We start from the raw sequence: 1151737 nt of genomic DNA, 5'->3' as shown, positions 1-1151737 counted from the left end.
ATCCACACTGACGCCACGGCACAAACGTCATCTGTAAGTGTCGGGAGTCTGCTTTTCCCTGCTATCACCTCAGGATGTTTAAGCAATTAATTAAAACAATTAATAGTTCAGTGGCAGAGAAATCAGCCCCCATATAAGCAGTAAGTTTCCCGGTTAGAAAACAAGCGATCAGAGAAAAAACTATTTTTAAGAGAGAAGAAACAGCGGGCAGGCCGAGTTTCCTCTCTCAGCTGGTAGATAAATGATTATATGACAACTTGTTGTTACTGTTGAAATGGATCTCAGCTTAGGGTCAGGAATCCTGAAGGTGGTACCTACTGGTCACTGGGCGTAAGGAGTGAGGACCTCATGCCGGGCCGTGAGCACCGTGGGCATCTGGACAGAAGCAGCACAAGGACTGGACCCACCTGCTCAGGATAATCTGTCGCTCCGTCTCTACTCACTTTATGTTTGTATTTTCTTCTTCAACGGATTAAAGGACACTTACAGAAACCACAATGACACGCTTTTCAAACCAGCTTCCCTCCCTCCCTTCTCCAGACTGTTGGACTTCTGGGCGGAGATCCTCGGATGACGTTTGTGCCGTGGCGTCAGTGTGGATGTCACCAGGGATGGTGGTGAGAAGGAGAAGCCTGACACTCAGGGGCTCGCCACACCCCAGGCCCTGCTCTACGTCTGAGGACAAGTGACTACAGCGCACGCGATTGCTGAGGGAGTCCTGCTGTTACCCCTGTTTTACGAAAGGGGAAACCGAGGCACAGATGGTCAAGGAACTGGCCTACGAGCTGTGACCTGAACCTCGGTAGCCTGAAGGTCTGCTCTGGTCACCACCGCGTCCTGGGCAGTGTGTGCTGATGGGAAGTCAGACACCTTTGGGTCGATGCTGTCCATCATCTGCTGGAAATTTCCACCCAGTCAAGCCTTTGTTCAGTGGGTGACCTATTCTTTCAGTCACTCGTTCAGCAGATCTCTGCAGAGTCCTTGCTCAGTGCACATTCTGAGACCTGAAGGTCCAGCGGGAACAGAACGCAGTCGTCCTTCCCCAGGGAGGGTGCAGTCCACCCGGGACACGTGGACTGTGACCACGTCATAAGTAAGAGAGCCACTACAAGGGTAGGGTCTGTGGGAAGCTGCTCCAGGCTGGGAGGTTCTGCGGCATTCTTGTGGACCCCAAATCCTATATTATTTTGAGAGCCGTGTGGCACCAACAGAGAGTAGATATGCTTGCAGATATGGAGCAGACAGTGCGGGGCAGGGTGGGTGCCCCGCAGAGCCGGGGGAGTGGAATTGGCAGCAGGTGTGAGGAGCCAGGGCAGCTTCCGTGGGGCTGTCAGGGCCGTCACAGAAATGCTTTCTGCCCTCTTCCCCGACTCCAGAAATGACCCAGGACAGGTCTGCCTGTGCAGGACCATGGCTCTGGCGAAGGCCAGGAACCCGTCTGTGGTTGGCGGAGGGGGGCCCCGGAGATGCCCGAGGCCTCCTCCCCAGAAACAGAGGTATGTTCGGTTGTACAGTAAAGGAAATGCAGGGTATTCGGGTTGCCAGGCAGCGGTCTGTGAGGTGGGAGGTTAGCCTGGGTAATCCAGGTGGGCCTCGCATAGTCACGGGGCCCTTACAAGCAGAAGGTAGTGGGGAGCCAGGGAGAAGGTGGGAGAGACACGGCCAGTCACTGCTGGCTCTGAGGGAACGTGGGCGGCCTCCGGGAGCTAGAGACGGCAGGAGAATAATGCTCCTCGAAGGGACACAGCCCAGCAAGGCCCCTTTAATTCTCTGAGCTCCAGAACCATCAAATAGCAAATCTGTTGTTTTTAGCCATAAGTTTATGATAATCTTGTTCCAGCAGCAATAGGAGACATCACTCAGTGGGTTTGTCCTTCCTGAATGTTTTATTTATCACACTGATTTTTGTGTGAAACAACAGGTTTAAAAATGCAGCTACGATGGATCTGACCCCTTTAGAGGATCCATAGCCACTCTCCGTTCCAGCGTTAGTCTCCAGCTGCTGTTGCAGCAAAGGGGCTGAGTGGAGTCACCATCTCCCACCACCTCTGGAGGTCAGGGTCCTCAAACTAAGGTGCTGGCAGGGGCTCCTTCTGGCACCTCGGGAGGAGAATCTGCTTCCTCGTGGGCTTCCAGCGTCCAGAGTCGGTTCCCAGGCGCGGCCCCTTCCTCTGTCTCCAAAGAAGCCTCGTGTCTCCTTGCAGCCTCCCTGGCTCCCACGCTCCCCCATGGAGCTCTCCGCCCAGCGCAGACGCACTTACCGAAAAGTTCTAAATACACACACGCAACATCCTGGTTTTATGGGTGGGGAAACAGAGACCCAGGCAAAGTGACTTTCCTCAAGCAATTGGCGGCTGCATGGAGTGCTTAGTTGCAGGGTTAGGTCAGATTCTAAATTCCAATCCAGAGCTCTTTGCTCAGCAGGATAGTAACCGGTGCTTCTGCACTCTCCCAGCTTCTACACGAGGGACCTGGGCTGATGTTTAGATTGTGTGTGTGTGTGAGAGAGTGTGCAAGTGTGGGCACGGCGTGTGCAAGTGGGAGTGTGTGCACGGTGTGTGCGAGTGTGATGTGTGTGCACGGTGTGTGCAAGTCTGAGTGTGTGCACGGTGTGTGCACGTGTGCGTGCGTGCACGGTGTGTGCAAGTGTGATGTGTGTGCACGGTGTGTGCAAGTGCAAGTGTGAGTGTGTGCATGGTGTGTGCACGTGTGATGTGTGTGCATGGTGTGTGCAAGTGTGAATGTGTGCACGGTGTGTGCAAGTGTGAGTGTGTGCACGGTGTGTGCAAGTGCAAGTGTGAGTGTGTGCATGGTGTGTGCACGTGTGATGTGTGCACGGTGTGTGCAAGTGTGATGTGTGCACGGTGTGTGCAAGTGTGTGTGCATGGTGTGTGCGAGTGTGATGTGTGCACAGTGTGTGCAAGTGTGAATGTGTGCATGTGTGATGTGTGTGTACTAGTGTGAGTGTGTGCATGGTGTGTGCAAGTGTGTGTGCACGGTGTGTGCAAGTGTGAATGTGTGCATGGTGTGTGCAAGTGTGATGTGTGTGTACCAGTGTGAGTGTGTGCACGGTGTGTGCAAGTGGGAGTGTGCACGGTGTGTGCAAGTGGGAGTGTGGCGTGTCTGCCAATGTCTGGGTTTAATCCAATTTGACATCAGAGTCAATTCTTTTTTTTTTTTTTTAATTTTATTTTTGACAGAGAGACACAGCGAGAGAGGGAACACAAGCAGGGGGGGTGGGAGAGGGAGAAGCAGGCTTCCCGCTGAGCAGGGAGCCCGATGCGGGGCTCGATCCCAGGACCCCGGGACCATGACCTGAGCCGAAGGCAGACGCTTAACGACTGAGCCACCCAGGCGCCCCCAGAGTCAATTCTCTGCTAAGCTTGTCTAGTCCCAACTGATGAGAGAATCTCTGAAAGCAGAGGTTTGCCTCACGTTCGTCTCTGGGTAGGAGGAATGTCCAGGCCGCTGAGGCCAGAGCAGGAGTGAACTGCAAATATAAAGACTCCCCAGGGCCAAGGAGGTAAGACGCCCCTGACCTCATGCGGAGCTGCCTTTCCAACTTCAAGTCCAGCTGCTGAGGAGCTTGGACGTGGTCATTCCTGTCCCCATCCACCAGAGAACTGAGGTCATAGGGTGAATTGCAGCGCCCAACATTGGAGACACAGCCGGGTAGACCAGAGAATCACCGTTTACGGCACGCGCACCTCCGCGGGAGCCAGCAGCTGGGGGGAAATCTGGATGTTGCCGACAAATTGCCGAGGTTCGGTGGGGACAGCCTGAGAGTCAGGGGCCCACACATGGAATGGGGGTCCGCACTTTTGTGGGTTTGCCTCTGGGAGCTGGACCGGGTCTGCACCGTGAAGATCAGAAGATGCCCTCGTGCTTCTGGTGCCGGGAGGGAAGTATTTCTGAAATAGGGCAGAACTTTCCCATGGAAGCTGGTGAACGGGAGCCTGACCCGCCAGGGTTTTACCTAAGGCAAGCCACCCAGAGGGGACAGAAAGCCTCCTCTGCAGCCCAGCTTGCCTCCCTTAGTCTAAGCTAAGGTGGGGAGAAAACAAACCCGAGACGCTCTTATGCAGGTCACAGGCCAGGGACATGCTCGAGAGAACCCGAGGTCCGCCCGTAAGCCTGCAGAACACTTCCCACCTCCCACACCTGCGACCACACCGCTAGGGATCCGGGGCACTGATCGGGGATCACAGTAGAAAACAGTAAGCAAACGCATTGTATCTCCACACGCCACCCGTAAGGGAATGCTCCTGTCTTTCTGAATATTCATAGCCTGCTCTCCTGGATTGGCAGTAGGGCCTCGCTCTTACAATGAGTGAACACATAATTCACGCTGTCCCATCTCTGCTGATGTGTCGATCCGGCTTACCGAGTGCCGACACACAGCTTTGCTCTCACGGTCCCCAGCCCAGGACTACGCCGTCCTCGCGGGGTCTCCCAAAGCCTGCCTGCATCTGTGTCTAGAGTCCCCTTATTAAGCTCTCTTAAAATCACCCGAATTTGAACATTCCATCCGTTTCCTCTTCCTGATTGACAGACTTGAAACGGTAGAGAGAGATCAAATATGTAACCTAGACCTCTTTCCATTCCTTTTGGCAAAACAAATATGCCATGTAGTTGACCAAATGAGCATGTGGTGGTCTCTGTTAACCTGGATGGCATACATGCGAGAAATTTCATTGAGCTCTCCCTTTTTCTCATCTTTTTGGGAGAATAGAGCACAGAAGCAATGTGAAAGCCACAGGTTATATTAATTAGCACCTACCTCCCGAAGGTGGAAAACCAGAGCATCCTTGTTTGCCACACTCCTAGCGCAGCCCTGCCATAGAAGTTTATTTTCTTCCTTATTTTTGTACTTTTCTTAACCAAAATGCTATTTGAAACGCTTCTACCGTTTTCCTACCGTGGGAAGGACTCTGGAGATGGACAGTGGGCCAAGCATACAGGGATAATTTAATAGTTTGCTTTCAGAAACTGTGTTCATTGTGTGCTTGACACCATTTGCTGGAAAAGTCCCTTTGTTTGCTCTCAGAAACCTACATTGTGAATAGATGTCAAGCAAATGCTTTCCATGCACACAGCAGTGTTTACAGAGCATAGCCAGGAGCATTTAGATTTTGCTCTCCTTGTGTACACATTTTGGCACCCACCCTGGGCCAAGTTCTGGAACGTGGTGACCATCTGAGTCAATCAAGCTTTGCTCCTCCTACACCTCATTGGCTCCATGAATGTCCATGGCTTAATTACTATGTGCCCGAGTCTCTGCTATGTCCCCTGCAGAAGGTCACCTAAGTGAATACAACTTGTCCGTCTTCAGAGAGCCTCTAGTCCAGACCCCAGAGGGGGCACAGGCCATGCTGGACCCAGGATCTGGGCCCTGTGTGAAGTGGCCCACAGAGCTCACCCTGGCCCAGCAGCGATCTTCCAGCCGCACACTGCAGCGTCCCCATGGGCAGCATGAGCTTGAACCAGATTCTCTGATTCAAACAGATCACCTGCTTTCATTTGTTTTACATATTGATTGAAAGCCCAGTCACGGGAACAAAGAGTTTGGAGGCTTACGGAAACAGCAGATCTAAGCAGGAGTTTCCAAATCTGGCTACATAGAGTCAACTAGAAAGACTTCTCGTAATGGAAGAATGCAGGTTTGAACACCAGGTAAACAATCTTACAGTTCTGGGATTGGCAGTTTTGGCGAGCTCTGGGCAATCGTCATGGATGCAGCCTGGCACACGCGGGAACCGTTCATCCAGACCAGCAGCTGGGGCGGTGCTGTGTATCAGAACCTCCCCAGTGGCTTGTTCCTGAGCAGATGCCCGAGCTCACCCTCAGAAATTCCGAGGAGCCACCGTGGTGCCCGGGAATCTGCCGGGGTCCCAGCGGTATGCGAACGCACTGACCGCGTGCATGCCTAGCGCCTGGCTCTGTGAACACCCGCGTCCTCCGCCCCCCGGTGACGCTCTCCTTCATAAGGGAGGCTTAAAGCTGGGGCTTCGTTTCAAAACAGCAGTGGTTTCTGAATGGCGGGGTGGTGGGTGGCTTGAAATGTTTCCTGATGCGTGTATGCATTTTTTCTATTTTCACCCATTGATTTGTTTAATAAATATGAAGCATGTGATCCATCTACTGTATTGCTTCAGCAATGTAATCATAGTGATCCATAACTTAAAAATATAATTAAATAGGAATAGAACCGAAAACTCTGTCTCCTTTCTAAGCAACGGTTTTGGGACTCGTGCCCTTGTGGTAGTTTGGTTCTTGGCTTCCCCACAGGCGCACTGCGTGGGGACAGCGGACGTACATTTACCTGATCTTTCGGGGGCGCCGTCTCTTTCATCACCCCACGGGGCCTGGTGTCCTGCTTTCCTCTTGGCCATCTTCTGGTCTTATTTTCTGTCACCTCTTAGGATTCATGCTTCTACTTCTTATTCCCCATCCTCTCTCCCCCCTTGAACCTCTGCTTAATAGAGGGAGAGCTTCATGCAAAGTATAGACCACGGCAGCAAATTAATACCTGATTTTGATAGGATTAAAAAGCCTTTTTTTTTCCTGAGATCTAATTGACAAATAGCCTACGAGTTTCAGGTGTGCGACGCAGTGACTTGGTACTTGTGCACGCGTGTGTCCGTCACCACACGTCGTCACCAGTCTTTGTTCCTCGTGACGACTACTTTTCAGATCTGCTCTCAGCAGCTTTCCTATATGCCGCACAGTGTGATTGCCCGTAGGCCCCACGCTGAACATTCCATTTCACGACTTGTTTTATTATCTTTTTTTTAGAGGGGGAGCGGCAGAAGCAGAGGGAGAGAGAGACTCTCGAGCAGACTCCCTGCCCAGCCCAGAGCCCGACGCGGGGTTCGATCCCATGACCCTGAGATCACGACCTGAGCTGAAACCAAGAGTCGGACGCTCAACAGACTGAGCCACCCAGGTGCACCACCCCCCAGGACTTAACTTTATAATGAAGTTTGTACTTTTTGACCCCCATCCCCCATTTCAGCCACAGTGCTCTGGTGACCACCAATCTGTTCTGTTTCCATAGTTTGTTTTTAGATTCCATGTAGGTGTCTTCTCTGACTTCACTCAGCCTAAAACCCTTCAGATCCATTCATGGTTTAGCAAATGGCAAGATCTCCTTCTTCATTATCACTGAATAATATTCCATTGTGTTTGTGTGCTCCATGTTTTTTTTAACCTTCTGTCAGAAGACCTTTAGATTGCCCCCCATCTTGGCCATTGTAAATAATGTTGCAGTGAACAGGGGGATGCATATATCTTTATTTATTTATTTATTTATTTATTTATTTATTTATTTATTTATTTATTTAATGCAGTGTTCCAGGATTCATTGTTTGCGTATAACACCCAGTGCTCCATGCAGAACGTGCCCTCCTTAATACCCATCACCAGGCTAACCCATCCCCCCTCCCCCCTCCCCTCTAGAACCCTCAGTCTGTTTCTCAGAGTCCATAGTCTCTCATGTTCGTCTCCCCCTCCGATTTCCCCCCCTTCATTTTTCCCTTCCTACTACCTTTTTTTTTTTTTACATATAATGTATTATTTGTTTCAGAGGTACAGGTCTGTGATTCATCAGTCTTACATCTTTTTAGGTGCATATATCTTTTTTGCTTCCTTTGGATCAATACTCAGGAGTGGAGTTGCTGGGTCATACAGTTCTATTTTGAACTTTCTGAGGAACCTCCATACTGTTTTCCAGAGTGGCTGCACCAGCTTGCATTCCCACCGACAGTGTAAGAGGGTTCCCTTTCTCTGCATCCTCTCCAACACCTGTTATTTCTTGTCTTTTTGGTAATAGCTATTCCAAAGGTGTGAACTTATATCTTACTGTGGTTTTGATTTACATTTCCCTGATGATGAGTGATGTTGAGCATCTTTTCATGTGTCTGTTAGCCACCTGGATGTCATCTTTCAGAAAATGCCTATTTAGGTTCTCTGCCCATTTTTTATTCGGATTGGTTTCTTTGCATTTGAGTTGTGCAAGTTCATTACATGTTTTGGTTCTTAACATTTATCAGATAAATGATTTACAAACATTTTTTTCCCGTTCAATAAATTGCTTTCATTTTATTGATGTTTTCCTTTGTTTTGCAGAAGCTCTGTAGTTTAATGTAGTCCCACTTGTTGATTTTGGTTTCCTACCTGTGGTTTCTTCTAGGGGATTTATGGTTTCAGGTCTACTGTTCATATCTTTAATCCATTGAGTTAATTTTTGTGTATGGTATAAGGAAATGGTCCAGTTTCCCCAGTACCATTTTTTAAAAAATTTTATTATGTTATGTTAGTCAACATACAATACATCATTAGTTTTTGATGTGGTGATCCACGATCCATTGTTTTCATATAACACCCAGTGCTCCATGCAGTACGTGCCCTCCTTAATACCCATCACCGGGCTAACCAATCCTCCCTCCCCCCTCCCCTCTAAAACCCTGTTTGTTTCTCAGAGTCCATAGTCTCTCATGGTTCATCTCTCCCTCCAATTCCCCTCCCCCATTTTTCCCTTCCTTCTCCTAATGTCCTCCATGTTATTCCTTATGTTCCACAAATAAGTGAAACCATATGATAATTGACATTCTCTGCTTGACTTATTTCACTTAGCATAATCCCCTCCAGTCCCATCCATGTTGATGTAAAAGTTGGGTATTCATCCTTTCTGATGGCTGAGTAATATTCCATTGTATATATGGACCACATCTTCTTTATCCATTCATCTGTTGAAGGGCATCTCGGCTCTTTCCACAGTTTGGCTATTGCGGACATTGCTGCTATGAACATTGGGGTGCATATGGCCCTTCTTTTCACTACATCTGTGTCTTTAGGGTAAATACCCAGGAGTGCAATTGCTGGGTCATAGGGTAGCTCTATTTTTAAATTTTTGAGGAACCTCCACACTGTTTTCCAAAGTGGTTGTACCAACTTGCATTCCCACCAACAGTGTAAGAGGGTTCCCCTTTCTCCACAATCTCTCCAACATTTGTTGTTTCTTTCCCTGTCCATTTTTGCCATTCTAACTGGTGTAAGGTGGTATCTCAGTGTGGTTTTGATTTGGATTTTCCTGATGGCTAATGATGATGAGCATTTTATCATGTGTCTGTTAGCCATTTGTATGTCTTCTTCAGAGAAGTGTCTTTTCATATCTTCTGCCCACTTTTTGATTTGATTATTTGTTTTTTGGGTGTTGAGTTTGAGAAGTTCTTTATAGATCTTGAATACCAGCCCTTTATCTGTAGTGTCATTTGCAAATATCTTCTCCCATTCTGTGGGTTGCCTCTTTGTTTCATTGACTGTTTCCTTTGCTGTGCAGAAGCTTTTTATCTTGATGAAGTCCCAAAAGTTCATTTTTGCTTTTGTTTCACTAGCTTTTGGAGATGTATCTTGAAAGAAGTTGCTGTGGCCGATGTCAAAGAGGTTACTATGTTCTCCTCTAGGATTTTGATGGATTCCTGTCTCACATTGAGGTCTTTCATCCACTTTGAGTTTATCTTTGTGAATGGTGTTAGAGAATGGTCGAGTTTCATTCTTCTGCATGTGGCTGTCCAATATTCCCAGCACCATTTATTGAAGAGACTGTCTTTTTCCCATTGCATGTTTTTTCCTGCTTTGTCAAAGATTATTTGACCATAGAGTTGAGGGTCCATATCTGGGCTCTCATTGGTCTATATGTCTGTTTTTGTGCCAGTACCATGCTGTCTTGGTGATCACAGCTTTGTAATATAGCTTGAAGTCGGGCAACATGATCCCCCAGCTTTGTTTTTCTTTTTCAACATTTCCTTGGCAATTCGGGGTCTTTTCTGATTCCATACAAATTTTAGCATTGTTTGTTCCAGCACTTTGAAAAATGTCATTGGAATTTTGATTGGGATGGCATTGAAGGTATAGATTGCTCTGGGTAGCATAGACATTTTAACAATGTTTATTCTTCCGATCCATGAGCATGGAATATTTGTCCATCTTTTTGTGTCTTCTTCAATTTCTTTCATGAGTGTTTTGTAGTTCCTAGAGTATAGATCCTTTACCTCTTTGGTTAGGTTTATTCTGAGGTATCTTATGGTTTTTGGTGCTATTGTAAATGGAATCGATTCTCTAATTTCTCTTTCTACAGTTGCGTTGTTAGTGTATAAGAAAGCAACTGATTTCTGTGCATTGATTTTGTATCCTGCCACATTACTGAATTGCTGGATGAGTTCTAGTAATTTGGGGGTGGAGTCTTTTGGGTTTTCCACATGAAGTTTCATGTTGTCTGCGAAAAGAGAGAGTTTGACTTCTTCTTTGCCAGTTTGAATACCTTTTATTTCTTTTTGTTGTCTGATTGCTGTTGCTAGGACTTCTAGTACTATGTTGAACAATAGTGGCGAGAGTGGGCATCCTTGACATGTTCCTGATCTTAAGGGAAAGGCTCTCAGCTTTTCCCCATTGAGGATGATACTCGCTATGGGTTTTTCATAGATGGATTTTATGAACTTGAGGAATGTTCCCTCTATCCCTATACTCTGGAGAGTTTTAATCAGGAAAGGATGTTGTATTTTGTCAAATGCTTTTTCTGCATCAATTGAGAGGACCATATGGTTCTTCTCCCTCCTCTTATTAATGTGTTCTATACCACTGTTTGATTTGCGAATGTTGAACCACCCTTGCATCCCGGGTATAAATTCCACTTGGTCGTGGTGGATGATCCTTTTAATGTATTGTTGGATCCTATTAGCTAGGATTTTGTTGAGGATTTTGGAATCCACATTCATCAGGGATATCAGTCTGGAATTCTCCTTTTTGATGGGGTCTTTGCCTGGTTTGGGGATTAAGGTAATGCTGACCTCATAGAATGAGTTTGGAAGTTTTCCTTCTGTTTCTATTTTTTGAAACAGCTTCAGTAGAATAGGTATTATTTCTTCTTTGAATGTTTGGTAGAATTCCCCAGGGAATCCCTCAGGCCCTGGACTCTTGTTTTTTGGGAGGTTTTTGATCACTGCTTCAATCTCGTTACTGGTTATTGGCCTATTCAGGTTGTCAATTTCTTCCTGTTTCAGTCTTGGCAGCTTATAGGTTTTCAGGAAGGCCTCCATTTCATCCAGATTGCTCAGTTTATTGGCATATAGTTGTTGATAATAATTTCTAATAATTGTTTCTATTTCCTTGGTGTTTGTCGTGATCTCTCCCCTTTCATTCATAATTTTATTAATTTGGGTCCTTTCTCTTTTCTTTTGGAGAAGTCTGGCCAGTGGTTTATCGATCTTATTAATTCTTTCAAAGAACCAACTTCTAGTTTCATTGATCTGATCTACTGTGTTTCTGGTTTCTAATTCATTGATTTCTGCTCTAACTTTAATTATTTCTCTTCTAATGCATGGCTTAGGCGTCGTTTGTTGCTTTTTCTCTAGTTCTTTAAGGTGTAGAGTTAGTTGGTGAATTCGGGATTTTTCTATTTTTTTGAGTGAGGCTTGGTTGGCTATGTATTTCCCCCTTAGGACCGCCTTTGCAGTATCCCATAGGTTTTGAACCAATGTGTTTTCCTTCTCATTGATTTCCATGAATTGTTTAAGTTCTTCTTTGATTTCGTGGTTGATCCAAACATTCTTGAGCAGAGTGGTCTTTAGCTTCCAAGTGTTTGAATTTCTGCCAAATTTTTTCTTGTGATTGAGTTCCAGTTTTAGAGCATTGTAGTCTGAGAATATGCAGGGAATAATCTCAATCTTTTGGTATCGGTTGAGACCTGATTTGTGACCCAGTATGTGGTCTATTCTGGAGAAAGTTCCATGTGCGCTCGAGAAGAATGAGTATTCTGTTGTTTTAGGGTGGAATGTTCTGTAAATATCTATGAGGTCCATCTGGTCCAAGGTATCATTCAAAGCTCTTGTTTCCTTGTTGATTTTCTGCTTAGATGATCTGTCCATTGCTGAGAGTGGAGTATTGAGGTCTCCTACAATTACCGTATTGTTATCAATATGACTCTTTACTTTGGTTAACAGTTGGCTTATGTAGATGGCTGCTCCCATGTTGGGGGCATAGATATTTACAATTGTTAGATCTTCTTGTTGGATAGACCCTTTAAGAATGATATAGTGTCCTTCTGTGTCTCTTATTACAGACTTTAGTTTAAAATCTAATTTGTCTGATATAAGAATTGCTACCCCAGCTTTCTTTTGAGGTCCGCTGGCATGGAAGATGGATCTCCATCCCTTCACTTTCAGTCTGGATGTATCTTTAGGTTCAAAATGAGTCTCTTGTAGACAGCATATGGATGGGTCCTGTCTTTTTATCCAATCTGCAACCCTGTGCCGTTTTATGGGAGCGTTTAGGCCATTCACGTTGAGAGTGATTATTGAAAGATATGAATTAATTGTCATCATGTTGCCTGTGAAGACGTTGTTTTTATAGATTGTCCCTGTAAATTTCTGTTGTAGATCACTCTTGGGGTCTTTCTCCTTTTATAGAACCCCCCTTAATATTTCTTGCAGGGCCGGCTCAGTGGTCACATATTCTTTCAGTTTCTGCCAGTCGTGGAAGCTCTGCATCTCTCCATCCATTCTAAATGACAGCCTTGCCGGATAAAGTATTCTTGGCTGCATGTTCTTCTCGTTTAGTACCCTGAATATGTCTTGCCAGGCCTTTCTGGCTTGCCAGGTCTCTGTGGATAGGTCTGACGTTATTCTGATGTTCCTCCCTCTGTACGTAAGGAATCTCTTCCCCCTAACTGCCCTTAAGATGGTTTCCTTGGTTCTAAGATTTGCAAGTTTTACTATTACATGCCGGGGTGTTGGCCTGTTTTCCTTGATCTTAGGAGGGGTCCTCTCTGCCTCTAGGACATGAATGTTTGTTGCATTCCCCAGATTAGGGAAGTTCTCAGCTACGATTTGCTCAAATACATCTTCTAGTCCTCTCTCTCTCTCCACTCCCTCCGGGATTCCAATTATTCTGACATTGGAACACTTCATGGTGTCACTTATTTCTCTGATTCTATTTTCATGGATTCTGAGTTGTTTTTCCCTGGCCTCCTCTTTTCCCTTTTTATCTATTATATTGTCTTCCAGGTTGCTTGTTCGCTCTTCTGCCTCAGTTACCCTAGGTGTTAGATTATCTAGATTGGATTGGATCTCATTGATAGCATTTTTAAGTTCTGCCAATTCACCTTTCGTTTCTGCCCTTAGAGACTCTATGTTGCCATGAATTGATTTCTCCATTCTAGCCATTGTCTTCACAATTGCTAGCCTGAATTCCATCTCCAACATCTTGGTTATATCTGCATCCATTTGTAAATCTGCAGCATAAGTCATAATCTCTGAGTCTTTTCTGTTTTGGGGGCTCCTCCTCCTAGTCATTCTGTTGATGGGTGTTTGAGGGAATGTATAGAGTCCAAATTATTGACCAGAACCCAAGCAAGATGCACCTGTTTTCTTGGGACCTTAGGGTTGCTGGCCTCTTGTTTTCCCAGCCTGTCTTCTGCGGGAGGGGCCTGCCGCGCTGTTACTCAGGCAACCCTGTTTGGGGGGAGTTGCCCTGCGCCCCTGTGGCGGGGGATGGGCTCAGTGGGAATCAGTTTTGGGGGCTTTTGTTCTCTGGCAGCTTTCCCTGGCGGCTTTCTGCATCTCTTCAGCGAGTCAGAGCAGAAGAGACTGTTTCCAACCCTCTGCCTCAGAGCAGAGACACTGCATTCTGTTCTTCAGTGAGCTCTCCAGGCCACACCATCTCCCTTTCTGTCCATGCTGCTATAAACTGCAGCGTCCTGGGTTGTGCGCCCCTCCGCAGCGCTCCCAGTCCTGCCTCCAGGTCGGGGCATGTCTCTGCTCTTTGTGCTTCTAAAACCGCCAGCCGCCCCAGGTCACCCGCGTGACCCCCGTGCTCTGAGTTTCCGCCCCAGGGGCTGCCCTAAAGTCCTTTCCCCGCTGCTACCGGTCCGCGAGTCTGTGCCCCTCCGCAGCGCGTGAGGCTGTCACTCACAGCAGTGTAGGATCCCCACGGCCAGGCACCCTCCCGCTGCTGTTTATCCTCCGATATCTGCCCGCAGAATCACGGCTCCCCGCTTCGTACCTCAAAACCAACCGCCTGCGATATTCTGTTTGTAGAGATCCAGATCTTCTTACATCTCAGGCTGGTTTCGTGGGTGCTCAGAGTGGTCTGGTAGATATCCAGCTCAATTCCGGGGACCAGTTGAAATAGGGTCCCCTACTCCTCCGCCATCTTTCCCCCCTCCCCAACCTTTTGTTAAAGAGACTCCATTTTATACTCCTGGTTTGTCTTAAACTAATCGACCATATATGTGTGGGTTTATTTCTGGGGTTTCTATTCTGTTCCATTGATCTATGTGTCTGTGTTTATGCCAATATCCTACTGTTCTGATTACTATAGCTTTGTGATATAGTTAGAAATCAGGAAGCATGATGCCTCCAGCTTTGTTCTTCTTCCTCAAGATTGCTTTGGCAAATTAATATTTAATGTTCTACAGCTATATAAAAGAAGTAAGGATAACGTTTGTCTTAGTCCCACTCAGGCTGCTATAAAAATGCCACAGCCTAGGTGGCCTATAAACAACAGAAATTTATTACTTGTAGTTCCAGAAGATGGGCAGTCCAAGATTAAAGTATCAGCATGATCAATGAGGGCTCTCTTCCTGATTCACAGCCAGCACCTTCTCACTGGGTCCTCATGTGGTGGAAGGGAGAAAGGGAGCTCTCTGGAGCCTATTTTATTTTATTTATTTATTTATTTATTTTTAAAGATTTTATTTATTTGAGAGAAAGCATGCATGCATGAGTGGGGGTTGGGAAGAGAGGGAGAAGCAGACTCCCTGCAGAGCAGGGAGCCCGATGGGGGCTCGATCCCAGGACCCCGGGACCATGACTTGAGCCAAAGACAGATGCTTAGCCACTTGAGCCACCCAGTTGCCCCTGGAGCCTGTTTTATAATGTAATAATTGTATTAATGAGAGCTTCACCCTCCACCTTCCAAAGGCCTCACCTACTAGTACCATGACATTGGGTGTTAGGATCTCAACATAGGAATTTGAGGGGACACAGACATTCAGACTATAGTAATGTCAAACTTAAGGACATAAGCAACAGAGTCTGTAAATATCTTCATTTATCAACACTCCTGTTATGTTCTTTCAGTTATATTGTGAGATCAATAGAATCTTTTGGCCTGGAACGACAACATGTATATATAACATTTGTTATATATATACAAATATATAACATATATACATCTCATTGTTTATATGAGAAGTGTGTACCATTCACTTGCTTCCTCATTTATTCAAGTATGTTAGGTGTGCACTCCTTACCTGACACGTCCTAGGAGCTTGGGATACATCTGTGAACAAGAGACCAACATTTCTCGGTAAAGCTTACATCTTAGGGGTAATTTATAAGTAGAACACACAATATTTTAACGAGACAAAAATAGGGCAGTGTGAGGGGGTTTCTGGGTGTCTGGGGAGGTTATAATTTTAACTGAAATACTAAGGGTAGGTTTAATGAGGAGGTGACATTTGAGCAAAAATGTGATAGGGTGAGGAAGCCATTATTGGTAAATGTGTGATAGTTGGAAGTTTAAGCACCCTCCAGCTGGGAAGTACCTATTCTCCTACCAACTTTTCCACTCAGTTGCAGTTTTTGCAAGACACTGTGTAGATACTGTCCCCAGGGCAATTTTCTTTCCATCCCAGGATAATAAAAGGTAAAGCAAGAGGGCAATTTATTTGTAACAGCAGGAATGTCAGTGAACGCGTGTCTCCTTTCAGAGTTTGATATTCTAAACACATGGTAGCACAATTGTCCTTCAGTCAAAGAGTCATCTGTACAAAATGTTTTTTTCCTCAAGATTTTTCTTTAAGATACATGCCATTTTCCACGGACCTCTGAGGCTGTCTGGCTCATAATGCTAGCAGAGTATTTTCTGTCAGTGTGATTTTTCCTGGTAGGGAAATCGAATATCTTGAAATAGTAATCTTCTTGACTTGCATTTGTTTACTTGTATGTGGCTTTGCACTACTTGGATAGAACATCCACGTTGCCTTAAGTAGAATTGAAAAGCAGAAGAAAGCATTAAATATTTGACTTCTGCGGCAGCCAGTCAACATGAGTCAGTGTAATCAACACACAGAAACGAAACTCGTGTCTTTATACCATGATGCATCATCTGAGCAACTTGACTGAGTCACTCAAGCACAGTGGCTATACTGATCCTTTGGGATTTCCACGAGTCCCTGCCTACATGTTACCTGTGGGTCCTTGAGCAGAAAGACCCGCCTATGCCTAAATCTCACCAAGGTCCAACAAATGACTACACCCGTGACCCTCCAATAAGAGAGGCCAAAGCATTTTACAACCTGGTGGGTAATAGTAATTTAGAAGAAAAATGCACCCCCCCAAGCTTGGGTGGGACTAGAAAAATACCCATCTGGAGTTTAGTTGAAGACAGCAGTTGATTTTGGCCCTGAAATTTCTCTGCCTTCTAATCCTCATAGGCAAGTTCACAGATAATTAGATTCGTGTTGAAACATTCATGTTTTAATGGTCCTTTATCTTCTTGTAAGTTGGCCTTTAGAAGGCCCTGAATTGTTCTAAGTGCTCTACACAGTTCCCTCCTAGAAGTTTAAAGACTCCACCTATACATAAGTGGATTGCAATGTTGGTGCCCTGGGCACAACCAGCTTTGTGTGCCTTCTTTTCTCAAATTTCCTAAACACAAATTAATAGGATTTAATTTGCCAAAAATGGGGGAGAACTGAGAGCATCTCATAGCTGAACTCCTAATAGCTAGGCAGATTAACTTATTTCCACATGGCCAGAGGGAACCCTCCACTCATTAATTGATAAAGGACCACCCCCAAAACAGTAACTATCATCATCATTATCCTCCCTGTCCCAGAGGAATGAACCTGATCATGTATTTGGACAGGGATCTCCCGATTATTTGAGAACTGTACAAAAAAGAGTTATAACCAAAGCACATATGTGTATTGTTGCTTGTATTTAGCTGTGTAGCAGCATTTACTATATTCTCTTTCCTTCCTCACGTGCATCTGAGTTCCTACCCTTTCACTACAGCCTTCAAAACCCATAGGACAGCTTTTCTATATATTTTCTCAGTTTTTGCTTATTTGGAACTATCTCAACCTCTTCATCCTTGAAGAGTAATCTGGTTGGGAATAGAATTCTTGGTTGACACTCTTACTCTCAGCACTTTCAATATGTGCTCTCATTACCTCCTGGCCTCTATGGTTTCTGATGAGAAATCAGCTGTTCCTCTTCTATCTTTTGTACAGCTTTTCTCTTGCTGCTTTCGAGAGCCTCTGGGTTTGGCTTTTGACAGTTTAATTATAATGTGTGTCTAGGTCTGGATATCTTTGAGTTTATCCCACTTGGGGATAAAACTTGAATATGTTGAGCTTCTTGGATATGTAGATTAATGTTTTCAATCAGATTTGGAAAATTTAGACTTCCCAAATATTATTTTTCTTCAAATATTCTTTCTGCTCTTTTCTTCTTCTCTTTCTCCCATTATGTATATGTTGGTACCCCCCTTTTTTTTTAAAGATTTTATTTATTTATTTGACAGAGAGAGACACAGCAAGAGAGGGAACACAAGCAGGGGGAGTGGGATAGGGAGAAGCAGGCTTTCTGCAGGGCAGGGAGCCCGATGAGGGACTCGATCCCAGGACCCTGGGATCATGACCTGAGTTGAAGGCAGATGCTTAACGACTGAGCCACCCAGGCTCAGTCTAATCTCCAGATTTATTTTGTTGGACTTCTTTTATATGAGATAGAAATAAACTACTCTCTAGTTTAAGCTATGTTTATTTTGGGTTTTGGGGGATAGGCAACAAAACCTATTTCTAGGGGCGCCTGGGTGGCTTGGTAGGTTAAGTGTCTGACTCTTGATTTTGGCTCAGGTCATGATCTCAGGGTTGTGGGATCAAGCCCCACATCAGGTTCTGTGCTGGGTGTGGAGATTGCTTAAGATTCTTTCTCTCTCTGTCTCCCTCTGGCCCTGCCCCTGGCCCCCATTTGTTCTCTCTCTCTCTCAAAAAAACAAAAGCAAACAACCTATTTCTAACTCCTATACTATGTGAGCAATAAAATAAAGTTATACAAATAAGTGAGACCCATAAGCTGAAAATATTTCAGAGGTTTGTGTGTCTGGTTTTTTCCCAGGGATTCTGATAATAGAAAAAATAATAGGTTGCTCCCAGTTGGTCTTAAAGAGACAAATAAATGGCTATTTACACAATGTAGAAACTAAACAAATGCAAACATTGAAAGCAATGGTGCTCCAAAATATTCTCTAAGGAAACTAATTTGACTTTTTGAAATTCTCCTGTAGATTCCGTAAATTTTTAGTACTGTCAGATTGTTACCTCCATTACTCTACACAAATCTCTCCATCAATGGGGTATAAAGACTCTTCAGAGATGCAACTAATCATCACATTCCCTTCATGCTTGCTTAACTGAGCTATGCCTAGTTAGCTTTTCTAATCTTGTGGAAGTCAATTTTCCAAGTTCCCCTCCTCAGTCTCGTTATGTCTCTATACAATACACATCCAGGACTGGATTCCCTGCCTAAATGCGTTCTTAGCTTTGGTATTTGCCTTTCTTTACTTTAGTCCATTCAGATGTAGTAGAGAGGTTCTTCTAGAAGAATGTTTTCAAGAGCGAAGTTGCAAGCAGTTGCATGTTCTACTTAATCTTAACATTTCAGGCTTTGTGATACTACAGCCAGCAATGATTTGTGCCACTTTCATTGCCCCAGGTTTCATGTGGGAGTAAAAGTAAAGAGCGTTTGCAGAAATATTGAGGAAATATTGTTGGTATTTTTTGCTCTACTTTACTTATCCTTGGTGGGGGGTGGGTTAAGACACCTAGAATATGGGCTTTGTGGGTCAGCAGATAGAGGAAAGGGGAGGCTGTCACCCTCTCCTCTAGGAAAGGAAAGGAAAGCCAGGAGGGGCCTCTCTGTGTACAGTCAGCCGGCGTGTACTGTTCCTGGTTGTCCCTGTGAGCGTGTGCCCTGGTGTGTACAGAAATAAATTCTGTACCTTACACAGACCTATTGTCCAGGCCGGTGGTGGCTTTCATCAACTTGGTCCTAAAGACACAGACCCCCTCACGGCATGAATCCTTTCTCCTTCCTGTCTTACCACCGTCAGCCCTTCAGATGAAGCTGAGGTTTTCATCAGAACATAGAGGCTAAATTTGTGTTATCTTTTCTGTGTGTGCTAGATGCTTCTTCCCAAAAGATAGGAATTACTTGTGAAACATTTTCGTCCATTCAATTCCACTTTCTTGTCTAGGTTAGTTGGATTTGCTTTAACTTCATTTTCTCCTGGACATTACTGGTAGAATGATTAATGTACCCATCAATCATTTCATCATTTTATTGCTTATAACCAAACTAGAATTAATTTTCTAAAATTATGTAACATTACCATAATGACTTAGTAAAACCCAGATGCATTAAAAATACTGCCTTCCTATTGTTTCTAGTTTTTTTTTTTTTTTTCAATTCAATCAAAAAAGCAGTAAACTTCTGACCGAATTGCTTGGAAAAACCCATGCTGTTTAACCTGTAAGTTTGCAGTCTTCAATTGACTAGGTTTTTATTGTAGCCCCTGTGACTGGGCATCTGGGCAGGTTGTCCTCATTTGTACAATTAGTGGCCCTCATCAGAAACTTGAAATAGTCTCGTGACTGGACAATCTGGCACTTATAAACACTCTTACCAAAATGTGTTAGAATGAGGTCTCATTAAGAAATGGGAAACATCCACAGCTATCAGTTTTCAACAGGCCTAGACCCAGAGGTGTGCTGGAGTGGCTCATATTGGCTTGTTAGGCTTGATCAAGTCATCTCTTCCCACCTCCTCATTATTCAATGACCTCACACTGGTAGCTTGAAATTTGCCATGGTGGGAGTGTTTACCTCATGGAAATCAGCAAACACTACCAGTAGGGGTTTCTATCCCCCCTCCTCTGTAAGCTGGTTTGCCATCGAACCAGTGGACATAGCCCATTTGGCTACAAGGGTCATGATGTGTCAGAACGCCATAATGTTTCACAGCCTATGCTGTTCATCGTGATAATTTTCCCAATTCATTTGTGATAGTCCTTAGAGCTTGTCTCCCCATAGGACTGATGAGTTCACTCACATTATCCCATGTGGTTAATTTCTGCCTCCCCGCTTGGCTTCCCTGACCCACACCACTTCCAGTGTCTAACTGGTTGCATGGTCCCCTCACCTACCTTCTGTTCAAATAGTCAGCAGTGCTCAGCTCCTCTCTGTTGACGGCTGACCTCCCATCCCTCATAGCTTCCTGCTGGACTACCAGCGCCCATGCTGCTCTGTTCATGCCCCCCTCCCCTTCATAGACTTTGCTCATCCATTACCCCAGGGCTGCACCTTTCTGCTCCCTCCCAGGAGGATATGGTCAGTCATCCCCCCATAAAGCAGAGGGACAGAGTAATGACGGCAAGAGACCAGGGTGACCTAAAGAGACTGAAGTCTGGAACAGTTGGGGATCCAGCCCAGGGAGTGCCCAGAGATGCTGTTGTTAAAGGCTTTAGGCACCTTAGCCACCAAGCTCAACCCACGGTGTAGACATTTGGACATAGGGAGAAGGATCTAGGAATTTCAGGCTCAGATGACAGCAGACACAGAAACCCATCTATTATGTTGGGAAAAGTAGGAAGCTTGGTTCCAGTGCAGGTTCTGGGCATGGGAATCATGAAGATGGAGGCCTTATCTCCACGGAGGGGTTAGGCTCCCTGGCCAAGGTGTCTCTCCATTCTAACAATCTATTGTTAGTTTACTTCATTATTCAGATCTCACAGAACGCAATACAGAAACAAAACCAGCACATGCGGCCATGGAGATCATCACAGGTGACATGCTAACGTCAGCACCATATGGGAAGCGACTCTGAAGGCTGGACCCATTCCAGGGTTCCAGCAATGGCTGCGTTGTGCAGATCCAGTAGTTCCAGGTGCTCCAGAGTAGCAGTCTGCTGCACTGCTCTGCCCTCTCCACAGAGAGTTAGACTTTCAGGGCTCCAACAATGTAGAAGACTTGAGTCCTTGCCTTCAGAGAGCTTACAGTCTTGATGGAGAACTGAGATTTTTTTTTAAAAGTCAGAGGCGGGACTGGCTTGGGATTTAAATAACTGAGGAGTTACAAGATATTATGGTTGTGTAGTGAATGGGACGGAGAACAAATACCCAGAGGCCTGGGGGGAAGGCGCTTCCCAGGGATGGTGGATGAGCAGTTTCAGATGAGCCAGAAGTCAACCCTGGATCCATTCCCACCAAGCTGTAGGGTCCTGGCAAGGTGCTTGGCTTCCTGGAAGACTCAGGGGCCTCATCTTCAAGACGTGATAATAGGATCGAACTTGCAGGTTATTTTGGCATAAGTCAAACAGAGCGTTTGGCACAGAGCCCGGTGTGTGGTGAGTACTAAGTAAAGGTTACCCACTTAATAGTGTCATTATCAGTGTTGTTGCTGCATAAAGACATGGGAGCTGATCCAAGTCTTGAGGAACTGGGTCACGTGGACTGGCCAAGAACAACACGGGACCTCATGCAGATGCTCCCTTCAAGTTGTGGATAAAAATTCAACTTACCGGAGCTGGGAGGTACTTAGAGATCTACCATCCTCATTTCAAGGTTGAGGTGTCTGCTCTCTAGGATTTACCATTAGAGGAAAGTGAGTACGGCTTTTTTTTTTTTTAAGATTTTATTTATTTATTTGTCAGAGAGCTCACAAGCAGGGGGAGCTGCAGGCAGAGAGAGAAGCAGGTTCCCCACTGAGCAAGGAGCCTGATGAGGGACTCAATCCCAGGGCTCTGGGATCATGACCTGAGCCAAAAGCAGATGCTTAACCGACTGAGCCACCCAGATGCTCCATGAGTATGTCTCTAAGAGACGTTACAAAAGATGTCATCCTGTTGGATTCCATACTCAGTTATGAAACTGCTTTTTATCTCCCACTTGTCAAAGTGAATTTTAGTATCTTCTTTGGACTCTCCTTCATTATAAAGATTTCTTTGTACCTATAACTCCCTATAAACATTACTACCCATTTATGCAACTGCTTTGGCCCTTCCCTCTGTTCTTTTGAATTGTTATTTAAGTCTTGGATTGCTCTTCAACAGTTCTCAAGTATGCTTCCTGCGTCCTCAATCACAGAGCACAAGCTCCTAGAGGTCAAGGAGAGTTTCTACATTTTCTTCATTTTCTACAACTCTTCATATGATTCCGGGTGTGGGGTAAGCATTCAACATAGTTGTTGGTTCGATTTTTTTTTTTTAATTCAATATGTTGCATAAGATCTAAGAATGTCAGAGACAAAATGTTCCTCCCAAAGTAAAATACATATTGACCTATTGAGGTATAACAGAGTGAAATGGGAAATCAGATTTAACACATTCACATTCTTGCACCAAACAACAACGAACATTTCCATAGGCCCGGAAAGTTGCCTCTGTCCCTTCCCTTTGCCCCCAGAAGCCACCGCAGATGGGATTTCTATCACCATATGTTAGTTTTGCCTATTCTAGAATTTTATATGAATGAATTCTGTGAATCCTACAGTACATTCTTTTTTGTGTCTGCATTCTTTTCACTAAGATAATATTCATGATACTCATCCGTGTTGTTACATGTAGAAATTTTATAGTTTTTTTATATGGGGAGTAGTACTCCATCACATGAACACATCACAGTTTGTTAATATACTATTTTGTGGATAGATCTCTAGGTTCCACTGACCACTACCACTAGGAGTACAGCGCTAATACTCTGTGCTTTTTGTGAACGTGTTTGGATTTGTCTTTGATAAATATCTAGGAGTGGAATGTGCTGGGCCATATGTATTAATGTAAATATATCTATAAGCAGAGTTCTAGGTAGCCTTACCTTTTACATGCAGATTGGTTCACTGCCCAACACATGCAAGAAAGATAGAGGCAAATACAGTTTGCTGGAGAATGGATACGAATAGTAACATTGAACATTCCTGATAGCCTTAGAGGTAGATAGCTGTGGCTTCACTTCCAGGTGAGAAGCCAAGGCTCAGGAGGTTGTAATTGCCCAAAGTCACACGTCCAGGCATCTAGACGACGGTCCCACATCTGTTGAACTCCCGAGCGTGTGCTGTCGGTCCAGGATCATCCAGGATCACGCCCAGCTGGCATCATGCCAGGCTGCACAGACAGGTTTTCAGAGCTGAACGAGGCTACTATCGGTATGTTTTGTCAAGTACAGAGCTTCAGGAGTTGGTGCATGAGACGCTGTGAGTGGGTCTGCTGTCTTCATGTTTTAGCCTCCCCGTTCTGACATCTCACACTTACCATGTGCTCCTGGCCACCAACTTAGTTTACCCCCAAAATTCTATGCTAATCCCTACTTGAAATATAAGGAGACCTGACACCAAGAACAAACAAATAAGCAAACAAAAAGATGGCCGGACCCTGCGTCCTGCCTCCCTGCTATGGCCTGTTGGCTTCTGAAACTCAGCGCCCCTGTGACCTCCCAGTGCTTCCTGGAGGCGTCTCCATCAGAGGGGGTTGCTTCTGCCCCTGGGTGCCCTTCTCATTTGGAACCTCCTTGTGGTCCTCATGGCCCTGTTTTCTCACTGCGTATTTGCCATCCTATATCTGCTTTGAATTGTGAGCTCCTGACACCTGGAGATTTCAGGTGTGTATTCACAGCATCTCTCACGGTGCCTGCTTGAGCCTGTATGACCCAGACTCTGGAGACACTAGATACTACATAAGGTGATAGGGGTTTGTTTTGCTGATCTGGTCTGGTTTTCCTTACTTCGGTATCGTTGCTGTGAAGAAAGCTGAATCAGTCTTCACGTGCTACAGAGAGATTCCATTACACAGAAGTGTTCCAGAGAGGGCAACAAGAGGAGAGACATTCTCTGAGCCTTAAGGGGACAAAGTCAAGCTCGTGCCAAGAGGACCGGGGATGCTCACCCTGTTCTGGGCAGCACTTGGGGAGGTCAGGGAGATGGTTGTGCATTGTACTTCAGGAAGCAGGGGGGTCCCTGTGCTGGCCATCACCCCAGGCCTCCAGTGAGGCCTGGAGGCGCCCAGCATGGCCTGTGACCAGTGACTGCCCTGGCTTGCTGCTATGAGAGACCCCAACTTGGGGGGAAGGACTGCAACGAGTGTCAGTGTTCCCAAATCCTTGCATATTATCAGAATTGGGTTATTTTAAAGCAAACAAAGAAATGTGACGTGTTCCCTCACCTTGAATAGATACTTGTAGATGAACTGAGTGCCTGTACTATTTCAGGTAAGTAGGCATCTTCTCCCAGGTCACTTTCCCCACGCTGAGCACCCCCCTCCCATGACTCCCGCACCGCCCCCAGCCACACCTCCACCTCATGGAAGCAATCTTTCTTGCCCTGCTCCTGTCTCCTCCTCTGTCAGCGGGCTTTCTAGAGGGCAGTGGACATGCTTATCTGTGGTAAGCGTAGAGTAGAGTAACTGGAGCACAGTGTGCTCTCAGAGACTTGTGGACCAGAATTGATCTGAATGGCTTTGTGGGCTCTCCTTACTGTGTGGGGACTCCAGCTTCTACCCTGTGGATTCCTGTTACCTTGCCTCCTCTCAATCTGCCCCGTAACTCACAAGGAGTTACACGGATGTTGGCAAATTAGGCTAAACTTAATACTCTTCTTATGGCTCCCATGGTGGTGTAGTGGGTTTTGGCTTGGCAATATTTACCAAAATTTTATATGCAGTTATCCCTGATACAACAATTCCAATTATAGTAATTTACTAGCAAATACACCACAACAAATTTTAAAATAAACAGAAAAACCATACATAGTTATTCATTGGGCATTATTTCCAATGGCAAAATAAAGAACCTAATGCCCATCCATGGAGAATATTTTTAAAAACTATGATCTATTCACATAATGGAATAATCTGCAGCTGTGAAAGGGGGGAAGGGGGAAGGAGGGTGGCATTTATTAATTGGGGATATGTAAGCACTATTGCTGTCTCCGGTCCATAATCACGTTTACATTACATTTACATTTTTAAAAGTATGTAGTCAAAGAACGCTACTGTAATAAGCACATCAGAAATAATTTAAAAAGCATTCTTCCAAAATATGAATACCTACTATGCTTCCTGCAATGTGTTCCACATACAAAAATACTAAGATCAAATACTTGTACACCAGGCATGGTTTTAAATATCTTGCATATGTTAAGTCATTTAATTCTTTAAAAACACCCTGCGAGGTAAGTAGCACTCCCGTCTACCTGGGGGGAAACGAGGCATGGGGGTTCAGGCCTGCCGTATCCCCACAGCTCGCCAGCGGCGGCTCCGGGACCGAGCTCTGCCTCCTGACCCGCTGACCGGCCCCTCGCCGCCCGTGACACCCACATTCTCGTTCCCAGGTCGGGGAGGAAGCCCACACGCGCGAGCTGGCCCCCGGGGCGTTTCCAACGCTCCCGAAAGATCTGCATATTCGAAATACGGGAGATGCCTGAGCCGTAAGGTCCAGGACTAAAGACCACGGGGCGACGGAGCTTTGGGGGCCAACGGACACTGCATTCCTGAGGCTCAGGCTGTTTCGGGAGCAGCGCGGGGCTGCGCACTGCAGCACACGGGGATCCGCGGATCTGCGCGGCGACACGGTGCGGACGGCCGCGCGCTTCCCGGCCCTCCCCAGCTTCTCCCGCACGAACGCACGCAGGACGCAGGGCGCCCGCCCACGCGAGGCCGCCGCCCCGCACCACGCCCGCGGGTTCGCGCACCCAGCCGCACCCACGGAGCACGCGCAGGAAGGAGGCCGCGCAGGGCCCACTGCGCACGCGCGCGTCTCGGCCTCGGGGAGCAGGCTAGCAACACGGCCACGCGGACCCGCACCTGCCAATCAGCGCGGCCCGGGGCGGGGCTTCTGGTCCAGGCTCCCCGGTAGGCGGCGGGCGACTTCCGGCAATAAACCTCCGCTCCGCCGTCAGGTGGGGACCGAGGGCGTCTGCGCTCCGGGCGGGGACTGAGGCGGCGCGCGCTCCAGGTGGGGACGGTGACCACCTCCCCAGCCGTCCCCGCGCCAGGTAGGGTCGGGGGCCCTGGGCGCGCCGGGTGGGGACGGAGCGGTCCTCGGCCGCACGGCGCGGCCTCCCCTCGGCCGCCGCCCGACCTCGCCGCGCCCTGGCCTCGGGCTCCGCGGGAGCTTTCCTCGGGGGCTGCGCGTCCTCCGACGGCTCCCGGAGCTCCTCCCGCCAGCGTGTCCGTCCCAGTCCCCCCCTCCCCCGCGCGCCCCGAGCCCTCTTCTCCCGGGGACATCTGCCGCCTCCGCCCTGCGGTCCTCGTCCGCGCCCCACCTGCTGCCCGACCCCGGGTCCTCGTCCGCGCCCCACCTGCTGCCCGACCCCGGGTCCTCGTCCGCGCCCCACCTGCTGCCCGACCCCGGGTCCTCGTCCGCGCCCCACCTGCTGCCCGACCCCGCGTACTCGTCCGCGCCCCACCTGCTGCCGGACCCCCCGGTCCTCGCCCGCCCCCCACCTGCTGCCGGACCCCCCGGTCCTCGCCCGCCCCCCACCTGCTGCCGGACCCCGGGTCCTCGTCCGCGCCCCACCTGCTGCCCGACCCCGGGTCCTCGTCCGCGCCCCACCTGCTGCCGGACCCCCCGGGTCCTCGTCCGCGCCCCACCTGCTGCCGGACCCCCCGGTCCTCGCCCGCCCCCACCTGCTGCCGGACCCCCCGGTCCTCGTCCGCGCCCCACCTGCTGCCCGACCCCGGTCCCCCGGTCCTCGGCTGCGGCTCCAGCTTCTCACTCGGTCCCCGTCCTTGGCTCCGGTGTCCTCCGCTTGCCTGGTCCTCGGTCCCCAGTCCCCTCCCCGGTGCCAACTTCTCCCTAAGCCGGTCCCTCGGTCCCCAGTCCTCGTCCGTGGCTCCAGTGTCCTCTCTGTGCCTGGCCCTCGGTGCCCGATCCAGCATCTTCCCCAAGCCTGGCCGTTGGTCCTCTTCCACAGCTCCAGCATCCTCCCCAAGCCTGGCCATGGGTCCCCAGTCCTCGTCCGTGGCTCCCATGTCCTCCCCGTGCCTGGCCCTCGGTCCCCACTCCTCTATGGCTCCAGCATCTTCCCCACCCTGGCCCTCGGTTCTCATCTATGGCTCCAGCATCCTCGAAGAGCCTGCCTCCCTGCACTGGCAGCTGATGCCTGGGCTCAGCATCCTTCTCTTCACCATAAGTTCGTTTTCACCCTTCTTTCCTGGATTCCACTGCTCTCTGTGGGCCTATTCAAACTCATTTTTGAAAACTCAGGCATCTAAAGAATCCTTACTTTTATCTGTGAAGTCCTCTTTTCTTGCCTCTTCCAAATCTGTATTCTCCAGTCCTAACCAGAAGACACATTTTCTCATTCTTTCATAAGAATTCATACCCCTCAGATTGCATTTCTCCCTGTTTATTTCCTCGTCTCTGTTTCTTTGCAGCATCTGTGACCATCTCTCAGGCCTTCTTACAGGAAATTTCTGATGGTCGGCTCTCAGTTCACTGCTTCGTGATGTTCTTTCTGGATCAAGTTCCTCCATACTTAAAAACCATATTCATGTTTGACCCTAAGTTATTCGGAAATCTTGTAAGGATAAGAAAGCAGTAAAAGAGATCGAATGCTTATGAAATTGGGGACCATTCTTTCTTATCACAGAACAATGAAAGTTTTCTCAATTTATATTGAAACATAAGCAATAAGGGGAAAAGAAACTCATTTGCCACCTATTTTTGCTAAACACAAAACTACTATTTATGTTGTAACTTTCTTTTTATCTGGGTGTACTATGCATGGCATTAACTTTAGGTCTACACTTAATTGCTTTTATTGTCTGGAACATGAACCTAATCATGGCTCCAGAGTACTGGTTACTCAACGTTTCCTGTCATCTAACTTAAACAGCAAAGTACACATAGCCTTTTAAAATGTATTAGACTATGTTTCCTGGCATGTTTTCCTTAGTGTTTTTATATTTAGATCAGTCATTAATTTAGACCATATCTGGTGACTTACGTAATGTAAGGTAACACTTTTTTGAAAAAACCCACAATTTTATGACCTTTTCTTTTCACAGGGTGCTCATGAATTGCTGTTATAAAAATACAGTGATAGAGCATGGGCCCTGGACACTTCAGAAATGTGATTCCCAGCTCTGCCAGATGCTGTGCCTCAGTTTCTTCTATAAAATGGAGAATTAAGGCTGTAACAGGGGGATGGTGACATTTTCTGTCTTTCAGGGCAGTGTGGGGGCTGGGGTAGTACAGGTGAATTGTTCAGAGGAAGCCTGACTCATACTGAGGTCTAACAAGTGTGTGCTAGGATTATCATTAGCTAAGAAGGGTTGCTTGTTGGAGGAAGACATTTCTTGGTTGGTTCTGCGTCTCTTCTCTTGGGAGTTCCCCGGGCCAGTCAACTTGGAGAAGTCCTGTGCTTCCACCTCATGCCACCTACAGCAGAGATTAAGGGAAGATCTCTAAGACTTTAGCCCTGGATGCTCTCTGACATCAGTTAGAGTGAAATGTGCATGAAATTGCAATTCATACCAGGTGATTTGCAACTGAGTAGCCGCCCTTTGAGGAGTTGCTCTTCTGTGCTTGATTTTGAAGAGTAAGTTTTGCTTTTATTTTCATATTTGAAATTTTTCAAAACATATGTGATTTTAATTAAAACATAAAGTTATAGCAATTCAGGTCTTTTAGCAGGACAGATAAATAAATTTCCATAAAAAGTGATGGGTTGTTCATCATTCCAGAAGTGTAGTAATATTTCCGATCTGCAAATTTAGATGCCTCAGGTTGGGAGTATTTTTGAAAATTTGATACCAGGCTTTTCAAATTGCACGTTGTCTTTTTTTCTTGCTTTTCCCTTGATGGCTTTTTGTTATTGTTTGTAGTAACTCTTCTTCCAGAGTCTGCCTTAGTTCGTGAACTGTATAGGATTATACTTTAAAATAAAGCTTCATTGTGATGCAAAGAACATATGTCAAATCTATGGAATCCACATGTCTACAGCAAAACAAATCTTTTCATCTGTGTTGAAGATAAAAACCTTGGAAATTCCTGTTTTTTATTTCCATGGTCCATGGGGCTGGGCTTCGTTCCTTCCAATCCGTATAAATACACACAGCACCTGAACTGTCAGGCTGACCATATTCATTTCTCACAGAGGTAGTTGCAAAAGAGTTGATTATATTACTCGAAACACCAAGCTCACTCTTTACAGTGAAAACTTTGCTTAACTGTTCTAGGAGTTGCTTTTGGGGCCGAATAGAAGTGTCTTAAGTGGTGAGTGGGCGTAGTGGGCATAGTGCCTACATAGACAAGGGCAGTGTTTGTGCGTCATCATGTTTTAGAAAGTCTGTTAGCTGAGGTGTTGGCAGGCAGTTTCTCTTGCCTGAGCTGTGCTGTCTGCCTCCGTTCTCCCACTCCATCTACCGCACAGGACCTGGCAGGTTATTCTCAGAATAGCACTGCTCCTATCACTACGTTGCCCCAAAACTCTTAATTATTTGGAGAATAAAGTCCAAACAGCTTTGACATTCAAGTTTTCCATGATCTGGCTTCTGGTCACCTTTCCAGCCTGCCTACCAACCTTCCCACCAACCTTCCCAAAGATTTCTCTATTTCAGCCAGCCTATTTTGTTTGTTATTCTCAAAGGTGTCACGTGTTTGTTTGCCCACCATTTCTGTGATTGGTATTTTTTTCCCCTGGTCTCTCCATTTACTTAAGATCTAACTGTGCTTTAAGGCCAAGATGATGCCCTGGTTTTTCTTCAGAGGTCCCAAATGGTCTGCTTTTTACTCTGAATTTCTTTTAGTTATTCTTGCTTTACTGCTCATTCAGTACATACATATACATTTTTTAAATCTTTTAAATATATTTACGTATATTATTTGTGTGAGTTTTCTTATTTCTGTTATCTATTTTTTCAAAAATTTTAAAATTGTAATTAACATATAATGTAATTTTGCTCTCAGAAGTAGGATTCAGTGATCATCACTTACATATAACACAAGTGCCCTCCTTAATTCCCACCCCCCATCTAGCCCACCACCCCCCACCACGACCCAGCAATTGCACTACTAGGTATTTACCCAAAGGAAACAAAAATACAGATTTGAAGGGGCACCTGCACCCTGATGTTTCTAGCAGCGTTACCCAGGATAGCCAAACTATAGAAACGGCCCAAATGTCCATCGACTGATGAATGGGTAAAGAAGATGTGGCTGTTGTCTTTTTAGTTCTTGGACTAGATAGTACACCTTCAGGGAAGGGACACATAGCATAATAACACGTTTGGTCTGTGTTTGACTGTCATTGGAGTAGTCTATATTTGGTCTGTGCAGCAGTGTTCTGCATGGTTGCCACTTTCTTTAATATAGGTTTTCCTGAATCCACCGTATATGATACCGAGAGATAATGTTGGCAACTGTCGGAGATGGTCCTCACAGACATTCTTCTCTCGTCTGTGTTTTATGAGACTAAATTACCTTTTAAGCAGCATCTTCTCTGTCATGGTTTCCACTTGCCTTCTTCAGTAGGAGCGCATACTAATGGAGACAGTTTTAGATAATGATGAACTGACCGGACGTGGTAGTAGCTCCTGCATTTTAGGGTGATTGGTGGTTTGAAACAAGTCTGTAGGATGATACTTACAGGGGCGCCTGGGCGGCTCAGTCGGTGAAGCGTCTGCCTTCGGCTCAGGTCATGGTCCCAGGGTCCTGGGATGGAGCCCCACGTCGGGCTCCCTGCTCGGCGGGGAGCCTGCTTCTCCCTCTCCCTCTGTCGCTCCCCCTGCTTGTGCTCTCTCACTTTCTGTCTCAAATAAATATCTTAAAAAAAAAGATGATACTTACAAAAATAGTGCTGAGATTTAAATAATGATTTTAAGTATCTTCTAAAATAAGAATTTGAGTGAAAATGTGACTGTTAAAGATGTTCTTCCTGGAAAACAAGTTTCGTTAAGGAAGGGAGCACTTAGAGTTGACCCAGGAATACTGTTGAAGACTTAGAATTTCCTTCTAACTTTTTTGTCTCAGATTCTAAGTCAGTATAAATGTCTACTTAATAGCCTGTTTTTTTGTTAGTTGTAATAAATATAGTTGGGAGATTATATTTGAAAACTTCTTTCTCTCAGGTACTCTGTTAGGAATACTCCACATTAGTGAAATGCTCCAAGTCTACTTCGGATGTGAGATTAATATAACACATTTTTGAAACTATTTTTGGTTGAGTTATCTGCTACCTTTTTGTGGCTAAATCCAATATATACTTGTCAATTCTTACTGTGCTAGCTTGTTAATAAGTATTTTCCTCATTCCTTTCTTAAAATACATTCTTCTCTTGACTTCCTACTCCCTTCCTCCTACCTCTTTGGCTCTTCCTTTTCAGTTCCCTTTCTTGGCTCCTATTTATCGCTTGTGCCTCAAATGTCCTTGTCCCTTAGAGTTTTTCCCTAGGCTCTATGTGTTCTCTCTTGTGGTATCATTCCTGTGGGTTTGGCTTCTACCTTAATGCTGATGAGTTTCCTGTCCTGTCCTCCAGCCTTCCTCTCTCTCCTGAGTGATGGATCTGTATATGCATTCATTCGTGCAGTGTTTATCGAGCTCCCTTGTGTACTCCCATTGCCCACAGATACTCCTATTTAATTGGGGTGAAGCTAAGCACTGTATTTTCTACAAGTTTCCAAGACAGTGATGTTAACGTACAGCAAGGGTTGAGAACCACTGACCGAGAGGCAATGGAAGAGCTAGTATTTGAGGTCTTGCTCTCACCAAATTGCAAGCGTCATGAAAGTAATAATATCTGTGTCATCATTTTTTAAGGTCATAATTTTTACACCTGGATTCTTCCACGTGGATTCCAGGATAGTGCCTATCGCCATGGGTTCAGCAAATCTAACAGGCTTGTCCAAAACTGAATCAACATCTCTAGGTGCCAGAAGCTAAACCTGGCTATCTTTGGTTTCCCCTCACACATCCAGCCTTTCCGGCACGTTGCGCCTGCCCCGTGGGCCTTTCCCTGGGATAGCTGAGCACATGGCAGCTGGCTGCCTTGGAGTCCGTGAGAGAGCCAGACAGACAGCATGCAAGACGGAAGTCCTTGACTGCTCTTGAACTCTGCCTCCTGAATGCTTCTAGAATCTCTCTCCTCCAATGCAGCCACACTTTGACCTTCTGGTGGCCAGTGTTCAGTAGCCCCTGTCCTAATTCCTCCTCCCTCCGGTGCCACCCCTGCCCTGGGCAGCTCTGGCTTCCATCCTCACAGCGTGACCCCGAGGCTTTTGTAAAGCTTGAATCTCATCGAATCCTTTACTTGCTGAAGTTCCGCTCTGGCCCCCTTGCTGCCCTCAGAGGAAAGTCCGGTCCTTTGACTTGATCCCTTCCCATTCTCACTTGTCACCACCCCCTACGCCCAGTCTCACACCGTAAGCTTCATCCAAACTGAAGCACGTACAGTGCTCACCAGGAATATGTTTCATGTTCCATTGCTTCTAATTTCTGGTGCAGAGCGTTTTCTCTGGTGTACCCCTCCCTGTTCTTCCTCAGTCCCTGACTCCTGCTGGCTCTGCACACAAGCTGAGGTGGTGCCCCTGGTGAGGCTGTCCTGACGCACGCCGTGTCGGGCTAGTCGGTCCACCGGCGCACGTCCTTCTTGCTGTGACGGTATGACCGAGGTGCTGTCTTACCATCAGTCTCTCCTGAGCGTGTAGGCTATATGGAGGCATTAACTTTAGTCTTTAAAATTAAGGAATAAGTGAAAGGAAACCTGTTAATTGTACATAAATTACTTCTGGGGCGCCTGGGTGGCTCAGTTGTTGGGCGTCTGCCTTCGGCTCAGGTCATGATCCCGGGGTCCTGGGATCGAGCCCCGCATTGGGCTCTCTGCTCCGCGGGAAGCCTGCTTCTCCCTCTCCCACTCCCCCTGCTTGTGTTCCCTCTCTCACTGTCTCTCTCTCTCTCTGTCAATTAAATAAAAAAATAAAATCTTTAAAAAAAATAAATTACTTCTTTTACAGGAGAACTATGCCATTTTTGGGTCAGGACTGGAGATCTCCTGGATGGAGCTGGATTAAGACAGAAGATGGCTGGAAGAGATGTGAATCCTGGAGTCGGGACCTGGAAAGAGAGACTAACCCGCGTACTATCAGTCACAGCATGTAAGTTACAGCTGCACGGAGCCCCGTCCTTTGCCTGCCGCACATGTATGGTGAAGTCCTCACAGAGCGCCATAACTTGTCATTGGCTGAGTTTGCCCATATGCAAGGCTGATGAGAAGTCACACGTTATTTAGCTGAAGACTGAGCCTAGTAGATGGTCTGGAACCTTCCCATAGGTTCTATTTTCTTCTATTGAAGACATTTAATCCTTCCAGTAAGCTGAGAAAAAGGGATTATGTTAACCCCATATTACAGCTGAGGAACCTCAGGATATCAAGAATCGGTTTTGGCAGCATCTGTCTGAGACCTTGCACAAGACAGATGCGCTTTTCTCCCCTGGAAGCCTGAGCGGGTGTAGTGACTGCTCAGGATGGAAGGACATTCTGTGTGGTTGCCGTGCTGAGTGTAGCCTCCTTTGCGCAGCCCGAGGTGGGGCATCGCCCACGGCATCTGGTCCCGGTCAGTAGGGTAGGAGGGGAGGGATGTGATTGCACTTGCGCACACCTCATCGGCGCGAGCACTAGATGCAGGGGAGGCTGGGGGCTTCCCCTGTCGTGTAGCCGTGCACCCAGATGACAGAGACTGCACGGACTCGGAAGCCCAGTGTGCTGAGTGGCAGTCTGTATCACAGGTGGTGCTTGTGGGGAGATCTCAGGCCCTCTTCCTTCAGTGTTACGGGTCGAGTAGGTGATTTTGGTCTATGTTTTTATTTGGCATTTGCATAATTACCAACTGTATTTTTAACTGACAGACAATCTGATTTTTTTTATCATTTTATTATAGTTTTTCATCATAATAAGTGTACTTTTCAATCCCTATCACCTGTTTCCCCCATCTCCCCACCACCTCTGGTGACCAGCAGTGTATTTCTGTTGTTAGGAGTCTGTTGCTGGGTTTGTCTCTCTCTCTTTTTTTATCCCCCCTTTGCTCATTTGTTTTGTTTCTTAAATTCCACGTGTAAGTGAGATTTTATGGTATTTGTCTTTCTCTGACTGATTTCGCTTAGCATTATACTTTCTAGCTCCATCCACATCACTGCAAATGGCAAGATTTCATCCTTTCTGATGGCTGTATAATATTCCATTGTGTATATGAACCACATCTTCTTCATCCATTCGTCTGTTGAAGGGCATCTCGGCTCCTTCCACAGTTTGGCTATTGCGGACATTTCTGCTATAAATATCGGGGTGCACATACCCCTTCGGATCCCTACATCTGTGTCTTTGGGGTAAATACCCGTAGTGCAATTGCTGGATCGTATGGTAGCTCTATTTTCAACTTTCTGAGGCACCTCCATACTGTTTTCCAGAGTGGCTGCACCAGCTTGCATTCCCACCAACAATGTAGGAGGGTTCCCTTTTCCCTGCATTCTCGCCAACATCTGTCATTTCCTGACTTGTTAATTTTAGCCATTCTGACTGGTGTGACGTGATATCTCATTGAGGTTTTGATTTGGATTTCCCTGATGCCAAGCGATGTTGAGCACTTTTTCATGTGTCTGTTGACCATTTGTATGTCTTCTTCGGAGAAATGTCTGTTCATTCTGCCCATTTTTTTTTTTTTTTTAAGACTTACTTATTTTAGAGAGTGAGCACATGAGTGCGTGTGTGTGGGGGGTGCAGAGGGAGAGAATCTCACACAGACTTCCTGCTGAGCACAGAGCCCAACATGGGGCTCCATCCCACGACCCTGAGATCATGGTCTGAGCTGAAACCAAGAGTCGGACGCATAACTGACTGCACCACTCAGGGGCCCCATTCTTCTCACTTTTTAGTTGGATAATTTGTTTTTTGGGTGTTGAGTTTGATAAGTTCTTTATAGATTTTGGATACTTTTTGTATCCAAAATTTTTGGATACAAACCTTTGTATCCAAAGGTGGATTTTTGGATACAGACCTTTATTTGATGTGTCATTTATAAATATCTTCTCCCATCTGTAGGCTGCCTTTTAGTTTTGCTGATTATTTCCTTCTCTGTGCGGAAGCTTTTTATTTTGATATAGTCCCAATAGTTTATTTTTGCTTCAGGCCACGTGATTTTCTGACAGAAATTTTGTAGCTTTAGACTAGAGATTGGTTTTTGCAGTATTTGAAGCAGAAATTACTTTATATTTCAGATTATAATAAAGATAACATGTTATATTTATTGAACTTATATTGGGGCATTTCTCTGCCATTCTGAATTTTATTCAATATTCATGGCTGTAAATTTTATGTAAGATTGGTAATTATATACGCTACTAGTCTTAGATAACGTTACATGGCTGTGAATTTTCAAAGTTACTTTTTATCCTACAGTTTTCATAGCAAATTATTTAAATTTGAGCTTGGTTGAATACATCTAGAAATGTTGGTGTCTGCATGGACTCCCAGTGATGACTGTGAATTGTGGAGGAGCCTGCGGTCACCACTCTAGGGTGGGTCAACAGGCTGTGATGTGTCAGACTGAGGAAGCTGTAATGTGGGAAACCTGCCACTCCTCCTACACTAAGGAATTTGCATGATTGTGGGTTTTTTCCCCTTCATCCCACACATTTTAAACATCTAAGAATTAAATGTCTTCTGTATACACATAGAATTAGAGAATACAGTCAGACCCATTTTCTTTGCATGACAAACTGCATGTCCGTCTGTCTCCTTTCCCCTCTCCTGCTCCCATTCAGACTGCTTTCAGAGTCCTCTGAAGTAGCGGGCTTTGCTGACAGGCGCTTCTCCACGTGTGGTGAAAAATACCCGGGTGCCCTTACTGACACAGTGATCTTCCTGGAACCGTGGGCCGCCCGCCAGTGGGCCAAGCGAAGGCAGAGTTAGTTAACACTCCTTTACGACGTCCGGTTGCCTTGAAAACCTAGTAGCCTCTTTTTCCCCACTCTACCTTTTTTCTTTGTCTTTCTCCTTCTTTTTCCTCTTTCCACAAAAATACATATCCAAACCTGTGGGCAGAGGCCATGAATGACCCAGAACTGCAGCAAATGTCTGATATTTTTCTTTCCCGGGAAGAAAAAGCAATTTAATTTTGAACCTAAAATTTGATAAAGAAAATAAAACTATAGATAACCACCATTTCAGATTGCTGTATAAAATGACCTTCTCTTCACCTGAATGTCTTTGAGAAGTAGCACTCCCAATTCTTTGGTTTAGGGTAGGCTTTCTGAAACTAGGAAAATTGTCATAAAAATCATTTAGGCAGGGGCACCTGGGTGGCTCAGTCGTTAAGCGTCTGTCTTCGGCTCAGGTCATGATCCCAGGGTCCTGGGATCAAGCCCCACATCAGGCTCCCTGCTCAGCGGGAAGCCTGCTTCTCCCTCTCCCACTCCCCCTGCTTGTGGTCCCTCTCTCGCTGTGTCTCTCTCTGTCAAATAAATAAGCTCTTTAAAAAAAAAAAAAAAAAAAATCATTTAGGCAATCAAGATTCTAACCTACTTTGTTAATTTTTTTTTTTTTTTGGGTAATGGGCATGAAAAAAGAAGACCTTTAAATATCCCCCTGTTCTCTTTTCACCTCATTTTAGGATTAAAAGTTCGGAGGATAAAGGTAAGAAATCACACAGTTGAGCATGATCAGTTCAGGGGTAACCAATCCATTTACACTTTGAATCCTGATTAAGCTGCTTTTTGAAGCAACATTCATGATGTTACGGAGGTTAATGGTGATGGGGCAAATATTAACCCCTATTCTGCATCCTCTGTTCTTCATGTGAAAGATGTGTAGTTACCACGTCTCGTAGTGCAGAGCACAGTGTGATGTCCTGGGATCCATCTTGCACCCCTTCTGAGGAGGTTTGCTCACTAAGCTGTGGATGCCCGATACAAGGTAGATCCTCTGGGCTACACGTTGACGAGAGGACAACCAGTTCGGGATTCTAGCAGATGCAGACTGGTGAGGGATGGTGAGTGTGTGTCCATCGCAGCGTCCATGCAGCTGGGTGGCGGGGAGGGGCAGAATCAGCAAGAGAATAGCTAACAGACTGGACAAGGAGAAGGGGGGCCCCCAAACAGACCTTGAGGTCTTGCCTTGGGGAGAACCGTACTTAGTAATAATGTGGCTGGATCTCTCTATCAGGGTGTGGTTGGCACGCAGTTTTATGTCTGATGACAGATCTTGTATGATTTTTGCAAAGGGAGGGCATTGAAGAGGAGCATGTGGATACTGCGTGTCTTTGAGAATTCATAGCCTTCCCCATCAGAGTGCGCTGTTGTTAGTAACTCGAGGCTTAGAGGAGGCTGTACGTGGAAGGCACTCCTCGTCCTGGGAGGCTGAAGTGTGATAGAGGGGGTGTGCTCAGCTCTGCCTTAACGGTGATATTTCTAGGGTTTTCTCCCTTTGCGATTAGTTTATTAAACCTTTTCATTGCATTATTTTTGTTGACCTCTCCTTAACCATTGTTTCCATCCAAGTTTGAGTATTTTTTTTTAAAGATTGTTTATTTGAGAGAGAGAGAGAGAGCACAAGCAGAGGCAGAGGGAGCGAGAGAAGCAGACTCGGTGCTGAGCGCAGAGCCTGATGTGGGGCTTGAACTCACAGCCCTGAGAGCCTGACCTGAACTGAAATCAAGAGTTGGACGCTGTTCTGACTCTGCCCCCCAGGCGCCCCCAAGTTTGAGTATTTTAAGGCTAATTTTGGTCATTTGGTTCTCAGTGGGTGGAGCAATGGAAGGCATTGTAAATTCGGGGCTCCACAGAAAGTATCGTCAACTTTAATAGTTCCCAGGATATTCGATGGCAGTTGAGTTCTTTAAAAGCATTTTTAAGTGGTGGGTGTCCCCAAGGAAAAAGGAAAGAGGCTGTATTTTTGGTTCCCTTACGAGAATGCAGAACGGGTCTCTGATCATGATGGAGAGGACTTGTGAGGGCGTCCGGCCCTTGAAGTACGAGCTGCTCTCAGCCACAGCGCCTGGGTGAGGAGACGCCCCTGTGCCCCTTTCTGTAGTCAGAGAAGCACCCCGTCATTCCGGTGTTTTTCCCTGAGGATCCTTATTGGGACAGCCTTCCTTAGGTTGTTTCTTCAGTGGCTGGAAGGAAAAACGTAAACATAAGTGAGCTTCAGTGTCAGCCTCAGCGATGAGTGTTTCAGGCAGTACTTGTTGGTCCTGCTTTTTTGAGCAATGATTTCATGTGGGTTGTGAATGCCTGTCTCTGACTTTGTTTTCATATTGCATTTTTTGTCAGTTATAAAGCAAGGACAATACAGTCCTGTAGAATGCAATGTGAAAAGCCAGAGCTCTTTTCTGTAGTCCTCGTCCTCTTCTGCATAGGTAACCAGCCGCGGCGCTGCTGTGTTTTGTCTGGATGTCCAAGGGCATCGCCGACATTTTCTGCAGCCGAGACTGCTTCTCACCCAGTATGATTTCAGTGTCTGTCCGGGCACTCACACAGCCTGGCCACTCAGGGGACCCCTCCTTCCTGGGCCTTCTCTTCTCCATCGGAGGCCCGTCCCCACGGTCCAAAACTGTGAATGTCGGCATCCCAGTCTTGAAACAGTGATTTCTACTGACCTGTTTTCCTGTTCTGCCCGCGCTCTCTTCCCTCATGTGTCTTTGTCCAGCTTATATTCCGTGACCCATTGTTTCAGTGATGCTCTTGCCAATACCCTAAACTTCCATTCTTTTTTTTTTTAATTTTTTTAATAGACCCCCTTAGCAAATGCTTACCCCTAAATGAACCAACAGTGAGCAGCTAGGCAGGGGAAGAGGGAGAGTCCCCCCCAGGGCGCACACAGGGCCACTGTGAATTCACTGCTCCTGCCCTCCCCCTCATCAGCTCATTCAGTCCCTTGCTTGCGCCCTAGTTTCTTGAGCTGCTCATCTCCTCGTTCTTCCACTGACTCGGGAGACTCGTGCTCACTGACCCTCTGCTCTGTGCCCGATGGGCCGCCAGCACCGTGTAAGCGCTGCAGCCCAGTGAGGGCTCCGGCAGAGCTCCTTCCTTCTCCTCTGACTTCTGAGTCTCCTGGGGGCAACCAGAGCTCGTGCCGCCCCGGGGAATCTGAAGACAACACGCTTGTTCTCAGAATCCTGAAGCTCTGCTCCTTTTATGCAGCACACTTCAGGTGTCGGAGTCAAAGACTGGTAGATTTTTATTAACTCCCCCATTGCCAACAGAGCCGTGTTAGCCCTCCTAGCCCCAGCGCGCCTACACCGTGGCCGGACACCTGGCCGGACACCTCACCGTGAGGGCAGGGGAGTGACTTGCCTGCAGGCAGGAAGAACGCTGCTGCCGTCGCGTCCCCTCCAGAAAGAGCTGCTTGGGAGCAGTGCACCTGAGTCTACCTCTGCCCCTTGGACGCGGGGATGGATCCCTCCATGATCCAGACCCAAGAGGTGCCAGGTTCTTATTTCATGTGCTGTTGTACCCACTCAGCACGCGAGGTGTTCTCTGCGCCAGGATGCAGCAGAACATGGAAACCCAAAACCCAAGCCCCAACGGAACTTTCATTTTGGTACGACAGACAGAAGGTGGACAAAATGAGTGCAGCGTGTGGCTCCTTCCACGTAACGAGTGCTGCGAGGGGGAAGAGCCGGTGTGGGAGGCAAGAACGTCGAGGGAGAGGAGGGGGTACACGGAAATGTGGACGGGGGGCTCCTTGAGGAAGGGGTCTGTTGAGAGGAGGCTCCCGGGGGGCAGCAGGACACCAGATGCTGGAGTGAGCCAGGGCCAGTCACGGGGACACTCTTCCTGTGCTGTGGGGACGTGGGCTTCTCCCCAAGGGAGGTGGCAGTCACAGGTGCTCCGCAGAGGGGAACTTAGTTCAGGTCAGGCTTTCACAGGCTCCTTCTACCCACTGTGTTAGAAATGGGCTGCAGGGAAGCAAGGGCAGAGCAGAGACTCACGGTAATCCCCGTGGCGTGTGGAGGATGGAGGTGTTGGGGGAGGTGACGAGGCACAGGTTCTGGGGGAGGTGATCCCCAGGAGAGAGGTGGTCGTGGTGTGGGGAGGCTGGAGGTGTTGGGGGAGGTGACGAGGTGCAGGTGCTGGGGGAGGTGATCCCCAGGAGAGAGGTGGTCGTGGTGTGGGGAGGCTGGAGGTGTTGGGGGAGGTGACAAGGTGCAGGTTCTGGGGGAGGTGATCCCCAGGAGAGAGGTGGTCATGGTGTGGGGAGGCTGGAGGTGTTGGGGGAGGTGACGAGGTGCAGGTGCTGGGGGAGGTGATCCCCAGGAGAGAGGCGGTTGTGGTGTGGGGAGGCTGGAGGTGTTGGGGGAGGTGACAAGGTGCAGGTTCTGGGGGAGGTGATCCCCAGGAGAGAGGTGGTCGTGGTGTGGGGAGGCTGGAGGTGTTGGGGGAGGTGACAAGGTGCAGGTGCTGGGGGAGGTGATCCCCAGGAGAGAGGTGGTCGTGGTGTGGGGAGGCTGGAGGTGTTGGGGGAGGTGACGAGGTGCAGGTGCTGGGGGAGGTGATCCCCAGGAGAGAGGTGGTCGTGGTGTGGGGAGGCTGGAGGTGTTGGGGGAGGTGACGAGGTGCAGGTTCTGGGGGAGGTGATCCCCAGGAGAGAGGCGGTCGTGGTGTGGGGAGGCTGGAGGTGTTGGGGGAGGTGACAAGGTGCAGGTGCTGGGGGAGGTGATCCCCAGGAGAGAGGCGGTTGTGGTGTGGGGAGGCTGGAGGTGTTGGGGGAGGTGACAAGGTGCAGGTTCTGGGGGAGGTGATCCCCAGGAGAGAGGTGGTCGTGGTGTGGGGAGGCTGGAGGTGTTGGGGGAGGTGACGAGGTGCAGGTTCTGGGGGAGGTGATCCCCAGGAGAGAGGCGGTCGTGGTGTGGGGAGGCTGGAGGTGTTGGGGGAGGTGACGAGGTGCAGGTGCTGGGGGAGGTGATCCCCAGGAGAGAGGCGGTTGTGGTGTGGGGAGGCTGGAGGTGTTGGGGGAGGTGACAAGGTGCAGGTTCTGGGGGAGGTGATCCCCAGGAGAGAGGCGGTTGTGGTGTGGGGAGGCTGGAGGTGTTGGGGGAGGTGACGAGGCGCAGGTTCTGGGGGAGGTGATCCCCAGGAGAGAGGTGGTCGTGGTGTGGGGAGGCTGGAGGTGTTGGGGGAGGTGACGAGGTGCAGGTGCTGGGGGAGGTGATCCCCAGGAGAGAGGTGGTCGTGGTGTGGGGAGGCTGGAGGTGTTGGGGGAGGTGACGAGGTGCAGGTGCTGGGGGAGGTGATCCCCAGGAGAGAGGCGGTTGTGGTGTGGGGAGGCTGGAGGTGTTGGGGGAGGTGACAAGGTGCAGGTTCTGGGGGAGGTGATCCCCAGGAGAGAGGTGGTCATGGTGTGGGGAGGCTGGAGGTGTTGGGGGAGGTGACAAGGTGCAGGTGCTGGGGGAGGTGATCCCCAGGAGAGAGGTGGTCGTGGTGTGGGGAGGCTGGAGGTGTTGGGGGAGGTGACGAGGTGCAGGTGCTGGGGGAGGTGATCCCCAGGAGAGAGGCGGTCGTGGTGTGGGGAGGCTGGAGGTGTTGGGGGAGGTGACAAGGTGCAGGTGCTGGGGGAGGTGATCCCCAGGAGAGAGGCGGTTGTGGTGTGGGGAGGCTGGAGGTGTTGGGGGAGGTGACGAGGTGCAGGTTCTGGGGGAGGTGATCCCCAGGAGAGAGGTGGTCGTGGTGTGGGGAGGCTGGAGGTGTTGGGGGAGGTGACGAGGTGCAGGTTCTGGGGGAGTGTGTTGCAGCTAGCACTCCCGGGGCTGGCTAGAGGATGAGCAGTGTGTGCGCTGGCAGGGAGGAGATGAGCGGGGAGCACTGGGGGGATGGGTTCTCTTGTTCCATGTGCACAAGACTCTGCAGACTCGGTGCCCAGGGCTGGGGTCCAGGGTGCAGGGCGGGCGCATCTTGCGTGTTCCAACGAGTGGTCTCCGTGCATGCTCCTGCTATCAACGTGTGTTCATGGGGCTGTGCGCGTCACCCTTTCTTGCCGCTGCTCGTTTCCTGGAAGTAGTTCCGTGTCAGTGTGTGTGGACTTACCTCGTTTTCATGGGTCTAGATCAGTAACTTGCTTGTCCGCGTCTTGCTGATTGGATTTGTTTCCTGTTTCAGTTCTGTACACTGACGTACAACATTAGAGAAGTCTCGGGTGTGCAGCGTGATGATTGGGTATTTGCACGTAGTTTGAAATGACCACCACAGTCTAGGGGGCATGGCCACCATGCATACTTACACATTGTACCTTGTGATGGGGACTTCTGGGGTTTTCTCTGTCAGCAGCATGCAAATATGCAGTGCGGCACCCTTAACGCTAGTCGCCACGCCGGACCTCACGTTCTCCAGGACTTACTTATCTTAGAACTGGAAGGTGGTGACTTCTGACCCCTGGTGCTCATTTTGCACGTTCCCTGCCTACCGGCTCCGGCGACCAGCAGTCAGCCGTCTCTCTGGTCCGGTATCTGTGAGCTTCACTTGCCCACATATAAGTGAGATCATCTGGTGTCTGTCCTTGTGTGTCTGACTGACTTCACTCAGCACAGTGCTCTAAAGGTGTCCCTGTGTTGTCAAAAGTTCCAAGATTTCATGGTTTTTTATGGCTGAGTAAGATTCTGTTGTATACGCATATGCCCTGCCTTCTTTCCGTGTGTCCATCGATGGACCCTTAGGTTGTTTCCATGGCCTTGTTACTGTGAATAACGCTGCAGCGAACACAGGGGTGCAGATGTAATTTCGAGTTAGTGTTTTCATCTTATCCAGATAAATACCCCGAAGTGGGATTGCCGCGCATGATAGTTCTATTTTTAACGTCCTGAGGCACGTCCGTATTGTTTTCCAGGGTGGCTGCACCAGCTTGCATTCCCACCCACAGCGTAAGAGGAGAGATCCCTTTTCTCCGCATCCTCGACAACACCTGTTGTTTCCTGTGTTGTTGATTTTAGTCATTCTGACACATGCGAGGGGGTATCTCATTGTATTTTTAAAAATTTTTTAAATCTCATTGTGTTTTTGATATACATTTTTGATAATTATGATCACCTTTTCATATACCTGCTGGCCATTTATATATCTTCTTTGGAAAAATATCTATTCAGATCTTCTGCCCATTTTTAAATTGGACTTTTTTTTTTTTTTACTGTTGAGTTTAAAGTTCTTTATGTATTTTGGATATTAATTGTATATCAGGTATATGATTTGCAAATATTTTCTCCCATTCACTAGGTTGCCTTTTCATGTTGTGAGTGGTTTCCTTTTCTGTGCGGAACCTCTTTAAGTTTGATGTGTCCCATTTGTTTTTTTGCTTTTGGTGTCAGATTAAAATAAATCATTCCTAAGACTGATGAGCGTCAAGGAGCTAACCCCCTGTGTTTCATTCCAGGAGTTTATGGTTTCAGGTCTTCCGTTGAAGTCTTTAATCCATTTCGACTTAATTTGGTGGGTGTGTGAAGTAGTGGTCCGATATCATTCTTCTGCATGAAGCTGTCCAGTTTTCCCAGCACCGTTAATTAAAGATTAGCCTGTCCTTTCCCCATTCTTGGCTCAATTGACCACATACGTGAGGGTGTATTTCTGCATGCTCTAGTCTGTTCCGTTGATTTCTGTGTGTTTTTATGCCAGTACTGTACTGTTTTGATGATTACAGCTTTGTGATATAGTTTGAAATCAGGGAGCGTGATGCCTCCAGCTTTGTTCCCCTTTCTCAAGATTGCTTTGGCAATTCATGATCTTTTGTGGCTCCATACACACATTAGAATTGTTCTATTTCTGTGAAATATGCCTTTGGAATTTTGATAGGGATGGCACTGAGTCTGTAGATTGCTTTGGGTGAGTCTAGCCAAAGGTTTGTCAATTTTATGTTTTGAAAAAAACATCTCTTCGTCTCATTGATCTTTTCTATGTCTTTTTATTTTGCATTTCACTTATAACTGCTCTGAAATTTGGTACTTATTTTCTTCTGCTAACTTTCATTTGTTCTTTTTTAGTTCCTTGAGATGTGAAGTTAGAGATTTTTCTAGTTTCTCCATGTAGGCGTTTATCACTCTGAAATTCCCTTGCAGAACTGCTGTATGCGTTGCTGTGTTGTTTTCCATTTTCATTTGTCTCAAGGTAAGTCTTCTTACTTGTCTTTTGTTTTCTTGTTAGACCCATTGGTTGTGCAATAACCAGTTGTTGTAACTCTGCACATCTGTTAATTTTCAGTTTTCTTCTTATTGCTTTCTAGTTTCATACCATTGTGGTCAGAAAACATACTTGATATCATTTCCATCTTCTTAAATTTAGTAAGATTTGTTTTGTGGTCCAACATGTGATCTATGCCAGAGAATGCTCTATGTGCATTGAAGTAGAATGTGCATTCAGTTGCTTTTGGAGGGAATGTTCTGTGTGTACCTGTTAAGTCCCATCTGGTTTCATGTGTCCTTTAAGGCTATTGTTTCCTTATTGATTTTCTGTGAGGATTATCTATCCATTGATGAAATGAGGGTATTACATCCTCTATGGTTATTAGATCTGTTAATATTTTCTTTATTTAGGTACTTCTATGTTGGATGCAGAAATATTTAACAGATGTTGTATCTTCTTGTTGGAGTGACCCCTTTATCATTATGTAATGACCTTCTGTGTCTATTATTACGGTCTTTGTCTTAAAGTCTGTTTTACGAGGTGTATATCGCTACCCCAGCTTTTTCTTTTGATTTCCATTTGCGTGAACTATCCTCTTCCGTCCCCTCATTTTCAGTCTGTGTGTGTCCTTCCATCTGAAGTGAGTCTGTTGTAGGCAGCATGCAGATGGGTCTTGTTCTTTTATCCATTTGGCCACTCTATGTCTTGTGAAAGCAGAAGTTAGTCCTTCCTCATTTAAAGTCATTATTGATAGGTATGTACTTACTGCCATTTTGTTAATTTCTGGTTGTTTTGTAGTTTCCTTGTTTCTTCTCTGGGTCTTTTCCTTTGTGGTTTAATGATTTTCTGTGGGGGTATGCTTCCATTGCTCCCTCGTATTCTTTTGTGTTTCCACAGTAGGTTTTTGTTTTGTGGTTACTACAAGGCTCACATAAAACAACTTATATTTAGAACGTCTATTTTAATTTGGTAACAACTTAAGTTGGAAGACATTCTAAAGCTTTATATTTTACCCCCATTATGTTTTTGATATCACAGTTTACATCTTTTAATCTTGTGTATCTATTAAGAAATAATTATACTTATTTTTACTGTTTTTGTTTTAAGTCTTTATATTAGCTTTTTTAGTAATTAACCGACCACTTTTACAATATTAGAGTATTCTGGATTTTAGTATATATTTGCCTTTACCAGTGAGATTCATGTTTTCATTTTTCTTGTTACTAATCAGTACCCTCTCATGTCAGCTTGAAGAAGTCCTTTGAACACTTCTTGTAAGGCTAGTCTAGTGGCGATTAAATCCTTTAAATTTTGCTCGTCTATGAAACTCGTTCTCTCTCCTCAGTTCTGCAGGACACCTTTGCTGGGTAGAGGAATCTCGGCCGCTCTTTTCTTTTAGCACTTTGAATACATCGTGGCACTCCCTCTGGCCTGCACAGTTTCTACTGAAAAATCTGCAGGTAGTCTTAGAGGGTTTTCTTGTATACAACAAATGGTTTTTCTTGTGCTGCTTAACTTTGACAATTGAGTTAGAGTGTGTCTTGGTGTGGATCCCTTTGGGTTCATCTTACTGGAACTCTCTGAGCTTTCGGGTCTGGATGTCTGTTTCTGTCCCCAGGTAAGGGGGTTTTCAGCCATTGTTTCTTCAAATAAGTTTTTTTCCTCCCTTTTCTCTCTGTTCTCCTTCTGGGGCGCCTGTAATGAGAGTGTTGGTCCACTTGGTGGTGTTCATAATTCCCTTAAGCTCTCTTAATTCTTTTTCATTCTTTTTCGCTTTTGCTTCTCTGATTGGGTGAGTTCCACTGCCCACTGCCCCTCCCTCCTGCTTCCTCCGTTAGTCTGCTGTGGGGCCTCCTGTTGTAGTCTTCAGCTCTGGAACTCCTCCTAGTACTTCCGTACATTTTCTGTCTCTGTTCAGCCGTTCTTCCTGTGAGCTCAGGGAACACCTGTAGGACCATTATTTTGAACTCTGTATCAGGTATTGAACGCTTCGTCAGGTAAGTTACTTATCTTTGTTTCACTAAGGTTTTTTTTCTCAGGTTTTATCTTTTTTTGTTTCATGCATACGACTCTTTCTTCATTTTACTTGACTCTCCGTGAGGGTTTTTATGCACTAGAGGAAACCGTCAGCTCTCCCAGGCTTGATGGGTTGGGCTCGTCTAGGAGGTGCACCTTCTCAGTCGACCCTGCCCTCAGTCTTGGTTACCTCGCAGATCTTTGTGACTGTCCAGGCAGCCTCTTGATTCTTACCAGCTCCCAGTTGAGAGTGCTGAAACCAGTCATTGCTCCAAGGGGGGCGGATCTCAAGCAGCACCTCCCTCAGGCTGATGGGCAGCCAGACCCACGGGCAGCCATTTTTAAAGCATGTGAGTGTATATGGTGCTGAGAGACCCCAACTCAAGCCCTGCTGGCCACCAGAGCCAGGAGATCTGGCGGTGTCCCCTGTGCACCAGCCACAGAAAGCATCCTGCCGGATGACTGGACAAGCTCCTTTCCAGGTGAGGCAGGAGAGCAGAGATGTTCCCTCCAGCCCCTGTCTCTGGAGGGCATGTCATTTGGCCCCGAGGTGTGTGTTAGATTGTAGGCCTGCCCCCCAGGCCAGTGCCTTATAAAGCGCAGAAAAGCCTCATTCCCACAAAATCTGTGCTGGGCCGCAGGGTGGGAGAGTCTGCACACAGAGCCATTTCTCACTGTACTCGGCCTCGTGTCCGCGGCTTTCCGAGCTAGACATTTTGAGGGCTTGTCTCAGATGCAGGCTGTAAATGTCGGGGTTCCCCATGCAGGTTCAAATCCTCTGCTCCTCAGGGACAAGCTTGTGTGTTGTCGCGCTGGGTTAGGGTTTATGGCGAGATCGGGTCTCAGCCTCTCCCACCTGCTCCTGTGGAGGTTTTTCTCATTCACTCGATGTGTAAGAGTTGCTCAGCCTTTTTTCTACCCCTGAGGAAATTGTTCCATAGGCCAAAGAGCCTCCATATGTGCAGGGAGGCCTTGCATTCAGGGCCCTCCTGTGTCGCCACCTTGAGCCAGAACGGAGGCAGTTTTCACGAGGTTTTACAGTGTGTTTCCGGACCAGTGGGACGAGTCTCTTCCCCTGTCTGCTTCTCAGGTGCACTTTGTAATTAACATCCCTGCCTCTAAGAAAAAAATCCGATTTCTTATTGGTGTCACCAAATTTATGTATTTAAAAAACTATCAGTTTTATTTCTTCTAACTAATTTATTTATTTATTTTTTTTTTTTAAAGATTTTATTTATTTGACAGAGAGGGACACAGTGAGAGAGGGAACACAAGCAGGGGGAGTGGGAGAGGGAGAAGCAGGCTCTCCGCTGAGCAGGAAGCCCGATGTGGGGCTCGATCCCAGGACCCTGGGACCATGACCTGAGCCGAAGGCAGACGCTTAACGACTGAGCCACCCAGGCGCCCCTCTTCTAACTAATTTATAAAGCATTTTATAATATAGTCCTTTACAGGTCTTAAAATTTTCTGTTTGCATTGATAATTTTCTTCTTGTCATTATGAAATTTAAATATTTGTACTTTTATTTTTCTGATAAGCTATCTTGTGGTTTATCTTGCTGATTGTTTTCTGCAGAGAACTAGCTTTGGATTTTTTAGTGCTACCTTTTTTCTAGTTATTGGTATTTGCTTTTATCTTTAGTAATTCTTTTTCTAGCTTTTTATATTGTATGTCTAAGCTATTTACTTTCGTTAGGTTTTTATGTATATGTGTATATATATATATATATATATATTTATATATTTAAACTACATGTACCTGGTGCTGTGATTTCCTGTGACAGTTGTTTTTCTGGGGTCACATGAATTCTGATGTATGTTTCCCGTCTTCTCAGAGGTGTGCTTCTCATACTCGGTATTTGTGTCTGATTTTGCTTGGGGAGCCCGTCCCGAGCTCTTTTCCTTCTGAAAGCCGAGCCGTGCCCCCTGCACTTCCTGCTCCGTCTGGCTTCAGTTCCCAGTGTTTCAGACGTCATTGGATCTGTACCCTTGTGCCCGTGGATAGTCTCTCGTACATACACGTAGAGAGCCTGTCATCTTGAGTTTTGCTCACCTTCACCGCTTCAGTACTTAGGACATCTTTTCCCCTTATTTTCACCTTGATAGTGAAAATCTTTGTATCGTACTTCGTTCCTTCCATTTGGTTCCTGACTGTCAGCTCCGTACAGTAAATAATGCAGTTTCCTGCTGACCTCACGCCCCATCCCTGCACCACCCTGTTAGTGGTGGTTCTCTGTGGACATTGTCACGTGACCTGACACGCCGTGTTGCGCCCCATAGTCCTACAAATAAATACATGTTATTTGCTTAATAGCCATTTGTCTCAACCTGTCTCGTCCCGTTTGTCTCCAGCATTCTGCTCCAGTGTGGATTCTATAATGGATCCTCACTAAGCTCCTGGTCTCGCCGCTTCCTGTGTTGGTGCACGTTCATAAATTTCATCATGGCCTTTACCCTATACGTCTGTTTACCTAGATATATCTGCGGTTCACTTGAATTTTTTGACTTAGTCTCCCGAACGTGTTCCTGGCCTGTGATCCCTGCTACGCCACTGCTGTGGGGTCTGCTTCTTCGTTACAGGTTAGGGCCTGCGTTGTGACGTGAGGTTGGGGGGACCTGGTAGGGTTGGTGGCTGTGTGAGTATCATGGCTGGTGCTGGGAGTCTGTCGTGAAGGGCTACAGCCGGAGGCGGTGGTCTGCCCTGTGTGTGCAGGGCATCAGTGAGGGCCAGGGCGCGCTGGCCCGCCCCGCATTCCACGCTTTCCGTTCACAGATGTCACGGCCGCTGGAGTTGGACTACCCGCCAGTCCATGTCTGGGAAAACTCCATCCCGAACCTCTGCAAGGCCACGTTTTCCTTCACTAAACCACATGGTGTGTGGGGGCCAGCGTGTCTCCTTGCTGGGTGAACCATGGGGCTGCGTGGCCACCACCCGCCCTGCGCCCCCTTCCCGTAACACGTCTGCGTCAGAGTCCTTCAGTGTGTTGTGGGAAATATTCAGGAATAAAGTGTTAGCCCTAACAACAGGCTTTTAATCTTTTCTTAAAAACTTAAATAAACTGGACTTTTCCTTTTAATATATTTTTGTAAGAAAGACCAATTGCTGATGCAAGAGTGACCTTAAATAGGAAAATGAGTAAATATGGACATTTGGCCAGCAGGAGAAGATAATATATAACCCTTGATCTTTTTTTAGAAAATGTGTGGATAAAAAGCTAAGTTTCACAGGCAGCCATTGATGAATTGATGTAAAACTGAAAACCGTCACCAGGAACTGTGAGAGCAGAGATTGTGGCACCGCTGGGGAGAGGAGCTAACATGCCGTCTATGTCCTGCTTCGACGAGGACGCACAGCTCAGGGACTCTGACAGAGATGCCAGAGGCCGTCGGCCTGGAGTCATTTGTCAGCGATTATGTTTGAGGGCTTCATTGTGCTTTGTTTCGTTTGGGGTAAAAGTGACCACATTTTGTATCTGAGGTTTGCTTTGGTTTGTTTCCGATGAGGCATCACCTCTGCTGAGTTTCTCTCCCAACATCTTGTGTATTTGATAGTAGAGTTGGTAGTGCTTTTAAGACCAATATTGACCTCAAGTAATTTTAAAGCGTAGGCTATTGTGTTAGTTTTCTGCGGTTGCCATAACCATAACATCAGTGGTATAAGAGCCAGAAGCCCAAAATGCAGGTGCGGACAGGCTCCGAGGGGGATCCCCAGCTTGCGGTGTTTGCCACAGTCCTGGCGTCCTTTGGCTGGTGGCCGCCTCACTCCAGCCTCTGCCTCCACCGTCACACGGCCTTCTCCCTGCCGGTCTCCCTGTGGCTTCCCCTCTGCTCTTGGAGTTAGGGCCCACATGGTTAATCCAGGATGATTTTATCTCAAGGTCCTTCCCTTAATTCCATCGCCAAAGGTCCTGTTTCTAGATCAGTTTGTGTTCAGGATTGGTTCTGGTCCAAGACCCTGAATTCACCACCTCCAGGGACACCCCAAATCCAGCGCTATTAACCAAGCAGTTCCTCCTGAAGAAGAACTGAGGGCTGACAGAGCAGCTTCCGCACAACAGAGCTAGAGACCATGCAGAGAGCGAACAGAGGAGGACATGACGGTGGAGGGACCCCCACCCCCGGTGCTGTGGACTACAGCGGGGAGAGAGAGAGAGACCTTGAGCACATGCGTCCGCCCCAGGGCACAGAAAAAAGCCACAGTTGAAAAGGTCAACTAGCTTATAAAAGAGACACCCTTAAAATTGTACCAGACTGTGGAGAGCTTCTGGAACGCTCTGGGGCTAGGGCTGGTGAGCCTCATGGCTTACGTTCCCCTCCCCCTTGACAGTGTGGATGGGAGCAGGGTCCAGGTGTCCTGAGCGGCCTGCCGCCTCTCCTAGCCCAGGTCCCTGAGCCCACACCAGCCCCCGCCGCCCCAGAGAGGTGGCCCCAGCACCGTGCACACTGGGGCGCCCCCGCACAGTGCTCACTGCATCCTGGAACCCTCCAGACCCTCGCCGCCTCGGCTTCCGATGCCTTGCTCGGCTGCTCCAGGGCCTCCCAGCCGCCCCACCAGGGCGCCCCCTGCGCTGAGCACCTGGGACCTCCCGGCTTGCACCCACTCCACCGCCCACTGTCTTGTCAGCATGCCCCCTGCGTGGGCAGCCCAGGGACCCCCCAGCCCGTGCCCACTTCAGCTGTAGCAGTCCCGCCGGGGCACTCTGGGCACAGCCTGGAGCACCTGTGGCCCCCCACCTCAGCTGTCCCGCCAGAGTGCCCTCTGCGTGGGAGCCTCGGGGCTGTCCCTGCCCAGTCCCATGGAGCTCTGGCCATCCCACAGGGCGGCCCACGCCCCCCGGCCTCCGCCAGCCCCAGCTCCATCCCGCCGGCCAGGCAGGCGGCATCACAACGCCGTCCCTCAGGTTTAGGATCCATAACCACGCGCGGAAGGTCCAGCAGGATGGTGGGCAGAGCAGTGTGCTCCGGCAGAACCAGACACAGCGCCGGTGGGAGGACGACCTGGCCAGAGCTGAGCCGTGTGCCTGCGGGCGAGTCCGTCGGTCGTACAGGTGCTCACGCGGGGGGGGGGGGGGGGGTGAGCGCAGACCTGCCGTGCACGCGGGCGATGCAGACAGCGCCAGGCGGGCCCAAGGGTGCGGCGCCGGAGAGGGAGGCCTCCCGAAGGGCCCCCGGCCGCCGAGAGGATGAGAAGGACGGCTCGGGGAGCGGGGACGCGGGGGCGTGGGGAGCACCCAGGCTGAGCGCAGGACGAGGAGATGACGTCTGGAACGGAGACAGGCCGGGGGTGTCCCGGACACACATTCCGGTAGAGGAAGGGGAAGGGGTAGAGGAGAGGCCCAGAGCTCGGGGAGGACCGCTGCGGTGGCGCGGGAGCCGGGGCTGAGCGCGTAGACACGTCCTGCGGCCCCGTCAGCCCGTCCGTAGGACGCACCTGCTTGCAGACAGCGTGAGGCCCTGGCTTCGGCCGGGGGGGGGGGGGGGGGGGCGCAGCTTCCGGTCCTGAGGAGGTCCCGGGAGGGAGGAGAGGCAGTTCTCTCGAAAGCCCTGAGTGTGTGGTGCTCAGGAGAAGCGGGCGCTGCAGAGCAGGGGGGAGGCGGAGGGACGCGGTGCCGCCCACACCCACGGCTTCCCGGCCGAGCGCACGGCGGAGCCACGGGCCGGAGCCACGGGGCGTCAGGGACACAAGTCTGTGTTCCCGCCTGGCGGGCGCTCGTGCTGACGTGTGAGCGCCCGACGGCGCCCTGTGCGGCTTACCTCAGGACGGGAGGCGGGGGGCTGCCGTGAGGCTGAGGCGGGGGGCTGCCGTGGGCGGGCGGGGGGCTGCCGTGAGGCTGAGGCGGGGGGCTGCCGTGAGGCTGAGGCGGGGGGCTGCCGTGGGCGGGCGGGGGGCTGCCGTGAGGCTGAGGCGGGGGGCTGCCGTGAGGCTGAGGCGGGGGGCTGCCGTGAGGCTGAGGCGGGGGGCTGCCGTGAGGCTGAGGCGGGGGGCTGCCGTGAGGCTGAGGCGGGGGGCTGCCGTGAGGCTGAGGCGGGGGGCTGCCGTGAGGCTGAGGCGGGGGGCTGCCGTGAGGCTGAGGCGGGGGGCTGCCGTGAGGCTGAGGCGGGGGGCTGCCGTGAGGCTGAGGCGGGGGGCTGCCGTGAGGCTGAGGCGGGGGGCTGCCGTGGGCGGGCGGGGGGCTGCCGTGAGGCTGAGGCGGGGGGCGCACCGCGTCTACGGCGCTGGCGGCGTTCAGTGCGCGCCCCTGTGCGGCGTCCCCGTCCCCGTCCCCGTCCCCGTCCCCGGAGCGACTGCAGGCCGCTTCCAGCCCGGCTCCCTCCACGCCGCTCCACGAGTTCCCTCAGGTCCTCAGCAGCACACGCGCTCTGTCCTTCTACGACTGCTTGTGTCACTCGTCCGGCGTCCTCCTGGTCCCCCGCGCTCTGGTGTGTGCGGGATCCCCGTCTGCTCTGGGCGGATGCTGCCCGTCGTGCGTGTGGCCTCCTTGTTGGGCTCGTCCAGCCGCGTGCGGACGCGAGTGGCCTCCCCCGCTGGGGCCGTGGGTGTCGGGCGCCTCGTGGGGCCTCCGCTCTCGGTCCTTTCAGGGGCCTGTCCGGAGCTGGGCCCGCCGGCTCCGGTGGGGGCCTGTGCACCTGCTGCAAAGACGCGTTTCCTGGGAGGTGCCCGCTGCGTTCCCGCCCGCACAAGGGCCCCGCGTCCTCGCCGGCGCTGCGGATCTTCGGGCTCTCCGTGGCAGGCGCCCTGCGGGCTGGGGGCTGCCCGCTCACCGTGGGGCATGTGCGCGTGCCTCGTGGCCGGTGGCGGGGGCGTCTTGTCGGGGGCCTGCCGACCACCAGTGCCCCTTCCTCGGGGAAACGTCTGCTCATTCTGCTCATTTTTCACACAGCTGCTTGGTTTTGTTGTTGACGTTCCGCTGACGTTTAAATCCGGGCCGGTGATGTTGCTGCACTCGGGAAACCAGAGGCCATAAATAGGAGCCCTGCCTGCGGAGCTCGGTCGCTCAGTGGCTTCTGTGCACGTGAGAGGGAACGAGGCGGTCAGCATCCAGCACTGTTGAAGCCATGGTTTAAATGCTGATTTTAATTTTGGAAGCATTTATTTTTTTACCCACTTATATTTATGTATGTTTTTACCTGACAGTATAAAAACCACTGAAGATACTCTCTGTGAAAATGGCAACTAAGTTTCCGTAGAGCGGGCATTTTCTCTTGATTATGGGCGTGGACCATGTGGGGCTTCGTGGCTGGTGTGGCCCGGGGCCTGAGTCCGATGCGCACCTCACTGCCCACGTGGCCAAGCCGGTGGACTCCACGTTCTGTGCGCTGGCGTGGGGAGCCCCAGGGGCCACGCTCGCACCGTCGGTGATACACCTGCTGGAAGGACGCGGCTCCCACAGCCAGGCCTGCCGCGTGTCTGCGGGATGGAATGGGACTGTCCCGCCGGCCGATGCGGGGGTCAGAGGGCCTCCCCCGGGGCAGGGTCTGGGTCAGGTCGGGGCCCGCCTGCTCTGCCCCCTCGCCCCGCAGGCTGCCGTCCGTGTGGCAGCCGCTGCCGCTCTTCCTTGGTGTGCTCATGCCTGTAGTTAGGAAAAGCTGAGCTTCGCGTCAGCATCGAGTCAATGACAGCCGACTCGTGTAAGACCGAGTGTGATGCCCTGGGGCCAGCCGTGTCCATGAGCTCCTTTCTGTGGCACCCGCCACCGGATGGGAAGCTCTGCATGTTTCTGTCAACGCACTTGTGCCCGTCCTGCTGAGTGGCTGCGTTGTCAGAGCAGGCTGGTCTGCTGACGTGATGAATGGGCTCCCCGGCGCGTGGAGGAGCTCTCACTGCTTTCTTGTCCCATGTGCTGGGAACCAGCCGCGCCAGCCCTCGGCCTGAGTGCCGGGCCCGGGCCTCCGCCCGCCGGCTCGCCGCCTCTCCACGGAGCCTCCCCCGGATCCCAGACCAAAACCCACCCAGTGCCAGTGGTGTTGAAAATAAAAATTGTGTGCACCTTTACCTTGGACGGGGTGGACTGCTGTATGCAGTTATTTTTTTTTTAACTATAAATTACCTTTTAAAGAAAACATGTTCAAGTTGTTGAGTTACTGCCTTAAATTCTGTTTCCTTCTTTTAGCCAAAAAAAAAAAAAGAAAAGAAGGAAAAAAAAAATTGGGAAAGCTTTTAATTAGATGTATTTAAGTAGGAAAATGAACATTTTCCTTTACCTGCCTTCAGTTAAGTGCCTTAACAGTTAGCATTGTTTGGTCGATGCTTCATAAGAAAGCGTTCCTATGCAGTGGTGGTTTTGGTTAAGTCTGTGAGCCTGGAGGGGGTGCAGGGAATGCGGGATCAGGAATTGGCACATCAGGAGTCCGTGTCGGGCATCCTGTTCTCCCACGGCCCTCTCTCTCGAAGTGTTTGTAGTATTGTTGGTAACGTCTGTGTTGTAGTGAAGTCTAAAGTCTGAGCCTCCCTAGGTGGCGCCTACCAGAACCCCTGGGAGAGTCTGATCGTGTTCCGCCCTACCTGGTCTGACATCCTCAAAAGAACCAGAGTAGATCTCAGATTCCTCACAGCAAACAACAGATGAGACATTAGCTTTGTAACCTCAGACTTGTGATATGCTGCTTTGAAAGTTACTGGTAGCTTTCAGAATTCAACACGATTTTTGTTTTGGTCTCCTGAATTGCAAACCAATATTATCTTTTTTTTTATGAAAGAAAAGCCAAATGAAGATCTCCCTGTAAAAGTATTTAATAAAATGTGTCTTTATTTCAGTATCTTAAATAGTGACGATGAAGAAATATTCAGTAATGAAGAGCAGGAATACACATCCAAAAAGAGGAAAAAGGATCATTTTAGAAATGATACAGATACTCAATGTAAGATCATTTTTATTAACAATTTTATATTTTACTTGTTTAATGTATTGATATACTGAACTGTTTTGACAATGCTATCTTAAGAAAGAAAGGACGATACATGAGTGACAGCTCTCTCTGTCCCGTGTTGCCCACTGACTTGGTTATCAGACTGTTTGCAGCTTCACCATTTAGTTAGTAAGATCTGCAAAAACAATAGCAAAACCTACAAAGCAGCTCGTGCATCTGGAATGACTGAAAAATGGTCGTGAGTTCAGTTACCAGTTCACTCCCAAGCAAAGAGGCTAGACGGCAAGGTGTGTTGACTCTGGACTCCGGCCAGAGCTGGACTGGAAACGCACGCCGGGCGGGGTAGGGAGCCTCCTGGCGGCGGCTCACCTGCGCGACAGGCCCCACTCCCCCCAGCGGCATAAGCAGGAGTCCTTGGCAGAGGTCGTAGGGTATTCAGGCTCCTGGAAAAGACAGGGTCCTGTGGAGAATAGAGTAATCACGGTCCTTGAAGCTTTGGGACTGAGTTACATGAAAAAGACTATAGTAGAAAAAGAAGAATTGTTAGGGTACACAGAATTAATGACTAATCATATTTTTATAGTCATTTATGTTTTGATATTATTGCAGTTGTTCATAGAGCTAGTTTTCTTTTAAGTTGAGAAGATGTGGTGCTGTCTTAAGTCATTTTTCATGTAAAGATGTTTCAGCACCTCTTAAACTGATGTCGGGAAACAAAGCAGTTCTGTTGACATTTAACCAAGTGATAGCATCTCTTTATCTATATAAGTCAGATAATTTTGTTACCATTTACAACTGTTGAAGTTCCGTAAAAATCTTCATTTTAAATGATTTGCCAGATTTTAAAAACAAAGTTAATTTTTATTCTAGGTTTTTATCGTGAGAAATGGATCTATGTCCATAAAGAAAGCACGAGAGAAGTAAGTATTCTGTTACAAATAAGAGTGTATTCGGTGGTGTTTCTGTTGAATACGTAATGTCATATTAAATACATTCTGTCTCTTGCAGTATGAACTCTCTGGCTCACGTTCTAGCAGATGAAAATCTAGGATCTTTGAGGTGGTGATTTGTGTGTGCATGTGTGTGCTTGGTGCCCCCACCACAAATCTGAGTCAGCCGGAGGGCTGTTTCAGAGCAAGGATTTGACATTTTCTCCCTCTGTCTCCCCAGAAGCTGCTGGGGTGAGCCTCCGGTGTTGCGGGCATGTGTCCTTGCTCTTGTGTGTTAGGGGCGCTGAGAACACGGGTGGCCCCATTTAGAACCGCTGTGACACTGTGGTGAAGTCCGACCCTGTGCAGAGCAGTGCGAGCCCTTCCCGCTCCTGGCTTCTGCCAAGTTGGCTGCAGCTTTTCTCGGAGCCGTAGACCATTCACTCCGACTCTGCTTCCTTCTCTGCTCAGTACCCAGGGACGCTTCCTTCCTTTTGCTGCCTGAGAAACTCTTTCTTTGCCTTGTTCGCAGCAGTTGGGGAGCATAGTCTAGGAAGTGGTTGTTTAGCATGGGTGTAAGTTAGACCTTCCAGAGGGTTACTACTGCATGTTCCAGGGTGGCCCCGCTCCCCAGAAGCATAGGGGCTAGCTTCTGAGCCGGAAGACTGATTTGGCCTAGTTCGTGGTGGTTAGGGCTGCTGTGGGTTTGAGATCGCTCCCGGCTCACACACACGCTGAGTGAGACCCGTCAGAGGAGCGCTTGACAGAATCTGACGGACTGGAGCTTATGACTGACTGCTCAGTACTTCCTGTGCTCTGTGTTACCACACCCGTTACAGAGCAGAGACCATCCGGGATAGCCTAAGCAGCAAAGGGAAACTGCTCGTGAGTCTGCGGCGGTGTTGCGTGGGCCCTGCGGCAGGGACACAGCCAAGCTCAGGAGGGTCTGGGCGCCCTGCGCTCAGCTGCGGGCTGAGCACCTGATACGGACCAGGTATCGCCACTGCTTGTCTGCGTGGCCCACTGTGGCTGCCCCACAGCCTCTGAGGTTCCACGTGTGGTTCCAGGCCCCCCAAACGCAGGCGGGCTCGTGTGGCCCAAACAAGTGTTTTGCAGTCTGTAAATCAGATTTAATTCCCCAAAAAAGAAGAGGCCGCTGTGGCATGGGTGGCTGCCTGGAAAGGGGTCTCTGTCTATACCAGTATTTAGAGTTCTGTTCATTGAGAAGATAGAAATGTCAGCGGTGATTGACTTCAGATTATAATCTGTAAGTAACCTTTGCTTCCTCACAGCTCCCAGGAGAACAGTTTGCATATAGTAGATACTCATTAATAACGTGTATTGTTTTAAAAATGTGTTTTGTTGGTTTGTGCACATATAAGGACTGTTCTTGGGATCTGGGCACAAAACCACATCAACCTTCATGGGGCATCTTTGGTCTGAGACTCAGGTGTGCACTCCAGCTGTTTTGCTAGCCCCTGTCCCGCCATCCATTCGAGAGGCGAGGGTAATCTGTCACCACGTGTTTCTAGGATTATCACCAGCTCGTCTAGCCCCACAACTATGACTTGAAAATCTCTGTATACTCTCAGGATTTCAAATGCAGAAGCTCGAGTTTGAAATGACTCCTGACACCCATTGTACAACCCTGTGCAAACCAGTGTCGACTGCGGGGCCCATCACGAGGGACACACAGCTGAAATAGATGGCAGGGTTTTCAGTACTGAAAACATGTCCCATGTGTTCATCTGTGCCCTGGGCTCTGGGTCCTGTGGGTCAGACGACCAGCTCCTGGGTGTCACTGCCAGGCATCCCCTCGGCTCCCCACCTGGAAACCACACGTAGTCACCCCCCCAGCCCTGGGCCCCGGGCCTTGGTCTGGTCGTAGGGCGCCTGCCAGACCCGCGGGGCACGGGGCTCCCTGCAGAGGAATTGGGTGTTCCTGCGTGTGTCCATAGCAGACCCATCTTCACAGTAGCCGGGCAGGTGGCTTGTGCATCTGTAGGTGCTCAGCCCAGAACACATCCCATTGTGATTTCAGTTCCCAGCTTGTCCGCACAAGAGAAATCAACAAGATATTTAGTAAGTATTTGTCTTTGTCATCGTGTCCATAGTGCTGGAAGAATGGCAGAGCATAGTGTCTGCATGATATGCGACTTATATTTATTTAGCATTGCTGTTTTACTCCATGCTAATCTAAACGTGGAATAAATCATAAAAACAAACGCCCTTTGCAAAAATTTAAGAAAAATTTGCACAGACTAATTCACATTAACTGTCACTTTATTTTGACTAATTGACTGATTATGGATTTCAACTGTCTTGTGTCTGTTTTTCCAGAGGCACGGCTATTGTACTTTGGGAGAGGCTTTTAATCGCTTAGACTTCTCAAGTGCAATTCAGGATATTCGAAGGTTCACCTACGTGGTCAAAGTAAGTCTTCTGTGTCAAAAGCCATTTCGAGGACACTTGATGGGCTGGGTTTTGAAAGTGACGAGTGTACATATTCAAGACGCTTCTGGCGCTGGTGCTAAGTTGTGTTTGTGATGGCAGGCAGAGCACGAGGAGTGAGCTCAGGAGGAGACGGAAATAGTGGGGGTTTCTCCCACGCTGGTGCCCCTCGTCCCACGTGCTTTCTCCTGGGGCCGCCCCATGTTGCCAGTTTCACCCAGCTGCACGCGCAGGTGCATTGCCGTGGGAGACCCGGGGGGTGAGCACAGGCTCTTCCCGAGACTCTGACCTGATGGTTTCACCTGCATTTTCCACTCCGTGTCCCCCACAAGCGTGAGCTCTGCTCCAGAGACAAGCAGCGAGCTGGTAGGAGAAAGGGGATTGACCCAGAGTGGGTCTTCACAGAAGCCTGGATTGCACCTTGAAGGCACTGATGATCTATTTGTAGAGGACATTTTTATCTTGGCTCAAAAAGAATATATATCCTATGTAATGTGTATTATAGGCAAAGTTTCCTTAACGGCTTCTAGGGAATTAAAAGTGTTAGTGGCAGGACAGAAATACTAGGGTTAAATCACTTTACACCTGATGTAATAGTACCTGTTTGGTTTGGCCCCAGTCAGAGCTTGCCAGGGCGCCGTGTGTGACCAGTGTGTGGGGGCCCCTCTGCTGCCCATTCTTCCCGGGAGTCCCGCTCTCTGGGCTGATGGGGTGTATCCTTTTTTTTTTTAAGATTTTCTTTATTTATTTAATTGACAGAGAGAGAGAGAGACAGCGAGAGAGGGAACACAAGTGGGAGAGGGAGAAGCAGGCTTCCTGCTGAGCAGGGAGCCCAATGTGGGGCTCGATCCCAGGACCCTGGGACCATGACCTGAGCTGAAGGCAGACGCTTAAAGACTGAGCCACCCAGGCGCCCCGATGGGGTGTATCCTGATGTGTGCCCTGGCCAACAGGGCATGTCCGTCACTCACCTCTTCTCTGGGTGAGGCACTGCGATTGGACTCAGCCGGTTCAGGGTGTCGAGAGTCCAGTCGCCAGGGAACTGTGCGTCAGCACGGAGGTCTCTGTTCAGTAACTGTTTCTCCGTGCACCCTCTTAGAGTTCAGGCCGTCCTGAGGTGTGTCTTCGCCGCTCTTGAGCACCTTCACCTCGAGGTAGAGGGACTTCATTGCTGGGTCGGAGCTGGGACTCCGCAAGGGCACAAGCACTCTGTGCTCTGACAAGGCAGGTCTGTGGGCCAGAGTCTGTCCTTCCCGTCACCCGAACCTCCCCACGATTTGTTCGTTCCGTCTGCATGCCACACTCTTACCCGCTGAAGAGGACTTTCATCTTTTTGAAAATGAAAATACTTGCTTTAGCCTCATCCCAGCAGTAAGGGCTGTGAAACTGTATGTTTCCTCTGCTGGTTGTTTTCTGATACATAAAAAATGCGTAAGTATAAAGTTAAAATGTACTGCGTGCATTGCCGACTGAAATGGTCTTGTGCCCTCCTGGAAGTACCACGTGTCTCTGCGTCGTCCTGCAGAGATGGTGAGTGAGGAGCCTGGTGACCTGGGTAGGTGCTGAGACCGTGTGCGTGAGGCTTGCCCGGCTCATGGCTGCTCGGCGGGAATCCTCACCTCTCACCCCCCACCCCTGCCCCTCGGCACCCCCTTCAAAGGCCAGCAGGGCTGCCTTCCAAAGCCCACTTGCTATGTACACCTTCTGCTAACAGCAAGGACAGAAGCCAGCGCTCAGGAATGCATCAGTGCACGTGCCGCTGCGGACACGCTGCGGATCTTAGCCCCCTGCCCGGCCTCCGGCACCATCCCCACCCACGCCGGCTCTCCGGCTCTCCCCCAGTTGCATTCTGTGTTTTCATCTCTGGATTTGCTCGGGACCCCCTGGACCCCACTCCGCTCGCTGCCACCTTCTCCACGGAGATGCGGGGCCTCCTCCGTGTGCTTGGGCGCTCTCCTTGTTGCCCAGTAGGGCGTGCGCTCCGGAGAGGGGCACGTGCTCCTTGACCTCGCTGACAGCAGACAGCCTTGTCTGCAGGAGCCTCTGCTTGGGATTTTTGTGCTGCTTTACATGTTTATAGCAACTCTTCCTCGTCAGCAGCTAAGAGGATTCTCGCGGACTTCTTCCCATAATTAACGCAGAGCTGTCTGCACCCATTAATGTTGGAACACATGCAAACAAGGTGTGAGGTGGCATTGTGTTTGAAAATCCTTGATAGTTTCCTTATGTTTCTAAAGGTATTCAGTGATGGTTTCCCTGAGGATTTGTATGAAAGAAATTAAGAATATGTACTTTTCAATATTCTGTATGAGATTCTCTTGTTCCCTTAAAATTAGCAATTTTAAACTGAGACTAATCAATAATTATTACACGTTTTCTGAATAAAATTTAGTATTAGTTTTACTAATTAATAAAAATTAGTATCAGTTTAGCATCCAATTACAAATGGTCTCAGTTGCTGAAGTAAAGATAAGTAGTTTGGAGTGGACGTGTGGCCTTCGTTCTCACCGTGTTAGGTGTGAAAATTCTATGTCTTCTAAAAACAGAAATCCAGGGGCAGCTGGGTGGCTCAGTTAAGCGTCTGCCTTCGGCTCAGGTCATGATCCCAGGGTCCTGGGATGGAGCCCCGCGTTGGGCTCTGTGCTCAGCGGGAAGCCTGCTTCTCCTTCTCCCTCTGCCTACTTGTGCTCTCTCTCTCTCTCTGTCAAATAAATAAATAAAATTTTAAATAAAAATAAAAAAATTAAAACACAAGTCAAAACTAAGTTGTCTCCTCCACAATCCTGTGTGTAACATGAAAAGCCATTCTTGGGATTATTTGTTAATATTTGAACGTTTTTATATCTAGGTTATTTTAATAATTTTTCATAATTTTCGTCTGATTTTGAGGAATAAGTGTTGTTTTTCCAAGCTGTACTCACTCCACTTTTTAAAGGAGAAGAGAAAATCAATTTTAGGTGCCGTGCTCCTCAAGCACGTAGCTGACTCAGAATCGGGGCTGAGCCGTTGGGTCCCTTCTGCTCCTGGTGCTGGTGGGAACCGTGGGGAGTGACTGTGTGGAGAGGACCTGGGGAGGGCGATGGGGGCCAGTCCCACTCCTCCTTCGTGTAAGTGGGCAGGTGCATGTGCTCACGTCAGGCAGCGGGCGCTGAGCCCAGATAGCAGTGCTTGCTCTGGGCTGACACGGACACCCGCACTGGCACACTGGGAAGTCCGCCCGTGCTCAGGCCACCTGCACCGGCGGACCGTGTCTTCGTCCTTCTTAACTGGTGCCCACGTTGCTTTTCATAAACGTGCTGCCGTATATCAGCTTCAGGCTAACTGGCCATCATGGTGTCACACTGCTCTTAACACCTATCTCTAATTCAAAACCAGCTTCTTCCTGTTTTAATAGTTTGTGAAAATTGTCCTGGCCGGTTTACTCCTTAGCATAATTTATTGAGCTATTAAATTTACTCCCAGAAAATCAATGCAAACTGAAATATTTCACTCAGTAGTAGTTTTTTTTATCAACTGTTTGCAATTATTATTTCAGAACATGCCCTGAGAAATTTCCTTATTGATAAAGAAAAAAAAGACAAGTCAAGTTACAGCTTAGATTTGACCCTTGGTGAGTGAACAGTTCTTTTATTTATTTATTTATTTTAAGATTTTATCCATTCATTTGACAGGAGTGGGAGCAGGAGAGGGAAAAGCAGACTCCCCACTGAACAGGGAGCCTGACACAGGGCTTGATCCCAGGATGCTGGGATCACAACCCAAGCTGAAGACAGATGCCCATCCACTGAGCCACCCAGGTGCCCCTGTGAGCAGCTCTTAATATCTGATCCATAATTCAGCTCACATTTCATTTATCCCATTTATAAGTCATGCATAAGTAAGTTAAATGCATTTTTGGTCAGTTTTATGAGCTTACTTTCAGTAAAATGAAGACAGATTTGATGGAATTTTGAAGAGCTTACTTAAGAAGATTAACCAGACACTTGGAAACAGCAAGCCGGCAATTTCAGAGAATCTTCTGCACCAGATTCCAGCCACACTCTGCCATAAACACTGGTCCTGTCTGTGAGTGAAGCCACATTGAGGGGGACGGGCACAGGCCATTGCAGGCCCGCGTTGCCCAGGCACGGCCTCCGTCCTGTGTGGGTGGTCATCTGGAGCGTAGGGACTCAGCCTGCTTTGCTCACTGCAGAGCCCCAGTACCCGTGCGAGGCCACCTCCATCACGGTGGAGTGAGGGCATGCTGTCAGAGCCCTGGCAGCCTAGGTCGGCGGCCGTACAGACCCAGGGCCAGCTAACACAGAGCTAGTCCGTCCTGGCTGGGAGCTCAGGTGGTGTCTCTCCTGTGGGCGTAACCTTCTTCCACCTCCTATTTCCTGTGGGGTCCCAGGCCCTCCCGTAGCACTGGGAGAACGGACTGTGCCCCCCACCCCGGGACGGACGGTGCCTCTGGGGACCAGAACGACGCCATGGACGGCAGGGCGGTGCGCTGATGGCAGGGGCAGCCACGGGTTGAAGGGCTGTGTGCCTTTTCCAGGATGTTTGTGAAAGCGGCAGCCGTCGAACTCTGCAAACATGTTAGCTGTGCTGCGTTCCTAAGTAGGGACTTCTTGGGGGAAGTCCCCTCAGAAGCATCAAGGGTTTACGCCTTCACTTGGGCTGCAGGGGGCATGTGCCTGAGGCCCACGGTTCTCTCCTGTGGACAGCTGAGGCCTCACTGCTATCGCTGGCCCATCCCTCACTCTCTTCTGCTTCCACGTGCTGACTCGCTAATCGGATAGTTTTTATCGGAATTGCTTCGTAGTTAGAAGATAGTACGTGCTCATGAAGGGAGCTGCACACCGCCGTGGGATGCTGTGAGCCGCCCCCTCCTCCCCCTCCTCCCGCACAGGTGGGCATGCCCCCCCTTGGCCCCACCTACCCCATGGGTGGCCACTGTTCATTTCTCAGGTATTCTTCAGGAAATGTTCTCTTCTGTACACAAGTGTGCATGCCTATTTATACTTTTGTGGGGACGCACAGAATTTTAAGTCCCAGGGAGGACCATGCCATATATTGATCTGTGATACTGAGAACATGGCTTGGACTCCTTTCTAGACACATGCACTCCTTGCCCTGTCCTGCGTTTTCCCAGACGCCCACTGTTCACCTCTGGGGGTGTCAGAGCTGGTTCTTCACTTTAATTCCCTGTGAACCTGTAATTGGAACATGTCGTACGTATGGACAGTTTGGTTGACTTAAACTTTACTTAAAACCCCTCACAGGAACATCGTTTTCCCCTGTGATGGTAAATTTAATATTTAGCATATTTTTCCAGCTTGCGTTAGCCCGTAATTCCCAGCATAATGAGGCTGTGTCACCTGGCTTAGGAAGCTGTTCCCTCGCTCACCTGTCGGAATTCCGTGGGGCACTTTCATGAGGTCGAGGACGGGGTTGCGTACTGTGTCCTTTCTAGTTTTATGAAACTTGAGTGCACCCTCCATGATTTAATTACAGAAATACTTAGCAATATTGCTAACAAACATTCAGCATTCCCCAGGGTTCGTTACCTGCTTGGGGAACAGGCGTGCCCGGGGATGGGACTGTTTGCAGACCTCCTGTCCGTAGTCTCTTTAGGCCCCGACTCATCCTGGGTTCCTGTGAGAGGAGTTTGTTAATCCCTTAGTCACACTAGGGGATGAGCAAATGTTAATGTTTATACATGTTTCTACACGGCTAACAAACGAAGCCATGAGGCTAGTCATTGAGAGGCGGGTCGTGGGAGATTCCAGTTCAGACGAGACGGTGTCTCACAGGACCGAGAGTCCCCCGATAGCAGCGTTTCACTGGAGAGGTGGGATTTTCCAAAAGTGCGTACGGTATTCTGAAAGAGTATTTCAGCAGCTTCCTGGCTCAGAAGAAAGTTAAATGGTGGAAACCAGATTTCTGTAAGGGGTGGTTGAGTAACTCGACCAGGAGGATACAGTAGGTCGGGATTGTGCGGCTCTGCCCCCCCCGCCCCCCAAGGAAAGATGCAGTGTGAACAGGCGGGAGGGCCGGACCCCCAGGATGCCCCGAAAGGCCCACGTCTTGCCCGCGGTGCCCACATGAAAAGTTCAGAGTTGTGGAGTTTTGTTTATGTCCTTTACTGGTGGGTACTTTGTTCTGACCTTCCATGTAACTGCTGCATTCGAATCATCAGAATTATCATGCTTTCCTCGGAAATATTTCTAAGTAGTGAATCTGTGGGGTTGAATACCAAACCCTAAAAGTCTATGTCCACATGGAGCCTTAAAATGAGAAGCTGGGGTGAGGTGGGAAGGGGCCTCCCCGGAGTCCCCAGGAGCCCGAGGTGAGGGGGGGAAGGGCCTCCCCCGGGGGCCCCCAGGAGCCGGGGTGAGGCGGGCTGAGGCAGGTTCTTTGGATCCCGGGCAGCCGCAGGGCTTGGCTCCGAGCTTCTGGAGCTGACACAACGGGTGTCCCGTGTTCCCAGCACCCAGTGCCTGGCGCGTGGCCCCAGCAGCCGTGGGGAGCTCCAGCGGGAGGCTGACGGGACCGCGGGGTGTTTGACCCGCGGGAAGAACAGCCATGTTTTGTGCATACTCCTCTTCCCTGAGGGCCCGAGCACGACTGTTCAGTGTTTTGAGGGAGGACGGTTTCAGCTGCGGAAAGCTCGGATGCTCTCCGGAGGTGTCACGTGGAAGGCGCGGCCAGCGTCCGGGTCCGGGGTGACGGCAGCTTCACAGCCACGGCTCCAGACTGACCAGCGCTGGAGGACAAGTAGCGGAACCTGCGAAAACCTTCACTTTGGGGGAGGGGTGGCGACCCTGATGCCACTGGGGCCGGCGTTGGGACCCTTGCTGACGGGTGTGGACGGTCGGGGAGCGGAGCCTGCCACTGCCCGGGGGCGCCCCCGGGCTCTTCCTCGGTGGGCCTGTGTCCTGAGTTAGTTTTGAAGTTAAGAGAATTTTTCCTGCTCTTGGAGGAAGGTTTTTTCAGGGGGTCGTTTGTTTCTGTTTCCCCCCGTTACCAATCAGCTTTTCATGTCTGTCTCGTCAGCTTCCAGAAGGAAGGCCCGCCGCCCCCACCGCAGGGACCGCGGGGGCCGCGTGGACTCCTGGTACCTGGAGCTGGCCCCTCTGTCTTCAGGCGGCTGCTTCCCCAGACCCTCGCGGCCTCGGCCCCCTCTTGTCCTGGGCGTCTGTGTTCCAGTGTTACTTGCTTTGGAGGATGACCTCCTCCCTGCTTCCGGAGTGTCTCACAGATCCTTTAAATAGTGGGGTCATGAAGACAAGGAGAAAGACCTCTGTGGCTAGAATATCTCGTGATGTGAACGTTTCTGAGCTCTCTCGTAACCTTGGCCGAGGACTGTCTGGTATCCCCAGTTGATGCCACGGTGCACAGGGAGGGGCCGAGGCGGGTGGTGGGCAGGGAGCCTTGCTGTCTGTCTGGGTTCAGTCTCATTTATTTACCGGGGCCCCCGGGCACATTTCTGAACCTCTGAAGGCTGCCGTGGGGAGTGCGTTGGTTAAATGGTACCCTGCTCCATGTTGGCTGTGTTGGGATGATCTCTTCAGGGTGACTGAGACAAAGGGGCCACAGGCGTGGACAGGGCCATTTATGCCCCGAGATGTCAGGGTGGGGAGGGGTGCCTTAGGGCATAGGAGGGGCCAGGGGACACACACACTACCGCCCCGACGATGGAGACCTTGCTGTTCTTAGTTTTAAGAACTTTCCCTCTCAAGGAAAACAAGTGACTTTCCTAAATGTGTCCTGTGACATCTTGAAATGGTGGCCTTTCGAACTGTTGAAAAGAACTCTAAGGTTCCCGATCCTGTTGAGCCACACCTTTGCTGGTTGCAGGTGAGTGATCGCCATGTAGGAACCCCACTCCCCGCCAAGCACCACGACCAGCGCCTGCAGATCAGGGGGTGCGTGTTCTTCCCAAAGTGGGCAAACAGAGGGTCAAACGAGCCGCTGTGGATGTGAATTGTTTGGTGACTTAGGCCACTTATTTCCTATGCTGCTAAATATTCACCACAAATTCTGCTGAAGGTACAAACTGGCTTGTAGGATACTCTAAATTTTTACTGGTTGTTTTACTGAATCTACAGTTCCTCCTCTTTTCAAGAAAACTGGATATTTAGAAATGGAGAAAGTTCATTCTTTATTATAGAACTTAAGATTCTTCACAAAAAGATGTCTTCTGTGTTCCTTAGCACAAAAAAGATATATTCTTCTTAAATCTTCCTTACTGTCGATTCAGGAATCAGCTGTAGGCTACCACACCAGGTGTTTGCTAAATCATCTCCCCATAAACGTGTTGGATTAAAGCTACTAGCAAAATATGTCAATTCTCCTAAGAACAAGATTCATTAAAGAGGAAGCACCAAGAAATGACAGCGTGGGGCCTCATGCAGATGCCTGTTTTTCTTGTTCATTGTTTTACTTTAGTAAAGAATGTATTTACTACAATATGATAGTATCATGAGCGTGTGTGCGTCTAGCATGTGACTGGACAAGTAGGACATTCCTAACAATGTGTCGGCCGACGCGCCGTCCGTGGGTGTCTTCGTGGCCTGATTTTCTTCCTCAGAGGTTGACCCTTTCCCGGCTTTTCTGTTTATCGTTCTATCACCTTTGGAAGATAGTTTTATGATTTGTGTCTTTTGTTTAAAATTGTATATTAAAACTGTATGTAATTTTGAGATACTCATATTTCACATTTGGTATTGTGAGAGACACCGGTTTTCAGTCGAAGGAAGTGCTCTTCAACTAACTTGACACTTTGATCTCAGCAAAATTAAATTCGATGTTTAGGTCTGACATTTTTAGTGATGCAGCATAAATTGATGATCATGGTAGACGGGTATGTGTTGGCGTGGGAACACTGGGAATGTGGGCTTTTGTTCTTTAGAGGGCAGAAGCACGTCCTCCAGAAACCTGAAAGGTCCGTCTCACGGGTCTGCAGGGACCCAGCCCGGCTCTGTCCCCACATCAGTACTGTCAACAAGACACCCTGCATGATGACAGGGCCACCAAGGGGTCCGGTAACAAGAGTAAAGTTGTAAATTGCGTCACAATATAATTTGAAGGAAATAGTGGTCCTTCTGCCGCTTCTAGAAGTCTGAATAAGACAAGAGTCCTTGGGAAAGGGGAGAGAAGGGACAAAGCAAGAAGTGGGAATCCCCACTCACAAACCGTGCGCTCAAGCTGATCCCCAAACGGGAGGCTTGTTTCAAACACAGTCTGTGTCGGGACGCCCGTTGGCCTCTGAGCAGAGGGACGGCGGGGGAGGGGGGTGTCTCGGGCCCCGAAGCCAACCCAGGACACCAGCCCAGACTGCGGGGGCCCAGGGTCGGGGTCACGGTTCTCCTCAGGCTCAGGACGGCTGGTTAGAACGCTCTGTATTACAGAGTTTCAGTCACATTCCTTTTTTGTTAAATGTGTAAGATTGAGAAGACTTTTAAAAATCACATTATGAAATTTTACATCACTGAAGGCTCTCTGAAGCCGGCAGGTGGGGGCGACCTGTGGGTGATAAGATCTGGAGCCGGGGGAAGGACTGGGCCTGTCTCAGGCTGGTCCGGTTTGATGTGCCCGGAGCTGTGGGCGGTGCCCTGTGGCGTGTGTCTGTGACCGCTGCAGCGGGGGACGCTTACGGACGCGTTACTAGATGCTTTCTCCCCCGAAGATCGTTGCGTGATCGTCCTATTTGTACCATCCGCAGTCTACGTGTGTTCCTTTTCTCCCTCTGGAAACCAGCAAGGTGAGCGGGAGGGCAGGTAGGGAATCCATGTCCACAGAACCAGGAGGCAGGCGTAATTACTCAAAGCAGCGTCGACTGGGCGGGAACGGTCCGGGGAGAAGTGAGCAGGTGTGTTCCCACTTGGCCAGGGAGGCCCGGCTCTGGGTTCCCTGGGCGGAGGGCAGCAGTGCTGGGGTCCCCGCAGAAGCGGTGCAGGACGCAGCTTGAGCAGAGGCGCATCAGGGAGCCGTGACGCCGCCACCCGGCACCTCGGCGTCTTGTCAGGGGTGTGGCCATGGAGGCAGATCCCCGTGGGGGGTGTGGGGAGTCGGACGTGGTCTATATGGGCACAGGAGGCGCTGGTGGGGTGGATGAGGGGCCTGAGAGGAGCGGACACGGGGATGCAGGGGCATGGGTGGGCAGATGAGGAAGGAGGACACAGGGTGAGTGTGAAGGGGAGACCGAAGGTCCCCTCAGCTGCAGAGGCCACGGAAGACAGCCCTGTGGTCGGAATGCGAGGGGAAAGGTGGGTCCAAGGAACGTTGTCTTTAAACGTTTAAAGACAACCTTGAGGAGAACCTGCCTGAGGTAAAAGTCTCCTGGGATCTGCCCTTTGAAACCATGTCCCACCCTCAGAGACGACCGAACGCCATAGACAGTGACAGGCGTGGGGTCTCTGAAGAGGACAAGGCAGCGTGGTGGCAGGTCCCTGTGGCTTCTGCCTGCAAACTAAGTAACGTGCGTCCTTTCCTCCTTCAGCTCCTGCAGCTAATTGCGAAATCCCAGTTAACGTCGCTGAGTGGCGTGGCGCAGAAGAATTACTTCAACATTTTGGACAAAATTGTCCGGAAGGGTAAGTTGGTGACCGATGTGTCTGATAACCAGTGCAGTGTGAGGAGATGGGGCTTCTCTTCATTCCTCCGTCCACGTAACGCCGTCGTATTGGGACGGGCTGTTCCCACAGGAGGATGAAGAACCCCCGGGTCTCAGGGAAGTTTCACCTGTCGCCTCAGCCATGCGCCTCAGCCGTGCGCCTCCGTAACCAGCGTGGCCTCACATGAGCCTGAGGCTTTATCTTCAGTCTGTCTTGATCGATCCCTCGCCGATAGTAAAAGGAACTTTAATGCTCACGCCATGAGTTTATGCGTGTGTGGGAATTGATGATCACGTGTGTAAGCTCCTTGGGATTAGTGTAAGGGAAGACAGACGCTGCCGGTTTTAAAGCCAAAATTGTCGATGCAACTAGAATCACACTATCAGGCAATATTTGACGTTCTTTTAAATTTCATCACACTTGTGTCTCAGAAATGATGCCAGTTTGGGGTCGCAGTGAAATTAGCTCATTATTTTTATTGTGGTAAAATACACATACCCTGAGTTTTCCATTTTAATCATTTTTAAGCACACAGTTTGGTTGCATGAAGCACATTCTCCACCTGCCACCAGAACGTCCCGTGGTCCCGCACTGACCCCCGTCCCATCGAACTCTGACCCCTCCGCTCTGAGCGGAGTCATGCGGGGTCCGTCCCATCGACACCACGCCCCCTGGGTTCGCACATGTTGGGCGCGGGTCGGCACCCCCTTCCCCTTCTGTGGTGTGTCCACGCGTGGCGCTGGGTCTCTCTCACCTTCCCACAGTCTGTGTTCTTGTGCGTTCCAGTCCTCGACGACCACCAGAACCCCCGCCTCATCAAGGACCTCCTGCAGGACCTGAGCTCCACCCTGTGCATCCTCATCCGGGGCGTCGGGAAGTCCGTGCTGGTGGGAAACATCAACATCTGGATCTGCCGTCTGGAGACCATCCTCCACTGGCAGCAGCAGCTGCAGAACCTGCAGGTCACTAAGGTGCGGGACGCGCTCTGGGTCACACGCGAGGGTCCTCAGCCCCCGTGGGGGCGCGTGAAAGACCCTGACCGCTTGTTGGAGCGTTTGTTTTCAGGTGCATTTGGGCCAGAAGGCCCTGTGGTGGCGTAGATTGCTTTTGGGCAGACAGTGGGGATGGTCGTCGTGGAGAAGGGGACGGGTGACGAGCCTTCGGGGGAAAATGAGACGTCGGGGGCTACGACACCGCCCCCGAGTCACGGCTGCCTGTTCTGCCAGTGACTCCGCGTGACGCGGCGTCCATGCTGCCCCTTCCCTCTGTCCTCCGGGGTCGTGCGTGGTTCTCGGGCAGAGTGAACGGGGGCGACCAGGGGAGAAGGTGGTGCAGGTCACGCCGCTGGTTCTGCTCGGGTTTGTTTATCCCAGGAACTAGTTTCACCTGCAGGAGTGTTAACACTGTCGGCTCAGGTCTGCGTCTCGGGGTATTTTGTGCCTCCCTGGGGCTCTGTAAGAGAAAGAATAAACAGAACGTGTCTCTCAGGGCCCGAGAGGTGACCCATCTTCTCCAAACCGCCCTCCCGGCGTGGGGATGCTGCGTGCTCACCCCCGCGTCTGGGGCCCCACGAGAAAGTGGCTGTTGTCAGGAGTGACCGTGGGAAGCCTTAGCTTTGAGCCCTTTGCCGTGTAAACACGAGGTTTACAGAGGAGTCGAGGTTCCCTATGTACGGCTTGAAGTTACACGGGGGAGTCCTGCGTTCAGCGCCGGTGAGGCGGGTCCAGACGAGCCGTCACACTGTCCCCCCACGTGTCCCCCACGGCTGAGGGCTGTGGTCGGGAGGTCCGTCTGTGAGGTGAACACGCGCACAGTGTGGAAGCCTCACACGAACGGCCACGCCCCAGGTCCCACTGGTCCCTCACGTGGCCGGCCCACATGGTGGTGCTACCGCAGTGAGTGAGCTGGGGGCAGGTGGCCAGCGGGGCTCTGTGGTCAGCAGGGAGCTTGAGGCTGGGAAGTGCGCCGTAGAGAGAAGTGTGTGTTCAGCACAGGCAGGGGGGCGGGAGGGGAAAGACCAGAGGCGGGGTCTCTCCTCCTCGCCTCGGCCGGCCGGCAGGACCGAAAAGCCACTGGCCTGCTTTAGGGTCTTTCTGTTGTTGACACCAGCTTGGGGGCGGCACAGACGGAGGGCAGTGGTGGGCACGCCGTCCTGACGGGGCCCGGCCGCGCGCTCGGAGCTGGCTCTCCTGTGGCCTCGTGCCCTGCGGCCCCAGCCGGGGGTGATGGTGTCTCCTGCGGTCACGCTGACCCCTTACACGCACAGATGTGGCCCCGTGAGCCAGTGCGGGCAGCTCCAGCGGTCACTGCAAAACCAGGGGCCGAAGGCCTTTTGGGGAAGAGAAGTGTGTGGCCAGATGGGAGGGAGCCTGGATTCGGGGGGTCACTGTGTGCTGGGAGCCGAGCAGCCCGGGCAGGACACAGCCGGGACTGTGCGTGTCCTGGGGTCAGGCGAGCTCGTGCATGGGAGGGGCCTTGGTGCGAGAGTCCTGGGGCCTGAGCCTGGGGTCCAGCCCGTGGGGACAGACCCCTTGCTGCCGCTGTGTGCTGGAAGGTGGCACGAGCTCCCCGAGGCAGCGACGGGCGGGAGGCGGGACAGCCCTCGACGGCCCCTCACGCGCCAGGTTCTCTGTCCTCGGTCCTCCGGGAGCTACAGCAGCGTGAGGGACCCGAGTGAGGACAGATCGGCTTCCACGGGAGCGGGGAGCACTGTGGCTGGTGCACTAGCAAGGCCTCCCAGAGCCGTGTTCCTGCGCGCACGGCGACGCGGTTAAGGGGTTCATGGCGGGAAGTGGCTGAGCCAGACATTGGGGGCTGAGCTGAAGGCCCCGCGCCCCCCATGGACTGTCCAGCGGGCCGCTCATGCCCCTTCACATTGGACTGGTCACAGCCGTCTCAACGGAAGCTGCTGGTGTGGCGGCCATGTGTCTGGTCGGCGGTCACCTCAGGCCTGGAGACCGTGTCGTGGTGCTGGGTTCTCGCGCCTCGTGCATCCAGGGTTTTCGTAGCACCTCACACTCTGACAAGCTCAGGATGTTCGCAGCGGGGCGTCCATGAGCTCCTCCTGACGCGCAAGCTCCTCTTCAAAGGAGGACGCACCAAGCAGCCGTTCAGAACGCGTCTCCGTCGTTCCTGTAACGGCGTGAAGACCTGGCCGGGATCGGCACATGCGTGTGCGATCTGTGTGTGCTCTGCCGTGGGCCAGCCCACAAGACCCTGTGGTCACACCTGCTCCGTGTGAGCCCCTTGTCACCCGCTCACGCCGTGCAGCCCGTCGGGGCGCAGGCACACGTGCCCGTGGGATGGCGGGACCCGAAGACACACGCGTGACCACGCTGCACGGTGACATTGCGGGCACCGGGCTGTTCCCCAGACGGGCAGCCGGTGCCGAGGACCCCATGGCAGGGTTGCCGCCGAGGTGTCCTCCGAGACGAGCCGTGAGCCGTCACTCTGCCGGGGGGCAGAGGACGCCTCCTCCCGGGTCCCCGCACACACGGTGCCGGGAGAGCATTTCTCTAACAGGAAGGCCACGCCGCAGCGGCAGGGACTCGGAAAACGGCACCGCCGGCCTCTGAGCGCCTCCCTGCAGCCCCGCTTTGGTCATGTCCCCGTGGATGTGCGCTGTGTGCGGGGGCGCTGGGGTCACCGAACAGAGCAGAAGCCGGAAAGAAGCCAGCTGTCATCAGGGTGACCACTGGGGACAAGGACAGTGAGCCCCGTCAGAAGCACGAGGCTGCGGCCAGGTGTGCAGGCTCGTTCTGTGCGAGGTGGCGTGGGTGCATGCCCAGCCCAGGGCTGCGACACTGTCGTCTGCCCCCTGCCCCTCTGCCACCCCTCTGCCGGCCCCCTGTTCTGTCCCCTCGTGCTCCCCTCTTCTGTCCATCTGCGTCCTCCCCTCCCTCCCGATAGGACGACGCACGGGTTCTGCCCACCACGTCGCGCCCTTTCTCGGGACACACCCGCAGGCTTGTGGGAGGGAGGGTGTGGCTTCTACGTTTGATACCAGATGCTGACAGCTGGACGGGGCCTTGGTGGCAGGTCGGTGGCTTTGTTTCCTCTGTCCTCGGACCTTGCCGTCTCTCCACGTGGTCTCTGTGTTGTGTCTGACGAGCGAATCCTGCACACGGACAGAGTCTGGAGGAGCCGAGGGCACAGACGGGCCTCTGTTCTGCTCCCGCCTCTCCTCCGGGGTCCCCGTGCGGCCAGCTATCTCTTGACATGGGGGCTCAGGGCTCACGTGGCCGAGTGTGAGGGATGGCGACGCCTTGGTCTTGTCTCTTCGGCTGCGTCGCATTTTGAAGCACCCGCTCTCAGCGGGCCGCTAGGTGCGCCCGGGCATCACACGCAGTGAAACCCTGTCCGTTTCCGTTCCCGCAGGTGAATGACGGCCTCACGCTCAGTGACCTCCCTTTGCACATGCTCAACAACATCCTGTACCGACTCTCCGATGGCTGGGACATCGTCACGCTAGGCCAGGTGACCCCGACGCTGTCCATGCTCAGCGAGGACAGGCATCTGTGGAAGAAACTCTGTCAGTACCACTTTGCCGAGAAGCAGGTGAGTGTGGCGGCCTCGGGCCCCGGCGCGCGGGACGCATCACCTGGAGGGAGGCTGGCGTGTGTCCCCTGCCTGCCCCAGCGTCTGCACCCGGCTCTCCCGGCCTCCCCTCCCCGCACCCCGCGCCTGCAGACCCAGGGTGGGAACTGCCTCAAAGCGCCCTCGCGTGGGAGCTGCTGGGTGTCGGTTTGCTCACTCGTCACGCGGGGCTCCGTGAGAGCCGCACACACGTGTGGGCCACCTGCTACGCACAGGGTGGCATGGGGCGGGGTGCGGGGGGGCCAGATGCCCAGATGCAGCACGTCAGAGGCGGGCTTGCCTGCGGCCCAGACAGAAGAGCAGGAGGACGGGATCAGGGATGCGTGGCCCAGGGGAGGCTGTCAGTCTGAGAGGATGGGCCTGGGGGTGCGGTGTCCTTGGGAAAACAGCGGGTGCCTCCGGCCCTCAGAGTCTTGTGCACGAGGCTGCAGCGGCCACACCACGTCCTGGGGCTTTCCCGGTGGACTTAGAATGGCGGCGGAAGCACTGGGAGCAGGGGGTTTGTTGGAGGGGCCTGCTGCAGGGGGGATAAGCCGTGTCAGCGGCGGGGAGGAGGGTGGTGGCTGGGAGTGCAGGTGTGGGTGAAGGAGAGGCCAGAGTGCTGGGGCTGGTCCGGTGCGGTGGGTCTCAGAAGCGCACGCCCTGGGGACAGACGAGGCTGGTGTGAGGGGTCCAGAGGGCAGTAGACAGAGAAGCGACTTCTCCGCGGAGGAGGCAGCCCCCGTTTCCCAAGGCTGAATCCTGTCCGCCCTGCTTCCTCACATGCCGCAGCGTCTCCTCGGCAGCGAGCACCAGCCCGACGCGGCCCCTCACCGGCCCCTGTCCCTGCACCATTCCCTGCTCTGGAAAACCTCCCCTCCCAGTGGGACCATGCTGCGGGCCGCCTGCTCATCACCCCGGCCGCAGCCTGCAGCGCCCCACCGCGCTCCGGGGCTGGTCAGCACGCTGTCTGTGGACGGACCCCGTTTCCGCTCCACGGCTGGTGGACATCAGGGTCGTTTCCACCTTGTGGCTTTGACGAGTTCTTCAGCTGTGAACACTGCCGTACACGTTTTTGTGTGGACGTGGGTGTGCACCTAGGGGTGGAAATCCTGGGTCCCGTGGCAGCTGTCAAAATTTGCAGGAGCTGCCGCGCCGTTGTCCCCAGCGGCTGCACCATCGTACATTGCTGGCCGCCGAGCATGCGGGTTCCGGTGTCCCCACACCCTCACCAGTGCTCCTGGTTACCGGGTGGTGGTTTTTTATAAAGATTCTATTTATTTATCAGAGAGCGTGTGCGCGTGAGCACACAAGCAGGGGGAGTGGGAGAGGGAGAAGCAGGCTTCCCGCTGAGCAGGGAGCCTGATGGGGGGCTCGATCCCAGGACCCTGGGACCATGACCTGAGCCGAAGGCAGATGCTTAACGACTGAGCCACCCAGGCGCCCCTGTTTTTTTTTTTTCCATCGTGGCTGAGTGAGTGGGCGTGCAGTGGCACCTCGTCTGTGTCCTTGGTGACGGGAGTGTGGCGCCCTGGCCACCTCTGCCCCGGGTCCTTTGCCCCGTTTTCGATCAGTTGTCTTGTACAGAGATGCAAGCGCTCCTCGTGTGCTCCAGGTACAAGTCCTTAGGTACCTCACGTAGGTGACGTGATCTTACTCGGGACAGGTCGTGGGCGTCCTTCCAGACCAGGGTGCTCACACTTGCCACGTGCTGTCCCGCTGTACACACACCGTGGGGCACGTGGTTCATCCCTCACCGGTTCAGTCCACGGGAGTTTGAGCTTGTGCACTCCGCGGCCCTTGAAACGCCGCGGGGCCCCCGGGGGCTGTGAAGCCATGGGCCGGTGCTCAGCGGCGTCTGTGTGTCAGTTCTGCAGACATCTGATCCTGTCGGAGAAGGGCCACGTGGAGTGGAAGCTGATGTACTTCGCGCTCCAGAAGCACTACCCGCCCCGGGAGCAGTACGGGGACACCCTGCACTTCTGCCGTCACTGCAGCATCCTCTTCTGGAAGGTGAGCGCCTCGCGCCTTCAGTGGGGCTCACGCAGAGTCCGCCTCTGTGCTAGGTGTGAGCGTGGGAAGAACGGGAAGTTGTGATGAGAACGTGAGATTGATTTCACCAGGTGTCGGGGCGGGGGAGTAGATTCACGGGAGTAAACCACACAGCTCGCGGTTTGAGTCAGAAACGTCGGGCAGTGAAGCGTCTGTTTCTGCTTCGGGGACGTGGGTCTCCAGGGGCACCGGGGCCCCTGGCACTTGGTCCTGGGCGGTGCCGCGTTCCTGCCAGCCTGAGGGAAAGGGGCCAAAGCGTCCCCGTCCTTTATAAAGTAAGAACACTCCTGAGCGGGTGCCCCACACTTGGCTTCCTGCCCTGTGCCCCCGGGACCCCGGGCAGGCGCCTCCTTGCGGCTCCCCCCCACACCAAGCCCCTGCAGCAGGGAGGTCCTAGCCTCTCAGAGCGACACGCGGTTTTCGTATTTGACAAAACTGCACCAGCGTCTCCCGACTCACACTTGCAATCCGAGTACCCTGGGGTGCGGGCAGCCCTTCACCCCGTGACTTCCCGCTACGCAGACGGGGGCTCAGTCTGTCCGTGGTCGGAGGGTAATTCATGTCACAGTCCGTTTTCCTTCATCCTGGGATGTGTTCCCACGGTCTCCTTGACCGCGAATACATTGTCATGCGATGTCCCTGCTTGCTCGATGGCGAGCGTGATCTGTGTGTGCGCCCGCGTGGGTGTGGCCCCCCGCGCTCTTGGGGGGATGGCCGTCGGCTCCTGCCTGGTCAGCACCGTCCCTGCTCTGCTTTTTGCTGTGCGTTTATCTGTAACTTGTCAGGCGGCTCACATGGCAAACTCTGCATTGTTGGAAAGGAGACAACCCCTTGAGGTTTTTCTCTTCTCCGAGTACATTGGCGGTAGCGTCACTCGTGCTTTTCGGGTGGCCCGCGGCGAGCCGTGAGTGCAGCGGTGTGGAGGGTGCTTCCTGCGTTACTTGAATGGAGGTTTACTTAGGACATGGAAGGTCGGCAGCGTCACGTGGGGTTTTCTTTCTAGGTCCCCGCCGTCTGTTTCAGTAGGGCTCCAGTCTCACAGTGGAACGGCGGTACGCAGAGCGTCCGTGAGCAGGCGTGTTCTCGCCTGGGTCCGACGGGTGAGGGAGTGGCAGGTGTGTCAGGGGAGCGGGGCTGCAGGCGGGCACGGGCGGGCCCGTGTCACCAGCCCTGGGGCGCGAGGGGAGGCTTGTGTGCACATCACACACAACAGGGGCTCGTGGACACGGCAGAGGAGTGCAGGGGGTCTCACCCGCTGGGACCAGGCTCACCGCTCCCTGCGTCCCTGCCTCTGGGGCTCAGTGGGGCCGACGCAAACCCACAACGGTGCCCTCGTGGTGCCATTGGATAGGTCCCTGAGTGGGATCTGGTCTCAGGGCCTCAGGAGGCCCCTGGGAAGGCGCCCTCCCTCAGTGGTTACACAGGGGCAACCGAATCTCTGTGTGAAACACCCATGAAAGCCCGGTGTGGGCAGGCTGGGGAGCCAGGTAAGGCCAGGACCTTTGTCGTGGAGCATCTGCCACCAAAGTACATGCAGAACCAGCGTCTGCAGCGGGTCCGGGGCCCCGGGCGGGACCGGGAGAGGTCACAGGCGGCTCTGCGATGAGCAGCAGGCTCCCGGCCTGCCCGCACGCTGTGCCTACAGGACCACGGCCGGCCGGCACGCGGGGGGCGGGCGGGGGGCTGGGGAGGGTGTGGGGAAGGCAGCGGGCTGCGTGGATGGGGCGCAGACAAAGCACAGGCCGGAGTGAAAGTGTCTACAGTGGACGGTGGGCACTTGGCAACCCAGATGCGGGGATGTGAGGGAGAACGAATGACCTTCCAGAATGTGTTACAGATGTTTTCGGTACAAACTGGAGACTTCAGCCTCGCTTTGCGTGTGCTTTGGGGTCGTGAGTGGTTCGGGCTGCAGCCTGGCCAGTGTTCAGCCGAGGCTCCCAAGGCAAGGGCAGTGCCGGTCCTGGTGTCAGGACGGTCGGGTCCTCGTGCTCCACGCGCTGGCTCTACGAACGTCTTCACTGCCCCCGAGTTACCGGATGGTTTCCCCTGTGTTTGTGGATCATTGCCGTCCAAGCTAATGCCCGTGCGGCCTGCTCTCTAACGTTGGTTTTCCTTTCTCTCCCTCCCTTCCCTGCACTCCTCCTGGTTCTTTCTCCACGATCTCAAAGGACTGCCGCCTTGCTTTGTTGTTCAAGGTACCTCTGCTAGACCAGGCCTTGTGTCGCGTGCATGCATGCTCCCAGCCGGCCAGAACCGCCCCTGCGAGCCGTTCTCGGGAGGTCCTTGGGGGGACGTTGTGCTGAGGGGGAAATTGTAGTCGTGTCCGTGAGGTTTCGTTCAGGCACCGGTGCCCCCACGGCAGGTGCCTCGCGGGCCGACTCGGCCTGTGCTCTTTAGGCTCCTCCTCCTTTTAAGCTTGTCGGTCTTAGGGGCGGAGCACCTGTTCCCTTAGCCACTCTTCCTGTTGAACAGGATCCCGGTCTCCAGCGAGTGTGAGCCCCCAGGGGGCGCCAGGAGGGGAGCAGAGGGACAGCGCAGGAATGGAGGTGTGGGGCCAGGCCAGGGAGGCAGGGAACCCCCGGTCCTGGGCCCTCTGGCTTGGGCCACCTGTCTCTGCTGCCAGTTCCCCGTGGCTGTCCGTCTTTGGAACGCGGGTCCGCGTGCTCCACACGGCGCTGTGATGGGGCCGGGCGCTCTGTGGTGACGCCTCTCCTCTGCTCCCGCAGGACTCGGGGCACCCCTGCACCGCCACCGACCCCGACAGTTGCTTCATGCCCGTGTCTCCACAGCACTTCATCGACCTGTTCAAGTTCTGAAGGCACCCTGCCTGCCGCCCGCCCTCCCGGTGGAAGGGGTTCACCGCGCTGTGCCGTCGCCAGGGAGCGACCTGAACACGGACAACACGCCTCCCCCTCCCCGCCTGGACATGGCAGGGGCGTTGGTTTGTTGTGAAAGGGGTCGGGGAACCCAAGCAAAATCATTTCTGCTTTCTCTAAAAAATCCTCTTCATCTAAGCCCATTAAGGTTTGCAACTTTGTGTATTTATAAATATGGTTCGGTAAGATTCTGGATTTTTAGCACCACGTCTGTGCCAGACTGACACTAACAGCTAATACTGTGCTTAATTGTCAAATCATAGCTTCCTGATTTTGTAGTAATTAGGGGCAGGGGACAGAACAGTTGATCCTTGTAAATACGGGGCGCAGAATATTTATTTTTCTTAATATGTATCTTAACTGCATCGGTTGTGTCGAATGCGAAGTGCGCCGAGGGCGGTGTGTGGTACCGTTGTGTCCGTGGTCAGTCTGTGGCCAGCCACGGTGTGGGTGGTGGGACCGCCCAGTGCAGCCTCCCCTTCACTGTCCTGGAAGTGCTTTCCTAGACAAAGTAATAAATCATCTTTATCGACTCATCTGACTTCACTGATTTTGCATCTTCCTGAAAAAGTAGTGTTTGTGGTTTTGATATCGTTGATTTAATCCTTTACAAGATTGTTTTATTTTTAAAATAATGCATGTCTATTTTAGATGATTTTGAAAATAAAGGTGTTATGAAATATACAAGTCCCCCATCGCCCTGCCCTCCGGGACCACTGTTCCTGCTACAAAGAGCGGTTCCCACCCCCGCGCTGTGGGAGAGCGGTGTGAACCCCCGAAAGTCACTGCTCCGTCCTCCTCTGTTTTCCTCTTCTAAGCATATTAGGATGGCTTGCGGTTTTGCGTGTTTGTAAATAAAGATTCTGGCTTTTCAGTGTCGCTGTCTGTGCTGCCCTGGTGCTGAGGGCCAACGACGTGCTGCCCTCTGGACGCGGCCTGGAGCCCGGGCGTCTGTTTCCCCTTTCCGTTTGACAACCAGCCGTGTTTTCAGAAGCATGTTTGAAAACGTGGGTCTTACTGGCCGGCAGGGTGCTGCTGGTTCCTGCTGTCCCCCAGCTTGTGTGCGGCCATCACGCCCCTGAGGCAAACGAGGAGCGGAGCCCAGTGATGGCGCCACGGGTCTGAGGGTGCCCAGGCCGCCCGTGTGAGCTGTTAGGGTCGTCCTGCGTGATGGCTGCTGCAGAGCCCTTCCCCCGGCGCCGTTTTCCTGCCTGCAGGACAAGGTGGGTCCACATTTCTTGGTGTTATCGACCGTGTGTTTTTGTTTTCGGTAAGTTACCTGACGTGTGTCCTTTGCCTGTTTTCAGTGTTGGTCTTTTTTGGTACTGTTTCTTCTTAGAAGGACACTGAAGTTTGCGCTCTTTTCCCCCAAGCACGTGTTGCTAGCACGGAGGGGAGCCCAGCCGTTCTACTCTGCCAGCACCTCCTGCGGGGGCAGGGCGGCCCGGGCGGGCCGGGGGCGGTGGCGGCCTTCTCGGCGGCGTCAGGGAAGAGACGGGAGTGAGTGGAGGCCGCGGGCACCAAGACAGCCATCAGGCACCTACAGGGAGGGGCGAGACGCAGAGCTGTCATGAGTTCACACACCGGACGGTACTTAGTCTGCTGGGGGGCCTGCCAGAGGTCGGTCGGGACACGGAGAGCCGAGGACACCGTGAGCTGGGGACCCTGCAGCATGTCTCACGTGCCTCCAGTCCCCGACAGGGCCAGGCGAGGCGTCCGCTTACGCCGGAGATGGGACGAGCACCTGGGGGGCCCCAGTAGGCGCGACCAGCCAGGAAGCCCATCCAGACGCTGCCTCCCCTTACCCTTTCAAGGCACGAAAAGACGTTTCTCACCCAGTCTGTGGACACAGAGGACTGAGGTGGCCTCTGAACACCTCACGACGCGGCACTGTTGGCCGTTGAGGTCTCTGTACCGGGAGCCGGGTCTGCTTCAGGACAACACAGCGTGTGCCGTAAATGCGGTCCTTAGAATCCGTAAAATGCTGGTGTGTTTTGTGCCCCGTGGCCCTGCTGAGCTCAGTCTAGTGGTCATTGTGTGGATGCCTCGCAAGCTGGAGCCTGTGGCGCCGAGCCAGCAGCAGACGCAGACGTCGTTGTGTTTCCATCGAGGGCAGGCTTGGTCTTTCCTCTGAGTGTGAGGTTGGCTGTGTGCTTTCTGTAGACGCCTTTATCAGGTTGGGGCTTAAGCTTCCAGTCCTACGCTTTTGAGGATTTTTTAAATCATAAGAATATTGGATTTTGTCCTGTTTTTTCTGTATCTGTTGAGATCACGTGGTTTCATCCTTCATCCTGCTTGTGTGGTGATGGCATCGGTTGGTTTTTGTTCAAGATTTTATTTCTAAGTAATCTGCACACCCAGCGTGGGGCTTAGACTCACAGCCCCAGTGTCAAGAGTCACACGCTTCACCGACTGAGCCAGCCGGGGCCCCGCATTGGTTGCTTTTGGTACATTGAACCATCCTGGCATTTGGGCTGAAATCCCACTTGGTTGTGGTAGTAAATTGTCCTTTTTGTACAGAGTTGTTGGTTTGCTGGTGTTACACTGAGGCTTTTACATGGATGTCTGCCTGCACCGTCTTGTGCTGTCTGTGTCTTGTTTTGGTGTCAGGATGAACACGTCTTGGCAGACTTAGGATGAGCTTGCCTTAGAAGTGGTCCCTCTGCTGTTTTAGGGGAAGAGTTTGTGAAGGACTGTTGTTAAATCTGCTTTAAACATTCGGTAGAACTCTAGGGGTTGTGGTTACTGAGGAGCAGCTTGGAATCCTTTCTTGGAAAATCCTTTCTCTTTCAGAGGTAAGGCCACCCTAAGATAAACGGCCGTGACAGGGACTCTGCTGCTTGGTTCCATAATTACCAGCAGTAAGGGGTGCTGCCCTGTGAAAACCAGTCTTAAAAGGCAGAAGGTCTCGTGTTCATGAAACGTACTGTTACTTCCTTCATGAACTGTGTGCAGGTGCATGCTTGACCCCACCCTCCACCCTTATCCCTACCTCGTGCATCAGACACTGCCCAGTGGAATGCCTGAGGGCTTGCACAGGGCACCAGGAAGGCCATTAGCACCTGCCCGCCCTGGGCACCCATCTGTCCCCGTTAGACACTAACTTCCAGTCCCCTGCACTCGGCTCCCGCCATCTACTGTCTCAGTGGATTTGACTACCCTGGATGCAGAATATACCTGGAATCTTACGGTACTTGTCCTTTTGTGACCGGCTTGTTGCACTTAAATCATGTCCTCAGAGTCCATCCGTGCCGTGGCCTGTCTCAGGATTTCCTAACTCTTTAGGGCTGAGTCCTGTTCTGTTGCATGGATGGACCGCATTTTGTTTTGTCTGTCTGTAGAGACACTGGGTGGCTTCCACCTGTGGACTGCTGTGGACATGGGTGTGCAGGTATTTCTCCAGGACTCCACTCACTTCCTTTGGATAAATACCCAGAAGCAGAATTGGTGGATCAGATGCTAACTCCATGCTGATCATATTTTGAGGAACTCCTACACCGTGTTCCACAGACGCTGCACCCTTCTTCTCCATCCCACCAGCAGTGCTCAGGTGCCCCAGTTTCTCCACGTTCTTGCCAACACCTGCTTTCTGGGGTGGTTGCTGTACAGTGACCATCCTAACGGGTGTGAGGTGGTGTCTCCTGCTGGTTTGGATTTGCACCTCCTTGGTGATCAGTGGTCCGCAGCACCTTCTCGTGTGGCTGTTGGCATCTGTGTCGTATTTGGAGAGATGTCTGTTCAAGTCCTGCGCCCATTTTTTTAGTCAAGTTGTGTGTTTTGTTGTTGAGTTGCAGGAGTTCTCTGTATATTCTAGATACCAACACCTTACAGGTATGTGAGTGGAAGGTATTTTCCCCCGTTGTGAAGGTGCCTTTTCACTGTTGTGTCCTTGAGGCATGCAAGTGTTAATTTGATGGAGCTCGTTTCCCTTTTTTCTGTGTTAGCTGACCTTTTCGTCTCCTAAGAGATGGTTGACAAATCCAAGGTCATGAAACTTGCTGTTTTTGCCCAGAACTTTATAGTTTTATTTAGCTTTTATGTTTAGGCCTTTGGTCCACTGAGCTAACATTGTGTATGGTGTCAGGTAAGGCCCAACTTCATCCTTTCACATGTGGACATCCAGTTTTCCCAGCACCATATGTTGAAAACACTGCCCTTTACCCCACTGAATGGTGTTGGCACCTTTGTTGAAAATCATGATTGTGTATGTGGCGGTTTGTTTCTGAGCTCTCTGTCCTGTCCCATTGGTCTGTGTGTCTGTCTGTGTGTTCTCATTCTAGGACCAAACTATTTTCATTCCTGTAGCTCCCTAGTGAGTTCTGAAATCAGGATATGCGGATCCTGCAACTTTATTCTTTTTCAGGATTGTTTTGGCTATTTGGGATCCCTTGAGAGGCCATGTAAATTTTAGGATTTTTTCTATTCCTGCAAAAACTGCTAGATTTTGGTGAGTGCAATTAATCTATAGATCACCTTGGGTGGTGGTGTCATCTTAGTAAGTCATATAGCCCACAAGCACAGTAGGTCTTTCCGTTTATCTGTGTCTGCTCTGATTGCTTTAAGCCACGTTAGAGTTTTCAGTGTACAATACTTTAGCCTCTGTGGCTGAGTTTACTCCTGTTTTATTCTTTGTTGCTGTTATAAATGGGATTTTCTTAATTTCCCTTTGTAGTTTTCCATTGTTCACGTATAGAAACGCAACTCTTGTTTTTATATTGATTTTGTATCCTGCAACTTTCCTGAGCTTGTCTATTCCACTTTTTGGTGGTGGTTTTGGTTTTCTTGGGATTTTTTTGGTACAATCTTTAGGGTTTTCTACAAACAAGATCCTATCATTTATAAACAGATAGTTTTACTTCTTACAGTTAGGATGCCTTTTCTTTTTCTTGCCTAATTGCTGTGGTGAGGACTTCTAGTAGGATGTGTATGTAATAGGAGTGGTGAGAGTGGACATCCTTGTCTTGTTCCTGACCTTAGAGGAAAATTTCAGTCTTTTTTCACCAAGTAGAAGGTTAGCTGTGGGCTTTTTATATGCTCCTTAGTAAGTCAGAGCAGATTCCTTCTATTCAGAGTTAGTTGAGTGTTTTTTTAAATCACATGCTTTTTCTGCATCAATGGAAATGATCATGTTTTCCCCTTCATTCTATTAATGTGTGTAGTAAATTATCATTTGGTGGATTTTATCCCTTATTGAAAGTGGAGGATTGAGGTCTCTACTGGTATCCTGGAGCTGCCTGTTTCCTCCTTCAATTCTGTCACTGTTTGCTGCAGGTATGTTTATAATTATTTTATCTTCTTGATGAATTCTCAACTGTTTTTTATTTAAACATGAAGATGATGAAATTAAAGGATGTCTGGGATTGACTTTAACATCATTGCTTGCAGTCAGGAGTACCTAGATAAAACAAAATCGGATCATCACTGAGGCTAAGAGGATGGCCCACACAGGAGTTTACACCAGGGCTCAGCAAACTTGTTCTGCAAACATACTGGGCTTGTGGGCCACGTGCCCCCTTCTGCACTCACTTAGCGGCAACACCGTCATGCAAGCAGCCTGTGCATGAGGGAGTGTGCTGCGTCCAGTCAGACTTCACCGACACAGAAATGTGCATTTCCTGTACTTTCCATGTGTCATGATAGAGGATTCTTTTAAGTTTTGTCACCATTTAAAAATGTAAAAATAATTCTCGTGGACCAGGAAAAAAACAGGTGGTGGCCCAAATTTGGCCAACAGGCTGTAGTTTTGCCAACCCATTACTTATATTTTTCTTTTCTTTTATATATGTTTGACACTTTCCATTTTATTTTTTAAAATAGCTGTTACTTTTTTTATTACAAAAGTAATAGATGTTCACTGTAAAAAGCTTTTTAAAAAACCCAATACACAGAAAATTTTAAATGCTACCCGTAATTCTACTTGAAGTAATTATTCATATTTAGATAGATTTTCCCAATATTTTACATTACTTTTGAAGACACGTAGGCTCCCAAACATACAGGGAGAGAAGTATGAGAATATGATACCCTGGAGTTGTGTGTTCCTGATGGACGGGTTCTCCTCACTCGTTGAGCTTGCTCATGTGCTGCTTCTACGTGTGGGGCTTGGAAGACTTCTTACAGAACAGAAATTCTTTGGTGTCTCCGGCTCACCTCCTGCACCAGTTCTGAAGTCTCCACGGGGGAGACTTTGGAAATTCTAGTCTCCAAAGGAAAAACACACCTCACTTCTCAAAACTCCAATGAGTGATGGGTATTTCCCATCGTCCCCTCTGCTTCCAGACTCGTTCAGCTTTCTTGAAAATACAGTTAAATTATCTAAACTTTGTACTATTTAAAATCCTATAAATATTTTCCTAAAACCCCAACACTAATTTTGACTTACTAAGGAAATGACATTCAATAGACGTAATCCCAAAGAGATCAATAATAATAATTTATTTGGAAAGCTGAAATTCTACCCAAATGACCACATCTCACCTGCAATTCTGGAAAACCGTGTTAATTATGTAAATGTTTCCACCCAAGGTGACAGGCTTGCTGCCCAGCACAGCTGCTGCTGGACACGGGAGAGACTGCGGACCGAGAGGCAGAGGTTGTGAGGGCCTCGCGGCGAGATCTGAATGGGAGGTTCTCTGACAAACCGTTCCGGGAGGCAGGCTGGCGGAGCCCGGAGAGCCACGGGGGCTGTGCGATCCCTGCAGGAGGCCACGGGCCGCACAGAAACGTGGCACGTCCTGACGGTGGTGCCGCCCGGAGCCCGGTCCCCAGGGCACCAGCAGGACCCGGGGCCTTCAGCCCGGCCTTCCGTGCCGTGAGGTCACCCAACCCCCAACTTACCGCATTTAACAGCTCACACCCCGTGTCCTGCTTCTGAGGAAAAAGTTAAAAGGAGCTAAAAAGACGTTTTCCGGCCAGTTGGAGAACTGTGCATGTGGGTGTCGGGAGAGGACCAGTAATCCGGCCGGTGGTGGCGGGGACAGCACTCGGGGCTGCAGTGCCCCGGTGTTTGCGGTGGAAGTCAGTGCCGCACTGCCCGTCACAGAAGGTGAGCAGGGGGAGAGCCACGAGGGACCACGGGCACCGTCCACCGCGAGGCGGGGCGCCCGTCCTGCTGCCACACCGCACTCGTCACTGGCCCCTGGGGATGCCGCGTCTGCCGTGTCCCAGCAGAGCCGCGGACCGGAGCCAGCCCTCAACCGCGAGGAGGCCCCCAGGGAGGGCGGCTGGGAGCCACAGGGCCACCGCTCGTCGGTGGAGCGGCACCAGCAGCCCTTCATCTCGACAGCGTGGAAGCGCTCGGAACAGGAAGGGTTTGGGTTTACAGGCCTGTGGGCGGAAGTGGCACCTGCCGGCCCGCGTCCTGACCTCAGGGGCAGCCTTGTCGCTGCGGCCCCCCCGCCAGGGCCTCGGGCTTGTCACGGCCCCGTGGGCTCTGTGATCCCGTGACACGTTCCGAGGGTGCACAGCGCAGACCCTGCTCTGGACCCGACGCGTGCCAGGGGTCCTTGCCACTGCCGCTGCCGCCGCCGGGGACACGGGGAGTGAAGTGCCAGCGGTTCTCAAGGCCGACGAGCAGACCGACATGGAGAGGGAGCCGGGCGGCCAAGTGGGGGACGCACCGAGGGACTGCGAGGGCCAGCACGCAGTGTGGGCGCTCCTGAAACCCGCCGGAGGGTCTCTGACTGCATGGACCCTCGCTGAAGTCCCTGTGGTCGCCGGGCTCACGGCCTCTGCGGCGGTGCCTCCAGCCACCGATGCCATCGGGCCCCTCCTGCCACGGCACCAGAGGCCGCTGGTGGCCTGAGGCCTGACCGCTGCCCTCCCTCCGTCTGTCACAGGCATTCTGTGGGGACGCGGGGTATCTGAGAGGGACAGCGTCCACACGACTGCACCACCGCACCCGGCTCATCAGTTACCAGCTCCCGGTGCCCTGTGGCTTCAGGTGTCCACGGTCTCAGCTGGGGGTCTGGGAAACACGTTCCATGGGCGCAGGGGACCGTCCACCCCCCACACAGCACAGATCCCACGACCCCGGGCAGTCTGACCAGCACAGAACCACCCTCGGCCCTGGTTTCTGTGAAGGTGGCAGCACAGGGGCCGTGGGGCGCAGGGTGGGGGGGCACGCCCGTGAACCCCTTGTACTTGGGCTACTCCAGCAGGGCTGCAGGAAGGCCCAGGCTGGGCCCGGTGAGCCAGCGCCTGAACTGGCAGGTGGGGCCTGGGAGGTCTGGGGACGAGGACCTGCCCAGGGCCAGCTGGTGGGATTGCTGGCTGCCAGGCACAACCTCAGGGGACCAGAACGTGGGGACAGACGGCTCCCCACCCCGGGAACGCACCGAATCCCTCGGGAAATGTCAGGCAGACGCCTCCTCGGCTTCCCCGCCAGCTCATCCTGGCGTTCAGCTCCTCACCCAGTGGGTGATTCTGAACATTGTTTAAAAGGATCACAAAGTTAAAAAAATTGTCTTCGCCAATTAATCTGCAAAGCTTCCTGAATAGAGAGCCCTGCTGGTCTTCTGTTCAGGCCAAGAAATACCCACTGAAGAATAAGCATGGAACCAGAAGGTCGGGAAGTGGCTAAAGTAACCTGGGAGGGGCAGGCGGAGAAGGCTCCCTGGACACACGGGGACCCCTACTCCCCAGGCGGGGTCCCCAGGCCCCCTCGCTGACAGGACGTGGACTAGCTCTCCCTTGAGACAAGAAAGGAAGTCTCCAGAGGCAGGACCCCGAGGACAGGACGGGCACCGTGCCCCCCACGCCTGCTCCCTGAAGGACTTGTGCCCGGAGATCCCCAGATGGCAGAGCTCGGCTGGCCGCGTGCGTGCCCAGTTTTTGAGGTACGTACCTGTCTCCTCTGGAACAGGCCACTCTTCCTCACAGACTTTCTTGTAAGAGACGGTGATCTTTTCAGAAGAGAAGGGTGATTAAGTAAAAGTACTGTTGCTGGGATGCTCGCGGCTTCTCAGCTGGGTGCGGCTCTAATTCCCGACCCTAAACTCCGCCCAGAGCACAGGCACGCCCCCTGGTTCCTCACCAGCAGGACGGTGGAAGCAGGCGGCTGAAATATGCAAAAGATACATCCCAAAAACTTTGGTTGAAATTGGTCATTTATTTATGAAATAGTCTATGTGTATTGTTTGCACTTTTAATGAGATTTCAGGTATCAAGAAAAGTACCATCAGCTTTGTGACTAAAGTCACCATAAGCAGTCACCTCGAAGTCGATGCCAATAACCATGCAGACTAATAACGAAAGAGGAAATGAACGATACTTTTATTTTTTTAAAACCTCAGCGTTGAGAATGAATTCTGCCTTCTTCGAAGCCCATCACTTTCCTTTTACAAAGTAAGGAACAGAAGGAGCAGATACCGCTCGCTCTTTACACAGTGAAGTCGTGTGTTCACAGAATGCAAACAAGAACCCCAAAGTCAAAACCACATTCTCTCGTTAAGCCGTGAACAACACAAAGTTGCTTTGGTAAATTCTATCAGAAAAAATACTTCTCTCCCAAAAGCACACCAATAAATAAATTAAAAACTGCAAACATACTTATTTTCATTTAATCAGATACAACAGAAGAAAAAGTTTATTCTTACATTAATCTTTGTAGATAAGAAAAATGTGATTTATGGTGCACGTTCCAATTCCGATCTGGCTTCGTCTTCAGATTTTGAGAAACCATATTATGAAGGACTGTCATCAGCCTTGCGTCACCGATTTGCACGGAGGTGAGTTACAGGCACTTGGCGTCGTCACACGTGGGTGCAGCGACCTGCAGCGGGTCTCGGGGTCCCGACTCCGCTCCGCCCGCGCCGAGTCCCAGACACAGCGCCTCCTCCCCTGCGCCTGCAGCTCGGGCTCTAACACACACGCCCAGGTCACAGCCGTGTGGGGGCCACCGCTGCCTACGGAGCCCTTTCCCTGAGGACTTGTTCCACCAACATCCACCAGCATCACCACTCTGCATCACCAGACACACCCCAGCATCTCAAGGTACTAACAAACCGGATCTTTATTTTCATGCCACTTAAACATGCCCCCCCGTTCAAAACTCAGTCAAGTAAGCTTCTAGTAAAAAAAGATGGGTGGACAGATGGATGGATGGAGGACAGACTGACGCTGTACCATCAGGAGTCCCGCCACGGGACCTGTGCGGGTTCCCACAGGTGTGTTCACTACGCGGCACAGACGTGCACGCAGAGCCAACGGGGGACTGTGTTTTCTCACGAGAGGTATGCACAGCGTCACTGGAGGTTTTTGTTTTTAATCAGGAACACCCTAAAGCTTTTCCTCCAAACCACCATTGCCTCAGGCAGCCGTGGTGCTGCCTGTGGACCCGGCCGTGCTGCGAAGGAGCCCTGTGTGCGGTGCGCGGTGCGCGGCCCATCCTTCCTGGGCGTCCGGCACTAGCCACGGCAACTGGCTCACTTTGGAAACCAAACACCTGCACATTACAGAAGAGGCACTTGCAGTATTTTATATACAGTTTTAACTCCCATCAGCAAATTAGTGTTTTCCAAGAACAATTCAGAGAATCAAGTTGCTAAACCTGATCCACACTGACGGTATTTAACCTGTAATCGCAGAACACCACGTTTTCAGAAGAACATGAAGATCAGGACGAGTAAGATGAACCCTAAAGTAAGAACCACTGTCCCTGTCCTCCGTCCACGCGGGAGACTCCCCCTCCCAGCGCAAGTGATGAAGATGCTTTGCGGAGAGTGGCATTTCGTGCTGCATCAAATGTAACCTTTGCTTTCCTGGTATTTAAGATGAAAAAAGGTTTAATTTGCCAGGTTGAACACAATTTAACATAACCTTTGGAAGATTGGTTTCACAGCTGGATCACGGGCTTCTGGGAAGAGAAGAGGGCCCAGCCCCGCCGCTACAGTTGAATGTCATGGACACACACGGACACCACATGCAGGACACGGGGGTCACGGGGGGGGGGGGGACAGGGCACGCAGGGGAGGACAGGGCACAGCCCACGGGACCGCGTCCGGCAGCGCTGCGACCAGAAGGGGCAGACGCTTCCCAGGAGGCGGCCGCCGGCTGGGGCTCTCCTCCGTCAGTCCACGGACAGGAATGTCCGGACGCGGGCGGGCAGAGAAGGTGCTCTGCTCTCGTCCACGTGGGAAGGACCAGCAGACAAGGGAACGAACACAGCGTGAGACCGCAAACTCTCAGACCGGCACGGGGAGAGAGAAGACGCAGGGGCCGCATCAGTTGTGGTTTGGGGACACTCGGCTCTGTGCGCCTCTCCCGTCCGCAGCGGGGCCGGATGGTCACTCCAGCTCTTCCCAGTTGTCGGTCAGGTGGCCCCTGCTCTGCCGTCGGATGCCGACCAGCCTCCCGGCCGACCGGAGGCTCCAGCGGGAGCTGTTCCCTGAGCTCGCCAGGCTGCTGTACTTGCTACGGCCCTTGCCGTCCTCCTCCCAGCCTGGCCGAGGGGGACGGCCACTCGCCACATCACCTGCGTCGGCTGTCACATCTTCAGGAGCAAGTGTTGGAGGCTCCCAACCTTCAATCTCATCTGGTTTCTTAGACTGAATATTCTGTTTTAAAACCAAATTGTCCCAAAATCCAGACTTCTTCTCTGTCTTCAACTCCTCTCTTAACCGCAAGTTAGTTCTGTGGGAGACAAGACAGCCAAGTGTTGGTGACCCAGTGGTCTCAGGGCCTCAATTAGTGTCCATCGTATACACCTAACACTCTTTTAAAAGTTTAAGTCATTTAGAAAGTGACCACAAATGTGTAATAAAGAATTTTAATTAAAATTAGTAAAAAAATTCGTCACTGCGTATTAGGGAAACCGTGAAAGCTGTATTTTAAGGTACCACACTTGGCCGTACACAAAGAGCTAGTTTTCACACAAGGAAATACTCGAGTATTTGAGCAAAGTAGAAAACAGGAAATGCAGGGTTCTAGTTAAGAAATATGGGGATAAATACTCCATTTATCAAATCCGTTTTCAACAGCTATTCACATACAGACAGAGCAGTGAGTGGGTAATTTGCTGAACACAAATGAGACTCAGACACGAAGGGGCCGGGGACAGGCCGCTGTCCCTCCGGCCCGACAGCAGGGGCATCCCCGGGGTGCCACGGTGCACGCACAGCCCACACCGCACCCCCCAAGAGTCCCGTGCGCTGGACTGGGAGACCCCACAGACGCTGACCCCGGGGACCCAGGCCCACAGCCCTCCCTGGGGCGGGCGGGAGGGGGAGGAGGAGGAGTCCCGGCCTTGGGCTGGAGTGGGCTGCCTGGGCGCCCCTGGCCCCCGCAGCAGCTCCTCGTCTGCGGCCAGGCCCCCTGAGGCTCACCTCTCCTCAAACACGCCGTTGGCAATCCCACTCAGCTCTCACTGAGTTTATCTTTTCATGTTTAAATAGACTTTTAAAAATTCTGTGTATAATAAACAGCAATATGTCAGTTTAAATATATTCAATTTTCTAAAATCTTTTACAGTTCACCAATCCTTTGCATTTTTAACTTTTCTCCCCCGTGATTTTCTGCAGTCAGTAAACCTGTCACGCACGGCTGGAGGCTGCTTGAAGGCTGAGTGGTTTCCGAGTCCGAGTCCGAGAGCGGCTCTGGGAAGCGCGTCTCACTGCCTACTTTCTTCTGTTGCCACAGCATCAAGATGAGCACAGCGCGTCTCTGTCCACGCACCGCCCCCCCGGGACCCACGGACACTTACCCTTTGGACTTGGGGGATTTACATCTTTCCAGCAGGTGTTGTTCGTCGTCTTTATTAAACAGAGACGTCACTTCTTTCCAGCCTCGGAAACTTGCTCCCTGAACCTACAGGAGGTTAGAAAAAGGTCAACTCCGACGGAGGAAAGAAGACGGTCCTGTACCCGGTGACCCTGGAGCCTCAGGCGAGCACGGCGCACACGCGGTCCCCTGGCTGCAGAGCCCGCGGCCGGCGGTCGCCTCGCTCAGGACCAGGCTGGGCGGCGTCTGCTCGGCCCCCGCCCCAGGCGGACAGGAAGGCGCCCCGTCAGGCTGTGTCTGACCCCACACCGGCGTCGGCTCTGCGCAGATCCCAGGGTCCGCGTCAGGAAGCAGGAAGCGTCGGGCGGAAGGCAGGTCCCCGGGAGCTCACTCGGCGCCCGGGGTCGCACAGCTGGGCCTGGGGGACGGCGACCCTAAGGCTCTAAACGTTAGACACCTGACGTGACCCAAAGCAACCCCGGAAGTTGGGCCGGGAGGCGGCGTGACGGTGCTGGCTCGGGGCTGGGAGTCTGACGCCAGAGGCCGGGTCGCCAGCCCGCGGGGCCACGGGCGGTGGGGACCGGTCAGGGCCGCGCGGGGAGAGGCCTCGGGAGCCTGCCTCCCGGACGCGGACGCAGGCAGCCTCGAGGCGGGGGCTCGGGGGGAGCAGCCAGCAGGCCGGGGGGGGGGGGGGGGGGGAGGGGGCGGCAGCGCTGACGCCGCGCAGGCGGAAACAGCCCCGGCAGAGGGGGGGCCGGGCGTGCGCTCAGCACGCAGGAGCCGGGGGGTGGGCGCCAGGACCCCGGGCTCCGGCAGGGACCTCCCCGCACGCGCGCCTGCTCACTCCCCGACGAGGTCTGGGGAGGCCCCGTCTCTCCACGGGCTCTGCCGCGGACCTGGTTCAGCAGGCACCTGCCAGCCTGGGGCCCACACGGCCCAGGGACCCCCCAGCAGCACGGCCGCTCAGTCCCAGGCCCTCCTGCCGCCCCGCGTCCTCCCTGGGCCGTCACCGAATTCCAGCGCGAACTCATCGGTCTCCCCCCGCATTCAGGGGCCTCCCCCGAAGCCGGTGCTCACGGGCTCCCGCCCGGACGCTCAAAGACCTGGGGGACACGTCTCATGGGCGCGGGCGGCGAGGACGGTGCGCCTCCTGAGGGGCTGAGGTCCTTCCCGTCACACCTGCCCCCGGCCGGTCCGCCACGGCGGCGCCACCCCCACCCCCACCCCGCGCTTGCTCCGAGGACACGCGCCACGTGGGGGTAGACCCCGTTCACGCGGACCATCCGCAGCATCTCGGCGCGGTCGCCTGGGAGCCCAGCAGCCGCAGACGTCCTCCCAAGGCTCCCGACGGGTGAAGGCGCGGCCGGGAACGGGGCAGCGGGCGCTGGCGGGGGGCGCGGGAGCCCGCCTGGGGGCTTCACAGCGAAGGAAGCGGACGCCCAGACGCAGGGCCAGCGGAGGGGTCCCGTGCGCACACGGGCTGTTTGTCGGCCGTGAACGAGGGGTCCCACCGTCGGACGCGCTGCGCTGAGAATCAGCGCCACCTGGTCTCACGCACGTGTGGAATCCAAACGCCACCACCACACTCGTCCCCGAAGAACTTCCGCCGGCGGCTGCAGGAGGCTGGGGGCGGGGACAGGTGCAGGCCGCCGAGCAGCCAGCCCGGGGTGCGCAGGCGCGCGACAGCTGGACGGAGCGCGGCGGACACGTTTGCGACAAGATGGGTGTGAGGCGCGCGGCGTGTGGGGATCACTTCACACCGTCGTGCCCTACGCGTTCAGCTCACACGGGGACGGGCGGGGCCGCAGCGGGGGCCGCAGGGCACGTCCGCCTCCCCCACACAGCCACGAACGGGAACCCGGGGAAGCGCCTTGAACTGCCGGTCCGAGGGTAAAACCTCGGCGCACGAACGCGCCCCCGGCCTGCGCCCTGCGCGTGGGGCCCCCGTTCCCCGGCGCCCGCCCCCCGGCCAGTCCACGCTCCCCGTCCGCAGACGCACCGACGTCCTGAGCCCGGGGCGGCCGCACGCGCGGCGCACGGCGCTCTTCCCTCCGGGCCCACCCACCCCCGGCGGCGGAGTCTGCGAGCCGCCGCAGCCCCGGTCTCCGCCCCACACGGCCCCGCGCGTCCCGCCCGTAACGCGCAGCCTCCGCCTGCACCTCCCTCCGCTCGGCGCGGGCCGCGGGCACAACAGCGACGCTCCGCCGCCCAGCACGCGCTCGTCCAGGGTCACGGCTGGGATCGGCCTCGGAGGCCCGCGAGTCGTCAGGACAGGCGAGCCGCACTCTCGGCACAGGAGCAGCTGGAGGAGCCGAAGTCACAGCAGCGCCCGCAGGGACGTGATAAACAGCAGACACACACACGCCCATGACGCCACGGGGCACACGGACCCGGGCTCGGCCGGGAGGGGTCGTCTCAGCCCCGACTCTGGTCCTGAACACACGTTCCCCGCACCGGGCTCGACGGCAGGCTCCCTCGCTGGCATCTGCGCCTTGTGCCAGGGAGGGCCCGAGGGAACGTCGCGCGTGCCGCACTCGGACGCGACTGCAGTCACCCCACAGGTCCCAGCGGGCCCCCGCCCCAAACACCGTTCGAAAGGACGCCCGCGACTGGGTGTGCTCGCGAGGACCGGAGTTTCTCCAGCGTGGGCTGTGTCTGTCGGGCATCTTCGTCCCGTCCGGGGGCAGGACACCCTGTAACAAAGATGAGACGGGCCCAGCGCCTCCCGGACACACAGGACCGGGGCTCCAGAGTTCTTTACAACCACGGTCGGGCTCGGAGAAGTGACAGCCAGCAAAACGAAGACAGAATGATGTTCTATCTATAGCCCGAGTGGTACCCAAGAAGTTGGGCTGCAGAAACGAGAACATGAGCTTCACACAGAACAAGGTGTCCCTTTTGCCCCGACCTCAGCTGCACCTCACTTCATGCCCCATGAAGAAAAAGCTGTGAAATCATCCAAAACTGACCAAAATTCTTTCTACTGGAGCGACTTAGCAGAAGTGCCTCATCGCCAAACACGTTCAGAGAGGCCAGATGACCTTTGGGGGCAGCACGAAATCCAAAGCACGTCCTCAGCACATGTCCTGCTGGCCCCACAAGATTGCAAGCTCTGAGTACAACACACGAATGGATGTCTATGAACGATCACACAGAAAATTCAGAGGAATGCTCTTAACAACACACAAGCAAAATGAAAAGTAAAACGAAGAAAAAGAAACCATGAAATAACCCAGAAATCCTAGAACTGAATAATCCCTGAGGAGAAAAATTCAAGCGCTCCAACAGCTGACTTGACAATGCAGAAAGAGTGAGTGACCTTTGAAATTTTCCAACTAGAAGGGCAAAAAGAAAAACGCGTGAAGAAAGCCTATGGGAATTATTTCCGCACTGTGGGAATTCCAGGAGAAGAGAAAGAGACAGAAAAGTATATTTAAAGCAATAATGACTGGAAGCTTCCAAGCCTGGGACAGAAGTAGACGTCCAGATCCACGAGGCTCAAGGGACCCCAAACAGGTTGAACCTGAATAGGGCTTCGGTGAGATACGTTATAATTACGTTGTCGAAGACAAAGAGAGAACTTTGAGAGCAACAAGAGAAAACAGACAAGTTACACAGAAGGAACCAGCCTTATATGGGGTGATTTTTCACCACAAACTCTTGGGGCCAAGAGAGAATAGGATGATGTATTCAAAGTATTTACAGACAAAGAAAACCCTGTTAACCAGGAATTCTATACCTGACACAGCTATCCTTCAGAAATGAGGGGAGATAAACACTTTCCTTAACAAACAAAAGTGGACAGAGCTCACCGCCACTAGGCCTGCCCTCCGTGAAATGCTCAATAGCGGTTTTCTAGGAGGAAATAACAAAATGCCAATTAACATCATAAAAACATGAGCAGGGAACATAAAACTCACTGGTCAAGGTAAATTTATAGTTGGTCAGTTCTGTAATACAGTCCTGGTGGTACATAATTCACTTACAACTTTAAAGGTTAAAATACAGTAAACATAACCAGAACTATCGTATTCTGTTATTGGATACACTATGTAAGAAATACGTAAACTGTAGCCCCAACAGCCTCCAACGTGAGCGGGCAGGGAACAGAGTGTCAAGTTGAGGAAGCTACTGAAGTTATCAGTAAACTGTTTCACAAAATCCTCATGATAACCACAAGGGAAAAACCTGCAGTAATCACACAAAAGATCATTATAAAAAGTTAAAGTACACTGATACCAAACGACATCAAAACACAAAAAAAGAGGGCAGGATGAGAAGCAAGAAACAATGTGTCTACAAAACAGCCAGAGAACAATCAAGAAAACGACAACAGTAAGTCCTTATCTACCAACAAATATAAAAAAGTCAAATTCTCCAATCAAAAGATATATAATAACTGAATAAATAACACACGATCCAAAGATACGCTGCCTACAAGAGATTCACTTTAGTCCTAAAGACCCATGTAGACTGAGATTGAAGGTGTGGAAAAAGAGATTTCAAGAAATGGTAACCAAAAAAAGTAGGAGTGGCTATCTTTAGATCAGACAAAATGGACCTTAAAAATGGCAGAGAGAGACAAGGGAGATCATTATATACCAATGAAGGGGTCAGTCCATCAAGAAGACATGACAGTTGTAAATATTCACGCGGCCAGCATCAGAGCACCTATACACACTAAGCAAAACTAACGGAGCCAAAAGGAAAAATAAACAGTAATGCAGTAATAGTGGGGAATTTAATGCCCCACTGTCAACAAGGGATCATCCAGACAGAGAATCAATAAGGAAACGGGACCTGAACACTACAGACTAATGGACCCAGCAGACACACACGCAACATTCTGACGACAGTGGGACGCACACTCTTCAAGCACGCATGGAGTGTCTTCTCGGACCACAAGGGTGTAAAACTAGAAATGAATACAGGAGGAAAACGGGAAACTCAGGAATGCCTGGAAATTATAAAACATTCTTCTGAACAAACAATGGATCAAAGAAGGTATTAAAGGGGAAATAAAAAATCTAGAGACAAACAAAAATGGAAAATAACATACAAAAACTTGTGGGATGTAGCAAAAGCTGTTCTAAGAGGGACGTTCACACAGAAACAAGATCTCAGGTGAACAACAGAACACAATGCCTCAGGGCACTAGAAAAACAAGAGCAGACTGGGCCCAAAGTTGGCAGAATGAAGGAAATAATAAAGATTAGGGGAGAAGGGGCGCCTGGGTGGCTCAGTCGTTAAGCGTCTGCCTTCAGCTCAGGTCATGATCCCAGGGTCCTGGGATCGAGCCCCGCATCGGGCTCCCTGCTCAGCGGGAAGCCTGCTTCTCCCTCTCCCACTCCCCCGCTTGTGTTCCCTCTCTCGCTGTGTCTCTCCGTCAAATAAATAAAAATCTTCAAACAAAACAAAACACACATTTTACCACATCAAGAAAAATCATGTCAAAGCTGAAGGGTGATGAATGAGCCACAGCATTTCACTGGTGAGGACAAAGGGAATAGAATAACCACATGCCTCCGAAAAAGGGAACGAGCGCAGGGAACACAGCGTTCCGGTCGGTTCCATGGATGCCACAGAGCTGCAGGTGCCGGTCCAGCCCAGATGCTGTGTAATGTCGATACGTCACTGCTTCACAAAAGCTATTTAATGTGCATACTTTTTAAAGGTATTTAAGTTCATAGGTCAGGACAGAAAATTAAAAATCTTTGTTAGGCCAGGTATCCCAATGTCTTGTTAGGAAGACACTGTTCTCATTAATGATGTGGTGACAGTTCAAGGTCAGCATTTCAGTTCATCTCACGAGGTCTGAGCTGTGCGATCCGGTGTGTGATCTGGTGTGAGGGGTCCTCTCACCCCTAGAATCGCTTGCGCACTGCACGCGTCTCCTGCTGTGGATGGAAAAGAGGTGAGCGCCCGTGAAACCCGGGGGCCCCATCCTCCGTCCCAGCAGAGCGCAAGTCCAGGTTTTCACGCTGCCGCCAGCAGCAGTGACCCCCAGCCCGGCCCGCTGCAGACCGTGGAGAGCACAGTTACCCCGTGGCCTGCCTTCCCCGCTCTGGAGTGTCCCCCGCGGGGACAGCACGGTCTGCTCTGTCTCCGAGGAGCCAGGCCAAGGTTTCAATCATGATGGCATTTAAGAAGCCTAACTTTTTTCCAGACCATTCTAAATGGTAGAACTCACCACAGGCTTAGGTTTCGACAGTCTGAAGTTATTGAGAAATTGGGAATCCTGGAGAAACGGATTTCATAACCAAACTGTCGAGTGCCCGGCCCTCTCGCAGAACTGTGCCGTCAGGCCACGGGGACAATTCTGATGGCGCCTTCAGCACCCACAGAGCGTGGGCCTGGGGAAGGCCGTGGAGGGCACGGCCAGCCTTCGTGCTGCAGGCGGCCCTGGGCCAAGAGGGGCGGCGTGCCCCTGAGCTCTGCCCGCCCAAACACCCACCCTTTAAAAGGCCATTCAGATGACCCCAAGGCAGGATGGGGATGAGCAGCCCTACGTGCCACTGAGGGCCGGTGGCAAACGAGGGGCAGCAGTGCCCTTGGGTCCCGGCAGGTGTGACACAGACGGCGCCCGCCTGCCCCGTCCCTGCCCTGTCCCTGACTAAGCCTCCATCCACGGTGAGGCAGGAGCCCGACTCTGTTCCTGGAGAACAGAGCCTCCCTGAGATGCCAGGAGCACGGCGGGCCGCGGCCGCTTACACGCAAAACCCGGGACGGAGGCAGCGCTGGGGGCCACAGGCCTCTCCGGGAGAGGCGGGCTGCCCAGCCGCCCACGGACCGTTCTCATCTGTCGGGGCGGCTCGGGCGAGACCCCGGAAGCAGAGAAGTGGCAGCGCATCACGCGGTCTGCTCTCTAAATCGCATTCTGTCCGGCTGTGTCCCGTGCAGGTGCCCTCGGGGGGAGCCTGCAACTCAACGTGACCCGCGGCCTCGGCGCTCGTTCCACGCACACAACACGGCAGCGCACACGTTTCGGAGCTCCTAACCCAAGACGAAAATGCCTGCCATCAACCGCCTCTGATACGGCACGGATCTGCCCGTCGGGTCACCCGCACCAGTGTTCGCAGCTCTTCTCCGTACCCCGGCCACGGACCAGCCCCCGGGTTATCCGTGTGGATGGAAGGGAAGAGCCATGCCCAGGACTCAGAGCCGAGCACATCTTTACAAGAAAACACCCCCCCAAACGGGGTCAAACCTCATGCCCACCCACAGCAGGTTCAGGGACACAGAGTGGGGGACGTCCGTGCCCGAGCCAAGCGAGGCTGGAAGGAACCACAGGCCCCAAAATGACGCAGCCGGCAAGACGCGCAGTACAAGCCGTGCCGTTTAGACGTGTCCGTGTGTATGTGCACGTTGATACATCTGCGTGAAGTGTTTACAAGTCTACATACATCTCTCTGGGAGGCGTACATCTTCCATGCAAACAGACCTGAAGAAAAGAACAGGTAGGCCGGAAGACAGAAATTACAAAGAGAATCAGTGTCCATCCTTTAGTTCATTTTAAATTTTACATGTGTGTCTTAGTTTGGGCAGTTATAAAAAATACCCTGCAGATGGGGTGGCTTAACCAACGTTTCCTTCTCACAGTTCTGCAGGTGGGCCCGGCTTTCTGGGGTCAGGTGAGGGCCCACTTCCTCCTGGTTCACAGACGGGGTCTCTTCCGGAAGCCCCTGCTCCCAGAGGCCCCTGGCCGAACCATCCCGCTGGGGGTTAGGTCTGAACAAGTGACCCCGGAGGGGCACAGACATCCAGCCTGGAGCGCTCGTGTGCGTGTGCTCTACCACGGTAAGAACCTGGCAGCCCTGTCTGAGCCAGCAGGGCTGTTCCCTCAGTTCTCCCCGCGAGGGGCAACTGGTGCCGTTCCAGATGCACGCAAGACGGCCGAGTTCACTTTACATCACGTGCGGACTCCTGCCGGGGAGGAGAGCCGCCCAGACCCCTCTTGGCCCAGCAGCCTCAGCTCTGGCTGTCCCCGCGGGCCAGCAGCACTCGTGGGAAGGGGCCGGAGAGAGGGCTCAGCCTGCCGCCCGCGCAGGGACGCTCACAAGGCCCGGGAGACAAAGGACAGGCTGGGCCCTCCATGCGGCCGGTCCTCCTGGTCCTGGAGGGACAGGAAAGCAGGGAAGACAGGGCGGGGGGAGTGGCCGGGGCAGGTCAAAACGCAGATGAGGACACAAAAAGGAGACCAGGTGTTACTGAAGAGATGCCCAGTGCGACAGAGACACGTTTAGAAGAGAACACATGAAAACCCAACTGCGAGACGGGGTCAGGGTACCACCGTCCGACACAACGAGACACAGGAGGAGGGGGAGGAGGTCCCAGGGCTGAACAGACGGGCACCACCTGAAGCGGAAGCCCCAGCTCAGAACAAAGCCGCTGTTCCAGCCGCCACGAAGGGGGGCAGCACAGAGGCGCTCTCTCAAGTAAGTAAAGACATAAAATTAAAAAAGGATACATGCACCCCTATGTTTACAGCAGCATTATGTACAGTAGCCAAGCTATGGAAGCTGCCCAAGTGTCCTCGGACAGACAAATGGATAAAGATGTGGTGTATATATACACAATGGAGTATTACTCAGCCGTAAAAAGAATGAAATCTTGCCATTTGCACTGATGTGGATGGAACTAGAGAGTATTATGCTAAGTGAAATACGTCAATCAGAGAAGGACAAATACCATGTGAGTTCACGCATATGTGGAATTTAAGAAACAAATGAGGAAAGGGGAAAAAGGAGGGGGCAAAGCAAGAACCAGACTCTTAACCACAGAGAACACACCGAGGGTTCTCAGAGGGGAGGAGGATAGGGGAGGGGGAAACAGGGAGATTAGGGAGTGCGCTTGCTGTGCGTGATGAGCACCGGGTGACGTATGCAAGTGTGGAATTGGTATCTTCTACGCCTGAAACTAACATCACACTGTACGCTAACTATACTGGAATTAAAATGAAAAGTCATAAAAAAATCCCAAAGACTTCAACAAAAAGGATTTTATAAAAAAAATTAAATAAAAACAGCCAAGTAGAAAAAGGGGCAAAACAATGGGAAAAGCAAAAGTCTTCTGAATACAAAAGTATCTTCTTGTTCACAGGAGAAGATCGTGACCTGAGACAGGGACCAGGTTATCTCTGCAAGTTTAATGATTCTGGCAGAGATATAAAAACAAAGGCTCCTCAGAGACAACGTGTGGCCTCAGAGCTCAAAGGAATCTTGCCGGCCTGCTGACCTGGTGGTGAAAACAGCTTTCCTACTTCGCCCTGGGCTCTGCCAGGCACCAGCCTCCACGAGACGTCCTCCCTGCAGTTTCTGTAAAACCCGCGAGGAAGGGCCTGTTTGCCAGCCCACGGTGGGGCTCCTCACGTTTCCTCTGACAGGCTCAGACACTGCATCCGGGGTAACAGGTTCCTTTTTGTCTTTAGTTCTCTTTCTCTCATTTAGTTTTGGAATACAACAATGACGTGTTTATTGAGTCCAGAAGCCAGAAAACAGAGAAAGCAGGGTCCCTAATACATTCATTTACCAAGCGAGCCAAGAGCTCTTCACAAGCAGGAGGGGCATCGAGTCAGAGAAGTGAACTCGGGGGCCCTGCAGAGAATCTTAAAACCATCTGCGTTAGAGGGCGCCTGGGTGGCTCAGTTGGTTAAGCGACTGCCTTCGGCTCAGGTCATGATCCTGGAGTCCCTGGATCGAGTCCCGCATCGGGCTCCCTGCTTGGCAGGGAGTCTGCTTCGCCCTCTGACCCTATCCCCTCTCATGTGTTCTTTCTCTCTCATTCTCTCTCTCTCAAATAAATAAAATCTTTTAAAAAAAAAAAAAAAAAAAAAACCATCTGCGTTAGAAATCCACAAACTGTCAGCAGGAACAGGGCACCTCTCTAGCCACACGCGGCCTGTCAGTGCCTGTCAGTGGGGCCAGTCTACACTTTGAGCTAACCCATTTCTTCACACCCCGCCGTTTACTTTTCAGAAGAAAAACCGGCACTTAAACACAGACCGTGACAAGACAATCATCAAGACAAATGAACTTGTGTTCTTTGCTTATGCACATTTTGGAACCTAAATTTAGTAATAATTCATTCAGAGCTTTGAGGCAGCATTTTTAACCATTTCCCATCCCTAGGAACTTCTCCCTTTTGTCCTTTACAACATCTGTTTGAGACGAAACGGACAGTGGCGATTACTTACTTAGAGCAAGGAGAATCTGGACAGCGCGGAAAAGGGGATTTTTACTTCCTGCACCTAATTGTTTAACAAAGTATTTCGTGGAAATGAAAATTAACCTTCTTCAATGATGACTAATATTCAATTTATGTAAGCAATATCAATCATAACTCGATCTAATCGTGTATGCCTAATGAAGACAGACACATGCGCTCACGCACGTGGAGCGCCGGCCCACGCAGCGAAGGGACCACGGTGGGAAGCAGCCTGGCTGTAGCCTCCCTGGGGTCACATCCTCTTGTTCCACAGGTACCACAAGCCACGGATCCAGCAAGCGCATCATGTGCTGCACGAATCCACACGCACCTGTCGCCGAGCACTCGTTGTCGTTAATCACAGGTTCCTCATGCCGGCCCTCCTGCAAAACTCGGGGGTGGAGGGCCTCTCAGGAGGAGGAAGATCGCGGTTCACAGTGACGAAGGCTGCTATGGTCCGGAGGTCTGTGCCCCGCAAAGTTCACATGTTGGGACCCTAACCCCCGACGTGATGGTGCTCAGAGGTGGGGCCTTCAGGGGAGGAGTTCATGAGGCTGGAGCTGCCCTGAAAACAGAGAGGCCCTGCCACGGGAGGACACAGTCACGGCAAGACGTCTGCAGCCTGGAAGAGAGGCCCCACCACCACTCTGAGAGCGACAGACGGTGAGAATCACTCTCCGCGGGTTAAGCCACCCAGTCCTTGGTATTTTGTTACAGCAGGAAGAACAGACGAAGACAAAAATGCTTAAAACGTGTTTGGAAGGAACTAGAAAAAGCAATCCCAATGAAGAGAAGTCATCCATTACTTTGCTAACCAAAATCCAAAATATGGGGAATTTTTTACTAGAAATATTTCAGGCAGATGAACTTAATGAACATGTTGCCAGAAACCAATGGAAAATTCCACCTACTCCTACCCACTTCCCATAAAGTCTCCAAATTCCCCCTTCAATCGCAGCAATGGGAATATATAAAAGCAGACAAAACCCAGTGTTATCAGATAATCAATACTTCAAGGAGGCTTAGGTTGAGAATAAAAGAAAAATGATTATTCTCAAAGGCCAGACTTGCGCACAACCGCACACAAGCAGGACACAGCGTGGAAACACCCCCCAACACACAGCCCTCAAAGGATCAGGCCTCCCCCAGGTGAGCTGTAGCCGCGCCTGCGGCTTTGCCCGAAACGCAGCAGCTGCAACACGCGGGGAGCCGTGGGCCAGGGGTCCGCGCTGCCTTCTGCGCCCCTCCGGGCCCTCCTCCACGGTCACACAGGGCAGGGCCGAGGGATGCAGCTACTTCCAGCTTTCCCCGGAGCCGCGTGGGGCTTGCAGTTCTCACTCAGCCGGCGTCTGAAGACTCCGTGGACACGGCCCGCGGTCACGGACACACCTCACCGATGGCAGGCAGGGCCCGGTTCTCCCTCCTTCCCGCCTCTGACAGCGCCGCCCCCATTCCCCGGGGGGCTCTGGGCTGCAGGGAGCGAGCAAGCGTGAGCAGCAGAGGAGCCCCCGCCTTCCCCCCGCTCCCGGGGGCAGTCCGACCCTCAGAGCAACGAGGGGGGCGCCAGTGAGCCACAGCAGCATGCAGATCTCCTGAAGAAGGGTGCTCAGAAAAAGCACAACGGTCAAATGAAACACTACCCTCCGCTTTCTCTCTGGGCTTTATTTTCTTATCCATTGTGTAGGTACAAGAAGAGTCCAGAATGTTGCCAGAAACGGTAGATGCCATCCCCCACTCCACAGCTGGATGAGAAGCTAATCATTTAATCATCGTACAGTCATTAATGATACTAAAATTCTACGTATTTGCAATCCTACTACCAAAAATAGTCATAAGAACTTAGCTCTACGAAATGTCAAATGAGAAGAATTCCAAATTGTATGAAGATGCCAAAAGAAACACGTGAAACTCAGACCAAAGCCGTTGCTACTGTTCATAAATAACAGTGGTGTTCTATGTTACTGCTGTAAAAACGAACTTAAACGGTAAATGCATATACATAAAAGGCAGAAATAAAAAGAATCAATGCAGGAAAAAAAGACCCCGTGCCTTCACTCAAGCCATCATTCCTTTTGAAAGTTACTAGAGACACATGAACACGTCAAATGGCAGCAATCCGAACCACTGACTTGAACAAATGGTTTCAGCACTGACGGTGAAGGAGGGGCGCCAGCCTCAGATCAGAGGGGCCGCCGCACCCCCGTGGCAATAGCCGGGGCCCCCGTGTGCCAGCCTGATGCCTGACTTCTCACTGACAATCCCTCCCCCACAGGCTAGGAGAGCACCCGCGAAAGCAAAATTAACACCACCTCCCACACCATGCACCCTCTCCACTGAAAACTCCTCTTGAGAAAATTTACTGTATTAAACACTTCCTATTAGAAGAAGAAGGAGAGTTTGACTTACACCAAGAAAGGAGCAAAATGAGTAACGGAGAAGACCCCAGGGTCCGTCACTCTGACACTGTCCAGGTGCGCATGACGCACACAATCTCCACATCTGGAAGCTACTTAAGTGGGGCTTTAAAGAGGAAAGCAAGAATCACCGTCCACCACGAGCACGAGCTCTGAAGACTCACTCCCCAAGGGAACCACTGAAAACTGTAAAACCAAAACCAAAAAGGAAGAACTACTTAAAGCCTCTGGAAATGCTCCTAAGGACAAACTGTAAATGAAGAAATATCTACCTTAAAAAAAAAAATCTACTTAAGAAAACCTACAAATACTTGAAAACTCAGAAATTCACAACGTCTACGGAAGGTGAGCCTCTGTGGCATTTGAACCGTGATTGCTGTGTCCTTGCCCCTCGAGACGGCCACAGTCAGCAGCTCCCAGGTGGAAGGCGGTTCTCCCAGGGAAGCAGGGCTTCAGCATTTCTCATCCTGAGGCTGATTCCCTGGAGAGACGGGGCCCCTTCTCAGGGGGCAGAATGCGTATGGATCGCTGGGAATCCTGCGGCCCTCATCACCTCGCCCGGATCATGGGGTGACAGTCACACACAGGCAGGAGCAAGCTGAGAGGACCCCAGGCATCTGCCCACCCCACAAAGCACTTGCTCCCAGAGTAAAGGAACCGCTCAGAGAGAAGCCCGTCATGGTCTCCACCCCCATCTCCAGAGCCCTGGCTCAGAGGTTGCACCTGGGACAGAAGCAGGACATGAAACAGCTGGGAGCAGCAGCAGCAGCTATGGAAGACAAAGACTCACTTCCCAAAGGGGTTGACTTCATCTGCAACAGAGCATGGAGAAGTTTAAACCTAAGGGTGCTCTCAGAGTCAGGGAGGCTGGTACACGCTAAACTGAGCTAGCTAGCAGAGAAGAACTGAGAATAAACCTAGAAGGGGCCCCTTAGACTCAGAGCAATTATCAAACAGGAGCCTCAAAAATGATTCCCTCAAAGCAGCCAGTTTGACTGGTTTGTAGAGAAATTCATACCCAGCATATTTAAATAATAACAAGAGCAGTCAGCTGGCAATTAGTGGAGTTTACCAGCCGGGTGTTGCCAGGAAAGAGAAGGTGACATGGGCATGCCTACAGCCGGGACTCCCTGGGAAGCTAGAGCAGACATTTAACAACGGGAGTGGGGGCATGGACAGGTCACTAAATAATCCAGCTAGCCATTCAACAAAGAAGCAAAAAAAATAATAACAGTAATGGGGGTGGAAGGGAAGGACAATACTCAGAGTTGCTACAACACAGTATTTTAAATGTCCAGTTTCTAAACAAAAATAGAACAAACAATCCCAAAATTTGCATGGAACCTCAAAAGACCCCAAATTGCCAAAGCAATCCTGAAGAACAAAGCAGAGTCCTCATACTCCCTATTGTCAAACTCTATCACAAAGCTGTGATAATCAAAACAGTATGATACCGGCATAAACCCAGACACACGGACCAACAGAACAGAACAGGGAGCCCAGAAATAAGCCCACATGGATAAGATCAATTAATTCATGACAAAGAAACCTAGAATATAGGAACCAAAGGAATTGGGGAAAAGGACAGTCTCTTGGCAAATGGCGCTGGGAAAACTGGACAGCTACATGCAAAATAATGAAAGTGGACCCTGTCCTACTCCACACATAAAAATAAACTCTAAACAGAGTAAAGACATGAATGTAAGATCTGAAATCATAACGCTCCTAGAAGAAAACACAGGTGGTAAGCTCCCTGACATATGTCTCAACAATGATTTTTTTGGATATGCCACAAAAACAAAGGCAATGAAAACAAAAATCAACTAGCAGGACTACACCAAGGTAAAAAGCTTCTGCACAGCAAAGGAAACTATTAACAAAATGAAAAGGCAGCCTACCAAATGGAAGAAAATATTTGCAGATCTTTTACCTGATAAAGGGCCAATATCTAAAACATATAAAAGAACTCATACAACTCAACAGCCAAAAAACAATCCAATTAAAAAATAGGCAGAAGATCTGAATAGACATTTCTCCCAAGAAAACATACAAATGGCTAACAGACACATGAAAAGATGCTCAACGTTATTATCATCAGGGAAATACAAATCAAAACCACGCTGAGCTATTACCTCACACCTAGTATCAAAAAGATAAGAGATAACAAGTGTTGGCGAGGATGCGGAGAAAGGGGGACCCTTGTGCACTGCTGGTGGGAATGCAAGCTGGTGCAGCCACTCTGGAAAACAGTATGGAGGTTCTTCAGAAGGTTAAACATAGAACTACCATGTGACCCAGTAATTCCACTTCTGGCTATTTATACAAAGAAAATGAAAATACCAGCTCAAAAGACATCTGTACTCGCATGTTCACTGCAGCATTATTCACAATACCCAGGACATGCAAACAACCTAGGTGTCCAACAGAAGATAAATGGAAAAAGAAAGTGTGTGTGTAAATAATGGAATATTAGTCATCCATAAAAAAGGAAACATGGATGGAACTTGAGGGCATTATGCTGAGTGAAATAAGTCAGAAAAAGACAAACACCTTATGATCTCCCTTGTATGTGTAATCTTAAGATACACACACACACACACACACACACACACACAACAAGCTCATAGATACAAAGAATAGATTGGTGGTTGCCAAGGGCTAGGGAAGGGGGCGCAAAATGAGCGACGGTGGTCAAAAGGTAGAAAAATTTTCAGTTATAAAATAAATAAGTCATGGAGAGATAATGTACAGCACAGCGACAGTAGTTAATAACACCGCGTTGTATACTCTTGTGGTTCTCACCACAGGAAAAAAGGATTTTTAACTATACATATACTGTAGGGATCATTTTGCAATATATGCAGATGTCAAATCATTCACTGTACACCTAAAACCAATATATTATGTTAATTATTCCCCAGTTTTAAAAAATTAAAATGTCCACTTTCCAACAAAAAATTTTGAAGCAGCCAAAAAAAAAGTATGACCCATACACCAGAAAAAAGTAAACACAAAATGCCTGTGAGTGCACCCAGATGTTGGATTTAACAACAATAACAACACTACAAAATAGCCATTATAAATCATTATGTTTTAAAAGACTGAAGGAAAACACCACGGAAGAAGCAAATAAAAGTACGATGGCAGCACTGCACACATAGAAAACACCAGGGACGAGGCAGACATGATCAGAAAGAATCAGGTGGAAATGCTAAAGTTGAGAGGTACAATAAATGAAATAAAAATGTACTGGAGGGTCTCAGAAGTAGGTCTGAATTTGGAGAATAAAGAATTATGGAACCTGAAGATGGATCAGGAGGGATTATGCAAGCCAAAAACCAGAGAGAAAAAGAATGAAGAGAAATGAAGAGCCTAAGAGAAATGTGTGACGCCAACACATACAAAATAGAAGCATCAGAAGAAAGTAATTGGTAAGAAAATATCCAAAGAAACAGGAGAACATTTCCCAAATTCTCCAAACACCAAAAATCAATACATCCAGGAAGCTTAACAAACCACAGGTAGGATGAACACAGAGATCCACAAACATGCACATAGTAAAAGAAAATCCGAGTTCTGTCTCACCCGCCAACTGGTTTACCATAATACAATTCTGACACTAACCACCAGGAGTTCGTCTCAGACTCTACAATGAAGACTCAGTCCTCCTCAAGACTGACCTGATTTCAGGTGTCCCAGGCCAGGGGCACCTCTGATGGAAAAGTATTTAAATTCAAGGGTTCCCACAATCCCTTCAGGTTCAATAGCTGAACGAAAATCGCACAGAAGGAAGGAAACCACTACGCTTAAGACGACAGTAGTATTAACAAGAGAAACAGCTACAGGACGAGACACACAGTGGGAGGCCTGGGAGGCCATGCGGAGCCTCCCTGCCTCCTTAGGGAGTCAGGGTCAGCTCATCACTCCCCACCAGCACATCAGTGTGTTCACCAGCCACAAAGCTCCACTAAGCCTTGTGTTCAAAGTTTTGATTGGAGTTTCATCATGTAGGCATTGGTTAAACCACTGGCCAGAGGCTAGAACTCAATCTCCAGCCTTCTCCCTTCCCTGGAGGTGAGGCGGCTGACAATCTCAAGCCTCTAATCACAGGCCTGCCCTTTCTGGTAAGCATCCACCATCTTCACTCACTTCGTTAGCATAACAAAAACTCCTAATATTCAGGAGATCCCAAGGATTTTAGAACCTCTGTGCTGGGAATCAGAGGCAAAGACCACATACCTTTTTTTATTACACCACACAAAGACAGGAGAACATCTTGAAAACTACAAGAAAAAAGTGATTAGTCACTTACCAAGGAAACTCTAGTAAGATGAACTCTCAGAAAAAACAATGGGGGCCATAAGGCAATGGGATAACATATTCAAAGAGCTCAACAAAAAAAACTGTCAAACAAAAATCCTGTATCTAACAAAGCTATCTTTGAAAAAGAAAGATGAAATAAACCAGATAAAAGAGTCTGAAAGAATTTGTTGCCTTACAAGAAAGACTAAAGGAAGTCCTTCAAGCTGAAAGCAAGTGACACATACAGTGAGCAAATCCACATGAAAAAACAGAGCACTGGTGGGGGTCATTATTTAATTAAACATAAAACACAGTAGAAATGCCTATTTTTCTGGGGCACCAGATGGCTCAGTCAGTTAAGCAGCTGCCTTCAGCTCAGATCATGATCCCAGGGTCCTGCGAATGAGTCCAGGATCAGGCTCCCTGCTCAGTGGGGAGTCTGCTTCTTCCTCTCCCTCTGCCCCTCCCCCTGCTCCTGCTCTCTGTCAAATAAATAAAATCTTTTTAAAAATGCCTATTTTTCTTTCTTCTCACAACCAACTTAAAAAAGAGTGTAGACAATAATATGCATATAATGTACTGTTGGGCCTGTAATATATACAGATATAATGCATGTGTAATGCATTTGCCAACAACAGCATTAAAGAGGTGGGTGGTGGAAGACTGTATTGGGCTAAGAAAAGGACCACAGACAGTAAATGATAAGAAGAAATTAAAATGTTACAAGAGAAAATATACCCAATGCAAAGAAAGGGTCAGAAGAGGAATAGAGAAGCAAAACAGACCTGAGACCTAGAAAACAAAACGTAAAATGGCAGATGGAAACCTGCTACAGCAACAATACTCTATTACATGTAAACACATTAAATAATCCAATCAGAGGCAGAGATGGTCATCCTGGATTTTAAAAAAACTGATCCAACTAAAGGCTGCCTACAGGAGACATACCCTAAATTCAAAGATAAAAAGAGATTAAAGTAAAAGGAAGGGCAAAGAGAGGTCATACAAACAGGAACCACAGAAGCTGGAGTGGTTGTATCAGTGGATAAGATAGACAATAAAATTTCAAAAGTTACTAAAGGTAAGGAGAAATTTCATAATGATAAATGAATTACCATCAGGAAGACGTAAAGATTCATACTAACAGAACAAAATACAAGAAGCAAAAATGGGAGAAATAATAAATAAAGGGAGAACTAGACAACCCAACAATAAAGGATATGCCACTAACAATAATGAATACCACTACACAGAAGATAGCGACCAAAGACATGAAAACCACTACAAACTAACTAGAACCAACATATATATAAAACATTCCATCCAACAATAGAATACACACTCTTCTCAGGTGCAGAGGGAGTAGTGTTCAAGATAGAACATACGCTAGGCCTAAAATAAATCTCAGTACATTTAATAGGATGAAATCAGGGGCACTTGGCTGGTTCAGTCAGTTAACTGTCTGCCTTCCGCCCAAGTCATGATCTCAGGGTCCTGGGATTGAGCCCTATAGTGGGCTCCCTGCTCAGCGGGAAGTCTGTTTCTCCCTCTCCCTCGGTCCCTCCCCCCACTTGCACACACTCGCTCTCTCTCAAATAAATAAATAAAATCTTTAAAAAAATAATAGGATGAGGGGGCCTGGGTGGCTCAGTTGTTAAGCGTCCGCCTTCGGCTCAGGTCATGATCCCAGGGTCCTGGGATCGAGCCCCACATCGGGCTCCCTGCTCAGCGGGGAGCCTGCTTCTCCCTCTCCCTCTGCTTGTGTTCCTGCTCTCGCTCTCTCTCTCTCTGTGAAATAAATAAATAAAATCTTTAAAAAAATAAAATAAAATAAAAAAATAAAAAAATAATAGGATGAAATAATTCTGAGTAGGTTCTTTGCCAACAGTGGTATGAAATTAGAAATCAATAGCAAGAAAAACTCACAAGTATATGGAAATTAAACAACACATTCCTAAATAACCAGTGAGTCAAACAAGGACTGAAAGGGAAACCAAAAATAGTTTGAAATAAATTACAGACAAGACACAACATACCAAAACTTACGGGATGCAGCTAAGGCAGTGGTTACAGGAAAATGTTTAACCTTCAAGGTAACAAAGACTTCAAATCAATAATCTAAACTTCCATCTTAACACTGGGGAAAAAACCCCAAAAAACTAAAATAACCTAACACAAAGCAGAAGGAAGGAAATAAAAAAAGATTAAAGCAGAAATCAATCAAAGAGAGAACAAATAACAATGGAGAGATCAACAAAAACAAAAGCTGGTTCATTAAAAAGATCAGCAAAATTGACAAATCTTTAGACTGACCAAAGAAAAAAAATGGGAGAATATTCAAATTACTAGAATCAGGAATTAAAGAGAGGACATTATTACTGACTTTACAAAAATAAGAATAAAGGAACTCTGAACAACTGTACATTAACAAATTGCGTAACACAGATGAAATCCCTACACATACACACTACCAAAACTGACTCAAGAGAAAACAAAAAACCTGAATAGATCTACAACAAGCAGAGAAACTGAATTAGTAATCTAAAAGCTACCCCAAAAGAAAAGCACAGGCCCAAATGTATTCACGACTGAGTCCTACCAAACATTTAAAAGAAGAATAAATACCATTTATTCACAAATTGCTCCAAAAGATATGAGAGGAAGAAACTCTTCCTAATTCATTTTCTAATGGCAATTTCACCCTAATACCAAAACCAGACAAAGACATCACAAGAAAAGGAAATAGACCAGTTATCTCTTACAGATATAAACAAAATAATCATCAACAAAATACTAGCAAACTGAATCCAGCAAAAAGTAAAAAGAATTATGCACCATGGCTCAGTGGGAATTATCCCAGAAATGCAAGGTTGGTTCAACATCTGAAAATCTATTAATATAATAAAAGCATTTCATGAAAATAAAAAACAAAAATTATATAATTATCTCAATAGATAAGAAAAAGCATCTTATAAAATCCAACACCCTTTATGATAAAAACATTCAACAAACTAGTAATAGAGGAGAATGTTCCCCCGTGTAGAGGGTTATAAATTATTTCTACTTTTTTACTTATATACGTGCATGTATATTTTATATAAACACCCTACCTTGAGCATATGTAACCTTTCTAACCAGAAGTTGTTTTTAAGACCCACTTTTATGTATTATTATTAGTGCAAAATCTGTTATTCTGACCTGCTATCTCATGTTATCTAAACATATAAGTTGGAAGTAGTCCATTCAAGTTTCAAGTATAATTTGCATACAGAGTTACAATAAAACTGTCACTTCAGGCTCCAAGTATGGTAGCAGTAAGTTTTAAGTGTTTGCTTTGCTTTTTATGCTATTTTTTCCAATCAGCGATTATTTTAAAAAAGGAACTTCCTCAATCTGACAAGAGGCATCTAAGAAACCCCACAGCTAATATCATCTATGTGGCTAACTACTGAAGGCTTTCCCCCGAGATCGAGAATGAGACAGGAGGCTGATCTGGCCACTCCTATTTAACACTGTGATGAAGGTGTGAGCACGGCAACTGGAAAAAATAAAATAAAAAGCAGCCAGATTGGAAAGGAAGAGGTACAACTATCTCTACTTTAATAACATCATCTTTTACGTAGAAAATCTTAAGGAATCCACCAAAAACCTATTAGAACTAATAAACAAGTTCAACAATTTGAGATAATATATGATCAATATACAAAAACCTGTTGTGTTCCTATACACCAGCAATGATCAATTAAGAAAACTTCCATTTACAAACACATCAAACAGAATACTTCAAAATAAATTTTACAAAAGCTGGAAATTTCTTCCCTGAAAACTACAAAATATTATTGAAATAAAGTTTTATCACTTATTTGTGGAACATAAGGAATAGCATGGAGGACATTAGGAGAAGGAAGGGAAAAACGGGGGGGGGGAATTGGAGGGAGAGATGAACCATGAGAGACTATGGACTCTGAGAAACAAACAGGGTTCTAGAGGGGAGAGGGGTGGGGGATGGGTTAGCCCGGTGATGGGTATTAAGGAGGGCACGTACTGCATGGAGCACTGGGTGTTATACGAAAACAATGGATCGTGGATCACCACATCAAAAACTAGTGATGTAATGTATGGTGACTAACATAACATAATAAAATTAAATTAAATTAAAAAAAGATGAAGCTGAATAAAAAAAAAAGGTTTTAAAAGATTTGAATAAACAGAAACTCGTATCATGTTCAGGAGACATAACACTGTCAAGATAGCAATGTCCCCAAACTGATCTATAGGTTCAGTGCCATCCCTTATCACAATCCTATCTTACTTCTTTGTAGAAAATGATAAAGCGAGTCTAAAATTTATATGGAATCACAAGAGATTCCAAATAGTCAAAATAATCTTTAAAAAAAAAAAGCAGAAGGACTCACAAAAAACCTTACTACAAAGCACCTATAAATACAGAGAACAAACTGATGGCTGCCAGAAGGAAACGGGTGGGTGGTGGGCAAAATGGGTGCAGGGGAGTAGGAGGTCCAGGCTTCCTGCTATGGGACGAGTAAACTGTGGGGATGAAAAGCACAGCATAGGGAATACAGTTGGTGGTGGTGCAACAGTGCTGAATGGTGAGAGAAGGTAGATCCACACAACGTGTAAAGAACTCGAATCACAATGTTGTACATCTGAAACAAATGTAACGTGTTAACTATACTCAAAACATTTTCTTAAAAAAAAGAACTTACTACAAAGCAGTGGCAATCAAGACAGTGTGGGGCTGGTACATGAATAAATAAATAGATGAACGGAATAGAAGTAGAATCCAGAAACAAACCCATCCATCTACGGTCAACTGATTTTCTTGAAGGGAGCTACGACGATCAACTAGGAAAAGAACAGTCTTTACAACAAATGATGCTGGGACTCCTGAAGAGCCACAGGCAAAAGAATGAAGCTGGACCCTTACCTCATACCACTTACAAATATTAACTCAAAATGGATCGGAGATCTAAATGAAGGAGCTAAAATTATAAAACACTGAACAGAAAACACGGGGCAAACCTTTAAGATCTTGGATTTGTAAAAGGATTCTTAGATAAGATACCAAACCAGAAGCAACAAAAGAAAAAAAGAGATAAACTGGAGTTCAACATAATTTTAAAAAATTGTGCCTCAGGGGGCACCTGGGTGGCTCAGTGATTAAGCGTCTGCCTTCGGCTCAGGTCATGATCCCGGGGTCCTGGGATCGAGCCCCACATCGGGCTCCCTGCTCAGCCAGGGGCTTGCTTCTCCCTCTCCCAGTCCCCCTGCTTGTGTTCCCTCTCTCACTGTGTCTGTCAAATAAATAAATAAAATCTTAAAAAAAATTGTGCCCTAAGGATACTATCAAGAAAGTGAAGACGACCCACAGAATGGGAGAAAATATTTACAAATCATATGATCAGATAAGGGACTTGAATTTAGAATATATGAAGAACTTTACAATTCAATAATAAAAAGAAAACCCAAGCTTTAAAAATGAGCAAAGCATCAAAATAAATACCTCTCCAAAAAGTTGTATAAATAGGCAATAAGCACATGAAAAGATACTCAGTACATCAGGAAAATACAAATCAAAACCACAATGAGATACTACTTCAAACCCACTAGAATGGCTAAAATCAAAAAGTCAGGTAATAACAAGGATGTGGAGAAATCAGACCCTCAGGGTACCTGGGTGGCTCAGTCGGTTAAGCATCTGCCTTCAGCTCAGGTCATGATCTCAGGGTCCTGGGATCGAGTCCCACATCGAGTCCCGCATCAGGTTCCCTGCTCAGCAGGGAGTCTGCTTCTCCTTCTGCCTCTGTCCCCCTCCTCCCAGCTTGTGCTCTCTCTCTCTCAAATAAATAAAATCTTAAAAAAAAATAGTTAATTAAAAAAATAGAAATAAAAAAGAAAGAACTCAGATCCTCATACATCACTGTCGGGAATGTCAAATGGAGAAAGTGCCCATAGAAAACAGTCCAGCAGGCTCCTAAAACCATTAAACATAGAGTTACCATCTGACCCAGTGTCTTAGTCCACCAGGCTGCTCTAACAGAACACTACAGACTGGGCGGCTTAGAAAGAACCGAAGTTTATTCTCTAACTTTTGGAGTCTGGAAGTCCAAGGTCAAGGTAGCAATGGGTTTAGTGTCTGGTGAGAGCCCTCTTCCTGGCTCATGGATGGCGATCTGGCCAATGGGTCCTGACATGGCAGACGAGGCAAGGGAGCTCTGCCGGGTCCCTTTCATAAAGGCACTTAAGGCCAGGCAGAGCATTCTCATAACCTACCCATGTCCCAAAGGACCCACCTCCTACCACCATCACTCTGGAGATTAGGGTTCAACATACGAATCAGGGGCACAGGGCAGATGCAAACACTCAGTCTTCCAGCACCCAGAAACTGTATTCCTAGATATATACCCACCAACCCTAAAAACACAGGTCCACACAAAATCTTCCACACACACGTTTACAACATCACAGTATTCACAAGGGCCAAAAGCAGGAGCCCAAATGTTTGTGGCAGATTGATACAATAAAAATTATTCAGCAATAAAAAGTAATTAAGCATTGATAAATGCACAATATAATTGAACCTTTAAAAATTACATTAAGTGAAAGAGGCCAGTAAAAAAGGCCACGAAATATACTAAAATCTCTGTGATACAAATTAGATTAGTGGTTGCTTAGGGCTGCTTGGGGAGGGGAAACAGCAGAGCGCATGGCTTCAGGAATGGGTTTCTTTTTGAGGTCACGAAAATTTTGTTCTAAAACCGACAGGTTGCACATATCTGTGAATACACTAAATCATTAGTTTTACACTTTAAGGGGATGAATTGATGTCAAATGAACAATATTTCAATAAAGCTGTTTAAAAGGATCAAGGAGACGGTGGTATGTGAAAACGCCAGGAGGATGAGACCTTCTCAGCACCTCTACCACCAGCAGTCAAAGCCCGCAAGGAGAATGCCGGGACGTGCTCACAGCCCACAAGCAGGCTCCGCAGGGCCGTCCTACAACAGGACACAATCCATAACCACAGCCCGGATGCACTGCCCATCTTACTCACGTACTGATGTCCGAGCAGGAAAGCCCACTACCCTGACTGTCCTACACATCCCCACCAGGTAAGCAAGCACACGCTGTGCCTACGGAGCTTCCGCACAATCAACACAAAACATGATTTGTTCCAAGCAGGAGATCTGTAACTAGCTCCAAATGCTGCAAGACTGTGGGAGCCGCGGGAGGACCACATGCTTCCCTGGATCACACACAGCCCACAGCACGGGAGGAAGGGAGGGCCGCGTGCTTCCCTGGATCGCACACACAGCCCACAGCACGGGAGGAAGGGAGGACCGCGTGCTTCCCTGGATCGCACACGCCCACAGCACGGGAGGAAGGGAGGACCGCGTGCTTCCCTGGATCGCACACGCCCACAGCACGGGAGGAAGGGAGGACCGCGTGCTTCCCTGGATCGCACACACAGCCCACAGCATGGGAGGAAGGGAGGACCGCGTGCTTCCCTGGATCACACACGCCCACAGCACGGGAGGAAGGGAGGACCGCGTGCTTCCCTGGATCACACACGCCCACAGCACGGGAGGAAGGGAGGACCGCGTGCTTCCCTGGATCGCACACGCCCACAGCACGGGGGAACTCGAGGCCTCCCCTCAGTGCCGCTGTAGCTCACATACAACCACCGCACTGGAGGAACTAGAGGTTGCTGTCCTCAGCGTTGCTCTAGATCAACCTTCTCTGCCCCCATCCGGAGATTAGGATGCCTGTGACAAACCCCGTGTCTCCAGAGAAGGTAACCAAATGTGTGGAAATATGAAGACACTGAGTTAACCAAATGTGTGGAAATATGAAGACCTTGTTCAGCTACCATCCCATGACTGATGAAATACATCAGCAAAATGGATCCGCAAGCCCTGTCTCCTCCCTCCTGGATAAACTCTGTTCCAAATTCAACTCTTTCCCAAGGAGCATGGTACAGGGAGTCTGGCGGGCCCCAAAGACAAGGGGAATGTAGGTTTTACCTTCCCGGCTGGTGGACAGGAGGTCCCACCAGTGCCTGAGCCAATGGAAGGAGGCGCTCAGGGGTGCAGGGCCAACACTGGGGGCAGGACCCTATTTGTTCCCAAGGGGTAGAGCTACCCTAATACTAAGTTTCTCGTTTTGTAACATGAAGGAACTGAACCTTGATGGAATTTACCCAGAAAAAAAATCTAGAAAAGGAACAGTTTTACAATTGAGAATTTATTATGCTTTAGCTAATAACTGAATAAAGACACCATCCATACTGGGAATGCAGGTCAGGTTTCAGGGCCTCACTCAGCAGCTCTGCAACTTGGTAGAAATTATCCAGCACCTCCTCAGCCTGAATTTCATGAACAGACCACACTGACCTCTGATTCCTGAGAGCTGTTGGATGAAATCTCATGGTTCCCTCCCCTTCCTCACCCTCACTCTGGTAAGTATCTTTTCTGATCTATACTTTCTATGATTTTTAAATGCTCACTTAGCAATCCCTGGGGCAGAAAAAAAAAAAACTATCTGTAATACTATGAAATATCTCTCTCTGACTATAACGACTAGTACTAAAGTAGTGTGTATATCAGTATGTTTAAAGTCCTATCAAAATAAATGACATTCTAGCCAGCAGAGCCCACTGAAGTCAGAAAGAACACATGACAGCCCTCTAACATTATTTACTTGTATTATTCTGTAAGTTCTAATCAGTACAAGGCATGAAATAGAAATGAATTAAAACTACTCAAAAGGAAATTACAATTATTATTATTGAGACTATATAACAAGAAAATGGAAAAGCATCAAATGAGGAACCATTAGACCTAAAAAATGGCTAAATAGAAAAAATAGCTCTATTACAGTTAAAGAGAATGGGAAAAAAGCCATTCACAAGAACAAAAACATTAAAAATATTCAGAAAAAAAGTTTACATGTTGCCTTAACCAATTATATTAAAAAGAAGACTTGAGTAAATGATTATAAAATCATTTTTGGAACAGCACATGACATTAGAAAACATCATTTCTTCCTAAACAAGTCGCTGGGCTGGTAGGGTGATTTCTCAGCGGGGTGGAGGACAGAATCTGTGGTGGTTTCAGGTCACACAGGCCTCGGAAGACCCAGATCCAGGCCGCTGCTTTCCCCCAGTCTCCAGAGATCCCGCGAGCTGCCATCAACATTGGCACAGCGACTCGGCCCTCCGGAGTGTGGAATACAAAACCAGAGATAAAATTCAAGAGAATGAGAGGGAAGTCCACAGACTGAAAGAAAATATTCACAAAAGACATACCTGATAAAGGACTACTGTCCAAAACATACAAAGAACTCTTAAAAGTCAACAATAAGAAAATGAAAACCCAATTTAAAAATGGGCAAAAGACTTGAACGAACACTTCATCAAAGACAGAGTAAAACCAAAAAGGCGAATTCCTATTTCTCATACAAAAACAAGCCTGTTTCCCACTTTCGTGTGCAAACACAAATAAGAAAGACGGCGGCGGTAACTGGCGCCCAGTCTCAGCGAGGCTGGTGTGACACAAGGCACCTTTATTTCAACGAAGACGTTACACACGGAGTCAAGATATACAGACGGGGAGTAAGTGTAGGAAAAGATGGTCAACAGCAAACGTCACCAGGGAACTGCAAATTACAGCGGATACCCTCACACGAGCGTCGGAGCGGCCAAAATGCAGAACATGTCCCCCCACCGAGCGCTGGCGAGGCTGTGCGTGGACGGGAGCCCTCCCGCACCGCACACCGCACACCGCGCGGGGGACCCGAGCTCGGCGCCGCCACTCCGGAGGGCAGCGTGGCCGCTTCGTACGACACTAAACATCCTCTCACCCTACGGTCCAGCAGCTGCACTCCTCAGTGCCCACCCGACAAGTCACAGACTTATCGCCACTCAAAAACATGCACACAGGGGCGCCTGGGTGGCTCAGTCGTTAAGCGTCTGCCTTCGGCTCAGGTCATGATCCCAGGGTCCTGGGATCGAGTCCCACATCGGGCTCCCTGCTCGGCGGGAAGCCTGCTTCTCCCTCTCCTGCTTCCCCTGCTTGTGTTCCCTCTCTCGCTGTCTCTCTGTCAAATAAATAAATAAAATCTTTAAAAAAAAAAAAAACAAAAACATGCACACAGCTTCATTCATAATTTCCCAAACTTGGAAGCAACCGAGACGTCCTTCAGTTACTGAACTGCTAAATAAACTGGGGTCCATTCAGACAACAGAATATTATTCAGCACCAAAAAGAAAGGAGCCTTCAAGCCATGAAAAGACATGGGAGGCAATATAAATGCATTACTAAGTGAAAGAAGTCAGTCTGAAAAATCGACCTACTGTGTGATTCCAACTCTATGGCATTCCGGAAAAGGCAAAACTATGGAGGCAGTAAGATCAGTGGTCGGCAGAGGTTAGGGGGTGGGGGAGGAGCAGGCGGGGCACAGAGGGTTTCGGGCAGTGAGACCACTCTGTGTGACCCTGTCAGGCTGGGTACGTGTCATCACACACTTGTGCAAAGCCACAGAGCGTGCACCACCAGCAGTGACCCTGATGTAGACTGTGGACTCTGGGGGATGACAAGGCGTTCATGGGGTTCATCAGATCAGTGGTGGCAAATGCACCATCTGCTGGGGTGCTGATGGTGGGGGAGGCTGGGGGAGGGGAGGGGGTGCAGTCTATGGGAAATCTCTGCACCTTCCCCTCAATTCTGCTGTGAACCTAAAACTGCCCCTGCCTCCACAAAATAAAGTCTATTAAAAACAAAAAGAAAATAAAAAACTGGCTCAATAACACACAAGTAAAAAAAGTGAACAGGAAAGGGAAGACATATTTTTAAGTCTAATTAAAGGTAACTGTGGTACCCGTTATTAAATGCATTATAAAACTTCAGTTAGCAAAACTGCAGGAATGGGACAAGAATACACAGAAGAACTCAAGAGAACAGAATGGAAAATCTCACAGACCCCAACATGTAGGGTGATTTTAATATACAGTAACTGGCATGAAAAAGAGAGTAAAAGTGGGCGCCTGGGTGGCTCAGTCGTTAAGCGTCTGCCTTCGGCTCAGGTCATGATTCCAGGTCCTGGGATCGAGTCCCACATCGGGCTCCCTGCTCCATGGGAAGCCTGCTTCTCCCTCTCCCACTCCCCCTGCTTGTGTTCCCTCTCTCGCTGTGTCTCTCTCTGTCAAATAAATAAATAAAATCTTAAAAAAAAAAAAAAGAAAAAGAGAGTAAAAGAACAATTTTTTTAATGGATTTAAAATAACTGGTAATCTATTTTGAGAAAAAAAAAAAAGTTAAATCCTTGTTTACACAGCAGACAGCAAAATAAATTCCACACAGATGAAAGAGTTATTCCTTTTAAATGAAGCCATAAAGGAACTAGAAGACTCTGAACTCAGGGAAGGAAATGCCTTTCCAGGCATAAAAGCAAGAGGGAAAAAACAAAGAGAAATACAGAGATTTTATCATTTTTTTTTTAAGTTCTTAAAGAAATCATTTACCTATCTTGATAAAATGTCTAATTTGAAGTTCATACATATTTATAACAAATCAAATACTGGGTGTGGTAGAGTAAAAAATATTTGGTCTTTGTCCCTGTTTCCTGTCACGATGCTTCTAAAACCCTTGGAATTTACAGCCTTTTGTATGCTAATGATGTGGCTGGGGAGGGGGCTGGTCACCAGAAAAGCCAAGCCTTACAGCACTTTCAGCCTGCTACCATCCCCTCCCCTGACCCACGGGAAGGAAAGCCCTGGAAATGGGCCAATGGTTTAATCTACCATGCCTCGGTAATGGAACCTCCCTAAAACCTCCTAAATGATAGGGTTTGGGGAGCCTCCAGGTTGGTGATCATATTCATGTGCTAGGAGGTGGCGTGTCCGGAGAGGGCAAGGAAGTTCTGAACCCCTCCCCATACTTTGCCCATGCATCTCTTCCCTGCAGTTGTTCCTGAGTTTTACCCTTTATAGTGAGTAATGATGAATAAATAAGTTTGTTTATATAAATACAATACACATATAATAAGACACATGCACCCGTATGCTCACGGCAGCATCACTTACAATGGCCAAGACATGGAGGCAGCCCACGTGTCCAGTGACTGACGAATGCATAAAGAAGATGTGATGTGTGTACCCATGCGCACACGCACACACACACAAATGGGATATCACTCCGCTATAAAAAAGGAATGAAATCTTGCCATTTCTAACAACATGGATGGATCTACAGCATAGTATGCTAAGTGAAATAAGTCAGAGAAAGGCAAACACCATATGATTTTACTTTTATGTGGAATCTAAAACAAAAAAAAGGAAAAAGAAACAAACCGACAGAAACAGACTTATAGATACAAAGAGCAAGCTGTCAGTTGCCAGGGGGCAGAGAGGGAGGGAATAAAAGATACAAGCTTCCAGTTGAATTAAGATAAGGGGATGTGACATACAGCATAGGGGATGAGTCAAAAACACGTAACAACTCTGTATGGTGACAGAGGGTGGCTAGATTTATAGTGGCAATCCCGCCACAATGTGTAGAAATGCTGAATCAATATGCTGTACACCTGAAACTATTATAATCTTTTGTGTCAACTCCACGTCAATAAAATAAAATAAAGTAGAGGTTAGCAAATAACGGCCCCCAGGCCAGTGCAGCTGTTTTTGTAAATAAAGTTTTATTGGAACACCCACACTCATTCACTTACATATTGTCTTGGGCTGTTTGTCTGCGACAACTGCCAAGCTGAGTAGTAGTGACAGAGACCATCTGGCCCCCAGAAAAGCTTAAACTATTTACTATCTGGCCCTTTACAGTAACATAAGGTGTAGGACACAGAATAACTATTTGCCTCAGGTCACAAAAGTACTGACAGGGCTGAGACCCAGATCTGCCGCCTGAGTCCCGGACAGAGACTGTCAACACACCTTGCTACTCACTCCCTTTTCCCTGGTTCCCATTCACTTACCGATCAAATTATGAGCTCTGAAGCGGAGAGCCAGTCCCTGCAGATTTCTTGTAGTGCTATCAGTGATGAGCGTTTCAGGCTTTCCCTCATCACATCACCTGCTAGACTCTTCAATCTGGACCCTCCTGCCCCCAAAGCCTCGCTGCCGTCCTTCGGGCTTCCCTGTTGCTCTGAGGTGACAGCTTTGTCCTGATCCCTCCAGCTGCCCTTCAGGCCTTGACCCTCACCTCCCAAGGCACAGACTCACTGACCAGCTTTGGCAACTCCCTTCTTCCAGCTTTTCTCGACTACTCTTTAATTTAAAATTCAGGCTCTTCTTTCACCTCTGAACAGCCACACTGGAATCCTACCTGTTTAATCTGCATTCGCCTCTAATCCCTCCTCCTCAGACAAGTATTCCTTGTAAGACATCATAAAGCCCTCACTCAAAAATCTTTATTATTTACCTAAAAGGTGAAGTCTGAACTCCTTAATGGGGCTTTCCCAGTTCTCCCCTAAACAAATCTTCCTGTGCCAGTTAAAACTGCATTGCTATGCCTTTCTCAATATCCTTCCTCAAGAGCCAGCTTAAACTGTCTGTTCCTCCTCCAATAATTAAGTAGAAAAAAGAGGTGTACAGAGAAAAGGGGAGGGGTACACATGACAGTTCTTTTCTCACCTGTTCTAGTACTTCTTGCTTGCTAATTCACCAGAGGACTCTTACCACCCACGTAAGACTGCTATCAATATGTTCAGTATTACAAAACTTCTTACAGCAAAAAGTAAAACTGTACTAGGACGCCTGGGGGGCTCAGTCGTTGAGCGTCTGCCTTCAGCTCAGGTCATGATCCCAGGGGCCTGGGATCGAGCCCCGCATCGGGCTCCCTGCTCAGCGGGAAGTGTGCTTCTCTGTCTCCCACTCTGCCTGCTTGTATTCCCTCTCTCGCTGTCTCTTTCTCTGTCAAATAAATAAATAAAATCTTTAAAAAAAAAAAAAAGTAAAACTATACTATATAGGCATTTGAGCCAAAACACAATTTCATCAATGCTTTCCTAAGGCACTGATCATTGAAATCCTAAAACTTTTCTTATATAAAATATCAATATTTGGAAAATGAAGAAAAATGATATCACAAGTTTATGATAACCTATAAGAGCAACAATGTAGCAAAAAATAGCAACTCAGAGTGCCTGGCTGGCTCAGTCAGTAGAGTGTGTGACTCAGTCTCAGGGTCGTGAGTTCAAGCCCCACCTTGGGTATGGAGCCTACTTAAAAAAATATATATATTATTGCACATATACATATAAACTCAGAGAAACCTGGATTCTGGATTCAAATTATTCTTCGTGACTGTATAACTTCACTAAACTCCTCAAATGTAAACTACTGTGATTGTCATCACGGAGGTAGCGCGGAGATAAACGTAGTCTTGAGCCCTGAATTAAACGACCGAGTCACGGTTCTCAGGGGAAATACAGGGTCAGGTTTCCGTCCTTGTTTCGTGTGTGTTTCTGTCCGGAGACCTCCTACTCCGCATGTACTGTTTCATTAACACCGTAACTCACGCCTCAGCAGAGCCTGCTCCTCGAGTCTCCTCCGTAGGGCGCGTCGCAGCCTTCCCGCCCACAGGCACTCTGGACAGCACTGCCACACGGCGCTTGGCGGCCACTGACTCGGCGCAGGACGGCGGGCGGGAGCCCGGAGGGTGCGCGCGGACCACTCTCCCGGGCTTCCTAGTAACTCTGAGCGAGGAGGCGGCTCTGCGAATCCAGAACGGGCAGGTCACAAGGGCCAGTGTGCCCGCTGCTGGGGGTCACTGGGAGGACCTGCAGTGCCACGTGTCCAGCGCTCGCCGCAGCATCCGGCACGCGGCAGGAGGCAGCATCTATCCCCCAAACGGAGACAGTCACTCGCTGGAAAAACCCCTCTAAGGACTGCAGTACCCCACCGACCGTGTATCGCGGCCAGCGCTCCCACGAGGACACGAGAACCAGTGAGCACCAGCCACCGAGTTTCCACAGTAACAAGTTTATACAGAACACTGTACTCCATCTACAGGACTCGAAAGGAAGCCACAGTCTTCTCTCTTACGGAACATCTGTGACCGTCTTGGGAAGCCAAGAGCCCACGCGAGGTGCTCCCTGGACCCGCTCCGTGTGCATGCCCCGCATCTACCCCACGCGCTGGGTCCCTCCTCCCCTCAGTCTCTGTGATGAGCAGAAGTGACAAGACTCCGTCTTCCCTCAGAGCACCTCCCACTAGACTTTCGGGGCAGAAACTCTGGTTTATCTGACTACCCACGAGTCCAAGACCAAGAAGAGCTCGCTCAGTGTGTGAGGAACATGCAGGCAAAATGATCTGTTAATCCATGAACAGACAGGAAAACAACAAAGTCTACAAAATTCTCGTGGCCGTCCCTAGTGTGGATCTTGACTCATTCTTAAATGACAGGTGAAAGCCCTCCTGAGCTTCAGTCTTTGGCTTTTAATCCTAAAACGGGGGTTCATTAGCCCCTGTATTACACCCTAACCCCAAACCCAGACTTCCCAGCAGGTATTTACCCCTCACGACTCCCGTGGCGGGGTCGCCAGCGAGGGGACATGCAGCCGCAGGACACAGCCTCAGAGCAGAAGGGTCACTCCCAGTCTGACTCTCACACTGAAGCCCACACCGTCCAATGCACATGTGATGTGGAGTGCTGATTTTTAAGAATGTTCTAAGTCATGCTACCTCAAGCTCTAGTAAAAACCAGTGAAAGTAAAACTTATAAATTAGGACACGAAACTCTTGGGATTAACAGTTTTAATCTGGCATTTATGGGTGAACATTCTACACAGCAGTACACCAGGGCCTGGGAGAGGCAGACACCGAGCCTGGGTCACTTCTGTCCGCACATCCCTCGCTGTGCCCAGGGACGGGCCGCGGGCCTCAACACGTGCCTGGCTAAGTACTGGGAGGCCCACAGGCCAAGCGAGCACCAGAACCCGCAAACCTCCTGCATGAGCTCTTCTGGGTCTGGGGGGCTCTGGAGCTGCGCTGTCCACGCAGGACCCTAGCTAGGATAGCCGAGGAACCGCATTTCCAACGATGCAACATCAATTTAAAAACAGATACTCAGCTCAGCTATTTTAAATATGTGTGGAACAACCTGGATAAAACCTACTTTTTTTAACTGCACATTTTATAAAATATAAATATTTATCAAGTATTTCTGATGAAAAGCTAACATTCAAATTGAGACATGCTGGTAAATGTAAACTACACACCAGATTTCAAAGACTTCATACGGGAAAAAAATACCTCATTCACAATTTTTTTTTTAAAGATTCAGGTATTTATTTGAGAGAGTGAGCACGCACGAGTTGGGGGAGGGGCAGAGGGAGAGAGAGACATCCTCAAGCAGACTCCAAGCTGAGCAGGGAGCTTGACTCCGGGCTGGATCCCAGGACCCTGAGTTCCGGACCTGAGCTGAAATCAAGAGCCAGATGCTTAACCAACTGGGCCACCCAGGTGCCCCACACAAATTTTTATATTGGTTACATACTGATAGAATTAATATTTTAGATACACTGAATTTAGAAAATTGCACTGAAATTAATTTCACCTTAAAAAAAAAACTTTTTTAACATGGCTACTAGAAAAGTTTTGCATTTTTTTTTCTGTTAGGCAGCCCCAAAGTAAGAGAATCCTCAAACTTTCTTTTAAGATGAGTTAACTAAATCTAGGGGGGAGGGGCGCCTGGGTGGCTCAGTCGTTAAGCATCTGCCTTCGGCTCAGGTCGCGGTCCCAGGGTCCTGGGATCGAGCCCCGCATCGGGCTCCCTGCTCGGCGGAAAGCCTGATTCTCCCTCTCCCACTCCCCCTGCTTGTGTTCCCTCTCTCGCTGTCTCTCTGTCAAATAAATAAATAAAATCTTTAAAAAAAATAAAAAAATAAATCTAGGGGGGAGGACTGAGTGTTTCACCTGCCATCTTTTCTCTTTTCTAACTCTGCCTCTTCTTCCCTTCCCTCAAATAATCCTCAGTTACTTACATATGACAAAACCAGTTCTGCTGACTAAATTAGATTTAGCTCCTGAGTGTCCAATGAGACTAACCCTACAAAGAAGCATTTGCTTGCCCCATCATGAATCTGTATCTAGAAATGTCTCCGATCTTCTAAGGCTGGAGAACTCCTATTCATCCTTCCAGATCCAGTGAAAATGAACCCTGTTCTAGGATTCCTTTACTGCCTTCCCCTCATTTACCCCCTCAGCACCGCACACAGCACTACAGCGCAGCGCTCAGCACAGGTGGTGGAGTTCCTGGAAAATCCTGCGCCTGGACCATGCATCTCACAGGTACTGACCGACGCCCACCAGCTGCGTGCCTGGCGTCTTCCTGCTGTTAGGGACAGAGCAGGGGACATAAGGTCCTTTCTCTGTGCAGTTGTCCATCTAGAGTCTAAGTGACTCTTCAGAAGTGAGATAATAAGTGTTCTCTAAACACCTATCAAGCGACTAAAATGCAGGAAGTCTGCACCACGAGCGCAGAGCGGGCTGTCTTGCCGTGCAGAATCACCCATTCCCACCCCCCGCCAATCTGCACTCCACCAGGTGAATTCACATGGACAGCACGTCCATCCCACACTGCTAACAAATATTCTCAGAGCCAGAAAGAGCGCTCAGACAAGCCTGACTCAAGTTGGATCACCACCTAACTAGCCGTACGGCCCTTCCAGGTCACCGTCCTGCTTTGAGACTGGTTTCCCCACCTGGCAAATGGTGGCACCAACCCATGTCAAGGGCTTATCACACAACGGATGATAAAGGTTAGCGTTGGCTTATCCTTATCCCAATTCTACAGCTCAAAAACAAAACCAAAGCTCCGCTAGGTCTAGGGGCTCGAGTGGCAGAGGTGAGACTAACTCTAGATGCATCAGAATCTGAAATACCAGGCTGTATTTTCACGGGAGAGCAATGATTCTGACTACAGCACATCCGGTGATGTGGTAAACAGGACTGGTAAGGAAGTTCTCAGAAGTCTTCATTTAGGCTCGGAAACATATGAAAAGTGATTTAATATTATCCTTGAGAAGAATATAAATCAAAACCACATTAAGATACCACTTTTCACCCATCAGCTCTAAGCATTTTATCACACTGGCAAGCCTGCTGTGAAAGAAGTCTCATCCGCTGCCTCAGAGCTGAAATGTGCAATCTGACCTCTCTGGGGGGGCGGTTTGGACCTATAAAAATTACAAAAGTGTAAGCCCATGCATTCAGCAGCTCCACTTCCAGAAACTGATCCTCAGACCTGTGAAATGACTCGATGCGTGCTGTAACAGAAATGGACTAGAAATAACCTAAAGGTCAACAGTGCACTGCTTCTAAAAAGTCAATTATCCATATGAGTAAATACTACAGACCCCACTGAAACATGCAAAAGAAAGCTCTTCATGTATCAGGAAGAGTGCTAACTGGGAAAAGCAAGCTGGTAGAGCCCACATTCTATGCTAAAAGCTCACCTCTTCCCAATACGGCCATCCCCCAAAGAGGAGGCCTCATAGCATGGATCTTCTGAACATAACTACAACTATCTAGTTTACTTTCTTCCCAAACACCACCACAGCAAACTTCAAGGAGCCTGCATACCATCATAAAGAAGGACTTTTATGTCATTGAAACTAAGGTTTGCCACCCCTTGGTTCTTCTTAAAAGCAGGTTAAAAAACACCTGGAATGTTCTCTGATTTTGGGGTGGGGAGAGGGGAATACCTACAGAATATGTGTAAGCCTCTTAAAATTGTTTTGAAAGATTTTATTTATTTATGAGAGAGAGAGAGAGAGAGAGAGCGCGTGCGCACGAGCAAGGCTGAGGGGCAAAGGGAGAAGCAGACTGACACGGACTCCATCCCAGGACCCGGATATCAAGACCTTAATCCACTGGAGCCACCCAGGCGCCCACCCCCTTAAAATTTTTAACAGGAAAATGTTGCAAAAATTCTCTGAGGTTTTCAAAGGCATTAATATTAATTTAGGGGCGCCTGGCTGGCTCAGTCAGTAGAGCGTGCAACTCTTGATCTCAGGGTTGTGAGTTCAAGCCCCAGGCTGGGTGTAGAGATGACTAAAGGCATTCATTTAAAGCTAGCTAAAGCCCTTTGCAGTCCAGCTCAAAGCAACTGAGAAGCTGTGTCAACTGCCTTTAGTGGAGCATCTCTGACCTTCCCTCTCTGCTACTGCATAAAATTTTGACAAGCAGAGGTTTAAAAAAAAAGGCTCAGCAACCCCAATATCCATCAGAAGCGGTCCAATGAAATGCTGACATTTAATATTATGCAGCCTTAAAAATGAAATTCTTTTCAGCCACAGCACCGAAACGGGAAGTGTTCGATATACATATTATGGAGCGAACAACTCAAGATGCAGAGAGATTTATAGTAGGAAAGCAAATATATGATTTTAAACATACACTTATGTATATGCATAAATATTGCTCATGAAAAGCTATACAAAAAAAGTGATAGTACTTCTATGGGAGAGTGGGAAGAAGTTAGGAGCTAACATTTGACATCCAGGAGTCTTTCACTATGTGCATAGCAGGGTTGTTTTTTTTTTTAAATAAACATAAGACTTGGGGCACCTGGGGGGCTCAGTCAGTGAAGCGTCTGCCTTCCGCTCAGGTCATGATCTCAGAGTCCTGGGATCGAGTTCCCCATCGAGTTCCCTGCTCAGCGGGGAGCCTGCTTCTCCCTCTCCTCCCGACTCGTGCTCTCTCTCGGTATCTCTCTCTCCCTCACTCTCAAATAAAAATAAATAAAATCTTTAAAATAAACAAACATGAAACTCACCAAAACTTGTCTCTCCTTGTTGAATGACTGCAGTGAATAATTTGCTTTATAAACCTTACTGTTAGATTTTAATACAAAATAGTGTGTATTCATGACAATAAAGGCCAACAGCCTAAGAGCAGCTCAGAGATTGTTTTCTACTGTGTTAAAACTGTTTTAGTAACAGTTCGGTGTTACCCACATCCAAGTACCAATTCTGAATGCCTCACATCTCAAACTTATTAAAACTTCACATTAAGCTATTTTTTTCTTTTTAAACAAAACACGGATTATAGCCGTGTGACCGGATTTCCAAGGAAGTAGAACACCAGACAAGACTGCCAACAGAACAGCATCCTAGAGCAAGGCAGGGCGCTCTGCCCACAAGAGTGACGCCCGAGCAGCGGGCTGACTTTGAGGGGTGGGGGCCCAAAGGCTGGAGACAAAGCAGAGCGCACAGCCTCCTGCTAATGAGACGCTGGCCTCAACAGACCCACCAATCCCTCCTGCCTGTTAATTCCTACTTCTTTTAACGTTAAAATAAAAGTTCGTAGGCAGAAGTTTTAGAGTGGACTTGTCATGAATTTTAAAATTTAATTCTAAGGAGAACTGGCTTTGGGATAAAGAGGAATCCTCCTGAAGGGATTAAGCGAATGTGGAGTATGACTAACCTATCCCAATTCAACAGGGCTCTGACTTCCACAGCAAAGTGTTTCCACACATTAAACCACACACCCCCTTAATAAAGTAACACAAGAAGCACAGTCACATCTCACTCCCAGAAAACAGAGAACAAAACCCAAATGGCGTTGAGGGTGGCCATGACTTCAGAGATGCTACACAAAAGACACAATCCATGAAAAAAATAATTGACAATCTGGACTACATTAATATCAAAAACTTCTAAAACACAATAAAATTTAAAAAAATTTAAAACTTCTGCTCTGTGAAAGACACTGGCAGGAGAAGAAGGCAGACCACGGACTAGGAGAAAATATTTGAAAAAGACATCTCTGATAAAGGACTGTTACCCAAAATACACAATGAGCTCTTCAAAGCCAACAAGAAAACAAGCAACCCGGTTAAAAGATGGGCCGAAAGATGTGGACAGCTCAGTGAAGAACGGGCACTGGAGAAGGTGCTCCACATTGTGGTCCTCACGGTAACGCAAACTGAAACAACCAGACACCACTTCACGCCCAGCAGAGGCCACCACCCAGAGCGCTGACCACGCCAAGTGCTGGCGAGGCCGTGGTGCCCCGGGGACCCCCACTCCCTGCTGGCGGGAGGCGGAATGGTGTGGCCACTGTGCAGAGTGGCGGTTTCTCCCAAAACTCAACGACCTCTTACCCTCCCGTACAGCAGTCGCACTCTTGAGCGTTTCACTGAGTTAAAATTTAATGTCCAGGCAAACGCCTGCATAAAGGTATTTAGAACAAGCAGCTTCGTTCCTAACTGCCAAAACCTGGAAGCCACCAAGACGCCCTTCCACAGGTGATGGATACACGGTACAACCAGACAATGAAATGTTATTTAGGGCTAAAAAAAGAAAAAAGAAAAAAAGAGCTCTCAAGCCTCGAAGAGACAGAGGAACTGTAAACACATATTGCTAAACAAGAGAGATGCCAGTCTGAGAAGGCTCCATCCTGTAGGATTCTAACTCTAGGACCTCCTGGAAAAGATAGACCCAGGGGCACAAGGGAGGGATGAGTAAGTAGAACAAGGAGGTCTATAGGGCCTGTAGGGTAGTGAAACTATTCTGGTACCCTAACGGTGGATAGACTTCACATTACATTCGTCAAAATCTACCCAACGTACCACCCCGAGTGAGCGCCAGTGCGTAGGAACCCTGGGAAAAGGGAGGTTCACAGATTACAACAAATGGGAGGCTGACAGTGAGCGAGGGCCAGGCATGTGTGCGGACAGGGAGTATGGGGGAACACTTTGTCTTTTCCACTCAATTTTGCTGGGTACCTAAAGAATAAAGTCTATTAAAATAGAAAAAAAATACACTGTGAGCTAAGATGACAATTCTGTAAGAAGAAAGAAAATGGGTCTTAGGATTCATTATAAGTGGAAGCAGAACACAGCAAGGATCAATTTAAATTTTTAAGAGTTCATCCAGAAACAACAGTATTTTTAATCTTTGACCAGTAAGAATTGTACTAAATAATTCTGTTGCCACATACAAACAACATAAAAACTCTCAACATTATAAGAGAGTTGCTGTTTAGAGCAATCATAAAATTTTGGGATTAAAAAAGTTACAAGTAGGATGAGCACTAATACTATCAAAAAGTAAATTCTGAAAGGCAGCTCAGATAGGAACCAAATTTAAACAATTCATCAGATGCATTTAAGTCCTGTAAGAAATAGCTGTCGGGATGAACTCCTTCAGTCTGGAAGCTAAGTTATGTTCCCCCCACTGGAGAAAAAGGATCTCGTCAACTATTCACAAGTTCTCAGAAGGAGAGACACGATCCTCACTGACTCCGGTAAGAGCCGTAACAGCAGCAGGAGTTTCCAAACACTTAACGAAGGAAGGAAGGAGAGACAGAGAGAGAGAGAGAAAGGGAAAGAAAGAAAAATAAATTAATTTCATAACCACTCCTTTTAAAAAAAAAAGCTGAATTTCTGACCTCAATTTCATAATGCGAGGAAGAGAACACCGCATTGGAAAGGGGGGAAGGGCACACATATGCAACGCATCCAGACTCCACCTGGGATCCTTTTTAATTAAAAAATTCTAAGCATTCCAAGCATATCTGCCAACTCGTAAGGCCAGTGTCTGTCCATTTTCTGCACGGACACCTGCCTCCTCCCGCAGACAAAGGTTTCAGGAAGGGAAGTACTGACCCGGCAAGTACGCGCTGCCCAAGCGCTTTCTCGCGGCGGCGGCAGGCCCTGCGGCCCCCAGCGCCCGGGATCGGCGGGGCGGACCGGCCAAGGCCCCGGGCGCCGTCAGCCGGCCGCCGGGTCCACCGAGGCAGGAAGGCCAGCCGGCCGGCAGCGGGGGGCTCCGGGCTGCGCGCCCCAGCCTGCGCGTGGGGGCGGCGAGGGCGTGGGACTCACGCCTAGTAACTCGGGGGGTCCACACGGACGGCAGCGGCGCGGCCCCGCGGCCCGGGCCTCACCTGCGCAGCCCCACCTGCGCGCCCCCCGTGCCGGCCGCCGCCCCGCCCGCGCACCCCCCGCCGCGCGCCTCTCCCTCCGCACAGCCCGGGCCTGGCGCCGCACCCCTCCCCGCTCCCCCTCGCCCGCACCTCCCCCTACCTGCGCGGCGGCGGCGGCGGCGGCCGGCGGCGGCCCCCCCGGCAGGCCGTCCTCCTCCTCGGGGGGCTCGTCCAGGAGCACCCGGCTGCGGCTCAGCTTCCACATGCTCCAGGGCGGCTCCGGGGCCGGTGCGTCGACGCGCGCCCCTCCTCGGCCGGCCCGCAGCGCGCCGACGCTCGGCCTGCGGCTCCTGCGGGACCGGGACGCGGCGAGTGGGGCAGGGCGGGGCTGGGCGGCGGCGGCGGCGGGGCCCGGCCCACCCCGGCCGGACCGGACCCACCCCGGGCCGGCCGAGCCCCCGCCCCCGCCCCGCCCGGGCCTCCCCGCCCCCCGCCCCCGGCGCCGGCGCCCCCACCCCCGACCAGGTCCCAGACCCCAAGCCCGAGCAGGCCCACCCCTCGACCAGGCCCCCCCCCACCGCACCCCGGCCTCCACGCCTCCTTACGGCCCCCCAACCCCAGGTCGCCGCCCCCCACCCCGGCCGAGCACCCCCAGGCCCACGCTCCCACTCCTCCCAGCGACGGTCCCGCCCCCCTCACCGCCCGCTCCGCGAGACCCCGCCCCTCGTGGCCTCGGGCTCCCCCGACTCCGGCCGCCCTCACCCCGGGTTCCCCTTCCCGTGGCTGCCGCTCGCCCCCCGCCCTGGGCCGACTCCCCGACCCCGAGCTGACATCCTCACTTCGGGGGCCCCACCGCTCACCACCCTCTTTCCTCCCGGCATCCCCCCTCGGCCCTCCCCCAACCCGGGGCCCCTTCACCCCGGCCGCCCTCACCCCAGACCACTGCTCACCCTCGGCCACCCCCCTCCCGGGCTGACCGTCCCCTACCCCAAGCGGACCCCCTCGCCCCGGGACTCCCCACCCCTCACCGCTCCCCTCATCTCGGCCCCCCCACATCCGGCACCTCCCACCCCGCTCCGACCCTGTCACCCCGAGGTGACCCCCTTACCCGGGGCCGCCCCCTCATCCTGGGCCCCGCCTCACCCCGGGACCACCCCCCACCCCCACCCCGGCCAACCCCTCACCCCGGCCGTGGGGCGCGGCCAGGTCCGCCGGGCGGTGGCGCGGGGGCGGGGCCCGGGCGGCCGGCTGCGGTCACCGTGGCAACGGCCGCCGGACGCGGGGCGGGCGCAGTGCGCATGCCCACTGCCCTCTGCCCGCCGGGCTCCCGCCCCCAAAAGGGAAGGCGGCGCGCGCAGGGCTATGACCCCTGCGGGGGGACTCGGCCCCGGGCGGCGGCCGTCCTCGAAGGAGTCTGGGGTCGCAGGTGTCCCGGGGCGCGGCGGCGCCCAGCATTCGGCTCTCCCGCAGACGAACCCGGGCGCTCGGGTGACCGGCCTGCCCTGCACCCCTCCTCCCGCTCCCGGGCTCCGGCAGGTGTGCGCGGCGGCGCCGGGGCTGCGGTCCTGGCCGTGTCCAGACGCAGGCTAGGCCGGGACGGGCGCTTTAGGAGGCTCCCTGGGGTATCGGGTCCGGGAGAAGGCAGCAGGGTGGCCAGACCCGGCCGGGACAATCACGCAAGCCCGTGGACCCCGCACGGGTCCCGAGCACCGCCCCGGGCCGCCGCTGGCCCGCTTCACACCCGCCCCTCGCGCTCAAGAAGCCCCACTAGGCAGTGCTGAGGTTCTGGGGCCGAGTGGGGCAAGGATTCTCAGGCTTGCTGGCCCACTGACAGACAGGATGTGCGGCTGTAGCTTACAGGCTTTCACAAGGGACTCTCACAGGTGATCTTTTCTGAGCTAAGATGGGTTACCGTCACTGTCAGGGGGGCGTGGCAGGACCCCGGCCTGTACCCCAAGCTGGGCAGTCAGGACCCGTCTCACGGACAGGATCTCTCGCCCCTCTTACACATCCCAAAGTACAAAATGACATGCGTTTCCTGTCTCTGAAAAGAGACGAATGAAATACAGAAAGATACTCAACGGGGTTGTAATCGGGGAAGTGCAGATCAAGATACCTACCGAGCAGTGGATGCTGAGTGAAATCAGTCAGAGAAAGACAAATACCATGTGATCTGACTCACATGTGGAGTTTAAGAAAAAAAAAACAGGAAAAAAGACAACCCCAGAAACGGACTATTAACTCCACAGAACAAACGGATGGTCTCCAGAGGGGACGTGGGTGGGGGATGGGTAAAGTAGGTGATGGGGATGAAGGGGACACTTGTGAGGAGCACTGAGTAAGGCATAGAACTGTTGAGTCACTATATTGTATACCTGAAACTAACAGAATACTATGCTAACTCTACTGGAATTAAAATTTAAAATTCAGTAAAAAAAGATACCCACCTATCAAAGTGGGTATAACAAACATTTATAAAGACACATCTAGTGTTGGGAACAGGGTAGGGAAGCCCTCATGGCACTCCTGGCAGCAGTGTAAATGGTATGAACTTTTAGAAGGAAATTTGATCTATTTGTTAATAGCTGTCAAAAGTCTAATGTGCATACCCTCCTACACAGCAATTTGTATAGAGAAACCTTTTACTCTATATACTTCAATAGTGCTTACATTTTCACACCAAATATATATTCATGTATTACTTGAGTAATTTAAAAACATATTTTATAAAAGGAATCCAGAGTTGTCGGCTTCTGTAAACATTTTCTTAAGTTTTGTAACTTTACTACTCTAAAAGTAATAATAATAATCAAGGGTATCTTTGGGGGTTTTCCAGGAGTGATTAGCAGCAGAACATTTAAAATGAAAAGCAGGTCTGAGTCTGTCTTCAGGAAGGGTCTGCAGGAGCACAAAGAACAGACCCACTGGAGACAGGCATACGGGCCCTTACAGGGTTAGTGGCGAAGGTCTGGAAGGGGCCAAGCTGCTGAGCAGGATAAAGTCAAATTTTAAATAGCAGCCAGCTACCTGGGAAGCAAGACCATGTGGCAACGAACCCACAAATCCTCCCCTTACATTCTCAGTAGGGCACAAGGATCAGCAGATAAACAGTCACACACACAGCTACCCCACCCACTCCCAAATATCTCTGGACTCACCAGGCACAAATATTACAGAATCCCGTGAAACCACAGAACACTTACTAAAGAATCACTGGTAGGAATTAAATTTAAGAACTCCTTCTTCCTGGGAATGTATAAGAATGTTAAAAATGTGTATATACGCACACCTTTTCAAACCAGGTCAAACAAATTTGGTCCTAGGGCTGGAAAGTCTTAAGAAACCCCAGTGCATGGACATTGTGCCCGTCTGTACTCCGAGTCCCACGGGCGACTGTCACAATAAACACGGTCCAAGCACAAACACTGATAAAAGTCAAACACCATGAAGCAGAGGTTACAAAACAAAGCCAGGATCCAAACACAGCCCTTTCAAGGACACTCCAAACAAAACGTGGAAAGCCAACTCAGAACACTTCAACAAATAACACAGATCCTTTCCTTCATGGGAGAGGGGCTGGGGCCTGTGCTCAGACCGCCGGCTTCCTCTCAGTTTGCTGCATCCACGTTCCTGTGCTTTTAAAATCTTCATTGTGAGTTCAACTGTGCCCCCTGCAAATCCAGGAAGGAGAAGGCCAGACTTCTAAATCAAAAGGCTAACTCCCAGAATATTTTAAACAGCATCCCTGTTATTTCTGGGAGAGCATGGCCGGGAAGGGTGTCTAGGGTGGCAGGAGGTGGAAGGCCAGGAACCCCGAGCAAGCAGGCAGGAGGAGAGCGAAGCAGGTGGTCATCCTCTGTGTGGGGCATTCCTGAAGGCATTCCGGAACCCTGCCAATTCCTGGGAGGCGCTCCGCACGTCCTCTGGCAAGCTGACCTGTGGGTCGTTTATTCACTCATTTATGATTTTTATAAAATTAAGTGGTGCTATTAAACTTCACAAGTAGTGCACTTCACACAATCCGGGGTCACAAAAAGACAACCTTACACACAAGAGTTCATTTCTGCATCCAGCAAGACATGATTGAAAACCCTTTCTGAGTACTGAGCCCTCCTTTGGAGGAAGGTGCTTTAGCTGGAATTTCCCTGATTGACTAAGAGAGCCCCTGAAAATGCACTAGCGGAGAAACTCTTTTTACTTACTAAAAGTCAAGTCTCCCATCCCGGTCTGAAGGCTCAATTTAGTGAGGTTTTATTCTAGCAAAATTATTTTTAAATGAGAGTATGCTCTGGGGTACCACATAGAACTTCCTTCCTTCCTTTCTTTCTTTCTTAAGATTTTATTTATTTATTTAAGAGAGAGAGTGCGTGAGCGCACAAGCAGGGACAGAGGGAGAAGGGAGCCTGATGCGGGGTGTGATCCCAGGACCCTGGAATCATGACCTGAGTCGAAGGCAGACGCTTAACGACTGAGCCACCCAGGCGCCCCCGACATAGAACTTAATAGTAACCAAAACTATTTGGAAACTGAAGGAACAGCCTCAGGAGAGAGTGAGGTCCTCGGCCGGCCCGGAGGTGGTAAAGCAGGGGCTGCCCTGAGGACCGCCACTCTTTTCAACTTGGAAATCGTGTTTTCCAGTGACGTGGGCCGTGTTTCCAGTCTCAGACTCCGTCCTCAAATGCCTGGGAGCCCCAGAGGCAGGCGTGTGCGCGGCCTGAGCTCCCGGATCCTTCCCTGTGGGTACAGAATGAACTGACGTTCTATACCCATCACACCTTGTCTGGAGCTTCTCAAATACCCTCCCATACATCCGTTCCTAGCATCATGCTGAGAACAAAACGTGTGCCAAACAAATATTCTCTGATTGGTCCACTAATTCTCTCTGCTTAACAGTGTTGATGGAAATAAAGCTGGAAACTGCAGCTAATATTTATTGAGTGCTTACTGCATTCCAGGCACTTACTAGTATTTTATATACATGATCTCATTTAATAGAAGGAACACAGAATTTGAAGCACATTGACCTGGATTACAAATTTGGGCTCTACTTACAAAAAAACAAAACCTGAAAGTTTGCAGCAAAGCCTCGTGCTGGTCACGTTTGGGAATATGCTGGGGGACAGAGCGAGGTGTATGTATTTACAGAAGTTATTACAATATATATGTGTACCTCATATATTATGTATCTACTATGAATTATGTATGCAAGATGTTCAAAAAGGATTTGCTGTTTTGAATTTTTAAGAAATCTACTCTATAAAATATAAACAATTTGCACATAAGCAATTTACAACAAACTTAAATGATTGATTTATTCTAATTTATTTCTTATTTTTCATGTAAAAAACCCTACAATGACCTCAGTAACTATATCCAAATATATACATAATGATGACAAATATATAAAAACTCACATTTGTGCAATTAAATATAATGTACGCCATAAATATTACAACGAGTCACATACATATTTAAGTGAAATTGGTTTTCTGCTTTGGTACTTTGCTATGTTTTTCAGATTAAAAACTCCCTTGGCAAATATAAATAACTTTACCCTTTGACTTACTAAGCCTGGGACTCTGGGCCCCTCGAGCGTTTGGAGCTATCGCTCCCCCTGGGACAGGAATAGGAATGCCTTACAGGTGATGAGTGGAGGTGGTAAGATGAGACAGGGAGGCTTGCCTGCAACAGAAAGACAGGACATGCATTTGCTGTGAGGCTTTGGGAGAGTCACTAACCCTCTCTGAGCCTTGGAGTTTGGTCTGTAACCTGAGCATGATTCCTCTACCTCTCGCTGGTAAAGCTCCCAGGATCACTGCTTGTGGGTCTCAGATGCAGATGGGCAAACGCACCTGCTTTTACTGACCTGAGTCTGACTCGTTGCTCAAGGAACAAACAAACCCCGTGTGAGGCAACAGAACTCTATCCTTGACCAAACTCCGGCGAGGCTCCTCCAGGGTCTCAGCTTCACCTCCTGACCTTTAGTGTCAGCCCGTGGGGCCTGTGTTGCCCAATCTCAGGGAGACGCCCCCCCCCATGTCTAATCAGGTGCCTCAAGACCCCGTCCCCAGATGAATCCCATCGTCTGGCTCGCCTTCAGCAAGAAGCCTGCGAGGCTGGTCTGGCAGAGTCCCAACCCCTGACGCTTCCTCTCCGTGGCTTCCCTCCGTGCCCCCACATGCTCCTGGGGTGCACACCCCACTTCCCTTCTGGTCACGCAGATGGAGCCCCGTTCCACCCTCAGCACCCGCGGCAGAAGAACCTGTCTTAAGCAGAGGTGCCGAGGGATGGAGACACGGCCTTGGTTAGAGCGTGCTCACCCCCCACATCCCGAACGTCAGCGGGATGGCCACAGGGACATTGAACCCCTTCTCTGCCCCCAGCAGTCACCCCTCCCTCAGTTAGCGCCCCTCCTCTGTCACCAGACCCAAGGCCAGTGCGTCTTCGTTGCCACTCCTCGCCAGCAGGTGTGGGGACTGTAATAACAGGGACGGCGTCAGCAAGAGCCGGAGGTGCCCTTGGCCTCCCCACCGGCTTCACTTCCAAAGCTCTTTGTGCCTGGTGCCTCCGAATCACTGCCCATGTCTGAGTTATTCCTTTCTAAATTACAATCATTTAAAAAGGTTACTCTGTATTTAGTTATATTTTTTTTTTTTAAAGATTTTATTTATTTATTTGAGAGAGAGAGAATGAGAGACAGAGAGCATGAGAGGGAGGAGGGTCAGAGGGAGAAGCAGACTCCCTGCCGAGCAGGGAGCCCGATGTGGGACTCGATCCTAGGACTCCAGGATCATGACCTGAGCCGAAGGCAGTCGCTTAACCAACTGAGCCACCCAGGCGCCCTGTATTTAGTTATATTTATACGTCTTTAAAATATGGAAACTGAAACTCAGAAACCATTTGTAAATAGCGGTTATCGCTGACAAGATAGCCGAGGCAAGCCGAGCAGCCCACCTGGGAATCCAGGCTTCACCGGCCGCTGGCTCTGCGCCCCGGTGTCCTCCCGCCTACGTGAGGCTGGAGAAATGCGAGGTGTTCCCTGCTGGGGGGCTGGGGGGGCCTTGACGTAGTGCCTGGTGCACTCAGTGCTGAGCCCCTAGGACCAGCGTCCGAGGACCTGCCGACAGTCACCTGAACGTCCACAGCCGCACCCAGGTCAGAACAGCCAGGAGATGGAGCTGGGGTGGATCAGACGGGGGGGGGGGGGGGCTGTGGGGAGCACGTGTCCCCCTCCCGCAGACCCCACCGCCTGGGCAAGCCCCGCCTCTGCACCAGGTCTCCTTCCCTCTCCTGGGCAGCTCCTGTCAAGCAGCTCCAGCAGAAAGGCTGCGGGGGGCCGGGAGGTGGGGGGGACCCGCTGGGGGGCGGGAGGGTCCTGCGCTTCCCCGACCCGTCGGCACCAGGGCAGTGAAACCTGCTCTGGAACCTGCACACAGTCCTTAACCGAGCAGAAAACGGTAAGGTGGCCTGAGGGGAAGGAGTCTCGGGCAGCTGTAGGGGAGCAAGGGCTCCCCCCCACCCCGAGGCCTCCTGGGTTCCACAGCTGGGTAACAGGAGGAGAGGGCGTGAGTTCCTGAACTTGGAAGCCTGCGCGCTCAGGCGTCCCGCGGCAGAGTGGTGTGGGGCCTCGGCCGCTTCACCCGGGAGGGGTGCGGGCCTTCCAGGGAGAGACATGATGCAGGAGACGCGGGGCCCTGGGAAGAGCACTGGGGAGGTGTGGCCGTGGTGACAAAGTCTGGGGTGGGTCGACGTCCAGTCTCCTGGCCTGTGACAAGAGTCCGTCATCCTAGCCAGCCAGACTCCAGGGAGGGGATAGGTGGCCACCGGTCCCTTCGGAGGGTCTGTCTTCAGGCAGATGAGGGCGTTCAGAGAAAGCCTCTCCAGGCACTTGCTGTTTTTCCCGTGCCTTCTGCTCAGAATAGTCAGTGGACCCAAGCAGCACGTTTTGGGGTGCTGTGTCCCAAACTCCTTCATGGTGAGACAGGGACAGAGGCAGTTAACTTTCTGCAAGGACTCAGCTCGGGCAGGGCTCCAAGGGGGGTCCAAACTCGGGGCGTCTGGGTGCTCAGCTGGCAGAGCGCACGCGTGCAGGGCCTTCAGCCCATTTTGACTTACACATACACACACCACGCACAGACACACAACAGACATGCGTGAACACATGTGCACACCACACACACAACATGCATGCACATCACACACAGACACACAACAGACATGCGCGAACACATGTGCACACCACACACACACATGCATGCACATCACACACACGCGCGCACCACACCTATCACGTGCACGCCGCACACATGCGTGAGCACGCGCACACCACACACCCCCTGGCCGTGCACGAAACCCGCCTCTGCACGGGGCTCGTGGGGGCCTGTGTGGGGGAAGCAGGGCGTCCCGGGCTGCTGTGCCGCCTGGAGGGAATACTGAGCTTCCCCGATCCATGAGGAAACCGCATCTCACCACTGAATTTGTCATTTTTTTTAAGATGTTAAATGTAAAAAAAAAAATTGTTTAAGAAGAAAAACGGCAGGACAATCCTTTCAGCCGACGACAGAGGGCTGCCGACCTTCCCGCCCTGTGCAAACTCCAAACCCAGAGGAGCAAAGTCTCGACCACGGCGGCCACGGTGGCCTCGCAGCGCGCTCAGAAAGCACTGGGGGGACAGTCCCAGGAAGCAAGGCGTCCAAAGCCACGACGCTTGCGCGCGGTCCGCACCACCTCTGCGGGCTGCTCAGAGGCCGGCAGCCTCAGCCCTGCGTTTCCCCGCTCCGCCTGTCCCTGTTGCGTTCTTCTCTCCTTCCCTCCTTTCTTCCTTCCCTTTATTCCGTCTCCTCTTTACAACCGTACGTTTACAAGTCTTCTACAATTCGCCTGTTCCTTCCCATTCGGCTAATAGTGACAGATTTACTATACCGGTGTTAAAATATTCAATATCTTCTTAAAAATAGCTATTTTTTCTGCTTACAAGAATAATGTGTGTTTACTTGGTAGATAATGAAGAGCACAGACCAATTAGACATCATCCACTTTGCAGTAAGTTAATAATCAAGCCAAGCAACCTGGCACCTCAAATGCAGGACAAATGGCACCTGGTCCTGCCATGTTCTGCGGTTTTAAATGTAATGTGTCCCCAGGCCCTGCCCCTCCGCTCCTTCCCCTCAAGCCCGCCCGGGGCCTCCCTGCAGGGCCTGAGTTCACATGCTCCTGCGTCCGCAGGGGTCCCCACTCAGCAGCAACCACCCCTTTCCCACCGCCCACAGGCAGACCCCAGCCCGCCGAGCCGCGTCCCCTTCCTTCTGCCCACGTCAGGAGCTCCTGTTACTCAGCGTCCGCCCGGCATTCTGGGCCATGTGGGCCCTCCGCACAAGCCACACAGACCCTTGCAGGAGGCCTCTCTGACAAATCTCACTGCACCTCCAGGGAAGGGTGCACCTGCCACAGGGGGTGGGGTGGGGGGGTCTTGCTCACAGCTGACGTTACTCGGTGGGCAGCTCACCCCAACTCAGTGGACCTCTCTCCCTGTCTCTCCCTCTCTGTCTCTCCCTACATCTCTCCCCTGTCTCTCCCCACGTGTCTCCTCTGTCTCTCCCTCTCTGTCTGTTCCGTCTCTCCCCCCTCTCCCTCTGTCTGTCTCTCCCTCTGTGTCTTCCTCTGTCTCCTTCTGTCTCTCTCTATCTCTCCCCTGTCTCTCCCCCTGTCTCCCTCTGTCTCTTTGACTCCCCCCATCTCTTCCTCTCTGTCTCTCCCCCTCTCTCTCAGTTCTGCACTCATGTTCTGCGGGTAAATTCAGTCCCGTAGGTTAAAGTACGCCAAGGTGCACGTGAGAGGGAAGGACCCGGGGCCACAGGGACGCCTCCAGGGCAGACCCAGCCGCGGTGTGGACACCACTGGACAGATCAGCCAGGAATTCCACGTGACGAGCTCGGTGATCAAGCACGGTTTCAGGTGGGTGCCCACAGATTTTAAAGTAGGCGGGAGTTAATTCTCTGTGGCAGGACTGGGCCGAGAAGAAGGAAGAGCAGAAGTCACTGTGGTCACGACCGTCTACCGAACGTGGCTAGCGGAAGGCCTGTGCCACAAAGTGCAATCCGGGCTTTACACACAAGTGTGCACAGGAGGAGAGGAAGCTGAAAACGGTATTCGGCCGTTTGGAGGCAAAATCTACCCGTTGAGATAAAGAGAAAGGTCTGGCTGTGGCCCAGAGGTTCCCATTTGAGAATAAACCCATCGTTGGCGGGGCTGTCGGCCTCCAGGACATTCATCTTCGCTGTCTTCATGCTCTGGAACCTTTCCCGTCAGAGTAGCTTACTGGGCCTGATCTCTCTCCCTCAGTCTCTGTTCTCATCTGTGAACAGGTCGCCGGAGAGGAGCTCTTTCTCAGACTTGGAAACAGGCTTGAAGTCCGAGCCGTGTTCCTGCGGGAGCTGGAGTGAGGGAGGGTCTGTGAGCAGGACCCCCGCCCCATGGGCTGGGGACAGCTGCGGGGGAGATCTCTGCACACACAGGACTTCTGTCTGTCTGTCTGTCCTCTGCAGTTCTTCGTCTGGGGGATCCAGGCGTCGGAGATTTTGGAAATAATTGCGTTGCCCTCTCTGGCAAAGGTGGGCTCTCACCCTCCCGGACAGAAACATTCTCGTTCAGCGAGAAAGGAAAAGACTCAGGAGTGATGGAGTGACGGGAATGACGGGGTGCCCGAGGGCCCGAGGGTCCGGGAGGCTGGGCTGTCTGGTTCAGAAGGTCAGCTGGAGGCGGGCACCCCCCACTGTGGGGTCTCCCCCAGCCCCCACTTGCTCCTCGCTGATCCCCGGGGAGCGGGGGCAGACGGTCTAAATGCCGGTCAACTATTTCTCATAGGTGTTGCTCTAATTACCTTCTAGTTTGGCCAGTTTGGGAGCCACGCGGGACATTTCTGATGACAGACCTCAGCTTGGGTCCGCGATGGAGGCTCGGGGGCGCCCGCGGCGTTCCTGCCTTCCCCAGAGCTCCTGTCATGTGAATGAGCAGACACATTTAGTGGGGGATCAGCTAAACACACTCGGTTTAATAATTTTACTCAGAAAGTAAGGTGCCTTGCCCCAGTTCTAGGAACGAGACACCCAGTTCACAATGAGGTCAGCTATGTGCAGTTCACCAGGCTGCTCACCAGCACAAACTCTGATGTCTGCCATTTTATGGAGTTTTGTTCTGTGTGTTGTTTTGATCGTGTGGACTAACGAATCCATCCTAGAAGTCATTAGACTGCAAAGCCTAAACACGCAAACACAAACGTGGGCGGTCAGAGATATCATTGACGATGTTTTCTTTGTAAAAAGACAGTCCATGGCAATAATAAATGCATTACATTTATATAGCAAATCATGGGAAGGCTTGCTTTCAAGCATGGGTGGTTCAGAATCACCTTGCAAATGGCTGCCTGCCCATTCTCTGAGGGCGGTCTTTCTTGAACGCGATCAGAGGTTGCTTGGTCCTTGTCACAAAGTGGCCACAGGACTTGGCAGCCAGGCTCCCTGTGTGGGTCTTAGTTTTTTATCCGGAAAAGGCAGACAGTGGGAAGGGCGATGCTTGCCACGCTAGCGGGCATGGGAACCGTGTGGTTTCTGACTGGGGAGGCGTGGGGCGGTCCTGGGAAGAGGGGTAGCAAGTCCCAGTGATGGGGTTTTGGAATATAGGGGAGGTTCAGTGGGGTGAGGTCTGGAGCCAACGACCAAGAAGAATTGTTGAGACGTCTTTGGTGCAAAATGGTGGTTTATTAAAGCACGGGGACAGGACCCCTGGGCAAAAGAGCTGCTGCCCCTGGGTCTTGAGGGGTGGTGATTATATACTCTGGAGTTGGGGGAGGTGAGAAAAAGGGAGGGTTCAAAAGAATTTTCATATGCTAAGGAGGATGGACCTACAAGATACCTACAAGATACCGGAGGCTTTGACGTTGTCGAGTTAAGGTTGTTTTCCCCTCCGGCGAGGCACTAACATTAAGACAGTTGGGAGAGCCCTACACGTCCCACCCAGGAGTGGGGGTCGGGGGAGGTTGCGGGGTGTTCAGCTCCTGCTCTCTCTTCAGCCCGCCGCTTGCTCATCAGCAGCGCTGCTGCCGGCCCCACGGGCTTCCAGATCCAAGTTCTAGGAGCTTTCTGCAGAAGGATGACAGCAGAGGACCCTGCAGTCCTTTAATGGACTGCTGATTTTAATCAGCCCATTGAAAAATTGCATCCCAGACCAGACCTGCAGTGTGAGTGTCTGTGGGAACACGGAGCCCCAGCAGAGGACCAGGGCGCTTGGCCCCTCCCACAGGGAGCATCATCACCCTCAGGCGCACTGTCTGGCAGGCGAGGCTGATCTCGGATGACCTGCACTGAGCTCAGAGGTGGCCGGCGCGGCCGGCGCAGCCCAGGGCAGCTCCGAGGGAGGGTGACCACACTTGGGGTTCTGCAGGACAGTAGGTTCTTCTGTTTCCTGGGACTGCCCAAATTAGCAAGACGTTGCAAGCAAAGGAGGTGTTGTATTTTGGGTTTTTATTGCTGTCATATGTACCCTACGGTGGTGACGGGCTCCGGTGAACCACTGAGCCTCTCCACGGGTAAGTGCTGACGGGTGAAATAGCCTTTTGATTGCAGTGCTCAGTCTTCCTTCTACTTTGTGTCTCAGGGCCTCAGAATACATCACAAACACCTTTTTTCCAGAATGTGCCTCCTTCAGAGTCACTGAGTGCGACTTGCGTCTTCTGCGTGGTGGGACACGGGTGCGGGGTGAGGCTGGTCCCAGACCCTGGCCTCGCCAGGCCCTCTCTCTGCCTGGCTCCGGCCTGGACAATCCGTCCACTGGGGCCCGGTCCCCAGGAGGCCTTGCCCTCAGCCTCCTCGGGAACACCTGCCCACCTATGCCTTTCAGAGCAGGACTCAGTTTCCCCCCTTCCAGACAGGGTGCTGTTTGCACGTTTCCATTGTTAGTGTGACCCCACGACACGGAGAGTGCTGGGGCTTCAGAAAACGTACTTGATTCCTCAGAGCCAGTATGAAATTGACAGGCATATCTTCCGGAGGTTTTTCAATTACCATTTGAATTGCTAATTTTGTGTGAAAGCATTACTTTTTTTCATTCAGAAATGCTTTGGTTTGCAAGTGAATAAGACATTTCTCTGGGAGAGAGACAGGAAACGCTGACTCTGAGACAACATTTCAGTGCGAGAGGCAAGTCCTGGGATGAAGGTTTGCTGGGACCTCACCTGCCCTCCCACCCTCGCGGCCCAGGGAAAATTCCTGGAATGCTTTCCCTCCCGAGGGCAGGAAGGAGGGCTGTTTGATCTGTCACAGGATTTGGGTTATTTTATAAGCCTATGGGTGAATTTTTTATTCACAAAGGTGGTGATTAGGATGCTGGCCGTGAACTCCAAATACGCCTGATTTTCATTTCCCCGCCACGGGGCTGCGCAGGGGCCACGCGGGGCAGTCACGCGCTGTCCTGAGGGTGGCAGCAGCGTTTCCCATGTGCTGGGGAGTCTGCCTGGAACACGGCCCCCGATTGGCACTTGGTGTGAAACCCCATCGAGCAGTCCTGTCTGGGAAGCTGGTGAGGTTACAGACGCTGGTCAGTCAGAGCCTCCGACTTGGTCTCCAAGAAGGGCTGCTTGCTATTGCCCGTATCATGAGATCTGGAGGAGGGGGTTATCCAGAAAGACGGTTGCGTCTTTCCATGTGGCGGCTTTGCAGTGTCCATGGCCTGGCCTGGCGGGCTTTCTCCCGGGGCTGGAAAATGCAGACATGTGAGCAGAGTGGGGTTTCTTCACACACGCAGCCCTGCGAAGTTTGCCTCTTGGCGCTGCCGGCAAGAACGGGGAGGAGAAGGGGATGCAGAACAGGCCTTCGTCACTCAGGGCCACGGAGAAGCCCCTGGCCCTCAGCCCTGGGGACCAGCCATCCCTCACAGTCACTGGAAGCAGAAAGACTGGGACAGACAGAGCTTTCCTTACAGGAGAAAGGTCGTTTTAGGCCCCAGGCCATCTTGTGACCTGTGAGAACAAACGGCCACTGTTAAGCCAGGAGAAACCTGTCACGTGCAGAACTGAACACTGACCTCACGCACACTTCACTCATCTTTGTGGGATCTACATCAAAACCCCTCTGAGCACGTGGATATGAGACCCGCTGGGGCCGGAGGGCGGGTGCCGACCCCTGCTGTTTCATGACTTTGGGTGAATCACCTTAGGATGACTTTTGCCCCAAATCTACGCTCCACTCCCAAGGAACAATACCCTTCCTGGATATACGTGCCTCTTAGCCTAAAACGTCCCTGGTTCTGTTGCTGGGGAGACACTGCTTTGGGAAAGATCCCCGGTGCTCTCTGGCCATCAGCCCTGGGGACCCAGCCTGTCCTCCATGGTCACCAGCCTGGGGGACCCAGCCCGTCCTCCATGGTCACCAGCCCTGGGACCCAGCCCGTCCTCCACAGTCACCGACCCTGGGACTCAGCTCGTCCTCCACGGTCACCAGCCCTGGGACCCAGCCCGTCCTCCATGGTCACAGCCCTGGGGACCCAGCCCGTCCTCCATAGTCACCGACCCTGGGACCCAGCCCGTCCTCCACGGTCACCAGCCCGGGGACCCAGCAAGCAGGAAGTCAGACCTGTCTCTAGCAATCCATCCAGGAAGCCCGACAATAACCCTGTGACAGTTGGCCCAACGGCCAGAACTTGATCCATAACTGACAGCTTCCCTAATTTTGTCCCCACTGCCAACTTAGGACCCACCCTGGGAAGCCAAATCCGCCCCCGAGCCAGTGGTAAGGACGACCCTCCTTGCGAGCCCAGTTCGGCTTCCCGGTGCCCGCGGCCTCTCAGTGTGCCTGGCGCTCCCCGACCTTCCCTTTCCCATGCGGAGCTCCCACTGTTCCGCCTGCCTTTGGGTTTCTGCCCCATGAGGCTGAGCCTGGCCCCTCCCCTGTGGCTGCAGGCTCTGAGTGAGCACGCAGCCTCCGCCTGTCTGGCCCTGGGCGGCCCTGGTTTGTTTCTACACCAGTTATTGGCCCTTGTGCACTCAGAGGACGGGGGTTGCACGGGGGGCCTTCCCACCCAGGGGAGGCAGGTGTCTCTCACCTTGCTGGTAGCAGGTGCATCCCACTGCAAGCTCGCAGCTGTGCCCTGGGCCTTGTGCAGTAGGACAGCCTGCACCAGGTGGTGATCCTGTTCTACCCCATGGTCACCAGCCCTGGCTCTGAGCCAGAATGGGTCTCATGACGGCTGGGGCGTGACAGGAATTCTCAAAGGTGAGAGAAAAAACCCTTTGTCTGGAAACTCCCCACCAAAACCTAAAGACAGATTTTTTTTTCAATTTTACAACTTCACTAAAAAGAAATTTATCACTAAGTCACAACCGTATAAATTAAAGTTGATGAGGACTATGGGGTAGGGGAAGCTGGCTTAAAGACCTGGTGCTGTGAGGTCTCAGGATGGTTCCTGAACGGAAGCGCATATGAGGTACGGAAAATATGAGACCGAAGCCCGGGCTGCTTCTCCCGAGCCCTCCTTCCTCCACTGTCCCCAGTAGCGCAGACCACCCCGAGCTGCACACTTCGGGCTCCTGCCTCCTCCAGGTGAGGTGTCCTTAGAGTCCCTGTGCCTTCCTCTGTCAGCTCTGGCCCCTCCCACGCTCCTGCCACAGCCCCTCCCCGGCTGCACATTCCGCGTCCGCTTCTGCACCCTGCGGCCCTGTCCCCACATCCCCCCACGCCTGACACACTCCACAAATCTACGCCTCTCTCCTTAAAATCAAAACCTTTCTGCCCCCGGCCCTGCCACATGGCACAGACCTCTACCCTGTCCTCCTTCCCTCTAGCTTCACTGCACTGTGACTGCGTAGGCAGGCTGGGGACGGAGGACCTTACGGAAAGGGGAATGACAGCACTCAGAGGAAGGCTTGAAGGGAGTTTGGGGGGATTGCTACACACTCCCACTTGGTCCTGTTTGAATCTTTAGTAAAGATGGACTTTCCTCATTCCTATTTGCTCCACCACGTGCGCCAACACCGTCTTAGCTCCCTGCCCCAGGCATCCAGGCCTGTCATCCTGTGCGTCCTGGCTCGCCCGCAGGGCCCGTGGGCTAGGGACTCCTGCGAACACCAAGCAGCCTGAACGACATCAGCCACGACGGGCTGGGTGCTGCGGCGCGGGGCGGGCAGGTAGTGGGCAGCTCCACACTGTGGCCACTGCGACCTGGCGCCCCAGCCAGCCACGGCTGCACGCGTGCATGGTGTGTGTGTGTGCACCTGCATGTACGTGTGCCCGTGTGCACTGTCCGTGTGTGTGTGTGTGCGTGCCTCTGCGTGTCAGTGTGTCTGCACATCTGTGTGCACGTCTGTGTGTGCGCACACGTGTCTGTGTCTGCATGTCTGTGTGCACTGTGTGTGTGTGTGCACAGTCTGTGCGTCAGCATGCCGGTGTGCACGTGTCTGCGTGTGCATGTCTGTGTGCATGTGTCTCTGTGTGTGCACGTGTGTGTGCACGCCTGTGTGCACGTACATCTCTGTGTGTCTGCATGTGTGCATGTCTGTGTGCACAGTCTGTGAGTCAGCATGCCGGTGTGCACGTGTCCGTGTGTGCACACATGTCTGCGTGTGCATGTCTGTGTGCGTGTGTCTCTGTGTGTGCACGTGTGTGCACGCCTGTGTGCACGCATGTCTCTGTGAGTCTGCATGTGTGCATGTCTGTGCGCACAGTGTGTGCGTCAGCGTGCCGGTGTGCACGTGTCCGTGTGTGCACACATGTCTGCGTGTGCATGTCTGTGTGCATGTGTCTCTGTGTGTGCACGTGTGTGCACGCCTGTGTGCACGCATGTCTCTGAGTCTGCATGTGTGCATGTCTGTGCGCACAGTGTGTGCGTCAGCGTGCCGGTGTGCACGTGTCCGTGTGTGCACACATGTCTGCGTGTGCATGTCTGTGTGCGTGTGTCTCTGTGTGTGCACGTGTGTGCACGCCTGTGTGCACGCATGTCTCTGAGTCTGCATGTGTGCATGTCTGTGTGCATGTGTCTCTGTGTGTGCACGTGTGTGCACGCCTGTGTGCACGCATGTCTCTGTGAGTCTGCATGTGTGCATGTCTGTGTGCACAGTGTGTGCGTCAGCATGCCGGTGTGCACGTGTCCGTGGGTTTGCAGGTGTGCACGTGTCCGTGTGAGCATATATCAGTGTGTGTGCGTGTGCGAATCTGCACGTGTGCGTCTGTGCCTGCACAGGATGCCCTTTGCGTCCTGACCCACCGACTGAGGCAAGAAGTTGGCCCCATCCTCTCACTTGCTCCCTCAGGCTCTGCAGCCCCGCGGGCCCTCGCGCAGTGCGGGGCTCACCGGGTGGAAGTTCAGTGGGGTGGAAGCTGGGTCTCTCCACACACCACGGCCAGGAGAAGCAGGGCCGTGTTTTCACACTTGGGCCCCTGAGCCTTTTCGGCACTCACATGCAGACGCCCGTGGGGTGTGCAGGGGCCGAGCCGGGGTGAGTGCCCCTGCTCCGCGTGGACACCAGCATCTGCCCTGCGGTGTTAACTGACGTCCCCGAGCGCCAGGGACAGGAAGCCCCCAGCCCCACTCTGGAACCTTCCCCAGCGCTGCTTTGGATCACGGCTATCTCCGTGGACACACGCAAGTGCACCCAAAGCTAAAGCCACCGGCCACGCCAGCCACGCTGCCACGCTCACCCTTCCCACCCACACAGGAGCATCTGCTGCCCAACGAGGGGACCCTGGGGTGGCTCCCTGTGATCTGGCTCTGCACACAGCCCCACCACACGCCGCGTGGACGATGCCGGACGCCACGGGTCCCAGCTCATCCAGGGAAAGGGGAGGTGTTGCCTGTGAGCCTGTGGGAAGAAGAGCCGATGGCTAAGGCCTCCAGCATGCACGGGGCTTCGGGCTCAGGAGCACGAGCCCCTCCCTGACCTCTGGCACAGCACGTCCCAGAGCCGCGTGTGAGCCACAGCAGATGGACACATGGGGACTCTCCGGCTGCCAGGGAGGTGGCCTTCACCCATGACCTGTCCCTGCTGGGCACTCTCTTTGTTCAAGTGCATAAGGGGACCTTCCTGGGTATCTCTCGGTCTTCTCCCCAGAGTAGCTGAGACGACAGCGCACAGGCTGGGTAGTGCTGGGCGCCCGTAATCCAGTTCGCGGCGGTCCGACCTGGGTAGGCAGACCCTCTTCCCAGCGCCTCCCTCGGCCGGCAGATGCTTTGTTTTGTGCATACCGTACAGCACCCCAAAGCTCCACGCCCCATCAGGGTGGGTCCCTTCCGCAGAGATGGATGGGTCACGGCTCCCGGAGAGCAATCGTAGCACCAGGGGCCCCGTGTTCCCACAAGCCAAGGTTCCACTTGTGATTGCAGCTCCGTCACGGTGTGGCCACGGCGTGCGAGGCCCTGGGTATCCCGCCACAGCCCCGAAGCAGTGGGAGCAACCCCAAAGGAGCGCAGACCCTCCCAGCGCCGCCGGGCGGCCGCATGGACTGCAGTCACAGAACAGGCCACGCGTCTGCTCAGTGGTCTCAGCGCTGTGGCCGTGCAGACGACGGCCCGCAGGTAACAGCACGTGTCCCCCACCTTCCCCCAGGGAAGCCCGAGCCCCCAGTGGGATGGCATTTGGAGGTGGGGCCCCTGGCATCACATGAGTGTCCTTCTCAGAGACCCAGAGTCCTCCCCACTGTGTCAGGACCAGTCAGAAGGCGGCCGTGGGCGGGCAGGAACAGAGCCTCGGACAGTCCCCACAACTGTGAGCGGGACCCCTGAGCTGCGTGTAAGCCCCCAGGTCGGCGGCGCTCGGCTGCGGCCCTGCTGCCCGAGGCAGACCTCACGCAGCCTTGAACAGCGAGCGCAGGTGAGCTCTTCCTGCTGCCAGTCCCCCTGCGCCTACAGCTGCCCTCAGCACCTCATTTCATGCGTGTGTTCATGCTTTCTCACCTGGGTTTCTTCCAAACAATTATTTGTCTTCCTTCATTTTTTTAAAGAACTGGCTTTTCAATTTATTGTCTAGGTCTACCAGTTATCCCTCTTTCCTCCCTCATGAAACACTGTGTTGACCTTCTTCACATTATTTTGCTGTACTTTCTCCAGCTTTTTGAGTTGGAGGCTTAATTAATCTATTTTCATTCTTTTTTATTAGTATGAGCTTCAAGCTATGAATTTTCCTCTTCCAGCTGGGTTTTTGATGACCTGAACAGGTTTAGTGTAAACTTATATGAAAGCAGAAATGCCTATTGATAGATACAATGACCTCATCCAAAAGGAGAAAATAGGGGGAAGAAGACCCACCAGATGATGGGTTGGATGCACTGCCCTAGACCCACATCATGGTGTGAGTACAGACCCAGTGTTGGTGAAGCTGAGGAGGGACACGTGGAGGGTATTTGTACCACCTCTCTTCTATTGTATTTGTTCTATAATTTCAATGGTGAAAATTATTTTAAATTCAGTATGATGCTGACATGGGAACATCTTCACAAACAAATGGAACGAGGAGAGTTCAGAAATTGACCCAGATAAATGCAAGACATCACAAAGCAAGGGGAAGATAGGTTTATTTAGTCAGTGGTATTGAAAAAATCATCGCAAGGATGAAAACAGAACTAGCAACTACATTAGAACGTTTACGCAAAGGTAGACTCGAGATAAGTTAATTCTTAAATGTTAAAAATGAAACAAGAATGATCCTAGTAAGGATTTTTGTAGGTGGGGAAATGAGACTCTCACAGCACAGTCCATAACAGTGAAAAACAGAATCTAAAGTCCACAGGAATAATTTACATTCACCATAGACAGAGCTCATATGCAATGCAGAGAGAAGATATTTGCAGTATTTCAAACAACCAGGATTATATTACATTCAAACATACAAGGAGCTTCTGCAAATCATCAAGAAAAAGGCAGGAGACCTGACAGAAAAACTGGCAAATAATATGGAAGGCATTTCTGGTAGGCAGTGATGACCTCCCTGACCCAAAGACATCCAGGTCCTAATCTCTGGAATCTGTGAATGTATCACCTCGTGTGGCCACAGGGACTTTGCAGATGTGATTATGTTAAGGACACAGATTGTCCTGGATTATCTGGCTGGATTCCGTGTAACCACGAGGGTCAGAACACAAGATCCGAGGACAGGAACAGAAACAGAGGCGCAAGGCTACCAGCCAAGGATTGCGGTGCCTCTAGACGCTGGAAAGACAAGGAAAGGAGTTCTCCGCAGAGCGCCCAGAGGAACCCCTCCTGCCCTGTCCTGAGGCTGTAGTAGAGAATAAGAGCCGCTGTGTTTACGGGGATTTGTAACGGCAGCCACGGGGGACCGACAAAGCATCCAGTGGACAAGGGAAATAAGAGAAACACAGCCTCAAGCCACACCTCACACCCTATCCTGTCTGACAGTGGGAACAGTGGAGGTGGGGAAAGTTCCGGAAAGGGATTCAAGGGAAACCTGGAACAGGCACATAAGGGGACTGGTCCGCAGACCCTGCAGGGCAGGTGGTGGGAGGCCCTGGAGGGAACCTCGGTGCCCCCCAGAAGGGTGGACGAGCGCTCCCCGGCATCCTGAGCAGCTGTTGGAAGCAGAAGCCTAGATGTTCGTGCAGCACATGGTAGATGCTTTACACAGAAGCAGAAGAAAGCACAGCGAGAATTAGTAGCTCAATGCCATTCGTGAAGCGAACACGCAGACATCAAACACTGCCTGGCCACTCAGCGAACACTTAGGGAGCACGTCCCCTGTTCCAGATGCCGGTGCCTCAGCAGGGAATGAAACCAATCCAACAGCTGCCCTCACAGAGTTCTCATCCCGCGTGTGCAGCTCCAGGGGCCCCAGCGAGCCCAGGGGCAATGGAGGGCAGCCCAGGGGACAGGAGACAGGCCAGTGTAGGAGGGGACAGACCTCCGAGGATTGTCCGTGGCACTGACATTGTGAGCAAGCTTCTGTTCCTGCGAGTAGGCAAACGAGCCAGAACACGGAAACACACACCCCAGCAGCTCAGAGCCTGAAGCGAAGCCCAGGGTAGCAGCCTGTGTGTCTCAGACTGAGTTCCTGCCCCCGAGATGTTTATTCTCTGGCACTGCCAGCCCATGCGTGGTACAGCTTCTGACCACGTATGTGAGCGAGGACCCTACAGACCCATTGGATAGTGCTGACATGGCCACACTCTTCCTCCAGAGCTGGGGTGGGGCTGTCTGCTCTAGGCATGGCCCGTGGATGGAGCCCAGATGCACGAGTAGACACAACTATCCTTGTTGAGATTGTGAGTAAACACCCGCCCTGGCAAGGAGCCCTGGCCATGCTTGGTGTGTCCCAGACCCAGGCCACCAGGTGCTGTGAGGCTCAGGTCATTTCCCTTCCAAGGGAACAGCCAAGCATGTCAGGTGCACAGACGCTGGACAGGTGAAGTGGGAAACAACTCCCTGTTTGAAAAGAACCAGCCACAAAGAAGAAGCAAGACCAAGGCACTCACATGGGAGATGGAAAACAAATCCCATTTTCAGCAACTGTGGGTCTTAAATTATTTGTGCTGTAGCCACGCACTATTCCCTGGCATTCAGCCATGACTCACCTGGGTCTTGGTTCCTATATAGTTAACCTTGACTTCTATTTGGACAGGAAGAATTTTCTTTCTTTTTCAATCTTTTTGGGAGAACCAAAAAGTCATAAATTCCTTTCCTGGTTTAATCTGTGGTTTATCACTAAAATTTCCCCCTAGATTATGTTTCAGAATGTATAGAGAAATTTCAGTTTGGAATCAGAAGATTAGTTGTCTTTTCCCATTCATGGTGACAGAGCAGAGCTATCTCTCTTCTGGTCTCCAAGCCGACCCAGTGAGCAGGAGCTCTGAATTGTTGCTTCTCTTGCACTTCAACTAGGAAAAGCTCAGGGAACTTTCTGGAGGGGTTTTTGGGTCCCTTCGTAGTGGGTATGACTGACCACGTCTAATAATCTGGCTGATGTATCAAGCACACCAAGTGTTGTAGTCTGTTCTGGCTGCTGTGACAGATACCTTAGACCACGTGGTTTGTAAACAGCAGAGAATTCTCACAGCTCTGGAGGCTGGACCTCCGAGATGAGGTGCCTGTGTGGGCGGGATCCTGTGAGACCCTCTTCCAGGTGACAGAGGTCTCAGGTGCCTTCATGTGGTAGAGGGCAGAGAGGAAACAGGCTCGCTTGTGTCTCTTTCATAAGGACACAAATCCCAATCATGAGACTCCATCACATTGGGCGTTAAGATTTAACATACGAATTTTGTAGGGATACAAACATTCAGTCCATAACAAAATCCTAGATAAAATGGATACTCTTTAGGGTGCTTGGGTGGCTCAGTCATTAAGTGTCTGCCTTCAGCTCGGGTCATGATCCCAGGGTCCTGGGATCGAGCCCCGCATCAGGCTCTCTGCTCCAAGGGAAGTCTGCTTCTCCCTCTCCCACTTCCCCTGCTTGTCGTCCTGCTCTCGCTGTGTCTCTCTCTGTCAAATAAATAAATAAAATTTAAAAAAATGGATACTCTTCTAAAAAAATACTAACGAAATGGACCTCAAGAGATACATAATCTAAATTGATCACTTTGCAAGAAACAAGAAGAGAAATTATTGAGAATGAACCATTCCTCACCACACTTAAAAGCAAGAGGCCCAGACTCTCCCACTAGGGCATTGGGACTAATTTAAACAACAGATAATTCCAATAATTCAGAAATATTTCTAAAACATTGGAAAAGAAGGTAAACTTCCAGTTATTTTCTACAAGTGAATACAACATTCACGACCAAAAGAAAAATGCAGGTTATCACCTATAAATATCAATACAAAAACTAAATAAAATATAGAAAGAAAGTCATCAGCACATTTAAAATAATGCAGAGTGATCAAGAATGCAAGGATGGTTCTATAATAGTTATCTATCAATATAATTCATCATATTAATAATTCTGAGAAGAAATTATGTGATCATCTTCACAGTTGCTATAAAAATATTTTTAAAACATTCCTTAAAAAACACTGAATAAAATGAAATAGATGAATATTTCTTTACTATTAAAAATGTATCTTATATAAAATACATTCTCATGCTTAATAGGAGAGTGCTATCACTGAAATCAGGAGAGAGCAAAAGTACTCAAAACCAGCACTACTCTACCGAACTCCACTGGAGGCACAAGTGCATGCGCTTGGATAAGAGAAAGAGTAGAGAGGAGGAGATGAAGTTCCTTGTGAGCTCTAACACTGCACGTCTGTGTTTCTGACCTGGTGCGAGACACTCAGCAGAGGGCAGAAGAGTCTTCGTCAAGGGGTGCTGCAGCTGCAGGGCGTCCACACGCAAAGTCATGAAGCTGGACCCCTACCTCACACCATACACTAAACCAACTCCAAATGAGTCAAAAACGAAATAGGAGCTAAAGCCCTAAAACTCTCAGAAGAAAACGTAGGGATAAATCTTCATGATCTTGGATTTGGCAAAGGTCTTCGACATGACACCCAAACCACAAGCAACAAAGAAAAAAAAGACTAATTAGGCTTCACTGGAATAAAACACTTGGTGTGTTGGAGGACACAACCAGAGCAGCAAGAAGACAAACTACGGGATCGGAGAGAGTGTTTGCAAACTACGTCAAGGACAGACGGTGTCTGGTACCTACAACACGTAAAAGTTCTTACAACTCAACAGAAGGACAAACAACCCAAGTAAAACACGACCCAAACAGACATTTTTCCAAAAAGACACTCGGGCAGCCAACAATGACATGAAAAGATGCTCACCGTCACTGAGCATCGGGGACGTGCGACTCCACACCGTGCCGAGGCCACCCCCCACACACCCAGGAGGGCAGCTACACTCTTAAAACGGCAAATAACAAGCGTGGGTGTGGCTGTGGGACAGCAGGGAAGCTTGCGCTCTGCTGGTTCAGGGCCGAGTCGCTGCATGCGCTGCGGACAAGAGCTGCGATAATCCCTCAGGAAGTGACGCACAGAACAATCCCACTTCTGGGGGTGTGCCCAGAGAGCCCACCACTGGCGCTGAGAAACTTGCCTACAGATGTCCACAGTGGCACTCTCCGAGCCACACACCCCGAGTGTCCATCAGCTGATGAAGGGACAAGCAAAATGCAGTACAACCATACAATGGATATTGCTTCAGCCCCAAAAAGGAATGAGGTCGGACACATGGCTGCACACAGAAGAACCCTGCACACAGCACGAGAAGGGGGAAGAGCTGGACACAGAGGCCACGCATTCCTCTACTGTTGTGGAGCGTCCGGAGGAGGCGGAACCTGTGGTTACAGGGGCTGTGGGGCGATGCGGAGAGACCGAAGAATGGGTTCAGGGCTTCCCCTCGGGGTGATGACAATCCTAGAACCAGACAGGGTGATGATTGCCCAACACTGTGAATGCACCAACTGCCACAAATGATCAAGTTTGTGTGTATTTTACCACAAAAACCGGCAATAACAAGATTAGGAAAATTTTGGTTTCCTAATCTAGAAAATCTGGCAGAATCAACTGGGAAAGAACGTCAAACAACAGGACCATCTGGAGAGGAGGGTGGGCCACAATTAAGACCACCAGGTGTTTCACGTTCGCGAATGACCCACTGCGAGTCCTGAAGGACAGACCGTGGCGTCCGTGGCCGCGTGACAGGGCGCTGCTCACTCCTCTGCCCCCTCCTGGCCTCCCTCCTTCCCGGCCTCTGCCAGGGAGGCTGACCCCGACGGCCACACTGCTGGGGTCAGGAAGGCAGGCAGGGAGGTCGGGGCCCTTCCTCCCCTTCCTCGGAGAGCGCTTCTGGCCCAGAAAGGACCTTGCGCTGATGCCCCGCCAGCTTGCCGCGGGTCCCCTCCTCTTCCTCCACTCAGGGGTGGCGATGGCACAGGGGACATAACCTGTGACCTTCGCCCCGGTGCTGCTCCATGTTCTCTGGCAGGGAGGTGATCCAGGGGGACTTCATCTGGTCACCGGAGTCTGAGAGCTGATGGTCCCCCAGTGGGGGCAGCAGGGAGGCCGGAGGCCAAGGGTATGAGGATGACTGTGCCCACATTGCTGGCTTCAAGGGTGGGGACATGTGAGAGGAACACAGGTGACTCAAGGAACAGAGCGGCCCCTCGCGGACGGCTGGTGAGACAGGGACTCCGGTCCCACCACCGCTAGGCTCTGAACTCTGCCCAAGAGCTGGGGGTGCTGTGAGCCCCTGAACCTGCCGCGCTGGGAAAGAAGGACCCTTGGCCGATTCCATGCAGAGAACAACAGGACCACGGGCTGTCCCTGGAGGCTCGAGGTGCAGCCAGGCGTGCAAGCTCCGTTCTGAAGCTTGATTTATTAGGGTTATGAAAGGGGAGAGGATTCACGCACAAGATGGTCTTTACAATCTTTATGTCTTGCTGTACACGGGAGTTACCTGCGCCCCCTGCCATGCTGTATCTCATCAGAGGGAAGCGCGCTCTGGATACCGAGTGAGGCGCCCCCTCCGCGCTCCCCGGCTTGTGGCCTGAGTAGCCTCGCACGTTTTCTGTGTGCCTCCTCTGACCCTCCGTGGGCTGGGATTGCCCGAGGCACAGGGGCACCGGTGAATCCCCAGCACGTGAGCCGGAGCGACAGGCCTCCAGGGAACCGTGCACGGTGGTCACGGCATCCGGCGGCCTGGCCGGAGAAGGTCCGAGGAGGGGGAACAGCACCCGCCGGACCCCGAGACGCAACGAAGTCGGAGCCCTCAGGAGCTTACGGCTTATTTGCGAGCACGCACACGTCGTACTTGACACGGTAGCAGAGTGATGCTCATCAGGACAAAAGAAGGGCCATTAATCCAAAGGCCACATAAATCTCTTCTGAAACTGCTCTCAAAATCTCGAGAGGAAATTATATTTACAGTGCACCATAAAAATTACCTCTCCCGCGTCGCCTGCCTCCCCACCAAACGTGGCGCCCGTGCACACGCCACTCACACACACATGCATCATGCACGTATACAGACCCACACAGTGCACACACCCACGTGCACACATGCACACACACGCCCACACATCACGCACGTATACACACCCACATGCACACACACACACACATCATGCACGTGTACACACCCACATGCACACACACACACATACATCATGCACGTGTACACACCCACAGAGTGCACACACCCACGTGCACACATGCACACACACGCCCACACATCATGCACGTATACACACCCACACATGTGCACACACCCACATGCACACACACACATCATGCACGTGTACACACCCACACAGTGCACACACCCACGTGCACACATGCACACACACACATCATGCACGTACACACACCCACATGCACACACACCATGCACGTGCACACACTCACGTGCACACACCCACGCAGTGCACACTCACACGCACACACTCACACCACAACATATACACACCCATGTATGTAACACATGCAGGCATATGTGCACACACCCACTCGCACGCACATCATACATGTACACACACCCGTGCACACCCGTGCACACATGCACACACACCATGCACCCCCAATGCAGACACCCATGCAGGTGCACACATGCAGGCCTATGTGCACACACCCACTCGCACGCACACACCCACACGTGTGCATGCACGCCTGGCGTCCTCTACAAGCGTCCGTCCCCCCTTCAAACCGTGTCCCTTCTCCAACCCAGCCACAGCCTGTCTGACGTCTCCAGGCTCCCTCACCTCTTTGTTCCTCACATCTCGCCTCTGCCGATGGGACGTGTGCACACGTTGCACCAACACGCGGACTCCGGCAAGTTTCCAGTTGCCGCCTGCATTAAAAGCCACTGGACTAGACTGTCTCTCAAGTCTCTTTTGTTTTGATATTTTCGGGGCTGAGTCTGTGATTTGGGGGAAGGAGAGAGTATCCTGCAGGAGGGACAGGATGAAGGCTGGGATGACCTGGGTTTGGGAGGGTGGCGCAAGCAGGGGAGGGGTAGCGTGAGGAGACAGCTTCCCAGCAGGGGTGAGGGACTGCGAGGCTGTTGTTTGTGGACTGCGCACTGCAGAACGCTGGCCTCGTGCCCTGTCTCCAGCTCCCGGCTCTGTGGCTCTGCGCTCCTCGCAGTGTCCACGGGAGCGGAGCCGCGTCACCACCAGTGGCCTTTGCAAACGGCCCATGTCTGCTGGAGGAGGAGGGGCCCTCAAGGGCCGACCCCTGAGGTGCCACCGTGTCCGTGGCCTCGTGAGGCTGTGGGGACCCCCTGCAGGTCCCTGCTTCTGGGCGCCATGGAAGAGTGGCCCATGCTCCTCCATCCCGAGGAGACCCCTTCTCTGTGGGGTTCGGACCCAGGGCTGCGGGCAGCAGGGACATCACTGTGGTCTCTGTCTTTGTCCCCCATCAATGCTGGCTTTGTTCTGGGATGTCATCAGAATTTACTTCTTGGTTCTTCATCGGCCAATAATGACAAGAGAGACAAAAACAGCGTCTTGCGAATTTGCTTCCGAAGGCCTCACCTTCGTTCCTGTAACGAGCTGACGTAGGCCTGGGTGCTGGTTCAGGCTCGAGCTGGTGTCCCCTCATCGCTTAGTAAATGCCCAGGACACCAGGTTGTTCTTGCTTAATGAGTATTTTTTGTCCACCAGCCATGTCTTACCTCCGATCCTTCCCCCAGTCAGTCAAATACATAGTCACAAAGGCAAAAAACAGCCACCCCCAAATAACAAAACACAGTGAAGCCTGGAGGATGGATGCAGAGGACAGGCGTGGTCCGCTGCATGGGGAGATGGGGCAGCAGGGCACGTGGGAGCCCAGACGTTTCCAGAGTGGAGAAGCCAGGAGGCAGGCGGTCCCCCGGGGGGGGGGGGTGGGCAGGAAACACTCAGAAGCCAGAGACGCCAGCGCATGTGGCCTTGAGGGGCTGGGAGGTCTGTGGGAGCGGAGGCAGCACCCCAAACCCCGGTCAGCCTGTGCCTCTGGAGGAAACCCAGGGACTCCAGGGGCCGCAGGTGGGCAGGGGCAGCACCTGCTGGATGGTGAGACCCCTGAAGCTCCCACAGAGCCACTCAGATGGGCCCAGAGAAGGACCGGCCAGGAGGGAAAATCCCCACATGTTCACATTTGGGGGTCCCCCAATGAAGGCATCCTCCACGGGAAGGGCCACTGGTAAGCAAGCCCCCAAATCCTGCAAACAGGCGCCTTGGTCTCCAGCACCCGTGGCAAGCCAACAACATGAGAAACGGGAAGAAAGCTTCTATCAGTCAGAGGCCTGGCAGGAACACGGACTTACGTAAATCAGGTAAATCTGGGAATCTTCATGAAGGAACAACGGTGAAGCAATCACTGAAAAGGAACTCAGGATGGAAAGAGTAGGCAGTGAGCAGGAGAGCAGCTCCCGGGCTGAGCGGGTGCGTGTGGGGCCCTCGCCAGGACCTGCAGGGACGGCAGCACAGAGGGCGGCGTCCTCCGCGGATGGACCCGCACGCAGGGAGACCAGCGGGACAGACCCCAGGGCAGAAGTGGCCTCTGCGCCATCCTGCCCCCACAGGGGAGCCCGCTGAGGCCCGCGGTGGCCCCTGGCAGGAGCAGGGCGAGTCCGCACGCAGAGACAAAGGATAGCGGACCGGACGGATCCAAACGCGAGACAGAACTCACAGAGTCGACGGAGGGAGCAGGAAACAAACCCAGAATGTTCTCGCCGAAGGGAGACAACAGAGCTACCTTCCCAGGCCTCTGGGAGGGAAAGGACCGTCGGAATTGAGAACAGCACACGTGTTGGGCGTGGGAGTTGCTTACAGCTCCTGGAGATAGAACTTAAACACACCTGAAGAATTTGAGGGACAAGACGAAAGAAACAGAATCAGCCCAGAAAATCCTGCGCCCACCTCGTGGGAAACACGGAGAGACCCCCAAAACCAGAGGGGAACCCGCAGGATCCACAGCAGAGAGTTCCAGAACGCAGGCAAGGAGCCCTGATGCAGACAGCCCGGTGAATGCTGGCAGCGGTCAAAACGCCGCACTTGGGCTGCCGGAGGGTGTGCTCTGAGAACAGGAGGGCGGCCTGGGCGGGCGCGGGGGCCGCAGGCCGGGTTCTCCAGGGGTCCCCCAAGCAGAAGGGGCGCCACCAGCTGACCCCAGTGCTTGGCTCACCAGCGGGCTCCGTGTTCCCGTTGGAAAGTGTAGCTAGAATGAGAACAAACTGCCACAGCTCCGAACTCCAAGGGGCAGGGGTGTGGGTGCGGCTCAGCCTCGAAGGGCAGCCATGCGGGTGCGGGGGACGGGCTCGGTGCCGCACCCCCACCCATGCCCCTGCAGACACGGGGAGGTGCCCGGCGCGGGAGCACACACAGCTGGTGCCTTTCCATCCACGGGAAGCAGCGGGCGAGGTCCCCGCGTTAAAACACCTCGGAACACGACGTGCTCTTCAGCCCCACGGAGAAGCCCCGAGGAACCACCAACACGGTGGGGAGTGAAAATCGAGAATAAGGAAGCGATCTCTCCCCGTAAACCTAGGGCTGCCGGGGCTTCAACAGTCTGCCGCGAGCGAGGCAAGAAAGCTACAGTGACAGACAAACGCGTGCGGAGTCGCTTCAGCGGCAGCCTGTGGTTTGGGTTTGCTTGGTTTGCTCGCAGACCACCTCGCCGGACTGCAGCCGTTCCTTTGAAACTTTTACTTAGGAAATGCGGGGATGAGTGGGGCCATTCCTCTTCATTCTGCAGGTTTCGGGGTGGGGGGAGCACTGTGGGAGCTGCTGGGAGCTGAGGTGGCGGAACGGGGTCGGGCGCATCCTGGGGATCCAAGCATCGTTGGCCCCTGACAGTGGGGCCCTCGCAGCACCCCAGCTCTGGGCTGTAGTCCTGGGGGCTGATCTCGGGCCCCCACCACGTCCTTGCCTGGAGGATGTGCGCTCCCTCCCGCGTCCCATGCCCCCGGCCTTCAGTCTGGCGCTATGCAGCCCCAAGCAGGAGCTGGAGCAGCCCTCTGTTCCCCTGGGATCCCAGTGCTGTGCCCCCGACATCCTGCCCTAGAGCGCAGCCGAGCACCTCTGACCTGGCGTCGCCGCGTCTCGGGGCCTCCTCAGGGGATGCTCTCCTGTTGGTGGGGGGCCAGTTCTCTCCATCCACCCTCTCCCCCCACAACAACCCCTCACTCGCGGTAAGAAATGCTTCTTGTCTGTTGTTCGTCTGAAAAATGTATCGTTTGAAAAAAGACCGGTAGCCTCTGGTCTTTCACGGAACCGGTCTCATTCATCAGATTTCCCGCCTCCCTCCCATGGAGGCCCTCCGGCCTGGAGCGCAGCAAGCTTCCCCGGGGCCCCAGGCTGGGTGTTGCTGGACGCCTAGAAGCCAAACGGGGCCCTTGCCTCCAGGAGGCAAAGGGAGCCATGGGGTCGAGGGGCTCAGGACGCACGGCCCCAGGCGCGGTGTCCAGCATCTCGAGCGTCTGAAGCTGGAGGAGTTTGAGGAAACGGAGCAGCGGGAAAGTAGCTCGGCCCTCCAGCCCTCCTTCATGAAGCAGGTCACAGGCTGCGAGACAGGTGCCCCTCCCGGACCAGAAGGAGGGAGACAGACATCTCGAAAACTAACCTGTTAACCCGGCCGTCTTCTTCCGAGTGACTGTCCACCACTGACCACCCTGAGCTCACACCCCACGTGTCAGTTCTGCACGGATCAGTGTGTGTTTGTCTGAAAGGCTGACAAGCGTCCTGCCCTGGTCGCTGCCACCAGCCTTCACCCTCCCCGCAGGCACTCACACGCATGTCCAGATTCAGTCCATGTGCAGCTCTCCCGTTAATCTGTGTTTGTCGGCTACCCAGCCAGGTACCCCGAGAGGGTCGAAGAAAACCAGAAGGACCCTGTATTCCTGACAAAGTAAGGGGTTTGGGGGCTCTGGGTGTCACAGTGGACCGTGCTCAGGAGACTGGGTGCCACCGGGGAAGCCGCCATCCTGACGGGGGTTGGGGTCTTCCGGAGCGACTCTGGTGGGATTAACTGAATCCACGCCCACCTCCCAAACGAGCCACAAAGAGCACATCCCGCTGGTGTCACTTTAGCACCCTCTCCCCTTCTGTCCGGCTCCCTCCAGAGCAGGGACACGTCCCACACCGTGGACTTCGTGAGTGTTTGTTGAGTGACTGACTGAATGCACAAAAGAAGTAAAGAAGAAAAAGAGACACAAACCATGAGGACAGGGACAGGTGCGTGCTTGCGAATCAGTGGGGCGCCCACTTTCTGATCTTGGCACAGACGGAAGAGGAGACGCAGAGAGGAGGGAGAGAAACAGCCCCGGGGGCAATCAGGCGGGCGTGCCAGGAAATGTGCGCACGGGCCGCGGCTCCGGCATCTCTGCTCGGTGCCCTCCTCTGTGTGGGTCACAAGGAGGCATCGTGAGGGTGGCACGCCCCAGACCTGCAGGGACGTTAGCTGAGGTGAACGTGCCCGCTCTGCCCTGGGCTCCATCCAGATCAGGACGCGCGTAGGAGGAACGCTTGTCTTTTTCAGCCGCAGGGTCCCGGTTCAACCGCATCCTCAAGGAAAGTCAGTGAGAGACATGTCAGAGCCTTCCCTGACGGCGGAGGCACCCTGTGGGCTCACCTGTCTCCACCTCCATGTCCAGGATGCCACTGGACTTGCTGACGGAGATGCCAAACACAAATGGAGGTTTCAAGAGAGTGTGCAGACCTGTAAACCCTCCAGGATTGAGTAAAAATGTTGTAGAATGTAATATTTTGTAAAAGCTTGTCGTTCTCACAGTTCATAAATATTTTCTTCGAGTGATGACGTGATGAGCATTGTTGTCATCCCTCCAGGACCAACATCCCTCCAGGACGAGCATACCTCTGGGACTGGCATCCCTCTGGGACCAGCGTCCATCTGGGACTGGCATCCCTCCGAGATGAGCATCCCTCCAGGACCAGCATCCTTCCAGTCCAGCATCCCTCCAGTCCAGCATCCTTCCAGGACCAGCATCCTTCCAGGACCAGCATACCTCCAGGACGAGCATGCCTCCAGGATGAGCATTCCTCTAGGACCAGCATCCCTCCAGGACCAGCCTCCTTCCACTCCAGCATCCCTCTAGGACCAGCATCCTTCCGGGACCAGCACCCCTCCGACCAGCATCGCTCCAGTCCAACATCCCTCCAGGACCAGCATCCTTCTGGAATGAGCATGCCTCCAGGACAAGCATCCCTCCAGGACCAGCATCCCTCCAGTCCAGCATCCCTCCAGGACCAGCATCCCTGGAGAGCAGGACCCAGCAGGAAGACTGTGAAAATCGGGGGGGTTTCAGACGTGGGCCTGGTTGAGACCTGGGTGGTGGGGAGTCCCGTGACCTCTGAGGGCTTCAGTAGCTCCGGATAGGCCCAGGGACGGGCAGCCAGCCTCCCGACACTGGATCCGGGCATGCGGCAGATGCCACTTTCAACAAACATTCTCTTGGAAGCTGCAGACCCTATAGCAACAGGCTCCAATTCTGTGACCACAAAGCAGGCCACGAAACCCATTTTACGTCAGACCCAGGGGAACCACAGCAATGCCATGCTTGTACTTTTATGTCATCTGTTCTATTTTATCATTTAAGAAATGCCGGTCCAGGCTCCCTGAAGTGACTTCCCAGCCCACGAGGGTCTGAGCAGCCTGGCTCCCTGGCAGCGCGAGGTGCTGGGTTTGGAGGGCTTCCCTTCAAGATGCTGAGTGGGGCTCTAACTACAGCCTGAGGGGGTGGGAACAGATGCATTCCAGACCCTGGATAGATCATACAATAGCACAGTAACTAGAGCCTTCTGGAAACCTCTCCTTGGAGAGGGTGGTAAACACCGGTTACCACCGGCTCTAATAAGGCCGCGGCCCTGGCAGAGCCGGGGGAAATGCCCGCTGCAAACCCAGCCCCTTATTTGCAGGGCTTCCCGCTGCTCTGGTCCACGTTGGGACAGCCCACCCCTCGTGCAGGCACCTCCCCCAACCACGAGGACTCCAGGGTGGCCTGTGGATTACTCCTGTGCTGCGTCACCTGCCAGAGCCCACTGCGGAGAAGGAGAAAGGCCGTGGACGATGGGTCTCTGCCTGGGGAGTCCTCTGCCCTCCAGGCCTTGTCCCAAACACCGTTACCTGCGTCACCTCGTTTGACACTCCCCACGATCCTGTGAGGAACATAGAGCGTCATCCCCCTGTGACAAGGAGAACCTGGCACGTGCTCAAAAACACCACGGTCACACTGCTGAGCCAGGATTTGCAGCTGGCTGTCTCCTTGGAGGGCCACGTGGGTGCCGTCGACCTCCCTGAGCTGCGGGGCCTGTCCTACTGCACATCCCACGATCTCACCGTCCAGACCGACACGCAGCATCACGGGAACATCATAACAGTGGGGCAATGCGTTTGCCCCCTGAGTTTGCTGCATGGAAGGCACGTGTCCCCATGTGCTGCTTGGCGGGAGCGCCGGGGAGCTAAGCGGCGGGGACAAACCCCAGACCAGCTCGTAGAGGCTCCCCTCGGGGAATGCCTGCTTCTCCCGGGAAAGAGGGGGACCGAGCCAGCCACGTGGGCGCAGGGAGAGCTGTGCTCACGAGGCCGTCCGCCCTTGTGCGGTGCACAGGACTCTTGAGCCGAAATGACATTCAGCCCAGTCAACTCGCCTGCTGTGCATCTTCCTCAGGGTTGGAGCTGGGGCAGACCCCCAGACAGACGTGGATCTTGCCCCCAGGGCTCCCCCGTGGCTGCCCACAGAGCTGCCCGGACGTCCCGCAGAGGTGTTGGCGAGCAAAGGCGCGGGTCAGGTGGTGGGGGCGGCGGGGCCGTGGAGAGCGCCATCACCCCACCTCGCTCGCTGTGAGCTGAGCTGTCCTCACAAAGCTTTCTTCGTTTGAGAAGAAAACAGCTCCTTTCCTGCTGACTCCTCGGCCCTTTGCAGCAAGAAGGCCGCTCTTTTCTGGGACAGCCCCTCGTGCCCTTGGGGACAGCGTGTCCCCTCTCAGATGGGTTTGCCTTCCGGCACATTCCAGGTGAGGATGCCACGTGGGTGTTAAGGAACTTCGATCCACCACAGTTCACCGTGACAAACGACTCCACAGAGGAAATTGTTGTATCTTCTCGCTTCTTCTGTGGGAATGGGAATAGGGCTTCTGTGTTCACACAAATTCTGAGGCACCAGGAAGCTCAGAAGTTCATTACTATTATTAATTATTCCTTAAAAAATGGTATCAGAGTTCACGTTTGCAGTGGTGACTCCTAAAACATGGTAGGGCTTCAGAGTAAAGAAATATACATAACACACTTGAGAGGAAGTGTGTGTGGTATTCCCATTATGTCTAATTGCTTTCAAAATTAGGCTAGAGAAGGTTACATAAATAGAGATTTGGCAATTTATCGTCTTAATTAAACCTTTAATCTTTGAGGTAATTGTAGATTCACATGCAGTTGTAAGAAGTAACACAGAGACTCCAGCGTGTGCCTCGCTGAGCGTCCTCCAACCCAGACACAGGACGTCTGCCGCGAGGGGTCCTCCACGTGGCCCGCACATCCCCACGTCCTTCTCAACCCCGACAACGACTCACCTGCCCTCACCCTCTGCAATCTCCCCATTTCAAGAATGTTGTATAAATAGAATCATGTAGCCTCTAACCTTTGAGGACTAATGCGACTCACTCGGCACGATTCTCCGGAGACTTATTAGGTTGTTGTGTGGATCACGTTCAGTCCCTTCACCGTGAGCAGAATTTCGCAGAATGCTTGTGTTGGTGTAGCCCTTTGCCTACTTAGGGACACCTGCATGGTTTCCAGCATCGGCTCTACGAATAAAGCTGCTGTCAATATTTGTGTGCGGGTTTGTGTGAGGATGTAAGTCTTTGTTCTCCTGGGACGAGCACCCAGGAGGGCTGGGGCTGCACGGTAGGGGAGCCTCATGTTCAGTTTCTGAAGCACCGCTCTCCAGCGTGGCTGCACCATTTCGCATGCCCACCAGCAACGACAGGATGGGCCACCCCGAATCCTCCCAGCCTTGGGGTTATCACTGTTTTCCATTTGAGCTCTTCTGAGAGGTAACCTCTCACTGTGATTGTAATTTGTATTTCCCTCATGACTGATGGGGCGAACATCTCGTGAGCTTGTTTGCCAACAGCAGATCCTCTTTTGTGAAATTCTCTTCTGCTCTTCTGCTCATTTGTCCTGTGGAATTTGGAGCTTCCCGTCTCTATTCTGGACGCCAGTCTTCTGTTGGATCTATGATTTGGGAATATTTTCTCCCACTCTGTAGCTTATCTCCCCATCTTCTTAGCAAGACCTTTCACTGAGCAAAAGTTGAAAAATTTTGATGAAGTCCAATCTGCAAATCATTTCTTTGGCTTTTGGTGTCAAATATAAAGACTCTGCTTAACTCTAGATCCCAAAGTTTCTCCTATATTCTTCCTGACATTTTTATTGTTTTATGTTTTGCATTTAAGTCAGGATCCATTCTGAGTTAACTTCTGTATGAGGTGACACACTGAGGTTCATTCATTGTTTCTTATTGGGTTTTGAGGCTCAGTTTTTGCCGATGTGCAGCTAGTCTCTCCACACAATTCGTGGGAAAGGCCATGTTCTCCCCACTGAACTGCTTTCGTGCCTTTATCAAACATCGATCGGGCCCATTCTCATGCGTTTAGCTCTGGGTTCTCTGTTCTGACCCACTGACTTATGGGCCTGCCCTCAGCAAGTATTGTACACTCGTGATTACAGTGGTCATAAATCGGATGGGATGTTTCCTCCTACTTTACTTTTTAAAAATTATTTTTAGCTATTGTATTTCCTTTGCCTTTCCATGTAAATTTTAGAATCTTGTCTATATCTCCAAAAATCCTGTTGTGATTTGATAGGAATTTTGTTCATCCTGTGTATCAACTGGGACAACGGACATCTTCACTGTGTTGCCTTCCTCCATTAATAAGGTGTTTCTCTACTTCTTTGGATTTTCTTTGATATTTCTTTGTTGTTGTATAGTTTTCAGCACACAAGCCTCATAGATAATGTGTAACATTTACACATATTTTTTTTTAATGATTATAAATGATACTGTGTTTTTAATTTTGGTGTCCATGTGTTCATTGCTAGCAAACAGAAATATGATTGATTTTTGAATGTTTATCCAGGAATGAAACTTACTTAGTCATTGGTGTGTAATTCTTTCTATATTTCACTGTCTTCTATTTGCTAAAATTGTGTTAAGAATCTTTTCCTGATAAATGAATTCAGCAAAGTTGCAGGATATAAAGTCAATGTGCAGAAATCTGTTGCATTCCTATACACTAATAATGAAGCAACAGAAAGAGGAATTAAGAAAATAATTCCATTTAAAATTTCACCAAAAATAATAAGATACCCAGGAATAAACCTAACCAAAGAGGTGAAAGACCTGTAATCTAAATAGTATAAAACATTGATGAAAGAAATTAAAAATGACACAAAGAAATGGAAAGACATTTTATGCTCATGGATTGGAAGAACAAATATTATTAAATCTCTGTAATACCCAAAGCAATCTACAGAATTAAGGCAATCCCTATCAAAATGCCACTAGCATTTTTCACAAAGCTAGAACAAACAATCCTAAAATTTGAATGGAACCACAAAAGACCCCAAATAGCCAAAGCAATCCTGAAAAAAGGAAAGCAAAGCTACAGGCATCATGATTCTGGACTTCAAGCTCTATTACAAAACTGTAATCAAGATAGCATGGTACCGGCACAAAAATAGACACATAGATCAATGGAACAGAACAGAGAACCCAGAAATGAACCCACAACTATATGGTCAACTAATCTTCAACAAAGCAGGGAAGAATATCCAATGGAAAAAAGACAGTCTCTTCAATAAATGTGCTGTAAAGCCACCTGCAGAAGAATGAAACTGGAACATTTTCTTAACACCACACACAAACATAAACTCAAAATGGGTTAAAGACCTAAAAGTGAGACAGGAAAACATAAAAATCCTGGAGAAGAACATGGGCAGTAACATTTTTGACATCAGCCTTAGCAACTTCTTAGTAGACACGCCTCCAGAGACAAGGGAAACAAGAGCAAAAATGAACTATTGGGACTTCATCAGGATAAAAAGCTCTGCACAGCAAAGTCAACAAAAGTAAAAGGTAACTTATGGAATGGGAGAAGATATTTGCAAATGACATTACAAATAAAGTGTTAATATCCAAAATATATAAAGAAGTTATAAAACTCAACACCCCCAAAATAAATAATCCAGTTTAAAAGTGGGCAGAAGACATGAATAGACATTTTTCCAAATAAGACATACAGATGGCCAACAGACACATGAAAAGTTGCTCAGCATCACTCACATCAGGGAAATGCAAATCAAAACTGCAATAAGATATCACCTCACACCAGTCAGAATGGCTAAAATTAACATAGAAAACAGTCAGTGTTGGTGAGGATGCAAAGAAAGGGGAACCTCTTACACTGTTGGTGGGAATGCAAGCTGGTGCAGCCACTCCGGAAAACAGTATGGAGATTCCTTTAAAAATTAAAATGGAACTACCCTATGATCTAGTAATCACACTGTGTATTTACCCAAAAAATACAAAAACACTAATTGAAAAGGATACATACATCCCTATGTTTATAGCGGCAATGTCCACGATAGCCAAACTATGTAGACAACTCAAGTGTCCATTGACAGATGAATGGATAAAGAAGTGATATATATTTACATACAATGGAATATTACTCAGCTATAAAAAAGAATGAAATCTTGCCATTTGCAATGACCTGGATGAAGCTAGAGAGTATAATGCTAAGTGAAATAAATGAGTCAGAGAAAGACAAATACCGTATGGTTTCACTTATATGTGGAATTTAAGAAACAACAACAACAAAAAAAGCAAAGGAAAAAAAAGAGAGAGAGGGAAACAAACCAAGAAACAGACTCTTAACTACAAAGAACACATTGATGGTTACCAGAGGGGAGGTGGGTGGGAGATGGGTGAAATAGGTGATGGGGATGAAGGAGGGCACCTGTTGTAATGAGCACCAGGTATTGTATGGAAGTGTTGAATCACTATATTGTACACGTGAAAGAATATTACACTCTGTGTTAACTAATTGGAATTTAAATAAACTAGACTAAAATAATAATTAAAGAATTTTTCATCTATATCCATGAAGGACATTGGTCTGTAGTTTGTTTTCATGCAGTTTGTCTGATTTTTGCACCAGGGTAATACCATCTTCAAAAATGAATTAGGAAATATTCCTTTTCTATTCTCTGAAATATTGTGTGGGATTTGGGTTAATGCTTCTATAAACATTTGGTAAAATTCTCCAGTGAAACCATCTGAGCCTGGAGAGGGAGTCTTTTGGGGGAGTTTTTAAATCATGAATTCAATTTCCTTAATAGTTTATAGGGTTACTCCAATTGTTTATATCATATTAGCTGCGTTGTGGTATTCTGTTTCTGGAAGAATCGGTCCATTTCTCTAAGTTATCAAGTGTCTACAGTTGCTCATAACGTTCTCTTGCTGTCCCCTGGACGTCGGCAGGGTCTGTAGCAGAAATCCCCTCTCCATCCTGATGTTTGTCGCTTGTGTTTCTTGGTTCCTCTCAGTCTCTGTCGAGGCTCATTGACTCTGTCATCTGCAGGGGTGCCAGGGCACTGAGCTGCAGATTTCCCAGGGTCTCCCCCATCCTCTGCTGGTGGGGGTGGGGCTGTGGCCACAGTCCTCTCTGGCGTGCGGCAGTTTCTGTCTCAAGTTCTGTCTTTCTGGGCTCCCCCTCCCTGGGCTTTGGCCAGGAGAGCTATTTTGTTGGGGCTTCTACTGAGCTCCAAGTCTGCAATCCAGGAGACCACAGCAAAACCCAGCCTCCTCACCCTCTTCAGGCTTCTCTCTTCTATCCATCTTTCAGAGTCTGTTTGTTTCTTTTATACGCTGTATGTGGTTTTTAGTTGCACTTGTTGTGAAGAACAGGGAAAAATACAACTACCACCTCTTTCCATGAGCAGAAGTCCTAGTCTGTCATTTCTAAGGAAAGGAAAGAAATCAGAGCTGCTCCCCTTTCAGTGAAGGGACCTTCACAAATATGTCATAAAGGACATTACCTTTCAGAAAGGTAAATATTTTATTTTTGGCTTTTGTGCCAAAGATAATCTTATCTCAGATAGAATCCTTTCCAGGAAGCAGCTTTACAAATGTTCTCTTCCATGTTCCATAAGGTTTGTTTAAACCCATGGGATCAAGTTTCTTGCACGGTAGACTTTGAGTCATGAAGACAGTACCTTACATTTATCCAGGTGTTATGATGGCCACATCAGATCCGAGACCATATTTCAGTTATTTCTTCACTTTCTTCTGTTGTACACAGCATGCTATTTGACTTATAGCAGATGCCCAATAGATGCTGCTGGATTGAATTCACAAACAGTGCTTCCTCACTCTGTCATTTGATGGGTGCCCCCCCTCCCCCCACCAGGTTAACAGCTGCCCTATCATTCCCTCTTCACAGAGAGAGCGCGCTGAAGCTCTTTGTCCAATATCAGAACACCACGTCAGTGGTCGGTTAGGACCAAGCCAATCTGCTTTGATCCTAGATTACCATTTTATTTCTGGTTCTAGCTGTGACTCTTAATACCTAGTAAGTACGAAGAGAGCTTAATTTTTTAAAATTGAGTGTGGTAAGCTCGATAGAGAAGCCAGAAGACTGACAGAGGACATGGCATGTTCCAGCTTAAAAGAGATTTAGACTTCACATGACAAGAACGTGCTCAAATTTTGTTCTACATGTGCCCTTTAGGGACTGCAGGGCACCAGGAATCCCACTCCTGCCTGAAACACTCCTCTTTTATCTCTTTTCTAGGTTGGTTTTCTGTGTAATTAAATTTCATTAAACCTAGTATCGTATGGCCAAAAAACAGTTTTAAAACCACTGAGCTAATCCAAACTCCTCATTTTACTTGAGGCTCCAAAAGGAAAAGTAATTTACCTAAGGTCACAGAGCTAGGGTTTTGGTGGAGCCAGGACTAGTCAGGGAAGCAGTTAATCTTATAATCCAGACATCCAGACTCCTCGTTTCCTTGTCCTGGTGACCTGGGTAATTGGGCCTTTTGAATTGTGCATGCATTCTTCCCCAAGTCTGCCATCACCCACTCCACCTAACATGGTCCGAACCTAAAATTGATCAAACTTGATTTCTGTGAAGCCCTGTTTGCTACCCAATGTCATTCTGAACTCCAAGTATCCTGAAGACAAGGGCTCCCCTCCCACAAAAGAATAATCATCCAACAGTAACAGTCAAGAAATTACAGAGTATTTGGGAGCACAGAGCGGCATCCACACTCTGCCCAGTGTTAGACTTCCGAAGAGATGTGACTGACTTGGGAAAATCAAAGGACATAATAAACCCCAATGTAAAAAACAAAAGACCCTTTGACCTCACTCAAAACAGTTAACAAAAAACCACATAGCTCTTTCAAAATACTGACAATAAGCAAATACACAAGGACTGCTCTACGTGGAAGAGAGAATCAGTGAAATTGCCAGTAGGTAGGCAGGAGGGAATGAGGCAGCATTCATTCTCTAACCCCCGAAACACACTGCAACAGTCCACAGAGCTTAAGGGAGTCGAAGCATGTCCTCACCACTGATTTCAGTGGGGGAGCTTATTCTACAGAGTGGAGTTTAAATAATTGCAGAGTGCTTGTTCAGATCCTTTTCTTAATGCTATGCGATTACCTATGTACCTTCTACTGCCTTGAACTAGCTAGAGATACACACGAATTTGTCCAACATTTGTTCTCATTTTAGTGTCAGTTCCTTATGCGATGGGTATTGGTGTTCTATGTAATAACAGAAAACATTTGTCCCTGACTTTTCTGGGACAGTAACAGTTTCCAACATTCTTCTCCACTATCCCCAAAGTATAGTTAGACTTGTGAGACAGTGTATCCTATTGAAACAAAACAAAATGAACTACTTTTATTGTTTTTTAATGACTAAAAAGAATCATATTCTCATTGCCTAAAAATAAGAAAATTCATAAAGTATAAAGAAGAAAATCAAAACAATCCGTAATCTACCACTCAGAGGCAACCATAATTAACATTTTAAGTGTATCTTTTTCAATGTTTAAACATATAATTTGGATCATAGTCTATGTATGCTGTAGTTTTGTATATTGCATTTAGAAATTTAATAGACTTTATTTTTTAGAGCAGCTTTAGGTTTTCAGAAAAATTGTCAGACAGTTCCCACATACCTCCTTTTTCCCTTATCAGTTTCCTTATTATTTACACATTTTATTAGTGTGGAAATTTGTTACAGTGGATGAACCAACATTAATACATTATTATTGACTAGAGTCCAGGATTCCCACTTGGTGTTGTGCATTCTATGGGTTTGGGCCAGATGTGTAATGACATATATTCATCATTATAGTATTATGCAGAGTAGTTTCACTGCCCTAAAAGTCCTCTGTGCTCCACCTACTTATGCCCCTCCCCTTCCAGGAATGTCATACCATTCACATCGTACAGTGTACAGCTTTTTCAGATTGGCTTCTTTCACTTGGTAATATGCATGTAAGCTTCCTCCATGTCCTCTCATGACTTGATAGCACATTTCTTTTTAGAGCTAAATAATAGCCCATTGCCTGGATGGACTACGGTTTATTTATCCATTCACCTACTAAAGGACAACTTGATTGCTTCCAAGTTTTGGCAATTTTGAATAAAGCTGCCATTAACATTCATGTGCAGATTTTGTGTGGACACAAAGTTTCCATTCTTTTGAGTAAATACCAAGAAAGAGAAATGCTGCATCGTATGGTAAGAGCATGTTTAGTTTTTTTTTTTTTTAAGATTTTATTTATTTATTTGACAGAGAGAGAGACAGCAAGAGCAGGAACACAAGCAGGGGGAGTGGGAGAGGGAGAAGCAGGCTTCCCGCTGAGCAGGGAGCCCGATGTGGGGCTCGATCCCGGGACCCTGGGATCATGACCTGAGCCGAAGGCAGACGCTTAGTGACTGAGCCACCCAGATGCCACCCAGGCGTGTTTAGTTTTGTACGAAATTTTTAAACTGTCTTCCAAAGTGTCTGCACCATCTTGCATTCCCACCAGCAACAAATGAGTGTTCCCGTTGCTCCACATCCTCACCAGCAGTCAATGTTTGCAATGTTTTGCATTTTAGCCATTTAATAGGTGCACAGCAGTGGCTCATTTTTTTCAATTTGCAATTTTGTAGTGACATATGATGTAGATATGCTTATTTGCTATCTGTCTGGCTTCTTTGGTGAGGTTTCTGTTCAGACATTTGTCCATTTTTAATTGGGTTGTTTGATTCCTTATAGCTGAGTTTTAAGAGTTCCTTGTATATTTTGGATACAAGTCCTTTACCAGATGTGTGTTTTGCAAAGATTTTCTCCCAGTCTGTAGCTTGTCTTTTCATTCTTTTAATGCTATCTTTCATAGAGCAGAAGTTTTTAATTTCAATGAACTTGTCAATTTTTCTTTCATGGACCATGCTTTTAGTTTTGTATCTAAAAAATGACTGCCAAACCCAAGGTCAGCTAGGTGTTATCCTATGTTCTCTTCTGGGAGCTTTATAGTTTTACATTTTACATTTAGGTCTCCGATCCATTTTGAGTTAATTTTTGTAAAGAATGTAAGGTCTGTGTCCAGATTAATTTGTTTGCACATGGACGTCCACTTCTTCCAGCACCATTTGTTGAAATGACCATCTTTTCTCCACTGGATTGCATTTGCTTCTTTGTCAAAGATCAGTGGACTATATTTGTGTAGGTCTGTTCCTGGACTCTTATTGTGTTCCATTAATATATTTGTCTACTCTTTTGTGATGCCCCGCTGTCTTGATTACTCTAGGTTCCAGTAAGTCTGGAAGTCAGGCAGTGTCATTGTTTAATTGTTTTTCTCCTTCAATATTGCATTGGCTATTCTAGGTCCTTTGTCTATCTACATAAACTTTAAAATTAGTTCACTGATATCCACAAAATAACAGGATTTTGACTGGGGTTGCATTGACTCTCTGGATCAAGTTGTGAAGAACTGACGTTTTTGGCAATATCGAGTCCTTCCAACCATGTACATGCATTATCTCTCCACTTATTTTTCTTTGATTTATTTTATCAGAATTTTAGTTTTCCTCCCATAGATCTTGCATATGTTTCATTAAATTTATACTTAAGTATTTAATTTCTGGGGTGAAAATATAAATGAATGGTACTGTGTTTTTACTTTTAAATTCTACTTGTTCATTGCTGGTATATAAGGAAACAATTGACTTTTGTATATTAACTTTGCATCCTGCAGTCTTGCTATAATTATTTATTAGTTCCTGGAGTTTGGGGGGTTTTTTTGAATTGCTTCTTTGAGATTTTCTACACAGACAATCCCCCATCCTCCTTCCTCCATCTGGGCAATTCCCACACTAGGGGACCAGGGGTGGGGACTGTGCTCCTCAGACAGAAGCTGACATCCCTCAGCAAGGTCTGTGCCCTGACTTCCATGTGACCGAGTCCTGCTGGGATTTTGAGTCTGCAGGGGAGGGAGGCGGAGGGCAAGGAGAGCAGTGTCCCTGCTGGTGCGGCAGAGGACACGGCAGCCGCCTCTGGGGACTGTGTCCAGGGCTCACGGGAGGTCGTGGCGTACTCCCCAGGGCCTCCATCGGCCTTGCTGGGCTGTGGTAGTGGTTCGAGCTCCCGTGAGCCGCCCTCCCAGTGTCTTCTCACCAAGTCCCTTTCTCATGTGTATCCGCCAGAAGTGGCTTCCATTGCTTGTTTAGTCAGAGTACACTAGGAAAGCAAATTCTTTTGAAAATCAGTGAAATATTCACCTCGTTCAACTTGCTGGGGAAAAGTCCTGCAGCACAAAGGCACATGTGGAAGGAATCTGAAGAGCCTGTGTGGAGGTTGATCTTCATCCTTCCTTAAAGACGTGGAGACCAATGGTCCAGGAAAAAGCTCCGGGGAGGGACTTGATTTCAGTGCTGGTGGAGTTGGCAGGAGCCCAGCACCGATCAGAAGACCTAACCTGTCCTTTGCCTCCAGTGATGCGCAGACCCCACTGCTGGGGGGACAAACCTACTGTCTTCACAGGCTCTTGTGAAGATTGGTGCGGCCCCTCAGACAGAGCAAAGAATCCAGCACATGCCCTCATTTTATACAACACTTGTCAGTGACTGCAGCGGCCGGGCGGTTGTGGGGAGAAGGGGTGTCTTCTGAGTTACGTTTTATGAGCCCCTCCCTATAGAGCTGCGTGGTCTCCGGGGTGTGGGAATCACTAGCGGATGAGAGAGGGTACACCAAGGAGATAATCTCATTGAAATTCATTTGTGCCTGCTTAGTTTAACTAATGATTTGTTATCTAGTGGAATGTAATAAATATGTAGCATCACATTTGCCTACAGATGGCAAATTAATAGGTCAGTTCCTTGTCAACAAAACAGAAAGCAATTATCTATTTTATTTAACTTTCTAGCTGATTTGCATTTTTGTAGAACTGCCATCTGTTTGAAAGATGCTTTAAAGATAATATAAAGCCTTTCCCCAAAAATTACCCAGTTAGCAAAATACCATAACATCTCCTTTTTCCCCAACAGAAGAAGTGCTAAGCATGCTTCCCCTTCCTAAATAAGCGGCCTTACAGTTAAGTACATATTCAGCTGCTGTGACCGTTCTCCTGCTGGGGGACCAGAACACAAGGCTTGCAGGTCACTGACTTGTGAAAACACTTGTGCTTATTTTATCTTCAAATGGATTGTTAAAAGGAAGTCAAAGGGTCACCTCACCTCGGCGCAGTAGGCGTCATTGTGTCCCACCCTTTCGGTTTGTCTATTACTGTTCCTATCCTTTTGGGCGCCCTAATTTGAAGAGCCACTGGAGCTCTCTCTTCTGACTTAGAGATGTTTCTGTTTGACTCTCTTACTGTGTGACCATTGAGCGATTATCTAATTGCAAAATCCTAGACATTGCCTATAGTTGGTCCAAAGACATTTTAGTTGGGTTCAAAAAGACATGAGAGGGCGCCTGGGTGGCTCAGTTGGTTAAGCGACTGCCTTTGGCTCAGGTCATGATCCCAGAGTCCTGGGATCGAGTCCCGCATCGGGCTCCCGGCTCGGCGGGGAGCCTGCTTCTCCCTCTGTCCCTATCCCCTCTCATGCTGTTTCTCTCTCTCTCTCAAATAAATAAATAAATAAATAATAAAAAAAAAGACATGAGAAAAATTAACCTCAAATTGGAGACATAAAGAAGGTGTCCCAAGCTGATTTTTGAGAAAACAGAGGTCTGACAGGGTGACGTTTGTAGACCTACATTAACTTGGGAGACAAATGATTTTTTTGTTTGTGTTCTGTGGGCCAAGCTGAACTGTGTTTTAACTGCTATTGATTTTATGTGAATTTCTTCTTGTAGCACTCAGACGCGTGAGTGACTAGAGACTAGTCTAGTTTGGAGACCAGGATCGTGGCACGAGCCAGCCCTCATCTTTGCTCTGAAATGCAGGTTGCCGGTGGGTTCTGCCACCAGGAGGAGACAGGCTGTGCGTGACGCCCTATGGGGAGAATCCAGGGACCCCCAGACACATTATTCCCGGGACGCTGCTTTCTCAGCACAGACAGCCCCATGGGAAAGTCGCCGCGAGCGAGACCGTCTCAGCGCTGGTGACAGTGGCGGGAACGTCTCCAGCCCACAGTACCCGATGCAAGCGTTAGACAGTACTTTTGTCGTGAAGACGTCTACCCACGGCTGGTTTTATTCATTTTTAACCGACCGTGTGTTGTCGTCTTGACAGCTACCTGGCTCGACATCTAGAAGCCACCGATCTGGTGGGATTCCCGGCTTCTGCTCTTCCTATGAAGAAACGAAGTAAGAAGGGCAGGGAGGTCAGGGAAGGGACCCTCTGAGAGACCTCCGGTCCACTCTCCTCCAGGCACAGCTACGGGAAGTAAGGTCCAGGGCTTGCTCGAGGCCGTTAGGGACTGCAGGTCTGTGCCTGCACAAAACCCACATGTTGGACCCTCAGCCCCGAAGTGATGGGTCACGAGGTGGGGCCTTCGGGGGTGATGAGGTCGTGGGGGGGGGCCCCTGTGGTGGGATTAGTGTCCTTCTAACGGAGTCCCCGGGAGCCCCTCCACACGGCTGCCCGGAGCCGGGAAGCAGCTCTCTGCAGACCCCAGACCTGCCAGCACCTTGATCCCCGAGTTCCAGCCTCCAGACCGCGAGAATCCAGTTTCTGGGGTATCTGAGCCCCCAGGCCGTGGTTCTCTGTTCCGGCAGCCCTGACGGACCGACGCACGGCCCTACAGAGGCCCGAGGGGCTGAGTTGCAGAGGACGGGTAGGCATTCACTCCTGGGTGGGAATCTGGGGAGAGTCTCCTTTCTTGCTGCAGAGATTTTCTCCAAGCTTCTCAGAGCAGCCCGGGACATGCGTGCCGTCGAGGGCGTGAAGGGTTCCAGCGACCGCAGCCGCGGGCAGGCGTCAGGCCCGTCTACACCCACAAACTTCCACTGAACGAAGGAAAGTCACAGGAGTGAAAGTTTCCGGAATCCACCTCAATCGTTAATCCCACCAGGGACAAGATGGATAACTTCCCTGCAGCAGAAAGACATCCACTCTTAAAAAATAGGGAAGAAGAGCTTGTGTTGCATCGTTATTTTTTTCCTCTTTCAACTCAATTTCTTACCGTCAGTAGAGGGAAGAACAAAAGCAAGATCAATGTGGATTAATTAGACAAGCCAGACTGGATCTTTCCCGTCAATGTCAAGTGCGAGCTTTCTGTTCTAAGCAGAAAGGCTCAAAGGCAATTGAGAATAGAACTAACACAAAAGTAGCACAATGTAATGTTTACTCTTAAGATGTAGGGTGAGTGCTGAAAGGACAAGGTGCTTGAGCATGAATGAACGGTTTATCTAACAAAATAACAGCCCTGCAGGGCCCCGTTTCCTGGGACGACTAAAATCTTTGCAAATCTGTCCCGTCTTTCATTAATGATCACCCACCTACGTAAAAAGATTTATTTTTATGTAACTTCCAGTATTTATTTAAAATGAGATGACAGTTGGGGCACCTGGGGGCTCAGTTGGTTGAGCTTCCGACTCTTGATTTCGGTTCAGGTCATGATCTCAGGGTCGTGAGATCGAGCCCCGTGTCGGGCTCCACGTTCAGCTCAGAGTCAGCTTGGGATTCTCTCTCCCTCTCTGCCTTTGCCGCCCTCCCTCTCACTCATGCTCTCTTTCTCTCTCTCTAAAATAAATAAGTAAATCTTCTAAAAAAATGAGATGACAATAAATGGAATTTGTGGGCCAATAACGTGTTTGTGTGCACCGAGTGTAACATATGTAGAAGGCACAAAATGAAACTTGCATAAAAAATTCCTTCCTTTTTCTCTGCCTCTGATCTTCTACAAGTGACCAAAGCCCCAAATTGGCTTGAAAGTCTAAAAAATCTATTTTGACCTGATTATTGGTCATTCATTCTTTTGGCAAATATTCATCGAGTACTTGAGGACATGCAGGCTAGTGGGGGCATGTCCTTGGGGGAGAGGATGAGCCCAGCTCGCTCCAGCAGCGTGTCCGGAGAGAGCCGGCATTCCCACGGCCTGGATAGCAGGACGGCGGCAGGAATGGCTGAGCCACCAGCCCTGCAGACCTTTCTGGGTGGCTCGGTCGAGGATCGAACACTAGTTAGTGCCTTTCCGCACCCGAATCACCTGAAGACCACAGGCCGCTCACTCTTGAAGGCCTGTGGACAGATCTTACATTTCTCTGTAACAATGCTGGGCCTTCCGAGTTCTCCCTTCGCGATCACGGTGGAGTGCACCTGTCTTCACCTGAGGGATGCGTGTGCAGAACCACACCTCAGACCCTTGGGAAACTCATTTACTTGGAGACTTGGGACCACACATTTCAGAAATGAGAAGAGAAACACTCATGGCATGAAAGCCATGCCATCCGGTGTGGTTTCCCACATTTGCAGTCACTCAACCTCCTCCAGTCTGGGACCGTGGTAACATTCACACGTTTGGTCATCTGGCGCCAGTTTTGCCAACCCCCTCCTTGTGCTCGTCTGGACGGGTGCAGGGCTGCGCACGTGGTGACTGGTTGGATGTGTCCGGTTGCCGGTGGTGACGCTCTCAACAGCATTGATGATGTGTGTGTTCGTCCCGTGTTCCCTTCCCTATTTGAAGTTCTTCTGTAGCTCATGTGGGACTAAATGAGAAGTGGGAAGGAGTGTTCAGTCAATGTTCAATTCATTTCACTTCATCCATCCATTCATTTATCCAACACACACGAGCTGATGCTCAGCTCTGTGCCCAATGCCACGGACTTCCTTAATCCGAAGTAGAGATTAATGTCTTTATTTAGACTTTCAGATTGGTCAGTCTGAAGAGGGTGTCCTTCAGGATCGGTGGAAGTTGGTATGGAGGAGACTCCCCCAGCCAATGGAGGTCCTCGCTTGCATGATGCCACGGAGCAGGGGTCTGCGGGCCACTCGTATGAGAGGGACGAGGGACAAGAGTGTCAGAAGGACTAGAGCCACGCCCGCATTCAAGCCACCCTGCGGTAGAAAAGTGGTCGCCTTCAGCTGTCTGAAATTCCTGGGCCAATGGAAATTTAGCTCTCCCTCACCTTGTACAGCCAACCACAACACTGAGTCTCGGGCTCCTGGCTCTTTCCTAAGAAAGTAACTCATTACACGAAACAATTACAGTAAAAGGAAGACAAAGTCAGTTTTGACCTGGGAGAGCTGAGGTCAGCCCCGTAAGTCTGTTTGGTGATATCTTTGTCCTTCATCATTTCATTTTGTTGGTGTTAGATCTGCTTGGAGCTCCTAGAAACATGCGGTGAAGGGAGATTAGTCGTCTTCAGCTTTAATTCAACATTTATGGATCCACAGACAGGTGTGGACCCCTGGGGACGAGGGGACACCTAAGGTTCGTCCCGCTGGTTCTCATTTCCCGCACCATAAAAACGAGGGTAAGGACAAGACCAACTACTCCAACAGGGGTTGGAATGCTCCCCCAGCTCAGGGCCCACGTGGGCGGGGAACCCGGTTTTTACCGCTTGCGGGTCTGCTCCCGAGAGGAGCAGGGAGAGGGACAGCACACAGGCGCCCTTCGCTCTCTGCGGCAGCAGCTGGCCTCAGACAGGAAATCCCACTTCATCTTCCGACAGAGCCTCTGTCACAACTTTCCCACGCCTATTTTCTGGCAATAGCTTTCCTCCTTTGTGAATATGCTGCAGTCCCACACAGTAGGGAGATGCTAAGGAAGTTTCCTCTTTAATGAGCAAGTTAGGATTTTTGGGATGACTTAGAATGCTGTTTTCTTAAAGACGCAAACAGTAGGAATCGCCCGGGAAGATGCACCCTGGCCTGGGCGGTATTTAGTTCAGGTCACGTCCAGAGACGTGCACAGGAGGGACGTCCATGAAAAGCCCGTCATGTTTCTGGTCACTTTTCCCCTGCATGGGCAGGTTATTTATAAGTCCTGAATATTAAACTTAAGGGTACAAATGAAGGAAATCCCGTAACCAGCAAAGTGTGGACACACGAAGAGTAGGATGACGAACAATGGTGTCTCCACATCCATGTGTGTCTGGTGGCACAGACCTTGGTCATGTTTAATGTTGGTGTTTGCTTGGGAGGATGAGGCCGGCCCGACGGAGGGTGGAACAAGCGTCTATTTTAGGAGACGGGGCTGGAAGGCCCGTCAGGAGGCACCCGGGCTCTCCTGTGCAGGGACCCTCGCGAGCGCTGGGGAGGGTCCCCGATGCCTGTGGGGCTTTCATCGAGGCACCTGCCCGTGAGAACAGCCCCGCCTGTTGTGGGATGTCTGCCTTCTGGCCACAGGAGGGGAGGGCCAGCCAAGCGGCTCGAGAATGACCTGGGCACAGATGCCGGCTCCCTGCCTCCTGTGGGCCTCAGTTTCCTCATCGGCAAACTGGGATAGTTCCACAGCCTTCAGTCACCAGGGGGCTGGGACACACTAGCGAGTGCACAGCAGGGCTTAGCCCGCCACACACGTGTCTTCCTTCTGATCTCCTTGCTCCCTCTGTCTCTCTGTCTGTCTCTCTGTCTCTCTCTGGTGGAAAGTTGTCCTGAGCCCCAGGCGGCTCCTGCTCAGCAGGACTCAGAGACAGACGGACGTGGGGCAGGCTCGGGAACTGTCCCACGTCGTCCTCACAGGGCCCGCCCACAACCTCCAACGGGACTAGCCGTTGGGTTACTGGAAGCAAAGGACAGCAGGGGCAGTGGAGGGACACGCTCAGTGAGCTGAAGGTAAAGCCAGTCAAGAATCTCATATTCTCAGAGAAGCAGAGCATTGTCGCTAGCAGGATCACCTTCCACGGTACACGCGGAGGCTCTTCGGGCTGAGCGCAAGTGGCACCAGACAGAATTCAAATTCACCTGATACGGCAGAGTGCTACTAGAGGTTATTGCGTGGATAATTTAACAGATGGTACCAGGCATATTTCTCCCCCTTTCTTCTCTTAACTGATTTAAGAATAATTGTGTTAGATAATATGTGTAGAATTGTATTACTTGGTTGTATCATATGGAAATGTAATATACTTGAAAACAGCCCCTGGGGGAGGTGGACGTTGGAGAGACAGAATGACAGAGGGGGCATCCACAGCACAGGAAGCAGTGAGCGAGTCAGAATGGCCAATGGGAACTTTAACGTGGCAAATTGTGTAAATATATATTTGCTCTTTCTCCCTTCAGCTTAAAATTATATAAAATAATAATTATGACAATGTCTTGCTGCGTTTGAGACCACAACAGCATGGGAATGCGGTCTGGGGAGTGCCGCTGAGCCAGCTGATGTTCTGTCCCGTGCAGGAGCCCGGTTAGTCCAACTCTGACGTAGACCCTGGTGTCGGGATGTATGCAGTAAGCCCCGGGACAACCACTCAGAAAACAACTCAATAGCACAGTAAAATACTCATACTGCTGTGTCAGGGAAGAGCCGCTGAATGCAGAAGAAGGTGGTACAGGATGGGGGTGGGAGGGGGGAGCAGGACTCGCGGAGGATGGAGCGTGGTGGTGGTCGCGGATCCAACCACGCCAACAGTAACACTGCATGTGAGTCACTTGACCAGCTCATCGGGACTCAGAGGTGACCAGTCTGGACAGAGGGAGGCAGATACTCACATGTATGTGAGTCCACACTGCAACCAGGTTCATATCCACACATGCACACACACACTGTCTACAGGGGCCCAGTGGGGAGCCGGGAAACGCAACCATGAGAGAGATGGGGAGGCTGTACCAACATCGGGACAAAACAGACTTTGAAGCAGAAAATGTTCCCAGAGATAAGATGGGGCATTTTATAATAATAAAAGGGTCGATTCATAAGGAAGATATAACAATTTTAAGCTTACATGTGCTTAATAGTGGGACCCCAAAGGCATGAACTTGACAGAATTGAAGGGGAAAGAGACAATTTAACAACAGCTTCTAGAGACTCCAATACCTACTTCCAGCAATTAATGAGACAGCCAGGCTGAAGATCAACAGGGAAACACAAGACTGGGATCATACTTTATTTTATTTATTTATTTTTTAAAGATTTTATTTATTTATTTGACAGAGAGAGACACAGTGAGAGAGGGAACACAAGCAGGGGGAGTGGGAGAGGGAGAAGCAGGCTTCCTGGGGAGCAGGGAGCCCGATGCGGGGCTGGATCCCAGGACCCTGGGATCATGACCTGAGCTGAAGGCAGATGCTTAATGACTGAGCCACCCAGGCACCCTGGGATCATACTTTAAACCCACTCGACCTACCTGATGTCCACAGGACCCGCCATCAAACAGCAGAGGGCGCGGTTGGGCATGTGAGACGCTCTCCAGTGGGAACTGTGTGGTGCACCATGAAATACACTCCAGTACACACGATGGAATGGAAACATATTAAATCTGAACTAAATAATTCACAAATGTGGACACTAAACAACACATCCTAAATAACCAGTGGGTCAAAGAGTAAACCCCAAGGGAAATTAGAAACCGCCTGAGCTGAATGAGCATGTTAGCATTACGGGAGGTGGTCAAAGCTGTGCTCAAAGGGAAAATCATAGCTTTAAGTGCCTATACTAAGAAAACACCTCAAATCAACAACCTTTCACCTTAAGAAACTAGAAGAGAACAGCAAGCCCAAATCCAGCAGAAGGAAGGAAATCAGATTAAAGCAGAAATAAATGAAGTCGGGATTAGAACAATAGAGAAATCAACACAACCAGAAGCTGTTTCTTTGAAAACACTGATAGAATCACAATCCTGTAGCAAGTCTGACTAAGGAGAAAAGAAAACCGCTAGGTTACCAAAGTCGGGGGAAATGTGGGGAGGGACGTCTTATACAAATAATGACCTTATAAATGTGAAAGACGATTAGAACTGAGTACTCTCAACAATCGCATGCCAGTGAAGTTAAGCAAATGGATAAATTCCTAGAGAAACACAAATACGGAAACTGACTCAAGAGGACAGAGAAAATCTGAATAGATATAAAACAAGTAGAAATACTAATAACGTAGAAACTCCAGAGAGCTGCCCCGGTGGCTTCCCGCTGACATTTAAACGCTTCACAAACTCTGCCAAAGAGTTGAGGAGGAGTGAACCCTCCCCAGCTCGTCACCACCCCGACGCCAACACGGGGCAGACGGCCCGAGCCCATGGCCACAGACCGAGGGCCGCTCTGAACACAGACGCAGAAATCGCCACCCCCCATGCAGATGAGAGCCCACGTGAGGTGGATCCTAAAGGTGAGTAAACAGGATTTACGCCAGCCGCGTGTGTCTGGCTCAACTGCAATCAATGTAATAAAGGACAAAAGCAGTGTCCTTTTGCATCTCGATGGATGCAGAAAAGAATTTTGACAAAATCCAACACTGTTTCACCATTAAAAAATACTCATGAAACTAGCAGGACAAGGAGACTTCTTACAGCCTGACCCTTCTATTTATGGTGAGTTGACTATTGACAAGGGGCCAAGACAAGTCCCAGGAAAGGACAGTCTTTCAAAGTGATGGTGCGATGTTCCCGTACAAAAGAACGGTGTCAGGCCTTTCCCTTACCCTGTGCACAAAACTACACATGGACCCCGGACCTAAGTGTGGGGACTGAAGGCTAAGGTTTCTCTTAGGAGAAAACAGGTGTTCATCTTCATGACCTTTGGTCAGACGATGGTTTCTTAGATTTGACACCAAAAGCACGGCAACAAAAGAGAAATTGGATGTTAAAACTAAAACTTTCCATTGCAAATGATCTGAACAAAGTAAGATAACCCAAGAAGAATGGGAGAAAATATTTGGAAATCATGTATCTAATGTGGGACTGATACTCAAAATACTAAAGAACTTATCTAACATCATAATAAAAACACAAAAAAGCCCGTTATAAATTAGCCAAGGATTTGAATGAACGTGCCCTCAAGAAGACAGACAAATGGCCAATAAGCCACGAAAAGATGTTGGGCTTTGTCAGCCATCAGGGAAATGCAAACCCACACTGAGCTGTCCCTCCAACATGCTAGGACGGCTGTGACCGAGGACACAGACATCACGTATTGTCAGAGACGTGGGGGAATGGGACCCACTGAGATGAAAAACCAGTGAAGCTGCTCACGTTGCTACAAGAACGTAACATGGCGCCACCACCTTGGAGAACAGCCTAGTGTTCCCCAGTAGTAAACGCAGAACGACCGCGAGACCCACAAGTTCCCCCCAGGTGCACACGCTCGAGAAATGACACCTATGTCCACACAAGACCTGTCCACGAACGCTCACAGCAGCATCACTGCTAATGACCCGACGTGGACACGAGCCACACGGTATCATCCACCCAGCACTGCGGCCCCAGGAGCTGTAAACCATAGAGCCTGCTTCTTGCCCATCTGGGTGCTGGACGACCGGGATCAGGTGTGGGTTTGGCCAGGTGGCAGACACCTGCGGTGAGTGGGGCAGAGAGGCTGGCTCGCTCGGGGGCTCTCCCCGGGGCACTGATCCCTCCCTCACGGTCTCATCACCACCCTCGGGTCACACCTGCTCACACCAGCACCCGAGGTTAGGCTTCCACGTGGACAGTGGGTGAGGATGCCAGTGCTCAGACCACGGCAGGGGGTTACAAGGGTGCCTCCGTCATGTGGGGCTACATGCAGAAAGAATCCCTTCTGTTCTCACCATGTGGCCCCACCACCTGGGAGACCTTACTGGACCCCAGGAAAGCATGCTGAGCAGAACGCATTTGGGCTGACCTGTGCATCCCTCCAAACCTCACTGCACCGTGCAGCCAGGCGCCCCTGCGCTCAGTCAGGGTATTGATGACATGATGCTTGTTCTGGGCCAGGCCGTGGAGGCCTTCACCTGTATCCACTCACCTGAGCCCCAGTAGCCCTCACCTCGCATGTGGGTACCGGACCCTGCATGGCTTGCCCAGGATCCCGGGACTCACAGGTCACTCAGCCCCATTTGGGCACAGCTCTGGCTCTGGGGCACGTGCTCCCAATGCTGTCCGTGGGCTCCTCCACGGGGGAAAGCCTGTTCCTCTGAGTTTCCCACCTGGGTCCATGTCCCCAGCTTTGCTTGTCATGATGGTGTTCCTGCTTTATGCGGGCACTGTGGGGACAGCCAGCACACGGCTCTAGGGCGCTTCCAAAGCAGGGGTCCCCAGTGGCTGGAGCGGCTGTGGCCCTGTGTGAGTGAGCCTCCAGCTTCTCAGGGTTCCTGCTTGGAGGGGTCAACAATCACACTGTGGACGCACAGGGTGGTTCACTGTGTGTGTGCGTGTGCACAGGTGTGCGTGTGTGCATGTGTGTACTGTATGCATGTGTGCGGGTACCGTGTGCATGTGTGTGCGTACCATGTGCACGTGTGTGCATGTGTGTGGGTACCGTGTGCACGTGTGCGTGCATGTGCATGCATGTGTGTGGGTACTGTGTGCATGTGTGTGGGTACCGTGTGCGTGTGTGCATGTGTGTGGGTACCGTGTGCATGTGTGTGGGTACCGTGTGTGCATGTGCGTGCATGTGTGTGGGTACCGTGTGCATGTGTGCGTGCATGTGTGTGCATGTGTGTGGGTACCGTGTGTGCATGTGCGTGCATGTGTGTGGGTACCGTGTGCATGTGTGCGCATGTGTGTGGGTATCGTGTGCATGTGTGTGCATGTGTGTGGGTACCGTGTGCATGTGTGCGTGCATGTGCATGCATGTGTGTGGGTACCGTGTGCATGTGTGTGCATGTGTGTGAGTACCATGTGCATGTGTGCGTGCATGTGCATGCATGTGTGTGGGTACCGTGTGCATGTGTCCGTGCATGTGCGTGCATGTGTGTGGGTACCGTGTGCATGTGTGTGCATGTGTGGGTACCGTGTGCATGTGTGCGTGCATGTGTGTGGGTACCGTGTGCGTGTGTGCATGCGTGTGGGTACCGTGTGCATGTGTGCGTGCATGTGCGTGCATGTATGTACCATGTGTGCATGCACATATGTGCACCGTGTGTGCCAGCTTATTTCTGAAAGCACAGACAGGCCCTATCACTGTGTCCCTGCCTGGATCTGGGGCTGCAGTTGGGGGCACCTTTCCATGAACACTGTTCTCACGCCCAGTAACTGAGTTGCTTTTGTGTGAGCTTCACATCATGTCCACGACCTCATCACAGCCTTTCTGCAGAGAAATGAGTGGCTCTGGGCGCGTGTTCATGCACACTGGCTTCAGCTCTCCTGTGCATTTCCCAATAAAACAGCAATCACAGAACCATAAGCTGGAGGACAGGTATAGGATTGTTGCAAGATCTCTTGTTAAACTGACTTGTAGTTCTTCTTACCGAAGCCCGGTTGACAGCTGGCTGCACTCTCGTTCCCGGAACCGCCGTGGGCGCTGGGGTCTTGCGGCCCCCAGGCCCCTACTTCTCCCCCGCTGTGTCCCCTCACACCCGCTGCACCCCCTCCCCCCGCCTCCGGCACCGGGGTCACACTCTGCTGAAAGGACGGAGGGCCCACAGCACATGGCTGGGAGCCTGTTCTTGCTGAAGTGTGTCCCGGGGCATGATGGCAGTAGGGCGCGTACCCTGGTCCACCCCAGTGTGCACCACACCCTGTAGGATGTTCCAGGTGATCAGGGGAAAGCCTGTGGGTATAACTTAGCTGAGCAGGTGCAGATCTGTGCCGGGCATGTTTCCGCTGAAGGGGGCTGTCTCCGCTTCTGAAAACAGAAATGAGTCTTGTCACAAAGACGTCAGGATCTGCAGGGAGAAGCCGCCACTGGGAAAAATGGCCCCCAAGGCTGTTACACGGGAGCCATGGTGTAAGGAGACAGCGAGCGTCCGTGAACACAGGCCAGCCGCACGCGGACGAGCTGGAGCCACCTGCCAGTCTTCATGCGAGGCAAGGCCTCCACGGACAGTGCAAACTCGCATGCCCCTCTGCTCACCCAGGACACCCTGTGGGCTTCCTGCACACCCACCGGCCCCCACATCAGCTGGGCACCCCGCAATTCTGTCCACCCAGGGTTCCTGCAGTCCCCAGGCCGGGGGCTCCGTCCCCCAGGCCGCCCCACCCCATACGCCAGCCGCAGGGGCTCCCGGCCCGCGTGGCTCTACACCGGGGTTCCCACGGCCCCGTCCTCGGGTGCAGTGACTCGCTCCAGGGCTCCCAGAGCCCACACACGGGCGTGTGCCGGCTTATTCCAGAACCCAGGATATGATGAAGGATACAGATGAGCAGCCAGATGAAGACGCACGTAGGGTGAGGTCTGGGAGGACCCCTCGTGGAGCTGGGGGCATCACCCTCTCCACACCTAACATGTTCACCCACCTGGAGGCTCCCCGAGTCCCCCACTGTTGGGAATTTTATGGGGGTTCCTCACGTGGGCGTGATGGAGCATGAACTCCATCTCCAGCTCCTCTCCCTCCTCGGAGGATGTGGGATGCGGCTGGAGGTTCCACGCTTCTGACCGCGACCCGGGGCTTCTGCCGAGCAGCCCCCAGCCTGAAGCTATGCCCAGTCACCTCATTCGAACAAACGTGCTCCTCCCACCCAGGAAGTTGCAAGGGGTTTGGGGGCTCCGCGCCAGGAGCTGGGAGATGAAGACTAGAATATGATTATTTTTACATCACAGAAGGTCTGGTGGCTGGGGAGCAGCTGGTCTGGAGCAGACCCTGGTGTGTGTGCTGGGAGGTCACCTTCTCCAACGGACGCTTCCCTGGACAGAACGCAGCCACCCCCTACTCACGCCCCGTCCACACCAACCAACAAGCACGCCTGCGTCTGGCTCACCCGTCACCTTATGTAAACCGACCTCCGAAGCTTGCACACGACAGGGGTGGTTTGTAAGTCATCCTGCTGAACTGTCTCATTTTGGATTAGTGGATCTTAGCCGAAGAGGTTGGCACACATGAAAGAAGTTCACTGACCAGCTTGACTCAAAGTTACAAAACGAGACATTATCACTGAAGAGCTGCTGTCCATAAACATCACAGAATAGGTCAAAGAGTGAACAGACAGTGTTTACACTTTGAAAACCCAGTGTATGCAAACACATTAGCTGCTCACATAGATGAGACAAAGCATGTGCCCAAATAAACAGGCTGTTTCTACGAGAATAAGTCCTGAGTATTAAGCATGTTGACTTTGCCTTAAAGCGTCGGCACGCGGGCTTGGCTGTCCCTGCAGACCAGATTGCCGCTGGCTTGCCCGCGTCTGTGAAGTGAGAGTCATCAGCCGCAGTGCCATCGATGTTGTGACTGGGAAGGACATCTGGGACTCAGTTTACTCCCAAGGGGCTCCGGCCCTGACTGGCCTGCAGCCCCGAGTCTCTGACCGCCGCTCCGACCTCGGTGTACGCCGGAGACGGACCTAGCCGAGGTTGTCTGGGTGGACGCCGATCCCAGCATGGCTGGAGGGAAGACGCTTGCAAGCCGAGCGGAGAGGCCTGGACAGACCCTCCCTCAGAGCCCCCGGGGGGGGACCAAACCTGCCGGGACCCTCGTCGCTCCAGAACCGTGGGTCTGTGAATTTCTGCGGTGTAGGCCCCCTGGTGACGGCAGCCCTAGGACACCCACACACTTAGGGACACAGGTGTGCACTGCCGGGCCCCGCACTGACGGATGAAATCGGGAGCCCGTCCACGGAGCACCCGCTCCGTGCTCCCTACCGTTTGTCACGGAGCACCTCATCTATCTCTCCTCCGCGTAGAAACACACTTCACCCCTCCCCAAAAGACACAGCCGAGCTCCTCGCCATCTCTGCACTGAGATAAACAGGCTGTTTCCTCGGCCTTCAGGAGACCTGCACGATATTCTGCCCCAAACCTCAGGCGCAGGGACGCTCCTTCACGCCCCAGTGCCCAGAAACGGAGCAGCGGACACGTGCTCCCGCTGGGCCCCCTTCCATCACGTATAAATGGGGGGAGGACTTCGCAGAAAAATCGCAGTGTGGACGAAGCGGGGGTGACGGCCGTGAGGACGGGGTCTGGAAAACGCCAGCTCAGCGCCCTGGCAGGTGCCCCCTCACCCGGGGTCACCGACAACCTCTGACCAAACGCAGGGAAATGCGCTCCTGGGCATCTCGCAGCGTTGGCGTCCGGTCCTGGGCCGCCGTGCTGAGGGCTGGTTCCGGGCGCGTAAGCCAGACTCCAGACGCAGCCTCGCTTGCTTCTCCGGCGGGTCTCCTGCCAGGACCCTGCAGGCCGGCGCCCCCTCCACTCCCTGTGGGAGGAGGCCTCCGCTTAGTCCGTCCGTGGGGGCCTCGGCCTCTGCTGAAACTTGGGGCTGCCCCCCAGTCCGTGCTGCCCCAGAGCACAGCCCCTCCGTCCGGGGAGCCCCCACCCTCCGCCTGCGGTCACTCAGGCACAGGCTGCTCTGTCCGCCCTGGGAGGGCTTCGATCCCTGCACCGCGGGCTTGGGCCACCACCGCCTGTGGCTGTGACGCCTCGTCACCCTGACTCTGCCCTGGTCCGCGCTGCAGCCGAGCTGGGCTGGTGCAACGATGGTGTTGGGGTGCCTGGGCCGGGTGCGATTCCAGCCCGATCGCCGCCTCCCCTCCAGCCTCCCCCTCCTGGTCCAGTTTCTGCGCTCCTCAGCTCAGCTGCAGCTCCAGCGGAGGACGGGTCCCGCTCTCACGGCAACTGCGGACGCAGGGGCGCGTCTCACCCATGCGGGTGTCGATTCGGTGATGCACGGGATCCCGTGCCTGTGACACGCACTCCGGAGGCACCGTGGTCTCCAGGGGAGGAATCCACAGCACCGCAGGTCCTTCCGCGAGTCTGGAACCGCGAGTCTGGAACCGCGAGTCTGGAACCGCGAGTCTGGAAGCTGCAGCACCGCGGGTCCTTCCGCGAGGCTGGAACCGCGAGTCCTTCCGCGAGTCTGGAACCGCGAGTCTGGCTGTGTGAACGCCGCACCAAGGAGGCAGGCGCTCTGCTCGGGAGGAGCAGGGCTGCCGGGTGCATGCTCAGTACCAGGCTTGGGTGAGGACAGCCCCTCTCTGGGCTGCTTCCTGTCTTGTACTCAGCTCTGGGATTTCAGACTTTCTCAGGGGCCAAGACCTTGTTTCTACATAGCGAAGTCGTCTTGTGGTGGAAATTTCTGAATCATTTTTCAAAGTTAATGCTGTTGATGGTGTAGAATTTAAATTCTAGCCCGATCTCCTGGCCCATGGCGGTGAGCGCGTTTCCCCCGGTAAGAAGCACTGTTGCCCTGGTTACGCCCAAAGTCATGTCACCCTTCTGAGGGACAGGCTTCAGCAAGAACTCCCACTTCGGCCGAACGTGGTGGCACCCACAGAGGAAGGGCAGAGAGGCTGCGCCCTGTGCTCACGGCACATGGACTCCTGCAGAAGCACCTGATCTTGGCGCCCAGACTTGTGCTGCCCGCTCGCAGTTCTCCCCCAGGCCATCCCGAACCAGCGAGCCCGCTTGTCCCACGTGTGGCTTGTGTGGGGGAACTCGCTCCCCCTCCAGTCACAGCGCACACCACCTGCCACCTGCAGGAAGGTCAGCCCTGGGCGGAGGATGGGACTCTCCGCCCTCTGAGAGCTGTGTTTGCCGCCCGGGCTGCCCCTCACCTTCCGGGGGCCCCGTGGGAGCCCCAGCATGTTGGGAAGGTCTGTGGCCGCGGCCCAGCGGCTCCGGCTTCTCCACCTGATGGAGGCCGAGGGGCAGGTGCTCATCATACATCTCAGCACGATGCTGAGGGGAGCCGGTCCTTCCCCCAAAGGAGGCCTCTGGAGGCCAGTTTATCTGGAACGGAGGCAATGAGGGGGCAGCAGGATACGCACTGCCCTGGACCAGAGGCCCCGCGTCAGCCCAGCACCGGCACCAGCACTGGGCGTCTACACAGCAGGGTGCGCCCCACCGCTGCCCGCCCCTTCTGTGACACTCACTCACCGCCGTTCCCCGGGGCCGTGACACAAGCCAGTTCAGTGCCAGGCCCCCGCCTCGGCGCTGTGCGTCCCACGCGCGGTACCCAGGCTAAGAGGAGTTTTTCTGTTCCAGCCGAAGAGACTCCCATTGCGCTGTAATAATGCTGCCTGCCTCCGCCCCTTGGAGAGCTCCGGAGGTCCCCCCCCCCAGATGCCACGGCAGCTCACCCGAGCGCTTTTGTGCCCCGGCCACGCCGCTCACTCTTCCCCGATGCAGATTTCAATCTATAATGTTGGCATAAATAGCTTCCTAGAAGAATCCAAATGTAAATGAATGAAGCATGACTGGAAAAGCACTTTGCACCAAGAATGTAATTCAGAGCCTCCGGACACACGGGAAACATCAGACAGGTCATGTGTCCTTCGGGGGGAGCGACCGCCCCAGCTGGACGGCGGCGCCCAGACTGACAGGGTCCGCGGGGAGAAAGAAGCCGGTTCTGAATTCCCACCCCCGCCGTTTATGGGTGGTGTGACCTTCATGAAATTTCTTATTTCTTGAGCTTATGTTTCCCGTTAAAGTTCTCAAGAAGCTCAGAAGAACAATGAGGAGGAACATTTGACCGCAGTGCTCCAGCCTCCCCCCGCGGGGACTCACTGCGCCCTTGGGCTGCGACCCCGGGCCCGCTCCACGGAGGGAGAACCGATGCGCTCCGCAAACACGTGAGTGCAGAGCTGAGCCACACCGCGGACTCTTGCACAGAACTCCCGTGGGCGGAGCCTGCACAGGGGGCGCTCACGAAACCGCAGCGGATGCCGCGTTTTTATACCAAAATTAGGAACTCTTTATTCTGGCATTTTTCATTTTCATTTTCATTTTCCGGTTCAGCTCCGGAGCCGCTGACACATGAACCCAGACGGCAGAGGCTCCCTGAGGCGCGGCACCCCGCGCTGCCCGTACCCACACCCCCACGATCCCGGACATCCGCACACCCGCGCACCCGCGCACCCCAGACCCCAGGACACCACGCATCGGCACACCCCGCACCCCGCACCCCACGCACACCCTGCACAACCCCCGCGCACCCCGGGCACCCGCACCCCGCACACCCCGCACACACCGCGCACCCACACCCGGCACACCCCGCACACCCCACACCCTGCGCACCCCGGGCACCCGCACACCCGCGCACCCCGGGCACCCACACCCGGCACACCCCGCACACCCCACACCCTGCGCACCCCGGGCACCCCGCGCACCCCGCGCACCCCGCGCACCCACACCCGGCACACCCCGCACACCCCACACCCTGCGCACCCTGGGCACCCGCACACCCGCGCACCCCGCACCCGCACACATTGCATCCCGCGCACCCCGCAGGAACGCCCAGGGGCCAGCACCCCCTTCTGGCCATGACGACCGGCTCTCTTGCAGCTCACCTCCTTTGAAGCAACGTGCGCAAATACCCTGGAGGTGTGAGTGGGCATCCCCCCATTTATGAAGTTATCTTTTTGTGACTCTGAAATACTGAGACCCAAGGCCCAGGAGACTGACCCCGCCGCATCCCTCGGCTCCCCGAAACTGCCGCTCTCCCACCAAGATGCCCCGCACAGGCGTTAGTACTTCTGTCCACTTTGTTTCGGGTGGAGATGAAATGTGAGAAAGCTGAGGCAGGACGAGGTGACGGGACTCCGCTCGGCCTGCAGCCCCCGGGCCGGGCAGCGCGCACCTCACCGGTGACCCTGGGCTCAGACACCCTTCAGGTCCAGCTCTGCCTATTGCTCCTGCGGGAACAGAACCGGACACTTTTTTCTAGTCTGAGTGCTGCTGGGATTGAAGTTGTTTCAATCTGATTTTACAGAAGCCAATAAAAGCTTAAAACAATCCACCTCTTAAAGAATCAGAAATTATGTTACCTTTCTTAAAAATCCTTCGTGTCAACCAAGACTCCAAAACAAGTGCTTCAGTGAGTTTTGAGGGAGATGTGAAATTCAACAAGATGCTCCGGGGTAGAAAGATAAAAAAGTAGGGACCCGAAAGGCTACGTGCACCCCGATGTTTATAGCAGCAATGTCCACAATAGCCAAACTGTAGAAAGAGCCAAGATGTCCATCAACAGATGAATGGATAAAGAAGATGTGGTATATATATATATATATATATATATATATACACAATGGAATATTATGCAGCCATCAAAAGGAATAAGATCTTGCCATTTGCAACGACGTGGATGGAACTGGAGGGTATTATGCTGAGCGAAATAAGTCAAACAGAGAAAGACATGTATCATATGACCTCACTGATATGAGGAATTCTTTATCTCAGTAAACAAACTGAGGGTTGCTGGAGTGGGGAGTGGGGGGTGGGGTGGGAGGGATGGGGTGACTGGGTGATGGACACTGGGGAGGGTATGTGTTCTGGTAAACGCTGTGAATTGTGCAAGACTGTCGAATCTCAGATCTGTACCTCTGAAACAAATAATGCAATAGATGTTAAGAAAGAAAAAAAGAAGAATGTAGCAGGAGGGGAAGAATGAAGGGGGGGAAATCGGAGGGGGAGAAGAACCATGAGAGACGATGGACTCTGAAAAACAAACTGAGGGTTCTAGAGGGGAGGGGGGTGGGAGGATGGGTTAGCCTGGTGATGGGTATTGAGGAGGGCACGTTCTGCATGGAGCACTGGGTGTTATGCACAAACAATGAATCATGGAACACTATATCTAAAACTAATGATGTAATGTATGGGGATTAACATAACAATAAAAAATTAAAAAAAAAAAAAAAAAAAAAAAGATGCTCCGGGGTAGTTCAGCTCGCCTTTCTGGCCTGGCTGGAGAGCCCCTCCCAGGACTCTCCTCTCCCCTGGACCAGCGGGGCCTCGGGGCCCGAGTCACTGAGGTCCGAAGTGTTACATGTACGCAGACTTGTGGGAAATGGTGGGGCGATTTGTTGGAACCTGACAAAGAGTTTATTTTTCCAATTTCCTTGAATAATTCTTGTGCCGGAAAAATCTTCAAGATGGTATAAGCCTGTAATTAATAATGCTGAAAGGAACAATCTTTACGCATTAAAATAATCATCCTGTGTAGGATGTCCCTTAGTGGCCACATGTAAATGGTGTTGGCAGGGCATCATTTTCAAAATGAAAAATTAGGAAAGAAAAGAAATCCCCGAGACCCCCTAAGGCCCTCGGGGAGGAAGCTGATGGAAGCAAAGTTCGTTTACATACAATTATAACTCTGGGTGGCTTTAATTAGCTTGGTAAAGGTTAATAGCTTGTACCCCGAGGCACCTCTTGAAAGGTCCCTTTCCTCCACATCTACAAGACCTTTTTTCAAAGATCATTCAAATTAGAGTTTAATAATATTGTCAGACTAATTGTACAGGGAGAAGGGTGTGGAGTCTGAGCCTAAAACTTCCTGAAGAGAGATGTGCCTTCTGCAGCAGAGAAAGCTCCTGCAGATGACTTCACTCTTGGAGGATGCTTACAAGGAAGGGGTGTGTGTGTGTGCGCGCGCGCGTGTGCGCAGATTTTCAAAAATTGCCACTTTGCTGTCTACCCTGTTACTTGAATGTTTTCAGGCAGCCAGTCCTGGGAGGGGAACACCACTCCTATGAGGACGTTCTGAAGCCCAGAACGCACTGCCCAGTGTTTAAGCTGAGACTCTGGTCCATGTTGATGTGCTTCCCCCTGATTCACCTCCACGCCACTAAGAACATCCCTAAAAAGAATATCGAGGTCTGGAAGTGATCTTTTTAGTTACAGAAACCACAGTTGAGTACGTCCTGGTGATTAGCAACCATGCATGTGCTGGGATTAGGTCTTGGCTCATTTCTCTCAGTAATGCTTGATTCTGCATTGATCTCCACACAGCACCAGCTCGTCTATGCGGAGCTCCCACCTACGCGCATATGGTCAGTTCGAGGTCTGAATGGGCCTTGCACGTCTGGAATGCCTGCGGGCTTGGGTGTCGGGTAAGGCAGCGGGCCTCTCTGTTGCTCCGTGCGCCCGCCTGCAGAGCACCTCCAGCCGTGGGGCCAGACCGGAGGTGGCTCAGCCTTGCGGCTAGTGGTGTGCGAGGACACCCCGAAAGAGGCAATCAGACTGTTTTTCGGAGCCATACTCGTTAGTGAAGGAAACCCACGGTCAGTTGCTAAATAGCCCTCATGGTCCTCTTCAAGATCTGCTGTGGGAGGCCCACGCCCGCACAGGGGGCGTCCGGGGGCCTTCCTCCCGTCCACAGCCCGCACCTGTTCGGGCTGCTGGGCGCCTCCTCCCACTGGTTGCCGAATAGTTTGCATGATGTTCCTGTCAGTTCGTGAGTATGAGAAACAATGGTGTCCCGCTCAGCACGAGCCAGATAACAGGGCAGGGGACAAGCTCCTCCTGCCCCTCTGCCTGAGAACCGAACCGACGTAAGGCCGACTAGCAGGGAGGCCACACACACTTCCTTAAGGTGTTTTATGCATGTGGGGTCTGCAGAGGGAAGGGAAGCCCCAGGGAGCCATTAGTCCCCAGCCTCATGCACCTCCTGATATAAAGTCAGGGAGCCCATCCTGCTCCCATTCTCGGACGACTGCAGCTCCAAGTACTCAGTACGCCCAGATATTTTGGGTGGTGGGCTCTGTACGCCTTCAGCAGAAGTAACTAGACAGTGTGTAGCTGCCTGTCTGTCCCATGTGAGGGATGAGGGAATGGGGGCCACAGGAGTTAAAAGGCAGATCCATTCCTGGCCCCTCTGGGACGAGGCGGATCATCTGGGGCATTTGGGAACGAGGAGGGGGACACAGGGGTGTCGTGACGCCTGGGAGGCTCTGCGCTCCTCTCAGCTGATGGCCAAGTCCCAGCCCCCCGGCCCCAGGACCGCTGCGCCTCGCGGCCCCCATGCTGTGGGCCCTCGCTGCACCCCCTTCAAATGGCCCAGTGTGGGTCTGCAGTTGCTGCAGCCCGGTACTGCACTGATTAGAACTTGGCCACTGCTGGGGAGAATCGGGCCGGGGCAGCCGTGGCAGGTGAGCCGCGGTCCCCGTGAGCGCCAGGCGAGATGCTCCTCTCCACCCTGCACACCGCGCCCCTTCTGAGACACGGACATACAGGGGACGGACGCGCCTCACCCTCCCTCCGGCTCAATATGCCAGCAGAACCGTCACAAGGCCCTGTCCGCCCGTCAACATCCGGAGACTCTATCCTGCACGCATCTTCCCGTTCGTCACGTGTTCACAGCTGGGAGTGTGGCCGGGTGTGAGAACACCACCCGGCTTCCCTTGGGAACCGTCACGAGAGTCAGCATGAGGACCCAGACCCAGGTTGCTTGGAGCTGCCAGAGGATGCAGAGTGCTTTTTCGGGCATTGCCGTATCTCATCCTGCAGCCCCGGGGGGGTTTCACGAGCCAGCCCACCCAGACCTAACGTGGACCGGCTCCTGAGCTCTTGGACCCACAGAAGAGTCGCAATCAAGGGCCTTTCCAGACTTCGAAATGACTCTTTTTACAGAACACACCACCGTTTGTACTTAAGCGATGTGGGTTGCCAACTTGATGTTTATCACATGTGATGTAATATAGTATGTATGTATATTTACTGATTTATTGGTACGAGTGGCTATGGATCACGTTCCACACACTCTATCATACGCTGTGTTCGCCGTCTGGCTTCACAGGTGCAGGTGCCCGGAGCAAGGGGCTCCGTGTCCCAGAACCGTCTGGATGCGGGCCTCTTCGTGGAGATGCTGCGGCAGCAGGAGGGGGTGACTGTGCGGAGCTGGAGCTCCGGGGAAGGGGAGCCTCTGCGCGGGCTGGACTCGGGGGCTGAGCCCCACAGCCGAGGGAAGGGGAGTGCCTGGGGCCCAGCGGCTGGGGGCACTCAGGCTCCTGACCGTGTCTGCAGGAGGGCTGGGGGCCGGGAGCTCCCCTCTGCAGCCCCACCTCGCACGGGTCTGTGGGGCCGGCTGCCTCAGGCTGGCCTGGGCATGAGAAGCACAGCTGTTCAGAAGCCCGGCCGACTCCCCAGCGCTGGTCCAGGCAGAGGACCGGCGAGCTCAGGGCTGATGAAGGAGGCCACGGGAGACCCTTCTCATTTCCAGCCTTGCTCCCAAATTTGCCCACACCCCATAGAGTCACCTCGAGGCCCCCGTTCCGGCCTTCCTGAGGACCCTCTGGAAGGGAATTCATCTGGTCGGAGGTTGTATTAGAGATAACCTCTAAGGACCCCGGATCGTCAATGTTCTTCCGTTCGGGAATGTTCACAGGTTGTGAAATAACCGCAGAGAGACTGGGTCTGGGTCTGGGTTCCCCAGAAAGCAGGGTCTGTGCTGTGTGATGGGGGAGGCCCGAGGGTGCTGGGGGGCTGGGGAGCAGGGCCAGGGACCCGAGGTGTCTGCAGACACTGCAATCTGGGGGAATCACTGCTCCCCCCGCCCCCCCCCGACAGGTGCCCAGACACAGGTCAGGCGGTCAGGGGGCCCCTCGGCGGGGAGGGGGCTCCTGGTATGGTGTGGGGGAAGCATGGGCCTCCCCCAGCGCACACACACATCCTGGGCTGGGTGTCCTCATCAACGTGGGAGGTCCTTGTCTTTGCTGCTGTGGAAACAAACCAGGGCCGCCCAGGGCCGGACGGGCGGAGGCTGCGTACTCACTCAGAGCCTACAGCCGCAGGGGAGGGGCCAGGCTCAGCCTCATGGGGCAGAAACCCAAAGGCAGGCGGAGGAGCGGGAGCTCCGCGTGGGAAAGGGAAGGTCGGGGAGCACCGGGCACCCTGAGAGGCCGCGGGCACCGGGAAGCCGAACTGGGCTCGCAAGGAGGGTCATCCTTACCACTGGCTCGGGGGCGGATTTGGCTTCCCAGGGTGGGTCCTAAGTTGGCAGTGGGGACAAAATTAGGGAAGCTGTCAGTTATGGATCAAGTTCTGGCCGTTGGGCCAACTGTCACAGGGTTATTGTTGGGCTTCCTGGATGGATTGCTAGAGACAGGTCTGACTTCCTGCTTGCTGGGTCCCCGGGCTGGTGACCGTGGAGGACGGGCTGAGTCCCAGGGTTGGTGACTTTGGAGGACGGGCTGAGTCCCAGGGTTGGTGACTTTGGAGGATGGGCTGGGTCCCCGGGCTGGTGACCATGGAGGATGGGCTAGGTCCCCCGGGCTGGTGATTGTGGAGGACAGGCTCTGGTCCCGGGGCTGGTGACCATGGAGGACGGGCTGGGTCCCCCGGGCTGGTGACCGTGGAGGACGGGCTGCGTCCCAGGGCTGGTGACTGGGAGACGGGCTGGGTCCCCCAGGACTGGTGACCATGGCGGATGGGCTGGGTCCCAGGGCTGGTGACCATGGCGGACGGGCTGGGTCCCAGGGCTGGTGACTGGGAGACAGGCTGGGTCCCCCAGGGCTGGTGACCATGGAGGATGGGTTGGTTTCCTGCTGGTGACCATGGAGGACGGGCTGGGTCCCAGGGCTGGTGACCATGGTGGACGGGCTGGGTCCCCCAGGGCTGGTGACCATGGCGGATGGGCTGGGTCCCCCGGGCTGGTGACCGTGGAGGACGGGCTGCGTCCCAGGGCTGGTGACCATGGTGGACGGGCTGGGTCCCCCAGGGCTGGTGACCATGGAGGATGGGTTGGTTTCCTGCTGGTGACTGCAGGGTTAGGTCAGAGTTCTGTGTTTGCAGGCGGTGTGACGGTGGTCAGTGTGCATATTCAGTGTGTCCCTGGGGTCCACACTCCCCGGGGCTCCATCAGTCCCGGGCGCTGGGTGCAGGCTGTCCACCTCTGCCCAGAGAGCTGTTCTCAGGAGAAAACATTTGGCCCAACATGTTCTGTGATATTCACATCACCAATATCAAAACATTTCTATCTTCCTAGAAATAGGTCTCAAGGGCTCCAAGTAGGTCTTTGTGTGCGTGTATTAATTTTGGCCCGGCTTGCTTTCAGCTAAAAATGACCCGTCACACGCACATGTCACACTGTGGCACTCAGTCCCGCACCCACGTCCCAGCACACTGAACAAGAGCCACACGTGTGCCCGAAGCCAGGACGCCACACGTAATACTGGCTTCCTCTGAGGCAAAGGCGTGGCCCCCATCACCCCCAGGCCCTAGTCCCCCCTTCTCGCCGGCTGGCTCAACTGCCGAGCTTCCTATGCACAAAGACCGGGAGGCACAGAGCAGACGGGTTGCCCCCCCGCTCCCCCTCTTGCTCGTGGAGACGTAGGTGCTGGTCTCAGAAGAGCCGTCCCCGTCAGCGCCTGCCTCGTGGGACCCACGTGCCCCCGACGAGCCGCCCATGTCAACGCCTGCCTCCTGGGACCCACGTGCCCCCGACGAGCCGTCCGTGTCAGCGCCTGCCTCGTGGGACCCACGTGCCCCCGACGAGCCGTCCGTGTCAGCGCCTGCCTCCTGGGACCCACGTGCCCCCGACGAGCCGCCCGTGTCAACGCCTGCCTCCTGGGACCCACGTGCCCCCGACGAGCCGTCCGTGTCAGCGCCTGCCTCCTGGGACCCACGTGCCCCCGACGAGCCGTCCCCGTCAGCGCCTGCCTCCTGGGACCCATGTGCCTCCTGATGAGCCGCCCGTGTCAGCCCCGCTTCGTGGGACCTGGGTGCACCCTGAACCGTGACAAGGACACTTCCTGTTGCCTGGAGCACCAGACTCCTCCCGCGGGTGCCTCATGGAGGGTCTCCCGGGATCTGGGGGCATTTTCTCGTCCATGATTCTCTGTGTCGTCTGCCCCGTGGACTTGGTGGCACGTGGGTAGGCGGGCACGTGGACGTAGGAATTGGTGGGAAATCCGAATATTTTGAACACTCACTCGTGGTGTCTCTTACTCTAGCTTTGTCCCTAATTATGATCCAGGTCAAGTTTGGTTTACCCTGGCTTCTTGTTTTAGTGGAAGGTTGCTCTGTGCTTGTTTGAATTGCCACATGGCCTGGGTGGACTGAACCTGTGACAGGCCACATGCAGGTGATGTGGCTCGGGGCCACGCTCACCACGTCCTACGTGCAGTGATTTCCTCACAAAGTCTAATGGAGAAATGTTTATCATTTAGTTAAAGCTATTATAATTCTTTCCAAATGTTTGGCATTAGCTATTCCAAAATGATAGCCATTACCCAAATTATCATAACTCATTTACTTCTTAGCAGATGCTTAATTAAGACTTTCATGAATCATTATGAGACTTAACTAGGAGAAGTCTGTGTTCACTTGAATTAGTTTTACTAAATTACAAGTGAGAAGGACTTTGAACAAAATTGAAATGGCATTCAAAGCTGTAATTAAAAGGAGAAAAATTAGAAAAGTTTTTCCTTACCTGCAGCTACCTTATATATTCAGAGTAATCCTCCGCAGATTAAAAACAAAATCATCACGGGGTGCCTGGTGGCTCAGTCGTTAAGCGTCTGCCTTCGGCTCGGGTCATGATCTCAGGGTCCTGGGATTGAGCCCCGCATCGGGCTCCCTGCTCCGCGGGAAACCTGCTTCTCCCTCTCCCACTCCCCCTGCTTGTGTTCCCTTTCTCGCTGTCTCTCTCTCTGTCAAATAAATAAACAAAATCTTTTAAAAAAAATCATCAAGAGTGACAAGGGAAGTGCCAGAAAAATCTTCAGATCTCACAAAGACTAAAATTGGGAATTTGCCCAAACTGACATTTAATGAAAACCAGAATCAAGGTAAGAAACAGCATCGGAGGGACTGATGTATGGTCCCAAACAGGTGCACTTCCCACCGGCTTGCTCTGTTCCCGAGCCCCGTCACCTGCTGTCCCCAGGAGGCGAGATGCTGCCTGCCATCCCAGACCCCACTCTTCCTCGAAGGGCTAGCCCCACCAGCCTCCCCCTCACAGCATCCTCGCCCCTGCCAAGAGGAGAAGCGGCAGGGGAGAGCCTGGGCCGCGTGCTCCTAGCGGTAACGTGGGCCATGGGTTAATCGGGCCAGCGCCCCGGCGTGCTTGCCTGGAGCATGGCAGGCACTGGGCCCCGGGACGTGCAGGAAGGGCAGGTGCGAATTGGGCCTCCAGGGACACAAGACGCTCCCACCTGAGAGCCCACCCCCAAAGCAGCCCGACCTGGGCCCCATGCAGCTTGTCTCCCCTACTCCTGACCAAACTCCTGTCGGTGCTGCTATTAGCCTGGTCCCAGGTGAGGGAGCAGAGACCCAGCGCCCGAGCAACCCTGCACGCACACCGCGGCCCCCACACCAGGTCTCCGCACGGCGTCTGTTTCCACGCTGACTGCACGGGGTGGGGATGCTAGTAACCCTTCTGGGTCACAGATGTCCCAGGTCAGAGGGGCCTACATCTAATGACGCCGCCATGTCCACCCAGACAATCCCTAATGCCCACGCTGAGGCCACTGGACAGCCGGTTACCACCTGAGGGCTGCGCTCCGTGGTCTCGGTGAAGCCCAGAGTCCACGGGCGCCCAGGGTCTGGATCACATGCCCTGACCTTGAACTGATGCTAGGCCACACGTCGGGACACCGCCTACCTGCAGGAGGACTGGAAACGCTGTTCAGATGGATCCCTGCAGAAGACCAAGGGGCAAGACGCGTGTCCTACCAAGGACTGCTCGTGGACAAGCAGCTCTGAGGTCACGACTCCCACATTTCCCAGCCGGCAGAAAACACCCCCATGCTGGTGTGGACTGGCATTTCCCCAAACCACGTACTCCCCGTGGAAGAGATCTTCAACTCGCCTGCTGACATGGGAGCATGAACAGGATTTATTCCATCTTTAACGTGAAAATTGCTTTCATCATTTGTCATACAGGGAACACTCGACTAGTTTCCTTGAAACGTTAACTACCTCTAACAATGAGCTGGAAGTAGCGTTTTCTGTACTGTGGTCCTCAGCCCCAGAGGGGCTCCTCACGCACCGGCCGTCAGAGTCACGAGTTTCCTCCAACAGTTTTAATATTTTATAAGGATTTTAAAACACGTCTGCTGGGCTCTGTTATAAACGCTATCTGGATTTACAACAATAATTTCTGTTGCCAACCATCTCACACCGTGTTCTGTGCAGCATCCCGTGATGGAGGGCGTCCTTCCTCCTCTGTGCTTTCGAGGGTGAGTGTGTCACCTTCGCTGGGGCTTCAGGGCCATGAAAACGCAGGGTGAGCTCCGTGTTGCCCACACTGGGCTGGATGCAGATGCAGGGAACGGCTTCATGACAGAGGACAAAGAGGCAGAGGGAGACAGCACGCAGGCTCCCACGGGGCTCAGGAGGCATGAGCGCACAGTGTGGCTGCCTCGCATGTCGGCTCCATCAGCATGGGGGTGACGGCCTCAGCCTATGCGTCCGGGGCCTGCCAGTCTGCAAAGCCACCCTCAGGGAGAAGCCCCATGAGCAACGTTTTCGGCTTACGGTGGAAGCCCAACCATACAGACTTCTAAGATAGTTCAGTCTAATGGCAGGAGGTCGATGCTGACTGATGGCTGGTGGCTTGATCCAAGTTCCAGCATTGGCCTCCTGAGCATGGTACTCTCAGACTTTCAAACATAGCAGCCAGCTTCCCCCAGACAGAAAAACCCAGGGAATGAGGTAGACTTACTCTCCTGCCTTGGAGAGTCACCCAACATCATGTCCACCCAACATCATTCTACCATGGAGTCATTCCACCACGTTCTTTGGTCCAAGAAATCATGTTGTCCCAGATCCCAGGGGAGGGAACAGAGACCCTGCTTCTCAGTGGGAAGATGGTCAGACAACTGTGACCACTTTTCTTAAACAACCATACCACACAGTGGGTTTAAGGGGAATAATCAAATCATGTTCTAAACAAATCCAGAAAATTCCCATAGTGACATTTAACTCTTCTGTGAAAAAGTCTCAGGAAACAAAAAATAGAAGGACATTTGCTACCTTGTAAAAGGCAATATATCAAAACCTGTAATAGACACATCATACTTGATGGACAATTTTTATATAATTCATACTAAAATCAGGAACAAGATAAGGTTGCCTGGTATCATTGGTACTGTTTAATATAACATTTGATATCTTGACCGAAGGTATAAGATGTGAAAATAAAATAATAAGATTAAAGATGGAAAGAGATAAAGTGTTATTGTTTATAGTTGATTAGCTCATCTACATAAAACCCTCAATAGAATTGATGTACTTTTAGAACTAATAGGAATTCATCAAGGTTGCCAGATCCAAGATCGGCTTACAAATCAACATCACTCCTCTACGCCATCAATAATCAGCTAGAAACATTATAGCAAATAAATAAATGTATTCACATGCTCTTACAGTAAAATATTGTAGGAATGTAGTAAAAAATAAAACATATAGTAAATAAGTAAGTAATCATTTATAATAAGAATAAAAATATCTTCATAAAGCTGTAGCATACGCCTTATATTCCATATATTCCTATGGAATCTTACCCCCAACAGGGCTAGGAACTGGATTGTTTTCTTCATCACTGCCCCTAGTGCTAAGGACTCTGAAAGCACTCAGTGAGTATGTATTAAAGGAATGAATGTCTAATGGATGAAGAATCAAGAATTAACCGAAGAAAGAATGCACCAGACTTCTATGGAGTCTGTTCAACTCTACTAAAGGACAAAAGAGAAGATCTGGACAAATGGAGAGATACATATTTTTGGATGTGATATAATACTGTAAAGATGTCAACACCACTCAAATGCATTCTTTGCAATGCAAATTAAATAGCCAGCTGGAATTTTAGGTAAACTCAAAAATATCATTTGAAATTTATATGAAAAATGAAAATACATGAATAGCAAAGTCAGTTTTAAAAGGTAAAGCCAAAGGGGGAATCTCCTTACCTCACAGTGGAACGTACTAGAAAGCCAAACTAATACAGGCTGTGTGGATTGCCATAGGACCAGATAGATCAATACCACAAAATAGGATAAAAAATGGACCCATAGTCATATGGGAGACTTGATATGTAATAAAGATGATATACCACGATCTCCCACAGAGAAAGGACAGATTTTTTTAAAGGTTGAGATTGAGAAACTTGCTCATTATATGGAGAAAACAATGAAGCCTGATCCTTAATTTCATCATTAACCTGGACTTGAACTGGATTAAACACTTGATGTGGCAGGTGAAATCATAAAGTAAGAGACGGAAGTGCAGGTCTTTGAGCTCTGGAAATGGAAAAGCGTTTTTTACCAAAACCCCAAGGGTACAAATTATCAAGCAAGATATTGGTGGATGTGTTTGCTGAAGACCCAAGGAGCCCCACTAAAAGACACCTGGAATTCTGGAGGAAGTCTAGAATCCTGGAGGATGTCTGAAATTCTGGAGGAAGTCTGGAATGCTGGAGGACATCTGGAATGCTGGAGGAAGTCTGGAATTCTTGAGGAGGTCTGGTATGCTGGAGGAGGTCTGGAATTCTGGAGGAAGTCTGGAATGCTGGAGAAAGTCTGGAATTCTTGAGGAGGTCTGGAATTCTGGAGGAAGTCTGGAATGCTGGAGGAGGTCTGGAATTCTGGAGGAAGTCTGGAATGCTGGAGGAGGTCTGAAATGCTGGAGGAGGTCTGGAATGCTGGAGGAAGTCTGGAATGCTGGAGGAGGTCTAGAATTCTGGAGGAGGTCTGGAATTCTGGAGGACGTCTGGAATGCTGGAGGAAGTCTGGAATTCTGGAGGAGGTCTGGAATGCTGGAGGAGGTCTGGAATTCTGGAGGAGGTCTGGAATGCTGGAGGAGGTCTGGAATTCTGGAGGAGGTCTGGAATGCTGGAGGAGGTCTGGAATTCTGGAGGACGTCTGGAATGCTGGAGGAAGTCTGGAATTCTGGAGGAGGTCTGGAATTCTGGAGGACGTCTGGAATGCTGGAGGAAGTCTGGAATGCTGGAGGAGGTCTGGAATGCTGGAGGAGGTCTGGAATGCTGGAGGAGGTCTGGAATGCTGGAGGAAGTCTGGAATGCTGGAGGAAGTCTGGAATGCTGGAGGAGGTCTAGAATGCTGGAGGAGGTCTGGAATTCTGGAGGAGGTCTGGAATTCTGGAGGAGGTCTGGAATGCTGGAGGAAGTCTGGAATTCTGGAGGAGGTCTGGAATGCTGGAAGAAGTCTGGAATTCTGGAGGAGGTCTGGAATGCTGGAGGAGGTCTGGAATGCTGGAGGAGGTCTTGAATTCTGGAGGACGTCTGGAATGCTGGAGGAGGTCTGGAATTCTGGAGGAGGTCTGAAATGCTGGAGGAGGTCTGGAATTCTGGAGGAGGTCTGGAATGCTGGAGGAGGTCTGGAATTCTGGAGGAGGTCTGGAATGCTGGAGGAGGTCTGGAATGCTGGAGGAAGTCTGGAATTCTGGAGGAGGTCTGGAATGCTGGAAGAGGTCTGGAATGCTGGAGGAGGTCTGGAATTCTGGAGGAAGTCTGGAATTTTGGAGGAGGTCTGGAATGCCGGAGGAGGTCTGGAATGCTGGAGGAAGTCTGGAATGCTGGAGGAGGTCTGGAATTCTGGAGGAGGTCTGGAATGCTGGAGGAGGTCTGGAATTCTGGAGGACATCTGGAGTGCTGGAGGAGGTCCAGAATTCTGGAGGAGGTCTGAAATGCTGGAGGAGGTCTGGAATTCTGGAGGAAGTCTGGAATGCTGGAGGAGGTCTGGAATTCTGGAGGAGGTCTGGAATGCTGGAGGAGGTCTAGAATTCTGGAGGAGGTCTGGAATGCTGGAGGAGGTGTGGAATTCTGGAGGACATCTGGAATGTTGGAGGAAGTCTGGAATTCTGGAGGAGGTCTGGAATTCTGGAGGAATTCTGGAATGCTGGAGGAAGTCTGGAATGCTGGAGGAGGTCTAGAATTCTGGAGGAGGTCTGGAATTCTGGAGGAGGTCTGGAATTCTGGAGGAGGTCTGGAATGCTGGAGGAAGTCTGGAATTCTGGAGGAGGTCTGGAATGCTGGAAGAAGTCTGGAATGCTGGAGGAGGTCTGGAATGCTGGAGGAGGTCTGGAATGCTGGAGGAGGTCTTGAATTCTGGAGGACGTCTGGAATGCTGGAGGAGGTCTGGAATTCTGGAGGAGGTCTGAAATGCTGGAGGAGGTCTGGAATTCTGGAGGAGGTCTGGAATGCTGGAGGAGGTCTAGAATTCTGGAGGAGGTCTGGAATGCTGGAGGAGGTCTGGAATGCTGGAGGAGGTCTGGAATGCTGGAGGAAGTCTGGAATTCTGGAGGAAGTCTGGAATTTTGGAGGAGGTCTGGAATGCCGGAGGAGGTCTGGAATGCTGGAGGAAGTCTGGAATGCTGGAGGAGGTCTGGAATTCTGGAGGAGGTCTGGAATGCTGGAGGAGGTCTGGAATTCTGGAGGACATCTGGAATGCTGGAGGAGGTCTGGAATTCTGGAGGACATCTGGAATGTTGGAGGAGGTCCAGAATTCTGGAGGAGGTCTGAAATGCTGGAGGAGGTCTGGAATTCTGGAGGAGGTCTGGAATTCTGGAGGAAGTCTGGAATGCTGGAGGAAGTCTGGAGTGCTGGAGGAAGTCTAGCAGTGCCTGAAATGGAGAAGGGATCTGTGCCCAGAATGTTCCAGGAAGCCCCAACCATCATCGAGGACAACGGGAAACCTGATTGGAGACAAAGGAGTGATGGGGATGCCCAATCCCGCAAGAGCAGCCTCCACGGAGGCTGATGTGAGAATCCTTGCTCAAATCACCAGTGAGCAGAGGGGACATAACACCATCTGAGGGGGGAAAATGGCAGGGAAGTGTGTGCTAAGTGGGGGTGGGCATGGTGTGCCGCCCTGTGGGCATTCTGGAGCGTGTGTGGCAGGGGTGGGGTGAGGGGGTCCTGCTCTGTGCAGATCCAGATGCACAAACCCGTGGCCTCCAAGGTGGTGCCCACGAGGGCGTCCTTGGGTGTGTTGTGCTGTGTGGGGTGAGCCCACCGGGGGCGCCCTGTCCATGCATCCGTGAGACCTTTTGTGACCCCTGGGGAAATGCTGACCCCTGTGGCACCCATGCACCTGAGACGTGGCTGCACCCGCGTGGGACAGCATGGGCGTGGGGAGCGGGCCCCGCGGCATGAGGCTTGTCCTGCCAGTTTTGTGGAGGACGCATGGCACAGCCGTCTTGTTCAGAGGAGTGAGGATACCATTTCCTTGGGGGCCTGGCTCTGGGTGTCTACCCTTTCTGCTCCAAATGTCGGGGCCGCGTCCTGGTCTGAGGATGCATCAGGGAAGCCTTCTTCTGCCTTGGGCCTGAGAGCTGACTCCAGGTGGGCTTCTAGGGGCCATCCGAGGATGACTCCAAAGCCGTGCCTGTCCCTCCGAGCTCAGCTTCTGTTTCGGACACTTTCCTCAGGAGCTGCTGGTGCGGCTTGAGGACCAGACATGCGGAAGCGGGGCTCCCTGGTGCCGGCCCGACACGGATATGGAGCTGCCCGGCACGAGCTGGGCATCTGCTGCCCTCAGAGCCCACGAGCAGTGGACATCATGCTCTCAGGACGACAGCTCGAGGAAGGCAAGGATGCGGGATACGACTTCAGAGGGCCCTGCCACCTCCTGGCCCAACCTTCCAGCTCCCGGCCGCCTCTGTGTCCGTCCACCCATCCATCCGCACATCTGTAAAACAGGCGCTGTGAGGGATGAAGTATTTTCTAAGGGCTGGTTATTTCTGCGCACTGAGTGCCCCCCAGCTTCACAGGTGGGGCCCTGACCCCCCACGGGACCATGAACCCAGGGCCGGGGAGGAGGTGACCGAGGATCCGTGAGGACCCAGGGTGGCTGTGCTTACAGGACGGGGAAGAGGACTCAGCGCCCTCTCTCTCCGCCGCGTGAGGACCCGAGCCGGCACCATGACCTTGGACATCCAGCCCCCAGGGCGCGAGGAACAGAACTGGGCGGTGCTTGGTTACAGCTCCCCCGTGGACTGAGGCAGTTGTCAGCAACTGAGCAGATGCTGTGGCGGCGGCTGTTTTTCTAGCAGTGACTGGAAACCCCTAGGGGGCTGGGTGCGCGGGGACCGCAGTGTTGTGCCGCTGTCCTGGTGAGAACGGGCTCTGTGACGCGCGGCACCGCGTCGTCTGCGGAGCTCGGGGGCGGCTGTGGTCTTATCTCGCTGCATCTTCCTTATGAAGCAAGAGGAGGAGGCTGAAAATATGCTTCTTCGTGATGAGAAGATCCCAAATTAAAACACTGGGATGCATTATGCAAGCAGACAGTGGAATCTCCTTCAGGGTGATTTAGAAATAGACCTGGGATCCCATCTTTAGGGTGGCTTAAAAGAGGGGGAAAATGGAGCGAAGTAATTTTAGCCAAATGAAACACCAGTGTATCCACGCATTCTACGTCCTTGGTGTTCTTGCTTTGCCTGTGCTCAGTGATCTTAGAGAAATACGCAGCTCGGGGCCTGTGTCTCCCTGTCTTGTTACGTTTTCTTTCCAATGGGTACAGTCAACACAAAACTGGTATTTCAATTAAGTTGAATTAGACACTGCGAGTCAACGTGGGCTGTTTTGTGCTGAAATTCATGCTCTGGTTCAGCTCAGGTTGTCAGTCTAGGGTCAGGAAGAAAATTGACATTCTGGTTTTCGTTATTCAGCACCTTATGCACGCCAGGAACAGTGCAGGTTTTTTAGGGGTGAGGGCACCCTAAACATACCTGATATTATGAACTATGTTGGGTGGGGGCCTGTGGGGAAGAAGGATTTTGAAAAATACTGATTCTGATTCTGAAATCTCTATTTTAAAAAATCACCCCTTTGCTCCTTGGAGAAATGGATGATCCCAACTCTGGGGCATAGAAAGTATGATTCGCCTGCATATCAGAGCTTTCAGAGAATGGGGAAGCACTCAAAGATGCAGCCCGCTAGAAGGCCACAGGGGCCGGCTTGATGGGGCTCCCGTTGGCTCAAGGAAACTCCATAATGGGGCGAGAGAGACAGAGAGAGAGCACCTTGCCCATCCCCATGGACGTGACCATCATACCCAGTCTCCCTTGCAGCTGGCTACTACGGGGAGGGAGGGGGAGGGAGGCAGAGTAGGGAAGGAGCGGGTGTGTGGCTGGTGCAGGAAATCATCAAGAACGGCATGAGAAATCCGGGGAGTGCACCAGGGACAGAATGCCTGAGGTGCCAAGTGTCACTGGATTTACACACTGACCGTGGAGACGGAGGCCTTCCCACCTAACCCCTGGCTATGGGAACACAGGCTCAGAAGAGAGCAAACAGTGGTCTCGTGGAGAACGTGGGCCACTCTGGGGACAATTGACCCGTTTCTCCAGAATGGGTGCTGAAGGAAGACACAGCCAAACGCTCAGTGTAACCGTGGCTTGGGTCCTGGCTGGAGGGCATCTCTGGGGCAGCAGGGGAGAGCACCTGCGGATGGAGCAGGAGCAGGACAGAGACATCCCCTCCCCACACGGTCACCGCGCGGGACACGGTTTGTGTGGTCACTCGAGGTCAGGCAGGTACACCTTATGGTATGGTGCTTAGGTAAGAGGGGGGCCTTATCCCCAGAGAATGCCCGGGTCTGCAGAATTCAAGCGGTGCGCAGACCTGGGTCACAAGGCTCGAAGGACATAGAAGTGATTAAAAAGTATGTGGTAAACAACCAAACAAAACCAACTTAATGAACAAATGGGCAAAGGACACAGATTGGGCTTTGTTCCAGGAAAGGATTAGACCCTGCTGCCGCCCCTCCCACCTGCTCTCTTGCAGGGGAAGGAACACAGTCCGTGCTTTTGTTCTTTAATCAGTTAAAACTGAGGAAACAACATCTCGGCACACAAGGAGCCTTCTCTTCCGGGACGCGGCCCTTGGTGCTGACCTTCCCAGAAGAGATAATATTTCTGTCTCTTGCCCAAAGTCCGCTAGGCTTCTCGAGAAGCTTGCAGGGAATTCTAGACAAAGCGGACAACGCCACTTCCAGGAGCAGCACCGCTAACCAAGCGCAAGATGTCCCCACCCGCGCCCTGTCTTTCCTCCCTCGAGCCCTGACCTGTTCCTTCCAAGCCCGCTCCTGCCAGGCCCCCGGCACCCTGCACCACAGCCGGACAGCCCTAGGAGGAGCCAGAGGGTCCCTTAGAGGGGCCACAACACCCACGCCAACACAGGCCACTTTGCCATATTGGTGATTTTGAGCTGAAGACACGTGAGAAAGAGCAGCTCTCTGCCCCCGCCCCATTTGCCTAAAGCCAGGACATCAATCCCTGGCATCCCCCTTTCCCAGACCAGCAAGAGGAGGGCAGGTGCTAGACTCCCACTAGCCCTGAGCAGGCACACTGGTCCTGAATAACCATACCCTCATTAGCTCCCCAAAGTCTACCATCCCTGTTTGCTGCCCCTGAAAGCCTAACCCCCTTCCTCTGGGTTGTCACTTGGCTGCAGATGTTTGTTCTTTGTTCAGATGTGTGTGAGCCTGGGTTCCAAAGCCCCCTAGCTGCTCCTGGGAGCCTCTCCTGCGAGGGTGGGTGATCCACCTACTAACAGACTCCACTCTTTCTGAATGGCATTCTGTCTTCCATGGGTGAACCTTCAGGGCCCCTGCCTGGAACCCAGGGGGGAGAGGAGAAGCTTTCTAACCTCCTCTACATCTTCAGCAAGCACCTCCTACATGCCTGGGGCTGTTCCTGTGGGGTGATGGGGAAGTATGAGCATGTAAGACCAAGCCTGTCCTTCAGGGGCCTCAACCTGGTCCAGGCTCAAACAGTGTTCACGGCACCGGGGCTGCTGCTCAGCCTGTGGACGGCCCACCCAGGGCAGCATGGCTCAAGCAGCTACGTCCTCCGCCATTGGGCCATGGTCTCTCCATGCCTCCTCCCGTCAGGCCCTTCCCAGGCTCCCGCGTATCATGAGGCCAACAGAGCAAGGAGTAGGAGAGTTTATGAACACAAAGGCAACCCTCAGCAAGCTGGGAGAGGGGAAAACATAAGGCAAATGCAGGACTGAATCCCACCTGCTCCACCACATGGCTCAGTGGCAGATGGTCCACCTTGTGTGGGATCCTTGGGAACATCTCATGTCTTCCCTTTCATTCTGTCACTGAAACATGACTCCCTGAGCCCCTTTTCAATGTTGGTTAATAATTTTATGAATAAATGTAGAATTTGTCCTAATTGAAAATGCCATGTACGTAGATAAAATCTATCTTACTAATAAAAAGAAAAGAGAATACATATAAATACACGAGTGAGTATCTGAAGGAGGTTTTTTTAAAAAGTAAACAATTTTCCAACTTGGCAACTTGGGCACTTTATTCTCAGTTAGAAATTCCTTTTAGCCACACAACAGAAGACTGCTGAGAGCTTTGTAGACTAGTAAACCAGAAGCCTTCCTGTTATGTCTTTAGAAGTGTCTCTGCAGAGCCTGGGTCCACAGCTGGACCCAGTGTCAGCCCAAGTCCAAGGCACGTGTCTTTGGTCCTTGGGAAGAGCGGCCATGTTTGGTTCTGCTCTTCATCTTGGCCAAGCATCCTCCAACAGACAAGGCCTCTGTTGTCTCTAGACCCGAGGCTGTAGCTACAACTTACTTCCTAAATCTCCTTTATCCTTGTGTTCAGACGCCCTAGAGCGACAGCTGGCTGTAAGTGAATCCAACACAGCAAATAATAATTAAGCCTGCAGAGAATTTCGTGTGTGCCTATTAGCATATCCAGGATTCTCTTGGAATCTTTTGACATTTAAAAAATTGAATATGAATATCATTAGTTTCTTTTGCCCTTCTTTCAGAGACTTCCAATTTTTATAAAAGAACAGATCTCATGTTTCCAAATTCTAAGTGTTCTGGTAAACCACATACCCGCCATGTTGGGTAGCTTGCTCTGTCGTGGTTTGGTTGTGTGCTTGTTTATTTGGTATGTAGTTGATCAGTTAAATGGCTGGTTGGTTGGTTGTATGGTTGTCTATGTGTTTGGTTGATTATTTGTGTGATTGGTTGGTTGGTTTGTAGGTGTTTGTGTAGTTGGTTGGTTGGTTGTGTGGTTGGTTGGTTGGTTGTGTTCTTGGTTGGTTGGTGTATGGTTGGTTGGCTGTGTGGTTGGTTGGTTGGTGTGTTGTTGGTTGGCTGTGTGGTTGGTTGGTTGGTTGGTGTGTGGTTGGTTGGTTGGTTGGTTGTGTGGTTGGTTGATTAGTGTGTGGTTGTTTGGTTGTTGGTTTGGTTGTGTGTTTGTATGGTTGGTTGGTTAGTGTGTGGTTGTGTGGTTGGTTAGGGTGTGGTTATGTGGTTGGTTGGCTGTTCCTTTGTGTCTTGGACCCCAGCTGCTGAATTAATCATGCTGCTCACTTTATCCCTCATGATCACTCTTGATCTGCACACGGCCTTTTCTTTCACTCACTCTCTTTTGTGCTAATAGATGAGGATTTGATTTTCCAGATCTGCTAAGCTCTTTGCCTTCCAAAGGTGTGATGCCCTTGCTTCCTCTCCCTTCTCCTCATCATCGTGAGTTGGGAGCTTCTGTCTTTAAAGAAGCCCCCTTACAGGGCGGTCACTCAGCCGGAGGGCCTTGGTGGCGGCTCCCAAGCAGCAGGTTCAGGGAGAGATGGGAAGGTGGGAAAAGGCCTCCAATGTGTATAGCATCGCAAGGGCTGCTGGCCCTGAACGCCCGGTGGTGGGAGCTACCGCTCTCTGTGCTGAGGGGCCTGGCTTCCCAGGAAGCCCGTCGTCCCCGAGCGCGAGGCTGCCTCCTGCATTCCGTGAGCACAGGGGAGGCCGCCGCACCCCAGCCTGCGCACCTGCACCCCGAGGGCCAGTTCCGGCCGGCCTGCACGCCTGCCGCACCCTCACGTCTGCACACCGAATCAACTTCAGTAGAATAACGACAATTCAGGCCCCGTTTTATTTATGAATAGAGTCTGCGGGAAATTCCCATTTGTCTTTTCTCAGTTTGCCAAGCGTACTTTAGCCAAATAACAAGGCCATGAAAATTACCTCTTGTCCCACAAGAGCTGACGTGGGGTATTTATTCTGTAAAGCGACCTTCAGGACCACTGATGGAGGACCCCGGAACGGGCTGTTTCCGGACCTTTCCTTTCCAGGCCTCGGTGGGCTGGCTGCCCCAGGTGTGGCCCAGGGACCCAGGTTCCTCACCTGTGGGCCTTCTCCAGACTTGGTTCCTGTGGCTCAGCCCCCCACGCGGCTCTGACTGTCTCCATTCACAGTTCGCCTCAACATGGGCTTTCTTTTAAACAGCAGCACACACCCATCCTCGCTGTCCACAAGGTGCCGGATCCCGAAGCGGCCCCGGTGAATGTGCATTTCACCCCCACACGGTTCATGCGACCCAACGTCGGGGCATCTGTCCTTAGGGGTCACGCACACCCCCCTGCCCGCGTCTGGTCTCCCTCTCCTGGGATGCCGCTGCTGTTGGTGACGAGCTTCCTGCCCAAGCAGGACGAGCAGTCCTCCCACTGTCCCCCACAGACACGGCAAACCTCACTCCTGACAGACGCGAGAAAGCTGCCTTTTGTTCAACGTCAAATGGAGCGGGCTCTGCGCAGGCTTGTCCCGTGCTCGCCGGGACGTCTGAAGGTCAAGCAGCACCTGGGAAACTGCCACGTGCGTGTCCTGTGCGTGGCGAGACAGTGGGTACCCCGTCCCTCCTGGAAAGGCCCCTGGACCAGACCATGGCAGTAACACCGCATGCGCCCCCGCGGAGCTGCCGCATGTCACTGGGAGTCTGCTCCCTGGCACGGCCTCGGGCGGCTGGCTGCCGTCAGTTACTGTCCACGCTCATTCTGGAATGTTCCAATCCCTTAGGACACCATTAATTACTTTCAGACGGGCACGTTTCCTGCAAGGGTGGTGGTGATTAAATTTGACAGGGAGATATTGTTGCGGTAATTTCCAGCAAAGGTCTGTCAGCTCTGGTGAGTCCCAGCACAGCCTTGTTGGTGCCGATGGAAAACAGCCACAGGACCCGTGACCAGGCCCGGTCCTCCTCCCGGATTCCCAGACGTCTTCCTCCCACCTGTCTTTCCGGGAATGGCTCAGACACCACCTCTCTCCCGAGATCCTCCTGGAAGGTGATTTCTCTCTACCCGGATGCCGACAGCGTGTTCCCCCCACGTTGTACCCACACCTACATCTCACCATCCACTTCCCACCTGAGCACACCCCAGCCTCTGGCCACCAGCTTCTCTTGCAAAACAGAAGGGACTGGGTGACCCAGCGAGAGTGTTCGTGGCCAGCCACGCGCCCACCACAGGCCGAGGGAGGAGGCCTCTGCACAGGGCATTTGTTCTCTAGGAACGTATTTCTTGAAACATCTGCTAAAGGGAGAAAAAAGGAGAGGGTCTAATATTTGGAGTCTATCTTAATATTATTTTCTGGAAATTGATATTTAAATAGCTAAAAGGAAGATAAAATCAAGAGGTGAGAAACAGGGGCTCATTTGGGGGGAATTTAAATCTGGTCTGGAAGGAATTGCTGAAGGCTATTGTGCTTTCCCCCCAAAAAAGACATAACCTGCGGGGGGGGTCAGTAGGTTAGCCCCCACCTCCTGTCTGCACCAGGTCTCACGACCGGGGCACTCCCTTGAGTTAATCATAGGATACTTACAACAATCTCAGATACCTGCTTGTGCTGACTCGTGCGTGTAAACACGGGACCCCTGCGTGTGCTTGTGCACATACACGGGACCACTGCGTGTGCTGACTCTTGTGCACATACACGGGACCCCTGCGTGTGCTGACTCATGCGTGGATACACGGGACCCCTGCTTGTGCTGACTCGTGTGTGCACATACACGGGACCCCTGCGTGTGCTGATTCGTGTGTGCACATACACGGGACCCCTGCGTGTGCTGATTCGTGTGTGCACATACACGGGACCCCTGCGTGTGCTGACTCATGTGTGCACATACACGGGACCCCTGCGTGTGCTGACTCGTGTGTGCACATACACGGGACACCTTCATGTGCTGACTCGTGTGCACATACATGGGACACCTGCATGTGCTGACTCGTGTGCACATACACGGGATGCCTGCGTGTGCTGACTCGTGTGCACATACATGGGACGCCTGCGTGTGCTGACTCGTGTGCACATACACAGGACCCCTGCGTGTGCTGACTCGTGTGCACATACATGGGACACCTGCATGTGCTGACTCATGCGTGTAAACATGGGACCCCTGCGTGTGCTGACTCGTGTGCACATACACGGGACCCCTGCATGTGCTGACTCGTGTGCACATACACGGGACGCCTGCATGTGCTGACTCGTGTGCACATACACGGGACCCCTGCGAGTGCTGACTCTTGCGCGGATACACGGGACCCCTGTGTGTGCTGACTCGTGTGCACATACACGGGACCCCTGCGAGTGCTGACTCTTGCGCGGATACACGGGACCCCTGTGTGTGCTGACTCGTGTGCACATACACGGGACCCCTGCGTGTGCTGACTCGTGCGTGTAAACACGGGACCCCTGCGTGTGCTGACTCGTGCGCGGATACACGGGACACCTGCATGTGCTGACTCATGCGTGTAAACACGGGACCCCTGCGTGTGCTGACTCATGTGCACATACACAGGACCCCTGCGTGTGCTGACTCGTGCGCGGATACACGGGACCCCTGCGTGTGCTGACTCATGTGTGCACATACACGGGACACCTGCATGTGCTGACTCATGCGTGTAAACACGGGACCCCTGTGTGTGCTGACTCGTGTGCACATACACGGGACCCCTGCGTGTGCTGACTCGTGCGCGGATACACGGGACCCCCGTGTGTGCTGACTCATGCATGTATACATAGGACACCTGCATGTGCTGACTCATGCGTGCACATATTCCAGACACCTGCGTGTGCTGTGACCCGTGTGTGCACATGCACCAGGCATCCCATGTGTGGCGGACACTGCAGTGGCCGGGTGCCCTGTGAGCAGTGTGAGCACAATAAAGGCTTGTCTGCATTTACTGCAGGATCCTGAAGGTCCCCGTTCATCGGTTTTAAATTATTCAAAAGGGAGAGCATCCTGGTGGGTCCAATCCATCAGGGGAAGCCCTCGAGAAGGCTCAGCTCTTCCTAGATTCTTCTGCTGGCCTTGAAGGGGTCCCTGCCAGGTTAGGAGGGGCTCAGAGGGGTCCGTGGCTGGGACATGGGGTCCTCAAGGAGCTGAAAGATGTCCTGGCCAACAGCCAGCAAGAACACCAGGACCTCAGTCCTAAACCATAGGAACAGAGCTCCACCAACAGCCCAGTGAGACCCTGAGCGCACGAGCCAGGTAGCCAGGCCCGCGCCCTGACCTACAGACACTGGGACGAATACACGGGTGCTGTTTTAAGCCACTGGTTTGTGGTCATTTGTTGTGCAGAAGGAGAATATTAACACACTGGCGAATGGGTTTGGGGGAACATGCAACCTCTTTAAAGTTGTGCACGAGGGGTGCCTGGGTGGCTCAGTCGTTAAGCGTCTGCCTTCGGCTCAGGTCATGATCCCGGGGTCCTGGGATCGAGCCCCACATCGGGCTCCCCACTCAGCGGGAAGCCTGCTTCTCCCTCTCCCTCTGCCCCTGCTTGTGTTCCCTCTCTCGCTGTGTCTCTCTGTCAAATAAATAAATAAAATCTTTAAAAAAAAAATAAAGTTGTGCACGATATTTGTGTGTCCGGGGTGGGGTGGACACGTGCATCTGCTCCTTATTTTGGAGAGGGTCTGATGCTTTCATTAGATTCTCTGAAGAATATGTGCCCCAAATGAGAAGACAAGGTCCCCCGAGAAAACGCTGGGGCTCAAGCATGTGCTGGACACAGAAGAAAAATCCAGAATCGGCCAAGTGCTGGTGCAGGTGAACTCAGGGCAGCTTTTCTCTGAAAACACTGCAGCCCTCGGGTTGTGGGGGCAGGAAAAGCTCCGGCGCGCATGCCGTGGCCTCGTCTGGGGCCTCTGGGGTCTCAGGGCTGCGGGAAGGTGTGGACAGGTTTTTCTCCGGAACACCACGGTCTCAGTATCAGCAAGCTAATGCATACCCACCCATTTCCTGAGAGCTTCCTTCTCTTTGTTGTGACTGGTTCAGAGAACAAGTCACATGCACCTCATGAATATTCTGCACTTTTATAAACGATAAATTGATCTAATTATTACCCAACTTCAACCCCATGGTGATAAACATTACCATATTTATGCCGACACATTAGAGACAGGATTTATTTCTTTTGTTCTCTAGAAGAGGCATTTTTTTCTTCTTTGAATTAGAATGATACACAAAACCCACTGACCCTGACCGTTGGCCTGTGGGATTACATCCTGTTCCTGTGTATTTTGGGGTGTGGCCGGGGAAACAGAGAAGGCAAAACCCCATGGGGTGGGGAAGGGGGAGGAGGGGAGTTGGCCGGATTCTGTGCTGAGAGTAAAGAGACCAAATGAAGGGCCGTCTGTCTGCCAACTGCAGGGTTTTCCTCTCCGTCAACAGTGTGTTAACTTGCTGTGCACAGAAAAAATGTAAATTGATCCTAATTAAGAGACACAAATTAGACGCTGAGAATTAACAGGAAAATTAATGAATTTGTCAGTATTTTCATATTGGCAGACACAGCTTATTAGTTCACAGGCACTGTGGGGAGGGTCACGATCTGGGTCCACGAAAAGTCAGGTTTCCTGAGGCCAGCCAGGCGGTCCCTGAAGGCAAGCAGCAGTTGACATCGTGCTGCCGAGCGGTCCCTCGTCCCCGCGGGAAGGGACATGACTCCCGGGGCTCGGACCTCACCCACATTCTATGCTGACTTATATTAGCGGAGAGAGGGAGGCAGTGGATGGGTAGGACCCTCGTGCAGGTGACATTTCTCCCTGGGGGGGGCACGGGGAGGAGCCAGACGTTGTCAGGGGAGTGAACGGTGATGCTGCCCCACCTCTCCCACCTCAAGGTGTGGCCTCCCCAAAATGGCTCCTTTAGGACATGCGCCCACTCTGGCCAAGAGCATTCGTGCTCTTGGTCACAGCCGTGGGGTGTGGTGGGCCTATGCTAGTGTCCAGGTCTGGCCGGTGGCTCCACTTACTGACTTTTATGAAGCTCAGGGTGCCTCACAGCACCTAGCTGCACACTGATGGCTCTCCAGAACCGGCAGCAAATCCTGGCTGTCTCAATCTGCCTCCAGAAGGTTCTACTTAGTGGAACAGGCATCTCTTAAGGACATGGAGGGATAAAGAACACACACATACACCACTGTTATTCAGCAACATTGCATGATACAAAACCAATATACAAAAATCAGTTGCATTTCTTTTTTCTTTTTTAAAGATTTATTTATCTGACAGAAAGAGAGAGAGAGAGCAGGGGGAGCGGCAGAGGCAGAGGGGGAAGCAGACTCCCTGCTGAGCAGGGAGCCCGATGCAGGGCTGGATGCTAGATCCCGGGATTATGACCTGAGCCAAAGGCAGATGCTCACCGACTGAGCCACCCAGGCGCCCCAATCAGTTGCATTTCTATACTAATGATGAACAATCTGAAAAGGCAATTAAGAAAACAATTTCATTTACAATCACATCAGAAAGAATAAAATACTTAGGACAAAGCTTAATGATGGAGAGAAAGGCTAGTACACTGAATTCTACAAAACACTGCTAAAGGGAATTTAGGAAGAGTCATAAATACATGGAAAGACATCCCATGTTCGTGGAGTGGAAGACTTAATAATAGTGTTGAGATGACCACACCACCCAAAGTGATCTCCAGGTTCAATGCAATCCCTATGATTACCAAAGGTGTTTTTTCCAGAGATAGAAAACTCTAGCCTAATATTCACATGGAATCTCAAGGGGCCCCAAATAGCCAAAACAATCTTGAAAAAGAACAAAGCTGGAGGATTTACACTTCCTGATCTCATACCTTCTATGAAGCTACAGTAATGAGAATAGTGTGGTCCTGGCATAAGGACAGACATACAGACGAATGGAATAGAACAGAGAGCCTCGAAATAAATCCTCACATATGCGGTCAGATGATTCTCAACAAGGGTGCCAAGACCAGTCGATGGGGAAAAGACAGTCTTTTCAACATACGATCCTGGAATAACTGAATATCCACACACAGAGAATGAAATCAGAATCTTACCTTACACCGTATATAAAAATTAACTCAAAGTGGATCAAAGACCTAAATGTAAGAGTTATAAAGAACTATGAAATTCTTGGGAGAAAACATTAGGGAAAAATCTTATGATACTGGTTTGGCAATTATTTCCTGGATATGACACCAAACGCATCAGCAACAAAGGAAAACATAAATAAGTTGGACTCCATCAAAATGTAAACCATTTGTGCATCAAAGAACAGTAGTGAGATAGAGACAAGGCAGGCAGGCCACAAAACGGGAGAAAACACTGTAAAATCACTTCTCTGATAAGGGATTAATATTCAGAATATATAAAGAACTCTTATAATCCAATGACAAAAACCAGATAATCCAATTCCCTAATGGACTATGACTTCAACAGGCATTTCCCTGAAAAAGAGAATGGCCCACAAGCAGGTGAAAATATGCTCAAAAGCATTCAACACCGGGGAAATGTAAACTGAAAGCGCACGAGACATCATTTGCCGCCATCAGGCCGGCTACCACCAAGCAAACAAGATAACAGCGTGAGGGTGGATGTGGGGGCCGTGGCCGCTCTGTGCAGGGCTGGCGGGATGCAGGATGGTGCCGCCGCCATGGACAGCAGACCAGCATTTCCTCGAGCAGTCACACTCAGAGTTACCGTCGGACCGGGCAATCCTACCCCCCGAGAGGCAGGAACACAGGTGTCCACACAGGATTCTGTGCACGGTGTCCAGGGCGGCACTATTCACAACAGCCCAGACGTCCATCAGCAGATGGCGGGCAAACAGAACGTGGCTTATCCATATAGCGGAATGCTGTTTAGCCTGAAGAGTGGTATGGTCGCCCAACGCTGCGAATAACTTAATGCCACTGAATTGTACACTTAAAAATGGCTAAAATGATGAATTTTATATTATGCATATTTTACCACAATAAAAAAATATGTTTTCATGGACAGAGTCAATGACCTCCTAAAGTGTGAGTCAGCTGACAGGTGTTTCTAAAACCCAGTAATCCTGAGAACAGGTGACTATCACCACGGAGAAAGGGAAGATCAAACCGGGAAAATGATGTTCTTGTTATTCTCAAAGCAGAGAAGAGGAAACAAGGAAGAAAATAATAAATTCAACTAGAATCAAATGACCTAAACCAGAACATTTAATGTCCATAAAGTGTTCTTAAAACAGAGACTTTCAAATACAAGGTTATATTACTTTACAAAAATATATAACAACTTCAAACTATACAGTTTATTAAATTTAACAGAATGTCCATTTTCAATTTTTACAAGAATCAGAAAAACAGGATCACTGTGTCGTAATCTGAGACATAAGCAATTTCTGATAACTGAAAATGTTCCATTTTATCCCAGTTTCTCAAAGTCTCAGATGCATGCTGCCCATTGTGCACAACACACAAATAACACGGCAGGGATACTTTCAAAGTTCCTGGGATTCAGGTTACAAAGAAAATTTAGCAATTCTATCTTCTTTGTACAAATCACGTCTCTGCCGATCGCATGTTTGCCTTTTTATATTTTCTTGCTAAATGTTGGCTCTTAGATGCACCGATTTATTCACTGTGTTTCTCGGGAAGGATGTGTGTGATCCAGTAGTTAAAGAAAGCTGAGAGCACTCTGGCGTGGTCTGGAAAGCAAACACACAACATAAAACAAAAAATAAAATAGAACAGGAAAGTCCCAAAACAAAAACCATAAATGATGTTTTTACAGCCATTAGCCGTTGGCTCACAGCTCTGGCGCAGAAGGGGCAGTGGTCGCGGCCGCGGCAGTTAGAGCCTACAGCACGCGGGTAAATTCTGGGGGTCGGTACTTCCCTCGGGTGAGAGCTCGCAGTCTGCAGGCTCTGTCGGACCTTCCGAACACCCGTGACGGAATCGCGCGACCACCGGCGCTCAGGGGAGGGGACACTGAAACCCAGCGCAGGCACACGTGTGCGCACAGGGGAACAGAGCGCGCGGGGTCCGCGGCAGAACCCCTCCGCGGGGGCGCTGGGCCCGCGGGCACAGGTGTACGCGCTGGGGGACAGAGCGCTCAGGGGTCCGAGGTGGAACCCCTCCGCGGGGGCGCCGGGGCCGCGGGCACAGGTGTACGCGCTGGGGGACAGAGCGCTCGGGGGTCCGCGGCGGAACCCCTCCGTGGGGGCGCTGGGCCCGCGGGCACAGGTGTACGCGCTGGGGGACAGAGCGCTCAGGGGTCCGAGGTGGAACCCCTCCGCGGGGGCGCTGGGGCCGCGGGCACAGGTGTACGCGCTGGGGGACAGAGCGCTCGGGGGTCCGCGGCAGAACCCCTCCGCGGGGGCGCTGGGCCCGCGGGCACAGGTGTACGCGCTGGGGGACAGAGCGCTCAGGGGTCCGAGGTGGAACCCCTCCGCGGGGGCGCTGGGGCCGCGGGCACAGGTGTACGCGCTGGGGGACAGAGCGCTCGGGGGTCCGCGGCGGAACCCCTCCGTGGGGGCGCTGGGCCCGCGGGCACAGGTGTATGCGCTGGGGACAGAGCGCTCGGGGGTCCGCGGCAGAACCCCTCCGCGGGGGCGCCGGGACCTCACGCAGGCACACGTAGGAGATGCCCTAGCGCACCGTGGTGCCTGCAGCCGGCCGTGGCTCCACCCGCCCCTCTCCCGCCTCCCGGGCCTGTGCAGCTTCCAGTGCGGATGCCTCTCCCCAGTCGCCGGGCCTCCTAAGCGCTCGGACACCCGTCACAGGCCGCCACTACGCACAGCGGCCTCGGGGCCGGTCGGAGACGGGGCTGCCCTGGGGAGCGGCGGCTGCCAGCGCGCCCTGCAGCCGGGTCAGATGCAGCCGGCTCCGCTGGGAGGCCCACCCCACTGCGCGCTCGGAACAGAGGCCCAGGGCTAAGGCCGGTCCGGATGCGCCCTGCTGCCCCGGCCAGCGGCCTGACCCCGCGCTCCCTCACCAGGCGTCAAGGAGGGTCGCGTGACAACACGCAGTAGACCGCAGCGTTCCTGCCGGAACCGTAGGCGCCTGTGCGGGAGCCGTAAGCGGTCAGCGAGGTGGGCCCCTTTCCTGGGCACCAGCTTGGTCCTAGCTCCGTAAACACGGAGCCGTGAAGAGACCGACTAGGGCGCGGCCAGGAAAGGGCCGCGCGTCAGGAACGGTAATGACTGCGCGGCGGGCAGGGACCCTCTGCAGCTCCCGAGCGCTGTGGTCCTGGCCCAGCCGCGCGCCCCTGCGCCGCGCCCACGACAAGCGTGCCTCAGACACACCGGTCTGACGACAGGGCTTCACTGCTGGTAACGTGCTTTGTTTTGTCTACAAAACAGCTTTAAATAGAACAACTCTGAAAGCATATCCTACATGCACTAAAAGGGAACTCATTTTTAAGAAAAGTGCTTCATATGTAAGTTTTAGTTCTACCAAGTGCTGAAAGTAAGTGTGCTTGTAGACAAAACTTGCCCAGTGACCTGAACGTAAGAAGCCCAGAGAAACATTCCTGCTAAATCCCCAACTGCTGCTGAGCACTCTGCCGACACATTTTAGAGCAACGCAGAAGAAAGGCCTCAGTGTGAGGAACACAGCACAAATTCTGAAAATTTTAAATGATTTATTTTTACCTCATAAAAACTTTATATTTGTTTAATTTAATAAAACTGGCTTTCTGCAATTTGAGCTGAAACTTTATGGAAACTGAAGTCTGCTCCATCTAGCACGACCACCAGCGAGCTGCCCGGGAAGCCCTGGCCGCCCGACCCCCCTGAGCGGAGCTCCTCGTGAGAAGGGCTTGGGTGCCTCAGCTTCTGCTGCGCCATGCCTTCCCGCTCGCTCGCCTCCAGGCTCCCCCGCGCCTCCTCCTGCAGGGGCCCCCGGACGGGTCTCTGCTCTCCTCCACCCTCTCTGCCCTGCGAAGGTGGCCCTGGTGACCTTCCCCATCCTCAGTCTCACCCTGGGTGTCCGGCCAGCATCCCGCCCGGCCCCAGGCGACCCTGGCTCCTGAGGTCCCCCTCCCTGGACTCTGCCCCTCCGAGCATCACAGCTCAGAACCGGCCACTGGGCTCTTCCAGAGGCTCAGGCCCCACGCCTGCTCAGCTGGCCATCCTGTGGCTTCCCCCTGCACAGCCTCCCTGAACCTCCCACACCTCCGGACCGCCTCTCTCACCATAAGCAAAGGCCCCGGCCTTCTGCTCCTGACCCTCCACTCTGGTCTGAACTCGACAGCCGGGGGTCTTGCTTGTGTCTGGGAGCAGAAGCCCATAGCGATGGCATGACTCCGCACTCGGGCCAACACCGCCAGGTCGCCCTCCATCTGCCTGTGCGTGCCCACGACCTGCTCCCACCATGAGATACCCACCACACCCCATCCCAGTGCATTTGCTCCTGGCTGCAAGAATATCCCCTCCCTGTGGGTTTTCCTTCTCCGCAGACTCCAATCTAGCGTGCACATGGCGGGGGTCAGCTCCCGATCTCGTCACCTGTCTCCCCACTGGGACACAAGGCTCCTGTCTAGCGTGCACACGGCAGGGGTCAGCTCCCGATCTCATCACCTGTCTCCCCACTGGGACACGAGGCTCCTGTCTAGCTGCACATGGCAGGGGTCAGCTCCTAATCTCGTCACCTGTCTCCCCACTGGGACACAAGGCTCCTGTCTAGCGTGCACACAGAGGGGGTCAGCTCCCGATCTCGTCACCTGTCTCCCCACCGGGACACGAGGCTCCTGTCTAGCTGCACACAGCAGGGGTCAGCTCCTAATCTCGTCACCCGTCTCCCCACCAGGACACGAGGCTCCTGTCTAGCGTGCACATGGCGGGGGTCAGCTCCCGATCTCGTCACCCGTCTCCCTACCAGGACACGAGGCTCCTGTCTAGTGTGCACATGGCGGGGGTCAGCTCCCGATCTCGTCACCTGTCTCCCCACTGGGACACAAGGCTCCTGTGTAGCGTGCACATGGCAGGGGTCAGCTCCCGATCTCATCACCTGTCTCTCCACTGGGACACAAGGTTCCTGTCTAGCGTGCACATGGCGGGGGTCAGCTCCCGATCTCGTCACCCGTCTCCCCACTGGGACACGAGGCTCCTGTCTAGCGTGCACACGGTGGGGGTCAGCTCCCAATCTCCCCAGTCTCCCCACCAGTACATGAGGCTCCTGTCTAGCGTGCACACGGCGGGGGTCAGCTCCCGATCTCGTCACCTGTCTCCCCACCGGGACACAAGGTTCCTGTCTAGCGTGCACATGGCGGGGGTCAGCTCCCGATCTCGTCACCCGTCTCCCCACCAGGACACGAGGCTCCTGTCTAGCGTGCACACGGCGGGGGTCAGCTCCCGATCTCGTCACCCGTCTCCCCACTGGGACACGAGGCTCCTGTCTAGCGTGCACACGGTGGGGGTCAGCTCCCAATCTCCCCAGTCTCCCCACCAGTACATGAGGCTCCTGTCTAGCGTGCACACGGCGGGGGTCAGCTCCCGATCTCGTCACCTGTCTCCCCACCGGGACACAAGGTTCCTGTCTAGCGTGCACACGGCGGGAGTCAGCTCCAGATCTCCAGTCTCCCCACCGGGACACAAGGTTCCTGTCTAGCGTGCACACGGCGGGGGTCAGCTCCAGATCTCCAGTCTCCCCACCGGGACACAAGGTTCCTGTCTAGCGTGCACACGGCGGGGGTCAGCTCCAGATCTCCAGTCTCCCCACCGGGACACAAGGTTCCTGTCTAGCGTGCACACGGCGGGGGTCAGCTCCCGATCTCCCCCGTCTCCCCACCGGGACACGAGGCTCCTGTCTAGTGTGCACATGGCGGGGGTCAGCTCCCGATCTCGTCACCCGTCTCCCCACCGGGACACGAGGCTCCTGTCTAGCGTGCACACGGTGGGGGTCAGCTCCCCATCTCCCCAGTCTCCCCACCAGTACATGAGGCTCCTGTCTAGCGTGCACACGGCGGGGGTCAGCTCCCGATCTCGTCACCTGTCTCCCCACCGGGACACAAGGTTCCTGTCTAGCGTGCACACAGAGGGGGTCAGCTCCCGATCTCCAGTCGCCCCACCGGGACACAAGGTTCCTGTCTAGCGTGCACACGGCGGGGGTCAGCTCCCGATCTCGTCACCCGTCTCCCCACCGGGACACGAGGTTCCTGTCTAGCGTGCACACGGTGGGGGTCAGCTCCCCATCTCCCCAGTCTCCCCACCAGTACATGAGGCTCCTGTCTAGCGTGCACACAGAGGGGGTCAGCTCCCGATCTCGTCACCTGTCTCCCCACCGGGACACAAGGCTCCTGTCTAGCGTGCACACGGCGGGGGTCAGCTCCCGATCTCGTCACCCGTCTCCCCACCGGGACACGAGGCTCCTGTCTAGCGTGCACACGGCGGGGGTCAGCTCCCGATCTCGTCACCTGTCTCCCCACCGGGACACGAGGTTCCTGTCTAGCGTGCACACGGCGGGGGTCAGCTCCCGATCTCGTCACCTGTCTCCCCACCGGGACACAAGGTTCCTGTCTAGCGTGCACACGGCGGGGGTCAGCTCCAGATCTCCAGTCGCCCCACCAGCACACGAGGACCCAAGGGCAGGGCTTCGTCTGCCCCGTTCTCCGAGAATCCAGCAGCTGAGGACAGGGCGGCACAGGCAGACGCCCAATGAAGCTCAACAAACACGCTAATTCAGGACCTCTGGGACCTCTGGGACCTCTGGGACCCCAGCTCGGTGACCGGCCTCCCCAATTGGAGAATGAAGTGTTGACGGTCCCTGTCACTCCCCTGCTCATCACCCCAGCGCCACGCTGGGATGGCCTTACTGTCCTTTCACCTGATTTGATACCATGTTAGTCTTGACCTTTCAGCTGCACCCTGAGGTTTCTGGGTGGACACAGTCATTGTGGTCACTTTGACATTCCCTCGGAGAAGTCTGCAGAACCCCTCCATTCATTCAGCTGAAAAGGTGCCACGGGCCTGGTGTGGGTCAGGCGTGGGGCTCTGCGGTGGTTCTCTAGGAAAAGCCTTGATTTTCTGATCCTTGGCGTCTGCACACTCCCGTGGCCTGATACTCCCCCCAACGCCCATTTCAAGCTACTGACACGAAGTCAGCACCCCGGTGCTGGGAGCACTGGGGCACGGTTGGCCCCAGCACCTGACAGTTTGTCTGGAAAGGGCACCCAAGAAAGGTTGGTACACAAAAGAAAAGTCGTCTTGTAATTCACGTCTCCCCAAGATATTTAGTGGGCAGAAAAAGTCAGCCTCCTACCAGCAGAGCAGAGGAGGAAGCGGGGAAGGGGTGACATTTAAACTGATGACATCTGGCCCAGACAGCTCAGCGCCTGGAAGATCGGGTGGCACAGGTCCTTCCGCGCCCGTCACGTGAGTCCTGCTTACGGCAAGCACATTCCCGTGTCCACAAGCACGCGCGCGTCCCCGATGCTCTGCCCCCCGGCCTCGGGGCTGACCCCAGGGGCCCAGTACGTACCGGGCGGCATGGCGCAACATGCTGGGAGCCTCTCCAGGGCATGCTGCAGGCTCTCGGTGTCTCGCACGAGTAACAGCGTTTTCATGTGATGCACAAGGCGCACATCGGAGGGGGACATGCTGTGAGCCTCGAGATGCTGGAACAGCTCCTGACTGGCTTCCACGGACACAGCAGAGTCTGCATCATCCTTGGAGGCACCTAAGCAAAGCCAGGGTCCCAGAGAAACACACGTTTATGTTTCTTTCTGTCGGCTGAAGGTACTTCCCACCTAACGCGTCTCTACTCAGAATGAGCTGCTGGGGACAGAGGAAGCTGCCAGGAGGGGCCACTGGAGCAGAATGTGAACCGTCAGCAAGGAACTAGGGCTCGCTGAAGCCGCTGGAGGCCTGCCTCTGTCTGGGCCTCCATCTCCTGCGACGCCTTCCAGAAACACCGCTAGGAGTCACGGGCCGTGGCAGGGCCACGGACACGGCCCAGCCTGCAGACGGCCTCAGGTGCCCCGTTCCCACTCAACGGCAAGTGTTTTTGCTGTGCTGTTCTCTGCATTAGTCCCGCTTGGACTTCATACAGCATTTTGAGTCTATGACTTGATGGCCTTTCCCAACTTTGAAGAACTCCCAACTATTACCTCTGCACACGGCCCCCAGCGCCCTGTCCTGGACCCCACGTACATGCATGTCAGACCCGTTCCCGTCCCCCCGGCGCCCGCGAGCACGCATCTGCAGGTTCTATCCTGCCTGTTTCCCGGCCACTGATCTCCCTCATGCTGAACCTGACCTGCGGCTGAGACTCAGCATTGAGTTCTTAATTTCAGTTATTATATTTCTCACAATTTCCATTTGACTGTCTTAATAGATTGAGGCTATCTGGTGAAATTCTCCAATTTTTCACCTTTTTCTCCCTATTTTTTTGAGCACCTTAATCATACTTCTTTCAGTGCCTTCTGATAACATCAATGTCTCCATTGCACGTTCTTCTCGTGGTTTTGCCTGCTAAGTTGGAGTGCATGAGTATGGAAACTGGTGGTGGTCTGGGCCAACCCGCCCCTGCAGGGACTGAGCTGACACACGGTGGGCTCAGCCGCCTCCACCCACCCCTGCTCCAAGTGCGTGGCCCTCTGGGATGTCAACCTTGTCAGCACCCCAAAACTGCCGAGAGGTCCACCATGTTGTTGAAGCTCCTCGCTTCTCCCTACCTTGCACCCCACAGGTTGGCATCTGGCAAAGGTTCTGAGAGACCCACAGGCCTGCACTGTGGCCGAAGCTGCACACACTGGTGGGTGAGCTTCCCAGGGCTCGGCCGGCCCTCCCCTGCGCCCCGCTCCAGCGCCCACATGCATGGCCGGCAGACGCCCCCGGGGAAAGGAGGCCGTGGAGTTAGGGCTCAGCCCTCACGTCGTGTCACCTCCTCTGGGGTCTGCCCTCTTGGGCGCTTTTCCGCAGAACCTCCTAGACTCACACGCGATGGATCCTGTACTGAGGTCTTTCTGAGGCTCCTTCTGCTCTGCTGCGTATTAGCTATGTGTTCCTACTAGCCTCGTTTAGCTATTACGTTTGTTTTCGCTCTGTTAAGACAAAGCGCTGATAGACGTGCTAAAGGGGAAAGGGTTAAACTGATCTATTAACAATGGCATTTTCACACCCTTGTGTAAATCACTTCCTTACCCCCCAAATTATCACAGAGCCAATATTTCTCAGTCTTATTGATAAGGTCAAATTCTTGCTCACATCGGGATACACTAAACCCACCCCTGCCCCTGAATCCACTAGGAACGTTGTCAGAATGGGCAACGGTTCATCCCGAGCGCCTCTGTCCTTGGTGTGAACATGGTGGCTCAACTCAGCACCTGCCCCTTCCTGATCCTGAGGTCAGCCGTCAGTAAACCTCAACACAAACGTAAGCAATTACCATCCATGAGAATAAATGTGCTTCCCTTTTTCATCTCCTGTGTCAATATAGAGAGTTGCTCAAAGACGCTCCCTGAAAATCTTAAATCCGCAAGTTACGTGTGGGAAGTAAATCAAGGTACGTCTCAGAGGGGATGGTTGTGCTTATACTTTTACTTCCCGATTAGCTCTTGAAAACGAGCCTGAGTTCATCACACCTGCAATCTGGACTGACCGTGCCTGTGGAAATAGAGCTGAGAATACCAAGAGCCTCTGCAATCGCGTTTAAAGCAGTGAGGATGCAGAGACCAGCCACGTGAGGAGCCGCAGCCTGGAGCACAAGCCATTCCGCATCCCTGCTGGACAGAGTTTAAATATTCTCATCTTTGCCTCAAAACTAATGACTTATTTTGACTACTGAATATTTTAGTGTTTTATATTTTAAACATTTAAATATTTTATATTTGCTTACTTTTCCAAATAAGTGGATGCCATTATTCAAAAGAACGATAAAAAACATACCATCATAAAAGTAAATTTCTTGTGTTGACTTTAGAAACTTTAGGATATCATCTGCCTTTTCATTGGTACTTTTAATGTCTTCCTCATTGGCGTCTGCACCGTCCTCCCCGCGGGCGTCTGCACCGTCCTCCCTGTGATCCTCCGCATCCTCCCCGTCACTCTCTCTCAGGGCTTCTTGCTCGCTGTCGCCCTCCTCGGGCTGGTACATGAAGTTGCGGCCAGAGGCTGTGGTCAGTAAGCCAGCAGCTTTCTTCCTCTTCATCTGCTGCTTCTTCTTCAGTTTCCTCTTTTTATTTTTACTGATTGTGGGGCCATCTGTGGGCCGTGGCTGCAGTTTTTCTTGTGAAAGACTCTGCTGTTTCTTTAATTCTGCTTGTTCTGCATGATCATTATTGGGATTTTTAAAACTTTTCTTGGATTTATGCTTTCTTGCTCTTCTTCTCTTTGGTTGATCATGAAGATCCTCATCTATAAAAACAAAAATTCAAATACAACCATTTTCTGTACAATGGAACCATAACAAACATATTAGGTTAAGTTTTCCATTAGAATCTTGCAGATTCAGTAGAAAAGGAATTTAAAATATTTACTTCAGTGATTCTCAACTTTATCTCAAGTAACTACGTGATCGAGGAACCTGGGACTTACCCTTAACTAAATGAGCGGCGGACGTGTTCTTCCAGAGAGGCCTGCACGGAGACAGATACACGCACGTTCACCGTTGCTACAATCATGACAAATGGTGAGACTTCAGGGATGTAAGAGCTGTTGCAATTTTATTGGAAGTAAAATTTCAGGCCTGCAGCCTTGGGGAAAACACATTAATTCCTGTTTTTTAAAATTTTACTTTGGTGCCTTCTAAGAGCTACTCGGATGTGAGAATAAGTCATAACTAGGGTCGCCTTGCCCGTGTGAACCAGCACGAGGTCACATTTTGAAATGAAGATGGAGCTTGGGCTCGCGGTCAGCGGCAGTGGGTTGGCTGTGGGCATGCCCGGCAGGCCTCCAACGAGAGTGCGGCGTCAGGGGCTGTGACGTGCTCACCCTGAAGCCCCAGCGTTGAATACGGGACAACAGTGAAGGCCCTGAGGCTGCTGCTGCGTCAGCTAAGGGGCTGCCTCCGTCTCTGTGTCTCTGTCTTCTGTTTCTGTGTCCATCTCTGTCGCAGTCTGTCTCTGTCTCAGTCTCTGTGTCTCTGTATGTCTCTGTCTCTCTTAGTCTCTCTATGTCTCTCTCTGTCTCTATTTCTGTGTCTGTGTCTCTGTCTGTCTCTCAGTCTCAAGCTCTCTGTCTCTGTCTCTGTCTCTCAGTCTCTCTGTCTCTGTCTCAGTTTGTGTCTCTCTCATTCTCTCTGTGTCTCTATCTCTAACTCTCTGTCTCTGTGTCTGTCTCTCAGCCTCTGTCTCTGTGTCTTGGTCTCTCTTAGCCTCTCTATGTCTCTCTGTCTCCATCTCTCTGTCTCTATTTCTCTCCACCTCTGTCTCTCTCTTTCTCTGTCTCTGTGTCTCTATGTCCCTCTGTCTCTGTCTCTCTCCGTCTCTGTGTCTCTCTCTCCATCTCTGTCTCTCTGTCTCTCTCTCCATCTCTCTGTCTCTCTCTCCGTCTCTCCGTCTCTCTGTCTCTCCGTCTGTCTCTGTGTCTCTGTCTCTGTCCGTCTCTGCGTCTCTGTCTCAGGACCCTCACACCGTCCCCGGGCAGCAACCCCACAAGGGCGGGCTGTCTCCACTGCGGGCCTGTGAGCACCTGCTGTGTGGGCTGGAGGGACGGACACACGGACGCGTGGAGGTGGAAGGCAGGCGGAGAGAAAGGAAACCCACGTGCGGGTGGCAAGTTCCCGGTTTACGGCGGCCTGACCGACAGGTGCACCGTGAGTTCAGGCCCGCAGCCCGCCCGGGAGCGTGTAACACCGCGCAGGGAGCACGGCGCACGCCCGGCCCGCTCCTTCTGGGGCGCACGGACCCCGCCTGCTGCCACAGCCGCGTGCGGCGCGGCCCCCATGTGCTCCCGCGCTCCTCCAGCCCCGGCACCGGGGCTCCCGCGCAAACGCCACCGCTCCGCCTCCCGGGCGCACGCGGGGTGCCGCCTCCACGGCCGTCCCCAAGCCCCGCCAACGGGAAGGGCTCGCACCTGGACGGCCACCGTCAGCGCCTGGCGCCGCCGACTGTCCACACTGGCCCCGAGCCCTGCTGAGAACGGAGTGATCAGGGGCTGCGCTGTCAGCGCCGAGGACCGGGGGCCTGCCGCCTGGTTCGCGGCACCTTCTGCGCGGGTGCGATCCCGGCCCAGTGCGGGGCCACGCGCCCGAGCGCGATGCAGGGGGTCCAGCACCAGCCCCGCAGGGGCAGAGGCCACCTTTGTGCGAGCCGTGCGCGAGCCCTGCCCACCGCCCCCAGGGTGGCCTACAGGTTCCAGCCTCCACGCCGGGGAGAGCAGCCCCTCCCTGACAGCCTGGCACGTGCGGGGTCCCTGGGGCTCAGTCTGGGGCCGCAGTGCGCACGGGGGTTCAGCCCCGGGAGGCACCGGGAAGGACCAGCCCAAAGGACTCAGATCCGGAGCTCTCTCTTCATTCTGCAAGCTCCCTGCCCTTTGAAAACAAGGCACTTCGACAATGAAAAGTACCTTAAATGCTAATTTTCTGTGACTTCTGCTAACCTGACCTTGCATCTCACAAGAGAAGCTGGGTTGCCGCTCCTCGAAGGGACTTTGTCCAAACATGCACTCCTCCATTGACTCCAGAACATTCCGTCTTCACTGGCCCACTACACACCTGCAATCTTGCCTTCTTCAAACCCTCATGCACAATGAGAGCTATGGGAACATTTATATTAGGGAGCCAGTGGTCTGACTATTTATAAATCTGAGAAGCACACTAATTTTGAAAAGCTGCCATCCCCAAAACATACCTTTCAGACACGCTAATTTTAAAAATAATCACAATTTGTCAAAGTTCTCTCAGCTACTATTTGGCACCTACATTCTGATGAACTGCTATAGTAGAAATAGTTAGATACCAAAAATAGCCATAGTCTCCAGCTTATTCCAATTCTCACAGCTGTACCATGTTGCATTAAAAAAAAGCTAAGTATTTTAAAGGAAATGTGAGTTTTATTCTAGATGCAAAGCTAAGGCTACAAATGCATTTGATAATTACCCTTTGGCTCTCAGTGTCCTTTAGATGCTAAATGCAAAGTAGTAAGCTTACAGTTAGTGTTGATCTAAACCATACACATGGCAGGCCTGTTAAAATATGAAGATATGAGGTGCTTCAAATTACTTTCGTTTTTAAAGGTCTTTTATTTGAGAGAGAGCGACAGAGGGAGAGGGAGAAGCAGACTCCCCACTGAGCAGGGAGCCAGATGTGGGACTCGAGCCCAGGACCCTGAGAGCATGACCCGAGCCGAAGGCAGATGCTTCACCGACTGAGCCGCCCAGGCGCCCCTCGTATTACTTCCATAGTCTGTTGTTTGCCTCAAATTCAGGACAGTATTGGCCAGTGACAGGTGCCGACTGCACACATTCGGCAAAGTGAAAATGGGGTGCGGGTTTCATCAGGATGTGGTTGCCTGGCTCTCGGGACTGCCCTCCTCACCCCGAGACTGAGGGGACAGGGACACGGGAGAGCCAGGCAGGGGCCCGTCTGCAGCCCAGCCTGCATACTGGGCAGAGGGGACTTTAAGAGTTCCCTGTAACTTTAAAAAATGGATTTGCTCACTCTTTTTTTTAATTGGTTCTGGATATCTAGAGCAGAAATTTCCAAAGAGCAAGAAGGGGAAGCAGCGCGACGGCTGGCCACAGGGAAGAGGTCTGCCTGGGCTTCGCTTCAGTTCCAAGCTATAATTTAGCTTTTAATCCCAAATAACATCCAAAGAACGCACGGGACCTTCATGTCATACAAAGGGCACCAGGCTCCAAACCCTACAATCTGGGGGCGCCTGGGTGGCTCAGTCAGTTAGTGTCAGACTCTTGGTTTCAGCTCCAGTCATGATCTCATGGGATCGAGCTCCGTGCTGGGCTCCGTGCTGAGCGGGGGTCTGCTTGAGATCCTCTCCGCTCCCTCTCTCTCTCTCTCTCTCTCTCTGACTCATCCTCTCAAAAACAAAAACAAAACACTACCATCTAGATAATGAATTCCTCACGATTATAAGTCTGTCTGCCTGATGGCAATCAGATCACTTTGTTCTGATAAGATGTTCTGATCTGTTGCCACACTAAATATCTACTTCACAAGAACATAACAAATACGCGGTCAACATACACGACCTAATAATCTTCAGCCTCGTTACTTCCTGCCTTCTTTTCTGAAACAGGTTTTGATATTGAAATCATCTCCCAGTTCTCTAGTTAGTTCTGAATAGGCTTGAGTTCTCTGTCTTTGGAAAATGAAACTTTAGTCTTGAAAACTGAGAAACAGGGGCGCCTGGGTGGCTCAGTCGTTAAGCGTCTGCCTTCGGCTCAGGTCGTGATCCCAGGGTCCTGGGATCGAGTCTCACATCGGGCTCCCTGCTCGGCGGGAAGCCTGCTTCTCCCTCTCCCACTCCCCCTGCTTGTGTTCCCTCTCTCGCTGTGTCTCTCTCTGTCAAATAAATAAATAAAATCTTAAAAAAAAAAAAAAAAAAGAAAACTGAGAAACAGGCATTTAGTGGAAGGATAATTAGGTGGTGCCTCGCCCACAAAAACACTCGGATATGGACTTCTCAAAACAATTCATGTTTAGAATAATTCTCTGTGATAACTTTCAATAAAATGACCAATAAAATGGTGAAAGTTTTGAATTAATAAAATAAGTGGTTTAATATATGGCAATAAAATCCCAAATCCCTTAGATAAAATGTTAAAACCATGAAACAACTCATTAAAGTTAAATTATGGGCAATAAATAAAAAAAGTTAAAGAATGGGCAATCAGGAAAGTAATCAAAACAGTGTAAGTAAGGAAGAGACACAGAAGTTATTCAATAAATACCGAGCTACAGAAGGTCTGCATGGAGTAAACATGTCTCCAAGAACAAGACAGACCAGGGACGAGGAGGGAAGCCGCAGGCCGAGCGGGCAGGCTGTGTGCTGGGCAGGTGCATCCGTGTCCCAGACCCCCTGAGCTGGAAATGTGGGGACGCCGGGCACCCGCCTCTCGCCTCTCACCTCCGGGAAAGACGTGAAGCAAGGAACAGGGAGGGTGCGGACGGCCAGGGTGGACACACCAACCCTCTCCTGACGTGGCCCCGACCTGTGTGGTGGAGGCGGCCTCACACACGGTGCACGGTCCATCCGTGTCCACCAGACCTGCAGCCCCGGTGGCTTCCGAACACCCGTTTGCATAGTTGTTCGGGGCGCCAGAGCTCAGATTTTCCTTGTGTGAACCCATTCTCTGCAGGTAGGACGGGCTTCACAGCCTGAGCTTCCAGACGGGCCAACTGGTAAGCAGACACCCAGCATGCCCAGTCTGCTCCCAGGATCACGTGCAGCTGCCCCGCCCTTCTGCGGTCCCGTGACATCCCGCACGGCCGCAGGGCTTAGCGACTATGTCCCCTATTTGTGTCCTAAGGATAACATCTTGATGCAACTTAGCTTGAAAATTGCAGTCAATACAGACCCAGGCATGGTTCAACATTTCTTTTGAAAAACAGTAACGTGTGTTAGTAATTAGATCTGATATGTAGGCAATACAGTCAATATAAAGACCATTTATTTTAAGTGTTAACATCTCAGAACAACCTATAGACCATGTATGTCCCTTGGGCAATGCCTACCCGCAAACAAATGTAACTACTTTTATAAGCAGAACAGAACGCAGCTGTTTGGCTGGGTTACATGCAAAACTCCTAGTAATGTAGAATAATTTATAAAAATACGGTGAAATGATAAATCTGACCCTTTACAACACTTTTCACATGAACATACCAGACCTTCTCATGATTCTTCATTCTCTGTGCCTAAAACTAAATTGTTCCTCTTGTTTACGAGCCGCCTTCGCTTACTGCCAAGCACAGCTCAGACCTGCCGGCTTCCTTCGTCCCCAGGGTTCTCCTTCCACTAGAAACGCACAGCACGGGAGGAGAAGACCTGTTACCGGCTTTATTACTCACCTGCGAGCTCTAAGGGCTACGTTTCAGCCACTTCTGTTTCTCCAGTGTTTGACATACTAGGTTCTCAATGAAGAGCTCGCATTTCAGATCCAGCCGGCTACAGAAAATAAGGACACTGTGCAGAGCTCCTCGTGCTCTGAAGTTCACAGCAAATGATGCTTATTTCTCTTGTCCACAAATAGGCATCAACTGTGTTTTGGGGCCGGAGGTATAGCGACATGCGGTCCACTTAGATCTCGGGATCCTCAGAGTTACTCTGTGGTATCCACACAACCAAAAAGACACCCTCTTAGGTGGGGCTTCTCTCTCCCTATCAGACTGATTGGGGTGAATCTAGAGGAGATCCGGGTTCCTTGACTGTTTCCTAACGGGGGTTCCTTGGGTAACCAGTGAGTTCACGTAGGGTCCTGGATGGCTGGGACCCTGGTAGCTTTGGGAAGCTCTCAGAGATGCCACCAGAGACGAGAATGGCCTGGAGGACACCGGGCATGAGGCCTCCTTCGTGAGGTCTGCCGGCCGGAAGCAGAGACCCACCACTGCACCAACAGTGCAGGAGGGCTCCCCTCTCTCCACATCCTTGCCAACATCTGGCTCATTCGTGGACACCTGCTACTTCACAATGACTGGTTTGGGCAAACTCGTGTTCTTGAGAGGCTCTGATGACGCGGAGATTCAGAATGGGACTGAGTTTGGGAATGCAGTGAGATTCCTGTGCAGAATTCACAGGGTTCTGGCGCTACCTCATTATTTCAGGGTATGGCAGAGGCTTAGCAAAATCCTTGATTCCACATTACCACTTTTATACTGGGTCTATAGTCAGTGGTGGCAGGAACCACACCCCTGTCCCATGTTCACACTATTTTTCATTCCCTATTTCTCGGATAATTTACAAGAAGGTGCAAATTGCCCTGGAGAAGAATTTGTGAAATCCCATGTGAAACCATGGGTCACCGGTAACCAAATCTGTGTCCATGTGATGATGGGAGAGTGGGTTACGTGGAGTCACAGAGTGCCTTTCTGGAGGGTCCCGCCAGCCACACCTGGGAGAACGTGGTCTGTGCACCGTCACTTCCCTGACGCCGTCGGAAAGCACTGCAAGATGCTCTTGGTATCACCAGCCATCTTCGGTGCGTGGTCGGGCTAGGCTGTGGGGACGAGATGGAGAAAGCAGCCTCGGACGTGGGCCGCCACCTGTCTGCAGTGACCGTGGGCCGAGTGAAAGGCGGCCTCACTGGGCTCGGCCCCTGTCCCATCCCAGCCTCCGTGCTCTTGGGAACACCCGGTCTGCTGAATAGCCTGCCCCCCACCATCGGCATCGTGTTTGCGTGCCCCACCCCCTCACTGGCCCGTGAGCCTGTGGTGCGTGTCGCTGACTCGCTGTGGGACAGAGGGTGGGTCAGAGACGCTGCGTCAGAATTATTTTCATGAATCTTCTCTACCCATTGTCACTTTATAGGACAATTAGTTCAAGGAAATCTAAATGCACTCACCCTTAAAACTGGGAGAGAATTCAGAAAACCGTCTATTCAAACCCCTCATTATACAGAAAGAAAAATGCGGCCCAAACAGGTCAGGAGTCTGGCAGATGATGTGGATGCAGACTCCCTGCACACTTCTCTTCCACTTCACCTGGCACCTCCCACCATCCCCCACCAGGTGATGTACCTTCTTGTCCGGTGATGCTGACGGAGTCCCGTCACGAAAGCTCGGTGCACAGCCAGGCACGGGGACCACAGTCAGGGGAGAATGTGCACCTGCCGTGCTCTGAACCTGTGAGCCCCGCACAGATGCTCCTTTTGCACCCAGCCCTGTGACCTGGTGCGTTGAGAACTAGCGTGAGCCTGCTCGGCAGAGAGTCTGCTCAGCTGCCATCGATGACGTGCGGCCCTGAGGCCTGCAGCTCAGGGAGGTCGGGGTCCTCCTCGGCAACACTTTGGCACGTACTGTGGGGGCTGCTACTTTGGCATTTCATGAGAATCCTTCTGGATGGGGGTGCTTCTCAGTATGATTACTGCAGGTTCTGCATGAGCCCCTCCCTCCACGGCATCCCTCCCCAGCTCTACACGTCGGGCAACCCACACATGACTCATCGTATAGCTGAAAATCTGGACCCTCTACCAACCTCTCCCTATTTCTCCCAACCACTAGCAACCACTTTCCTATGCTCTGTTTCTAGGGCTTTGCCTTCTGTGTTTAGATTCCACATATATGACATAATGCAGGATTCAACTTTCCCCCTCAGACTTATTTCATGTAGCATAATACCCTCGAAGTCCATCCACGTCGTTGCAAATGCAGGACTTCTCTCTTCCTCATGGCTGAACCATATTCTGTTGTATGTACACAATATGGTCTTTGTCCATTCACCCTTTGATGGACATGTAGGGTTGTTCCATGTTTCAGCTACTGTCAATAGCTCACAATGAACATGGGAGGCAGGCATGTCCTTGAGATCCTGTTTCCATTCCCTGTGGTTATGTGTCCGGAAGTGGAAGAGCTGGGTCACAGGGTAGCTCTTTTTGAATTGTTTAAGGAACCTCCATACTGTTTTCCAGAGTGGCTGCACCAGCTTGCATTCCCACCAACAGTGTAGGAGGGTTCCCCTTTCTCCACATCCTCACCAACATCTGTCGTTTCCTGACTTGTTAATTTTAGCCATTCTGACTGGTGTGAGGTGGTATCTTAATGTGATTTTGATTTGGATTTCCCTGATGCCGAATGATGTTGAGCACTTTTTCATGTGTCTGTTGGCCATTTGGATGTCTTCTTTGGAAAAATGTCTGTTCGTGTCTTCTGCCCATTTTTCAATCAGACTGTTTTTTGGCTACTGTTGTAAGAATTCTTTTTATATTTGGGACATTAACCCCTTATTGGATATATACTTTGCAAATGTTTTTCCCATTTAGTAGGCTGCCTTTTTGTTTTGTTGTTTCCTTCACTGTGCAAAACCTTTTAGTTTGATATAGTCCCAATTGGTCATTTTATTTTTTGCTCTTATTGACTCTGCTTTTGGTGTCAAATCTAAAAAATCACTCATAAGAACTATGTCAAAGAGCTTCCCCCCCCATGTTTTCTCCTAGCATTTTTATAGTTTCAGGTCTCCCATTTAGGTCTTTCATCCATTTTGAGTTTGTTTTTGTGTGTGGGTAAGAAAGTGGCCCAGTTTCACTGTTTTGCATGTAGCTGTCCAGTTATCCCAACACTATTTGTTGAAGAGACTGTTTTTTCCAATTGCATATTCTTGCCCCCTTTGTCCAAGATTCATTGACCGTATGGCCAGGCTTATTTCTGGGCACACAAGTCCGAGCTGTGCCCCCCACTAGACAGGCAAGTGAGCCCAGAGGGGAGAGAAAGACGACACACATAGAGATGACGGTGTGCAGACACTGGTGGGCAGAGCACAGACACGAGGAATGACGCCTGGGCTGGGCTGGAGGGGTCTCGTGGGGCACGTCTTAGAGGACACTGCGGGTGTCACAGCTCACAGTGAGGAAGCTGAGGGGACACCCAGCAAGCCTTCAGCACCAGGTCGGAAGCAGGGCCGTGGGAAGCCCTCTCAGGTGGCACAGCTGCGGATGGCGGGGGTGTGGGGCCCTCAGGAGGGACGTCTGCGGGCGGGACAGTGAGCCAAGCGTCTGGGACCTCAGGAGCGCCGTGGCAGACGTGTGGGTGGTGAGGGCTGCTGAGAATGGGCCGCACAGAGGCCGACAGGCACAGGTGCTGACGCACTGGGCGGGGCTCACCAGAGAAGTGACCCTGCTCAGTGTCCCGAGCTGGATCCACCGGGGATGTGGCCCCGGCTCGCCGGCCGCACCCCCAGCTGAACGCCAGGCAGACCGGGGTCCTGCTCCTGGGTTTCAGACCTGCACTGCACCCCGCCTGGGAGTGCAAAGGGCAAAGTTACCGGGCAGACGGACAGGGACCGTGAGAGTGAGGAGCCCCTGGAATGTGATGGGAAACGTGGGTGGGCTTTGGAGATGGCCGTGAACCAAGCACGGAGTCAGACTTCCCAGGGGAAGGCTGAAGAAGGAAGAGCTCTTGCAGGGGAACGCTCAAGCCAACATTCCTGCAAGCTCACTGGGAACCAGCCCAGCCAGGAAGACAGTCAAAGCAAGGAGCCTAACCAAAGAGGTGAAGGATCTGTACTCTAGAAACCACAGGACACTGATGAAGGAAATGGAGGAAAACACAAAGAGATGGAAACACGTTCCATGCTCATGGATTGGAAGAATAAACATTGTGAAAATGTCAATGCTACCCCGAGCAATCTACACTTTCAATGCAATCCTTATCAAAATACCATCGACATTTTTCACAGAGCTGGAACAAACAATCCTAAAATTTGTGTGGAACCAGAAAAGACCCCAAATAGCCAGGGGAATGTTGAAAAAGAAAAGCAAAGCTGGTGGCATCACAATTCCAGACTTCAAGCTCTATTACAAAGCTGTCATCATCAAGACAGTATGGTCCTGGCACAAAAACAGACACACAGATCAGTGGAACAGAATAGAGAGCCCAGAAATGGACCCTCAACTCTATGGGCAACTGATCTTTGACAAAGCAGGAAAGAATGTCCAATGGAAAAAGAGTATCCAGTGGGGGAAAAAAAAAGAGTATCCAGTCTCTTCAATATTGGGAATATTGGACAGCGACATGCAGAATTAAACTGGACCATTCTCTGACACCAGACACAAAAATAGACTCAAAATGGATGAAAGACCTCAATGTGAGACAGGAATCCATCAAAATCCTAGAGGAGAACACAGGTAGTAACCTCTTCGACCTCAGCTGCAGCAACTTCTTTCAAGACACGTCTCCAAAGGCAAGGGAAGCAAGGGCAAAAATGAACTTTTGGGACTTCATCAAGATAAAAAGCTTCTGCACAGCAAAGGAAACAGTCAACAAAACAAAGAGGCAACCCACAGAATGGGAGAAGATATTTGCAAATGACACTACAGATAAAGGGCTGATAGCCAAGATCTATAAAGAACTTCTCACACTCAACACCCAAAAAACAAATAATCCAGTAAAAAAATGGGCAGAAGACATGAACAGACATTTCTCCAAAGAAGACATCCAGATGGCCAACAGACACATGAAAAAATGTTCAACATCATTCGGCATCAGGGAAATCCAAATTAAAATCACATTAAGATACCACCTCACACCAGTCAGAATGGCTATTAACAAGTCAGGAAACGACAGATGTTGGTGAGGATGTGGAGAAAGGGGAACCCTCCTACACTGCTGGTGGGAATGCAAGCTGGTGCAGCCACTCTGGAAAACAGTATGGAGGTTCCTCAAGACGTTAAAAATAGAGCTACCTTACAACCAAGCAATTGCACAAGACACAGATGTAGTGAAAAGAAGGGCCATATGCTCCCCAATGTTCATAGCAGCAATGTCCGCAATAGCCAAACTGTGGAAAGAGCCGAGATGTCCTTCAACAGACGAATGGATAAAGAAGATGTGGTCCATATATACAATGGAATATTACTCAGCCATCAGAAAGGATGAATACCCACCATCTGCACTGACATGGATGGAACTGGAGGGGATTATGCTAAGTGAAATAAGTCAAGCAGAGAAAGACAATTATCATATGGTTTCACTTATTTGTGGAACATAAGGAATAGCATGGAGGACCACAGGGGAAGGGAGGGAAATCTGAATGGGAGGAAATCAGAGAGGGAGACGAACCATGAGAGACTCTGGACTCTGGGAAACAAACTGAGGGTTTCAGAAGGGAGGGGGGTGGAGGATGGGGTCAGCGGGTGATGGGTAGTAAGAGGGCACATGATGTGATGAGCACTGGGTGTTACAGGCAAATGATGAATCGTTGACACTACATCAAAATCTAATGATGTACTATATGCTAGCTAACTGAATATAATAATAATAATAATAAAAAGCAACAAGCCGCAGGGAACATGCCAGAAGACACCTGATAACCCCAGGGAGCATTTTCAGTCGCTGAAACGAGACCGGGAAAGCTAAACGGCAGTTTGTTGTCGCTGAACAGACCGTAACTGTTGTAGTCACTAAAACTATAATAATGAGAATACAATACAAATGTTACCATCACCTAAAGCAAGCTGGCCCCATCGATACACAGATACATTCTGTCGTGAAGACATGTAAGTAGTTTTGTGGGTATATGCTAACAATAAATTATTTAGGTGTTAAATATACTTTATGTTGTGGAAACAATCCAAGGGCTAGGCCGGCAGCGGGGATCAGCCCAGGGAAGAGGGACGGCAAGAGTAGCCCCACGGGCAGCAGGGGGATGCTGCAGACAGCCTGGTGTGGTGGAGGGACCTCGCCACCTGTCTCAGGGTAAGGAACCGGGCCCGGCTTATGTGTAACGGCTCTCTGAATGGGCACAGATGCCCTGGCGGTCCCCGAGTGGCGGAGATGGCCAGTACTCAGAATCCCGGGCCTGCTGCCCCGGAGCCCTCCTGGGACAAGGCTGCCAGGACTGAGCGCTGGCCAGGTGCATGCCCCCTCTCTGTGGCACCAAGCCAGAGGGACGAGGAGGGGAGGGCTGGACGAGGCAGGCACGTCCACGCAGGAAGGAGAAACACACCCACACCAGCTACTGGAGGAAGAAAGACAGGCCTGCGGTCAAGGCTCTGCCCAGCTGTTCATGATTCTAGACAAGTGGAGCCAGCCCGGCGGGATGCGCATCAAGGCAAAGTGACTTCACGGAGGTCGTTTCTCTTGTTGTCACTGTAAATATAAGTAGGGACACGACCTAATTCCAGATTTTTAGCCCTCATCAAACTTTGGGGTCTACAGAAATTTCATAAAATGTTATAATAACTAAAAGGGGCGCCTGGGGGCTCAGTCAGTTGAGCATCCGTCTCTTGATTTTGGCTCAGATCATCATCTCGGGGTCGTGGGATTAAGCCCTGTGTCAGGCTTCATGCTGAGTGGGGAGCCTGCTTGAGAGTCTCTGTCCCTCTCCCTCTCAAAACAAAAAACAAAAAACAAAACTAAAAAAAGTGGACGCCATCATGAAATACACAGCAATCAGTATTGGGGAAGGTCATAGAGAGATGTATGCAGTTACGCAAGAATTAATAACTGATCAGTTTGCAGATTAGTAAACCTGGGGAGTTCTCAAGATGATGGAGCTCTTCTGAAAAACATGACAATGATAAGAGAATGGGTGGAGATGGTGGATTTGTCCAGTGCAAGCCCCGCCCCTGCACGGGCCACACTCACCAAGCCCGAGTCTCCTGCAGTCGACCCCCCTTCACAAGGTCCTGGTCCTGGGGCACCGGAGGGGCTCCAGGGAGGGGCGAGGAGCAGGGACGGCCATCTGTGCTTGCCCCTCAGCTGGCGTGCGGTGCTCCCGTCCACCCAACCATCTTGAGGCCCGTCCAGCCCCAAATACCACTGGGGGCAGCTGGGAAGGAAGGGCTGGTCCAGAGAGTCCCGAGGAGCAGAGCCAAGGTCAGGGGTAGGTGGGGATTTGCTCTCTTACAGAGATTTGAAAAAAACCATTAAGGAAAATTAATAGATAATTTGAGAAAAGGTATTGGATTTAAAAGGGTAAATCTATTTAAAAAAAAGAGAGATGGACCTACACCTGTTCTAACAAAATATATTTCGGATGGATCAAACATTTCACGTAAAAATTCCAAAGGTAAAGAGCCATAAAAGGGTGTTTTCATACGTTTATTAAGATAGTTGTTTTTATTTGTTCTTCAGGGTGTTGTCATTTCTGTTCTGCTCATTCTACCAGGGTGACGGCTTGCCACATTTTTAGGAAATTCACTTTCACCGACGTGAAATGTGCGAATATCCTTTCCTATTTTGTTCCTTTGTGTTTTAACCATGCACGCAGTGTACTTGGCCGTGAAGAAAGTTTCGGTTTCTGCAGAGGCAGATCTGTCCACCAAGCTCTGCGGCTCAGGAAGACCGTCCCGGACGCATGCTCTCCTCACACGACCAGCAGGACATGCTGTCCAGGAAGGGGCTAAAAGTTCCGGCTGAAAAGGCCCGGCTCTGGGAGAAAGTGAACTTTAGTCAGCCTTCAGGACCGTGAACTGGAACAGCTTTCTGAAAGATAATTTGTGAACAGGTCCTGAAATTTGGAAACATGTTTACTCTTACGTGAGAGTCTGTATTCAGGAGGAAATCGGACTGCAGCGTTTACGTACATGTGCGAACTGCAGTAGCGTGGAAACTTCTGGAAACCTGCTTTCACCAAACAGATTTCTACAGATTTCAGCTGTTGAAAAACACGATATGAACATATCTATATGCTGTGAGAAGGAAAACTCTGGACTGCAACATGAGAGACAAGTAAACTGTGTGCGTGCATGGTGTGCACGGGGGACGTGTGAAGATGCTCACGCGAAGCCTCTGGCTAGCGGCCTTATGTGCTGCCTGCCTCTCTCTGCATCGTCTGTCATGCGTGACTTTCCTGTGGTAAGTATTTTCTGTGTGCAAGAAAACAAAGTGCTTTCATTTCAGCAAAACAAAAGCAATAAAGATGAGAGGAGTACCCAGAAAAGGCCCTCCTTCTAGAGACCGGGCCTCCCATTTCTGTGTAACGTGTACACTTCTGGTCGTGGTTCCAGGACTTAATCTGTGCCGTGGCCAGCGGGAACTTGTGTCATGATGACGACAGTTTGGCAAGCCGCAGGGGTCACTGCGGTGGGCGGCAGCGGGAGGAGGGGGGCACAGGGGTTTGCCACTGAGAGCAGAGCACGGAGAGACGCAAGGGCAGACGCAGGACAGCTGGTGAGAACATGTAATTCAGGGAAGAAGGGAGGAGGGTCAGGTGCAGGCAGCAGTGGCCGTGAAAAGCGTGTCTGAACGAGGTGGATGCACGAGGACCCATCCTGCACCCAGATCACCTGCAGCTACGGGCTCACCACGGCTGCTGGGCTCCCTGCTGGGGCTGAACTGAAACACGGACCCGGCCACAGTTCTGTCTCTAAGGACATGAGGGGGGCTTCAGGCTCGGCGCTGCTGACGAAAAGCTGGATTCTTGGTTCAGCAGCTCAAAGGCGTTGACTAAACGTGGGGCCGAAGGAAGCAACGTGGACAACCGTCACTGAGCCACAACGACAAATGTGAGAGGCGAGAGTTGTAAGGCTAATACGCCGGGAGGCCGATGGAGCACAGAACCCTCCTTCCGGAAGGATGAGTGAGGCCCACAGAGCTCCCGACCAGGGCGCGCCGGAGACAGTGGGAAACACACAGGGAGAGTGCAAACAGTAATTTGGGGGGCGTTTGAAGCGTGCTGGTCACTGGAACGCCCCACGGCAGCTTCACACCAGCACTGAGGTCCCAGCGCACTGACCTCCAGGGGCGGCGTGTGGCGGCGGACCTGCTCGCACGTGCGCACCTGTCCCCGGCACGTGCTGGGGTGCGGACGCCCTTGGGGACAAGCTCTGCCGTGCCAACAGCGTGAGAGTGCCTTCACCTCCGCGTGGGAGGCACCGCAGGGTCCAGGCCAAGTCCAGCAGAAGGAGAGATGCTCACGACAGTCGTGGTCTCTGTGTCCTCACCGCAGATCCTCCAGAGTCAGAAGCACTGACGTGGGGAGGGGGGTCCTTCTCTCGAGGAAAGTCACACATCTGACTGCTACCCGTGGGAACACCTTCCCTCCATCACCCGCGACGGCTTAGGTCACGGCGCCCTCTCTCCCTTCCTGTGCCCTAGATGTGCCAAGTCCAGACCCCAGAGGTCACCTGGGACGTCATCCAAAGTCCCTGCACTGCTCATCCCCTGCTCACACGTCCCCACCAGTGGGCGGGCGCAGCCTCTGTGACGCTGAGCACGGCTGACTGCGTCACAGCTGGGTCTCACCCCGCACACCTGGCGTCTCCTTGCCAGAGGTCCTGCTACCCTCTGTCCGTCGTTCCTAAGTCATGCTTTCCACAGGATCAGGTGCCCCGCCCGCCGTGCTGAGTCCTGCGCACTCGTGCGGATGTCCCCGAGGTCACTCTGTGCTCCCGCGGCATTCACTGCTGCCTGTTGTCAGATAACTTACTCTACCTCGGGGCTCGCGCGAGTCTCCCGGGGACGAGCCCCTCAGGCAGGGCCCTGTCTGCTGTCTTCGTGGTCCCAGGGCCTGACCACGCAGCCAGCACAAACATTAAACAGGCATTTACTAGTTAAGAGAACTCGTGGTTGAACACTGTTTACTCTTTTTACTTCCAAAACGGGTAGGGCGTAGCTTAGAAAAATCAACATCTAAGGACTCAGTCTAAAAAGAAAGCCCAAGCATTGAGAGGTGGGGAGAGGTAACTATCAGAGAACAGAGATCAAGGAAACCAACTGCAACTGGATGAAGACAACAAAAAACTATGATCTGAGCTCCCCGGCAGCCGAAGCAAAAAGAGTGTATCTGAGTAAAACATTTCTTGTCCAGTAAGAAGCAGCATACCAGTTCCTAACAACCGAAGCATTTTCTAGCACTGAATGCTAAAACAAATTTTCATTTTTATATAAACATCAAGGGATGTACACTGAGCGAAGAACAAAGTTTTAAATGACAGCTTTACTAAAACAAACCAACAACAAAAAACGCCCTTCAGGCCTTTAACTAACCTCATTAAAAATGAAATTCCACGATGATATTGTTAGAGAAAGGGGTGCTGACACAAAGTGGGTGCAGAGCTTTCTTACGACCTCACGCGGCATAGCGGGAGCACTCACCAAACCCCGGGGACGGAGTGACGGGTGCTCCCCTCCCACACCCACACCAGCACTGGTGCACTTCTGACGGATCCACACCCCCAGGACCAACGGCTCAGACCAACCCAGGACACAGGCACGTGGAGCCACTGCACGCCTCTCCCTCTGCAGGTGACACGAGGCTGCTCGGGGGACGAGCTTGGGGCGTCTGCAGGAGGCTCCGTGTCTGCTCATGTTTCCACCAGTGGGCACCTGAGTCCCCAGGGTCCCGCCAGGCGGTGTGCTGGGGAGATGACCGAGCTGGTAACAGTACTTACTACCTGACTGCCCGGAGGACTTTCACGGTAAGGTCCTGCATTATGTAACGTCACACAGGGCCGCGTTCCTGGGGGTGCACCAAGACGGTGAGCTGAACAGTGTTCCCGCCAGAGAAGTGACTCAACCAGTTAGCATTTTCCGTGGAAGAGCTATGGGCCGCGGTTTACTGGCTCGTTGAGAACAACGTGCAACACCACGTGAGCAAGCACAGAAACGAGTTCCTCTCGAAAGCCGTACCAGGGCACTTGTGTGAATCAAACATAGGAGGGGGATCCCGGAGTCCGACAGGACCCACTTGGTTTGACGAAGCTCCTTCCTTTCCCTACAGCTGCCACTGGCCCACTGCTAACAAACAGTAGGCCTAGGAGAATTCACGTCTGTATTTGTTACACTCCGAGATTAGCCACGGAATGGGGAAGGCCGTACGGACAGCAAGCAGCACAGCAGCGATACCGGGTCTCCGAGAGTACGTGCTTGTGTCCACAGCAAACACACGTGGGCCTGGAACAAACCTAGTGAGGACAGTTCACAAGCCCCAGGTGCATTCACATCAGGGCCCAAGGACACAGGCAGTGGGGCCAGTGAGGGGTGACGGGGATGGGGGCCTCCCGGGGAGGGGGTTGGTGCAGGATGACCAATGGACGGGGGCTCCCGGGCGGCCTGGGGGCTCAGGTGCTCTGGGCCGCGGCCGTGCCCCGCAGGAGTGCCTGGTGAGGGTGCACAGAACCTGTGGGCCGCAAGCAGCTGGCCTGCTGGACACACGTGGACACAAAAGCAGGACGGAGTCACCCCTTTTCTCCTAAAGTTTTCTCCAAGCTACTCTGTCATTGACTTACTGGTCCTGCGTATTCACAGTGGAAGTCAATGGCCAGAAGTGGTTCTTGGAAAAACAGAAACAATTTGACTTTTTCTTCTTTTCCAACGTCAGTGCTCATGTTCTCTTTGCTTAAAACTGCAAACGGAAAGATTCAGGACTCCTCCTCCCAGCTTCCCGGTCTGCACACCTCCCACCTGGAGCCTGCTCAGGCTGCACACTGAGCGGGGCTGGGCGCTACGGCCTCTGAACGCTCGTTCATCTGGAGACCGCTGGTAGGAGGCCTGGGCGAACACTCCTCCAACTTCATCCACTCCAGCACCCTGCAGCGGCCCACCTCCTGGGCCGACAACGGGAAGAAAACATGATAAACAGTAAACAAAGCAGATGGAAACAGAGATGGGTTCCAAGTGTTGAAAAGGGAAAGATACGGACTTCCCAGCCTCGCTCTGATGAGTAAGTTATTCAAAGCTCTTCTGGAAAAGTGGGCAGCGTTTTCAGCAGCACTGACTTGGGAAACCGAGCTCACAGCGCCCCCAGAAAGAATCGCCTCCTCAAGCCCAGACACGGTCCCCGGCCGTGAGGAGCCCCCGACTCCGCCTGCTGTGGAGAGACCCCAGGGGCAGACGGCCGCTCAGGGTCCCGAGTCAGAACGGACGGAGCGAGGTGCGCAAGACTGAGCTCAGGGAGGGGCCCGCCCACGCTCTCCTCAGAGGGTGACGGGGTGGGGACGCAAGTCCCATCAGCCCCCATCTCCACCACGCCCCTCCCCGATCACGGCCTCCGGGAAAAGGAAGACCCACGCCCACAACAAGTAACAGAGGAAGGGACAATTCACAGAAAGATTCTGCCTCACAAGTCGCAGACATGGATCCTGTAAGAACGTTGCAGTCAACGCTGTCCAACTTACTAGTGAATTTGCCAGGTTACCATGGAATTCTAGTCGGCGGCCCCCTGTCTTCCCGGTTTTGCTCTCAGCCGTGGGCCACCGTCAGGCCAGCTGCTGGCTGCCGCGTGGGGGCAGCTTTCGGCCGGGACGCGCTTGCCCAGTTGTGCCAACACCCCTCCACGTCCTGTGCGGACATCACCCCAGCTCAGAACCTGCAGTCTCAGGACACACTCACGCTGTCGACGCGGGGGTCCAGGACGCAGCCGGGCCCTCGCTGGCCTCGCCAGCAGAGCTAACCGCGCACAGCTGCGGGTGAGCGGAGTCGTGTCCAGGGGCACGGGGAGGAGTCCGACGGTTTGTACCGAGTATGCGAGGTACATGTGAAGTATGCTCACCAAAGTCACCGATCTTCATAAGAACGTAGTTTTCTAATTAAATAATCTATTCACCCAATAATTACATTCCAAAGATTTTCAACAGGGCTTGAAAAGATGAGTACATTTTTCCTTAGCTACCTCATTTTTGGTTTTATGGTTTCTGATCCTTTAATTAGGGACTCAGGAAGATCGATGTACAAGGAAACCACATTTTCTTGATGTTCAAATTAATTAAGCTTTAGAGTACAGAGTTCTTTATACTCGTTAGAAAATCATCTGGGTAAAATTCTTACTGGACGACTCCAGACTCCTCTTTCCTGACGACCGCGCACCCAGCACACCCCCCAAGCAGGCGCCTCACCCTCCTTCGTCCCAGGACGTTCCCAGGACGCTCCAGCGCAACAGCAGAACAGTCATTCAGTCCGTCCATGAAACAGACGCCAAAGAGGTGATTCCCATAATCATAAAATTGATATACAATCTCAGAAATTATAAAAAAATTGGAAAATCAAGAAAAAAGTTCTACTTAAGTCAGAACAAGTACCACTGACATCACGCTGTATTTAATAGTAAACTTCTCCTAACCTACCGACAATTACGCCCCGGCCCCGTTCCGGCTCAGGCTCCTCCCACCTGAGCCTGTCTCCCTGTCATTTTTAATGGCGGCAAGACACGTCCAGCCCACCGTGTGGCCATCCGCGGACATGCTCACCTGGCCCTCTCACTGTGAGTCTATAAAAGTGGGACACCGTGGAATCACGCCTCACCTGAGAGCTGGCGCCCTCCTCCCGCATCATCGCTGCCCGAGGTGTCCTCGGAGGCCGGGCTGCCCTGCGGCTCTGGCGGAGCAGGGACGTACCCCTCAGGAGGCAAACTCGCCGTGTAGAACCGCCTTCGAGGTGGGGCCTTGGCGTCCTCATCTGCAGGAGACAAGGGGACGGTGAACACGGCATCACGTGACCAGACATTTGCCGGCCCTGCACCCTGCCCCAACCTCATGCCCCGAAGACGTGAGACCCAACAGCTCGTGAAACCCAGCCTCTGCCGTCAGCACTGAGCTCAGGAAGCCAAACGCCTTGTCAGAGGGCACCAGCCCTATATCCAGCCAGGAGAAAGGAACGACCTGTGATTATTTAACCTCTGGATTTTTATAAAATGAGAGAAAAATATAACTCATGAAAAGGAAGCAGAAAAAAGAATATTCCACAGAGCATACCTCTCATCATTACCATGCAAATCTCTTAACGTTTTGGTGCCCAATCTGGAACTTTTTCTCCATGTGTGCTAACAACCCGCATATATTGTGTATATACACACACATCTTAATGGGATCATGCTACCCACTTTTGTTATTATACATTTGTATATCATATATATAATATTCAAAAGTTAATACATGACAGAATAATATATTAAGATACATTTACATCTACGTGGTCTTTTAATGGTTACATAATATTCCATGTGTCTAACAAATTATAATTTAATTATAATTTAACCATTGTCCTAAATTCCACACATGGAGGTTGATTCTAAATTTCCACTATCACAAACAGCTGCTGACTGTCCTTGTCATACATAACTTTGCACACCTGACCACTGAGTTCCTTCAGAGAAGTCCCTGCAAACGGGACTGTCCGAGGGTAAGCACCTTTCGCTGGCTTCTGAGACGCACGGTCCAGAAAGGCAACTACAGACCGCTGGCTTCTCCCAGGCTCTTTCCAACACTGGGTGGCAGAAACCTTTAACTCACGCACAGCTGACACACAGAGGTGCATACTGACTGGACAATTCCGCGTGCCCTGCAGTGTTCCCGTGAGCGGTGCAGTCAACATCTGGCCCCACACACGGGATGACGACGTTCCGGACTCTGCTCCCCAGGCTGCACTTCCAAACCCGAGACGGGACCACACACAGAAATAAACTCTAAATGGATCAAAGACCAAGATGTGAGACCTGAGACCACAGAACTCCTAGAAGGGAGCACAGGCTGTGATCTTTTTGATTCCAGCCTCAGCAATATCCTTCTGGAACTTTCTTCTCAGACAAGGAAAACAGAAGCAAAAATAAACTAGTGGGCAAAGGAGCTGGCCAGACAATGATGAGGCAGACTAGGGAAGGGGCGATGTTTGTAAACGACCTCTCCATCTTTTTAATTGTCATATTTCCATTGAAAATACGGTAATGCAATCTTGTATGTGACAAACACAAGTGGATATCCCCATTAATCTTTCACAGAAAAACTGACATTTTATTTAAAAAAAAAAAGGTTTGAAAGAAATCACTAATACATATGACATATAATGTAAAAACCTTGAAACACTCCAATTCTTCCACCATCAATGTATTTCACTTTCTTGGAGCTAAGATGCAAGAATTCAGTTCTTAGATTAATTTACTTCATAGTCGATGAATTACTGTGTCATTCCACTGGAACTGGGGGCAGAGTGGGACATGGCTTCCAAGGAGACCACCCAGACAGACATCAACGTTTATCCTTTCTGCAGAGGATTTCTGGAAGCTTTTAGTCGGCTAAAGCGTCAGTGATGAGAAAGTTAAAGAGAACTTGGAATGTCACTGTTCACTTGATTATTTGGGTGCACATGTCGGGAAGTGAAACACAACTTGAGTCACCAGAGGCGGATGAGACGCATCTCCATCCAGTGCCATGCTCCCGGGAGACCGCTCTCATCCATCCGGACAGCACACCGCGGCTCCTAAGGCTGAGCCTCTGAACCGTAAATGACCTGACAGCTTCCAGCTCCAGTTCTCCCCAATTTCTTCTGTGGAAAAATGGTTTGTTGTGATGACATCTATCTACACTTCCCCAGTCAGATGTTCACGGCTCAGGGACGAGCAAGGTGAAAGTTAACTAGGCTTTGCTGAGCAGCCGCACACACAGGCCTCCGCGCCCCCATCCTTCACCCGGCACAGGGGCCTAGCGCCCCACGGGACTCCACCCCGCACTCACTGGGTGTGTGCGCAGGGACAGCGCGGGGACAGCGTCCCAGCTGGAGAGAACTCTGGGGGACCCGCACGGCTCAGGTGAAGCCAGTGGAAGTCACCACTATGAGCTTGGTTGTCCACTTCGTTTAGCTCCCTCCGACCTGGAGTGGCTCCCATGCAGGTCCCTAAGCTCACTGGGTGCCGCCTCCGAGCAGCCGCCATGCAGGGCACGGGACACGGACAGACCGCAGCGCCTCTTCCACCCGGGGGTCACGCCATGCCCGGGGCACAGAGCCGGGAAGGGAGCGAGCACAGGACGCAGGAGTGGCTGGCTGGAGGAGAGGCCCGGGTGCGAACGGCTCAGAGCCCACATGAGCCGTGGCTGCGTCCCGTGCCCGAGGAGCTGCACAGATGTGCGCAGTGACAGAAGGAAAATGTGGCCGGGGCGGGAGCGCCGATGCTCGGGCGTCCAGTCCCCTCGGCCTGTCCTGAACGGGGACGCGCCTCAAGGGGCCTGCCCCACTTGATCTCTCTGCTTCCTCATGATGCCACAGCAGTCGAGCAAGCCAGTTTTAACAAAATCGATTCTGGTTTCCAACTCAGCCTCTTAAAAAAGAATCACAACCACCAGAAGCCTTTAAAACATTCAAGGAAATGCTGTTGTTGAGGAAGAGAGAAGTTTCTCGTGGCACCATCACTCACACCCCCCCCCAAAACTGGGTTAATGTGTCCCCGTTAGGAATGCGGTGTGTTCACCGAACCCCCTGCCACGGCTAGCTATTCCGATTTTGGACTTTCAGCTCCCATAGAAGTAACTGGAGGCAGCTCTCCCTTCCTGCCTCTTGGACAGTGCACGAAATTTGGCACAGACTCTGGACCACATGGCCCGGCCGGCCCAGAGCCCTCCTACCACCTGCAAATCCGGGAGGTAGCACCTGGTCCGCCCCACTCTGTGGAAGCCCAGCACTGGATCTGGGCTCTTCTCCTTTGCCCTTTGTCATTCCAGATGCGAAATTCAGCACCTTGTTCTACAAATTGTCCGCTCACCCCAAGTACCTCAAGAGCTAATTAAAAAAAAACAAAACACCTTTTTTTTTTTTAAAGGACTTTACATTTTTAGAGCAGTTTTAGGTTCAGAGCAAAATGGAGAGAAAGCTACAGAGATTTCTCATAAGCCTCCCCCCACATGCATAGGGTCCCCCACTACAGCATCCCCTCTGGACAGTGCAGTTGGCACTAGTGATGAGCCCGCGTGGACAACTGTCATCCCCCAGAGTCCACAGTCTACATCAGGGTCACTGCTGGTGGTGCACGCTCTGTGGTTTGCACAAGTGTGTGATGACACGTACCCACCCTGACAGGGTCACACAGAGTGGTCTCACTGCCCGAAACCCTCTGTGCCCTGCCTGCTCACCCTCCCTCCCCCTCCCCCTGGCAGCCACTCCTCTCTTTACTGTGTCCCTAGTTTTGCCTCTTCCAGAAGGTCACAGAGTTGGGATGATGCAGTGCGTAGACTCTGCAGAGTAGCTTCTCTCACTCAGTAATCTGCACTTACGACTCCTCCACGTCTTCTCACGGCTTCACGGCTCATTTCCTTTCTGTACTGAATACTACCCCACTGTCTGGAGGGACCAGCCTATGTGTCCGTCACCTACTGCAGGACAACTTGGTGGCCTCCGGGTTTTGGCAGTTACAAATACAGCTGCTGTAAACACCTGTTTCAGCTTTCATGTGCACAACAGCTGGGTCATTCGTGGGGCTTTCAGGGGGGATGAGGGGTCAGATCATTCTCTGCACAATCTTTGCCGTCTTGGCCTCCCTGGGCCCCTCCTCCTATACCTCAAACAGAGTTCTTTTATCCCTGGTGGAAGTCTCCGGGCCACCAATACCCCACGCAACTCAAGCAGGCTTTCCTGTTAAGAGGTTAAGGAAAATACATCAGCCAAGGAAAAAGAACTTCCTCTGAGAAGCAGTCAGATTGAGGATGTGCTGATGGCTGGTCGTACACGGCGTGGAGAGGGGAGACAAGCTGTGGGCTTCCGTGCTTACTGAGACGGGGGGGCAGGGCCGCCAGGTGGGTAGCTGTGTGGACAGTGCCATGGGAGGCACTCAGAGCCCTGAGTCTGGGGGGTGACGCAGATGGAGAAGTCGGCCTGGGAGCCGTAACCGTCTACAAACACAGAAGCTGTGAGACTGGGTGAAATCACCTGGGGTGCGCCGTGGACAAGACAGGTCAGAGTGAGCGTGGGGCCCTCCACCACCCAGAGGCTGTGCATACGTGTCTCTTTAACATGCACAGGGGAGTTAGGACATCTAAGGGTGGAGGGGCTTCGTACGTGCTCCAAACTCCTCCAGAAAGGCTGCGCTGAGTGACGTTTGCGCCGGCAGGTTATGAGAACTCATTTTCCTGAATTCTCAAGGACCGTGTGGGGTGTACACTGTGAAAATGCTCTCTGTCTACCCGGTAGGCAAAGAGCAGCATCTCACGGTCACATTTACCATGGGTGCCATTACCGGGGAGGGTCCCTCTCTGGTCACGTGTACTGGGCACAAGTGCTCCATGCAGTCCTAAATGTCAGCTCAAAAGCTCCCTGCCATTCCACTAATCTATGCTGTGGCCACAGTTAACAGGAAATAGGTTATTCTCAGGGGAAAAAACAGAAAATATCTCTGACCTGCCCGGGGTAAGTGGCAAAATGCTATGGAGGGAGGCAGGGCTGATTGGACAGTGGACACGGCACCCATTTCTGTCCTGGCAGCAAGTTTTCCTGAACCTTGACGTTTTAAGAAATTGGATCTATGTTGCAGAGGAAAAGATGCCCCCACATGCACTCACCGCAGACCCACACTGCGTGCGCAGGCACACACACCGAGCACCCACGCTGTGACCACACCCGTGAGCACCGTGCACCCACGCTGCGAGCGCACCCACGCACACCCCGCACCCACGCACACCGAGCACCCACGCTGCGAGCGCATCCACGCACACCGAGCACCCACGCTGCGAGCGCATCCACGCACACCCCGCACCCACGCTGCGAGCGCACCCACGCACACCCCGCACCCACGCTGCGAGCGCACCCACGCACACCCCGCACCCACGCACACCGAGCACCCACTGCGAGCACACACACGCACACCGAGCACCCACGCTGCGAGCGCACCCACGCACACCCCGCACCCACGCACACCGAGCACCCACTGCGAGCACACACACGCACACCGAGCACCCACGCTGCGAGCGCACCCACGCACACCGAGCACCCACGCTGCGAGCGCACCCACGCACACCGAGCACCCACGCTGCGAGCACACCCACGCACACCCCGCACCCACGCTGCGAGCGCACCCACGCACACCCCGCACCCACGCTGCGAGCGCACCCACGCACACCCCGCACCCACGCTGCGAGCGCACCCACGCACACCCCGCACCCACGCTGCGAGCACACCCACGCACACCCCGCACCCACGCTGCGAGCACACCCACGCACACCCCGCACCCACGCACACCGAGCACCCACGCTGCGAGCGCACCCACGCACACCGAGCACCCACGCTGCGAGCGCACCCACGCACACCCCGCACCCACGCTGCGAGCGCACCCACGCACACCCCGCACCCACGCTGCGAGCGCACCCACGCACACCCCGCACCCACGCACACCGCGCACCCACGCTGAGTGCGCACAGACCACATCCCTACGACCCCCACCATCAGGTGGTTATCCAGCTTCCAAACTGCCACTTCACTGCGGCTATTTTCTGTGCAATGAAAAAGTTTCACTGCCTTGCGCTTAATTGATCCTGCTTAGCTCTGGAATAACATCTGCCAAATAGGATGGGTCTGTGAGCGCCTCTTGTTCACGTGGTGAACAGTTAACCTGTTACCACATCCTCTCCCCAAAGCTGCCCCCCCTTGTGTTTCCAACTCTACCAGCTTAGCCACATCACATTGGACACATCTGCAGAACAGTTAGCTTTCAAAGGCACTTCCTTTTTTACGACAATGTTAGCTAAAAAGCACAAATATTTGACCACTGAACATGTCGGTTTTTAAAGACAATCACAATAAACTCTTGCCACTCCCCTGAGCATTAGGTACACGTGCTTTCCACCCGTGGGCATGTTCACGCTATCGTAGGCCTAGTAACATAGTCCTGTGTCAGAGGCTTCTGCTTCGGGTGACCGGGCAAGGGAGAGAACCTGAACACTTGTCCCGAAAACTCTGAGAAATGCCAGGTAACCCGCAGCAAACATTCTCTCCCTGCACAGCTGTGCTCCGAGGCAACCGGGCCATCCTGGGAGCAAGCAACACGTTTTCAAGAATTTTTCTGTGCACACCTTGAGAATCTGATTGAAGTACACGAGGACGAGCAAAGGGCGCAGTTGAGCAGAGAAAACTTTGAAGAAGAATAAGCGGAATGGATTTTCCCGACTGGATATGAAGGCACATTATAAACCAGAGAAATTAAGCTGGTGTGGCCAGCAGCATCGCGGAGCTCACAAACCCGGAGGGGACACTGTCTTCTGCAAACCTGGCCGAGGAGACTGCACGAAGTAAGGTGAGACCGTGTCCTCAACACGGGTCACGGTCTGAAAGGGGCACCTACGCAGGAGAGGCCAATCTTTTAGGAGACAGAAAATACCTACTATTACAGTAGCAAAAAACTTCTTCAGCCAGAAACAAACAGCACTAGCCACAAACTTACAGACTTCTAAACAAGAGAACACATTGTTTTTAAAAATGAAGACAGTCCATGGAGAGAAGGTACTTGCAACATATATAGTTGGCCAAAAGTTGAGAATTTGGAATACAAAAAGAACTTGTGAAATCTGTAAGATAAATAACCAAAAACAACCCAAGAGAAAAACAGCCCCTAAATCTGGTCTACAAACGTGCCTACGCTGTGTAGCTTCACGAATAATCAGTAGCGCATATTAAAATGAGATGTAGTTTCCTTGCACTTGATTAGCTGGCCCTGGAACAATGGGGGTTTGAACTGCTGGGGTCCACTGGTACGCAGATTTATTTTGATCGATACAGTGCATACTGAAATGTATTTTCTCTTCCTTACAATTTTCTTTTTTTAAAAAAGATTTTATTTATTTGAGAGAGAGAGAGAGAGCATGAGCAGGGGAGGGGCACAGGGAGAAGAGGCTTCTCCATCCCAGGACCCCGGGATCATGACCTGAGCCGAAGGCAGCTGCTTTACCGACTGAGCCACCCAGGTGCCCCTTCCTTATAATTTCCTTCATGACATTTTCTTTTTGCGAGATGTGTAGTAAGAATACAGTATATATTACATGTGACAGACAGAACATGTGAATCGACTATTTATGTGAGTAGTGAGGCTTCCGGCCAGCAGTAGGCTATTAGTGGGTAAGTTTCGGGGAGCCAACAGTTAGAGGCGGATTTCCGACTGCCCGGAGGTCAGCGCCCCAAGCCCTGGCTCCTTCAGGGGTCAGCTGTGCCACCTACCCGGGAGGGCCTGGAGAACAAGAGGGCGGGTCCCTGGAGGGCGACAGGCCCTAGGAAACTCCCCTGTGTATGGACAGGTCCATGACGACCTAGCACCCTCACAGAGAGAACCATGCTGCAAAGCCAGAAGAACATACAACGTGAGCTTCCAGCCAAGACAGAGCCAGAGGCTGCACGCACCATCCCGCCTGGAACAACCACAGGGACGGACGACCTGATAAAGCAGGTTTTAAACGCTGATCACTGAGGAACAGACCGGCCATGAGCCTGTGGCCATGGTGGCCACTGTGGCCACCGTGGCCCAGGGCAGAGTGAGCACGAACAGCATGGGATGGGACCTGCCAGGTGGTGTTCTCCCAAGGTGAGGGGGGGCCAGAGGTCCAGGGAGGCCCAGGTGCCTGCAGGCCACGGGCAGTGTCCCCGAGAGAAGCAGGCTGCATAGAGTAAGCCCAGGGTTCTGCGGGGGACCCCTGAGTGTTCTGCTGAGCAGGGTGTGGGCACCCCGGAGAGGAGCTGCCAGGCAGGGGGGGCTTCACATCTTGGTGCCAGGCACCTTGACACTTGGCAGTCGGCAACCTCGGAAAAGGGCCCGGCCACTGCCCGGCAGCGTCCCTGCATCCAGACAGCTGGGAGGGTGGGCAGGAGCATGGGCCCGTCCTGTCCTCGACGTGAGCACCGCGGGGTGACGGACAGCAGCTTCCAGGGCCAGGCGGACTTCCACCCTGCTGCCTGGCCCCTTGCACCCCGCCGGCTGAGATGGAAGAGCACGCAAGGAGCCCCCCGGAGGTCAAACAAAACCCACAGAAACGGAGAAGGCATGGGACCAACAGGGCCTCTGTGGGCCGTGCGGCAACGTCAGGTGGCCTCGTGTGTGAACCTGAAGCTCTCTGAGAAATACTTACTGAACGTTCCCCACGTGATGAGGATCACAACCGCAGGGACCCCAGGAGCTCCACACACTGGACGCACACGACTGTGGGCGCACCACAGCGGGGCACAGCAGAACTCGACGGCTGGAGACCACAGCGGGGTCCGCTCCCGCGCCGCCGCCCGCCGCAGACCACAGCGGGGTCCGCTCCTGCGCTGCTGCCCCGCCGCAGACCACAGCAGCTAAACTCGACAGCACTTACCGCCCGCAACAGAATCCTGCACACCTTCCAGGACGATATACGTACGGTAAAGGGTACATACTGTAGGACCAAGCAGGAAAGTGCACGGAAGTGGGGCTTCCGAATTCTAGGAGGGCAGGAGGGAACCGGGCCTGGGGGGGCTTGGGGCCGCCGCTTACACTGGTGTCACCCCACGTTTCCGTCCTTCCTGAGCTACGCTGAGACTAGGTACACAGTGTACGGATTTGACACGCTGAAACACGGCAAGGTCACGGCCAGCCTACTGGCGGCCCCATGCCCTCCCGTAATGACCACCTCTGCGTGCTGAGAACATTTCTGCTCTATTCCCGGGAACTGTCGGGTGTACGATACAGAACAGTTAACTACAGTCATTATGCCCTGCGTTAGACCCCAGAACTCACTCCCCTATAACTGGAGGTCCGTGCCCTGTGACCAGCGTCCCCCCACCCTATCCCCTGTGAGTTCCCTGTTTTCAGAGTCCACACTGAAGTGAGATCATGCCGTGTTCGTCTTCCTCTGCCTGACTTACCCCACTCGGCATACTGCCCTTGAGGTCCGTATGTTGTATTTCTTAGACAACAGGAGGCTTTCGAGGAAGTGGCAAAAGGTTAAGATTTGAAAGACCTGAGTGGAGTGGGTTCCAAGACTTCTGCTGTACTATCAAGACTTTATTAGAAAATATTCACATCTTAATGGAAAACTGCAGTTTTTACCAAAAAGAGCTTTGCAACATTTTCATGGGCAACTGCAGGCACTCACAGATGTTCCTCCACATACTGATTCTCACAGGCCCCTAAGGAGCGCAGTGCAACAGCACAAACCCACCCGACCGCCGCCCGGCGGCTCAGAGGGGCACTCTTGCTCCCGCACACGCAGTCCCCGGAGCCGTGGTTTTAAACTGCGAGTCCCGTCCACGGACACGCAGCTGCCACATGGAACACCTACTTGTGTCATAGGGTAAGTATTCGTACCTAAAGGTAATCCACACCCCACACAAACTGGTGGCCACCTGCATCCACGGAAACAACATATATGAATGAGCTCTCGGCTCAGTCAGAAACCCTACTCCACCCTTTTCTCCTCTGGAACTCCAACACCCCCACAACTTTGCCCTCATAGAGTAATTCTGTCATATCATACTTCTTGAACAAATTGTATTCTTTCAAAAATTTCCACAATGCTACATGTAACTTTTTCTAAATTATTACAACTAGTAGAAGGCAACTGACCAAAGTAACAGTTGTTGCTTTTCGTGATTACCCGATACAGAGGCAAGTCCGTTTGGCAACAACTCTCTTGCTGAGAGTGAAGGACATCTGTCCCTGCTACAAGGAGACAGGGTTTTGCTGGAATGTAATTACTATTTTGCATTTTTACGGAGGTAACTGCTCAGAAACTTTGAACACAAAAACAGGTAGATGACAGTGTGTGGCTTTTTAAAAATAGCAATATTACTTGATTCACTGAATTCTATCTAAATCATATGCCAGAAATCACAGTGAAATCCATCATCAAACAAAATTACTTTTCATGATCTATTGGCTGATAACTCAATTATTTCCTTCAGTTTTGCTGAAAGCAAAGGAATGCCGAATGTCTGACTTGCAGAGAGATGTGTTACCCATCCTTAGACTAGTTCATTTTCTTTCCAGGAGACCAGTATTCCCAGTCATCCCTTGGTGGGTACACTGAAGTGGTGTCCTCACCCGCTAGGCCCTCCTTTTCAAATGGGAGAAGAACGGCCGAGGAAGGAAGCCCCACAGGGCAGCTGGGTGGTCCCTCGGAGCAGCGACCACGTGGCCTCAGGCCCCCAGTGCAGGGGCAGCTTCCAGTCATACACAATCAGGCATCCCAAGGACAGAGACGCAGGGACGAACAGAGGCATCCACAGCTACTCCCTCCCCAGACCCCACCCGGAGGCGGACGGTGGATGGAAGGGCCTCCGGGTGGGTGGGAGCAGACCCAAGGATGTTCAGGACGCTGAGCCTGAAATGACAGCAGGGCCCATCAGACAGAGCGTTGTTCCGGAGCTGGTGCCCCAGCGAGAGGCCACCGGCAGGGCGTGCCCGCAGGAGGGCTGGCCCTGGGTGTGGGGGAGTCTGAGGCAGAGAGGGGCCATCTGCGAGCGAGTGCAGTCCTCCGATTCACCTCAAAAGCTGAGACAGGAGGACAGAATGAGAAATAAGCACACAGTGTGGACGATAAAGTTGAGAAAATTGCCCAGAAAGCAGACCAAGTTGATGAAGTCATAAAAATAAGAGGAGAGAAAGCGAGGTGATCTCTTGGGAGCCTCAAAGCCAGATGACAGGAATTCCAGGGGAGGAGTGACCAGAGAGGCCACACGGTGCCCGTGTTTCCAGCCTCAACGGCCCGTGTGACAGACGGAGACAGACCCGTACTGAAAAACATCTGTGCTCTATTTCAGTTCTCTGGGGTCAGAAAGAAAAAGCCAAAATGGTCCAGAGGGGGTGACAAATGGCTATTTCCAACAGGACTGAGCATCAGAACGGCGGCTGACTTCACAACGTCGACAGCGGGTGCTGAGGTGGAGTCTTCAAGCCTCTGAGAGAAGGCGGTTTCTTTTTTTTTTTTTTAAAGATTTTATTTATTTATTTGAGAGAGAGATCACGAGCAAGGGGAAGTGGCAGAGGGAGAAGCAGGCTCCCCACTGAGCAGGGAGCCCGATGCGGGGCTCGAGCCCAGGACCCCGGGATCATGACCTGAGCTGAAGGCAGACGCCCAACCAACTGAGCCACCCAGGCTCCCGAGAGAAGGCAGTTTCTAACTAAGAGTTCTACATCCCGTGGCATTTAAGTACAAGAATTGCGATATTTTACAATCCAAAGTCCCCAAAATATTTATTTCCCCAAAACCGTTTGTCAAGAAACTACTCCGACAAAGGAGACAAACCCTCTTGAAGGGAAGAGATGGGTCTGGGCTTGCAGAGGAGGGGGTCCGCGTGGTGCAGGAGATCGCTACAAAACCATGAAACCCACACAGTTCCCGGGGTCTGACCGTGTCAAAGGTGCTTCGGACCAAGGCCCCGAGGGGCGGTTAGGGGAAGATGCGGAGTATCTAGAAAATTATTAACTCCATGAAGCATCACTAACTCCACTCCACCAGAAGTTGTACGAAACAGAATCATCACATGTTATGTGACTCAGTGGCAAATACTCTCCACACATTCATCGCAGTGCAAACAGTGGGTCCCAAGCCCACAACACCGTGGCTGAATGACACTGGAAGACATGTCTGTGAGGGGGAGCCAGCAGAGAAGCTCGCGGGCCCAGGAGAGGCTTCCATCACCCAGACAGCAGGTGCAGACCGGGGGACCCGTGGGGTGCGTGCTGCTGCTTGTCGTGGTAATTCCTGCAGGACTACTTGTAGGACTTCAGGGTATGTGAGAGACCACGAATCAATTAAAAGTAATAATAAGAGCAATAATTAAAAGTAAAGGTCTGATATGGGCCTCTGAGTGAAAGAAATTTACCAAATGCATACAGATTGGTTGTTTTGTCTATCTGCAGATTAGACCCTTGTCTTTAACAAGTGGAATTATCAGCACTCTTTTAAAACCAGAAAGAGGAAATGGGTTTCTGTGAAGTTTTGAACAAACATCAGTAAATTCGCTAAATAATTACCATAATTACCATGCTGTGTCCTAACCACAAAGAGCATTCTCCCAATCTCACATCCAAGGACTCACTGATAAAGGCACCTTTCTTCATCTGGGCTGCCTTCTTCCAACCCTACAAAGATATGGGTGCCCCTACAGCTCTGATGATCACCAAGCTGTCTCCTCCAAGAGCACCATGCCTCCAAGGGAATTCTCAAAATAACGTTTACAGAAGCTTCATGCAAGTTTTATCTATATGATTGTGATTTCATTGTTTTGCTCTAGCCAAGATTTCTTTTTCCAGCTGTAAATTATGTTTTTCCTTTTAAATTTCCAAGGCATATTGCTTCATAAAAGTATGTTGCTCTTTCATGGTTTAAAAAAAAAAAGCATTCAACAAACTAGGAATGGGAGGAAACTTCAACCTCACAAAGGGTATGTGCGCAAAGCCCACGCAAACATCCCGTGCAGAGGGAGAGCCTGGGTCCTCTCCCCAAGACCAGCAACGAGACCAGCATCCCCACCCCTGCCACTTTCCCTCAAGGGTGCACTGATGTTCCAGCAAGTAAATAAGGAAAAAAAGAAAGAAAAGACATCCAGACTGAACGGGAAGAAGTGAAACATCTCTCCCCGCAGATGGCATGATCTTGTATGCGGGAAGTGCTGAAGACACACACGTGCACACGTGCACACGAAACTGTTAGAGCTGATAAATCTGGTAAAGTTGTAGGATATGAGATCAAGACACAAAAACCTGAATTTCCATAGAAACATTTGCCTGCTCTGAGGTCAGGGGATTCACATTATTTCCACACACCAGCAATGAGCATTCCAAAAAGAAACCAAAAGAAGAAAGTAATTCCACTTGTAACAGTATGAAAATGAATACAATACTTTGAAATAAACCTTTTTTTAAGTGTAAAATTAACAGTAAAAGCTACAAAATATTGTTGAAAGAAATCAAAGATGACTTAAACAGAAAGTTGTTCTAAATTCATGAACTGGACAAGTGAATATTGTTACGAGGGCAACCACCCCCACAGTGTTCTGTACATTCAGTGCAATTTGTATCAAAATCCAATTGCCTTGGGGCGCCTGGGTGGCTCAGATGGTTAAGCATCTGCCTTCGGCTCAGGTCATGATCTCAGGGTCCTGGGATCGAGCCCCGCATCAGGCTCCCTGCTCAGCGGGAAGCCTGCTTCTCCCTCTCCCTCTGCTGCTCCCCCTGCTCGTGCTCTCTCTCTCTCTCTGTCAAATAAATAAATAAAATCTTAAAAAAAAAAAAATCCAATTGTCTTTTTTTTCCCCAGAAGTGGATAAGCTGATCCTAAGATTCATGTGGAATTGCAAGGGACCCTGATAGCTAAAACAGGCTTGAAAAAGAACAAAGTTGGAAGACTCTTACTTCCTGATTTCCAAACTTACTATCAAGCTGTAATTAAAACAGTGTGGTCCTGGCACAGTACAGACATACAGAAAAATGGACTAAACTGAAAGCCTGGAAATAAATCCAAACATCTAGAGCCCATTGATTTCTGACAAGGGTGCTAAGGCCATTCAGTGGGAAAAGCAATCTGCTCCACAGACGGTGCGGGGACAAGGACACCCAGGAGAAGGACTGGATCTGGACCCCTGCCTCACACCATATACAATCGCTAACCTGGAAGGCATCGATGACTTCAACATCAGAGGTAAAACTAAAACTCCCACAAAACCTAGATGTAAAATTTGGGACCTTAGATTTGACGATGGTTTCTTAGATGTAACACCGAAACCACAGGTGACAGAAGAAAAAAAAAATGTGAGACCCAATCAAACTTGAAATCTTTTGTGCTTCCAAGGACACATCAAGGAAGTGGAAAGACAACCCACCGTACAGAAGAAAGCATCTGCAGGTCACACGTCTGGTAAGGGTCTAGTATCCAGAGCATAACCAATTCTCACAACTCAACAACAAGAGACAAACAGTCCAACTTACAAGGACTCATACAGACATTTCTCTGGGTGCGCAGACGGCCAACACATGCATGAGAAGACGCTCCCCATGCACGGTCATCAAGAAAATGAAAATCAGAACTACAGTGAGCTACAACCTCACACCCACTAGGACAGCCGCCATCAAGGAAACAGAAAATAGCAGATGTGGGAAGGGGGGAGACTGGAGCCCTCGCGCCCCTGCTGGGGGTGTCACGTGGGGTGGCCGTCAGGGACAACACTGTGGCCGTCCCTCAGAACTACCATGGGACCAGCAAGCACACACCCAGGTGCACATCCAGGACAAGTGAAAACACATGTCCACACACACACTTGCTCAAGGATGTTCACGGCAGCATCACTGATAACAGCCCAGAAGCAGAAACCACCCAAATGGCCATCCATTGAGCAATGAATAGACACAGCATGCTCTACGCATCCAATGGAGTGGTCTTCAGTGGTCGAGAGGAATGGAGTGTAGACGCTACAATGTGGACGGACCCAAACACACGGTGCCGCGTGGCCACGGGGCGTAGGAGTCCACGTACATGGAATGTGCAGAAGAGACAAACCCACAGAAGACGGTAGGGATGGGGAATGGGAGTGCCTGCTAATGGGCATGGGGTTTGTTTCTGGAGTGATAACCATGTTCTGGAGTTGGTGGTGGTGTTTGCATGGCTTTTGTAAATATACTAAAAATCACTGCACTGGATGCTTTGAAATGGTTGAAACAGTAAACTTGAGGTTAAGTGAATTTTATCTTTTTTTTTTTTATGTTGGTAATGATTTATTTTTTAATTATTTTTTCTTTTTTATTGTTATGTTAATCACCATACATTACATCATTAGTTTTAGATGTAGTGTTCCATGATTCATTGTTTGTGCATAACACCCAGTGCTCCATGCAGAACGTGCCCTCCTCAATACCCATCACCAGGCTAACCCATCCCCTAACCCCTCCCCTCTAGAACCCTCAGTTTGTTTCTCAGAGTCCATCGTCTCTCATGGTTCGTCTCCCCCTCCGATTTCCCCCCCTTCATTCTTCCCCTCCTGCTACATTCTTCTTCTTCTTTTTTTTTTCTTAACATACATTGCATTATTTGTTTCAGAGGTACAGATCTGAGATTCGACAGTCTTGCACAATTCACAGCGCTTACCAGAGCACATACCCTCCCCAGTGTCCATCACCCAGTCACCCCATCCCACCCACCCCACCCCCCACTCCAGCAACCCTCAGTTCGTTTCCTGAGATTAAGAATTCCTCATATCAATGAGGTCATATGATGCATGACTTTCTCTGACTTATTTCGCTCAGCATAACATCCTCCAGTTCCATCCACATCATTGCAAATGGCAAGATCTCATTCCTTTTGATGGCTGCATAATATCCCATTGTATATATATACCACATCTTCTTTATCCATAAGTGAATTTTATCTTTAAAAAAAAAAAATCAGGGCCACCTGGGGGGCTCAGTTGGTTAAGCATCTGACTCTTGATTTCGGCTCAGGTCCTGATGTCAGGGTCCTGGGCTCGAGCCCGCCTCGGGCTCCGCACTCGCGGGGGGTCTGTGCCTCTGCTGCCCTCCCACAGCCAGGCCCGCAGACAGCGCTCTTGGTGCTGAGGATGAAACGTGCGCGGAGGTCCACTGAGACCCTCCCTCAGACGCGTACCATGCACCTCCTGGACAGAACAGAACAGCTTCAGGGCCTTGCGAACCAGCGGCTTCCGCGTCATAAACACATTCCGAACCGAACCTAGCGATGGTACTTTCACGTTTAATTAACACGTCCGGGCCCGACAAGGGTATTTACAGGTGCCTGCTGACACGAAGTGACCGAGCACAAACTCTGGTGCAAAGACGTGGCCCAGAGGATCAGGGCCACTTCAGAGGGTGTGAGTGATGTGTAGGAACGGACTGGACTCAGCCCCTGAAGCTGAAGCCCTCCCCATGCTGATGGCAAACACTCGCCCCCATGTGTGTGCGGCTGCCCGTGGGCCACCACTGCGCACGGACACGAGCCGCCACAACTCACAGGGCCGTCTCCTCACCATGCTCAGGCTTGCCCACACAGACCTGGCCTCGGGGGCAGCAAGCAGAGCGGTGGGACTCCTGGGCCTGTCTGCTGAGATCAAGCCAAGGGCTCGTCATTGGATGCGCGCGTCCAGGGAGCTAACCTGTCTCTTCCGCCACGGTCACTCTGCGGGGCCAGCACCCAGGAACAGTCACGTGGGAACAAAGGCCAGTGCAGGCTCATGCCAGAGGACACAGAACCAAGGATGGGGGCTCACAGCACGGCCCTCACGTGTCCAGCCCGGCATGGCGTCCCCCTGCGTTTCCTGCGCAGTGGCCCCGCACCGGTGGGATACCCCCTGCTGCTGGGGGGCTAATGATGCTCTGCTGCAGACCACCCCACTGCTTGAGGAGCTCACACAGACCTCTGCCAAGGACCAGTGGATGAGGGAGGAAAGCAGGGGAGCCGTCAGGAGCCCGGGCCGCGTGGACACAAGTGAAGCAGGGCCTGGGACAGAGTGGCAGTGGCAGAGGACAAGGCCGGCGGGGTCAGCGGTCGTCTCTAGGACCAGAGAAGGGCTTGCGAGTGAACTCAAGCACCCAGCAAAGTCCTGAGCTGGCCTCTGATGAAGGCGCCACCAGCACCAGCTTCTCTCCCCAAGCGCACTGGACTGGGACCCCGGAGCTCAGCACCCCCGCAGCCAGGCCACAGCCGCCTGCCCCAGGGCAGACAGGACGGTCGTCAGGAAACCGTCGGTGACCCCCCACAAGCCCCTCACCTGTCAGCGTGGGGACCTCCTCAGCGGTCACTCTCCCGGCTGGTTTGTCGGAAGCTGGTGTCACGGGTGCGCTCTTTTCTTGGCCACAGGGAACACTAGGGAAAAGCCTCCTCAGCACTTTTTCCACAAACGCTACAACCAATTCACAAAGAAAAGAGAAGGAGGAATTATTCACGGCAGTTTAAATCACAAATGGATTTTATGTAAAATACATAGCCTGACACTACCACCTGAGAGAAAAGGGAATGTGTGTGAGGACCCCCCAGCACTGTCCTGAGGACTCCCCAGCACCATCCCCTAGGACCCCCCAGCACTGTCCATCAGAGACCCCCCTAGCACTGTCCCCCCAAGGACCCCCAGCACTGTCCTGAGGACTGCCCAGCACCATCCCCTAGGACCCCCCAGCACTGTCCATCAGAGACCCCCCTAGCACTGTCCCCCCAAGGACCCCCAGCACTGTCCTGAGGACTGCCCAGCACCATCCCCTAGGACCCCCCAGCACTGTCCATCAGAGACCCCCCTAGCACTGTCCCCCCAAGGACCCCCAGCACTGTCCTGAGGACTGCCCAGCACCATCCCCTAGGACCCCCCAGCACTGTCCATCAGAGACCCCCCTAGCACTGTCCCCCCAAGGACCCCCAGCACTGTCCTGAGGACTGCCCAGCACCATCCCCTAGGACCCCCCAGCACTGTCCATCAGAGACCCCCCTAGCACTGTCCCCCCAAGGACCCCCAGCACTGTCCTGAGGACTGCCCAGCACCATCCCCTAGGACCCCCCAGCACTGTCCATCAGAGACCCCCCTAGCACTGTCCCCCCAAGGACCCCCAGCACTGTCCTGAGGACTGCCCAGCACCATCCCCTAGGACCCCCCAGCACTGTCCATCAGAGACCCCCCTAGCACTGTTCCCCCAAGGACCCCCAGCACTGTCCTGAGGACTCCCCAACACCATCCCCTAGGACCCCCCAGCACTGTCCATCAGAGACCCCCCAGCACTGTCCCCCCAAGGACCCCCCAGCACTGTCCTGAGGACTCCCCAGCACCATCCCCTAGGACCCCCCAGCACTGTCCATCAGCGACCCCCCTAGCACTGTCCCCCCAAGGACCCCCAGCACTGTCCTGAGGACCCCCCAGCACTGTCCATCAGACACCCCCCTAGCACTGTCCCCCCAAAGACTCCCCAGCACTGTCTATAAGAAGACCCTCAGGACTGTCCCCCAGAGGACACCCAGCATTATCCATCAGAGGGCCCCCAGCACTGTCCCCCAAGTACCCCAGGACCATCCATCAGAGGACCCCTAGGACCGTCCATCAGAGTACTCCCAGGACCATCCATTAGAGGACCCCAGGAATGTCCATCAGAGGACCCCCCCAGGACTGTCCATGAGAAGACCCCCAGGCCATCTATCAGAGGATCCCCCGAGCACTGTCCCCAAAGGACCCCCAGGACCATCCATCAGAAGACCCCCCCAGTAGTCCCCCCAGGACCATCCATCAGAGGACCCCCCAGAACTCACCCCTAAGGACCCCCAGGACTATCCTTCAAGGGCCCCTGCACTTTCCATCAGGGGACCCCCAGCTTGGTCCATCAGAGGACCCCCTCCCCACAGGACTGGCAGCCTGGGATGGCCATAGGTGTGGACACCGGGGACAGGAGCCAGGCTGGGAAGAGAGGGCCGCAGGCCTGGGTAGTGGTATGAACTCAGGTGTTTACTTTTGGGTTTGTAAGTGGTCTTCCTTCCCTCCAATGTTCTTATCTCTCTGAGTTTCTGTGTAAAGTACCGACTATGAACCAGTTTCTGAATTTGGGGTTCAGGCGCTGGGTACGAAGTGTCCCCCTACAGGGCCGGTCCACGTGCAGGTCACACAGCCGACCCCGGGGCCGGTGTGCAGTGGGGCAGACAGAGCAGGGCCCCGGGGCTGGCAGCACGGGCCGTTCCCTCCAGCGCACCTGTATGAGCTCACGCTGCAGTTAGGGACCGAAGCCCGCTCTAACACGCGCGTGTTTGGGTTAGCTGGCATTCTGCTGCAACTGGAAAAAAGCTGTCATAATGAATAAATATTTCTGTCCTGATGGAAGTGTGGATAAGGAACAGGCATGAATCTCAAAACAGCATCCTGGAAAAGGTGAGGGGAAAGGTTAATAAAACTAATTTGTAAATTTAGAAAGAACTCAACAGAACGGGAGAGCGCTGCTCTGGGGTGGCAGGCAGCCGAGCGGCAGAAACCAGACCGCTGGGAGCCAGCACGTGGGGCTCCCAGATTCTTGGGGGCGGTGCCGTCCCGCCACAGCTGGGGCATGGGGACCCTCGGCCTCCCGGTTTCATCACATTGTCGGCCAGCATCCCTACTAGGAGTAACTCCCACTGCCCCGTTCTGGTTGGGAATTTGGGTTTCAAAATTCCAAAGGGCTCCCTCCACGGTAATGACTCCTCAGAGAACCCACTGGAACGCAGCTGGTGGCTCCCAGGGAGGAGGGTGGCCCCCTTCCACGGCAGGGGGCTCCTCTGCGTGAAGGAAAGCGGCCTGTGCTAATGACGTTAGCATTTAGGACCACAGGTCCTAGCAATAAAAGATTCTCCACGCACGCACTTGTATCTGGTTGAATGTTCTACAGAATCGTCGTTAGCATGGAACCCGGCACAAAGTGTGTTTCCAACACAACCTGCCGAGGAGGCATGTTCCCACAGCCTTCTGCGGAACGGGTCCTGGCATGTGCCTGGGAGCATCACTCCACCGGAACTGTGGGGACAAACAGCCTGTTTCGCACAGCGTTTACAAAAAATGTTGGTGGTATCAGTGATATATGGAAGGGAAGCTTCCAGAGTTTCGGCTAGAAACAACAGTTGTGGGTGACTCCTTACGTGGCAGAGAGGAATGTTCCATTCTGCCCCTGCTGGGTAGGACACCGGGTTAAGGTGAGCTGAGCCCCAGCATTTCCCACCTCGAAATGGGCGGAAATGCCCCTCTGGCCACACACGTGGCTGCACCCACCACACCCTGCTGTCTGCACCCTCCCCCATCACCTCTTCCTCACACGCTTCCGACCACCGCTCACAGGGGACCCTCCTGCAGCTTGCCCGAGTCCCAGAGCCTTTTCCCACAACAGACACCCATCCTGGCATTTCACACACACGGCACTAAAAGAGTTCATGGTTGATTGAAACAGAAACAGCCAGCTATTTGAGGCCTAAAAACATGGTTTAGAGCCACTTAAACTCTCACTGCTACTCGGAGCCCACAGTTATGAATAAAACACGTACCCTATGAACTGCTTGATGGTTTCCTACAAATATGGACTTAATTCTATAATCAAGGCATGTTTTCCAACTGGTCAAATCTACTTAGTGATGCATGTGAAAAGCAGAACATAAAAGAAAGTACCAGTAGTTTTTCAGGATACTGGTACATAGTAAAGCATCATTTTTAAAAAGCACCTGTCACTTCTGGTTTGCTGAAATGCACCTTTTGACCTTGTGTGTGTGTGTGTGTGTGTGTGTGTGTGTGTGTGTGTGTTTCCTCACTACAAACATTAAATCTTCCTCAATGCCGTTACTGGCTTTAAAATCTAACAGTTGAGTATAGGAAAGGGAGAGTATGTTCCATGTTTAACAAGGCGTTAGTGTCGCATTGCCAGGACGGCCTTCCCGTGTTCCGAGCTGTTAGAGCGGAGGCCCGGGCCGCTGTGCGGCGTGCAGCGAGCATCTGCGGGGGAAGCAGGTGAGCGAGCTCCCACACTGGCCGGCCGGGCCAGCTCCCGATTGGGGCAAACTCGCTGCATGTTCCATTCGAAAAGGCTCTTCTGAAAGAAAAAATGGAAATAGGAACTTTTTCTTGTGTAATATCCCATTCTGAAAAAAGCAAAAGAAGATTAAAAATATGTGGTACAGAAAAAGCATCCCATCAGTATCAGGAATGGTTTTCTCTTAAAAAAGTTCAGTCTGATCACAAAGTAATATACATTCGCCTCAAGATTTGTGTACATAGTATACTTCACTTAAAATGGGGGTAGAGCTATGCACCTACTTCTACTAAATACACACTGTACATTTGGAGAGCTTGTAATGGGTGAGAGTAGAAATGTTTACTCATTCGTGATTCCCTAGGCAAGTATGTCAAAACCTCTGTTATCATCCCTACAAAGCACTGTCTTTGGAAAAGTAGGACTCGGAGAGGACAAATAAAACGTGTGTGAGCTCATCTGGGGACATGAGGAAGGAAATCAGTCCCAAGGCTGTATCTTAAAGGGTGGATGTTACTGGGAAGGAGTAAAACCAACTGGATCCCACACTCCCTGCAATTACACAAAAATAGAAGGGACCTCACAATAGTGACACATAACTTTAAAAATTTTGAGAGGAAAACACAGAACAAATAGGTTGATGACACACCTTTATGTAGTTTCCAGTGAACAGATGTATAAGTGGAAAGGTGATTATCTAGAATTGAGAGTCGCCGGGCTTTTTGAAACCATACTTAAATGAAAACTGCTACCGAAAACAAGACTAGAAAAGGACATTACTAGAAGCTTAGTGGCTAAGCGATCGCACCCCCTCTTCACCGAAGCCTGAGCAAGGCACGCAGGCGACAGATATGCACGCACCCGAGAACGGAGACATCCCCCACCTCAGCAAATCCTGGGTCGCGTCACCCCCGTTTCCATCCTGACTTGGGTGTACCAGGTTTCAACGGACACTTTAAGTTAAAATTTCTCAGGGTTACTGTATTCTTGGAATCGGTATTTTGAGTTCTATCTTTTCAGGAAAGACCATGTTTAAACGCCTGCTGAGTACCTGCCAGCCTATCTATAGCTTTCTTAACAATATTCAATATTTTATTTCTTCCATTTTATCCCAATAATGAGGCAAGGTATTTAGCCATTGTCTATAATCTAGGAATAAATTGATAATAGCACTCTATCACTTTGCAAGAAAGGAAAGTTCAGGATAATATGCTAATTTAATGAATGATAGTTTCTTAATGAGCTTCATAATAGAATCATAAATGAAAGAATAATTAGCTAAGATTTAAGCAAGAGGGCGCCTGGGTGGCTCAGTTGGTTAAGCGACTGCCGTCGGCTCAGGTCATGATCCTGGAGTCCCGGGATCGAGTCCCGCATTGGGCTCCCTGCTCAGCGGGGAGTCTGCTTCTCCCTCTGGCCCTCCCCCTCTCATGTGCTCTCTCTCTCTCAAATAAATAAATAAAATCTTAAAAAAAAAAAATATTTAAGCAAGAGTTGGCAAGCTTTCTGAAGTTTTAATTAAGAGGGAAACAGTGCTCAAAATAAAGGCAGAAATGGTGCCCTGAGGGGACATGATCAGAACGTACGCCATGACCAGTCTGATGTGCTCTCCCGTCTAAGGGTACATGGACACTGAATATTCATTTTCTCCCAAAACTTTGACACTTTAAAAAATTCCAAACTTTGTCCTCATTTTTCCCTTGCAGAGTGTCTAACGTGACTTACTGTGTCAGCCGCCAGAAAAGCCGTCCCAGCCACAAGCGTTCCCACCAGGGGACACAGCAGGCATGCAGGGCCAGGTGGCTCCGGAGCTGCGGGACCAGCGCTCGGCCTCCAGACACTGGCTTTACTCTCCTGGGGACACACAGGGTAGCCTACCATGTCTACTCCAAGACTTCCATTTTTCCCAGTCCATGAACACTGGCTTTTTCATCCACCAGATCTTGAATTCCACCCAAAGCACGCAAGGCGAGACTGGCAGCCGGGTCACCCACAGGAGTGGTTAGGTGACCCGCCTGCTCTGGGGGGCTCCGGGAGGACACAGACGGGGAGGTGCCCGCTACTCGGTGTCCTGAAACCGCCCTCCACTCAGGGACCGGGCCTCCTGCTGCTGTGTCTTCGAGGTGGGGTACTGGCCTGCTCTCCAGCCCCTACGCCAGGGCCCCGAACGGCGTCCACGCTGGTGGCCTGGCTGCTGTGTCCCTGTCAGCCGGGCTGTGACCTTGGACCTAGCACTTCACCGCGCGCCCGACGGAGTCGTCAGGACAACGCCAGCGTCACCACGAGCTGCCTGCACTGGATCCTCAGTGTGCCGCTGCCCCGAGCCGCGCGGGGTTTGGACATGGACCCTGTGCGGCTGAAAACCCCCGTATAACCTCTGACCCCAACTACTCTAGCCTGCCGCTGGCCAGAAAGCTCACCAGTAACGAACAGCTGATCAACACTTATTCTGTCTGTTACGTGTGTCACGTAGTGTATTCTCACAATGGATACTAGAGAGAAGAAAATGTCACTAAGAAAATCATAAGGAAGAGAAAACAGAACTATACTGTATTGATGGGAAAACCCACGTCCAAGTGGACCCATGCAGTTCAAACCCCAGTTGTTCACGGATTAACTTTATTATCATTTTTTGACATTTTAAAAACCTTCCTGGCTGGAGAGACTGCCCCTCCCAGGGCCTGCCCACACTGAGGACACAGCAAAGCAGAGTATCTTTGATATGCAAACGAATCCATCCGGAGCCTGGCCTCCCCCACCTACCACACCCAGAGCAACACCCCTCTGCTCTGCCTCCCCCACCTTCCCCGCACCCAGGAGCAATACTCCTCTGCCCTGATCATCCCAGGCCCGGTGCCAGGCAACTAAGGGCCATCCTTATTGCTCAAAGCCCACCAAAACTGTTCAAACTAGCCAGACCTAAATTGTTTACTGTGACCTGACTGCCTATCCCATGGAAACCCCAACAAAGGCCATTGTCTGAATCTTCCCCTGCCTGCCTCCTGACCTAGTGCTTCCCCCCCCCCCCCCCCCCCCGGGTGGCCCAGCATGGGGTGGCCTGATGTGCTTTCCGTCTCTAGGACCCATGAGTATAACGGCCTTGATCTTCCTGAGCCTCTGCTCCGAGCCCTCTTGTGGCTGCATCTGACAACCACATCAGGGAAGAACCCAGGACAGCCCCAGCCTACAGACGAGACAACTGAGGATTACAGGGGTGCCCTCAGAGGGGCCCCCCTCCCTCAGACCAGAAGCATTCTAGCGCTGGGCACCTGGTTTCAGGTGGTGGAACCCACTCTATCAACATACCCCAAACTGACTTGTGCCAAATCCAAGAGACAGCAGGCTGTAACTGCCCACCAGGTGTCTCCGGACTTACGAGGTCAGTCCCCATGTCCAGTTTTTTCAGGAAACATCTGTCCCCCAGGGCCGCTGTCTTACTCCCTGTTGTCTGGGAGTGTGGAGCTGGGAGGCAGGGACGACGGGGTGCTCGAGACTCTGAGGAGGCACCATCGCGTGAGGGGCTACCACACTCGCTGCTCAGGCTCCAAGCAGCAAAACTAGACCCAGGGAGACGTACCACAGTCAGGCTTTCTAAAAATGGATGAGCTACCTCATGAAATACGCCGCTCCCACTACAAGAAGGCACCCGGAAAGGCAGGGGAGGCACCTGTTAGGTAGGTGGCAGGGACACTACGCCTGGTCACTCATTTGAAGAGTGACCTGTGCAGCTCCTGAGGCCAGCACCGTGTGAGATGGGGACCAGACACTCCTGCAGCCCGCGCCGTCCCCGGGATCGCCCATTCCATAGGGAGCCGGCCCGTGGCAGCTGCCGCCCAATCCGCCTGGACATCCTTCCCGATTCCCAATGCTGTCGTGCTGCTTCCTCTACCTCGGCTCCTCGGAGCCAGCCGGTCCCCACCTGATCCAGCACTTGATTACATGCTGGATATTCACCCAGTCTCCCGCAGCACAAAGGAAGACCGCTTAGGATATGGGGGCCTTCATGGGACTCGCTTCAGTTACGGAGAGCTGTTCATTCCAGGTCTGCCTGTTACCTCCCAGAGGCTTGCAAAGTCTGGCCTAGGAGACATCTGCTAGTACCATTCACACATTTTCCCACATAAAATAGAGCACATTAAAAAAAAAATTTGCTTCTTACTCAAGTCGTATCGCTGCAAAGGCAAAACATCCTCCCCATGAATCCCGCAGAGTTTCGCTACAAATCGTCTCAGGAGAAATTTGGGTGTCAGGAGGATTCAGGACCTGGCGGAAGCACTCTGCCTTCAGGGAAGCCCCTAGAGTCACTGCTGCAGCCTGTCACGCTTTCTCGGTCCATGCCAGAGCGCAGTATCTTTTTCCTGGGATGTGGCTCACCCGCAACCATGACCCTAGCCCAAAGGAACAACCTGGGACCTGCCTAGAATGAAAGCGTTTGATTCCCTGCTGCGTTCCCAGGGCCTGAACGAGAGGTCACACACACTCAGCAGACTCAGTGAACATTTGCTGCGTGCGTGAGTGTGAAGTGAGAGCTCTGCAGCGACCCTGTGTCTCTGAAGGGGGGCTGGGCAGCGAGAGAGCAGAGCTGTGAGGGCAAGTCTGCACCAGCCATGGCTTTCTCCGCTCGCCACACAAATTGTAGGCTTCGACAAGTCACGGGTGCTTAGAATCTTTTTCCAACTGCAATCTCCCCCATAAGTGTTTCTGGAAGCATAAGTGTTGTCCCAGAGGCATGCTCGTCAGTGATATTGTTAAAAAGACTCACAAAACTAATATTTTGTTTCCCACTTAAGTTGTAGACTTCCAAGACTTACTAATCCAGGGCACCTGGGTGGCTCAGTTGGTTAAGCAACTGCCTTCGGCTCAGGTCATGATCCCGGAGTCCTGGGATCGAGTCCCACATTGGGCTCCCGGCTCAGCGGGAAGCCTGCTTCTCCCTCTGACCCTATCCCCTCTCATGCTGTTTCTCTCTCTCTGTCAAATAAATAAATAAACAAACAAAATCTTTAAAAAAAAAAAAAAAGACTTACTAATCCGTCCTTCCAACTGCAGTGTCTTAAAACCTCACTTTGACAATTCTATCACCGATCCAATGGGAAAAGGAGGCTGTTTTTAGAGAAGAAGGTCCCTGACCGAGGAAAACAATGCAAGGTTTCATTCATCTCAATCTGGTGAGCTGCGAAAGGTTTTGACAGCTTGACAAGGTGCACTCAGATGACTCTACTTTCTTGCAGAGGGAAGAGTACAGTGTCAGGCTTGGAAGGGTCACAAACACACGTGGGATGCGAGACGGGGATGAAGAGAAAGAGTGGCTGTGCAGTCCAGGAAGGACCCCTGGTGACGGGCACGACTGCTTGGGCTTGCAGGCAGCGCAGAGATCCAGGGTGGCCACCTGCAGGAGGCCCGCTCACAAGCCGGCAGAGTCTTCGCTCCTGCTTCCAGCGTATGTGAGAACAGTGGTCTGAGTGCTCAAGATCTGTTAATGTTCATTTTGGAGACTAACATCCGACTGGTTAGAAATTAAGCCATTTCAACCTGTGATGGTTTTTCAAGCTCATAGGAGGAAGTCAGGACTCAGCAGGGTGCAGAACAGTAGGGAGGCGTGCGCACAGTGTTCTCCTATAAAGGAAGCCACAGAGATAGGAACTCTAATCACTGCTCTCCATATTCTGCCTTACTGAGAAATTAGTTTCCATTTCTTATTTTAAGCAAGTGCTTATTAACTATAATGGACACTCGACTTTTCATTTCAAAGGGCAAAACCACAATCATCCATTTTAAATGTAGAAAAGAAAAAATAAATAATCATGGCCTGAACCAATCCAAGTAACATAAGAAATGTATCAAAAAACCTTCACTTTTACCTGAAAACATAAACTCCTAGAAGAAAACACAGGGAAAGAGCTTCTCGATATGGGTCTTGGTGATGGTTTTTTGGACAGGAAACTTAAAGCACAAGGAACAAAAGTGAAAATCCACAAGTGGGACACATCAAACCAAAAGGCTTCTGCACAGGACAGAAAGCCACCAACACGATGTAGAAGTCTAGGGACCGGGAGAAGATGCCTGCCAGTCATGCATCTGAAAGGTGTTCATGCCCAAAATATATGAAGAATGTACACAACTCAACAGCAAAATACCAAGCCAATTAAAAAAATGGGCAGAGGATCTGAATAGAAATGCTTCTATAGGAGACGTCCAGATGGGCAACAGACACATGGAAAGATGTTCAACACCACTCATCGCCAGGGAAATGCAAATCCAAACCACAGCAAGAGATCACCTCACACCTCTTAGAATGGGAATAATCAAAAAGGCAAAAAATAACAAATGTTGGCAAGGATGTGGAGAAAGGGGAACCCTCTTACAGTGTTGGTGGGAATGCAAGCTGGTGCAGGCACTCTGGAAAACAGTGTGGAGCTTCCTCAGAAAGTTAGAAATAGAACTATCCTGCGACCCAGTGATTGCACTTTTGGATATTTATTCAGAGGAAATAAAATCTGGAGCTCAAAGAGGTATGTGCACCCCCATGTTCACTGAAGCACTGTTTACAATAGCCCAGACACGGAACAGCCTGAGGGTCCATCCAGGATGGATGAACAGATAAAGATGCTGTAGTGTATATACGGAATGGTACAGCCATTAAAAAAGAAGGAAATCTTGCCATTTGCAACCACACAGGTGGACCCTGAGGGCCTATGCTAAATGAAATAAGTCAAAGACAAATACCATATGGTCTTACTTATGTGTGGCTTCTAAAAACCCCTGAATGCGTAGATACAGAGAACGGATTAGTGGTTAACAGAAGGGGTGAGGGGTGGAGGGAAGGAACTGGAGGAAAGTGGCCAAAGGTACAAACTTCCAGCTGTAGAGTTAATACCTCCTGGGACGTGATGTGCAGCATGGTGACCCTAGTCTACGATGCTGTGTGCTATATTTGAAAGTTGCTAAGAGAGAAAGTCCTAAAAGTTCTCACCACAAGGAAAAACACGGATGTTAACTTACTGTGATGAATTTGCAGTGTGCATGCATGTCAAGTCTCTATGCCACACACGTTAAACTTATACAGGGTTGAACGTCAATCATATCTCAGTAAAACTGGGAAAACATAAAACCTTCCCCTTCTTCACCTGAATGCTGATGACTGAGTGGGATGAGATTTAGTTGCACCTTGATGAGATGGGAGTTCCCTGCATCTTCCCACATTCAATTCTAAGGTACCGAAATGTTAGCCAATTAAATGTATTCCACCCCTTGGGTGCTGGTTGAAAATATCAGTTAATGAACGCTGTTACAAGGTAGAGTATTACGTCCATTTTACAGATGAAGCAAATGAGGCTCAGAGAGCTTCGGACCTGTTCCAAGGGAGGAAAACAGTCCCACAGTGTATGCTCCACTACAAGCTGCAGGTCTCTGCAAAGTCTTTGGGGACCGACCCCCGCCCCTGCAAATCCCATACTCCTTCACAGAAAGGTGTTCCCCGCTCCTTCGGGGTCCCACGGGCCTTGTCGCCTCCGCCCAGGGCCTTTGGACACCCAGGGCTGGGGTACGGATCCCAGAGATACCTGGGGTCCTGGGGTCCTCCCGGCCGCCCCGGTGGTCCTCTCGGGCCCCCAGCGCCAACATCCGCCTGGGTCTGGGTCTGGGGTCTGGACGGGAGGTGGGCCAGGGTCCAGAGTCCGGCAAAAGGTGGGCGGGGCTCTGGGATCCAAGAGGAAGGCGGACTAGGGTCCTGGGTCCGGGCGGGAGGTGGACAGGGCTCTGGGGTCTGGGGTCCGGGCGGGAGGTGGGCCGGGGTCCCGGTACAGGACGGACGTGGATAGGGCTCTGGGATCCAAGAGGGAGGCGGGCCGGGGGTCCGGGGTCTGGGTCCTAGAGCAGGATCTGGGCGGGCCGCGCCCCCGCTCCCCACCTGCGCCGCCCGCCTTTGCCCCCAGACCCCTACCCAGCGTACCTTGCTGCCGCAGCGCTGCCATGGAGATCCGGCGACCCGAGCTTTATCCCCGCGGGACCCACTTCGCGGCCGGAGCCGCACGGCGAGGCTTCCGGGTCCCGGCCCTCTAGGCCCGCCCACAACAACGGACGTGCCCAATCAGGATCCAGGGTCTTTCCCGCTGGCTGCCAATCAGCCGCCCTCCGGCTGTGGATTGGCTCGTACGGGGGCTGCGGGCGTGGCCGTGGGGGTGCTTCGAGCATGCTCAGAGGGAAGTGATTGAATCCTGGCTTAGCCGCGTTCCGTTTCAGCGCCTTAGAAGAAAGTCAGGAGATGCAGGGAACTCCAGTCTCATATGAACCCTCTTAAACTATCTCCTCCTCATTACCATTTAATCATCAACATTCAAATGAAGAAAGGGAAGGATTTATTTTTTCCCCAGTTTTACTGACATATAATTGAAATACAACACTGTAAGTTTAGGGAGGGGTCATGACTAGGGGGTCAGCGGGAGGGGGTCACGGGGAAGGGGGAGTCAAAGGGAGAGGGATGAGCGGGAGGAGATCACGGGGAAGGGGGTCAGCGGGAGGGGGTCATGGGGAGAAGAGGCACGGTGGGAGGGGAGGCTGGTAGTGTGGCTTGGTGACCACCCACGGTGTCACCCCGGGTTCCGAGGCCCCACATCAGGGGCGCTGGTGCTGCAGGGATGGGAGCAGTGCTGGGCCTGCTTAGCGCCCACCCTGCACCAGGTGTCCTAAGGTACCCCAGAACTAGGGGTGTGAAGGCCAAGGCGAAGAAGAGAGCCTGCTGACGGCCATGGGGAAGACCACTGCCCTCCCCGTCCCTCTTCCCCGCAGGTCCACGTTCCCCTGGTGGGTTTCTTCCCTGTGCGCCCCCATCCAACCCCTGCACCTGCTCTAAGACCTTGACTTATTGTTTGCTCCCTTTCTCAAATTTACTTCTTGGAAAATAGATTTTCCCAGAGCCCAGAGTCTGTCCATGTCAGGCACTGTTCCAGATGCTGCGGACACGTCGTGAAAAGTCTGATGTTGGGAGACGGGAAGGGGATGAAGGGAGACACACGGCATGTCACGTGGACACGAGTGTGGCGGTCAGGAAGGCTCCACAGGAAGGTCAAGTGGGCCAGGCTAGCCGCAGAGGAGCAAGGCTTGGTGATAACCAGGCAGAGAGCACTCAGCAGAGGGGACGCACATGTGCCCCGAGGCTCCTGGGGGACGGTGTCTGCAGCGGAACCAGGGAGGGCAGAGGGGCGGATGCCATCAGGCAGGAAACAGGCCTCCATGTTGGGGACACGGGCCCAAAGGGGATTATCACAACTCTACGTTTCCCAGCGAGCCATGGAAAATCATCAGCCTGCTGGAGCGGAGGAGTGAACTTCTCTGACCTACATCTTAAGTCCCTTGAGGAAGCAGGGAGACCAGCGTGAGTCCATCGCACCTGGAGAGACCTCGGTGGCCAGCATCAGGGTGCTGGTAGCTTCCGAGGTTGTAGGAAGCCGTCCTCGGATTTCGGACGTATTTGACGACAAAGCAAAAGAGGTTTTCATGTTGACCTGTGTGGGCTCTGAAGAAGAGCAGTGTGGCATGTGTCCACGGTGTTGTTCCGGAAACCGGAAGGATGGAGTCACACGGAGCAGATGGGAAGCCTCTGAGAGGATCATCCTTGGGGGCGGCCGGCAGCATCTGCCCCGTGAAGTTTGAGAGGCTCGCTAGACCCGTAAATGTAGGCATCCATTAAACAGTTGACTGGGACTTTAGAGTTCAGGGGACCAGTGAGTCCGGGTAACCATTCACTGGTCCAGACCCACAGAATGTCCAACACCGAGAGTGAGCCCCGACGGGATTCACGATGGACTCCGGATGATGATGGTCAGTGTGGGCTCATTGTTGTAACAGAGGTACCATCTGGTGGGGATGTGGATGATGGGGGGCTGGGGTGGGGGGAGGCAGGCAGTACACGTGAAGTCTCTGCACCTTCCCCTCAATTCTGTGAACGTGAAACTGTTGTAAGAAATAAAGTTACGTAAAACATGTTGGTGCAGGAGGAGGGGTTACTCGCTGGACTAATGTCCTCGAGGAGGCTGCATCTTGAACTTGTCCTTCCCTTCTGCCACACCCCACCAGAGTTCAAGCCCACTCGGGACTTGGCAGCTTTACAAAAAATCTTCCCAGAAACCCGATTGTCCTCCCGCCCTAAGTCCTTAATCCCTTTCAGACACAAATTTGAAAGAATTGACGACAAAGTCAGCCTCCACTTTGTCATCTGTGGCGTGTCTCCTGCATCCACCCCCGTGTGCCTGCTCCTAGGTCACAGGACCTCACGTCCCCGGGTCCAGTGCAGGCTGACCAGTGTGCACCTGCCACCCGGTGTCCTCGCAGGAGTGCCACCTGCCCAGGTGCAGAGCCAGACGTGGGATCCCTGTGCTTCCTCTCCTCCCTCTCTCTCCCCTCATAACCTGCCCAGAAAAACCACGAGGGTGTTCTCCCTGCAGTGTTTCTGGCCCCCGCTGTCTTCATCATCTCTCACTAGAATTCCTCCAGGCCTTTTTAAAAGATTTTATTTATTTATTTGACAGAGAGAGAAAGAGAGAGCACGAGCAATGGGGAGGGGCAGAGGGAGAGGGAGAAACAGGTTCTCTGCTGAGCAGGGAGCCCGATACAGGGCTCCATCCCAGGACCCCAGGATCATGACCTGAGCCAAAGGGAGACACTTAACAGACTGAGCCACCCAGACGCCCCTCCTCCAGGCATTTTAAACTGAGCTCCCCAATTCCACTCTTGCTTCCTCACTCCCACCCCCTCCAGTCTTCTCATTGCAGCCAAAATGTCTTAAAAATCTCACTGCCATTCAGAATCAGTGAAGGTAATCCATCACTTTTAAGCTAAGTACAAAATTACACGAACGTATCAATAGATGCAGAAAAGGCATTTGACAAAACCCAACACGTGTTCATGATAAAAACTCTTCAGACTAGGAACAGAGGGGGACTTCAGCTTGATAAAGAGCATCTACAAAAACCCTGTGGCTACATCATGTTAACCCTCTATTTCATGGTGTCCCTTCCCACCACACTTTCCCACATGGCCCCAGAAGTCCTGCTCAAGTAATAGGACAAGGAAATAAAATGTGTACAAATTGGGAAGGGAGAGCTGAAACTTTGTCCACGAATGCCATGATTGTCTCTGTAGAACAACATCCTCCGTCCCTGCTCAAAACCCCACATCAGGTCTTACTGAATACAAGATACTACTTGGCGTCCTTCCGATGTCATGTAAACCCCAGACTGTTCTGCAGATTCTTCCGTGCCGCTCTGTCCCTAGTCTACTTTGTTCCGCTTACTCCGATGTTCTGGGCACGCAGGGCGGGTCTTCCACCTGCCCCCTTCCTTCCACCTGCCTGCATCCTCGTGCCGGCTCTTCCTTCTTCCCACATCCCCTTCCCCACCCCGCTCCTTTCTTGTCCAAATCCCAGTGCTTCCCCAGGACTCTGGCAGAAGCTGCCCTCAGGATTCACTGTGCTTCTCTGCACAATCCCCTTGCACTCACCTGCTGCCCCCAAACCCTGCTGGCAGCCTCTCTAGAAGGTACAGGACTTGCTCAGCCAGGGGCACCTGCCGTGAGCCGGTGGGGAAACACCTGTCAGTCTGGGGGATGGAAGTCCGATGAACAGACGTCCAGCCCTCCAGACCTCAGTCAAGCAATTCTGAGGGGCAGTCCACAGGGGACCCCAGCCAGACTGAGCGCCCGTTGTCTACAGGGGTGACCAGCTTGGTGACGCATCTGATAAACTTCCCCATCCTCCCTGTCATACTCTTCCAGCTTCCTGGACTGACCTCCAGATTAAACTACCTGCACCCAACTCCATGTCTCATGTGATATTTTTACAAGTGACTCCCTCTCTGGACTGAAAGCTCCCTGGTCCAGTGGCTGTTTCGGCTGTTTCTCTGTTTTGCTCAAATATTGAGAGACAAGACAGACACTCAGCACATTTTTGTTATTTTTTTGTCGTTGCTGTAGTGTGAATGAATGAACAAATGAATCTCAAAAAGATGAACAGATGAGGATAAATATGGAGAGGAGTGAAGTAAGCTTTTAAATTAAAAAATGAATCTAGAATCTGGATTTCTGGTTGAGGTTTGGCACACACGATTCATCAGTTTTTGACCACAGAGGCAAATGGGAAGATGCTAGAAACACTGCAGAGAATGTGATTGTGGACAGGATTCTTTGATTCACCTTGTATCCACTCCCCTCAGCATGTAGAACTTTGCTGTGAAATAAAATAAAAGATAAAATGCAACTGATGAACAAGAGTGGTCAGTTCTATGAAGAAGAACTCTTAGGGAGACAGTGCTTTTGTTTAAAGATCTTGGAATTACTGAGGACGCCTGGGTGGCTCAGTCGGTTAAGCGGCTGCCTTAGGCTGAGGTCATGATCCCAGGGTCCTGGGTTCGAGTCCATAAATTGGGCTCCCTGCTCAGCGGGGAGTCTGCTTCTCCCTCTCCCTCTGCCCCTCCCCGTTTGTGCTCTCTAAAATAAATAAAACCTTAAAAAAAAAATCTTGGGATTTCTGAAAAAGACTGGCTTGTCCACCAATTATTTTTGATCACCTGATTCCTATTCTAATCCCTCTCGTTTCACCAAAAACAAACCTTCATCCTGCCGACTCACTTTTGCTAGCAGCTTCCTCGGCTTTTATCCCCCTTAGACTTGCCAACAACCCAGGTGGAGACTTGGAGGAGTCTGTTATTGCAGCCGGGTTACCGTGGGGCTCCCTACCCTGCCCTGGGCCCGTGACCACAAGGGGACAGCCTGGAATAAGAGCACCCGGCCTCTGGTTACCCGAGCAGCAGCCCAACTTTCCTTCTCAGGCAATCCGGTCTTGGAAGGGTATTGCCACGGATCTAATGACGGTCTATCGGAGTGTGGCCAGTGGGGCTGTTGTCCAGATGGCTCAGGTTGTCAGCACAACTTCTCAATTAATTCTCGCTCCTCCTCGGCCGGTGTCCTCTCTGTGCTGCTGCGAGCAAACGCACGGAGGCGGCCAGACCCCGCTGATGGTGCTCACGGCCTCTCCACGCAGGTTTCCTATTAAAAGGAAGGCTGTTCCGCGGCCGCCACAGTCCACCCCTTCTTCCCTGCGGACACCACGCAGGTGTTCTCTACGGGAGAGCGCGCTCATGGAGGGAGGAGGAGGCTCGGGTTTAGGGCAGCCCGAGCAGCGGGACGGACAGAAGCGGGGCGCCTTTGCGGTGACACCCCCTTGCCAGCTGGAGCACGCAGCTTCTCCTGTGTCGTCTCCGGCTGGGGAGCATCTGGCTATGGAGCGGACCTTACCTGGTGCGCGTGTCACTCCGCAGCCGGAGCGCGCTGCTGCTGCCCAGGCGCCGAGGCACGTGTGGGATCCGCGCGCTGACTTCGCAGCGCCCTGGCACCGGCTAGCGCGGGCAGCGCTGGAACAGCGGGACTGCCAGGCGAGCTCCAAGCGCCTCGTGCTGCACGCCGTCTCAGGCGCCCGGCTGCGCCCCGCGCAACAGGTGGCGTCCGGGGCGTGGCTTGCGCGCCGGCGGGCGGGGCGGGGCGGGGCGGGGCGGCCGGGGGCGCGGCGCGCAGGCCTGGGCTCCCCCGGGTGCAGGCCTGGCCCCTCCCCAGATGCCGCCGCGCGCCGGCCGCCCCCCAGTGCGCCTGGCCTCCCCGGGCGCCCAGTGCGCAGGCGCGGGCGGTGAGCTCCGACCGTGCGCCGGGCTCGAGCGCGGTCGGAGCGCGCGGCGGCGGCAGCGGCCCCGCGGACTGACGGACGGGCGGACGGACCCGCCACGCGCCATGTCGCCCTGCACCTACTGAACTCCGAGCGCCCGAGGATGTCTGCGCTGAGGAAGGTGCGAACGCCGGGTCGCGGTGCCGGGGCGCGGGGTTAGGCTCCGCGTGGGGCGCGGGCAGGGACCCTGGGCAGCCTGGACACGGGGTCCCGGGCTGCGCGGGCGGCCTCGTCCTTCGCTCGGGCTGGGCGCATCGCTGGTCGTGGCCGGGGGTCCCCGGACCCTGGGCTCTCGGGGTATGGGCGCGGTGCGGGAGCCGCGGAGGCGGGACAGGCTCCGCTCGGCCGGCGAGCTGGGGGAGCTGCAGGAGACTGAGGAGGGGGCGGTGTCCGGCTCCCGCGGGGCAGCCGCGAGGGGACAGGGGCGCAGGTGGGCCGTTGACCCGGATTGGGGAGGTTCAGCGGGGGTCGGGAGCGCGGGTTGCGCCTGCGAGGGGCGCGGGCCAGGGACCGCGGAGGGGCCACTTCTGCCGGGTCGCGGCGGCTGCAGCGCGGGGAGGGGGTGGCCGCCGCCCCGCTCTTCAAGTGGGAGCGCGAGGACCGGGCTTTTTTCGGGGTGGTTGCTAAGCGCGGAGCTCCCGGCGCAGGGTTTTGTAACCAAGCCTCCCCCGGCAGCGGCTGTTGCTGTTCTCGGCTCGCTCGCTAAGGATCGCAGAGAAATAATGAGGATGTAATTATTGCAGCCTGGCTGCCAGGGGTGGGGGCGGCAGGCACGGGCTCTTCGTGCACTAGCAGGTGAGGCCGGGCTGGGGAGGGTGCTCCAGCCCACCTGGCCGCCCTCCTTGCCCACGCTGCGGCCAGAGGCTTGGAGCCAGCTGGACAGGGAACCTGGGGTGGGGTGGGGGCGGACGGTTAGGGGAAAGAGTTAGGAGAGGTCGGGAGGGGGCAACAAGGCGGAGTGTCTCGGAGGTCAAGGGGGTCTGCAGGTGGAGAGGGTGCAGGTGCAAAGGGGAGAGGGTGCAGGTGGAGAAGGGAGAGGGCCCACCTGGAGGCAGGAGAGGTCTACAGATGGAGAGATCAGAGGTCTGTGAGGGGAGAGGGCACAGGTGGAGAAGGGAGAGATCTGCAGGTGGAGAGGGCGCACGTGGAGGTGGGAGGGGGCACAGGTGGAGAGAGGAGAGAGCATGCCCAGTGGCTGGAGATTTGCATGGGAAACTCGAGGCAGCCTCTCTTCCTTTGACTCTTGCACGCTTCTCAGCACTGCGATTCCAGCCGCCTGTGTTCTCTTCTGCCAAAGGAATGGCGATTCCGGCCGGGGCTTGGAATTGGGAATTCGTGACTTCTCAGCATGGGCTGTCTAGTATCGCTTAAAATGAAGCGATGGGTAGCGAGCTCTTCCTCGGTGGCGGTAATGCCGCGGGCCAGGGCTGGCGTGGCTTTGGAGCTCGGAATGTAGAGCGCACCGCCTTTGTCTGTCCCCTCGGAGGCAGGAGAGCTCAGGGGAGGACTTCAGACAAGGACTCTCCCTGGGGTCCTGGGTACTTGCTGGCTGTGTGTCCTTGGGGAGCCCTGCATGCGATAGGAACTGGCGGACCTGGCACTTATTTCAGATGGTGAATTCTGTTGGTGACTAGAAAATCCCCAGGCTCTCCGCACAGGCTGGGGGAGGCCGCGTAGCACCTCCAGGGGATGTCACCCCCGCCCCCTCCCCCACAACTTGCAAGAAGCAACATGGACATCTGAGGTTCATGTGCCTCACAACACCATTCTCATTTTCCTTCACATTCTCTGGGTAAGGGAATAGGTAGCCAAGGCAAAACATGGCGAATTGATGAAAGATTGTGATTTTTGGCAGGTCAGGTTGTTACTCCGGTGTTTAAGAGAAGTCATTAATCAGGATTCTCCAGTAGCCAGATTGTCTTGTGCAGGCACTGGGTGACTCACACACTGCGCTCCAACACTAACTGTGGAGTGTGTGGACCATTTCCTTTTAGATGATGTGACTTTTTCATTGCTTGGAAGAGAACAAATTGCAATATTTTATGCCCCACATCTGGCAACACTGTGAGCAGGCTGTGGGGAACACAGTCTGCTCAGGCTCATCTGGGCAGAGTAAGGGACCTAATGAACGAAAACGGGAGAAAGTCCTGTCCTAAAGCACACTGCCTTTTTCTAGATCACTGTAATGTCCTGTCCATGAGGAGGCCCATAAAGGTGGGATTGACTCTCACTGACAACTTTGTGAGCCCTTCTGCCCCTTCATTACCTCTCCCTTGAAATCCTCTGTTCTTGGTGAAGAAATCAGTGAGCCTTGGGTGACTTACTCTAGTGACCTGTCGCTTCTGCTGGATAATTGTAGGTTACAGGGTAAGCTTAGAGAAAAGAATACTACCTCAAGTAATCCAAAGTGATGAAGTGCTTAAAATGAGAGTTTTCTCACCACGGAGATGTTTTCTCAGATGAGTGCTCTGAGCCAACTTTTCATTCTGTTAATCCTTTATTCCCTTTCCTTCCAAGAAACTTCACATTTACAGTAGAGTTGTCCAAAGTGGTCCTGCTTGAGACAGAAATAAACATGTATTCTTTTACCACTATTTTTGTATGGCTTAGGTTACTTGTGATTTTGATGAATTAATAAGGATAGATTTTATTTTTATAGAACTCAGGTTACTTTGGATTATTTCTTCCTGGTGACATAAATATGTCCCCCTATGGCAATCTATTGCTTCTCTTTGTCTACTTCATTTTTGAAATTGAGGGAAATTGCAAATTACATATTAAAAGCAAAAATATGAATTGCAGCATTTGGCTTACATTGGATTCCAGATATCCAGAATCCAACCACTTCTGAAACTAAAGGGTTCTAATATGATCAATATTGTTAGAGCATTTCTTATGTCTGTTTTTAACAGAGTATCTTCCATCCTGTGCCTACATGATGAAATCGAAGAAATGCTGTTATTGTTTTATGACTGTATTTGAGGACAGCTTCATGATTACCCAAGGAGTTGAAGGATGCACACTTTGAGTATCGATCTTAAAGGGAACATCATTTAATATATCATTTATTGACCCTTGGAAAGGATGTGCGGGTCATTCATTGGGTACAATAAAAATAACTATGATTCATCATGTTGGACAGATGGGAGTCCTCTTCAGAGCATTGCCAGTGTGTTGGTTCTAAAAGAATTATAGGCTACCACACAGGAAGTTAGCAGGCAAAACATCTTAGGAAGTTAAAAGTCATTCTTCATCCACCACAGTTTTATGTGCAAGTTCTTTTTATCCTGTGACCGTGGTCCTAGCTGGTCATCAGCGTTTCAAATGTGTCTTGTTTCGCAGGTACTCGTGAATACAAAGAATAAGCAGGGCGTTCCGTGTTTATTCATGACAGAAACATTCCTGTGTAGGGAGCTGGGTTCGTGGGCTTTGGGTCGACAGGGTGGGCTTGGAGGGTGTATAGATTGCGGTTCACATCCTGCACTTGCTTGGGGAAGAGCACCTGCCTTTCCAGCCCCTCCCCCTCCCTCCCGGGGACAGACTCCGTGGTTGTCAGCATCCGGTTCCTTGGCAAAGGTAACTGGACACCATGTGCAATCCCGTTCTTCGTTGTTTCTGCCCTTACCCTGTGCTCTGGCTTCATCTGCTTCTGAAAAAGCTGCCGGCAGTGAGCCAATGATGGGCCCCGTCTTGTCCTGACTCTGTGCCCAGGAAGGGTGCCTGCCCAGTCCTCTGGCTGTTCCGACAGCTTCCCCAAGCACTTCGGAGAATGTGCCTCCCCGAGTGGTTGCCGGTGGTTTTCCTTGCTGGGTGCTGGTCAAGCTGGTTTTGAGCTCTCTGTGTTTCTGGGTAGATCTTCAAGGAGATGAACTCTCTAGACCAGCTTGTTAGGCTTCTGTTGAACGTCCCATGCAGTGTGAATTCACCCTTCCAGATGACTGCTGATGTCCTTTGGGGGTCACCTGTGCCCACTTTTAGCACTCCGCTGTGGTGGTCTGCCCTCTGTCTAGAGACGGGCTCCTAGTGGGCAAAAGGAAGTCACAGCCCCATCCCTGTCCCAGGAGGAAGAGCATCCTTGTGGACCTGGACATTTCCTTTCAGTCCAGAACTGCATATGCATTTTGAGGAACGAAAGCTTTAGGAAATCAAGCTGAAAACATGCAGGGCCTAGAGTCCTTGCAATGCACTGAGGAGGGCATGGCCTCTCTGAAAAGGAAGCCACCTCGCAGGGGATGCCCATCTGTGGAGGACGGCAGGGCTCTGGCTGTGCTTTGGGACCACTGGGTCCTGAGACCTTGTTGTGCCTGCCGCATCATTACTGCTTGACTTTCAGTTATGTAAACCAAGAAATCTCCCCCAGTGTGAATTCGGTTTTCTGTCCCTGGGACCCAGGTGGAATGTGAGGGGTTTTAGTTTCTCCCAGAATATCCACATTAAAGCTCTCATCATGGTTCAAGATCCATCTTGAGGTGATATTTTTGTTTGATATAACTTTTTGTGTGTATCCACAGGAAAAAAGTCATGCCAAAGAGGAATAAGCATTTTCAGTCAGCCTATCCATAAAATTGCAGCAAATATTTAAAAAAGTAACTTTTAAATGTAATTGGTCATTGTCTTTACAATGATGTATACCATACTCTGCACAAAAGTAAAAATATTGAAATGATTCCCTTAGGGCCCATAGAGTATACATTATAAACCGGGCAAAATAAAATTATCGTCTTGTGCTAAATGAAAATGTGTCCTACTGATTTTGCACAGCACCGAGCAGCGGGTCCATGTTGGCAGCGTAGGTGGTGATGAGAGAGCGGGCTCTGGGGTCAGACCTGCTGGGCAGCCCAGGTCCTTGGACAGTTCATTTGACCTTCACATACCTCAGTCCCTTGTCAATAAGAGAGGGGCGGGTACCCATTAGCCTTATAGGGTCGTCACAAGGTTTAAGGGAACTGATGGCTGGGGCGCCTGGGTGGCTCAGTTAATCGTCTGACTTCGGCTCAGGTCATGATCTCAGGGTCCTGGAATCCAGCCCCACGTCGAGCTCCCTGCTCTGCAGGGAGCCTGCTTCTCCCTCTCCTCCCTGCTTGTGCTCTCTCTCGCTATCTTTCAAATAAATAAATGAAATCTTAAAAAAATAAAAGAATTAATGGCTATAAAGCACTTAGAACGGTGTATGCAGTAAATGCTCAGCAAGTGTTGATTGTTTTGGATCAGAGAGTAAAACTGGGGCTTGGTTTGAGCCATCCTATGTTGTGTGTCGTGAAGCGATGTTCTGAATTCCCATAAAACTTATGTATTTGTTACTCCTAGTCTTACTCATTTATCTGTTTTGCCTCCTTTTCCCAAAATTTTGACCCAACTTAACCACAAAGACTAAGGCCAAAAATGCTAATCAAACAGCAATAGATAATCAGAGCAAACAAGTATGACAACCAGGAGGGTTAACATAATTCTTTGGGCATCAAATTTGATTGAGTTTCCTCTTCACCAAGTCCACAAAACCCCAAAAATCTAGGCCCTGACTTGATCACCTTATTGGAGTGGACTTTGCATGCTTGTTTTTCGGTGATGAACCTGTCTTAGCCAAAGACGAGTGGCTGTGTGGTCTGAATGTGACCCCAGGTGAATGGAGTCGTCAGGGCTACGGTCTCCAACCCCAAGGCCACGTCCGGTCTCCGTCTCCCACCCACACTTTGGGGAGCAGTACTCAGCCTCCGAGTAAGAGCTTAGAAGCCATAACTTCCCTAACCCCATAAGGTCAGCTAGGTAACTCCCTGTGTACCTGCTCATCGAGTGAACCTCACATTGCACTGCGGTTAACCCTTTACTTCTCTTCCCCTTTCAGAATGACAGCTTTTGAGGGAGGGTGCTCGGATCCCTGTCTGTCTCGCTATCTGTTGCAGCGTGTGACGGAGAGCAGTGAGCAGACACTCAGCCTGGCAGATCTGACCTTATGTCTGTTACTCTTCCTCCATCCCCATGGCTCCTTCCGTGGTGTTCTAGGCTCTGCTCTCGGATCCCGTCCCTGGTTTGTTCCCTGTTTCCTGACTTGGCCATGAGCAGAATGACACCATGCTTCTGCCCACACTTAACCACAGTTTCTCATCTGTGCTTTCTTCAGTTTATCCTTTCAGACCTCGTTTAACTGTGACGTCCCCACTGACAGGTTCCCCAGTCCTTCAGTGTAGAAGCAAGTCATCCCTGTGGTTCTTTGTGCCTTTCTTAAGGAATGTTCCATGGAGGATCAATATTTGTGCTCCTGATGCCTCCATGCACCAGCCGCCCGGCTCTGTCCGTGGTGTTGAGGAGGAACAGTGAAGGGAGCAGGTCTGGCAGTCCCCCCACCCCCCGTTCTGTCTGAGTGTTTTAAGTCGTATTACTCATTAGATACTTGAGTGAGTGAATCCACAACTAGTTTCCTCCCTGGTGCCCTGCGGGAGAGGCTCCTCGTTGACCTGCTTCTACCCATGGCTTTTCAGTTGTGTGTGAGGATGTTGGAGATGTGGGACGTGACAGGCACGTCAGTGGGTTTGGTTACCTTTTTAATTTTGCTAGTATATGAAACTTTTGGCTTTTTAAAAATGATGTCCATTTTTCTGACATTCTTTGTGATTTGACAGTTTCTGAACAAATTTCTGACCATCTCTTTTCTGACTCTTAAAACAGTGTAGAATCTATTAGTAACTTAGCAGTTTTCTTAAACAGTTGAATGTTGTTTTTTGAACTTCCGTTGTGGCCATTTTAGGATATAACATTCCTGGATCTACAATAAAATGTTCCAAATTCTCAATCTAGTTAGATTAAAATTTTATTTTCGTTATGAAGGAGGGGCTACATAGCTCATTAAAACCGAACAGTATTTAGTCGTCCTTGCTAGTTTATCGACTTGATAGTTTCTCTAATATTTTATTAAGAGTCACAGCACTCATTTATTTATTTATGTTTAATTATTCTTTTTTTAAACTTTTTTATTGTTATGTTAATCACCATACATTACATCATTAGTTTTTGATGTAGTGTTCCATGATTCATTGTGTATAACACCCAGTGCTCCATGCAGAACGTGCCCTCTTTAATACCCATCACCAGGCTAACCCATCCTCCCACCCCCCTCCCCTCTAGAACCCTCAGTTTGTTTTTCAGAGTCCATCGTCCTCATGGTTCATCTCCCCCTCCGATTTCCTCCCCTTCATTCTTCCCCTCCTACTATCTTCTTTTTTTTTTTTTCTTAACATATATTGCATTATTTGTTTCAGAGGTACAGATCTGTGATTCAACAGTCTTGCACAATTCACGGCGCTCACCATAGCACATACCCTCCACAATGTCTATCACCCAGCCAGTCCACCCCTCCCACCCCACCCCACACTCCAGCAACCCTCAGTTTGTTTCCTGAGATTAAGAATTCCTCATATAGGGGCACCTGGGTGGCTCAGTTGGTTAAGCGACTGCCTTCGGCTCAGGTCATGATCCTGGAGTCCCTGGATCGAGTCCTGCATCGGGCTCCCTGCTCGGCAGGGAGTCTGCTTCTCCCTCTGACCCTCCCCCCTCTCATGTGCTCTCTCTCATTCTCTCTCTCTCAAATAAATAAATAAAATCTTTAAAAAAAAAAAAAAAGAATACCTCATATCAATGAGGTCATATGATACATGTCTTTCTCTGTTTGACTTATTTCGCTCAGCATAACACCCTCCAGTTCCATCCACGCCATTGCAAATGGCAAGATCTCATTCCTTTTGATGGCTGCATAATATTCCATTGTATATATATACCACTTCTTCTTTATCCATTCATGTTGATGGACATCTTAGCTCTTTCCACAGTTTGGCTATTGTGACATTGCTGCTATAAACATCGGGGTGCACGTACCCCTTCGGATCCCTACATTTGTATCTTTGGCGTAAATACCCAGGAGTGCAATTGCTGGATCATATGGTAGCTCTATCTTCAACTTTTTGAGGAACCTCCATACTGTTTTCCAGAGTGGTTGCACCAGCTTGCATTCCCACCGACAGTGTAGGAGGGTTCCCCTTTCTCCGCATCCCCGCCAACATCTGTTGTTTCCTGACATGTTAATTTTAGCCATTCTGACTGGTGTGAGGTGGTATCTCATTGAGGTTTTGATTTGGATTTCCCTGATACTGAGCAATGTTGAGCACTTTTTCATGCGTCTGTTGGCCATTTGGATGTCTTCTTTGGAAAAATGTCTGTTCATGTCTTCTGCCCATTTCTTGATTGGATCATTTGTTCTTTGGGTGTTGAGTTTGATAAGTTCTTTATAGATTTTGGATACTAGCCCTTTATCTGATATGTCATTTGCAAATATCTTCTCCCATTCTGTGGGTTGTCTTTTGGTTTTGTTGACTGTTTCTTTTGCTGTGCAAAAGCTTTTTATCTTGATGAAGTCCCAATAGTTCATTTTTGCTCTTGCTTCCGTTGCCTTTGGCGATGTTTCTAGGAAGAAGTTGGTGCAGCTGAGGTCGAAGAGGTTGCTGCCTGTGTTCTCCCCTAGGATTTTGATGGACTCCTGTCTCACATTGAGGTCTTTCAACCATTTGGAGTCTATTTTTGTGTGTGGTGTAAGGAAATGGTCCAGTTTCATTCTTCTGCATGTGGCTGTCCAATTTTCCCAACACCATTTGTTGAAGAGACTGTCTTTTTTCCATTGGACATTCTTTCCTGCTTTGTCAAAGATTAGTTGACCATAGAGTTGAGGATCCATTTCCGGGCTCTCTATTCTGTTCCATTGATCTATGTGTCTGTTTTTGTGCCAGTACCATACTGTCTTGATGATGACAGCTTTGTAATAGAGCTGGAAGTCCGGAATTGTGATGCCGCCAGCTTTGCTTTTCTTTTTCAACATTCCTCTGGCTATTCGGGGTCTTTTCTGGTTCCATACAAATTTTAGGATTATTTGTTCCATTTCTTTGAAGAAAGTGGATGGTATTTTGATGGGGATTGCATTGAATGTGTAGATTGCTCTAGGTAGCATTGACATCTTCACAATATTTGTTCTTCCAATCCATGAGCATGGAACGTTTTTCCGTTTCTTTGTGTCTTCCTCAATTTCTTTCATGAGTATTTTATAGTTTTCTGAATACAGATCCTTTGCCTCTTTGGTTAGATTTATGCCTAGGTATCTTATGGTTTTGGGTGCAATTGTAAATGGGATCGACTCCTTAATTTCTCTTTCTTCTGTCTTGTTGTTGGTGTATAGGAATGCCACTGACTTCTGTGCATTGATTTTATGTCCTGCCACTTGACTGAATTCCTGTATGAGTTCTAGCAGTTTTGGGATGGAGTCTTTGGGGTTTTCCACATAAAGTATCATATCATCTGCAAAGAGTGAGAATTTGTCTTCTTCTTTGCCAATTTGGATGCCTTTTATTTCTTTTTGTTGTCTGATTGCTGTGGCTAGGACTTCTAATACTATGTTGAATAGCAGTGGTGATAGTGGACATCCCTGCCGCGTTCCTGACCTTAGGGGGAAGCTCTCAGTTTTTCCGCATTGAGAATGATATTCGCTGTAGGTTTTTCATAGATGGCTTTTATGATATTGAGGTATGTACCCTCTATCCCTATACTCTGAAGAGTTTTGATCAAGACAGGATGCTGTACTTTGTCAAATGCTTTTTTTGCATCTATTGAGAGGATCATATGATTCTTGTTCTTTCTTTTGTTAATGTATTGTATCACGTTGATTGATTTGCGGATGTTGAACCAACCTTGCAGCCCAGGGATAAATCCCACTTGGTCATGGTGAATAATCCTTTTAATGTACTGTTGGATCCTATTGGCTAGTATTTTGGTGAGAATTTTAGCATCCATGTTCATCAGGGATATTGGTCTGTAATTCTCCTTTTTGATGGGGTCTTTGTCTGGTTTTGGGATCAAGGTAATGGTGGCCTCATAAAACGAGTTTGGAAGTTTTCCTTCCATTTCTATTTTTTGGAACAGTTTCAGAAGAATAGGTATTAATTCTTCTTGGAATGTTTGGTAGAATTCCCCTGGGAAGCCATCTGGCCCTGGGCTTTTGTTTATTGGTAGATTTTTGATGACTGCTTCAATTTCCTTAGTGGTTATAGGGATATTCAGGTTTTCTCTTTCTTCCTGGTTCAGTTTTGTAGTTGATACATCTCTAGGAGTGCATCCATTTCTTCCATATTATCTAATTTGCTGGCATAGAGTTGCTCATAATATGTTCTTATAATTGTTTGTATTTCTTTGGTGTTGGTGTGATCTCTTTCATTCATGATTTTGTTGATTTGGGTCATTTCTCTTTTCTTTTTGATAAGTCTGGCCAGGGGTTTATCAATCTTGTTAATTCTTTCAAAGAACTAGCTCCTAGTTTCGTTGATCTGTTCTGCTGTTCTTTTGGTTTCTATTTCATTGATTTCTGCTCTGATCTTTATTATTTCTCTTCTCCTGCTGGGTTTAGGCTTTATTTGCTGTTCTTTCTCCAGCTCCTTTAGGTGTAGGGTTAAGTTGTGTACTTGAGACCTTTCTTGTTTCTTGAGAAAGGCTTGTATTGCTATATACTTTCCTCTTAGGACTGCCTTTGCTGCATCCCAAAGATTTTGAACAGTTGTGTTTTCATTTTCATTGGTTTCCATGAATTTTTTTAATTCTTCTTTAATTTCCTGGTTGACCCATTTATTCTTTAGTAGGATGCTCTTTAGCCTCCATGTATTTCTTTCCGACTTTCCTCTTGTGATTGAGTTCTAGTTTCAAAGCATTGTGGTCTGAAAATAGGCAGGGAATGATCCTTTTGATACCGGTTGAGACCTGATTTATGACCTAGGATGTGATCGATTCTGGAGAATGTTCCATGGGCACTAGAGAAGAATGTGTATTCCGTTGCTTTGGGATGGAATGTTCTGAATATGTCTGTGAAGTCCATTTGGTCCAGTGTGTCATTTAAAGTCTTTATTTCCTTGTTGATCTTTTGCTTAGACAATCTGTCCATTTCAGTGAGGGGGGTGTTAAAGTGCCCCACTATTATTGTATTGTTGTCAATGTGTTTCTTTGTTTTTGTTATTAATTGGCTTATATAATTGGCTGCTCCCATGTTAGGGGCATAGATATTTACAATTGTTAGATCTTCTTGTTGGATAGACCCTTTAAGTAGGATATAGTGTCTTTCCTCATCTCTTATTACAGTCTTTGGTTTAAAACCTAATTTGATATAAGGATTGCCACCCTAGTTTTCTTTTGGTGTCCATTAGCATGATAAATGGTTTTCCACCCCCTCACTTTAAATCTGGGGGTGTCTTTGGGTCTAAAATGAGTCTCTTTCAGACAGCATATCGATGGGTCTTGTTTTTTTTATCCAATCTGACAGCCTGTGTCTTTTAATTGGGGCATTTAGCCCATTTACATTCAGGGTAACTATTGAAAGATAGGAATTTAGTGCCATTGTATTGCCTGTAAGGTGACTGTTTCTGTATATTGTTTGTGTTCCTTTCTGGACTATGTTGCTTTTAGGCTCTCTCTTTGCTTAGAGGACCCCTTTCAAGATTTCTTGTAGGGCTGGTTTCGTGTTTGCAAATTCCTTTAGTTTTTGTTTGTCCTGGAAGCTTTTTATCTCTCCTTCTATTTTCAATGACAGCCTGGCTGGATATAGTATTCTTGGCTGCATATTTTTCTCATTTAGTGCTCTGAATATATCCTGTCAGTCCTTTCTGGCCTGCCAGGTCTCTGTGGATAGGTCTGTTGCCAATCTAATGTTTTCTACCATTGTAGGTTACATATCTCTTCTCCCGAGCTGCTTTCAGGATTTTCTCTTTGTCTCTGAGACTTGTAAGTTTTACTATTAGATGTCGGGGTGTTGACCTATTTTTATTGATTTTGAGAGGGGTTCTCTGTGCCTCCTGGATTTTGATGCCTGTTTCCTTCCCCAAATTAGGGAAGTTCTCTGCTATAATTTGCTCCAATATACCTTCTGCCCCTCTCTCTCTTTCTTCTTCTTCTGGGATCCCATTTATTCTAATGTTGTTTTGTCTTATGGTATCGCTTATCTCTTGAATTCTGCCCTCGTGATCCAGTAGTTGTTTATCTCTCTTTTTCTCAGCTTCTTTATTTTCCATCATTTGGTCTTCTATATCAGTGATTCCCTCTTCTGCCTCATTTATCCTAGCAGTTAGCGCCCCCATTTTTGATTGCACCTTGTTAATAGCCTTTTTGATTTTGACTTGGTTAGATTTTAGTTCTTTTATTTCTTAAGAAAGGGTTTCTCTAATAAATTCCATGCTTTTTTCAAGCCCAGCTAGTATCTTTAAAGTGATGATTCTGAACTCTAGATCCGACATCGTACTAATGTCTGTGTTGAGTAGGTCCCTGGCAGTCGGTACTACCTCTTGTTCTTTTTGTTGAGGTGATTTTTTCCATCGTGGTATTTTGTGCAGAGGAGAATAGATGAATGGAGAACAAAATGCTAACAGGGTAACAACGTTCCCAGAAAATATACTCTAAACAAATCAGAAAAGACCTGAAGCTGGGGGAAAAGAAAGGGAAAGAAAGAAAAAAGAAAAAGAAAAGAAAAGAAAAAGAAAAAGAAAAAGATAAAACCAAACAAAAACAGAACAAAACAAAAAAAACCAGAATATGACCAAATATGATCAGGCTGGTGCATAGGTCAGTGCCACACGCTAGATTTTGGGTGTATTTTGGTCTGTTAGAAGAAAGTGCCTCCCAAAATTTTAAAGAAAGAAAAACTTATATATGTATAAAAATAAGGGTTGATATGATGAAGGGATGGAATATGACTGTAAATATGAAAATTATTAAAAAAATTGATAGGTTTGAAAAAAGAAAGAAGAGGATTTAAAAAAAAGAAAAAAAAAGGGAGAGAATGTGATCAGGCAGGAGAGTAGAACAAAGCCATACACTAGAGATTTAGGGTATATTTTGATTTGTTAGAAGAAACTGTATCTCAAAATTTTAAAGAGAGAACAACACACATATATATATATATATGACAAATAAGGGTAACTACTATGAAGGGATAGAATATGACTCTAAAAATGAAAAATAAAAAATGTTTTTTAAAAAAGGGATTGATAAGGTGTTGGTTGAAAAAGGGAAAAATAAAAATTAAAAAGAAAAGTTAAAAAAAATTAACTTTGAAAGACTAAAGAATCATGGTAAAAAAGCCATGAATTCTATGTGCAGTATTCCCCTAGCGCTGGAGTTCTGCCGTTCTCATTGATCGGTAAACTTGGTCTTGGCTGGCTGTTCTCACTGATCTTCTGGGGGAGGGGCCTGTTGCCGTGGTTCCCAAATGTCTTTGCCAGAGGCGGAATTGCCCCGCCCTTGCCGGTCTGGGCTAAGTAATCTGCTCGGGTTTGCTCTCCGGAGCTTTTGTTCCCTGCAAGCTTTCCATACAGCTTTGGAGGCTGAGAGTGAAAATGGTGGCCTCCCAGTCTCCGCCCCGGAGGAGCTGAGAACTCGGGGCCCTGCTCCTCAGTGCGCCCCCAGAGAAAAGCCGTCAATCACTCCATCTCCCCGGTTTCCGGCCGCACTCCGTGCTCACCCGGCCTGTGACTGAGCGTTTCTATCTCTGGCACCCGACCCCGGGTGGGGTCTCCAAACCGAGCAGATCCCTGCGGTGCGCTCCCGTGCCGCTCCTCCCTGGGGAGGAAGGGGAGTCTCCCCGGATCTGCCGCTTGTTGGGTCCCTGCTGGAGGAGCAGTGGCCCGACTGTGCCGCGGATCACGGTTTATGACAACCCCGAGCTGAGAGCCCACGCCTGGGCTCCGTCTCTGTAGCCGGCTTCCTCACTCCAATACCTGGGAGCTCTGCCGCACTCAGGCACCCCCGGTCTTCTTGTGACCCCGAGGGTCCTGAGACCACACTGTCCCGCGAGGGTTCCACCCCCCACTTAGCCACCGGAGTGTCCTCCCTCAGCAGAGCAGACTTCTAAAAGTTCCGATTTTGTGCTCCACGGTGCTATCACTTGCCAGAAGCGGTGGACGGAGGCCCCTCCCCCGCCATCTATCCTCCCAAATATCGCCTCGAATTCACTTCTCCGCATGTCCTACCTTCCAGAAAGTGGTCGCTTTTCTGTTCAGAGAGTTGTTGCTACTCTTTTCTTTGACCTCCTGTTGAGTTTGTAGGTGTTCAGAATGGTTTGATCCCTATCCAGCTGAATTCCTGAGACCAGACGAAATCCCAGTCTCTTACTCCTCCACCATCTTGCTTCGCCCCCCTCCACAGCACTCATTTAAAATAAAACTACTTTTGTGTATAACTAGTCCCAGCAATTTCACTTTGGTGAACATATCCTAAGGAAATAGTCATGAATTTATAGGAAACTACTGAAATGATGTTCAGTCTAGTTTTGTGTTACAGTAAGATATTGGAAAATAGGAATAATAAGAAATCAGATCAATTCACTGTTATAGCCACATTACCAAAAAAGTACACCTCCATTAAAAAGATGATAGTTAAGTATTTCATACTAGAAAAAGGTGTTCATGTCACATTAAGGGACAAAAGGAGATTACAAAGAGCACATTCTCACCCCATATCTCTGAAGAGGAGAGGCAGTAGAGATCCAGAGGCCAGAGTGGGGGACCCTGTTTGTCCCCCTCTCCAGTGCTCAGAGTGAAGGGCAGGCCCCACCCGACCTGGTTAGCTGCCTGAGTCCCTCTCCCCGGCACACTCGGCTCACACTGTATTCTCCCCATGCTGTTCCTGGGGCGGGGGCATGTCTTGGCGCCGGGCCTCTGCGCTCCCAGGACATGGCAGTCACCCCTCCCTGCATGGAGCCCCCACATGCGGCACTTTGTCAGGGAGTCCACGCCATGCCTCCTGCACTCGCGAGCTCCCTGGTGACTGTCTGACGCACTGTGTGATTTAGTTATTTATTTTTGGATGTTTGTCCCCTGCCTGTAATCACCAGCACGTGCTGAGCACTTGCCGGCGGTGGGCATGCTGCCGAGTGTGCAACACACAGCGTTGTGTCCCTCCCTTGCACACCAGCCCCGGGAGGTCTGGACTGTTTTCCCCTGCACATCGCAGGTGGGGAGACCAGGGGAGACAGATTAGGTGACGTGTCGGGGGTCACATACATGGTCGGGCAGGGCCGGAGAGTGCAGCCTCTGGTTGGAATCTTAGCTCTGTGAAGGTGGAGGGTTGTGTGCATTTTGGTCACTGCTGGGTCCCAAGCCCCTAAAATACTGCTGGGCCTTTGGTACTCAGTCTGTGTTTGCTGAGTGGGTGGATATTGATCAGAGAACTCACAGTGTTCATCCGCAAATGCTGGGGTGGATCCACAGTTTTTCGTTCTTTTTTCTGTTTGTGTCTGAACACATTTGGCCTTGGGTCATGGACGGTCCCACACGGAATGACTGAAACAGGACATGTTACTCTTGTCATAAAGGGCGGCGGGTGGAATGTCATCAGGGATCCTGGTTGTCCCCGTTCTGCGCTGGGTCTTCCCTGTGTTGGTCTAACCCCTCCTGGTGCAGGGGGCCGGCACGTTCGGGGCCTTCACTCCAGGTGTGACCGTGTCCCTGGGGGAAGAGGACTGGCCTCTGCTGGGCCTGCCGGCAGCCGTGACAATCCTCCTGCCGCGCTGGTTATGTGGCACCCGGAGCGTGGCTTCTGCTGTGGTCAAGTAGAACAGGTTTCTGGGGTAGGGAGTGTGATCCCCAAAATGATCCTCCTATACTCAGGTTCCTGCCGTCGGCGGCTCGGCCATCCACACAGGAGGCTTTCAGGGTCACTGTGCTCACCCTCCTCACCCAGCCAGGACGGGGAGGGGCCGGGCGGACCCCGTGTGGCAGAGTCTGGGGGTCCAGGCCACACTGTGCTCACCCTCCTCACCCATCCAGGACGGGGAGGGACCGGGAGGACCCTGGGGGGCAGAGTCTGGGGGTCCAGGCCACACTGTGCTCACCCTCCTCACCCAGCCAGGATGGGGAGGGGCCGGGAGGACCCCATGGGGCAGAGTCTGGGGGTCCAGGCCACACTGTGCTCACCCTCCACCCAGCCAGGATAGGGAGGGGCCAGGCAGACCCCGTGGGGCAGAGTCTGGGGGTCCAGGCCACACTGTGCTCACCCTCCTCACCCATCCAGGATGGGGAGGGGCTGGGAGGACCCTGTGGGGCAGAGTCTGGGGGTCCAGGCCTCACTGTGCTCACCCTCCTCACCCATCCAGGACGGGGAGGGGCTGGGAGGACCCTGTGGGGCAGAGTCTGGGGGTCCAGGCCACACTGTGCTCACCCTCCTCACCCAGCCAGGATGGGGAGGGGCCGGGCAGACCCCATGGGGCAGAGTCTGCGACACCACTTCTTCCTTCGCCTCTGTCACTTGCCGTGTCCCCTGTAAGCCTGGCAGTAGCAGCTCAGTGGCAGGATCTGTGGGACCCTGTCCTGGGGTTTCCGTTCTCCATCTCAGCCTCACTTTGCTTGGGATTGGTTCATGCAGCTGGCTTAGCAGGGTTGTGCGCTGCTTTATCCAGAGACCTGCAGGGCACCTGGATTGTGGTGTGCGGGGGAGGGGGCACGCCGAACATCGACCAGGCAAATGTATCCTGTTCTTTCTGTGCCCCCAGGAGAAGACTCTTACCTGGCCTTTCCCCTGTAAGTCATTGGAATCCCAGCCGTAGGGAAGGTGAGAGACGTAAGATCTTGTATCCTCCTACAACGCATCTTAGGATGTTGTGCGGAAGCGATTTCCATGTGTACGCTGGGTAGAATGAGGGTCTACAGTGTTCCAAAGTTAAGAGTGTCTCTAAGTACCACTCGTCTTACTAATGATCACAACGGCAGTTTATTCTTTTGCCTCTGCCTGTGAGCTTTTGTTCCAACCCTTTAGAATTTCCCTCTATTTTAGATCTAGAATATTCTTTGAGAAGTATACCGTGTTTTTCCAGGGAACAAGAACAGGCAGAACCCGGAGGTCAGAGTCTTATTGTCAAACTCAGCGCATTGGCTTGGCTACCAGATCCTTTCTGGCCAATACCTCTTGTATTTATTCCGCTTTTAAAAACTTCCTTCCTATGATAATGGCTGTCTTTCCCCTTAGCTGGTGGAGAAATTTCAGGCTAGTTGGATGACATTCATACATTTTCTTTTCTTTTTCCGGCCATTGGATCTGCTAAATATTTAGAAATTATAGAGAGGCACAAAGTAATGACTTCAAAGTCACCAGTAATTCCATGACCTAGAAACAGTCACTGTTTTTGTCTTGCGTGCTTCTTTCCCATCTTATTATTTTTTAAACCAAAATTGCAAACTATAGTGTTTTTTTCACTTTATATTCTTTTCTGAGAATGTGCCCCTATTTTCAAGATATTCTTTGATTTTATTGAAGTATCATATTCCCATATACAGTATTATTTAAGCATTGCCTTATTGCTTAGTTTCAGTTGCTTACCAAAATTTTTGGCCGCCATTCTGGGGGCTGACTGGGGGTCCTGTGGCTTGTGGCCCCATCACTCGGTCTCCGCCTCCATCTTCACGTGGTTTCTGGTCTGGGTCTGTGTCTCCTGTCCATCTCCAGTCTCTCTGTCTTTGAGGGACTCTTGTCACTGGATCTGGGACCCACCCAGATGACCCGGGAGCGTTGGCTCTTCTCCGTGTTCCTACTTGAATCACACCCTCAAAAACCTCGTTTCCAAACAAGGTCAGGTTGCTGGATTCCAGGCAGTGGAGTGGCCGTCCCTTGGGGGCCGTTTTTGGCTCACCGCAGTGGGCATGAACGTTCTTAGAACTTGAAACTGCTGCCGAGCTCCTTCCAGAGCAGGACGTCCCCACCGGCATGGTGTGAGTGCTCATTCTACGGCACCCTCGCCACAGCTGGGAAAGGGGGCAAGTGTGAGCTGATCGTGGCTCAGGACGGGGTTTGTAAGTGTGAGAGCCACGAGAGCAAAGGAGAGGAAAGGAACGTCGGGAAACCTTTCTGTGCCCACCCAGAGAAAACTAAAGGCACACATGGTGAGCTTGGAGGCACATTTGTTCTTATCCTTAAAAATGGGTTAATATCCTTTATGTATAAAGGTTATTTTCATGAGTGCATAAAAATGGATAAGGAATAATCAGGAAATTCATAAAAGAGTCAATAGTTTGGTCCATAAGCATTTGAGAATGGCCAGAATCACTAATAAAAGATAACAAAAAGGCAAACTAAAAATCACTTTTTAAAACTCATACCATAGGTTATTATTTTAAAAATAATTAATGACCACACATTTTCAATATTTCATGATCAGACATCTAAGCATGAGTCCATTTGTTGTATGCCCTCAACCTTCCCAAAATACCCCCGTTAGGCATTTGATTCTGCCGAGTGCGCCGTCCCTAACGCTCACTTTCCCCTGCGCTTCACAGCTGATCAGAGAACACTGTGTTCTGACTTTATAATGAAATGTAGATTTCCTGTTTCAAAAGGTTTAATGGGATAGCGTTTTTTAAGAAGAATTCAAGCGAGCTAAATTTAGTGTCTGAAAAATGTCCAGTCCTAAAATAGACCACTTCTGAACTGTGGGACCGGGCTACACTATTTTGATGGAGAAGGTGAGCTGCGCAAGCTGCTGGGGCCTGGAAGTGCGGCCCCCCCGAGCCTCTGCCAGCAGACAGGGGCCGTTAGCCGTGCGGATGCCATGACTGTCCCTCCCAGGAAAGATCTGTTTCCGATACTCTGTGACATAAACGTCTGATGTGCTAAGAGCTCCTGACGCGTTTCTGATCACTGCTCAGGGGCGTCTCTCCCTGTCCCGTTCTTGAACGTGCCAGCTCAGCGTCCTCCCTCCGGGTCCTTGTTGCTTTCTCTGGGAGACATTTAATAAATGTAAGGTTTAAAAAACATAAGCACTTCTCTGGGTTTTCTGCCCCTTTCCTAATCCTGATGGCAAGTTGAAAATTCTGCTTCATCTGACGTTCTCACGCTTATGTTTTCTTGATGCACCTGACCCACTGGTTCTGCGACAGGTTTTGTCTGTGTCAGATCCCGTGCTGTGGTCAGAAAGGACAGTGGGATGTGGTCCTTGCCCACCAGAGGCTCCTAGTCTGGTGGGAGCCATGGACATGGCAGGACCGAACAGTTGGCCCTTGCCCAGCACTTAACAGTGGTATCTGATGCGCAGACAGGTGGAGCAGGGACCAGGGGGATCAGGTGTGCTCGGGACCTGGTCAGCATCTGTCTGGGGTGCATCTGACTTTGTCATCCAGGAATAGGGGCTGAGGCCACAGGTGGATGCTCAGAGCAGTGCTTCCTGCCAATCTTCCTGCTTTCACGCCCTGGGCCCGTTCATTCAGTGCTACACATGGAGGATGCAGCATAACGAGGCCCGGAACCCCATGAAATGTAGAAGTGGCGGGCTGCCTAAGCTGGCCAGGAGGCGTGGGATGCATGGGGACCCACCCAGATTCTGACAGCAGACCCTGCAGGTCGGGCAGACGTGGAGTGTGGTGGCCCTTGTGACGAAGCCTCTGGGGAGGGGAGTGCTGGCCGGCCGGGTCCCCTTGCCCGAGCAGCGCAGAGTCACCCCGGTTGGCCCCCTGCAGATGGCCTGCCTCTTGGGTTTCTCAGGACAGTCTTCCTCTCAAATGTTGTATTCCTTTGTCCGTCCAAATAGACGCCTGCTTATCTGTTTCTCAAGATTATTTTTAGAAACGTGGCAAAAGCCATGGTCACTCTCCTATGATTGTTTTGTCCTAAACCCCCACCTTAGAAGAACACAGATTACAAGCTTATTTGGGTCAAGTATTATCATCTCTCTCTTGCAAACATGCAAATATTTGCCTTGAAAGGTTTGCAGACTTTACGGCGTGGGACACAAGCCGGGAGTAACGGTGTCGCTGTCTACCTGGGATTCCCAGGGAGGGAGGACGGTGATCCTCTGTGCCGCGTCCCTCCCCTGCATCTCCGAGCGTGGACTTGACAAATGCCTTTGGGAGCAGTAGTCACTTTAGGGCATGTTAGGAAGGCTCAGGGTTCTTTTTATTTGAGGGTAGTTGAACAGAATGTTACGTTAGCTTCAGGGGTACAACCTAGCGATTGGACAGTTTTGCTGTGCCCACCACGAGTGTGGCTACGTCTGTCGGCTGTTACAGCATCACCGACCGTCCTCCCCCCGCTGTTACAGCATCACCGACCGTCCTCCCCCCGCTGTTACAGCATCACCGACCGTCTTCCCCCCGCTGTTACAGCATCACCGACCGTCTTCCCCCCCCCCGCTGTTACAGCATCACCGACCGTCCTCCCCCCGCTGTTACAGCATCACCGACCGTCTTCCCCCCCCCGCTGTTACAGCATCACCGACCGTCTTCCCCCCCCGCTGTTACAGCATCACCGACCGTCCTCCCCCCGCTGTTACAGCATCACCGACCGTCCTCCCCCCGCTGTTACAGCATCACCGACCGTCCTCCCCCCGCTGTTACAGCATCACCGACCGTCCTCCCCCCGCTGTTACAGCATCACCGACCGTCCTCCCCCCGCTGTTACAGCATCACCGACCGTCCTCCCCCCGCTGTTACAGCATCACCGACCGTCTTCCCCCCCCCCCGCTATTACAGCATCACCGACCGTCTTCCCCCCCCCCCGCTGTTACAGCATCACCGACCGTCTTCCCCCCCCGCTGTTACAGCATCACCGACCGTCCTCCCCCCCCCCCACTGTTACAGCATCACCGACCGTCCTCCCCCCCCCACTGTTACAGCATCACCGACCGTCCTCCCCCCGCTGTTACAGCATCACCGACCGTCTTCCCCCCCCCCGCTGTTACAGCCTCACCGACCGTCTTCCCCCCCCCCCGCTGTTACAGCATCACCGACCGTCTTCCCCCCCCCGCTGTTACAGCATCACCGACCGTCCTCCCCCCCCCGCTGTTACAGCATCACCGACCGTCCTCCCCCCCCCGCTGTTACAGCATCACCGACCGTCTTCCCCCCCCGCTGTTACAGCATCACCGACCGTCTTCCCCCCCCCCCGCTGTTACAGCCTCACCGACCGTCTTCCCCCCCCCGCTGTTACAGCATCACCGACCGTCCTCCCCCCGCTGTTACAGCATCACCGACCGTCTTCCCCCCCCCCGCTGTTACAGCATCACCGACCGTCCTCCCCCCCCCCGCTGTTACAGCATCACCGACCGTCTTCCCCCCCCCGCTGTTACAGCCTCACCGACCGTCTTCCCCCCCCCCGCTGTTACAGCCTCACCGACCGTCTTCCCCCCCCCCGCTGTTACAGCATCACCGACCGTCCTCCCCCCGCTGTTACAGCATCACCGACCGTCTTCCCCCCCCCCCGCTGTTACAGCATCACCGACCGTCCTCCCCCCGCTGTTACAGCATCACCGACCGTCTTCCCCCCCCCCGCTGTTACAGCATCACCGACCGTCCTCCCCCCGCTGTTACAGCATCACAGACCGTCTTCCCCCCCCCGCTGTTACAGCATCACCGACCGTCTTCCCCCCCCCGCTGTTACAGCATCACCGACCGTCTTCCCCCCCCCCCGCTGTTACAGCATCACCGACCGTCTTCCCCCCCCCCCCGCTGTTACAGCATCACCGACCGTCCTCCCCCCGCTGTTACAGCATCACCGACTGTCTTCCCCGTGCTGTGCCTTTTTTTTTTTTTTTTAATGATTTTATTTATTCATTTGACAGAGAGAGACACAGCGAGAGAGGGAACATAAGCAGGGGGAGTGGGAGAGGGAGAAGCAGGCTTCCCGCTGAGCAGGGAGCCCGATGTGGGGCTCGATCCCAAGACCCTGGGAGCATGACCTGAGCCGAAGGCAGATGCTTAACGACTGAACCACCCAGGCATCCCCTGTGCCTTTCATCCCATACCTGGATGTCTGTATCTCCCACTGCCCTCCACCCATTTGCCCACGCCCCCAACCACCTGCCCTCCCACAACCACCAGTTTCCTCTCTGTATTTAGGGAGTGATTCTGCTTTTTGTTTGTTTGAGTCTTTGTTTTTTTTAGATTCCTCGTATGTGTAAAATTGTATGGTATTTGTCTTTCTCTGACTTACTTCGCTTAGCATAATACCCTTTAGATCCATCCATGTTGTTGCAAATGGCAAGATTTCATCCTTTTTATTGGCTGAATAATATTCCACTGTGTATATTCGTGTGTGTGTGTGGTGTGTGTGTATTACACCTTCTTTATCGGTTCATCTATTGATGGATACTTGGGTTGCTTCCATATCTTGGCTATTGTAAATAATGCTGCTATAAATTGAGGGGTTGTGTATCTTTTTAAATTATTGTTTTTGTTGGTATTTTAATAGGGATTTCATTGATTCTGTAAATGGCTTTGGGTAGTATGGACATTTTAACAATATTGGTTCTTCCAATCCATGAGCATGGAATATCTTTCCACATATGTGGTCTTCAGTTTCTTTCATCAGTGTTTTATAGTTTTCAAAGTACAGGTCTTTTACCTCTTTGGTCAAGTTTGTTCTTAGGTATTTTATTTTATTTTTTTGGTGCAGTTGTAAAGGAGACTGTTTTATTAATTTCTCTTTCTGCTACTTCATTATTAGTGTATAGACACTCAACAGATTTCTGTACATTAATTTTGTATCCTGCAACTGTACTGAATTTATTTATTACTTCTAATAGTTTTTGGTGTGTTTAGGGCTTTCTAAATATAGTATTATGCCATCTGCAAATAATGGTAGTTTAACTTTTCCTTACCAATTTGGATGCCTTTTATTTCTTTTTTCTTGTCTGATTGCTGTGGCTGGAACTTCTAGTACTGTGTTGAATAGAAGTGGTGAAAATGGGAATCCTTGTCTTGTTCCTGATGTTAGAGGAAACACTTTCAGGTTTTCACCATTGAGGTTGATGTTTGCTCTGGGTTTTTCATATTTGGCCTTTATTACATTCAGGTGTGTTTTCCATAAACCATCTTTTTTGAGAGTTTTTTTTTAATCACAGATGTTGAATTTAGTCAGATGTGTTTTTTCTGCATCTATTGAGGTGGTCATGTGATTTTTATCTTTTATTAATGTGTTGTATCATACTGATGGATTCAAGGATATTGAACCATCCTTACAACCCCAGAATAATCTCACTTGATTGTGGTGAATGATCCTTTTAATGTATTGTTGGATTTGAGACTCAGTGTTCTTTAATGTTACTTCTAGGCTAATATGGCCACAATTTGTTTATACTGAAGCTTTGTCCATAGGGAAATGGGGACATTCAGTCACTAGGATGAATGAAGTCCATTTAAATCATAAGTTTACTCATTAAACATTTCCTTCTAGGAATGAAGAACTGAAAGGGTTTCTGTGAGGTAGCAGGTACCCGTGCAGGTCTTCAGAAATTATGGGCAGATCCGTGAGGAGTGAGAAGTTCTAGGTGAGGCCACTGCAAGGGGGCCAGGAGGGGGGGAGGGGCCTGCAAAATTGAAGGGAGTCACAGAGAGAAAATAGGAGAAATAACAGTAGGTGCAGTCAGTTTTCAAGCCCAGAAGTGTCTTTGAGTTCTTTATTCATCTGTTCAAATATCATAGGCATACAGAATTTATCAGTGCACCAGATGGAGATTTACCGGTTTTAAAACACGATGCGTGTCCTCTACGATGATCCAACATAATAAAATGAGATAAATAATCATTATTTTCCTTGAAGTATTTAAAAATAAATGTACAGAGAAAGCATGGTAAGTTTACAGTCGGCCACAAATTAGGGATAATGGCCCTGTCTGTGTAATTGCGATGGGACAGGCATTTCAAGGTCCCTGAGAGTCAGAGCCGTGGAAACTGGACAGTACAGACTTGGGTTCCCTGTTTAAAGTGATGCCCTGGTAACTCCTTTCATTGTTTCCTGCCCTTGTTCTGAGGGGAGGCCTCAGTGCCCCAGTGAGCCACTCCTGCTGGGAGAAAATGGTCCTGAGTGAGGGTGTGCCAGTGTCCAGAGCATGTGGGCTTGTCCCACAGGAATTCCTGAGCCAGCCATGTCTGAACGGTACTTCCAACATTTCCTGGGCTCCCTGGGGCCCGTGATGGATGTCTGCCATATCCAGTTGCCAGCTTCATCTACAAACACTTCTAGGGTTTGCCGAATTCAGCTCCACTGGACTTCGACAACTTTCACTGTATCTTAAACAAAGGGACAGATCTCTCTTTAAATATCAGGGAATCACAGGTTCAGTAGGATGGTGATTGCATACCAAAGGAACTTGAAGTGTGGATTTCTGTATGTATCATCTCTCTCTTTTTCTGTGTGTGAAGCCTTTCATGGAGGACCGAGTAAACATAGGTTAAAAAACAAGGGCTGCAGGATTAGCATTCTCTGTTCCCATAGAAGGGAATACTCAGCAATTGGATGTGTGCAGCCACAGAGTGGACATTAGAAAGGGGCACATGCCTTTGTCACCAGGATATGCATTTTTAATCCATCTGATAAATCTTCCTAGCAACTTTTTAAGAGATTTTTATTTATGAGAGAGTATGTAGAGGGAGGACCAGAGGGAGAGGGACAAGCTGACTCTGTGCCGAGTAGGGAGCCCGATGCAGGGCTCAACTCAGGACCCTGAGATTATGACCTGAGCCAAAACCAAGAGTCAGATGCTTAACTGACTGATCCACCCAGGTGCATTCTTCCTAGCAATTTGTAATAATCTGGAAAACTTCAGATGAATTTCCAGATATTTGGTGATTATAGGTCCTTTGGAAGGTACTTTTTGGTGCATGTCTGGTGGATACAAGAGAGAACATTACTGTTTGTTCATTCATTTGATGTATCCATTTGTGAACTCCCAGTGGGCCAAGCACTGTGCTCAGCATCGTGTATATTTCAGGAAACAAGAAAGCCCTTGCTGAAGTAAGCCTCTGTGGAGGGAGATAAATATTAATAAATATGTAACAATTCCTAAAACTATTCATAATTATAATTACAAGACTGCTATGGGGACAGCTCTGAACGAGAAGCATTGGTCCTATGATGATGGGCAGCTTGGAGTGTGGGGGCAGAAGTGGCATTTCAGGTGAGTTGTGAAGAACAAGTAGGAATCAGGAGCAGTGTTTGGGGTGGCAGAGGTAATTGTCTTCTAGGTCCAAGGAAAGGCTGTGCAGGGAGGCATCAAGGACTCTCCAAGGCTTCTGCCTGAGCTGGTGGAGGATGGAGCTGTTCTGGGCGGTGTTGAGGGTCTAGTAAGGTTGGAACCATTAACCGACTACTTGGAAATGGTCTCTAATCTGCTTTTAGTTAGTATGGATACAATTGTTTATTTAGAAGGATTTTAAGAGAATACTAAATGCATGAACTTTAGTTTGCAAAAACCAGGTTTCATTGTTTAGGTGTGGTTTGGGATTTGCTTTTCCTTTTCCTTCTCCCCAATCTCTATTCATATCCGGCTCACCTGGAGATCTTATCCATCGTCTTTTGGATCATCTAGAATCTATTGGATCCCAGAGTGCTCAAAGTGAAGTGTGTGGTCAAGCCTGGCATTTTACAGATGGGGAAACTGAGGATGGCCCCAGACCTCTTCCTTTCCATAAGAGTGCCCTTTCCCTCCACCAGGCTCTGCACCCCGACCACACCCTCCCCCCACTGTGCTTGAATTAGTAGAACATTCTCTTAGCAGGTCTCCGCCTCCAGTCTCCCTCGGCTTGAAACCATCCTACACACAGCTGCTGGGATAATCTTTCTAAGGCCATTTTTATCATGTCACTTCTCTGCATGCTGTTTTCTGTTGCCTTTTGTCAAATCCAGATTTTTCCCTTCTGGCTTTCAAAGCTTGCTGCAAAATATCCTCTTTCCTGGGGTACTCCGCATAAAGCTTTATGGAGCAAATACTGCTCATGCGGGATTCCTGCCCACGGTTTACTGTTGCCTGCCACTGGGCCTTTGCACAAGCCATATCACCCACCTGGAAAATTCTGTATCAGCCTGTTTCTTGTGTTACATTTCTCCCGTGATCTGTGTCCATTTCTCTTTCCTATCTAACTGAAAGCCTTTTTATCCTGGAACATCTATGCTTCACTCCTCCAACTCTGACCATTCCTTTACTCTATGGTTCCCTTTAGCAATTATGTATTCAGCTTATAACCTTCAGAAGATGTCCTATACAAGATACCTTAAACCACAAACCAGTCATCGTGTAATGGCTAGCTAGATTTACAAATAATTTACAAATACTGTAAATTACATATAATGTTACCCCACAATGAGTTTTCTTTAAAAAAATAGTTCCCATTATGTGTTGACAGTGATGCAGTTAATGAGATTGATTTATTTCATGCTGGGTTTTAAGAGATGCCACACTCATGGTTTTACGGGCTGACAGGAGATTGCAGCACACCCCTCAGAATGAGGCCCAGGAACGAGCTCCTTCAGAGTCCTGTGCTGTGCCTGTCCATTGGGAAATGGTGCTGGCTTCCCAGGCTGTGTGGTCCATGGGCCTGGCTGGAGTTTAGAATCCCACACTACTGAATCTAAGATCAGATGTCTTTGATTTAGAGACTGTGTGTCTTTGATTTTCCCATTTTAGAGTCATGTTTTAGCAGAACCCCAGATAGTGTTGAAAGTGGTGGGAAGCTGTATGCCTTTCCCCAGAAACTCTGTGTCAAATTCACTATGTAATCAGAGGCCGAGTCTGTTCTCTTGGTGGATTTAAAAGCCATCAGGTGTTCTCAAATGCGTGTGCCCCTCAGCTGTATGGTTTCACGATCATGGGGTGACCGTGGGGCATGATGGAGGATGGGTGACCTGACCTCCTGGCCGAGTGAACTTGGCCATGACCGTGTCTGTGAGTGCCAGTCATCTTATCAGTGGAATGGGGGTGACAATGATGTCATTCCCTTCTGCACCTGTGCATGGAGGGCAGCATGAAACAGGATCCCGAGATCTGGCAAGCCTGGATGACCAGCTGGGGGATGGGGCAGCAGTGGAGCCTGGATGGACATTTAGGTTCCCTTCCTGTGGCTGAGCGCTAGACTGAACTCTGCTCAGTTCCTCAGCACAGAGCATCCTGGTGAGCTCTGTGGGCACGCACGTAGTGAAAGTCGTTTAACTGTAGAAATTACTATACTCAGAAGGTGATGCTGTGTCTCCCATATTTATGGGAAAGCATTTTTAAATTTTCAGCTGTTTTTTTTTGTTTCAATCCATCCATCTTTATGAGAGCCTGTGTCTTTTATTTTTACTCATTAAAACAAACTGTGAATATTTTTATTGAATTAGAGATGGTGCAACAACTTTTCACGTGACGCATCTGAAGTATTACTTGCAGGTTTTCCTGGAAACTCTCCAAAAGTATGTGCTTCCAAGGTTCTTCCCAGCTTCTGATCTCGATGGCTTTGCCTTAAATTGGTCTCCCCAAATGCTGTGTGTCTGGTTACCTTCATCATCCACATGCAGACAGACCTTGAGCAGCTTGGGGGCTGGCTTAGCTTCTCTGCACTCCTCTCACATCATGTCTGTCTGGTTCCTCCAGACCTGTTGTCATGGGATCTTCTTTTCCAGCTGCAGCCCCAGCCACACCTGATCACAGGTCCTCTCCTTCCTGCTGGGTGCCACTGGGCACACAGTCTCTCGGAGTCATGGTGAAGTCCTGCAGGGTGTCCCCCGACAACTGAATCAGCGTTCCTACCTACAGGTTATTTGACTATCATGCATCCATTGATCACTTTGCTGATCTCTGACTTTAGCACTAAATCCCCATTCCTTCTGCTCTTGCCCCTTCCCTCAGCCATGATTATGTGCACATCAGCCTCAGCTCTGTGGCCCCATCTCTAAGTGCGTAGAACCAGATTAAATGATTTCTACAGTTATTCTCAGTTCAAAACATCAGTTTCTCTACTTTTGTATTTCTTTGGGCTTAAATGTTCAGCAAGATCTTAACTAATTTATATATTTGACCCTTGCACATTCATGTTATTTTTTTTTACAAAACTAAATCTATTTTCTCTTACCATTTTCATAATAAGTATTTTCTTTTCTCCAGCCTAGTTTGTTGTAAGAATACGGTATATAACACATATAACCTGCAGAATGTGTTAATGGAATGTTCATGTTATTGGTAAGACTTCCTTGTGGTCAAAAGTAGGCTATTAGTAGTTACATTGTTGGGGAGTCAGAAATTATGTGTGAATTTTAGACTGCACAGGGGTCTGGTGTCCCTAGGCACTGTGTTTTTAAAGGGTCAACTGTATTCTGATCATTAAAGATAATAGAGATTCAGCTACCGTTTCCTGAGTGAGCACCCAGGCGTGGTGCTCGAAGCTGTGTTGCTGGTGTCTCACTGAGTTCCATGAGACCACCGTGGGCGGGGGTCTGCTGTTGACAGACTGTAGCCGGACCAACAGAAAGAAAGAAGACTCAGAAAAATAAAATCACCATTGAAAGAGGAGACATTATCACGGATGCCCAGCAATAAGAGGATCATGTGGACTGTCATAAATAGGGATATGGTAGCACATTGGGTATCCTAGAGGAAAGGCATAAATTCCTAGACATGGAGCCTGTCAAGACTGAGTCAAGAAGTGGAAAGCAAAGAAAGTGGTAATCAAAGAAAGGTTTTGATTACCTCCCAACAAAGAAAAGCCCAGGACCGGACAGCTTCACATCTGAGTTCTTCTGCATATTCATAGAAGAATTAATACCAATCCTTCTTAAACTCTTCCAAAAGGGAGAAGTAGAGAGAACACTTCCAAATGAGGCCAGCATCACCCTTACACCAAAGCCAGGCGAGATCCCACAAGAAAAGAGAACCATGGGCCGCACGTCCCTGATCAATCTGCTTTAAGCTGAGGGGACCAAAGCCACAGAAGGTAACTGCCCGAGGGTTCCACGCTGGTCAGGGTGCACAGGGTCCGCCCTGCTCTGAGGCCGTCAGTGCTGGGAGGGGTGAGGAGGCAGGATGCTGTGATGGGGTTGGCTGTATTGAAAGCCTTCCTAGCATTTCTTCATAAAAATCAGTTCCGTATTTGTACCTTGTGTATAAACTGTGACATGGTAACGAAGACCTTTCTTTAGGTGGAGAAAAGCCTTCACGCTTGTTTCCTTGTTGAACACGAAGACTGGAAAACCTTCATCTTAATATATATCTTTACATGTATTTTAGAGTAACATTTGCACAAAATTAATCAGATGATACAGAAGGAATTGCAGTGAAAAGCAGTAGCCTCTGGCTGCACTCCTCCCTATAAGGGGAGGAGAATCACGTGTAACTCGAAGTTTTTGAACAGACTTTACTTTTTAGTGCAGTTTGAGGCTCATGGCAAAATAGGAAGGTGCAGAGATTCCTCGTGGCCCCCTGTGGGTGGTCAGCGTTGATCTTTACTGACATTAGTTAGAGCTGGTGTGCCACACTGCTCATCACCCAGAGTCCACGGTGCGCCACGGGCTCCCTCCTGGTGGGGTGCGTTCTCCGGGGTGGACACATACGCACTGTCCAGTAGTTTCACTGTGTCGCTCACTTGGACGTGTGGCTGTGTTTTCAGGTCTTCTCAGGTGATTTCCTCATCTCCTAACTAATCCCCTTTAACATTTCTAACTACTCACATCTGCCCCTTCTCTCAGCATAAGGAAGTCACTGCTTTTAGATCCTTCTCTTTGCTACCGCGTTACCTTGATTGACAGTTTCCTCCTTTACTTATCACTCCATCAGCTCACAGTTGTGTCACCCGACAACCCGTTTTGTAAGGCAGGGACATTAACACCTGTCAGCTTCCTTCCTTTCTCGGTTCACTTCTGCCTGCCAACATGTGTCCGTTGTGGATACCATTCAGTTGTGCTTAGTGATCGTATTTATGTTTGGTGCTTTTCAGTGGGTTGAAAGTCGAAAATACATGTGTACATGTGTGTTGTTATCTAAATGGCAAAATTCAGGGCAGAGCTACCTGCCTGGTGTGTGTTCATTGTTTTCTTTCTCAAGTAGCTGTTCATTCCAGCTGAAGTTTCTGACGGCTTTCCCTTTTCTTGCATTTTCTTCCCTCACCGCCTCTTAGCTACGTTCCAAACGCTACATTTCTCACCTGAAACATCCTCATTTCCCCCATCGACTGCCTCATTGACAGAGCCACTTCCTGAAGCCCTGTTTGCTTGAGCTCACTGCCCTCTGGGCAGGAAGCCGGGTTCTGTCTCTTTCATTTCCCTCCTGGATGGACCTGTTGTTCCTTGTCTTTTTCTGTGTTGATTTTCACCCTCGTTTTGCTAATGTGCAACTTCAAATAATTTACTAAGAAAATAAGAGTAGAAGGTGACTTTTCCGATCTTGCCTGTCTGGCTGCATGTGTGTGAAAGTTGGGCTGGGTATAGAAGTCTAGCATCTAATTTTGGTAAAGACGTTTGAAGGCGTTTTTTCCTTTTTTTAAATTCAGTGTTGTTACTTGAAAGTCTCATTCTCGTTTGTTGAACTGATTTCTCCTCTCTGCAAATACACTTTTCTCTTTATCTTTGTGTTCTAGGAAATTATGAGGATGTCCATGGGTGTATGTTTTTCCCTCCCAGTCAAGACGCTTGGCTATGTGGACTCTTCTGGTTGGTAGTTTTGTGCCTTTGGCTTTTGTAAACTCTCATGTAGTGTTTCTTTGATAACATTGATTACACTACATTGACATTACATTGAAACACTAGATTGATTCTTAGTGTTTTGTCTGTTTTCTGTTCTATACTTTTGAGTCTCTCATATTTTTGTTCTGCTTTCTGGCAAATTTTCTCAACATTGTCTTCTAACATTTCTATTCAGATTTTAATCTCAACAATTTTATTTTTAGTTTCTAAAACATGTTTGTTCTATTTCTGTTGTAGAGCAACATTTGTTTTTAATGGCCCAATATCTTCTCAGATTTCTTTGTGGAGAATAATTTTCCTTTTTTTGGGGGGGAGGTTCAGAATACTTTATTCTCTGCTGTTTATCCTCTGCCCTGGGCTGCTTGTTTTGTTCGTTTTGACTGTAGCTCTTAGTTTGCAAGCAGAGCTTGTCACCAGGTGGGCTTCTCCTAAGGGAGCTGGGCAGAGAGCTGGCTATATTGCTGGAGAACCCCTAAATTTCCAAATTCAGGTCTTCATTTAGAGCAAGTCAATTTTATTTTTGAAAGGAAGAATGGTCTGATATTGTGAGAACGAGGTGGCTGCTGGGCTGATCAGCATTTTGTGTGAAGGGATACGAGGATTCCCTAGTAATGCTTTAACCTTCACCTGACGCTCCATGCTCTCTGTGTCCCAGGCATGTTGTGAACCATTCACATAGGTATTTTTAACACTGCCCTCCTCCTCGATTGCCCTACATCATCTGTGTCTGTCTCTGCCCCCGTGACCTGGTCCAGGCATCCTGGAGCTCCTGTGTGCTAGCTGAGCTTCTTAACTCCTGTGTATTTTGCTATCTGTTCCTCTGCTCTCTGTCATCAGCCACTTGTCCACCTGCTTTCCAGTTCCTGGAGATTGTTCCAACTTATTGGTCCCCACTTACTTTTCCATCTCTGTAGATGTCTTTTTCTTTAGATTCCTTCACTGTTACTTAATGGGATCTCTGAGGGAAAAGGGGGTAGATAAAATTAATTAATCACCCCAAATCAGACAACTATTTTATTGTATTCAGGCTTTTAGTTTTGGAATGTATTTTAACTCTCTGTCATTATTTAGATGACATTGGCCAAAACTCTGTAAGATCATCATCTTTTTGATTTCTCCATGGCATTGTTTAAAAAAAATCTGTGGATTATAGTGTTTCACAAGTGGGCATGGACACACTGAAAAATCAGAGTGTTGATGGTTTGAGCTGGAGGAGCAGTAAGTCCTTTGTGTGATCGTCTGCCTTGGTGAGCATTTCGCTTTAATACTGAAATCAGGCATTTCAGTGAGCACAGTGGGCAGAGCCTTTCTTCTGTGTGTATGAACATGTGTTCTATGGAGGCATGGATCCTGCGTTACAGAAGACAGAACACAGCAAAACATGTAACATTACGCATGTTCCCTCCCTCCCTTAGAAGTAATGCTGGAAAAGGAGCCTTAGATGGACGAGTCCCTCTTCACAGTGTTCTTGCCCCACTTCTCCTCTTGCACCTGCTGCTGAGCCCTGGCTGGGAAAGCCCTGGGGAGGGGAGGGCACAGACATCTCTGGGAAGTTCCAAATCCTGGTGTGGGAAGTGACAAAGTGAGTGGCCCCCAGGGCCAGGTAATCTCTTGGTGTGTATCAGGGTGTGCTGAATTCTGTGTTTTCAGCAAAACTGAAGGAGAACCTAATCCTGTTATCCTCTGGTGGGTCACTGGGAATAGAGGAAGGGTCACTGTGAGCTTAGGTGTGTATTGTTATGGGAATCAGTGGTTGTAAGTGACATTACTGTGACAGATGCTCTCTGTGAGAATGGTTTCTCATGCTTATTTCAAAAACCACCCCGAATAGTCTAGAAGTGATGCTGAACCCACTCTCAGCCCAGCAAGAGGGACTATTTATTCAAAGACACATTTTATTTTTTATTTTTATTTATTTATTTTGTCGCTCATATCCCTTCTTGAGATGAATGTTTTATTTATTTATTTTTTATTATTATCAAAGACCCATTTAAAAAAAGCTCTATCCTCACCACAAGTGGTGACAGTTTACCTTTATATTTAAAGTTATTAATAAAAATTTGTATCTCCTGTGTAAACACTTGAACCTCATGGTCACAGGGTGTCTTAAAGCAAACATTTTAATTCACTCGCCTACATATCTTTGTTGTAGGGACAGATGAAATGGTCAATAAAAGCTTTCATGCATGAGATCTATTACTTCAGGATGAAATTCTTTGGGGTAAATGGAGTGGAGTGAAGAGTCAAGAAGTAAAAGTGACAGTATACGATTTCTTTTTTTTTTTTTAAATTTTTTTATTGTTATGTTAATCCCCATACATTACATCATTAGTTTTAGATATAGTGTTCCATGATTCATTGTTTGTGCATAACACCCAGTGCTCCATGCAGAACGTGCCCTCCTCAATACCCATCACCAGGCTAACCCATCCTCCCACCCCCCTCCCCTCTAGAACCCTCAGTTTGTTTTTCAGAGTCCATCGTCTCTCATGGTTCTTCTCCCCCTCCGATTTCCCCCCCTTCATTCTTCCCCTCCTGCTACATTCTTCTTCTTCTTTTTTTCTTTCTTAACATATATTGCATTATTTGTTTCAGAGGTACAGATCTGAGATTCAACAGTCTTGCACAATTCACAGTGCTTACCAGAGCACATACCCTCCCCAGTGTCCATCACCCAGTCACCCCATCCCTCCCACCCCACCCCCCACTCCAGCAACCCTCAGTTTGTTTCCTGAGATTAAGAATTCCTCATATCAGTGAGGTCATATGATACATGTCTTTCTCTGTTTGACTTATTTCGCTCAGCATAATACCCTCCAGTTCCATCCACGTCGTTGCAAATGGCAAGATCTCATTCTTTTTGATGGGACAGTATACGATTTCTGATGCCTTGTTCCAGTTGCTACCTTGCCGACTGCCAGGGCCACCATCCACTTTGTGGCCTGATCTCCTCGGCGCTGAGGATGGGGGCCTCACGTGGGTATGGTCGTCTCCAGGCCATTGGGTACGTTTAAAAGAACCAGGTACCAGTTTTACTTAAAATGGCAGTTGTTGCAATATTCCAGGAATTAAATCCTTTGCAATGCTTTAGTAGGTATTCAAAATCCTTCAAAGGGCCACTTGAGTGAAAAAAAAGAAAAAAGTGTGAAAGAGCCACTAGTTTAGGGATTCTGGAATCGGGAATCCGGCGACTTCAGGAGTCCGAGGATGAGAGTAGAAGGGAGCATGGGGTCACGCTGGGGGACGAAGGTGCTGCTATAAAGGTGCACAGGGAGTCACCGGTGAGCTGGAATAATGGCCTCACCACCCCAGGTCTGGGGCTAATGCCACACTTCTCCTTGCATGCTATTATTATACTTATTTGAGAAACTTAATTTTCAAGGAGTTGTATCTTATTTAACTGAAGTGCAGTATTTCCATTTTAAGTAATACTTTTGTTATTGAGATAAGAGTTCTTTGCTCAGGTGTTGTTGTGAGAAATTGCATGAATCGGAAGGGCTGTAATCGACCATCTCAACTGTGCTACCATCCTATTAGAGATCGTTCAAGGAGAGAACATTGGAAAGGAATGACCTATAAATGGTAGCTCGAGAGGGAGTTATGTGGTGTGATTCCCACTTTATAGACCATTCTGGGTAGAACTTGCCTAAAAGGGTCTATGGAGAATAAGAGATAAGGAGTGACAATTCATAATTACAGAAATCCATAGTGAATGTCAGAGATGATTTAGGCCCATGAACTCGTGGTGGCTGTGCTGGGTACGAACAGGTGCTTACTTAGCAGGGCGCTTGGTGTATTCCTTCCAGAGAGGGATGAATGTGCTCATGTATGGGAAGATACATACCGACCACAATGGCTTGCATGCCTGTAGGACAGAGAACTCAAGACTCATTAGCTGGATTTAAAGAGAGTTAGAAGAATCAGGGAAACTGAAATAAATCTTTCTAATTGCAGTCTTGAACCTCAGCTGATAATTTCCTTACTTAAAACAACATTGAGAATTACACCAAGATGACAATCTCATAAAGTAAATGAAGTGGTTTTCAGAATGCGAAGATTTATGCTGTATTTGGCCATGCTTCTAGTCTTTAAGTGGAAATCTTCACTTTGGAGAGCCTGAGAGTTCATTCTGATAGGATATTTGCGTCTTATGGCTCCTAATCTATAACCAGATTTAGTTTTTGTGGTTTAAATATGTTGGTGAGATCCTGATTCATGATTCCTTCTTCCAGAAATCATGACATTCTGTCTAAATAGAGTTCCAGGGGTCATTGTTCTGGGCCAGGAGTTGCCATTCATTTGCTTCATTTTGACAAAGACGAGGCAGAGGTGTGGGTTGAAAGTCTTCTCCCTGCAGAAGAATGAGCAAGTGTGTGGTGCAAGATCTTTATTTTAGCTTCTGTTTAGAGAATTACTTCTAATCATAATGCCTTTTAAATCCTTACTCAGTAATTTCCTTACTTCCTATGAATTTGTCCATCTGGGAAAAGAAATAACATTAAAATGTACATAAATGTGTAGTATATACTTTTGCCATTTTGGTATTTAAAGAAAGAACTATCCGTTTTTTTCTAAAAAAGTTAACATGTCTTCTGACAGATGAGTGACTGGGACGTAGCTGTGGGAGTCTTTGGATCTCCCCAGTGCTGCTCTGGTCTGGTGTCTTTACCTGAGTTTAGGTTGTTCTGTTTCATCCTGAGGTGATAAAGCCATGTGTTATTGGCCAGTTGCTTTTCTAATTCTACACAGTGGCAGCCTGTCCCATATGAACCATAAAATAAGGCCCTGACACACACCCTTCTGGTAACAGTAGGTCAATGACCGGTGCTGTCTGTTAAGCAGGTTGAGTGCAGCGCTTATAACTTACAGATTCCCTCAGCGAGAGGAGCATGACCTGGACAAGAACAGTTCCTCTATCACCAATACAGACCACAGACCTGTGACACTGAAAACCAGTCGACCTAACGGACATATGCAAAATCGCCACCCAACGGCGAACACACACTCTTCAGGTGTGTATAGGACATTCTCCATATACACTGTATGTAGAGTCACAAAACAAGTCTCAGTAAATTTCAGAATATTGGAATAAGACAAGTGTCTTCTGACCACAGAGGAATGAAACTGGAAGGAAAACAAAGGAAAGACCACAGTGTGGAAATTAAGCAGCACACTCGTAAATAACCAATGAGTTGAGGAAGCAGTTACAAGGGAAATAAGAAAACAGAGACAAGTGAATACAAAAGCACAGTATACCAAAACTCACTGGATGCAGTGTAAGTAGCACTCAGAGATGAACTTAGAGCTTCAAATGCCTACATTTAAAAACAAAAATGACCTCAAATTGGCAACCTTACTGTACATCTTTAAAAAATTTTGAGTATAGTTGACACACAATGTTATATTGCTCTCAGGTATACAACATAGTGATTCGACAAGTCTGTATGTTATGCTAGGCTCACCACAAGGGTAGCTGCCATCTGTCGCCATACAACACTATTCCAGTGCCACTGAGTCTCTTCGCGGTGCTGTGCCTTTCATCCCCGTGACTTCTTCATTTCTTAACTGGAAGCCTGTATGTCCCACTCTCCATTCATTTTGCCCGTCCCCCTGCCCCATCCCCCCTGGCAACCATCAGTTCTTTGTATTTATATGTCTGATTCTGCTTCTCATTTTTTTTATCCATGTGTTTTGTTTCTTAGATTTCACATATGAATGAGGTCATTTGATATTTGTCTTTCTCAGACTAACTTATTTCACTTAGCATAATACCCTCCAGGTCCATCCATGGTGTCTCAAATGGCAAGATCTCATCCTTTCTTATGGCTGAGTAGTATTCCATTATATCTATCTATCTGTCTATTTACCTACCTATCTATCTATTTATCTATCCATCTATCCATCCATCTGTCCATCCATCCATCTATTTCACTTCTTATTTATCCACTTATCTATTGATGGACACTTGGGCTGCTTCTATATCTTGATATTGTCAGTAATGCTCCAGTAAACATAAGGGCACATATATGTTTCAAAGTAGTATTTTTGTTTTCTTTGGGTAAATGCCCAGTAGTTGAATTACTGGATCATACAGTAATTGTATTTTTAATTATTTGAGGAACCTCCACACTGTTTTCCACAGTAGCTGCACCAGCTTGTATTCCCACCAACAGTGCGGGAGGGTTCCTTTTTCTCTACATTCTCGCCAACACCTGTTGTTCCTTGTCCTTTTTATTCTAGTCATTCTGGCAGGTATCAGGTGAATCTCATTGTGGTTCTGATTTGCATTTCTCTGGTGATTCTTACTGTGCATTTTAAGAAACTAGAAACAGAATAGCAAACTAGACCTGAAGTTAGCAGAAAGAAGATGATAATGATGATTAGAGTGCAGATAAACACAGAAAATAGAAAATCGGTGAAAAAAAAAAAGCTGGTTCTTTGAAAATACAAACATGTAGTTAGTATGATGAGTGTCCAGTTCTTGGAAGTTAGGAGTTTGGAGCATAAATGTTCTCACTGTAACCACAACAGCTGGTGACAAGTGTGTGAGGGACAGGGTGTGTTGACGAATCTGATTGTGGTAGGCATCTCACCCGCCCCCGGTTGGAGCGACCGCACTGTGCATCCCAGACAGGCGCAATCTGACATGTTGTCTCTAAGGCTGGGAGAAGAAGATGTGTATGAAATACAGTCGGAGCTTACTCATCTGCGGTCCCCGGCACAAGGGTGTCCGGCTCTCACAGACTCTGGTGTCCTGGGGAAACCACCAGCTAATGCATCTCTTTGTCCTCATCAATGTGGTCGTGCTCATCAGATGATGGGGTTAAAACAAGGCCCTTGAGAACAGCGGTCTCAACAGTGGAATTAGACGTCCTGGACAGACCAGGAGACGTGTGAAACTGGGGGTGAGGTGGGGGCTCGGCCATGGAGCTTCCAAAGGAGCAGAAACACAACATAGAAACCACGGGAAAGCACACTGCTGCGTGGGGCGGGGAGCGGGTGGGGGCCCCGAGACTGGCTGGGAAGCCACAGCGCTGTAATGAAGGGACTGCGGTCTGGAGGAAGCTCAGTGCTACCTGCTCATGTCAGCTTGTGCAAGCGGGCATTCTGCCTGCCAGTGCCAGGGGGCAGGATACGGGGCCTGGAGCAGCGGAGGACGTGGGCTGGGCTCCAGCGGGGCTTTCTGAACCAGTATTGGGCGCTGTCCCCGTGATCTTCATGCCAACGGCAGTGCTGACGATTGTACCTGATGCGCTTTCTGTGTGTGCTGAACCTCTTTGCTGTTAGTGTTTTTAAAAAGTAGGAAAGTAGTGGGGATGGTTGCACAACCGTGGGAAGGTACTTAGTGCCCCTGAATTGTACGCTTAAAAAGTTTAAGACTGGGGACACCTGGCTGGCTCAGTAGGAAGAGCACGCGACTCTTGATCTCAGGATCATGAGTTCAAGCCCCACATTGGGTGTGGAGCTTACTTAAAAAATTTAAAATAAAATTGTATATTAAAAAAAGGTGAAGATGGTAATTTTTATGTTATGTGTGTTTTACCACAATAAAGAGCACATAGGAAGATGTTGAATGTATGATTTCCTGAATAACGTACTTTCTTTTTAAACTGCTGCCACAAGAGCCAACATAGGACTGATTTCTCTTTCTTGAAGATACTACGTTGCACCTGTCATTTATAATAACTGCGTATGTTTTGATGACAGGTATATATTTTTAAAGAAGTTATGTGAATGGAACACTTCACATGTCCTATTATGTCTTAGGTTTTAAAGGATGAAAATACGTAATTGTTGATATATTGGAACTCCTAAATAAATTTTCTTAATGTTACCTTGCAGTTTGGTGGCATGTATCCCATTTCGGGGATCTTCAGCATCTCTCACAATTAAAAAAAATGTATGCTTTGTAATCTCTAAGTCCTTCTGCACAAATAATACATCCTATGCATCACACATTAAATGTGTATTACTACAAGTGGGTTTGCAGGTCCTTCTTTCTGCCTGGAATTACAGAAATAATGCAGACCTATTACAATTAAGATGATATGTCATGCAGTCTGATGGGAACAATAATCTCACCTCTTAAACCGGAAGCACAGGATGTAAAGTAAAAAGTGCCTTCAAGAGCGTAGAGTGAGCAACTCTTGCCATATAGTGTTTTCTGTTCTATTTAAAATTAAAATTGATCTTGTCAAGGACCTGTGCCCTAAAATGAGCTTCTTCCACCATCTCTGTTTCTGTTTGTAGACGCTTTCCTACATGGATTCCCCTCAGCCCTTCCCAGACACTCCCTGGTCATGCCATTTCTAAGGAGATGTCCTGATTTCAGCCCATTCTGCTGTTCGGAGCCTGTGGGACTGGGACGCTCTGTGTTTTGCATTTTGCGTTTTGTCTGTAGACTTGTTTTGGTTGGGGACACACCTGTGTACGCTTGTGTTACAAGCTCTTTGGGAATAGCAGTGGTGACCATGGGTGTGAGGCCACGTAAGTCTCAGTTCAAATTCTGACCTCACCATTACTGCCTTAAGAGCCCGGGGCAAGTCACTGAATTTGGACATTGGTTTCCCTACTTGCAAGGGAACCCTTATCCTAATCACTTCCCAGGTTGTAGCGAGAGTGGAAGAGAGCTGCATGTTCAGTCCTCCGTACGGTGCTCGGAGCAGGATCCGGGCTCACACACGGGCTCATACTCTGTCCTCCCCGTCCCCCTCTCCCTTCATGGGACAGCAGCATCACTGTGCTGGTGACCCCGTATTACTCACCTGCCATATTTCTCGAGGTTTGCAGACAAGAGAAGCCAGAGATCTGTCTTCTGTTTCTGGGTTACGTGTGAGCCAGCACGGTTTTCATTGTTGACCACGTGTTTACGTTCTCTTTAAACCCCCTGTGGACAGTACAGATCCTTGTGGAGCCCCCCGGATAGCATGTGCTGTGATGTTGGGGGAAGAAAGAGCCACACAGAAACGAGGTGTGTTCAGACCTTCCCCAGACAGAATGTGGTCTTTCACCTTCAAGACCGTGACGGCCTCAGGTGTGTGAATGACCTACTTGCATGTGTGCTGGCCGGTGTCCACTTTGTCTTCTCCTGATGGAAGCTTCTAAGGTTTAAATTACATTAGAAATGTTACGTTCTAGGGGCGCCTGGCTGGCTCGGTCGGCGGAGCATGTGACTCTTGATCTCTAGCGGGTCGTGAGTTTGAGCCCCACGTTGGGTATAGAGATTACTTAGAAATAAAGTCTTAAAAAAATGTTATGTAACATATAACACAGATACATAACTGATATGCAAATTATTTTCCCTAGACATAGGATATTAAGGACATTAGGAAACACTATTTTTTCCACATAAGAACTGACTTTCTAACTCTAAATTATTACCGACATTGATCAGGTCAGACCAGGAGGCAAACTAACAGCACAATACAGAACCGAGTGAGCCTCTGACCCTCTGCCCTGTCTCCAGGTGACATCGCCCCTGCCCTCGGGCCGCCATGGTCAAGAGCCACTGGGAGCATCGCTCCTCCAGCAGGAGCAAAGTGCCCACGAGCAACTCCGATCATCATAATTAGGGGCTGGTGGAATGTAATCCTTAATGTGGATTAAGCCACCCTTCAGAAATAGTAATCTCACCTTTTCACTTTTAACACATACTAACTCGTTATTTACAAATGATCTCTTTTCACGTGTGATACCGCGGAGCGATGCTTCGTGATAACCTTGGCGATGTGAAGAGCGAGAGGACAGCCTGCAGGGCTGATTGTCATGGTGTGGGACGGGCCGCAGCTGAATGGAGATTCGGGTGCTGTGTGCTCAGGGACGTGGATGTCAGAGCTCCTGCAGGTGACCGGTGGGCTTGCTGGTGCTCCCCAGTGTCTCAAAGCAAGTCCTCGAAGCTCCCACCGGGGCAGGCGAAGGGCCTCAGTGCTAGGATGAGCGCTCAGCAAGGGGCTTTATCATTTTGTATCAGAATGTAAAAAATACTGTTGTTGTTACTGGAAAACTGCATTAATTGGACTAAGGACACAGGTTTCTTTTCAAATGATCTTCTACCTATTCATTTATGGTGATTCGGGCACAGAATTTGAGAAAAAACTAATTCAGAAAATCAGGGTAAAATGTATAATTTTTTTTTGAATTGCCATTTCAGTTTATTTTTCTGGATTTCACTTGTTCTTAAAACATAATTGGTTGAAGCGGGGTGTTTCACAGATTTCCCTGCAGAGGGACAGTACATAAATGGGTCCATATTCATGCATATTTTATCTGGGTGTGTCAGTCAGCTTGGGACGCTATCCCAAGACCGGGGATGGGGGCTCACACAGCACACATTTCTCTTCTCACAAGCTCTGGGGTCTGCAAGTCTGAGGTCAAGGTGTCACGATCAGGGCTGGTGGCTGGTGACATCGTCTCCTGGATCCCAGACGGCTGCCTTCTCCCTGCGTCCTCACGTGGCCTTTCCTCTGCACACTCTTGCTCCTGGTGTATGCTCCTCTTCTTACAGGGACACCAGTCCCATCAGATTAGAGTTTCACCCTTATGATCTCCTTTAACCTTAATTACCTCCTTGAAGACCTCACCTGCAAATATAGGTCACATTGGGGTTAGGGCTTCACCATATGGATTGGGGGGGTGGGCACACAATCCAGTCCACACTGTTATTTACAGCATCCATGTAAACCTTCAGCTTAAGTCGTTACTCAGTTGAATTGTAGAAAAGTAAGTGCACTCATCATGGTCATCTTTGCTGATTCTTGTGTTTCAGTAGAATTATTTATAAAATAACAGCATCTGCAACTACACTAGAGTTCCAAACAGGTAGTAGCGCTGTTTTTAATTTTTCACAACGTATAGGCGTTGTCTAGATGAGTTAGTTGTGTTGTCCTGAGCATCACGCACATGAGTAAAAAGATGGAGAGCTGTAGATGCCAGGAAGGCTAGCTCATTTCTGTGAGAAAATGTTTCAGAACCGCAGACTGTATCTCTAAGCTTGGATGTTCCTCAGCATTTGCAAGGACAACCAAGCAGAGAGCTACCATTTTGGGGGTGTTCACTCACGTGGCAGGTACCTGCTGAGTAGGAGTGTTTGATGTCCATCTATTTCTACCATCCCCCTTTGTAGAAGAGGAAGCCGTGCTTGGAAATGTTGCCTCTTGTCCAAGACTCCATGGTGGTGCTACCATGATGTGTTGATGTAAGACCCAGTTATAGGACCTTCACATTGGCAGCAGAAATACTGCAGTTCAGGTGGATTATTTTCATCTACGAAGCATCTGTCTTTCACGATATGGTACCTCTCGCCCTGTTTTGTATGTCTCGTTCCACTGGCCCCTCTGTACTGGGTATCAAGGAGAGGTGCGTTGCAGACTTTACAACAGAAAAGAGACGCTTCTGCAAGTCGTTGGTTTCCACGGAGACCAGGTAAGATGATGCAGACGGCTAGAGGTAGTTTGCAGAGTTCCTAGAACACAGCTCAGGGCAGATACCACGGAGAGGTTAGAGGTGTCACTCTTTGTACAAAACAGCAGTGCATCCCTGATCCAAGGCATTAATCTGGGAATGTTTATTTTTTCAAGGCATGATAAAAATAGATTCACGAATTCAAAGTGATAGCTCAGTGCCACCCAAATCTCAGTAGTCTTACATTAAAAATTGATTTGAAATCAAATCTAAAAATTCTGCCCATTCACTCTTGAGTGTGCCTACAGTTGTAACATGCTTGATGGACCAGCAGGGGAAGCACGTGTGTGGACCCCGTGTTCCTTCTCTAGGCGGATCCTCCCTCGGGCACCCGCCTGTCCTCGGGTCCCATGGAAGGGTGCATGGTGTTCCTCCCTCTTCCTTTCCTGACCATCCACAGACTGAGTCATTGTAACTCAGTTTCAGAGGGCAGTCTTCTAGTTACTGTGTAACATGGGGGTTCCAAATTTCAACAACTAACAAAAGTCAAAGATAAAAGTTTCTATTTTGTTGGGCACGTGGGTCTACTTCTGCATTTCCTTTGTCTCAGTTTTTGGTTTATTCAGGTGCCCATCCCTGCTCTCATTCAGATCCTGTGACTTAGGAGCCTGGAGGATAAAGGACTGCCCCTCACCTACGTTTCAGTACAGAAAGTGCGGGGCAGCATGTGAATAGTCTAACTGGGAAATCAAGGTTAGCCGGGAGGGAGCAGGACAATGGGAATGGGGGACCGTAACTTTGGATCACGGTGGGGAGGACAGCCACTGATCCTAGGATCCACGTTACTTACGGAAAGGGAAGCGGGTCCTTGTAACTCCCTCCAAGTCTCTGAGGGAGGAGAGGACTTGAGGCCCATTACAGCCAACAGCTGACTCTTGAGAAGGAGGGAGTTGAGAGAAGCTCTTACTGCCTATTCAGAGCTGGTTCCAGGGGAAAACGCCCAGAATGTTTCCTGACCGGAGAGGAATCATGCGGGCATCGAGCCAGAGCCTCAGTGCTGCCTCATCCCGAGCCCGGATGCGTCAGAGAGAATAGCTGGTTATAGTCAGTGTGCTCGCACCTGCTGTGGAGGGTATGTGGGGACCAGGGCTCCCCTGGGAAATCAGCCACCAAACTGTGGAGGGTATGTGGGGACCAGGGCTCCCCTGGGAAATCAGCCACCAAACTGTGGAGGGTATGTGGGGACCAGGGCTCCCCTGGGAAATCAGCCACCAAACTGTGGAGGGTATGTGGGGACCAGGGCTCCCCTGGGAAATCAGCCACCAAACTGTGGAGGGTATGTGGGGACCAGGGCTCCCCTGGGAAATCAGCCACCAAACTGTGGAGGGTATGTGGGGACCAGGGCTCCCCTGGGAAATCAGCCACCAAACTGGCGAGTGTGTTCAGATGTGGGCAAGTTTCAGGAGAACCAGGGCAGCAGTGTTTTGGATCTCAATCAAGAGAGGTGTATTCAAATGAAGGCCTTGTCTCTAGGGGATTCAGAATTCACCAGGTTCATTAGAGAGGCAGACAGCTGAGGGCCTGAGAAATGAAACAACCCGGGCAGCCCAAGGCCTGAGCCACCTGAAGTATATTAAGGAAGCATCGGACACCGCAGAAGAAACAGAGCCTGTCAGGGTTCTCCGAGAATTACTGGGATCCGAGTCTCAGAAGCTGAGCTTCATAGCTTCCATTGCAAAGGGAGGGTCTGGGACGTGACTGCTTCATCCGGCGGGGTGGCTGTGAGGCAGGGTTCCAGAGGGGATGGGACGCCCGTGGCTTCAGCCTCAGTCCTTGGGAAGAGGCCGGCTGGACAAGGAGCTCTGGGTTCTGGGCGGGTCTCGGACCCACACTGAGGGCAGACTGTTAGATCCAGCATCCATAGCAGATTTCTCATTTTGAAATAAAGAGTGAAAGAATTCAATTCATTCATTTGGCTTTTCAACAAATCTTGACACCACGTGTTAGGGAGCAGAGCCTGGTTTTGGAAATGAGGATAGTTGTGCCCTGGGAAGGTGGCCTAGTCTTTTCAGGCCCCTATTACAGGACACCACAGACTTATAAACAGCAGACCTGTATTTCCCCTGGTTTTGGGGGCTGGACGTCCAAGATCCGGGCGCCAGCAGACTTGGTGTGTGATGAGGACCTCTCCCTGCTCGTGGGTGGTGTCTTCCATCTGTGTCCTCACGTAGTGGAGGGGGGGGGAGGGAGTCTCAGGGGTCTCTTCCTGCAAGGGCTCGAGTCCCAGGACGGTGGCTCCTCCCCATGACCTGATCCCCTCTGAAAGGGCGCCCCGCCCACTGCTGTTCCGCGGGGGTGGCCGTGTCAGTATGAATCTGCCAGGACGCACACGGTCTCTGGTGGGAGGCTGGGGACCCGCAGCGGGGAAGGAGCAGCAGGAAGGCAGGGTTGCTGAGTGTCACTGGAGCGCAGGAAAGGATTTCAAATAAAAATGACATTTTTAGGTTTCGGAGGCTGTGTCTTCCAGTCAGGTGTGTGCGCATTGGCTCATTTTTAGGACGAGCAAGGCTCTGGCAGGCGTGAGCTCAGTGTTAGAGTCAGTGGCCTTCTGTCGTATTTGAAATCCTGTTCTTCATTTATTAAAAAAAAAAAAGCTGTGATCTGTTCCTTGGACTCCAGTGAAACAGTCTGGGAGTCTTCGTGACAGATCTTCAACGCCTTGCTCGCACCTGAGACCACGCGCGTGGTTCTGGTGGCGTCACAGGTCAAGGCGGGCAACTTACGTAAGAGCTCTTTCTCAACCTGCAACTACTAGCAGACCAGGTATTGATTAGGCACTGTTTTTCCTATGATATTTTAATATTAGGGGAAACAGGAATACATAAATATCAACTCTACGGGGAACATATGATTAACTCCATATCTTACCTTCACACCAGCTATTATTGATTATGATAGAATTCTCTGCTTTTCAGCCGGCCAGCAAAACCATGTACACAGTAGTGTCCTGGGTGTATGCAAACGCTTGGGATAGATTTGGCATATTTTCCTTTTTAAAGAAATAACAGCTCTCTTGAGAAGTAAGTCACATACCAGACAATTCGCCCATTTAACGTACAACTCCATGCTCTGCGAGTATGTTCACAGAATTATGCAGACATCACCACTGTCAGTTTTGGAACATTTTCATCGCCCCCAAAAGAAGCTCTGTACCCATTGGCAGTCACTCCAAGCCCAGCATCCCCTGGGAAGCACGAATGTACTTTTGGCCTCTCTGGATTTATCCACCTGGACATTTCATAGAAATAGAATCCTACACTATGTGGTCTTTTGTGATAGGTTCCTGTCACTTACCATAGGGTTTTCACACTTCACCCTTGACGTGGAATAGGTCAGCACCTTATTCCTTTTTTAAAACTTGTGGTGAATATACATAACGTACTATTTACCATTTTCACCATTTCTAAGTGTACCATTTAGTGGTATTATGCCTTTTATGATGTTATTCAACCCTCACCACCATCCATTTTCAGAACTTTTAAAAATTATTCCAAACAGAAACTGTATCCCATTAAACACTAACTCCTTATTTCTTCCCCCCCCCGCCCCGCCCATGATCACCATTACTCTGCGTTTGGATTCCTGGAATCGACCTATTCCAGTACATCCTACAAATGGAGCCATTTCCCTATTCTTTCTGGTCTGCCTGGTCTCCCTGAACATGCCTGCAGGGCTCATCCTGTCGCAGCAATTATCAGAACTTCCTTCCTTTTTAACGCTGAGTAATATTCCACTTTGTGTGCCTACTATTTTTCTTAATCCATTCACCTGTTGATGGGCACTTCTGGCTGTTGACAGTAATGTTGCTGTGAATGTGGGTGTACACGCGTGTCTGAGTCCCTGATGTCCGTTCCTGTGGGTTTTCACCTGGGGTGCGGATACCGTGTGTAACCAGGAGTGGCTGACGTCCTCACAGGTGTCCGGTGGTATCTCACTGTGTTTTGATTGGTATTTCTCTAATGACTGGTGATGGTAGGCATCTTTTCATATTCCTTTTGGCCATTTGTAGATCATCTTTGGAGAAATTGGTATTTAAGTCCTTAGATCAATTTTTTTTTTTTGGTCTTTTTGTTTAGTTTAAGGGTTCTTTATATATTCTAGATATTAATCCCTTGTTAGATATATGATTTGCAAATATTTTCTCCCATTCTGTGGAGTTCTTTTTCACACCTTTGATACTGTATATTGATACGGAAAAGTTTTTTGACCCTATGTTTTCTTCTAAGAGTTTTACATTTTTAACTCTAGTTTTTTGCTCCATTCTGGTTAGTTTTTGGATGTGGTATAGAGTGAGGGTGAAATTTCATTTTTTTGCATAAGGATACTTGTTTTTTTTAGGATTTTGTATTGAAAAGACTATCCTTTCCCCGTTGAATGGTCATGATACCGTTGTTGAAAATCCATTGATGATATTGTGAAGGTGGATTTTTGGAATTTCTGTTCTTTTTCCTTGGTCTGTAGGTCTTCTGCCAATACCACACTGTTTTTCATTACTGTAGCTTTGTAGTAAGTTTTGAAATCAGGAATTGTGTGTCCTCCAGCTTTGTTCTTCATTTTCAAGATTGTTTTGGCTTTCAGGATCTCTGAGATTCCATATAAACTGTAGGCTGGGGTTATCTATTTCTGCAAAAAAAAAAAAAAAATCCCACCATTGGAATTTTGATTGGGATTGCATTGAATCTGAAGACGACTTTGGGTATGGATATGGTCATTTTAACAGTAGTCTTCCACTCCATGAACATGGGATGTCTTTCCATTTATTTAAGTCTCTTAATTTCTTTCAGCAGTGTTTTCTAGTTTTCAGAGTACTAGTCTTTTGCCTTTTTGATGCAATTTATTTCTATTTTATTCTTTTTGATGCTATTGTAAATGGAATTGTTTTCTTAATTACCTTTTCAGATTGTTCATTACTAGTATTGACTTGCAACTAATTTTTGTGCTTTGATTTTGTATTCTGCAACTTTATTGAATTCATGTCTTAGCTCCAACAGTTTTTTTTTTAAATCAAAATAGTTTTTTTTAAAAATTAAGAAAAATTTCTATGACCAGTTTAATAGTCACAAAAAATTAAGGGGAAGGTGCAGAGATTTCCCATATACCCACGGCCCCAGCACATGCACAGCCTCCCCCATTATCAACATCCCTACCGGAGTGTTAAAGTTAATGAATTTATGTTGACATATCTTTATCATCCAAAGCCCATGTATTCACCATTATAGTATCATACACGTTATTTTCATTGTCCTAAAAACTCTCTGTGTTCTGTCTACTCATCCCTCCCCACCACCAATCCTGGGCAACCACTGATAGCTTTACCCTGTTCATAGATTTGCCTTTTCTAGAATGTTGTGTAGTTGGGATCATACATTATGCAGCCTTTTCAGATTGGCTTTCTCTTAGTAATAGGCATTTAAGTTTTCTCAATGCCTTTTTATGGCTTGATAGCTCATTTCTTTTTATCAGTGAATAATAATCCATTGTCTGGATGGACAGTTTATTTATCCATCACCTACTGAATGACATCTTGGTTGCTCCCAAGTTTCACATACTCCCATTTGTATATATTTGCTTTTATGTTCTGTAACTTTTAGTGTCATTAAGAAATCTTGTCAAACCCAGTGTCATGAAACTTTTCACCTATTTTTTATTCTAGGAGTTTTATAGTTTTAGGTCTTACATATAGGTTTTTAATCATTTTGAGTTAATTTTTGTATATAGTGTAAGGCAAGAGTACAGCTTCATTCTTTTGCAGGAAGGCTTCCAATTTTACTGACATTTTTTTTTTTTTTTGAAGAAACTATGTCAAGTTGTATAGTCTTAGCATCCTTGTTAAAGATCACTGAACCATATATACAGGGGTTTCTGTCTGGGCCCTCTTTTGTTACATTGGTCTATTTGTTTAACTTTATGCCAAAATGCCAAGGGGTTTTTTTGACAAGGGCACAAAGATAGTTAAATGAAGAAAGAATAGTCTTTTAACACATAATGCTGGGACCACTATATATGCAGCACATGTAAATGAATAATGTTGGACTCTTCTCCCACAGCATATATAAAAATTAACTCAAAATAAATCAAAGACCTAATACAAGAGCTAATATAAAACTCTTGGAATAAAATTTAAGCATAAATCTTTGTGACTCTTGATTACCCAGTGATTTCTTACATATGACACCAAAAACACAAACAACAAAATAAAAAGCAGATAAATTGTGTGTATACAATTGTATGTGTAAATATTTGTAGGTATAATTATATATATATATATATATATGTTTTATGCAGTTACCTTTAAAATCAATTAAGGAAAGAAAGAAATATGTATTTATACTGTATTTTATAATTGAATAGTTATTTTTATAAGTTGTTTCAGTTTTCTATTGCTGTTGTGGCAGATTACCACAAATTTAGTGACCTAAAGAAATACAGATCCATTATCTCACATTTCTGGGGTCAAAAGGCTGAAGGGGGTCTCCCTGGGCTAAAATCAAGATCAGCAACACTGTGTTCTTTCCAGAAATGCTGGAGTAGAATCCATTTCTCCACTCACGTCAGCTTCCAGAGGCCTCATGGCTCATGGCCCCAGTCTTCATCTTCAGAGCCAACAACATTGGGCCACGTCCCTCTCATAGTACCATCTCTCCACGTAGAAGAACCCTTGTGATTACATTGGGCTCACTCAGAATATCCAGGATAATCTTTCCATCTGAAGGTCACCTGACCAACCTTAATTTCATCTGCAACCTGAATTCTCCTTTGCCCTTTAATCTAACATAGTCACAGGTTCTGGATGTTATGGTGTGGAGATTGTGGGGGGGGGGGGGGCTGTTATTTTGCCTACCATACTGGTGGTTTTTGTTTTGTTTTTCATATATTTGGATTATTGGCTTGGGACACTTGCTTTTAGATGGATGAATTTAGTATTCTAAGGCAGTTCTGCTAGCAATAAATTCTCTGTTTTTATGTTTTTATTTTACTTTCATTTTTGAAAAGTAGTTTTGCTGAATGGAAGACTCTTGGTTGACAGTTTTTTCTTTCTGCCCTTGGAATATGTCATCTCACTTCCTTCTGAACCATTGTTCTGATGAGATTTCAGCAGCTCATCTTTTTGATGTTCCTTGTATCTGAAATCGTTTTTCTCTTGCGGCTTTCAAGGTTTTCTTTTGGTGTTTGGCTTTTAGCAGTATGATGTGTCTGGATGTGGATCTCTGCATTTTCCCTGCTTGAATTTTGTTGAGCTTTTTGGATGTGTATATAATGTTTTTCATCAAAATCTGGGAATTTATGTTCAGCCATTATTTCTTCTGATACCTTTTCGGCTTCTTTTCTGTCTTTCTGGTACTCCCATAACACATATGTTGATTTACTTAATGATGTCCCACATCTCTTTAAGGCTTTCTTCATTTTACTTTATTCCCTTTTTTGTCTACTCATCGGATTGTGTAACCTCCATTGACCTGTCTCAAAGTTGCTTGTTCTTCTGCCAGTCAAATCTCCTGTTGAGCCACTGAAGTGAATTTTTCATTTCAATTACTGTACTTTTCAAGTCAAGAATTTCCACTTAGTTCATTTCTTTATAATTGCTGTGTCTTTACTGATCCTCTCTATTTGATGAGACATTGTCAGTTATTCTCTAAGTGTGATTTCCTTTAGTTCCTTGAACATATTTGTAATGCATGCGTTGGTCTTTGTTAAATCTAGCATCTGGGTCTCTCATAGGCAGTTTCTGTTGCCTGTTTTTTTTCTCTTTGTGGATGCATCCCATTTTTTTGTTTGCATGTCTCATGGTTTTATATTAGAATCTGGATAATGTGGCAACTCTGAATATTCATCTTCCCTCTGGGGCTTGCTGCTGTTTTTCTTTGCTTGTTTAATTTTTTGAAAACTTGGCTGGACTATTTTCATGAAGTCTACACCCCTGTAGGGTGAAGCTTTTTTTTTTTTTTTTTTTTTTTTTTTTTAAGAATTTATTATTTATTTGACAGAGAGAGAGAGAGAGTGTGCATGTGGGGAGCTGCAGGCAGAGGGAGGAGCCAGCTCCTTGCTGAGCAGGGAGCCTGATGTGGGGCTCAGTCCCAGGACCCTGGGATCATGACGTGAGCCAAAGGCAGATGCTTAACCGACTGAGTCACCCAGGCTCCCTGGTGTGAAGCTTTTTAAGTTGTTCTTTAGAGTGGCCACTTGGAGAAGAATGCTTTCAGTGCCATTTTTCTTTGCATCTTTTTCTCTCTTGTAACATTTCTGCCTCATCTGGTATCACAGCTGTTGGGCTTCACTAATTGTCAGCTGATGGCTCTGTTGTTTTCTTTAATGCCCATGGGTATAAATTATGCAATAGTCTGATCCAATTTTATTTGGGCCCCATTTTAGTGATAGTTTTTGAAGTCAGTCTTTGGGATTTTGTGTGACCCCAGGAGGACTCTTCTCAGCTGTATATTTCCCTGCTTCTTTCTGGTAAAATTACTTGCCTTGAGTTTAACTTATTGCTTTCATAGAGCTACCATCCTCATCTTAATTGGTTTCCTCCTAAAGATCCATTGTCTTGAGAGTCTTTTTGGGCTCAAACTTACCATATTGTTTCAGATAAAGCCACTCCCTTTGGGGAGAGCATTGGGGTTTTCTGTTCTTATGGGACAAAATCTATGAACTGTAGCTCCAGAGCTGGGAGTGGGGTGGCCTGGTCATCTCTGCATGGTACCCCTGTTTTGTGGGCCAGGTGCTGGGCAGCTGTGGTTGTATCTGGTCTCCTTGGCTGCCTTGTCTTAGTTTGTGCTGCATTAACACGTTGTCATTGACTGGGTGGCGTAAGTAACACATATTTAACAAATATTGAACCTAAGCACCTGAGGCTTCCAAAAACTGATGTTCCTCTCCAACTATATCACAGAAATGACAAGAGTAATATTTCTGTAGTGCCTTAAGGCTTGGAATGTCCTTTCCTATCTGTGTGATGTGAATTGCCCTGTTTCACACATCAATAGACTAAGGACCATGTTATTCATGTGACATTTCCAAGTCCTCACAGATGAGATTTGGTAGAAGCAGGACACAGGAGAAGTTTTTCTCATTAAAAATCATACTCATACACATGGCAACAGTCTATTCCTATATTCTGTATTCTTTAGATAGTATATACTGTAAGCCAATTTCAAAATTGTGTAGTTTTAAATCTTTGGATGAAGTAAACTGTAGTCAGTAGGTATTTATGAAGCTGCAGTGTTTGCCAGACACTAAATTCTGGGAATACAGCCTGAACTAAATGTCATTCCTGTTCTTGTGGAGCTTATATTTTGCAGGAGCATACAGTAAATAAATAAATAGATAAATAAATGATATGAGGTAGTAGAGATGCTATGTATGAAAAGAAGTCAGGAATGCAGTACCACGAGAGTGTGGGGGCTGCTACTTTAAGAGGAATGGTCAAGGTACCCTTAAATTACTCCCTTGGAGGTGACTTACCTTTCTGCTGTTACGTCCTGCCCATGCTGCCTGTATCGTGGGGCCTGGGGCAATGTCCTGTTTTCCCACACATTAATATTTCTGCAGTAGAACATGTGATATTCATACTAAGCAGGGTAAAGAAAGATGAATTACTTCACATTAGTGCAAACTCGTTGTTGCCTTTCTGGGAAGGGCGGAAACGTGAGGCTTTGTTGCCAAATGAGATGCCAACGCACTTGTGATTTTCAGAACCTTTTGAATTTTGGACTTTTGCATTCAGGGCTGGTGGACTTGTACTATATTTGTGAAGGCCGAGGAGGCTGAGGAAGTAGGAAGGGTACCTTGTAGGGGAGGGAATATGTGAGAAGTGTTGTTCCTTCTGTTCTGCCTCACTCTGGCACATGCATGCCTGCTCGCACACCTGCGCACATGCCCATTCTGTACATGCACACACATACGTGCACACATCTGGGGGGCGAGATCTGTGACACCGTTCTCCAGATCCTTCTGCAGTTATCTAATTGGGTGGGCTGGACTCCCATTATAAACACTCAGGCTTGTTAAAGTTATGGGTATGTTGGAGACCCTTTTCTGTGTGAGTCATGGCACTCATTGAAGTCAGTCAGATCTGTCCAGTGATCTCCAGAATAGAGCTGTGGTGTAACCTGGATTAGTTCAGCAGGTGTATTTTGATAGTGGATTAATAACCACCCGGTGTCTCAGTCTCTTGTATGCGTATGCCACGGGTGTAGGCTGTTGGGGTAGGAGGCAAAGGTTTGCAGATACACGTTTCCTTCTGGGTGAGGAGAACCATGCATGATATTTTGGAGCTGTCATTTCAGTTGATGGTGGAGACCTTGCACGTCTACAGAGGACAAAGTTCATTAATTCACCAACCAAATTCTGGCCTCCCAGAGTGAAGCTCCAAAGAACTACGTCATCCTGAAAATCACCGCTAGCTTTCTGACAGTTAACAGATGCAGTTGAAATGGACCCCTTCTTCCTGCTGCTCACTTGCTTACGTGAAAGTGTTGGAGAGCTTATTTACATGCTGTTTTATCAGCAAATTAAACGGCCTAGGATGTGAAGTGTGAGCAGTGGGGTGGACTGTAGCAAAGGAATGTATGAGGCCAGTGATTCGGGAGAAGTAGTCCTTCCTCCTGTTGGAGCCATGACTGGCGCTGGGTCAGGGGCTACCAGACCGAATCTGGGCTGTGAGGTGGTGGATCATAAAGTTCCTCGAGCACTGAACTTCTACAAAAGAGAGATTAAGTTCAAGAAGCTTGTTCAGGTCCCTTCTGTTGGCTGCATTTCTTCTTTTTCATGTGGGTGTTCCTGTTTGTGCACTGTATTTCCAAAAGGACACGTGTCCCTCCAGGGACTTCACCCACCACTCTGCTCCTGGTACTGACTGTGCGTGTTCTCCCGTACAAACCTTTATTCGTTTCCAGCAGGGAAACGAGAAGGACATACCAGCATGTTCAAGCCTTGTCCTTGGAGTAAGGCCAGGCATCAAGGAGGCTGAAATGCACATAGACAATTGGTTAGTCCATCAATTCTTGTACATGTAAGGAGCTTGCCCACCAATTCTAAGGAGACATTGGAAAACATTTGTAAACTATACCTTGAGAATACAAGAAACACAGGACATTTTCTGTGACTGCAGCAGAATTTTGGGGTGAGAACTATTGATGAATGATTTTCATATTAGCAACTGATAATAAGATTTTTATCAAACTCAGTAAATGCGGTCATCTGGAAGACATTTCTGGTAGTGGAACGTTTCATTTGTGCCCTGTGGTAATAAACGGTCTCTTCATCTGGATATTTAAACTTTGTTCTTTACAGTTTAAGAAACAATCCAAGACTAATGCCTTTGGAAGAACGATGCTCATCTGATTTGTAATTACACTGGTGCTGCCTGGACTTGGCGGGAAGGAAGGACGTTCATGCTCTGTTAGTCTGTTTTTTAGTCTCCTTCTTGCTCTGGGAATTTGATCACGCCTGAAGCTACAGTGCCCTGGACATGTTTGAGGACACTTGAAATCCTTTGTTGTCACTTGATTTAGGGAAGGTGGAACAGACACGTGTTTCATAAAACAAGGGAGGGAGGTCTGCCACACGCGCTTCCAGAAGGCGCTCACGTCACCGAGCCCCTCCTCGAGCTTCTCTGCAGGCCTGTGTCTTCTGTGGGCCCCATTCCTGAACCACTTAGTTACGGTAGTGTCACCAATGCGTGCTCAGGCAGGAACAGCCACTCAGGCACATCACTGCCATCAGGGTCAGTTAATTCAGCTGATGTTTTTACTCATCTTTGTAGGTTCACGGTGACTTGGTCAGGAGGCCGGAAGTGACACGCATTGATAATTCTGGTCTAACCTCTTGTGAGGCCAACACAACATTGCAAACCTAGCACCACTAACCACTTGGAAGCTGTGTGGATTTGAAACCTGTAGACTTAAAATTAGGATGTTATTAAAATATAAAATTCATGAATCATCTTGTATTGTTATTTATATGCTGCGGTGTGTCTGGGGTGGGAGGAAAGCGTCTGTGGGGCCTGCGGAGAACCGTGGCTTCAAGCGTGGCAGCCTCAGGTCTGAGCCCGGGCATCCAGTGGCACTCATAGTGGGGCCTGTCACATCCCTCTCTGGTGAGGCCGCCCCATCTGTCAACCGATGGTGACGACAGAGGAGTGTTGAACGTTAAGGAGGTGGTGTGTGGATGATGAGGTGTGGCCTCTGGCTCAGAGTAAGCAGTCGGTCAGTATTAGTGATGGCAGGTTTATCAGCTAGACCCTCTAGAGAAAGAAAATCAGCATAGAAATCTTTTAAGGTTAATGAATAATGACAAACAGCAAAATCCCAAAGAGTAACTTGCAGTAATTTGAAGTTAAGACTGTACAAAAATGAAGATTTATGGAGTACTTGCAGCATTGGATCTCAGTAGGAAGAAGGATTGGCTTCTGGACCTTCCATGCAGATATCCAGCAGGGAGTGTTGAAAAGGAACTTGTTCACAGGCGGTTAGAGGTGTAGTCATTCATACAGGAGGATGCGCTGCAAAAAGAAAAGCAGCTGATGTGGGAAGTTATACCCATTAACCTCAAATGCAAGAAAACCATGACCTAACTTGTTTAGTGAAATGACACAGTAGATATTCTCTGTAAGCCTCCATGTTTGGATATTGTTTTTTTTTCCAGATTTTATTTATTTATTTGACAGAGAGACACACAGCAAGAGAGGGAATACAAGCAGGGGGAGTGTGAGAGGGAGAAGCAGGCTCCCTGTGGAGCCGAGAGCCCGATGTGGGGCTCGATCCCAGGACCCTGGGATCATGACCTGAGCCGAAGGCAGATGCTTAATGACTGAGCCACCCAGGCGTCCCCGGTCTTCCTTTTTTTAACTTATGAGTAAATCTTTGTGAGGTTTGGGAAGGAAGAGAGGACTAATTCTCAGCTAATATTCAGAATCTTGATGAGTTACAGACATCTAGAGGGAGACGATGAGAATTTGAATGATTTTGATGGAGCTTAAATTTCTGGTTCTGCAGATCATGTTTGCGTGGCCACCATGAACTAGAGGATTGTTCAGATTAGGGACCAAAGACTCGTTGCTGCTCCATATCCCTGTCGGGACAAGAGCCTGATGCATTCAGTGGAGTTCTCCTCACCAGAGGTGAGGAAGTAGAGCCTCACTCCCTGTGTCCACAGGTCCTGCTGGCAGCCTTGTGGATGTGTTGCCGAAAACACAGTGGGCATGGTGAAGCCTCACAGCTGGAGCGTGGCTGGAGCCGAAGGGGTCTCTGCGGCCGCAGGTGTGCCTGCCTCCCCGAGGCTTCAGCGCAGTTCTGTACAGGGAGAGCGTCCTCTGGGTCTAAACCAGCAAGCCGTCAAGGAAAACCTATTTGTAGGGGTGAATAATAATGCCTTATAGTCATGTGTTGTTTTTCTAACAGTACCTCCAATATCTTCCAGATTAATCTGTGACATATTTTGTATAATCTTTTTTTTTTACTTTTATTTTTTTGTTATGTTAATCCCCATACATTACATCATTTGTTTTAGATGTAGTGTTCCATGATTCATTGTTTGTGCATAACACCCAGTGCTCCATGCAGAACGTGCCCTCTTTAATACCCATCACCAGGCTAACCCATCCTCCCACCCCCTCCCCTCTAGAACCCTCAGTTTGTTTTTCAGAGTCCATCATCTCTCATGGTTCGTCTACCCCTCCGATTTCCCCCCCTTCATTCTTCCCCTCCTGCTATCTTCTTCTTCTTCTTTTTTTTTTTCTTAACATATATTGCATTATTTGTTTCAGAGGTACAGATCTGAGATTCAACAGTCTTGCACAATTCACAGCGCTTACCAGAGCACATACCCTCCCCAGTGTCCGTCACCCAGTCACCCCATCCCACCCACCCCACCCCCCACTCCAGCAACCCTCAGTTTGTTTCCTGAGATTAAGAATTCCTCATATCAGTGAGGTCACATGATACATGTCTTTCTCTGTTTGACTTATTTCGCTCAGCATAACACCCTCCAGTTCCATCCACGTCATTGCAAATGGCAAGATCTCATTCCTTTTGATGGCTGCATAATATTCCCTTGTATATATATACCACCTCTTCTTTATCCATTCATCTGTTGATGGACATCTTGGCTCTTTCCACAGTTTGGCTATTGTGGACATTGCTGCTATAAACATCGGGGTGCACGTACCCTTTCGGGTCCCTACTTTTGTATCTTTTGCGTAAATACCCAGTAGTGCAATTGCTGGATCATATGGTAGCTCTATTTTCAACTTTTTGAGGAACCTCCATACTGTTTTCCAGAGTGGCTGTACCAGCTTGCATTCCCACCAACAGTGTAGGAGGGTTCCCCTTTCTCCGCATCCCCGCCAACATCTGTCATTTCCTGACTTGTTAATTTTAGCCATTCTGACTGGTGTGAGGTGGTATCTCATTGAGGTTTTGATTTGGATTTACCTGATGCCAAGTGATATTGAGCACTTTTTCATGTGTCTGTTGGCCATTTGGATGTCTTCTTTGGAAAAATGTCTGTTCATGTCTTCTGCCCATTTCTTGATTGGATTCTTTGTTCTTTGGGTGTTGAGTTGGTAAGTTCTTTATAGATTTTGGATATTAGCACTTTATTTGATATGTCATTTGCAAATATCTTCTCCCATTCTGTTGGTTGTCTTTTGGTTTTGTTGACTGTTTCTTTTGCTGTGCAAAAGCTTCTTATCTTGATGAAGTCCCAATAGTTCATTTTTGCCCTTGCTTCTGTTGCCTTTGGTGATGTTTCTAGGAAGAAGTTGGTGCGGCTGAGGTCGAAGAGGTTGCTGCCTGTGTTCTCCCCTAGGATTTTGATGGACTCCTGTCTCACATTGAGGTCTTTCAACCATTTGGAGTCTATTTTTGTGTGTGGTGTAAGGAAATGGTCCAGTTTCATTCTTCTGCATGTGGCTGTCCAATTTTCCCAACACCATTTGTTGAAGAGACTGTCTTTTTTCCATTGGACATTCTTTCCTGCTTTGTCAAAGATTAGTTGACCATAGAGTTGAGGGTCCATTTCTGGGCTCTCTATTCTGTTCCATTGATCTATGTGTCTGTTTTTGTGCCAGTACCATACTGTCTTGATGATGACAGCTTTGTAGTAGAGCTGGAAGTCCGGAATTGTGATGCCGCCAGCTTTGCTTTTCTTTTTCAACATTCCTCTGGCTATTCGGGGTCTTTTCTGGTTCCATACAAATTTTAGGATTATTTGTTCCATTTCTTTGAAAAAAGTGGATGGTATTTTGATGGGGATTGCATTGAATGTGTAGACTGCTCTAGGTAGCATTGACATCTTCACAATATTTGTTCTTCCAATCCATGAGCATGGAACGTTTTTCCATTTCTTTGTGTCTTCCTCAATTTCTTTCATGAGTATTTTATAGTTTTCTGAGTACAGATCCTTTGCCTCTTTGGTTAGATTTATGCCTAGTTATCTTATGGTTTTGGGTGCAATTGTAAATGGGATCGACTCCTTAATTTCTCTTTCTTCTGTCTTGTTGTTGGTGTATAGGAATGCCACTGACTTCTGTGCATTGATTTTATGTCCTGCCACTTGACTGAATTCCTGTATGAGTTCTAGCAGTTTTGGGGTGGAGTCTTTGGGATTTTCCACATAAAGTATCATATCATCTGCAAAGAGTGAGAATTTGACTTCTTCTTTGCCAATTTGGATGCCTTTTATTTCTTTTTGTTGTCTGATTGCTGTGGCTAGGACTTCTAGTACTATGTTGAATAGCAGTGGTGATAGTGGACATCCCTGCCGCGTTCCTGACCTTAAGGGGATAGCTCTCAGTTTTTCCCCATTGAGAATGATATTCGCTGTAGGTTTTTCATAGATGGCTTTTATGATATTGAGGTATGTACCCTCTATGCCTATACTCTGAAGAGTTTTGATCAAGACAGGATGCTGTACTTTGTCAAATGCTTTTTTTGCATCTATTGAGAGGATCATATGATTCTTGTTCTTTCTTTTGTTAATGTATTGTATCACGTTGATTGATTTGCGGATGTTGAACCAACCTTGCAGCCCAGGGATAAATCCCACTTGGTCGTGGTGAATAATCCTTTTAATGTACTGTTGGATCCTATTGGCTAGTATTTTGGTGAGAATTTTTGCATCCATGTTCATCAGGGATATTGGTCTGTAGTTCTCCTTTTTGATGGGGTCTTTGTCTGGTTTTGGGATCAAGGTAATGGTGGCCTCATAAAATGAGTTTGGAAGTTTTCCTTCCATTTCTATTTTTTGGAACAGTTTCAGAAGAATAGGTATTAATTCTTCTTGGAATGTTTGGTAGAATTCCCCTGGGAAGCCATCTGGCCCTGGGCTTTTGTGTTTTGGGAGATTTTTGATGACTGCTTCAATTTCCTTAGTGGTTATAGGTCTGTTCAGGTTTTCTATTTCTTCCTGGTTCAGTTTTGGTAGTTGATACATCTGTAGGAATGCATCCATTTCTTCCAGGTTATCTAATTTGCTGGCATAGAGTTGCTCACAATATGTTCTTATAATTGTTTGTATTTCTTTGGTGTTAGTTGTGATCTCTTTCATTCATGATTTTGTTGATTTGGGTCATTTCTCTTTTCTTTTTGATAAGTCTGGCCAGGGGTTTATCAATCTTGTTAATTCTTTCAAAGAACCAGCTCCTAGTTTTGTTGATCTGTTCTGCTGTTCTTTTGGTTTCTATTTCATTGATTTCTGCTCTGATCTTTATTATTTCTCTTCTCCTGCTGGGTTTAGGCTTTATTTGCTGTTCTTTCTCCAGCTCCTTTAGGTGTAGGGTTAGGTTGTGTACTTGAGACCTTTCTTGTTTCTTGAGAAAGGCTTGTATTGCTATATACTTTCCTCTTAGGACTGCCTTTGCTGCATCCCAAAGATTTTGAATAGTTGTGTTTTCATTTTCATTGGTTTCCATGAATTTTTTTAATTCTTCTTTAATTTCCTGGTTGACCCATTCATTCTTTAGTAGAATGCTCTTTAGCCTCCATATATTTGAGTTCTTTCCGACTTTCCTCTTGTGATTGAGTTCTAGTTTCAAAGCATTGTGGTCTGAAAATAGGCAGGGAATGATCCCAATCTTTTGGTACCGGTTGAGACCTGATTTATCACCTAGGATGTGATCCATTCTGGAGAATGTTCCATGGGCACTAGAGAAGAATGTGTATTCCATTGCTTTGGGATGGAATGTTCTGAATATGTCTGTGAAGTCCATTTGGTCCAGTGTGTCATTCAAAGTCTTTATTTCCTTGTTGATCTTTTGCTTAGACGATCTGTCGATTTCAGTGAGGGCGGTGTTAAAGTCCCCCACTATTATTGTATTGTTGTCGATGTGTTTCTTTGCTTTTGTTATTAATTGCCTTATATAATTGGCTGCTCCCATGTTAGGGGCATAGATATTTACAATTGTTAGATCTTCTTGTTGGATAGACCCTTTAAGTAGGATATAGTGTCCTTCCTCATCTCTTATTACAGTCTTTGGTTTAAAATCTAATTTGTCTGATATAAGGATTGCCACCCCAGCTTTCTTTTGGTGTCCATTAGCATGGTAAATGGTTTTCCACCCCCTCACTTTAAATCTGGGGGTGTCTTTGGGTCTAAAATGAGTCTCTTGCAGACAGCATATCGATGGGTCTTGTTTTTTAATCCAATCTGATAGCCTGTGTCTTTTGATTGGGGCATTTAGCCCATTTACGTTCAGGGTAACTATTGAAAGATAGGAGTTTAGTGCCATTGTATTGCCTGTAAGGTGACTGTTACTGTATATTGTCTGTGTTCCTTTCTGGTCGATGTTGCTTTTAGGCTCTCTCTTTGCTTAGAGGACCCCTTTCAAGATTTCTTGTAGGGCTGGTTTTGTGTTTGCAAATTCCTTTAGTTTTTGTTTGTCCTGGAAGCTTTTTATCTCTCCTTCAATTTTCAATGACAGCCTAGCTGGATATAGTATTCTTGGCTGCATATTTTTCTCATTTAGTGCTCTGAATATATCCTGCCATTCCTTTCTGGCCTGCCAGGTCTCTGTGGATAGGTCTGTTGCCAATCTAATGTTTCTACCATTGTAGGTTACATATCTCTTCTCCCGAGCTGCTTTCAGGATTTTCTCTTTGTCTCTGAGACTCGTGAGTTTTACTATTAGATGTCGGAGTGTTGACCTATTTTTATTGATTTTGAGAGGGGTTCTCTGTGCTTCCTGGATTTTGATGCCTGTTTCCTTCCCCAAATTAGGGAAGTTCTCTGCTATAATTTGCTCCATTATACCTTCTGCCCCTCTCTCTCTTTCTTCTTCTTCTGGGATCCCAATTATTCTAATGTTGTTTCGTCTTATGGTATCGCTTACCTCTCGAATTCTGCCCTCGTGATCCAGTAGTTGTTTATCTCTCTTTTTCTCAGCTTCTTTATTTTCCATCATTTGGTCTTCTATATCAGTGATTCCCTCTTCTGCCTCATTTATCCTAGCAGTTAGCGCCCCCATATTTGATTGCACCTTGTTAATAGCCTTTTTGATTTCTACTTGGTTAGATTTTAGTTCTTTTACTTCTCCAGAAAGGGTTTCTCTAATAACTTCCATGCTTTTTTCAAGCCCAGCTAGTATCTTTAAAGTGATGATTCTGAACTCTAGATCTGACATTGTACTAATGTCCGTATTGAGTAGGTCCCTGGCAGTCGGTACTACCTCTTGTTCTTTTTGTTGAGGTGATTTTTTCCGTCTTGTCATTTTGTGCAGAGGAGAATAGATGAATGAGAGAACAAAATGCTAACAGGGTAACAATGTTCCCAGAAAATATACTCCAAACAAATCAGAAAAGACCTGAAGCAGTGGGAAAAGAAAGGGAAAGAGAGAAAAAAGAAAAAAAAAAAGGAAAAGAAAAAGATAAAGATAAAAACAAACAAAAACAGAACAAAACAAAACAAAAAACAGAATGTGATCAAATATGATCAGGCTGGTATATATATCAGTGCCACACACTTGATTTTGGGTGTATTTTGTCTGTTAGAAGAAAGTGCCTCCCAAAATTTTAAAGACAGAAAAACTTATATATGTACAAAAATAAGGGTTGATATGATGAAGGGATGGAAAATGACTGTAAAGATGGAAATTATAAAAAATTTTATAAAAGGAATTGATAAGTTGTTTGAAAAAAGAAAGAAGACGATTTAAAAAAAAAAGAAAAAAAAAAGGGAGAGAATGTGATCAGGCAGGGGAGTAGAAAAAAACCATACAATAGAGATTTAGGGTATATTTTGATCTGTTAGAAGAAACTATCTCAAAATTTTAAAGAGAGAATAACTTATATATATATGCCAAAAATACGGGTAACTACTATGAAGGGACAGAATATGACTCTAAAAATGAAAAATAAAAATGAAAAATAAAATTTTTTTTTTTTTAAAAGGGATTGATAAGATGTTGGTTGAAAAAGGGAAAAGGAAAAATTCAAAAAAAAAAAGACAGTTAAAAAAAATTAATTTTGAAAGACTAAAAATCATGGTAAAAAAGCCATGAATTCTATGTGCATTATTCCCCTAGCGCTGGAGTTCTGCCGTTCTCATTGATCGGTAAACTTGGTCTTGGCTGGCTCTTCTGGCTGATCTTCTGGGGGAGGGGCCTGTTGCCGTGGTTCCCAAATGTCTTTGCCGGAGGCGGAATTGCCCTGCCCTTGCCCAGTCCGGGCTAAGTCATCTGCTCGGTTTGCTCTTGGGAGCTTCTGTTCCCTGCAAGCTTTTCGTACAGCTTTGGAGGACGAGAGTGAAGATGGCAGCCTCCCAATCTCCGCCTCGGAGGGGCCGAGAACTCGGGGCCCCGCTCCTCAGTGCGCCCCCAGAGAAAAGCCGTCAATCACTCCGTCCCCCTGGTCTCCGGCCACCCTCCGTGCTCACCCGGCCTGTGACCGAGCATTTCTATCTCTGGCACCCGACCCCGGGTGGAGTCTCCAAACCCAGCAGATCCCTGCGGTGCGCTCCCGCGCCGTTCCTCCCGAGGGAGGAAGGGGAGTCTCCCTGGATCTGCCGCTTGTTGGGTCCCTGCTGGAGGAGCAGTGGCCCGACTGTGCCGCGGATCACGGTCTATGACAACCCCGAGCTGAGAGCCCGCGCCTGGGCTCCGTCTCTGCAGCTGGCTTCCTCGCTCCGATACCTGGGAGCTCTGCCGCACTCAGGCACCCCTGGTCTTTCTGTGACCCCGAGGGTCCTGAGACCACACTGTCCCGCGAGGGTTCCACCCCCCACTTCGCCACCAGAGTGACGTCCCTCAGCAGAGCAGACTTCTAAAAGTTCCGATTTTGTGCTCCACGGTGCTATCACTTGCCAGAAGCGGCCGACGGAGGCCCCTCCCCCGCCGTCTATCCTCCCGAATATCGCCTCGGATTCACTTCTCCGCACGTCCTACCTTCCAGAAAGTGGTCGCTTTTCTGTTCAGAGAGTTGTTGCTATTCTTTTCTTCGATCTCCTGTTGAGTTTGTAGGTGTTCAGATTGGTTTGATCCCTATCCAGCTGAATTCCTGAGAGGAGACGAAATCCAGGTCTCCTACTCCTCCTCCATCTTGCTCCGCCCCCCCCCATATTTTGTATAATCTTGCAAACAAGAAACATACATTATTCCTATTTATCCAAATTAATTTCCCCAGCACAAGTTGTGGAATTACGATGAGCTACCCAGCACTCATCTGGAAATGGTGACTCACAGCGTGTGTGCCGTGAGCCCCGAGCTCTGGCATACAATGGAAATGGTTGGCTGCCGAACAGTAGTTCCTGCTCAGTGACCTCTGCCTTCTCACGGGAGAAGTAGGTCACACTTCTGATTTATTTAATTACAGCCCGCATCACGTCAGGTTGTCCACAGCTTAGGATTTTCTTACTGATGACTGAGAGGCTTTCCTCCGTACAGAAACTGAATTTTGAGGCTGAAGATGAATGTGCCCTGCAGAAAGCCGTTATGTTCTCTGATTTCATAGGGCTGCCCCAAACCAAAACCTGCACTCTGCCCAGCTGATTTTGTAATGCCCTGGGTGCTTCCTTAGCAGTTTCTGTGGACTCTGAGCGTTCTGGGCCTGTGCCTCTGTCTCCATCTGACTGTGAAGACTTGGTCCATGCGGATGTCCTTCCATTGGCCAAGTTCGCTCTGGCGAACACTGACGTGTGACGGGTTCAGTGAATTGTGCGTGCTTCGTGAACATACGCACTGCAAGGCTGGTCATGGGCAGGGCAGCTTGTGGTCACTGGGTTCAGGCATCGCACAGTCAGATGAGGATTACTTTCTCTTGTCCACCATAAGACATCACATTGGACTCACAAGCCTGACTTGGTTTGAAATGATTCGTTGTAAAAAACACAATAATTTTTATGAATGGTTCATCGCACAGTGGAAATTTGGGTCCGTTTTTTGTATGGCGTTCCTCAGCTGAGACTGTTAAATATTACCTGTAGATGATCTGTTTCTTTTGGGACTTTGAACAAAGTCAACAACATATCCTCAGGGGAAGCATTATGATCTGACTCAGAGCAGGAGATTATATGAGTGTAGGTGTCCGTTCCGATGTTTGCCCCCTGCGCTGGCTCTCTTCCTCCTCTAGCTGCTTTACTCATTTTGTGGTGGAGGCTACTCAGTCCCTCCTCCAGCATTAGTGGCAATATTGGGCAGTAATTGCAAAATCCCTTAATTTATATCCGTGATTGCTTAAATTTCCCAGAAATCTAAAGACTTCATCATGTGTATTTCTACTTCTCTGGCCAGATTTCCTTGACCATGTCCCCCCCAAATATTGTGCAAATACTCAAACCTCAAAGGTGTACTTTTTTAAGGTCCATGATCAGCAAATGCTTCTCACAGAAGGAACAGAGAGTCTCTGGATCAAAATCATTTCATAGGAAAACTGTGCTGGTCTCCGTTTCAAGTAGAGAAGAACACTTGGCAGAAGCCCTTACCGTCTAACTCTCTCAGTTTCTGGTGCCCACAGTAGCCGAGCTCAAAACGGATTTGCTGGTTGTCGCTGTTTTGTATCCAGATATGTGGATTATTGGGAGAACTCCCAGTCCTGGACTCAGGCGTTCATACGACCCCAGCACTCACTACCCCCACTGCCCACCTTGAAATGTACGTGACATTCTTGGCCACCTCTGTGGGTCTGTCCCAGCACTAGGTGAGACAGATTTATCCTCAGAAGCCTATTTTCTTTTAAAAATGATTTTGCTGAAAAGTTAGGGAAGTGATTCATATTTACTGCACACAGTATGTCAAGAATGAGAATTTCCCCCTCTCCAGTCCAGCCAAGTGAGTCCAGTCCAGGTGAGTGTTCCTTCATCCCGCGGTGTCAACAGACACAAGATGGGAGGCACTTACCTGATTTTAGATTCACTAGGACTCACATTAAAACAAGGAAAAATAAGCAGGTGAAATTAGGTTTAGTAGCATATTTTCTTTAAGACAGTATACTTTAACATAATCCTTATAAAATTGTTATTGAAGTATCTTACATGTGTTTTTGTAAGTTTGATTCCTAACAATGCTCATAGGAGGGTAAAAACATCCAAGAGACTGATTGATATTTCCTCAAGGTGTGTGTGTGTGTGTGAGAGAGAGAAAGAGCATAAAAATGCAAACAGTGAAGGATGGTATGAAAGCATTTGAGACTCCCTACAACAGTGATTAAGTTCTGTAATTAGTGTTTTAATGTTTATAGCCCTCTTCAAAATGAAGCGTTGCCCAAGTACCACATTAATACTGTAATGATGGAACACGAGGCTGGGAACGGGGCCCTAGGATCACAAACACAAAGGGGGATCCGGTGGGACCCAGAGTTTGGTTGGACACATGAAGGAATCACTTCCTAGAGCCACAGAATCGGTGTAAAGGCCCCTGTGATTGTCGCTGTGGGATCTACGCCTCTCTCCTTGATGTGTTCTTCAGGTTCTCTGCAGCAACAATGACTTCACCCACGTTTTGTGCTGTGATTTTTGTTTCTTTTTTTAAAAAGTTGAATGCATTGAGATGATGCCACTCTCATTCTAAAAATGGAGATGCACGGGTGTCTGCTCGTTTCTGTGGAACGCCACAGGTAACTCGTAGTAACAGGTGGTAGCTGGATCGACTTTTAGCTTCGATTCCCCTTTGGAACCATGCAAGTCCCAGGCCGTCTTGGCAACTGATGACAAATAATCTTCTGTCTCATCAGACTTTCAACTATGTGTTTATACCTAAATACTGAAATGTAAGATACTTTGTTATTTCATGTGGATTAATATTTTAAAGCTAAGCATCCTCCTTTCTTAATCTCCAGGCACCACTTAATGCTCAGTAAAATATTTAAATTCTTGATAAAGGGAGTTGAGAAGTGTGGGTTCAGTTATTGTTATGGAAAATTCAAATCAATCATTGTCAACACCCTGGAGTTGTAGTTTCTATGTCAGTGTGATTGAGGGCTGTCCCAGCTCATCCTGAGTATTGATTTTTATTTTTAAAGATTTTATTTATTTATTTGACAGAGAGACAGTGAGAGAGGGAACACAAGCAGGGGGAGTGGGAGAGGGAGAAGCAGGCTTCCCCCGAGCAGGGAGCCCGACGTGGGGCTCGATCCAGGACCCTGGGACCATGACCCGGGCTGAAGGCAGACGCCCAACGCCTGAGCCCACAGGCGCCCTGAGCACTGACTGCATTGACTACTTCTCCCATCCGGTGTCTCCTGGCTTATTGTGCTGCTTACAGCATGTTAACTCATGAGGACTTACTGTCTGCCAGTCACACGCCACCGTGACTCTTCTAGGGTGTGGACGTGTGTCTTGGGCACCATCCTCCTGCAGGACACTCTGGAGGACACTGCCGACCTGCGGCTCTCACTGTGTGCCCTCCGCCAGGGGATGCGACACGAGGTGCTCACCCCAACGTCCTGGTGCACACTTCGGGGCAGAGATGCGGATCGGCTCCGCTGCCGTATTCCAGAGAGGAGGGTGGGCACCGCGGGACGCCGGCACCCGTCAGGGAGGGCCCTCAGTTTTCCGTGATTGAGGAAACCGGCCCCAGTTCTCCGAGTGCCACTGCGGAGTCTGCCTTCTCTAGGAAATAACGTGACAGTGACAGAATCCTCTGACTAAGGCAGGTTCTCATGCCGCTTGCTCACGGACGTGGCCTCTAACTTCCTGCCTCGTGGAATACCCCAGACGCTGATAAGTGTGCATCTGCCACTGCTGTGCGGATTAAAACCAGGCACGTTAAATGGCTCAGAACCGCCCTGGAACCGTGTCCACACCGCTCCTGCAGACCCTTGTTTCAGCGAGAACACCATTACAGGAATGAAAATGCACACGGCTATTTTCTCTGTCTTTGTTTCCATATTTTGGAAGTCATGCCACAATCTTGGGTACATGGGAAAATACCACTTATGTGTGAGCGTTTTCTGAGCTTAAGAAGATGGGTACAAAAGACGTCTAGTTTCTTGACATCTTGAATAAGAAAGGGCCTCTGTCTTACTATTCTGTCTTAACAAGTATCTTCACAGTGCAGTGCTCACTCTTACAGAGCATTGACACTTTTTCTAGAGGACATGATACGGGATCGTTCTAAGGAAATTAATCCCCTGATCCTAGGTTTCATATGTGCTTTTTCCCAAGACCTATTACTCTTAGAAAGCGTCTGATTGTGTTTGTACGTCTTTCCCCTCGGTTCTCACGCTGCCCTTCCCCCGCTTTATGAAGTGCACGTGGGCACCTGCCTTCCCAGCACGATCTTACTGTCCCGCTTGCCCGGCTAAGCAGTGACCCTCAGAGGAAGGGGCAGTGCGTGGTGGACTTGCTGCTGAAGAAAACAATGGCTGTAACGAAGAGGGAACACTTTTTGGTTTCCAATTTCTAACTTTCAGCATCACTGAAATAGGACAATGAATAAAAATACTTGTTGGTGAAAGATGCCGCTTTCCGAAGGACGTGCAACAGTTGAGGGTTGTTGCCATAACCAGATGCCGCGCCGTCATCCTGATCTAAGTGTCTCAGCGCTGACAGCACTCAGCAGCGGGTGCTTGGCTGGCTTCTTCACTAACACGTGACATTTACCCAGGCACACATTAAGGAATCGTGAGAAATCTCTATCCGTCTCACTAAGAGACGCATTGCCAGCTAAATTTTAATATTTAATAAAAAATTTTAGGGTATTTGTATTTTAGGCTCAATTATGTACCTGTCAGAGTAATGGTAATTTAATCAAATAGCATTTTTTACCATTTAGAATCTTTGTCACAGAAAATTGAATATACATTCCTGATTGTATATCCGTACATGTATGCATGCACATGTATGTATGCACATGTATGTACGCACATGTATGTATGCACATGTATGTCCGTGTGTGTGTACACACAGAAAGAAGTCTTTATAAACTAAACATGTCAGGTGCCTGGGTGGCTCAGTCTAAGGTTAAGCGTCTGCCTTTGGCTCAGGTCATGATCCTGGGGTCCTGGGATCGAGCCCCGCATCGGGCTCCCTGCTCTGCGGGAGGCCTGCTTCCCCTCTCCCACTCCCCCTGCTTGTGTTCCCTCTCTCGCTGCGTCCCTCTGTCAAATAAATAAATAAAATCTTTAAAAAAAAACAAAAACAACTAAACATGCATCATGGTAGGATACAATTCTGTGAGGGAAGGTGGAATGGAAATAAGAATTTAAGGACAAAAATGCAGAATGTAACATCTTCAACCATTGAAGATGAACTTGTTCATACGTTTTCCAGTGGACAGTAGTCGGGATGAAATTGGTGTGGCATTTCTATTCCCATTGATGCCTGTGAGAGGGGACGATATAAAAGTTTTATTTCAAAATTTCAGTATAAGTCATAAAACATTTTATGTCATTTTCTACTATTAAACTTACGGAGAAGAATTTTAGGTGTCAACTTAGAAGCGTGCATAGGTGTACATGTAAGAGTTTTCTGGAATCCTGTAAAACACCCACGATGAGTATCTGTGCAGACCAGTGCCGTCTGTGACCTTGATTCTGTGGGTGCGGTTTAGTACGGCGTTCGGGGACTTGTGACATCGACAGGGCAGTGGAAGGCACGTGCGGTGTCTGCCCGTCCTCTGTCCTCAAGGCCCTGTGTGATCTCTTCTGGGAGGCAGAAGCCCTTGTCTGCCAGGTGGCCCCTCCCACACTCACCTGTGTGTCCGGCTATACTTCTCCCCTGCACTGGCCTCCTTGCTGCCTTCCCTGCTCAGTAAGGAGGCACTGACCCCGGGAGGGACCCAGTTTGGAGCTGGAGACTTCTGGCAGGCGGCGTGATGCTTCTCTGAAAGGGTTCTGTCCACGGAGCTCACGTGCCCCCTTCCCCACGTCGGCCACGCCTGTTCGGGAGACCCGTCTGTGCTTTCACTGCTCAGTGAGGTGGGTCTGAGGGGTGCCGGCCCCATCCCCGTGGCTGCCGTCGTCTGGCTCCTGGAGCTCTTCCGTGCCTGACAGCGTGTCCCTGTCAGTGTGGCTCAGAATCCAGGACTCTGGACGTGATGGTCCGGAGAGAGAGTTAGCCGAGGATTTAGACGCTGTCTCAGTTCCCAAGCCCCCCATGGTAAAGATGCTGGAGCAGCCTGCAGGTGTGGGGGGATTGCGGGGAACCTGTGTGGCTCTGAGGCCCAAACGCGTGGATGTGAGCCCGCGTGCGTGTGCCGTTCACGAGACACACACACAAGAACAGTTCTCCAGAAATGTGATGCTCCCGTGCGGACGGGGCTTGGAGCGCGGCCACGGCTGGGGCGTGGAGGGCTCGGAGATGGCGGGAGAGAGCATCTCCTTGTGGTCAACTTACTCCAATTGAGTGATTTTGAAAAATCATCTTAATTTTTGCCAATGAGAAGTAGCTTCTTGGAGGGAGTGCCTGTGCGTGGAAGGTGCCCACTCGGCCTCTGTGCTCAGAGGCCCTGTAGTTGGACCGGCCTCCCCGCTCTGGACAAGGGACGCTCTGTCCCTTGACCTGTCTGCAGCCGAAGGTGCAAGTCATGTTTTGGGATTTCTTTGTCAGATCATAAGGGCAAATAATGCCTTTCCCTTTAGCTTTTTCCCCCTTTCCCTTCTTGCTGTTTTGTTGTTGTAACAAAGTAGCCACAGAGCGTGAATATTACCATAAACACACCGGTTCTTTAATCTCTTTGGCTCAGTCTTCCTTCACAAAGCGAACCTCCTGACTTGCGGCTTCCTGTCCCACCTGATACGGGTTTTACCCAGTCTGTTCGAGCGGGTTCTTCTTCCCTTGGAAAATCTTTTGTGCCTTTTCTTCGAAGTTGTCTGCGTCTGGGCCGCGACGCCACCAGCATCCTGATGGGTGTCCTGCGTCTCGTGTCCCTCCAGCCAGCCAGCTTTCTGCACCGCGGCAACATTCATACTCTGAAATGTGCACTGTGCGCCCATTGTAAACCACTAACGAGCCGGCCGGTCAAGCTGAGGGAGAGCGTCCTCCTGAAAATACTTCTCCTTGGAGCCGCGAGGAGGAGCCAGCCCTGTGTATACACACCCTGACCTTAGTCCGGGAGACTGATTTTGGAGAACACAGCTGTAGTTTTTAAGTAAAGAAAAAATTCCTTTTTCCCTCTCTCCCCTTCTTCAAAGAGAACATCGTTTTTTTCACGTTTGTGTGGATTTGGAGGAGGGCCGGGGTCGGTCCTGGTCGGTGGCCCTTCAGCTAGAGCAGCGCAGACTCAGGGCAGGAATCGCCACCAATGCTGCTCCTGGTTCCCATCCCCTCCTTTGGGGGAAGCTGGAGGTGAGAGGTGGTTCCCAGGAGCTGCACCTGCCGTCCTGGCTGGGAGGCCGCCCACGCTGCGGGTCCCCTCGCCTGCGTTCCTGGCTGCTCTGGGCCCTGCCTTCCCAGGTGGCTCGGTCCACATACTGCAGATTATTTTATGGGGGGACTTGCTGTGGATTGAATGTTTGATCCCCTCAAAATTCACCTGTTGCTGCCCTAACCCCCAGTGTGACCATGTTGGGAAGGGGTGTCATTGGGAAAGAAGGTTGGGTGAGATCCTGAGGTTTGGGCCCCACAGTGGGGTCAGTGCCCATGTAAAAGACACAGCAGAATCCCTGTCTGCCTTGGGAGGAGGGCACAGCGCGTAGGCAGGGTCCGCAAGCCGGGCGGGGCCGTCACCAGCACCTGGATCCAGGGCTCCCAGCCTCCAGAGCTGTGAGAAAAAGGTCCTAGGAGCCCAAGCCGACTCGGAGCTGACTGAGCCTGCGGGAGGATTTCCACACACAGGAGCCATGTGTCACAAGATCCACGAGCAGGACGAGCATGCCTGGGGGGCTCAGCGTGTGCGGCCCGCATTTGTACTCGTGGGCACCTGGGGCAGCTTGCAGTGAGGCTGGGGGCTTAGGGACCAAGATCAGCCTGATCACATGTGATAGCGGCTCAGCTCCGGTGACCCTGTCACCCCAAAACCCAGACCCTGGGCAGCTCGGGATTCCGGATGGTGCACACGGAGTGATGTGTGCATTCGAGGAGGCGAGGTCAGCGTCGGCCTGCCCCTCGGTGCAACGGGGGGGCCTGAGCGCTTATGCCGCGGGCTTCACGGTAAACGCAGCTCTCCCGTAGCAGGACGGTCACACCGGCGGCAAGTGTGCTCGCTGGCGATGAAATGCCGTCATGCTTGGGTGGATTCGGACACTTTTACGTTTCCCCCAGATCTGGGGTCAAGCCCTCCCTCTTTCTCACGGTGGCTCGTTACGGTTATTCCGTAGCAAGAAGGATGTTTCTGGGGTGTGGGCGGCCAGACTCCAGGTGGTCCGGCCGCTGGTGCCCGGGCCTGTGGGGTCTCCCGTGGTGGCTTCACGCCGTTCCCAGCGCTGCTGTGAGCGGACTCGGGTACACTTTGATCTTAGAGAGGAGACGCGTCACCTACATCTTTGGTAAACTCGTCATCATCAGATGAAGCCTGTCAGCCTGAGGACGGGCTCTGAGGGCAGAGCACGTGAGCAGACATGACCCCGAGAGCACAGTCGGGGAGGCGGGCATCGTGCCGTTCCCAGACTAGCCTCCTTCCTTGACTTCCGGCAGTGTTTTCACAAGAGACCTTCTCAAAGTACTGGTGTGACCCATGAGGAAGTAGGGCAGAAGCCGCTGTTGTCCCTGGTACCCCAGTACCCCGGCAAGGACAGTTCCATTGCACCCATCGGGTTAGTGCACCCAGCCATTGTTCTGAGCATTGTCTCTGGCGTGGCGGTCTCCTGGTGGATACCTGAGGGCCTCCGCGGATGTCCCCAGCGCCGACGTGGGGCCCTGGTGCTCCCGCTGATCCTGAGCATGTGGACACGGACCTGCTCCCACTTGTCTTCCAGGGTGAAGGGACTGCTCTAGTTTTCCCCATGTCGTCCAAGCGTGGGTGGTTTGCTTTCTTCCTGTTGAGTTCCCGGAGTTCTTTATATGTCCTGGATGCGTAAAACCTCGCCAGATCTGTCACTGCAGAGAGTTCCCCTATCTGTACTTTGTCCTGTTATTCTCTGAACGGTCTCAGATGCAGAAGACTCTGTTGTAGACGGTTAATCTCCAGGTGGATCATTCTCTTTTTTTAAAAATTTTTATTATGTCACCATACATTACATCATTAGTTTTTGATGTGGTGATGATCCACGATTCATTGTTTGCATATAACACCCAGTGCTCCATGCAGTACGTGCCCTCCTTAATACCCATCACTGGGCTAACCAATCCCCCCTCCCCCCTCGTCCCCTCTAAAACCCTCAGTTTGTTTACCAGAGTCCATAGTCTCTCATGGTTCGTCTCTCCCTCCAATTCCTCCCCCCCATTTTTCCCTTCCTTCTCCTAATGTCCTCCATGCTATTCCTTATGTTCCACAAATAAGTGAAACCATATGATAATGGACTTTCTCTGCTTGACTTATTTCACTTAGCATAATCTCCTCCAGTCCCATCCATGTTGATGTAAAAGTGGGGTATTCATCCTTTCTGATGGCTGAGTAATATTCTATTGTATATATGGACCACATCTTCTTTACCCGTTCATCTGTTGAAGGGCATCTCAGCTCCTTCCACAGTTTGGCTATTGCGGACATTGCTGCTATGAATATTGGGGTTCATATGGCCCTTCTTTTCACTACATCTGTGTCTTTGGGGTAAATACCCAGGAGTGCAATTGCTGGGTCATAGGGTAGCTCTATTTTTAAATTTTTGAGGCACCTCCACACTGTTTTCCAGAGTGGCTGTACCAACTTGCATTCCCACCAACAGCGTAAGAGGATTCCCCTTTCTCCACAACCTCTCCAACATTGGTTGTTTCTTTCCCTGTCCATTTTTGCCATTCTAACTGGTGTAAGGTGGTATCTCAATGTGGTTTTGATTTGAATTTCCCTGATGGCTAATGATGATGAGCATTTTTTCATGTGTCTGTTAGCCATTTGTATGTCTTCTTCAGAGAAGTGTCTTTTCATATCTTCTGCCCACTTTTTGAGTTGATTATTTGTTTTTTGGGTGTTGAGTTTGAGAAGTTCTTTATAGATCTTGGATACCAGCCCTTTATCTGCAGTGTCATTTGCAAATATCTTCTCCCATTCTATGGGTTGCCTCTTTGTTTTGTTGACTGTTTCCTTTGCTGTGCAGAAGCTTTTTATCTCGATGAAGTCCCAAAAGTTCATTTTTGCTTTTGTTTCACTAGCCTTTGGAGATGTATCTTGAAAGAAGTTGCCGTGGCCGATGTCGAAGAGGTTACTGCTTATGTTCTCCTCTAGGATTTTGATGGACTCCTGTCTCACATTGAGGTCTTTCATCTATTTTGAGTGTATTTTTGTGTGTGGTGTAAGGAAATGGTCCAGTTTCATTCTTCTGCATGTGGTTGTCCAATTTTCCCAACACCATTTGTTGAAGAGACTGTCTTTTTCCATTTGATACTCTTTCCTGCTTTGTCGAAGATTATTTGACCATATAGTTGAGGGTCCGTTTCTGGGTTCTCTATTCTGTTCCATTGGTCTATATGTCTGTTTTGCGCCAGTACCATGCTGTCTTGGTGATCACTGCTTTGTAATAGAGCTTGAAATCAGGCAATGTGATGCCCCCAGCTTTGAGTTCATTCTCCTTCTGTTGTCAGTAGCTTACTCTTGGGTGTTTTAGATTTCCTCCAGAGTGGGACAAACCGCCTTATTGACCAGATACGCATTGTAACTCTGGTGTGTTCCAGCCCTTTGGGAGGTGAGGAGTTCTGTGGTGTTAAAGGTGAATCAGGCTCAGGCCCTCCTGGACATGGTTGGTAGCATGGCTGCCTATGTGGCCTGTGGATGTGGTCATGGGTCTCTCCAGAATGAGTATGTCCCAGGTGAGTGGTCCAGTGCGGTTGCAGATCCTGGGCTGCAGACAAAGTCTCCCAGAAAGACTCCTAGCTCCCCACTGAGCTGCTGTGCATAGAGTGTGGTTCTGTTTTCTCGGGGTGCAGGGATCCATAGCACGCTCAGGAGGCTCGTCGTGGGTAGATGACCTCACGTGTGGGTCTGTGTGGGGGTCCCTTTCTCTGTCCTCCTCAGAGCCCCAGAGACGGAGGAAGCTAGAAGAGGGAGGGTCCCCTTTCCAGGCCCATGGAGGAGTCGGATCTGGCTTTACTGCAGAGCAGGGGGACGACTCTGAGGAGGGCAAGGACGTTGGGGCAGGGGGCTCTGAAGCTGGTGAGGCCCCTTGTGTTTCAGGGGGGTAGGTCAGGGGTTTGCCTGGACATGAGGAAGCTGGAGCCTCATTAAGGTCACGTGATGCTGGGGACAGTGTGAGCCAAGTGACAAGTCCTGCGTTTGTGTCCCTCCCCCAGCCCCTGAGTGTGCTCAAACCATTCCCCATTTTCCTTCATGGTTTTCACTTGGGAAGGGACTTGATAAAGGATGGAGCATAGATCTGGATGCACAGGTACCTGTCTGAGTACTTACACCTGGAAAAGAGAGCGCGGGCAGCTTGGACGAGGGGTTGTCCCAGCGCCAGACTCTGAAAGGCTTTCATTGCAACTGAGTATATTTGGTCTGTGCAGGTGGGAAACGATTTCTTTCCCCATTTCTATGCTTCTGTCTGTGAAACAAACAAAACATTGGCTCTCCCCACCTCTTTCCCTTCATTGGACACATACTGTCCAACCACAATTCCTTATTGTTAACACTGGGTGGTTTAGTGTATCAAGCAAGCATTATTTACCTTATGTAATTTTTCCAAGTTTGAAAGAAATAGGAGCACCTTGTAGAAAGTTTGGAGAGTATTGAAAAACAAAAGGAGGAAAGTCGTGTGGATTGTAATCCCACCACCCACACGTAACCGTGGCTGGTATTTGTCGTGTTTTCTGAGTGACGGATGTTGCCTGGGATTTGTGAGACGGCCCGCTGGTTCCCCACACGGGGAGGCCGGCACATTCGAGGTTGAGGACTTGCCCTCAAAATCTCCATCCCTGCTCCCTTCCTGCCGGTAGTACCAAGTGAAAACGATTTAAATAAGGAAAGTGTTTTTAAAGCATTTAGAACGTTCCGGATAATTCATAGTTGAATGCACAGTTTTAAACTCCAGATTCTTATCCTCTCTAGCTGTAACTGGGTGAGACTTCAGTGTTTCTGGGCATTTGTGTGACTAAATGTGTATCTGTTGTGAATATAACTCGTGTCCCTGTGTAGGTTTCCAGCATAATTGAGATCAGGCTACACGGAGTTCTGCAGCTAGTTTTTTCACTTGATGCGCCAGATAGATCTTTTTTTATTTTAACACATGTGCGTAAACATCTCCTTTCTTTCTTTTAAAAACAACCTTTTTATTTGGGCATCATTTCCCAGCTCAGGCAAATCTCAAGAAGAGTCATGGACTGAACACCCTTTATAGAGTGTCCATACTTACCCCACTAGTTTATGACTTGCGCTCATGCTCACTTGTGTTCCCTGCCCTTACACACAGCGCGCACACACGGCCGTTCTCGTGACCCTGCGAGGAGCACCTTGCGTGGGCGGGCGCACTTCACCTCTTCGTTCTGTGGTGAGTGTTCCTAAGCATGTGGGACCCACGCCCTAGTCCCCATGCTTTGTCACCTGTAAACCGAACACCAATACAGCGTGTGCATCTCATCTCCCACCATATTCCGATTTTGTCACTGACCTGATAACGTCTTTATGTCACGTCCCCTGTGGCCCAGTTTGGGGTCAGCTACTGCACTCGGTCCCTCAGTTTGCTGTTTTATATGCGTCCTGAGTTTCAGGGATGATGCAGCATCGTCTGGGTAACTGCCCCCATTGGTGTGCACATAGGTTGGTTGGTTTTTCCTAGAATAAGCAATGCTGTAAGAATCTTTGCTGCACACTCATCTTTTTGACTATGTGCAATTGCTGAGTCAGTGAACATTCATGTTGATTTTGAGAGAGATCTTATTTACCTCTTCAGATCTTAGCGACCTTCCGTGTTTTCCACTCTGACGAGGAGGTAGCGCGCCATTGTTTTCATTAAAATTCCAAGATTACTAGTGAGTTGCACAAATGTAATTTTGTTTGATGTTAGTATTTGTAGGATGGTTAGGTATTATTTAACAAGTGACAGTTTCCTATTCTTTTCCCAGTTTTTAGTTGTGCCGTTGTATTCCTTTCCTTATTGAAGGGCTGCTAATTGGTTGTCAACTTGGGTTTTCTAAGAAGATAAATTATAAGTGCTAATTTTATTTTCCCTTTCCATAGTTTTTATTCCCATTTTTCTGTCTTATTGCATGGCTCAAGGCAGGTAGCATGGTGTTAAATACAAAATAATCACAGGTAGGTGGACTTAAGGAAAGAAACATATTCCTCTTTAATCTTAACATACAAATGATGTAAAAAATCAGGGGTTGAAATTAGTCAAGTGCTTGGCCAGCATCTGTGTGAATAGGTTCCCCTCTGCCTTCTTCAATACCTTTTCAATGAAATAAGTAAATATTCTAATACCGAACCCTTCCTGAATTTCCTAGTTAGGATATATTATTTTGATATGCTGCAGGAATGAGTTTGCGAATATTTTATTGAGATGTTTGCATTTTTGTGTGGGGGGGTGGGGTTTTTAAGTCGAACATGTTTGATTCCCACGTTTCTGTCGCTGTCTTACTCTCGTAAGCGGGACGTTGTCATTCCTTCCCCGTCTTCCTCCCTGGGGGGCCCCCGCGTGGAGGCGCCGTGAGCTCCCTTGCTCCTCACCCATGTCCCCTCCTCAACGTTGGTTCATTCTGCCTTTGCTGTTTGTCTTCTGAGGAGTCTTTGTTCACATCTGTGAGTGGGAAAGCTTTTAGAGTCCTTGCTGACTAAAAATATGTTTATTCCCACATAAAATCTAATTTTACTGAGCATTGGAATAAAAACTCAGAACCACCTTCCCCAGAAACCGCTGACATCCCCACCCAGGGTTGTTGGCGTGGAGTCCCATTCACCGCTCGAGGTCTCGTGTTTCCGCCCTGCCTCAACCCCTGTGAGATTTCACAGAGACACGTCTCTGTGGGAAGCGTTTATCCTTGTTGGTCTGTTTTGCTTTTCCGTTCATGCCTCTTGGTGCTCACTGGGCTCCTCCACCCTCAAACCTGCTTTTCCTTTATTTTGGGGGAAATTTTCTTCTTTCTCGATCCTCTGCATTCTCTGTTTTTCCTTCTGAAGGTCCCATTGGAAACATGTTGGAACTCCTGGAGTTGTTCTTCATGTCTCTTAACTTTCGTGAAGTCCTCGCATTTTGTGCAATTTTGTGCAGTTATCTAGTAGAATCCTCGACCGGGTCTTACAGTCACTAACTTGCTCCTCCATGTTCGCCTGCATGTTCAGCCCATTCGGTTTTATCGTGGTCAGTAGGCTGCTAACTCCTGCACGCGGTTCATTCCACGGAAGCATCCCTGGTGATTCTGACAACCTTATCTGTGTGCGTGGGCTGTTTCTCTGTGACTTTTCCTGTTGGTTGTTGGGTGTCCTTCCTCCACAGTGGGGTGATTGCTGATTGTCCGTTTTTGTTTCTGAAATCTGGTTGGCCGGATGGCAGGTGTGTTTCTGAGAATTCACGCCTAGTGGTTTGAGAGAGGTTGGAGCCAGCCACCATTGGTGATGTGGGGGTGGCTCCCTCCCCCCAGCCCCGCCTTGGGTGACGTCAGCGAAGGGGCCGCTCTGCTGTGTCCCATCTGAGGTCCTCTAGTCCCGCCCATGACCTAGCGTGGCACCACTGTGGGGAAGAAGGGCCAACTTTGGAAACTCCAGGTGCGTTCTCCTGTTTCAGCGTCTGAGCACGGTTGGTTCTCGTTACTGGGGGTACGTGCTGTGTGAGGCCGCTGGGACCTCTGCACCGGCGCACGCCCCACCACCGCTCCCCGGGGAGCCACGGCCCAGGTGCCTGGGAGCCTTCCTTTACAGCCCGTCATTACACAACCTCGTGCTATCGGTGTGTTTGTTTAAAGACCTCTTGTTGACTGTACATTACTGATCCGTGTCCACGGAACCCATGCCTGGACAGAGCTTCCCTAACGCACGACGCATTTTCTCCGCAGGGCACGTTGCAGCCTTGCACTTGGGAGCACCCGGCAGCAGTCCGGCACTGGGCTGGGGGCGTTCTGAGCAGTGAAACCACAGTAAAGTACAAAATGCGAAGAATGCCGTGAACAGACTTGCGATCCAGGAGCCTGGACAGAGGGCGGGTGTGGCTTCGTTGGAGCTCAGCTGGGGTTGAGTGCGTTCAAGGACCCACAGTGTTTGTCACTCTGCAGGCAGCCCTCACATGCTATTGACTTGGGGGTGTGGGTGAGTGTGGCAGGTGGGTGAGTGTGCACACGCACCCTGATGATGCGGGGGGGGCTCTGGTTGCCTGGGACCCCCCCGTGTCTGCACTCACGCTCCTCGCACGCACCCTCCTTGGCCACTCCCAGGAGTGGTTTTATCGTGGCCCCTCTGTGCCGGTGGGTCTCTGCTTTTCAGGAAATGCTCAAGATTTCTGTGGAGCTGATGGGGTTCTGTCTTGGCTGCTAGCGTTCTTTATCGTGATGTCTGGGGTGTGGGGAGGAGGAGACGGGGAAGGAGCGGTCTCTTCCGTGCCTTCTTCACGCCCGGAGCTGCTGCCTTAGTTCGACTCCTGCTGGTTTTCTGTGGTCGCTTCTCCACTCCGAGGGGATTGCTCTCCTGTCCTCTGAGCCCCTGGTCTGTGCTCTCGTGACTCCAGAACGCTCCCTCAGAGTACAGCCCCCTCGCAGTGTCTCCTGTTTAAAATCCTCTCCAGGACCCACACCTGCGGTGTTAGCCTTTGTGATTTTCCCTGTTCCCGGGGCCCTGTCGGGTGTCCACGTGGTGGTTCCTGTTCTGAAACTCCCGACTGCATCCCCAGCGCTGTCCTCAGGCTCCCGATCAGACGGCAGGTCCTCGTTTCCATCCTCACTGAAGGTACATGCTTGTGACCGGCTTCCCATGGATGCTTTCCTAAGAATCTTGGGGTTGATTGTGCACTCTCACCTTGGATTTCAAGTGACTGGAGGAAGCTTGATGTGTGTTGGGTTTGAGGTTCCTGGCGGTGCCCCACGTGGCACGTCTCCCGTGGGCCCGTGCTGCATATCCCCTTCCTTTGGGTGAGCTGGTCTCGCCAGTGAAAGCAGGGGTTCTCTGGGGAGCTGACACCAAAGCCTTCCCTCACCATCCCCTTCATCCCGAACCCACTTCTCGGTCCCTTCCCCAGAGACGCACCTGTCACTGTCACCTGTGCGGATGCCCTGGCGCTGCAGGTCCAGAGGGGGTGGGGCGGAGGGGTCACGTGGCAAAGGAGGGTTTGGATAGTTCGTGAGCAGCAGGAAGATCCTGGCCCTTTGGGGTTAGAAGCGCCGGAATAGAGGACTCAGGCATATCTGACCTTGGCAGAGGAGGTGGGACAGCGTCACATTCGGCTTACTTCACGTGGTTGGGGGCTGGCTCTGTGTACCTGACAGGGCCCACGAGATGACAAGGCACATTCTGCAAAACGCATTTTGCTAATGATACATATCAAATAGTTGATATTAACTGTGAACTCACTTTGGATTATTAAAAGCACTTAAACGTGGTGAATTAATGTTGTCCTTACAGTAATTGGGTAAGCATTTCTGCTGGCCTTAACGAAGCTGTGGTTACACAGAAGAAACGCACGGGGAAAACTGCACTTCTGGGGGATGCTTCGTAAGCGTTTAGTGCAGGTCTGCTTTTTGGGAATCTGCCTCACCCTGTTCTTCGTGTCTGCCGGCACTAGTCTATCCCAGCATGGCCAGATTGACCTCCTGCAGATCTCATGTTGTTGTTCCTGGACATGAGACGCTGCAGAGGCCCCGCGCCTGTGTGAGGACTGTCGTGTGGTGGTATTTACACAGTTCCCAAGTTGTCAGAGTGAACATGTGTTAGAGATGTTCAGGGCAGGGCTGTTTTAAAGACGACAAGGGGGTTTGTTGCAGAGGCTAGTAAGAAGTCCTATGATGTCAGTTTAGTACTGACACTCGAATCAGCTGGACCTGGGAACTGTTTGCCACTATTTGCACAGTTGTATACAACCATGCAGCTGCCACGAAGGACCCACGGAGCTGCTCACGCATGCAGCATCCGTGTGCTGGGAACGGAGACCTGACCTCCCAGCTAGGTGGAGGACCACCGTCCTGCTGCCCAGCGTTGAGATGTCATGACAAGATCTTGGTGTCCACAGTAGAGAAACCTGTGTGTGCGCCCGTGTGTGTGTGTGTGTGCCTGACTGCAGATGTGCACACGTGTGCGTGTGTGCATGTGGTGTTCACCCATGCAGATGTGCACAAGCGTGTGTGTTCATGTGTATATGTGTGCACCGAAGCAGGCTTGCACATGCACATGTGTGCATGTATGTGGGCATGCATGTTTGTACGTGCATGTTTATGTGCATGCATGTGGGCTTGCGCATGCACATCTGTGGGCATGTACCGCGTAGGAGTGCATCTGCGTGTGTGTGCACCCATGGAAGTCTGTATGCACATCTGTGTGCACCCTTCTAGGTGTGTGTGAACGCATACGTGTTTTCTCACAGTGGGCTGTGCCTTGGTGACATTTGTTTGAGAAGTGTGAAGTGAATGGTCCTGCCTCTCCTAAGTGGGATTGTTTCTTGCTTCTGCTACGTGGCCCCGAGCCGTGCCCTCACCCCACCCCTCACCTACAGCCCCTCCCTGCTTTGCTCCATCACACTCTCTTCTTTGGTGACCTTCTGTCGTTTTGTCACCCACCTGAACCCTAATGTCCCTCAGAGGCTAGGTCACGATTGTGACTTCCTTGATCTCTTTCCCTGTCGGCTCTTCGCCGCGTAGACCCTCTACATTCCTGCCTGCAGACCAACCACCCAAATACATCGTGACCAGTGTGACCTTGTCACCATCCCTTCTGCACATTTCCTTCTCCCTTCCCAGAACTCGGCACATGTTTGGCTATGAATGCACATAGTTCTGACCCACAGAAAGCAACCATTAAACAGTAATTATTATTAATATATATTTATTGAATTAATGAGGCTGTTTGGGAAAATAATATAGCAAAAAGCATCTCCAAGAGAAAACAATTTAAGGAATTTAAGAGTGGCTCTTGCAATCTTGATTTCTAGATGTATATTATCTCCTTGGTTAAGAGAAACTGAGGCATGTCTGGGTCTCTGTTAACCCCATGGGTGCCAGTCCTAGGCAGCCAGTCCTAGATGCGCCCTGCATCTTTCCCCGAATTGGGAGGGAGCGTAAATACTGGAGAATATGCACACATTAAATTAACGAGGTGAGTGGAAATAGTTGTGAAATACGGGAAGGACGCGCTGACCTTGTAGTTTTTTTTTTTTTTTTTTTTTAATTTTTTTATTGTTATGTTAATCCCCATACATTACATCATTAGTTTTAGATATAGTGTTCCATGATTCATTGTTTGTGCATAACACCCAGTGCTCCATGCAGAACGTGCCCTCCTCAATACCCATCACCAGGCTAACCCATCCTCCCAACCCCCTCCCCTCTAGAACCCTCAGTTTGTTTTTCAGAGTCCATCGTCTCTCATGGTTCTTCTCCCCCTCCGATTTCCCCCCCTTCATTCTTCCCCTCCTGCTACATTCTTCTTCTTCTTTTTTTCTTTCTTAACATATATTGCATTATTTGTTTCAGAGGTACAGATCTGAGATTCAACAGTCTTGCACAATTCACAGCGCTTACCAGAACACATACCCTCCCCAGTGTCCATCACCCAGTCACCCCATCCCTCCCACCCCACCCCCCACTCCAGCAACCCTCAGTTTGTTTCCTGAGATTAAGAATTCCTCATATCAGTGAGAAGGACGCGCTGACCTTGCGTGTCATGTCAGTGATGGATGATTTCAGGGGAGCTGCCGTGGGCGACGTGGCTTCCTGAGCGCAACGCGGTGTAAGTGGGTTTGGGGGAGGGAGGCCAGTGTCTGCCACGCATCAGGACCCCTGGGTGGACAGCTCTGGTTCGCCGGTGCCCCGATGGCAGTAGGCCAGTGTCCCTGTTCCTTCCCCCGCTCTGGGACAGCGTCGGGGGGATGCCTGCTCCGGGCCATGTTCTGCTCACCTCCTCCACCTTGGTTGTGTGACGGTAACCAGCACACGGGACTTGACCCGTCCGGTGTTTTCTCAGCCCTTACCACGTGTCCCGCTCTGCGTGGAGCTCTGGGGTAGGTAGAGGGGTGGCATCCCCGCTGTCTGAGCTCACAGCTGCTGGAAGCCTGCTCCTGCGAACCTTTACCGCATGTGGGCTTAGGGGCCGCGGGCTCGGGAGGGTCTCAGACCCGTGTAATGTCTCGATGGCTACCCCCTCTGGGACCGGTTCTCGCCCCGTGGGGCTGGCCCCCGGTGAGGTAAGTGAACGGACTCGCACGGAGACACGGGGAGACTAGATGTGGTGAGCGACCCGCTGTTGTAACTTCCAACACAGACGTTCAGGGAAAGGAGAAATGCCTGGGATCCAAGGAGGTGGAGAAGGGTCTGGGTTCTCCAGGGCCTTGAATACTCTGCAGGGTGTGAGGAGGTGAGAGAGGCACAGAGAGACCATGGGGATTAGGACGGCCCACGCGAGGGGCCCCAGGAGGTGTCCAGCGAGCATGTGCTGTGGCGGCCTCAGTGTTGTGCCCCCGCTCTCGCGGCCCCCGGGCCCTCGCTGCGTGGTGTCTGTCCCCGGGGCGCGGGGACAGTGCTGGAGGGCATGGCCCGGCGTGGCCTGACCGCGGACCTGGAAGAACCAGCGCTGCTCCAGAGCTGTTAGCCCCTGTGGCTCTGTGCGTGGCCGACCCCAGACATCGCTCACTGCCGGACCCCAGGAGGGATGCGGTGGGTGCCAGAGGCCGTCTGCCCAATACTGCACCTTCCACACTGGCCACGGCCACGGCCGGTGCTTTCTTCCTGCCTCCAAATCCACCTCCTAACCCGGATGCTTGACGCTCGTTCCTGTGCTGACCACCCCCCGACCCTGAGTCCCATGCTGACCCTGACCTCCGTGCTGACCCTGAGTCCCATGCTGGCCCTGACCTCTGTGCTGACCCTGAGTCCCATGCTGGCCCTGACCTCCGTGCTGACCCTGAGTCCCATGCTGACCCTGACCTCCGTGCTGACCCTGAGTCCCATGCTGGCCCTGACCTCCGTGCTGACCCTGAGTCCCATGCTGGCCCTGACCTCCGTGCTGACCCTGAGTCCCATGCTGGCCCTGACCTCCGTGCTGACCCTGAGTCCCATGCTGGCCCTGACCTCCGTGCTGACCCTGAGTCCCATGCTGGCCCTGACCTCTGTGCTGACCCTGAGTCCCATGCTGGCCCTGACCTCCGTGCTGACCCTGAGTCCCATGCTGGCCCTGACCTCCGTGCTGACCCTGAGTCCCATGCTGGCCCTGACCTCCATGCTGACCCTGACCCCTGCAGTGACCCCCCACCCCCGCGCTGGCCCCGTCTGTCTCACACGTGGTCTCAGTCATCACTGGGTCCCCTCCAGCTTGAAATGTGTCCAGCTTTCCTGGCCTGCGCCCAGGTGTCCCGATCTCGTGGAAATCTACTTTCCGGTTGGTGCTCCTGCACTGTCTGCTGAGGCAGACGTAGTCCTGGCTGTTCCTCCTGCCGCATCATCAGGGCTCCCGTCCCGTTCGGGTCCCAGCAGGTTTGGCCCGGATGTCATGTCCTGCACACAGAACTTGCCGTGTTTCTCCAGTGCGGAGTAATCTCTCCCAGTCTAGGATTCACGCTCCGAGTGATCTCTTCCTGTCTGCTTACAGTCAGGGTGTATCCCTGGCCCCGTAGCTGTTTTTGCTCATGCTTTATTCCTTGCTACACAGACTGTGAAGTCCATGTAAGCGATTGGCCTCTGATCTGCACGTTGTCTTTCATCCCACATTTACTGATGGAAGGTGAGCGGGCCCTTGGAGGTCAGCTGGCTGGCAAGGGGAGCACACAGACCCGGGAAGGCATGGGGACAGCTTGGGTACCGCCGGGCGGAGGGCTTGTGGACGGGGGGTCAAGGAATGTGCACATTCAGAACTCGGCTTGCTGTTGTCAGTCTGACTATAAAACTCAAATCCCATGATCCAGTTAGTATCTAGAGGCAGTCGCAATACTTGAGGCTTTCCTGGAAAACAGAAACCCTTGGGCCAAAGGGACTCTCTGCTTGAGCCGGAGAAGCATACTTCCCCTCGAATTTCATATTCCCACTTTGCGATGCTCATGCTGAACATTTCGAGTGTCATGAATGAGGACGTTCTGTTTGTACTGCACTGTTGATTGGAAAGAACATTTTTCTAACTCTAGGAAGAAGATACAACTCGAAGGCTTTCAAGAGAAATTTGAAGTTAAATTATGGATAAAATGATGTATCTGTTAAATACATTCAACTTAGGGCTCTAATGTGAGTCTCCAGCTTCCTTCCAAGTAGGTTGGGAGGGGTGCTTGTTGTGAATTTAAGAGGTGTGATACACGTGCAGAATTCTCGCCGTAGAAATCTTTAAAAATGGGGCAGCCATGGGGCGCCTGGGTGGCTCAGTCAGTTAAGCATCTGCCTTCGGCTCAGGTCATGATCCCAGGGTCCTGGGATCGAGCCCCGCATCGGGCTTCCTGCTCCGCGGGAAGCCTGCTTCTCCCTCTCCCACTCTCCCTGCTTGTGTTCCCTCTCTCACTGTGTCTCTCTCTGTCAAATAAATAAATAAAAATATTAAAAAAAAAATGGGGCAGCCATGTATTTAACAATGGGTTGTTGAATTTTCCTGAAGCCAGAGCTGTTCTAGATGATTCCTTGAAGTCTGTTTCAGTTCCATGATTCTGGGATTTTTCAGGAAACCACTTTCCTCTTCGTCTTAGATGTGTCTCCAGTTCTGACTCTTTTTTTTTTTTTTTTTTTTTTAATTTTTTTATTGTTATGTTAATCCCCATACATTACATCATTAGTTTTAGATATAGTGTTCCATGATTCATTGTTTGTGCATAACACCCAGTGCTCCATGCAGAACGTGCCCTCCTCAATACCCATCACCAGGCTAACCCATCCTCCCAACCCCCTCCCCTCTAGAACCCTCAGTTTGTTTTTCAGAGTCCATCGTCTCTCATGGTTCTTCTCCCCCTCCGATTTCCCCCCCTTCATTCTTCCCCTCCTGCTACATTCTTCTTCTTCTTTTTTTCTTTCTTAACATATATTGCATTATTTGTTTCAGAGGTACAGATCTGAGATTCAACAGTCTTGCACAATTCACAGCGCTTACCAGAACACATACCCTCCCCAGTGTCCATCACCCAGTCACCCCATCCCTCCCACCCCACCCCCCACTCCAGCAACCCTCAGTTTGTTTCCTGAGATTAAGAATTCCTCATATCAGTGAGGTCATATGATACATGTCTTTCTCTGTTTGACTTATTTCACTCAGCATAATACCCTCCAGTTCCATCCACGTCGTTGCAAATGGCAAGATCTTATTCCTTTTGATGGCTGCATAATATTCCATTGTATATATATACCACATCTTCTTTATCCATTCATCTGTTGATGGACATCTTGGCTCTTTCCACAGTTTGGCTATTGTGGACATTGCTGCTATAAACATCGGGGTGCACGTAGCCTTTCGGGTCCCTACTTTTGTATCTTTGGGGTAAATACCCAGTAGTGCAATTGCTGGATCATATGGTAGCTCTATTTTCAACTTTTTGAGGAACCTCCATACTGTTTTCCAGAGTGGCTGCACCAGCTTGCATTCCCACCAACAGTGTAGGAGGGTTCCCCTTTCTCCGCATCCTCTCCCGTTCTGACTCTTGTGTGCGTTCAGAAGAAGGTGTGCGGTAACGGACTCTGCATTGTGCTCAATTTCTGCAGATGCTCAGGCCCTGGGGCTTGTTCAGCAGTGAGGTCATGTTCTCCATGGGGCCTCTGGATGCTGTTCTGGAGCCATCCACGTCTTTCCCTTTTGGAGTAAATCCGGCACTGTGGTGACAACAGGAGGGGTAGACCCATTGTAGTTGGTTCTGTGTTCTACACTTTCCAATTTGTGGTCAGTTGAAGAAATTAACACGGGCTCAGCAGCCTTGAATTTTTGCAGGAAAATTCTAACATGAGTATATTTGAAGGTGCAAAGTTATTGCTTTCCTTATCACTCAGGATACTTGAAACCTTATAATGTTTTCACTCTAATTCAGCTTAAGTTACCCAGAAAGGGCACTGTTTGTCCTACACTAATTTATACCAACTCATCCTCCTTTGTCTACAGCTTCAGATGCTCAAGGAATTTGCAGTGAGTGGGATTTGCTCCCTAAGTGAACTGCAGTTGTCAAAAGTTACTTTTTTTTCCCTTTACAATGCCAAGGATAAACATCGTGACAGAGTTGTATGGGGAATGGGGCTTTACAAATTGCAGCTTTACCTTTCCCCCACAGTCCTCCCTGCTCCTCTCTCACTTTGTCAGGGGCCTTTTCCAGATCCAGGGAAGCCGTTTCCACAATCACCCACAAAGCTGGGTGAGTCTGTGCTGAGGACAGGTGCCTTTGGAGCTGGGATGCTCCTCATCACATTTCCCGTGCCTCACTCGACCCCCACCTTCTCCAAAGCTCTTCCTGGGAATGCCAACCCATTCCCAAATTCTGGTGGTTCCCAGTGTCAGGACGGCTGTGTTTCGGAATGTCCTTAGTGTTGTTTGTCTTGAATTCCCAAACCACCTGTAGTTTCTAAGGTTTCAGAAGGATCTGCACTATGATTTTTTAAGCTATAGTTTTCCACATCCTATATACCACTGTGAGTTAATCTTTTCTCATTTGTTTGGACATGAACAAGGCTGGGAACCTAACCAACACTTACAATTACATTTCTGTGGGAAACTACATAGAGATTTCAACCTGGACTGTTAGTTCTTGTTGGGTTTTCCCTCCTAGCCCTTCCATTTTGAAGACAGAAAAGACAGGATGCTATATCTTGCTAATTTCCTTTGCCAAGACCATTTGGGAACCCCATTGGAAAATTGGGCATAAGGTAAGATCTTAGAACCAGAAGATGCCAGGCAACATATTACAAGGATAGAATTGTAGCTTACTCAATTAGGTAGGGTTATTTTGTTACCAGTGACAGATACTCCGCTCATTATGGTTTGCAAACACACAGGCTGTGCATGGGACCTGCATATAGGATCATGGAAGCCGGATCTTAGGGCTCAGATGATGTCATTAGGGTGTGGGTGCTCCGACCCCTGCCTGAGGCCACTGTGCCTTCTCTCAGGTGGCCTCTACCACCTGGCAGCCCGAGGCAGCTGCAGCCTGGCCTCACCCTAACGGTCATTCCCAGGAGTTCCGGAAAAAGCCACGGCAATGACCATCCGTTGGTCCCTGAGTGGCATGCACACTTCTGGGCTCGTCACCACATGTGGGGGTGGGGTCGTGGGCCCAGCCCTGGCATGGGGCATGTGCCCGTGTGGACTGAGAGGGAGGTGGTCCCGAAGGAGGGACAGGTGCCTCCCAGGCAAAGACGGCAGACGCAGGCACGAGGGGTTTGACCTTGTTCACTGTGGGACTGGCTGAAATTTTAGGTGCTTGAGTTGGAAGCCAGAGCTTGTAGAAATCACCGTGGATGAAGCAGCTTTGTGCCCGTAGCCATCGGTCAGGGAGGCAGCGGGCTTCCTACTCACTTTGTGCCCGTAGCCATCGGTCAGGGAGGCAGCGGGCTTCCTACTCACTTTGTGCCCATCGGTCAGGGAGGCAGCGGGCTTCCTACTCACTTTGTGCCCGTAGCCGTCGGTCAGGGAGGCAGCGGGCTTCCTACTCACTTTGTGCCCGTAGCCATCGGTCAGGGAGGCAGCGGGCTTCCTACTCACTTTGTGCCCGTAGCCATCGGTCAGGGAGGCAGCGGGCTTCCTACTCACTTTGTGCCCGTAGCCGTCGGTCAGGGAGGCAGCGGGCTTCCTACTCACTTTGTGCCCGTAGCCGTCGGTCAGGGAGGCAGGGGGCTTCCTACTCACTTTGTGCCCGTAGCCATCGGTCAGGGAGGCAGCGGGCTTCCTACTCACTTTGTGCCCATCGGTCAGGGAGGCAGCGGGCTTCCTACTCACTTTGTGCCCATTGGTCAGGGAGGCAGCGGCTTTCCTACTCACTTACGGTTTTGAATGTCACGTCCCTCTTCTCACTAAGGAGGTTTTCCAAATTAGAGAATGCTGTATGAGAGGACGGATACGATTATTCTCCTTACGAAGTGGCCAAGACAAAGGAGAGCCAGACTGAAAGGAGTGATCAACAGAGACACTTACTGACCCCAGCTGTAAGATTTGGGGTGCATAAACCCCAGTGTTCCCCAGAGTGCAGATGCCTACTTATAACCCATGCACATGCCTCCACCCTGCATCTCCTAGCTCAGGCAGAGAACCTCAAATAATCTTGACTTACAGAATTTCGGCACCTTCTTCAGAGGGCATAATCTTCATAAACGTCCTGTTTTTGGAGTTTTCCTTTCTCTGTGACAGTCTTTGGTGACCTCGGATTTTCCCAATGGGCTGGTAGCACAGAGTGTTCGTGTTCTCTCCCTAAACACTAAGCTCACACGCTCTTGTTTTATGCTCACTGGAAGCCCAAAGAATGAGATTACAGTTGAGATAGGTCTGTTTTCTGTACAATCTAATCACTTTCCCCCGTATCTAAAAGGCAGTTTCTCGGTTATCTCTCCTTACTGTTACCTCTTTTCCCTTTGAACACAAAGCTACCTTTGAAATGAGGAAGACAGTGGCTAACGGGAAATTAAGGAAGGGAAAGGGAGGTGAGTGAGCAGCAGAGGACCAGGGAGGTAAAGACAGCTGGAGCAGAAGCTCAGGAGGGCAGCTGAGACCTGGGATTTGTTACAGAATCAAACGCAGAGCAGACGGGTGACTTATTAGGTAGTTCGGAGTATTAATGATTGGCCCTGAAGTCAGATCTGAGATGGAGTCCGACTGTGGCTCCCCTAGGTTGTATCGGTTCGTGTGACCCAGCTCAGGGGTGCCCGCCCAGTGGCGGATACCGGTCTCGTGGCTGGTGTGAAGCTCAAGGAGGATAACGTGTCCTGTGTCCTAACGTGACAGGGAGGTCCCCCGTGTACGTATCACCAGGTTGGATGGGTTGGATTTCTGCCGGTTGAATATAATCTACTGGGGATGTGCTTCTGTGTGCGGGCCCTGGGCGGGAGAAGGTGTGAACTGAGTTCGTGCATATAGGTATTAAAGAAGGGCCTGTGTGGTGGCCGGTGATGGTGTGTTTCACCGAGGGAAGAGGGACCCAGAGGCTGACATGTACGGGTTATATTCATCTCTCTTGGTTTTCAGAATTTGTTCCTGGGTCTGCTGAGACCTGGGGAAGCCCCCTCTCTCCTATGGGAGGGAGTCGGCCCCTGGGAGAAGGGAATTCTAGCACCAGGGAGGACTGGGAATGGCAGCCCCCCTTCCCAGAACAGTAGGGAGCTGCCGATTGGGACCTGTGCCTTCAGGGGTGACCCTGGGAGAGGTAACTTGTGAGCTGCCCCAAGGTGGAATCCTCAGGCGTGTCAGTGAATGCCACGCAGAGCCCCCTTCTGTCCCCGCAGGTGCGTGACTGGGTAAGAGGCGGTGTTTCTCCAAAGCAGAGGTAGGTGCACAGGCTACCCCCAGAGCAGCCCACCAGCTCATGACCCACCGTAAATTCGCAGTGGCTATTACCCTACCCTAGGTCAATGCACGCCTAATTTACCCTATCGTAACATTTGTACTTAACACTCAGTACCTTTCAAAATGGTACCTTGCAAATTAGAATTTCTTCTTCACATTTTATGCGTGCTAGCTGTGTCCTCATGTGGGCCCGCGTCTGGTGGTTTGCGGCTGAGACACCATTTGAGATCTTTTCACTTCTTCTTAGACCCCTGATTTGATCTAAACTTTTATTGCTCAGGAGATAACTTGCTGAGTGTGGGTTCACATGCACCCTCTCACGCAGCGTGTGCTGCTCAAGTCACGCACCCCAGGTGTCTCGGCCCCTCCGGCTTCTGTCTCAGCCAGCATGGTCCTGCCGGGTTTGAAGTGCCCGCTTCGTGGCAGAGCTTTGGGGAAAAACAGGACTATGGATAAAAGTCCTTGCTGTTGTTCTAGAACATGTTGGAGCGCCTGGGTTGTTCAGTCAGTGAAGCATCTGTCTTCGGCTCAGGTCATGATCTCAGGGTCCTGGGATCGAGTCCCGCATTAGGTTCCCTGCTCAGCAGGAGTCTGCTTCTCCCTCTGCCCCTCCCCCTGCTCATGCTTGCACGTGCACGCACTCTCTCTCTTTCTCTGTCTCTTGCGCGTGCGTGTGCATGTGCACACACTTCCAAATAAATAAATAAAAATCTTAGAATGTGTTTACTGCTCTGGGTTAACTTGAATTCAGTAACAAGTGGAGTTATTTTTCATGCGAGTAGATCTGTTAATAAGAACTAAGTGGCTTGGCTGACTGTCTATCCCTGGTCTCACTGAGGGCACGACTGGAGGATGGAGATGCCATCATTCTTCAAGCACAAGGAGGGGTTGTCAGGATTTCTTTGACTATCCTGTTTTGTTTTCTGCAATAGACTTTGTCATGGGAAGTACTGGTCTGTGGTCCTTCTGACTTGTTAAAAAGAATGGAGCACCCTTGTACCACTTTGTCTTGGTTTGTGATGCCCTAGAGGAACCCTGGACTGCAGTCAGGAGACCTCCATTGTGAACTTCAATTTGTAGCTGGTGATTTGTTCTAAATCCTTTCCTCTGTGGGAATCAGTCCTCCGGCAACATTGGGCTTTAGCTTGATCCACTCTCAAAGCCGTTTAAACTTGACTATTCATGATGTGGAAGGCACCTCTGAGTATCAGGTCTGCCTTCTCTTTGTGGAGAATGTGGACTTCACATGAACCTAATGCAGCTTACTGTCTCCATTGCTGACCTCTGCCTTTTCTTCCCTCCAATTCTACTGACTCTGGAAACACATGATAATTCAGTATTGTTCAAAATGCATCTTATAATGAAATTCTGCTTATTATCTTTTTAGTCATTAGTTAAGATATTAAGCAAAACATAGAGTTACTTCTCTGGCACACACCATTACACATCTTATGCTAATGGCAATACAACAATTATAAAACAATTGCAAATATGAAGATAGAAATATCTAATGCTCTGTTAATTGGATTTCACGCCCAGCTCTTTGCCACCTATGGTTTTTGAAGCACATTCTATAAATGAACCTCATTACACTGTAAATCATTTCTCTACAATTCTTGTTTATGACATATGCCACATCAGTTTCCCATAATCTTGTTTACTAAACAAATTTAGTACCATTTTCAACATGAGAATCTAAAAAGGTATGAGTTTTCTTATCCAACTTATTAATGATTTTTTGAACTGAAGACAGAAGAAGAAAAGCAGTTCACAGGGATTTGTGGATTGATGTCTTAATATTGTCACATGTTGGTTTCCTCACTCAGTCCTCATCTGGAACATTTCTGGCATTTGGAAACGTGCTTGTTTTACTTAGGGACACGTGTTTAAATGCAGTAGCCAGACTTGATTAGATGGCATTTTGTGAACAGTGGCATCCATGGGTAGCTGCAGAATTGGTTCTCCTGCTTTAATACTTGTGGAAAAGTAAGAGCTTGTGAGGAGACTCTAAGCTTGGACAGTGAGAGATCCTGCCCAGACTTTTAGCTCTGCTGTCTTGTTGTGTACGTCAGGATCCCGATCTCTCTTGGAATGCCCACAACATTACCACTGCCACATCCCTGTGTCCCAGTGCAGCCCAGGAACTTTGGAGGAAGCTAGCTGCATCACGTGGCTGTGGGTTTGCATTCCATTGGGCACGTAATCTGACATAAGTCTTTGAAATTGGAAAAGGGGTTTCAGAGAAAGAGGTTTCCTCTCTTCAAAGGCAGCTTCTGGAACTCACATTCTCTCCCTATAAGTGAGCAAAAAATCTCGGAGTTCTGAGCAGCCGTCCTGCCACCATGAGGCATAATCATCTTTGGGTTGTAGCTGTGATCATAAGGTACAAGGAGAAGACGTGATTCCCAAGTACTTGGCATCATGGAGCCAAGGCATCAAACCAACTCTGAGGCTCTGGACGTGGCATCCACATAGGCCAATAAAGCCAGTAAACCACCTTTATTATTAAGTGAGTTTGAGTTCATTTTTCTATTACCTGCCACCAAACACAATGTGATTGCTACTGAGATGTATATTGTCAGGGATCTCCAAGACACAGAACCGATAGGATGTGTATCTCTACCTATATCTCTGTCTAGATAGATTGATTGTAGGGAGTTGGCTCACATGACTGCAGAGGCTGCAAGTCTGAAATCTGCAGGCTAGAGACCCAGCTGCATGAGTGTGAAGGGCCATGGATGAAGCCTCAGCCCTTGTATATGACTTTGTTCCAAGTGGCAGTGTGCATCCCTGTCTCGCGGTGTTCTGTGCTCCTCCAGCCTTGCAGGGACTGCTCTGCTCTCCTCCTGCAGAGCAATCAGAGTGGAAGATGGGGCAGCGAAGGCGAGAGGAGGAAGCAGGTACTTGAAAGAAGGAAGAATCAGTTTGTGGCAGAGAAGATGTAGTGTATTAGAGAAGGTAGTGGAGAGTGGTGTTCTTTTGCTAATAAAGAGATGCCCATGACATTTCAATTAAATCTGTAATCCTAGAGTAATGTGTTACATAGGGATCAGATAGAAACAGATGGAATTAAATCAGCGATGTGCCCTTGCTCTGGGTGCTAAGGAGACTGCATCAGGCATTGATAAAGATGGGGATAACAGATTATCAATTAGAAGACATCCATGGCTGGCTCAGTTGGTGGAGCATGTGACTCTTGATCTCAGGCTGTGAGTACAAGCCCCACATTGGGTGTAGAGATTACTAAAAAAATAAACTTAAAAAAATATCTCAAAGACTACATGAATATATGAACTAAATATCTAAGCTGGATGGAGAAATCAGATTGAAATTAAGACATGCAGCTGTGGAGTACAGGAAAAATTGAATTTAAGGAACAATAGTGATGATGCTAACACGCGTATAGTAAAATTCCTATTTATAACATACTGATTGAATTTAATAGTGCTTTTGAGTATATATTTTTGTATATAAAATTTCTGTAAACACAGAAGCTTGCTATTAAGTGGGTGCCTGTAATTTAATGCTTAGAGGAAAAAATAGTGCTATCATAGCACTTACCTGATAGTGTTGAATGACTTATTTTCACATTATTTATGTTTCTGTTCATACATTTCTGACCTTAGCCTACTGTGTGATATTTAGGATTACATCAGGTCAAGGTCTGTACACATCTCTGTGAACATGTTCTACTTTTTGTCCATGTGTGTGGAAATGTGGAAAGTGGTTAGTTCACATTTGTTGGAAAGAGGGGTGATGATTGCTTTGGCTGATGGGGTCCAGTGAGGGAATTACTGATCTCTGCATCATGTAAGTGCAAAATGGGATAAGTAGAATGACGTGGGATTGTCTTGTTGGCATTACTCAGTTATGCTTTGCCATCATCTTTTCTTAACTATAATAGAAGATATTTTTGTTATTGAGTAGATTACTTTTCAACCAACTAAACAGAATTTGACATTTCTATATTTTCTCATAATAAAGGAGCAGCAGAGCAGACATTATGTTCTTCAGTTCCATAGTGGTTCATATTCCTTTTTATTTTTTAATTTTTATTTATTTTTTTAGAGAGGAAGGGAGGAGGGACAAAGGCAGAGGGAGAGGGAGAATCTCAGGCATACTCCCTGCTGAGTGCAGAGCCTGATGTGGGGATTGATCTCAAGACCCTGAGATCATGACCTGAGCCAAAATCAAGGGGTGGACGCTCAACCAACCGAACCACCCAGGCGCCCTCATATTCCTTTTTAAAAGGTAAAAAGTACCTGAGATATTTTGGGAAGGTCAGTTAAAGTATTTGTGGATATTAGAAATTAGGTAGGTAATATTTGGTGTAATGTCTATATTCATGTACATATGCAGTAATCAGGAAAATATTTTGTGATTTGGAAAGTAGATTCCTATATTCATCTAATTTCTTTTTATTAGGGAAAATACCTTGTGTAAAATATAAATATGGACCATTCTCTGCTTTGCATTCTTGAAGCCTGTGTGTGTGTGTGTGTGTGTGTGTGTGTGTGTGTGTGATTTCTTAAAACCTAGTCTTTTCAGCACTGAAGAATAAAAATGGAAAGTTAAATTTATATTACAATTATGCAGTGCAATTCTAAAGGAGGTTTGAGGGTCTAAAAAGCTCAGAGGTGCTGATTAGACCCTCACCGAGGGGCCCGCTGTCCTGACCTGAACATTCTCCCTTGGGAGGTGGGGGAGCACCCCTTTCTCCCTCCCCCAGCTCTGCATACTCAGAAGGGCCCAAGAGTCTGAGGTCTTGCCTTTCTTCACTGATGGAAAGTCCATGTTTTCCTAGCCAATCAGGAAGAAGATGCTTGTCATCCTGCCCCTCAACTTTCTGGAGCCCGAGAAGAAAGACTCATGGCCACTTTGGGTGTGAGAGATGAGGGGACAGAGAGGTGAGGAAAGTAGGCGATCGAATGTACTCCTCACTTGAAAGACAAAACACACTGAATTACACAGGGCAGCCTGCTGTTAAAGTAAATTTAAAGGATAGACCAGAGGAAAACTCAGAAAAAGACCCTAAATCTCATCTATAAAATAGGAGTGGGATGCCATGAAAAAGGGAGAAATTTACAATGAGAATTTAGTTTTCTTTCTCCTTAAAATTAGGAGCGGTGAAAATTAGAACAGACATTGCCAACACCTGGATTAGTGTAACTGAATTAATAGGCCCACAGGTACACAGGGCATAAACTCTGAGGGCAAACATTCCCCCACCCAGGCCATGTTTGCAACATGTTTTGAGTCTTAAGATGTTCCCACCAATGTTCTGAGGACTTTACATGAATAACCCACTTAGTCCTTACAACTTCCTTACGAGGTGGGTCCTATTACTATCTCCACTTTACACATTAGGGAACATCACATCGTGGTTATGTAACCTACGTTCGGAGGCTATGTCACTAATGAAGCCTGTATCCTGGAGTTGGTACCCTGCTCGTATCCCTGTTTGCAGCCCGTGTATGGGGGGACAGCTATGCAGCAAGAGTAGGAGGTGATGTAGTTAAAAATATTATAAAAATTATAGCCCTTGAAATTAAAACTCAGACATTCACAGATCAGACATAGCTGAAAAAAATTTAGTGAACTAGAAGATGAAGCTGAAGAAATTTCTTAATACTAAGCACAAAAAGAACATGAGAAATCCCAGGGATGCAGTGCATAGATCCAAAAGGCAGAAAATGCTTCTGATAGAAGTTAAAAAAAGGAATAATGGGGTGAATCAGTATTTGTGATAAAATGGCTGATAATCTTCCCAAATTGATGAAAACTGTTTTCAGACTGAAAAATTGTACCACCTGACAAATGCCATATGATTTCACTCATGTGGATTTTAAGAAACAAAACAAATGAGCAAAAGGCAAAAAAGAGGCAAAGCAAGAAACAGACCCTTAACTACAGAGAACACACTGATGGTCACCAGAGGGGAGATGGGCCGGCGGGGGGGGGGGGAGGGAGGGGGGGCAGGGCGTTGCTACAGGAAACAGGTGATGGGGATGAAAGCGTGCACCTGTCCTAATGAGCACCAGGTGATGTATGGAAGTGTTGAATCACTGTATTGTACACCTGAAACTAATATCACACTGTATGTTAACTGGAATTTAAAAACTGAAGTAAAAAAATGGATACAGAAAAATTGTACCACCTGCTAGGCCAGAGTAAAGACAAACAAGATGCACATCTTGACCCATCCTCATAAAACACCGCAGTATCCAGGGTAAAGGCAGAATCCTGAAAAACTTAGTCAAGAGAACAGAAATTGCTTATAGATTAATGAGAAATTTCTCAAAGGTAACAACAGGTGCCTGAAGCTATCTGTTGGATTTTTTGGATTCTATACCTTGTCTGTCATTCAATATTGAAGTCAAAATAAAGACCTTTCCAGACATACAAGGACCTGGACAGTTTACCTCACAGAGACCATGTTGAAAAAAAAATGAGAAGATATTTTTGAGCATGAGGAATAATGAACCCAGAAGGATGCTAGCCAAGAGATCGAGGACATATTTATTTATAAGTATTGATTTTAGGATAAGTAATACATTTTCCTTTGGTACCCACACAATAGTAATGTCAAAGCAGCTGTGCTGTGGGGAGGGCTTTGTGAACTTGGAGGCAAGTGTGAGCATCCCAAGTTGTCTTGTGTTCAAGAGGATATTGGAGATACTGATTAATGGCTTTGCTAGAAAAATACACGTATACTTGCATATGTTAAAACTGTGTGTTGGAGAAATAAAATATATAGGTACTAAAAAATCCTAGATAAGGAAAAATCCTATATAGTGAAAAATCCTATATAAGGCAGTAAAGAATAAAAAAGTACAAAGAAAAACAAATTAAGTGAACTATCAGGACAATGTAAGTCCCAATTTATCAGTAATCACAATAAACATAGCTGGGTGAAACTCGAACATAAAAACAAATACTCTGTTTATTCAGATTGGATTAGATACAACATGGAATTTTTTTTTTATTTAAATTTTTTTATTGTTATGTTAATCCCCATACATTACATCATTAGTTTTAGATATAGTGTTCCATGATTCATTGTTTGTGCATAACACCCAGTGCTCCATGCAGAACGTGCCCTCCTCAATACCCATCACCAGGCTAACCCATCCTCCCAACCCCCTCCCCTCTAGAACCCTCAGTTTGTTTTTCAGAGTCCATTGTCTCTCATGGTTCTTCTCCCCCTCCGATTTCCCCCCCTTCATTCTTCCCCTCCTGCTACATTCTTCTTCTTCTTTTTTTCTTTCTTAACATATATTGCATTATTTGTTTCAGAGGTACAGATCTGAGATTCAACAGTCTTGCACAATTCACAGCGCTTACCAGAACACATACCCTCCCCAGTGTCTATCACCCAGTCACCCCATCCCTCCCACCCCACCCCCCACTCCAGCAACCCTCAGTTTGTTTCCTGAGATTAAGAATTCCTCATATCAGTGAGGTCACATGATACATGTCTTTCTCTGATTGACTTATTTCGCTCAGCATAATACCCTCCAGTTCCATCCATGTCATTGCAAATGGCAAGATCTCATTCCTTTTGATGGCTGCATAATATTCCATTGTATATATATACCACATCTTCTTTATCCATTCATCTGTTGATGGACATCTTGGCTCTTTCCACAGTTTGGCTATTGTGGACATTGCTGCTATAAACATCGGGGTGCACGTAGCCTTTCGGGTCCCTACTTTTGTATACAACATGGAATTCTTGATGTTTAAAAGAACATATGTTAACTATACTCCCATAAAACATATAAAAAAAAGTATTCCGTATTCAACAACAACCACAACAAACATTAAAAAATGTCTTGCAGATAGCTAAACTTGGGCAAGATTCATAAAGAAAATTAAGAGAAAATTTAAGAATATGAAGATTAAGGTTGAAGAACATGATAGAATCACAAGTAGTTAAAAGGGCCATATAATCCGCAGAAATTTTTGCTGAGAAATTTGAAAATCAAGATGAAATGATTGGTTTTCTTGGTGAATATAAGTGACATAAGTTGATCCAACAAAAGCTAGAAAATGTGAATGGTCCATTAAAATTTTTCTTAGATGTTCTTTTATGAAAGTCACTGGATCGGTTTTATAGGTAAATTCTGCACAAACTTCTACAAACTGATGATTCTGTATTATCTTAACTAGTTCAGAGTTATAACCATCACTCTCTTTTAATGAGTAATTCCCAGACTTGTTAATATAGCAGAAAAAGGCTAATTTCACTTAATATAAATATAAATTTCATAAAATATTAGCAAATTGTGTCTAGGTATATATTTAATATGACCAAATGGGCTTTGTTCCATAAATGGAAGAGTATTTCAATAATAGCATCTCTATTGTAGTAAGATATAAGACGAGCATGTTGAAAAAACAACACACACATGGTTGTATCAGGAGACCCTGAATGACCTTGAAACACCATAGTAGCCACTTGGGATGAAATTCTAAGAGTAATGGCAGGACACTTCCTAAACAGGCTTCAGGTTATAATCAGAAAGCCCACAGCAAGCAGAGTAATGATTGGGGAATACTAAACTGTGGATCAAAGCAGCAACACCAGAATGGTCACTCTTGGCCCCAGTTATTCTGGGGTCTCCAGTTAAGGTTACATGGGAAAGCAAAAGACATGAAATGTTAGAAATGTCCAGTGGAAAAAGGAAGAGGCCATACAAAATCTATTCGGTAAGTAGGAACATGGAGGATGTAGAACAAATGTAAGATCTGTAAATAAAAATCATGAACTGTACTGTGTGTGATGGCAAAATGCATCCATTCTCAGAAAGAGTAAACCCTGCAGAACACCTTGGGAGAAAACAGGAATGCATAAGGTCTATAGGGAAGAAACCCCAAAACTATGAAATACTTGGAAAGGATATAAAACGTTACCGAGTGCTAGGTAGGGAGAGACCCTTTAATGGCAAACTCAGTATTAAAACCTATCGCTTCACTTCAGGTGTGTGAGCGTGTGCGTGTGTGATACATTTTCAATCAAATTCCTGTTTGGGGGGGCACTGAAGGTAGGGAGTGGGGATTTGATTAAGTGATAAAGTCAAGGCAGAAGAATAAATTTTAAGATTGTCTAATAAAGAGTTTTAAAGAAAATCTGAATGGTGGGCGTTCTGATCTCCTTAGAGAGGAACATCGGTCCCAATGCTACAGGAGATAAATTGACCTGTAGGACCGTCTTTTCTGTACAAGTGGCATTTTCAAGTTGGTGGAGAAAATATGGATTATTCAGCAGATCTATTGGGATAATTGGTTAGCCATTGGAGAGAAAATTTCTACCTCGCAACTCAAAGTTTCAAACACAGTAATGATCTAATCATTAGAAATAGCTGTAGAAATGCTAAAACAAAATGTAGTCAAATATCTTTTTTAAATCATGGAATTGGGAAGAGAAAATGATAGAAGCCCTTAAAGAAGGGAGTGATAGGGGCGCCTGGGTGGCTCAGTCGGTTAAGCGTCTGCCTTCGGCTCAGGTCATGATCCCAGAGTGCTGGGATCGAGCCCCACATCGGGCTCCCTGCTCCACGGGAAGCCTGCTTCTCCCTCTCCTACTCCCCCTGCTTGTGTTTTCTCTCTCGCTGTGTCTCTCTCTGTCAAATAAATAAATAAAATCTTAAAAAAAAAAAAAGGGAGTGATAGACTTGGACATAAATCCCATTAAGTCCGTGTAAATTGCTGAAAGCCACCACTGCGAAGTAAACGCATCAGAAGGCAGGAGGAGTGTTGCAGCGGGTGGTCTGGAATGTATACAGAGATGCTACATAGTAGCAACTGCCCCTAAAGAAGTAGACAAGTCTATGGAACAGGCAGTCTGCAGGGAAATATATTTGGTCAGTAATCATAACAAAAGTTTTTGCAAATCCCTGAGAACAGTGGGAAACTCTTCTTCCAGCAGAGACCCACAGAAAACCTGGCAATAGGTGACGTGGGCCCTGGCCCACGTGTGTCCTGTGACCTGCTAAGGCCACTCCCAGAAGTGTGTTTGCAAAACACACTGAGAAGCGTATAGAAATGTGCAGAATTCCTAGCAGTTGGGAAAAACCGGAAACAAGCCAAATGCCCAACAAGAAGAGATCTGCTGGGTCCGTGTGAGTCTTCAGGCAAGAAACAAAGGAGAAATCCCTGTATGGGACGTGAGTAATGCCAGTGAGGAACAGAGTGTCGTTCTGGAACGTTCAGGAGGAGATGCCTGGGAATACACACGCAGCTTAGGTGACAGTCACCGCAGACATCCTAACGGGTACGGGAACCCGGGATTGCTTTCTGGTTTGCGTGTTCTTCACAGTCAGTATTTGTGGAGTATGCCTGCCGACCTAAAACAGCTGATTTTCCTACCTTGTGAGGCTCGTGCGTTTGAGTGGAAGCACGTGGTATCTGGTAACGTGTTTGGTCAGAGACTCTGGGGACGGAGTAGGTTTCGGAAGGTGAGTGCACTATGCAGGGCTTCTGGCCTCCATGGAAAGCTACGGAACACGAGCGTGGTTTCTGAGGGTGCGTGAAGTGTGTGTAGGTACGTGTTCAGTGATTGTGCCCACTTGGTAGGAACAAACGCACCATGTGATGTTATCAACAATCCCCTGGAAGAGACCTGGTCCCCTTTCATCAGATGCACGTGGTGGTGGGGTCTGTACTAGTTTCCAATGAGAGAAGGAACAGAGAGGTTAAGAATTTATCAAAATACACGCTCTCGCACCCCTCAGATTCATCAGGGTCTGGTGCTGTTTTTCCCCTGGAAAGAGAAGGAGCAGTTGTTAATATTCCTGGTAGCGCTCTTGTTTCTTGGGGTTGCGGAGCTAGCCTGGCTTCACAAATATGGCTTCTGCCATCAGCTTATCTGAGAATCGTACCCTGGTTTAAAGCATGGTTGTACTATTTCTCTCCGGTTCTGTACCTTGAAGGTGGGAAAGCCACATCTCGTCGTGTCATGCGCTGCTTGAGAAATGACCTCTTTTTCGCCATGGACACACTGCGCATATATACCCAGCATTTCAGGGTCTTACTTAAGCCTTGCTGGCCTCACTTTTTATAGGCAGTTTCTCTGCCACATCGCTGTTCTCCGTTTTAATTATCTCCTGGTGTCATGTTGTCTGTGCCCATTCCATGTGTTTTTTTGTCCACGGTGGGAGTTTGCTTATGTTTTTTTATCATATTTTCCCCATTTCTATCCATTCCTCATCTTAGGCTTTGGCACCACGTGAGGCGCGGCCATAAGCCCGGCGCGGTTTCAGAGCACCAGCCACTGGACGCCCTCGGCCTGCACCCAGCCCAGCCGTGATGGGGACTGCTCAGGTAATGTCCCTTGTGGGCTCCCCGCACTCCGTGCGTCCGCGAGGGCCGGGACCCAGCGGGCCGGCGGTGGGACACGGGAGGGGAGGGTGCCTTCTGTTCGGACAGACGGGGTGACTCCTCGCAGGCGCCGTGTTTGTGGGGGATGTGGGGAGAGGCTCCGAGGAGGTCCGTGGGGTCTCCGTGGGGTCTCCGTGGAGGGCGGCAGGTGGTGGTAGGTGTGCTGAGCATGTGCGCGGGTCCGTGGCAGCCATGAAGGGAACTGGAACCCCCGAACGGTGCTTTTCCGTCTGTGCTCTCACTCCTTTGTGCTGGTAGGAGAGGCCACCACGTGGCATTGGTGGTGGTGGGTGATTTGGTGTGCGTGGGGGACACGGGAGCCAGGCGTGGAGCTGGTGACCGCGGAGCAGGGACGCACATGTCTGACTGCCACACATTCGTGAAATGCCCAAAGCTGTGTGCTCAGGAAGGCCCCGCGGGGTGTGCCCACCGCTCACCTGCCTGTGAACACGGGTGCTGGCGGGGCTGTGACCTCCCCTCCCAGTGCCGGTGAGCACATCCCATAGCCCGCCGCAGCCTCCACACGCGGACGCTGTCGTTCTGATGGTTCAGGGGAAGAGAGGACGCGTCCACGGTGTCCCATCGCTCCGGAAGAGATTTGCGTGGATGAATGCGGTAAGATTTGGGTGGACCCTTCGATGACGCTGCTCTGTCCCCTCCGTCCCCTCATGTGTCGCTCGGGGGCACCTCACACATTCACATCTCTGTTCGCTAACATCTGCTTGGGCTTACTTGATATTCTCAGAAGGCGATGTTGACTTTGGGGTCCGTCCCCACAGCCAGGGACATGGTAGCCGTTCGGTGGGACTTCAGTTTTGTGTAAGAGCCTTCAGGGAGGTAGAAGACAAAATTCTCCTTTTATTTAATTTTTATTTTTCTTAATTTTTAGTGTTTTTTTTTTTTTTAAGTTTGTTTATTGATTTAAGTCATCGCTATACCTAGCATGGGGCTCGAACTCACGACCCCAAGATCAAGAGTCCTGTGCTCTTCTGACTGAGCCGGTCGGGCGCCCCAGGCTTTTCCTGTTAAACTCTCCCACCCTCTGCTTCAGCAGAGACCAGCCCTGAGGCCGCCTCAGGGCTCGGAATCAGGCAACCTCCTGGAAGCGAGGAGCAGACCCCTGCCTGTTTCCTCCACGGATTGGGTAGGGTTCTGGGTTGGGAAGAACAGAATTCACTCTGGCTTGTTTAGGCAGAAAAGGAATTTGTTACCAAGGATATGAGGTGCACCCTCCCTTTCAGTGGGGCTGGATAAAGGGGTTCTGCGCTCGGCTGTCAGCCCCACCACCTGGGACCCAGCGTGACATGGGGAACACCCCCCAGGACGCTCGCTCCCCACTCAGGGAGCGCTGGATGGACAGAACGTTGGTGCAGGCCTGCCTCTGGGGACAGTCTGTTGTTGGTGATGTTGGGGTGCTCCTCCTTGGGGAGGAGTCCTTCACAACGTGGCGAGCATCAGAGGTGCAGGGCCATGCTCAGCGATGTGGGGCAGCGCATGTGGGGGCCATCGCCGGAGCCTGCGGCAGGCTGCCCACCACGCCCCCAGCTCTGTCCTCAGCTTGCACGGTGGCAGCAGTAACTGCCCCACGAGATGCAACTGTCCCCTATAATAAGGGGACAACACTTTGTCCCGAAGGGGATCGCAGAGGTGAGGGAGCTGCCACAGCTCTGGCCTCCCCCGTGACTCCCCCGCGTTGCTGCCGTGAGCCCGCTGCCGCCTCTGTCATCGGCCCGGCACCCACACTGGCCTTCAGTGGGCGCACCTGTGGCCGGACAAGGCCCTTTCCTTAGGTTCTTCCTTAGGACGGCAGAACTCCCACCTGAGGGAACGGTGCTAGCAGAGCCACGGAGTGTGGAAGGTATTCCTCACATTCTGAACTGCACAGTCCTGGGTGGTCGGGGCGGTCCTGGGTGTGGGGGATGTTCAGCAGCACCCCACACCTCCAACCACCGGACCGTGCCCTCCCTCCCGCGGTGAACACCAGACATGTCTCCAGGCGCTGCCGAGTGCCCCTTGAGGGAAGGTCATCTCCTCCCACCCCACCGAGAAACACCTGCGGTTTTCAGATGCACGGACATCAGGTTGCTCATAATCTTCCCTTAGTGTGCGTTCAGGATCTGAGAATCTATAATGATGCTGTTTCTCCGGTTCTGGATGCCGTGAATTTGAATTTTCTCTCCTTTTTTCCTCATCAGTCAGGTTGGTCAATTTTAATGATCTTCTCCATGAACCAGATTTTGGTGTCATTGATTATCAGTACTGTTTTTATATTCTCTGTTTCTCTGATACCTGTTCTGGTCTTGATTATTTCCTTTCTTCTACTTACTTGGGTTTTAATTTGCTTTAATTCGTGTTTTTTAATGATCAAAGCTGCGGTCAGGGATTTGAGACTCCTCCCTTCCTGATAGGTGTTATTTAGTATTCTAAATTTCCCCATGAACTCTACCTTGTTGGGGCTGAAGATTTCTGTATTTCTATAAACAGTCTTGACAGGTGGTTAATTCATGGAAAGAACATAGTCCTTTGGGTTTTGTGGGTAGGAGTTGTCAGAAGCCCTTCTTCCTCCGTCCCCTCCGTGGGACTGGCCCAGCTCTGGCTGGGACGAGCTGCCCCATGGGCCACACTCTGGGCTTCACTCGGCCACGTGGGTTCCATCTGTCTTCTTCTCTTAGAATTTCCTTAATGATATTGCTGTGTAGGTGGAATGTTCTTGTTTTCCAGCTATGTTTGGAATGTCTTCCCCTCCCCCCCCCCAACCACTGGCTTTTACATGGATTTGGAGAAGGACAGGGAGACAAAGGGAGACTCCTCTCCCCACCTGGATCCCGTCTTTCTCAGCTTCTCTGTTCTGTCCGTGGAGGGACATGGGTCACCTCCCTGGGAGGCCACTCCAAATTCCACGGGGAGGTCTTCTGTCTCCCTTTATATTGCTCATTCTCCAGTGGGGCAGTTTTGCCCCCACGGCCAGTGGATGTCAGAGTGTCCAGAGAAGTTTTTGTTTTTCATAACTGGGCAAGGGTGCTACCGGCATCTGGTGGGTCGAGGCCACGATGGTACTCATCATCCCACCCCTGCCACGAAGAGGGAGCTGGTCCAAATCCAAAAGAGACAAGGTTGGGGAACCTTGCTTTTACTTTTATGATCTAACCTCTCATACTTAGGGTATCCTTAAGAGTCTGAATAAAAAGGGTAAAGCGATAATATAATCTTGATAAACCATTTCTCTTTAGTATGAGGTTTTTTGCATGGGAGGTCTTAGGACAGTGAATGGTCTGCATGCAAATTCATTTATATGTATTATATTTAAAATGCATATTTGGATTTTTTGGGACAACAATAAAATGTTTTTGAAACAACCTACTGGAATTATTCAGATGCTTATCTTTTCATTGATATAATGGCCCAGTGTACATAATCCCCACATTGGCAATATTGCAGTCCTCATGCAGAATTCAGAGCAGTATTTACATTTCTGTTGTGCTCATAAAAGGATAAGAGCAGGCTGTATTTTGATATTTGTCTCATTTAAAATATAGAAATTATAGAAAACGTTCTTAGTATTGCTGCTGGATCGAGCCACAGTAATTCTGAAAGTAGAATTCTAGTTTATTTTTCAACAGAAAATTCACTCTTCTCCAGGTAACTATGAATAGACCTACTTTGCTCCAAGATAAAGATTATATAGGAAGAGAAACAAAATAGTACCACGTATGATCCTGACTGTCTAAAGGCGACAGAAACAGCCCTCTCTTAGAGCATTATTCATTTTCATTGGGTAGTGTCATTGGTTTTTAGTTAAGGTTTTGATTAACTTTGACAAACCCAAATGCTTTCCTTTATTAAACATATGAATTCAATTTGGTTTAATTTTTACTGGGCTACACCTACTGGCGCTTTCTTTCCTTTCTCCCTAATTAGCAAGAAAGCCGGGAGGGTCCTCATATCGCCTGTCTGATGGTGGAGAATCCGGTTTCTGGTGTTATGGGGTGAATGGAGGTGGGGTTTGGACAGGTATCCAGTATTTCCTTGGCAGTTGGAAACCTGGGTTCTAGTTAAGATTCGTCCGTAATTCTTCCTTGACTGTGGCAGAGTGTGTTAATCTGCCAGTCTCCCTTCACTGCCCCTACCAGGGTACCAGTGAGGGGCATGGGTCATAAGCCCTAAGTCTTCTCCGTTCTCATGGACAGATCACACTTCCCTGCAAGGACTTCGGCATGGACGATGAGTATCTAGAGCTTGTGTGAGTAAATATTTCAACTTTTTTAGTTCAGCAAGTACATATGTATTAAGAATAAGTTGTACAAATTATTTGTGGGAGTACCTTCTAGCTAGCTAATTCAGAGATTTACTTGTAGAAATTGTGAACGCTGTAATTGTAAATTCTTTTTATTTGTCTCTTCCTTTTTAAAAACCATGCAAACAATATATCTTAGCATGAAAAAATTAGCATAAAAATTAGCGTAAGTAAAATGAAAGATTCAGAGATGATCATTGTTGACATTTTGGTTTACTTTTCATATTTTCCAATGTCTTTATATGTATATATCCACAATTTGTATTAATAGAATGATTATTCCAATTATTTCAATAACAGATGTTTTAACAAATTAATGCAGTATATTATGGTAACTGTCCTTGTCAATAAAAATATTTAAAAATATTTTAATAGTGATGAAGTATACCATGATATGGGCATCACTCAGGTGACAGCGATGTCCTGTTCTTTGGGAATGTAAATAATGCCTGGATGACTTACCTCTATTCAGCTAATTATCCTCTTAGAATACATTTGTGGACTTAAAATGTTTCAGAAGATAGGAAGATTTTAAAGATTTTCAGCATACATTTCAATACGGGTTTTACAAAAATGCACCTGTTTGTCCTTTCACTCAGACTGCACACCTGACAATGTTTGCTTTTTAAATTTTCTTTATAATTGTGGGCTTGACCGATGATCCGCGCTTGGCAGTTTCGTTTACTTAGGTTAGTGGTTCTGTTGAACGTGTTTTTTCCTACTTCTCCCTTTTGCTTGGTGTGTAAATGGCACGGTGTAGGGTCTGGTACTCATGCCAATGTTATGAGGATGTTTATTTCACTGTTTTGAAATCCAGACCATAAGATATTAACTCTTTTCATGTATTTATGATCCAGATATGTTTTTGCTTCTTCAGATTGCCATTGCAGCTTCAACTTTATGGTTTTTATATATGTAAGAAGTAAGTTGTCACACAGTGTTGTCTATGAATGCATTCCTCCATGAATTCTGACTTTGGGGAAATGCTAGAAAGCCTTTCTTTGCCAAAATTTGCATAAACATTCAGCCATATTTTAGTTTAACATTTTGTTTCAGTTTCTGCGTTCACGTCTGTAATTCTTCTGATTTATTTTGGTTACGTATCAGGGGAAGGCTGTATGTCTGCCGCTAGTTGGCTGACTAGCTATTGGAATACCATTTCCTGAGAACGATGCCGTTCCACTTTCTCATGCTGGATTAACTTCCTATTTTGGGAAAATGCTAATTGAGGTAGACTCCTGCATCACTCTCCCCTTTCCATCGACTTCTGTTGGTAAACATTTATGTTAAAGCTTTTTCTTTCTTTTGGAAGTGCCTGTTGAGTTCGTAACAAGTATGTGTTTGTGTGCGAATGTATGCTAGAGCATATCGTCTTGGACGGTCCCTGGAAGGTGGTGCTTGGCTTGGCTTTGGGGAAAGTGTCGCCGTGAAGATGCTGTGTGATCCTTTAGGATGGAGGAATTGGCACGGGACGGTCTCCTGGAGTTGGGCCTTTTCCCCCCGAAGTCGGTTCTTTGAAGGGCACCTGCTCAGGCCAGCTTTGCTCCTGAGTATGTTAATCCGGCTCCCAAGTTTACGTCGCTGCAAAGCCAATAGGCATATCTTATGGCACAGCCTAGCTGCGGCCGGCAGGATTGGGATGGGACAGGTGCGAGTGCTAGTGTTCTTCCTACGTCGATAGTGTGTTGTCGTTTTCCGATGACACGTGCAATCAGTGTCGATCTCCGACGTCAGGAGCCGTGACATGGCCAAATCACTCATAGCAATTTTGGGGAGGCATAGTGCTAGAGTAGGCATTTTAGGGCCCTTATCCGGAGAGAATTCACATTTTTTTTCTGTAATAAGTTACCACAAAGGTGTTGGCTTAAACAACATAAATTTACTGTCTTAGAGCTCTGTAGGTCGGTCAGGCGTCCGGCACAGGCTCCCTGGACTGACATCGAGAGGTCCACGGTGCTGGTTCCTTCTGGTGGCTCCAGTGGAGAATCTGTTCCTTACCTTTTCTACCTTCCAGAGGCGCCCACATGCATTCCCTGGTCCTTGACTGCAGGCTCCATCCTCACGTCTCTGGCCCTCGGAGGAGCTAGGAACAGGCTCTGCTCTCATGGACGCATGTGATTATCTCAGGATTATCCCCTCACCCGGAGACCCTTAATCCCATAAGCAAAGTCCCTTTTCCATTCGAGGTACCGTGTTGGCAAATTCTGGGATTAGATTGTGGACATCTCTTGAGCCATCACGGTGTCGCCACGATATTTACATGTCATGTAATTTTGGGCTTGGCTTTCATTGTTGGGGAGTTTATGTTTTACCATGAACTTGAACAAAATTTCTACATTTCCTGGAAAAAATAGTTGCAAAGTGTAAGTTTTTCATCTTTTATCTGTACATTTTATCTATGTCTGTTTTCAGAATGTAATAAGATTAGCTCCTTTACCATTTTTAAAGCAGAGGAAAAAATTGTTTATTGGGGCTGATGATTCCTCAGTAGGACCTGGATTTGTAATTTTAATTTCAGTGCAATGGGCTTACCCTGTTCTATGACTCATATACACATAATTAAGATGTTGTCCTGATTAAGAATGAAATAACCAAAGGATAGGATTCGTGAATGTGGACAGTGAATTCCAGCGTGAATTACTCGCCTGCAATCAGTCAAGTTGACGAGTACACCAAGATCCCTCTCAGGATGCGGTCATGGTCAGTCATTTCAGACATGTGCCCCTCAAAGAAATCAGTCTTGGCCGGAATCCAGGAACACAGGCCGAGGAGTGGGACGCCAACGCTGTCGATCGAGCCCTGTGGGAGGGACGCGGGAGGGAAGGGTTTACAGACAGACCCCCAGCAGGTGCAGGACACAAACGCTTCAGTCTGTGTGCTTTAAAGTGCAAGCAGATGAGTGGTGGAGAGAAGACAGACGGGACGGAACAAAGCAGTCTCGTGTTAGGAAGTCTGTGAGAGATTCTGGGCAGCTACGGCTGAGGAGTGCGTTTCTTGTTTTCCAGCGCCACGAACACATTATTCAGGACATTGTTGTGGGAACTAACTATTTCTAGTTTAAAACAACAGTTGTAAATTTCCTTGCTGTGAGCTGCTTATCTGCATTTAACTTGTGTTTCTTTAGGGGAGTTGGATCTTTTTGCCTTAAAGAAAGATTTGTCCTCCTCTACCAAATCTCTGTAAAGAAGAGCAGCTTTCAGAAACACAGCTTTGGGGTCACATCCCTGTCGTTGCCTGAGCTTTTCCACCTGCACAGGTTAGACCGCTCTCAGCCTGATGTTTTTATTTATAGTGTCTTCCCAAATGTGCTCTACTTTATTTCTCAAAAAATACTTCAAGATTGAGACTTCATGAACTCAAGCATGGTCATGACGTTCAGTGTTCGTTGTGTGTGTGTGTGTCTGAGTGTGTGTCTGTGTGCGTGTGCATATCTCTGTGTGAGCAGGTGCGTCTGTGTGTGTCTCTGGGTGCCTGTGTGTGTGTTTATGTGAGTGTGTGTGTGTGTGTGTGGCTGAGTGTGTGAGTTCTGTGTGCGTGTGACTGTGTGTGTGTGAGTCTGTGTGCGTGTGTGTATCTCTGAGCAGGTGTGTCTGTGTGTGTCTCACGGTGTCTCTGGGTGCCTGTGTGTGTGTATTTGGGTGTGTGTCTGGGTGTGTGTGCATGTGCACCCCGAGGAGGAGCGGCTCTCTGATCCGGCCGATAGCCTGTGCTGAATTTGGTTCACACCACAACTGAGTGGTTAAATGACATAAGGAATGTATTTAAGATATTAGCTACTGTTTTGAATATTTCAGTTTTCTTTAGAGCCTTAAAATGTTTCCTGCTTCTGTTTAAATATTACTTACCTCTCAAATCTAGGAAGCCAGCACCTGGGGTTTGAAATGTCCTTCTGTGGACACATTCTGGAGAAATTGGTGGGAAATCAAAGCCTTATTGGAGGACTGGCCCGGCCCTTGCTTTCGGGCCTGCGGTCTGTCCTTCGCGGCTGCCCTCCTGCGGCAGCCCCTCGCTCCTTCCCTCCCGCGGCAGCCCCTCGCTCCTTCCCTCCCCGTCAGACGGGTGACTGTATCTCAGAGTCATGGTATTCGTGGCGCTGGCCTCCCCGGGGCCGCTGCCTGCGGCGGGGGGCATCGTCTGGCGGCACCGCTCAGAGAGTGCTCGCTCCGCCTTGGGCGTCGTCATTTTGTACGGTTTCCGGGTGCTTCCAGCCGGCTCTTCCCATGAACTTCAGGCTTGCCACATGGGAGCTTGGAATTACCATTCCTTCTTCCTCCATGCTTGGTGGAGTCGCCAGATTCTTGAAATGCTTAGAGAATGATAATCAGCGTGTCTGTGATTGTGGCCGTTCTGTTTCGTTTCTGCCTGTGCACCTGCCGGCCCGAGCCCTGCTCCCCGTACCAGCCGCCCCTCTGCTGTGCCCCGTGCTGCAGAGGACGCCCCAGACGCCCGCTGCACGCTGAGCTCTGGAGCACGCACGCACCTACCGCGTGACTGTCACAGACCTCCTTCCGGGGTGTTGGAGACCCGTTTCCTTCCCCTGACGACTTTCTCTCTAGCAGGACGAATGAATCTATCCTTACGTAACAAAGTAAACACCTAGATTTAAGGAACCATCTGTAACAACAGAACATAACAGGAACACAACAGCTGTGTTGTTCTTGAGAACTTTTTTCTCTGGTCTTAAATTTAGACACATCTATCCCACAGACGCTGACGGGGAGGAAAATGAGAGCACACGGCAGAAGCCGGAGCCCCGCAGTTGTTTGCGTCAGCTCGGTTTCACAGCTAAATGTCATGGTTTCCTCATGCTTCTGGTACCCGCAGTTCTCAAAGCAGACAGATTGCGTCTGCACAGAATCGCCAATGTGCGATACACCTGCCCTTGTGTCCCACTGTCCACGGCAGACCAGCTGCTCCGGGATGCGCCTTCGGACCCCTGCGGTCCCTCCGCATTATAGTGACTGTGAGGTTTCCTCTTGGGATATGTCTGGGCTCCAGCCAGTCACCATAAATTCATGCTTAAATTGGTAAATATGTTTGCTGCAGCATAGATGGTTGGTTAGAATTTTTTTTTTTTTTTTAATTTATTTGAGAGAGAGAGAACACACACAAGCCACAGGGAGGGGCGGAGGGAGACAATCTCCAGCAGACTCCATGCCGAGTGAGGAGTCTGATGTGGGGCTTGGTCCCACGACCCTGCGATCACGACCTGAGCTGAAACCAAGAGTCAGATGCTCAACCGACAGAGCCAGCCAGGGGCCCTAGTTGGTTAGAATTTTTAAAGATCATGTGGATCGCAACTTTGCACTGAACCTCCTTTAATGATGTCTTGCCTGGAGCTCAGTGCAGGATGGCAGACAGGCAGACTGATTCACGGGCTGTGTTTCCAGGCCTGTTTCTCGGAGGTTCGTCCACAGTGTGGGAGGAGACCCCGCAGAGCCCTTCTGGGTGGGAGGGGCCTTCCCCTGCCGAGCCCGGGCTGGCATGCTCTGATGGGCCCTGAGGCAGTGGGTGGCAGGAACAGCTCCTTACTGAGGCCTGAGGGACTCCTGGATCAGGTGGGAAGAACTGGGCCTGCGTGTGGCTCCGGTAACTTAAGAATGAGCATGTGTGTGTGTGAGCTCCAGGCATTCCCCCCCACAAAGTGCTCTCCATGTCTGTCACTCACCTTGGGCTGCCATGATGAATGACCACAGAGCAGGGGCTTGAACATCTGCAGTGTGTGGTCTGGTGTCCACATCTGGGCGTGGGCAGGCTCTCTCCCGGGGCTCTGTCCTTGGCTGGCTGCTGGCCATCCCTGGAGGTCACAAGCATAAATGGATGAAGGGGCAGCTTAGTTTGCCGTAAGGGAGGCTGTCGGTGGAAACAGTGAAGTGGTTTGTCAGAGATCGTGTCATGGATTCATGTGATGAGAACACGTTGACATGTTCTGACCCCAGATTCTCAGAGGTGGTCACTGCTGTTGAGAGAGTTGGGGCAAACACAGTGAGGAGTTCCCATAAATAAGGGTGTTGAAAATCTCCCAAACTGCTTGGAGGAGTTCAAACTTCGTGCATCTTGTTGGTGTCATGGTCACGGTGATGAGGGAGATTTGGAACGCGGATGGCGCTCTGAGACTCCTGTGGACGCATCTTGTGGCCACCGTGGGCTAGGCTGTGGGCGTCCCCTCCTCTCTGGTGGCTGGGAACCTTTCTCTGTTACAGAAAAGAGCGTTCTGGCGGTAGTTTATTGAGACCATGTGAGAAATACCATTTTGTTGATCTGAGACCTAAAAATCTAAGGAATGGGACGGAGCAAAAATGGGGCCAAGACGATGAATGGAACAAGCCATCTCATTGTTCGTCCGAGACCGTGGGCGTGTGAAGCGTCTTCTCTCCATGTCAGGTGGGGGGATGCAGGCTTGCCCTGGCGTCTCGAAAGGGAGGCTCCCCAAGAGTCTCAAGGGGCATCAGCGGGGCGGGGGCCCGTCCCTCACGAGCCTTGGGTTTGAAGGATGCCCTGTTTGGAAGGCTGTCCTCGAGGGCGTGGCGCCCCGCAGCACGCCCCCTGGCGTCAGGATGGCGGGAGGCCCAGGGGAGGGCGGGAGCCCAGTTAAATGAGCTGCTGGTGGTTTGCCTCTTCGCACAGAATGACGTTCCATGGAGGGAGTTCAAGGCTCTTGCCTGGTGGTAGTGAGCTTTGCGGAGCCTGAAGCACAGCGCGGTCTGACCCGGTTGGACTTGGGAGAGAGGGTGGTGCTGGCCCCGAGCCGCGTTCCTACGAGTGCACATTCACAAGCTTCAGATTTAAGGATGGCCCCGAAGGACCTGTTGTGTTTCTCGTGTCCCTTCACCTTAAGTGATGGCGTCAGAACATCTGCGCAGCTTCCCTTTGTCCTTTTCTCCCTCTCTTTCTGTGTCTGAGTTCTGCATCTCTCTTCCTCCTCCACACCTGTGCGGGGGCTCAGATGTCCCGTCCCCGTTCCATCAGGGAGCGCTTTCCCCTTCCTGGGAAGGGTGAGGCCAGGTTTGAAAGTACGCGTCCCTGGCACCTGTCTGTGCCTCGGCGCCCTCAGCCACAAGATGGAGGCGCTTCGAACCCCTCGTGGGGGAGACTAGGTGTGTGCACAGCTTTTAGGGACTGCCCGTCCTGCTGTCGTGAGCCAGAGGATAGGGGCTTCTCTCGCCACGTTCTGACGATTCCCTGGAAGAGGCTTTGCCAGTTCGTTCTGAGGGCCCTTTGGAGCCTTGCTTCCCACAGGATAAGAGAGTGGGCTCGTGAGGGTAACAGGTGCATCTGACTGTGCTCATTCTTGGCAACCCCCACGGAGCCTGACATGTCATCCGTGTCGCTCACTGAACTTATTAAGCCAGTTTCGACCAAGGCTGTGAGCTCCAACTCCATGAAATGGCCAGAGAATGACGTATTAAACACTCACCTCTGAGGGTTCTCCTTCCAGGATGCATGCTGGGTGTTTATCACCCACTGCCTTGAGCACGTCACGGTGTGTGATGGAGCTTTCTGTACAGCGTTATTTGCTTGCTTGGCTTCAGGCTGAGCCCCGTCTCCGTGGTGTGTCTTGTTTCCCCAGCCGCGGATGGAGCTGGACACCCAGTGGAAATTCAGTGTGTGTGTGTGTGTGTGTGTGTGTGTGTGTGTGTGTGTGTGTAGCACGTGTTGGGTGCGTTTCCCTCGTGCAGACTGGTGGATGGTGCTGGAAACAGAACTGGCTGCATGCACACCCCTGCATGTATCCCAAACGTGTTCGTGAAGGCCTAGCTTATGTTGTGGTGTGTCTCCCTGTCCTGCTGCTCTCGCAGGTCTTCCCTTTGTCCCTCCCTAATGAAAGTTTAGAGCCCTGACGTCTGCTACCTTAAGCCTCTGTGATTTATGGTTATTACTTTATAGTAAGTTGTCGATTTTTTTTTTTATGTGGGGTGGTCCAGATCTTTCCCCTTTCAGTGTTGGCGATGCTCCGCCCTCACCGTATTCAGGAGTCCCATGGCGAGAGCAGGGAACACTCTCAGATTCTGGTTCCATCGTCCTGGAGTGGTCCAAGCACTGGTGTGTTTGATGCTTCTCGAAAATTCTAGAGCACAGCTGGGCTTTTATGCACCCTCATAAAATAGAGGTCTTTAGGAATTTCACTTAATCTGCAATATGCAATGTTTGATAGATACACTATATCCCTGGATCCATTGTATTTGGTGTTTGAATTTGGGTGAGCACTGAGGCCAGAAAAAGGGACAGTGGCGCTTGGTGGCTTTGTGCTTTTTTCTCCTACAAAATTGCCATGCCTTTGCAGGTGAATTTCTCCTGCTGCACACGGCGATCACTGAGGAGGGAGAAAGGGTGTTGTGTGCATGTCATGGTGGAAGCAGACACCGAGACTGCTAATCGGAGGGGCCCATGGCCACGGCGGCTGCGTCTTCCGGAGCGGGAGCATGCCGCGGGTCGGTGCTGTCGGGAGTCGGTCCATGAACAGAAGTCCGTGATGAGACCGGCTGCTCACAGGGGCTCCGCCATGACGTGCACAGTATTGTGTTGAGTAAGAAAGCTTGCTTTCTCTTCACTGACCTTATCCAAACCTATTCTTCCTGGATGGTGTGGTGCTGCGTGTGCTTTTATAGTAATAAAGCTCTGATACTCGCTGACGGCCTAAATATTACGTAGTTGTCAGAAGCCCTATTTTCGACAGAGTGGTAGAGACAAAAGGAAAGCTCTAGAGATAAACATACAAACCTGTGGTCTAATAATTCTCATGTGGGGAGCACCCTTGTAATTGTCACCTTGGTAGAGCCTGTTCCAGACCCCGCTGTGCTCTCTGCCCCAGCCCACCCTCTTGCCCAGCTGCTCACATTCTCCCAGGGCCCTCAGGTCCGTCCCCGCCTGCGTATCCCGCACTCCGTGCCTGAGTCCTGGCCATTTTTCTCACTTGAGGTGTCTCTACGTGTCTCGTAATCTACAGCCCCTTCGCTCCTGGGGCCCTTCAGCCCAGACAGCATCCTGGGGTCTGGATCCCACTGCGTGCGCTCACGTGCTGCATGAGCGTGTTCTTCTGTCCTCTGTATTTTCTGCGCACTGCAGCTGGATCCAGAGGCTTGGTCAACTCACGTGCCTTCCTTCGGCAAGACTGTGGGTGATGGTGTGTTCCTTCACCAAGGGCACGTCACCTCTGCTTCTCTCTGTGATGTTAGCAGCAGTCCATGGTCAGTGCTTACGTCCATTAACTTGCTGGAGATGAAAAATGATAGTATTTGAATCTTTATCATCTGTAATTTGGGACTGCTTGTATCAGGAGACACTTCTCTTACTCTACTTCATTATACGGTGGAACAATTCACGTAGGAAAGGCAGGGTAAATGCCTTATCTTTCCTTTATGTAAAAATTACCAAAATAATGAATTTTTTTAAAGATTTGATTTGACAGAGCACAAGCAGGGGCAGCGGCAGAGGGAGAGGGAGAAGGAGACTCCCCATAGAGCAGGGAGCCTGATGCGGGGCTCGATCCCAGGACCCCGAGATCATGACCTGAGCCAAAGGCAGATGGTTAATCAAGACTGAACCACCCAGGTGCCCCCAAATAATGAATTAATTCCCATCACTCTCCAAAGATGACCTGTTCACTAAAAAATATTATTATAAATGCAAGGATTAAATACACGCGATGTGTTTCAGTCTGTTGTGGTTATTTTCTTTTTTTTTCCTTTTTTTTTTTTAAAAGATTTTATTTATTTATTTGACAGAGACAGCGAGAGCAGGAACACAAGCAGGGGGAGAGGGAGAGGGAGAAGCAGGCCTCCCGCCGAGCAGGGAGCCCGATGCGGGGCTCGATCCCAGGACCCTGGGATCATGACCTGAGCCGAAGGCAGACGCTTAACGACTGAGCCACCCAGGCGCCCCTGTTGTGGTTATTTTCTTTAGTGGTGTTGACACCCCCATCTTTGGCTGGGGTGCGTGGGGTCACTTCCAAGTTGGGCTGTGAGCCCTTGGCACAAGTCTAGACTCTATTTACTTATTTTTAAGTTTTTATTTAAATTACAGTTAGTTAACATACAGTGTAGTATTAGTTTCAGGTGTACAATATAGTGATTCAACACTTTCAGTACATCACCCAGTGCTTATCACAAGTGTACTCTGTACTCCTCACCGCCTGTTTCCCCCATCCCCCACCCCCCACCCCTCTGGTGACCATCAGGGTGTTCTCTAGTTAAGAGTTTGTTTCTTGGTTTGTCGCTCTCTCTCTTTTTTATATCTCCTTTGCTCATTAGTTTTGTTTCTTAAATTCCACATGTGAGTGAAATCATGCTAATTGTCTCTGACTTACCTCATTTAGCATAATACACTCTAGCGCCATCCATGTCTTTGCAAATGACAAGATTTCATTCTTTTTGATGGCTGAGTAATATTCCATTATGTATATATAGACCACATCTTCTTTATCCATTCATCTACTGATGGACATTTGGGCTCTTGCCATCAATTGGCTATTGTTGATAATGCTGCTATAAATGTGGGATGCATGTATCCCTTAGAATTAGTGTTTCTGTATTCTCTGAGTAAGTACCTGACTCTAGAGTCTCTGATAGATGTTCAGACCGTCCGTTTTCTGTCCCAGACTTGGAATTAGCCAGTGTCTAAGGAGCCTTGCTGTGTTTAGTGAAAGTGGTATTTTGAGAATAGAGTCTTATTTCTCAGGATGCTATTGCCACAGGTTAGTCGTTGTGTCTACACTTCAGCTAGGACGCATATGTGAATTTTTAGAGACAGACTACCTTATACTTTCATACTGATACTTGAGATTCCGATTCAGGACTCTGGAATGTTTACTGTGCCTCTTTTATGTTGCATTTGTATCTATTTTCTTCCATGCTGAAAATCCCGATTTCCAAGAGCACAGGACATAACAGAATGACTTATAATTAGGCGTCTACTCTGTCCCACGTCCAGCAGTACTAACATAACAAGGTGAATACCACCACCGGTATGACCGCTGAAAACCCCTGAGTCTTCAGTGCCGTCCCGGGATGGTCGGCACGTCTGCACTGAATTCGGTATTCCTCCTGTTCACATTTTGTCTTTGTTCTCCGGTCTTCGTGGTGCTGTCCTGTCATGATGTGCTGGAGCATTTTGTCTCGTAGTTTCTGCAGAAGAGGCTCGTGGAAACAACGACCGTCGAGCACTTATGTGTGATAGCATTTTTCCTGAGCCCTTTATCCCGGGGTGGGGGTGGGGGGGGGCGTCTGCTTACCTTCCCTGCGCGTGTTCGCACGCCGCTCGCTCCAGGCTCCTCCACTGAGACCCGGTGCTGTTGGGGAGGCTGCCGGCAGGCAGTCTGCTGCGTTTCCTTTACGAGTCATTTGTCTTTCTGTCCAGATGCCAGACGACTTTAATTTTCTTAATGTTCAGTGATGGAATTATAGATCATGGCGTTATTCGCTCCAAGTTGGTTTCTCTGGTTCTTTCACTATGTAGCCAAACCTGTTTTTTTGTGAAATTCAGTAAACCTCTCATGAATTACATCTGTCTCACGGTTTTAATTTTCACATTTGCAGACTCCTGTTGTCTCTCTTTTGCATTTTCTTTGCCTGCCTTTGATATTTGGTGCTTCCTGTATGTTTAAAAGTTTCTTTTTTTAAACCGCCCCCCCAAACACATTTATTGTTTGTTCATTCTTTTTCTTCAAGTGGATTCCTCATTTCTGAAATGAGCTATCCTTTATTTCCCGAGATCTGTCACCTCATTCCTAAGTTCTTCCAATTTTGATTTAATGCTCTTTTATGTCTTACATCACTTTCTCAGTGTCTTGTAATGTGTTTAGAGTTGTGGGTGGTGGGTTTGAATTACTTTGTGGACCTGCATTTCTGGTGCTTTCATTGTGTGGGGATGTCATTCTCGCTCCTTTTTTATTTTTAATTATTTTTTCAGCTTTACTGGGACATTGCTCCTTTCTTTCTTATAATAACTTAGTCAGACTTGACCTTGATGCTTTTCCACTGCTCATTTTTATGTCACCTGGCTTTTGCTGAACGTTTTGCAGAAGGCTTTTCGCTCCCCATGAGCTCTCCCTGCTGTTGTTTGCGTGTGGAGTTAAAAATACGGCAGCATGATTTCTGGGTTTCTCGGCTCTGTTTCCGTTCCCCAACTGTACTTTACCTTTCCTTCCCTTAGCCTCATGTCGCCGTTCTGCTGAGTTGTGACTGTGGGGCTCTGTCCCGGAGGGGAGGTTGTGCGACCAGGCTCAGGAGTCCGGGGGGCCGCTGTGCTCGCGGGCTGCCGGGTTGGGCGAACCCCGTTGCAGCACCCCTGTGTTCGGGCTGGCCCGCAGCATTCGCAGGAGTGCCCACTGGCTCCTTCCTGTGCCTGCAGACGCGGTGCCATGCATCTCCTCTGACCTTCTTTAAGGTTTTGTGCTTCATGGGGCTGCCTCCTCATCTAGTTTGCTTGCAAGTGGTATTCATGAGTGTCTGTGTTTTGCTAACTTGTTACTTTGCATCTTTTGATGTGGGGATTTGGGGAGCTGGAAAACGGTGCTGTTGGGTTTACCATATCCCAAACATCTCTTTTTAACGGGGTCTTAATACGTTTTCCTATAGAAGTTTTAAAAACCAAAGCCTTGTGACATTTTCAGTCCCTTATATCCTTGCTCTGTATTATCTTTACATTTCTTTCATATGCATTCTTTTAAAAACAAGTAAGTGCAATTGCTGGATCGTATATGCTTTGAATATTTGTAACTTTATTTGGAAGATATATTTAAATGTGATGTTTCCCTGGCTTGTTTTAGACCTATTTTAATGGATTATGTAGTAGATGAACTATTGTAAAGCCTAGGTAATGTTTCAGTATGTCAGATGCAAATGATTTTAAAGAGGTTTGACAGTTACTAGTTTCCTGTTGATGTAAGTATCTGATGCTGAGTACTCTTCCATATTTCTCATCTATTTAACATACTTTGTCACTCTGTGGCACAGCATGAATGCTGATGCGTCTTCAGCTTTTCCGTGGACATCGGTGAATTAGAAGGGAGGTGTGTCTGTAGGTCAGGAAGAGGAACTGAACAGAAACAACAGGGCTGGCTCATGTGTAAGTCAGTTTACTTTTCTAAAAAGAAACTTTTTTAAAAAAAGGATTTTATTTATCTGACAGAGTGTGCAAGAGAGCACAAATGGCAACAGCAGAGGGAGAGGGAGAAGCAGTCTCCCCGCCGAGCAGGGAGCCCGACGCGGGACTCGATCCCAGGACCCTGGGATCATGACCTGAGCCGAAGGCAGACGCCTAACTGACTGAGCCACCCGGGCTCCCTAAAAAGAAACTTTTAATAGAAGTATAGCATGCCTTCAGAAAATTGTGCATTCTTTTTTTTTTTTTTAAAGATTTTATTTATTTATTTGAGAGAGAGAATGAGATAGAGAGAGAGCATGAGAGGGGGGAGGGTCAGAGGGAGAAGCAGACTCCCCGCTGAGCAGGGAGCCCGATGCGGGACTCGATCCCGGGACTCCAGGATCATGACCTGAGCCGAAGGCAGTCGCTTAACCAACTGAGCCACCCAGGCACCCGAAAATTGTGCATTCTTAAGTTTATAGCTCGCTGAGGTTTTGTGAAGGGAATGAGCCCGTCACATCAGCAGCTGGGTCAGTAAATGAAACACTCCCAGACGGTGGGAGGCTCAGATTCTGCATTCGTCCTCTCCCACCCAGGGCCACCACTGTGCTGACTTCCAACAGCACACGTGAGTTTTGCTTATGTTTGACCTTCCTGTAAATGGAATTACACAGTGTATGTGATCTTTCATTAGCAACTTTGTTCAGATATACTTTGCATAGCATATAACGAGCCTCTTAAAGTTCACAATTCACTGGCTTTTAGTATATTCATGGGCATGTGCCCCAACACCACCTTTAATTTTAGAACGCTTTTTACCCAGAAAATAAACCGCGTGCCCCTTAGCCATCCCCCTCCCGCCCCTCCCTCCCCCACTCCAGCAGCACACCACCACTGATGTGCTGTCCGTCTCTGCAGATTTCCCTGTTCTGGAAACTTCATATGAAGGTAATTAGAGGAGATGTGGTCTTTGTGTGTCCGTCTGCTTTTACTTAGCATGGTGTTTTCCAGGTTTATCCATGTGGAGGCATGCATTTCCTTTCTTTTCCTGAATGACGTTCAGTCGCATGGCTGTACACATCTTATTTATCCAGTGCTCAGGTGGTAAGCTTGTGGGTTGTATGCACTTTTTGGCTCTACAGATATTTCTACTATCAACATTTGTGTAGAGATGCTTTGTGTGCACATACATTTTCACTCTCTTGGGTGTACACCTAACAGTGGGATTGCTGGATCGTGTGGTAACTCCATCATGTGGAGGAGCTCAGACTGCCTTCCAACGCCGCCACACCCTTTCGCCTTCCTGCCTTCAGAGGGCGGGGGTCCCGATTTCCCCACATCCTGGTCCACACTTACCTCCTTGTTCTGATGTGCAGTTTTCTGGTGGCTAACGATGTTGAGCATCTTTCCATGTGCCCGGCGGCCACCTGTATATCTTCTTTGGTGAAAAATCTGTATCCTTTGCCCATTTTTAAACTTATTTATCTGCTTTTGAGGTGAAAGAGCTCTGTATACATTTTGGAAACAAGTTCTTTATCTGATGTATGATTTGCAAATTTCTGCCTCATTCTGTGGGTTATCTTTTCACTTTCTTTTTTTTTTTTTTTTTTTAAAGATTTTATTTATTTATTTGACAGAGTGAGACACAGCGAGAGAGGGAACACAGGGGGAGTGGGAGAGGGAGAAGCAGGCTTCCTGCCGAGCAGGGAGCCCGATGCGGGGCTCGATCCCAGGACTCTGGGATCATGACCTGAGCCGAAGGCAGACGCTTAACGACTGAGCCACCCAGGCGCCCTGTCTTTTCACTTTCTTGATGTGTCCTTTGAAGCGTAAGAGTTCTTATTTTGATGACATCCAGTTTATCTATTTTTTTCTTTCATTGTTTGTGCTTTTGGTGTCATATTTAAGAAAACATTGCCTAGTCAAGGTTGTGAAGATTTATACTATGTTTTCTTTTAAGAGTTTTATATTTTTTTTGCTTTTGCCTTCGGTCTTAGATCCATTTTGAGTTAATTTTTATATGTTATATAGGATCCAACCTTATTCCTGTGCATGTGGAGATCCATTGTCCCCATTTACTGAAAAGACTTTTTTTCTCACTGAATTATCTTAGTACCTTTGTTGAAAATCAGTTGGCCATAAATATATGGGTTTGTTTCTGGACTCTCAGTTTTATTCTGTTGCCCTATAAGTCTGTGTAATGCCAGCTTCATACTGTTTTGAGTACTTCATAGGACTTTGTAGTAAGTTTAAACTTGGATATGTGAGGGGTGCCTGGGTGGCTCAGTCAGTTGAGTGTTCCACTCTTGATTTTGGCTCAGGTCACAAACTCAGGGTCATGAGATCGAGCCTCACATTGGGCTCCTCACTCAGCACGGAACCTGCTTGAGGTTCTCTCACTGCTCCACTTGTGCTCTGTCTGTCTCTTTCTCTCTAAAATAAATAAACAAATGTTTAGGGGAAAAAGTTGGATATGTGAGTCCTTCAACTTTGTTCAGTTTCAAGATTGTTTTGGCTACTCAGAGTCACGTGGAATTTGATATGAATTTTAAGATCAGTTAATCAGTTTTTGCAAAGAAGTCATCTTGAGATTTTGACAGTGATGCCATTTAAAATGTAGATCAATTTCCATCTTATAAATATTAGGTCTTCTGATCTGTGAACATGAGATGACTTTCTCTTGATCTAGATTTTTGCCTTCTTTCAACAATGTCTTACAGTTTTCAGAGTATAAGTTTTGCACTTTTGTTAATTTTATTCCTAAGTGTTTTATTCTTTTAGATGCTATTATAAATAGCGTTTTCTTAATTTTATTTTCCTTTGTTTATTACAAGTGTATGGAAATACAGTGGATTTTTGTAGATTTATCTCGTATCCTGCAACTTATATAGAAGTCATATTACCTACTTACAGAGATAGTTTTACTCCTTCCTTTCCAATGTGTATATCTGAAATTTTTTTTTTCTTAATTGTCCTGGCTAGAACCTCTAGCATAATGTTGAATAGAAGTGGTGTCTTGTTCTTGATCTTAGGGGGAAAGCACTGTCTTCTAAATATGAGTTTGCTGTGTGTTTTTCATAACTGCCCTTTATCAGGTTGAGGGAATTAGATACTTTGTCTAGTTTGTTGAGTGTTTTTGACATGAAGAATGTTGAATTTTGTCAAATGTCCATTGAGATGATCATGTGTTTTTTGGTCCTTTATTCTATTGATATGGTATGTTAACATTATTTGATTCTGAATGTTAAACCAAGCTTGCATTCTGAGGATAAATCTAGAATGTTTTCTCTTTTATTTTCCTTTTTCCACTTAACATATATCTATGTTGTATTAATGGTAGACTCTTGTCATTGCTGTATAGTATTCTGTTGTGTGATTTTTATCACAATTCATTCATTCTCTTGTTGGACATTTAGTTAGTTTACGGGTTTTGCCTATTATGGGTAGTGTTGCTTTGAACTTTGTTTTGTTTGTCCAGTGGTGATCATATGTTTGTATTTCTTTGGATATATTCCTGGAATATATCCAAACCAGTTCCTGGGTTTGCCTGTGTTCAGGTTGAATAGAAATTTCCAGTTTTCCAAAGTGGTTTTCCTGGTGTATACTTCCGTCAGCAGTGTTTGCTAATTTCTGCTGCTCCATATTTTAGCCAACTCAGTATCTTCTGGGCTTTTCATTTCAGGCATCCTGGGGAGCTTTAGTAGTATTTTATTGTAGTTTTAATTTGCATTTGCATTCTTTGATGACTAAGGAAGCTTATTACCTTTATATATGTCTTTTGGTTGTTTGACTCACTTTCAAGATGCTTATTCAAATGTTTTACCCATTTTTCTAATGAGTTGTCTCCCTTAGATTTTTTAGAACAATTATGTAGTAATAGTTTCTAGAGTCTGTAAATCCACCTTTGATTTCAATTATTTTTCAATTATTTCAATTCTAAGCTCAAACCCAGGGATAAGCAGACCCCCTGCTAAGCAGGGAGCCACTGTGATTTTCATTTCCTAAGTGATATATTTTTATTCTGTTATTCTCAATTTTAATATAATTATCATTTTTGTATGCTAGCATTATTATTTATGTTATTTAATAAGTGTTTTCTTACTCCAAGGTTCTAATATGACCTCCTAGGTTTTCTTCTAACATATTTTTTCTTTTTTACTTTTTTCATTTATATTTCTTTTCATTCTGGAGTTGATTTGATAACTGATATGTCAATTTACTCTGAAAAGTCATGCTTTCAAATTAGAAGCATTATTTTAACTAGCACAGGAACTCTCTGGTAATTGTGCTTCCATATTCTCTGTCATGACACTGGTAGACACACTATATATTTGATTTCTGCAATATTTTCTCAGTTTTATGAATCAGGAAATTAATCATGAAGATTAAGCAAATTGCCTTGAATCTCAGTGTTGGATCTAGCATTTGCTTTTACTTTCTTTTTTTTTTTTTTTTTTTTTTTTAAAGATTCTACTTATTTGAGAGAGTGAGAAAGAGACAGTGAGAGACAGCATGACAGGAGGAGAGGGAGCCCGATGTGGCCTTGGTCCCAGGACCCTAAGTGAGCCACCCAGGCACCCCTTGTTTTTACTTTCTTACAAACTAATAAAGTAGTGTGTTAGTGTGTCACAGGTCTAGCAGAAGACGTGGTGCTGCTGGACCAGAGGACAGCGACTTCATCACTTACACATGAAGTAATAAGTAATTTTGCACATGCAGAGTGTCACCTGAGGAACAGAGCTTGGGGAACTCCCATTTTTATCTCAAGCAGCAAGGAGTGTGTTCTCGGTCCGGGGTGGGTATGTTACCTTAACACTCAAGATGGCTCTGCTGTGTCACAATGCCGAGGAGTGGCCTGGAGAGAGAGTAGCAAGTGCCTTGCATTCTTGGGTCACTCAGGACCTATGGTGGGTCACCTCTTTCAATACAGCTTTCCCTGATTCTGTAATTCTTTTATCTTTTTTTTAAAGATTTTATTTATTTGTTAGAAAGTGAGTATGAGCAAGAGGGGGGATGGAGAGGGGCAAAGGGAGAGGGATAAGCAGACCCCCTGCTAAGCAGGGAGCCAGACTCAGGGGCTCGATCCCAGGACCCTGGGACCATGACCTGAGCCACAGGCAGACGCTTCACCAACTGAGCCACTCAAGTGCCCCCCCCGCCTTGATTCTGTAATTCTTGTTTCTACTACACCAGGCCAAATAATAAATATTTTTTGTGTATTTAACCTCCACTTTTGATAAGAATATATTAAAAATGTGTTTGTAAACATGCTGGTGACATAATTAGCAATCCGGGCTATATCTTGGCAAGTCTGGCTGTTCAGAGAAACAAAGTGGCCAGACTAGATGGAGGATAGTCTCAAACTCTTACTAAGTTCAACACTTTTCCTTTTCTTTGCTAAATATGTATTTTGCTGCGTTCTTTTAGTATGCTGGAAAGAAATGTGTAGCTAATGTAACTTTCCTGTCACATGATTAAATACGAATGTAATGCCCACTTTTAATATAAAAGTGAAATAAAAGGAAAAGATTTTATAATAAAATAATACATATTTTAATAAGTATGCTTAGCTATGACCACAGTCAATGACTTAATGAAAAAAGCAGGTGCTCGTATATGATTAAAATGAATGTGTTTCTTTTATATTCAAGTAAATGTTAATGACACATTTTATTTATAGTTGAGATTTAAAGGAAAGGGCTACATAGGTCTACCTTTGTACGTTTAGAGAATCACTATAAATGCAGGTGTTTTGGCACGTCTAATACCATGTAAACGTTTTGTTCTCCATGAAATGACTTTCCAAAATAGTAAAAAAAAAAAAACAAAAAAAACCCAAAAAACTCAAAACCCCCCAAAGCAACAAAAAACCAAACCAGGAAACTCTTTGTAAAGCTTCAAACAGAACAAAGTATTGTCCTCCTTATATGTATATGAGTCTGCTTCAGAACAGGTTAAGCATTTTTTTTTTTTCTTTAATGACAGCTTTTAGCTCAGATACTTATACACAAGATTGGCTGACTTTCCTGAGCATCTGGCCAAACAATTCTGAATTAGGTATGAGGCAGGAGCATTCTGTGTTATGCAGGAATGTCCTGGGCATCACTGGAAACCTGATGTCTCTGGTCCAGCTCTTTAAGTGCTGGTAATAACCCCAGTCATTGTGAACAGATTTGCTGGACTCCCCACAGTCTGTCTCCCACTGAGGACCCTAGTCCCGGGACGCTGACCTTGCACATGTTAAATGCCGACCGCACAAGGGGGACAGTCCCCAGATGGGGCAAAACGCCATGGGCATTCTTGGGAATCTCTGAAGTAACTTGTGCCAAGCACACAGCCCTCTCTCCTGTTTGTTGCTCTCAGGATGAGTTCCCTTTGCCTGGCCCAGCCTTCTTTCTGAGTGGCTTCTCAGGAAGCTAGTTAGAATTAGGCTTTGAATAGAGGCAGATTCACAGCATCACCCATTCTGTTGTTAATAAGGTCTCCTGCTAGTGATAAATAATAAAAGAACTTGGAATGGTAGAAATTTGTTTTGCCCTTTAATTGGTGTTAGGCTCTCATTAGGGGCTGACATAAGGTGTTTGGTTCATAGACATTTTTGCACTCACAGTAGCATTCAGTTTCATTTAAAATTATTAAATTTGGTGCAGATATAAAAACATTTCTAAAGGATGAATGAAGTATGAAAAATAACAGTATGATAACCCAGTTTAAGAGAAAATTGGGGCTTCATGATTTCATTTGAAGTTCCCTCTGGAGCTTGGTCCTTTGAGCCCCATAGAGGTAATCTTTTGCCTTTAAAAAAAACCCTAAAAAATAGTTTCACTGAACGTATTCCTATTCACCAAATAAAATACTGCTTAGTTTTATAAGTATTTGAACCTTATATTGACAGAGCTGTGCTGTATATTTTCCTCTCTCCTTTTCTCATGTAGTTCAGCTGAGGTCTGTTAGACATTTCAGTTGCATGAACAGAACCCAATTTATTTCTCCGTGTCCTCTACCGGAGCCTGTCTTGTCACTTCCACTGCGATTCTGCCTGTGCTCTCCTGGTGCACTTGAGTGCGGATTTCTCTGTGCCCCTGTCGTGCAGAAGACCCGTTCTCAGTATAATGAGGTGATGCTAACTTGTTTTCACAGCACCATTTTGCGGTCCCAAGGCCCTCTGTAAGGGGCTGGGTTCCCCTCAGTCCTTGGCGACACTTGATGAGGTCAGATTTAAATATTCTTGCCAATCTTTTGTCTCTGAAGCGATACCTCATTTGATTTTTATTTTTCTGCTTTTTAAATTTTATTTATTTTTTACTTTGTTATGTTAATCACCATACATTACATCATTAGTTTTTGGCATAGTGTTCCATAGTGTTATACGCAAACAATGAATCATGGAACACTATTTTTCTGCTTTCTTTTTTTTTTTTTTAATTTTTTTTTTTTTAAGATTTTATTTATTTGCGAGAGAGAGAATGAGAGACAGAGCATGAGAGGGAGGAGGGTCAGAGGGAGAAGCAGACTTCCCGCTGAGCAGGGAGCCCGATGCGGGACTCGATCCCGGGACTCCAGGATCATGACATGAGCCGAAGGCAGTCGCTTAACCAACTGAGCCACCCAGGCGCCCTATTTTTCTGCTTTCTAATGAGATCGGATGTTTTGTGTGTGTGTGTTGGCTGTACGTGATTCCTATGGAGGTTGGTGCTTATTGAAAATTTCTCGGGGGCGGAGCAAGCTGGCGGAGGAGTAGGAGACCTGGATTTCGTCTCCTCTCAGGAATTCAGCTGGATAGGGATCAAACCATTCTGAACACCTACAAACTCAACAGGAGATCAAAGAAAAGAAGAGCAACAACTCTCTGAACAGAAAAGCGACCACTTTCTGGAAGGTAGGACGTGCGGAGAAGTGAATCCGAGGCGATATTCGGGAGGATAGACGGCGGGGGAGGGGCCTCCATCGGCGGCTTCTGGCAAGTGATAGAGCCGCGGGGCACAAAGTCGGAACTTTTAGAAGTCTGCTCCGCTGAGGGACGGCACTCTGGTGGCGAAGTGGGGAGTGGAACCCTCGCGGGACAGTGTGGTCTCAGGACCCTCGGGGTCACAGAAAGACCGGGGGTGCCTGAGTGCGGCAGAGCTCCCAGGGATCGGAGCAGGGAAGCCGGCTGCAGAGACGGAGCCCAGGCGCGGGCTCTCAGCTCGGGGTTGCCATAGACCGTGATCCGCGGCACAGTCGGGCCACTGCTCCTCCAGCAGGGACCCAACAAGCGGCAGATCCGGGGAGACTCACCTTCTTCCCCCGGGAGGAGCGGCGGGGAGCGCACCGCGGGGATCTGCTGGGTTTGGAGACTCCACCCGGGGTCGGGTGCCAGATAGAAAGGCGCGGTCACAGGCCGGGTGAGCACGGAGTGCGGCCGGAGACCGGGGAGACGGGAGTGACTGACGGCTTTTCTCTGGGGGCTCGCTGAGGAGCGGGACCCCGAGTTCTCGGCTCCGCCGGGGCGGAGACTGGGAGGCCACCATTTTCACTCTCCGCCTCCAAACCTGTACGGAGAGCTTGCAGGGAACAAAAGCTCCGGAGAGCAAACCCGAGCAGATTACTTAGCCCGGACCGGCAAGGGCGGGGCAATTCCGCCTCCGGCAGAGACATTTGGGAACCACGGCAACAGGCCCCTCCCCCAGAAGATCAGCGAGAACAGCCAGCCAAGACCAAGTTTACCGATCAATGAGAACGGCAGAACTCCAGCGCTAGGGGAACACTGCACATAGAATTCATGGCTTTTTTACCATGATTCTTTAGTCTTTCAAAGTTAATTATTTTTTTTAACTGTCTTTTTTTCTTTTTTCCTTTTTTCTTTTTTTTTGAATTTTTCTTTTTCCCTTTTTCAACCAACATCTTATCAATCCCTTTTTTAAAAAAAAAACATTTTTATTTTTCATTTTTAAAGTCATATTCTATCCCTTCATAGTAGTTACCCGTATTTTTGGCATATATATATAAGTTGTTCTCTCTTTAAAATCTTGAGATAGTTTCTTCTAACAGATCAAAATATACTCTAAATCTCTAGTGTATGGTTTTTTTCTACTCCCCTGCCTGATCACATTCTCTCCCTTTTTTCTTTCTTTTTTTTTTTTTAATCCTCTTCTTTCTTTTTTCAAACAACTTATCAAATCCTTTTTAAAAATTTTTTATAATTTCATTCTTTACAGTCATATTCCATCCCTTCATCATATCAACCCTTATTTTTGTATATATATAAGTTTTTCTTTCTTTAAAATTTTGGGAGGGACTTTCTTTTAACAGACCAAAATACACCCAAAATCTAGTGTGTGGCACTGATCTATAATCCAGCCTGATCATATTTGATCACATTCTGTTTTTGTTTTGTTTTGTTTTGTTCTGCTTTTGTTTGTTTTTATCTTTATCTTTTTCTTTTTTCTTTTTTTCTTTCCTTTTCTTTTTTCTCTCTTTCCCTTTCTTTTCCCACTGCTTCAGGTCTTTTCTGATTTGTTTAGAGTATATTTTCTGGGGACGTTGTTACCCTGCTAGCATTTTGTTCTCTCATTAATCTATTCTCCTCTGCACAAAATGACAAGACGGAAAAAATCACCTCAACAAAAAGAACAAGAGGTAGTACCGACTGCCAGGGACCTACTCAATACGGACATTAGTACGATGTCAGATCTAGAGTTCAGAATCATCACTTTAAAGATACTAGCTGGGCTTGAAAAAAACATGGAAGTTATTAGAGAAACCCTTTCTGGAGAAGTAAAAGAACTAAAATCGAACCAAGTAGAAATCAAAAAGGCTATTAATGAGGTGCAATCAAATATGGGGGCACTAACTGCTAGGATAAATGAGGCAGAAGAAAGAATCAGTGAGATAGAAGACCAAATGATGGAAAATAAAGAAGCTGAGAAAAAGAGAGATAAGCAACTACTGGATCACGAGGGCAGAATTCGAGAGATAAACGATACCATAAGACGAAACAACATTAGAATAATTGGGATCCCAGAAGAAGAAGAAAGAGAGAGAGGTGCAGAAGGTATAATGGAGCAAATTATAGCAGAGAACTTCCCTAATTTGGGGAAGGAAACAGGCATCAAAATCCAGGAAGCACAGAGAACCCCTCTCAAAATCAATACAAATAGGTCAACACCCCGACATCTAATAGTAAAACTTACGAGTCTCAGAGACAAAGAGAAAATCCTGAAAGCAGCTCGGGAGAAGAGATATGTAACCTACAATGGTAGAAACATTAGATTGGCAACAGACTTATCCACAGAGACCTGGCAGGCCAGAAAGGACTGGCAGGACATATTCAGAGCACTAAATGAGAAAAATATGCAGCCAAGAATACTATATCCAGCTAGGCTGTCATTGAAAATTGAAGGAGAGATAAAAAGCTTCCAGGACAAACAAAAACTAAAGGAATTTGCAAACACGAAACCAGCCCTACAACAAATATTGAAAGGGGTCCTCTAAGCAAAGAGAGAGCCTAAAAGCAACATAGACCAGAAAGGAACACAAACAATATACAGTAACAGTCACTTTACAGGCAATACAATGGCACTGAACTCCTATCTTTCAATAGTTACCCTGAATGTAAATGGGCTAAATGCCCCAATCAAAAGACACAGGCTATCAGATTGGATTAAAAAACAAGACCCATCGATATGCTGTCTGCAAGAGACTCATTTTAGACCCAAAGACACCCCCAGATTGAAAGTGAGGGGGTGGAAAACTATTTACCATGCTAATGGACACCAAAAGAAAGCTGGGGTGGCAATCCTTATATCAGACAAATTAGATTTTAAACCAAAGACTGTAATAAGAGATGAGGAAGGACACTATATCCTACTTAAAGGGTCTATCCAACAAGAAGATCTAACAATTGTAAATATCTATGCCCCTAACATGGGAGCAGCCAATTATATAAGGCAATTAATAACAAAAGCAAAGAAACACATCGACAACAATACAATAATAGTGGGGGACTTTAACACCCCCCTCACTGAAATGGACAGATCGTCTAAGCAAAAGATCAACAAGGAAATAAAGACTTTAAATGACACACTGGACCAAATGGACTTCACAGACATATTCAGAACATTCCATCCCAAAGCAACGGAATACACATTCTTCTCTAGTGCCCATGGAACATTCTCCAGAATAGATCACATCCTAGGTCATAAATCAGGTCTCAACCGGTACCAGAAGATTGGGATCATCCCCTGCCTATTTTCAGACCACAATGCTTTGAAACTAGAACTCAATCACAAGAGGAAAGTCAGAAAGAACTCAAATACATGGAGGCTAAAGAGCATCCTACTAAAGAATGAATGGGTCAACCAGGAAATTAAAGAAGAATTAAAAAAATTCATGGAAACCAATGAAAATGAAAACACAACTAGTCAAAATCTTTGGGATACAGCAAAGGCAGTCCTAAGAGGAAAGTATATAGCAATACAAGCCTTTCTCAAGAAACAAGAAAGGTCTCAAGTACACAACCTAACTCTACACCTAAAGGAGCTGGAGAAAGAACAGCAAATAAAGCCTAAACCCAGCAGGAGAAGAGAAATAATAAAGATCAGAGCAGAAATCAATGAAATAGAAACCAAAAGAACAGTAGAACAGATCAACGAAACTAGGAGCTGGTTCTTTGAAAGAATTAACAAGATTGATAAGCCCCTGGCCAGACTTAACAAAAAGAAAAGAGAAATGACCCAAATCAACAAAATCATGAATGAAAGAGGAGAGATCACAACCAACACCAAAGAAATACAAACAATTCTAAGAACATATTATGAGCAACTCTATGCCAACAAATTAGATAACCTGGAAGTAATGGATGCATTCCTAGAGATGTATCAACTACCAAAACTGGTGAACCAGGAAGAAATAGAACACCTGAACAGACTATAACCACTAAGGAAATAGAAGCAGTCATCAAAAATCTCCCAAAACACAAAAGCCCAGGGCCAGATGGCTTCCCAGGGGAATTCTACCAAACATTTCAAGAAGAATTAATACCTATCCTTCTGAAACTGTTCCAAAAAATAGAAATGGAAGGAAAACTTCCAAACTCATTTTATGAGGCCAGCATTACCTTGATCCCAAAACCAGACAAAGACCCCATCAAAAAGGAGAATTACAGACCAATATCCCTGATGAACATGGATGCAAAAATTCTCACCAAAATACTAGCCAATAGGATCCAACAGTACATTAAAAGGATTATTCACCACGACCAAGTGGGATTTATCCCTGGGCTGCAAGGTTGGTTCAACATCCGCAAATCAATCAACGTGATACAATACATTAACAAAAGAAAGAACAAGAATCACATGATCCTCTCAATAGATGCAGAAAAAGCATTTGACAAAGTACAGCATCCTTTCTTGATCAAAACTCTTCAGAGTGTAGGGATAGAGGGTACATACCTCAATATCATAAAAGCCATCTATGAAAAACCTACAGCGAATATCATTCTCAATGGGGAAAAACTGAGAGCTTTCCCCCTAAGGTCAGGAACGCGGCAGGGATGTCCACTATCACCACTGCTATTCAACATAGTATTGGAAGTCCTAGCCACAGCAATCAGACAACAAAAAGAAATCAAAGGCATCCAAATTGGCAAAGAAGAAGTCAAACTCTCACTCTTTGCAGATGATATGATACTTTATGTGGAAAATCCCAAAGACTCCACCCCAAAACTGCTAGAACTCATACAGGAATTCAGTCAAGTGGCAGGATATAAAATCAATGCACAGAAGTCAGTGGCATTCCTATACACCAACAACAAGTCAGAAGAAAGAGAAATTAAGGAGTCGATCCCATTTACAATTGCACCCAAAACCATAAGATACCTAGGAATAAATCTAACCAAAGAGGCAAAGGATCTGTACTCAGAAAACTATAAAATACTCATGAAAGAAATTGAGGAAGACACAAAGAAATGGAAAAACGTTCCATGCTCATGGATTGGAAGAACAAATATTGTGAAGATGTCAATCCTACCTAGAACAATCTACACATTCAATGCAATCCCCATCAAAATACCATCCACTTTCTTCAAAGAAATGGAACAAATAATCCTAAAATTTGTATGGAACCAGAAAAGACCCCGCATAGCCAGAGGAATGTTGAAAAAGAAAAGCAAAGCTGGCGGCATCACAATTCCAGACTTCCAGCTCTACTACAAAGCTGTCATCATCAAGACAGTATGGTACTGGCACAAAAACAGACACATAGATCAATGGAACAGAATAGAGAGCCCAGAAATGGACCCTCAACTCTATGGTCAACTAATCTTTGACAAAGCAGGAAAGAATGTCCAATGGAAAAAAGACAGTCTCTTCAACAAATGGTGTTGGGAAAATTGGACAGCCACATGCAGAAGAATGAAACTGGACCATTTCCTTACACCACACACAAAAATAGACTCCAAATGGTTGAAAGACCTCAATGTGAGACAGGAGTCCATCAAAATCCTAAAGGAGAACACAGGCAGCAACCTCTTCGACCTCAGCCGCAGCAACTTCTTCCTAGAAACATCGCCAAAGGCAAGGGAAGCAAGGGCAAAAATGAACTATTGGGACTTCATCAAGATCAAAAGCTTTTGCAAAGCCAAGGAAACAGTCAACAAAACCAAAAGACAACTGACAGAATGGGAGAAGATATTTGCAAATGACATATCAGATAAAGGGCTAGTATCCAAAATCTATAAAGAACTCATCAAACTCAACACCCAAAGAACAAAGAATCCAATCAAGAAATGGGCAGAAGACATGAACAGACATTTTTCCAAAGAAGACATCCAAATGGCCAACAGACACATGAAAAAGTGTTCAATATCGCTCGGCATCAGGGAAATCCAAATCAAAACCTCAATGAGATACCACCTCACACCAGTCAGAATGGCTAAAATTAACAAGTCAGGAAATGACAGATGTTGGCGGGGATGCGGAGAAAGGGGAACCCTCCTCCACTGTTGGTGGGAATGCAAGCTGGTGCAGCCACTCTGGAAAACAGTATGGAGGTTCCTCAAAAAGTTGAAAATAGAGCTACCATATGATCCAGCAATTGCACTACTGGGTATTTACCCCAAAGATACAAAAGTAGGGACCCGAAAGGCTACGTGCACCCCGATGTTTATAGCAGCAATGTCCACAATAGCCAAACTGTGGAAAGAGCCAAGATGTCCATCAACAGATGAATGGATAAAGAAGATGTGGTATATATATACAATGGAATATTATGCAGCCATCAAAAGGAATAAGATCTTGCCATTTGCAACGACGTGGATGGAACTGGAGGGTATTATGCTGAGCGAAATAAGTCAAACAGAGAAAGACATGTATCATATGACCTCACTGATATGAGGAATTCTTAATCTCAGGAAACAAACTGAGGGTTGCTGGAGTGGGGGGTGGGGTGGGAGGGATGGGGTGACTGGGTGATGGACACTGGGGAGGGTATGTGTTCTGGTAAGCGCTGTGAACTGTGCAAGACTGTTGAATCTCAGATCTGTACCTCTGAAACAAATAATGCAATATATGTTAAGAAAGAAAAAAAGAAGAAGAAGAATGTAGCAGGAGGGGAAGAATGAAGGGGGGGAAATCGGAGGGGGAGAAGAACCATGAGAGACGATGGACTCTGAAAAACAAACTGAGGGTTCTAGAGGGGAGGGGGTTGGGAGGATGGGTTAGCCTGGTGATGGGTATTGAGGAGGGCACGTTCTGCATGGAGCACTGGGTGTTATGCACAAACAATGAATCATGGAACACTATATCTAAAACTAATGATGTAATGTAGGGGGATTAACATAACAATAAAAAAATTTAAAAAAAAAAAAAAAAAAAAAGAAAATTTCTCTACCTGATTATCTTTGTATTGTTGACTTTGAGGAATTCATAATATTTTGGATGCAACCCTTGTATCCTTTCCGTGTGATACAAATCTGTTTTCCCAGCTGGTGATGCTGTTCTGCATTCCTTATAGTTTGCTTGAATGAACAGAAATTCCCAAGTTTAGTCAAGCCCGTTGGTTGGTCTTGTTCTTCATGGTTGTGGTTATATGTGTGAGCCCTGCCGGCGAGGCGGGTGGCTCCTGGTTGGGGTGACTGAGCAGGTTCAGTGAAGGGGCCACAGGCACACTTTGGGGCAGGCTTCAAGGAAACCATTGTCCATTGCTCACTCTGAGTGGGAGGGAGAGGTGCAGGCATCTGGGGGGCTGTACGTAGCAGCCGTGGTGGTCAGTAGCATTTTGAACAATTCAGACCCTGTTTGGAACCTAGATATTGCCAACCCCCTGCCCACCAGGAGGGCACAGGGTCATGGAACCCCAACCGCAGCGTCTCTCTGCATTTGATCCTGCTCAGCTGGACAGGTTTGCTGGACGGAGGGGAAGGCGGTGTGTGCGTGGGGCCTTCAAAGTTCAGCTGCAGGGCGGGGGCACGGGTGGGGGTGCGTGGGCCTCACACACACAGAACAGCCACACATCTGTCCTGTTGTCTTCAGAAGCTTTACAGTTTTGCCTTTAACCTTTTAACTACCCGGAATCTAATGCTTAACCTTTTTGTTCATTTTTCTTATTTTAGGGGAAAGAAGGGGTGCCGATGGGCACATTTGTATGATTTCTCATCATCGTAAAATATTTCTTTGAAAGTTCCTTTCTGTTCCTAATTTGCTAAGTACTTTAAAAAATCATGAGTGGATGTTAAATGCTTACAGATGCTTCTTATCCATCTGTTGGGATTATAGCGCAGGCGACTCTTGACCAGTGTGGGTGCTGAGGCGCCAGCCCTCCCCGTGGTCAGAAATTCACAAAGAACTTCTGACTCCCCCAAAACTTAACTGCTAATAGGGAATTGTTGACCAGAAGCCTTACTGATCACATCAACAGTTGATTAACATGTATTTTGTATATTATGTGTATCATGTACTGCATTCTTACAATAAAGTAAGCTAGAGAAAATAAAACGTCATTAAGAAAACCATGGAGAAAATATATTTACAGTAAAGTACCTTATTTATTGGAAAAATCCATGTGTAAGTGGACCTACCCAGTTCCCACCTGTGTTGTTCCCAGGTCAGCATAGACATTTTCACAAAGTTTATTCTTCAATTCATGAGCATGGAAAGTTTTTCCATCTCTTTGTGTCTTCCTCAATTTCTTTCATCAGTGTTCTCTAGTTTCTAGAATATAGATCCTTTACCGCTTTGGTTAGGTTTATTCCTAGGTATCTTATGGGTTTTTTATTTTTTTTTTATTTTTTTTATTTTTTAAAGATTTTATTTATTTATTTGAGAGAGAATGAGATACAGAGAGCATGAGAGGGGGGAGGGTCAGAGGGAGAAGCAGACTCCCTGCTGAGCAGGGAGCCCGATGTGGGACTCGATCCCGGGACTCCAGGATCATGACCTGAGCCGAAGGCAGTCGCTTAACCAACTGAGCCACCCAGGCGCCCCAATCTTATGGGTTTTGATGTAATTGTAAATGGGATCAATTCCTTAATTTCTCCTTCTTCTGTCTCGTTAGTGTGTAGAAATGCGACTGATTTCTGTGCATTGATTTTGTATCCTGCCACGTTACTGAATTGCTGTATGAGTTCTAGTAATTTTGGGGGGGAGTCTTTTGGGTTTTCCACATAGAGTATCATGTCATCTGCAAAGAGTGAGAGTTTGACTTCTTTGCTGATTCAGATGCCTTTTATTGATTTTTGTTGTCTGATTGCTGAGGCTGGGACTTCTAATACTATGTTGAATAATAGTGGCAAGAGCGGGCATCCCTGTCATGTTCCTGACCTTAAGGGAAAAGCTCTCAGTTTTTCCCCATTGAGGATGATATTGACTGTGGGCTTTTCATAAATGGTTTTTATGATATTGAGGAATGTTCCCTCTATCCCTATATTTTGAAGAGTTTTAATCAGGAAAGGATGCTGTATTTTGTCAAATGCTTTTTCTGTATCAATGGAGAGGATCATATGGCTCTTGTCTTTTATTAATGCTCTTTATCACACTGATTGACTTGTGAATGTTGAACCACCCTTGCATCCCAGGAATAAATCCCACCTGGTCGTGGTGAACCATCTTTTTAATGTATTATTGGATCCTCTTGGCTAGTACCTTGGTGAGAATTTTGGCATCCATGTTCATCAGGGATATTGGTCTATAATTCTCCTTTTTGCTGGGTTCTTTTTCTAGTTTTGGGATCAAGGTAATGCTGGCCTCATAGAACGAATTTGAAAGTTTTCCTTCTGTTTCTATTTTTTGAAACAGCTTCAGAAGAACAGGTATTAATTCTCCTTTAAATGTTTGGTAGAATTTCCCTGGTAAGCCATCTGGCCCTGGACTCTTGTTTGTTGGGAGATTTTTGATTACTGCTTCAATTTCCTTACTGGTTATAGGTCTGTTCAGGTTTTCTTTTTTTTCCTGGTTCAGTTTTGGTAGTTTACATGTCTCTAGGAATTTATCCATTTCTTCCAGATTGCCTAATTTGTTGGCATATAGTTGCTCATAATATGTTCTTAAAATTCATTTTATTTCCTTGGTGTTGATTGTGATCTCACGTCTTTCATTCATGATTTTATTAATTTGGGTCCTTTCTCTTTTCTTTAATAAGTCTGGCTAGGGGTTTATCGATCTTACTAATTCTTTCAAAGAACCAACTTCTAGTTTCATTGATCTGTTCTACTGTTCTTTCTATTTCATTGATTTCCGTTCTAATCTTTATTATTTCTCTTCTCCTGCTTGGTTTAGGCTCTATTTGCTGTTCTTTCTCTAGCTCCTTTATAAATTAGCTTGTGTATTTGAGATTCTAGTTTCTTAAGAAAGGCTTATATTGCTATGTACTTTCCTCTTAGGACCGCCTTTGCTGCATCCCAAAAGTTTTGAAAAGTTGTGTTTTCATTTTCATTGTTTCCATGAATTTTTTAAATTTCTCTTTAATTTTCTGGTTGACCCATTCATTCTTTGGTAAGATGCTCTTTAACCTCCTAGTATTTGAGTTCCTTTCAAATTTCCTCTTGTCTATTGAGATCACGTTTCAAAGCATTGTGGTCTGAAAATATGTGGGAAATAATCCCAATCATTTGGTACCAGTTGACCCAGTATGTGATCTATTCTGGAGAATGTTCCATGTGCGCTCGAAAAGAATGTGTATTCTGTTGCTTTAGGATGGAATGCTTTGTATATATCTGTGATGTCCATCTGGTCCAGTGTGTCATTCAAAGCCCTTGTTTCCTTGTTGAGCTTCTGCTTAGATGATGTGTCCAGTTCACTGAGGGGGATGTTAAAGTCCCCTACTATTATTGTATTTTTATCAATGTGTTTCTTTAATTTTATTAATTGGTTTGTATCATAGGCTACTACCATATTAGGGGCATAAATATTTATAATTATTAGATCTTCTTGTTGGATATATCCTTTAACTATGATATAGTGTCCCTCTTCATCCCTTACTACAGTCTTTGGTTTAAAATCTAATCTGTCTGATATTAGGATTGTGACCCCAGCTTTCCTTTGATGTCCATTAGCATGATAAATCGTTTTCCACCCCCTCACTCTCAGTCTCGAGGTGTCTCTGGGTCTAAAATGAGTCTCTTGTAGGCAGCATATGGATGGGTCTTGTTTTTTATTCAATCTGATACCCTGTGTCTTTTGATTGGAGCATTTAGCCCATTTACATTCAGAGTAATTATTGAAAGATATGAATTTAGTGCCATTGTATTGCCTGTAAAGTCCATGTTTCTGTATATTGTCTCTGTTCCTTTCTGGTCTGTGTTACTTTTGGGCTCTCTCTTTGCTTACAGGACCCCCTTTAATATTTATTGCAAGGCTGGTTTAGTGAACACAAATTCTTTTAGTTTGTGTTTGTCCTGGAAGCTCTTTATCTCTCCTTCATTCTCAATGACAGCCTTGCTGGGAAAAGTATTCTTGGCTGCATATTTTTCCCATTTAGCACATTGAATATATCATGCCAGTCCTTTCTGGCCTGCCAGGTTTCTGTGGATAGGTCTGCTGCTGGTCTAATGTTTCTACCATTCTAGTTTAAGGTCGTCTTGTCTCGAGCTACTTTTGGGATTTTCTCTTTATCTCTGAAATTTGCAAGCTTCATTATTATATATTGGGATATTCATCTATTTTTCTTGATTTTGAAGGGGTTCTCTGTGCCTCCAACTTGAATGCCTGTTTCTTTCCCCAGATTAGGGGAAGTTCTCAGCTATAAATTACTCAAATATACCTTCTGCCCCCTACTCATTCCTCTCTTTCTCTCTCTCTCTCCTCTTCTTCTGGTATCCCAATTATTCTAATATTGTTTCGCTTTATGGTATCGCTGATCTCTCAAATCTTCCCCTCATGCTCCAGTAATTGTTTTTCTCTCTTTTGCTCAGTTTCTTTGTTCTCCATAATGTTATCTTCCGTATCATTTATTCTCTCTTCTGCCTCATTTATCCTAGCAATAAGAGCCTCCATTGTTGATTGCATCTCAGCAATACCCTTTTTGATTTTAACCTGATTAGATCTTAGTTCTTTTATTTCTCCAGAAAGGTATTCTCCAGTGTCTTCTATGTTTTTATCAAGCCCAGCTAGTATCTTTGTAATCATTGTTCTGAATTCTAGCTCTGACATTTTACCAATATCCATATTTATTAAGTCTCTGGCAGTGAGTACTGCCTCTTGTTCTTTTTTTCTGGGAATTTTTCCCTTCTGGCCATTTTGTCCAGAGAAGAATAGATGAACGAGAGAACAAAATAGAAATAAAAAAATAAAAAATAAAAATCTCAACCACAACCCCAGTGAAATATACACTTGGGAAATCAGAAGAGATCAGAAACCAAAAAAGGAAAAAAATAGGGAATATAATCAAAGAGGTAGACAGAATGTGGTGATACACTTGGTCCTGGGTGTATTATGGTCTGTTTGTTAGAAGACACTTGATCCTAAAATTGTAAATAAAAATTTATACATATAGAAAAATAAAAGTGAATACAGGGCAAGGAAGCCAAAAATGAGGAATATGTAAAATGTAAATGTAGAAATGAAAATTGAAAAAAAGACTTAAAAAGATTTGATAAAATAAGCTAGTTGAAAAGGGAATAAAGAAAAAAATGAAAAAGAAAATTTTGAACTGAAAGACTGAAGATTCATGAGGAAAAACCTTGTAGTCTATATACTGTTTCCCTAGAGTAGGAGTTTTTCAGTTCTGTGTGATCCATAAACGTGGTGTTCGCCTGATGTTCCCCCTGGTCTTCTGGGGGAGGGGCATGTTGTGCTGATTGGCAGGTGTCTTTGCTCAGGTGGGCTTGCACCGTTCCTTGCAGGGGGTTGGCCTCAGTGTAAGCTGCTTCTGGTTGCTCTGTGTGGTTTTTGTTCCTTGAAGGCTTTTCATGCAGCTTTAGAGGATGAAAAACAATAACAAAAATGGCAGCGCCCCGATCTCCAGCCCTGGAGCTGAGCTATCGTGGTCCCCCACCCCCTTCAGTGCACCCTCAGGAAGAAGCAGTCAGTCACTTGTGTGTGTGTGGAAGTCTGTGGACTCCTGCAGTGCACACCAGCACCGTCCTCCCAGGGGAGGGAGGGAGTGGTGGTCTCACCGCCTCACTCCTGCTCTCTGCGCCCCCTGCTCTGGGAGTGGTTGCCTGATCCTGCGTGCACCTGCACTGCTCCCCCGGGGAAGGAGCAGGGACTCAGCAGTTCTGTCTTTTGCTGGGCCCCTGCTTGGAGAGCACCTGCCCAATCCTGCCGTGGTTCGAAGTTTATGGCAACACCCAGCGGCAAGCCTGCTCCGGGGCTCGCGGATTATAGCCAGCTTCCCCGCTTGGATGCCTGGGAACTCTGCCGTACTCAGGCACCCCTGTTCTTTCTGTGACCCTGGGGATCCTGAGACCAGGCTGTCCCAGCTTGGATTCCGCCCTGCTTTGCCACCTGAGCGCCTCTCAGGCAGGCACGTCCCTCACTGGAGCAGACCTCTAAAGTTCTGATTTTGTGCTCTGCTGCTCTATTACTTGCTGGTAGCTGACTTACGGAGGCTCCCTTTCCCTGAGGTTTATCTGCTGATATATCCCTTCAGATTCACTTCTCTGCACCTCCTACCTTGCAAAAAGTGGTTGATTTTCTATTTGTAGAACCCTAGCAATTCTCTTAGATCTCAGGTTGAATTCACAGGCGTTCAGAATGATTTGATGGCTATCTAGCTGAATTCAAGGGTCCCCTATCCCTCTGCCACCTTCCCTCTCCTCCTGGAATTCTTTTACCTTAGATATTTGGTAAAACTTTTGATTGAAACCACGTGGGCCTGGAGTTTTCTTTGTGGGTAGGTTTAAAACCACTGACAATAACTATAATGATTTTAGGAATATTCAGAGTTTCTGTTTCTTCTTGAGACACTTCAGGGAAATTGCGTTTATCTAAACTTATCCGTATCACCTTTGTTTTCAAGTTTGTTGATAGAATTTTATTGTCTCTTATGATGTTTGATCTTTCTGTTATTTTTAGTTATGTTCTCCTTTTCTTTGATATTGGCTTTTAGTGCCTTTATTTTTTAATAATTAAGAACAATTCTAACAACAGCTTAATTGAGATATAATTTATAGACTTTCTTTTATTCTATATAATTCTGGCTGGAATTTCTCATGAACTAGTCTTGCTGTTGTTGGATCATCTCTGTTGTGCATTTTTTTTCTGTTTAATTTCTGTTACTTTCTCTTCTGCCTTTCACTTTGTAGCTATCTTTTGTTGTTGGTTGCTTAGCTTGCTTGTTTATGCTGCTTTTACTACTTAATATGAATATCTAAGGGGTAAAACCTTACTTTAAGATGTTGCTTTGGATGTGTTCCAGTATTCTTCAATTCTGAGTGTTTTGCCCCCTTGAGTCACCCACCTGCTAGTCTGTTCTGTCCTGTGTTTGCTTTCTCCAGAATGCTATGCACATGCAGTTACATAGTATGTTGCATTCTGATCCTGGCATCTTTCACTTTGCAGAGTGCCTCTGAGATTCACACCCGCTGCTCTGTGCACCACTGTTCCTTTAAAGAAAACTGCTGAGTAGTATTCCATCATATGAATGTACTCACATCTCTGTCAGTTCTGTTGTAGAAGGCCATGTGAGCTGTTCCCAGCTTTGGGCAACTATGAATAAAGCTGCTTCACGCTCTCCTGTGAACGTGGGTCTTCATTTCACACGGGTATTTCATTCGGTGGAAGGATGGGGATGGCCAAATGGGAAGAGTGTGTGTGGCTTCCTAAGACTTGTCAAACTGCCTTCCTGGGCACCTGCGTGTCTGCCTAGCCCCCAGCAGGGCGAGCAGGTACTTGTGGCTTGCATCCCTGCCAGTTCTTCATGGCTGGGTCAGTGTGTACTATGTGTGGTTTTGTGTGTGTATTTCTCCTGGCTTTTCTCATGGTGTCTCTCTTCAGCTTTTTCCCTAACTTCCCCAATAAGTAAAGACATTGAGCCACTTTTCACATGTTTACTCTCCATCTTTATTCTTTGATGAAGTGTCTTCAAATATTTTAGACAAATGGGCCATTTGTATGTTAATGTTTCCGTGTGTATTCTGGGTACACGTCTTTTGTCAGGCCTGTGATTTGCAGATCTGTTCTCCCTGGTGAAAACTGTCTGTTTTGTTCTGAACAGTGTCTTTCGAATGACAGAATATTTTAATTTTAATACTGTGCAGTCTATCATTTTTCTCTTTTATGGATTGTGTTTTTGGGGTTGTTTTAAGAACTCTGCCTGCCCTAAGGCCACAATGACTGTGTCCTGTGATCTCTTCGACAAGTTTTATAGTTTTAAAATTTACATTTAATTATCTTAACTATTTTTTACTATTTTTGATTATTTTTTTGGTAAGATGTGAGATGTGTTGAGGCTTTTTTATTTGTTGCATATCAGTCACTTGCTTTTTTATCTTTTAAAAATATTTTTCAGCATATCAGTGTATTTCAAAATACTTTCACAGTTATTTTATTCTAAATGTATGTTTGCAGTATGGATGTAATTACAGTGTCTAGCCAGCCTGAAAATTGTGAAGAGAAAATTTATGAATTCTTCATGGGTTCTTTCATGTTGCAGGGAGTTTTCAGGGGGACTACTTACTCAATCTTTATTTTGTTTATGGTTCAACTAATTTTGTGATTTATTAAATAATTTTTATTTTTGCATTGCATAGGCCGCCTTTCCTTATATGTTTGGAGATTGTATGTGTGGTTAATTACTGCATAATGTGTTTTACCAGGAAGTTTGTGAACATTGAAATAGCAATTAAAGAAGTTCGGGCACTAACAAACGTTTAAGGTCAGTCTTCCTTCTCCTAAACTGAACCTACTGATGAACACAGAAAAAATACCACAGTGATTATAAAACTGGTAAAAACCTTTATATTTTAAGTTATGTAAAACATACTTTCAATTAAACATTTTAAGAAAATTCTGCTTCCTCTTATGTATTCTAGGTTTATAGCTTGTTGTAATCTTGGAACATATGCCCCTAAAACCTTTACAATGTTCACCATTTTTCCAGACCCTGAAGGGAGGCATCTTGTCTCCCACGAGTCTCCATGGCAGGTATTGGGATGTTGGTTTTGGGTACATGGGGACTGCTGCCATTGATCAGAACGGTTCAGGAACGACCATTGCTATCCAGCTGAGTGAGTCCCTTTTATAAAATCAAGTGATTCTCTTTTGTGTCACTGGACCCTAATGCCTCTATTTTTTATGTGGTTTTAGATCTTTTGAAGACTTGGTTTTATTTCCAGGAATATGGTATTTTTTTAAAGGTTTGGAATCCTGTATTTCTTATGACCTATTGACCTGGTCTGTTATTATTACTAAATATGTATGTTCCTTTAAAAACTTCCATTACAGGGTGCCTGGGTGGCTCAGCGGGTACTCTGCTTGAGATTCTCTCTCTCTTTCTCTCTCCCCCTCTACCCCTGTGCACACTTGCTCTCTCTCTCTAAAATAAATAAATGAATCTTAAAAAAAACCTTTCATTATAAGTAGGAGGACTGTTTGGAGGTTTCATCTCCTAGGAGACAGGGACTGGGTCTGTGCGCTTAGCTCCTAGGAGATCTGGCTAATTTGTCATTTTGGAATAAACCTTTTGTGACAACTGGTCCCCATTAAATCATCAGACCCAGTCTGGTGAATTGTATGTGACCCCTCCTGGCTGATCCTTTCTGTTTTTATACTGTCTCTGCTTTTGCAGGATCTGCTTGTCTTAAACTTTTATTCCTTTTCTGCTTTCAAAGATAGAATGAAGAATGAAGAATGTAATTGTACCTTAGGAACAGACTAATGCTGCAGAAGAAACACAGTATCATCACAAACGTATTTGTTTCTTTGTATTAAAACCAAAAGTGGATATTTAGTTACATTTATCTTGGTATTCAGTTGTATTCTTCTTAAAACACTATCTTAATTCTTTGTACCTGGATTTCATGATCAAGTCAAGCTTTTATATAGACTTACCTTGTTCTACTTACATCATCATCATCACCATTATTATTCTTTGATTTCCCGAGGGCCGCAGCCTGCCCGCTGAAACCCTGAAACTGTCATTTTAGTTTAATGCCTGGCGTCTTTGAGGTTGATCTTGCATTTTGGGAACAGCAGGATGTTTCCTGTCTATTCTGATGTTTTTTTGTCTCAGGACATGGGGATCTCTGTCCTCCAGGGAGTTGAGTAGAGAATAAAGTCTGAATGCCCGAGGGCAGGGTGGAGGTAGCTCTCCCGCGGACAGGATGCTCCAGTTAGGAGTGAGCGGAGCAGGATCAGTTAGGATGCTCATTTCTCACTAACATTCCGTGTTCTGTCCCTGACTTCTGGTGCGGGGTTTCCTCCACCGTAAATCCTCCCTCTGTGTTTAGTGGAACAGTGGTCCTGCCAGTGAGGAGCCCATGAAAATTCCCAGTGAACAGGTGTGATTTTGCAGCAGGAATGTGGGGCAATCACTCTTGACTGTCACTCTCTAAAGGGGCTTGCTATCGTCTGTCAGTTTGATATTCCTGGAATCAAACTGTCTTATTTCTCCAGTTTGGGTTGGTTTCATGGAAGGAGGTGATGAAGAATTTAGGTCAGCAGTTTCTTTAAACTTTTCATCTGTTGCCTGGGTGGCTCAGTTGGTTAAGCGACTGCCTTCAGCTCAGGTCATGATCCTGGAGTCCCAGGATCGAGTCCCGCGTTGGGCTCCCTGCTCGGCAGGGAGTCTGCTTCTCCCTCTGATCTTCCTCCCTTTCATGCTCTCTGTCTCTCATTCTCTCTCTCTCTCAAATAAATAAATGAAATCTTGAAAAAAAAAAAACAAAAAAACTTTTCATCTGTTGCTAGTAGAAGTCCAAGGTTGCTACTGCCATCCTGAAAGAATCATTTCACGTTTACTTATTTAATTTTATTAACTAAGTTATATTGTTTTTTAGAAAAAAAATCACATTGAACTTTTTACTATTTTTACTGTTTCACAGAAAGTTTAAGATAAGTATTTAAGAATATTTTAGGATAGAGCAGCTAATATTTGAACATTTTAGCATTAGCATATGTAAGTATGTGATTGGGTGTGTGCGCATATGAAGTATGTTTGTTGTTTTATAACCCAGGTAAATGTTGGCATTTTTATTAAACATAAGTAATGAAATTAGACTCCAACAGAAACCAATATGTACATCATTGGGCTTTATCTATTTTGCAAATTATTTTACAGCAGCATGAACTTTATTGTGGAAATGTCTGGCCACTGTTATAGTAATACTGAAATACTCCAGCCAGTGCTGTAGGATGGTATGATTTAACAATGAAGAAAACCTGTCTTGGGTAATGCTACAGTGAGAGTTAAAAATCTTTTTTTTTTTTTTTTCACTTTAAAGAATTTGGATATAAGTCAACAAAATTTGTTAACAATATTTTTTCTCATGTATCTTTTACTCTCTTTTCATCCTTGAAATACCCACAATTTATACCATTAAAACAATTTTTGTGAAGAGAGCATTTACAGAGTCATGTTATTAAATTTGGGGAGGTAAGAACAGATGATGAAAGATGCACTTTCTAGATTCCAGAAGGGGTTTCTCTATCGAAACAACATTTTTTAAAATATCAATTTCTTTGTATCTCTGTGCAGCAGATGTTTGCATTTGAAGGAAGCCTAATGAAAAAGCTTTTAAAATTCTCCTATTCTGTTTGCCCCAAAGGGCTTTTGTTTTTCTTCAGGTATAGGTTTATAACTTTATCCCACACTTGGTGTTCAGGACACATTTCTGGGACTTACTATGTTTTACTGACCTTTCTCCTTGCCTTAATAAAAAAAAAAAAAAAAAAAAAATCAATAGGGTGGAAATTGTCACACAGCAGTGACTTTCCCCTGCAGGCAAGCGGAAATGCATATATGAAAACTAATCTTGGTGACCCAGCCAAGGTTTTGATTTCAAAGCTGGAGGGAGCCAATCACGGCATGCATTCCAGTGACCTTTCTCCTACTCCCTTAAGGGACTAGTTGAGTTGCATGCATTTATTTATTGTATTTTGCAGCAGCCCAGGACAATTGGTGCTGCCTTGGTGATGAAGAATCTTCCTGCTTTGGATGGGTTCATGATTGCTCTTAGGACATTGAGTTAGCAGCCCTCCCTTGGTAAAGATCGTATACTCTGAACATATAACCATTGTCCCGCATAATCTTTGCATGTTTGCTTTTGTGTCTTTAGTGAATTTGCAGATACTTAGAAGGTTCTTTTCAGAGCACATAAGATTTGTTTGTAACACATGGCTACCATCTTATTTTTGTTAATAGTGATGCTCAGAGGAACTGCTGGTTTTGCTAAGTTTTGTCCGTCGGTACAAATCATCACGATACACGGTAGGATAGGCAGTAATTTCTCAAAGGGATGTATGTTTTAACTTTTAAGTAAATTTCAAGGGCCTTGGCTATGTATAGATTTTTTTTTTAATTTTTTTAAAAGATTTATTTATTTGTCAGAGAGCACAAGCAGGGGAGTGGGAAAGGGAGAAGCAGGTTCTCCCCTGAGCAGGGAGCCCGACACAGGACTCGATCCCAGGACCCTGGGATCATGACCTGAGCCGAAGGCAGACGCTTAACGACTGAGCCACCCAGGCGCCCCTGTGTATAGATTTTTATGAAATACTGTTTCATTGAGTGAGAACCACTAGTTTATTGAGTGTTGTGACTGATACTTTGTTAGCTTTAATATAGAAAACGTTTCTAGAAATCTGGGCCTCTAGCTTCATCCTTTTGTGACACAGCAGATCATTGGGGTTTTGCAAGGCAGGCGTGTTATTGGAAACTTATCCTGACATCCTGTGTATTTGACGGATTTGCATGTCACCCAGATAATTCAGCTCATCTTCTAAAACATGGGGTGAGGCATGAAGGGTCACTGAGGCTGTGGTCACTTTGTCAAAGACACCCTCTGGGGAGTACCGTGTGGTGCCATGCACACTCCATCTCAGTTAATCCCTCTGTTTGCAGATAAGGAATCTGAGACGGACTAGCTCTCTGCCCCTCAGGTCCCAGGCTGGTGCCAGTTACTGCCCCGGCCCGGCCCTGTCTCTCTGCCCACACCTTTCCGTGTCATTCCCTGGATGGTCCCAGTGATTTCACAGGGACCCTGGCTGATCCATATGGTACCGTGGTAATGTTAAGGAAAAACGCGAAGGTAGATGAGACACAAAACCATGTGTTTACGGCCCTTGAAACATTTCCAGGAACATGAAGACATTGTGCTTAAATTAGAGCAGGCGTTCTTAACTGGGGTGCATGGACCCCTCCCGGGTTGGCAGATAAGAACTCGCGTGGCCCCTTGGACTCAAACAGGAGAAACACTGTCCTTGTTCCAGGAGCCTCTGGTGGGAGCTTACGTTTCCTCTCCTCATCAGTGGAGGCTGCCACAGTGTGGGTAAGAGCCCTGTGGCCTCTCACCAGGTGGGCAGAAGGCAGTTCACATTGGGTTGGTGCTGGCGTGAAGGAGTAAGTTCATCCACGCTTTGAAATTAGTGTCAGCGTCATAGCTGCTGCGGGATCGCTGATGTGCTGTGAAAGTTCCTGTATTATTAGTGCATCATGAGTAGACGTATTTGACTATTTCAGGGTAACTTTTGTGTGTGTTTTGTCACATGCGTTTGCAGACATTCTTCTGAAGGGCTGTGTGGGCTCTGCAGGACTGGCCAGCCCAGCACCCTGTTGTAGGAGCACATTGTATTTCCTCACCCGTCTATCTAAATATTCAGACACACTACCAGGAGGTTTGCGGCTGTTTGTGTTTCATCCGCGGCAGTGGGTGGGAGGGTGTGTGGGGTCCCCCACTGATGTAAGAACGCATATTGAACACGTGCGTCTTGTCCCGCACCAGCAGACGCCGGGCTGTGCCGGGACTGCGGTTTGTGACGGTCCAGCACGGGCTTGGTGTTGGCTAGTCACACTGTGTGCGTGCCCTCGGGGGTCTTTACTGTTCTCCCACCGTTGTTATCAGGGACCCTCAGTCTTAGGAAGTTTCCGTCGCTTTCTTCAGGCCGCTCCGTTCATGTGTGGGGAGCCGCGACTTGGGGCAGGTGGGCCTGGATCCAAGCCTGAGCTCCTCACCGCCGTGCCCCACTGTAGGGGATGCCCGCACACGTACACCTTCAGCCCTCAACCCGCAGTGCTCTGTGTGCAGTGGAAGTGGGGCTCACCTCTTGCCGGCCTGTGCCGGGAGCCGGTACAAGAACAGCTGATCTCAACACTTCAGGGTTTCGGGGTTTGACTTGATGAGATGGTGGAATCGCCTTTCTCTCCCAGCCTGCTCTGTCCGATTGAACACGTTCCTCTCTGTTCTGTGTCCCTGGGTCTCGGAGTTTGAACGGAACACACTGTTGATGGTTCCTGGGCTTTGTCATCTGCTTCCTTTGCCTCCGTCTTGCATGTAATGAAGTCACCGTGACCTCCTGTCAGAAACCTTGGATCGGCTTTTCTCACTCAGTCATTAGCTTTCTCATAAGAAGATAAGACTAATGGCAAATCCAATCAAACTATCATACTTTTCTCTGTCTTTTATCTGTTTATTGGCTGTAAATTTTAGCGAATTATCAGCTTCATTCTACTTAAGATTCTGTGGGTCATTTTCATCTTTCTTCCACCAGCTTAATTGATTGTCTGCCTACAGTGAATAAGCAAATCAAAATCCTTCAGCTTCTTGGGCTTTAATATAAATCGCCGACAGAATTATGTTCTCAGCAAACAGGGTTTGTACTGATTATATTACCTACTGTCATGTTAGCATCTTTGCCACTTCCACAGTTTTGTCAAGGATAAAATACCCACCAGAACCCAATGTGGCTTTGTGCTTGCTGTGAGCCTTTCCTGGGGAAACCCGAATGCTGCGAGTTTACCGTGACTGAGACCACTTCCTTCACGTATCTCCTGTGGCTTTACAAAAAGCTTCATTTCACTGCACGCTGTTTGCATTCATGAATCTGCTGAGTGATTCAAAGATTTCCACTGCAGACGTTGGTGAACCTTGTCACATGTTTGCTGTGTATGGACTTGGTGTTGGATGCCAGGTCACCGGATGTAGATGAGATGTGGTATAAAAATCTGGGGGAGGTGGCGTAGGGACGACACCTGAAACATTATAGGTAAGTGCAATAAAGAGGAAATTCAGTGCGTAGGGCTTTCCTGACAGCAGAGTGGGAAGGTGGAGTGGAACACTTCATCCAACTGTATGGGGTCCCCAAGACCATCCCCACGTTCAGCGATTCAGCGGGCGGACTTGGCAGATAGTTGTCCTCACAGCTAAGATATATTACAGTAGAAGGATATTCTACCGTGGCCTAAAACACCCAATGTACTGTCTCATTATCTGCTGCTTTACCCTCCATCCCAGAGCACAAGCACTTGTGTTTGGTGACAGTGACAAGCCCGTTCTGGCCTCGAGGCTTGGCACTTACCACTCTGTCCAGGGCTTTTCTTCATGTGTGTTGGTTTGTTGGGGCTACTCTAACCAAGTGCCTCACAGGTAGTGGTTTAAACAACTGAAATGTATTGTCTCACGGTCCTGGAGGCTGGAAGTCCAAGATCAAGGTGCCATCAGGGGTGGTCCCTTTAAGGACTAGGAGGGAGGATCCCCTTCACTTGTAGACGGTCGTCTTCTGTGTCTCTTCGCTTCTTGTTCCCTCTGTGCATGTCTGTCTCCATGTTCAAATGCCCCCCCTCCTTTTTAAGGACTCTAGTCATTCTGGATTAGGGTTTACCCTCATTTTAACTTGACTATCTCTGTAAAGACCCTATGTCCAAATAACATCACATTCTGAAGTATTAGAGGTTAAAATTTCAGTATACTTTGGTGGTGGGGGGCATGTCACCCATAACACCATGTTATGAGCCTCTTCTCTACGGTGCCTCTGTTCTCCACTAACTTGGGCGCTCTTCTAGCAAGGTGTGTATGTTTGGGACAGAACGATATGCCCAACACTTAACATGGGCTAAAATCTAGTATGGACTCCAGAGATGTTTGTTGAATGAATAAATGAGCAAAAAGGAGTGACTAGAGAAGTGTGAGGAGAACCAGGAGGTTGGCATATTGAGGAAGGCAAGAGATGAGTTTCAAGAAGGTGGGAATGCATACTCGTGCCTCATATGAGAGACACAGCAAGAGGAGGATAATGAAAAATGCCTCTCAGATTGGTGCCATAAAGGTCCCAGGTAAGTTTCTGGTTCCCGAGAGGAAAGTCAGATTTCATTTGATTGGGGATGGAATGGGAATGGCAGAAGGAGTTAGGTTATGAATTTCTGAGGCATATGGAACAAGTTGAAGGTTTATCTCAAGTATGGGAGACCAGCTCAGCATTTGAAAATTGATTAATGGAACCCATCACATCAGCACACCAAAGAAGAAAAGTCATATGATCATATCAGTAGTAGTGGAAAAAACATTTCACAAAATCTAACATCTAATCATGATAAAAACTCTGAACACACTGGGAATACAGGAGCTTCCTCACTAGATAAAGAAAATCTACAAAAACCCCACAATTGACATCATATGTAATGGGGGTGATAAAGTAGAGTCTTTTCCTCTAAGATCAAGAACAAGGGAAGGATGCCCCCTCTCTCCACTCCTTTTCAACTTTCTAGTAGAATTCTTGGATAATGCAATAAGACAAGAAAAGGGGAAAAGAGGTATACAGATTGGGAAGGATGAAGTAAAACTGTCTTTGACATGGCATGATTATTGATGTAGAAAATCAAAAAGAATCAACAAAAAGCCCTTTCAGAGCTAAAAAGTGATTATTGTAAGGTTGCAGGATAGAAGGATAATGTAAAAAAGTCACCTCTTTTCTTATGTACCAGCAATGAACAATTGGAATTTGAAATAAAAAAAAAACTTATATTTTAACACCATAATATGAAATGCTTACATAAAAATCTTAACAAAGTATGTGTAAGATCTATATGGAGGTAACTACAGAACCCTTGTGAAATAAGTGAAAGAACAAACTAAAAGACTGATGTTGAATCATGTTTGTGGATAAGAAGACCCAGTGTTGGTAAGGTGGCAGTTTTCCACAACTTCATCTGTAGATTCATTGCAACCTCAGTTAAAATACCAGCAAGTTACTTTGTGGATAACAACAACTAATTCTGAGGTTTATGTGGAAAGGCACAAGACCCAGAATAGCCAGTGTAATAATGAAGGAGAAGAACAAAGTCACAGGACTGACTGCCAGACTTCAAGACTTATTAAAAATATAGCTAATGGTAATTGAGAGAGTGTGGTCTTGGTGAAAGTATAGACAAATGGATTAATGGAACAGAATGGAGAGCCAACAAAAGACCCAGATAAATATACTCAACTGATTGTGACAAAGTAGCAAGAGCAATACAATGGAGCAAAGATGATGGAACAGTTGGACATCCACATACAAAAAAATGAATTTAGACACATACTTACATCCTTTACAAAAATTATCTCAAAATGGACCGTAGACCTAAATGTAAAAAACAAAACTAAAAAACACCTAAGAGATAACAGAAAATCCAGATGACTTTTTGTTATGTTGATGGTTATTTTAGACACAACACCAAAGGCATATGATCCATGAAAGAAGTCATTGATAGACTGAATTTCCTTAAAGTAAAAAAAAAAAAAAACAAAACACTTTTGCTCTGTGACATAGTGTCAAGTGAATGAAAAGACTGTCCACACACTGGGAGATAATATTCGCCAAAGACACAGCTGATAAGAATTAGTATTTAAAATGTACAAAAAATTTGTTAAAACTCAACAATAAGTAATTTAAAAATGGGCAAAAGAGGGGTGGGTGCCTGAGTGGCTCAGTCAGTTAGGTGTCTGACTCTTGATTTTGGCTCAGGTCATGACCTCAGGGTCATGAGATGGAGCCTTGGGTCGGCTCCAAGGTGGGTGTGGAGCCTGCTTGAGATTCTCTCCCTTTGCGCCTCCCCTCCCACTTGTGCTCGCTCTCTCTCAAAAAATTGACAAAAGATTTGAATGGGTATTTCATCAGAGAAGAAATACATTGCTAAAAATTGAATAAACATCTGTATACAGATGGTAAATAAACATATGAAAAGCAGTTTGACATCATATATCAGGGAAATGCAAATTAAAACCATGAGATGTTACCATTACGCCAGTGAGAAGGGCCACCATCCAGATCACAGGCCGCACCATGTGTTGGAGAGGATGTGGAGACCGGGGACCCTCACTCACTGCTGGCAGGAACGCACCGTGGAGTGGCCACTTCGGACAGCGTAACAGCGTCTTGAAGCACTGAACATACTCTAACGTTTGATCCCACAACTACACTCTTCAGTATTTACCCACTGGAGTTGAAAGTATGTGTCCACAGAAAAATTTGCACATAGGTTTTTATAGCAGTTTTATTCATAATTGCAAACTTGGAAGCAACTGAGATGTCCTTTAGTAGGTGGATGGATAGATAAACTTTGGTCTGTCCAGACAATGGAATATTATTCAGTACTAAAAATAAAGGAACCATCTAGCCATGGAAAGACATGGCGGAACCTTAATGCATATTATTAAGTCAAAGAAGTCCGTCTGAAAAGGCCACATCCTGTATGATGGCAACCATATGACCTTCTGGAAAAGGCAAAACTACCCAAACAGTAGAAAGATGAGTGGTTGCTGGTGTGGCAGGAGGGAGGGATGAAAAGGGAGGGCACACAGGGTTTTTAGGACAGTGAAACTTCTCTGTAGGATATTTTATGGTACTGTCTATCTTACTCTGTGTGATACTAAAATGTCATTATCCATTTGTCCAAACCCATAAAATGTACAACAGCAGGAGTGACCCTGATGTAAACTGTGGACTTGAGTCAAGAAAACGTATCAGTGTGGGCTCAGCAGTTGTAACAGATGTTCATCAAAGGGGAACCAGACGCGGGGCGAGGAAGCGTTCTATGTGAACTCTGTACTTTCTCTTCTATTTTTTATAACCCTAAAACTGCTCTAAGCATTGTCTCTCTCAAAAAGATTGGCTTGCACACTTATTTTATTGTGCCTTTGAAAGTAGAGCTGGTTAGTGGCAGAACTTGGGGTGTCTGACCTCAGGGCTCAGGACCCGTGCTGCAGCACAGAAGTCCTCTAGCCAGTGACCACACATGTGAGCCTTCCGACCCCAGGGTACTTCCGTGGATGCGTGAATCTGGTGATGGGGTCTTGGCATCAGGGCACCTGACTGCCCCTGGTGGCAACGGCGTTGACAAGTCTGAAGTGATGGCAGGATCCCAGGGTTACTCCGTGTTTGTTCCCGCCTGTGATTTTATCCAGGGTCCTAGATGTTCAGCAGCAAGTGTGACAGGGTTCCTTCCCGGCCCCAATTGGAGATGGACGCCGGGGCAGAAAGGGTGCAAACATAGCTGAGATGAAGGACCTGGTTATTTCACACATATAAACATGGGGGAGGTGGGGCTTCAAAGATGCCTCTCAAAGTACATATTTTTTTAAATTTTTTAATGATTTATTTGAGAGAGAGAGCACACGTGCACACACAAGCAGGGGGAGGGGCAGAGAGGGAGAGAATCTCAAGCAGACTCCCTGCTGAGTGTGGATCCTGATGCAGGGCTCGATCTCACGACCCTGAGACCATGACTCTAGACTTGGACACTTAACCAGCTGAGCCACCCAGGTGCCCCTCAGAGTATTTCTAATATTGAGGTTTTGCCTTTTTTCTTTTCAGTTTTTTTTTTTTTTTTTTTAGCATTAATGTGATAAAAATAAAGTAATTGTAGCCAGGATGATTTTTTCCGTACTAAATTTGGTTTTTGTTTTACATTGTTGTTTCCTAATTAAAGAAAGAAACCAGGAAGGGTAAATATTTCCTGATTTCTTTTTTTCCCTTTTGATGCTGATTCTGTAATGGCTTGTAGGAGTTTTCCATTGTTCCTGAAGTAGCCCTAGCCACATTTCAAGTGTGACCTTTGTTAGGTAAATTTTCAAATCCTTGGGTTAGAAATTAGAATGGGGTTCTGGGATGACTTCCCAGGTTTTGCAGAACAATCACTTTAATTACCAACAACTCATTGCTGCTGTGAACTCCACTGATACCATCAAATGGCAAGTCTTCTTGACGGATTTGCTGTGGTTTAAAAATAAAGACAGTCCTGAACTTCAAAGACATCTCCAAGGTTCTCCATCTATTTATCACGTTGGCTTTTCCATCCTAATGGAATAAATATTACTTCTCCTGGAGTAAATAGCTTTGTAAGGCTTGTAGTGAATCTGTTAGGATCCGTTTTTCTCACTGAATCTTTTGCAGAGTGCTCGCTCAGTGATTTAGCTAAGGTAAATGCGTATTCTTCCTTCTTTATTCGATCCATAACTCATCACCCTGTGTTTAAGTCACTTTTTCTTTTATTTCTTTGCAAAAAATGTAAACATGATGAATGTTCATTCACTCATTTATTCCACAAATATTTCTTTGTCTCATATATATCCCAGGCATGCTTCCTGGTGATAGTGGCCCGACAAGTAAATCCCTGTTTAAAATCTAGTTGTTGAGACAAAGAATAAGTAAACAAATAATGAAATAATATTATATAAAACAGTAATTTCCATCAAGAAAGGATAACATAGGAGAAGGGGTAAAGAGAGTGATGAGGGTATTGTAGATAGAAATGCCCCTTTCACTGAGCAGAGGTGACATTGAGCAGAGACCTGGGTGAGAGCCTGCAGATCTTTCATGGTGGATGAATATTCCAGACAGAGGGAGCCACAGGTGCAAAGGCCCTGAGGTGGCACCGTGTAATGTGGCCAGAGACCAGTTGGAGGAAAGGGAGTGAGGGGGGAGGTGGCCCGAGCCAAATGGCCCAGGGCTTTCCAGGACACAGGAAAGACGCTGAGTCTTGCTTTCATTTTGATGGGCAGCTGTTGGCTTACTTTGGGCAGGGAGTGTGGTCTGATTCACGTTTGGCAGCATCCCTTAGCCGTTTTCTGCAGAGTAGAGACTGTAGCAGAGCGAGCCTGGGGACCAGACCGCAGCCTGTGCCCATCCAGAGGAGAGGTGATGGTGTATAGCAGGTGTGGGTGGAGGAGGTGGGAAACAGGTTCCCTTTCTGGGTGCGTCTTGACAGTAAAGCTGGCAGAATTGCATGATGAGTTAATTTGATGTGAGTGTGATGGAAAGCAGAGAATCATGGGTGACTTTGGCGATTTTGGCCTGACAGCTGGGTCAATGGTGATTGTCTTTATTCATCAGTTTGCTGTGTCATCTGCTGTTTTCTATCCCAGTGGCCCCATATCAGAACCTGGCTTCCAGGTGAACACCTCACCCCTCTCTGACTGCTTCACATGGTATGTCTCTTCTGCAGTGATTGCTCTCCTCTTGGACCTGACAAATCTCCCCTCTTCTATAAGATTCAACTAAAAGCTCGTCTTTATACTATATATGCCACAGTTGTTACCCCATCTCCCTGCCAGAACATCCGGTGCACCTGGCTCTGGGCACACCTGAGTTCCTGGAGGACCAGGTGCCCATGCCTAGCAGAGAGCAGATGTCTAGCTGTTGACCAAATGAGGGAATCACTGGTTGAGAAGCTCTTCATTAGCTGCAAAGTCAAAGGGTTGGTGTTCTGATAGGTTTTATCCAAATACAGTGCTTTTATAAAGCATTCATCTACTTATGTGCACTTAATTCTTAAACAATTAATATACTGTTTTCTGCATTTTATTATAAACTGTTTCAAGGGCACACCTATGAATAGAGAACAATATAATACTTGCCACTGTACTACTCCTTATATCTATTAAATCTTAATGTCATGCCAAGTATGTTTCATACTTTACTTTTTCTAAGAAAGTACTAAGGTTGTGGTTCTTCGGGGATCCATTTTACTTTCTTCAATCCCATTACTGTGTTCCCACCCTGGAGCTAGTCTCTGTCATGCATTTGGTTTGTATATTCCCAGGCATTTTTTTATTGATGACATCTTTATGCATCCACAAATAATATGCAGAGTTGTTCTGCAGGTGTTTGCAGGTGGAGATCTATTTATATGGCTGTGTTTAGCCTTAAATGTTAAACTGCTGCATGATTATTGCATTCTTGAGAATGACTCTGTTTATCTTTCCTCAGCGTGATTGAGGGCATGTAGATTGCAATACTGAGAACTCTGGAAACAGAGCTGAGCTGCAGTGAATAGCTCCCATGTCCCTTTGGACGCTGTCCCCCCTCTTAGGCAGTGGTTCTCAAAGTGGGGTCCTAGGTCCAGCACCATCAGGATCACCTGAACATTTATTAGAATTGCAAACTATGGAGCCCTGCCCCAGACCTCCTGAATCAGAAACTTTGCTTTTGAGACCCAGAAATCTGGGTCTTAACAAGCACCCCAAGTGATTGTGATCCAAGCTGAAGTCTGAGAACCTGCTCTAGGACATATCTTGAAGTAGAAAGAATCTCTGAGTTTTAGGGTAAGAAAATCTTCAACTTAACTTTAGTTTCAGTTTGATGTAAAATGTGGTGTTCCCTCATTGTCACTGTAGGAGAATTCCTTTTGTTTCACATTCTTATTCAACGATTGCTGTTATAAGACTTCAATATTTTGGCGTCCTGACCCTGTGGAATAGAGTCCCATTGTATTTTTCTGTTTGTTTCTAAATTCTTGATTACTAATGCGCTTGCAGATATTTTTCTAAGGTTTATTGATTCTTTGTATTTCCTTTTATGTTAATTGCCTCTTCTTACCCTTGGCTCATTTTTCTGTTGGTTCATTTGTCTTTTTATGATTAATTTATAGATGTTCTTTATTATTTGAGATACTAATCCTTGTCATCTGACTTCTTTTGTAACCTGTTTTATAGTGTCTATTGTCATCCTTATGTTTAAAAATGTTAATTTTAGTTAAAAATTTAAAACCTACTTCTTTCTGTTTTGCAGTTTTTTTTAAATTTTGCTTTAGAATGACTTCCATACCTTGATATGATAAAAGGTGCCCATTGTTTTCTTCTAGAGGTTTTAAAGTTTGTATCTCACTGTTACATACTTAATTTACCCAGGATTAGGTTTTTGGGTATGGGATGATAGAGAGATCTAATTTTATTCTTCAAAAAGGGTAATCTGTTTTTCTGGATAAATCAATTTCTCATCAGTCTGAAATATATCACTGTTACATGTCAATTTTTCACACAGGTATGGGTCTCTTCCAGGGCTTTCTATTTTGTTTCCTTGGTCTGTTTATTAAAACTATGGTTATGATTCACATTTGTAATTATTACATCTTCAAAACAAAATACTTGGTAGAGTAAATCTCCCCATTGTTTGTTCAGAAATTATTTTAGTTATTCTAAGCCATTTGCTTGTCCACATGAAAACTGCTTATTTTCCAAAACAGAATTGAGATTTTGATTCAAATCATTTTGAATTTATAGATTAATTAATGGAAAACTTGTAGCTTTATAATATTTACAAATATAGTATATGTGTCCATATATTCAGGATTTCTTTTATGTTCTAAATATAATGTTTATTATTTTTTCCACTTCAATTTTGGGAATCTTTTGTTAGATTTATACTTAGGAAAGCATCTTATAATTTTAGTTCCTAAGGGGATTTAAAAAAATCTCTTGCCTATTCTAGTTGGTTACTCTTCTGTGTTATGTACTCTACTGAGTTTTTATTATTGATTTAGTGCCCAGCAGTATTGGCAACTATCTTAGTTTGTTAGTAGATTCTCTTGGATCTTTTATATGGCTCATTATTTTATCTGTGAAATAAATTTATCTCTTTGCTTTCATATTTTTGTGTTAATTTTGAAGTCTGTTAATTTTTTTTGTTGTATAGAAGGTGTTCTTTTTCATTTTCAGTTAGTACATAGATATTTGGGAGGAAGAAATTGGCCATCTGTTTTTTTGTGCTTATGTGGATAGGATTTCCCTGGTACTAGAGTTACCTCACTCTTCTGGAGGCAACATTTATGACCAAAGTAATCTTAATGCTCAGAGCTGATTTATAAAGGAACTGAAAATGAAAGAAAAATTGGATATGGGTCCTTGATTTTGTTACTCTCACTCATACTCTAAACTTACAGCTTGGACTTAGGTGCTTCTCTCTTCACACCTGCAGTGAGTTTCTAGATCCTCCTGTAAGAAGTTTGAAGCCTTAACTCCAAATCTACTTTGGACATTTCTTTTAAGGAGCAAATATTTCTTGTATTTCTAGTTCCTGGCATTGTTATTGCTGCACAGTAAGTATTGTTGAATGAAAGAATGATTAAGTAAATTCAAAAACAGCTAATCACCTTTTATTCTAAATGAGAATTTTGCAAACCTAGCACCTTTAATATGAAGTTGAATATAAGATTGCAAACAAGCTGGAGAATTATTCAGAAAATTACAAGAAATATAATTTTGACAGTCTTAACCATAGCAACCATTTATTAAAAGTATTGACATAGCAAGCCTGTTAAGTGTTCTGTGGATGCTGTCTCAGGACAGAATGGCGCCTGCTATGTATCTGTGTCATTGGAACAGTAGAGTGGATCTACCCTCCACTGGAAATGTGTTTCCTGGTGGATGCTTTGCTGTTTTGCTGAGAGATTATTCTCTGCTGATAATTCACATGCCGTTTTATTCCTCAGATAATACCATTTGGCTCAGTGTAAATGAATGCAAATTATCTTCTTTGAAATCATTAGGAAATTATTTCAAAAGGCAGTTATGTATAAATGCTCATGCCACCAACTGCTTAAATTAAGAAACTTTTGAAAGAAATTCCAACCTTCTGCATCAATGTTTTCAACACCGTTTTCTATAATTCTTCTGAAATATATGTAGAAACAATAATTTCACAGCTTCATGAACCTATCGTGATTGTGGCTCTTCTAGTAGATCCAAATATAATTGAATTTGAAATAAATGAAAACCTATCCTTTGAATACTGCCTGAACTGTGGAAATGTATGATACATGGGTGCCGAGAGGCAGACGTGTTGAGAAATTAACTAGCTCATCTCCATCTACTATCAGAACAAACAGCTGAGGACAAAGCCCTGTGTTGTGGGCAGGAGAAGACTGTGCATCCAACCTGCAGTAAAAAAGACGCCCAAGACTGGACCATCATCCCCTCTAGCATTCTGACCAAGGCAGCGAGCACTGCGTCCTGTGGCCGATGGCCCTTTTCGTGGGCATCCTGGAGGGAGCACAGGACATCAGGGGTGTTGGACTCCAGTTTTATTCCTGGAAGTAGCTGTGTTGCCCTAGGAAATTCACTTAATTCTACCTCTCCCTCAGTTTCTTCATCTGTAAAGTAAGTGACTTAGAATCAGCCATAGCCAGGGTTGTTTCTGAATCCACATTTAATTTAAAGCCTCAGTTTTTGAAATGTTGATTTTGCAAGTTTCCAGAAGCCTGGTGTTCACACACTCACTGATCTAAGACTGTGAGTGGTCACTGGTCTTGGCATTATTTTATATTTTCCTTGTTAGCATACATAATTGATAGAATTAGGGAAATAAAGTACTTTTCCATGGTCACAGTGAATATTGGTCATCTGAATATCTGAACCAGATATGAAAGAGGCAGCAAAACTGATTTCAGATGTACGCTCCTGTTGTACTTTGTTATTTATAAGTTGTTTGTGTGCTGTGATATTGGAATGTGTGACTCCTGTGAGGCTTATTTGGTGTATGTTCTTCCTCTTGCTCCCAGAACAGGTAAGTGACCAGTGTAATTCACTGGTCAGGATGGTATTGGGATTGGAGTGAAGGTCAAGGGTGGTGTCACCGTCCCTCCCTCGATGGAGGCTGGAGTGACCCAGGGATGTATCATGTTTTCTCTCTGGCTTCAGTGGTGCAGTTCTACACCAGTCCCCATGTCACTGACTGCTTGATTGATGTACACAACATAATGATTAAATTCCCAGTATTTAAGATTTGATGACCTTAGGCTCACGATGAAAGAGTAATTTCTTACTCTCTCTTCAGTGTGGATGATCCAGCACTGTGTTATGTTCCAGCATTCAGGCAGTGTCCATATCTCTTGGAAATAAAGTCTCAGGGATCTGGAATACCTTTTGCCTAGAAAAATAGATGAGGGTTGATCTCATGGTTGCAAGAGAAACTCTCTGAGTTTCATCATTTGTGAAGATGCTTTGATACACAATTCTAACTTACTTTTGATTAAATTAATGCATTTCTGCCCACTGGGTGTTCGGGATGATAAAATGTAGCATTCAGGGCTGGCAGTCAAACAATATTGCTTTCAGTAAATATTTTACAATCATCAAATGGTGAGTGTTAGTCTGTGTTTTGGGAGCTCGTGGCACTTAATGACAAATGGCCAAGTCCTGCAGTAACATTGATAGTTTATTTCTAAATAAAGGGATCATTTAAAATAAAATATCTTGGAGATGTTGTGGTTTGGCTCCCGATCATCACAATAAAGCAAATACTGCAGTAAAGTGAGTCCAATGAGTTTTTGGTTTCCCAGTGCATATAAAAGCTATGTTTGCATGATACTGTGGCCTATTAAGTGTGCATTAGCATTATGTCTCAAAAATGTACATACCTTAATTAAAAAATACTTTATTGCTCAAAAATGCTAACTATCACTTGAACTTTCAGTGAGTTGTAGTCCTGTTGCTGGTGGAGGGTCTTGCCTCCATGCTGATGGCTGCTGATAGATCAGGGTGTGGGTGCTTACAGTGGGGTACCTGTGGCAGTTTCTTAAAATAAGACAACAAGGAAATTTGCCACATCAATCGACTCTTCCTTTCCCGAATGATTTCTCTGCAGTGTGCAGTGTAGTTTGATGGCATTTTACCCACAGTAGAACTTCTTTCAGATTGGAGTCAGACCTCTCAAACCCTGCTGCTCCTTTATCTACTAAGATTATGTAATGATCTAAATCCTTTGTTGTCATTTCAGCAGTCTTCACAGCATCTTCACCAGGAATGGATTCCATCCCAAGAAACCACTTTCTTTGCTCATCCACAAGAAGCAACTCCTCATCTGTTCAAGTTTGATCCTGAGAGCACAGCAGTGCAGTCCCATCGTCAGGCTCCACTTCTGATTGTTCTCGTTCTCTGGCTCCTTCCACCCCATCTGTGGTTACTTCCTCCATGAAATCTTGAATCCTCACAGCTGTCCATGGGGGTTGGAATCCACTTCTTCCAAACTCCCATTTTGTGTTGAGATTTTGATTTCTTCCCATAAATCACAGATTTTCTTAATGACATCTATAATGGTGAATCCTTTCTGGAGGGTTTTCAATTTACTTTGCCCAGATCCATGAGAGGAATCATAGTCACTTTCTCCATATCACTATAGCCTTATGAAATGCATTTCTTCAATAGTAAGACTTGAAAGTTGAAATTACTCTTTTATCAATGAGCTGCGGAATGGATGCTGCGTTAGCAGGCCTGAAAACCACATTAATCTCATTGTCCGTCTCCCTCAGAGCCCTTGGGTGGGTGATCAGGTGCATAGATCAACAACAGTCGTATTTTGAAAGGAATCTTTTCTGAGCAGTAGATCCTCAATGGTGGTTTACAATATTCAGTAAACCATGTTGTAGACAGATGTGTTGTCATCCAGGCTGTGTTGTTCCATTTACAGGGCACAGGCAGAGTAGATTAAGCATGAGTCTGAAGGGCCCTAGGATTTCAGAATGGTTCGTGGACACTGGCTTCCACTTAGAGTCACCAGCTGCATTAGCCCCTCACAAGAGAGTCAGCCTGTCCTTTGAAGCTTTGAAGCCAGGCATTGACTTCTCTCCGGTTATGAAAGCCCTAGATGGCATCTTCTTCCAACAGAAGGCTGTCGGGTCTACACTGACAGTCTGTTGTTGAGTGTAGCCACGTTCCTGAATTCTCTGAGCTAGATCTTCTGGATGATGTGCTGCAGCTTCTCCATCAGCACCTGCTGCCTCACCTTGTCCTCTCATGTTATGGAGACGCCTTCTTTCCCTAATGCTCACCAGCCAGTCTCTGCTGGCTTCAGACTTTTCTTCTGCAGCTTCCCCGCCTCCCTCAGCCTTCATGGAACTGAAGGCAGTTAGGGCCTTGCCGTGGGTTAGGCTTTGACTTAGGGAATGTTGTGTTCTATCCAGACCACTCAGACTTTCTCCATATCAGCAATAAATCTGTTTCCCTTTCTTATCATCCACGTATTCACCGGACTAGCGCTCTTAATTTCCTTCCAGGACTCTTCCTTTGCATTCACAGCTTGGCCAGCTCCTTGGTACGGGAGCTTGCTTTCAGCCTGTCTCTGCTTTCAACACACCTTCCCCACTAACCTCAATCATTCTAGCTCTTGATTTAAAGTGAGAGACGTGAAACTCTTCCTTTTACCTGGACACTCAGAGGCCAGTGTAGGGTTATTAATCGGCCTGATTTCAACATTATTGTGTTTGGCGGCGGCGGGGGAGGCGGGGAATAGGGAGGCCTGAGGGTGGAGAAGTCAGAACACACAGATGTATTGATTAAATTGGCCATCATATGGACGCTGTTTGTGGCGCCCAAAACGAATTACAATAAAACAGCAAAGATCACTGATCACAGATCACCATAACAAATATAATCATAATGACAGAGTTTGAAATATTGTACCTATTTACCAGAATGCGACACAGGGACATGAAGTGAGCAAGTGCCGATAGACTAGCTCAACACAGGATTGCCACAAATCTTCAATTTGCTAAAAGCAACATCTAGAAAGTGTAATACAGCAAAGCACAATAAAATAAGGGCCTGTAGTAAGGCATTTAAAAATAAAAGTTAATATTTACATTAGTCAATGTTCTTGTCATTTACAATAATAAGATGAATGATACAGCTGTATTTTTTAACACTTCTTTCCCTTTTTGAAATTTTAAGTTATATTCCCAGATAGAGGAAAATTGGAAAGTGGATTTAGGAATCTCAATGTAAACTTGCTGAAAATCTGAATCTGTTCTCAATAGCATTGCCTGGCATCCATTCTGAAATCTGGAATTGGCAGCTTTCAGTGTATCCCCCTGGTGGGCGTGGGCCCTCTCCCTCTGCCGCCTGACCACAGGGTCCTCCGTGTAACCAGCAGAGCCCCTTCAAGGCACCGTGTTCGCTTTTGCCCTCGATTCGTGTGCTGCTGTAATCTCTGCACCTCCCCTAGCTTGGGGGATGGAAATTTCCCTCCGCGATCTTCCGGCCCTCCCTGTCAGAGGCCGGGTAATACAGAAGGGCACTGGGGAGTTATTACCACTGCTAAATGCTGAGCTCATGCTCCCAGCCTAATGCTTTTATATTAGCTTCTGGCTGTTAAGATTGATTTTAAGATTGTACTTTAAAGTTAGACTTTCTGAGACTTGTCTTGATTTGCACTCTCAGTTCTCCGTCCAGACTCCTTTGAAGCTTCACCCTTTTCTTTATTGATCTGATGCTCTGATATGCCTCCGACCGAGTTCATTGTGGACGCCACTATCTGAGGGCTACCGTCCGTAATCCTCCACCCGACTCTTCATCCGTAGCTGTCCACATTTGCTCACCCCCTCCAGTATACATTTTTAGGTGGGACTTACTTGTGGGGACGGATAACGTCTATGGTTAAATAGGGCTTTGTAATCATGGTGACAGCTTGCCTGCCTTAACAACCTTCTCCTCTTTCTACAAAGCTCGCTGCCGGCATCCTTGTGTGGGGCTCTGGGTCTTCCCCCTCTCCCCCCGAGGGAGGGGCTTTCACAGTTCTTTCCCCCAGCTTAGCTCGTCAGTGTGTGTTCTTGCTGGGAGACATGCAGCCTGTGTGCACATGGTGGGGGGTAGCTTTCTAATTTGATCCCTTAAAATAAGAACAGCTTAAAAATTCCTGGCCCTCCCTGCTCAATCTACATTAACAGTAGGGTAAGGGGAGTGTTTGGTAGGGCAGGATCGTCCAGTCCACTTATTCTTATGGGTTTCTTCTTAATTTTTATATGGAATAAAACAATAGGATCCCAGAGCCTCACTGCACCTGTTCTAACCAGCAGTGCTGATGCTGCCCCCAGGTCTCACCTGCTAACTCGGATTCCACCTCCCACCATCCATATCCAGGAGGCGTGCGTGGAGGGCTCGGGCACATATCACAGCTGCAGGGGTGTAAGGCTTGGGAAGGGCCCTGTACAGGTAGGTGTGAGGCTGTGAACCCATCAGTCTCGTCTCGCGGTTAAGTACTTTATAGTTTTTAATTCCTAGCCACATAAGGTAGGGGCCCATCCCCTCATCTTCTGATAAACCCACTTCTCTGAGACCTGCTTTGTAAATGAGTTCTGATGGGGCTTGTCTGCATGAGACCATAGCCCTGACGGTCTTCTTTATGCCCAAGAAAATGGAATTTTACTAATCAGCCTGTGAACAGGTGCGTTTCGCTGGTTGTGACTTATTCTTAGAGAACCTGTTGTAGGTTCTGATGATCATGACCGTGGATTCTGAGTATTTTTTCCCAGGCATTGTTAACTATGAACATCAAGTTAATAAATCCCGTTCATTTCTAGAATATGAGTTAACCTAGCCTTTGCTCTTCTTCCTTCTTCTGGATCTTAACCTTGTCCTATGTGACTTCTGGGAAGAACTTGCTCAGGGATGCTGGGTCGGGAGCAGGTCTCTGTGGTTGTCATGGTCTTGATGGTCTGGTGCTGTGCTTGCTTCTTTACACATTGTGTTGTTTCCCTCTGCAGCATGAAGGCCATTCTCCCTACTGGATCAGACCGATGCAAAGCAGGAGGGAAGCATTTCTTCCATTCGTTCCTTTGTTCATCTGGGAATTGTTAACTCTGTGACTCCAATTTGTGTACTGTTTACCTGCTGTCACCATTGATAAAGTGACAGTTGACTTCTGGGTTCAAAGGCAGAATTGCAAATTAGATTTTGTCTTTGTCTGCCAGGGCTGGGTTTGTTTCATGGGAGAGAAACACTGTATTTTCTGTGTGTGTTTCCCACATGCAAAGCATCTTTTTTTGTTTGTTTGTTTTTAACAGTTTTATGTTGGAATGTGTGGAATTCAAGTTTATGTGTAATTATCAAAACTTCATGCCTCTGATAGTTTTGATTAGCAAATGTTCGCTCCTAAGCTCTGATTTTTCTCATTTGGTGGGAAGGAGAAGGAACAGTCAGGGGAGGAAAGGTCTGACTCTTGTTGTGGTGTTACTTTGTTTTTACATCCAAACTATGTGACAGTGAAAGTACAGTATTCTTACAGCCGTGTCCCATGGATTTTTCTGTTCTAAATTCAAACCGAAGCTGGTGATAGTAATCTTTAGTTATATACACAAATCTGCAGAGTTTCGGATGTGGATTTTAATGATTATGAATAAATCACACTGATGTTGGCTGTATTTTCATGTTATTGATGTGAGATGCTGTCTTACCTTGTCATCTAGGCTTTATGTTGGGGTGGCTGTCTCAGATTTTCTAGCGTGTAATCTGTTCACACTGGTTTCTCATGGGGGAAACGAAGCTTTGTGTAATTCTATTTTGAATAAAATTCAAGGATATGAGCTCAGACTTCTAAGATGTGAACCCAGCATTATTTAAGTAAATGGTACATTTTGGTGTGTATTTATTTATTTATTTATTTTGAACATATTTACTCCCTTGTGACACTTGTATTAATTTTATTCTTTTAAAAAAGCATCTGGCAAGATAGGTTTAACATTTTAAATTTATTTTTAAAATTTCTTATGAATTGCACCTGTCATGCGTCCATCATTTCAAATGTAAATACTTACAACATTATTTAAGGGTGTCAGTTTTCAAGATGGTTATATGCTTTATTTCCAGCTAATTTAAAAACATTTTCATATTTTTTCCTTTATTATTTATATTTAGGGAGTATAACTAAACTTAAGGATACGTGAGTAAAAGGCATTTAATAAGAAGAAAATGGTTTTCATTTATACTGAAAGCCATTATTTTCATGTGTCTTAAGGCATGATGCGTGTGAATGAGTGTCCATGGGACTTACCTCTCAGGTGGGGGGGGGTCACTTCTCACTGGGGGGCTGCTCGGGGGTTCAGATGTGGGACCCTTGTACTTGGAAGACCACATATTCCTGTTCTGATGTTTGATTCAGGAAATCTAGTAACCATGACTCCATAAGACATTTACCTACAGAGAAATGAAGCATCTTCCTCATTTTAGGAAACCCCCGTGAAACACAGCAGCTTGGAGGTGGTGCCCTATGTCACGGCCCCAGGGCCCACGGTATTCTGAGTTAGCTTCGGATCAAATCAGCAGGAGAGAGTGAAGATTGGGCACCATGGTGGATAATCCGAAAAATGTGCTATAGTTTCTGAAGATGATTTTAAAGAAAGGCTCCAGAAAGAGTACAGCTGTCAGCCTCTTTGGGATGTTAACTGTTCCCCTGAGGGCATGCGCGCCAAGGGAAGCGTGTGTAGGTTTTCGAATGTCTGATGCACGTTCAGCCCACCATCTTGTAATCATACGCCTGAGGGACGTGTCGCCCTTCTGGGTGGAACCCTTGTGTATCTGATGCCACCCCGTCAGGAAGCCCGAGCGAGAAGATGACTATGGACTCGATGTGTCACAGTCTGGAAATGGTGTTCAAGTGGGGGTTTCATGGAGTTTTCTGCCATAGTACCTCCTGGTACTTTGGGTCCTCTGTGATCTATGTGACATAAGAGAATTTGAAGAAATGAAATTCCCCCTTAGGAAAGTTTTGATTACCATTTGGTCTGACTTTGATCAGCGGGAAAGGATGCCTGGTCTCTCTGCAGACATCCCCATCAACCAACTGAATACACACTCAAAGCTGGTGACCGGCCCTGCCTGCACCTGCCCTCCTGAATCCCACTAGGAGCTAGCATCCCCTTCTCTACCCCAAGGGCCCTCTGACGCCTCCTCTTCTTGCTGTATGTGCAAGTGCAGCTTTGCATAATCCTGGACCGTTTATTATTTTTCCCTTTTGTTTCCAATAAGCCACCCCGATGGTTCCTGTGAGGTTGGGAGTCATCGAGCCAGTCTTTTATTGTTGACCGTTGTTTCTGCAAAGCCCTCAGCCTGACTACAGCATGGAGTGGGATTGCCGTGCCCCTCCTGATGCGCCCACCTGCTCTCACTGGGGAAGCCGTGCCCTCCCCGACCCCATCCCCTTCCCAGCACATTTGTTCAGCAGATCTTTCTCTCTCTCTGAGGCAGTGCTGCACATTTCCTTCTTTAGCAAAAGAAAATGCCCTTTATATTTGCACTCTGAGAGCTTGAAAGTACAGTAATTAGAATAGATCCTTCTTAATTTTGACCTGTGGAAAGGGATAGCCAGTCACAGTCACTACAAAGAAAACCATGTCTCAAGCACGGGGTTTTTAATTATGCCAAGCCCTCCAAGTCTCTTCCCAGCCGGTGGCAGGATAAAGCTGAACTTAATACACACAACAAGAAAACGAATAGCCTCCTTTGTCTTCATAATGAATATGCACGTGTTGTTTTGAATGGAAGCCGAATGGAAGGGACAAGAACTGGCCAGGAAGCTGAGGTGATACGGAAGGTCATTCCAGAATCTGGGTCACCCTGTCTGGATGCAGGCCCTCTGCTCATGCCTCAGCAACCCCCAGCCGTGCCCGGTGGGCGGGACACGTGCGCAAGGCCAGGCTGGTCCTGGGAAGGGGGCTAATGAGAGAGTACAGAACGGGCTTATGGTGGCTTCCTCAGCAGAGCAGAGGGTTTGGGCAGCAGCCGGGGAGGACGTCATTACTAATTTACAAAAGAGAGTTTTGACATGGAAAAGTGGAATTCTGGGTCCTGTTTTGATTCTTCACTGGATGTATGACCAGTTTGTGTCTACAAAACCGTTGCTTTCTTCAAACATTCTCTCTGGCTTCCTTAGGACAACGTGACCCTGGTTTTCTTTCTTCTGTGGCTGTTTCTTGGTCAGTTTTCCCCCAAATACACATCATCTTTCAGGGTTTTACCATCTGTAGCTGCCCCTTGGCGGGCTCCCAGAGCTGCCGTGCACCTTACGACTTGGATTATGACTTCCATGTGGGTGGAGCTCGTGGGCCACGTCCTCCAGCGCCAGTCCCCAAACCCCGCCTGTGCATCGTCTGTCCTTCTGCCCTGAAAATGCAGCTGCCCTCCCCCAGCTCCTTGGCAGCCAGACCCATGCACTGGGAGACTTGCAGGTCGCCCTGTCACCCCCCCGTCACCCCCTGCACCCCCCCACTCCCTGTCAGGGGCGCCGTTTTCACAGCATCCCATTCTTTCCCTTTGCTATTGTCGTTGCCCCAGTGACATTTTGGTGAAGGATTTCCAGAAGCATCCTCAGCATATTCTGGTGCATCCACCTACCTCTGGTGGGGTCTCCATCCGGATCCTTGCCCTGGTGCCTCAGGCTCGTGGCCAGGGCCGGGCGGTGGGACGAGCTGGGGACTGGGGTCTGTCCCCTGCAGCCGTGCTGGGTAAGCCCGTGGCATCTGAGGCCTGCCTCACTGGGGGCCAGTGGGTCCCTGGCGCCACCCGCGGCGGTTTCCCCCCGCTCCGAGGTGCAGGAGTGCAGTGCACACAGCACCGGCCCACCAGCTTTTTCCTCATGTTCTTCAGAATAAACAGAAGCCACCCAACAACCCCCTTTGTTTTCCCTGAAATGTTCAGTGGCAGTGAAGATGGAGTCCCCTCAGACCTCTTCTTCATCTGACTCTGGATTTTAAGTATCTGTTTGTGATTAAGGAGCTTTTTCCACCCCATGCCACGGATCATCAGTGTCCGTTCCCCGTGGAAACAGGAGTCCCCGGGTCTGCACCTGTGCTCAGAGCACGGACCAAGTCCAGGCCCCACCGTGTTCTGCTGACAGCTCTCCAGTGCCCCCACCCGAGCTCAGGAAGCTGTCTTCTCTGCGCCTTTTAATCAAGCTCTAGATGGAACTGTTAGCGTGCACCGAATTTCCATGCATCCTTGGCTTTATTTCCAGATTTCCGTTCCCTCGCTGTGGCCACATCTTACTGTGTCGGGACTGTTTTGTAACGTTGGACGGGGTAATCCCCTCTTCCCGACGCCTTTGTTCATCCAGATAAACTTTAAGATCACATTTCCAGTTTCCGTAGAGTTAGGCTTGGAATTGTGATGGGGATTATGTTGGATTCGCAGATAAAGTGATAAGGCCTGATACTTCTTTGGCATCGAGTCTCTTCCGTTGCGGCATGCCCGAACAGTCTCTCCTGGTATTGAGTTCACTGTCCTCGTGCGCTGGCTGGTGGCTGCCTCCGAAGCGTGACCCGAGGTGGGAAGTCCCGGTGGTTTCCTTGTTGGCTTTCTTCTGTGCTCCAGCCACCAGTACGCAGGGATTCAGGACAGATGTCGACTCTACTCTCCGTGCGTCGTGAATTCTCCTTCCTAGTTTCTAACCCCGAACTCAACACTGTTCTGCATTAATATCTCAACTCTTGTCTGTTTATTTTGCTGACCTTAGAGTTAGATTTTATTTTTTGATGCAATCTGAGTTGTTCTCTTTCTCAGTGATTTTATCCTATTTAATGTGGCATGTGTTTTGTGCTATTCTTGTTTAAATTTATATCATTGATTTTAGTGCTTAAAAACTCAAACAAATTTCACATGCTTTGTGTGTGTTTTGTGTGCTTTCTTCTTGTTCTTCCCCAGAAATTTAAAGGAATTCATTCTATTGCTTAAATTACATTATATTTTATTTTTTAATTTATTTTATTTTTTTAAAGATTTTTTATTCATATGAGAGAGCGAGTGAGCAATAGCACAAGCAGGGGGAGGGGCGGGGGAGAGGGAGAAGCAGACTCCCCGCTGGCTCAACTCGGGGCTCAGTCCCAGGACCCTGAGATTAGGACATGAGCTGAATGCAGACGCTTAACTGACTGAGCCACCCCGGTGCTCCTTAAATTATATTTTAAATAATATGTTGACATTCTTGCTTCTTGATTATTCAATTTCAAAACAACTCTTAGGAACAACGCAAAAACAACACGATCCTCACACTTGTAACTACGACTAAACTATCTCCCCAGTCTCTGGGCATTTCCTGCAGGTGGGAGTCCTAGGACATGTGGGCTTTGGTGACTGGATTTTGTCACTTAGCGAAACGTTCCCCAGGTTGAGTTCATCACGTTGTAGCACGTGTCAGAACTCCGTTCCTTTAAAAATTTGTATTTCTTTTAATTTTTAAAAACTTAAAAATATTCTCATTGTGTGTCAGAATATATGTAATAAACAATCTACCATTTTAACCATTTTTTATTCTAGCATTAAAGACTTGGAATTTGACCATTATAACCATTTCTAAGTGTGCATCTCAGTGGCATTACCATTCATGTTACTGTGCTGCCATCCGACCATCCATTTGTAGATCTTTTTTGTCATCAGTTCACACCAAACCCAAAGTCAGGAAGTGTGACCACTATGTGTTCTTCTAGGGGGTGTATGGGCATAGCCCTCATCCATTTCGAGTTGATCTCTGTGTCTGGTATGAGGTCAGGTTCCCCCTTCATTCGCTGGCTCGTGGCTCTCCCGTTGTTTGGTGCTTGTGTTGAGAAGTCTCCTTTCCGCGTTGGATGGTCTTGGCGCTTTTGTTGGAAATCGGTTGCCTGTAAAACATATGGGTTAACTTCTGGATTCTCAGTGGTATTACACGGATCCATTCTTGTGACCCTGCCACAGGCTTGGTTATTACTGCTTTGCAGTAAGTTTAGATGTCCAGACGTGAGTCCTTCTACTTTGTTGTTTTTCAGGATTGTTCTGACCATTCTGGGTCCCTTCCAATTCCATGTGAATTTTAGAATCAGCTGGCTAATTTCTACAGAGAAGTTACTTAGGTTTCTGAGAGGCATTGAATCTATAGATCAATCTGAGGAGTCTTGCCACCTAATGGTGTGATGTCTTCTGCTTCATGAGCGTGGACTGTCTTCTCATTTCTTAGGTATTTAATATCTTTCCATGGTGTTTTGTAGTTTTCAGCGTATATGTTTTTCACTTTTTTGTTAAAGTTATTGCAAAGTATTTTATTCTATTTGATACAATTGTGAATGGAATTACTTCCTTAGTTTTATTTACAGATTGTTCATTCCAAATGTATAGAATTATAATTGATTTTTTAATATTGATCTTGTATCCTTCGACTTTGCTGAACTCATTTATTCTCCTTGTATTCAGTTCAGTGGGTTTCTTATTCTATTTTATATACTGGATTGTATGTTAGAAGGTGGAGGAGGGACAGTAAAGTATCCCCCAAACTGGGAAGGCACTTTGAGACTGGGAAGTGAAGCAGGCCACTGCATACGGTTTACACAGTTTCATTTGAGTTATTCATTCATTCATTCATTCATTCATTCATTCATTCATTCATGACGGGGAATGGGTGGAAGGATGATCCGTGGCAGCTGTATAGATACTCTCCACAAAATCAAGAGCTTAGTCCGCAGATTTTATAGAGGGAAAGGACACACAGAAGTGCCTTGTCGTGAGGTCAGCGAGGTTCAGATGCACCTTCGAAGAGCTTGCATTCACCTCAGTGACAGCTAACCTTTAACTGAACCTCGTGACATTACCTGTGCGTCAGGAGGGGACATACTGTGTTATCTCTAACAGATTCGTGGGAGGCCGAGCAAGCATCCCCCATCCTGGCCTGGGCAGGCATTTCCACGATGTGTGTGTTAATCTCCAGGGGAGCTGGAACCCCAAGAGAGGTCACTGAGCAAACATGAACAAGACGGTGGGCCAAAGACAGAGTCAGGACTGTCAGCCCTCCCACAGTCCTGTCAGCAATAAAAGCTAGTTTTACCTCTTCTTCCTTTCCAATCTGGGGGCCTTTAATTGCTTTTCATTGCCTACTTGTCCCAGTTAGGACCCCCAGTACATTATTGAATAGAAGGGGTGAGAAAAAACATAGATTCTTTTTTCTCAAGAAGTTTGGGACATTTTCAGTGATTATTTTTTGAATATCTTTTCTGTTCCTCTCACCTCTTTCTGGTTGTCCTTTTGTGCATATGTTTGCAGGCTTGGTAGTATCTCACCTTTTGGAGGCTGTCACTGTGTTCTCTTTTTCTTTCTTTTTTTTTTTAAGATTTTATTTATTTGACAGAGCGAGAGAACACAAGTGGGGGGAACAGTAGAGGGAGAGGGAGAAGCAGGCTCCCCGCCAAGCAGGGAGCCCGATGTGGGGCTCAATCCCAGGACCCTGGGATCAGGACCTGAGCCGAAGGCAGACACTTCACCACCTGAGCCACCCAGGCATCCCGCGTCACTGTGTTTTCTTCAGCTTGCATAATCTCTGTTGATCTCTCTTCAAGTTGGTTTTTCTTTCTTCTGCCAGTTCAGAGCTGGTGTTGTGCTCTTCAAGTAAATTTTTATTTTTGTTATTTTACTTTGTAGCACCAGAATTTCTATTTTAAAAAATAATTTCTCTTTATTCCTGTTCTCTATTTCTTCCAGCATTGTCATCATACCTGCCTTTACTTCTTTAATCATGGTTCTCCCTTAGTTCCGTGAGCATGTTTATAGTGGGTACTTTGCTGAGAGTAGATCTTAAGCATTCTCACCACACACACACACACACACACACGTGAGTGAACAAGGCAAGGTGATTGGTGATGTATTCACTAACTGGATTGTGGTAATTATTTCACAATTATGTGTATATCAAATCATCACATTGTGCAGCTTAAGTATATACAGTTTTATTTGTCATTTATTCCTCAGTACAGCTAAAAAAAAATAGATTGAGGGGCTTCCAATGTCCTCACTGACCAAATCTAGCAAGGTTATGTGTTTAAAAAAAAAAAAAAAACTCTAGAGTTTAATAATTTAACTTTAAATATTTTACACTGACATAGATACCATCTGAATACATTTTATGTAGGATCCCAGAGGTAATCTAGGTAGGTTTTGGTTTGGGCTTGACCAGTTGATACACTGAGGGGGCAAGAACATGTCCAGAGGAACATAAATTATTTCCTTCTTGGCTGCTGGGTGGAGAACTTCTGCCCTCCCAGAAGTAATTGGCAAGGTCTGGTTGCATGGTCACCAGCCTTTGAGGTGGTGGTTGTTCTGTTGCTGGAATGCTCACAAAATGTCCGGCTGTGCCTGAGGAGCACGGGGACCACTCAAGGATGGAGACCCAAGTACCCGGTGGTGCCCATCATCCCGTCCATAAGCTTCTGTGATTTTCCTTGCCAGTGGCCCCTGCCCTTGTGAGGGCCTCTTCCTGCCCCAAGAACACACACGCTTGTTTGGAGACCCTTTCTGTTGACACAGAACCTAGTCCCTGGACCCCTGGGTGACCCCCCCCATCTGTCCCATCTTGTCTTTCGGGGTCATTCCTGGGGAGTCAGGCCCTCGCCAATCTGTTGTTTTGTTACTTTGGCCACTACCCCCTCCCCAACTCTCCCCTTCCTCATCTGTCATTTGCCTCCTTGACAAAATTCCAAACGTGGGTTAATTCCATAACTAACTTCTCAGTACCTGCAAGAGGTGATTTCTGCTAAGGAAAACCATATATCCGTGCAGATAACGCTAGTTAAAATTCAGCCCCCTCCCCTCAAACGGTCTCAGCTTTGTGCCCACGTTGTTATCAGCACTTTCTTCTCTCTGCCCTGTCCAGATGCCCCTCCATTCTCCTACCCCGTCTCTCTGTGGTGGGATTCTGCATCTCAGCTCTCTTCCTCAGCCTCCCCTACCTACTTCATCACTCATGTACTCTCCACAAGCAACACGCTCTCTTATTTCACCTAAAGAACACAGGTCAAGGACACACTGTCCATGCCTTTGCCTCCACTCTGCTTTTCCTTTTTCCTCTTTTGCACTTACTTTGGGAGGTTGAGGGGAAGCGTCCTTCCCGCCAGGGTTTTTCTGTTCACTGTGTTCTTGGCTTCTTCCCCTTCTACTCCCCTTGACCTCATTCCATCAGGTTCATTCCCTCTTTTCACTCCTTTTGACAGGAATATTACCATGTCTTCTCAGCCAGTTTCCATGCTTCTATATCCTTCCCCCTAAGCTCCTCATGCTCCAGATTTGCTGCCAGAGCCGTGCTCCTCAGGTGCCTATCTGCCAGTGTTTTGTGTGAGACCCCGTCAGGGCTGCCCCGCATCGTGTCCAGACTCCGAAAGGATTCTGTCCGTGACGACTGGCATGCGTGCGACCACTCCACAATCTTGGTGACATGGTTAGTCATGCTGGTGACTCTGCACATGGGGGCCCCCGTTGAGAGTAGTGTTCTCTCCCCTCATCTGGGACACCTCCTCGCGCGCATTGGCTCAGCACAGCTGTGATTTCCTCTGAGAAATTCCTCCCTCCTAAATTGGGGTAGGCACCTCTTCAAGCATAGCTGTGATGCTCTGAATGCTGCTTCAGAACAGCGTGCATGCTGTTAATTTGTAGCTGGTCACACCGTGTCCTCTCTAATTGGACAGCCAGCTTTTATCTGCAGGACCTGCACAATGGCACATGCTTGGTGGGTGCTCAGTAAGTGGTTTAATAAATGAGTAAGATCCATCCACCTCCATTTTGCAGAGCTAAAGCGATAAAGCTAAAGAACTTGCAAAAATTACATGCAGTGTGACTTATGGTAGTAAATTTAATCTTACATACTTTAAAATAGAATATTCCTTTTTAAAACAATTCAGCAAACTTGTACAACCTAGAATGGGGATTTTTACTTTTCAGAAAATTAATAGACAATCTTGATTTGAGCTATAAAACCCTCTCCAGTGGTAATAGGTCTACATGGGCTTAACGTGACCATGAATCTCATTTGTCCCTTAGGTTTATATAAGACATTGGTCCCCTGTAATTTGGCTGGTTGTAGAATACTTCACCAGAGTATTTGGTTTCTCTTCTGTTCCCCATTTCTCAGATTATTGTATTTTGAAATCATGACTGCATCCCCCACCTCTTCCCTGACTGAGTTGATTCAGCACAAACGTTTGAGTTCTTCCCATACGCAAACTCATAGTGGTGTGTATAATACATAGTGTTTAAGATAATTAACTGTTTTTTACCCATTCTGACCAGTAAACTCTTGGTATCATTAGTCAAGTAATATCCTCCAGTGCAGACATTTCTCTGTGTGGTTGAAATGGTCCTTGACCGGAGGAATCAGTGAAGGTGGTCAAAGACATTTTGAATGAGAAGTACCTACCTGAATACATGTGAGTGTGTGTGTGTGTGTGTGTGTGTTTGTGCGTGCACGCACACAGGCATGCATGGACTTCTGTATGCCGTTAACCTAAGTATCGTTGCCTGTGGCAGGCAGGGAATGAGACTCCGTGGGATTTATTTAATTCAGTTAGCTCGTTAATGAAAGCTGTTCACGCCCCTCTTGAGTGACGCCTGTCCCTGGCTCTGTTCTCTCCGCCCCTTGCAGCTGATACTTCTGGGATGTTGTTTTGCTCTGTCAACTTCTCTGCCTCAGTCTGCATAAGAATAATCGCTCAGAAGGGTGCTGGGAGTTGGGTTTTGTAGACGGCAGCGCTGAGGTTTGCTCCCTCCTTATTCTCAGCAGCAGCATGGCTGTGTTACACACCCTGTTCTTTAACCTCCGTCTGTGTGTGTTGCTGTGTGAGCTGATTGTGTGAGTGGTGTAGACCGTGCTGATAGGGGGGATTAATTCTCCTTTTGTAGGACTTTCCAGCTGTGGTCTGAGCCGAATCCTGTTTGCACCATCGGGCAAGCGTTGATGGTGTTCCCTCACCTGCCCTCCAGGCTGCCTACTTGCCTTCCACACGCTCACTGTGGGGCGTCATGTCGGGGGCACATGAGCCAGAGCCAGGCAGGGCTGGCCCGGGACACCGCGGAGGTCACCCCATTTCCATCACTCGGCTGCACAGAGATTTAGAGTAATGATCCTGAGACATTTAGTTTCTGATAGAAACATGTAAGGAAAGTTACCTAAGTTTAACCAGTAACAAAGCACATACCTCACTCACATCCCATATCAGAGAAGAACTTTCTTGTGCAGGACTTTTTAGAGTCCTTAATATGCTAATTATTGTCACCAAGGTGAGCATGTGATTGATATTTAGTGTTCTCTCATCTTCTCTGATCCTGAAACTCTCTTTTCCCTCATGGAAATAGAATTTGGAAAACACCGTTCTAGACTAATGGAAGATTAGAAATAGGAGTCACCTCAAATTCTTTCTTGTGTTTTTTTTTTTTTTTTAAAGATTTTATTTATTTATTTGAGAGAGAGAGGGAGAGCACATGAGAGGGGGGAGGGTCAGAGGGAGAAGCAGCCTCCCTGCCGAGCAGGGAGCCCGATGCGGGACTCGATCCCGGGACTCCAGGACCATGACCTGAGCCGAAGGCAGTCGCCCAACCAGCTGAGCCGCCCAGGCGCCCCGTGTGTTTTTGTAATTGCGGTGTAGTTAATGTGCAGTCTGATGTCAGCGCAGTGGTTCAGCACCTCCGTACGTCACCCGGTGCTCATGACAGCAGGGGCACTTCATCCCCTTCCCCCACCCGCCTCCCCTCTGTAGTTCAGAGTCTGTTTATCTCTTTTGTTTGTTTTTGTTTCATTTCTTAAATTCCACATGTGGTTGTCATGTCTTTCGGTTTCCAGAGCCTGTCCCTCACCGTGGGACGGGATGTAAACTCCTGAGACCCTGGAACTCTGCTCGGCACGTGGCTCCCGGCTCACACCTTCCCTCCTTGTGAGCACGCCACGCCCAGCCTTGCCCGACCCGCTCCGCCCCACGTCTGTCCTGTCCTCACCCTGGGCTCTGGAGCCGAGCTCCTTCCCGCGGCCTGTCCCTCACACTTCCTCCCTGGAAACCCACTGCTCATTCTGCTCCGAGGAGACCTCTGCGCGGCCTTCCTGACCTGGGCATGCTTTGCTGGTGGCCTTTCTTCTTCCTTTCTCTCCTGTTGCTGTCGTACCTGGGGGCTGCAGGTCTGCCCCCTCCCTCCCCATGGCGCACTTCTGGGGACAGGCTTGGGGCGTCTGCCACCTCTTCCTCCATCCCGTAGCTGCTCTTCCCGTCTCAGGATGAATTTGTACCTTTTATGCAGCTGTAAGAAAGGGCCACAGTCTGCCGGGGGCCGCATCCCGTTTATGGGGCACGATGTGAGGCGCTGCGGGCAGGCAGCAGCCTTTGGAAGTCCAAGGGGAATGAGACCTTTGTGGTCTGAAGGAGTCAAGGAGGGTGTTCCATTCAAGCTTGATTGGGGAGAAAAATTTCAATAGAAAAGTGAAGAAAGGTCACCAGGTGGGATTGAGAAACCGAGTGTCCCAAAGCTCAGGCTGTGCAGGGAACATACATGTTGCAGCTACTGATCAGGCGCGTGCAGGCCAGAGACGCCTCAAAGAACCTCTCCGGTGACTGCTCTCCTGGGTGGCCGGGCCGCAGGAGGCTGGCAGGCAGGCAGAAGTTTCCGCCGGGGCCGCGGAGGAGAGCGAAGGCCCTGGTGTCGGGCACCCACGGCAGGGGGCACCCTGGGCCCCTCCATGCACCTGTCTCCCTCCCCGAGCAGGCGTGGGCCGGGGAGGCCCGCCGCAGGTGGCAGATCCGGGAGCTCACGGGGGGTCGTGGTGGGTGGGGCGTGTCTCACGTCCGGGAAAAACAAGGGTGTTTGAAAGACAGGGGTCACACCACACGGGGGATTCGAAATGGCCAGCACCACAGCGCTGCGGTCCGCCTGGGAGTCGGGAAGGGCGTGGAGCCATGCCCGGGGCCGGGGCCGCGGGGGCCGCGGGGGCCGTGGGGGGCGTGGGGAACGAGCGTTCTAACGCTCTCGGCTGCCGGCGGCGTGGAGGGCCATGGAGGGGGGCACCCCTCGTACCCTGCGGGAGGCATGTAAGTGCTGCAGCCGTGGGGTGGCCCTCAGAAATTAAAACTAGGACTCCATATGATCCAGAACTTCCCTTCTGAGGATGACCCCGAATACTGGAAGCAGGGACGCAGACCCTCGTATGGCCATACGCACGGCTGCCACGATCCGCATATGTTACGAGGAGTTCACACGGTTATGGGGGCCGAGAAGCCCCTGTACGTGTACACACATAGAGACCTACGTGTGTGTGTCCCCTATTATCCAGTGGCCTGTGTTTCTTTAGAGAACCCCAACTAATACAACATTTCTCTGTTCAATAGAAAGGAAGAAAAATTGTCGGGAGTAACCCTGAAGAAGAATTGTTCCATGCATTTTAACCGTGCCAACATGATCGATTAAATGAACATGCACTTGTGATTTATCTCCATCACACATGCTCTGTGCACTCAAATTTTCTTACACTGCAAATAAATTTAATTAAATTTAATTAAATGGATGGAACCAATATGCACCCTTGTCTACAGCAGAGAAGTAGAAAAATGCGAGGGAAGAGGAGGTTGGTAAGGCTGGGCCCACGGCCTTGGGCAAAGACGTGCTGCCCGAGCGATGCCTCGGGGCCAGCTCCAGACCTGGGGAGCTGCGGCAGGAGTCTTCCTAGTGGGATTCGGCCCTCCAGGCGGGACACTGTGGTTCATGACCGAGTCCACCTGCCCTCTTGTCTGTGTGTCTGTCTGTGTGTTCATTCCCCATCTGTTCTCTGGGCAGATGTGCCCAGAGCCAGCTCTGAGCTCGGTGCTCCAGGTCTGGGACGCTTGTGAGTGACACAGGGCTGTGACCCTGGGTCTCATCCCGGCGACCTCAGTGGCACCAGGCCTGCAGCACACCTCTCCACGGCTCCCGTGCTCATCCTGGAATGTCAGTGCTCCCCTTAGCACGTACTGAGTCAGCGGAGGATTCCACCATCCCCAGCGGGGTGCTAGCCTTCAGCTTAACTCTCTGCTGTGCTCGGGGACGTGGCTGGCTGGTGAGGGCATGGTCTTGATAGTAAAGCGATTCTTGCCTCCTCCCCAGTGTGCAGGGAGAGGGGTGTCCTTCTCATCATGGGTGTGGCTGTGGGACTTGGACTTTGCACCAAGGAAATGCCATTGTGGGAGCCCCGCGTTCCTTGTGGGGGAAGCCGGAGAAGCCAGTGAGTGCTCAGTCCTTCCTCCCCTGTGGCAGGTGCTCCAGACTGGGGGCTCTGTCTGCCCAGCCCGCCCGAGATAGACACCTGTGGGTGAGCTACATCGCTGTGGCTTTCAGCCCCTGGCATCTGGGGATCGGGCATTTGGATGCTATGTTCAGGATTCTGAAACCACGTTTGTGAGAGGGCACTTGATAAGAAATCATCGGGCAAGGTTGGCTCAGCCACGTTGGAGGAGTGTGGCTTCTGAGCGGGAGGTGCTGTGCCCGCCCGTGCTCTGAACCGCTCAGCGGTCACGTGACGTCGCCATTCCTCAGGGCGCCCTTAACGTCGGCGGCAGTGAAGGCACGCGTCCTGGGATTGTCGTGAGGATGGTTCAGAATGTGGGAGGGAAGCACGTGGCGTGGGTGAGCGCTCTTGCAACTCCTTCCACCTGTGGGCTTACTTCTGGCCCCCGAGCCCCGTGTGGCACATGCTCCGCCTTCGGAGTTCACCCGGGGACGGTCCCATGAGGGTCCTGCTCGGGGGGGCAGCGGGAAAGGAGCCCTTTGCTCTCCTGGGCCCCACCCCTCAGAGGCAGCCAGTCCCTCCTACCTGCGGTGCGTGATGGGGTCGCTCCGTGGACCTCATGTGTTAAAGGGCTGTAGGGTCCAAGGAAGGCCGATCACTCCCGTATGCGTTAGTCTACTGGTCACTTCAGACACTTACTTGGGGCCTGCCACGTGTCAGCCACAGCTGGGTCGCAGGGGTCACGACATGACCCCGGCGGACAGTCCTGCCTCCACAGAGCTTCTGCTCCCGCTGGGCGGTGGAGAGCAGACGGAAGCAGGGGTAGCACCAGGCTGTGTGGCGGTGAGGGAGTATAGCGGAGGACCCGATGCAGAGCCGAGGCGCTGCTGAGAGGTGGGGGAGGGCTCGCGGACGAGGAGACCTGGGTGGGAACCTGAGGCGAGCCATCTGTGAGGACACCCTGGAGGAGAGCTTGCCAGCAGAGGGCAGCACGTGCAAAGGCCCTGGGGTGTGCTTGGCAGGGGGCAGAGCAGTAAGGGGCTGGTGTGGCTCGAGCTCTTGAGTGGGGCCGAGGTCAGTAGCTCCTGCCACAGAACTCTGGGGGCTTGGGGCCATTTGGGGACAGAGTGTTCTGAGTTGTCGTCAGAGTGTTCTGGGCCAAGACTGATGACATAAAGACGGACTTAGAGGATCACATTGGTGTGCGTGTGAAGATGGGTTATGAGGCCACGAGACTGGGAGCAGGCCGACTGGTCGGGGGGGCGCTGGACTAATCAGGGTGCTGGTAGCCCGGGCGGGGGCGGCAGCCGGGGGGGGGGGCGGCGGTGAGGCCCCGCCTGGGTCTGCTGCAGTGCACGCAGGCTTGCCATGGGGGACGGAGGACTGCAGGGCGAGGCGGGGCCCCAGGCCGGGGACGGTGCCCTGCTGCCACGTGCAGAGGAGTGGTCACACGTGGGTGGGGAGCTCCGTTGGCGGGAGGCTGTTTGTTTGGGGGGCACGATAATTTTGAGATCCCATGAGACCTGTGAGTGGGAACAAGTAGGCAGTTGTGCGTGTGACCCTGAGGGCTCGGGGTTTAGGACCAGGGCCTGGGGGTGACGGAGAGGAGCTGGCGGCTCTGTCCTCGGCACGCAGACTCGAGAGATGGGGAGGGGCAAGGATTCACAGCGGAGACTGGGAAGGAGCCGGAAGTCAAGGCAATGGGCGGAGGGAGCAAGGGGAGGCTCACCAGTGACACCAAACCCCGCTGTTCTGTGGGGTCCTGGCACGGGGGCGTGACGAGAGGGGTGGTGGGTATGGTATGTACCTTATAACATCAGACGTCAGATATTCTTGAACTTTCAGAGAAGACAGTTACCACTATTTCTATGAGAATAATGGAGCTCTTTGAAGCCCCTGGGGTTTCTGAAATGTCGGTGGTCTGCGTCCCTCTGTGGACCGAATTCTCTGGGACACTCATGCCCTGCCGTCGGGGGGACAGCCCGTCAGCAGTGGGGCCAGATGACCAATAATTTCAGGGACGCTGCTCTTGCATTGATTCATTAAAAAGAGGTTAGAAGTGATGTTTCTTCTCATTATTTAAATTGTTACGCCTTTTCAGAGCTGTTGGTAGGAGTGTGAGCTCTTAATTAGTTCCTAAGTTCTTAACTTCGTCAATCAATAGTTCCTGAAATTTAGAAAAACAAATGTGAGGGCCAGTGTAGTGAAACCGCTGGTCCAAACTCATTATGTGCCAGTTTCTGCTATTTTTAAGCTCAGATAAATGTACTGTAAAATTAAGTTAAATGGCTTCTCCTACGAGAATGGAAATATCTGCAACTTTTCTTGGTCGTTTTCCCTTTGTAAGGGGTGTAATGATTTTGTATGAAGCGTGTGTGTGTGTTTAAACTTCCTGGTACGAGGCCTCCCACCCCATGCAGCCCGAGGACTTCAGAAATGGGATGTTTGACTCCTTCATGAGGCTTGGAAGGCAGGCTCTTGTGGGGTCATGCTCAGAGACAGCGACCTCTGTCTCCCCGTAGCCCTGTTCCTCCCAGGTGAGCCTGGGATGAGCTGTCCACATGGGACTTCCGGGCTGGTCCGCCTGGGCTGCCTTCTCGCACGGTGCACGGTGAGCCGGGCCTGTGGAATCAGGTGTTGCTGTGGGCTGCTCACCAGGTGGGTCCACCCAGCAGGTCCACCAGGCAGCGGGGCTGAGGACCTCCACTCTGGCCCTCCAGACGTGGTGGGATGTGGGCTTGTCAGTGCGAACTGCAGAAGTCTGCAGCATTAGTCAGGGTTCTCCAGAGCAGGATTCGTCTGTGCGTCCATACATCACATCCGTCTGTCCCCTCTGTCTCTGTCTGAGATGAGATCTAGCATGAGAAGGTGACTCACACACTTTCAGAGGCCGAGAAGCCAACAGTCTGCATCTGCAGGCTGGAGGCCCAGGGGCGTCCGAGGACCAGGGAGCTGTGGGTCCGTCTCCCATCCCAGGGCAGTGGATGTGCTGAGGTGTCCCAGCTGCTTCAGTGAGGCAGGAAAAGGGGGGCAGGTCCCTTCTTCCTCCACCTTCCCTTGTGCTCAGGCCCTCAGGGGATGGGACAGGACCGCACACGGTGGGGGGCAGGAGCGGGGTCCAGTGCTCATCTCTCCTGGAAACACCTTGGACACACGCAGAAACAGTGTTCCATCTGGGCACCCTGTGGCTGGTCAAGCACACACCTGGACAGCCAGGCTTACAGCTGGACATGTAACATTCACCGCCATGCCAGCATGGAGCCCGTGGGGCTGGCGTTCCCACCCAGGGGGAACACACAGCTGGGCCATGTGAGCCTTCCGTGGCGGCTGTGATCACCCTGGAGAAAGTGTTTGAAGGTGTCGGGGAGGAAAGGTGGTATTTCTGATCACAGGGTCTTTCTGTAAGTCTGCTGATTACTTGTGTTTTCACATGTGGATGGTGCCCAGAGATGTGCCACTTGGATGGCTCTGAATGTGCAGAGGTGGCTGCCTGGGTCCCCTGCCCGCAATTCAAAGGGCAGTTCTTTTACTCCAGAGCTTGCACAATACATGGTTCTCTGCTTTGAAAGTTGCTCCTTGGTTTGAGGACTGAATGGCACCCAGGCTTCCCGAGCTGGTGGTCTGGGGAGCTCACCAGCTCCGGGTGCTTTCCACAGCACCAGAGGTGGGTGTGGGGTTTTGCTCGAGGTCGTGGCCTCTGGCAGGGTGTCAAGTGTCTCTGCTTTGACGGCAGACACAGTATTGATGAAGACAACCTGTGGAACTTGACCTTTCAATGGTTTCGTTCTATGGCACCTACACCTCCATGTGATTTCAGCCAGAGTTCTCTGCAGTGAAGCAACTTTGAGGTTTTCCCTTTCTCCCCTAAAATCACAGGCAGAACCTTGTTTGGTCTCCATGAGACATTTGCACCCCAGCATTGAGAACAGCTTTTTATTTTGACATTCAGATCCCGTGATCAGGTTCGGTGGTGTAACGGAGTCTGTGGATTCACATCACAGCCGTGATGCACAGCGCCTCTGTGCCAACTTCCTGCAGGGGCGCTTTGGGAAGAGCCCCCAGGACCGAGGGTGTGACGGAACTGGAGGGCTTCCCGTCCCAAAGAGGCAGACCCCCACCTATGCATTTCTGTCCCCTGCGCTACCCACCTGGGATGAGGGGACCGTTGACCTCACTCTGCATATATGTCCTGAGCTGTGTGTCTGTTGCCATGAAAGTGATGCTTTTGTGGTTTGAAAGGGACTTTCGGTGCAGTTTTGTTGTTTTAATGCAGTAGTAGCGACGAGGAGCTATTAATTCTGTCTGGGAGTTGATTTTTAATGTTTGTGTTGACATCCATCTCTCTGTTCCACAATAGGATGTGGAATCATCAACCCTTCAAATGATGTGTCTCTGGGAGTTTCTGTATAATTTTGCAGAGCAATTCACAGATAGCTCCTCAACCCAAGGGAAGAGCATCAACCGTGCAGGAGATCTGGGCAGTGAAGTCGTCCCCAGTCTGTGGAGATCATAGACTTCCTGCCCACAGGGCCGAGGACAGTCAGTTGGGGTCGCGGAGGAAATATCCAGGTTGGGCCCCGGCGGCGGGCACTGAGAGCCTTGTGCCAGCCTGTCCTGCGTCCTGAGCCGGTGGGTGAGGGCATCCGCAGCAGGGCTTCTGTTCACTCTGTGCTGAAACCTTTCCTGTCCGGCCAGAAATGCTTACATTTCATATAAAGGAAAAGCCTTTTTTAGAAATTTATTTATTTATTTATTTTTACAGAGCAATTTCAAGTTTATAGCAAATTGAGCAGAAGGCACAGATCTCTGGGGGCAAATGATCTATGCTCCCCCCACCTCCTCTCCCCCCACTACCAGCATCCCCTCTGGACGGTGCAGTTAGTACCACTGATGAACCTGCGTAGACAATTGTCATCCCCCAGAGTCCACAGTCTACATCGGGGTCACTGCTGGTGGTGCACGCTCTGTGGGTTTGCACAAATGTATGGTGACATGTGCTCACTGTGACAGGGTCACAGAGTAGTCTCACTGCCCTAAATCCTCTGTGCCCCGCCTGCTCGTCCCTCCTTCTCCATCCTCCACCCTCCCTCTCCATCCTCCACCCTCCCTCTCCATCCTCCACCCTCCCTCTCTGTCCTCCACCCTCCCTCTCCGTCCTCCACCCTCCCTTTCCATCCTCAACCACCCTCTCCATCCTCAACCACCCTCTCCAACCTCAACACTCCCTCTCCATCCCCAACCCCCATCTCCATCCTCCACCCTCCCTCTCCGTCCTCCACCCTCCCTCTCCATCCTCAATCCTCCCTCTCCATCCTCCACCCTCCCTCTCCATCCTCAACCCCACTCTCCATCCTCAACCACCCTCTCCAACCTCAACACTCCCTCTCCATCCCCAACCCCCATCTCCATCCTCCACCCTCCCTCTCCGTCCTCCACCCTCCCTCTCCATCCTCAATCCTCCCTCTCCATCCTCAGCCCTCCCTCTCCATCCTCAACCCTCCCTTTCCATCCTCAACCCTCCCTTTCCATCCTCAACCCTCCCTCTCCATCCTCAACCCTCCCTCTCCATCCTCAACTCTCCCTCTCCATTCTCAACCCTCCCACTCCATCCTCCACCCTCCCTGTCCATCCTCAACCTTTCCTCTCCATCCTCAACCCCCTCTTCATCCTCAACGTTCCTTCTGCATCCTTAATCCTCCCTCTTCATCCTCAGCCCTCCCTCTCCATCCTCAACCCTCCCTTTTCATCCTCAACGCTCCCTCTCCATCCCCAACCCCCCTCTCCATCCTCCACCCTCCCTCTCCATCCCCCACCCTCCCTCTCCATCTTCAACCCTCTCTCTCCATCCTCATTCCCTGGCAGCCACTCATCTTTTTACTGTGTCCATAGTTTTTCCTTTTCCAGAAGGTCACAGAGTTGGAATCACAGAGTAAGTAGCCTTCAGACTGGCTTCTTCCACTGGGTGATGTGCATTTAAGGTTCCTCCATGTCCTCTTGGTTGGATAGCTCATTTCTTTTTGTGTTGAATAATATTGTATTGTCTAGATGGACCATTTTATCCATTTACCTGCTGCAGGGCATCTTGCTTGCTTCCAGGTTTTGGCAGATATGATAAGCCTGCTGTAAACATCCACATGCAGGTTTTATGTGGACATAGGTTTTCAACTGCTTTGGGAAATAGCAAGGAACAAGATTTCTGAATTGTACATGAAGGGTGTGGTCAATTTTGTAGGAAACAATCAAATCATCTCCTACAGTGGCCGCACCATCCTGCCTCCTGTAAGCAGTGAGTGGGAGTCCCTGGGATGCCACATCCTCACCAGCACTTGGCGTGATCAGCGCTCTGGATGGTGGCCATTCCCATAGGTGCGTGGGGGTGTCTTGTTTCAGCTTTTGTGTAACTTCTTTGGTGAGATGTTTGGTGACATGTCTGTCAGGGTTTTGGCCCATCTTTTGATTGACTTGTGTGTTTTCTTGTTGGGTTTTAAGAGTTCTTTGCATATTTTGGATAGTAGTTCTTTATGAGATGTGTCTTTTGCACATATTTCCTCCTGGTCTGTGGCTTGTCGTCTTCTCTCGAGCATGTGTCTCACACAGGAGAAGTTTTTAATTTTCATGAAGTGCACTTACCAACTTCTTTCTTCCATGGCAGAGCCTTTGGTGTTGTGCCTAAAACGTCATCTCCACGACAGAGGGCATCTAGGGTTTTCTTCCCTGTTATCTGCTAGGGCATCTAGAATGTTGCCTTGCACATTTTATCTGTGATCTATTTCAAGTTATTTTTTGTGAGGGTGTAAGTTGTGTGTCAAGATTCAGTATTTTCTGTGTGGGTGTCAGTTGCTCCCGCACGGTTGTTGGAAGACCCCTGTCTCGGCCCCACTGTGCTGCTGCAGCCCCTTGGCCAGAGATGAGTTGACTGTATCAGTGGGGGTCCATCCTGGTCCCCTGATCTGCCCTCTGTGCCTTCAGTGACACCTGCTGTCTTGATTATTGTTGCTTGAATAGAAGCACTTGACCTAACTCCTTATTTTATAGACCTTTATGAACATTTATCAGAAAGTGACTCTGGATTGGACCAGAGTTTGCTTATGTTTTATTCTCACTCCTAGCCCAGTGTTTGCCTTTATCCAGGTTTCCTGGACACGTGTTTTGAATAACGAGGTAAAGACTGAGTTCAGATGGGTCTTGGGGCGCCTGGGTGACTCCATCGGTTGAACGTCTGCCTTCGGCTCAGGTCATGATCCCGGCGTCCTGGGACTGAGCCCCGGGTCCCGCTCCCTGCTTAGTGGGGAGTCTGCTCCTTCCTCTCCCTCTGCTCCTCCCCCTGCTTGTGCTCTATCAATAATTAAATTTTTTTTTTTAAAAAGACTGAGTTCAGATGTGTCTGAATTGTAATGAGAAAGCTATAAAAATGTCTAGAAGTACTTCAGTTCTGGATAGGTGTTTTGGTCATTCTGAGTGTCCTTACAGAGGTGTTAGAACTGCTTGCAGTTGCAAACATCATTGTGCAGACTGGCCAGACATTGGTTTATGGGAGTTAATTCTAATCTCATTTAAATCATACGTGTGCACCCCCACCCTCAGCTGCTTGGCCCGCCCCTCCTCGTGCCCCTCTGTGGTGGGTGTGCATGGCACTGCCCCTCCATCCCCTCCCCTGTGCTCTGTGGGCTTATACCGTGATGTTTGGGTAAATCCGTGGTCAGTACTTACGTCACACTCAGTTTGTAGGATCATGCCTCTTTATTTGGTGACATCTTTCATTTATTGTTAATTGCCTTAAAAAAATAAGTAGGCTTATTCTTTCTGTCTTCATCCCATTTTTATCTCTCTTCTGTGTGTTCAGCATGTATCCCTCCACGCGCTTTCCTTCCCCTGCGGGCCCATGTCCAGGTGCCACATCAGGACCCCCTCACCTCCCCCGGGAAGCCCTCCGGGTCCTTCTGGGGCAGCGGAGAGCCCTGGCAGTTCCCGTCCCAGGAGTGGGGTCCTGCTCTGTCTTGCTTGACTGATAGGATGCTGTCATCTGTTTCTCCCCCAGAATGTCCAAAACACTGTTCCTACATTTTCCAGCTTCTAGAATTTAGTATTTTGGTTGAGTTTGGGACTCTCCTTTTGCTCTGAATTTTCAGGATGATGCCCCTTAGGTTGGTCACCTTGTATGGATGGTGGCAACTGCTCAGTGGGCCTACTGAGTCTGGAATTGTGTCATTCAGATGTGTGGCTTTTGTCTGTTTTTGTGACCCTGTGTCCTGTCTGTCTCGTGGCTCTTTTCTTCTGGACCTTTTTGGGCCCCATGGTATGCTGCCCACGATGACCACATAATTCTTTGTTCTCTCCTTTTTTTTTTTTTTTTCTTTCTAACTCTTTATATATTTTTTCTCTACTTTCTGGGATACTTCCTTGAATTTATTTTTCAACTATTTTTTTAAATTTTATTTTCCTTTTTTTAATTTCCAAAAGCTGTGTTTCTTGTTCTATAAATTTGCCTTTTGTAAGCATAGCACTCTGTTCTTGGGACACAGGCAACATCTCTCCTCTTTCTGTGGTGTTTTTAAAATGTTCTTATGGGGTCACCTGGGTGGCTCAGTTGATTAAGGGTCTGCCGTTGTCAGCTCAGGTCATGATCTCAGGGTCCTGGGATCGAGTCCTGCATCGGGCTCTGTGCTCAGCAGAGAGTCTGCTTCTCCCTCTGTGCCCCACCCCCACTCGTGCTCTCTTTCTCTCAAATAAAAATAAAAACTTTAAAAAAATGTTCTCTTGTTCTGGTAGTGTTTCTGTTTCCTCTAATTTTGTCAGTGACTCTCAGAATGGGGGATCTCTTTAAACGTATGATAATCCTCAGCTGTGAGTCTTCATTAAGTACGAGACATTAAACATTTATGCAGAGTTTGTTTTTGTTGAGTAAATGGGGCTTATTGGCTGGTGGAATTTTCCACTGAGATCTCGGGGTAAACCAGTTTTAATTGGAAGGCCTACATCAATAGGAGGTATGTTCTCTTGGCCTGTTTTATTTTCCAGAGGAGACTATCCCAGCCTCCTGCTTGGGGAGGGTGAGGGCTGGGGCAGGTGACTGCCCCGCTGTTCTCCTTCCAGAATAAGGTGGAGCCGGGCTCGGACGCAGCTCTGTTCAGCGTGTAAGCTTTGTAACCAGCTTTCCTGTTTTCACCCCAGCCCCTTGTGCTCTGGTCCCCTCTGGTTCATGTCTCTGGGTGTGGGGAGGGGTCCCGTGCACGTCTGCCCCACACCGGCCCTGGACACACGTCGTGCTTCGGAGTCCCGAACCTCGAGAGTCCTCGTCGAGAGCTCTGTCTGGGGACAGCTGGATCCCCCATTTCTGGCTCTGCTAAGAAAGCCCTCTTTCTGCTCCTTACCTGTCAAATGGGGGTGGAAGTCTTTTTCACAGGCGCTCACACATTCCGTTCTGTCGTGTGAGTTTCTACCATAGCCACTCTGCCGACCTGTCATCGCGGCTGGCTGTGTGTGTCGAAGGGATGGGTGAGCTGTGTTTACTTGAGGCATAACCCGTGTGCAGGTGGCCTGCCGGGTACGTTTCCTCCCGGCCAAGGAGCCTTGTAGAAATGCAGATTCTGCGTGTCCGTGTGCCTGTGTCGTCAGAGGTGCAGAGAACTTTATTGAACGTTTGGAGCAGAAATCTTTTCCCCCAGCTTTGTCGAGGTGTAACTGACATACAAGAACCTGCACTAGTTAACTGAGCAGTGTGAGGGGTTTGGATGTGTGCACAGCCCCACAATCAAGGTCATGAACGCATCCAGCACCTCCCGGCGTGTCCCCGTCCGCTCTCCGCTGTGGTACGAGCCCTTAACGGGAGATCTACCCTCGGCACATTCCGGGTGCTCAGCGCGGGACTGTCGGCCGCGGGCGCTGCGTGTCCTCGGGGCTCTGGAGCTGCTTGGCCGGCGACCGGCCGGCTGTCCGGCACTCTGTGTTTTGACAGCCCCCTGCGTGGTGCTGATGCGGAGTGTGTTCCCCTTTGCTGAGTGAGAAGATTCTGGTCGGCTGGTGTGTGATGCAGAAAGCCTCCTTGGACCCCTGTGTCACCGATGTGCCACAGACGAGGGCACTGAGGGGTGCGTGGCTTGCCCCCGAGCACGGTCCTGACGCTGGAGTCTGGGGCTCCGGGGTCCCTGTGCTGTGCGTCGCGGAGCCTGTGTGTTAACAACAGCCTGCGCCGCGAGCCTGTGACCCGGCCTCTTCCATGGGTGGAACGTCATCCTCGTGGCCGCCCTGGACCTGATGTCGTGTGAGCCACAGCTGACAGGCCCGGTGTGTGTCCAGCGCTCGCCGCCCCAGGCCAGGTGCTACGGGGGCCCCCACAGACAGAACTTTCCAGAGCTGGCTGCACTGTGATCCTCACCCTGCACGCAGCTGAGCGCACGAGCGGCGTGCGGGACCCCGGGCGGCTGCCGGGCTGGGGGCAGCCTCTCAGACCTCCCGGGAGAGCGCGGCGGGGAGCAGCCTGTCAGACATGGGGAAATCCTCGGTCCTGGCCCCGTGAAACGGGAGGGCTGTCTGTCTCATTTCATGAGAGCCGCAGAACAAACCTGCAGCCCTTTGCTAAGAGTTAAATTACCCAGGAAGAGTTACTTGAGTAACTCCGTGTAAATCTGTGCTCTCACCACGCCGCAGAGTGCATCTGTCTCAGACTCGCACGCCCGTGCCGCACATTGCATTGCGTGGTGTGTTCCTGAGATGTCAAGGGCACAACATTACCTTGTTATATGAGCCACAGGGAGTCAGGCTGTGAGGACCTCCAGGCAAACGTGGCATGCTGAGTCCACGTCTGGCTTCTTGTGACACCAGCCAGCATGACCACACAGGAACGAGGGGCATCTGCCCAGAGAAACTGAGGAGGCCTGAGGACAATACAGCAACACTTAAAAAAAATTTATTTTTACATTTGAGTATACTTGACACAGGATATCACCTTCAGACCTTGTTTTCTTCATCTGAAAAATGTCAATGTCTTGACGTCTGCGCTATCCAATATGGCGGCCACAGTCACGCAAGCGCTTCAAGTGTGGACAGGGCACGTGGCCACCAGCATTCAGATTTTGATTGACATCGCTGGCTGATACTCACTGAGCCCGTGGGGCCCGGGAGCGCAGTGTTGGATGAGAGGGCTTTGCTCCAGCACTCCTGACCTGGCGCATCAGACACGGTACCAGCCTGCTGAGCGTGGCGCCCCAGAGAGGGCTGAGGATATGGGGTGGAGTGAAACCTTGAAGATGGTGTTTTAGGAATAGATTGTCAGCTGGAAGGCCCTGGGCACAGGACACGGAGGACGTAACGAGGAGCCGTGGTCCCTAAAGCGTGCGGTGTTGGTGTCATGCTCACGGTGACTCAGGCAGGTGCTCACGGAAGACTCTGGGTGTTGGTTGGATGTATTCCGTTTGACCCCAGCTGCCTGTGGCCTGCTCAGCACGATGCCCCCAGTTGTTCTCAGCAGTTGCTCGCTCTCCTGGAACAGGCAGGTTGGTGGCATTGAGCTTGAGGAGTAACTGTTGGGCGGCAGGGACCCTTCAGAGAGGAATGGATGCACGTGAGCCCCGCCTTCCTGCCCCCCAGCCCGAGCTGCAGGAGACAGAGGTGTGTGCACGCAACCTTTTCCTAAGATTGAGCGCCCATGTCTTACCTATGGCCGCAGCTGGGAGGAACCTGTCCAGATTAGGTACGGCTGCCATTTTTGAACACAAATTGTCTGCCCTCAGGCAAGTCGCAGGTGAATTCTACCATGACTGCTTGTGATTTCTCTGGATCCTTATATTCTCCTGCTTGAGGTCCCAGAAGAGCCACGCGGCTTGCTCACAGGGACCGTGGCAGCTGTGGGCGGGAGGGCTGCCTCGGTGGGGCCTTGTACTGAGCAAGTGGCCGTGGTGGCTGCCGGCAGGTGGTGCAGCGTCTGGGTGGGAGAGGGAGAGCGCGGGGGCTGGAGTGGAGGGATCACGGGGCTGGGCACAGAGGGCCGTTGAGGGTTAGGAATCACTTGTCACGTAAGCCGATGTGTGTTTGCCTAAATCTGTGGCTCTTCTTTCTTCCCTGACACAGCTCGGCCACGTGACACAGATGCCCCCGGAAGGGCCCCCTCCACCCTAGTGGGGTGTGATTGCCGTCGCACGTCCGGGCCTTGGGGGAGGTTTTCCTAGTTCTGCAGAAGGCGCCGGCGGAGCGCATGCCCCTGCCCCAGGTGGAAATCACCGAATCTGAGAGGAACGCCACGTGACCAGTCGGGACCCCCCAGCAGTTCTGTGCACTGTCTGGACTCCCGGGCCAGACAGGGTTCAGTCTAGAGCTGCCACATCTGACGGGGGCTAGCTGGGGAAGACAGTGCCTGTGCTGTGTAGGGCCAACCTATGCGCCGAGCCCCATGCCCGCCCCCCTTCCCTTCCTCCCGGCTGTGTCGACACGGCACGTGGCGTCTCCTTGCGCCCCCCGGTTCCCGTGCCCTGGCCTCTCCTCACGCCCCCCCCGTTCCCGTGCCCTGACCTTCTGCGGGGCCCTCACGCGCCCGCCCGGTTCCCGTGCCCTGGCCTTCTGCGGGGCCCTCGTCGTGTCACCTTGAGTTCAGCTCGTCCGGATGAAAACACCACCAGCACTGAGGTGGTGGCCGGATCGTGCGGTGTCTGATGGATCCAGACTCCGTTTCTGCTTCTGGAAGGGGCACTTGTGGAACGGAACCAGCTGCGTAGTTTGGAGCTAAGATGCACACTAAGGACGCCCCTGCACCTCCATCGTGAACGTTTCTGTGCTTTAACAGTCGCTAGTGGTTCCCTAGAAAAATTAACCAGAAGCAGCATGTTTGATTATGTCACTGGGGAGGAGACTGCGGGTCGAGACGCCTGTCGGGGGCTTTGTGGTGGACCGGCCAGCTTGCGCGTCTGGGGCTCACGGGTGCTGGGAGCACAGGGGGGCTGTGCACCTGCAGCCCTGGTCGAACTTCACGTGGAGACTCACGCTCGCATCCTCCGCGCAGATCATGCAGGACGCAGCGTGTGGCGTGTGGGACCATTACTTTCTTTTGAGGGAGACTATTTCTTAGGCCTGGTATTAACCTGTAAGGCTTTTTGGAAATTGCTGGAAAAGTCCATGAACAAGTGTGTTGGCCATGGAATGAGAAGGAATGAAGATTCACAGGGAGCCCAGGGTGTGTGTGTGTACATGTGTGCATGTGTGTGCATGTGTGCACACGTGTGTGTACATGTATGCACATGTGTATCCATGTGTACGTTTTCCTTATCTGACCTCGAAGGCGGGGGGCCGGTGAGGGAGAGAAGAGTGCCAGAGTAACGCCGGTTTCAGACCCGGCTGGTGAAGCACCGACACCCAGGGCAGGAGGCAGCGTTAGGCGTTGACGTTGACCTTGTGCTGGGTGGTCTGGTGCGCCATTGATCCCTGACTGTCCCGCACCTGCTCTTCTCATCCCGGCTAAACAGTCAGCTTCACAGGAGTGGGAGACGCCTTTTTGAACTTTTAATCCCACGTTCTGTATTTACTGGGTTCTTATTTGATTATTGCTTTATTTTCTGTCTCTTAGATTGGTTTAGAGTGGGAAGTTGGTAATACTGTCTTGTCTGCAACTGATGATACTTGGTGAGAATTATTCTTTCCCCAGTGTGGAGGGACGGCCGGGGAACGGAGGAGGGCCACAGAGGGAGGCTTCGTGACCACAGGTCCCACCTCTCCGAAGCGGCTGTGTAGGCGGTTGGACCGAAGGTGGTGGAGGGCAGGCCCTGGGCTTGGGGCTGCTGTGCACCCCTCCCACCCCCCAAGTCCTTGCTCCAGGATAAGTAATGCCTGCTTCCGGGCTGGGAGTTTTAGAGAAATGGTTGCAGCTGCCTCGGTGGAGAATTCAGGATGGAGGTTCAGCTTTTACTCTGGTTGAGTTTAGAATGCATCATCGTAAATCCCCACAGAGATCTCTTCCTTGCAGATACATTCGGTCTGTGCTTACAGTGCTGAATTTTCTGGGGAAAGCCATTTCCTTATTTTCACCTTCCCTTTACTTACCAAAGATATTTCCTTCATCATTTACTACCAAACTGTGACTGTAAATACAGACTTTTCTTCCCCATTCCTCTTTGTGACTCATCCTGGATGAAAGCATCTCTGCTTAGATCCTACAATGGAGGCTCAATACACCGCCCCAGTGGTCCTCCACTTTCAGGCTCTAATTGCATCTAATATTTTAAAAGCCATCACAAAAATTGGTGGGCCCATTTGCCTTATTGTAGGAGTCCCTTGAGTGCAGCTTTCAGGATACTCCCGGGACCCATTAGGGGCGTACATTAAATAGATCTGCATTACCATTCTGGAACAGCATTTACAACGAGCACACCTACCTGATTAACCTTTCTGATGAAAAATGTATGTCATCAAAATTTTTCTGTATTGTTTAATTTGTGAGATCGTTGTGGGCGTGAGGACCCTGGGCAACACCAACGACCTTATCAGGACAACGCTTGCTGCGGTTGGCGGGAACCTTTCCCTACCCGATCAATAACCGAACGTGTTTTATTTATGTTTTCAAACAGGTTTTGCCCGGCATCTTGCAGAAGCACTGCTGTATCTTACCAGACAGGAATACAGGTAAACACCTTGTTCTTCTGGCTTGAGAGGGTAGGCTTGATGCCAGTGGAAAATTTGAAGAAATATTACTGCAGAATTTAGGTATCTTGTTTTCTTAGCTGCTGTTTTAGTGCAAGGTTGTATATTGACCAAAACAAGCAAAAAACTGGATTGTTCAGGTTTGCGGTGAGATATAACCCGAGCTCAAAGATCTGTTTTTATTTGACAGAGTAAATAGATTTAGGTGATAGTTGTCTTAGACTTTTAAGGGAGACTGGTTGTCTTTTGAAGTTGAATATGTGAGTTTCAAAGTTGTTGGTGGTGTTGACTGCTCACTCACTGAGGAAGAACATCGTCACCGACTAGCACGCAATGTGTCGGCCGTGTGTCTGCCTGCAGCCGGGGTGAAAACACAGAAGGATGGGCGTCTCGCGGTGGGAGATCGTGTCGTGTGACTTCTCACAGATGCAGGTGGCTGGGGGTTTGCATTACTTTGAAGGAAGCATGATGGGGGTGGGGGTGAATCCTGAAAAGAAAGCTTTGGAACTTTGTTGTGTTAAAGTGCAGAAACAAACAAGCATGAAGATCACATGGAGCTTGTTGTCCTATGGGTCTTCGTCTTAGTTACTCTCCGCTGTGGGGTTTCTGATTTAGGGCATTTTCATCAAAGAAATAGCAGGTCCTGGGGAAAAGATATGGAATGTTCTGTGTTTTCTGCCAAGGGCTAGTTCTGAGAATTACTCCTTCCTGGGATCAGCTGTGTCCTATCAGATACGTCTGTCTACATCCCAGGATACTGGTGTTGGGTATGAAGCAGAGCTGTGCTGACATTTCCTTAGGTTTTCCAACTTTAATAAAATGAACCATAATGGACTGTGAGAGTCAGAAGCGTTTAACGTGTTGGGATTTACTCTGCTTTTAATATAAACAGCATATTAACTAGCTAGTATGGTTACTGAAATCTCATTCTTAAGTGGTAAGTTATTGTTTTGTATTATGTATTCTAATGTAAAACACCAAGTATTTTGGGAAAATAGGATATTTATTTTTTTTTACTTATGATTGTGGACAGATTATATCACCAGCCCTATTGTTTCATCAAAAACAGTCCATAGAGTGGCCCCTGTTATCACCCGTTCAAATGTACATTGGCTTTGACTTTGAGCACACTTACTTACAGGGAAGTTTGTAGAGAACATGGCTGGGTATTTTTTGAGCCTCTTTCTATATTCTTCTGGAAGTCTTGCCTAGTAACAAAAATGTATGAACAGGTCACATACGAAGAAACAAAGATTTTTATGAACTGTGTCCATCAACAATAGTGATTACAACAGAAGGAATGATTAGTTTATGTCTTTCAGGCAAGTTTCTGATTCTGAGCAGCATCAAAATTAATGATAAAATTAAAAGTTAAATACCATTCTCTGGGAATCTAACTGGATTTTAAATGTTGAAATGAGCTTTCTGTATTTTTAGCCACTCTGTTATATAAGAAGTTTCAAGTTAATATGTGAAATCCTGCCAAATTGAGATGTTTTATTTGCTTTCTGTAGGAATCCCAAGTAATCAACCTTTAGAACCAAGAAAGCGTCCCCCTGAGTAAGACTTGAATATCGAGGACATTTGCTAGACAATTTTCTTTAGAGGATTTTTTTTATTATGGAAGTAATTGTAGAAGACCCAAGGCTATGACATTAGGCATGGACTGGGGAAGGAATCATATCAAGTGAGAGGAAAGAAGAGTCGGCTGAAATGATAACTCTTTCAAAGTGTCAGTTCATTCAGAATTGAACGGTGTGTGAATTCTGGTTTTTACTGTGTAACGTGACCCAGTATGTCTGAAGCTGCTTAATTATTTAGGAAATGTTTGGAAATTTCTTCAGACTCAGATGTAATGGTTATTGCTTTTGCATTTTAATGAGATAAATGTTCCTTATGAACTTGAATGAACTTTTTTTTTTTACTTTAGTGGTTATATAGAAGCATTTTCACATTTTTGATGATGGTCGATGTTGGAGTGGGTCAAGAGTTTCAGTTTGGGAAGATGAAAGGGGTTCTGGAGATGGACGGTGGAGATGGTTGTACGACCTGAGTGTGCTGTCACTGAACTGTACCCTGAAAAATGGTTAAGGTGGTAAATTTTACATGATGTATGTTTTTCCACAGTTCACGAATACAACAGCTTTGGCATGAGCTGTGGCTATCATGTTTGCTTTTTGATCTTTAGTTATTTTTGAAACACCGTATATACTCCCTTAACTTATATTTGCCATAGTGGAGGACCTGGGAGAAGATACACGCACTTTCAGGTGATTTCGCTGTTAGGGAGCCAACGTCCTCAGCAGAACTGGTGTTGAACTATGATGAGTGGCGTCAGACAGTGCGTGGAAGTGGTCCTTCTCTGGCTTAGACATGAGAAACATCATTTTCTCTTGATATTTTGATTACTCATGATCGTTCCGGTTGATGATAAGCGGAGCTGGAGTGATTTCTCGTGACCAGCTCTGCAAACTGCCTAATTTTTCATGTTCTTCTCAGGGACAGAGAGAGCTGGGGAGGCAGCGCGTGTTTATGTCGTGAAGGAGAAACACTTGCATGACCACAAATGCACATGGAGGATTTTCTGCACTTTAAAGTCATTTACGTCAGGCTCTGCTTCCAACCACTGTTCCCTTTTCTTGTTCCGGGGACCGTTTGACCCTTCATCTGCCTTCAGTTTGCCCTCTCTCTGGAGAGCCCCGCTGTTGAGTGTGTGCACGGGACGAGCCCCTTCTGCGGGGATGCTCTCGGGGAAGGATGGCTGATGCGTGACGGACCGCGCAGGTGGATGGTTGGCAAATCCCATACCAGCCTTTATCAGAATGGCTGCTGAGGGGTCTGTGGGCATTTTAGGGGAGCTGTCTCTGACTGGCATGTGGAGTGAGGGCTGGTTTTTCACATGGTCTGTGTCCCTTTGCGGAAACTGGCTCCCTGCGTCTGAACTCCAGCTGGCTGGTCTTTGGTGGGACCCCAGGACACCATGCAGTTAGAGTAGTCCCAAATGGTGCTCATTCCTATGTGGTTTAGAACCTTTTTTGAGCAATGACTTCTTCACAAACATCATTTTATTATGATCGGCTATTTTCCGCACTCGAGTTAGCCCATCTGTGAGCTTTTATAGGCAGTTTGCACTGTGAAGGTGGTGGAAGTCCGAACGTTGGTTCCTTGCTGTCCGTGACTCACGGTGTAAGCAGCTGGCCCATGTCTCCTAACATTAGTGTACGGTTCATAACCAAGATTAGGTAACACATGGTGGCAGCCTTCCATGAAAGAGACGTAGACTATGGGTATGTTTCCCGAGCAGTGAGAATTTGAGTGGTGAGGGGGTTGGGAGGTACTTCGTTCTTGCCGGTCGGGCTCCCTTGTCTTGATCATCGCTGCAGTTGCTTTATCGCCATGCCGTTTGGGAAAGTCGTGAGCTTCGCAGATCCTCCTGTATTCAGGCTACCCGGCCAGTGGGGCTTCTGATCCGGAGCTCCACTGTCGCACGGCATTTATCCCTGTCCGTCGGGAGATGGCCTGTTCGACTGCGAAGAATAATGAGAAGTTTCAGGAATGAATTGATTTGCCGTCAACCATGGTACTACTTGTGCAGTTTGACATTCGCCACTGAGCCAGGAAACCTCAAGCAGCTGAAGCAGGTGATTTTTGAGGGACGCTGTACCCCTACTTGACAGAACAAAAAATGTGAAATAATTTGTATATAAAAATTGGGGTGGAAAGATGTGAAGTATTTTCCATACATTCTGTGGAGCTGACTTCCGTGTGTTCATGGTATTCATGGAGGGCGTCAGTGTACTGACCGGTTATCGCCAGGTCCCTGCCCGTGAGAGGCTGGTTAGTGTTCAGCGGCCAGAGTGGGGGCAGGAAGCCCCAGTTTCTGTGCTGTGTGCTCCCACCACTCGTTGCTGAGCGTGGGTCCGGGAGGCGTTCTCGGCCCCCTGCCCCCAGCGTCTGGGAAGAACTGGCTCACCTTCACCCCCCCGGCTCCTGCCTTTGTTTCCACGCGTCCAGCCTGGGGTGTTGGTCTGGGGGATACGGTCCGCGTGCGCTCTCCCCGTGGGGCCACACTCTTCAGTTGTGATCGGCTGAGTAAAATCTTGACTTGAAGTTGAAAAGATCTATAGAGGTTGAGCAAATATTTTTTATAATTTCTATTTGGATGTAGAGTCTAAATGCACTATTACATAAGGTTTTGGAAGCTTAATTACACATTACTGAACTCCTCCGTGAACATGGCTATTGAAATATGGACACCCACTGGGGCCATTTGCAGACAGAGTTCAAAATGGCAGAGAGAGCAGACTTGTTGAAATAGCAGGGGTGATGGGGTTTGGTCCCTCCAAATCTCTGTTTCTTCAGAGCTGAGGTTTTAAAAAGCTTTTAATTTCATGATGGGCACATCCGTGAAAGTCAGTGAATGAGTTTGCGCTCTTTGCCTCAGCCCTGTCTCAAGAGGACCTGGTTCCCAATCCCCGGGGGCAGGGGAGGCTGGTGCGCGGGTGGGCGCAGTTTCACACCCAGCGGGCGTGTGATTCCCGAGCTCTGCACACGGCCATGTCACCCAGTGTTGAACTTGAGCTCTGCAGGGACAGTGGACGTCACACCTTGTATTTCTACTGTGTCTCTGGTTTAAAAGTCTCTTTCGTGTCAATTGTGGTGAGTCCTTCAACTTCCTTGTGTGGTAGGGAACGTCGCCCCATTTTGCAGATGAGCGAGGAGATCCGAAGGTACGTGTGACTTTTCCATGTTGTTGCACAGCTTCTCAGTACTTTGCTGGGACACAAATATGTGTGTTCACTTCATGTTAGTACACCACAGTGACCCTTAATGAGTCCTTACCCAGGTGTGACTTCCCTACCAAATACGGTGCCAGACAGGCGGTTCGGGCCGGGGTGCCGGTGAGGGGCCACCAGCTCGGCCTCTGGAGCCTCAGGACCAGATGGGCAAGCGCTCCAGATGGCTTCGATGCCAAAAAGACATCCAGTTAAGTGGGACATTTACCCCCATGGTGTGCTGAATGGTTCTCAATATGTCAGGTGAATGACATTTGAGCAGACTTGGTTAAGGGTGAAATGTCACCTCAGTCAAAGACTAGTATTTCAGGTAAGTTTCCTTTACCCAGATACTGAGAATATTTATAAAAGCTTCTGAGGTGTGCAGGTGGGATGCTTGGGCTGTGGCTTGGAGTCGGATGGCAGGGGCGGCCGCGAGAAGGTGAGGGGGGCAGAGGAGAAGCCGGGAAGACACCTGCCGTGCTCAGCCCGTGTCTCCATGGCCCCGTGTCCACCAGCTGTGGACAGAAACAAATCCTCATCTGCTGGAAAGGACTTTATTTCATAAACTGACTTTATGACTTCAGTAGAAACCGAGTCCTGCTATTTAATCACTGCCAGAATGAAAGTTATGGATCAATAGTTTTATTGCCAAAATGGGTTTTTTTTTCCCACGTGGCTTATTCCTAACCCTGAGGGCCTACTTCTCCCCTAACTGGCATCTCTGTGCCGAGTAGAAGAATGTCACCCCTTTGGGAAGGTGCAATGAAGCAGAGTTCTAGCCCCGCTCACCCCGGGAGCGGGCGCTTCTGTGCAGGCCAGTGGATGTATTCACTGACTGAGGTTTGTGGTTTGGTGGCAGTTTCATGAGGAGACATACAGTTCTGTGGCTCGAGACCAGACCTGGTTTGGATGTGTCTCCATCGGCTGTTTCATGACCGAACCTGGTGTCTGAGCCCACCTGTTTTCATGATCCCTCTGAAAAATTCCTGGGGCTGCCCTGTGTGGGGCTGACCTGGGGGGCTGTGAGACCTTCACTCCCCGAGTGCCAGGGGGACTCGAATTGACTCCTCGCTTGGGAATGCTCAGCTTTGTGTGCAGGTTCTCGCTCTGGGGAGGTCGGAAGTGTGGATTCCTGTCCACCTCCTCGTCCTCGAGGTGCCGGGTGCGGCTGGGCGCTGATCCCAGGACTGCATTCCACGGGAGCAGAAGGGACGCCAGGTGCCGAGTGAGGCCACCACGTTCACGGCACTCGGCGTGTTTCAAGAGCCCCATAGAGATACACGGGGTCTGTGGTGGAGCGTTGCCTGACGTTAGGGGAAGTCTGCCCCTACGTCTCCGAGCCGAGGCTCCAGGGTGTGTCCTTGCGTGCATCCCGGGCCCACGTCCCCTGTGGTCATGGATTAGGGCCCTGGCGGTGTCGTCCACCTCCGAGGAAGCTCATTCCTGGAGTGCGAATGTTGCCGGGATTCTGGGGTGATCTTGTGACTGAGGGTGAATTTCTGTATCCATCTACCATCTGTCTGTCATCTGTCTGCCGCCTGTCCACCTCTCTGTCTGCAGCTCTGTCCGTGTTTCCCCTGCCCTCTCCGTCCTCTGCCTCAGTGTCTCACTCATTAGTTTGTGTTGCTATCGTGCAACAACCAGTAACTGCAGGGCATGTAATTTGTAAGCGACCTCAAATTCTTTCCAGTGTGAGACAAGGAACACCCGCATCCATACAGACATAAGATTGATGGGGGTTATCAACCTAGGGTTGATCATTAAATCCAACCCAAACCTCATTAGCAGCCAGAACTGAAGAGGGAAAGGTCTTAGGTGAACCTCGTGTTACTGTTCCCGAGCCGAGTGCCGGTTGTTGGCAGTGATGGTGGTGACGGCGTGGGGATTTGGTTCCGGGAGCGGGGGACTGAGCTCCTGAAGAGCTGGACATGATCGGGGGTAACCTGGGTGATGCGAGGATCAGCACCCTCCTCCGGGCTCACATCCCCTGGAGAACAGGGCGGTGCCCTCAGCTTCCACTGGCTGGGAAGGAGCCCGTCCCTCCAGGTCTGTCTCGTTGGGCACAGGAGGGTGTCAGATGCCCAGAGTTTGTGGGGCCGCCATTGTTTCCTTCTGAGTAAACCGTCCTGAGCCGCACGTGCACGAGGGAATGGCTGGAAGTCTTGTCGGTTTCGCCACGAGGAAGACTCAGGTTTGGACATGCGCGTTCTTTCCCGGACACAGCTGCAGACACGCAGCCCCGAGCAGGGAGCGGGAGACGGAGCGGGCCGGTGCAGACGCCCCCGAGGCCTGATGTGCTCATGGCGCTGCTTTTCCTCAGTAGCTTCAGCGGCCCTTGTCTTGGTTGTTTTCGGCTTCCCCGGGGGTTCTCACACTTCCAGAGGCTGGAAGTCCACAGTCAGGGCCCCGGAGGATTTGGGTCCTGGGGAGGCCTTGCAGGGGCCACCTTCCCGCCTGCAGAGAGCAGGGAGGTGATCGCTCTCATGCCTCTTTCCTGAGGGCCCCTCCCTCACGACCGAGTCACCTCCCAAAGGCCCCCGTCCTGAGACTGCTGCTTTGAGGGGTGGGCTTCAACATGGGAGCTTCTTGGAGGACACAGATGACGAGTGTGTAGCCGCCCTGCTCTGAGCTACGCGCACTTACCCAGGTATGCTCTTCTCCCTGGAAGATGTTAATTCTGATGTCCACAGCACTGGACGGTTGGGTGGGCCATTGGTTGCAGACGTCTTTCCAATGGGGAGAAACCCAGTTCCAGGTGAGAGAAGGTTTCTTGGGGGTGAGCGGGGCTGACCGTGTGCAGAATTCTCTGCCCATCCCCATGATGAGGAGGATCTGTTTCCCGACCCCTTGAATCTGGGCCAGCCATGGCTCTGGGACGTGCTTTAACCTGTAGAACAAGGTGGAAATGATGCTGTCCTAGTTCTTAGCAAGGCCTCCCGATGCCATTTACAGGAGCCTCGGGGAGAGGGGGCTCCTAGGGGATGAATGATTATGGGGAGAGAGGCCATCCCCACTGAGCGCGTGTGTGAAGGCACCTGGGATCTTCCAGTGGCTCTCACTGGCTGCTATGCGGGGCCCAGGCAGGACCAGCCAGACCGCTGCCCGCAGAGGGACAAGCCGACGGGTGGCGGTGGTTCTGAGCCTCGTGTTTGGGCTGGTGTTTGGGGCATCGGTAGTGGCTGCTGCTGAGAAGGGAAGATCGCCATTTGCTGGGTTTCTCCTGTGTGCCAGACGGCACGCCAGCGGTTTTGGCAGGGAGAGAGAGAGAGGGAGCACAAGCAGGGGGAGCGGCAGAGGGAGGGGGAGAAGCAGGCTCCCCGCCGAGCAGGGAGCCCGATGCAGGGCTCGATCCCAGGACCCTTCACTGACGGAGCCACGCTGGTGCCCCAAGGACCTGAACTTCTGAGCCAGTTCCCATGTTAGGAAAATGTGTTTCCCCAGAAAACCTTATTCTTTACCCCAATTCTTTGTCTTTATCCCTGTCCTGGGCAACGTCTCCAAGGTCCATCTGTTCTCCTGTGAAGTAACATTGATCAGAAATGAGTAAATCCAGATTGAACGACCGTGTGACTGTCCCGACTCAGAGACCTCTCACCGTGGATCCGTCCTGTGCAGAGACCAGTCCTGGGGTCAGTTTCCTCTCTGAAGCTGTGAGTGACGAGTGGAGTTAACAGAGATATTTGATGCTCCATTTGGGAGTCGTGGACTTGAAATCCAAATGAATTTTCTCAAGTGTCCTGGTCTCCCCAGATTTTAAATCTCAGTCTCTGAATTGTGCAGCTATTGTGTGTGTATTGTACAAGTTCAGAAATTTTGATTTAAGGTTCCTCTTTTATTTTAAAGATTTTATTTATTTATTAGAGAAAGAGTGTGAGGGGGCAGAGGGAGAAGCAGACTCCAGGCCGAGCGCGGAGCCCGATGCGGGGCTTGATCTCACGACCCTGAGATCATGATCAGAGCCAAATATTTTAAAATATTGCTCTGCCATTTGGGTATAGTTAGTTCAGGTTTCTTAAAATTTAGAGGGCTGGTGCTTTTCTGTCAGGCTTTAGTGGAAAGCAGGGTTTACCAGTTGTCTGGTCGTCCCGTGCGGCTCGACAGCCCGAGTCAGCTTTTGCCCATCTCATTGGGCAGAGCGTGCGGATGTGGTTCCTTGGGAAGGCTGGTGCGTTAGGCTTCATGGTGTGTCGTGTCCACTTCTGCCCGGGGCCGGGGGTCTTGTACAGGGGTTCACCGCAGTCTGTTCTCTGAACAAAGAACGACACTAAAACCTTGCAGATAACCTGGCAGTTCCTATAGATTAGTTTTCAGGGAGATAATCATGTTGATCCACATGGTTGTTTGGTTTAAGTTCTCAACTAAAGATGTGTTACTCCATCCTCTTCGTTTATAGCTTTTTAGATATGCAGGTATTTGGGTTATCACAAAGCAGTTTGAATTGAAGATAGGATGATACAATATATTTTATGAGCTAATGAAAATATCAAAGCATATTATTTTACAAAATATCCTCAAATCTATCTATAGACAGCACTTTAGAAGCCATATTTTGGGAGTAAAATATCTTCACATGTAAAAACACACTATTGATACAAAACTGATAACAATTTGGTACTGTAATAAAGTTGGCTTGCTGTTAGTGGGAAGTTGTCCAAGGATCTCGCCTAAGATTGCGGAATGCGGGGGGGTGTTGGATGCGGCCTGCGACCTGTCCCAGGAGGAGGCCTGAATGTATTTCACAGTCTTCTGCCTTCTGTGAAGAATGGGGGGCTGGCCAGGGTGGGGCAGGGCAGAGAGGGGAGCCCATGAGCCCACCCTGCCCACGAGCAGCCGGGGAAACGCACGTCACCTGCTCTGACGTGGCCCTGGGCTCCCAGAGGAGGGAGGCAGTGTGACCGTGGGGAATGTGAGGCCTGGACGGGGGTGGTGTGGAGCAGGCGCATGCGGGGTGAGGGCACGTGGGCACTGCCCCTCCCAGCGTCTGTCCGTGGTCTCCTGCCCCGGCCTGGGGTTTATCTAGAACTCTTCCTTCCCTTTGCTAAGGAGTGTCTTACACTCAAAATGTCTTTGAGCTTGGGTAGCCGTTTCAGTAACCTCCTCCATCCCGTGTCTGTAGCTGGCCTGGGGTGGGGGGCCCGAGCCCACCCCCAGCTCAGTGATTCTCGGTAAGACTCCCAGGACCCAGCGTGTAGTTGTGCTGATGGGAAAGCAGGCAAAGGGAGAGGGCAGAGGACGTGCACAGGGGGACCAGGCCAGCTTCCGGGCCCATCCCGCCCGGTCCTGCAGGACGCGCTATGTTCCCCCACAAGCGATTATAGGACACCTGCGGAGCATCGTCCCCAGGAGGCTGTAGGGACCAGCGCCTGGGGTTTTGTGGGGAGCTGGCCACACACACACCCTCTGCCTGGCTCATCCAGACATGCAGACTCCCCAGAGGAGAGCAGGTGCTTGGCACGGATGGTATCGTTTGCACTAACCGTTTAGGCATAAGGAGCCCGCCCATCAGTCCGGGAATGGCCTCAGGCAGGTTTCCTCCGGCCTGGTCCAGTTAGCTGACTCTGAGCCCATGCAGTTGCCACCAGGCCGCCCCCAGCCCGTCCAGAGGGAGCCGTGCTGTGGAGGCTGCGACCCCAAAGTGAGTGCCTCCTCGCCCTGCCATCAGCGCTCCTCCCCCGCATGGCTCTGTTGGCTCGAGTGGGTGGTGAGCTCTGAGGGGCAGGACTGGCCAGAGGGACGTGGGCCTTCCCTTGGTTCACATCGGGCACACCTGGCTTGGGGCTGCCCTTTCGACCCCGGGTCTGCCGTGGGCCCCAGGGTTCGTGCACCTTGTGGCTGGATGCTTCAGGCAGGTGATCGCTGATTGTCGGCATGGGTCCTGGTTTTGGTGTTACCATATGCGTGTCGGCGGACGTGGGAGAGGCTGTATGCGAGCGGCTTGCCAGATGCCACTTTAACCCAGAAGCCGGCTCTGCCCTCTGACCTGCTTGCGGCACCTGCCCTGTCCTCAGAGAGGCTTCCAGTAAAGACAGGCAGCTCCTGAGCCCCTGGTGGGCGTGGATGCTGGAGGCTCCTTGAGTCCTGCTGGATTTCTGGTTCTGAGATTGAAGACACTTTTAATATTCGCCTCGAAAACATTAGATTTCATTTTATTAGTTTTTATTGAAGTATCGTTGACACACAGTATCATCAGTTTCGGGTATGTAACATGAGATTTGACAGTTCTGTGCATTACGACACACTCACAACAGTAAATATCGTCACCACCTGTCGCTTGTGATATGACCACATCATTACTGACTCGGTCCCTATGCTGCGCTTTTCAACCCCGTGACTTTTTTATTCTGTAACTGATGATTGCCAAAGGGGAGGGGGTTCAGAGGTACCAACTCCAGGCATTTTATTTTATTTTATTTTATTTTTTTAAAGATTTTATTTATTTATTCATGAGAGACAGAGAGAGAGAGAGAGAGGCAGAGAGAGAAGCAGGCTCCCAAGGAGCAGGGAGCCTGATGCGGGACTTGATCCCAGGACCCTGGGATCATGACCTGAGCCGAAGGCAGACGCTTAACCATCCGAGCCACCCAGGCGCCCTCAACTCCAGGCATTTTATTGTAAAAGTACTCTGCAATAAAGGTAAAAGCTTTTTTTAATTTTTTTTAAAACGCTTTTTTTTAAACTATGAATTTATTCATCTTTGATGGAACTTATTATAGAGTTTTAAAAATAAAGTTTTAAGCACTGCCCAAATACGAGGTTCAGGGTGATATTTTGGTGTGCTTTTTGTCTGAGAACCTTTTATTATCTGCAACCACAAACCATATATATTAGGAGTAGTTTGAATATGTATTTTAATATCCTTGCTTTAAAGTTCAATGAAATCATCAGATAAAGACAGTGATTGATTTTTCCAACAAGGGCTTGCTTATTTAGCAGGTGCAATTTCGTTGCTGAACAGGTATTCAGATGGCACATAAATCATGCTGCACACACTTGATTTATAGCAGCCATTCTCTCAGCTGTGAGCTGGGGAATGTGCAGGAATATTAGGAACTGACACACAGATAATGAAAGAAAGAAAAGAAAGAAAGAAAGTGCTTCTTTGGGGAAGTGAAGCCAGGGTCTTGTGCTGCAGAAAAGCTGGGGACCGCGTGTGGTGCCCGGGGCTGGCTCCTGGAGCCGGGGACCGAGTGGGGTGCCGTGCTCTGCACCGAGCCGAGATGTCCTTGACCTGTCAGAATGGCTTGGTCTGTAAGTGAGGCGTTGGACCCTCCATCAGAGTGGTGCACGGGTTTTATTCTTGCTGGAGTGACGTGCAGAGCCTCTGCTGGAGAAGGGCTGTGGTGGCTTTGTGAGGTCCAATGCGGGGGGCACTGATCTCCAGTAGGGTCCCTCTGGGTCAGGACGGCACCTGCCCGATTCTGGTGACCCCCTCATACAGGGTGCACAGTGCACAGTGTGTAAAAACATTTTTAAATTGAACTGAACTGAATATGGGCTTTTATCAGATGACTGGTGCCCTGTTAGGGGACGTAATGGAGGAGAAAGGCATAACTAATGAAGGGAAAATGTCTCAGAGAGTAGTGTTTAAAATAATTAAACAATCGAAGACTGCCAAAGGTCTCAAGTTTATTAGCTGCACGCCCGGGGAGCGTGGCAGCTCACAGCAGGAGAGCGTGGCCGGTAAGTGACTTCAGGGTCAGTTCGAGCAAACATCCTCTTCCAGAGGGACCGGCAGTTCCATGCCCCTCAAGTCAGGGAAGGACGCTGTTACCGCTGCTCTGGGTCGGTCCCCCCTGTGTGCGTGAGCATAAAGCCCAGGTTTTGGTGACCGCACACAGCGGCGTGTGAGCCCGGGGACGGGTGTGTGCGGAGAGGGGCTCACACGGTATTTCTGTACCTTGCAGTGAGTGGGGACGTGTCAGCATGTTCACGGGGCCAGCGTTAGCCGTCTGTCTGGCCGTCCGATGGTCATCTCTGTTCTGAGGCAGAAGGACACTGACTCATTCGTCCACGTGCAGCGCTTCACCAGCTGTGAGCATAGAAAGACGAGGTCTGCCGTCCTCAAGGGGTGCGTGTTTTCATCGGCACCACACCGTGCCCCAGACTTCTGGCTGCCGCAGACGGGCCGGGAGCCGCCGTGGAGCACGGGGGTGGAGGCCGTCCGGGGGTTTGCAGAGCAGCAGGCTTGCGGTCACCCCTGAAGAGGCACCGGCCTGGATGGGCGTGGGTGGGCGAGCCTGCGGGTGCTGGTCCCTGCCGGCTCCTTCCAGATTGTCCTTAGTGACTTGTGAATAAAGCCCTTGGTGGTGGATTTCCACTCGTGCGGATCAGGACAGCCACAGCGGAGTGTGAGGGCCACGTGCAGTGCTGTGGATTTTGTGTATGGAATGGGCTGCCTCCGGTCTCTGGGCGGAGGCGGGTGAGCCAGGCCCAGGGAAGGAAGCCGTGCTGTGTGTGGCGCTGGGAAGGGGTGGCCTTGCGGTGGGCCCAGGACTCTGGTATGGGCAATCCTACGGACGCACATACAGAGAGCTCAGTTAGTGTTCCTAGGTTGTCCATGTGGGGCACAGAGCAATTCTGCGGCCTCTGTCTAAAGATAGATGAGGGTTCTCTGCATGAACAGAACGAGTAGGATGCGGATGTGTACACACGAACATGCAAACACATACGTGCACGCAGATGTGCTTGTATGTACGCATACACGCATGTCCGTACATACCCACACGCACACACAGACGTACACATACTACGCACAAACATACATGGCTAAAGACACATGTGTACACACGTGTATACACACAACACATACATGTATAAATCCTACACGTGAATATACACATGCATGCATACAGTGTGCACACAAGCACGCACACATATGTTTAGACACATACATGTTACACACGTTCACACAAGAGCATGCTGGAGCCCAGGACAGCCGATGGTGTGGTCTGTCTGAGGGCAGGAGGAGAGTCAGTGTCCAGTGTGAAGCCCGTGAGGCGGAGGCCCTCTCAGTTTTCTTATTCGACCTTCAACTGATTGGACGCAGCCCACCCATGCTGGGGAGGGCCGGCCACTTTCTCAGTCACCAAGTCAGATGTTAATCTCATCTGTAAACACCCTCACAGACTCACCCAGAACAGTGTTGGACCAGATAGCGGGGGTCCAGCCACAGTGACACAGAAAATCCACCATCCCAGGTCACACCTGCGTGGGAGCCCGGGTAGGCTCACCTGGACCCGCCCGTGAGCCCTGGTATCCGGGCTGTGAGTGGGCCTGAGGCAGGAGCCATCGTGGGTGAGGTCCACAAAGTGTGGCCTGGTAGAGTCCGTGGTTGAGTGGGGAGCAGCTCACCGACCACGGACTCCTGCTTCTGCCAGCACGTTGTCAGGAGGAACCAAGGGCTCCGGGAGGGGCTGTCGGCCACCCCGGGAGGCCTGCTGCCAACACCCACCCCGTGGAGAGCCTGGAGGTCCGAGAAGCAGGATGCGCCCGAGGACGCGGTCTCCTTCCCCCGCGGGGTCAGGCTTCGCCGCGTGGAGCCCCCCAGGCTCGGCTCAGAGGGATGGTGTATTAGTAGGCACGTCTTCTGTTTTCTGTTTCTGCGGCTGTGACGTCCGGGAGCTTGTGTGCTCTGCAGGGGCCGCCCCTTCGGCGGGGGGAGGGGGGGCGGTTCCTGGCCCACGTCCACCTGCCACCCTCAGCCCAGGGCCACGTGCCGGGCGGCGAGGGGCCGGCCCTGACAGGATTCACACTGGCCAGTCCCCGGGCTGCCCCAGCCCCAGCCCCACCCGTGTCCCGGGGAAACCTCAGGGAAGGCTTTGCCCGTTCTTTCCTCTTGCCACACGCCTGGTGCTTCCCTGTGTGGCCCCTGGGCCATGCCTCCTGTGGCCGGGAATCTGTGAGGGGAAACTCCTTCCTCAGGTGGTCATTTCTGTGTCTGTGTGCCGGCCACCCCTGCTTAAAACAAATCCCCGGCCAATTTGAGACAAGACTCTTGCCCGAAACCTGGGGCCGGATGGCAGGGACCTCGGAACCCCCTGGTCAGCCGGTTGATGGCGACCGAGCGAAAGTCTGGACAGATGTGCCAGGTGCCATGTGCTCTGGGAATCCTGTCCGGGAGAGCCCGCGCTCTTTACAGACGGACGTCAGCCGCAGGAACGGGGACGCCTGAGGCTTTGTGGGAGGCTCCGCAGTGAGCACTTTCTTCCGTGGACGCACCTGTCAGATGAGTCACAGATACCGGGGCCCTGGCGTCCGGTGGGGCATCAGATACGTGCTGGTTCCCAGGTTGTTAGTTCTCCTGGATACGTAGGGGACGCGCTTGACGGACTTTGTGAACAGCACGAAGCGGCTGCGTCAGGCACGTCCTTTAGTGGGTGGCCAGTTCTGAGGGACTTCATGAGCAGAGCCCTCCCGGGGGACCCGTAACTCGCCCCCGAGCCCTGACCTCCCCGTCATAGACTGAACGACATTGTCCATTCGTGTTCCTCTTGGAGGGACTGTGGGCACGGAAGCAAGGAGGAAGGGCGGTGTGTGGTGGTGAGCCCCTTGGGGAGGGCTCCATGGGGGGCACCGGGGCATGGGGTCAGGGGTCAGATTCTGTTCTCAGCAGTTCTTAGAGTTCCCCTAGAAAGAGAAGCAGAATTGAGGAAGGGCAGACAGCAGACTTACGCTTCAGGAGTGCACACGCCCCAAGTGGGGCACACGCGATGTGTGGGCCGGCAGATGTCTCTGTGATGCATTTGAATGCAGGGGGCCCAGGGACAGTGTGGGGGTCAGGGACGCCCCCCACACCTGTGCAGTTGAAAATCCACGTACAGCGTCGGACTCCCCCAAATCTTAGCTACTCATAGCCTCTGCTGACCAGAAGCCTTACTGATCACATAAATCGTTGATCAACGCACATTTTGTATGCTACGTGCATCATAGCTGTGTTCTGGAGACAGAGTGAGCTCGAGAAAAGAGAATGTGATTAGAAGGTCATAGGGAACAGAAGATTCTGCTGTGTTTATGGAAAAGCAGCCCTGGCTAAGGGGACCGCGCAGGTCAAACCGCGTTGTTCGAGCGTCCAGCGTTTGCAGCATCATTCAAGGTGGAGTGAGGCCGCGGGACCCTCTGTGTCGGAGCCCACTGGGTGGTGCACGTGTCCCATACGGCTCCCCGCATAGCCTCCTACGTGGGGTCTGCCTGGGGCATGTTGTGTGTGGGTCTGTTAGGGCAGCGAGCATTCCTCGTGGCCGAGGGAAGGACCTGGCGTTGGGATGTGTCGGAGAGTCCCGGGACGGCCCCACGTTCGCTGTCCAGCCCACGGCCCTTGAACCAGAGTTCGGGTCCACGTGGCCACATTACGCCTCCAGGTGAATCTCTTGCTGTGCTCCAGTGAAGTCTGCTGGGGGTGATGCCCGGACCCGCTGTCCTCAGTGTGACAGCGTGTGGGCAGCTATCCTGGAGGAGCGGAGGACGGCCCTGAGTCGGGCGTGCGGACGCTCAGCAGATGCTCACGGGACCACCTTGGTGACGCTGGGGCGACTCAGGGCCACACCCAGGCCACAGCATGACGCTTGTCACTTGGAGCTGAAAGCAACAGGACGCACATGTGGGGGCTTGGTTGGTGATGGGGCCGGAGAGCACCCTCTGTCCCTTTCTCACCCAGTGTGAGGGTCTCTGTGTGTGTTCCTGGAATAAGAGGAGCCCCTCCCCTCGGTGCAGGTAAGGCCTGGAGCCACGGGGCGCCAGGGTGGACGGGCCTTAAAGAGGATGTGTCTCAATGCCTGGCCTCATGGACGGTTTCCTGTGTGCACGTGGGGGCAGCATTGGTCGGGGGCTGACACGGGAAGACCCCCGTGCATGTCCTTCAGACGTTTGCAGCAACTGTGGGGCCTGAGGCTAAGGGTGCCTGTGGGGGATTGGTCTGGGCTGCCGCGGTTCATGCGGTGAGTTATATCCATCCTCAAGTGGGAAAGGACGCATCCATGTCCGACGTCATTGAAATGCGTTGAACAAATTACTTTTGTCTATGTGGTTTTGTTTTCTCCTCTCAGAAATTAACTTGTCTTTCTGTTGCGATTGTGACTCTCCGTGCTGTGTTCCAAGGAGGAGTGGACTGGTGTGCGTCTGCATCCTGATTCTGCTGGGTATTTCAGCCTGAGACAGGCCCCCTGATGTAAGTGCGGGGGTCGAAGGCTACGGATCCTGAATCACGTGTGCACATCCTGGTGTCTTTCTACAGCGTTTCTAGAAGTAACTGCACAAACAGAAGCCACACAGCACCCCGTCTTCCTAAGGGAGGCAGACACAGCAGAATCCAGCGCCTCCTGTCGGTCCTCACATGTTTACCGTGTTTGTGCGGTGCTGTGTGGCCTCTGCCGGTTGCCGTGTCTGTGAAGGCAGATGAGGTGTCTGCTTGGGGCTTACGGGGCTTTGGGGAGCTGGCTGGGGGGCACACACTTATTGTGTAGTCGGGGTCCACAGGGATAGCGTGCCGATGCATCAGGAGCCGGCAGGACAGGTTCGCAGAGCACGCTCAAGGCCGAGTCTTACGTGAGCAGGCGCCAGCCGGGCAGGCGTGGAGAGTGTAGGTCGTGGAGGAACGGGGCTCAGAGACTCAGAACAGTAGGGTACTTGGGGCTCGGCTGTGGTGTAGGACTTGGCGAGGAACCAGAGGACGCGGAGCGGGGGAGGACAGATGCCCCAGGGGGTCCAGAGCTGTAGAGACGTGCACACTTGGGGCGGTCGCCGGGAGCCATTGATGGGGGCACGCGAGTGACGGTCCCATCCTCATGAACACGAGGCTCAGACGGACGTCGGTTCGTGTGATGATGGAAGGGAGAGGTCTTAGTCCGAAAATTCCCATGGGGATTGCACCGGGGGAGGATTCTGTGGGCTCTGGAGAGGGAGGTGCGGAACAGTGTGCGCCGTCCTTCAAGGCCCGGGAAGGCTGCGGGATCACAGGGAAGGACTCTCGCGCGCGGCAGGGGTCGGGGACTGGCTGCAGCACCACAAACCCGTGCGCGTGTGGAGGAGCCTCGTGAACCAGCGCACACGGGAGCTGGGTGAGGGCCTTGCACTCCTGCCCAGCTGACCCCTATCTCTGGGGGCTGTGTGAGCCGCGGACACCAGGCGGGTGTGTGCCCGTGGTGGCCACACCAGCCACACCAGCCTGAGGAGGGGTCCCCCGTCCCTCTCCGGCCTCCCGGCTCTGGGAAGCAGCCGGATCACGGGCAGTAAGGTGCCACCTCGGGCTGCGTTTTACATTCCCCGGCTCCACGGAGATGCTGGGGCTTCTGACGCCGCCGCTACAGATCCTGCGAACTGCAGCCCCTGGAACGCAGCCCCTGGAACGCAGCCCACCGCCCAGGTTCCCCGCGTCCACGCGGCCTCCCTCATCCTCTGGCATCGAACGTTCCCCTGCCGCTCATCGAGCGGACGGGACGCAGTGCCCGCCCTCCCCTGCATGCTGTGGCCCCACCAGCCAGCACACCCTGGTGTCCACACAGGAAAGGGCCCCACGTGGCATTTTTCTCTCTTTAAAACCTTTAGAATCCTGTTATACCTTTGATCTCCATTCTTTGCGGATCTCGATGAGGTGGGATGTATCCAGAAGCCTAGAATGTTCTCTCCTCCAGCTGCCGGCAGTCTTTAAGACCCTGGTTCCATCCGCTGGAGTCCTTTTGGGCTGTCTTGTCAGAGAGAGACTTGGAGCAGTACCGCTTGGTCCCTGTGGGTGGAAAGAAATTACAGGATTATCTGCCTTGTGCGTATTTTACAATTTTTATTTGAGGAGCATTCTCTTACCAGAAATGCCTTCTAGGCAACACTCAAGTGAAAACAGAGGTCCAGAGACCTCCACGTGGGGCGGGTGGGTTTTCCTGATTGTTCTCTGTCAGCAGCCCCCCCTCCCCGTGGTATCCGCACGCGCTGTTGGTCCAGACACTGCACGCCGCTGGCCGGGGCCTCACACGGCTGGGGCCCCGCGGGTGGATGGGGCCCCCTGAGTGCATGAGCTCGGGATCTCACACGCTCAGTAATTCACTGGAGGGCTGGCAGATTTGATGTCCCTCTTCTTTGGGTTTTTAAGGAGGAAATTTCTCAGAATATAGAGAGAAAACCCGAGAAATGGTTCCAGGTTAGAGAAAACCAGAGGCGTGAGGAGGGAGTGCAGTGTGCAGTCTCGGCCGACATGCAGGAGCGGGAGGACTGGCAGGTCCGTGTCCTGCGCTGACCACGGAGATGTCCCCACTTTCAGGAGACATGTCGAGTCACCATGAGCTGTTCTGTCCGCAGTATCGTCTCAAGTGGTTCAGAAAACAACAAGGCATGGAAGACCGAGAAGGAACCGTGCACGTGAGAAAGCGTCATGTGGGGAAATCTGGAGATAAGTCCTCTTTCTGCAGCTTCTCTGTACGTTGGAAATCTTTGCAAAATTAAACGTTGAGAAATATGAGGATGAAGAAAATGAAGGTAACCAACAGGTCAAAAGAAATTCAGTGTTTTGAGTTCTTTCAAAACCAGCCTTTTTATCCTGATTCTTCTGCCTGATCTTCGACTCTCTCAGGGGAAAGGTAGAGGATATTGGGAATGACATGGCTAGGGTGTTTCGCTCCCCTGTGAGGAGATGGGGAAGGACTGATGTTTTCACTGAGTTCTTATATGTTGGCCCATGAGGGCCTCTACAAGACTGTCCACTTCAGTTCTGCCGAAGCCCTGTCCGGTGGGGTTGGTGTGGAGAACAAGGCAGGAGGAACGCGGATAAAACTACATTTCCTTACAGCCTGCAGCCCACTGAGCAGCCCTTCAGGCAGGCAGCGCAGAACCTTCCTCGAGGAAGCTCCCCACTGTCTTAACGTTACTGCCTCGTTGGGGGAGAAACATCCTTAGCGTGACGATAGCCAGGCCACCAGGATCCTGCCAGTGCTCTCTCGCAGATCAAAGGCCTTGTGGAAGCCTCCCTGGTCTTTACCTCCCCCAGCTCCATAACCAGTCGCTCCTCGCAAGGCCTGGGGGGGCAGCAGCTCCTCCGGCCCACGGGTCCTGCCCTGTGCTTCCATGAAACCACCTTTTTGCACCAAAGATGTCTCAAGCATTCTTTCTTGGCCATTGTGGGCTTGGGACCCCAACACTCTAGAACCGTGTCAAGCGTGCCTCTCCTCTGAGGGAGGGGCTGGGGCTCCCGGGGGCTTTGCACACCCTTGTATGCAAGGGTGGTTGGGTTGGGACCCAGCGTCAGGTCCGTCGCTGCTGGACTCCTCCCCGTGCCCTGCTGCAGCCCCAGCCTCTGACTTACACCCACATAGTCCCCAGGGGCCAACGAGTCCGCGGTGGTGTGGGCGTGGCATGGGGACAGGGAAGCCATGCTCGGCATGTGGCCCATTTCCTCCTCCTCCTCCTGCCGCCCAGACCCGTGGCCTCTGCACATGTGCCTGTGTTCCTGCCGGAAAGGCTGAAGGGGCCAGTGGGCAAACCTGGAAGGACGCCTGCTCTGTCCCCGGAGGACGTCCCCTGCTTGGTGGACATGCGCTTATTTCCCCAGGACCACCGCTGAGCTGGATGGCATGCCCACCCGCCTGTCTGCTCGTAGAGTGAGCCTGGCCAGAGGCGAAGTACCAGATCATTAAAGAACACTTGGGGAAATCACGTGGGCCACCCCGGGAGCCACGCAGGCCACCCCCCGGAGCCACATGAGCCACCCCCTGGGAGCCATGTGCCCCCCTGAGCCACGTGGGCCACCCCCTCAGAGCCACGTGGGCCACCTGGGGAGCCACACGAGCCACCCCCGGGAGCCACGTGGGCCACCCTGGGAGCTGTGTGGTAGCAGGAGAGCTGGTGCTTCACGAAGAGTTTGCAGATGCCTGGGGATAGGGCGGGAGAGGACAGTCAGTCACTGTTTCCACAGATTTCCCCACAAAATAAAGCCCCCGCCAGGAGGAGGCCCCCAGCGGTGCCTGGGAGGATTCTCATCAGTCGTTCCACCAGCTCAGGCCATTTAACATTTCTCATGGCGCCAGTGCATGATCAATACCGCCCTTTCTAAATGCCTGCCCTTATTTTGAAGTTTCCTGCAGGCCCCAGAGCTGGTGGTCAGGTGTCCGTGCCCACAGGGACGTCCTGGCGTGCTGACATTCTCCATGAATATATCCTGAAATACCAGTCGCTCACAGTCAGGGCCCCTTCACCAGGGTGTTCTTTCCAGACCTCTCAGGAATGTTCTTCAAGCCTCTAATAGCTAGCCTGAGGGTGATGCTACTGTTCGGTTTTGCAAAGTGTGTTATTACTTACAAAGGTTCTCTGGTTTATTGGGGCAGCTCTTCACATGTGGGCAAGGAGGGGCTTAAGCTGCTTTTCCTGCCACTGCTTTGAGGCCTCATGCTGCGTGTGTGCTGAATGCATCGCACGCGCGTCACCGGCCCGCGGACTCTGGGGAAGATAGCAGGCGTGTGCTGGGTCTTCACCGCTGATCCAAAAACACGACGCCTCTGCACCCAAAACCATGTTGGGATCAAAACAGAAGTGACGTTTTCAGTCTTCCGTTATTTAAAAATCTTGTCTAGTTGTTAACTCGTTTGTCCCCAAATAACTGTGTTCTCCATGAGTACATAAGGGAAGCTGCTCTGAAGGGATGCTCGCTAGTACAGGTTTTCTTGAATGTCACAAGGGTCACAGGTGGGACCCTCAGCTGCCCCCCCCCCACCGAGCTGCAGGACGTGTGTATCTCCCGCATTTCCGTGGCCTTCCTGGGATGGGAGCCTGGGATGCAGGAGCCCCGTGGTAGCTTCTCTGCATCTCTTCTTAGAGAATATTGTGACACCGAGTAATTAGACTTGGTTTATTCTATTCTGTAAGAAAGTGCAAAGAATATCGTGGTGGGGACCACCTTGTGATGCCGACCAACCAGGTAAGACTTGTATGTTTGCTTGGGGAGCTCAGTTTGTGTTCAGATAGTTACACGGAGTTTTAATGACGAGTCTTGTACTGTCCCAGGTTCTGGGGAGCAGAGGTAGGGCAGCATCTGTTCTCCGAGTCAGCAGCTCACACGGGGGATGGGGGATGTGGCCGTGCAGAGGGCCCCGCTCTAACCTCTGTCTGCTATAGCCACAGGCACTTTTCCCAGAGCAGTCGAGCAGGTTTTGAGGATGGGCAGACATTCTCCGGAGGACAGGGTGGGAAGCGAGATCCATGTGGGCAGAAGAAGGTGGTCCAAGGCCTGGAGTGTGACGCGAGGTGTAGTGGGATGGGAGGCGGTTAGCTGGGGTTGTGGTCAGGCAGGGTCTGTGGGCTGGAGCAGGACCCAGGAGGGCCGTCGAGGCTGCGTGCAGAAGCCCCCACTTCTCAGCACGCTGCTGGAAAGGAGTTGTGTGGCTGGTGCGCAGTCTGGTCAGAAGCTGTAAGCGGCTTTGAGGCCACCCCAGGGCCCTGGCCGGGGGTCTGTCTCACCTTTACGCCATTCAGCCTCAGGCCCGTGGGTTCTTGGAAGAGCACAAGGTGCGGCAGAGACCAGAGGAATCTCCTGTCCAGGGAGGCCACAGAGAGGACTTAGAAGATGTGTTAGAAAACGTGGTAGAAACTCACTAAGTATCGAGGTTCAGAGGCAGATGACACTTGTCCCGCAAAAATAAGATATTTATGCTCAGAAACCTCCGAAGTGTGTCTCTGAAGTGACGGGGCCGCAGAGGCCAGTCCCAGACCCTGCTGGTGAGCGGGGTGGGTGACAGACGTGGGGGACGTGGGCTGCGGTCCCAGGGTGGTGGCCATGTGGGGACCATGCCAGGCTGCTGACACGGACACTGATGTAGGGACTGCACACGCTGGTCAGACCCTACAGCTGCCAATAACGGAAACCCAGGGGTAGAGGGGTCACAGTTCATCTTGAAAATTAGAAGCACCTTTTGGCTGGTATTAAAGCAACAAGAATGCTTGGAATTTAAATGAAGGCCACAAGAGCCCTGGAAAGACCATGGGGCTTGGAGCCTGAAGACCTGGCTTTAATGTTTGAGTTTCGCTACTTACTTTATGACTCTTTTGACATTTACTTAAATTCTCTGATTTTCCATTTCACCTTTAAAATTGGTATAATAGTAACGGCAGCTTTGAAGGTGCTTGAGTGACGTAAACGGGGAATGCAGATAAAACGCGTTGAGCTGTCAGGCATTCCTCACGCTGGCTGGGTGAGCGTGGGGAGCGGGGAACGGGACGGAACGGATGGAGCTCCGTGCTTCAGACTCAGGACCCAGGCAGGTTTTCTGTGTGTGTGAGGCTCCCTCATTGAACCTGAGGTGTGACCCACGGGTCTGAGGTGCCCCGTGAGCTCCGCTGTACCGTCTGGGTCGTATCTGGTGTATGTGGCACATCTGTGAACCCTGCACATGCACACCGTGCAGGACACACACATGTATGCACTGTGCACATATGTGTCCCGTGTGGTACAGACACATGTATACACTATGCACATGTGTGCAAGAGAAGTGCAAGCACACACATGCACTGTGCACACATGTACATCATGTGGTACCAGCACATGCATGCACTGTGCATGTATGTACACTGTGCAGCACCAGCACACACATGCACCGCACATGCATGTACACTGCAGCACCAGCACACGCATGGGCTGCACATGTATGTACACTGCAGCACCAGCACACACACACCACACATGTATGTACACTGCAGCACCAGCACACACATGCACCACACATGTATGTACACCGCAGCACCAGCACGCACACACCACACATGTATGTACACTGTGCAGCACCAGCACATGCACGCACTGCACATGTATGTACACTGCAGCACCAGCACACACACACCACACATGTATGTACACTACAGCACCAGCACACGCACGTGCCACACATGTATGTACACTGCAGCACCAGCACACACACACCACACATGTATGTACACTGCAGCACCAGCACACACACGGGCCGCACATGTATGTACACCGCAGCACCAGCACACACACGCACTGCACATGTATGTACACTGCAGCACCAGCACACGCACGGGCCGCACATGTATGTACACTGCAGCACCAGCACACGCACGGGCCGCACATGTATGTACACTGTGCAGCACCAGCACATGCACATGCCACACATGTATGTACACTGCAGCACCAGCACACGCACGCACCACACATGTATGTATACTGCAGCACCAGCACATGCATGTACACTGCAGCACCAGCACACACATGCACCACACATGTATGTACACTGTAGCACCAGCACATGCACGCACTGCACATGTATGTACACTGCAGCACCAGCACACGCACGTGCCACACATGTATGTACACTGCAGCACCAGCACACACACACCACACATGTATGTACACTGCAGCACCAGCACACACACGCACTGCACATGTATGTACACTGCAGCACCAGCACACACACGCACCACACATGTATGTATACTGCAGCACCAGCACATGCATGTACACTGCAGCACCAGCACACACATGCACCACACATGTATGTACACTGTAGCACCAGCACACGCATGCGCCACACATGTATGTATACTGCAGCACCAGCACACGCACGGGCCGCACATGTATGTACACTGTGCAGCACCAGCACATGCACATGCCACACATGTATGTACACTGCAGCACCAGCACACACACACACCACACATGTATGTACACTGTGCAGCACCAGCACACACACGCACCGCACATGTATGTACACTGCAGCACCAGCACACACACACCACACATGTATGTACACTGCAGCACCAGCACACACACACACACCACACATGTATGTACACTGCAGCACCAGCACACGCATGGGCTGCACATGTATGTACACTGCAGCACCAGCACACACACACCACACATGTATGTACACTGCAGCACCAGCACACGCATGGGCTGCACATGTATGTACACTGCAGCACCAGCACACACACACCACACATGTATGTACACTGTGCAGCACCAGCACACACATGCAACACAAACACACTGCGTGTATGTGCATTACGTAGTATAAGTACAGATATGGGTCATGCATGTGTATACAGTCTGCAGTACATGGCACACACATGCCCCGTGCACATACAGACCGTGTGCAGTAAATAGCACATGCACCGGGCACATACATGCACCACTTGGGATGTAGCACCCTACGGTACATTGTGCACTGGGCACACAGATACATGCATGTGTATAGTACTTGTCAGGCACGTGTTTTCACACCGTCAGATAATATCAGCATCAGTTCTCCACTCAAACGGCTGTTCTCAGGTAGAGTGCTGTTTGGAAGAGCACCATGAGCTCTTGAGGAAACAGGGACACATGCTTGTTTTAAAAATAATTTTCGGAAGATCACTGTTGAGCAAGGAGCTGAGTTACAGTCTGCATGGCTCCCGTTTCATGGAGAAAAAATGCTAATGAAAAAAATTAAATCTCCGTTTTGTGCTTTTTAAGAAACACAACTTTGGAATCGAACCTGGATTCAGATCCTACTTGTAGCCACGAGAGGCAGTTAGTGTTCCGACTCTTGTTTTTTTGGATTAAACAAATAGGGAAATAATGACGAGCCCCTGTTGTGTGTCAGGTTCTGTTCAAACAGCTCCCTGTGCCTAGGCTCATTTCAACCCTGCACCGTGCCCCGGAGAGCACTCGTTTCCCCCTGTCGCCTAGCCTGTGTGGGGCAGGGAGATGAGGTGGGAGCTTCACGCACCCTCCCGGGTGGTGGGTGCGAGGGCTGGAGCCCTACACACAGAGCCGGGCGGCAGGTCTCGTGTGAGCTGTGTGTCATTTTCAGCTAGCTTGTGGTCCTACTGAAGGTAGGAAAGGGTGAAATCTAATAATACAGTCCTCAAGATTACGCCCAGGTTTGCCCACATCCCAGGAGTCCCAGGACTCGGCATGCAGTCATGCTCACGGTGATGATTTATTGCAGCAAAGGACACAAGGCATCATCAGCAAAGGAAGGAGCATCTTGTGCTGCCACGTTCGAGGAAGCCACCCTTTCCAAGCGTCCCCAGGGTCACTCGCGATGACATAACTCCAGCCACCACTTGTCACAACACGGTGGAGTGTCCACCAGGGAGGCTTACTGAACCTGGGAGCCAGCATTTTAAGCCCTGGGCTCCCAGGGTCCCTGGAGGAAGCCACACGCTTCGCACGCTGTGGGGTTGGGGCAGCGGCCCCGCACAGTCCCCCCCAGACCCCACCCTGTCCTCTTCTCCACCTCGTCCAGCCCTCGTCTTGAGCTTGATGCTTGGATTCAGGGACTGCCCGAGGTCAGCTCCTGTGTTCCTTGTCCGTAGTACCCGGGTATTCACCGCCCTTGTGTGGGCGGCATCAGAGGTGGTGTTCAGGGCGGGGCAGGGCTGGGGGTGTGTGCCGTCCAGGGGCAGCTCCGGGGAGTGGCTTGGAAAGGCAGCGTGGTCCTTAGTGTCCTCCCCCCTCCCGCCCCCTGTGTCTCCAGGGGCTGGGTTTGGGGTTTTCCCCATTATTACAAAATCAGTGTGACCCGTTCGGTAACTACGTCCGTATATTTGCTTGTCATTTGTTATTCTCATGCCGACCTTCCGTCAGAATGGGTGGGAGCAAGAGGGGGACACGTGCTGTTGACACGATGTCCTTCTATGCTGTAACCAGAAAGGACATCTCGTTCAGGAGTTGGTCAGGGCGAAATCCTGAATTTTTAGGGAAGTTTAAAATAGCTTTGCACACTCTGACCCCCCTTGTTATGCTGATTTAATGAGCATCTTAGGAAAGACCACTGCCCTTTTAAAAATTTTTTTTATTTAAATTCAGTTTAGTTAACATATAGAGCATCATTAGTTTCAGATGTAGAGTTCAGTGATTCATCAGTTGCGTATAACACCCAGTGCTCATGACGTCACGTGCCCTCCTTAATGCCCATCCCCCAGTTACCCCATCCCCCCACCCCCCTCCCCTCCAGCAACCCTCAGTTTGTTTCCTATGATTAAGAGTCTCTCATGGTTTGTCTCCCTCTCTGATTTCATCTTATGTTATTTTTCCCTCCCTTCCCCCATGCTTGTTTTGTTTCTTAAATTCCACATATGAGTGAAATCCTATGATAATTGTCTTTCTCTGATTGACTTACTTCATTTAGCATACTACTCTCAAGTTCCATCCATGTTGATGCAAATGGCAAGATTTCGTCCTTTTTGATGGCTGAGTAGTACTCCATTATATGTATATACACCATATTTTCTTTACCACTGCCTTTTAATCATCACGCTGCCTGGGTGGGGCTGGCCCCAGTGGGAGGCAAGGGAAACAGAGTCAGACCAAACACAGGTCCTGCGGACTTGGGAGGCCAGGTGTCAGGAGTGGGCGGAAGGCCGTAGTCCTCATGACAGGCTCCCAGGCCCCAGGGCATTCTGGTTTTGCAGGAATCACACCTTGGGGATGTGGTTGTTCTCTGTATGAGAAATGTGGAGTTGACCAGACGGCCCCCCCCAGAGAACAAGCCCTTTCCTGTGGGCACCAGATGGGATGCTGGCCGTCCAGCCAGCATCTAGGTTTTCAGTGCAGGGGCCCCTCTGGACTAGGTCTTCTGTCTGCCCATCCCTGAGTCTGAATTGTGTCTATGAGCAGTGATTTTGCTGGATTTCAGCCCAGTACCATGAGTTTTGAGAACAAATCAGCTCACAGCGAACACTGAGGGTTTAGCTTAGCACGAGGTCTCAGCCAGAATCTGTGACTCTAGGATTTACCAAAAAAAAAAGTGGGTTTTCTCTGTAAGCCATGGAAGCTGAGGTGGGTGGATGGCTGTGTCCCAGCCCAGGTGACAAGCAGACCTCTCCTAAGCCCTTTGGTTTTGTCCATCTGAGGGTCTACATTACCACTTGAGAGTATGCACATCAGGCTGGAAAATCACCAGGCTCTCAGGGCAGACATCTGATTTAATGAGGGCTTGTTAGCAAACTAAAAACTGCTTGTCAGAACTCCAATAGTGTGTCCCCAACTGGAGGTTGTCTCTCCTCCTGTCCCCTCCAGTGGGACAGAATAATAGTGACTGCCATCAGCAATGCAGACATGGTCTGTTTCTGACATTCAGAACATTCTGTGAAAGTTTCCTCAAATCCTTTGCATGGAATTCAGTGTTTCCTGGGCCAGCATCTCAGCTGCCTGGCGGGGGTGTGGGGGGGGCGGGGCGCGGCTGGAAATCAGGGGGAGGCCACAGCAGCGGCAGGAGTATTTTCTGGCCTGTTTTCCTGGTTTCTCTAAACCTCGGTTCCACTTCTGTGACCTGGTTTAACCTTTATTCTCCCCACGTAGAGGAGAGAGTAACACAAACGTAGCACCATTTGGCAATCCGGGCTCACCTTCGGAACGTGTGAGGTCTTTCCCCCCCACCTGGAGCAGAGCACGAAACCCAAAGGCATCAGCGGGGCTGCGCTTTTTCCTGCCTGCATTAGCCAGAGAACCGTCCAAGGACCCGGCGGGTCCTCTCTCCTGGGTCTCGACCTGGGACTGTTACGTTAGTCACCACACAGAGCATCATTAGTTTTCGATGTGGTGATCCACGCTCATGGTTTGCGTGTCACACCCAGTGCTCCATGGCATGGAGGACATAGGAGAAGGGATCGAATTGCCTTTCAGCTGACAACTGGCCTCGGCTGTTTCATGAGGGGGATGACTCAGGAGCCTCCCGGACATCCGAGGTTTGACCTCCCACTCCTTCGTTCCTTCAAAACAAGCTTGCACCGTATTCCCTGAGCCAGTGGTGGGCTAGTGAATCCCACTTCTTTTTTTTTTTTTTTTTAAAGATTTTATTTATTTATTTGAGAGAATGAGATAGAGCACATGAGAGGGGGGAGGGGCAGAGGGAGAAGCAGACCCCCCGCTGAGCAGGGAGCCCGACGTGGGACTCGATCCCAGGACTCCAGGATCATGACCTGAGCCGAAGGCAGTCACTTAACCAACTGAGCCACCCAGGCGTCCCTAGTGAATCCCACTTCTGACGGCAGCTATGCTGGGGTCCCCGGGAGCCCCCCTCCCCCAGGTGTGGTGCTTTTCCAGCGGACACGCGGGGTTCTGGATGTAGTCTTGCTGAGAAGTTTTGGTGCTGGGAAACAGTACAAAGTAACGTCAGCAAAGGGGAAGGCGCATGGGGGCAGAGCCTGGGAGACACCAGGCTGACTTTCCAAGTCTTCTCCCCACGTGGGTGTGGGCTGTCAGAAGTTCTCGCCTGAGCCAGGAGTCCAGGCTCTGCCTGGGGGCTGCCCACAGGCACGGAAGTCCCAGAGTCCTGGGAGGAAGGTTCCGGCAGACACAACACTGCTTGTACGAGTTCAGACACAGTGAGTGAGTCTCAGCATTTAGGGAAGTTTTCATCAGTGTTGGGTACAGATGGTTTACCAGTCATGGTCCAGGATGCCAGCAAGGGTCCTCTCTGCAAGCAGCCCTTCCAGCAGCCTCAGCTGGCTGTGTTCACGCTGCTCGGCACACTCAGTAACCAGTAGAAAAACGGTTAAGGAGAGGGTCGCCTGGGGGGCTCAGTCGTTCAGCGTCTGCCTTCGGCTCAGGTCATGGTCCCAGGGTCCTGGGATCCAGCCCCACATCGGGCTCCCTGCTCCGCGGGAAGCCTGCTTCTCCTCTCCCACTCCCCCTGCTTGTGTTCCTTCTCTCTCTCTGTCAAATAAGTAAATAAAATCTTAAAAAAAATGCTTAAAAAAAACCAAAACAGTTAAGCGGGCATTTTGTATGTGCGCGCCGTGGGACGCCTCCGTGTGGACTGGCCACACGTGCCGTGAACGGGGGCTGTGTGGTGCTGGCCCCTCTGGGCGGTGGGCACCCCGAGAGCGTGTACTTCATGGCCACACACCTCACGCGCAGGAGGGCTTCTTCACGTCAGATCATGTGGGAGAGCGAACGCTACATCTTAAGGTACTATTTAGTGAAAAATTACTGCATTAGAATGGTCAAGAGTTAGTGAAGACATTTGAACTCGTCCGTAAGTGTCTGCCCTTGAACTCCAGGACCTCAGCGTCCATCTCTGATTCTCCGTCTTGAATATCCATGATGAAAACTCCAACTCTGCCTGCAAAGGACTAATCTTGAGATCGCAAACATAAATGCAGCTCTGTTTTCATAGGTTTGTTCGGGCACGGATTCCATTTGCAGTGCGGCCCGTTGCATATTTGCCCTCATCAGGAGGGCGACCTGGGTGCCCCCTCACGGGAAGGGACTCGGATGCTGGTGTGCGGGGTGCTGGCGGGGGGTAATCTTCCCCAGGTCTCTCTGACATGCTCTGAACTTGCACATGACACATTCGGGGACACAATACTCCACTTTCTCAGCTCGTCCACTCTCTTCAGAGGGTTTCACTGACAGACACCTGTGTCGGGGAGAACTGGGATTTTGTGCACAGAATGCCCCTGCAGAAACCCGACTCCTGGTGTCTCTTTTTCCTTTATCTGACTGCTTTATGGGAGTATGAACGTATTTCGAAGGCAGGCCATCACCTGCTGACACCCCTTCCCGTATGCACCATCCCTCCCCTCCTGTGTCGCTTGCGCCTGGCCCCTCCATGGAGCAGCGTCTACTGCTCTCCCTCTTGGGAAACATCCTCAAAGAAACATCCCTGCAGAGAAAGAGTAAGTTTCCCGTGACGTGTGTGCCCTGAGCATCCCGTGGAGCAGCTCTGTGTTTGGTGCTGGACCCTGAGATTGCCCCGTTTTCCAGCGGCATGACGTCAGGCTGCGTGGAGCTGTGGCCGCCTTCCGGGCCCACCTCCTCTGCTGCCTTTCCTACTCCGCTCTCCCGAGGAGCAAAGAGCATCCGTGTTTAAAGTGCATTCATTCCTGTGAAGAATGGTTTTTTTCCCAGAAAGCCCGGGGTAGCAGCACCGTGTGGGTCACGAGCTTGCGGACCGGGCGCTGCAGTGTCTTTGACGGGAGCCACACGGAGGGCGCTGTCATGGCCCCCGGCCTCTCGCTCTCAGGTGCCGCCATGCGGGCGTCCACACCGCTGACGTCTCGTCCAGCAGGTTGCGGCTGGAGTTCCCGTGTCTCCGTGGAGAACACGGCAGGTGCACAGGGAGGCACGGGGCCGCGTCATCTCTTGGAAGCCGGGTGGCCAGTGTGCCCCACGTGCTCTAACACCTGTGTGGTCTCAGCCCGCTCACCTGGGCAGGGGCACGCTAGCCGCCTCGGCCACCGCGGTCTGCCTCCAGCGCCTCTTCCCCAGGCGCCGGGGCCCCGGGAAGCCGGCGTGGCCAAGCTGAGTGTGGACACACACGTCTCAGCACCACGCAGCCGGGTCCGTGGCTACCGTGGCTTCGGGTTCCATGCTGTTGGAGTGTGTGACCTTCGTGGACTTCGGGTCCGTGCCTGAGCTGAGCCCTCGGGGGAGGCCCGCAGAGCGCCCTCCACTGGCCGACAGTGCGTCCGCTCTCCCAAAACTCTGCGCTTTGCCCGAGCAATTTAATGCTTCTCCGGGAAAAATGGTATTTTTTTTTCGTGCTCACACAGTGTTGAAAACAATGAATGACTAGATAGGATTTCTTCTGCTTTTATTTCTGGCTTAAAGGAAAATTTAAAACGGTAATATCAGGAAGGCAGGTGGTGGAAGCGGTTGTCCTGAGTAGAGGTAAGCTCCGCAAGGGTCCCCGAGCCGCCTCCTGTTGACGATCTCACAAGCTCACTAGACGCCGGGAGGACGACAAACAGCGGCTTAGGTATTATACCACCATTGGTAACTGAGAGGTTTTCAAACTTTGCTCCGTTGTGATTTCCTAAATGGTTTGCGCATATTAGTTAATATAATCCTCAAGAAGATAAAGAAGAACGGGAGGGGTTGGAGATTCTGAAGTAAGGGTCATCAGCCATGGCCTTGTCGGCATTCGGGCCTGTGCTGGTCGTGGCCACCGAGTGCGTGGCGGGGCGCGGGGAGCCGGCATCGGCCCCGGCAGAGAGCCACCAACCAGAGCAGAGGTCACGGAGGAGGAGGGACGTGGGGACAGTGGCTTCCTTCTGTGGCTGAGGTGAAGCACACGATGATCCCTGCCGCCGGATGTCGGATCTGAAAACACCGATGGTTTCTGCAAGTTTCCCAAATGGGCCCTTCTCCGCAGCTCTGGTTCGTTCCTTGTTACGTCTGGGAGCCTAAGAAACCACAGTGAACGCAAGCAAGGGCAGAGCGAGCGGCGGGGGTTCTCCTTGCGGGAGGAATACCTCTGGACTGATCTCGTCTGGTTTGAGAAATCGTGGCCTCACGGGAAGAAGCGAGGGTCCAGCCCAGCAGCTCTGCATCGAGTGTGTTTTCTGAGGGACGCCCTTCCTGGGCAGCAGGACACCCCTAGTTCTGAGGCTCGGTCCAGCTCGCTGAAAGGCAGAGAAGAGGCGGGAGCCGCGGGCTGGGGGTGGGCCCCGAGCAGCAGCCCACCGGCCCCTCTGGAAGGTCTGCACGGCAGCGCCACCTGGTGGGCGTGGGCGGCCGGGCCACGCAGGAGGCCTTGGAGCAGGTGCCTGGCCCCGAGGTCTTCGAGGTCTTTGGCTCCCAGTGCCCCTCCTGCTCCCTGCCGAGGGAGACCCCTGCCTGGAGTACCATCCTTGCCCGCGATGAGCTCCTCCATCTGCCTGGAAGGCTTCTGTCCTGTGGTGTGGCAGTGTCGAGGGCCTGTGGCTGGTGGGCCGCCCACTTCCTGAAGACAAGAAAGCCCCCGACGGGCTAGGGGGGTTGGGCGCTCCCACGGGTGTTCTGCTGGGAGATGCAGGGCCGTCCCCCAGAGCAGGCTGCCTGAGCCGTTTCCGCAAAGGGCCAGATGCTAGTACGTTACCCTCTGTCCCCAGGGTGCAGGCTGGAGGCTTCGTTCTTGCCGCGTTGAGAGTCTTCATCTTCGGAGAAGGGGCCCTGTGTTCTCCTCTCGCCCCGGGCCCTGCCAGGGCTGCACCGGGCCTGCCCGTCTCGTCACTCTTTCTGTGCTTGTAGCAGCGAAGAGGCCAAGGACACGTGTACACAAGTGAGCATGAGTGCTCTCCAATAAAACTTTATAAAAGCAGGTGACCCCTGCAGTTGGCCGACCCCTGACCTGCAGGTTAAAGGTCAGGCCCTTCCATGTGGCTTCCACGGCTCCCAGAACCCTGCAAGGCCACTCTCCTGGCGCCGACACTGTCCATCACTCGGGCTACACCCAGGCCACACCTAGAGCAGCGCACGGTCCTTGCTGTCTCGTATGCTGTGGATCTGGGAGATCTACGCAGAGGAAGAGAGAGAGTGTTCACGCGGGCTCTGGACGCGGAAGGACAGACCAGCGCAGCCAGCGTGGTGGGGTCTCCGTCTCAGTCCATGGTCAGCTTAGAAAGATCTGTTACACGTTCATCACACACCTTACCAGCTGCCGTGTGCCACGCGTGGGGCTGGGAGTGGAGAGATGGGTCTGTCACGGGGGCCCGTGTTCGCCATGAGATGGACGTACGCCCCAGGAAGGCCTCCACTGGTGCTGGAGGGAGAGGCTTGTTCTAGGACGACCAGCACACATGGGGCCAGCAGGGGTCGGAGCAGCTCGTAAATGTGCAAGGACCTCCACACACGGGGCCTCTGCAGCCTCCAGCATCTGAGGACCCGCACCCTGGGGACACTGGTGTCCACGCCGAGGGGGGTCACACTCCCTGAAGGGCCAGCTCCTGGTCAGCAGGGCCCCGGGGAGGCTGGTGTCCACACTGAGGGGGGTCACGCTCTCTGAAGGGCCAGCTCCTGGTCAGCAGGGCCCCGGGGAGGCTGGTGTCCACGCTGAGGGGGGTCACACTCTCTGAAGGGCCAGCTCCTGGTCAGCAGGGCCCCGGGGAGGCCGGTGTCCACGCTGACGGTGGGTCAGAGTCCGGCTGTGAGGACGCACTCTGAGGCCGGCTGCTTGCTCGTGCGGACGAGTGGCTGGTTAGTGGAGAAGGGCAGGGAGGTGGGGCGTGAGGCCCCGTTCCCCTTCAGCTTTGCTGCGGGGCCTCCGCTGGTCTGTGCCGCTTTGGGCTTCGGTCCCCGTGGTGTAAAAGGTCAGGGCTTTCATATCCTTCAATGCGTGGGATTGTGCACACTGTGAAGGGGTGTGCATGTAAGTTGCAGTCGAGTCAGAGGAAGCAGACTGCTGTGGGAGCAGAGGATGCCTACCCAGCTCATTGGCACAGGGGGGTCCTGCCCTGGCCCTGCAGGGCATGTGCGTGTGAACACACAGGCACAGAGACGAAAGGTGCATGCCTTGGGAATTGGGGGTTACAGAGGGCGGGCAGGTCCCAGCCTGGAGGAAGAAGCCTCATGGGGCTTCCACCAGGGCCAGTGGGGAGGTTTCCTTGATTTCCCAAGACCCTCATGATGAACAACAGACAAGGGAGTGTCTGGGAGAGTCAGCGTGCAGGGCAGTGTCCAGGGAGGGGGTCTGAGGCTGCGCGTTCGTGTAGGGGGGCGTCAGTGTGCAGGGCAGTGTCCAGGGTGGGGGTCTGAGGCTGCGTGCTTGTGTAGGGGGGCGTCAGCGTGCAGGGCAGTGTCCAGGGTGGGGGTCTGAGGCTGCGCGTTCGTGTAGGGGGGCGTCAGTGTGCAGGGCAGTGTCCAGGGTGGGGGTCTGAGACTGCGCGCTCGTGTAGGGGGGCGTCAGCGTGCAGGGCAGTGTCCAGGGTGGGGGTCTGAGGCTGCGTGCTCGTGTAGGGGGGCGTCAGCGTGCAGGGCAGTGTCCAGGGTGGGGGTCTGAGACTGCGTGCTCGTGTAGGGGGGCGTCAGCGTGCAGGGCAGTGTCCAGGGTGGGGGTCTGAGGCTGCGTGCTCATGTAGGGGGGCGTCAGCGTGCAGGGCAGTGTCCAGGGAGGGGTCTGAGGCTGCGTGCTCATGTAGGGGGGCGTCAGCGTGCAGGGCAGTGTCCAGGGTGGGGGTCTGAGGCTGCGTGCTTGTGCAGGGGGCGTCAGCGTGCAGGGCAGTGTCCAGGGTGGGGGTCTGAGGCTGCGTGCTCGTGTAGGGGGGCGTCAGCGTGCAGGGCAGTGTCCAGGGAGGAGTCTGAGGCTGCGTGCTCGTGTAGGGGGGCGTCAGCGTGCAGGGCAGTGTCCAGGGTGGGGGTCTGAGGCTGCGTGCTCATGTAGGGGGGCGTCAGCGTGCAGGGCAGTGTCCAGGGTGGGGGTCTGAGGCTGCGTGCTCGTGTAGGGGGCGTCAGCGTGCAGGGCAGTGTCCAGGGAGGAGTCTGAGGCTGCGTGCTCGTGTAGGGGGGCGTCAGCGTGCAGGGCAGTGTCCAGGGTGGGGGTCTGAGGCTGCGTGCTTGTGCAGGGGGCGTCAGCGTGCAGGGCAGTGTCCAGGGAGGGGTCTGAGGCTGCGTGCTCATGTAGGGGGGCGTCAGCGTGCAGGGCAGTGTCCAGGGTGGGGGTCTGAGGCTGCGTGCTTGTGCAGGGGGCGTCAGCGTGCAGGGCAGTGTCCAGGGAGGAGTCTGAGGCTACGTGCTGGTGTAGGGGGGCGTCAGCGTGCAGGGCAGTGTCCAGGGAGGGGTCTGAGGCTGCGTGCTTGTGCAGGGGGCGTCAGCGTGCAGGGCAGTGTCCAGGGAGGGGTCTGAGGCTGCGTGCTCCTGTAGGGGGGGTCAGCATGCAGGGCAGTGTCCAGGGTGGGGGTCTGAGGCTGCGTGCTCGTGTAGGGGGAAGTCAGCATGCAGGGGGGTCTGGGGCTGTATGCTTGGATAGTCTCTATTTCTAAATATTGAAGTAAGACATACACACAGAGGGTGAACTTAGTGAATTTTAGCGGTAAGCACGTGAGTCACCGCCGTGGGCACAGGAACCAGTGGGATGACGCCGGGAGCCGGCAGGTGGCTGGGAGCTGGCAGGTGGGACCGTGCCCCCCACCCCTGGAGGCCGTGCTGTTCACAGGTGTGTGTTGAGGGCACCGTCCCTCTGGGCTTTGCTGAGAGGAGAAAGTTAAGGCGTCCCGGCTCTGGGACTGCAGCGGACCCAGAGCTCCAGGCTCCTCCCAAGAGCTAGCTCAGGGGCTGCTTACGGCTGGGCACAGTGGGTTTATGCTGGCAACGGTCAGGGATCTGGGGGCTCCTTTTGGACAAAAACCACAGAGTTGCCTGTCAGATGGAAATGAGATGACACTTTCTGGAGGCCCTGCGGCCAGTCTCAGGCAAGAGGGGCCCACGGGGGACTCACCCCAGCTGGCTGCCGTTCAGAGCCAAGAGACCAAGAAGCACAGAGCTTGCCCAGTGCTGCATAACAGGGCACGTTCTCCACGAAATCCATGCCCCGCTACCACCCTCATCAAGCACGTGACAGGTATTTGCTTATAGGCCTGTGTGTCCCACCTGGTGCCTGGTCCTTGTCTTATGTGGATGTGCGTGTCCTGGAACTGTTTACCCCACAGTCGTGGAATGCCTGTGTGCTAGGTTCTGGAGGAAGGTGGTGTAGGCCCCTCTGAGGAGGTGACACCGGCAGGGGCTCGACAAGATGCGGGTGGTTGTGCAGACCCAGGCAGGGTGCACAGAGCTCTCCAGGAAGATGCGTGGACAGACAATCTGGCCCCAGTGGCTGGCAGGTCTGCAGAATCACAGGGACTCAGCACAGGCTTTGGTTTGGGGTGAATGACATAGGGGAGCCCCCGAGTGTCTCGAGCCAACAGGGTCTTGACCTGAATCACACAGGAAACCACCGAGGAGCAGGAAGGCCCATGGGCAGGGAGGACAGTCATCTGGGGGACAGATGGTGGGTGGTTTGGGGTCGTGGCACTGAAGAGGGTGAGGAGAGCAAGACGGGCGACGCTTTGGTCAGATGCTTGTAGGATCCACTGACGGGACTGCCGTGTGGTCCGTGGATGCAGCAGGTCTGGGGACAAGCCAGGCTTCAGACCCAGGCCATCACCAGCATGGACTTGCTGTTAGTGGAGAGGAAAAAGAGGAATAGGAACAGGTGTTGGGTGGGAGTCCAGAATTCAGCGTTGGACCTCGCTGTGTTTGTGTGGCCTGCTTGAGGTTCAGGGACGAGTCCCGCACAGGCCACTGGGTGTGAGTCTGGAGACGGACATGGGGACTTATCGGCACGGAGGTACCCACAGCCAGGGCTTGGGTGACCACAGCGGGCGAGGGTGGGTGGAGGAGGATAGACGGGCCTGCAAGATGAGTCCTGGGGCCAAAGTTCAGGAGAATGGAGATCCAGCCAAAGAGGCTGAGGGAGGATGCCAAGGCCAGCGCGCCGGCCCTGGTCAGAACTCACCGATGGAGTCCCGGAGCTCACCCTGCCCTAGCTGTGTGCTCTCTGCTGGGTTCTCTCTCTGCTCCCCTGCCCTCCTGGGCTCCCTCCCCCATCCCCAAGGAGCCACCTCTCACGTCCAGCACCAGCTGCAGGTCTCCTCAGGGACGTGGCAGACGGTCTGCTGTGCCCCACAGCTGCGGACTGGGCCGCAGGGGGGAAGGGGCTCCAGGTCAGGAGCGGCTGGGAGCTGTGCTCTCTCGGGCACCAGGCCCGGCAGCGCCACGGCCCCCACAGTATGGGTGCGGACTCCCTGGGATCCCGACCTACAGACCACCCATTCAGCCACACGGTGCTGAGCAGTGAAACTGTGGCTTTCCTCGGACAGAAAAGAGAGCCATGGAAGATACTTCTCTGGGCACAACCGTGTCTAGCTGAACATTTTGTACCCAGGGCAGATGGATGCAGTGCCCTCCCTCCTGGCTTCTCCAGAGCACCCCAGGCTTCTGGGAGGCTCCGTGTGTCCCGCAGCGTCTGTGCCGCGGCAGGCTGGCCCGGGTACGGATCCCAGGCTGACGTTCTGTCTCCTGCCCAGCTGAGGCGACTTGTGATCTGAAGGTGTGTCCCCTCGGTACCGAGTTATCAGAAGTGAAGAAATACAACATGACCGATTTTGGTTTACTTGTCTGATGTGATAGAGTTTGACAGGGATGCTGATCTACTGTGGAGCACTTCCAGAGGAAAACACTCAATATCGTTTTTTCTCAACGTTTAAATGACCCAAGTAACGCATAAAAATAACACTGTTTTAGATCTTCTGCTGTAATCGCCACAGCACAGTTTTAGGATAGGAGCATTTTCTGTGTTAACTCGTCGAGAAAACATGTTTGTGGAGCCCTAGGGCATGGCGGGTGAGTTCAGAGCAAGAAGTAAATCCAAACTGGGTCTGCACGTTTGACCAAAACCCTACATGTACCTCGTGGAAAAACAAAGAGATTAAGTTAAGCCAGAGGAAAATCGCAACTATGTCTTCTCCCCAGACAGAATCACTGTTATTTTTTGGATTCTTATTTTATTCAGGTTTTCTGTATATGGATTATGTAAATAGAAGAATGTGTATACTGTTTTGTAATTTTCTTACCTGAACATTGTACTGTAAATATTTTTCCATGGTTCTTTTCTCTAATGTATTATTTATAATATTCTGTTGTATGCCTGAAGAATTCAACTAATTTGTAGAATTTTTACCTTGTTTCTTTTTTTTTTTTTAAGATTTTATTTATTTATTTGAGAGAGAGAATGAGATAGAGACAGAGAGCATGAGAGGGGGGAAGGTCAGAGGGAGAAGCAGACTTCCCGCTGAGCAGGGAGCCCGGTGCGGGACTCGATCCAGGGACTCCAGGATCATGACCTGAGCTGAAGGCAGTCGCTTAACCAACTGAGCCACCCAGGCGCCCCTTTTACCTTGTTTCTGATACTTTGCTACTTAAGAAAAAATACCGGAAGGAATGTCTGTGCCTGTTACCCGTGTCCTTGGGATACCCTGGGAGGCTGCTGGTGGGTAGTGACTTTCTGTCCAGAGGGAAGCACGCTCCCAGTGTGTGCAGTGTTCACGGCATCCGTGAAGTCTGTCCTGATTTATATGTAGGTGTTCGGTGATGCCCGGTTGCTCAAGGAGGGATGGAGCCGGGAGCTGTCCGAGGTGCTGACCACAGTCCTGGGCTCGGTGTAGTCTCCTGTTCTTTCACGTTTTCACCTTAAACTACCTCAGAATGATGGGAAATTTGAAAGAAGAAATTTGTCTCCAGATTCTGGCATTGTTAACATTACAAATGCTTGTTTATAGAAATACTTCTGTTTGTCCTGGGAGAGAGAAGGGCAGATTCTGACTGAAACTGTGAGTGTAGCAAAATTGTCATGAAAACGGGTGAGACTTGGGGAAGAAACTGTGCTGTTTGAGCAGTGTGATGGGTGGGTGTGCAGACGGGGCCCGTCCCGCGTGCGACAGTGCTCTGGATGCTCGCACAGGCCACCAGCGCTGTGGCTAGAGGTTGTGCTGTTTACAGACGCAGGTGCTCAGAATGACGGGGATTTAAACGTGCTCGCTAATGAGATTTCCGAGGTTAATGTTTGTGAGAGCTTTCCTTCACTTCTGATTATCCCAGCCCTCACCAGACTTCGCGTCCCCTGATGGCTCATTATTTTACAATTTGTATTAAGATTTCCTCGTAGGATATTTTTACTAAGTTCGGAGGAATTCGTTGAACAAGACATCAGTGAAAGAGTGTTTCATCCTGGTTACATTACATCCAGCAACATTACGGCTGGACAGAGGGTGAAGACTCGTGGAGCAGGGCGGAAACTGCTTCCTTTTCTAACCAGCTGGCTGTGGGCGGTCATGCTGAGGGATAGGCCAGACACGGAGAGACAAACGTGGCATGATCCCGCTCACGTGAGGAGTCCCCAGTAGTCCAGCCCAAGTGGGGAGCAGACTGGTGTTGCCAGGGGGCGGGCGATGTGGTGGCCACGGTCACAGGACATGACGCCCGGGTCACGAAGATGAGCACGTTCTGGGGATCCGCTTGGCACGTGGGGCCTGTAGCTCACGGTGCCGCCGTGGTCCCTGCTCGGGATCCGCTGAGAAGGTAGATCTGCGTCGGGGGTTCTCACCACACATGCACACACTCATCGTCGTCATGGGGTGGTAGGAAATCCTGGTCGCAGACCGTGCCTCGAGCGTGGTGATGGTTTCATGGGTGTATCTTCCCCAAACTCACTGGTTTATGTGGTCACACATGCACAGATTTTACATGTCAGTCATACCCTGATAATGGAAGGGAGGAAAGAAGGGAGAGCATGAACTGAGGTTAAACTGCCCTCCTGGGTTTGATCTAACCTCGGCTCTCTGTTCAGCCTGACCTGGGGTCCGCAGTGGGCTTCTGGAGGTCGTCTGCCCTTGCTGTAAAGCATCCGGGCGACTGTGAGCCTGGCTGTGGGTGCGGAGGCCTGGCTGGCCGGCACTGAGAACCCACGTCCGCAGGCCTGTCCTTGGCTTCCTGCTGCGGACTTTGCTGGGAACGTCCTCCCACCTTGTGCTCGTGGCGGAGGGCTTCGCACCTGCCGCGAGGGGAAGTGGAGGCCAGCTCTTGCCGACAAGATGGTGTGGCTCTGTTAGGGTGGTACGGCCCGTGGCCGTGTCAGCTGGAGGAGAGCCTCCTCTCTGGAGACCTGTCCCATCGAGAGGTCTCAGGCTGGGGCCATGGTTCTTCTGAGCTGCACGGTCATGGACAAGCCGGACCCTCACCCCGTCCAGCGTAGGGCATTTGCCCACCGTTGGCCACAGGTCCTGTGGATGTAGAAACAATCTCAGGTGTTCACGTATCAGTAGTCTTCATGCTAGTCTTTGTAAACCTGCGTCCGTCCGTCCCAAAAGGTGTGCTGGGCTGCAGCTTGGGTAACACACCTGGCCCATCCTCTTGGCCTCGAGGACGTTGGTTTCCTCTTGCTTTGATGGCTCTTGAGCTTGATGAACAGGGTGGCTGTCAAAAGAGGCCACACTTAGTTTCTAACACCCCCACATTTTACAGGATCATGACGGGGCCATTGGTACCAGCCATTTGGGGCACATGGCAGAGGCAAACACCTGCAAACTTTGGTTTCTGAACACAGGTTCTGGCCCTCAGTGTCCTGGTCCATCAGGCAGCAGTGATGGGACACCGTGGACAGATGAGGGCTTATAAGCAGCAGACATTTACTTCTCACTGTTCTGGAGGCTGGTTGTCTGAGATCGAGGCCCCAGCAGATCCAGGGTCTGGTGAGGCATCTTTCTGGTTCACGGATGATGTCTTCTTCCTGTGTTCTACACGAGGAGGGGCTGGGGGCTCTGGGGGGGGTCTCGGAAGAGAGCACTGATCCCATCATGGGGGCTCCACCCTCACGACCTCGTCTCCTCCCCCTGGGCTCCCCTCCCAGCCCATCACCTTGGGGTTAGGCTTGAACATACGGATTCACAGCAGGGGGGAGAAAATATTGCAGGAACGTCAGTCAGAGGACAAGGAACATCATGTGGTACCTCATAGTCCACTTTAGCAATACGTGAAAATGCATATTTCATAAGGCAGTATTAAGAAAATTAACTTCCAGAAGTGAGGAGTACATGTTTTGTGATGCTCCATAATACATTTTATTGTGGGCATTTAGATCTCCCCCCTCTTCAGTGATGCCCAGATAAACTTCCCTGGATGTCCATCCTCCTCCATCGTGCAGATGCCTTTGCGGGGCTCAGGGAGAGCTTCCTGGGCTAGTTTGCACGTTGTTCTCACTGCCGTGCGTGGGCTTCCTCAGCACCTGTGCTGGTGGCCGTCAGGGTCGTCCTGAGGTCCGCGTTTTTTGAAGTGCATCCTACCCTTGAGCAAATGGGGGTGTGTCCAGTTCAAGGTCTGTTTCACTTTTAAGACGAAGGGTCAGATAACGCATGGGCTTGAGAAATTTGTGCCTACTGTGTTCTGAGTCTTCATGATTTTGAGAATAAGTGGGCTATTCTTACTCCTTTGGCCCGAGAAAGAGTCACTGCTTGCTGAAGCTCAGAGAATGTCTTTCTGGAAAACTTCGTGAGTTTCAGGCTTATATGTGCTGAACAGCGGTCTGGAAAGAACACGATAGCAGAGCCTAGACTTCCGTTTGAAACGAGAAAGATTCAAAATGTGACAAAGGTGTTTTAGCATTTAAATGCACAGTTGTCTGAAACTGTGGATTTTTTCCTTGGACAGGTTGTGTATTTTTGAGGAGATGCATGAATATCTGTGTGAATCTGTTTCACAGATGTCACTGAAGAAGTTTGTTTTACTTGTTCATAAAATCTTGAGGAAGCCAGAAAGGTATATTCAACCTAGAGGTGGTTTTTCATGATGACGATGATGATGATGATGATGCATTTCCTTCCTCTGCGCAAGCTTCCTTCTCCCCATTGTGTCTGAGTTGAAATTCATTGGTTTTACTCACTTTTCTTTTGATAATCCCCGAGTGTCTAATCTTAACCTGGTGACTCCAGACAGCATCTGAATTGCAGCCTTCATTTATATTGTGTTTTATTGACTGCAACCTCCATCAATGCAGGAAAAATAATAGAATAATGGTGCCAGCTACACTTCCTGAGGGCTCACCACCTGCCAGGCACTTTACCAGTGGCTGTAATGTGTGGACTCACTCAATTCCGTGGGGAGCTTGCAGCTGGCGGAGTAATCCTTCCTCTGTGACGGAACAAGAGCCCAGCAGAGCTCGGCAGAACGGCTGGAAGGACTCGGAGCTGGTGGAGATCGTGGCAGACCCACACGGGGCCTCCGGGGCCGCCTCTGCCCCATGCACACCCCTGCTTCTGCCCCTTGGAGCTCCTGCACGAGGGCCTCCCTGCCAGATGCCGGAGTGCCGGGGCCTGCGCCAGAGAGCCTGGCAGCGGGCGCACGGCCCCACCTTCCCGTCTTCCTTTTCTGCTCTGTTGTGTTTCTGTAAAGTAGGGGACAGAGGAAAGGACAGCCTTGTAAGGACTGTGGAGAATGCTTGCGTCCAGTGGGGGGGATTTTGCAGTGCCGCCGGTGGGGCTGCCATGGAGCAGAGCCCCCCATGTGCAGGTGCGGACTCCTCCCGCCTCCAAGAGCCTGGGGCCACATCTGCAGGCATTTTGTGTTTCAGTTTAAAATCAAATGATACGGTGGTTAGGGGGAGGGAGGGAGGATCAGGTGGAGCACAGAGGACTTGGGGGCAATGAGACGAGTCTGTGAGACGCTATCCTGGTGGGTACATGTCCTTACACATGCGCCCAAGCCCACAGAGCGTGCACAACCAAGGGTGACCCTGAGGTGCACTGTGCACTCTGGGTGATGACAGTGTGTCCCTGTGCTGGAGATGCGGGTGGTCGGGGCCCGTGCACGTGGAGGGGCCGATGACAGTGTGTCCCTGTGCTGGAGATGCGGGTGGTCGGGGCCCGTGCACGTGGAGGGGCCGGGAGGCGCACGGGCAGTGCCCCCCCACTCTACCTTGCTGCTAACCTGACCCTGCTTCAAAATGCAAAGTCGACTGCAAGGTGTAAGCGATATAATCTCAGAACTGTGATATCACGAAGTAACAAATGTTTGGAACACAGCGTATCCTCCCTGATGTCACTGTTTTACTATCGCCTGAGCTCTGGAAGCCCTGCATCTGTTGCATCTTGGGGAGCCTTGCACACGGGCACGCTCCTGTTGAGTGACGTGCTCTCCGTGGTTTGGGATCGGCCGCGTCGGGGGTCCCTGCCACGGGAACTGGCGCGCTTCCTCTCAGGGCCTGATTGATGGCTTCAGCGACCGTGTGAGCCGACGACAGGGAAGGATCTGTTGTCAGCGCGGATTAAACTTGAAAGCCAGTTGGGTCCGAACCATCAGGTTGTAAACAGCGCGAAGATTGAGGAAATGTTCTTTTAATGTTCAAACACTATTATCTGGTTCAGCAAAGAAAGCGCTCACATCATTGACAGGCGGGTGGGCTCTGACAGGTCTGCATTGTTTCTGCTTTTGTCTTGCTCACCAACCTGAACAGAAACACCCACCAACATTCATGTTAGAATGGCTCTCCTTTGTCCGCGACACCGGAGGCTCTCTGCCGAATCAGGCTGCAGTCAAGCCTTTCTCTGTGGTCTTAATTTGGTGACAGTCGTTGATGATAGATTTATAAACCTTTGCAGGGGTGGGTTTGAAGGAACAGCAGGTTGCACTGCGGTTATAGGTTATTGAGTTTACCGGAGAAACACTTCATTAAAAAATATGTGCTGTTCATTCTTTTCTTAAGATTTATTTATTTATTTTAGAGAGGGCGTGCGTGTTTGAGCCCAGGGGGTGGGGGCAGTATAGAGGGAGAGAATCTCAAGCAGAGTCCCCGCTGAGTGCAGAGCCTCATGTGGGGCTCAATCCCACGACCGGGCATCATGACCTGAGCCAAAACCGAGAGTCCGATCCTTAACTGACCGAACCACCCAGGCGCCCCCAGTGCTATCCATTCTTTACATAGGAAAATACACACATTTTCCCCCGTTGAAGAGTTATTACACTTTTACCAGCAGCCACTGCTTAAGGACGTAAGATGTACTCTTCCTGTGTCATCATCTGCTTGACCTTAGCTAGATTTGTTTTGTGGCAGGAAGGGAACAGGACTCTTTTATGGACTGAAGTAAACATGCATGATTGGATTAGATTTTATAAAGATATTTATCAGAAAGGCTTCGCAAGGAAAAGTATGTTATTGTTTGTTTTTTCAAACCAAGAAGAGCTTTCTCCTTGTAACTATCTAAGAAATGGGAATACGTGATTTTTAAAAGATGTAATTGTTTTAATAAAATGCTGTTAAAATTTACTATATGAAAATGCTTTAATTATTCAGTTAAATCAGTGATGTTATAGACTTGAGCTGTGCTGAGTTCCTAGTATGTTCTGTGCCCTTAATTTCAGGCTTACTAGCACACCTGAGATTTTTGGTGCATTTGCTATGATGCATATCAGACCCAGAGCATCCTGACTGGAACATAATTAAGACCTTCTAAGCAAATATAAAATTTCAATGCAATATTCTTTTAAGCAAGTTAAGTTTTTTTTCTTTTTGCCTACATTTAGCATGTTTGACCATAAACTTCAGGACATATCTGCTCGTAGTGTGTCTTTCCTTTTATGTCAGGGTCTTACCACGATCCTCAGTAATGATTTCAGAACCTGACAGGGTCAGTCCCGACTCAGGACTTCCCTAGATAATTGGACTTTATCGAGGTTGGAAAACCTAGGCTTCCAAGGACACCATCATGGAACTGAAAAGATACGTGAAGAGTAGGGGAAAATATTTGCAAATCACACATTTGATAAGGGACAAGGACCAAGAGTTTCCAGTTCAGTGTATGAGCTTGGAAGTCATCACTCTGTCCTTTCAACAAGAACGATGCTGAACAAACTGAAAACCAGCAAGTTTTCCTAGATCCACCAGAGAATTGTGGCCAGAGGGCAAATCCCCGCTCCTGAAACTGGACAGACGGACAGACAGGTGTGCCCAGGGACCTGTGGCCCAGGAACAGAGGCCCAGCTAGCAGCACAGCTGGTGGGGACACCTGACCTTGACAGATGTCTGGACCCCACAAGTGGCCTGAGCTCTTGGGGACCCTCTCTGCCCTTGTGAGTTTTCCCTCCAGGAGCCCCTCCAGGCTCTCAGGGTGAAGATCAAAGGAGCACCCCAAGCGTTGGCCAGGAGAAGAGGGAAAGTTACCATTCTGAAGCGTGTCCCGAGCTTTCTGTTCTTCTTAACAAGACATGCCCTCCGTGGGAAACTATTTTACCAAGCCTGACAGACGTGGGTTTCCCCCAGAGCCTGAGTGATGTGGTTGAGGGGAATCACACAGGGGAACACGGTGGACCGTCACAGCCCAGGAACACGGGCTGGGTGCAAGGCTGAGACAGAACCACAGCACTGGAGACCCTTCCCTGCTGCACGCCTTCCCACCACAGCAGTGGGGCTCCTGAGTAACAGGATCACCTACGAGGGGGCTCCTGCCAGGCTCAGGCCCTGCTTGAGAAGGAGTCGTAAGGGAAACCCAGAGACAACAAGAGCACAAGAACACTGGAGGAAATTTTAGCATCCTGACCCACAGCTGCAGCAAACACAAAACAGCCCAAGTCCCAGGCGGGGGGCTCTCAGCCCTCCCCTTAGAGGTGCTTACCTGGTACACCATGTCTGTGTTCTGGAGTTTTTCTGAGAAAAAGGCGAAAAGCATAGTCGAAGAGACAGGCATTAGACTTGGCTACAGCCGAGGTTCTGGAACTGTCGTACTGGGAAGGCCAAGGGCTCTGATGGAAACAGTGAACAGCCGTGCGTGGTGTCAGCAGAGAGATGGGAACTCGGTGGAAGAATAGAAGGAAATTCTGAGAATGGAAACACCATAACGGGACTGAAGACCGGACACCGCCAAGGCAGGAGTCCGCGGTCTGGAGGAGATGCCCATGGAAACGCCCCAACTGGAAAGCAAGGGGAGAGAGAACCAAGAGTAAGGGGACAGGCCCCAGGTCCCGTGGGGTGATATGAAAGGCTGATGTGTGTGTGATGGTGGGACACGTGACGCTGTGTGCGTATCAGACCTCGTAGAGCTGCACAGCGGGGTGAGCCCTAGAGGAAGCTATGCCCTTGGGTTAATAATAGCGTGCCGACGTTGGGTCGTTAGTTTCCGTGAATGCACCGCCCTACTGATGGTGTGGATCCTGGGGAAGCCGGGTGGGGTCTGGGGGGTGTCCGTGGGCATATGGGGTCCTTGCATTTTCTGCTCAGTTTTCTGAGCCTAAAAATGCTCTAAAACAGAGATTCTGAATAAACAAGTCTCTGAAGAAGACACTGAGATGTCAGATAAGCTCGTGAAAAGATGCCTCGTATCATTGGCGCTGGGGAAACGCACGTCCCGACTACAGGGAGTTGCCGTCCGGCACCTACCGGGACAACTACAGGGATGGAGAAGCCACAGAGCATAGCAAGGACTCCGCGTGTGGAGCTGGTGGGGCCCTGCTTAGCTGCTGGTGGGAACGCGAAATGGCTCAGTCACGGTGGAGGACAGTCGGGCGGCCCTCAGGATGGGAGGCAACAGTCCCCTCGGCAGGCGTACGCGCAGCAGAGTGAAAGCTCACATCCTGCCAAACACATACACGGACGTTCAGAGAAGCAGCATTCCTAACAGCCAAAGAGCAAACGAATGATCCAGGTGTCCGTGAGAGATGAACGGAGGAGTAAAGTGTGGTGTTCCTGGGCAGTGGGATATGAGGAATAAGAAGGAATATAATGCACACCCCAGCGTGGATGGACCTTGAAAGCATGATGCTTGGCAACTGGACGCAGGGAGTCCTATGTTGTGATTGCGTGTATGGGGAACGTCCAGAGCGGGCTGGTGCACTGAGGCAGAAATTCGAGTGCCAGTCTCTAGGGTGGAGAACGGGAATGTCCCCCGGGTATGGGGGTTCTTTCATAGCAAGGTCATTGTTCTAGAATTGGTTGTGCTCACGGTTGCTCCTGTCTATAAATATGCTAAAAACCAGTGTGCACTTTATTTTTAAAAAATTTTTATTTAAGTTCAACTTAATTAACAATATAGAACATTGTTAGTTTCAGAGGTAGAGTTCAGTGATTCATCAGTTGCATGGAACACCCAGTGCTCATGACGTCACGTGCCCTACTTCATGCCCATCACCCAGTTACCCCATCCCCCATCCCCTACCTCTTCCCCTCCGGCAAGCCTCAGTTTCTCTCTTATGGTTTGCCTCCCTCTGATTTCATCTTATTTTCTTTCCTTCTCTTCCCCTATGATCCTTTGTTGTGTTTCTTAAATTCCACATATGAGTGAGATCATATGGTATTTATCTTTCTCTGATTGACTTATTTTGCTCAGCATAATACCCTCTAGTTCCATCCACATCCTTGCAAATGGTAAGATTTCATTTTCTTCATGGCTGAATAATATTCCATTGTATATATGAACCACATCTTCTTTATCCATTCATCTGTTGATGGGCATCTAGGCTCTTTCCATAGTTTGGCTGTTGTGTACTTTCAATGAGTGTCTTTTTACAGTCAGTGAGTTATTTCTTAATAAACCTATTAAACTTTATGACTTATGACTTGGAAAGTTGCCCGTGCTTTATGACTTGTTTGCCGAAAAGCCAGACCCTCTCCGTTACGAGACGGCAGCTTCGCCTGTTTCTCTTTCCCTTCCTCTTCTGCCAGTGATTTCTAGATCTTCTTCGTCGACCGGAGTGGGCACAGGCTTCCTGGCTTGCCTCCCCTCTCTCTGTCCCACCTCTGGGTGCTGAGAAATGAAGTCATTCTACCCCCGGAGATTGGTCCTAGCGAATACCTCCTACCCTCAGGGTTTCTGATGACAGCTGACATCTACACCTGCATCTTGACTGTCAGAAAACCGAGTGTGTGTGCAGATGGGCGGGTGGGTGGTCCCCTCACATGGCAGAGGGTGGCGTAACGTGGTCAAGACCCCAGATTTCTAGCACCCACGATGTGACACATTCCAGTAGCACAGAATCTCTTTCCCCAGCAAGGCACGCTGGAACCTGCTGCTTCAGATGACTCTCAGTGGGTTTTATGTGTTTACTTTCGAGCTCATGCCTCCGTTGGGTTATTCTGAGTTGTTGGGGGGGAGTATGTGTTTTCACTCATACCTGGCAAAATCCGTAAAACTGCCCTTATTCTTTATAGAGTCCAGAGAACCATTCCTCCTCCTTGTGGACTGTTGATCGAGAGGGTGTTGGGTCTGGGCGCCGTGGGGAGGATGGTCTGGGATGGAGGGAGCAGCTGGGTTCTCGGCTTGCTCATAATTCCGCATTGGTCTGGTAAGGCATTTCAAGGGATATTTATGTTTTCTAAGCTCCTAAAGCCTTTGCAAAGCAGCTTAACTTCTGATATGTTTATTGGACCGGGTTTCTTTAAGCGTTCCAAGATGAAAACAATGCCGCTCTGAAATGCTAATTGCAGAACGCATACAAGACGTCTTATTACAAAAATAACGTGGCAGCCCCCTCCCCCACCCCACCCCCCAGTGGGCTTGCTGTTCTCTTAGGCACCAGCGACGCTCCTCAGCAGCGTGATAAGGGCAGGAACAGCTCCTGCTCGCCCCCCGGGCTCTGAAGGGGTCAGCGGACATGCAGTCCCCACGTCGACTGTAGGCCCGCAAAGAAATTTAAATCTGGGTGTGGGGATGGCCCTTCCCGGGTCTAGATGGCTCAGCCTTATTACAGTCCCTCAGAAGCAGCCATGACAACTGCACAAAGGATCCTGACAGCAATGAGAATCTCTTCTAATGGGATTATAATGACAAAATAATAAAAGCGTTAAGCAAATGGAGATGAGAGCATTAAACATACTGATCTCTAAATAGTTGGGAGAACAGCTGCTAAGACCAGCGAGAGCCCCACTGAGTATCTCCCCACGAGGAAAGAAGCGGCGCATTTGAGCCTCCCGAGAGCAGAAGTCGTGGTGTGTTTGCGTTCTGTTCCTAAAATGCGCTGTCACCAGGTGATGGCATCTCGTTTTTCGTAGTGGCGTGCCCCTGACTTGTGACGGGGGCAGACGTTCAGGTGCTGTCAGGAACTGACGTCTGGCAGAAGGTGCCCCTGGTTTTCACGGCGGCGGCTCGTACGTCCTTGCACTGGGGGAGGGTGGCATCCCCGCGTCGGCTTACGTGTGTTTTCCTGGGAAATGAGGCTGCCCCCTTGGCATCGGGAAGGGCCAGGATCCACAGGCAGGCGAGGTGCCCCGGACTTCAGCCTGCTTGGCAGACGCGGCGTGTTCGCAGGTTGGCGGTGCCGTTTTTCCAACAGCCTTTGCTCACTTCGTGTCTCCACGGCACAGCTGGTAATTCTCCCAGTATTTCAGACCTTCTCACGACTATTGTATTTGTTATGATGATCTGCGTTCAGGGGTTACGACCTTGCTGACAGCTGACTGTTGATGTTAGCGTTTTTTAGCAATGAGATATTCTTAAGTATTTTAGACATAATACTGTTGCACACTTATGGAACTGTCGTGTAGTAGAAACATACTTTTACATGCACTGGGAAACCAAAAATTCATTGGACTCCTTTACTGTGGTGTGAAGCAGAACTGGCCGTGTCTCTGGGGTGAGCCCGTGCCCCCTAAAGGGGGGTGATGGCGTCATGAGCCAGACGTGCTCTGGCACCGGGCCCCCCGAGGATGAAGGCACGGCAGGGTTACCATCGCAGACCCTGAGTCCTTTCGTGAGCTGGGTTTTCTCACTGAATCTGCAGACCTTTTTTTTCTCGTGAACCAGATTCCAAGAAGTAATTTCAAGAGATTTAGGAATCCAGTGAAAATGATAAAAAATCAAATACTTTTACTTGCAGAAAAATCTTACGTGATGGCTTCCTCTCTATTTGTTTTATAACAAAAACATGTACGTACAAATGCTTATCATCATAATTTACGTTTATTTGCATGAACTCTGTGGGGCGTGTTCGGGATCTTTAAAGAATGTGCATGCGTGTTTTAGGGTCACCTGTCATCACACCGTAGGACTGAGGAATGTGATGGTTTGCATGAGGACTATGAAGATACTCAGCTGTTTGCCTCATTATTTCATGTTTGTGTACGACTTCCTTGGCATGTTTCAGACACTCTGTTGATATAGGTGTTCTGGTTTGGCCCCCACAGCCCACGGCAGCTGCCATGCGGAGGGCACCATGTGTGGGCACCACGTGGGCAGTGGGCTCAGCCTCAGTATGTCTTATGAACCGTGCGCTTACACACATCCGCTCCATCGAATGCCATCAACAAACGCACAGTGAAAAACCAGCATAATTGTTCCCACATCGACAGAAAATTGTTTTGTAGGAAAAGGAAGGGGCTTTGGTCTTACACATTTTGATTGACATACAGCTTCGGTTAAAGTCTCTGGACCGGATTTATTCAGTCCTTCTCTGTTGTCAGGAACAGCGAGCCATCCACCTGCTTGGTAGGGCCAACCCTCCTCGAATTCTTTAAGCTGGAAGCCCGTCCTAGTGTCTCAGTAAGGTTTTCGCAGTGCCCCTGGCCAAAATAAATACATAGCAGTTCATTTTATTAGGTTGTTAGGTTTCAGCAGTTTGCTAAGTATTTAAGTCCTGATATGGTCATAGCTGTTTAGGAAATGCACATACAAACTTGCAGTTATAAAGTCAGTCAGTCCCGAGGAAGCCGTGGAAAGCATGATGACAATCGTTAACAACACCCTATTGTGTATTTGCAAGCCCCTGAGAGAGTCAATCTTAAAAGTTTTCATCACAAGAAAAGAAATTTGTGACTGTGTGTGGTGATGGACACGGACGCGGATTATTGTGACATTTTGCAATGTGTACAAATATCTAATCGTTATGTTGTATGCCTCGAACTGGTGTTATATGTCAATTATACCTCAATAAGAACACATGTAAATCGAAATAAAGATATTCACCTTTTGTTCTTAAACAGCCGTGTGTACTTAACAACAAGACTCACATCCCTGCGGGCACTCACGGCTTCTGCAGCTGTGGAGTGAGATTGGACACAACTGTTCCCCTCTCCTCTTCCACACCGAATTTTTCTTTGTATTTGCCTTGAATGAAGAACTACCAAAACCCCAGCCACACGACGATAGGACCCATTGCAAGGAACATAGCCCAATTTACGGATGAAACGCTGAACTCTCCCTAAAGTAGTAGTTTCTGTGGCCCAACGGATGGTGGGAATTGCTGTGTTTTCCCTGAAATTTTAAGTTACCTGGAGGCACCCTTGTACCCCAGGGAGCCCTGGGGCACAGTTTAGGGACTGTGATGTGGAGGCTTATTTTCAGTCCCTCCCTCCCTGTGATCCAGTCAGTGGTTATAAGTACGTGCCGTGTGCTTGCCCCTGGGTAACTGTCCACACACAGGAGAAGCCCACACAGCTCTGGTCCTGTGGTGGCGGGCGGAGCCTGGGCCCGAAGCCACGTTCGGGGAGGAGAGTGCCAGCAAGCGGGGGAGGCCTGGGGCGAGGCAGGTCCACAGGGATGGAGGGCACAGCGAGGTGGGGGGGGGGGCTTGTGTAGGCGCAGGTGTGGGTCGCCTGGAGGCTGGGGCCGTCCGTGGCGGGAAGGCCCAACGGGCAGGTGTGCAAGATCAGGGAGGCTGTTGAATTTTACATAGAAGAGTTTCAGGGATTTTTATGGTGGAAAATATACATAAAACTCACCATTTTCACCGTTCTTAAGTCTACAAACTCGGGGCATTAAGTACATTTACCGTGTTGTGCGCACATCACCGTTGTCCTCTCCAGGACTTGTGCATCATCCCAGACGCAGACCCTGCCCCCGACCCAGCCCCTGGGACGCCGTCCTGCTCTCTGGCTCTGTGCATTTGCCCACTCCAGGAAAGCATCATTATTCCACGTACGTGGCTCATACAGCATGCGTCCTTTTGCATGCGGCGTGGCTCACCTGCGTGGTCTCACCCGGCTGTGGTTGGCACGCTGCCCTCCTTCACCGCAGAATGATGCTTCCTTGTATCTACACATTGTTGTTCACCTGTTGGTGGCCGTTTGGGAGGGTTCTGCCTCGTGGCTCCTGTGAGCGGGGCTGCGGTATGCATGGCGTGGCGTGCAGGCCCCTGCCGGGCCGCTCTCGGTCCCTTGGGCTCCACAGCAGGCTGGGATTACGGCATCCTGTGGTGTCCCGAGTCTCCGTCTTTAGGGAACGGCGAGACTGTCTGCAGCGGCTGCACGCTCCCGTCCCCCCAGCCGTGCGCAGGGCTCCCATGCGTCCACAGCACTTCTCACCTGTCCTTCTTCCGTGGCCGTCCTGAGGGGCGTGAGCAAGGCAGTATGCACTGACTTTGAGTTGTTTCCCCGATGATGTGACCCGAGCGTGACCTGCTGACTGCCCCTCTGGATGTCGTCTTTGGAGACCTGTCTCTTCAAGTCCTTTGCCGACTTTCGAATTGCTTTGATTTTGTTGACTCGAAGAGCTCTCTGTAGGTTATGGAGGTTCATCTCTTCCCAGATGTGTGGTGTGAGAATATCTTCTCCCATTCTGTGTCTTTCACGAGGAGTTTGAGTTTTAACACTGAGGAGAAACCCAGGTCTCGATATCCCAGGCGTCTCGGGTATTCCTGCCGCATTCAGCGCAGTTACGCTGTGCCCGCTTCAGAAAGCCTTGTCCAGGCCAGGCCTGCCCCTGGTCTGCGCGGAGTCCGCTGCCCCTTCGCAGCTAGCCCGCTCTCGTCCGACCGCTCGCACTCAGCACGGAGAGCGCACACGGCGTGTCAGGGTGGACCCAGCCGCCGGAGTCCGGTCCCTGCCCACACGGGGTCCGCAGGGCACGTGGCAGCCTAGCCTGCCACACCTGTGCTTCTCGGCGGCAGAGACGGCCCAGGGGCCAGGGGGCGCTGGAGGGGCGCGGTGGCACCTAACTCAGGGTCAGCGTGTCGAGGGCTGGCGCACTGCACGCAAATGCCCAGAGCCCCACGCGGCATGCTGTAGGCGCTCAATAGTTGCTGTTCTTACGTGTGTGCAGGAAGCACTGACCGTATTCTCTTAGTTCCCGGGGCTCAGGGGGGAGCGTTCAGCCTCGTACTGCGCGGGGCTCTCTTCAGGGGAGAGCTTCTAAAGGATTTTTATGAAGCGATAGGGATTGTTGCTTGGGAGGGAAGAACACAGCCCTGTAAAGAAGCCACGCACTGTCGGGGGCAGCGAGGCTGAGGAGGTTTAAGGAAATGGGGGTGCTCGCTCTGATGGGAGATTCTCCGGGAAATAAGTGCCGTGGAGGTAGGTGCCAGTCTGCGGATTTCTGAGTCTCGAGACCTGCCCCCTCTGCGTGTGGCTGACCTGCTGGCATTTCTAATGCAGGGGGCCCTGCCGTGCCCCCGGGCTCACCCTGGGCGTCGTGGACTCGCGGTCGGTGCCGGCAGCCGGGGCCGGTGGCTTAGAGTTTGCCCCCGATCCTGATCTGCCCTCGTGCCTGGGGGGCCTTTAGAGGTGGGGACGGCTTCCTTCACGGCCCGACTCCCCCACGGGCTTCACACACAGTATTTCCTTAAGAGAGGTTTGTCCAGGGAACGCGCTTGCTCCGATTTCATGTCCCTGCCTCTGTGAGGGCTCAGTGTGCGCTGACCTCACGTCCACCGTCCGCCACCAGCACGCTGACCTGCAGCCTGAGAACGGCAAGTCCCCGCCGCGTCCGGGGCTGCTTGTCGTGGGAGCCTTATTTCTGGGGGTGTGGGTGCAGGGGTTCGGCCTACAGGGGTCTGGACCACGGCCAAGCCACCGGCCTGTGGCCGCCCACACAGACCGTCCGCAGGAGGACCCAGGACGCTAGCGAGGACAGCTCTGAACAAGGGCGTCACCACCCCAGTCAGCACAGGGCACTCGCCGCAGGAGGTCGGGGTTCAGACATGAGCCGGCGTGGCGGCGTTGGGTTTTATAGCCACGTGTCGTGTGAGTGATCGATATACGAGGGAAACGAAAGCAGCGTCCCGGGTCTTCGGCGTCGGTACGGGGGCACGACCTGAGTGGGGCTGTCTGCCGTGTTCGTACCGCCCTGTGGTCGCTGCCCGAGTGTGTTTATCTAAATGTCGAGCTCAGAGAGAACGGACGCTAAGTGTCCCAGACGTACTTCCAAATAAACCTTGGGAGGAAGTAAGTGCAAATATTTATCAGGTGCTTCAGAGCCTGCGTGTAATGTTGCCCCATATCTCTGCCGCGACGGCCGCACTGAAGCTGGTCTGGACTCGCGGATCCGGTGGAGCTCGGCTTGTTCTGACCCTCGGGAGGGGCATTCTGGAAACGGCTCAGGAGGCCTGGCCTGACCGTCCACCCCCAGCCTTCGTGGCTGACCCTCGGGACTTCTTGCTGCTGAGTGTTGCTTGTTGGTGGGGTGGATACATAGGCGTCAGAATCCGACCGGGGTCCCTGCTCCCATCTAATGCTGTGTAGACAAGTTATTTAATTCCTCAGAACTTTAATTTGTGTGTGTAAGAAATGGGAGCCCCCGCACAGCATAATGCGTGTCTCAAAAACATCCATCTCCCCGTCCGTTCCCAGGCATGGAGTGAGTCAGGTGATTCATGCACAGAAGATTTTGCAGAGAGAAATCATGTTTCAAAGGAGACTAGACCAATCAAATTTACATAGGACTTTTTATGATGTTTCATAAAATGAAATCCTGATAAAGCCCAAGGCATATCTGTGAACAGAGCATCCTGAGTTGCAGAATTTGGTTCATTTCCCTGAAAATTGGTCCTCTGTCTGGGGAAAGTCGTTGGAGATGGCTCCGTCCGGTGGTTCCAGCGCCTCCCCAGACGCGTGGATGAGAGAAGCGTGTGCATCATGGGCAGGAACCACGTGGGTTGGGTCACTGAGCCGATTCTCACTCCCTGGATGTCCTGACACAAGCCCCAAGGGTTTGAGGTCCTTGACCAAACCCCGTCCTCGTGCGTTCCTCTCAGACGCTGCTGGGAGCGGCCATGCCCACGGCGACGCGGGACAGGATGCACGGCCCCTTCCGTCACATGCCTCCCGTGGCGGCTGTCCTTCAGGCTGGTGTGAACGCGAGCCACCCTTCACTCCCCATGGTTTGAACACCAGTGGGGCTTTCCCGTGGCTCTCCATCTGCCGTGCGGCACCCCTGAAATTTTCTCCTCCTCCGAGAAGTCACGGCAGAGACTCTCCCCCAAGTGTCAGGAGATGCCACTCAGCAGACCGGATTTGAAGGAGGGCAGAAGAGGGATCCAGTGTCCCTCAGGTACCCATGGCCTGTCAGTGCTGTGTGGTTGAGCTTCCTCGATGCCCCAAAGGGGGAGGTTTAAGATCATGAGCAAATACCTGGTGTCTGTTTCCTGCTCTCCGTGGGACATTTCCAGGTCTTCTTTGCCGTTGTCCCTGCCAGGTGGCTGCCCCCAGAGCTTGGCTGCGACGGGCTGGCACGCACCCCCAACACTTGGCTTTGATGGCATCATGTGGGGGCTCAGGCATAGGAAGGCGTCCATGTGTCCAGTGTGTTTTCCGAAGGACAGGGAGGCGAGAGGAGTCGTGCCCTGCACACCTGCAGGGGTCTTCCTGGGGGAGCATCTCCACCACCCTCCCCCTTGCTCCACACAGGTCAAGTCTCCAGTGACCACACAAGCAAGAAGCAAAGCCCACTGCTTGGAAATCCGCCGGACCGCTAGGCCTTCGGCACCTCTTGTCGAGTCGTTGCTCTCGTGGTTGCCCCAGAAACTCGGCCAGCAGCCAGGACAAGCCACCCGTTTGTCCGGATGTTTCGCTCCCTGGTCTCCCTGTAGCTCGTGGGAACCTTGCCGTTCTCCCCGCGAGGCTGCCCTCAGCTCTCCTGCTGGGATTGAAATCAGTCCACGTTCACGAGGGGCCCCATTGCTGCTCGCAAACGCTGTAGGCACGTCTGTGGATCTCAGTTGCACGTCAAGGTGATTCCTCGAGGCTGGCTTCCTTCCAGTGTGATAAAGCACGGATAAACAGGTCTCTTAATTTTCAGCTGCTAATTCCCAGCTCACCGGTACCAGCGGCCCCGTAACAATACACTTAGCACATGTTACGGTCAGGACTTGAGCTGTCTGTGGCTGTGGTGAGGTTCCTCAGAAGGACTTCGGCCCCCGACACGGCTTCTAGGATCATGGGGTTTTCGTAGGTAAGCGGACACCAGCTGTCATATCAGGAAGAACCCCCTTCCGGAGGGTCCTGCACCCGTCTGGCTCTCGCAGACTCTGAAGGGACTCGTGCTTTGTGGCCTCGCCGTCTCACATGCTGGAACTTTATGTGGAGTATTTTCTTTCCCCGAGTGTTCTCATCTGCTCAGTGACCTTTGTATTGAGATCAGAAAGTAGGCACTGATCATGTGCAGATGCATGAGAGGATTCTATAAATGTGTGTGTTTTATGAGAATATAGATTTTAGCTTCAGGGTCACTGTGAAACCTGGAAATATCAATGTCCACAGAAGTCTGTTGGCAAAGGGTAACGTTCACCATTTTCTCCAAAGCTTTGGCTAACTCTCGGCATAAAGTTATTAACTGCCTGACCTCATTTCCTCAGCTGTTCATGGAGGATTCGAGGTGTGATTCTTCCTCTTAATTTAAAACCTCTTTGGCAGCAGAATAGATCATCAACAGAAGCCTCGCGTGTTTCTGTTGTTCCAGCCCTGACTTGACTCCTCTGTAGTGTTTGACCTCCCAGTCCTTCCAGCCCTGGTGTCCCCTGGGCCGTGGACGTCCCCTTCACTCCTGGACGCTGCCTGCTGGCCCCCCCTTGACCTTCACATACCGCCAAGCCTGGGCTCTGACCCTCCGGCATGATGGGTGCCCCCTGCTGTCGGGGTCATACATCAGCGTGGACCTGAGTCCTGCTCTTCAGCCACGTTCCCAGTTGTGCCGAAGGCTCCACCGTCCCCGTGCACCCGCACTCAGCCCCATGGTGTCCATGTGGGTCCGTCCTCTGAGCCCCCTGCCCCACAAGCACGGCCACGTTTACACAGCCTGGACGGTTGTGTATCTTCTGTCCACAGCGGCCCCGTGGCTTCTGTTGGGGGGCTTTCTAAGGTGGGTGCGGCACCACCAGGGATGACACAGAGCCTGTCCCGTCACTCGGCGCTTTACCTTTTGGTGCCTCTACGTGGATAGAGCCCCGCCATGTCCACCCTGGTGGGCTGGCGTCCACAGCCCTGCTTTCCCTCCAACGTGTCTGGAACCTGCACGGAGTCTCCAGGGGCCATTCACGCCTGTCCTTGCTCACCGCAGAGCTCACGGCCGATCCAGGGCCGGCTGCCCGATCCAGTGCCTCTCCCGGGGCCTGAGGGGTCTGCTGGGCTCTCAGGGACGGTCCACCCTGCCCTCTCCGTCCCCCCCCGTCCCTCCCTCCCTCATTTTCCTCACCTCGATTTCAGCTGCTGCCTGGGGTTTGCTCTCAGCGGGGTGGTGTTACTCATCGTTTCATTCCCAGCGTCCAGTCCAGTGTAGACGGTTGCATACGATTTGTGCGGCTGACCCAGCTGGGCTTGTTTTCTTCCTGCGCCCGCCCCGTCCTTTGGGGCTTCCTCTGTCCTCTCCTCTGCGGTTCCACCTGCCCCTGATGAAGTACCAGAGCTTCAGGGGTGTGAGGCTGGCTGGCTTCCGTCGTCCTGCGGCCGGCACGGCGCCCTGGGCTCTGCCGGCTTTAGAGCCGGGCTCAGGGCTGAGTTCAAACCTGCACAACCCCAGGAAGCATAACGTGCACCTAAGTCCCCGCTACCTCGAGCGTTGAAGAAGGATTCCGCAACTGAACAGTTGCTAGTATTGTAAACTGCTCCTAGTTTAAAAGTTCAAAATCTGTGTACTCGTATGAAAAAGATGCCAAGTGCAGGTCAGTCACGTGCAATGTGTGCTCCCGCGAGCGTCTGGGGTTCAGAAACCCTGCTCCACCCTGCAGCGCCGGCAGAGGAGATCCTTTAGGACACCAGGGTGCTCCTGTCATTTTAAGAAGCGGTTTTTACCAATTACTTTTTTCTAATGCTCTTAAATAACTGAATTATACTTTACATGTAATAAAATGCAGCTGTAGATGTACAGTTGATGCGTTCTGAGGAAAACAGTTACCATTTCGCTATCAAGCTCGTCATGCCCCCTGCGCCCCGTTTCCAGGCGAGACTCCATTGGCGTCGATGTTCTGGAGCGGTCCCACCAGCCTTGCCCCATTTCCCCGCCCAGCCCTCCCTTTCCCTTCACTAACTGAGCACCTTCTTCAGGAACGCTTCTCAAACTTGCCCAGAGGCTGCAAGCATATACTCCGAAGCCTCCCAGGAACACAGGTTTTAAGTGGCCTTCCCCAAAGGAACAGCTCTCTACAAACGGAATGGGAGGCACCAGATCAGAAAGCTGACTGGCCATTTTCTTTGTTGGCTTTTGGTGCCTTAGGTGACGGGACACACCAGTTCATTGTCCAACTACCTGGAGACCCAGCTCCCAACAGCAGACCCCGTCTGGTAGTTTCCCCCCTTTTCTGTGGAATCTTGGAGTAGACTTAGCATAGAGCGTGACAGCGTGGAATTAGCACCTTCCAGATTCAGGCTGGAGCAGCAGCTGGACCCCAGGAGGGGATGCATAGGAGGTTTTAGGGCAAAACTGATGTGTTTGCACTGGAAGTCACCACCAAGCTACAGCGTCATTAACAATTATTACTGGAGACTCCAGTAGCCAAACGTCCTTATCTTGATTTTTAATAAAAGTGTGTCTTGAGGGGCGCCTGGGTGGCTCAGTGGGTTAAATGGCTGCCTTCAGCTCAGGTCATGATCTCAGGGTCCTGGGATCGAGCCCCGCATCGGGCTCTCTGCTCAGCAGGGAGTCTGCTTCTCCCTCTCCTTCTGCCTCCCCCCTGCTCGTGCTCTTTCTCTCTGTCAAATAAATAAAATCTTTTTTAAAAAAAAGTGTCTTGGGAAGTTTTCTAAAAGACTGAGTTCCTCAAGGACCCGATCCAGTAGAACTTGTCTAATTCTGACACCTGTGGCCACTTGCTAAGTCCCGAGTGAGGGTGCATTTTGGACAGACATACTATTGCCTCGTAAGCTGCATTTACACACCGGGCTGAGCCTCTGTCTCTGTGGGAGCAAGCACCGTCGGTGTTCAGGGATGGTTGGGGCACCGGGGAGCCCACGAGAGTCACAGCTCAGATGAGACCGCTGTGTGCTGAAGCAAGTCTAAATGCGTATTCAAGTGACAGGTAACAGCAGACCAAAAAACCCATCCTATTTCACTTTATAGACTACCAGGCTTTCTACATTCAAGTGCATTTTGCTTTAGTGAGTTAGGAAATAGAATGTCTAAAGCAAATCAGATGATGGGATCGTTGGTCTCACACGGCTTGTGCCTGAAATAGACACCTGCTGACTCACCTGCCACGGTGCTGAGGTCGAGTCTAACGCTGCTTCACTCAGTTCCATCATCTTGGTGTCCATGACCATGTCTGTAAATGATTGGATAGATGAGGATTACATGCAATTAAAATGAAGTGTTTTATTGTCTTGGACACACTCGTATCTGGTAGAAAAGCAGATTTAACTGTGGAAGACAACTGTTTGGTGGGAGTTGGGGTGGAATTGGGAGTGGATTGCGTTGAAGTGTTGAAATGTTGGTATTTCTGTGACACATAAGGATTTTTTGTTTAATTTTAAGAAGTTAAGACCCATCTCCAATTGTTTGAAACATTTCTTGCTGAGTATAAAATCTTAGTAATTTTGTAACTAAATATTTTTACCTTTTAAAAGGTGTTTAATGATGATTTATACATCCCACAGTGGCAAACGCAGTCTTCTTATAGTTTAGTGATTCATCTTTTATAGTTTGCACTGGGGGATTTTAGTATTTCTACTACGTATATGTGTAGTACTTTCCAGTAGGATTTGTGACAGAAATGCCAGCCATGCACGCTTGAATTATAGAAGTAATTCCCGTATGTTCCCCCAAAGGAAATGGCTTACACCTATTTCTGTTGAACGTCTAGATGGCAGATAGAGCAGAAACCAATACTATGATTCAGGATTCACTATTTACCTACAGTGACTATTTCAGAAAAATACTAAAACAACTTGAAGCACTTTTATGAAAAGTCTGAGTGATTTGTTGTGAACGAGGCTCATGGTTTGGTGACGTGGTGATGAGCATCTTTAAGTCCTGTATTTTTCGGGGTGGTAACAGTAGAATAGAAATACTTAGAGAAATGGCAAACCATCGTGTGTCTCCCTGCAGAGTAAAGGTACACTGTTGGTGGGAATGCAAGCTGGTGCAGCCACTCTGGAAAACAGTATGGTGGTTCCTCAAGATGTTAAAAATAGAGCTACCAATAGCCAAACTGTGGAAGGAGCCGAGATGCCCTTCAACAGACGAATGGATAAAGAAGATGTGGTCCATATATACAATGGAATATTACTCAGCCATCAGAAAGGATGAATACCCAACTTTTACATCAACATGGACGAGACTGGAGGAGATTATGCTAAGTGAAATAAGTCAAGCAGAGAAAGTCAATTATCATATGGTTTCACTTATTTGTGGAACATAAGGAATAGCATGGAGGACATTAGGAGAAGGAAGGGAAAAATGAAGGAGGGGAAATCGGAGGGAGAGATGAGCCATGAGAGACTATGGATTCTGAGAAACAAACAGGGTTTTAGAAGGGAGGGAGGTGGGGGATGGGGTAGCCGGGTGATGGGTGTTAAGGAGGGCATGTGTTGTGATGAACAGTGGGTGTTATACACAACTAATGAATCATTGAACACCACATCGAAAACTAATGATGTACTTAATGGTGACTAACATAATAAAAAAAAGATTGATCATGATTAGCCAAATGCAAAATAAATAAATAAATAAATAGTCCTACCATTTACATCATTCCCAGAACTTCTCTCTGGGACCCTTCACAGACCCGGAACCTACCCAGAGACAGTAACATTTGATGTGGGCGGGAGTTTATGTTCAAAGGTGTTCCCTGCCGTGTTCTTCGGCAGTGGGAAATGGCTTGGTGACAGGCAGTACACATGTGACCATCTCTCCATTGCCTGAAAGTCACCCGAGCAAACACGAGACTCAGGATCATCTGATCCTGATGTTGTAAACCTGCCTCCCGCCGCTTCTGCTGTTTCTGAGAAAGCTTACTTAGAGGCATCAAGCTCTAAGAGCTTCAGTTCTCCGATCGCAGGGTCAGCTGTCATCAGTTCACATGGAAAGTGAATGCAGATACCGAAATTATCCCATGAACATGACAAAACAATCCTGGAATATCTGGATACTTTTCCTTCCTATTTTCCCTTTTTCTAAAATTTTAGTTTATCTTATTTAAAAAATGCAAAGTAATACATGTTATGAGACATCAAACCACTGTGGAGAAGAAGATGTTCATCAGAACTCTTACAGTCCCGGGATAACCACCACTAAATACCAGATCCAAACAGTGCAAATCTCAGACGTGCTTTGAGTAAATGGGATTGTAGTATATATGGTCTATTTCTGTAAAAATAGAAAATGATAACTATTCAGTCTTAATAGAAGTAGTAAGTTGATGTGAAGCTGAGGTCATTGCTTTTTTTGATATAGATGTCTTTTCATCCCAATGGATTTAATCCCTTAAAAGGCCAAGTATTAAAAAAAAAAAAGAAAAAAATTGAAACAATATGGAGAAGCTTGGAGAAAGTAGTGTTCTTCTCTCCTCTACCATGAGAAGTGGACCGTGTGCATGCACGTATCCCCCCATGTGTGAAAAGTGGACCGTGTGTGTGCACATGCATATGTGTGTGAGATGTGGACTGTGTGCATGCACGTGCACATGCACGTGAGACGTAGACTGTGCATGCGTGTATGTGCGCACATGCATATGAGAAGTGGACTGCGTGTGTGTGTGCATACACATGTAAGAAGTGGACCCTGTGTGCACATGCACCCCCGCGTGTGAGAAGTGGACTGTGTGCGTGCATGCACATGTGTGTGAGAAGTAGACTGCATATGCACACACGTGTGAAAAGTCAACTGTGTATGTGCACACATGTGTGAAAAGTGGACTGTGTATGCATGTGCACACACGTGTGAGAAGTTGACTGCATGCACACACACATGTGAGAAGTGGGCTGTGTGCATGCACGTGCACACTCATGTGAGACGTGTGTGTGCACACGCACACATGTGTCAGATGTGTTCCTTGTGTGTGCATGCATACACACGTGCATGGGAAGTGGACCGTGTGCATGCACATGGATCCCTGTGTGTGATAGGTGGACTGTGTGTGTGCATGTGTACACATGTGTGAGATGTGGACCCTGTGCGTGCATATATCCTCCCGTGTGTTAGAAGTGGGCCATGTGTGTGCACCTGCACACACGTGTGAGAAGTGGACTGTGTGTGTGCATGGGCACACGTGTGAGAAGTGGACTGTGTGTGTGCACATGTGTGTGTGTCTGGCAGCTGAGGTCTGCAGTGTCTGTGCCATGAATCCAGCCCCCACAGAGACTTCACCATTCCAGGGGGGTCCCGTCCTCGCCACCACCCCTTTTACTGTGGCCTCACCGTCTCGCCTGATGTGTTTTGATCTCTCGGTCAGTTGATTTTTATTATCCAGGGGTTCTTTTTAACACAGGCCACGGGTCTTTGTGATTTTCTCCCTGGTCGAGAACGCCTGTGTTTTCCTCTTATTCTCAAAGGAAAACTTGGCTGATCTTATGTTGCTGGGAGCTCGTCCAACGCTTTCCTTTCCACGGCTAGATTCTGGGATGCAGCTGACCTCCCCGGCCATGGAGGTGCACAGGTGCCGTGTTTCCTGTGTCGTGTGCATGTGAACGGGGCCACCGACAGCCTGGTTTCTCCTTCGAGGGTAACTTGGCTGCTGGGTCATCCCCATAGCACATTTACCGACAGCACTGCTGGAATTAAACGTGGTTCTCCAGATGATCATGTCTGTACGGTGGATATTGTTTAAACATGTTTACCCATGTCTCAGTTACACAATCAGGGTATTTCTTAGCATCAGCTGTTTTGTACAGATTTGTTGAGCAAACTGTAGACCTGTTCCCGCTGTGGTTTTTAGTGCTTGCTTCTCGTCCGAGGCACCTTGTCCATTCTCTCCAGGCTTATTTTCCCTCTCCTGTTCTGTTTTCGCATGAGAATGTCTGTCGCATTTCCTCCTCAGCCATGCCATTTACCTGGGTCACGGATGCTTTTCCATCCTATTTGTTATCATTCCTCTGGCTCTTCTGATCTCATTTCCTCCCTTTGATGTCAGTGTGCTTGTCTTGAATCTTCTGTGTCAAGAACGTGGCTTCATTGTGTATCTCTTCTGACGCTTGCCCATCCTGACTGACTCCTGGGTCCTGGGATGCTGCTGCTTTAAGTCCCAACTTCGTTTTTTACATCTCTGATTTTTTTTCGAGGGAGCAATTGATTTTCCTATTCTCTTCTCATTTTATGATGATCAAAAGCGGGATAATGCCGGATGCAGCTTTTCTCTACTGTCTGTGTCCAGAAGCCTGAGCGCTTGGTACTCTTCCAACCAGAAGCCTGCTGAGCGATTTTTGAACAAAAACATAATTTCATGTTATTTCCGTCGGTTTCTTTTTAATGTTTATCATTTTTAGCCCAATCTTTGGCAACAAAATATTTAAATAATAATTATAGTTTTTCAAATATTTCATCTATAAAAATGCTTTTATGACACACCATTATTTATCAAAGTGCTTTTGTTTATGAGGCGCTCTGACATATTATTAAGTATCTTGAAATCTCTAAGTTCTAGGGACAAAAAAGGGAAAAAAGCTGAACTTTTCTTAAGGGTAAAACAAGTGATATCTTAGAATTGATTTAAGCCTCACTGTGCTGTTCTAGCTTTCGGAACAATGTTGAAGCTCTAAGTTACCAAGGTTCATGAGCTTGGCAGGAAGCAAGCAAGGCTTCTTTTTCTGTATTCCTCTAGAGTATACGAAGATGTAAATGTCCCCCCAAAATTTCTGTCAGGGTTTCAAGACCGAGAAGCAAGGAAGAAATCTGTGATTCCGAACCTCACAGAAGCGGATTTGCAGGCTGCGCGGTGACTGCTGATGTTCTTAGGCTCAACCGCAGGCTGGGCCGGGAAAGTGATCAGTGTGAGAATGCGTTTGAGCTTAAAACAGGACAGGAAAAACCCGGTAAATTGACTCCAGTCTGAAATGGTGCTCATTTCCCTGTGTGCTCAACAGTATTCGTATCCTGCATTCTGGGGACTGTGCTGAGCCCGCACGTAGATTTCCTCGGCTTCCGTGCACCTGTCTCAGCGCCCGCCATCACCCCATTTTACAGATGGAGGGTCTTGGGTGCTGAGCACAGTCGCCACTAAATCCGCACAGTTAACGAGGCGGGGACAGGGTTTGTTCCTTGGCGGTCAGACCCCAGAGCTCTTCGTTGCCACGTTTAAAACAGCGCGGCACAAATGCGGTTTTTCTAGTTGATTTTCAAAGAGCATTCTCAGTACTTCCGTATGGTCTTATGACCTCATGCTATGATTAAGGGGAATGAGGTCTCAGTGAGATAGTCACAGTGAGCATGTTTAACTAAACCCATGCTGAGAAAATTGTCTGCAAGAAATGAATGGTTTGCATTAAAAAGAGCCAAGCTTTAAAAGACGACCAGATTTTAGTAGGGCACAATATTCAGCAGCTCCTTAGGAACAGCACCTGGAAGGTCAGCAAGCTCAGTACCAGGGGGCGTGCCTGCTTTCCTTTTCTGGGCACGGGAGGGGCGTGGTCAGCAGTGTCCGCTGGGGGAGGGGCGTGGTCAGCAGTGTCTGCTGGGGGGAGGGGCTTGTATGCTTGCTTGTGTGCCCTGTGGGGGGAGGGGCTGTGTGCCCTCTTGGGGAGGGGCTTGTATGCCTGGGGAGGGGGGACCTGTGTGTGCTGTGAGGGGGTCTGGTGCTCCACAGTAGGGGCCCGTACGTCCCAGGGTGGAGGGGCATGTGCCCCAGGAGGGGGACCTGGGCATCCTGCAATACGGGGGACTGTGTGTCCCATGGGGTGGTGTGTGTCCTGTGGGGGGACTGTGTGTCCTGTGGGGGGGGGCGTGTGTCCCATGGGGGGTGTGTGTCCCATGGGGGGTGTGTGTCCTGTGGGGGGCGCGTGTGTCCCGTGCGGGGGGCTGTATGTCCTGTGGGGGGGTGTGTGTGTCCCGTGGGGGGCGTGTGTCCTGTGGGGGGTTGTGTTCCATTGGGGGTGTGTCCCGTGGGGGGGGTGTCCCATGGGGCTGTGTGTCCTGTGGGGGGGCTGTCCCGTGCAGGGGTGTTCCGTGGGGGGGATGCCATGTGTCCAGTGGAGGGGAGCTATGTCCCTTGGGGGGCGTGTCCCGTGGGGGGCATATGTCTCGTGTGGGGGGCTGTATGTCCTGTGGGGGTGTGTGTGTGTCCCGTGGGGGGCGTGTGTCCTGTGGGGGTGTGTGTGTGTGTGTCCCATGGGGGGCGTGTGTCCTGTGGGGGTGTGTGTCCCATTGGGGCTGTTTCCCATGGGGGGTGTCCCGTGGGAGGTGTGATGTGGGGCTTAAAGCCTGAGTCCACTTGCACCTGGCTGTGTCCCCTGGTTCCTAAATCCATTACCATTTTTTTAAGGGACCTAAAAAGGGAACAATCCAAACTAAAATGAGGGGTCGTGAATGACACAGGGAGATGGGCAGAGGCTGAGAGGAAGCCTCAAGGAGCTCATGACAGGTGACGGGGTGGATTGGCTGTGGCTTCTGTGAGGGGCCACCACACACATGCACCCGTGTGTGCGCAGCCAGGGCTAGTAAATCAAGCTACCGTGCGGGCTGATACCGCGTGTTCTGTGCTCCCATGTACGCTTTTATAGTGACCTGGAGCTGCAGCTCGGAGTCAACGTTGTCTTATGCTCTAGAGGCACGTGCCGGCCAGGAACGTGGCCACGCGGGTGGGCAGAGCCAGTCCTCCCCCCCGCGTCATCCCACATGGCAGGGGGCCTCCAGATACTCTCTGGAGGTCCTGCCTCACTCCCAAGTGGGCTCTCACCTGCCATGGCTGCACCTGCCAGGCTGGGGTGGGGGGTCTCGAGGTCTGGCTCACCCGACACGTGATCACGCCTGTGGGAGCAGGTGGTCGTTGTGTGTATGTGGGAGCTGCGTACCCGAGACGCCCTCCTTGTCTGCTCCTACTTGGTCGCCGCTGTGGCCTCCCCTGTGGCTGGCGTTTGTGGTTGCTGGTTTTGACAGGTGCTTGGAAAAGACGGTAAACCTTCATCGGTCACACTGTCGATGAGCCCCAGGCCTGGAGTCCTGTTACAGACGTCCGTTGGCGGGCTGCTAGCGGGACCACTCTAACGTGTCTGCAGGTGGACGGAGGGTTCCTTTGGCCACGTCACTTTCTAACAGATTCATCTCCTGTGCTGATGGACGGCTGTGTAACAAAGCACTTCACAGCTTAGTGCCTCGAAACAACAACCGCCATTGATCATTTCCAGGGGCTGAGGGAGAAGTGCGCTCCGTGGGGTGGTCCTTGGCCCTCGTGTGGGACAGGGTTGTGGTCTGCTGGAACTTTGCTGGGATGGGATGGCCGGATGCTCACTCGTGAGGCCGGCAGCCCATCCTCACCCAGGGCCGTTGACCCCAGCCCCTTGGCTCCTCCAGGACCATGGCCTGGGTTTGCCAGCCTCGCGGCTGGGCTCCACGTGGGATCCACCGAGTGAGGGAGGGCACAGCGCTCTGTCGAGGAGGATATGCAGACCACGGAAGCTTTTCTCAGTTGTACTTTTGTCATGTTTTATTGAAATTATTTTGTTACTTGGTGGCCCCCCTAGATTATGAATTTTTTTAATACCAGGAATATATTTTAAGTCTCTTATACCCATGTTTTATCCCCATGGTGGTGCCTGGCATGAGGTAAGGGCCCCGTGCACATGAGAACGGAGCTGACATTTAAGTTGTTTTTAGTTTTTTGGCTTCTATAATATTAAAACCATAATTTCTAACTTTCCTATGCTAATGAAAGTTTCCTTAGCATTGTCCCTAGAAATGGAAATACTGGCTGGAAGTCTCTGCATGTTTGCAACTCTTGATGCATATTTCCAAACTGTATTCACCTCGGGAGGCACAAATTTATGTCGACACTGGCAAATATGAATGAGCCTCTCACAGCAGCCTTACCAGTGTTTGCCTGTTTTAATTTGTTTCTTATCTTCATAAACTGGGTAAGCTAAAGCAACATCCCGTTATTACTTTGAGTTGCGCTTTGAGATTATTGTTGCTTGCAGGTGGGCTCTGGATTTTCAAGCACCCATGCAATTCTGGTACGGACTTGGCATGTGATGTGCAATCCAGGGCTAGCATGTGGAAAAGGAGGGCATTTAAGGGGTATTCTGGAACCTGGATGCATGTGTTCAGCCTTTTTGCCTCACGATACCTGTAGTTTGAGATGGCACACATGAAGAAATCGGACTCTGTCCACAGCCATCCTGCTAACCCTCTGGGTCCGTCATGGAGTAGAACTAATTATCCACCTAATTTCACTATCAAATGGATTTATGACCATGTTCTGGCAAATGCAGAAGTTTTCTTTGGTGCCAGGTAGACACTATCCCAGCAAATTGAACGCTATTCAACATTGTTCTCTACCCTACTTGTAAGATCCACTTGGCACGATATTGTATATGAATTGTCATACTGTCAAAACGCTGTCATGTTTTATATCCTCCAACTGTGTGAAAACATAGATATCACATAGTGATCAAAATTCCCCAGCAGAGGGGAGTAACACCATAGGGAGTGGTTCTGCATCTTGATTTCAGGGCTGGTTACGGAAATACGCGCGTGAAAACATGGCGGTATCACCATCCACACACAGTGTGCCCGTGCCAGTCTCCTGGGTGTGGGGAATAAGGTGTCCACACTGGGGAGGCGTGCACAGGGCCATTCTGTACTTCCTCTGTATCTTCATGTGCATTTGTAATTATTTCAAAATAAGTTGAAAACCATCTTATTGGCAGATCTATGAAGAGTTTATAGCACATTGGTTGAAAATTATTGACATCATGTGCAAGGAGGAATCCTTTCTGCTTATTCCCTAACAGTGGGTGTTTGCTTGAGCTCACAAGGGGACAGTTGTTGACCTTGATTTTGTTGGAGTGAAGCTTCTTCCTGTGACTCCCACTGAGAAAGTTGTATCTTCAAAGAATGCCATGGAAAAGTCAGCCTCCTCCTTTGTAAGGCAACCCTTCAAATATTCGCTGCCTGCATTGTTTCCCGAGCAGGGCATGCATCCTAATGTTTACATGGTGCCGCTGCCACTGGAATTTCAGACCCCACAGCTTTGATGATCTGTCTTGTCCTATTCTCACCAAGCTCCCCTCGTGGAGTTTAGTCCCAAATGGTATTTCCTGGGAGAGTGCTCCAGATGTTCTATGACTGGCAGGATTAGAACTTGGGTTCTAGAGGCGGTCACGGGGCAGCAGGCCAGCATTGCTGTGCGGGGATCGGCGTTGCTCAAGAGAGCGGTGCGTCCGAACGTCTGTGTCCCATGGGCATCACGCGTGTGGCTCAGGACCAGGCGACCCCGGGCATGCAACGGCTCCCACTTCACCATGTCCAGTGCTGGGCAGTTTCTAGAGGTGCTTTACGGGAAGGATGCCGTAGGCAGCTGTCGTGAGTACCTCCTCCTGCTCACATGCCGTTTGCTGCGAGGTAACAGGTGCCATGAGGAGAAAGAACTGGCATTCTCATGCTGCCTTTTATTTTTTCATGGGCAATTCTTTTTTTTTTTTTTGTGACACACAGTTTTTTAGTTGACACACAATGTTACGTGTGTTTCAGGTGTGCAATAGTGATTCCACGAGTTTATACTATGTTGTCTTTTAATATTGATAGCTCCTGATGAGTTCTACTAGACATCTTAGTCGTGGACAGTCAGGAGATTTACAGCCGGCAGGGAAAACGTCTCCGTGGTTGGATACCGTGCCTACGGATGCCGAGCCTGCCGATCTCCCTTGCATCAGTGTGGTCAGTGTGGCTGCCTCATGTCGTGGGTGTGCCCCTTAAGATGAAGGTGCTAGTGGGGGTCTTTCTCATGGGTATTTTGGGGTGGGGGGGCAAAACAAGTCGGCGGGCTGGCTCTCTGGCTCTAGCATCTAATTGGGTATCGGCAGTAGAAATACCTGGCAGCCTTATAAAAGAAACCCCATATAGGAAGGCAGCTGATTTGGGCATGGCGTGAAATGTATTTTGTGTCTTAACTGAAGTTGTTTGTGATTTTAGGAACAAGGTTTTTGGTTTATTTTAAGCTCTGAAATAAGAGAATTTGTGTTTCTCAGATTTTTTAGCAAAGGCATTTTAAAAGAGAAAATGTGCTATAATGGGTGGTATACACATTTTCTGGTTCTTGGTTTTTGAAGAAGCCTTGTCTCTCTGGTAATCAGGTGCCCCGTGTATGGGAGCTGATGTGTTCTCTGCAATCTGATGGGTTAGGGAAGCTGTGAATGCATGCTTTCATGCAATTAGTTGAAAACGACATATATTCTCCAGGCTAGAATAAGGTTTTAAGTATTTCCTATTTTTCATCCAAATTGATTAGTGAAGCCAGATCTTGATCTGTCTCACCATCAGACTTATTTATTTCTGAAATTAGGAAGTATTTTTTAAATTGAGGGTCAAGATTTTGATCAAGATGTAAATGCCAGTTACCACTTAGAACTATTGCAAAAATTTTAAAAAGGCTATTTGCAAATTGGATTGCCATTAGCTTCTATGAGGAAGATGAACTATTTTAGCTTTTTTTGCACATTTATATTTGAACTAGTATGTATTAATGTATACAAAGCCCTGAGATAGTGAGAACTGATACTAATTGTATTGTGTGATTTTAACATAATTATGATCATAGTAATTTGTAACAACTTTTAATAAGAATTATATTCTTGAAAAGGGAACAATGTGAATATTTGTGTGTAAAATCATATTTTCTTACTGATCCGTTGTAATTTAGATGGCTGGCTGTTCCCACATGAGATAAAGTGTAACATGTAGAAACATGACTTGAAATCCTACCCAATGCTTAGCACGGGCATGCCTTCGTCAGTGGGGCAGCTCTCCTTTCCCCTTTGGTCGTGCTCAGTACATCTTGAGTGAGCAAACATTCAGCTACTTCGAGAAGGACTGTGTGTTCATGAAGATCGGCACGTCCAGGGCCCCGCACGGCCACCCCTCAGGGCGGTGGGTCTGCTCCCGGCTGCTTCCCCGGGAGGCCTGGCCGTCCCATTCCTTCCTTGCAGGGGTGCTGGTAACCAAATGAGTGAGAGCACGGGCCATACAACCACCATTCCCTCCCCCGTCAGACGCCGGCGAGGAGCAGGGGCGGGCAGGGAGCCGAGGCCTCCAGTGCATGAGGGCCACTCACATTCTGTCCCTGGACCCCCCAGAGACCCGCAGGGGGATGTGCCTGTAATCTCACCCCCTTTGTTTACGTGAGATTTTAGGGACTGTGTGTTGTCGGCATGTGGGGGGGGCCCTGCTGCAGCCGTGGGACTTGCACATCCGAGCATCAGGGTCCTCTTCTTCATTTTGGTCCAACAGCCGTCCTCACTATAATGTGGGCTGCCTCCTCAAGGGGCCTCGGCCCCCGAATTCCCTGCCTGCCCAGCCCTATTGTCCCTCACGCTCATTCCTCCTGGCCTTCCTGAAATAAATTCACCTTCTGTTAATTAAGGCCCAGTCTACATGTGTATCGAGAATATACCCGGTTTCTATTTTATTAGAAATTTCAGAGACCTCGTGTGAGCTAACTGGGTAATGAGCAGGACTGGCTGTTTCTATAACGGCTTACTTGACCCAAGGAGCACAGAGTAGATCTTTTGAAGGAGGATTTAACTGTCAAAAATTTGGTCGTCATCCGGAGTTTAATACCTGAAACGGACCTTGATGGATGCGCTGAGGTTTTCCGTACGGGTGAATGATGAAGTGGGATATCTAAATTCAAGTGAGGACATGAGCTCTCTGTGTGGGATGCGCCCCCAGCTTGAAGCCGCTGCAGGGGAAGTGGATTGAGTAGGACAGCCACAGTCCGTGTCAGCAGGAAGCAGAGTCCATGACCCCGATTTCACTCAAAGGTTTTATTCTGTTAGGAATTTGCATTGCAAAGAACCCGCCATCCCTCCACCCCGTTCATTTCAACCTACCCCGTGTGCAAAACGGGCCATGTCTCCTGTGTCTTGAGGCACATGTAGCCCTTGCTTACATAACCCTGGCACTTTGCAAGGGAAAGTGAGACTCATTTTAGAGATTATTATCTAAACTACAGAATAATCAATAGCAAAGGCCCATCTATCTTCTCAAAAGAGCTTTACAGGAAACTGTGCTGGACGTTGGTTTGTCACTAACAAGCCCCTAGGGTGCTTGCATTTTTGCACACTTGATTTCATGCAACTGAAGGATAATCATGTAGTTTGTCTTTCAAAACAAGTTTCCAAGTTCTGCTTTAAATTTAAAAAAGAGTGTCCGGCTTCATTGCAGTTGTTCTTGTAGTTAGTATCAAGGGGCTGAAGAATTATATTCAACAGACTATTATTTTAAGAATATCTTTCATTTGGTTAATCACCGGCTATTAGGGTATAAACACACATGTGCGTGTCTGTGCACACACAGCCTGCAGCTGCTGTTCTGTTAAAGATGTTCAGTGGAGCTTAATGGGATTTTTACAAAGAATCTGAGTGAGTGGGGGGCTTAGCTAGGAGGCGGCCACCTCAGGGGTGTGACTTGAGGGACCTCAGAAAAATACCTTCTCAGTTCCCTGCCATACTTACTGTTCTTTCTCCTTTTGAAATTAATTCCTGAGGGTTTTGAAGCCTTTTTTTTTTTTTTTTTTAAGATTTTATTTATTTATTTGAGAGAGAGAATGAGAGAGAGAGAGAGAGCACAAGAGGGGGGAGCGGGAGAAGCAGACTTCCCGCTGAGCGGGGAGCCCGATGTGGGACTCGATCCCGGGACTCCAGGATCATGACCTGAGCCGAAGGCAGTCGCTTAACCAACTGAGCCACCCAGGCGCCCTGAAGCCTTTTTGTTTTAACAGCCCCCAGTTACACTTGACTGAAACCTCAGAAATCTCAACTATAAAGCACTTGGGTGTGATTTCCCTCGGGGTGTGAATACAGGTGTGACTGGAAGCATGGGGCTTGGACAGGTGACCCTGGGGGTTGGAGTCGCTGACGAGGAGTTGGGAGCCGGGGAAAGACGACTTTGCATAGGGGTTTGTGGGTATTTTGTCAAGGGGGTTTCTCTCGTTCTTTAGCTCATCGTGTGTAGATGGATATGGAAACACATGCTGAGTTCGAGATTGGTTCCCGGAGTGGATCAGAACAGGAAGTGTGGCTTTCAGAGGAGACATGGCCGTGGCGCCGATGCATGGGCTCTGTGAACGAGGGCCAGGGGCTTGGTGAGCCCCTGCAAGCCTGGCCGCCTTGCACCCGCTGCTGGGTTTCTCGGATCGGCCCCGAACTGGGCTCTGTGGCGTCCTGACGTTGACTCTTGAACTGCCGTCCCGTGACCTGCTCCTCTGACCACACTTTGTCTTCCATCGCTGATGAGCTTAAACACCTGCCCACTTCTTACAGTTCACTCTGTGTCTGGAATTAAACAAGAAAACACTGATGGAAACCTGTTTTAAAAACTGATATATCTTTGGGATAAAAAGTGCCCCAAACACATGCCTTGGCTCTGGAGGCCGGTGCCCCCGGGAGCGCCTGTCTGCGGTGGGTGACCGAAGCCTCCCTCTGCCGCGCCACGGTGCAGGTCAGGGGAACAGCCGGTGCTTGTTAGATGCCTGATGATTTAAAATGTGTATCTTATTTAACCTCCTGACACTGTGCGGAGGCCCCTGCCAGGGCCATTCCAACTTTATGCAGGAAGAAGCCTGGGCAGGGAAGGTGTTTTCCATCTTGGTGCAGCTAATAAACGCTGAGTCATGATGCCCCCGGGTCCGGCTGGCCCCCGGATGCCCGTTCTCTCTGGTGCACTAGGATTTATTGCCGGTTGTTGAAAGACCCTTGTTACTAATCCTCTTCCTCTGAGTGGTCAGGGGCTGTCTGTATGTAATTTGAACTAAACCATGGGTGTGAAAAAGTGAACAGGCGTTTGTTAAATGCATGCTGGTAGTCCTGCCTGCGCAATACAGCAGAGCCTTGTAGCCTCTTGTGAACTGATGAGGAAAAGCACACGCGCAGACGGAAGAACCGACGGGAGCGCGGGGCTCGTGTCCTGGCTCGTGCAGCGATCGGGCAGAGATCCAGCGAGCGGGCACTCATGGTGGGTCCCCGGGGCTGGGGCTGGACCCGGGTCTTGAAGGACGTTCGGGATGAGCACGTGAGGGGAGGAACAGGGCTCTCCGAGAGGGCAGAAGCATCAGAAGGGATGGGAGCGGGTGGGGCTGCGATGACTCCGCGCTGAGGTCTTGGCTGTGCTCCCGCCCACCGTTCACGGCTGCCGCGAGTGGCCCCGACGTGGGACGTGCTGGTGCATCCCTGCCAAGAAAGCGGACAGCTGGTGCCGTCCCTCTCTGCCATGACCGAGCACGCGTGAGCCCTGGCGTCACATAGAGCTGCCGGAGAGCGTCTCTGCACCCGCCTCTGCTGGGGACGTGTTCTCAGTCTCGGCACAGCACAGGCTCCTCTGTGCCAGCCCTCGGGCGGCCTGAGCTCAGGGTCCGTGAACCGTGCTCTGGGTCCCACCCCCTGTGTGCTGAAGAAAGGGGTATCGGGGCGCGGCTCCACCCACTGCTCCGGGGTGTCTTCCTGCTACAGTGATGGTTGGGGCAGAGAACGTTCTCCTCAAGGGCCAGTGATGGTTGGGGCAGAGAACGTTCTCCTCAAGGGCCAGTGATGGTTGGAGCAGAGAACGTTCTCCTCAAGGGCCAGTGATTGGAGCAGAGAACGTTCTCCTCAAGGGCCAGTGATTGGAGCAGAGAACGTTCTCCTCAAGGGCCAGTGATGGTTGGAGCAGAGAACGTTCTCCTCAAGGGCCAGTGATTGGAGCAGAGAACGTTCTCCTCAAGGGCCAGTGATTGGAGCAGAGAACGTTCTCCTCAAGGGCCAGTGATGGTTGGAGCAGAGAACGTTCTCCTCAAGGGCCAGTGATTGGAGCAGAGAACGTTCTCCTCAAGGGCCAGTGATGGTTGGGGCAGAGAACGTTCTCCTCAAGGGCCAGTGATTGGAGCAGAGAACGTTCTCCTCAAGGGCCAGTGATGGTTGGAGCAGAGAACGCTCTCCTCAAGGGCCAGTGATTGGAGCAGAGAACGCTCTCCTCAAGGGCCAGTGATTGGAGCAGAGAACGTTCTCCTCAAGGGCCAGTGATGGTTGGAGCAGAGAACGTTCTCCTCAAGGGCCTTTGACAGGAAATGCCTGACCCACGTCCTCACTGCCCCCGTGCTCTGCTCTGGGCACACGGTCCAGGCGCTCACACGGTTAGGGCTCTTCTCTCTGATACAGGTTGGCGCGGAGTGCGTGAGTGACCCGGGCTACCAAGGAGGAGACCTGAGCAGGTCATGTGACCACAGGGTATGTCCCTGGGGTTCTATTTCGCGTTAAGCTGGGAAGTTCTCCTGGAAGACATCACAGCTCGCGTCTCGCTGGTTAGCTCACGAGCTCTCGGACACTCTGGAAGCGCAGTGCTGGGGTTGACCAGCAGCCCCAGCAGCCAGAGAGCCTGGAGACTGGTTCTCGTCCCACTCTGCACGAATGGGGCTGTAAAGACACGTTCCTCCGGGCAGGACTCAGAGTGAACTCATCCTCACAATCGACTCAGAGTCCCCTGCATCGAGCAGCGCATGATATTTAGCCAAAGTTTGTAATTCTTACGTTAATTGGCTACTGTATTCTAGACCTTATTCTGGGAAGTGTTTCGTTACTTCAAAGGAGACACATTCCAATGTCACTTCAGCTAAAATATCACTATTTGAGATTTCATCTTCTTGCCTGTTAAAGAACTCTTTGGTGCCTTGTTGCGTGCGATTTACATCCCAAACCTTGGAATGCAACGCGTTCTGGGACAAGCTGGTGCAGCCGGGATAGCTGGTGTGAAGAGCGGTGGGAAGGCGGGCCCGGCACTCCTGGCGGGGAGCCGGACGCGGCGCTCGTGGGTGTCGGATATTCTTGAAGCCCAGGAGGAAGCCGCTGAGGTCAGTCCCGTTTGGAAGAGTCGTTTGAGTGTGTGTAAGTCCCATCACCCTTGTTACGACTGCTCACTATCACGCAGGCGTTATTCTTTTATAGTTTCCTACCCAAGAAACACGCCGTGTCACGTTGCCTTCTCACACGTACGTACGGGCGGCAGCTTGCTGTGGGAGCCCAGAAACCTCTCTCCCTCATGTGCCAGGATGCTTGAGGTGATGGTACCCGGGCCAGCGTGTCTCCCCCGCAGAGTTTCACCACCCAGGACAACTCCATAAAGTAAGATTTTCGCCCAGAATCTTATGTAAAAGAGAATTCTCTCTGTGTCTTGAGTGACGTCTCCCCTCTGTGGACAGGGTTCGAGACCAGCTTGCTGTCCTCATCTGCTGGTGGAGGCCGCTTCTGGGTTTGAAGGTGAGTTAGTAATCCCTGTGTCTGCAGGGGATGTGGCTTATTTTACTTCGGATTCTGACTACTTTAGAGTTCGCTTTGGTGTGATTATATTTATAGGAATGAGTAGAATTTACGTTTTGGCCATATTCTCTCACCCGCTGCTTCTGCCTAGCTAGGGACAGATGTAGGATTGGCGATGCCGCCTTTGGCTCAGGATGAGACACGCTGATGACACCCTGGCCTTGGGCATGAGCGCCGATGCTGCACAGGGGACAGGCCACTGCTGGCCCCCCTCCCGGGACAGCCTGAGTGCGTGCTTGGAGGTGGAGGGAGACATGGGAACCGCTTCTCCAGGAGTGCAGTGGAGTCACTTTGTGAACTTGGGCCCAGTATTTCAGTTGTCAACCCGTAAGACGTTCACCAGGATGTGGACAGGATACTAACGTTTGACGGCTATGAAGCTATTTCTGTAGAGTCAATGCATCATTTTCAAGTAAAAAGTAAATTTACAATTATTCAAGCATTTATATGGTGGGGCAGCTTCTGTGGAGGGTCTTGCAAGTAGGTGAACTTGTTCATTTATTTGCTTTTGAAATACATGGAGGCCATCCTGTTACTAAGAAGGTTTTGGGCTCCAGAGTAGCCACTTTTGAAGTGGGGTGAGAAGGCATGCTAGAGTGTGGCTGCGGATTCTTAGCAGAGCCCAAAAGGACATGTGTTTTGGGTCCTCAGACTCCCCGAGGCCCTTGCTGGCTTGAAGGTGGGCTTCTCTCCCTCAACAAGAATTTGTTTGCTGACTTCTTACTCTGAGCAAATCGCTCCAGTCCCTCCTCTAAGGAGTAAGACCTTATGTGGCAAGCCACAGTTTTGGGAAATCTTCACACACACGATCTCCCTTCATTTTGCCCTCAGTCAGAGCGGGTGGGGGTCTTCGGAGTTGTGACCATACGACGTGTGAGCCACATCGGCGTGTGTTTGAGAGTCGGGGGCGCTAACAGCACTTACCCGCCCGTGGGCCTTCCCCGGGATTGTACTGATAGCACCCTGATCTTAGAGTCCTCGAGTTTAAAGGAACCAAAACCCCATCAAACTGCCTGAGGCAAAGATGAGGCTGGTTATCTGGCTGTTGGGAGAGTCCTTCCAGAACACAAGGCACAGAGGACGGTGCTCGCATCCAGCTCTGGGTTTGCGGGACCTGAGGGTCCACACTCGAGACCCTGTACACAGTCCGTCTGCAGACTTGGGATTGCTGGAAGAGTGAGTTCGCGTGGCTCCGTGGGGCCAGTGTCCACCCGCCTCATCCCTCACGTGGTGGCTGGTCAGGGTCCCTGAGAGCAGGCGGAGCGATCACCAGAATCCCGCGGCAAGAGGGCACATGGTTAGTCTACGCCTTTCCTAGATGGAGAGGTTGTGAGGCAGGGGTGGAAAAGGGTTTGCCAGAGTCAGCTGGTAAGGAAGTGTCCGATCTAGAGTGGAAATCGGCATTGGCTTATCCTAGAATTCCTCCCCCGTGATGGCCTCACGTTTATATAGAGTCCGTATTCACTCTGCTCTGGGAGCAGGTCGGAGTGCAGGCTTCGCAAGAAGGATCCTGATGTGTGGAATTGCTGATTTTTCTTGGGCATATAGGGATCAGTAAGCTACCCAGCATAAAATACAGAGTGTATTTTGTATCTTGGGTTTGTTCAGGGAAGAACAGTTGAAATGGCCCACTTTGATTCCTGAAGATGGAAACGGTCTCGGGGACACGGCACGATCGGGGCGCCTGTTTGACCACAGAGACGTTATTGTTTGCTGTGTGATTAGCCGTGCCGAGTGCAGCTAACCTCTCCGGGCTGGTTTTCAGAGCGATTTTCCCCTAATTACAGACCCACAAATTGTGGGCAGGCAGAACCCTGTCTTGGCGGTCTTGCTCTCAGGCAGTCAGAGGCCTGGGAAAACTGTCTATTGATAGGATAAAGAGAAATAAGGAGACAAAATAATTCCCCAAATGGGTAAGAACTCAACTACAGACTCCATGAGACTTAAGTTCAAATGATTTTTCTGAGAATTTGTTTCCTGGGGCAGCGTTTGTTTCCACTGGGGACCCAGTGTGACGGTGTGTGCGCCACTGTGGGGCCCGGGGCGTGGGCAGCTTCCTGTCCTTGTGACGGGCAGTGTGGGGACCCATCACTGTCCAGCTTCCTGTCATGCCCGCCCCCATGCAGCCTCCCGGGTCACCTCCTCCCCGAGTCCCTGCCATGTGTGCAGAGGTGAGTCCAGACCAAGGCACGAGGTGCCCGAGCCCTGTCCTCCCCCTCCCCCACCGCCCATCCCCTTCCCATTGGGGGGGGGCAGAGAATCTGATGCAAACCTAGACGGTCCTTCCCTGTTGGCAGTAAAGGTCTTCAAGAAGGGTCGCCCGTTCCCACTGAAATCAGCAAACCTGAGGAGTGGTCAGGTGTAACCCACCATGGAGAGGACGTCGGAGGCTGTCCCCATGAGCAGGCTTGCAGTGGCTGTGGAGAGTGGTGGGTGTGCAGAGAGAAGGGGCCCCGCATGCCAGCATCATGACCGAGGGACCGAGGCACCGGGTGCTCCTTCCCAGGTGTCAGTGTGACGCTGCCTTTCGGGCTCTCCAAGGACACGATGTCACTGACAGACCTACTGTTCAGCGTGGATGCCAAGGGACGAGGGACAGACACCCTCTGAGGAGAGCAGAGCGTCTGGATGGGGCACTTCCTAAGTGCAACGGTCGCATCTGGATGTTAGCTTTTACAGATAAGGAGTTCTTTTAAATTCTGGATGATTCTTTCCAGAATCTCTGTCCTGATTCACTTCTAGAAAGGGCAGCGTATTTTAAGATACAAAGCAGAATCCCGTTTGCGAGGGTTTGGTGGAAGGTGTTCCTTCGCACCTGCCCAGGCTCTGTGGCTATAACTGGCTGGGGCTGGGGGGGTCCAGGCTGGGGGGCACTTTCCTCTCTGCAGTCATGGGTCGCAGACCCATCAGACCCGACAGGATGATCCGTTGGAAATGACTGACCCAGATTCTCAGTGGGGTTGTTTTCGTGTGTTGACTGTAAACGTGCACGCGGCCGGTTCCCGCTCTTCCCCGCAGGGGCCTGGTCAGGGCGCCCAGCGTGCACTGTGGTTTTGTGCCAGCAGGCCCTGCGTCTGCACCCAGCTGCTTGTCCACCGCCATGCGTGTCCCTGAGGTTGGTTCTCACAGGACCACGGGGGGACGTCCCGCTCCCACAGCAGCGTGTGCATTCCTGTTTTTAGATGCTGCTTAGTCCTTCCATCTGCAAGTGCTCAGACTTTACCGATTTCGTGAAGAGGTTGCTGTCCAAATGCTCTGCAAATTCCTGGCTGTCTGCTCCTTATTATGAATGGGGTTGGCCGTGGGCTGTTGTGTCTCTTTCTCTTGGCCTCCAGCCTCCGGTCTCCATTTGCCTCCATCCGGCTGCCACATGGCGAGGCGGGGACAGCTTGCGTCCAGCCTGGGTGGGATGAGGTCCTTGTGGCTTGAGCTCTCAGCTGACTGTGACTCCCCTGTGGGAGATTCTTGAGCTTCCCTCCCATGTTGCCAGGTCCCCCTTGGCGACAGCAGCTGTGGGTGTGGGGTTTCTTCCTTCACAGAGACATGGGTGCCCCAGGGGTCCCTGTTGCCTTTGAACAGAATCACTTTCTCCTGCTGGGGCAGTGGGGTTTGAGGCAGAACTGAGTGACAAGAAGGTGGCCCATGCTCTTGCACCCTGATGGGGAGGGGAGCGCTGCTGTGGGTTTGTTCTCTATACCCATGCAAGAGGGGTAGAGGTCACCATGCAGTTTTCCTGAACTCACCTGTGCAAGAAGATGAGCCCTGCACGGTATCCTGCATCTCAGGGGATTAGACCAGATGATCCCTAAAGCCCCCATGGTTGAGATTAAAGACTGACCCTGCTTCCCGACCTGTAAGTGTGGGTCCTTGTGCTAAGAGAGGAGCCAGGAATGCAGTCCTGGGATGCAGTCTGGGATGACTGCGCAATTCTTTGAATCCAGGATGCATGTGATGTAGGTATCCATGTTTTATAAGGTTTTGCTTTTTTCCAGATATGCAGGGATCCCCTTTCCCCTCCCCATGCATGCACATGTGCACATGTACATGGACACAGACGTGCACACGCGCAGACACATGCACACACATGTGCACATGCGCACACACATGCACAGACGTGCACACGCACATGCACACACGCACATGCACACACATGCACAAATGTGCACATGCAATGCACACACGCACATGCACACACATGCACAGATGTGCACACGCACATACACGCACACACATGCACACGCACGCATGCACAGATGTGCACACGCACATGCACACGCACAAACACACGCACACATGCACACACATGCACAGATGTGCACACGCACATGCACACACGCACACACACACATGCACACGCACATGCACACCCACAGAGAAATGCCGTCACTGTACGTGTGTGTGTTTACACATACATGTGTGCATGTACTTACATGTCCATGTGTGGGTACACATGTGCAGCCGCAGTTACGATCACCTGAACCTGGAAATAGGCCTGAGGCAGCCTCTCGATTTCATGGGCTCTGTCTCCAGGGGAGAACCCAGGCTCGTCAGCGTGGCTCCCCAACCGGGTCCTCCTAGAACCATCTCACATTGTGGCGTAGGTGGCTTTCTGAGGCGCAGTCCCCGCTCCCCGTCCTCCATGCGCTCCCGGCCCTGCCTCACTGCCCAGCTCTGCCGGGTCCCGTGCAGCACGGGCTGCGGACCTGGTCTGCAGGCTGTTTGTGATGCTTTCCTCTCAGGGTCCTGTCCGTTTAGCAAACCTTTGCTCTAAATGTGCTATGTGCCGGGCCCTGGGATGGCAGAGATCTGTAGCGTATGGTCCCTTCTGAAGGAGCTCCTTCTCCAGGTGGAAGACGGACGCCTAGACAGCGAGGCTCCTGCGCCGTAAGGAGTATGGGATGGAGAAAGCTGTCGCGGTGCAGCCGGGACCCTTCGGCTGAGGCGGCCGGTGCGCGGGGAGTCCTAGCCTCGGGACTCACCTCGGCAATCCTGAGAACCCTCCCGACGTTATGGTCCTGCCCGGTGCACAGCTGCCTCTCCCACACTAAAGCCAGGGCAATGCCTCCCGGGCTCTGTTTCAATTTACATGGTTGGGGGAGGACAGAGTGATATGGGGACACGGGGCGTGGCTGTCCCGAGTGGGCGTCTTCTACGTTACAGAGGGAGCGGCCATCCCTGGTGCGGTAGCTCGCGGCCCAGACTCGGGTCCCGGGAGGAGGGGAGTGGCGTGGAAGCTGCTTGGAGGTGGTGGCCAGGCCACGTGGGGGCCGTGGGGTTGGGGGGCATGGTGGCCCGGACCAGCCCCGAGCGAGCGCCAGCCCGCCGTCCCGGTGACACTGCTGTTCCCATCCGTCCTGGCCCTGCGAGTGCTGTCTGACGCCGGAAGCCCGAAGCGCGGGTGCCCCGCTAACCTTTCACTGTTTGGGTTGCAGATGACGGTGCTCTTTCCCCGATGTGCCTCGGGGCGAGGTCACCCGGGACCCCGGCGGTAAGTGCACTCTTGTCCCCTCTGCCTGCAGTCTGAGCCCCTGGCTCCGCCGCAGATCATTCTAAGGGTCTTCCTTTCGTTGCAGGTCACTTCCATGAAGACCGTTCCTGCACTCACCTCTGCTCTGCAGACTGAGGAAGACTCCCAGCAGGAGCCGAAGAACACAAGGAGTTCTGCCACTGTTTAGATATTTTGTCATTTTGAATCAAAATATTGAAAACAAATTAAATGTACATAAAATATTTGGTGTGATTCAGGTTTCTCTTTTGTTAACTTTAGCCTCATTAAGGTATGATGGACATAGAACTGTGAGCGACATCCGTGCGCATCGCGGCGACCTAGCATGTGCGCACACTGTGGAGGGGACCCCACCGTCTAGTTGGTCAGCTTCCAACACGTTTCCCTTGGTGGTGCTGAGGACGGTTAGGATCTGGTCTCGGCGGATTTCATCACGCGTTAGTGTTCCTGACCGCGGTCACCGTGTCTCAGCGAGGTCTGCAGCCTGGGCTCATCCTACAGCTGAGGGTTTGTGGCCCTCCGCCAACCTGCGCTCACTCCCCCACCCCTGCAACCGCTTTCCACTGCCTGTGTTGAGGACTTCGACCGGTGTTGTTTCTAGATTCCACATACAGGCGATAAGTCTTTCTGTGTCTGGCTTATCTCACTGAGCGGGAGGCCCTCAGGGTCCATCCGTGTTGTTGGTAAAGGTGGGATTTCCTTCCTTCTCAAGGCCGAGTCACATTCCAGGGGGTGTGTGCGTAAGTAAGTATATGTATATATGTATATTCGTATATATATTTACACACGCACCCCCTCTTCTTTATTCATCTGTTGGTGGACATTTAGGTTGTTTTCCTAATGGCTCAGATTTCTTAATCAAGCAAAACATCACATTTATATCTAAATCTTTATAAATTAACATTTCAGTGTTAATCTAATTACATGTATTTATTCTGTAGGTATTTTATTTATGAAAATGTCCACAAGATTAATCACAAGTTTTAAAATGACATTGTGACTACCCCCCACCCAACAAATATATTCTCATTTCTCCCTGTTTGAAATCCTAAAGGTTGTCATCGAACATCGGGACTCTCATCTCTCTTTTGTATGTCTATTATATAAATTATTAAAAATCATCCACGTTTTGTGCTTAAACGTTACCCAAGTAAGGATCGTTTTGGAGAAGCTGGAAATGATTCTCATCCACACCGCTTTATGGGGCAGGTGTGTCTGTGACGGTCAGGTCTCCTTATTTCCAGAATTTAGTTATGGTTTGTGAAGTGTGAACTTCTCGGGGAAGGTGGGAAGCAGGAGGACCTCAGACTTTGCCATATGTTACCGTCATACTACGTGCTGGACGATGGGCTGACCGCAGAACAGCGTGCTGTGAGATGTACAGTAATTCTGGTGGAGTGCCGGTTCGGGGCCGGGCACGGTGGTCCGCGCGGCGGTCTCAGGCAGTGGATGTGCCGTGGGACCGCACACCGTGCTCTTACACCCACGGGAAGCTGGCGAGGCGGAGAGCCTTCTCAGAGGCAGGCGAGAAGCGGAGCGGTGCCCGAGGTCGGGGTGGGCCAGGTCACCCTGTCAGCCGCCGTAGGGAGTTTGGGCTGTGAAAGGCACAGGAGGGCTCTGCTGAGATCTACACTTCTGGAAGCTCCTGAGGCCGCAGTGCAGGGGCTGGGCGAGAACTGTGAGTGGAGGACCAGGGATGGGGAGGTCTTCTGGGGACCCCCATGATCCTGGCGGTGGCCAGCATGGGGACCAGAGAGCGGGAGGGAGGAGGTTGTGGGAAGGTGGGCTGCCAGCAGTGCACGTGGGAAGGAGGGACCCAGGCTGTCTCCCGGGTCCTGCTTGGGCCATTGGGAGGGTTGTGTCATCTTCAAGGCCCAACGGGACCCCAGCCGCGGGGCTGGGCACGCGGGCCCGGGTGACCAGGTTCTGGTGCTGACGCCAGGCTTATGGCTCGTCTCCGTCCAGGAGGCAGTCGGATGCCTTGGTGGGGCATCGGCAGAGTCTGGGCTGGAGCTGCTGTGGGGAGGTGCTTCGGGGGTTAACTGGGGTGGAAGGGTGGCTGGTGAAAAGGGGAGCAGAGCCGAACCCCATGAAGACCAACGTTTCAGGGCAGGGACAGGTGGAGGGAGGGAAGCTGGGAAGGACTCGGGGTCTAGAGGGCACGGGGGGCAGCGGGGTGTCATGGAAGCTGCTGGTGGAATAAGGATGCCGTGGTCAGCACGTCCTACTGCCGAGGGGTGTGGTCCTCCTCTGTGGCTGGAGGCTGTTGCGGGCTGGGGGAGGCGGCAGGAGACCCCACTGCAGCGGCTTCACTGATGTCACTGAGAACGGACTCCAGGGGAGGGCGGGTGGCTGCGGTGGTCGCCTCTGCACACAGTGCATTCTCTGTAAGGGGAGGAGGCTCTCGGGGCAGGTGCGGGCACGCGGCCCGGCTGTGTTTCCGAGCTGCACGAGCGGGAGGATTGGGTTGAATTCTGGCGGGAGCCGGCAGGGAGACGGGGGCGGTGGGTGGGGCCCCGAGAAGATGCTGTGGGAAGCTCGGGGTGCAGCGTCGCCGGCGGCTAGCCGTTCATTTTCAGTCAACTTCAGAAATTTAAAAACCCACTTTTTTTTTTTTTTTTACCTAAAAGGGATAACTTAGCCACATGGAATAGTTGTTTGCATTAGGGTTCATCGTCCTTCTTCATACAGTTTACGCACGCAAGCCGCTCAGGTGCCGAGGACCGGGCGCGCCAGCTCTCCCGCCCACAGCCCCCTTTACGTCCTGTTGCCCTGAAATTCCCCGGCTCATTTCAGCCCCTTCCAGAAGCAACAGGTGACGGTTATGTTTTCCACAGTTCAATCTCCAAAATGCTCTAGTTCCATTGTATCTTCTTCCTGAGGTGTTATGAATGTATTTGTATGTATTTTTCAAATGTGATTCTGTTCAAAATTAAATAGATCAAGCAAAATATACCAGGGCTTTTTTTTTTTTTTTAAAGATTTTATTTATTTTTTGAGAGAGAGAATGAGAGAGAGCATATGAGAGGGGGGAGGGTCAGAGGGAGAAGCAGACTCCCTGCTGAGCAGGGAGCCCGATGCAGGACTCGATCCCGGGACTCTGGGATCATGACCTGAGCCGAAGGCAGTCGCCTAACCAACTGAGCCACCCAGGCGCCCAATATACCAGGGCTTTTGAAACTTTGGTGCTGGCTTCAGGAAAGAGGATTCTAACACGCGGGTGGCTGATGTTCTCGTGCTGGATCCACAGGTTTCCGTGGTCTCAGCCGTAACATACTATGTATTGTATCATTCCTTAAACTCTTCACTAGAAGCACTATTTTTATTTTATTTTATTTTATTTTATTTTAATTTTATTTAAAGATTTTATTTATTTGACAGAGACACAGCGAGAGAGGGAGCACAAGCAGGGGGAGTGGGAGAGGGAGAAGCAGGCTCCCCGTGGAGCAGGGAGCCCGATGCGGGGCTCGATCCCAGGACCCTGGGATCATGACCTGAGCTGAAGGCAGACGCTTAACAACTGAGCCACCCAGGCGCCCCCATAGAAGCGCTATTTTTAAAGCATGGAACCTCAAATGGTCTTCCAAGAATATTTTAAATTTTTAATCTGTAGACCGTGTCCTTTCAGGAAATTCATTCCCATGCTATTGAGTATGTCCCTAGAATAGTTCAGAACACATATTCTGTATTTTCTTTGTTTTGGTTGCTTTGCTATTTCAGTGCCTAGAGGTAACTGTCATCCAAATGGCCGAAGGGAAGATGCTCTGTAGACAGGTTACATCTTTAAGGTTTTGTTCATTGACCTAAGTTAGACCAGACTCATTAACGGCAGTAATGCCGCCAGATGAGAAATCTCCAGTTTCTCCTGGAGGAAAGAAGTCCAAGCAGAACAAAGTTCAGCCCTTGGGTGCGGGAGGCTCTGAAGACACATCCCAGAAAGGGCCCGCGGTCCAAGCATGACCTGCCATCACATCCCCACAATGTCCTGGAAAGCGTAAGTTGTTTCTGTTGTTTAAATTTAGAAAAAGTTATTCTCCCCGGTGGCCCCTGTGTTCTGCTCCTGATCTCTCAGGTCCTCCCGTGTTTTCTGAGCAGAAGCCTCGCTGCATAGAGTCCTGCCTTCCAAGTGATACTATGTATCATTATCCTATCCATCTACACTGTCCTTGCTCACCGTGTAACAAATTTGGTTTCCTTTGGAGAAGAGTCTGAGGAAATCAAGACAGTGAGGACTTTTGTTTCCTCGACATGTGGTCAGGTGGCCTGGGGCCGTGCCCGGGAGCTCTGGGCTGTCTTCTCGCGCCGGTCACTCGTGGTGGGCTGACCGATGCTGACCCGTCGCAACAGCCCACCGAGCACCGAGTCAGGTGTGCAGACTCTGCACTTTATGAGGTGGTGGGACTACGTTAGAAATGTTTCAGTTAGTATGTTATTATGAAGAACAATTTCACCAAAAATAAAAATCGTCATGATTCTTAGATTCCTCGACTACATTTAAAACCAATCCTTTTACTAAAACAGTCCATTACAATTAGGAATGAATTCCCCGATGGCCACGTTTGTCAGACTCTGTGGCTGTTTCCCAAATCTGAATCTTTAACCCGAAACAAGCTCACTGGCCCGTCAGCTTCAAGTCTGCGTGCTCGGTGATGAGTCCCCACGTCTGAGGGCTTCTCACATGTGGCCCGTCCGTGCGGACGGTGATGGCGTCGGTCTGTCGGGCGCCGTGGCCCGGCGGTGCTTGGCCAGTGGCCAGGCCCTGTCCCCGGAGTCGGCGCACACCACGCGGGTACGGCAAACAGGGACGTGCCCTGCGGGACGGCCACGGTCTGGAGTTGCTGGCAGGTACGCTCACCTCCGTGCCGAGCAGAGGCCCAAGGCCGACGCCATTGTGCACCGTGAGTGACTCGGAGCCAGACGAGGCACAGGGGCCCTGACATGCCGACACCTGACGCGCACACTGGGAGGCTACGGTTTGGTTCTGTAGATGTGAACATGCTCTGATCTGCTTCTCTTGTAGGCCCGTGTGCGCTGAAGGTCTTCACGGTGCCCACAAAGGAAGGTGCTCTGGGCGGACAGCCCACGCGTGTCCGAGCCGCCTCCTGTCCACACGAGCACGCTGCCTGTGGTGGTCAGGTCTGCGGCGGAAGCGGGGGCGCTTCTGTGCGCTCGTCCGGGAAGCGCCGCAGTCCTTGGAGTCACACCAAGTGACCGCCCAGGTGTCAGAGAGTGGACGAGCACTGTTCGCCGTGTGGCGCTTGCGGCTGGTGATGTTACACGGTCACAACGTGGTTACAGCCCCGTCGGCCGCCCGGGGCTGTGTTCTGACAGCGAGGGCGGGCACGTCTGCGGGTGGCGCCGGTCGCAGGTGAAGGAGTGAGGGGTGGTGGCGCGAGCGGCCGCGGCCCCGTAGCTTTGGTGCTGGAGCAGACTGAGTGAAACGCGGAGGTCGGCCTCCCGGGAGGGCCCTGCACACGCGGGGCGGAGAACGCCCGTGAGCTACACGCAGGGCGGCGTGTGTGCGTTCCTGCGGCCCACACGGTCTCGCAGTGGCCTGCTCCCACAGCCCACACCGGTCGGCCGTGCGCCTCGAGCCTGGGGAGGAAGGCCTCGGAGCCTGAGCCTCAGACGCTGCGCTCCTGCAGCCCACCCGCAGCCCGGCCTTTGTTACGGGGGTTCCCGGACACTCCGAGAGCAGTCAGGGAAGCGAAGACATGCCCTCCGTCATGGGTCAGCCATGGCGGGGGTGTGTGGAAGGGGTGTGCCCAGCGCCCCAGGACCCCGCACCTGCTGGGGCCTCTGGGAAGGACGGGCTCCACCTGATGCATGGTGTTGGGGGGCGGTGACGTGTGGGAACGTTCCCCCTTGGTGGAGATGGGAGATGATATGGCAACGCACGTGGATGAGCATGAGGGTCTTATGTTTGGGGACCGACAGGTCTGTCTGGGGCGGCTCTTCCTGGGAGGATGTGACGCTGGGCCTGGCGGCTCGTGGAGACCACGGTGCTTGGTGCCGCAAGGAGCCGTCGACTGCTCGTCTTCCACAGGAGGGCTTCTGTTTCGGAAAGATCACCCCGGCCGAGAGGAGGCAGTGGATTGGAGGGGCCAGGAGGTCGCTGAGGACGTGTAAACAGAGTAACGCCATGAAATAGAACAATGCTGGGACTCGTTCAGGATTTCAGGGCCCTCTAGAGTAACAAGATCATTTGTTCTTCATGATCTGTTGAAAAATACTTTCCGTCTGTGGGAACCAGAATGTGTGCTGACCTTCTGCGGGTGCCCCTGGCCGGCAGCATCCACGTCCTCGTGCCGGTGGTGCGTGTAGGGATGCAAGCAACGCCACCATCCACTGCCCGGCCTGTGGGTCGGGAAACGCCGAGCTCCAAGTGTTCGTCCTGCGGTGCACTTCTGCAGGTCCGGAGCCGCTTCTGTTCTCAGTGAGGAGCAGCTCTTCCTTGAAGAGCTGTTATCCGAGAGCTTAGCCAAAGGGGGACACGCAGACCAGGCGCTTTGTCCTTGCTCGAGGCCATTCAGACCACCAAGCTGCAGGCTTCCCGCTGGTCTGAGCAACATTGATGTGCTTCTCGCTCAGATTGCTGCTCCCCGCCCCCCACCCCACATTTCCGATTCCATGGGTCTGGGGGCGCTGGGGGGCAGGTGATGGATTCTGTTTCTGATGAGTTTTCTGGTGACGCTGAAGTCTCTGGTGACCACGACAGAGAACCACAGGTGTGAGTGGAGTTTGCAGATGGATGGCGGCCTGTTTCCAGTGCATGTGATCTTTAAGCGAGTTGATTCAGAAACAAGGAAGGCCCAGGGTCGGCCCAGAATAGGCCGCTTGGCTCCGTTATCATCGTGAGTCGTAAGCGTGTTGTGTCCACTGCGTGGATATATTCCCGTGTGTGGCCCAGGTACTCCGGAGCTGCCCCCCGTCTGTCTGAGGACACAGCGCCGGCCCCCGTGCATGAGGATGCCGCACGGCTGGGGCCTGCATCAGACGCTCGAGCCCCTTTCTTGTTGTGGGTGTTATAACTTTTGGATGATTTTGCCAGATAACGTTCTCGTCTAAGAACCGGGGGCTCGGTTCTGGGGCCCCGTCTTCACGAACGGCCTTGGATCTCTGGGTGGGGTTTGCCGGGCCAGGAAGCAGCGAGCTGAGCACCGCTCCCTCACGTTGAGGGAGAGAGACGGGAAAACGCCTGCCGCCTCCAGAGACTTCCCCCGGGGCCCCTGTTAGACACCAATTTGGAAATCAAGTGGCAGAATGAGATAGTTCTTCAACAGCCTTTTATGGGCAATAAATAAATACTGATTCTCAAAAAGTAACCCTGTTCTGAGTTAGCTGATTTGGAGAATTTAGAAGTCCTCTGTGCTTCGTGGTTTAATTTCACCACTGTTTTGCCTCTGTGCTCTGCAGAGCATGTGAAATTCGGGCCTCGGAAGGAAGCCTGCAAGCCGGGGAGGGTCGGCGTCCGCGCGGGTGGAGGGGCGCTGTGCGTGTTCATTCCCATGTCGGCGGCTTCTCGGCCACAAAATCCCGCGTTCTGTAGGAACGTGACGTGCCTGCGTCGTGTAGCGCCCGTGCGTGTGGTGGCTCATGCACCCCTGCGTTGGAACAGGACGTGCTCTGTCCCGGCGGGTTGTACCCAGCTCTGCGCCCCGGGGGGCCTGGCCTGGCTGAGTGGGCTTAGGATGGAGGGATTGCGATCTTCCAGGTGCCTCTTCCAGCCTGCGTGGGGCTCTCGCCACGGCGCTTGCCTTGGACGAGACCCATGGGAATCTCCACATGCAGACGCCGGCCAGCGAGGCTCGGAGGTGCTGTGTGTGGGGTGTCAGCCTCGGACGGGAGAGACGTGGACACATAGGGAGCGCCGCTTCCCGTCCCGCCGGATTCCAGGACCAGCCTTGCTTTCCCAACTGCCCGTCCCCCGCCGGCCATGGAGATTGCCGTTCAGGATTTGTGTGCGTCCCATCTGCAAGGGGCAGGAAGTTTCCCTCAGTAAAACTGCCTCTGCCTCAGTTACTTTGTGCTCAGGACATAGTGAGAGGTCAGATTTCCCCTGAATCAGGGGGATGGCGCAGCATTAATGTCTCTCCTTTAGGGAGAAATCTATCCTTCAGCCTTGAATACGGTTCTTTAAAATAGAATTTAAATGCAAAATGTAATTTTGGGATCATGTCAATTTTAGGAAAGTAACACGATCAATATTTGTATCTTATTTACTTGATTTTTTTTAATTTTTAAGATTTTATCTATTTGAGAGAGTGAGCAAGCACAAGCAGGGGGGAGGGGCAGAGGGAGAGAGACTCTCAAGCAGGCTCCCCACTGAGCATGGAGCCTGACGTGGGGCTTGATCCCATGACCCTGAGATCATGGCCTGAGCCGAAACCACGAGTCAGACGCTTAACCAACTGAGCCACCAGGCACATCTTGTTTTCTTGACTTTTTAGGGAATGAAAGGCTTCTTTCCTCAGCTGGTCAAGCTCCTCCTGGCAAGAGCCACCTTGTTGTTAATCTCCAGGTCTGCAGCGTGTGGCTCAGGGGGTGCAGCCAAGCTCCCCGTACCTGCTTGTGGGGAGTTCAGTTGGAGCTGCCCCCACATGGGACGTCCCCGCACAGGGGCTGGCCAGCTCAGGACCGGCTCCTGTCCTGACACACAGACTTTTATTCCCGGTTCACTAAGGATGTGGGGTCTGGGAGGTTTAAACAGCTTGTGTCCGCTGTGAAGGTGCGTCCAATCACCACACGTGGGGACCTTGTGTGCCCGGGTTTCTGGCTTCCCGCTCACACTTCACATCCCTTCTTGTAGCCGGCAGTGTGTGGAGGGGTCCCCCCTTCAATGTACCATGTTTCACGTGCTGTGGACCAGACAGCGGTGCTGATTACAACATTGCCATTGAACTCATGAAGACCGTGGATAAACAGAGATGGGCCTGCCCATGGAGCCAGGAGCCGTGGCCTGAGCGGCAGGTGCACCGGCTTATCAGGGGCAGGGTACCCCAAGACCTTGCTCTAGGTACGGCTGGACCCTCACAAATAAGGGAGAATCTCGGTGATGTCAACGCCCGTCCTCAGGATGAGCACAGTCTGTGGGAATTAGGGATGGAAAACAGATCCTCCGAGAGTTAGCTGTTGAAGTGTCTGTGTGTCCCCTAGATGGAGCCGTCCCTCTGCCTTGTGAAGCATGGGGACCCACACATATCAGGCAGGGTCTCTGTGGCCTGGGTGTCCACAGAGGGCGGGCTCTGGGCGGGCCGAGTGGGTAGACTGACCAGCGTGAGTCTGCACGCACTTGCTGTGAGGAATCCAGGGTCTCCCAGACGCGCATCCCCCACACAGGGTTTGTCCCCATCCGCCATCTGGGGCTGACCGCTCCTCCGACGGGGGCTGTGGATGTCAGCTGCCATTTCCCTAGAGCAGAGCCGGTGGGGACATCAGTGTCCACCATGTGCATCACGATGCTACCAAGGTCAGGACGCGCATGGTAGCAAACCAGCAACGTGACTCCTGCGAAAACCAGATCTCGGTGGGGTCCCTAGGAGGTTTTAGGAAAGGCTCTTCTTGGCTGCACAGGATTTAATTTCTGACCTTAAATTCTTGTCAGATCACTTATTATCGTGTCAAAGCCAGCCCTCGAAGGGCAGCAGTGCACCTGGCCTGGTGTTTCGTGTGCGGAGCCCAGTGGCAGAGGAACCCACGAGGCCATTCAGCGATGAACACCTGGTGTGCAGGCAGCGCTCGGGGTGAGCCCACGTGCGGCCCGGAGGTGAGGCGGGCGCACCCTGCCCCACCCCAGCAGGTGCACCGGCAGACCGTGCTGCGTCCCTCTGTCGTGGCAGCGGGCAGGGTGTTAGAGCCTGCTGCCTGGGACAGGAAGGCCACCGGAACTTCTGCAGCAGGGTCGGAGAAAAGCACAAAGACGTGCCGTCTTTCTGGGATCTTGGGAGACGCGTGAGAGTTCCCTGACTGGCGGGAGGAGGAAGCATTGCAGACAGACGCGCGATGGGCACCTGCGGTTGCTGGGACCCCAGTGGAAGGTGTCTCCGGCCACCATGCAAGGGGGTCCTCAGGACAGTGACCTCTAGCGGAGCCCTAGTGGCTGGTGCCAAGGGACGATGCTTGGCCACCTGGAGCAGGTGGGGGGTTCCTCTCCAGGGAGGGCCTGGCTGGTCCAGGTGGGTGTCAGTGGGGGACAGGGCGGAAGCCCGTCCCGTGACCAGTCGTGAGACACGCACACGCCCTCACGCTGGATGAATCAGTCCCGGTTTTCGGGTGCTGAGCAGGGCTGGGCTCGTCCTGCATCTCGCGTGCTCCTGCCCCTAGGGAGTGACACACGGGCAGGAGCCGCGAACAAGGCCGTGCACAGCAAGGCGCGTCTCTGTGACGGGGCTGAGAGCTGTCGGGAGGACGGGACCCATCACCTCAGCCGGAGGGGCTCTGCCGGGGGTGACGCTGCTGGGCTGTTTGTTCTGCTTCTTGGAAGCCTGGAGGACTGAGGGCTAACCTGCGGGCAGCTGTCGTCTGCTTATGCTATCATGTCTCATACCTCATGGGCTCTCTCCGTGTAGGGTCTTAGCTTCAGAGGGTTGGGCTTGGTCCTGTGCATCTCTGTCCCTTTCCCGCTGGCAGTTTGTGCAGAGTAGAGGCTCAGTATGATTTTGTTGGGATGAACTGGCAATGCTAGAACTTGAAACACAACAAACCATGAAGTCCGGTCACTTAGCATGATCCCAGGAGAAGGAATAGCTAAGACTGCGAAGGGTCAGAAGTGTCCATGTTGCAAACGCGCCCTGGCAAGGCTGCCCGTCTCTGGCTTTGTCCTATCCACACAGCCTCAGCCCTGCCAACGTGGCCCCTCGTCTGCCCCTCCCCCACGCAGCTGCACAAGGCTGGGGAGGGGCACGGAGCCCGGCTCCCCTGGGCCATCGGATGGCACGCCCCGCCCCAAGGTCTCAAATGCCGGAGCCCCAGCAGGTCTCCGCTTACGAAGTGTCGGATCTGTGTTCGGTGCTGCACCCCACCCACCCCCGTGCAGTCGGTCCACCAGGACCTCTCTGCACCACGCAGCCCTCACTCCAGCTGCCTCCTCTCTATTTCTCAGGCTCCTGGCCCTCCCGCATCATCCCGACCCTGCACCACCTGCCCCGCGGGGTCACCATGGTCTCCCTGTTGTTAGATCCAGTGTGATCCCCGGGGGTCCCCACTGCGTGTTCCCATTGGTGGCGCCGTCTGACACTCGGGGGGGTCCTTCTGCCCCCTCCCTCCAGGCTCCAGCCCCTCCTGCCCCTCCCCTCCTTCGCTGGTGTGGCCCTGCTGGTGGCTCCCTTCTCGGGGCTCTGCCTCAGCACCTGGCTCTCCCCTCCTGCCCACCTTCCCCCTGTTGGGCCGGGCCCAGCTGTGCAGCTTTAACGCTCGTTGGAGACCACTCTCCCATCGTGTCTGCGTGAGCCCAGCTCTGCCCAGCACATCCCCTACACAGGGCGTGAGGCCCCGGGCGGAGACTGGCTTGGGGCACAGCTGCCACTCTCTGTCTTGACCATCTAGCTGTGCTTAACTAATGTTAACTAACAAGGCTAACTGAAGCCATGACTAACTGAGGTTAACTAGGATCAACTATGGTTAACTAGCCAAGGTCAAACGGTTAACTAAGGCTAACTAACCAAGGTTAACTAAGGTGAATCAACCAAGGTTAACTAAAGTTGACTAACTAAGGTTAACTAAGGTTAACTAAGGTTAGCTAAGCAAGGACAGCTTAGGAGTCTGATGCCTTCCGCCCTGTTTCATCGAATTCCAAACTCTGTCCGTGTGCCACGGGCCTCCTCCCGTGGATCCAGGTCCCTGCCGCCATCTCCGTCCCCTGGCTTCTTTGCTTCCATCAGTTAACCCAGCCGTCCTGGGATCCTTCAATGATGTGACAGGTTAAACATGCCTTTGAATAGAACCCCAGTGGCTTCCCATCTCACTCACTGGAGGAACCGAAGTCCCCAAGGGCCCGCGAGGCTTGTCGGGTTGCACCGACTGGTGCCCTGGCCCGGGCACCTCCTTCTCTTCCTGCTGGGCTCCAGGCAGCCTGGTTTCCATGTCACTTCCTCAGTGTGGTGTGCTTGGCCGGTCCCTCGCCTGGGTGTTCCTGCCGGGGTCAGCCCGGCTCAGCCCAGCCCTGTAGGTCTTCAGGGTCTACACCAAGGGCAGCCCAGCCCTGTGGGCCGCTCACTGCCTCCCCCCCTCCCTGCCTCCCACCGTTCTGATGCTACCGCCATCGTTTGACGCATCACAGTGTGTGTTACGGGCCCAGCACCGCCATCTCCTTCTTCTTATCTGCCCACAAGGACGTGAACATACTGGTTTTGTTCCTTGTCTCCTTCAACTGCATGTCAGCTCCACGGGACAGGGCGTCTTCTATCCAGCACCTGGAAGACTGGTGCTCAACAGGTACCTGTCGGAAGACGGGGCGCGGGACACTCTGAGGCCCTGGAGAGAGCTCACCCGCCCAGGATTCTGCAGAGAGCCACACGGCCACTGTCAGACCTGCGTCTGTGACCCAGGCGTCACGGGGCTGGGTTCCACATATGTCGGGGTGGGGAGAGGCAGGAGGTCAACCCTTTTTGGCTTTAATTGGTAAAGGAGGGAGTAGATGAGAGTATGCAAGAACATGCTTTCAATCTTATTGAAGATTTTCCTATTAAAAATAATGAAAAGCAGCCCAGCAGTATGAAAGCTGTCCAGTTACTAGTAAATTAGTGGCAAATAGAATAAAGTCAGGCATTTATTAACAGAAACATAATTTTTGAAGCATAATGTGAGTTTAATTACTTTTATTTCCCTACTGCTTTCTAAAATGTTTTATTTATTTATTCATGAGAGTCAGAGAGAGAGAGAGAGAGGCAGAGGGAGAGGGAGAAGCAGGCTTCCCGCCAAGCAGGGAGCCCGATGCGGGGCTCGATCCCAGGACCCCGGGATCACGACCTGAGCTGAAGGCAGACGCTTAACCATCTGAGCCACCCAGGGGCCCTCCCTACTGCTTTCATTTCTGTTCTGCCTTTAGTATAATCTCTAATTCGGGTGCAATGGAATCTGTGCATTATAAAAACATTTGCTTTGCTGTTTTCCGTAAAAATATCAAAATTTCTGTCTTACCACGGGGCACTCTCTATTTCGCACCTGGGCTAGAAATAGTTTCTTTTTTTTTGGTTTGGATTTGTGACCTAACCCCCCACCCAGTTTCCCAGCGGCCGTGCACATAGGACTCTGGGTGACGCGGACGCAGCGCTGGATCACCGCATCATCCTCTGCTCAAGAGACTAGTCCGCACGGGAGAAGCCCCCAGTAATGACGCACTTACGTGCGGGCACTTGACACTTCTGTACCCGCTGGGTGCACACTCTCATCGCGCAGAGTCCCGCGCGGCGTGTGTCAGTGCGCACCGCGTGAACGGACGGCTACGCGGGCTGCCGCCTCTCCACCTCCTGTTAAAATCTTGCCTGAGGCAGGTTTATGGATGTAAATGCGGTGTCACCTCCATCCAGCTCCTGATGAGCAGAGATGCCTGTGGAATGTGGGACGTGTGTTTGCTGACTTTCCTGCCGGCTTTGGGGTCCACCCGAAGCCCCCAGTGGCTCCCTCCGACCAGTTCTGTCGGTGCCTCGTCCGGCAGCGAGGGTGCGGTGCTGTGCACAGGATGGGAAAGACCTGCTCTGCATCTGCTTCTCCACTGTATTAAAGCAATATATAATTTTCTGAAAACAGCTGTACTGAGGTATAATTCACATGCCATAAAATCCACACATTTCAAATACACAGTTCCCTGGATTTTAGTGTATCCACCGAGTTGGCAACCATCACCACTCTAATTCTAGAGCATTCATCACCCACAGAAGAAGTTCTGGACCAGTGGTGGTTGCCCACTCTCCCCTCCCCCAGCTCTCAGTAACTGCCAACCTACATAGTGTCCCCATAATTTAGACTCTTCTGGGCATTTGATACAGCATGTGATCTTTGGGATGGCTGCTTTCACTTAGTAGGGCTTCTAGGCTTATCTGTATTTTAGGACATATTAGGACTTCTTTATTGCCAAATGAATTTACATTGTATAGATATACCATGTTTTATTTATCCATTTATCAACTGATGGACATCGTGTCTCCAGCTTTTTGCTATTTTAGAGAACGCTGCTCTGAACAGTATGTGTGTGAACAGATTATTTCAGTTCTCGTGGGTGATGAGTGGGGTGTGTGATGGATGGGCCATAGAATAACTCTTGTATTGTGGAATCCCCTGAAACCCTTTCTACCATTTTACATTCCCACCAGCAGCGTAAGAGCATTCTCATTTCTACACATCATTGTCAGTACTTGTTATTATCTGTATCTTTTATCCTATGAGTGCAAAGGGGCATCTTTTTGTAGTTTTGATTTGCATTTCCCTGATGGCTGTCATGTGGAGCATCTTTTCATGTGCCTACTGGACATTTGTAGGTCTCCTTTGGAGAAATGTCTGTTCAGATTCTTTGCCCATTTAAAATACTGAGTTATTTTGTCTTTTTGTTATTGAGTTGTGAGAATGATTGATATATTCTGGATACCAGTTTCTTACTGGTTTCTTACTGGTGAATATTTATTCCCATTTTGTGGGTTGACTTTGACTTTCTTGATGGTATGTTTGCAGCACAGGGGTTGTGAATTTTGACAAAGCCCAGCTGACCTATTTCTCTCTTTTATCACTTGAGCTTTTTGTTTCATATCTAAGAAAACATTGCCGAATCTGTGGTCACCCATGCTCTATTCTGAAAGTTTTACGCTAGGCCTGTGATCCTCCTTGAATTAATTTTACAAATGGTGTGAGGTAGGGATCTAGCTTCATTTTTCTGCATGTGGATTTCTAGTTGTGTGAGCACCATGTGTAGAAAAGACTTCTTTCCCCAGAGGACTGCCTTGGCATCCGTGTTGAAAGTCACTTATAATGGCTTATTTTTGGGCTCTCAGTTTTTTTCCATTGGTCGACATGTCTATCCTGAGTAAGGAGATGTCATTTAACCTTTCCTTTGTGCTTGAGGATTGTAGACCATTAAGACGCTTGGGGTGGGTTCCACAAAGTTACAGACTGTGTATGGTTTCTGGTCGGGGGCCCACCCGCCTTGGTTACGTTTCTGCTAGAAACTGTTGGGGCCTGGGGAAGTTGTCCTGCTACCTAAGGCTCAAGTTCTTAACCTACAAGGTAAAATGCACTTAACAGCCTTGGCTTGACGTTTGAGTGAGAAATTGTATTTAACACGTGCAGATTGCTCAGAATGTGCCTGGTACATGTTCTCATTTAATCCTTGGTCATGTGAGGTCATCATCTCTATTTACAAAGCAGGACACAGAGGCTCACAGAAATTCAATCATTGTCCTGGATCTTGCAGGAAGTAAGTGAAGCAGATAGAATTTGAACCTACTTCCACGTTATTCATTCTGTTCTGGCCTGGGCCTCTTCTTGTTAGAGCGACCGGTGATTCTGAAACCTCCACTTAGTTACTCTTTGAGCACGAAGGAGGAACCACAGTTCTCCCTGTGAGCACCTTCTCCTGCACAACAGGGTCCCACCTTCTCTGTGGGAAGTGACGTGGGCCAGCGGAGGACAGTGATGGACACGCGCTTCCCTGGGCCGGTACCCAGGTGTGAGCCGGTACCCACGTGCTGTCACAGCAGCAGGGAGGTGGGGGCCCAGGTCAGGGCTGCACGGCTGTACTCGGGTCCCGCCCCTGAAGCCGGTAGTCCTGGGGTATGCCCCTTCCCCTCTCGGTCTCTCCCTTTTTCTCTATAAAGTGAGTATTTTGGATTATATATTCTCCTAGGGACTCTGACTTTAAAATTCAATGTGCCCATAAATATGAGTAAGTGATTTTCACGACTATATTAAAATGACATGAGCAGACTGAAGGGTAGAAAAATAGCAATGATGTTACTGTGTGGGTCACAATTGGAACTCAGTTTCTCAGGAAATACAATAAATTATAGAATATTCCAAATGAGATTGATAAGAGTTTGACAAAGCTCTCCATCAGTCATGGCGAAGACGCTTCCCATTTTAGGGTGAGTTCCCACAAATGTATCCTAGGGGAACGATTTTGAGGAGGATGTCATCAATAATTTGTTAAAAGACTATTGAGTGTGTCTCTGAGTTTTCATACTATAAGGATTTTATATTCATTATCTCTTAAATTACTGGGAAAAAATTTGTAGTGACATCATGGGTAATACTGAAAATTTAAATGTTGCTTGTGAAGGCCTTTTCTGCCGCTTTGACGGCAGTGTCCTCACAGAGGTGGGCATGCTGTCCCCCCGGCCCCTGGCCCCCGGCCCCCGGGCCCTGGCTTGCTCCACAGGGGCCCCCCGTCAGAGTCCCGTCAGCAGAGATGTCTGGACATCTCTTTCTCATCACCTTATCTAATGCCACAAGAGGATGGAACTTACCTTTTTTCTTTTATTAGTCAAAGTTAATTGTGTTTGTCTCTCTGGTTATGTAAATAATGTTTCCTTTGGGAAATACAGGATATTTAGAGAAGAGTGGCATCCCCTGTCTGGGCACTCTGAAACTAGCACTGTCCATACTTTGCCATGTTTGCTTCCACTGTGCACACAGTGGGTGTGGACATGGGTGGACACAGACCCGCGTGGACACGGATCCCTGTGGACATAGCTGTGTGTGGACACAGACACATGGGGACACAGACCCACGTAGACACAGGTGTGTGTGGACACAGACCTGTGTGGACATAGATGTGCGTGGACACAGGTGTGCATGGACACAGACATGTGCACGCTGACCTTGTCTACACACTTTCAGAAAGCGGACTTGAGCTTCTGGAATGCATGTGGTTTTAACCAACTTTTAAACATGAATCATAAATTGTAAATGTTCTTAATAAATGCATAGACTTTCATGTACAGGCTATATTTTTTCAACCCAGTCCCTGTTCTTGATATTTAAATTGCTTTCAGTTTTTCACTGTTCTGTGTAACAATATCTAAGAACATGTTTGTGCTGAAACCTCACTCTTTTCTCAGAAACTCCTTTCAAGTACAGATTCTTGGGGACTTCTCTGTACGTCTGTGCAGGGGATGGAAAGAATACGCACTTTTCACAGCTTCTGACAGTTTCTGTGACAGCCTGAGAGGACCTTGGCACCTGCTGGTTTACGGGAAGAGGGGCTGATGCGGGGACGTGTCCCCGGATGTACACGGGCAGCACGGGGGCCTCGGCATCAGGGTGTCCAGGGAAGGACGGGGGCAGCGCGGGGGCCTCGGCATCAGGGTGTCCAGGGAAGGACGGGGGCAGCGCGGGGGCCTCGGCATCAGGGGGTCCAGGGAAGGGTGGGGGCAGCATGGGAGCTGCGGTCATCAGGGGGTCCAGGGAAGGATGGGGGCAGCGCGGGAGCCACAGTCATCGGGGTCCAGGGAAGGACGGGGGCAGCGCGGGAGCCACAGTCATCGGGGTCCAGGGAAGGACGGGGGCAGCGCAGGGGCCTCGGCATCAGGGTGTCCAGGGAAGGACGGGGGCAGCGCGGGGGCCTCGGCATCAGGGTGTCCAGGGAAGGACAGGGGCAGCGCGGGAGCCACAGTCATCGGGGTCCAGGGAAGGGTGGGGGCAGCGCAGGGGCCTTGGCATCAGGGTGTCCAGGGAAGGGTGGGGGCAGCGTGGGGGCCACGGTCATCAGGGGGTCCAGGGAAGGACGGGGGCAGCGTGGGGGCCGCGGTCATCAGGGTGTCCAGGGAAGGACGGGGGCAGCGTGGGGGCCGCGGTCATCAGGGTGTCCAGGGAAGGATGGGGGCAGCGTGGGGGCCGCGGTCATCAGGGGGTCCAGGGAAAGGTGGGGGCAGCGTGGGGGCCGCGGTCATCAGGGGGTCCAGGGAGGGGTGGGGGCAGCGCAGGGGTCTTGGCATCAGGGTGTCCAGGGAAGGGTGGGGGCAGCATGGGGGCCGCGGTCATCAGGGGGTCCAGGGAAGGACGGGGGCAGCATGGGGGCCGCGGTCATCAGGGGGTCCATGGAAGGGTGGGGGCAGTGCGGGGGCTGCAGTCATCAGGGGGTCCAGGGAGGGGTGGGGGCAGCGCGGGGGCCGCAGTCATCAGGGGGTCCAGGGAGGGGTGGGGGCAGCGCGGGGGCCTTGGCATCAGGGTGTCCAGGGAAGGATGGGGGCAGCGCGGGGGCCGCGGTCATCAGGGGTCAGGCTGCACGCGTGGCGCACAGGGTACCTGCCTTTCCCAGAACTCTCCTCCTCCCCGGAGAGCGCGGGCTTCTCCCGTACGGTTGAGACGGCTCTTCCGAGTGGTACTTAGAGCCGAAAGAAGCCCTTGCCCGAGTTGTCTTGGGAGCAGCCTCATCCTCTCTCCATAAGAGATTCTCTTGCGCTTGCACAGGAGGTGGTCAAGTACCGCAGGCATATGCAGAGGAATCCGTGTGATTTTCAAAGTGTAGGCACAGGTTTTATTAATTTTAATGCCCTTCGGTGTAAGACGGCATACTGAGAATGGTTTATCAACAAGGCACAACAGAGGATTTCGACCGCCGTCGCGGGCAGGCAAGGGGTCCGGGCCCACCTCCGCTCCGGCACGCGCTGTGCCCTCCGAGCAAGCCGGCACCTCTCCGGGCCTGGGCTTACTCAGCTCCGATCCGGGAAGAGCCAGCCGGGAGGGCTCGGAAGTTTTCTTGTTTTTTAATTCTGATGTGCTGTGCATTCATGAGAGCAAGTGAGCTTCAACGAGCAGCTCGCAAATATATTTATTATGTTACTTGTGCCCCATGGGGTTTCAGCTGTTCACGTCCTGCCCTCCGTGGGTGCCCCCCAAGGAGGCAGAGGGGGAAACCAGCCCCTCCCAACACATACATCCCTCGTGCCTGGTGACTCAGCTCTGGGGTACTTAGGGAGGGCACTGAGCCCCCGGGGAGTCCTGGCGGGGGGACCCGGAGCGGTGGTCCCCGTGACCCCCTGCACCTGCTGTGATGTTCGTAGGGGAGTCAGTGCAGTGTGTCCCACGGGCCCCTTCACTGCCGAGGGATTGCTCTCCCATGCTTCCCTTCCCGCCTTATCTCCTTTCCACAAACACGGGGACTTACGTGACAGAAGGGGCATGTCCAGCATGGTGGGATCGTCAAGGTGCAATAACTTGCAAGCCCTGACCTTGAAGATAATAGGAGGGGAATCCAGTGTCAGGCGACCACAGAGCGAGGCTGTGCGGGGTGAATTGTTCGTGGAGAGTCTGCACGAGCACCCAGAGGGCGGAGCGGGGAGAGAGCACAGCAGTCTTTGCCGTGGTTGCTCCATCCCAGGCTCTGTGCGGAAGGAGGAGCGGGCGGGGGCATCTCCCGGGGGAGGCGGTGTTCGGATTCACCCTGGGAGGAGGGTCGGGGGCCATGCCGCGGAGCCTCAAGGGCGGCAGAGATCATGCTCACCTGGGAACCAGCCCTTGGGTAAGTAACTGGCTTAGCTGGGGAGGGTTGGCTGTTGTGACTGGCCTGGTAACGTGGGTGGTTTACCCGGTTAGTTCTGGGGGCTGGCTTACACGTAACGGGCTTAGCCGTCATGTTGTAACGCTAGTTTCCGAGAGGCGTCCTATAAAACCCTGAGTGGTGACAGGTCCACCAGGAGACGGGAAATGCTGCAATCCGTCCAATTTCAGTGTTTAGACTCCTTGCCTTTCCCCAGATGCCTGTGTGCACAGCAAGCTGAGGAATGCCCAGGTTAGGCAAATGTGTGGACCTATTACGAGAAATGTAAATTGGCATCATCAGTAAATTTGCTCACATTTCGTTGTAGAGTGATTATTTGATCAGACCTCAGCTTCCTATGTGTGTGTGTTTACAGACACAAGGAAATGTAGATGATGAATGTAGATGATGAATGTTGTTTGTGTTTTTGCAACAACAAAGTGACGCTTTGTTTTGTTTTGTAATTTTGGGTTATTCAAAAAAATTTAAAAAAAACAGAAACTGGATGATATGGAATCACATCCCATCTGATGTGGGATCTTCTCTCTCCCTGTTGACCTGCTAATTGCTTTGGGCAAATTACTTCGTATTTTCTGACCTCGGGTTCCTCACTGACAAAATGCCTTCCTCCGACGTCTCTTGAGAGGGTTGAGGGCTCGTGCGTCCTCCATACGAGCGAGCACATTAGCTCGGGGAGGAGGGAACTTGTGCAAGTCTGACCTGCACAGGGAGCATCCTGGAGGGCAGGTGTGAGCCCTAAACTCTGTCCTGGAAGCCCCTCCCGGGAGGGATGGACACTGTCTCAGAAAACCCGTCGGCGGAGCCCTGATGACCCGGGGAGGGGGCAGCTGGTGGATGCAGGTGCATCAGGGCACAGGGCAGTTCCTGGATCGAATTGTAAAGGGCGCACAGTCTCACTGCGAACATACTGGGACTGAGCAGGACGTCACCATGGCAACCAAGCGAATCACCCTAGCAGGCTGGCAAGCAGTAAAAAATCATTACAATATTTAAGAAACAAAATTTTAATAATTTATTTTCATTATCGTTGCTGTTGTTTCCCCTTCTCGGAAGAATGGGTTCTTGTTCTATTTATAGAGAATTGCTCTGTGGGTTTCTAGAGCGGGTAGGGTTAGGGTGGAATTTTCTGAAAGGTGAAAAGAGTCCTTTTGCGGAATTTAACTTTTATTTGGGGTTTTCTGTGTAAAGAAATCTGTGGTTAGTGCTACAACAAATTTGGTGTAAGACTGGCTTGTGTTCCTGGTTTCGGGTTTAACATTTGACCACGGGGAGCTGTTCATCATCAAAAGTGCCCAAACTGGAAGCTAATAGTTTGCCACAGAGTGTTTCTTGGAAGGTTCCTTTATTTATTAATTTTTTCTTTTTGCGGTTTGAGAACATACACAAGCAGGCAGAGAGACATACAGAAATCCGTGCTCAGATCCCTGTCTCCGCACACGTGTTCCCAGGCAGGGCGGGCGGATCCTGCTGGGGTCTGTGTTAAATGACCGCGTTTCATTCTTAGACAAGAGGTGTAGGCGTGTCGTTCCCTGTCTCCGTAAGGCCTTTGGAGACTGTTTCATCATCAAATACACATACAATTTTGGGTCAATGATAGCATTAGGTAGTCTAACTCACTATATATTATTAGAAGCTGTATTTCTGCAAATGTTTATATTTTTTCCATGGGATTCCTTAATGAAATAAAAAATAAAACACACACAATAATTATCCTTCCCCTCTTGGACTCCATGCCCAGGAATTATCAGATGATGACTGCTTCCTTTAAGTAAAATGGCAGAAATTGACTAATTTCTCCTCAGGCATTCAGATAATTTAGCACACTTGAATTTATGGTTTTGCACTGTGTTAGTTTTGTGCTCTTCTATTTATGGTCAAGATTTTAAAACGCTCTTAGAAACTGAGGCCAAACTCTTCCCAAATAATCCAGTTGTGAAGAAAACCCTTAAGGTCCCTAGAAGGATTCTTCGTACCAGGTGTTTGCAGTCCTGTTTTTGTCTCCTGAGGGGCGCTAGAACAGCGTCCTCGCCGCCTTCTTGGCTCATGACGCGCACACAGAGCTCTCCCTCCCTGAGCGTTAACCAGCACGCACGGGATCGGTAGCGGGCGCCCACGGCCACGAATGGCCGGGCCTCACGCGCTCAGAGGCACGGTCGAGCATGTATGAGATGCGCATGCACTCCACTCCCCTAAACATCTCGCCACCGATCCCATCTGCGGAATGTGTGAAGGGCCACTGATGGAATTTGGTACGGGGCGTGTGCACGGGGCCGCTGTCCCAAATCATGCGGTGGTTTTCCTAGCGGCCTGGGACCGACGAGGTCTGTTTTGGGGGAGGCAGGGGAGGGTGAGCGCACTGAGGGCTTTGGCTTCAGCCCCTCCACAGGCAAACCAGTGCTGTCTTCCGTTTTACCCCGGAAGGGCACGGATTTCGCCCTCCGAACTCTGCACCTCCTCTTCCTGCCCCACGCGTTAATGTGACAGGTGACCCAGGTCCTCCACCCGTGATACGTTAGGGCTTTGTCTGCTTTCATGTTTGGGTGAGATACTGTATTTTCCCACCTACGCTCTGTACTTACTGCTAGGATTCCGGGATGCGTAATTTACGAGTCCTGTTGGCGGACATTTCCCATCAAACTCTGAAGCCGAGGGCCTTTCCCCTCCCCACGCCAAATGCTCTCCTACAGCCCTTAGAAACCGCCTCTCCTGTTGGCGCCTTTGGCCACCGCCCAGCTGCTCCGTGTGCCCGACTCCACGCGGCTCCTGGATGGGACATGAAGGACCACCAGTCCCACCGAGGGCTCAGCAGGGAGGGAAGGACACCAGAGTCCAGCAGAACTGGGTTTGACCCCGGATTCTGACCTCATGGATCTGGGTGAAATATTTACTCTCCACGGACCTCAGCTCCTTCATATTTCCATGGAAGGGGCAAGAGTGCCTGTTGGTGTGCAGAAAAGACCACATGTGGTACAGAATGGGGAACCGTGAGCTGGTGTCAGGGCGCTGAGGGCAGGTGACCTCCACACGGGCCTCAAGAGCCCGCTGTTATATCGCTTCCTAGGGCAGCTCGTTAGCACATTAGAGGTTTGGGGAAAAAAACACCTCTAATTGGTGTTTTAAGGAAACCTGCCCATATTGTTCCTTGTTATTACTTTGGATGAAGTGGCCTCAATCAAATGTGTCATGTGGGGTCATCTTCCAGGAGGCACATTCAGGGTGTTACTGTACTTGGCCGCCCGGTGCCTACGAGGGGGACTGCGCCCCGGGGCCTCCGCCGGTCCTCTGTCCTGTTCACTCCAGCTTTCTCCTCATCCTCTCCGCGTTTTTTTTTTTTTTTTTTAACTTATTTTAAAATTTATTTGTATTTATCCTTTTTGTTTTAATTTTAGGATTTTCTGGTGTTTTGATATGTATTTCGAGGAGTTACTGTTTGTTTTCTGTTTGCTACACAGCTAGAGCTAGTACAGAGAAGTTGGTGGAGATTTTAACCACAGAAGAAATGACCATGTTGTGAGGACGACTGTGTGTATTTTTCCCCAGATAAACAAAATGTGTTTTGTCTGTGCCGCGAAGATGCTCACTTCCCAGTTAGGTGAAGAAAAGCATTGCCTTTCCCACAGCCAGCAGGACCCCGGGTGCTGCCCCGGGAGCTCTGACCACCATGCACACACTTGGGGTTCAGCCGTGGGAGTCCAGTGAGCCCTGTGCCGGAGTGAACACCGAACGTGGAGTTGAGCAGAGCAGGACTTGGACTCTGGCCCTGGCGGGCGGGAGCTCCAGAAGCCACGAGCTAGACAGAGCCAGTCCGCGTAGCTGCGGCTCGGGAAGAGTTGCGCCTGCGGGGACGGCTGCCGGGTGCGGGTGTGGGTGTGTCCCCGAACCCGGTAGCACGTGGACGTAGAGCGTGACGCCCAGCTCACCCTCGCTGCCGTTGTGTTGCCCTGGGGACAGCTGGAGCGTGCAGGTGAAATCCCCTTGCAGAAGCGAGCCCGTGACTGGGGGGGATGATGCGGTGTGATATGCGGAGCCTCCAGGGGCCGCGCCCATGCCTCGAGGACAGCTCCGCCTCGTGACCTCAGGACCGCAGAGTCCCGTCTCCGGGGCCTGCGCCATTCTTCAGCCTGAGGGCAGTTTTGGCCCTGGGGCCCGCAGAGGCCCCCGTGGGCATTGAGGACGGCGGTCTGCGTTGACCTGGGTCACGGCACCGTGAGGAAGCCGCGGTCCTGGTCGTCGGGTCCGTGCGGAGGGCAGTTCCTGTTCATGCGGACGTTCAGATGCTGTCTGCGGTTTCAGTTTTGCTGAACAGTTACCCGTTGTGACAGCCGTGCGAACAGAGCATAAATCATTGATCGGCGGCTCTTCCCTTCTGCCGGTAGACGTGACATTGCCCTAAAAACTCTGCGGTGCGCTTGCTGTCTCCCTGACTTGGTACTTGGACTGTCTCTGGGTTTCCGATGTCTCCGTCCGAGAGAGGATGAGGAGTGTTCTGAACCCAGCAGAGCCCTCTGGGGCTGCGACAGGGATGGCACGTGGGGTGGTCTCTGCCTCAGAGGCTCGGGTGAGCAGACGGCTGGTGGTCCTCCACCTCTGAGCATCGTGACCGTGCGGCTGACACCAACACCGGAGCTGGAAACGTGCTGCACAGGGAACAGAAGGAAAGAGAAGCTCTCATTTGGTAGAGCCGAACGCGGTCCTTGCGACGCTTTGCTGCTGAAGGCTGGAGACGTGGAAACGGTAGAGAGACCCAGGCTCAGAGTTCCCTGTTCCGCCCTCCTCCGCTCGGCGTGGGGACCGGATGGAGCGCTGCTGCGCCACGGACATGCGGTTCCTTGTCCTTGTGGTTCTGCCGGCGTCCGTGATCGTGGAAGGGAACCCCAGCGGTGGCGTGCTTCGGGCAAGCGCAGCAGTTTGGGGTGACAGACGCTGTGCGCGCGGCTTTGCCGTGTCCCCGGCGAGGGTCTTGAGGAGCCACAGGAGTGCGTCAGGGCAGCGCCGCCCTGGGGCAGTCGGCCTAATTGACTGACACTGGGTCTCATGTTGGCTGTTTTGTTAAATCCGTCCTTGTGGAACTGAGATGGTGCCCGGGGAGGGTCGTCGCTGACTCGGTGCTGTGGGAATCGGCCTGGACGGTGAATTTATGTGCCACTTGGAGGCCCAGGGAGCTGGGGAGACACTGTTCCTGGGGGTGTGCTGGGAGGTGTCTGCAGAGGAGGCTGGTGCTGGGGGTGCACAGAGGAACGGGGTGTCTCCGTCTCTGCTGGGCTGAGACACCCGCCGTCTCCCGCTCTCCCACAGCATGGCTCCGGGTTCCCGGGCCTTCGGGCTCGGGCTGAATGCCGCCACCGGCAGATGCGGGGACTTCCTGGCCTCCCGAAGCACACGGGCCCTGCCTGCGCTCATTCTGTTCCTGGCCTCCTCTGTCTCTGCTGGCTCTGTGTCTGGAGAACGCTGGCTGATGGAGGACCCGACACTTACCCACATGCCGCCAACGGGCAGCGTGGCTCCTGTGGCCCAGACCGAGTCACGAAGAACCACAAGACACCATGCTCTGAGATCCACGCCAGCCAGTGGGACCCGCGGACGTAGTTCTCTTTATGTCTGTCTGGGGGGCACTGGGACAACCCAGGTGGCCGTGTGGTTCCACAAGATGAATCCGTGTTGACAGAGACAAGGTGCGATCAAGACGTAGACGTCCAGGTTCATAGTCCTCCCGTGGGCAGGTTTGACCTGTCCTTGACGTGGTTCCTAATTAGAGGTCTCAGTCACTTCTAACGGAGGCCGGTGTTCGGATAAGAGGTAGAAGATCGAGCGGTCGAGAAGAGGCAGTTAGGGACCGGTCCTTGGAGCACAGGCTTGGGAAGCATGAGGCACCGTGTGCCTGATGTGGGCGGGTGACCTCACACCTTCGAAGGTCAGTTTCTGATGATAAGAGCATCCGCCTGTGTCTACCTCGAGGGACCTAATAGAGTCAGAAAGTATAAATCCAGTTCAGTGAACCTTTACTGAGCGTCTGGGGACTACACGCAGGGCAGCTGTCCTTCCGAGGACACACAGGGAACTCCTATTCCGGGGAGGGGCCCCAGCTCCCTGCACCCCAACGGGGCCCTTACCTGCCCTGAGACCCCGGGACTCTCCCCTCCCATCCTCAATCCCATCTGCGTCTGTTTCTGGGGACGATGTGCCCGCGGTGCTGCTCCCTCCACACACACCCCTCCTTTGGTCCCAGCGTCGTCCCCCCGTGTCCGCCCTGTGCCCGCCTGCTCCCCCAGTGGGGGGCACGGCGGCCCTTCTGCTATGCGCGTGTGCTGAGCGGCATCTCCGCAGACTGCGTGGGCTCACGGCTCGGTCCTGCTTCCTGTGTCTCTGTGATGTGGGGACACAGGGAGCACCAGCCTCACGGTGGTGGGGGTCACATGAGTGACCGGCATGACGGGCGCACTGTTACTTACCACTTCTGTCCCTCTGTCCACCTGCGGGCTTCACGACACGGGGGATCTGTGCCGCTGACCTTCGAGCAGTGCGCGGGTTGGGGCACGGACCCTGAGCACTCAGTCTGCGTGCAACACAGCCCACTGTTGACCAGAAGCCGGACGAACAGCACATGTCTGTGTGTTGTCTGTATGTTCTGCTTTCTCACAGTAAAGCAAACTAGAAACGGTGTCGTTTCTCACGTTCACGAGTACCGTAGACAGTTCGTGTGTAAGTGTGCCCTGCAGCCCATGCCTGGTGCTGTCCACGGACCCACATACCGGGCCTCTCGCTCCTGCCTGCTCCCTCCGGCTTGGCACTGCCCCGGTACACCAGCTGCCTCCGAAAGTGCCTGTCGTGAGGGCTGCCGTGTGCCTCCGAGTGCTGGCGTGGGAGCCCCGGACCCGTGTCGGCGAGGTGGAGCGCTCAGTGGGGCCACGGGCATGGTGGACTCACCTGCGGCGACCACAGGTCACCATGATTCGGTGTGTGTTCGCAGCATAATTCCCTTGTGTGAAAAGTGGGGTTTCCGAGGTGCGTGCAGACTCTGGGGTGCCAGGAAAGTGCCGGGAAGAAACGTGCAGAGCCAGCAGGCTGTGGGGATGACCGGGGGCCCAGGACGCAGGCCTCAGGGCCTGGGTCTGGGCCTGGAGAGTCCCCTGGACGCCCATGACCCACGCTCCTGGTCAGGGCCCCGACCCCCGGACAGACACGGAGATGCTTGCGCACATACACGATTGCGCTGACTTTGTGGGCTGTGCTAACAGAGCCCCAGGACGTGGGGCATGACATTTATTGCTGGTGCGTCTGGACCGGGAGCCGCCGTGTGGGCCCCAGGGGAGGCGCTGGACCAGGCTGTCCCAGCTCCCGTGCAGACGGCACTCCGTGGCCTTCCACGGCCTGTCCCACCTTTGCTGTCACCTGGCCTTTTTCCCTGGGGGTCTCTGGCCTCTTCCCTAATAAGGATGCCTGCCACGTAGTGAACCGTGGATTTAAATACACAGTGATTGCATCTCAAGGTGCACATTCTGAGAGTCCAGGTGCACATACATTTGGAGGACACTCTCCTTGCACCGGGGGGTGAAGGTGACAGAACCCCAGAGTGAGGCCCCTGATGCTTCAGTAAGCGGGGCAGGCAGCCCTCTGTCCATCTGCGAGGGCTCTGCCAGCTCTGGGCCTCGGCCTCCATAAGCCCCTGAGGTCAGGCCCCGTGCTGTGCCCTGAGGTATCCCCACATGTCCTGAGGCAGACTCCAGCGGGTTCACTCCCTGGGGGTTCGCTTGTATTGGGAAGGAGAGTCAGAGTCCCGATCTCTTTGGATGGTCCTGCTCGGCCTCGTGGACTGGGTGTGGATTCCAGCCCACAGAACCCCTGTGTTCCGCGATCCTCAGCATTGCCTCCCGGGGACACGGGTGAACCCACTGCAGGCTCGCCCTGTCTCCTTCACTGCAGAGCTTGGTTGGGAATTGGACAGAAACCCCCGACCCCCCAGCGCATGCACGGCTGACCCACAGAACACATTTTGCAGTACATGCTGGTATAACGTAGTAAACCGAGGTCTTCTTTCACTCATCAGTCTTCTTCGTGGTGACCAGCGCAGTGGAAACCGTGTCTTCTCTGAGTGACCCACTCAGGTCTCTGGAGGAGCGCAGGTAGAATTTTGGAAGATTTTATTATGAAATCTGCCTGGATGCCTCCCTTACTATCTCCACGTGGAGACTCCGCTTCGGGCATCTTCCTTTGCACTGGATTCTTGCCATCCGCTTTCTTCGTGGGCACACATGATGACGAAGCCAAAGGTGTTTATAAATAGTCTCAGCTCAGGGGCGATTCCAGGCGTTCCCTTAAAGACAGCTGCTCGGCTGGACGGCACCCCGGCTGTAGGGACATCATCTCTGTTCGTGGGTCCAGGAGGGATCTCAGCCTTCCCGGACACCCCCTCTCCGGGCTGTGACCCCGCCTCCAACTGGAGGTTCTGAGGGTGAGGTGTGTCCAGGCAGGACGCCGGCCCGGGGCCTTAAAGAGCACCAGCCGCGAGGCCCAGAGCCTCACCGCAGCAGAGAACGTCCGGTTCCTCTCTGTCCGGGGCTGTCATGGAGGCCAGCGGAGGGGTCGCGTGTCGGGTGCCCGCGCGACCCTCCCATGCTGACCCCTCCGCTCCCTGCTGGAGCTGGCACTGTCCCCGGGGGGAGGTGTCTGGAGGCCCCATGAGCCATTCGAGGGGAGGGCTTTCCTCTCCTCTCCTGCTGCAACTTTTGAGATGCCGGGGAGCGCTCGGCATCAGGAGTAGAAGCTGCCTGGCGGACGGGCCTCTGAACGCCACGCACACTCACGTTTATGAAGACCCGTGTCGCCCGAGCAGTGACGCTCCCCAGGAAGTTGTCCATGTATGGCTATTAGAACAAATGATATCATCACGATAGGTGGCTCCTGTCTAAATAGGGATCATTTGTGAAATGAGATTATAGACATTTATCTGAACAAACGGGCGGTAGCAGCACCTGCTTTCTGTAATTGGTGTCCTGGGGGACGGCAGTGCACGGAATTAAGGCATCCATCTCCACGGCTAATTCCATTATGAGGAGAGAGCCTCCGCTCCCACTCTGTGCCAGGCGGCCCCCACGTCCACACGGAGTGCACTCCAGATCCGTGTTTTCCGTTATGCTTGAATATATGGGACATGCATCGCAAGCCTAAGCTTCCGTGCTGCAGTGCACTTGTCTGGCTCGGCTCGTGGCCGGCCAGCCCGGGCTGTGACTGGCCAGCTCCTGGGGCAGCGGTCTCGGACCTCTCTCCGAGCGCTCATCTCCCCGTTCGCCGAGGAGCCGCCTGCTCTTTGCATTTGGATGCTGCCGGCAGAGAAGCAGGACTCCCGCCTCGGTAAGTCCAGGATGACTCATTCCTGACTTTCCCTGGCTCGGTGCGTGCTTGCACGGATGTGGGGCAGCAGGTAGGCAGACAGCGGTGGTCAGCCCCCGACCGGTTCACCTCCGGGAGCAGCTTGCCTCTCCGTACTTTGCACCGTGGGTTTCGCTGCCCTCCCTCCGAGCCACGGGCTGCACCGCCTTTGTAAGTCCAGTACCCGTCTCTCGGCAGACACTGTGGCGGCAGCCGGGGACAGAGTCACTGCCATCCCGGGGGCATCTGGACTGCCATGGAGGATTTGGGGTCAGTCTCCCCTAGCAGTCCACAGCTCCGCCGCTGTCATTCTGCGAGCACGAGCTCAGTCTCCTGCTAACCATTATTCCGATCATGACCGAATACCAGAGCAGTTTGTAATGCTGGAACTATTCTGGTCGCCCCCATTTATTACAGCAAAGACGCAGCGCGTCCCTGTGGGGATGAGTAAACCAGGGACCTGCAGCTATTAAAGCCCGTGTTTTCACATGCAAGCCGGGGGGAGAGGGAAGCCTGTGGAGACAGCTTCCTTTGTAATGCCGATTGCAGGGAGATTCAGTGCCGCTTCTCAGCGGCATTGGAGGGGCTGAAAGGAAAGGAGAAAGCTTTTGGCGAGCTGCTAGGCAGCTGCCCTGTGTGCCATGAAAACCGAAACCACCTCAGGGGCAGGAGACTCCAGCATTCAGTGCGGGGCAAGTCGCTGTCCTCGGCTCCATCGGGGGTGACCGCGCTGCAGGGAATTGCTGAGGTCTTCCATGAGGCTCTAGAGCACACGTTCTGGTGGGGGGTCCCCGGGGACCCTGGGGCCTCCAGCTCTGACCCCCATAGGGGCCTTACCGGAGGGAACTTTGTAGCCAGAGATGAGGTGCATTGAACTGGGAGCACGAGCCGTTCCTCAGGGTGCTGCTTCTCATGCTTCTTGTCTTGCTTTGCTGGCATTTTTTTTTTTTTTAATTTGCTTTACCTTGTGCAAAAACGTGCATGCCTCTAAATAGCAGTAGCTATCCCCTTTCTAATGAAAGAGAATGTCAATAAAGGGGTTTTATTATTAACTCAGGCATCTAGGTAGTAGCTGGTTTTAAAAGTTCCTGTTATAAATGAGCAAGACGCCTTAGATGTGGGTGTTCTATGTATCCACCAGGATGTTATTGGTTTGCCCGTATGTAGGCGAATATTGACTGTTTCATTCATAATTCTGTGCCCAAAGCTCAGCTGCGTCCCCACAGACCGGCTTAGCGTTACAGTGGAATATTTTGTGGCCTTCAATTTGTTCAGAAAATAGAACAAGTCAGTGGGACTTTCCTGGTTTTTGTGACTCACGCTGTACTTAGCAACAGGTGCTTGCCCAGGACCACTCATCATGAATGCCGTTCCCTACGTGGGGGTTTCATACGCAGGGTGGCATGCTCCCCCAGACATGGCCAGGCGTGGGGCCCGCCCCGGGGTCTCCCTGAGAGAGCCCACGCGTGTGGGGAGGTCTCAGTCAGGGGAGAGTGGGCGCCTGCCCGGGTGGGAGGCGACTGTCCAGCCAGCCTCGTTCTCTTCCATCCGCAGCACCGAATCCAAGAACTGTTTGCAAGCAGTGAATCCTGCATTTTTAAAACAACTTCCTGGATTTTATTTATGGCTAAAGCCAAAGTGAATAACCTGAAAATAAGCGGTCTAGCAGTGTTCAAATTGGAAACCTGTCACTGCAAGACGGACACACAGTTCTGTAGGGGTGACAACATCAGATCTTTCCCGGTCAGACCGGGATGCTGCGTGAGAATCTGGTGCATCTGGCAGATGGGCTTTAGTTGTTCACGCTCATTTTACTAAACCAGCATTAATAACGTCCAAGCATTTTTTTGTTTTCTCAAGCAATATCATTTTTATTTAAACGCTAATGTGGTAGCTTTCTTTTTCTTAAATGAGTGAGTCTTTACATGCATGGATTTTACTGCCATTCTCCAAAAAATATAGTGTCGATGCAGCCTGAATGGGAACTCTCAGTATGCTCCACACATGGAAATTGAGGTCTGCCAATTATGGAGACAATTCTACGAGAGCATTTCCTCTCTCCTGTTGGTCTCTCTGTGCTGCAGTGGCACGGAGCTTATTAGGAGGAATAAAATGACCATGCACACACACACACACACACACACACACACAGCGGATGCAGAGACTCCACCTACGGGGCAGAGTAGGGTGAGTGCCCGGGGGAGGGGAGAGCATGCATCACAGGAGGGGCACAGAAAGAAGTTCTAAAGGGTGCTGTGCATTTACAGTTTCCTTGGTGTGTGGGTCTTGAGATAAAACCAGACACCTCCACACAGTGTGCGTTTCTGACCCAGTGTACAACATGTTCAGGGTATTTCTGAATAAATACACCTCCACACACTAATTGGGGCTTCCTTTATTCACCCTCTGCATTTAAAATACAAAGTTACTCATCTCCCAGCATCTGTGCACCTACCCAGCATTCACCAAGGCTTGTGTTTGAAACTCTGACTCAGTAAGTTATTTTCAAAGATCCAGCAGTTGCCAGAAATTTGATCATGGGGTCATTATCTTATTCATGATTATTTCAAGATAATAACTGGTAGTAAAATTAGCATTCTTCATCTGACTAGCATCAGGGAAAAAAAGTCAACATTTCTATTTAGAGGCAAGTTATTGTGAAATGGCCTTCTTGTCCACGTAGATTTGTCGCATTCAACAGGGATCAGAAGCGACATATTTTGGCAGGAATCTTGTGTTTCTGTCATTTATTGGACTGCACGGAGCATTTTGCCTCTGAGTTTGGTGGGAGGGGAGCAGAGCTCCTGAAGGTCGCGGTTCTGGGCCCGGAAGACGCTCATCTCACTGATGACGACCTGGAGCAGGTGCAAATGCCTTTGTCTGCTCATGGGATCATGGGAAGACTTTGTGTCTGCCTTCTCTTCATCCGATGGCCTCATAGACACTCACGGGCACTTTGCAGGTTCGTCCTATCCCTTGGTCTCCATTCTGGCTCCCCATGTAAGGCTGCGATTGTTGGAGAGCGAGTCTTAGCGTCCGAGTTCCTGAGCACGTCTGTGGGTTCTGCGTCTACAGTGTGGGCTCCGAGTGTCCCCGGGGAACCCTTCAGAGTTCTGTGCTTTTGCAGATCGTCAGCCGTCCTCCCGGCCAGTCAGAGTGGAGGGTGGCACCTTGCAGGGTTCGTTCCTGAGACCCCCAGAAGGAGGGCTCCCACGGTGTGTCGTGTGCAGGTGGTGTTCGTGATGCCTTGGTCGCTCAGAGCCCGATCTGTTCATTGACTCCCGCTGAGGATCGAGTGGAGAAGGACACGCACCCCACCTGTGCTCCTCCCCGTCTCTAGGCTGCGCGTGCGGGGTGCCCACGGCCAGGAGGGCTGCACCCCAGCTGGCTTGGGGTAGCTGCCCTCTGCAGCAGCAGGAGGGGAGGAAGGCCACTGTCCCCGACGGGTCCTGCTGGGCCGTGTGAGCCCTGACCCCACCTGCCACATGCGCTGTGCTCTTCTCAGGCAACCTGTGAACCGTGCACCCATCCCTTGCCTCGCCCGCACTAGCGTCTGGGCCGTGAGCTCTGTGGCACCGTCACGTCTGTGTCCTGCCCCATGCCGGCATCACACTGTGAGATCACCCAGGTGGCCACAGCGGGCGGATGGCTGTGGCGCGGCCCCTCTGTCACGCTTCTGGGTGTCCTGCCTGCAGATCTTGATCCAGGCCGCCCAGGCACTGGGGGCTGAGGGGGGGACGCCGGCGGAGTGCGCGGCTGCAGAGCCCAGCTCCGTCCCTTCAGTTTGGGATTTCTGGTAAATTGGGCTCCTTGGTTGTCACAGGTGAGAGCCTCTGGCAGGGAGGTACCTGCTGTGCGGCGTCCCTCCTCGGGGCGCTGCCTCTCATGGACAGGGCAGTGGGCCCACGCGTGCTGTGCCGTCCCCAGTGCGTTGTGCAGATGAGAAAGCGGGACTTCTGTCTCCGGACCGCGTGCTGGCTCACCCCGCTCCTCGACAGAGCCCTGGCCGCGTGGCAAGGGCGAGAGGCGAGCGTGGGCAGACAGGTGGGCAGAAGGCACGAATGCAGAGCAGGGTGTGCGGGGACCCTGCTCGGGCCACAGCTGCCCACAGCCCCGTCCCCAGGGCGCTGGCCTCCCACTCACCATCCGCACCCTCTTCCCACCCCGAGCTTGTCTTTCAAGACGATGGCTCCAAGAAGGAGGGTCCTGGAGCAGAACACGGTCCGTTCTCTCAGCCTCTGCAGCCCCCGTAGGAGCCGAGGACTGGGAGTTCTGTAACGTTGACTCCCTGGTTTCTGGAGAGAATGACGGGATCGACACGCTGGGGAGACACGGAACTCTATTCTCCTCCCCCCTCTCCTCTACCATGGGCCTGTTTTTGTTAGAAACAGCACTGTTCAGGCACAGTGATAGGTGGTATTTGGAGCATTACGTGTAAGAGGTTTCCACAGGCTGTAAGGACAATAAACACACCGCCAGCTCTCCAAGCGTTGGTGCTTGATTACTGACACGTGCTGCCCTAACACGGCACACGACACTGTCTGTGGTTTTCACGCAGGACTGAGCGGAGCCAGGACGTGCGTTCAGGGAGGAGGTGGCCTGGGGCGGGCAGCCTCTCTGCCAGACGGACCCCCACACGCACACATGCGCACGGATGCACAAACATGCAGAGACACACATAGACGTGCACACGGACACACAAACATGCAGAGACACACAGACACGCACACGGACACACAAACATGCAGAGACACACAGACATACACACGGACACATGAACATGCAGAGACACACACAGACACGCACACGGATGCACTCACAGACAGACACACACACGGACACACGAACATGCAGAGACACACAGACACACACACGGATGCACTCACAGACAGACACACAAACATGTGAGAGACACACACAGACACATGGACACACGAACATGCAGAAACACATGCACACGGACACACAGACACGGACACACAAACATGCAGAGACACACACAGACATGCACATAGATGCACTCACAGACACACACAGACACAGACACACAAACATGCAGAGACACACAGACATGCACACGGACGTACTCACAGACAGACACACAAACATGTGAGAGACACACGGACACACAAACATGTGAGAGACACACACAGACACATGGATGCAAAAACATGCAGAGACACACGCAGACATGCACACGGATGCACTCACAGACAGACAAACATGCAGAGACACATGCACACGGACACACAGACAGACACGGACACACAAACATGCAGAGGCACACAGACATGCACACGGATGCACTCACAGACACACACAGACATGGACACACAAACATGCAGAGACACACAGACGTGCACACGGATGCACTCACAGACACAAAAACATGTGAGAGACACGGGCACACAAACATGTGAGAGACACACACAGACACACGCAAAACATGCAGAGACACACACACGGATGCACTCATAGACACAGACACACACACAAACACGCAGAGACACACACAGACACGCACACGGACACACAGACACGCACACGGACACACAGACAGACACAGACAGACACACACACTCACACACTCACACCCACACAGTTGTAACCACCGGAGGGAAGCAAGGGTTTCAGGTCAAAGTACAATAAGCACACAGTGAGTTTTACAAACGCTTTCTTCCTGTGCTTGGAATATCTTCCTGATACTGTGCATCTTCCCGTGTTCTTCGCAAACCAGGAAGCTACGTCCTGAGATCACTTCGGGATACGCTGAGCTGGTTCTGGGACTTCTGTGACTTGGCTCTGCATCTCAGCTGATTTGTAGACAGGCGCAGTCCTTCCCTGGGCCTTCCGGGCGGCTTGTTCCCTCGCTTTGGGGGAGGACGGGGTGTCAGGGCTCGTGGGGACAGAGCCTGCTTTCTCCTTCCTCCTCTGCTGGTGGTAGATTATGGGGAAGAGAGACGACACGGCAGAAATGAGCCTGTAAACCGAGACGTCCCGGCAGTAGAGGGCCTGGCAGGCCCCGGGGCCCCGAGAGTGCCGCGGTGCGCGGAGGCGTGTGGATGTCCCCAGCGGTGTCAGGAGAGACTCCTCCTGGGCCGTGCACTGCTGGCGAGCACCCTGGAAATCTGCAGTGTAGATGTGGCTTTGGGGCACGGGGACCACTCTGCAGCTCCCGACGGGCCAGGATGGGTGGTCCGTGTGCCAAGAGCCAGGACCCACTGGGCAGGATTGAACTGCGCTGGCCTGGCACCAAGAGGTACCACGGGCTCCCCTTTCCGATTTGGCCGATATTCAGAGGGGTGCCTTTAAAATCAGAACCCTTTAGCAGAGAGGGCCTGGCAGCTGGGACTGAAGGTCGGGATGTCTTTCACGTAATGAGCTTCGCTGTGGGCCTGAGAGCAAGGCACAGCGCCTTTCCCTGGGTGCTGTGGGCTGGCCTTGCGTGGCCTGGGTTTCCCGCTTTCCGTGGCCCGGCTGCAGAGCGGAGGTGGGGAGGGTGATGAGCGGTGGTCTGCCGTTCAGCTTTCGTGTGATTCCTCAGCTGTGTCCTTGTGGAGCAGGCCAGCATTAAGCTGGATCCACCCATCGCCTTTTCCTAGAGGGTGGGAGAAGTAACCACTACGTTGCTCGAAGCCTGAAGAAATCTAACACAAATAACCACTTCTGCTCGCTGCACCGCTCTTGATCTTCATGGGCAGCTTATCTGGTGACACCCCTTCCTCTGGAAGTGGGGGGCCTGTCACGGCTGCTCGGACCCACTTGCAGCTGCTCCCAGAGGCTGCAGGGCATCGCTCAGGCTGAGTGCAGTGGGCCCGGGATCCGATTCAGCGAAACGTTTGCAGAACCTCTCCAGACACTCTTCCCCGTTCCGTTCTTCCCGCAAATAGAGCCACACGCCTCCCGTTCTGTCCTCACTACGCCTTGCTTCCCATTTCCTTTATCCCACTTCCTTCCTACCGATTCCAGTTGTAAGTGTCGTCCTTCTTTAGCACATCTGTGAATACCGTCCAGCTTGCTAGGACAGCGTGGGGCACCCGGCTTCGGTGTGTGCGTGCGTGTGTTTTCCTTATTCACCTTCCATATCTGTGCATATAGCAGCGCAACGAATATCCTTACCCACCCACTTACTTAGCCAAGGAAGGGATTCTCCAAAGAAGCAGGGTGTTTTTCTTTTCTTTTCTTTTTTTAAAGGTTTTATTTATTTGAGAGGGAGAGAAAGAGGGAACACAAGCAGGGGGAGTGGCAGAGGGAGAAGCAGGCTTCCTGCTGAGCAGGGAGCCCGATGCGGGGCTCAATCCCAGGACCCCGGGATCATGACCTGAGCCGAAGGCAGACACTTCACTGACTGAGCCACCCAGATGCCCCGCAGGGTGCTCTTCTGATGTGGTTCCAGAAGCCCAGTGAGGCGACAGGCACATGGCACACGGACTCGGCGCAGACCCAGTGGGGAGGTGCAGGACACCCATCCATCTGTGCTGCGTGGGTGCTCGTGGCAGGAGGGGCTGCTGCAAGCCACACAGGTCAGGGGCTGGGTCCTGAGGCACCGTCGCTGCCGTCCAGGTCCCGGGTGCCCAGACTGAAGAACAGTCTGTGATGGGCGGGGGCGGGGGCGGGGTGATGCACGTACGTCCTCTTGCTCCCTCCTCTCCCTTCCCTGGAGGAGCCTTGCAGGTGTGGTGACCCCGTGGAGAGGAAACAGCTCTCTGTCCCTCAGTCTCCATCCATGTAATTGCTAAGTCTTCGTTGCCGTGAGCATCCCACGCAAATTCGCCAAGTGTCCACCTGACGTACCGAAATCACTGTGTGTGTGTCCTCAAATGTAGGAACGTTCTTCAGAGCTGAGCTCCAGAGTCCTCATTAATACTACTCGTGGGACTGGGACGTCTGCTCTGCTCCCTGCAGAGCTTCCCGAGGAAGCCGGGCACCTGGTATGTGCTGAGCAGATGCGTGATGTCACTTCACCTTGCCCTCCTTCTAGTAACATCTCACATCCAACAAATATTCTAACCCTCATGGCATCTTGGAGAAGCGGGATTCTCACTAAAAGGGCACGAGAACACATACACTGTTCACACCAGCAGGTTCCATCGAGGGCAAAGAATCGTGGCTTCTCACCTCCCACACGGAGGGTGACTGACGTGCGCAAGGTGCGTGCTGGAAATGAAGGAGAACCCGTGTGCTTCTTGGCCGTGGGAAGTACAGAAGCCGTGTGCATGCCTGCGAATGGTGTGCTGTCTGGGAGGTATTCTCTGCTGATGGAGTTGTGATGATTTCCAAGGGAATGTGCTGTTGCAGTATTAATTTAATTAGGGAGTCTCTGTGTGACACGTTAGGATTTTTAATCCTATTCCACTACTTACCACTCTCCTCTTGTACCTCAGAGCTCATATCATCAGGATCGTCATCACGAAAGACACTTCACCTAAGGAGGAAAACGTCCACAGTTGAAGCCAATCACAAAGCTATTATTTTGTATTAAGTAAGACAATATCCAGTTTCAAGGTGGGTTTTCAACCTTCTAAAACAGTTCTTGAACAGAAACCCTAGAAAAATATCTGAGATCATTTTTCTCTCCTGCATTTGGGGTATATCAATTCACAGTCCCTTTTTAAAGTTACCATAAATTTTGAAATATTTAAAAGCCATAATGGATATTGAAAAAAAATAGCCAAATCACTTGCCTTATTGAATTGTGTGGAATTGTACAGTTTTGTAGGTAATGCAATAAAAAAATCATCCTTTTACAGGGTATTTCTCTGTAAGGACCACGGAGGTTATGAGACCTCTGTTTATAGAAATTACTAGGATAAAGATATTTTTGTGCTAGTGTTAAAATACATAGATCTGGGGGTGCCTGGGTGGCTCAGTCATTAAGTGTCTGCCTTCAGCTCAGGTCATGATCCCAGGGTCCTGGGATCGAGCCCCGCATCGGGCTCCCTGCTTGGCGGGAAGCCTGCTTCTCCCTCTCCCACTCCCCCTGCCTGTGTTCCCTCTCTCGCTGCCTCTCTCTCTGTCAAATAAATAAATAAAATCTTTAAAAAAAAAAAAACAAAACATCGATCTGGATGTGTGACTGAAGGAAGAGTAAAGACCAGCTTCTGTGCTCAGAATTTAAGAGAATGACACCCTGACCCCAAGTTAGTACCATGAGTTCTTTCTCTCACTGTCCAGAGGATCTTTTTGTTTGCTGTCTCCCCCACAAACAGCTTTTGTGTCTTATTTCCATGAAGGGAATGGTAGGACCTGGGCTGGGTGTGTGGAGAACGTGGCTGGCATGCTAGGCGAGGCCACTGTGCAGTTTGTAGACCCCAGACCTCCAAATTCTCTGGGTGAGTGGCTCCCACAGTTTGTGGACGTGGGCTCAGTGCACAGCGTTACAACTCCCCAGAACCACCACTGTTTCCCGAGACCCTTTCCCTTCTCTGCACATGGGACGTCTTCTCCTTCTGCCACACCCAGTTCTGATGTTTTCCACACACCTACGCTTCAGGGGGAAACAGAACACACCAGAGGCATACTTAGGATTTACCGTCACAAACGGTGTGCAGTGCGGGATTGTTGGGGTCACAGTGTGGCCACTGTTTGCCTGCGATCTGCCTACTGAACTTCAGAAACGTGGGGTGGTAGTGCGGTGGATGCGACCCCCCCAGGCAGGCCAGCCCGCGGTTCCTGGCCCCATGTCCGTCTGCCTTGGCCCTCTTACCGAGAGGAAGCCCGGATGGGTATGTGCTCCCGACTCCACTTGCTGGGAGGAGCAGCTGTGCAGAGCGGCTTATTGGATGTGCTGGTGACTCCAGTGGGATTCGGGCAACAGGCGTCCAGCTTTTGGGGAAGGAGGGAGGTTCCCAGCATCTGTCTTTCTAGTAGTCAGATGATTGAGGCATGGGGTGCGTTGTGACATGTCATCTGGTTTATTCCTTGGGATTATGTTAACTCAGTACAGTTGCACCCGAGAAAAATCAATGCCCTTTAGCACAGGGACCACAGCCTTCAGTGGACTGTTGGGTGGTCACTGGGATCCTGCGTGGACGCAGAACGGCAAGTCGCACTTGACAGCATGCGATGCTCAGGAGCTGTCCCTGCAGCTGGGCCTCGGGGACCGCAGAGGCCAAGCACATCTGGTTGTCTGTGTCGGTGAGCACCTGGCATCCGCTGCCTCCCCCCACGATGCCCTCACACCCGAACCACATCATTCCTTTAGGACAAGACCCAGGGTGTAGCCCGGGCTGGTTTCTGCAAAGGCCATGTGTCCTGGCGGGCATGGCAAAGAGACGAGACTCTTTTTCCAGTGAGTGGCCTGTGCACAGCATGGGGGTTGGGAGGATTTCCAGCCTTGTTCATCGGTCAGGTCGCTTTTAAAGAATGGCCATTTTGGCTGGGTGTGCGTGGGAGGGGAGACGCCAGTCGGAGGTTGGTGGAGCCGGTGCGTGTGGGGCCATGGCTGGCCCGGGAGCCGCCGCCTGGGATGTGCGGGGGGCCGCGGGAACGATTCCAGGCGGCTTCTCCTGCGGGTTTTGCGGCGCCTGCGACCCAGCCAGGTGGTCTCCTGCCCATCCTCCTCCTGTTACGGGCTCATCTGTGGTGGGGGGAGGGTTTAAACTCCAGAAGCTCTGCACACAAGCGCAGTCAGAGGGCAGCATTAGACGTAGCCGTGCTCGTGGGCTCCGGTCCCTGCTCTTTACGCACCACCTCAGCTATCAAACACTTCGGTTTACCTGCAGTTTTATTTTGTGAGTGCTTTTCGGACGCAGCGCCTGAGCACCTGTGGAAGGCTGGTCCCTGACCCCACAGCACTCTGTGTCTGGCGCTTACGTGGGGAAGAGCCATCCTTTGTAAAGACGAGGGTCTGGGGCCGAGTCTTGAATCACGTTTGTGTGGGGGTCGTCCAGAGAAAGTGCGGTTTGAGTGCTGACCTGAAGAGTACCTCTCAAAGAGGAAGAGTGCTTCCTACAAACAGCGAAAGGGAGAAGGAGCGCTTAACAGAAGTGCTCTCTCGAAAATGTGCAAGTGGACTGGAGAGCCCAGGCTTGCTGGCCCTGTGGGGAGAGCGGCCATCTGGGCCGTCCTGGGAAGGGGAGCTTGATGCCCATGGCTCCCCCACGCCAGCAAGCCTTCCCCATCCGGGAGGGAGTGCTCCTTGTCCCGACCCAAGTACCTCTCTGCAGTTTTCACTCCTGATGCACGTTAGAAACTTTGTTGCCTCCTTCCTAGCAATTTGTAGATTTGGGGAAATGTAGCTCCTTCTCACCGTGAGCAGCCTTAACGCTTCGTGTGTTCATCTCCCAGGGCGGCCATAACAAAGCCCCACAGACCAGGGCTTGACCAACAGAAATCTCTTGTCTTAGATTCTGGAGGCTTGAAGGCCAAGATCAAGGTGTCGGCGGGGTGAGCTCCCCGTGAAGGCCGGTTCCCAGCTTCTGGGGTTTGCTGGCATCCTTGGTGTGTAGGCCCATTGCCCCACCTCTGCCTATAACTTTAGTCTGTGCTCCCCCTGTGTACATCGATGTCCAAATTTCCCCCTGCTATAAGGACACCAGTGATTGGATGGGGGCTCACCTGACTGCAGTGTGAGCTCATCTTAACTGTTAAATCTGCAAAGACCTGTTTCCAGATAAGGTCACATTCTGGGGTGCTGGGGGCTAAGACTTCACATGAATTTGGGGGGCACAGTTCTGCCCATCGCACTCAGTAAGAACTGGTCTTAGGATGGAGTCGTGATGCTGCCTCCATGGCTTTTGGGAGCTGAGTGATGGTGGTGGTGGTGGTGGGCCCCTGCTGTGGTAGCGAGCCACAGTGTGGATTCTGAGTCACTGCGATGGGACACATTTAGCAGAAGGTCTTCAGCACTTGGCTCCACTGTTTCCCAGGCTTGCAGTATCCGATACCCGTGTCCTCCCTCTCGGGCCCCCTTCCATTCCTCCGAGGGATAACCGTGACAATGACGTGGACTCAAGTGCTCACACAAGGCTCAGGAGGATGCACACTCAGGAATTTTTAACCTGACAATTGCTGGGCAGCATTAACTGGGAAATCTGTCAGAATTCCACATCTACAGAGAAGTGTCTGTTTGTGTCTTCTGCCCATTTTTTGACTTATTTGTTTTTTGGGTGTTGAGTTTGAGAAGTTCTTTATAGATCGTGGATACCAGCCCTTTATCTGTAGTGTCATTTGCAAATATCTTCCCCATTCTGTGGGTTGCCTCTTTGTTTTGTTGATTGTTTCCTTTGCTGTGCAGAAGCTTTTTATCTTGATGAAGACCCAATAGTTCATTTTTGCTTTTGTTTCACTAGCTTTTGGAGATGTATCTTGAAAGAAGTTGCTGTGGCCGATGTAAAAGAGGTTACTGCCTATGTTCTCCTCTAGGATTTTGATGGATTCCTGTCTCACATTGAGGTCTTTCATCCATTTTGAGTTTATCTTTGTGAATGGTGTTAGAGAATGGTCGAGTTTCATTCTTCTGCATGTGGCTGTCCAATTTTCCCAGCACCATTTATTGAAGAGACTGTCTTTTTTCCATTGCATGTTTTTTCCTGCTTTGTCGAAGATTATTTGACCATAGAGTTGAGAGTCCATATCTGGGTTGTCTATTCTGTTCCATTGGTCTGTATGTCTGTTTTTGTGCCAGTACCATGCTGTCTTGGTGATCACAGCTTTGTAATATAGCTTGAAATTGGGCAACGTGATGCCCCTAGCTTTGTTTTCTTTTTCAACATTTCCTTGGCAATTCGGGGTCTTTTCTGATTCCATACAAATTTTAGGATTGTTTGTTCCAGCACTTTGAAAAATGTCATTGGAATTTTGACACTTCTCTGAAGAAGACGTACAAATGGCTAACAGACACATGAAAAAATGTTCATCATCATTAGCCATCAGGGAAATCCAAATCAAAACCACACTGAGATACCACCTTACACCAGTTAGAATGGCAAAAATGGACAGGGAAAGAAACAACAAATGTTGGAGAGGTTGTGGAGAAAGGGGAACCCTCTTACACTGTTGGTGGGAACGCAAGTTGGTACAGCCACTTTGGAAAACAGTGTGGAGGTGCCTCAAAAAATTAAAAATAGAGCTACCCTATGACCCAGGAATTGCACTCCTGGGTATTTATCCCAAAGACACAGATGTAGTGAAAAGAAGGGGCACCTGCACCCCAATGTTCATAGCAGCAATGTCCGCAATAGCCAAACTGTGGAAAGAGTCGTGATGCCCTTCAACAGATGAATGGATAAAGAAGATGTGGTCCATATATACAATGGAATATTACTCAGCCATCAGAAAAGATGAATACCCAACTTTTACATCAACATGGATGGGACTGGAGAAGATTATGCTAAGTGAAATAAGTCAAGCAGAGAAAGTCAATTATCATATGGTTTCACTTATTTGTGGAACATAAGGAATAGCATGGAGGACATTAGGAGAAGGAAGGGAAAAATGAAAGGGGGGAAATCGGAGAGATGAACCATGAGAGACGATGGACTCTGATAAACAAACTGAGGGTTCTAGAGGGGAGGGGGGTGGGGGATGGGTTAGCCTGGTGATGGGTATTAAGGAGGGCACTTACTGCATGGAGCACTGGGTGTTATACGCAAACAATGAATCATGGAGCACTACATCAAAAACTAATGATGTACTGTATGGTGACTAACATAACATAATAAAATAAAATAAAAAAAAAAAAGAATTCCACATCTAAGTTTTGTACTAAAAATGGTCTCATAGAACCTTTAAGATATTTGCCCAACTGTTCGTGTGGAGAGGTTGGCCTCACACAGTGGTGACTTAGCTTCTCCATATGATCTACTAGATCAAAACGGCCTCTTCCACAAAAGGTGAGGATGGTGGGCATCCTCTTGGGTGGTTCTTCCCAGATAATGAAAATGAGCCCGTGGCTGTTTCCCCGGCTCCCCCATGCAGCAGACTCATCCACGAGTCCAGTAGCCTTCTTCTTGGCTGTTCCCCACTCCAGGGGCTGAATTTGAATCCTACTGGGTCCTTGGGCAGGTGATCTTCCATGCACCTTCTCCTGACAATTCTAGGTTCCCACCTTGCCAGCCCCCTCCGCACACTGGCTCACCAGGGATTTTCTCCTACTCCAGAACATCTGTTCCTCTAGAATAATATTAATAATGATAGTAAGGACAGCAGCTAGCATTGTTTTTTAAAATTAATAGATTGTTTTCAAGAGCAGTTTTAGGTTTATAGAAAGACTGAGCAGAAAGAGCAGGGTTTCCACCTGCCCCCCCCCCCCCCCAGTTTTCCCTGTTTTAGCATCTTGCATTGGTGTGGTACATTTTGTTACAATTGATGAAGTAACACTGATACATTATTATTGACTAAAGTCCATAGTGTACATCAGGGTCCCTCTTGGTGTTGCTCATTCCATGGGTTTTGACAAATATATGAAGACACATATCCACCATTGCAGTACCACACAGAGTAGTCTTACTGCCCTAAAAACTGTCTGTGCTCCGCCTGTTCGTCCCTCCCTCCCCCAACCCCCAAAACAACCGACAGATCTTTTTACTGCCTCCATAGTTTGCCTTTTCCAGAATGCCATAGAGTTGGAATCACACAGTGTGTAGCCTTTTCAGATTCGCTTCTTTCACTTTGTGATGTGCATTTACATTTCCTTCATCTCTTTTCATGGCTTGATAGCTCCTTTCTCTTTAGTGTTGAATAATATCCATTGTCTGGATGGACCATGGTTTATTTATACACCATTCACCTACCAAAGGACATCTTGGCCGTTTCCAGGTTTGGGCAATTATAAATAAAGCTGCTACAAACATTTGTGTCCAGGTTTTTGTGTGGACATAAGTTTTTAGCTCATTTGGGTAAATACCAAGGAGTGTAATTGCTGGATTCTGTGGTAAGAGTGTGCTTAGCTTTGCAAGCAACTACCAGGCTGTCTTCCAAAGTAGCTGTATGTATGATGTTGCTGTCTTCTCATATGCTTATTTGCCATCTGTATGCATTCTTTGGTGAGGTGTCTGTTTAGGTCTTTTGTACCATTCTGAATTGGGTTGTTTGTTTCTTGTTGAGTTTTAAGAATTCTTTGGATACCAGTCCTTCATGAGATACATGTTTTGCAAATATTTTTTTCTGAGTTTGTGACTTTTTTTTTATTCTCTCAAGTACTATTTTAATATATATGTACATATATATCATTCTAAGAAGTAGTAATGCTTTAATTTCTTCTAGATTATTGAAACTGTTTCAAAAGATCTAAAATCAGGTTAGCAGAAGTTATCAATCACCTACTGAGTAACAGATGGTGTGTTAAACACTCATTTGGCCTTTATAAGCTACTGTATTCTGTTATTTGCGATTTTATTCATATAGCTAGAATCCCCAACAAGGGTATAAGTTCTAATAGTTATGCATTTACTTTTTGAACATTTACTGACTATGAACCATGAATTTGCAATTCTCCTAGGTGATGGAGATACAGAGACAATTAAAATATGATTCATATGTTGAATGAGTTTATAATCCAGTTGGGAAGATAGTCATAGATATAAATAGCAATACACAGCAAGCAAGAAAGTGTTCCTAGCAAAGGTATAAACACAGTGCAACAGAAACATGGGACATGAAGTCAGTTTAATTTGGGTCTGAAAGATCAGTGATAGTTTCACACAGGGAGTAGCTTTCTATTGGACTTTGAAGTTCAGCTGGCCTTTTTATACCAGAATGGACAGAAGTCATTTGAAGCTGAAAGACAATGGGGAAGGTGTTCACTGCTGGATGGTGTTGTGAAGGTCCGGGAGGTGGTTAAATGACAGTTTAACAAATGAGTGGATATGCATCATCTCTCACCTCATGTTAGCGTGGGTTGGCATTATTGTTATTATTGTTCATACTGTAATATTTTTATCATTCTGATTTTGTAGAGGGATAAATGGAGGCCTTTGGGAGAGAGAGAGAGACTGGTTAAGAACATGGGTTTTGGACTTGAGTGCGTGACAATGGCCAGAGCAGGATTCAGCTTCTACACCTTATTACCATGTGGCCTTGAGCAGTTCCTTATGGCAGGCCGGCATCTGGATGTTGTAGGTGTGGATGTCCATGTTAGAGCTCTGTGTAGCTTTGTTTTCCACAAAATACTGAGCTTGCCGTTAGGCACATGGTAGGCATTTCATAAAGCCTCTCAACTATGCAAGGCAAATGCCTGATCTGAGGGAAGCCGAGCTGTCCTCCCCTGGGGCTATCTCCTTCCTCACGTGCCCTGTAAAGCTCATATGGCTGCTTTCCATGTAGGGCTCTCATGAAGGATGTGTTTAGGAGGGTGGACTAGTCATGCTTGGGAAATCGTCATCAGCTGTAGAGCACCATGCTCAGAGTGAGATAAATACTAAGGACGTAATAACTCCTTGTTTCCTATGAAATGTTAAGGCTGAAGAGAAAGGTCACGCCCACGGAGCTTTGTCCTTGGTGCTGAATGCATACTGGTTGCTTAATAAAGGTCCCTGGAAGTGGGTGCTTGTTTAGCTCACCATGCATCTGGGATCCACAGTTCCAGTGACGAATCACAGATGCTAATATTATCAAGTTTAAAAAATATAACTCCTAAGTAGCAAATTTATATTAGGTCACATCCATTTATAGAGCACTCTGAGGGATTGTCCAGTATTTTATAGTACTGGAAGTATATTGTGTTAAATATTGCTTTAAGGGAGTAATATATTGACTGGAATTCTAAATACCTAGATCTAGAATGTTTTTGAAAATGGAAAATCCGTGGATATCTTGATAGTTTAGCAATATAAAATTATATCTATATTTCTTCAATTTGTATTTATAGGTATTATGTTTGCTGTATTAAAATTTAAAATAAAACTTTGTTCAGGAGATGATTACAAAATCTAATTAAATTTGCATTACTATGTTGTTGCACTTTTTTTTCACAATTGGAATAATAAGGTTTGAACCTGCTGCATTTTTTAATGTTTGCTAGTTCTTAAAATAATTATAATGACCATATTAATAATACCGATAACATACACCTCGTAGGAATATAGATAATATTAACGTTAATCCGTGAGCACTCCTCACAGGTTCCCTCAGGCAGTAAAAACTCAGTAATCATGTTAGCCATTGTTATTTGTTATGAAATTTCTGATTCATGTTAGGATAAATAAGAAGTATTTCAAGAGAAAATTACTAATAGCGTGTTTCTTTCCTTACTGGTTCCATTCTATTCATTCATGCTTTGTTGAATATTTCCTGTGTGCAGGCTGACTACTGCACTAGGAACTTTGTAAAATTGGAAACATGGCCACATGTTCTGAAGTGGATGTCATCCACGGTGTCAAAGAGAAAAGGAATAGTGAGCAAAGATGTTCTGGTCTCTGCAAGAATGAATGGATTCCAAAGCCATCGCTGAGCTTTCCGGCCCTAATCAGGATGACAGGAAAATGCCCACTAACCTCTAGATTGTGTCAGAAGACAAACTTCCAAAAGAGTGAAAGACCGTGGGACTTCCTTCCCCTCTTGTGTGAGGGGCAGGGTGCCTGGCAGGTAGAGATGCGTCCTGCGTTGAGAGTCTTCTACATTGGATGCTGTGTGCCTTTTGCATAAACATGATCCTACTGCTTTTTATTTTAATCCTTTGGAGATAGAACTCAAGTAGTAGGTTGAAAACCATACTTGAAGTGTGTTATGTTCATAAATCAAAAACAGTTTCATGGATGTTTTGCCAAAATAAGAAAAAAATATTTTTAAACTTTTTTTTTCTTTCCATTCTTTTACTCTTTTTGGTCTTCACACTTTTACATTCTCTTTATTTTAAAAAAGTATTCCTTGCAGGAGGTGGTAATAGTATTTTCTGGATCTGGTTAAGGGTGGGAGCAGAAGTCTGGGATAGTAGTGGAGAAAATATTATATCTACAGGGCGCCTGGGTGGCTCAGTCGTTAAGCGTCTGCCTTCGGCTCAGGTCATGATCCTGGGGTCCTGGGATCGAGCCCCGCATCGGGCTCCCTGCTCAGTGGGGAGTCTGCTTCTCCCTCTCCCACTCCCCCTGCTTGTGTTCCCTATCTCGCTCTCTCTCTCTCTGTCAAATAAATAAATAAAATCTTAAAAAAAAAAGAAAATATTATATCTACATTGAGGGACCCTGTGGCTCTCGGGGGCAAGCTAATAACCTACTCACAGACAATTACACTCAGAAGAAGCACATGCCCCTGGAACACACTTGCCAAAGAATCAACATTTGGCACATGTGAAGCTCAGCACAGTGGCGGCCCCAAGCTGTGCCAGTCTGTCTCCATCCATGGGTTGTCTCCTAGAAAAAGATTCAAATGGCTTATTTAAGGACTGCTGGGTAACCAGAGGCATTCATCATGCAAGAGGACTGTACATACTCTTTTTCCTTTTTGTAAGATTTTACCTAGATTAAAAAAAAACTGGCAGGAACAAAATGCCACTTTGGGGAGATAATCAGTGGTGACTAATTTGATTTGGGAAAAGCAGAATTGAAACTAGGCAGCTCCTGGAGCCATTTAAAATGAGGGTAGGGTAGAATCAGGTGCTCTTTCCTAGTCTTCTTCATTTAGACATCTTTTAAAATAAAACTTATTTTTCAAAGGCTCTGTTAGGGGTTATGGTACATTATATTGAAATGTTAAAATATATATCAAAATTCATTAAAAAAGAAGATCTATTTTGACCACAATTGATTACTTAGTTATGAGATTTGACTGCAGGTTTACTAGTAGAAATGTAGTCAATTATAGAGTTCTCCCTTCCTCAAAGGAAGTCAGTTTTGGAGGGGAGTATGCTAAATTTTAAAAGAAAATTTCCATAAGGGTGTTGTATCGGGGACTTTGGGCGACACAGACAAGGGCAGAGGCCTTGTTCTCACTCCCGTGCCTTCTACGACCCTTGGTGAAGGACAGTGGTGGCCACGCGGTTCCTCCTCCAGTGAAGATCTTCTGTGGGACGCACAAGCCTGGCCCCTTTGGGTAGCCCGTAGCAGGGAGAACAGAATCCTCTATTTCTGATTCTGCTCACTCCATTTCAGGAACCACCCAGTATGATAGGGGGTTTTGAAGTCATTTTAGCTCTTGTATAAAGTTTCAGTTTGTCTTGACTTCATTACCCAAATTTATACTCTGAATATTTTGAAGTGAGCTCATTTGTTCCAAAAAGTATGCATCTATTAATGTCTTATGAATATCTTAACTAATGAATTTAGAAATGGCCATTTCCCTCATAATTATACTGACATCACAAATCATTGAGAATCAGATTTTCATGGTTGACTGAGCTGGGACAATTTATGTGATGTTTATTAGTCTTTTGTTGGGGCACACATTTCTAAAGTAGATCATTAAAGAGAGAATTTAGGAGCATTAATCTCATACAAGCATCAGTGCACGACTCGGCAATTATCCCGAGTTCTGAAAGTTAGAAATCAGAACTATGAATGTACCTTAACAAAAAAAAGAAAGTCTTATTTTGTACCACAGTGAGTTTTTTCCTAAAATAGAAAGTGACTCATGTGTCTCAGTGGCTAATAAAGGAGAGTGCTCCAGGCAAAATGCAAAATCCTAACGCTGCAAGGTCTCTCTTCTCAATATTACTGGTCTGATTTTAGTATATGGTGAAAGTATCGTATTTGGTTGTAAAATAAAGCAGCATTTCTACTCCATGGAGGGCTCCTTGGAATCAGTAAGAACTTGACTCTCTAGTTAACAACCTGTTGTTGTCTGTGTGTTCATGCTGTGAGTAGGAAAGTACTAGAGAGACTGCATGCATTACCCCCAGAGCACCAAGCGCCCTATTGTCTACTGGGTAGCCGTTCTCCCCTGCGACCTCGGGATCGTGAGCTTCAATGACTCAATGTTTGTTTCAGTCCTTCCTTCTCCACCGCTGAAGAGCACTCTGCTCTCACATACACCCGCTCCTTGGTTCTTTCCTCTGATCTGCTGACTTCTGCTACAAACTTGGCCTTCCTTCCCTTCCCCACTTGTGGAGTGTGGACCCCATGCACAGCTGGCCTTCTGTGGATTCCTCGGTCCGTGTGAGCACGGCCCCGCTTGTCTGTGCGTTCAGAACGGAGGTGCTGCTCAGTGTCCTCTCCGACTCCTCTTCCTCTTCGGTCTTCTCTGCCTCTTCGGTCTTCTCTGCTTTGACTCTTCATCTGACCTCATTTCTCCCACCGTCACCTCAACAAGCTAGACCCCAAGGGGAAATGCTAGCCTTGCGTGTGTCCAAATGACCAGAGCTTTGCTCCCAGACCTGGACGTTGTCACTTTGGTGACCTGGGAGTGCCCGGGGAACAGTGTGTTTGCAGCGTGAACTGTCACATCCTGTCTTCTGACCGCCCCTTCTAGTCTCCTCACGGCCCCATCATCTTCAGACCCTGAGGCTCGAAACCCCGCCTCTTCTCTGTCACCACACCCCCTGCATCACCCATCCCCTTGCCCTGTGCCTGCAGTCTGTCTCTTGTCTCTGCTCCTTGGCGACCTTGTCACTGGTCTGTGGACACCTCCCAGCCCCTCCCAGCCCAGCGCTCCCCACACTGCTCCAGAACTGGGGATGTCACCCCATCAGGACCTGTCGCCAGGCTTCCCTGGCTCCATGGCAGCAGTGGGAGGCATGGGGATGACAAGGAGGCGGCCATGGTCCCAGCCGTCCAGCACTCCTTCCCACTGCGGCAGGCTGGCCCTGGTGTTCTGCATCCACCTGTCTGCCTGCTGGGGGGGGTTTGGGATGGCACACAGGCCAGGAGGGGCCACGCCAGGGAGAACCCCCCAGCCCAGATGTAGAAGCTCGTTTTCTCCTCCTCTGTGATATTGGCTTATTTCCACTTCATGGTAGCTGGCCGGCGATCCTGCTGGGCAGTCCAACAGGAGCTGGGTGTGAAGTGATTACAGGTCTGTGTTCTGTGCCTGAGAAACGGGATGAAGGGGCGAGTGCTCTGGCGTGAGCGCATCATTGCGGATTGGGAGGATTTAGTCCAGCGTTGTCCGGCGTCTGTCTGGGGACAAACAGGCAGGGACACCTGCTTGCTCCACGCAGCCCTCCTCCATGGACGTTGCCCGTGCAGGGACTGCGGACACCCTAGCCAGGAAGAACATCAAACCTGCAGTCCCTGAGCTGCCCCGGCCTCCTCTGGACGTGGGTCTGGGCCTCTGCCAGGTTTGCCAGGCGGTGCAGCATCTCGTTATGGAAGCAAATGTCCCTTTTTCCCTTGTGAGCCCCGCTAGGATGCTGTCGCCTGGAGGGATGTTGCCCTCCGTGATAACCGTGGGCCCCAGAAGTGGGTGTGTTTCCTCCGGCCTCACCTGCCTTCCCGGGCGTCTCCTGCTCACTCTGCCGGGCCAGACCTCCGTGGCCGGTGTGGTGCCTGCTGCCGGCCATCCCGGCAGGGAGCGCTCAGGGCCTTTGCGCACTTGTGGGGTAAGAAATGTGCCAAAAGATTAGGGATTTGTACTGATTCCAGGCCCACAAATGCTGTTTCTGTTAACACTGAATTAGAGGAATGAGGAAGAGGGGAGAGGGTCCAGAGGGAAAGAGCCGTGCTGTGTTTAGGACTTGTCACTTATCACGGCCAATTAAAAATAAGTAACTATATACGTACGTATGCACGCACAGTCTGCCTGTGTGTATACGTACATGAGGGCAGAGCATTTCTGGGTGGAGCCGTGCGGAGAACAACCCCACTGATTCCTGTCCCGTGGTTTCCCGTCTTGCGTTGAGCCAGGACCTTCCACCAGGCACTGGGCTGACACCGGATATGACGAAGGCTCTCCCTTCAGGAGTGGAGTCCCCACAGACCCTCTGCCCAGTCCCAGTGGCTTTGGGCACTTCCCTGGGGTGACTGGGTGGTAGAGGAGGGATGCTGGAGGGACGTGGGAGAGGGGCTGGCTGGGCCTGGGGTGCACGCGGGCTGCCTCTCTGCCCTCAGGCGTGTCCTTCCAGGCAGGGTCTGCCTCAGCAGGTGCAGAGTGACCCCCCAACGGACAGACAGGAGGGTTTGGGAGTCTGCAGGCCAGGCGCAGTGGGGCTCCTTGCTGGAGCGCCTGCAGGCTCGGGAGATGGCTGTGGAGACTGAAGCTGGGAGCTTTGGCGAAGTGTGTGTTGACTCCAGGGCATCCTGGAAGCTGGCTTTTTAATTTTTGTTCTCTTGATTTGTGTTTTTAGTTTTGTACAAAAGCTGAATGTAGGGAAAATAATTCTCTCTTTATCGAGGGCTCCGGTTAATGGAATTCCATTCAGACTCCTATTGAATTTGGCTTAAAATTAGTCATCCCAGTGCCCAGGGTGCTAATCTAAACCATCTGCCTCGGAAGGATCTTTTCCCTCCTTTGGAATTCCAAGCTCCCTCGGCCAACATGTTGGTTGCAGCTTCCAGGGCTGGATATGGACCAGGCTTCCCTCAGGGTCTCCGACTCGGCCTGTGACTTGCGGAGCCGGGGCTCCAGGCGAGTGTGGGAACCAGACCGCCCTGACAGGTGGTGAGCAGAGGCCAGAGCCCACGTGGCCGGTCTTTGGGAGCCAGTGCGTCTGTGCCTGGGCTTGTAAACATCTCGTTGGGAAATGCTGGGGCCGCTGGATCTCTGGAATCCCAGAGAAGGCCTGGACGGTGGAACTGTGAGCAAAAGCCTGTGGACACACCGTTTGTGATACGCACACACAGATTCTCTGAAGTAGCGCTGAATCTGGAGCCCGGAGAGGGCACGGAAAAGGGTTCCTGGTGGCAGAGTTTATTTCCTTTCTTGACTGTGACCACAGCTAATTGTTACAAACTATAACCAATAACATCATCAGGAAGAACAAGGAAACTCATCTGTCATTCCGCTGCCCAGACCGCTAGCTCTCGGATGTCCAGTCTTCCTGTGTGTGCATATACGTGCCCACGCTTATTTTTTTAACAAAAATTTTGAAAATTTGCCGAACTGTGTTGGAGGGTTCCTTTTTCTTTTTTTAAAAAGATTTTATTTATTTATTTGAGAGAGCAAGTGAGAGAGAGACAGACAGAGCACAAGCAGGGGGAGGGGCAGAGCAGACTCCCCGTTGAGCAGGGAGCCCGATGCAGGACTTGAACCCAGGACCCTGTGATCATGACCTGAGCCGAAGGCAGACGCTTAACGACTGAGCCACCCAGGCGCCCTGTAGGGTTCCTTTTTCTTGTCTACTTCATCACTTGCCGTGTTACCCCCTGCTCTGCATCCACATTGAGACCACAGGGAAATCATGGTTGTTGAGCCTGCTGTGCTCGTGGGGTGTGAGGTCACGGCTCTGTGCGCATCTTTCCTGGAGGAACTGCTGTCTTGGGCCAGGGCCTCATCCCCTCCACCCTCCCGCTTCCCGGGTCCTCCCTTTATCTTCCCCTCCTTCCCCTTCTCTTCCTCCTCCTCTGACGCCCGAGACCCCAGGCCTCACACGAGATGCTCCTGGGCGATTCTTTCCACCGCCGCTCTCCTGCTGAGGTTTAATTTCCAGTTGTTCAGCTGTGATGACAGAACGCACGTGGCATCGGGGGCGGTGTGTGGATTCCCACGCCCGTGGTCTAGCCCTCCGTGCATCCCCTCTCGTGGAGACACGCACAGCCAGCTTCATCAGACCAGCCACGTGGAGTGGCCCGGTCTGCCCGTGGGCACCTGTCCTGTGGCGCTGACTCCGCCTGGCTCTGATCACCTGGGCTTGGACTTCCTAGCAATTTTCCCACAAGGAGCTCCTGCATTTTCATTTTTCCCAGGTCTCCCACTGTTCCTGTCTGGCAGACGCGCTGTTTGGTGTCCCTATGTGGGCTGTGGGCTGGCCTGGCCCTCTGAGGCCTATCAGTGACTTTGAAATTGGTCTGCCCGGCGGCTGACCGGGCTTCACCCCTGTCTGTTCAGCTGTGGTCTTGTCGAGGTGTAGGGGCTAGGAGTACTGGGAGCCTAGGGCTGTGGCTCTGGCGAGGGGGTTCCCTGCAGAAGGAGGGGTCTGTGGCCGGCTGCCTGTACCAGCTCTGCCCCCCACACAGGTGGACGTGTCCGTGGAGGGAGGAGGAGGTCGGGACCCTTCCAGGGACCCCGCTATGGAGGCCAGGCCTGTCTGAGCCGCTGCTTGAATCTTACTGCTGGTGTCCCCCAGCTCACATGGGGACCAGGTCTGGAGACACAGCTGGAGAAGAGGAATCGAGGGCCCAGAGTGTGAGAGTCTTGGGTCACTCCTGTGCATGGACTCAGGGTGGGAGGCAGTCATGGGCATGGATGTTATAGAGGAAGGCAGCTGGGCTCTGGGGATGGCTTCCTATGGGTCTCGACCCCGCTCAGCCCTTCACTGTGCAGCTCAGGACATGGAACAGAACCAACACGGTGTTTGTATGCAGGAGAGGTTTATTTTAAGGAATCATGGGGCTGGCCAGTGTGCAGTCCGCAGGGCACAGGGAAGGGCTGGTGTGGCCGCTGGAGTCCGAAGGCCGTCCGGAGGCAGGATCCTCTCTTCCTGGGGCACCCCAGCCTTTCCCCCTGAGCCTTCCACCGACTGGATGAGGCCCCCAGGCATTGGAGGGGGATCTGCCTTAGTCGAGTCTACCGATGTAAGTGTGAGTCCCCTCTACCCAGTACGTTCAGAGCAGCGTAGCCTGGTGCTCGAGGCAGTATGTGGCCCCGGGGCCCAGCCATGAAGACACATGAACCATCGTAGGCAGGCCTGTGCTCTGGAGAGTTAGTGCTTACAATGAGGCTTGAGGCCCAGTGGTGTCTGAGGCCCTGTGGACATGAGGGTGAGGGGCTGTGGTTTGAGCCCCTGAGTGGACAGACCTGAGCTTTGCGGAGGTTGGCTGAGTGAAGGACAGCTTGGTCTTTCATCCGCATGTGGGGAGATGGTCCTGACCTGAAGGTCTCCAGACCAGGGGGGAGGGCAAGCGTTTTCTACGTGATTGAGCCTGTGTGCAACTGAAGGCTTAAGTGTTTCAGGCATTTTCCCTTGAATTATGCCGAGAAATAATTTCTTCCCAGACTGCTAACAATGCTTGGAAGTTGCAAGGTGGGTCCATGATGAATTGGTGATGGTGAAACCAAACACTTCCAGTACAGAGAATGAATAATTAATCTTGTTTTTTTGGGTTAAAAAAAAAATCTTTCAAGTGCTTTTCTCTGTTTTCTGCTGAGGCTTAAATTTTTCAGTCCTTTGACGATATCCCATCTTCCAATAAGGCTTGTTTCTATGGAGACACCAGTGAACTGCGGCCTGGTTCCGTGGCTCATCGCAGAAGGCTCCTTGAGGGGTCTCTCCACAGCCCCAGAACATGCTCAGCCGCGTGTGTTGATGGAGCGCTGGGTGAGCCTCTGCACGCGCCCTCCCGGAGCCGAGCTGCCCCGCATCCTCCCCGTGGGTGGGCACTGGGCACAGCGTGCTTATTTGAGGACGGTAGAACATGATAAATAGCACACAGAGCGTCATCTAGCCACTGTCTCTGACCCTCCAGCGATGGTTTCTTTTGTGCTTGTTGGCGTCGTTGCTGCGTGAGTGTGGTTTTGTTCTGAGTGGGGAGAGCTGACCCAGGAGGGGACAGGAGGACAGAATCGCCGTTGCTGTGTGACACCCCAGGGATTCCACGGACCCGTCAGCTCTGACCGGGAGCCACCTCACGAGGACCTATCTGTAGACTGCTGTCCTAGTCCGTCGGGGTGATGGTGGACACCCCAGGCCAGGGGCCTTGCAACGCCAGGCTCTTCTCACCGTGCTGGCGGCTGGAGGTTGAAAATCAGGTGCCGGTGTAGACGGGTTCTGGTGACATCCTCTCTGGGGGGTACATCTGTGCTGTGTCCTCATGTGGGGAAGGAGCTGGGAGCACCATGGGGTCTCGTTGGCAAGGACACTACCCCATTCACGGGGGCTCCACCCTCATGACCTCATCACCTCCCAAAGGCCCCCATCCTGACACCATCTCACTGGGGGCTAGAGTCCAACATCCAGATTTCGGGAGCACAGATCTCTGTCTAGAGCAATAACCTTGGCATTCGTTCAGAGAAGAGAGATGTGTTCCTCTGTCCCCCCCACCGCGCCCACCGCTCACGTGCGCCCCCCGCCCTGCCCGCCGCTCAGGCACGCCCGCCCACCGCTCACGCGCGCCCCCCGCCGCGCCCACCGCTCACGCGCACCCCCACAGCGCCCACCGCTCACCTGCATCCCCCCACTGCACTCACTTCTCACATGCCTCCCACGTGGCTGGGGGTCTGCCAGGTCCTCTGCCAGGGTGGTGGTGCTTGGTAGGCACAGCGGTTACTGAGTAGAAAACAATTTGGAGCTTATTTCTTGGTTGCTTACTTCTACGAGTCTCACATACTTTCGTAATGGGTCTGAATGCCCACCTTTGCAGGTAGTTGTGCAGGTCAGATGTTCAAAGTAACATCATGTCAGGGGCACTCGGAGCAGGTGCACAGCAAGCTGGGATTACTACTGTCATCGTCCGCTTCAGCAGGAGTCCGGGCAAAACCGTCCCTGCTAAGGAAGAAGACTCACAAGGCTACATTCTTAGATATTCTTTCCTCTTTCAATATTAGAAAAACCTTATAATTCTAGAACCCAGAGTAAAAGAGTAATAAAGTAATTGCATGCGTTGATAAGAGTTAATTCATTTTTCCTTATGGCTCTTCAGCCTGAGATGTCTAAGCATATCTGTGGAGCAAGGGTTTGCTCGCCTTCCCCCAGCGAGTACGCTTCAAGCTGAGTGGGACACCAAGACTGCCTAGCGACTTTAGAAAACTTGATATTTTGAAAAAGAAGAGTTTATTTTTCAGCAGTCAAGATCTGCAAGTTAAATGAAGAAAGTGCTTAATGAAATATTTTTTAAAAACAGGTTTGTTTGGAAATGATGTCACCCTAAATATTTGCTCTAATATGCGGAAAGTACAGTGGGCACTTGGGTTTGGAGTGTCTTTGGACATGTGTTTGCACTCTGCCTTCTGGCTGGCTTTTCTTGGCTGCTTCCAAACTACTAGATTGATTATTTCCCCAGCTCACATCATAAGAAACCCCTGGGACACTGATTACCAGATTAAAAGATTGTCGACTCAGACTCCTTCCCTGGACACTTGGGTTATGGCTCAGCGGCACCGGTGTTTACAGCACATTCTGGGGCATGTGCATCGTCAGGAACTTGGGGGATCACCATGTTTCAGAGCACCAGAGGTGAAGCAGACGCACCCGCTTGTTGTGCCTTGGACAACATCCTTCTGGAGCAGCAAAGCCTGCGTTATGCACGGATCAGAGCCAGGGACCCGAGCAAGCTTTGCTGCCATGAGCTTTATGCTTGGCCAATGGCTCGGCCGCTCGGCCCTCTGCTTCCGTGCCTCTTCTCTCGCCGCTCTCACTGGTTTTCAACCAAACACCCCCTCCGCGAGTCACATTCATTTTGGAACATAGGTCTGGCTCTCTCTTAAACCAACATGCATCCATGGAACATTCTAGGTGCTCCTCTCTCCCCGGGAGCACACAGACCCTGGAGTCCAGCCCAACGCCCGGGATCTGCTGTGCTTGCGTCAGGGAAACGTACCCGCACCGAATTGTTTCCAGAAACATTTGGAAGATTTAGAAGACTAGCGTGGGAGTAAGTCACCTCAGGTGTGAAATAGTAAATAAGTGCCGGCACGGGGTTCACTGGCCTCTGGCCCTGGAATGGACTTGTGGAGCATCGGGGTGTGTCTGTGTGTGCTCGCGGCTTCCCCTTCCTACCTCAAAGGGCATCTCACGCAGGGATGCACTTTCTCAACCTTGTGGACAGATTTGAGAATATTTGCCGAGGCCCAGACACCGCGTGGGGTGCCGCCAAGGTGTGTGCTGGCCGCGATGGAGAAGGGTCTCAGCACGTGGAGACGGTCCCCTGCACCTGCTGGGACCTGCCACCAGGCTCTGCAGAGGAGCGTGTTCTTCTTCTCTTGCTCTGGACATCTTAGGTATCATAAATGTGATTTTAGTGGATTACTGTTTACTAAATGTGCTCAGTGGTGCCTCGTAGGTGGGTGAGGCATGCATTTAACAGCTCGTTCATTGGGGACAGGGCAGCACTCCATGACTGTACCCTGTGGGGCTAATGTGCACTGTAGAAAGTGGTATTATTATGACATTTTTAAAGAAATTCTTTGAAGGAAGAAAGTTAAAAAAAAAAAGTAAGTTCTCAGCACAGTTAACAGTCCTGGTATCTAGCTTTCTAAAGCTCTTATGTGCCTTGAAATTTTCATTAGATTTGTTCTTTCTTTTTAGACCCTTGTAGTAGCTGCTATGAATTCACCCAGAGTGCTTCTGGGAGTTAATATTCTCTGTTAGTGGCTTGAAGAACTTCACAACAGTAAGAAGGAAACAAGGAGTGATTTGTGTGTCCTGCAGAGATCCCGGTGTCAGCGCCGAGCGTGTGGTCATTTCTGAAGCGTGTCTACTTCTGGGAGCCTGCTGCGTGCCGAGGGTCGCGTTGCCGATGGCGTCCATAAGCAGCTCACGGCCAACACGCCCCCCTCACAGGAGGGACCCTGTCCCTGCCCCGGAGGACACCGGACGCATACGAAAGACTAGATTGTTGAAATGCTTCTGCGTGAGATTTCGAAGCAAGCTCCAGAGGAGCAGAGCATTTCTGCCAGTCTGCCACTGGGCTTTCCCAAGGAATTAAGCAGAGAGCTTGTCTGAAGTCAGTTGGTTCACTTGCTGAAGGTGGCCTGACGTTTAGACACTGAGGGTTAGTGCGCACAGTATTTAGAAATAGTGCAGGTCTTGTGTCATTACCCAGTCTTTGGCGTTCTGAAGATAATTCACTTAAACTTAGATCATTTCTATTTAGTATGCATAGATTTGCACTCAAGGCCCTTATTTCAGTAAAAATACATTGCTTATACTATGTCATAGGGCAGATGTGAGGGAATAAAGTGCAGCAGTGAGTCCGAGGGCACGATCCAGAGGCTAGCGTTCAGACATCGTGGTTGGCAAGCGTGCTAAAGCCTGTGGACGTCTGCTCGGTAGTTCAGCCCCCGTGACTTCGCCCTCTGCCCCTCTGTGACCAGGGAAGCAGTAGAGAGCGAGGCCACAAAGACTTGCATTTGAGGAATTACATGCTCTGCAGAGACAGTCTAAATTTGGAAATGGATTTAAATTTCTTACAGGCAATAGCATTCAATTGCTTCGTAGCTGTCCATGTGAACTTTGCCTTAAAACTGAACAACACGCCCTGTATTTTATCTTACCTGCACCGGCCCGGCTCTGCTGACCGCCGGTGTGGGGGCGGCTTTCTGTGCGGGCTCTGCATGTGGGCGTCTTCAGCATCCCGAAGGTCAGCCAGCGCACGCGCCTCTCGAGGGCTGGGAGCACCAGACACGGCCCTCGCCGCGACCCTGGCGGCTGGGGTGCGCCCTGGTTTGCCGCGGCACGATGCACACGCTGAGTGAGCGGATGTGTGCATGAGGGGCTGGACGTGGGGCTGCCGGGGAGGCAGAGGGCAGGGGCCGGGCTGGGGCTGAGTGCACCTGTGCTTGCAGTGAGTGAGGGGACAAGTCTTCAAGTGTCGAGAAGTCCCTGGGGGCGGACGCCTCTTAAAGCTTCTGCAAAGTGTTTTTACTAAACATTTAATGTTAGTGATTTTCAAAAACGGTTTCTCTTTTATTGGGAAAGAAAGTGGCACATCCATGTCTATGGGATGGGTGTTAACAGCCAGTCTTGGCTTGAAAAGGAGGGGAATCTGACCCCTGCTGTAACAGGGATGAGCCTTGAGTACATGATGCTCAGTGGGATATGCCAGACAGGTCAGGTGAGCCAGAGGAGGACGGGTGCTCTCCGGCCCCATTCACAGGGGGTCCTGGAGCAGGGCGGCCGGAGGGCAGACAGCGTGAGAGTCTCACGGGGACCGAGCTTCAGTGTGGGAACATGGAAAGTTCTGGAAATGGATGGTGGTGATGGTTATGCAACCGTGTGAATGTACTTAATGCCCCTGACCTGTACACCTAAAAATGGCTTAAAATAGTAAAATTTGTTATGCATATTTTACCACCCACACAAAAAATATTTGGGAGCAAAACCAACCAAACAAAAACAGCCAGCGTATATATCACGTGACAGAGAGACTTAACTCTCAAATAAATTAAGAGAAAAAAATAAGACAATATATGTAAAATCATATTGTAACATTATATATTATAAAATCATTTCTATTATAAAATGATGTATATGATAAATCTTTCTATATATACTGTATTTAGAGAGAGACCGATCAAGAGAGTCTTAAGTCAGTGGGATTGCCATGTCATCTCTAAGTCAGGGAAGGGACACTAAGTCTCTTGAATGACAAACGTGAGCTACACATATAATTTCAGAGATGGTGAATCATTTCTCTTAATACTGTGATGTTGTTAGAAAGTTGTGTGGAGGCTGCCTGGGGGCTCAGTCGTTAAGCGTCTGCCTTCAGCTCAGGTCATGGTCCCAGGGTCCTGGGATCGAGCCCCGCATCAGGCTCCCTGCTCCGCGGGAAGCCTGCTTCTCCCTCTCCCCCTCCCCCTGCTTGTGTTCCCTCTCTCGCTGTGTCTCTCTCTGTCAAATAAGTAAATAAAATCTTAAAAAAAAAAAAAAAAAGAAAGTTGTGTGGATAGCAAAAGCGTGTAGACGCATGTTCTCCTGAAGGGTAAGCACACAAAAATGTTCTTTCTATGTGATCCTGATATTATCAGGTAATTCAGGACCAGGTGCTCAGAGGGATGCTGTTTCGTATTATAATTTGTCTGCAGAATCTGAGTCCTTTGAATCCCAGAGCCTCGTTTCTAAGGCTGTTCAGAGGCCCTCAGAGCTGGGTAAGGAGGGCGGTGCCCTGGCCCCTGGAGCCTCCCCTCCTGCCATCCACAGAGAGGATTGTTAGGGGTGTAGACGGGTGGACAGAGCCCATGTGTGGAGAGAAGCACAGAATGAATCACAAAACCGCAACGGCTAGAACTCGCGGCCACGGGGCCTGTGACGCAATCAGGCCTATTTGGTGGATGAAAGGGAAGCTTTGTGCTCCGACCGTGGAGCAAAGGGTCTGCCCCGGGTGGCGGGTCCCGTGCAGAACCGGGGTGGGCTAAGTCACAGTCCCTGTAGCTGCCGGGGCTTGTGGGGCATGCGGGAGCTGGTGCTTTAGGGGCTGAGTGCATCCACAGAAGGACCCGAGCCATCGCTCGGCTGACCCTGAGCAGATCGGCATCTGGGCCACGTGTTCTAGACTGGCCAGGCCTCTGCACGCTCGGTCAGGTAATGACCCGGTAATGACCCGGTCCCCCAGGAGGATGGCACCCGTGGCCCACTCGACAAGGGAAGCAGCTCTGGCTCAAAGCCGGCTGGCGGCTCTCAAAGGCCCAGGGCTGCTGGGCCGCACTGAGGGCTTGGGGTCCAGACGACCCGGGTCCCGAAGGCCGAGGTGGCTGTCTGCTTCCACGTCTTGCTGCCGCACAGGCCAGGCTTGTCGCTGAGTGGCCTCAGGGACCCTCAGTGCCTGCTGCTGGGTTAATTACTCTTCATTAGGTTGCATCCCTTGCCAGAGAGAGAGTGAGAGAGACACCGAGTGCCTCCTCCATCTGCAGGGTCTCCGCGGAGCAGTGAGGGCTCCCTCCTCGGCCGAGACAGGCTCCCCGCCGTCAGCTCACCTGGGAGAACGGGGGAGCACCGCGGTGGTGCAGGAGGGCCACCCCGCTCGGCCTGTGTCAGCATCCAGCCCCGAGATTTACGAGTGCCCATGTGCGAGCCCACGCATGCCCACCTTGCGCAAGGGCGCCCTTCCACGTGGGACCATGCCCTGCCCGTCACGAGGCAGTGCTCAGTGACCTGTGTCCTGAGCCTGAAGGAGACGCCACTGTCATTATCCTGTGCCAAAAAGCCGAGGAGACGCTAATCCTGGGCACTGTGTGGCACGAGGACAGCAGCTCAGAGACAAGCCCACCTACCCTCTTGAAGACGCGCACTCCAGTGACGGCGGGAAGGCGTTGAGCTCGGTGCGGGGGCCGCATGGGGGCTGCTGCTGGGGGCGCACAGGCCGCGAGGAAGGAAAGTGTTGATTTCGCAGGTGCACACTGAGCTGACCGTCCGTAGCGGCTGGGGTAGTTGTGTCCATGTGCCTGTTGAAGACAAGCTTGTGCCCCAGCCGAGAGGCTTCCCTTCCGCCGGCCCCCGGGCTCTGTCCTCCCCACCGCTGTCCAGCCACTGGGGCTCCCCAGGGGGCTCCGACCGCATCTGCACTGGAACCCGGAGACCCCGGACTGAGTAGTCCTCGCCCTGCCCGCGGGCCATGCCTGGGGCCACCGTGACCATGTACAGCCCCGCAGCGGAGACTCCCCAGGACCAGGGCACCTTCTGCGGTCCCCGGGCTCAGTGCCAAGGTTGCTGACTTCAGGCGGGTCCCCAGCCCCTGCGCAGGGAGGGGGTCGTCCTTGCACCAGTGGGGGCCACCCGCGAGCCATGCCATCCTGCCCAGTTCCAGAAGATGAATCCCTTAAGTCTTGATGGGATTAAGAGAATTTTTTTTCTCCAGACAGAGAATAAGATGGAATTAGAAATAACTTAGAAAGTCAAATCATTCTCTGAGGTCAAGGCAGCTAATATAAAAATGCTCAGGGCATTTCTAATTTATCAACGAATCAGCAGTTACAGATGGAAATGCTCTGCAGGTTCCTGCCCGGGGGACACCAGAGGCTGTGGGACGGACGCATCTGTGGTGCGTTCCCTCTCAGCTCCGGATCTCCAAGCACTGGGTGTGCAGAAAATCACCGTGTGCGCAGACGATCTGTTTAGCAGACACGGAAGGGCTGCGGAGGCAGACGCTGGGTGCGGTGGGCGCTAACACAGTGCGTTCTGCGGGCGAGCGCGCCCCAAGTTGGCCGTCTGTCCTCACCTGTGACGGGCGTCCTGTGAGCAGCGTGTTCAAGGGAGACTTTGAAACGAGAAGACGGCCACGGGGATTCCACAGTGAATAAGACGCTGAGGGTCCTACAAGCAGGTTTTCTCCAACGTCGCAGACCTATTTCCTTCTGGGCAGTCTTAGCCCACGAGCAGAGCCAGGGCAGAGCGTCTGGTAAACCAGATCTGTTCACTGCATTTGGAAGGCAGCGTTACGTGCACCAAAAATGGATCTTCCTTCCTAATAAAATGTAAGTTTTTGTGCATCGTTCAGTGTGCGGAATTATAACACACACATCAAAAATGCAAACTTGCTGGTATTTTTAAAGCACGAGAACAGAGAGAGCCTTGCAGCTTGTTCATTCTGCGGCTTCGGGTCCGCTCACTCATCTGTGAAATGGTCACTGGCCGGAGGCTGGTTGGCGGGAGTGCCTGGCACGGGGTTGGTACTGGACCAGTGGCCCCTGTCACCGCAGACGGCCAAGAGGAGGGAGAGCCTGGGGACACGGGCCCCTTGGGCATCCAGGCGCTGCTGAGACCCAGTCGGGTGGGGCAGCCCGGCACACGGACGCCCGCTCACTCGGAGGCCAGCCAGGCTGGCAGGGGCCACGACGCATCGGCCTGTCGTCCCGTGTGGGTCCCGTCTGAGCTGCGGTTCAGCGATGCCTCAGCCCTGCACAGGGACCGTCAGCGCTTCCGTGGCCTCAAAACTCTCACGACGCCTAAGTGTGCAGGGAATCTGAGGTGGGAGCGCCACGGCCGCTGAGCGCGGTGAATCTGCTCCCGAGTGAGCTTCCTGCAGGACGTGGTCTCTGAGGTGCACCTTTTTTTCCTTGTTCTCTCCCCAGTGGGGCCGTTTTCGTCCATCACATGTATTATTTGCAGTATTTTGCCCAGGTGCCCATTTTCTTCCCCAGAACAGCTGTGCAAGGACAGTGCTTTCTCTCCGCGTCTCCGATCAGCTCTCATACCCTTGCCGGGCTGGGGAAGAAGCTCTCCGGCCCAGACCCCCCCTTCCTGAGTGGGATGGAGCCGCGTGTCCCCCTGTGGGATGACCCACAGCCGCTCCTGTAAAGCGCAGCACCTGGGTGGTCTCCCACGGGATCGGAGTACTCGCCTCCGCTCTTCCTTAAACCAGACACGCGGCGGGGTGAACACTGAGCACGGCGGGGCTAGTCTGTTTTCTGAAGAGGGCCATAAAATCCAACTTGGTTTTTGTTGCCTTTTTATTGCTGTGTTTCGAAGAAACAGCCCTCATATCAGGACCACTTGTATGAAAGGGCAGAGGTTACACCCGCACTCCCAGCCACAAGATCCACAAAAGCTGAGCGTGGGAGCAGCTGGGGTTGACCCGTGGGCACATGGATGGACTCGATGCGTATACACATGCAGTGGAATAGTATTCAGCCCTGAAAAGGAAGGAAATCCTGACACCTGCCACAGCGTGGCTGAGCCTCAAGGACGTGGTGCCGAGAGAAATGAGCCCAACGCAGGACAGATGCTGTGTGGTCCCTGGAGGAGGTGCATCCACAGAGACAGAGTGCGGATGGCGGGCACCGTGGTGGGGTGGGTGTTCAAAGGGGCAGGAAGAGCGGTGGGGATCAGGTGCTGGTGGGGGCTCAAAGCGTGAACGTAAGGGATGCCACTGAGCTGAGCACTGAAATGTGGTTCAGACGGTAGGTTCTCTGTTCTCTGTGCGTTACTACAGTAAGCGTGGGAGCACGATATACGTGGTCACTGTGGGCACTGTAGAGAGTCAAGATCTCGGGGAGGAAGAAGGGATTGAGGAGTTTTCGGCAAGTGTCTTTGCTGAAGTATTCAGACTAATCATCACATATGTCTGGAGACTTTCCCCAGGGTGGTCCCCAAACTCTAGGACATGGGGAGGTTTTCTGGCTTTTTACTAGTCTATGGGGAAATGGGAAGAAGAAAATATAGTGAGTTTTCCCAAAAGTTAAGTGTTTTAATATTTTAAAGAGAGTCCATTGAGTCATCTCCCACTTGTTTGTTATGACAGGGATTTCTGTGATTGATTGTGACACATACCGTGATTTTGTGAGTGCACATGTGTCTGTCAGTGGTGCTCACTGATGCGCAAGGGGGCTGAGCAGTGTTGTCCCGCAAATTAGGGGAACACAGTGACAAGATAGACACTGGCCGGCACCTGCTTTCACCGTTCAGGGAAGACTGTCAGCCGATTTCCCTCACTGTTCCACAGTCGTGGGAGCCTCCTCGTGGACATGGCTCCGTGGCTGTGGGGGGGCTGGGGGGCTGGTGCATGGCTGGTAAAGTTGTGCTGACTCGGCTGGCTGAGAAGGACTTCCGTGTGAGCAGGGTCGTCCCACTGCCAATTTGAGCAAGTTCTGGAACCTGTCCTGGTGCGTGCGTCTGAGCACCCCAGGGCCAGCCCCTCCGGGAAGGGGAGCCCCTTGGATGAGGCTCCGTGCCTACCTACACCTTTCTGTCCTTCGTGCCTCCAGGTCCCAGCACCTGCGCATGGCTGGTGCTTGGCATGCAGTGGTGACCGAATTGTGGAAAATAATTTTTTCTTTTTTTTTATTGTTATGTTAATCCCCATACATTACATCATTAGTTTTAGATGTAGTGTTCCATGATTCATTGTTTGTGCATAACACCCAGTGCTCCATGCAGAACGTGCCCTCCTCAATACCCATCACCAGGCTAACCCATCCCCCCACCCACCTCCCCTCTAGAACCCTCAGTTTGTTTTTCAGAGTCCATCGTCTCTCATGGTTCATCTCCCCCTCCAATTTCCCCCCCTTCATTCTTCCCCTCCTGCTACATTCTTCTTCTTTTTTTCTTTCTTAACATATATTGCATTATTTGTTTCAGAGGTACAGATCTGAGATTCAACAGTCTTGCACAATTCACAGCGCTTACCAGAACACATACCCTCCCCAGTGTCCATCACCCAGTCATCCCATCCCTCCCACCCCACCCCCCACTCCAGCAACCCTCAGTTTGTTTCCTGAGATTAAGAATTCCTCATATCGGTGAGGTCATATGATACATGTCTTTCTCTGATTGACTTATTTCGCTCAGCATAATACCCTCCAGTTCCATCCACGTCGTTGCAAATGGCAAGATCTCATTCCTTTTGATGGCTGCATAATATTCCATTGTATATATATACCACCTCTTCTTTATCCATTCATCTGTTGATGGACATCTTGGCTCTTTCCACAGTTTGGCTATTGTGGACATTGCTGCTATAAACATCGGGGTGCACGTACCCCTTCGGATCCCTACATTTGTATCTTTGGGGTAAATACCCAGTAGTGCAATTGCTGGATCGTATGGTAGCTCTATTTTCAACTTTTTGAGGAACCTCCATATTGTTTTCCAGTTTGGAAAATAATTTAAGCATAAAGAAAACATGGAAGGATTTGGCTCGGTGTCTGTCCAAGTGCCCATGCGCTTCCCCAGAGCAATGACGGTGAGCATTGCCCTCCATTCTCTGGAGAAGGAAGAGCATGGATCCTGGGGCCAGGCTGCCTGGGTTCACATCCTGCTATCAGTTCCTTGTCATGAGACCTTGAGCAAGTTTCTTCACCTCTGGGTGACTCTGATTTCGTCTGATAATGGGGGTAGTAATAGTAACAACCTATAGTGGATGGAGTATGTAACCCCGAGTGATGGTGTTGGGAGGGGGGCGCTGGGCAGGAGATGACATCACAGCGGTGCAGCCCCCAGGATGGGATCAGTGCCCTCTGAGGAGAGACCCTACAGAGCCCCCAGGCCCTCCTCCACGTGAGGACACAGCCCGAGTCTGCCACCCGGACAAGGGGGTGACTGCAGCCTGATCTCGAACCTCCAGCCCCGAGAGCCATGGCAAACACAGGTCTCTAGGTTCTAAGCCACCTGGTCCGTGGTGTTCTGTAATAGCATCTCGATGGACGAGGATACCGCCTTACAGGGCTGTCCCGGGGATGAGGTGAGCTCGTGTCTCTAGACAGCATCTCACACTGTGCAGGCTCTGCGAAGTGTTGTTAAATGGTACAGATACAAGGGAGTTCTTCGGAGTCCTTCAGTGCAGTGATGAAGTCCAAGTAACTGAGGAAGTAGAGCTGCCACGATGAGGTGTACATGCTGCCTGTGAGCACAGACCTCTGGCCGAGTGTAATCGGGACTGTGCTCTTTGTCCAGGGATTCAAGCCAGTGGCCAGCCTGGTGCTTAAGATCTGAAAATGGCAAATTAAAAACATGCCCTTACCGTTCTGTGTAGAAGGACCTGATGTGCGTTCTCTTCTGGCCGTAGCCCCGTCACGTGCGAGCGCTGTGCTGGGTGTGCTCAGCGTGGGGGACGGCGGGTCCCATGTCCCCAGACCTCCCCGGGGAGGGTCCCTCACGGGCGCCGTGCCGGGGAGCCATCCCGTGGCTCGGTCTCGGCACCCCCAGACAGGCAGGCGGTGGGAGTCTCTGGAGCTCTTGGGAGAGCTGGGGCATGGGTCCTGCTGAGGATTTGTGGTGTCCAAGGGCACAGCCTCCCGCAGGGGGTCTGGTACTCGCTGGAAGCAACACGCATCCATTAACGGACTCCAGCCTCGGCCTTCACCTGGGAGAGACGAGGAGGACGTTCGGGCCGCCTGAGTCCGTCGGCGCATGGCCCTGTTGGCTGTGGTCCCCAGCCCAGTATGGCGGGCACAGCACCCCGGGTGTGCACGCAGAGCGCGTGGCAGGTGGGGCGCCATGTCCTTGCCCGCTGTTTTGTGGGATGATTGCTCCTCACTCCTCATGCATCTTCACACACACGACCCTCCAGCTCCCTTGGTTCTGTGAGTCAGCGGTCATCCTAACGGACCTCAGCTGGGTTGGGGATGAGGCGAACTTGGAGTCAGACAGCCTGGGTTTGAATTAAATTCCACCATCTGGGGGCTGTCTCGCCATGCAGGAGGCTCTGAACATTTCCATATTCCTTCTGTTTCCTTATCTGCAGCGAGAATGGGGCAGATAATGTATTTGAAAATATCCAGTAAATATCTGGGATATGGTAGGAACTGGATAAAAATTAGTGGAATCTAAACACAACTGATGGGAAGACACAGAAACCAAAGCAATCCCTGACAGCAGCCAATAGCTTTTGGCTTAATATGCAAAAGGGAAATGCCAGGATTTCTTCTGCCAAAGGAAAGCTGAAAGATAAACGTGCTGTGTAGTCCTCAAATAAACCCAGAGCTTCTCTGCAGAATGTAGAAGGTTTCATGGGGTTTTAAGAATTCAGCACAACCGTTTTACCTTCTTGATGCCCATCATCAAGAAGAGATTTGAGAAAACCCGACGTCATCTCTTTGACCTGTTTTCTTGAGGGAGGCCCGTGAGCAAAGCGCCGTACCACCGTGGTGCTGTGGGAACGTTCCCAAGTCTCGAGCAGATTCATGAAAACGGCCTGCAGCATGGACAGACCTCTGCTGATGTTCTGTTGCATGGCCTGCTCTCCACCAAGCGCTCCAAAGTTCAAGGTTGAAAACACGGATTCTCAAGTGTCAGACCCAGAGAGCATAAAGGTGGGCACAGAGGCTGAGGGTGGCAGGAACTCGCCAGAGAGGCATGAGCCGAGCGGGTCAGGGTGAAATCAGAAACTGGCGTTCTGGACGGAGGCCACATGGGTTGGGCTTGGGCTCAAGTGGTTTGTGATTCCTCCTAGTGAGGTTGCCAGAGTGAAGGCAGGGCAGTCCAAGCAGGAGCCACGTGTGGGCCGTGGCCGCCGCATCTGTGGGCAGAGCCCCTGCAGGACGGCAGGTGCACCCAGTGGTGACCTGAGCCTCTCAGCACGCATTCAGCTCGTTCCCTCCCGGGTCCCTCCATAGGCAACATTTGCTCTGTTCGATTTTCAAGTTGTTCTTTAGGTTAATGAGTGCATACCCTTTTCCAGATGGAATACACCCAATGAAATTATAAAGCAAATTCCCTAATCCTGATGTATGTTGAAAACGTTTATGGTTAATTTGATCTTCTGTGGCTTTGACCTCCGTGCTGTCTCTCAGACCTCAGCATTAAGGCTCAGCTGACTGAGGAGGGGGCTTGGCGTGCGGTCCCCAACTACAATTTGGTGGGCTTTGCACTTGCCCTGAGATGCATTCCTGACAGGCTTGTGAGGACGGTGGATTTGGAGGAGAGGCTCCATGTACGTGGACTGTGAGCCATGCGGGCCTGGGTCCCTTAGGGGGTCTGGGGCAGGGTGGGTGCAGGCCTCGGGAAGCTGCTTCATTATCCTCCTCTGTTCAGCCTCTTCCACGGCTGTCTGGGGGCGGTGAGGGGAACACTGCTGGCCCACAGTGCTCATTCAGCTGCCAAAAAAAGCAAAATGCATTTCAGGGCAAACTCCTGCCTGGGACAAATGGCTTCATTAGAATCCAAAAGCAGTGTCAGGAAAACACTACATTGTGCAGATGGAAGCCAACATGGCCAGTGTTTCCTGCTCCTTACTCACTAGGATGGGACTCTGAGCCCCAAGCACAGGTCCCTGGGGACCGCAAAGGCGCAGCTCTGCGGGCCAGAGGTCACGCATCCTGCGCACACTTCAAAGCAGCTACACTGTGCTTGGGGACCGTCGGAATTGCAGGGGGATGTGCCCGGCCTGGGGGTCAAGACCCTTTCTGAACCTCAACTAGACGGAATGGTGGGAACCAGTCCTCAGGGGAAGTCACATGGCTTTGCTTCCTGCAATAACCAGATCTTCCAGAATCATTACTTCCCTTCAAATGACACCGACGTCTCCAGTAAGTTGTATTTTGTAAGTTTTATTTATAGACTTACATTACACAGATTGTTTGAGTGTTCGATGATTATTAATGTGAGCATAAATACGGAGAGCCATGAGTGACCCTGTAAGTACCTAACAGCAACTGTGACTAATAGAGAAACAAAGTGTCAGAGACGAGGGTGCAGTCAGCTGCTTCCCTGAGACTTTGTGGTTGATCCCATTAAAATGCATGTGGGATTCACTCCACGGAAGTACAGGTTGGCAAATTAAACATAGGTTTGGTCTATATGATTCTGAACCTAGATGACGTAAGTGGCACATCCTTCCTGCTGAGAGACCTTCCATTTGCAGAGTAGGACTGAGCCTCTGGGTTTCCAGTCTGTTGTAGAAGTAGTTGTAGCCACAGTTGCGTAGTTATGGAAGGTTCCTGACTCATCTGCAAACGATTTTACTAGTCCGAGCACTTCCCTGGCGAGGATCTTCACTCACCCCCAAGCGTCTCTGGGGTGGTGCCCACTGCTGGGTGTGCTGAGAGGGTGCTGGTTTAATTCCACGATGTCGAGGATGTTTCTGAGCTTCTGTACTCACCCATCCTTAAATCACCCGTAAACCTTTGCTCCTCAAGGCCCCACTCTGCTCTTCATCTTCCGGCACCTCGGGTGGGGAGGGCCGGGGGTCGGGGGCATGCAGGGGCCTGATGTCTGCGGGCCGCGGTGCGGGCATGCCTGGCACCTGGCTCCGCCGTCCCAGCGACCTGCGGTCTCCCGTGAGCGCCTCCTCTCCGAAGTCCGTCTCCCTGGGCTCGGCCAGACTCCCCAGCACGGAGGCTCTGCCTCGAGGTTGAAAGGCAGGACATCCGCAGGAGCCCGGGCTGGACCCGCTTCTACTTCACAGGCACTTGGCCCCGAGGCTTAAACAAAATACACCAAAAGCTAGGATTCTGTGCGGGGGGAGGTGAGCGCTCTTCCCGGTCTAGCTCCCCCAGCTTCTCCAGCAAAGCTCCGCGCTCCTCTCCCCGGGGTTGGGAATATGCACTTTGGAAGGGCTCCGTGTGAAATCGCGGAGCTGAGAAGGGGAGGGTGGATAAGCTCACAGCCATGCTCTGCGGTGAGCCAGCTCCAAGGGTCTGGTCACGTTAGATCTAAGGATGACAGGAACTTGCCTGCCGAACCTCAGCAGGGCTGGAGATTCAGAACGTCCTCGCAAGTCAGAAACCTCATTGCTGGCTCCAACACAGTTGGAGCGCTGGTCCCCAGGGAGGGCTGGGGATGGGTCCCCTGCATCCTCTGCCCGGGGCGAGCTTGGCCACCCTCCGAGGGGCGCAGAGCTGTCTGCCCAGACCTGGGGGAGTCAGGACTGTGAGCCATGCGGGCCTGGGTCCCTTAGGGGGTCTGGGGCGTGGTGGGTTCAGGCCTCGGGAAGCTGCTTCATTATCCTCCTCTGTTCAGCCTCTTCCACGGCTGGGACACGGGAATTGCAGACCACACGCGCTGGCCGATTTCCCTTCTTGGCAGCCACGTGCCTCTGGCCAAGGAGAACATGATGGGCCTCTCTTCAGAATCTGTTAATGCCCCTCCTGTGTTGGTGGATTGCCCAGATTTGTGTTACAAACAGGCATGACCTCCCGGGGCGGAAGGCTCCTTTTTCAACATGACACCAACCACAGGGCCAGTGGCTGATCCCCCTGGGCCCGAGTCCCACCGTGTGCCCTGCCACTCCTACAGCACAGAGCTGCTGGGATGGAGGCCCTCGACACGGGACTGTCAGTTCCCGGAGGCAAGAAGGCAGTGAGGCGGTGGATGAGCTCCTCTCATCCCTTCCATCCTGTAAGAGCACTGAGAGGTAGTGAAATGCGCAGCTTTTCCTGTTAACCAGGCCAGCGTGACTGTGCGTGGGGTGGAGGAGAGTTATTCACATCACAGCTGGACTGGCCCCCCTGAGCATTCTGTGCAGACTAGCACTTCTCCAGAAAGGGAAGAAATTCTGATGACAAATACGACACACGCTGGTCTCTCCTCCCAGGTCGGGAACCGTGGTCAGGGCAGCAAAAACCCTAGGGTGACGGGTGACGTGTTGGATTCCAGATTGTTTCTCCGAGTGGAGTGGACTGGTAGCCACCAGTGGGTTGTCTGGAAGATAACCCAGATGGCTCGCTGGGAACCAGTTACTGCAGCCACGCGTATAGGAAGGCCATGCTTCCTATCCCACTGTAGATTGTGTATTTGAGTTGCAATTAGGAAAAATCTTTTTTTTCTCCTTATCCTAAACAGTTTTGTCATAGTAAATGTTTCCTACTGGTGAAAGCGTCCGTGTGCGTTTCCCTGATTTATGAGCGTCCCCCTCACACGCGTGGCTGGTTTCTACCTCCAGCTGAACTGCTCATCCTCAGTAGAGACGTGTTCAGTGGGTAAAGGATGGTGGGAGGCCCCCTGTCCCTGTTCTGGAGAAACTTTCTTTTTAACTTTAATTCAATCTTGAAAACAGAATTTCTCCATTTCCCCTGACCAGCCATTTCCTCTCTTTTGATTGCAAAGATCCATCAGGCTCTAAATCGAATTGGAAGAGCCCAGGGACACGTGTGACACGATGTGCGAGCACGTGGTGTCCGGGGGCGTTTGACATGGTTCAGGCACAGAGCGCTACCAGGAGGAGCACTCACACACAGACGGGGTACGGCCCCCGAGGCCTGGTGGATTTGAGTCTTTTCTGTGCAAACTGGCCAACAGGAAAAAGGTATTGATTTGGAATGCCTGAATGAGTGCTTTTGATGGTTTTATGAACTGTAGACCAAATGGCATCCCCATTCATCTACTTTTACAGCAATTCAATTAAAAGAGTCTTTTGTATTGCAGAGTGTAAAGAAAAAGTGAGCAAACAATGCTTCCCATTACTGTAAATCTCCCGGATGCTTCCTGTGTGTTTGATTTCAGTGCCCGTGGGGTGGGGGACAGTGTTCAAATTTACTGAAGGGACACCTGAGACTTAACAGTGAAGTGTCCTCCGGCCAGAGCAGGACCAGGGCTTGTGGGCAGAGCCTGGGCATGTGCCCCCGCTGTCTTCCCAGAGGGCGACCCGGCGGTGCCCGTGAACTTGGGCAACTCGGAGGTAAAATGTTAGGGAGTCATATGTTTGGAGTGAGACCTGGAAGAGTGACCATCATAACCTTGAGTGAGCCTTTCAAATAATTTATAAATTACCTTTCATTTGTTCCCTGAAGAAAAAAAAATAGTAGAAGCAGTTCTGTATTTGTTCTCTTTCCCTCCTGCGCCCCCATCTCTCTGTGTTTCTTTTCTCTGTCTCTGTCTCACTTTCTGTGTCTTTCCCCTTTCAGAACACAACCTAAAATGTGTTTTTCTTCGATACCTTGTCAATGTGTTAACATTCGCTAGTAACAGTGTTAAGCATTAACATCACCTTTTCCTCTCCCACTTGTGTAAAATTATTTTTTTCCTTTTTTCCTTTTATTTATTTATTTGAGTGAGAGAGGGAAAACAAGCAGGGGGAGGGGCAGGGGAGGGAGAAGCAGACTCCCCGCTGAGCAGGGAGCCCGATGCGGGGCTCCATCCCAGGACCCTGGGATCATGACCTGAGCTGAAGGCAGATGCTTAACGGACTGATTCCCCCAGGCGCCCTTAAAATTTTTTTTTTATAGGAAACTTCTTTCCTCCCAAACAAAGAACATATAAGGAGAAACTGTATATTCCCGAGTTGCTCCTTAGAGCGAGGAAACATGCTGTTTCTCTTGTCTTGGTTTGTTTGTTTTTGGAGTGAGGGACCATGACGTGTAACAGAATTGGTGCTGGTTTCTCTGGCTGGTTAATAACCGGGAACGGGGGTCTCCAGGCCTCACTGTCAGGGGTCTGCGTGTCAGTACTTAGAAGTGCACATGTCGGCGGCCGTTCTCAGGGCCCACGCTGCTGCCACACCCGAGCACGCTGGGCTCGAGGGGGCCACACGGGGAGACCCCTGGGCGTCGGTCCGTCCCCCACAGGTCTTTGAAAGGTCGGCCTATAACGTAAGCCACACTTACTCTGCGATTATGAATACGTTGTCCCATCTTTCATCCATCATCGTGTGTAGTTGTGTGTTGGACGCTCAGCCCATGTCCTCTCGCTGTGCCTCGGCCGCAGGAAGCAGAGTCTCAGGCACCTGACGTCTCAGCGCATCTGTGCTGGGACCACATGTGAGCGTATGAGCTTCACCACTGTTTGAAACGTGCTGTGCATCTGGTGGGTTGCGGCCCACACGGCGTCCTCTTCTGGGCACGTTGTGTCACTGGTGACACGGCCCTAGGAAGGGTGAGCGGGAGCCCTGGTCTGCAGAGCCCGCACGCCTGCGAAGGGCCACTTCTTACCCCTGTGCCTGTCGGCGATCCCGGCTTCTGGCCTCGATTCCCGCTTCTCAGACCCCTCGGTGCCTGTGGTCCTCACTGTCTGCCCTTCCCCAGGTGGGGCGTGGGCGTCCCCGCAGTGCTCCTGGGCACCTGCGCTGCGACCCAAGTGTACGGCTCTGTCGCCTGCCCCCAGCATCAGCCATGACCAGCACCGTGGTTCGCAACATGCCCCGAAAGATCTACGAGTGTGCTTGTCCGCTGGGGGCTGCAAGGCTCCGGGTCGTACGGTAAGAGCTTTGGAATTGAAATTCCACTGCATCCCTGATGAATGCTCAGCTCTTGATCGGACGTTTTCTCATGGAAAAATGAGTTTCTTCCATTACCTGAAGTGGATTTCCTATAATGGAATTACACTGTTTTCCAACCAATCGTAGGCACTCCATGCACTGAGCCCGGCTCAGTAATAAATAGCCTTCGATTGTTTTTGAATTCAGTGTAACCACTTGTTTCCAAGCATATGCAAATGAAGCTAACTGAGCTCGGAAAATAGGGGCCATTCCTCTTGCTGTCTGGTCTCATTCAAGTCTAGTATGAAAACAAGGTGCGTTATGTTTTTATGTTTTATCAGATAAAGATCATAAAGAGTGGCTATTAGGGGTGCACTTTGATTTATTTGCACGTTTTAGACTTGCAAGGCATCAACTTTTTGCCTTTCTTGCTGAAGCAGCAGGTGTTGGTAACCCTGCAGAGCGGTGGTGGCGGGAGCCCCGTGGGTGGGCCGCGCAGCCTGGAAGGATGGACGGGCAGGGGTGATGTGGGTGGGACAGGACGCAGGCACCGCTTGGGCGCTGGGCTTCCCACCTCCCACCGCACCCTTCTCCAGATACTGTGCTCACTCCGTGGACCCTTCCAGCTCTGCAAGCCTGTGGTTTATTTTCTATGTCTTAGGATAAACAAGAAAACAAGAAAATTGACTGTCGTGCTGGTATTCGGTACGAGTCGGTGAATTCTTGGCCCACGTGGTGCCGTGGATTCCATGTTTCGGGTGGAGGAATGGCCCATCGGACGTGTGCGGCTGTGTGATGGGGCTCTGAATTTTCACCACATGATTCCCTCAGTCTCAAAAACATACTGATTTTAAAATATGGAGGTCTTTGGAAGTTTCTCCATGTGGAACGTCTATTTATGTTTGGCCTCGTGAGGGACAGACAGACACGTGGAGGGGCAGGGCGCTCTCCGTGTCTTGTGGTGTCGAGGGGGAGGGTGGGTCAGAGGAGGAGGAGGATGGTAGGGCAGGCTGCAGTCAGAGGGGGTCCCGGGGGCTGGGGGACAGTCCTGACCTGGCCCTGCACACAGTGAGGTGCTCCGAGGGCTTTAAGCCAGAGCACCTCTGGAAAGAGGGTTCCATGTCTCTGGGGCGGGGGCCGTGAGGGGCGTGAGAGGTCAGGCCATGAGAGCGTCTGGAAAGCAGTGCCCCCGGCCCGGGGACAGGCTGCGTGTCTTCCCTGGACCTGAGCCCCTGCCTGGCTGGGGCCATGCACTTTCCCTCAGACACTCTAGCTCTTAGCCACCCTCGAGGGGCTGGGTGACATCCTGGGGGTCCCCTAGTGTCCTGGGAGGTGGAGTGGAGCCAGCTCTCCGCCTGACATCCCGGGTGAGTGGCTGATGGGACGCCCCGGATGGAAGTCACCATGGCTGTCAGAGCCAGCGAGGGGCCTGGTCTCAGTGGTCCCCACGTGTGCCTGTCTTTCTCACAGCCACGTGAGCATCTGTGGGGGTTTTGTGGAGACAAAGCTCGCTGCTCTGGGGTGAGCCTGTCCTGGGCCAGGGCCTGGCCCCTCTGCCCCCAGCGCCCCCCGCGCTCTGCTGTCCAGCCGCCTGTGACAGACACAGGACAAAGGTGAGGGGGCCCCGTGGCCCGTGATTCCCTTCCCTGTGCAGGAACTCCAGCAGTCAGGTGGGGGGTTATGAGGACACGAGGATGGAATCGTGCTGGTTTCCTGTGAAACCCTGAAAACGCAGCTTCCAGAAAAATGTGGAAGCCCACTGCAGACGTGCTCCAGAAAGCCCAGCTCGGGCGCTGTGTGTGCAGGAGACACGGATGCACGCAGCCCTTCCAGCCGAGGCGGGCGGATCGTTTGAGGCTCCATACCGAGACCGAGCTGAGAGTCAAAAGATGTGAATTCTTTTTTTGACTCTTTCAATGATGAATAAACCCTACAACATATTTTAACATATCCTTATCCTTCTGTTTAAACAACCAGTTTCTTTGTTTTGATATCTTTGCCTTTTTTAAAAAGGAGTGTCCAAAGTCTGAATGTTAAGCTGCTTATGTTTTATACACTTAGGAGCCTGTGTCCGAGATCTTGGAACACTAGGATTTCGTGATTTTTGCCAGAGTCCCAAATACTCTTCACGCCCGCATCATCAGTGTTAAGAGCTCATTGTTTGAAAGAGTCGGGGGTCCAGCCGTTAGTAGTTTCTGGTCAGTCAGTGTTGGAAATAAGCCCTGAATGCCAGCCGCACTTGGACAGAAGTACCGCAAATACCGCATCAGGCTGGGCTGTGTGCAGGAGGGCAAGGCTGACGCCCCCGTGTGCAGCCGGGATGCTTCGACAAGGGACACAGACGCGTTTCTAGAATCAGCGGATCTGAACAAACTCAGAAGTCCATCTACTGACCCATCTTGTCTTGGTGTGTGGCCGTGAAAATTGCAGTCAAGTGTGTAGGATAGTCTTATAAAGTAAAAGTGATTAAAAATTAAAGGAAATTTTATGCTTTTTTAGAACTCAGGAGCCATCACTAACATTCGTGCCTATAATTCTGTGAAATCTCATGAAATACTGCAGGGAGACATCTCGTTAACATTTTCGCTGCCGAGGGTCCCTTCCTCAGCTCCCTGTCCATGCATCGTCCGTGCTCCTGGGGGGATGCACACAGGTGCCGTTGATTTCATCTTACTCGTTTTCCCAAATCCGCTAAACAGTTGTGTCTGTAACTTGGAGCGCTGTGAGGTGTGGGTTTGGGTGTGTTTTGTGTGTCCTGGGTGTGTGTGTGTACTTTTTTACGTGAGGACAGCAGTCCTGCCCGTTTTCTAGGCGAGAAGCACCCCTTGTAATGGACAGACACACTTCATCAGCACAGTCTAGATTTATGGTTAAAAGTGCTGACCCTGAAGTCAACAGGCCACAAACTCCCGGACCCTCAGATCCCCCACTTGTAGGATGGGGTAAGAATATCCATCTCGCAGCTAATTATGTAGCCAAGCTGTCTTCCGTGCTTCCTGCATGTGGAGCACTTCGCGCGGATTCCGTGAGACAGGGAGCAGTCCTGCACCCGGTGAAACCCATGAACCACCCACGATGAATATTTATAGTTAACAAGGGTACCCATCTCTCCCTTGATTTAAAAAGAGTTATTTGCAGAAGTAGGTTTTCAAATGGTAGGAAGTACCTCAACATCGCCAGAATCTTCTCTGAGCTGGTGCCCCCACGATAGGCTGGGGACATCACTGCAGCCGCCCTGGGGAGAGGGCGGGGAGGGACAGCACCGCCGGACCCTGAGGAGCCTGGAGATGGACCCAGGGGAGGTCCAGGCAGGGTCCGTGCACGCCCTCCGGGGGCGCTCCCTGCAGAGTGGTGACATCAGGCGCTCTTGGGGGTTTAAGTCCTGCTGCGCCTGGGGCCGCAGGGGGACATGGCTTACTCGGAGCTCTGGGAGACCATCGCTCCACACGTTTACATGGGCACGTGATTTTCCTGAAAAGGATGTACACTGATTTCCTTCATTTGGAGACGATTGATGCATTTTTAATTATGTAAGAAATACAAGATAAATTCGTGTTGTAAAAGAATAAAAGCAATGATCCAACCTTTGAAGGGAAAGTTAGAATCTTTCAACTGCTTCCCGTGGATCTCAGAGGTCCCCTCGGCAGCCACTGTGTGAGTAAGGGACAGTGTATGCGTGCGTGCACACGTGTGTGCTTCTAGGAAAGTGAGTAGCTTTCACAGACGGACTGACGTAATACTTGCTGGGGGGTTCCGGTAAGATAGCCTTATGTTAAAGACATTTCTTCTGATTTCTAGTTTGTGAAGTGTTTTCAAGAATATGTTTGAGGGGCACCTGGGTGGCTCAGCCGGTTGAGCGTCTGCCTTCGGCTCAGGTCGTGATCTCAGTGTCCTCGGATCAAGCCCCGCATCGGGCTCCCTGCTCAGAGTCTGCTGCTTCCTCTCCCCCTGCCCCTCCACCTGCTTGTGCGCTCACTCTCTCTCTCTCAAATAAATAAGATCTTTAAAAAAAAAAAAGAATATGTTTGAATTTTATGCTTCTTGGGGGAGGATCTATTATAAGAAGCATGTTTTATCCCCTTGATTTATCAATTATGCTGTTTGCTCTTTAATGCCATTCATCTACTTCTGGGATAGACCCTACTTGATTATGATGTCCTTTTAATAGCCTACTGGTTTTGATTGACGAATATTTTATGTAGAATGTTTGCATGTTTGTTCAGAAGCCAGACTGTTGTGGATTTGAGAGTATCAGTTGTATCTAAGCTTGGCCAACAATTAAAGACTATTGGTTGCCTTTAACTGTCAACATAGACTAAAACAAGAATAGAATGGCTCTTCCCAGACCATGTGGGGAGGGTAGTGCAGCATCTCTTACAGTGAACGACAGCTTCTGATTATACGTGTTTATTGCAACAAGCAATTTGTCTTAGAGTAGAAAGCTACTGTAGTATCTAAAAGAGTTACATTGTAGAAATAGAAAGCAATGCTTTTGACAAGTCACTTAAATTTCATAGATCTTCATATTCTTCTTGGTAGTTTTTATTGCAAAATCTCTTAGATGATCACCTTACCTTGTAGCTGGTCCCTGGTACTAGACCTCCCCACCAATATCGGAGCCCCTGGTGGATATATGAAACTAACCGTACCATCAGGCTCCTGTAATATTATAATAAGTTACTTGACATTCCTGATGGTTTAAAAAGGAGTAAAAGTGCATTAATTTCCATCCAAACAATTAAACACCTCCAGGTTTCAGCAATCAGTACTGATATGAGTGTTTTTTGTTTTTGTTTTTTTTTTTTGAGAACACATTTGCTTACGGTAACTTATATGTATATGGCTCTCTGTATAATACTGTGCTTAGGAGATTATTAAAAAATTCATCTTTCTGTAAAACTTGGAAGCTGAGCTAAGATGATCATAATATTCTGTGTGTTACTGATGGGAGAAATCATCCTGAGAAATACGTGTTCATATCTAAACCAAAAATTGTTTTATTTTTCCTTATAAAAGGGACTTAGGATGACACCTAATAGATATTCATTTTCTGGAAAAATTAAGTCCCAACTTTATAAAAAATGTAAAAAATGATTGTGACTGTCCTTCCCAAATTACAAAGCTGATTTGGGATTAAGAAGGGCCTGGACCCAGTCATTCCGATGACCTAGTCTTATGGTTAGTATGTCATTCCAGCATCACAAATGTCAGAAATGCATATTAATACTAATCACATCACAGTAAACAAAGTACTTTAGAGTAATGCAAGATAGGATTTTAAATCAAATGAAAGGAAAACTCTGATTAAACTTTGATTATGATTTTTAGGACCAAAGAGCCTCCTGATAAAATTATCCTATAACTCCTCACTTTAATTTCATGGAGACCATCCATTGCTCTTAGTGCAGCTATGGAAAGAGTTCCTTCCCCAGTGATTTTAGCGCCTTCACATTGTAGCTTTATTGAATTTCCTTTACCATTTTATTCCTGCTGTTGGTCTCAAAGGCATGTGGTCTTGACACACAATGGAATATTACTCAGCCATAATAAAAAAGAAAATCCTGCCATTTGAGACAGCATGGATGGACCTTGAGGGTCACAGTACGTGAGATAGATCAGAGAAAGACGAATGTTGTATGATCTCACTTACATGTGGAATGTGAAGGCTGGATTCATAGAAGCAGAGCATGGGGGTTTCCAGGTGCTGGAGTGGGGGGAGAGTGGGAGGTGTTGGCTCCAGCGTGTGGACTTCAGTAGGATGGGAGTGAGATCTGAGGACAGAACGCACAGCTTGGAACTGTGGTCAACCGTGTTGTTTAGTTGCACATTGCCAAGAGAGGAGACGTCCTGTGTAGCCGCCATGACAAAAAGATAACCCTGGAGGGTGATGGATGGGCTCGTTAACCTGATTGGGGCGATCACCTCACAGCGTATATGTACATTAAGTCATCTCGTACACTTTAAATATATACGATTTTATTTTTCAAATATACCTCAACGAGGCTGGAAAGGAACCCGAGTGTAGGCACTTCTTGGAAAGGAGTGGGTTTTTTTGTTTTGTCTTGTTTTTTTTTGGGTTTGAATGAATAGATGTAAGTCATTATCTTCTGGGGGCACCTAAGCAAAACCATTAGCTCTGAGGCCAATTGCAAGAAGGAAAAAGCAGCTACAGAACCCAGTTGCGTGAGGAGAAAGGGAGTCTCGAACAATCTTAGCAGCTGTGAATGTCTTGTTCCAGGTGACAAGTCTTTCCATGAGTCGATAGACTTTGAAGTGGTTTTTATGAGCTATGTAGAGATAATCACTTGCAAGTTCCTCACCTCGGATTATGGAAGGGGATTTTGTTTCCTGTGGCCCATTTCCTAAGAAGTAGGAGGCGCTCTCAGAGAGCATGAGGACGCTTCAAAAATGCACCTTTCCAAAAGTAACCGCAAGCGACATGCTGATGGTGTTTCTCTCACGACACTGGGATGCCTAGGAAGCACAGGGAGGCTTGGGGGCCATCATGCTCATGAACGGCGTGTTAGATGGATAAGGAGGCTTTCAGACACAGGATGGCCCTTCTGTTTGCAGTCTTAGTTGGTTGTCTTTTTCGTGGAAAAACAGGAGTTGGTGTTTATGCTGTGACACAGGCAAGCCAACTGTGGTGAGAGAGGGACAGGTCAGTCCTTTTATCACACAGCCCAGTTTTTTAAGTTGAGGGATTGAATTAACCTTGGCCTCGCACTTGTCGGACCGATGACCTGTTCTCTCCAGGACTCAAACCCGATTCAAGAGTCTCATCCTTTTTCTGGACTCAAAACCAAGCTTTTTCCACCTGTTCACAAACCCCACTGCAGCGATGTGAGGACCCCCCACTTCCCTCCTCCAGGGTTGGTTTATGAGCAGTAAGATCTCCTGCTGAAGCAGAGGGACCTGCCGCCCCTCTGGTGTGGTGTTGGACCCTGCAGGCCTGGTCCCCATTTCTGGTGGCCCCACTCACTACTGCTCAGACTTCAAGCTCCTACAAGCCTGTCTTCAGCTGCGATGGGAGATTTCAGGTGTCACAGGGTCACTGCTGAGGAGGGGACGCCAGCTCTGTAGACAGTGCTTTTGTCCCCCCTGGTCAGGCTGGCTCACAGAATCGAAGCGCTCTGTTGGGGTTATGGTGAGGATGTGCATGGCGCCCAGCCCCGTCTCTGACACAGAGGAGGTCCACCACGCCGAACAAAACCCAGCTTACCATCCACAAGAGCTGCTTTCTCCATGTTCTGCACAGAGAACGGGGATTTCCCCAGCTCCATGCAGAGGGACTCGAGAAATGTCTGAGGCCAGAGGGGGAGAGGACAGTCCTGCCCAGAATGACACAAATGTGCGGATGACAACGGAGTGCCCGGAATGCACGGGCCTGGCCTGCTCTACGTTACTGAAGTTAGTGATCAGGACAAGGAAGTGAACATCTACGAATACCCGTGATTGTATTTTGAAGTGGAAGTCACCCGCTGTGTCATTCTGCTGGGGCTTGCACGCACACGCATGCACACGCACATGCACATGCACACACACACACACTCGCGCCTCTCTCACACCCTGCAGGTCCGAGATCGAGGCGTCACAGGCTCAGTGGCTCCCGAAGCCTCCCTCCTGGTCCTGCAGACACCGCCTTCCTGCCGTGGCCTCCCACGTGCGTCCTATGTGTGTGTCTCCTCCTGTGGGGACACCAGTCCTGTCACATAGGGGCCTCACCCTAAATACCTCATTAAACCCTAATCGGCTCCCTAATGGTCCCATCTCCAAACACATCCACACTGAGCTTAGGGCCTTGGCATAGGGATTTGGGGGACACATTTCAGTCCGTCACACCCACTAAACCACAGACCTGACCAAGACCCCAAGGATCGAGTTACTGGGGAGGCCACAGGCCTTCGTGACTGTCCCATCTCGGTGTGGATCCCGTGATGTCAGGCATCATCCAAAGCTAGGCAGCCCACAAGTTTTACATTGATTACATGTTGAAATGATACTATTTTGGACATATTGGGTTAAATAAAATCTGTTATTAAAAGTTAATAATAATGTAGAGGTTTCTGATGTAAAACATGAACCTGCACTAGAGCAAAAACCTCTAAATTATGCCAGTGGGTAGTTTTTAAAGTTCTATTTGGTTTAATAAAAATGCTTTCCCAATATCCCGTTGTTTGCATGTCTCTGGTACTTATAGTGCTTGGTAACATCTCTCTATAGTGCGAGCTGTCAGATACGAAAGCACCAGCTTCAGCTCCCCACCAAGTGTTCTTTCTGCCATAGGAACCTCCCAGCAAAAGGATTTTCCGTTAGACAATGAAAAATATCAATGATGCACTTTTGCACTGAAGTTGATAACCCAACCCCCATGAGGGCATCACCGTCTTGTGTCAGACATTAGAAGGGAGTTTCCAGTCCCTTAGACGTCATGAGTGTTCATGAAAGTGGGTTTAGGATTCAATGTCCTGTGTGTCCTTCCTAGGGGCATCTCCCACCTGGGTCATACATAACTTCAGCAATTGTAGCTCCCATGGGACTTTCTGGGGACCCCTGCAGGTCACCTGTCACCTGGGAGAGATCCGGGGTGATACTCTGTGTCTGCTCGGGGATTCCGGGTGTCCTTTGGACCAGGGTGCAGAGCCGACTGGCGCTGGGAGCTCTGCAGCCCCCGCACTCCTCCCGCCATCCATCATGCCTGTCTCCCTGCAGGTCCCCACTTCTCACTGTGGCTTAGGATGGGCTTGCCCCAGGGCTCCCAGGAGAGTCCGGGCCCTGAGGAGTGGATGTGTAGGCTGGGCAGGAAGGGAGGAGGGTCTGCAGGGCTGGGGGTGCGCCACTCTGAGCCCCCCTCCCCGTGTGAGTGGCACAGAAGCCTTGCCCACTGTAGCTGGTGGACACACCTCGCAGGTGCCGAGTACCCCGCAAGCTAGCGGCTTCATCCCCCGCCCCAGCCTGGGTCTACCCCAAGCTCGGAGGCTACTCTTGAGAAACTTTCTCAAGTTTGTCTTCGGGTGGGGTATCGCTGCCCCTGGCCCATGGTTCATGGTCTGGGGAGCAACCTGCTTGTAAAGCCACATTTTAGGTCCTCAGTGGTGCTTTGTCTCTTTATTTTATTTATATATTAGTTTTTTTCCAACTTACTGATGACCTTAGCCCATTGTCAATTACACTGTTTTCTTCTAAGTTTTCTTCTAATGAACTTTTAACATTTCAGGTTGCAGTCTTTGCTCTCGAATGAGCAGATGGCAATGAGGCTTCATCGGTCCACCCCAGACCCACAGCCCGCCCGGCCTCCAGGCTTTCCCTACTGCCCCCGCACCTGCTGTGGGCAACAGATCCTGGAGGCCCCGGCAGGGCCGCCCCACAGATCCCACCGCGCTCTCCCACCTGGGGGTTCCAGCTCTGCCTTCCCGTTTCCCTCTGCCCCCGTCCAGGGCTGTGCACTGGCCCCCAGAGTCTTTCTCAGGACTCCCTGGGTGTCCAGCTCCCTACCCCAGACTCGCTTGGTCTCTGACACAGTGCTTCATCCGGAATCAGAAGTCGTCCTTCTTCTTTATAAATTCTCGATTGTTTCATGGATAGGCATGGCAGAAATGTTCCTCAATTGCATCTGACCCTCTTTCCTGACCCGTGGAGGATCTTGCTGGGGGCTCAGGATGCAGGTGGTGGGGATGCAAGGCTGCCTTGAGAGAGGTGGGCACCATGGGGCGCTCTGGGGAGCTTGAATCTGGACATGGTGGGATAGCTGCTGGACGAGACGTAGGAGGGACAAGGCGGGTGCGGTTAGCTGGGACTAGGGACAGGCATGCCCGTTTTAACTGGGACCTGAAAAAGGAATGTTTCTTAATTAAATCATCTAAAATCCCACAGCTGAATTTCGGCAGAAGGAATCCAATCATATCTGATTTCTCTTATAATTTATAAAGCTTGCCACCTGGGCACGTGGATCAGCACTTGCAGATACAAGGTGTGCTGGCTTTTAAAGGAAACAGAAATGTTAATAGAAAAAGCTAAAGTCCATACAAATTATTGGTGATAAGGTCTGATGGGGTCTCACAGGATTAGTGGGGATCCAGTTAGCTGTAAACTTTGTGAGAGATACACCAATACCAGAATATTTTTTCTGTGGATATAATTAAAGGCATGGGCACATATTTATCAATATTAGCAAAAATTTGGAAACAACCTTAAAATTTTAAAATAGAGCAGTGGTAAGATGAATTATGTGCCACAGCTTGACAACTAAGATCGTATTTTTGAATAATTTTTAATAGTATGAGCAAAACACTTAGGGTATAAAGCTAACTGAAAAATACAAGATTCAAGGCTGAATATGCATAATAATACAAAAGACTGATACTTGTGTTTGCATTTTAAATTGTTTCTTTGTACTTTCAAAACTATTCCCCAAAGTTTTCAAAATGAACTGATATTAACCTTATAATTAGTAAACATCCTATAAAAATTTTATATAGAAGAATTTATAAATGATTAGCTTATTTTATTTTTAAAAAAAGATTCGAAAAATGTATCTCCAGGTAATTTGCCATTCATTGCCTAGGGGATGAGCGCATTTCCATTTTCTGCCTATGCATATAATTCGTTTGTCGTGGTCTCACAATTTAGACAATAATCTTCCCCAAGGAAGCTTTTCAAAAACTTGGAGTAATAGCTTTACTTTTTTTGATTTAAGGATCCAACGATCTCTGAAGTTTAGGGGGTTGCTATGGAGATTTTTATATTAACTGGATAATAAAATTAAGAATTATAAGGTGGTTCACCAGTAAGTTAAAAGGTTACACAAATTTTTCTTTCTTTTATGAAAAAAGTACAATAAATAAGTCGTGGGTTCTGAGCTGTGTAAGCCTTATAATTTAAAATCTTATTAGATTTTACTCAGCAGTCCTCGCCCTCGAGAGTGCACAGAAGCCGGCTAGACCAGGTATGTGAGTCTGGGCTCTCTGCTCACGTAGGTGGAGGGTCTCTGCCTTAATTTGGGCAGCGCGGTTCTGTAGGGGTTCTGTAAGATGATCCAGCGTGGGCTTTGTGCTGCTGAGACCTGAGATGGGGACGCACCTTTTTCTTGGAGCCGCCGTGCAGTCGTGTTCGTGGCAAGTGCGTACTGGCCCATCCGCCGGGTGCTGGAATCGCTTTCTCCAGACAGTCGGGGGCTCAGGGACGTGTGGGTCTGTCCAGCGGGGGCCGGGCAGCTTGTAGGCCTGGAGCAGGTGCAGGGGGATTGGGAGACAGGGAGCTGGGACGTGTGGACGGCCACGCTTTCCTCTGAGAAACGAGCCCGCCTGGGAGGCCGCTGGGGGTGTGCAGGCCAGGCTCCTCTCCAGATGGTTCCTCCCTCCCCCCAGAGGTTGTCTCAGGAAAGTGGAGATCGCAGGAGGGGAGGGCGGTCTCCTGAGCCTGTGGGGACGGCGGCCGGGTGTGGGGTGCAGGGCGAGGCTCCCCACCACTTCGCCCCCCGAGACAGGAGCTCTCAGCACTTTCTGGGTGGGGAAATAACCTCTCCTGTCCTCTGCCTCTGTTCTCTGCACAACGTCGCTCTAAGAATAAAATGAAAACCTAAGCAAATGTACCCTAAAGATGGGAAGACCCTATAAAGAGCTGTGACCTCGGTGTGAGAGTGGGGCCCCCACAGCGGGGCATCTCCACGGCCGGCGGTAAGGACAGTGTTCACCAAAACCCCCGAGTTCTTGTTTTTAACCTATTGCTTCCCCGCCAGAACTCTTCCCAGGTACCGTCAGGCAGTCCCATAAAAGCTGCCCTGTTCTTGCTTCATGATTTCTCTCCCAGAAGCTGTAGAAGGGACACTCGTCCAGCCGCCAGACAGAGCAGCACGGACCAGGGGCTCCTAAGGCACAGACACTTGTCTCTCACGGCTCCGGAGGCTGGAGTCTGGGGTCAGGGCCCGGCGGATCTGGGGTCTGGTGAGGACGTCTTCCTGGGTCACAGATGACGTCTCCTGGCTGGGTCCTCACGTGGAGGAGGGACTGGGGGCTCCCTGGCGTCTCTTCCAGAAGGACACTAATCCCACTGCGGGCTCCACCCTCATGGCCTCGTCACCCCAAAGCCTCCCATCCTGACACCATCACCTGGATTAGGGTTTAACATATGAACTTACGGGGGACATGGACACACAGTCTATAGCGTCTGTGATTGAGGAATTTTGGAAAAAGAAGTAAGTGTGCGGGTGCTTTCAGGAAAATGCCTCAGATTAGATGTCCGTGGTATTGTGAGTTCTCGACGGCACCTGCAGTGGAACAGGAACTCCTGGCGTGGCGTCCACGTGCTGCGGGTGTGGCTCCCTGCTTCCCGGCCCCTTGCCCCACTGCGCCCTGGGTGCCAGCCTCACTGCACACGGGATGCCTGGTCTCCTCTTGCGCGCGGTCCGAGCAGCCCCTCTGCACACACCCCATGAGGGGCTGGTGTCTCTGCACCTGCCCTGGGCGCATCGTGGCCGAGCCGTGCACCCATCCAGCTTTGTGTTTCCATTCCCAGCCCAGGGACGAGGGCTCGTGAAGGGCGGGAAAACATCCTTCTGTCTTCTGCCCTTTGTCTGGGGGGACAAAGAGACTGACAAAAGACAGACTGGGGAGCAAAACACACAGGAGTTTATCAACAGGTGCATCGCACACCCGCGGGGGCGTGCGGGCATGAGGCTGCCGATGGTGGGCGGAGATCTGGCTCGTAGCGCATCTGAACAAACCACAGTGAGTTTGCACGGAAGTGACAAGAGAAAGCAGAAGGACCTTGAGCATCTCGGGTGCCAACTCTGGGAAGGCAAGTGCACACAGCGCGGTGGGTAGGGGCCAGGCTGAGCAAAGCTGGTCATGTGGTTTCCTCTGGTGCCACCTCGTCCGGCTGGCAGGGGGCTGCGGTGCCCCCGTGATTAACTTCCGTCCTTCCCGGTGGACGGGAGGGAGCAGCTTTGAGAACATTTGCTGCTTCTCGTTTCCCTTCGGCCGCAAATAGTCCTTGTGCCAAAGTGGTCCATTTTGGAGGGCGTGTTCCTGTCCTGGCCACACGTGCGTCGTGTGACTCTCCGATGGATGTGGGAAGGCAAGGTTATCAGGCAGAATTTCCGGGTCCTGCGCGTCGGGGCAACGTTCCACTACCAGCCCTTCTTGGTGCTGTAATTACTGTCACCAGCATTCATGCTTCCTCCCGGACATCCAGAGCAGGAGCAATTCTATCAAGCTCAGAACGAGGGAGGTCACGGAAGAGTAGAGACGAGGCACACAGGGAAGAGGGGAGATTATTTCCAGCGGGGCGCATTTCTGCGGCCGTGTGCTGGGAAGGCGTTGATGAAGCTAATGAATATAAACTTATACTTTCCGAAAACAGATAGAAAATGCAGCAGAGCATTCGAGTGGATGATTAAAGAGAAAAACAAATCAGGAGGTAAAATTACTGTTTATGGGGCCAGAGAGGCTCTGCGGTGAGGTTTGGTGGAACTGTGTTTCAGAGAACACCGTTCGGAAATGCAGACGCTATTATGGCCGGAAAGATCGATAGAGATTACAGTGAGCCTTCATGAGCTGCTTTTTTCCCAGCTTCTAAGCGTCTCTCCCCAGTCTGTGTATTACTTCGACTTGGCGTTGCATCTTTGATCCATCCCAGTAAGGGGTTCTTGCCTTCTCCGTCTTGGCCCCTGTGGCCAGCTCCAGATGTCACAGAAGACGGGCCCTTTCCTGTAGGCTGTCCTCCTGCCCACAACAGATACAGAAATATTTGGTCCTAATCGTTTTAGTTTCCACTGTTTTCGTGTTTCTTTCCTTTCTGTTGTAAATACAGACGTCATCTGAAGGGCATTTGTTGTCACGGCATGATTTGAAATTCCACAGTGTCTCTCCTGGACACATCACTCGTGCGATACCCCGGCATTTCCGTCGCTGCCCGAGAGAGACGGGGAGTTCCAGCTCCGCGGTCTGCAGAGCGTGGTAGGAAAGCAGTGCTTGTGACAGCTCACGGGTAGTCTGTTTTGAAGAGATGCAGCTTTTTCTGTCCTACATTTTTATTTGTCTCTAGTCTCAAGTAGACGTTCCAGTAAAGGGCACCTGCAGAAGAATTCACACATCCAGATTATAAACAGAGGAGTTTTGACAAAGTGAACAGAGCCATGTAAGCACCACGTGAACCACAGGCTAGAACTTTAAAAAAAAAAAAATGTATATATATATTTTAAAAATTTTATTTATTTATCTGACAGAGAGAGAGCACAAGCAGGGTGAGGGGCAGGGGAGAAGCAGACTTCCTGCTGAGCAGGGAGCCTGATGTGGGGCTCGATCCCAGGACCCTGAGATCATGACCTGAGCCGAAGGCAGATGCTTCACCGACTGAGCCACCCAAGCAGTCTCACGAGCTAGAACTTTATCAGCACCCCCCAGTCACTGCCCCCAAGAGTAGACACTATTGTAGTTTCCAGCACTGCAGGACCTCGAGTACATACTTGTGGGGGTTGTTCCTTCCGCTCAGTGTTTGCCGCACAAACTTCCTGTGTCGAGATGCTTCGTAGCTCGTTCACACCCTCGCTGTCATGCGGCTACACCACCACTTGCCACCCACTGTGAGGTCACCGGACGCCTTTTCTTCTCCTCCTCCTCTGCCTTTTTCCCTAGTTTGGAACTCTTGGAACTAGCACTTTTGGACCCGCCTTCTACGTACGTCCAGGGTGTCTGTGGATGCGTTCTGTGGTGGGTTCTGCATGGCCAGGTCTGCGGCGTCCTGCCAGCACGCCTCGAGTTCGGGGGTCAGTCTGTACTCCCGCACACAGAGGGTGGAGCTCCTGCCTGCTCCGTCACTGGCGCCCAGGGCTACCCTTGCCCTTCAAGCCACTCCGATGACATTTAGCGGCACCACACTGTGCCTTCAAGAAAGAGTCCCCCGACCATCAGTACATCGAGCTCTTTTTCCTGCTGTTATTGGCCGTTGGGACAGCCTCTTTGAAGAATTGCCTGCAGATCTCCTGTCATTTTTATAGTATGTTCTCTGACTTTTTCTTAACGTAGTCTAGATATGGGACCTTCTGAAGCACAGGTTTTGCAAATATCTCCCCCCACTCTGTGGGCTGTATTTTTGTTCTAATGGCAGTATCTTGGACGGCTGGAGGTTCCTAAAGGTAATGCAGCCCTGGTGTACTCGTGTTGTCGTACAGAGCTAGAACTTAGCTGTGTTCTAGAAACTTACACTTTAGTTTACACTTAGATCTATGACATACCTGAAGCTCTGTGTGCACGTGTGCACATGGAGTGAGGTCTGGCTCTAGATTTATTCCCTTTCCAAGTGGATATCCAAATGCTCCATGTCGGGGAGGGAAGAAGTGTTTTTCCTCGACCCATCATAGGTTCTCCAGCTGAGGGCCTGGAAAATTAGGTGGACGAAAGACAGCTTAGGAGGAGAAGGACGGACAGGAGTTTATAGTGCGTGCATCATGCACACACACGGGAGCACACGAGGTCACTTGCGGGCGTGGTGGGAACCCGGCTCACACCGCATCCGAACTCGGAGCAGTGCGTTGGTACAGGACTGACCAGACACAGGAGAGGACTCTGAGTGTGTAGGGTGGCAGAGGGTGGGAAGGGTGATCAGGTGCACGGAGAACCGGCTAGATGGAGTCATGTGTGAGGGAGAGTCCCCCAGTCCGTCTCATCTCCCACTGATATGGGTCTGGAGTGTCCCCGGCGACCGATGCCCATCCTTCCTGGTCGAGGGGCGGGGACACCTTTGCAGATTTGTGTCCAGCTTTTAGGCAGATGGGCGGCCAGGGCACTTTGCTGGTGTCCGTTGTGCCTCATCTTCAGCTGCAGGTAGTCCTCATGCCAAACTGGCCTATTTTGGGGGCGTGCCTGCTTCCCTCACTCAGTGGCGTTCACTGAAGGGACGTGAGCTCCCCAGTGCCCGTGACGTCGGCTGCTGTCCTAGTGGCATTGTGCCGGGCCGTTTCCGGGCTGCCCGGGGTTGGTCACACCTGTATCGGGGCCGCACAGGCCCTGCGGCTCATAACCATATTGTGGTTTGGGGGTTCTCCCATGAATTCTTTCTCAGCTGCCTTTCCCTTCCTGCACTTTGCATTTCCACAGGAGACTTAGAATCAGTGCTCCGTTTTACAAAGAATAATTTACTGGGATTTGACTGACAATTTATAGACGACCTGGATTAAACATAATTTTCTAATCGATTATTGCTGTTAGAAAGCAATAAAATTTTCATTAACCTTGTTTCTAGTAATATTGCTCTATTCCCTTATTTATTCTAATTTGCTTTTTCTGTAGATATTTTAAACTTTGTACATCCAAAGTAAGTTGGCTACAGATGCCAGGTTTATTTTTTTTTTCCTGTTGTTTTATAACTTATTTTTTTAAGCTTTCTTGTACTGGTGGGACCTCCGGGAGCAGGTGACATTGGGCATCCACGCTGTATTCCTGAACTCAGGTAGGGGTGGGGAACTTCCGATATTTCATTAAACATGATGTTCACTATAGGACGTGTATATACCCTTTATCAGGAGAAGAAAACTCTCTAGCTCTAATGTCCTTAAAATTTGTACCATAAATTGAATTTTGTTCAGTACTTTTTCTTATCAAGAGGATTATATAACTTTTCTTCATTCTTTAATACAGTGTTAAATTGATTGATTTTTGAATGATAAGCCAAATTTGCATTCTTGAAACCAACATTTTTTTTAATATCCTTTGAAATACAGCATAATAACTGGTAATATTTCATTTAGTCCTTTTGCATGCTGGAGTTTACAACACATTTGTCTGCTGATAACAGATTGCCTAATTTCGGTTTTTTAGCCCCGTTCTTTGAGTGAGGCTTGGATAGCTATGTATTTCCCCCTTAGGACCGCCTTTGCAGCGTCCCATAGGTTTTGGACTGATGTGCTTTCATTCTCATTGGTTTCCATGAATTGTTAAAGTTTTTCTTTGATTTCCGGGTTGATCCAAACATTCTTGAGCAGAGTGGTCTTTAGCTTCCAAGTGTTTGAATTTCTGCTAAATATTTTCTTGTGATTGAGTTCCAGTTTTAGAGCATTATGGTCTGAGAATATGCAGGGAATAATCTCAGTCTTTTGGTATCGGTTGAGACCTCATTTGTGACCCAGTATGTGGTCTATTCTGGAGAAAGTTCCATGTGCGCTCGAGAAGAATGAGTATTCTGTTGTTTCAGGGTGGAATGTTCTGTATATATCTATGAGGTCCATCTGGTCCAGTGTGTCAGTCAAAGCTCTTGTTTGTTGATTTTCTGCTTAGATGATCTGTCATTGCTGAGAGTGGAGTATTGAGGTCTCCTACAATTCACGTATTGTTATCAATATGACTCTTTATTTTGGTTAACGGTTGGCTTATGTAGATGGCTGCTCCCATGTTGGGGGCATAGATATTTACAATTGTTAGATCTTCTTGTTGGATAGACCCTTTAAGAATGATATAGTGTCCTTCTGTGTCTCTTATTACAGACTTTAGTTTAAAATCTAATTTGTCTGATATAAGAATTGCTACCCCAGCTTTCTTTTGAGGTCTGCTGGCATGGAAGATGGATCTCCATCCCTTCACTTTCAGTCTGGATGTATCTTTAGGTTCCAAATGAGTCTCTTGTAGACAGCATATGGATGGGTCCTGTCTTTTTATCCAGTCTGCAACCCTGTGCCGTTTTATGGGAGCATTTAGGCCATTCACGTTGAGAGTGATTACTGAAAGATAGGCATTAATTGTCATCATGTTGCCTGTGAAGATGTTGTTTTTATAGATTGTCCCTGTAAATTTCTGTTGCATATCACTCTTGGGGTCTTTCCCCTTTTATAGAACCCCCCTTAACATTTCTTGCAGGGCCGGCTTAGTGGTCACATATTCTTTCAGTTTCTGCCAGTCGTGGAAGCTCTGCATCTCTCCATCCATTCTAAATGACAGCCTTGCCGGATAAAGTATTCTTGGCTGCATGTTCTTCCCATTTAGTACCCTGAATATGTCTTGCCAGGCCTTTCTGGCTTGCCAGGTCTCTGTGGATAGGTCTGACGTTATTCTGATGTTCCTCCCTCTGTACATAAGGAATCTCTTCCCCCAACTGCCCTTAAGATGGTTTCCTTGGTTCTAAGATTTGCAAGTTTTACTATTACATGCCGGGGTGTTGGTCTGTTTTCCTTGATCTTGGGAGGGGTCCTCTGCCTCTAGGACTCGAATGTTTGTTTCATTCCCCAGATTAGGGAAGTTCTCAGCTATGATTTGCTCAAATATATCTTCTAGTCCTCTCTCTCTCTCCACCCCCTCAGGAATTCCAATAATTCTGACATTGGAATGTTTCATGGTGTCACTTATTTCTCTGTTTCTATTTTCATGGATTCTGAGGTGTTTTTCCCTGGCCTCCTGTTTTCCCTTTTTATCTATTAAATGGTCTTCCAGGTCACTAATTCGTTCTTCTGCCTTGCTTACCCTAGCTGTTAGATTATCTAGATTAGATTGGATCTCATTGATAGCATTTTTAAATTCTGCCAATTCAGCTTTCATTTCTGCCCTTAGAGACTCTATGTTGTCATTAATTGATTTCTCCATTTTAGCTATTGTCTTCACAATTGCTAGCCTGAATTCCATCTCCAACATCTTGGTTATATCTGCATCCATTTGTAAATCTGCAGCATTAGTCATAATCTCTGAGTCGTTCCTATTTGGGGGGTTCCTCCTCCTAGTCATTCTGTTGAGGGGTGGTTGAGGGAATGTATAGAGTCCAAATTATTGACCAGAACCCAAGCAAGATGCACCTGTTTTCTAGGGACCTTAGGGTTGCTGGCCTCTTGTTTTCCCAGCCTGTCTTCTGGGGGAGGGGCCTGCCACGCTCTTTGGAATGAATGTTAATCTGCCCTCCAAACAAACTCTCAGGAGTATTTATTCTCTGAAACATTGGAAATATTTCTGTAGAAGCCATCTGCTTCTGCAGATCCTTTTATGTGAAGGATTATAATTCCAGATTTAGTTTTCTTACTGGCCACAGGGCTGTTGAGGTTTCTTATTTCTTCTCATGGCAGTTACTATAAGTTTTGTTTTTCAAGGAATTTTTCCAATTCAGTTAATTTACCAATTTGTGACGTGACATTGTTCATACCGTCCTTTTAGAATCCCGTGATGCCTGCAGAGTCCCCCTGCTGCCATACTCACTGAAAGCTGCCTTGTTTCCCTTCCCTGATTAAACCCAATAGGGGTTTATGAACTTTATTAGTCTTTAAAGAATAATGGTTTTTCGGCTTTGTTGAATTTTCTTGACATTATTTTTTCTGTGTACTTAATTTCCGCCTTTACCTTATTACTTTTCATTTGGTTTCCATCTGCTCTTCTACTTCCTGTGGCATTGAGAGAAATTGTTGACGGCTGGCCTTCTGGCTCTTGTAAGGTTACAGTGAATGGCTCTCAGCATCCGTGAGTTTGGATGCTTATACTTTTCATGACCCTCAGCTCAAAATATTGTCTAATTTCCACTAAACTATTTCTTGGACGAGGAATTTTTAGACGTGTACTACCTGGTCCTGCATAACTGTTCATTCACTAATTATCTCTTTTACAACTGAGTTCAAATTCCATTGCACCATAGGCAGAGCGTGACCTCTGAATGCCTCAGTCCCGGAGCCTGATGGGGCTTGACTCAGGGTTCAGCACACACGGACAGCTCTGGCAGATATTCTGTGTGCATTTAGAGCATGGAGGTGTTTTATTCTTGGATTCAGGGCTCTGCACATATCAGTAGCTCAAGATTATTAATCCCCTTGCTCACATCTTTCAAATCCTTCTGGTATTTTTTTTTGTTTAATCTGTCAAGTTAATCTATCAAATTTATCTCCATTTATTTTTCTCTTTTAGATTTGTCAGTTTGCACTCCTTGTATTTTGAAGTCGTATAGTGAGATGTGCACGTTCTGATTGTTTATCTTCACCCTTTTATCATTAAGAAGCTCCGTTCTTATCTCTGTCAGTGATTTGGCTTTACAGTCCACTTTGATGTTAGTGGAGATCCACTTTCTTGGGGTTAGCATGTGCATAGTGTGTCTCCTTCCATCTTTTTCCTGCCAAGCCTTCTCCGCTCTTTTCTTTATGCTGTTCTCCCTACACACACGCTGGTTTTTGTCCTCATCCCATCTGACCCTTCATTTGGAATGCGATTCCTGGTGTGCAGGGTTTGAATCTGCCATCTTAGATTCATGCTCTCTTTGCACTTCCCAGTTTATATTGTTTCTCCTCCTTTCTCCTGTTAATCAAGATTGGTTTTTCTTGTCATGTCCTTTCCTCTCTCGACATGTGGCTGGCATGCCCCACCGGCAGCTTCCCCGAGAGTCGTCACTGTCGACTTTCCATTGCTGGAGAGCTGACGGGAGGGCGTGTTCTTACTGTGTCACGGCTGTGCCGAGACCTTACACAGTTTAGCTCCTTTTATTCCTTCGTGCTTTGTGCTACTTTAGTCATAACTTTAAATTCTGCACGTTTAAGCACAGCAAGACGTTACTCTTCCTCTTTCATGTAGTTGATATTAATTTATTTTTTTTTGCCTTCAGTATAACCTTTCTTAGCTCTTCATTCATTCATTCCTTTCTTCGTTTTTGTCCAGGATCATTTTCCTTCTCCCTAAAGACTGGCTTTCCCATGCATCTGTTGGCAACAAATTCTCTCACGTTTGGTTTACCTAGAAATATCTTCACTTTGATTTTTCTTTTAAGGGATGTTGACCCACACCACAGACCTGCAGTCATTTTCCTTCAGCTTTTTAAAGATGTCTCTTGCCGTCCATGTTTGTATGGGGCAGGCGGTGTGCATGGGGCACAGTCACCTGTCTCTGGCTTCTTAGCATCGTCCCTCTGGGTGCTGCAAGCTCGCTGTGCTCCCAGGCCCGTCTGCAGGCATGTGCGTGCGCTCTGCAGGGGCCCCTGGGACAGCCAGGGCTGTGTGGCATGTGTCCCCTCAGTGATAGTCCTTGTGGGGCCAGATGTGCAGGCTAGTGGCAGGTCACTATTCCAGCTGTCCTCCTGTGGCTCTCTGAGAGTGTGAGGGAAGCAGAGCTGCCCCGGCCCATCCCCACAGCGTCCCTGCCCCGTCCCCATTGCATCCCTGGCCAGTCCCCACGGTGTCCCTGCCCCGTCCCCGTGGTGTCCCCGGCCCGTCCCCGCTGCATCCCCTGCCCATCCCCACGGCGTCCCCGGCCCGTCCCCGCCACGTCCCTAGCACCGAGTGTTGCTCTGAGTTCCAGGAGGAGCAACAAGAGGAAGGAACGCAACACTTCCTGAGAAGCGGATGTGAGGTCATGAACGTCAGGTGTGAAACGCGGGGTGCGTGTTTGCAGACCAGATACAGAGCACAGTGAGTGCCTGGCATGCCAGAGACCGCACTCCGTGTCATCCTGCCACCGCTTCTCTGTCAGGTGGTGTTTCTGACTTTAAAAATAGTTTCACCACAAAGAGCATGTAATATTGCATTCTCAGATAATCTTGATCAAGCTGGTGTCATTCCTCCTGTGGTATTTGGCATGTCTGCACAGGTGTGTGATCGCTCCCGCGCAGCCGCCGCTCTCATCTGTTGGGTGGGTTTGGTCCTCTCTCCTCAACACCATGTAGTTCATGTTTCCATGCTGCTCGGCGGCACTCCCAGATCCTCATCCGTGAGTACTGGCTCGCGTCCCCTGATGGAGGCGGTTTTACTCACTTAACTATGTCATTATTTAACACGTGGGTTATTCTGGTTTTTAGAAACTACTGTTGGTATTATTCCTACAAGTCTCTTTGTACACAAATCTTTGACTTCCCATCTGGCGATTTCATCAGGATTCATTATGAGAAGTAAAATTACAGGATCAACTGTTGCAAACGTTTTTAAGGCTCATGATATATAAAGACAAATTAGTCTTCTGATTGAACACATTTGTGTTCTCCTGAGCAGTTTACTGCTTTCATTGCAACCTCAGGAGCCTTAAGTTCTAGGTCATTTTTAACCTTCTCAAATTTAAAGGTGACAATGGTGTCTTGTTTTAACTTGCATCCCTTTGCTTCCTAGAGAGGCACACGTGTGTGCAAATATTTATTGGCTATTTATATTTCTTTTGTCAATTTTATTTGCAGACTTTTAACTTCTTTGCTGGGAGAGTGTTAGTGATTTCCTTACTTTTTTCTAAGAATTCTTTGTAAAATGTTGATATTAACATTTTTTTGTTATTTTTCAAAGTATGTGTCCAGTTGCCCATGTGTCCTTTTATTATGTAAATACTAGTTTTAGCATATATGAATAGTGATCTATTGCTAACCTTTCCCCAGGAACGCACAATTTATTTGCTGAAAACTTAGAATGCAAAGGTAAACGAATCATCTGGCCTCAGAGAAACGTTAAATGTTTAAATGGGATAAATAGAGCCTCAGAAGCTGAATAATAATGATTTCTATTGTATTCTATTATATGGCTCTGGTGAAACAGGAAAATATAGCTTCAGTTTTTTCCCTTGTGGGCAGGAAAAATAATTTTCTCTCTCCCCTTCTGAGTTCTTGGTCGAGACCTCTGCATTAAAAGACAGACGGAGGAGAAAAAAAAACAAACAGACGTTTATTAACACACACATTTCCTGTGCACACAGGAGAGACCCAGGGAGAATGAGTAGCTCCCCAAGGTAGCATAGAATTCAAGGTTAAATGCCATCTCCATAGGAAAGTGGGGAGTCATGACTTTAGGAGATGCAGGACCCTGGGAAGAGCACTGGGGAGATGTGGCCGTTGCTGACAAAGTCTGGGGTGGGTAGACATCCAGTCTCCTGGCCTGTGACAAGCGTCCATTGTCCTGGCCGGCCAGACTCCAGGGAGGGGATAGGTGGCCACCGGTCCCTTCAGAGGGTCTGTCTTCAGGCAGATGAGGGGTGTTCAGAGAAAGTCTCTCCAGGCACTTGGTGTTTTTCCAGTGCCTTCTGCTCAGAATAATCAGTAGACCCAACCAGCACATTTTGGGATGGTCTGTCTCGAACTCCCACAGTCCTATTTTGGGGTGGCATCTTCTGCTCCTGTTCACTCTTAACACTGTTCTTTGAATGGTTTGTGAAACACAAAGCAGTGAACAAGGTCGTGGTTGACCAGAAGTCTTTGTTGGATGTGGACAGCTTCCATCCGGGAAGGGTTGGCGTGGGGACGCGGCTTGAGGAGGCGGCCGGGAGGACAGGCAGATCTGAAGTGGAGAGGCACGGGGACCTGTCCCTCATCTCTCTGTATCTTTCCAGCACCAGCCTCCTCCCCAGACGTGGAAGTGAGCGGCCCCATCCCAAGCCAGGCAGCCAGGCTCCATCACTGCCTGTCTCTCAGGGGCTGTGCTCTTCCGCCAAGCAGCCGTCTTGCTCTGCATTTGCGTCTGAAATGACAATGCACATGAGTTGGCAGGTCTGTGAAGTATGGACGTGTGCCCACTCAAACATTTTTCCTTGATACTGTACTTGGCACTCATTGGAAACTCAAGTCATTCTAAAGAAAGTTAAAAATGAGATTTACCTCCTTCACTCATTCCCAGGCTTCTTTCAGAAGCAAAGATTGGATTTCAAGAGTATCTGTGTTTGACAAAGTGCTTCCATTTTCTCCTCTGAAGCTGTCTGCATGCAGTCTCCCCTGTGCCTGATGGGCAGGGGTCCATCCCACTCGGACTCCAGCATCATGTGGTGTCAGCCAGCTTAACTGGTTGCTCTCCGTCTACACAGACAGGCTCGGGTCCTAAGTGAGAGCGTGTCCGGATAACCATCCCATTCTTCAGAAGGAAAAATCAAGCTCTGGCATTGGCTGTGTCTGAATCAGAACGTGTCTAACTCGGGGGGCGCCTGGGTGGCTCAGTCGTTAAGTGTCTGCCTTCGGCTCAGGTCACGGTCCCAGAGTCCTGGGATCGAGCCCCGCATCGGGCTCCCTGCTTGGCGGGAAGCCTGCTTCTCCCTCTCCCTCTCCCCCTGCTTGTGATCCCTCTCTCGCTGTGTCTCTGTCAAATAAATACATAAAATCTTAAAAAAAAAAAAAAAAAGTGTCTAACTCGGGCGATAAACACAGTCGAGCAAGGCTCCTAGATAACGCTCTGTCTGCCCCTTTATATAAAGTCATGGGTTTATTGAATTAGCAGAGGGCACGTTCCAGTTACTCTCTCTTCGTGCGCAGAGCACAAAGCCTGTCAGATGTGTGTGATTATTACCCAAAACTTCTTCTGCTACTAACTGAATCCACAGAGTCCTTCTGTAACAGTCGATGGGTATGGTTCCTGTCTATTTACTTACTCTGTATTATATTTTCTTTCTTTTTTTGCTCATAAGTGAAAATCACAAAATCTTTGATTTTACCTTTTCACAGACATTTTGGAATGTGACTCTAATGAGAACCAATCCATCAAAATTAGGCTTTTCTAGTTTGCTGGACCATTACCATTATTTTAATGTCATTAGCTCTGCTGAGTCACACACATTTACAGTCGTGATTATTAAGAAACAGTGGAATGTTCTTCAGAAACTCCACAGACTGAAATCTTGATGAACACATTTAGGACTTTCCCTGGGTGAAGTGTTGATTGCGTGAAAATATGTTCATCTGGGGAAAGGCTGTCTCCTCCCTGTACACGGCCAGGTCCATCCTGTCTTTTGGTGCTTTTCTTCTTTTGTGTTTTCTTTAAAAAATTACTCTTTGAAAAAGAGAGAAGGCAGAAAAGAAGGGAAGGAAATAAGCGAGAAGCAGAAAAGAGAAACAAGAAAACTTAAATGTGCCTAATTCAGTATTTTAGTTTTCTTCCGATGGGTTTTCTTTGCCTTGTCTTGGGATAAGAGCAGTTCTTTATTTGCAGATAATTCAGCTAAAAGGGGAGTCACACCTACTGTTCTCATCAGAACAGGGGAACATGCAAAAAAATAATGTTTTAATAGATTTGTTTTGGGACAAAAATTCCCATATCTTTTAGGCAGGTGTTGGTCATTCTGTGACCAAGAAAAAATAGAGGAGTTGCTAGACCAAGTTCCCAGGGGAGAATCGTGTCTTTGAACCTAGGATTGCTATCATTTGCTTTGCTGTGCATTTTATATTTTGCTCGAATGACTTTATAATTACCCTGTACATTACTGTGATGCATTTAATCCTTAAAATGTCCAAGTGCAGCCATCTGGTTTGATATTGGTGATTTGCAGTGTGCTCCTCATTTGAAGTTACCCCGAACTTTATAAAAGCACGTAGCTGCTGGATTTTCATGGAGGGCAAATCTCTGTCTTCTGTGATTGTGATTTTCTTCCCTTTTTTAATGCATACTAACACATCATCCTTCAGAGTTGGGGGATCCAGAGTAATTCAGTCTTGTCCATTGTTGCTATGGTTTGGAAATACCCAGTTTAAAGCAAAGCTTTATCTTAAATCTTGATGCTGCTTCTTTGATGTTTAAGTTTTGAGCACATGCTGTTCTCTGTGAGCTCAGCCAGTGTCAGCCTGACTTGGACCAGGGGACAAGGGTGTGGATCCTGGCAGGTGTGATGGAAGGCACCACACACATTCCTAGTTTCTCCATCCCTTGAGCAAGCTCAGCCTAGGGACCTCTGCCCACTGGGTTTGGGGGCAGGATCCCTGCCTGGCACTGCAGGTGGGGAGACCCTGGCGGCCGGTCTTCAGTGCTGGCTCTCGAGAGACGTTCATTAGCCTTTGTGTTACACTTCCTGAGTTTGAATGCCATTCAGCTTTAGGGTCCTCGGGTCCTCCGTAAACAAGAGCGCTGGTGGTTTGCCTCACTTGCTGCGTCTGGCTGACCACAGCCTTCCGTTACGATATGATGCCTCTTCCAGATGTAGGCTTTCTCTGCTTCATGTTCGCATCCTTGCACTTTGCCTTATTTCATGACGCTGCTTTCTAAAGATTTTATTTATTGACTTATTTATGTATGTATGTATGTATTTATTTAAGAGTGAGAGAGCACATGCATGCACGAGTGGGGAGAGGGGCAGAGGAAGAAGGAGACTCCCAAGCAGACTCCATGCTGAGTGCAGAGCTCAACGTGGGGCTCGATCCCACGACCCTGAGATCATGACCTGAGCTGAAATCAGGAGTCGGACAGTTAACTGACTGAGCCACCAAGGCACCTCTCAGCAGGATGCTTCTTAAGTGTGGGTGCCCCCAAAGCAGTGTGTTTCCCCTTTAGGAAGGCAGGGAACATCAGCCTCTGAAATTCTGCCCAACCAGCTTTCACCTTGTTTCCTTGGCTGTGATGTGGTGGAGATGTGCCAGGGACCAGAGAGGGATGTCACGGGCACGGGTGGAAGCTAGGAGTTCAGTGTCAATGACACATGGTTGGGAGGCAACTGAGAATAGGTGAATGCCTTGAAAAAGATTGATAGGCAAAGAAAGCAAGTATAAAAATCAGAATTTCCCCCTCTTGGTGTGTAGAACTAAACACACTCAGGTATTAAGGTCAATAAGTGAAATTAAAAGCGGTCTTGTCTTGTATGAGGAAATATTTAGGACCTTGAGAATATTTAGCTCTTGCTGAAGATGAGCCAAGTAAATAGTCTTCCATCCAAACAGAAGCTGCCTTTGCTCTCTCTCTGCCTCTAATGCAGGAACAGAGAAAATCAAAGCTGTACTCTGACACGCCCTACATTTAAATAGGCTTAATTACTCTGTGTTTATGACAATTAAGAGTTTGGCAACTTTTTGCTATTGCCAGTGGATTCATTCAAAGGGCGCCGGTATTCCAGCTGGATTTGGAGAGCCCCTAGTTTCTGCTTCCACTTTGGGGCACGATCAGTCCACCTTTTCCCGGGAGTCAAGCCACTTCCAATGGTGGGGTTCATGTGAGTTAGCCTTCAGGTGCATGCACGCATTTCTAGCCACGGGGGTAACATGCCCCATGCCACTCTCTGTCTCCGTAGGAGGACAATTCTGTGACTGTTTCTAGCACCTCCAACAAGCTTACTGGGATTCAGACGTGTATGGCCATGGGAGGCGGTCTGAAGGTGTCTTTCCACAGAGTCGCGGTCTTTGGTTTTTCCCGTAAAGGATTCAACAGGGGCTTGTGGCCCCGTGCCCATGAAGAGTGCTGTGCATGGTGCTCTCCCAAGAGGCTGGCTGTTGTCAAGACGCTTCAGCTGGTTTCCGAGTGTCTTCTGAGTGCCACTGGGGTCTTCCTGTCTCTCCTGACATTCTTTCATACATGGAGCACTTTTCAACTGAATTGAGTTTGTTTTGGAGGAATGAATCTTGCCTCTTCAAAATTCCTGGGCGTTATCTCATGGTGATTTCCACTGTTCCTCAGACCTGCCTCTTTCCAAGCCAGGCCGTACAGCCCCGGGTGAGTTACAAGGAGTGGGGAATTAGTCATGCTCCCTTCCTGCATAGAACAGTCCTGGCGCCAAGACCAAGACTTCCCTGAGCCCTGTGGGTCCCTAGATGACAGTGGTGTGTGGTCAAGGGATTGAAGGTAAAAACTGGCACGAAGCCCGACCCGTCTAGTCATGCACACACACATGCACACACACACACACATGCACATTCACATGCATGCTCTCACACATGTACATGCCCATGTACATACACATTCATACATGCACCACATACCTGCACACACTTATGCACATGGTGTGTACCCACACATGTGCATACTCATGCAAATCATGCATGCACAATGCACATGCACGTTCACAACCTGCACACTCATGCACACACACACACAGTGCATACACATGCGTACTCACGTGTATACTTGTGCACACTCTCACACATGCACAATGCACACACATGTTCACACACCTGAGCACTCACTTGTGCACACCCATGCACACTCTCACACATGCATGTTCCCACACCTGCACACATGAACATACACACACACAGTGCACACACATGCATACTCACATGTGCATACTCATGTACACTCATGCACAATGCACACACATGTTCACACACTTGAGCACTCACTTGTGCACACCCATGCACACTCACACATGCATGCACACACACGTGCACACATGCATGCACACACACATATGACACATACACCTTAGACTGTTTTGCTTTGTATCACTACATGATATGAATCTTCCAGGAGTGTTTCCTGAGGTTCAGAGACCCAGAGTCCCCAGGTGGATGCCTAGACCCTGATGATGCCTAGACCCATTTATTCCCTAGACATTTTCGGCATGTGTGTGGTCGTAGTAAGTGGGTTTGATGTCAGTTCTGTCTTTCTCAGCGATAGATAGAAATATTCATCATTTCTGTAACTCCTCCTTGCTTGTCCAATGGCTGCCATAACATCAGAGCTACTGAGCCACCGTGCTTTCATGTGTACACTTAGCATCTAGGTATGCACACTGACCCGGTTGCAGTTACTATCTGGTTATGATGGAAAACTTATTGGTAGCTTCAGATGTCAGGTTTGACACTCACACACACCCCCCGAGTGTGGGCGCCCAGGCTGGTGCGTCGGCTGTTAGTCGACATGGAGCAGGCTGCTAAGAACTCTGTGCGGCTTCCCAAGGGAATGGCCCTTGTCCATGTGGCCCCAGAAAGCCGGGATGTGGTCCAGCTGTGGTCGCCGCGTGCACGTTCCTGAAAGCACACCCCTTCCTCTGGTCACTTCTGGAATGTTCCACACACCGCTGCTCTTACACCCTGGTGCCTAGAACTTGGTGGCACGCCCACACCCTGTGGCCTGGGCACCTGGAAATGCCATTTACTCGCTGGCAAGAGAAGAGCTTGTCTCCACGTTGGGGCTGTGTGGCTAAGCAGGACGACACAGGACACGGGGGTGATGGGGCTAGTTGGGTGCTTGTGGCTTTGTCTCAGCCCCCGTGAGTGGAGTCAGCTGTGCGGGGTCTGCTCCGGGACTCCCGCCGCTCTGTCCCACGGTGATCATGCCCTCTCCGTCCGTAACTCTCGGGTTCACACATACGGCATCTCTCCTCTGGGTGCCAGACACGCGAGTCCAGTATCGGCTTGGCGCTCTCGCACGCCCTCTGACACCAGATTTAGCAGGTATGATGGCAGACTTGAGATTTTCCTTGCATGTCGCTCCCCGACATCCGTGTCCCGTCTCGGGATGGCAGCCCCCCTTCCACGCAGTTTGGTAGGACGAGCCGAGGAGTCTCCCCAGCCCTTGACCTTCTAGTCAGTGATGACCAGGTCCTGTCAGCATAGGCTTGGGTGGTCTGGGAGTGCGGCTCGCACCACAACCCCGGCTGTCCCCCATTGGCGGAGCACGCCTGGCCCTCTGCCGACCCAGCAGGAGCTCCACGCGGTGGGGGCCTGCACGGACGGGGAGGCTGGGTCCACGCAGGGGGAGCGACGGAGTCGGGAGAGCTGGTGACAGAGCTCATGCCATGGTGCCCGAGCAGCCCCTCGGGGGTGGCTGTGGGCGGGCGAGGGCTCGTTCCTGGGCCCTGCCCGGCCCTGGCCTCCTCTCAGAACTTCTCAGCCAGGGGTGCCCGCCCCCGGTGCTGCCCCAAACCTCAGAGCGGTAACAGCAAGGCTGCCCTCATGCACACAAAGAGCCCACGCCGTGAGGCCCCCAGACTGCTTTCCCTTCCCGCGAGGTCACAGGGTGCCTGTTCTGATGAGGCCTCCAGGTGGATGGGAGGACGGGGAGAGGCGTTTTCATCACGTGTAGGGGGACTTGCTAACCTGGCAGATGACCCAAGTGGCTTGTCTGGACCCGGAGGAGAAAGGCAAGCCCGAGCGTTGTCAGGACGGGCCTGCGGAAGGGGCGGCCATCCTGCCCTCGTGACTCTGCCCCCCGGCGCCCCGTGGCCCTGGTGTCCCCCCTGATGCCCCCGCTGTGCCGTGAACCCGCCCTCGGGGAGCCCCCCGTGGGCACACACCTTGCTTCCGCGGCACACCCGTGAACGAGCGCGCGAGCGCACGTGCCAGTGGGCCCTCCCCCGGCCGTCCCGTCCCTCCGCCCACGCCCGCTCCCGCCTCCCAGAGGGCGTCGTATCCCCAGAAGGTCACCGGGCTTTCGCTGGGTGACCGGGGGCCCCCGACTTTCCGGAGTGGGAAACAGAGCGGGCGCCACGACCTGCGCTTCCCGCAGCCCCTCAGCACCGTGATGTCATTCAGAAACCTTAGGAGATTCATTCTAAAAATGTCCAGCGGAACTTTCCGAAAAAGCACGTATTGCAGGAGTTTATTTCAGGCAGCAGCTTTGCAATGCGGTGTAGGCAGGTTGCTAGGCAACCCCCCCCCCCAGCGCAGCTGAGATAAGTAGGGGAGGAAGGGGAGCCACGCAGACTCCTGGGCTTGGCCGGGCGCGGCCTCCTTCTGGCCCCGGAACCTGTGGGGCCTCCGTGTGGCGGACACAGCAGAAACCCCGCCAGGCCTCGGTTTCCCAGGTTGTAGAACTCCCAGGTCTCCAGCTGTCTTTAACCGCTAGTGTCTCTGCTAGCATCCTCTGAGCTCCCTGCTTTCGGAGGGGCACAGACCTCTGGTCCACGTGGAAGCGGCTGGCGTGCCCGTGAAGCACGGGTGCCACGCAGGAAAAAGCCCTGACTGCCCACTTCTGTGGATTGCAGGCGCCCACCGTGGCTGCTTGGAGCCGGCGGGCAGACACCACAGGCCGTAGCTGGCCCGACAGTGTAGGGCAGGAACCAGGGGCTGGTGAGTTTTAGGGTTTACTACCTTGGCTTTGGTGTGAGTCCTTTGAGTGTAAGTCCATAACACACCATTGTCACGAATGGCCGTGTTTAACACCGGCTGGTTCTGGAGAATGTAGCCGTCAGCTCTCCCGAGCCCAGGCGAGCCGGCTGTGGTGCTCAGCAGACGGTCTCAGTGGCTCACACCTGCCCCCCCCAGGCCCTGTTGAGGCTCATCAGGTGGGGGGCTGCTCCACGGCCCTTGGGAGTTGACAGGTGCACCCGGGAGCGTCTGCCCACGGCCAGGGGCTCCTTTGGCTCTGTGGCAGGGCTACGGGGCTTCGGCCTCCACAGCATGAAAGTGGGATGGTGGAAGCCAGGGGGCTGGCAGAGAGAGGGCTGGGCTGTCTGCACCTGGATGACACAGGCGGGTCCCCAGGGGAGCTCTCTGCTCACTTTCCCCCCGTCGTCCGCCTCCCATCTGACCCTGACCTGGCTCTTCCAGACTGCTCATTCGAGCTGCCTCCCTTTTGTCGTCTGGGACCTTCTGGCCAATCTAGAGGCTCCACCCGCTCAGATCTCGCTGGACCGTCCTTTCTTGTTAGGATGCAGTGACCCAGCACTTCTCTCCATCTCTGGCCCATCAGGAGGGGCCCCCAGGGGTCTGTTCTCAGCCCCCTGTTGTGTCGTGGCATGTACCCCATGGTGAGCTCACCTACTCCCGTGGCTCTGTGATGAGCTCATTGCAGGCCCTGTTGAGTGTGCGTCCTGCCTAAGTGCCAGCCTTGCTTCCCCAGGCCCACCGTGGCCCCGCATGGCAGCCCGAGGACAGAGCCGGCACGTCCACAGGGGACTGGGCACGTGCCAGCTTCAGACCCGCTCGCCTCCCACTCTGCGTTCCGTTAGGTGCCTCCTTGGGCCACGGTCCAGAGTAGGCTCCACCTCCCCGTGTGCCCACCTCCTTGGACAGGTGCTCTCACCTCTGCCTGTGAATGTTGTCTGTCCCTCAGCATCCCGTGACTGGTCCTCGAGCCTGTCTTGTCTGTCGGGCTCTTAGACCACCCCGGATGCGGTGGCTCTCTCCGTTCTGGGGACTGGACGTCTGGGATCCAGGTGCCGGCAGACCTGGGGTCTGGTGAGGCCCCTTCCTGGTTCATAGACAGCGTCTTCTCTCCGTGTCGTCATGTGGAGGTGGGGCTGGGGGCTCTGGGGTCTCTCTGATGAGGCCACTGGTCCCATCACGGGGCCCCCACCCTCACGACCTCATCTCCCTCTGGAAGGCCCCCCCATCCATTCACATTTGGGAGTCAAGTGTCAATGTGTGAGTTTTGGGGGGACACAGACATTCGGTCTACGTTGCTGAAGGTGCTGTCTCGTGAGGCGGGGCCGGCCGCCCGCTCCCTCTGTACGCGGGCTTCCCACACACGGCCGCACCGCCAGCTTCCCTAGAAGCCTTTGTGCTCGCAGGATCGACCGTGCGGCCACTAAGACGTCCGTGAGCAGGCGAAGCCCCCGCTCTGCGTGGGGTCGGGCTGGTCTGTGAGAAAACTCTTGACATCTTGGTGCCTCTGCCTTTCTCACTCCCGTTTACCAACTTGAGTGCGCGGCCCGGTCCTGGGCTCCCCTCGCCTGCTCACCTCCGACAGCTCCCCTCCTCTGCCTGCCCCGTGTCTCCTTCCACCCTGTCTCCAGAATTCGGTCCTCTCCTTTCTAATTATGGCCACATCGGGGCTGGCGTGAGGGCGGCAGCGGGGAGTGGGGGAGACGCCCGCACCACCGGACTTGTGACCCTGTTGCCTGGGGGTAGAGGTCTCCTTCCCCAGGATCGGGGGTCTGGACACTGCTCGCCGTGGGCTTCTGAAAGGGCCGTCGTGCTGCCTGCGTTGAGCACTCTGCCAGCTAAACACACAGATCTGCACGCGGCATCGGGGTCACTGGTGGCCAAAACCTAGAGTCTGGCCGGGAGTGTCTTCTCCCAGCCGACCGTGAGTCCGTCTGTTTGGGGTGGTGATGACGGGACAGCACAGAGGGGGTCTTGTAAATGGCAGATGTTTCTCGCTCGTGGTTCTGGAGCCTGGACACCCAGGATCCGGGGCCTGGACAGGATATCTTCCTGGTTCGTAGACGCTGTCTTCTCACCGAGTCCTGACATGCGTGTGGAGCTCATGTCTCCTATTATAGGGCACTGACCCCATCATGAGGACCTCGCCCCCGTGACCTCACTGCCTCCCAGAGGCCCCCTCCTGACACTGTGAGGCTCAGTAAAAGCCCGCTGACTGAGCGAGTGGATGGATGGATGGACAGACGGATGCATGAGGCTCAGTAAATGCCCGCTGAGTGAGCGAGCAGATGGATGGATGGATGGATGGACACATGAGGCTCAGTAAATGCCCGCTGAGTGAGCGAGCAGATGGATGGATGGATGGATGGACGCATGAGGCTCAGTAAATGCCCGCTGAGTGGGCGAGTGGATGGATGGATGGACGGATGGACACATGAGGCTCAGTAAATGCCCGCTGAGTGAGCGAGTGGACAGATGGATGGACGGACGGATGCATGAGGCTCAGTAAATGCCCACTGAGTGAGCGAGCGGACGGATGGATGGACGGATGGACACATGAGGCTCAGTAAATGCCCGCTGAGTGGGTGAGTGGATGGATGGATGGACGGACGGATGCATGAGGCTCAGTAAATGCCCGCTGACTGAGCGAGTGAATGGATGGATGGATGGACGGATGGATGCATGAGGCTCAGTAAATGCCCGCTGAGTGAGCGAGCAGATGGATGGATGCACGGATGGACACATGAGGCTCAGTAAATGCCCGCTACATGAGCGAGTGGACAGATGGATGGACAGAAGGACGCATGAGGCTCAGTAAATGCCCACTGAGGGAGTGAGCAGACGGATGGATGGATGGACGGACGCATGAGGCTCAGTAAATGCCCGCTGAGTGAGCGAGCAGATGGATGGATGGATGGACGGATGCATGAGGCTCAGTAAATGCCCGCTGAGTGAGCGAGCGGATGGATGGATGGACGGACAGACGCATGAGGCTCAGTAAATGCCCACTGAGTGAGTGAGCAGAAGGACGGATGCATGAGGCTCAGTAAATGCCCACTGAGGGAGCTAGCGGATGGATGGATGGACGCATGAGGCTCAGTAAATGCCCACTGAGTGAGCGAGCGGATGGATGGATGGACAGACGGATGCATGAGGCTCAGTAAATGCCCACTGAGTGAACTAGCAGATGGATGGATGGACGGACGGACGCATGAGGCTCAGTAAATGCCCACTGAGTGAGCAAGTGGACAGACAGATGGACGCATGAGGCTCAGTAAATGCCTGCTGAGTGAGCGAGCAGACGGATGGATGGACACATGAGGCTCAGTAAATGCCCGCTGAGTGAGCAAGCGCATGGAGGGATGGGCGGATGGACGCATGAGGCTCAGTAAATGCCCACTGAGTGAGCTAGTGGATGGATGGATGGACAGACGGACGCATGAGGCTCAGTAAATGCCTGCTGAGTGAGCGAGCAGATGGATGGATGGACGGACGGACACATGAGGCTCAGTAAATGCCCGCTGAGTGAGTGAGCGGATGGATGGATGGACGTGTGAGGGATGGTGATCCTGAGAGATGGACGCAGGTATGGAGAGGCTGCAGAACCCTGGGTCCTGTAAAGGACTGTTATGGTGGTCGACACAGTCACCTGATTCCTTCTCCCGCACTGTCCCCTTGGCCACATCCTGATGGGGAGTAACTTGGGAAAGCCGCCCTACGTGGACCTCCGATGTCCTTGTTTCCGCAGCTCGCCTGGCCCGGGGCTGTTTCTACGGCTGCGGTTTCCTCCCCCGTCCGTGTCCCTGACGACTCCGTCTTCCATTCAGTGAGTCATGCTCTTAAAATAACCGAGCAGTCTTTGAAGGGGGGCGGCTGTGCGAGTGTGAGGGCTGTCCCCCGGAGCCTCTGTGGGCTGGGCAGCATCCAGAGGACGCCGGGGCACAGCTCCACTGGTCCATCCCACGAGCCTCCCATGCACTGGGTCATCCCTCCTCTGGTGCGGAGCCCTGGGAGCTGCCTCCCCAGATCCCCACGAGGGTTAGTCTTAATTCCGGGAGCTCGGTGTGTGTTGTCTTCTGCACTTGCCCCTGCCTCACTGAGAGAGCCAGAGCCACTGTGGAGGTGCCTCCACATCGGGGTCTCTGGGAGGTGGGGAGCGGCATATGTTCGGGATGCTGCCTTGGGGCAGGCAGTTTACATGCATCTGCTTTCATCCTCGCCCTGAGCCAAAGCCTGGGCTACACATTTGCATCTTAGCCTCCTTTGATCCTGAGATTGGCTCCGTGACTTGCATGGCCTTGGGGACAAGCAGTAAGTTGTCCAGAGCTGCACAGCCCGACAGACGGAGCCAGGGCCAGAGGTGAGGTCTACCAGTGTCCAAAGCACGCTTCTTCCTTCCAGTGCGCCACGGTAGAGATCATCGGTCCTGTGCTCTTCCGTGGACAGTGCTGCCCCCGGCCCCTGAGATGTGGTCCTTGTGCTCCAGCTTGGCATCCGTGATGGATGCTGGGAGCTCCCATCTGGTGGCCTCCTGGAGAGCCGCGTGGTAGACATGACACTAGCAGACCAGGCCTCCTCCTCTCCATCGTCAGCACAAAGAGGCTGAGCCTCAGGAAGATTGCACTGTCCACTCTACATCCTGAGTGGGTTAGTTGTTCCTGACAGGTAACCTTTCCACAGATTCCTGCCTTCCCGGCCCCTCCCCAGTCTGGCTGTGTCTACACCCTGGGCTGCTGGGGTGTAGGGCTTCTCGGAGGAGGTTAGTGGCACTCAGTTAATCAAGTATTGCTGACTTGCTCTGCTGAATCCTGTGGTCTGCCCTGGGCTTCTGGATTTACTGACAGTAGCAAGAACGCAGTCTTCCTGGGTCTGTGAATGGCTGAGGCCACGCACGCGGGGGCAGGAGAGCCAGACGGCGCCGTGTGCCCAGTGCACGTTCACACTTGGCGTGTGCACATAATTAACGACGCGGCTTAGGCAACCTAGTTCTCATTTTAAGGTCAGCTGGTGGCTCAGTCCACACTCTGGCTGCTGGAGTGAGCTCTGTAGGACAGCCGTGGGCCCCACCTTCCGGGAGGCTGTGTCCCCGAGAGATTCAGTGTCACTTTTTGGGACACAAGCTCGGAGGGTTGAATCATGATCAGAAAGCAAACATCCCAACTTTTCGTTCTGTGGACCCCTTAGGTCTGCAGTTTGTTCCCACCTGATGGCAAACCACACCGACCGATGTCAGCTTTAGACTGAGTTTTGTGGGCGTGGTGGGGCACTGGCAGGTTCTGCCGTGAACCACGGACATCGGAGCAGGGCCATCGGGACAGGGCTGACGTCTGCTCGCCTGGCGTGTCTGTCCTGGCGGCTCCCAGTGGCCGGTCCTCTTTGGCAAAGGTGCTAAGCGACAGGTTCTCCATAAAACTGAAAATAACACACAGCAGCATCACACAGAATAAGCCGCTGACACGTGCCCGGGCTTTCCCAACTTAAACACGTCCCGTAAACCGCGTCACACTTGGGTCCAAGGGGAGATGAGGGGCCTCCCGTGTCTGAGCGTGTGGTGGGCCGCGGGCCCGCGTGGGGGTCTTCTGAGCTCTAGCTCATCCCGGGGCACCCGGGAAGGTAGACGTGATCCTCCACGTTGTGCTGTCTTCAGCAACACCTGCTTAGCACAGGGCAGGGTGCTGGTTCTCGGGGGAGGACCCTGCGCCCCAAGGAACGCAGTGCCCGCTCGAGCTCACACCCGCAGGGAGGGGGCGGCAGAGCCAGGACGCACACACGCAGATCCAGCCCGGTCGCTTTGCTCCTCCCGATGGGCCGTGCTGCTGTGTCCACGGGGCCCTTGGCAGAGTCACGGACGCCATGTTTGGTCAGTCTAAACTTGCCAGGTAAAATAAACTAATTACTATTTTATTAATAAAGTAACGCTGTGGCTACCACATACGTTCTTGAAATTTAAGAACTGAGACAGTGCACAGTGTTGGCGCTCCCACGTTGCATGACCCTGAGCCGATGGCAGGGACTGTGACCGCGTGTGCGTGCGCGTACACGCGTCTGCGTGTGCATGATGAGCATGTCCATTGTCTGTCATTTCCCTTGTGACGTGTGTGCTCAGATGTTTCCTTTGTCTGTGCTTGAGAATGCCAACTTTTATGGGTACTTGATTGACAGCTGAAACCACTATGCCCTCAATAACCTTGGGTAATAATCGATTTCGTATATAATTATACATTTCAGGGGATGTGTACGAGTTACTTTATAAACCTATTTTCATATGTAGATATGGCTCTTTTCATGACTTTGGACAACAACACTCGAATGATTGGCTTTCTATAGCCCTCACCCCATTTTTTGCCAAGTTGCTCAGAGCCATCGACCACCGCTGGTGCCTGAGGCTCACGGACGCCTCGTGGTGGGCGGTGGCGTTGCCCTTGGCGACGAGCGGCCCGTGTGAGGGGCCACGTGGATTCCAGTGGCTCGTCTCACACCAGCCCTGAAAGTGTGTCCTGACTCGGTCCACATCGACAACTGTGCACTTTACTTTCTTGTGTATTGATCACTTTAGGGGATCACTTTAGTGGAACCTTTCCTTCCCACTTAACAAAGGACATGAGTAGAAGGTCGGGCCTGCCCCATGGAACTGAAGCTGACTAAAATCAAAGGCAATCTACGCGGACTGACCCTGTTTAAAGGTACGCGACTCCCCACGGGGCTCATTTCCTTTCTGTGTTTCCGTCAGACGCGGGCTCCTGGGGGTTGGCGCCAAAGGAAGAGACGGCGGGTGCCATCCTGTTACCCTTGAGGGGGAGAAAGCAAACCTGTCATTTTATATCTTCTAAGAATTTTTATGACTTTTAGAAGCTATCTGTTATAAAAAACACAGAAAATGTTGTGGTTCTCTTAAATTTACTTGTGAAACTCTTGTAATTTTGATTTTGTTTTTGGTGCTTGTTCCATCTGTGAAATCAAATGATCGCTCTGTGTTTCTCGAATGTCTCTTATTCGTTTGCCCTTTAAAGAAAATGTTGTCATTAAACTTTGTGAAGACAAGGTATCAGGAAAAACGAAGGTGGCTTTTTTAAGGAAACTGTGTATTTCCAGAATTGGCGTGTTCTGTGAGATGGAGGACGTGTCTTGGTTTCTGGGATATATCACACATGGCAAGTCATCCACACAAAGTGATCAGGACTTCATTATGTCAGAGCGTTGTGCAGGCTTCCAGGAGCCGGGTCTCCGGGGAGTTACGTGTGAGACTGAACCGCTCGTAACCAGCATGCCCCTGCGTGCCCAGCCTTCCGCCCAAATGGGTCTGAGGTCCCCGAGATGGGACCAGGACGGCGCTTCGCCCTTCCAAGTACATTCCCATCCTGCACGTGGTCAGAGGTCGTGCTGCACTCTGGTCCTCTGACCTCTGTCACGAATGGGGAGTTGTAGGGCAGCATTCAGGGAACAGCTGAGGGCTTTTCCCTGGCTTTCGTGATTCCCGTGGAGGGGGGTGAAAAACATCCCAGCCTCGGGCGTTACCTGCAGGCCATTCTGCAAGTCACCCGACCCAGGTGCCCCCTGCCCTTTCTCAGCAGGACTGAGGGTGCCCCCTTGTGAAAGCGTCAGGTGCGCTGTGTGTGTAGAAGCGTCTGGACGTGAGGGGGCAGCCCCCTCGCCTTTTTTGTTGGTGATGATGGTAAAGGCGGGCCTCGCCTGGGGGTGACCATGAGAGAGCTTCCACCTCTTGTGGCCTGGAGCCCGCACAGCTGGTCTGCGGGAATCCTGGACCCTCGTACCGCCGTCGAGTGCCATGCGGCTACATAACACGCAGGCTGTGAGTTAGAGGTTGGCATTTTCTTGCAACACACACTCGTAGAAAAGGGTCTCACCTTGGTGGGAACGCTCTGAACACCCCAGGATGCCCGACGCTGCACGGCCCCCTGTCCCCAGATTCTCCGAGCCCCCGTCCGCTCCGGGAGCCAGGGGATGGCACCCTCAGGGCCCAGGCCAGGGAGCAGTGGGCCCTGCCTTCGCGTTTTCCAGGGCATGTGCACGGGAGACCTTCTCTGGCCTTGGGGATTTCTCTTCAGTTAGGGGGATCTTTTGTGACGATGTTGTAAACGGAGAAGGAGGTAGTATGGATGTTTTTCTGCTCTGGATCTCACCAGCTTTGAGGCAGTGACTTAGTTCTTACACAGACGGCTCTCCATCTGGCTTTTACCTTGATCTGTGTGCTGAAGAAGGCTCCCTGCAGGGCCGCGGGGGCCGAGGCCGGTGAGGCACACACTCCAAAGAACAAAGCCACACAGCCCCGGGGCTTCTGAGGACCAACCTCCCGGGGAGGCGCGGCGGCAGGACTTTCTGCGCTGTCTGGAAGACCAGCCTTGACTTTGTTTCCATTTTGGTCGTGTTCGTTTTTGAGAACTCATTCTAGCAACCAGGTAGGTGAGCATGGATAACACTCCAGGTTTTTCACTTAACAAATTATACCCCCCGCCCCAAGTTATAGCAAAAGTAGACAACGGTCTCAAGAATCTTGCTGAAAGTGTATAATTGCAGAGTATCTAGTGGGTCTGTTTCTGTCCGGGGTGTTCCTGATGGCATCCAAGGAAGGCAGGGTGTTCTCCCTGGCCTGTGAGCACAGGCTCGGTTTTATGGTGGTGGTTACAAGTGACCAGTGATGATAACTAAGACTGGTCTGATGGGACACCCGGGCTGCGTGGGGGCCATCCGCCAGCACACCTGTGTCTCCCGCTGCGCAGAACTCCCGGGGGTCAGCACTGGCTCACCCGCGTATAGCGTGACCGTCCCTCGCCCAGGGCATCCCCTCGGGACTGCTGGGGCGAGGGGGGCGGGTGGAGCTTACAGAGCTTCTCAGCTTCGTGATCAGAGATTCTCCACAATGGGGTCGGGAAGCTGAGACGCGCACGAAGCTCACAGAGCAGGTGCGGTGACCTCAGTCTGAGGTCGGGAGGGGCAGGGTCTGCACACAGGCAACGACCAGCCCCCTGGGGGAAACGCTTTCAAATCCACGTTAGCCCACCAGCCAACCGTGCGCCGACGCGGCCTGCCCGTGGGCAGACTCCTCTCTACAAGGAGCAAACACTGATGCTTCCCCTGGCGCAGCCAGCAAGCGGGGTCCGATCCGCAGGCGGGTCCGCCTGGGACCCCGCGGGCTGGCCCTTCCCCAGAGGTGCCGACGCAGCGGCCTGGGGCAAGGCGGGAGTCGATTCCCACTTAGAGTTTCTGCGTGTCAGCAGTCACACCTGTCAGGCGAGCAGGTCGGAGACCCGACGAGGCTGCAGAGCATCCACTTGAGTGAAGACACTTGAGTAACGCCCGCCGTGTGCTGGCGTCTGCGAGGACGCATTTCCTGTGGATGTGACACGAGCCACGGCCGGGATCCATCCCCAGCCATGGCGGAGACGACATCACCTCAGGGACAGAAGCTCTGTGTTCGGCGAGGGAAACAAATCCACCCCGGGGATCTCTTTGCTCTTACTCAGGGAAAGCAGGCAACTCGCTCAACTCGCTCTCGTGTTGTTAGGAATAGAGACCGTAAATACAGGAAGAATCAAATGGGTTTCAAAATTTTCAGGATGTAAACTATACAGTGATCTTGTAATCATACGTGCTCTTTAGTGTAAATAACCTGAAATGCGAACGTACACACATTTCAATCCTGAATTAGGGCTCGGGGTTTATAGTGATTTTTGGTGTATTTTTGTCTTGTATTTCATGACCTTCGAGCCACGCTACAGCTTTGGAATCGACCGTCTGTGGAATCCCCTGATTCAGGGATGGCGGTCTGAGTGTGGTCGTTTGTGCAGCCCTGCGGTTGCTGAATTCTGCATGGTGTTTACCAAAGTGGGGCCCCAGCCCTGTGGTTCCACCGTGGTGCTGCCACGGCCACGTGCCGGCCTCTGGAAAGTCATGAGGACAGATTTTGAGGTGTCAGTAGTCTCATCTCCTGGGGCCCAAGTGTCAGATAGTCTACTTTTGAAACGGGCTCATCCCGACTCACGTTGCTGCTGTAAGTGTTGGCAGGGCTGGTCCCGTGATGCTTTCTGGAGCTGGGCCGTGGTCCCGTGGGTCCCGGTGCTGCGGGCACGTGATCCCCCGGGACCAGCGCTGGGACGCTTCCCCAGTGGACGCGAACTCCAGATGCGGGTCAGCCCCGCGGGCGAGGCGCGGAGGGTTGTTGCCCAGCTGGGTGCAGGCGGGCGGGGAGCAGGGAGCAGAGAATGAGCAGGCGCCATGCCCTCTGGGAAGGCAGCGTGGCTTCCTTAGGTGTGGGGCTTTTCTACCTTCTGTCCCTCGGCGGCAGCGGGGTGAGTGGGGGGCAGCCCTCCTGAGAACAAGACAGGGACAGAGGACAGACGGGAAGGCTGCGGGCGCGCTCAGCCCCGGGCTGCCTCGGGCCGTGTCCCCCGAGCGGACCTCAGCGCCCTCCCGCCCCAGGCTTCATCAGCTGCTGTTCTGAATGGTCCTGGTAGGAGATGTTTCCCCGAGAGCTCCCTCAGCGCGACCGACACCCGCGGCCACGTCCTGTGTGGGAGCCACAGATGTCCCTGACCACCCAGGGCTCCTCCTCCTGGAGTGCACGACCCGGGACTCAGACCCGTGGGAGGTTCAGGCTCTGCTGCCTCCACGACGGAGCCGGGCCAGGCCACGGGGGTGCCACGGAACGGCTGAAGTGCTCGTGGGGCGTCTTTGAGGGCCCGAAGGTCGGAGAGACCGGAAGTTAAGATAAGGGATGAAATCTAGCAGCACCTGTGTCCCCGCGACGAGACCTGAGATCGGAGACTGACCCTGTGCATCCCCACCGTGTAGTCTGTAAAGGTTCCCACTGTGCCTCCTCGAGGCCAAACCCAGTGATCGTGGGGTGCTAGTGAGGACACGTGGGGGGCCCTCCCCATGTGCGCACAGTCAGCCTGCCCTCGGCTTTGGCCCAGTGTGGCTTCCCGGAGGACCCAGCCACGCGTCCTCAGCCTGCCAAAGCTGAGGTACGGGGGGCGAAGGTACCCAGACAGGCAGGCTGGCCGGCAGGTTCTGCTGGGGGGCATCCCCACCGCTCCTCCCCACCCCTCCCTCGGCCGTGGCCACGGGGACCCAGAAGCCCTGGACTGGGTGTGCCACGGACTCCGGAGCGAGAACACAGGCACGACGGACTCGCACAGGGCGTCTGTTACTTGTTATTGGCGTGAACTGCATTGTGCTAATGAAATTAACTTACTAATTCCTTCATCACGTGCTTATTCAAGTGCATCCTTGTCGTCAGACACCGTCCTGTCGAAATGTCTCTGCAAAGGAAGCAGGACGTGAGCCCTGCCCTGATGGCATCACTCGGTTGCTGTACGTTGGCACGAATAGACTTGCGTTTTTAAAATTTGCACCTTTATTTGTCAAAATTATGTTTCCAGCTCAGTGATTTCCTATGCACATTTTACAAACAATATGATGAAGATTTGCTTTTTCATTTAAAAAAAAGAAACACATTTTCACAACTTGTAGCTCCTATTACTTTGATTTTTCTCCTGTGGTTTTCTTTTCTAAAATGCCTAATTTCTCTATGTGAAATTTTAGTAAGTGAATCTTTTTCAGGAAGATTTATTACTTCTCCCATGTTTTAGATAGCAACATACGTCATCAGGTGGGGTTGTACGCACCGTTGAGGGTTTTGTAGTTGTGGATTTTTTCCCTCTGGCACGACCAGGAAGAAACGAGGCTCATTCACGAGAACTTCACGAAGAATCTCCTGGGCTTTGTCCACAGACAGGGCTCCTTGGTTTTGTCAGGCACTCGCCGCCCTTCCCTGGGCCTCTGTGGGCTAAACCACATCCTGCATCACAGCCTCCCCCCATAGGCAGCGGGCCTGGAGGCGAGCTCACCCGCGTGTGCACCCAGCTTGGTCACACCTGTCTACAGACCTGCTCCTCGGCCCAAGCCAGCACTTGGGCCTGGCTGGTCTGATTTTGGAGGTCAGCACTTGGCTTGACCTCTGGCTGCTGGGTTTTGCCCTCTGTGAAGGTGCAGTAGGGGGAAGAGAGGGTCCCGTGCGACGGGGCAGGACAGCCTTACTCTGTGCTTGCCCTGGCATTTTCACCGGCAGGACAACCACCCGCGACCATTGTCTCCAGTTTGCTGGTGTCTGGATTTTCAATGATTTTATCCTTTCTGGGGACATGAGGTTCCACGTTGGTATCATATGACAATGTAATCAGGCCAGAAACAGAAGGTCCCCAGTGATGACCAGGATGGCTCCCAGCTTCCCACGAAGGGATGGTGGTATTTAAGTCGCTTCTGCATTTCAAAAGAAACACCCAGCATTTATGAAAACCTCCTGATATATGTGTCCAAAAACAAAACAAAAGAAAAACAAAAAACAAGCAGGTGCATTGATTTCACCAGAAGAAATCACTCAAAGCCTTGGGTTCCACGAGGTTGATCACAAACCCCTCGGACGGGAGACCCGTGTAGCTGGCATCCGACTCGCCCTGCCCGGGCGTTCTGACACGATGGCTCACGCCCGTTTTCCTCCACTTGCCCTGGTCACTGTAGTGTTCGCCGTGGACGGAAACGCACACGGGCTGTGGTCGCGCCGGCACAGGGACGGCCCCCGCAGATGCCGCCGGTCCGGTCACACGGCTGCACCTCGCGGGCGTCAGACCCACGGTGTTTCTCCGTGAATGATGGGAGGTAGACCCCGTGGCAGCCCCGCGGCGCCCTCAACAGAAGCACAGCCCTGCTTCCTAAGGGACGATTGTAAATGACCCACACCGGCTGAACACCTAAAACTGGACCGCACGTCATTTGAGCTGCTTTTGTAAGTAGACGGTGGCATTCTTGAGGGTAGTTGCCGTGAAGACGTTGCAGAATCCAGGGTTCTCTGGACCCGCTGGTTCCTGGGCTTCTGTTGTGCGGAGCATCCATCCACCTGACAGATGCCCACCATCCGCCAGGCGGGCCCAGGACACCAGGTCGGGTGTGAAGGACGTGGTCTGGTCCCCCGTGAGCTGTGGGCTGGGCCAGTTACTGGGTGCCGTCTCGAGGGACGTGCTGGTGTCGCAGACATTCCTCGGCTGCTGTGGGGTCAGAGTCGGGGTCTGAGCCCCAAGGAGGCCGTGGGTCAGGGAGGCCCCATGGACTGTGAGTGAGCACTGAAGACTGGCTAGGAATTGGGTTTTCCAGAAATCTAGGGAGAAGGAAAAACAGGAGGAAGAAGTACATTGTTGGGGGGTGTGAGGAGTCTCCACACACATCGTTGGGGCCTGGCGCCAGTCCCCTTTCCCTCCGTGGGGTACGCAGTCCGTGGGGAACCCCGTGTGCCTGAAGGGCAGGACACGAGGCCACAGACGCTGATGGAGGCAGCTTTCAGAGGCCTGTGGCTCATTTGCCCTTCTTGTTATGGTGACAAGTAAATCAGTGTCTCTCTCTTGCCTGGGAATGAAAATCCCATTGTTTTCTCCACAGAGTCATCAGAGCATAGTAGACAGTTCCGATTAACGCACAAAAATAAACTCCGTTTCCCATCAAGTCAATCTTGGCTCCCCCCTCTGGCCCCCCGATTTACCACCTCCTGTCTCCCGCTCTGGGAGAATCTGTTTTGTTAAGTATGGAAATTTTTGTAATGATACTTAGGCCACGGGCCATAAATTACCCACTAGCAACCTCGGGTGAGCACAGAAATGTCTTCATGCCCTTGGTTTTTCGTAAACCGCAGAAGCAGGTGACCCTGAGCCCGCAGCTCGTCACGAGGAGATCGAGCCGTGACGTGAATGTGTGAGCTCGGTTCCCACGAGCCTCCGTGGCGCATCTCCCCGGGGACCCTGGGTGAACACCAACAGCTGCAGAAATTGCTTGAGCAGTCTATTTGTGGGCCGACATAGCCTTCATTTATCAAAAAGGAAAGAAAAGGAAAAGAAAACTCTATTATAAAACTTAATTTGATCCCCTGATGTACTTGCTTCTGCCAATAGAAGTCGTGTGTCCCGTGTCAGTTAGGCCCTCGTTAACAGTGGGGACCTGATGTTCTCGTTCTGTGTGCAGCCCCTCAGTGCGGGGTGTGGGGGCGGGCTGAGAGACCCCGACGGCGTTTGTAGGAAGTCCACCCCTTGGGTCTTGCTGTGGCTTGGTTTTGTCAGGCTCCTGGAGCCTGAATGTGGCTAACGATGAGCCCTTTGGAGAAGCCGGCTGTGGGCCCACCCTGAGATAGCACTGAGTGGTGCGTGCCATCCTCCCAGAAGCCAGCGTGGAGGGGAGCTGGGGTCTGGTCACGCTGCGTGTGCATGCGGGGCACATGGGGTTTGTAGCTGTTCTCCCCACGTCCGGGGCGTGCACGCCTGTTACTATATGGCCGTGGGTGTATTGCGGGTTCCTCCCAGCACAGCGGGGAGTGGGGGCCATGGGGGTGAGCCCGCCAGGACGTGTCACCCCGTGGGAGCTGACTTCGGGGCATCTTCCCCAGCCTCCTGTGAGCGCCGCACGTCTGTTCTGAGTATTTGAGCAAGGTGCACGAGGATGGATGAAGCAATAAACTGTCCTTGCTGGAAGGGATGGTTCTCAGAGATCCCGCCCTCCCCGTATCCTCATGCATGTAACTGGTCTAGCGGCAGGCTCAGGGCTCAGCTCCCATCTCGGTCTCTGTTCACTGCCTCTTCCGGCTCCTCAGCTCTTCTTCGTGGGGCCGGACACGGGGGGCAACAAGGACACACGGCCCGGAGGTGTTCTGGGATGCCTCCTTGCAGAACAGCACAGAAAGTGGGGTGCACGTGACAGTCACCCCAGTCCTGGGGGGACCCCTGAGCCAGGGTGGGCGTGGTGCACACGCTCCTTCCACATCCTCATGAGATGACCAGGCAGAGGCTGGGCTGGAGACGGCTTGGAGCCAGGTGCGGCCAAGCATCCCCAAAGCCGGGCAGCGAGGCAGTGGCCAGGGGTCTCGGACCCCCTTATAGGTCACATTCACACACGTGGGGGGCCGGCTGTAGAAACTGGAAGAGCCTCTCAGCCCTGGAGCCCACGCTGGTCTCTGTTCGTGGTGTTATAATTCTACTCTCCTTGGTGCATGACAATGTAGTCAACATGGTCCGACCCCCTATTCATTTGTAGATGGATAAATAATTACATGTAGAATTATGTTACATACGTATTCTATATACTATGAGTGCTCTAATATATATATCACATATGATTACATATATGCAATTATACACGTGTGGATGCGAAATGAACAAACTTTTGGTAGGAAGAGAGTTTTCTCCGAGCCCAAGTCAGGGCGGCTGCCTGGGATGCAGTCTTCACAAAGAAGAGAATGCTCCAGGATGGATTATTTGCTCTAGGGTTCTGTATCTTTTTTTCCATAAAAGGTTAAAAATCATCAGACAGAGGACATTTCAGAAAGTTGCCGACATTACCTTTCTAGCACATGCAGGGCTGTGTGACTTTAATCTTACGGGAACCTGGGAGATTTTTTCATTTTTTCTTATCTTTTGTGCTCAGAATGCTCCTTTTTGGCTATTTTCTTTAACAAAGCAGATGTGCAGTGTGTGCTCGGGGCAGAAATAAGGCCCATGCTTGGAGGTTTGCCGAGTCATTTGGACCTTGGTAAATGGCCCAAGTGTAGCTTCTTTGGAAGCCCAGGAGCAGGGCCCACGCGCATGAAGTGCTGAAAATTTCATTTATCATAAGGTAATCAATATGTCACTCTGCGTATATCTATTTCATCTAAAGGTCCTGTCCTGTGATGATCAACACTCAGGGAGTTAAGATTTTGAATGGGTGCGTTTAGATCCTTTGCCCTGGTTCAGCTATTGGGATGCCTTGTGTCCCATGACTGCACTTTATTTTGGATTCTTTGCCAAAACCACATATTTATTTATCTTTTCTCCATATGTTACTGGAGTATTTTTTGCTCAGGAGAGGAATTACCTCAGCAAACCTCAGTGTTTTATCAGCTCCCTCCAGATAGAGAAACAGGCATTTCCCTGGCCAGACTGCACCCTCTGCTGCCAAGAAGCACCCCCTCGTTCCCCGAAGTCCGTGCAGGCTGGAGTCCAGGCTCGTGTTCATGTGGTGTCGACGTCCGGTGCTGGCCGTCCTGGTTTGGTGTCTTACTTGCGGCTTTGTTTATTGGCGCCTTTTCTCTTGGCCAACGTTTAATTCCATTACATTTCAGTCTCAGAGAAAATAGGTAAAGCCATCAAAGGCAGGCATTAATGCCTCATGGTCCCCATCTTGAAGGGAAATGTCTCCACGTGAAGGGCCCTGGTGATGGCCCCGGGGCGGGGGGGGGGGGCAGGTGCCTGCTCATCATGGGACACGTGGGCTGAACGTGAGCGAAGGGACCAGTGAAGAACGGTGTCAGGATCTGGGTGTGGCCACTGAAGTGGGGATCCGGGGCCCCCTCAGAGAGAACCGTGAGCCCCAGAGGACTGCCTGAGGGCAACAAAAAGTGAATTTTAGGGAGACAGTAGTTTGCCTAGGTGTGCACGCACAGGTGGCGTATTAATTCTGGGAAAGACCCCAGGTCACCGGGCACCCTCGTCAACATCCTGAGCACTCGGTTCTTGGCCGTGAGAGAAGCAGAACGTGCCCTCTTGAGCCCCCTTGGATCGCTACTTAGTTCGGAGGGTGGTCTGCGCGGCCTGACGCCTGGTCCTAGCTCTCCGTATCCCCTGCTTGAGGGCCCTCCAGACCGATTTTGTGCCTCTGCATAAAACTGCCAATTTATATCAGGAGTTAAGTTTGAACACACACGCTGAAACTGGCCCCAGAAAGAAACATAAAGGGACTTTCCTGCACCTTTGCATCCTATGCCAAAGAGCCTAGAGTGTTTTATGCACTTACTTTCTTAATCCCTTAAATGCCCAAAGCAAGTAACATCCGATGCATCGCGCAACCGTTATTCCCGAGATGACTTACTATTTCAGAGAAGTTAGACGTAGTGTTGGGATGGGAGCCTAGCTTTCCAGAGTGCCCGTCTCCTGCCAGGCTTCGTGGAGCACACAGCAGCCGAAACACGTCCGTGGCTCTTGGGAGAGAGAAGACGCGGCCTGTTGTCGAGATCAGCAGGATGACCGTGCTTCCAGGTTTCCAGGAAGACCCCACCTCTTGCTTTTCACACCTTCAGGTGAATCCAGACCAGGACTCTGCAGGTCTCCGCGCAGAGGCACGGAGAGGAGCGCGGCCTGATGGAATGAGCTGTACATTCTTATTATCTTTCTGATGTTCATTTGGGATTATCAGTACCAAAAACGCATTTTCTAATTCGGGAAGGTGAAATAAATATGGTGTTGCGCAAATAAATTACCTCTCCATGTTGCCTCTGCAGAACAGTCCTCAGTAAATCTGTTTTTGTACGTCTACCGTGACCATAGTTTCTTTTCCTGAAATCCATGACAGTGGAATACCGATGACCATGAGTTTACATTTACGCACTTGTAATGGTTTTATGCAACACAGATGTGTGTATGACGCTTTTCTCAACTAACTAGTGCAGGTGTCTCGGGGTTTGTAGCATATACCCTTAACCGTGCGTCCAGTGAACGTCAAGAACAGACTGAAAATCCCTCAGCCTGCAACACTGGCCACCGTGCACAGATCATCACGGGAAAACAAAATGACTGGTAGATGAAAGATGAACGCCTTCCCTTAGAAATAAACACTGGATTCTTGTTTGAGGAAATGCAATTAAAATATGTGGTGTTTGATACTAGCCAATTAAAATGAAAACATAATCTCATTTGTTTTTATTTGAGCGGAGAAATACTTGCCAAGGGTTATGGAGTATTCATCTTATGTTCCTATCGGTTCCCTAAAGTTGAATAAATAAATCAAAGCAGATACTCCCTCCCAGTGACATAAATGTCCTTCTTTGTTTCCAACCTGATGGAGATAGAAATGATAATTTATTTCTCTCAGAAAGCCAAATGTACTGTTTTTAGTGGTACGTGTGCCCCACATGACGCAGGTGCTAGTCAGGAGGCAGAGTTCGTCCACGCTCCAGAAAGCCCCTCCTGGCCCTTCCTGGTCCCACGGATCCGCCGGCTGTGATTCCCGGGCGAGCCCGCATTTACCGCAGGTGCCCCTGAGGCGTTTGACGGCCGTCCCTTACGGTCTGTAGGGGGAGGGACGGAAGCTACGACCTCGTAACTCGGTCCTGGAGTGTGGACGGTGTGTAAACACTCAGGCTGAAGGGACAAAGCCCGTTGCCCCCGCGAGGATGGGCCGCGGCCGTGGTAGGCGCGTCGTCAGGAGGAGCCGCTGGTGGGTTCCGGCTGGAGCGCGTGGGCCTCGGGTTCTGCTCCCGCGACGTGCCGTGGCCCGTGACTCCGGTGCCTCCCGTGCAAACCTGGGGCCTGTTTCTCCTGTTCCTTGTGCAGGATCAGTTGACAGACGTTCTCATTTAGGTGACTCTGAGTACCGCAGAAGCATCAGGGTGGAAGGCAAGGAGAGCTTTGTGTCTGTGCCCTCACGACGCCCATCCCGGGAGGTGAGAGTGGTGCTCCCGCGGGTGGTTCTGGGAGAGGAACTGACCTTCGGTTCAGGAGCGTCCGTGCTCCGTCGTCGGGATGGGAGATGCCAAGTTCTGTGTTACTACTGCTCTGAGCACGGAGATGACCTCTCTGGTCCCGTTCTCAGCCTCGGGTCCCAGCAGGACGGCCGCACCTCCCCGTTCGGGACACAAACGTGTGAGAAGGGTGCCGACAGTGGTCACCGAGGTCCCCTGATCGTCTGTGGCTAATAGAACCCAGTGTCCTCGCGTGCATCTGTTGTTAGACCGCCGTGCTCTGGGGGCAGAACGGCCCCCTTGGTAACGAGAGTCCTGGGGGCCCGCATTCCCCTCACTGAATTCCCCGCATTGAATCTGCCCTTCCGCTGGGGTCTTGCCGCCCCACAGGCAGAGCTCGGGGTGGGGGGCACCACGGCGGCTGCCCCCAGCCAGGCCTGGCCTGCTCCCCGTGCAGGAAGGGCAGGAAGAGTCCTGACTTAGGGACACGTTGGGGGAGGGTCCAGGCTGGGGGGCTGGCGTCTAGGACTTCGGGCCTCAGCCCCCAGCTCACGTGCTGGCCGTCCTGACCCGTCCCCGCAGTCCACACTGGGGGAAGCAGACGGGGGTGTGGCAGGAGGCTCCACCAAGAACCTTCAAGTGCCAACAAGAACAAAGCAAGAGGCTCACTGTAGTTCTCAGTCCTCGCTTTCAAAGGCTCTGGTTCCTCAGCACCGTTGCTCAACTCTGTGTGTCACGCTGGTTCTGCGTGGGCGGCAAGAGAGGAGAACGTGGATTTGACCCTGGGTCTCCGGCTGGCGTGCAGGAGGGTGGTGGCCAGGGCTCCCAGTGGAGTAGAACGTGTCCGAGAGTGGACACGTGCCCTGCGTTTTCTGGGTCTCACCGGGGGTGTGTTGGAGCTCCCCAGAGAACCAGAGCCATAGGAAGACGCTTATTATAAGGGCTTGGCTCACCCGGTTACAGAGACAGGCAGGTCCCGGGATCTGCAAGGTGAGTCACCAGGTCGGCGCCCCAGGACGGTGGTGGTATGGTTTCAGTCTGAAGGCTGGTGGGCAGGAAACCTTCTCTGTTCCTGGACAGAGGCTCAGCCTTTCTGTTCTCTCCAGGCCTTCAACGCGTTAGACGAGGCCCACCCACAGCTGGGAGGACAGTCTGCTTTGCTCCGTGTGCCTACCCAATGCTAATCTGAAAACCTGGTCACAGACACGCTCGCTGTGATGTGTGACTGCACGTGTGGGTTCCCCGTGTGCCCCCGCCAAGGTGACACGTTCAGTGAACCATCATAGGAGGGCAGACTGAAGACCTCATCCTGTGGACAAAGTGGACCCCAAAGATAAATAGGTCTTACACGCCCAGTCGCCAGATGCTCTGCCTGGGCGGGGATTGCTGATGAGGTTCCGTGGGAGGAGAGCTCCAGCGTGGACGAGGTGAAGTTCAGGTGTCTGGGTTTTGTTCTAGAAACGTCTAACAGCGTAAAGAACACAGGGGCATGCACATGTTGGCATAGCCCAGAGCTGGAGTGTGCCGAACGGGAATCCAAGAACACCGCGGTGCTTCAAGCATGCCGCCACGTGACGTCCCACACGTGTGGGCATGGCCACGTCACGTGACGTGACCACGGTACCGTTAGCACCGGTGCTGATCGGCACGCAGTCCATCACGTCCCTCAGCACAGCTGGTTGCTGCCCAGTACCCACGCCGGTGCCCCGGACAGCTCGCGAGCCAGCTTGCCCCCCGTAACCCGCGTTACCTCTCCTGAATGGTCTCCACTAACTTGTCCTGATAGGTTACTTTGGGGAGACAGGCATTTTGGGGACACTGTATATATACGAGACACTCTTTTGTTCTTGAAGGGATTTAAAGGAATTTTAACGTCAAGTTCCTACCTCCATGGATCTTATACTCTAGTTGGGAAAAGTCACGAGTGTGATATTAAAAGCCCAGTGAGGGGGAAGACCGTGATAGGAGCCACGGAGCTGAGGCATGTGATGTGTTTTCAGCGCATGTCCCACACAGGGCCTGTTAGCGTCGGAAGCGAGGTGACGCCGGGCGGGGGTGGAAACGGAGGGTGGGCTTCACAGACTCGTAGGAACAGCGTCAGCAGTTGGAGGGGCCAGAGTCCTGGGGTGTTTGGGATGCAGCGAGTACACAGGCAGAGGTCGGACCGGAGGGGACCGCGGCTCAGGGGGCCGTGAGCAGGTGCTGGTGCGAGGTGGAGCGTGGGCTTCCCGGACCCCCAGGCGGCGACGCCGCAGATGGTGTTGGGGTCTGACGCGTGGAGGTGGGGCCGGACGCTCCCCAGTGTCTGTGGCAGACGTGGGAGAACGCCAGCCGAGTGGCCGGAGCCGGGGGATGCCGTGAGGAGATTAGAATGCAGATGGGTCAGGGTGTGGTGTGTGCGCGCGAGTGTTTCCTGATACGAACCTTGGACCTAATTAGTGGACGTTACCGATCTATACAGTGCACTACTCAAAGTGATTACAAATGTTTACTCACCAAGACGTGTTCCAAGCAGTAAAAATACATTTATGACGCAGTGATGGTAGCCGCCTGCAAGGTGGAGACGGCGAGTGTCTTCACGCTGCAGATGAGAGGCTGGGAAACTGGCCGGGGGTCCTGGGGATGGGAGGTTTGCAGCGCGGCCTCGGGCCCCCGGAGAAAGGAGGACAAGCAAATTCCATTCAGGCCCTGTTCACCACGTCACCGGCCCCTGTGGTTCTGTGGCATCTGTATTAATGGAAACTTACTCTTTGGCCATAACCTACGTCAAGCACGGAGAGCAGAGAGGTTGTACGAGCCTCCGGGAAGAGGCGCAAGTCCTGCCCCTGCGGTTCGTTAGGCGTGTAGGCTGGGGTGAATTATTTACGTCTCCAAGCCTTCATTCATTTATTCGTGACACAGGAATAAGAGCCGCTAATTTGTGTCATTTTGTGAAAACGGAAGGAAACACTCTGAGTAAAGACTGTCAATGGGCGGGTGGGGGTCGTCGGGCGTCCTGCTAGTTTTCACGTCGGTGTCATACGGCGGCCGTGGAACTGAAATGGGGGAAAACCTGGGGAAGGGGTTACTGTGCCTTTTGTGTGAGTCTGTGTGATCTCTCCACACAGTGCAGGAGTCTTTATGAGGTTCTATCGCTCTTCATCCTAAAACTATACTCCAACATAGTATTTGAAATTTTATGTTTCAAGATAAAGTGATGTTGATAACATCACATATTAAGATATGACGTGTTTGAGGTGTATTATTTCAAGACGTGAAACACGGTGAGAATAAGCATCCCTCCAAACAGTGGGACAGTGTGCGGTAAATGGGATCGGGAGTAGGAGAGCTCACGGGACGCAGAGTCATGCCAGAGAGAGCTTGTCCCCTCCCTCACTCCCTGAGTGAGCAGGGGCTGCTGTGTGGGATGTGGGTGGACACACACGGGACGAGGGAGGCAGATGGGTGCAGCCAAGGCCACTCCCCACAGCCGTCTGCGGGACCCATGGGAAGGAGTGTCCCTCCTCCTCTTGGGCACTTGGGGGGGACGTTGTACACGAGCAACCCTGTAGGACAGGGTTGACCTGAGTCTTGGAAAGTAAGTGGGTGTTGTCCAGCCGGGCCCTAAGCTGGGGGTGAGTCGCACAGGTCTCAGAGGCCGCGAGAGGGGCTGAGCGGGTGTGAGGGAAGTCTGGGAGGGAGGCAGGCCCACAGGACAGCAAGCACACCCGTGTTCACTGCGTGCTGGCCAAGCCCCAGGCCCAGTTTGAAGGGGATCGAAGCAGTTCTGTTTGGACACATGCTTATGATGCTGGGGAGCTTGCCTGCTTTGTCCCCAGACCATAGAAGCCAGGGTGGCTCTTCCGTTAATCCAAATGCACTGAACTTCCCCGCGAGGGAATTCTATGCCTCCCCCTCAGATTACCAAGAACTTGCACGCCGTGGGAAGGAGGTGAACGTCTGCTCTAGGCCAGAAGGAAGGGCTGGACCCCGAGAACCTGGAGTGGCTGGATCTGCGGGAGGATATGCGGGGCAGGGCCCTGCAGGGAGGCACCAGCTCGGATCATAAGAGCAGTGGTGACAGTTTGTGAGACACCTCCCGCGAGCCGCCTGTCTCCTGTCCGTCCGCGTAGTGGTAAGCGAGGTGCCTCTGATGTGCCGAGCCCCGGGGTGCGGTCCGTGAGCAGGCACTCAGCTTTGTGCTCTGCCAGGCTCTTGGACTGCTGTTGTCCTGAGTGGTGGTTGCTGTGGGGGCCTTTCCAGCAACACTGGGTCTTCTGCAGACACGAGGTGAGTCCCAGCGGTGCCGCTAAGATCAAACCGTTCCATTAAACGGGAGCAGGCCGGACACTCGAGGAGCCGAGAGAGCCTTGTGATGTGGAGGCTGATCAGGGTTCTGAGGACTCTCATCCCGGGGAACATCCCATCCCGATGTCTGGGCGCTCACTTACTGGATCCCTATTTCAGCGATGCATAGCGCTGGAAAAAAAACACCAAACCAAAGAGAAAAGCAGGAGAATCCAAGATTGGTGGGAGAAGAATCACAAACTAGCTTTAAGGAGGTATCATGAGACCCAATGCATGGTTGTAAATACAGACATGGATAGCGCTCCAGAATGGACAGCTCAGTGTCCTGGCTGATGGAGCGCACTCCACCTGCTTCCTCTATAGACCTGCCCGCAGCCGCCGCCCCCCACACGTGGGTGCTGACCGCAGCGCCTTTTCCCATCTGTCCACGATGCACATGGTCTCACGTTCCACTAGAGTCTGGCGGTTCAGCTCTGGGACCCTGGAGGCCGCCTTCCGGACTCTTCTCAGCCGGGTGGCCTCGCTGGATCACTGCACTCTATGGCTTGGTGTCCTCATCTGTCGAATGGAAGGGCTTGCAAGGGCAATTTCACCGGCTTGGTCAGGATGAAAATGGATCGATACGTCCACGCATGGAGGGCAGATCCTGGCCACGGAGTCGGTGCCGTGGCGATTAGGCACATACGTTCCATGATGTCTGAACGTCTGGAATATTTGGGAGTTTTGGGGTAACAAACGTGTCTCCTTATTATAACTTGGGTTGGCGCAGAGTCCACGGTGGGGAAACTGTGACCCCATCAAGGAGGAGCTGAGGGTGCGTGTCAGCTCTTTGTGCAGGTCACCGTGCGCTCAGCCACGTGCAACCAGGACCAGTGCGTCCGTGCCTCAGAGCCACGTCCAGGGACCTACCTCCTGGAGCTCACGATAACCCCGAGGTGAGGAAGAAAGTCTGATCCTATGGGGATTATAATCTGCGGTGCGTGTGGGGCTGTTTTCAGAGTCTGCGCCTGCACCAGCCCTAACGGACGGCATCGTCCCGAGGGCTCTCTGAAGCCAGCTGCAGGGTACCCACACGGCTCGTCTCCGGGTCTTCCTCTTACCACCGACGTGACTCGTCTTCCACACCTCACACGGCGGCCCCACGACGCGCACCCCGTAGCCTGTAAACAGGCGTTTTGCACGTTTGCCCCGAACACCACATGGTGTTTGGGAGGCAGCGTGGGTCCCGCCTTCATTCACACCCTGTCCCGAATCAAACAGGATGAGCTCAGGCCCCGGTGACGGGGACAGGAACGGGTTTTCGGGAGCTCTTCTCAGTGGGACGTCAGGATGCAGCGTAGGCCAGCTCCTGGGCACCTCTGAAGACAACTCGTGTCAGCGGAATAGCACAGGCCACACGATAACTGCGTGGAAAACCAGGGACAGTAATAACAGCACCCGGGGCCTCATGGGACTTCAGAGCGCCTCCCTGCAGGTGCCGTGACTCGCCCTGCAAACAGTCCTGAGGGACTAAGTATACGTTGCTTCTCCTTTCGGCAGCAGTCGGACCGTAATTGGTTGGTACGGTGCCCGAGCTGTCAGCGTCGGGAAAGACGTTTCCCGGTCATACCCGGAGAGGCTCGGGGGTGCCCTGGCCACGTCGTCAGGAACGCGTCCCTCTGAAAGGTTAACAGAATGACACAGCCCCCGGTAGAGATGGCAGCACACACTCCTAGTCGTACGGGGTCCTGCTCAGGTCGCACGTCAGGACATTGTCGACTGTCTGAATTGATTTTACACGGAATTCAGACCCGGGCAGACGTCTCCACCAGCGCTGAAAGCACGGATCACGCGTAGTAAGTGTCTGGAAACCAACGAGCTTCCGCTGGCCGCTCGGACACCCAAGGGGAAGAAGAGTAAAACCGGCCGTTGGCTCAGATTTAAGCCGCGGACCGTGGAGCAGGACGGCCAGCATGCCGGGGCTCATCAGAAAACCAACGTGGGCATCTAACGGCTTCTGACCTCCGATCAGCACACGACCACACGCCGTAAGGTCGAGACTCTCTCAGGCCTGAGTCCGTGGCCGTCTGGAGCTTTACCTCCAATAGTGAAGAAACGATGGTTTCAATCGTTCAGGCGCATTCGGTGCTGACGTGTGACCGTGCTGTGCCCGGGTCTGGGTGTGCACATGACCCACCAGGCCTTCCCTCCAGAGGTTCATGGCTGCGCAGAACGGACGCCCTCCCGGGAGGTATTCAGGGGGCCTCTGCTAACAGCCGCCCAGATGCTTCAGGGAGGCGGGGGGGCGGGGCAGGGGGAGTCAGGCCGAGCCGGGAGGGGCGGGGGCTGGGCTCCCAGCAAGCCGAGCGGGAGCAGCGCAGGGGGCTGCGGGTCAGCAGGGGCGGGAGCGTCCCCCGAGGGGAAAGCAGGGCCTCGTTGACCCGGCAGAGGCAGGCTGAGGTCGGGGTGCATCTGCCGACCCCCAGGGCAGGGGCCCTCGGGGCTATGAACGGCCCGCCTCTGCGAGGTTCAGGCAAACGGAACTCCGGGTTTCTTGCGCCCGGCGTGCGCACGTGCCCCACGGCCGCGGAGGTGCGCTCAGGTGCGCGCCGTCTTCCGGGCAGGTGCGCGCAGACCCGCGGACGCGCTGTCCGTCTGCTCGCCTCCGTTCCGCGGTCGGGGGAAGGGCGCGGCGTGAGATGGGCCTCGCGCTGGGAGCGGCGGGCACCCGCGGGTGTGCGGTCGGCAGGCTGTCCCCGTGTCACCGCCCCGCCCCCGACCGTCCTGGCCGGACTCCCTGCGCGGGGCTTGGTGTGCGCACCGTTTCATGGTGTCCCCTGCAGCCTCCTATGTGTGCAGAGCCGGATGGCCTTCCCCCGTTCTGTGTCTCAGTCACAGGGCCGGACGTCACCTGTCCTGGTGACGGTCACGCCAGGAGCAGGGCCCCGAGCAGGGCCCAGACTGGAGGTGCGGCCCTGCTGACGGGGGTCTCACCCCCTCCGGCCCTGGGGAGACAAGGGTGCGGCCCTGTTGACGGGGGTCTCATCCCCTCCGGCCCCGGGGAGACAAGGGTGCAGCCCTGCTGACAGGAGTCTCATCCCCTCTGGCCCCGGGGAGACAAGGCTGCAGCCTGCTGACGGGGGTCTCATCCCCTCCGGCCCCGGGGAGACAAGGGTGCGGCCCTGCTGACAGGAGTCTCATCCCCTCTGGCCCCGGGGAGACAAGGCTGCAGCCTGCTGACGGGGGTCTCATCCCCTCCGGCCCCGGGGAGACAAGGGTGCGGCCCTGCTGACAGGGGTCTCATTCCTTCCAGTCCCAGGAAGACAAGGCTGCAGCCCTGCTGATGGGGGTGTCACCCCTACCATATCCCACATTGGCTATAATTCCTCTGAGCTCGCCGTCCCCCGAGAGCAGACCTGTGAAGCCCTTGGTTCCGCTCAGCCTCTGTGTTTCATCTGGGAAATGGAGCTGGACGACGTGGCCGTGGCTGGCTGTGGGCCAGCAGCGTTCGGAGCCCCTGGGCTGCCCAGCTGACCGCTTGCAAGTCCTTAGGTCTTGTTTCCCATTCCTTGGAAGTCCCGCCCTTCAGTTTGGCAGGAGTCGGTGGGGAGCCCGCATGAGGATGCCCGGCCCCAGGTCCCTCCCTGGGCAGAACAGAGCGGCGGCTTCTTCCTGGGTCTGCTGCGGGGGCTGGGGCTGTGCGCACCCCCCGGCTCCACCTTCAGGGTCCCCGGGGGCTCCTCCCCTGCTCACTCGTGATTTCTCCCCTTGCACTGTAGACAGACTCTGTCATCTTGCTCTGAAAACAAGGGAGAGATCCCGTGAGCGTGCACTACTTGTGTCACAGGGAAGGTTCTGGAATCCAGGAAAGTGCAGCTGGCCCAGGTCAGTGCTGGTCTGTGAGAGGTTCCCTGGGTAGCCTTGTGCCCGACGACAGGCTGAAGGATCTTGGTGCCCCCCAGAAGGGAGGGCGGTGGGCATGTCGGGACGCAGCGGGCCTGTCCCCTGGGCCGGGGTGGCGTCCACTCACATGCAGGAGCCCCGAGCCCAGCCATGTGCACAGGGTGGAGAGAGCCGGGGGGCATCCGTGGGGCGGCCGCTGCTTGGCCAGCACAGACACTGGTCCCCACCCAGGAGCACCTCGGATTCTCCCCCGAAGGGCTTCGTCCCGTGCCTGTGGTGAGGGAGGCGGCCGGGCAGCCCACCCAGCGCGGAGTCCCGGTCTGCTCAGCCAACACCCCAGGAGCTGCTTGGTTTTCTGAGCCTGAGCGTCTTTGTAAGACAGTTGACGGTGTTGACAGCAGTATTTCTCCATCACAGGGTCTAAGGAGTTAAAATAGGAACCGGAGTAGATGTGTGGTGAGCCTCGAGCAGTGCCCGCCCCTAGGCCTTGTTTGATAAACATCCGTCCTTACGATCAGGATGGAGCATCAAGCCCCTTGCCAAATGCTCCAACCAGTGAGGTTGGTAGGAGTGATCGTGGAGAAGTGGCGGCAGCAGCCAGAAGCCACGGTCTGGGGGGCCTGCAAGTAAGCAAGGGGAAGCGTCCTCACGGGCCCGGCCCCGCCAGCTGCTGTTTTCGAGGCCTGACCCTGAAATGGAGTCTGGAATCTGAGCATGTGCTTGCAGATGACTTACGGAATGTTGTGTGTGTCCTTGTCACTGAACTGACATTTTAGGGTTCAGAATTTACATCTTCAAAAGCCTGGAGTCCACCTAAAAATCCCACAAGCTCTTTTCCAGTCTGAGTTGATAAGGTGAGGGGACCCTGTGACCGAGAGACCAACCCCTTGGTGGAAACCGTGTCCGGCAGGGAGATAGCCGTGCAAGGAGAGGAGCCGGGGGGCCGATGGGGACTGCGCATCCAAGTCCAGGCAGACATGGTGGGGATGGCAACGCTCAGCACCATCCGCCAGGGCTTCGAAGGGCAAGCGGTTAGCCGGGATGGTGGGGGGAGGGCGTGCTGGGCAGAGGCCCGGAGATGGGCAGCGCGGGGCCGGGATGAGCGTTTCCCAGGAGTTCTCCGCATGCTGATGCGGGCCTCCTGTCTCCGCGCAGGGGACGGGCATGTCAGTCCCCGATGCCAGCTTCTGGCGTGGCCGTGGGCGGGGGGGACGCATGGCCCAGAGCTCACAGGGCGCAAGCTCCTGGAGGCAGGCAGGTCTTGCCCACCGTCGGTGCTACTTTATCCTGATGGGAACAAAACAAAACAACTTTGACCTGTAGTTGAGGATCCGCTGCTACTCGGAGAACCCTCTTTTTTGCTTCCGTCCTCCCTCTCGGGCTCTAAGCCACAGCTGGGAGACTCCCCGGGAAGTTCGTTCCTCTGGCACGTGCACTTAGAGCTGCGGCCGTGCTGGGAGGTGGTCAGCTGCTGGGGTGGGAGGGTGTCCGCGCCCTCCACTGCCCCACCTGCTGCTCAAAGTGGCCCCCTCTCCATAGGCAGGGCCTTCCGTGTCCTTACGTGGGGCAAGCTCAGGAGCCCTTCATCTGTGGGAGTCCAGGTCCCTTTCCCTCCTCTTGCCACTAGCGGGGGAGCGCCACTGCTTTTGTGGGCCAGCAAACTGTTGCGGGGCACCAGAACGTGGCTCGTACCTCGAGGAGGTGGTCACGGAAGCGTCTGCGGGAGCACGTGTGTCCGAATGCGGAGGGCCGCAGGGAAGGTTCCCTCACTCAGCCTGCGCTTCCGAGACGGGTCTGCGGCCCCCGGCCCTCCCTTTCCTGGGATCCCCCGCTGGGGAGCTTTCACACACCGGAGGAGGGCGCCGCCCAGAACGTGTTTCTCCTCAGTCTGAGGGCATGGCTAGGACGTACGTGATCGTCCACTGGGGTGCGGTAATAGAGCCTGCGGACTTACATGCTGTTGATAAGAAGCTTTGTGCGGTTTTTCTTGAAGGGGAACCTCACTCAGTCCTGGGTCTGCACAGTGTACGAGGACAGAAGCGCTCCCTTAAGCATCCCTCTAAAAAAGTAATTTTTTCTATTTGAAAAAATGCTTTCTGCAGGTCTATGTTCACAGGGTAACTTCTTAGGGAAGAATTCTTTTCCACTGAGGTATAATGCGTATACAACATTATATGAATTTCAGGCGTACAACAGGATGATTTGACATCTGTGTATATGGCAGGATTGCCTCCACACAATCTTGTTAACGCCCGTCAGCACACGTGGTGATGCTTCGTTCTTCTCCCGATGGGAACTTTCAGGATCTCCTCTCTAGCCGCTTTTGACCACACGATGCGGTATGATTAACTAGTCATGGTCACATCCCCAGGACATGCTTAGTTTATAACTAAAAGTGATTTCAAAAGAAATAATTCTTATTGAGGCATTTCTAGAAAATGATTTTTAAAATATCTTCCAAAAGATTCTATTGTACTTTTCAACAGACGTCTTATCAGATGTTAGAGACAAGTATATTTATTGTGCTTCAGAGTGCTTACACTTTGTTTTTTAAAGATTTTATTTATTTATTTGCGAGAGAGAGAGAGAGAGAGAGAGAGAGAGAGCGAGCATGGGAGGGGGGAGGGGCATAGGGAGAAGCAGGCTCCCACTGAGCAGGGAGCCCGATGCAGGGCTCGATCCCGGGACTCCAGGATCATGACCTGAGCCGAAGGCAGACGCTTAGACTGAGCCACCTAGGTGCCCCGGTACTCTAAGGTGGGTTCCCAGCAGTGCACCAGCTCCGGGGAGTGGACCCAGAGAGCAGAGCCTTGTCCCCTCCCTCTGGAGCGGCCGACTGGGAGCCCGAGCAGGGCCGCAGCTCACCTTCCGTCCGCTGCACTGTGTCTGCTCGGCTCACAGTCCGCACTGTGTGCAGAGAAGTGAAGAGTAAAGGCCTTCAGTTTCTTTTGTGATCTCATCCATTTTAGAACCACTGCCAGGCCTTTGAGCTTAATTGTGCTTGGATCTCTGTGGCGCTCGATTTCACTCCAGGGCTGATTTTTAAATTGTTAGAAGTCTCGCCGAAAGGCAAGTTTGGGGAGTTGATTTGCTCTTGATTGCGGGCAGCTCCTTGATGAGCCCCCATCCTTCAGAAGGCCCAGTGGGGAGGCAGCTACATGGGGACTACAGAACCTTCTAGAACCCACTCCCGGGCGAGGTCCTGCTCGTTCCCTCACAGATGACAGCAGAGAACAACGCCGGCCTCGGGGAGAGCACCAGAGCCCCCATGCATTTTGTTTCTGAGATTTGCTGGAACTGGAGGGGACGTCCGAGTGGATGCTTGTCCCCGTCCATGCCTGTGCTTCCCGGAGCAGGTTCGTGCAGGCCAGTGGGGGCAGGCCGCGTTCCCGAAGCATCTGGACTGGTATCCTGCTCTGCTGGCTTTCTTGTTCCTCCTCTGAGCCGGACAAGAGCCCCGTCCTGTGTGCGGGTTGGCTCATTTAGGGGCTGGCAAGGATTCATTCTGAGCTACCTTCTCATGTGTCGCGGGGCCTGGAAAAGCCGGACGCTTCACCTTCGCCTCCGGCAGAGCCAGACCTGTGGCCACGCAGGTGGCGTCCAGGTCATGCTGCTGGACAGTTCCAGCTGTGCTGAGGGAACGGTAATTTGGAACTTGCAGAATCGTGGAGCAGCTGAAGGGCGGCAGTGCACCAAGCAAAACAATACACAGCAAGCGGAACAACAAGCCATCTTTCAAAACCTCCCAGCCCTTAAAGCATCAGCCTCTGCACCCCAAGCCCCAAGTGGGGGTTCAGTGTGAAGGTGGAGCCCAGACCGGGTGGGCAGTGGCAAGGAGGGGGCTGCGGACATGGGCGTGGAGCATCCCTGGGGGGAGCCCTGGGAGGACTGGCCGGGTGCCCCCCACAGGCCTCCTGCCAGGCTGGGCCCAGGGCCTGTGCAGTTGCCAGGGAGTCCCTGGAGGCTGGTCTGAAGGCTGCTCAGTGGCTGGCCTGGAGACGGGCTGCCTCGGCTGCAGTGTGTTCCCAGAAGCACGACTAAGAAACGGACGCCGGCTTTGGGAACACTGCCTGTGTGGCTGTGTGCTCTGTGCACACTCACACGCACGTTCTCAGCACACTCACACACACTCACATGCATGCTTACATGCACGTTGACACACATGCTCACATGCACACTCACGCACGCTCACATGCACACACATGCTCACGTGCACACTCACACATGCTCACGTACACATGCATGCTCACATGCACACACATGCTCACAGGCTCTCTCACGCTCACATGCACACACATGTTCACATGCACACTCACGCTCATGTACATGCATGCTCACATGCACACACATGCTCACAAACATGCTCACACGCACACTGCACACACACGCACATTCACACATGCTCACAGCACACTCACATGCATGTTGACATGCATGGTCATGTGCACACAAACGCACACTCACATACACATTCACACACATGTTCACATGCATGTTGACACATGCTCACATGCACACTCATGCACGCTCACATACACACATGCATGCTCACATGCACACACATGCTCACAGGCTCTCTCATGCTCACATGCACACACATGCTCACAGGCTCTCTCACGCTCACATGCACACACATGCTCACATGCACACTCACGCTCATGTACATGCATGCTCACATGCACACACACATGCTCACACACATGCTCACATGCACACTGCACATACATGCACATTCACATGCTCACAGGCACACTCACATGCATGTTCACATGCATGGTCACATGTGCACACAAACACACTCACATGCACATGCACACACATGTTCATATGCATGTTTACACATGCTCACATGCACACTCATGCAGGCTCACTTACACACATGCATGCTCACATGCATACACATGCACACACATGCTCACATGCTCTCTCATGCTCCACATGCACACCCACGCAAACTCACATGCTCACAAACATGCTCACACGCACACTGCTTACACATGCACACTCACACACATGCTCACATGCTCTCTCACATGCATACACACGCTCACTCATGCTCACACACGCTCACACACTGCACACACACAGACATGTGTACTCTCATATGGCACAGATGGAAGAGGTGAATTATTATAACGAGTGCACCCCCCCCCCAATTGCACCCGATGACCTGTCATCTTGGAAGGGAAAAGGCTTTCCCATACATGTCCAGTGTGTGGCCTGTTTGGAAATGACAACTACTTTGTCCCAGCACCACCTGGAGAGAGCTGTCCTGACCTGTTCCAGGATGTTGAAAGGAACACAGGGAGCCCGCCTCCTGCCCCGGTGCTGGGGCGGGGACAGAGCCCTGATACACCCCTCCACCGCCTGAGCTGCAGCATTGGATCCGCAAGGACACAGCTCACAGAGGCCAAGGTCACAGCCAGTGAGCACTGAGCCCAGGGTTCTGGGTGACTCAGAGCAGATGGGAAGGTATGCTCTGTAGACAGAGACCCAGATGGAAGTGGGAGAAGCTGCAGAGGCACGCAGACCCCGCCTCCCCCTCCGTGCACCTGCAGGCCTCGTCCAGGAGGAGAGTGCAAGCAGGTGTCCCCTGGGCAGGATGGGCAGGATGCAGAGCTGGTAGAAGGAAGCTCAGGACTAGACCCCGCAGAGGGGGTCTCGTTCTTTGCTTGAGGTCATTTGGGCCAGGGCTGTTGGGAGAAGAGAAAGGTGGGAGAGGAGGGCAAGAAGGCAGCCTTGGGGCTCCTTCTCCCACCCCCGGCTCCAGGCAGAGGAGTGGATTCCTGCCAGTTATCAGCCAGGGAAGGGCAGACACACAGGGGGAGTGCAGTCCTGGCCAGCAGACCGGAGGGGCAGTTGGGGAGCTCCCCACGAGTAGAGGGAGACCAGAGGGGCACTCAGGGAGCTCCCCACGAGCAGAGGGAGACCGGAGGGGCAGTTGGGGAGCTCCCCATGAGCAGAGGGAGCCCAGAGGGCCATTTGGGGAGCTCCCCACGAGCAGAGGGAGAGAGCAGCTCCCTATGTCACCGTCCTCACTGCGCCCCAGGGAAGGGAGGCTGCAGGGGGTGTCCGTCCTCTGCCCGTCCCATGGAAGAGATAGGACCTGAATCAGCTCGGGCTATGCGGACAACACGAGGCAGGCCCAGCAGCTCATGAGCAGCAGGAGTTGAATCCTGAGGTGCTGGAAGCCAGGCATCCAGGATTGAGGTGCAGGCAGGTTGGTGTCTGGTGGGGCCTCTTCCTGGCTCATGAGGGCGTCATCTTGCTGTGTCCTCACATGGAGGAGGGGCTGGGGGCTCTGTGGGGACAAGGACACTAACCGCTTCCCGGGGGCTCCCCCCTCACGACCGCATCACCCCCAGAGGTCCACCCCTCCCAGCACCATCATGCTGGGGACTAGGATTCAACTGACGGGTTCTGGGGACACAGACACAGGGTCCAGAGCCGAGATGCCCAGGAGGAGGGGACAAGCCATAGTAGGAAGGCAGGCCCTGTCCCTCTGTTCAAAACCATGAGGCCACGACCTGGCCAGGGCTCCATGAGAAGGACGTGAGACTGAGGTGCAAAGTGCATCATATGAAACTGGGCTCGTGTGTACCAGAGTGTCCAGGACGTAGTTGTCTGAGGGACAGAGCGCAGGTGACGGCTGCCCCAGCCTGCGTCCTGCATCCCTCTGCGCGCTCTCAGACCTGCCACCGTGTTTCCACACTGTGCCTTTCGAGGCCAAGCCTCTGGGAAGTGTGCTCACATGGGAAAAGCGCAGGCTGTTTTCTGGGGAGTGTTGCAAGGTCATCGCAGCTAAAGGGCTGCCCTTTCTATCTGATAATCCATTATGGATGCCTGACGGGCTTCCGTGCATGTGCACACTGCCCTGCTGGCCACGGGGCTTGGCGGGGACCCCGGTTCCGTTATTACTGGGCACCGTCAGCCCCGCTACGGGAATGACAGGAACACAGGGTGGGGGGACGTGGGGCATGGAAGCAGTGTCTGTCGAGACCCCCAGGCTGTAACCCTGCCCTCAGTGTTTACCAAAAATGCCAGGGAAAGGCTGTGGGCATTTCCATTGTCAAGGACATCGACCATGTTTTGGACAGTTTTTACTGTTGCTTTATTTTCATTTTGTTTCAAATTTTAAAATCCTGCTAATGGTCATCATTTTCCCTGTGGAGGGTGTGTGGCCGCCGTAGGGATGGTCTCTGGGCCCAGATGTGGGGCCCTCTGTGTGGTTTCTCCTTAGTCCTTGCTCCGCCCCTGCCTGGCGGACACCGTGATCTCTCTGTCCTGCTGAGAAAGGTGAGGCTCGGAGGAGGCCGGCGGCGTGCTGAAGGCGTGGAGCAGCTAATGGTCCATGTGGGGTTGGAGCTATAGTTGGAGCATGGAGCAGAACGGGCCTGTGTCCCATGACGTGGCCTCGGGGGGTGTATTGACCGCGCCGCGCCTCACTCTGATATCACGGACAGCGGTGACCGCGCGGGCCTCGCTCTGATGTCACGGACGGCGGTGACCGCGCCGGGCCTCGCTCTGATGTCACGGACGGCGGTGACCACGCCGGGCCGCGCTCTGATGTCACGGATGGCGGTGACCGCGCGGGCCTCGCTCTGATGTCACGGATGGCGGTGACCGCACGGGCCTCGCTCTGATGTCTTGGGCGGCGGTGACCGCGCGGGCCTCGCTCTGATGTCACGGGCGGCGGTGACCGCGCGGGCCGCGCTCTGATGTCTTGGGCGGCGGTGACCGTGTCTGTGTCCCCAGCACACACCAGGCGTCTCCTCCAGGATGTGAGGTAGAGACGAGCAGCAAGCACACGGGCAGTGTGCAATAGTTCAGCTCCTTGCAGTGTAGAAACCGGTATTTGAACCCAGAGCTTTCTGTGTATGGAGCGTCCTGGTAAAGAGTCCGTGCCTGTTGGGGCTAATTGTTGGAGCTGTTTCAGATTTGCTCCTGAAACTTTTATCAGCAGATCAGGGGGCAGAATAAAGATGACGTTTTAGCTTTTTGGATTGTTCTAGTTAGAAAAGTTACAAGCCATCTGAAATAGTAAGACTCTTGTCTGAAATAATAATAGAAAACTTAAATACTTATGCACACGATAGTCTGAATTACTGGAAAACGTTCTGGACTACTGAGTAATTTTATAGAAATGAAATTTTAATGTCTTTCACTCTGAGGGGGAATAATTAAAAGCGTGGCTGAATAGATACCATCTAGGAACCTGCTTTAGTGAATAAATAAGCATATTGCAATATTTGAGCAGGTTACACTTTTCCTTTGTAATCTATTTTGGTTATTAATTTGTGTAGCAATTTCTTTTTCTCCTACTCAGTAGAAAAATGAAAGTGAGCACACATTACAAATGAGTAGACATTATATTAAGATTTTGGATGAAAGCCGGGGTAGAGGAATGCAGTAAACACACACATCAGAGTCAAGATACAGAAAGACCGCGAGGGTCTTCCGACCGACGGTCAGCCTCTGTGTCAGAAGACTCGCGGTTGGCTTGGAGAAATCATGAATCTGCGGGAAACTGTCTCAGTGACTGACTTGCCTCGGTCTGATTAAAGGCAGAAGGTGGATCCCATCCTTCGTAGGGACAGACGGTGCCTTCTTGTGGAGAATCTTCCGTGCGCTTGACAGCGCTCACCCATGCCGGTATCTGTATTGAAGATTCAGAAGGACCAACGCTCCATGTGATGGAAGCAGGTGTGAATGGATAATTGGTAGAGACAAAGCAAGTCCTGGAATGTTAGAGGGGTCATGGCCACAGAGCCCGGTCTCCTTTGTCTGTGGCACTTGGTCAGTAAGGACCGGAGGACCCCTCCCGCAGTCTCTATCTCCTTTGTTCATGGAAACAGTAGGGGACATTGGGGCCATCCGGAAAAGGAGCCCAGTGAACACTGTGCAGTGAGACCAGAGGTACCAGGAAGGTGGAGGACGTGGGTCTCACGGCCCCGGGCAGACGGTCCAGGGAGCCGTCCACACCAGCCGTGGCTCTGCTGTCCACGCCACCTTGGGCTCTGCCTTCCTCTTGTTCTTCTTGGTGTCTTTCCTCCCATTTCCAGCCAGGGTTTTTTTCACACGTTTCTGGTCTCCTGCTTGTCCTTTTATCATTGAGCACGGCCCCTTGCTTCCCTCCTAATTTATCTTTGGTGCTTGTTAAAATGATGCTTTTCATTTTATGTCCTCAAGGACAGTCCCTAGCAGTTGTTGAGATGATTCATGGTGTTTCTGTTCATACCAGGATGCTTATTCATCATAAAACTCTCCGTCTGGAGTCTTGCTCCTCGGGGGACAGAGTTTCGGGAGCAATGTGACCGTTCATGGGTCTGGCTTGCTGAGATGTTCTGGCCACTCGCCCTCGCAGACCCCGGAGGAGCCTCCCCTCTGCTCCCCACCTCCCACAGCTCCCACTTCATGGAGGCCATAAATGGTGGGCGTTGGGTGGCGCCCCAGGGAAGTATGCAGACGTGACCTTCAAAACCTGGATCTCTCTAGAGATGCATGAAACCCGGGAGCCTGGGCTCCGATTTTCTAACGTGTCCTGACTCTGCTGGACCGGAGCCCCAGGAGGACTCAGGGTGGGCGGCGGCTTTAGCTTTGCGTCCTGTCTGTACAAGGACAGAAGTGCCCGCTCTGGGCTCTGAGCACCAGTGACAGTGCTGTCCTCTCGCTGGAGTTCAGCTCCGTCCAGCAGGTGCGTGTGCAGCTCTGTGGAACTGCGCCCACGTCAGGAAGCAGGCTGATGTTACCGGCCCGAGTCCCATCAGGATAAGGGACCCAACCTTGGGGGAGTAACCACCCAGAGGCCAGCAGGGGAGGCACGGGAGACCGCGAGGAGAGACCCCTGGACCTGTTCTCCAGAGAAGCAGACGCTGGGATTTTATATATAAAATAAGGAACAGGCTCACGTGGTTCTGGAGGCTGGCCATCTCTGTCCGCGGAGCTCACGTCCCAGTTCCCGTCTGACGGCTGGTGGGTGGGGACTTCTCTCTGACTTGGGGAGGGCCAGCCTTGCTTCTCTTCAGCCCTTCGGCCCATGGGACAGGACCTACACATACGGGGGCGGGAGGGCAGTCTGCTTAATGCACAGCCTGCTGGTTTCAGTGCAAACCCACACACCTTCGCGGACACACCCAGAACTGCGCTTGATCAAACGTCGGGACAGCCCTGGCCCAGTTATGTGAGCACGTACGGTTGACTGTGGCCCCCGGCCCCCAGCCCCCCGCAAAGTTCTCATCCTCCAGAGACTGAGGCAGGGAGCAGCGCCTGCCGCCAGGCCGGTGGAATGTTCGTGGACAAGCGTGCGAGGGGCCCCCGCCGGATCACGAGGGTGGGGAGCCCGTGGGACGATGCCGGAGAGGGTGCTGAAGCAGAGGCTCGTGGGTGGTCCCGGTGGACGTGCACCCCTGCCTCGCCCTCCCCGCAGCCCCGCACGCGCCCCGCCAGCCTCCCATGCCTGCTCCCCAGGTGCTGGAGTCCCAGGTCAGGGCGCCGTGGAAGAGCTGACTGCAGGCTCATGGTCACGAACCTGCCGCCCCTGCAGCCGTGAGCCTCTCCTGTCCTGTCCCCCTGGGTCACAGAGCTGGACGCTCCTTCTCAAGGGCAGGACGACCCGCACACGTGATGTTTGGCGTCCGTGGCCCCGAGAGCAGAAATGACAAAGGAAAGACGAACACCCATCATCTCATTACAGTCTGAGATGCTGCGCTCCGCCCAGGGGGCATCTCAGAGACCACCCTGAGGACGCACGGTCCACCCTACCTGCTGGGCCACTGAAAAGGATTCTGAGTGGCTTCAGCGAACATAGCTTTACTGGGGGCATCTGGGGGGCTCAGCGGGTTAAGGGGCGACTCGTGATTTCAGCTCAGGTCGTGATCTCAGAGTCCTGGGATCCAGCCCTGAGTTGGGCTCCGTGCAGTGGGAGTCCGCTGGAGACCCTCTCTGTGCCCCTCTCCCCCTTCCCCCCCACACTGGCTCTCTCTAAAATAAATAAATAAATCCTTAAGTAAATGGATTTATTGGGTCTGCTTCCCTGGGAACCACTCATCGTAGGAGCGCACGAGCACCCTGCTCGGCTGGGGCCCCTGAGAACGTAAGTGGTATCCCCTTTAACCTCAGTGAAGCCTCTTTCCTCGTGGCTGTCGCCACATGTCAAGCCCTGCATGGTGTTTGCTCGTACAAACACTCGAAGCGGTGTGGTAGTGTCACAGAACCCACCCCGTGCCAGCAAGCTCTGCCGATGCTGCCGGACGGGAGTGACCCCGGGACACCCTGGCGGTGATGTTCGTGGCCACAGTCCCCTACAAGAGTCCCCCCGAAGACGGTGGACCAGCCAGGTCTGGGCAGTGGTTTTCCTGTTTGGCTGTGTGCCTTCCTCGTTCTGGGTCTTGATGATGATTCTATGGCCTCGACTCTTAACTGAGCCAAAAAAAAGCAATGTATCCACATCAGCACCCCGTGAAGTCTGCCTGCAGACTGATGGCTGGCGCTAGGGAGGGAGACAGATGAGGTCGCGGGAGGCCAGCCGCCACGATCTCGTCGCCAGAGGGAGAAGTCACGTCAGCCCGACCGTCCCAGCCCGCGTGCTGAGACCTGCCAGTGCTCGAGCTCGCCTGCACGCCCTCCTTCCCACGTGCCGCGTGCCGCGGGATTGAGCTGCTTCGTCATCTAGCTGCTTCAGGTTCCTGACTTCACACAGGCCTGGCTGGTGCGGCTGCTCCCTCTGGGAAATGCTTTGCATCTCCGGGACCTGTCTGGCCGCCCCGGAGCAGCCCGCTTTCTTCATCCTGCTGGGCCCTGACGAACCCTCCAGGGACACTGAGGACGTCTGCGCTCTAGCAGATACACCTGTGCACCAGGCACGTTAGCAAAGAGTGGGAGGGTCTTAATGGTGCAGCTGAGGGCTCAGAGCCTGGAGTCCAACAACCTTTAGCCACCCCTCAGAGGTAATAAAACGTTTTTCTTTTTAATCATTGAAGTAAAGGCTGACTTCCTGCTGTGGGGAGGGAATGAGAGAGAGAAGCCGAAGCCTTCGGCTGAGCCAGCCGTAGCATGAGCTCCATTAGCTGGCCTTCAGATGTCCCACAGGCAGGGGACTGGCGCCTTGAGAGAGGCAGGTGGGTCTGGGTGTTTCTGCACCAGCCGCCTCACAAATTCAAGTCACAGGAGCCCTGGAGGTGGGTGTCACTGGGGAGCTCTGTGAGCAGTGTCTCTGAGTGCAGGGCTGAGCCCCGCCGCCTCCCAGGCTCCTCTGTCCACACCTGCTCTGCTTCAGGGTCTCGTCCACCCTGGGGGACGGGGCATGAGGGGACTTCTCCTGTTTCTTCTAGTCGTACAAAGTGGGTGCTTTGTTTTTATTTAAGATTTTGTTCAGGCAGTTTGAGGTTCACAGCAGAACTGAGAAGAATGGACAGAGATTTCTCATAAGCCTCCCCCCACATGCATAGGGTCCCCCACTACAGCATCCCCTCTGGACAGTGCAGTTGGCACCAGTGATGAGCCCGCATGGACAATTGTCATCCCCCAGAGTCCAGAGTCTACATCAGGGTCACTGCTGGTGGTGCACGCTCTGTGGGTTTGCACAAATGTATGGTGACACGTGCTCACCATGACAGGGGCACACAGAGTAGTCTCACTGCCCTAAACCCTCTGTGCTCTGCCTGCTCACCCTCCCTCTCCATCCTCAACCCCCCTCTCCAACCTCAACACTCCCTCTCCATCCTCAACCCCCATCTCCATCCTCCACCCTCCCTCTCCGTCCTCCACCCTCCCTCTCCGTCCTCTACCCTCCCTCTCTGCCCTCCACCCTCCCTCTCCATCCTCAGCCCTCCCTCTCCATCTTCAACCCTCCCTCTCCATCCTCAACCCTCCCTCTCCATCCTCAACTCTCTTTCTCCATCCTCAACCCCCCTCTCCATCCTCAACCCCCCTCTCCATCCTCAACACCCCTCTCCATCCTCAACACCCCTCTCCATCCTCAGCTCTCCCTCTCCATACTCAACCCTCCCTCTCCATCCTCAACCCTCCTTCTCCATCCTCAACCCCCCCTCCATCCACAACCCTCCCCCATCCTCAACCCCCCTCTCCATCCTCAGCCCTCCATCTCAATCCTCAACCCTCCCTCTCCATCCTCAACCCCCATCTCCATCTTCAACCCCCCCTTCATCCTCAACCCTCCCTCTCCATCCTCAGTCCTCCCTTTCATCCTCAGCCCTCCCTGTCCATCCTCAACCTTCCCTCTCCATCCTCAACCCCCCTCTCCATCCTCAGCCCTCCCTTTCTATCCTCAACCATCCTCTCCATCCTCAACCCCCCTCTCCATCCTCAACCCCCTCTCCATCCTCAGCCCTCCCTCTCCATCCTCAACTCCCCCCTGCATCCTAACCCTCCTTCTCCATCCTAACCCTCCCTCTCCATCCTCAACCCTCCCTCTCCATCCTAAACACCCCCTCCATCCCCAACCCTCCCCCTCCATCCTCAACCCCCCCTCCATCCTCAACCACCCCCTCCATCCTCATCCCTCCATATCCATCCTAACCCTCTCTCTCCATCCTCATCCCTCCCTCTCCATCCTCAAACCTCCCTCTCCATCCTCATCCCTCCCTCTCAATCATAATCCTCTCTCCATCCTCAACCCTCCCTCTCCAACCTCAACCCTCCCTCTCCAACCTCAACCCTCCCTCTCCATCCCCAACCCCCTTCTCCATCCTCAACCCTCCATCTCCATCCTAACCCTCCCTCTCCATCCTCATCCCTCTCTCTCCATCCTCAATCTTCCTTCTCTATCCTCATCCCTCCCTCTCAATCCTAATCCCCTCTCTCCATCCTCAACCCTCCCTCTCCAACCTCAACCCTCCCTCTCCATCCTCATCCCTCCCTCTCCATCCTCAACCCTCCCATCCATCCCCAACCCCCCCTCCATCCTCAACCCTCTTCTCCATCCTCAACCCTCCATCTCCATCCTAATCCTCCCTCTCCATCCTCAACCCTCTCTCTCCATCCTCAATCTTCCCTCTCCATCCTCATCCCTCCCTCTCGATCCTAATCCCCCCTCTCCATCCTCAACCCTCCCTCTCCCACCTCAACCCTCCCTCTCCATCGTCATCCCTCCCTCTCCATCCTCAACCCCCCTTCTCCATCCTAAACCCTCACTCTCCATCCTCATTCCTCCTTCTCCATCCTCATCCTTCCCTCTCCATCCTCAACCCTCCCCTCCATCCTCAAGCCCTCGCAACCACAGATACGTTTACTGTCTCTATAGTTTTCTTTTTCCCAGAATGTCATAGAGCTAGAATTGCACAGCATGGAGCCTTTTCAGAAAGACTTTTTCTCTTAGTGATAGACATTTAAGGCTCCTCCATTTCTTTTCATGACTTGAAGGCTTGTTTCTTTTTAGTGCTGAATACTATCTCATTGTCTGAATGGGCCACAGTTTATTTATCCATCTACCTACTGAAGGATACATTGATTGCCTCCAAGTTTTGGCAATTCTGAATAAAGCTGCTGTAAACATTTGTGTGCAAGATTTTGTGTGGTCATAAGTTTTCAAGTCTTTGGGTAAATGCCAAGGAGTGCAATTGCTGGATTGTATGTTTGGTTTTATGAGAAAGCACCAAACTGTGCTCCAAAGCATCTGCAGTATTGTGCAGTCCCGCCAGCCATGCGTGGGGCCTCCGGCTCCTCCATGTCCTTGCCAGGATGTGGTGTCATATGCATTGTTGATTCTAGGAGTCCCATCCCTACAAGCCCGGAAAGAACTCAGAATCTCCTGGTTGGCTGCTCTGTGGGTGTGTGCTCCATGCTTGCTGGCCTATGCGAGGGGGCACACTCCTGCCCAGAGTGGACACACTCATCTGCGCCTCCCGGTCCCCTTTAGTCGTGGGTGTCCTGCTTCTCCACAGATGTCACCAGAAGGATCCTCCCTTTATCTGCTAGTCTCCCCCACCCCCTCTCCTGGTGTTCCAGAGGCCGTGGCTGTCAAAGCTCCAGAGGGGTCTGGTCCTGAGGACCACAGGAGCCAGGTGGGGACACAGATGTGCCTCCGCATGGTGAGGGACAGCCCGCGGAAGGAAGCAGTGATGGGTCGGGCGGGGCAGGGGCTGCGTAGTCCGTGGAGCAAAGCTGAACCCAGCGTGCAGGGCAAAGTGTGTGATGCAGTGATGGTAATCTGCGTACCTTCGTTTCATCATCCATGAGACGTGTTTTCCTGAGAGTTTAAGATTTCAAGGAAGGAAGTCCTTTCCGAAGTCCCCTTTCTGTCTGTGTGCCCCACGCCCTGAGCAGGAACGCCATTCCCAGGATCCCTGTGGAGAAGCGTCCACGGGCGTCTTCTGTTGGGTGTCCCCCCACGCTTTCCCGCATCTTTTCATTGTGTGTTGGTGCGTGCCTCCTACCTTTACAAAGAGTCGTATTTATATCAAGGAGGGAGTGGGTAACAGCCAGCAGCCGAGACGACTAAATCCCTGTATTCTCTGTCCCAGTTCTGGTTGTATCTACAAACTACCCCTGCTGTTCTCGCTTCGCGGTGACGTAACATCACCGTGACCCTCACGTAGCCAGCGTCGCCCAGAAGCTACCTCCTTTGTCCGACATCTCCCCCGCGCCCTGCTCAGGCGGTTAAGTGAACAAGGACAATTTACGTGCCATTCATTTGTGTGAGGAGGGGACATGTTTGTATCAGGCATGTCCTTGCTCACCTGTAAGCGGGCCAGGAAGTGTGTGCCTTTCAAGGGTCGGAAAATTGGTCAGCTTTAAAAAAGCTTCTGTTGCAACTAAAAATTAGGCTAGATCGCTGCTTCTCAAACTTCTACTTGCTTATGAATCATGTAGGGATTTTGTTAAAATGCAGATTCTGACTCAGTGGGTCTGAGGTAGGACCTTCGGCATTTCCAATGCAATGCAAATTCTGCATTTCTAGAAAGTTCCCTACTTGTCGGTGATGCTGCTGGTCCAGGGACCAGGATTCGAATAGCAACAGGGCCAGATAACTTTTATTAGAGAACATATCAACATTTTCATTAGCTTCTACTGTGTGCTCTACACTGTTAGGTACAGTGAGAGATTAAAAATAAGTAACGTAATACAGAGCCGAGCACAGAACTACACAGGAGGGACAATTACAGGGCCGTTGTGCGGGAGGGATGAGCTGTTTGGGTATGAAGAAGGAACAGCAATGCTGTGGACTTTGGAGTAAGGTGAAATTTCATGGGTTATTGCAACACTGGGCAACTTACTTCCTATAGGTGATTTTAGTTTTTACCTCTGGGCAAACAGGACAAAGAATACGTACACACATACGCATATGTGTCCGTGCATGTGGATACGGTGTGTGTTATGTATATACACACCGCAGAGTGCGTGTGTGTGTGTGTACCATGCATTTGCACAGATATAGTACACGTGGCGTACTGTAATGTATTACATGTATATGTATATACACACATGTGCATATACATATATGTATGTATATACACGTACTTTGTATATATATGTGTACACACATTAGTACGTGCACATTTATGCACATCTGTGTTACGTCGTGTCACACAGAGTATACCTGTCTGTCTGTAGTTCTGAGTCCTGAAGGACTGTGCCGGCACACGGTGCCTGGCTAGTCCCGTAAGCTCCGTAGAAGGCATTCCATTCCCCTGTCCTTGAGCGAGAGCCTGACTTCCACCTGGCAGGTGGGGGGTATGGATGCACGGGGCAGGGGAGGGGACAGCCAGGTGGCAGAGGAGGGAGGAGGAGAGATGCTATGGGCAGCGGACTGGAAAGAGAGATAAGTTTAGATTTACGAGGCTGAGCTAAATTATACATGGCCTTGAGCACCAGCCTTCCCAGAGTTTGGACCTCGTCCCAGAGCTGAGGAGGGCTGTGTTTGCCCGGAACAAGGAGCAGCAGATGAAGATGGTCCTCCAGTAAGACTAATTCAGCACGTTGATGGCTCCAGGCATCTGTGTAGGAGACGAAGCCGTAATCGCAGCCCGTAGGGTCTGGCGTGTGCTCTACGTGTTTGGATGTCACTGGACTTCACGGGGTTCCTGTCCACTGAGTGAGGGCCAACCAGCATTTCGCGTGCTGACCCCCTAGTCCCGGGGAAAGACCTTCCCAAGCCATCACAGTGTTAGTCGCTAAGGGCAGTGCTGCTTACTCTTCTTGTAACTTGAGAGTGAGAAGCCATGTCGGAGGACTTCCCACAGCAGGTGTCCCTTTGGCGGTTGGTGTCGAGGTGCATCCTGACCGGGGCAGAGTTGGGTCCCCTGCCCGGCTGACAGTTGTGACTGCCTGGCTGCTTGAAGGAAGGATGGATCCCGAAGTGCAGAGTCTGCCCGAAGAGGCCCTAACACCGCGTGAAGCATGCACTCCGAGGGTGTGGGGAGAGACTAGGGGGACAGGAGGACCCTCCGTGGCCACCAGACACCTGCTGCGTGCCAGGCGGTGTCCACGCTTGGGAGAAGCTGCTGGGCCTCTGGTCACGAGTCCCCACCAGGTCCTTGGGAAGGCCCGGCCAAGGGGCGAGGCCACAGCCGCCGAGAGAAGCATGGGATGTGAACAGATTTCCAAAGTCCCTATTTTCAAATGGAGTCCTTTCCACTAGGAAGAGGGGAGCCTGGCTGTTCTGTGACTCAGAGTTCCGGGGTCCAAGGAGAGCTTGACCCAACCTCAGAAGGATGGATGCAATCTTCGGTAGACTTCCTTTTTCCTTCAAACATGAAGGGGGTGGCCTTGGGGACCATCTCAGTTAGAGTGCATGGGAGAGCCTGAAATTCAGTAAAGCGCTATGGATGCAAAGTAGTGTTGATTGAGCATTCGGTGCGTCCAAAGGAAGTGGGAAGGGAAGGTTCCGTGGTGAGGTTACCGGTGAGGGTTTGTGTGGATGCACAGGTATGCACAGGTGTTTGAGGACCACAGTTTATGCTTAAACATCTGGGGCCAGCACTTAGGATCCATGGCTGCGGGTGCTGGGTCCCCAGTGGGGGTGATCACCTGAACACTCTCTCCTGGTTCCCTCTCTGGTGGTGTCTGGAGAGCTGACCCCCTGGCCCGCCAGCCTGCCCACCTTGTCTGCTCCCATTCTCTGCGTCTCCTTGAGGCTCTGGCGCCCCTGGCCTCCCTCTGGCCCTTAAGGACGGCAAGGCCTTTCCTGCCTCAGGCTTCCTGCACGTGCCGTGAGCCTTCCCCAAGCGGGGGCCTCCCTCTGGGGAAGAGCTGCTCCGTTCATCTGTGTCGGGGGCACTGCACCCTTGGTGAGGCCTTGCCTGCCCCCTTGCAGGGGCTCCCGTCCCCGTCCCCATCAGGCAGTGACCACGTCCCATTTGTTTCCTTTATGGTGTCACCAAAACTTGTAACTCGTCCTGTATTCTAGTCTTATGAAAAGGGGTTTGATGGCTCTGGAGACAGTTCTGGTGCTCTGAGGGTGCGTGATTTTGGGTCCATGGAGCTGTTTCTGGTCCTGGGGGGCCAGCTGTCCCCCAGGGGACCTGGGGATAGAGCCTCGTGGATGGAGCCTCATGCCCAACACGCTCCGGGCGACGGCAGGAAGCAGCTCTCTTGTCCAGAGTCAGGATGCTCAGGTCACCGTGATGTCTCCTCTCTCCACACGTGTCCTCCGCCCTCTGGCCCTGCAGAGAGAAGACGGCCCCTCACCAGCGGCTGCACGAGGGGGACAGACGGCACCAGCAGTGCTCAGCCCAAATGTTCACTTTGTAATTCACGGGAGTCACTCTGGATGTAAGTCCACAAACGTGACCGGGCACGTTTCCTTCTCTGGGAGTCGCTCCAGCTCCTTGGGGACTGGATCCAGGGCTGTTTCCCTGTGACACTCACAGGCCCACCGTCCTACTTCAGCGACCATTTTTACTCACAGATAACTTAAGCACAAGGACAGAGCCTCTCCTGAGCGTCCCCAGAAGCACCGTCACGGGGCAGGTGTCCCCAGTGTGGACGGTGGTCTTTTTTTTTTTTTTTTTTAATATTTTATTTATTTATTTGAGAGAGACAGAGATAGTGAGACAGAGCTCGAGCAGGAAAGAGGGGGAGAGGCAGGCCTCCCGCGGAGCGGGGAGCCCGATGCGGGGCTCGATCCCAGGACCCCGGGATCATGACCTGAGCCGAAGGCAGACGCTTAACCATCTGAGCCACCCAGGCGCCCGACGGTGGTCTTTATAACGCTTCCCTCTGTGGACCACTAAAAGGACGGGGCATCCCAGTGTGCCCTCTCGTCCTGTCCTCTCCCCCCCGGGGATGCAGCTTATTCCCATTTTCACGGAAGGGAGACACTCATGGAGCTCTTTGCAGAGTTGTGTTGGCCGCATTGGGAAGATGAGTCGGCATCCCCTTGAGGACCCGGCGCTGACTTCTGACGTGGACGTGCTTGGGCTCAGGTTCCTGTGGACATGATGGACATGAGCGTGGTCCTCCTGTCCTGTAGAAACGAGTTCTGAGAACCCACCCTGTGTGGTGGCTGTGCCGATCCGTGCCTGGGTTCCCTGCAGCCTGTGACATGCGGTGGTCCTTTGTAAAGGCTGTTTTTCTTATTATAGCCTAAACAGAAGCATTTTAAAAATACAAATTGCAGGAAAGAGGCTGCTGAGAACTCAGGACATTCCGCCCTGAGGATGCTCCAGGCCCGGGCCAGGCTCAGGCAGGGCATCTGCTGTGCTGGCACCCTGCTTCCCTTTACTTTCTGGGCCTCGGAGGGGCAGCTGGGGGCTCGACAGGCCTGGGGGCCGCGTGGGGGCTCAGGGAAGCAGCTTTCTATAGGAAACAGGAATTAAAATGCATCATTAGTTTACAACCGATGTGGCTGTTGCACTGTGACGTTTGTCCTGTGATTGATCTGAAAACCCGGGGACTGTGGCCCAGATGACCCATGAGGGGCCAGCAGCCCCCCCAAGGCAGGGGGGTTACCCCCCCCCCGTGCTCACTTTGGGAACAGAATGGCGGGGAGTGGACCCTGCAGGGCGAGCGCGAGCTTGGTCTTAGAAGGTCATCACGTTAAACACAGGATGCTGTTAAATTTGAATTTCAGGTAAACAATGAGGAATAGTTTAGTAGTAAGTCCCAAATTTACATGGGAAAGATTTATACTAAAAAGTTATTTGTTGTTTATGTGAAATTCAGATTTAACTGGGCACCCTGTGTTGTTTTGCTGAACCTGCCTACTTTATCCCGAAGGGGCGCCCCCTGAATTCCCAGCCAACAGCCCTGTGGGCCGTGCTGTCCATCGCGACGCTCCTTTCACTCCTCCACTCCTTGGGCCTGGACGTCTGGACGGTTGCCCACGTGCTGCTTGGACGTCCCACCGCGTGCTCACAGCGTCCCCACCACGCCCAGCGGCGCGCACCACACTGTGCTGTCCCACCACCTCGCAGACTTCCAGCAGACCCCACAGGTGAACGACCACACTCGGGGCTCCCAGGCACCCGCACTTCTGGCCAGCTGGCCACAGAGTTGGAGGCTGCCAGGACACCCTGAGATTTGGTGATTCACTGGGACAACTCCTAGAACTCTCGGGTAAGCTCGCTGTGAAGATGCGTGCAGGCTGCGGTCAGGGGAGGTCCTGAAGGCAGGGGTTCCTGCTGGCTCATCTCCCTCCGGGGACGTCCATGTGTCCATCCACCTGCTGAGCTGTGATGACCAGGGCTTTTACTGGGGTCTCAGTGGGTAGACATGATTGGTGATTGATTAAGTCATCGGGCAAGTGGTTGCATCCCCAGCCCCCGACCCTCCCTGTGGGTCTGGCTGGCTCAAAGCCCCCGCCTACTCACATTGTTGGTCTTTGGGTGCCCAGCCCCCACCGGAAGCTGGGGGCCCATCCGGGGCCGCCTCATTAGCATAAAGTGGACATTGTACCAGTGGGGGGAGTCCAAACACCTAAGTCAGCTTGGGAGGCCGTACAAACACAGATGGGGGCCTTAAACAACATTCATCATCTCTCCCAGTCCTGGGGGGGTGGGAATCCAGGGATCCAGGTGTGGGCAGGGCCGGTTCCTCCCAGGGGTCCCCGCGTCCTCCTCTGGTCACCCCTCTGTGGGTGTCTGTGTCCTGAGTCCCTCTCCTTGCGAGCGCACCTGTCCCATCAGATTAGGGCCCCACACTATGACCTCATTTTACCTTAACTGCTTCTAAAAGACCCCAACCTCCACATTAGCCACACAGGGGGTTAGGGCATCGACATAGAATTGGGGGGAGCACATGTCAGTCCGTAGCACAGATACTTCTCAGAACCTCTGTGCCAGGAACCCAGGAAGAAGCCAGACAGAGTCCTTATCGCACAAGAAGCGATATGCTCTTCCAGATTAGCCACACGGCCCCCTCATCCTTCTGCTTCTTCCTCATCCTGCCCCCTTTCCATGCTAGCTCCTCTCTCTGCCCCTGAATTTGTGACTCCTCAGTGAAACTTTGGGGCCTTCAGGCCCCTTTTCTCTGCACCCCCATGCGTGGGGGGACCCCATCTCCCCAACCCTCATGAGGAGCTGGCTGTGACCGCATCCAGTAGGAGCCTCATGGGCTCCGGCCGAGGAGGGATCGGCCACAGGCTGAGCTCAGGGCTGGCAGGAAGGAGACAGGCGGGCTGGAACGCAGAGCAGGGGCCAGGAGGGCAGAGGGCGTGCTGACAGGACACACGGCGGCCCGTCTAGCCTGCGGCCAAATGTGGCCTGGCAGACACGTGTGTCCGCACATCCCCAGCGGCCGGGCCACGGCGGGTCATCTCCTGCGCCTCACTGTCTGTAGGTTGCCAAGTCCGGAGAGAACCTTCACTCTGCATTATTCAAATTAACATCTAGCAGATACTCTTGATACTGATTTTCTATCGTGGGCCACAGCTAATGTAATTCGATGTCTTTGTTTCTTGAAGTGCAGTTGTCTCCTGGGGGGCTGTCTGCTGGGTTCCCTAGGACCCAGGATTACATCCAGTATGATATGGGGTCTGCACTCAGGGTTCGTAAGCTGTAGGGAGACATATGTTACTTGAGTTCGTAGATGACGCAGGCCCGGGGGGTGAGGCTACCAGCGATGTGCACTGATGGAGAATGGGAAGGTCGGGGAGCTCCACAGGAAAAGCACCGAGACCTGCACGCCACACACGTGCTACGGGCGAAGAACAGAAACAGGACACTTACGTTATACTTGATATATTACCATATCGAATACTGAGAGAAATAAGAACAAGGTATTCAACATTAAGGGAGATTTTCTAATTAACCTTCAGTGGGGAAAGGGGGTGGATTTAATCCCACGTCGAGTTTATTCAAGGGAAGGATAAAAATCTTTGAAAGCCACATTACAGGAGAACTCTCAGGTTCGCATGGAGACCAAGTTAAAATCGGGGTGTGTGTTAAAAGGAACCAGAATTCTGTACCCTCGCCTCCATTTCCACAGATCCTGGGCTGGTGCCTTCAGGCAGTTTCCCGAGGCGCCTCCCTGAGTGCTGAGCTCCCCAGCTCCCTGGGGATATTTGCACCAGGGATCAATGAGGGCCATCTGCATTACTCTGCAGCTGGAAAAAGCTGCCCCTAAGGATGCAAAAGAGTTCGCCCTCCTGAGCATCACCTCGGGCCCCTGTGTCTCTGTGCATCCATGTTCCCGACCTCCTCCAAGCCTTGAGGAGACATGGGTGGCACGGTAGGTCACTTCCTAAAAGTGGGTAGACATCCTGCCTCCCTCCCGTCTACCAGAGAAAGCAATCTTAAATATCTAGGGTGAAGACTCAGCTTTGAGCACAATATAAAATGCCTCCCATGGTATTTCTCTAGATTTATCTTTCTCTGCTCCCTGTTTTGCAACTGCCTGTCATTCCCAACACGCACCAAATTATTTTCACACGTCTGTGCTTTGGCCAAATTTGTTTCTCATGCCTGGAAAACCTCTTGTATTCTTTGGGTAGCTAATTGCCCCTCATCCTTCAATGTCTAGCTAAGACATCATCTCGCGAGTAAATGGAGACTAACATTATCCTGTGTGCAGTGTGTGCACGGCACAGACTTCATTGTGTGGGGACGCGCTCTCCATGGGGCTGGCTGTTTTTCCACCAAGCAAGACCCTCCGAGGCCAGGGGGCAGTTCCTAGTCCAGGGCCTGGGTCTGTGCCTGAATTCCCACGAGGCGCCAGGACCTGCTCAGTGATGTGAATGAACCGCTTCCGTCTTGGTGCTGCTCTCCCTTCCCTGGAGCCTCAGGCTGCAGGCAGCCTCCCAGGGAGCTGGCATTCCATCGTTACGGGAAAAAACAGAAAGAAGAAGGAGTTCCCTTCTCCCCAGACTGATGGTCATGCCTGTGAGATTGAGAAATAGAATAGGTGGTTTTGGGGGGAGGGAGTCAGGTCGTGTGCAATCCGTGGAGCACTGTTAGGAGCCCGCCCTGCTTACCCCTCTCAACCCCACAGGCCCGGGGGTGGGGAGGCGGTCCTTGTCCCCTCTGGGTGTGGGCACCAGGCCGCTGGGTGGTAGAGTGGCCCATACACCCTGTATTGCCTAGATCTGGTACAATTAACGTGACGTGATTTTCGAATTACGGAACAAGTTGAAAAATACTGGTCCAGGAATTAGCTATTCATTGTGCTCATTTCACCTAACTTTGCCGTCTGTCTCTCTCTTGTGTCCACTGTGAGTTTTCACATTTTCATGAGATATTAGGACTCTTTGTAGAGGAAGTAAATTTATTCTTCATGCAGGTGCTTGGAGACACTCCTGCGTGAGACCCAGCCTCTGCTAACCCCAGTGTCTTCAGTGGGCCTAAATAGTCCGTCTGCCCAGGGTCGTCCTATTCCTGCTGTGGGATTCTGCTGAGGGTCTGAGTCTAAGTCATGCCTGCGCTGGGTCCTGCTGTGGTGTTTGGGTCTGACAGCCTGTGGGCGACCTGGGTTCTACCTAACGGTCTTCTGGATCCCCAGCCGGCCCTGTGGGTCCTGCGGTGACAGTGTGACAGGATCTAGTCCCGCGCAGGGCTCAGGGGCAGCATTTCTGTAGAAGCAGGATCATTGCTTGCAGAGTCTGAAGAGTGCCGTGAGGTCCCTGGTGAGTCTGGGAGGGGCATTTTCAGTGGGGCTGCAAACTTGTGCATTCCAGCCCAGGTCCTAATTGGCTTGGTATTTAAGACACCCAAAGCTGCCTGCAGCCTGGAGGAAGCAATGACAGTAGACAGAGGACAACAGGAATGCGAGGCGGGGCAGGGCTGCTCAGGCGGTGAGCTTGCCGAAGTGCAGGCGTCCTTCACCTGTGAGCTTGGAGCAGTGGCATCCGTGGAGCGTGCCCACGGGGAGCCTTCTGGGGGCCGAGGTGTGGCGTTGTGTCCCATTCCCCCTGTGGCCAGTTTGTCTATAACAGCCCATCTTGCAGAGTATTATACAGGGGGGGCTGCTAGCAAGCCCACTGACCAGGAGCTCCTCAGTGTAGCCAGGGGCCCGGCCCTGGGTCTGACCGCGCTGGCCCGGACTCGCCCCTGCATGCCTGTGCCCCCCCCCCCCCCCCCCCCCGCTGGTGGCTTTGCCATGTGGGACACTGTCCGTAGCAGCTGTTCCACTCAGATCCTCTGCTCTTTGGACGGCAATGTGGCTCTCAACATGACCCTTCCGTGCAGCAGTCAGCACCCTTCCCAGCAGAGGGAGGGCAGGTGTCCCCCGGAACACGCCAGCGCTCAGGGTCTGCCCGGGGGCGTTCCCGAGTGAGGACCTCCAGGGCTCGGTCCTCTGCCCGCCCTGTGCCCTGCAGCGAGAAGGCAGGATGACCGGCAGGATGAGGGTTTCCAGCCTTACTAAGAAGAGCTTCTGTGGGCTCGCAGTGTGGTTTGGCACGAGCAGGCAGCTGTGAGCGCTGTTCATGCATCCGGGCGCCCCTGCAGCTGAGCGTGTCTGTTCTCAGGGCCAGCGCCCCGCCTTCAGGACACCGACGGCTGCCGGCGGTGACAACAATCGAAAACGTGAACAGTCTCGTCAGCGGGACAAGAGAAGGGGTTTTCCGGTGGCGATAAACCCCATACAGTGACCTATTTTGTTTGTCCATAAAATACATGAATAGAAAAAATGGTGCCCTCAGTTACACCAGCAAGAGAAGAAATGACAATGTGAAGGATCCTTGTATCACCAAAAAGGGGTTTTACTTTATAACCTAGAGCTGTTAGGTTTGCATCAAATCTGAAATTCATGAAAATTTCTGTAACCTACGATATAAATTACTCTTCTATCCAAATCGCTGTTTTCAGGACGTGTACACAAATTAGGTGATGTGCTTCTTACAAAGTTATCCCATGAGCTCATCAGTAATCATCCGTTGCAGAAGCCAGCACTCGGCCCGCCCAGATCGAATTGCCTCGGTCGCTCCAACAAACCTGGTCTGCTCCCTGAGAAGGCAGGGCTCCGGGTTCTAGGTTGCGCACCTGCTCACAGCCGTAAAGCAGATGCCAGGGAGGCACACAGTTATCTTCTGCATAAATAAAAGAGTTTAGATGTGTGTATGGTGGCTGAGACACTATGCAGAAATAAGAAAGCATGGGATGAGCAGCAAAACGACGTACGCTCGAAATGCCTTAATGACAGTCTTCTAGAAACTAGGCGTCATTTGACGTCTGGGTCCCTGTCTCCACCTCAGGAAAAGAAGGACTGAACCTGCAGTGGCTCTCAGCTCTAGCAGGACATTAGGGAGTGCTGCTCCCTCTCCACAGGCAGAATAGAAAAGACCCCGTTCTCTGTGGTTGAGACCCAGGGAGCATTAAAATGTGTCCTTCAGATTCTACTGCAAATAATACCATCCTTCACATTTTAACCTCATTTGTTCAATTGACAAAGATTGGTTTCATGTCTGGTTAGGTTGTACTGGCCGTAAAGAGATGAACTGGGTGGAGTCTCAGTGCCCGTGTGCCTCCCCGTGTAGTTTGGAGACAGACAGCCGTCTGGGCTGACAGGCAGGGGTGGGCATCCCGGAAGGCTGCCTGGAGGAGTCACCTGGAGCTGGGCTGATTAGGACAAGTGCCAGCAAGGAACATCACACCTGACTGCATTTCTTTTAAGAAATTTTCTGACATCTTTATTTTGTGTGTGTGTCATTTTGTCAAGACCTACCTTTCTCCTGTAGCTGGCATTTTGATTAAAGTTCTTAATTCATAATACTTGTGAAGAATGACCACGTGGATAGCATGCACTCTTCCCTCCCCCAACACCTCATGTCTCTTAATTTGCTCAACTTTTCATATGAAACCATTGAAGGTTTACTCCTATTTATTATATATTGTTGTTGCTCTTATGCTAGAAATATTTTACCTTAAATTCTCTCATTTGTTTTATGATGAGAATTTGGGAAGCCACCAAATAGTGTGTATTCAGCACTTTAATAAACTATTCATTTTTCTGAGATCTCTTGGTTTTTCTAGAAAGAAAATCATTTCACCTGAGTAATGATACTGTGCCCTTTTTGTTCATTGAATGATACTATGTAGCTGATGTAAGGTTTACTAATTTATTACCTGAATGGATTCATATCTACATATCAACATCAGGCTTAAACCTTCATTGCTTTATAATAGATTTTTTAAACTAATTTAAGGAGTCCACATCTGTTTGTTTTTCATAAAAGTTTTGATCAATTTTGCAAGTTAGACTTTGTCAAATATCCTTTGACTCTCTATTGCAATGATAATCGGCCATATCCTGCTATTAGCTTATGAAAATAATTACATTAGTCATTTTCCTAATACTGCTTCCTGAATTCCCCAGAGTAAATCTTCATTGTGTTAGTGGCATTATTAATTTTCTATATCGCTAAATTTCTATTGTCTTCATTCTACTTGGGATTTTCTGTTTGTATCTGTAAGTAAGATTGCTCGCTAGGTTTTTTGTGATGCGTTTCTCAGGTTTTGATAGCAGAGCTAAGCCAGCTCCATCAGTTAATTTCTCCGTGCCGTACGCTTTAAATGGTACAGGAGTGATGCCCTCCCTCCTCTGTGAGAACAGAACTATAAACGTGTCTGTGACCGTCAGCGTTTATGAGGTGATTTGGGACTGCAGAGCTAATCATTTCCATGGCCGGGGTTGTCTAAGCCCCCTGCCTCCCCTGCGTCCACCTTGGTGATTCTTACTCACCGGGAGAGGAAGCACCGAGCAAATGTTCATCTCTGGGCTGGGTCTGCGCTTCTGCTGGCCTGTCTGGGTTCCAAGGAGATCCTGGCCTCCCCTCTCCTGAGCATCTGTCAGAGTCTTGTGTCCACTCCTTGGATGAAACCGGAGACCCTGCCGTGGCCTCCTCCCACTGCTGCCCTCACGAGCCACCTGCTGCCGTGTGCCATGCCGTGGCCGCAGGGTTCCACACGGTTCTGGCTTGGGGACCCTTTCCTCCTCTGGTGCTTTCTCCCAGACCCCCTTCCTCCCTGCCCCTGCCAGCTCTCCTCACCACCACCCCCGGCCCTGCGTCACCCAGTGGGCTCCTTTTTATTTTAAATTTCCTAAGGCCTTTCTTGACCAACCTGAATGAAAGGAGTGGTGATACTGAGGGCCTGACATAAGCCGGCCTCTGGGGGGTGGGGGGGAGCGGTGGCGGCATCCTCTGTCACCCAAACCAGGATGCTCCTGGGGGGGAACAGCTCTATTAACAGTCACACCCAAGGCATCCCGTAAACCAGGCCTATGGATGGCATGCGGGTCGTCTCCAATATCAGATGCATTCCCTCAGTATCTGTGCTAGGATCTGTTGTCTCTTGTCCCCAGAGAAACCGAGGCAGGAGGGGAAGGTGCAACCTGGGGACCTGACCCTCTTCACTCACCTGTGGCTTTTTTCTTGGCTCTCAGTTACTGGCAGGTGTGCGGTTTCCTCCTTACTGTGTGCACCTGAGCCCCACGTGAGCAAGGACCGCGAGTCTCCACTCAACACCGTGGACCTGGTCTCCTTACCACACGTGCTGGAGGCACTCTAGACCTCTCTGCAGGGTGAACGAGTCCATAAATATTTGCTAGTCTTGCTATTATCAAGACTTTCTAATTAGCCTTGAATTATACATAATATTCTCTAATGAATTAAGAACCATCTGCTGCTGTTGATATTTCCATGTACGTGGCCATATCTGAACCTAACTGGGGAACGTACATTCCTCCTCTGACTCAGAGGCACTAGAACTCATGTTGAAAAATGCAGTAGGATTCCAAGAGCTCAGTCTCTGCTCTTCTACTCTGCTGCCCACTGTGTTCTCAAAATGGAAACAGGCAAAACGCAAAAAGGGAAAACAACCTACACTCATGTGGGCAACAGTTGGTACCATCGATGGGAAGAGCTTTGGGACGTTAGTAAAAAACGTGCTGCAAAGGGACAGAATGGAAGGAAGTCATGAATGGACTCTCTCAGTTTGGGAAAGAAGAACAGCGTCACAACACCCAGTTGGGAATTAGGATCATTTGTGGTAGGAGAGCAAAAGTTCAAATTCATGTGGTTTGCTTATTGACGGTGTGCAGTCCCAGAGTGGGACTATGGAAGATGAATACTTGCCCATGAGTAGGTTGGTCTGCGTGGGAACGCGCGCTCTGAGCACCGTGCCTCGGGAGGGGCCTGTTGTCCATCTCTGGTGCTACTCAGTTCCTTCTCATTTGGAAAGGGAGCTGCTTCCCTGTTTTCTCTGGTTTTAAGGAGCATGAGTGCATGCGAGTCTGCATCGCCGAGGTCCTATACATCGTAGGGCATTGAGAAAGTGTGTCTAGTGTTGTCAGATTCAGGTTTTCAGGTAGAGCATGAGAAAAGTCTCAGTTACCCTGAAGGATGAGTGATGATTGTAAGCAGCCATGTTTTCACTTCAAATTGGAAGCGTGGGCATTCCGGAAAGTTCCATCACTCCTTGAGTGAATTAGGCTTCTGTCCTAATTTTTGTGGAACCACTGATAGATTTTTTGAGTTAATTCTCTCCTTAAACTGCACTGTATAGTTCCACATTACCAGCTATCACATTCTCCCTCGTCATTGTACATGTATCATCCTCTCTTCCCCACCAAAAAGCTCGTATTTTCCCTGAATTGGATATAAAGTAAACAATATGACGTAAACAGTAGTAACATAATTAGGGGATAAATTCTGTTCTGTCTTGGTTGATGGAAAGTAATGAAAAATCAAAGTAAAGAGAAGACATTTTTTCCAACTGAAGGCGCTGTTTGTCACTTTACAGTGAGACATAACAAGATGATAACTCTGCATTTTAAAGCAGTGACTACAGGGTGGGAGGAAAAAGGATGAGTTTGAACCAATTAGTGGGTGGATGACATTTCTCTTTCCTCTACCAGATGACTAATAAAAGTTTAAAATATTAAAGAAAAAAATCATTGCATAATAAGGGCTGCTTCAAAAAAACAAGTAGTATGACTAGAATTGCTGATCCTTGCTTCCTCTTCCTTTTTGTGAGCAGGAGAGAAATCCAAGCTAAAATAATGTGTTTATTAACTGTCTTCTTGACAGGCTGATATCATTTTAAAATGTGATTTATTAAAAACCGAGGGTGGCTCAAACACCAGAGATATTTACATAGAGTGAGCAGCACTGATTTATCTGGTCCCCACAATAAGATTTCTCAAAAGGATGGACATTGTTTTGCATGGGGAGCCCCAGTGGTTAAATTTTCCCCTGCAGTCATTATGGAGGGTCTTGTGATGACAGTTTAATTTTCCCTGAGTAAGGTAGGACAATTTCCTGCTGGAACTCTGAGAATGAGATCCGTTGAACAATAGGCAGATATTTATGGAGCACCACCTCTACCTCATCTCTAGCAAGCAACACATGAGATGGGAATGAAGCCTCATAGTCCTTGTTGTTAAAAACACTCAGGATATTTTCTAAACCTTAATTGGATGGCTTTGTCAGCTTTGATTTTTTTTTTAATGTGTCTCCTTAATATTAATGAATATGAAGGCAGATTCAAGTTAACCGATTCATCAAAATGGTAGTTTTTCAGGCACATGATATGTTTGAGGCATCATGGTAGGCAGAATTTAAATTACAAGGATGATTAAAATTAGGGTCTCTACTCTCCAACAGCTTCTCTTACATTTTCTTTGGCATTTACCTAGCATTCCTGAAGCATTTCCTAGGGCCCAGGACGAAACCATGTAAAGAGGAGCAAGGCAGAGTTTTTCTGAGTAAGAAATACAGTTAAGTGCATTTGTAAAACCACAGTCTAGAGTGAATTTTCACTGCCAAATCTTGAGCACCTAAGACAGAGCCTGCTTGGAAGATACAAAGTATCCAATAAAATGTTACTGAATTAATAAATATTTATACGCAAGTTCATTTTTAAAGGTCCCTTTACACCCAAGGTTTCACTTCACCCTCCCGATTACCCTAATGGAATGCAGAATAGAAAAACAATAGAGAAATTCAATGAAACCAAAACTTTATTCTTTTTTTTAAGATTTTATTTATTTATTTGACAGGGAGAGAGAGAGAGAGAGCATGTGCACAAGTCGGGGGAGGGGCAGAGGGAGAAGCAGGCTCCCTGCTGAGCAAGGAGCCCGATGCAGGACTTGATCCCAGGACCCCGGGATCATGACCTGAGCTGAAGGCAGACGCTTCACTGAGCAACCCAGGTGCCCCAAAGCTTTATTCTTGAAAAAAAAAAATCAACAAAATTGTTAAGCTTTTAGTTAACTGGTGAAGAAAATATGAGAGACAACTCAAATTGCTAAAATCCAAGTGAATAAAGAGACATTACAACCAACCTCCAGAAAGAAAAAATTATAAGGTAGCATCCAGAATGTGTGAAGATATTCTGATAAATGTGATAAAAATGTTTGGAACCAGACAGAGGTGGTGGTTACATAGCATTGTGAAGGGCTAAATGCCACTGGATAGTTTTGGTTAACTTTATGTTATGTGAATTTCACCTCAATTTAAAAAAAAACTTTAAAAAAAAGAATTTTAAGAGGGTACTATAAACAATTGTAAGCCAATAAATGTGTCACTTAGAAGAAATAGTTGAATTCCTAGACACACACTATCAAAAGTGACTCAACAAGAAATAGAAAATCTGAATAGACCTATAAAAAGGAGAGAAATTGCATTAATAATCCACTAACAAGAAATTAGAAATAATGACTGAGTTCAGCAGGGTTACAGGAAACAAAATCAATATACAAAAATTAATTGAATTTATGTAGATGTCCCATGAACAATCCAACAGTGAGCAAAATGTAACAGAAGTAGTGCAGAATTTATACTGTGACAACTATAAAATATCGTGGAAGGAAATTAAAAAGATGAAATTAATGGAAAGGCATCCTACGTTCCTGGACCAGATCAATGGACTTCATATTGTCAAGTGGCAGCACTTCCCAAGTTGTTCTACAGGTTTAACGAATCCCTATGAAGATCCCAGCTGATGTTTTTTTTTTTTTTTTTTTTTTTTTTTTTACCAGAAATTGGCATGCTGATCCTAAAATTCATTTGGAAATTCAAGGGACTCAGAACAGCCAAAATGGTCAAAAAGAATTGGTAAGGTCTCACACTTCCTGATTATTTCAAAACTTACTGCAGAGCTACAGTAATCAAGATAGTATAGTTCCAGGAGAAGGATCGACATATAAATCATTGGAATAGAATTGACAGCCTGGAAGTAAACCCTCACAATTATGATCAGCTGCTTTTCAACAAGGGTGCCAAGACAGTTCAATGGAGTAGAGTTGGTGTTTTCAGCAGATGGTGCTGGGACAACTGGGTATCCACATGCAAAATATTGAAGTTGGATCTCTATTTCACACCATAGACAAAAACTAGTGACTCAAAATGAATCAAAGCTTTAAATATAATAACTGAAACCATTCGAATAAAACAGAGGCAAATCTTCATTACCTTGGAGTAAGCAGTGCTTTCTTTGATGTTAACTCCAACAGCACAATTGACCACAGGAAAAGTAGATAAATTGGAATTCATCAAAAAATTTTAAAAACTTGTGCTTCAGAGGGCACCATCAAGAAAGTGAAAAGACAACCCACAGAGTAGGAGGAAATATTTGCACTTTATATAGCTGATAAAGGTTTTGTATCTAGAACATATAAAGTCCTCTTCCAACTCAATTTTTAAAAATGCAAATAAACCAATTAAAAAGAAAAAAAAAAAAAAACAGGCGAAGGATCTAAGTAGATGTTTCTCCTAAGGAGATACACAGTAGCTGAGAAGCACATGAAAAGTGCCCAACATCTTTGCAAGTCATCAGGAAAATGCAGACTAACACAGCCTGAGACGCCCCTTCACACCCATCAGGATGTCTGTAATAAAGGGGACTGACAGTACTGCGTGTTGGCAAGGGTGTGGAGAAGTCAGACCCTCGTGCACTGTTGAGGAGAACGTGTGATGGTGCAGCCACCGTGGAAAACGGTCCAGCAGTTCCTCAGAGGAGTAAGCAGAGTTGGTCTATGGCCCGTAAGCCCACTCGTAGATCTCTACTCAAGATAAATGAAAACATATGCCCACACAAAACTTACCCACAAATGTTCAAAGCAATGTTGTGAACAATAGCCGAAGTATAGAAACAACCCAGATGGCCATCAGCTGATGAGTGGATTAATAAATCGTGGTGTATCCTACTATGGGATATTTTCCAGCAGTAACAAGGAGTGGGATTCTGACACACACTACAGCATGGAAGAACCTTGAAAACATTCTGTTCAGTGAAAGAAGCCAGATACAGAAACCACGTCTTATAGGATTCCATTCCTAGAAACTGTCCAGAAGAGGCAAAGCTTCACAGAAAGTAGATTAGTGTTTGCCTAGGGTTGAGAGATGCGGACGTGTGTGGGATTTCTTTAGGATGTGATGAAAATGTTCTAAAATTGTGGTGGTCATGGTTGCACAGATCTGTGAATATACTCATAACCTTGAATTGTACACTTTAAATGGGTAAACTGTATGGTATGTGACTCTATCTCGGTACAGTTACCCCCCCACCCCCCACAAAGCTGACTCTGTGACCCGCAATCACCACTACCGTTATTTGAAAGACAAGGGCTCTGAGAGCCAGTGTGTAGTACCAGCTTGGTCAGAGTCCTGCAGCTCTTGGGGTAGCTACAGAGGGCCGTGAAGTCCGGTCTTCGATCCCAACCCTCACTCCGTTCCTATTCTGCGTTTTGTTATATACAAAAGAGCTGCTGTAGGAACTTGAAAGTTTCTACACAAGCAGTGAATCCGAATTTTGAATTCTTTTTTCTTCAGTTTGAAGAAGAGTCTGAGATGCGTAGTTAGGGCATTTATAATTTAGCATTGTCACATTTATGACTGGGTGTGACCAACCTGTTCAGTCCACTAGATAAGGCATCACATTTCACCATCTGTCGGGGGCTGTTGGGCTGTGGGATCTGGAGTGAGGAGCGAGCATTGGGGAATGAATATTCCAGGCTGGAGCTTGGTGGTTTGGACTTTAAGCTGGGATGTCCTTCTTCCCCTTACGGACTCTAAGGAGCCAAGCCTCTGGAGCCTGATGTTCTCGGTCAGCTGGGAACACTCCTCTGCCCGTTTCTCCCGGGGTCTCTGTTTCTGGGCTTTTCTCCAGCCCCCTCATCGTGGTGACTGCCGCCACGCTGACCTGCAGGTGGTGAGGAGGAACACAGGGTCTTCTCTGGGTCACCTGACTTTGCACCAACAAGTCTTGTCCCTTGAATAGTACTTAATGGGCTGGGTGGTTAGCGGGCTGGCAGGAGGCAGAATGAGGCGGGAACTGCGAAGTAAGGGCATAATTTAATCCTTTAAAAGTGATTATCAATGTTTGTGTCCGTTGAGTGTTCCATGTACAAGGTGCCATCATATACAACATTTCATTTTGGCTCACAGCCTCCTGTAAAGTAGAGATTATTGCTCTTGGAGGAAGGATTTAAGCAGCCGGGTCAGTAACTTGCCTGAGGCCACCTGCTCATTTCACTCATCCTTTTCTTACACTAACTTTTTTGAATGGCTTTATTGAGATATAATTAGCAAACCATATAGTTTACCCTTTTAAAGCATACAATTTAATGAGTTTTAGTGTATTTATAGGGTTGTAAAACCACCACCAGCACCATTTAATTTTAGGACATTTTGTCCCCCACAAAAGGAATTGCGTGCCTGTGAGCCACCACTCCCCATTCCAGGTCCACTCCCCGCTCCCAGCGCTGGACAACCACGGGTGTGCTTCCTGCCTCCACGGATCGGTCTGCTTCGGACATTTCCTATAAAGTGAATCACACAGTCCTGGTGGCCTGCTGTGCTGCCCTCACCCAGCACGATGCTTTCCAGGTCCATCCGCGTTGTAGCAGGTGTCAGAACGTCATTCCTTTCCTGGCTGAATGCTGTTCCACCATAGGGATATACTCGATTTGTCCGCCAATCAACTGATGGACACTCGAGCCGTTTCTCCCTTTGGGCTCTGATGAGCCATGCTGCCCTGTACTGATGTGCATGCTCTGTGTGTATTCCACTGACTTTCCTTGGATATTGGCCTGACCACAGGTAGTTCTGGTCTTGCCTCTGCTCCAGGGAGCCCTTAATGTAATAGCAGGGTAAGCTGCGGTCCCATGAGAACAGGTGCTGTGACTGTCTTAACAATTATGGGAAAGTCACACCTGCCGTCGTGCTGGATATTCGGCGGATCCTGGGTGGTGGCCCATGTGGCTGAGCGCAGAGTGTATGAGGGCAGGGTGGCAGCGACGGGGTCACCAAGCCTTCTGGAGTGTGTTGAGGAGCAGCTGACGTTGAGAAGCGGTTGAGGCAAGACTCAGCCTCAGAACTCCTGAACCCCACATTGAGAGGCCCTCCTCTCTACTTTTTGCTCTGTTTATGGGTATTGACGGATGATCTTGGTCAACGAGAGTTTGCTGAGTACTTGTCAGTTGTCTTTCTAAGCAACCAAAGGAAATACGAACATGCAGAATATAAGGTTCCCTCGAGGTTCTGACTTCCTACTTGACCAAACATGCTAAATATTGGCGGCGTGGAAACCATGGGAGTACAGCATAAGCTGCGTGCTCTGTGTTCTGGATGTGACGGCGTCCTGCAGGGGTATGTGAATGAGAGAAACCATGACGTCACAGAGGGGTCTGCATGGATGAGCCTGACCTCCGCGGGAGGACACCGTGGTTATCGATTGGTTGGTGGGTGCTGATGGCGCTGTTGAAACTCCCAAATGAACATCTAACTGCTTTGAAAGACAAAACATCAGAGAGAAATTCTTCATTACTATCTAGCCTAAAAGTGTAGAGAAAGACTGAGTTTAGAAATGGCTCTCGCCCTCCTTCTGAAGGGGAAGTACTTAGGAGGTCATTGCTAGAAGGTGGTGTATTGGTTTCCCGGGGTTGCTGTAACGAAGCCCACGGACCTGGGGCTCAGACTGCAGACACCTGGGGGCCCATGTCCCGAGCCGGGGAGTCTAATCCAGGGGTCAGCAGCGAGGGCTCCTGCCGAGGCCGGGAGGAGGGTCCGTCGCAGGCCCTCCTTGCTCTAGTGGTCTGCTGGCTGGGACAGAGCCCTATCCTCACCCGGCGTTCCCCTGTGTGCACCTCTGTGTCCACATGTCCCCTCTGTGTAAGGCCACCAGTCCTACTGGAGTAGGGACACTCGGATGACCTCATCCTACAGTCACTGATTCCATCTGCAATGACCCTATTTCCAGATAAAGTCTGAGATACGGGAGGGGGTGGTTAGGACTTCCACATATGAATTTGGGGGGCCACAGTTCAACCTATAAGAGGTTATTTCAGTTTTAAAATCCCATGTCAGGGAATAGTTTGGAAACAAGGCTTGAAATTATATTCAGTGATCTGAATTTGACTTTGGGACTGCTAATGAATTTGGTTTTGTTACTTATCTTTTTTTTTTTTTTTGCTTTTTTTTTTTTAATTTTATTATGTTATGTTAGTCACCATACATTATTACATCATTAGTTTTTGATGTAGTGATCCACGATCCATTGTTTTCGTATAACACCCAGTGCTCCATGCAGTACGTGCCCTCCTTAATACCCATCACTGGGCTAATCAATCCCCCCTCCCCCCTCCCCTCTAAAACCCTGTTTGTTTCTCAGGTCCATAGTCTCTCATGGTTCATCTCCCCCTCCAATTCCCCCCGCCCATTTTTCCCTTCCTTCTCCTAATGTCCTCCATGCTATTCCTTATGTTCCACAAATAAGTGAAACCATATGATAATTGACTTTCTCTGCTTGACTTATTTCACTGAGCATAATCTCCTCCAGTCCCATCCATGTGGATGTAAAAGTTGGGTATTCATCCTTTCTGATGGCTGAGTAATATTCCATTGTATATATGGACCACATCTTCTTTATCCATTCATCTGTTGAAGGGCATCTCGGCTCTTTCCACAGTTTGGCTATTGCGGACATTGCTGCTATGAACATTAGGGTGCATATGGCCCTTCTTTTCACTACATCTGTGTCTTTGGGGTAAATACCCAGGAGTGCAATTGCTGGGTCATAGGGTAGCTCTATTTTTAAATTTTTGAGGAATTTCCACACTGTTTTCCAAAGTGGCTGTACCAACTTGCATTCCCACCAACAATGTAAGAGGGTTCCCCTTTCTCCACAACCTCTCCAACATTTGTTGTTTCTTTCCCTGTCCATTTTTGCCATTCTAACTGGTGTAAGGTGGTATCTCAATGTGGTTTTGATTTGGATTTCCCTGATGGCTAATGATGATGAACATTTTTTCATGTGTCTGTTAGCCATTTGTATGTCTTCTTCAGAGAAGTGTCTTTTCATATCTTCTGCCCACTTTTTGAGTTGATTATTTGTTTTTTGGGTGTTGAGTTTGAGAAGTTCTTTATAGATCTTGGATACCAGCCCTTTCTCTGTAGTGTCATTTGCAAATATCTTCTCCCATTCTGTGGGTTGCCTCTTTGTTTTGTTGACTGTTTCCTTTGCTGTGCAGAAGCTTTTTATCTTGATGAAGTCCCAAAAGTTCATTTTTGCTTTTGTTTCACTAGCTTTTGGAGATGTATCTTGAAAGAAGTTGCTGTGGGTGATGTCAAAGAGGTTACTGCCTATGTTCTCCTCTAGGATTTTGATGGATTCCTGTCTCACATTGAGGTCTTTCATCCACTTTGAGTTTATCTTTGTGAATGGTGTTAGAGAATGGTCGAGTTTCATTCTTCTGCATGTGGCTGTCCAATTTTCCCAGCACCATTTATTGAAGAGACTGTCTTTTTTCCATTGCATGTTTTTTCCTGCTTTGTCAAAGATTATTTGACCATAGAGTTGAGGGTCCATATCTGGGCTCTCCATTCTGTTCCATTGGTCTATATGTCTGTTTTTGTGCCAGTACCATACTGTCTTGGTGATCATTGCTTTGTAATATAGCTTGAAATTGGGCAACGTCATGCCCCAGCTTTGTTTTTCTTTTTCAACATCTCCTTGGCGATTCGGGGTCTTTTCTGATTCCATACAAATTTTAGGATTGTTTGTTCCAGCACTTTGAAAAATGTCATTGGAATTTGGATCAGGATGGCATTGAAGGTGTAGATTGCTCTGGGTAGGACAGACATTTTAACAATGTTTATTCTTCCGATCCATGAGCATGGAATATTTGTCCATCTTTTTGTGTCTTCAATTTCTTTCATGAGTGTTCTGTAGTTCCTAGAGTATAGATCCTTTACCTCTTTGGTTAGGTTTATTCCGAGGTATCTTATGGTTTTTGGTGCTATTGTAAATGGAATCGTTTCTCTAATTTCTCTTTGTACAGTTGCATTGTTAGTGTATAAGAAAGCAACTGATTTCTGTGCATTGATTTTGTATCCTGCCACATTACTGAATTGCTGGATGAGTTCTAGTAATTTGGGGGTGGAGTCTTTTGGGTTTTCCACATAAAGTATCATGTTGTCTGCGAAAAGAGAAAGTTTGACTTCCTCTTTGCCAATTTCAATACCTTGTATTTCTTTTGTTGTCTGATTGCTGCTGCTAGGACTTCTAGTACTATGTTGAACAACAGTGGTGAGAGTGGGCACCCTTGACGTGTTCCTGATCTTAAGGGAAAGGCTCTCAGCTTTTCCCCATTGAGGATGATATTCGCTGTGGGTTTTTCATAGATGGATTTTATGAGCTTGAGGAATGTTCCCTCTCTCCCTATACTCTGGAGAGTTTTAATCAGAAAGGATGTTGTATTTTGTCAAATGCTTTTTCTGCATCAATTGAGAGGACCATATGGTTCTTCTCCCTCCTCTTATTAATGTGTCCTATCACATTGATTGATTTGCGAATGTTGAACCACCCTTGCATCTGGGGATAAATCCCACTTGGTCGTGGTGGATATCCTTTTAATGTATTGTTGGATCCTATTAGCTAGGATTTTGTTGAGGATTTTGGAATCCATATTCATCAGGGATATCGGTCGGAAATTCTCCTTTTTGATGGGGTCTTTACCTGGTTTGGGGATTAAGGTAATGCTGGCCTCATAGAATGAGTTTGGAAGTTTTCCTTCTGTTTCTATTTTTTGAAACAGTTTCAGTAGAATAGGTATTATTTCTTCTTTGAATGTTTGGTAGAATTCCCCAGGGAATCCATCAGGCCCTGGACTCTTGTTTTTTGGGAGGTTTTTGATCACTGCTTCAGTCTCATTACTGGTTATTGGCCTATTCAGGTTGTCAATTTCTTCCTGTTTCAGTCTTGGCAGCTTATAGGTTTCCAGGAAGGCCTCCGTTTCATCCAGATTGCTCAGTTTATTGGCATGTAGTTGTTGATAATAATTTCTAATAATTGTTTCTATTTCCTTGGTGTTAGTCGTGATCTCTCCCCTTTCATTCATAATTTTATTAATTTGGGTCCTTTCTCCCTTCTTTTGGATAAGTCTGGCCAGTGGTTTATCAATCTTATTAATTCTTTCAAAGAACCAACTTCTAGTTTCATTGATCTGATCTACTGTGTTTCTGGTTTCTAGTTCATTGATTTCTGCTCTAATTTTAATTATTTCTCTTCTAATGCGTGGCTTAGGCATCATTTTTTGCTTTTTCTCTAGTTCTTTAAGGTGTAGAGTTAGTTGGTGAATTTGGGATTTTTCTATTTTTTTGAGTGAGGCTTGGATAGCTATGTATTTCCCCCTTAGGACCGCCTTTGCAGTATCCCATAGGTTTTGGACCGATGCGTTTTCATTCTCATTGATTTCCATGAATTGTTTAAGTTCTTCTTTGATTTCTTCGTTGACCCAAACAAACATTCTTGAGCAGTGTGGTCTTTAGCTTCCAAGTGTTTGAATTTCTGCCAAATTTTTTCTTGTGATTGAGTTCCAGTTTTAGAACATTGTGGTCTGAGAATATGCAGGGAATAATCTCAATCTTTTGGTTTCGGTTGAGACCTGATTTGTGACGCAGGATATGGTCTATTCTGGAGAAAGTTCCATGTGCGCTTGAGAAGAATGAGTATTCTGTTGTTTTAGGGTGGAATGTTCTGTAAATATCTATGAGGTCCATCTGGTCCAATGTATCATTCAAAGCTCTTGTTCCCTTGTTGATTTTCTGCTTAGATGATCTGTCCATTGCTGAGAGTGAGTATTGAGGTCTCCTACAATTAACGTATTGTTATCAATATGACTCTTTATTTTGGTTAACAGTTGGCTTATGTAGATGGCTGCTCCCATGTTGGGGGCATAGATATTTACAGTTGTTAGATCTTCTTGTTGGATAGACCCTTTAAGAATGATATAGTGTCCTTCTGTGTCTCTTATTACAGACTTTAGTTTAAAATCTAATTTGTCTGATATAAGAATTGCTACCCCAGCTTTCTTTTGAGGTCTGCTGGCATCGAAGATAGATCTCCATCCCTTCACTTTCAGTCTGAATGTATCTTTAGGTTCCAAATGAGTCTCTTGTAGACAGCATATGGATGGGTCCTGTCTTTTTATCCAATCTGCAACCCTGTGCCATTTTATGGGAGCGTTTAGGCCATTCACGTTGAGAGTGATTATTGAAAGATAGGAACCAATTGTCATCATGTTGCCTGTGAAGACGTTGTTTTTATAGATTGTCCCTGTAAATTTCTGTTGTAGATCACTCTTGGGGTCTTTCTCCTTTTATAGAACCCCCCTTAATATTTCTTGCAGGGCCGACTTAGTGGTCACATATTCTTTCAACTTCTGCTGGTTGTGGAAGCTCTGCATCTCTCCATCCATTCTAAATGAAAGCCTTGCCGGATAAAGTATTCTTGGCTGCATGTTCTTCTCGTTTAGTACCCTGAATATGTCTTGCCAGGCCTTTCTGGCTTGCCAGGTCTCTGTGGATAGGTCTGACGTTATTCTGATGTTCCTCCCTCTGTACGTAAGGAATCTCTTCCCCCTAAGTGCCCTTAAGATGGTTTCCTTGGTTCTAAGATTTGCAAGTTTTACTATTACATGCCGGGGTGTTGGCCTGTTTTCCTTGATCTTGGGAGGGGTCCTCTCTGCCTCTAGGACTCGAATGTTTGTTTCATTCCCCAGATTAGGGAAGTTCTCAGCTACGATTTGCTCAAATACATCTTCTAGTCCTCTCTCTCTCTCCACCCCCTCCAGGATTCCAATTATTCTGACATTGGAACGCTTCATGGTGACACTTATTTCTGTGATTCTATTTTCATGGATTCTGAGTTGTTTTTCCCTGGCCTCCTCTTTTCCCTTTTTATCTATTATACTGTCTTCCAGATCGCTTATTCTCTCTTCTGTCTCAGTTACCCTAGCTGTTAGATTATCTAGCTTGGATTGGATCTCATTGATAGCATTTTTAAGTTCTGCCAATTCACCTTTTATTTCTGCCCTTAGAGACTCTATGTTGCCATGAATTGATTTCTCCATTCTAGCCATTGTCTTCACAATTGCTAGCCTGAATTCCATCTCCGACATCTTGGTTATATCTGCATCCACTTGTAAATCTGCAGCATAAGTCATAATCTCTGAGTCTTTTCTGTTTTGGGGGCTCCTCCTCCTTGTCATTCTGTTGATGGGTGTTTGAGGGAATGTATAGAGTCGAAATTATTTACCAGAACCCAAGCAAGATGCACCTGTTTTCTTGGGACCTTGGGGTTGCTGGCCTCTTGTTTTCCCAGGCTGTCTTCTGCGGGAGGGGCCTGCCAAGCTGTTACTCAGGCAACCCTGTTTGGGCGGAGTTGCCCTGTGCCCCTGTGGCGGGGGATGGGCTCAGTGGGGATCAGTCTTTGGGGCTTTTGTTCTCTGGCGCCTTTCCCTGGCGGCTTTCTGCGTCTCTTCCGTGAGTCAGAGCAGAAGAGACCGTTTCCAACCCTCTGCCTCAGAGCAGAGAGATCGCAGTCTGTTCTTCAGTGAGCTCTCCAGGCCACACCATCTCCGTTTCTGTCCGTGCTGCTATAAACTGCAGCAGCCTGGGTTGTGCGCCCCTCCGCAGCGCCCCCAGTCCTGCCTCCAGGTCGGGGCACGTCTCTGCCCTTTGTGCTTCTAAAACCGCCAGCTGCTCCCAGTTCACGCGTGCGTGACTCCGCCGCTCGGGGTTTCCACCCCGGGGATTGCAGTTCACCGGCGCGACTCCGGCGCACCGGGTTTCCGTCTCAGAGGCTGCAGTTCGCGTGCGCGCGACCATCGCTCCGGGTTTCTGTCGGGGGGCTGCAGTTCGCGTGCGCGCGACCCCACGGGTCTGGTTTTCCACCCCGGGGGCTGCCCTAAAGTCCTTTCCCGATGCTACCGGTCTGCGAGTCTGTGCCCGTCCTCAGCGCGCGAGGCTGTCGCTCACCGGCGGTGTAGGATCCCCACGGCCAGGCATCCTCCCACTGCCGTTTATCCTCCGATATCTGCCCGCAGAATCATGGCTCTCTGCTTCGTACCTCAAAGCCAACAGCCTGCGATATTCTGTTTGTAGAGATCCAGATCTTCTTACATCTCAGGCTGGTTTCGTGGGTGCTCAGAGTGGTCTGGTAGATATCCAGCTCAATTCCGGGGACCAGTTGAAATAGGGTCCCTACTCTTCCGCCATCTTTCCCCCCTCCTTTGTTACTTATCTTTGACGTAAAGTGTGAGATGGTGAGAATTAATCTAGAATTAAGAGATCTCGCGGCTGGGGCTTTGTGTGTTCTCGAGTGAGTGCGTGCACGATGTTTATAGCAAGCATGGTGCATACGGTTTTTAATGCATTCCTAGTACAATACTGGGTGGAGGAATTCCCTCCTGCCTCAGAGCATTATTTATTTCTTCCATGGGGGCCCTGTGGTCTGTCAGGCAGACGCCTGCTCTATGACTGCCGCAGGAAGCCGAGCATGGTGCATCCGGGGGTCCTCGTTGCAGATCTGTCCTGGGGGGAACAGTCAGCTCCTGAATTCTTCCTCTGCTTTGGGCTTAGTCATCTGTCATGCGCTTCATTTTAACCAACGCAAATGACTTGTACTAACTGCATAATTTTAATTTCTCAGAGCATGAGTGTGATTTAGATTTAAATTGGCAGAAATATGTAAGTGCTTAAAAAAAGTAATCAATTCTGGAAACATTCAGGTTGTCCTTACTTTTTTATAGCTCAGTGATACCTCCACTCTTAAATCTGGTGATTTAATTTTCTCAACGTAGAAATACAGAGAAAAATACAGCCGTCACACTGTTCAAGTGACTTTTCTAATAAATCTTTTTGAAGTTTTCATATGACGATGTACATCAATTATGAGCATTACCTCTGTTTGAAATGTTTCTTTATGATATGGGATTATCTCTGAAGGTTCTATGTGGAAGACATGCGTTTAAGACTTACTTTGATGATTGGCATTCCAGTGTAATTTGGTGTAATGGGATTTCATTTGTTTGTAGATAAACTTACCTAAAGGGACCAACACAAGAACAGAAATCTCATAGCTTATATAAACAACAGAAAATTAATTAACGTGGAAGCACTAATTAGTTTATCCAATTTGCTGGCAGAGCTCTGGGCACCGAGGGGCTGAGGAGAAGGGGCTGGCTCAGTTGTGGGGGGGGTGCAGAGGGGAAGGGGCACTGGGGAGGGCACGACGGGGCAGGAGACGGGCCGCGAGGTCTACTTCCCTCTCAGACTGCAGGAGGCACTGGAGCGGGAGAGGACGTGCCCAGGAAGTCACCAGCGGGGCCACGGCGCTGAGGGTGCAGCCAGCGTCTTGGCTGCCTGGGTCACCTGCCTGACTCCCGTCCACACGGTGGGGACAGCCCTGTGGGGCCACGTCACTTGTAGGCAATAGACTATTCCTCTCCCTGGAACACCTCCCCCATCCTGTTTCCTCCTGAATGTGCTCAAGGTCATTTCCTCAAAGAAACTGCCCCCACCTAGAAAGGTAGGTCGTGTCCTGTTGCCTTGTGCGCCTTTCCTTGAGAGCACTGGCCACGGGAGGCACATCATGTTTATTCTTGTGACTACCTCCCTCACCTGAGGGTAAGCCCTGGGAGGGAGAAGCCTGCAGTGAATGAATGAGAACCTCCCCGGCTGGTTCAATATCATCTCGAGCGTCTGTTCTCCGCAAACATGTTCCTGACTCTCCCCCCTCCAGTGGGAAACGTCAGTGTTCCTCCCATTTTCCAATTTGCTTCATTATATTTTATTTTGTGTGCATGTTCCTCTCTCAGTGGAAAGACACTCCTAGCCCTCAGTGACTTAGTGTGGGGCTGGCCTCCTAGTAAGTGCTCACAGCCTTCTTGCTAAATGAATACGGGAGAAGACCAGCACGTGGGGAGCAGGTGTGAGCCTCCAAAGCCTCAGACAAACACCCACTCTTTGCTGGGTCTCTGAAGGCAGGAGCCTGTTCCCCAGCAGAGCTTTTGTGCGGAGGAAATGGGATTCTGTCAGGTCTTGGCATCTCTATTTTACCGAAGCTGCCATGAGCCTCTTGGTGCACACATCCCTGTGAACCCACATACTTGAGAACTGTGGCCGTTTCTAATGCTGAGTTGCCCAGGACACTGGACTGAGTCATGTGGCGTGAGGGACTGGGTTGGGGGGCCCAGGGAGCCCCAGCTGGGAGAAAAGCAGAGTGGGCTACAAATCCCAATCCAGATGCTGGCTGGCCATGTGATTCTGAGAAAGTTCAACTCTCTGACCTTCAGAAGAGGAGCACAAGGGGTTAGAGAGGTCAGGGGCTGGCAGCTGAGCAGCGGCCACCCTGGGAAGGAGGACCCTGGGACATCCTAGCATCTCCGCGGTAGCCCCATCTGTGGCAGCAGTGAGGGGGCCCATGTGCTTGTGCGGCGTCGGCGGGAAGAGGATCTGACCTGAGTGGTCCTGGTTTTCCCTGTTCTTACCTGCAGCCCAGTGTTCTCTGATGGCGACCCTGTTCAGAGCTGCACATTCCCGTTGCCTGCTCCTGTCCCTCTTGCAATAAAGTCTGAGATCAGTTACTTCCTACTTTCCGCACATTAATGTGAGAAGTCAGGTGGCTGCATGGCTCCTTGGATTTTCCCCATATGGCCCTGCTTTTTTACTGAGCGAGATTAAAAAAAAAAAAAAAATCCAGGCATTATTTCCTCGGTTTTCAGTCTGCCTGCGAGGAGCCTGCTCATGAGTCCTAAATAGTCACCCTCTTACCTCTCTGATCCTTCTCGCAGATGCTCTTCCACCTGCTATAGAGAAATCTCTCTGAAACCCAAATTTATTTATATAACCGCCTTGCTTAAAACCCCTAAAATAGCTTCATTGTCCTCCAGGATGCAGCCCCACACTGGGGCACCTTTTCTTTTATTAAGCAAATTACACAAGCGGATTAAAACCCTAGAACGTGACCCTGCATGCCCTTCCTATTCCAAGCCCTGCCTCAGGTGTGGCCAGACTTGCAGGCTTTTCTATATGCTGGCGGCTCTTTCTTGTTTTGGAGGACGTGATGCAGGTACAGGGTTTGTTTGTTTGTTTGTTTGTTTGTTTTTAAGATTTATTTATTTTAGAGAGAGAGAGCACGAGTGGGAGGGGCAGAAGGAGAGGGAGAGAAGCAGACTCCTGGCTGAGCAGGGAGCCCCACTCCATCCCAGGACCCTGAGATCATGACCTGAGCCTAAATCAAGAGTCAGGTGCTTAACCAACTGAGCCACGAAGGTGTCCCCAGTACAGGGTATATTCATATGTGCACATGTGTGTCTTTCTTCTGGACAAGTTAACTTTGTACTCCAGTTCCCAGCCAGTGTTGGACACACAACACAGGCGCTCTGATAGTCATTGTATAAATGCATTATAGACTGTTTCCACTCAACATTGCATAATGTGGACCAAAGATGTGCACTCAAGTCTGTAGGGATATAATGTATAATCTCCTGAGGAAGAAAGACAAATAATCCTAATGAGACTCAAGTATTCTTTTTTTATTTTTTTAAAGATTTTATTTATTTGAGAGAGAGAATGAGAGAGAGAGAGCATGAGAGGGGGGAGGGTCAGAGGAAGAAGCAGACTCCCTGTTGACAGGGAGCCCGATGTGGGACTGATCCTGGGACTCCAGGATCATGACCTGAGCCGAAGGCAGTTGCTTAACCAACTGAGCCACCCAGGTGCCCGAGACTCAAGTATTCTTGTAAAAGAGATGCTATGGAAACATGGCGGAGGGGCCATTTAATTCATCGTGGAGCAATTACAGCTGATTTTCAAAAGGATTGACATTTAAAATAAATCATAAAGAATGAATAGGGTTTCAACAAATGGTGCTGAATATTCCCATGCAAAAGAATGAAGTTGAGCCCCTACCTCACACCATATGCAAAAATTAAAATGCATCAAAGACTTAAATGTAAGAGCTGAAATTATAAAACAAAATGAATACAAATCTTTGGGCTTTTAGATTAAGTAATGGTTTCTTAGGCCACCAAAAGCACAAGCAACAAAGGGGGAAAAGGACTAATTGAATTTTATTAAAATTAAAAATGTTTGTGTTTCAGAGGTCACCGTCAAGAAAGTGAGAAAGAAAACCCACAGAATAGGGAAAACTTCTGCAAGTCATATATATAATAAAAGCTTGTATCTAGACATTACAGAGAACTCTTATAACTCAATAATAAAAAGACAAATAAGCCAATAAAAGAATGGGCAAAGGACTTTAAATAGACATTTCTCCAAAGAAGGCATACAAATAGCCAATAAGTACATGGAAAGGTGTGCAACATCATTATACATCAGAGAAATGCAAATCGAAGTCACAATGGGATACCACTTCATACCCATTAGGATGGCTGTGATCAAAGAGACAGGCAGTAATAAGCATTGACAAGACTATGGAAAAATTGGAACCCTCACACCCTACTGTTTGTTGGGAATGTAAAATGGTGTAGCCACTTGGGAAAATAGTTTGGTGTTTCCTCAAAATGTTAAACATAGAGTTACCATATGACCAGAAATTTATTCCTTGGTGTATATCCAAGAGAAATGAAACCTATGTCCACTCAAAAACTTGTACATGAATATAGGGGCATTATTCACAATAGTCAAAAAGTGCAAACAACCCAACTATACAACAACCAAGAGGTGGATAAATAAATGATGATATATCCATTCAATGGAATATTATTTAGCAATCAAAAGGAAGGAAGTATTGATACATGCTGCAGCAGAATGAATCTTGAAAACATTTTGTTAATGAAGCCAGTCACATATTACAACCACATTGGGTTCCATTTACATGAATTGTGCAGATTGGGCAAGTGTAGACAGCAATTAGTTGAGTGGTTCAGGGGCTGGGAAGAGGAGGGACTGGTCAACCAACTGATAAAGGGTACAGGAGGAAATGTTCTAAAATTGATTGTGGCAATGATTGCACAACTCCCTGAATATGCTGAAAACCATTGAATTGTACTCTTTAAATGGGTGAATTGTATGGCATGTAAATGATACCTGGAATAGATCTGTTCTTCTAAAAAATCACTAAGCAAAAAGGAGGAGTAGTCATTTGCCAGGCAAAGAAGGGCAGAAGGACATACTCATGAACAATACATAGAATGTGGAAAGACCCAGAGCTACAAAACAGCCTGTCTTGATCTTAGAGCAAGGAGTAGTCTGGTGTGGGTCTAGTGTCGCCTAACAGAGGGAGAGAGGCACTTTCTGTTCCTTGCTGAGAAGTGAAGGCTGTATCCTTTAGGAAATGGACCTACTGACAGGATCAGAACAAGGGAGTAATGACACTTTTAACTTCCATATTAAAATTTTGTGTTGAATTTTGTATGATCCATGGTTACCTTTCAACTCAGATGAACACGTTTGGCTCCATAAATACATTAAGTGTGCTATGAATCGGGTCCCCACGTGTGTCTTCTAAACACTTTGTAATCACCCTGTTGAATTTGGTCGCTTTAATGTTCAGGTTGTGCATAACTGGCCCAAACAAAATAAATTAATGAGAGAAATTATCCTAAAGCTGAAAGAGTTCTAGAAACTTTCAGTCAAATCTGGAAATCTATAAATGAGTTTCCTACCCATCCCAGTCCTACTCAGGACCCTAAGAAGTTGAGTTGATGACACTTTCAGCTACATTATTGCTTTTCAGGTTTTCATCCCTCATCCTTCTCTCTGTGCCTTTCTACTGATACGACTTATCCCTGGCTGCCAAAGTCTCAATGAACCTGTTAGCAACATTTCAACTCAGCCTCTTTCAACTCAGCTGCCCCTCTGAATTTGGGGGGTCATTGGTGCCCTCCTACACAGGGTTGCAACATTATATATGATTTTAGGAGTCGGTATTTTAAATCACTTTCAGATTTGGAGACAAGGCTTCCATTATAGTTATATTTGGCCCCAACTTGGAGTAATATTTCATATAGTCTGAACCATCACAAGGACTTATTCTCTTTGAAAAATAAATTCAAGATAAGTTCAAAAACATTTGTAAAGACCCTACACTTTGTCAGATAGGCTTAACTGCCTTTCAACTTCATCCACTGTCTACAAGTGACAGAAATGGAAAAGAAATAGGTTATGATGGGCCAAAAAATAGAAAATACAAATTCAAGTAAAATTAAAGTATGACAGCCACCACCTAGCGAATATTGTTTTAAATTTTACACTGGAGTTCTTTCTGTACAGCAGTATGAGAAATGATCCCAGACTTGACAAAGAAATAACAGCCTCTGTCCATGGTACTAAATAACACCTTGCTTATCAACTCTTGTGAATCCTGCTATGATAAATGAATACCTTGCCACGAACAAAGAAAGGCTTAAAAATAAGTGATATTTTGCTGACACATTTTGAACAAACCAAGGACACATTGATGCCAGGGAAAGGATATTTGATACAAAAGGTCCCAGTGGAAATATTTATGGCTTGGGGAAGTAGAAGTAGCTTGGACCTGCCGTTACCTGTGGGGCTGGTGGTAAGGCACCTGTCCACGGTCTGCCTGTGTCATCATAATATTGCAGACTGTTTAGTGTTTTGTTATTTCATACAGATTTACATTAGTTTGACGGTAATAAATTAGGTCAAGTCCTCTGAGGCTAATATTTATTGTGATGATCAGAAATCTATATGGAATATGTCAGCACACTTATTTTTCAAAACATGAACACCTGTGAATGTGCCGTTCCACATTGGAAGGATACACACTGCATACACTTACGTACTTCTATGTACAAGTCTGTCTCTATATTTGTGCTGATTTGTAGATGTAAGTCACATAAATAGAAGCATGCATATGATTATATATGTTTTATGTATTTATATTTGTATTTGAATATGTTATGTGTTTGTATATGGTATATGTATCCATACATGGATTTGTATATTTATAACTAGATCCTTATGGAAGTAATAGTCAGGCAAATAACTACATATTCCTGTGAATGTAGTCAGTATGACACAGAATACATAAGGAATGTCAACATTATAATGTTGGATTGACAAATAGGAATTATTTACAGTACAATATAAACCTTGGGAGGGGGCAGGGAGTCTTTATTTTCAAAGATTGTACTGATGCTCAAATCTAGCTGAGCACAAGTTCTGGGGAGACCCAGCCCTGGCCTCTGGATACCCCCAGTCGAGAGGGGAGAACACCTCCCCAGTCACTGACTCACATGTAAAGAACCCCATGACCCAAAGGAAGAAGAAGTAGCTCGTTCTGCCTGGGGCACTGGTGGGAACTGCCAGCCAGGGCTGGTTCTCAGGGAGGGGCGAGTACCAGAGGTGAGGCAGAGCAGAGTTCCCAGCAGAGGTGCCCGAGTGGTCAGCATGGCATAGTTGTGTTCCTAGGCTCTCAGATGGTGGTGGACTGAGTGGTCTCTGAGTGGGGGCTGCCCTACCCCAGTTCTGTTTCTCATCACACTTGGCAGCTGGACCACCGCCATGTTCGTTCCAATGTCTCCCACCCTCCTGTTTCAGCTCATGCCCATGTCTGGTGAATCTTCTAAGGTGGGGCATAGCAGGTGCTGCTAATGGAGCCTGGTACTTATCATTATGTACGTTTTGTGCATTTTGGTGATGATACTCCTTATGGTGATAAGAATCATGAGCGTTCTGATTTATTGAACCCACATTCATTGTCTCTTGTGTGCCAGGAACTGTTTTAAATCTGGTGATAGAGAGAGGAACACAATAAATAGGAAGCAGGCCCGTGTTCATATTCTGTTGGGTGGGGAAGAGATGAATGTCAAATCTTTAACCAAGTGCCCAAATACATCAGTAATGAGTTTGAGGCTGAACAGGAGATAGGGCGAGGGATAGAGAATGACAGCAGAGGGGTCTGCTCAGGATGTATTTCTCATGGCAGAGGAGGCAGCCCTGTGTGAAGGTCTCGAGGAAGAACATTCTGGAGAGGAAACAGCAGATGCAAATCCTCTCCCTCAGTGAGTTGAGGACAGAGCCTTGTAGCCAGTGCCAACATCAGAAGGAGCAGGGGTCAGAGCCTCACAGACACTGGGAGAAGTTCAGCTGCTTTCTTAAGTGTGAGGGAAGCGACCAGAGGGCTCCCAGAGGGTGCGGCAAGCTTTTGCTGTAGAGTCACCACCTTGGATGCCGTGCTGGACCTGGGAGCAGCCAGGAGGCTCACCAAGTGGAGTCGATGTTGGATAGCTCTGTGACATGGTGTTGGCAGTAGGGATGGAGGCAGGGAGTGGGTTCACGATCAATCTTGGAGTTGCAGTTTGAGAGGACTAATGATTAGTTGGATGTAGGAGGGAAAGGAAATCATCAAAACCTACCCCTATATTTTTGCCTCGATTAACTCTGTGAATCATGATCAGATAACAGGGACCCAAATATACCATCCACGTTGAGGGAAAACCAGTGCATCCAGAAGATTCAAACTACTCTGTATGACCCTGTGATGGTAGATTCAAGTCACTGTGATGGTGGATACAAGACATTAAATGTTTGTCCAAACCCACAGAAGGTACAGCGTCAAGAGTGACCCTGATGGTGACGATGAGTTCGTGCGGTTCATCAGTTTTGACCAATGCGCCACCTGGGGTGGGGGAGGCTCTGTAGCATGGGAGGCAGGGTTTTAAGGGAAGTGCCTGTGCCTCCCACTCAGTTTGGTTGTGACGCTAAAACATCCTCTAAAAACTAAAATCTATACAAAATCAAAGGAAAACCCAACGACGGGTCCATCTGTCTTCCCATGCTACAGATTTAATTGGTAGGATTTAGGAGGCTCTTCCAGTTTGGGCTTGAGCAATGGGCGGGATCCACGTGGCATTATCAGGCAGGGGAAGTCACTGGTGGTAGAATCATATATGCATTTTCGATGGGTCACTTTAGTGGCCCTATGAAGACTGCCTTAGTTTGGACGTTATAACGAAGTACCATAGACTGGGGGGGGAGGGCTTATAAACAAGAGACATGTATTGTCTCACAGTTGTGGAGCCTCAGAGTCTGAGACCAGGTGCCGGTGTGGGCTGTTCCTGGTGAGGACCTCTCTTGGGTTGTCTTCACATGGTGGAAAGAGGGAGGGCAGCTATCTGGGGTCACTTTGATAAGGGCGCTGATCCCATCTTGCAGGCTCCACCCTCATGACCTTGTCACCTTCTAAAGGTCCCAGCTCCTAACACTGTCCCACTGTGGGTGTGGTTTCAGCCTATGAACTTTGGGGGGTGGACACAAACATTCCGTCCATAGCACACATGACCCAGCAATCACACTGTTGAGGATATGCCCCCAGAAATGAAAGCAGGGATTCCGGTATTTGTACACTATGTTCGTCACAGCATTACTCACAGTAGCCAAAACGTGGAAGTGATTCAAGTGTCCACGGACGGGTGAACAGATAAACACATAGTGGCCTCTCTGTGTGGCCTGAGGTGATTCAGCCTTCAGCAGGAAGGAAATTCCCACACAGGCTGCACGTGGACGAATCTCGAAGGCATCATGCTCAGTGAGCTAAGCGTGGGGGTTAGGACCTCAGCATGTGAATTCAGGGAGCACAAGTGTGTGTGTGCTGTGAGGACCCCTGCCGACCCGCAGGAACGGCCCATCGGGAGGCCCTGGTGTGCTGGGCAAGAGTGACCACTCAGACACTGGGTGTCGGATCTGGGCTCGGGGAAGGTGAGATACGTGTGGGCCCTGAGCGGGACCCTGGGGGCATTAGTGTTCAGGACAGAGGTCCACAGTGTTGGTGCTGAGCTGGGACAGGTCCTTGGACCCCGGAAGTCAGGCTTAGCACAAGCCTCCTTCCTGCTGTTTCCGGGACAGTGGCTGAACTAACAGGGAGACCGGCTTGTGTGTGTTTTGTGGACGGCGAGGGCGGAAATGCCAAGAGCGCCTCATGTTCAGAATCCGTGGGCGCCACGGATGTATTTCAAGAACAGCTTCATGCAAACAAATGGAAATCACTTGCTGGTTCTGGCCACGAACTTGCCTATGTGCCTGGCCATGGCTTCATTCCTGCAGGCTTCTCTCCTGACTGAATGAAAGGACTAATAATGCTGGTCATTCACACAGAGTTGTCATGGGAGTTAATAAGATTGGAGCTACGAGGGGTTTCGAATTTCATAGACAAAAATGGCCTGGAATGGAGTGGCCCATCGATTACTCGCAGGTGAGCCATTTACTTTATGGCTAACTCGCAGTCCCAGGGTGGCAGTGAGCATACATTTGAGTGAATAATTTCGGGATCCTGTTTTTCCTCAGAGATTCCCATCAATTATTTAACTTTCTTAAGCTTACTCCGAAGGTGAATCGGCTCCCCAGAAACACTCCAGAGTCCAATATGACATTTAGGGTTTTGATGGCTGGAAAGGGGAGGGGCTGAGAGGTGAGCTCACGGGGACGCGGCTTCAGGGCAGCTGGAGGATTTCCTGTCTGCCGTGTACCTGCTGCTCCCACAGATGTGGACGGTCGGATGTTTCCCAGCGATGTTTTCCTGCTCTGGTCACAATTGTGTCCCCTTGCACACCAATGATGCTAGGAACACAGGAGATTCTCAATACTCCAGGCAGAGGGGACGGAGGAAGGGAGGTGTCTTCTGGGATATTTGAGCATCACATGTTAGCATTGACCATGAAATTATAATTGTATGTGTTATGATGGATCCTGAGTAGAGGTCTATCATAGATGGATGCCCATGACCAGCAAACCATGGTTTCCAGACATCTGTCCATGGCCTTTGTATCTGGTTCCCTATGGCCCACCGCTTTATGAAAGCTCCTGATTTCTCGGTTTGCCTTCGCATCTTCAGATTTTATATCAAACAAACTCGTCAGAATTCTGTTTGTGTGCGATTATTTGATTGAAGGAATGATGCTAAGCGCCATCCATCACTGACCGTAGAGCCCAGTGCAGTCAGCTTGGTGCCTGGCCATTTCATGTCTCATGTGATTTTTTTCTCTTTCGTGTTTCTCAAGTATTGAAGAAGCCCAAATACGTTTTCTACCATTTTGCTGCTATTCTGTATTTTTGGTGTGCACATTTAAAGATGAGAAGAGATAGCACCCAATAATCTTCTGCTTAGTGAAATATTTTGAAAACGCTTAGAAACAGAACTTGTGTAACTTCTTCCCCAGACATTTATGTGGACGCCTTTCCTGAGAGGGCTGTACCCCACCCACACGACTCCTGCTGGTCCTTCAGAGCCTGGTCACTCTCGCTGCCCCTGCAGGTGCCCCCAGCTCCATTGGGACTGCACTTGCTTCTGCAACACATTTCTCCTCCCTCGGGCAGAGCTTGTCCCATGTTGTAACGGGCTCCTCTCTCAGTGTCTGCCCATGTGATGGGATTCTTATATTTATAGATTAATAATCAGTGAAAATGCTTATGAAATTGCTAACGTTTGGCAATTGATCAGCATGTGCTAGGTTTGGGATAAGGCATTTACATGATTATCTCATTTACTTTTGGAACAACCCTAGGGGTAGAATCTATTCCTCTCTCCTAGATAGTAAAATCGTGTCCTGTTTATTTTAAAATTGGAATGAGGACAAACTCAGAGGATGGTAATATTAACAGCTAATATTTAGGGACTTACTTTGTGCCAGAAATATGTTTTCCTTTATACTTAAGCTGTTTGCGTTTTTAAAACGCTTTTCAAATTAAAAGTTAGCCTATGTTCACCGAGAGCTTCATTTGATACCCCTTGTCCCTGACCCATATGTTCACTCCTGTTGCCACACCTCCCTAGGAATAACCTCCAATAAAAATCCACCGTTGGTCATTCTAGGCTTTGCTCTGTGTTTATAAATGTACGTGCCAACACATCCTAACCTGGTACGAGCAGCGCACATCCCCGGGCACGGAGCTGACACGCAGTGGGCTCTCTGTCGAAGCACGTCCTGGATAAATGTTAAAGAATACACTTCCAAAAATGAGAAGCCCGTGGACAGTTTTCCTCTTTCTCTTTATTTTTGAATGAGTTTTTTCCATTTTAGCATCTAAGAGTCCATAGTATCAACAGATGAGGACTTAGTTAAGTCATTCCTGTCGGCACGTAGTCAGGTTACTTGAGCCGTGAGTAGAGCTGTAGTCTCCCATCATCACATTATCCTGTGTCTGTGAAATCGTCGTGTTGGGATTCCCTATCCCGTTAAGTGCGTGGGCAGGTGAGTGCCTGTGCTGGGATCTCTGAGGAGGGTCACGGTTGTCATGCTCCTCGCTGTTTGGGAAGAGTTCCCAGTGACAGAGGTGCCCTGGTTCCATGGCGTCCGCAGGCCTGACCCTGCTCCCCCTCCCATTCAAAGGATGGCTTGGCATTCCACCTCCCGTGGCTCTTACAATGGAGCTTTCCCCATGATGAGTGCCAGGAAGCCTCCTGTCACTTTGAGACTCGGAGGCAGGTGGAAGGAGCGGCCAACGAGTCTGGCTGGCACAGCAGCCCAGCACCAGGCCATCCGAGTCTGCCGCCCCCGCCAGCCTCCCTGCTGCGGATCTGGGCCTGCTGTCCCCTTGTCTGTCTGTCGGCCCAGCCCCCAGCGAGCGCCGGCCCGGCCTGGCCGCCTGCTGGCTCGGGAGCCAGCCTGACTGCAGAATCAGTGCTGATGTTCTTCACCTCCACGGCCTCGGGAAAGTGGCTCCTCCTCCCAGGGATCTTGAAATCAGCTGTGCCGGGAATCTGGCTGCCAGGAGTCTGGCCGCCGGGCTTGGCCGTGGCCACCGGCCAGAGCTGCTGTGTGCATGTCAGCAGCTTCCTCTGTGGGCTCCGGGGCAGGGGTGGCGTTCCGCGTCTCCTCCTGCAGGTGTTAGCGGCACCCCGCCCCGGCACTCACGGAGGCGGGAGCCAGGGTGCGGGTGTCACGGGGCCAGCGTCCCCCCGGGGCGGGGAGAGTCGCTGCATGTGTGCGTGCTTCCCACCCAGGCCCAGAGCCACCTCTAAAAATACCTGCCGCGAGCTGGAGAAACCCCCACACGTAAAATGCCTATGGATTCACACCAGAGATGCAGCCATTCCCTCTTCTCTGGAAGATTAAAATAGGGTAACGCCTTATGCCAAGGGAAGAGCGGGGTAGGCTTTCACAGTTCACATTTGGAGCTTGGGGAATAAGCCGATTCTTGCAAGGATGCGTCTGGTTCAGGTATAGATTATGTGCACAGAGAATCATCAGGCAGAATTTTCTGTCTTATGTCAATTAGCATAAATTAGTGGAGTCTTCTCCTAATTGAAATGAGGCTCCATGCTAATGATGATGAATTCACAGTGTATCGGGTTTTATTCCCTTGTACATTGTGACTGTGTTTGTAATCGGTGTTCCTCGGGAAAGCGGTCTGGTGTCAATCAGATGCCGTCAGGCCGAGGCCACAGACATCCACACCCCTGTAACCGGGTCCACGGGTGGGAGCGGGGCAGGCGTGGAGGTGTGGAAGCTGCTGGAGGGCGTGAAGGCGGCGGCAGATGGTCGCCGTCCTGGAACGCGGACGGGCACGGACCAGAACTGCTCTTGATGGAGCCCCCCCAGCACCGGGCACCGCGCTGTGTCGCCTACGTGCGACTTCACTCATTCCCAGCCAGGCCCCGCCCGCCCTTGTCGATGAGGTTGGATGGGGAACAAGGCCCAGAAGGGGGAGCGCCAGCCGGGCTCCCAGGCTCACGGCCGCAGGGGAGGAAGCCCGCGGAATGGCCAGCCCCCCCGTCAGGGCCTCAGCCTCCCGCGCCCGGGGGAGCTTCTTACCTGCCGGCTCGCAGGAGAGACGCCCAGCGCCGTCCACACCCCACTTGTCCCGTGGGGCTCGGCGTCACACTCGTGCGTCAGGACAGGGGGAGCCTGGGGCGGGGCTGGACGCAGGCTGATCCTGATGCTGACGTAATGGCATCTTCATTCTCACCGTGGCCACCCTCGTCGCCTGATGGGCCGCGTCTCCTCCCGCCTCTGCTCGGGGGCCTCCCCTCCACGGCCACCAAGCGGTCCCGACGCTCTGGAGTTTGGGCCCAGGGACCGGAGCCTCTCCCTTTGCCGTGGCTCCTCCCTGCACCCCAGAAAACTCGATGCGGTCCCTCGTGCCTTCAGACCAGACACAGAGCGCCTCACTGCTCCCCTTTTCCTCGTCGGTACGTCTTCTTCAACGAGTGCGCCAGGGGCCAAACTGACGCCTTTCCTCTGCAGCCCCTTCAGCCTGCAGTCACCTGGGCCAGGGCCGGCCTCTCCCCGAGGAAGGGCGTCGCACAGATCTCTGCTCACGCGAGCGAGCATCGCACCAAGCACGTCAGCGGCTCCAAACTCCCGTGAGCGGATCAAAGGGAATTTGAAGGATGTTAGCACACTGATACTCTGAGGACCGGAGGTTATTACACGCACAGCCCCGTGCTTGGCGTTGGCCAGAGGTCCGCTGCCGGGGACGCCTCCTTTGGTCCTCAGGCGTGTTATGACTGCGGGGCCATGCGCCTTCCTCACGCTACCGCTGGGTAAGTACTGATGCATGTCCAGCAGCTCACCTTTCTGTGAAACTGCTTCAGGGTGTTTTAGGCAAATAAACGGTGGAATGTGTGCATTCATGGTGCTTTGCCTGATGTCTGGTAGCGTCCCCAACCTTGGGCAGGCGTCTGTCCTTGGGTTTCAGCACAGTGAACCCGGGAGCCCGGGCGTCAGCTGCAGTGCACTCAGGGAGGGAAGACTCCGGTGCGGACAGTCAGGGAGTTCGGAGGAAACGTCCTCATCATGAGGTCCGCAGGCTGCCATTAACGTCGGTCACTGGTCTGGGCTTAAAGGCCATCTGGGAATATCTTCCTGATTGTGAGGATGACCGTGTCTGTGATCCGTGTACATTGGGGAATAGCGCTTCGACCCAGCTGCCTGCCCTCCATGCGCCAGGGGGTTGGTTCCCTCACCGAAACCTTCACTTCTTCTGCACTCCAGACTCCAAACACGTGGAGTTTCGGGTGCTCCTGGGGTCATTCACCTCATGGCGGAGTTGGGCTTCCCAAGGATGCTCCCCAAGGATGCGCATGCTGCGGAGGACAGGAAGACCTTCCCAGATCATCTCTGCAGCTCAGGCAGAAGGCTCCCATGGACCTTTCTGGGAAATACAGAGTGAGTCACTTTGTGTCCTGGGCTCAGAACACAGAGAATGACGGTTTCTCACCTATGATCTTGCTGGAGATAATTTAAGGGTAAGGCCTGGAAGCATTAATGGTGGACTCTGGAATGGCATTTGCCTAAGACTTGGACTCTGGAGAAGTTAATATGCCAGGGGCCAAACTGACGCCTTTCCTCAGGCTCCTGGTGACCTTCGACCCACAGAATTCGAGCTCACCGAAGGTATCAGTTCCTGCGCTCTCGCTGTTATTGTGCAATCGCTGTGCTTTGAACTTCGTGGAGGATTCTGAACGTATCCAACCTGTGATCGGGATTAGATGTACGGAGAAAGTCCTATGTTTGTGGGTCACTTTTGGTGCAAATTCAGGTTAGCACTTCACAATGAGTGGTGAAAACCAGTTTCTGATTTACCTCCTGCTCCAACAGCCTGGTGTTGGCTTCTGGTCCCTTGTAGGGGCGGGAGGGGAGTGGTCTTGGCCGAGGGTGGACTGACAGGTAAATCCGGTTCTTGTAAGTGCATGGCTCTGAAGTCGTGGCCGCCCTGGGTCCCAGGTTGCCCCCTCCCCTAGTCCCCTTCTCCAGCTCTGTGGTCTGCTGGGGAGCCCTGAGCTGTCACCTCTTTCTTCCCTGTAGACACATGTGCCTCCCGAAGTCCCCAGGAGGAGTTCTGTTTCTGCTCTGTCCTGTCACCGTGAGGAGAGCCGGGGCCAGGGGACATCAGGCTCCTCTGCCATTGTGTGGCCTCCCGCAGGTCCCTTAATGCCGGCCACGGCTGTGGCCACATCCACAGAGGAGGTGGCGAGGGGTTTCCACCATTACCTGGAGCGTGCTCAGCATCGTATCCATAGTGAGCCATGGAGAGGGAAGATAGTGCTGTGCCTTCTGAAACCCAGACCAGCACAGGGGGCCTTGGAAATTGGAGTGAAGTTCCTGGGATGTCGCTCTGTACCCGAGCGAGGGATCCTCATTTCCCATTTCCTACAGACCCTCACTCACGGTGGAGTGTGTTTGTAGCTTACCTGTGCCCTGGTCGCGGGCGCCCTCTACGGACGTTGCAGGGATGCCCCTTTGGTGGGTGCCCGGCCCCAGGCCTCCGACCTGGAGCACGTCTGTGCGCTTCCTGGACTGTGGTCCGGCATGGGGGCAGAGGGAGCCAGCCCCGTGCCCGCGCTCATGCTCTCTCCGTCGAAGACTCTGGCTCCCCCGTCTTCTGGACTCACCCACTTGCGATGCAGAGTAGTTCAGCTCTGGGCTCTGCTCTGCGCATCAGGAGGTGGATGTCCTGTCAGCCCTGCCCCACAGCCAGAGTGGACACTGCACCTCATGGCCTGTGTGTGTGTGGGGGGGGGGGCAGCACAGTGATCTACCACCCCTGATACGAACGGCCCGATCTCCAAGAAGTCAGAAGGGTTCCGAGTCCAGTTTGCTCTAAAGGACAGTTCCGCCTTCTCTGACACGTCCGTCAAACCCCCCTCTCCCTCATCCACCTCCTCCCGCAAACACACATGCACCTGCTGGGGTGGGTGCGAGCATGGACATGCGGGCTCCCCATCTGTCCCCGCCCAGCCCCCCCTGGCTACCAAGGCAGTCCCACCAAAGAAAGACTAACACTGCCCGCCTCCCCCTCAGAAACCATCCTTGGCTCCTGATTTTATATTAAAAATAAATCTCAGCTCCTTCTATGATTTTCCGTTTCCTTCCCAAACTGTCTGTGATGTACCCCCCACTGCATCGGACATTGACTCCCGCCAGGCCCGTCCTCCAGGCAGACTCCTCACTTGTCCCTGGCCGTCTGCCTTCTTCCATGCCTGTCCTCTGACTGTGGTGTTTCTGTCCTATCTTTCTCCCTATTGAAAGTCCTACTTGTGGGCGCCTGGGTGGCTCAGTTGGTTAAGCGACTGCCTTCGGCTCAGGTCATGATCCTGGAGTCCCTGGATCGAATCCCGCATCCGGCTCCCTGCTCGGCAGGGAGTCTGCTTCTCCCTCTGACCCTCCTCCCTCTCATGTGCTCTCTCTCATTCTCTCTCTCAAATAAATAAATGAAATCTTAAAAAAAAAAAAAAAAAAGAAAGTCCTACTTGTCTTTCAAGACTCAGTCCAGATGCGGTCTCTTCTGTGAGCCCTTTGCTGCTTCTTGGGATTGGGGGAGAAGGAGGCTGGCGTTGCCCCGAGTGTCCGGTGCCGGCCGCCTGATGGGCTGCTTGAACCATTTGTCATTCAGCCTCCCGTCCCCACACGGAGGATTCCAGTGTCCCCATTCTAGAGCCCCGGGGGTGAGGCGCCTGCCCAGAGTGACCTGGCCCCAAAGTCTGACTTCTTTCCCACGAAGAACACAAATCTTGGAAACAATTGCTCTTGTGTTTATTGCTGTAATTTCCTGACGTGACTGTGAATGCCGTGACCCCCGAACATCTCGGTCTGTCTTGCAGAGTCTGACAGAGGGATGGGTCTGCGTCCTGAGGATGGTCAGTAATTATAGGCCTAGTGTTTGTATTGAAGGAGAATATCCTTTTGCTCGTGACTATTTGTGCCTGAAAGCAGATATAACAGAGTTGTAATCAAAGTAAAGGCTTAGATACTAAATTAGGTGATAAAATACACCGTTTATTTCAGCTAAGTAATTTGTGTTGAGCCATACACAGTCATGAAAACATATTTAATGTGTGCACGTGTCTGTGACAGAGAGCGTTAGTTTACTGAAATGTAACGCAGGAAGTATTTGCTAAGGCGATTTCTCTACAGTGACATTTGCTCAGACGCAGGGTCGGCTGGCCGAGTACTGAGAGGGCCGCCTGCATGTGGGGCTGGTGGACGCCGCTGCATGGAGCCCCAGTCCCTCCGGTGGCCGGCGTGAAGTGTGCGCCTGCAGCCCGAGACCCCGTAGTAATGGCCTCTCTCTCTTCTGTTTGCAGAGTCCCAGTGCACCCTCTGCGGGGAGCCGGAAGGTGAGTGTGCTTCACCTTATCACCCCTGCCTCCGGTGGGCATGGCGGGGGCACCGCGGTGACCGACGGCGGTGCGCGTGTCCGAGCGCGCGCTCTCCACGGTGTTTGATGGAAACTGGGTAACACCATCAGCGTGGTGTGCAGGATGAGCTTTAGGCAAGAGGAGGTAATCTCTAAAGGAAAATTGAATCACAACCAAATTACAACACTTTCCTTTTTGTTTTGGATTTAGAAATTTTAATCAGGTTTCTCCAGGTAATAAATGCCAACATTAGAAATACATATTTCTTGGCTTTAAATATATTAGTGAAAAGTGCTGATGAGCCTCATATGAAATGAGACCTCGGAAAACCATTCCGTATTATTAATGAGTAAATCTGAGAGGCGCAGCAGGAACTGTGCTGGTAATCAGTGACATTAAACAATGCACGATAATTCAAATTTCATGCGTCTAAGATACTTTTAGAAGTAGAGCGCCTGAATGTGTGATTTAACTATGTTCCAAAATAGTTAAAGCCAAAATCTGTCCTATTTCTCAGAGTCACAACAGAAAAGAATAAAAGGAATGTGATTGGCACATGACCTCCGTTAACGGGGGCTCGGAATTCACCAGAGTTTTGATTTTCAGGGTCAGAGCAGCTGGTTTTGGCCTCACCACAGTGTGGAGTCATGGCCTCTGGAGTCCAGGATCCCAAAATGCCTGAATATGAATGACTAGTATATGCACCGTGCCACGCAAACGTCATCATATTCACTGCAAAGATTTGTACCCATGAGACGAAAGAGAAAGGTGACTATTGGGTTAACTTAGAAATTCCATCAAACACTCTGTGGCTTCCATTTTGTGGTTGAGATATGACTAAGTCTTCAAACTTCTTGCTGTGCTGGGTAAGGTATATATCATGTGTAGATACGGCCAGGCAAAGTGCATTAACTCAAATCGTCACGGTTGCATGAAGCCCGGGAGCCTGGTGTTGCCAGGGTTTTGGAGTGGAGGCCTCCGGGAGGCCACGGGGAGGCCACGGGGAGCAGGTTTCTCCTCTGAGCAGCACCCTCCTGGCCGGGAGAGTGTGGTGGGTGCCTGCAGCGTTCTCCAGCTTGTGTGTGTCCTCCGGGCATTTGGGCATTTTATTCTTTCTTGTCGTGGTAACTTCCGTGTCTGTCCCACGCCGGGAATGTGCGCGTTGCGCGCTGCCGTCCTGTGCAGTTGTCTTTGCTGCCCCCCCCCCCCCAACACACGCAGTTTTTGCTGAGAGTCTTCACCGTGCTCCAGGTCCTGGAGCAATCCCGAAGTCTCAGCCACTCCTGCCTCGTGGCTGATCCAAACTGCATCCTGCTTTCCCGCCTACCTGTTCCTACTCACAAGCGTCTGTTGTCTGCGAAGTCTGTGTGCGTTGTGTGGAGTCTGGGTCTTAGCTCTTGCCTGCTTCTCGCAGTCCTAAAAGAGCAGATTGGGTTCCAACAAATCAGTCCAGCGCGTGGGGTTGGGTGAGGGTGTGGGTTGAATCACGGTGGTGTTCCCTGGGGAGTCCCCGCCCAGGGACAGGTGTTTGTGTGTCCCTGTGGATATCCCCGGTGGCAGGGTCCCCGCGGCTGACCTCCCCGCAGGGGCAGGGCTGCATCCTTCCCCCCGGCCCCCCGGGAGCGCTTCAGGTCCAGAGCCCCCGGCCCCACCCTGTCGGACGTCAGACCTGCGTCTGCCCGTCCTGCGCAGTGCCCAGCACGTCCCCCAGCAGCCTGCTGGTGCTCAGCGTCCACATCCCAGAGAGCGTCAGCCCCACACCGAAGGTGTATGAATGTCGGGAGAGGAGAGAAGAGATGTGCCCCGCCTTGTTCTGGGGGCAGACCAAGACCTGCTGTACTCAGTCAGAGAACGGTCCCAGCCACCCACCCGGAGGAGACCGTGAGGGTCGGGGAGACTGCGGCTGTGTTTGTGGGGCCGTCCCTTTTCCACCCTGGTCTGCAGCCAGCCCAGCCTTTCAGATATGCAAGTACACTCGCTCCAAATCAGAGAAAGGGAGGAAAGATTTGATGGCATGGTCTCAGCTGGGCTTTATTTTTTTGAAAAGCACTACCATGCATATTCATACATTTTTAAATCATTTAAGTAATTAGCCTAAGTGAGAGCTGCCTGGGTGCAGTGAGTGGAATCTGAAATCAGCTTTTTTGTTTGGTGATTTCTCCAGCAGCTTCTATCAGTTAACTCATAAAGGCCGCTGAACAGAAAGGATCAGAGCCGGGGGCTGGCGCACGACGCAGACTCAGACTCAGATCCCGTGCGTTGTGCTCGTTCCATCCACAAGGTTAAGGCCTCAACTCATTACGCTTCTCTCTTTCTTGTCAGAAAGCTGTTAACAGTCTTTCTCTGCTAAACCAGTGAAGTGGGAAACACCTATTTGCATTTTAATGGTTGGTTCTCTTGGAGGGAGCTAGGTCTTTGGATACAGAGGGAATAATTAGCATTGTCTCAGATGATAATATCTGTCAGGCAGCGAGACTAGCAGCAAAGTTTATGGGGTGCTGGAGGCCTCAGGATGCCACGGGTGAGGATCCCTGCAAAGGTGTGGCCTGTTTTGCAGAGAACATAAATTTGTAATTGTACATAACATGTAGATCGCAGTTTCAGTATGTCGATTTGCTTATGCTTTCTACCTTGCATGGTTTCTGAAGTTTGGACGACTATGATTTTGAGAGGAAAATGTTTAATGGAATTCGTTGTTAATTTGTTGGTATCTTCCTACCAAGAATGTACAGACAGGTAACTCTGAAATGGAGGAGCTCGTCTCTCGACCAGACTCACCTGCCATTTGCAGGGATACGCTCACCAGTTCTGCCAAACTAGAGACCAATTAAAAAAGGTTTAAAATCTACTAAGAGCAATCTTGTTATAATGGTTTGCTGCAGGGCTTCGTGGTAGGATGTCTCAATGTGTGTCATGTTCTTCGTGGTTCTTGTTGTCTTTCCGATGTTGGAGTGACATGATCTAGCAAAAAGATCACTTCGCTAGTTTATCTTGACACTGCAAGCATCTCTGAAGGTTTCACATGATACAACCCATCCATTTAATATAGGAAAATAATTTAAGAGTATATGATCCTTTTCAGACTTTACTGACAGATGCATGACACAGCACTTGCTTTCCAACTAGACCACAGGGAATATTATGGTAGAACCACAGACGTCAATTCAGGGATGTGCCTATTTGTGTACATTTTTATGGCTCGAGTTGCCCTCCTAGCAACTCGATTTTCTAACGTGGGAAGACAGATAATGGTGCCTGGAAGGGTTTAGGAAAACTTATTTGAGATCCCTTACAATGTAATAACAGTATCTTACATCTGTGTTATTTAACCCAATTAAAACTAAGGAATAAAATAAGCTATTATAATATAAATTTGGTAGCAAGGAATAATGCTACAAAAATGTTCGGATGGATTTTAGCAGGAAGGATTTTTCATAATAGATGCCTTAAGATTATAACTTCAAAAGAAGTAGACTGGTTATGGAGGCATCAACATATATTGGGGTATTTGGAAGATGTTATTTGTAGAAATTCTGGTTGTAAAGCAAAACTCAGGTTCAAAAAAAAAATCACAAAAAGGTTAAGATAAGAGACTTTCATTTTAAACCTGTTTTGTTTTGGTTTGGTTTTGGTTTTTACTTTGATCGTTTCAGGACACAAACTGCATACTCCTCTTAGCATTTGGGGTAGACTCATGTATCACTACAGATAGAAGGAACTCTCTTATATCACTACAGATAGAAGGAACTCCAACTACCTCTTCTCTTCCTCGCTCACGAGTAAGAAAAAAGTGGCAAATGTTTCCTGTATTTACTAGCATTGTGTTCTTGTTTTTTTTTTTTTTTTTTTTTTTTTAATGCAACTGTTCAAGAGTTTCCTCACAAATGACTCTAAAGAATCTAAAACTTCCATACTGTTTTTGCTCCTTAACTGAGTAGGTGTCATCCTGAGATTTTAAGGTCTCTCGGTGATTGGGGAAGAATAGGAAGGCTGCTTTTTAACGCCTGGGCATCACGGGTTTGGGAAGAAGCCTTTCAGCCCCACCTCCACTCTCACGGAAGTGGGGGGCCTCCGTGCCTCACCCACAGCTGCTGCCCCTCCCGTTTGGAGATCAGACCTCGTTAATTGTATGCTTTGGATAAAAATGGTCTTTTCTGTTTGCTATTCTTGGAGGTTTGTGGTAGATAACCAGCATTTATTAAGTTCTCAACATGTGCCAGGCACTCTAGAAAAAATTAGCGTTGCTTAGGAACTGAAGAATTCAACTGGCTTTTGAGAGAAAACAATTCCATTCCAGCCGATCTGTCTTCTGGCACCTTAGGATGGTTAGTGTTTTAGTACAAATCAGAAAATATTGTGGAGGATACAAGAAGGAAAACCGTTGGTCTTAAAAGGCCAGGATGGAGGGCCTCAGAAGGTTCTGCTGCTCCCACTGTGACGTCATGAAACAGCTGGTGTCACGGCTGCTTTTGGTGCAAACCTGAGCTTGGGTGAAGGAAAGGCAATCATGCAGTTCCCCAGAATAAAGAAAGACTTTTAAACCAGAGGATAGGCAAGACTCAAGGCCACAATAGCCCCTGAGACATAAGCCCCAGAAGGGGGTGCAGGGATGGGCTGGAAGGGGGGACACTCGGGCAGGTGTGGGATGTGGGAGCACCTGCACCCAGGCCTATGGGAGGAGCTGGGAATCTGCCCCCGGAATGAAACCCAGAATCTCAGCGTGTTTCCCATGTGTGAGAAAAAGACTAGAAAACACTGACCAAGAGAGTATGAAGAAAGCCGGTCACATTTCCAGGGTCATGGGTAGAATATAAAGTCACCAGCAAGAAACACACGCTGGAGGCATGGGTAATGAATGTGAAAATTGTTCCCAAATCAGTGACGATGCCATCGGAACCCGAGGGCTGTCGCAGAATCAAAATCACACATTATCTACAGAATCTTTGACAACATGGGACTCCCCCTTTCCTAAAAAAGACAATAAAAGATTATAACCCATATAAAGACATTTCAAGGGGATGAGTACACATGGCAGAAGACAAGCAAGCGAGTGCTAGAAATAGCGGCTTGCACAGATACTGGGTGTGTGGAAAATTACTAACTGGGTGTTTAAAAGGAAAAGAAGCCATAATGAAATAACTATCTAGTATGACAAAAAGACAGATTAAAAAACAAACAGCATACCCAAAGCCAAGAAATGTCATTTAAATTCATGACTGTGTCCATCTATCATAAAGCAGATTAGACAGAGCTGAACAGAGAATGAACAAATCAGAAAACAGATATGAGGATATTCCCCAGAGTTTTGCATCAAAATCCCAAGGGTGACATGAGACACGAATGAAGAAGCGTGGGGGATGCCCTGAGAAACACAAGACCGTGTTTGCAGATAAACGAGACACTGAGGAGAACAGAGGACAGGCATTGCTCAGAAGGAAAGGCTGAGATTTTTTTAAAACTGAAGAAATTTGTTGTGCCTTTTTGATCTAAAGACTCCCGATGCTAAAACACACGCACATAAATAAAATAAATAATAAATAATAATAAATAATAAATATAATAATAATAATAAATAATAAATAATAAATAAACACACACACACATCCAATGAAGTGAAACGGTGGAATATAAGGGACAGCTTAATATCCCCAAAGAGAATGTACAGATTATTTACGGTGCAGTGACTCCCAGAGGCTTCTCATCGTGCAAATGGGTGCTGGACGGCCTTGCAATAATACCTCAGAATTGCTGAGAAGATGTGGGGGGAGGAGGGGTGCGTAAGGAAACAGCACCTGTTCAATGTAAAGTGGAATAAAAGAGAAGGGGAGAGACAGAGACAGAAGGAAGAAAGTTTCAGGTAACACAAAATACAGGATGGAAATGCCTCCAGGATTGTTATAGATAAATAAAGTCACTATTTAATGAAAAAAGGATACTCACTTCAAGAAGCTAAAGCAATCATCTACTTTAGAATAGACTTGAAATATGGAAAACAAAAAAATAAACCAAGGATTGTAAGGAGAAACTGACAGGCCCCAAATCCTGCTAGGAGACCGCTTATCTGTGCGCACAGGGTCCCGCGGGGCGAGCCGGTCACACCAGGCGGGAGCAGAGGACTCTCGGAGCTGCTCCTTGGGCCCGGGCATCCTGGATGGGAGCACAGCCTGCTGTCTGCTCAGGGACTCTGGCCAAGTTCCGAACGTCTACCTGTGCGCGTGGACACAGTTCTTTTATACTTGTGGCTTATGGGACATTCCAGCAGGTGCTTGCACAAACCACCTGAGATTTATTGGAAATGTTTGCAGAAATCTAGGACCCTTTTGGTTTCAAGATGGGCACAGATTCACATGTTCTTTTGGTGGAGGGTGTGGAGCAAGAAGCAGCTTCTCTGCTGTCGCCTTTGTGGGGCCCCCAAAAGCTTAGAGAACCCAGCCTCCTTGCTCAGCTGTTCTGGCCAGCTGCGAACATCTGCTCCCCCGTCATATTCTGTTGTTTCCTGCTTCAAATGCTGGCAGAGCCCCTCACTGTCCCCACAGGCATCCCACACGCAGTCTTTCATAAACGCCACAACTTCCCTCCTGCCCACATTTAGCCGCGGGCCACACATGCCCCCTGTATTTGGGTCCCCACCTGAGAACTTCGGGCTCCATGAGCACTTTCTGGACTTGGAAGGATTTATGGCAGTGTGACGGGCGCAGCAAGGGGGTGGTGCACGGGGACCACGTGCGTGCATGTGTGCGTGTGTGCGTGTGTCTGTATATGTGTGTGTGGACACATACGTGTCTCTGTGCATATACGTGTGTGCATGTGTGTGTCTGTACATGTATGCGTGTGTTTGTGTGTCTGCGCGTGTGTCTGTGTACGTCTGTGTGTGTCTGTGCATGTGTGTGTCTGTGCATATGTGTGTGTACATGTCTGTGTGTGTCTGTGCATGTGTGTGTGTGTGTGTGTGTGACGTGAACACAGAGAAGGGACGCAAGGGGTGGCTTACATTTGTTATCTCAGCAGACCTTAGGGTTTGCATGGATGGAGGCAGAGGGGACATGTAATATTTTTTATTAAAAACAGAGAAATCTGGGAACAGACTTGCACGGTCAGCTCAAGCCCCAGCTGCTGATGAGCCCTGTGGCCTCCCATCAGAGACCCTCTGTCACGCCTTGTCTTACACGCCTTCCAAGTTTCCTCCCCTGTAGATGCTGTTGGGGCACGAGCTGCCTCGGCCCCACGGTCGGCACCGTGAGCGGAGGGACTGTGTCATTCTCATCTTCACACCTGGGCCCCAGACAGCCCTGTACACATCACAGCTGTGTGTTTTTGAGCCAAACACATAAAACTGACCATCCAGATATCTGGTCTCATCACCAACAAAGGCAGTTTTTGTCAGCCACACTTAGAATCAGAGGTGAAACCATAGCCACTACATAAGATAGAGTGAGAATGGGGATGAGTTGCATGGACCATCTGGGGTCTGAGACGCGGTCACAATTATGCATTTATGCAGAAAGATATAAAATGCACAAATGAACCCTAATTTGCACATTTCGTGTTTTTGGATTATCCAGTATCTGAGATTCAAGCATTCCCAGCCCGCATTGAAGCAATTTTACCTCATTAATGCTCAAGGAATAAATAAGTGCTCTATTTTTCTGGTTGCCGAGCAATTTAAATATCAGGTTTCAGATTTAGTATGTTTAGGTAAAGTACTGTCTATTCTCTTGTTGCTAAACCCGCGCCTGTTTGCCGTACTTTGAAGCCTGTTCGGGAGATGAAAGGACATATGGAATATATGTGGTTGAGTACATAGAGGAAGAGGGAACTAGAATCCCTCCTAGAATTCATAACAAGCTCCTTTCCAGTATTGGAAAAGGGCTAAAGAGAGACATTTCGCATGAGGAGAGGACCTGATATTCATCTTCAGGTTTGGATGTTGCCCACTTTGAAAGCAAGAGTTCTGTTGCAATACTTGAGCATCAGCCATGCCGTCTCGTGAGATGAGCGTGAAACCCCCCAAATGTGGTGTCTTTGCGTTGCTGTGCTGAGAGTTACGCATCCTAAGGAGAACCTTCCCACCTCCCGAAGCTGCAGGAAGGCAGAGACGCCGGGTGCTTCTATTTCTTGATGATGAAGTGTCTACCCAGAAGTTAAATGATCTCAGCTCGTTACTTGTTTTCCTCAAATTCCAATCCCATGCTTTAGGCTCGGCCCTGGCACACAGGGCGGACATGCTTTGGGGAGGTTCCTTCCGCACTGGTGGGTCCCAGGACGTCCCCGGGACAAGGAAGCATCTCTGTGTCCGGGGCAGTGAGTGCCGGGTGCCGACAGCCCGTGTAGACCTGCTCCTTCTAGGGGTGACCCACAGGGTCGCAGTGGGGCCTGGCCTGGGCCTAAAAGCAGTCTGGGGTTCAGCACAATCAGGGCTCTTGAGCAGCCCCCATGTTCCCCATTCCTCTGCCCTGCTGCTAACTTCCTTCCTGCTGGGGAGGGCGTCTGTCCGCAGCGCTTCCCAGAGGAGGGGACGTGAGCCCAAGGTCCAGCCAGCGACCTCCCTCGTCCACCCTCCAGTGCTCTAGCCCATACATTCGACTGGGTTTTAGATATTACATGTCTTTTTAAGTGGCTGAAAGAAAGGAGAAACTTTTTGCTGAAACTTGTTATGATTAGTGATATGTAGTCATAATTTTGCTTTTCTCTCTGATTGTTGCATCTCATTAGCAACGTGATAAATCACAGATGCTCAGGGTTTTCGCAGCATCGACCTTTATGGGACGGCCTCCGAGGGGACTATCCAATATGGAATTCGTGGGCGGCCCCCACACCGGTCTTGCGCTCAGACGCCCAGCGCGGGCTGTGGGTCTGGAAGTCAGCGCAGGGGGGCCTGTAGAGATGGGCGTGTGCTCTCACAGGAGGAGGGGCCCCATGGTGGAGTGGGCAGGGGCCTTGGACCCACAAAAGCAAACTGGATGTAGGGCCCCTTTCTCACAATGGAGTGACTTCAGTCTGCACAAGTCGGGCTTGTGGGGACACATGTCTCTGAGGCTGGAACGGACAGCACGGTGGGAGGATGCACATGCGGCCGCTTCAGTGCCTGTGATTATCGATCAGCACAACTTTATGGACTGATGATGTACAAAATCACTGGTTTTGTTTTAGAAAATAGTTTTGAAATACATGTCTTCTGTCTTGACTCCTTTCTGGGGAGAAATAGAGGCTCTGAGTCTGGTAGGAAGGGAGTTGGACCAGGAATCTGGAGTCAGTATCCCAGTGTTTACGGTTCATTAGAGAGCCTAACCCCATGGGCCCGGTGTTCTCCTCCAAATTGTCTACATGTAGGCATCCGCCGAGAGAGCGTTTCCATGACGTTGTGCATCATTGATCTGCTATTTAGTGTAACTCTGCTATATTATTAGACATGCAGCAAAGAAGGCAGATGGGCACTAATTTTTCAAAACTGTAATGAGGGATGACCCACTTCCCGTGACTCCGATTCACGGCCCTCCCTACACCTTCATGAAGTCTGTGGTAGTTAATTTTGGCAGGTTAACTATTACTGGAGTGAATAGTAGTAAGTTATCAATTAAATGAACTAGTGATAAATGTATAAATGAAAAAGTGTGAAAATGTTTAAAAAGACCATAAATTAAGAATACAGCATTAGTGGGGCGCCTGGGTGGCTCAGTCGTTAAGCGTCTGCCTTCGGCTCAGGTCGTGATGCCCGGGTCCTGGGATCGAGCCCCGCGTCGGGCTCCCTGCTCAGCGGGAGGCCTGCTTCTCCCTCTCCCACCCACTCCCACTTCTCGTGTTCCCTCTTTCGCTGTCTCTCCGTCAAATAAATAAAATCTTTAAGAAAAAAAAAAAAAAGAATACAGAATTAGAACTCAACGGCTCTCTCCCTGCAGGACCCGTAGACCTTGAACAAATCATGTAACTTCACTGAATCAAGGTCCTCATCGGCGCAATGTGTACACTAGTACCCTCACTTCAAGGCCATTTTGAAAATTACAGTGTTTGGCACAGTGCCTGGTGCATAGTAAGGACTCAGGTGCGTGTCCTACGTGCTGCTTGCATTTCCGCTCATTTGTTGACTGCCCCATTTCGGTGGTTTTCCTCTGTCTCTCCGTCAGGCATTATTCCAGGTGTTGGGGAGATGCAGGGTTGTGCAGCTGAAGAAAACCTGAGAATTAAAGCAATATTGTGGTCAATAGCGAGCCAGTGGTGGTATTGTAGCAATGGTGATGGTCAGTGCTGTTCTCTAAGAGGTGGTCCTGTGTAGTCCGACTTGGCGTATGAATGATTGTAGACGGGGCTGCTTGGGCTCATAAGGCGAGGAGGCACTTCGGGGTAAGGAGACAGTGGAAGATTCTTCTACATTTTAGGAGTCTTGGGAGAAGTAGCTGTAGGCAGCTTTCCCCTCGTCTGTCTGGCACGTAGTAGGAGAGCACGCACATTTGTTAATTCTCTGTCGGGCTCATGCACTGCTGACTGGTCAACAGATTCACAGGGAACAGTGTGGAGCAGAAACTTCCTGGATTTATTATCCCGATTCTCTTAAAGATTAGAGAGAAAAGCAGAGACTCTCTCCACACACGTGGACCTTGTCATGAGCGCTTGAGCTGGCAGAGGGATGAGGCGGGAGGCGACGGGAGAAAGAGCTGTAGGGCCACAGTTTGCCTTAAAAAAGTGCTCAGTGGCTCCGAGTGAGATGTAAATTTCATTTCGGTCTTTGTGGGAATGACTCGGTGGGAATTCTCAGGAATACAGTTAAGAGTGGTCCTTAGAGAAACAAACTCAGCCAACAAGGAGGAACGTACCCGAGCGTTGACAGAGGTTCCATGATGCCATTGAGAAATTCGACCTAGTGTGGCTCTTCTAACAGACATGCTTCTGAGTGCTCTTGAGTAATAAAATTAGAATCATGTTATTATTCTCCATTTTCTCAAATTCTGAAATATTTACTTAGGTATTGTGAAGCGAAATAGGACAGTTAATGTAATGACAGAAGCTATTGGAACACTCCCGTTTTTTTTTTTTTTTGAGAATTTTTTTTTATTATATTAATCACCATACATTACATATTAGTTTTTGATGTAGTGTTCCATGATTCATTATTTCCATATAATACCCAGTGCTCCATGCAGATGTGCCCTCTTTAATACTCATCACCAGGCTAACCCATCCTCCTACCCCCCTCCTAGAGAGAACCCTCAGTTTGTTTCTCAGAGTCCATAGTCTCTCATGGTTCGTTTTCCTCTCCGATTTCCCCCCCTTCATTCTTCCCCTCCTGCTATCTTCTTCTTCTTTTTTTTAACATACATTGCATTATTTGTTTCAGGGGTACAGGTCCGTGATTCAACAGTCTTGCACAATTCACAGCGCTCACCATAGCACATACCCTCCCCAGTGTCCATCACCCAGCCACCCCATCCCTCCCACCCCACCCCCCACTCCAGCAACCCTCAGTTTGTTTCCTGAGATTAAGAATTCCTCATATCAGTGAGGTCATATGATACATGTCTTTCTCTGACTGACTTATTTCGCTCGGCATAACACCCTCCAGTTCCATCCACGTCGTTGCAAATGGCAAGATCTCATTCCTTTTGATGGCTGCATAATATTCCATTGTATATATATACCACCTCTTCTTTATCCATTCATCTGTCGATGGACATCTTGGCTCTCTCCACAGTTTGGCTATTGTGGACATTGCTGCTATAAACATTGGGGTGCATGTACCCTTTCGGATCCCTACATTTGTATCTTTGGGGTAAATACCGAGTAGTGGAACACCCCCATTTAAGAGATGGAATTTTTTTTTTAAAAGATTTTATTTATTTATTTGACAGAGAGAGACACAGCGAGAGAGGGAACACAAGCAGGAGGGAGTGGGAGAGGGAGAAGCAGGCTTCCTGCTGAGCAGGGAGCCCAATGTGGGGCTCGAACCTAGGACCCTGGGATCATGACCTGAGCTGAAGGCAGACGTTTAATGACTGAGCCACCCAGGCGCCCCTAAGGATGGAATTTGAATTGATAGATCTGCCATCAGCATGTGTCTTCAGGTTTTGGCCATTGAAGCACTAAGTTTGCGTAGGTCGATATATGGAGAATGTCTGGCACGTGAGGGTGGTGAGCCAGGTGACGGGGGTTTTCAGACCAGTGATGTCTTGTGGAGAAAGAAAGGCATACATGTCATATAAATCCCGTAACATTTTTAACTTTGTGTTATGGTCACGACAGAGAAGAAGCAAATGATTTCACCTGTGGGAAGGAATAATCAAATGTGGAGCACTGTCTGTGGGAAAAGCATCTGGAATAAATGACCTGCTGGACCCTAAGAGAGGACAAGGCTCAGGAACCATGGTGTTGAGGTTTGAGGGGTCTCTGGGACTCAGGTCGGGGGCGACTCTTCATGTCATCCTGCAGATTTTTTCCTACCTCTCTTTAAGACAGACCAGGAGCCGTCGGTCTATGACTAGCCCACAACTCTATGCACAACTTTTGGAAGTGTCTATGCTTTATGGGCAAAAGGATACATCATTTTCATCAATTTCAAATGGAGGTTTAGGACCACAAAAAGGTAAGAAGAACAGCTCTCATGCTGTTCCCGGGTAACTGGAAGTGAACAGTCATAGTTTATTACTATTTCAGTGCTGTGGGTCATTCTCTGCCTTAGATCTCTGACAAAACCCACCTGGCCGCTGGGACGTGACCTTGGTTCTCACTTAGGGCCAACACTTACGATAGGAATCAGTAGGTGATTAGCTCCAGAGAGCTGCCCAGGGCCACGTGCAGGAGGGACTTTTTGTCGATCTGGATGGTATGGTTGGGTGAGTTTGGGGACAGGCCTTCACCCCAGCCACAAATACTGACTAGCCCCGGGTGTGGGATAACGGGGAGGCAGCTCTGAGTCTAATTGGTACCACTTGGCTGGGTTTACGCCGAGACTGACGATCCGCAGCGTCCTGCCACCGGCGGTTCTGGAGGGCGGCGGGCACCGTGGGGCAGGAACGTGTGACGTTCTCATCCAGTGGATGTGCCACAGCATCTTCGTCCTTTCTGGAAGGTGTGCTGGCTCCTCACAGGTGCTGAGTTTGCTGCATAAAAACATGCGTCTGAGTTTGAGTTTAATCCAAATTCTGCAGCCAGGGTGAAGGAGTCCACTGAGAAGCTGTTTTTTAAGGAACTGGGATGGATACCGTGTGTTAAATTAAGATAAGCTCGTTGTAGAATCCCCCAGGACAGGGTTGGGGTTCTGTTCAAAGGCTGCGGCTGGAGTGACATTGATAGAATCCCTAGTGGGAAACCTTCGGTGAACTGTCCTGACTTAATACTTTGTGTGAGGCCACGAGGCCACCCTGACTCTGGGCAGCTGGGTCTGTACTTGTCAGTACACCTTCTGATGTTGAGATCAGCCCAGAGCCCGAGCCATTCAGTCGCTGGTCTTCACATTTGAAAGTCTCGGCAATTCAAAGGACAGCTTTGGGATCCAACCATTGATAATGCTGCGGAGTCTCAGCACGGCAGCCCTGTTTACCGCTTCTCAGTCTGCTTTAGATTCTTTTTACATTTATGGAGAGTGCATTTTTAGGTTATATTTTAATTTATGTAAGAGACGAGATTAAAAGTGACCTGTTCTTCTGCAAATGTAAGTGTCCTGGAGTGAATACACACACACAAACACAAGCACACGTACACACACGTGAACACAACAGTCCACCAACATCTGTAAGAACATGGAACATACGATGAGTGTCTTTGGATTTATTTTCTGAGACAGCTGTTCTGTTTTCATTTTCATTTTTTTAAATAATGACCAAGCTCAGTTCAAACTAAGAATTTCTACCAAACATTCAGGATGGTGACAAGAGCAGAGAAGTAACTCCCTTGCCCGTAATTTACTGACTTCAAAATGCTCTGTATTTCTTTAATTTCTTCATCAGGAAGCGCTCACTGCGCATTCTTCACGAGTCCTTCTAGTGCAGCCGTGGTCACCGTAGCACCGTCCTGCCACATTGCGGTCAGGACGCAGATCCGTCGGATTTGCGGCTACTCTGTTTATTTCTTAACTTACTCTCATAAACAGATCGGTAAAGTGGCCAGCTCAGTCTTACGTGATCCGCGAGAGACAGACTGGATCTGAATCTGGAGCTGTCTGACTACAATGCCAGGCTCTCGTATCTTCCTGATCACACAGAAGCAGCTTTGGTGTTATATGTATTTATATAATTTGATCATGATATTAAGGATTGGGGGGAACCCTTAAAGATCATGTGGTCCAAATACCTCAGTCTCCAATAAGTAAATGGGCTCAGAAAGGCAAAGTGCCAACCACAGGTCACGGTGCTAGGTCATGGAGCAGAGAGAACCAAGCACACTTTGTAGCTTGCAGCACAAAATTTGGAATAAGAAAAACAAGTCACGGTGAAGGATTGGTACCTGGATGCTGAAGGGGCGGGTGTCTACGTCACATTCATGGAGATGCCTGGACGGCAGCCTGAAGCAAATGGCAAGGATTCACTTCTCCATCAGACGTTAAGTTCCAGATGCCATGGAAGTCATAAGAGCATCATTTTCATGAGAATGGAATTATGTTTCCTTGTCAGATATTTGTGGAAACATGAAGCCAAAAAGATAACGCAAAACCTCTGCTGATAATAAGTTCGTAAGGAGAGGGTCAAAGTACATGCCTGCCGTTCTGGGGCTTTTGGGGCTTTGTCCCCAATCCAAAAAGAGGAGAACAGGGGAAATTCCATGTAAAATAAGGATTTCTGGAGAACTCTCTAAGGACTCAAATAAGATATGCTTTTTATAAAAAATCTACATTACTCATTAGAAACATTCATCAATTTAGATTTGTCATATATGGATGTTATTTTTTTTTTTTATTTTTCTGATCACTTTATTTTGACCTTATTACAAAAGAGAACAATACAATGTAACTGGGGGAAATGAAAACAGGACTCCTCCGTCACCCACCCATCCCCGGGACCCGGTGTGGGGCCTCCTGTTCTGCGGGTGTGTTCTCAGACTTCTTACTTTGACACTAGGATCAACAACCATCCACCATAGGGGCTCTTGAAATGTTACATCTCTTTCTAACAGCTTCTAAAAAAAAATCACGCAACTACTTTTTCACCACCAAAATAACCCCCAGATCACCCCCAGAGTGATACTTCAGCATCAGAGCTTGGGGCTGACACGTGGGTTCACTTGGAGCCGAGACGGGTCAGCCATGATGGGTCAGACTCCCGGACCACGTCTCTGTGCACCCACAGAGCTTTGCTTTGGGGCATCCCAAGAAGGAGGGGTGCCGAGGTCACATCGCCGTGACTTCTTGCTGTGTGTGCTGTTGACACATGTTGGCCCTTTATTCTGCCCTGAACATGTTTCCCTTGCTGATGCACGTGCGGTCTAGGTGCCCGAGAACCAGGAGCCCAAAGGCTGTGTTTCTGATGCTTGGTTCTCTGCTGCTCTGTCACCTTCCAAAGAAGCATGCCCTCACACCCTCCGAGCAAAGCTACGTTGCCGGTCTAACAAACCCCGTCACTTGCATTTTATGGCACAATTTTGTTGCTTTACTTTAACTGGAGTATTTATGACAAACATAAACTTGTTTGGATTCTTTAATTGATACATTTTTCTATCAGCAAAAATTATTTGCGTACCTTGGATTGGAAGAAGACATTATAATTTATCTCATTAAAATGAATAAAATTAAGGTTTCATTTTATGGCTTTCCACTTTACAGCAGGGTTTTCAGGAATGTACTCAGCAACGAATAGATGTGTTTGTTTATTGAATCATACCACGCATCTTTCCTTATTATCTGCATTTTTGCCAGTTATGAATTGTGTCCTGTATTCCATAACATTAAATATGCTTCTAAATATCATTTTTAGTGGTTATGTATTATTCCATTGTGTTGGTCCACTGTGATTTATTGGATTAATCCCCTTTTAATGGAAATTTAAGCTGTTTCTAATCTTTTTACTAATGTAAGTTATACCTTCATGAATATATTCATAGCTATATCTGTATGCTCATTCATGATTATTTCCTTAGGGCAAATTCTAGAAATCTTAGAAATACAATTGTTGATTCGAAGTGTGGTTGCTTTCCTAATGGATTTTTGGGACACATGAGTGATTTATGTCATATGCTTCCTTTCCGTCCTGAAGGGGATGATGCATCTGGGCAAATATGGCCACTTTGCCAAATGTTTAGGAGCTCTATTTATTATTATTATCATTATTTCACAGATACCTAGACAACCTGTTTTCATTAGACTTTATACTAAGCACTAGGGTTACAGAAAGTAATAGAATAGGGAGATTTTATAGGGAGAAATCCATATATCAAGAAACACATAAAACAAGTGTATACTGTTAGAGATTTTTAGTGTTCAAAGGGAATGGCCAGTTTTATCAGGAAGCAGGTGGATTATAAAAAATGATTATAAGAGAGATGACTCTTGAACTTAGTGGTGAAGGGTATCCAAGTGTTGTCCAGGCAGATGAATAGTGCGGGGACCTTCCAGGCAGGTGCAGCTGTAACAAAGCTCAGGGGCAGGAACCAGCAGAGCTAACTCATGGGGGTCACGTCAGATAAGTGGCCAGGGTCCGTTTGCTCCCAACCCTTGTCCCCTGCCTCAATTCATTTAAGGTGAGCATCTGCCCAACCTGTCAGGGCCAATAATATAGAAGCAAAGTCGAATAGAGATGTCTTGTGGATTGTAAAACCTTGTGCTGGAAGAATTTTCTTGAATCTCAGTTAATTTAACGTGGTTCTGGACGGGGTGTTGGGAGGTTGGCAGGGTTGGGAACTCATCGAACTGCTTGCAGAACAAACCAATGACGATTCATATTTGGTCTTAGTCAATAGTCATTTTTAATGGCCTCTTCCAATTACAGAATGCAAGGGACATGATCTTTCTGAAAAACACCCACACCAGATCAGACGCAGGAGCTAGGCACAAGGCAGAGCAGGTGCACAGAAGAAAGAAGGGCTGTGTTCTAGTTCTTTCTCTGCCACCAAAGAGTGGGATAACCTTGGACAAGACACTTAATCCTTGGGGCTCTCTGTTTACATACAGAAGTAAAGAGAGATGTGATCTCTTTGAGCCCTCCAGTTCTGTGATTGAGAGAGCAGAGGCGTGAGGCATGATCCTTGACTGCAATGAGCTAAACTCTCGAGACTCTACTCTCCAGGTCATCTGCATAATCCTGAACATGGTCAATACTCAATTACTTCTCTTGTTGTTGGCTGAAGGAATAATTGCTAGGAAGAATAAGTGAATTCCAATACAAATAAATCCTTATGCTAACTTGAAGAAAGCAAAAAAAAAAAGATTCTCATACCATTTTATTTGCTTACTAGAGCTGTCAGTAACTTGATGAATCTTTAAAATTCAGGCTTTAATAAAATTCAGGTTTTAATAAAAATGATATATTTCTTTAGTCAAACCATGGGTTTATTGAAGAAAAGAGATCCCTGTGTAGCTGACTGTGTTTAGGGAAGAAAAGCTCCATCTTACCCTCTCCCTAGTCACTGGTCCAGCCATCCTATGTTTATATTTTATGCACATGTGGTTTTAACATTGCATAAATGAATCATGTGTTGAAGATCCCTTTGACAACAAGAGGCTTAAAGCCATAAAAATGCCTCAGTCTTTCATTTGATTAAAACATGAGCACTTTTCAGTCTTCTCAGAGGAGATATATTAATGCAGAAATGTCCTTCACATCGATAAACCCATGGACCACTACGCAGAAGTGATATCTTCCTGTTCACACTGGGAAAAAGAACCTACAGAAAATTAACAGTTGTGGAGAAGCAAACTTCATTTACCACAGGGAATCAATTTTAACTACAGAAATTTGCAAAACAAGCTACAAAAGCAAAAATAAACAAGTGGGACTGCATCACACTAAAGATCTTCTGTACAGCAAAGGAAAACATCCACTCAATGATGAGGCAACCTATAGAATGGGAGAAAATATGTAAAAACCATCTATCTGATAAAGGGTTAATACCCAAGATATGTAAAGAATTTATACAACTCAACAGCAAAAGAACCAAACAATCCAATTTGAAAAAATGAGCAAGGAGGACCTAAATAGACATTTTTTTTCCCAAAGAAGATGTACAGATGGCCAAAAGACACATGAAAAGATGTTCAACATCCTTCATCATCAGGGAAATGAAAATCAGAATCACAATGAGATACCACCTCACACTGGTCAGAATGGCTAAAATCAACAAGTCAGGAAGCAACAGGTGTTGGTGAGGATGTGGAAAAAGGGGACCCTCTTGCACTCTTGGTGGGAATGCAAGCTGGTGCAGCCACTCTCTGGAAAACAGTATGGAGGTTCCTCAAGACGTTAAAAATAGAGCTACCCTGTGATCTAGCAGTTTTTTTCTGGGTATTTATCCAAGAAAATGAAAACACTAACTTTTGCAAAGATGTCTGCACCCCATGTACACTGCAGCATTATTTATGATAAGCAAGTTACAGAAACAACCTGAGTGCCCATTGCCAGATGAATGGATAAAGACGTTTTACATGCATGTATAATATATGTAAGTATGTATAAAATATATATGGAATCTTACTCAGCCATAATAAAGAAGGAAATCCCACCACTGTGACAACGTGGACGGACCTTGAGGGCCTTATGCTGAGTGACATAAGTCGGGAGTGACCAGGACTGCATGATCTCATGATCTCACTTATACACGGACTCTAAGAAAGTCAGACTCACAGACAGTAGGTGCTGGTTTCCAGGGGCTGGGGGAGGGGAATGGGGACATGTTGGTCAGAGGGCACAAACTTTCAGTTCTAAGATGAACAGGTCCTGGGGATCTAGTGCATGGCGTGACGATTGTGGCTTATAATACGGCATTACATACTTAAAAGTTGCTAAGAAAGCAGATTATTTTTAATCTTCCTATTTTTTTCATTTTTTAAAAAATTCAATTAATTAACATAATGTATTATTGGTTTCAGAGGTAGAGGTCAGTGATTCAGCAGTCTTATATAACACCCAGTGCTCATTATGTCACATGCCCTCCTTCATGCCCATCACCCAGTTACCCCATCCCCCACCCACTTCCCCTCCAGCAACCCTCAGTTTGTTTCCTGAGATTAAGAGTCTCTTAGGGTTTGTCTCCCTCTCCGGTTTTACCTTGTTTCATTTTTCCCTCCCTTTCCCTATGATCCTCTGTCTTGTTTCTCAAATTCCACATATCAGTGAGATCATTGGATAATTGTCTTTCTCTGATTGAATTATTTCACTTAGCATAATACCCTCCAGTTCCATCCATGTCATTGCACATGGCAAGATTTCATTTTTTTGATGGCTGTGTAACATTCCATTGTATATATATACCACAGTTTCTTTATCCATTCATCTGTCAATGGACATCTTAGCTCTTTCCACAGTTTGGCTATTGTGGACATTGCTGCTATAAACATTGGGGTGCATGTGCCCCTTCAGATCCCTACATCTGTGTCTTTGGGGTAAATACCCAGTAGTGCAATTGCTGGGTCATAGGGTAGCTCTATTTTCAACTTTTTGAGGAAGCTCCATACTGTTTTCCAGAGTGGCTGCACCAGCTTGCTTTCCCACCAACAGTGTAGGAGGGTTCCCCTAAGAAAGTAGATCTTAAATATTCTCATCACAAAAAGAAAACAAGACAGCTGTGAGGTGACGAGTGTTGTGGTAATTTTGCGTATATATATTTTGGTAATTTTGTAGTATATACATATATCAAATCACCGCTGCACAGCTGAAACTTGAACCATGTTCTATGTCAGTTATATCCCAATAAGACTGAAAAATAGGTACTTTCCTAAGTGGGACTTGTGTGCAGTTGCAGGTAAGAGATGTGTGACGTTGTTGTGGTTTGACAGTCAGACTATAGTAATCTTTTTTTTTTTTTTTTAAAGATTTTATTTATTTATTTGACAGAGAGAGACACAGCGAGAGAGGGAACACAAGCAGGGGGAGTGGGAGAGGGAGAAGCAGGCTTCCCGCTGAGCAGGGAGCCTGATGCGGGGCTCGATCCCAGGACCCTGGGATCATGACCTGAGCCGAAGGCAGACGCTTAACGACTGAGCCACCCAGGTGCCCCCAGACTATAGTAATCTTAAATTAGAAGTTCTCCATCTCAAAAGCCCTTTGTGAAAACAACTTCAAAGTCCTTTGATTATTTTGATACTAGGTTTTGTCAACTCATTGATTCTATGCTCTAGAATGTCCCTCAACTCAGTTTTAATTCATAAAATTTTAAACCTGCTGTGGATCTATGCTTTTGTCTGTGTGAACACATGGACACGCAAACACAAGGCCCGTACTAGTTGAATTCATCAAGAAGTAAGAAAAGTGAATGTGTTGAAAACCCTGAATCAGAGAGAAGCAGGGTCCTAATCGGTATATGAAGAGCATGCTTTGGAGGGAAGTTGGAATTCTAGGGATATTAGCTTTTCATTGCTGCATAAAAAATTACCTTAAACAAATGCCTTAAGAGGATACACATTTAGTATGTCGCAGTTCCTGAGTCAGGAGTCTGGGCACGACGCAGCTGGATCTCCGCGAGACTACAGTCAAGGCGTCGGGCAGGGCTGTGTTCTCACTGGTCAGTCTGTCCGACGGAGCGCCCGCTCCCAAGTTCACTCAGCGTGGTAGTAGGATTCCCGTGGCTGTCGTGTTCTGCGAAGCTCACACTGGAGCCAGAGAACCCGGAACGTCTGCCAGTGGGGTGGCGTCTTTCCTCCTAATGTGCCCCAGTCCCAGGAGTGACAGCATGGCCTTGCTTACAGCCAAGTCACAGCTCCTGCCCACATGCAAGAGGAGGGGGTCCCACAGAGGCATGAACACCAGATGGTGGGGACCCCCGGGCCTACCTAGAGTCTGTCCCCTGCACCAGGTCAAGAGACAGCATAAACAAAACCTTCTCCACTCGGAGCAGCGGGGTTTGGTGACATTGATGAGCGGGCAGGGCTCGGCGGTTCCTGATTCCTGTGTGTGTGAATCTTCTTTCTGGTTCCACAGTCTGCGTGGTTCCTCTCGTTCAGCTGGGGTAGTCGCTCACTCGCTGCTTTAGACGCCTCTGAGGTTTCCTGTCCATTGGCCAGTTTTATGGATCAGATCTCAGTGAGGCCTGCTGCTAAGGATGTCAGCCAGCAATGTACCCAGGCTGCAGGCTGTCTACACTCCTCTCCTCTCCCATCTCTTCCCTTGTGATTAAGAGTGACCATGAATATTTAACTGGGGAAAATCAAAACGCCTGCCTGTGTCACAATATTTATTTATTTATATCCCTTTAGTTAATAGATATTGATTGATTTTCCCTGCATAAAAAAAAAAAAAAATGAACGGACCCCACTCTACATGTGTAGGAAGGCAGGGACTTAATAGGAGGAATGAAGAGCACGTGGTATTTAGGGAGTATATAAAGGAAGGAGGGGTGATTGTAGCTCAAAGATGAAAGAAAACAACCTTCAAGGGAGAACTGACACTTGAGGTGTGTGTGGAGGGATGAGGATTTTTGTCCCATAGAGAAGGGGTGGGAACCGTGGAGCTCATCCCTGGGTCATGGACACTGGGGTGCAGTCCTTCCCTGGACGTACCAGTTATGGGTGACAGGGGCGGAAGGAGAGCATGTGTCGGGGCAGACACCTTCATGTCACCTGCATGTGAAGATCCTCCAGGGGAACCCTTGAGGGCGTTCTCAAGGCTTACAGTGTCTTAAAGCTGACCCCTGCGGTTACATTCAGAACTTGGTGTGCGGTTGTCTGGGGAGCGAGCCGTTGACTGTGTGGGAGCCATCAGGGGAGCTTGGGTTTGGAGCCAGGGGACCCTAGAGATGCTGTGTGACCCGGGGCAGGACGTGCCCTGCTGAGCTTTCTCTGTAACATTGGGACAATAACAGTACCCGGCTCGGAGTGTCGTCAGGGTTAAATGTGATTGTGTGTGTAAAGGTCTTATCATAATGTCCAACACATAGTAATAGTTCAAGTATGTAGAAATAGAAAGTGTTTTTGCAGTTAGTCCACGAACTAATGGCTGAGCAGAGCTGACTTACAGCGGGCTCAGAAAGCACACACTCGCCAGGTTTCAGAGTTGGGTTTTGAGCCAAGTGCTCTGTCCCCTCGTTTATGGCAAAGGCAGTTTATAGATTGGCTTTTCCTGTCATGGTGACCTTGATGTGGTTCCTCATCCTTTAGACTCGCCCCAGAAGGCTTCAGGCCGGATGCTCAGGAACTGCTGCCGAGTCCCAGCCCTCCTGCCCCCGGGGCCGATGGCCACACGCCAACCCCCAGCAGCCTGCGGGGCCCACGGCAGACCTCAGCGCCGAGCCAGTGTCAGAGAACAGAATCACATGCAGGGCGGACTGGCTCCGAGCCCTCCTTGTTGTCACACTTGGACGAGACCACAGTGCCGTGCACTCATCATGACACCCAGGTCCCGACCCGGCAGAGGCAGGAGCCCCCTCCCCAAGCTGTCCCGGGACGCCGGCTGCATGAAGGGGTCGGAGATGCATAGGAGACATTCTGTTTCTGTCACTCTTTTCTTTGATCGGCTCTGGGAGAAACCTGAGAATGAAAGACGCGAGAGGGTCCTGGGAGGCTTCGGACAGGCACGGGGCCGCACCTGTTACTCTGGGCCTATCGTCCTTCCACTTCCTTTCTTTAAATTCACATTCAATTAATTAACGTAGAATGTATCAGTAGTTTCAGGGGTAGAGGTCAGTGATTCATCCGTTGCATATAACACCCAGCGCTCATCACATCACGTGCCCTCCTTCGTGCCCGTCCCCCAGTTACCCCATCCCCCACCCACCTTCCCTCCATCCTTCCATTTCCTTTTCCAGAGTCCCAGACCTTGCATTTTACAAAAGGAAGCACGTGATTCTTTGGGCATAACATAATTGTTTTAATTTATAGAATACAAGTTATTTTAAAATAAAATATAAATGTAATTTCCTTTGCTTTACTGAAAACATGAATTACTTCTGTGGCTGCAAAAGGCAGTTTATTTCAGCCCTAAGGCTGTTTTGCTTTGTTCTAATTTCTAGTTTTCTGTTTGGCATGTTTTTAACTCCATAAAGTGACAGTGATGATGCTGATAAAATTCTTATTGACTATTCAACTTTTTTTTTTTAGTAACAAATTTTCTTTTTACCTAATAATCATCTTGATGGTGCCCATACACTATAGTCTTATCATTCTAATTCTGGGACTCTATCCATGAAAGTAAGTAAAAATTTAGCAAAAGTTTCCATACTGGCTTTTTTTGCAACTTGATTTATACAAGCGAACGATTGGAAACACCCTTAACGCTGGCAGTAAGGGATGCTGCTAAAGCATGTATCTCCCATGTGATGCCTTTCAGTGTCATGCTTATAGCCTTTCCAACAATGCAGGGACTGAGGCAGTGCACGCCTGTTTGCAGGACCGCAAAGTCACCCACAGATAAAGTACAGAGACGTAAAGAGGGATTATCTATAAAATAGAACTCCAGGAGGTTTCTTCCTCATTTTTCATATATTCTAAACTTTCTGTAACTGGTTTGTGGCTTTTTTGGTAATAGGCAATATTATTTAAAGTCTGCTGTTGCCTAGTCTTCAGACCAGCAGGTGAGACTATGCATGTTGCGAATTCTATGGATTTTTCAGTTAAGTGCACTGTCCCTGGGACAAACGGTTGCGTGGTTGCTAGGGTGCTGTAGACAATGTGGGGAAGTGCCCGGATTTACACAAATGCATTCTGGGGGAAAAACATTCATTCTTCAGTATGGCGAAGATGTTGAATGCTCATGTGTCATTTTCTAAATTGCTTCAAGGAAGCCCATTAAAATGAACCTGCCCGTGTAATGAGGCTCAGCGTCAGAAGACCGTGCCCATCGTGGTACTGTTTTCTGCATCAGTACAAAAAAGGGATTTGCTTCAAGAAGAAATGATAGCTCTGATATAAGTGAAGGATTCTCAACTCACCCACTTTTTGTGTCTGTTCATTTCACTCCTTATATCCAAAAAAGTCTTCTCTGTCCCTCTTTGTTCTTGACCTTCCACATTTCCATTAATCTCTGTTTGCTTCCATATCTCTCTGCATCAAATTCCCAGGACTTAATGACCTGCAAATTGCTTTATTTATCTTGCTTTTGGTGTTTTGCCAAAATGTTGCTACAGTTATATACGGCACAGAGTCTACCAGATAAGGCAGTTTCCACCTGAAATTTAATCACGTGAGCTTATATTTTCGAAGTAGATGTTTGTGTTCTGTTTCATCGATCACATTCTCAATGGTTTCTGTAGTGGAATAAGAACAGAAATAGAAGTGTATGGTGACTAACATAACATAATAAAACTAAAAAAAAAAAAAAAAGAACAGAAATAGACAAAAAAATTATTGTTAGTTGAAATTTCCTGGTATCTGCCATCTGAATGGTGTGTCTCAGGATTTGTAGTTGGAAAACAGTTTATACATTTATTTTTAAACAATGTTCCATGATTCATTTTTCTCAGTGAGTTCAATCACATTTAGAAAAGACACTAACGAATGTAAGATTGTGCCTTTAGAGTAGTTTTAAAAAGATACTTGGAAAGAACATGCTTATAGGTAGAAATTGTCCTAGAGGTAATACAAGACATGCTTTGGCTTTGCTGCATTGATATCTGGTGCCTTGGTATTGCAGCTGAATAATAGCCAACTATCCAGTTACACGGGCAATGAGACATATCTTTCTGAGGACATAATTCTGCTGATTCATACAAAAAGTATTACTTTTTTAAACAGAAAGGATAGCTTAGACACAGGGGCTTTTTTAAAGCAGTGAGACACTATAAATGTGCCTTAATTATTCCCATCTTTGACTTGTCTACTCATGTTTTTCTTTTATAATGTGTCAAAAAACACTATATGTAGAAGTGAAAATCAAATACTTTGAGCTCAGGGCTCAAGAGGGGCTCCACCAGCATCACTTGTGAGAGCTGGGCTCTCACCCTGTTTCCTCTTTTTTTTTTTTTTTTTTCCCAATGTATTTTATTTTTTTTATTTTTTATTTTTTTTTGCCATTTTCTTTTTTTTTAAAATTTTTTTATTGTTATGTTAATCCCCATACATTACATCATTAGTTTTAGATATAGTGTTCCATGATTCATTTTTTGTGCGTAACACCCAGTGCACCATGCAGAACGTGCCCTCCTCAATACCCATCACCAGGCTAACCCATCCTCCCACCCCCTCCCCTCTAGAACCCTCAGTTTGTTTTTCAGAGTCCATCGTCTCTCATGGTTCTTCTCCCCCTCCGATTTCCCCCCCTTCATTCTTCCCCTCCTGCTACATTCTTCTTCTTCTTTTTTTCTTTCTTAACATATATTGCATTATTTGTTTCAGAGGTACAGATCTGAGATTCAACAGTCTTGCACAATTCACAGCGCTTACCAGAGCACATACCCTCCCCAGTGTCCATCACCCAGTCACCCCATCCCTCCCACCCCACACCCACTCCAGCAACCCTCAGTTTGTTTCCTGAGATTAAGAATTCCTCATATCAGTGAGGTCATATGATACATGTCTTTCTCTGTTTGACTTATTTCGCTCAGCATAATACCCTCCAGTTCCATCCACGTCGTTGCAAATGGCAAGATCTCATTCCTTTTGATGGCTGCATAATATTCCATTGTATATATATACCACCTCTTCTTTTTTTTTTTTTATAACAATTTTTTTTTTTAAAGATTTTATTTATTTATTTGAGAGAGAGAATGAGACAGAGAGAGAGCATGAGATGGGGGAGGGTCAGAGGGAGAAGCAGACTCCCTGCCGAGCAGGGAGCCCGATGCGGGACTCGATCCCGGGACTCCAGGATCATGACCTGAGCCGAAGGCAGTTGCTTAACCAACTGAGCCACCCAGGCGCCCTATACCACCTCTTCTTTATCCATTCATCTGTTGATGGACATCTTGGCTCTTTCCACAGTTTGGCTATTGTGGACATTGCTGCTATAAACATCGGGGTGCTCGTACCCTTTCGAATCCCTACTTTTGTATCTTTGGGGTAAATACCCAGTAGTGAATTGCTGGATCATATGGTAGTTCTGTTTTCAACTTTTTGAGGAAGCTCCATACTGTTTTCCAGAGTGGCTGCACCAGCTTGCATTCCCACCAACAGTGTAGGAGGGTTCCCCTTTCTCCGCATCCCCGCCAACATCTGTCATTTCCTGACTTGTTAATTTTAGCCATTCTGACTGGTGTGAGGTGGTATCTCATTGAGGTTTTGATTTGGATTTCCCTGATGCCAAGCGATATTGAGCACTTTTTCATGTGTCTGTTGGCCATTTGGATGTCTTCTTTGGAAAAATGTCTGTTCATGTCTTCTGCCCATTTCTTGATTGGATTCTTTGTTCTTTTGGTGTTGAGTTTGATGAGTTCTTTATAGATTTTGGATACTAGCCCTTTATCTGATATGTCATTTGCAAATATCTTCTCCCATTCTGTCAGTTGTCTTTTGGTTTTGTGGACTGTTTCCTTTGCTTTGCAAAAGCTTTTTATCTTGATGAAGTCCCAATAGTTCATTTTTGCCCTTGCTTCCCTTGCCTTTGGCGATGTTTCTAGGAAGAAGTTGCTGCGGCTGAGGTCGAAGAGGCTGCTGCCTGTGTTCTCCTTTAGGATTTTGATGGACTCCTGTCTCACATTGAGGTCTTTCAACCATTTGGAGTCTATTTTTGTGTGTGGTGTAAGGAAATGGTCCAGTTTCATTCTTCTGCATGTGGCTGTCCAATTTTCCCAACACCATTTGTTGAAGAGACTTTTTTCCTTTGGACATTCTTTCCTGCTTTGTCGAAGATTAGTTGACCATATAGTTGAGGGTCCATTTCTGGGCTCTCTATTCTGTTCCATTGATCTATGTGTCTGTTTTTGTGCCAGTACCATACTGTCTTGATGATGACAGCTTTGTAGTAGAGCTGGAAGTCCGGAATTGTGATGCCGCCAGCTTTGCTTTTCTTTTTCAACATTCCTCTGGCTATTCGGGGTCTTTTCTGGCTCCATACAAATTTTAGGATTATTTGTCCCATTTCTTTGAAAAAAGTGGATGGTATTTTGATGGGGATTGCATTGAATGTGTAGATTGCTCTAGGTAGCATTGACATCTTCACAATATTTGTTCTTCCAATCCATGAGCATGGAACGTTTTTCCATTTCTTTGTGTCTTCCTCAATTTCTTTCATGAGTATTTTATAGTTTTCTGAGTACAGATCCTTTGCCTCTTTGGTTAGATTTATTCCTAGGTATCTTATGGTTTTGGGTGCAATTGTAAATGGGATCGACTCCTTAATTTCTCTTTCTTCTGTCTTGTTGTTGGTGTATAGGAATGCCACTGACTTCTGTGCATTGATTTTATATCCTGCCACGTTACTGAATTCCTGTATGAGTTCTAGCAGTTTTGGGGTGGAGTCTTTGGGATTTTCCACATAAAGTATCATATCATCTGCAAAGAGTGAGGGTTTGACTTCTTCTTTGCCGATTTGGATGCCTTTTATTTCTTTTTGTTGTCTGATTGCTGTGGCTAGGACTTCCAATACTATGTTGAATAGCAGTGGTGATAGTGGACATCCCTGCCGCGTTCCTGACCTTAGGGGGAAGCTCTCAGTTTTTCCCCATTGAGAATGATATTCGCTGTAGATGGCTTTTATGATATTGAGGTATGTACCCTCTATGCCTATACTCTGAAGAGTTTTGATCAAGAAAGGATGCTGTACTTTGTCAAATGCTTTTTCTGCATCTATTGAGAGGATCATATGATTCTTGTTCTTTCTTTTGTTAATGTATTGTATCACATTGATTGATTTGCGGATGTTGAACCAACCTTGCAGCCCAGGGATAAATCCCACTTGGTCGTGGTGAATAATCCTTTTAATGTACTGTTGGATCCTATTGGCTAGTATTTTGGTGAGAATTTTTGCATCCATGTTCATCAGGGATATTGGTCTGTAATTCTCCTTTTTGATGGGGTCTTTGTCTGGTTTTGGGATCAAGGTAATGCTGGCCTCATAAAATGAGTTTGGAAGTTTTCCTTCCGTTTCTATTTTTTGGAACAGTTTCAGAGGAATAGGTATTAATTCTTCTTGAAATGTTTGGTAGAATTCCCCTGGGAAGTCATCTGGCCCTGGGCTTTTGTGTTTTGGGAGATTTTTGATGACTGCTTCAGTTTCCTTAGTGGTTATAGGTCTGTTCAGGTTTTCTATTTCTTCCTGGTTCAGTTTTGGTAGTTGATACATCTCTAGCAATGCATCCATTACTTCCAGGTTATCTAGTTTGCTGGCATAGAGTTGCTCATAATATGTTCTTATAATTGTTTGTATTTCTTTGGTGTTGGTTGTGATCTCTCCTCTTTCATTCATGATTTTGTTGATTTGGGTCATTTCTCTTTTTTTTTTGATAAGTCTGGCCAGGGGTTTATCAATCTTGTTTCACCCTGTTTCCTCTTATAACACGGAGGAACGCACCCCAGTGGGAGGCGGGGCCTGTGATTGCAGGAGCTCAGCAACCGACGCTAGCCTTCCTCCTCCCCGCCGATAAAGGTGCACAGTACCTGGGCTGCATTCATGCACGTGAGGGGCTGTGTGCAGGGCTGCTCAGTCCTGCATGAATGTGACCGGGTCTCAGAGGCATGGAGAGACTGGAGCCCCAGTTGGTCCATCACAGGGCTTGTCCTCTGTGCCCTGTGCCACCTCCCCGTGTCTCCAGGCTTCTGCCACCTTTATGGTGGACTTAGGGTGCTGTAGACACTGTGGGGAAAGTGCCCTGATTTACACAAATGCATTCTGGAGGAAAAACATTCATTCTCCAGTATGGCAAGAATGTCGAATGCTCATAAGAGTGGGGGCTTATGTTTAAATTAACCCATAGCAACTTATTTAGGCAGTTATAAGCCCCAGTAAATTATTTTGGAAAGAAGAGAGTAAGCTTTATAATGTGGACTAATAGCCTGACACATTGTTTGGCTGTGTTTGGGTTCAGTGTGCGCATGCGCGCATGACTCCATTAGTTTAGGAAGGGGTAGATATTGCAGGATGTTCACTGTTCCTTAACATTCAAATGAATTTGGTTGCTTTTTGGCTTCTTTTGCAGAAAATCATGTAAGATTTCCAACACAAAGATCAGGACTTAGAAAATTCTAGCCATTTATGCATTAGAGTTCCTGAATAAAAAAAAAAAAGAAAAGCTTCAGGGAAAACAAATTCCTTTGACTCTGTTCTCTCTTTGACATTGATCTAGAGCTACTCTTGCTTTGCTCTGGTGCAAGTGATGCAAATGCACTTTGGCAGGATCCTGAAGTGAGATCTTGCACCTTTCCTGGCCTGATGGAAACTCGTTTCTGGATTTAAGTGTGTTTACATCTTCGTAACTGGTATTAGGAGCAAAAGGTTTGTAGGAAAGCACTCAAAGATTGCAGGAGGTGAACAGAATAGTACGTTTGTCATGGAATTGCTAAAAATGGAAGTATCTACTTTTTTTTAATGAATCAGAGGAAATAAAAATCATATTATGACATGTAGAAGTCATATTTTTAACAAATGATGATTTTGGTTTGAGACTTGGCATTGCCATTTTAATCCTGCTGTTCCTCTCTGGCTGACCCTGTCTATTTTTCCAAGCTTACCTTCTCTATAGAGTTCCTGTGCACAATGCAGCATTAAATATATATTCTTTTCTTGTAGAGCCGTAAGTTAATACCTCACTGCGTTTATTCCTGTGGACTTAAAGTCAGAATGTGTGTCCAGTATCAACCTTTGTCATGTCACCCAGTTCCCAGTGCACCCCTGGGAACACCAGCTCACGTGGGGTTTGCCTAGACACGAGTTCATATAGCTTCTCCTGCTGACTTGGAGACAGACTACCAGGTCTCCGTCATGCAGCATTCTTTTTAATTAATTAATTAATTTGTCAGCACGAGAGAGAGTGAGCACAAGCAGGGGGAGCAGCAGAGGGAGAGGGAGAAGCAGACTCCATGCTGAGCAGGGAGCCGGACATGGGGCTCGATCACAGGACCCTGGGATTATGACCTGAGCTGAAGGGAGATGCTCAATCGACTGAGCCACCCAGATGCCCCTCATTCAGTGTTCTTACAAAAGTATCCACCTGTGCTAAAATTTCATGAGATCATGAAACCCCAGCAGAGCTCACCCCCCTACCCCAGGAATTCAGGGCATCATGGCAGTTTTGCAGGAATACCTCTGCTGTGTGCCAACAAAGGATAACAAGAGGAGATCTCCAAATCAATATTCTAATTTCAGTAGCAAATGTAATTTGGGAGACTTTCCCCTAAGATACATAAGATGGCTTTAAAGTGGTTGTATTCGATTAAATATTTCTTGACCATCTGTGATACGCAAGAAAGATAAAATGGTAGATGGGGGGAGAGAAGATGTGACATGATATAGGGATTGAGCCAGAGGAGACAGGAGGCCATTGGAAAGGGTTCTATGTGCCAAGCATAAAACAAACAAGTTTTAGGAGCCAATTCATAATATTTCAGTGACATGGTTAGAGTTAGGAATTCATTCCTACCTGAGATACAAGTATTGGGGATAAACAGGAGAGTCGGACCCCATGATTTAAACTGAGCAGCCACCCATCTCCCAAAAGCAGATTTAGTTAGCCGAAGTCAAGTGAAAAGACGTCACGAAGACAACAAAGCTGCAGAAAGTAGTAGAAGGAAGAACGTGCACAGGGCTCCTGTATGTGCCCAGCACCATCTGTTTCTCATTCAGACCAGTTGGGATGTGTCTTAAGGCCCCAAATGTGGTTTATTATGGTCAGTGATCTGTATGATCTTGAGAAGAAGGTGTATTCTGCTGTTGTTGGATGAAGTAGCTTAGACATGTCAGTTACATCCCACTGATTAATGATGTTGTTGGGTTCAGCTGTGCCCTTACTGATTTTCTGCCTGTGGATCTATTTCTGAGGGTAGGGTATTGAAGTCTCCAACTATAATGGTGGATCCATCTATTTTTTTTTTTTTTCAATTCTATTAGTTTTTGCCTCATATAGTCTGACAAAGCTCTGTTGTTAGATGCATGCATGTTGGAATTGTTATGTCTTCTTGGAGAATTATGGAATGCCCTTCTCCATCCCTTGTGACGTTCTTGCTTTGAAGTCACTCTGTCTGGCATGAGTATAGCCTTGTTTTCTTTAGGTAGTGTTGACATGGTGCATTTTTCTCCATCCATTTACTTTGAGCTTATATGTGTCTTTATATTTAAAGTGGGTTTCTTTTTTTTTTTAAGATTTATTTATTTATTTATTAGAGAAAGAGAGCATGGTGAGTGGGGGAGGGGGCGGCAGAGGGAGAGGGAGAATCTCAAGTAGACTCCCTGATGAGCACCAGAGCCCAAGGTGGGGCTCGATCCCATGACCCTGAGATCATGACCTGAGCTGAAATTAAGAGTTGGACACATAACCGACTAGACCACCCAGGCGCCCCTAAAGTGGGTTTCTTGTGGACAGCCTATAGTTGGGTCTTGTTTTTTGATCCTCTTGGACAATTGCTTTTATTTGGGATATTTAGACCATCAGTGTTCAGAGTTATTATTGATACAGTAGGGTTAATGTCTACCACATTGGTTACTATTTTCAATGTGTTGCTCTTATTCTTTGCTCCTATTTTTGTCTTCCTTAATTGCCATTTAAAAAGACACCACCAGTTAAATGTTATTATCCCCATTTTATAGATGAGGAAAATGAGCCTCAGAAGCACTTAATATTTTGCCAAGCGCATACATTTAGTTGCTAGTGATAACAGGGATTGAATCAGGACTGTCTGACCAGCAAATCTCTGCTCCTTCGATCCCATGAAACCACTTCCCAGATTTTCCTTTTATTTAAAAATTTTCAGTCCCTCTCAGAGCATAATAACCATATGAGGCTCTACACCACTTATAATGGTCACAGTCTGGTTATTATGGGGCCGGGGGGATGGTTATGTGCAAACAGCCTTTGTAGGCAGGTGCTGATGTGGGAGAAAAGGGGGAGGCACAGGTGGGAGACAGGAAGGCTGGAGACCTCTGGGACTGGAGGGGGGTCTCCTGTCATTCCCTCTTGACTGCTTTCCTCTCATGCACGCACGCCCCACACCCACTTCCCCCCCTTCCTGCTGCAGTGCAGGGACTCAGCGCCCTCACCCTGGCGCATGGTGCAGACCGCTCTCGCCCCCAGGACAGACCTCTGGCTGATTTTTCCTTCCTTGCCTCCTGCTTTCTCCTGCATTATGTGCAGTTTGTCTCAGCAGGATTAATGGAACAGGCACTTTTCCCATTATCTTCCACTGGCTCTGAAGTTTTTCCTGAAATAATCTGCGTATTTCTCCATTTTATTCTGTGCTGAGTTTTTTGTTGTTGCGTCCTGGGCTGCTAAGCCCCGACTTGAACAGAAGACATTTCTCCTGTTTGCAGAACCTCTTGGAGTCAGGGGGCCGGGCTGACCGCTGTTCCTACAAAGAAGCTGTTGCTCACACCGTGGAGCAGAGAGGAGCAGGTGCAGGGCATCCTTCTCTCAGTCTTGACAATTTTCTTCTTATTGGCTATTGCAACTATTTCTGTCTGGTGTTGGTGTTGATCCACCTATTTTATAAAAAATAGGGGCAGTGAGGAACTACGTTGGGCTGACTTTGATGCATATCCAGTGTGAGGCTGGCGGGACGCGATCCCGTGTTGGAGGGAAAGGCGGCGGTCTTTCCGGGGTGCTGGGCCCAGGCGGGAAGGCCTCTGCACTGGTATCAGTGCCGCCCGGCCCCGGAGAGGGGGCGAGTTTGCTGCCTCGTCCTGCTTCCTGCCGTCCACACGGACTAACACGGGGACGCCGGGCATGTCCCAGGCTGGCCCCCGCTCCCACCTTGCCCACGGCATGGCTCCTGGGGCGTCCTTCATCACGTCGCACTTCGTTACTGAGCCTTGTCTTATTTCGGCAGAAAATCCCATCTTTGTATCAGGACATCAGAGGACCCGGGCTGTGACTCACATTCTCCTTCGTCACCTACAGGCGGCTGGTGAAGGTGTTACGGTCTCCTTCTTAACAACTCTTTTCCCCATTTTCCTGATGAGTAAGTGGGACTGTGTGGGAAAGAAATTCGCACTTGCCACACCCTGACTTTCAGCGTAGCTGGGGATGCGAGTGTGTTCCCCTCCGTCGAGGGCTGGGTCGCATCAGCCCGCCGTCCCCAGAGCCGGCAGGGTGTCCAAACACAGAAGCCACTGGGTCAGCATTGACTTGAATTTTTAAAATTCAGAGATTAAACAAGCTGTTTACTATCCATTACCAAATTTTTAAAATATAAAGCCACCCCACTGAAGTAATTCTGTGTGTGTGTGTGTGTGCGCGCGCGTGCAAGATAATAAACGTTTAGTTTTTTTCTTTAATCACTAAGTTTTGGAATAATTTATTGTGCAGCAACATATCACGTATGCGTTGAATATGATATAAATCGGGATTTTACAATAAGATAGTTAATCCATGTGAGAGCAAAGAAGTAATCATAGCTCCTTGGAGGAAGATATTAGTAAGCTGAAGTGAAGAAAGTAATTGGAAAAGGCAAACATCAAATAGGAGAATATAACCGGGTCCGACGTTGTGGCAGAGACTGGCCGGCTGGCCCCCGAACTCATTTCTTATCTTCCCCGGAGTGCCAACCCAGCCGCGAGCCCTCCATCTGTCTGGTTTCTGTCTGCTGGTGGGTGGGATGGAGACACGCAGGACCACCCTGGAAACACACGTGGAAGATGACAGAGCCTGCATCGGCCCGGGTCCCGATGAGCCGAGGTGCAGACAGCCTGCACGCCGGGCACACGGAGGAGCTGCCATCCGCAGGGTGGCCTCCATGGTCTTCTTGGGCAGCTTCCTCTAGCCACCGGACTGCACGCCGTGCCCCGTGCGTTGGTGCACATTAGTGGGGAGTGAGGAGAGTGGGGAGACGCTGGTCCAGCATCACCCTGCAGGGGAGATGGGGCGCGCATCACTGTGCCTGCTGCCGCCTACCTCTCCTTACACACAGAGCACACTCTGCCCCCAGGGGGATGGCTCACAGACCCAGCCCCATGCCGCCTCCAGGTCCACGTCCACAACCTCCAGGCTGCATGGGCTTCTTTGTACGGTCTGTGAGCCTCCAACACACTTTCCTCGGACCAGCTGATTTTGCAGAAGATATTTTAGTGTGCAAAATCGTTTGCAGTCTTATATATTGGTGAGCTGTGGAATACCTCCTTTCCTTCCTGTCCTACAAACTGCGGAGGAAATTGTCATTGCGTTTAATTAAACACCCAAGACAAGGAGTTTGTTATCCCTGGATGTATTCTGGGATGCTCTGGTGTTTTCTTGAGGATCATACTGCAGACCATGCATATTTTGCTTTGCCTGTTTTACTGTCTTTAAAGTGACTTTTGTATATGTCTATGCGTGTAACATAGATATGCATATACATGCATACATACATGCACACACACACATCTCCTAAGGAGTGAAATGTTTTTGTAAAAGGCAGTTAGGTCCTTTAAACTATCAGGGAAACCCCCTCATAGCACAGTGCCTTTCTTCTGGCACAGACATCAATCCGATGGCAGGTGACTCCGCAGAAGAGCTGTCCTGGTGCATCTGTGTGGCAGTCCCTTTATTCCAAGGACAAGAAGAGAGATGTGCCGCTTTGCTTAAAGCAAAATCCATCATTTGCACACCTTCTCCACAGCCCCACCTGGGAATTTAAAATCATTTTAGGAGCCTTAATTAAGGAAGCATCACAACACGCCTGTGGGCTAGATGAGAAATATTATCCCAATTTGGCTGGTAGGCAGAGTGATGCAGAGGAGTGTGAGTGAGGTTTTGAAGGTTACCCAGTGAGTTAATGAAATCCTTGGAAATGTCTGTCAATAGCCTTTTTGTTTTCTTTTGTTTTGTTTTGTTTGGTCTGCTATTAGCACAAGGGTTTTAAACCTTTCCTGTGAGCACTGGTTTTCCAAAGGATACTTCTGGGGCGTGGGGTCGTGGAGGACCCCAGCTGGCCGTGGGGCCGTGGCTTCATCCTGGGCTGCAGGTGAGCTGTGGTCTTCAGTGACCGAGAGCCTGAGGGTAGATGTCCATAAAATCTACCACATTTCCTGAATGCAGATCGTCCTCGATGTCTTGAGCTACCTTGAGTTCTTCCCCAGAACCTCAACTGTTGCCACACAAGTAAATTCCAGGGTGTGCTTGAAGATTTTCGGGGCGCCGTCAATCTCCCGCAGAATTCTGGTTGCACGCGCTCTAACTTCAGGAGCGTTTTCGTAATGATGGTCAAGGTCAGAGGAAGGTGTCACCACCGGACATCTCCCAGCCTCCATCCACTTGCGTGTCTTCAGGAAGGAAAGCGTTTGAGCCTGTGCTGATCTTTGTCATGGCCTGTGGCCGAGCACGTGTTGTATTAAATACTTTTTGAGATGTTACATGAATAAATATATGCCTGGAGCAGCATGAAGGCTGGTTTCATAATCTATGTGAAGTCTTACTGAATCCTTAATTCTGACAAATCCTATGAACAAAGAACAGCCTTTTCACTCCTGCTTTCAAAAGTCAATGCTTGAAGAATCAAGACCCTTTGGAGTGTCCAGGGAATCCCTTGAGCAGCATGGGACAGATGGCATGGTGGGTGCAAAAGGCAGTGGGAGAGGGCTGTGTGCCACGGTGGGCAGCACAGGGGGCTAGGGGCTCAAGAGTGTGGGGCTCAGAGAGGCTTAACCTGATCGTGACTCTGCTGGAGGCTCCATGACATTGGGCCAGCCATTCAGTCCCTGAGCCAGAGTGCGGTTCTCTGTATGGAGAGTCCTGGGACCTTGGTGTCTGTGGGCGTGGGGCTGGCAGAGTAAGTTCTTGGCAGATGTTCTTCCTTTTCTCTCTGCTGCATGGTTTCCATGAAATCAAGGGGAGGAAGAATGGCTTCCTAGGAATCTAGTAAGAAAGAGTCCATGAAAATGATAATGACATAGAAGTCAAGTAATGAGGAGCTCATTGTAGGTATCCAGTGAAAGACATGTATTTGTGTCTATAAATAAATTATATATATATAATATATTTATATATAAAATATTTTAAAATTTATTTATAGACACACACACACACACATATATAATATATATTTATGTATGTATGTTTGAAAAACACACATATCCCCTTCTGTTTAGGATGAGGATGTTCTAAGGTTATCAGCTATCTCCTCTTAGGAACCAGAACTTCAGTTAGGAACTTTAAATTGCCCATATGACTGAAGAGAGATTTGGTATGGATAACTGGATACTAGGGACAAGTAGACAAGTAATGAGCAATGAGGATCCTTGGGAGTAATTTTATCTCAACATCTTTATAAATACTCAAGTAGAAGGAATAGAACCTAAATTCTCTAAATCTATGTATAAGGATCATTCATTTCCTCATCCATCCATCCAACCATCCATCCATCCATCCACCCATCCACATGTCCATGCATCCATCTGTCCATCCATCCATCCGTCCATATATCCATCCATCCACATGTCCATCCACCCATCCGTCCATCCATCCACCCATCCATCCATCCACATGTCCATGCATCCATCTGTCCATCCATCCATCCATCCATCCATCCATATATCCATCCATCCACATGTCCATCCATCCATCCATCCATCCATCCACCCATCCATCCATCCACATGTCCATGCATCCATCCGTCCATCCATCCATCCATCCACATGTCCATGCATCCATCCGTCCATCCATCCATCCATCCATATATCCATCCATCCACATGTCCATCCACCCATCCGTCCATCCATCCACCCATCCATCCATCCATCCACATGTCCATCTATCCATCCGTCCATCCATTCACCCATCCATCCATCCACATGTCCATGCATCCATCTGTCCATCCATCCATCTGTCCATATATCCATCCATCCACATGTCCATCCACCCATCCGTCCATCCATCCACCCATCCATCCGTCTGTCCATCCTGCAGTGTTGAGTATTGCCATGTGCTCAACCCTGTACTAGACATTAGCATGGTCTAGCAATGGAGGCACATAGGAAGCCAAGTCCGTATTGTGGTGAATTCTGCAAGTGAGGTATAAACAAAGTTTTATGGGGATACAGAGGAGGGCACTAAGTGAAGTGTGACCCAGTGGCTCCAAATACAAGAGTCATCTCCCCAGCCTGTGGTTGGAAGGGAGCCTCAGGAAGGAATCTTAGAGAAATCCTTGGGAAGAGCCCTGCTGCTTCTCACCTGCATAATTACGGTGGACGTGCGACATCAGGACAGGTATCCCTCATGTCACAGAGGAGTAATTAAAATTATTAAAAAGGAAAAGTGCTCTTTATAAGAAATTTTAAAATAAAACCTTTCATTTGCAAAGGTAATTTTGGAAGCAATGTAATCCTAACCGTGGCTAGCTCACGAGAAAGGGATGATAGCATAAATGTGCTAACTCAGTCTGATGGGATGAGCAGACGGGCAGCCTGAACAGGGGTGAGGAGGCCCACATCCCCGGGGCCAGGGGTTGAGCTACGGAGCTCAGGTTCCCCACTTGGGCACTGGTGGAAAATTCCAACGGGGTCCAAGGAGAGAGGAGACTGTCAAGGGCGTTAGTGATGTCTGGCCAGACCTGCACCATTACTAAAGACAGAAGGGGAGCCCCCTGAGTCATTTACAGTTTTCTCACCTTTAAAAAAGGAATAAGCAAAAAAACCGAAACCAAAAACAGAAGGAATAAGCAAGTTTAGTTCCGTCTGGACAGTCCTGCTCCAAGCCACTTGGGATGGCTGGTGGCTGCCATCCATGCCTTTGTAAGGGCTGTGTGGGAGTGAACCATCCTCTCCAGACCAGGTTCAGGGGGCCACTGCCCCAGGCGGCTCACGGGGCCTCGGGGTCATCTTTCCGGCCTCCGCTTTTCACTGGAACACCTAATAAACAAGTAAACAGGCATGAAATCTGGAAACAGATTCTCATTGCACTTTTTCATACATGACTCTCATTCTAATTTTGTGTGAAATTATAATGATGTTTAATAATTTCCTTATGTTAATCTTAGGAACACGAACTCATACAAGTATAATATATAAAAAAAAAACATATGAAGAAAGCATTCCATAATAACAAAACCACTGTTCTAAGAATTAGATTTCACCTTTCCCTCAATAACAAACAGCTTACTTCCTACTAGGATATTCACTTAAAGCCTGTCTTCTGATGCTGGTTGCAAATTAGGAGCAAGAACACTATTCCCTACCTAATATTTTTTAAATTGTTTTTTTTTTTAAAGTGATGTGAGCTCCTTGGAAGAAAAATGCTTATAAAGCCAAAATGATATAATTACTATCATCTGCAATTCCCACCAGACTGCACTTCTAAAGTAGGTCAGGAGTTAGTCTAGAGAGGCTTTCTTGTGTAAGTAAAAATGCCTCAGCCATTTGGATGACTTCAGTCTTAGCTCAGCTGCCCCGACCGAGCGCCCCGGATGGGGGCTTCAGCAGCAGACCCTTACTGCTTACAGCTCCGGGGTCTGGATGTTCGAAATCAGACCCCCACCCTTCTGGTCTCACTGAACCCCAGTTGCCTCCCAAAGGCCCCATCTCCAAATATAGTCCCAGTGGGGTTCGTCATCAGCATACGAAAGGGTCCCTTGCAACCCTCAAAACCAATGCCGCCATGACATCTACATGGGCTGGGCCCTGGCGTGGGACTATCTAGGCCTTGGAGTAGTTGGGACAAAAGGTGTGGAAAGAGACCTTGTGTTGGGCTTCTGCCACCGAGCCCTGTCCCTCCTCACTGGCTGACATTTGCTGACGCAGGGCTCTGTGGCTGCCGCATCCCTCCCAGGGTTTTAACCATGTCTCGCCTCCACCAAAGTCTGGAAAACCCCGAGCCTATTTCAGCTACACCAGATAGACTGCATAGGCGGCCGTGAAATCACCTTGTCCGGTCTGGCGCAGTGTCCACGCGCAGCAGGAATCTGTCCACCAAATGGAAGGGTCGGACATTGGGGAAAATGAGGTCCCTCTCTGGGCAGCTCTGCCTGGCGTCCAGAACCACAGCCTCCAGCACGGGCCTGGGGTACGAAAAAGGTGACCATCACTTACTTACAAAAGACGTATTTACTGAGTGCTGACCAGGTGGGTGCCAGGCGGGTCTGCTCTGTTCTGGAGCCACGCTGTGGACAGCACGGGGCCTCAGATTTGGGGAGACAGAAAGTGGGTAAGAGGAATGGACCCCTCCAATCCAGTAAGTGAGACACGGTGTGGTCATCTTGGTTTCCCACAAGATTTCACCCCCACCGATGGGGTTGGGGGAAATACAGCAGGTGCACCTGCTTCGGGTACCTCGCTCAGTGTGGTTGGGTCTTGAGAACACGCCCCTGGGGTGCTCCGGGTTCCGCAGGGGGCCCGCCACCCTCAGGGCGCAGGAGGTGGCCCCAGGGGCCCCTGGCCGGCTGCCTCCCCGCTGAATGCTGCTGCCCAGCACCCCCCCCCCCCATGGAGGTTCCCACCTGCCCACCGTTCCCTCAGGCTGGAAAGCCTCTGCGTTCCCTCCAGTAGAACCTGCTCTTGTCTCCAGGCTTTGCTCCTGATGCTGAGGAGCAAGCTTTGCCGTGTTTCCTACTTATCAAAGCCGTCACTGAGGCTGAGAGTTCGGACACCTGGCGAGCCACCCGGGGAATGAATGCTTGACATCCGCACTTGCTTTCCGTTCGCACTGCTGTCCCAGTGATCCACGTTTCACCCATCCTCCAGGCCCTCTGCCCAATGCCAGGGGGCACATGCGGTGTAAGCGAGGTCCCCCATCACAAACAAAGAGAAGGACAATCACGGACTGCGGAGGACTGCAGAGGAGGGGACAGGGTCGTCTGACCGGAATGTCACACTGTTTGTTCTCGTGTGGCGCGTGCCCTTCTCACATCGGGCAGACAGCCAGAGCGCTCTGTCTTTCCGGGCGAGGGCGCCGGCCCGGGGAGGGCGGGCGGGCAGGAGCAGTGTTTCAGAAAAGCCTCGCCGTGTTGATCTGAACAGGGTGAGGTCATTATTAAACCCTAGTTTTGGGTGAATTAATGGCCGCGAGGGTGGCTGCTCGGGGGAGGGGAAAGGGGCTGGTGCACAGTCCTGCGGGCAGGATGCATGAGTCCTGGAGAACCGTGTGCACGCCGCAGGTCCTGCCGCTAACAGGACCAGCCCGTGCACGTGAAAATGGGTTCGCAGGAGAGCTCTCGTGTTGTGTGCTCTCAGCCAAACAAGCAAAAGCCCACAAACACACAAGAATGTTCCTGGAGGGGATGGTGCCGTGGGCATAGACACAGACCCACTCTGACTGGGCTGCCCACGCTCACGCGTGCACTGTGGCGTCTGCAGTCATACCTCAGTGAAGCGAAAAATTCCTTTTTGAAGTAACAGCTAGGCATTCTTTTCTTAGAAACTGTCTCCCAGGATTTACACGGACGTGTGTATATGCATGAGAGGAAGTGTGTGGCCGGCAGGGAGGTAGGAGAGGGCACAGCTGTACTTGAGGGGAGCACCTGTCTGAGACTGGATTAAGCATTTTCCATGAGTAAGCTCCCCATGTGCTTGTCACAGTCCTATAACCATGCAATAATGCTGACCCGTTGCACAGGGGATGGGACCAAAGGCACCACCCCGACTGGTGGCTGTGAACCCGGGACCCCCGCGCAGGTCTCACCGCAGGGTCTGCGCTCTTCCCATCCGTCCCCGGGGCCTCACACTCCCAGGAAGACCCACTGGCAATGACCCAACTTCATGGACAATACTCCTTACACTTGTCCCCAAACCTTCTGACTGCAGTTAGTTCATTTCTGTCATGCTTTTAGTAAACTCGGCGTAAGGTATGCATTTCCTTTGAAGTCTCTCAGTTCAGGGACATTTCCTAGCTGTCTTGTTGCTACGCTAGAGAATGTTCTCTTGTAACTGATGGATGGTTGGTTGAACCCCCCCACCCGTAGAAGGGAGGGCACATCCCCAGAAGAGGGGAAAGCCAATGGAATGAAAAGGAGGAAGGTCAGTGGGCGGCATTTTTACTTCAAGGTTTCATATGGAAGAAGAAGGACCTGTGACCTTGAACAACAAAATGCATAAGGCTAATTGTCTAGATCTTGATGAAGGTGTTAATCCCTAGTATTATTCCTTAGTTTTAGTGACTTATTTCTCCCTTTATTGTTTTTTCAACTAACATCTTCTTTATTCTTAATTTTTATTTTTTATTTAAATTCACTATAGTTAACATATACTGTATTATTAGTTTCAGGGGTAGAGTTCAATGATTCATCAGTTGCATATAACACCCAGTGCTCAACACATCATGTGCCCTCCTTCATGCCCGTCACCTGACTCATCCATCCCCCAGCCCCTCCCCTCCAGCAACCCTGTTTATTTCCTATGATTAAGAGTCTCTTATGGTTTCTCTTTTTCTCTGTTTTTATCTTATTTTTTTTTCTTCCCTTCCCCTATGTTCATCTGTTTTGTTTCTTAAATTCCACATATGAGTGAAATCATATATTTGCCTTTCTCTGACTGACTTATTTCACTTTAGCATCATACCCTCTAGTTCCATCCACCTTGTTGCAAATGGTAACATTTCATTTTTTTGATGGATGAGTAGTATTCTATTGTGTGTGTGTGTTTGTGTGTGTGTATACACACCACATCTTCTTTTTTATTATTATGTTAATCACCATACATTACATCATTAGTTTTTGATGTAGTGTTCCATGATTCATTGTTTGCATATAACACCCAGTGCTCCATGCAGAACGTGCCCTCTTTAATACCCATTGATGACCAGGCTAACCCATCCCCCCACCCCCTCCCCTCTAGAACCCTCAGTTTGTTTCTCAGAGTCCATAATCTCTCATGGTTCATCTTCCCCTCCGATTTCCCCCCCTTCATTCTTCCCCTCCTGCTATCTTCTTCTTCTTTTTTTTTAAACATATAATGTATTATTTGTTTCAGAGGTACAGATCTGTGATTCAACAGTCTTACACAATTCACAGTGCTCACCATAGCACATACCCTCCCCAATGTCTCCCACCCCATCCCTCCCACCCCCCACCACTCCAGCAACCCTCAGTTTGTTTCCTGACATTAAGAATTCCTCATATCAGTGAGGTCATATGATACATATCTTTCTCTGATTGACTTATTTTGCTCAGCATAATACCCTCCAGTTCCATCCACATCGTTGCAAATGGCAAGATCTCATTCCTTTTGATGGCTGCATAATATTCCCTTGTATATATATACCACATCTTCTTTATCCATCTGTCGATGGACATCTTGGCTCTTTCCATAGTTTGGCTATTGTGGACATTGCTGCTATAAACATCGGGGTGCAAGTACCCCTTCGGATCCCTACATTTGTATCTTTGGGGTAAATACCCAGTAGTGCAATTGCTGGATCGTATGGTAGTTCTATTTTCAACTTTTTGAGGAGCCTCCATACTGTTTTCCAGAGTGGATGCACCAGCTTGCATTCCCACGAACAGTGTAGGAGGGTTCCCCTTTCTCCGCATCCCCGCCAACATCTGTTGTTTCCTGACTTGTTAATTTTAGCCATTCTGACTGGTGTGAGGTGATATCTCATTGAGGTTTTGATTTGGATTTCCCTGATGCCGAGTGATGTTGAGCACTTTTTCATGTGTCTGTTGGCCATTTGGATGTCTTCTTTGGAAAAATGTCTGTTCATGTCTTCTGCCCATTTCTTGATTGGATCATTTGTTCTTTGGGTGTTGAGTTTAAGAAGTTCTTTATAGATTTTGGATACTAGCCCTTAATCTGATATGTCATTTGCAAATATTTTCTCCCATTCTGTTGGTTGTCTTTTGGTTTTGTGGACTGTTTCTTTAGCTGTGCAAAAGCTTTTTATCTTGATGAAGTCCCAATAGTTCATTTTTGCCCTTGCTTCCCTTGCCTTTGGCGATGTTTCTAGGAAGAAGTTGCTGCGGCTGAGGTCGAAGAGGTTGCTGCCTGTGTTCTCCTTTAGGATTTTGATGGACTCCTGTCTCACATTTAGGTCTTTCAACCCTTTTGAGTCTATTTTTGTGTGTGTTGTAAGGAAATGGTCCAGTTTCATTCTTCTGCATGTGGCTGTCCAGTTTTCCCAACACCATTTGTTGAAGAGACTGTCTTTTTTTCCATTGGACATTCTTTCCTGCTTTGTCGAAGATTAGTTGACCATAGAGTTGAGGGTCGATTTCTGGGCTCTCTATTCTGTTCCACTGATCTGTGTCTGTTTTTGTGCCAATACCATACTGTCTTGATGATGACAGCTTTGTAAGAGAGCTTGAAGTCCGGAATTGTGATGCCACCAGCTTTGCTTTTCTTTTTCAGTATTCCTCTGGCTATTTGGGGTCTTTTCTAGTTCCATACAAATTTTAGGATTATTTGTTCCATTTCTTTGAAAAAAAGTGGATGGTATTTTGATGGGGATTGCATTGAATGTGTAGATTGCTCTAGGTAGCATTGACATCTTCACAATATTTGTTCTTCCAAACCACGAGCATAGAACGTTTTTCCATTTCTTTGTGTCTTCCTCAATTTCTTTCATGAGTATTTTACAGTTTTCAGAGTACAGATTCTTTGCCTCTTTGGTTAGATTTATTCCTAGGTATCCTATGGTTTTGGGTGCAATTGTAAATGGGATCAACTCCTTAATTTCTCTTTTTTCTGTCTTGTTGTTGGTGTATAGGAATGCCACTGATTTCTGTGCATTGATTTTATATCCTGCCACTTTACTGAATTCCTGTATGAGTTCTAGCAGTTTTGGGGTGGAGTCTTTGGGGTTTTCCACATAAAGTATCATATCATCTGCAAAGAGTGAGAGTTTGACTTCTTCTCTGCCTATTTGGATGCCTTTTATTTCTTTTTGTTGTCTGATTGCTGTGGCTAGGACTTCCAATACTATGTTGAATAGCAGTGGTGATAGTGGACATCCCTGCTATGTTCCTGACCTTAGTGGGAAAGCTCTCAATTTTTCCCCATTGAGAATGATATTTGCTGTGGGTATTTCATAGATGGCTTTTATGATATTGAGGTATGTACTCTCTATGCCTATACTCTGAACAGTTTTGATCAAGAAAGGATGCTGTACTTTGTCAAATGCTTTTCCTTCATGTATTGAGAGGATCATATGGTTCTTGTTCTTTCTTTTCTTAATGTATTGTATCACATTGATTGATTTGTGGATGTTGAACCAACCTTGCAGCCCAGGGATAAATCCCACTTGGTCGTGGTGAATAATCTTTTAATGTACTGTTAGATCCTATTGGCTAGTATTTTGGTGAGAATTTTTGCATCCATGTTCATCAAGGATATTGGTCTGTAATTCTCCTTTTTGTTGGGGTCTTTGTCTGGTTTTGGGATCAAGGTAATGGTGGCCTCATAAAACAAGTTTGGAAATGTTCCTTACATTTCTATTTTTTGGAATAGTTTCAGAAGAATAGGTATTCATTCTTCTTTAAATGTTTGGTAAAATTCCCCTGGGAAGCCATCTGGCCCTGGGCTTTTGTTTGTACACACCACATCTTCTTTATCCATTCATCTGTCGATGGACATCTGAGCTCTTTCCATAGTTTGGCTATTGTGGACATTGCTGATATGAACATTGGGGTGCAGGTGCCCCTTTGGATCACTATGTTTGTATCCTTTGGGTAAATACCTATTACTGCAGTTACTGGCCCATAGTGTAGCTCAATTTTTCAATTTTTGAGGAATCTCCACACTGTTTTCCAGAGTGGCTCTACCAGTTTGCATCACCACCAACAGTATAAGTGGCTTCCCTTTTCTCCGCATCCTCACTGACATCTGTTTTTTCCTGAGTTGTTAATTTTAGCCATTATGACTGCTGTGAGGTAGCATCTCATTGTGGTTTTGATTTGTATTTCCCTGATGCCCAGTGTTTTTGAGCATTTTTTCATCGGTTGCATTTCTATACACTAACGATGAAGCAGAAGAAAGAGAAATCAAGAAATCAATCCTATTTACAATTGCACCAAAAACCATAAGATACTTAGGAATAAGCCTAACCGAAGATGTAAAGGATCTGTACTCTGAAAACTATAGAACACTCATGAGATAAATTGAGGAAGACTCAAAGAAATGGAAAAACATTCCATGCTCGTGGATTGGAAAAATAAACATTGTTAAAATGTCCATGCTGCCCAGAGCAATCTATACTTTCAGCACCATCCCAATCAAAATACCAATGACATTTTTCACAGAGCTGGAACAAACAATCCTAAAATTTGTATGGAATCAGAGAAGACCCTGAATCACCAAGGAAATGTTGAAAAGGAAAACCAAAGCTGGGGGCATCATGTTGCCTGATTTCAAGCTATATTACAAAGCTGTGATCACCAAGACAGCATGGCAATGGCACAAAAACAGACTCATAGATCAATGGAATAGAATAGAGACCCCAGAATTGGACCCTCAACTCTATGGTCAACTAATTTTCGACAAATCAGGAAAAAATAACCAATGGAAAAAAGACAGTCTCTTCCATAAATGGTGCTGGGAAAATTGGACAGCTATGTACAGAAAAATGAAACCCAACCATTCTCTTACACCATACACAAAGATAAAAAAGTGGATGAAAGACCTCAGTGTGAGACAGGAATCCATCAAAATTCTAGAGGAGAACACAGGCAGTAACCTCTTCGACGTCGGCTGCAGCAATTTCTTTCAAGACACGTCTCTGGGGCGCCTGGGTGGCTCAGTCGTTAAGCGTCTGCCTTCGGCTCAGGTCATAATCCCAGCATCCTGGGATCGAGCCCCACATCAGGCTCCTTGCTTAGCGGGAAGCCTGCTTCTCCCTGTGCCACTCCCCCTGCTTGTGTTCCTGCTCTCGCTATCTCTCTCTATGTCAAATAAATAAATAAACATTTTTTTTTTTTTTTTTTTAAAAAGACACGTCTCCAAAGGCAAGGGAAATAAAAGCAAAAATGAACTTTTGGGACTTCATCAAGATAAAAACTTCTGCACAGCAAAGGAAACAGTCCACAAAACCAAAAGACAACCTACAGAATGGGAGAAGGCATTTGTAAATGTCTTACCAGGTAAAGGGCTAGTATCCAAAATCTATAAAGAATTCTCAAACTCAACACCGAAAAAACAAAAAATCCAGTCAAGAAATGGGCAGAAGACATGAACAGACATTTCTCTAAAGAAGATATTTTTCCCTTTATAAGGTCCAACTTTTCTTAATGGGGAATCAGTAGAGTTCTTCTGTCTATGCTTTTAAGCTCAAACAACCCCAGTCAGCACATAGTGGTGACTCCCAGCACTGACAAGTGCTCAAGATCCAAAGGAAACGAGGAGAAGGGAGACTCTCAAGGACAGGCCACTCTGCTCCCCTCCCCAGTCTCTGGAGTTGGGGATTGTTTCTTACATAGGCTCCTTAAGCCTATATCCGGCAATTACACACACCTCCCTCATGGTCTGCTCTAACTGTTCTATAAGGCACTTCTGCTGATATACCTCAGTGCCCTCTTCCCCTTACTAGAACCACATATGAGGTTGAGAGAGATGGGGTTTCAAAGCATGTCTGTCTCCCCAGAAAATGGAGACAGTAGCTAATGCACTCTTAAGAAAAGTGGTTATTTATACCTTGGGAGGAGAGAGAGGACTCCCAGAAGATGCCTTAACCCCTCAGATTTGCAACAACTTATCAAAGTTCAGCTGGTGGAATCAAGAGGAGAGAATTGTGTGTGTGTGTTTTCCAATGCAGAAGCCATTTTAGTATTCATGAAATCATGGCTGAAGCCCAAAGAAAGTCATTGTGTCTGAGACAGGGAGGAAGACGCATCTGCCTGAGGGAAGAGCGGGGCTGTGGAGTGGTGGATCACACAGCGCTGGTTCCCTGGGGGGTCCAGGCCACTGTGGCAGGTGGCTGTCTGCACTGAGTGTAGCAGGTGAGGTGGCTGTTAGCAACGGCAGGAATGAGGATCACTTATGCATGCAGACCTTTGTGCGTGATGCAATGAGGGAGAAATTTGAGGTTCTCGGGCTTTTATGTCTGAAGAAATTAGTGAATGAGATTTGTTATTTTTTTTTAATAAAGTTTATTTATTTATTTATTTATTTGACAGAGAGAGACACAGCAAGAGAGGGAACACAAGCACGGGGAGTGGGAGAGGGAGAAGCAGGCTTCCCGCTGAGCAGGGAGCTTGATGTGGGGCTCGATACCAGGACCCTGGGATCATGACCTGAGCCGAAGGCAGACACTTAACGACTGAGCCACCCAGGTGCCCCAATAATGAATGAGATTTTTACAATAATGACAATACACCTGCACCAAAACCAAACAATGAAAAGTTTATGACCAAATTAGAACATCTAAGGAAAATGACTGCAATGATAGTTAATTAACAACCGAGAATATTAATAACCCATTTTTGTTTTAAAAGAAGAAAAAGAACAAGGGAAGGGACCAGTCGTACATGTTCTTTTCTTAATCCAATAAAGTAAATTTATATGACTATACTTAAAAAATTTTTTTAAGTTTTTCAATACTTCTAATATAGCAATAGAGCTTCAGGAGAGGTTATGAAGTGAAGTGTCATGTAAATTTAAGGGAAATAGTGTACTGAAAACTAAGTAACACTGGATGGATGGACATCTGGGGCCCAGTCCCTCCACATCAGTATTTTATAGATCACCGTTATTGTTAATTAACATAAACTAAACAGCCCCAAGCACTACAAGAATAAATTGAAAGGGCACATATTCGAGATCACACTTGATGTAGTCATATGTCATTCATGCAGAGATAGGGCATAGGAAATAATCATATGCATAACCCCCTGAAATAAGAGAGGTGTGAGCTGGACAATTAGGACTGAGAATAATTATGTGGGAGGGGTCCTCAGTGGTTTCTTACATTTCATTGGTGAAACAGAGGGTAAAACATGGCAGGAGCCCTCCTGTAGGCGTGAACCCAAGGGTAGACAGTGTCCTCCCAGGTCCCATCCAGGGTGATGCCGTGGGGCACACACCAGGCCAAATTGCCTGGACTTTGGTGCCAGATGGCTCTGGGTTTAAAGCTCGCTCTACCACTTCCCAGTCTGTGACTATGGAAAGGGACGTAATGGCCCTGAGTTTCGTTTCCTTCTTTAAAAATGAAAACAGAATCTATCAACCTTAGGAAGTAGTGGAAATCAGAAATAGTGCATGCTTAGTGCCTGGGACTTGGTGGGCCTCAGTCCACCGTAGCTGTTGGTTTTGAGATGTTGTGAAGCTAAGCCCTTCAGTGTTGCCCTATGGGTTCATACAGATCATGTTTATTTTATGCTTTACTTAAAATAATGAGTCCTCAAGATTTTCATGGTGTGTAAGCCTATTATTTAATCATGCAACTTTGTTTAAAACAGTAACATGGGCCTCAACAAGAGCTGGTACAATTCTGGCTGTGCCCTTGACGAGTTCTGTTGGTACTCATCCTCCCAAGGCCACAGTTCCCTCTTCAGAAAGTGGATACCATACAAGATGTGCATGAAAGAACACCACATAGTGTCTGGCCCATAACATAACCCAGATAATTGGCAGTGTGCACCATTAATGCATGCGGTTTTCTGTGAGTATGTGTCTAATGCTATTTTTGTAAGTGTATTCCTCTTTTTTGGAGGAGGAGTTATAAAGTGTATTCCTCTTAAGAAAGTGTATTATTTTCCTTAGCATACTTCACAGGTCCTAGCAAATCAAGGCGCAATTAATTGGTGCTCAAATCTGCTTTATTTAACAGAGTTTTTAAATTCTAAATTCAGTGTTCTGGATTATAACCAGGAAGTTAGCAAATTATCCCAGAATTTGGTCTTCTTTCCTGGCTCAAAAATAATTTTCTATGTTTGTTGTTGTTGTTGTTCCTACAGCCAATAGCTGTTATTTCACTGGGGGACAGTCATTAGTTCAAAATGTTTGTTTGGGACCTTACAAAGTGAATCATTTCACCAGGGTTTACAATTTACTTCCAAGGATAATTGCAATTTTAAAGCACTCATTTAGTAATTGGCTCAGATCCCTTCATGAGGGCAGCAACATGCAAACACGACCAACACGCTTGGTGGTAGCATACGAGTCTAAAGAAGTCCATTGACGTTGATGGTCGAACACTGAAAGTTCAGTTTGCCAGAGAACAGAATGGACTGTGTCCTGTGTGTGAGTTCCCCTGCTGTCTCAACAGACACGGGTCTTCCATCCTCATCTCTGAGAAGATGGTCTCTGAAAGGACACTTTCTTCACTTTGTTTTATGAATGATGCTCTTCTCCAGCCTGATTCTTAGCTGGAGTGGGAGATGCTTGCAAAATTGGCCACAGAGAGCTGTATCTGCCTTTATGTATCTTGTAAAATCTCTAGTGAAAGAAGTCAGTAAAAGTCAGATGAAACAGAGCAGAAAGAACTTGCAGGAAAGCCGTGAGTCTAAATTATATTCACTTTTTCATGTGCCTGAGCCACGCCCATCTTAGCCACTGTCTCTGTGAGACTTCCCCTGTTCTGTGTGGTTGTGCCCACCACCCTCAATAGCCCCTTTCTCCTCCTGGGTCTCCCTCCTGTGTGGATGCCCCCTGTCTGGATTAGAGTCACAGGTTCTATCAGGCAGGTCTGACATCATTCCCTGCACTAGGCACTGTGATTTGTCTTTGTATATTCACTGCATTTAGCTAGATTGTGGAGTGGTGCATATTTCACTGTATGAATATGTAATAATGATTTATAAACATATGAAAAGATACTCAGCCTTGTTAATGGTGAAACAAAAATTCTTATGAAATGTTTTATTTTCAAAACATTTTTTAATGTACTAGGCTGAAGGCCTTAGATACTCCCTCCCATGACTGATAGAGTTTCTTTGAAGGGAAGTTTAAGATGCACAGGAGTGACATTAGCAGGATGGTGGAGTGGGCAGTTCCAAGTGCCAGCCCACCCATGGAAAAATCAAAGCATGTGGAAACCGTCAGAACAACCTTGTCAGAACAACTTTGTCAGAATACTAGAAAATAGTCAAAAGTTTACAGCAAGCTTAATGCTTATCAAGCAAGCTTAATCAAAGGGCAACTTAAAAATGGTAAAAAAAAAAAAAAAAAACTTTGTAAAAGTTTTATTTGCCCTCCCCCCCTCCCACTCACCAAATTTTATGCTATGTATATTTTACCACCACACACACACACACACACACACACACACACACACAAGCATGCATTTTTAATGGGGAATTTAGAAAGCCAGATGTATACCAGATCAATATATATGTTCAGAAAAAACCTGAGAAGACTAAGTTTTGACTTTAGGCTCATTGCAAGCCTGGTCCAAGTGATGAAGGATGCCCCAGCACAGAGAAAATCTGCAAAGACTGGGAAAGGTGTTTTTGTTTGTTTGCTTTTTGGTTTTTTGTTTATTAGTTCCTGTCATTCAGGGAAATCTCTGTCAAAATACTGGCTCGATACAATGCTAAGGAAGAGACTTTAGTAACAACATACCACAAAGAATACGGTCTTTATAAAAGTCAGTAAAGTTACCAAATAGACTACGGTAGCCTTTGAAAAAAAAGAAAAACAAAAAACAAAACAAACAAAAAAACACCAGACAACCCTGGAGAAAGGTTTCCAGAGTTGCCACATTATAACCTTCAAATGTCTAGTTTTCAACAAAAAATCAAAAGGCATAGAAAGAAGCAGAAACATGTGACTCATTCAAAGCACCAAAGTAAATTGAAAGGAAAGATCCTTAGAAAGTCCAGACATTGGACTTGCTAACAAAGATTTTTAAAACAATTCTCTTAAATATACTCAAAGAACTAAAGGAAATTGGGAAAACAATGTATGACTACAATGAGAATATAAATAGAAATTATAAAAAACAAACAAATTCTGGAGGAAAAAAAATCTAAAAATCTAAGAAGATTAATGAACTCCAAGTAGGCTAACCACAAAGAGACCCACACAAATACACATTATAATTAAACCATTCAAAGACAAAAAAATAATAATAAAATCTTGAAAGCAGTAAGAGGAGCAACTCATCACAATCAAAGGACTCTTAAAAGCTTATGGCCTGATTTCTCATCAGAAACCATGGTGGCCAAAAAAGCAGGGGATGGTATGTAAAGTGTTGGAAGAAAAGCATCACATAAGAAGTTTGTATCTACTAAACCTGCCCTTCAAAATGAAGGCAAAAGTAAGACAGTCCCATACAAACAAAAAATGAGAGAGTTTGATACCAGGAGACCTGTTCTGCAAGAAATGCTAGAGGGAGTCATTGGAAATGAGGGTGGTAGAAGGTAAATCAAAGCCTTTTGAAGAAAAAGATCTTCAGTGAATGTAAATACATGAGCAAATATGAAAGCTGACATTATTGTACTGATGGTTTGTAACTCCATTTTTAAATTTCCTACAGTAATTAATAGATAATTATATGAAAGATAATTATAAATCTATGTTATTGGGCACACAATGTATAAAGGTATAATTTGTGAAAACCAACAAGAGGAATGGAGCTGTACAAGAGGAGAGCTTCCACATGCCATTGAAGTCAATTTAGTATCAATTTGAACTGCAGTGTTATAATTTTGAGATGGTAAATATAATCCTAACATCCTAAACTTATCTACAAAGAGAATACCAAAAATATATATACAAAAGGAAATTAAAGGGAAATCAAAATGGTTCACTATAAAAAAAATCAACTAAACACAAAAGGCAGTAATGGAGGAAATGAGGGACAAAGGACATTTATATATTGATAAAAGTGTCAACTGACCAAGAAATTATAACAATTTAAAAAATATATGCACCAAACAGAGTCCTAACATATATAAAGCAAAACATTAATAGAATTGAAGAAAGGAATAGATAGCATAACAGTAATAATTAGAGACTTGAATACATTTTGAATAATGGATAAGATGTCTCAATAGAAGATCAAGAAAATGTAGAGAACTTGAACAACATTATTAAACAACTAGATATAACAGACATATACAGAACACTCCACCCAACAAGAGCAAAACACACATTCTTCCAAGTGGGCAGGGAACATTCTCTTTGATAGGCAATACGTTCTGCCACAAAACAAGTCTCAATACCTTTTAAAAGATTGAAATCATACTAAGTGTCTGTTTGACCACAATGGAATAAAGCTAGAAACAGGAGGAATCTAGAAAATTTACAAGTATGGGGAAATTAAACAAGATACTTTTATTTATTTATTTATTTATTTTTAAATTTTTTTATTGTTATGTTAATCCCCATACATTACATCATTAGTTTTAGATATAGTGTTCCATGATTCATTGTTTGTGCATAACACCCAGTGCTCCATGCAGAACGTGCCCTCCTCAATACCCATCACCAGGCTAACCCATCCTCCCACCTCCCTCCCCTCTAGAACCCTCAGTTTGTTTTTCAGAGTCCATCGTCTCTCATGGTTCTTCTCCCCCTCCGATTTCCCCCCCTTCATTCTTCCCCTCCTGCTACATTCTTCTTCTTCTTTTTTTCTTTCTTAACATATATTGCATTATTTGTTTCAGAGGTGAGATTCAACAGTCTTGCACAATTCACAGCGCTTACCAGAGCACATACCCTCCCCAGTGTCTATCACCCAGTCACCCCATCCCTCCCACCCCACACCCACTCCAGCAACCCTCAGTTTGTTTCCTGAGATTAAGAATTCCTCATATCGGTGAGGTCATATGATACATGTCTTTCTCTGTTTGACTTATTTCGCTCAGCATAATACCCTCCAGTTCCATCCACGTCGTTGCAAATGGCAAGATCTCATTCCTTTTGATGGCTGCATAATATTCCCTTGTATATATATACCACATCTTCTTTATCCATTCATCTGTTGATGGACATCTTGGCTCTTTCCACAGTTTGGCTATTGTGGACATTGCTGCTATAAACATCGGGGTGCACGTACCCTTTCGGGTCCCTACTTTTGTATCTTTGGGGTAAATACCCAGGAGTGCAATTGCTGGATCATACGGTAGCTCTATTTTCAACTTTTTGAGGAACCTCCATACTGTTTTCCAGAGTGGCTGCACCAGCTTGCATTCCCACCAACAGTGTAGGAGGGTTCCCCTTTCTCTGCATCCCCGCCAACATCTGTCATTTCCTGACTTGTTAATTTTAGCCATTCTGACTGGTGTGAGGTGGTATCTCATTGAGGTTTTGATTTGGATTTCCCTGATGCCGAGCGATATTGAACACTTTTTCATGTGTCTGTTGGCCGTTTGGATGTCTTCTTTGGAAAAATGTCTGTTCATGTCTTCTGCCCATTTAAACAAGATACTTTTAAACAACCAATACTCCAAAGAAGAAATCATAAGGGAAGTTGGAAAATACTTAGGGATGAGTGAAAATGAAAACACCCAATTTATGAACAGTTACAAAGGCTGTGCTCAGAGGAAAATTAATAACTGTAAATGTCTACATTAAAAAGATCTCAAATCAATACCTAACTTTACACCTTAAGAAACTAAAGAAAGCCAAAGCTATCAGAAGGAAAGAAATAATCAGTAGTATAGTAGAGATAATTAAAATCAGGAATAGAAATACAACAGTGTCAACCAAATCGTGAGTTGATTCTTTGAAAAAAAAATTTTTTTAATTAACAAACCCTTAAATTAACAAAGAAAAAGAAAGAAGACATAAACAAGTAAAATCAGAAATGAAAGTGGAGACATTACTACAGATCATACAGAAGTAAGGATTATAAGAGAATACTATGAATAGTTGTATAGCAACAAGTTAGATCACCCATATGAAATGAACAGATTCCTACAACAATGAAAATTTACCTCAACTGACTGAAGAAAAACTGGAAAATCTCAACAGGTGTATAACAAGTTAAGAGATCAAATCAGTAATTACCTAACTCTGTAGACTGCTTCATCCACCTCTTTCTCAAGGTCACACAGGACATTTACCAAGGGAGACTGTATTCTGGGCCAAAAATCTAGACTTGGATATTACAGCTTTCACAAGAGTTAACTCGAAATAGATTATAGAAATAAATATAAAATGCAAAACTATAAATCTTATAGAAGTTATTATAGAAGAAAATGTAGGTGACCTTGGGTCTGGTGATGACCTTTCAGATACAACACTGGAGAACAGTCCATGGGAGGAAAAAAGGATTAATTGGGCCTCACTAAAATTAAACACAGCTCTGCAAAAGACACTGTTAAGAGAAAAAAACAGGAAACCACATTCTTGACAAAAATCTTTGCAACACACATATCCAGTAAAGGACTGGAATCCAAAACACACAATAAAATTCAACAATGGGAAAACACACATAGAGACAGAAAGTGAATTTGAAGTCATTAGGGGCTTGGAGAGAGTGTGAGGGTAATTACTGAATGGTTACAGAGTTTCTGTTTGGGGTGATGAGAAAGTTCTCCAGTAGACAGTGGTGATATGTAACATTGTGAATGGAATTAATGCCGCTGAATAGGACCCTTACAAGTGGTGTGAAAGCGGCACATTTTCTGTTACCTATATTTTGCCACAAGAAAAAATATTTACCTCAGATAAAATGCACACTCCTTTTGTCTACACTAATTAAATTGGAAATTTATTCCACAGAAATGCTCATACGATCTCATAGAGAGAGACAGAGTTCTTCACGGCAGCAGGGTTTCTAGGAATAACAGACTGAAAATGATTGCAAATGTCCATCAGAAGCAAATGCTTCCTTTCCTGTGCATCTAGATCATGAATGCTGAGAAACCAACCAAGTGAATGAGATCCCTGTGTGCAGTTGGGACTAATTTCAAAGACCTTGTATTTCATAAATAATAATAAGATTCAGGGGGCACCTGGGTGGCTCAGTCAGGTAAGCATCCCACTCTTGGTTCCGGCTCAGGTCATGATATCAGGGTCATGAGATCAAGCCCCTGCATCGGGCTCCGTGCTCAGCTGGGAGTCTGCTTGGGATTCTCTTTCCCTCTGCCCCTCCCCCCTTCTCTAAAATAAATAAATCTTTAAAAAATAATAAGATTCAGAACCACATGTGTCTTGTGCTTTGTCCTGTGACCAAGACCAGGACTGAAAGCAGATTCTGCCTAGCATCCATTCCAATTGGTGGGTCCCTGGGCCAAAGCAGGTGTTGAATATTTGAACCTTATCCCCTTGGGCATTTTTATGTATGTGTGCTCATATAGACATGACTACCTTTGGGAAAGGTGCCCATAAACCTGGTAGCAGAAATTGTCTGTGAAGAGAATAGCAGGTTCCCACCTGGTACCAGTTGGAATATTGATCTTCCCCACATGCATGCGCCATATATATGTAGTGTGGATTTAACAGGTGATTACAAAATTGTCACTTTAGAATAAAAAAGTTTATCTCCTTTACTACTTGGATTCTTCATGTCTCCATGAATATTTAAAAATATGTTATCCCTCTGTGGTCTGCAGAGGGTAACGCCATTCCCCTGAATGCTCGGCCCCACAATGGGGAATCCCAAATCCCAAAGTTTTGATACAATCTTTTTAAAAGAATCTGGAAAAAATAGTTGTGAGGATAGATTCCCCTAAAGGTTTGTCTTTTTCTTTCCCAGAAAGCACGATGCGACTAAAGTCATGGAGTTAGGGCGGAGAAATCACGGGGTCCATACGGACAGTGAGGAAGGGGCTAGGAGCGCCTCCCACCTGCATCATCCTGCAGAGTGGGGACTCAGCCCCGACTGGTTGATGACGCAGAAGGCAAAGTGTTTTCCAATCAGAGGATAAGAAAAGGTTCAAATTAAAAAATACATATCAAAAGAAAAGGACTTAATCATATGTGATGGGAACAGCAGGGGCAAGGCCCAGGTCAGTCTGGGCTGAAATTTGAGGCTAAATAATTATTTCTTCCCTCGGATTCATTAGTTAATGTCAAAGATAGGCTCCTAATTCACCTCACTTCCTGACACTGCCCAAATGTAGCATTCCCACATAAGATGATAAAATTTAACTGTTTATAGACTTTAAAAATTAAATAATATCCCATGATAATGTATCATAAGAAACATACATATTTATTTGTCTTAGAATTTGCAGCAACACAAGCTTTTGGGTTACCCATTGTAATTTAATTACTATTAAGTTAATTAATCACGTGCAATATTTTTGGTAAATAATCCTTAGAAAATAGAGATTTTTCTCCTCACACTGAAGGCCAAGTTCATTTTTCAGCCAATTGAAGTGAGCTATTCATGGAGCTTTTTGCCTTAAAAGTGCATTATGTTTTGTAGCAGTAAGAAAATCAGGAGTCACACATTTTTTTAAAAAATCTGTCAAAATCATTACTTTATAAACCTGTCTGTTGTTTGATAAAGTATTTGGGGGATTCTCTATCAAAAGATAACATTTTGGGTGGCACCTGGTTGGCTCAGTTGGTTAAGCGTCTGACTTTGGCTCAGGTCATGATCTCAGGGTCCTGGATCGAGCCCCGTGTCAGGCTTCGCGCTGAGCACAGGGGGGCAGGGGAGAGGGAGTGTGCTTGAGATTCTTTCTCTCCCTCTGCCCCTCCCCCAGCTCATGCTCTCTCTCTCCCCCTCAAATAAATAAATAAAATCTTTTAAAAAAATAAAATTTTTTGCACATCCAGGGAGACCTTGTCTGAGTTACTGTCCTCTTATAATTTTATGTTTCTGACTTGATCTTCCATGGCCACCTCCTGAGTTTATTCTGTGTGGAGGGAGCGAACAGCATTATTTAAGGCGCCTGGCACGGCTCCTGGCTTGCGGCAGACACTCAGCGGTAAGGGTCCGTCCTCCCTCTGCCCCCGACCCCGGCCGCCACCCCCTGAATTCCTGGGGAAGTTTTCATTTGTTCCTGTGGTGGGTCCAGGGGACTGAACTTGCCATCAGCGTCCAAGTCTCCCCTGGACTCTCCAGGTGAATTCTAAGCCTGTTGAAGAAAAAGACTCTGTGTTTCTACGTATGTCTCCCGTGGACCCCACGGAAGATGCACCTTGTGTGGACGGCGAGCTTATCAGGGCAGCTAGACGCAGCAGTGACACTTTCCTGAATTACTAGTATGACTTCTAGAGTATCACTTCCTTGTGCCAGTTTCAGAATACTGTCACCAGAGAGCTGTTTTCAGGAAGGCACCACGTTTGGTGGGTGACGTTTTGAGAAGAGTGGAACTTCCTGAAGTAAGTCCAGAAATAATCGGGGGTAATTACCAACACTAGAGAAAGCCACCCCCTTTTAGAAATAGAACCTGCCTGGGTGTGGAAGCTCCTACAGTAGTCTGGACGTGGGCTTTCTCTCTACTTTTTGCTTTTTGATAACCCTCAAACAGTCTCATTTCAATCTTTGATTTCTAAAAACCAAAGCAGGGGCACCTGTGTGGCTCAACCAGTTAAGTCTCTGACTCTTGACTTCTGCTCAGGTCAGGATCTCAGGGCCCTGGGATCGAGCCCCGCATGGGGCTCCCAGCTCAGGGGGTGTCTGCTTGTCCCTCTCCCTCTGCCCCTCCTCCCCCCACTTTTGCACATTCTCTCTGTCTCACTCTCAAATAAGCAAATACATTTTTTTTTTTATTCTGTTAGTCACCATACAGTACATCATTAGTTTTTGATGTAGTGTTCCATGAGTTATTGTTTAAATCTTTAAAACCAAACTGTTACAGACCAGAGCCGGCATGTGCCATTGAGCAACATGGCGGCCTTTGGTGTCTCTGACTTTGGAAAAGGCCATTTCTGACTGAAGGTGAAGCCTCCATATGCCAGCCTCCCTGCACTGCTGACTCATCCCCTGATGTGGGTGACAGGTTAGCACCTGCTGCAGGAGACAGCTCTCTCCTATCACCAAAATGCAACCTGAGGTTATAAAGTAGATACTATCAAGCAATTGATGATATCAAGGTGTATTACTTCTTAGAGGAAAATCAAGTGGCTCGAATTAAAATTTATATAATATTACTCCATTTTAATGGTCTGTACCAACACGTGGACGGGAAACATGATAGCATTTGATCCTGGATTTCTGTGTGCTTAAACATATTCCAGGCTAAACTTTCTAATTATATTTCTCTGCACCTAAACCTGGTTTGAATCTCCACTGACACATCCTGGTGGAGGAAGCTGGCATGGGATTAACAACCTGTTGTTTCTAAACCAAAAATATGATCTGCCCAGGAAGCCATGACCCTCCGAGTGGCCGGACACCTCCACCTTGCAGATGGGATGTGGTGCCCCTGACCCTGCAGTCCTGTCCTGCCCGATGGGCTGGTGCATCCCTTCATTGTCACTCACACAGCCTCCGTCATTAGATGCTTTCCCTGCACCCAAACCCTGGGTCGGATTTCGGGAACATAGCAGGAAGGAAAAGATTTTTTTTAAGATTTTATTTATTTTTTTTTTACAGAGAGAGACAGCTAGAGAGGGAACACAAGCAGGGGGAGTGGGAGAGGGAGAAGCAGGCTCCCCACTGAGCAGGGAGCCCGGTGTGGGGCTCCATCCCAGGACCCCGGGATCATGACCTGAGCCGAAAGCAGACTCTTAATGACTGAGCCACCTAGGTGCCCCAAAAAAGATTTTTTTTAAGTGTCTAATTTGAAGAAGCTTACAGTTTAGAGAAGAAGGAAAGGAAGTTTGGAAGATGAAGAGTTAGGGAGGAATGTGGTGTATGCTTGGGATGGAACATTAGTTCTTAGAAGGCTGCAGTGTGGACGGATCTGAAGACTGTGCTGAGTGAAGCATTCCATATCGTGTGCTTCTGTTTGTACAAAGTCTGCAAAGTGGGCAGATCCACAGACATAGCAAGCAGAGGGCTGGGGGGAGGGAAGTGGTGTGGGTTTCCTTTCAGGGTGATGGGGTGTCTGGAACGGGATACGGGTGATTTTGTACAACATTGTGACTATACTAAAAACTACTGGATTGTACACTTCAGAATGTGAATGCTGTATCTGTTTTTTAAATGATTTAGGAAGAGAATTTGTTAGATTTCCATGATCTCCAACTGATAGCTGGGAAAATCCAAGTTTCCTTATTAAAAAAAAAACAAAACAAGGCAAACAAGACGCGTTATCCTCTCCTTTGGGAGCCCTGGAGCTCCAGTCAAAGATGCCAGCCTGGAGGCGCTGGGGACCAAGGGCAGAGGAGCCAGATGTTGGCCTTGTGTTTGGGTGGAGTAGTCCTGCATCTGGGCATCTTGGAATATGAGACAGTAAAGTGTCCTATTGTTTAAGCAAAAAAGGAAAGGAAGGAGGGAGGGAGGAATGAGGACAAGAGGGAGGGAGGGAGCAAGGGAGGGAGGGAAAGAAGGAAAGGGAAGGGAAGGGAAGGAAAGGAAAGGAAAGAATCAAGTTGACTGATATTCAGCCTCAACAGCTACTAGGCTCATCATGAACCGAAGTGTTTTAAGATGTTTAGATTTATTCTGGTCTCAAGGGCACCTTAGAGGACATGTTGGAGTCCCAGTCTCCAGGACCCAGAATGTGACCCGATTTGGAGATGGGGGTCTTTGCAGACGACATCAGTTAGGACAGGGTCTCACTGGTGTCAGGGATGTCCCTAATCATGTGTGACTGGTGTCCTTATAAAAGGGGGAAATGTGGGCACACAGGGGAGGACGCGGTGCACAGGTGAGGGCCCAGCTGGGGCGAGGCCCGTGGACGCGGGGGACGCTGCCCTGCCTGAGCAGGGCGAGGCTCAGAGGCACCAGTCCCACTCTGACCTCTTGATCTGGGACCCGTGGCCTCCAGAGCTTCGAGCGACGAAATTCTCGTTCAAGCCCCGCTTTGGTCCTGTGGTTTTGTTATCACAGCTTCCAGCCAACTCATACCAGCACTTTGACACAAGTGCTTTCTAAAATACATTTTTTTACAGTTACTTTAAGCTTCTTAAATTCGTAATCAATGCTTTGCTTTAACTGATAGATTTTTCTGGTCTGTGAACAAGGACAAGATTTTCCTAATCATTCAATTCAAGCCAGGGCGATTAGTTTATTTATCTATTCATGTATTATGTGTTTATTTATTGCATGAGTTAATGAATGAGTAAATGAATTGATCACATAGGCAAACAACTGACTCACCAGCTAGAAAAGCAGCCCAGGTGAGCCTTGCTGGAAGAGCTGTCTGGAGACTATGAATTCTTTCAATGTAGAGTCCTTAAAAAACAAAAACAAATAACACCAAATTGTCCCCTGCATGCTGAACAGAATAGCACTTATTATATGTTGGTTGTGTTAAACTAAAAACCTTTTAGACTCTTTTTAACACAGCTTCATCGCTCCTGGGGTGAGACCGTTACACCTGTGTTCGTGAGCACCTGTTGGGTGTCCTAGGACATCTGCGTGCAGCAGGTGCACTGGGCAGGTGACTCCTGGGGGCCCAGATGCAGTGTGGGATGGAGGTGGGGAGGCTCTCAGGCCACTCTTGTGCCCTTAGCTGGGATTGTCTTTAGAGTGCCATTCTCTAGCGTAAGCACAGAGTTGCCCCTGAGACCCACCACACCACCTCTGCTGCAAAGATCGGGCAGCAGTCTGACACCTCGGACGTCTCCGTGAGCTCCTCAGGGAAGGGGGCGGGGGAAGAAGGTTCACGTGCTGGTCCATTTCCTAATCATCTTGAGCAGATGGCTTTCATCATGATTATCATTATGTTCACAGTTATTTTATTGTTTACACGCTGCTTCTTTCCAAGAAGCACAGTTGTGATGTTATGGGATTAACCTGGGTGGGCGGTTTTAGTAGAGTAAGGACTTGCTGTATCTTTACGTTGGATGGACTCGGTTTTATTTGTCAAGGAAAGTGTGTATTTGCCATAATACCCAACAGCAGAGATAGGAAATGATGTCTCATCTGTGGGGTCCTTGGTAGATGAGAAGCATTCATTGTGGGAGGCAAGATGCTACTGTGGTCTCTGTATTTTGAATATGCATCATTTGCTGGGAAGCTGCTTTTGAGCATTATTTATCCTGGTCTAAATCAGAACAAACCACTTTGTGGGCTCAGTAATCCCAGAACGAAGCCTGTAATTCAGTAATTACGGAGCCCCAGGGCAGCCCCAGACCGCTCGTCCCCGAGAGCGCTCGCAAGTTCTGTCCCGTCTCCGGGGTACTGACCGTAAACCCAGCCTGGCTTTGACTTGACAACATCAGAAGCGAATTGGATTGCTTCTCCAGGAGCCCTTTTCAAGCTGAGTGTGATTTCATGTCTACACCATTGTCTGGAACCATTCCATAACGCTCACTCCGCGTGTCTCAGTAGACACAGCGAGCACGCTCTTCTGAGCTAATCTTGCTGCAAACCTAGAGTTGTCTAAGGCACAATGTTAATTACATTTTCCGTAAGAGCTTTTCTTCCCCAAATTGTATGATGAGGGAAACAAAAAGTGTTATCCAGTCCCAAATCCCTCTAACAGGTTAATTCCTGCTTCCTTGTGCTATGTCCCTTTTAGCCCAGTTATGGGTCCTTTGCTCATGGAGAACTAGCAAGACCAGACACTAGGATGGGTACACTTCTCTTTTCCTGTCTTTCTCCCTAAAATACCCATGAAGAGAGAAGGAGGAACTTCAGTACCTGCAACAAAACCCTTCCCGGCCGCCCAGTGAAGGAAGGAGCGGACTGACGTCCATAACGGGGACGGTGCCCGGACACCTTGTGGACAGAAAGGCCCTGCACAGCCTTCTGCGGCACTGGTCCCCGGCCGGCCGCCACACCACAGCCAGGCCGCCGCGGGAAGCGCTGGAGTGGGGGCTTATGGGAGCATTCAGGACCTTCTGTGGCTTCAAGATTTGGGAGGCTTGATGAACGGGTTTGCGTCTACACGCTTCCTATGTATACATTGCTAGCTCAGCCCAAATGAAATCTTACTCACATTTCTTTTGAATCTGGGATACATCAGGGACCTCTCCCTAAACGGGTCAAGGGGATGTAAAGAGAAGCCCCACAGAGGTGCCCCACGCAGGGTTTGCAGGTGCCACTCATGGCCGTTGTGGGCACGTGGCGCCTGCAAAGTGTATAGCGGTCTTGGTTGGTCCACCGCGCTGAGGAAACACGGCCAGACTCAGATCTGTTTTCTTGAGAAAGGTAAAATGTGGAATCACCATGTCGAGGTTCTCCCAGGCTCCTTCTGCAGGTTCTCCCAAGGATTCCCACACACATTCCGCCACAAAAGCCCCATCCTGCCATTTTGTAATACTTCCCAGCACAAACCGCAGGCGGATCTCTGTCTTCCCTGGAAGCTGTAGGCCCGTGAGCGAGTCCTACTCTGCAGGGCCCAGGGCAAGGGGAGAAAATATGGGGCCCCTTATTCAGTGAGCAGGAAAAGAGTGCTCTTAAAAGTGCTAAAATATCAAGCCTTGCCTTCCCTTGCCAACTCCTGAGTCGCGGAGTTGTTTATTTGCTCTTTAATGTCATCCTAAGTAAAGAAAAGTTTGAATTTTAATTATTAGTGTTTTAGCAATCCTCGTTACACTGTAGAATCCCTGTTTTAAGTAGAAGTAAGAGAGCGTTTACCTTCAATGCGGAATCACTGAAATCTTACAGTTCGTATTTGGTCACCCGCATACACGTGAGTGCTTTTGTCTTGCCAGAACAGTAGAAGTATTGCCCCAAAGCGCCTGGGTTTCTTCAGCTTCACATGGTGTAATGCCACACCCAGTGTGAAATCCCTATTTATGCGAAAGGCATTGTTAACACCAGCTCACTCGGTTATCACCTCCTTCTGGTTTGTGAAACCTTGATCAGAGCCGCTGAACTTGACTTCTTGAAAAAGTTAAATATTGGGGGGAGTAAATCAATGTAGTGGAGGAAACGCAAGGAGAACAGCCTGTCACAGGCCCCTAGAAAGGCCGTTTAGGTGCACATGATGCTCAGCGACTGAGGCCACAGGCCCCTAGAAAGGCCGTTTAGGTGCACATGATGCTCAGCGACTGAGGCCACAGGCCCCTAGAAAGGCCGTTTAGGTGCACATGATGCTCAGCGACTGAGGCCACAGGCCCCTAGAAAGGCCGTTTAGGTGCACATGATGCTCAGCGACTGAGGCCACTGGCGCCCAGGTGTGCTGGTCTCCGTGGTGACCACAGAGCATCCGAGTGCCTGCCGGGGCCTCTGAGCCGCGTCAGGCAGATCCCGGTTTGGGAGGGGTAGTTTCCATCATACGTGTTGGAAGTGGTTCTCGAGACGTGTTGTATAAGGTAGTGAGAAGTTCTGTAGGACCACCTAGATTTCAGTCAATAATTACCTATTGCAGAGAAAAAAATAAAAAATCCCCACACACTGGTTTCAATCCATTCGAGCTGCCGTAACACACCACAGCCCAGGTGGCCTGTCAACAACAGATATTTACTTCTCATGGTTCTGCAGGCTGGACGTCCAGGACCAAGGCTCTGGTGGATCCCGGGGCTGGTGAGGACCTCCTCCTGGAGCACAGCCGGTGTCTTCCTGCTCTGGGTCTCTGATGAGGACACTGATCCCATCACGGGGGCTCCGCCCTCATGACCTCATCTCCTCCCAAAGTGCCCCATCACCGCCCCGAAGTGCGGTGAGCTTCCCACGTATGAATTTTCAGGGGGGATGCAAGCATTCAGTGTATAGCAGCTGGGAAATATTTGGCCACAAATACAAGAAATATCATGGTAAATGATGCCCTATAGCATAATAGCAGTTCTAGGAAAGCAAGAACTGAAAGAGTTTTTCAGTAAATTCTGGTAACTAAAAAGCAAACCCAGTATCTCATGAAATTGAATGATTCCTATATGATAGCTTCAGGCAAAGCAAATTCATCAGTAAAAAAAAAATCCCAGAAAATAAAAAGAAAAATACAATGAATTTAAATGAATGCATTTACAAGGTAGCTATAATACATGATTATAGAAAATGAACTATTTGAGTATAAACTGCTCATGTGCGTACAGGAAAAATAGTAATTTGCATACTGAGGGACAGCTCTGCTCTTGTTTGAAGTAAAAGTATACATTCCCTTCACTGTGGGACCATGATTAGCCACAGAAAAATCACTGAATTCCAGTAGAAATTAACTTGACCCTTATTTGAAAGTCCTGTATCCACTGTTTTTGAGCACAGATTAGAACTAGTAATAGATTTATATGATTTTAGTTAGTAGAAAAATAAAAAATTTACCTCCGACCAGCCTAAAGGGCTGATCCTGGCTTGATGATTTTGAGTTAGACTGCCCTTTGCTGGGGTGTCCTGTGCTGCTGGGGGCGGCATCTTCCCTTAGGGTGTGTCCCTATCCCCAGGACACTGTCACCAACCGCCAGGACACTGTCACCAACCACCAGGACACTGTCCCCAACCCCCAGGACACTGCCTCCAACCCCCAGGACACTGACCCCGATCCCCTAGGACACTGACCCCGATCCCCCGGGATACTGTCCCCAACCTCCAGGACACTGTCACCAACCTCCAGGACACTGACTCTGATCCCCCAGGACACTGACCCCGATCCCCAGGACACTGTGATCCCTCAGGACACTGTCCCCAGTCCCCAGGACACTGACCCCAATCCTCCAGGACACTGACCCCGATCCCCCAGGACACTGTCCGCCATCCCCAGGACACTGACCCCGATCCCCAGGACACTGTCACCAACCCCCAGGACACTGTCCCCCATCCCAGGACACTGTCCCCCATCCCAGGACACTGTCTCCAATCCCCAGGACAACTGTCCCCCATCCCAGAACACTGTCTCCAATCCCCAGGACATTGTCCCCAGTCCCCAGGACACTGTCTCTGATCCCCAGGACACTGTCCCCCATCCCAGGACACTGTCTCCAATCCCCAGGACACTGTCCCCCATCCCAGGACACTGTCTCCAATCCCCAGGACACTGTCCCCAGTCCCCAGGACACTGTCCCCCATCCCAGGACACTGTCTCCAATCCCCAGGACATTGTCCCCAGTCCCCAGGACACTGTCCCTGATACCCAGGACACTGGCCCTGATCCCTGGGACGCTGGCCTGAAGTGATTTGCATTTCATCAGTGCAAAGGGCCCACGCTCAGAAGGGCTCCGCACTTGGTTTAATACTCCGTTGTTGCTGTTTGAACAAGGGTCCTGTGTCCATTTTCCTTCTGCACTTAGCCCTGCAACTTATGTTCTGGTAATAGTGGTGCTTTCTCTACAGGGTAATTTTTTATGTATTTTTTTCTCTTTTGAGGTTGAATAGGTCTTATATTCAGGCCTATTTGCATGAGTGCAAGATTTTTAAGAATGCTATTTGGTTGTTAAAATTGCAAACAAATTTCCTGGATTATGCAGAAATACAGGGATTGCTGGCTGGGGACATGTGGCTGAAGTCTGCATAGGATAGAGAAGCCGATTCAGACTTTACGGGTGAACGGGAGACTCTCTGTTATGATGATCTTTTATAATTAGTATACTTCCTTCATAAATTCAATGATAATTATTATTCAGCCTTCTTAAGAACTATTAGAAAAGACAGAACAACAACAACAACAACATAAATGTCCCATGATACTGGAAGACACATGGAGACGTCAGAATGCTCCTGGAACGTTCGGAGTTTCGCGTTCTAGAGCTGTTTCTGGGAAACGGGGAAAACAGATATTTGCCACGAACACTTCAGTGACTTGGCGGAGAAACCTGCTGGAGGCTTTCGGGAAATTAGATGCAATGAGGAGGCGGTGTCTGATTATATACAATATCAACACTCGGAGTAGGCATGTTGCAGATTTTGCATGAAAGATGGCCCTTCAGGCTGAGAGTGAGAGAGGGGACAGTGGGTTCCCTAAGGGACAGTCATGAGAACCACGTCTGTGGTGATGTGGCTCAGTATGTCAGCGAGAAGGCCAGGGGAAAAGTCCCCAGAAGGGTGAGGAAGTGGGACCCCCGTGGTGTGATGAAGCTGGATTACCAGTCTTCTGCCCGGAGCCCCGATCAACCATCAGGGCTTAGGAGATGGAGAAATCTTTGCAGATTATAGAGAAGGAACAAAAGAAGGAGAAGCATGTTCTTCTAGTCAGTCTTTAGAGATACCTTTAATTTCTGGGATTCCCTTGTGAAAGAACCTTAGCCCTCAGCTGATCCCAGAAGCATGCTGGGAGCATAGCAGACACACAGCGTATTTTGTATGCTTCCTACTGGGATGTTGCTGTTTCTGCTGCTATGTTCTCAGTACCCAAAATGGTGTCTAGAATGGAGTAGGCACCCAGCAAACAAGCCTAAAGAACATGTATTTGTTGTCTTGTTCATCATTACTTTCTCCCAGATCATAAGCTTCTGTTGAGTAACATGGATCCCCCAAGGACCACTGTCTTGTGTGGCATGAGAAAGGGCGCCGTCTTGTTCTAGAATGAGGCCCCCTCCCTGCTTGGTCTCATCCATTTGGTGTCCGATGGTGACTGAGCGCAGGTGAGCCCTGGTTCTCCCAACACAGAACAGGCTCCACTGAATGACTCTGTTCTACGCCACGTCTGGTGGTTGCCATGTGGCCGCAGTTGGCGAAGCGACTTGTCTGCAGGGGGAGATGCGTCGCTGACTAGTTAGGGATGCGGTCGTCCCTGGCCGGCCCATGGGCACCCGTGCTCCTCCCTGGCCCTGGGGACTTGGGAATCAGGACATGCGCCTGTTTCCAAGGATGGCGTGCTGGACTAGCTGGTCTTCGCCGTGGCTGGCTCACCACTGGGTGGAAAATCGCAGACACGCCCGTCTGCTTGCTGATAACCAGTGACTGTCATGGACTGGGCAGGGAACTGACCGTTGATTCCCCAGGGTTCTATTCATGGGCCATCAGTACGGACCATGAGGTCCCACCACGGTGTCTCCAAGGTCATAGATTCACAATTTCCTGACGAACACACAGGTGCGAGGCGGGCTGAGCTGCGTTCTGTCCTCACGCCGCTCCACCTGCCTGGCTGTGCTGTTTTTTGTAAGCTTACAACCTCCTCCTCCCGCGTGTGAGCCTGCTCTCATCCCCAGAAACTCTGTTTGGACATTATCAGGAAACTCTAAATTCCTCTCTCCCCGTGGAGCCTCTGCTGGTGAGTGGGATTGTCCGTGGTCCTGACGTGTTCACAAACCCTCCCTGCATTTCAGGTTTTGCCACCACACCCCGTAGGGCCTGGTATGACGATCTGTTCTGCTGTCCCGCCCTGGATGATGCAGAGCCTTACGGTTCCAGGGCTGTTCACAGCTGTGGACTGCCCATGGCCAAGCATGAATCATGCCCGCCGAGCGAGGCGGGCTCCGTGCCTGGCATGGCCCACCGCTGGGGTCGGAAGAACCACCAGACGGGGGAGGGGTTGCTCGGCCTGGCTGCTGTCTACCCAGGAGGACCCCAGCAGTGCCCTTCCTTCCCGAAGCACCCCGTCGCCCCGGAGCAGCGCCCACTCTGCTCTGAGTGGCATCAAGGGTGTTTGCAGGGGCCTGAGGGGGCTGTCGGGTCACAGCCTACGCGGCGCTTAACACACAGCCCCTGAGGTCCCTGTTCAGAGACCCTTTGCGGAGTGGGCGTCTGCTCTTAACCAGATGGTCCCCGTCCCTAAAATGAACACAGACGGAATCAGGGAATAGTCAGGAACCTCCTGACCGCCTCCTGGCTCTTTGCAGAGGCAGGGATCCGCGGCGGTGCTCCGGGGCCGCTCAGACGGCGCCCACCACCACGGGCCTGAGAGCCACCATTCTTTCCTGCTGCCCTTTTAGTTTACCGTGTATTTTCAAGGCAGCTTCTCAGGAGCTGCCCGAGCCTCATCCTGACCTGTCCTTGCTCGCGTCCCGGACTGTCCCCTGCCTCCTTTAGCGGGAGAGGATGCGTGCGCGTCTGTGCTCCAGACTCCGGTCTCCGCGGACCCGCCTGCCCCGTGCTCACGGGCAGCAGCCCCGGCCCCTGGCCTGAACACCAGAAACCAAGCTGGACGTCGTCAGGGGCACAAGAGAGGTAGTAAGCGGGGCGTTGCAGTCACACAGGACGAATGAGCTCGGGGCCCCGCCGCACAGCTTGGAGCATGTGGGCAACAGCGCCGTGCGGACACCGAGCCCGTGTTGAGACGGTGGGTGTCGCATCACGTGCTCTTACCACACGCATGTGCGCACACCCACTCGCCAAGCAGAGGGACCCAAGGAAGCTCAGGGAGGGGATGGAGGTGTCTGTCACCGTGGTTGTGGGGATGGCGTCGTGGGCGTGTCCGAACTCACCGGATCGGGAGCATTAAATGTGCACAGTGTTTCGTATATCAGTTATACTCCATGAGCTACTTAAAAACAAAACAATGTCGTAAGCTGGGTTGGAATATAAAGAAAGAGGGAATATTAAAATCAACCTTGTGAATATATTGAGATTTGATTTGGGGTCATATTGGTTGAACTTGATGAAATTGCTTGGAAATAAGAAACAGTCAAAATCGATTCCAAGAACCCACCGCTCCTGTGTGAGAGGACAGAGCTGTGCTCTGGGGGCCGTGAGGAGGTGGCCCGGCTTCTGCCTGGCTGGTCCGAGGCGCGGGGAAGCCCTAGGGATGCGGCCTGACCCCGCGGAACAAGCTGGGCTCGCACGGGTTCTGTACGGACTGGGAAGTGGCATTACTTCCTTGGAATAATCCTCGAGTTTTGCAAACGAGAAGAGTGGGCTGATTCAGGGCTAAATCTTGGGGAAAACACCCACTTTGGCTGCATAGAGAAGTGGGGTTTCTGGGGGAGGAGGTGACAGGTGGTTAAGGGAGGTCAACGCGCATGGTCAGCCCCCCGCCCTCGAGCCACCACGCTGTGCATGCCCGCACGGTAGATGGGTCACTCCTAGCGTGTCTGTGACAAGGGCCTGGGGCGGGGATGCAAGGATGTCCTCCGCCCTCCTGGACAGGCGGAGCCGGGGGACCTTGCCGGGGCACTTCCGGGCAGTAGCGAAGGACATTCTGTTTTTACACAGACCCTCTAGTGGGCTAGACATTCTGCTCGGACGAATGCATCAGTTATCCACCAGCCCTGGGTCTCCCTCAGCTAGAGAAGCTCAGGGAAGTGAGAAACCTGCCTGGCTCGAGCTCCCAGGTGGAGTCCCAGGACCCAGACATCACAGGTGCTTCACTAGCTCTTGGAAAATGCAGAAATCCCGTGAGCATCTGGGTAAATTCTGGCTGCAGCTGAGGTGTCCACCATCTGGGGCAAATCTGAAGGGACACTCAGTCCTCGGGGCCCTGGGATGACTTGTCTGCACATGGGAGCCCCTCAGCCAGAGAACTCGTGGATCTCCCAGGTCCGGGGAAGCAGTTGGAGGATAGGATGTGGCCCTTCTGAGCCATTTTAGCAGAACACCGGAGAGCCGGAGTGCGGTGGGACCCGTGCTCCACCTGGAGAGATGGGGTCAGTTAATCATGCCGATGCCCCATGAGACATGCAGTCACAGAGAGGGGTGCCCCGTGCTGTAAAAATCCAGAGAGGGGGCTGACCTCTGGGGACGGAAGGTGTGTCGGAGCAAGGGACGCCTGGCGTGTCTTGGCGGAGGAGCGGGGACCTGGCAGAGGGAGAAGTTGCCGAGCAACCAAGAGGAAGCCCTGGTGCCCACAGGGGGCAGCGCAAGGCTCCGGAGCCTGGGTATCAGCTGTGCACTCTGTCGCCACGTTTATTTGCATCCTGTCTTGTTCCAAAAAGGATTGATTAGGGTAAACTAAAACAAGTTTCCAATCAGAAAGTCAGGCAAAAGAAAGTAAAGGGAGGAAAGAGGAGAGAGTCAGGGATGTGAGTCCTGCTCCTGTGAGAGGGAGGCTTAGTATGTTCCCTCCAGCTTTAGGCGCCGAGTGAGAGCCCGTAGCAGAAGGAGCGCACGTAAATATGGGGACACTTGCTACGGACGGGGCTCAGTGTCCCGGGGAAGAGAGTGCAATGTGTTACAGGGTTCAGAACGGTAAAGTGGTAAAAACAAAGACTTGCTCAGAAAGAAAGAAAACCCGGTGCTCCTGATGATCTAGGGTGACCCACGCACGGAACATCATTTTCCTACTCGGGCTCCCAGGAAGGAAGGGAGCTTGGAGGGATGTGGTGAGAGGCGTCCAGAGCGGGAACGTGGCTGCCCAGAGAAGCCTGACACGTGCAGCCGCGGTGTCTGGCCTGCAGCGCCGGGCACAGGAGTGTAGGCACCCGTGTCCTGTGCATTATCACCAGCTCTGGGTAATGATCCCGGAGAGAAAACATCACCGATGAAGTTACCGCTGCACCTGGCCGAGCGACACAGTCCCCTGTCTTGCGATCCAGCTCCTCTGCCCCCGAGCTCCGGGATGATTCCGGATTCTGGATCCAGATCCCGAGGGCGCCCAACCCTCCCGCCTCTGTGCCCACGGGGTAAAGCGGGGCCTGCACCCACTCCTCCTGGGCATGTGTTCCTAGCATCAAAGGACGGACCCGTGCACCTTTTCCCCACTGCTGTTCTTATTACCGAGACTTCTTTGGAGGGTGCCAGCCCAGTACGGGCGTGGAAACAGTGGGAGAGCTGAGCACTGTGGTGCGCCGTGGCGCCGTGGCATCGGGAAGAACGAGTGGGAGCAAAGGAGAGGGGGCAGGGGACAGGAAGACGGCGGGAGGCTGCAGAGGGCAGACCCTCCTCTTTACACACATCTGCTGTTGGCAGCTTCCTGTCGGCACTCACATACCAGACACCATTGTTCTGGAAGCTTCCCTGGGCCAAGAATGCCCAGGGAGGGGAGATTGCAGCGGGTTCAGGCTAACCTGTCTCCAGCTGATGGTCCCCATGGGCCCCTGTGTCCCCACAGCCCCGTGGCTTCTGCCCCCCCAGCACATCGGGCACCGCCCACGGCCCTGCAGGTGTGGATGGGGACACCTGGGCCGGCCCCCTGCCTGAGGCCATGGGCCGGGTGGCCACTTGGCGGGCTCTCCCTCTTCTTTACACACCACTCAGGAGCTGGCCTTCTCGTGTCGTGGAGATACTACTTTTCTTATCTTTCCAGCGAGGTAAAAACTTCTGACAAAGACCGTGACCTCATTGAAAACCAGAGACCGGGGCAGGAAGTGGGGGGTCCCTGTCCATTGCTAACATGACACCCGACTCTGGAAGAATCTTAAGTTAATTTGAACAAAGAGGCCTGTTCAGTTCCCCATCTATCCATTCACCCATTCATTAAAACATAAAACCTTAGTTGTAGACCCTTTTGGTGTCAGGCCTGGGAATACAGCTGGGCCCAGATCCGTGGAACAGGCTGGAGACCCGCAAAGGCCTGGGGACGCAGGAGCTCGGTGGCAGTCAGCAGGGCCATGGCATGCGGTGTGAGTGTGGGGAGAGGCGTCATTTCCAAGGTGATGCCCAAGAGCCCCTGGCATCTTTCTGGGTGACCCCCGGGCATGCAGGGGCAGCAGCTGCTATGACCGAACTCACAGGAGCTCGCTCCTCGGGGAGTCACCAGAAACCACCCCAGGTGAGCTGTCACACAAAGGAAAGTATTTGCAGTGAAGAAGGAGATCCCAGGGAGTAACTTCCGAAGCCGTGACCCCCCCCAGGGAAGGATGCATGGGTTCCTCTTATTCAGGGTTAGGAGGAATATTCTGAAAGGGGAGGCTTGTCATCATATGTAGAGGTGGGCGTCATTCTAGAGACCACCAGCCCATGGTCCCTGTCCACAAGCACGAGTCAGGAGTTATGCTTGGATGGTCTGGGTGGTCTGGGCGGGCTGCAGGCCTCATCAGGGCGGTCACTCGCCTGAAGGGGGGCTTTGGTTTCCCTTTGCCTGAGTTCAGAAGGAAGCTGGGGAGAAGAGCAGAAGGGAAAATGTGGGACCAATTCGGTGAGGACAAGCAGGTGCGCATGGGAGGTCAGGTCTTGGGGTCAGGCGGGTGGTGCGGCATCATGCCCCCTCCCGCTCTCTTCCCCTGGTTACTTCGGAAGCTCACTGGGGCTGCTCACTCTCCCCTGAGAAGGAAAAGCTCACAAGGATGAAATCTCAGGTCATTTTCTATCTCACAACAAACTGGAAGATGCTTTTGGCTCATCGTATGGACGAGAAGAACCACTAAACCAGAACGGTGTGGACAGAAAGCAGCAGAGATGCAATCCGGGAGGATAAACACGTGACCAGAGATTTGTTCAGGATTCTCAGTGTGAATCCCTTCTGGGATAAAAACGCCTTCCGATCAGTTCTTTCCAGTACGTCTAACTTGACTGTACCGCATGCCCAGAACTTCCCTTGTCGTGCCCCTTGCTAATACCAGCATTTGGGGCATTCAGTGTGTTTCCAGCACCAGGGGCCACTGCAGGTGAGAACGTGGGCTGCCCGGTGCACACTCCAGGGGGAGGTGTGCATGCAGGTGGTGGTGGGACTGGTGCCCATGGGAGGGCTACCGCCGCCTGCCCGGTGCAGAGCACCATCCTGAGCGTCACTGGCTGTGAGCTATTGGCATTTCAGGTCCCCTTTCCTTGCTAAGCCCGTGCATTAGATGTGGTTCAGGGCCTTTGCATCATGAGCGTGATGAACGCAACGTGGCATCAGGGTTGCCTGTGGTCAGGCTCAGCTTTAAGTCTGGGGGTTTGAAAAGGAGATGCTGGGGCTGAACAACAGATGAGTCTTTGGTTCCTGCCATTGTTTCTGCAGATGCCCGGGTAGGTGTGCCAACTTTTAAGGTGTAGGGGAAATTGTTCAACTTGCCATCACTTCCACGTGGAAAAGGGGATGGCATCTCCCCCCTCGAGGGTGTCCATGAGGCTGAGTCACACGAGAGAGCACCTTCTGCCCAGGATGGAGTAAACGTGCAGTTCCTGCTGGTTCACGTGTGGACGGGCCTGCTGGGAGGGGACACGCATGTGCATCAACAGTAAATTTGGATGCATGTATTTTCTCTTCTCAGTTCTCAAGAACCTAAATGAGTGAAGCTGTTTAAAACATATCACAAATCTCATAAAAGTGGACTCTGTGCTTCTTTATGTTTTCATGCATGCACGTTTATTCAACAAACAAGAATCAGAAAGTCCCCTCTGCTCGGCCTGTATGAAATATTGTTGGGCTTATAGAAGCAAATGGGCCCTGCCTCACACTATATGCAAAAATTAACTCAAAATGGACCAAAGACCTAAATCAAAGAGAGAAAACTATAAAACTCCTGTAAGGAAATGTAGATGTAAATCTTTGTGATCTTGGATTAGACAATGCTTTCTTAAATATGGCACTTCAAAAGCACTGTGACAAATGACACTAAAAAAAAAAAAGGTTCAGAATTGAAATCTTCTGTGCTTCAAAGGACACCATCGATCAAGGCAGTGAAACAGTAACTCACAGAATGTAGGAAATATTTGCAGAAGTTATATCTTGTAAGACTCTCGTATCCAGAATATAAAAAGAACTCTTACAACTCAACAAGAAAGACCACCCAATTTAAAAGTGGACGGAGAATTGAAATAAACATTTCTCTAAAAGAAGATATACAAACGGCCAGTAAGCACATGAAAACAAGCTCAGCATGATTAGTCATCAGAAAAATCCAAACCAAAACCATAACCAGGTACACTTCACACCCATTAAGCAGGACCGTAATCACAAACACAGATGGTAACCCAGTGAGGAGGACGAGGAGGAACCAGAGCCCTCGCCCACGTTCTGACTGGAGTGTCAGTGGTGCAGGCGCTTTGAAAAACAGTTTGGCAGTTCCTCAAAAAGTTAGGCATGGAGTTATTATGACTGGGCAACTCCGAGTCTAGATGCATACACAAGAGAACTGAAAACGTGTCCATGCCCAAACATGAACACAGATATTCATAGCAGTGTTATTTATAACAGCCCTAAGGTGGGAACAACTCAAAGATCCATCAACGGATGAACGGATGAACAAAATGAGGTGCATCCATAGAAGGAAATATTATGTAGCCAACGAAGGAAGGAAGTACTGATTCATGCTACACTGTGGATGAACCCTGAAAATGTTACGCTAAGAAAAAGAAGCCAGACTCAAAAGTCCACTAATTGTGTGATTCCATTTAGATGAAAGAGGCAAACACATTGATAGGGGGAGTAGACTCGCGGTTGTCAGGGTCTGGCGGAGGTTGGGATGAGGGGCAGTAGTGGGTAATAGGTACAGAGTTTATTGATAGACTGATGCAGACGTGCTGGGTTACCCAGTGGTGGTTGTTCGCATAGCTTTGGGAATATAGCAAGACCGCTGAATCGTGGACACCTAAAAGACTGAACCTCAATTCAAGAAATCTAAATAAACTAACCAAAGGCCAAGCAAATGGGGTAAAATCTGAAATCCATGCAGTATCAAGAGCCTCCTCGCCAGTGGGGAAGCTGGGGACACCTCGATAGACTGCAAAACGGGATCCATCCCACGAGAACGTTACGAGGGAAGAACCAAGATGTCAAGATGAGGGACACATTGTACCCACTTTGGAAATGTAAGAAGATGCTGCTGGCGATGGGCCTCCAGGAACCTAGAGACTTTGATGAGAGTAGATGTCAGGACTCTGTCAGGGTGATCATTCTAGAATGTCAGCGCTGTCTGTGGAAGTTCTGCTATGAGCCAAGCCTCATGAGGACATACGTCAACTCCAGAAGAACTCAGCATGCAGTTTGTCTGTTTTCCTGATGTAGAAACCCTAACAGAACTTCACACGATCACCCTTCCTTACTGTGTGGGGATCCAGAGTCTCAGAGGGTTAAGTGACGAGCCCACGGGTGATGGGGAGGCTCTGAATGCAGTGGGTGTGACCTCAGAGTCCTCTTCCCCACTACCATGCTCCTCTTTGGCTCAGATACTTTGGAAAATACATGGAACTTAATCTCTCAGCCCTGTTGGAAGGAATTCTGTGGAAGTTCTGATAATAGATACAAAGTAGAACCTATTTTTTAAATTTCTGGGATCCCCTGATTCAGTGACAGAGTATGTATTTACAGGAAGCTGTATAAACAATGTCACGGTAGCTTGTTTAAAGTAAAGATGGACAAGCACCCAGACCCCTTAGGTGTGGACGCTGTAACATCCAGAGGTATACACAGAATAAGTTTTTTTTTTTTTCAGAGTAAGTTTTTAATATTCGACTTTTTGTTTAAAAAATTAAATGCCTTTTGTATCCACCAGCATTTTCCAGGAGAGCTACGGTTAATTCTTCTGGCACATTATCCTTTTACAGCACATTTAATTTTGTTAGATTGTTCTTACACAGAAATACTTTGTAGCCAAATTGTTATTGAACATTGTCTTCACAAATTACTGTTTTTTGCAGCACCTATAGGTGTATTTCACAGAATACCTCTGTCAGCTGCTCTGCATGCAGCGTCGGCTTGATGTGTGAGTTAAAGTGGTGTCTCAGAAAAGTCAGACGGCGGGGGGGGGGGGAATGAGTATTGCTGACCTGGTACAAGAATTCATGCTGTGTGATCATTCTCAGAAGTCTTGCAGGCAAACAGGGACTTGCAGGTCATCTGTTAGCCCAGGCTTGACCAGGCAGCTCCTGGAGAAGCAAAGGTGAGACATGGTGGCCCTCGGTGGTTCATCTTGCTGCCCATTCTGGGGGTACCTTAACAAGGTGGGCTAACCAGGGGCCATTTACTAACCATGCTCTGAATATCATCCCTGGGGTTGTTCATCGAGGTGGTCCTGGAATAGTGCACAGATTGTGGGCATCTGATAGATTCCATGCCATTCCATTTCAGGGGAGTCAAAGTCAGTGGGCATAGTGCAGGATTCTAGCCTGGAGGTGAGGTAGCCAAGGTCATGAGCTAGTGACTAACTTGCTCCAGGTCAATCCAAGAGTGGGGCGCCATCTTGGATTTGCTTTCCTCCAACTCAGTCAGTTGGTGGATTTAATGTGTGGTATCATGGAGGGTCTCCTGATTTTGTTTGAATTAAATGATTAGTGTTTATAATAGTTGAATCACTGTGCTGCTATAAAATGATGTGGAGGTGGGTCATCAAACTTTCTGCAAATGGCTGGATGGTTAATATGTTAGTTTTGCAGGTGTGTGGTTCCTTTCACAAACTCTGCTGATTTAGTGTGAAAACAGCCATAGACAATGCATGAATGAATGATGTGTTCCAATAAAACTTTATTAGAAAAAGACAGTGGGCCAGATTTGGCCCGCAGTCTGTCATGGTTTGCCAGCCTTGGTGTACTTAATGGTATAGAGTTTATATATATTCTTTATGTATTCTTCACATTTTCTTTGTTGTTACATTATAATTACATTTGTTGTGACCTGTGTTATACAGTAAAGGCTAAACATGAAACAGTTTTTGAAATATTTCCTATCCAACAAAATCATCTATAGAAGGGAAAATATCCTTTGATAGTTTTACATTTTAGTTTTGATATAGTTAGTAGGAGAAGCCACGAGGAAAATTTTAATTTAAGCTCAAATATACATTTTATGGATGAACTAGTAATAAGCTAGTTATTAGTAATAATCACTTTAATGAAACCTTCACATTTCCTTCCACCTCAAACAGTTATAAAATACATTTTAACTCTCCTTTATTATGATTAAGCACCCACTTGCCCATCAGATACCTTCTGAAACCCCATTGCTGTCCACTTTGTGAATTTAGCACACAATGGGTGAGCTAATGCACAGTCTTCAGCAGGAGAAAGAGAGAGTCACCCATGTCCTTGGTCCTCACGAGGGACAGAAATGGGAGCACCTACAGCCACAGGATGAGGGTGCGGGGGCGCTGGCCCCGTCACTGGGCACTAATGAGCAGCTGTGTGTGCAGGCAGGGCTACCCAGCTGAGAGGCCCCCAGCCACGTGGAACTTAGGTTTGAGGAAGAGACAGGTGACAGATGCGAACGCACCGAGCTGTCCAGAACAGCTGTGGATTTGGCATTATCCCAGAGGAAGCAGGTGCAAGATGGGAGTGGGATCCTTGTTGGGGGCAGCGCTGTAGGTGGGATGTCAGGGAAGTCCTCCTCAGGATGCAGATTGGGCTGAGAGCTGACAGGTAAGGAGGTTTGCCCTGCAGACGAGCACGCCGTGCCAGGAGGTGAGCAACGCATCGCGAGAACGGAGTGTGGTGACCTCTGGTCGGAGGTGAGGAGGGACGGCCCCGGGCTTGGCCGAGCCATGGGGACTGCAGGCTGGGCGGGGGTCCCCCGGGAAAGAGCTTGTTTGTGGTCCGGCTTCCACCTGGTGTGGCGGCAAGGGAGGGCCCCTCCGCAGAGCAGGTCTGTTCTGGTGCCACTTGAACAGGAGGCACCGCGGGTCTGGACTGAGTTGGTGGCAAGGCCAGGGTGACTCGGGAAGGCCTGAGACATGCTAAGGGCTGGACTGTCGGAAATGCACGGCCATTTGCAAGGTGGGGCTCGGGACAGCAATGTTGGAATAATGATAAGTCATGCAGTTTTGTGAGCGTTTTCCCCAAACCAAATTGATCCTTGAACTGTAGTTTGCAAATTAACTTTCATTGCAAAGTTCCTTTTGGTCCCACTCAGTCTCTTCACTGACCGTGAAAGGGAGGTGAGGCCAAAAAAGAGAATTGTCAGCAGAAAATGCAGTCTTCTTAAGTGATGAGTAACTTGCCTACATTGTAGCGCAGCGTGAAAATACGTTTTGTCCTCTTCCCGGTTTGACTATGTCAGATCCTGCCAGTGAGACAGGGACACAGGAGAGGAACGCACACACGTGTGCACACACACACACGCACACATGCGCACACACACACGCACACACCGAATAACCGCGCCTCCACCGAGGAGTGAGGAGGACCTGTGTGTGAGACTCGCTGTTTGATCACTGCATGCTGAGCCCCTGCGCAGGAAGGGAGCCCTGCCCCTCGTGGTGGGACCTCCGCAGGGGGAGACACACCCACTCCGCACCTGGCTGCCCCCAGCTCATTACCATCGGAGCGGAGGAGAGCGAACCATTGATAGGATCTTCTTCAGCAATTCGTGTGTAGACAGAGCATCTGCAAATTCATGTTGTCAATATTAAGTATCATTTCCCCAAAGGTCCAAAGTCTTAGAAATAATGACTTTAGCCCATTTAGCCAAAAAGCAAACTACAGCACTCCAGAGAGAAAGCCCAGAAGAGGCCCTGTTGCACGGAGGAGATTGAAATGCAGGTGGACTCTGGGGTCGGGAGTAAGGAACAAAGAGAATCACTAAGCACGGGAAGGAGGAGGGTCACGTGCATCAGGGCGGGCTGGAAGCAGAGACCAGGATCGGGAGCCAGTGTGATGCCCATTCGCTTGAGGCAAGCCGGCAGAGCAAGGCTGGAGGCCCAACTTCACACTCGTGGGTTGATTTCGGGCAGGGGATGCGTGGGGTCAAGGGCAGGGAGGGCTCAGCTCCACCCACCTAGCTCTGGCTCTCCATCAGCCTCTCAGTTTCTCCTGGACATGGACAGAACGTGGCTGGGGTGGGAGTGGGGAGGACCTCCCGAAAGCCCAGAGCAGCCGGCATGTTGTCGGGGCTCCGTGTTGGTGGATGGTCTTGAGAAGGTGTTGTGCCGCCGTTGGGCTCCTGTGTGGACTCAAGATGCCAACATGGGGCTGGGCGAATGGATCCCACAGCTCTAAGCGTTCTCTGTGGCAGAGCCTGCATTTCACAGACGGGCACTGACCGAAGAGCACAGATCCCTGCCGTCGCTTACCTCCTCCCAACTAATCCACATGCGCACCCAGGGTGCGTCCTCCTAACGGCGAGCCATCCTTAGACTCCTGCTCTTTCAAGGAAGCCTCCAATCACAAACATGGTGTTACTAATGCATTTTATCTGCGTTCTGTGTTTATCATGCTCTGCACCCCAAGCCCCCAGCACTTCTGGAGCTGCCAAAATCCAGAATATAGTCTTCCTCTTAAGTGTGCTAATTAGCGTGATCTTTATAAAATGCAAACATGCATTTTATATTTCATTTTATAAAATGCAAACATGCATTTATTTATAAAGAGCCGTAGGCTCTTGCCGAGTATGTTAAAACTCTAGCTGCTGAGCAGGAGCCTCATCGTCAGGCATTCCTGTCTCCAGCATCACTTCCTGTCACCCGGTGGGCATTTCCAGAACCCACAGGGTTGATCACATCTCTGTGCCTGGGCTCCACTCATCCCCTTCATGCACAGGCTTTCCCTAAGCACCTGTTGTGTGTTCAGCCTGGGGCCTGATGGAAGGGGGATGGTGTGCTTCCTCGGCTCAGACAGCTGAGGGCCATGCAAGCTGTGGATGCAGCTGGGTCTGGCAGATGCGCTGGGCAAAGTTCTCCCCAGAGTGCTCCTCATTAGGCAGGGAGCACTTGACAAGGAAGGTGATAGGTGGACCCAGGCGCCCAAGGCAGAGGCAGAGCCCACGAGCTCTGGCTGCTAGGACCGCTGCAGGCTGCAGGAAGGCGGCTGCAGGAAGTGTGCCCTCTCTCCACACCTGTCCACCACCGGGGGCTGCCCCTCTGGTCCTCTGGTCCTCTCCCTCTGAGGAGACTCCGCCCTCTGTGCTTCCATGCTGCCTGATGTGGATACAATTCAAAAACAACACAACGCACTCAGTAGTTGCTCAATAAGTATTTGTTGGACGAGAGAGTAGAGAAAGGATACGCATCCTTATGATTTAAGAATAGTCCTGCTTGAGCATTATCACAATCACCAAGATAGGGAAACAACCTAAGGGTCCATTGATGGGTGAGTGGATAAAGATACTGGTGAAACAAACAAACAAAAGAAGAAATTGTGTATATAAAATGGAATTCTATTCAGCCGTAAAAAAGAAGGACATCCTGCTATTTTCAACAACATGGATGAGCCAGGAGGACATTATGCTAAGTGAGATAAGTCAGACAGAGAAAGACAAAGCTGCATGATCGCACTTACACGTGAAAGCTAAACACGCCGAATACACAGAGACAGAGTAGAACAGGCGAGCAGGGGCAGGAGGTGGGGACGGCGAGGCGCTGATCCAAGGGGACGAAGCCGCAGTCATGCGGGATGAGTCAGTCCCCAGACCTGCCGCAGGGCATGGTGACTATCGTTAACAGCACCGTATTGACTACTGGAACTTGCTAAGAGAGCAGGTCTCAGGTGCTCGGGGCACACAGGCAGGTAACTACCCGAGGACGTGAGACATCCCTTAGCTTGGCTGCGGTCATCTTTCTTCAGTGTACGAACATCCAAACATGCTGTACACCATAAATATACATAATTCCTATTTTAAAAAATTAAAAAAAAGGACAGTCCGTTGAAGTTGGGACTGTAACTGATGATCCCACTACCCCGCATATGGTTTTCAGAAGGGCATTGACGAGTGAAACTCGTGGGTTCCTAAGAGATGGAGTTTATAGGGTCCTTTTGGTTCATTTTTCTCCTTGTTTCATTTTGGTTTCAGCTCGGCTGGCGTGTTTCGGGCCTCAGCAGTAAGTTAGATACATACAGGGCAGAGAGATGGATTCCAGGCCGTGCTAGAATCTCAGCTTAGGAACGCGGAAACTGCCTGACGAGACCTCATGTCTCCAGCTCAGCTTCCCTCTCCTGCGGTAGCTGAAGTGACTCAACAGAACCTCAAAGTGCAGATGAACGAGCCTGTAAGATAGAGCGTCTTTGCCGAAATGCCAGGTAGCGTCATCCGCTGTGCGTGTGGCATTTCTTCCCCGTGGATGAGCTTACAGCGACAGTTTAAACAGCCTTCCCGACCCTTCCCCTCTGCGTTTATCCTGAACCACTTCCCAAGTGCTGCCTTAGCTCTGAAATTAAGATGGTGAAACAGGTGCCGGGGGCCCAGCTGTTTCTTCTATCTCTTTAAATGTTAGGTTTTGGCATGTGTTCACACTGAGGAGCTCACAGATTACTGAGAAATCTGTTCTTGCCGCGTTAATTTTTCTACTTTTTCTTCGTGTTCCTTGAACTGAAACACACACCTTGACCACTTCTTAGTAGATGATAATTTGTTTATTATTCAACCAGATGCATCCCCAGGACCACCCTCCGGCTCAAGGGTTCTCTAGAAGGACCCCGGAAATCTGTTATGTGCACGGTTGTTTATCAGGGAAAGGGTAACCATTCAAATCAGCAAAGGCACAGGTGCAGAGGGCGGAGTCCAGACCCCGGGGCCACCAGCAGCCTCAGCGCCTGCTTGTCCAGCAACAGCTCCCGGGGACACGCACGGCGTACTGCCCATGGGGAGGCTCGCCCGGCCTGTCTGCAGGGCTTAACCGGGGGGCCGGTCACGAAGGCGTGACACACCCGTGTGACTGACCCAGATACCTGATCTTGGACACCCCGCCCCAGAGGTCAAACTGACTCCGTGTGGCCCAGGGACCCAGGCAAACAAGAACAGTCATTCCCCATAAATCACACTGTCAGCCTCGAGGATCTGGCGCAGCCCAGTCCGAGGTAAACAAAGAAGGACACTCTCACCAGGCAGGACATTTCAAGGGCTCGCACGCCGACTCCCGGTCCTTTCTCTGGACTGTGCCCACCTGGAGTGCCCAGACCTGTGGAGCTAACCCTCTCCTGAACACCAGCCACACACCTGGCTTATTTATCCTTGATAGAAACAAGCCAGGATTTCTGCACAGTCTATTTCTATGAGCAATTTGTACTTGCAGAGGGGTGTTGGATGCTACGGTGGACGAGAAAGCTGATGTTTGAGATCTCTCCTTGCGCTAGACACAGAATGGTTGATGCTCATGGCACAGGGATGCGGGTTCCAGCTCTATGGGACAGGGGTTGTGTGCTCACGCGCCCCCCTGCTTGTCACCAGTACCATTTCCCAGCAGACGAGCCTCTGGGGCTCCCTGCCGGCGTGACAGGGGTGAGGGCAAACGTGGTCGCCACAGAGCAGCCTTGTCTTTAGAAATGTTTCCCGGATGTCTGGGCTCATGCCCTAATGAAGCAGGAGTCCGTGCTTATCCTAAGAGATGATTCCTGCGGAAGTCATGGGAACGGGGAAACGCTAGTCATAGGACGTTACGAGTGCTCACGTCCTGTGTCTGGTGGTGTTAACAATAGGAGGAAAGAGCAAGGGAGTTAATTGAGATTACCTGTGCTCTCCTCTGGTCAAGGCTGCACATTTATTTATTTTACACTAGCTAACACCTTCACTTGCTGGGGCCACCATAACAAAGACCCACGGTGCCATGAAATAAATGTGCGCCTGCCAAATTCATATGTTGAAATCCTAACCCCAATGTGGTAGTCTAAGGCAGAGGGAGCTTTGGGATGTGATGAGGTCATGAGGGTGGATGGGATGACTTCATGATGGGGTTACTGCTTTCATTAGAGACCCACAGAGCTCCCTTGTGCCCCTCCACATGAGGACACAGGAGGAGACGCCGTCCGTGAGCCGGGAACAGCTCTCAGCAGACCAGGAACCTGCCAGCACCTTGATCCTGGGTGTTGGTTATGGCCACCCAGATGGACCAGGACACATGGACTGAATGGCTCAAATAGCAGAAATTTATTCTCGCAGCGGGAAGTCCAAGATCCAGGTGTGGGCAGCGTGGGGTCCTTCCGGGGCCCCTCTGCTGGGCGTGTGAACATGGTCTCTCCCCATGTCCTCACGTGGTCTTTCCTTTGTCCTCACACATCCTTGGTGTCCCTCGGTAGGGCCCCAATCCCATTGGATTGGGGCTGCATTGACAGCCTCATCTTACCTTCATCCCCTCTCTGAAGGCCCCTCTCCAAGTGCAGTCCCATTCTGAAGTCCTGGGGTGAGAGCTTCCACACATGAATTTGGGGGGTCACAATTCAGCCCATGACAGTGATCTATTTTTGATAAGCGCATCAGTATCCTATAAAGCACATTGCTTACAGCAACAGGTTCCAAACTCTTGCTCAGAGACTGGGGCCAGCCTGTGATGAAGCTCTCACTGGCCTCTAGCAAATAGAAAAACAAGGACATTGTGTGAGATTGATTGATTTTTATGGAGGCATAATAGACATACACTATCCTATTAGTTTGAGGAGTACATCATAGTGATTCAGTACTTGATACAAATGATCCCCACAATAAGTCCAGTTACCATCTGTCACCATACAAGGTTTTTAAATATTACTGACTATATTCCCGATGCTGTATTTTCCACCTGCATGACCTACTGATTTTATAACTGGAAGTTTGTACCTCTTCATCCCCTTCACCCATTTCCCCATCCCCGCTCCCGCATCCCCTCTAGAAACCATCAGTGTGTTCTCTGTATTTACGTTAATTTTTATTTCTGTTTTGTTTGTTCCTTTCTTTTTCTGATTCCATATATAAATGAAATCATGTGGTCATCTGTTGATAGTTTCTGCCACTGTGCAGATGCTTTTGGTTTCACGTCCCAGTTGTTTATTTTCGATTTTGTTGCCTTTGCCTGAGGAGACTGGTCCAGAAAAATATCACTAAAACTAATGTCAAGAAACTTACTGCCTATGTTTTCTTCTAGGACTTTTAGGGTTTCCTGTCTCACGTTTAGGTCTTTCATCCATTTTGAGTTTATTTTTGTGTATGGTGTAAGAAAGTGGTCCAGTTTCATCGTTCTGCTCGTGGCTGTCCAGTTTTCCCAACACCATTTGTTGAAGAGACTGTCTTTTTCCCATTGCATATCCTTGCTTCCTTTGTCAGATTAATTGACCCTATAGATGTTGGGTTTATTTCTGGGCTCTCTATTCTGTTCCATTGATCTATGTCTGTTTTTGTGCCAGTACCATGCTGTCTTGATGATCACAGCTTTGTAATAGAGCTTGAAGTCTGAAATTGTGATGCCTCCATCTCTGTTGTTCTTTCTCAAGATTGATTTGGGTACTCAAGGCCTTTTGTGGTTCTATTATACAAGTTTTAGGATTCTTTGTTCTAATTCAGTGAAAAATAGTTTGTACTTTCAAAGAGATTATTTTGAATCTGTAGATTGCCTTGGGTAGTATGGACATCTTAATAGTATTAATTTTTCTAAACCATGAGTGTGGAATATCCTTCCATTTGTTTGTGTCTTCTTCAATTTCTTTCAATGTCTTACCGTTTTCAGAGTACAAGTCTTCCACATCCTTGGTTAAATTTATTCCTAGGTATTTCTGTCTTTCTGATGCAATGGTGTGGTGAGATAAAAAAAAAAAAAGCTAAATGCATTCAAGTTAAAGGACCGTTCTTTATTTTGAGATTATTTCTTTTCTATTTCTTTTCTATTTTTGTCTTCTTTTATATTATTATTATAAAAATGGTGGGTTTGTTCTTATTTTCTACTTGACACAATAAGAGGTTGGCAACCCTACATTGGCTCCCATTATCTAGGGGACTTTAATGGGCTCCCGAAACTCACAAATCTGGCCTCATCTGCTGCCCAGCTGCCCTCCCACCTCCACGGGGGCTCCTGACATCTTTAGCCCTTTACACCTCGTGCTCTGTTCACAGTATCTGCTCTCCCCATTGGCCAGCCCACATTCCCTTCATGTCCTATGAATATCTGGTGCTCAGCTATCCATTGTTCAGAGAGTCCCTTCCCAGGGAAGCTCTTCCTGGCACCACTGAGATGGAGCTTAGCCCGCCCTCTGTACTGGGCACCAGCGTGGCTGAAAGTCTGCATTCTGGGCTCAGACTTTCAGGATCCACCAATGGCTGGACCTTGAATAAGTTACTGACCCACTTTGGAAGGTGGGAACATTTATAGGACAGGAACATTCATGCTTTCTTCATAAGGTTGTCATGAGGTTGCAGCGGGATGATGCGTGTCAAAGACGGAGTGTCCGCATCCGTGCCCGGTACCAGCTAGCGACTCTTCTTCCCTCTACACTGTGACCTTAGCTGGACTGTCACAAGCATCCATCCTTGAGGGCTCCTGGGATCTTGTGTGTCTCTGCACATGTTATCTGCCTGATTCAAAGCAGGTATGGTGCAAACATTTGTTGAATGAATAAAGAAGAGACTAATGTATGAACGCTGGGCTCTCTGTTGTGATACAGGTTGCCACTTACAGTCAAGGATGTGTTCTTGGTTAAGATGACTCAGCAGATCAGACATCCTAAGAGGTTCACCTCTAATTAATCATGTTGAGCTGCTTCCAGATTTGACATGGAGGCAATTATATTTCAGAGAACAGTTTTTAGGCACCTGGTTCTTTGCAGAGATCCTCACTGTGGAGACTTAGCTGTCCACACAGAAGAGCGATTGAGTTTTGATGCCTTGTTAAGACCAAGGGAACTCACTGAGGTTCACTGTGTTTTAAGTGAAATAGAGCTGTTTTTGTTTTTGTTTTTTTTTAAGATTTTATTTATTTATTTATTTATTTGAGAGAGAGGGAGAGGGAGAAGCAGACTCTGCACTGAGCACAGAGCCTGACATGGAGCTCGATCCCAGGACCCTGAGATCATGACCTAAGCCAAGGGTTGGAGGCTTAACCGACTGAGCCACCCAGGCATCCCTGAAATAGAGTTTTGAAGAATGCTTGGCACCCCTTCCTTGTGGACAGGGGCAATTCTTCCCACAGCCGACGGTCACTTTGTTCTGTTTTTCTTCTCCAAGTAAACTTGTTAGACTCATTTCCTCAGCTGTGGAGAACTTACATTATACAGTTTCCCCTATTTTGTCCTGGCTGCTCAAATCTAAAGAGGTTACATTCAGTTCAAAATTATAAAAAGAATTTCATCCCAGATAAAAGTACCCTTCACTTCCTTGAAAATAGTTTCTGTTATTACTTCCATTTTTTTTACATGAAGTCTCCTGTTTTGTACATTTTAATGTGATTAAGTATCTCAATTATTTTAAGAAAATAGATTTGATACTGAACAATAATCAGGTTAAAGATGCATATTTTCCTTTAGCAATAGCATTGTAGATAAACATAAGACTTGCTATTTATATAATCTGTGGTTTTCATAGCCCTTCATGTGCATTGACTCATTTGATCTGTGCACAATAATCCTGGGCAATAGAATAGACAGGTAATAATTTCCATTTCATAAAGAGGCAAATAGCGCTGTGGTTAGGGGCAGAGGCCTTTGGAACCAGACAGATACTTCCAGTGAACATTATGGAACTTTTCGGAGCCTTCTTGGTGGTTGTTGGTATAATGATGCCATAATCCCACCTCAGAGCTGCTGTGAAATTGAGCGGTTCACAGTGCCCTGGTTGGTGTCAGGTCGGTAACAGCCCTCCAGGAAGGAAGCACCACGTGGGGAGGGCAGGTGACTCAAGGCGCCCCCCATCCCCGGTCCTGCTCGCGCCTCAGGGACCCGTGTAGCCGTGTCCGGGTTTCTGGATGTATCTTGAGTTACCCTGGAAGACGACACCCAGGTCTGTCAGCTTGCTTAGAAATAGGTGGACATGGGAAATATCACTGGTGTTCCCTTACTCTTTCCGGAACTTACAGAGAGATGTAATGGGGAGTAATGATTTGGGGCTTTGCTCCCAGGAGGCCAGCTCAGAGACGCGCCACTCGGAGAGAGTTGCCATTTTTAGGGCTGATGGGTCCAGTCAGTGCGCAGACATGGCTTTGTAAATGGATGGCATTGTACTCTGTGCCATTAAATATTCAAACGTAATCCTAAAATAGTTGGGATGTGTGAACTAGACATTAAAGAAGTAGGGCTGCTGAGGGAGCCGTGCCGTCAGCCTCTGGCCCGCGCCTGTGGTCCCGTACCCGACACCAGCACTCGCAACGCCGTGGACAGAGTGTACACTCGGGACACACCTGGACTCACTTAAAAACTCTGTATTGCTATATTACAAATTCCATACAACAGTTCAGTTGTATGTTCTTTACATGTTTGTTTAATATTCAAGACAAACACATTTGTCTGTATCTCCAGGCACGTTCCTACAAATGTGTTCTATCTATAGACGTTCTATTTTTTTTCCCCAGCAACCGAAACAAATATAATCTTAAAATGAATATAAATGGGAAAAAATATGGCGTTCATATTGAAAATGGCTCCTTGGTAAGGTGGTAATAATTTCTTTGTATGTGTAAAATCAGCTGATTATTAACACACAGGAAGAAATCCTGGCTTCCCCAGCTGCTCGGTGCTCTTGCGAAGCCGAAATGCCGGGAAAGACCGCGGCTCGGTCCTGGGGGGCTGGGCTTTGTGCCGCAGGTGCTCATCTCTGCAGAGCGTCCCGTGTCCCCCCTTCCTGTTCTGTCCTGCAGCTCCCGGCCCGCCTGACGCAGCCCCCACTCCGGGCCACACAACGGGGGCCACTCGCTGAAACTGTAAGCTCTTCTCGGGGCCACTTGTCAGTTGGAAAAGGAGGCCTTGTGACAGTTGAAAGGAGGCGTGGTTATTCTTGCCCCATCTGGTGCCCCGTGTCTCCCATGTCCCAACGTCATCCACGGGACCAGGGTTTGGGGGACACACCTCTGCTGTCAGAACTGCGGCCAGCTTCCCAGGGACGTGGCTTTCCTCCGGCCACATGCTGTCAGCACAGAGCAGTGAGGGAGGGAACGCACAGCAAACCCCAAGCACCCATGACCCCTGTATTTGGCGTGAGCGGCTTCCCAGCCTGGGATGGTCTCATCCTCAGGAGTCCCCGTGCAGGATGACTTCCTCCCCAGAGCCCTGCTTCCCTTCCTCCCTGACTGTTCTCCACACCCCGATGGATCCCTGTCACTGCACCATGGTATTAACCTTTGTAAGTTTGTGAGAGGATCATTCTGACTTATGCCCCTTGGAACAACTAGCTGGCACCCGTGTGGCTCCCTGGACCATAGGAGCTTCAGCTGCTCACTGCCCTGCTGCTGGAGTGAGGCCCTGAACCCCGACCCTGGCCCAGCGGCCTGCCCTGCAGTCCTTCCTGCATGACTCCTGACGTCTCTGCCGAGTCCGTGGTCCCCTGCCGGGCCCTGGACACGCGTTTCCCCCGCACACCCATGCCTGCCGCATGTCCAGCACGACAGGCCACCACCTGTCCACCTCTCCAACTCTCCCCCGACCTTACCAAGCAATGCGAGGGAGCGTGGACAGGCTCGGGGAAAGGAGGACACAGAGAGCTAGATTTCCAGGACTGGGCTCTCAGCCGTGCAGCGGGGGCATTGCCCCGTGTGCCAGCCAACCCCCGTCAGGGCGGAAAGACCCCGGGTGCGCAGAGCTTGGACCTGGAACAGCTGGGGGACATGGCCAGGAGGCCCGTCGCCGCTCTGCGGATGGAGCGCTTCCTGGCCTCCGTTGCCGGCCCCTTCTGGTGTGAGCTGCCCGGAGACCTCCTGTCAGATCCCGTCAGAGATGTGTGCTTCCCTGGGGCGTCTCTTAGCTTCGTGCGTCCACCCGGCTTTGTCGTTCTGCCTTATCTTTGGCACACAGAGGATTTCATTAGGCGCGTGCACACAGAAGCGCTGCGATGAATTCGAGGCAGCTCCTGGGGTAGGCTTTATAAGCATGAAATTAAATACTGGCCTTTTAATAAAAACAAATCATTGACTTAACGTAAGAATCCAATTTCTATAGGTTAAAAAAAACATTGTAAACAAGATAAAAAGCAGAAACACAACAGGAAAAATATTTTGCAATGTATTGACATAAGAATTTCAATATAGGAAACAATATCTCAATTCAGTATGGGAAATACAAGTTAATATTCCTAGAGGGAAAAAGATCCACAAAGTAACAAACACTTATTTCACAAAGTACAAACTTGATAAGCTCATGAAAAATATTTCAATATTATTAGCAATGAAATAAGTAGAAATTGAAAAAAAAACTAGAAAAAGTCCTTGTTACCACTTACCATATTTTTAATTTTTTAAAATGACAATAGCCATCAGTATTTGTGAGAGGGAAAATATGAATGCTGCCTTTTGGAGGAAAATTATGTGTCAGAAGGCTTAAACGTGTTGATTTGACTTGACCCAAAAATTCTAATTCTAGGAATCTCTCAGAAAGGATGTTCTCTCAGCATGAAGAGTTCAACAGTGGGAGGTAATTAAAGTCAAAGAAAATATTCCTATAATGAAATAGCATGTGGTCACTCAGATGATGTCGTCGAATATGGAACGGGGTGGAAACATGCACATTCATGGTTTAAGTGGATAAAACAAAGGACAAAGAATTATGACCATGTGATCACATTCGTAGAGGAATGCGTGTGGTTTATGCAGAGAGAACCCATGTTTTAATGCTCCAACAGCCCTAACAGGGGTGTTTCTAGGGAGCAATTATAGGGGGTTATTCGTCTAAGCACATATTTATATTTAAGATGAAAAAGTATTATTTTAAGGGAACGCTTGGTTGGTGGGTAGCCACACAGCTCTGGACCACGGGGCGCAGCCCTCTCCCTGGTGTGGGCGTGGTGTGGACAAGTCTCCTGCAGCTTCCTGCGTCCCGCGCACCCCTGGAGCTCGTGGGTGGACATGCGCCCCAGCACACGGGTGGCTGACGCGCCTCGCCACCGTCTCGCTGCAGCCTCCTCCCGGGAGGCTCCTGTCAGGTGCTCCTGCGTGGCAGGGACGAGGCCTGGGGAGTCTCGGCCCGAAATCCCCCCGTTGTCATCTGTTCTGACTTTGTAGGGGACACAGGCATATTTATCTGCTTGCCTTGAGAGACTGGATGTTCACCGGCAGTAAAAAAATCTTTTTCTACATTTTGAAACCTTATTAAGTTCAGAACATCAATAGAAAAAACCCGTCTGCTGGTGTGAGAGAAGGTTTCAGGGGACTGCAGCTCAGCCACAACCAGGGACGAGTCTCCCCAGGGCCCTGGATGCATCTGCGCTGTGGGCTCCTGGCGTGGCCAGGCCTGGCCTCTTAGTCCTTGCATCGTGCATGGCCGGCAGATCGTGGGGGAGGGGCCCAGAGGGCCCCCGAGGGCCCCCGGCGTCAGCAAACACAAATGCCAGCAAGTGATTGTCGTAGAATGTAGAATGGAATATTCTAGAACAGCAAGTAACACCCCACAGTGAACAACATCCTAATAACTCTGATGTTTCCAGCCCACTCCCCTGGTGCCCGCACCTTCATTCAGCAAACACGCCTGAGCAGACACTCGTGGGGACGTGCTGATGACGGGGGACACGCAGCACCATCCGAGTCTGAGCCCAGATCCGATGCAAGATCTAGTTATTCCTACTGATACTTCACCATGCAGTTTATTCTACAACCTGAGTTTGATTCATGACATTCACGGAAATGGGCGATCCAAATAAATATGTGGCGCTCTCCTCTACGGGGGATTTGATGTGCGCCGACCGGTGGCCTGGGGGACAAGCAGCCCCATGTCCCCATCGGAGCCTCTGGGCTGGGTGGTCCTGGCGCCCCGCACGCTCCCGGGAGTGGGGGGTGTGAACTGCCCTCTGAAGGGATGAGCTCCAGGAGGCGTTCTCCCAGGCAAATAGTGGTCAGGCGCCTGGACCGGTGGATCCCGCCCGGGCCGTCCGCTGCCCACCATTCCCCTGCAGGATCCCGCTCGGCCCCTTCCCGATGGATCTGCTGGTCCGATCTTTTTCTTCTGCTCGTTATTACGGTGGTCACGGTGATCATCATCAGTGGCTCCTGCATGACCACCTTCACTCTTCCAGTTACTGACGGTAGCAATGAGGCCACACCGTCGGGAACAGCGGAGGCTCCCGCCTCGCAGGGGCCTGGCCACACGCAGTCCCAGGACGCGGACCCTCCCGGGGGTTCACACGGGGATGGTGGGGAGCACAGCCTCAGTAAGAGGGCAAGGAGACATGCACACGCATGCACGCAAGTACACGCATGCACATGCATGCACACACATGTAGACACGGCTGCACACACGTGCACAAGTACACACATACACACATGTACACACATACACATGCATACACTGCACACACACTGACATGTTATCTCTAGAAGTAACTTTTTAGGTACCAGTTAGTCAAAATGATGTGGATGAGCAAGTAAATAAGCCAGAAGGCCTGATTTCGGAGGGTTTGGTAAGAACTAGATGAAGATCTCAGCGCTTTCATTCAATCCCTTGGCTTCCTCCGTCCCGGCAGCAGCTTTGGTTGAGAACGTGTCCGACGTGGTAACAGAGTCAGCACGGTACTTACGAGGCTCCGTGGTGGGAACTCTAGGCCGGACCTCGGGGTCCAGCACGGAGGTCGCAGCCGCGATGGGCGGCGTCTCTAGGAAAGGCCCGCGTTCCGCCCGGGCCTGCGCGGGGCCGTGTGTGTTCATGACCACCCCTGAGCGGTGTGACGAGCGCCACAGGGACTTACCTGTATGGGGGCCAGATTCACGCAGACGCAGGGGTTCTGCCTCAGTGCACCCTCGAGAGGAATGGTGTGTGGGCCGGGCCAGCAGGACCCCAACCTCCCCTGCCCGGCACCCGCAGCGTCCCCCTCGGCAGGTCTGCGGTGGGCCGGCGCTCTGCATTTCTAGCAAATGGCGGGGGTGCTGCTGCCGCCCGCCGTCCCCAGGAAGAGAGCCCCCCACTAGGCCACACGTCCCCCACTGTCGGACGCACAGGGACAGATGCCACGGGGATGGGCTCTCCTCTCTGGACGCGGCTCCATCCTTGTCCGGGTGGCTCCCCACTCCTCGTGTCCTGCACAGAGGCCCGCACAGTTAGCAATCCAGAGCGCAGGGGCGCTGTCCGTGAAGTTTGGGTGGGCCACGCCCGCCCTGCCTGGGGCTTTCCAAAGGAGAGTATTGTCCTTTATCTGAACACTAAGGAAGAACCCAGAGCCAGGCAGAGCCCAGGAAAGTGGGCAGGCTGGCTGGTCACCTGCAAGGATTGGGGCTGAGCCCTGGCCACTCACTCGTCCCTTGTGCAGACGTAGTGACCGCCCTGGGACCTGGCGTCTGGCCTGGGGGCTCCCTCCGTCAGTAATGATGCAGCACCCAGGGGAGCCCAGCCTGCATCTCAGAGTCCCTAGAGAGCGTCCCCAGAGTCCTCCTACTTCACTCAGTGCAGCCGGAAGTGCAGGGATCAGGAGCGGGTAGGGGAGGTGCTGGGGGTTCCTAGGTGAGGGAGACGTGTGACATTCAAAGGCTTGGCCGGGGGGACACTGCTGGGCAGCTCCCAGGAGCCTTGGTGTGGCAGAGACTTTGGAGGAAAGCCAGGGGCCCAGCAGGACTTCAGGCTGACCGTATACACAGCGGCTGGGGCTGATGGTCAGGAGCGCCAGGTCTGCAGGGGTCTCTGTTGGGACGGTGACCCAGATGACCTTTTTCAGTTACACTGTCTGCAGAGTCGTTAACTAAATGCTCGCGTCTTGGTTTCCTTCCTTTGGAGGGTGGGCAGAGAGATGCTGTCAGTCTGGAAGGCCCCGGACCACAGGGTGATTCCACTGTCCTCCCCAGGGCTCCGCACACGTCCCTGGGCTCCGTGACACGTGCCTGCCACTGTCTGAGAGGAAGGGTCTGGTCCTGCTCTTCGCTCCGGACTTAGTTTCTGCTGGAACCTCTCTGGTGCTCTGCGAGCCCCGCACGGCTCGGGCGGCACAGGGTTTCCTCGTGCTCCCGGCTGGTCACCTGTGTCAGACACACACGAGCTGGGTCTTCAAAGCAAGTGGGCAATCACAAAAAATGGGCAGCTTTGAAGTCTCACCCGAGAACAGGGAGGAGGCCCCTCTCCCGCCCCCTCTGTTAGTTGGTGCGGTCACCTCGTCACGGGCCAGAACCCAGTTAACAGTAATAATGGAAGGAAAAGGTAAAGTGACTGTGGGCAGGCACTGTCCTGGGGACCCCCTAAGCAAGACTGAGGACGGTCCCTGCGGCCCCAGGCGCTAACCTCAGTGCACGGCCCTGCTGCCTCCCTCGAGGGGCTTCTGGAACAGGGCGGCGTCTGAACGCACCGGTGGCCGTGTCTCAGTCCACGTGCAGGGGTCGAATCGTCCCAGCAAGACTCCCCAGGGCTGAGACGTGGCCTTTCAGTGCTTTGACTTCAGATTAAAGGACATAGATCCTCTTCACAATTGATAAAATGAAAACGAAAGGAGATCTATGTGTTGCCTTTAAAGATCATTTTTATTTCTGCAGATGTTGGTTTGGGCTGATCTTCAGGATTCACTTAATGCCCAGCTCTGGTAACACTGGTCAGATGCTGCAGGGTGCGGAGTTTCTCCAGCTTCTATGTGGTCCTCATTGTTTTAGGTAAATGGCATTACATGAGTCACGTTGCTTGGCGTGGTGTTCTTGACTCAGTGCACAGAACCAGCAGTCTCCCCAGGGCCCCCTGGGTCTGGTTCTTCGGCTTCTCAGGTTAATCAGTATGTGTGAAGCATCTTCTCTGGGGAAGGCATTGAGTGGGAGCCAAGTTAGTTGGTGACTAAATTTGTACCAAAAAATCTAATGCAAGACAGAGTATTCTGCCAGAATTTGCCTCCTGCAACAGAATTCTTAAATGAAAAGTGCACTGTTATTTCGAGGAGTAATTTCTTTCATAACACACAGGCATGGAGGCAGGTAACTCCCACTTCACCTTTTTGGAGATTTCATATTCTTCCTGCCCCTTCGGGCTCAGGAGGGAGGTGCATGTGGGAAGAGGGTGGGTGGCTTGCTCTCTGCTTTGGTGGCCGAGTGCAGTGTCCCAGCTGAAGTTTGGAAGAATTGGGGAGAAGATCCACAACCAGACTGTGCACTCTGACCGGTGGGTGTAAGGACAGCCTGAGGCTGCAGACCGCGGCTGCGTGCGTGTCTCCAGGTGGCGGGACCTGCGCTTGCCCCGGGCCAGGCTGCACAACCAGGGGGAGCCTTGCGCTCGAAGCAGGTGACCTGGGTTTCGACCCTACCTTTATGCCCCACGTCCTGAGACAAAGCTCCGAACATCTCCGAGCTCGGGTTTCCCAGAGCGTGAGTGCAGATGGCGATCGGAACTCGTGGTGTGTTTGTCTGGAGTTCTGTGGGAGGGGTTTGAGCCTGATTCCACTGGGCACCCGGAGCGGCTCGTCAGGGCGCTGATCTGCTGGCTTCCCCCCTGGGACAGGCACCCTACCAACAATAGCCAGCCTCCTGTCCACACCGTCGTTCCCTTCAGGGGGTGTCTCCCTGACAGGAGAGTGCAACGTGGCCTCACACGGGTGCTGTCGACAGCTTTCTGGGCTAATACTTTATTGCGGGGATGCCCAGCACTGAAATATTCAGCTCTGTGCTCTGCTGGTTTGTTTCTTCATTCCAAAAGCTAAAACCTGAGTCTTGAGCAACAGTGGTGAGCTCTTTCAATAATACTCATTTCAGGCTCAGAAACATGACTCATGATTTTCTGAACTTCTGATAACTTAGTATGAAATTTCAAAGTATATAACTAGTCTCTTGTTTCTTCTCGTTTCTGAGATCTTTCTTTTTGGTGCCAACTTTTCACATTTTGGGGAGGCAGCTTGAATGCTGCAGAGTGGAGCAGGGGGCCTGTGGGGATGGGGATGGGGACGGCTGGCAGGGCCGCGGAGGCCTGGTGGGTGGACCCCCACCCAGGAGGCACAGCCCTGAGCCCACCGCCGGCCGCCCCACCCAGATGCAGGCCCCGTGCTGCCAGACCCTCCGAGCTTTAAAGAAGCCAAAAATCTGGCTTCTGTCTGAAATCTTCTCATTTTTAGATGTTGGCAAGTATTTCATTAAAAAACGACAAACCACGCTGTGTGAGCCGCACAGCCCGTCTGCAGGTAGGGTTGGCTGCCAGCCCGCATGTTTTCAGCCCTTCCTCTCCCAGAAGGAAAAGAGGCTGAGCTGAAAGAACAGGGGCCCTGAGAAGCTCCACGGGTGCGCAGGGCACGTGGCAGGAGGGCCACGGCCGCAGGGCTCGGGTCTGCCGCTGAACTTCCTCATCTGCGTACCCACCGCTGTCCTGCCCCCTGGAGCTGTTTGGGCGGTTACACCGTGCAGGGGGCCGTCAGAGGCAGGTCCTGAGGAAGGCCCCGGGCAAGGCTGTGGCCACGGCCTGAGGGAGCCAGAGACACGGACGCATCCGCCCCTGCCACGGGCTGTGGCCAGAGGAGGTGGGCCGTGTCCTCCCTTCCGACAGCAGGTGCCCCGGCAGCTCTCCGTCCGCCTCGGCCTTGGGAGAGATGGCTCTGCTGTCCCACATCGCAGGGGGCAGAGGAAGAACTGCCAGTGACAAGCTGCTCAGGGCAAGGCTCTGAGAACAGGGAGTCAGGGATCGGGAGGACGCCAGCGTGGAGGTCCGTCACGCTGAGGGGAGGTCACGGCTGGCTCGGTCAGCTGCTCTGGTCCACGGCGTGGGGTCTGATGGGCAAGCCCCTTCCCTGCCCCTGTGCGCAGAGCTCCCTGGGCAGGGCAGGTCCCACCGCCCCGTTCAGGCACACAGCACCCAGGGAACCGCGGACAGGCGTGTGGAGCCCCTGCATACCTGCGAGGCGGCCACAGCGCCGTGGATCGGGGGGCGCCGCTTCCTGCTCGCTCCGAGTGCTCGTGTGGGAGAACGTGCATGTCCGAGCACAGAGTGACCCCGCGGGGCCTGCTCACCCCACAGCATCCGGGCAGGAACACCTCATGTTTGTGCTGACCGTCCCGAAAGCCACGTGGGTGAGCGGACAGCCGCCACCACCAGCTCACCGCATTAACCCAGGCTCCGGACACCCTCGGGGGGAGCGCGCAGGGGCCCCGGGGACAGGTGCACGCTCTGCCTCTGTCACACGCAGGTGGGCTCAGCCGTACGTGCAGACCCGTGGCTTTCACCGCCCAGAAGAAAGGTTTGCCCAGGAGGAGAAATAGGGGCAGCAGGATCCACGAGTGCCAGGCGCTGAGCGGTGAGAGCTTCGTGTCTGCCGCGGTCCAGGAGTCATTCAGCGGTACTTGGTCCTGGCGCAGCCGTGGCCTCGTGGGCCCTGAGGGTGGGCTTCAGCCCCAGCCGCACCGGCCTGTGTGTTAAAGCCCACCCAGGGGCTGGTCTGACCTCTGGGCCTGGGCACTGGACGGCGGATCCCGCTCCCCAAATTCATGAAGTTTGCACAATGTTTAAAAGTTTTCCCATTTTTTGAGAATTGTCAATATTCTCATGTTTATTTCTTCATAAAATATTTACCACCTAACGTGTATCAGATTCAGTGCCCATGGCTAGAGATACAGTTAATGAGACATGTGTCCTGTCCTCAAGGAATTCCCAGTCCAGCAGCTGGTCATCAGGCTTCAGCGAGCGCCTGTCGTGGTGGAAGGAGCCCCGGGCTGTTCTGGAGGTAGGGAGAGCCGAGCCTCGAGGAGGGGAAATCAGGGACCGCTGCCTGGAGGAGGTGGTGCCTGAGCTGAGGCTTCAGGGTGAAGAGGGTGTGCCAGTGAGGCAGGGGACAGAGACTCTCCAGGCAAGAACAGTGACCGGCAGCACGTGCAGGGAGCGGGAGTCCGCTTGGCGCAGCCGAAACTGGACCGGAAACCACAAGGTGGTAAGAAGGGAGGAGGGATGGGCCCCGAGAGCCCGGCAGCCTGAAGAACAGACAGGCGTTCCTGCAGCCCTCTCCGAAGATGCACAAAATCACACCGTTGGCTCGAGTCTCCGAGCCGGTGAGATTCCATGGTAAATAGCTGTGTGGACGAGGGCATCATCCTGTCCCCCCACACACGCACTCAACCACGGAACCCAGCTGCCTGTGGGGTGTCCTTACCCTGACACATGGGGAGAAACTGTGTCCTCGGGAACCAGGGGTCGTTGTGGGACCGCAGGGAGGGTCTGACCACTGCAGGGTCATTGTCAGCGTGGGATGCCCCGGCTCACGTAACAGAATACACGGACGCTGAGCATCCCCTCCAGGACCCGAAGCCTAAGGACTGTTCTTTTGGAGTCTCTTCTGGATCCCAAACTTCTTTAAGAATCAGTCGAAAACATGTTGCCGTCTGGGAAAATTCACAGATCGATAACAAAAAATCAGTGTGTGTGTTATGGGGCTTTGTGACCCCCTGACCCTCACAGGAACCCCCAAGAGCCACATCCAGCCCCCGGAGGCTGCAGTCCCGCAAGTCCAGGCCGCCGGTGGGCAGGGGCGACCAAGGAGGGGGCACCGTTGTCACGTCCCCGTCCAGAGCCACTCCTGCTGTCCAAAAACGCCCAGAAAACTGTTGTTCACAAATTATGCTAATAAAAAGCATCTTGGAAGGTACTTTTGGTTGCTGTGCTTGGAAACTGCTAAACCTTGGTCTTGTGATGAGGAGTTAATGAATATCTCATGGAACGCCACTTTTAAATCAAAAACATGAGCCATGACTTATGAATTATTCCCTGTGATTCCGATGATCGCTCCGTCGTGTAAGCATTTACAGCACATCGAGATTAAATGTGGAGTTTTGATCAGAAATATCAAGATCCTTGGCCGATGTCCAGATGTAAGTTCTATATCAAGTGTTAGGAGGAGTCGGGAGGCAGAGAAGTCAGGTGAACAGACCGTCTGTCCTGATGCTCTGTGGTTTCTTCCACCAGGAACGGGAGCAGCCTGGGGCCCCCAGGTCGGGGCGGTGGGTGGGGGTGGGAGTGTTCTGTTTTATTGTTTTATTCTGATTTATTCCCCACACACTGCAATGTGCACACAGACCACCTCAGGCTCTGGCTGAACTGCAGGGTCTGCTTGGGCAGGTTTGGGGTGGACTCCAGGGCCGGCAGCCCCCAGACCACCCAGGAGGTACCAGCGTCCACACGCTCGCACCTGAATCCCACCGTCTCTCCCGCGGCACCGTCTGTGAAGGGCCAAGGAAGAAGTGAACGATGTCATCCTCTCTGCCCCCCGTGTGCTAAGCATGGTTGTAATTTAGGAGGGCCAGTGATTGAAATAGGTGAATGTAAGTCTAACAGTGTATTCATCTTCCCCGCAAGCTCACATGTATCTTTACATTTAATGTTGCGTAAACCACGTGATACGCTGCAGCGTGAACGTGCTATTTAGCGAGTCCAAGGAAACATGGGCGGCAGCCTGTGTTGTGTGTCCAGCCCTGGACCCGAGGTGCTGTTTCAGCAGTTCGATGAACTTCCCTTGGTGGCGGGGCCGCTCCCGGGGTGGATTCTTCCACACAGTCTGCATTGCCTCTGCAGCTCCAGGCGCCCTTTCCTCTAACACGGCTTCCACAGATGTTTCATCCACTCATTCCTTAAACGGCGGCGCTTGTCCGCATCCTAGGGGCATGGCGAGCCCGGGCCCACCGGCACCCAGCGTCACAGGGACGGCGGGGCCTGCACATGCAGCCCCTGGCTGCACGCACAGTGGGCGCTGGCTGATGGGAAGGCTCGTGGGTGGTACAGAATCCCACCTCCAACAGCTACAAGGTAACACGTGGCCTCTTGCGGGCGTGCTCAAGGCTGGTGTGTTACTCTTCTTGAGGGGCTGGGCACAATACCACAGACGTTCATCTCTCATATCCTGGAGGCTGAAGTCTGGGATCCAGGTGCCGGCGGGGCCGGTCTCTCCCAAGGCCTCTCTCCTTGCCCGGAGCACCTGTTGTCTTGTCTGACCCCCGCCTTCTCTCAAGCCTGCCCACATCTCCATGCTGTTCTGTAATAAAGCCGTTCCCAGCCTATCCTCAGCCACACAAAGTCCCACGTGCTCTCAAGTCCTTTAACACCGGGCATCTGGACGGTCACAGGGCAGTGACAGAGGGAAGGGCCATCCAGACATCGTCAGGTATCCACAACGGACCACTGGACAAGGTCCAACACACGAGCGCGTGAGGAGACCCAGGCCCAGCACACAGCCGACACGGGTCCGAGGAGTGTACTCGACGCAAGACACACTGTGTCCATTTAACCCCGTTTACTGAGCGTCCCGCTCTCACTGGGCACATGCCCACTGGGATCCTGTGCCCACAGGAAGGTATGGGATCTGACTGCCTGTGAAGGGCCAGTCTGCTCTTCTAAAAGTGAAGAAGCACGAGAGAAACAAACAGGGCAAAAGTGAAATAATAAAGCGGAACAAAAAAGAGAGAGAAGTGCACACACGTCATAGACCAAAGATGGTCGGGGGAGGATGGAGAGATGGACTGGACATGGAGAACCTGAGACTCTGATGCTCCAAATGAAGGGGCCCTAAAGCTCTCATGGTCCAGCTCCCCTTGGATTTGTCGTTTGGCAACATCCTTTCCAAATCCCGGTCTGGCCCCGTTGGCCGTTTCCAGGGTGATGAGCACGGTCCTTGAGCAGCTGCTGGCCTTGGGCTCTTCCAGTGGATGGACAGCTCTGCCTGGAACTGACCCTAAACTTTCCCTGAAATCCCCAGCCTGTCCTGAGTGCTGCCCCTCAGAACACAGCTGGCGAGCTCAGTCCCTTCCAAGGCCCCGAGGGTCCTCCTGGGTCCCTGATGGTCACCCTGACACTCGGGCTGGGTGGGCTCCCCACCATCTGGGCCTCAAAGAGCCCCCTCCCCAGGGAGCCTCCCCCTTACACCTTCACACACTGGGATGGAAATGAACACGATGGGGGACGAGGAATTCTGCGTCTCCCTTCCCTTCAAGTAACACTGAATTGTCCCTATTCGAGTCATGAGCCACGTATTTATTCCTCTTCTGTCAGCTTCAAGCGAAAGCGGTAAAGAGTAGATTAAAAAGAAGAAAAGCAGCCTCGGGCCATCCTGCGGTTGCCGCCAGTGGAAGGAGCGCAGACGCGGTCACATGGAGCGGGGATGGAAGCCGTCAGGAGGGCCTCCGTTCCTGGGCTGCCCTCACCTAACACCTGCATCTGCTCTTTGTCAGACGCAGGTGAGCTGTGTGCCCTGAGTCGGCCCCCAAGCCCTGCCGGTCAGCGGACGAGCTACTGGAACGCTCTGTGCCTCAGTTCCCCCATCTTTAAAAATGGGGATAGGATGAGTAACCCCAGACATAGGATTGTTACGAGATTCGGTAAATGAGTCTACCTGTTTAGGTGCTCAGCATGCTGTTAGACGCGAGCACTTCACGTTGGCGACTTCTATTCCTTCTCTTATGGCCGCGATTGTCACCTGAAGCTAAATTGGTTACACACTGTCTCATTTTATTTCTCTAATCGTTTTGCGTATGTTTCTTGTCTCCCTAATACACGTGTCGGCTCCTGAGGGAGAGAAAAGTTGTATTTTTCTTTCGCTGTCTCTCCTGTGCCCAGAAGCACCTAATAGGCAATCTTCAGCGAGGCACCGAACGAACTCACATGATGTCCCGTTGGCAACGGACCCTCAGTGCTGCTCATGGACTTCCTGCCCCAGACCCGAGATGCTGGCCGGCTGCCCCTGTGCGTTGCCCACGCCGGGAGGACTGTTCGTGCAGTCGCCAGCTTGGCAGAAGTCAAGTGCATTTCCTGCCCTCGAAGCAGAAAAACGGAAAACGGGGGCTGGTTTGGGCTGGTGTTGTGCCCCGCACGTAGCTGTCCGTCCACAGCAGGGCTCACGTGCAGCGGACTCTGTGCCTCGCTAACTGGAAATCTCCTCGGCAGAACTCCACTATCCTCCCACTTCCCGTGCTTGCTGAGAAACGGAGGGATTTAACGATCTTTTGTGTTTTCTGAAATTTGATGGTAATAAGACTGGATGTTGAAATTTGAGGTGAATAAAACATTGCTAATGGCGATGTCAGGGCTCCACATGGAAAGAATAGAATCGCAGTTGGAATGTTTAGCTTATCGCCAGTTTAAGATGGGGAAACATATTTATTTTCTATACTTTATTTCCTATACCCTGAATGCTTTATTGTGAATCATGGAATTGTCACACTAACTCGTAAGATGTTCTGCATTTCCCGATGAGGAAACCGAGCCCCAGAGAACCAGCCAGCTTAGTGAGAGAGCGGGATGTTCTTTTGATGGTACCACTTAGCTCTGAAAAGGAAGCAGGTGACAATAGAGAAGAATTTCTTGCAAACATAGGCTGGGCGTTTCATGGTGTGAGTAGGCTTGGTGGGGCAGCCTCTTGACTGCAGATGAGGGGGTGCGACCCTGGGGAGGAAGAGACCTGCCCAGGTGACATGGCCACAGGAGCTGGAGAGCTCTAGCCCCTGCCCCCCCCCCCACCTGCAGCCTTGACTTTCCCTTCTTCCCACACGGCCTCCAGCAAGTTATAGTCCACAAGCCATCCTTTCTGCAATTAAGAAATATAGTCACCATCTGCTAGGGCTCATTTGCTGTGGGTTTCCTAAATACTCTAGGTGAGTGGTTCTTCTTAATATTTTTTGTGCAAAACAGATCATGAATAAATATAGCTGCTAAATAGGAAAAGGCACTTGATTAAATTTGGTATTTCTTAAAATCTTCATCCCTCCTTCCCTCCACCCTTTCCTGTGCCTTTCCTTCCCAGATGTGCAGACTCATGAAGCATCATGTCCGTATTTATATCTATCATGTCTATGTATCCACATCTAAATACCTATCTATATATGCATGTCTCCATCTATCTATCTGCCTAAATTATATCGGAATACAGTGTATCAAGTTCCACAATAGAGGACTTACAAAAGTAATTTTGACTCTATGAGATTTTTCTTTATGCCTTCACTTTAGCATGTAAGACCAAAGCAGATTATAAGAAAATAGAGGAAAGAGCAATAGATTTTTGGGGATGACTCTTTAAAATAAGGTGGGGTTCCCTGAGGAGAAAAAGCAGGATTATTTCAGACAGAGAGACCAGCACACGCAGGGGCTCATGGGAGAAGCGATGCGGGGCTCTCAGATGTCCGAACACGTGGCAGGAGCTAAGAGGTGTTGCAGGGGTGGGGAGACAGACATCAGGGTCACCAGGATGCCTAGCAAGTGCCTCCAGGTCAGTGGTCGTCAGACTTCTGTGAGCATCAGGGTCTTCAGGCAGGCTTGGTACAGAGCCCACAGCTGGCTCGACCCGGGGCTCCGGACCCTGTGCTCCTGGGGAGGGGCCTCAGTGTCCAGCAGGCCCCCAGCTGGTGCCGATACTCCTGGTCCAGGGACCACACTTGGCAAACAGCACCCCAGGCAAGCAGCCAGTGAGGAGCCCAGTGTTCAGTAGCAGAGTGATGGGAATGAGATCCTTTGTCCCTGTTGGAGACAAGTTTTCCAGAGAGAAACTGGACGGGAGGGCCAGCTGGGAGCCCCGGCATTCTGTAAGTGTGTGTTGGGTTGCAGCTCTGTGGGTGAGCCGAGCAGACGTGCCCTGGCCCCGTGTACCTCTCTCACGCGCGCTGGGGAAGGCGGACAGTGAGCAGCTCGGGAACGGGCTTCTCAGGTCGGTGCACAGACACAGGGCGGCGAACTCCCTGGTGGAGGCTGTCCCGCACCCTGTGGCATCTCCAGGAGCCTCCCTGGCCTCTGCCCATGACATCCCTGCCGCGCTTTGTAGAAACATCGGAGAACCCACACGGGTTTCACGTCCAGCAGGGTTCCTGGAGAGCTGGTGGTACCGGCAGAGGTCGTTACCTTCAGAGTATCTGAACACTCTCGAGGAAGATGGATGGGGCAGCTCGGGAGAGAGTTACAATGTCTTTCCTATATTTTTATGATAAATTTCTTACTTATTGCATCTCAATAGAGACAGTACTTTGTCCTAAGTGAATAGAGGCAGATGTAACCAAATCAGAGTTTGCGCCAATGCAGGAATTCCTGGAAGTGTGCTTTCTTCTTTGTTATGGAACCGAAGAGCTAAATGTGCACATTGCATCCAGGATACTCTGAGTAGGTTATTAATGTTCCAGTGGAAAAAGCACAGAGTCACATATTAACTTAAATGGTAATGTGTGCAAGACAATAGTGTGGTGCATATTTTAATTGTACTTTAGGACCAGATTTGTGTCTGCCCTTACTGTTTTTCTGGAGATTTTCGCCTGAACTATGGGAGCGGTTCCCATGACATGTCAGGGGAGGTGGTCTGCACATGGGGCACAGGACACACCTTTAAGGATAAAATTTGCTTTGGTCATGCACACGTCTCCAGAGGCTTGCTTCCTGCCCCTGCCCGCCGTCATGTAAGGACACAGTGGGAAGTGGGCCATGGTGGCCCAGAGGGGGCTCTCACCACAACCAGACCATAGTGGCGCCTGATCTCACACTCCCAGCCTCTGGAGCTGTGAGCAGTAAGAGTCTGATGCTCCTGAGCCACCCGGTCTGCAGGATCTTGTTCCAGCAGCTCGCGCCGACTAAGATGTGATTTCAGGAGCGAGAGGACCACACCCGCTCTGTCTCTGTTCAGACCTGACTCACTCTGGTCGATGGTCCTAAATAAAGTCCCTCTGATTAAGAACTTAATCAAATACAACGCCAGAACACCCCGACTCGCCATGGTGCCTTCCACCTGCCTTCTCTGCACAGATTACAGCCCCTCCGAGGAAGGTGGGGTTCAGCGCAGAGCATCCCCCTTTTGCTGGAGAGAACAGCTATCCGTGTGTGTAACAGACACACCAAGACTCACTCAAACACAGACAAGTCACATGCTAAAGTGAAGGCATAAAGAAAAATCTCATAGAGTCAAAATTACTTTTGTAAATCCTCTATTGTGGAAAAAATCATTCCAGTGGGAAGGTTAGTTATTTCCCCTCATCACGACCCAGTAGAGCATGAAATGAAGCCTGAAATTTAAGGTGAGGCTGGGGGCATTAGGGGGGACCGCCAGCCAGGCTGAGCCCCTCTCCTGGGCTGTCACCTGCTCTGCCCCCATCCCGGGACACGTCCCGTCTGGCCTCCCGGTGTTTAACAGCTTCAAGGCTACACAGCAGTCCTCGTCAGGCGGCCGACGCCTGCGCCCGAGCCGACACCTGCCCTTCCCCCTTTTAGGACAACTGGGCAGAAGCTTCAGGAGTCATTTTGAAAATGAGAGAATGGTGAATATTTCTATTTGCTCCGATCTACTCATCGATGAACATCTGGGAAGGAGCCATTGCTGCTGCATCTCTGAAGAGTACAAATTCTTTCCGTCCTATAACCGGCAGAGAATACGTGCATTGATTTGGGCACCAGAGATTTGAACTCTAAGTTCATCTCTGAGTTTTGATGATTCTCTGATTACCCGTCTTGTTTAACTTCATCAGTTTTACTTTATGTTATGAAAACATCGTGGTATGAGTTGATGATCAGATGGTCAGAACCACTGCAGGATCCTCAACTACCGAATTTAGTAGCTGGGTTGTCTGAATTGGTTTAAGGACTAAACCACTCAGTAAAGCCACAGCCTGTGAGTTTGCCCCCCGTGTGCCAGGCACTGAACTGGGCGCTTTCTTCTCAGGCGATATTTTATTTCATGAAAGGGGATCTGAGCCCATCGTGGCCACTGGGGCCCTTTCCTCACCTCCGTGAACCTCATTATGATGCCCCAGAGAATGTGATTCTAACAAGCCCCCGCTGGAAAACAGAATTGAGCCCCAATCTCCTAAATTCAGAGTCTGTGTTTTTCAAATGAGACAGACTTCACCATGAAGGGAATTCAAATAATGTCACAAGCCCTGAGACCATGCAGGAAAGCCGAGCCCCGTGACAGATCCCTGCAGGACTGTTTCCGCATCAGAGACCCATTCGTGTGCAGGTCCTGGGCCGGCTCTGGCTCTCGGCCCCCAGCCAGCTCTGGGGTTGCAGGCCCTCCAAACAGCCCGTCGTGAGGACGCTTCAAAATTCAGCTCAGGCAGCAGGTAGAGCGTGCCGATGACGTGGAGGTGACTTCACGGGAAGAGGCTGCCCGAGTGGGGGCAGCAGCACCACGGACAGTGAGCGGAGGGTCCGCGGCGCCGGGACCTCTGCTGAGTCATGTCTACAGCTGTGCGGGCTGGGGACGGGAATCTCTGTGCTGCTGGACCTGCACCTGCAGTTAATGCGACTCCCTTAGCAGAGGACGTGTCCTCCGTAAGACCCAAGCCAGGGAGGGGACAGCACACAGCCCCCTTTGGAGACACGGTTTCAGAAGAACAGGACTTTACTGTTTCCTAGTCATTACATGGAACTAAAATTCTGCTCCCAGTGGCTTCCTCCTTCCTCCTTCCAGTGTCTGCCACCACGAGAGCAGCCCTGGCTTCCCAAATGTGGGCAGGGCGGCTAGGCTCCAGTGGGCTCTGTGGGCACCATCAGAGCACACCCCAGCCTCAGCCGCAAGGCCTGCCTCGGTGTCCCTGCCTGGCCCCCATCAGTCCGCACTGTGCAGGATGCAGCGTCCCAGGGGACGTGCAGCTCGGGAGGGGGACGCTGGGACCACCCAGAAGGGGCTCTTCGAGTCACGGGTAAGATGTTCCTTCCAGCCCATCCACTCCTGGTGACGGTGGGCACCAGGGTTCTGGGGGGGGGACCTTATCCAGGAGAGACCAGCTGGGGTCGTGTCCTCAGCAGACCGCACACAAACACCCACATCCTAGTGACTCTTCACACGATTCAGCTTCCGATCTTCTTGACTCACATGCACATGAAGAGCCGGAGTTCGTACATGGAAACGTGCCCCAGGGTGACACCTGCATCCTGTGTGCTCAGCTGACCCACGTCCCGTCTGGGCTGAAGCGGCACCTCCGTGCACACACACCCTCCTGGGCCGCGTTCCCGTACCTCTGCTGTCGGAGCCGCTACGAGGGGTCACGTGCCGGGCTCCCCCACGCCTTCAGCCTGCGCCCCGCAGTCTGCGTCTCCGTGCCTTTGTGCCATTCCTGCTGACGTGTGTGCAGCCCCAGCCGGGCGCCGGGGACGAGGCTGAGGGCTCGGCTCCGTGAACGCAGCTCATCGGCACAACACCTACTCCGCCCTTCCCTTTGTTATCCCTGATCAGAACGATGCACAAACAGACGGAAAAGTTGAAGACATCACCAGGACTCAAACGAAGCGGTCCGTGTCGAGTTGGACCCACCCACAGAATCGCAAAAGGTAATCCTGCACAAAAGACATGTTATAAACACGGCTCTCCTTGTAGCGGCTACACCTTCTCCACATCAGGTAATTTTAACGTGGCGTGCATCCAAGTGCCATGTAGGAGAGTATGGCGAATACACACCCACCCGCTGCTCACTTCTGGAACGAGGAGGTCACCAAGGTGGCTGTGTTCTGTGGGGTTTAGTGTAGCCCTCCCAGCCCTTGTGACCTGGAGTGACTGTGAAAACTCTGGTGTTCTATCCCACTAACATGGTGACTACGGCCTCACGGGACGGAGGGTTGGCTATTTGGGAAGAAAGCAAGTGAATTCCTCCCTAACTAAAATCCTAGGGGGTCTCGAAGTTTAAATGTAAGAAACTAAAACCATAAGACTTACAGAAAGTAGTTTTGGGGACGTTTGTATCATTTGGAACTGGTTAGGACGTTTGGGGAATGATTCCAGAAGAGAAAGACAGCAGGAGGGACAAAGCCTATTATGTCTGATTTCATGAAACTATCCGAAGGAAATCCTTTTCTGTCAACATTAGACTTAAAGGCAAATTAAAATAGGGGGATCACTAGCAGATATTGAGAAAGAGCCAATATTCTTAACCTAATAAAAAGATTTATAAGATACTGTATAATAATGAAGAATGGCTAAGTACAGGTGGTAGACGAAGACACTCAGAGAGTAAGTACACACAGCCAAACACAATGAATTTCCCCACTAATTACATACTCTTCGTGCACATTCAAATGGGATCCCATTGTTTGCCTGTCAAAGCAGCGAAGATTAATAGTAGCCGGTGTTAGCAAAGGAAAATGGGCTTTCATTTATGTTTAATGTATGTATAATATATATAGTTTTATAGCTCTCTCTAGCATATCTTTTTATTTTCATATATGTTACATATTTACTATATGTATATTATGTATATAAAACATTTCTATAGGTCAGTTTGGCAACTTAAAATGAGCGTAAACCCTTAAGGTCGGAAATCCACTTCTTCTAATTTATGATGAAGAAATGCAAATATACATTTCTTGTTCACCTCTGAACTCCAATACTTAGAATAATAAAAAGCACAGGAACCTTCCAGTATATATTTATGGAATTTTGAAAAAAAAAGAAACAAATACACATAGATGCACGTACAGAATATGTATAGTTTATTTTTATAATAGTAAGAAGTTAGAAGGCATTGTGAGTGTCCCATCAAAGGGGACTCAGTAAGTGAACTTGAGTAGATCCGAAGAAGGAGAGCTCTGCGGGCAGATGAAATTATGGAGGGGATGTATGTGTGTGGGGAGAAGGGGGGGACCCTAATCATTAAGAAATTACAGCTACGACGTTATGTCAATTAATCTAATAAACAGCACATACGGTGTCACTTTTGTAAAACATCAATCTAAACATCTGTATACACATAAAACATCCCGAGAAGGGTATTAATCAAAGTGAACTCTCAACTATGGTAAAAAGCATTCAAAGAATAGAGCTGCTTTGGAAAATTAGCCGGGCCTCAGACCGCCCCCACCACACCCCCCGCCGTCACGTGTCCTGTGTGTGTCTGGGTCTGCACCACCTTGGGCTGGGGGGCTTCCCCTCCCCTAACTGGGGTGGGCAGGGGTGGAGGGCCCGGGTGCGCCCTCTGCACCCTGCTCCCCAAGCTCCCGTAGTCTTCCTCAGGTTCGATATCTGGGAGGTTTGATTATCCAGAGGAAATTAAATAATTTTACATCAAATTTTATTATACAGTAAATATTGCCAAGTGCTTTCCTTTAGCAGAACTAGTGCTGCTCCTCGTCCTTTGTGCTCGAGGCTCTCAAACACAAGGTGGTGAGCAGCACTAAAAGGCGCACTGGAAGAGCCCCACGGCGCGGTGTGTGGCGTGGCTGCCCCGGGTCTTCCCGACGGCACAGCGAGGGGGGCTGACCAGCTCGAGGAAGGAACAGTTCATGACTCGGAGGCGCTGATGCGCCCGGCCCGGGACGACCGGCTCTCCTGATGGGGTCTCACTGTAGGAAGAGCGCACCGTTCACGAGCCGCTCGGTGTCCGTTCTGTCCACGCACGCACGCACCTTGTGCCCCGCGGCTGGGGTCTCCGCTGGCTCCTGCCCTCCTGGGAGCCTGCTGGCCCCGGGTCCTCAGTCTCCGGGGGCACGGAGAGCCTCCCGGTATCTGGAAGGCCACAGCACCGCCCACACCGGCTTCATGGTGGCCGGACGCAGGAACTGTATTCCTACCTGGGCGGAGGACCACTGGCAGTTCTCGGCTCGCATTTCCCAGCTGAGTAAACTCATGAATCTATTTATTCTTCACGGATGGCAGAGCCCATTAGCGGCAGCTGCCTCTGCAGCAGATTCTGATGGACAGGAGGACGCGGTTCTGCTTTCACTCCCTTCCCCTCAGATGCGAAAAGTTCATAAAGCAGGCCGCGCACAGCCTGCCTCCAGATCCAGGGTCTGGATACTGATGCGATGTGTGAACAGAGCATAAAGTGGTTTTCATTATTCACTAGCCCTTTCAGGTGTTGGGAAAGAAAATACTCCGATTCAGGTATTAATTAATGAAAAGTACTAGATCGGATTCATGAAGTTAGCGTTCGAGTCTGTATTTGTGGAAAGGGACACAGGACCGTGGCCCACCACGACGTAAGGATGCGTGAACGTCAGGAGATGCACTGACCTTTTCTGAGTCTTGTTTCGGGGAAGAGAAGGATTCCTGGCTGTGAGCCAGCCTGCGTGCAGGTGGCCGGGCTGCGTGTGCGGTCCTCTCGGCCCCACCCTCCCCGCCTCTGCCACCCACGAGGATCATATGCAGGGAGGCCGTCCCCTCCCTGGACCCGGTGAGAACCAGTGTCCTCAGCCCTGTCCTTGCGAACGATGAGGTTTGAAAATGTGTTTTTGTTTTGCTGTTTTACCTTCAAGTCCTGAAGCGTCTGACCCTAACAGGAATCTATGACAGGCATCAGCCCAACGTGAGACCCCGCCCCTTACAGAGGTTGGGGTCCCCTCGGGCTCAGCTTTGGAGGCCCCAGCTTGGAGGCCTGCCTCAGCCCCGAACTGGATGCACGGGCTGGACTCGGCTGCCAGTGGTCTACGCTAGTTCTGCTGTCATCCATTCAGCACCCGGCTTTTCAGATGCTCTTGTCTTCACGTGTGCTCACCTGTCGTTCTGGTCAGCTCAGGGGCTGTAACAGGACCCACAGACCAGGCGAAGCAGAAGATGTTTATTTCTCACTGTCTGGAGGCTGGAAGTCCAAAACCAGGGTGTCAGCACATCCGGCGTCTGGTGTGGGCTCCCCCTGGCTCATGGACGGTGGCTCCTCGTGTGTCCTCACGTGGAAGGGAGAGAGCGCTGAGGTCTGTTCTCACAAGGGCACTAATCTCATCACAGGGCCCACCTCCCAGATCCCTCCCCCCGCCCCCCCAGCACCGTCCCACTGCTGGAGAGAGCTTTAGCGCCTGGGTTTCGGGGACACAGAATATTTTTGTATAACTCCCATTTGCCTCATTACACAAACCACTTGAGGTAGCTTATAGGAAGAAGGGAATCATATACCTCAATAGAAAAAAAATGAGAACAATACACTACAAAGGATAGAGTTGAGAGTAAGAGAGGTAGTGGGCACGTGGATAGGGCATGAAAGTTTTAACCGGCTTTGACAACTGTCCAGTCAACCTGATTCTGAGCTTCCAGACCATCAGGGCGCAGAAAAGGATCAACCCTTAGTTACAAATTGTTGATGGTCCGTTATCATAAAGAGTGTGCCAGTTCTTCAGTGGAAACAAAGATTTTCTTGACTCTCAGGCATAAGGAAATTTCTTACATAGAATTCATGTGAAAGATACAGTGCCATGTTATCAGAAACATGCTTCACCCGTTTTTAGAATAAACACAGCAGCTGGTTTTGTGACAAGGTTCTTGCAGCCACTCCCCTCAATCTCAGCAAGAGTGGAGTGTCCAAACACAACCCCTCAAGAGCAGGTTTCACAGGAGGCCATGTCAGTGGGATTAAATTAGGAACAAGCCAACAATACTAAAAAATTGATCTGTTCATTCAAAACCATCTAGTGAGGCTTAGTGTGCATTCGCCACCATGGTAGAAATTGAAAGTGCCAGACGATAAATGCTCTCCCTGCCTGCTTGTCTCTTCAAGGACTTAGGGAAATTCGAGAGAAATGTGTATCTTTGGTGTGGGACACAGACAGGGATTTCCATGCTGGACAGGGCCTCAGGGAAGGTTTCCTGGGAGGAGATGTTTGAGCTGCTTTTGAAGGGCAAGCAGGAGACAGCTGCCCACAAAGGGGCCCAGGGAGGAAGGAATCTCAGCGAGGATGAGGGGGACGACCACCGAGGTCGGGAGGGCAGGGTGGTGCCATCATGCTCATTGTGTACGGAGCAGGACGTGGGGCCTGATGAGAGGGAGGTTCGGGTGTATCCTGAACACGGGGCAGTTTTTAGAGGATTTGCATTTGAAGTAGACGGGTGAGAAGATGAGTCTGGCTGGGAGTGATGTGGAGGGATGCAAGGAGGATGCAGCACCACTGCCTTTCCTGCCAGATGCGTGCCTTTCTTACACTCAGGAGCCCCTGCTCTGTCCCTGGAGAAGGAAGAGAATCAGTGGGTATTAGCAGACATGGGTGTACGGGAGCGTTGCTATGCCAGCAGAAGGAAATGGACAAGAAGCAGGGAGGCACACCAGGGAGGGCTTCTCCTAGAAAGGCTCCAGAATAGAAAACATCAGGCAGCTATGAGGATGGGGACGTCTGCAAAGAGCAGCCGGGCTCCACATCCCCACCCACCCAGGAACCAAGGGAGGCCCTGCCTGGCCCGCAGCAGCTGGAGAATCTGCCCGAGAGCCAGGTTCTGCAGACAAGCACAGAACAGGAACCAAGTGTTCCATGGTAACAACGAGACCTCCCCCAGGCCCCTTCTCCTGGTGCACAAGCAGCTGATGCCTTCCCATCCCAGCTGGGGCTTGAAGGATCCCTTAACTGACCGGCCGCAGAGCCATGGGCAAGAGAGCATCCCCAGTGAAAATTCTGAGTGCTTGGTGCCCTGTGGCTCTCAGTGCTTACTGGAGTCAGCTTGTAGTGCCCACCATGCATTTGAGAAAAGCCTCTAACAAACTGAGAGAGACTGAAACAGAAACTGAAATAATCAAGATTAGCAGAAGAAAATTGCAGAGCAAAACTAACAACACGTCAGAAAGATGAAAAAGTCCTCTAGCATGAACAGGATGCTATTAAAAATGAATATTCAATGAAGATGCAAGATTTCCTGCAAATTAAATATATGATCACAGAAAATATGGTTTAATCTACATAACATTTGGAAGATAAAATTGAAAAATAAATTCCTGAAAAGTAGGAAAAAGACAAATAATCACAGAATAAAAAGATAACTTGCTTACAGTATCTTTCCAGAAATTCCAACATATGACCAGAAAATTCTTGAAAGACCATGGAGAAAACAGAGCAGGAAATCATCCCCCCCTAAAAAAAATTCTAGAAAAAGTACCAGACCCAAAATATGTTTCCAGATTTAAATGGCATATCAGCTTTCCTGAACAACAAAAAGAAATAGAGATCACACCACCAAGAGATTTCTATACACTGGGCATAAACAGAGGAGCCCATAGGTTTCAGCAAGAAAAGACAAGTCTACACCCAAAATGGCAACATGCTCCTCAAGGGTGACACTGGGAGCTGGAAGAATATGCACAATTACCTGCCAAGTTCTGAAGAGAATGAGATCGAGTCTAGAGTTCTATACTCAGACCAACTACCTGCCCAGCCTAAGAGCAGAATAAAGAGCTCAGCCATGAGAAGCTTCCATAGTTTCTCTTCCCTTATGCAGGCCCTAAGGAAGAATCAGAGAACATGATGATCCAAAAATGGGACAGGAAAGCAATGAACAGGCATGTCTGGGGACCCTGGAAACAGAATTCATCACAGGCCAGAGCAAAGGTGATACTCAAGATAGTGACGGAAAGTCCACACAGCATCTGATGTGGAGGGAGCAGAAGAGTGGGACTTAAAGAAAGAAAGAACAACTGGTAGAATTTTGGATTGGTTTGACCATGTTCACGGAAAGAATTATTATGATTAGGTAAAGAATTTTGGATTGTGTTAATAGGAACCTAGAAATCAGACACATTAAAAAGTAAAGAAATTAATAACTCCAGGAAAAGCAGAAAGTTGCATAACAAAAGGAAATATAATATTACCTTGTATACAAGTTTTCTATGAACAATATTCACCTAGAAATAATGTTTATACTAAATATTGATTTTAACAAATGTTACGATGTTGTAAAGATGGAGAAGAGAGAACTAGGTATAGTAAGTATTACAGAGGTAGCTCAAAGCTAAAATTTACTATCCCAACATAGTGGTCTAATCATGGTCACTATAAATAAGAAGGATAATATTAAGGAAAACAGCTGGGAGAGTTAAAAGTGGCTACCTTTGGGAGGGGTGTTCAAAATGGGCAGAGGGGCAGGACCTAGGGTTGCAGACTTTCTGATAAGCCTTTTGGTATTTGGTTTCTGTAAAAGTTTGTGCATGCAAAATATCATAAAGATGAAATCTTTAATAGAAAAAAATGAAATACATTTGAAGAGAGTGGGAACACCTGGACTTTGGCAGTGGCTCTGGGAATAGAGTGAAGGGGGTGGGCTCAAAATATCTGGAAGGCATTAGAAAATCAATACTGGATATCTGATTTAATGGGTGCAGGACTTCAGTCTGGGGAGATGAAAAAGTTCTGGAATCAGTGGTGATAGTTGCACAACATTGTGCATGTACTTAATACCACTGAACTATGTATGCACTTAATGGTTCAATGGTAGCTTTTACCAGAATTTTTTTTTTTAAAGATCAGCTATCTGGTTGAATGTTGGAAGTACGGAAGAAAGGGGAGAAAGTCAGGTACTGGGTTTTGGCCTGCGTTCCTTGGTGAAGAGCTGTAAATGGCACAGGGGTGAGGGTGGGGAATGGTGCTAGGTCTTAGTTGGGCACCTGGGGAGGGTCTGACTTTTCACTGCGGTACGAACTGGGGAGGGAGCAAGCTTGTCGAGGAGCACAGTGATCTCAGTTCAGGGCATGTTGAATTTCAGGGTACATTCAAGCTGATTCAGACACATCCGAGCAGAGATGTGCTGCTAACCTCTTTGCACATGGGGTCTGGGGCTTAGCAGGCAGGAGTCCAGCCAAGCAGAACTGTCGAGTGGAGGCTGCCAGCTCATAGATGACAGTGGAGCTCAGGGGCCTGGCGTCTGTAGTTTTGGGGGTGTTGGGCTGTGGGAAGTTGGGGTGCATGGTGGGTGAGAACTCGTTGGAACACAAAGTAAGGGTGTATGGAAGGAGATGTTTTCCTCCATCATGGGATAAGAACATGAACATTTTTATTGGAAAGGAAAAGAAATGGGGCCGGGACCTGGGGGAAGAATGACGGTGTGGAGAATTGTCTTCGTCCCAGACAGGATGCAGTGGAAGAGAGGGCATAGGTGGCTGATGAAGGGGACGGGAGGTACTCCAAGACCCCAGTAAAGTCATAAGGGTCCACAGAACGAAGACTGTGGAAGGACGAGGTAACCACTTGGAGCTGCAGCATGTGAGAGGCAGGGTGGGCAGGTGGGACACAGATGGACAAGGAGACAGCGAGAGGGACAGCCAGGGCTCAGAGCTCGGATCGCTAGTGACTCCAGGCTGCACGGTTCACTGGTTTTTATCTGAGCCGTGCTCAGCAGATGAGATAGGCAGTGTTGAGTGGCTGCATTTTTCTGGACCTAAGACATGCAGAGTAGGTGCAAAAGAAAGACAAGAACAACTTGTCCAGCAGAACATTCTCCATGGACTCCAGCTTTCTGAGCCTGCCTTTAGTTAACAGTGGAGTAGCAGGGGTTTGCAGTTACAGGGCAGCTGAAGAGCAGAGTGGGGTACCCCCTGGGGATTAAAAGCAGATCCACCTCAGGGTGGCATCATTTTCTGGAGATGAGGAACCCTGACTGTAATCCCCAAAAGAAGCTATCCCACTTTGTACACAGTCAGGGAGTGAGGGAGCCCACGGAATTGGGCACTGGATCATGGGAGGCAGGGACAGCCCTCGGTAATGCATTCACAATAAGACTCTAAGCACAGAGCAAATCCAGACTGACTTTGCCTGAAAGTGTTTCAAAGCAGGAATGAGCAAGCAGCCACTTCTATCTGTGGATGGGCTCAGGGCGCCCTTCGTGGAGTATGTAGCTTAAAGGAAAACCTAGTCCAAAATCGATAAGTGGGCTCTTGAGATGTAAGCCAGTTCAATCCGGAGCGATCTCTGCTGTAAGCAATAATGTTGGCTGAAACCAGCTGCGAGCATTTCAGCTAGGTTCCCGTGGTAGATGCGGAAGACGCTCCGTCCCCTGCCTAGTATGACGGGGTCTCGTTTCCTTTCTCAAACTCTGTGCGTAATCTTTTATTTATTTATTTATTAGAATAATTGTGGTTTTCTTTGTTCTTATGCTTTATGCTGGACAAAACAAATCTCTTTTTGTGGAGGCTTACGAAGAAGCAGCTGGGTGTGAACTTGGAGTGTCAGGGTTATTTGAAGGCCCACCTCCGACCCCGCTGCTCGTTCTGGGATCTCTGCATCCTGCACCGCAATTACAAAATTATTATTTGTCTGAACTCTGTGCGGACGTTGGGACTCACTCAGCCCCTTGCCAGCCGTGAGAACTGGGTCTCTGCCTTTTAATTGTGTTCTTGCCCACCTTTTCATCTCCTCTCAGTGACCAGCCTCCGCGTCCCAGGGCTCTTGTCTGGATGTGGTGATCAGGGACATTGGCACTTGGCCAGGGGCTCTGCCTCAGAAGATAAGAGGCAGGGTTAAGCCCTAACCCCTTTTATAAACCTGTTATCCAAAGCTATCAGCAACAGATTGAGCCCATAGTAAGTGTAACATGCTGTTCTATGTGGGAGAGATTGAAATCCGAGACAACATCCCTGCCCTCATAAATGGCCGATGCAGCCAGGACCTAGGGAACAGATTTAAATGCAACTAGATGGCAGAATCCAAGGTGGATGAACTGGTAGGAAATGTCTGAGAGAGTACCAAGGGCACCAGTTGCTGCAAACTGGGATTATCTGGGGCAGCACCCACAGATCCATATAAACTAGACCTTGAAAAATGAGTTGGCTTAAACATAATCAGGATAAAAGGGAAGACATTCCAAGAGTAGGAAGAAGCTTTAGGGCAGGAACGTCTGAGGACAATGAGTATTTCCATTAACTAGATTGGAGTGTTCACATTGGGAGACTAGGAGAGATGAACTCAGAAGTGTCCATGGGCTGAACTCAGAAGCATCTAGGAGGCCCAGTTGTTCAGGACTGAACTCAGAAGTGTCCATGGGATCCATGTGTCCAGGACTGAACTCAGAAGCATCTAGGAGACCCAGTTATCTGGGACTGAACTCAGAAGTGTCCGTGGGACCCAGTTGTCTGGGACTGAACTTAGAAGCATCTAAGAGACCCAGTTATCCAGGACCAAACTCAGAAGTGTCCATGGGACCCATGTGTCCAGGACTGAACTCAGAAGCATCTAGGAGGCTCGGTTGTTCAGGACTGAACTCAGAAGTGTCCGTGGGACCCAGTTGTCTGGGACTGAACTCAGAATCATGTCGGGGACCCATGTGTCCAGGACTGTGAACCCAAGGCTCTGGGCTCAGAGTTTCAAAGCTGGGCAGTGGGACCACGTTGATGGTTTTGAGCATAGAGGGAAGGAGTCTCCTGAGAAAGAGGTGAGGCATGGAGAACGGCTTGGAGGTAGTAGGAGTCTAGAAGGAGGGGGCAGTCTGTCCATGAGCAGAGATGTGTCTCATCTAGAATCCCAGGGTGGAATACAAGTGAAGGCATGGAGTAAGTCCCAATACCACAGAGAAGGAAGGGTGCCGGGGACAACAGCGATCCCGCTGGTCCTGACCCCAGCATCAGAGTGGCCCTGGTGTTTCCAGCAGTCAGAACTTGTCCAGCACACAGCGTGCATCGAGTCTCGCAGATCTGGCGCCATCCCAAGGTCCAGGCAAGAAGCTACAATAGGAGGGAGGGTGATGAATTCAGAAATGGCATCTGTGGGAAGGGGGTCCACGCGTGTGTCTCTAGCCTTCCTTTTACTCCATTATTTCAGGAGCTCACGTTAGTTTGAGCATTTCTTTCTCTAGACTTAAATGAGGAGCGTTCTCAAGCCAGTTGATCTTGTTTGGAAATAACCTAATGTTATCAGCGGAGGCGGCAGCTGCATTACCAGCTCTTCAAGTCTGCCCGTCCCTCCTCATGGTCACGCGTCCACCTTGAAGGAGCTGTGAGGGGCCAGCGCAGCCGTGGGGACTTGTGAGAAGCTAACAGATTGCTCCAATACTGTGAAGTCTTCTGGGGGAAAAATGACGGTAGGTCTGAGAGCATGAAGAGCGATGCCTGCGGTCTTACTGGGGCCTCTGAGTGTTCAAGGGGAAGCCAGAAACCAGAGCTGTGGAAGGGCCTGGAAAGCAAGGCTCCTGACCCCAGGGCAGGGTGCCCCTCCCCCACCAGTGGGACACCTGGCTCACTGACGGGCGACCTCACAGGGGGCCGAGGAGTGGAATCCTGCTGTGATCGGTCAGACACGAGTCTGCGGGGGCTGCTCTTCGCACGTGTTTTCAGGAGGAGGGTTTCGCCGCCTTCCCGCAGCTCACAGCCCTCAGCGCACCTGCTGGCTTATAGCAGGAATCCAGACTCCACCCGCTGACCCCATCCCTGCCTGGCCCTTCTCTTCAGCATCATTATCCAGCCGCATGTAAGGGTGCGACAGAGAGAAAGCAGAGAGTCCTTGTCCAAAAGTGCCTAAAACCGACGGGTTATTTTCATATTAAGTTTGCGTTTTAGTTGTGATCTTGTGTGGTGTGGAAACCAGCTGGGAGTCACACAGGCCAGCTAGTGAACTGTGAGGTTTTCTCTGCAGCTCTCGAGACGCAGCGGGCGGCTCAGTCTGCACTTCCCTTGTTAGCAGATGCGTGGACTTGGGCTCCGTGATGACCCAGCAGCCGAGCCGTGTGCGTCCTACTCTGCATTGTGCACGGGCGCACCTTGGCTCCACTGGGCATCCCCGATATGACTTGACCAGAGTGGACACATACATGCACCTGAATGGGCCTTGCATATTTGTTAAATGAGGCTCTTTTCCCACAACTCCTCCCCCCAGTGCAGACAGATGGGTTTTGTTACAGATCTGGAACAATGGCTTCAGGAAGGCATTTGGGCTGCTCAGAATCTCCTTGTACCATGTCATTGAACAGTATCAGCCGAGTGCTTGCTGCGTGCTGACTGGTCTACTTCAGGGCTTCGAAACAATGGTTCCACTAACATGTTGGACGGGATAGTTCTGTGTTGGGGGAGAAAGGCTGTCCTGCCCGTTGTCCACCCATTGGATGCCCGTCAGGACTGTCCAATCTCCAGTATAGCCACATGCCCCCTGGGGGAGGAAGTCATCCCCCCTGGAATAGCTGCTCTTTGTTATAATCCAGCTTGTTCTCCAATTCACCGTTTCCTTCCAGAGCCGACAGGTGAAGTTTTCATCCGGGAATCCCTGTGCTCTTGCAAACTCTCCTTCACCCACCCAACACAATTTCCATTTCCCTTCATGCCATTTTCAAAGTCAACTCTCCCTCTAGGTAGTCAGGATGTTTCCTTCCCTCTTAAGAGCTCCTGATGCTTTCCATGTGCCCTTGGGACCGTATCCGTGATCTCTTCTGCTGAGAAGCCAATCCCAAACTCCTGGCTTCCCTCCATGTTCCAGGAATATGATTTCCTCAACTGTTCTCCCCACTGGCCTGGGGGACCTGCTATGACGATGAGGGCATTGGTGGGTTCTCATCGGGTCATGGGGTCCTTGTGGGAGGGTGATATTTTGTGAACTGACAGGTGACGAGGATGCTGTTTCTAATGTGATATCAGATATCAGTGTCGTCACGCACAGATATATACAATTTTGCCCATTCGGCAATTTGAAGTCTTAAACCAGAGTCCAGTCTACCTCAGAACGCTAGCCATCCCCCTCCCAACTGCATGAAGCATGCGTCCCATCTTAAGGGTCATTATCCCGAGCACCTGTTTGTCTGGGACCACCTGAGACCAAGAATAAAGACCCATTTCAGAAACTCCCAGGCACCCGTTCAAGAAGGGAGAGGCATGAGTAAGGTGTGCGGGGACCGACCCTCTCTGCAACCCGGTCACCCAGCGCGCAGCCCATGGCCAGCAAAGAAGTCCGTCTTCTCTGTGAGCCACACTCGGCCCTTTCCCGGGGACTCAGATTGTGGCACAGACCATGAGCCCCCCTCAGTGCCCCCACTGGGTTTGTCAGAACCTTGCTCGCATCAGGGCAGGCCAGGATCCCCGGACGTGCAGGGAAGTGGCAGTGAGGATGCCAGTGGGAACACACAGAAACCAAACCGGAGGGTGCGGTGTGGGGGTCCAGCCAGCCCCGTGGGGAGAGATGCCACAGTGTGTTTTTAAATGTTGATCAGATCCCTTTAAAATATTTACTTAGGTGCATCCTCTTTATTTTCAGCCCCCTTTCGACTATTTCTGTAGAAATGACTTACTTTAGTGTCCTGGGGTTTACGGGACTGCTGAAGGACAAACACAGTATGTTTTTAAATGTTGATCAGCTTTTATCCCTTTAAAATATTTACTTAGGTGCATCCTCTTTATTTTCAGCCCCCTTTCGACTATTTCTGTGGAAATGACTTACTTTAGTGTCCTGGGGTTTACGGGACCGCTGAAGGACATCTTGTGGGCGCTTCTCTGCAGAACGCCGCATTCCCCGACTAGGTCAGCTACAAAAGTGCTGTGACTCAGGAGTCAAGTCAGCTCTCTTCTTGGAATTTAGCCACAAGTTTGGCCACGTCTTCTTTGTAAACACCCTGCATAGCTCGTGCATAAGGAGAGGTCACAGCACACACTGTGTTTCACACACGGCATCCGTGTTGACCGCCGCAGGTGACCTGTGCCAAGCCCCGCCTCTGGGAATGCAGACGGAGCTGCTGATTTGCAGCCCACCTTAATTTTATTCAGGGGACCCCCAAGATGCCATCGCTCCTTGTGAGCCTCCCTGCACACCTTCTACAGTTTCTTTAATTATTGTCCTAAGTAGTGTTTTCCTAGAAGGAAGAGTTGGTGCTAGTGGAGATGTAGAAATGACTATTTTAGGGTATTTTAATAGTTACCGTATTATAATTCAACAGTATTATAAATTAACCTGACTCAGCAGCTAAAGTAAGCTTTTATTTGCTGAGTTTCAGTACGGCAGAGGCTTGCCAGGTGTGACCCGAGCCATTCGAACCACCACCTACGTCTGCTGAAGGTCCGCCAGCCAGCGCCTCTCGATGGAAAGCATCTTGGCTAATTGCTCTGCCTTAGTCATTCATTTCCACTGTTTGATTGGAAAATCATTGCTCATGATGCGTTTTAACCATGTACAGTAACCATGCACGATAGCTGAAGTATATACTATTACAGATTTCAGAAAACAGATAGACAAGTATAATCAAAACACCAGCAGGTTTAAATGGTTTTGAAGGCAGGAAATTTTAATGTTGATAAACACAGGCTTTCCACTGACAACAACAGAAAAAGAAAACAGTGACCCGTAAGGTGACCGGAGGCCAGGTTATGTCGCACTGGGCTGAGCCTTGCAGCCCACACTTGCTGACTCTGTAATTGTAGCCACGTTATTTCCCTCTGCGAGCCGCGGAGGATCGGACAAGGTGACCAGCATGCCAGACACCTGGCCTGGGGAGGGCTGGCAAGGTCCTCACCATCCTTGGCAGGTGCAGCCGTGCCTCTACCTGCCCCTCCTGCTTCCAACCACCTGCTCACCTCGAACCACAGCACACATCTCTCAGGCTCACGTAGCTGCTTCTACTTCCATTTAAGTAGCTTCCGGAATTATTTTCACCAACTTTGCAGAACTTGAATTTTACAAAAAGCTAAGTACAAAGTCCTGGGCTTCAAGGTAATTCCTCCTGATGGACTCTGCCTCTTAACCTGTTACATGTGTTCATGACCCTGCCGGTTCGTACCATCAGAGCAGCGATGTGCTGTGTGCGTGGTCACTTCAGTGCTACCCGCGCATAGTAACAAAGGCGCCCCTGCTCTGGAAGGAAGACCCGCAGACCGCCTGTGGGGGGCTGGGCTTGCCTGCCGCGCATCGAGGGCCCACGTCCCAGCGAGGTGTCGTCCCCTCTCTGAAGCTGCTTGCTCTGTTCCTGCCCACACCTCTCTCGGGGGTGGCTTGGGGGCTCCCTGCCTCCTCTCCCTCACCTGTGCCCACTCCCACGCCCCTGTGCTGCCCCCCATGGAGCCTCCCCTCCCTGCTCTGCTACCCATACTGTATTCTGAATTCCCCTTCAGGCCACATCCACTGTGTCTCTCTCAGCCCTCCCTCCTGGCTTTTCCTCTTCCATTTTTGGGAGATGTGGAGGTTCCAGAGGGTTCCGGGAACCTCACCCATGTCCCTGGCTCTCAGTCTGTTGCATTGCTGGTGTGTTCATCGGATCCTGTGAATTCAGTGCTTAAAGCCCCCAGGGCTGCTCCTTGGCCTGGAGAGCGAATTGTCTAGTTTAGCATCACGCATCCTGGACAATCTCTGGGCAGCTGTGAGCTGCCGGGTCAGTCCTTCCGCCTCTCCCTGCCTCGGTGTCCTGGTCTAGGAAATGCTGATGCTAAGTGCTCTTTGTGAAGACCGAGTGAGTTTGCGCCTATAACTACAGAGTCCTTGGTACTGTTCTGGGGCCCCCAGGAGAAAACCCTAACTTTAGGGCTCTAATCCACCCTTCCTGCATCACAAGCCCCTCTGCATGGTACATGTGTCTCAAGCACATGGGACTTCATGCTGTTTCCATCCCCCTGAATTCCCTCTCCCCAAATGGGAAAACTCCAACACCCAAGTCAAGCCCGCCATTCAGGGAATGTCCTTGCCCTTCCTGTGCAGTTGGTTGCTTTCTTCCTCAGCCCCCGACATTCTTGCAAATCTTGATTTGAGCATCCTTGATGTTGTGTTCCGTTCACCTGTCTGTCTTCTTCCCTGGACTGTGGCTTCTTGAGAATAATGGTGCGTCTTCTTTATTTTTGTTGCCCTTTGCCTCACTCAGTTACTCTGCTATTATCTACTCATTAATAGCCTTTTCAATAAGAAAGCAAATAAGAACCATAAGGATAGAAGAATGGATAAATGGATGGGTGTAGAGGAGAAAGATGTAGGAAGGAATTGCCTATTCATTGTGCTATAAATGAATCTAACCTATCAGAAGAGGGGAAATGTAGTTTCAATGCTGAAATAGCATGGAAACAAGATTTTCCCAGGAAGACTCAAATAAATTTAAGGACCAGCAAAAATCGCTCTGAATATTTTATTGAGATTCTCAAAAGAGCTGTTGACTATTTCCCACTAAATCTGTCAAGTACAGTTATAGTAGAAATGAAAAAACTGTTTATCACAGAAAGAATATTGTCTTAAAGTCAGGAAATATGAAATATTTCAAGGCCCTTCTCTGGGTGGAGAAATGATATAACAGAGAATCAAATCCTTGGTAATCAGTGACTGGATTCACTACCTTTTATAAATCCTCTGGAATTAGGAAGGCACCGCAGAATCTCCAGTGCTGGAGATCTTGTCTGGTGCCGTGACAAGACCAGGTGGATTGTGTGCGATTGTCACGAGGCTGGTCCGGAGGGCTCAGTGGGGGCCGCACCTGCAAGCTTGCAACAGCAACCGTACACTTACTAATGATGAGTTCTTGTCTGTCACTTTCTGTCCAAAGAGAAACTTAAGTCACAATAAGCCATTCCCTGAAGACAGCTACCAAGAGGGTGCTATGATTTAAAGAAGATAATCAAAAAGCTCAGCTAAGTATGGGCACTATGAAAAGAAAACTTGGTGTCATACCCTCTTTTTGGGAAAAGATGTTCTTACAAGGCTCTATAAAGTCGGTTAGCGCTGGTCAGGGAAAGAAACTAAAATGTTCAGGGTTGGAGAGAGCTGTCTATTGAGAAGCAGCTCAGGGGAATGGGCTTATGTTGGGAAGATGAGCCGAGAATAAGGGGAAATAGTGTGGATGGGGTGCCGTGTGATCTTTCAGTGGGATTGAAATGGTTGCCCTGCAAGGGTGTTGAAGGTTCAAAGTAAAAATAACTTCAAAAGCGTTTGAGATGTTTCTTTAGGTGGTAGAAATAGAATGGACTTTGCATAATGGAAGCCAGAGGGACTATTAGCTCTTCTCAAATTATTTCAAATGCTCCCTTTGAGCATTAGCCATATTGTACCCAGATTATTCTCCCATGCCAGAGTTAATGCAGGGTGGTTACTCACTTGACCAAGCACGACATTTCCTAGGTTCTTTTCATGACCTCCATGGAAACTGATCTCCAGTGATGAGTGGAGCATTGGAAGTTCATGCTCAATGAATGCTTTTGTGTCCGTGTGGTTTCGGGAAGCTTCAGGGCAGGGATATGATACCATATACTACATCTGCATGGTGCAGTGCGCTCTCTCATAACCGTGGTCCTCCCCTGAGGTTGCAGAGTTGGATTCTGTTACCGGTGTTTTGTGGATTAGGAGATGGAGCTCCAGCAACACCAAATGGTCCTCCCACGATCAAAAAGGTGGTCTCCACCCACAGCCCCTTCTGTGAAAATGTGGGCAGAGAGACAAACAGCACTGTAGTTAAGTCAAGCATCTGTCAGGTAGCTTAATAAGTAAAGAGGAATTAAACACTTGGCAGCCTCCTGGTCAGAAGTCTGCATCTGATGCCCATTTCTGGTGGTTGGGTTTTGTTCTGCAAACAGGCAGCACTGGGCTTCCTTTCTGCATATCCGGTCTCTCCTCGGGTATCTGTTGGGAAGTGTGAACAGAAATCCACCTCTTGTAAAACCTGTTAGTGTAAATGCTTGTTGAGTTATAAAGCATGTGCTTCTGTTCCAAGCAGTAGGTTTCCTGGGGTAGAGGGCCCCTGTCTCTGAAGCTGCAGGACCCCAGATTTCAGAGAAACTGGCCATGCCCCCCCCAGACATAGCTAACGCATCCTAGGAGCCCAGTCTCTGCCTCGTCCTTCCTGGCAAGAGCTCAGAGGTTCCCAGCCCTTCAGCGGGAACAGCAGCCGCCTTTGCTCTCACGGCGTAACTACTCCATGTTCAGAACACAGCTAGCCCTCACACTCCTCTGTCCTGAAGCACAGGATGAAATGTCTGAGAGCACTGTGTGGGGGGAGGGGCTCTGCGTCCTCAGGTGACTTCCGGGCGCGGGAAGGGCAGAATCAGACGCCCTCAAGAGTACGGGCCTCATTCGCAGGAACGCGCTGACTTCCACTCCACCCGATGATGGAGCCTCTGCAGACGCGAAGCCACGTGCCCCGTATTCCGCTTGAAACTCGTTGCAGAAATCTCGATCTTGGCCAGAAAGAATTATTGTGCAATGGTCTGCACCCCTGAACACTGAAGTAACTGATATCCAGCATGTAGGACTAAGTCATGTGTTAAGTTCTATGGTCTAAAAGTGTTATGTCACCTCCCTTTAATGGTCTGAAACCTGAGAACTATTAAGTTCTAGAACATTCTCAGGTCATTAAAAAAACTCCAGTGAATGGATTTAATTCTGGCATGTTTTAGGGAAGTAGTTACTTTTCCAGTCACATAACCTGACAGACAGTCGTGTTGACTTCCTTCTCCCTGTCAGACCCCAAATCTAATGAGTTAAGTCTTCTTTCATGGTGTTTTAGGTGAATGAACTTAGAAAAAAAAATCTATTTCTGTTAGCCTTTTGAAGATCATCTTCTCCCCTCCATCCCTGGGCTCGCATCCCAAATCATCTCCCCATTTTGAATTTCTTCCCGTCCCAGTTCATTCTATGTAAAATTTCCTGAACTACAACTTCATGCAAATCACTTCCCTACCAGAACCACTGAAGACATCTGTAGTAATATCCTGAGTATATAAAAGTGATTTTGTTCTGTATTTAGCTGGGTGCCTTCACCTCAGACCCCAAACCCCACACTTTCTGGGCTCCGTCTGTCATTCCAGCTGCATTTCTTCCTGCCCAAACCCCTTTCTAACCCAATTACATCACTCGGTGTTTCCCAAATACCACACACTCGCCTGCTTTGGTTCCTTGTTAATCTGGTTAACAGTGATCTGCCCCGATGGAAGCCCCATACTGTGAGGAGGCTGAGCTGTCTCATAATCTCTCCAAAGAGAACACTAGAGAGAATTTAACTCCTCCCAACGCTGGCAAATAGAAAGTGGTGAAGTCACCAAGTATGCACGACAGACGTTTGCATGTTGTGGTTCATAAGCAGGGACCTGGTTCATTCTCCCCGGACAATGGCTCTGACACGGAGCTCAGCTTGTCGATGCTGCATGGTAAGGTCTGTGATAATCTGAAGATGCATCCTGCCATTTGCTGATCTTTGAGTTTTTTTATCCAGTGCTTTTTAAACAGAAAAATATGTGTATTTGTCATTCATGCATTAGTGTCTGTCAGCTGTGTTTTGAATAAACTTTTCATGCAGTTCATCCATCAACAGCAAATTCTAAGACCCCCGGAACAAGGACCCCTGAATGAGCCACACACACTAACACACGGGCCAGCAAAGCTTGCAAAGGGAGAATCAGTTTTATGTTAGATTCTGTCTTACTGTGATGCCACAATATTCCCCTGGAGGAGAGTAACACTTATTAGAGCTGGGATATTATGAAATTGTATTTCCATAGACTGAGGAGACTAAAGGTTGCAAAAAGCCAGAATAAAAATCCATGGTGACCAAGAAGCAAGCATATATATTTAGAGTATATAAAAGAGACATGTAAAAACATGAGCAATCATCATGGCCGACACTCCCCGAACCCCTGTTGTGCGCCAGGATTGAGGGTACGGCTCTATCCCTTATTGCGTATGATCTCAGAGCACCTGGCAGGGTGAGGAGGCCTATCCCCATTTTACAGATGGCAGAGCTGAGATTTGATGGGGTTTCCTAATGTCTCAACGTCCCCTGGAAGGAGAGACATGCCATCTCTAGGAGGCAGGCTTCCTGCAGTTCCAACAGCCAGATCCCGGGTCTCTCCACAGCCCATGGCAGCAGCGTCTGCTGAGGCTGTGGGGGAGACCGCTGCTCTGCCCTTGGGGGGCGCCGGTGACCCCGGCCGCCTGTGGAGGCCCCGGGTGCCAGAGCCATGCTGTGCTCCTGGCTGAGGTCATTCCCCAGTCCCCGTCCCGCCAAGGTGTGATGGAACATGGCTCTTTTTGCTTTTCCTGTGTCCCTTCTTTCCCAGGGCTCAAGGTCAGAATCACGGGCCGAGACGGCTGGGGGTATTTGCATTGACACACAGTCCCATGGCCACAGTCCTCATTCGGCCCGCTGCCCACCCCACACGCAGGCTCCACCAGAGACCGCCGGCCGGTGCTCGGCCTCAGCACCTGTGACCCGTGTCCCAGACCCTTCTGGGTCTTCCCTGGAAGGGAACTTTCGGCAGACCCACCAGCACCCCTGATCCTGAGACCAGAGGGGCTGGACCCACAGCGGTGCACAAAGACGGGGTTCCGGCTGGGACCCCCGGCCGACTTAGTGAAATCTGACACGAGAGGACAGAGAGGTTTGGGTCTGCTGCTCTTGTGGAGGCCACGAGAAAGCACATCTCTTCAGAACTCTTGGAATCCGCTCTGTCAAGAAGAGTGATCTTCCGACGAAAAGGGGAGAACACATATTTGCGGAGAGAAGTGAAGTCTGAGATGAGTGAGAACATAATTGCACTAAATCAGTTTGGATCTGCAGTCCCAGATGAGCTGCGTCCCAGGGAAGTGACGGCGCTTGCGTGTGTGATCACCGAGGCGCTGGCGTAATTCTTGAGAAGTTCTAGAAAGTAGAAAAGAAGCCGAAGACCTGGGGTGGGAAGTTCCATTCTGTTTTCCAAAATGAGGAAGACAGGCTCCAACAACCGGTTCTGTTCGGTGCGTGTCATCTACTGCGCACAGCCCTCCACGCCCTGGCTTCACGGCCACTGTCGGTGAGGATTTAGAAAGAAGAGCGGTGTCTGGGAGTGAGTGTGGGTCAAATAATCCCAGAGAAACGCCATTTCCGTCCCTGTAGATTTTACACAAATCTGTGTCTTGATTCCACGAAGGCAGAGAAGGGTTTGAAGAAGGCTGTCTTCGGAAGGAAGGGGCGGGTGGTGGAGTGGAGCACGCAGGGGTGAGGGAAGCCTCGCGGGCCTGACTCATCTGGGGCTGCAGAGGCGGCAGGTGTGGGCTGTGGCCCCTACATGGCGCAGGGTACACAGCAAGTGTCCCTTAGTTTTGCAGGTACTCAGGAAAGCTGCAAATGGCCAGAACTGGGGGGGGGGGGGTGGGCATGTTCTATTGTCAGTTGGGGAAAGGCTAAATAAACAGTTCAAATATTAGAAAGGCTAAGGGGTTAAATGCCCGTTGGATTGTCTAGAAGTCAGCTGAGGGACAGTGTGGGATGAGCTGCTGGGAAGTGCAGTGAGCTTGTCCCAGTTTGTGAGACGCCACCACCACCATGCTGGGGCTGTTCCGTCCCAAGACAGCACGCCCTGCCACCAAGCTGAAACAGAGCGGCATACTCCAGAGGTGGCCGCGTGGCGGGCTCCCCGCCCTCCCATGCACATTGATCAGTGACCCTCCAGGGACCGGGCGGGGCTCGTCCTGGACGGGGTCCTTGGTCTGGCGCAGCCCCGAAGGAAAGCAGCAGCTGGATGCAGTAGGTGGTGTCCTCACAGGACGCACACAGAGCTCGGGCCCGTCGGGACGGCCGTCCGCCCAGAGCTCATGAAGGTGGGGGCCTCCTGGAGGAGGTAACTTGTAGGTCTGTGGGGCGAGGTCCCCTGCAGGGGACCAGGGGAAGGGCCCACGGCTGTGGCGCACGAAGAAGGTTTACGGCGTCTGCCGTGGGAAAGGAGACACGGGGCTGGGAGGGAGGCGCAAAGGGCCGTGGAGCAGAGTGCGCACCTGCCGGGCCGCCAGGGACGGAGCCTTTGAGGGATTTGTATGAAAACGGTGAAGATTGTCGTCCTGGGACGTGAAGGCCAATGGGAAGGACATGGAGCCAGGAGAGGCCCCTGAATGGAGAGACTGTGTCTGGAGTAGATTCAGGCTAACCCACCTGGCAAGAACACTCTCGGGGTACCGAGTCTTCAGAACCCATGGCACCGTGAGGCACGCGGCTGCAGGCGGTTCCGCCACGAGTGTCGGTGAATTTTCCCCGAGGGGTGAGTGCCTGGGCTCGCCATTGTGAACGTGGATTTCCCCATTTTCAGCTAGCAAATCCTGTCCGGGGTGATGTGTAGCCCCACGCGGCTCTCCTGCTCCTCCATGCTCTCACAGCTCCTTACCTGCTCCACTTATTACACTGGTTCTGGAAAATGGTGATTTTCTAATTGAAACATTTCTTTTAGATTTATTAGCTAGCTTCGGACTGTGAAGAAGAATGTTCCTTTATTTTCTCTTTCTCTCCTTTTGAGTACTTGCTATAGGCTCAAAGATTCTGAATTCTGCATTTTTTGATGCCTTGATTTAAAGTATTTGCTTTATTCATATGGTGAGGTCCCTTCTGAGGAATATCTCATTTCCTGGTAATGCCAGCTAAATGTACTGTTATATATTTTATTAAGACAAGAAATTTGGAGGGCTTGTTCTGATATGGAGTAGTGCAGTTCTGGAGAAGCTCAGAGGATACGTGGTCTTTGAGCCGACTTCAGTGAAAGCTTACACGTGTGTATGTATTGAAGGGTGTGAATGGCTGGGCGTGGCTCCCACCAGTAGAGGATGAGCACACCCCTGGCTCTAGGGACAGCCTGGAATTACCTTGTTCCTGTGTGGTCGGAGGGCCCGTGTGCCTGAGTGTGGGTGACTATGGCGACATCTCAGCTGGTCGAAACAAATGACGCTCCTCGCAGTAGTTGGAGACACAAGAACAGGTGAAATGTTTGGACGACCCTAACAACATAGATTCATTCTGTCCGGTCATGGCAGGGTGCAAGCTCCGAAACAGTCTCGAAGTGTTAACCCGAAGCTGACTGACCAGGATTTCCGGCAGCTGAGCCTGGCACCTGCCCTCCCTGTTGAACTCGGTAGAAATCCCTGCAGGGGCTGACAGCCTGGCACGGTGCATTATCGACAGCCCGTGCGGGGAACTCTGTGTGGGGACGCAGTGTGGGGGCAGGGAGGCCTGGTGGGACTGGCGGCCGGAGCAAGTAGCCACGTCGTTGGAGCTACTTCTGGTTGTTGAAGAAATGACCATTAATCCTAAATTAATCTCTGTAAAACTTAGACCTGCCTGTGGACGATCATCCCCCAGAATGGAACATTAGGAAAGCAAGAATATCATGTTTTCAGACTAGCCTGAAATGATCAAGAAGTGTTGGGAAATAGACATGCTCTTACTGTAAACACCATGATCTGAATGAGTTCGACCAACATAATAGCCAACCAGTTCAAGTAGCCAAGTGGACTGAGCGTTTCCTGTTTAACTACTTAAGGTGGCGACCAGATGGCGTCCATGTCCCTGAGGTAACACGAGGGGAAACACACCGCAGCCTGTAAATATTTCCCTCTTTTGACCAAATTTAGAGACATCTAGGCATTTAGCTCTTCTTAGGCTGGTTGTCTGATGTAGGTAAGAAGTATGTTAAAGCTGAAGGAGGCCAATTCTTCCATCTGCATTCTAGTTCCTAATTTAAAGGACACAATAAATTTCACTAAAACATAGGTATTGAGTACATCCTAGTGTTTGGGGCCTGATTAGCCACTTATCTCGTTTTCCTTCAGCCAGAGCATATGGACGGTTTGGGATAAAGGATGGTTGTGGTTTCCAAGGGAAGTAATGAGAATTAAAATATTCCATTTTTTATATCCTCGCGAGGGAATATTGACCCGCCTCCACAAGGAAGGACATTGTGACATGGGCCACAGCATGGGTGGACCTCGAGGATGTCGTGTGGAGGGAAGGAAGCCAGGTGTGAAAACACAAGCCCCGTGTGGTCCCACTCACAGGGGGTTCCTGGGGGAGGCACTTCCACAGGGATGGGAGTAGATGGCAGGCGCCCCAGGCTGGGGAGGGGGTGGGCTGAGTGACTAATGGGGACGGAGCTTCAGGGTGGGAAGATGGAAAGTTCTGGAGGTGACGGTTGTGATGGTTTCATAATAGCATGAATGTTCTTAATGCCGCCGAACTGGGGCTTTAAAAATGCGTGAGATGGTAACTTTTATGTGGCATGTAGTTTACCACAATTTGAAAACTATTTAAATGTTGAGCTCTTATAAACTTGTACAGCACTTTGCAAACTAAAACACATTTTTAATGAGATACATTGACATATAACATTGTGTCAGTTTAAGTTGTACACCTGTTGATTCGACACATGCATATGTTGCAGTATGATTACCACTGTACTGTAAGCTGACATCTCCCCCACGTCATATAATTGTCATTTCCTCTTTGTGCTGGGAACAACGAAGACCAGTCCCTTAGCAATGTTGGGGTTCACGAGACGGTGTTGTTGAGCGTAATCATGCTGTGCATTAGTGCCCAGGACTTACTTACCTCTGGTTGCAAGTTCGTACCTTTAAACAATATCCCCCGATTCCCCTACCCCCAGCCCCTGGCAACTGTTTTACTCTGCGTGAGTCTGACCTTTGTAGATTCCACATATAAGTGAGACTGTGAGTGTTTGTCTTTCTCTGTCTGGCTTATTTCACTCAGCATAAGGCCCTCAAAGTCGTCCCCCCCACCCCATGCTGTCACAGACGGCAGGATTCCTCCTTTTTATAGCTGAGTGATATCCTGTATATATATAAAATCCTCTTCAGCCATTCCTCCCACGATGGGCACTTAGGTAGTTTCCATGTCTTGACTCCTGTGAATAATGGTGCAGTGAACAGGGGGGTGCAGATCTCACTTAGAGATTAGGTTTTCATTTCCTTTGAATATATACCCAGAAGTGGGATTGCTAGACCACATGGTAGTTCCAGTTCTAATTTTTTGAGGACTATCCAGACTGTTTTCCATAGTAAACTTATGCAGCATGTTGTTGTTGTTGTATCTTGGCACTGAACGATGTAACACAGATTATACCTAATGCATAGCTTCGGACATGGTAACATTATGAACCAGTCTTTGAGCTAACTTCGGTCAAAGTTCATACACATGTATGTGTTACAGAATGTGGAGGGCTTAGGCGCGTCCCTGTCCCTAGAGGATGTCCCCTGATAGCTGAGAACCTGGCCTTGTGTTAACTACCTAGCTGTCGCCCCCTGGAAACCTGATAAGGATAAGAATGTTAACTGGGATTCTAGGCAATATTGGAATCCGTGACCCTGGCTGGTAAATGGAGTTAGGATAAGCATCTGCTGGGGACCCCACGTGGGGGCCTTCCTGAGTGTGGTGACTCTGGGAAGTGGGCACGTCCCTGCAGGGGCCCAGGAGGCCATCGACGTGGAGTTGTACCGTGAGATGATGGCAGCCCCTGCAGGTGCCCGATGCGGTGTCTCTTACACCTGAAGAATCACCTGGACACCTGGGGATGCCCGGGTAGCAAGCTGGGTTCCTGCCCTGTATCAGGATGTGTGGACTAGTGAATCGGCGTAAGTGTCTCTAGGAACCATTGAAAGATAAACCCCCAGCGCACTGTGGGGGACGAGGCTGTGGGACTCCAGAGTGCAGACCCAAAGCAACTGGACTCAGCCAGAAGTTCAGGACCTCGGAGGGAACATGGACGGGAGCCAAGGGGCCAACCCACACCCAGTGCCCGAAACCTGGAGAGAACAGACTGAGGAGCAAGACACAGTACGTGTCCTGAGCAACAGAGTAGCGAATGCCCAGCCTCCAAGCTGAACACCGGTGGTCGATGGCCTCATGCCAACAGCTCCCAGCCACCACAGTGTGGAGGGGCCTGCCTGGATGAGGATCCCAGGAGGAAGCCCCTGGAGCCCCAGGACAGGGAAGTGGGGAGGCAGACTCACCAACCAGAAGAGGTATTCACTGCAAATGCCATGCAATTCACTGCAAGATGGTTTTAAAATACATCTGGGGAAAGCCACACCGAAATAAAAGAAAGAAGAGTAACACCTATCCATCCAAGTGATGAGGGAAAAGAAGATACAAATTAAGAACAGATGTTTATGAAAAATGAGGAAACCAAATACTTTGAAAATATAGTCCTTGGAACTTAAAAATAATGCACTAGGCAGGATAAACTCCAGACTGGATATGCTCAGTCTATCTGGGAAGGGAATTCTGAGTTAGTGAGCAGAATATAGCCGAGAAATACAAAGAAATGAAAAGCATGGAACAGGGATTAAGATACAGGCGGGGACATTTCGAGACTCCAACATATGTGGAGCAGGGATTCCAGAAGAAAAGATTCCCAGAAATGACAAGGAAGCAGTAACCAGAGAATGGGAGCCAAGAACTAACCCGAAGACGCCTTCCTTCACCAGACAAACCTGCAGCTGCAGATCGAACAGGTTGTAGTCACATTTAAGACCATCCGTGGCCAAGAGAAACTCCTACAATCAGCTGGAAACGCAGTCCCCCAGGCACAGGGCTCAGGCCCACGACTGATTCCTGCAAGAAGATTGTCAAATTCGAGCCCCCAAGTATTGAAGAGGAATCGCTTCCCGTCTAAACTTCCATGTCTGGGTAAAAAATGACTGATCGTAAAATAATAACAGTGCCAGATACCCCAAAACTCAACCTTTCATTAAACTTGAAATATTACAAAAATTTATATGTAAGCAAGAAAAAAGAAATTGACAAATGCACATTCATAGTAGATTTTAATATATTTTCTAGAAACAGGATGCCTGGGTGGCTCAGTCAGTTAAGCATCTGCCTTCGGCTCAGGTCATGATCCCGGGGTCCTGGGATCGAGTCCCGCATCGGGCTCCCTGCTCAGTGGAGAGTCTGCTTCTCCCTCTGACTCTCCCCTCCACTGTGCTCTCTCTCTGGCTCTTCTCTCTCAAATAAATAAATAAAATCTTTAAAATATATATATAATTTTTTTTTCTAGAAACAGGTAACACCAGCTGACCAAAACAAAACAAAACAAAAAACAAAAAACCCACTATAATGAAGATATAAATTATTTGAAACACACTGACAAATGTAATATAACTATGTATCAACAAATACAGAACAAGCATCTTCAAGCACACATGAGACATTTACAAAACCCAACCACAAAAATGTTAAAGAATAAATACAATGAAGGTACTTGCTTTAAACATTATGCGATTAAATTAGAAACCATAACACGAACAAACATATCTGTATATGTAGAAACAATCAGATGCCAAAAGGAAATAGTCTCTGTAATTCATGACTTAATGATACCACAATGAACATCATAAAATATCTGGAGTAAATAACATCAAATCAAGTAATATCACTATTAGCGGGAATAGAACTAAAAATGATACTTAGATTGTAATTTTAAAAATCCATAGATGCATTCATTGAAAAATGACAAGGATAATGGAAAATAAATGAGTTAAATAAGGGAGCAAAATGAGCTAGAAAAAGGAACACAGTGCACCAAGTGGAGAGAAAAAATGATCAAGATAAAAGAAAAATTCAAAATGGGAAGCAGAAATGGCTGGTTCCTTGAAAGTAGAGAAACCTCTATCAAAATTGATCAAGAGAAATAAGAAAAACAGCGAGCAATTTCATGATAATGAATTTTAAAATCTAAATAAAAAGGACAAATAAAAAATTAAATTGGCTGAAGAATAAATTGAGAAACCAAATAAATCAATTGCCAGTAAAAAGCAATTGAACCTCCAGTTTTCTTAGACTAAGAGAGAGGCAGAGAAAGAGGGGGATGGAGGTGAAGAACATTATAAATAGGAAAGGAAGGAAAACTCAAAGCCAAAGTTTCAGAGAGTACAAAAAAAGGAAAAGCTGGCCAATATTATGAATCCTATTTTCTTTTTTTTTGTACCAAAACAGGCCAAGGACAGTACAAGGAGAGAAAATTACAAGTTAGTTTTATTCATGATCACAGATGGAAAACAGCCCGATGTGAGAAAACTATAGGTATATAATAAAAATAAGTATGTATATACCACAAATATGAATCATCTTAATTTTGATATGGTGATTACTGTTGACCAAGTAAGTTTTATCTCAGGAATGAAAAGATGATTGGCATCACTGAATTCTACCTCTGAAACTAATAACATAGGATATGTTAATTTAATTGAATTTAAATAAACGATAAAAAAAGAACAGATGGTCCGATATAGGGAATGCATCAGAGCAAAGGTTTATGAAGAACAGGAGGCACATAGGTGCTTGGGCTGCTTGCACTGGCCTCCCCCAGCCAGGCACAGACTCCCTCCCCGGGGCAGCTCCTGTTCCCAGCCTGACACCCCCCCTTGTTTACTGAGATCCTGGCATGTCCCTGATGCTCCCCCACTGTGTGCTCAGTGCTCCCTGACAGAGTCAGATTCACTTCTGTGATTTCAGGGCTTAGTAAAGAACTGGAGAGGTACCGAACTAGGTGTACTGAGAGAATGTCGATAGAATGAGAGGCTGGATTGATTGATGGATAGCGTGCAAGCTGAAGATCACTCAGTGATGCCGAATACTGCCCTTTTGTGGGATGCTCTTACAATAACAACTTACTAAAAAACAATTCCTAAAGGCAACCGTCTGCAGCCACAGAGATGGTGGGAGAAACGTGCAGCAGAACATAGTAGATCAGTGTCGATTAAGACCTGCCTGTTGGCATGGATGGATATGCAGCGGGCACATGGCAGAAGCCAAATTAGAGCAGAGTCCTCCTCCTCCTGAGGAGCTTCTCCCAGCCCATTAAGTCTGCAGTGCCTGCCCGTCCATAGAGAAGAAATAGGCAGTGCCCGTCCCCCGGGGCCCTTCCTCTGTGGCAGCAAAGCAGTGGTTTATGTTCATTAAGAAAAAAGGGGGCGCCTGGGTGGCTCAGATGGTTAAGCATCTGCCTTCGGCTCAGGTCACAATCTCAGGGTCCTGGGATCGAGTCCTGCATCGGGCTCCCTGCTCAGTGCAGAGCCTGCTTCTCCCCTTCCCTCTGCCATTCCCTCTGCTTGTGCTCTTCTGTCTATCTCTCTGTCAAATAAATAAATAAAATCTTTAAAAAAAAGAAAAAGAAAAAAGGACTCAAGCAATACTCCTATAACTCAGCCTAGGTGACTGGGCCATTATTTGTGGGGTCAAAAGTATATGCTCAGAGTACATTTTATTTATCTGTTTCTTTATTTTTACTGAAATACGTTGGACAGAACAGTGTGCAAATTTAAGGTATATGATGTTAATTTGTTATATTTATGAATGGCAGCGATTGCCATTGTGGCGATAATTAGCACCTCTATCACATTACGTAATTATCCTTTCGTTTAAGTGGTGGGAATCATGAAGTTCTGGTCTCTCAGCAAGAATGATGGTTTTGAGGGAATATTGTTGCCTAGATCACTGCCCGGTGTGCCAGATCTCTGAGGCTTGTTTCCTGCTCGCTGCATCAGAACACAATTTCGGTGTATTCTCTGCGCCCTTCTAGATGATTCTCAGCTGTGCACCAGACTGCTGTGGAATGAGAACAAATAGAAGATGGAGGAACAATATCTATGCGAAAATATAATCCCTATTTAATGAGCATGGTTATGTGACAGTGTGGTAGAGTGAATGGCTGTGTAGAGTTCGCCTTGGAAGATCATTTTGTGACTCATGAATAGGTCTCGGTGCACACTTGGAAGAGGACATTCTCTGCAAAAAGATTTTAATCCCTCTGTGTCATCAATGATCTGTGATTCCTTTGGTTGGATTTTAATTTGGGTTTTAAATAAGCATTAGAAATTGTTCTTGCTACAAATAATAAAATCATAATACAGTTTAAATATTTAGAGGCTTCATTACACCTCATGGAGGACCGCGGCATGTTGTGAACATGTATGTGCTTTCGTGAACACGAGGAGGCCGTGCACGTGCTTCTTGCGAGGCTGGTTTGGGTCGAACCATAGAAGACCGAGGACTCTGAACTTGGTGGGGAGTCTTCCGGCATAAGGAGCCTGGGGTTGCTGGTGTCTAGAACCGCTGGGCCTCCCACAAACCTGGGACGCCTCGCAGCCTCAGGACCCTGGTGCTTAACATGAGCATCATACCTCGGGGCTCAGTACATGATCGTTCTGTAAGATCAAGAAACGTGGAGGGCCTGCCGCCCGTACTTGGTTGAAGAAAAACTAATCACTTGAAGGATTTTTCTTATTTTTCTTATCTTATTTTCTACTCAGAAACAGCTTTAAACTGTGGCATCCAAAAATTAAAAAAAAAAAAAGCAATGGTTATTAAAAAGCCATTTATTAGTCTTTAAAATAAAAGACAACAGCCAGCCAAGAATGAAGAGCAACTTCTTAAATAGGAAGCGTGAGGACTGACCAAGAGTGACGAGTGCTCATTTCTTGTCCCGTCTCCAGGGACGGCCCACTCGGGGGCTCGGCAAGCCTGTTCCCTCCACGGCACGAAGCCAGGGCAGCCCCCCTCCCACCACGGGGAGCAAAGGACATACTTGCACATAAATCTAGAAGTGAACCTGTAAACCACAGGACTGAGCCAAGGTAGCTCTTACTGTAACTCCTGGCAAATACTTGCTATTGGTGTATAAATCACGGAGGGCGGGTCCCGTGGAGGCGCCCCAGGCCATTAATAAAAAGTGCATCTGGTGTCGGTCTGACACAGGATGAGAGTCATTGTGTCGGAGCCCCAATTCCACTTTTTTTTTTTTTAATTATTTTAAAGGCTGAAAATCACTACGTTTAACTTCAGCAATGAGTAGAGGAAGAGCTTTGCTTATTTATTCCTTGACTGGGTGCGAGCCCCGTGTCCGGGCGGCGGTTCTGCCTGAGCCCCAGGAACAGTAGGACCAGGAGGGGCAGGAACAGAAGCCGGGGAGGAGAAGAGCAGCCGCGCTGTGGGACGGAGAGCCCCTGACACACAGGCTCTCGCGCCGAGGCCCGAGCTGGTCACGTCCCCACCTGAAAGGCAAAGGGGTGAGGTGGTCTCTGGGTGGCCGTGCTGCTCACGCGACGGCGCTGGAAGCGGAGCGGGGCCTCCAGCCTGCGAGCGGTGTGGGCTTCCAGTCCCTGCTCCCCTCTTGAGGACATCAGGCACTCACTTCATCTTTCTTCCCTTGGAGCTGGGTAAATCAAGATCACCATCTCTCCTGCACACTGGTGTGATGCATCGTCGAGCCCCGAGTCTGCAGCTGGCCCAGGACCCCGCGCCGGCCGGTCACCACGACAGTCACCGTGGGGGCTGCAACACGGCCGCGAGGTCATCGCGGGCTGTTCCCACCACATCCTCATTGTGGAAACAGGTGTTTCTCTTTCTGCTTTTTCTCCCCTCCATATTCCACTGGAGTAGACAATTTGTGAAGGCCAGTTGCCAAGATCAAGATTATAGCATTTAAAAATTCCTCATCGATTTGCTTCCCTTTCTCCATAGAAGCAGCTGCCAAATTTAATCTGAGAAACTGCTTTTGCACTCAAGAAATGCCATGTGCCTTAAAAAAGGTAGAGAGGATGAAACACCAACTTAATTTAAAAGAGCTGGATTCAGGAGATTAGGCCAATCAAGGAAGCTGCAGTTTTGTCTAAGTGTTTATTTATAATTGTTCCATAAAGATCCATGGTGCACATTCTCTTCAAACTGCCACCAAAATTGTTGAGCGGGGCAGGGAGTGGGGGAATAAGATGGGATACAGTGTAAAGCATGCTGGGCACTCAATTTATGAAATTACCTCTTTATTTTTGTTTCTGGGAAGTCAGAGTTTTTTTTATTAAGAGTAAAAACACATTTGAAATTTTCACATTGAAAGCACTTAGAGAAAGCTGTTCATTTCTACATCTGTTATATTTGGCATGCTATGAATTTTTGGAAATAAATGCCTGGCCTGTGAGTGCAGAGAGCACATTTAATTCCCCTCAAAGTGTGTTTTGGTTCAGCGGGAGATGATGGCCCCATTCCGAATCATTGGGTCTGCGGGCTGAGGCCGGCCGTGTAGGGGAAGACGGGTGGGGGCAGAGGCATTTCAGTGGGAATGGTGAGCACCCGTGCAAAAGCTCATGGAAATCCCGAGGGCCATGGGTCAGTCCCAGCCTTCCCCCGACGTCTCATGGCCCCACAGGGGTGGCACCAAGCTGGACCTCTGCACCTCCCCCATCCTTGACGTGGACGGCCCTTTCTTTCTTCTGGATTCAGGCAAGGGGAGGCGTCTGGCTGCACAGGTCGGGACTTCCTTAGCTGACCATGTGGTCCACTTAGGACACGTCGGAGCCCAGCGGCTAAAGGAGAACTGCAACAGCTAGCTCACGTCTCCTCTGGAAGATTCACTGGGCTTGCGTTCCATGAGCCCTCACATGGGGGTTCGCCTTGAAAATAGATCCCTTACAACACCTTCCATGTGTTTGGTGACAGAGCCCATGTGAGAGTCCTCTCCAAACGGCTACTCTTGTGCTCGCCCAGCCACCACGTGGGGGAAACCTTGTTGGTCACAGAACGCATGTAATCCATGGTGCGGCACAAACACTGGATGACGTCCTTATGCACAGATGGCCAAGCACTGGAGCATGTTCTGGAAATGAACCTTTACACGGGGACTTGTTGCTGAGCTTGTATGATTGCGTCGGCCATCCCTGGGCTGTTTGCTGGAATGGATGCATTGCACCCCCGTTTGGTGAGCCAACCCAGCAGTCTCTCAGTTACATGGCACGTTGGAAACTCAGTCATAATCAATATGGCAAAATTACTGAACACGGGGCAACAGAACCAGCAGACCACCTGATCTGGGAACTTTTCCTGTGTCCACACACTCAGCCACCCACTGACCCCTCAGTAGGGGCTAGATGCTGAAGGTAAAGGAATGGGCATCAGGTCTGGCTTCTGAGATCAGGGAATTCAGACACTGGGAAGGCAGTGGTCCTCCACAGGGGAAGGCCAGGCTTGTGGGAATCCAGATTTTATCAAACTACACAAACATCAGTTTATTTGTTGTAACTGTTCTCCACCACGCATATGTAATCTGGTTTAACAAATGTTCTTTGCACTCCCTAGGGGACGTTAGCACTCGAGAACTGACAGGATGATACCTCTCTGAAAACCACACGCCAAGATCCTTGATGTAAATATTATTTGAGAGAAGAAAAGGAAATGGGGCCCATCGATTCCCTCCAGATAAATATGTTTTGCAGACAGTTCGAGAGCCAACACCTGTGCGGAGTCTGCCTTGCAGGGAGGGGCGATCTGCAGGCCGACCGTGGGGCGCGCATGTGTCCACTACACCGCCCACATTAGGGGATTAGCCGTAACTCAGCAGCTCACTCACGCTCACTCTTTGGGCAGGTTTTCTCTTGGTAAACATGGAACCTTCTGGAGTGACCCTGACGACAGCGCATTTAGCTTCCCCAGCAAATTATCAGAGACTTCAGAGATTTGCCAGGATGGGTGGTCAGAGAAACTAGACTGGATGCGGGAGTCGCTTCCCAGCCAGCAGCCCACCCGAGGGTCCGTGTCTGTGTGTCTGTCCAAGGCACTCCCAGGGCTGTGCAAAGCACTGCTTGTGGATTACAGGGAAGGCAGGTGAAAAATAGAGAATGCCATATAAACGTGAGTGGGGTGGATCATCGTCCCCGTCGTCCTCATCATCCAGCGGCCCTCACTGGGGGATGGGTTTGCCCACGATGCACACACGTGAATGTTCTCTTCTCTTTCTAAAACCTTAGTTTTGCCAACATTTTAGGAGCCACGTCAACCCCGATCTTTCTGCCTGTTATGAGATGTTCTGGCTACTTCTGATGCAGAGACCCAATGCCCTTTAAATCTATTATCTTACTTAGAAACAGGCATAATTTGGGGTCAGGATATTTGGCTTCAAGCCCCAGATTTTCCACATTAGCTGTGTGACCCCATTGAGGGGCTTAAACTTGGGGATTGTGCATCTGTCTCAGTCCGTGGTAATGTGGGGTGGTGCCGCCCACTTCCTAGGAACATCTGTGTGTTGAAGAGAGAGTAAACGTGCCGTGCTGAGTCTGTGAGGAAGGATTATCCCACCTCTGGCAACTGTCCTGGTAAATACACACCCTGCTCGTACGTTAAAAAGGAGCTTTTTTGTCGTAAGTGGAGAAAGAGGCTTAAGTTAAAGTACTTATTTTGGGCAAAGGATTTGCCAGACTATGAGCTAAGTGTTTCCACTCCGAAAATACTTGTTTTGTCCTTGGAGGCCGCCAGCACCAGGCCCACCGTGCAGGGACCGAGCCTCCCCACCGAGCCTCCCCCCCGGGCAGGGCAGGGGAAGATGGGCCCGTGGAGTGCCATGTGCGGGGGGGAGCTCTGGCGGACGGGGCTTTCACGCCTGCTGCGATGTGTGTTTCTCTCCGTTTCTCCCCCTTGCTTGGGCTCTGCTGCCCAGCCCTTTCCCGAGTATGAGGACGGAATATTAGTCTTTCAATCACCGAGAATTAAAACCCTCAGACCAATGACAACTGGCATTTTGGTGTCATCTTACCAGATCCCTTGCTTGAGTCAGGGGGCCATTTTCATGGACTGCTGGAGCTTTTTGGGAAAAAATGAAATTGTCATTCTACCCTAACCATATGGAGACCCCGAGAGCTGGGGTTTGTTAAGCGAACCCACAGCGCATGTATGTAAGTGGGGACTCACCACTCACTTCCGACTGAATAATTTTTTAAAAAAAAGAACTAATTACGTAGAAAATATTCTAGTGAAAACTAGCAATGAAGGAGGAAATGAGAAGTGTTTTGTATAGATGAGCAGAAACAGGGAGATACTATCCAGAGATTCTTTCTGAGGGTGATATTGGGTCTCTCGCAATACGAGCTTCTTTAGAAAATCACTTTTGCGTGTGTGGACTGTGAAGACAATGCGGTTGGGAGAATAGGAAGGAGCCGCATTTGCTAAAAATATGTCGCTCGTTGCTATGGGAACCGTGGTTCACAAATGTTTCATGAGCCGAATCTAGCTGGGATTTGAATGGGGTCTGATACGGATACCCTAATATTACTTTTCTTTTTCAGAGACAACATCATTTTCACAATGTTTTAAATATAAACACAAAAATAGGGACATTTTGTTCAAATACAGCTAGCCATTTAAAAATAGTCACTGTTTCTGAAGGAATAGCAGGCTGGGTTCAGGTGTAGATGCCCGAAGGGGGAACGTGGGAAATGATTATCCATGCTAGTCAGAAAACTTTGCCGCTTCATCCTCTGTAATAATTTATTGAGATGTAGATCAGGTTTAGCTACTAAAACAGTTTTTTTTAAATAAATACAGCATAAGCTGCAGAGACTCCTGAAGCCGTTCTCGTTTCTGGGGGTCGCGGCGGGACCACGGGCGATGCGCGGGTGGTCGGTCTGCTGGGCGGGGTTGGAAACGTGTGCTTGGCTCAGAGCAGTTCTCAGTGCCGCCAGCATGTCATTGTTCTGGGAAGTGGGGATGTTGCATTTTACCTCCCTTCGTTTGAGGAAGAAGTCTGTTGAATTTCGGGGGGAAGAAACCCGAGGACAGCCTCCACCAAACATACAGATCATACACATCATCCCAAATTGTGATGTAAAGTGGGTACCGACTTTGAGTTCAGTTGCCCTTGCAGCATACCTTTAAGTCCTGTGCTGTAAGGCCTCTCTAACTCTGAGGGGGGCTCGCACGAGGAAATACACTCTACCCCGAATTTGCATTGAACTTTTCAAAAACATGCACAGAAACCAGCTAGATGGCGCAGAGCACACTTGACTGTCCCTGGGCCTTGCCCACCTGCAGAAAGTACTAGAAGTTCCTGAGCAGGGAGGAAAGGAGAACAGGTTGAAAGAAACTTGTTAGCTATACAAACGTGACATACATTTCCTAGAAGAATAATTTAAGACCAAAGAGGGGAAAACGGCAGAAACTGAGAGGCTCTCGGGCCATTCTGAACAGACACGCGGCTGAACCCGTCGACCTGGGCTGGAGGAGGGGCTGCTTCCTCTTGTGGTCCTGGGGGCCTGCACACTAACCGTGCTCGTGGGTGTCTCTGCACGTCTGCTCACACGGCGGGCGATGTGCCCCATTCACTGGATAAAGTCAGCGTCACGACGAACCCCGTCTGTGGGTTTGGTGTTATGTAGTTATCGATTTACAGCGATGGATAGTTCTTTCTATGTGTTTATAACTGGAGAATTCTTTGAAGTGCTTAGTACCATCTTACAACACAGGTTTTGATAAGCATTCATGTCATTACACGTTTGAAATGGCTACTGTTGTGCCCAGGTTGGAGGAGTGCCTTCTGAGACGTCTTTGAAGGAACCATGTAAAAGCACGAAGTCTACATCATAACCTCCCCAGCACTGTGATTTTGTAGCTGAATGGTCAGGACTTACGAAGAAAATGAAATACTCTGTGGGTATGGTTTAAGCATAGAGAAAGCCGACGAAAGGAAAATTCTATATTAGAGTGTAATCTGAGAATAAAAATCCAGCTCCAAGAAATACAGTTTTGAGGAAGTAATGCTCGGATGAAGAGATATATTAATATAACTGATGTGTAGTATTTACTTAGTGCTAATCTCTTCATTGAAATGCATTCTGAGCGTTCATAAATTCTGGAGATTTAATTATGGATATGCTATTTACCATTGTATTATAAAATTGCATAAAATTACCACCTTTCTTAACATCTGTGCTGATTAAATAACACAAATGTCTTCATGCGTCTAGTGTTGTCAAGTGTCTGCTCTCTCAGAGATTGATTTGCTTAAGACCTCGTGTAGAGTGAAACTCCTATTTGGGGTCACTGTTCTAACTGGGGTTTGTTTCTGAAGTTTATAGTATGCAGTGAAAGTGGGTTTTCACTAACTGGCCGGTTTCCATGGAGAGGAGCTGCCCATAAATGGGAACTTCGTAAGCTCCAGGGCTGTGCTTGGACGTGTGGCTTTTTCTCACCTTTGCCGAAGAGATGATTTGTCAATACATAGATCTTGTATGCTATTGATGGGTTCAGTGATTATGATTCCACCAGTAACCCAGACTATCCTGCATCGGGTTATTTTTATCACATAGATATACTTAAGGCTTTTTTCCATTAAAAAAGAAAAGAGTTTTCAAAAGAAGCACTTGCGTTGGTGGAAATTACTTTTCTAACTGTGCTTTCAATTAATCTCATTGATCATTTACTGAATACTTGGTGCATTTCTCTCTGTTACACAACCATTAATGATATTATCATTTTAATGCTGCCGATATAGGGGTAGCTCTAAAGTATACTTTAAAAACTAACTTAAAGCTTTTTCACATTGCAACAGTAATTCACAGTCACTGCAGGAAACATACTGAAACATAATCCCTCCACCCAGAGACAAAGGAGGTGAACGCTGGGAGCCCTTTCTGGCCCCCGCTCCCTCCCACCCATGTCTGTACTTACGGCCTCACACAGCATTCTCGATTTCTACTGTCACCACTCACTGGTTCATGAATATCATTTCATATCACTACATCTCTTTCTGTGACCCAGAGGGAGCGTGACTAAAGGGTTCAGGTCAGATCAGTGACAAATGGCACTAATTAGAAATAAAAGTCCATCTTGACTTTTTTAAATCAAACGGAGGCATGCACTAGCTTCATAACTGACATATTCGGATAGTTCTGTGACTTTCCCACGCCTGTGATTGGTCTGTGCACGTGGAGCGTGGGGGGAGGGAGAGCGCGCAGCCCTCGCCCCCCGTGTCGTCCGCAGGACCCACATCCTCTCTGGCCGTGGGGCAGGGATGCGGTCGCCCAGCCAAGCTCACGCTGGATTCGAGGGTTCAACCGGGAACCACAAGACCATCAAATCCTCAGCTTGTTATTTAATGGGAGACTGGGGTTTCCTGTCTCTGGAGATCAGGGACTCAACCATTCCCATATTTAATGCCTTCCCTCCTCCTCGTTTCGCTTGACATCTTTCATCTGGCGTCATTTCGCTTTCCTTCTCGAGTGTGCTGGGAAGCTCTCCGTCCCTGTCTCCACCATCACCCTTTCTGGGTTTTTCCTTCTCATTTTTCAAGCTTACAATCCCACAATTTTAATGACAGTCTCTTCTTTCCCACATGCTCGCCCCCCCACCCGTGGACTCACCTCACAATCACACTGCAGACCACTAGTACTCACAAATTCAGACGACAAAGCTCCAAGGAAATAAATTTAAATAATAAGCTTCTGAACAGCTGTCTTGAAAATCTGGATATTTCTTTGTTGTTCTTTCAAATCTGTTTTCACAGATGTAACTTTCTCCGTTCGTGTTACTGTCCCAATCACTAGCTTTCAAGTTCGGTGCATGGTGTCCACAACCCTGATGTAGTAACAGAAAGATAGTGGGGGGGCGTGCAGGCCCACGGGGTTCCCATCCCGTCTGCACCCTGACTCTTGCCAGTGTGCAGATGTCTTGGAGTGTCCACTAACATCAGCCATCATGGTAGGTGCTGGGCATTGGAAGATGAGATTCGAACAGGGTGTGTGTTCTCAGGAAGCTCCTACCCTGGTTCAGATGCACACGCTGAAAACGGAGCAGTGATCTTGTGGGTTTCAGCACAGACAGGGCCCCCAGTCCCCAGGGTAGTGTGGCTCTGCCTTTGTCCTGGTGTGGTCACCCTTCCTGCCCCTGCCCCTCTCCAGACTGCTCCAGGGGGAAAGTAAATAACCGGCCACCCTCGCGCTGCAGAAGTGCTCTCAGCCCAGGCTGAGAGGAGGTTTTCTACGGGTGGAGGCCCTGCCCTCATCCCAGGTTCCGGCAGGCAGGTGTGGGACGGGGTCGGGACCAGACAGCGTTCAGAGCTCCCAGGTGGTTCTAATGGGCAGTCAGGGCTGCGAGCCAGTGTGGTGAGCGAGGTAACCAGCAATGCAATGAGCAAGGTGTGACGGGTTGCTTGGGCAGGTGTGTTCGCTCTGCTTCAGCAACCAAAGGGGGCTTCACAAAGCAGATGTAGAAGCTAGCCGTCCAGGGTGATTGCAAACAGACAAAGCCCATATGGAGTCCAGCATTTCGGGAAGGCTGGCCAGGAAAGGCAGTGAAGGAAAGCACGTCTTGTGTGTGGGTCTGGCACGAGTCCTAGTTTAGAGCAGAGCTGCTCATGTTTTGCTCTTGTCAACACAGAGTCTGGTCGCTGAGCTCTTGGGGGCAACTGAGAGCCTGCATTTCTAACGAGCCCCCAGGTGTTGCTGGGGGCTGTGGTCCTGGAACCACACTTTGAAAGGCAAAGGTTTTCCACATAAGGGGGAAACAAGGAACACCCAGACAGGCCCTCGGAAACCAGACTCCAGCCTCACTGTGGAGGATCTGTGAGAAGCCCGAGCCCAGCTCTCATGTGAACACTGCTCAGATAGGGCACCTAACCTAAGAAGTCATCATGAAGATGTAATGGCACCATGCAAGGTGTGCGGGGCTGCAAAGACCCAGCAAAGTAGGGGTGTTTAGGGCTGTTGTACTCGCCTTTGGGGTTAATGGAGGCTGTCTAGGAGCACTTCTTCATGGGGCCTTCCAGGAGCTCTTCATCATATTCATCTCCACGGGGCTATTGGGAATACTTCCTCGTGTCCGTCCTCATAGAGTCATCTGGAGCATGTCCTCATGTCTGTCCTCATGGAGTCATCCGGGAGCACTTCCTCACATCCTTCCTCAGAGTCATCCGGGAGCACTTCCTCACGCCCATCCTTGCCTTGGTGCCGATCTTCCCTTCCAAACTTCCTCCTTCCTACTGATGGTTCTCTCTGACTATAATTATTCGACATTGCAGTTCTGAATAATAGATGTGCCAAGTGTCTGGGCTGAGGAAAATGCTACAGAATGAAGCTGTATGAGTATGTATGAGTGTGTATCGCCGCAGCTGAACAGCAAGGAAAAAGTTCTCCTCCTCTGATGCTTGTGTCTTTTTGTTCACATGTTCAAGATTCTGCGAGACAGAAAAATGCTATTTAAGAAAACAGAAGAGTGTCAGAACTAGTAAAGTAAAAAAAAATAGTTTTTATTTTAGAAGAAACACTGTAATAATCAGTCCTTTAAAAATTGCTTACTAAAACATGTTCTCATGATTTCTAAGTTAAAGCACTGATTTATGTTTGTGTGCTTCCCTTCTCTATTTGAGAGCTCATCATACCTCCACATTATAAACTTGAAATGAGAGATCCAGTCTCTGCGAATCCCAGACTATTTATTTCTCATTGTTGCCATGGAATTTTTAAAAATTCAGTATAAGAACAAAAAAAAAAAAGGAAAAAGCTTGCACAGACTCCCATGTCCTAGAGATAACCACCATTAATATTTTGCTAAATCTCCATCTCAAACTTTGTATATTCATACATGTAAATACTTTGTACTACTCATCATTCACATCAGTAAATAGACATTGGTTACAAGATAACCTTTCTAAATCACTGATGATCTTTTTTTGTTTTTTTAAAGATTTTATTTATTTATTTGACAGAGCGAGAGAGCACAAGCAGGGGGAACAGTAGAGGGAGATGGAGAAGTAGACTCCCCACTGAGCAGGGAGCCCCATGTGGGGTTCGATCCCAGGACCCTGGGACCATGACCTGAGCTGAAGGCAGATGCTTAACCATCTGAGCCACCCAGGGGCCCCTAAATCACTGATGATCTTAATGCCCAACGCTCACTGAACATTTTGTACAGAGTACTTTATGTGCCTGATTTCATTTAATTTTCTTGATCACCCAGCAAAGTAAGTCTAGTGATGGTCAGTATTTTACGTGCAAAGAAAGTAGAGCTCAGGGAGGTACCTGGGCAAGGTTATGTGCCTGATGAATGGATGAGCTCTCCTTTCAAGTCCTCTCTGCCTCAAAGCCAAGCCCTTCGTCACTGCACCGTCCAGGCTTCTCTAGTCCACCCGCTAGGTTGCCCCAGGACACTGTGCTCGGCTGTGTGCGCTGGGACTGGCCGACTAAAGGGCCAAGTAGGTCTGGTTGTTGACACGTCTGCGGAGCTGGTGTTCCTGAGTTCTGTTTGAGGGGCCCAGTCCACTGGCCATTCTTCCGGTTGTACACAGAGCGAGCCTCATGTTGCTTCTTTCCTTCTCCCACTTGAAAGGTTGTCCAGGTGCGAATGGCCCACAGACGCTGGTTCTCCTTGTGTTGAACACTTTCCCTGTGCTGGTGGGCGTTACGGGTAAGGGCATGCTGTGTGGACCGGTACAAATGCCAAATGGCCACCACCTTCCAGCCCCCGTGCAGGATTCGTGACCACGCCGACAGGCGTATCGTTAGACAGATTTCTCCGGAAATTAAACACCCTTTTGCTTTCTCCCTTTGATGTCCAGATGTAAGTGGAGAGGATGAGTTAGCATTAGGAACCCAGTAAATTCAGCATTATTTCTGCAGTCCTGAGTTTGTGCTAAGTTGGGCTGGTCACTGTGAGTCTGGCTTCCAGTCTGGCTTTCAGTCGGGTGGCGTCTTAGTTTGAACGGCTGTGAGGACATGCCACAGACTAGGTGGCTCATAAGCATCAGAAATCTGTTTCTAACATCTCTGGACGCGGGAAGGCTGGGATCAAGGCTCCAGCAGAGTCGGGTTCTGGAGAGAGCTCTCTTCTGGGCTGTAGATGGACATCTCGCCGTGTCCCCACAGGGCGGAGGGGGCTGGGGGCTCTCTGGGGTCCTTTTCAGAAGTCACTAATGCCATCATGAGGGCTCCCCCTCACGACCTAACCACTTCCCTGAGCCCCCCCCCCAGTACCATCACCTTGGGGGTTAGGGTATAACTTGGATGTTGGGGGGACACAGACATTCAGTGCATAGCAGGTGGCCTCTCTCCGGGGCTTCTGCAGACACCCTCTGGCCGTCAGCCAGCCAGACTGGTAGCACAGCACAGGGTCCACACAGCTGAGTTCCCTGGGTCAGCTCAAGAACACACGGGTATCCCGGAGGGTCAGGACGCACCCTGCCAAGTGAGCAGTCCGGTGTCCTGGGCTTCAGCTGTCATTCTATTTTAGGAATACCTGTGGGCGCCTGGGCGGCTCAGTTGGTTGAGCGGCTGCCTTCGGCTCAGGTCATGATCCTGGAGTCCCGGGATCGAGTCCCACATCGGGCTCTCTGCTCAGCAGGGAGTCTGCTTTCCCTCTGACCCTCCCCCCTCTCATGTGCTTTCTCTCTCTCTCATTCCCTCTCTCAAAAAAATAAATAAAAAACCTTTAAAAAAAAAAAAGGAATACCTGTATCACTGAACTGTTGCTAAGGATTAAGTTTTAAAACAGGAAAGAAAGAAGAAAGAAAGAATCAAACAAACAAACAAGATAGAAACTATGCATTGAGATTATAGGCTCTAGGGTCTTGGTAGCAAAGCCCAAGAGAAGAAGTGCAAGAGGAAGGCAAGGATAAACGCAGAGAAGGAAATATGCAGAAAAAGTGCATGAATAGCCAAGTGTTCTTTTCTTACGCCCCTCCCCGACCCCTCGCCAGCCACCCAGCACCATCCACCAGGCTGAGGCGGGGGGCGGGGACAGTGCTCGGATGGGCAGATGGGGAGTGCTGGGCGTCAGTAATCAGCGGCCATCATATTTGTCATGTAGCCCCGACAAATCTTGAGAGGGCTGTATTTGCACTAAGTTGGATAGATCCCGGTCACACAGCCAGGCGTCCTGTCCCTCACCTGCCACCCTGGCCTTCAGTGTGGGTGCCCGTCCTTCAGGTCATTCACCACGGGTGGGCTCTTCCTTCCCATGCAGCCGAGGGACAGTTAAAAGCACAAGGAATGTACCAACTCAGCGTCTCCAGGTTGCTCTGAATGTCCCCCCCGCCCGCCCCAGCCTCACTGCCCCACAAGTCACGTGTCCGTCAGAAGGGAGGACCTGGGCCTTTTCCCATACGGTCTGAATGCGGAATCACTCCAGAGGTTGGAAGACACTTCCTTTACATAGAGGAACTAGGAGCTCGGGACTGACTTCTAAGAGTGTTGTTTATTCAAATTTAGATAAACAAAACTGGTAGATATCCTGTTATTCTTAGAGTAAGTGTTGTTAAACTCCTTCTTTAATCCTTCTTGTAAATAAGAAGGACTCAACTTCAGAATCGAAATTATTCACTTGAAGGGCTCAACAACAAGTAGATCACCTCTTTTTTTTTTTTTTTTTTAAACCTGACATCAGAAATAACTGAGCCGAGCTGGACTGAAGCAGGACCTAGCAGGCGGGGTGTGCCTGTGTGCGTTCCCCAACCCCGAACCCCACGCACGAGGGCTTGTTCACCCTAGCACTGCTCTCCTGCCTGCTACGGGTCATCCTGCATTCGGGGCAGACCTGAGCTTGTCTCCTTCTTACCACCTGGGGGGACTGATGAACGTTGCATAACCTGTTCCATCCTAAATTCTGCAAAACCAGAATAAGAATCATATGATTTCTTTGAGGATTAAATGGGATAAAGTGTGTGTACTTAGCACAGTGTCTTCCAAATAATGAATGTTCCGTATTAGCAGTAGTTCATTATCATCTGAGGTGAAGATATTCAAACATGATTTTATATAAAAGTTGGAGCCCTCTCAAGATTAGATTTTTCTGGGTTAAGAATACTGAGACTTCCTTAATCCCAGTCATGGAGAATATCCAGATTTCGGCATTAGCTCTAAAACTGCCACTTCTCACTCCAAGTCAATATGACTGACCTCCAGGGACACCTGGGGAGAGGGACTCATCCCCTATGTCTGGGCCCCTCTGGGACAGCATCACGGGCCTCCCCGAGTTTGTCAGCGCCCCCACCCCCGGCCTGAGAGCTGGTGTCGGCAGGTCCTCTGCACATCCGCAGGACACAGGAGCCCCAGCCCACTCTGCCTGCCCTCCGCTCTTATTTATCTCTTGGCGGTATAAACAGAGATGACAGACAGCCGAACCCACTGCAGTCTGACCCAGATGGTGATGAAAGATGCCAGTCACGCCCTCACTGTGTTCTATTTTATGCAAAGGCTCTGGCCTCCCCACGTTGGAAGGAAGGAGCCACAGGCGGGCCCCTGTGCCCATGTTGGTGAGACCCCCCCTTGGGTCTCAGAGTCTTACCACACAATTTAACCCACGTCAGCCTCCGCCAGGGCCAGGGAGCACGTGGGCTCCATCCAGCACGTCTGGTGCACACACACCCGCACCTCAGTTTCCTTATCTGTCCCCCAGCACTGCCACGAAGGCTGAGCCGAAGAGGGAGCCTGCTTCCAACACGGCATGTGACTCAGACGAGCTCTCTGCGGGGGGAGGCTTGATTTATACCCTCTCCATTATGACTCACCCCACAGCATGCAGAATCTGGAACTGATTTTGCCTCTAGGACCCTGCGTCAGGGGTGCCGAAACAAACTGGAAGGGCAGAGATGAGGGACATTCCCAGCAAAGGCACTGTCTGCCGATTCTGAGCCAGGAAGCAGAGCGGCTCCCGTGCCGGCTGGTCCACGTCCTGGGTTAGATCAGTGGTTCTCAAAGCGTGGCCCTTGGACCAGCCATTCTGGGTTCACCTGTGAACATCTCGGAAGGACAAATTCATGGGGCCTACGCCAACCTTCTGAATCAGACTCCCTGAGGAGGAGGTCCGTTCAGGTTTGAGAACCACTGTTCTGGCACAAGGGGCGTGGCTGGATGTATTCTCAGTGGGTGCACAGGTCCAGGCATGCGCAGACGTAGAGATGGAAAGCCTACCAGGCAGCTCACCAAAGCGAATGAGGCACGAGCATCCATCGTTCAGAGAGGAGAGACAATTGCACAACATAGAGAGTGTTGGAAGCAGGCAGAGAGTGGAGACATACATGAGTACAGAGCGTATGTATGGAGTACAGCATGAGAAGTCCCGTGTGAGAGAAGCCTGGAGCTGAGCCACGGAGGGCGGATGGGTGCGCTCAGGCGTGTGAAGTGAGGACACTCCCGGGCATGGATGGGCGACGTCCTGCTGACTCAGGGAACGGAGGGCAATCAGGAGTCCTAGGGGGTGGGGTGGCTCCAGGTCAGCAAGACTGCAGAGACGGACATGAACACATGGGGGGATTGTGTGAATATCAGCCGTGTGTGAGAAACACCGTTCCCTCCATCGTAGTTACATTCCACCATGAAAGACAGTCTTTCTCGTGCACTCCCTACAGAGCTCCGAGAGAGCACAGGTCGTAATGGATTTCACTTTTCTAATTGGGTTATCGTCAGGGCCGATCCATTTCCCTATAGCATGAGTGACAAAATTGAGTGCATCCCAGCCCGTGTGTGTGACTGCTTTGAAAATGGTCATGTATTCTCAATGAAAGAGCCAGAAATTAAGTGGATTATTCCAGAGTGCCATCATTTGCAACCTGAACTTGGTGACATCTTACAAAACATCTCTTGGGGTCCCCGGGAAGGAGCAAGCATAATTTAATCTGCGTCAGTGCGCCCCGCGAACCTAGCTTAGCACCGTGTCCGGGCCTGAGAAGGAGCAGAGGATGCTTTCTCCGAGTGCAGACGTTTGAAGCCACCACCTTACTGTGTAATCCGAGCGTTTGTACGGTCGGCGAGAGCACAGCCATGGAAATTAGCTGTCACCCACAATTCTCATTAGAATATGCGACTCCGTAGTAGCAGTATGTGTTTGGAATCGTAACGGGCTTGCAGACATTTCGGCTTGCTCCAAAACGGTAAAGCACCAGACTCAAATTATTAAAACAAAAAACAACAAAAAACCCCTCTCGTTAGACAGTTCACTTTGAATTCAGTCTCCATAGAAACTGGATATTCAGATGCGTCAAGGTATTTTTGTCTTTGGAGTGTCTTTATGTCTTGGAATTTGGACATGTGGGGAGACAAGAAGCCAGATGCCTCACCCAGAGCGTGAGAGATGGGCTGGAGACGTGTCACGCGGGGCAGGGAGATGCGTCTGGAAAACAGAAGCAGAAGTGGCCACTGTCCAATGGCAGATCCCAAAGTTGAATCTCAGGAGTGACAAAACCATGGACACCTCATAAAATTAGGCAGCTCTAGCATTTACTGGCCAGAAAGAGGATTGGGGTCTCCTTTGTAAACGAAGTGTCAGCACGTATGTGCACGCATGTGCATGTGTGTGCGTGCGTGCGTGCGTGCGTGTGTGTGTGAGAAACACGTCACCAGAGAGGCTTCATCAGGATGGCACAGGCGGGCTCACCAGCAGCGTCTTCGCCTCGAGGACGCGGCCCCTGTGGCCCGGCTTCCCGCCTCCTGAACAACATAATCGATGGCAACGTGCTCTGCGGGGAGGATTTGCTCCCTGTGATTTCTTTTTGGATTATAATGAAACCTCCTTTTTCTTAAGAGCATCTGAAGACAGGGATTTTCTTTGCCTTCAGAAAATCAGTTCCTGCGTCTCGCTGAGGCGGGAGGGTGGCTCACCCACGGCCAGGAGGGACGGTCTTGCTGGTGTCGCAGGACTGGTTGAGAAGTGAGCCTCAGGAGCGCCAGACGCCACAGGGAAGCGTGGCCTGCTTTGTAGCGGGCGGGGGGGGGGATCTGCTGGGGCGAGTGTTTATTTCAAGGGAAGCAGACTTTTCTCAAATAAAGTGCCTACACATTCTTGAGCTCCCCGGGGGTGAACAGGAAGCCTTGAGGCCTGGGCATGTTCTCCCTGCGGTCGGTGGGTTGTCCCTCTTCTGGGAGGCACAGTTAGCCCCAGCCTCCGCGGCCGCGGGGAAAGCAGGGGGGCAAACCCTGAGAAGAGCCAGCCGGGCACAGTCGAAGCCGGCCACCCAGGCAGAGGGCCGCGCGCCGGGGTGCCGCGGACCCCTCCCAGCCCTGGCCTCACGGTCCTGGGAGCGCCGTGCACTCGCCTTGTCCCACCAAAGCGGCACCGGGACAGCTGGGACTGCCGCTGCGCAGAGCCCCTGAGTTTCCACCTATGGGCTAGTGCGGAAGGCACAGCCATCACTGAGCATCACTTAGCGGGGTCTGAGTCTGGGAAGGAGGGTTCTGAACGGGGCAGAGAGCGGGACACGTGTGGTGTGCACACATCCCCCACGGAACCTCCGGTTTTCGGTGGAGGAGAGATGCCTCCGGGCGAGCACGCCGGTGGCCAGGTAGTGGGTTCCCAGCAGGACAGGGTGAGCACCCCATATCGCGGGGCTCCTCGCAGTTCCTGGCAGCCAGCTGGTCAGGACTACTTCCAGGGAAGGGAGGTGGAGCGGGTGGGGGTGGGAGCACTCCCAGGGCTGCCTGGCGGGGGCTCAGTGTGCAGACAGCGGGTTTCAACAGCCAGGGCGGGTCCAAGGCAGCAGGTGACAGAGGGGCTGCCGGCCAAGAGCCAAAGGTAACCCGATACTGAGACCCCTCTTTTGTCTGTTGAGATCCCAGATTTGGGGAAAAGAGCTGAAAACCAGATGAGAGTATATGGCCAGTCCTCTTTATGCCTGATTAGGAGTGAACAAAGGAGTTAGATGCTGGAATAAGACCACTCACATCCTCCTCCAAAGACAGAGATACTCCTACAACCTTCCTTTTCCCCCCACGCCAACCTCTTGGGCTCTCTTAAGATGGGCTCTCCCTGTGCCCTGCTCCTCCTCCCCTGCAGGAACTTCCAGGGGCCATCCCACCCCCCACAGGCACAGAAACCCATTTCTCCTCTCATTAAATGTCTTGCCCTCAGGGAAGCATTTCTGGACCCCCGGCCTGAGCTAAGGCACCTAGAGAGTTGCTAAGTAAGTGTGCAAAATTTCCTCCCAGTAAAACTCACCAGGAAGGCAGGTGGTGGGTCTGTCTCATGCCCTGTCCTGGCCTCGATTTGGCCTGACACCAGGGCATGAGCTGAGAGGCTCTGTTGGAGACTCCAGATTGCGTTCAGATCTATTACAGGGCACCCCACTTTAAAAAAGAAACAACATGCTGTGTTGAATACTAAATAACTCTTTGGCTTTATTCTGAGGAACCTGTTGTTGAGTGACTAGTGGGTTTGTTTTTTTTTTTTTTTTTCCCTAGCAATTTTTCATGGATGACATTCCTGCTACCATTTTGCATTTCATTTGGAAACAACCTAATGGCTTTTGGAACAAGCCCTTCCCAAGAAAGCTGTAGATTCTGCAGTATTTTGCAAATAGGAAGCTTTCTCATCTCTGTAGAAATACCATGTGCCAGGCGCTGTCCTTACCCTGAAGGGTGTGTCTTTTAATCAGAGACAGTGTTCCAGGTTATAGAGAAACATTTCCATGTGCAAGCTTCCTCCAAGCTGCCGTCGCTGCTAATGTTCATTTTGCCCTTTTAATTATGACTGAAATTCTGTCAGTCTTACTAAATGAATAGCATCATGTGGGTGTTACAGCAAAGTGTTTTCCTGGCAATCACGTAGCTGTTCAAATTGACTTCAGTGTCTATTTTGTTGCTTGCAAATAAGGGACTGTTGGGATTATTACAATATAGTTTTGGAAATGACCAATTTAATGGTAAAAACTGCTTTAAAAATTACTGTCAGAAGCATCCCTTTTTGCAACAAATGAAGCTTCTTAATTAAAAAAAATTTAGTGCCACCAAAGAAACATAAACCATATTCTTTAAAAAATAAAAATGAAACTGATCATTGAATGGTCTAGAATGCTTACATGCCTAACCGTTGCCGAATATGGGATGTCTGTGTACTTGAGCTCCAGGAGGCCGTGGGTCAGTGCTCCGAGGAGTCCGGGAGATGCCAAGCAGGGCATGGTGACAGGTGCTGCACCCAGCTCCCACTCCCTTCTGCTGGGAGGCTGTGGATCCCTGGTTTATGTAAACTGCGGTCCCTGTTTCTTCTGAGCCTCGGGGGACATGGAGAAAGACTCCCACGTTAGTGGAGCTGCAAGATTCTTAAGGGTCTCCTGTGTATAAGCAGATTAAATATGTTAGATCGGGCACTTTTGGTATCCTTTCCCATCCCGTTTTATTCATTTTGCTTATTTACATGTTTTAAAAAGATCTAAATCCACAAGTTGTTCTCTTTATAACCCAAAAAATGGTCATGGGTTGGCAGCCACAAGAGTCACCGAAGAGAGAAAACCAGGACTTAGATCTCACCGTTCTTATTCCAAAGTGGCGTTCCGAGTCTCGTGCCGGCTGTGTATACCAGGAGAAAAGAAAAAATGTAACGAGAAATGTATTCCAGCCTATGATTCTGTGTACCCTGTCTCCTAGAAACATAGGTTTGGATCCTTAATTAGTAGCTTAAAGAACCATTTTGAATACTAATAGGGAAAGCTGATGGCACCAAATCAAAGCTTCAGCTCTGACAAGACAGATGGTTTCTTGCAAACAGAGCTTCAACCAGCCTCACTTCGAAATAAACTGATATCTGATATTTACTAAAAATGGCATCTTTCTTTCAGGTGCTTTTCTTTTTAGGTTACTTGCCATTTCTGTCTTCTCTGCTAATGCAAAGTTTAGCTGCCTTAGTCAACAGCCGCGCACCCCAGCCCCCTCTCCTCTGCACCCCATCCCTTCATCCTGAGGATTGCTCTTCTTCCAAGTCTGTCTCCGTGACAGCAATCCATGGCAGGTGACTGCCAAGTCGGCAGCCTTCGCTCTCCGTTACTTGCTTCATCGATCCTGATTTCGAGGGCACACACATTTCTACAGCTCATGCAATCGCTTTAAGCTAAGACGCAGAGAATGACAAAACTGGCCAGTCTGGTAAATTTTATCTGTTCTCCAGTCTTAATAAGACCTGAGTTTTCTTGCTACAGTAGGTTTGGAAATGTACAGAATTTTTGAATTTTTAGTGACTTAGCCATTTAGGTTAGGTTGCTGTTCTGAATAACTAGCATTTTCCCACAGTAAGGATAATACATTTTATGATTTCAGGGGAAAGTTACTCCACTGTGTATTATCCCTTTCCTTTCATTGTGTTGAACCAGATGAGATGACTGATCTGTCACTGTTTCTAACCTCCCACAACAGCAGGGCCCCACAGCTTGACCTCATCTCTTCCGGCGAGGGCTCTTAGTCGGTGCTGTGGATAGTGGTAGGGCTTCTGGGAGCTAAGGAAGCCCTAAAGCTTTCTGCAAAATGGTGTGTAAATGTGTCTGTGACTTTTCATCAGTTCATAAGCAAACTCTGACTCTCCAACAGAATGCACCTGGGCAAACCTGTATGTCACCTGCCAGGCTCAAGGTCACAGGTGCATTTCATGGGAAGGCAGGGTTTTCACTGAGCTCCTTGGACATGGTGATGGCGTGCAAGCTTAGCAAGAGGACATGCATGGTACATTCAGCCCCCAGGCACAAAGAGGGGTGGGAGAGAGGAGCTGGGAAGGGAGCTCCTGGACAAAGGGGAGAATGAGCGCCTTCTTCAGCTACAAAGCGCACTTGGGCTCTGTGTCACTCACTGGCCCCCTTCCTACCGAGTATGTGCTGGAGAGACCCCCCCCCCCAACTGGATCGGGCACTTACACATGAGGGTCACTGTGCTCTTCTAAGATTTGATGTTAACAGTGTTGAGAGATGGTCGCTTGTCACACATATCTTGTTCCTCTTTTGAAGGGATGATATTCATTATCCATAATTAATATTGCAACTGAGGGGTCCTTGAAAAATGTTCTGTTCTGAGTGCGTTGGTTTATCACTGTCAGGAAAACTTTATATGGACTTGGACTCATTTCTTCCTCCAATTAGCTGCAATAGCAAGCATGTATTATTTGTAAAATTGATTAATTGCGTGTACACATGAAATATGAACGGGCCTGTCAGCCTCACAGAATCTGCCAGTTTCATTTAGTACCTCTCTGTTGGCAGTTTCAATTCTCTTGTTTTCTTAACGGGGGGCAAAGAGTACCGAGGGAGGTTGAGGGCCGTGAGACCGTTCGCAGTTCACGGACTACAGTTGAAAAGCACACTCATTCCCTGGTGCTCAGGAAGCGGCTCTGATGGGAACGGGGCAGTGGTGGGAATATGCACAGGACTGCCAAGAACACTTCCAACCCCTCCCTAGGGTCGTTCCCAAATTCTCAGTCTCTCTCCCAGGCCCTGCTCCCTTGAAACATGGTGTTCTGTGTGTTTAAGACTGGAGTCCCTCAGGGGCGCCTGGGTGGCTCAGTCGTTAAGCGTCTGCCTTCGGCTCAGGTCATGATCCCAGGGTCCTGGGATCGAGCCCCGCATCGGGCTCCCTGCTCAGCGGGGAGCCTGCTTCTCCCTCTCCCACTCCCCCTGCTTGTGTTCCCTCTCTCGCTGTGTCTCTCTCTGTCAAATAAGTAAAAAAAAATCTTAAAAAAAAAAAAAAAAGAATAGAGTTCCTCCATTTAAAATGATTTTATATTCATGACCGCTCACCCAAATACACCCACCCTAGCTATTACCCTGTGCCCATTGGCTTATTACTGAACTTCCGTCTTACAGCTGATTGGGTTAGCTGTGAAGAAACCAAACCTTTAGTTCTGATTTTGTAAACAAATATTAATGGACTTTTTCATTTTTCAACTGAAAAAAATATTTAGACAAACATCGATCCAGACACTGGCTAGGACTTTGTCTTACTTTAACAGTCTCCCCACAATAGCCCCTGAGGATTAAGATGACATAGTCTCGCTGATGAAGCAAAATGAGCTTCCTGAATATGAAAGAGCCCCGCCCTGGGCTGTCACCCTACAGGTGGACTCAATGATAGGTTTTTACCTTATGGGGATGGCAGATTTTATTCCTGTCTATAGACAGATTCTGTAGATAATTTCTGTTCATTTTTTAATACATTGGATTAGGGCAACATTTTCTCAACTTTAAAGAGACGGAATCTCTGTTTTGTGCTACAGTCTCTGGAGAATTTGAGGCGGAGTCAAGAGTAAAGCATGATTTTTTTTTTTTTAATCGGAGAATACACTTTATGGGTGGAAGGCTGCATCGTCCCACCTAGAAACTGGTCCTCGTCATCTGGATAATTAGCGTGTTTTCTCATTCAATATACTCTTGACACGAAAGTCTTTGAGTTCATAGGGGCACAGAAAACACTCTCGGTAGAACATAAAAGGCAAGGCAAAACTGGGGAAGAATTGAAATTGGGAAACCCACTCTAGCTTTGCGTCTGCATGAACTCCAACAGTGACCCAGTCGGTGAACTTGGTGAAGGAGGAGGAGGAAGGAAGCCCGGCTGAGTCCATGCGGGAAAGAAAACACTGTTTTTACCCACTGTTGTTGTACCAGGCAGATATAAATTAATTTAATTCCTCCTCTGCTGTGGCTCAGCCTTTAGGACTGGGTTGAGCAGCGTGGGTTGCTTGGCAACAGGTGCCGAGGGAGCTGGGGGCAGGCGGGTCTGAGCGATGGCCGGCGGGCGAGAGACCGCTGCTTTCCGGAGAAGCCTTATCTCTATGACACACGCCAGACCCCCTACCCCCCAGGCATGGCGGCACATGATTCACAGGATCCATTTTATTGTCAAAGGGCTGATCCAAGGAGAAAATGGTACTTTCCAGCCAATGACTCAAACAAATGTTGCTCCTTGTCCTCTCACGTGGGAAATTCTGAGCAACAATAAAAATCAAGCAGGGCACAGAGGACATGAGAGGCCCGACTTGTTGGTTTGTCCATTAACAACATCACATAGTAGGAACTGCTGTGCTGCGTGTTTTGTAGGACACACGTGGGCGAGCAAATGAGCCAGCACACATGGAGAGAAGTGCCAACGTCGCTGGACATCCGGATGGACGGCCGTGGTCCCAGGGATCCTTTGGGAGCCCACCTTGCTGGCTCTCCAGGTCCCGGCCAGCACCTCCAGGTCCCCACTTCCGCCCCCAGCAACCATCTGGGAGGTCTAGGCATCTCCTTGACGTGGGCAGCACTCTCAGCCGCAGGGCAGGAACCGGGCCCGTGAGGCGCCGTGCCCCACCGCGGTGCCCAAGTCTGCTTGAGTTTCCCAGCCGGCATTGCTAGAATCCCAGACTCGCCGGCCCGGCTCTGGCGAGCTCCAGCCTGGGGGGAACACCCACCCCGCTGAGCCCTAGATCGAGAGAGGCCTCCCCAGGGCACAGATCTGGGATACCGAGGACAAAGATGGGAAAACAGACAGGAACACGAGTGACGTCCTCAGCAACGGGTCTGATGCCACAACGGGACCTGTTTCACTAAGTTCTTCTGATTTTTTTCCCTTTATTTTGTGACCTGGCAATTCCAGGGGAGCGACTATCAGTCCTGGGGAACCTGGGTACTTCTCGTAGTTGTCAGGAAATAGTAAAAAAAAAAAATCACTCAGGCTGCATAATAATTGGAAAGAGTCAAAACAAGAAGAAGAAGAACGCTAAGTGTCATTCAGGGGAAAAGCAAATCAGCACAGACGCCCGAGTGTCTCTGCAACCACCTTGTTAGATCCTCCACGGCCAGGTGTGACCTCAGCGCACCCCGGGTTAGCAGACCCCAGGCCCCCGCAGCCTCGTCCCCACGCTGACGCTCCGTCCGACTCCCAGAGCTGACTCACTCATCCCAGGTGCCTGCTCCTGAGACCCCACACCTCCGCGTGCCCTGCTCTGGGACGCCCCCGGAGCTGTGGACAGACATGAGCACTGGGCTTCCCTTCCACCCGCTCCCCACGCCCTGGCTCACACACAAGCCCAGTCCCCCACACCCACATGGAGCCTGCGCCGGCGAGCTCTTCTATTGCTCTTCTATCCCGTGGGGTCCACGTGCTAGCCCAGGAGCACCGAAGTCTGGCACACTTCCCAGGATGGCCAGGAAGTGCTGAAGCTACACTGTGTAGCTCAGCACCATGCGGCAGAGAGGGAAGTGGTTCTCAAAGTGTGTTCCGTGGGGCCCCAGGGTTCCGTGCCATTGAATGGAAGATAAACCCAGGTTGGTCCTGTGTGTCTCTAGGAATCCCAGTTGGTCCTGAGAATCACCAGATCTGCTCAAATGCTGTGGATTTTAGGCCTCAGATGCCTCATCCTACCAGGTCAGGACCCTCATGTGGTCTTGGTCCTGTGGACGGACGTCAGGAACACCAGGGCTCTGGGGCCGGTGACTTCCTAGCCGGATCTGTGTCCTGGGGCCCCCAACAGTGGGAATGTGTTCTCCCGCAGTCGAGAAGCTAGAAGCCCCAGAGCCAGGTGTCAGCAGGGCCTTGCCCCTCTGAAAGCTCTGGGGAAGAATCCAGCTCCCATGGCTGCCCGCGGTCCTTGGTGCTGCCCAGCTTGTAGACGCGCCTCTCCAGTCCCTGCCTGCTGGTCACACAGCCTTCTCCCCGTGTCTCCGTCGAAATCTCTCTCCTTGTAAGAACACCGGTCACTGCCTCTGGCCCATCCCTCATCTGAACTTCACCACGTCTGCAGAGACTGAGGTCAGGCGCAAGGGTGCCGGGGGCACAACTCAGAGGCCGTGGCCATCACCCCTTTGTGGGAGAACTCCCTCACGGGCTCTGCGTGTCAGCTCTGGGACGCGAGGACCACGCACACAGCCCTGCCCTCGTGAGCAGCTCCTGCACAGGACAGGAGAGCTGGGCCGGCCGGCGGGTGCCCGCAGACAGCCCACAGCCCGGCGCCCAGAGAGAACCGTGTCCAAGAACAACGGGTGCTTTATCGTGGCTCCCGCAGCACCTGCCGCCCGCCCCTCGGGAGACTCAGAGCAGCGGCCACCCCCATGCAGCAGGCTGGGCGGCATTCTGCTCTACTGTTTCTGCGCAGCAGACGTTTCATCAGAAGCTAGAAATGCCCGCGCGTGAGGCTGCTGCCTGATCTGTTGTCGTCAGGGGTCCCGTTGCTCAGATCTCTGCGTTTCCAGCGAGGTGCAGCCAGTAGGAGATCACACACTTCAGGCTCGGCTCCCCCCCGAGGCTGTGCTCCATGTAGGGAGCACCTCGTCCGCACCTACCCAGGACTTCTCGACTGCCCTAAACTGAGGACTTGTTGCCCTGAATAAAATGAGCCCATGAGAGGCCTCAGTGAAGTGTGTCAGGTTGTGTAGAAGGACCACCCAGAGACATGCCTCTGTGACCCTCCTCAGTGAGGGTCGGGCCGCAGTAAGGAGCCCTGTGAAACTTGCCATGGCGGCGCAGCGTGCACGGCTGTGGGCCAGTGTCCCCGCCCCGCCCCGGGCTGTTCACTCGGCCGGGCTGCACGGAGACGGCCCCGCCGGCTCCCACGACCAGCAGCCAGCCTGGCGGCGGCGGAACTCAATCTAAGTGGCCGATGCTGTGACATAACACTTGATAAATATTTTTAATATCGTCTGTGCTGAAATACACTATTTCGTCCTGCATCCCCCGCTTCCTACCTCTGAAGAAGAGCTCAGCTGTGAGCAGCGCAGCGGGTCGGTAACAAACAGACGCACGTATATGTTGGTATCTTGTTCTGCCTTCTCTTAAATAGCTGATGCCTGAGGACACCCTCCCGCAATCGAGGACAGAGTTTCGCAGAACCAAAGCAGAGGTGACTAACCTTCCAGCACCGTCTGCCATTTCACGCACTTGAGCTCCAACCTCGCGTTCCGTGATAACCATCTCCTTCCTCACGCGGAGGCCCCGGCCGCTTCTGACCCACGACCCTGGCACCCACGACCCTGGCACCCACGTCCCTGGCACCCACGACCCTGGCACCCACGACCCTGGCACCCACGTCCCTGACACCCACGTCCCTGGCACCCACGTCCCTGGCACCCACGAACCTGGCACCCACGTCCCTGACACCCACGTCCCTGGCACCCACGTCCCTGGCACCCACGAACCTGGCACCCACGTCCCTGACACCCACGTCCCTGGCACCCACGTCCCTGGCACCCACATCCTGGCACCCATGTCCCTGGCACCCACAACCCTGGCACCCACAAACTGGCACCCATGTCCCTGGCACCCACGACCCTGGCACCCACGACCTGGCACCCATGTCCCTGGCACCCACGTCCCTGACACCCACGACCCTGGCACCCACGTCCCTGGTACCCATGTCCCAGGCACACATGACCCTGGCCCCCACGACCCTGGCACCCATGTCCCTGGCACCTATGACCCTGGCACCCACGTCCCTGGCACCCATGTCCCAGGCACACACGACCCTGGCCCCCACGACCCTGGCACCATCCCCAGAGGGCTTGTGGTCTTCTGCTCAGGGGCAGCTCGGGGCCCGAGGACCTTGCTGGAAGCTGCGTCCCCTCCTTCAGCAACACTGATGCTGCACCGACTCCTGCCCCCGCCTCCGTGTGAGTGAGGGGAGCCTGAGGCCCCTGCCCGCCTCCCTGCCCAGCCCGAACTCATCCCCGTCCGACACACACATCACACCTGACACATGCACCTGACACACACTGGACACGCATACATGACACACGACACACACGACACACACGACACACAACACGCATGACACACGACACGCTCACAAGACACACACATGACACGCACATGACACGCACACCTGACACACGTGACACGCTCACCTGACACACATATGACACGCTCACCTAACACACGCCTGACACACAATGACATCACACCTGACACATGCACCTGACACACACTGGACACGCACACATGACACACACACGACACACACACACGATAAACACGACACGCACACATGACACACATGACACGACACGCTCACATGATGCACACATGACACACACACCTGGCACACACAGGACATACACAGGACACACACACCTGACACACACTGGACATGCACACATGACACACATGACACACATGACACACTCCTGGCACACACCTGACACACACATAACACGCTCACCTGACACACGACACACACATGACACGCTCACCTGACACACACACGACACACATGACACGCACACCTGACACACATGACACACGACACGCTCACATGACACACATATGACACGCTCACCTGACACACACAGGACACACACATGACGCACACCTGACACACACAGGACACACACATGACACGCACACCTGACATACATTGGAAACGCACACATGACACACACACCTGACACATGACACGCTCACCTGACACACACTGGACACGCACACATGACACACACGACACACACATGACGCACACATGACACACGCGACACACAACACGCACACCTGACACACGACACACACATGACACGCTCACCTGACACACACACGACACACACGACATGGACACCTGACACACATTGGACACGCACACATGACACACACGACACACACATGACACACACGACACACACGACACACTCACATGACACACACATGACACGCTCACATGACACACATGACGCACACCTGACACACAGGACACACACATGACACGCACACCTGACATACATTGGAAACGCACACATGACACACACACCTGACACATGACACGCTCACCTGACACACACTGGACACGCACACATGACACACACGACACACACATGACGCACACATGACACACGCGACACACAACACGCACACCTGACACACGACACACACATGACACGCTCACCTGACACACACACGACACACACGACATGGACACCTGACACACATTGGACACACACACATGACACACACGACACACACATGACACACACGACACACACGACACACTCACATGACACACACATGACACGCTCACATGACACACATGACGCACACCTGACACACAGGACACACACATGACGCACACCTGACACACACAGGACACACACATGACACGCACACCTGACATACACTAGACATGCACACATGACACACATGACACACACACCTGACACATGACACGCTCACCTGACACTGGACACGCACACATGACACACACGATACACATGACACACTCACACGACACACACATGACACGCTCACCTGACACACACATGCACACCTGACACACAGGACACACACATGACACGCACACCTGACATGCACACATGACACACATGACACACATGACATGCACACCTGACAGACATATGACATGCTCACCTGACACACGACACACACATGACATGCTCACCTGACACACACACGACATACACATGACACGCACACCTGACACACACTGGACATGCACACATGACACACACGTCACACACACGACACACACATGACACGCTCACCTGACACACACACGGCACACACATGACACGCACACATTACACACACATGACACGCTCACCTGACACACACACGACACACTCACATGACACACACATGACACGCTCACATGACACACATGACGTACACCTGACACACAGGATACACACATGACGCACACCTGACACACACAGGACACACACATGACACGCACACCTGACATACACTGGACATGCACACATGACACACACGTCACACACACGACACACACATGACACGCACACCTGACACATGACACACATGACACGCTCACCTGACACACACACGGCACACACATGACACGCACACATTACACACACGACACACGACACACACATGACACGCACACCTGACACACGACACACACGACACACACATGACACACACACGACACACACATGACACACACACGACACACATGACACTCACCTGACACACGACACACACACCTGACACACGACACACACGACACACACCTGCACACGACACATACCCAACACACACATGACACACTCACCTGACACACGACACACACATGACACACATTGGACACGCACACATGACACACACGACACACACATGACACACGACTCACACGACACACTCACATGACACACACATGACACGCTCACATGACACACATGACGTACACCTGACACACAGGATACACACATGACGCACACCTGACACACACAGGACACACACATGACACGCACACCTGACATACACTGGACATGCACACATGACACACATGACACACACCTGACACATGACACGCTCACCTGACACTGGACACGCACACATGACACACACGACACACACATGACGCACATATGACACACGACACACACGACACGCTCACCTGACACACATACGACACACACGACATGCACACCTGACACACATTGGACACGCACACCTGTCACACACTGGACACGCACACATGACACACACGACACACACGACACACTCACACGACACACGCATGACACGCTCACCTGACACACACATGACGCACAGGACACACACATGACACGCACACCTGACATGCACACACACACGACACACATGACATGCACACCTGACACACATATGACATGCTCACCTGACACACGACACACACATGACATGCTCACCTGACACACACACGACATACACATGACACGCACACCTGACACACACTGGACACGCACACATGACACACACACGACACACACATGACACACACACGACACACACATGACATGCACACCTGACACATGACACACACATGACACGCACACCTGACACACACTGGACATGCACACATGACACATGACACACGCATGACACACACATGACACACACATGACACGCTCTCCTGACAAGCACACTGGACACACATGACACATGCACCTGCCACGCACCTGCCACAGCAACCTGACATGCACCTGCCACACACACCTGACATGGAGTAGATCTGACAAGAGAAGGCGTACAAGTGCGTTGTGCGGCCTGGAGCGGCTGCCCTCAGCGCTGTCAGTGCCGGGCAGTCCCGTGGTTTGAGTCAGGCCAGCTCATGTGTGGTCACCTTCCTGTGTGAATGTCCAGTTCTATGTCTATAAGAGAGTTCCAGAAACAAGCCATGGGCTCTTGTGGCATCAGGAAAACTTGGGACATTAGTGACCATGTCTTGAAATCTAACACTTTTAGATTTTCTTTTAAAATGGAACGATTGCTCCAACCTGTTAGGACAACGCATTATGGACATGACACCTTCAAGTGCTGACGAGGATGGGGGGCAGGGTGACGAGGATGGGGGGCAGGGTGACGAGGATGGAGGCAGGGTGACGAGGATGGCGGCAGGCTGACGAGGCTGGCGGCAGGCTGACGAGGCTGGGGGCAGGGTGACGAGGATGGGGCAGGGTGACGAGGATGGGGGCAGGGTGACGAGGATGGCGGCAGGCTGATGAGGCTGGCGGCAGGCTGACGAGGCTGGGGGCAGGGTGACGAGGCTGGGGGCAGGGTGACGAGGCTGGGGCAGGGTGACGAGGATGGGGCCAGGGTGACGAGGATGGGGGCAGGGTGACGAGGATGGAGGCAGGCTTACGAGGATGGGGGCAGGGTGACGAGGATGGAGGCAGGGTGACGAGGATGGAGGCAGGCTGACGAGGATGGGGGCAGGGTGACGAGGCTGGGGGCAGGGTGAATGTTCGTGGAACACCAGGTGCAACAGCTGTGTCTGAAGTCGGTTTGATAAAAGCTAAGCGTATGCGTTTCCCCGGCTCAGCATTTCCGTTCCTAGGTGCCTACCTAAGAGAAATGAAAAGTACGTCCACATAAAATCCTTTATACAAATGTTTGTAAGAGCTTTATTTATTTTTGCCCCAAACTAGAAACACCCCCATGTCCCTCACTGTGTAAATGGCTAAACAACATGGGGTGTGTGCAGCCAGCAGAATGTGGTGCAGGGAGGAGAGAGGGTAGGACTCGCACAGCAGCGAGGGAGCACCTCACACGCTCGGGCATGACGTCCGTGCGTGCTGTAAAGAACCAGACGCAGAGCTGGCGTGCTGTGCGGTCCTGTTTACGTGGCAACCTTTAAAAGGCAAAACTAAGGGAACAAACAGCAGGCTGTGCTTGCCGGGGGCCCTAGGGGCCTCGTGGGGTGATGGAGAGCACCCATCCTGATCACGGTGCTGGGCATGCCCCGTGCGCATCTGGTCACATCACTGCACACACCTGAAACATGCACTGCTCTGTATGCAGATTACAGCTTGACAACCAGATGCACAGGAAATCGTGTTATTCCTCCTGAGAATTTCCTTGAAGATCAGGGAATGAGCACACTTTATTCTTGGCCAAGAAAATGGGAGTGATTCGTATCACGGTCAGGGCACAGAGAAGCCTTCCGAGGAGCTGGGAGCAGGCCAGGGCTTGGCTTGGGGTGCAGGAGAGAGGACGCACCTTGGGGTCAGCTTGCCCCTGGGCTCCCCACTTGTAATTGTCTGAGTCACCGCTCTCTCCAAACTGCAAGTTTCTTCCCATGTTAAGTGGGGTCATAGCCACAGCAGAGAGTTTTATGCAAGGTCTAGAGTAGAATGGACTTGATTCATAGATGTCTTTGAAATAGTAACTGTTTCTATTCCAAGAACTGGGGGTAGCACCCCGCTGTGCACCGCAGGGGCCACCGAGCCGGGCTGGGGGCCGCCCTGCAGGATGGTCCCAGTCCTGCCGCCCGGACACCTAACCCACGCTCTCCGAGCTGCCTCAGCGGTCTGAGCCATGTGACTCGACCGACGGCAGCCCACTTGTAACAAATGCATTTTACCCAAGGATCCAGCGCGCAGGCAGGTGCACACGAATGCACCTTTGCAACAAAAACCAGTTCCCTTCACTGTGTGAGGTGCCTTCTGTTCTTTTCCATCCTGTCCTCCTCTATGCTATTCCTTTAAAAATCATTCCGGCCACAAGCCACAGAGCTGCACCACACCCTAATAGGTCACTGGCTGCAGGTTTAAAATCACCCCATTCGAGAGTGTTCAGGACTGAGCCCGCCTGGGAGCCCCTGGGGGCACCTGCCCCCGACTGTTACGCACAGGAGCTCGAGCCGGGATCCACACGGAGTCCGAGTCATCTCTTTTGTGCGTCACTCAAAAATTCCCTCAGTGGCACAAAGCCCGTCAAATGTGTTTCCTTACTCACTTGGAGCCGTGTCCCGCTGTCGTGCTGGGATCCTTTGTAACACGCTGTCGTTCTATGGCAAGGTGTTGTTATCGCCTGACGCGGCGGCCGCCCCCGCCCTGCCTGGGTCCCGGGACGGAAGCGCAAGCTCACTCCGTTCCTCTACTGAACCGCACTTCCTTGTGTTCCCTTCGTGTCAGTAGACGGTCGCTTCCCAGGGGTGAACACATTTGACTAAGGCGGTAGGTGTCACTGCTGTGATTCAGTGGCATCTGTCGAGAAATCATACGCCTCGTTCTGCGGCGTTGCTGCGCCTTCTACGCAAAGTGCGGCGTCTTGTGGGTGGGTCACCATGAGAGGAATACTTGCTGCCCTGGCATTTGGTTCTAAAGTAGCCCCACGGATTCTCTGCTGGGTATTTTAGGCAGATCGATCAAGGGCAGGGATTCATTCCCGTCCACTCGGTGAGAGGTGCCCACGCCCGAGCCCTGAGCCCCGAGTGCCAGGAGTCTACAGAGGCCATCTCCAGACCACGGCTGGAAGCCGGGGCAGGGGTGCATCCGGAACACTTCCTGTCTGACGAAAGAGCAGGGGCAGCATTCTGTGAGCTTCGGGAAGTCACAGAAACACGTGCCAAAATGAATTGCTTTTACCCGCTCTTTGATGGTATTTCTAGAGTGTGATTTATAGAACTTTTACTCTTGCTGACCAAGTGGAAAGATTCAATTTTCAGGTTCCTTTTATTTTTCTCTAGAACATCTCAGCAGTACCTTTTCTTCATTAAAAAGAAAAATATTTTCTGTAGTTACTCTTCCAAAGCTTGATCTCACAGCCGACAGAGCTGGTCCTTTAGAAAAATGGAAGTACGAGGGGCCCACGGCATTCTTCACAAGGGGGTGTCACTGCTCGGCTGGAGTTGTTGTGACGGGCGGGGGGTAGCAAGAACAGAAGCTGCAGAACACAGAGCTCCACGACATCATCCGTTATGTGGCTAACGATTCTCACATCCTTCATGACGAAAAGATGCGCCCGGGAATGCATGGGGAGCCTGGTGTCTCCGCATAACGTGCTTGCGTTTCATTTTAGTGAGTTTCTGAAGAGGGCCTCAGATGCATTTTAAAAATCATCCTGCAGTCTTACTTACGTATACATCTATGTGAGAAAAACAATGAAATCCTGATCATATCCCACTGCACGCTTATACCCACCATGAGAAACAAATCTCCTCTGAGGATGTGAATAATTGTCCATCCTTCCTCTGTGTTCCTAGGGATGTCACTTGATCGACTCTCCTACGGCCTTCTTAATTTTTTATAGTTTGACTGAGCCAGCATGTGTGTGTTTTTGGCTGAGTCAGGCTAATTGCCGCTGGGACCAGCGCTGATATTTGGATCATACTCTTCCTCTCAGCTCCTCCCCCCCCATGCAGACTTGAGTATTGTTACCCTCAGAGTGACGCTCCCGAGACATCAGTCTACCTGCCACGGACTTGCCTTTGAGGAGGCCCCTGTTCAAAATGCCCATTTTTGCTAAGTAACACTGTGCATTGTAATCTGCTTGCTTCAGGCGATGCTCAGGAATCCAATATACATGAAGACTGGCCGATTCTCGATTCTCGGGTAATTCATGCAGAATAGAGCACCTACTGTATGCAGAACTTACCTTTTTACTCTTGTAGGTGCTAGACAGATAGCCTTGGCTGTCAGAGGATTTGAATCATTACACTGGGCATATTCCATGGTGGAGGTGTGGGTAGAACAGAAAAAGGCGTTCCTGGATCTTCATGCCCAAGGGACAGGACGGATGCATATCTGCCCTCAGGAGCCATGACCAGAGACCTACCCTACTTACTTAGATCAGGTCTTTGGATAAGGGCCAACAGGTACAAACCATGACATAAAATACCAAGACATGTAGTAGAAACACCATTCTCCCGACCTGTTTGTGGTAAATGCCCATTCGGCGGATACGGTGATGGAAGCTGGCCGCCACTCACATTTCTGCTCTGTGTGCACCCACTCACTGTTCTTCCCTTCCCATGTCCATAAATCTCCACTTACCTACCATCCCCTGTGGCCCAGTTCAAGTGAGCTCCCCCCATTCATCCTTAAACTATAAAGAACTATGCTCTTGTATTGAATCTGGCTGGGACACGTGGCTTGAAACCTCGAGCGCCATGGGCCACGTCAGACTGTCTGGAGCACCTGTCTGACCTGGTGTCAGATTTCTCCCACTTCACCTATCCACAGCGTTGGTTGGAAGCATCCTTCTACCAGTCTGCTCAGGGGAATGTGGACCCTCAAACAGCTAGCTTATTTATGACCCTGATGTTTACTTTCTCATGTTTAAACATGTGGATTACTGTGGATTTGACGATTCAGGGCCCACAAGAGCCTACTTGCCATCAGAAGCAGCCAGTGATGTCCTGTGAGCAGTTTCTAGGCCTCCTTACACTGGGGACACAATTGGGTGTTAGCAAGCTATGAGAACCTCAACTCATATTAAAAGTGTTGTGTGTGGACATAGCTCATCTTCTCAGGGAGCCCGTCTGTGGTTTCTATAACATTTTCAGGTTCTTCAAAACACTGAGACCACGGCTTTGGATCCTAGCTTTCCTGGGTGAGCCCTCAGGTGTCCACCATTCCTGGCCACTCTCCTGCCTTGAGACCTCGCTCATTTTGTTTATCTCTCCGTGCACGTATGTCTTCTGCTAAGTTACGTGGCTGTCCAGTGTCAGAGCAGGGTGTCCCTGTGCCTGGGGATCCAGGAAGGACTCGCTATCCGATCTTAACAAAGATGAGTCACTAGCCAGGCGCAGAGGAAGCAGGGCAGCTTCAGGCATGTTATGAAGTGGAGGGGAGATCGAGAGCCAGATGTACTGTAGCCAGATATGACTAGTGGAGCAGAAAACACTTACTAACCTTCCAGAAGTGGTGCTGGAACGAAAGAATTTAGTGACCTCGGGACTCATAATACCAAGTGGTAGCCCCAAGAACCCGAGGGATGGCCAGACTAGTGATGCTCCCAGTGAGGCAGGCACAGGTAAGCCAGAGAATTATTCCCGCTGCCCTGGGAGGCTGCAGGTCTCAGAGTCAATGAGTCTAAAATGAGTTTCCATTCCATAAACTGAAGGGACTTCCTGAGCTTTGTTTAGTCACCAGAAAATGCAAACAGGAATTGTAAGGGGCACATGTAATAAGAAGCTGAACCAAGTGATAATAAGCCCTGGCTCAGAGCGCTTGTGCCTGGGCTGTTTTCAGGACGAAAATATATTTTTGCAGGAGGAAGCTTTGCCCTGAGTAGTTGGTAGGGTTTGCTGCCCACATTTGAGGACTCTGCAGGCTGTGTAGCCATTAACGTGCTGTAAATGAGCATCTGAAAATCAGACCCATTGTGAAAGGGGTGGGGACAGAGTTGACTCCTTGGAGGACGTGATTCATGAAGCAAAAGTAAAGGCTGTTCGTTCCACTTTCCCTTGCGTATTGATTCTTGAAAGCAATGAATGGTATCATTCTCTATTTGGTTTTGGTAAGTCACTGATTTCTGTCGCCCTTATCATTCCTATTATGCAAAGGGTTGGCCAACCCTGAGATGGAGAAAATCATAGATTCTGCAGGAGTCTCTTCCTTGTGCCTTATCCACAGCTCCTAAGGCCCACGTGGGCTGGTGTCTGTGCCCCGCGGTGCTTGGTGATCACGTGGTGCAAACAGCAAAGAACCTTGGGTTGGATGGAAGACTTGAAAGCTGGAATTATTTATCTGGTGGGATTTATTGTGCAAGTATCATGGTTGCATACCTAAACTGGATGGTGCTGGTGTGGGGATGTAATTTCCCAAGGATGTCCTGCAGTGGGCAGACATTTAACCCATATACTTGGTAAAACCACGCTAAGCCCATGTCTCTTCCTGCCTTCTGATCGATCACAGAGGAGCCCTGTATGGCTGGGGGAGGGCTTCATCATCCCCAACAGCAGGGCTGTGCTTTCTGGCCCTCAGAGCCGGCTCGTGACTTAAGTGAGTTTGTCTCTGTGCTTTCTTGAAAGAGAGCAGGAGAGGGGATGTCTCAGGGTGGATTCAAGTCTTTCTTCTGTTTTGTTCAGCACCACATTATTACAAAGCTGTATGTATGTACAAGGCATACACATTCAGACCTCTTGCTTTAAACAGCTTAAACCAAGAAAGAAGATGTTTGTTTAAGCAAAGACACAGGACAGCTAGTCCTTTGGCTGGCCCCCTGTATCCCTTATGAATGGTTTGCCAAATAAAAGAGTTCATGTTAACAAAATAAAGCTGAACAGTGTGTTGAAACCTGCACCGATCTAGTGTCTGTGCATTTCCCACGCAGCCTGTGCACAAGGAAACAAGGACACAGGCTGCTGGGCAATGAAACCGTGAGGCCCTTCCCACACCAGGCTTGATGGGAAATACGCTTTTCCTTACACTGGCAAAGACTTCTTCCGGAAGAATCTTAGGAAGAAAAGTCAAAGCTAGATGACATTTTATGGGATTTTTTTTTTGTAAGGCATTAAAGTCTTGGATAATGAATTTTAAAAGCTCTGACTCTTCAGCTGGCCCAGAAAATTGAACTCCTCTTCGGGCATCTCCGTGTGCTGAGCATCAGCTGGACTTGGGCTTCCCGGGCTCCTGGACTGTGCTGTTCTGGTCACCGGGTTGTGTGACATCACCCCCCAGGGCGCAGAATGGCAGGGAGGAGATTCCCGGGGCGGGACCCGAAGCCCTGCCCCCCACGCAGCCTTGGTGTATCCGTTAGGATCAGGGGTGTGTTCTCGGGAGGACACTGCGGACGTCTTCGTGATGCGGCTCAAAGGAACCACGCCTTCTGAACACAGACATGTCCGGTGGTTTTGTGGTGTCATGCTTACCCAGCCATTTGGGGGAAACTAGTTCATTCACATGGTATATACGTGAGGATATGTGGGTTTGCAGACACTTGTAAATTCAGAGCACTTGGTTTTCCAGGTCATAGTTTTCCTCTTAAAAGAAACGTGAAAAGCCATCTGACCTACCTGTTGATATCTGGACAGGCCAAAACTGAGATTTCTTACCATGAATCATTAATATCTGTAATGAATCTACACCCGGCTCGCTCCGTGTGACGTCCGTGGTTCTCTACCCTCTGTTTTTTTGTGCTTAGCTTTAGAAGCTTTATCTCTGAAACAGAGTTTGGCATGGGTTGAAACTCATCGCATGACTTTTTAAAGAATTTACAGATATAATAATAGAACTTACTGAATGTCTGCTCTGTTAAGTAATGGTATCGTTTTTTATGATTCTCACAAGAGCTCACAGTAGCTCTATAAAATATCTTGTGGTTAATGAGGAAGGCCCCACGAGACTAACACTTAGGCACGTGCCCTGACGGACAAGGCCCCTGGGGCCTGCCTGCCTTGCCCAGACTTGCTCCCAGCCCCACTGCTCCCGGGGGATGCAGCACAGCCACATGCCCCCTGCCTGAGTGATGCAGCCGGGGACAGTCACCTCGCAGAGGGGAGAGGTTGGGAGGGAGCTCTGCCCCCCAGCAGCACCAGGCTGCCACCACACCCACCTCCCTCCCGGCGCTGGCTCCAGCGGGTCCCCGGCACCTCAGGCCAGCGCTCGGTGGGAACTGTGGCCCATCGAGTCGTCCGAGCCTGGGGCCCAGGGAGCAGCAGGGAGGGCCTGGGGCGTTTCTGAGGCCGTTGTAGAAGGCAGGCTTCCTGTCTGATGTGAGGGTCCCCGCACCACCTGGGGCTTTGCACTTCGGGGGGAGTCTCAGAGGGTTTTGAGGAGGAAATGACCCAACTGGAGCTTTACGGAGTACCACGAGCTTTACGGAGTACCATGACTGCACCTGCCTCACCTGTGAGGGAGGGGCCGCCGTGGGCAGGACCCCAGCGCACGCGCCTGACACATGCACAATTGCAAGGTTTCGCGCTGCCTCAGGGAGACCGTGCGCACCCGGCATCCCACATTGCCCCTGGAAGCTCAGGGGCTGCCAGAGAGGCTGGGACGGCAGGCCTTCTCCGCAGGAGGGAGGGCGGCTGCCAGGACACGCCGTGGTCTCCCCTCCACAGAGAGGCTGGACCGAGTCCCCAGGAGCTGTCATGGAACAGGACGGCTCTGTGAGGCTCGAAAACATCATTTGCTCAAGATTGGTAATTAGGGCCTCTTAGATTCAAAACTAGCAAATCGTAATAGTGATCAGAATTAAAATCCTTCTTTTGAAGAAAAGGCAAGAGGGAGTCCAGGTGCTCGAAGGCCGCTAGCTGGGCCTGGAAGGAGGACGGGAGGAAGAGGTGTGGCCCCTGGAGCAGCTGGGGGGGGACCACTGCGGCCACAGAGAGACCAGACCCGGGGCGACCCTGACGAGCCCCGTGGGCCTCTGAACGACCTCTGACTGCTTTGTACTGAGGACTGTTCCAGTTCCCGGAGCACTGCTGTGTTGAGCCTGCAGACCGGCCAAGTGCCCGGTCCAGCAGAAGCCACGCTCATGGGTTTCAGAATTCAGCGCTGCAGATTTGCAGAGGAAAGTTCAGTTGTGATGGTTTTAAGAGTTCTGTAGGTCCTCACTGCCCAGAGATACAGGAAAGAAAAAATAGAAGCCTGGTGGCTTAGCCCTACGCAGGGCAGGTCCTGTCCCTGAGAAAAGCCAGATGACCTCAAGCGTCTTTCGTGGTGCAGTAATTTTTTATCAGGAGGGCAGAAAATCGTTTGGCGATAATGCAGAGCCCAGATCCGGGGACTCCGAGGGGTTTCTAATTGACTTGGGGTCATCAGGCTCTTCCCACAGATTCGAAGTGCTTTGGGGTCATCGGGCTCCTCCAGCTGGTAGGACGGACACGGACCCGAGCTGTGAGTGGACTTCTGTGTGACCATGCCATTTGATACGAACACACTCCTGCTGTTAGTTCATGAACTCTTACAGGCGACGCATGGCAATTAGCCCAGCCCTCCGTGGCCACCATCGTGCTGGAGGAGTGGGGGCAGACACGGATGGTCGCGTGGTTTCTGGGACACTGGCACTCACCCTCAAGCGGAGCTGTCCGACGGGACCCAGATACCCCTGCACCAGAAAGCGGGTCTGACCCCTTAGCCACTGGTCGTATTTCCGTTGACTTCTCTGCCGTTTTCCTCCTTTACGTCTGCCCTCTTGGAACTTTATTTTCCCAGCATGGCTGCCGCATCAGTAAGGAAATGCCATCTTAACTGTTGGTGAGAAAGAGTAAGTTGAGGGTGGAAATTGCACGTTAACACCAGGCGTGCCCACGGTCTCTCTTCAGAGCTGCGCGGGCTCTGTGGACACTGAGGAGTGCGCCTCAACGGGAGGCTTCAGAGAGGAGCTTGGGAACCGGGACGGTTGTAACACAGCCGCCCCATTGTTTTTCTGTAAAAATTTATTGTTGTCCTCCTTTTCTCTCATCTTGCTAGTTAATTATAAGCTTTTTTAGTATAATTTAGACTACGTTGATTAGCCAGACCTGCTCTATACTATAAACACAGTTAATGAATTGCAGGTTTTCCCTGAAGTTTTTCCACCTTAAAGCACAGGGAGGACCTATCACAAATGCAGAAAAGTGTTTTGGTTTTTATTTTAAAGATTTATTTATTTATTTGAGAGAGAGAGAAAGGAGGGACAGAGGGAGAGAGAGAATCCCAAGCAGACTCCTCACTGAACACGGAGCCCAACTCGGGGCTCGATCTCATGACCCTGAGATCATGACCTGAGCTGAAGTCAAGAGTCGGATGCTCACCCGGCTGAGCCACCCAAGTGCCCCAAATGCAGAAAATGTTTTTAGTAGCAGCCATGCATCTTCAAAGTTCGTGGAAAACCAGTAGAGAAGTATAAGGGCCATGACACGTCATATGAGACAGAGATGTGGGAAAAGCACATATTTGCTAGATTCCATGAATAAATGCTTTTTCTGACAGCTGATGAACCATGGCCGAGGCCCTGTGTCCCAACGTCAGCGTGAGCTAAGACCGTTCACTGGGGCTGGAACCTCCTGGTCCTTCTCCAAAGCACCCAAGTTCAACTGCCGACGGATGGGTACAGTCTGAAGTGTGGGCCCATTTTGCAGATGAAGGACAAAGTCAGAAAATCAATGGTCTTTATCTTCAGGATCCCCGCTCCATGTTTGTGTTCTTCCGGAGTCCGTCCATCTCCTGGTCCTTGCTACCTGGGCTCCGAGCTCTGGCCAGACACCTTCCTGGGTGGCTCAGCTGTACTCACGTTGGGAGGGAAGGGACACAGCGTCACCTCTCCCGAGAGCTGTTTGGGTTTTCACGGGGAAGTCAGTACACGCTGGGGGCATGTTAGTGCCACACACTCCACTCAGGGACGTCCCGTGGTTTCTTCTCACGTCATGTGGTCCCCATTTTACAGACGGGGGACAAGGCTCCCGTGTTTTGCCCCAGAAACAGAAGCGAGCACATCCTTCCGCCTGGATGTGGGCCGGTCAAGCGGCCGGGAAGCTGTGCCGTCCACACAGATGTTCGCAACGGCAGTGGGACTCGGGCACGCAGAGCACAGAGTCCCTGAGGATGAACCCAGACATCCCAGCTCGGGTGGCCGCTCAGAGCCGCGAGCTCCTGGGGCCTCTGTGACTTAGGAGGGAGCCTGTCGGGTTCCGGAGAGTTCTGACAGAGCTCCGCCCAGGGAGGGGAAGGCCCCTCGGGGAGGCTGTCTGCCTGGCCCTGGAGGCCGGTGCTGTGCTTCCTTCCGGACGCGGCTCCTGAGCCAGGGGGGGCTGCACCGTGGACCCCATCACTCTGCTCCTCTGGCCCCGAGTGACCCCTGAGAGCCCCACATCGCATGGGATTTTCATTACAGAATATACATTGCTGGAGGCAAACAGGCTGCCCGTGAACCTGGCGACGGCGGCAGCATGCGTCCCGGTGCCAAACACGCATTTGTGGCCGCTGGTCATGGGATGCGCTCCTGGGAGGCAGCAGGACCTGGTGCTTCCCTCGTGTCGCTGGGACCCCACAGGACCAGCCATTTGCGTGGATTGAGACAACACTGAGCAACTGAGCTGCCCCAGCGTGCGCTGTGCATCTGCGGTGCGTCTCGGGCCGGGGCTCCATAATTTGTTAAACCAAAATCGATCTGGAAACCGAGGGCTTTAAGAATGAATTGCCATCTAGGTGGCGGCCGTGAAACCGTGTACCTATCAGGGTTCCCGCTAGTCAGCGTGACGGGTGATGTATTTAAACAAGAAGAATGATGCCTTCGGCATGATTTGTCAATGAGTAATAGGCGCCCAGTTTCATCTGTCATCGTTTAACAAATGTTATTCGCTTTTATTAATATCCAAAGGAATAGTGAACAATGGCTAGGCCTGGGGCTATAGATCAAAATTCAGTGTTATGGCTAAATAGTCCTGAAAGTGGGTATTCACAAAGATTCGGGGTCTGAAACAACCACCCACAAATCAAATTTTTGAAGTTGCTTTCTTTCAGAATTAGCATAACATTTTGGCTATGAAATATTTTAATAGATTTATATAATAAATTTTACATATAATTATGAGTTTAATCACGTCTGTGCAACAGCTGAACATAATAAATCATAAGCAGAGTTCCTGGGGTTAAGAAATGCATTTTCTAAAATAACTCGCCCCGTGAAGTCCTGACCTAATCCACGTGACCACAGGAAGGACCCCCATGGTGCCTCTGTCAGGTCTGAACTCACTTTGCTGGACGGAAATTGTGTGTTTCTGTGTGAGTTTCCTCCAGACTGTGGGCCCTGAGCATGGGTCACCGTGCCCCAAATTCAGGGTCAGCCAACAGGTGTCTGCTGAGTGGGGATTTCTGGGATAAAGGCCCACAGGTGTTCAGGGCTCAAACGTGACGAGGAAGCATCAGTGCTGAAGCCAGGAGACCATCCCTCTCAGCTTCTGTTCCCAGGAAATGCTCGGTTTGGTGCAATAGTATGTGTGAAAATATCATCTTCTCAGTGATGCTTTAAGGAGGCATTTTAATAAGGTAGGACTAGCACAGGATGCGCTCGGTATTTGGTTCTTGGACAGGGACAGAACTTCTCAATAGGCCCGGGCCTCTCACGGCTGCTGTGTGGTGTGCCTGGGGTGGAAGACTCAAGGCTCCTTTCGACACTGTCCCCTGAAAAGCAGGCTACCCTCAACGCCTCATGGCTCTGAGTGGGGACACAGTTCCTGGCACTGGCCGCTGTCAGGCAGAATGGGATGTAGCGTGGGCACGGGGGGAGGCTTACTGGCATCCATTTATGTTTTAGTACAAACGAGTTGGTCATAACTCTTTTCTGAGCCCAGATTTGGAATCCAGAAAAGGAGTGCTTTAGGGAGGAGACTGAGGACGGTGGGCACGTGGACACTTGAGAAAGGCACAGAAAGCCAAGGAGAAGTGGTACCAGGCACATGTTCGTGTCCCCATCATCTTCCCAAGCGTGTCTGCAGGGGCCCCGGATGGCAGATGAGCAGCGGATGAGCAGGCGTGCAGCCCGGGAAGAGCTGGACTCGGGAGCCAGAGAGAAGGCTGGGGCCCGGTCTAGCACCGCCGTGGCGTGGCCATGGGACTGCTGTCACTGAGGTGTTCTGTAGCCGTGTGCGGCGGCGGCTGGCGACCGGGCGTACGGTGCTGATCGCTTGCAGAGCGTGCAAATACCGAGTCATTCTGCTGCATGCCTGAAACTAATACAGTGTTAAATGTCAGGCGTGCCTCCTAGGATTTTAGGTTAATTACCCAAAATCCCTGAAGCTCCCTCTCCTCATTTACAAAATGGGTATAATAGCATCTTATCTGCAGCGTTCCGATACCGAGTATCCTCCTCCAAGGCAAGGCTCTGTGCTCAGCAGATGAGTGGAGGCAACTGGCTGCGTGTCTGAGACAGAAGGAAGGGGTGTCAAGGGGCCGGGGGCCTGGCTTTCCAGTTTGGGGCAGGTGGGTCACTGTGGGCCTGGCCTCTGTGTAGCCACCACCTCATACCGTCCTTCTGAAGGACTTCCCGGGGACAGAGATGCCTGGCAGGGCCTCGAGACACACAGCGCCATGCGTCTCTGCCTTTACCCGCCCGCCCCGCACCATGTTCAGGGTCTGCAAGGAGCTCAGGTGCAACCATCCTCAGGCTGAAACTGGGCAGCCTGTGTTCCCAAGCTGCCTTCTTCGATGCCCGAGAAGCCCTGCATGTGTCACAGACGGATGGCTAAGGAAACTCACAGAACCATTCCTTCTTCGTGTTTCCTACACACGATGAACGTCTGGAGAGCCATTTTCCGTGCTGGACTGGGAGCTGCCTGCGTGCACCGCTCGTGGGCTTCTTGTTTCCCGGGGTGGGGGCTCACCGTGAGCCTCGGGGGCAGGAACCGCACCAGCTCCCAGCTCAGCGTTGCTGCCATCCTCCTTCCAGACCGTCTCATCTGATAAAGTAGGAGATTCACAGGGCAGCTCTACCATGGTTTCTGTTTACTTCTAAAACACGACCGGCTGGTCAAAAAAGATCTGCAGAGCACAGGAAGTTTGGAGAACAACAAAAGGTCACTGTCATCCTTCAATCAAAGACTGTGCCCGTGGGCATCCTGGTAAATGCCTCCCGTCCTTCCTCCCTGTACAACGAGGATCAGGAAGTGCACGGAGTTTGCACACCACTTTTCTCATGAGCGTTACATCAGGAAATTCTACAGTAGTGGAAAGGTCTCCAACGCTCAGTGCTTTGTACTGGATTTTATCGACCCGTTCTGCCTCGATCAGATACTTTTAAAGGGAAAGAAACAGCGCGCACTGCCTACGTGCAGGGCGTATGTGTGAAGTCCCAGGCGAGGCATGATCATAAGCGGAACGCTTGTCCGTCCTGCGCATCAGAGCCCTCGACACGCGGCACGGAGGTCGTCCCATGGGGAGGGAACAGGCAAAGCCAGACGCCGAATATTCATCCAGCGCAGAAAATTAAGGCAACATATCAAATACAGAATTTAGGAGTATTTAAAAGTTAACATCGTGGCTTCTTTGAACGTTAAAATGCCCGAAGAGCTCCCCTCCAGACAGCAGGTGATGTAACGAGGGATTGAGAGGGAGGGAAGCAGGTGGAGGGTCCCCTTCCCTGTCTTCACACTAAGCCGGTAACTTCAGAAGCCCCTGCACACGTGGGGCCATGCTGGGCACCCCTGCAGCCCACGAGTGCTGGCCACAGCTGGCCCAGCGGGGTTGGATGTCAGCTCTGATGTTTTTAGTTGGAGGAGAAGAAGGTAGAATTGGGGCCTTTGATAAATTACTTTGGTTCATTCCACTAAGTGAATGGTTCTCCCCGCGGCTGCACACTCTCCACTGGGCTCTGGTGCCCTGACGTGAGCTTGCCTGGGATCCCCCAGCACCAGCTGGGCCAGGGTCCCCGGGAGATACTCCAGGCCTGAGCATCTCCTTGGGGGTATCAAGCCAACATTGAGCCAATAAAAGCACAGAGTGCCTTTGTAAAATTGAATTTCAGACAAACGACAGATGTTGCATAGGTACAATAAACAAAATTATTCTTTGAGTATCCGAACTTCGAATCTAACTGGGCATTCTGCATGTCATGTGGCATCCCTACGCAGGGACTTCTCAAGAGCGAGCGTTAGAACGACCCATCCGTCAGAGACACGAGCTGGTCGTGCTGATCTTGGAGGCATCACACCATGCAGCTCGCTCAGCAGTGACCCCAGGTGCGAAGGCCAGGTTTGCCTAAGCTTCAGAAGACCCTTCTCTCTGTCTTTAAAGTGGTATTTCCAGTTTAAACATGACGAGCAAATCTTCAAGCAAACTTTGGCATAAAACCTTATTAAATACAGAGAGTAGTACAAAGGATTTAACACCGTGTTTGTTTGGAATTTAGATTTAAAACAAACCACATTGAGACACCACCTTACACCAGTTAGAATGGCAAAAAATGACAAGGTAAGAAACAACAAATCTTGGCGAGGATGTGGAGAAAGGGGAACCCTCCTACACTGTTGGTGGGAATGCAAGTTGGTACAGCCACCTTGGAAAACAGTGTGGAGGTGCCTCAAAAATTTAAAAATAGAGCTACCCTATGACCCAGCAATTGCACTCCTGGGTATTTACCCCAAAGACACAGATGTAGTGAAAAGAAGGGCCATATGCACCCCAATGTTCATAGCAGCAATGTCCGCAATAGCCAAACTGTGGAAAGAGCCGAGATGCCCTTCAACAGACGAATGGATAAAGAAGATGTGGTCCATATATACAATGGAATATTACTCAGCCATCAGAAAAGATGAATACCCAACTTTTACATCAACATGGATGGGACTGGAGGAGATTTTGCTAAGTGAAATAAGTCAAGCAGAGAAACTCAATTATATGGTTTCACTTATTTGTGGAACACAAGGAATAGCATGGAGCACATTAGGAGAAGGAAGGGAAAAATGAGGGAGGGGAATTGGAGGGAGAGATGAACCATGAGAGACTACAGACTCTGGCAAACAAACTGAGGGTTCTGGGCGGGGGATGGGTTAGCCTGGTGATGGGTATTAAGGAGGGCACGTACTGCATGGAGCACCGGGTGTTATACACAAACAATGAATCATGGATCACCACTTCAAAAACTAATGATGTATTGTATGGTGACTAACATAACATAATAAAATAAAATTTAAAAAATAAAAATAAAAAATAAAACATTATATAAAATACAACTAATGTCGGGTGCCTGGGTGGCTCAGTCGTTAAGCGTCTGCCTTCGGCTCAGGTCATGATTCCAGGTCCTGGGATCGGGCCCCACATCGGGCTCCCTGCTCCATGGGAAGCCTGCTTCTCCCTCTCCCACTCCCCCTGCTTGTGTTCCCTCTCTGGCTGTGTCTCTCTCTGTCAAATAAATAAAACCTTTAAAAAAAAAAATACAACTAATGTCACTTTGGAAGTGAGTAGTGCTCAACTTCAAGAGCAGAAGGTACCGTTTCATCTGGATGCTTTCAGATATTTAAATAACAGTCTCCTTTTCCCAGGCCCAGAAAAAGGCAACAGTGGATGCTGCTATTCGTCACGACTGAACTCCTTGAAGACGCGTTTGTAACTCATGGGAAAGGCAGGGGTGGTGAGCTGAGCTCTCGAGCCTCCAGGCCCGGAGACGGGGTTGTGCCCGCGGTCACACAGCCCTCCCGTGCGGCGCCGACGCTCAGCCTGACACCTGTTCGCAGAGCCCTTGGTTGTTATCCTGACTTGGGTTGGGATTGACTCATTAGTGACTTTGCGTCGTTCTCTCAGCCGGACTTAAGTGACATTTAACTACGAGTGAGAAATCTGCAGACTTCAGGGGCCGCTTCTGCTGAGACTTGATCCTTGGTCCAAAATTAAAATCATGAGTGTTTCTGTGGCTTTCAGGAAAAGCCGTTAGTAATCATCGTGGCAGTCCTGAATGGTGCAGCTGTGAACAGAACGGAAGGGAAGCGAACGTTAAGGCTAATCAGTGTCTTTGTCCTAACGGAGCAGAAATGAATTCTTAATTTAAGCAGCCTTCAAATCCCATCATTAGGGAAACAGCTAAAACGTAGGCTTGAGGATGCTTTTTTTAAAAGTAAACTTTTAAAGAACGGGAAGAATCTAGAAACTGGGCAGACTGTTGGAGTGCCAAACTTCGTGGGCCACTTAACTTTCTCAGCGGAGATCACGGAGCCCTGGGAACCACTGCCATGTGTCGTGCCTGAAGCCTGGGACCACCCCGCGCTCTGGGGGTGTCACCGGGCCCACGCCGGTAACACTAGTGACCCCCCGAGGCCCCTTTCTATCCGTCAGGAGGAGTTTTCTGACCTCAGCTGCATGGTCAGGAAACTCGTCTTCGAAGGTAGACTTGCTAACTTGACCGCCCGCCTCCACCCAGTCCCCGTCCCTGAAAGAGCTCATGGTGGCCTTCCTGGGGGAGGCTGACGTTGGTGGGTCTGAGCAAGGCGGGGAAGGCTCTGAGCGGAGCGGGACGTGCAAGCGAGCACAAGTGAGCAGGCACCGGATGGACGGAGGCAGCGAGACCCCGGGGGCAAGGAGGCTTGTGACCTGCTCAGGGCCTCTGTGAGCCACGTTGGGTCCCGGGACTGGAAAAGGAACAGAACAGACCTGGAGTGGGGCCGACCCCGAGGGAAGACCCAGGGTCAGCTGGGCACCGCGTGGGGGCCACAAATGGTCTTGGGGGACATCAGCTAGATGTTGAAACCTACGTTAAATAGCAAATCTTCCCATTCTACTCCCATCGGAGCAAAGCCTGCTGTCCCCACAATAAGAGGAAGTGACTGTCCTCTTCAGACAGAGATGAGGCTGGCTTCCACTGTCTCTCTGCTCCTGGCCACCCCGTGTGCCCTTCAGCCCCAGGGTTGTGCAAAGGAGCCTCGTGGGTGCCGGCAGAGAGGAGACGGAGGCCCACAGCCCTCCTCACGCACTCCCCATCTCTGCGCTGCTTCATTGTTTGGGGTTCTGTGTAGGTCGCATTTGGGAATGAGACTGTCCTGCTAAAGGCTTGCGCTCCGGCATGCAGCAGGGACACCGGGGTTCTGGAGGGGCCGGGGGCAGGCCGCTTCTCCGCTCAGCCGGGAAGGACACGCGGCCGCCCTCCCACTGCCACGGAAGCCGCAGGCTACACCAACCAGTAACACACATACATTCGTGGGAACGCTGTCAGGAACGGGGAATGGGGCGGAGTCCCAGCACGGTGCCTTAAAGCTGGCATTTTGTCTTCTTGGTGTTTATGAGGTAATCACGGTATTGTATTCCTTTACACGAAGAAATCCAGTATTTTCTTATGAGCAACTTGCCTGTTCATATACAAAGATTGTTTTTCCTTCGACCTACTATTTTGAAGCCCTTCCTGTTTCTTATTATCGATTCCAGGCTAGTGTGATTGGAGACAACTATTCCCCACCCAAAAGGTGTGATTTGTACCCGTACTTAAGAGGGTTTAAACACCCGGAGGTTGAAAGCAGTAGGACTTCATAGGTCAGGTGCTTCTGAAACGCGGGTCATTCACTGCTGATGCCTCCAAACAGAGGCCACCACCCCGTGGCCGGAAGAGCCCGGCCCTGCAGCGTGAGAGGTGTGGTTTCACGGGAACCCTCGTGTGACCTCAGACACGTGGCTTACGCTCCCCAGGCCTCGATATCTGCACCCGTCGTAGTGGAGATGAGGTCCTGCCCACCACAGGTGGCTGGGGCAAAAAAGTGAACCAGGGGAGCCGTGACTCCCCGCAGATGTGCGCGTAAATTATTGTACATAGCACCCCTCTTCACCGCGTCTCCAAAATAACGCGTCACGGAGACCCACAGGGAGTGGATCGCTCCCGGCCATGGGTGGTCTCGGTGCCAGTCCCTACTTTCCAAGGTTGAAGAAGGAGCCAGCTTCAGCAGTCGAGTCCCGGGACATGTATCCAGCAGGAGGAAGAAGAGCTCCAGACACGTACGACAGGTATAACAACCCTGCCCAGAGCTGTAGGCGCTCAGCCCTCCGAAGAGGACAGCGATGTCTCCACCCTCGGCGTGAGCAAACGGGCCCGAGAAGTTGATTTACACTCTCGTGGTAGACCCAGCTTTCTCTTTGCGGTCCGCCGTGCTGCCTCAGAATCCATCCCCTTGGGTCAGGGGACCAGCCGTGACCGGTAGCGAGGGACCGTCCCAGGGAAGCTGTGAGCACTCCCCGGGGGAGGTGGATGGCTGCCCTGTGGACTCAGCAGAGCCAAACCCCGTTCAGTAGCTGTGCTGACGTCCCGTGTTTGGCTCTGGCCTCCTGGGGGCTGTTTGTGCGTGGAGGACCCTGGCTTGCTCCGTAGCCACCCCGTGCTGGGTGCCTCTCCTTCTTGCAGAGCATGTCATGCCTCCTCCCGTCTTCCAGGACCGGCGGTTTGCCTGTGAATCCACAGTTCTTGTTTCTGCCCCAGGACGGCCACACCACGTGTGTCCACAAGCAGACGTTGTGATTCACTGTCCAAATCCAACTCAGTTAATTGAGCTGGTCTCAGGGGTTATCTAGCCCCGTTGCATGTTGGGAAGCACGTGACAGGCCCCGGGGGCGCCGGACACCCTGTGGGACCCTGTGCGTCCTCTTGAGAGCCAAGGGTGGGTCTGCTGTGCTCACAGGGGAGGAGGAACACGGGGTCACGACCGAAGACTCTGCAGAAGGCGACTCAGGCCCAGCACTGTCATCCTCGGACGGATCCTGAGACGTGCGCCTGCCTCATAAATAGACATCAAGGGGCGCCTGGCGGCTCAGTCGGTTAAGCGTCCAGCTCTTAGTTTTGGCCCTGGTTGTGATCTCAGGGTCGTGGGATCGAGTCCCACATCAGGCTCCCTGCTCAGGACAGAGTATTCTTGAGGCTCTCTCTCCCTCCCCCTCTGCCCTCCCCCCGGTCACGTGCTCTCACGCTCGCTCTCTCACTCTCTCTCGCTCTCTTGAATAAATGAATAAATAAATAAATAAGCTTGAAAAAATAAAAGAGGGCCACCTGGGTGGCTCGCTCAGTTAAGCATCTGCCTTCAGCTCAGGTCATGATCCCGGGGTCCTGGGATCGAGCCCCGCATCGGGCTCCCTGCTCCACGGGAGTCTGCTTCTCCCTCTACCCTTCACCCCTGCTCAAGATCTCTCTTTCTCTTACTCTCTCTGTCAAATAAATAAAATCTTGATGATAGATAGATAGATAGATAGATAGATAGATAGATGATAGATTGATAGATAGATGATAGATAGATGATAGATGATAGAAAGAAAGAAGTCAAATGTCCACCGACTTCCATGAATGTTGAATTTCTCCTTGAAGTTAGTCTCCCTGGGGGTCCTCTGGCCCATCTATCCCTCCCCCACCCAAGGTCATTTCTGTCATCTCTTGTGCCCCTTCATTCAGGGGGTTTTACCTCATTCTGAGCAGTCCAAGACGGTGGACTTCCTCTTGAGGAAGGCCAGTGCAGAGTCTGCTGTGAATGAGACACGAGTCACGCAGAGCATGGCGCCCACTCGCAGAGATAACAGAGCAGCCAGCTCGGGCCGTCTGTGACTGTGTGTCCTCAGCGCACTTACTCAGCGCCTCTGGGCCTCATCTTCCCCAGTGGACAATGTGGAGGCCATGACCCGAACGTGCTTGTGAGGATGGGCTGTGGGGAGACACTGTGCTCGGGTTCCCTTCCCGAGGAGCTGAGTGTCATACAGAGCTGAGACACCCCTCCCGTGACGGGGGACGCAGGTGTTCTACTGAGCGTCACGGCGGATTATCTCAGACCCCTTCCTAGACGCCGGGGTGCAGGCGGGAGTCTGCCGGCGATCACAGGGGCGCTGGAGTGTGCCCGCCGTGCGCGTGGCCGATCGGGGCTCTTTGGGCTGCACCCAGGTGCGTCCGATGCTCAGCTCAGACACGCCTCGCACACGTGCATTCAGGCGCGGGCTCTGAAGAAGCACGACGACACAGAGCCACAAAAACGCCCCGAGGTCCCAACAGCCGTGCTGGGTCACGTGTCAGAGGGCGCTGATGTCATCAGGCTTCGGTATAAAAGACCAACAGCTCATAAGGTGGGTTCAGTCGGAGGGGTCGTGGGTGCCCAGCCCGAAGCAGGGGGTCCCTTCAGGGGTCATGACAGCGAAGACCGGACTCATTAGACGCATCTCAGTGCGTTGTGGAGGGTTTCCAAGATGTTCACGTCTGTGGCACGTTTCTGTTTTTGCTCTGAAACGTGATGGAAGTTTGAACGTGAGATCTGACGAGGGCGCCTCGTTTCCCAGCAGGGACTCGTGGGCACCTCGTGTCTGCACTGTTTCGGGCCCTCCTGGCTGTGGCGGGGTTGGCGTGGCTGGTGGGAAATCAAGACGCTGGGTCAAGGCGGCTCACCGCCCGCCGGTTCAGAAGGTCCGGGTGCAGAGCCCACAGAGCCGCTGCCCCCCACGCCCGTGCACGTTTGCTGCAGCCGCGACACTTGTCTGCACGACGTCGGTGGGCAGAGTTCGGTTCCTCAGCACGGACTGGGCGGAAGAGAGATGCCTGAGGGCGTGAGCATGCGTCCGTGGGGCTGTCAGAGGGGGCGGTGGGCCCGTGCCCCTGCTGCTTCATGAGCTCAGCGCGGGCCCCCCCGCACGTCCGATGGCACCCGGGGCGGACTCTGGGAAGGGCAGGTCGGTCTGGGTGAAGGGCACACGCAGCCCCACCGAGTGACACTGAGAGGCAGGGCCTGGCGGGCCAAGGCAGGACTGACGCTAAGGACACCAGCAGCTCTTCGAACGTGCAGCTGCATCCGCTGCGAGGCAAAGCCCAAGGTTGGCAGGCGGCCTTTGCCCTCCGCCCATACCCTATTTTGTTGTTTTAATGTGAAGGTTTTGCTTAGTTGAGTTGCTTCTAGGCCTCATTTTATCCCAGTCTGTCTGACAAATGACAGCAGCAGAGGCGAAACATGCCGTGAATCATTCCTACCCATAAGACTCAGGACTGACCTTCACCCGACTCACTGTCCTCCGGGGAGGATCATTCTCGAGAGTGAGACGGGTCCCCGCGTCCGGCTGCAGGGATTCCACCGCGGAGCTCACGCTCTCTGTGAATGCTCGGCTTGGTGGGCTCGTGTGAGCGTGTCCGTGGCCTTCGTGTGCCCAGTGTGTGTGCTAGCTGTCGTGACGAGCTTGTGATTTCTACACCCAGCGCAACGTGGATGCGTCCGTCAAAGTCCTTGTGTTGACGCTTGTCCTGTCTTTGCCGTGTATGTGTGTGTTTAAGGAGAACATGATCTGAGACGGAAGGTAGGTTGTTTGGGCTTATTCTGCTAATTCCATGCTTCCCCGACTAACGCAGGCTGCTTTCGAGCTGGCCACACGGACCACGTGACCACGGTCCCCATGGCAACTGTATTTAATTAGAACTCTGCCTTATATTGCATTATATTTCTAAACAAATGAAAACATTGCCGTCCCCGCTCTCACATTCTACCTAATGTGGTCATCTGGCCGGCCGGCGCTGGACTAGACCACTCGTTGGCAGGAAACAGGGCCCCAAAGTGTGCAACCTGCCGTAAGCCGTGCGGAGACGGGGCGTGGTCAGATCACACTAAATAATTTTAATAGGCTGTCTTGTAAAATACTTAACCCAGTTCAGACCTTTATTATTCATATATAAAAGCTTAATATATACAACATTTAAGAGCAATGTCCGGAGGCCCCCTGAAATGAAATTCTGCTGCAGATTTGTGTGAGAGATTGGCAAGCGTCTCCCACTGCCAACCTTCCTTAATGTCCTGTAAAGTTAGAGAAAATGCCAATTTGCTGGATTGAAGGTGGTGGTAGCCTACATGGGCTCGATCACGGCACCCTAGAATGACTCCGTTTGCAGATTATAGCGTGGATAACCATATCTACTATTACTAGCAGGATGTCAATGTGGCATTTTTGCCTCAAAACTCATTCAAGAATATTGAAAGCCTGCATAAACGCACATGGAAAAGTTACATTTATGGAATATGTGCCAAAATGATGACGTGTGTATTATATACACAGTGTATTTGCAAAAGGGTCCTTACCTGAAGCTGCCTGTCTCCCTGGGGACACCAGCTGCCTACACCTCTCACTGCTGATTCGGCGTGGGGTCGAGGACCCCGGGGCCGCACAGGTGCAACCCAGGGCAGGGACCGCCAGGCTTCTCTCACCCAGCTCCGTGGGGGGCAGCTGGGTAAAGAACGCAGCTCTCTGCATCTCTCTGGCCTCTGCCACCCCATCTGGGAAGGGCAGGGCCGTTCTTCCTCACGCAGTGATGTCCCTGTAAGAACATCGTGTCTGCGTTATATGCAAGTGAGCGACTGAAAATCACTGCTAGCGATGTGAACCCGAAATGTTCTCCCAACGGAAAGAAAGAAAATTCATGTTTGGGAAGAACCTGACCTCAGGTTAACTAGCATTAAGCAGTAGTGCAGGAACTGCAGGCTTTGAGTATTGGTGAAGGAGGCCTGAGTCTAGAGCTTTCTGGAGAAGGGAGGAAGTGCCGTCCCGGGTAGTGTAGCTCTCATGGGGGCTTCCAAAGTGGGACGTGGCTCTGGGCTGCAGAGTGTGGCCGACTCTGCAGAGTCTCATAAATCTGCGTACAGCTCAGATTTATTATTGATTATTGATTAAACCCGAGGTAGAGCTGAGAATCACGGACGCCCTGCCTGAGTTGGCGCCTGCACATAGTTCTGAGCCGTGGCCCTGGAGCAACTGGAAGAGTCTCTGGTGTTTGGGCGTCTGGGTGAAGAGTGTTGGAGATGCACTGAGCTGACGGCCGTGTACCCCTGAACGTACTAAAGAATGACTCTGTTTCTCTCTTGCAGAGGAAGAGGGCGGGGACCTGGTCCAGCCCGGCATCAGCTTTCCGGGGCCAGCAGAGGAGGATCTAGGTAGAGTACACATCACCTCAGCCCTGGTGACGCGGAGATTAGACACAGCGGGGCACGCCCCGGGCCGGACGACTCTCTGCACCTCAGAGACGGGATCCCTCCCCACAAAAATGGTTGAAGCATGTGTGTGACCTCGGCATGCCCTAATTTAAAGAACTGAATGAGATGTGGTGAACGTTTTAAATAATTTGTACAGAGTAGAGAAACTATAGGTGAGAACACATTTGCTCCAGATCACTGCAGACTAATTACTAAGACAGCTAGTCATTACAAATAACGATTAAAGCCGTCAGCAGCGTAACTGATACACGTGTAAAATGGCACCTCTCTCCCTTGCTCCCTCGTGACTAAACCTTACTCTGAGTATATCCAAGGAAGAGAAGAAGCCTTTGCTCACGGCTCTTCACGTGGCTCTTTACCTGACACAGACAGCTGAGTGCGTGGGCAAGCCCACGGACACTGGGGTGTGGGTGCCGAGTGCAGTCGTGTGCTTTCTTGCAGGGAGCTCTGAATTATGATAGGATATAATATGGTAGCACATTTTCCCCGGTGCTAGTTAGAGTCATGTGGAAATTTTACTTTTATGCCGTCACAGACGCAATAAAGCCAGTGCCACCTTTGGCCGTGATCACTTGACGTGGATCACACGTACGTGGAAAGGGGCCAGTGTTTCTGTAAGACACATGAGCTGTTGAATAAATTCAACGCCCAACAGTCAGTGAGAACCCCCCACACACACCGTGGCTCAGGCTCCTGCTGTCATAGCACTCAGGGCTGAATTATGGATCAAAAAGATAATTCCTACTTGAATTTGAATTTTTCTTAACTGATTTCAGACCTTTAGCCAATGAATCTGTTGCCCATTTGATTGGCTTAAAGAATAATACTGTAAATGGAGGGAGTCCATTTGTATAAGTCTGTGATTTCTTTTAAAGAAAGTAGAGGCAAAAAATTTTCTTTTCAATTAAGTTACGAATATAGGTGTAGTTCTGAAAGAGAGACGGTACGTTTTGCACTGCAGTGGAGCTCAAAATGTATTTCTAACTTGCCCTCCTAAACAAGCCTTTCTTTGCTCAGAAACATGCACGTGAAATCATCTTCCCTTCCTGCTGGAAAGGCGTCCCAGGTTTCTCATTTGAATTCTGTTCCACTCTGGGGACGGGCCCTCGCAAGCAGGTCTCCAGGGAGTGCACCACTCATTTGACTTTTGTTTCCCTGGGGCTTTGGGAGCAGCCCACCTGCGTCTTGCGCTGTGCACAGTTTGGATGTCATGAGTGTGTCTGGTGCCCATTCTTTCCCGAGACAGTCTCTCGGAATGGGGGAGACGCGCGGAAACCGAGGAAGAGTGTGCATCTGCAAGCCCTGTTTTTGTGGCCGGCGGGATTCGAGGCTGACATGTCCACTGTGCGGGGGGATCCCAGGGAGAGCTGGCCCACCTCGGGGGAGACAGGTGCCCCTTCTCGGCTGGCTCGCGGCGGCTGGCTCTTGTTTCCCCGGGGCCGGCGCCGCGGGAAGGGCCCGGATGACCGAGCAGCGGCACGAAACTAAACACCAGGTCGTGGGAATCACACCGGAAACACAGGTGCCCCCCCCGCCCTTGCTGCCGAGTCCCGGACTCGAGTCTAAATGTGTGCCATAGTCACGTGAGCTGAGTGCGGCCGGGCAGGTGCGGGGCGGAAGGGGTCTGCGCACCTCCCCGCCGCACGCGGACCGCAGCCTGAGTTGGCGCCTGTGCGGGGCCTCTTCCCGGGGCCGTGTTCAGAGGGTGCCCGTGCGGGCGGACAGGCCGCAGTGCTCAGAAAGTATTCTGTGCATTTGGTAAAATAGACACAACATAAAATTGACCATTTTGACCATTTTTAAGTGTACATTCGGGGGCATGGGGTACATTCACGTGGTCGGGTAACTCCCCACCCCTGCCCCAGGACCCCCATGTTCCCCATCCGCCCCTCTGCACCCCGACCCAGCGCCCGCGTCCCCCAGCACGGTGACCGGCGTCCTGCTCCGCTTCCCCGAGTCTGACCACCTTGGCTCCTGGGCTGAGCGGCTCCTGCAGAACCAGTTCTGCTGCGACGGGCTTCTCTCACTCAGGGCCGTGTCCTGGGGACTCACCCACGTCGGAGCAGATGACGCAGTCCCCCTCCTTCTCGAGGCTGCGTGACATTGCCCCATGGGGACACACCACATCGTTTGTCCGTTCACCCGTAGTGGACACCGGGCTCGCCTCCCCCTCCAGACTCTGCTGAGTAATGCCGCGGGGTGTACAAAACCTCTCCGGGACCTTGCTCTTAACTCTGGGGGAAGCACCCAGGAGTAGACTTGCTGAATCACGTGGTAACTCCACTTCCAATTTTGTTTTGAGGAACCTCGTACTGTTTCGGGACAGAAAGTGTTTGGTGAGCTGTTTCTGCAGGCTGGCCATGACAGGACGGTGATCCCAAGAATGTCAAGGGACAGTCAGATTTGGGAGGCTTTGGTCAGAAAGAAAGACGAGGATTGGGGGCTGTTGGCCCTAAGGAGCTCTCAGACACACGTCCGGTTTCCCCGCGTGAGGACAGGAATGGGCAGGTGCAGTGTGTTCGGTGGTGGGAAGGCGTGTTAGGACCCCAGGCAGAGGTCGCCCGGCTCAGGGATGTGCACGTGGCTCTAGCGATCATTTTCAGCGCATTGACCGGGACAGTGGGTCTCAGCCGTGGTTGTCCCCAGCCAGCGCCACCACTCTGTATCAGAAATACTGCAACCTGGTTCCCGGGCCCGCACGTTCTGATGCAAGGCTGCCTCTAGGGTTCCCTGCGCGTGCCCGTGTGCACCCCCAGGGTGGAGAACGCTGGCGTGAAGGGCACGCGCCGATGGTGACAGGAGGGTGAAGGCGGGGCAGGGCTGGGAGGGGTGGGAGCACGGGCGGGAGGGGACAAGGTCTGCGTGACGCTCCCAGGCTGCAGCACTAACCAGTCAGGAGCAAACACCACGCTGTGGAATCTGCCCGCGTCCTCCTCTGTAAATTGAGGGCCTGTGCTGCGTGGGGTTTGCGGGCCCTTCCGTCTTGAATGCGCAGCTCTCCGATTCTCCTGCACCAGATCCAGGGGCAGAGCACTTCGCAGGGCCCTCGGTGCTGTGGTCATGGAAGGTGTGTCCTTTCTGCGCGTGCTGGCGTGTTTTGAGGCCGGCAAAGGCTGCGTCCGTCCGCACAGAAGCCAGGCGAGCTTTCCTCTGCTCCCTTCAAAGCTCCCGTCTGTTTCTCCCCCAACTGGCCTCAGTCTCTCAAAGCTCTGAGGAAAGGCGAGCAACGCTGGCTGAAAGACCAGAAACTGTCTTTAGTGACAGAGAATTTAGGAATAAATTCCGTGCTCAGGCTGCGACCCATTACGGGCGTAGTTAAGGGTGCATGCTCTGAAGCTCACCTATTATCAGGTATGGAAATAATTGTATGAGGAGGAAAGTGCCATGGAAAATAGGAAGATAAAGAAGGCTTCTTGGCAATTCATCTAAAGTCAGTGATGAAAATGAATTAATTTAGCTCATTCACAATGGCTACAATAGAAGAGAAAAACCTACTTTTTCCAGGGGAAACGTCTGAGGGAGGACCTTCAGACACACTAACATTAAATTGCTCGGCCAGTAATTTTGTGACCCTGGCTCAAGATAGGAGCCATTGGTCTATGGATGCCTTTTCTTCATTCTCTCGAGCATGGTATTTAAATCAGTTGCAAAGATTTGGCAGTTTATAAGCACTTATGAGCTCTGTGATGTGGACTCAAATTCTGCACTGGTAAGTCAACTGCAAAGTGGAACTTTTTCAAAGGGCAGATTAAATGATCAAAGAATAGTAGGTACATATTGTATGAGACGCAGCACAGAGAAAATGGGTGAATATTGTAAAAGGCACTTGCACACTAGAGTAATGATGCCCAACACATAGAGGCTTCCGTGGGCCAGGCACGTGTGCTGAGGATGTGTTCTCATTCAGTGGACACCCCTGGGCCCTGATCACGTCTACACAGCATAGGACCTAACATACAAAACTTACTTTAAAAGAGCTCCCTCTTCAGAGGGTGATATTTTACATCCTCTTATAAGCACCCTGGCCGTCTTGTAGACATGTAGTTTTGTAACTCGATGGGCATCCACACTTATTTCCTTAAGGTAAATTCCTAGAAGTTTCTAGAAACTGTGAAGTGGTGCCATGTTTCTATCTAGACAACAACAGTGTGTTCATTACTGCACCCCGAGCATCTGGAGCCCTCTCTCCATCCTTCCCCACCCTCCCCGTGTCCTCCCCATGCTCCTGGGATATTCAGGATTTCTCCCAGCCGCCCATGGGAACCCAGAGGCCCCAGGGGGCCACACCACTCTCCAGTGTGTGACACCAGCAATTACTGTCACACGTGCAGAAAAGGTGGGAAAGGTTACATGTCACTGAAGGGAGCATCCAAAAAGAGGAATTTTATGTGACCATTTCATGTTAAAACAACCTGAATAGGTCAATAACCAGTAATGAGACTGAAGCAGTGATCAAAAACCTCCCAAAAAACAAGAGTCCAGGACCTGATGGATTCCCTGGGGAATTCTACCAAACATTCAAAGAAGAAATAATACCTATTCTCCTGAAGCTGTTTAAAAAACAGAAACAGAAGGAAAGCTTCCAGACTCATTCTATGAGGCCAGCATTACCTTAATCCCCAAACCAGACAAAGACCCCATCAAAAAGGAGAATTTCAGACCAATATCCCTGATGAATATGGATTCCAAAATCCTCAACAAAATCCTAGCTAATAGGATCCAACAATACATTAAAAGGATCATCCACCAAGACCAAGTGGGATTTATCCCCAGGATGCAAGGGTGGTTCAACATTCGCAAATCAATCAGTGGTATAGAACACATTAATAAGAGGAGGGAGAAGAACCATATGGTCCTCTCAATTGATGCAGAAAAAGCATTTGACAAAATACAGCACCCTTTCCTGATTAAAACTCTTCAGAGTATAGGGATAGAGGGAACATTCCTCAAGTTCATAAAATCCATCTATGAAAAACTGACAGCGACTATCATCCTCAATGGGGAAAAGCTGAGAGCCTTTCCCTTAAGATCAGGAACACGTCAAGGATGCCCACTCTCGCCACTGTTGTTCAACATAGTACTAGAAGTCCTAGCAGCAGCAATCAGACAACAAAAAGAAATAAAAGGTATTCAAATTGGCAAAGAAGAAGTCAAACTCTCTCTTTTTGCAGACAACATGATACTTTAAGTGGAAAATCCAAGAGACTCCACCCCCAAATTACTAGAACTCATCCAGCAATTCAGTAATGTGGCAGGATACAAAATCAATGCACAGAAATCAGTTGCTTTCTTATACACTAACAACGCAACTGTAGAAAGAGAAATTAGAGAAACGATTCCATTTACAATAGCACCAAAAACCATAAGATACCTTGGAATAAACCTAACCAAAGACGTAAAGGATCTATACTCTAGGAACTACAAAACACTCATGAAAGAAATTGAAGAAGACACAAAAAGATGGAAAAATATTCCATGCTCATGGATTGGAAGAATAAACATTGTTAAAATGTCTATGCTGCCCAGAGCAATCTATACCTTCAATGCCATCCTGATCCAAATTCCAATGACATTTCTCAAAGTGCTGGAACAAACAATCCTAAAATTTGTATGGAATCAGAAAAAAAAACCCAAATTGCCAAGGAAATGTTGAAAAAGAGAAACAAAGCTGGGGGCATCACGTTGCCCGATTTCAAGCTCTATTACAAAGCTGTGATCACCAAGACAGCATGGTACTGGCACAAAAACAGACATATAGACCAAAGGAAGAGAATAGAAAGCCCAGATATGGACCCTCAACTCTATGGTCAAATAATCTGTGACAAAGCAGGAAAAAATATGCAATGTAAAAAAGACAGTCTCTTCAATAAATGGTGCTGGGAAAATTGGACAGCCACATGCAGAATGAAACTCGACCATTCTCTAACACCATTCACAAAGATAAACTCAAAGCGGATGAAAGACCTCAATGTGAGACAGGAATCCATCAAAATCCTAGAGGAGAACATAGGCAGTAACCTCTTTGACATTGCCCACAGCAACTTCTTTCAAGATACATCTCCAAAAGCTAGTGAAACAAAAGCAAAACTGAACTTTTGGGACTTCATCAAGATAAAAAGCTTCTGCGCAGCAAAGGAAACAGTCAACAAAACAAAGAGGCAACCCACAGAATGGGAGAAGATATTTGCAAATGACACTACAGCTAAAGGGCTGGTATCCAAGATCTATAAAGAACTTCTCAAACTCAATACCCAAAAAACAAATAAGTCAAAAAATGGGCAGAAGACATGAACAGACCCTTCTCCAAAGAAGACATACAAATGGCTAACAGACACATGAAAAAATGTTCATCATCATTAGCCATCAGGGAAATTCAGATCAAAACCACATTGAGATGCCACCCTACACCAGTTAGAATGGCAAAAACGGACAAGGCAAGAACAACAAATGTTGGAGAGCTTGTGGAGAAAGGGGAACCCTCTTACATTGTTGATGGGAATGCAAGTTGGCACAGCCACTTTGGAAAACAGCGTGAAAGTGCCTCAGAAAACTAAAAATAGAGCTACCCTATGACCCAGCAATTGCACTACTGGGTATTTACCCCAAAGACACAGATGTAGTGAAAAGAAGGGCCATATGCACCCCTATGTTCATAGTAGCAATGTCCACAATAGCCAAACTGTGGAAAGAGCCGAGATGCCCTTCAACAGATGGATAAAGAAGATGTGGTCCATATATACAATGGAATATTACTCAGCCATCAGAAAGGATGAATACCCCACTTTTACATCAACATGGATGGGACTGGAGGAGATGATGCTAAGTGAAATAAGTCAAGCAGAGAAAGTCAGTTATCATATGGTTTCACTTATTTGTGGAACATAAGGAATAGCATGGAGGACATTAAGAGAAGGAAGGGGAAAATGAAGGGGGGGGGAATCAGAGGGGGAGATGAACCATGAGAGACGATGGACTCTGAGAAACAAACTGAGAGTTCTAGGGGGGAGGGGGTATGGGTTAGCCTGGTGATGGGTATTAAGGAGGGCACGTACTGCATGGAGCACTGGGTGTTATACAAAAACAATGAATTGTGGATCACCACATCAAAAACTGGTGATGTATTGTATGGTGACTAACATAACATAATAAAATTTAAAAAAAAAACAACTTTGTTGTTATACAAAGAAATCAAAATTACTTTTAAAGTTACTAATATTATTAGGATATTAGGAATTTGATTCTAAATTTCTGGAACGCATTTCCTAGTTTTCCCCCTAAATATCCATTTTTAGCTTGCACAATTTCTGAGCTTGGTTGCTGTCACATAAATTATAGTACATTGTCCCTGGGTTGGTTCCCTTCCTCAAACAGTGAGTCTTTGTTGACCACGCATGCACACCTTCGTCCTAGTCTGTTCAGCTGCTGTGACAAATGACCACAGACTGGGTGGCTTATGAACAGTAGCATCCATTTCTCACAGCTCTGGAGGCTGAGGTCTGAGATCAAGGTGCCGGCGATTTGGTGTCTGGTGAGGCTCCTTCCCGGGCTCCCGTGTCCTCGCATGGCAGGATGCGGGGGCTCTCTGGGGTCCCCCACGACCTAATCACCTCCCCAAGGCCCCCCTCCTAATGCCATCACCTTGGGCGTAGGGTTCCACCTATAACTTGAGGGGGGACACAGACATTCAGACCATAGCAGCCTTCGTTCAAGCGACACTAATTGAGCGTTTTCTGCTCTGTGGGACGCACCCACCAGTGAGCCGCGGGCTCCCCGACTTAGCAAGCTCCACGAGGTGGAGGGGTGAGAGACGGAGCACACGAGCAAAGCTGCCCTATAGACAAGAGAAAATAGCACAGCTAGAGAGGCAGGGACGTGTTCTCTAGAAATGCAGGCGAAAATCAGATCGGTGCAGACCAAGGAACCAGAGGCCATGGTGACGAACGCGGACAGGCTCGGGGCCAGAGAGGGGAGTCCGCTCTGCGGAGAGAGGGGCCGTAGCGCCAGTCCTGAGTGCAGTGCCCTGCGTGGGGCGGGGCTGGGACAGCCGGGGGCCCACGGGACAGCCCTCCTGGCGTGGGGCGCAGCGTCCCCCTCCTGCGCCCCGACCCTGCCCTGGAGTCCCGACAGCAGCCCTCAGCGCGTAAGTCATGTCAGTGTGCGTACGGGGACTTTAAAGAGCTCACGTTCAGAAGACACGCGCCCGTTACGGATTGGCACGCAGTCCTGGGCGAGCAGCTCCTTCTGGAAGGTGAGGGTGGTGAGACGCAGCTGTCCAGCGCGTGTTCATCTCGGCGGGCAGAGGCACGCGGGACTCGGCTCTCACAGACTCAGAGGGCCTGCGGGTCTCGGCGCGCACGGAGCCCTTGAGGAGATGCGTGAGGTGGGCGCTCCCACAGGGGCAGCCGCTGAGCGCCCGTGAGTCCAGGAGCCAGAACTAACACACACGATGCGCAGGATCCACGGGGATCTGCAGAACAGGAGGCTCACGGGTAGGGTTCGAAGGGGTAGAAGGACCCCGGCGGAGGTGGGAGAAGGATACTTCAAGGGGAAGCTCATTCGCTGGTTTCGTTTCCGCTGAGACCGTTCACACCGGGGCACATGACTGCAGGAGGCCACGGGGTCAGAGCATCTGGGCCTCTGCACAGGGACACCACGCACGTCCCCGGGCCCCCGGGTGTGGCCATCGCAGATGCTTTCTGCACCTGTCGCCAGGCGTCCCCCCACGCCAGGAGCCCCGTTCCCTCCCTCACATCCCTGGCCCCTCGGGGCCACTATGCGTCCTGCTGTCACCACAAGGCCAAAGACCAACACGATTTTACTTTCGCCTTTGGTCTCATTTCTGGATGCTTATTTTATTCAGGAGCTTGTCTAGCTACTTTTTGATGCGTACTCAGGGTTTTTTTTTAATGATTTCAAAGCTAAAATAGAATCTTGTGCATTACATGTCTTCTTGCTTTCTGTGTATATATTTTTTTTCTACAGAAACCCCCAGTTTCGGGGCAGGGCAGGGTAGGGTCTGCAACAGCAGTTCCCCGCGAGGGGGGCTTTGCCCCGAGGCTCTCGGGGCTCTTCAGCAGGCCTGCCCACAGAAAATCCCTAAGGGAAGCAAGCCAGTTCCACACGTGTATTTGCACGCACACACGTGCACACATGCATGGTCTTGCAAATTCAAGCAACAGCGTGGTTCACCTTCCAGAGCTGTGCCTTTTGAAATAACACTTTCCCAGGCTGGCAGCTCCTCAAATAAATGCGTGATGGTTTGGCAGTGAGTGAAGTAGTCTTGGGTGGAAATGGATTGGGAGGGAAGTAGACAAGGTGGCAGACATGTTGTTTAATAGGGAAGATGTGGCTCGTCCTGTTGACCTTCCCCTAATTCAGTAAGAGATTTTATTTCATGTTTCTGCTCATCTATACTGACATGACACTGATTTTTTTAAACTGTGGGTTGCACTGATGGGCCATGAATTCAAGTCTACCATCAATTTTTAGGTGAAAAAGAATAAAAAGAACAGAAATGTATCGAATGTGTAGAATGGGAAATACAAAGTGTATCACACGTAATGAGGGCAAATAGCATTTGAGGAAACAGTGTGTGTGTGTGTGTGTGTGTGTGTGTGTGTGTGTGTGTGTGTATTAGGTTCTAGCTCAAAATGCATTTCGTTTTGTGGAACGTCATCCAAAAAAAAAGTTCCGAAGCCACTGAGAGATTGTCTTGCAGAAACTGGGGTGGTAGAAAGAGAGGAAGTTACTTTTGTGTCGCGTGCAGTATTTGGGAACAGGAGGGGGTGCGGGTGGGCCCAGGGTAGGGATCACCGGCTGCTCCTCACGACAGGTGCCCTCCTGATGACTCCAGGTCCTGCTCGAGGACGGGGCAATCCGCCTAGTTTCCCTGTGACTTTGAATCCTTAAATATTTGTTTGTTTATTTTATTTTAAATAAAAGGGTTGGTTAATAAAACTACTTCCCACCTTATACATAGGATTAGGAAGATTAAATCTGATGATATAAGACCTTAGCAAGATTTATCACAGGGAGTGTTCGACAAGTGTTCGCTTTTACCACAATTACCATTACCGGAAGTTCCTTGCTATTAAACTAACCCAGGCATCAGGAATTGAGTTTCGGAAATCTGTGGGAACGTGAGCGTAGAGAACGCAGACAGGGAAGATGGGCGTGGCGCACCCTGGTTTTCCTTCCTGTCATTCCGGACCCTGATTTCCGTGACGACTAAATTCATTTGCAAATTTCAGTCACTGGAAACACGGACTTCCGGGATTGTTTTTGGATTCTGAAGGTGTTCTGTGTGTGAGGGTTTCCCTCTTCAAGGGCACATGACTCGTAAGCATGCTCATGTGCAAATGTGCCTGGCAAGCAAGTAGAAGGAACCCACAGGAGGTGTCTGTCATTTGCTGGAGAATTAAGTAGAAGCGGGCGGGCTGGTCAGGAGGGCGCTGGAATCCTGCTGATTTGTGGGGACGCTGGCCTGTGTTGGTGACGCATGGCTTGTGGGACGGAGGAAAGGAAAGGTCAGCTGTCAGGAAGGAAGCCGGGGTCATCTGACCAAATGTGAGGCAGCTGGGGAACTTCGCAGTTTGGGAAAAATGGAAAGTAGCAGATGCACTGAGGTTAGGGGAAATCTTACCGGTCCTCGATGGTGGTGCCCCTCCAGGCTTACGGGTGGCTTCATGAATGAGGAGGGGACAGCTGCTTGGCAGCGGGACACATGACAGCAGATGCAGGAGGCGCAAGAGAGGAAGGGACCGTGTCTGAGCACCCGCAGCACACGCTCTTTGCCTTCTTCCTGACACCTTGGGACAGGGTCAGTCCCATGGCCAACTACCCAGCTGTCCCTCTCCGTGCAGGTGAGGCTGAAGCTCAGACACCTCTCCGATCTAGTGGCCACATCCCACAGCTCAGACCCCCTCCCCAAGGAGGGCACCATGCGTCACAGACCACGCGTCTGGTCCATTGTCCCTGACTCACATGCAAAGGGCTTGCTGTGCACTTGACACCCGAGATGGAATTAAGTGTCATGTAAATAATAAGGAATTGCAGGTAGAATAAACATACAGCCAACATGCATGTGAGCACTACATATGTTTATTTGCTTCATTGGCCTGTATACCTTTGTTTTATTAAGTTTTTAATTTTAATTCCACTATAATTAACATACAGTGTGATAGTAGTGTCAGGTGCACAATATCGTGGTTCAGCACTTCCATACACCACCCGGTGCTCATCAGACAGGTGCGCTCCTTCGTCCCCATCACCTGTTCCCCTGTCCCCCACTCACCTCCCCTCTGGTCCCGTCAGTGAGTTCTCTATGGTTAAGAGTCTGTTTTTTGGTTTGCCTCCCTCTCTGTTTTTTTTTTTTTTTTCCCTTTGCTTGTTTTGTTTCTTAAATTCCACATATCAGTGAGAGCATATGATAATTGTCTTTCTCTGATTGACTTATTTCACTCAGCATAATCCCCTCCAGTTCCATCCATGTTGCTGCAAAGGGCAAGATCTCATTCCTTTTGATGGCTGCATAATATTCCATTGTATATATGAACCACATCTTCTTTAACCATTCATCTGTCGATGGACATCTTGGCTCTTTCCACAGTTTGGCTATTGTGGATATTGCTGCTATAAACATCGGGGTGCATGTACCCCTTCAGATCCCTACATCAGTGTCTTTGGGGTAAATACCCAGTAGTGCAATTGCTGGGTCACAGGGTAGCTCTATTTTCAACTTTCTGAGGAACCTCCATACTGTTTTCCAGAGTGGCTGCACCAGCTTCCATTCTCACCAACAGTGTAGGAGGGTTCCCCTTTCTCCGCATCCCCGCCAACATCTGTCATTTCCTGACTTGTTAATTTTAGCCATTCTGACAGGTGTGAAGTGGTATCTCATTGTGGTTTTGATCTGTATTTCCCTGATGCTGAGTGATGTGGAGCATCTTTTCATGTGTCTGTTGGCCATCTGGATGTCTTCTTTGAAGACCTGCACACCTTTCTGATCTCAGCAATGGACTTCTCCCCTTTATGTGTGGAATGCTCTTGGATTTGTTCTCTCCCCTCGGTCAGCAGCTGTCCCCCCAGGCCACTGGGTAATTCAGCGCACACCGTCCGCAGGTATGAGCATTCCCATCACCATCACAGTGTAGAGCTGAGACATACGTTTCTGTAGTGGGTGGAGGCCTTCCGTGGGAATGATGGTGCATGGGCACGACAGTCAGTGTGTCCATGAGCAAAGTGGAACCTCAAAATCTGTTTAATAGTTCAGAAGCAATATGCTCCCAGTCTTATTGGAGTAGAATAAAAAGCATGCATATTTCAAATCATGAATTTGGTATAAAGTGAATGCTAGCTATAATTAGCATTAAATATTTAACTAACGATATCGTAGGAGGCTCCCTTGCATCAGGGCCCGTCAAACCTATTTGGCGTCAGCCCACGCGGACAGGGCAGAGGCCTCAGACCTACTCACCCCGTGGTCCCCAGGCTCCTGTAGGAAAAGCACCAGGTCCAGAGACTGCAGAACTCATAACACCCATGGCACGTAGCCCGTTGCTCTCAGACACCAGACACTTAGTTCTGGTAGAGGAGAAAAATATGAGCTTACGCACACACACACAAAATGTTTTAAGATTTTATTTAGAGAGAAAGAGAGTGTGTGAGGGGGGAGGGGCAGAGGGAGAGAGGGAAAGAGAGAAGCTCAAGCAGACTCCCCACTGAGCACGGAGCCCAACACGGGGCTCGGTCCTATGATCCTGAGATCATGACCTGAGCCGAAACCAAGAGTCAGACATTCAACCGACTGAGCCACCCTGGCGCCCTATATTTTAAATAAAATAACACCCTACAAACCTAAAACTAACCCAGGAATTGTATGATACTCACCCTGAAAATATAATCAAAGTTATTTATTTTACATAATTTCCTAAGCAGAACATCATGGGTTAAATTAAACATCACCCTTCCCACAAATTGTGATGAATCACGAGAGGTATTAGGGCTGGAGGTGAAAGTGTAAGTGTACAGTGATTCCCTCTGAAGCCTCAGCACCTTGATACTTCAAAGTCTGGTACATGAAAATGAAAGCCCTGGAGCCCGTGGTTTCCACACGTGGCCTGGTGCCTACTCGTCAGGGAAGCCAACGACTCACGGCGGCCAGACGTGATGACAGAGCACCACCACTGTGGGTCAGTGGTGATGAACAACTCACGTGGCTGGCGGTCTGGTCCAGCAATTCTCCTGGCTGAGGATTCTGGAACCCCAGCTGATGACAGACCGTGGACACCAGTCCGCCATGTCCCCAGCTCTAACCCGTTTACTCTCTGATCCGAAGACTACTTAGACAGATGGTGTCAACGTCACCAACATTTGCTAAGACAAGTGGCAATCCAGGTTTCTCAGTGGCTTCTGGTGATGGGGGTGCTGGCCTGGGACGTGGCGTGTGGCCATGTGTCCTTGCGAAGAATGCAGGGCATCTCGGGGGTCCCCGTGGGCCAGGTCCAGCCTGTAAGGAGTCACGATGGACACGCAAGCCTCTACATTTCCAGCCACCAGCGTGGCAGGACGGAGAGCGGCATAAACACACCGCATCGTCACCGGGGCTATTTGCTGCCCCCATGCTGCCCTCTGTGCACGCCTCGTAACTCGGCACAGGCCCACTCCAAGAAGCTGTGGGAGCCCCCGTGGGTGCCACGCCTTCCTCACTCAGAGATCCCGAACCACACCGCACTCCTGCCAGTCAGGAGGAGTGCTTTCTAGCGAATACTCATAGAGCCAGAAGAAGTCGCAGAGACGATTCCGCTCCCAAGATTACATGGAAATAAATCTGGCACAAAGTCTCCTGCCACAAACGTGACCACAGGACTCAAGGACCTATTATTCCTTTGTTCATCCATTCATCCATGCGTTTGCTCATTCGCGTATTTACTGAAGTCCTGCTATGCACAAAACACTATTTAGATGTTGAACCAAAGGATACAAATAACTCTACACATCCTCTCAAAATCCTTTCCAAATGGTTCTTTAGGCCATGCAAAACATTTCGGTTTGCGTTAACTAACATGCATCAGAGCATCTCCACCCAGAGCAGAGCCAGGCAGGCAGGCATCTGGGCGTGCACGCACCGTGCGACCAGCACCGGGGAGCGAGGCCCGGCACCTAATTAGACAGCGAGGATGGAGGAAGGAGGCGTCGCGAGTGACAGAGAGTCTGCAGAGTATCTGAAACAAGATGCTCTCTCCGGCACAAAATGTCCGTAGTTTTCATTTCTTTTTTTTTTTTTTAAAGATTTTATTTATTTATTTGAGAGAGAGAATGAGATAGAGAGAGAGAGCATGAGAGGGGGAGGGTCAGAGGGAGAAGCAGACTCCCCGCCGAGCAGGGAGCCCGATGCGGGACTCAATCCAGGGACTCCAGGATCATGACCTGAGCTGAAGGCAGTCGCTTAACCAACTGAGCCACCCAGGCACCCCCATAGTTTCCGTTTCTTACGCCGGTCTTGCCAGAAAGCCACCTACAGCCAACAAAGTGAGGTTAATTCTGAGCAGCCCCAGTATTTTTGAATATCACTTACAAGCTTCCCGCACTCTGTTACTCCTAGTGCAGAACCTGCAAGCGCAGTTTAAACTCCGTTTTTAAAAAACTCAGTGAGGTTTTATCAAACATAGCTGGGTTGCAGCCGTTTCCGGAGAGCACGGAAGTGCCCGTGCTCTGTGGGAGAATGTAACAGGACATCGTAAGCACTAGTGTTTAAGTAAATGCTAGAACGGGGGTCGGGCGGGGACGTGCCCGGAGTGTGCGCCCGCCGCCTCACGGGCATGTCCGGTGTTCCAGACCCTGTTTGGAGACCTTCCCCACTCCTGACCGGTTTAATCTGTCCTCTCGGTAGTCCTGTGCTAACTGGTGTTTCATAGGCGGGGAAGGGGAGGCATGGCATGACTCCGGCGGAGAGGTCGAGGCGGGGGTAGACGCTGAAGGCCTCGGGGAGGGCGGGGGGTCGTGCGTGTGTGAGGACCGTGACTCACCGGAGGCACTGACCTGTGGCACCCGGCGCCTTCCTCCATTTACGGTGACGGACACCCTCTGATATGAGCGCCCAGCGCGGGTGATTTCCTGGGCGGAGAAGGGAAAGCCCACGTCTCTCTCCAGGTCGACAGGGCATGGTGGTCAGCCATGGCAGCGCACACACGGACGTCCTGGGGCCGGAGAGGAGCCTCTTCGTGGGTCTCAGGAGCCCAGACACGTCTGGAGCGCGTCTGAAGATCGCTGCCAGAGGGGTCCCTGATGGAGCCCATTCCCGACCCAGAACGCCAAGGACGAGTGTCTCAGAAGTGAGTCCCCCCAGGGGCCTCTGTCTTGCTTCAAGGGGAAGGAAAGGCCCCCGGGTGTCCCCACACAGTCACGCCAGGAACGGGAGCAGGGACGTGGTCTGCTGTCCACCAGGACAGGCCGTCGGGCTTATCTGTGTATTCTCCAAAGTTCCTCCGAGGAGCACGAAGCCCCTCGGGCCACGAGTTGATGGTGGATCTGTTTTGTGCTCTTTGCTGGAAGACGAGGTCTCACGCGCTTGCGCACGAGGAAGAGCCTGACGTACCTCCCGGTCCCTGCGGCCGAGCCCCGAGCCTCGTGGGGTAGCAGTGCCATTCCAAGGGGCCACCACATTTTAAGAAGAGGAACTTTCAGGACTCATCGGGTCCGGTCCTCGTTTGCAGACCGAAGAAGGTGAGCCCCGGCCTGGCAAGCACAGTGGCTGGAGTGGGCGCCCCAGGTGACTGCAGCCCCATCTGTCCTCAGGGGGCGGGAGCGCTTCCTCCTGTTTGCAGCAAGGGGGCCCTGGCCTCTGGCTGGTGCTGCCCTCCCGGGGCCTCAGCTGCCCCAAGCAACCTGTCCCCCCGGCCTCCAGACCCAACGGTGGCGTCCGGGACAGTGCCACTGGCCACATGCGGCCTTGGTGTGACCCACCAAGGAACTGTCTGTTGATGAAAAGTTGAGCTTGAACAGCCCCATGCGGCCCGAGGACAGAGAAGCCGCCACAGTGGGAACAGGAGTCACGGTGAGGACACAGAGGGAGCTCACGGGTTCCCCAGGGGACGAGGCCCCCGGAGCATGCAGATGCCTGGATAAACACAGCTAAGCTGAGAGCAGGGCCCCGTGGCAGACGTCCTGATGTGGACCACGCAGGAGGAGGGTCAGGGAGGGGCAGGCGGAAGGGCCACAGGGACCCCCGCCGCAGGGGGCTGCCCACTGGAGCTGGGCCACCATCAACGGCTGGGGAGGGCTCCAGGTGCAGAGGGCAAGGGCGTGGGGAGAGGCGCATGGGGGTGCCCGCAGGATTGTTCCCCTGCACCCCTCACGCGGCCTCCCGGGGGAAGAGGCCACCACGGTCGGGAGGGCGGCCCCATAGCACCCGAGTCTGTCCCATGGACGGAGCTCTGTCTGTCCCCAAGAGCGTGTCTCGACATCGGGGCAGTGGGCCTGCCCGGACAAGGATTCCCAGCCAATAGCGTGTGCGCCCATGGTTCCCACAGAACGCAAGCCCGGCAGCTTGATGCCCCGTCAGTCCCCCGGCATCTCGTGCCCCACGTGCTGTTCTTTAAACCAGGGGAGCAAACAGAAGGGGGGTGCAGATTTTCCTCCGTGGCCCAGGATTCTGGCTTCACCAGAAGGAAGAGCAGGCTGGCAATGCCGAGAGGTGTATCCACAGGAGAAGCGACACCACTCTTGGGGTCGCATCCTCCCCTTGCACAGACTACCATCCCCGGCTGCCACGGGGTTGCCGTGAGCTTGTGCGGGTCTTCCACACACAGAAGGTGCCGGAGCTTGTGTTTCATGGTGCCTTCTGGAAGAGGCACGGTGTTCGGGGATTCTGGGGAGAGGCCGGGGGAGTGGGGACTCTGCAGGTGTCCATCGGGCGGCTGTGACAGAGCCCCACGGATGGGGGCTTCCAGGCTGCAGACACTTACTTCCCCCGGCTCTGGAGGCTGGACGTGTGATGAGGCCTCTGTCTGGTTCCTGGACAGCGTCTTCTCGCTGCGTCCTGGCCCAGAGGAGGGGCTGGGGGCTCCCTGAGGTCTCTTGACGAGGGCACTGATCCCATCCCGGGGGCTCCACCCTCATGAGCTCATCGCCTCCCGAAGGCTCAGCTCCTGACGCCATCACCCTGGAGGTGAGATTACACATGTGACTCCGGGGACACACACACGGTCCGTAGCAGTAGGCAAGGGAGAAGCCTCTGTGGGTTAGGAAAGAGAACAGGAAGGGGGCGTTGGGACGTCCTGACCTTGGCCGTCACGGCAGAAAGCCAGTGAGGACACCCACAGTGGACCCGAGGCCGCGGCAGTCGGTCAGGGGGCAGAGGAGGCTGCACCCTCCCTCCCCAGCAGACAAGCCTGCCCACCTGGTGTCTGGGAGCCTCTCCACACCCTGCTGCCCCCCCCCCCGCACGCGGGCACACCGCGGCCCCCCCGCACGCAGCGCGCACACCGCGCCCCCCCCAAGCCTGTGCCATCTGGCGGGGAAGGTGACCCTCCGGCCGCCCTTCGGAGGTGCTGAGGAGCTCTTACCGGCCCCTCCTCGTCCTCGTGCAAATGCACGCCGAGGCCAACAGCCGGAGCAGGTGCCCGTGCGCCTCGGGGCGGGGCCGGAGCGTCGGGATCGCGAAAAGCTGCGAGCAGTCAGTGCGCGTCTACCTGCTCCCTCGGAGCCGCACGTGCAAATCACACGTGTTTGTGTTTCAAACACAAGCCCTGGGCCTCCTGACGTGTCCCTGGGCGGTGGCGGAATATGGATGTGGAATTGGGGAGCGCTTGTGTGGTGTTTGCACCTGGGAAGTTGCCGGAACGAACCCCGTCGTTGGTAACAGCACACTAACTGAGCTCCACTCTGGGCGGATTTGTAGACTGTTTTGTCGAAATGACATCTGTAGGAAAGTTCAGAAGTGATTAAAACGGAGAGCCTCTGCCGGACTCCGGAGTCTGGTGTGTGTCAGATGGCACTGATCTGCAGCGGCCCAGAGTCTTGAGTGTACGTTCCTGGGTGACGTGACTGGTCTGTACCACTTACTCTTCCAATTGGGCACAAAATCAAGTTTGCTGATGCTCAGCCTGAACGGGAGTGGTTGCTGGTCCCAGACTGCATTCTGGATGTAATGAGATCTGTCTGCCGCATTCTTATTTACTGGGGTAGAGAATATGAGCTCTGTGGGTTTTTTGTTTGCTTTTGTCTTCAGATTGTCTGTTCTTTGGCTGTGGCGGACCAGTGTATGTTAAAAATTGACTTTTAAATGCACGTTATAAAAGGAAAATGCTAATTACATAATACACGGTTTGGTGGTAGACTCATAAGGTGTGTGGAACCGAGCTGACAGACATTTATACAGCCCTGGAGACTCACGACAGAATAGCACTGGGCACATGCTCCTATTTTCCAATACAGAAATGGAGTCTCAGAGGGTCAAGTGGCTCGTCAACCCACTGATCAGCAATAAATGACCGAGTCATGGCTTGGACTCAGGTCTCTTAGAAGCTTTAGGGTTTCCAGTGGATCTGGGGGCAGATAATAGACTTTTGATTTCTCCCTGCCATTTACTGTGGATTTAAGTAAGTTGTTCAATCTCGGAGACTTCCGTTTCTTAATTTCCAAATATTGTCATAATCACGTGTAAATTCTGTAGCTTTTCTGAGGATCAAATTAGGTCAAAGTGAGCCGTATTTATTCTAAGTGACCTTTTCTAACTACAGAAAAGTAATTGTTATTTATTATATATGTTCCTCATCTGTGTGTACATGTATGAATGTGTACCTGTGTGTGCACATAGGTGTATATGTGTGTATGTGTATATACACATGCGTGGGCATGTGTGCGCTTACCAGTGCTGGAAGGTCTCCGCATGCTCAGCATCACTCACACGAGACCAGCCGTGCACATATGTGTATATGTACATATGTGCACACACATACGTGCATATGCATGTGTATAAACGTGTGTGTGCATGTGTGCATGCTTACCAGTGCTAGATGGTCCTCACATGCTCAGCATCACTCACAGGAGACCAGCCCTGCACATATGCGTGGATATGTGTACATATGTGCACACACGTGTACATGCATATGCATGTGTATAAATGTGTGTGTGTGCATGTGTGCATGCTTACCAGTGCTGGATGGTCCCCACATGCTCAGCATCACTTCCAGGAGACCAGCCCTGCACATATGCATGGTTGTGTGTACATATGTGTACCCAGGCCCCTGGGTGTCCCCACACAGTCACGCCAGGAACGGGAGCAGGGACGTGGTCTGCTGTCCAGCAACGGAAGCCAATGGCGTGTTGGGCGCCGGCCACCAGGACAGGCCGTCGGGCTTATCCGTGTATTCTCCAAAGTTCCTCCGAGGAGCACGGAGCCCCTCGGGCCACGAGTTGATGGTGGATCTGTTTTGTGCTCTTTGCTGGAAGACAAGGTCTCACGCGCTTGCGCACGAGGAAGAGCCTGACATACCTCCCGGTCCCTGCGGCTGAGCCCCGAGCCTCGTGGGGTAGCATGCATACATGCATATGCATGTGTATACACGTGCGTGTGTGTGTGTGTGCTTACCAGTGCTGGATGGTCCCCACATGCTCAGCATCACTCACACGAGACCAGCCGTGCACATATGTGTGTGTACATATGTGCACACACGTGTACATGCACATGCATGTGTATAAACGTGTGTGTGTGCATGCTTACCAGTGCTAGATGGTCCCCACATGCTCAGCATCACTCACACGAGACCAGCCGTGCACATATGCGTGCGTACATATGTGCACACATGTGTACATGCATATGCATGTTTATAAAGTGTGTGTGTGTGTGTGTGCTTACCAGTGCTAGATGGTCCCCACATGCTCAGCATCACTCACAGGAGACCAGCCGTGGCTGGGAGGTCACCTGTGCTTGGAAGCCACGTGCCTAGTACCAGGCACATGGACAACATGCAGCCCAGACAAACAGCACATGCTCCTGCTGTGAGGAGTCTCACTGTCTGGGGAAGCGATGCGAACACTTAAGTGGTTTGATCTGCCCCTCAGCTGCCAGAGGTCAAGAACACAGCAACTATTATATGTGGAAAACAGAATTTCTGATAAAGAACAGAAATTAACTTCACTTTATGCTGTGTGTTTCATCCTACACCTGAAAACCAAAATTTTATAAATAGAATCCCTGCCTATACGGAAATCTTCTTTGAAAATCTCAAGGCATACGCTTCTCAAGGCAAACAGTGGCTCCAGGTGGATCTGCTGTCTCAAGTCTGATATTTTGCATGACAAGGTTGATTAACCCAATTTCCAGAGCAGGCGAGGCAGGCTGGGGATTTAGGGAGGCTGGGTTTTGAAGTTTGAAAAATTGTTGAAGGCTCTCTTTGTGGCTCAATATTTTATTTCATCTTTAACAGGAATCTTGGCTCAGAGGCCCCCCCCCCCCACCGCCGAATCCTCCGTGCCAGGGATCCCCTGAGGCCCCACACTCTGCCTTTGTTGTGTCCCTGACTTGCTTCCCTGCCCTTCGCCTCGAGAAGAATCATGTTTCAGACCCCAAAGTCAAGACGTTCTGTGTGGGCTTGGGCTGCTGGTTGACTTTGCCTGCCTGTCCAGCTGGAGGAACGGGGCCTGGGGGCTGTCAGGATTACTAGTTACTCCCTTGCCAGGTGTCAGAGGTCATTCTTACGCAAAGCTGGGGAGGGCCTGACCTGGGCTGACCCCAGATCCCAGATTCGAGTCCTGAGCTCCAGTTTGGACCATCCCCACCATGCCCTGCCTCTGATATCCTTTTTCTAAGCCTTTCCTTCTAGTCTGCAGAGAAGGATAAGATCAGCTGCCTCATAGAGCAGCCATCCCTGAGGGCCACCGCCTGTTGCAGGCTCTGTCCAAAGGGATGGGCTTCTGCACAGTGAGCACTGTCCTGTCGCTACGCACTGCGCAGACCCTCACGGTCTGCTGTCTACCTGTCTTCTTGCGGCTACTCTCCTGAATATCAGACAAATACACAGGGAAACGATCCGGTGTCTTCTGCCCCAGATTTTCTCAGACGTGCAGCAAGGCTGGCTGTAACATCTTATGAACATGTATAATATGTATGCAAGGAAACCCTTCAGCCAAGTCTGAATGCATCAATAATTCATCACGTGCTGATTAGTCATACACTGCGGCCAAGCGAAATGAACAAGAGCCAGACCCTGACCTTGAGGCTCGGGTGGAGGGAGGGACATAAACACGTAAATGAAGAATTGCCGCCCAAGGAGAACGTGCAGGGACAGAGGGACACAGAAAGTGCTTCAGATAAGATGATAGTGTGGCATGGTGTGGCCAGCAGCGTGCCAGCCCTGGAGGTGTCCCTGTCCTGATCCCCAGAACCTGCACACATGTCAGGTTACGTGGAAGGGGGTTTAAGTTTGCTAATCGGCGGACCTTAACGGCAGGCTATTGTCCTGGACTGTGAGGTGGTTCCAGTGTGGTCACGGGTCCCTCAGGGGACAGAGGAGTCCAAGTAGAGACATGTGACGTGGGGAACTTAGCCAGCCGCTGCTGGCCTTGGAGATGCACTGGTGGCGAGAGCCGGCAACGCAGGTGGCTGTCCGTGCTAGAAAAGGCAGGAAGACCATTGTTCCCGAGTCTCTGGAAAGGGAGCCTGCTCACGTCTTGTTTCACCTTGTGGGATCGATTTCAGACTTCTGAGCACCACAACACTAAGATAAACATTGTTGGGTTTGGAGGGGTTTGTTTTGTTTTCAATTAATAGGCTTTATCATTTTGAGCCATTTTAGGTGTACTTAAAAGTTGGACAGAAAATCTAGAGCCCCCCACCCCAGTTTCCGTCTTACTCAGTCTTGCATTAGCGTGGCACGTGTGTGGCCCGTTATCCCTGACTGCAGTCCGTGGTTTGCGCTCATGCTCGCTCTTGGTGCCGTGCATCCCGTGTGTCTCCGCAGACGCCTGGGGTCATCTGTCACCATCACAGGGTCACACGGAGCAGGCTCAGTGCCCTGGAAGTCCTCCGAGCTCCACCCTTCATCCCTCCCTCCCCCACAAACCCTGGCAACCCCCAATCCTGTTGCCGACTCAATAGTCTTGCCTTTTCGCTGAGTGTCCTACAGTTGGAATCATGTAGAATGGAGCCTTTCCATTCTGGCTTCTTCAGCTCAGTGATACACGTTTGATGTCCCTCCCTGTCATTTTGTGGCTCCACAGCTCATGTCTGTCACCCGATGATCATATTCCACTGTCTGGATGGACCACAGCTTGTTTATCCACTCACCTCCTGAAGGACACCTTGGTTGCTTCAAGTTTGGGGAATAAAGAGTAAGTTTTTAATTGTAATTAAATCTACCCAGTTTTTTCTTTCATGGATCCTGGTTTTTGGCGTCGTGTCTAAACACTCATTGTCAAGCACAGGCTCATCTACATTATCTTCTGTTCCCTTCTAATAGCCGTATTGTTTGGTTTGGGTCTGTGATCCAGTTTTAGTTAATTCTGGTGAAAGATGTAAGGTGTGCATCCAGACTCACCTTTTTTTTTTTTTTTTAACATGCGGACATTAGTTATTCTGACACCATTTAAAAAACAAAAAACAAACTACCCTTTCTCCATTGAATTGGCTGTTCTCCTTTATTGAGATTAAATGACTGTATTATCTGGGTCTATTTCTAGGCTCTCTCTTCTGTTCCATTGATCTATTTGTCTCTTCTTTCCCCAGTACCATCACGGAACTCCAGTTCCACGGCCCCTCACTCAAAAAGCCATTACTCAAGAGACAAGTTTTGGATTGGAAAGGAACTGAGCTTTATTCAGGAGGTCGGCCACCTGGGGAGAGGGCGGACTCTTGTCCCAAAGCCACTCGGAGGTTGCTCCTGGCCCGGGGGTTTTTAAAGGGGTTTAGGGCAGTTAGTCAGCAAAGGGAGCGCAGGGGCCGGCAGCATGTCTTGAATTCGTGCAGACTCAATGATGCTGGCTGCAGACCTTATCTTGGAGGAGGAGACTTCTGTGAGGGGGGCCGATTCCTGTTTCGTGATGTGCAGGAGGACTGTTCTTTCTGCAGATGAGGGCAAGGTCTCTAGATGCACAGAGGGAGGTGAGTAAAATCATTCGTGTGACCTAAAAAAAGAAAAACATTTTGCTAAAAAATTGCTGGGCTAATCAGAAAGCTGAGGCATCTTCAGGCAGTCTTGCTGGCCTGGGAACATTCTGGTGCTCCTCTCCTCAGGGCCAGTGTTCTGCATGTCTCGAAGAGAGTGAATCAGTTGTGTCACCGATCACGGGCCTTGGGTCAGCGAGGAAGGAGTGTGTCAACTTGAAGCAAGTTAACCCTTCAGACCGGATGGAGTGCTGGTATACCTCACTGTCCTGATGACCTTGGCTTTGAGGTAGGATGTTGACAAACTGATTCTGAAGTTTGTGTGCAGAGACAAAAGATAGTCAATACAATACTTTTGTCTCTGCACACAAACTTTAGAATCAGTTTGTCAATATCCGTGAATTAGGATTGCATTGAATCTATAGATCAAGTTGGGAGGGATGGATATCTTGACAATATGGAGTGTTCCCATCCATATACACGGAATACCTCTTCATTTTTCAGAGCTTCTTTGATTTCTTCCATCAGAATTTCATAGTTCCTCTCATATAGAACTTGCACATGTTTCATTAGATGTAAACCTATTGCAGGTTTTGGCACCGATGTAAATGGTTTTGTGTTTTTAATTTCAAAATCCAATTGCTAATTGCCTGTAAATAAGAAAACAAGTAACTTTTGTATGTTGACCTTGCACCCTGCAATGTTGCTATAAGCAATTATTAGTTCCAGGAATCTTGTATTGATTCTTCTGGATTTTCTACATAAAAAAATCATGTCAGCTGTGAATAACAAGAGTTTTGTTTCTTTCTCCCCAGACTGCATACCCTTTACTTCCTTTTCTTGTCTTATTGCATTAGCTGGGATGTCCAGTGCAGTGCTGAGCAGGAGTGTCTTGTTTCTGATCTTAGCTGGAAGACATCTAGTTCCTGGCCACTAAGTAGGATGCCAACTGTAGGTTTTCTGTCAGTGTTTTCTACCAAGATGTGGAAGTTCCTTTTTCCATAAATGGGTGCTGGATTCTATCATATGCTTTTTCTGCATCTCTTATTATGATCTTATGATTTTTCTTCCTTATCCTTTTGATGTGATAGAGTACATTAATTGATTTTCAAAGTTTGAATCAATTTTACATACTTGGAATTGATGCCGCTTGGTCATGGTGTATAAATCTTCTTATACATCGTCGGGTTCAAGTTGCTAGTGTTTTGTTGATCTAGGTTCATGAGAGATATTTGTCTGTAGTTTTCCTGTTTTGTAGTGTCTTTGGTTTGGTAGTAGGGTGGTGCCAACCTCATAGGAAGTATAAGGGATTCTGTTTTTTTAAGTGTGAATCTAGAGAACTGGTATAATTTCATCCTTGAATGTTTGGTAGGATTCTCTAGTGAGACCATCTGAGCTTGGTGCTTTCTGTTTTAAAAAGTTATTAATTGTTGATTCAATTTCTTTAATAGATACAGATCTGTTCAGATTATTTATTTTTCTTTTGTGTGAGTTTTGGTAGATTATATCTTTCAAGAAATTAGTCCATTTTATTCAGGTTATCAAATTGTGGGTTTAAAGTTGTTCATAATATTCTTTTTCTATCATTTTAATGTTCATGGCGTCAGTAGTGATGGCTCCATTTTCATTTCTGATGGTATCAATTTGGGTATTCTCTCTTTTTTTTTTAGTGAACCAGGCTAGCAGTTTATTGACTTTATTGATCTTTAAAAGATCAAAGAGTCACCTTTTACTTTCATTGATTTTACCTTTTCTTTTCCCATTTTCACTTTCATTTATCTCTGCTCTAATTTTTATTATTTATTTTCTTTATTTTACATTATATTTAACTTGCCCTTCTTGGACCAGTTTCCAAAAGTGGAATCTCAGATTATTAACTTTAGATCTTATTTCTTTTCTAATATATGCAACGCTATGAACATTCTCCTAAGCACTGCTTTTGCTGCAGTCCACAAATTTGATGCTGTATTTTCATTTATTTCAAAATATTTATAAAATTCTTTTGAGACTTCTTTTTTGATCTGTGTTATTTAGAAGTGTGCTGTATAATCTCCAAGTATTTTCCATCTATCTTTCTGTTATTGATTTCTAGTTTAATTCCATTGTTGTCTGAGATCATATTTTGTATGATTTCTACTCTTATTTTATGGCTCAGAATATGGTCTATCTTGGTGAATGTTCTCTCTGAGCTAGAGAAGAATATGTATTCTGCTGTTGCTAAATGAATTAGTCTACAGATGTCTGTTAAATCCAGCAGATTGAGAGTGCTCTTCAATTCAACCATGTCCTTATGATTATTTTTTGCCTGTTGAATCATCCATTTCTGACAGAAAAGGGATGAAGTCTCCAACTGTAGTAGTAAATTTATCTATTTCTCCTTCAATTCTCAGTTTTGCCTCGGGCATTTTAAATGTTCTGTTGCTAGGCACCTGCATGTTAAGGATTGTTATGTCTTCTTGGAGGATTGTTCCTTTATCATTATGTAATGGTCTTCATTATCTCTAACAGTTTACTTCCTCTGAAATTAATACAGCTAACACAGCTTTCTTTTCATTAGTGTTAGCATGGTATGTCTTCCTCCATCCCTTTATTTCTAATCTATTTGTCTTTATGTTTAATATAAAGTAGGTTTCTTGTAGACAGTAAACCAGTTGGGTTTTGTTTTTTATCCATTCTGACAATCTCTTTTATTTTTTAATTTTTTAATTTAAATTCTAGTTAGTTAACATATAGTGCTATATTGGTTTCAGGAGTAGAATTTAGTGATTTATCACTTACATACAACACCCAGTACTCATCACATCAAGTGCCCTCCTTAATACCCATCCCCCACCTAACCCGTCCCCCCCCCCACCTCCCTCCATCAACCCTCAGTTTGTTCTCTATTGTTAAGAGTCTCTTACGGTTTGCTTCCCTCTCTCTCTTTTTTCTCTTCAAATATATTCATCTGTTTTGTTTCTTAAATTCCACATATGGGTGAGATCATATGGTATTTGCCTTTCTCTGACTGACTCATTTCACTTTAGCATAATACGCTCTAGCTCCATCCATGTCATTGCAGATGGCAAGATTTCATTCTTTTTCATGGCTGAGTAATATTCCATTATATATATGCCACATCTTCTTTATCCATTCATGAGTCCATGGGCATTTGGGCTCTCTCTATAGTTTGGTTATTGTGTACATTGCTGCAATAAACATTGGGGTGAATGTTCCCCTTCGAATCACTATGTTTGTAACCTCCAGATAAATACCTAGTAGTGCAATTGCTGGGTCATTGGGTAGTTCTATTTTTAACTTTTTGAGGAACCTCCATACTGTTTTCCAGAGTGGCTGCACCAGCTTGCATTCCCACCAACAGTGTAGGAGGGTTCCCCTTTCTCCACATCCTTGCCAACAGCTTTTGTTTCCTGGCTTATTAATTTTAGCTGTCCTGACAGGTGTGAGGTGGTATCTCATGGTGGTTTTGATTTGCATTTCCCTGATAATGAGTGATGTTAAGCATCTTAACATGGTTGTTAATTAGAATACTTATACCATTGATATTTAAAGTGATTACAAGGGGGTGCCTGGGTTGCTCAGTCGGTTAAGTGTCTGCTTTCAGCTCAGGTCATGATCTGGGGGTCCTGGGATCGAGTCCCGCATCGGGCTCCTTGCTCAGCGGGGAGTCTGCTTCTCCATCTCCCTCTGCCTGCCACTCCCCCTGCTTGTGCTCTCTCTCTGTCAAATAAATAAATAAAATCTTTAAAAATTTTTAAAAATAAAGTGATTACTGGTATATTTAGATCAATATCTACCATATTTGTTACTGTTATCTATTATTTGCCCTTGTTCTTTGTTTCTTTTTATGTCTTCCAGTGTTTTTGTGACTTCGCTGGTTTTAATTCAGCATTTCATGATTCCATTTTCTCTCCCTCCTTCGCATATCAATTTGCTTCCTTTCTCATTTTTTAAAGAGTTTGCAGTATTCATTTACAATGAACCCAAGTCTTCTCAGGGGTAACACCCGCTGCTTCACACACAGGACACGTACCTCATAACAGAGTATTCCCGATTCCTCTGTCTTACTCCTTATGTCCCTCTTTCCACTTACCCATAAGCTGTGATCACTGAGTACTTTGTTGCTGTTGTCATTTTGAGAAAACTATTGTCTGTTAGATCAATTAAGAATTCAAAAATTGTTTTATTTTACTTCTATTTGCTCATTTTCTAATGATTTTTCCTTGTTAGCCAGAATGAGTTTCTGACCTGTGTCATTTTTCTTCTTTCTGAAAGATTTCTTCTAAAATTTCATGCAAGGCAGGTCCACTGGCAACTAATCCCCTCAATTTTTGTTTGTCTGAGAAAGCCCTTATTTCACTTCTCCTTTTACTGATTATAGAATTGTAAAACCCTAGTGGGGTTTTTTGTTTTTCTTTTAACACGTTAGACATCTCACTCCACTCTCTAATTGTTGCTGTCATTCCTGAAGAGGGGTCCAGTGCAATTCTTACCCTTGCTCCTCTATGGCTAAAGCGTTTGTTCCTATGGCTTCTTTAAAATATTGTCTTTGTCTTTGAGTTTCAGTATTTGGATATGATGTGTGTATATGCAGATTTTTGGTATTTATCCTTCTTATCCTTCTCTGAGCTTCCTGGGTTTGAGGTTGGTGTACATCATTAATTTGGGGGGAAATTCTCAGCCATTATTGCTTCAAAAATTCTTCAGTTCCTTTCTCTCTTTCTCCTTCTCTGGTATTCCCATTATGAGTATTTTACACTTTTTGGAATTGTCGTACAGTTCTTGGGTATTCTGTTCTGCCTTTTAAATTATATATTTTCTTTTTGCATTTCAATATTGGAAGTTTCTCTTGACATTTCTTTAAGAGATGAATGCAGAGTCTGTCTTCAGCTGTGTCTAGTTTATGGATGAGCCAATCAAAGAGATTCCTAATTTCTGTGACAGCATTTTTTATTTCTGGCATTTCTTTTAGATTCTGAGAGTTTCCATCCCCCTGCTGACATTGCCCATCTGTTCTCGCATGTTGTCCACTTCATCCATTAGAGCTCTTAGCATATTAATCTAGTTGTTTAGATTCCCGGTGTGATCATTCCAACATTCCTGCTGTGTCCGACCCTCGTTCTGGTGCTCTGAGTCTCTTCAAACTGTGCTTCTTCTCTCTCAGGATGCCTTGTACCTTCTCGGGGGAGCTGGACATGACGTCCTTGGTAAATGTCTTTGGTGTGAATTCTCATGGCTTTTTCTTGGCCAGCAGCTCAGCTGTGTTTACTGTTTGCTGTAGCTGTCCCGTCAGGCTAGAATGTCCTCCGGTGACTGGTTTTGCCCCTGAATATGCAGGAGCCCTTTGGTGTGGGGAGGGGAGGCCTTCTGTGCTCCTGTGATTGGTCTCAGGCTTCCAGTGAGCCCCAGGCTGTGACCTCACATGGCTTCTCTTTCACTGTTTTGAATTGTTTTGAATTTCCCCCCCCACTTAGGTGGGACAGGGATGCCAGGGGAGCTGGGGTTGGTGTTTTCCTTCCTGTCGGTCAGTAAGACTCTGAGGGAACCCCAGTAAGGTAGCTCCGGTCGACCGGTTTCCCCTGAGCAAGGCCTGGTTAAGAGGAGCAGAGTGCTCTAGAGTCTTTCTGAGTGGCTGCCCGCGCACGGGCCCCTTCTCCAAGGTGAGAGCCTGGCAGGGCTCCTGCAGGTATGACTCACCACAATGTGGGGGCCCCTGAGAGTGGCTCCCGAGTTCTTGATCCTCCGACTTGTTCCCAGCGAGCCCCCAGTGTAGGGTTTTCCACCGGGCATTGGATTCTGCTCAGACAGGTTGTGATTATCTGCGTCCGCCTATCTGTGTCTCCAGTTTTGGGAGCAGTGGGCTGCCCTGTGACCTTGGTTCTCTGCTGTCTCTAAAGAGCTGTCCACTTTCCGTTTGCCCAGCTTGTTGGGTGTTGTGAGGGTGCAGTCGGGACCTGCAAGCTTCTCCCCAGCTGGGCCAGAAACCAGAAGTCTAATGAGTGTTGTTTTAAGCGCCAGTGTCCTCCGTAATTTGCCACAGCATCCATAGGAAACCGACAGACGGAAGGACTCAGACATTCAGAAATGGGGGCAGGTGGGGACAGGGAACAGAGAAGACTCTGCCACAGAAGGGAGAGTGTAAACGCCGCCTCCAGGACGCCAGGGCCCAGCCAGGGAAGAGCGGGAACGGAGGCGGAGCTGAAGGGAGCCTGAGAAATAAGGAGGAAAGTCCTTGAGCACAGATTCTGAGGGGCATCGCCTGCCTGGAGAGTTTGGGGTTTATGCTGAAGCAATTCAGAGAACTTGGGATCAGTTTGTTTCTCCCTTAAAAGAGTGGCGATCTTGGAGCTGTGCTCTGGGGAGGGAAAGCTGGTCGTGATGCCCCTGTGGCCGGGGCGCGGTGACTGCCAGCAGCAGGGACACCAGAAGGGGCTGCTGGAGGTCCATGCAGAGGAGCGGGGACCAGCACTGGGCAGAGGCAGGACGGTGGGGAAATGCAGACACCCTGCAGGGACATCACAAAGCTTCTGGAGCCATCCACATGCTTTACATTCCACAGCGATAGCTCAGGGAGGGTTTACCAAGTGCAGCGAACACAGCGCGTTTACTGGAGCACCGTGCATCGCCGCGGAGCGCTAACTCTGGCTTGCTGGGGCCGCAAGCCACCTGCAGTACACTCCCCGCGTTTCCCCGTCACCATGGCTCCTGCCGTCACAGAGACTTGCGTTGGCGTGGATCTCCAGGGACGGGTAGGTCTCTTCCGTGAGATGTGTTCTAGAATCCCAGTCCTTCCATGTGTCCGCGTCCCCCAGAGCGGATCAGCTGAGCTCGTGACAAGGCTGACCACATTCTGCTCGGAAGCAGGTGGGGAGCCGATGGGATATCTCAGCAGTTACGGCTTGGGGACCTACTGTTTGTTCAGCAGTAAACATTTGTGGACCTCATGCCAGGTGCCCAGAACCCATACCAAGCCATGCCTGTAGATCCTCATTTAAGGTTTGTGCCTGTGATTTTCTGGCTGTGTGGCCACCAGCAAATCTCTTACCTGTCCCCTTTGTGCAATGGGGACACAAATGCATTCCTCGCGTGGTTATCGTAAGGATTACGGGTTGTGTTTGTAGTGTGCCCAGTGAAACCCAGGAGCTTAATGCAGAAGCTTCTATTTTAGCAGAAAGAAAAAAAGTTGAGCAAGCAGAATTAGGAATTGGAAATTACTTTTTTGGATGATAATTCAAAACACTTTCAAATTATGTGGCACCAAGTGTTTCCTGAGCAGATAAATCAGGCCGGCTAGCAAACAATGCCCATTTATTCTTCTTGGTTGTCTTGTGTGAGAAAATACGATGTCATAAATCTTAGGACAAAGATTAGGGGATAGCTATGCATACTAAGAAGGGTACAGCTTTACATTCTTCCATCTGGTCTTCACTACAACCACCAGACTAGAGACAGGTCGGGCGCAAAGACCACTGACTGAGGAGTGGCTAGGCCAAACCCAGCAGGATGGCCTTGAAGATGACCTTCCCAGACCTTAAGTCTTCCTCACATCAAGTAAGTTGGGGGAGGAGCAGTGCGTCAGAGGTCGCCGGTCCCTCCCTCTTGGTGCTCGGAGTCTGTGTTCCTGCCAGGGCACCATGACCTTGATAATCCCACGGCAAAACCCTTGAAGTGGCTCTGGCTTCTCCTGTCGTCCACGCGTGGCGGGGCCGGGGGCCAGTGCAGGGATGGACTGTAGGTGTCCTAGCTGTGGCCATCGCTGGCCGGCAGGCCACCCTCCACCTGCCTCAGAGTCCTTCCCTTGCCTCACCACATGGGTGGGGACATACGCCCCCCCACACACACCAAGCCACCCCCACTGTCCCCGGGAGCCTTGGGGCCACCGCTCGGGAGATGGCAGGGATGCCTCAGCCCCAGCCCAGCTGTGCACACCCAAGGCAGAACCCTGAGTTTCACTCAGTCTGACTCCTCCAGATTCTGCAGGGCATGCAAGTCTGCGGGGCAGGACCTAGGTGGTCTGGGAGTTCTGGGGGAGCTCCCGGTCTCTCCCATTTACTCATTTCCTCAGTAATAACACCCTTGTATCAGAGTGCCCCTGCAGGCCCCCTCTCCCTGCCCTCAGCCCCACCAACATCTCCTGAAAGACAAGCCTCCTGGGCTCACCATCTCCCCATCTCTTAACAGTTCTTGCACATAATAGGGACTAAAGGGAAATCTGTTGAGTGAACTGACTGAATAAAACCATTCAGTTTAACAACTTCAGTAACTGAATTGAATTTCACCTGTGAATCAGGAAGAAGCGCATCGTAGATCAGGGCTCACGAGAGTCTGAGCCATTGCTTTGTTGAGAAACAGAAACATGGAGGAGCCTAAGAACCAGCCTCCCCACCTGCCACACACTTGGGATTGAAACAACAGGAGTCCAACCGTGCGCTTCGGGAAGTTATTTCTCTCTGCAGGAATGTTCCGTGGATTTAATGGTTTGGTGGTGTCTGTGCTTCATCCCTTCCCCAGCCCCTCCCCAGGAGACGAGAAACCTGGCCCTGCCTGAGCCACAGCCCCTGACCTGGTGGCACTCACCCCTCTTCCCTCTTCTCTGTAATATCATCCTTCTGTGCCCCACTTCCACCACACTTCACTTCTCAACTCAAAGCCAATTTTTAAGTGAAAACTCCTTTTATCACCAAAGAGCCTGTGGGGAGATGATGGAGCACCATTGCCTTCCTGTAGTCAGTCAGGAGGTGGCAGGTGGGATCACAGACATGGCAGGGGAAGGGCAGGTGCAGGGAGGGCAGGTGAGGGAGGGCAGGTGCCAGAGGGCAGGTGCAGGGAGGGCAGGTGCCAGAGGGCAGGTGCCAGAGGGCAGGTGCAGGGAGGGCAGGTACAGGGAGGGCAGGTGCCAGAGGTCAGGTGCAGGGAGGGCAGGTGAGGGAGGGCAGGTGCCAGAGGGCAGGTGCAGGGAGGGCAGGTACAGGGAGGGCAGGTGCCAGAGGGCAGGTGCAGGGAGGGCAGGTACAGGGAGGGCAGGTGCCAGAGGGCAGGTGCAGGGAGGGCAGGTACAGGGAGGGCAGGTGCCAGAGGGCAGGTGCAGGGAGGGCAGGTACAGGGAGGGCAGGTGAGGGAGGGAAGTTGCAGGGAGGGCAGGTACAGGGAGGGCAGGTGAGGGAGGGCAGGTGCCAGAGGGCAGGTGCAGGGAGGGCAGGTGCAGGGAGGGCAGGTGCCAGAGGGCAGGTGCAGGGCGCTTAGAGTGAGCACCTGTGTAGGGGTGACCCCAGGTGCAGCTGGGCATACAGCCTGGCATGGGGCTTAGCCCACAGCGTGCAGATTAGGGGACATGGAGGCCACTGGCCTTGTGGTGTGAGGGATCCCAGCCAAAGCCTGATGCTCTATTAGTCCAGCTCAGGGAAGCCCCACTCTCTGTCTCCTTCTGAAAGGGCTCGAGGGAGCAGACAGCCCAAAGCATTAGGTAAACATGTGTCGGGAGTGAACCAGAACCTGGTGGCTCATTCATTCCACAAACACTCCAAGCACCTGAGGGTCATTGGCCCAGGATCAGAGATCAGCGGGCGGGCACTGGGCAAGGGGCAGCACGGGTTCCGATCAGTGACATACCTTCTGGAACTGGAGAGGCGCTGGTGTGAACTGGCCCTCCCGGGATGTGTGCAGAGGTGATGGTTTAAAGGTAGCAGGAGGGCAAGGGGAGGTGGGGGCCAGTGGGTTCAGTGGAGCCTGGAGAGAAAACTGCAAACCTGGGAAAGGGGTGGTCCCTGTGCCCCCTGGGCTTGCTGCCTAGGCTCCTGGTGCTTCGGCTCCTGCCCCCGAGGCGTCCCCGGGTGTTGCTGGACACACAGGCAGTTCTTGGCAGCTGGGCTTCCCCGGGCAGGCCCTGTGGGGTCTGGGGTCCCCTAGTGATGCAACTGTGAGCTGTTAGAACCCCCGTTCCTTGTTCACATCTTGACAGGTGGGGGGTGAAGCCTCGTGGGCAGAGGTGCAGACGGGCCTGGCCCAGTCTGGAAAGGGGAGAATGTGTCACGGGTCCCCTCATCCTGATGGGACTTACAGTCTAGCAGGAGTGACCAGTCTTAATCAAATAACTACCTAAATCAAAGCCAAATGGCAGTGGCCGTGTGGTACTGGTCTTCGTAGATGGGGTACCTGCATCCTTGTTGTTTTGCTTCTTTCAAGTCTGCACTGAAAGAAATATGGGGAACTGCTGGTCCAAGCGACCGGAGCAGGTGGCGCTGGGAGGACACGCGTGGAGACCCACGAGCTCTCTGAGGAGGGTGAGTTGTGCAGGTCAGCAGAGGCCGGCCGGGAAGCAGCCATTCGAGATGAGAAGGGCAGTGGGAGAGAACTGAGCTGGGAGGGCAGGAAAGAATCTTCCGGAAGATGGGAGAGCATGCGCAGATTCCCTGGTGGAAGGCGGGCTCTCCTTCGTCCTCTGAGCAGCAGGGAGCCCCACGGGTCTGAGCAGGTGAACCTGCAAGAGAGGGTGCTGGGGGGCGTCTCTGATTTCCCATCAGATGGAGGACAAGGGGGAGAAAAGGGGCAGAAAACCAGGAGGGGAGTGGCCTGTGGTCTCCAGGAACAGGGCAGGATTTAGTCTCCCTTTAAGAGAGCAGACAGACAGACGGATAGACAGGAGCTTGAATTTCTTAGGTGACCTGCTGGCAAATAAATACTGGTGTTAGGGGGAAAGTGAGAGCCTTCACCCGCTCTCAATCCCCTAGTGCCCTCCAGTGTTCGCGTGATTTAACTTTGCTGGTTTTCGTAAAATTCTGATGGCAGAAAATCACTTTAACTATGTTCTCTACTCCTGTCAGTTTTCTCAGTGGTGGGCAATGAAATGGACCCCAGGCTTTGGAAGAAACCTGACATTTAGAGGCCAGAGTGTTCATCGAAAGCTGAGATAAATTTGCATTTACAAAAAGCACTAAAGCCAACATTTCTTACCCAGAGTGTGCTATGCTAGTCCCCAAATGTTCTCCCAGGTGAGGTGGGGACCCAGGCAGCTGCACACTCCAGACCAGCGCGGGCGCGCCGAGCGTTTGATTGCAAAGAGACTGAGCTTGCTCTGCGTGACAAAGCCGGCCGCTCCTCGCACCTTGAGCGGACAGTAAGTATGTGCAGTAATGGCCTGTCCCCTGGAAAGACTGTCATGACCATCACTGACGATGCTCTGCTGTGCGCGACTCTCCCGGGACAGCAACCATGAGCACTCAGGCAGGAGGACCCTCCCTCACGTGCACACCAGCGGGGCCTATGAGCTGGTCCGTAGCAAAACCCCCTCCGAAGGACGTCTTTGGATTCCAAATATAGTTGGGTAGGGACAAACGTTCCATTTGTTTTCCAACACATTTCACCTTGAAAGTTTATTCCAGTTTTTTTTGTGTTTAATAAATGTGGAGAAACTATAAATTCCCCATATGTATTCTACAATCTCAGTTTGTCCTCAGGCTGCTGAAACTCTTTTTTTTTTTTTTTTTTTTTAGGTTTTTTAAAGTTTATTTTTATAAGCAACTTAATTCCTTCCTCCAAAAATGTAAGCATTTGGTTAAAGTTGATTAACTATGGTGCACCTGTTAAATACTGAGATTATTAGAGAATGCGTGTGTATGATGTGTGTGTGGTGTGGGGTGTGGATGGTGTGGGGTGTGCGTGGTGTGGGGTGTGTGTGGTGTGGGGTGTGTGTGGTGTGGGGTGTGTATGGTGTGGGGTGTGTGTGGTGTGGGGTGTGTGTGGTGTGGGGTGTGTGTGGTGTGGGGTGTGTGTGGTGTGGGGTGTGGATGGTGTGGGGTGTGTGTGGTGTGGGGTGTGGATGGTGTGGGGTGTGTGTGGTGTGGGGTGTGGGTGGTGTGGGGTGTGTGTGGTGTGGGGTGTGTGTGGTGTGGGGTGTGTGTGGTGTGGGGTGTGGGTGGTGTGGGGTGTGTGTGGTGTGGGGTGTGGATGGTGTGGGGTGTGTGTGGTGTGGGGTGTGTGTGGTGTGGGGTGTGTGTGGTGTGGGGTGTGTGTGGTGTGGGGTGTGGGTGGTGTTGGGTGTGGGTGGTGTGGGGTGTGGATGGTGTGGGGTGTGGGTGGTGTGGGGTGTGTGTGGTGTGGGGTGTGTGTGGTGTGGGGTGTGGATGGTGTTGGTGTGGATGGTGTGGGGTGTGGATGGTGTGGGGTGTGTGTGGTGTGGGGTGTGTGTGGTGTGGGGTGTGTGTGGTGTGGGGTGTGTGTGGTGTGGGGTGTGTATGGTGTGGGGTGTGTATGGTGTGGGGTGTGTGTGGTGTGGGGTGTGTGTGGTGTGGGGTGTGTGTGGTGTGGGGTGTGTGTGGTGTGGGGTGTGTGTGGTGTGGGGTGTGTGTGGTGTGGGGTGTGGATGGTGTGGGGTGTGTGTGGTGTGGGGTGTGTGTGGTGTGGGGTGTGTGTGGTGTGGGGTGTGGGTGGTGTGGGGTGTGTGTGGTGTGGGGTGTGGATGGTGTGGGGTGTGTGTGGTGTGGGGTGTGTGTGGTGTGGGGTGTGTGTGGTGTGGGGTGTGGATGGTGTGGGGTGTGTGTGGTGTGGGGTGTGTGTGGTGTGGGGTGTGTGTGGTGTGGGGTGTGTGTGGTGTGGGGTGTGTGTGGTGTGGGGTGTGGGTGGTGTTGGGTGTGGATGGTGTGGGGTGTGGATGGTGTGGGGTGTGTGTGGTGTGGGGTGTGTGTGGTGTGGGGTGTGTGTGGTGTGGGGTGTGGATGGTGTTGGTGTGGATGGTGTGGGGTGTGGATGGTGTGGGGTGTGTGTGGTGTGGGGTGTGTGTGGTGTGGGGTGTGGATGGTGTGGGGTGTGTGTGGTGTGGGGTGTGTGTGGTGTGGGGTGTGTGTGGTGTGGGGTGTGTGTGGTGTGGGGTGTGTGTGGTGTGGGGTGTGTGTGGTGTGGGGTGTGGATGGTGTGGGGTGTGTGTGGTGTGGGATGTGTGTGGTGTGGGGTGTGTGTGGTGTGGGGTATGGATGGTGTGGGGTGTGTGTGGTGTGGGGTGTGTATGGTGTGGGGTGTGTGTGGTGTGGGGTGTGGGTGGTGTGGGGTGTGTGTGGTGTGGGGTGTGTGTGGTGTGGGGTGTGTGTGGTGTGGGGTGTGTGTGGTGTGGGGTGTGTGTGGTGTGGGGTGTGGATGGTGTGGGGTGTGTATGGTGTGGGGTGTGTGTGGTGTGGGGTGTGTGTGGTGTGGGGTGTGGGTGGTGTTGGTGTGGATGGTGTGGGGTGTGGATGCTGTGGGGTGTGTGTGGTGTGGGGTGTGGACGGTGTGGGGTGTGGACGGTGTGGCGTGTGGATGCTGTGGGGTGTGTGTGGTGTGGGGTGTGGACGGTGTGGGGTGTGGACAGTGTGGCGTGTGGATGCTGTGGGGTGTGTGTGGTGTGGGGTGTGTGTGGTGTGGGGTGTGTGTGGTGTGGGGTGTGGACGGTGTGGGGTGTGGACGGTGTGGCGTGTGGATGCTGTGGGGTGTGTGTGGTGTGGGGTGTGTGTGGTGTGGGGTGTGTGTGGTGTGGGGTGTGTGTGGTGTGGGGTGTGGACGGTGTGGGGTGTGGACGGTGTTGGTGTGTGTGGTGTGGGGTGTGTGTGGTGTGGGGTGTGGATGGTGTTGGTGTGGATGGTGTGGGGTGTGTGTGGTGTGGGGTGTGTGTGGTGTGGGGTGTGTGTGGTGTGGGGTGTGGACGGTGTGGGGTGTGGACGGTGTGGGGTGTGGATGGTGTGGGGTGTGTGTGGTGTGGGGTGTGTGTGGTGTGGGGTGTGTGTGGTGTGGGGTGTGTGTGGTGTGGGGTGTGGGTGGTGTGGGGTGTGTATGGTGTGGAGTGTGGATGGTGTTGGTGTGGATGGTGTGGGGTGTGGATGGTGTGGGGTGTGTGTGGTGTGGGGTGTGTGTGGTGTGGGGTGTGTGTGGTGTGGGGTGTGGACGGTGTGGGGTGTGGGTGGTGTGAGGTGTGTATGGTGTGGAGTGTGGATGGTGTTGGTGTGGATGGTGTGGGGTGTGGATGGTGTGGGGTGTGTGTGGTGTGGGGTGTGTGTGGTGTGGGGTGTGGATGGTGTGGGGTGTGTGTGGTGTGGGGTGTGTGTGGTGTGGGGTGTGTGTGGTGTGGGGTGTGGACGGTGTGGCGTGTGGATGCTGTGGGGTGTGTGTGGTGTGGGGTGTGGACGGTGTGGGGTGTGGACGGTGTGGCGTGTGGATGCTGTGGGGTGTGTGTGGTGTGGGGTGTGGACGGTGTGGGGTGTGGACGGTGTGGCGTGTGGATGCTGTGGGGTGTGTGTGGTGTGGGAGTGTGCGTGCACATGTGTGCAGGTGTGTGGATATGTGTGTGTGTGTTCTCATGCTCTTGATCTGGATGAATCTCACAAGAGGTTATGATGAGATGGGGCCATCCTCCATTCTTGGCTATATATTTTTCTTGGATAAATTTCTGGGTGAAACAGCCTGGTAAATGGATCTGTACTACTTTCTTTAAAATTTTTTATTTAGATTCCAGTTAGTTAACATACAGTGTTATGTTAGTGTCAGGTGCACAATACAGTGGTTCAGCACTTCCATACATCACCCTGTGCTCATCAGACAGGTGCGCTCCTTCGTCCCCATCACCTGTTCCCCCATCCCCCGCCCACCTCCCCTCTGGTCACCATCAGTCTGTTCCCTAGAGTTAACCATCTGTTTCTTGGTTTGCCTCTCTTCTCTCTATTTTGCCTTTGCTTATTGCTTTTGTTTCTGGATCTATACTTCTGAAAGATTTTATTCATATAATTTGGTGGTTAAAATTGTTTATGAGGTTAACATTTCTTGTTAGGTTAAAGTTTTTTGTTAATAATTTGTGTTTTTGTGCCTATGAAATTATTTTCATCTTACCTGCTAGCTTTTCCAAGGAAATGTTTTTCTTACTTCCATGACTTACTTTAATGTTAAGGATATTAGTATTTGGGATGTTTCTTTCCTTTTTTGTTTTTCAATACTCTCCCAGAGGTGGGGCCCTGGGGAAGTGCTGGTCAGTAGATACCCATGGGCAGTTACAGGTGAATCTAAGGGATCTAAGGTACAGTGTGGGGACTACAGGAGACAAGGGTGTGTTATGGCAGAAGGTTGCCAAGAATGGAGAGACGGAACATTCTTTTTTTTTTTTTTTTTTAATTTTATTATGTTATGTTAGTCACCATACAGTACATCACTAGTTTTTGATGTGGTGATCCACGATCCATTGTTTTCGTATAACACCCGGTGTTCCATGCAGAACGTGCCCTCCTTAATGCCCATCACCCACTTACCCCATCCCCCCACCCCCCTCCCCTCTAGAACCCTCAGTTTGTTTGCCGGAGTCCATAGTCTCTCATGGTTCGTCTCCCCCTCCGATTTCCCCCCCTTCATTTTTCCCTTCCTTCTCCTGATGTCCTCCAGGCTATTCCTTATGTTCCACAAATAAGTGAAACCATATGATAATTGACTTTCTCTGCTTGACTTATTTCACTTAGCATCATCCCCTCCGGTTCCATCCATGTTGATGTAAAAGTTGGGTATTCATCCTTTCTGATGGCTGAGTAATATTCCATTGTATATATGGACCACATGTTCTTTATCCATTCATCTGCTGAAGGGCATCTCGGCTCTTTCCACAGTTTGGCTTTCTCACCGGAACAATGGCATATGGTAACTGTGTGCAGGATGAAGGGGAAAGATGTGCTAACTGACCCCGTAGTGGTAAGCATTTCGCAGTCTACATGTCATCATGGGGTACACCCTAAACTTACTCAATGTGATGTGTCAACTGTGTCTCAATAAAGCTAGAAAAATATATTCTCTAAGGAGACACAGAGGCGAACATTCTCTTTTGATTTTGAAATTGCATTTTTCTGGCCAATGCTTGTGTGTCGAGCATGGGGATACATTGGGCTTGCTCCTCTCCTTGCACACGCATGAGAATCACGCTGCAGCTAACACATGGGACGTCTGGGAGCCTCACTTGTGGCCACATCACTATTCCCACCCATCTTTCTCTTGCTCCTGTCAGGGAGCAGGAAGTTCCTGTCCCTGCCCAGGTCCTTCAGGCCGGACTAAGAATCCTAGAGACAGATTGACAAGAGAAAGTCAAGTTTGATAGTCTGCGTATGGGGAATCCACACAGACGTGGACATGCCAGAGACAACAGGATCCCATAGTCCTCAGACAACATGATGCTCATGTGATGTCCTGAGCCATGGAGCGGGGTCTGCTGGGGGGCTACAGAGGGGAGGAAGGCAGGAACGTGAGAGAAGGGGATTGCAGAGCAGACATTGCCCGGTTGTGCAGCTCGGTTTCTCAGGTGAAGAGGAGTCTGTTCATGGCGCTCGTCCTGGTGCAGGCTGTCCCTTCCAATGTAGATCGAGGCGCGCGATGGGGATCTGAAGAGCTTTCCTGAATGTGCTGGGGTTGAGCTGTCTTTTAACTCAAAATCATGTGCATGCCAAAGTGGCCCATCTTTGGGGCAGCCTGCCCTTTGCCCCTACACTTTGTATTTATTTTCTTAAGTTACTTTCTCCTTTGTATTTATAAAATCAAATTAGATCCTTATAGGGATATGTCTGCGTACAAATAAACAAGCAAATAACAGACTGGTTTTCTAATACTACCAGAAACGTCCTTGTGCAAAAGGAGTTTCTCCATTTCAGGTTGTTCTTTCTACCAAACATGGTCACTCTAAGTGCCTGGCTATCCGGAAGAAGACTTTCGTGGATTCTAAGATTTCACTGAATTTAATTCTCAGAAATAAATGCTAATTTATAAACCCCCTCAAGTAGGAAGGGATTCATGCTTTACCACTTCTTAACTGTAACAGCTAATGTTGGTTCTTAATATACCTGTTTGATTCAAAGAAATGTGCAGACATATTTTGAATTCAATTTTTTAAAGTTTTTGTTTATTTTAAATGAGGAGAAAGGAGATACTGGTTTGTGGAAACACCCCCTCTCTATGATCTGTAAGGAAGAAGTTGAAAGAAGACACAGTTCGCAGTTCTGTCCAAACACTGTGGACACGTTCAAGGACTCGAGCTCACGAATAGGATCTCTCCGGTAGGGAGACGGATATGTTAGTGCACGGTGCCTCCCCCCCCCCCCGACGCCCCTGAGGCCCCAGGGCGCGTTCTGCGGCTCTATCTGCTGCTTCTGTTCCTCTTCCTGCGCACAAAGACCTCCAGGTGACTCATGCAATCCGCAGGCCTGACCCACACATTCTCAAATGACACATTCTCCCCGAAGAAATTTTCCTGCCAGACAATCCCCAGTTGCTAGTCGCTGACAGCACGAAAAGGCAAGATGGTGCTGTAAACCCCTGTAGGTGTCGCCTGGCCGCGGTGTGATTTGGTGAAACAGTACGTTGTCCCCAAATGTCCATGCACCATTGGCAACAGCGAGTGCAGTCTGACTACTGCCTGCTGGATAGTGCAGATTTTCTTTATTTTTATTTAAATTTAATAGTTGACGTAGAGTGTATTAGCAGTTTCAGAGGTAGAGGTCGGTGATTCATCAGTTGCATATAACACCCAGTGCTCATCACATCCCGTGCCCTCCTTCATACCCGTCCCCCAGTTACCCCATCCCCCACCCCCTCCCCTCCAGCAACCCTCAGTTTGTTTCTTATGGTTAAGAGTCTCTCATGGTTTGTCTCCCTTTCTGATTTCATCTTGTTTTATTTTTTCCTCTCTTCCCCTATGATCTTCTGTTTTGTTTCTTAAATTCCACATATGAGTGAAATCATATAATTGTCTTTCTCTGACTTATTTTGCTTAGCATCATCCCCTCCAGATCCATCCAGGTCGTTGCAAATGGCAAGATATCATTTTTTGATAGCTGCATAATATTGCATTGTATATATATATATATCATATCTTCTTTATCCATTCATCTGTCGATGGACATCTTGACTCTTTCCACAGTTTGGCTATTGTGGACATTGCTGCTATAAACATTGGGGTGCACATTCCCCTTCGGATCCCTGCATTTGTATCTTTGGGGTAAATACCCAGTAGTGCAATTGCTGGATCGTATGGTAGCTCTATTTTCAACTTTTTGAGGAACTTCCATACTGTTTTCCAGAGTGGTTGCACCAGCTTGCATTCCCACCAACAGTGTAGGAGGGTTCCCCTTTCTCTGCATCCTCGCCGACACCTGTCGTTCCTTGACTTGTTAATTTTAGCCGTTCTGACTGGTGTGAGGTGGTATCTCATTGAGGGTTTGATTTGGATTTCCCTGATGCCGAGCGATGTTGAGCATCTTTTCATGTGTCTGTTGGCCATTTGTATGTCTTCTTTGGAGAAGTGTCTGTTCATGTCTTCTGCCCATTTCTTGACTGGATTATATTGTTCTTTGGGGGTTGAGTTTGATAAGTTCTTTATAGATCTTGGATACTAGCCCTTTATCTGATATGTCATTTGCAAATATCTTCTCCCATTCTGTCAGTTGTCTTTTGGTTTTGCTGGTTGTTTCCTTTGCTGTGCAGAAGCTTTTTATCTTGATGAAGTCCCAGTAGTTCATTTTTGCTTTTGTTTCCCCTGCCTTTGGAGACGTGTACAGTAGGAAGTTGGATAGCACAGATTTTAAATTAAAATGTTTACACAAAGATGGAAAGATGAGCTTCTGTCACCTAAAACCTGAAAATTAACTTAACTTTCATTAAACTTCAAGTTTATAAAATGAGAAAGTCATCAATACTACCTTAAAAATTGCTGTGAGTTCCTATTTGAAAACTATTTGCTTATGAAATAATTCTCAAAATAAAATATTTTAGAACAATCATTCTTTTTCTAGATTCTGATATATGCATTTGGGAATTGGCAACAGATGTTTCTGACAGGTTATAAATTTTTGTCAAAGGAAGCTGTGAGATAATCATCAAAACCTATGGAGAAGGTAAGAGAGAAAGATTGATTGATTTAAATCAAGGAGCCTCTCTGATTTGCATCAAAGGAAATTTAGGAAGAAGATATTTGGGAAAAAATGATAACTGCTTTTCTGAAGCTAAACATGTATTTCTCAAGGCAAATATCGTGGGACCAGGAAGTGCCAGAAATAACTTTGATCTCATGAGTAATGGGATTAGGTTTACAACTGATAGGTGATTTTCTTCTGTGCTTTGGAAGCCGTTGTTTGTGAGAGACTCAAGATCTGTTTAAAAGCTGTTTATTTGGCCCATAAATAAGAAGTCATTTGGTAATTAAGTGCAATTAAGTTGCAAATGTGCTCACTGTAAATGCTTCATCGAAAATATAATGAAATTCTGGAAAAGAACAACGGAATAGAATAGCTGAGTCTGGATCACATTCACCATCAAAGGCGTCTAGGTGCAGCTCTCTTTTTAAATTAGAACTTTGATATTCTGTGTGGAATCAGTGGGAGTAAAAAAAAAAAAAACCTACTTGTATATCTTACAAATTATTGACCATGCTATTGGAACTGCTGGTCCGAGAACCAAGTTAAACCCCTAGGCTTCTGTTTGTTGTGTGTTGTGTGCGATCAACAGTATGCGAGCTACACTGTGGAACAAATTATAAGAGTTAACAAAATCCTGAATATTAGTTGCAATTGCGATTTGAATGGATTTAGTCTTCCTTTCAGACAATTCAGTTTCCAAGTTGGCCACTTGGTTCCCTTCGGCCAAGTCTGTGCTTCTGTGCCCACGTGGACTTGTTATCACACCCTCTCTGGTTGGGGGGAGAAGATGCTGCGAGCTGTTTCAGGGGCCGTTTAGTGGACGGGTGCATGAGGAGTCCAGGGAGACAGGAGCATCAGCGTCCGTGCGGCTACTGCTTGCAAAGGAGCGGAATGTGCTCCCAGGGAGAGTGGTAGCCTCCATCAGGGACTGCCGGGAGGGTCCCGGGGACTCCGGCCGTCGTGTCCTGGGACCTGGTCATCCCATGTAGTGGCTTCGGCGCCAACTCTCTGAATGTCTGCATTTCAAATCCCCCAAGAAAGAGGATGTAATATTACTCCCTCCATCACCAGTGCACCTGGAGTGAACTCACGTCGCCTCCCCCGGTGAGGGACCAGAAACCATCGTTAGTGCCGGCGTACAGGGTTCCTGATGCAGGATGATGGCACATCTGTGGGTCACCAGGGGCCAGGTAGGTGTGCCTGGTGGGCGCTCACATCGTCTTGAGCTCTTGTCCAAATATTTATGGTTGGAAGAATACGCCATGGATTTGGTTTTACTTTAGCAAATTTGGGGTGTTTTATTTTTTTAAAAGGTATGCTTCATACACTATTCCTTGATGTGATTGTATAAGAGTTGTTTTTATCACCTGAACAAGGTAGGCGTGGTGTTGGAGAGGAGCTGAGTCCTGAGAATGCTCATCACCCCCACTCCAAACACTGAGACGGCTCGTGGCCACGGGGGTCAGAGTCGACCACTGTTGGTGCATGGCTGAGAGGTGACAGATTCACACGAGAGGTGGTGGGCAGGCTTGACGGGCCTCCTGGCCCGCCCCTGTCCCTCCCGCCCCGGACTCTCCCTGCAGTGCACACTGCTCTCCGTGCCCAGAAAGCCCTTGGCTGCAGTGATTGGCTTACTTGCTTGTTTTCTCCTACGAGACCATGCGTTTCAGACCTTGCTTCTTCAGAACACTTCACTTTCTGTCCCCGACACCTGCCACCAAGCCTGTGCACCGTAGATGCAGAATGCATGGCTTTAGGGTGTAAGGATGGAGGGGGTGGGTGAGTGAGATAAATGTCACCGGAAGGACACAGCTAACACGTTCTTTCCTGTTCAGAGAAGACACGACTGAATTTTCGTGGGAGAGTTCAGGAACGTTCGGCAGGGTGGGGGATGGGACGAGGGCATGGCAGGGCATCTTCAGGAAAGACGGGGTCTCAAGAGGCCAAGCAGCTGGTAGAGAGAAACCAGGTGGATTGAGGGAAGAGAGGGGTTGGCCTGGGCTGGGACTTAGGCCCATGACTTCAGCAGTGGCCGCTCAGAGGCGTGCACCCTGCCCCTGTCGATGTGCAGACGCGGGACCCCTGGCCGGGGACAGGTGCCCAGCACGGCTCCGGAGAGTGGCGGTGCATCCTTATTGTCTGCGGATTCACTGCCCTGCTCCTCTCTCTCCCTTGTCCCTTCCTCCTTTCCTGCTTGTCTGCCTGCTCTTCATGCTCAATTCTCTCTTCCCTTTATCCTCTTCAAAATCCACCCCAAATATGCGTCTTAACTAGCTGAAACCTCTGCAGTGCACCCCACACGGCTTCCTGCGACCAGCGCTCCCATGGCCTGCAGCCCAGCCCCCTCATCGAGCCTCAGCAAGACTCATTTCCCTCTCCACAAATACAGAAGTCCCGGAAACCCGACCAGAATTGAGTGGAGAAGGACGAAAAGCATATTAAATTCCTTTTAGATCCCTGGGCTGATTTCCATGAGGCTCGGCGGCCCGGCTCTGTGATAAGATAAAACATGCCGCGAGAAGACGCACACTGGCGGGCCTCGCGTGTCTCAGGTGTGCATCCTGAGCTGGGGAGGCGGGGTGGTCGCCCGTCCTCTTCCTGGAATCCACGGGGGCTCACGGTTCCACTTCTCCTCTGTTTGTTCTGAGCGCTGGGAGCCACTGTTTTAGGGATGGGCTTTTACCATCATAACTCGGGCCTCTGTCCTCTGAGAGGAGGCCTAGGACGTATTCCTCTTGGGCACGGAAAGAGGGCCACCTGAACTTTGGAAAGGACCACACTTCAGGGGAGTGGAGGCCGCCTCCGTGTTCAAGCGGGACAGCCGACCTGGGTGTGCAGTCTCCTGCTGGGGAGGGCTCACCTCTTAACAGACCCCTGGGTATGACCGGACCCTCATTTTCTGTTTCTTTTAGCAACAAGCAGCCTATGTGCCCAAAGGGACCCTTAGGAAGTTGCAACAATGGACGTTCCCTAGGGCCCTTGGCCAGTAAGATAGGAAGGGGCTGGGCTGTTGGGGGCTGGGGGCGGGCTTCTGACTGTTGTGCCCCCCGTGGACATGTGTTCAAGGAGTCCAGGTAAGGGCTTGCAGGAGAAGGAGACACTGTGAGGTGGGGACATGAGGGACGGCAGTGAGGTTCTGTGGCCTTGGGCATGATGATCACATGGACAGGAGCGGGAATGCCATCATGCAGGGAGCCCCAGCAAACCTCGCAGAGTGCACACAGCGGCCACCTGTGAAGCTGGGGGACTCAGTGCGCAGCAACTACTTGTCACCACCCCCTCGGTGAGACATGGTGGAAGCCCCCAGCACCACGAATCCTCCTGATTTCCTGCCTTTGCCCCAAAATGCCCCGTCTGCCCTCACAGTAGACGGACCCCGTCACCCAGCGGCTCTCCTGCGGCTTTTCTGCCCGAGGCCTCCCGACCTCAGAAGCAGAGGCACCAGCCAGTGTCCTGCCACCGCCTGTGCTGTGGCCCGTGACCAGACCCCGGCTGCCTCCCCGCTCGGCCTGCAGGGCCTGGGGGAGCCCGCACTGGCCGCCTGCCCCTAGCCTGTGCCCGGGACTGCCCGGCCGAGCCCTCTCCTCCGCACCCACACCGTCGGTCCTGCCCCAGGACGCCTCCCCGATGAGCCCTCTCGAGGGCAGAGCCCCACACGTCTGTGAGTCCCCGCACCCGTCAGCGCCGACCTGATGGGGCCTGTTCGCCTGTCCTCGTGGTCTCCGCCGTGACGCTCCCGGGCGGCCACCGCACCCACCTCCTCGCAGGTGCTGCGCTCTGGCTGTTGACTGGCAGACGTTGGCGATCGGTGCAAGAGCGAGGCCGGCGGCAGGAAGACAGGCCCTCCAGCACCGGACACGCTGACCAGGCGCGTCCCCTGAGCCCCTCCTCTGAGAGTCCGGGACCTCAGGGGAGAAAGCGGAACGGGGCCGGAGGTGGCCCGTGGTGATCCGACAGGCCGCGCTGCCGGCGGTGGGAAGAGCAGCCTGGGACGCCCTCCCCGGGCTGCTCGGGTGACCGCACGCAGGCACATTAGCGTCCGAGGTGGCAGAGCTGGGCCAGGCGGGTGGCCACGCGCCGCGACCACACGCCTCCTGCCCGGCTGCCCGCTGTGCTCTCGGAAGTGAGAAATATGGCGACGTTGGAACCGTGGGCGGATACCACGGTCGTCCTTTGAATGTGGCGTGAAGCCACACGCACGTGGAGGGTTTCGTCCTCGGGGGCCACGGTGTTCTAACAGCAGAACTGTTTAAAGGAACATCTAAAGAAGAAAGCACAGAGAAGGGACAGGAAGTGCCACACGGAGAGGAGTGAACTTAACGAGGCTCGGGGCTTCACAGTTTGGAGGCGGCGAGGGGTCTCTACAGAACCTTTACTTCAGAGGGTCTCCAAGAGCTCGAAACCACGAGCCAGGTCTTCTGAGCAACCCCAGCCTCAGATTTGGTAGAGGATTGACCGGTGCCAGATGCCTGGGAGGTCCATGGACAGCCCCCGGTAGCCCGAGTGCTCGCCCCGGTTTGTCAGGTTAACTCACTTACATATTCATCGGGTTGCCAGACACTAAGAAGGACAAATCAGTGTAGTCAAAGGGACTGTGCCAGGGACAGAGGGCGACTCGGAGGGACCGAGAGGCCGGCAGGACAGCACGGTGCCCCGCACGAAAAACAGACGAAGAGCACGGACCGGAGGGCCACCGAGATGCTCGCAGATCCGTGACCCCCATCCTGAGATAAAGCCTCACTGCGTCTGGGACCAAGCCCAGGAGTCTGCCCTGGCACTGCTTCCCCCGGGGATCCGCTGTGAAGCCTGGGGCTCAAGACCGTCGCATCTGCGGTGGATAAAGATAGAGCCTCCCTGTGCGAGGAGCACGGAGCTGTCCGGGGCGGATGTGGGATCACATCACTGAGAACGGCTCACAGCTGCGCGCTGCGCTCCCACCCACCCAGCGCAGCCAGGCCCATCCTGCTCTTTCCCCAGGGCCCCCAGGCAGGGGCTTACATGGCTGTCACCATCTGCTGACAACTTGAGCTAATATCATTGGGTTGCCGAAAATTGACTGACTTAGACCCCGACTCCTGTTGTGAGAATGTGAAACAGTGAGTAACAAAACCTCGTGGAATATACTGATGAAATAGAAATCTGGTCCAGGAACTTTACCCAAGAATGAAGGGAAGGACGAGGGACAAAGGGGGCCACGTGTGAATGGCCTCAGGACATTTGCGTTGGGCCCCGACTTTGCCTCTGAGCCCGACGACAGCTTTAACCACGTACGTGGAGCTGTAGAGAGCGGACGTGAAGAAGCAAACCAACAAGGTTACTGCTTCCCTAAATTTTACTGCACAGGTCCTTTGCTTTCTGAAACACACGAGGAACATTTTTTAAAGTGAGGTTTGAATATATTCAACTGTGTGTGTTTGTTTATGTCTCCTTCTGTCATAGGTATTTATTCATCTGTACGAGCTCTGTGGGGCATAATGCCCACACTGGACAGTTCACCCATGTCCGCATATAACTCCGTGGTTTTCCGCACATTCACAGACACATGCAGCCGTTGTCACATTACTCATACCCGTGGCAGTGACTCTGGTGCCCCTGTCCCAGCCCCTGGCCGCCAACAAGCTGCCGTCTATCCCCAAGGCTGGGGTCCTGTGGGACTGGCTTCTCCACTCCTCGGTGTTTTGAAGTCCATCCATGTGTGCCACGTCTGGTACTTGGATTTTATTGTCTCGTAATACATTCCATTGAATGCATATGACCTCCTGTTGGGTATCCACTCATCAGTTGTAGACATCTGGGTGCTCGCACTACAGGCCCACCATGAATAACGCTGCTAAGAACACGCACATCCAGTTTTCGGGTGGACATAGGCTTCCATGCCTCTTGGGGGTACCTAGGAGTTGAATCCCTGGGTCACATGGTAACTGTTCACTCTTGTGAGGAGCTGCCAGAGTGTTTTCCGAAGCAGCTGCACCATTTCACATCCTGCCCAGCCGTGTTTGAGGTTGACTTCGCTGTGTGCTCATTGGCACTTGTCACCATCCGCCTCTGGTGCAGAGACCCGAGTGCATAGAAGGGGTATCTCACGGTGGTTTCAACTGCATTTCCCTAATGGCTGATGATGTCGAGCATCTTTTCACAAACTTATTGGCCATTTGTGTATCTTCTTTGGGGAAATATCTGTTCAGCTCCTTGGCCATTTTTATTTTGGTTACTTGCCTCTTTTTATAATTGGGGTGTTAGTGTTCTTTATATACTCTAGATATAATTCCCTCATCAGACATATTTGCAAGAAATTTCCCCTATTCTGTGGGTTGCTTTTTACTTCCTTGGTAGTATGCTTAAAAGCACAAAAGTTTTTATTTTTAGGAAATCCATTTTGTCTATCTTTTTATTTTTTCCTGTACTTTTGATGGCATATCTAAAAGGCATTTCTAATTCACATTATCAAAGAAATATGTGCGTGTTGTCTTCCAAGAGTTTTATACTTGTATCTCTTACTTTGGGCTCTTTGCATACTTTGAGTTCATTTTTGCATGTAAGTATAAGTATAAACTACTTTGTCCTTTTGCACATGGATATCTGGTTATCCCAGCACCATTTATTAAAGAGGCTATGCTCATCAAAAGGAATGAGATCTTCCATTTGCAACAACGTGGATGGAACTGGAGGGTTCGAAATAAATCAATCAGAGAAAGACATGTATCATATGACCGCACTGATATGAGCGAAATAAATCAATCAGAGAAAGACATGTATCATATGACCACACTGATATGAGGAATTCTTAATCTCAGGAAACAAACTGAGGGTTGCTGGAGTGGGGGGGTGGGAGGGATGGGGTGGCTGGGTGATAGACATTGGGGAGGGTATGTGCTATGGTGAGCGCTATGAATTGCGCAAGACTGTTGAATCACAGATCTGTACCTCTGAAACAAATAATGCAATATATGTTAAGAAAAAAAAAAAAGAAGAAAAAGATAGTAGGAGGGGAAGAATGAAGGGGGAGAAATCGGAGGGGAAGACGAACCATGAGAGACGATGGACTCTGAAAAACAAACTGAGGGTTCTAGAGGGGAGGGGGGCGGGAGGATGGGTTAGCCTGGTGATGGGTATTAAAGAGGGCACGTTCTGCATGGAAAAAATAAAAATAAAAAAATAAATAAAAGAGGCTATGCTGTTAACGGTGTTGGTATCATCAGAAATGAACCAGCCATAGATGTGTGGGTTTACGTCTGGACCATCAACTCTATCCATGGGCCTATATGCATATCCCTATGATGGTACCACACTGTTTTCATTACTATAGCTTTATAGTAAGTTTTGGGAAGCACTTTTGAGTCCTCCACCTTTGTTCTTCTTTTGCAAATTGTTTTGGCTATTTGGGACTCATTGCATTCCCATATCAATTTGAGGACTGGTTTTTCCACTTCTATAAAAAAGCCAGCTGAAATTTTGCCAATATCATGTTGAATTTGTAGGTAACTTTGGGTAATACTGAAGCCATAAAAATAATAAGTCATCTATCCATGAACATGGGATGTCTTTTCATTTATTTAAGTCTTCAATTTCTTTCACAGTGTTTTCTAGTTTTCAGGATACAAATCCTCACCTCCTTTATTAAATGTAGTCCTTTTTTTTTTTTTAATTTTATTATGTTATGTTAGTCACCATACAATACATCATTGGTTTTTGATGTGGTGATCCACGATCCATTGTTTTGATATAACACCCAGTGCTCCATGCAGTACGTGCCCTCCTTAATACCCATCACCGGGCTAACCAATCCCCCCTCCCCCTCCCCTCTAAAACACTGTTTGTTTCTCAGAGTCCATAGTCTCTCATGGTTCATCTCTCCCTCCAATTCCCCCCACTTTTTTCCCTTCCTTCTCCTAATGTCCTCCATGCTATTCCTTATGTTCCACAAATAAGTGAAACCATATGATAATTGACTTTCTCTGCTTGACTTATTTCACTTAGCATCATCTCCTCCAGTCCCATCCACGTTGATGTAAAAGTTGGGTATTCATCCTTTCTGATGGCTGAGTAATATTCCATTGTATATATGGACCACATCTTCTTTATCCATTCATCTGTTGAAGGGCATCTTGACTCTTTCCACAGTTTGGCTATTGCGGACATTGCTGCTATGAACATTGGGGTGCATATGGCCCTTCTTTTCACTACATCTGTGTCTTTGCGGTAAATACCCAGGAGTGCAATTGCTGGGTCATAGGGTAGCTCTATTTGTAAATTTTTGAGGCACCTCCACACTGTTTTCCAAAGTGGTTGTACCAACTTGCATTCCTGCCAACAGTGTAAGAGGGTTCCCCTTTCTCCACAACCTCTCCAACATTTGTTGTTTCTTTCCCTGTCCATTTTTGCCATACTAACTGGTGTAAGGTGGTATCTCAATGTGGTTTTGATTTGGATTTCCCTGATGGCTAATGATGATGAACATTTTTTCATGTGTCTGTTAGCCATTTGTATGTCTTCTTCAGAGAAGTGTCTTTTCATATCTTCTGCCCACTTTTTGAGTTGATTATTTGTTTTTTGGTTGTTGAGTTTGAGAAGTTCTTTATAGATCTTGGATACCAGCCCTTTATCTGTAGTGTCATTTGCAAATATCTTCTCCCATTCTGTGGGTTGCCTCTTTGTTTCGTTGACTGTTTCCTTTGCTGTGCAGAAGCTTTTTATCTTGATGAAGTCCCAAAAGCTCATTTTTGCTTTTGTTTCACTAGCTTTTGGAGATGTATCTTGAAAGAAGTTGCTGTGGGCGATGTCAAAGAGGTTACTGCCTATGTTCTTCTCTAGGATTTTGATGGATTCCTGTCTCACATTGAGGTCTTTCATCCATTTTGAGTTTATCTTTGTGAATGGTGTTAGAGAATGGTCGAGTTTCATTCTTCTGCATGTGGCTGTCCAATTTTCCCAGCACCATTTATTGAAGAGACTGTCTTTTTTCCGTTGCATGTTTTTTCCTGCTTTGTCAAAGATTATTTGACCATAGAGTTGAGGGTCCATATCTGGGTTCTCTATTCTGTTCCATTGGTCTATATGTCTGTTTTTGTGCCAGTACCATGCTGTCTTGGTGATCACAGCTTTGTAATATAGCTTGAAATCAGGTAACGTGATGCCCCCAGCTTTGTTTTTCTTTTTCAAAATTTCCTTGGTGATTCGGGATCTTTTCTGATTCCATACAAATTTTAGGATTGTTTGTTCCAGCACTTTGAAAAATGTCATTGGAATTTGGATCAGGATGGCATTGAAGGTATAGATTGCTCTGGGTAGCATAGACATTTTAACAATGTTTATTCTTCCGATCCATGAGCATGGAATGTTTTTCCATCTTTTTGTGTCTTCTTCAATTTCTTTCATGAGTGTTTTGTAGTTCCTAGAGTATAGATCCTTTACCTCTTTGGTTAGGTTTATTCCGAGGTATCTTATGGTTTTTGGTGCTATTGTAAATGGAATCATTTCTCTAATTTCTCTTTCTACAGTTGCATTGTTAGTGTATAAGAAAACTACTGATTTCTGTGCATTGATTTTGTATCCTGCCACATTACTGAATTGCTGGATGAGTTCTAATAATTTGGGGGTGGAGTCTTTTGGGTTTTCCACATAAAGTATCATGTCATCTGTGAAAAGAGAGTTTGACTTCTTCTTTGCCAATTTGAATACCTTTTATTTCTTTTTGTTGTCTGATTGCTGTTGCTAGGACTTCTAGTACTATGTTGAACAACAGTGGCGAGAGTGGGCATCCTTGACGTGTTCCTGATCTTAAGGGAAAGGCTCTCAGCTTTTCCCCATTGAGGATGATAGTCGCTGTAGGTTTTCGTAGATGGATTTTATGAACTTGAGGAATGTTCCCTCTATCCCCATACTCTGAAGAGTTTTAATCAGGAAAGGATGCTGTATTTTGTCAAATGCTTTTTCTGCATCAATTGAGAACACCATATGGTTCTTCTCCCTCCTTTTATTAATGTGTTCTATACCACTGATTGATTTGCGAATGTTGAACCACCCTTGCATCCTGGGGATAAATCCCACTTGGTCTTGGTGGATGATCCTTTTAATGTATTGTTGGATCCTATTAGCTAGGATTTTGTTGAGGATTTTGGAATCCATATTCATCAGGGAAATCGGTCTGAAATTCTCCTTTTTGATGGGGTCTTTGCCTGGTTTGGGGATTAAGGTAATGCTGGCCTCATAGAATGAGTTTGGAAGTTTTCCTTCTGTTTCTATTTTTTGAAAAAGCTTCAGTAGAATAGGTATTATTTCTTCTTTGAATGTTTGGTAGAATTCCCCAGGGAATCCATCAGGCCCTGGACTCTTGTTTTTTGGGAGGTTTTTGATCACTGCTTCAATCTCGTTACTGGTTATTGACCTATTCAAGTTGTCAATTTCTTCCTGTTTCAGTCTTGGCAGCTTATAGGTTTCCAGGAAGGCCTCCATTTCATCCAGATTGCTAAGTTTATTGGCATATAGTTGTTGATAATAATTTCTAATAATTGTTTCTATTTCCTTGGTGTTAGTCGTGATCTCTCCCCTTTCATTCATAATTTTATTAATTTGGGTCATTTCTCTTTTCTTTTGGATAAGTCTGGCCAGTGGTTTATCGATCTTATTAATTCTTTCAAAGAACCAACTTCTAGTTTCGTTGATCTAATCTACTGTGTTTCTGGTTTCTAATTCATTGATTTCTGCTCTAATTTTAATTATTTCTCTTCTAATGCATGGCTTAGGCATGGTTTGTTGCTTTTTCTCTAGTTCTTTAAGGTGTAGAGTTAGTTGGTGAATTCGGGATTTTTCTATTTTTTTGAGTGAGGCTTGGATGGCTATGTATTTCCCCCTTAGGACCGCCTTTGCAGTATCCCATAGGTTTTGGATGGATGTGTTTTCATTCTCATTGATTTCCATGAATTGTTTAAGTTCTTCTTTGATTTCCTGGTTGACCCAAACATTCTTGAGCAGAGTGGTCTTTAGCTTCCAAGTGTTTGAATTTCTACCAAAGTTTTTCTTGTGATTGAGTTCCAGTTTTAGAGCATTGTGGTCTGAGAATATGCAGGGAATAATCTCAATCTTTTGGTATCGGTTGAGACCCGATTTGTGACCCAGTATGTGGTCTCTTCTGGAGAAAGTTCCATGTGTGCTCGAGAAGAATGAGTATTCTGTTGTTTTAGGGTGGAATGTTCTGTAAATATCTGTGAGGTCCATCTGGTCCAGTGTATCATTTGAAGCTCTTGTTTCCTTGTTGATTTTCTGCTTAGATGATCTGTCCATTGCTGAGAGTGGAGTATTGAGGTCTCCTACAATTAACGTATTGTTATCAATATGACTCTTTATTTTGGTTAACTGTTGGCTTATGTAGATGGCTGCTCCCATGTTGGAGGCATAGATATTTACAATTGTTAGATCTTCTTGTTGGATAGACCCTTTAAGAATGATATAGTGTCCTTCTGTGTCTCTTATTACAGACTTTAGTTTAAAATCTAATTTGTCTGATATAAGAATTGCTACCCCAGCTTTCTTTTGAGGTCCGCTGGCATGGAAGATGGATCTCCATCCCTTCACTTTCAGTCTGGATGTATCTTTAGGTTCAAAATGAGTCTCTTGTAGACAGCATATGGATGGGTCCTGTCTTTTTTATCCAATCTGCAACCCTGTGCCGTTTTATGGGAGCATTTAGGTCATTCACATTGAGAGTGATTATTGAAAGATATGAATTAATTGTCATCATGTTGCCTGTGAAGGCGTTGTTTTTATAGATTGTCCCTGTAAATTTCTGTTGTATATCACTCTTGGGGTCTTTCTCCTTTTATAGAACCCCCCTTAATATTTCTTGCAGGGCCAGCCTAGTGGTCACATATTCTTTCAACTTCTGCCGGTCGTGGAAGCTCTGCATCTCTCCATCCATTCTAAATGAAAGCCTTGCTGGATAAAGTATTCTTGGCTGCATGTTCTTCTCATTTAGTACCCTGAATATGTCTTGCCAGGCCTTTCTGGCTTGCCAGGTCTCTGTGGACAGGTGTGATGTTATTCTGATGTTCCTCCCTCTGTACGTAAGGAATCTCTTCCCCCAACTGCCCTTAAGAGGGTTTCCTTGGTTCTAAGATTTGCAAGTTTTACTATTACATGCCGGGGTGTTGGCCTGTTTTCCTTGATCTTAGGAGGGGTCCTCTCTGTCTCTAGGACTCGAATATTTGTTTCATTCCCCAGATTAGGGAAGTTCTCAGCTACGATTTGCTCAAATACATCTTCTAGTCCTCTCTCTCTCTCCACTCCCTCCGGGATTCCAATTATTCTGACATTGGAACGCTTCATGGTGTCACTTCTTTCTCTGATTCTATTTTCATGGATTCTAAGTTGTTTTTCCCTGGCCTTCTCTTTTCCCTGTTTATCTATTATATTGTCTTCCAGGTCGCTTATTCGCTCTTCTGCCTCAGTTACCCTAGCTGTTAGATTATCTAGCTTGGATTGGATCTCATTGATAGCATTTTTAAGTTCTGCCAATTCACCTTTCATTTCTGCCCTTAGAGACTCTATGTTGCCATTAATTGATTTCTCCATTCTAGCTATTGTCTTCACAATTGCTAGCCTGAATTCCATCTCCGACATCTTGGTTATATCTGCATCCATTTGTAAATCTGCAGCATAAGTCATAATCTCTGAGTCTTTTCTATTTTGGGGTTTCCTCCTCCTAGTCATTCTGTTGATGGGTGTTTGAGGGAATGTAGAGTCCAAATTATTGACCAGAACCCAAGCAAGATGCACCTGTTTTCTTGGGACCTTAGGGTTGCTGGCCTCTTGTTTTCCCAGGCTGTCTTCTGCGGAAGGGGCCTGCCGTGCTGTTACCCAGTCAACCCTGTTTGGGCGATATTGCCCTGCACCCCCTGTGGCAGGGGATGGGCTCAAAGGGAATCAGTCTTTGGGGCTTTTGTTCTCTGGTGGCTTTCTCTGGCGGCTTTCCGCGTCTCTTCTGCGAGTCAGAGCAGAGGGGACTGTTTCCAACCCTCTGCCTCAGAGCAGAGAGACCGCAGTCTGTTCTTCAGTGAGCTCTCCAGGCCACACCGTCTCCGTTTCTGTCCGTGCTGCTATAAACTGCAGCGTCCTGGGTTGTGCGCCCCTCTGCAGTGCTCCCAGTCCTGACTCAAGGTCAGAGCACGTTTCTGCCCTCTGTGCTTCTAAAACTGCCAGCCGCCCCCAGATCACACACACGACCCCACCACTCCGGGTTTCCGCCCCAGGGGCTGCCCTAAAGTCCTTTCCCTGCCACTACCCGGTCTGCGAGTCGTTGCCCCGTCCGCAGCGCGCGAGGCTGTCGCTCACCAGTGGTGTAGGATCCCCACGTCCAAGCTCCCTCCCGCTGCCGTTTATCCTCCGATATCTGCCCACGGAATCATGGCTCCCTGCTTCATACCTCGAAACCAACTGCCTGCGATATTCTGTTTGTAGAGATCCAGATCTTCTTACATCTCAGGCTGGTTTCATGGGTGCTCAGAGTGGTCTGGTAGATATCCAGCTCAATTCCGGGGACCAGTTGAAATAGGGTCCCCTACTCCTCTGCCATCTTTCCCCCTCTGTTAAATGTAGCCCTACCTATTTTTTTCTTTTAGATATTATTGTGAATGGAATTGCTTTCCTGATTCATTTTTGGATTGTGCATTGCTGGGATATAGAAATACAACTGATTTTTGTGTTGATCTTGTAACCTGTGAATTTCCTGAATTCGTTTATTAGCTCAAAGAGCTTTCTTGTGGATTATCTGGGATTTTTTTCTATAAAGGATTGTGTCATCTGCAAATAGAGATAGATACTTCTCCTTTTCTTATAAGGATGTCTTATTTCTTTTTCTTATCTAATTGCTCTGGTTAGAACTTCCAGTTCAGTGTTGAATAATAGCAGCAATATCAGGCAACCTTGTCTTTGTGCTGTTCTTAGGAGGAAAGCTTTCAGTCTTTCACCACTGTGTATGAAGAGAGCGGGGTTTTTTCTTTTTTTAATAAATACCTTTATTATGTTGAAGAAATTCCCTTGTATTCCTAGTTTTCTGAGTGTTCTTATCATAAAAGGCTGTTCAATTTTGTCAAATGCCTTTTCTGCATCAACTGAATTGGTCACATGCTTTTGCCCTTTGTCCTATTAATCTGTTGTAATATATTAATTTTTATGTGTTGAACCACCTTTGCATTCCCAGGATAAATCCCAACTTGGTCATGGTGTATAACTCTTCTCACATGTTGCTGGAAGTGAAATACTAGGTTTGCTAGTATTCTGTTGAGGATTTTTGCATCTATATTTATAAAGGATATTGGTCTGTAATTTTCTTTTCTCATGATTTCTTTATCTGGTTTCCATATCAGCTTATGCTGGCCTCATAGAAATGAGCTAGGAAGTGTTCCCACCTCTTCAACTTTTTGGAAGAGTTTGAGAAGGATTGGCATTCATTTTCTTTAAGTGTTTGGCAGAACCCACCAGTGAAGCCATCTGGCCCTGGGCTTTTCTTTGTTGGGAGGTTTTTGATTCCTGATTCAGTCTCCTTATTGTTATTGGTCTGATCAGATTTTCTGTTTCTTCTGGAAATAACTTCAGGGTTTCCATGAATTCGTTCATTTCCTAGGTTGTGTACAGTTGTCATAGTATCATAATCCTTTTTATTTATGTCATCAGTGGTGGTCAATTTTATTGATCTTTTCAAAGAACCAACTTTTGGTTGCATTGATTCCTTTCATCCTGTCATTTATCTCTGCTGTCAGCTTTACCATCTCCTTTCACCTCTAGCTACACACTTAGTTGTTGTTGTTTTTTATCTGTGTACATTTTAGGATCAGCTTTTAATTTCTACAAAGAAGCCAGCTGTGATTTGATAGGGGTTGTATGGAGTCTGTAGATCAATTTGGAGAGCGTTTCCAGCTTAACCGTGTTAAGTCTTCGGCCCATGAATAAGAGACACCCATCCATTTGTCCAGAGCATCACCGACTCCTCCCACCATGTTTTGTGGTGGTTAGCATACACATCTTCTTTTTTTTTTTTTTTTAAAGATTTTATTTATTTGACAGAGAGAGACACAGTGAGAGAGGGAACACAAGCAGGGGGAGTGGGAGAGGGAGAAGCAGGCTCCCCGTGGAGCAGGGAGCCCGATGTGGGGCTCGATCCCAGGACCCTGAGATCATGACCTGAGCCGAAGGCAGACTCTTAACGACTGAGCCACCCAGGCGCCCCAGCATACACATCTTCTAATCTCATGTTAAATTCTTGAGGAAACTTTTTGTTGATGGGCCTTCTTGACATATGGTGGGACCCATCTTTCACACCTTCACACAATAAATGCAGGAATAGGGTCACATGGCTATTTCTTATCACGTTCTGCAGACTGTGCATGTTTTGTGAGGTCCCAACAGGATGGAGATGGGATGATGGGCATGACAGCTTCTAAGAGAAGGAGGCTGAGGCAGGTGCCACCCAGGGGCAGCAGGAAGGATGGGTCGGTGGGTGGGTGGGTGTGTGAAGGATGAAGGCAGCCTGAGAAAGGGAACCAAGGCAACTCCTGGGACAAAGCGGGGACACTTCACAATTCTGCACAGGGACAGAAGAACTGTTCATAAGTTTAACCAGTGTGAGAAAAATACATTATAGCAGGATGTATCTTTGTCCAGCAAGCATTTCCACAGTCCACTTTCAAAGTCTGTGTGGTTCGGTGTTGTCTTGTGTGGTTTGCTTTTTACTTTTAGCTTCCACCTTTAGAGAGGATTTTCCTTTGAAAGTGGACCGCAAGAGCAATGACAGAGACAGTGAAGGGTCTGTCCCAGTGGGCAGATAAACTCAGATGAAAGTGCAAAGTAAAATAAGATGAAAACTGAGAGGGAGGCAAACCGTAAGAGACAAACTGAGGTTTGCTGGAGGGGAGGGAGGGGGATGGGTGAGCCAGGTGATGGGCACGAAGGAGGGCACGTGATGTGATGAGCACTGGGTGTTAATATGCAACTGGTGAGTCACTGACCTCTACCTCGGAAACTAATAATACGCTCTATGTGAATTAATTGATTTTAAATAAGTTTAAAAAAACAAGGATATTCCAAAAATAAATTAAAAATTTAAAAAAGGAAGCGCAGACGGGGGGCTCACCTGGGTTAGGTGAGCCTCAGGCAAGGGAGACACAGCTGGTGTCCTCAGTGGGGCGGGACCTCAGGGTGCCCGCTGTGGGGGAGGGGAGCACGGCACCTGCGCCCACGCTGTCTCTTCCTCCAGGGTTCGGGTGCGCGCGCACTTCCACACTTTCTCAAAAACTGGGGCCTGGGTCCCTTGCCACAGTGTGTGCCCCGCCTGGTGGGCTCAGGCGAGGGCCTGGTGTGGAGCCACCAGCCTAGTTTAGTGAGGAAGGGCGCAGGGGCCCCACACACACCGGCCCCAGCCTGCAGCAGCTGGTGTTGGCAGCAAGGGGGCTGCACGCTTGGGTCTCTGCAGCTCTGAGGCCGTGTGCATGCGTGTGTCCGGGCAGGTGTGCGTGGGCCACCTCAGGGACCTTCCCCCGCCTGCCCTTCAGCCCGGGCTTCCTCCGCGGGGAGTGGGCAAGCGCTGCCTCCCAACGCACGGCGCCCACATGCACAGACCGCTCCAGACACGTTCGTGTATTTTTTAAGTTCTTATCCCTATGCTCAAAATACACTTTTTAGAATAAGAATGCCAACAGTCTGTGAAATCCAGCAGTAAAATGTACCTTTGCATTCTAGCTTGAATTCGGGGAGACAGTTAATGGATAATGAGTATTATTGCTGTTTTTTCTTGCTTCAAAACAAAATATGGTGTCCTGAGTAGCTGGAAATCAGGGATGTTGGGTGCCTTCCACATTTGGTGTCTGTCACCCACTTCCACAGAGAGAAACTGCCAGCCCCTAAGTATTTATTCTATGTTACGTAGACTTAACAAAAACCTCCTACAGTCCAGGTCCCTATGACACGTTTTAGAATTGCCGTGATTTACAGGGCCTTATTTTCATGTTTGTTGTTATTAGTGGTACTGTTTTTCAGAGGCAATGCACACATACATCAGGGTGCTCGTTCCTGTAGGGTAGAAACGAGAATGTGCTCCCGAAGCGTTGCATAATCAAATTTAATTCATTTCAGCTAAACTTTTATCTTTTGTACTGTTCTTTTATGTAACCACATTCATAATGTAGCTTCTAGGCTAAACATTAGGCAGAAATAGGATACGTGAGTGGAGCAATAATGGTCTCGCTTTTTAATATGGAGGAAGATTAGAATTGTATTAAATTACATGTTAATGGAAAAATAAAGCAAAAGATAATAGGGTGACAACTTTATGCTGCTGTAAAGTCTAGATTACAGCACATAGTTTTGCTATTTATCAGCTGGATATTGAATTTCCTTTGAAAACTTGCCTTTAATTATATTAAAATATAATATAATCTAAAATATCCCCTCCTAATATATTAAAGTGCTCTAGTTATAATTTGGCTGTGGAGGAAGGAAGGCACCAGGGAGCTCTCACGGGGGAGCCCCACACACTAGTGAAGTTAGGCTGTCTTTGGAGATAAGGGTCCCTGCAGTGGAGGCTGTTCATTGTGAGGACATGTAGGAGTGGTCTCTGTGCTGCCCTTAAAAGGAGACAGCCCCACCCATGCTCAGAGTCCACAGTCTCTGCCGCTGTCCTTTGCTCCCGGGGGGACAAGTCTGCCCCTAACACCTCAGGGATCAGTAAGATTGTTCCCATACCTTGTAAGCTATGTCAGTGTGTGAGCTGGCCTGGACAGGTGGCAGTCCAGAGCCTGCAAGGGAGACCTTTTGAACCCATGTCTTGGACCAGTCATTTGGCAGGTGTTTGGCAGGAGATGATGTTTCCTTATGTCGATCACCACGAGAGCTGGTTAGAAATAATCTGGGAGAAGCCTGGTGTCTCCTGGGTTTCCTTCCTGTTTCCCACAATCGCCCGAGGTGTGCATTTGGAGTCAACTATGGGGTCCAGGGTGGGTGGCCCTCTGAGCTCCGAGTGTCCCTGACCCCACAGGGCAGGTGACAGCTCTCAGGTGAGGGGGATGGAGGGCAGGTGGGTGGGGCTGGTTAACTGGCCTGAACTGAGGGGGGGAGAGGCCAGTGCGGGACCAAGGGGCAGCAGACAGCTTCCTTGCTGAGGAAGGGGTGCACAGGGGCCTTATGAGTCCGACTCACAGCCTGCCTGGACCCCAGCCTCCAGGACAGTGCCCAGTGGACACTCTCTCTCCTGGCGTTGTCTGAACTGAGGCTGGATTGCTTTGGAGCAGGGTCCTGCAGAATAAATGCTGCCTGGGAAGGAGCCCACAGAGCAATTATTAGAAATAGGGGTTGTTCCATTTGGTTAAAGCAGCTCGCTTCACCGGGAACTAGGATGTGTGCAGTAGGGGCTGGGGTCAGGGCCTGGCCTGCCCACCGGGTCAGCACATGGTGTCTAGCGTGTGCTCTGAGCTGGTACACAGTCATCACTGAGCTAGCCATCCCAGGGGCAGCCTTGGATGCAGGCTGCGGAATGAGGACTCCGCGGCAAGCTGGTGAGCCTTTGAGCAGGGAGGAACTGGCTGGGGTGTGTGGGGGCGCAGGGAAGGAATGTAGTTCCTGCTGGGGATGAGGACTCGGGGTCTGAGCCAGGGCAGGGGCCTGGGCTGAAGGAGGGGGGGCAGAGAAGAAGGTGGGAGCATGTGCAGGGCCTGGGAGGGCAGAGCCAGTGGGAGCACTAGCAGCTCTGCCTCCATGCTTCCCGGCACCTGTCAAGCCCTTCCAGGACACCCCGGGGCCCAGTGTCAAGACTCAGCAGCCTCAGTGGTCCTTGTGGGAAGGTGGTGTGGGCTGTGGAGAGGGACGCAGCCCCGGTCCATCCAGGGAGCTAGCTGGTCTCCATTTTCCAGGAACAGAGTGCTGTCTGTGCAGTTCCAGCCTGGGGAAGAGGCTGGAGCCCTCAGGTGCTAGCTGGGCCCACCCGATAGGCTCTTTCCTGAGTGCTCATTCTCAGGGTTCCCCACCTGTTTCTTGTGGGAGTCAGCTTCCACATCTGTGTTTCCTACATGTATCATATGCGTATTATATAGTATATGTGCACATCATATGGATATATGCATTATATATACATATATACGTGGACATTATGTACTGCAATAGAGTCTGTATTTCCTGCATGTATTACATACACATTATATACATATATATGGATAGATACATCATATACACTGTAAAGGCACATTATATACCAGAGTCTGTATTTCCTGTGTAAATAATATGCATATTATATGCTATTTGTGTATATCATATAGGAATATATGCATTATATATACATACTATTTATGCATATTATATACTGTCATAGAGTCTATGTTTCTTACATATGTCATGTATACATTATATACATTTATTGCATATGGATAGATTCATTACATATACATATTATCTATGCATATTATATATTATAATAGAGTTTGAATCCCCTGCATAGGTTATATGCATATTATGTACCACATATGCATATTATATATACATGCATAATATATATATTACTATAATAGAGTCTTTATTTCCCATATGTATAATATGCATATTATATACAAGATATGCCTATATGCATGTCGTATAGTGTAACAGAGTCTCTATTCCTTGCATCCGCTTGGCGACCTTTGGAAGCAAGCTCTGAATTGGGTCTGAAACAGAAAACGTGAGTCAGCAGGAAACAGGGGTGAAGCCAGAGGTTTCTGTAAGGAATCCTGGAGTCTAATCGCTTGGGTTTAATAAACCCAGAACTTTGCAGATGCTGACCCAAGGCAGTTTGAAAGGGTGATAATTACCGTAATAATGGCACAGACAAGGAAGAATGCTTGCGAGTGTGGTCGTCCGGGAGCCCTGCCTGGTGCTGAGCCAGTGTCCTGCCTCCCCGTCACATACAGAGCCCAGCGAGCGCAGCGGGCCCGCCTGCCCGACCCTTGGAGTCACACACCATGTGGCGGCAGAACTGGGGCCTGAACCCCAACAAGCCCGTGTCTGGGTGTCAGCATCTCACACTGCACCCAGCCGCCTCCCTAGCAAGAACCCAGCGCCCTCCGAGAGGGTTTCCCCTAATGATGTATCTGTGCACAATATTGCGTCTCACAGAACCAAACCATTTGTTCTGTACTGGATAAAATCTTACTGTTCAAAAGCAAGTATCTGTAATGAAAGGCCAGGACGTCCTGGTTTAGTCCTCGTCTTGACAGCCAGATGGCCTCGAGAAAGCCACCTCCTCTCTTGCTGGGAGGCGAGCAGCGGCTTTGGACTCCTTCAGGATTAGTATGTTGCCGTGTAGCACATTGGCATCCCGAGGAATGTTACTAAGTAAACAGGAGATGTTACTTTGTAAACTTCTTAACTGGAGCTGCGCTACTCCAATCTGATTGAAATGTAACTCATTTTCCCTGCAAACTGTGTATTTGTTGAATACCACAAAGTCTTGCTGTCCCGAGACCCGGTGAATCGAATCGACTCCACAATCTGTGTTTGTACTTGTAGAACAACATTTGGGAATATCAGAGTCCATGCTTCTTAATAGGCTCATACTTCGGAGCAGTCAATGTGGTATATAAAAAAAAATAAGTACCCACTCAAATGCCCCAAAATGACCCCTGATCACCGGCTAAAATAATTCCCGCGTGGGGTGTCTCACACATAAGTAAGGGTTTGGTTGGTAGCCCCACCTCGTCTTAAATGGCTTTCTGTGCTCTCTCAACAGACCAGCAGTACTCATGGTCCCCGACACAGCACTTCAACGAAGGAAGATACTCCCCCGCTCCTAGGAACATGAAGGGGCTACCCGGGGGCCGGACTCAGGCGCAGCTGTGTTCGGGCCACACGTGTGGCTTGGCGGCCCCCGAAGACTGCGAGCACGAGCACCTGCACCATGGGCAGGAGGCGAGGCAGTCCTACCTGCTCAGCCCCGTGGAGAGCTGCCCCATGGACCACCGCCGCTGCTCCCCCGGGAGCTCCGTCCACTCCGAGTGCATGATGATGCCCATGGTGCTGGGCGAGCACATGTCCAGCAGCACCTTCCCCAGGATGCACTACAGCTCCCACTACGACACGAGAGACGACTGTGCCGCGTCCCACACGAGCACTAGGGCCAACCGCATCCCTGCCAACCTTCTGGACCAGTTTGAGAAGCAGCTTCCTCTGCATCGGGACGGTTTCCACACGCTGCAGTACCAGAGGACCTCCACGGCCACAGAGCAGCGCAACGAGAGCCCGGGGAGGATCCGGCACCTCGTGCACTCCGTCCAGAAGCTCTTCACCAAGTCCCACTCCCTGGAGGGCGCTTCCAAGGGCAGCGTCAACGGCACCAAGGGCGACAGCCGGCTGGAGGACCACCACCACGGCCACCACCCCAAGCACGGCAAACGGAGTAAAAGCAAGGAGCGGAAGCCTGAGGGCAAGCACCGGTCGGGCGCGAGCAGCTGGTGGAGCTCCGACGACAACCTGGACAGCGACAGCACCTGCCGCACGTCCAGCGTGGCCACCAGGCACCACGTGGACCACGTCTCCCACTGCTACCCCGAGCTGCTGCCGGGCCCCTTCGGAGATCTGTCCCTGAAGACGTCCAAGAGTAACAGTGACGTCAAGTGCTCGGCCTGTGAGGGCTTGACCATGACGCCCGACACCAAGTACATGAAACGGAGCTCCTGGTCCACGCTGACCGTGAGCCAGGCGAAGGAGGCCTACCGCAAGAGCTCCTTGAACTTAGAGAAGCCCCTGGGCCACCAGGAGGTCAAGCCGTCCCTGAGGCCATGCCACTATCTGCAGGTAAGGGTCCTGGCAGCCAAGTGTCGCGGGCAGTGGGCCGGCCTGCTCCGGGAGGGCCTCTGAGCACCCCCGGCCCCCTTTAGTCCACGGCCCTAAGCACGGCAGGCCGTTCCCGCGTGCCTCCAGGGCCGGAGGATGTAGCTACAGCCACCAGGTGGAGAGCCCTCGCTTGGAGGTGGCCCGCAGGCTGCAGGAGCTCTCTGGCCAGACCGAGAGGAGCGGCTCGAAGGCTTTAAGAGACCGCAGAGCGTGGCTAGGGAGCGGCAGGCACCTGTCCCCCCGGGCGGGGTTCACCGACTCCACCAAGGGCAGGAACGAATGGAGGCGGGCGGATGGCGGGCGCGGCGTACTGCGGGTGACTTCCTGTGACCCCGCGCCTCTGCCTGCCCGCCACGCCACGGCTGAGCATGCCGGGGAAGCTCCTGCCTCGTTCGCGGACGCCTCTGCTAGGACTTCTAGGAGCTCCCAGAGCTGTTAGCAAAGCGGACAAGCGTGAAGCTTTTCTTCGATATCTATAGAATTTGCTCCACTTCACAGTCCCTCGTAGGTGCCCAAGCGTGAGTGATGCTTCTCAATGCTCGCCGAGTTGTCAGGCGGTCGATTCCCGGCACCGACAGCTGTGACCCTTTCCAGGAGGCGGGCAGTCGCCAAGCTCCAGGGGTCATCCTGGTACATTGTCCAGAAGCCAGCGGTTCTGTCTGGAAGGGAAACGCTACCCAAATTGCTTTCACAGCAGAGTTACTCCAAGGGACAAATGGGTAGCTGGGTGAAAAACTCTCTTTATGGCAATGGGAGAGATGTAAATGTTGCTTGTAGTCAGCAAGCCCTAATTCTGCAGAAATATAAAATGTTTACCGGTCCCCATCTAAAGGAACATGACAAATAGATTCAGGGTGTGCCCAGGTCCTGCTTGGAGAAGCAAACTCTTGCTCTTCTCTGCTTGTGCCTGGACGCCTCTCGAGGAAGCTACCCCTGTGGTATTTTGGCCCCTGGGGGGCTGCCTGCAGAACCTGCCCCTTTCCAGGATGCAGCTTCTGTCACATGTGCCCCACACTGCCGGGCGTCCCGGAGCTTCTCCTGTCCGTTCTCCCCGTGACCACACACGCTTGTGTCTGTCCTCCAACCGCTGTTCTTAATTTGTTTTAGTTATGGAGGATCTGAACCCCTGTAAAGGCAAGCATGTACTAGAGAGACCGCACACACTCAGGACCCCCTTCAGGAGGGCTCAGCTCCTGGCCGGTCTGTCCCCTCCACACCTCACCCACCTCCCACGTGGCTTACGTGGGCGGAAATCCAGCATCCAAGTAAGCACTTCGGGGTTTACCTCTAAAAGACCCACCCTGGACGTCAAGGGCTCTTTCCTTTGAAACATCACTGCAAAACCTTCCTCAGACATTAAGAATAATCATAATACTGCAGTGGTTTCCCAGATTTGGTCAACATTCAACTTGCCCGGTTGCTCATGATTTATTTTTAACGGTTTGTGTGGATCTGGATCCAGATAAGGGACCTGCATGTAAATGGGTTCATCTGGCTCTTAAAAGCCCATCGACCGGTTCCTCCTCTCTTTTCTCTCTTTCCTTGAATTTTGTGCATGTGTGTTGTTTGTTGAGGAACCAGTTTTGGGGGGAACGGTGTCCCACGGTCTGGTTCCCTCTGGGCTGGCTTCACAGTGCAGGTGCCTTGTGCCTTGTCCGTGGCAGTGGGGCCCCCAGCCGTGGGGCTTCCCCATGTTGTGCATGCATCCATCCTCCTCCTCAGCTCCCCCTGCGAGACCTTCCCTCCCAGAGCCTCCCCAGCGCGCCAGTGCCGCACATGGTGAGGGCAGCTCCGGTGGGGGGCGGGGGGCTGCCCCCAGCAAAGCGTGAGCTCCAGAGCCCGGGACATGCAGTCCCGACGCACATGCATGGAGGGTGGTGAGGCGGACGGGGCCTGCGAGGAGCCGTGTCTCAGTGGACAGACCCACACACGCACGAAGGCAGAGGTGAGCCGGGAGGCAGCTCAGTGCCTGTGCCGCCATCCCCCGCTGTCACCGAGGGGCACCGGGCAAAGGGTTATGGCCACGACCTCACAAGCGATGCTCCTGTCTCCCCAGGCCAGTTGTCCTGGGACATCTTGGACCCATGTCCAGCCCACATGCACGTCTTCCCGTGCCGACTGCTTTAAATCTGCAGAAACATGAAGATTTCACAAGCCCAGATATTAGTTACGGCCACAAGATGGGGAAGAAGAGGAATTTGTCTGTGGCTCCTAAAGAATTAGATTGAAAAGACATGGAGTGAGGAAGCAATGCTTCTGAGTTCTATTCGCCTTCTTTCTCATGGGGAGCGAGGTAGCTGTGGACCGAGCAGGAGAGCAGCTTGTCACGTCACCTTCAGTTTGCGCAGAGCACATGTCAGAGGAAGGCTTTTCATGTGTTTAAGGAGGTCGGAACAGACAACGGACAGGACTGAAAGAAAATTAGGATGCATTTTATGCTCTGAAACAGCTCTTGTTTTCCTATTTTCTCCCTCTGCGGACAAAGCATCTAAGGTCAAACTTTTAATGAATGTCATGCTGGCTGAGGGCTGACGGCGGCTGAGCTCAGGGAGTTCTTGCTACACCAGGGCGGGAGGCGCCTCCAGCCCCGGGGGTGGAGGTGGGGCGACGTGGCAGGTGCACCTGCCTCACTGGCGGGAACGTGGCTCCCTGGCTCCGTGGCCCCTGACCCGCAGCCACACCATCCCCACTGCCCCTCAAGCCGCAGGCCCCCCTCGACCCCTTTCTCCTCTCGGTCGTCTTCACCCGGCTTGTGGTCTAGACCCGCAGGTACGTCCTGGTGACCCTGCGGTTTTATCCCAGCTTTATGCTGCTGCCTCCAAGTCAGCATCTCGTCCGGTGCCCGACGTAGGAAGCACTTCCGTACGGACACGGTGGGAAGCAATCAGAACCAGCAGGCCGGCGCCTTCACCAGGCAGTGTGCAGTCAGCCAGGGAACTGCGTGCTCTCCCGCACGCGGCCGAGTCCAGCGTCCGGGTACAAGCTCAGCGTGAACCGCGCCAAGCTTCCTGGTGCACAACAGGGCTTCTGAAAAATGCCGCGTTTCCCAATTTCCTGTGCTCATGGGTCATGTCTGTGCTCTTTTACCAAACAGAGCTCGTTTGTTGCCTCTGCACGAGGCGTGTGAAAGGGGTCCCGGCGGACCCACAGCAGCGGCCGAGGGTTCCCCGCGATTCGGCTGTGAAAGCGCCATTGTAACCATGGCATTGCGTCCGCGGCAGGGTTTTGACACTGTGATGCACCGGAAAGATCTGCCGACTGAGGCCTGGTGGCATCTTCGTGTGGCTCTTCAGTTCTGTGGCTAGTTTGGAGGCATATGCTTTGGAATCGGGGCTCATACCCTGCACTTGACTCTGGTTTACACTCTCTATTGAAATTTCTTCTGTCAGAGACTGTGAATTGGCTTCTTAAATCAGAAACAGAAAAATACAAGCTGGTCTCATTTGTTAGTTAATTCACCGGCTGCTGGGGGGAAAAAAACTTACTTTGTTTCTTTTATGGAAACGTTTTTAATTCACAGAAATTTCGTAAAGCTGCCAACAGGAATGTGTCTTTGTGGCATACGGCCCTTCTCCATCTGTCCCCGGCTGGCCTCCCCGCTCCTCCCCGGAGCTGCTTTCCTTGGCGCCACGGGGGCCGGGAGCCTCTGCCCGTGTGCGCCTGCCCATGGGCCAATCCGAGCGAGTTAGAACCCCAGGCCCTGCCTCCAGGAAGCCCCTCCAGACCCCTCTCTGTCCACAGCTTCCTCTGACCCCTCGCTTTCCCCTCTGCGCTTGTGTCTCTTGCCCCAATTAAATCACAATCCATCTCATGTCTCCTCTACTGAGAAGTATTGTCATGGAGAACTGATTTTTTTCTTAAATTAAAAATAAGTTTATTATCTTTCGCAATAGTGCTATAGGCTGCAGGTGGAAAATTCAGAAAACAGAAGTACGAGGAGAACTGACCGGGGAGCCCGTAATCACCCTCCCAGCGATGACCCCGCTCCACATCCTCCCAGCTGCGTTTCTGTGCATAATGCAGGCATGTCTATTTTTAAAGTATAAAAAATGGAGTGCAGACGGTACTTTAAAAATTGCCTTCTCCCCCCTGAACCTCTTTCCATGGCTAAATATGTATTCTTCTGCGCGATTATTTTTGGGGGCTGAGCAGCACCCATTTTGTGACTGTGATAAGTACTGAAGTTGCCTCTACAGGACCCTGCCAGAGTTTCCTCCTTGACCGTAATGCTTAATTCACCAGCCCCTGGCACCGCATCTGACGGTCTCAGGACACCTTCCCAGAAGCCTCATCGCGGGGCCAGAGGCCGTGAACAGGCCAGGGTCTTCGGATATCCTGCTCTGTGGACGTGGCCTCATTCCTGTCTGCTCCCGCACAGGGTGCCAGGCTGCAAGGAGCTCAGCGACGCCCCGCTGGAAAGGCCGCAGATGCTCCCCAGCCAAACGCTGTTCCGCAGCCGAGAGCACTGGCCTGCGTGAGTCCCCCGCCACACAGCGACTCGCCGTCAGAGCTCAGTGACAGTCTGCAAGCTTCTGTCCCGCAAGACCCACCCCTCATCACAGCCTCTGGGTCGGCTACACCACACGGTCCTGCTGCGGTTCCAGGAGCTTGCGTGGACCCGCTCGGGAGAGTGTAGACAGGATCCATGCACGCCAGCCCCACTGGGGCTGCAGGGCTTCCGAGGGCGTAGACGCCTGTGCCTGCCACACCCCACGTGTGTCTTGGCTGGAAGGGCAGAGTTCACAAGGACCGCGGAGGTGCCGGGCCACCACGTGGATGACGTCCGTCTGCCAGAGCCGTGCTACGGTCACGTGCTTGAAGGAGAGGAGTAAAAGGTGCAGACGGCGTGCGGAACCTGGCGGGGCCCTGACCAAGTGGAAGGATGGAGGATTCCCGCGGGGTGCTCTACGGAATGTGCGTAAGCATCCCAACACCCTGCAACAGGACGGAGGATTCCCGGGGGTGCTCTACGGAATGTGCGTAAGCGTCCCAACACCCTGCAACAGGACGGAGGATTCCCGCGGGGTGCTCTACGGAATGTGCGTAAGCATCCAACACCCTGCAACAGGACGGAGGATTCCCGCGCGGTGCTCTACGGCATGTGCGTAAGCGTCCCAACACCCTGCAACAGGACGGAGGATTCCCGGGGGTGCTCTAAGGAATGTGCGTAAGCGTCCCAACACCCCGCAACAGGACGGAGGATTCCCGGGGGTGCTCTACGGAATGTGCGTAAGCGTCCCAACACCCCGCAACAGGACGGAGGATTCCCGCGGGGTGCTCTACGGCATGTGCGTAAGCGTCCCAACACCCTGCAACAGGACGGAGGATTCCCGGGGGTGCTCTACGGCATGTGCGTAAGCGTCCCAACACCCCGCAACAGGACGGAGGATTCCCGGGGGTGCTCTACGGCATGTGCGTAAGCATCCAACACCCCGCAACAGGACGGAGGATTCCCGGGGGTGCTCTACGGAATGTGCGTAAGCGTCCCAACACCCCGCAACAGGACGGAGGATTCCCGCGGGGTGCTCTACGGAATGTGCGTAAGCGTCCCAACACCCCGCAACAGGACGGAGGATTCCCGGGGGGTGCTCTACGGAATGTGCATAAGCGTCCCAACACCCCGCAACAGGACGGAGGATTCCCGGGGGTGCTCTACGGAATGTGCGTAAGCGTCCCAACACCCTGCAACAGGACGGAGGATTCCCGCGGGGTGCTCTACGGAATGTGCGTAAGCGTCCCAGCACCCTGCAACAGGACGGAGGATTCCCGGGGGTGCTCTACGGAATGTGCGTAAGCGTCCCAACACCCCGCAACAGGATGGAGGATTCCCGCGGGGTGCTCTACGGCATGTGCGTAAGCATCCCAACACCCCGCAACAGGACGGAGGATTCCCGTGGGGTGCTCTACGGAATGTGCGTGAGCGTCCCAACACCCCGCAACAGGACGGAGGATTCCCGTGGGGTGCTCTACGGAATGTGCGTTAGCGTCCCAACACCCCGCAACAGGACGGAGGATTCCCGCGCGGTGCTCTACGGCATGTGCGTAAGCGTCCCAACACCCTGCAACAGGACGGAGGATTCCCGTGGGGTGCTCTACGGAATGTGCGTAAGCATCCAACACCCTGCAACAGGACGGAGGATTCCCGGGGGTGCTCTACGGCATGTGCGTAAGCATCCCAACACCCCGCAACAGGACGGAGGATTCTCGGGGGTGCTCTACGGAATGTGCGTAAGCGTCCCAACACCCTGCAACAGGACGGAGGATTCCCGCGGGGTGCTCTACGGAATGTGCGTAAGCATCCCAGCACCCTGCAACAGGACGGAGGATTCCCGGGGGTGCTCTACGGCATGTGCGTAAGCGTCCCAACACCCCGCAACAGGATGGAGGATTCCCGCGGGGTGCTCTACGGCATGTGCGTAAGCGTCCCAACACCCCGCAACAGGATGGAGGATTCCCGCGGGGTGCTCTACGGCATGTGCGTAAGCATCCCAACACCCCGCAACAGGACGGAGGATTCCCGCGGGGTGCTCTACGGAATGTGCGTAAGCGTCCCAGCACCCCGCAACAGGACGGAGGATTCCCGTGGGGTGCTCTACGGAATGTGCGTAAGCGTCCCAACACCCTGCAACAGGACGGAGGATTCCCGTGGGGTGCTCTACGGAATGTGCGTAAGCGTCCCAACACCCCGCAACAGGACGGAGGATTCCCGGGGGTGCTCTACGGAATGTGCGTTAGCGTCCCAACACCCCGCAACAGGACGGAGGATTCCCGCGGGGTGCTCTACGGAATGTGCGTAAGCGTCCCAACACCCTGCAACAGGACGGAGGATTCCCGCGGGGTGCTCTACGGAATGTGCGTAAGCATCCAACACCCTGCAACAGGACGGAGGATTCCCGCGCGGTGCTCTACGGCATGTGCGTAAGCATCCCAACACCCCGCAACAGGACGGAGGATTCCCGGGGGTGCTCTACGGAATGTGCGTAAGCGTCCCAACACCCTGCAATAGGATGGAGGATTCCCGCGGGGTGCTCTACGGCATGTGCGTAAGCATCCCAACACCCCGCAACAGGACGGAGGATTCCCGTGGGGTGCTCTACGGAATGTGTGTAAGCGTCCCAACACCCCGCAACAGGACGGAGGATTCCCGCGGGGTGCTCTACGGAATGTGCGTAAGCATCCCAGCACCCTGCAACAGGACGGAGGATTCCCGGGGGTGCTCTACGGAATGTGCGTAAGCGTCCCAACACCCCGCAACAGGACGGAGGATTCCCGGGGGTGCTCTACGGAATGTGCGTAAGCGTCCCAACACCCTGCAACAGGACGGAGGATTCCCGCGGGGTGCTCTACGGAATGTGCGTAAGCATCCCAGCACCCTGCAACAGGACGGAGGATTCCCGGGGGTGCTCTACGGAATGTGCGTAAGCATCCCAACACCCCGCAACAGGACGGAGGATTCCCGGGGGTGCTCTACGGCATGTGCGTAAGCATCCCAACACCCCGCAACAGGACGGAGGATTCCCGGGGGTGCTCTACGGCATGTGCGTAAGCATCCCAACACCCCGCAACAGGACGGAGGATTCCCGGGGGTGCTCTACGGCATGTGCGTAAGCATCCCAACACCCCGCAACAGGACGGAGGATTCCCGGGGGTGCTCTACGGCATGTGCGTAAGCATCCCAACACCCCGCAACAGGACGGAGGATTCCTGGGGGTGCTCTACGGAATGTGCGTAAGCATCCCAGCACCCTGCAACAGGACGGAGGATTCCCGGGGGTGCTCTACGGAATGTGCGTAAGCATCCCAGCACCCTGCAACAGGACGGAGGATTCCCGGGGGTGCTCTACGGCATGTGCGTAAGCGTCCCAACACCCCGCAACAGGACGGAGGATTCCCGGGGGTGCTCTACGGAATGTGCGTAAGCATCCCAGCACCCTGCAACAGGACGGAGGATTCCTGGGGGTGCTCTACGGAATGTGCGTAAGCATCCCAGCACCCTGCAACAGGACGGAGGATTCCCGGGGGTGCTCTACGGAATGTGCGTAAGCATCCCAACACCCCGCAACAGGACGGAGGATTCCCGGGGGTGCTCTACGGAATGTGCGTAAGCATCCCAGCACCCTGCAACAGGACGGAGGATTCCTGGGGGTGCTCTACGGAATGTGCGTAAGCATCCCAGCACCCTGCAACAGGACGGAGGATTCCCGGGGGTGCTCTACGGAATGTGCGTAAGCATCCCAACACCCCGCAACAGGACGGAGGATTCCCGGGGGTGCTCTACGGAATGTGCGTAAGCGTCCCAACACCCTGCAACAGGGGCGGGCCAACCCGGAAGACGTTTTCAATGCTGGATTCTGTCCTTTTCTTTCTCCCCCACCTGCAGCGTGAGGAACGTGTCGTGTGGGCCCTTCGCCTCGGCGCTGGGGGTGACCGGGGCCACGCACCTGGTGGGCTCTCCGCACCCGGATGCTGCCTGCTCTGTGGTTTGACCGAAGGGGCCGAGGTCCTCCCGAGCCTCCCGGGGGCCGTGCAAAGCTGGGGAACGCCCGACCCTGGGCGGCACGGAGCGGGAACGCTGGGGCAGCAGGCTCTGTGCTAGTCCCGTGACTTTTGCTGGTTGTCGAGTGAGGAGCTCGGGTTCTGGGTGTGGTGGGCGAATACCAAGGTGCCAACCTGCTTCCTGGTCTGAGGGCCCAGCCGCCCTCAGGCTGGGAACCCGACCCAGAGCCTGCAGCTCGGTGCGTGTGGGGTCTGCTGGGCACAGCAGCACGTGGCCTGTCGGGTCTGCGATGGAGCGCAAGGGTTCTGCCCAAGGACACCCCTCGACCTCCAGCCTCCCCCACTCCTGTACCCGCTGCCCCAGGGGTGAAGCCCCGGGACACAGCCCCGTCCTCCCCTCTGCTGTCCCCTTCTCCCTTCTGCTGCTTTCCTACCCCCCATCCCCGAGAACTCTTCTCCCCACCCCCAGTCTTCTCAAGGACCATTTTAATTAACTTTTATACCAGAAGGAAATAAATCTAAAATGTAAGCAGTGTTGTTTTCTAGGTGCTGAGATTACAAGTGGTTTTTTTCCTCCGGCATTCCTCACAGTTTGTCACTTTTTCCATGTTTATCTATCACTTTTATAATGGGGAAAAAACAATAATTGGACATGAATGTCCTTTTAGGATTTGAATGACAGCGCCAGCAAGCCTCCATCTTAACGCTCCTCACTTTAAATGTTAAACGGCCGTAAGGAGCGTGTCTTCCAGGAACCGCAGAGCATCTGTCTTCCCGAAGAGCCCCGGGCTTCTCGGTGATGCCTGATACATGCGTGTGTCTGTTCTCCCCTAGGTGCCTCAAGACGAGTGGGCAGGGTACCCCACGGGCGCCAAGGACGAGGAGATCCCCTGCAGGAGAATGCGAAGCGGGAGCTACATCAAAGCCATGGGCGACGAGGAGAGCGCGGAATCCGACTCCAGCCCCAAGACGTCCCCGACGGCGGCCATGCGGCCGGAGCCCCTGCTCAAGCCCATCGGACCCAGGCCACTGGCAGACCTCCAAACGTAAGAGCGGCTCCCTGTCTTCCCTGTCCAGACCCGGGTCCGTCATGGCCACCCTCAGGGTCTGAGTTGCAAAAATTACATTTGTGGCCATCAGTTTTCAAGACCTTTAGAAAAAACAGACCTTTGGTTATTTCCTTGGGTGGTTTCCTCGCCAGCTCATCTTAAATCCACTAGCGTAGCCGGTGTGGTCTGCAGTAAGGCAGTGGGTTCTGCCAGGAGCGTATTTGTGGGAATGTGTGTGCATGTGTGGAAATCATTATAGGGAATGTCTTGTTCACTAAACTGTCGTAGGCAATAGGATTTTTGCAGGGCAGGGGGACGGCATGGATTAGTTTTACAAGTACAATAGCATGGGCTTTATAATGTCTGAAGATGGGCTGCTGATAAATTTGACTACTTTCCGAAGTACGAACAGGGACAACCATTTGGGAAATAGGCTATTAATATGAACCTGAAAACAGGGCTGGTAACACCCGCATTGCTGTGTGTATCTGGTCCCACCAGCTCAGCGTGGGTGTGGGGTTGACCCATGGACGACACAGGGTTTTAGGGCAGAGAAAATGCATTCGCGGTACCGCACTGTATTTATGGGAAACAACCCACACGGAAGTGAGCCCACGCCGTGCACCCCGGTGCTGTTCAGGGGTCCGCTGCATGCGAGAGCTCTCCGGCCTCGCCCCCCGCAAGCGGCCGCTGACCCACGTGAAGCTTCGGCTCCCGGGATCCGCGTCGTGGCACCTCGCTGCTGCCTCACTGAGTTCTTCACCACAACCCGTGAGCGGGGGCAGGGGGCCCCAGACCGAGGCGGGATCCCTGTGTCACCCCTCCCGTGCCCGGTGCGCAGGGTGACGAGCAAAGCCGCGTGACTTCTCCCAATACCTCCAGTTAGTCGTTAACCGCGGCGCGCAGGACGCACGGTACAGACTTTACATGGCAGCCCGCACTTACTCTTCACCGACGCGAACCGTGTCTTTGCTGCCTGGTGCACTTAAATTCCACGGCGACCGCGTTGGGGATGCCGCACAGGACGTGGGGCGGGGGCACCCGCCGCGGTCCGGTCACTGCACGCGTGTCTCTGCTCTGCCTGACGCGGGGACGGTCGGGCTCTCCAGGGACCCCTGGGAACAGAGCCGCGATGGAGACGGCGCTGCTGTGCGGGAGGGACGTCAGGGACGGGAGGCGCGCGAGCCAGCAGTCGCCCGTGTTACCCGAACGCTGTCCTGTGGGCCGTCAGAAGGGGGGCAGCCCGGATGCCAGCCTGGCCGCCACCCCAGCAGGCAGGCGGCGGGCCTCCCCCCGGGCGCAAAGTCACACGGTCGCACTAGGAATGACCGTAACCCCCGAGGACAGCCTCACCCAGGCAGTCTCCGCAGCTCTGGGGGCTCGGGAGCCCTGGGTGCATGGCTACTGATGTGAGCTGATATTTTGAAAGTTTGTGATTCCCACCTTGATTGTGTACATTTAAAGCAAACCACGCAAAAGAAAACAAGCAGACAAACAAGCCGTGTTTTAATGGTGAGCAGGGATCCGGTAGTTTCAGAGTCAGGAACTTGATCCTTGTGTTACCCAGTCCCCCCGCCCCCCCGCCGGCCCCCGTGACGAGCACTCCACAGCGTCCCCTGTACCCATCCTTGAGCTGTCCTCCGGCAGTGAGCTCATGTCCCCCCGCGGCGGGCGGAGACCCTGCCGTCCCTCCTCAGCCGGACTCCCCTGGGGCCGTGCACCAGGAGCCCCGGGGGCAGTACTCACAAGGTGATGTTAGGAGTTTACGTCTGAGGAACCCACACCGTCCGTCACCCAGGACAGCCGGAGTTCCCTCCCAAGCCCCAGAGTGATGAAGACGCCAAGGCCGCTTGACTTGGTAATGCAGATACTGACCGTCCATGTGCGGAAGTCAAGTGGGGCGTTTGCACACTGATGGTTCCTAAGTGCCGGTGAAATTTGGGGGAATGAATAATCAGTGGTGCCACTGGTCCTAGTCCAGAGCAGCCCCACCTCCACTCGTGGCCTCCACGGGCCATCCGCTCCGTCCGCATGCATGACCCGCAGTTGGGCTGTTCCTCCCTTTCTCCCATAACCTGTCACTCTGTTCATCCCTCCAGCAAGTGTCAGGGCACGGATTTCTGTCTCTAAGCATGCAAATTATTCTTTCCCCCAAATCCTGACCATGCCCTGGAGAAAATAGAACGGGGACAGCAGTGCCCCAGGAGGTGTCCACCCAGGGCCGAGCCCAGCAGGGGCCCTCTGCTGATCTGCCAGGTGCATGGATCTCCCAGAAGTCACTCTCTGGGGTTAACATATCGAAAATACCAGTGATGTGACTGGGACAGACATCCACTAAGTTGTTATTATCCTTGCCTATCAGCGTCTAAGCACATTTTACATTGGTTTAGAATTTTATACATTTCCATGTGATTTTTCATTTCCATCTTAAAGGACATCACAGAAGCTCAACTATTTACTGAGGCAAGTTATAACTGTGCCCATATTATGCAACAGAACCCCAACTCAGAGAATTGAGGTGCAGAACGTCACAGAAGTGACCACAGGTTTGAAATGAAAGTAGTGATTCTAACCCCATGCCCAAAGTGAGAGTGTTTGCCTGAGGATGGTAGGAGCGTGCCCGCGGAGAGTAGCGGGCATTACAGGAAAAGGAAGGAGTACTTTATTATAATATCACCATGCGGTCAAAGGAGCCCATGGAAACCTGAGAGGGGGTCAGCAGACCAGGTTCTGCAGAACAGACAGATAGCTGTACGATGCACCTGCCCGTCATCTCACCCCCTGTCCCTGCTGCCTGTGGTCCTCCCACCTGTGGTCGCTTAGCACCAGGGACGCTCACCACTGCTGCAAGAAGGTGTGCGGATCATTGGAATCAACTTAATCTGACATTTGTGGTAGACTACAACAAATAGACCATCATTATTCTAGAGTTTATTCTGTACCCAAAGACTCTGAAACAAAACTGGTAGTTCTTAAGTTGTATTTAAAATATAATTGACAGACGTTTCCAGGTGACAGGCTGATTCAGGTGCTAAAAATAAGAATTCACGTTTGCTGACCCCCTCTGGGTTTTGTGTTCCGCTGGTACGCACAGACAACTCCTAGCAGCAGTATTTAAGAATGCAAATAAAACAGCAACATGAACCTAGTAATTATACTTTAGTTCCAATGTGACAGGTAGGGATTTATGTTCTTATCTCTGAATTATCACATTGGCGCACTAAAACCTCAGGAATTGTACGCACCTCCCCTGTCACAATAAGTGCTCATAGAAAATGAACTGTACAGCACCTCTTTTTCCATCTGTGTGGCTAAAGACCTAGGAGAAAGTTGGATCTCTAATTGGCTGTTATCAGTCCTTTTAAGCCATCAAATATAAAATCCCTTCTGTGAAGGCTGCAGATTTCCTCCTTCAAAATGCTCGACCTCTTGCAACGGTGCTTCTGTTGAACACAATCTTGCCTTTCTGCTGTTAACCAAGGGAGAAAACCATCCTCTCATTAATAATCGAATATACGTCCTTTTTGTACACGTAAGGACTCCTACCTTTACCTCACTGTGTTCTTGAGAATAGGAGCATAGCAAGTAAGGGAAAGGCTTCACTCTCAAAAGAAGAATGCAACACAAACCATCAGCCGAAATCCTGCGCGCATGTCACGGTGCCTTCCAGCACAAAGTGCTCAGTGGTTGTGCAAACTCATCAGGACAGCCAGACTCCACGCCTGGGACAGACCCTGTCCGCATGCGGACACCAGCAGAAATTATTACACATGAAAGGTAAGTTTCAAGTGATTTCTGAATCTGATTTGCTGGGTTTTTAAATAAGCTTGTGTATTTGTACTAGAGATACTGGATTTGCAGAATTCATTTTTGATTATTAGGAAAGATAGACCAACTGATTTCATTTGGGGGCCTTCAGGGTTTTGTTTCTTTTACTTTCTTTCTTTCTTTCTTTCTTTCTTTCTTTCTTTCTTTCTTTCTTTTTTTTTTTTTGGTCTGGTTAGTTGATTTGAGAAGTCAAAGCTCTAATAATTCTGACCCTCCCTGAGTCATCTCCCAGGAAGCTGGCATTTTAAATTTAGAGAGGAAGGAGGACTTATTTCAAGAACTTCATATGTAAAGATAAGCTCAGATGGGTATGAGATCTAAGAATCATATTGGTGGACTGAGCCAGCACCCCACGCCATGGGCAGCTGTGGTGGGATCTCAGCCAGCAGAACACGAGGTGTGTCCGCTCCAAGCTCGAACGCTACCTACCTCGGCCTCTGCCGTTCTGCACGTGATGACCAGCGTTCCAGCTGAATTCAGAGTAAAAGGAAGTACAACCCATTCTCAAGAGACAGAGCAACCCAGAGAACTGTGAGGACAGGGTCAACGAAGCTATCAGAGACCCTCCAAATGTCTGACTAACATAGCAAGAGGCCTGGTGGGAAAGTGAACTATGTGCACCCATAAATGGGGGATCAGCAGAGAGATGAAAAGTGGAAGAAAGGCAGACAGACATACTGCACATAGAAATCATGTCAGAAGTGAGGCGCCTTGCTGATGAGCTCATCAGTAGACTCAACGCAACTGAGTAACATCCGCCAACTTGAAGGTAGGTCCGCAGAAGTTACCAAACAAACTCAAAGAAGTGAAGAGTGGGAATGAAAGTGGAAAAGAACATGCAGGAGCTGTGGGGAAAATGCCCGACACTCTGGCACACACATAACCAGAACCCCAGGAGCAACTGAGGAGGGGGAGCAGGACCGAAGGATCAGTCCCAGACACAGTGCCTGAGAATGCCCCAAAGATAGTAAGAGACACTAAATCACAGGCAGAAGAATCTCCGAAAGTGTCAAGAAGGGTAAACAGGAGAAACTAAACCCTGCATGTATATACACACATCGTATTCAACTACCAGAAACCCAGGATAAAGAGAAAAGCTCAAGGACAGTTGGAGAACAATAAAAACACGTTACATACAGAGGAACAAAAACATGGGGCAGACTTGTCGTCATAAACTGTTGGAACCAGGAAACGACGACGTGACGTCCTCCAAGCCCTGAGAGAAGAAGCTCGTGAGCCGGAAGGCGAGACGGAGGGAGAGGCCTCCCATGAACGGAAGTGAAGTAAGGGCTGTGTTATAAAACCCAAAGCTGAAGACCATTGCCAGCACACTGTGCCACAAGAAACATTAAAGGAAGGTCTCCAAGCGTGCAAATGGAACCGTCCAGTAACAGCAGACATTGGTGCCCCTGCAGAGAACGGAAGAGCTCCGCGATCCGCCACAGTTCACGGACCTGCACCGAGAGTGGGGGCGCCGTCTGATCCAGCCACTGAGCCAGTGCTGGAAAAAACCACATCCTGCGAAACCAAAGGAGGGAGCTGATAGCATGGGATCTGTGCAAGCAGGTCCCCTGTGCTGAGAGGCTAACTTCATTCTGGGGCAGGAAGACGAGGAATGTAGGTCTGCCTCCCTTCCCTTTTTTGGTGTGTTCGTATCCAGGCAACGCGAGACACAAGGTGCTCCCAGCACCTGCTCCCTCCTGCTTGGCTGCTGGTCGGCGGAGGCGATCCAGAAGAGGAACAGAAGAGAGCCCTGCCGAGTGCCTGGGTGGCTCAGTTGGTTAAGCATCTGCCTTCAGCTCAGGTCATGATCCTGGAGTCCCGGGATCGAGTCCCGCATTGGGCTCCCTGATCAGCGGGGAGTCTGCTTCTCCCTCTGACCTTCCTCCCTCTCCTACTCTCTGTCTCTCATTCTCTCTCTCGCAAATAAATAAAATCTTAAAAATAAAAAGAAAGAAAAGAAGAGAACCCTGCCTACCGGGTGACCTGCCTCGGAAGATGGGCTCAGATGTCCTTTCTGGCTCATCAGCCTGCCCTAGGAGAAGGGAGCTAGCCTTTTCTCCAAACACAGACTAGCCTAGTCATCTGGGTAAACTGGAAAATTGTTCTGAGAAAGTCCTGGAATCCACTGGTCCATGAGAAATGGTCAAACTACTCGGCTACTAGGGAGGAGTCAGGTCTACTTTTGAGACGTAGTGGAGTCACCCTGAGAATCCTGTGGAAGAAATCACAAGGTGTTCAGAATATTCAGAACCCATCTGGAAGGGTGACTGGGGATCCCTCAAAGCTACTTTCCTCACTTCCAGCGCCATCTATCTTGGCTTTTTGCTGTTTCCTGACACTGGGACTCCATTTCAGATTTGGGCTCAAAATCTCCTGATGACCCCATGCCAATCTTCCCCACAGCTTTCTAGCTCTGACCATCCCTGCACCCAGTTATCTTAGCCGAGTCCCATGGCAGATTCTTCATGATCCAGCCCCAACAACCTGTGAAGCCTTATTTCTCACCGTTCCTGAGCATTGAGATCTACATTCCAGCCCTACTGAACAACTACCACTTCCAAATGCACCAGTGTCCCCAACACTCCCGTGCTCTCGCTCATCCTTCCGTGCTGAGCTCGGAACCACCTCCTCCTGGGAGTCTCCCTGGATCAGGTGCCCCTGCAGAGTGCTCCCTTAGCACCCTGTGCGTACTGCTACCACACACTTGTCTGCTTCCCCCAATCACCTGTATGCTCTCTGAGGGCAAGCGATGTGTTATTTGTCATCGTCATTTATCTTCACTGTTTAGCACATTATACGTGCTCCATACACACAGGACGAATGAGCAAAACTAACTTCTTGTGAATGACTTCTCAGGAATCATTGCTAATCAACTGGATTAAGGAATTGCTATTAAGGGCACCAGTCAATGCATCATTTGTAAAGATTCTAAAAATGAAGATCATCAATTAAAAAAAAAATGTGTGTAAAACTGCTCACATCCACCCTATTCCTTACACTCTTTTATATTAGTCCAGGAAAAGGACCAGATGCCAGCCTCCTTGAAAATATCACACACCTTAAATGTGCAGCTCTTCAGTTAATAGGACACCGTATGCTCCCGTGGAGAAGGCTCGCTCTGCCGCGGTTTCCACTGCCACCTATGGGCTGGCGACCTGTGAATCTTTCACTCGGCAGAGGAAACCAGGGGGAGCCCTCTGCATCAGTGGGAGTCTGACAGGGTCTCTCACCAGAGGGCGCTGTCGGAGCGGAAGGTAGGGGCCGACGGTAGGAGTGGCACCTGGCTCCGGACCCCCAGGTCCTCAGCCAAGAGGGGCGCCAGCCCACTGTCCGCAGAGGAGGGTGGGCACGCTCAACTTTGCTGCCTGTTTCTCTTTCCTCCTTTCACGGACAGTGTGAGGACCGGCCCTCACACATCCTCATCCATCATGTCGGTCTAGTAAATCCCGGCCTTCTACCTGATTTCATCTCTTGTGTTTTCAGTACGCACACTGACTCCAGTCTCACTCTGGTTCTTTCCCTGTTGTTTTGATGTTTTTAAAGTCAAATCAAAAACTAAGTAAGAAAGAAAGGCAAATGAAAAATTCCTCTTTTAAAATTTTATGATTTGTTTATTCTGTCCGCTTTTTCTATATTTCTAGTGTTTTACTTCGAGAGCTGGTTTTTAGCCTAAGGTGACCAGTCCTGTTGCTAAGACTTTGCCTTCTTTTGCTCATTAACACTCGTTTGGGCCGTCAGCCCCCAGGGCTAAGCACAGTGCTTGTCCAGCCCTTTTATGGGGAACCACCTGTTTAAATCCATAGTCTACAGAACATATGATTTTGTTTAACCAACCATGCCACTGCACATGCAGACAAGGAATGTGGGTCTGGCTGGTCCTGTGCAGCGAGAAGTTCTCCCAGTGACCTGTGTCTTGGGAAGCCGTAACACTGAGCCCTCACAGCCCAGCCAAGAGTGGCGTCTGCACAGTATTGGGGCCAGCCTCAGATACACCATCAGTCTGTTAATTAAATTAATTATTAAATTGATTCTTTAACTTGAAAAATTATTTATGCTCATGGTAAAAAGCTAACACAACACAGAATTATATAAAGTAGAACATCATTTTATCTCTCACATTCCCATGTCTCCAGGAGTAGCCATTGCTGACAATTTTGCACTGTCTAGACATTTTTGTATGCACATAAATGTATGCATGTACCTACTTTGAAAACAAAAATGAGATCACACTGTGCATATTACTGTAATGTCCTTTCCTTTTTTCTCTCCACTATTCTTTAGTTTTTTATTGCTATCATAAGAAACTACCACAAGTTAAGTAGCTTAAAATAAGACAGATTTATCATCTGAAAGCCCTATGGGTCAAAAGCCTAACATGGGTCTTACTGGGCTAACCCTGAGGGGTCAGCACAGCTGCGTTCCTTTCTGAGAGCAGTGGGTAGGGGGTCTGTCTCCTTGTCACAGACTTAGAACTAAGGCCTCCATATTTGCTGGCTGTCAGCTGAGTCCCTGGAGGCCACCACACACATGGGTCGGCTCATGGCCCCCGCCTGTGTCTTCAAAACCAGGTGTGGCAGGGGGTCCCTTCTATTTCTCCAACCTCTCCTGCCTCATCTCAGCCATTGTATCTCTGACTCCCTCTGCCTTTCTCTGCTTTGAAGAGTTCATATGGTAACAGTAGGCCTGCCTGGATAATCCAGGGTGCTCTCCCCATCTCTGGGTCAGGTGACCACCTGCCTCAATCCCATCTGCACCCTGATCTCCCTCTTCCGTGTAGAATAGCACATTCCCACATGTAACACCCCAGGTCGAAGATCATGGGGGTCAAAATCCTGCCTACACAGCCATCACATGCCTCCTTCCACGGCACACCTATTGACTGAACACATCATTTTTGTGCTTGCCTGGATGTCAGTGAATAGATGGGCTATAATTTATTATCTATTACTTTATTGTTGGGGGATTGCCTCTAAGTTTTCATTACTGCATATAATGTTGCAAAGAAGATATTTCTCTGTGATTGTACAGCGACCAACCCTGCTTATTGCCAGGATAGCATCATAGGGGAACTCTCTTGGGATATGTCTGCCTCTGAATCTTTATCCTTGTCAGTATGGCTAAGAAGAATCTGACTAGCATGGTGGTAACTCCAAATTACTTTTATTAATGGGTTCGTTTGTACCCTTAATCCATAAATAGTTTAACTCTCTACCTCTGTACAGGCCTGAGGGGTAAGCATTCTGTTGAGACTGTCCTATTGCCCAATTAGGGCAATTAGGATAGCCTTATCCTAAATACTGGTCCCTTTGCAGAAATCCATTGCAAATCCATGCATCTCTAGAAACCATTGAACTTCAGGACATAAGGGTCTTAGGATGTTCTTACAGATTGGCTCGTTGGGGACATAACAGTCCACCAGCATTGGGGTCATCGTGAGAAAGGAAGATGGGTATCTGGGATGTGGCTTGAGAACGTTGTAAGAGCCAGATTGTGCAATCAGCTCTTGCATTGGTTTATCAATTTTCTATTGTTTTCCTGTTTTCTAATTCATTAGTTTATGCTTTTGTTAATTTTTTCCCTTTTATTTCCTTAGATCCATTTTGTTATTTCCCCCATTTGTCAGCTGATTGCCTATTTAGTGAGAGTTTAGACTATGAATGTTCCTAAGAGTGTATCTTTTGCTGCATCTCATGTGATGAGATGTGATGCTTTCATCCTTACTACTTTGTAGATATTCTGCAGTTTTGTTCTGATCTCCACTTTGATCAGGATTGAATGAGTTAACTGAAGGAAAGACACACTTTCTAGGATAAATAGAGCCACTATTAATTATTTTTCTTCCTTTTAATTACTTTTTTAGACTTCTGTAATGTGTGATGTTCTTTAATATTGGTCACATTTCCTTTTTAGCCCTTTTGGAAGGGAACTAGATTTAGAGATATACATAAAATATCATTTTTCCTTTTTTCCCCGTTTTTTCCCACTTCTGATTAAATGAGCTCCCAATTTCCCCAGAAGTCAAGTCATTCTCACTAACTCTCAAAGCCGCAAAATGCACTTAATCACTCTTTAGTCTACCCATGAGCTATTTTTGTGCACTTTTCTGCTGTTCGTCTAACCCTGACATGTGCCTTCCTGCTCAGAAACTGAAGCGTTCTCTTAGTTCTTCTCACAGCTTGTGACAGAGCTCTGACAGCATAATGGACAGAGAATTGTTCACCTTCGAACAGTAAAGGGTGTTGAAAGTGTCGTTCTCTGAACACAAGTCACTCTCTTCACTTTTGTAGACTTCAAAATATCTAGCGGCTCATAAATATCCCCAGTACTCCTATAACAAGTCAGAGAGGGTTTCTGTTAATGAGTCAGAATCCATCAGCTGTTGAAAGGCTGTTTCCAGAGAACACGCTGAATGAAGAGAATAGAGCAGAGGCAAATCTGTATGGTTTGGGGGCAAAATTAAATAACATGAAACTTGAACACTGAACTTGAAGCAGCAGTGAGTCTTTCTACATGTGCTTCTCCCAAATGTAGTAAAGAGAATTTATTCTATGGAATTCATTGTCTTCTTTGATGTGTCATACATAACATATGAATTCATTCATTTATTCATCCAGTGAATAGGTGTGTATTAAGGACTGAGTATATAAATAAGATAATTATCAAATAAATAAATGTAAATATTGCCAGGACATTAACTAGGCACCTAAATCTAAATAATTTATAGTTACAGAAATAATTTTCACAGAGTTAAAAAAGTGAGGTTTTGATGAAATAAATTGCTTTTGAAATAAGTATTCTCATTAGGATGAAAATGTTTTTAAAATCTTTTTCACTGAGAAATTTGGCAATGTATATCAAAAACCTTTATATTAATTCCATTTATGGGATCCTAAGGAAATAGTCAACTTTCAATAAAAGATTTAATTAAAAAAAAGTCCTAGAAGAAATTCTAATTCTTTGTTATTTGTAGTAAAGAATTAATTAGAAACAGTAAACATCCGTCAACATACAAAATGATGTATTCACTTATTTGTCAATAATAAAAAATGTTTACAAAGAGTTTTTCATTGTATAACAAAATGGTTACAGTATTTACAAGATTTCTGTACCCCATGAGACCCCAACATGGGAATATTCATAGCAAACACTGCAGAGATCTTGTGGTGGGCAGAAGCCTAAGATGACCATCTTCTAAGGTGATGTGGGTGGGATCAGTGCTTTATCATGACGTATCCCCCTCTCAGGCATGTGACTTAATGTGGCAAATGGACATTATCCCCGGGGCTGGACTTCATCATATGAGCTTGTGAAGAGCAGTTTTGTCTGGAGTTGGCAGGAAGGGAAGCCAGAAATTTGATGCAGGAGAAAGATTGGACAAGCCATTCATGGCTCAAAGATGGGGGGTCCACGTGGAAAGGGCTCCAGGAGGCCTCTTGGAGCTGAAAGACTCCGGCCAACATCCAGGAAGGAAAGGGGACCCCCTTTGTACAAGCACGAGGAACTGAGTTTTGCCAACAACCTGAGTAAGCGTACAGATGAGACCTCAGGCTGTCTGGTGCCAGGACGTCAGTCTGTGATCCTGTGAACAGAGGATCGAGTCACACGTGCCAGGCTTGACCTGCAGTTCTAGTGTGAGCTAGGACGTGAGTGTCACCTTAATCCTCTACATTTGTAATAACCTGTTACACAGTGTATTAGCTAGATTCTCCAGAGAAACAGCCATTAGGGTGTGTGTGTGTGTGTGTATGTGTGTGTGTGTGTAATGAGAGAGAGAGAGATTGAGTTTAAGGAATTGGCTCATGTGATTTTGGGGGTGAGCAAGTCTGAATTCTGCAAACTGGCAGGCTGGGGATTGAGAGAAGGGCTGATGCTGCAGCCTGAGCGAGAAGACAGTGCGGAGGCAGAATTTCTCCTCCTTGAGGAGGTCGGTCTTTTTTCTTAAGACCTTCAACTGATTGGATGAGGCCCACCCACATTATGGTCTGCTTTACTCAAAGTCTAGTGATTTAGATGTTAATCACATCTAAACTTCTGTTTCACCAAATGTCTGGGCACCATAGCCTTGACAAGTTGACACATAAAATTAACCATCACACACAGCCATAGAAATCTGATACAAGAAGGCACCAAAATATGAATAATGATCATCCCTGGGTGGTGGATTTGTGGTTGAATTTTATTTTCATTTAAATATTTTCTAAATTTTTTGCAAAAGCATATATTAGTGTTGACATAAGAAAAGATACTGAAAACCATTTCATTGTGTTCTAAGGCCCTTGTAATCCCTAAGTACTGTTTTTCCAATAATAATAGAGTTTAAAAACGAAATATACTTGTGTTGTAAAGTTACCATAGTAATAAATTTATGCTCAACAGCTTTATTAGACATTCAGCTATGAGTGGAAATATAATTGTGTGTGTTGTGTGTGTTTTAAAGCCAGAGAAGTGAAATTATTCCCGGTGGTATTCCCCCACACTTTGTGCCTCTGAAGTGTGTTTTAGATGAGGCATGTGGAGCAAGAATACTTGTAGACATGCACGTTGTTGGGAGTGCTTGGGGTCTGTTGGTATCGCCAGGGTCCCTTTGCCCCTGATGAGGCAAAATGAATGAGCTTCAAGCAAATCACACAAATCACTTCCAATTCCAACATCATCACTTATATTTGGGGGACAGCATCTATATTACTTCCTGAGGGACCACCTGCTATGGACTGTTTGTGTCCCCAAAATTCATATGTTGAATCCTAACCCCCAAGGTGATGGTGTCAGGAGGTGGGGCCTTTGGGCAAGGATGAGGTCACAAGGGTGGAGCCCCCAGGAACGGATTAGTGTCCTTATAGAGGAACTCCAGAGAGCCCCCTGCCCCTTCCACCATGTGAGGACACGGCTAGATGGCCATCCAGACACCAGCTCCAATCCAGACACCAGATCTACAATTTCCAGTCTTGGGCGTGACCTTGGACCTCCATTCTGCAAACAGTGAGAAGTCAATGTGTGTTGTTTATAAGCCTCCAGCCTGTGGGGTTCTGTTAGAGCCGCCCAAACGTAGACACTACAGTGCTGTTAACAGCACCACAAACTGAGGGGCTGGAAGGCCAAAATCCAGGGGTTGGCAGGGCCGTGCCCCCTCCAGAGGCTCTGGGGCATGCTCCTTCCTTCTCAGCTCTGGCTCCTGGCAGCCCCACCTGCTCCTTGGCTTGTAAGCACCTCACTCCAGGCTCTGCCTCCTTCTCACATGGCCTCTCCTCTGCTGGAAGGACCATCCATACTGGAGTGGCACCCACCCCACTGAGCTCATCCTCACTAACTAATCCACAATGACCCCATTTCCACAGAAGGTCACACTCTGTGGTACTGGGGGTTAGGACCTCAGCACAACTCTTGGCGGGGGACACAGTTCACCTCATAACAGAGACAGCCCCCACTCAGCCAAGATAAGGAAGCATGTATAAAATGGTGCTGATCCAGATTGGTGACTGTCGAGCACTGTTTCTGAAGGTGATTTCAATCCCCGCGTTACTTTTTCATGCTGGAGTCTTTGGCCAAACATATAACAGTTGTTTTCTCACCAGATGACCATTGCGATTCTGCCCTCAAATACCGGGAGCTCTGTGTCCCTCAACTGAAGCTTCATCTCTGGCCCCCCATTATTTGTGTGTAAGTCAACTCATGCAGGTGCTCATTGTGACTCATTATGAACACAGATAACTTTGCCTAAAACAAATAAAAATTCATATTCCACACAGTAGTTCATTTTATAACCAACTGACTTTATAATTATTCTGCAAGAAACGTGGCTGCCGGGACTCATATCCTACCAGTTTCACTTAAGAACTGAAATCCCCCCTACTGTGCTAGGGTCCTGGTGATGGACACTCCTCCTTGTCCGTCCCACCTCACCTCCCCGAGCCCCACCTCCGCACTGCCTGGGACTGGCGGGACCCATCCCTTGACGCGTTCCTCAAGCAGTCCAAGCAGCTATCTTACCTGACATTGAAGGATGGAGCAAAAGATACACGATCTAGTCTTGGGATAGCTAGAGGATCCTCAAAACACTGGGATCTCAATATGGAAATGTCTTATACCTTCTTGCCCTGCCATACTTTGGAACCATCCTGGGCCATCCTGGTAGCAGTGGGAAGGCTAAGGCTACTAAGATAGCCTTGGTCCCTACATATAAGGCATTTAACACCACCCAGACAGTCTTGGTTCTTTTCAAACTTCTACCTCTTCTCTGGTTGAGGGCTCTTTCCTTCCCTTCCCTCTGTGAAGGCTAGGAGCTTGCAGGGGATGGGAGGTGACAACCCAAGGGTCTATCCTCGCACACAGCCCTCCACTTCACTCATCCCGATGCCGGCCCTTTGGCATGGGGATGGGAAGGAGGGAGGAGGAGAGCAAGGTCCGCCACTTCCCTTAGAGCTGGCCTGTTGGCCGGAGCATCTCTTGGTTCCCTGAGGATCCGAGGCTGTCTTCTCTTTCCTTCCCTGCATAGCAGGAGAGACACGATTCAGTTTCCCCTCTTCCTGCCCACACCCTGTCTCTTCCCACCACCACCTCCGGCAGCTCACTCCTACAGCATCTTCAGATCCTGTACTATTCTTTGGGGAACAGGAAGGATAAAATGGCTCAAACCAGACACCCTGAGTGTCTCCTTGACCTACGGGGTCTTGGCATATGATCACTTGACCAAACGTGGAGGTGCAGACCAGTGCTCCCGCCGCCACCTCTCTCTGGCCCCAGGTCATGGCCCAGAAGCATCCTGGTTCCTCAGGAAGAGGAGAGACACCCCCAGCCCCCCACAGAGGGGAGACCACATATTCAACTGTGAATGTTTGTGGATTCTGGCACTTATGCTTCTTGCCTCTACATAAATAATTCTAATGCAAACTAGAAGGTGGCCTTACGAGGTGAACGTGTCCAAAAAGGACACAATCAAACGCGATGGATGCTCATGGAGAGCCCCCCCCCCGGCCGGGCAGAGGGAGGATGGCAGGCGTTGTGGGAATGGACCCCAAGTCCAGCATCCCTCCTCCTAGATGGCCCTCTGACTTTCTCCCACTGGAGGCCTGGTTTTACTGCAAACACTGCAAATATTTACCAAGCAAACTGCATCCTCGCTCACAATCATTCTTCTCAGCCCCAGCTCTTGCCTACATCCAGATATCCCCTGGCATCCAGTTACAGCCACCAACAGCTGTGTCCTGGTCAGACAGAATTCTCCCTCGTCTGCTGCTTCTCACTGCGTTCCCTAAAAATCCCTGCTCGGATCCTGAAGACCGTATCTTCACATGTGACATCTCTGCTACCTTCCCAAATCCTTCTCCTGCACGTCCCTCCCCAGATCACGTGGCGTCCACTGATGTCCCCCTCATCAGTCCGCTCAAGGAAGGCCTCGCTGGCAGAACCAGGTTGGATCACATGGCATTGCTCATAAACACCTGTCCAGGGTCTCAGAACCCTGGGAGGTGTCCACAGGGGAACCTTCCCCTTCCTTCTGGTGTGGACGGTGGGCTTCTCCACCCAGGTGCCCGGGGCCCCATGTCATCATGGGGTGACTTCTAACGACTGAAGCTCCCACAGTGGGGCTTTCCACGTGCCATCTTCCCGCACGTTTAATGCCATGATTCTTACTCCCATATTCTGTGTTCTCCTCTGCTTCCTGACTCAGTCATGACCTCCTCAAGTGGACACACAGTGGACGCTTGGTGCTCTGTGTTGTGTCCCCCGTCAGCGACCGGCAGAACACTTGGGATCTTGTCCACGGCACTTACACTATTTAATTTCGGATGGACTCACATTTAGTGATTAAATAGCATATGCCTCTTACTTTATAGAGTGGTAGGTAATCAAATACTTAATCTCTAAAACCAACAGTCAAAAAGTATGACGGGAGGTTGAAATTATGGAAACACAGTTTCTCTGCTGAAGGGATGGTTAATCTCTGTGCGAGCTGGTGAACACCCATAAGGCAGGTGGCTGTTGGCGGATAGGGACGTGTTCCAGCGCACAGGCAGCAACACAGGGAACGACCCGGGCCTCCCTTTGCCTCACTCACCAGACTTCACCCTCGAGGGCAGAGGACATGTCTCAGTGATCCTGACACGCAGCAGGTGCTTAGTATCTGATGGGCTGAATTGCTTCTAAGGCAATTTCAGCTGGGGACAGTTGTGTGGGGTCACTGCTGGTAATGCTGGGGGGCTCTTGGTGATGCGCTGTCTTTATTATAACTCTGTTCCAGAAATCTGGTTTGTTAGGCAAATAATTTTCTTACCATTTTTTTCCTGAAGAATTTCAGGCAGACTAGCAGATTTCTATTTTGGAAAGATCGCTTTGACTGCGTGGGTACGATTTAGTGTCTGTCAAGAAAGGGGAGCCGTGGCAGCTGTGGTAGGAGGCAGGAGAGCAAGGGTCGGAAGCTGGAGACGCCGGGGTGCGTGTGCACGGTCTCCCGAAGGAGCCAGCGAAGGGGCTCCCCGGGGCTGGAGGTGCTTTCGGTGGGACGGGGCAGAGGCAGGAGGCGTGCTGAGTCTCGCTTTGGGCATGTCAAGTTTGAAACGGCGGAGACGAGCGGCATCCACAGTCCTGCTGACCAGGTAGGAGAGAGGCCGCCGGACGGCCGTCTCGGCCCAGACCTACCAGGTCTGGTGCTGCCCAATGAGCACCTGCCATGCTCTGCCTTCTGGGCTGGGGAGGACTGCACTCGACCTGCCCTGGGGTGGAGGGGCCATGTGATCGACGTATGGCCGAGGAGTGCGAGTGGAAGTGACGTGCGTCACATCTCGATGGACCTGAGACCCTCCGGAACTTTCTTTCCCTCTGCCATGGCGACCAGCAATTTCTGGGTAGTGGCACTTCCTTCAGCCTGAGTTCCAGAGAAAGGACAGCATAGATCAGAGTCCCCAGATGGCTCACGGTGGGCATGTGGCAGTGAGTGAAAATAAACCTGTTTTATTTGGAGTCAGTATTCCGGAGGTCTGTTGCTGCAACATTACGTAGCCTGTCCTGATGGACGCGGCGGAGATGTGTATTGGGGGATTATCACAAAAAGAGCTGTGTGATGAATTCACGTGGGTGGGCGCCCAGGCCCAGCAAGAACATGCAGCGCAGAGGCGGGACGCGGAGCGAGAGCTCCCTGCCAAGCAGTGTCCGGAAAGATGGAAGAGGACACGGAGGGGCGGAGAGCGGCGCTGAGGTGCACAGAGGGTGTCCAGGAGATGGGAGCGAGGCTGTCACGGCAGCCCGAGGAGGAGCAGGTCCCCTGGAGGAGCCCGGCCGAAGGGGCTGAGGCGGCGAGGAGGTGAAGTAAGTCAGATTGAAGCAGTGGATGCCGCGGGAAGGAACAGCGGGGCTGGGAGGAGCGCGGCGTCCACAGGAGGCAGCCTGGAGAGGCTGGAGCACGGTCAGCCCGTCCAGACACCCCGCGGAAAGCATGCTTAGGGCGGCAGGTGCAGGGACGCAGGGCCGGGACACGTGGTGACATGCTTGCGTTGTTGCTCACGTGAGGACTGCCTCCACTAGCTCTTGTCTCACGCGTGGTGTGAGACGCTGTGTGTGACAAGCCGTGTCAGGCGGCCGCTGGCTTCAGCGGGGCCCCTCCTCGGGGGGTTCTGCTCCCTGGTCCCGGGTCGCCGGCAGCCACGCCCCGGGGCTCCCCGCTCTGACGGCCGCCCACAGCCTCTGCAGGTCTCCTCTCCCCACTTGATCTGGAGGATTGCTGCCATGTCTCCCGGTTGCATAACCACCCCTTCTGCACAATGAAGGCTCCGTCTTGAACGGTGCTGACCTGCATTCTGATTCCTGGTCTGTGTTTCCACCCCTTTCTCTCGCTCGACCTGTAAGTACCGAGCACCCCGGGGCTCTGGCAGTACGTCTTGCTCTGATCTCTCTCTGTTATCTTCCTGCATGACCCTCCCCATGTGCATGGCCACAAATACCATCTTTGGGCTGATTCTCCCAGATTTTCCTATTGACCTCTCGCTTCTGCCTGGATTCCAGACTTGATAGGAAATTGCCTAGGTGTGGTTCCATAGAGATGTCTGATAAGCCTCTCAACTCCACTTTGCCCCAAAATAACTCTTGGTTCCCTCCGGTTGTCCCCGAGCTGCTGTGTTCACGGCCCCCTCTCTCAGCACAGAACACGGGAGGCCACCCCACTCCTCAAACCAACAGTCTAGGGCTGACGGTTACCCACAGCAGGTGGTGGGAGGAACGAGGAACAGAAATGGGCAGTGAGCGTGAAGGGGGACCCACACCCCTCTGGGGACACATTTTTAGGTGGTCCCGATCTGTAGAACCAGGTGGGGGGCGGGGGAAGAAGGGAACCAGCCAGAGACTTTATAAAACATGTTGACTTCATGTGTGAGGCTAAAGACAAAGAAATCCTACAGATCCGGGCCCCACTGAGGACATGCGTTCCTCAGGGGCACGTGGGTTAGAGTTCTAACCACAGCTGATGAGTATTAAGATTCAACAGATAACTGAATATATAGTGGTTGATGAGACCCACGTGTCTCATTGTCGGAGGAAGACCTTACAAATGAGGGAAGGTGAGAACTTGAAATGGGCCCCACGGTGTTTGACTGGAATGAGAGAGAGTGGTACGAACTTTGTAATGCGTACATAGACACAGATAGGTAGATCCAGATGCCAGGACTGACGTGGATACACCTGTGGTGTGGCGTGCACACAGCCACCTGCTGAGGGCCCAGAAGCAATGACCCACCTGTAGAGAAGAGCACCCAGCACAGAGCACCCAGGTCTTGATTCCTCAATACCAGTCTCCAATGAAGGAACCCGTGCTCTTTGGAGAAATGTCTAAACCCAGTGTGGGGCGGAGGGAATACCAGATCAGATGGAATAGCAGGTGGTTTCAGAAAGTAAAGAAGTGCTCAACACAGGATGGGAGCAGGTCGAAAAGACGCAGACACCAGCTTGCAGGAGCTCCCAGGGGCCAAGACTGGGGCTATTCAAGCAACAAAATCAGGATTAATCCACAGCTCCTGAGTCCATGCTGACGTTAATACATTACTGACGAAATAGTCCACTGGGGAAGCAGGATAGTTCTACCTTGTAGTAAAATACTTGGGCTAGAAGGAACGGGGACAGAAAATCACTACGAGGCCAGCCCTGCTGTATTCATGAATGCAACAAGAGTTGCAAGCAGGTGAGCAAATCATGCTGAGAAGCAGCATATTCCCAGGAGGGACAATCGACACTCCACTGAGGAGAAACCCAGCACCCTAACACCCACCCTCCAAGACACGGTGACACCAGGCACTCAACATCACTTCTGTGGAATTCTTACCCAAAATGCATTACCTCCAGTTAGTCGCACAGCCCAAGGAAGGGACATTTTTTAAAAAGATTTTATTTATTTATTTAAGAGAGAGCGAGCATGAACACAGGGAGGAGCAGAGGGAGAAGCAGGCTCCCTGCTGAGCAGAGAGTCCAATGTGGGACTCGATCCCATGACCCTGAGATCATGACCTGAGCCAAAACCAAGGGTCGGCCACTTACCGACTGAGCCGCCCGGGCGTCCCCAATGAAACAAGTGACGAGTGGTGTTCCAAAGCATCCAGGTCGTGCAAGGCAAGGGAAGGTGGGGGAATTGTCACAGGTTGGAGGCAATCAGGGGCCGGGACAATCAAATGCAACATTGGAATGCTGGACCGAATCCTGGACCCTAAAAAGATCATCAGTGGGAAGACGTAAAATTCTGAGGAGGTCAGCAGTTTGGCTAAGGGTATTGTACTACCTGGAACGTCCTGTGTCTCTAATGCACTACGATGATGCAAGATGCTAGCATTAAAGAACCCTGGTGAAGGGTGTATTGTAACACTCTGCAATATTGTTGGAGCTTTTTTTGTAGGTCTAAAACTAGTGCCAAAGAAAAGGTTAAAAAACTTAAATATTCATTTTTGAACTCAAGAATTTCCAAGAAATAGAAATACACAGGTCCCATTCTCTGACTGCTGTGTAACAAAACCAAGGAATAAGTGCCCAAAACAAAGCCACAAAGACAATTGTACGAACAACAAGAAAAAGTCAGGATGGCTCTCCTGCCGCCTGCGTCCCTCCAGGGCGAGTCCCTGAGCACCCCTGCGTCTGCCCGCTTCCCAGTCCTACCTCTGAGCTGGAGCATTGCTGTACCTGTCGACCGGCCGGCCTCCCTGCTCCCGACCTTGATCGGCCACGGCCCGTCTCCGCAAAGATCAAGCCCTGTAACGGGTGCTCAGCACATCCGGAGCCAAGTGGAGCCTTCAACTTGATGCCGATATGAGTTATTGATCCCTGCCTACCTGCCACTCTGGCCTTTAATTCCTGCAAACATGCAGGACTCTGGCCCAGCTTCGAGTGTGCGGACCTGGTGTTTCCTTTGCTTAGGTGACTCCTCTCCTCTTTGTAGAACTGACTTGTACTGAGCTCTCCACTGACATAGCACCTGTTCGGTGGGACTTTTCCTAATCCCCAATCTAGAGTAGCTACCTCATCACTTTATGTCATGAAACCTTATTTGGTTCGTCTTTTTGCTCATTATCGCTGTTTGCTACCTTCTGGTTTGATGACGGTCTGTCTCTCCCTTACAAGCCCTTTCTGGTCACGCTCACTGCCACCTTCCTCCCTCCTGGGACAGTGCGTGCTACGCGGAAGCATTCGGTAAATACTTGTTGAACAAAAGAATCAGTGAGTCAGTGAATGAAGACAATTTTCATGTCCGGCGTATTTCCTGACATGTACTAGATGCTCAAAAAATGTTTGTTGAGTGACCCCATGCAACGTAAGGAACAAAATACTGTTTTACTAGAAAACATCAGATAATGTTGGTATTTATAATGAATGACATACCAAGGCTAACATACATCACTGAAATTGGGCCTTTCTTTAGAACTCCAGCTGTCTATGGACAGACCACTGCTTAGAGGTTGCATGTTGTCAAGAATCTTTGGTTTTGAACATGAAAGTTTTGAGCAAATTAGGGAATGTACTGGCTGATAGAACCAGATGTCCAGGGCTGGACGCGCTGCAAAGCATGAGTCCACGGAGGTCCAGACAATGTCACTGAACCCAGCATCTCCGTTCTGCTTTGCTCTGTGTTTGCTTCATTCAGACCGTCCCCAGGCCGTGGCAGGACGGCACCAGCCAGTGCTGACACCGTTCAGCTCGCTGAGCACAATAGAAAGATTGTTTTTCCAACGATGGCAGCAATTCGTTCATTCATGTATTCAGTTAACAGATCACTATCGCACTCCTATCCTGTGCCAGGCACCGTCCCATCTGCTTTAGATACATAATGAACAAAAGAGGCAGAAGTCCCAGCCCCGCTGGTCTCGCGCTCTAACCTCGGAGACAGGCAATAAACGTAACCGCTGATCTGTAATGAATGAGTGACGTGTACAGAAGGTCATCTGTGCTGCGAGAAGCATGAGCAGAGCTGGGGGTCTGGCGGGCCTGTGAGGGGAGTGGGGGTGGACGGTGGGGGATTGCAGTTTGAACTAGCATGGTTGGGGGGACGGGGAGCTGGCTGTGTGGATCTCTCGGACGAGGGGCCTCCTGGCAGGGGAACGGAAAGCAAATGGCCTGAGGCAAGAACATGCCTCAGAATTGGGGAAGAAGTGGGGTCCAGCAGGACCTGAGCCAGCCAGGAGGAGGATGGGAGGAGGGAGGTGAGGGGCCTGGGGAAGGAGCACGGTGCAGAGGCCCTGAGGCTACGTCATCATCCATCTGTTGCCATATTACTCTGAGGGACAGAGGGAGCCCAGTGGTTTGAGCAGATGAGTGAAATAGTGCAATTCAGGGACAAGTTTTCATGACGTACGTTACGCGGTAAGGCAGACTTCACTCAGGACCGTCATAGAAGGTGTGTGGACAGCAGGTGGGGCACCGCAGTGGGGGGAGGTCGGGCTCAACGCGGAAGACAAGAGGGAAAAGGGGGCATTCACAGCCACGAGGCCGCTGGGGTCATGATGGGAAATTACGAAGAGGAGACATGTGGGGTTGAGGGGGGCCTGGCTAAACCGACCTAGCAGGATGCTTGCTGAAGGTAGGCCCCGCGAGCAGACCTCACCTGGGGGGCCCCAGGGGAGAGAGGAACCTGATGAGATGTGCAGGGTGGGGGTCTGGCCCCTGGGACTCAGCAGGCGTCTCACGAACATTGTGCTCAAGAAGGCCACGGTCCCGCCTCCGTAGCACAGGACTCACTGGCGCCTGACGGAGGTTGGGTCGGGGACAGTCGCGGTTGGCAGGATGCTGGCTCCCAGGTTGGAATTAGGCTGAAGGGCCACAAGGCAGAGCAGGGAGACCAGCTAGAAGCCATGCAGCACCACCTTCCCGACGCAGATCATGCGGATTCCCCCAGCAGGGCAGACCAAGGTAGGATGGGAAGTGGCCAGACTCTAGGGATATTTTGAAAGTAGAGACAGCAGAATGTCTTCAGGCCTTGGATGGGGGTGTGATAAGGAGAGAGGAGTCCCTGAGGAAGCATGCTTTGGGCCTGGGAGACAGAGAAGAGGGATCCTCAGGACCTGAGATGGAAAGAGTTGAGGGGAGGTGGGTCCTGAGATGGAGAGATGGAGGGTGGGAGATGGGTTCTGGGATGGAGAGATGGGGGTCTGGGAGGTGGGTCCTGGGATGGAGAGATGGGGGTCTGGGAGGTGGGTCCTGGGACGGAGAGGTGGGGGTGGGGGAGATGGGTTCCAGGACGGAGAGATGGGGTTCTGGGAGCTGGGTCCTGGGAAGGAGAGATGGGTGTCTGGGAGGTGGGTCCTGAGATGGAGAGATGGAGGGTGGGAGATGGGTTCTGGGATGGAGAGATGGGTGTCTGGGAGGTGGGTCCTCAGATGGAGAGATGGGGGTGGGAGGTGGGTCCTGGGATGGAGAGATGGGGGCGGAATGTGGGTCCTGGGACGGAGAGATGGGGGTGGGAGGTGGGTCCTGGGATGGAGAGATGGGGGTCTGGGAGGTGGGTCCTGGGATGGAGAGATGGGGGTCTGGGAGGTGGGTCCTGGGACAGAGAGGTGGGGGTGGGGGAGATGGGTTCCGGGACGGAGAGATGGGGGTCTGGGAGCTGGGTCCTGGGAAGGAGAGATGGGTGTCTGGGAGGTGGGTCCTCAGATGGAGAGATGGGGGTGGGAGGTGGGTCCTGGGATGGAGAGATGGGGGCGGAATGTGGGTCCTGGGATGGAGAGATTGGGGTGGGAGGTGGGTCCTGGGACGGAGAGATGGGGGTCTGGGAGGTGGGTCCTAGGATGGAGAGATGGGGGTGGGAGGTGGGTCCTGGGATGGAGAGATGGGGGTCTGGGAGGTGGGTCCTGGGATGGAGAGATGGGGGTCTGGGAGGTGGGTCCTGGAACAGAGAGATGGGGGTCTGGGAGGTAGGTCCTGGTTTGGAGAGATGGGGGTGGGAAGTGGGTCCTGGGATGGAGATATGGGGGTCTAGGGGGGTAGGTCCTGGGACGGAGAGGTGGGGCGGGAGGTGGGTCCTGGGACAGAGAGATGGGGGTGGGAGATGGATCTTGGGACGGAGAGATTGGGGTGGGAATTGGGTCCTGGGATGGAGAGATGGGGGTCTGAGAGGTGGGTCCTGGGACGGAGAGATGAGGGTCTGGGAGGTGGGTCCTGGGACAGAGAGATGAGGGTCTGGGAGGTGGGTCCTGGGACGGAGAGATGGGGGTGGGAGGTGGGTCCTGGGATGGAGAGATGGGGGCGGGAGGTGGGTCCTGGGACGGAGAGATGAGGGCCTGGGAAGTGGGTCCTGGGATGGAGAGATGGGGGCAGGAGGTGGGTCCTGGGATGGAGAGATGGGGGTCTGGGATGTGGGTCCTGGGATGGAGAGATGGGGGTCTGGGAGGTGGGTCCTGGAATGGAGAGATGGGGGCAGGAGGTGGGTCCTGGGATGGGGAGATGGGGGTGGGAGATGGGTCCTGGGATGGAGAGATTGGGGTGGGAATTGGGTCCTGGGATGGAGAGATGGGGGTCTGAGAGGTGGGTCTGAGACGGAGAGATGAGGGTCTGGGAGGTGGGTCCTGGGACGGAGAGATGGGGGTCTGGGAGGTGGGTCCTCGACGGAGAGAATGGGTCTGGGTGAATTGGGTCAACACCCTGACAGGTGGGTGCAGGTGGTGAGGGGCGCTCCTGGGAGCTCCCCCCATGCTAGTCCTTGTTAGGGAGGGAGAGAGCAGAGGGGGTGGGTGGGGCACATAGAGCAGGGGGACCGTGAAATGGCGGTTCTGGATTGGAGGTCAGGGGAGAAGGAACTGTAGACCCATAGAGGGATGGCATGGACCTTTTGGGGCGCTCTGGGGTTCGCGCTCGTGAACCTGAGTTGAATCCACGTGGAGACTGGCGTGCTCCCCTCCGGCCACGCTCACCGGGCTGGTTGCCCTCTGTGGCCCTGGTGACCAGACTCTCAGGAACCACTCTGGATAATCCAGGAGGGGCGGCGAGGGATACTGGACAGGAAGGACTTGCTCCCCAGGCCGCGGGCCATTGCCAGGCTGGTGAGCTCTCACCATTGGGGATGCGTCCGGTTTTCCATCGTCTTCAGACTTCCCTTATCTTACTTCTTTTTGCCGACTGCCTCATGAAGGAGTAATTGACTGCGGCTCTAACTTCTTTGGTCATCACGGTCTGAAGCTAGGTAGTTTTTGTCAGCTGTCAGCTGTCTCCCCCCGCCCCCCGACCCCGGGCAGATAAGCTCCATGCACACGTGCTGTGCTCTGTTTCTCTCCTGGCGCCACGACACACATGTAGTTGTTTCTCAGTAAGTAGTGGTTAAATAAGTGGGTAACCAGTTAATTAATGGTGATGCATTCATTACAAGCATTCATTGATGTGTTAATGTAATTAACTCACTAACGTATCCACTATTACTTCTACGCCATAGAAGTTGGTTGGCCTGGCCAGCAGTATTCCTTTTGTCCTATTTGTCTGGCTTCTTCTGAACATTTTGTTCTCCGGGGACTCGGAAGGCTGGTCACTGGAATGCACAGCCCATTCAGAGTCTCTAGGAGCCACATACCTGAGTGTGGGGGCCTCTCTGAATCACTCATCCCTAAGTCCTGGCCAACGATGTCGTGGGAGGAGCTATGTGGTGTCTGTTGTCCTGCTTCCCCCACCTGGATGGGGGGTTCCAGCATTGTTTCCCATCTTCGTGATTGTCTGGGGGATCCAGGCGGCAGGTGGATTAGGGCACTTCTGAGCCAGCCCCCCCATTGCCCCAGTGTTCTCCAGGCAGGAAACTGCTCTCCAATGTTTGACCATTTAATATTTGATGAGATCCAGTGCAAATTGCTGAAGTCAGTTCTCCTCAGGGGAAAGTGTTCCTGGTCCTGCCTCTCCATCCCAACGCGGGATGCCCAGGGGCCGCCCCCATTCCGCATCTCCGTCAGGACCGATGTCAGCACTCCAGAGCCACAGGGCCCCATTCTCAGTGCCCCTGAAGTGAAGGGGCACAGAGCAGGGGCCTAAGGAAGTTGGAACAGATGACCACACAGAGGAACAACTGAAGTTTGCTTTGCGGTTTGGCAGACAATGCAGACTCTGCTCCCACGTGGCCAGGATCTACATGGCTGGAGGCTTATTCTCCAGGACCCGTGGTTATATAACCTGCTATAAATGCATTCTAGCTCGCTGAGAATGTAGACACAGACCCTGTCTCCTACCACCGCAGAGAAGAGGCTTCATTAGTGTGTTTATTATCTGTGGATGAAATGGATAAAAATGCAGATTCTTTAAAAGGTCTTTCAATGGGGGTCCCTATTCCTGTATCCAAGTAGATCTGTGTTTCTGGAGTGTGGTCTGGTCCACTGACCACCCCAGTGGAATCACCTGGAATGTTTATTAAACATTCTAAACCCATCTCTGGGAATGTGATCCAGGAATCTGCATTATTCACAAGCACCCAGGGGATTTGGGTATAGGTTAGCATTTGCAAAACCACTGAGTGGATGTTTTCTTGTTGCCTTGCCACTAGCCTTTAAATATAAACCAGTAACTGCCAGAAATCTTTATAAAGAGAAAACCTATGTACTTGGTTTTAAAAGAAAATCTCAAACATAGAAGAAGGCCTAGCTGTGAATAATAATGAAAGGGTCTAGGCACAAGAACAGCTCTCTGTGGTAGGAAGTGAGCTCAGCATTGCCCAGTGGGGTCCCTGTGATGTAGTCGGGCTGAGCACCCCGGGGCCACATCTGTCGTCAGAAACACCAGTAGCAGGAGCGGATGAAGCGCATTACACCACAGCAAGCTTCCCCTTCTCCACTGCCTGGATTCCCGGGACCCTCCGAACGACCCCCTGAGTTACGTAGGAAGGGATCATCATTGCCTTCATAGTCAAAGGAGGAAAGTGTGGGTCAAGAACATCCGTGGCTTGCTCAGGTTCTTCGAGGATGCACACGGATGAAATTCAGACTTCAGACCCAGGTCTTCTGGCTTCAGATCTGCTCTTCTCAACATTTATCCCTTCCCTCTTCAGGGGAGCTGAATAATTTAAGGGGAAGCTGATGGAAACACTTAATTTGCATTTCTGTTACCACTCATGCGGATGGTGAACTGTAGCTCCTTTCAGAGGATAAGATTTATAACATCCTTGAGAAGCAAGGCAATTTCCACCTTCCCCCGAGTTTGCTTTGTTCACAACTTAAAGCGGATGACAGCGAGAATTCCTCCTAAATGCCCAAATCTGACCATCTACTGAGACCAACCCATACTTTTTACATTAGCTTTAGAAAATTCCTCCATCCCTGTTTACCTAAAATGCCCCTTCAGTACAGGACTTCTTTATTTAGCAATTTAAGGCTTTTGTGCCTTGCTCCTTTCAGGAGCCGTTCCTTGCCCCTGCAAACCCTGCACCCCCGCTGACTCTATGTTCTGTTTTCTAAGGGGGTGATGGAGCCTGAGGTCCTTCGGTAACTCAGTCGGGCGCATGAGCCAGTGATGGCCCGGAGAGGCAGCTCTCTGTTCTGGAAACAAACCGTGGCGCAGCTCTGTGCTCATCTCAACTATTAACAAGCAGTTGTGATGATCCATTGCAAATGTTTAAAATGTTTCTATATGATACAAAGTAACATATGCACGCTTGGGGGTGTGAGATCTTTGGGCTTGAATCTCAACTGCATCACAGCTCCGGACCTGGGGGTGCTCTGTCTCCCCTCGGTCAAGATTTTCTTGCCTTTATTAAACCAGCTTGATTATCAGATTATCTTCCTTGGAGAATCATAACCAACATCAAGGACAACAGAAGTATTCGTGGAAGATTCGCTGTGACTGTTACCCATACTAAATCCTCTCTGGGCGCTGCTAAGAGCCTATGACCCAAATGATGTAAAACTAAATATAGCACTTTTCATATCTGATTTCTAAAAGCTTTATGAAGATATAATTTATACACCATGCAATTCGTCCGTTTGAAGCACACAATTCAACAATTTTCGTATATTCAGGGCTGTGCAGCCTTCAATGTGATCACTTTTAGAACATGTCTTCACACCAAGAAGAAAGCCGGTACCCACTGGCAGTCAGTCCCCCAGCCCCTAGCAACCGTTTATCTGCTTTCAGCCTCCCTGGGTTTGCCTGTCCTGGGACCTGCCTGTAAATGTAGGCCTACAATATGTGCCTTTTGTGTCTGGCTTCTTGCACTGAGCATTATGTTTTTTATGTTTCGTGCATATTATAGTATGTGCCCCCTGCTTTTACGGCTGAGTGACACCCACTGTATGGATACACCACCGTGTATTTACCCCTCCATCAGTGATGGACATCTAGGTTGCTTCCACTTTGGGGCTCTTATGAGTAATTCTGCTGTGAATCCTTGCACAAATGTGTGTGGACATATTTCTCTTAGACACGTACCTGGGAGTAGCATTGCTTGACTATGTGGAATTACATTTAACCCTTCAGGAAATGTCCAGACTGTGTTTAAAGTGACCGTGCCTCATTTAGTATTTAATAATATAAATTTGCAATGGATTCCGTACTATATTATACTATACGTATAAACATACAATATTTATATAAAAATTTATCCCTCATTTTAAAATTTTTCTTTTCTTATTTCTATTCATTACTTTAATCTCTGAAGGCTTACAGACAATTTTGTAATGAGAGCAGATTTTTTTCATCTATCTCAACACATTTACATCTTTTAATGGTGATATATCGACACCTGTATGTGGAAGATAAGTAGTTGGAGCTTTTCCTTAATACTGACCCTTCTCTCTGAGTTTTTGAACTCTCTGCTTTCCTTAAAGTGCAATCTAATTCATACTCCTCTGCACAATATTACCACCTTTCCTTTAAAACACATTTCAGAAGTTGAACTATAAAGCAGTTGAAGTAGGACAAAGACAAGATTTTCAGGAAGACATTGGATCTCTTTAAATACATCCTTCAGAAAATCGAATTCCATTAAAATTTATGGGCAGCATAGCCGGCTTTTTGAGGACAAGGGGCAATGATTCAATCATCTTGTTTCTGTGTTAGGCACCCAATAAATGTTTGTTAGATGAATGACTCATTTTGCTGGATAAACCTATTTGGGGAGAGCATTTTAATGCCGAAGAAGAAAACCTTTTTAGAGGGCCTGTTCTGCTTCAGTCCTGACTGATGTTGGTCCCCACACTGCTGGGTTCCTCTCTGTTGACGTCGACTCTTTATAGAAGTTCACTAATCCTGGCCTCTATTTTGTGTCTCTTCGGAAAAATAAATTATAGGGAAAGATGTTATAGCTCATTGAATTTAAAAAATAAACCTCAGAAATGTTAAATGTCAAAGAATTAAATTGATACCTTCTATTCTGCTTATACACAATTCCTCATAGAGATATTGGTAGTGAGGCCAATTTAAAGACTTTCACTAAAAATGAACCCAAGGGAGCCTTTCGGCAGAGCCACTGTTCCCTCTAAATTCAGGTGTGGTCTCTGCGCTCACTCTGAGCACTTACAGCCTGGGGTACACAGCTCTATCATCACACAGAGCGCTTGCAGGATCGTCTGCAAACTCTCCCAGGACTCATAAAGGAGCTTGAAAGCAGACTCTTTAAAGAAGCAGGAAGGGAGTTCATGAAAAGAATACGGGGCTTCTCTGAGAATCTCCAGAAGGGAGAGAGAAGTGGGTTTGAAGGCTCTGCGACCAGGGGCATAAACCTCACCTCTGAAGGAGTTGCGTGAAGACCATCCTTTCCAACCCCTTGTGCAAAGGCCTCACAGTTTTGATACCCCTGCGGAGGACAAGGGCAGTGATGTCTGAACCACTGTGTAGTAGTTTTGTAAACCAGACCTTGTAAACGAGAGCCGGCAGCTTCCACGGTTGCCGTCAACAGCATGGGTCCTACTTAGCTGTCACCTGGAGCCTTGGGAAAATGCATCTCATCGAAGGCACGTAGGTCATGTGCCCATACTGTAGCTTTAAGGGAGTCTGCAAGAAGAAATGCCCAACCTGTGTGATCCTGTAATAGGAGTCAGACTCTGCCTCTCCCAGTGTGAATTCCCTAAACAACAACGAGATAATTGAGATGTCAGTGAGCCAAACAAGTGACCAATTCCACCATAACAACATAATTTAAAAAAATAAAACTGAATGGGTAAGAGTTCTGGAGAACTAACTCTCTTACAGAAAACAGTTATAAGCTCTGGAATATATTCTATATATCTGCTACAAATATACACAGTTGACCCTTGAACAACATGCGTTTGAACCACGCAGGTCCATGTATACACAGATTTTTTTAATATAAATCCAGTACTGTAAATGTATTTTCTCTTCCTTATGATTTTCTTAGTAACATTTTCTTTTCCCTAGCTTATCCTATTGTAAGAATACAGCATATTATACATAGAACATACAAAACATATGTTAATTGACTGTTTATGTGATTGGTAAGGCTTCTGGTCAATATTAAGCTATTGGTAGAGTTTGGGGTGAGTCAAAACGTGGATTCTCAGTTAGGTTCCCCTGACTCCTGTGTTTTTCAAGGATCAACTGTATATATCTGTTGTATGTATGTATAGATATGTATACATCTGTCATGTGTATATATGTTATATGTACATATGAACATATATATTAATATAAACAATACAGGACAGCAAACAATAGCAGGCAGGAAGGAGATGATCTTCAGATACTGAAAAAGGAACCACACTCAGTGAAATCCACATTTGTAATAATCTTTTCTGAGCACTTTCTCTATTCCTCGTGGTATGGGACAGTAAGAATTTAAGCAAAAGGCTGCAGTAGTGAATTTGGATATTAAGGAATAGGATTTGGGGTTTCCAGAGTGGCAAGAGGAATTAGGGGGCAGGGACAAGACAGAAACCTAGGAGCCATAGTGGGGGAACAGCAACATCTGTGTAAAAACTGGTGACCCCTGAACGGAGTCTAATTTTCAACTGCTACCCTCTGAAGACGATTAAAAGTTTAGGGATTGAAGCCCAGCAACTCATGGTGTCTCAAAAATAGCGAGATATCTAAAACATGGTGAACATTAAACTCAGTGAACACTTGGAGCTTTCCACAGATCCATCCTGTGAATGCATAAAACCGTGCATCCACAGTTCAAGACAATCCACCAGCACAAAAATCAATACTCTTCAGAGGAAGATAACAGGATCCAGAGTCTCTGTCAACAGCATCCATGGTACCTAAGAAAGAAGAAGAAAAAAAACATGCAAAGTTGTACCAAAGTGAAACTCACTAGCAAGAAACACATGAAGATGAACCCTGACATGACCCAGATGTTTGGATGATGCAGAAAGAACTTGAAAGCAGCTATTATAAGGGTCTATGTCTTAAAGGAAAAGATGGTCTTGATGAGTGAACGATGGTGGAAAGAACCAACTCACATTTCAGGAACAGAGGAGTACATGATCTGAAGTGAGAAATTCACTGCTTAAGAGCAGACTGAGAAAGCAGAAGGAAAAAATTTTGGTTTTTGAAAACAAATCAATGGATATAAAAGCTGAAGAAAAGAGAGGTAAAATATTGGGGAAGAAACAGCCTCAGAAAAATGTGGAATAATGAAAAGCAAACTAATATACGTGTAATTAGAGTACCAGAGGACACCATGTGATACCTAGAAAAGCTCATATCAGACTTGTGGATAAATCATGGGTCAAAGACAAAAATCACAAAGGCAACTGTAAATTATTTAGAACTGAGTGACGGTGAATATCCAACATGTGAAGGTTTGCGTGTGCTGCTAAAGCAGCATTCATAGCATTAAATGTTTATGTTAAAAAAGTAGAAAGGCTTAGAAACAGCAATCTAAGCTACCACCTTAAAAAGCAAAGAAAGGAAGAACAAATTAAATCCAAATTAAAAGAAGGAAAGGAATAATAAAGAGGAGAATCAGTAAAATGTAAAATGAACAATAGAGAAAAATGCAATGCCAAATATTGGTTCTCTGAAAAGATTAATAAAGTTAATAAACCCTTAGCAAGACTGATCACCTAAAAAAAGGGGAGAGGGAGAAAATACATATTATAAATATTAGGAATAGAAAAGGGAGTGATTCTATAGATCCAACGGAGATTAAAAGGAAAATAAGGGAAAACTATAAACAAATTTATGTCAATAAATTCTACAGCTTCTATGAGTTGGACCAATTCCTTGAAAAACATACCTACACAGAAGAACTAGAAAATCTGCACAGCTCTATTATGTATTAAAAAGATTTAATTCACTGTTAAAAACATTCTCACAAAGAAAACTTCTGGCCACAATTGTTTCACTGGTAAATCCCATTAAACCCTAAAGGAAGTTATAACACAATCATACATAAACTCATTAACTTCAGGGTGAAAGAATAGGATACCTCTTGGCTTATTTTATGAAGCCTGTGTAAGTCTGATACCAAAAATGTTACCCCAAAAATGGGCAATTAATGACCAATATGTTGTTTTAAATTAACAAAATATTAACAATCCAAATCCAATAATATATAAAAAGAACGAAGTACAGTTTCTTCATGACCAAACAGGACTTATTCCAGGAATGCATGGTTGATTTAATGTCTATAAATCAATGAAGGAGGGGTGCCTGGGTGGCTCGGTTGGTTGAGCATCTGACTCTTGGTTTCGGCTCTGGTAGTGGTCTTGGGGTTGTGGGTTGGCTCCGCATTGTGCTCAGGGTGGAGTCTGCTTGGGATTCTCTCCCTCTTCCTCTCCCTCTCCCCCTCCCCCTGCTCACTCTTTCTCTCAATTAAGTAAGTAAATAAAATCTTTTTAAAATAAATAAAATAAAAATCAATGAAGGGATCCACCACATTAGCAAATAAAGAAGAAATGTGTTATGATTGTTTCAAAACATGAGGAAAAAAGAAAACTCTCAGCAAACCCAGAATTAAAGGGAGCTCCTTCAGTTGGAGGAAGGTTATTTGCATAAAATGTAGAGCCAATATAAATATTAAGATTATCTAACATTGGGTAAAAGATGGGATATCAACCCTCTCCATTCTCATTTAACATTAGGGTGGAGGATAGCCAATAATAAGGCAAGCAAGACAAGAGATTAAAAAGGAAGAACTTCATTCTGTTTATTCTCAGACGACAAGATTGTTCACACAGAAAACCTAAGGAAAGTACAAAACAAATACTAGAAAAAATAATGGCATTTACCAAGGCCAGGGTGCTACTAAAATATGTAAAACCCAACTGTGTTTCTTTAGACCAGCAATGAACAATTGGGAAATGTAAAATTTGGAGTTTGTACTTGTTAATCCCCATCACCCATCCCCCCCCCCACCACCCTCCCCTCTGGCAACAACCAGTTTGTTCTCTGTACTTAAGAGTCTGTTTCTGGTTTTTGTGTGTTTGTTCATTTGTTTTTTTAGATTCCATGATGCGTGAAATCCCATGCTATTTGTCTTTCTCTCTCTGACTTATTCCATTCAGCATAATACCCTCTAGGTCCAGCCATGTTGTCACAAATGGCAAGATTTCCTTCTTTTATGGCTAAGTAAGACTCCAGTGTGTGTGTGCTTGTATCTGTGAATGTGTGCGTGTGCATATGCACATACATACATGTACATATACATACATACCTCACACCTTCTTTATCCACTCACCTGCGGATGGATACCTGGGCTGCTTCCATGTCTTGGCTACTGTACATAATGCAGCCAATGTCTCTTCAACATAGTGTTTTCATCTCCTTTGGTTAAATACCCAGTGGTGCAATTGCTGGGTCATAGGGTTGTTCTATTTTCAACTTTTTCAGGAACTTCCATACTGTTTTCCAGAGTGGCTGCACCAGCTTGCATTCCCACCAACAGTGTAGGAGGATTCCCTTTTTCCTACATCCTCGCCCACACTTGTTATTTGTAAATGGGTTTTAAACATCTCAACAGCATTGTCGAATCTCTACCCTGAGAACCACAAGTATTGCTCCAAGGAATTAAAGAAGAGTGACATAACTAGGTACTAGGGACATCATGAGGTGACGGAAACTTCAATGTTGAGATGTTAATTCTCCCCCATCTGAGGTATAATTTCAATGCAACCTCAGTCAAAACCAATACTATTCAAAGCAACCTCAGGTTCTAGACAAACTGACAGGAAGAATCTAAAATATATGTGAAAATGCACAGAACCTTGGAAGGGCCAAAACTATCTTGAGAAAGAGCAAAGTTGGACAACTCACACTCTCTGATGCTTTTTCCGAGTCCCAGCCCCGGAACCCACCATGTCTTTGGGGATCCCCATCTCCTTTTAGGGGAACGGTTTTTGGTATCTGAGCAGGCAGAGTGGGTACACATGTGTCTGAAATGATCTTTGCACGTCCATTAGGGTAAGCATGAATTCATCCCGCTGTCCCTGACGATGACCCAGCAGGACAGGGTCGTCCCAGCCTCCCCACCCTCCCCTTGAACAAGGTATCTTTCATCTCCATTCAAACACTTCCTCTTGGAATCACGAGTTATTTGGAAGACTCTTGTTTAACCTCCAAGTACTTGGGGATTTTCCAGAAACCGTTGTGTTATTGATTTCTAGCTTAATGTCATTACAGTCCAACAACATACTCGGTGTGATTTCTGTTCGTTCAACATTTGTTAAGGTCCATTTTATGGCCCAAAGTCTAGTGTATTATAGTGAATGCTCAGTGTGCACTTGAAGAGACGATGTGCATTAGGCTACTGTTGGCTGGAGAGTATCTGCTTGTAAGACGGTGTGATTTTGGTGTAAGACTAGACCAGGGTTTCTCAGTCTCAGCATCACTGATATTTGGGGCCAGGAGGCTCTTTCCTGCTGGGAGCCCCCCTGTGCACCGAGGGTGTTTGTCAGCAGCGTCTCCAGCTTCTACCATTAGATGCCCCTCCCCCAAGGGTGGCACCTGAAACTGTCCCCAGACATGGCCCGGTGTCCCTTAGGAGGTGAGAGCTCCCAGGGCAAGAACCACTCAAAGAGAATACGTCGGCACAGCGGAGAACGACTCTCAGCATCACACGTGAGACTTCCGCTTGTCCAAAGACACCAGTAAGAACAGGAGAAGGCAAGCCACAGACTGAAGGAAGATGGTCCTATCTGACAAAGGATCTGCACAGAGGATACACAGAGAAGTCTCACAGAACAAAAATAGGAAGCCGAATAACCCAGTTTTTACAATGGGACAGTTGAAAAGTCATGTCACAAAAGAAGATACACAGAGGGAATGAAAAGCAGAGCTCCAGTGAGATACGCATCTCCACCCCCGCGGTTGGGAAGAAGGACCACACAGTCCCCATGACGACGTGGGGTTACGGCGTGCGCGCAGGATGGACTGAGCGGTGTACTGGAGATCTGCGCGTCCTACCTACTCCAGCTTTGTTCCCATGAATAAAAAGGGACTGGGATTTATTGTCCCATTCTGGGATTTCTGTTTTAGGGGAAAAATCTCTTTTTTGTTCTCTTCAAAAATTTTTAAATGGTTGAAATGTTTTGTTGAGACAAAATCTCACATGGGAAAATGGGGCCCCATCTGGGCAGCCCCCTACCCTACAGCTTCCCCCCAGCTGAGACATCTCGACCAAACAAACGCCAGAGGAGAAAATCCAGAACCACTACTCTGCATCCCCCTCCCCACATCCAGGCCTTCTGAGGACAAATAAATGTAATGTTTGTTACCATTGACCAAGTGCTCGCCATGTGCTGGGCACCACTCCAAGCCTATCGTGTAGAATATTCGGTAATATTCAGTAAGCTCAACACGTTAAGTCCTATTACCAGGAGCTGCACTTGGCAGATGCTCACTGAGAGTAGAGACCTGTCTGCAAGAACGCATGGGCTCAAGCAGGGTGCGAACCCAGGCTGGCCCCCCATGTGTGCGCCCCCCAGAATGAACCGCTGTGTGCACTGTGGGACTCCATCACCTGACACGGGGCCCAGTGTGCATGCAGCCCTGTGTTCAAGGGGGGGCTGTTCGTGCCACCCCCTGGGGGCCCAGTGTGCATGCAGCGCTGTGTTCAAGGGGGGGGCTGTTCGTGCCACCCCCTGGGGGCCCAGTGTGCATGCAGCCCTGTGTTCAAGGGGGGGGCTGTTCGTGCCACCCCCTGGGGGCCCAGCGTGCATGCAGCCCTGTGTTCAAGGGGGGGGCTGTTCGTGCCACCCCCTGGGGGCCCAGCGTGCATGCAGCCCTGTGTTCAAGGGGGGGGCTGTTCGTGCCACCCCCTGGGGGCCCAGCGTGCATGCAGCCCTGTGTTCAAGGGGGGGGCTGTTCGTGCCACCCCCTGGAGGCCCAGCATGCATGCAGCCCTGTGTTCGGGGGGGGCTGTTCGTGCCACCCCCTGGGGGCCCAGTGTGCATGCAGTGCTGTGTTCAGGGGGGGGCTGTTCGTGCCACCCCCTGGGGGCCCAGTGTGCATGCAGCCCTGTGTTCAAGGGGGGGGCTGTTCGTGCCACCCCCTGGAGGCCCAGCATGCATGCAGCCCTGTGTTCAAAGGGGGGCTGTTCGTGCCACCCCCTGGGGGCCCAGTGTGCATACAGCGCTGTGTTCACGGCGGGGGGGGGGCTCTTCACGCCACCCCCTGAGGTCTCTTTCCCACAGATCCTCTCACTTTCTAAAAATACATTGACTCATGCCCCAAACTCATGACTTTTCTCAAATAATCCCTGGGCTCTCCTCTTCGTGGACAAACTCGACGAATTGTTCAGAATGGTCACTTACACTATCATCGTGTCGCCTTTACTGCCATCTGGTTTCTGCCCCAAATCCACCAAAACCGTTTCCCTGTGGTGTCTGTGACTGCTGATGGCTCGGTCTGGAGCTGCTGCCGCCTCGCTGGCTCTGGGCCGTCTGCAGGGGGCCCTTCCTCTCCCTCCCTTCGGCTCCCCTGGGGTGACCGGTGACCGTGCTCCGTGTCCCCCTCTGGCCTCGGGGCTCAGGCCTGTTGCGGCGTCCTGCCCCTCAGACAAACTACCCTGAAGACAGGAAATAGTCACGATTGAGCTCGGGCTGGACCCTGTGCCCCAGGCAGGAGAAGACATGACAACAGACACATGTCCTAACCCTTCCTACCGAACCAACGTGGAGAGACGCCTCTGAATTTGGAATGGACATGGTTAGTACGGATTTCCCCTCATGCAACCTGCAGAGCACTTACCGCTCTTCGGAGGCGGCAGAGATAAAGGGCTGGGTTCTTTTGTCTGGATTCTCGAGCCTGCTCACAGGATCTACATCGCTGACGGCAGGGCCCGCTCAGGTGTGTACGTGGTTCGTCCGTCTGTCTCCTGGGGTCTGACGTCAGGGAGGAGCTCGTGAGCCTGGGATTCAGCCCACAGCCCCGTGGCAGCCACCAGCAGCAAGGGACACGGGGACTCCAGGAAGCCTCCTCTGCTCCTTTGCTTCTCGCTCCGGCCGGCCTCCACGCTCACAGGACCGCCCAGCGTGGGCGCCATTTGGAAGCGGAAAAAACTGGAAAAAGTATCCTCGTGTTATTCTGAAAAACTTTTTTATGGTTTCCTTTTAGTATTCTCTAAGCTACGGCAAATCTGCACATGGAAATCTATTTCTCCCCCTGGCAACTAGGATCCCAAAGTAGGAACTATCCATTTGAGGGAATAACCGAGGGGCTTTGAGGGGATTTCAGAATGAGATGGGTTTCCTAGGACGGTTCCTGCAGAGGAACGGGGGGCTGTTCTGGAGCGAGGGCCCCGGGCGTCTTGGGGTGCGCATTCAATGCAGAAGGCACGTGGCGCCGGCTTCGAATCCCACCTGTGCTCCTCAGGCTCAGGTCCTGATTTTCAGCCTCCAGGTGTGTGATTTATGTGGGTAGCTGGCTTTCCATTTATATGATTTATATGGACACGGCGGGATTGTAAAATGCTAAACCGTCACAATAAAAAAAAATCTATTAAGCCTAGTGAGGTTGAAGCTGTGTTTTTTTTTTAACTATTTAAAATATATGGTAATGAGGACCATACTTTTGGGGCTCTCTGCTTCTATGACTCAGCAGCTGCGATCTTGGGGCTAAAAGCCTGAATTCTGGAGCAGACTGCCGTCACAGTCCAGCCCTGCTACACTCCGCATGAGCCCGCAGTGACTCAGTGTCCCGTCTGGACAATGCCAAATGCTTACAGGGGCATCCAGCACAACAGTTGTAGCAAACATTAACCATCATGAGTCAATGTTTAAGAGGGAAAAAAATGTGTTTAGCTCTCTACAGTGGCAACTGTCCTGTAAGTGGCGTGCCCAGCTTTGGAAGAAAGAGATCACAGGGAGTTAGAAAACGTGTCTGAAACATAGAATCACAGACATAGGCTCACTCAGGGGTGAGTACCGTCCAAGAGCCACCAAAAGGGTCATCTGCTCTCATTTTGAGGACACCTCCTCACTCACAGGCACCGAGCTGAAACTGTGGAGACAGAGACAAACACAGGTGTCTCCTTTAGGGGCTCTCAGACCCTTCACCTGAGACGATGAGGTGGTGGTATTAGAAGGGAGAGCTACTATATTGCAAGGAAATAAGAAATCGGTACCAACCGGCAGAAATGCAAGGTGTGAAATGAGCCATTTCAAGGAAACAGAGGAGAGGGGAGATGCAGAAAGTTTGCATTTTTGCAAAGTCAGAAGTGAGGCCAAGAGCCTAAGTCCGGGCTTTTGCCAGAGGCCGCCGGGCTCCCGCTCCCGCTCCCGCTCCCGCACGCAGTGCTGGACTAAACACACGCAGACACTAGCGGGGTGAGGCCAGCTGCGTGCACGTGCCCCGCCCACGTGTGCAAGCCAGCCTGAGCCCCACACGCAGCAGAGTCCTGGGCGCGGTCCGGCCGCACTGTGCTGCTCCCGTCGACTCCGGCCACTTCCTGCCGCATGCACGACAGGTGGCCGCGCCTGGGGGTTTGCTCACCTGTCTTACTGGCGGTCAGGCCAGGCGCATACGGATACGGATCCGCAGCCTGGGATCCCACGAGGAGCCCGGGCAGATCCACCCCTCCCCGTTAGGTGCCAGAATGAGAACCAGCTATATGACAGCTGATTTCTTCCTCTTTTCGTTTTGTTCTGTTTTGAGTGAAGGGAGCTGGAATGTGTTACACACATGGTTTTAAAACAAAAATTGCCATAATAATAATTTACAATATAAACTGTATTCTACTAAAATGTAAAAATAAGTATTATTCATTTTAGCAGAAATACTGACTTTAAATCTGTAATGAATGGGCTCTGCTTAATCAGAACTTAGAGTTAAGCCCAAGTTTCTCTGCTGCCCCATTTTTATAGAAAGAAGTAAATCACAGAGAAAACAAATTACATCAGGAATTTACTTTGAAAAGCAAGGAACAAACTTTAACTGGCTGTGCAGCCAGACTTAACAACCGAGTATTTCTACACATTTTTACATCCAAGCCCATGCACTGATCCTATTCCGTGTTCCCACTGCAGTGATCCTACTCTGTGTTCCCACTGCGATCCAAACTAGGAGAGAAGCTTCGGTACATCTGGTCTTACAACTCCCGTTTTTGATCAGATAAAATGAATTTTTACTCTATTATCAAAAGATTGTCCGCAGAACTTGAAACAGAGAATTCAGTGGGCCAGAAGTTTAAGCTAAGTTGACCTTTCTGCCTACCAAACGCCCTCACGGTAGAGCATACCCTGAAGGGGGATCAGAGAACATTGGTTTGTAAGGGAGTTTGGAGGAACACGGCCACCGTGATTGTGAGGCGGGGTGGACCTCGCAGCCTGCTCTTTCTCTCTGTCTGCAGTGTGTGACCTGCACTACTGTGCATGAGTTACAACTGAAGGCAAGCCTTTTGTTTTTATTTTTATTTTTCTGAGTGTGTAAAGCTGCCAAAAGCTAACATGACTTTTATGAGATTCTCAGGTTTTTGGCTTAAATTCAGGAGCCACGTCCACTGCTGTGCTGTGTGAGTTATGGTGCTTTTCAGCACTTTTTTGTTAACATGGAATGATCCTAACTTCGTTACCTGGCCACAAACAGTCAGGTCTCAAAGCAGCTTTGTAAATAGCATCCTCTGTTACTTCTGATGACTTTGCATTTGTAACTGAGCCTGCAGAGTGTGGACCTAAGGCCAGGATGTCCGCCAAAAGACACACATTCAGCTGGAAGCTTTCCAACGGCCTCTCGGCGTGGGTTGGAATGACCCTCACCTGCTCTGCCCCTTCCGTGCATGTTCACAGAACACCTTTTCTCTTCGTTTCTTTTCTCTTTTAGCCAGAGCTACCCGCAAGCTGCAAGCGACGTGCCTGCCAGCCACAGCCTGGACCCCTCGGCCAACTACAACTCCCCGAAATTCCGCTCCCGGAACCAGAGCTACATGAGAGCCGTCAGCACCCTGAGTCAGGCCAGCTGTGTGAGCCAGGTCGGGACTTCCTTCCCTCCCCTCTCCCTCGGGTCAGGTCTCTGAAGCCGTGTCCTCGCAGTGGCCAGCTGCTGGGGGCAAGGCCGTGAGCAGATGTGAGGTTCCTGCCTGGAACCGTCTCTCTGACCGCACACCCGGGAACCCTCTAACACTGAGTTCTCGACCACACCTGTGACGGCATCCCCCCTACACGGGCCTGCTCTGAGTCAGGGCTGAGTCTCAGCCTGCTTGCTGTCTTAGCTCGGGCTGTCTTCCTTTCCCCAGGAGGCTTCCCCAGGGAAACGGGGCCAGGGCAGGTCCATGACAGCTGGGCTCGGACGGCAGTGGAAACTCAGACGGTCCAGTAAGAAGAGCTGAGAACAATCCGGGGTGCAGAGCTGTGTTTGCCAGGCGCACAGGACGTATTTCTCGGTTCTCTCACAGCCCCGGTGGGATCCGTGGCCCTGGGGTGGACGGTGGTGTTTGGTGTTTTAATCGGGCGCAGAGGCGTGGCTGCCCGAGGCAGGGAGACCGGCAGGCTTGCCCATCCTGTTTTGAACTGTTCAAGGAGTAGCCAGAGCTAAGTGAGCGGTAGCTGGGGCTTCTAATCAAATGCCGTAGGATCAATAAGCATTGAATTCCTGCATTTTTAATTAAACAGGTTGCTTACTAATTTTAGCTGCCTTTAAAAACAGTGCTGAAGCTCACCCCGAGTGTCTCAGGCTTACGCCTAATGTTTTCTTGCACTTCCTGCAGAGTCGCGGCTGGGGTGCTGCTCGGGCAGAGCCCGGCTCCCTTCGCCCCCGCCTCTGCCTCCTGAGCCTGCGTGTCCCTTAACCATCTTGAACCTCTCCTTCCTCATCAGCGGGGAGAGGAAGGGTGCGCCCGGCACTGTGGGAACAGGGGACGTAACCCATTCGCGCACGGGGCAGGTGGCTAATGAGGGGTGGATCTCATGTAAAGAGCAGCACAGAGTCAGTACGCGGTAAATGCCAGCCATTATCGTTACTACAGTAATAATAATAGTACTGCTAGTACATAGTTCTGAAAAACCCTCCTGGTAGCTTGCCAGGGGTTCAAAGATGCTGAAGACTGTTTTGCCACAGGCTTTAAATGCCTTATAAAGCAAGAGTCTGTTCATTTTACAGTGTTTTCTCATCAGAAAGTTGCGCTCTGGACTTTTTCTACTGAACAATCTGGGTTTTTCCTGTTCCACAACTGAAGAAAGACATGGCCTCTTTCATGAACTCAGATGCTATTTTTCTTTAAAAACAGGATTAGGTTTCCAGCTACAGCAAAGAGAATTCCAGTGACCTTTCCCCCACCCCCCGCCAAGACAAGGAAAGGACTATTCCTGACTCTGCACACGAGGGCCATCCTGGACTGAACCTCAGCACGGGGCAAACCGGGACACTGGGTCACGCTGCGGCCCGACCTCAAATACCCCCGCAAATAATAATAAAAACAGCAATAGCAACTATAGATGGTCAGCAACTAGATTACTATTATTATCTAATTAATCGGGGAAACATCCCATTTCAGCATAAACTCCAAGATGACGTTAGGAATTACTAACTGAACAGAGCGCATGCAGAGACGCCCTCAACCTCGCTCCCCCCGCCTCCAGGAGAAGGACCTTCACGGCAGACTTCTCCTGAGACGCCAGCTTCCCTTCCGGTTACAACACCTCCTTTGCCAAAATACAACTTTAGAGTCAGACGTGGCCCCATCAGGGTCTGCAGCAGGGTGCAAGGTGATTTCACCGCAGACGGGGTGACTCCTGCAGGCTTTGCTTTTTTTCTCTTTCTTTCTTTATTTGAGTTGACTTGACCCCCGATGTTGCCTTAGATTCAGGTGCACCACAGAGTGATTGGACCCCGTTATGCATCATGCGCTGCTCACCCCAGTGTAGCTGCGTGCTGTTCCATCGCGGTTCCTGCTGTTACAATGTAACGGACCCTCTTGCGCCTTCCATTCCCCTGACTCCTTCATTCCATTACCAGAAGCCTGCGCCTCCCCCTCCCCTCTCCCATTTCGCCCGTGCCCTCCTTCCTCTCCTGGCAACCGACAGTTTGTTCTCTGTGTTTGTGGGTCTGATTCTGCTTTTCATTTGTTCTCATTTGTGCTCAACAAACAGGTTCCCCTGAATGCACAGCACACCTCTCCAGATGCTCTTGTGAAAGCCGCCAGCTTCCTAGTTGCAGAAACATAAGCCATGCACTACCCTCTACACCATGTTTTTAGTGAACCCAAGCTGGGAGTTCCAAAAATACATCAGTAAAAAAACATGTCCCCGCACCTTTTTCTATCTGAAAAGATTCGTCATTGTAAATAAGAGCAGTAGCACACAAGCTGGATGTTTGGGGGTTTTACTTATTTTGATGACTTTGACATTTGGGATTCTAAGTCATTCCGATTGCTAAGTTCTATGATAGGACTTTACATCAAACTCAATTTTTAATTCTGAAAAAAAAAAATTGTTACTTAAAATAACCCTGGCACCCTGACAGTGGATGGGGCCGTTTTACCCCTGGAAACAAATTTGTAGTAATCCCGTATCAAACCCTGGCTGGTGTGATCTACCAATCCGAGGAGGAGAAGGACGCAGTTTCCAGTAATGGGGCACAGTGCATTTGGGGTGATGCCCCTGGGAACCCCTCAGTGTCCCTGAGATACTTGAATTTGTGGCTAAAGCTGTTGGGAGTTCACTCTTTAATACTCAACGTTCAGTGAAATGAAAAGTCTAACTGAGTGCTTGTGAAACTGGCTTGTCTGTAAGCCGGGCTGTGGTTTGAACTTGAGTCGCTGGACTCAGGTCTGGCCTCTCTGAGCTCACGAACCTGGGACGAGTCGCATGGGTGTGTGCAGTGTGTGGACTGATGCCGTGGGATTTCCAGCGTCTAGGACTGCAATGGTGCCCGGTGCTCGGGACGTTACACCTTCCCAGTGACCAGCCTGAGCGGTGGGATTTGTCTTTAACCGTACAGTTTCTTCCCTGGAGGAATCTCCTGGAAAATGCTAGAAAAGCGCATTGATGTTGCTTGTGCAGGACCGTGGACGTGGCACGGAGGCGGTCTCGGTGCATTCAGCCCGTGTGTCTGAGCTCTCTGGGCATCTCCTTTGTTGCTGACCTTTCCTGAGCTCTCTGGGATGCACCAGCTTGCCGGTTCATCTGACAGGACCCCAAACGGTGCTCTAACTCCCAGAAAGATGTTCCCTACCGTTTCAGAGAACACAGCGGACTTTGTTCTGGGTTGCACTGCCCCCCACGCACACACACACTTCAGTGCTCTGCGTTAATGTCTGTCTAGCTAAGTCTATTCCGTAGATGGAAGAATTCCCACGTTTTTCATATCCTGGAGATGCACTTAGAGCAAGACTGTAAGACCATCTAATCTTCCATCATTCGATAAATAATGGTGTGACAGCAGTGTGGCCTGCGTGTCCCCATCCCTGTGATGGGCTCTGTCACCCGGGGCCACCCAGCGGGGCGTGACCACTGTGGGTTCCTGGCAGACCCGCCCTCAGCCAAGTGCCCTGGAGCTCCTTCCCAGCGCTGCGGGGACTCGGGAACGCAGGGGAGCAGGACGCCCAGTAGCAAGGGAGGAACTGGGTCTCCAGACGGTCGCCCATCTGACAGCAGGAGTGGAGCAGATTCGTGTCTGTGCCTGTCGCCTCCCACGGTCGCCCACAGGGATGAGCACCCCAGCCACCCGCCCGTCCCCTCCATCCCCACCACACCGAGCAGCCTCCTTCCCTGTGTCACCGTGTCACATTCCCACACCTCACGTGTGGAGGGCCAGCGTCCCGCCCCAGAGGGGTCGCAGAGCCACGCAGACGCAAGCCGCCCACGCACACTGGCGTTGCTGGGGTCAGACGCGCCTATGCGCCCCAGCCCTCTCCGGGCAAGCTGCAGGGACACAGCCTTACCGTGTCCCAGGGCGTGAAGAGGCCGGCCCGGCCGGGTCCAGACCTCCCCCTGGCTCCTCTCCGTGGGAAGGACATGGAGGCCCCAGACAGAAGGCGCACACACGGGGCCACTGGGGAGGCGAGGCCGGGCTGCTGTGGCGCACGGGCACCCTAGTGTTAGGGGGACCGCTGTGCCCCTGTGTTCTCGCGCTTGGCACAGCTCCCAGCTCAGCCAGCCCAGCCCCCTGAGGTCACCGGAGCTGAGTCTCCGCATTTACTTCGTTTCCGTTCATCCACGGTTGGGCTAATTCTGAGAGCCCGCCCCGTTTCCTGAAGCCGGCGGTGTGGTGCTGGGGGTCTGGAGCTGCGTGGACGGTGGGACCCTCTGCGTCCTGGCTGAGGAAGACGTTTGCCTTCCCGCAGCTTCCGACCGGGCCCGCTGTCTCACGGTCCCCTTCTTTCTCTCTTTTTCTTTCTCTTTCTCTTTCTCTTTCTCTTTCTCTTTCTCTTTCTCTTTCTCTTTCTCTTTCTCTTTCTGTTTAAAAAGCCATTCAGGCATGGTCATGGCCTCCTTCTATCATGCATCCTTTCCAAAAAAAAAAAAAAAAAATTGTGGTAAAATATCCATAACAAAATTCTCCGTCTTAACCGTTTTTAAGTGCGCAGATGAGTGGCGCTGTGCAAGTGTCCCCCCCCGTGTGTCCCCAGAACTCTGGCAGATCTCCAGCTCTGTCCCCACAGAACACGAGCCCCCTGCCCCCAGCCCCTGGCGCCACCGTCTCCGCGTCTCTGCGGAAGTGACTCCTCCAGGGGCCTCACGCGAGTAGAACCGCAGTGTCTTTCCTCCTCTGGCTGGCTTCTTTCCCTCAGCATCCCGCCCTCCAGGTCCCTCGCCATCAGAGCAGGTGTCCGGCCCTCCTCCGTGGGCAGGGCGGAGGAATGGTCCACCCTGTGAACGCGGGTCTGCAAATAGCGGTTCTCGTCCCTGCTTTGTTCGTAGGGGTCGATACCCAGACGTGGCATGCGGGTCCTGGGGTAGTTCTTTTCATTTCTGGAAGACCCGCCACCCCCCTTCCGCAGCGGCCACACCAGCGTCCATTCCCACCGGCCGTGCCCCGCCGTGCCTGCCCTGGAGCGCCATCTGTCGCGACCTCCGCCACACGCAGGACAGTCCCCCTGTCACCCCCCATTTCCCCGACTTTGGTTCCTTGGCGCCCACATTCTCCAGAAGCAAGTCAAGCCATGTTTCTGAGTTTACGGTTCATGAAAGAAGACGGAGGAAGCTTCAGAGGACACTGATTGTTGCCGTAACTCTGACACCATTGGCTTAACGTCCTCCTGCGATTTCCGGGGGCTGACGGTGGTTTGAGTCCCCGTGTAAAATCATACCCGCGTTTCCAAATCTCCCTCAGGCTCAGTGAATACATCCGCTCCCAGAGAGCAGGTCATTTCAGTTCCTCTCTGGACCAAAATTTGAGATTCTTCTCAACTACTTATTATTTGCTTGGGAGAAACAAGGCACCTTCCTTTCTAGAACCTCACGGATGTGTTTGTGTAGCTGTGAGTGCCAGCCAGGTGTCCTTACTGAAATTTTAGTCTTTTGCTTGTAGAGTGGTTTCTCCTTCAAGGAGCGAGTTCCTGCGCCCATGGTGGGTTTGAGCAAGGATTTTCACTAAATCCTGCAACCGGATGCGATCCACATCGCTCACATTTTGGCCTTTTCAGGCTGTCTAACATGGATCTTTGACATAAATGACATGAAATGATCCAAGGCTTTTTGATAGAATTCCGCATGAGGGAATACTTGGAGCGAAAGAAGTTTGTCATCGAAAATGCAGTGTTTCAGACCAGCATTCGTGCTTGTGATGTGCTCCCCTCTCCGGGGAGCTGGGGCTGTCCTGGTGGGAGTGCCGTGGGTTGTCCGTCCTCTCCAACTTCAGGAACCCGTGAGCCATTCAGACGGACCCTCTCATCCGTAATTTCCCTCTGGTCCTTTTTGTCGGCACTACCCAGAGATTCTCCCCCTTACGCTGAGGGTCTTTGTGGCCCTGGGCACGGTCCTCCAGCGTCTCTACCACCAGAGGCCGGCGTCGGTGTGCTCAGAACCGCCGGGTGTAAGGAGCCATTATTCTAGCGTGTCCGGAACTCCGGGTGATGCCAGAGAAGGCCGCATTCAGGACTGCAATTAGAGACTTAAGGAAAAATCATGTTTGTTTTCCTGTCAGAGGGGAGATCGGATTCTTTCACCTGCTTTTATCTGTGAACGGTCAGAGGGAAGCGGCAAATCTGGTGTTTCAAACCACACTTGTTTGTATCTGTCGGTCAGCGTCACCCGGGGTGTGCAGGGAGCTGCGGGTGACACATTTGGATGTGGATGCGGCCGGTGCAGGAATGTGACGGGGACGAGATGCTGCCGGGCTCCACTGCGGTGGGGTGGGCTCCGCGGGAGAAGCCACCCGGCAAGTGGGACAGTTTTCTTAGGGTCTGCCTGGGCTCCTCCCAAAGCCCGGGGCAGGAGGGCTGGGACCGGGGACAATCTAGAGGAACGGAGGAGACCACAGGAGCTGCTCCCTCCGCCCTGCGCCTCCTTCCTCCGTGCGGAGCCCGTGCTCACCTCACAGCCTCGCGTGAGCCTCGGCCCTTGCCCACCAGCTTCACCAGCAAGTGTCCCAGATATCGCACCTGTTAACCCACACAGGGCTCACCAAGGGGCACACCCGACCTGTGGGAGTAGCAGGGGAGGGCTCCTTCATCAACATCGCATGCAGCCTAACACGTGACCCCTGCCCACGACCCCGTGAGCCTCCGGTCCTCAGGCCGGTGAGCAGCTGAGCAGTTTCAACTTCTCATTCCTAAAATTCTCGTCTCTCCTCCCACCCCATTCTCTCCAATGTGGCTTTAGTACTGCATTTCACTTCCCTGGATTCCCTTTTAAAACCTCTAGATTCGGCTCATGGGAAATGCATGAGTATCACCCCCTGGAAGCCTCAGGTAAAGTGTGTCCCTGGCCAGTGTCACTGACCCCACACAAAGGCCCTCCAGCCAACCCGACGGTCACGCCCATGTGTGCACATGATCCCGCTCCTGCCCGAAGCCTTGAGATTTATTTTAATGCATTTGGAACTTTCAGGTTCCCAGGGTGACTCTATACCTGGAAATTAAATTGCAGGCTTGCAAATAGTTCCTTTCCCTGCTAAATGATCAAAGGAGGCGAGTCTGCTCCTGTCCCAGGCGGGACGGCACTAGACCTGGGATGTACGGGGTGCAGCCTGTCGGCATAGACAGAAACCCCGCCGGCCAGATGTGTGGTGGGTTTCCATGACGACACACAGAAGCAGACAGAACATGTGTTCGTGTGTGTGGCCTCCACATCTCGAGCCGGCCGCTGTAAGCAGCCTGGAAAGGTAACAGAGGCGCCGGGAACACCCGGACTGGTGTCTGAATGCTGAGCTCGTCCACACACGGCATCTGCTAAACCTTGTGGTCACGGCCCCCACCCTGTCAGGCTTTCTGTGGGCTCCACAGAATTTCAGGAGCATCTTGGAGTTGACGATTTTTCTTAGTGTTTGGAAAAAATAACCCGGGAAGACCTTCCCTAAGGCTAACGGATCCCCAAGGCCGATCTCACATGAACGCCGCTGGAAAGACAGACCATGAGTGAGGGTGGGGCTGAATTTTGTTCTCGCTTGTTCTTTGGGGACATGGCCACGGTCGCCCTGGCCGGGTCTCACCACCGACTGTGCGTTGTTGTTCCAGATGAGCGAGGCGGAGATGAACGGGCAGTTCGAGTCGGTGTGTGAGTCCGTCTTTAGCGAAGTCGAATCCCAGGCCATGGACGCCCTGGACCTCCCCGGATGCTTCCGAACGAGGAGCCACAGTTACCTTCGAGCCATCCAAGCCGGCTACTCCCAGGATGATGAATGTATTCCGGTCATGACGCCCTCCAACACCACCTCAACCATCCGATCCACAGCAGGTAAAGGCGCCCTTTCTGACCTTCCTAGCAAGGAACCCACAGGCGAGCGCGGGGTCCTCCTCCCAGAGGAGCGCACGCTCCTTCACCGCAGGTGAAATACACTCTCCAAACATTTGGTACCCTGCACTTGGCACATTGTCATATTTGCAGTGGGGTTTTGAAACAAACATTTCTTTTATAGCTAACCTTTCTTTTTCTTAGGATGCGATCTCTTAGTGTCAAGATTCTTGAAAAGAATCAAGTATAACTTCTGTAAAGTTTTCTATAGGAAACAAGTTTAAGCACGGACATTTGGACGGTGATTGTGCTTTAAATACCGAAGTTCACTAGATCTCGGTCAAACCTGAGCGTCGTGCCCTGACTCCCGGGCTCGCTCCTCGCTGCGTCCAGTATGAGCATCTGCTGCCTGCCGACAGATCTGTAACCATGATTCATTGCTCAGAGCAAATCCATCGTTCTTGTAGATTCACTAATCATCCTTGGGCTCTGCAGATTCAGTGTCACAGTTTGCTTGCATTCTTATGGAAAACCATATCCACCCCTTTGAAAATTTACCACCTAAACCAAATATCGGTGTGGGAAGGCTCAGTACTCTGTTGTTGTTTATGTAACACAATGAATATGCATGGCCCGGAGAAGCCATAAAACACAACAAGCCATAAACGCTCTCGGTCTCTGTACAAAGGCCAAGCAGAGAAACTCAGAGAGCAGCCGCGTTGAGGAGCAAGGTCCTCTGACTCCTGGCAGATGGGGAAGCTGCCGGCACATCGGAGCAAGGAAGGGACCCGTCCGAGAAAAGAGCGAGGATGTTGTCGGGCGAACAAGCATGGGACCGGAGTGGGGGTGGGGTGGGGAGCGCAGGAAGGGGGTCTCTCCGCCCCATCAGCAGCAGGAAGCCTGCTGTCGGGCACTTTGGGAAGAGGGCGTGTGGTGGGAGAGCCTGGAGACGGGAGAGGATGAACTGTGTTCAGGCCTCGTTCCATGACTCCAGCCCTCCAAGATCACAGGCTTGTTCACTTCCTGGCTCTCGGTGTTCAGAAGAAGCAGTAGCTGTGAATGATTTATCCGGTAAGCCTAGGGATTAGTTTTCGGAGGGCGTGTGGGTCCTCGGCGATCTTTTTGTGAGGCTCTGTGGCACCCACGTGGGGGGTTGGTGACACGACTTGACCGTGAAGCCTTGGGGTGTTCGGAAGAAGTGGACTGGACCATGGGGTGCTGTGTTCCCACAGCACAGCTCGGTGGCAATGCAGGGGGCGGCGCCACGGATGTGCTCCGTGGACATCAGCAGGACTGTGACTGTGACCGAGGTGCAATATGGTGGGCTTTGTGGGTGGCGGGGCTGAGCCTCTGACCCTTGACCTACGTGTCCCGGATCTCAGCAGGTCCCTGACTCCCCTCGGCAGGGTCAGAGACCACCTCTCCCGCTCTGCCCTCTGTGGAAAATGACCAAATTACAAACTTAGGGAAGTAGTGAGCTTTACAACCGTTGCATTTTAAAAAACACACTTTCAGAGATCGTTGCTGATATCTTCACCAATATTTGTTGAACGTCTCTTATGAGCAAGTGACAATTAAGCACTTTCATGGTCTTCAGAAATGCTTTGAAATAATAATTACCTAGTAGAAAATGACTTTATTATGTTTAGAGCTGTCATTATGGGGAAAATAAAAATAAAACCGTTTTCATAGAGATAATGTGAGAACCAGTGCAGAACTCAGACTAAAATTTTAATTCATGTACATATCATTTTCCCAAGTACATTGTTATGTTCCCAAAATGTATGCACCTGATAAATCATAAAACATGCTTTTATTTAGCGTTTCTCCTGGATCTTGGCCTGGTTACAAAGTCAACATTGCCCCCAAGGCTGAGGGCATGTGGGGCATGCCAGGGTCAGGGAAGGGTCTGAGAATTGGGTTAAGAGAAGAAACAAAAACGGCTAGGGGAGATTTCTAGCACAAAATACCACTTTGAAGAAAGGGGAGTGCAGAGGACTCACTCATTCTTCCGTTTCCTGCTTTACTGCAAGCATTGCATGTATTTATCATCTTTCTCTCCTCCGTAGAATTGAGAGGGTATGCAACAATTGTCCATTTAATCAGATTGAAAAAAATACCTAAGAAATGAAAAGTCCCTATCTGGAAAAACACAGAAAAACAAATGTAGGGGGGAGAAACTATCCAACTACACAGGATGTAAATGCCCACTGACCTTCCAATTTGACTCAGGGCTTCCTGTCAGTGAGTCAGAATGGGACGTCAATCATTCTGTATTAACATATTTAGAAGAGGGCGCCTGGGTGGCTCAGTTGTTAAGCGTCTGCCTTCGGCTCAGGTCATGATCCCGGGGTCCTGGGATCGAGCCCCACATCGGGCTCCCTGCTCGGCGGGGAGCCTGCTTCTCCCTCTCCCACTCCCCATGCTTGTGTTCCCTCTCTCGCTGTGTCTCTCTGTCAAATAAATAAATAAAATCTTAAAAAAAAAACAACATATTTAGAAGATCCTATACCAACGTTAACTTCCAATCGCTATCCCCCGTGGTTGGGTGTGTGTGAAGAGAGATTATTTTGACAAATTGATTTTCTTTAATGGTTCTACAACTATCTCTTGAAAATAATTCCAAAAAAAACTATTTTCAAATTTATTCACAGCGATTATTTGGAAGCCTAAGATTTATTTAAATATGTTCCTTTTTGCATGCTTGAAAAGTAGAAGTTGGTGTAATTAGGTTGTCACCCCTTGAACAAATGCAAACGTAATTTTAATATGCGCCTAGTAATAATGAAATATCCAATAGAGGCATGAAAGGTCTATTAAGAATGCTAAAATATGTGGTAGACATTCTGTTTTAAACACCGACAAATTGATGGCGCCAGTATGTGTTGCTTGTTTGGGGGGGACTGGAGGTGAGCTGCGTTTGACCCTGAAGGGCATGTGGAGATTCGGCCGGGAACAGTCTTCTGCTCAGCTCTCCGGGGAACTCACATGGGGCTCGCACGCACGCTCGGCAGGCGACCCCCAGCCACAGACGTCTGCCCTGCACTGTGTCTTTCATTATGAAAAACACTGCATATTGATTAGTGTCCTCTCCTTAAATGAAGTGGTTTTGAAAACCTCTTTCATTTCACACATGGGTTCTTTCTTGTCTGTGAAATGATTTATCAGAGAGATTTACTTGTCTAAATATGCATTTCACCCGATCTGTCTAGGGAGAGAATGTTATTGATACCGTGGAGGAAAATGCTATAAAATTAGATTATAATGATTTTTCTCTGGGTCAAAAGTTTTTTCAACAAATGTCACAACTGATTCTAGAAGTCATTAAAACAAAGGGAAAATCCATGCAAAGCATGGATTTATTTTTTACAGCCATAAATTTATTTTTATTTGATTGTTTATAGTTCAATAGTAACTTGTCCCTCGGGGGTACATCTTAATTCCAGTTTCCAGGAGCGCATTGGGCCTCTAGGGTTCGACTGCCCTCCTCAGCCCCCGGCCACGACTCGGTCCGCTTCTGTCCCTGCGCCCCCTTTTCTGACTCCAGGATGACATCGGGCCCCCACTCAACCCCGGGTTGGCTCCCGTGTCTGGATCCTGAACCTAATCACACTTGCAAAGTGCCTTCCGCCAGGGAAGGTGACACAGGGCCCAGAGATGAGAACGTGCACATATGGGGCTGTGGGCATTCTTCTGTCTACTGTCAGAGGATCGTTATGTAGTGACAGTAAATCCTGCAAATATTGTAGTAAATACTGGCTGAGGGCCTGGGGGAAGGGATGGGTGGATGAGGTCTTCTCGGACACCAAGCCCGGAGTAGATGTCGATGTCCTCTCGGTCAGACAGAAGCCTGGGCACATGAAGCTAATCCTTGTCATGAACCCAAACTCCTCCAGCTGATGGGAAACCAAACCCCAAGGAGGCTGCCAGACAGGGGGTCTCATGAGAAGCCCTCAGCTGTGGCGAGGTGACGTGGGTTCTCTCTCCTCCCCACTCCCCCAGGATCAGACTTCCTGCCAAAGGCACATCTCTGACCACGTGGCCACAGAAATCTGTGGCATCTGACGTTTAGGGGCAAGCGCCGACCACAAGGACGTTCGCCCCCTTTACCAGGCTGACTGAGGCGGTCACTAAGGCCTTTGGAGGTCAGACGGTGACTCTGCAGAGTCTTACGTGGGGCTTCTGCTTTGCGTGTGGACATTGCGTGTGGACATCTCATGGGAGAGTCTGCTTCTCCCTCCCCCTCTGAGTTTCAGAAGAACTTGAGTTTCAGAAGAAGTCAAGATACACAGGCTGGACATCGAAAAGGTGGGGTGTCATCTCTGTGATAGGAATTGCCTGATTTCCTTGGATGACAATCAAAGAATCATCTATCACTTTATCCACATGTGCCCTCGACCTTCCGGGTAAACAAGCGAAGACAGCCTCAGCCCTCAGGACTGGGGAGCAAAACTGCAGTTACCTGAACACGGAGGAGGGGCCCTACATTTACGGGGCAGGCCGTGGACGAGCCCCAAGACTGCCACATGCTCTCTCCTCCAAAGGCACCTGTGTTCGAGTGATCCCCGCCCCTCCCTCAGAAACATGCCCCCATGCACTTACGTGGGGTGGGACCGCAGAGTAAGTGACCCGCAGTCGTGGGCTCCATGTCTGCTCCATCACTGAACTTGTCAAAGGGCTGAGTCCCGGTAGGACAGAGACGAGACCACAGACGCCAGATTCACAGTCCAGGATTCTCACACTTCATGACTGTCTGCAGCTGGCCCCATCCCTCCATCTCCCACCTGAGATACGGGCACGACTCTAGAGGACGCAGGTGCGCGGCGGTTGGGTCGGAGATCCACACAAGAAATTCTGTCCCGTCTTCATGGGAACAGCTAGCGATTGTCGCTGGTCACTTAGCCCCCTGTGATCTAAATAACCAGTGAGTAAACAAACCAGTGAATCATTCCAGCAGACCTCGAGGTACCACAGAGGCACCCCAACCGTGGACCCCGCCTCCCACGCCCCGGCGACCAGCCACGCCCTCCACGGCTCGCCCGCTGCACGCCGGTGGCATGCCCCCTGGACCTCTGCTCAGCCTTCTGACGGGCCCCCCACGGCACTTCCCATCCTCTCTCCACCCCACCCTCCACACTCCTCTGATGTTCTTGCTAAAAATATAGCCCCCCAAATACATAGGATGGAGTTAAATATAATAAAAAATATAGCCCAGCCCCAACATGCCCTCCTGGCAGCCTCCCTCGGTTTCCTGTTAGCAGGGAGCAAAGGCTCCGTCCCTGCAGGGATGATAACCCTGGATGACCTGACCCAGGCTGGCCCCCCAGCTGCCCTGAGAGCCCCGACTGGTGCCCACTCCCCTGAGACCCTCTCACTGCTTTTGCATATGCCCTGCCCAGCCCAGAACCCGCTTCCCCGGGTTTCTTTTCTTTTCTTTTTTAAGATTTTATTTATTTATTTGACAGAGAGACACAGCGAGAGAGGGAACACAAGCAGGGGGAGTGGGAGAGGGAGAAGCAGGCTTCCTGCTGAGCAGGGAGCCCGATGTGGGACTCGATCCCAGGACCCTGGGACCATGACCTGAGCCGAAGGCAGACGCTTAACGACTGAGCCACCCAGGCGCCCCTTCCCTGGGTTTCTGTATGTGATTCCTGGCTATGCCTTGAGATGCAACTCAGAAATCATTTCTTCCAAAAAGCCTTTTGTGATTCCTTCTTTTTCTGATCAGTTTAGGTGCCAACATAGATTCATTAGTCCTGAGGCGCCTGGGTGGCTCAGTCAGTGAAGCATCTGCCCTCAGCTCAGGTCATGATCCCAGGGTCCTGGGATCGAGTCCCACGTCGGGTTCCCTGCTCCGCGGGGAGCCTGCTTCTCCCTCTCCCTCCGCCCCTCCTCCCACTTGTTCTCTCTCTTTTTCTCTCTCTCTCAAATAAATAAATGAAAATCTTAAAAAAAAAAACAAACTCACATTGGAAACGAGAGGAATGTGACCATAAAGTCCTGTGTATGCATTTCAGTTTATTGGTTATCTAGACTTAATCATTTCACATACACCATCTTTAAAATGCACTTAAAAATTATAATTCGTTTGTTACTTTTGTAACTTCAGATTTTCATTCTTTGCTTCTGGGTTCCAAGAAACACCTGAGACGATTTAATACAACAATTTTGGACTTATACAAAAATGGTTTCTAGTTAGGAATTCCTAGATTCTGGAGAATTAGACTTTTAAGAAAATTACCCTTTGAAGCATGGCACGCGAGTGGAAGAGACTCAGACTTCTTGCTCCGCGCACGTCCTTCTTATTGTGTTGCGAGTGGCTGTACGGTGGAGGACGAAAGCATTGTCATTCTGAGGAATGTTGGAAAATCTCTCCTGGAATGGTTGACTTCATGTGTCAGCGTGACTGGGCCAGATGTTTAGTCAAACACTCTCCTGGCTGTTTCTGCAAGGGTTTGGTTTCTTCCTGCTGAGTGAACCTTTGAATCAGTAGGACAGAGAAAGCAGAATGCCCTCCCTCATCTGGGTGGGCCACATCCAGTCAGTCGAGGGGCTGAATAGAACAGAAAGCTGACCCTCCCATGGGTAGGAGAGAATTCGTCCTGCCTGACTCTTCAAATTGGGAAATCAGCATTTTGCTGCCTGGTAACTTCCCTGCGAGGAGACATGGCCGAGCCTCAGCCCCAGGCAGCAAACTTCTTACCTCCCAGAGCCCACACCCTCCCCCAGGCTGTGGACCTCAGAAAGGGAAATCCACCAGGGCCTGAGAGCGGGTCCCGGCCGCCAGGACCACATGCCGTGGGAGGGGGACAGGTCCACCAGGCCTGTCGGAGTGAAAGGAGCCGGAAGGCAGACGAACGTCTGGGAACTCTTTTAGTACAGCAGAGACACGGTGAGCGCCGGAAAAGCCCACAGAGAGGGGAGGGAGAGGTCAGACTTCAGAGGCGGCGCCGCGGTGAGCGGTAGCTGCGGGGGACCCGAGACTCAGCAGTCACAGGGCCCGCGGGCTGGGGCTCATCCCAGCGTGAGCCGTCAGGGCCACGGAGGTCTGCAGGGTTGGAGCGTGTGGCTCTGGGCCAAGGCGTCCACGCTCTCCCAGGAGTGTCCGCGGCTCACGCCCTGCAGGAAGCTGTCCTGAGGAGAGCAGACACTCTCTCGGCAGAGGTCACCTGCTCTGGAGCTGGTCCCCACCTGGAGTCCAGGGGTCCCTAATATAGGCAAGAGTCGGGGCTGCCTGAATGCCAGTGGGTCACACGGTGAGTATTCTGACTAACTTCTGACTAAGAATTCCTTCGGTTACGGATGCAGGCAGCAGGGCGCATTCACGACGGTGGCGTCTGCGACCTCATCGAGTATTGAACTCGAGAGCGGCGGCCGCTCAGTTCTTGACACTATTCCAAAACATCCCTTAAGTGCATCAGGCTTGGAAATAACAGTGGTTGTTAGTCCTGCTGTCGGATCTCATTGTTCGCCGCGTTAATACTCACATCTGTGTCACCAAGACGTTTCACATTCTGATAACCGTAGTTCAATGTCAGTTCTTTAATCATCTGCATTTTATTTTTTGTGGTTAAAACATTATTTTGAGGAGGAGGCTGTAGGCTCCACCAAACCGCTGAGGGGTCATAGTGCATGGAAAGGGTTGGGAACACACGCTCCCCGCCAGCAGGCCTCATAGTGAGATTTCTCTGCCTCTAGCAACGAGGTCAGATATGTGCAGTGTTCTGTATTGATTCCATTGGGTTTTCTCATAGATAATTGGTATCAGAAGTTGTTTTACTTTTTACTGTGTGTTGTCTTCCTCTACCGAAGTGTGAGAGCCCTGAGAACAGGCCCCTGTTAGGAGGGTCAGACATGCGATCAGGAACATCCAGAGCAGCGTCCACACTTAGAAGGGGCTTGAGTTCGTCACACGTGAATCACTTGCATGTCCCATGGCTGGAGGACTTGTAGGACGCACACGGGTTGTGCTCCTGGACTAGCTTTACTCACGGCTGGACACACTCAACAGCAGGTAACAGTATGTCTCCCAAGGGGTCTCAGGGTGGGTTCCCCCCAGCCCGACACTGCTGGTCCCACAGCACGTGCGTCGTCCCCGGGTCTCAGATCACCAGCCGTGTGGCAGCAAGGATGTGGTATCGGGAAGCCCAGGGCTTGCGTGATCATGGTGGCCGTCCTTCGTGGGGCACTGGTCACAGAGGCATCTCCAGCTACCTGACCGGTCTGAACCCACCAGCTCCAATGAAACCAGCTGGAAACCACACACCCCATGACCGGGGCTGACAGGCTGGGACGTCCCACCCAAAACAGTCACAAACCCGCAGTGATAGGACATCATTTATCTTGAGTTAATATACTTCATAGGACTGACCGAAGGTCACGACCATGCTCAAGGTGCTCGGGGGTACACTCCAGATGAATTAGGTTCCCCGATCACCTCATCTACCCCGACCGGGTACAGGACCCCATAAATATTTGCTGGATGCATGAATAATTGACTTGAGAATCTACAGTCTATAAAATATTTAGATCCATTTACTTGAACAGTTTGCACTGACTTACATTTTAAATTCAATATTTAAACTCCCCCTGCGTTTGGCTACTATCCAGTTGGGCTTTTCTTCTTTTCAATTTGTCTCTGTGGGCAGCCCCAGGTCACGAGCACCCACTGCCTTCTTCAGACGTTCCACGGGACACCTGAGCCCACCGTCTACAACACGGACCTGCGAGACAGAATACAGTAATTTACTTTCTTAAATCAATTCCACCCCAGTTTTGAGCACCTCACCCTCCTGCCTGATACACCAGGAGTCATTTTGGGTGAGCCCAGGGCTTGGTGACACCAGCACCCCCACGGGGCAGCAAGTCCCCCGGAAACCTGGCACCAGCTGCCCAGGATCTCCACGTCCCTTCTGCAGGGCCCCCCAAGTCTCCTGGCCTTATGGGGGCCTCGCCAGGACTGCAGCTCCCAGAGGCCCACAGACCCCCGTCCTCTGCAGGCTCCGCTCTCGTCCCTCCCCACCCAGACCCCCGGGCACTCTCTCTGTCGAGTTCAGGCTGTCACAAAGGTCCAGCCAAGGTTACCCTGGAGTTGGCTTCCCCCCAACAAAACCTCCAAGAAGAGGAACCCCGGAGCCGGCTTGTGATGGGAAGGACCGCAGGAAAAAGACGTGCAAGTAATACCCCAAAGACGTACCTGCACTGTGGACCTGGTGGGGCGGTCTCCCCGGGTGCCGGCGGCCGCGCCCTGACCCGGGCCTCGGACAGCCTCTGTGCACACTTCCGAGAAGAGGCGCTCCGTGGCCCGCTGACGGCAGAATCATTGCCTGCAGCCCTTCACAGTTGAATTCTCATTCTCTACAGGTAAGGAAACTGCCTTTCTCTAAAATTCAAGACGGCCAAAGTGGAACACACATATCTCAAAAATGTTTCTGTAAGTGAAGAAAAAATTCCACCACTACCTTCCTTCTGCCTTCACGAAGACACCAGAGCTACTCGAAACTCAGACTTTCAGTGAGTGCCAGCTATTTATTATATATCTTCAGGAGCAGGATTCGGCTACACGGAGTGAGTTTGGCTGTTCATGGTCCTGAATTTGGAGGAAAGGGTTGAACGAGGTTGATGGCTCAGAGCTTAATCTTTCAACTACTGTTCAGACACCAAAAATGCTACACACACCCACACACACTCAATCACAGTGAGCTGGTTTGGGGTTTAGGGACGTGGACTGTGGGATTCGTATCTCTGCTGACACTTCCACGTGACAGACAAGTGGCAGTAACACGTGGTAAGGAAAACCTCATGCAGGATGTAGGAAACATCTATTATTCATAGGTGTAAAGCATTCCTCTTTAAAATATGTCATTGGACGGGCTTTATTTCACCCTAACGTAGCCATGAAGATGCTGTACTTTCTAAACATGAGAAATGAATGGAAGGGCTGGAAAATCCCAGTGGATTGATCACGGGTCCTATTTATCCCTCCGTTGATCTATGTGTTATTTTTCGGATGCCAAGGAGGAAAGAGATAACGAAGAGTGAAACGGCAGATCGTATTGATGTTATCGTGAGTATGAGCAGGATACATAAGAAGGAAGAGATTCATTAGCTGAAGCAACAGAAAGCTCACCCCTGGTGGAGGAACTGCGGGTGCGCTGGGCTCCCGAGAGGCAGCCCCGCAGGTGCAATGGGGGAAGCTTCATTTCTGGTTCTTTAAACTGTCTCCTTCTGCAACAGAAGCTTGGCGTTCTCTAGATCCGTGTACTGGTTTATGGTCGGTCATTCATTTGCTTCCATTTTGATCAATCACACACCATCAGCCGAATCCAATCCACAAATACCTCTATCGTGCTTAACACCTGTAAAATACCAGAGAGGTGCTTCGTACAATGAGAGGGAACAGAACGTGAAACAGATTTAGGGGCTGCAGATCAATAAATAATAACCATGTTCAAAACTTCTCTACCGAGACTTGCTAGTTAACATTTAATCTCTTCTCGAATAATGTTAAGTTCTTACAAAATGTTCTATGATTCGTAAAATAGCCAACGTTCTTTTCTGAATATTTGCAGCATGAGCTTAGATCTTAGATCTTAACTGTGAAGGTGCAGGAGCCTCTCCCACGTGTGCCTTCTTGCAGATCGGGATTTAATTGTCTCTGTGAGAGGGGTTCTGAAAGATGTAACTTCTGGCAAATGGTACTAAAAAAGATGAATATCTTTGGCATGTGGGGCCACTCAAGGAGCAGGTACTGTGTGCTTTTCAAGAGATACTCAGAGGGTCTACAGCTGCATTTCTTGGCTTTGGAGGACAGAGCATGGAGCCAAGTCCCTGAGTCAGAAATGCTGGGGCAAGTGCAGGTGTTGGAACTCACCCAGGTGCTTCAAATGCACGTCTCCAGCATCCAGAACAAGAGAGTATGCACTCAGCATAATTTTGGGATCACATGGCGAGTACTTTGGGGACCAGTGCCAACAAAGAAAGGCATTCAGTTTCTCAAGCATTCAGCCCGAGGTCCACGTTCTGTGATAGGACGGTCGGCAGACCTTGCAAACACTCCAATCTCATCTTTTTCCGATCCCATCAGAGGGGCCCAGGACATGAGCATGCGACTGAGACTCTTGGGGCCCATTACACTCCCGTGACATGTCCCTCAGGCCAAACCAAATGAGTGCGGCCATGTCACTGGTCCCAGAAAAGGCACGAGGGGTCAGAAGCCTCGGTGCCGTGAGAACGGCAGCTCCCAGCCCGGCTCAAGCTCTGGATCGGGGCACCCAGCTCTCCGGCCACGGCCACCGCTCCGGCCTCCCATGCCTCCGCAGAGGGGTGGAGCCCCGGGTGCAGACTTGGAGGCCCCAGCTGGGACGCTTCCCCAGCAGGTGGTGGCAGAAGGAGCCCCCACGCGTGGCGGGCAGGACACCGTTCCTCCTGAAAACGGTCTGCCAAGGCGTCGCTCTGCAGGTGGGGTCCTGGCCTCCCGCGGCTCCAGCAGGGAGCTCTGTTGTCCCTATTGGCTGCGAACCTGGGCACAGCCCCCGGCGGGATTGTGGCCTTCCCTGCGAGGTGCGCAACATGGGGAGATACCTGACTGGATGCAGGAGAGCTTGTTTCGTGCGTGGTTAGCTTCTGAGCTAGTTTGGCGCCGCGTTTCGGGGCCGATGTGGAGCCTGGGGCCTCTCCAAAGAGGCCGCCATACAGGACCAGAGCGCCAGTGGGGCTCATTTCGTCCAGCCCCAAATGCCTACTAATGCTCCCCCTCTTCCGTTGAGAACCAAATTGGTCTTGTTTCTAGCCTTACATTCATTAGCAGGCAGGTGTGGCATTTAGAGATGCTGGTGCTTCTGTTCTGTTTTTTTAATAATAGCACTCACCTGGTGCTAATGGAATATTAAACCACAGGCTACGTTTAGGCAGAAACGTGGGCTGGGTTTTATCCGCATGGTGGTGTTTTTCAGACACTTTAATGAAGCTGTGCTTGGAGTCTGTCTTCAGTCCATCACGTCTGTCCCCTTAGAACATAATGTCTATTTTAATTTTTTTAAGATTTTATTTATTTGAGCGCGAGAGCACAAGCCGGGGGAGCTGGGGAGGTAGAGGGAGAAGCAGGCTTCCCGCTGAGCAGGGAGCCCGATGCGGGGCTCAATCCCAGGACTCTGGGATCATGACCTGGGCCGAAGGCAGACGCTGCCTCACTGACTGAGCCACCCAGGCGCCCCCACAATAATAATATTATTTTAATAATTGACTAGGTTTGGTGTGCCGCCCGTACCCTGGGTAAGGCACAAGACTGGGGGGGCGGGGACAGGAGAACAGGTTTTTCTGTAATGTTCAGGATACCTAGCATGGCACAAGGGATGGGCACATGTCAGGGACGCACCTGTCACTGCACCGACCCTGCCTGGGGTCCCCGGCAGAACGTCTCTGGGTTCACCCCGGACCTGACATCACTGCTTCTCTGGGGCCAGGACTCGGGGTCAGAGCATCTTCTTTAATGAAGGGTAACGTCGGAAGACAGCAATGGGAGCTGGCCGGCAAGCCAGAGTGCTGGGAGCAGCTTCCGAAGAGCGCGGTAACCTCCCGCTTTGGCCCGTGTGCATCCTCCCTGCGTGTTCTTCTCTCCAGGCCGTGCTCCCTGATGACTCAGCAGGCAGTTTTCCTCCACGTGCCCTTCGCCCGGGGCCCGTGAAGGACGCGCTGCCCTGCACCGGACGGAGGGCTGCACCGATACCGGAACCGGCGCGGCAGGGGATTTAGAGCAGACGCGTCATTGACTAGGACAGAGCAGGAGCTCACAGACAGCCTCACGTTGCCACTGTCCGTGTTCCTTGTCTGTGAGTTTGTCAGGAGCAGGGATCCTTCTGCAGAGGCCCCCCCGCTCCTGATGGTGCTGCCGGCCCGGCCCACCACCACCGTCGCTCTCAGCTCCCGGAGCGCACCCCGCTTTCTGGCCGCACGCTTCGCTCCTGCTCGGCTAGCGACACGGGGGCTGCAGAGAAGCCTTGGCCGGGGGGCTCCGACCTCTGAGCACAACCGCCATCAGCCATCCGACCGGCCACTGTCAGCGGGGCGCACAGCAGGCTCGTGTCGACGCTTGGCTCCTGCTTCAGGATCGGTGGCCACATTTCCCGGCACAGTCACCTTGAGGTCATGGCAATGTCATCCCTACCACGGGGGTGGGGGCCTTGCAACTTCCTTACCGAACTGTGCGGAGAGGTAGGCCCTGTCTGGGATGCGATCGTTGGACTCTGAGCATCAGGAAGGGGAAGTAGGTCAGGAGTGAGGTACTGTTTTTACCCTTGCAAGTAGCACTTGCCTTACTGACTTACTAACTTTTTCATGGAAGATCATTTTCTTTTCCATGAACAAAAAGACAGTCACGACTCCGGATACGTTAACTTACACAGATCACCGGCCGCGCATTCCCTGTTTGCCATGTGTGAAAACTCATGTGAAAATCCATGATTTCACCGTCAAACAAAACAAAGTCTGAGAATTCGCCCCCTCCCCAAATTTTGATAGTAAAAATGTAATTCTGGTACAACTTTAATATAGATTCCCTTCACCATTAAATGCCCCAGGTCAAACCAAATACACACACGTTTTCTCTGGAAAATCCAAGTTCTTATTATGTAAAGCGAGTTTTAAATATTTAAAAGGAAAACACTAGGAAGCGTCTGGAGAAGTGAAACGCTGTCATCACTTTGTTTTACCGTCTACAAGATGCTAAATGCTGGTTGGACTATAATTTCTGGCTAATTAACACATTTGAAGTAGAGTCGTCGCTGCCAGCCATCCTCGCTGCCCCAGAACTTAGATGGCCCACCTCGTTTTCTGTAACTTCAGGGAAAGCGTTGTGTGCGTGGCTGTCGGATATGGTTTCTGCGTCCTCTCTGATTTACACTTATGTTTTAAGACTAACATTAATTAAAGTGTCAAAATGGCTTTCATCTTTTATGTTGACTCTTTCGCCTTCAAAGTTTGGTTTCTTCAACATGCAGACTCTCGTTTAGGCGTTCATGGACTTGACAGCTGTAATTCCTTTTGTGCTGTGGTCTTTGAAGCTCTAATTAACAGAGGACCGTGAGTTTAAGCGTGGCTCTTACATTCAAACAGCGGTGACGCTTGCCGTTTGAAATATGCTTCATCTTGATTACGTATTTGTGCTCTATACAATGGAATGCTAATTTTATATTTCCTTTTTGGCTGGCGAATGCCTTGCAAGGAGCGCATTCAGAAACGGGGTCCAGAACGCCAGGTGTGGATGGATCACTAGGCATGTATGTAAAGTATCCTTGTGTTCACATTTGAGATGACCACACCATGGAACGGCGTAGATTGGCCAGCACTTAGTTTCATCTCATTCAAGCTAATAGATGGCAAATCAAATGTGTTCCTCCAGATTCTCCCTCCATAGATTTCTTAACCCAACACTCTGAAGACCTAAAGGCAAGTCCTAATGACCAGCTTCGTTTGCTCTATGTCGTCTTTGGAATAGATGGGTGCAGACGTACTCAGGGGACTGTGCAGGGCGAGAATGTTCCAGCCCAGGGCCGTCCAGTGATGCAGACGCTCTGTAACCGCGCTCTCCGCGCAGGGACCAGTAGCCGTGCGGGACCGTCGGGCACTGGAAGCTCAGCTGGTGTTACGCAGGGGCTGATTGTCAATTGATGTTTAGATACTGAGGTATTTCAGAAGATGTGGCTGGTGGCTGTGCAGCTGGCCATGGCAGCCTTTCTCGTGCAGTATTGGGAGGCCAGGATGTGCCTGGCTGACAGCCCTTTAGACCCAGGACTCTGGGAAGTTCCTTCTGAAGGTTTCCCAACCCCACATATATCTGGGAAGTACTGTTTTTGCACACCTCTTCCCAGCCCCGTTTATTCACCTCTAGGCAGGAAGAACTAATCCACCTGAGACAATTTCCTTTGGGCCTCACTACTTTTATTTAATGCAATTTTTACAGAAATCTTCCAAAACTGGATTCTATGCATGGCTTCTTCCATCTTAAATCGTGTAATTAACCTTTTCTTGATGGCACAAAGGCGTATGTTGGCACCAAATACACTCAAGAAGGAAGGCACTTTGCTGAGCTGCCTCCTTCCCTGGACCCCAGGTTTTTGAGGTGACTCTCCCCAACTGCTCTGATCTCCGGGACACAAGCAAAACCCAAACTAACTTGGTAATTGGATTAGAAGACACAGGTATGTGTTAATCTAGGAAGCCACTCGAACAGCCACCAAGGATTTCCATCGTGGTTTACACACGGTAAAAGAAATCCATGGCAGGCTTCTAAAACCAAAAGGATGTTCATGCCTGAACTCAGTTTAAAAAAAAAAAAATAGGTCTTCAGACACCTTAAGATACTAAGTTAAATATTCATTTCATTTTTATTTCAAAATTCTTATTTGATACTTACATTTAAATAAATTTTATGTGATTGTTTAGAAACCTTTCTCTGTTGGCAGAGAATTCAGTAGCATTCTCTTGTTAAATTAAATTTTCAATTTTCAGTTGTATTTAAGGTTTGCCTGATATGCATATAGAAAATGATAGATAACAATGCCTGTAATTAGTAAGTATTAGCTCTGGTGAGTATATTCTAATTGTGTATTCATATACACAGAATTAAGACAATTACTATCCCCAAACTATCCAGCTGAATAATTGAATGGTTTTCTTGAATATGTATAATGATTTCTTTAATTGTTTATTTTAATTCCTGACAGCAAATTAACATGATCAAATGATCACTTTAAATTCTTTCTTTACTATAGTTCCAAGCTTCTAATTCTAACTATAATGAGCCATTTAGGAATACCCACAATTCTATCCCACAAGATCGTAGGTACCAACAAATATTTGTCACAAGAGCAGACTGATGAATGAGTGAAAACACTGATTTACATCAGTTTTTCAAAAATTCTGTCTCAGTATTATTTTATTTACCTAAAATAGTTTATGTACTGCAGTTTTGATTTACTGAAGGGTGACAGCTGATTCTTAATTTTTAAATTATAAAATTCAAAAGTGTTCAATTAACCGGGAATATAAATGTGATTTATTGTTCTGCTATAAATGTCCCATTCAAAATCCCATGGGGGACCATGTCATATGGACATAGGACCCCTCTAAGGGACAGTGGGTACGTTCAAGATGTATATTAAATGCCTATCTTATACCTTAAAATACAAATCCCATCTTGACTCCCATACTAACATGTGAGAATAAGTCTGGTATCAGGGTGCCTGGAAGTTTTCATGTGTATTTCTAAATCTATTTCTTTAACTTATAGAGTATTTATTATTCTCAAAACAGTAAGCATCATTTATTTCTATTAAATCCATGTGTTGGATTTATGGTGGGGCCATTGCAAGGGGAATCAATCATGTGGACAAGGGATAAGTATTTTCAGGGGATTATAAATGTGTCTGTCCCCCCTTTCCCCCCCATGCATGTATCTCCCTCCATGGAGATGTGGGTTGGTCAGATCCCAGGGGTAGGAAATCCTCAAACGTTCCACCAGAACTTGCCCTGGGCCGTTAGCTAGCCATCCCGGCTGTCTGGAGGGAACCTACTGCTCTGGACGGCAACCCCAGGTCTTCCGTGGACCGTCTCTGAGACTGAGGACACTGCCAACCTGCTTCTACGTCCTAGGATTTCCGGAAGATCAAATGCAGTGATTCATGTCCAAAATAATACAGTGTTTGGACTTAGTAAGTGCTCATCAACTAACTGTTAGCTATTTCCAAGAAAACTTTGTATAAATAGACATCTTTATCATATTCGTTCAAGGACTTTTTTCCATTGGCGTTCAAGCACGAGAGAACACTTCTGGTGGGAGCGGGCTGCGTCTGGGTCTCTCAGCCAGCAGCGGCACCTGGTGTCCCGGCCGCGTGACTGCAAATCATGTGCTAACAGAGGAGCAGCGTCCCCTCCCTCTCTCCAGATGGCTGGTCAGTGCTGAGAAGGGCTTCGAACATCACTGTTACTCAGCTGAAACAGAGAAGAAAAATTTCCCATGCAAAGTTTTATTATTTAGGATGCAAAACTTGGGTGCTCTGCCAGAGGGCTGATCCGCCGGAGGGAAGGCTTCATTTCCTGTCACTCAGCTTCCTCAGTTCTGTAAGGCAGAAACGTGGGGGCTCTGCAATGCTCCGGTCCCTTCTGAACTTCCTGTGAACCGAGGAAATGTCTCATTAGATGAGTAAGCAAATATCAGGCCTCTTTTCCAAAAATGGCTTCACTGTTTTCCATCCTGAAAGGAATTGAGAGATAATTGCAATTAATTTCCTCTTACTCGGTCTCAACCCCATCGGCTAACAGCCCTTCAAACAATTCGCGCCATGGAGTGGGAGTACAGTCTAAAATTTCTCCTGCTGCCAGATGTATTTCATTTATTTTTATTTTTTTAGAAAACTTGGAACTGATCCTATTAAGAGGAAATTCTTGCTGAAACGATAAATGGTTCTCTCACTTACATTTGCAACGGGCAAGGAGGAATAAAATCAGATCCAGCCATGAGAAATCAGACTGAGCTCAGTACAGGGTCAGGGAAAGAGGGAAAGAATCATTACAACCAACAACTGGCGAGGACCGATGTCCCAGTTCTGCCACCTCGTCCTGGCTGACCTTAGGAAGATGTTTAAACCCAGGTGAACATGTTTTCTCATCTGGGAAATGGAAATCCAAATGCCATGTAGCCGGCAAGGTTGTCTGCAGCTTAGGTAAGGAATAAAGTATAAAGTGCAGACCCCATGCCGCCCAGTCGTGGCTGTGTGCGCACGCACTCCCGGAAGAACCGTAGACAGAGAGACCTCCTAAACATACATGTGGTGACTGGGTCCCGATGAGGGGCTCCGCCCAGTCCACGGTTTCTGTGAGCTTGTATTACTTCTACTCACTGACGGCGGACGCAGGGGTGGTTCTACATGGCCAACACCATAGTAGCTGCCCTTGCTGAGCACTTGCCTCTGTCCTTCCCTTTCTGGGCTTTATCTCCCATCCCCATGACAACAGATCCCGAATATGTAACCTTTACAGATGAGCAGACTGAGGCTGAGAGAATTTAATTTGTCCAAGATCCCTGTTACCTCATTTTATGTCAGAAGCACGGAAGAGTCAGTTCAGCTCTACTAGAACCAGAACGGAAATACAGAGAATTTCCCTTTTCTAGAAATTTTCACCCACTGTGGTTTTAGGATATTCAACCAGGAGCATCAGTGTTCTGGAAGGTGCACTGTCATAATACGTCAAGGTATTAAACCACTAAAATGTATCAGAGCAAGTGTATGAACATTAAAGCACATTTTTTTTTCCATCTGGGGGAAGAAAGAGCAGTAGAACATCCATTTGATATTTTCCCCAGAAAGTAAATAATTTGAAGAGAACTCTATGACACTTAAAAAGAAACGAGATGGTATCCCTAGAAAACTATTATAATCAGTCAGTTTATCCCCTGAACAAGAGCCTCCAGACCACTAGGGGAGAATCAGTCAAACTTAGAGTATCGTTTAAAGGAGCCAAGTTTTCTCAGTAATTCCGGACCCACTGATTCCGAACCCCCATTCCACTGGGCGCTGCGTCCCGTATCAAGCACGATGAGTCCACGCAGAGTAACCCGCACGCTCGGCACGGACCGGCTGCGTCCTCCCCGACATCGCCCGCTCTGTCCAGCCTCCAAGACTCAGCCTGAGCCCGTCTCCTCCAGAAAGTCTCCCTTTCAGCCCTGGGTCATTCTCCTCCTGGGCTTTCGTGAGGCTCTGATGTGGACTTTAGTCCTTCTGCCCTTCTCTTCAATTTGATTATGAGCAACTGGATGGAGCCAGTGTCTTAGGCTCAAGACAAATGTTTACTGGAACCAGAGAATCTTACAGTATGATGGCAACCAAGGATGGGGAGGCAGGTGACCTTGGTACCACGCGGAGGAAATGCAAGGTCTCTGCAGTCCCTTCGGCGGCAGCTTTTGGGGTGTCCCTAGTCACGGCATTCCTAGCAACGCCTCCAGTTGACTCTGTATTGTTATAAAATTTCCTCCGTGGTTTGGCAGTGAAAATTAATGATTACGTTGCAGGCAGTTGAATTCTTTAAGCAAAGGAAAATCATCTATTTGGACATACTTCCTACAATGTTTAGTAGGAGACCAGAGCTGCCCGAATAAACACTTCGGTATCCGGGCTTTGCTGACATGCAGAAGAACATCACTCTTCCAGACAAGAGTATCTTTTACCGAAGCTGATCAGTAGCTTCTCTGGGCGCCCAGAAACTGGCCCCACCATTTGCTGGTCTGGACAAACCACACTGATGGCAAACCACACTCCCACTTGAATGGTTATTAAACCGTCTGCTTGGCGCACGGACACAGCGTGAAGACAGCACCAACTCTCTCTCGCCTCCCTGGAAAAAGTCACTCCGCCACACCCTCCCCGGCTTGAGTGATGTCCATTGTCCTTGATGTATGCTGAGCATTGCCCAGTTTTAATCAATTTCTCAAGAAAGTATGTTGTTCTGCTGCATTTTTACAACGAAGCCAATTTAAGAATTCGTATTATCACCTTGTAGCAAATGCACTGTAAGGCAAGAAGACGTGATGCTGGATTTTCCTGTGACCACGGAGATAAATTGTAACACTCTGTAATTTTGTTTGTATGTACAAGATATCCGTTCAGGAAGTTTCTTTGTACTAAATACATTTGGGAGATTTACCTCTGTGCACGGGGGTGAGAGGGGCAATGTTTGCGGACGGCTGTGAAGGGGTGGCCCAGCTGGAACTGGAGTCCGGGAGGATCGGTCTGCTCTGCCCGCCCTCCAGGTGTCCCAGTCCTTGCGACGCACACGCCGTCCTTCACTGCTCAGCGGCCACAGCGGAGGGCGCGGCCAGTTTGGTATTTTCCTGAGCACCTTTGCACTCATCTCCACAGGGCGAAGAGCAGTATAAGGGTCTTAAGGCAGAAGTAACTTCTTAATTTTTTTTTTTTTTAAGATTTTGTTTATGTATTTGACAGAGAGAGACACAGCGAGAGAGGGAACACAAGCAGGGGGAGTGGGAGAGAGAGAGAAGCAGGCTTCCCGCGGAGCAGGGAGCCCGATGTGGGGCTCTATCCCAGGACCCTGGGATCATGACCCGAGCCGAAGGCAGACGCTTAACGACTGAGCCACCCAGGCGGCTCAACAGAAGTAACTTCTTAATCTCTGTTCCCGTGTTTCTCGGCTGCCCTTCATTGTCACCCAGCCCCTGCCGAGACCTGACGTCTCTGCAGAAGCAGTATTTCCTCCGGGGAGCTGCTGGTGCTGCGTGCGTGCCACGCGGAGCCTGCCGGGCGGCCGTGCTTACCTGCTGGTGGCTCTGAAGATGGCGTCAGGGATCGAGACTCTCCTTGCAGGAAAGGGACGGTGCCGAACGGGTTAGCATCGAAACAACCACCTAGCTTCTGTGTGGCCGTATGAAGTCCTCCCTCAGCGAGCTCTCGTCACACCTTTCCCCAGCCGTCCCCTTACTCGTGTGTATATGTCACACTTCGTACCCTGATACGTTAACACTGTGAAGTAGAATTAAGAAAAGCTGAGTAAGGGGCGCCTGGGTGGCTCAGTTGTTAAGCGTCTGCCTTCGGCTCAGGTCATGACCCCAGGGTCCTGGGATCGAGCCCCGCATCGGGCTCCCTGCTCAGCGGGAAGCCTGCTTCTCCCTCTCCCACTCCCCCTGCTTGTGTTCCCTCTCTCGCTGTGTCTCTCTCTGTCAAAGAAATAAATAAAATCTTTAAAAAAAAAAAAAAGAAAAGAAAAGCTGCGTAAGAAACAAGGTTTCCAGTGGGCCACCACTGTCAGGGAGAGAAATACACTCGGCGCGGTGATCGCCATCCAGACTGGGAAGGAGAGGGAATCGCCAAAGCTGGTAACCAAACAGAGGACATGACAAGTTGTAAGAGGACAGTCTCCTCATCTGGTCAGGCTCCAGCTCCCAGGAAGCAGTGCGGGGAGCTGAGGGCTTTAGGCCAGCGTGCGAGTGGAGCTTCCTCTGACGTTAGCCTGAGGGGCGGAGAATGAAAGTCACCAAAAGCCCCAGGCCCTACACAGGGGTCAGCAGGAGGCCTCACCTGTGAACTGCTAGACAGGCATGTTTTCTGAGCTTTTAGGAGCGTATTGTTCCCCCAGCAAGGACGGTGAATGCCGTGGGATGTGGCGTGTCCCTTCGTGTCACAGAGGAGCCGAGGAGTCCCACCCAGAAGGATGAAACGATTCGCCTGACCTGTTTCCAGCCTCAGCACTATGACGTTCCGAGCTGGGTAGCCCTTCGTGTCGGGGGCGGGGCTGCGCCCTGGACGGGGTTCGGCGGCCCCTCTGGCCTCTTCCTTCTAGAAACCAGCGGCACCCTGCCCCCTCCGGTTGTGACAGCACCGAGGACGTCCTCCAGCCCCTGCCAGGGCCCCCGGGAGAGAGAGGAGGTGCGACCGCCCCAGCCGAGCACCCCTGGTAACCCACGGACGTACCTAATGTGAGGGTCTGAGAGTCCCCGGGGCAGAATCCCCAGGGCGGGGCTCCTTGCTCACCGCGCAGCTGGGGTCCATGCAGAGCCCTGCCCACCGGCTGTCGCCGAACACACCAATGATGGACGGGACTGGGAACGGCGCTAGACCCCCGCCTCCTGCATATTTCTGCTGCACCTCAGTTCCACTCAGACCGACAGATGAGCACAGCTGGGCAGCCAGGCCCCTCCGCAGCCCTGCCTGGATCCACTAATGCCCCGGGTCTGGGTCCAGGTCCGGCTGGGTGTCGGGCTGGAGTGCTCTCGCCAACGCAGGACGGCATGCTTCCTCGAGAAGAGTGGGTCCCCCTGGCCTCCATAGCGAGCTGTGAGGTGCCCGGGCGCAGAGCAAGCATCAGCTGCTCAGACCTCAGGCCTCGTGGCTGGGCTCCCCCACGGGCTTCCTCCAGGAGCCTCGGCTTTCAGCAGCTCTGGCGGAGTCCGATCTGAGCCGCGGGTCTGCCTGCGGCATCAGTTAGAAAAGGACCGAGCCCCGTGGAGGCAGCTGATGAAACGGCTGGCCTAGCTGCTCCTGACTCCATTTCCTCTGGGCACAGGGTCCTGCCCTGAAGGCCGGTGTATCGACTTGTGTTTCGTTGTGCTGCCCGCTCAGACCTCTGCCCCTCTCCACTTGCACTGAAAACCTGGCCCGGGGCCACTTTCTGGAGCCCTTCTCCCAAATGCTGCCCACCGACTGACCTGTGAGTACAGACAGTCCTCAGACTCCATGCTCCTCGGGCAGGAGGAGTCCTGCTTGCTCTCCTACTCCCTCTCGTCTGCCAGTGGTGGCTGGACGTCCGCCTGTCCCTCTGGTCTCTGCAGTCCGTGTGATGCACCCGGTCCCCGACGCACCCGGTCCCAGGCTGGGCTTCTCTCCAGAAGCTCCTGACATTCAGGCACCCCACTCTTTCCCCCGAGTCAGCAGAGAGTCCGTGTCGACTCTGGGTCAGCAGGATATTTCCAACCCCTTTTCCAACCCCTGAAAAAGTTCTAGAGATTCTGCCTCTCACAGCTTCACTCTTTCCAGATGTTCAAAATGATTTCCAACCAAATCCTGCTGTGCCCTGGAGTCTTATTCATATCAGAGCCCGGGAATAGTTCCCCTTCGTGCACCTGTACAGTACATTTAAATTAAGCTTACAGATGGCATACATAAGTTATTTTACTTTATGTTATTATTTGAGAAGCACAAACATATTTGTAGATTTTTTTCTATGGCCAAAAATAAGCTTCCTGAGGAATGTGGGTTTTCTGTGGTTTGCATTTTACTTCTGTTACAGCACTTCCCCTATTCTGAAATTGCATGGCCCCTGGTGATTGGGGTGGAGTCCCCATGGAGCCTTGGCCGTGTCGTAAAGCTACAGGATTTTTCCATAAGCTCATCCAGCCCTAGACATGTGCGAAGCACTATGCTGGGCATCGAGGGAACACATATCTCCCCAGCATGAAAGAGGTCAGAGTCTGGTGAATACCCCTCCCCGCAAACAGAGGCTGCCATGGATGTAGGCACAGGGCCGGGAGGGCGGAGGGGGACATTTCCTGGGCCTGAGAGTCAGGGGATACATAAGACCTCTCGTATCAGACACTTGTGGAAATAACAGGAAGGAGGCAAGGGCCTGCGGGGCACGACGTGGGGGGCCCACAGGGATGTCTGTGGGAGCGTCCGTGTGGCTGCGGGTGTGGGTGGTCCAGCGGAGTGACAGGCTAGAGAGGATGGTGCCGAATGAGGCCGGCAACAGCCAAGAAGAGGCACGACGAGGCACTCGGGACTTGGCCCTGCAGGAGCTGAGCCGGTTCATAGATGCCATCGACTGAGCTCGGACTGGACTGACTTGGGGCCCGGGAGGATCATTGTCCTGTCTGGAAGACGAGCCCAAGGGGCGCCCTTGCACAAGACGGGCCACAGAGGGGGCCGAGCGTGGAGCGGGAGACCGGGCTGCAGAGGAGAAGCGATGCCCCACATCCAGGAGAGTGGGCGGTCAGTACGAGCGCGGAGTCATTCCCTGACAGCTCTGGAGCCTTAGGAAGGGGGCCCGTCACCGAAGGTGGAGAGACAGAATGAACTCACCCAACAGTAAAGGTAGGAGGAGCAACCATTTTCAAGAAAGAAATGGGCTCAACACAGTCACAAGCTTGGGGAGTTGAAAATGGGCCTTTGGATTCAGTGCTTGGAGACCCTTAGAGCAGTGAGGGAGAGCAGGAGAAGTGTGCAGAGGGGAGGGGTGGGATGGTACAGGTGAGGGAGGGGAAGGTACAGGTGAGGGAGGGGATGGTACAGGTGAGGGAGGGGAAGGTACAGGTGAGGGAGGGGAAGGTACAGGTGAGGGAGGGGATGGTACAGGTGAGGGGGGCTGGGATGGTACAGGTGAGGGAGGGGATGGTACAGGTGAGGGAGGGGAAGGTACAGGTGAGGGAGGGGATGGTACAGGTGAGGGAGGGGATGGTACAGGTGAGGGAGGGGAAGGTACAGGTGAGGGGGGCTGGGATGGTACAGGTGAGGGAGGGGATGGTACAGGTGAGGGAGGGGAAGGTACAGGTGAGGGAGGGGATGGTACAGGTGAGGGAGGGGAAGGTACAGGTGAGGGAGGGGAAGGTACAGGTGAGGGAGGGGATGGTACAGGTGAGGGAGGGGATGGTACAGGTGAGGGAGGGGAAGGTACAGGTGAGGGAGGGGATGGTACAGGTGAGGGAGGGGAAGGTACAGGTGAGCGTGGGGGCGGGGAAGGTACAGGTGAGGGAGGGGAAGGTACAGGTGAGGGAGGGGAAGGTACAGGTGAGGGAGGGGATGGTACAGGTGAGGGAGGGGAAGGTACAGGTGAGGGAGGGGAAGGTACAGGTGAGGGAGGGGATGGTACAGGTGAGGGAGGGGATGGTACAGGTGAGGGAGGGGAAGGTACAGGTGAGGGAGGGGATGGTACAGGTGAGGGAGGGGAAGGTACAGGTGAGCGTGGGGGCGGGGAAGGTACAGGTGAGGGAGTGGAGATGGTACAGGTGAGGGAGGGGATGGTACAGGTGAGGGAGGGGAAGGTACAGGTGAGGGAGGGGAAGGTACAGGTGAGGGAGGGGATGGTACAGGTGAGGGAGGGGAAGGTACAGGTGAGGGGGGCGGGGAAGGTACAGGTGAGGGAGGGGAAGGTACAGGTGAGGGAGGGGAAGGTACAGGTGAGGGAGGGGATGGTACAGGTGAGGGGGGGGAAGGTACAGGTGAGGGGGGGAAGGTACAGGTGAGGGAGGGGATGGTACAGGTAAGGGGGGGGAAGGTACAGGTGAGGGGGGGGAAGGTACAGGTGAGGGAGGGGAAGGTACAGGTGAGGGAGGGGATGGTACAGGTGAGGGGGGGAAGGTACAGGTGAGGGAGGGGAAGGTACAGGTGAGGGAGGGGATGGTACAGGTGAGGGAGGGGATGGTACAGGTGAGGGGGGGGAAGGTACAGGTGAGGGGGGGAAGGTACAGGTGAGGGAGGGGAAGGTACAGGTGAGGGAGGGGATGGTACAGGTGAGGGAGGGGAAGGTACAGGTGAGGGAGGGGATGGTACAGGTGGGGGGGGAAGGTACAGGTGAGGGGGGGAAGGTACAGGTGAGGGAGGGGATGGTACAGGTGAGGGAGTGGAGATGGTACAGGTGAGGGAGGGGATGGTACAGGTGAGGGAGGGGAAGGTACAGGTGAGGGAGGGGATGGTACAGGTGACAGGGGAGGGGATGGTACAGGTGAGGGAGGGGAAGGTACAGGTGAGGGAGGGGAAGGTACAGGTGAGGGAGGGGATGGTACAGGTGAGGGAGGGGAAGGTACAGGTGAGGGAGGGGATGGTACAGGTGAGGGAGGGGAAGGTACAGGTGAGGGAGGGGATGGTACAGGTGAGGGAGGGGAAGGTACAGGTGAGGGAGGGGATGGTACAGGTGAGGGAGGGGAAGGTACAGGTGAGGGAGGGGATGGTACAGGTGAGCTTGGGGGCGGGGAAGGTACAGGTGAGGGAGTGGAGATGGTACAGGTGAGGGAGGGGATGGTACAGGTGAGGGAGGGGAAGGTACAGGTGAGGGAGTGGAGATGGTACAGGTGAGGGAGGGGCTGGTACAGGTGAGGGAGGGGAAGGTACAGGTGAGGGGGGCGGGGAAGGTACAGGTGAGGGAGGGGAAGGTACAGGTGAGGGAGGGGATGGTACAGGTGAGGCAGGGGAAGGTACAGGTGAGGGAGGGGATGGTACAGGTGAGGGAGGGGAAGGTACAGGTGAGCGTGGGGGCGGGGAAGGTACAGGTGAGGGAGTGGAGATGGTACAGGTGAGTGAGGGGATGGTACAGGTGAGGGAGGGGATGGTACAGGTGAGGGGGGGGAAGGTACAGGTGAGGGGGGGGAAGGTACAGGTGAGGGAGGGGATGGTACAGGTGGGGGGGGGAAGGTACAGGTGAGGGGGGGAAGGTACAGGTGAGGGAGGGGATGGTACAGGTGAGGGAGGGGATGGTACAGGTGGGGGGGGAAGGTACAGGTGAGGGAGGGGAAGGTACAGGTGAGGGAGGGGATGGTACAGGTGAGGGGGGGAAAGGTACAGGTGAGGGGGGGAAGGTACAGGTGAGGGAGGGGAAGGTACAGGTGAGGGAGGGGATGGTACAGGTGAGGGAGGGGAAGGTACAGGTGAGGGAGGGGATGGTACAGGTGAGGGAGGGGATGGTACAGGTGAGGGGGGAGGGGATGGTACAGGTGAGGGAGGGGAAGGTACAGGTGAGGGAGGGGAAGGTACAGGTGAGGGAGGGGATGGTACAGGTGAGGGAGGGGATGGTACAGGTGAGGGAGGGGAAGGTACAGGTGAGGGAGGGGATGGTACAGGTGAGGGAGGGGAAGGTACAGGTGAGGGAGGGGATGGTACAGGTGAGGGAGGGGAAGGTACAGGTGAGGGAGGGGATGGTACAGGTGAGGGAGGGGAAGGTACAGGTGAGCATGGGGGCGGGGAAGGTACAGGTGAGGGAGTGGAGATGGTACAGGTGAGGGAGGGGATGGTACAGGTGAGGGAGGGGAAGGTACAGGTGAGGGGGGCGGGGAAGGTACAGGTGAGGGAGGGGAAGGTACAGGTGAGGGAGGGGATGGTACAGGTTAGGGAGGGGAAGGTACAGGTGAGGGAGGGGATGGTACAGGTTAGGGAGGGGAAGGTACAGGTGAGGGAGGGGATGGTACAGGTGAGGGAGGGGAAGGTACAGGTGAGGGAGGGGACGGTACAGGTGAGGGAGGGGATGGTACAGGTGGGGGGGGAAGGTACAGGTGAGGGGGGGAAGGTACAGGTGAGGGAGGGGATGGTACAGGTGAGGGGGGCGGGAAGGTACAGGTGAGGGGGGCGGGGAAGGTACAGGTGAGGGAGGGGAAGGTACAGGTGAGGGAGGGGAAGGTACAGGTGAGGGGGAGGGGATGGTACAGGTGAGGGGGGAGGGGATGGTACAGGTGAGGGGGGGATGGTACAGGTGAGGGAGGGGAAGGTACAGGTGAGGGAGGGGAAGGTGCAGGTGAGGGGGAGGGGCTGGTACAGGTGAGGGCGGGGAAGGTACAGGTGAGGTAGGGGAAGGTACAGGTGAGGGAGGGGAAGGTACAGGTGAGGGGGAGGGGATGGTACAGGTGAGGGGGGAGGGGATGGTACAGGTGAGGGAGGGGAAGGTACAGGTGAGGGAGGGGATGGTACAGGTGAGGGGGGAGGGGATGGTACAGGTGAGGGGGGAGGGGATGGTACAGGTGAGGGAGGGGAAGGTACAGGTGAGGGAGGGGATGGTACAGGTGAGGGAGGGGAAGGTACAGGTGAGGGAGGGGAAGGTACAGGTGAGGGGGGAGGGGATGGTACAGGTGAGGGAGGGGAAGGTACAGGTGAGGGAGGGGATGGTACAGGTGAGGGAGGGGAAGGTACAGGTGAGGGAGGGGAAGGTACAGGTGAGGGAGGGTAAGGTACAGGTGAGGGCGGGGATGGTACAGGTGAGGGAGGGGAAGGTACAGGTGAGGGAGGGGATGGCACAGGTGAGCGTGGGGGCGGGGGAAGGAGCCTGCACCCAGGGATCTGCCCTGAGCCCCTGTTGCAGAAGCCTCCAAGGAGAGGACTAGATAGCGGGGGGATGAGCAGCCAAGGTGGGAAGCACATGCACACAGAGGCCGCTGAGGCCGCTGTCCCTCGCTGAACACAGAGCCGTTAGTTCTATGTCCGTTATAAGGGACGATGCCTGTGGGGTGGCAGGGCTCTGAACACCAAGGCAAATGGGAGCCCTGTTATGGCGCCAGTCAGAGCCGGGGGGTAGGGGGGCTTCCTGGCAGCTCTGAGGTTGGGCAGAGCCGACTGTGGGCCGGGGGCACACCTCTGCGGATTCCTCCGGTGGCGGCCCCACAGCGGCCCATTCTGCGCTCAGCAGACTCCCGTCTGATGTGCAGTGAGTCCCAAACAGACTCCTGTGGATCCCTACGGATCTAGGACCGAGTTCGGCAGGGTCCATGAGGGTGGGCTTAAGAGGCGGGTGGTGAGTAGGGAAGGAGGGAGAGTCCAGCAGAGCAAGGGGTCTGGTGACTTCGGAGGTTTAATGCAAGGGAAGGTGTGGGAGCCAGAGAGGAGGAGAAGGACAGGTGAGTGCAGGAGAGAGCGGGTGGCTGGAGGGAGTGTCTCAGAGGCAAAGAGATCCAAGCACAGCAAGGTGCCCAGGTGAGCACATTTGTGATTCTCTGAAATCAGATGGACACAAAGGCCTTCTTACACCAACCTAACTACTTCAGCCGCTTTGACAGCAAGGGCAGGACAGCTCAGGGATGAGGATGTCCAGCCACCCTGGCAAACGCAGGGATTCAGGCAGAGGCGACGTGGGGTTGGAGGATGGTGCCCGGGACGCAAGATGAGGGGGAGATCCTGGGAGGGCGGAACGCTGTCCCCCAGCGGGGAGAAGGCCAGCGAGCGGCATGGCTGTGGGCGCCCAGCAGCCGCTGCCCAGGAGGCCTGCACACGTATCCTTAAATCAGTGGTAAGGGTCTGAGCTTGGGAAACTGCTGTGCACATCGCTGAGTCTCTGACTCTCCTAGAATAATGCCTTGAACATGGTCCGTGTTCAGTCATTTTCCTTTAGAGGTCAATCAACATTGGGGGGAAAAAATCTTCCTCTCGTGCAGACAGAGTTCAAAGCCTGCGCTTCCAGTAACTGCCCTCCTCCGTCTGTTTCCACCTGCCCGAGGCTCTTCCGATGCATTCTTTTAAAAACGTGTCCACGGCGTAAATCTTCATGTGCAGTTTTTATGCCTTCGAACCCAGATCATCCTGACACGACAAACTCATTTTGTTCTGTCACTTGCCGATTTTTATTTGGAATGACATTTGAGGTTTTATTTATTAGGAGAACAAATTGACCCAGGTCACACCGTCACTGGGGGAGATCGCGGGAACAGGCGAGCGCGTTGAAATCCCCAGGAACAGAAGAGCGGAAACGACGTGCTCCCACGGGCCACCGCAGGACGCCGACTCTGGGCAGCTTCTGAAATTCGTAGGGGAAACCCGCTCAGTCTGTCCTCCCAGACCAGGCCGGGCCCTCCCCATGTGGTGGGACACACAGCAACCCGCGCACCTGCGCACCGTGTGGGTCCCTTTGCGCTGGGTCGCGCTGATGGTCGTGCTGATGGCGTCCGTTCGGAAGCCCTTGGGTGAGCACTTCCGTTCCAGATAAAGAAAAATCATTAACTGTAACGGAGAACATTCCTGTCGAAACGGCGTCGTTCACCTCACTGGAAAAATAAGTAACACCCCGAGCCCGGCAAATATGTCTAGTGAATTTGGGGTGGCCTTTAAAGAGACATTTAATAGGACCTCACGTCCAAAGGCATTTCTTGTCCCTCGGTGGGTTGGCGGCGGCCGGGGAGTGAGTGCAGGGCAGGAGGCGGCGGGGCGCTGGCTACGGGCAGGCGGGAGGTGCGGGAGGGCCGTGCGGTGTGCGTTTGGAGACCCGCGGTCCCTTCTCAACCGCCGTCTACACTTTACACCCAGTAAGCATGTCCTTACAGGGAGCAAACAGTCTTCTCACGTTCTATGCTTTTCCATTAGAAAAACAATACCTACTCATCATAAGCATTTTTGGAACATGCAGAGAAGCAGAGGAGAGAAGAGTCACCCTGCTGTCCCTCGATGATGAGCTGATGGACAGCTTCCTGTGCGTCTAACCTTTTTTCATACACAGGTTCTCCTTATAAATATATTCCACCTTCACCCAGATAGAGCTGAGTAGGTCCTGCTTTACCGCGGTGTGACGAAGTGAGCATCGCCCGTGACCCTGCCCTGCGTGAAAATGGGGCTGTGCCTGCTATCTGTCCTGCTGAGTCCGAAGCTACTCAGTGTGGTCGCTGGCGCGGCATTTGGGGGGCTTTCTAATTCCCCACTGTTGTGAGTATATCCGCGTGGACCGTCTCTGAGCGCAGGGGTGCCCCGGAGTTTGCTGAGTTATCTTCTCAAGCCCCACGTTCTGCAAAGGCTCGTGGGTCGTGGGCAGTGAAGGGTGGACCAGGTTTCCAGGGAGGGGAGGATGCTTCCGCTGACGGCACGTTGACTTTCCTTACAGCTGTCTCCTATGTGAATTACAAGAAAACGCCGCCGCCCGTCCCCCCACGCACCACCTCCAAGCCTCTGATCTCAGTGACCGCACAGAGCAGCACCGAATCCACGCAGGATGCCTACCAGGACGGCCGCGCGCAGCGGGCGTCCCCGTGGCCCCAGGACAGCCGCGGCCTCTACAACTCCACGGACAGCCTGGACAGCAACAAGGCCATGAGCCTTGCCCTGGAGACGGCCGCGGCCCAGCGCCTGGCCTCCGACGGCCAGAGCAGCTCCACACGGACCAGCGACAAGGCCGTCCTGGTGTCCAAGGCCGAGGACTTCCTCAAGAGCCGGCGCTCCTCCATCGGGATCCAGGTAGCCTCCCTGTGCCCCGCGGCCGTCTCCGGGCTCCGCAGATAGCGTAGACTGAGACGCAGCGACCCCGGGCCCGGGGGGCTTAGCAGGGAGACGCGAGAGTGAGGTCTTGGCTGCAGGGCCAGCCGGCAAGTCAACAGCCGGGGGACCACCCCAGGGCATCTCGGGTCCCCGTCTCACGCCTGCCCCTGCCACCCAGACACCCCCACCCCAGGGCACTTTCTAGGGGCCACCTGCTGCTTACCGAGTGTGGAGACAGCTTGTTTTGATACTTCGGAAGGATGGTTTCTTGGTTGAAACCCAGGTTTTCGAAAGCCTTTCAGCCTTGTGCCCCAGCAGCGGAGTGGGGGGAGGGCATTGGGAATACAGCGGTGGAAGTTGGAAAGGCCTCTTTGGTGGAAAGCTGAGGCGTGCTCACAGCTACCCAGGCCAGGGCTGCAGGAAGGCGCTTCCCTCACCGGCCGCAGGGCACTCTGGGTGCTCAGCTGTGGCGGCAGACCCCGGGCCCGCGGTTTCAGACCGCCGAGGGCTGACCCACACCCCCTGAGGCCCCAGACTTCTCCCCGAGACACAGACCTGGTGTCTTGGGGCGGCCCCCCACTGCGTCTGGCTAGCCCACTCCCAGGGCCCGGGAGGCACTGTGCTGAGACACAGGGGCCACCTTCCAGCCCGCTCCCCAGCCCCAGGACGGCACGGGATGCGCCTCACGCTGACAACGTCTTGCCTCGGCCGCTCTCCCCCACGAGATCGTGTTGGCACAGCGAGGCAGTGTCCTTGCCGAGTCCTTGGCAAGCATGGTCCACTCTTGCTTCCTGTCACTCCTCCACTCAGCCTGTGTCCAGCCGGAAGTCCCAAAATCAGAAGGCTTCGTGGCCAGGGAGGAGGGTGAGCGGAGCTCTGCCTGAGGGCCACGCGTGCTCGGTGCTGGCGTGAGGGGGCTCGACGTCCTGGGCATCCTGGGGACACGGGAGAGCAGGCTGGGGCGACTGCCCGCTTGACTAGGCCCTCTGAACCAGGTCTCCACACTGTGGCTTCGTTGTTTTGTTTAGGATTCTGAATTCCCAGAGCATCAGCCATACCCAAGGTCAGATGTAAGTACCAAAATATACTCCAAAGCCAAGTACGCATGAATTTTTATTTTATCTCCCTTTTTTGGATTATTCATACAACTGCTCTGTCACCTCTCTCTGTCCTGATTCTATATGCCAGGCACTATGCTAGGTGCCCCCGTATCACTCGTGTCCCCCGATGATGTGTAATTAGCCCCGCTTCGATGAGGACCGAGATGGGGCTCAAATAGGGACGTAACTCGCTGCGGCCGACAGGCTGGCCGGGGCCATAGCGCTAGTGCGTGGGAGGCCGGGCTTCAGACGCCGGTCCCTCCGGCTCCATTCATGTCACCAGAGAAGACGTGCGAGGTACGCAAGTTCACGAGGCTGGCTGCACATTCCAGGTGCTCGTGCACCCTCTGCCTTCTCCCCTGCCACCTGACAGACTCCCTCCTGCTGCCCGCACCCCTGCCACCTGACAGACTCCCTCCTGCTGCCCGCACCCCTGCCACCTGACGGACTCCCTCCTGCTGCCCGCACCCCTGCCACCTGACAGACTCCCTCCTGCTGCCCGCACCCCTGCCACCTGACGGACTCCCTCCTGCTGCCCGCACCCCTGCCACCTGACGGACTCCCTCCTGCTGCCCGCACCCCTGCCACCTGACAGGGACTCCCTCCTGCTGCCCGCACCCCTGCCACCTGCCACGGACTCCCTCCTGCTGCCCGCACCCCTGCCACCTGACGGACTCCCTCCTGCTGCCCGCACCCCTGCCACCTGACGGACTCCCTCCTGCTGCCCGCACCCCTGCCACCTGACGGACTCCCTCCTGCTGCCCGCACCCCTGCCACCTGACGGACTCCCTCCTGCTGCCCGCACCCCTGCCACCTGACGGACTCCCTCCTGCTGCCCGCACCCCTGCCACCTGACGGACTCCCTCCTGCTGCCCGCACCCCTGCCACCTGACGGACTCCCTCCTGCTGCCCGCACCCCTGCCACCTGACGGACTCCCTCCTGCTGCCCGCACCCCTGCCACCTGACACAGACTCCCTCCTGCTGCCCGCACCCCTGCCACCTGACACAGACTCCCTCCTGCTGCCCGCACCCCTGCCACCTGCCACGGACTCCCTCCTGCTGCCCGCACCCCTGCCACCTGACAGACTCCCTCCTGCTGCCCGCAGCAGCCCCGGCGGGACAAGGCTGGGGGTGTCATCTTCTGGCTTTATCTGAGCAGAGCCGACCTGGGGCAGCGGGTCATCGGCTGGTCGGGGGCGCCACCCCTCCTCCCTCCGCTTCATCGCCCAGAAGCCCCGACACCTGTCCTCGCCCCGTGGCCCTTTCTGCTTCTAGCAACCACGCCTTTCCTCCGCGGGAATGTCCCTGCTCCCCTGCCCACCGTTCCCTGCGGCTCACGCGTTGGCCCCTCCCCGGAAGCCTGTCCGGCGCTGCCCCCGCACCGCGTGTCTGTGAAGGCCCGGCTGCCCCCGCCTCTTCACCACCCAGCGTCTAGCACGGTGCCTGGTACATAGCAAGTGCTCGGTCAGTGTCGGGTCAGTGGGCGCACGGGTGACGGCGGGTGAGTGTTCCGTGAGCACCAGTGTGAGTGCACGTGTGCAAAGGGTCCGCTGTCTTCGTGGCAGTAAGGGAATGCACAACATCACGTGAGCGTGTACCCTCGCCATTATCAGACTGACGGGGATTGAAGAGCCAGTAGGAAACACGGCCAGAGAAGCTCAGGTATTAGAATAAATACGAGTCAAAGAGGTGAAATGTAGGCCAGCGTAGGGAGCCAACTCACAGGGAAGCACGAAGAACCAGAGTGAGGGAGACCCCCGGGCACGTAGAGGCCCCGGAGGGCTGGCTGGCGTGTCCGCACTGTGAAAGCACGACGCAGAAATAACCCTGAGAAGCAGGCTCGCGAAATTGCCGTGTCTCGGGGTCTCCAGCACGTGCTCCTTTTAACCTCGTCGTAACCCTAGGGGCCAGCCGTTACCCAGGTTACCGATGGGGAAACTGAGGCTTGGGGGTAAGTGACTTGCCTAGAGGGTCACAGCCGTGAGAGTCGCAGCCAGGACGGAGGGCAGCTTTGTTGGAAAGCCTGCAGGGCGCCCGCTTCCCAGAGAGGAGACAGGGGGGTCGGTGCGGGGCCTGTCCCCCGAGCTGCGTGGCAAGAAGCGACCTGCCCCAGTCTGTCTGTCTTGTCACTTGTAGGGAGAGACGGCTAGTGCGCTGAACACTCAGCCAGGGCTCACAGGGGTCTGCCGGCTGACCGCCCGCGGCCCGCTCTCAGGAGCTCCTGTGGAGTGCAGACGGCAGAGGATCGACACCGCATTTCCCACCCATTTCTGCGGGTCTGGGGGTGCGGCTCCAGGCCCTGCCTCGCGGGCTGGCCCGGTGACGCGAACCTGCGGCGCCCCGCCCTCACGTCTCATTCGATGCTGACATGCGCCTCTTTCCTCTGTGTCCCGTTCTGTGTATCCCTGGTGCGTGTGTCCCTGCACAGTTTCTCCTTGTCTGGTGCGTGTGTCCGTTTGTGAGAGTCCGTTGGAAGTGTCTCCCGTTCCCGGACACTGCAGTTTGGATTAACGTGCAGGGGTTCCTCAAGCCCACCTGCCTCGGTTGCCCCGTCTTTAAAGTGGGAGCGATTACTGCTCTTCCGTCTCCACCACCGGGCTGGGGGGATGAACAGCACAACTGCCACAGGCCTCTTCTTATTCGGCTCAAGTGTGCGGCTGGGAGCGCGTCAGTTTGCCCGCTAAGGCGGGTTTCTCCCTCGCCGGCCTGAGCCGTTCCGCGCTCCAGCAAGCCTCCCAGCACCTGCTCCTGGAAGTGCGGGCGCTGCCTTGGGCACCTCTCAGCAGCGAGGCTGCCAGACCGCATCTCACTCTTGGACTTACGACAGGTCCCCGAGGGGACCACGGTAACCATGCCCTGAGGCAGTGCACCTGCCCGGCTGTGCGCTCGGTTTGGAAGGCAGAGCATAAATGATCTGGGGTAGACAGCAGAGACGTGCGGTCGGAGCCGCAGCCGATGCCGGTGCTAGTGGCTCCCTGCCTGGGTGCCTCTCTCGGGTCCGGGAAGCGGGGGCCCAGACTGCGGCTGCCCAGCTTTGACTTCCCACAAACACCTACCATGCAGGAGATGGGGACCAGGGCACACAGGGACCGCCTCCTGTGCAGCTCACACGACCCAACATGCACATGCTCACACACGTGTGCATGCACACTCACACTCATGCACACACTCCCCTGCCTCGTGCTTACATTTCTGCATAAACATGTATGCACACTCAACACACACGTGTGCACCTGTGTGCTCACACCTGTACACATGCATTCACACTTGTGTGCACACTTATGCAGACAAATGCATGCTGGTCACTCACACATGTGTATACACAATCACACATTCACACACTCACACATGTGCTCATATCCACGCAGGTGCAAACATGTTCATGCGTGTACGTGTGTGTGCAACTAATGTGTGCAGTTTTACCCACGTAAGTACACACATATGCTCACACTCACACATGCACATGTGTGCACACTCATGCGTGTGTGCATGCATGTACTCACCTCTGTGCCTGCTCTTGCAAACCCAGGCATTCACACACATACACACACGTGCACACTCACATTTGCAGTCATATGTGTGCACGCACCTGCAGATACACATGTGCACGCCGCCCTAATGTGTGCAGCCACACACGTATGCACTCACACATTTACTTACATGTACACACTTGTGTGCACAGTCCCACATGCGCACACGTGTGCACATGCATGCATACAAGTGTCCATGTGCACGTGCATACAAACACACACACACACACACATGCATGCACACGCCAGCCACACCAAGCTCCTTGTTTTGTAAACAGACCATATTTAGAAATGTCCCCCTTCCCACCTGCCATCATGGCATGTGGCTCGGCCTACAAGCTCCGCCATCGTACAGGGAGAGCTGGTGCAGGGCTCCGGGCTCCGCAGACCCCAGACGCTCTTGTGATGGCACCCACCACTCACGACAGTGACTGGGGAGATGTCTGTCCCCTTTCATCAGGGAGCCCTGCAAACACCTTTGCTTCAAAAAGTCTTACTTAGCATTAGCGATTCTGTTAATACATCTTTCTTCTCAATGCCTAGAACATGGCAGGTCTTGTAAAAATGAATATATGCCTTCATTTCTCAAAACTTTTAAGATCCCTTGAATTTTCAGCCAGAATCTCCTCTTAGGAAGAGATTCCTTTGATTTCCTTTCCACTGTGCAAAGCAGTAATTCCTTTCCTTTGTCTTGAATTTGCCTTTTTTCTTATCCATGTAAGGGTCTCCACTCCCAGGATTTCTGAAATTGTTAAGTATTTAGCTCACCCAGGCCATATATGATTTTATCATCCCCCTCAGCCTTCCCCTTCTGAAAGCAGAGATAACGTCATTTTTTCTTAGGAAAGTTTCATGTGACAAGTGCTGTAGCTCTGTGAGATCCTTCACATTCAGTATCCATCTCATCACACACCTGACCGTCTTCCTGGTTGAGGTGAAGGACAGAATGTCGATATTTGCTGTGGACAAGCTTATCTGAGTCTGGCTTCCTGTGGAGTTTTACTTCAATCAAGTGAAGTGTCTCATGTCCCCTCATTTTTGAGATTAGGAAGAAAAGACTCAACAAAATTTAAGAGACTCACAGAGAGTTGCGTGGCCAGCTCGTAGCAGAATCTAGCTCCAAAGCTACATCCTCCTCCTTCGCTCGGAATGGTAGAGAATTCTAGCGCAGGGAACGTGGAGACTGGATGGAGACAACGTGCTGTTGTCTGGTTATATGTTTTAGTCACTTATGTAGTGTGTGTACATGGCTGTGAATACATGTGTGTTTCATGTGTGCACACACATCCTGTGATTTTGCTATTCATGCCACCTGCTAGTGTGCATGGGACCAAAAACACCTTCCGTGGTGTAGCCCTGATGACCATCACCTTCGTACTGTGTAGTGTTCCGTGTCATGAGCAAATCATAATTTACCCTCTGCTACTGCTCGCCTACTTCACCCCTCGTCATGTTTCACCTGATAAGTAACACTAAGATGAACACCTCACACACTTGTTAGAATTTAAGGTGATTTCCTTAGACTAGAATCCTGGAAGCAGAAAAAATAAGACAAATATTCTGAACATTTCAATGATAAAATCCAGTGCTCTTTCCATTACAAAAATCTTTCTAAAACTATATGTATGCATGGATCTCCCCCCAAATTATGTATCCATCAAATTCGACACCATCTACCAACATTGTAAAGCGTAAAATCACCTACACTATGACTGTGTTCACAAAAACATGCACAGACATGTATCTGTAGCAGCGTCATTAATCATGGCAGAAAACTAGAAGTAACCAGATTATCCCTCCCTTGAAGACTGGTTAACTAAATCAGGTTATGTTCCTAAAATGGAATAGCAAGCAGTTAAAACACAAGGCAGCTCTGTTTGCTCTGACATGGGACGACATCTTAAATACGTGAATTGTTACTGTAATCTTTTCATGTAAAATAATAAGAGTAACAATCTCCATGTCCAGGAAGGTGAAGTTTATCAAAGCCATGACCCCCCATAGAGACAGCAGCAAGGTTAGATCTGGATTCAAGGATGTCCCTCGTCCTGTGGTCACCCCGTGTCCTCGCCCAGCCGTCAAACCACGCACACAGAGGAGGTGATGTGACCTCTGCGTGCGTGCAGGATTCTGCCAGCAAGGAACGGGGTGTGCCCGGCCGTGCTCCTCCCCTCGGTAACTCAACCAGGGGCCCCGGGTCTTCACGCAGCTGTCTTTATTCTGGCCACAGCGTATCACTCCAGAGTATGGTGGGGCTGTCAGACAGACGCAAGTGTGAATCCTCGCTCTGCTCCCAGTGAGCTGTGCACCCCTGGGCAAGTTACTCACCGTCTCTGATTCCTCAGCTGTTCAGTGTGGCAGGAAATCACAGCGGGGTACCGTGGACACTACGTGCAATAACGCTTATTATGCTCTTGGCACAGTGCCTGGCACGTGGTAAGAGTAAAATAAACATCAGATATGGACAGCGTTGTTTCTCTTTGCCACAAGTTGAGTGAGCCCTCGGTGCCATGAGCTCGGCCACGGGGCAGCCGCAAATTACAATCACAGACTCTCCTAAGTTGCAAAAGAGAGCGTCATAATGATTTGTTTAGTCATTTGTACCTTACCCTCATGGCAATCATTAATATTTTTAAGAGAAAATGTGGTTTACAACTTAGTTATGACATTTCGGATTGGGGTCAAAGTCCCGCTGATACAGTAGGTAATATTTTCTGGGGAAAAAGGAAAGGGACACTGGAGTAGCCAGGATAATATTTACGGATAAACTAAACTTTGGTTTCACAGACTATTTGTGCTGAGAGTTTGAGGGCTCTTTAGAACATGGGCTGTACCAGCAGCCCCTCATGTGTTAGCTCTGCCCCCTCACGGTCCTAAAGTGCTTGGTGGGTTTGGGAGACGTTTTGGCAAATAGAACCACGAGAAGGATTCGTGTAAAATGCACAGTTTCTGTTCTGTTCTGACCTGGCCTCGCTGGGCACAGTCCCATTAGCAGATGCAAGACACCAGTGTGTAGGGGCAGTTGGACACATGGCCGCGGTATTCCCGATACACGCTGAAATTCCTTCCTGTGTGTTTCTGTATGTGGATGCAACCATCAGTGTAATTCTGTTAAATGGCTTATTTGTGGTTGTTAGCTCTATCTGGTTCATGCTGTACTTACTTTCTTCACCGTAGGGTGTGATAAGAGCCTTTAAGTCCTACAATCATGCAATCCAACAAAGCCTATTTTTTGCCTTAGCTGAACTAAGCAATTTTATTTGCATTCATTTGAGAGATCAGAGTGCAATGCTGAGTTCAAGTAGTTATGTGAAATTTGATGAAACACAGTAGCAGTGTAATTACACCAATATGAATGCATTTCCCTTTTTTGTGATTTTACTGGGTCAAGTGCATCTCTGTATTAATTAAATGCGTAATTAGTTACAGCAAATGAACACACACACACACACACACACACACACACACACAATAGTCCCCTGCCCAGGTCGCTTGTCTCAGTTCTAAAATAAGATGTTCTGTGTTGTATTAGGTGGAAACAGCCACAGACTCTGACACAGAGAGCCGAGGCCTGCGAGAATACCACTCTGTTGGCATCCAAGTGGAAGATGAGAAGCGGTAACTCAGCCCCTTCACAATATACGATGTTCCCAAGCAAGAGCGATCTGTTAGAAACCTGATTGCAAACATCTAGATCATGCTGACCATCAATAATTCATGCCATGTGTGGTAACAGGGTCATATATTTATACTTTGCAATTTATATCGTTCAAGTATGAATTAACATCCGCCTGCATCTTGTTTTTTGTGAGAGGCAGGGGAATAATTCTTTCTAAAGTAATTTACCACCTATGAAAGCAGAGGGGCTGACAGGCCTGAGAGCCAAAGTTCTTCATCCAAAGGAAGAACAGATAGGCTTGAGGGTGAATCAGGTGCATGTCTTCCTACCTAATAATGTTAAAGGTAAAAGAAAGACAGAAAGAGAGAGAGCAGGAAGGAAGTTTAAGACCTTAGCTATACCATGATTTCAAACCATAAAATACAGAGATGTCTATGATGGTAATGTTATTTTTGTAGCAAGAACAGGATGATTATTTTATTTCATATTTAAAAAATATATCTTGTACATTTCATAAAAAACTAATTCAATGAGAGAATTGTTACATCTGCAACTTCAATTAGCATCTAGTCCCGGGTGACATTGCTCATCGTGGAGGGTTTTAGGACCCAGCCAATAAAGATTTTGATTGCAAAGAAATTCAGACCACAAGCTCCTGGCTTCCCGGGTTCCCGGCAGAGTGCTGAGACCGCGGACAGCTTCTGCACGGGACTGGGCTTGCTGCCTTCCATCCCCATCATGGGTTTGTTCTCTGCTCCTTTGCCTCCAGCAAAGACACTAAGTGGAAAATTCATCAACCAGCTGCGGGCACAGCTGTTGCCATAGGAGGGTTCAGTTGGTGAGAAGCCAAAATGTAGAGTTAGGGTTCAGTTTGGAAGAACCCCCCCTCCCTGCACACACACAGGGTTCTCACCCAGCAATATCTGGACTCCAATTATAAGCCCTTTCCTGCCCATCATTTCAGTAATTGGCTGTGCGGGACTGGGCGGCCTTCCAATGTGTATGATGAACATGTTTTTAAAACACCTGCTCAAGTCAGAATTTGGATTCCTTATTTTGCATACAAGACTTAATGGGGATGATATTAAGTTATTCAGATAGGAGAAGAGATGCACGCCCTGAAATGTGTCCCCAGAACTCAGTGGGGTACAAAAGTTATTTACCTAAAAGGAGCTACACAGCGTTCCTGTTGCATAGATGCAACATAAGGAGGTTTTGTAAACTGTGGCGGATTTGTCAAGGGAAGTAAATGAGCCAAGGCAGTGGACTCATGGAATGCGTTACCCCCACTGCACCCCGCAATACGCTTCCGTCTCAAGTGGGCATTATTTAGGCATTGAGACTTAGGTAGATGTTAGAGGTTAATTCTTTGCAAAACCCAACGTTCTTCCATAGCTGAAACACCAAAATAGTAGTAACGAGAGGAAAAGACTCATCCTCCCCTTGACTTGTTGGCTCGCGCGGTGCAGGCGTGTCGTTGATGAGCGAGGCGTAGGCTTGCTGCACAGTCAGCTCAGAAAGTCTCCCCTCTCTCTTCCTTCCCCCTCCACAGACACGGGCGTTTCAAGCGTTCCAACAGCGTGACCGCCGCCGTCCAGGCGGACTTGGAGCTGGAGGGCTTCCCGGGACACGTCACCATGGAGGACAAGGGCCTGCAGTTTGGGCCCTCCTTCCAGCGGCATTCGGAGCCCAGCACGCCCACCCAGTATGGGGCCGTAAGAACTGTTCGGACCCAGGGGCTCTTCAGTTACAGAGAAGACTATAGGACCCCCGTGGACACTGGCAGCCTGCCGCCGCCCGACCCCTGGCTGGAGCCGTCCATCGAGACAGCGGAGACGGGGAGGGTGTCTCCGTGCCGGAGGGATGGCTCGTGGTTTGCGAAGCTGCTGCACACGGAGACAAAGAGGATGGAAGGCTGGTGCAAGGACATGGAGAGAGACGCGGAGGAGAATGATCTCTCAGAGGAAAGTAAGAGTGCAGCCTCCCCTCAGCTTCTTAGCACTGCAGTTGGTCAGTAGGCCAGCAGGCAAATGGCATCATTCATGGGGGACACTTCCTTTGATACTTGGGTAAATGAAAACAAACGTGCTTCCCACCACATCCCGCTCAGCTCCCAGAAAACAGATAAGGACACGGACAGAAAAACCACCGCTAACGCGTTCAAGGGGATCCGTTTGGGTTTTGTTAGATCGTGAGCCCAATGGCACTGACCCTGGTGCTGGTTCTGCAGTTGGTCTCATTCCATGTACCTCTTCTCCCGAATTCTCACAGTGACTTGATGTGGAGGGTGTCCACTGTTTTCTAGAATCATCACTGTCCCATGTTTATAAGGAATTGAGTTGCTTTATTTTTTTTAAGATTTATTTATTAGAGAGAGAGAGAGAGCTTGAGCAGGGGGAGGGGCAGAGGGAGAATCTCAAGCAGACTCCACACTGAGTATGGAGCCTGACTCGGGGCTCCATCTCAGGACCCTGAGGTCACGACCTGAGCCGAAACCAAAGGTCAGACACTTAACTGACTGCACCGCCCACGTGCCCCTTGAGTTGGCTTTATGCCAAAGAGAAGTTTGAGCTGAGTAGCGATGGAACCGGCCAGCCCCGTGACGGTGCACGCCCAGCTCTCCCATCACCACGCTGAGCGGGAATCCATGTGACTTCCTGCAAAGCAGACCTGCTCCAGCCTCTTTCTGCCCTGATGGGTCTCTGCCTCTCTGTGTAGAAAGGGACAGCATCCCTCATTCTCCACCTGTCTCCCACTGACCTGAAGAATCCTCTCTTGAGGATTATCAGAAGCAGCATCTTTTGTGAATCGCTGCACCTGATTTCTAAACAGATACCACCTTTGTTGATAGACCAAGAATCCGAGAATAATTGCCACATACTTAGAACTAACATTGTCTTGACCAAAATACGGTTTCACAGAGGCATTTCTGAATGTCTTGACAAATCATGCTCTCTTGAAAGTACTTTTTCTGTGAATTCCTTTGTCCATTTGCTAGCTCACTCGGAATTCTCAAGTTCAAACGGATAGCTGACGTCCTTGGGGATTGTGCTCTGCCGCAACACGTCTAGATAGCTGCTGTGATAGAATCTGTCAGTATCATACAAATGGAAATACGAGGATGAAATTATATGGACTTACGTAACGGACAGAGTACAATGGCCCTGGGATCTGTAAAGCCAAGAAACTAATTGGCGTGTTGATCTCTAGCTGTTAGAACTTATGGTGTTAAGCTATGAAGGGAGAGATTGCTTTAAATTACTAATTCTCTTGCCCCACATTTCTCCCTTAATCACCCAATTCCACATGTTCACCTAGGTGGGTGGGAGACCCTGAGTGTTTTGGAGGAAGCGTTGCTGTAGCGAAGCATTTGAACCTGCTCCCAAGCTCGCCGACAGGTGTCTCAAACTGCTTGCATGCGTTTGTCCAAGTCTATTACCTTTTTAGGTTACATTGAGTGGAGCAATTACTTACAATTCTTATATTTAAAAATCGCTCATTTCCTGCAGCATTTTCTCACTGGTCGGTATGTGTCTCAGCTTGGCAAAATCGTTATTTAATTGTCACAGCGATTTACAATCTTTATCACAAAGACAAAACTTGGAAAAACTAAATTGCCTAAGTTGATGCGAAATCAGGGTCAGGCTGTGGGCTCCCACTGTGTGCACGGCGGCGTGCATTCTTCCGGGGGCCCGGGGCGTGCAGACCCACGGGGCGGTCAGCCAGGACGCGCCCGTGCCCTCCTGGGGCTCCGCAGCAGAACCCCGCTGAAGACGTACTTGTCAGGTCTAGCTCCATAATGTGTCTATCAATTTGATCCTGTCATTTGAATTTACACCATTCAGGACACATCCAAGAAATTCTGGTCTCCCTCTGTGGGCAGAACAACAGGGGACACTAGCCACTGCCGTGTTTGTAAGACAACCTAGAGCATTCGTTACCTTATCATAATTTCCCATATGTAGCATGTCCTTTTTATTTTATTTTATTTTTCTCTTATTGTTAAGTTAGTCACCATACATTACATCATTAGTTTTTGGTGTAGTGTTCCATGATTCATTGTTTGCGTGTAACACCCAGTGCTCCATGCAGAACATGCCCTCCTTAATACCCATCACCAGGCTAACCCATCCCCCCACTCCCTCCCCTCTAGAACCCTCAGTTTGTTTCCTGGAGTCCATAGTCTCATAGTCCAATCGTCTCCCCCTCCGATTTCCCCGCTTCATTTTTACCTTCCTTCTCCTAATGTCCTCCATGTTATTCCTTATGTTCCACAAATAAGTGAAACTATATGATAATTGACTTTCTCTGCTTGACTTATTTCACTTAGCATCATCTCCTCCAGTCCCATCCATGTTGATGTAAAAGTGGGGTATTCATCCTTTCTGATGGCTGAGTAATATTCCATTGTATATATGGACCACATCTTCTTTATCCATTCATCTGTTGAAGGGCATCTCGGCTCTTTCCACAGTTTGGCTATTGTGGACATTGCTGCTATGAACATTGGGGTGCATATGGCCCTTCTTTTCACTACATCTGTTTGGGGTAAATACCCAGTAGTGCAATTGCTGGGTCATAGGGTAGCTCTATTTTTAAATTTTTGAGGCACCTCCACAGTGTTTTCCAAAGTGGCTGGCTAGTGAAACAAAAGCAAAAATGAACTTTTGGGACTTTATCAAGATAAAAAGCTTCTGCACAGCAAAGGCAACAGTCAACAAGACAAAGAGGCAACCCACGGAATGGGAGAAGATACTTGCAAATGACACTACAGACAAAGGGCTGGTATCCACGATCTATAAAGAACTTCTCAAACTCAACACCCAAAAAACAAATAACCAAGTCAAAAGATGGGCAGAAGACATGAAAAGACACTTCTCTGAAGAAGACATACAAATGGCTAACAGACACATGAAAAAATGTTCATCATCATTAGCCATCGGGGAAATTCAAATCAAAACCACACTGAGATACCACCTTACACCAGTTAGAATGGCAAAAATGGACAGGGCAAGAAACAACCAATGTTGGAGAGATTGTGGAGAAAGGGGAACCTCTTACACTGTTGGTGGGAATGCAAGTTGTAGCATGTCCTTTTAACGTAGTCTTTATTTTCTAAGAATTACAGTTTAAAAGGGGATATAGTTTGAAAAGAAGAGATCTCTGCACGAGCACGTTCTGAGCACGAATCCTGTGCCAAATATTATGGGAGGTTCTTTGCACACCTCGTTCAGAGCTCACCGCGATGTGCTGCCTAGATAGCATCGTCACCATCCTAAAAATAGAGAGACCCAGTCTCAAGGAGGTTAGCATCTCGCCCCAGACCCCACAGAGTATGGCGATGGAGTCGCGAGGCGAAGTCAGGGCCGTCTCCTGTCGAAAGCTATGCTTTACCACTGTGCTGCCCGAAGCTATTGAATCACAAGATCCCTTACTGGAAACCTCTCTCCCTGCATCGCTTCCTTCCTGTCTGTGTTCTTGTGGATTACCTTCTTCCACTATTATAGAAAAAGTGGAGTCCCAGTCCTTGGCCATTTGCTTCATTCTGATCCCCCGTAGCTGGGACACCCATTTAGGTTCCAGAGGGAATCCCTGAGCTGATAAAACGTAGACTTAGCTCATCATTACTTAGCCACTAGAAATTAAGGAAGGAAAAGGGGGCAAATTCCTTCTCAAACTAAACACAAAAGATCTAACAGTTAGAAGGCTTAGACACTGAAGTGTCATCATGATAAGTAATGACTGTCTTGTTGTTGGGGGCATTCAAGAGAGTTTGGGAATAGTGCCATAAAGGTACTCTACACAGAATTCAATTCAGTGGCCAGCAATGACCCAGATCAGCCATAAGATTCCATCCTCGTGGGAAATACAGTATTTAGATTTCAGTTGCCTTAATATGAGGCACGTGGAAAGCACATTCTTCTCTAGCAAGCTATAGCAGAAAATGAATTTCTGCTGCCCCTCAACTGCATTTCCCTAAACACCTTTTTTGAACCTTTGGGATCTTCTTCTTGGATTCTCTCATTAATATAAACATTCAACAGATATTTACTGAATACGTGCCATGAGCCAGCCACCACCCACAGACTGTAGGCTGACAGCGAGTGACCAGCCGTGAAGACACGGACTGCAGTGACCGGGAGCAGTGAGACCAGGACAGGACTATTTATACCGAGTGGAGAACATCACGTGTAGTGGGAGACAGGCAGATAAGAGCTTTAGAACCTCACAGGTGTGAGACATTTTCAGCGGGGAAAATTCCAAGAAGGCTTCGTGGAGAAGGTGGCATGGTTCCCAGGCCTCGATGGGGAGTCGGATTCGGCTGTGCCGTAGGGGGAGCAGAGAGGGAAGGGTGGGGGAAAGCAGCCCCACGGACAGGAGCCCCTGTCTCCCGGCTCCTTAAGAAGAACTTCACTTCGACGTGGACTGTGCACCTGCTTGTCTTTGCTCCATCACCCCCATGCCCTTGGGCACGTGCGTTTCTCGCAGGACAGGACAGCTGCTGTGTCTTCCCAAAGCTCTGCCCCTCTGCTGTCACGGGAGACCTTCGGCTCCTTGAATGCACTGATGGTATTTGGTGCATTTATTATTCCCCAGAAGTGTCTGCCATGGTGCTCTGCTGTGGAGAAGTAGAAGGGAACAGGAGGAAAGAGATGGACAGTCGTCATACACAGGGACGGTCACACTCCTGCTCACACCCTCGTGAAAGCACGGCATCTAAAATCCCCCCAGGCCTCTGGTCGCCCTCACGTGGGGGCTGGGAGTATCCTGTGCCCTCCCCGTGCTGGAGATATCAGCTAGTGATTTTGTTTTTTGTGCACTTTTCCCAGTCCTATTTAATGACTAAATACGATGGCATTGCTGGAAGCCTTGGATGCAGAGAACAGAGAATAGATCCACTTGATGCTTTTTGTGATTTTCTTAATTTCTTTCCCGAAGTTTCCCAGATGTCTGATATTTCTGTGGACAAAGATGACAGAACATTTTTATGTGTCTCTTCCGCATGCTTTGCACCTAAAACTAGCACCTATTAATCAACTTTAGACATTTCCCTAAGAAGTTTTAAAAAGTAAGATAACCTCTGATTCTTGCACTCATTTTGAGAACAGATAGAGGGTTATTGGTGATGGCACCTTTAAGAAGCAAGATTAAGTTAAATGGCTTGCTAAACCAGAACTCTGAGCTCCGAATATTGAAATTTCCATCACATGAACTAATTTCTTCCCAAACTAAAATTTTATAATCACAGCTCACTGAACTGATTGAATGAAGTGAGATCCGTTCAGCCCTCTATGGTTAATAAAAACTATAATGAGCCCAAATAAATACTGGTTTAAGTTAAGTCACGTTCATGCAGGCTTCCTATTGTTAGGTCATTAAAGATCCATTCTGGAGGGGTTGTAAACCATTACTCTACTCCTATTTGGGGATTTTTGTATTCATTATGTTAAACCCAAAGGGTAAATGGCATAAAGTGGAACGAAACAAATAGGGTGTTTTTCTGAAATAAAAGCAATTGTCCCAAAGCTACACAGTTTTCCTTCTGTGGTGGCACAGAGAGAGAAAGCACATGAGGGACTCAACGGTGGGGCCTTTGGACAGGTGTTGGCAGGTTCTCGTGCCCAAAACAGCTAATAACCCGACACCAGCTGGCCAGATGTGTGGAACCACAGACCCCCAGGCTGGGGGACGGGGGCTTCGGCCATTCCCTCGTCTGAGGGTCTCCCTTTACCGGCAGAGGGAGCCTTCAACAGGCTTGCTCCCAGGTCCTCGCGAAGCCCGGGCAGGTGCCTACAGGGATGTCTCTCACGAGCCAGTCACCAAATGGCCACGTGACACAGAGTGGACAAAGATATGTGCGCTCGATAAACCTGAGAATGGTAACGCTTGAGACCTGAGGGGGGATGTCAGAGCAAGCAGCGATTTTCCTGCACCTGTTCGCGGAAACCAATCACGGAGGAGCCCAAGAGACCGGAGAGGAGATAAATATTCCCGTGATCCTTTCAAACTCTGCAAATTCTACAAAAATCCACTTCAGATTCTGAAAGGAGAGTGTAAATGTTGTCCTGGCATTTCATAGCAAATTCAGAAAGAATGGGAAATTGGAGAAGACGCATGAAAAATAAAAAGGAGCGAGGGAGTTAATCAAATTTCCTTACACATCAGAGGCCAGCGTTGTATCAGGTTCTTTGTCAATTTGCATTCTGGGAAGCATTAGCACTTATCTGCAGCTCTTGAAACAAAGTGCCGAAACTATGACAACATTAGGGAAGTACAGTGGAAAAGAATAAATTGAAATTTTCACCTCCAATTCTTGGCAATTATGGGAAGCTATTTGCATTAAAGGTACCAGATAGAGTGGTCCCCGCTCGCCCAACTGCAGACCCTCCTGCCATTAGCAATCAGGTCGCGAGCTTCTCCTCGACATTCACTGTCTCTCCCGAGCAATAATCAATTTATACCCTTAATAATAACTCTTCACCACATTAAATCAACACCAAGATATTGCCCATCTAGCCATGATGTGTTGAAGATTATAAATTGAAGTGCTTTATATTAATACTTTTGTTGAATTACGTTTTAAGAAGAATATGAAAATTAGGAATTAAAACTTCAAATTGTATAAAACCGAATGACTTCTAATTACCATTTGAAGAAACATAGTCAGTACAAAGAAGCACATTTGGTCGTCGCTTCTATATATTCCTGCAGTGACAGCCTGATTGAAACAAGTCTCTCTAAATCTTTTCATCAGTCTTGCAGGTTACAGGGGTTTACAGGTGGAAACTCAACATTTCAAAACAAAGATAATTCTTCCACTCCGTAGCAGTGAGACTAGAGCTAGAGAAACGTGTTCAATTTGGGGGATCAAAATGTGAATGAAAGGTAAAGCATTTTCACCACTCCTAGGAGACACTCTGGCTCTGTCCCGCCACCTTCCTCCCTACACCTGCCCACCCCTCCATCCCAGCACCTGCCCACGCCCCGTCCCTGCACCTACCCACCCCCCTGTCCCAGCACCTGCCCACCCCCTTGTCCCAGCACCTGCCCACCCCCCTGTCCCAGCACCTGCCCACCCCCTTGTCCCAGCACCTGCCCACCCCCCTGTCCCAGCACCTGCCCACCCCCATCCCTGCACCTGCCCACCCCCCGTCCCTGCACCTGCCCACCCCCCGTCCCTGCACCTGCCCACCCCCGTCTCAGCACCTGCCCACCCCCCGTCCCAGCACCTGCCCACCCCCCTGTCCCAGCACCTGCCCACCCTCATCCCTGCACCTGCCCACCCCCCTGTCCCTGCACCTGCCCACCCCCCGTCCCTGTACCTGCCCACCCCCCGTCCCTGCACCTGCCCACCCCCGTCTCAGCACCTGCCCACCCCCCGTCCCAGCACCTGCCCACCCCCCTGTCCCAGCACCTGCCCACCCCCATCCCTGCACCTGCCCACCCCCGTCTCAGCACCTGCCCACCCCCGTCCCTGCACCTGCCCACCCCCGTCTCAGCACCTGCCCACCCCCCGTCCCTGCACCTGCCCACCCCCATCCCAGCACCTGCCCACCCCCCTGTCCCTGCACCTGCCCACCCCCCTTTCCCAGCACCTGCCCACCCCCCTGTCCCTGCACCTGCCCACCCCCCTGTCCCAGCACCTGCCTACCCCCTGTCCCAGCACCTGCCCACCCCTCTGTCCCTGCACCTACCCACCCCCATATCCTCAGGGCACACTCAGTTCTGAACCCCAGCACCCTCCCCATCCCCCTGCACCAGCTTCCTCCCGGGGTCCTACCACCACTCCCTCCCACTGCTGCCTGGCAAATCGGATCAAGGAGGTAGGTCTGTGGGGGAGGAAAGCCCCTCTTGAAACAGATTTGCTGAACACACCTGGGCCCAGGGATCAAGAGGCATGAAGATATTTTTTAAGTCTGAGAGGATGCCACAGTGTTATCCAATTTATTCACTTTTATTAAAGTCACATGTGTCAAACTCCTTGTTAATATTCTAGAAGCAGTGCAGAATTAGATACATGAAGGAATTCTCCACTCCTTCGGAATGATAAGGACCCAGTGGTTGCACAGGATGACGGCAGGTGACAGGCTGGCTACAGCTTATCTCCAAGGGGCTCAGAAAAATAAACACACGCACATGGCAAACTGTTAATTGCTGATTCTAAGTGATGCGGACACTTTTCTTTCAGATCCTCTCTATGTGTGAAATTGTCAGTAATAAAACTCCAGGGAACAGCAAGCTGAGTTCCTTAAAGACAGATGAGAAAATAAGACAAATTAAATTAAGTGTTTAAGTCCACTGTCTTACCCCGGAGAAAATCATTTGAAGAACAGGTTGTGCACGATGCCAGGTCCTCGCCTTGTAGGGAATGGACCTTGTGTCCTACCTACTGCTGCCTTGTGGGGACCGCTGGTAACTCCAGACAAGACCCGGGCGACGCGAGCTTGTCCTTCGTGCCGCCCTGAGCTCCGCTCCGCTCTCTTCTCTGGACGAGCCAGGGGTCCGGAAATGTCCTGACGTGGATGAGTCGGCAGCAACACACATGGGAGGGTCATGGTTCTTTCCTCCCCTTCGAGGACAGACACAGGTCCAGGTGAAACTCCCCCTTCCTTCACTGTCTTCCACCCGCCATTGGCAAATACAGGCTCCCCTGGCTCTCCTGGCGGGCAAGCCCGAGGTCACGCGCTCGGCTACTCTCAGCTGAGAGCCTGTGCTCTGGAGGGTCTGCAAGAGAGCCAGAGAGAAGCCAGGAGTGAGCAGGTGGGAATAACCTGCCCCGCCCCAAGAGCTTGATCTTCTGAAACTGTGAATAACTTCTGTTTGTCCCTCAGGCCAACGAAACGTGGGGGTGAATGGGCTCAGGGTCTAGAGGCAGGAAACATGCCCCCCCCCCAGATTCCCAAGTGCTTTTGAGAGTCACGTGAGTTGGGATCTACCAAAGCTATCATTTCCTAAATAATTCTGATGCTAACGCCCAGCAAGGACCAGGTGTGAGGATGGGAATGGAGGCGGCAGGCGTGGAGGCGCCTGGGATTGCCGAATCGGGGCAGAGACCCTGCATTTCACACACACAGGCTCTCGTTTGCCAATTCTCCATCCCGAAGTGGTCATCCCCACGCTTCTTTAATGTGTTAAGTCCTTTCCATGGACAAAACTGTATTACTTACTTTTTTAAAAAGTGCTGTTTGATTAAAGTCATATGACTTAGAAATCATTTGGAGACTTCCTGCCACATCACAGCGGGCTCACGGGAGCGGGAGGGAGGACATGGTCACTACGAACATCCGTGGGGAATCGGTTGGCGAGTCGAACGTGATGGGAGCCCGTGGCGGTGATGGTGACTCGGCCGCCCACAGAGGCCCACGGCCGGTGGCAGGAGCTGCGGACAGAGCGCAAGGCTGGGGATGATGGGTCACAAGCGCACCTCAGCCTCTCCCTGCACAGCCCCTCCCTCCAGTGTAAGATGCCCTCAGAGCCCCCAAAGATTACTCCCTAGAGTCAAATGGGGTAACCGATACCAATGTGATTTCCTAGAAATTAGGAATTAACATCTTCATCTTCGTGGAGTCCATAAAGAGTAAGAAGGACTTAAAGTCCTTTATTCCTACTTGCTGCCGCATCTTTTCGCTCACCTGAGCAGCATTGCTGAAAGAATCGTGGTGCCACCAACAAGAACAGCCCCTTGCAGTACAGACCACCCTTCCAGACTACACCTGTCCCAGCCCTGACCAGTAATATCCTAACAGCCAGTATTGCTCACACATCTTTGCATTTCCCTCAGAAATCGGACATGGGTCAGTCTGGAAAAAACTTCAGTCCGTGGCCGTGCCCTGCACCGTACATTCAGAGTTTTAATCTTCAGGAAAGGAGAAGATTAACTCATGCTCTTTGGACTTGACTCCCTTTGTGTCACGCTCTTGCATTTGGTTTCTCGTTGACCCAGTTTTAAACGTGTTTTGTTTTGTTTTGTTCACAGTCCTCGGTAAAATCAGGAGTGCGGTGGGGAGCGCGCAGCTTCTGATGTCCCAGAAATTCCAGCAGTTTTACTGGCTGTGCCAACAGAACATGGTGAGCAGAGCCCCGGGTGTCCTGGGCCCCTTACGCAAGCCGACGGCCCGCTCTCTCCGCTCTGGCCTGACGAAGTACCTGGCACTTTGCAGAGCAGGGAGCGAACGTGAGGCCCGTCCCGAGTTGGGGTTCAGGATGCTGAAGAGGCCGCCGCGAGGCGGTGCTGAGGGAGAAGGAGTGGGTGGCGCGGGGGCAGCCCCCCGGAGCCCCGGGGCACCTTCGGGCTGCAGGGTCCACCTGCCCGAGAGCCTTAGGAGGGAGGTGGGGCAGGAACAGCTGGGATGTCACAGATGAAGACCCCGACGAGAGGGGGCTTGACTTAACACATCAACAGCGACAGTCAGAGAGATTCAGAAGAGATGGTAGAACAATCGGGGCTTTCTATTTCATAGTCAGGAGTGAAATGAATATACCAGCAATAGGCAACACACGGCATTAAACTTGGCTCTGATCGCCCTGAACATCAAAGAGAAAGAAAAACCATATGTATGTTGGTATTTACTTATGTGCGTGTACTTACTACATCTATGTACAAATAATACACACACTTTTCTTCATCTAACTAAAGAAAGTATCCACGCAACGTTATTTGTAGAAATAACTAAGGAGTATTCACATTACAGACTGTTTTATAAATCCATACGTTGATTTCTTTCAGAGCAAACTTTTCATTAAAATGTAAGTAGGTCTGTGCATCGTGGGAGCGATGGCGCTCGGCGATTTGACTTTGTTTTGTTGTTTTAATTTGCAAGGAGACATGTGAACTTACAGAATGTTCTTACACATCAAAGGAAGCAAAGCACATCAGAGCTGCCATTTCATCCCTCTTAATTAGGATTGTTAAAAAGTACGTTTTCTCTAGCATTTTCTGGTTAACCCCGTTGAAGCTCATCCCAAAACGTATAACGTGACCCCCTTATCTCCTGTGACATGAAGTTATGACCCACATTTAGAAAGGGGGAGCAGGAAGGTTGAGCATTCCTTGGAAGGAGCGCACAGCCGTGGAGTGCTCAGTTGTGCCGTTTGGGGAGCATATTCCCACCTCCTCCACGTCTGTCTGATTACTGTCTGTGAAGGAACGGATTTAGGCCATTATATAGCTCTGTAGTCGGGTAAGCATAGGTAGACGCTGTCTTTAGGAACGCATTACCTAAAGCAATCGACATGCAGTAAAAACATGCAAAGACGTTATTCAAGCTTATAAAATGTCCATGTCCTCTGGGCCAGAAGCAGCTAATGTTAGATTTTTAAATTACCCATCCTAATATTTTTGATGCTTCGTACACATGTCACATTGCATTTTATCCTAACCTTAAAAAAATCCTTTTTTGAGTTTTGAAATACATAGTGTGGCTGCTTCCTTTTCTTTCGGCTTCTATCTAGGATTCAAGCGGGAAAGCAAACCCCCAAAACGACCCTGCAGCATTGGTCGCAGGAGGAGGTGGGTGTCTAGGCGGCCGGGCCAGAGAGATGCCGCAGCACAAGCAGATGCCTGTCAGAGGTCCAAAGCCACACTGCTAGCTGCTGGGAGATTCGGGCGGCTAACTAGTTCTAAATCAAAGGAATGACCCCAGAAAATAAGCCAGAGCCACCCCCCGACCCGATGTTTAGGATGGACTGAACAAAGCAGATATATTCAAGGCAAGGACAAACGGGCGATGCGCCGCGTAACGAGAATGCAGAGCAGAGTGGGAGGATCTGCCCTTGGGAAACACGGGCTCCCTGGACTCGTACGGAACCTGGACTGGATCGCCCGACGGGAGAACCTAGCGGCACCCGGAGATCTTGGAGGATCAGAGGTTTATTTAACGCCAGTGGGCTCAGAGGAGAGTGGTCTCCAAAGCTCTGAGCCCCGAGCACAAAGGGGGCAATGTATACACTTCTACTTCCACATACTGGGCACTCTTGGCGCATGCGCGAAGCGGGGCAGGGAGAAGAACCCGGATTGATGGGCGCGGGAAACAGAGTAGGGAGAAGAACCCGGAAGAGCCCCGGGGCTCGGACTGGGACTCTCTCGCTGGCTTGGTCAGCCACCTTAGGACACAGATTTTCCTTATCATTCCCCCCCTTTGATGCCCCTTTAAACATCTAGTTTAGAGGGCATCATTTTCATTCTCTAAGGGACGATAGTGAGTAAGGAGTAACTGGAGTCTGGTTTTAGCAACTTGAGTAGTGATAAACCTAGTAAGGACATTAAGAATACAAGGACCAAATGCTACTATGAGGAGAAGCGATAGGAAGGGGCCGACGAGGGGGGCGAACCAAGGAAACCATTGTGAGAAGGTATCCCACCAAGTTGTCCGCTGGAGTGTTTCCCACCGGTGATGTACTCATTCCTGTAATTGGGTCAGAGTTTCTTGGACCACCCCCGACTCATTAGCATAGAAACAACATTCCTCCTGTAAGAAGAGGCAGAGCCGCCCGGCGTGGCCGTGAGCAAGTCGAGCCCACGCCTGTTTTGGAAGACCACTGAGGCCAGTGAATTGAGTTGGTGCTGCAGGGCCAGGGCCGACTGAGTGAGGGCGGAAAAGTCTGCAGTGAGTTGCTGAGTTAACCCCTGGTACTGAACCTGACACATCCCGATGCCAGTGGTGCCGAGGGCAACACCTGATGCGGCCAGCAGGCTCACGATAAGAGGGATGGCTGCGGGGGAGCACCAAGGGGGGCTAGGGGGTCTCCATACGAGTGGGGCATCGCCCCCGGGGAGGACTGAAAGATCAGGTAAGAGACTGATAATCATGCATGACTGATCGCACGGGGTGATGCAGGTGTATACACCTTGATCACGAGCCAGAGAAGTGTTGTTAGGCGCACAGACCCAACTGTGGCCCATGATGGGAGAGGAAGAGTTTCCATACAGCAGTACCGGAGCCAGAAAGGGATAATCTGAGGTCCCCGGTGCCGAGGGGGGAGGTGACACGGTGGACTGGTTGAGGATGACACCTGGGTACTGGACGGGACCGGGCTTCATACAGATCCAGCAGTCGGACGCTAGGGGTGGATTCGAGTGGTTAAGCACTTGGTGGGAGGCGTTAATCGTACCGAACAGTTGCGCTATAGATGCTTGCTGCATGTGGATGGGGGACCCGGGGATGCACCAGGGCGAGTTATTTTCTGTCTGACTCTGGGGGTTGACTATAAGGCTTGGAGTGAACATGGACTTAATCATAAACTTGGCCATGGGGTCGGTCCCCATGGGGTGATATTGGCCCAACAGGAGAATGATTCCTGCAGCCCATGAGGTGGCATTGGGTTCTGAGACTGAGAGGGTGAGCGGTATACAGTGATTGTTAGGGCAAGAGGGTGGGGTGTCGTTCCGTGACAAGGAAATCCAGATGTCACTGCGCTGTTTGAGGTGCCACCCAGTGGACCATCGTTCCATTCCTGGCCAAGTCGCCACCCATGACTCACAGCCCCAGGCTTGCGAGCAGAACTGAGGGCAGGTGTTTGGCTGTTGAGGCGTAGGGCCCCCACCAATGTAGATATCTACCAGCCGGTAACCTGAGTGAGGGCCATGGTAGGAACACCGTCTGTGAGGTTCCCAGGGGTATCAAGAAGCTGGAATCCATCAAAATGGAGGTTAACCTTTGGTGTGTGCCCATCCCAGGTGGAAGAAGTCAGTGGGGGCACTGGTGCGGGATTGAGGGGGATAAGCTGGAAAGTCCACTTGCCAGGAATGGTGATACGAGAGTTTGCCCCCCTTGCCTGGCCAGGCAAGCTAGAGGAAGTGAGGAGGAACCGCACACCAGGCAGCAGAAGACCAGGACTGACTGGGGCCAGGAAAACCATGGTGAAATGTGCTCAGGAGGAAACAGCAGAGGGCCAGTAAAAGTGGGGTCTATGACCTTAGGTAGAGGGAGACATCTGCTAACCCGTCAGCAGATGAAACCTGTGGACAAGTAAGTGCGGTAATACACCCTAGGGACACCCAATAAGCAACGACAATAGCAAGCCTCTGGGGGGAAGTCCAGTCAGGAGGGGCAACAGTGTAGAGTCCAACTCCCAAGATGAGGGAAATCATGCCAATGACAGCCAGAGACCACAGTGAGCAGGTGTCCATCAGTCGGTGGGGTCTCGTCGAAGGTGAAGCTGGAGTGGGTTTGGTGAAGCAGGAGAGGGTTCGTGAAGTCTGGCTGGACTCTCCGCTGGCACAGCTCCTCGTTCGAATGATGAGCTTTTTTCACTCTGGAGTGGTGGACCCACGGGGTGACGCCTGAGACCTTGACGGCAGTAGGGGCGGGTAGAACAACAGTGTGGGGCCCTGTCCACTGCAGTTTGAGGGGGTCTTTCTTCCAGTCCTTGACCAAAACTGACTCCCCTGTCTGGAAGGAGGGTACCTGAGACCCTAAGGAGATTGGGGCCCTCTCGATGTGTACTTTTGTAATTTCTTTAGGGTGGCCCCCAGGGCCTGAAGCTGCTCCTTTATCCCTTTATCTCCAACCTGATGCAAGTTTCCCGGAAGGCTCCCCAAGCACAGGGGAGGCTGTCCATATATTAATTCGAATGGGGAGAAACCTAATGTCCCAGGCGTGCAGCGAGCACACAGGAGAGCTATTGGTAGAAGATCCGGCCATGGCAGGTTAGGCTCCTGACAAAACTTTGCTAAGGTTCCCTTGAGGGTGCAATTCATTCGCTCTACTTTCCCTGAACTTTGGGGCCGGTAAGCGGTGTGGAGTCTCCAGGTGGTGTTGAGAGATTTGGCCAAGACCTGTACAACGTCTGCCACAAATGTGGGTCCATTGTCACTCTGGATTGTTAATGGCAGGCCGAACCGGGGCACGATCTCCCGCAAGAGGACTTTAGCTACTTCCCGGTTTTGCTCCGTCCTGGTCGGGAAGGCTTCGACCCACCCAGAGTCTGTGCATACTATTACTAGGAGATATCTGAACCCCCTGCTCGGCTGCACATCTGTGAGTCTACCTCTAGATCTTCAAAGGGGGTTGCTCCCATCCTCTGGACACCTGGCGGGGGCCACGGTGCAGACCGAGCATTATTTTTAGCACATGTCTTGCATCATTCACTCGTTGCTCGGCACAGTGCTGGCAGCTGACTGAGGTAGTGGTGCTTCTTGAGAAGGGCATCTAATGCAGTTGTCCCCAGATGAGTGAGTTGGTGGTGTTCCTTGACTAGATGCCCTCCAGTTGCTGTTGGAACAAAGATGCACCTGTCTGGCATCATCCACCATCCCTTTTCAGTCAGGGTGGCTCCCTCAGCCATGGCCCATTCTTTCTCCTTTTTAGTATAACTGGGTGGAGGGACTTCTTCCGGGGGGTGTCAGGGCCATGGTGAGGGAAGGGGCTCTGTCCATGTCCTCACTGGCTGCAGTCTTGGCTGCCTCATCTGCCAAACGATTTCCCCGCGTTATGGGGTCGTCTCCTTTCTGGTGTCCCTCACAGGGCAGGATTGCTACTTCCTTTGGAAGCCAGGTGGCTTCAAGGAGTCTCAGTATCTCCTCCTTGTTCTTGATAACTTTTCCTGCAGCGGGTAGGAGGCCCCTTTCCTTGTAGATGGCCCCATGTATATGTACAGTAGCGAAGATGTACCGAGAGTCAGTATAGATGTTGACTCGCTTGCCTTCACCAAGGGTGAGGGCTCAGACTAAGGCATATAATTCAGCCCGTTGAGCTGACCATCCAGCTGGTAATGCCTTAGCTTCGAGGACTTAAGTGGTTGTGGTTACTGCATAACCTGCTTTCCGGGCACCCTCTTGTAGGTAACTGCTGCCATCGCTGAACAGTGTGAGCTCTGGATTCTTTATGGCTTGATCCCACAGATCTGGATGGTTCGCACAGACTTCATCAGTCACCTCGGAGCAGTCATGGTCTGGTTCCCGCTCTTCCATGGGTTGCAGTGTTGCTGGATTTAATGTCCACTGTTTCAAGGGTGACCCGTGGGTTTTCACAGAGGAGCCCTTGGTATCGTGCTAGCCGAGAGTTGGGAAAGCAGCGGTGTCCCTGTGCATTCATGAGGGACACAACTGTATGAGGGACCTTGATGTTAAGTTCTTGCCCCAGGGTAAGTCTGTCCGCCTCCTTGATGAGTAGGACTGTGGCTGCCAGCGCCCTGAGGCACGGTGGCCATCCCACTGCCACAGGGTCCGCTTCTTTGACAGGTAAGCAACTGGCTGTTGCCAGGGTCCAACAGTCTGGGTGAGTACCCCGAGTGCTATTTTTTCCTTTTCATGCACAAAGAGATTGAAGGGTTTTTCTACATCTGGTAGGCCCAGGGCTGGAGCCTGCCCCAGGGCGGTCTTTATCTCTGTGAAAGCAGCTTCTGTTTCCTCAGTTCAGGTAGGGGGTTCTCGATCTGGTCCCCCTAAGAGATCATAAAGGGGGTCTTGCTATTGCTGAGAACCCAGGGATCCAGATGTGGCAGAATCCTGCAGCCCCCAGGAATTCTCACAGGCCCCTTTTTGTCTGGGGCTGTGGCAGGGAGATGATGACCCTCTTCCTCTCTGGCCCCAGTTCTCTCTTCCCTTGGGTGAGGAGAAAACCAAGGTATCAGACCTGTTGTTGGCAGATTTGTGCCTTCTTCCATGAGGCTCGGTATCCCGAGTCTGACAGGAGCTGTAGGAGGGCCTTTGTGCCTTTTGTGCAGATTTCTTGTGTGTCACTGGTGAGGAGGAGGTTGTCCACATACTGGAGGAGGGTGCATCATGTGGCCTCTGTTGGGAAGCTGGCGAGGTCCACGGCCATTGCTTCGCCAAAAAGGGTTGGTGAGTTTTTAAGCCCCTGCAGGAGGTGCATCCAAGTCAATTGCATCTGGCGCCCTGTATCAGGTTCAGACCATTCAAAGGCAAACAGTGGCTGGCTCTGGGGAGCTAAGTGGAGGCAGAAGAAGGCATCTTTTAAATCTAGGCAAGGGAACCATCTGGCCGACCCTGGGATTTGGCCGAGGAGAGTGTATGGATTCGGGACCACTGGGTGCAGAGAGATGGTCACCTTGTTGATGGCCCACAGGTCTTGAACTGATCAGTGTCCCCCTCCTGGCTTCTTGACTGGCAGGAGTGGGGTATTCCAGGCCGACTGGCACTCGACTAGGATACCTGCTTCTTTGAGTTTAGCCCGATGTTCTTGGATGCCAATCTTAGCTTCTTGTGGAAGGGGGTATTGCCTTGGCCTCTGAGGTTGGGCTCCTGGGATCAGTTCAGCAATGATAGGGTCCCAATTCCAGGCTAGTCCAGGTGGGTTGTTTTCATCCCATACTGAAGGGAAGATGAGTCTGAACTCCAGCAGGCTGCTCGGTTGGGCCTGAGCACAGAATAGCCTCAGTTCTTCTTCCCTTGGCGTGGTAACTGCTAGTATTAGAGACCCCGTCTTCTCTTGCCTTGGGTTCAATCAGAGGCTAGTGTGTCCGGTGGGCTCAAAGGTGATCTGAGCCCTAAGCTTGGAGAGTATGTCTCGGCCCAGGAGAGGGATGGGGCAATCGGGCAGATAAAGGGATTTGTGTCAGACCCTGTGGCCCCTGAGTTCACACTGGCGAGCCTGGCAAAAGGGCTGTTGCACCACCCACGTCCCAGTGGCCCTGAGGATGGTCGCAGTCCTTTTGCTGAAAGGGGCCACTGGGGAGGTGACAACAGAGTGCTCAGCCCCAGTATCAACCATAAAAGTCACTGGTTGGCCCCCCACCTTCATTCTGACCATGGGCTCATGGGGGCCAAAGAGGAAAGAGCCCGGACCCCCTTTTCCTGCAAGGCCTATGAGGTCCTCCTCTCGGGGTTCTTTCTTGTAGCGGCCGGGCTTCTGAGCCTTTCCTGGGTTGGAACATTCATTTTTTCGATGCCCTTTCTCCTTACAGTAGGCACATTGATCCCTTGCCAAGGGGGTTCTGGGTCTCCCCCCTTTTGGTGGTCTCCCCATCTTTGTGTTGTCCTTTTCGTTCAGGGTGGTGGCGAGGAGGCTGACTTTCTTTTTATCTTTTTGTGGGCTTCCCGTTCGGCTGTGACCTCCCTGTTCATGTAGACCCTATTGGCAATCTCTATTAGCTGGGTGATGTTCATCTCGGCAAAACCCTCCAGTTTCTGAAGATTTGTTCTGATGTCTGGGGCGGCCTGAGCCATGAAGGAGGTGTTTACCATCTGTTGGCTTTCCTGTGCCTCGGGGTCAGATGGAGTGTATATCCTGTAGGCTTCACATAGTCTTTCGTAGTATTCCCCGGGGGACTCCCCTGGTTGTTGAGTGACCGAGGATACCTTAGTCATGTTCATGGGTTTTAGCTCCTGCCCGGATTCCCCGGAGGAGGGCCTCCTGGTACCGGTGGATGTGGGCCTGTCCCTCGGTGGTGGTGAAGTCCCATGCTGGGCGCTCTTCAGGTGTGGCTGTATTAGCCCAGGCAGCAGGGTCGATGACTCCCGCTGGTGCGTGCTCTTCCAGGTGCTGCCGTGCACCTTCCATTATTCTCCTCCTTTCCTCTGTGTTAGGCAGGGTGGGGAGTAACTGTTGGCAGTCTTCCCAGGTTGGCCGATGAGTCTGGAAGAGGGATTCTATGAGGTCTACCATGGCCTGTGGTCTCTCAGAGTAGGATGGGGTGTTATGTTTCCAGTTGAGGAGGTCGGTGGTGGAGAAGGGCTGATAATACATCGTGGAATGGCCGGGTTGGACCGTCCCGTCTTCATCATGGCTCTTGGGTTCCCGAGTCTCTCCTATTGGCATTTGGAGGGCACTTGCGCCCAGCCTGGGGTGCAGCCTGGCCGCTGGTCCTGGAGAAAGTGGATCTTCTGGGCCTGGGGGCACCGGCGAGACTGATGGCAGCGGAGTGTTTGGAGCTGAAGGGCCAGGTATAGGTGGTCTTGGGGGTATGTACGGTGGGGGCAGGGTCGGTTCGTCCTCGGGATCTCCGGCTAGGATTTGTGGAGACTGGGGCTCTTGGTGATTTTCCTTAGGTCGCTTGAATGAGGCAGTTAAGACCCTGGCCTGTCCCTGCCTATTGCAAGCGAATCGCACCCAGGGGGGAAGGGTCTGAGCAGTTCCTAGCCAGGGGTCAATGTACGGAAACTGGTCAGGGTGTCCTGGTTCTCCTGTTACGACTCGCCACACTCGACGAATCGTTGGGACATCCAACATCCCTTCTGAAGGCCACCCGACATCAAAGGTGGGCCATTCCAATTCACATAGGGTTCTCAACTTGCTGGGGTTCATCCTGACTCCATAGTCTCCCGAAAACCGCTTCTTGAAATTTTTGATCATGGTCATCTAGAACCATTGGTTTACTCTGCCCTGACCCCATGGTGATGTCCCCGTGTGCGGTGGTGCAGAGACAGATGGGGGGGGTGCCTCCTGAGGTGAGGAGACCAATCAGATGCCCGTCTGGCCGTGTCCCAAAGGAGCTTAGGTGAGGCTTAGCCCTAGCCGTCTCAGTGTTGTGACTTACGATCGGAAACCATTCCAATGCCGCCATAGACCGTATGCATTCACCACGGAATCACAGACGGGCCCACTCAGACTCTGTAGGCTTCTGGGGACCTTGAGGGTGCCCGCCCGTGGAGTCACAGAATCAGTCCGCTTGAGCAAGCCAGGTCGGACTGCACATTCACTCACACATTCACACTCCAGAAGTTATTACATTCCCTCCCTGGGAATCCCTACCTGGGAGACCTCTAAGAGGTCTCTGGGAGGTGATCAGGCTCCCCTTCCACCCCAGTGAGGGTGGGCCTGTCTGGGTCCTGGGGCCCCAGGCCTTACCGGAATCCGACATCGGGACAGGGTCCTCACCTGCCAAGTCTCCTCGAGTCTGGTGGGAACAGCGGAGCGGGACCGACCTGAGGCGACCGGGTGGGAGACTGCCGAAAATTAGGCAGGGTGCGCCTTCTCCGTTACGATCCCTCCTCCCGTCACCACCCCACCATTGCCCCCAAACCGGTGGCAACAATGGGCCAGCGCGGTTGGGTTTCCTGGTCAGAGAACCAAATGTTATGGAACCTGGACTAGATCGCCCAATGGAAGAACCAAATGGCACCTGGACATCTTGGAGGCTAGGAGGTTTATTTAATGCCGGCGGGCTCGGAGGAGAGTGGTCTCCAAAGCTCTGAGCCCCAAGCCCAAACAAAGGGGGCAATTTATACACTTTTACTTTCGCATATTTGGCACTTGCGGCGCGTGGGCAAAGCGGGGCAGGGAGAAGAAGCCGGAAGAGCCCTGAGCAAGGACTGGGACTCCTCGCTGGCTCGATGGGCCATCTCAGGACACAGATTTTCCTTATCAGGACCAGCAGCACCGCAACCCCAGCCAGCCTGGTAGAAACGCACCATCCCCTTCAGACCTACGTCCCAGCAAGCTGCACAATCCCGTGTGTGCCTGGGAGGGCTTCCCGGCCCCTCTGAGCACATTACCCCAAAACACGGGAGCCCCAGAGTCCACGTCATGGGGGCCTCTCACGGCCAGGCCAGCAAGTCACGGGAACTCTCAGGACGTGAATTTAACCAGGAAAGACAGCACTGTGTCACCTTGCTGGGGGAGGGGCCATTTAAAAGCAGTTTCAGAAACATCACGGTAGCTGAACGTCCAATGGGCACAGATGCAGCTGGTTCCCCCGGAAAAGAGCAGAGGACGGGGGTGGGGGGGCAGAGCCTGGCTGCACCCGGCTGCCCGCACACAGCCGCACCCCTGCCGCAAGAGCAGCCGAGCTGTGACAGGTGAGACTGACGTCCGCTCGTGGGTCAGAGGGAGCCTGCACCTCGCCAAGAACACTTCTTCAGCTTTTCTCTTTGAAGACGTGACCTGCGCCCAGCAACCTGACCTCGGAGAGTGGAAGAAGGGTCACCGTGCGGCTTCCTGCAGATGCGCTCAGGCGTCCTCCCCTAAACCCACAAAAAGAGAGAAGGTTCATTGTGTTTGTGACATCTTCCAGAAGGGGACACAACCCCCCTTAGAAACTCCAGTTCAGATGGAAGACGGGTCCCTGGTGGGAGAAGCCTCCTCCCGCCCCCACTTCCTTCCCGATGGCCGCGGGCGCGATCGGAGTCCTGCTCCGTCACCATTACCGCTGGGATGCAGCCCCGGCCGCAACACGGTCGTGCCCTTTCTCCTCACGAGCAGCGGCTGAGCTCAGGCTCCCATGTGCGAGCGGAAGAGCCCCACGGCCGGGGACGGCGCTGCCTCCCACGAGGACGGGTCCCTGGAAGCCGGCCGCCCCTCACCCTGCGGACGCCGGCGTCCCCCTGGGCTTCCCCGGATGAGCCGGCCCGACACGCAGCTCGCTTCCCCCGACCTTCGCCCACACGGGCTGCCGGCTGGTCGCACGCGGCACAGGGGGCTGGGGGCCGAAAGCGATCATTCTGATGCGACGCCAAACCAGGGTGCTGTGGACTGCATGCGTGTGTCCCCCCAAATTCACGTGTTGGACTCTGCCCCCAGTGTGATGGCATTAGGAGGCGGCACCTTCCGGAGGTGACGAGGTCATCAGGGTGGAGCCCCCGTGAATGGGGCCACAGAGCTCCGCACCCTCCTCCTCCAAGTAAGGACACAGCCAGAAATCGGCCCCCTGGACGTGTGTCTCCCCAGGACATGTCCACGCCGGCCCCTGATCTGGGACGCCCAGCCTCCAGCACCGTGAGCGACATGTGTCTGTTTGTCAGCTGCTGGTGGCGGGGTTCTGTCCAGCCACCCCGATGCACTAAGACACGGTAAAGGACGTTGTGCTTACCACGAACAACTTACAAGTAAGCTGAAAATTGCACATTTTAAGCAAATTCACCAAAATTTCTGTTTAATCTGAGATGGCCTCCCACTGAACCAAAGGCACCACACACAGAAACACCCATACGCTTAACCCCGGGTGTCACAGCCCCATGGGCCTCCGGGCAGGTACCGGGTGAACCAGCCCGGCCCCGGCATGGGGCACCTGCAGGGCTCGGATCCTCGCCAGCCTCATGCCGCGGGGGGACGGTGTGCACGCTGGGCGGCCGGTCTGTGGCTCAGCAGTGTCACCTGTGCGTGCGGGGACCTGTCCGTGACTTCACTGTACACCTTCCTAAAAGGGACCTGCTGTCCTCCCTCTATGTGGGAGCAAAGTACACACGCGGAACATTTGTGCAGCATCACTGGCCGTCGGAATTCGCACTAAGATCTATCAGAGAGCACCAGAAGCTGAACTGGCTCCAAGCCCAAGCTCACCACCACCACCAAACACGTGTCCGTGTCCCGGGCACCAGTCTGCAGAATAATCCCCCAAGGAGACCTAAAACACAGCTGCCTTGTTCCTTTTATGAACTGCCCAGCACTGGAAAACTTTGCTAGTCGCCCCCATCCTCGAGGCCTAAGAAAGCATTTTCGAAAGGAAACAATGAATGAATGTAATACATGTATCTTCTTTAATAGGTTTTATTGTTTTAAAGCAGTCTTAGGTTCATGGCAAAATTGAAAAGAAGGTAGAGAGATTTCCCGTTCCCCTCTGCCCCCCAGAGCACGACCATCATCCCCAACGGACGGCGCTTCTGTTAGCATCAGTGAACCCCCGTGGGCACTTCACCATCCCCCAGAGTCCATGGTGCACATGAGGGTCACTCTTGGTGTCGTTCATTCTGTGGGTTTGCACTAATGAACAGTGACATGTAGCAACCATTGTGGTAACGACACAGAGTAGTCTCCCTGCCCTAAATGTCGTGTCCCACCCCTGCACCCCTCCCCGCTGACCCCAGGCAACCTCTGATCTTTCTACTGTCCCCACAGTGTTACCTTTTCCAGAACGTCATAGAGTTGGGATCACGCAATACGTAGCCTTTTCCTGTTTGTGAATGTAAAGTGCGTCGGCAAATACGTGTGTAAACTTACTGGATCTTTGTGGGCCCCCTTGAACGTTTGCATCAGAGTTTGAATTAGCCGGGCTTCTCCCTAACCCGAGTCCTTGAAAGGCACGTGTGGGAAAGAGCAGGTATAAACTGTGCTCGCATGTTGGCAGGACCCCAGCGCCATGCCGAGACCCACGTCCCAGGACCTGGCGGGCTACTGGGACATGCTGCAGCTCTCCATCGAGGACGTCAGCATGAAGTTCGACGAGCTGCACCAGCTGAAGCTCAACGACTGGAAGATAATAGAGTCTCCTGAAAGAAAGGTAATTCTGCCCCGGGCATGTGACGTCCTCACGCCCCACTCCTCATCCGTGCCCCGTACCTGGTCCAGCTGCAGGAGTCGCGCTCCACCACGATGGGCGTCCTGGTCTTAGCTTAGCAATATGGCATCAAATTGTCACCCGTGCACGTGTGTGCAGGGCGGGACAGGAGTCACTGGCCAGGTGTCATAAATAAGTCTCTCTCTTGCTGCATCTCTTGGACACTAGCCAAAAATCACATGTCGATCTAGAGTCTCATTTCTTGTAGGGATCGACCCTCTGAATTGTCTTCGTCATACCTTTGTTCGGATTATACGAAGATGAGTTTCCACAGGGAAGGTTTTGGGTCTGGTCACAATGACTCCTTCCTGTTCAGATAAATGTTTTAGTTGCTTATCTCCAGTTGAAGCCAAGAAAACATTTTGAGCTTTACTGAACCGTTTGATGATGTAAACTTCCTCTAGATCTCTCAGCCTTGGCCCTTAAATAGGCTGAAAGTTTCCATTGAATCTGAACCCATGATTTCACGTCTTCCCTTCAGATTTCATCTTTAGTGGGGCTAATACGTAGGTCTGAATCAGCAATAAATACATTGATTTCCTATCACATTTTAAAGATAATCTGAGTAAACATAATCTGATTTTCTAGATAGACATTATCAAAATAAAATGATGAAATTAACCAAACATGCTTTGAAGCAGTGGTGTTAGCACGCAGTGGAGGACGGCTATGCAGGTAATTAGAACAAAAGCCATCATTGCTATCATCACCGTTCCCACAAGGGGCCACCGACCATCCTGGAAGAGTTCTGGGCTCAATGCCGTAGATACCACTGCAGACCACTGACAAAGCCCCTCTCACACCGACGGTGGGGCAGGGGGAGTACGAGCCACGGGCTGTCCATGAGCCATACGCAGTGCATGAGCAAGTCCTATCTATGGTCTGGTTTTGAAGTGAAGGAGATCACAAGTAAAGATTGCCAATGAAAATGTTATTCTAATAGAATGCTAAAAATAGAACTCAGTAAACCAGTCTAAAGATTTGCAATAATCCCTCCTACTTCTTTCATTCTTCAGTAGTTGACAACTAATACAATCCCTTCTACCCAAGCTATGCATAGGGAATGGTCCTCTAACTGAAGAGCCTCTTGCTGAGGGTCTACACCCCAGCGCAGATAATGAGCAGCTCTTTCACACCACCGAGGCCCCATGCCTTGTGTCTCTTGAGTAAGTCTACTCTGTAGATCTGCAGGGCCACCTGGTCAACCCTCTCCTACCACGGGACGTCCAGAGGCCGAGAGCCCCCTTAAACAAGAGACTCCCACAAGAATTGCTCGTGTGTATTTCCTACAGCGCCATACTTCAGAGGCTACCAAGCAAAGAGAAAAGAGATAGGTAGATCCAGTCATGAGCTTAATGCAGGAACTAACTTTTGAAAGAGCTGAACGTTTTAATGAACCAATTACCCCATTGTCATAGAGCCTGCCCAAGAGTCAGGAAGAAGTCGTTGCTTCTGGTCCAAGTCATTTTAATTGTTTTTAATCTGCTTTTTAAAGGGAGAGAGACAGAGCAGGAGCAGGGGAGGGGCAGAGGGAGGAAGAGAATCCCAAGCAGACTCCACACCCAGTGAGGAGCTCAACACGGGGCTAGATCCCACAACCCTGAGATCATGACCTGAGCCAAAATCGAAGGCAGCCACTCAACTGACTAAGCCACGGGTACCCACCCCCCAAGGCTTTTTAAAATTTTTTGGTCCAAGTCATTTTAAAATAAGCCATGGGAATAGCGTCAGACACCAGAAGACTCTCCCTACCAAATCCAACACTGTACGACGGGGAGGCTTGGCCACAGGCGTCCACCCCGCATGGCAAGCTATGCCTTCCCCACAACGTCCTAGTATGTCTGGCCCATTTGGGTTTCGGCAGAGGCCGAAGGGAGAAAGACACAAGGGTGGGGTTTTCCCCCAACAACTAGATATCTGCTTAGAAAAGAAAGGGGTTCTGGCGCCTTATGCCAGGCACCCTTTCCTGGGAAGGGGGTAATTGGCTGTGTAGGGCTCTGTCACCCCTCCACTGGGAAGGACAGTCCGCATCGTGTCCAGCTTTGTTAGTTAGGACACACGGTAAATAACGCAGCAGGGTTTCGGACACAGACCTTTCTCCAGAACAGTAACAAGCATTACATTTTACATCCGCTGCAGAACTGTGGGATGGAGCTTTCTAGAAAAGGCATACACCTGTTTTCATGACTTATTTAAGAACATGAGCTAAAGATCAGAAGTAATTATTTGCATCTATTTACCATCTAGTTAATGTCAAGCAGTTTTAGGGCCATAATAGGGAATTTGGCCAATGGCTCCCCCATGTAAGATGGTTTTCATGAAGGTCCTTAGAATCCAGAGTCTGTTGAAAAGACTGTGACAGGGATGTCAAGTGGCATCTTGCAAAATACCCGGGATACTCGAGAACTTGCAATGGTGGGCATTTGCCAATGCTCAGAGATGACAGAGTCCATTAATCTGGCAATAACATCAGAGTAAATCAGAGACGGAGGAGATGGTCAATGTTCTGGTGAAGGATCGAGTTCCTTAAGTGTAACGCCATCCCCAGACCCCTCTCCCCACCGTGGAGGGTTGTGAGGAAGTCACGGGCAGGGCCCACCAGGCAGGCGGCCAGGCCACGGGGGTGGGAGAGGGGGCGGGGGGGTGCCGAGGGGCTGGGCAGACTCGGGCACTTGGGGTGTCCCGGGCCACTTGCAGTCACCCCCGGGGGGACCAGGCTCGTGGGCTGATGCTGTTCTCCTCTGATCGCCCCAATTTTGATTTGTGATGCTTTTTCAGGAAGAAAGAAAGGTCCCCCCTCCAATACCAAAGAAGCCCCCCAAAGGGAAATTTCCCATCACGAGAGAAAAGTCCCTGGACCTGCCGGACAGACAGCGTCAAGAGGCCCGGAGGCGGCTCATGGCGGCCAAGAGGGCGGCGTCCTTCCGCCAGAATTCAGCCTCGGAGCGCGCAGACAGCATCGAGATCTACATCCCCGAGGCCCAGACGCGCCTCTAGGGACGGGGGCGGCCCTCGCCGCGGTCCTCTCTTTTCTTTGTTACGAAAGGCTTGTACAGTTTCTCACCTACCTGGTAACTTCTGTCTCGTTTCTCCACCGAATACGCCCTGTTGTGTTCCTTGTGCTGTACACACACTGGAATGCTTTGATTTCCGCAGCTGGCCGAGCTCACGGCCAGAACAACTTCTTCTTCCTCTTCTTCTTCTTCTTCTTCCTCTTTCCCCCTGGATGGTCTGACTCTCAGTCAGCTCTGATGGCTAGGCGTGGGGACACCTAACTGATCCACTCTGTTCTCAGAGGATAACAAGAAACACCTCGAGAGATGGAACCCGGCTGACATTTTGTTATTTATATTTTTATAAATCGTGTGATAAATAGAGGCAAGAATAACAAATAGCAATCAATGGGTGCATCTCACCACTCACTAGACACCCCAGTGGAAGGTGCTCCAGCTTGAAGGGCAGGAAAGACAGACCCCCCCCGCCCCCTTTCACCTGGGGGTGCTTCTCCCCGAATCCAGCTGACCCATTGCCAGGGTCCTTGTGCCAAGCCTATGGTGAGGAGAAGCCATCTCTCCAGCCCCCCAGCTCCCTGCCTTGCAGTTCTCCAGAAACCTGGGGGATTCCACGTCTGAACCCATGAAAAATACCCAGCACAGCATCTACACAATCAAAAAATACGCTGACTGTTCATTCACACAAGGGAGTGACACATGAAGAGATCGAAGTCTTACAAAAGGCTGATTGTCCCGTAGCAGGTGTCTGAAAAGAAACAGCATGGCCCTTATGCTGATGCAAGAGTCATTGTATGTCTTATTCCTTTGTAACTTATATCACACAGTCTCGTCTTCTAAGTGTCCCCATTTATGTACATGTGATTTTTTTATAGATGTGTATATATTCTCAAACTGCTCTATCAGTTGACTCTCCAGGGTACCCTTAAAAAAAAGTTTGCTTGTTTAAAATGACAGTTGTGATGTTGTAAAAAGTTTAAGAAATATGAATGTGAGTGGTAAGTATATCTCAGTTTAAATGGTAAAGAAGAAATGTAGTTTACATTTGTATTTTTCCAGAATTCTTTTGTCCTATGCAGTATTGTTAAAGTCAAGAATCTATTTCTTGCCTGTTTTAGACATGACGGGGAAAAAAAAAAGGTCACATATGGTGATTTCCAGCTGTGGACTTTAAGAAAAGTAATTAGTTTTCATGATTGGCACCAGAGAAAAGCAGGAAGGATTCGAAAGAAAAGGCTTTGCATTTGTACAATTCGACTTAGACGCAGTGACTGTCATTCCAATGCTTTGCGTGTCCCTATTCGGGCACGTCTTCGGAGGAAGAGCCTGTCCCGTTTCTCCGTCGGATCCAAACTCGGAGTCCTCACTGTCACGCAAGGTGAAAGCAGGACTGCACCTGAAGGCGGGTGTGTCCCCCCGAACACAGGCCTCCCCATGGCCCTGCGGCACGAAGAGCAGCCCGGCCTCCCCACTGTAGCACTTTCGTTCCTCAGCTTGACCGGCACTTTAAATGTACCCAGCTCCCACTGCAGCCTGGCGACCCCGCCGAGAGCGTTCGCGAGGTCCTCGCCCACACGGGTGTTGGCTCAGCCTGCAGGTCTTCCTCTTCCTCACACTCTACATTCCACGAAGCATGGGGTTCATCGGAGCACAGTTGACAGTAAAGCATGTTTAGCTTCAAAGTTTTACTTTTTTAAAGCTGAGTAGTTAAGAATTCCCTGTAAGAACAAAACCCTGTAAATTGAGCCTCATATCTGGTATATCTTACCAAACAGCCTTAAAATATATTTGGAAGCAAAAATCAGTACGAATGTATATCCTTGAAAAATGCAAAAAAAAAAAAATCCCTGAAATATTCTTCTATAAATGAATCCTATTTCCCCGGAGTATTCATAGCATTTTTTTTTTTTTTCTACCTAAGTAAATACCTAAATCCTGAGTAGTGTACAATAATGATGCTTCTTCCTGTATTCACTATACTCTGTTAAAAACAAATGTACTTGCAAGTATTGGCATTTTAGACTTTAAAAAGATGATGTGTTATTTAGGATGAAATGCTCTTCAGAAATCACCCCAGAGAAGTAAAGTCGGTGTAGACCCCTTAGTAAGAGGAAATGTGAAATGCATACACGTACGCCAGCCTGCTGACACATCTCTATCTCCGGCAGCCCGTGCATTCTATCCCATTTCCTTGAGCTTGCCCAAAACATAGAACAACAAATTATAAAAATAGACAATAATTATTCTAGATCCCAGATTCTCTGATCCTGTCTTGAATGAAAGTATCACTGAATCTGGCTTTTCCTTTCTTTTCTTTTTTTTTTCATTTTTATCTTAAAATCCCCAAAAGTCTTGGCCGAAACCACCCCGAGATGAGCAAATGAACCCACCACTAAACCCGACGGCAGCCATTGATTGGCGCTGGGGGACGTGTACGAGCCCCTGCGTGGCCCACCGAGTCCCAAAGAAGGCCGTGTGACGGACGCACACCCCGTGTTGCCGCTCCGAGGCGGTGCTCGCTGTCACGCTCCACGACTAAGGGCAGTATCTGCAGGTCCCGCCCGGGCGACGTTCCGCTCCGAGATGCAGACCATAAGCCGTGTTTACACATTGTACATGTGAAGGACAATAAAGCTGTTTCTAGTACTTGTGTCAGTCCGTCCAGCCGGCTTCTTTCAGGCCCTGCTCGCACGTACGCCCCACAGAGCAACACTGGGGCCTTTCACCGCGGTTGCTGGTAGTTTCCCTGGGTGATGCGCGTCCGCTTGAGAGCATGGTGGGAAATGCAAGCGCACCGCGCTCCGGGGGGCGTCGTGGACGAAAGCGCAGGCTTCTCTCAGACCGCGTAGCTCCGTTCCGAAGACACGGCGTACCCGCCGAGACTCTACGTCAGAAACGGTCTGGCTCACAGTGGCGACCTGACGCGGCCCCTGAAGCCTTCAGTTCGCTCTCAATGCCGAGACACGGGTAAGATAGACAGCATCCTGCGGCTCCACAAAGCCCGGAGGGGCTGAACGTCACTTGTCCACAGAGCACTTTCGACGTAACCCTCTCACGCATCCTCATCTGTCATTGCTGTGTGTAGCGTGTCTGCCCATAACGATTGTTACCATGATCTTCTCAGCAAAGGTGGAGACCCATCCTCAAACGGTGTGTAAAGAATGGAACTGTCATATGATACCAAAAATTCACATTTCTGTTTGAAAAGAATTGTTGCTGCGTTCACCTCAAAGACTTCTAGAGCATTAAATAGCAAAGTGTACCATTGGAGAAAACAATTACATCTAAGGGTCCCTCTTTAAAAAAAAACAGAACCACACAGAGCCCTGAAATCAGTGACCTGCAAAGTAGAGGGACTCGCTGCGCGGGCTCCCGCGGAAGCAGCCAGACCTGCCGTCGGAAGACAACCAGTTGCCCAACTCGCCAGTGCGTGGGCCGCCGTCACTGCTTTGCGTTTGGCGTCCTGCCCGCCCCACCTCGCCGTTTGCCTCTCCGTGCCCAGTCTCCCTCCCTCGAGTCCAAAGACCCCACGCTGCGTGCTTGCTCCCCCGTGGGCCACCCCACCGCCAGGCCCCGGCAGACACCCCCGCCGCACCCCGATCCGGGACGGTCTCTCAGGACGGTCTGACACTGCGGTGGGCTGGTCAGGGTGCCCGTGGTGACCGAAGAGTGTGCGCCCATCAGAGCAGCTCTCTGCTTTGGGCCAGAGCTCCTGGTGGCGAGGAGGGAGGGGGGACAGGGGATCATGTCTTCAACAGAAGGTCAGTCAAGCCAGACCTCATGTGGCCCGGGGATTCGGAGGCCCAGGGAGCATCCTGGGGGGACACAGCCCGGGCTGAGCTGCTTCTGCTGGAAGAGCAACCAGCCTTGTGCCCAGAACCCTTAGTGGACAGAAGGTCCAGCCGCCGTATCTGGAATCGCTTAGGAGCACGTGTGTCCCCAGGCTGAACAGAGCGGACAGGCTGGTGTTCGTGAGCACGGGGACCCCCACTCCCAGGGGGGTCAGCAGCAGGAAACGTCTACACGAGACAGGTCCCGGCTGCGCGCACCCGTGTGGGAGGGCTCCCAGGTCTGGCGTTTGACCCCACTTCTGAAAACTGGAACACTCCTACCAACAAGCGTAGGTTCCGGTCCCCCCAGAACCGGGTCTAAATGGCTAAATTCTACTTGTTTCCATTTGCTGCTTTCTTCTCAAGCCTTGACCGCTGATCTTTTTTCTCTTTCTTTTGCAAATTTAACTTACTAATCAGGTAGTTGCCGACCATGGTTTCCACCCCGTACCCCCGTGGAACTTGCTGAGGGTTCTCTCTTGTTTTTATCTGCACCTTTGTTTACACTCGTTTGAAAGTTTGGGTCGAATACAGGAGTCCAGAACTTGAAAACAGATTAGAAAACCACAAGCGGAAGAGCTGGAGAATGTGGTCGGCTGCTGAGTGCTAACCCTCTCCCCCCACCCAGTAGTGCGGGCGTCGCTTTGCTCGGTGGCCTGCGTGGTCTGTGACTGCGGGGCCCGCGCCTTCGCTGCAGGGCCCACCTGCCGGCCGGGCCATGCTGACGGTCAGTAAGGCGCGGGCAGCGAACAGAGTGCTGGGGGAGGGGCCTTGCGCGCGCCCTCTACATGCCAGGTGCAGAGTAGCTGCAGAATGTTTGGGAGATGAATGGCCAGCTCTGAATGGCCAGATGGCCGGTCCAACAACCTGGCTCCTGATCATACGTCAGCCAGACGAAACTTCACGTCTGTTCTCTCCTGTCCCTCGTCTCCCTCACAGATGGCTTATGAAGACTGATGTCATGTGGGCTCTCAAGTCCTCCGAGCTCCTTGGGAGCAGGGGTGAGCGTGGGAGTGACCCCTGAGGTGCCACGGCCCTCGTCCCAACAATCCTCCCCGCCAGGCGTGCGATGCTTGCAAACGTCAGCTCCTTTCATAAGTATCTCCGAGAACCAGCGCCAACCAGAATTAGGCCATGTTTTCACCGTTACTTAAGCTCAGCCGTGTGTTAGATGCGTGGAGAGAGATCCAGTGAAACGTTGCAGGGATGAAGGAGAACGTAATTCGGGAGCACACCAAGAACGCAATCAGACAGACTGACCTAAATTGCTAAAGGTTTGTGAAGCTACCCCTCTAAGTCCAGCTTTTTGTAATTATTCTCTTTCGCTCTTCAGAGAATGCAGAAGTGGTCCGTGGGAACGCTCCAAGAAATAACCATCTTTTTCATCCCGCAACACTGAAAAGTATCCATATGTTTATGAATTGCTACCCTAACCCTGGCCTTTTTATCCAGCAGTAAAAAGAAGTTATTTCAAGCGTCAGTGTAAACACACGACAGACGACTTCTTTGCGGAGGAAATGTGAGTTACCTACTATAACACTACTTTTTAAAAAGATTTTGTATATACACTAAGGTAACAGAGGTTTACCGCCCTACTTTCTTAGGTTTTCTGTGACTCTTCATCATGGGTGCTTATTCCGAATCTGAGAGCTTGGGGGCCCAAGCTCTCGTGTACTCAGTGGGGGAGAGGTGACGATGACAGACATGTGCAAGGTTCTTGTGCCAACTTAAGTACAAACTTATCTCGTTCCAGTAGACGGTAGTCTCCACAGACAGTGTGTTCTACCCTCCTGCTAACACACCACGACCGAGGCGCTAAGGCCGTGAGTGTGGCACCTTCCAGAGGCCACTCACCCACTCTGATTTTCCCCAAACTCACCACCACCACCCAGCCCCCGCCATTCCAGTGTTAGGATCATATCACGTTAAAAGGGCTCAGCATGTGTGTCTCTCCCTCCACCTGATCACTGGTTTGCTGAATTCAAGGGTTTCCCCCACCAGTAGTAAGTCCTAGGCTACTTTTGAACTCTGATTTCCAAACGCTAAGTCACTTTCCTCTTGGACAGGCCCCTCCTGTCTAGAGACCAATCCATCCACCCCCTCCGTGTTACATGCCAAAATACCCAGGTGTGGCCTAAGGACTAAATTCAATGCCTCCTATAGAAATTCAAGGAATGTTAGAACCAGGAAACTAGATGTTTAGTTAAAGTTTAAAAAAAAAAGTATATAAATATATATATATAAATATATATACATATGAAATCATATCAAAAATGAGGATGAACAGAGTGCCAAATATTCGACATCTGTACAAAGATTCCCCTCAATGGAATTAAACTATTTTATGTAATTCTCTTTCTCATGCTTTTATGGTTCTTTTGATAAATTCTATTTAGTAGCATGCAGGATACCTGATCTGAATGTGCAGTGTATGCTCTCCATCACCACCGCTCCTTGCTTCTGGTTAATAACTTCTTATCAGAATGTTGGTCATTTCTTTGCAGCTCCACCACATTCTGTTATTTGAGTTCTCTGTGTCCATGACTTTTTTTTTCACTCTCAGCCGATTATAAGAAAATCACGCCCACCGTGCTCTCCATAACTCTTCTATGATGATGCCTCTCTCATTTGATTTCTGTATTGCTGATGTTCACCTCTTGTAAATAGTTCTGCAATTAAATTTTTTGAGAAAAGTAATGTTTACTTTTTATTGGAGTGAATTCTCGTGTTATTTTAAACTCGGAAAAAATTATATAGACCAAAGAGTTTTATCACAGAACAATGGCACCCTTCCCCCATGATTTATTTCATTGTTGAAATATCCTCACTTTCTCTACTAAGAAGAAATGGACATTTATTAAGGCTACAGATTTCATATGTATGCAAAAATGGCACAGATTAAAATGAGTTTAAAATTAATAAATACTACGGTATTTAGTTAATGGTTGTTTTAGACTCTCTTGAGTTGCAATGAGAAGGGACACGTTGTTAGGTCATGATGCTGAGTCTCAGACCCAGGCTCAAGCGAGACAGGGGGGCCCCCGCCGGGAACGGGGAGGCCCTGGCTGCCACCAACCAGCCAGCACCAGCCATGTCATGTGCTTCATCTCTTGGGGATTGGAGCAGGCTGTTCCCACGTTGATTAGGTGCTGGTCCCCCTGTGTGACCATCCTGCCTGGGTTTCCTTCCCTTGCCTGTTGCCGATGTCCCTTCCTGAGTCTGTCCCTCCAACCCCCAAGGACGCAAGAACAGAGGTCCTGAGGAAGAAGAGCTCGTGCTCAAGAGCACCTGACCCCTGTGTTCATCGGGGACCATGCTTTGTACTGTTTCCTTCCCTCCACCTGCTCTCATGGACGTGGCAAGACAGACAGGAAAAGCCTATGGTGAAAGTCGGGACCGCTGAGTCTCATTTCTAATCTCCCCCAGTGAGTGCGACCCAGTGGGCGGAGCATCCCTGCAGAAGTACGCAACTCCCGGTGAAATAGGGCCTTGCAGGAAGCTGGATCCATAGGGGTGTCCTTCCCACATAACACACTTGGCAACAGTCATGATTTAGAGTAGTTTTCAGCTAAGAGAAACCATTTCTAAAAGATACTGAGAACACATATCTAATATATGAGTCCTCCACTTAGGCTATTTCTTTCTATAACACACTTGTAAATAGCAAAAAGAAGGCTTTATATAGATGCATTTTAATCCCATAATCCTTAAATGAAAGTTTTTTTTTTTTAGATTTTATTTATTTATTTATTTGACAGAGAAATACACAGCGAGAGAGGGAACACAAGCAGGGGGAGTGGGAGAGGGAGAAGCAGGTTCCCTGCTGAGCAGGGAGCCCAATGTGGGGCTCGATCCCAGGACCCTGGGATCATGAGCTGAGCCGAAGGCAGACACTTAAAGACTGAGCCACCCAGGTGCCCTGAAAGTTTTAATTTACTTGGCATTACACTGAAAACTTTACACTTTTATCCACACACAGTTTAATGCTGTTTTCCCAGAGGTCAGCAAAAGTACAAAGAAAGTTATGTGATATTCTTTTTATTTTTGTTTTTTTATTTAAATTCAATTAGCCAACATAGAGTACATCATTAGTTTCAGAGGTAGAGTTCAGTGATTAATCAGTTGCATATAACACTCAGTGCTCATTCCATCATGTGCCCTCCTTGATGCCCATCACCCAGTTACTCCCTTCCCCCCACCCTCCTCCCCTCCGTAACCCTCAGTTTGTCGCTATAGTTAAGAGTCTCTCATGATTCGTCTCCCTCTCTGATTTCTTCCCTTTCAGTCTTCCTTCCCCTGTGATCTTCTGAGCTATTCCTTATGTTCCACATATAAGTGAAACCACACGATATTTGTCTTTCTCTGACTGACTTAGTTCACTTAACATAATCTCCTCCAGTCCCATCCATGTTGATGTAAAAGTTGGGTATTCATCCTTTTTGAAGGCTGAGTAATATTCCATTGTATATATGGACCACATCTTCTTTATCCATTCATCTGTTGAAGGGCATCTTGGCTCTTTCCACAGTTTGGCTATTGTGGACATTGCTGCTATGAACATTGGGGTGCATATGGCCTTTCTTTTCACTACGTCTGTGTCTTTGGGGTAAATACCCAGGAGTGCAATTGTTGGGTCATAGGGTAGCTCTATTTTTAATGTCTTGAGGAACCTCCATACTGTTTTCCAGAGTGGCTGCACCAGCTTGCATTCCAACAAATGGTGCTGGGAAAATTGGACAGCCACATACAGAAGAATGAAGCTGGACCATTCTCTAACACCACACACAAAGATAAACTCCAAATGGTTGAAAGACCTCAATGTGAGACAGGAATCCATCAAAATCCTAAAGGAGAACACAGGCAGCAACCTCTTCGACCTCAGCTGCAGCGACTTCTTCCTAGAAACATCGCCAAAGGCAAGGGAAGCAAGGGCAAAAATGAACTATTGGGACATCATCAAGATAAAAAGGTTTTGCACAGCCAAGGAAACAGTCAACAAAACCAAAAGACAACTGACAGAATGGGAGAAGATATTTGCAAATGACATATCAGATAAAGGGCTAGTATCCAAAATCTGTAAAGAACTTATCAAACTTAACACCCAAAGACCAAATAATGCAGTCAAGAAATGTGATATTCATTTAAAATGTGTTAATTCTGGCTTGTCAGTTGTAACAAACTCACCAGGCCAGTGTAAGGTGCTGGTGCCAGGGAAGCAGGGTGGGGGGTGGAGAGGTACAGGGAACCCCTGCATTTCCCACTCAGCTTTCCTGTAAGCCACAGGCTCCCCCAAAATGACCTATTGATTAAATACAACAGTAGCAGCAAAACAAGAAGCAATGATTAGAAAAAGTCAGATGCAACAGTTTGGGTGTTTTCAGCTTGCTTTCCAGTATTTGATATCTTAAATGAGTTGCCTTTTGAAAATGAGGACATCGGAAAGATTTCTGCTCTTTATTTTTGTTTATGTTTATTTTGTGAGCTCTGAAATTAGCAGCACTTAATATGTTGAGAGTATTGTTACTTGATTCTTCATTATGGTGAAGAGCAACACACAGATGTTGTGTCCGGAAAAAAGCAACGATTTCAGCAGACATGACTTCAAGCCTTGGCCTCCCACCACATAACGCCACCTTGAATTCTTGAGCGCACTTCATGCAACCGTTGTTGTGGTTTAAAATGGACGAGATGGGTTTTTCTCCAAACAATTAGAGTTCGGTGCCAATGAAAATCCATTTCCAGATGATCTCATTACACCGCTATGGTCTTTTGCAACTTAGAGTGTGAAAAATTCAATTTTCTACCAACAGCACATTTTGCAAAGATGAGATTCAGTGACCATGAGGGCCACGTTCAAAACACACGCACCTTTGTGAGTGTCCCCACAGGCAGGTCCTCCTTTCTGAGCCCTTGGGACAGACACCCCACAGGGCTGCCAACTCCCAGGTGGCCCCTCGGAGGCCCCTACGGTCCCCCGGCCCCTTCCTCCAGCCTCCCCCACGGGTCTTCCCTTGTCCCTCCCAACGCAGGCCCCTGGCCTGAAGCACCATTTCCTCGGCAGCTGAGGACCTGCCCAGTGTGGGGCCTGGACACCACTGTGCACGGCTGGTGGCCGGTGTCCTTCCCTCTGTCTCCCACCAGTCTTCCCGTCAGAACCAGTCACACAGTCCTCCATGTGACGCCTGGCATCATGTTCCACGGAGCTGATCCCCACCACTGCCGAAATGCTGTTTCTACAGTTCAGATCCCCAGAGGGCTGCTCCGGATTCAAGCATCCAAAGACTCCTCTTCACGTTCACGAGACTGTGCGTCATCTGAACCCACCTCCCGCCGCCGACCATGCACCGGAGTCCCTGCTGTGACTGTCGCCAGCAGTTGCAAATTCCTGCATCATTCAGTGTCATGGTACCTGTGCCATGGTACCTGGCCCTGGGAAGTCGGGGTCAGAAGTGCCGTGGTACCTGCCACACTCTGGTGGGACCCTCACCTCCATGGACTCATCCAGCTCCTGCCGAGCTTTCACATTACCTCAGCCATGACCCTGGAGGGTCTCCCTTATCCTTCCCAAGTGATATGATCACTTTCTTCTCTCTTCCCCCAAAATGGTGCTCCCCCTTGTAGCTCTCATCCTATGTCACACTAAGCAGAATGCACTTGTTAAGCAGCCTGGGATCAGACTGTGAGCTTTCTGAGCACGAGAAAAATATTGCATATCCTCTCTGTATCTCTGGCTCCCAGTAAAGTGCATGACGGTGAATATATACTCACAATATTCTTACACACACGGGCGACCATCTGGATGAATGCATGGATCTAACTTCCCGTGTCTCCATTGGTCATTTGCTGCTTCACTAAGTATTTACTGAACGACATTTAGGTACTGGGCACCGTGCTGGACATACTGCAGTTGAGAGAAAGAGAGTCATGATTTTGCACTTACGTTCAACTACCAGTAGCGTCCTTGGTCTGCGAAGGGTCACAGATTTTCCTAGTTTACTTACCAGCTAACAAGCCAGCCTTTACTGTTGCACTGATGCTGGCCAAAGAGAGGGACTTGGGGAGTCAGAAAATCTTCTGACCCCGACCTCCCAGGGCCCGGGAGCCGGAGCAGGGACGGACGCTGTGCGCATGCTGGGTTAGCACAGCTGGGGGTCTCTGCATGGGGGGGGGCGCCCACCGGTACAGGTAATAGTAAGGAGGCCTGCCCTGGTCCCAGAGGGAGACACAACCTCGCTCCTCGGGGTTCAGCGAACGCCGGCCTGAGAAAGGTCCGGGGAAGCGGCAGGCATGGCCTTGCCTTCTCAGCACACTGACGAGTCCCGGGCGTAGGAAGGATCCCAGAGGACATCCTTCCCCAACAGCTCTAAGGTTCTGTTCTGAACGGCAGAGATTCAAGGTGCCAGGAGATCACCTGGGGGATAGGATTTTCTTAACCTGTCTGTCAACATTGCTCTTCTCTGCTTCAAAGTCCTGTGCTCCGCGTGATCACCAGGATTCCTTATTGCTGTCACTGCTACCACGGGATCTGTTGGTGCCGCTGAGCTGAGCCACGTGGCGGGAGGGACTCTGCACCGGGTCAGCTGATGCGGGGGCTGGCAAGCCCCCACCAGGACAGAGGCGCCTTGCCCAGGCTCCAGTTCCTCGAAGGGGACTTTCCTTTATTGACCTTGGATCCGAATCCTAATGAATCTTTGACCTCCTCTAGCACCCACAAGACTCTCCCCGTCCACCCTCTCTCGACCATCTTGTACCCACTGAGGATATTTGGTCCGTAGATCCGTAAAAACGTATGAAGTATTTCAAATGGTTAATTCTCAGAGCTTGCTTTAATTCTATTCCAAGAAAAAGGTGGTTTCCTAAGATACTCCAAATAAACCAAAATGCTAGAGGCTTTTGCATCCTTAAGCTCAAGTAAGCAATTTCCCTGAGAAATAGCCTCATTCTCCATTTGAATCCTGACTGATGGAAGCTGCCGGGGTGAGATATAGGTTTGGCTTTCGAGGTCAGCGATTCCCTGGACACGGCAGTCCTCTCACCGTGATGACCATGAAGACATGGAAGGCAGAGCCTTCGTTTGAATTAGGAAATTGACACCCAGCAAATCTGTCTGCAGATTTAGGCATTAACGAGGAGCCGCCAGGGGCTGACAGACTTCAGAAACAACTTTGTTCCTAATGTGAAACATCTTTTGTTAGAGTTGTGGGGACCTTTTGGCTTCTGGCAAATGAAATTAGAGTCTCCAGGTTGGACACAGGTTTCCTCCCAGCCTCAGCTCCAACTGCCAGTGACAAGTATGAATACAACCATGAAGAACTGATTTTTGAGTTAACAAACACATCGAGTCAATGTTGTTTCTGCATATCGATTTTCGTTCAAGGAATTTAAATACACAGGGATTGGTAAAACAACACTGTACTTACCCTGGGGAACGCAGAACAATTATTCCATTCTGTAACCAGCAGTTCTCTTCTGAACTAACAGGGTATGGCTCAGAAAGTAAACGCTACTAAGAAAATTAACGTCGTACATGGAGTAGGAAGGGACAAATCTCATTTTAATCCCTAGTGAAAATCAACCAATTGTTGTCTCTAGCCAGCTATTTTTTGTTGAAAAATACTTACCAACTGATACGGGAGAGTGGACAGCAGTGTGTCACCCAAACGGGGACGTCCATGGACACTCCTCCACTCCCACTGCACCCCAACACCCCAACAAGAAACAACGAGTGTCCCTGCCAGGAAGCTGTGTGTCCGCCAGTGGAGACCATGAAGATTCATCTCTCAAGCACAGATGGGGTCCAATGTAGTCGGGGAGTTTTCCCCACTAGCTCCTGGCTTATATAATTATAGATCCAATCCTTGTTTTAATGCATAAACAATTTCATTATTTCGTGTCTCACATATTTTAAACATTCTGTACACAAGAGGAAGAAAGGAACGAGGGAGGGAGGTAGAGCCCTATTAGCTGGGTGCTGGACACAAAATGGAAAAGGTAAATATCATCCAGTTCCTATTTGCCTCAGCCTCTGCTTGGTCTCAAGGCAGGACATTAACAAAGAACATCACAGGTTTAATTCAGTTGCTTTGTTCTTATAAAAGGGGAAAAGAAAAACCATAGGGAATTGTGCTGGGCCTTGAAATAAAGTACTTGCCAAAGATGAGTGAGCCTTGACCTCGACCCCGTGCTCCCCGCCTCCCCCAGGGGCTCTGCTCTCCCCATCCCAGGAACTCAGCTCTTCCACCCATTGGACTCAGTTCTAACCCCTCCAGAGGGCTTATGCCCCGCCATAGTGCTCAGCACTACCACATTATAGGGGCTCCTGTCTCTCCCCACCATAGAGCTCAGCTCTCCCCTCACAGGACTCAGCTCTCCCCCCATAGCACTCAGCTCTTCCCCCATGGGACTCAGCTCTCCTCCCATAGGACTCAGCTCTTCCCCCATGGGGCTCAGTTCTCCCCCCACGGGACTCAGCTCTCCCCCCACGGGACTCAGCTCTCCTCCCATAGGACTCATCTCTCCCCCCCATGGGGTTCAGCTCTCCCTCCACAGGGTTCAGGTCTTCCCCCATAGGCCTCAGGTCTTCCCCCATAGGACTCAGCTCTTCCCCCATGGGGCTCAGCTCTTCCCCCATGGGACTCAGCCCTCCCCACCATGGGGCTCAGCTCTCCCCGCATAGGACTCAGCTCTCCCCCCATGGGGCTCAGCTCTCCCCCCATAGGACTCAGCTCTCCACCCCCCCACCCCATAGAACTCAGCTCTCCTGGCCATAAGGACTCAGCTCTGCTTCCGTAGGGCTCAGCTCACCCCCATATGGGCTTAACTTCCCACCGCCCCCCCAGGGACTCAGGTCTCCCCACAGCAGGCCCACCTCTGTCCTCTTGCAGCCCCGCCTGCCACCGCCCCTCCCCCCCCCAAACCTCTCCGTCTGAGGGCCCCAGCTCTCCTGCAGGACCAGGCATCTGGGTGGGAGGGTGATTTTTCACCGACTTCTCTGCTGCCACAATTTGAGAACGTTATGCTTTGCACTCACATGTCTCTAGTCAGGTTGAGCCAAGTGGTGCAAAGTAACTTCTAAGCCATGATTTTCAAGGCAAAACGAATTCACTATGGGATTTCGCAGCAGTTTCCCAAAACAAAACAAAGCAAAAGAAAACCAAAAACCCTGAAATCCAACTCCTAATCTGCTCAGTTCCTGACTGGATTAGAATAATTGGCCCCAGCCACATACCTGCCAAGAGCAGAACGAAAATATTCCTACAGATAATACATCTACATCCTCAAATTATGTCTGCATTTTTTCATACACAGTAATCAACCTTCAATCAAGGATCATCTGGCAGAGAAAAAACACACACACACACACATTACCAAAAACTAAGAGATGAAAACAGACAATAGGAAAAGATCGACGGGAATTCCTGAGGTTGGCGTTATGAGATGCGTTCTCTAAAACTGCATGTGACTGTAGGTTCAGGTATTTAAATGAGCAGGTGACAGGTTTCTGAAGAACTGAAAACAGGAAGCAAAAGGAAGACATACCCAGTAAGTGAAGGGGTCAGGATGGGGGACGCAGATCTGGTCTGAGACACACACAGAAAACAGGATGTGAAACAGAGTGAAGAGCACCAGAGACGTGCGGGCGCACGGACAGGAGGACAGGTCTCATATGCGTGTGAATCTCAGGGTAGCGCGTTCGAGCCCCACATGGGGTGTGGAGATTACTAAAAAAATAAATAAATAACAACTTAAAAGATGCCTGTGATTTGAGTCCCAGAGGAAGAGAAAGAGAAAACGGGGCAGAAGAAATGTTCAAGAGAGAATGACAGGTGGCCGTTATTAAGGGCCAGCGGAGGATGTGAAGCGTGCTGAGAGGAGTCGGAGGGCCGTGGGATGGTGAACAGATCACACCTGGGTGCTCGGTGAAGCTGCGGACAGCCCCAGGCAGAGAGAGGAGGCGTAAATGCAGCCCAAGAAGGGTGCTACGTGCAGGGGAGCAGCTGCAGGGAGGAGAGGTGACCTGCTAGCCGGAACGGGGCAAACCAGAGGTGTATGGCCCTCCCCTCTCTCCCTGTCCCCACGCCCTGCTGGGGAGGCCTACCTGTCCTGCGGCAGAGGGATGGCACGTTAGGGAAGAGCTGCCCCTGAGCAGTCTTCCCAGCTCCTCCCCACCCCTTCCTCTCCCTCCTGGGCTTGAGCTGGGGGGAGGCTGCTTTGGGCTGCAGACACTTTCTGAGTAACTGGTCTCTCCTCTCCCTCCAGGGGCAGGGATCCTGAACATCTTGTCCTGGTGCTCCTGCTGAGGGCATGTGCGGGGGAGGCACGTCCGGCAGTCTGGTTTCATTTAGGGGACTGAGCAAGAAAACACTAAGTTCACTTGGCTATGAGGGCCTGGAGAGGGGACAGGGAGTTAGTGTGCAACGGGGACAGAGTTCTAGTCTGATAAGGTGCAAGAGTTCGGGAGATGGATGGTGGTGATGGTTGCACAAAACTGTGACTGTGCTTAATGCCCCTGAGCTGGACTCTTAAAAATGGCTAAAATGGTACATTATATGTTACGTGTGTTTTACCACAATAAAGAAAAATACACTGAGGTTCATGTACGTGAGTCTTGTCACTGTTGAGGAGGGAATTACAAATGTGGGGATGGCTAGGATAACACCTGTGTTGTTGGATTGAAACAGAAGAAATCAATGTGACCTTGTGTGGATTGGATACATGGTGCTGAAGATGGATAGACAGATAATAGGTAATATGGGTAGATGATGATGATAGATTAGATAGATAGATAGATAGATGATAGATAAAAGATAGACGATAGATAAGATGGATGGATGGATGGATGGATGGATGGATGGGTAGGTGGGTGGGTAGATGGATGGATAGATACATGATATAGATGATAGATAGATAGATAGATAGATAGATAGATAGATAGATAGATAGATGATACAATGGATGGGTTGGTGAGTAGATGGATGGATGGATGGATGGATAGATGATTGATAGGCAGACAGACAGACAGACATGGATGGAAGGATAGATTGAATGATTTAGATGTGCCCCTGCCACCAAGAAGAACCCACAGATCCATAGATCTACAAATAGTGTACACCAGCCATCCCAGGTCCCAATGACCACTCCCACCTACACAGCAAATAAGACAACTGCTTTGGACCAGGCAAATAACCCCCCTGCAGGAGGAAGATCCCACCAGGCAAGAGGTGGCCTAGTGCAGTCCTGGCCTTTGGGCTGGCATCAGCCAAGGTCCCATCTCTTCACTCTATTTCTTACTATGTTCAGAGCTTTTTTTCTCTGCTCTGAACCAAGAGGCACCCCAAAAATGGAGCCTCTAAAGCTCTTCCACAAAGTCCTCCAAGGCCATGATGGGCACCGGCAGGGCTGCACGGAGGAAGGGGATGCACGGCCTTCGTGCTTTTCAGGAAGTATTATGGTAACAGTCTGTGCAAAGGGGCCGCTCTGGCTTCTGCCCCCCAGATGGTGTAGGAATGCCCCGCACCTCCAGCAGGAGCTTGGAACCATCGTGAAGGGAAGTCTGAGAGACGCGGCTCCGGCTTAGCTAAGTCCACACAGCACAGTCACCCAGGAGAAAAGATAACTGAGTAATCATAATAAAGAATCACAAGTGCTGTGGCCCAGGCATGGGGAGTGAACTAGGGGACACTGAGGACCCCCGTGAGGGGTCTGCGCCAGGCCGGATGGGGACGGAGTGGCTCCTTGAGAACATGACAGGACAACAAGACTAGGAGAAGGCAGCCCCTGGACTGGGTCCCGGGAAAGGCAGCCACGTGAGCAAACCTACGGGGTGAAGGTCACCAGTGGGGCAGGGAAGCCGTGGCCCAGCTGGCGTGGCAGGAGCGGGACACGGGACGTCCTCTGGATCCTCAGGGCAATGGGAAGGTGGTGCTAAATTGTACGCCAGGCGATGCTTTGTCATTATCCCCAGCATCCAACACGGGGCCCAGCACAAAGTGATACCATGCAGAAGAGACCCCTGAGCATAAAACATCCCCCGAACGTGTCAGGAAGGAACGATCTCAGCAAGAGCCCAGCAGCGCCGATCCGGTACAGAGGAGGACTCCGTAAACATTGCACGTGGGCTCAATGGGTTAGAAGATGAAACTCACCCATTCTTTCCAGGACGGAAAGATGTTTTCCCCATAGAGACGCATGTCCTGAGATGGGCAGCAGGTGACGGAAACGAGTTCAAGCGGTGATGCTAATATCTAAATCCGAGGCCACGCAGCTAGAGACTCAAGCGTGAAGATGCACCACTGTTAAGAAATTAATATGGTGGGTGAACTTTCCTTCTCCTGAACTCCTTTTCTTTTTAAATTGAGGTGAAATTGACATATGACATCATAGGTTCGGGTACTGGGCATAAGGATCAGGTGCCATGATCCCCACAGGAAGCTTGGTTACTCTGAGTCACCACACGTGGTTACAAATGTTCGTATGTGATGAGAAACTCTGAGGTCTTCCCTCTCCCTGACTTTCAAGACTACAGTAGAGTATCGCTAACGATAGTCAGTAACCGACCTTAAAAAAGGAGGTAAACTGAGTCGAAGAAAAATTGTCAAAAAGAGGAGTTTGTTCAGGTGTCGAGAGGAATTGCAGTTCGGGATGAGCCAGCCGGCACGCTGGGGGCCGAGGCAGCCGGGGGGGGGGGGGGGGGCGTGGGGCGCCGCGGCCGAGGCGGCTGGGGGCGTGGGGCTGCGTGCACGGGCGGGCGGGGTCAAGAGAGGAGAGTTCAGTCCGAGTGTTAAAATCCAAACAAACGAAGACCAGAGCAGAAAGCTGCCCGAGCAGACCAAACCAGTCAGTCACACAAACAAAGCTCAATTCAGCTTACTTGGTGAGACCAACCCGACCGGGGTCATTTAAGAACATTCCAGTATTACCGGTTTTCGGCAAAGCAGACATTGATGGGAAACCAGTGTGTCTGTCATTAAGGTTTGTGTTTCTGAGGGCACACGCATGAGGTTTTCCGTCTTATATCCAGGGTTCCACTTTAGATGGAAATTCCTTCACATCAGCATGCCGTTCATAGCATTCCCGGGACGGATTTATTTTGGAGCTGGAGGTTCTCCCACTGGTGTTTGTTCATCTCTGTACCTTCCGCTCTGCAGCGGACCTCGGAGGTGCTGGCCAAGGGTCGCCCGCGGCTGCTGGTTCTGGCGTTTGGGGACTGTTTGACACCTGAACATGTTTACATCTTAGGGCTCTGGTGGTTCCCGTCTTGTAATGTGAGAACATCCCAAAGAGGTCCCTGCGACCGAATGCTTTTGCAGAGCAGAGACAAAGCCAGCCACGCCTGGCCGCCCAGATGCCCCACGGTGTGCAAGGCCGCCCACAAGCACGGTTACAAGTCATCGCCAGAGCTCTGGGGCATCCTCGGCCCCTGCCCTCCACGTGAGGTGCCTCGCCGGCCTGAGCAGAGTTTCCACGAGAATTTTCTGTCTTCGTGGGATTAGTCACAGCACCCAGGGCCCGATGGCTGAGTGAGGCATGCCGACGCAGGACGGAGACTCCTACCCCCCAGAATGTAAGCCTGACCATCGCAGAGCCATGCCCTTCCCACACTGAGCTCCCCTGGGACATTCCTAGCGTGGGGGTCTGGAGGCTCCCTCTCCTGTCCCAGGAAGGACCTCCCCAAACAATGCCTCCTGAGCCACGAGCTCTCATTAAAGTTCTATTCATGCACATTCTCTCTTGTTTTTGCTGCCACCCCAAATGAAGGGAAATAGGAAGGCCATAAGGCTGCCAAGGCGGATGCAGAGGGCAGGAGGGCGGTACAACAGCCTCCCTGTGAAGTTACGTGTCTTGTTTCCTGTGCCTGGATCTGTAGGAATTCCCCACCAGCACCCCCCCCCCAGCCCCCACAATCAATACAGGCACCGTGAATCACGGTGGGGGCCAGCTACCCAGCGGCAGGCTCCGGGTCCCACTGCGCACCACCCCCAGGCTTGTGACCTGTGAGTCATTCGCCCTGCTGCCTTTGTCTGGCTTGTCCCCGCCGTCACTGCTGGACTTGCCGCGTAAGCCTGCTCTGCTCCCAGTCAGGCCCTGATACGTATCCACAACCAGGATCAGTGCATCTATTTGTAATGTGTGTTCTATGTAAAATAGATATTCCAGGCATATTTGAAATGTATCTAAATTTCTATAAATTCTGTATATCCCAAGGGCATGGTGTATTTAGTGAAATGTCTTGATGGTGAAATCATAAAATTAAGACACAGGAACGATGCTTCTAAAATTTGCCTGATGTCTACAACTGGAAAAATGCAGTGGCTAAGAAAGCCGGATAAGAAACCTTTGTGCTAGCATCATCTAGTGATGAGGTAGTGGAAGGAGCTAGTAGGAGATGGGCTGTGGATTCAGAGGGATCACTGGGTTTTCTGAAGCACCCTTATGGGTTAAATTGTGCCCCCCACCCCCCGAAAACACATTCCACCTCTTACACTTACGAGCAGTGTGCACACGGAAATTCTCTGAGCTTATTTCCTTAAATATACATGTTATACACACACATCATAGATGTAATTAAAGATACAGGTCCAGACATATGATTGGTGCACCCGTATCTTCATCCCATCGGGCGGCCATCACAAACCACCACAACTGGGGTGGCTTAAACACAGACATTTATTTCTCACTGTTCTAGAGGCAAAGTCTGAAATCCAGGTGCCACCAGAGCCCGTGTCTGGCTGGTTTGTGTCCTCACGGGGCAGACAGCAGGGAGAGAGGAAGCGAGGTCTGTCCTGACCTTTAGAAGGACGCTGATCCCACCATGAGGCTCCCCCCACATCAATACAGGATGTTCTGTTAAAGGTAGGGAACAGCATTTTATTCAATACTCCAGTTCTTTATTATGGATAGACTTTGCAGAAAGCTTCCTTTCACCGTGGTTAAAACAACAGCACTCGGGCGCCTGGGTGGCTCAGTTGGTTAAGCGACTGCCTTCGGCTCAGGTCGTGATCCTGGAGTCCCGGGATCGAGTCCCACATCGGGCTCCCTGCTCAGCGGGGAGCCTGCTTCTCCCTCTGACCCTCCCCCCTCTCATGTGCTCTCTCTCATTCTCTCTCTCTCAAATAAAGAAATAAAAAAATCTTTAAAAAAATAATAAATAAATAAATAAAATAAAATAAAATAAATTCCTCAATGCTTACCTTACATGGCTGAGTTCAAATTGATTAGCCTGAAATAGGATCCCTGGCCCTGGGTCCCTGGTGGCCCTCCTGCCCCCCCAGCCCCCAGGCCCCCGAGCCGCACAGACCAGCCATGCAGGCTTGGCCACGGTACCCCAACTAAAGGGCAGCCTCCTGTGCTCTATGCATCTTCTGCTGGGTCCCCGCAAATGCCCTGGAGAATTTAACGTCTCTTATCGAAAGCAACGTGAAGATCTGAGATGGATGGTGACAGCCCCAGGTAGCGCCGGCCCCAGCCCCACGTGACTGACCTCAGTACGCACCGGCATACGGCTTTGATTTACCAGAGCTGTCTCCACCTGAATCTGCAAGTAACATGTCAGCAGGGGGCACAAAGACCTGAATGTCTTGCAGGCCTTATCTAGTCTTCTTTTCAATTAATATTTAATTACGCACTTCAGTTAAGAACTTAATTGCTCCAACATTAACCTTCAGCTTACTCTTTTAACATAAAACAAACAGAGATTGGGCATCCAATCTTCTGTAAAAAGAAGAGACTTACCACTAATAGCGAACGCTTACGGAGTGTTTATTAGGTGGCAGGCATGTCCCGAGGGCCTCACTCATCGACTGTATTAGCTCATCATCCCTGGCCCCCGCCCTCCCCCCACCCAGTCCTACGAGATAAACTGGGGCAGCACTCAGGACACTTAGCAGCTGGGTCAGCACATACGGAACTGCTGGATCATGGGGACATCTAGTGGATCCTGGGACTAGCTCTTCACAGCTGTTTGGCAAGTATTTAGATACTCTGCAACCTCACGTAGCCACACTGTGCGCAGCCTGATTCTGGTATGCGTGGCAGGGACTGTTCTTAGCCCCGTGATAAAGAAAAGGCTCCATCCTGGGCCCTCCCAGACGGAGAAGTACAGTCTGGTTTCCATGACCCAACCCTCCCCTCTGCACTTCCTTATCTTTCTTTGGGACCCGGAAATGGACCGTGTCGAGGGGTCCGCGTATTGCTTTAGGGATCGAGTACCCTTTCCCACTGACTGTGAAAGTTGTTCAACGCACAGAAAAGGTTTCTTAGTTTTATTTTTATTTTATTTTCTTAAGTAAGCCCCATGCCCAGGGAGGAGCCCAGGGCGGGGCTCGAACTCACAACTGAGCCACCCAGGCGCCCCCACAGAAAAGAATTTCTCAATAATAAGATGAATACTCATGTACCAGAGCCAGATTCAACGCTTATTGGTGTGTAGTCCCCTTTACTTCGTCACACACTCACCCACGCTCCCACACACACTCCCTCAGACACGCTCGTCCCCCTCACACTCACATGCTCACACTCAGGCCCTCGCGCACGTTGCTGAGCATTTTCAGAGCGAAGCCCAGATGCACGGACTCCTGACTCCAGCCCCACAGCTCGTTTCTCTTACAAACGAGCATATCGTCTGCATGACCATGACACCTTTAACCCACTGAGGCAGATCCATGGGAATTCCCACAAGACATCGAACACTCAGCTCATGCCGAAATTTTCCCTTCGTCCCCACGGAGGTGTTTTGCCGCCGTTGGTTTGAAACAGCCTCCAGGCAGGGTTCAGGCAGCACATTTGGCTGTGGGAACCTCAGGGGACGCCGGCTCGCACAGCCTCCCTTAATCCCCAGCCCGCGACATCGGAACCACAGGGCCAGCCGTCCCGCACGGTGTCCCACCTGCGGATTTGCCCGGCTGCTCCTCTGTGGCCCCAGACAGCGTCCCTCTGTGGCCTGCCTGGCTTGCAACATGGATGCTGATCGAGGGCCCCGACTGGCCAGAACCCTTCCCCGGGGGACAGCGTGACCGACAGCATCGCCCAGGGGAGACCCCTCCAGCCTGCAGCACACACACCTCAGTGACAGTCGAAAATGTGTAGCGGAAGATCATTAAATTGGAAAGTCCAGGGTGGGGGCGCCTGGGGGCTCAGTCAGCTAAGCATCCAACTCTTGGTTTCAGTTCAGGTCTCGATCTCAGCGTCGTGAGTTCAGGGCCCACAGGGCTCCATGGGGTGTGGGGCCTGCTTGATAATTAAAAAGAAAGGAAGGAAGAAAGAGAATTAAAAAGAAAGGGATGGAGGGAGGGGGAAGGAAAGAAAGAGAGAGAGAGAAAGAAAAAGGAAAGAAGGAAGGAAGGAAGGAATGGAGGGAGGGAAAAGGAAAGAGAGGGAGAGAGAAAGAAAAAGGAAGGAAGAAAGAAGGAAGAAAGGAAAAGGAAGGAAGGAAGGAAGGAAGTCGGTCAGTCCCGTGTCGGGAGCCCTGCTGAGAGTGCAGGCCCGTGTTGACTAGGTCCCTTCGGACAGTGCTGATGGCAGAGTTGTGTCGCAGGAAAACAAACAAACTCCCTGAAAGTGCTTGTTCTGCACAAAAGCTTTGCCCCTTTCCTCATGGAAGAGTCTGTCCTGGGTTTGGGCCTTGAACGCGGGCTCGTCCTTCTTGCTGGGAAGTACTGAACAGAGACCAGTCCGCCCAGGCAGATGAAGGGTCTGTCACAGGCTCTGAACACCGTGGAGACGGTAACGGGGGAGACTTGCCCCACCTTCACGGCTGAGCCGCCCGGGTCCCCCCGGCTCTCTGGTGCGGGCTCCTTCTGAGGGCCGTCCACTCTGAAGACTGTCTGGAATGCAGGCAGGCCCCCCAAAACTTCAGAGAGGCCACCGGTGCGGCCCCCTCTGACGGAGACCCAGTGGCCTGCGACTGGCTTCGGGTCAGGGACACCAGGAGGGCGCAGGGCAGCGGAGGGACGAGGCGGGCACTCCTTCCTGTCGGGACGGCTGTGTCTTGCCCTTCCTTGGGGAGATGTCTGCCCTTGAATGTTATTATCCATCTTAGAATAACATGCGCCCCGTGAAACCTCCTGCCCTTGGCTTTGCGTCAGGGCTACCACCTGGAGAAAGCAGACCTGCCCTTCTCCGCGCCTTCTGCTGCCCTTAAGGTTCTCGCATAGACACCTTGTAAACTCAGAGTGCTCCGTCCTTGCTGCCCTTAGCTTGGTTTTGTTCTTACGCAATCTTCGGTCTTAGTTTTTCTATTTGTTAGTTTTTAACAGGGATGAAAGAACGATTCATTCTTCTGAAAACGTCGGTATAAAGTTGACCGAACTGTTTTTAAAATATACCCGGTATGCACAAACAGTGAATCATGGAACACTACATCTAAAACTAATGATGCAATGTACGGTGATTAACATAACAATAAAAAAATTTTTAAAAAAAAGAACCTTCAAAGAAAGAGTTCAAAGATCACCAGAAGTATATATTGTGCTTAGGAAAATCAAATTTATACTTCCTAAATAATAAACTCAGAAACATCTCCCTAAAAAAAAAAAAATATACCCGGGACTGGCTCTAAGCAGGTGAGACGCGCGTCCCAGGAATGACTGTCCTGAAGGAAAAAGCTTATAGTCACAGATTTCTAGACACAGGAGGCCCCCTCTCCCCCGCCCCCGGGCCCCACGGGGCCTCCCGGAAGCACCAGGTCAGTGGGGGGCTGGAGGCGTGAGGGCAGAGTGTGGGGGAAAGCCTTGACTGTGGTTTTCACGGGGAAGAATGAGCAGGCAAGGGGAACAGGCCGAGCCCACGAGGGACTGGCAAGTTTGCATAAGTTCGGTGGCTCTGGGTGTCGGGGCTGCCCCTGGTTGTCTGAGGCCTGGCGCCGGAGCAATGAGCGTGGGGGCTTTTAGAGCCACTAGAGCAGGTGGCTGGGGGGGTGGGGCTGTGGTCTGCTCCCCTGGGAGTCAGCGAGGCCCTCACATACCAAGGCATCACGAAACATAGAAAGTAAAACACAGGATCAAGACAGAAACATAACACACAGTGATTTAAATGGAGATTTATTTTCTCAGTTGAGAACACATTCTATTTTAGAGCAGTATCTCTGCCCCTTATGGAATGTGTCAAGGTTAACAGAAACGGTCATGTTTACGTATTTACTTCAATTAATATTCTTTGAGCACATACTTGAATAAAATGTTTATGAAACCTGCTTTAGAACAAAAGCACTGTATGCACGGGAAGCATTGTTTTCCACCGTAGAGCAAGTTAACCTCTCTTGTCTTGGTGTTTGTAAACACAAGCACAAACCGCTTTATTTTCTTTAAGTTAATTGTGCACTAACAAGAATTTGCTCCTAGAAGGCTGGAAGTCAGAACTAATTGACTTTCATGGGTAATACTTGTTGGTAGAAATGAGCAGAAGGCCTCCTTGCAGGTGCGCCAAAATAAACCAACCCCGTGTGCACCTGTGATCCAGAGACGCAGCCCCGACCTGCAGACGGGCGTGGGGGGAGCGGCACGTCAGCGTTGGGGGGTGCAGCTGAGGGAGCCCCTCAGGTCAGACCCTCACCTGGGCTGACCGGCAGGCTCTCTGCAGCAAGCTGTTTGCCCGCCAGCCAGGCGCTAGCCCGGAGTCGCTTCGCCGGCCTCCCAAGGGCGTGAGGACGGGCATCCTACAGACGTCCTGTTCCACCCTCTTCACGTTCAGTGACTCAGGCCTGGTTTGTCATGCGCCGTGCCTGCCAGATCATAGGACAGTCAGAGGAGCTCTGCCTCGGTCCAGTGAGTGGTCAGCATCCTGAGGAACCAGCAGGAGGTCGGCTGGTCCCTGGGGCCCCGCTCCCTCACCTTGGCCTTGATTTAGTTCCTTTCAAGGAGGGGGCGGAAAACAGGAGTCGGAGGTGCGCTTCCTGACAGCTGCTGGTGGTTTCTGGCCAGTTGTCCCTCCTGCCTCTCCATCTGAACTCTGTGCAGTTGCCCGGGAGCGAGATTGGAAAGAAAACTCTCAGGTAAGTTCTCCTTGTGGGCAAGTTCACAAACCAGCCCCCTTCGTGGGTTACTTTCTGGATTTGCCGACCTCGTAACATTCTACCCGCCCCCTTTTTTTTTTTAAAGATTTTATTTATTTATTTATCAGAGAGAGAGACACAGGGAGAGAGGGAACACAAGCAGGGGGAGTGGGAGAGGGAGAAGCAGTTTTCCCGCGGAGCAGGGAGCCCAATGCGGGGCTCGATCCCAGGACCCCGGGATCAGGACCTGAGCCGAAGGCTTAACGACTGAGTCACCCAGGTGCCCCTCTACCCGCCTTTTTAAACACACTGAATGTCTATTTTCTTTCATATGCCTCTATATTTGATTTCTGTTTTTTTTTAAGATTTATTTATTTATTTGAAAGAGAGGGAGCAGGAGCACGGGCGGGCAGAGGCCCAGAGAGAATCTCCAGCAGACTCCACACCGAGTGCGGAGCTGACGCAGGGCTCCATCTCACGACCCTGCGATCATGACTTGAGCTGAAATCAAGAGTCGGACTATGCTCAACCAACTGCGCCACTTGGGCGTCCCCTGTATTTGATTTCTATATAGCATTACACTTGGTGTTGGGGGGAGAGAGGGCAAGTTCTGAGCCTGTAAGTTTGTTCCTAAACTAGTATCTGAGGTTAAAAAGATCCAAGGGCTTCTATCTCCCTGCAGAGAGGAGTTAAACATTTCTCAAAGCTCACTACATCCTCCAGGTCACTGAGTACCTTCTGGGGCCAGTCCAGGGGAGGGAACTGGCCTGACCGGCTTGGGGGGGCAGGGAGGCAGCCTCTCCACCCCGTGACTGAGCTTGTAATTGGAGGCGGTTCCTTCAGCTGCACCAGGGTTTCTGAGTCTCCACACTACTGCACTCCCGTGTTCCTTTGTGGTGGGCGCTGATCTGTGCGCGTGGGACGTAGCAGCATCTCCGGCCCCCACACCCTGTGCCTGAAGCCCCGCACCCCCACCCCACCCGCTGTGAAACCCGAAGGTGTCCACCTTGCCAGATGTCCCCCCAGGAGGGGTGGGCTGGGCCACGCTCTGCTTGGACAGGCCCTCGAGAACAGCCTGGCTTCCTGGCCCTTGAACAAACATAATCTTTATCAAGGCATTTTTTTTTTTTAAATGCTGGTTGTTATGGTCCTATGTTTGGCCGACTGAGACTTAAGGATGCTTTGTGTGCCAAGATAATTACAGCCATTAGCTTGAAGGTCATCGTTCTCCACGGAGAGAGCCCTGCCCTGGCTTAGCCGACAGACACTCGGCAGAAGCCCTGATGCTCCAAGAGGCTTGAGACCAGTCTCAGCTTTTTATGTCTGTGGCTCAGAGAGGTTACTCAAAGCTTCCAAGGTCACACCACCAGTGGAAGTAAAGGGACCCAAGTTCAGAGCCCTCTGAAAATCTTGGACGTGAGCCACAGGCGCCATGGTTTGTGGTTCAAAATATGCTTCTCAGAAAAAAGAGGTGGACACAATGAATACTCATTTAAAGCAGGAATGATTCCAAGAAAATGCATTTTTCTTGGACAAATGTTTTCTATCTAAAATGCTTTCATTTTGCCATTCTTATTGGAAGAAAATATTATCCATGCCACTTGTTAAAGAATGCGGACATGGATTTTATTCGGGAAACTACCACCGAGGTACGGTGCCCCTGCAGTGGGCTTTGCAGGGGGGGAGAGGGCGGCGAGCGGGTGTGTGTCCTGGTGCTGGTGGATGGGCAACATCAAGGCTGGGCCTTTCTTGCTGGACCAGCCCAACAGCATTCTTGCTGAAGCAGGCCAGGGTGACAGCATCCAGGCTGGGCCATGCTGAGCTGGACTGACAATGCAAGGCAGAGCCCTAGGTCCGAGCCTTGGGGGTTAAAGGAGCCTCAGGAGAGCCCATCCAGGAGCGTCTTCATGGCAGCTGGGCTGAGCACCTAATCCCTGGCAGATGTCCAGAGATTCCTGAGTTTGTTTGTGATCCGTTGTCTGCAGATCACGAGCTGGGGTCCGACGCTTTAAAATACTGTTCGGAATATGTCTCCTGCACAGCTAACTGCGCTTTGGTGAGAAGCACTTGGATCTCAAGCAGGAAACTTCTCCCCACTCTCCCTGTGAGAACTCGGCCATCCCACCTGCTTCTGACAAATAGGCAGAAGGGGAGAGATCTCAGCAGCCCTCTGCTAATGTCATTTAAAAATCTGCCTTTTCCTTAATCAAACATGTATTGCTTAAATGATCCAAAAGGAAAGGGAACATTAAAACTGTCCATCCCACCTCCTCTAAAGAAGCCATTTCGATTGCCTTCAAATACCTCATGGCCTCCTATTTCAAAACTCAGCTTTCTTGTTTTGCCGAGGGTAGTGAGATGAGTTACTTGGCCTTTACCCACACTGAGCCTTGGTTTTCTTACCTAGGAAATATGCGGGTCCGCCTACGAGCATCTGAGAATGTGCCAGACCCGGGAAGCCGGAACGAACCTTTCCGGAAAGCACTTGCCAGGGTGTCTCAACAGTACGTCTGTTGTGTCCGGAGGAGGGAGGAGGCGAGGGACCCGGCTGGACTTAAAAGAGGCCCCCCCCCCCCCCGCGGCAGGAGAGTCCCATGGGTCCTGCGTGTGCAGAAATCAGGCTGCATTTCGTTCAGTTTCGTTAAGTCTCTCAGTTCTACCTGGTTATTTATTACCAGTTATACCTGCATCTGTTTTTTTTATTTTTTTTGAAGATTTTATTTATTTGTCAGAGAGAGAGAGAGAGAGAGAGAGTGCACAAGCAGGGGGAGAAGCAGCAGAGGGAGAAGCAGGCTCCCCGTCGTAAAGCTGGGAGCCCAATGCGGGGCTCAATCCCAGGACCCTGATATCATGACCTGAGCTGAAAGCAGGCGCTCAACTGACTGAGCCACCCAGGCGCCTCGCATCTGTTTTTTAAATGACTGACTCACCACTATGCTTTAAAGACAGCAGAGCAGAAAGGCACCATCCTTGTTCCAGACACTTCCCTAAATGCTGGGGATAATAGGGGGGACAGGACCAAGTCCCCTGTCATGCAGGTCACATTTTGCTCAGAAGACACAGAAAATAACAAAGAAATAAGATAAGCATATAAAAATACAAAATGTCCAGCAGGGTTAAGTCAGTAAAGAAAGAAAAGGCTTCAGTCGGGGGTTTTTAGGGGCAAGGGCTCTGCTGTGTGCTGACAAGGGAGCACTTGCACCCCGATGGGTCAGCGCCCCCGGGGAGACCCCAGAGCACCCACCAGCTGCTGCCACATTTCCCAGTGGAGGTCACGGCTCGGAGGTTCAGAGGGTGCACACCAACTTCTCAAAGCTGGTAGTTCTGGAGCCCAGGTCTGCCTGACTGCAGAGTCCGGTGTTTTATGCAAGGCAAGGCTGCTCCTGGTTCTCCAAAGCCTGGCCATCTATGCTCAAAAACAAAACCCTCAATTCGAAGCCCCCCGACTCCATCTTCTGGGGGCTGGTCCTTGAACAGCAAACTGTGGGAGAAACTGGGGCCACAGGCAAGGCCAGCAAACTTGGCCTTTCCCCTAGAAGTCTTCCATTCTAGAGGCTTCCTTACCTGGAAGGTGGACGCAAGGACACCTAAGATTTTACACCCAGTTCACAGTTCAGAGAGCTGTTTCCACACCTCATCTCACAATTACTTTGTATTATTAAGTAGCAGGCACCGAATGCTGATTTAACGCATGCTGCTGATCCTGTCCTAACATCTAACTCTCTGGGCCGTATTCTGGGGGGACACCGTCCTACTTTCCGTTTCACAGGTGCAGATTCTGCGGGCCAGGAGAGGTGACCCATGAGACCGGCCACCCTGAAGGGCTTCGGAAACCATGGGCCAGTATAAACAACTTAACCTCTTTGTTCCGGGGTCCTGGGGCGACCACAACACCTGCTCCAGAGGGAAGAGAACTCCCCAGGAGACGAAGTTAACGCTGCCTCTCCAAGCTCTGCGTGTTCAGGGAGTTTGTTCCCGAAATCACCCCCAGCGGAGGACCGACAGCCAGGACCCAGTGGGGCAGGTTTCACGGACTTTGCAGAGCAGACGAGGGCTGAGAGGAGCTCCATCACCTGCAAACACCGCAGGGTCTATCTGAGCGCCCCACACTTCCAGCCTCTGGGCCCTGGGGCGGCCTCAACCGAGTTTTACAGGTTCCCATCGCTGCTGAGTCACCGCTGACCCGGTGCGGCCTCCCCCTCCCACGCTGCACTCCTGCGCTTCCAGACTCTCAGCGGGGGCCCCGTGGGGGCTTCTAGGGTCTCAGTGGGGGCTCCGCGGGGTCTCTTCAGACGCCCCCTTCCCTGTCCAGCCGCAGTTCTCCACGAGTCCGCGTAACGAGGGCATCGGGACCAGCGCACCTCGGAGACGGCCGGGAAGCGGGGCAGGGGCCGCACGGCCTGTCCGCGAACTTCCCCCGGGCCGCCCCCCGCGCCGTGGTTCCGTCCGGTCCGCGCGCCCCCCTCCCGCGCGCGTGGTTCCGTCCGGTCTGCGCGCCCCCCTCCCGCGCCGTGGTTCCGCCCGGTCTGCGCGCCCCCCCCCCCCCCCCGCGCCCGTGGTTCCGCCCGGTCTGCGCGCCCCGTCCCGCGCCCGTGGTTCCGTCCGGTCTGCGCGCCCCCGTCCCGCGCCCGTGGTTCCGTCCGGTCCGCAACCCCCCCCCCCACTCCCGCGCGCGTGGTTCCGCCCGGTCTGCGCGCCCCCGTCCCGCGCCCGTGGTTCCGTCCGGTCCGCAACCCCCCCCGCTCCCGCGCGCGTGGTTCCGCCCGGCCTGCGCGCCCCCCTCCCGCGCGCGTGGTTCCGTCCGGTCTGCGCGCGCCCCTCCTACGCCCGTGGTTCCGTCCGGTCCGCGCGCCCCCCTCCCGCGCCGTGGTTCCGCCCGGTCTGCGCGCCCCCGTCCCGCGCCCGTGGTTCCGCCCGGTCTGCGCGCCCCCCTCCCGCGCCGTGGTTCCGCCCGGTCTGCGCGCCCCCCTCCCGCGCGCGTGGTTCCGTCCGGTCTGCGCGCCCCCCTCCCGCGCGCGTGGTTCCGTCCGGTCT

The 1151737-nt window shown here is 50.4% G+C and overlaps 4 protein-coding genes and 3 long non-coding RNA genes across 27 annotated transcripts; 4 read left to right on the top strand and 3 right to left on the bottom strand.

Annotated features, from left to right (window-relative positions):
- The first annotated feature begins 25946 nt into the window (after positions 1-25946).
- On the top strand, positions 25947-79116 carry FBXO25 (F-box protein 25). 8 transcript variants are annotated; one of them, XM_078069909.1, is made up of 11 exons: positions 25947-26107; positions 33069-33209; positions 54979-55082; positions 55962-56011; positions 58361-58453; positions 68958-69051; positions 69859-70043; positions 73450-73629; positions 75525-75660; positions 77868-77894; positions 78489-79116. In XM_078069909.1, exons 2-11 carry the CDS (start codon positions 33076-33078, stop codon positions 78797-78799), a joined length of 1314 nt encoding a protein of 437 aa, XP_077926035.1. In that variant the 5' UTR covers positions 25947-26107; positions 33069-33075; the 3' UTR covers positions 78800-79116. The 8 variants fall into 8 exon arrangements, with proteins under 8 accessions (XP_077926035.1, XP_035973393.1, XP_035973391.1 ...); XM_036117498.2 differs by having other exon boundaries at positions 25948-26107; positions 78426-79116; XM_078069912.1 differs by having other exon boundaries at positions 25951-26107; positions 75517-75660; positions 78489-78654.
- LOC144381432 (uncharacterized) lies at positions 62144-67276 on the top strand. The gene is made up of 2 exons (XR_013446681.1): positions 62144-65230; positions 65510-67276. It is a non-coding gene; the product is annotated as an uncharacterized LOC144381432 (long non-coding RNA).
- An 8710-nt stretch (positions 79117-87826) lies between the features above and the next one.
- On the bottom strand, positions 87827-132414 carry TDRP (testis development related protein). Its single transcript, XM_036117512.2, has 4 exons — positions 132299-132414; positions 131275-131464; positions 91276-91379; positions 87827-90206 (listed from the first exon to the last, which is right to left on the bottom strand). The coding sequence occupies exons 1-4, from the start codon at positions 132412-132414 to the stop codon at positions 89861-89863; spliced, it is 756 nt and encodes a 251-aa protein (XP_035973405.1). The 3' UTR covers positions 87827-89860.
- A 33-nt stretch (positions 132415-132447) lies between these two features.
- On the top strand, positions 132448-136036 carry LOC118551636 (uncharacterized). The gene is made up of 2 exons (XR_004925173.2): positions 132448-132650; positions 135753-136036. It is a non-coding gene; the product is annotated as an uncharacterized LOC118551636 (long non-coding RNA).
- Positions 136037-220470: 84434 nt separating this feature from the next.
- Positions 220471-278043, bottom strand: ERICH1 (glutamate rich 1). Its single transcript, XM_078069908.1, has 6 exons — positions 277929-278043; positions 266236-266367; positions 249064-249216; positions 229158-229625; positions 226750-226947; positions 220471-220976 (listed from the first exon to the last, which is right to left on the bottom strand). The coding sequence occupies exons 1-6, from the start codon at positions 277948-277950 to the stop codon at positions 220903-220905; spliced, it is 1047 nt and encodes a 348-aa protein (XP_077926034.1). The 5' UTR covers positions 277951-278043; the 3' UTR covers positions 220471-220902.
- LOC144381431 (uncharacterized) lies at positions 242905-249051 on the bottom strand. The gene is made up of 2 exons (XR_013446680.1): positions 243408-249051; positions 242905-243306 (listed from the first exon to the last, which is right to left on the bottom strand). It is a non-coding gene; the product is annotated as an uncharacterized LOC144381431 (long non-coding RNA).
- A 5594-nt stretch (positions 278044-283637) lies between the features above and the next one.
- DLGAP2 (DLG associated protein 2) lies at positions 283638-1128414 on the top strand. 14 transcript variants are annotated; one of them, XM_078069914.1, is made up of 16 exons: positions 283638-283806; positions 383851-383958; positions 475329-475383; positions 746520-746552; positions 934039-934104; positions 996899-997962; positions 1007331-1007542; positions 1047014-1047161; positions 1054806-1055025; positions 1085083-1085432; positions 1086482-1086523; positions 1093617-1093702; positions 1095256-1095671; positions 1105681-1105772; positions 1118667-1118819; positions 1121655-1128414. In XM_078069914.1, exons 2-16 carry the CDS (start codon positions 383944-383946, stop codon positions 1121871-1121873), a joined length of 3171 nt encoding a protein of 1056 aa, XP_077926040.1. In that variant the 5' UTR covers positions 283638-283806; positions 383851-383943; the 3' UTR covers positions 1121874-1128414. The 14 variants fall into 14 exon arrangements, with proteins under 14 accessions (XP_077926040.1, XP_077926039.1, XP_077926047.1 ...); XM_078069915.1 differs by lacking the exon at positions 283638-283806 and adding an exon at positions 312281-312415; XM_078069913.1 differs by lacking the exon at positions 383851-383958.
- Positions 1128415-1151737: the final 23323 nt, after the last annotated feature.

The sequence above is a fragment of the Halichoerus grypus genome, chromosome 3, assembly GCF_964656455.1.
Source record: "Halichoerus grypus chromosome 3, mHalGry1.hap1.1, whole genome shotgun sequence".
Classification (NCBI taxonomy): Eukaryota; Metazoa; Chordata; class Mammalia; order Carnivora; family Phocidae; genus Halichoerus; species Halichoerus grypus.
This window is presented reverse-complemented; position numbering and strand designations above follow the sequence as displayed.

Excerpts from the sequence above, each read along its gene's own strand:
- ERICH1 (XM_078069908.1), bottom strand. The coding sequence starts at position 277,950 with ATGGCAGCGCTGCGGCAGCAAG. Across the intron at positions 249,217-266,235 it reads GGAGGTCCCCACGCTGACAG|ATGAGGACGCCAAGGCCCCA; the intron begins GTGAGGGGCTTG and ends TGTCTCCTGCAG. Across the intron at positions 220,977-226,749 it reads ATGTTGCGCCATGCCGCCCG|ACCACGCCAGAGTGCTCTCA; the intron begins GTACGTACTGGG and ends TTTGCTTTCCAG.
- TDRP (XM_036117512.2), bottom strand. The coding sequence starts at position 132,414 with ATGCGCACTGCGCCCGCCCCGCGTCCGGCGGCCGTTGCCACGGTGACC. Across the intron at positions 91,380-131,274 it reads CCGCCGCCGCCGCCGCGCAG|GTTCAGGGAGCAAGTTTCCG; the intron begins GTAGGGGGAGGT and ends AACCTCCTGTAG. Across the intron at positions 90,207-91,275 it reads AAATCCCCCAAGTCCAAAGG|AACTAACTTGCGGTTAAGAG; the intron begins GTAAGTGTCCGT and ends TGTCTCCCACAG.
- DLGAP2 (XM_078069913.1), top strand. Across the intron at positions 1,085,433-1,086,481 it reads GCTCCTCCATCGGGATCCAG|GATTCTGAATTCCCAGAGCA; the intron begins GTAGCCTCCCTG and ends TGTTTTGTTTAG. Across the intron at positions 1,086,524-1,093,616 it reads AGCCATACCCAAGGTCAGAT|GTGGAAACAGCCACAGACTC; the intron begins GTAAGTACCAAA and ends GTGTTGTATTAG.
- FBXO25 (XM_036117498.2), top strand. The coding sequence starts at position 33,076 with ATGCCATTTTTGGGTCAGGACTGGAGATCTCCTGGATGGAGCTGGATT. Across the intron at positions 58,454-68,957 it reads GGTTCACCTACGTGGTCAAA|CTCCTGCAGCTAATTGCGAA; the intron begins GTAAGTCTTCTG and ends TTCCTCCTTCAG. Across the intron at positions 70,044-73,449 it reads AGAACCTGCAGGTCACTAAG|GTGAATGACGGCCTCACGCT; the intron begins GTGCGGGACGCG and ends CCGTTCCCGCAG.